General features: G+C 41.0%; 1 protein-coding gene across 1 annotated transcript; it reads left to right on the top strand.

Annotated features, from left to right (window-relative positions):
* Nucleotides 1-272,541: 272,541 nt before the first annotated feature.
* On the top strand, nt 272,542-842,938 carry GRM7 (glutamate metabotropic receptor 7; the record flags this gene model as incomplete). The annotated part of the gene is made up of 11 exons (XM_082847450.1): nt 272,542-272,747; nt 430,765-430,906; nt 438,027-438,181; nt 519,928-520,068; nt 557,488-557,688; nt 568,084-568,223; nt 676,778-677,713; nt 803,292-803,538; nt 809,266-809,279; nt 841,609-841,673; nt 842,851-842,938. The coding sequence occupies exons 1-11, from the start codon at nt 272,636-272,638 to the stop codon at nt 842,936-842,938; spliced, it is 2,241 nt and encodes a 746-aa protein (XP_082703576.1). The 5' UTR covers nt 272,542-272,635.
* Between the last annotated feature and the right edge of the window lie 310,495 nt (nt 842,939-1,153,433).

The following is a 1,153,433-nucleotide window of genomic DNA, read 5'->3' as shown; positions in this document are numbered from 1 at the left end:
GCCCACCCATTCCCCCCGCCTTACCTCAGCACGCAGCCCCTCCCTGCGTGATGATGCAAAACCGTGGGGAGGGAGGGCGGGCGCTGGGAAGGGTGGGGAGAGCCTGAGAGCGAGCGAGGGTGGGAGGGAGTGGGCGGAGGAGGAGAGGGAGCCGAACGCGCATTTAAAGCGATAGCCATCCGCGCTCTCTCCCCAGTGCTGGGCTGTTGGAGAGCTCGAGCTGCAAGCCACCGAGCGCGAGCTCGAGCGCGGCGCGCCGGCCAGGGAACCCGAGAGCGCACGGCGCCCCAAGCTGGCAGGCGCCGCGGGACCCCCAACCCTCGCCGGCTGCCCTTCCCCGGGCGCCCCCACCCTCCTCGCCCGCAGGAGACCCTGGGCTTCCCCGGAGGAGCTCACCCCAAGGGGCCAGGACTCCGGCAAGCCCGCCACCGTCCCCTCCAGTGCCGCCGCCACCACCGCAACCGCGGGAGCAGCATGGTCCAGCTGGGGAAGCTGCTCCGCGCCCTGACTTTGATGAAGTTCCCCTGCTGCGTGCTGGAGGTGCTCCTGTGCGCGCTGGCGGCGGCGGCGCGCGGCCAGGAGATGTACGCCCCGCACTCCATTCGGATCGAGGGGGACGTCACCCTCGGGGGGCTGTTCCCGGTGCACGCGAAGGGTCCCAGCGGAGTGCCCTGCGGTGACATCAAGAGGGAGAACGGGATCCACAGACTGGAAGCGATGCTCTACGCCCTGGACCAGATCAACAGCGATCCCAACCTGCTGCCCAACGTGACGCTGGGAGCGCGGATCCTGGACACTTGTTCCAGGGACACTTATGCGCTCGAACAGTCGCTCACTTTCGTCCAGGCGCTCATCCAGAAGGACACCTCCGAAGTGCGCTGCACCAACGGCGAGCCTCCGGTTTTCGTCAAGCCCGAGAAAGTAGTTGGAGTGATTGGGGCTTCGGGGAGTTCTGTCTCCATCATGGTAGCCAACATCCTGAGGCTTTTCCAGGTAGGGGGGCGCTCCCTCCGGGGCAGAGCGCGCTGTAGCTCCCCGCGCTCTTTATCCTGAAGGCTGGCTTGGACTCCAGGGGTGCGGGGTCTGGTCAGCCTTCGCTCATTTCCACCCTGGAGATCCTGCCGAATCCCTCCCACCTCACCCGAGGAGGTACTTGCCCTGCTTGATTCATTTCCCTTCCATCTCTCCCCTGTCCGCGCTCCACTCCATCCGGCTTGACATTCTGGATTTATGGCCCCATTAACAAGAAACAGTCTCCGAAAAACAAGGCGATGATTTAAATGGGTTTGCATTAGAGTGAAATATGGTTCCAAAACAGGCTTGTAAAAGTGCCGGGCTCCTGTGAGAGCCAGTTAGGCGCAAGGAATATGAAAGATGAGAAGACGCCTAGAAACTAGGCATTTCTCAACTCCCCAGCTTCCCTGACCCAAGCCGCCCGACAAGCTGCAGCTCCCTTGGAAAATTTCGAGAAGAGCTTAGGGAGGCAGTTCTTAAACCGAAGGCTAGGTCTTCACCTACATTTGGACGTTAATTGCCCATTTCGCTCGGGTTGGATTTCCCGACCTGTAACCTGTCTCTGCGAGGGCATGGGGCGGAAGGCGTGGGGACTGTCCTCAAGCGGGGAGAAGCCACCCGCAGACGTGCCCCCAGGTGATTTGCTCTGGGCAGTTGTTTGCACCGTCTAAACTGCCTTTGCGATCCGGCCACTGGCAGGAGCCGGGCGATCAGCTTTCTACTCCTGCCAGCTCAGAGCCCGGAGGTGAGCTCATGCTAACTGCGAAACACAATCGCTTTCTCTGCACCCACCCTGTGCCTATTCTTTCCCACGACCTCCCTAACGCAGCCCCCAACCCCAGTCCTGGGTTTTGAGGACGATTCTCAGAGCCAGACAAGAAGGCGCCTGGAGGGAGGCAGTAGGGTGCGCTGAGCAAGGCCGGGCGGTCCTCCAGCTCCGGGTGCAGGCGGGCGACGGCGGAAGATGCGAGGACGGTGGATCGGGCCAGCTGAGCGGTGGGCGGTGCTGCAGTGCTCTCTCACCGCCTGCTCCCGCAGCCTCGGCCCCACGGCTCCTGTGCCGCCGTGGGTATAGATGGATGGCTTCTGGATGAAGAAATTGAGTTTCAGGGTCTGCGTGACTATGGATTCTCTTGTTTCTCTGTCTTTCTTCCTGTGTGTCTCTCTCCTTGTGTCTCTTTCTCCCTGCTGGTTTTTTTTTTTTTTTTTTTTTGTCTCTCTGTTTTTATGTTCTCCCTTTCAATTTCTGCCTCTCTTTTCCTTCTCTACCCCTATCTCCAAGTTTTTTGTTCATCTCTGTCTTGAAGTGATCCTTTCCTAATGCACAGCTCTCTCCCCGCCTGGTAGGACCCAAGCTCAGTTAGTCCCTTCTCCAGATGTTCTGGCTGACCCTTATGCTCCCCGTAGCTAAAAAGTTGGCTCCCTCTCAAGTGCCTATCCTGAAGCATGTTGGGTTTCTGGAGGGGACTCCTTGTGAGATTCAAGCTGTCACTACATCAGCACCCAGGAGTATGAAGTTTGTGTTTGTGCCAGAAGGATGGGTGCCTGTCTAAAGCTGCAGCCTGGTATGGCCCCTCTGAGCCTCTGAGCATCCCTAGCACCTCTTGAATATGCCACCATGGAGATCTCTAGATGTTTGCAGAGCCAAAAGTGCCTCTGGGCAGCCTTCGCTTTGAGGTAATGCTTTCAGGAAGAGCCTGGGTTGTTGTAAGCAAAACCCAGAAGCACTTCCTTTACCTCTGAGCTTAAACTAGAGAACCTGAGGAGGCAGCGCTGCAGGGAGGATGAGGCCAGAGGTCACCTGCGAACCACAGGGGCACCTCACAGTATTTTTACTGGAGCTCTGGGGGTTGAAGGCACATTTGCTGTTTGACATTTTTAAAATTATTTTGGTGCCTTCACTTGGAGCTTGGGCAGTACTGCAGATGGGCCTGCCTGTCGAAAAAAGAGTGAAATCTTAAAGTCAAGAGAGAGCTTGCAGACTAGGCTGAAGGATTGTGTTTGCTGAAAAAGATTCCAGGGGGAGCTGATTCCTTCTCTGGTGTGTGGATCTGAGGCACTTGCAAGAAAAGAAAACGCTTGCCTTATGCTTAGTTCCCCCGTTCCCTGGGCTGGGAAGGAAAGGAACTGAATGCCAGCATTAGCAGTGTGGGTTGGGACCAAAACCATTCAGAGAAAACACTGTCATTTTCCCCTAATTTGCAAATTGCAGCTATTCATGTTGGATTGAACAGCTGAGGGAAAAGAGCCCCCAGTTTTCACCTGCATTTATTGAGAAGAGGCTGGTAGTAGGAGGGATGCACCAACTTGTAGCTTGTGCTGCAAGCTGGATATAAGCTTGGTGTGAGCGTCCTGGTTAACCACTGCCCATGTTCAAATATACAGAGATAGATTCCAACAATCTCTTCCCGTAGCCTTATTTTTGCGTGTGATCTTAGAAGCTCCTGGCATGTAAGTCCAGTCCCCAGTTTCCCAGCCTCTGTAAACCTGCAAAATGAATAGAGAGAACAGTGGAACACAGACCCATTGTTCAAAGGCACAGTCACGTTAGGGAAAGAGGAAAAGAACGGGTAGGTGAATCTTCTCTGGGATTGCAGGGTTCAGCTCAATGAAGACTGTCCTGTATAAAAGAAACTCCTCTAAATGGTTGAATTCTTAGCTCTCCAGAGATTTGAGTTTTCTTTTCCCCAGTCCCTGTGGGGTGCTGTGGGGAATGTGCCAAACCTATCATTTGAGATAAAAATTTATGGTGAGGTAAGCTTCTAGGCTGGGGGAAGGAAGACTTAGTGACTGAAATGGGGGATGCTAAGCACTGGGGGGCAGGAAGGAACAAGGAGCTAGTAATGGATGTAACAAATGCTGCAGCTGCCAGCAAAGCCTGGATTGAAGTTCCTTCCTGAAAATGAGGACCCGGGCAAGAATGACCGCTCAGATGTAAACAGTGTCTCTGACGGGGCATTCTCACCTGCCTGCCGGTGGGCCAGAGCTGAGCAAGTCCTTTCTCTCCTCTGCATGCACGCTGAACTGGTTAGTAAGTGACATGTCAGAGGGCAGGAATCCTATTCAGTGGATCTTTCAAATCCAGGAGTTTGAGGCTAATGAAATTAGTGTGTGGCCAGGGCTCTGCCAACTAGAATTAAGTCACTGCAGCCACCCTGCAATGCATTTTCAGCCTGAAGGGAGCATCAGGGAGGAATTTCGGGAGATTTGTTTCTGAGCCTGTACAAAATAATACTCTCCTAATGCTAAGAAAGATTAAATGTAAATTAATATTGACTACGAGTAACATATTTAAAAAATAATCGCAGAGTGGGGGATGGCTTAAAGTGGAGAGATTATATAATATGGTGTCCAAAGAATAAATCTCCCCTGACCACTGTTTCATGGGCTATAAGTAAGGTATATTACAATGGAAAGTAATGGGAACGTTTTTATTCAAGGCTTCTCTGCTATTGACTTGAGAGCAAACACTCTGAGAGTATAAATTACTCTTGCTGTGTGCTGACTCTGAATGAACAATATTTCATGTGCAGTGACATGGTCTAAGCTATAGACTTGGAATTGAATGGCATCTGTTTCAATTGTTTTGTTCTCTCAAGAGCAACTAGATAGAAAAAAGTGGTCAATTTGACCCCTGTGGGAGCGTGTTGCAAATCTAAACCTGTGTCCCTCGTACCATAAATGAAATACATTTGTAAATTTGTAAGTGTTTTCCTTCTGTCCATTGATGCTTGAGTATAATCTCAAACTTTGGGAGCAACACTTTATACATAAGTACTTGGTTTTCTTCCTTTCTTCTTTCTCTTTCTCCTCTCTCTCTCTCTCTCTCTCTCTCTCTCTCTCTCTCTCTCTCTTTCTCCATCTTATGTAACTGGATAAAACTGGGCACCTAGGATGATGTGGTGTTACTATAGTGGGATTTTTTTTTTAAAAAAACAACTCTAACTTACCCTTTTAAAAATTTCATAAATACAGGTGTCAGTGCCATTTGGAATAGTATCTATAACAATTTCTGTCTCCACATTTACTGTGTTTCTGCAAATTTACCTAACAGATGGTGAGTGGGCAATTTTTAAAGGGGCATTTTTTAAAAGAGTGGAGAGGGAAGGAATAGAGACAGACATATACTATATTTGAAGTTACCTCCACGTGTATTTTATGTATGTATACCCATACAATTAAGAAGTCTTTGGAAGTTTTCTCTTCAAGAATAATTCAGATAATGGATTACTTGAATTTCATAAACATTTAGGGTTTAACAAATTTGTTACATATAGACGTTGTATCATGGATTTAAAAGACCATAGCCAATTACACAAAGTGTAGTCTAGTCTCAGTCCTGCCATTAATTAGCTATGTTACCTTAAGTCATTTAATTTTTCTAGGCCTCATTTTTCTCATGTGATGTTTTTTCTTTGAAAAAGTATAGTTTCTAGAAGTCTCTAATCTCTGTGTCATAGTTCAGCTTGGAGAAAACCTGTTCTTACCCAAACTCCATGACATTGTATTTCCAGCTCCAACTTTGGACTTTGAGTGAGTTGGGGGCAACTTCTTAAGGATATTTTCACACAGCTTTTTTAGTTAATATCAGTCTAGCTGACTTATCATACTCAGACTTTGTCCCATATTCTTTTACCAGTGTGTTCCTTAGTCATATATGTAAAGACTGTTGTGGGAAAAATGACCTCCTGGGTCAGCTTACTGCATGGTCATCGACACAGGGCAGGGAGTAAGATTCTGTGGATTTTACAGAAGCAGATACAGGTTTCATTATCCATGTCCTCTCCCCTTTCATCTTACAAAAACAGCAGGCTTTTCTTGGAGAACTGCCAGATAAGGCCACCCTCCCTCCTCACGGGCCCGGGGATGAGCCGCCCAGGGACTGAACTCCAGTAAAGCAGGTGATTGGCTCATGTGTAGGCATCTGACCTCGGCTAAGTCTATCAGACTCCTCCCCAGGACTTTTCTCTCAGAGAAAAATGGAAGAATTGTCTTTTCTCTCTGGAATTTCTAAGCTGGGGAGATATGACTCTGGGACTCCCAGTGACCATCCAGCACAAGGAGAGACTTTCTGTAAAATAAAGTCTTGCAGAGGTAAGCAGGGCTGAGCGATGGAGAGAGAGCTGGAACCCTGCTGATACTCTGGAACTTCCAGATCCAACTGTATCTGAATATGGCTGCATCCCTGAATTTCTAGTACTTGTTTGTTGAGGTTGTTGTTGTTGTTTGGTTTTTGTTTTTAAATTTCCTTTGACTATTTTGAATTTGTTTTCAGCCATGTGCATTTGAAAGCATCATAGCTAAAAGAGCTAATTTCCTACATTAATGTCAGGTTTGCTGACTGGCATTCCTTAAGAGAAAAATCATATCCGCTATTTTCTTTAAATAAAATCCTTCTAGCTCAGGTCTGAGATATTCAAAACTCTGCCTCCTACCCCCCTCTTTCCAACATTTACTATATCACCTTGAAGCATTTGTGACCACATCTTTCCCATCTAGACGCAGTTGAGAGAGAGAGCAAAGACTTCTGATATAAACTGCAACCTATACACCTCCTACCTGGAAGCTTTAGAACATACTTGATTCTTGTCATTAAAGCAAATCTTTTGTTGTTGTCTCCAGGGCACAGAAGCGTTTTCATGGCATAATGGAGTACAAAGTACATTAAGCCTAACTCTACTTCTCACCCTCTTTTACTTTAAATAGGCAGAAAAGAACAATCTCAAACACATTTTCCCAACAAATAAAATGCATATACGATTATGTTTAGAAGACGTTTATGCAACATATAGTTAGACTGATTAATTAATGGACCTTTCGCCAATTGGCACAGTAAATATATATGTTCAATGTGCTTAATTAAAAAGAAGACAATAACATATTTTTACAGGTTAATTATCTGAGAAGAGTATTGTGCCAACACACTTGATACTACAGTATTTCATGTTTGACAAGTAATCTTCTTTCGATTATATTTACTGCTAAATGTTTCTTGGATCAAGCTATTAAATTATAAGGTCAAAACTAAAATGATATGAAATTACAATGATAAAGGGACACATATCCCACTTTATGAGAATAGAAGTTCTAATTTCTTTTCAGTACTACTAGTAGTGACCACAGTACTAATTTGAGCCCTCACTATGAACCACTGTGCCCATATACATTTAGTTCTTACAGTAGTTCTGCAAAGGGCATATAATAATCCACACTGTAAGGCTGAAGAAAGTGCTTCTCATAGCTGAAAGTCACATAGCTGGTGAGTGGCAAAGTCTAGATTCAAACTTGGAGTCGTCTGACAATGCCCAGGTTGTTGACCACTATGTACACTGCTCAATTGTTGCACCAATAAAGAAGTGCTTGAAATAATTATAGATTTGCCTACCCCGAAACTGCAGTGATTTAAAGACATCAAAGTTGCCAGTTGCTTAACCACATCTACTTACAGTAAGAAATTACATTTTATTTCATTTCTAAAACAAGATTAATTCTGCAGGCCCATAGAAACTTGAGCACACAAATCCTACCTCCAAATGAAAGATGCTTGTTTTCCATTATTCAACACATGGCCCTGTACAGAGGCAATAAATATATAGTAGAATTTTCATTCAAATACGTGAGAAGAGAGGTTTCTTCTTGTCCTGATTCAGTGCCCATCATTATGGATTATGATGGCTCTTCCCAAACTTTACTTCATTCACTCCACTCTTTCTACAAAACTCCAGTGATGGAATCCATCATTCAGATATATGTGCAAAGCGAAAGGACTGGATTAATACAGTTGCTGAAAGTCAAGTTGATAGAGCACAGGAAATAGATCCTAATACATGCAACGTTAATGTTTGTGTGGGCCTTGGAGTGAGGGGTAGAAGAATTTTCAGTTTAATGGAACATTTTGCCTCTTGCTATGAAAGTGCGGCTTAATAGTCTTGTAATTGGTCATTTACAGAATCCTCCATCTCTGGGTTTCATGCTTTCTTTACTCTGCAGCTGTTGATTCCTTCTCTTGTTCTGGATGGAAGATAGCAACGAAGCCACTTCAAAGGGCTCAGCCTGCCTTTTTGTGTTATTGTTTAGATGAAGATATTTCCATTTATTAAAGCACAACACTATTTAAACATTTTTATCATGTTTCAAACTTGACTGTGTTCTGAAGGTATGAGCACAGGCAGACATAATGGGGGATGTTTTCCAGGAGAAAACATACTCTTATCAAAGGAATTATCAGAATTTTCATGTAGGGATTAAGAATCAAATTCTGGAGTTAGACCTGAATTTAAATTCATACTCACAACTTATTACCAGTCTCATCTTGATCAAACGGTTACCACACTTCTCATCAATTTCCTTATCTTTGAAAGCGGAGTAAGAGAAGTATGCCTGGTGGAGTTACACATAAAGCTCAACTGATAGAATATTCATAAGGATTTTGCACAAAATATACATGGAAATATTTTAGCACCGAGTTTAGCATGCGATTCGTCTTCAATACATTTAAGAGCTATTATTTTATTATTATTATGCTATCATTAAATATCACTATTACTTAAATGTCATTATTGCTAAAATTGCTGTAAAATTACCGCAATAACCCATGATGAATTCCCCTCTTCTGTTTCCTTTGTTTAAATGGAAAATATATATATAAATCTAGACAGAGAACACTTTAGTGATACTATTCAGTGGAGTGAGAATTTCCATGGCACTGATTAAAACAAATCCTGAATTGCATGGACTTAAGATAGCAGAGAGGGGCTTCCCTGGTGGCGCAGTGGTTGAGAGTCCGCCTGCCGATGCAGGGGACGCGGGTTCGTGCCCTGGTCCGGGAAGATCCCACATGCCGCGGAGCGGCTGGGCCCGTGAACCATAGCCGCTGAGCCTGTGCGTCCGGAGCCTGTGCTCCGCAACGGGAGAGGCCGCAACAGTGAGAGGCCCGCGCACCGCAAAAAAAAAAAAAAAAAAAAAAGGTAGCAGAGAGGCTAAGAAATTTGAAGTTAGACATCCCCAAGTGTGAATTCTACTGTGACCCTCTTCTAGCTTTAGAACCTTGAGGAAGTTACTTAAACTTTCTGAGCTTTACTACTAGTTTCCTCATCTGTATCTTTTTCAGGACTATTTATCAAGCATCTTCCTGTGCTCTATGCTTGGACGTATCAATGAATAAATTAGACAAGAGCCTTTGCTTGCATGCTCCTTCTTACATGTTCTCTCCCTCCTTACACTCTCGTGTGGAAACAGATGTTATAAATAAATTCTATGCTTTGTCACAAGTTGATGGGCGCTACGGGATAAGGAAAAGGATGTGAAGCTCACTGAAGAGGCTTGGGTTGGGAGTGCTGGAAGAGTGTACAGGTAGGTTCTGATTTTAAATAGGGTAGTCAGGGTGGATTTTATAAGTTGACATTTGAGCAAAGACTTGAACTGAGGGAGTTGTCAGAACGTATGAGGGGGAGACCACTCCCTGGGAGCAAGAATAACCAGTCCCGAAACTCTAATGCAGAAATATGCCGGGCAGCTTGGAGGAATATCAAGGAGGCCACCCTGGCTGACTTAGTCAGTGGGGAGGAAGAGACAGCAGGAGGGCTGGAGGTCGGATATATGATGGGATGGGTTGGGTAAGTCCTGGGAGGCCATCACATGCATTGTGTCTTTTACTCTAAATGTAGGCAGCCAAGGGCAGGATTTTAGCTGAGGTGTGGCATGAACTGTCTCTTGTTTGAAAAGCATAACTCTATCTGTGGTCTTGAGGATGTGGGGAGAGAGTGGAGTCAGGGAGAATCTCGGGAGGTGACTACAGGATCCTCGAGGTCTATGTTGGTGGCCTGCACCAGGCTGCTAGCGGCTGGTAGTTCTCAGAAGTGGCACATTGGGAAGGTTGTGACAGCATTTCGTGGTAGATTGAATGCAAGAATGGAAAGGAAGAGGGGGTCAAGGGTGGATTCGAGATTTAGGGCCTGGGGAACTGGAAAGGTGTGGTTACTGTCACCTAAGATGGAAAAAGTTTGGGGTACAGCATGTTCGGGAGATTAAAGACCAGTTTTGGAGGTATAAGATTTGAGATGTTTCCTTGACGTCCAAGTAGAGATGCTGAGTACACAGTTGGATACACAAGTCTGCAGTTCTGAAGAAAGGTCTAAACTAGAGATACATTTTCATAAAATGGAGATATTAAGAATAATTCCATGGAAGTGCTATTTTAAAGATAAAATGAAGTAATGCAATTAGCACTCTGTCTTCTCAAAACATTTAATAACTATTAGCTAAAATAATTACCTGAAATGAAAAAAACACCTATAGTTTGTTTTGTTGTTTGCAGTAAAAGTGAATAAAATGTCACAATTATTTTAATAGTATTTGTGACACGGTAGTTTTAGTTAAGACACCGTGACTACAAACATTTACAATAAACCTTTCAGTCTCCTACTCTTCACTCTGATAGGGTACTTGGAACCATATTTTGTAAGGTTTAAGTTAGTTGTCATAGGGTACCTCTTTAATTAGAAGTAACTCTGAACTGTGTAGTTCCATGCAGTTTTATATACATATATGTATAATTATTATTTTATGATTTATCAAACTCAGTTGAAAATTTGCATCACTGATGTACATTAGAATTTAAGCATTTACCCAGGTATTCAAGGAAAAAAATGTACTTGTAATTTCCATAGGGGTACTTACTGTCACATCTTCCCTTCACTTTGCAATTGAAAAACATGGCAGGGGAAATATTATCTAACTGGTCTTTGAGTTCCCCTTAGCTATCTGCAAGTCCTTAAACAGCCTTTGTGGCTTAACCAAAATTCTCTTCCATCTTCATTCCGCTAACAGACATTGGTCTAAGCATGTACTTATACTAAAAAATGCATGACCACGTTGTCTCTACACATCTATAATTTTATGTTAACACTATCATTATGTAAGCTATACTTTAATTGTAATTATAACAGATTTTATGTCAACACACATCCATTTCTAGTGTTCATCTGGTGTTCAAGGGGAGAGCAGCATGTCGTAAATTTTATCAAAATATAACATCTGAAGAATAGAACAGAGGGTAAGTGTGTAATTCTGTATTCACTCTAATTAAGTTCAGTGGAGTTGGCATAACAGAATTAAGATGAAAAAAAAAAGACATCGAGGTACCATGGCTCCCTCTCCTAACACACCCTTTTCGTATCTGAGAGCAGAGACTCAGCACCTTTCTGTACAGAAATGGAGACAGGAAGAGGCCAGAGGATGAATGACAGGCACGAATGAGGTGGAACTTTGAAGAGCAACATGGAAATGAAATACTTCTTTTGTATTTGATAGGTGGGGAAAATGTACCAGCGTGTATGCCTACTGGGACCACGTTTTCCAGAACAGTTAAGCCCAGTGTCAACTATGCTGTCCCACCTTCCTCATAAGTAGGAACATACTGTTACTTGAATCTTTGCTTCCTGTTTCTTGATACCTGGTTGAGAAGATTATCACAGGAAGTGCATCTTGTTAGCAAATACACCGTTTTGAAATGATTGACACTCACTGAAGAGTGGCAACTCCAAGCTTGCTCTCTCTTGATCTTGGACTATTCAAGTCTGGAGTGCAGGAGTGGGTTATGGGGAAAGACCATTGGAATTCTTACGTCTTCAGCATAATGGTTATAGCATAGTGGTTAGGAGTGTAGGTGCTGGTTCAAATTTCTGCTTTCCACTTGCTAACCATATGAGCTTGGGCAATTTACCTGATTACCTGCACCTCAATACTCCTGCCTATAAAATGATGTTAATAATATTTCATCCTCATAGACTTGTTTTCAATGTTAAAATGAAGTCACTTACACCAAGCACTTAATACAATGCCTAGAGCATAGTAAAATCTATTATTATTACTATTACTACTACTACTACTATTATTATTATTACTGTCATGATGCCAGGTGCTATTTTTCCTATGCCTTATTCCACTATCTTCTGCCCTGTCCCCCCATTCTGTCTTGTTTCTGTACAAGGGTAGGTTTGTCACAGAGCATTTTCTTTCCCTAGTGTCTGACTCTTAGTCATCAAGGTGACTGGTCCACGACCCGGCATTCATTGCTGCTCGTTGAAGCAACCCGTTCTGAGAAGGGGAGTTGGATATTGATGCCAAGTTGGGTCAAGGAGAGAGAATTTTCTCTCTTCTGCACTCAGGGAGCTAAGTGAAATATTCAGGCCTCAGGAGGAGAATCAGGCAAAGGGCAACATGCCTAATTTCATACCTTAGTGATTAAGAACAAGTCAGACAGGCTGGATTTGAACTCATTTCCGTCATGTACTGACAATGGGATCTTAGGTGCTTTTGTAACCCCTCTGAGGCTCAGTCAACATCTGAAAGAGACGAATAACATTATCAGGACCTAACATATAGCCTCGTTGTAATAAGTGAGTAAATCCTTTTAAAGCGTTCAGCACGTTGTTTGGCATATAAACACTTAATAAAATTTAGCTTCTTTGACTACTACCACTGCTAATATTATTAAGTAGCTGTGCAAATCCGAGGCCCATATTTTTCTTAGATTGCACATAATCCTTTGGACAACCAGCTCACATTGGTCAACCGTTGCTTATATATAAACCCCCATGAACGCAAAGGTGCTTTAACTCTCTCCCAGTCAGAGCCTGTTCTGGGGGCAGAAGCAACACCCGGACTACCTCCGTCATCTTTGCCTTTATTGTCACTACACTCGCCTGCCGTACTGAGCACTTTCTGTGTGCCAGGCACCAAATTCAGCCCTGCGTATGCACTGTATCATATAGTTCTCACACTCAGGTGGGAGACATTATCATCGTCCCCAATTTTCAGATAAAGACGCCGAGGTGTTGGAAAGGTAAGAAACTTGACCCACAGCAAGAGATGGAGCCGGAGTATTCAAACCCTTCTCTCTGACCTCAAGAACCCTTAAATATTAGCATACTACTACATCCTGGTAAGAAAATCTGCTTCCAGCCACTCTGGTGAGAGTAGAAATGATTCTCAGTCCCCACATTCCTCTATTGCCCATGCCATCCTAGCCTCAGGACTAGGGGGGAAAGGAAGTGATCTCTTCAAAGAGCAGCCAAAGGGAACCTACTCCCTTCTGCCTTTTCGTAATCAACTAACCAATATTTTATTTCCTTCTTAAGAGTCCCCACGTGTTCCTTTTGGTGCTTAGCTTGGCCTTTTAGAATTCTGACATTCTGTACATGACTCATCCACTGTATTTCATGTTACTTTATTGAGGTCAAGTATAGGGTCTTACTCATCCTGAAGTCCAGTTATCCCCTGTCGCATCTAACTCTGTTCTTTTCTTCTTGTAGGACATCTGCAGGTGTTTATTTGAATTTTGTTGAATTGTTCCCAGCAATAGTACATTAAAAGTTATACAGAAAGTGCCTTCTTATAAGGAAAACCATCTAGATAGATTTCTAGCTGTTTACTTTTCATAGCACTATTATAGAGATTATAGATCTCCAGGTAATATTTTTTAGATTGAGTTCTTCATATCATCTTATTTTTACATATAATGATAAATCTGAATTTTCTCTATCAAACCTCCAAGACTTCACTGGCTTGTAACTTAGCTTGTTGATTATGTGTTGTTGACTTTTCCATTTACAATGATATTTGATCCTCATAAGGATGGGGCTGGGTGGGAAGGTACATCTTAGGGCCATAAATTGGTTTTGTAGAGGACTAACATAAAGATCTAAAGTCTCATCATATTTCTGCAGAACTCATGAATCATTTTATTATAATTCCATTCATTCAAGGAGTATAAAACCATTTTCAAATTGTTATTCCTCATTTGTTCATCTTCTCTTCCTTAGTCTTAGTGAGAAGAGAGCAGGCTGAATGGAAGAAAGTCATTGTGACCACTGGGCCCACTAGGGTAGGCATCAGTCCCAGAGTTTTGTTTTCATCTCTCCGCTATTAATATTGGCTAATGTCTCGAGTGCTTACTTGGTGCAAATTACTTAGCTGACCATGGCAAATGGATTGTGTCATTTCATCCCCTGATAGTTATACAATTAATGTATGTGTTATTATGATATCCCATAATGCATACATGGAACAGAGCCTCAGAAGTAGTTATTTGCTCACTAAAATATGGTAGATGTGGAATTTGGACTCAGGTCTGATAGACTCCTAAGTCACTCCTAGTGATTTTTACCACTAAATTAAAGTTGTATACCTCTGGAGAGTAGACAGTTTCTAAAATTTCCTCAGCTCTAACGTTTTATAATTAAATTTTTGTCTGATTGCAAGCTTAACAGTTAAGATGGGTAGGAAGGAATGCCAGCCTGTTGAATGGAATTTCCCTCAAATAAGCCTGTTTTATGACACCAGTTCACTCATTCATTCACTCAGCATGTATTGACTATTTGCTCTGTGCAAAGGCATTTTAGGCATCACAGTGGAGTGAGCGCCCCTTCCATAGACTCTCCTGCAGCAGTCAGAGAAGTCTTGGACTGGTTTGCCTGTTATGGAATGGGGCTTGGTGATAGAAGCCTGGTTTGTCCTCCACTGATAAAACTAAGACATACTCATATGAGTTTAGAGGCATCTTGAAGCCGTGAGATAGTAACACACATGAATCTTACCATTTTTGCCTGGGATTAATGATATAAAGGCTTTGGATTTGGGTATGGAAAATGGGTGCAATTATGGGCGTGTTGGTTCTACATATATATGGACATCTCATGTCATCAGCCTGCAGCTACCTGCCATTCCTCACTACTCCTTCTTTTCACAAACCAAACAAGTACCTTCTTACCTCTCCTGTGGATAAGCTCTTGACAGTGGCACTAGGGCCTCCCTCAATAAGTACATCATTGGCTAAACCAGTGGTTTCTCAGATATGCTCATTGAACAACCCTTAAGGTGGATTGACATTCCACTGCCTAGAACAGAATATGGTGTTCTTTAGAAATTGTGGGGGAAAAAATAGGCCACCAGATGTACTTTCTTTAATTTAAATTGTATATATATATATATATATGAACAATTGTTATATATGTGTATGTATACTTGTTCATATGTATGAATGATTTAAAATTGAAGAGATATATATATACACACACATATATATATATGTATATTTAAATTTTGGCTTCTGTTAGCAAGTAGTAAATTAAATTATTAGCAGATCCATACTGCAGGGAAATAACCAATCAGATTTCATTCAATAGCTTGCTTTTTTGTAGATTTATGGTTGTGATTTTATATCTGCAGATATGTTTGCTGAAGAAAATATTTCTACCACTTTACACAAAATTAAATTCATTTAATACCAATGCGGCGTGTCTCAAATGTCTTAATACAGTTTTAATCTTCAATAACATCAGAAGTATGAAATTAAAAACATACCCCAAAATCATTTGAAGATATAATTACTTTCATTTCCCTTATACTTTTGAGACTTTTGAAAAACAAGTATTTAGTTGTACTTATCTGTTTCTGTCTCTCTAAGGATAGCAAACACTGAAACAATTTTTTTTTAAAGTCAATATTAAAAATATATTGTCCAAGATGATCAAAACTAAGGAAGTGTCAAAGAAATTCAAAAATTTAAACTTTCAAAGGGTGCTTTTTTTGTGAGTGTGGAGTAGTTGTTCTTCTGAAGGAATTAATCTTTTTTAAAATTTAATTAACTTATTTTTTATTGAAGTATAGTTGGTTTACAGCATTGTGTTAATTACTACTGTACAGCAAAGTGACTCTGTTATACATATGTATGTACATTCTTTTTCATACTCTTTTCCATTACGGTTTATCACGGGATATTGAATATAGTTCCCTGTGCTATAGTAGGACCTTGTTGTTTAGCCAATCTATATATACCAGTTTGCATCTGCTAATCCCAAACTCGCAGTTCATCCCTCTCCCACCTGCTTCCCCCTTGGCAGCCACCAGTCTATTCTCTATGTCTCTGATTCTGTTTCTGTTTCATAGATAGGTTCATTTGTGTCATATTTTAGATTCCACATATAAGTGGTATCATGGTATTTGTCTTTCTCTTTCTGACTTACTTTGCTTAGTATGATAATCTCTAGTTGCATCCATGTTGCTGCTGCAAATGGCATTATTTCATTCTTTTTTTATGGCTGAGTAGTATTTCATTGTATATATGTACCACATCGTCTTTATCCATTCATCTGTTGATGGACATTTAGGTTGTTTCCATGTCTTGGCTATTGTGAATATTGCTGCTGTGAGTATCAGGGTGAATGTGTCTTTTTGAATTATAGTTTTGTCTGGATATATGCCCAAGAGTGGGATTGCTGGATCATATGGTAGGTCTATTTTTAGTTTTCTGAGGAACCTCCATACTGTTCTCCACAGTGGCTGCACCAACTTACATTCCCACCAACAGTGTTGTAGGAGGGTTCCCTTTTCTCCACACCCTCTCCAGCATATGTTATTTGTAGACTTTTTAATGATGGCCATTCTGACTGGTGTGAGGTGGTACCTCATGGTAGTTTTGATTTGCATTTCTTTAATAATTGGCAGTGTTGAGCATCTTTTCATGTGCCTATTGGCCATCTGTATTTCTTCTTTGGAGAAATGTCTCTTTAAGTCTTCTGCCCATTTTTTTGATTGGGTTGTTTGCTTTTATTGTCATCAAGTTGTATGAGCTGCTTGTATAGTTTGGAAATTAAGCCCTTGCTGGTTGCATCATTTGCAAATATTTTCTCCCATTCTGTATGTTGTCTTTTCATTTTGTTTATGGTTTCCTTTGCTGTGCAAAAGCTTGTAAGTTTGATTCGGTCCCCTTTGTTTATTTTCATTTTTATTTCTATTGTCTTGAGAGACTGACGTAAGAAAACATTGGTATGATTTATGTCAGAGAATATTTTGCCTATGTTCTCTTCTAGAAGTTTTATGGTGTCATGTCTTATGTTTAAGTCTTTAAGACATTTTGTGTTTATTTTTGTGTATGGTGAAAGGATGTGTTCTAACTTCACTGGTTTATATAAGGCTGTCCAAATTTACCAACACCACTTGCAGAAGAGACTGTCTTTTTCCCATTACATATTCTTGCCTCCTTTGTCAAAGATTAATTGTCGAAGATTAACTGAGGTGTGTGGATTTATTTCTGGGCTCTGTATTCTGTTCCATTGATCCATATGTCTGTTTTCGTGCCAATACCACACTGTTTTGATTACTGTGACTTTGGAGTACTGTCTGAGTCTGGAGTGGCTATGCCTCCAACGTTGTTCTTTTTCTTCAGGATTGCTTTGGCAATTCTGGGTCTTTTATGGTTCCGTATGAATTTTAGGATTATTTGTTCTAATTGCGTGAAAAATGTCATGGGTAATTTGATAGGGATCACATTAAATCTGTAGATTGCTTTGGGTAGTATGAGCATTTTAACAATATTAATTCCTCCAACCCAAGAACATGAGATGTCTTTCCATTTCTTTGAATCATCTTCACTTTCCTTTATTAATGTTTTACAGTTCTCAGCGTATAAGTTTTTGCCTTCTTGGTGAGGTTTATTCCCAAGTATTTTATTTTTGGGGTTGTGATTTTAAAAGGCATTGTTTTTTTACATTCCCTTTCCGATATTTCATTGTTGGTATAAAGAAATGAAACCAATTTCTGTATGTTAATCTTGTATTCTGCTACCTTGCTGAATTCGTTTATCAGTCGTAGTAGTTTTCATGTAGAGTCTTTAGGGTTTTCTATATATAGTATCATATCATCTGCATCTAATGACAATTTTACCTCTTCCTGAAGGAATTAATCTTGAAGTTCTACTAAGACTTTTGGGATACCTGTTTTAATGAGCCACTACTTCCTGCCTGAGATTGCACTATGCACCAGAGATTCTAGAATTAGCATAATAAAACTAATAATGCAAACAACAACAACAAATCTTCACAAACCTTCCTTGCAAGGAAGTAAAGCCCACTGGAAACACAGACAAGTGAAACACACATTCAAAATGGCAGTGATTCTCAAACATTTATGTGCTGAAAAATCATGACAAGCATGATAACCAGGGCAATTACTAGACCCCTTCTCCAGCTGATCAGGTGTAAGGTCCTATAACTATTTTTGGTGAATGCCTCCAGGAGAGTCTGAGACAGATGTTCTCAGTTGTCGTCAACCTTTAGTGTGCATCAGATTTGCCTGAGAATATTGTTAAAACACAGATTGCTGGGCTCCAGTGCCAGAGTTCTAACCAGTTCCCAGGTGTGGCTGATACTGCTGGCCCAGGGACCACATTTTGAGAACCACCTTTCAAAACTCTGCAGTATGCGGTTGTGTGTGTTGTGAATGAGACGGGCCCAGAGAACCAAAGGAGGGCAAAGGGACTCTGCCCTAAATTAGCCAAAGGTAACAATAGCAGCTAGAATTGATTGACCCAAGAAAAAATTATAAGAACTTTACCTGCATTTGCTCATTTAATCCTTTCAGTGAGGTACGTAGGTGCTGCTTAGTGTTCCTCTTTTACAGGGGTGTCCAGAGAAGGTAACTACTTTGCCCACGTCCTAAACTGGTAAGTAACAGATTAAGAATTCAGGTCTAGGAAGTCTGATTCCAGAGCCCACACCTCTACCCTTTCTGCACATAGAGAGGAGTAAAGGGTTGTCAGGGAAGCCTTCCTGGGGGCCCTGGCCTCTGAGTGTAGATAGAAGGATGAGTGGACATAAAGATCATTATTTGTGTGTGGTGGGAGTAGGGGAGGAAGTATCAGGGCTTCCAGAAGAACCCTCCCTCCCCATACATCTGCTATAAGCAAGTCTGATGATCAGGAGTCCGGAACACAAGTATGACTATGGGATACTGAGAAGGGTTCTAGAACCCTGAGGTTAGATTTCTGGATCAGTTAGTAGGTAACAGAAAGTGAATGAGTGATTTACCTTACTTTCCACGGGTAGCAGGAAGTTTGGAGATAGTCCCTCTAGCGTTAGTCCAGCTGCTGAAGGGCATCACCAGGGGACTGGGTTGCTCAGCTCTTCCAGCTTCCACATCTCTAGTACGTCCACATAGCTTCAAAGTGACCCCAGAATCTCCAACAGTGTTCCAACAATTTGGGCAGGAAGAAAGAAAAGGAAAAAAAAAAAGAAATTAAGACAAAAAAGGCAATGTCTAAAGCAGAGAGCAAATTTTTTACCACAGATGGTCAGCAGACTTGCACTTAGATCTCATCAGCTCGGATTTTAAACTGGCCACCTTAGCCTTAAGGATAATGGGGTCTCCTAAACCAGGGCTCTGATACTAAGGAATAAGGAGAGAGTGGTACTGATTAGCAGTGCCTGCTGTCCCAAACAAATATTATCCCCAAACTATTTTTTTTTATCCTATATTTTACTTTAAAGAATGGAGGGGAAACATTATGTATCTGTAAATAGCCTTTTAGAAAGGGTACAATTATATAATTATACAACACCCTGGAGGGCTCCTTTCATCTAAAATCTCTCTAAAAACTGTTCAAGGTTAAGGACATTTTTATCTTAATTTAGTAACTTGCAGTCGATTATCTTGGAATGACATCCTCTCTCTGCAGATGTTCTGTCAGGCTTTAGAAAATTCTAGAAGTGGACAGAGAAGTGTTATGGTACATGCATTTGCAATATGCACGTCTTTGAAATGAAATCCATTTAGGGACCAAAAGGCATTTCATGTCTTTGCTATACATTTTCACATATTTGCCTTTCCAGAATTCCTTTGAGCAAATCTGTTAGATGTAACCCATCCGTTTCTCCCATCTGAATTCTTTATTACTAAACATTCTTCAGTATGCTCTCACTCCCCTCTGTCAAAGGCGTTTCTCTGGGTCCTCACCCTTCTTATCTCATATGTGAACGCGTATCTTAAACTGAAGCAACAGTCTGCTATGACTTCTCCATAACTTGAAGAACCCGTCTTTGTGGAAAAAAAAGTAGACTTACTAACTTAAAAGGTAAAATGTGCACAATGTTTCTGAGAATTAAAAACTAAGATAAAAACATAAGCAATGGAAAAAGCTTACAGTTGATCCTTTTTGAATACTTTATTTTACAGAGAAGGCAACTGAAGTTTAAAGAAAAAATGCATTAGTTAAACCCTAAATAATAAACCTTAAACCTCAGTGGAGCAACGCATGGACAGTTCATTTCTCACTCACTCAGGAGTGCAGTGTGGACTTTGGTGGTCTGAGGGTCAGTTTTCTGCTCAGTTATTCAGGGACCCACCACCTTCATCAAGTGGCTCTACATTTTTCCTGAAAAGGAAAGGAGAGAGGAAGCTGCAAGCTACAATTATCAACTCGTTATCCTTCAGACATAAACTCTTCAGGTCACCTCTGGTCACATTCTTTGGGATAGAACCATACCCAGATGCGAGCGGAGATGGAGAATGTTGTTCCTATCTTGGTCCTAGTGATGCCTCTACAGGCTGGAGGAGCTAATTAAAGTGTAGTCAACAGCTCTTGTTTCTGCCACAATGAGTGATTAGCCTAAGGCTGTGGATTAATTATGTGTGTGTGTCATATATATATATAATACACACAAACGTATATATGTGTGTGTATATATACATTTTTTAGCATGAGTTGACACATGGGGCTTCTGCCTTATCAAAAGAGTACAAGCTGCCTCTCGTTGCTCTTTCCTAATTGAAGTTGACTACTACTATCTATTCCCTTCATTTTGCTACCTCCCCCCCCGCCTTTCAGTATTATGTGAAAATGCTGAAAGAAATAATTTCAAAGTTTCCAGTGCTTTTAAAGGTAATAGAATACTCAGACCTTAACAATTTTCCTGTGTGAAACTTTTGCCAGACTAAAATAGTTAACTTATGAAAAGTAAATTTAGATTGATACAAAAGAGAAAATAAGCTGATTTTTTTTTTTTTTAGACAAATACCCTGAGCCAGGGTGGACAATAAATGGAAAACTGGAGGAATTTAGATCCTTTTGTTGTAAATTTAAATTTTTTTTTTTGCGGTACACGGGCCTCTCACCGCCATGGCCTCTCCCGCTGCGGAGCACAGGCTCCGGACGGGCAGGCCCAGCGGCCATGGCCCACGGGCCCAGACACTTGGCAGCATGTGGGATCTCCCCGGACCGGGGCACGAACCCGTGTCCCCTGCATCGGCAGGCAGACTCTCAACCACTGAGCCACCAGGGAAGCCCCAATTTAAATATTTTTAATTGTAAAAATAATACAGACTCATTGCAGAAACTCCAAAATTGAAAGGATTTAAAGAAAAAAGGAAAAATAACTCAAAATCCCATTTCTGATAAATCATCTCTGTAACATTTTTGAGGGTATCTTTTGAAACCTTTTTGTGACGGGGTGCATATAAATACAAGGCAAGTATAAAATACCTTTAATTATATCAAACTACAAAACAGTTCTATAACATTTTTATTTAGTAATATAAGCATGATTACCTATCACCTAATAAAAATCTGCAGCAGCATTTTTAATGGTTGAACAGCATTCTATTATTTATTTAACCAGTCCCTACTGTTCAACATTTAGATAATTCCTGTTTTGCTTTGCTAAACAATGAGGCAAGCATCCTTGTTCATATGTCTTTGAGCATTTGTTTACTTCCTTAGAATGGACTTCTAGAACTTGAATGGCTGGTTGTCAGTTCTGGTACATACTGACATATCATCTTCCAGAAAGGTTACCCTGCTTTTTATTTCTACCAACAAGTTAACATGCAGTGTGGTTTCTCACACACACTCATCAGTACCAGTGTTATCAATATCAATACCAGTATTATCAAGTTCTTTAAAACTTTGTCATTCTAGTCAGTAAAATATGACACCTGAATTATTTTATTTGTATTTCTTTGATTAATAATAGCAAGGTTGAACATATTTTCATATCTTTATTGGCTGTTAATAGTTTTTAGTTTGTGACTTTATGACATCCATTTTTCATCAATTTATAACAACCTTTTATATATCAATGTGTTTATTTTGTTGTTTGTTATAAATGCAATTTTCTTCTCTTCATTTATTAATTTTTATTTTGTGTGTGTTGAACTTCTTTAATATTGTCATCTATTCAAAAACCCTTTAATGAACACAACAAATATGGAAAATCAGTCATTCTCCTGCATTTTGTAATCAATTTATTTCCTTTTGGGCAGTATGGAAATGTAAATCCTTATTTCATCTTATGGTTGGAAAGAATCTATTCCTTCAGAAAGGGATTATAGTCTCCATGATGCAGTAATGGGAGATTTTATAGGGTAGGTGGGGTCTACGGAAGAAAAGACCCTAAATCACACTCCATTGGTGGTTGCCTTATTTATAAAAATGGTTGAGGTTGTGTGACTGCCATCAGGTAAGCAAAATTAATTTTTAGCATGCAATACTACTATCAGCAAGAACAGCCTAGGATAGGCTAGCAGTAAGAAGTGAGGGGTTATGGGATTGGGGCATAGCCTCTGTTTCCTCCAAAACAGCTGGAAATTTAAACTCTGGGGCTCCTGCTTGATCCAATCAGCCCAGCTAGTATGTGTTGCCAGGTAGGGTGAATAGACTCAGAAGTCCAAGAGCTCATCCTTGGTCCCCTCTGGAAATGAGCAGAGAATACTGTGTCAAGCAGAGGTGATCAGTCCATGGTCTGGAGACTTGGATCTCCCCGCATAGTCCTTGAAGTCAGGGTGAGACAAAATGCCAACACAAATCATATTGATGACAGTATCAGTGAGGTGACATTGAGTCCTTTGACCCAACGTGTGTCTGCAGTGTGCCATCCATTAGTAAATGGGCAAAGCCATTTGACAGATCTATCTGATACAGTGAATGAATCTGACACTCATAGTTTGAAAAACTGAAACTGTATCCATTTGTCAAGAACAGTGGCTACTTGTTCTGCTTTATTCCCCCTGGTAGAACTAGATAACATTGCAGGCAGTAAGACGTTAACGGCATTTCACCCTGGAGTAGCCCCAAAACTGAAGAAGCTGTCTTATCAGTAGTTAGCTCCTTGTCACCAAGAATGTTAAAGTAGATTTGTATGATTAGCAAATTAAAGAGACTAGTGCCTACCACTACTGTATTCACTAAGCCACCCAAGTTATTCTAAAGAAATCCTAATAATACATTAAGACCGTTTTGAATATTTTTATTTGATTAGCCATAATCTTCTAGTTATAACATCCATCACCATTTTGACCACTGAAACTTGGCCTTCTTTTCTTACAGCCTAGCCCTGTGGTCTTGGGCTAATCACTAACCTGCTTAGATACAATTTTCTTCTCTATGAAATAGAAACAATATTATATACTTTGAAGGACTGCAGGAAGATGAGCTGTAATGTTTATCAAGTGCCTAGTAAGTAGCCTGGCCCATAATAAATACTTGGCTAATTGTAGATGTTGTTAGTTTCATTTTTAGTTTTATTTCCAAACATTGCTCTTTACTTTTGGAACTCTAAAATTTGTTTCGAGAGTGGAGGACTTGTTGTTTGGATTCCTCCAATACTCTCTGTATATTCTGTACTTCTATCCCTAGATCATTTATATTAATGGAATAAATGATCTTTGGTCTGGTGATTCCAAGGTGACGAGGAGCTAAGTGGAGGTTCAGTATACACCTGGAAGTATGGATTTTCATGCCCAGTGCAAATGTGGGAAAGGCATTATTCCCACATTATAAAGGGTGTAAAAACCTCCAACTTGAGGAGACTCTGGGTTGAGAGATGAGAGATTTACAGGTACTGTGTTTATCCTACGGGGTACCACAGGGGCTTTTATGTTCTGTAGCAAGAATTTGCACCTTATACCCTTGTAGTTAGAAGTAAAGCATACCACATAACTAATATCTAGTAAGCATTAGAGTTAGAATAAATACCATTTATTTAACGTTTCCTTTGTGTTAAGCATTTTACAGTTACAACATATGGATGGATACTATATTGTAATGGTTAAGAGTGTAGTTTTTTGAGGTAGATAATCCTGGATTGGAATCTCATCTTTATTACCTCTTTTTTCTCTGTTTTATTGGTATAATTGACAAAATTGTATTTATCTTGTCTGGCTTATTTCATTAACATAATGCACTCCTGTTTCATCTATATTGTCACAAATGAAAGGATCTCCTTCATTTTTTTAAGGCTGAATAATATTCCATTACATCTTAAATGAGTGACTTTGGGTACATTGTTTACACTTTCTAAGCCTCAGGGTTTCTTTTCTTCTGTAAAAAAAAAAAATATATATATATATATATACTAACAGGTTATTTTCTGATATGTGGAATGTTTGTTGAATCAACAAATAATTAGTTGAGATCATAAATGACACTTAGCACTGTATTAACATTTATTAATACTCTCCCTGTTAATTTCTACAATAAATTATATAATAAGTAACAATAATAATAGTATTACTAGTAGTTTTAGAAAATGCATAGGATGTGCCAGGCATCATATACTGTACTACCCTCCTTCATGTGTACCACAAGTTACATGTGGATATCATCTTCCACATTTTTTCCTTTAGAGAAAATTGAAGCTCAGCAAGATTGAGTATCTTGCTCCAGATGTGACCTCAGGTCTGAATCACTCCATATATAGGTTCTTAATTACTCCATGTCTTTAATTCCACATCTGCATTTGTTTGTTGTTGTTGTTTTTAACTTTCCAAGCATCTGATCTGAAATTCCTTTCTCTTTGGGGAATTTTCCACTTTGTGGGTCTTGGTGAGAAACAGAGCCTTCCTCTCATTATACAAGCTGAACATGTCAGATACACTGTTTACTCACATGCTCAGTCTCCCTTACAGATGGAAACAGTCGGGCGACCTCGGGTTGGCCAACTGCACCCCTCTCTTGGATTTTTTTTTTTTTTTTTTTTTTTTTTTTGCGGTACGCGGGCCTTTCACTGTTGTGGCCTCTCCCGTTGCGGAGCACAGACCCTGGACGTGGCACAGGCTCAGCGGCCATGGCTCATGGGCCCAGCCGCTCCGCGGCATGTGGGATCTTCCCGGACAGGGGCATGAACCTGTGTCCCCTGCATCGGCAGGCGGACTCTCAACCACTGCGCCACCAGGGAAGCCCCCCTCTCTTGGATTTTGAATTACAAATAAATGATGTAAAGAAGCAAGGCCAGCAGTGCTGGGTCAACCTCCTGTTTCCTATTCCTGCTTTGTAGCAAGGCCAGGTAGGACTTATAACATCACTTTGGCCTGATCCTATAATTGCAATAGCATAGCCTTGGCTTCCGGTTGTTTAGTCTGCTTCTAGTTACTGAGACCTAACCATAAACTTCCAAAAGTTTGCTTTTCTGCTCAAATTAGCCATATCTGGTTCCTGATGATTACAAATAAGACCTTTCCTGATATACAATGGTGACCTACTTATCCAGGCAGATGTAACATTGTCCTGGCAGGGACAGAGGGCAGGCAAATTCCTTGAAAAGCTGAACAAGAAGAAAAAAACCTAAGAAGGAAGAATTGAAGCCAGTTCTGCTTGTGTTATAATTCTACCCGCAGCTGCCTCTGTTTCACAGACCACATGCTAAGGACCATGTCCCTTCCCCTGTAACAGACAAGCAAAGTAGACCCAGGCCTTCCAACCCAGAGACCAGCTGAGCTGTACCATGGACAATCTAGGATGTGAAAGACTTCACTCAAGGTCTTTGTCACTTGACACATTGTTCCTCTCTTTGGGAAGTAGCTTCTTTGTGTGACAAGAATATGCTAAACCAACACTTAAGTGGACAGAGGTGAAAGATGCCAAAATTAGCTACAGAAAAAAAGGTGTAAAGACTTGTATTTTCTGTTATTTGAAGGTGTTAAGACCCCACATAGAATATGAGTCCTTTAAAGGAAAGTTGTGAATGGCCCAGGGAACGTTGAATTTCCATGTGGCAATATGTTCTTGATCGGTCATGATGATGATGATGATGGTAGCATCAGTAGCATTTATCAGTCTTTCCTGGGTGAGAGGCACTTTATCCTAATGACCTTTTATCCCCATGACGACCCTGTGAAGTAGGAAATACTGTTTCAGCATCTTCAAGGCTTTTTTTTTTTTTTTTTTTTTAATCAGGAATTTACCCTAGATCGCAGTTGGGTGGTAGAACGACCAGAACTGGACACTAGCCTTTCCTGAATTCCCAGAGTGTGATCTTGGCAGTTGTATTGCCTGATGCAGAGCCGTGTAAATGTTGCCAAAGCAATGAAACGTGTACCTATTTCTAACAGATTCTAACTCAGAAGCTCTGGGGTTAAGTGCAGAGCAGTTGAGTGTGATTGTCTTTACAGACAGTAGATAACTTAAGAGAAGTTGTTTAAAAGTATATTTGCATATTGCACTACACTGTCATATCTGTGATTGGTTAGCTATTGAGTAACTAACACAAATCCCAATCCCATCTCTAATCTCATTCATCTCTTGTACGATATTTGACCTAATTGAGGCAGTTTTTTTTTTGTTCTTTCCCACAAACACACATCGAACATCCAAAACATGCTTACCATTTGTGAGCATATTCTCTTAGTTATTTAGTAGTTGAGTAAGAGTGAGAGGGAAGGGCTTCCTTGGTGGCGCAGTGGTTGGGAGTCTGCCTGCCGATGCAGCGGACACGGGTTCATGTCCTGGTCTGGGAGGATCCTACATGCCGCGGAGCGGCTGGGTCCATGAGCCATGGCCGCTGAGCCTGCGCGTCCGGAGCCTGTGCTCCGCGACCTGAGAGGCTGTGGTGGTGAGAGGCCTGCGTACCGCAAAAAAAGAAAAAAAAAAAAAAAGAGTGAGAGAGAAAAAGACACATAAATATGAAATACGGTCATCATTTTTTTTAATATCCTTTATGTTGTTAATCCCTCTTAGCATTTACTGCCATTCACTCATTTGTATTATTTGGGGTATAGCAGTTTATTCACACAGCATTTTTACATATGGCTTATCATTTGTATTCTATTTTAATAACACTAATAATTATAGACTATTGACAAACTCATCAGACCCTACATATTCATTTCAAAATCATGAAAATAAGGTGGAAAATGAGGTGTAAAGTGGAAAATCTATGTGTATGTTTTCATTGGTGGAATGAGGAGCTACCTGAATATCACTCCTTTAGCTGTTTCTTCAAATGGTGCACTTTTTCCTCCATGCATAGGAGTCCCTTCCATTAGGTCAACAGTAGTCTTGAGGGCAAACCTCAGAAGTAGAAACAGGAGAACTTTTCAATTATGGTAAAATCAAACATATTTTTCTTCAGTAGTGAAAAAAAAATTCTTCATGAGAAGTTCAACCACCATGAGTTCCATGGTGAAAAACTTTCCACTTATAGATGCAACTTCCCCCAGAATCCTGAGAAATGTCGGTAGCAGAGAGGGGTGTTGCATACACCTGTTTCATTTCCCTCTGACTTTTCCTTCTTCTTTCTCTATTGACATTAAAATCTATAGTGAAAGCACATAGTAAGCAGTCTAGGACAATTGATATGACATTTGATCTAAATCTCCAAAGTCTATTTTAGATGCGGATGCTATGAGAGTCACAGGAGGGAAAAAAATCTAGAATTATTCTTATGTGATCAAATGTACTAAAATAACAAAAGCAAATCTTATTTCTAGCTAATAAAATCACATTCCTTATATGATGTCATATTATGGCAGAAAAGAAATATATGCGTCTATGTTCTTCTATATTAAAACTGCTAAGGAGTGGGGACCAATGAACTAAATCAATTGTTTTGGGTTCAAGTTGTAGTTTTTAGTAGCCATCCTTCTTAGCAAGTTTTCCGAAGCAAATGTAGTTCGTTTACTATCACCACTAAATGTGCAATTGTGTAGATTTGTGGAAAAAAGTATTATCAAATATATATACTTTAAAATGATTTGTGTAAATTTATCTATTCATATTATTATTCTCCCTAAGTAAATCAAAATATACTATATACTATGTTTTTCTTCTATAGCGTAAAAGGGGAATGTATGTTGAAACTTATTCAAATATTTATTAGGTGTCTACTAAGTGCCAGGCACTCTACTAGGCAGTAGAGACGTTGTATTAGAGGTGGAAAATGTCCTTGACCTCCAGAACTGATACTCTTGTAAGAGAAATACTGGGTCAAACTAAGTCAACAGTTTCTTTGCTGCAGAGCTTTTTACGAGTCTTGTGAATTATGAGTCTCTGATAAGGAGATGTAGTGGACAACAGATCCCAAATTTATTTGAAATCTTTCCCTTCATGGACTGTCTCATAGGATTTATGATCCACTGAACACAGCTTGAGAGACACTAGTATTCTGCAGTGGTTAGTTAATTGTTTTCTATTAAACAACTATATACTGAATCCATGATATTATTCTGGATGTTTTGGAGGATACAATGATGTACATGGCCACTGTGATGGTAAGGGGGTCCAGTTTAGTTAAGAAGAGAAGCCACAGGAGTTATAACTTAATGTAACAAAGAAGTACACACACATATACATCTATTTATATGAAAATTACTATTTATATAGTATACAATGTCTTCTGAAGAAGATAGAGTTGTTTGTAACTTGGGATCTCACAGGAGGTTTCACAGAGAAGGTAGACCCTGAGCTGGGCAGAATTTCAGTAAGTTAATTTGGTTGTGACCGTACGATAAAATCAGGTATTTGCACTGGTCAATCTGACCTTGACGGAACAGCATTCCATTTGCAGGGAATAGTGTGATCAAACATGCGGTGGTGGAGATGGCCAGATTGTAATATTCCAGTACCTGGAAAGTGTTGGAACATCTGCTTTCTCCACGGTCTAGAAAAGTGAATCTCGAGTGAAATGCATGTATAATGGAGGCCAGTGCTCTTTGCTTTGTACACTACTTTGATTCTACAACATGCAACAATGTAGTGATCTGTTTCAGATTGTCATTATTCGAGAGGGTTCTTAGTAACAGGAGTGGAAAAGGAAGACCTCTCTTCCTGTGTTTCTGCCCTATGCTCTTAAGCCAGAAAAGGTACCAACATCACTGACCTGACCTTGTCTCAGGTATCTATCAGGATCTACTAGAATCATTCTAGTGAAAGGTAACTAGACGTCCAAAGGACTTAAAAGATACACTATAACCTTTGTATACTTTATATACCTGGTGAAACAAAAATGTCACCTGAGTGGTCCCCTTCCCTAGAAATACCAGTATGTTTTTCCAGTGCATGGCAGAACTTTGCAGGTAGAACTGGGATAAAGGTGAAGAACAGTCTTAAAATTCTAGTCCTTGAACAGCACCCTAACACACAACAGGTTTTCAATAATCTTAGCAACAGTATTCACAAATAATGACCATCAGCGTAACTGCTCTTTTGTGCCAAAATACATTACCATATTACTTTTTTTCCTTCAGCTTTACAACTTGGGTTCTATTATTGTTTCCATTTTATAGATTAGGAAAGTGAGGCTCAGAGATGCTAAGTCACTTGGGCAAGGTCACAGAGCTTGTAGGAGATAAACCTGCACCCTTAGTGTTGGATCCTACAAACCAGACCATAATTTAAGTCCTTCAAAATATACCTCAGAACATTTGAGTAAATTAATGAATAAATCCTCCTAGTCAGACTGACCAGATCATTATATTAGGTTCAGCTATAAGTGGAGGAAAGTCATAATCATAGTTGGACAGTTAATACAGTAATTTACTTGCTTTGAATTTTCTAAATGATATTTAGCTGGTAGTTTCATGATGATAACCATCGAATAAAAACAGGCATATTTTGGTGTTTGGAATAAGATCTCATATTGAGTAAAATACGTATTTATTCCTAGACCTATATGATGTGAGTAACAGATGACATTGAGATGCCATCTAGAAGTACTCCTGTGCAGTTCATCATGTCAACCCAACTAATAATTTTAGAATGTTCAGAGTGAATAATATATGCAGCCATAAAGCATATTTCTAATCAATGCAAATAATATTTTTCCTATGCTAAACCCAGAGTTAAGTTATAACACGCATCATAAGATTAATGGGCCATTTTTTCTTCATCACTTTGCTAAATGACTTAGCCTGGAAACCATTCAGAAGGTTGAGAATTGGAGCTGAGCAGTAGTAGTGAGACTGTGCCTCTGATGATGAAAGTATTTCCACCCCGACCCCTACCGCTCCCTTCTTGGGAAAGAAGGCAACATTTCTCCTAGAAAAAGTCACAGGTTTATAAGCTGGCTTGTATAATAAGTTTGGAGGAATATTGTGTCTTTTAAGCAGAGCCTATCTCGGCATATAAAATAATTTTTACCTACCATTTAATGAAATTAACACTCACTTTGAGGCTAGGTCTTTTGCCATTTGACTCCTGGATCACGTCTATGGATATATTTTTTTCTTGAGACGACGTGTGAACCCAATATAGTATCCATCATTCGGTCTATCTAGCTGATGTACATCATCTGAAGCACAAGCTCCCTGAGGCCAGGCACTTTATCTGCTCTATCAGTGTAGCCCTGATGCCTAGTGTCTAGCTTTTGGAGATTCTTAATAAACATTTGTACTGAATAAGGTATGTATATGGTGAGCAAAAGTTGGCTTCCCATTTTACAGACAAGAGTATCCCACTCATGTTCTGTGAACACTGGATAGCAGAATCTTACTATGTTATTTTTCTGTTCCCTTTGCAAGTTTCCTGAAAGGGCATTCCTGTCCTTAGAATGTCCATCTCCTCCCATCTTCCTGGAGAATAACTCTTCTTTCTTAAATACTTAGTCCCATTATTGACTCCTTAAGATTGAATTTATTACCTCCTTACAAACAGAAAAATGCAGTGCTTTTTTTTTTTTTTTCGACATTTATCACCAGAAAATTATTCTAACACCTGAAATTCTGGACCTAAAATTCCTGGACTAGTGGTTCTCAAAGTCTGGTACCCAGACCAGCACATCAACTGCACGTAGGAATTTTTAGAAATGAAAGTCTTGGGCCCTGCTCCAGACCTGCAGACTCGGACACACTGGGGGTGGGGCCCACTACCTGTTTCAGCAAGCTCTCTTGGTGACGCTGATGCATACTCAAGTTTGAGAGCCACTGCTTAGACCTAGAACTTAAGGTTTAGGCTTTGGACAGATCTGAGTCCTAAACACTACTGAGACACTGGAGTGACCACGAGCAAGTTACTTCTGGGAACCTCTTAGCATCTGTGTGCCTTGCTTAGTTAATAGTGATTTTAATTAATTAGAATAATGCACACGGTGTACTCAAGAGAGTAAGCAAAGCATACTTTATGTTCCATAAATTCTAGCTGTTTACCATTATCATCAATCAGAGCTTACTGACACATCCTGAAGACATTCTTCTAATAAGTGTAATAACGTGGTTTGTAAAATTAACAGCTTAGAAGAGCATATTACGAAGTTCATCAGACAGGGTCTCAGCAGGAAATCAGGGGTACATCAATAAGGATAAATTGAGCCCAATGTAGAGAATCAAGAGATAGTGTAGTGCCCTGGGTTCAGTAAAAGTGTGGCTACTTTATAGGAGATGAAAGAGAAAGGAAGCCTTGCTGGAGAGAGAGTCCTCCCCAAAGATGCTGTGACGCCCCACAGAGAAGCACTATACGTTAGTTGGGGGGTGCAGCCAACTCCCAGCAATTTGGCAAGAATTAATAGCCTGACTTCACTCCCCTCCTTCATTCCCTACAATCTTCTATTGGTACTCTGCATTGGTGAGCCAAACGGAAGCCAGAGCAAGGACACTTACTAAGATAGGCCATGCAAGCCATCCACATAGAGTTGGGTGGAGAAAGGATGTGGAAGGGCAAATAGGACATATTTCCCGCAGGTGGTGAGCGAGCTGTAAAATCACTCGCCCTTCTAACATCATTGCCATTGCAGGAGCACGGAGGAGCAAGTGGTTAGTTCTGACCTGGCAGATCCAGGAGACTGCAGGACAGAACTGGTATATGAGCTGGGCTTTAAAGGTAGATTTGAATTTTAATGGAGAGTATGGAGTAAGAATTGGTGAAGAACCAAGGGAAAGGGAGATTCGTTGCAAATGGAGAAAAGATAAGTGGCATAAAGACAAGAAAAGTCAAGACTTATGGAAGAGATAGCAAATACTCTGCGTGTGACTGGAGCAGAGAACGGGTAGACGAAGGCTGGAAGTTAAGATGAAGTCATCCTTGAATAACATTAAAGTTTCCTCCTTTAACCTCAATTTCCACCTTCTACTCCCTTCATTAACATTGGAAAATTAAAAGTGAATTTGACTGGGCTGGTGACAATGGCAGTATAAAGCAAAGAGAGGAGAATAAGAGTAAAAAATTTAGTAGTACCTTGGTGAAGCTGGGTAAATGATGGGTGGTGGTGTCACGTCAAAGCATGGGCAAGTGATTGTGACAAATATAGGCTTATTTCTTGACTACATGACTTCAGTTAAGGTACTTAAGCCCTCTAGGCTGCAGTCTCCCAACCTGTAAAATGAGAATAAAACCTCACTTCCTCCAAGGTTTCTGTGAGGATCTAATGAGCAATGGAAGTAGGAGTTGAGTCCAGTAATCAGTTTTTAATACATATAAACTAATGTGAGGATAAGGGTAAGAATACTTGCTATCATTTATTGAATACTTATTATGTGTCCAATATTGTGCTAGTCCATTTACATATCTTTTCTCACTTAGCTTTCTTTTCTCTTATCTGCCTTTCTATAGGCAAGAGATAACTGATGGCTCAGTTATGAGGAAACCCAGTTGTGAGGAAAATGTCAGAGGGAAAATGTACCAGAAAGTTAATTCCTAATGGATCTGTCAGCCTTAAACAGCACATGTCTGTGCTAAAATGTGTAAAATATCTGTGCTAGAACTACTCAGTTGGACAAGTTTTGATAAAGTATTAACTTAATGAATAGGCATAAACAGCTTGGAGAGTTTTGGAGGGTATGTGGTAATATTAGTATTGGTGTGATGACTTTTGAAAGTTCTATGGCGTATAGAAGTCAAAAAGAAGACCCGGAAAGGGGGAAAACTCTCTCTGAAAGTTATTGGGGAAGTCTGGCTAGTAAGACTCCAAAAGGGAGAATCAGTAAGAGGCCAGGTTATTCATAGGCCTTCTAAGAATGTGTCCATGAGAAATATTTACAATGATTGGATGCCGGAATAAAGGAGAACACTGGCTCCATAAATGGTAACTTATTTTACACAAACAGGCTAATGATAAAAATAATGAAAATCTGATGGATTTTTGAGAGTTTCATTGACCAAACTGAGACAAAAGTGCATAACAGCTAGATGCTCATAGTTTTAATCAGTTCACTTTGGAGTCAAGCAAAGATAGCACCTGAAATGGTAAGGGATGTTTATGCAAGGTCACAAAGATTTTTGGTGGTGCATTTGGGATATAAACCCATTTCCATAAGAATTCTTTCAGAAGTCAAATGTTTGCTTGTCAAAAATAGCATGAACTTACTTCCAGGAAAAGTTCCTAAGAAAAAATAATTTGAGTAATGAAGCACACTGATGTAACAGTTAAGAACCCAGAAATAGAGGTAAAGAGTAAAGCGATTATGGGTTAAGAGTCTGCATAAATTCCCCTGGAAGGGGGATACGGTCAGAGATGGCAATTTGAAAACAGTGAGTCACCAAAAGTAAAAGTTTAAATTACAAGCTGTTTTGGGGGGTCTTCAAGAGAGATTTTATAGATTGAACAACAGCAGCAGCAAGGATAAGATATAACGCTGTCATGTAGACTGCAGCCTGAAAAGGAAGCATTGCAGAAAAGCCACATCATCCTGAATTTATATTTCCGTGCATTTGAACAGATTGGAGAGCAGTAAAGTTGTTTTAAGAGCGAGTGATTTAAGTCAGCCAGCTTGTGAATAATACGAGATATTTTTGCATTTACATTAACTTATGTCCGTAAATAACGAATTTTAACAATGAACAAAATCCATAATCCTGATAATGCTAAGAAAACTGGAAAGATACCTTTACCTTGAAAAGACAGGATAAAGAAGACAGCATAGAAATTTAGGGAGATTGCAGTTTTGGAAAAATTATATTAACATTTATTTGCTGCTGCAGCTTTGAAATGTGATGATTTAAAGAAAAAAGTAGACTGTTGATTTCTAAAAGGTAATGTGTTGGCTGAAAGAGACGAAAATCTTGTTGAGACCTAAAGTGTTCTTTTAAGGATATATTTCAATGTCATTTCAAAAAATAAACACATTTCCCATAACAAAACAGTGAGGTTAATGGAATAATGCAGGTGAAAGTTTTTTGGCCCGAAGGAGTTCCATCCTTTGGAACAAAGTTTTATTGTTGAACACACCATGACCCAGGCCTGTGAGTGCCAGCACAGTGGCTGTTTTTACAAGATCTGGTACAGTATTCACAGTAGTTCTGGCCTTAGCACTAGGCAAGGATCATTCTTTTTGTATCTTCCTGATTGCTTCCTCTACAGAAATGGGATAATCCCTCCTCTTCTAAACTGGAAAGTAGTTTCTTCCCTCAACAAAACTAGTTTCTTCTCCAGGTTGAGCTTTTCCAACTCTTAGAGGTCTAAAATGAATGATATGAAACATACTATATTTGCATCGATTTTTATTTAAGAGTTATCTAAGGAGATTTATCTAATTAAATAGGAATTTCCTAACAGATGCCAAAATAAACAATCAACAAGTTTTCTTTAGAGATCATATATATCATATAACAAGATCCACCTAAGAGTTAAAATATAAGTAGGTATACAATTTAACTATTTGAAGATAATTTTTCTTCTTACCACTGAAGCAATAAGCAGGTAGTAGTACAATTTGGGGAAAACAATATTTCTGGCTTTTGTTTGTTTTATTTTAATTTGTGATATTCATGAGATCTTTTGTGAAGCCTCTGGGTATATAGTAAAATTAATGGGTTTTTAACTTTGTATTGACTCGTATTTTTGTAGGTTTTAAATTTTTCTTCTGGCTTTAATCTATACTATCTCCTTTTACTTTTTCATTTAGAAATAATGTATTTTTCTCAGGATTGCAATCTCAGTGCAGTCCTCTACTTTTCTATTTGTTGGACGTTCACTTAGACGTCTACATTTTTGTCTAGTTAGTACATTTCTAGTTTTTTATACAATTGATAAGAACTCTTTAATCTTATGAATTCTTTATATTTTCTCTTTGGAGACAAGATTTATAGGGATTTCCTTGGGCTTAAACTAGAAAGAAAAACGGATTTGCATATGAAATGTTGAAGGCTTTGTTACAAAGTGGGTTAACATTATATGTATGTTTGAAGTAAACTATGTACTTCAACCAGAGCACCTAGCTGTTAACCTCCAGATTAATATGTATCATAAAATATGTGCATGCTTCCAACACATGGCATTGCCTCCTATTACTGCATGTCCAGGAGAAATTGTTTTGTCTTGTAGCAAAAGGCATTAGCTCTTTGCACATTTTTTTTTTTTTTTTAAGTACAGCTATCCAAAAATCAAGTTGAACCCTTGTATATGAGGACAGAAAAGGACAATTTTTAGACAGGTCTAATATCCAGTTGTACCTTTCAGTCACTTAGAGAGAAGGCTTAGACCCCTGAAGCCCAAAGTCACAGGTTTTTTTGGATTATGGTGGTATATACCTCCAGTTTATAGGAAAAAAATGCGTTGTAGAAAATCCAAGTTAAATTAGGACTAAAATCCAAGTTAAATCTAGAACTAAAGTTTTACTGCCCCAAATACTTGTAAACTCTAGGTTACTGCTCTGTTGTCCATTTCATCAGTTGCAAAATATTCGAGTTAGTCTTTCAGTGCTAACGAGAACATAAAAATGCATTATGTCTAAAAGCAGAACATGATTGCCAAGCCAGATCTGCGCTTTACCTGAGAGTTTGGGGCGCCACCCAAGCGGCATCTACTTGTTTGCTACTGACCTTCAGTTAGACTTGCTCAAGAATTGTTACAGTGTAGTAACATACACCTGTATGTACTCTTGAGTTTATTGAAAGCACACGCAAATGTAGACACACACACACACATATACACAAGCACACCAGCACGCACCTACTCTAGAGCCTAGAATTTTAAGAGTCAGAACTTTTTATTTGCTTCTGGATTAAGATGGACCCTGTATTTCCTCAGCATGCTAATTAGAAACTCTATAAACAATTCAAAACCAGCTTCTTAAAATTCTGTTTTTAAAAAATTGATGTTAAATATTATCCCCAGAGAGTTCTACTCTGACTTTTCAAATTGTTTTTTTCTCCTTTCATGGGATAAACAGTTAGGGTTTCTTTTTGTTTGTTTTTTTATCTCTCATTGTAAAAAATTCTATCTTAAAAGCTGATTTATTATTTCTTCCTTAGCAAGGATGACTTGGGAACAAAGATGATATTTCATCAGTCTTGTTTTTATTTAAGTTGAAAGGTTATATATTTCTGCTATCTACTGCATATGGTCACTCTATTTTCTAATACTTTGAGGTTGGTTTTGGCCCCGACATCCCTCTGCCAGATTTATTTCCTTTATTTTCCCCTATATAGCACCATTTGGGCCATTTAATATGTAATTTCCCAACTCACCTTTCATAGTTATTTTAAACATATGTATATATTTGAAATACTGAATTGTTTTGTATTTTCTAATTTTTGCAAAAGTAGTATCGACTAAAAATCACATCCTATTCTTTTATTTTTTCTACACAAAATTATTGTTTTAAAATTTGTCTGTGTTGCTCCATAGAAATTATTGCTTCTGGCCACTGTCTAATATTCCACCATATGTTAATACCATGTTTTGCTTATCCATTACCCTGGTGATACATACTTAGGCTATTTTCAATACTTTATGTCCACCATAAAGCATTAATACACTCTTTCGTAGAAGTCATATATATGCCTTATTTCACAGATTCCTCCCCAGAATAGCTGTACCATTTTCCCCTCACCAGCAATACTTGGAATTTCTCTCTTGCCATATCCTTTGTCACATGCTGTTAATCTGCATTTTTAAAAATTAATTAATTTATTTATTTTTGGCTGCATTGGGTCTTCATTGCTACACGCAGGCTCTCTCTAGTTGCAGCGAGCGGGGGCTACTCTGCATTGCGGTGCGCAGGCTTCTCATTGCAGTGACTTCTCTTGTTGTGGAGCACAGGCTCTAGGCGCGCGGGCTCAGTAGTTGTGGCTGCCAGGCTCTAGAGCGCAGGCTCAGTAGTTGTGGTGCCCGGGCTTAGTTGCTCCACGGCATAATCTGCATTTTACCTTCTGGAAATTTGGTATGTGTGGATCCATATGAAGTAAGGTGTTTTAATTCTGCATTGCTCTGATTCTAGAAAAGTTAGGTCTTCATATACTTTCTTGCTATTCATGTTTTCCATTCTATGAATTGCCTATTCATGAGCTTCGCTCAGTTTTCTATTGAGTATTCTGTGTCTTTAGAGATGTAGAACTTTTTGTATTCAGATGTTGAGTCCTTTATTGGGTTTTAGCTAATGTATGTGTCTTCTACCCATTAACGGTTTTTCAGTCTGACTTTGGTATCCTTTATTGTACATAAAATTCTAATTTTTTATTAAAGTATAATTGATTTACAGTATTATGTTAATTTCAGGTGTACAACATAGTGATTCAATATTTTTATAGATTATGCTCCATTGAAAGTTATTATAAAATATTGGCTATATTCCCCATGCCCTACAATATATCCTTGTATCTCATTTATTTTATACATAGTTGTCTGCACTTCCTAATTCCCAGTCTGTATCTTGCCCCTCTCGCTTCCCTCTCCCCACTGGTAACCACTAGATTGTTTTCTATATCTGTGAATTTGTTTCTGTTTTGTTGTATTCATTCATTTGTCTTATTTTTTAGATTCTACTTATAAGTGATATCATTACAGTATTTGTCTTTGACTTATTTCACTAAGCATAATACCCTCCAGGTCCATGTATGTTGCTGCAAATGGCACAGTTTAATCATTTTTTATGGCTGAGCAGTGTTCCATTGTGTATACATGGCACGTATTCTTTGTTCATTCATCTGTTGATGGACACTTAGGTTGCTTCCATATCTTGGCTATAGTAAACAACACTGTTATAAACACTGGATGTGGGTGCATGCATCTTTTCAAATCGGTGTTTTTGTTTTCTTCAGATATATACCCAGGAGTGGAATTACTGGATTATATGGTTGTTCTGTTTTGTTTTTGTTTTTATTAACATCTTTATTGGAGTATAATTGCTTTACAATGGTGTGTTAGTTTCTGCTTTATAACAAAGTGAGTCAGCTATACATATACATATGTTCCCATATTTTCTTCCTCTTGTGTCTCCCTCCCACCCTCCCTATCCCATCCCTCTAGTGGCTACATCAGTTAACATTCCCACCAACAGTGTACCAGGGTTCCCTTTTCTCCACATTCTCGCCAAGACTTGTTATTTTTGTTCTTTTTTATGATAGCCATTCTGATCTGTGTGAGGTGATCTCTCATTGTGGTTTTGATTTGCATTTCCCTGATGGCTAGTGATGTTGAGCATCTTTTCATGTGCCTGTTGGCCATCTGTATGTTTTCTTTTGAAAAATGTCTGTTCAGCTCTTCTGCCCATTTTTTTAAATCAGATTTTTTATATTAATAAATTTATAATTTTAATATAGTTAAATTCATCACTTTTGCTTCATACAATGTATGCTTCTTTTTTTTTTTCAAAGATCTAGTTCATCTCTTACCCTGAAATCACAAATATATTACCTTGCAATTTCTTTTATTCTCTCTAGATTTTATTTTTCACATTTAGATATTAAAACTATTGTATTTTGGTTGTGTACATTAGGTGGAATTATATAACATAATGGTTAATAGAATGATTTCTGTGGGGTTTAAGTTCCAGCACCACCATGTACTTCTTAGGCTAGTCATTTTATCTCTCATACCTCAGTTTTTTCACCTGTAAAATGAGGATAATAGTTAATGCCTTGTGGATTTTTTGGTGAAGATTAGGTGAGCTATGTAGGACTGGGTACAACGTAAGTGATATCACTAGGTTAAGATCCAGTCTCATATCTCTTTTTAAAATGAGACTGTTTCCCCAAAAGCTGTAATTCAGCTTCCTCCATTGGACTATGATTCCATCTCTTTCATGTGCCGACTTCCTCTCTGTATATAGCTCTATTTCTAGGCCACCTGTTTGATTTGTTTTCTTGTTTGCCGTTTCTTCCAAGGGCATCACACAGTTCTTATCTATCATGACTTCCCAATATATCTTAATGTATAGGGCACATTCTCCATTTTGAGCTTATTTTTCAAAACTACCTTAGCTGTGTGGAGAACTTTATTCTTCCAGATACATTTTATTTTATTTTAGTTTAATTTTTTTATAGGAGATAGAGCAATCTGCTCTATTTTTTTTCTTTTTTTCTTTTTGGTTGCATTGGGTCTTCATTGCTGCGTGTGAGCTTTGTCTAGTTGCAGCGAGCGGTGGGGCAGGAGGCTACTCTTTGTTGTGGTGCACAGGCTTCTCATTGCAGTGGCTTCCCTTGTTGCGGAGCACAGGCTCCAGGCTCGTGGGCTTCAGTAGTTGTGGCTCATGGGCTCTAGAGTGCAGGCTCAGCAGTTGTGGCGCACCAGCTTAGTTGCTCCATGGCATGTGGGATCTTCCCAGACCAGAGATTGAACCCGTGTCCCCTCCATTGGCAGGTGGATTCTCAGCCACTGCGCCACCAGGGAAGTCCCCCAGATACATTTTAGAATCACTTTTTTATGCTGTCACTCAAAAAAAAAAAGAGCTTGGCCTTTTATTACAGTTGCATTTAATTTTATAGATTAATATAAGGACATTTATATTATTATAGTAAGTCATTTCTTTTACTCATGTGTCCTCTAATAAAGTTTTCATTATGAAGATTGTCTGCATAATTTATTAGGTGAAACCCCATACTCTCTAGGTTTTGTTACTATGGTAAATTCATCTTGTATTGTATCTAGATATTGATGCTATGGAGGAACACAATTGATTTTGGTGTATTAATTTTTTTCCAGCCCCTATGTTGAGCTCTTTTCTTAGATTTAATAGCTTATTGATTTTCCTGTGTTTCCAATGAAATACATAATCAAAACAATCTATAAATATGACATTTTTATCTATAGTCTTCTAAACCTTCTCTCTCTTTCTATTTCTCTCAACACACAGCTCCAAAAAGGTCAGTTCCAATAGACCAGTAATGTTAGAAATCTTTATCTCAATTCTCTTCTTAAAGGAAATGCTAATTTTTTTAAAAAAATTAGTAGTATAATAATTTTTGTTAGTGTATACATGTGCCATGTATTTTTGGTATATAGCCTTTATCAAGGAAAGATAGTTATTATTTGGATCTAGTTTTATAAAATTTACCGTACCCAATAGATTTTGAACCTCATGGGATGCTTTTTATCTCCTCTATCTAAAAATATGATATGATTTTCTCCTTTTATTTAACTAATACAGTGAATCACATGAATTGATTGATACTGAACCAACCTTGCATTCTCAAGGATAAACCCACTTGACCAAATCGTATTAGAGTATAGATTATCTTTTGCTGTATTACAAACCACCTCAAAACTTAGTGGCTTAGGGAGATCAGCTTGGTGCTTTGTGACCACCTAGAGGGGTGGGTGGGATAGGGAGGGTGGGAGGGAGGGAGACACAAGAGGGAAGAAATATGGGAACATACGTATATGTATAACTGATCCACTGATACAGCAGAAACTAACACACCATTGTAAAGCAATTAGACTCCAATAAAGATGTAAAAAAAAACCCCAAAAAACCTTAGTGGCTTAAAATAGCAATTACTTGGCCATTTGGGACTGGATTCATCTGGGTAGTGTTTTACTTTTGGTTTTATCTGGGCTCCTTCATGCAGTTTTAGTCAACTGATGGATCAGCTGAGTGAGAGCTGGTCTGAGACAGCCTCACTCACAGGTTTGGTGGTTGGCATGGACAGTGGGAGCACCTGGTCCACTTGTCTTCAGAACCTAGTGGGCTAGTCCTCGGCAACTGAGCCGTCAAGCTCTTTTGCTGTTGTCTCATCATGTGGGTTGAGTATGCCAAAGCCCAGTCCTGCTGAAGTGGTGACTCAGGAATGAGGGTGTCAGAAGGGGATTGCACCATAATTTTTGAAACATCCTATCACAGTGTTTTTAATATACCTTAAAACTCTGTGGAATAATATTGTATTTAGGTTTTTGACTTATATTTTTAATAAGGAAAATTTGATTGTAATTTTTTTTATATTGCCCCTGTTTGGTATAATATTCTTCTTCCACCTCTAGCCCCATTATTCTAGCTTGGGGTACTTAAAATGTATTGAAGGGGATAGAAATGAGTATTGCATCTTAGGTAAAATAGTCTTGGACAAGTGGTTCCCACTTATCACTGAGGTTGTTCAAAAGGCTGTGCTCTCAGAGTGGACTATTGAACCCTTATGCACACCAAGCATTGCATCTCACTTATACCTTACTAGCATTCTTGTGCTGGTTCCTTGATTTTAATTTAAAAAGTAATAAGTACTTGAAAAAATACAAAGTAAGAAGCAAAAACCCTCCATCACCCTAGTCTCTTTCCCTCACAGGGGAAACAACTATAAAGTTAAGATGTCAATTTAAAAATATTTACAAGATGAAAGTGATTCTTAAAAGTCCTTGGGGGTATTTAATCATTGAAGGGTATGCTGAAGAAGGTAAGTAACAGTTTGACCTCCAATCCAGAGGCTATTGGCAAGAAGTGTAAACAGTGCTCTAACAACATGGCCTAATAGAACTATAGAACTAAAGAAAAAGCTAGGATTAGGATTATTGGGCCCGAATTCACATTTTTCATAATGAAGAACCTGAAAATCATGAAATACTGACTGATCTCTAATTCTAAGTCATTCCAGAAAGCTATTTTCTATGTCGAAGAATGGAGTTTGAGAGAGAAATAAGAAGGAATAAAGTCCAATTTGGTTTTAAAGAATCACGGAGAAATGAAGATTATTTCTTTCATAATTTCCCTGTAGATAGAGCTCTTCTATGACTGACTGTTTCATTAAAGTAAGGAAATACAGGATGTAATCCAGAAAATCACATCAGTTTACTTCCAGTCAGTCCTCTTCTGGGCAAACACATCTTTAACTTCATTTGTATTATATAGTATTTTAAATTATGAATTGTTTTGTCTTCTCAGGTCAGTTTCTTTTAGCCACGTGGGTTTGTTCTCTGTTTATTCCTTCCCTCTCTTCCTTCTTCTCTCCTGTACTCCCTTTCTTATTAGTGAATTGGAAAGACAATTTCCTTATATATGCTAAACTATGCAATAGCAAAACCCCAAAATATAACTAACATTTTATGAAGAAGACAATAATGAAAAAAAATTATAGTGGAAAAATCTTAGGAAACTTGAAGGAATTTGGGGGTCTTTCTGTCTCGAAGCAGATTTGGAATGTGAATTTCAGGTTCTCTTTTTTAATGCAGGGTTGCTAGTTGAGGCTTTATTTTGTTTCCAGAAAAACAATCAGCTTACATATTTTTTTTAACAAGGTTTTCTTCACCTTTGGAAATTAGTAATGATTAAAAAGAATATTATATACTTAAGTGATGTCTAATTTTTTTCCTCATGAGTTCACCATACTTCAGGTTATAGCCCTGATCTGTTTAATCCTCCAACAATCCTGAGAGGGAGCAAAGGGGCAGATGTTCTTTCCTCATTTCACAGATGAGAAAACTGAGGTTCAAAGATTCAAACTGAGGTTAAGTGCTTCTGCCAAGGTCATTCTCTGAGGTGAAGCCGGAGCCAGGAATAGCACCTCATCCTCTTGTTTTCTCTCATGTGATTCTCCATCCGCTGACCCACTCTGACTATAAAAACGCACTGTACCAGGCCTCACACAGTCCCTGAAACGTCCTTTTAGTAGGACACTATGGTAGTGACAAGATTGAACAGATATAAAGAATGCCGTAAAAAAGGACCTGTCTTTTTTGTTGACTCCATCCCATATAATTCCACAGCCACACTGCATGAGAAACATGAGACATCCATTAAGATCATGTTCCCATTAGTTCCCAAAATCTAGCTAGAACTTGATTTTGCAGAAATTGAAGACACATCTTGTGGCCTGACTGCTGAAAATGAGTGTCTCGGGAGTCAGGGAGGCATTGCTGCTCAACGCAGTCAAGAATGCCCTTTGCTAATTGTTTCTCCTCCATTTCTGAGGGAATTTAAATTCATGATCGGCACCATATTTATACTTCAATACTATTCACCATCCATCTTGTACGTATTTGCAGGAAAGAATGTTGCCCAAGTCATTATATCCCGCCATGATTCACAGTCGTATGACCTTAGGTGGCAGCTCAGCAGGAGCTTACCGGGGCCTTAAATCATCCCTGTTGTGGACATACAAGAGCGTGACCTCTGACTTCCCAAGCTGTCTCTTCATGAAATGAAAATGGAACTGCGAGTTTAGGGGAACGTTTTGAAAGTGTCTGGCTCTTGTAGTCATCTAATGAGGTCCTCATTTCTAGCTGCTAAGCATGCCCTTTAATTGGTGGTCACTCGAAAATCAATGATAATATAACTGTCCAACTCTTTGGAGCTATTTTTCTCTCTGCTTTCTATCCTGCAAGTGCACGATAAAAGAAACCACCCATTCAGCCATTATCTTGTGTCACTTACTATTCAGAGATCAGTCTTCCTTTATGTGCTCCTTCAGGAAAGACCTGGGTTGTATTTTTCACTTGCCTTTCAGGCAGAGAGTAGAGTCCTTGGCACAGATTAAGTCCTCAGAAATGTTAGATGGGTGGGCAGTGGATTGCAGCACACGAGCAACTACAGTAACATTGTGATCTTTTACTGTACATGACAAGGAAATGACCTCAGTTGGGGAAATAAATGCCTAGCACATATGCCACCACTTTCCCCTTCTACCTTCATTACAGTCCTTACTAATCTATTATGACATTTTTTCCCATTGGGTCTAGACGTGACCTCAGGATGCCTGTAGAATATAAACAGTCCTGTGCAATGTAAACCTTGTATAATGTAAACAATGCTTTACTGTTTGATTTGAGTTGGGACACGAGAAGAATCCTATTTTCCGTCCATAACATAGACGTTGGGAATAATAGCTAATGCTTATGTAAACATATAGATTCATAGGATAGAAAAAATAATTTTTAAGAAATGACCTAGTACAGACTCAGGGGGAAAATATATGTTAACTTGATTATAGAAATTTGGTTCAGCCACTCAGCTTCAACCTTCAAAAATCATGTCACTTTTTATTTTAAACCAACATATGAATCCAAGGTATAGCAAAATAAACCATAAACCTTGCAGAACAGGGCCCTTCTAGATACGATCTCGTTAGGACATGATCCTCCATGATTGTATCTACACAGAGGGGTAATGCCAGGTCCCCTACTGGGAAGTTGAATTGGAGGAAGAGATAGACATTGAGGTACTATGGATAATTCTAGACTGACATGGTCATCATGTAGTCCTATGAAAAATAATTTCTGGTGAGTATAGAGTAAATCAGCAATGAGAAATGGAGAGGATTGGAATTAAGTAGACTCATCACTAGTCCATGGTTATTACCAGTGTACCAGTTTAGCAATGAATTACTCAAGGTAATTGATGCTAGGTAGTCTAACAAACACTCCTGAAAGCCAAGTGTCTTAACTTAATAAATGTTTATTTCTCTTGTCAGAGACCAGTGTGAATTAGGTGGTTCATTCTTAGCAGATTGCTTTCAAGTAGTGAATCAGGAACCCATGCCCCCTCCACCTTGAGGTGTTGTCTTAAATGCATGACTACCTAAACCACAGCAGAAGGGAGCATGGGCAGTCATGCATAATATCTCCTGGCCAGGCCTGAAAGTGGTAGACCCATACCCTTTCAACAAGAATGCAAAAACTTGACCTCTGCCTGGCTCCAAGGGAGGTTAGAAAAGGTCATTGTTCTGTGTGACCAGGAAGAGGAGAATGAAATGCATCTCACTGTCTCATCCATAGCTGAAGGCAGGTAATCTGTGACAGAGAGCAATGTTTGCAGATGGTGACACATGAAGATTGAGGAAGATTGATTTCTCAATCATTGAGGAGTACTGTTCCATCTAACTGAGTTCTGAATGGTAATAAAGCCATCCACTGAAAACTTACCAATCTAGTTTGTGTGCAAGATATTATGAATTATAGTCTTACCATTAATTTAGCAGACCCACAAATATTTACATCTACCAAGCACTGTGCCGGCAACTGCAGCTTACCAGCACTTCTTTCCTGGGCCCTGGATAATTTCCAGTAGTTGGTATCAGGATCTGAGCTATCCACTTGATGTGGACACTAGTCCCCTTGTAGCCCTTTCACAGGAGCCTTTAACCATTCGTGGCCAAAAACAAAGGAGATGGGCAAGAGTTACTGCTCTGCTTATCAGAAAGTGTCTCCTAAAGTCTTGTCTCCTAAATCATTTTTCTGGCCCCTTTATAGTAATTCTTTCTCTCTTCACATTTCTTGGCCTACTGAACACTATAATCAAATCCTCCCTCAATTTTCTTTTTTCTGAAGTATATAACACTACATTTTCTTCAGGCTTTTTTTTTAAAAAATGATAATTATCTTGTTTGTATTTGGAAAATCTAATGAGATCACATATTTAAAAATCACATACTATCAAAAGATAAATAGTAGTAGTAATTCCTTCTGGAATTTTTTTCCCCCTCATCCAACCAATGTTAGGTCCCTTACCCCCTTTCTTAGCAACTTTTATTAATTTCTTATGTGTCTATCAGAAGTTTTTTGTTGACATAGGCAAAGGTACATGTGTATGTTTCAGAGGTTACTGTTGTCATGAATTCACAGAAGCCGGAGCCTGGAAAGCATTAAGTGGTCCTGAGCACCCCATTTCCAATGAGAGAGCGTAGCAGTGCTCAAACAGCTGGGTGTCCTATAATTCAACTCAATTCTGGCACTATCTACCTGTAGATAGCATCAGATCTCACATGTGAAGGGCTCAGTCCAGCAGGAATGCACACACACACTTCAGGTGCCAGTCACCAAGTATATGTTGTCACCTGTGCTTCTGACCCTTGTACCACAGATCAGAGGTTCCAACGAACCCCTTCTTAGCTTTAATTAATTTGCTCAAGTGACTCATAGAACTCACAGAAATATTCTATTAACTAGATTAACCGGTGTATTATAAAATGATAAAACTCCGCAACAGCCAGATAGAAAACATGTATAGGACGAGGTATGGGGAGAAAGCATGGAGCCCACTCTCCCCAAATCTCCATGTGCTCACCAACTGGGAAGCTCCCTGAACCCTGTCCTTGGGGGTTTATGGAGGCTTCAGTACACAGGTGTGACTGAATAACTCATTGGCCATGGGCGATTGAGCTCATCTTGAGTGGCTCTTCCCTGCCCTGAGGTCAAGGGGGTGGGACTGAAAGTTCCAACCTCTAATCACAAGGTTGGCTCACCGGCTCCCATCCTTAGGTGATTTCCAAAGATCACCTTGTTAACATAACAAAAGACACCATTATCATCTCATCACTTAGGAAATCCCAAGGGTTTTAGAAACTCTGTGGCAGAAACTGGGACAGAGACCAAAAATATAATTCTTATTACTCCTAAATCACAGTTATCTAGGTAAATGTTTGTATCACCCTAAACAGGCAGTAGTCACCAGGGAAAATAAGTTAATTGCCAGTCTTTTCTATTAATTTTTAAAAATCAGATTTAAGAAGAGAAAGTTTTTAATGGCCAGTGAAAATGTCTCTTACTTTAGCTCTTGCCTTTTTCTACTTATTATTTATTTTTTCAATTTTTAGTTTAGTTTTGAAAAGTGTCTTTAAGTTATTTTAAGGTTAGAACCGAACCTTCCAGGGTTAAAAAGATATTGCGTCTCTTGAAAGAGATTATTTTAGACTTAGTGAAATGGATTTGATGCTAGAGAACATGTGACATCATACATTTGACTTTTTTGAAATGATTTACATTATATCAGCTACATTTTAAGTCCAGCAGCTATAACCAAAAAAAAAAAAAAAAGAAAAGAAAAGCCCTACTAATTAAGGCAACTTTGCAGATTGATGATATTAGATTATCAATTAAGATCTCAGTTTTAAACCAGATTTTTCCTCTAAATAGTGATCCAAAGACCACTAGTTTTACGGTCAGTCTAATTAGTCAGACAGACTTCTGATTGTTTAGTGCCTTCACTTGAAGTTTGTTAAATATTTTGAACAGCACCTATGCTCCCATGGGACATTAGTGAACGTGAAGTCAACAAAAAAGAAAAAAAAAAGTAAGAAAAAGGATTTTGTTGTAAAATAAACTTGAGAAATCCTGGGTTCAGGAAATTTAAACATGTTTCGTGACTGGAGGACTTTTGAGATGTGGAATGAGCTATAATGTGCTCTGTGAATTTCACTGTTAAGTAGAGTTTGGTCTGAAGTGTTTTTAAACTTTCTTTGGCTCTACAACCCTTTGTCAGTGGAACATTTTAAAGGACTCTGTTTCTAGCAACTTTGGAAAATGCTGTTCTGGTCTCAGTTAAGCCCTTGAAATCTTAGCATTTGGAAGGAGATCCACACACAAGCTCATCCAATTTCTGGTACAGAAATCTACCATGTATCCATGCTATAGGCTCACTCAGCTGTGGATGAGTATTTTGATAACAAAATGCTCACTACCCATAAATCAGCTGATTCTATAGTCGGAATGCTGGTCTGTTAGGAGGTTTTAACCTTTTAAGTGCCTTTTACTATTAGAAAATTTTAAGTTTTAAAATTTTGTCTATTGGACCTAGATCTGATCTCTGGATTAAGATAAGTCCTACTCAAGTAAAAGAATCCTTATTTTTCAAGGATGATTTGTACATGAAAAAAAAAAAATCCATATACTTCAAATCATCTGTAAATAGTGACTGAAGAGTAATTGAAAATACATTTGAAAATAATTTTCATTTGAAATTTATGTCAAAATATGTTATTATATAAACGAATCCAGTATATTTTCTCTTATAGCCAGTAAAATTTAGGTTAAATTTTAATTAAGCACAAGTGCTACAATTAAAAAAAAAGAATTACATTTTGTTTTGAGTGATTATTTCAGCAAAACTGGTTTATGGGACAGTAAACTCTCCTTCCCTGCATGTTCAATGTTAGCAGCTCAAACAGACAAGCTAATTCTGGTAAAAATCCAAGAGTTTTCCAAGGCCTTCTCTTAATTATTTGATACTCAATTGTTTATCTTTTACTTCTATTGTATCTCTTTTTTAAATCGTTAACTACACATCCTCATTTATCAATGGCTTTGTATGTGTAACCCAGCAGATCTCTGGTATTATTTACAATGGCTTCATGATATTATATCTTTAAAATTCAGAATTTCACTTTAAAGTTGATTTGAATTTTATTTCTATTATACGATATTATGTTTATGTTATGAATCCATCAGTGAGTAATTTGCTGAAACAGGATGAGCAGTTTGCTGACTTAGAAGGGCTGGAATCTATAGACACCTTAAAATTAGGATGTAGATAACGAATAGTGGATGACAAGAAACCCTGTTTTATGAAAACAGGAATAATGAGTGTTCCAAATCTTATCTTTTCTGTTCTTACTTTTCTCCAAAGATTAGTACTAGAGTCCTTAATTCTCCATTCAGTATTAAATGATTGACTATTTGCAGCCTTCCCACCATTCTCCCCACTTCTAGGTCTGAGTTTGGTAAACCTTTTGGTTTCATTCTTTATTTGTGAAGTAGTGTTCCTAGTCAAGCCAGAAGGCTGTTCCATTAAAGGTTTAGCATTTTAGTGATTTTAGTAGTAAGGGTAAGGATAAGTGGTCTTCAGCCCGTCACAGTCTTCCACCCAACCTTTCTTCAGATGAATTTCCTGCAGTAGAAAAATTAGAGAACCAGGCTGAATGATTGAGTCCCTGACTATGACTAGCAATGAACTACTCAGCCCTGGCTTCCTGGGCATGTCATCCTTCAAAAACAGCCTGCCAGATGGACTCTCAATCCCCTAGCTTGGCATTCAAGATACTCATACTCTAATCCACCAAAATCCACTTCCAGTAATTCTCCCCATTTCTTTCATACAGCAAATATCCATTCACCCAACTGCATTCACTTATCTGGAGTACAAGTTCTTTTCCTTATATTCCAATATATCCCTATTTCATCTGCCTAGGAAGTCTTTCAAATTCTTCACAATCGTAAATCCTACATGGTCTTTACTTTCCTACCTTTACAACTTGACCTTAAGAAAATTTTTGCTTTCCAACATCTATAAGTCAATCAATCAATAAACCATTAATAAGTCCATTGGCTGCTTCAATACAGTTCTCCTCAATACAAATATAGTGGTCAATCCTTAATAATAACAGCTTATATTTGATCACATAGAAATGTATTTTAACTCACATATTTGTTATCTAAAATGATAGTATAGCACTCTTCATTTTGTTGGTTATTTTCACATGTTTTAATGTCAGTATCACCTCTTTGAAGACTTAAAGTATATGATGTCCATTTTTTCAGTATTTTAGTATCCTGCCCTGTTTTACACTTAGTGGGTGTTCAATAAATGACTTCGACACTTCACAGAATGGAGAAAATTTTCCCTAATCCTACCTAATCCTACAAGCGTTGACCCTATCTGACTTTGCACATCACTTGTTAATGGCAGCTGGGTAGTTGTGTTTGATAGAAATTCAAGAAAAAATTTCTACATGTTTCAAGACCAAAGCCACAGTCATATGAGGACCTTAGTCAGCATCATGAATATAATCTTAAACATATACAATGGAGAATTGCACTTTTATGATTTTGTGATAAATCACATTTAAAACAGTCATTCACATTTTATTTTATTTATTTATTATTATTTTTAAATATCTTTATTGGAGTATAATTGCTTTACAATGGTGTGTTAGTTTCTGCTTTATAACAAAGTGAATCAGCTATACAAATACATATATCCCCATATCTCCTCCCTCTTGCATCTCCCTCCCACCCTCCCTATCCCACCCCTCTAGGTGGTCACAAAGCACCGAGCTGATCTCCCTGAGCTATGTGGCTACTTCCCACTAGCTAGCTATTTTACATTTGGTAGTGTATATATGTCCATGCCACTCTCTCTTTGTCCCAGCTTACCCTTCCCCCTCCGCGTGTCCTCAAGTCCGTTCTCTATGTCTGCGTATTTATTCCTGTCCTGCCCCTAGGCTCTTCAGAACCATTTTTTCTTTCTTTCTTTTTTTTTTTTTTTTTTAGATTCCATATATCTGTGTTAGCACATGGGATTTGTTTTTCTCTTTCTGACTTACTTCACTTTGTATGACAGACTCTAGGTCCATCCACCTCACTATGAATAACTCAATTTCATTTCTCTTTACAGCTGAGTAATATTCCATTGTATATATGTGCCACATCTTCATTATCCATTCATCTGTCGCTGGACACTTAGGATGCTTCCATGTCCTGGCTATTGTAAATAGAGCTTCAAAGAACATTGTGGTACATGTCTCTTTTTGAATGATGATTTTCTCAGGGTATATGCCCAGCAGTGGGATTGCTGGATCATATGGTAGTTCTATTTTTAGTTTTTTAAGGATCCTAAATACTGTTCTCCATAGTGACTGTATCAATTGACATTCCCACCAACAGTACAAGAGTGTTCCCTTTTCTCCACACCGTCTCCAGCATTTATTGTTTGTAGATTTTTTTGATGATGGCCATTCTGACTGGTGTGAGGTGACACCTCATTTCAGTTTTGATTTGCATTTCTCTAATGATTAGTGATGTTGAGCATCCTTTCATGGGTTTGTTGTCAATCTGTATATTTTCTTTGGAGAAATGTCTATTAAGGGCTTCTGCCCATTTTGGGATTGGCTTGTTTGTTTTTTTGATATTGAGCTGCATGAGCTGCTTGTATATTTTGAGATTAATCCTTTGTCAGTTTCTTCATTTGCAAATATTTTCTCCCATTCTGAGGGTTGTCTTTTGGTCTTGTTTATGGTTTCCTTTGCTGTGCAAAAGCTTTTAAGTTTCATTAGGTCCCATTTGTTTATTTTTGTTTTTATTTCCATTTCTCTAGGAGGTGGGTCAAAAAGGATCTTGCTGTGATGTATGTCATAGAGTATCCTGCCTATGTTTTCCTCTAAGAGTTTTATAGCGTCTGGTCTTACATTTAGGTCTTCAATCCATTTTGAGTTTATTTTTGTGTATGGTGTTAGGGAGTGTTCTAATTTCATTCTTTTAAATGTAGCTGTCCAGTTTTCCCAGCACCGTTATTGAAGAGGCTGTCTTTTCTCCATTGTATATTCTTGCCTCCTTTATGAAAAATAAGGTGACCATATGTGCGTGGGTTTCTCTCTGGGCTTTCTCTCCTGTTCCATTGATGTATATTTCTGTTTTTGTGCCAGTACCATACTGTCTTGGTTAGTGTACCTTTGTAATATAATCTGAGGCCTGGGAGCGTAATTCCTCTAGCTCTGATTTTCTTTCTCAAGATTGCTTTGACTATTCAGGGTCTTTTGTGTTTCCATACAAATTGTGAAATTTTTTGTTCTAATTCTGTGAAAAATGCTGTTGGTAGTTGGATAGATATTGCATTGAATCTGTAGATTGCTGTGGGTAGTAGAGTCATTTTCACAATGTTGATTCTTCCAATCCAAGAACATGGTATATCTCTCCATCTGTTTGTATCATGTTTAATTTCTTTCATCAGTGTCTTACAGTTTTCTGCATACAGGTCTTTTGTCTCCTTAGGTAGGTTTATTCCTAGATATTTTATTCTTTTTGTTGCAGTGGTAAATGGGAGTGTTTCCTTAATTTTTCATTATTAGTGTATAGGAATGCAAGAGATTTCTGTGCATTCATTTTGTATCCTGCTATATAACCAAATTCATTGATTAGCTCTAGTAGTGTTCTGGTAGCATCTTTAGGATTTTCTATGTATAGTATCATGTCATCTGCAAACAGTGACAGCTTTACTTCTTCTTTTCCAATTTGGATTCTTTTATTTCTTTTTCTTCTCTGATTTCTGTGGCTACAACTTCCAAAACTATGTTGAATAATAGTGGTGAGAGTGAACAACCTTGTCTTGTTCTTCATCTTAGAGGAAATGGTTTCAGATTTTCACCACTGAAAACGGTGTTGGCTGTGGGCTTGTTATATATGGCCTTTATTATGTTGAGGCAAGTTCCCTCTATGCCTACTTTCTGGAGGGTTTTTATCATAAATGGGTGTTGAATTTTGTGGAAAGCTTTTCCTGCATCTATTGAGATGATCATATGGTTTTTCTCCTTCAATTTGTTAATATGGTTTATCACATTGATTGATTTGCAGATATTGAAGAATGCTTTCATTCCTGGGATAAACCCCACTTGATCATCGTGTATGATCCTTTTAATGTGCTGTTGGATTCTGTTTGCCAGTATTTTGTGGAGGATTTTTGCATCTATGTTCATCAGTGATATTGGCCTGTAGTTTTCTTTCTTTGTGACATCTTTGTCTGGTTTTGGTATCAGGGTGATGGTGGCCTCGTAGAATGAGTTTGGGAGTGTTTCTCCCTCTGCTATATTTTGGAAGAGTTTGAGAAGGATAGGTGTTAGCTCTTCTCTAAATGTTTGATAGAACTCGCCTGTGAAACCATCTGGTTCTGGGCTTTTGTTTGTTGGAAGATTTTTAATCACGTCTCTATTTCAGTGTTTCTGATTGGTGACTTTATATTTTCTATTTCTTCCTGGTTCAGTCTCAGAAGGTTGTGCATTTCTAAGAATTTCTGTGTTTCTTCCAGGTTGTCCATTTTATTGGCATAGAGTTGCTTGTAGTGATCTCTCATGATCCATTGTATTTCTGCAGTGTCTGTTGTTACTTCTTCTTTTTCATTTCTAATTCTATTGATATGAGTCTTTTTCCTTTTTTTCTTGATGAGTCTGACTAATGGTTTATCAATTTTGTTTATTTTCTCAAAGAACCAGCTTTTAGTTTTATTGATTTTTGCTCTCATTTCCTTCATTTGTTTTTCATTTATTTCTGATCTGAATTTTATGATTTCTTTCCTTCTGCTAACTTTGGGGTTTTTTTGGTTCTTCTTTACCTATTTGCTTTAAGTGTAAGGTTAGATTGTTTATTTGAGTTGTTTCTTCCTTCTTGAGGTAGGCTTGTATTGCTATAAACTTCCCTCTTACAACTGCTTTTGTAGCATCCCGTAGGTTTTGCATCATCGTGTTTTCATTGTCATTTGTTTCTAGGTATTTTTTGATTTCCTCTTTGATTTCTTCAGTGATCTCTTGGTTATTTAGTAACATATTGTTTAGCCTCCATGTTTTTGTATTTTTTACAGTTTTTTTCCTATAATTGATATCTAGTCTTGTAGCATTATGGTCAGAATAGATACTTGATACGATTTTAATTTTCTTACATTTACCAAGGCTTGACTTGTGACAAGTCAATATATGATCTATCCTGGAGAATGTTCCATGAGGACTTGAGAAGAAAGTATATTCTATTCTTTATGGATGGAATGTTCTATAAATATCAATTAAGTCCATCTTGTTTAATGTGTCATTTAAAGCTTGTGTTTCCTTATTTATTTTCATTTTGGATGATCTGTCCTTTGGTGAAAGTGGGGTGTTAAAGTCCCCTACTATGATTGTGTTACTGTTGATTTCCCCTTCTATGGCTGTTAGCATTTGCCTTATGTATTGAGGTGCTCCTATTTTAGGTGCATAAATATTTACAATTGTTATATCGTCTTCTTGGATTGATCCCTTGATCATTATGTAGTGTCCTTTTTTGTCTCTTGTAATAGTCTTTATTTTAAAGTCTATTTTGTTTGATATGAGAATTGCTATTCCAGATTTCTTTTGATTTCCATTTGCATGGGATATCTTTTTCCATCCCCTCACTTTCAGTCTATATGTGTCCCTAGTATGTGTCTGAAGTGGTTCCTTTGTAGACAGCATATATAGGGGTCTTGTTTTTGTATCCATTCAGCCAGTCTATGTCCTTTGGTTGGAGCATTTAATTCATTTACATTTAAGGTAGTTATTGATATGTATGTTCCTATTACCATTTTCTTAATAGTTTTGGGTTTGTTATTGGAGGTTTTTTCCTTCTCTTGTATTTCCTATCTAGAGAATTTCCTTTAGCATTTGTAGTAAAGCTGGTTTTGTGGTGCTGAATTCTCTTAGCTTTGGCTTGTCTGTAAAGGTTTTAATTTCTCCGTCCAATCTGAATGAGATCCTTGCTGGTTAGAATTATCTTGGTGTAGGTTTTTCCCTTTCATCACTTTAAATATGTCCTGCCACTCCCTTCTGGCTTGCAGAGTTTCTGCTGAAAGGTCAGTTGTTAACCTTATGGGGATTCCCTTGTATGTTATTTGTTGTTTTCCCTTGCTGCTTTTAATATTTTTTCTTTGTATTTAATTTTGATAGTTTGATTAATATGTGTCTTGGCATGTTTCTCCTTGGATATTTCCTGTACGGCACTGTCTGTGCTTCCTGGACTTGATTGCCTATTTCCTTTCCCATATAAGGGAAGTTTTCAACTGTATTCTCCTCAAATATTTTCTCAGACCCTTTCTTTTTCTCTTCTTCTTCTGCGACCCCTATAATTCGAATGTTGGTGTGTTTAATGTTGTCCCAGAGGTCTCTGAGACTGTCCTCAATTCTTTTTATTCATTTTTCTTTATTCTGCTCTGCAGTAGTTATTTCTGCTATTTTGTCTTCCAGGTCACTTTTCTGTTCTTCCGCCTCAGTTATTCTGCTATTGATTCCTTCCAGAGAATTTTTAATTTCATTTATTGTGTTCTTCATCACTGTTTGTTTGCTCCTTAGTTCTTCTAGGTCCTTGTTAAACGTTTATTGTATTTTCTCCATTCTATTTCCAAGCTTTTGGCTCATCTTTACTATCATTACTCTGAGTTCTTTTTCAGGTGGACTGCCTATTTCCTCTTCATTTGTTTCGTCTGGTGGGAGTTTTCCTTGTTCCTTCATCTGCTGTGTATTTCTCTGTATTCTCATTTTGCTTAACTTACTGTGTTTGGGGTCTCCTTTTTGCAGGCTGCAGGTTCGTAGTTCCTGCTGTTTTTGGTGTCTGCCCCCAATGGCTAAGGTAGGTTCAGTGGGTTGTGTAGGCTTCCTGGTGGATGGGAGTGGTGCCTGTGTTCTGGTGGATGAGGCTGCATTTTGTCTTTCTGGTGGGCAGGACCACATCCTGTGGTGTGTTTTGGGGTGTCTGTGACCTTATTATGATTTTAGGCAGCCTGTGTGCTAATGGGTGGGGTTATGTTCCTCTCTTGCTAGTTGTTTGGCATAGGGTTTACAGCACTGTAGCTTGCTGGTCGTTGAGTGGAGCTGGGTCTTAGCATTTAGATGGAGATCTCTGGGAGAGCTTTCGCCTTTTGATATTACATGGTGCCGGGGTTCTCTCGTGGACCAATGTCCTGAACTTGGCTCTCCTGCCTCAGAGGCACAGGCCTGACACCCTTCAGGGCACCAAGAGCCTGTCAGCCACACGACTCAGAACAAAAGGGAGAAAAAAAGAAAGAAAGAAAGTAAAAAATAAAAGTTATTAAAATTAAAAATTAAAAATTTAAAAAAATTAAAAAGTAATTTAAAAAAAGAAAGAAGAGAGCAACCAAACCAAAAAAGAAATCCACCAATGATAACAAGCCCTATAAAGTATACTAAAAAGCCAAAAAACAAAAGATGTACAGACAGAACCATAGGACAAATGGTATAAGCAAAGCTATACAGACAAAATCACAGAAAGTCCACCGCCTCGATTTTGGGATGATTCATTGTCCATTCAGGTATTCCACTGCTGGGATAGATTTCCCTTTTTCTTCTTTGTTTGCACAGCTCCTGGGGCTCAGCTTTGGATTTGGCCCCGCCTCTGCGTGTAGGTCACCTGAGGGCGTCTTTTCTTCACCCAGACAGTACAGGGTTAGAGGAGCAGCTGCTTCGGGGGCTCTGGCTCACTCAGGCCGGTGGGAGGGTGGGGTACGGAGTGCGGGGCGAGCCTGCCGCAGCAGAGGCCAGCGTGACGTTGCACCAGCCTGAGGTGCGCTGTGCGTTCTCCCGCGGAAGTTGTCCCTGGAATTCGGGACCCTGGCAATGGTGGGCTGCAAAGGCTCCCGGGAGGGGAAGTGTGGACAGTGGCTTGTGCTTTCACACAGGATTCTTGGTGGCTGCAGCAGCAACCTTAGCATCTTATGCCTGTCTCTGGGGTCCGCGCTGGTAGCCGTGGCTCGCGCCCGTCTCTGGAGCTCGTTTTGGCAGTGCTTTATTAATCCCCTCTCCTTGCGCACCCCGAAACAGTGGTGTCTTGCCTCTTAGGCAGATCCAGACATTTTCCTGGACTCCCTCCCAGCTAGCTGTGGCACACTAGCCCCCTTCAGGCTGTGTTCACTCAGCCAACCTCAGTCCTCTCCCTGGGATCTCACCTCTGAAGCCCGAGCCTCAGCTCCCAGCCCCCAGCCCCCACCTGCCCTGGCAGGTGAGCAGAGAAGCCTCTGAGGCTGGTGAGTGCTGGTCGGCACCGATCTGTACGGGATGCTCTCCGCTTTGCCCTTCGCACCCCTGTTGCTGTGCTCTCCTCCGTGTCTCCAAAGCTTCCCCCCCGCCCCCACTGCTCCCTGTCTCTACCAGTGAAGGGGCTTCATAGTGTGTGGAAACTTTTCCTCCTTCACAGCTCCCTCCCAGAGGTGCAGGTCCCGTCCCTATTGTTTTGTCTCTGTTTTTTCTTTTCTCTTTTGCCCTACCCAAGTACGTGGAGAGTTTCTTGCCTTTTGGGAAGTCTGAGGTCTTCTGCCAGCGTTCAGTAGGTGTTCTGTAGTTGTTCCGCATGTAGATGTATTTCTGATGTATTTGTGGGGAGGAAGGTGATCTCCACGTCTTACTCCTCTGCCATCTTGAAGGTTCATTCATATTTTAAATACTCTTCAGAGCACAATTTTTTAACTTTTATTTCTCGAAACATAATTATTTAATAATTAAGAGGTGTCAAAATATTACAGTTGGTTTTTCTTGTCATTCTGTTTGTTTGTTTGATCCCATATGGAATCTTGGATATTTTGGGGCAACTTATATTCTGTAGCAGTATACAGTATATATGCACAATGTTTTAAAAATCTGATGTATAAATATTGAGTTTTACTGTCACCTAGATGGCAGATATGCAAAAAATAAATTTTTAAAAATATTTCTAATGTCCTGGTTTTAAAGTAGGGAGCACTTTCTCAATGTTCATCTCTTCACATAGTCATAAAATTTCCTACTTTAACAAAAGTCACTTGGTTCTCTGCACGCCAATGAACTTGAATGTTAAATTTACAAGTTCATGCTAATGTGTTCTCTGCTAAATTTGGGACATTTTCTTTCTGTGTATCCATTGATATTTCACTATTTATCATGGTGGTGTAAATGCTTGGGTTAGCTTGACCTAAAGGCATCCAAATTCATGGAAATGAATGTGGAAATGGGACGATATAATTAAATATCACAATTAATGGGCTTGATGCTCCTATTTCATTCTTCACACAAACATATTAAAAGTAGATTTTTTTTTTATTAGGTAAGACTTGGTTCTATATATAGTTCAGCCAGAAGTAAAATTATTCCTAAATCAGCCTCTCAACCTAATGCATCAGCTTCAGCCTGTACACATAATGACAGTCAGACCTTGGTTGGCTTTTTTCTCTTCTAACTGGCGGTGTAGACAGCAAACGGGAACCCTGTCTGAGAAGAGTTTGTGTATAGACCCAGAGAAAAATTTTAACATGGCACTGTTGTTTATGTTATGATTAACCAAATTTATTGATCCAGTCATTTATTTACGTGTTCTTACAAAGTCCTGTATTCATCCATCCAGCACATTTCCTGAATACTTACCATACACCAAATACTGAAACTACAGTAATAAGCAAAACAGACATAGCCCACGTAGTCCCGGATTTCATAATTTGGAAAGCACAGCTGGACTAGAGTTACCCTTAGGAAAAATACGTTCAAATATAATTAGATAATCACACAAATATGTGAAATGAATAATAAACATGATGCTGTAAAAGCAACGAGACCCAGTATTTTCAAGAGGTCAAAGAAAGGCTTTTTTGTGTCAGTGCCATTTGAACTGAGATGGGAAGGACGCATTAACTAAACAATGGCGGTGATGGGGAAAGTAATCACTAGCTATCTGACCTCAGACAGGTTACTTAACCAGTTTATGCATCAGTTTTCTCATCTATCAAATGACAGGGTTAATAGTACCTACTTTATAGGGTCTGGTGAGGATTTGGTTAAGAGTTTAGGACTATGTTCACTACATGGGCTCTATGTAAATATCACATATTGTTGTTACATGGCATTTTTACCCATAGTTTGCTAAGTTAGAAACATACTGAAGAAAATAAAAATAATTAAATAATACTGAATGTTGATTTCAGATTTATTCAAAGTAAGATGCAAGTGATAAATAAAACTTTCCATACAAAAAGTCACAATTCAGGTAGGGAGACAACATGGAAAATGTTGAAAGCGATGAAAATGATGATGTGAACTGCTTAAAATATGTGCATTATGAAATGATACCTAGGAAGACTGGAAATCAATGAAGTTGTGTTAATTGCTATTTTTTTTGGAAAGGGAAGATGGATGCTTGCAATAAACTTAAATGAAAGATTTTTAAAAATGGTGCCCTGGGAACAGAGAGGCACAAAAGCATGCTCATAATTTTGTGGCTTGGGCTGAAGCATTTCTCAAATGTCCTTGAAAGTTTCCAAAGACAGTCTTTCCTCAGGAAAGTATTTCTCCTGTGAGTAAATAATGTTCTTGCCTAGAAATGAAATGCAGTAATATATTACCTTGCAAGTGAACTGTTAGCAAGGCTGGCAGCAGAAGTTCAGAAACAAATGTCGCATTGCAATCTAGAGTTTGAGGCTCTGTATCTGAACTTCCGTAACTTCTAAAGGGATGCCCTTTGTATTAAATCAAAATAGTCCAGAGAAGAATTTTGACTTCTCTTTACTTAACTATTAGAAGGATTTATTTGGAATTATTATTGTGTCATCCATGTTCTGCCTTAAATTTTCTATGGTTGAGTTGCACAATTGATAAGCTAAGGTTTCTTTTCACCATAAAAAGGCTCCTTTTAAGGAGTCCTATAATAATGACATTTAAAATACTTGCTTGCTTTTGAAGAAAGCTTCATGCTTTCCAAAGTGCTTTATAAACGCATTTCTATGAGGTGGAACATGTCCTGTCAACAGTATTTTACAGAAAAGAAAATGGAGGCTGTAAAGGAAAGCTGCTTGGTCAGGGTCATTCAGTGCGTTAGGCGAGTTTTCATCACAGGAGTACTCACAGTTGAGCAGGGAATCCAGCAGGGAAAGCTTAAGGCTTTAGTCTATCTTTACACAAGTATTTTTGCATAAATGAAAATTTTACCCAAAATGAAGTGCATTAGGTACCTAGTACTGCCTTCTTGTTCCTTAGAGTCTAGTGAGGAATATAGACTGAGCATATTCTATCCCAATGAAGATAACTTAGATTTTTCTGAGGATGATCACTTGGGCTTTAGAATCTGAATTCCAGCTTGACCCCTTACATGAAGGAAGTTACTTAATCTTTCAGAGCCTGTTTCTCCATCCCTTAAATGGCGATTTGAATGCTCTCTTATATGTTTATTAACTCATTCACTTAACAAAGCACCTGCTAGATCTCAAGTACTCTGCTAAGAATGGTGAAGCTTCTCTAGGAAGTCAGAAGGCATCCTTCAGTGGATAGCGGAGGTCAAGAGAGGTTAGAGTTAAAACTTGAATTTGACAGTGGGAGAAGATGAAAGGTTCACATGGCAAGGAAAAGAGGAAAAGACTGTTATACAGGTTAAAGAGCTAGACCTGGAGATATTTGGAGTGACAAAATTTCTGAATTTTGATGTACCATACTTCCTGCCTCAGTTTCCACATCTTGGAAATGGGAATAATGATTAAACATGTTTCACAGTATTCATTTGGTAGAGATTAAATGAGGATTAAATAAGCATGGAAAGTGGCACAGGACAAATTTGATAAATTATTATGTATGAAAGTGTGTATAAATAAAATCAATTGCCATGACCCCTCTTCGTACCGAGTGATCACAGCACGCTTTAATTTTCTAGCTGAGTCTGGATATGGATTCGTAACTTTATTCAAACAGTGTATCAGGCACCACTTAACCTTTGGATTGGCTGGAAATTTTTGCTCCTCTGCTCTACTACAATTTAATTTTAATTTTGGTTTTTAAGGTACATGGGTATAAATAAGAAGAGTGTTAAAGAAATGTATTTCAGATTTTAAATTCAAAAATGTAGAAGAACTTGCTGTTACTATTTTTCATTTTACCTTTGGGTGCACTGACCAGCTAGTTTTTCTTCTGCACCCAGGCAAAAGGGATTCTGAAGAAAACACTTAAAAATTTTGATTTCATATATAAGATAGTGGGAGCCTCTGCCTGCTTGATTTACATCTGTGCTCTCCTTCGGCTTCATGCGGGAGGGGGCATACGAGTAAAGGAAACTTTTATATGATTTCGAGTTATTTAATTCCTGATATTATATTTAGCCATGAGAGAGTGTTATGATTTGCCTACAACATCCATCCTTCCTTTTCTGGTACCTTACCTTGTTCAGAGAGGACTTGTGCCTGTTCTGCTCTGAATTTCTCAACCAGTTCAGCTGCTAAAATCACAGGTGAAGCTTAGTTTCTGCTGATTTAATCCACCCAGTCGAGATAGAGTTTCTCATTTTATTCAGCAAATATTTACTATGCCTTCAAAAAAGATTTTAGAAAAATGCATGGTCTTATTTGCTGATGCTGCTGGGAATTAATTAATTAATTAAGTTTTAGGTTCACAGTAAAATTGAGCACAAGGTACAGAGATTTCCCACACATTCCTCTGGTGGGAATGTAATAAATTGGTACAGCCACTGTGGAAAACAGTACGGAGGTCCCTCAAAAGCTAAATATAGAATTACCATATGATCCAGCAATCCCACTCCTGGGCATATATCCAGACAAAACTATAATTCAAAAAGATACATGCACCCCAATGTTCGCAGCATCATAGCGGCGTTATTTACGATTGCCAAGACGTGGAAACAACCTGAGTGTCCATCAACACATCAATGGATAAAGAAGATTTTATATATATATATATAAAATATATATATATAATATATATATAATTTAAATATATATATATTTACATACATATATGTATATAAATACTACTCATCCATAAAAAAGAATGAAATTAATTTTGCCATTTGCAGCAACATGGATGGACTTGGAGGGCATTATTCTAAGAGAAATAAGTCAGACAGAGAAAGATAAATACTGTATGATATCACTTATATGTGGAATCTAAGAAATAAAACAAACTAGTGAATATAACATAAAAGAAGCAGACTCACAGATATAGAGAACAAACTAGTAATTGCCAGTGGGGGAGGGGGGAAAGGCAATTTGAGAGTTGGAATTGAGGAGTGGGAAGTACAAACTATTGGGTGTAAAGTAGGCTCCAGGATGTATTATACAACAGGGGGAATATAGCCAATATTTTGTAATAAATGGAAAGTAGTCTTTAAAATTGTATAAAAATATTTTCTTTTTTAAGAAAGATACTTCTTAGCTGATAGAAGCTTTAGAAGTCTACAGAGGCAGATAATTTTAAAATTGCAGCATATAACTTCTGGAGCCTGGCTGACATTCTCATAGGAAGCCGCATGAAAATTACTTTCAAAGGCATTCATCACCTTAGCTTAAAGGAGTCTGTTCCTTCAGTGTGTATTAGTCCATGGTGCATCCTTACTTTGACTTATCTGTGAGGTTCACTTCTCGCCCCCAGGAGCAAAGCCTGCAGAGGGGCAACGTGTTTGGCTTGGGAGCCTGCCCAATCTGAAAAGTTTGCAGGCAAAATCAGAAAGAACAGCTGCAGGAGGAGAGATGAGGGTTGCTGACAGCTAATGATTCAGAAAGCAATTTGCATGAGAGCCTTCTGCTTAACAGGAGGCAGCATGTGCTGGGCAATGGTTTACCATCCACTGCCAAGCTGGTTTCTACACCCTGAGTCCTCATTCCATCAAAACACGTGTCCTGAGGGAACGCCCAGCCACCAGCTTCCACTTACCTGAGTTAGCATGACCTGCCATCTAGAATTTCAGAGAGCTTTTCATTTATTAACTCACATGAATCTACTTTATCCTGAGGCTCTGGATACTAGTCCCATGCAAACTGATTTAATAACAAACGTTTGAGTGCAAATCCAAGGTCATCTAGATAACATTCTTTGACGGCTTATTGCATATGAGGCACTGCACTGTGCACTTTTTATACCATTATCGGACTTCATAACAGACCTCTGAAGTGGGTGGTTAAGTTTCCTGCCAAGGGCTCCATACACAAGAAACAATAATCAGAAAAGACCAAAGTATTATTTATTACTAGTGAGCTAGCCGCTATTACTTCATTTTGGAATTCTAATTGAGGCTTTCCTTCTCTCTTTCTCTTGCCCCCAAATCACAGATGACTAGCTCATGGGACAAGCTTAAGCTAACATGCCTTATTCTGTGAATCATAAGCTGAGCTACTGCGACAGAACCATGTAACACGTTTGTCACTTTCAAATGTACTAATTCTACCCATTGCTCCATAGATGTTCTGGTTACTGACCAATAACATTAACAATTCCTCTTCCAAGAATAGGATGGAGGGGAAAGGCACTGGATCTCCTATGCCTCCCAAACATGTGAAGGCCAAAGCATGGTGGGAGGAGAAGCATATCTCTTTGTAATATGTTTTATTCCCTGTTTTATAGATGTGCATGTGGAAGATTAGAAAGGCTGAGTAACTTGTTCATGTCATGTAGCCCATGCTTTTAACTTTTTTATTATACCACTTATCCTTCTCACCTATCAATTTGCCCTTTATACTGATGTCCTGAGAAACAGACCACTGTACGGTATAGAAATGAACAACCATAAATAAGCTGGAAATGCATTTCTATTTACATTAACTAAGATAGTCACTTGTTTAAGTGAGGTCCTCCACCTTTTTAGGGACCTGAGTAAACTAACAGTGTGCTTCCATTGATTAAACAAGAATTCTCCAATATTCCATAGAAGAATCATACATTTCTTTAAGCCCTATGTATGCTTCTAGGGTCTAGATTCTAAATCAAGTAGGTTTCTGTTTTCCATTTAAAAAAAATGAACACAGGATTTCACTTGTAAATTTATTAACTTTTTGTTTTCTGTCTAGCAACAAGCAGTGACTATTGTTGGGTTGGTGGACATAGTAGAGATGGCCATTCAGAAAATCACAAATTTTAGGAACTCTAGCATTGATGTAGCTCAGAACTGTAAGAAGAGACCAGAGGAAGATCAACATGCTTTAAAGTATATTACAAATCAATGTTGAAATAGAGCTTAACGTATAATTCATCTGGAAAGAAGCTCAGAACGTGATTGCCAGTTATTTAATATTCTGGTCAAAGACAGTGGAAGCACTATTAAAGTATGGCATTTTGACTGCCATTGGAAAGGTCAGGTTTCAAACAGCAGTGCACTAGTTGTGCTCAAAATGACTAAAGAATGATGAATAATTAAGTGAAGAGGAAATGGGAGACCTGCATTCTAATCTTGTTTTGGCCACTGATGGGAATCATGTGGACTTTAAGCCCATCACACAATCATTTACCACGTTGGTTTTCTCACCTGTAAAATGAGGGAGTGACTATAGTTCTTTAATAATCCTTGATGATCTTTAGCGCTATGATTCTAGAAGCATCTTGATTTAATACAGTTTGAGGATTTATGTCTAAACTCTAGCAAGCAGAAAAATGTTCTTTTATTTCTAAAATGTCCTTGACATTGCGTTAACAGAGCAAATGAAATCTTTTGAGGATTGTTCAAAGAATCACCAACTTAAAATTCATCTCCATTGTTGGTTTTTATTGTCTGTTTAACTTTTACTAGCTCTATAATAGTTTTATTTATTTTCCTTTGCACCTGGACTGGCAGCCTGTGTGGTTGGAGAAACACATCACCACTTATTTTAGATACTTTGTTATCAGAGCCAACTCTGTAATCTTTGCTCTGCCTGTGAATTATTTATTTAATTTGATGTGTTTTTTCCTGCATTCATAGAATTTCCTTTTGTCATGATGCTTCTTTCCATTTATGGGACTGTAAATACAGCTGACTAAACCTCTCTAGTGGCCGAATACATATCAGGTCTTTTGTGTGAAGGATGCTAGCTAATCTTCCCGTTCATAGGCTGACTACATTTTCATTCATTTGCTTTTTTTCTACTCACCCCTGACAGCAGTATCTGTGGAATAAATAAAATAATGATACCTGCTACTTATTTAAATCGGATCAGAAAACTTGACCAGTTCTTAAAGTCCACATGATTCCCATCAGTGGCCAAAACAACAACTATCCTCAGATAGTTGTTCAATACTGCCCGCCTCTTCAGGTGCTGAAAAAGGAAATTCTAATGATTTGTTAACACTTGTTAATATAGATAAGATTAAGGCCCCAATTTTCTTATGAAAGCTTACTACTTGGGGCTGGCTTCACAGAAATATCATAACATTATATGCAGTCAAGTTGCACTGATATTCCATATAAGGAAACAAAATCTGTGAAAGGATTTAAATATGAAAATAATTATGTAGGGCTTCCCTGGTGGCGCTAGTGGTTGAGAGTCCGCCTGCCGATGCAGGGGACGCGGGTTTGTGCCCCGGTCCGGGAAGATCCCACATGCCGCGGAGCGGCTGGGTCCGTGAGCCATGGCCACTGAGCCTGCGCGTCTGGAGCCTGTGCTCCGCAACGGGAGAGGCCACAACAGTGAGAGGCCCGTGTACCGCAAAAAAAAAAAAAAATGTAAATGATAAATATTATTAAGTATAATTAGTAGTTGTCAAGCAGATCCTTTTCTGCCAAAGAGCCACAAATCTTTCAAAATGAATGCTTGCAATTAATAATATTTAGATAGGGGAAAAATGAGTTTTTCTCAACTTTTCCATCATAGCCTAGTTACTGCCAGGCAAACAACGTGATAGAATCAATGGAAGCTTAAACAGGTGCTAATCTCCTCTTGCTCTCCAATTTATCACTAAATGGCTTTTCTGTGGATTGCAATCATTGAAAGGTTGTAATTGTAGCCTTCTGCTATATTTACCATTAGAAAATTTCTTTTTACATGGAGCGTGCTGTTCTAATAAGCAGTGGGTTTTTCACAAACTTGTTTATCACTCACAATGATTAGGTTCCCCCTTATTTGAACTGGTGCATAAAATGCCACTTATGGTTTTTTTTTAATTTTTAAATTTTATTTTATTTATTATTTTATGCAGCAGGTTCTCATTAGTTATCCATTTTATACATATTAGTGTATATACATCAATCCCAATCTCCCACTTCATCCCACCACCACCCTCCCCTCGCCACTTTCCCCCCTTGGTGTCCATACATTTGTTCTCTACATCTGTGTTCTCTACATCATGTTTTTAAACGATTTTTTCTCTCTGCCTTTCCTGTTAGTGTAACCGGAGGTGGGGTCTAGCTGCTCGCCGCTCAAAAGCAAGTAAAGAGGCAAGGTTGGTGGAAAGGAAAGTTTACTTTGTTTTGGGTGCCGGCGACCAGGGGGTGTGGGAGGGAGGACGCCTGTCGGAAGGCCAACTCCCCGCACCCACCCAATGAGGGGGCAAGAGCTTTTATAGACGGAGGGAGGGGGGCTACACGCAGAAACAGCACAGTCAACTCTGACCGTCATCTTGAAATTGGTCATCGGTGGTCTAACCAGTGTCATCTTGATTGTTTTAAGTACAGTTAGTCTTCAGTTCCAGGGTCGGTTTGTTCCCATTTCTTTGAGGCCAGTTCTCAGAATTGTGAATTGTGGCAGCTTATGTCATGCCTACAGTCTGGTCATCATGTACTTAACTTCTTCACCTAGTGGGGTTTCACACAGCTCACAGGATATGGCTCAGAATATTATCTATAGCCATTGAGGAGGAACTGAAGGTCCTTAACTTTGCTTACTGATAAATTATTATTGTTTTGTCCTGTTTGACTGCTTTTATTTTTTGCTTCTGCATTTTCTCACTTCTCTGATTAAACTTAATTTTTGGCTAAAGATTTTTCACAGACAAAAAGCAGGCAGAGGACATGGTTAGGGGAAAGGATCGTAGGGTCCTGCTCTGTCTCATTAGGTGTCTCATTTAGGTGCATAGTTAATGTCTGCATCGCTTGGCCTCTGCTAGAAAAGGAGTGAGGTGCACAGGACACCCACGGCCTGCTCAGAAAGCCTACAAACATAGGAAAGGGATGGCGGTATTTGCCACACTGTCAACCTGTTCTACTCGGTGTGCTACTGCTGTTATAGCACATGCTGAGCTGTCAATAAAAATCAGTCAAAGCATTCTGTGTGGCGTAGGGAGGTGCGGGAAAAGGGGTCATTCCAGTTGCATAAAGATGATGCATCTGGTTGGCAAGAGGGCCCATATTCATGTTTAATCACGTACGGAGCCTCTGTCCTCCTTCCTGGTCCCCGTTACTCATCTGTTCAGGTCTCCCTGCCTCCCTGACTGCCTCCCCCATCTTCCCAGCTGCTCCTCTCTGTACTCGATTCAGAGTATCTATGAGAGTCGGCCCTGAGCTGCAGGGCCTGATCTGTGCAAAAATGGTTTGGTCTGTCATGAGCGGCACAAAACAAAACGAAAATCAGGAAACGAGTGAAAGCATCTGTGAGCTAAAGTGGAATAATTATACCTCGGTACCCTGTCTATAAAGATATATAGCAGACTTCCTGCCATATTATCACCCAGTAAGTGTACTTTTTTTTTTCCTTTTAGGGAAGAGAGAATGCCTTTATGTCAATCTATTCATGCGTAAGACTCACAGTGCCTATTGTCTATAACTGTGAGATACAACTCGGGAAGGATATAGATGGAGTATTTGGCTTCAATAAAGTGGGTGGAGCAGGAAATGGGCCCTACACCTGGCCCTATTTACAACGAGTGACTTGTTAAAATGAGCATCTGTACCAGGAACAATTAATCAGCATATGTAGCCATAAGGAAGGTGGAAAGTGCTGATCACATACATTGCTCAGGTGCTGTCAGAGAGATTCTGGGGCTGATGGAGGCTATATAAGCCCTAGCATCAGATGGGAACAACTCTCTCCCCCACAAGCTAGCCCGCTTTCCCCCTTCCTAAAGGCAGGTCCTTACAAATGTGGTGTCTGGGGTGGTCCTCTAATTTTCCTTAATCTGTGTGTGGCTATGGAATGAGATAGAGCTAATGTGCAAACAAAGGGTAGTGAAAATGACATGAGCTCTGGAGTGAGACAGAACTGCATCCAAATCCCATCCCTATCATTGATTTAGTTACGTAAATTGAACAAGTTCCTTAAATTCTCTGAACTGCAGTTGCCTTGTCTGTGAGGTAGAAATCAGGTCAGTCTTTACTGGGTTAGTGTATGCATTATAAATAATATATATAAAAGGCCTAGCACGGCACTGACATAAAACAGATGCTCAAAGTGGTAACTATTACTATAACTCAGGAAAACTACTCTGCCCAACGTAGGCAGTTCTAAAGTGAAACAATATATAATAAAACCTTATTCAGAAGAACTTATAAGTAGGCAGTGGATTGGGTAGCTATATCCTATGGCTAGGTCTCAGTGCATCAGGTCATATCCAAGGAGATTCTCAACATGTAGTAGATGCAACGTATTTCCAATTAATGTCATCATAAGAACTAAACCTTTGTATTTCTTTGGTTTCTAAGAAATTTTCAACCTTAATAATACGTTAGAGTACTTCTGGGTTTAGCTCGTACTAAATTATAAATGCTGTCATTTTATACCTAAGATGCATGGTTCACTCAGTGCAGGTGGGGGAAAACTGAATGTTTTGGACTGGCTAACTCTGGCTTGCTGAAGTTCTGGTACACGGACTAAGTGGTGAAGTCAGTAAAGCTGATGAGGTTTCATTTCTAAATGTACTAGGACTAGGTCAAGATGCTAGTTTCCAACTGCATATATCCTTTCTGATGACGATCTTTTTCTTTTTCTTTTTTTTGCTTGAGTGTAAAGATATTGTTTTCTCTGTATTTTTGAGAAAATATTAGCTTGGCTGTCCCAAGCTAACATATGATGTTATGTTAGCTAAAAACTATGACGTTATGAAAGAGTGACTTCAGTGACTCAGTGCTTCCCACTTGGTAATTTCTCTCACCCTCAGGAGTAGCCTCAAATGCTAGCTCCCATCAATTACTGGATGCCCCATATTTTCCCAGCATCATTATAATCACTCCTATCAATTCAGCACCTGTAATGAGCCAGGCTTCTTATCCATTTACAACCTTCACTGCTTTATATATATTAGCTCAGTTTGCTACCTCTTGTCCCCCTCAAGCCAATATCAAATTGTTTATTAATTAGGTAAAAATGGTATTAACCACTTACATCAGGAAGGGCAAAAGGGTATCATCTTGAGTGCCCGTTTTGAATGAGTGGTAATGGTTGGCAGAAGCACTGAATTAAGAAAAAAATTTAAGCTCTGTCCAGCCTTGGGGGGAAGAATGCCGTGATTGATTAGCAATGTCTGCCTTGGTTAAAAGAAAAAAGAATAGAAATAGGTTGAGTGACATGCAGGACTGAAAGGATGATTCTCGGGCTCAATTTCCTTGCTTTTTATAAGCTTCTTAGAGGCACAGGTAATGTTTCAACTTTCCATCATGTTGCCACAGTGTTCATTTCCAAATCATTTATTTCTTCACTCCTCCATTTATTCCTGCTGAGTTCTCCTGGACTCAGAAACTTCACACACTCTATTCCCTTATGTTTAGCCTCACATACTTCCAAGTGGCTTCCAAGTGGCCTCCAAGGGTGGCCTTGTCCTGTTTATCCCGAGAAACTCCCCCAGGTTAATATGTGTCGCAACGTCTTTCTCTTTTATGCTATAGAACTTGTATGAATTTGTAATCATTTGTTAGAATGTTTTCTTGTTAATTTACTGTTTCCCTCACTGAACTCTAAATTCCATGAGCCCAAGGACCGCATCTCTCTTTTTGACAAGCCACCTTATTTATACCCAGCACACACATCTGGGAAAGAGTAGACATTTAATAAATATTTATTGAAACAGCAAATCCACTAAACTTTGGAGATTCAAACTTAATAAAACATGGATCCTGGCTTCACAGAACTCATATTGTAGTGAAGCAGAAAGTTGATTAAGTAAATGATTATGATGCAATGTGATAAAAGAAACATAGATGTAAGGAAATATCACTGCCTGCCTGGATCAGGGGACAGGTGTTGGGGAAGCATTCTAAAAGTGATGTCAAGATTGAAGAGTAAGAAGTAAAAATGGACTTTTAAGAAAAATCAAGCGCTGCAACTTGTGCTATTTGAATTTGATATGTTCCACCATTAAAGTTTTTTTTTTTAAATCAAGCAGGGTATATTAACATGCATCTGTAGTACTGCCATAAAAGCATCTTAAAAGAAATATGGATGTCTTACCTACAGAGGCACACAATTAGGCTTTTCCCTCAAGGTATTCTTAGTGTTAACCCTTTATATTGCTTTTTACTTGATGTACCCACTAATTGTTCTGATCCAGTGGCCTTGATGAAATTTTTGATCATTTGTGTCTGTGGGGATTATGTGAGCACGTGTCTTTCAGAATTTTAAGTAGAAAATGGCTCAAGCATCTCCTACAGTTAGGGTACGTGTGGTTATAGTAGAATAATTTAGAGAGGTGAAATTGGGTTTGTCTCTTTAGGTTTAAATATATGACTTGGGGATAATAAAGGAAAATCATCACTAGCACAACAAGGGATATTTAAAATAAAAGATGGTTTTAGGTACACCACTAACTTTCTTACAGCGTCAATGATAAATTGTTAGGTATTATATTGATGGTAGCAGGCGGTAACATGTCCCTTTGCAGTTGAAGCTTTCTTTAAAGCTTATTTTTATTTTTTAACATCATTATTGGAATATAATTGCTTTACAATGGTGTGTTAGTTTCTGCTGTATAACAAAGTGAATCAGCTATACACATACATATATCCCCAAATCTCCTCGCTCTTGTGTCTCCCTCCCACCCTCCCTATCCCACCCCTCTAGGTGGTCACAAAGCACCGAGCTGATCTCCCTGTGCTGTGCGGCTGCTTCCCACTAGCTATCTATTTTACATTTGGTAGTGTATATATGTCCATGCCACTCTCTCACTACGTCCCAGCTTACCCTTCCCCCTCCACATGTCCTCAAATCCATTCTCTATGTCTGCGTCTTTATGTCTGTCCTACCCCTAGGATCTTCAGAGCCTTTTTTTTTTTTTTTAGATTCCATATATATGTGTTAGCATACAGTATTTCTTTTTCTCTTTCTGACTTACTTAACTCTGTATGACAGACTCTAGGTCCGTCCACCTCACTGCAAATAACACAATTTCATTTCTTTTTATGGCTGAATAATATTCCATTTCATATATGTGCCACATCTTTATCCATTCATCTGTCGATGGACACTTAGGTTGCTAGTTGAAGCTTTTTTTACAAATAAGCTGGAGGGGGTTTTTTTTGGCTCGATTATATATTTATTCTTTTATTAGGCAGAGAGGAAGAAAGGGAGGGACAGACTAAGAAAGTATGGAGCATTTCCTTAAATCACATTTAAAATAAGGTAGAGCGTAGTAAAAGACAAGAAGGTAGACTGAAAGGCAACAGTAAATTTTTTTTTAAAAAAACTTTTATAATTATATTACAGCACTTGACAGAGCTGTAGTGCTTTGTGTAGGCCTTTAAAACTTCCCCCAAACATGTTCATTCACCTTGATTCAGTCATGTGCACAGAAGAAGTTCCTTGTTGGGTTGGTAAAGCAGAATCATATCCAGGCTCTAGCTAGATCCAAACACTATTGCAGTTCTGTACAAACCCGTGTGGTATGTACAGATAGAAACAATAATATGTAAACCTGTTCCCCTTTGGTACATTGATAATTTCCTAAACTTATTTCACCTGTACCCACCACCCCTCCCCCCCCCACACAAAGCACTAATACCCCTGTAAGATATATTAAATGTGTTGATTTGGATAACTAGAATTTGATGGACAGAATTCCTCCAGCAAGAGGGAGTTTTAGGTAGAATGGAAGAGAAACTCATGGAAACGCTTGAATGGTCCTTTCCTTGATTCCACAACATGAGTAAGACTGATCAAGGCCCTTTAATATACAGCATCCATATTGCATTTGTTCTTACACTTTATGCTGTAATTAAATACAGAGTAAAAGTTATTGAGTGAATATTGAGTTTAGTGGGTAGCTCAGTTGATAACTGTATTTTATTTTTGTGCATTGGAAATCTATGTACATTTATATTGTAGGAATATGGCAATGCTCCAAGAAAAATGAGAAATTCACTGATAATTTCCCACCCAAAGAGAGCCATTGTTAACCTTTTAATATTATATACTCTTTATGTCAGTTTGTTTTTTTGTCAAAAATGGCATTTTATTGCTTGAATTTGCATTTCACTGATTATGTGATAAAAACTCCTTTTTAGGGCTTTCCTGGTGGCGCAGTGATTGAGAGTCCGCCTGCCGTTGCAGGGCACACGGGTTCGTGCCCCGGTCTGGGAGGATCCCACATGCCGTGGAGCGGCTGGGCCCGTGAGCCGTGGCCGCTGCGCCTGCGCGTCCGGAGCCTGTGCTCCGCAACGGGAGAGGCCACAACAGTGAGAGGCCCGCGTACCGCAAAAAAAAAAAAAAAAAAACTTCTTTTTAATTTAATTTTTCTTGAAGTAACATTGGTTACCGCCTCTCAGCTCGAAATTCACTCTTTTGTTACTTGCTCTGTGAAAAGTGCTGTGGGTCCTTTAAATAGTTTTTCCCTGGCCAGCTCGTGTGATGTTAGGCTTTCCTAATTGATGGCACCTGAGGAAGGTGTGGCTTCGTGATGCCCCGGTGCTTGCTGGGAAGGCTCTTGGTGGCGTCTTCAGCACCCACTCAGTCCTGCAGCTCCGAGGGCGTCTTCAGCCCTGCTCCCGGGGCTCACAACTTCTCCGGTAGTCGGCTTCAGCAGTGCACAGAGAGAGCAGTGGACGACAGCTACCGTCAGCTTCTTCTATCAAGCAGTTTTGGAGTAGCGCCTCAGGTGAGAAATCTCCCCATGCATAGTTTTACTGGAACCCTAGAAGGTGGATTTCCAGTAACTTATAGAGGGCCTATTTCCAGAAAGTTCCACCATGAGACACCACAGCAGCTTCTTTACCATCCACTGAGCCACAGTCATGCTCTTTTCAACCGGGTCTGGACCTCAGTCCTGTGGGCAGGGAGGAGCAGGTCTTCTTTTCAGCTGGAGGGTTAGCGGCTCTCCTTATTTCAGCTAACTGTGTTTTGGCGTTCTCTTTACTTGTCGCTGGCCATTCCTTCCTTACTCTAATCCTCTTTCATAATTAATAGTTTTTTCATTACACTTTCCATGCTCAAATTACTGTTTGTTTTTTTTCTGGTTGGACCCAGAATAATAACTAAATAATCTAATGTTAGTGTGTATTGTTTTATTTTAAAACCCGTTTTTCACATGTTTTTGTTTCTACATTATTTTAATGGTTTCATAGTAGTCCATGTAGTAGTAAATACTTCATGCCTATTATTATACAGTTTATAATATATAAGTTTTCATTTTCACAATTGTAGACAATGCTTTAGTGAACATCTTGGTACACATCCTTTGCTCCTATCCATAATGATTTTCATTAATTCTCAGTCATTTGGACATTTTAGTCAGAGGTAAATGATGAACACACCACGTAAAGTGCTTTGTATATTTCCAGGGGAATACTGAACATATTATTTACTGCCACAGCAAAACATCAGAAAAAAGTGAGGGAATCATGATTTTTATTGTCTTCTGCCAAACTCTCATAGCAAGAATCTGAAAAATCTCTGGTGAAACACAATTGAAACTAGATTTGAGATTGAGCCATTAATGCCAGTTATCACGAATCACTTCTGGCTGCTTCTGATTAAACACTTTCTTTGTGTTTACGATTAGGGAATCCACCTCATGAAAAGAATGGCAAATGGGAAAGAAGTAAATGATTCAGAATAGTTTGGTCGTTCCTGGGAGAGAGTGCTTTGACAAAGCAAACGGTTTACCTAAATGTCTTAAGCAAACTGAGCTTGGCTGATTTCCTGTGCTTACAGAAAAGAACCGCTGTAGCTTCAGCTGGAAACCCTAAGCCACTGATTCAGTGGTGGTTTTTTTGACGTGCCTGCGTCACAGGTATAAACAATCTGCGATGCTGAGCTAAACATACCTAAACTGCTGAGGGTCTTTCAGGTTAATTCAAACCAACAGGGAATGATCCTGACTGGCAACAATAGAAGATTCTCTCCCAGCAGGAAGTGCATGGGGGCATCCCTTCTAGATCAGACATGCTTCAGGGACTGCTTCTGCAAGCGGTCGTCTTAATTGAATGTTTGTTTCTGAATGTTTGTTGCTCACAGATGTTTCTCACCAATACTGTTGAGCCTTTTGGTGGTTTCTAAAAGAGGCTATGTTAATCTCAGAACAAGGAGATACAACATATATGACGTGTAATCACACTATAATGATAAAAATAGACACATGCCATCATTATTGTCATGGGCATTATAAACAACACAACACAATCACTGTAACTTATTGGGCACCTGTTATGCAGACAACATGTCTCTTGTCCATGGATTAGTGTAGTTAATCCTCACAAAGCTCTTAAGAAGTAAGTACCAATAATATCCCCATTTTACAGATGAAGACACTGAGGAAGAGAAAAGTTAAGAATTTGCCTATGATCAGTTATCCATCTGTTCAGCCAGTGCACAAATTACACTGCCCAACTCCAAGATCAGGTGAGTACAATGGCCTGAGCACCATGCTTTACTGCTTCCCACATATTTAGGAGCTAAAAGAAATCAAGTAGTGGACCTTAAAGAAAATCTTCCTCTACCTTCGTTCAACTCTTTTCGCTTTCATTGTGGTGGAGTCTGTGAGAGACTTAATGTATCATGTAGAATTATCAAGTTAAATGACTGCATTTTCCCCTTAATTGACCATTTTGAACGGAATTGCTTGGATTTATCAGATTTTTTGTAATGCAGTGTGGTCTACAATAGCTATTACCAGCCTCTTTCCCACCATCACTACACCTGACAAATAAAATTCACACATATGACATCCTATCATGTGCTTATCCAGAATTAATGCACAAAGCTGCATAAGTAAAAATCTGTGGTTTATGCACAGTTTCTTCCAGGCCAGCTGCTGTGTCTCCCAGTCACCCTAGGGTCTGCAGTTAAGGACTTGCAAGTCTAGAGAAACTGAGAGAGACGTGTTGGCTTGGCCAAGAGATGTTGAGCACCTATAAAATGCAAGGAGCTGGATCACTGTGGTGGACTTGTCGGGGATTTAAAAATAATAAGACAGCCTAGGAGACAGGCTTTGACACCACTGACAAAAAAACACTTCAATTACCAGGCAGTGAGAAAAGGAGGGACATGGGTAGAGGAACATGTCAGCAAGGTGTGCTGCGTGTGGCCCATCTTCAAGTCTCAGTTGAATTCTACTTTTGAAATGTGGGCCACTTGTGGGAAATTCTGTACCATGAGGGTTTTGCTTAATGTTTAAAAAGTCTTACAAAAAGATGAATAGGAGACATAGCAGGTACCAAATCAGAAAGTTGTGTCTTGTAAACAGGGGGAGGTCAATCCAACCTCAAATCCCAAAATATATCAATATCCCATGATAGAGAATCACTATCAGGGAACTTGCTGTTTGTTTATTAGTGGCAGCATGGCATAAAATCAGGATAATTCAGCGTTTAAAATCCCTACTTTGTTTGAATTCATAACTAGTATAAATACTTCTAAGATGATATACATTTAAATTTTTTCTGCAGCAAGTTAGGATCACAAATTCACATGCTGCTCAAAAGAATACTCAGAAATATTTAATGAAAACCTTCATTCTAGTGATGAGGAAACTCTAGCTCAAATAAGAAGGGACTTGATCCATACTCAAGCAAAAAATTCTGTAAAAGAGCTGTAATCAGAAGTATCCAGTTGTCCTACCTCCTAATTTTGTGATCCATCTGCTTCACCATCAGTCAAAATATCTGATTCTTCGAATAAAGAACTTTGGCTTGGCTTTAGAGAGTAAGATTAAAAAAAAACAAACAAACCAAACACTTAGGCAAAGGAACAAACAGCCAAAATGAAGTAAATCTGGGATTTTTTTTAAACCAGCGTTGTCTGCATTGTTATTTTGGGCTCAGAGCGATAGCTTGATGCCAAATTTAAATGGAAAGCATTATCTACTCCATATTTATAAATCTTTAGATTCTGCATGTGTCATGAAAAATGTAAGTAAATTTTATAGTAGTAAGGTGTGTGGGATTAATTTGTATTCTATGTTGAAAAGCTCCACGGTAGGCAATTAATTCATGAAACACCAGGGATTGCTGCCTTAAGGCAGCAGCGATTGCTGCTAGATAAAATTACAGACCTCACATCTTTTTACACTGGTATCTATTTTTTGTGTGGTCTAGGGAATATATCATCTTAAATTGAATATTTACCTAATCAATAGGCTAAGGGTATCTTCTGGGTTCTGCCCCCTTCGACTCTAGAACACATTGTCTAGTTGTGAATATTAATATGCTGCTTATATAGTTGGGTACTACTGCTTACTGTTTTCACTTCATGGCACACTTATTAAATGATGCTTGTATGCTATACTAGACTAAACTAGAGGGGATCGAAATGGAGCTTGGTAAAAATTGTATAGCCTTTCTATTGAACAATGATAAAGTAAAACAACTAATATAAATAAAAGTTTAAAATAACAAGCCATAATAAAGTATAAAGTATTGGGAAAGATATCAAATACTTAATTTACATAATTTTCAAGTAATGCTTTTCAGGATTTTTAATGAGAAACTTGTAGTTGCTTCCACAAACATAAGTGTTTTTTGGTTTGTTTGTTTGTTTGTTTTGTTTACCAGATCTTACTCTTGAAGTTGTGACTGTAATTCTAATCAATGTTTTAATAACATCTCTCTATTTTGGATCGTCACATTAGACAAGAAAATTTTAATCATTTTTACGATCATTCAAAAATTTTCAAGCCAGTGTTTTTAAAAGAATCTAGTTTCTTCTCTCTTTGGCACACAAAAACTCATTGCAGTATCATCTGATGATGTGTATGAGACTGATTTCGTTCCAAGTTGGTGGTTGCTTTTATAAGGTATGTCCCAATAATGATGGTAGAAGGCACAGGCTGTGGTAGAGCCTCCACATCGACTAGGCAGTCATATCATCTTTACATGAAGACAGAGATGGGCGGGTAACCACCTAAACCCACGCTGACAAGGTCTCCTGGGACTCCCGCCCCTGACCTGCTGTATCTTTGCTCTGGATCATTAGTTCTTGTAGCAATCCTAGCAATCTCTTGTTCACCATGAGCATTGGCATACTCGCTGCTGGCTGTTGCACAAGTTGATGCCCGCTGGTTGAACGGCGAGAGAACTTTGATGGACCCGTGGGTGTGGCGTTTCTCACTGTGTCTGCCATCCGAGACCACTTTTGACCTTTTGTCTGACTCTGTCTCTCTCGGGTAACCTTCCTGGGAGACCCTAGAGAGGCTAATTGTGGCTGAATGTGAATAGTTCCAGGGTTCTGGGTAACCCAGGCTGTAGCAGGCAGCCCCAAGGGTTGAGGGGATCATTATCTCATGTCCCACTTACAAACATTAGATTCAGAACTGTATACCCAAGCAGACTGCTTGGTACCCTCTGATTCAGGTATGTGACTTAAAACAGCCTTGAAGAACTTTGAAAGTCATATAAAAAATGGCAAACTTCTCTATTTTACCCTTTCTTTACCTAGACTAAACCTGCAGCCTCACAGGAGCTGAGAACATATTTATTCTTTGTCTTTTACTTCAGACACTCAGCAGGAAGGTAACACACTTTGAATGAAAAAGGACAATTCACGTTAGGTTGGTGCTTTGCCTAAGCCAGAAAGGTTTAGGGAGAGAAACTGAGGATGAAGAACAAAAGAGACGAGCTTTTTTCTTTTCTTTTTTTAAACCTCTGATGGTTTGACTTAATTCTATTATTTGAGTGATTTTGAATTGATTTGGACACACCCACATTTAAATATAAGTTCCAAAATGCATTCTAAAGTCAAATGGAAAGTAATTTGTGTGGTCTTGTTATGAAAATAATCGTTTTATTCTCTGTATACTCCAGTCTCTCCACTCATTTATTCATACTTGTATTCATCTATTTACACATCATTCATATATTCACAAAATATTTGTTACTGTGGGTACTATACCTGGTATTGATCTAGGTGCTGAGTTGGAAAGGTGAAAAAGTCATTATCATTACCTTGGAGGGTCTCCCAGTCTTGAGGGGAGTCATAGAGGTTAACACATAATTATTGTACAGTTGGACAAGCATCATTATAGTCTTATGAACAGAATATCAGGAGAAAAATATTTTAGTTAGTCTTATTATGTATTTGAGTATTCACCTGCCCAAGATGGAAATCTATCTAATAGAGTTTGTGCTTTTAAGGACATAATCCAGCATGATATTTTTTATTTGCTGAGATCTTTTCTCCATGAAGTGAATTAGGAGCCCAGGCTTCTTCTGTGTCCTGACTCTATTTCCTAGGGCCTCAAAGCCTTTGGAATGTAGTTGGAAGACAGAGGAGAAAAGGGTGTAGAGGCTCTGCTCTTAATCACTCCATCCCAGAAGTGACATTCATTACCTTTGCTCACATTCCATTGACAGGGTATACATGCAGGAGGTGCTGGGTCCTGCAGCCCTGGCAAGTTAACATCTAACAATAGTTTTACACAGAGGAAGGCTAGTGAGCTGTTTGCTGAATTGCTCACATTCTCTGGACAAAAGTAAGGAAGTCTGTGGCTGTTTATCCCCTTCTCAAATATATGCTTCATTGTTTTCCATCCCTCTAACTCTAATCATGGGCAGCAATATTTCTTCAATATTTTATCCACTCACACTGTCCAGGGAGGTTTCTTTGGCACAACAAGCAAGGCACACTGGGTTTATTTTTATAGCACATTTCCCACAGTCATATCAGATAAATGCATTCCATCTCACCAGGTGACTGCTGAATAATCTCACAACTGTGGCTTCCATGTGAAAGGCAGAGATGATTAGCTTCCAAGGTGTTTGTGGGCCAGAATTGCTCTGCTTCCCTTAACTAGGTAGATTAGTACCTGTTCGAGTTCTTTGAGCTTTGTATACTGTTCCCTTGATTCACAGGAAGAAGTCATAGACTTAATAGTCTGGTTGTGAGGATTAAATGAGATCTTTTATATAAAGTGCTAAGCATGGCTTTAGGCACATATAGAAAGCAATCCATAATTGAGGCTCTTGTCATTGCTAATTAAGGATAGGATATTAAGCGAAAATGTAAGTGTCCTTTTTGTGGAGGAGGATGATATACTGAAACATTTAAACGTAGTATTTCCTGTAACTAATTTCTAATGAGATTTCAATGTGTGCTTGCTGTCTGATTCCCTAAGAGAATGGATTTTCTCCCTCACCTTGTCACATAGATATTGCCTGAATAAGGTCCAAATACCTGTAACTGAATTCACTTTTAGAATTGCACTATCCTATAAGAGGCAGCAAAATATATTAATAAAGAGTGTTAGTTCTAAACGCAGATATCAAGTTCTAGCTGGGTTACTTATCAGCTGTGTGACCTTGATCAACCTGTTTCTGAATCTGTGAATGTTAGCCAGTGATATTCCTTTCTAGGGACATTATGCTGGGAATGAGATGATTTATATAAAACACTTAGCAGAGAAGATGGCATAGAGCAAGTACCTAATACATGTTACTTTAATCATTATGATTACTATGATTGTAAAGAAGAGAGAATATAATACAGTAGACAGAATATTGGGATTGGGGTCAGATGACCTGAGTTTATATCTGTGTTCTGTTGCTTTTAATCTTACTGAACCTCGGTCTCCTCATCCATAAAATGGAGCTAATAATATTCTCTTCACACAGTTGTTATGGTGATTTTAACGTATGTGAAAGTTCATAGAATCTTGCCTAGAACCTGTAAAATATTAAATACATGTTAAAATTATTTTCTTTTATTTGCGGTATCTGTGGCCCTAGGCAAGTTGATCTTCCTCTCATATTGGTTATGCCTCCTACTTGGCCTGTTATAGTTAACATCAAAAAAAAAAAATCAGGGCTTCCCTGGTGGCGCAGTGGTTGACAATCTGCCTGCCGATGCAGGGGACACGGGTTCGTGCCCTGGTCCGGGAAGATCCCGCATGCCGTGGAGCAGCTGGGCCCGTGAGCCATGGCCGCTGAGCATGTGCGTCCGGAGCCTGTGCTCCGCAACGAGAGAGGCCACGACAGTGAGAGGCCCGCGTACTGCAAAAAAAAACACAAGAAAACAAACCCTCAAGCAACTCTAAAAATAGTACTATATGTAACATTATTATTTAAGAAGAGGATGGCGTTCTGTTCCTGAAGGATTTGGCCATTGGAATTGTGGAGCAAGACCATCTTGGGATTTGTGTGGTGACATTTCTTAAATGCATGGTATAGCATGGGTTGCTTTCATCACACAGTAGGGAAATACTAATATCTATAATTTTATAATCCCTAACCCAGATTAACTTTAAAGCCATTAGTAAAGACGAATTCCATTTTGATATTTAGTACCCTGCTAGAGTATCTCTCACTACAGAAGTTTAAAATAAGCATAAAAATAAATCCAGAAACAGATAAAACTAGCCTGTGCTGTGGAGCACCATATTCCCAGGCAGTTCAATCTGAGGTCCACAGTCAAAAAGGATTTTAATCTATGAACTATGTCTACAATGGGTGTTGACGGGAGACAATGAGAAATTGATGCCTTTTTACCCTCCCTCTGTCCTAGGTGGTTTCTATTTCAGGTTCGATCATTACACCATTATAGAGAAGCCCTGCTATGCTAATATTTTTCTTAGACTTTGAACAAACTCAGACACCATAAGATTTTTTTTTTTTTTTTTAACAAGGAGGGAAACCTGAGAGCTTTCTGTGGTATCTCTCTTGTAGTCCTCCTGTTCTCCTATGTGGATGCCCTTCTCTATCTTATATCACTTCCCCAGTTCAAGAATCCTTTAAGAGTAGCCTCAAAGCCCATCTCTTCTTTGCAAAGTTACTTGTTCCATATTGCTTACATAGATCTCTCTTCTTCCAGCGCCCTTGAAACACTGTTCTTGTCTTTCAGTTGAGTGTTGAATCACAGAATTTCTATCATATTATGTAAGTATTATTTAAGTAGCGCAGGGAGAGGCTAATCCTTGAAATCAGGAAATAATTATATCTTAAATTATAATTTACAGCTCTGTGGCAGTGAACACAGTGGCTAAATAAATGAAAATTTAATTAAAATGGTATGCAATGAGGGCCTTACAAAAATGCCGTTAAGAATAACATCGTTTGCATAAAATTGAATATCTAAAAACAGCTAGATAACTATTTAACTTTCCATTTGTATGTATAGATAAAGCACAAGGATTTGCCCATTAGGATTTTATTTTCCGTGGTAGGTCATTTCAGATGCTTTAAGTGACCCTACAGGCATCTTTTTAAGATTACCTTTGGACCCTGGTTTTTCATCTTGGGACTGCCGCCATGTACAATCCTAAAATGTTCCATAAAGGCTCAATCTTGCTTTTATTTCATGAGCCGTTTCCATTTAGTTAAAATTAAACTCTCAGCTACAGGAATATCTCCCAGGACTCAAAGCTTTCCCTTCTCAATTAAAGCGTCTAACCTGCTAGCTTCCTGAGGGCAGTGAGCTCAGGGTGAGGCTGAATGACAGTGAAACCCCAAAGTGACGTGACATCGCTTCATTCCAGAATGGGTGTTCCCTGACGGCTGCATCTAACATATGCACAAAATCTCCCTCTCGATTTGCACTTCCAACACCATTCCTAAAATGTAAGCATTGTTCTTTGGTGTCTCATAGGTAGCATAAATTAAATGAGATAATTTTTATATTGTGTTCCACCTCCATGTAGATTTTTCTTTACTGGTTTCTACATGTGTCTCAAGTTACAGCATTGTTTGCTAAATATCTCACTCCCTCTCCCTCACTTGCACACCGGAGCACAGTAAGCAGACACCTTTCCTAGTATCCATCATTGATCCATCCCCTATTGCCCTGTCCTCAGAGGACCTGATTTGATAAGAAAAGATGTTCATTCTCAGATATTTACCAGCATGAGTGAGACTACCAATGCTTCATCCTTTCATTCACTGTGTTAGGTTTGTAAGAGACACATGGAACAAAAGGGGCTTAATCTCTTTTGGCGCCCAGCTGGAAATCCACAGGGAGAGAAGGAGCAAACAGGTATGCTGCTAATTATCAAACAGGTTGTTATGATGGGACATAGAACAGGGAATGAGAGCTCACCTGGTTGGAAGCAGGTGATCAGGGGGTTGACTTTTTAATAACTTTATTGAGGTACAATTTACACACAATACATTGTTCAAATTTAAAGTATACTAAATACTGTGAGTTTTAATATATGCGTAGACCCACAAACCCATCATCCCAATCAAAATACCAAATATGTTATAATTCCCAGTGTTTTCTTGTGCAGCTTTGCAATTCTTTCTTCTCTCTATGCTTTACTCACTATATATTAGTTTACATTTTCTAGAATTTTATAAAAATGGCATCATGCTTTTTTTTTCTTGGTCTGGGTTATTTTACTCAGCATAATGATTTTGAGATTCATTCATGTCGTTGAACATATCGATAGCTTACTCCATTTATTCACTTACTTATTTATGGCTGAATAGTGTTCCACTACAAGAATATACCACAATTTAACTTTGCACTCCCTGATGGGCATTTGAGTTGTTTCTAGTCTTGTCTTTTATGACTAAATCTGTTAGGAATATTTGTCTACAAGTCTTTGTGTGGATGATATACTTTCATTTCCTCTTGGTAAAAATTTAGAAGTGGCCTTGCTGGGACATACTATCAGGACTTTTGACTGATGGAGCAGCATAAGAGGTTGGAATACACACAGTAATGAATCTTTGAAGGAGGAGAGTTGGGGCACCTTTTGGTCCCTTCCCAGGGGATAAGTATATACTTCAAAGGTACCTCAAATTTGCTAAGTTTTGAGTCTCAGTTCTCGACCTTCTTTTTCAAATGTGGTCCCTTGTCAGTATTCCTTTGTTCAGTAAATTGTACCACCATCTGTGAAGTTGGGCAACACAGAAAGTCAGCCTTGACACCTACCTCTCCTTCACTCCCTTTATTCTATTGGTCTTCGAGTCCTACAGCTTTTCCCTCGTGAAAATCCCTACCATTTGTACTGCCCACACTCTAGTGTGGGTCACTGCAGTCTCCCCCCCGGACCACTGGGCAGCATGCTCACCGTCCCCCATCCCTTGACTTGTACTCTCAATCCATTATCTGTGGTTATCATAAAATGACCTTTGAAACATGATATACTCACCTTAAGCCTGAGTATATCACTTCACAGATTAAACCTTTAAACAGCCCTTCATAATCCTTGGAAAAAAGCCGAAAATCTTTACCATGGTTTACACAGTCTGCATATCCGTGTCCCTGCTTAATGTACGTACTCAGCGTTACAACTCAGTATTATCCTCCGGTTCCATTTTATGTTTCGCCTACAGTGAGCTTTATTCAGATCATCAACTTTTCCAAGTTCTTTATTACCTCTGGACCTTTACACTCCCAGTGTCCCTGCCTTTCTCTTCATTTATTTGTCTCTTACTTAACCAAGTTAAATATCATTTCCCCTAGAAAACTCAGGTCTAGGTAAAATAACTTAAGCCTGATCCTCTGTACCAATCTTAAGATATTACAATGGCGAAGATTCTGGTCAGCCTCCCTAATTAAAAGTAGGGCCTAGCTCATCACTTTTGCATTCCTAATACCTAGTACAAGCAGCACATCTTGAACATATTAAGTGCTCTAATGCATTTGATCATGAAATAAAAGGCTATGACAGTGATCTAGACTTTATATAACAGATGCCTGACAAATATTTGAAAAATTGAGATGAATTAAATTCAAGAAATGTTTCTCAATAACCAACGTGGATGTCACCAATTTCATACACTAATATCCATGACTTTGCTTATGACAGAGTCCCTCTGGCTCTCATTCAAAATTAATTTTATACTTAGTCTACCCAGTCCTAGTAGATTCAGGTATCAAGTTTGTTATACCAGAATATATTAGAAACAGAAAATCCAGTGGTTGAAGAGAAAAATTAATGCAGTTGTGTATAGGCACACACAGTGCAGCAAAGAGTGAAGATACTGAAAAACACGGAACTGGAATTCAAAACCTCAGTAGTCTAGGGTCATTTTGTCGAGGGTCATATGATCTGATGCCATCATTTGATTGGAGTGGAGGCAGATTTTGATGTTACTAATTAAGGTGCTGATCTGATGAGGCTACTGATAATCATAGGTACCCTTGATTGTGTTCTGTGTGACAGAAATGGAGCTAAGCTCTCTTTTGCATTATCTCATTAAATTCTCATAATGACCCTATAAAATTGGTATTGACTTTATAGAAGAGAAAAGGAAAGTTGAGAGAAGTTAAATATCTTGGCCTTGGCTACCTAGCTTTCAGATATGACTCTAGCCTGCTTAGTCTAAGTAGTCAAGAAAGGATCAAATTATGTTCTTTTACCGTATTTAAAGAAACAACAAATTGTAAAAGAAGTTCATTGAAAACAGATTTTTTTCTTTAAATTTTGGATTCTCCAGGGGGATGTTTGAGTTATCTAAAATAATAAAGTAGGAACATTTGTTTCCCAATCATGCCAAATAAATGAAGTTTTCCTGTAAATGCTTTCCCATGCTTACATTACACTTCATGATTCTCTGTAAAATTACGAAAGACTCTAGCAAACAGTGCTTCCTGAAAAGTGGCAATAGCATGATGCTAATACTAGACAATGTATTAACCTATACGGGCTCATTAAGGGGCCTGGTTTTCATCTTTAATTGCAAAGAACATACATCCCTGAAATGAGTTTGTAGTCATTTTAATAAGAAGTACCAGAAGTGTGAATAGAATCTATCACCAGATCCACTTAGAACCCATTTATCTTTATGACTATATGTGTTACGGATCATCAGCCCAGGATCATACAGACCCCCATCAACACTCATCTTCCTTATGGCAAGTATAAAATGCAGTGTCTCTGCTGGGAGATGAATTTTTTTCCCACACTTGTGAGTGATAGACTCCTATGTTCCTAAACATATTTTACCTCAACTAATTAATTCCAGCGCTGCATTAGGTAAACCTCTACTCCCCAGCTCTGTCTTTTAAGGAGTGCTCACCACCAGGTAATGACTCAGGGACAGCCCACCCCCAATCAATTCCTCCTCTCTCCCCAACTTCTTCACATTGTCTGATTCCCGACTTCCACTCTTTTTGATATATTTTACTCTCTTGGATTTAATAGATCGCCACCTCCCCCAAATTCTGTTGTCCAAGTCGATATAGACTTCCCCTTCCCTAGCCAGGACCCCACCTCCATTTAGCATTTTGAAAGCCCACCAGTATGGTGTATAACCAGTACTCCCCACCAGTGCAGTCAGCATGTCTCCATATCTGTTTTCACCACTTACCTTCCCCCAGAAGACCCGCAGGATTAATCTCATCATGCTTTTATTCCCATTTTACTCTGTAACTACCAAAAGTCCAAGCATTCAAGATATTTAAATACTAATTTTTATCCCCATAACCTCTTACATCTCTTGATCTGATCTAATCTCCCGTCTCTTTTCAATCCCTCACTCCCCAAATAGTTTCTGTGTATCCTTTAGAATATATAGTCTGTCATTACCAAAATTCCCAATCTTCAGTATTTTCCTTTAATGTTTCCTTTATCATCTGGCTTGAGTAAAAAACTGACTTCCGGGCTTCTGTGGTGGCGCAGTGGTTGAGAGTCCGCCTGCCGATGCAGGGGACACGGGTTCATGCCCCGGTCTGGGAGGATCCCACATGCCGCGGAGCGGCTGGGCCCGTGAGCCATGGCCGCTGCGCCTGCGCGTCCGGAGCCTGTGCTCCACAACGGGAGAGGCCACAACAGTGAGAGGCCCGCGTACCGCGAGAAAAAACCAAACAGACTTCGCCTGATGACACAGCTTTCCTTACTGTCTCCTCAGAGAAGGACAGCTCTCTGTTGTAGAGCTTAGAGACTAGATTGTCATTCTCTTTCCCCCCCAGTGCTGCTTCTAAGACATTTCTCCTAATTAAAAAAACAAAAACAAAACAACAACAAAAAACCAAAGCCTCAGCTTGTATCAAGTATGTGCCAACAAACTGTACTATCCTGGCTGTCATAATCATCTATTAAATCTCATTCATTTCTCCTCATTTCCTGAATGTTTTTGCTTGCAGCTTCCTATTTTTCTGTCACTATTCTTGTCATTATTTTTGGAGATTTGAAAAGTCCCATAGCTCATCTGCCCAGATCCCATTCTCTCGGTTCCTTGGCCTCTGAACATTTGGTGATCTTCTCTTCCACCAGACTTGAGCCATTCATTGTTTTGGATGTACCTGTCATCATGGATAGGAGGACCATTTCTCAAATCTCAGTTGCTAGCATCCCATGTTCTCACAACTCCCTCCTGTCTTTCCATATCACACAAATAACCCTAATAACCCCATTCATATCAATTCCTCCTTCCCCAGTCTACATCTCTCCTCATATTCACTCTCTTGCGCATACCTTTAACTCCTTTGCCCCTTTTCCATCTGTTCCACCTACATGACAACCCCATTCCAACTCTCCACCTGTTAACCCCCGAACCTAAACGGTAGAATATGGCTTGAGAAAAACGCACGGGTATTCGGACTGGTTTCACACTAGTGTGTCAGTGGACCTCCCCACTGACTGGAAATGTTACCTCTTACCCTCCATCAATCACATCTTGTCTTCTCTACTTACATGTCTGTCCCATCCAGCCCATGCATCCTTCTTCTTCCTCCCCTCTTCCTCCTCCAAAACCTGAGAAACATGAATATATTAAAACATCCTTCAATAGTCTATGAAGACAAAACTCTTAATGACTAATAATGATGACATATACTTATTCTCATCCAGTTGACCCATTTAATGCAAGTGCAAAGAGTTTTAACCTGAAGAAGTTCCAGTAGTACAAGTAATTTGACTAGGTCCACACAACTGGTGGTGCCACGACCGGAATTCAAACCCAGAACTGCCTGGAATTTTGCCCTTAACAACTGTTCCATCATGCAGCATGAATTACCTTCCCAAAGCAGTGAAGGAGGTAGTTTCAGGTTTCACTAAGAAAACTAACAACCTGATAGGAGAATAAAGGGGAGAGGATTTCTTCTTTTTTAAAAAAAAAAAAAGAAAAACGAATACAGTAATCTTTTTTTTTTTTTTTTTTTGCGGTACGCGGGCCTCTCACTGCTGTGGCCTCTCCCGTTGCGGAGCACAGGCTCCGGACGCGCAGGCTCAGCGGCCATGGCTCACGGGCCCAGCCGCTCCGCGGCACGTGGGATCTTCCCGGACCGGGGTACGAACCCGTGTCCCCTGCATCGGCAGGCAGACTCTCAACCACCGCGCCACCAGGGAAGCCCCAGGCTAGAGTTTTAATGTCATTTCAGCTGAACCTCATTTAATTTTCTCCCACTTTGTTGAGATATAATTGACATGTTAGAATTGTTATATTTAAGTTGTACAACGTAGTGTTTTGATGTACAGATAATTGTGAAATGATCACTAAAATCAAGCCAATTAATGTATCTATTACTTCACATGGTTACCCTTTTATTTTTCTTTTTATGGAGAAAATACTTAAGATCTACTCTCAGCAGATTTCAAGTATACAATACATTATATTAGCTATAGTCACCATGCAGTATATTATGTCTGCAGAACTTATTCATCTTATAACTAGAAGTTTGTGCCCTTTGACCAACGTCTCCCCATTTCCCCCATTTCCCACAGCCCTTGGTGATTATCATTCTGTTCTCTGTTTTTATGAGTTTGACTATTTTATATTCCAAATATAAATGAGATCATGCAGTATTGGTGTTTCTGTGCCTGGCTTATTTCACGTAGCATGATGCCCTCCAGGTTCATCCATGTTGTTGCAAATGGCAGGGTTTCCTTCATTTTTGAGGCTGAATAATACCCCATTATGTGTATATATAGCACATTTTTTCAACCTCATTTAATTTATCTTAAAAATGGCGATGATAAAGCCTGCCATACCTCCTTTGTAAGGTTTCTGTAAAGATCTTCTCAGTTAATATACATAAAAGACATTAATCTGGTTTCTAATTTTACTTTTTCTAATTTAGAACCTTTCCTATGAGAATTGTGAAGCAAGGAAAGTTTATTGTTCTTTTTTTGTTTAGCCTCTTTTTCAGGACCCACATGAAAACACATGATGTTGACATATTTTCTTTAAATCATCATCACCCCCAGTGAATGTAAACTTCATCCCTCCTCTCTCCTGCAGAATTATTTTCAATCTCCCTTTACCCTTGGCCTCATAAATACCCTAATTCAATTATGAACTAACTCTTATCTAGGTGGCATTGAATGAAGTGAGCTGATAAATTAATTCACATAGAATGTCATTGGATAACTACCAAAATGATCCCTCAAGAGATATATATCCATAAACATTTCTTTTTGTTTAAAGGGAGTAGTATGATAAATATTATGCAATCTAAATGTCAATTGCATTTCTAATTGTTGCTTAATATTCCATTTAGGGAATTAATAGCATTTTATAAAACTTAGTCCAAGAAAAGGGAACATTTCTAATTGTTGCATAGTATCCCATTGTATGAAGTTAATTCCATTTTATAAAACCCAAGAATCCAAAAAGGAAAATTGGTTAACTGAATTCCTGTAATGGAATACCATTCAGTCATTAGAAATCATGATGTACATCTACATTGACTTGGAAAGATTTTGTGAGTGTTAATTTCATAAAAATATTATGAAATTTTTTCTATAATATCTTTGTGTTGTCTATGTACTTGTGTTTGTCTAAAAACTATGCATTTACATATAATTATTATTTACAGTGATCAAATTATTTTTAATATTTTTCTTTAGATTTTCAGATATTTCATGTAATAGTCAATTAAAGTCATAATATTAAAATTAAGTTAAATGACATGTATTATTAGAAAGGGATGCTTTGCTAATGTGGGGAGGGACTTTGTACATGATGACGTGAGGGCAAAGGAAATATTTGGAGGGAGAGATGTTACCTATTTTAACACGTCCCAATGATTTATTTATTCATTCAGCTGATGTTTTTTGAGCATCTACTATATGCTAGGAACTGGGGAGATGAATGAGTAAACAGACTCTGTTTCTACTTTTGTGCACTTCATTGTTTAATGAAGGAGACCAGTATAAATCAAATTACTATACACATGTACAAGCACAAACAGTAAGAGCTATAAAGGAAATGTAAGTGAGCTTCTATTTCTAGCTCTGAAACATAAGGGTGGAATGTGTGTGTTTAAAGAAGGCTTCATTGGGCTTCCCTGGTGGTGCAGTGGATAAGAATCTGCCTGCCATTGCAGGGGACGCAGGTTCGATTCCTGGTCCGGGAATATCTCACATGTCATGGAACAACTAAGCCCGTGCGCCACAGCTACTGACCCTGCGCTCTATAGCCTGCGAGCCACAACTACTGAGCCTGCGTTCCACAACTACTGAAGCCCGCTTGCCTAGAGCCTGTGCTCCGCAACAAGAGAAGCCACTGCAATGCGAAGCCTGTGCACCGCAACAAAGAGTAGCCCCCACTCACCGCAACTAGAGAGAGCACGCATGCAGCAATGAAGACCCAGTATAGCCAAAAATAAATAAATGAAATAAAAATAAATGAATAAAGAAGGCTTCATTGACAAAGTGGAATTTTGGCTGAAATCAGAGGGATACAGGTAGGTGTCGCCTGGTGGAGAGAGAGCTGAAGAAAGGTCCCGACAGTGGGAACCACATGTCTAAGACCCCGGGTGGGAGGGCGCGTGCCGCTTGCCACTTGAGAGGAGCTGATTGAAAGCTAGTGTGACTGAAGCACGGAGAGGACAGTAGGAAGCTACTTGAGCACAATTCTGGTTCTCTTTGACCTGATGACTTTGGTTTATAGACAGCACCTTCTCGCTTTTCGTTTTATCCGCAGCACCTTTCACTTCCACCTCCGGTCTGTACCTGACAGCTCAAGTAGGCACTAGAAGAAGATCCGTTTTAAACTTAAAATCTTAGGCTGCCCTTCGTCCTCCTCAAGCCAATTTCTGCCTGTGAACAACCACTTTTTGGTGCTTTCTGGAGAGAATAAGTGAGCACTGTTCTGCTTGCATCAGTGGAAGGGTCTGCTGATAACAGACAGGCTGGGGAGGGAAGCTGAGCAACTTTTTAGCATTTCCACTAACAGGTCACACTCGAGTTGATAAACACTCTCTACACTGAAAAGAAAGACTCTTGATGATCTGTGTCAACACACCCTATCATTTGCACCAAGGCGATCTGAAAGATTTTCGAACCTGGGAGGAGAATTATTTTGAAGGAATTTCTTAGAGGGAATACTCATATCATTGGTGGTTGTATTAAGTTCCCTTTAGGTTTTCCCCCAGCCCAGGTGCTTGTGATGGTGATAAGAATTTACTGTGATTCCACCAGTAATAGCCAGATTCAGGGAATTGTTTGTGCTTCTAGAATTTATGTATTTCCATGGCATCATTAAATCTCCTTCTGTTTCAGACCACATAATTAGAGTAGGCAGGAGGTGAAAGAGTTGTGACAATATAATCCTCCTTCATAACTGGCTGTTCTCTTTTGCAGATCAAAATAGATTAACCTTAAATAGGAGAAGATGTAAGGATGCAAGGTTGGACTAGTAACACAGAGATCTTCTAAGCTGGGGAATTTTCTGGGGGCCCCAGCTATAAATGGAAGATGCTGTATTTTTGCAGTTTGCATTTCTTGCAATGAATACGTATTCTAAGAGGGCAGAGCCAGATTTTACCAACTGGTGAACTTTCCAAAGATTGCTCATTAGATTGGATTCAGTCAAGAGTTTGTACACCTGAAACTAATACAATATTGTAAATCAATACATGATTTACATATTGTAAATCAACCATGAATTTAAAAACTAGTTCAATTTAAAAACTAGTTAAATTTAAAAACTAGTTAAAAATGAGTTTGTACAACCATTTCCCTATCTTTCTATCCTCACTCTGCAAAGACACCTTTTAAAAATTGAAACCTTTTTAAACTTCAATGTATGTGATAAATCCGTGCATCTGTTAGAAAGTTCCAAACTTTGTCAAAGAGGAAGGTGACATTTTTTAAAGTCTGATATGGAAACAGTGGCAGTAGCTGATCAGTGAAAGTAGTTTCTGTAATGGCTAATAAACAAAATATACGGAGCCCAGATGTTGTAGCCACAGCAAGAGTTTTAGCGTGACGATCTGGGGTGTCAGTGTTGGCTTTGCTGTTTATAACTTAGGTGATCCTTGGCAGTGAAGCTTAACCTCTTCCAACTTCAGGTGTCTCACTCGTAAGGAGGAATGATAATAAGAGCTTGCAAAATTATAATGATAATTAGAGTTAACTAATATCAGGTAAGTGAGTGTGTTGTGGCACAGTGACTGGGGGATTTTACTGGCTTTCACCCAGTGCTAGTAGTCTCCATAGGCCTTGTTCATATGCTAAACCTTAAGAAGCTCTCCTTGATTTCCTGTAATTAGATGACTCTAGCATTAGGTACATAGGTCTTCTCACTTTTTTACAGAAATTGAAATGAATTTATGTACCTATACATTATAAATTGTCATTTTTTGGGTCTTCCTGAAGGAGGGATACTGTTTTGGGGGGCGGGGTTGGTATTTTAGCGACGTAATCAGTTAGAATGGACACTGTTTGATACTGATGTAGAACAAATATGAAAGAAAAACTCCTGTGTCCTATGTAGAATGTGTGATGTCAGCACAGTATCTCGATGGCCGGTGTGGGGTCCAGGGAGACATACAGTGGTTCTCCATCCTGGCTGTGCCTCAGGATCCCCTGTCAGTGTGACACCCCAGGTGCTTGAGTCAGTGTCTGAACAGGGAAGGGGGAGGGTAAGAAGATCTGAGCATCAATATTTGTTAAGAAACAAACAACCTCATGTCAGTCAAGTTGATAATTTGATAGCTATTTGAGTTGGGGCCATGTTTTTGTCCTCTCTGAGACTTCGTTTCCTGGGGCTACCATAACAAAGCCCTGCAAACTGTGTAGATTAGAGTAATAGAAATGTATTGTCTCATGTTCTGGAGGCCAGAAATCTAAAATCAAGGTGCTGGCAGGCAAGGCCGTACTCCCTCTGAAGGGTCCAGAGAAGAGTCTGTTTCATGCTACTCTCCCAGCTTCTGGTAGCCGTAGGTATTCCTTGGCTTTCAGATGGCCATCATCTTCTCCCTGTGTCTCTTCAGTCATCTTCCTTCTGTACATATCTGTCTCTGTGTCCAAATTTCCTCATTTTTTAAGGATACCAGTCATAGTGGATGAGGACCCACCCTAATGACCTCTTTTCATCTTATTTCCTTTTTAAAGACCCTATTTCCAAATTTAGTCACTTTCTGAGGTATTGGGGGTTAGGACTTATCATTCTGGTGAGGACACAATTCAACCCGTAACACTTAGTGTATGTATTTGGAACATGCAGATAATAACCATACCTCTTTCACCATCTTGTTAACAGAATGAAATGGGATCATTAGAATGCTTGCCACAATGTCTAGCTAAAAATAAGCAATTCTAATATTAGCTACATTGTCAGGATCATTTATTGTGATATCTTGTTCCCATTATTATTTACTTTGTCCTCTTCTCTGTTTAAAGAAATAGCCAAGACTTTTGGGTTTCTTTGGCTCAATGGAGGTTTTTATTGCAGGGTCAAGAGGTAGAGGCTGACTGAAAAGTTTTTCTCCCGTCTTTTGAGTCATTGTGAAAAGTGTCCCAGAGCAGGAAGCCTAATCCTGCTGCACATGCTACACATTCACCAGGAAATGATTACTGTTAGATGAGAGATGGGCCCAGGCTGTCAATTTTCTTTTTTCTTAAAATAAATTTATTTATTTATTTATTATTTTTGGCTGCATTGGGTCTTTGTTGCTGCGCACAGGCTTTCTCTAGTTGCGGCGAGCAGAGGCTATGCTTCGTTGCGGTGCATGGGCTTCTCATTGTGGTGGCTTCTTGTTGCAAAGCACGGGATCTAGGTGCACGGGCTTCAGTAGTTGTGGCACATGGGCTTCAGTAGTTGTGGCTTGTGGGCTCTAGAGCACAGGCTCAGTAGTTGTGGTGCATGGGCTTAGTTGCTCCACAGCATGTGGAATCTTCCCAGACCAGGGCTCGAACCCGTGTCCCCTGCATTGGCAGGTGGATTCTTAACCACTGCGCCACCAGTGAAGCCAATCAATTTTCTAGAGTACACCAAAAACTCCAATTTGTATGTGAAAGCTACCAAAAATTAAATATTGGCCACTACTTCCATCTCTACTCAACTCCATTGTCAATGATGTCATGTTGGTAGCCTGAAATTGACCGTGGTGGGAGTACTTACACCACTGAAATCGGCAAACACTAAAGACCAGATTTTTTTTTGGTTTTGGTTTCTGGTGACCCTATAATTAAAAGTTGAAAGCATATCCCTTTTGTTGTGTTTGTTCTTTTTTTTTTTAATTTCTGAAACTTATAGTTTTTTTGTTTTTTGTTTTTTTGCGGTACGCGGGCCTCTCACTGTTGTGGCCTCTCCCGTTGCGGAGCACAGGCTTCGGACACGCAGGCTCAGCGGCCATGGCTCACGGGCCCAGCCGCTCCGCGGCATGTGGGATCCTCCCGGACCGGGGCACGAACCCGTGTCCCCTGCATCGGCAGACGGATTCTCAATCACTGCACCACCAGGGAAGCCCAAAGGACAGTTTTTATTGCATTTCTTTAGTGTAAAACAATAGCAAGTAATGTTTATTGAACATTGTACCAAGCTTTTTACTGTGCATTATCTCATTTAATCCTCACACAACCTAACAAGTAGGTATTATTGTCTCTGTTTTATAGTTGAGGTATCTGAATATATCTGTCATTATTTCCAGTTAAATTTGTAAAAGAGAGATTTTTAGTATCAACATAAACTTCTGAGAGATATGTGGGTTGTGTTAAGTGGTATTTTCTCACCTCATGGATGTCAGAACACGCAGTACCATTCCCTTTTGAAGTGTGTTTGGCATCCCAGGGCAGGAAGGCACTCAGTTATTAAAATACTCCTGTGACTTTTCTCTGAATTAGATTTTTAATGTGCCACCTCTTCCTCAAACTTCTGCAGTCCTGGAGTTTTTCACAGTGAGAGAGTTCTGATTTTCCTTGTCCCCCAGTCTCTGAAAGAAGGCAGAAGATGAAGGTGAAGAAGAAAAAACAATGTCCTTCTTGCAGAGTGGGCCAGAAATGTAAGCGTATCTGATGAGGTCCCTCACCTGCACATCCAGTGCCATCCCTAGGGTGCCAAGGGTCTCATCTGTTGGTGTGTGCTGGTTTGGAGGTGGATGCTGAGATGAAGACAGTGCAGAAGGTCTGTTACAGAGGAACCTGTGAGAGTAACAGAGAGGAGGCAGGCGTGGGCATGCGGAGCCAGTAGACTGCAGCTTAGAGCTGAGAGAGTCTGTGTCAGGCCCGTGAGCAGCCCTGGAGCAAAGGCGGTTGTTTAGAAGCATCTTATGCCCAGCAGAAGTGGCTGGGTCCTTGTACCACCCCCTTGTGCAGTCATTGGTGCCCAAAATAGCTTGAACCCAGCTCAGAAGCTGAGGGGGATCCTAATGAAGCCAACAGCAAGGCTTTTAGCAAATCATACTCCTTGCAGTTGGACAGCAAGTCACTTCCCGAGGGGGGATCTCAGTAGCAAGTCTCGGTGTCTGCAACAGGTCAGTGTATTTATGGAGCATTTCAGGGGGAGCTGGAACTGGAAGCAGAGCCAGAGGATGATTTTGCCAGTTTTTGGTTTCTGCCAGTTTCCCTGGCGGTTGGAGCCTTACTTTCCTCCTCTGTAAAACGGAACATAATGTACATCAACCATAAAGAGCGGTGGCAAGACAAAAATGAGGTTATGCAGATGCTATTGTGGTACATACAAATGATTTGCGTTTTCACTGCGGTGGTTGTATTACTTTTATTATTATTTTTTCAAATAGCACTCGTTCAAAAAATGAATAACTCTTAACTGTGCACCTACTGTGCACTGTGCTCCTTTTTAGCACTGAGCTTATAGAAGTGAAACAATCAGGCAAAATCCCTGCTCACAAGGAGCTTGCATGCCAGTGGGAAAAAATAGACAATAAAAAAGAATACACACGGGCTTCCCTGGGGGCGCAGTGGTTGCGAGTCTGCCTGCCGATGCAGGGGACACGGGTTCGTGCCCCGGTCCGGGAGGATCCCACATGCCGCGGAGCGGCTGGGCCCGTGAGCCATGGCGGCTGAGCCTGCGTGTCCGGAGCCTGTGCTCCGCAACGAGAGAGGCCACAGCAGTGAGAGGCCTGAGTACCGTAAAAAAAATAAATAAATAAAATAAGATGATACACACAAAATATATCAGGTGGCGATAAGTGCTTAAAAGCAAATAAATTCAAGATACAGGAGGACGAATGAGGCTTTCGTATTACATATGGTGATCGAGACAGAATTCAGTGATCTGATGATATTTGAGCCAGATAGGAAGAAAGTGAAAGTGAGTCCTTAGACTGTTTGGGAAAGGAACTGCTAGGCAGAGAGAATAGCAGGTGCAAGGGCCCTGAGGTGGGAATGTCCCTAGAATGTTCTAGGAATTACAAGGCATCAGATGTGGTTGAAGTGAGTGAGCAAAGGAAGTGTAAAAGGAGGTGAAGTCAAAGAGGTAAATCCTATGGAGACTTAGCAGCCATTCTAAAGGCTGGTGTTGATTGACGAGAGGGGAAGCTATTGTAGGAATTTGATCAGAGTTGGGCATGAGCCAATAGGCTGATGTGTTTACAGCAAGACTATATGAGGGGGATTGCAGGGAGAGCAGTTACGTGACTCCTACAGTAAGATGTTAGATGATAGTCAACTCAGACCAATGCGCACTTTAACTTTGAAGTGAAGTGGTTGGATTCTTGACATGTGTTTAATATAAAGTCAACAGAGTTTACTGATGGAGAGGATGTAAACCATGAATGTAAAAGAGGAGCAAGAGTGACTCTATAAAGTTTTAACCGTGAACAACAAGCAAGACAGCTATTTGCAAAGGTAAGAAAATGATATGACTTGTATGTGTGCAGGGTGGGTGGTGGAATTGAAGTTAGCATCTGCAGAAAGATCAGGAGCTCAGTGTGGTAAAAAATTTCGGATGTTTTATTTTCTAGTCATGCTACTGGAGATGTTGAATAGGCAATTGAGTGAAAGCATTCTGGGGATTAAAAATGAGGATATCAGTTTGGCAGCTGCCAGCCTAAAGATGGCATTTGACGCCTGGCGAATGCAGTTGTTGAGATTATCAAGAGATGAGTGCAAGTTGAAGATAGAAGACGTCTGAGCACTGAGCCCTGGACACCACCTTTTGACAGTCTGGTCTATTGGATGAGGGGGAACCAGTGAAGGATACTGAAAAGCATCTTCTATGAAATAGGAAGAAAACAAAGAGAAAGCGGTGTCTTGGAAACCAAGTAAAAAAGTTATTTCAAGGAGGAGAACGTGATCAACTATGTTAAGAGCTGTAGCCCCATCAAGTAAGTGGGAGAGGGGTGTCAGATGTATCACAGTGAAGTATTTTGTGACCATGACAGCTTTTTGGAGGAGTGGAGGATAGGAGTGGAAACCTGATTGAACTGCACTTTTTTAGAAAAGAAGAGGCGATAAACTGGGAATTGCATAGAGAAGTTATTCAAGGAGTTTTGCTGGAAAGGGGAGGGGATGATGTCATGGCAGAAGGAGAGGTGGGATAGATTGTGCTTTGGGGACACATTGGGAAATACTAGAGTGTGTTTGTATATTGATGTGTTTGATCCAGGAGAGGCAGATAATCAGGATGCAGGAGAAAATGGAGACAGCTTTAGTAGAGGAATTTTGAACAAGCAAGGGGGACAGGATATAACGCACAAAGAGGAGTCGGCATTAGGGGCAGAGACAGTACATCTGCTGAAACACATAGTTTAAGGGTATAAATGCATGTAGGTGAGTAGCTGCAATGGGGTAATACATGGAGAATCTCTTGATTTCTTCTGTTTCTCAGTAAAAAATTGTGAGCAGAAAATGAGGCAGTAGAAAATGTACTTGTGGTTTGAGAAGAAAAGAGAAATGGTCAAAGTCAGGTCTACCAGAAGCTCTCAAATCTTGCTGTGAAAGATCTCAAGGAAACACCTCCGACTGTAGTTCGTTTTTGAAAGAGAAGTCTAGTAAGAGATTTTCAAGAACACTGTTGTGAATTTCAACTTGATTCTCGCATTTTCTAGCTGTGTAAGATTTGGAAAATCACTTCACCTCTTTAGGCCTCCATTTCCTTGTCGGTTATGTCTAGGAATTAGGCAAAATCAGGGCTTTCACATTTCTTTGACCACAGCTCTCCATAAGACATTTTGTATCATGACCCACTAAAGACACATGCTGATGTACACATACATGTACTTGCAAAACCAAAGTTTAAAAAGCAGTGTTTATCCTTCCTATAAAGGATGTTCTCTCATATTTTCTCTTCTACATTAATATATTTGTTTTAAAGTAGCTTAGTTTAGTTTTTGGATTACTTGTTTCTAAGGCTGGATAATCTGGCTCTAAAATAGGGTTCACAATCTACTAATGAGCCATGATCCACAGTTTTGTTTATTTTTGGCTGTGTTGGGTCTTCCTTGCTGTGTGCAGGCTTATTGTCGTGGCTTCTCTTGTTGAGGAGCACAGGCTCTAGGTGCGTGGGCTTCAGTAGTTGTGGCATATGGGCTCAGTAGTTGTGGCACACAGGCTTAGTTGCTCTGTGGCATGTGGGATCTTCCTGGGTCAGGGCTTGAACCCGTGTCCCCTGCATTGACAGGCGGATTCTTAACCACTGCGCCACCAGGGAATCTCATGATCTACAGTTTTAAAAGACATTCCCTTATGTGTGTCCCCATCTCTAATTATGAGTTTTTATGAACTTTTAGAACACGAGGGATAAAGTGATCTTGACCACAGCAAGCATATTAAGCATGTGGTTCTGTGAGAGATTACGTATCCCACTTTATAAAGACACAGGAATGAGACATAATTACTAAATCTGGTTGAAACAGTCTCAGATCTCAACAAGGCTTCTTTTGTTTACCATCCAGCTTCTAGGATTTCAGAATTAATGCTCTGTAGGGCCACATGTTTAAATGAAGTATATTTTGCTATCCTCAACTTCAAACGTGTCATTTATTTGTTTGTTTGTTTGAGTTCTAATGAACAAGAAACTTTGGGAAGGAAAAGCAAATAAAATTCTTACCTGAGTAATCAGATCATAGTATTAATGGTTAATTCAATTATACTTAATACTATTGGAGGTTACAAACCCTTAGAGAAGATGATGAAAACTATCTTCTTTCCAGAGAAACACACATACACAAAATGTTGTATACAGTCTCGGGGGAAAGGTAGTATTTATTTTTTGAAGCTCATCACAAATCAGTTTTCTGAGTTCAGGTTAGGACCTCATGGTTAAATAATCTTTATGATCCTTTCTGGTTGTGTTCTCCTAACTTAAGACAAATGTCACTCATGTAAAGAGAGCAATTCTCCTTATGTAGGGACTACTATTGTTTAACTATAAGGATATTAAGTGATATAAATCTCACATGTGTATGTGACTAAATGCTTTAAATACCGTGTGGTAAGCAAGCACTCACCCCAGTATAGGTGTAATTGCGTGTTCAGTATTCTCTTAGCCACTTGTTCACAAATTCCTATTAGAGAGATAGGTTAGGAAAACTTACTCACTAGGTTCTGAGTGAGTTTCCCTACTGGAAAAACAAAAAAGAAATTGCTTATTACCCCAGAAAAGAAACGAGAGAACATGTAGAGAAAAAATTTGAAGCTGGAGAGGTAGAAAAAGGCTATAGGTCGGAGGAGATGACCCCTCTTCATGACACATCCAATGTAAGCCGGTGAAGTTATTGAAGTTACAAAACGCTGTCTTAGGAAGGGATTTTTCCTTGATGCAAAGTCGTGAATGAGCTAAACTTTATCTTTATCTTGCCTTGTGGCAGAACTAAGTTAGAGGGACAGATACAGAGGTGAAAACAGGAGTCTTGGCAAGAATTTGTGGAGGTCATGGAATGGAATTCAGCTAAAGTTTCACCAAAACTCTGACGGACGTTAGGACCCAACTGACTTCTGGTTTCCATGTTTTTGATATTTAAATTATAAATGTGTGATTCATTTATACTTCAGATGTGTTCTTTTAAGGGAAAATATTTTGGCCTTAAGACTCTAATGTAGTTATATGCACAGTTTAAATTTAGGCATATTATGTAATTCACCACAATTTGGGGGCTTTTTTTTTGGCTGTGGGTGTTCTTCTCCAGCACCTTCTCTGTTGAAGGTGAACAAGGGCCTTAGAAGAAGACAATGGAATCTCCCCATCCCTGCCCAAAATTACATAAATGAGGCTCCAGAAGTCCTTGGTTCTTTTTATAAATAATTGTCTATTTCTGGAGGCTGGTGTTGGTCCATCTCGGGTGTAAAAATTGCACTGCAGGGTAATTACTCAGTGCACTATCATTCTCCTTAATGGAGGGAAGTCGTCTCCCTCACACATGATACTCTGGTCACTTGATCACCCTCAAATTGATAGCTTCTGATTCTGGATTTTCTAACCCACAGGAGAGGACTGTGTGTTTTATATTGAAATTATACTTTGATCTGTCAGGATACATGGTACAAGGAAGTCAGTGGGGAGAAAAAAGAACGTAGCATGTAAAAACCAATTATAAGACATAATTTTGTCTATAATTTCACTTTTTTTTCTTTCACCACTACAAAGGAAATCTATTCATTTATTAAGCAGCTTTATTGAAGTACAATTGGCATACAGTAAACTACACAGATTTAAACGGAAAGTTTTGATAATGTTGACATACATATACACCTGTAAAAACATCATAACAACCAAGATAATGAACATATCTATCACCTATTCCCCCAATTTCCTCATGCTCCTTTATAATCCCACCTTCTGCCCCTTTCTCCTCCCATCCCAGGAAACCATTGATCTCCCTTCTGCCATTTCACATTAGTTTGCAATTCCTAGAAATTTATATAAATGAAGCATACGGTACACACCCCTTTTTTCTGGCTCCTTTTACTCAACAAGATTAAAAGTCTTTGCGTGGACGTGTGTTTTCTTTCAGTTAAATACACACCTAGGAATGAATGAATAGGTCATATGGTAGGTCTATGCCTAACTTTCTAAGAAACTGACAAACTGGGTTCCAAAGTGGTTGTACCATCTTGCCAAGACTTGGTATGGTCATAATTTTCTTATAATTTTACCTTTTAAATTATGCTACCATGTAACTGACTTTGGTGTATAGTTCTTTGAATTTAACACATGTATATATCCATGGAAACAGCACCACAGTCAGGATACAAAACAGCTACATTACCCTCCAGAAAAACCCTCCCTCATGCCATCCCTTTATAGTCAGATTCTTCTCCAACTGCTCACCTCGAGCAACCACTTAACTGTCTGCATCACTATAAAAAATTTTGTCCTTTTGAGAATGTCGTATCAGTGGAAGCATATAGTATGAAACTGGCATTTTCCACTCAGCATAGTGCCTTTGAGATTAATCCAAGTTGTTGTGTGCATTTCTAGCTTACTCTTTCATTGCTGAGTAGTATTCCATTTAAGGATATACCACAGTTTGTTTATTCCTTCACCCGTAAAGAGCATTTGGGTTGTTTCCAGTTTGGGGATAGTGCACATAAAGCTATTAGGAACATTCATATACAGAATTTTGTATCAATATACTTTTTCATTTTCCTAGAGTAAATACTCAGAAATGGAATTGTTTACTTTGCCTTTTGAAAAAAAATTGGTGGGGTGAGTTATTCTTTAATGATTTCTAGTTATCAAATCCTCTCTACTTTTCCTTTAGAAATTCTTCTTTTGTTGATTCTTTGCACTCAGTATGCAAAAATGAATTGCAAAGGCAATAGGCTAGAAAATGTAGGCACAAACTCAAACCACTAAAAAGTGACACATATCTCTGACTATCCAAGAATATTGGGGAAGAAAACTTGCCAAGTTAATTAATAAATAAAAATGGAAAAATGATAAACTGTGAATAGTTCATTTTCAGGATAATACTTTCAGAAAAATTAGATCTGGCATTTCCATGCTGGGGGTAGAGCAGGAACTGATATAAACCCACTGAGGAAAACGTCTAGGGTTTCTGTGGTTAGGAATCTTTATGGATTGTGTAGAAAGAAGGGTTTACTCTGCTTAATGGTTTCAGAAAGTTGATTGGTCAAGAGTAATAAAGGGACACATCAATGACCCTGTGTGAATTAGGTGTTTACTGAGGGCCTCATTGTTCAGCGTAATTCTCGTACATAAAATGAGCTCAAGGTTTATTCCAAAAAACAAAGTTTCATGTTTTTACAGAGCGTTACAAACCGGTAAATTATTGTGGAATAATTCTCTTTTCTGGTTTGATATTGAAAAATGCAGTTCATTTACTAGTTAAGCATCGTGGAAGAAACCACTTTTACAGAATTCTTGTTTGTAGACTTAAATGAGTTAAACTTTTTCTACAATTCTACTCTCAAATGATTTTTTTTTTTAGTTTCCAGTTTTCTGAGTGCCAAAAAATGATAGATTTCACTAAAAAGACTATCTCATTTAATCCATAAAACTACCAAAATAATCCTTGCATGGTCTGTTTTCTTCTCTTATCGTAGAACAAAGAGTTTCTACCAAGCATAGGACAGTGACAGGTGGACACTTCCATGGAATAACCTAAGGACAAATCAAAGCTCACCTGCTCAGAAATATTTATCTTGTTTCTCTGCCACATTTGGTATTGGAGGAGTTTTAGACAGTCTTTAAGACATTATCTCTAGTTCTGCTAAAATAGACATCAGTGCATTAGCACCTTGTCTTGGGAACAGTACAGCCTTCTGATTAAGAAGGTGAATTATAAATCCAAGAGCTCAATGAATGTAACTATATTATCATTATTATTATTAATTCCATCAGTTAGACCCGTGTCATGACAAAAAGCAGAGTGCACAAGAGTTGGGGAGAAGGAATAGTATTTCATCAGTGCAATTAAAGTCTCTTTCATTAATAATCCTCCTGTCTCGTATGTATCTTAACTCTTTTAAAAGCCGATGTGTTACAATGACAGTCCTTATTAAGGAGTAGAGAGACTTCATTCCATCAGCATTTACTGAATTCTTCAGTAACCTATTTTCATTAATGATTAATTGCCAGGTATTCTATAGTAATCATAGCAGAAGTTGCCATATCTATGCTGCAGAAATTAACTTTTTTCTTCATGAATCTCCTTTCATTCCCCCACATCCATCTCACACCCACTGTGAACACGTCTACATCCATTTTTTGGTGATACAAATGTTCTTCTGGATAAGGCAGTCACCCTGAATGGTTTTTTTTGGCCATTATGGAGGGAAATTGTCAAAGAACACTTGTGGTACACTGTCACATCCTGATGATGGTTATGAGGTCAGAGTTTGGCAGAAAATAAAGTGCAAGAAAAGTAAGGTCATAGACTGTTGAGAAGCTGTTTCTGGAGTAGAATTAAGCCTTTACCCATTGGGACCTAGAAAGTAGGCTGCTGACTTCATGTATTGTATCCTGATGCATCTGCTTGTGCCAAATAGTCTGTGTGTCTGTTTAGAGAAGAAAAGCAGCCCATTTCCGTTCCTCACCTTTTTCTTCAGCTTCAGACAGATCACAGAGGCCGAGACCACAGCTGGAGCCAAGGCTCACAACTCCCTGTGTTTCCATCATTCATCACATTTTCAGCATATGTTTCCAAACCACTTCACAAGCGTCATGTTGTTTAATCCCTACAATGCGTTTGTAGGTACCTATGGGTCCTGTCTTATATATGGAGAAACTGAGGGGTTACATGACTTGACCTGTGTCACATGGCTCCCAGAAGGTAGACTGTGGACGTGGATCCCTGCTTGCCCACTGAGGTTCATTTCTCTTTCCACTATTGCACAGCTGTTGGTGCTGAAGTGCAAAGAAAGGGATGCAGGTACTGGCAGAAGCACTTCTGTCTGTGTGCAGCAAAGGCATGTGTCAACTCTGGGAATGGGCTTGACTCCAAAGGGATAAATTATAAAGATATATATATGGTACCTTAATATTTTTCTAAAATAATGTGGGGGAAGACCCTCCCCAGAGATGTTATCAAGACTCAAATTCATCTAGTTAAGGGCTTGCAAGACTCCAGTAATTCCACCATAAGCAATAATTTCGTTCCCGAAACTGACTCCTTGTTTTCGTAGCTCTTTATGGTCACCCTCTTGAGGTTCATACCTGGCCTCTGCCTCACACCTGACTAGTTATTTCATGGTCATGGAATTAACCATGATGATTTTCTAAACTCTCTTTGTTTCTTCTCCTCTGAGCCCTCTGTCTGGAATAGCCTCTTGCCATTTTTTACATGACCAGTGTCTGCTTGTTCATTAGAATGCCATTTTTCCAGGAAACCTGCCCTGGCTTCTCCTGTGTGTGAGGGTAAGAGATCCTCTTTCACGTTTCATGGCCATTCTTTTCATATTTCCATCTTAGCACTCATCAGCCCACTGTCATTCACTTTTTTTTTTCTCTCTCATGAGTGAGTGACTGAGCTTCTGGACTAGAAGTATTATGCTTTTCATCTCCATACCTTCAATTCTTAGCATAGTTCCTGTTACTTAGTAAGCACTTAATAAATGCTAAATGAATTAATAAATGACTAAATGATGTCTTTTTCCAAAATTTGATCCTGGCCTGTTACTCAGTTAATTCTTCACCTACTAAGATATAGTTTTGTGTCCTACCCTTCCCTCTTAAACCCTGTTTCTTCTAGTTTTGTTTTCCCTCTGTCCCTTCCTTCCCTTTCCATTCCCTTCCCTTTTCTTTTACCTCCCTCGCTATTTGCCTTTCCCCCTCCTCCCTTCTAGCCTTCCTTCCTGCCTTACGGATAAGTGCCTTCTGAGCGCTCATTATGTGGTAGGAGAAGATATGAGTTCCAGGTGAAAAATGAAGATGATTTCCCTGCATTTAGAGCACTAACATTCTAGTGGTAGTGGAGACTGACAACAAACAAATAGTAAAAAGAAAATAGTTTTAGAGCTTGTCATTGCTACAAAGAAATTCCAATTTGATAAACTTATGAAAAGTAGCTGACACTGCATTAAACAAGGTGGGCAGGGAAGACTTCTCTAAGAACGAGCCAATTGAGCTGAAACTTCAGTGAGCTTCAGGTGTTCAAGGAGCAGAGAGGAGAGGAGTGGAAGTACATCGAGGTAAAGTTTGAGAGCTAGTCCAGGCTAGATCTTGCTAGTTAGTTGTAATCACTATTTCCTAAGTTCAATGGGAGGCCGGTAGAGAGATGTTGACGGGGAAGTGGCATGATCAGATTACCATATTTAAAATATGACATTGGCTGCTATATGAAAAGTGGAGTATTAGGGCCCAATACAGGAAGATTTCTGGAAGCAGAGAGACTGGAAGATGGCTATGGACATGGTGCAGGGAAGACCTGACAGTTGTCTGGGCCAGGTTGGTGATGATGACGGTGGAGATCATCTCCTTGATACTGTTGCTCCCTTTCAGAACAATGTATCCTTAAAGGCCCATAGACTTAGAGTCCTTCCCTGCATGAATTGGCCCTGAGAATAAGTCTGGCACTTAGGGGAGCTGCAGTAATTCCAGCTTTCATAGGTCAACATGGACCACTCTTTTAGGAATTAACAGCTTTACCTATGGGGTGGCCATCAGGAGTTCCAGCAGGCACCAGATGGACCCAGTGTTCTCCAGATGGACCCAGTGTTCTCCAAGAATTCTGTTCAATCACTGAGGGTATTACCTTTCTTAAAGCACTATGTTTATTTTCCTACAGACTGAGTCTCCTAATGACAGGTCTTAATGTTATCCTTGTAATTATTATTTTTTTTTTTTAGTTTTTAAAACTTCTTTATTAAGGTATGATTGAAATAGAAAAATCTGTGTATTTTTTTTTTACATCTTTATTGGAGTATAATTGCTTTACAATGGTGTGTTAGTTTCTGCTTTATAACAAAGTGAATCAGTTATACATACACATATGTTCCCATATCTCTTCCCTCTTGCATCTCCCTCCCTCCCACCCTCCCTATCCCACCCCTCCAGGTGGTCACAAAGCACTGAGCTGCTCTCCCTGTGCTATGCGGCTGCTTCCCACTAGCTATCTACCTTACGTTTGGTAGTGTATATATGTTTATGCCTCTCTCTCGCTTTGTCACAGCTTACCCTTCCCCCTCCCCATATCCTCAAGTCCGTTCTCTACTACGTCTGTGTCTTTATTCCTGTCTTACCCCTAGGTTTTTCATGACATTTTTTTTCTTAAATTCCATATATATGTGTTAGCATACGGTATTTGTCTTTACCTTTCTGACTTACTTCACTCTGCAGACTCTAGGACCATCCACCTCACTTCAAATAAATCAATTTTGTTTCTTTTTATGGCTGAGTAATATTCCATTGTATATATGTGCCACATCTTCTTTATGCATTCATCCAATGATGGGCACTTAGGTTGCCTCCATGTCCTGGCTATTGTAAATAGAGCTGCAGTGAACATTGTGGTACATGACTCTTTTTGAATTATGGTTTTCTAGGGTATATGCCCAGTAGTGGGATTGCTGGGTCATATGGTAGTTCTATTTTTAGTTTTTTAAGGAACCTCCATACTGTTCTCCATAGTGGCTGTACCAATTCACATTCCCACCAGAGTGCAAGAGTGTTCCCTTTTCTCCACACCCTCTCCAGCATTTTTTCTTTGTAGATATTTTGATGATGGCCATTCTGACCGGTGTGAGATGATATCTCATTGTAGTTTTGATTTGCATTTCTCTAATGATTAATGATGTTGAGCATTCTTTCATGTGTTTGTTGGCAATCTGTATATCTTCTTTGGAGAAATGTCTATTTAGGTCTTCTGCCCATTTTTGGATTGGGTTGTTTGTATTTTTGTTATTGAGCTGCATGAGCTGCTTGTAAATTTTGGAGATTAATCCTTTGTCAGTTGCTTCATTTGCAAATATTTTCTCCCATTCTGAGGGTTGTCTTTCGGTCTTGTTTATGGTTTCCTTTGCTGTGCAAAAGCTTTGAAGTTTCATTAGGTCCCATTTGTTTATTTTTGTTTTAATTTCTGTTTCTCTAGGAGGTGAGTCAAAAAGGATCTTGTGATTTATGTCATAGCGTGTTCTGCCTATGTTTTCCTCTAAGAGTTTGATAGTTTCTGGCCTTACATTTAGGTCTTTAATCCATTTTGAGCTGATTTTTGTGTATGGTGTTAGGGAGTGATCTAATCTCATACTTTTACATGTACCTGTCCAGTTTTCCCAGCACCACTTATTGAAGAGGCTGTCCTTTCTCCACTGTACATTCCTCCCTCCTTTATCAACCGTAAGGTGACCATAAGTGCGTGGGTTTATCTCTGGGCTTTGTATCATGTTCTGTTGATCTATCTTTCTGTTTTTGTGCCAGTATCATACTGTCTTGATTACTGTAGCTTTATAGTATAGTCTGAAGTCAGGGAGCCTGATTCCTCCAGCTCTGTTTCTCGTTCTCAAGATTGCTTTGGCTCTTTGGGGTCTTTTGTGTTTCCATACAAATTGTGAATGTTTTATTCTAGTTCTGTGAAAAATGTCAGTGGTAGTTTGATAGGGATTGCATTGAATCTGTAGATTGCTTTGGGTAGTAGAGTCATTTTCACAATATTCTTCCAATCCAAGAACATGGTATATCTCTCCATCTATTTGTATCATCTTTAATTTCTTTCATCAGTGTCTTATAATTTTCTGCATACAGGTCTTTTGTCTCCTTAGGTAGCTTTATTCCTAGATATTTTATTCTGTTTGTTGCAATGGTATATGGGAGTGTTTTCTTAATTTCACTTTCAGATTTTTCATCATTAGTGTATAGGAATGCCAGAGATTTCTGTGTGTTAATTTTGTATCCTGCTACTTTACCAAATTAATTGATTAGCTCTAGTAGTTTTCTGGTAGCATCTTTAGGATTCTCTATGTATAGTATCATGTCATCTGCAAACAGTGACAGCTTTACTTTTTCTTTTCTGATTTGGATTCCTTTTATTTCCTTTTCTTCTCTGATTGCTGTGGCTAAAACTTCCAAAACTATGTTAAATAAGAGTGTTGAGAGTGGGCAACCTTGCCTTGTTACTGATCTTAGTGGAAATGGTTTCAGTTTTTCACCATTGAGGACAATGTTGGCTGTGGGTTTGTCATATATGGCCTTTATTATGTTGAGGAAAGTTCCCTCTCTGCCTACTTTCTGCAGGGTTTTTATCATAAATGGGTGTTGAATTTTGTTGAAAGCTATCTCTGCATCTATTGAGATGATCATATGGTTTTCTCCTTCAGTTTGTTAATATGGTGTATCACATTGATTGATTTGCGTATATTGAAGAATCCTTGCATTCCTGGAATAAACCCCACTTGACCATGGTGTATGATCCTTTTAATATGCTGTTGGATTCTGTTTGCTAGTATTTTATTGAGGATTTTTGCATCTATGTTCATCAGTGATATTGGCCTGTAGTTTTCGTTCTTTGTGACATCCTTGTCTGGTTTTGGTATCAGGGTGATGGTGGCCTCATAGAATGAGTTTGGGAGTGTTCCTCCCTCTGCTATATTTTAGAAGAATTTGAGCAGGATAGGTGATAGCTCTTCTCAAAATGTTTGATAGAATTCGCCTGTGATGCCGTCTGGTCCTGGGCTTTTGTTTGTTGGAAGATTTTTAATCGCACTTTCAATTTCAGTGCTTGTGATTGGTCTGTTCATATTTTCTATTTCTTCCTGATTCAGTCTTGGCAGGTTGTGCATTTCTAAGAATTTGTCCATTTCTTCCAGGTTGTCCATTTTATTGGCATAGAGTTGCTTGTAGTAATAGCTCGTGATCCTTTGTATTTCTGCAGTGTCAGTTGTTACTTCTCCTTTTTCATTTCTAATTCTATTGATTTGAGTCTTCTCCCTTTTTTTCTTGATGAGCCTGGCTAATGGTTTATCTATTTTGTTTATCTTCTCAAAGAACAGCTTTTAGTTTTATTGATCTTTGCTATCCTTTCCTTCATTTCTTTTTCATTTATTTCTGATCTGATCTTTATTTCTTTCCTTCTGCTAACTTTGGGTTTTTTTTTGTTCTTCTTTCTCTAACTGCTTTAGGTGCAAGGTTAGGTTGTTTATTCGAGATGTTTCCTGTTTCTTAAAGTAGGATTGTATTGCTATAAACTTCCCTCTTAGAACTGCTTTTGCTGCATCCCATAGGTTTTGGGTTGACGTGTCTCCATTGTCATTTGTTTCTAGATATTTTTTGATATTGTCTTTGATTTCTTCAGTGATCACTTCGTTATTAAGTAGTGTATTGTTTAACCTCCATGTGTTTGTATTTTTTACAGATCTTTTCCTGTAATTGATATCTAGTCTCATAGCGTTGTGGTTGGAAAAGATACTTGATACAATTTCAATTTTCTTAAATTTACCAGGGCTTGATTTGTGACCCAAGATATGATCTATCCTGGAGAATGTTCCATGAGCACTTGAGAAAAATGTGTATTCTGTTGTTTTTGGATGGAATGTCCTATAAATATCAATTAAGCCCATCTCGTTTAATGTATCATTTAAAGCTCGTGTTTCCTTATTTATTTTCATTTTGGATGATCGGTCCATTGGTGAAAGTGGGGTGTTAAAGTCCCCTTCTATGAATGTGTTACTGTCGATTTCCACTTTTATGGCTGTTAGTGTTTGCCTTATGTATTGAGTTGCTCCTATTTTGGGGACATAAATATTTACAATTGTTATATCTTCTTGGATCGATCCCTTGATCATTATGTAGTGTCCTTCTTTGTCTTTTTTAATAGTCTTTATTTTTAAGTCTATTTTGTCTGATATGAGAATTGCTCCTCCAGCTTTCTTCTCATTTCCATTTGCATGGAATATCTTTTTGCATCCCTTCACTTTAAGTCTGTATGTGTACCTAGGTCTGAAGTGGGTCTCTTGTAGACAGCATATATATGGGTCTGGTTTTTGTATCCATTCAGCTAGTCTGTGTCTTTTGGTGGGAGCATTTAATCCATTTACATTTAAGGTAATAATCGATATGTATGTTCCTATTCCCATTTACATAATCGTTTTGGGTTTGTTATTGTAGGTCTCTTCCTTCTCTTGTGTTTCCTGCCTAGAGAAGTTCCTTTAGCATTTGTTGTAAAGCTGGTTTGGTGGTGCTGAACTCTCTCAGCTTTTGCTTGTCTGTAAAGGTTTTAATTTCTCCAACAAATCTGAATGAGATCCTTGCTGGGTAGAGTAATCTTGGTTGTAGGTTTTTCTCCTTCATCACTTTAAATATGTCCTGCCACTCGCTTCTGGCTTGCAGAGTTTCTGCTGAAAGATCAGCTGTTAACCTTACAGGGATTCCCTTGTGTGTTATTTGTTGTTTTTCCCTTGCTGCTTTTAATATGTTTTCTTTGTATTTAATTTTTGACAGTTTGATTAATATGTGTCTTGGTGTGTTTCTCCTTGGATTTATCCTGTATGGGACTCACTGTGCTTCCTGAAGTTGATTAACTATTTCCTTTCCCATATTAGGGAAGTTTTCAATTATAATCTCTTCAAATATTTTCTCAGTCCCTTTCTTTTTCTCTTCTTCTTCTGGGACCCCTATAATTTGAATGTTGGTGCGTTTAATGTTGTCCCACATGTCTCTGACACTGTCCTCAGTTCTTTTCATTCTTTTTTCTTTATTCTGCTCTACAGTAGTAATTTCCACTATTTTATCTTCCAGATCACTAATCCGTTCTTCTGCCTCAGTTATTCTGCTATTGATCCCTTCTAGAGTATTTTTAATTTCATTTTTTGTGTTGTTCATTGTTGTTTTTTTCATCTTTAGTTCTTCTAGTTCCTTGTTAAATGTTTCTTGCATTTTGTCTATTGTTTCCAAGATTCTAGATCATCTTTACTATCATTATTCTGAATTCTTTTTCAGGTAGACTGCCATTCCCTCTTCATTTGTTAGGTCTGGTGGGTTTTTATCTTGCTCCTTCATCTGCTGTGTTTTTCTGTCTTCTCATTTTGCTTATCTTAGTGTGTTTGGGATCTCCTTTTTGCAGGCTGCTGGTTCATAGTTCCCATTTTTTTTGGTGTCTGTCCCCAGTGGCTAAGGTTGGTTCAGTGGGTTGTGTAGGCTTCCTGGTAGAGGGGACTAGTGCCTGTGTTCTGGTGGATGAGGCTGGATCTTGTCTTTCTGGTGGGCAGGTCCACGTCTGGTGGTGTGTTTTCGGGTGTCTGTGGCCTTATTATGATTTTAGGCAGCCTCTCTGCTAATGGGTGGTGTTCTGTTTCTGTCTTGCTAGTTGTTTGGCAGGCATAGCGTGTCCAGCACTGTAGCCTGCTGGTAGTTGAGTGAAGCTGGGTGCTGGTGTTGAGATGCAGATCTCTGGGAGCTTTTTGCCGTTTGATATTACGTGGAGCTGGGAGGTCTCTTGTGGACCAGTGTCCTGAAGTTGGCTCTCCCACCTCAGAGGCACAGCACTGACTCCTGGCTGCAGTACCAAAGAGCCTTTTATCCACACGGATCAGATCACAAAAAGAGGAAAAGAGGAAAAAATAATAAATCTTGCTCTCAAAGTCCATCTCCTCAATTTGGGATGACTCCTTGTCTATTCATGTATTCCACAGATGCAGGGTACATCAAGTTGATTGTGGAGCTTTAATCCGCTGCTCCTGAGGCTGCTGGGAGAGATTTCCCTTTCTCTTCTTTGTTCACCCAGCTCTCGGGCACTCAGCTTTGGATTTGGCCCCGCCTCTGCGTGTAGATTGCTGGAGGGCATCTTTTCTTTGCTCAGACAGGACGGGGTTAAAGTAGCCGCTGATTTGGGGGCTCTGGCTCAGTCAGGCCAGGGGGAGGGAGTGGTACGGAGTGCGGGGCGAGCGTGCGGCGGCAGAGGCCGGCGTGACGTTGCACCAGCCTGAGGCGCACCGTGCATTCTCCCTGGGAAGTTGTCCCTGGATCCTGGGACCCTGGCAGTGGCAGGCTGCACAGGCTCCCCGGAAGGGGGGTGTGGATAGTGACCTGTGCTTGCACACAGGTTTCTTGGTTGCGGCAGCAGCAGCCTTAGCGTCTCATGCCCGTCTCTGGGGTCTGTGCTGATAGCCGCGGCTCGCGCCCATCTCTGGAGCTCCTTTAAGCAACGCTCTTAATCCCCTCTCCTGGCGCAGCAGGAAACAAAGAGGGAAGAAAAAGTCTCTTGCCTCTTCGGCAGGTCCAGACTTTTCCCCGACTCCCTCCTGGGTAGCCGTGGTGCACTAATCCCTTCAGGCTGTGTTCACCCTGCCAACCCCAGTCCTCTCCCGAAGCGCCTGAGCCTCAGCTCCCAGCCCCACCCGCCCCAGCGGGGGAGCAGACAAGCCTCTTGGGCTGGTGAGTGCTGGTTGGCACCTATCCTCTGTGCGGGAATCTCTCCGCTTTGCCCTCTGCACCCCTGTTGCTGTGCTCTCCTCCGTGGCTCCGAAGCTTCCCCCCTCTGCCTCCCACAGTCTCCACCTGCGAAGGGGCTTCCTAGTGTGTGGAAACCTTTCCTCCTTCACAGCTCCCTCCCACTGGTGCAGGTCCCGTCCCTATTATTTTGTCTCTGTTTATTCTTTTTTCTTTTGCTCTACCCAGGTACATGGGGAGTTTCTTGCCTTTTGGGAGGTCTGAGGTCTTCTGCCAGCATTCAGTAGGTGTTCTGTAGGAGTTGTTCCACGTGTAGATGTATTTCTGGTGTATCTGTGGAGAGGAAGGTGATCTCTGCGTCTTACTCTTCCGCCATCTTCACCCTCTCTGTCTGTTATCGTTGTAATTATTAACTCTAAAAACTTAAAGAATCAGCACTTTTCAGCTCTAGCTCAGGTATACAGTGTAAAATATACCTACTGTATTTTCTCTTTTTTTCCATACTACAATTTTATAATGTTTTATATCATTTTTTCCCATTTTCCTTAACCATGCCAGAGACTGACGTCTTAAAATTTTCATTTGCATATCTTCCAAACAGCACATTCTCCTACTGTGCCAAATTTTCCTTTTGGACTCTAAGTTCAAATTAGTTACATTTTATGTCTTTTTAATTGCAAATTATCGTGGAATTTGGCAATGTCTTCACCCCACACACACCAAAGGTAGGATTGTTCTTAGGCCATGTAAATAAATGTTCCTTAGGCAGTGTTTCCCAAAAACTCAAGTTGATCCTTGAGATATTAATAGATGTTATTGCCAAATAAAGCTCCTGGTTTCCTGTCATTTAAAGAAAAATTATTTTATATCGTAGTATATTTTACAATGTTTTGTTAGTTTCAGTTGCACAGCAAAATGATCCAGTTATACACACACATATATCTATTCTTTTTCTGATTGTTTTCGCATATAGCTTATTTCAGAATATTAGAGTTACCTGTACTATACAGTAGGCCCTTATCGATTATCTATTTTATATATAGTAGTGTGTATATGTTAATCCCAACCTCCTAATTTATCCCTCCTACCCACTTTTCTCTTTTGATAACCGTCGCCAACTATTAGAGAAATGCAAGTCAGAACCACAGTGAGGTATCGCCTCCCACTGGTCAGAATGGCCATCACCAAAAAATCTACAAACAATAAATGCTGGAGAGGGTGTGGAGAACAGGGAGCCTTCCTGCACTGTTGGTGGGAATGGAAATTGGAGGAGCCACTATGGAGAACAGTATGGAGATTCGTTTAAAAAGTAAAAATAGAGCTACCATATGCTTCAGCAATCCCAGTCCTGGGCGTATATCTGGAGAATTTTTATCATTTCTTTAATGGTAGTTTAACCAAAATCCACTTTCTTTACGAAGGGGTTTCTTAAATCCTTCAGAATGCAGACATACTCTGAAGCTCTCTTAAGTGGGTGTGGGCTGGGGTAGAATGTACCACATTTCTCAAAGTAAATTCACAAGATAACCCTTTTTTTTTTTTTTTTTTTTTTTTTTTTTTGCGGTACGCGGGCCTCTCACTGTTGTGGCCTCTCCCGTTGCAGAGCACAGGCTCTGGACATGCAGGCTCAGCGGCCATGGCTCATGGGCCCAGCCACTCCGCGGCATGTGGGATCTTCCTGGACTGGGGCACAAACCCGTGTCCCCTGCATCGGCAGGCGGACTCTCAACCACTGCGCCACCAGGGAAGCCCAAAGATAACCCTTTTACACAAAGCTTTTAGAAGTAACAGTCAGTGGAATACACATTTGGAAATACCATCTGAAGGTGTTTATTTGTTCCAAAAGCAGTTTGGAAGCTTATTCTTTGGTCCAGAAGAAATAATATACTTTTATCATTTCATGCACTTTATATACTTTATCTCATCTGCTCATGCTTTTAACAGTACTTAGATCAACATAGAATAGTAAGCCCACAACATATGGAATTTTTAAAAGGCTACTGTACTCACAGAGAAAACTCAGAGCCATTAGCGTGTGGTGAATTGCCTGTGGTGACATAGCTGGTTAGGGGAAGGACCGAGTATTTTATTCCTTATTTTGTAGTTTTAACTGCTGTGTTCTGGCTACGATAAATGAGTGTAAAACCTATGCTTATCTCAGACTTCCTTCCTCCTGTCAGCACCTCTGTTCCTTTTTCCAAATTCTTATTGTGGATCATACCACTGTTAACAATCATGATGACAAATATATAAGATATCTAGAACGGTTGTAAGGGGAATTGACCAAACCTAAGAAACTAGGAGTGAATGTGGATAAGGAAAAGTTCCATACTTTGTGTTCAAAGAGTCGGTAGCTCATATGACTTGAGGAGTGTCATTGGTTAGAAGGACGCCACAGTCTTAATTGATCATTCACTCAGTATGAATCATCAGTGTAACAGAGCTGCGAGAAGAGCTAATGTTATCTTGGAATTCATGACCAGAAATATAGTTTCCAGAATAAAAGAGGAAGACTCATAAGTGCTAATGAGTCTTATCCTGGAACACTGACGAAACATTCAGAAATGTGAATAGCAGTTGCTTCCATTTATCTTCAGAGATTCTCATGCCTAAGTTGCTCTTTTTCTGTGACGTCCAAGAGCACACGGTGCCAGCTGACTCTCCATTTCCTCTCTGATTACCTATATTCCTTCGTTCCTAAAAGGCTGTGTCTAACGGAACCGTTAATCGTTTATGCTAGCAGGGGGCATCCCTTGGACTTCTTGGTAGCTAGATACAGGCAGCCCTTCCCAACTTCCTCTTTTTTATTTGCGGTACGCGGGCCTCTCACTGTTGTGGCCTCTCCCGTTGCGGAGCACAGGCTCCGGATGCGCAGGCTCAGCGGCCATGGCTCATGGGCCCAGCCGCTCCGCGGCATGTGGGATCTTCCTGGACCGGGGCACGAACCCGGGTCCCCTGCATCAGCAGGCGGACTCCCAACCACTGCGTCACCAGGGAAGCTCCCAACTTCCTCTTTTATTTTGAATTCCTTGAAAACTGAAGGCAGGTGGTGGGATTCTGGATTTGATGGTTATTTTGCCAAAATCTCTGAACGATGCTTGTTCTCTAGCCATATGTTTTAGTCCATTGCTTTCTTGATATTTAAAAGTTTCATGAGAAGAAAATTAAAAAAGCAAGCGAGCAAAGAAATCTAATGGCACAATTTCATGGACTCTTTCAGGGGGGTCCAAAAATGGGGATCATTTTATTTTTTAAGGTTTATTAATTCTGGAATGGGAGATTGTAATTAAGAATTACCTAGAATAAAGAAGACACTTTTTTTTTTCTCATTTTTCTCCCAAATAGCAGGCATCCAAGACATTTAAAAGTTACTACTATTATCCCTGTTTTAAAGTTACTAGTGTGGAACATAGACATATTAATAAATATTTTGTTTCCTTAATTTTTTCATTTAAGGGGAAACTGAAAGAGGGTTCAGAGGGGTGGAAATAGGAAAGTAGAGAGGAGGTACTGTCGCCTAAACAAAGGCAGAAGTGGAAAGACAGTAGTAGTGGGAGATTAGGGGCGTAGCTACAAATTGAGATGCATAATAGTTTTGAAAATGAGCATTTGTTAAAAAAAAAAATTGGTCTTAATCTTCCTTCCCTGCCTCGTCCATTATGCTGTGTGTTCTTTTACATAATTTACTACTATTCAGTAAACTCAATTAAACAAGTATTTATTGAGTCTCCATACATGCCAGATAGTCCATTGATTATTTGGAGTCTGCAAAGATAAGTGTTTAACCTGAAACCACCTACAGTCAAGTGGTAGAGATGCTTCACATATACAAATAAGTGAAATGCAACGCAGAACTGGCCAGACGTCACCAAAGCGGAAGAAATTGCCTTTGGGGGCTCATAAGTGGGTTATGTCGGTGCTTCATATCAGTAAGGCTGCCAACAGGGAACAGAATCCAATTCAGATAATTCAAAAAAGTTTAATGAAGGAACTATTTTTAGAGGTCTGGATAGGTTCAACGGAACTAACAAGGGATGTCGAAGGTGCAGAAGTAGCAATCACAGGAAGCTATCAGCCCTAAAGGGGCCAGGAGAGGAAACAGTTTTCTGAAGCCAGGTAAGGGGTGGAGGCGTGGAGGACACCTCCTCCACAGGAGCTGGAGTCATCAGGAAAAGCAGCCACCGCCAGAGAACATGGCCTCAAACAAGGAGAGAGGAAGAAATACCTCCAGCTCTCTTTCTTCCCAGAGAGTTGCTGCTCCACCCCATTGGCCAAAGGCAGCTCACACTCAGCCGATGTGGGAGGCTGGGTAATGAGGTCAGCGTCCTGGAACACAGATCAGAACAGGGAAAGATAGAAGAGAGATCTAAGGATGAGGAAACAGACAGAGAGCCTTGGTGGGGTATCAGAAAGGAGCAGATCACATAATGATACAAGCCTTGGAGCTTAATGACATGGTTAATATCAGGGGAGGGCATTCCCAGGGGTGTGAACAGATTGAGAAGAGGCAAGGAAGTATAAAATAAGAGACATTAATAAAGATTGGCCACTTTATGGCTAATACGGGTCCTAAAATATATGGCATGTGTCAGGTCAGTGGTCTTGAAAGGAGATGGAGGGAAGCCTTAGATGCCTAGCTGGATGGTTTGTACTGTGGCTGGTAGTCAAATGCTTTTGACTTAAGAAGAATAGCATGTTGGAACAAGTAATCTAGTGTCACAAAGGACAGCTTGGTGGTGTAGACAATGTATGTGGAGAAACCAGCCAGGAGCATATTGTAGTGTTCAAGGTTAGCAATTATGTTGGTCTGAAAAAGATGTTGGCAGTGGGGACAAAACAGGAAATTATGGTTCTTGAGCTGACAGGGTTTAGTGATGGATTAGGTAGAGAAGGAGATGTAGGAATAAAGGCTTTGAAGCTGGTGATCTGTGTTATACCCTGACACAAGGAAGAAAGTCAGCAAGCAGGAAGATTGAGGGAGGAAGCAATGCATTCATTTCCTGTTACTTGTTGTGAGGTGATAATTTGGAAATGGGTTGAGGCTTGAAGTTGTAGATTTGGGAGTCAGTTGCATAGCAATGGTAGCTGCTGAAGAATGACTAGGTAGTCAAGAATAGAAAATAACATTATTAGTGGAAATTTGGTGAGTGACATCTTAGTAAATGTGATCATGTAAAGAGATTTTAATACGATATGTAGAAAGAATTATTTTGAGGTAGAAGAAGAAAGGGGGAAAATATTGGGCCATTGGAGTCCATGGAAAGAGGCATTTTCAAGGTAAAATATTTCTGAGTAATATTTTATTTTCTCTGACTGGGAAAAGACTGTTGGGCTGGGTAGTTACGTAAATTACTCTTCCAGAGACCTTGATGGTCAAGGAGCAGCATGAACGGAGACCAAATGCAGGGATGTGATAGGGGAGGAATGTGATTTTGTTTTTCTGGTAAAGGAGACATGATCATGTTTACAGGGATAGGGGAAGCAATTTTCTTTCTTTCTTTTTTTTTTTTGCGATACGCGGGCCTCTCACTGTTGTGGCCTCTCCCGTTGCGGAGCACAGGCTCCGGACGCTCAGGCTCAGCGGCCATGGCTCACGGGCCCAGCCGCTCCGCGGCATGTGGGATCTTCCCGGACCGGGGCACGAACCCGTGTCCCCTGCATCGGCAGGCGGACTCTCAACCACTTCGCCACCAGGGAAGCCCAAGCAATTTTCTTATTCTCATGTTTTCTACCTGCTTCTGTGTAAATGGAACAGTGTTTGTCATCCTAAATAAAATTTGTTAACGATATACTAAGAGTCCAAAGGATGGAGACACTACTTCCTTAAATTGACCCACTGAGTAATTAAATTGCCATAATATCCCAGTACTTGAAATAAAAAGCTAAAGTTCTTTTTTTTTTTTCTGTTGAAAATCGTAAAGGAAACTTTTTAAAGGACACTAGTAGAACATTTATCCTGGACATATAATTTTTTTCTTTAAAACATCACAGTTTTTTTTAAAGACAACTTCTTGCTGAGTATGCTTTTTATTTTTGTGGACCGTGGCCAGTGATAGTAACATATCTTTTTAAATATCATAGCCCCTGATACATATGGTAGTTGTTTAAAAAATACCTTCTAGTATTTTTCTGAGGTCTTTTATAGTGAAATTATGTGTCTGGATGGCTGAGTTTTGTATTTATTTGTTTAGAAGGAGATTTTCTTTAAGGATGTACAGTTACTATTTCTGGTTCTCCCCACCCAGAATACTCAGGTTATAGTTCCCACCATCTTGACCTCAGTCAGTGTTACATAACTTGCTTTGTCTAATGAAAAGTAAGTAAAAGAGATGCATTTAAGACTTGGTGTACACTTTCCCATGCTCTTTTCCCCTTTGGTTAATCCGTGTTGGCATCTTAAAAGGATAGAGATTCTCTCATCCTGGAATCCTCATTGAGCATAGTTTCTGTCAGTCAGCAGTCTATGTTCTTCATGAAACATTGTGATAAAAAAAAAAAAAAACAAAAACTTTGTTGCTGTGAGCAGAGGTCACCAAACTTTCCCTGAAGAAGACAGGATAGTAAATAGTTTTGACTTCGTGGGTCATACAGCCTCTGCCAAAACTATGCAACTCTGCCATTGTAGTACAAAAGCAGTCATGGGCAATAAGAAAAAAAAATGAACATGTCTCTGTTTCAATAAAACTTTATTTATCAAAGCAGGCAGCAGCCAGATCCAGCCTGCAGGCCATATTTTAATAATACGTACTTTAAACCATGAGTTATTGATTTTGTTATAGCAGCATGACCTAGTCTATACTGTCTGATACATACCAGAGGAATGTTGAGGTCTGAAGAGATACAGTGGCAATTTGTGTTTCTCTATTAGAATATTTGTTAAAAAGGGATCACGTGAAATTGATTTGGGTTCAGATCTTAATCTGACTGAGTCATATCGGGAATCAAAAAAATAGGGAAATAAAAATTGCATAGAACAGTTATTTTTTTAAAAAATGGGACAAACATTTAGAAATTTTCATCAAAATAAAACACATAAAAGAGTACACCCAAAGAAAGTCACTGTGAGAGGCTACAGTGAAGGCCAGAGAATAGCACCTAGGGAACATATTATGTCTAACCAAGGGTCCATGGGGAGAGATTTCCTCACTTCTTCCATATCATTTAAACCCTAATACAAATGAAATTTGAGTTCAAATGATAATTTTTCAGGTCTAGAAAGAACCAAAAATAGGCTTCTGGGACACTAGTAACTTTCTACTTCTCAAGTTCACTGCCAGTCGTATAGTTGTGCTCTCTTTGTAAAAATGCATCTAGCTGCATATTTGCAACATATGTCCTTTTCTGCACATATGTTATACTTCAATAAAAATATTTTAAATGAATTATTTAATGAACTAAAGTGAGGGAAATCATTTCTGAAATATTACATAATAAATGCACAGTCTGGTTTTAAGAGTGATTTATAAAGCATGACTGTTATGTCAGTAAACTTCAGCTTTCTATAAACCAGTCAGTGGCTCTCTGGGCAATGTTACATTTGTGAATTGGCTCCTAAACTCCCTTATTTTCTAAAAAAGTGCTTCTCTTGGTCAACCTCACAACTATTGGATATCTCTTTGGTGAGAAAAATGCACCAAATTTTCTCCTTCCATTAATTGTGAGAGTCATCTCAGTCCAATTTGTTACATTCCTCACATTTTCTGTCACAAAGGCAAAGGGTCTCTTCCTTCCCTCAGGCTTTATGTCTTACCTCCTGTCTCTCATTTACGTGGCTGATTTCCTGCTTCAGAAGTCTGAGTCAAGGATTCCTTATGGGAGCTGAGAGGTTCTTATTCACCACAATCAAAATCCGTGGCAAACAGACCCAGGGAAGAGGTGCACACAGAGGCAGGTTGGAAGGAAAATTGTCCACTTGATTCCCTGGCCTATAAATAGTCTAAAGCCGCATGAAATGGCTTCAGAATAAAGAAATATACGTATACCTTCAACAGAGTAACAAGTTGTGATTAAAAAACAAACGCAGATATGTCAGTAATTTTAGAATCCTGTTTTTAATTATCTTTTCTCACTGTAAGAGTAAATATTTTAATATGCACATAGTTAATTCATTATTCCATAGCTGTTTTATTCTCTGTCTCTTTTTTATTTAACCTAGTTTTATTAGCCATATTGGACAATTAATATTTTCTTGGTCTGGTGCCATGAATGAGGTTGCTTTTCTACAGGGATAATTTATTTTATCTCCTTTTAATAGAAACTTTGGCTTAATATCTTAGCAGCTTAAGTGAATATGTGATTATGTTTTTTGAAAATAGGATGTATTAATTTCATTTTCAAATTAAACTTCAGAACATAATATGCACTTTGAATAATAAACTGCATTAATTTCATTATGCACTGTATGAGCATAGTAGAGTGGCTTACATAATACTTTTGAAGATCTCTCTTACGTTAAAGTTTTTCATAATAATTTTCCATCAGCATGAATATATCTACAAAAAATAATGATATGGGGTTTGACATTTTACAAAGCACATTTCAAAGTTCCTAAGTATAATAGGAAAAGGATGGGCTAGAAGTAGAATTCATAAGAACTCCATTTGATTTCCATCTGTACCACTAGTTTGCGCTGTGGTTTGGAGCAACTTAGTTTCTCTGAACCTCAGTTTCCTTATACGTATAACAAATACAAATTCCTACCTCCCATAGTATTGTCTGAAATAAGTGGGATAGTTTGTTCTTGCATTCAGTACATGGTCCTGTCTCTTGTCCTTCAAAGATATTATCTCCTTTAAGTTGCACAATAGTCCTATTGGAAGATGATTATTGCAGTCAACTGCTTTAATGAACAGTCCTCAAATCTTGCTGGCTTACAACCACAAGTGTATTCTAAATAGGCCAGCAGCTATAGACAGACATATTTCCACATCTCTCTTTTTTTGGGACTCAGGCTTACGTAGTGGCCACTATTTGGCATGGCAGTTTTCATGGAGTGGGAAAAGCAGGGGACAAAGCCAGACTTTCGCTTGAACATGGTCTGTGACACCTCTGCTCACATTTCATTGGCCAGAGCAGGTCACGTGATGGAGCCTAACAGGCAGGGATGTGTACACTGACTACGGGGGTCCTTCAAGGCATATGTCAATGGGGAAGAAAAAGAGAACCAACAATGGGGAATAATGTAATATTCCCCATTATATTACCAGTTATGCAGTGCTCAGTGCAATAATGGCCTTTTCAGAAAGTTCTAATCAAGTGATGGTGGTAACGGATACCCTAGCTTTCAACATAACTCAAAATTAAGTTAAAAATATAATAATACATATAAAAAACTACTGGAGATTTTGTAGTCACGCAGATCTTTATAAAAGCTGTATGTGTGTACCTGTGAATATGGTGTAGTTTGAGGGAGGGACATACATGTTAATTTTATCTATGTGTAATTTATAGATAAGCTAGTTAATTATGAATTTATTTGTAGATCTTTTAAGACCAAATGAAAAAAACATATCTATTTGTAAACCAGCGAGTAGGCTCTTCCCATATATGAAGAACAGCTTGTTTCAGAGTTTAAAATATAATAAGACTAACTTTTAAATTGAACTGAAAAAAGTATAAGTTGCAGATAAATTGAGTACTAGCATGGTATCACTTTTTAGACCTGAATTAAGGGCTTTAAAATTAACTTATTTTTGAACAAGTTGTGCTCAATGTAAGTTTCGTTTATTAATTTGTCTTTGGACCAGCTCTTTGAATGAAAAACATAATTATTTTAAAACTTTAGTTTTCACATTTATAGCCCTGCCTCAAACTTTTCTCTGCAATAAACATGAATTGCACCCCACTTGCGGGTAAAAGTCCCATCGGCATGTGGACTCACATTGTGCGGACTCGTACTGCAGTGTGTATTGAGTCCTCCAAACCAGTACCTTATTTGAGATATTTAATTCATTTTAATCTTATATGTTTTTGATTAATGTTGGAAATAATCTTAAGTTATAGCCTCAATGTTCCTTTTTCATTAATGGGAAACATTCCAGACAATTTGAGAGACTCCCTTACATACCTATTGTTTTAGTTTAAAAAAAAAATTAGAAGTATGGAAAGACAAATAATTTGGACCATTGAATCATGAAGAATTCTGAAGAAAGGCTAATACCTTGTGGATTAGAAGCACAGGCCCTGAATCTGACATACCTGCCTCATTTCTCATCTCACTCCACAACTTTCCAGGTTCGTGTTTGGGAAAGTTTGCATAGTCTTTGTTCGACTCAGTTTTGCCATCTGAAAAATAGAATAATGGTAGGTTTGCTCTGATAATTAAATTAGAGCTAATGTGCCTAGTAGATAACGTTAATCATTAAATCATAGCTTTTATGTTAGCCACCATTTAACAGATTGTATGCTGTTCAAACATAAAGAATCACTAATATACACATGTAAGATGCTTAAATGTATTTCAAATACATAAATGAAAGGCTATTATTGAATACCTACTTTATCCCGAGCACTCTAGCCACTTGGAGGTGTAGAGATGTGGGAAAAAAAGCAAAGAATGGTCCCTAGCCTAATGGTAGGGGCAGTAAGAGTTACAGTGTTGTGCATAGACAGACATTTCTTTGCACTACAGTGCTGTACAGTGATCTAACAGTTTTGGGTGGTCCTCAGAGAATCATACTATATAAAATCTGAGATATTGCTGGTAAACTAATATGAATTTTTCTCACTCTAAGACTGATATGTAGAAATGAGTCACTGAGCTAGTGATTGAGTCTAGGTCTCTGTTAAGCAGGTGCTTCATTTTTGTTTTATTTTGCAATTTTAGTTAAGTGCTGGATGATTGCTATTGTAGCAGTAATTAATGTAATGTAGTACTACAATAATGATGTAATACAGTGGTATATGTATCTATTCCTGTGTAACAATCTACCCCTTAAAAGTAGCAGCTAAAAGCAACAATAAACATGTATTATTACTATTATTTCATATAGTTTCTGTGAGTCAGGAATAATTAGAGCTGTTTAACTGACTCAGGGTCCCTTATGAGGTTTTAGTCAAGATGTCAGCTCGTGCTGAAGGCCTGGCAGGAATTGGAAGATTCACTTATTAGACGGTACATTCACACGCCTGGCAAGTTAGCAGAGAAGTAGGAGAGAAGCTTCAATTCCTTGCTAGCTGCACCACTCCAGAGGGAAGCTTGAGCATCTTAACATCATGGTAGCCAGATTCCCCCAGAATAAGTGATCCCAAAGGGCTCAAGGCAGAAGCCATATAGAGTTTTATGATCCAGCCTTAGAAGTCCACTTCATCATTTATGCAGTACCCCATGCTTATACACGCAGCTATAGGCAATGAAGGAGGTGACAAAATGGGAGAATAAGTGAATGAGTAATAGGACATGAGGCTAATTGGGGGCCATCTTAGAGACTGTCTACAATAGTAAAAAATGAAAATAAGAATTACATGTTTGCAGTGTACTACGATTAACTGGAAGGGTTTGAAACAAGTGAGGTGTGGTGAAAATACTCATTTTTTTATATTATATAACTTTGGGTAGAATTATAGAAGTAATAGGACAGATGTGCAATACTGAAAGGGTAAAAATTTTAAATAAAATCTGTTTAACTTATTAGTAATGAAAAACTTGAACTTTCCTTTGAAGACAAAGCTATTTTTAAGAACTAGATTAATACTTGAAATGGTTACACGAAATTTGTGATTAAGACATTTTTATGATGATCTCTTCATATTCTTGATAAGCATCTTTAACAAGAAATTTCATTCACACGAGTAGATAAGAAAATAATTAAATTTATTTTAGACCCATTTAAAAATTATACCAAATTAGGTTTAAAGATGGTAACAGCTCTTTCTTTTCAGTCTATTGTGATAATGTGAATGGATTTAAAATCCAGTCATATTTTTTCCATGTCAAGTGTTTCAAAATAATGAGGAAGCTCTAATTTACAAACTGCACTGTGTTGTTGGATTAGGGACTTAATGAGTTTGGATGCCCATATTTTTTAAAAAAATGCCTCTAAAAAGCACATCAGACAATGGACAGACAAATCAGTATACAAGAGGACTTAGATTTCAGGCAGCTGCCAGGAGTTGTGAATACCAGAGACGCCTGCTTGCCATCCCCAGGCACAGTCTCCTCTACAGATTGCACTTCGGCTGCATGCTAGACTCTGTGAGCATCATGATCGTATACCTTGTACACACCAGGAGCCCCACATTCTGCAGCCAGCAGGCTGTTGACCTTGATGTCCAAGTGGCAGTTCACATCCTTTGCCAAGTCTCCACGTCATGGTAGAACAGCAAATGCTAGATGTGGGTTTTCATTTTCACTGCCAGGAAGGGCCATGGGCTTTACAGTTTTCCTCAGTAGTTTCTCTCACGGCTAGCTTCTTTGTAAGCCTAAAGACTCTCCTCATAGGTAGAGGTGAGTATCCCAGGAGATCTAGCCAAGTAGGCATTGGTTGACTCCACTTCCACCCAAGTAAAGGAAATCCACATCCTTGGACAGAGTCACTTATGGCACTCATGTAACATGTTAAGAGTCTGATAAATAAATTTTATCTTACAATCCAATTCTGACATCTTTAAAGTTCTGAAAGCATCTCAAACCTTTCAGTAATACTTATTGCATTTTATGAATGAACTTATATTCATTAGTAATATATGCTAATTTGGATATTTGAAGATATATTACATGTGCTTCTTGAAAATATTTTATGCTGTGGTTTTCTAACTTGGCTGATCATGAACCCATCTGGAAAGGTTTGTTTGTATGATTTTTAAAAAATGATGATGAGGCATTGTTAGTTATGACTCTTGCACTAGCGAGTATCCAAAATTCAATTTAAATGTAAATATTGAGGATTATTTCAGTTGTAGGAAAATCCAGAAGCACCAAAAATGACATTAGAGTGTTTGCTGGCACCCTGCTGGCTCCGCGCACAGGCAGCAGCAGGCTGGCTTCTTACGTTCACACTCTGCTTAGCATAAAGAGGGTGTCTGTTTCCTAACAGCTCCAACGAGGAGCTCAGTACTCAGTCTCATTTTCTTACTGTTCAGCCAGGCGGTGTGGTCAGTGGAGAGGAAGGCTCTGACTGGCCAGAACCCTGCCGTGTGCCCACTCGTGTAATGAAGAGTAGAGAGTCAATTCCATGCAGACCACACCACTGAGATCCAGGAGAGGCAGGCAGGATTCCTCAAAGGAAAAATGAAATGCTATAATCAGGAGAAATAGATATGTGGGGACCCTCCTACTCTCCCCTGCCCTGCAAATCCGTTATATGCACAAATCTGAATTTCATAGGAGTAGGGCTTGGTTCTTTATTTTGAAAGAGTTCCCCAGGAATTTAGAAGCCACTGGTCTACTGTATGTTGTAGCCTTTATAATTTCTAGATAGCTAGAGTAACAGGCAGAAAACTAATTGGATCATTAATTCTTACTGAAGCTGAGTATATACCCTGAGCTTCAAAGTAACACCAATTAGATCATCAGAAAGTGTTTAAAGAGCACATCTCTATTTGGTATGAACCATAGTCTAAGAAACTGTCACTCAGCATAAATGTCCATTGGATAAATTTCTGTTAATGTCATTTCTTGATGAGTTGATGTGCATCCTTGCTCCAGATTGAAGAGATTGCTCCTCCAGTTGTCTTTGCATTTTTACTCTGGGTGCAAGGAAGGTCAAAGGAGAAGTTACTGTTTTGCCATAGTAATAGTCTTTGTGGCTGTTATATCCTTTCTACCCTTCTTCATAACTTTGTTATTCAGTGTTTCATATAACAATAATAACAGAAGACACACTAGATCATATTCAGAGGACAAATTTGCAAATCCTTATTAAATTAATTTTCATAACTAGAAAAATAATTTATAAAAATGTAACATTACATATTCCCATCTATATGTATATGTATTTTTTTTACACCTGAAAAGGCAAAAGGGACATTGATTTTCGTGCACTGACTTGCAGTATTTCTAATTAATTAAGGTAAACAAGCTTTTGTTTAGCACCTACTACGTGTTAGGATCTGAAGAAAATATAAGGATAAAAAAGAGGTGACTCAAAAGATTTGACAAATATTACTGATCATTAAAACCTATGTAAAGAACTTCAAACAATGCAGAATATCTCAGGGCATATAAGAGGGTCTGTTTATTAAGAATAACAAATCTTGACAGACAACTTGATAGAACTAATGTGACTATTATCTCTGGATAGGTTGAATATACTGCACAGAAGTATTTCATCTTGGGTCTCCAGCTCAGATGGTTTAGTGACAGTGTGGCCAGTGATGAGAGGGCTCCTAACCGGGGCAGGTGACCTTCCCTCGACTCTTGGCTCTACCATTTAACAGCTGCTGTGTGTCCCTCATCAAGTTTCCTTGGCCCTTGGAGCTTTTGTTTCCCATCAATCAAATGGAAACGATGTCTGCACCTACCCTGTAGTGTGGTTACAAAGATTAAATGGCACAGTGTATATAAAAGAGCAGAAGCCTTAATAGAAATATTAGTTATTGCTATTATTGACTTTAGAGATCTACCCTGTAATTTTAACTTTTCTGTAGAAGATATTACATACCCCAAATAGAGATAAGATCTGTTATCTTACTAACTCACAGAGACTCAAATAAGTATGTTAGCAAATCTCTCTCGATATTTGGTATCATTCAAGGTCCCTAAGCACTGTCTCACATTCTCTTTACTTAACCAATTCCCAGTCACTGCACCTGTGCCTCAAAGTAGCCTCATGGCCTAAACTAAAAAAGTTCGGAGGTGCCAACTCCCGTCTGAGTTTGCTCTGCCCTGAAAAATTCGGCATATATTTTCCTCTTACTAGAAAGTTTGATATTGTTTATGAAAAGGTTTTAAATTAGCTGATGCCCTACAAAAAGTTCAGGCTCATCCGTAGATTGTTCCTTTCTTGAGACAGAAAACACTAAGTTACATACAGTAGTTGGCAGTGGCTTCAAATTAAATCCAAACTGACGCCGCACATAGTTTGACAGGTTTCAGAATCGGGAAGGAGACCATTTACTCATTAACTGACTGTTCACACTGAGGACATTTGGTCTCTGGCCTGACTGTCCCTTCAGAACTAGGAATACAAGAAATGTTCAAAACGTTCCCTCTCTTCCTGTCCTGCTTTCAAATTAAGGTAAATTACCATCTTTTTGAAGCCAAAAGTCTACCATATAATGAGGAAATGAAAGATGACACAACCTTGCCACATGTTGTAGCTAGATGGAGCAGTGCTGGTGTGGATGATGTCTGTTAATTACAATAAGAATGCAAATGAAAAAATAAGTAAACTCTTTTTTATCCATTCACCTCTTCATGGACATTTAGGTTGCTTCCATGTCTTGCTTATTATAAACAGTCCTGCTGTGAACACAGAGGTGCATGTATCTTTTTGAATTATAGTTTTTTCTGGATATATGCCCAGGAGAGGGATTGCGGGGTCATATGGTAGGTCTATTTTTAGTTTTCTGAGGAACCTCCATACTGTTCTCCACAGTGGCTGCACCGACTTACATTCCCACCAACAGTGTTGTAGGAGGGTTCTCTTTTCTCCACATCCTCTCCAGCATATGTTATTTGTAGACTTTTAATGATGGCCGTTCTGACCGGTGTGAGGTGGTACCTCATTGTAGTTTTGATCTGCATTTCTTTGATAATTAGTGATGTTCAGCATCTTTTCATGTGCCTACTGGCCATCTTTATGTCTTCTCTGGAGAAATGTCAATTAAGGTCTTCTGCCCATTTTTCATTGGGTTGTTTGTTTTTTTGTTGTTGAGTTGTATGAGCTGTTTGTATATTTTGGAGATTTAAGTCCTTGTTGATCGCATCATTTGCAAATTTATTCTCCCATTCTGTAGGGTGTCTTTTCGTTTTGTTTTTGGTTTCCTTTGCTGTGCACAATCTTATAAGTTTGATTAGGTCCCATAGTGGTATACTACTCAGCCATAAATAAGAATGAAATAATGCCATTTGCAGCAACATGGTTGCAACTAGAGATTATCATACTAAGTGAAGTAAGTCAGAAAGAGAAAGACAAATACCATGTGATATCACTTACATGTGGAATCTAAAATATGGCACAAATGACCCTATCTACAAAACAGATACAGACTTGCAGACATAGAGATTAGACTTGTGGTTGCCAAGGGGGAGGGGGGAAGGGGAGGGATGGGCTGGGAGTTTGGGGGTTGGTAGATGCAAACTATTACGTTTAGAATGGATAAACAACAAGGTCCTACTGTACAGCACAGGGAACTATACCCAACCTCATAAGATAAACCATAATGGAAGAGAGTATAAGAAAGAATGTCTATACGTGTATAACTGACTCACTTTGCTGCACAGCAGAGACGGGCACCACATTGTAAATCAACTATACTTCAATAAAAAAAATAGAAAAAAAATAAGTAAACTCATCTATAGGTATCCTTTGGCCTCTCTATTTGAGTCACTTACAATGGATGGATTCTCTTCTTACGACAAGGTATCTCTAATCCAGAAGTAGTCATAGAGCTAATTGGCTTTGAATCATCTACAAAATATCCTGGTGCCTCAGTGGAAGCTGGTATTTGTAATTCTCTGTTGTCTCTGTCAAGAATGGGCTAGTTAGATTATGGTATTCAAGCTCATCCTTTGTGTAGGGCCTGGTCTTTAAGGAAATCACTTTGCATTCAAAGCAAACACTGATGGGGACTGGATGACAACTCACATCATTATGGGAGACCTTTAGACACTTATTATACTGATTTGCCAAATGTGTTTACATTTAATTAAGAGAACTCTCCTCAACCAGGAGAAAGCTGCTGAATGAGAAACTCAATTATTTGGAAATCTGCATCCCCTCCAACAGGCAAACAAAAGGAAACAAAACTAAAATACCATCATGTTAAAGGAAAAGGATTTGCAAGGGGAGAAAAAAACTACTGGATGATGATTTTGTGTTTCCCTCAAATACAAGTTTATACCTACAATTTAAAATGAAGGACTGAGTTGTTTTTACCTCATCTTAGGGCTACAAGTGGACTTCAAAGCTTGGGTAGGCTTACCCTCTGATCTCTTCTGTGGTCTTCTGTGGTTCTCCCTCCCTCCCTCCCTCTCTCTCCCCCCACCATGACCTTAAAACCAATGAATAAGATTCAGATTCTGTCTATGCTGCATAATAATAGCACCCATTTAAATAAAACACCTCACTTCTCTCTAACTCAGGTTTTCTTATCTGAAAAATGCAGGTGATAATAATGACTGTCAGAAAATTTTTGTGAGAATTGGATTAAATAATGGATCCGAAAGGACCTTCTTCAAAATTGTGAGTCTTTATTATTAGGATCTAATGATTTCTTTAAAGAACTAATTTCAGTATTCATGAATTCTTGCTGTCATGAAGGCCTTTGTTTATTCCAAGGCAAGTAGTTTCCACTTTATTCATTTAAGCTAGATCCTACCTTTCTGTCCCCAGAAATGAAACAACTGTTTATCCTTTCCTTGGTTTTATTAATGTTTATCATGTCAAAGTGATAATAACATCTGTATCACCCTGTCTTCACCACATCCATAACATGTATTGAGTATTTACTGTGTTAAGCATTAAACTACATAATATAATTAAACCTCCAACAACTGTGACTCAGTGACTAGGCTTGAAACAACTTTAGAAATGAGGAAATTGGAGTTGGTAGAGAACTTGTCCAAGGTCGTGGGGCTGATAGGTGGCAGAGCCGGGTTCATACCGGTTCTGTTTGCCTGATCCTGTGCTTACTGCCCACTTTCAATTTTTGGAAATGATGGGCATCTTTTTGACGCTGCATGTGGGGTAGCCATAAGAGGAAGGGTTCTTACACAAGTGTCCGGGGACCTCTAGGAGATTCCTCAGATGTGCTTTGGGAGTTTGAGAAATCTCTGGAATCGGATGCAATTGTTTGGGTAGTTGAGCAGCTTACAGATTCTCAGACTTGACTCCAAAATACTAGGACCCAGGAAGATACTTTAAATTACCTCTAGCTGCTTGGATCTTTATCAAAGGAAACCCTTTCTCTAATCCCAGCATTTAAAACAATGGGCTTGGGGCTTTCCTGGTGGTGCAGTGGTTGAGAGTCCGCCTGCTGATGCAGGGGACGCGGGTTCATGCCCCGGTCCGGGAAGGTCCTACATGCCGCGGAGCGGCTGGGCCCGTGAGCCATGGCCGCTGAGCCTGCGCGTCCGGAGCCTGTGCTCCGCAGCGGGAGAGGCCACAGCAGTGAGAGGCCCGCGTACCGCAAACAAACAAACAAAAAAAAAAAAAACAATGGGCTTTCCAGCTATACCTGCAAACCCACATCTGTAGCAGGAGATGGGAAGTCTTGTGGGGAGGGACAGCTTCCCTCTTTCAAGGCTCAGTCCCCTTTGCAGGGAATTTACTGAGCAAAATTATGGATATTTGAGACCATAGTCCTGCCAGGAAATGCAAAAAACAAAATAATTCCCTGTGACATTGCACAGTCAGGAAAACTATTGCAGAAGCAGAGTCAGTGGGCGAAGGGTCTTCCAGATCCCTTGAATCATATGGTTGATACCTAGTTTAAGAAAAATGGTGCGTTAGATAGAGGCCAAGACTATCAGAATGCTTAGAATGTCAAGTCAGAATTCTTAGGTTGCATCCTGTTTCTTCCTGGTTAACTCTACGTTTTATGAAGGCTTTTAACATCCCAAAACCTTGGTTCTCTTACCTGACAAAATGTTGGGGAAGAGGGGTTAATAACAATTAATTTATAAAATTGTTACGTGAATTAAATGAGATGATTCATACAAATGGCTAGAATGGTACCTGGCATATGTGTTAATGTTGTTGTTATTACTGTTGTTAATAATAATAAATAATAGTGTGGACATAATTGAAACCCCATATACATAAAAGAACTATCCACAAATACAAGAAAGTAAACTTTATTACAGTTAATTGGTAAATCTCAACTCTGATGTTCTTAGTGCCAAGTTTTCTCTTTAAAAGCATTTATAACTGGTTTCACTAAATACCTTAATTTTTAAATGACCTTTTTTTTTTTTTTTTTGCGGTATGCGGGCCTCTCACTGTTGTGGCCTCTCCCGTTGCGGAGCACAGGCTCCGGATGCACAGGCTCAGCGGCCATGGCTCACGGGCCCAGCCGCTCTGCGGCACGTGGGACCTTCCCAGACCGGGGCACAAACCCATGTCCCCTGCATCGGCAGGCGGACTCTCAACCACTGCGCCACCAGGGAATCCCCAAATGACCTTTTTATATGGTGGTATATGACCACCACGAGATGCTTTTTTGGGGTCACTTTTAGTCTTTGCAATGCATTTTTTCCCCAGTTTAATGTAGAGAGCAGAACAATTATTTCCTGTTTTTCACTTACTCAATGACAGTGGTTTTAGCAGAGAAAAATCTGTTTTATCTAAAGTGGCATCCATTTAATAACATCAAAAACTTATTCCTATAATTGACTAACAATTGAAAGCAAAGCTAGAAACAGAAAAAGGCAGAGATACCTCTACTGAGAGCCCTGTGTATGATAATGGGAATCTCTTTTCTTCAGTCCTAAAGGATTAAAAAGAGATTTTAAAATGTTAAGTGAATCTGTAATAGAAACAGTGGGAAAGGTATCATTTTATATTTGAGCGCCTACAAAAGCCTTAGGAAATAGCAGATCAGCCATTTGGGTGTCTGGCGGTTCATTTTTATTCTGTCCTTTGTCTTGCCAATGAAGGTTCCTAGAAGAGAGCTTTCCTCTAAAATCAAGCTTTTGAATTGACCTCAGAAAGAGGTTAAACTGTTGAAATCAGATTAACCCTGCCTCTGAGTTCTGTGTCTTGGGCTGCATTTTCTTTTCCTGACACTAGAGTACCAAACCACAACTGGTTTCCAAGGTGCTGCTACAGAAATGTCTAGTTTTCCTAGAGATCAAATGCACTGTGTGTGCAGGAGCATAACGTACATGAGTGAAACTGGTCCAGCAAATGCATAGGAAGCAGTGAGGGTCACAGTCACCTTCAGACAGCCTGGTATATCCGAAGAAGAGGTCTCAGTTCTCAGCTCCAGTTCCTTGTCTGATGCTTGGATATTTTAAGAGACTCTGAAAGCCTGGAGTTTTATCTGAAATCTCCCAATTAAAACAAAACAAAACAAGACTCTTCATTATTATTCCAAACACATATAAAAACAGAAAACAGTATTTAATGAAACTCCGCTTACTCATCACTGAGCTTCCTAATTTATCAACCCACGGTCTTTCTTGTCCTTCTCGTTCATTCTACCTTGTTTTTTTTTTTTTTTTTTTTTAATTTTTAACGTTTTATTATTTACTGGAAAGGTATATATTTTCAGTAGCACCCAAATATATAAATAAATAAATTTTTGTTAGTCTTCATGTAACAGAAGTAAGACATTATAAAGACTCTGTAACACTAATGAGAATTATAGTGCCACATTATTCCATATATAGATGGTAAGTGTTGGACTACATCTAAGAAGATTGGATCAAAAAAGTCTGTAGCACACCGTGGTCATAGGCCAGTTTCACCTATGATGAAATCATAGAACATTCAACACATGACAGCATTTTAGCAGAGAAGAATATAAATTAGTTTTTCAAGTAGAAAAGGCACTTTTATCATTCTTGATAGTGTAATTTTGTGGAATTTTTCTATATAAAGTCTCTCAAAATGATTTTCAGACAAAAACAGTGTTTCTGATTTTAACTTGAAAAATGTCCGCATCTACAAACAAAGCATTTTTGGACTTGTTCTCTTTTCTACACTCGCTCTCTTCACAAGAGTTTATCATGAGGCTTCAAAGAACATCTGAAGCTTGCAACTCCTGAACCTTGTCTGCAGCCTAGACTTTTTCCATAAACTTCGGAGCATAAATCTAATTCTATATTTCACACGTCCATTTGGTTACCCAACAAGCAACTCAAGCTTAAAATGTTGAATTTGCTCTATCCAGAGCCTTTCTCATCTCAGTTATTGTCAACCTCTTCCTTTCGATTGCCCAAGTCAAAAATATTGGAAACATCCTTGACATTTATCTTCCTTTTAGACCGTTTGATCCATCAGGAAATCCTACTGCTTCTACAATTTGCCACCATCTCCACTGCTCTGTCACCCTCGTCCAAACTACTGTCATCTATAGACTCTACTATTATACGCCTGCTTCTACTCTTGTCCCCTGTAGATTATTTTCTTTTAATATCCCTATATCTCCTTCCCATTTCATCTCCACCCCACCCTCCCTATCCCACCCCTCTAGGTGGTCACAAAGCACCGAATTGGCCTCCCTGTGCTATGCGGCTGCTTCCCACTAGCTAGCTATTTTATATTTGGTAGTGTATATATGTTCATGCCACTCTCTTACTTTGTCCCAGCTTACCCTTCCCCCTCCCCGTGTCCTCAAGTCCATTCTCTACGTGTGGGTCTTTATTCCTCTCCTACCCCTAGGTTCTTCAGAACCATTTTTTTTTAATAAAGCAAAGTCCAGATATCATATTACTTCACCTCTAATAACTTCAGTAGATGTCTCTAAATGTCAGGGACTTTTAAAAAAACTTAATCAAAACATCATAATCCCTAAATATCATCAAATGTATACTCAGTGTGCAAGTTTTCCTAATGGTTTCATAATTTTCGTTAACGTTTTAAAGACATATTTCTTTTCCTTTTAAGAGTTTGTTTTGACTGAGAGCTAAATAGAAGCAATACATTGTAATTGATTGCTATATATTATGTTAAAACAATTTTTAAATCTATCAATATACCCTCCCTCTTCTTATTTATTTTTCCTATAATTAATTTGTGGAAGAAACTGCATTATTTTTCCTGTGTATTTTTCCTGAATTTGGATTTTTCTCCTTGTGATGTTCATTCCTCTCTGGGATTAAGTATATTGATAATTAGATATAAAAATTTAATCAAATTTTGTCTTTATAAAATAATACATGTACAGCCATAGAGATTTTGTATATTTCCATTTGCAGGCATGTGAGGTCTGAATTTTTTAGAGGTCTGAATATTTTAGTAGTTACATCTCTTGATAATCATTGCCTAAGTATTAGTTTACAAGGGGATTAAAACAAACAAAAGCCCTGGGCTTCACCAGCTTCTTACTCTGCTCTAGGCTTCCTTGCTTGTCTTGAACCTGGGAAGAGAGTTGGTTCAGTGTCATTAAAAACAATGAAGTTAGCATATGTTTAAAACAATATTAGCTAAGATTTTACTGTATTCACTATATTCTACCTCAAGTGGTTTATCAGATATTTATTGAATAGTAATCTCTTTCCTTGCCTTGACTGTAAGCTCTGTAAGGAGAGGGTCTATCTTGCATTCAACTATTACATGCCCAGCATGTAGGAGCAACACCTGAAATGCAGGTTCTCAATAAATGTTTGATGAGTAGATGGATGGATGTGAGAAAGAATGAGTGATTCAATGAGTGAATGGATTAATACCTGCTATTCCAGGTCCTATGCTTTCAGTCTATTAGAGAACACAGCTGAGTAAATAATGTATCAGTTATCTCTTGCTGCTCAACAAGTTAACACAAATACTTAGCAGCTTAAAACAACAAAAAATAGTATCTCATAGTTTCTGTGGGTAAAGAATTCAGGAAATTTAACTGGGTGGTTCTGGCTTTGGCTCTCTCGGGAGGGGCCAGTTAAGATGTCTGCTGGGGCTGTCATCATCTAAAGGCTTGACTGGGGCTGGAGGAGACACTTCCGAGGTGGCTCTCTCCTTGTTCAGCACCAGGGCAGGGAGCTCTGTGCGTGGAGCTCTCTGAACACCCATACGGCTGGGCCCCGCCTATTCCTCTTGAGGCCCAGAACTTTCCAGTGCTCCCAGGAGGCATCAGAAAAAGACACCCTAAGCTTAACTGGCCTGACACCCTTCTCCAGGGAAGACCTGTGAACCTGAGCCAAAGGGCAGGTGTACACTTGTTCACTGTATAAGCAAGAGTAGAAGAATGTGTGTAGTATCGTGGAACCTTGTATGGGAGAAATAATAGCTTTGAGACAAAATCTGTGGCTGTTGGCAGAAGACCTCACTTCCCTGCCAGCTGTGGTGAGAAGTCCTCAGTTCCTCTCCATACAGCTGCTTGAGAATCCTTCCACCATGGCGGCTGGCTTCTCCCCAAGGGAATGATCTGACAGGGGACAAGATGGCAGCCACAGTGCCTTTTACGACTTCGTCTCAGCAGTCACGCACTGTGCCTCCTGCCTTAATCTGTTCATTAGGAGTGAGTCATGGTTCTAGCCTGCACACAGTGATTAGGCTACACCTTTTGAAGAAAGTGTCAAAAGATTTGGGGGCATATTTTAAACCACAAAAAGTAAACATAATAATCACCATAAAGTACAACAACTACTATAGTACAGAGACGTCCAGAGAAGTGAATAGAATACCACTGAAGAGGAGTGAGCAGTGAATTTAGGATTTTGAAATCTGGGTTGAAACCCAGGCTAGCTCATTACAAGCTAAATATGTGACCTAAGGCAAATTATTTTCCTTCTTTGGGTCACAATTTTGATAGCTGAAAAAGTACAGAATTGAACTTGACTATAATAGTAATAATAATAAAACAAAGTGACCTTTACTGGGTATATACTATAGCACCAGCACTCTAAAGGCAAAATGTGAAGTACCTTTTAATCCTGTCGATAGCTACTGCTGTTTTGTTTTCAAGGGGAGGAAATAAAACACGGGGAGGGCTTCCCTCGTGGCGCAGTGGTTGAGAGTCCGCCTGCCGATGCAGGGGACACGGGTTCGTGCTCTGGTCCAGGAAGATCCCACATGCCGTGGAGCGGCTAGGCCCGTGAGCCATGGCCGCTGAGCCTGCGCGTCCGGAGCCTGTGCTCCGCAATGGGAGAGGCCACAACGGGTGAGAGGCCCGCGTACCGCAAAAAAAAAAAAAAAAAAAAAAAAAAATCATGGGGAGATTGAGTGACTGGTCCAGGGTACCCATTGGTGGAGAGATACAAGTATGCAAAATACAGGGATGCCAAAAGGAAGCCCCCATGAGGTTTGCACCAGGATGAAATGGGATTAGCTTTGTAATTCTTACAATCTTCTTCACAGAAGAATGCATGTCTCTTGTGACTGCAAACTCTGGCAATTTCGACTCCAATTTATACCTTCGGCTTTAAACCTTGCTCCTCAATTTGTTGTTTGTGGCCCAGTAGCATCAGCATCACCTGGGAGCTTGTTGGAAAAGCAGAATCTTGGGCCACATTTTGGATCTACTAAATCAGAATCTACATTTTAACAAAAGCCCCAAATTATTCGTATGCACAGAAGTGGTCTTCAGTGAGGTCCCCTTATCAGAATATTTGAAAAAGATGTTCACATGGTCGAATTTGCAACCAGAATTGAGGACCATTGACCTAGAGAATGACTGTGAGTGATGATTTGTCTTTGTTCTTCCTGACTGCTGGGTTAATGCTAGTTGAATGGGCATAAATGGAGATAAGAGATGATTGTGTAACTTTTCATTTTATCTGTTTTCTTAGTAGATTTACTGGTTGGATCCTTTGGTTGCAAGCACCCTAATAATTACCTTTGAGTTAAATAAAGGGAGAGGCAATTTTCTGGAAGGCTGTAGGATACTCCACAAAGTTGACGACAGTGCTAACCAACATAAATGAGAGCCACAGGGCTTCCCTGGTGGCGCAGTGGTTGGGAGTCCACCTGCTGAGGCAGAGGACACGGGTTCGTGCCCCAGTCTGGGAAGATCCCACATGCCGCGGAGCGGCTGGGCCCGTGAGCCATGGCCACTGGGCCTGCGCGTCCAGAGCCTGTGCTCCGCAATGGGAGAGGCCACAGCAGTGAGAGGCCCGCATACCGCAAAAAAAGAAAAAAAAAAATAAGAGCCACATCATCTAATTTTAAATTTCTCGTAGCCATGTTTTAAAAACAGTAAAAACAACCAGGTAAGACTTTAATTTTAATAGTGTACTTTATTTAACTGATGAAGTAATAATTTAAAAACTCCTCTTTTTCCATTTTCTCCTCTATTCTCAATACTTCTGATAGCAGTTGTGTGTGGCTTTTTCCCGCATCAAGCAATTCTGCAATCTGTTTAACTACCTGGAGTTAGCACAGACTCCACAGGTTAAGGGCTCAGTCCCACAAGACTGGTCACCACCTATCCACTGAATTGCCAGTCACAAGTCTAGGTTGTCACCTGTGCTTCTGATGACAGGCTATACAGATCAGAGGTTCCCAAACCCTCTGCTCAGGTTCAGTAATTTGCTAGAATGGCTCGCAGAACTCATGGAAAGTGTTTACTTACCAGATTATCAGTTTATTATAAAATCATAAAACCCAGGAACAGCCAGATGGAAGAGGTGTGAAGGACAAGGTATTGGGGGAGGGGTGTGGCCTTCCGTCTTCCCTCCTGATGCATCACCCTCCCAGCACCGCTGTGTGCTCAGCAACCCAGAAGCTCTCAACCCTGTACTACTAGCCTTCCGTGGAGGCTTCATTAGATAGGCATGATTGATTAAATCTTTTGCCATTGGTAATGGAACTCAATGTCTAGCCCCTCTCCCCTTTCAGAGGGTGTGTTGGGGGCCAGGGAAGTTGAAATTTCCAACCCTCTAGTTACCTGGTTGGTTCCCCTGATAACCAGCCCCCCTAGGAGACTGTCCTGGGTCATCTCATTAACGTAAACTCCAGATATGGTTGAAAGGGGTTTGTTATGAATAACAAAAGTCACACTTTTTACCTTTATCACTCTTAGCACTTAGGAAATTCCGAGGGTTTTGAGAGCTCTGTGACAAGCATGAGGATGAAGACCCAAATATACATTTCCTACTGTACATCACACTGTCACAATTGAATATATTCCACATATTCTTTCAACATGTACTCAATAAGTTCTTAGTAAGGCATTTCCATCCTTTTTTATACCAAAGTCTTTGAAATCAGGTGTATATTTTATTTACAGCTCAAGTAAATCTGGACTAGATGTATTTCAGGCCGGTTTAGTTGGGAAATGATTCCAGAGAGTTGGAGTGCGGGAAAGGGTCAAGTTACAGAGAAAGGGGCAAAGATACATTACCAACTTGACAACACCTACAAGTTGTCTGTGTTTGACCCCATGGGACCTTCTGAGGAGTCTTGTTAACTATGTCTGAGAATGATATACCTTGGGATGAAAGGAGAAGAGTTTTACCCATCCCCCTCGGGATGAGCATGACCCCACAGCAATAGCTGTCCTGCACTCCTGGGTTGCCTATGTGTATGGGCCAAGGATGTTCCGTTGGGGTCCCTTGCTGGAGCCTTTGGGCTTGCAGTCCCGCCCAGGGCAGGAACGCGGTGCCAGAACAAGGCGAGGTGCTGTCAGGGTGTATGGGACTGAAGCTAATCAGAGCCAGGAGGACACAGTTGTTGGAGCTGGGGTGGGACTGAGAGGCTGTGAGTGGGACAAGAGATGTCCCATATACTAGACAGTGCCAATTTCCTGGCAAGTTACTAGTTAAAATAAACTTTATGACCTTAAAATAGTCACAATGTGTTGTATGACTTGTACCACTTTTAATGTATTGTATTACAGTGTGTTATGATAGCTCCAAGAGCAAGCTATAGCATACAGTCCTGAAAATGTTTATTCACCCAAGGAACACTTTTGGTGAGGTGTATCTTATAAGACTAGTGTATCACATACCACATTTTACTAAGAGATGCTGTACATCTTTGCTACTCAAACAGTGTGTTCCATGGAGCCAGCAGCATCCACACGCATTTGTATACATTGCCTAAAGGCCACTGGGAACATAGAAGGGAAATAGAGAATTCATCACCTTAAGGGTCACACCTGGGAGCTTTTCAGAATGCAGAATCCTATGTTCACCTCAGACTCAGTGAGAATCTGCCTTTTAACAAGATCCCCAGTAATTATGTGCACACTAAAGCTTCCAAAGCACTGTACTACAGCATGATTTGCTCAATTAAATTTTAAGATGTTCTCGTAATCATTATTTCACTGTAGAAAGTATGTATATTTCTAAAAAATAAATCATAACCTGGATGTTCAGTCAGATGCACCATAGGAAACCCCACTGTTTAATGTTTCTCAAATTATTTATCAGACATTGGACTTCCATGTTCAAATGCAGATTCCTGCCTCACACCTTATACCTATGAAATCATAATTTCTGATGGAGACTGAATTTTAAACAAGCTACCTACACAATTAGTACATCCAGTAAAGTTTGAGAACCACAATTAAAGGGGTGCAATTATGAAATCTGTTGCCTAAAGCCCCCCTTTTTAGGCTATATACGACATTATAAATAACATCCTGATGATCTTATATGTAAATATGGAATTTGAGCTTATTCATGCCTTTTTATGCATTTGTTTATCTAATCTTTTCTGAGTGTCTGCTACATGCAAGATTCTGCTTAGATGCTGGGAAATTCATGATAAAATAAGATAGTATCTCTTGTCTAAAAATGCTCTGTCTGGTTGAAAGAGCATAGATTATCATTCAGCTTGATGATGGCCAAGTTATATAATGTAAAACAGTTTCTGAGCATCAGGAAGAGGACGTCCCCAGCTCTGACTGTGGATGGAGCCTTTTAGGGAGGAAGGAGACTGGATTTCTTTCTAAAATGATACATGCGCAGTGGTTAGATCAGATCACCTTAAAAAAACTCTGCCAGATTCTGTCTTTCCTAGACACAATTTTTTATTGATTCACTGGTCACAGGAATATAAATGTGATAATAATGACCAAATCATTATTTTCAAGCTATTAAACATATGCATTTTCTCTCTTTCCCCAAACAACTGTATGGTCCTTAAGGTGATGGATTCTCTATTTCCCTTGTACATTCCCAGTGACGTTTAGGCAAAGTATACGGATGCACACATTGTCCAACTAACTCAAGGATATCTTCCCATAATATGCTGTAAAGCAATTTTGTCTTAATGGAGAAGAAGCCATTGATTTGACCTGATTCCTTTTTTCTTTCTGGGTTGAGGATAGGAAACCTATCCCTATTCCTAACCCTAACCCTAACCCTAGCCTGTTTATAATTATCCACTTAGTATTACATCATAAAGAACCTTAAGTGAATGAAGTTTAAGTTGTACTAGACTTTGAGTGATAGTGCCCTCATTACCTAGAAAAGGTCACTTATGTGGAAATTGCCAGGGGATTGGAAGCTGAACATCCAGAAACACTGTGGGCATTATTCTCGAGTCTCAGTTCTGCACAGGTATCTGGGGAGGGAGAACGTTTCTGATGAGCGAATCAAAGAGATGAAACCTATCTAGGGAAACTTGGCTTAAAAGGTTTTAAGACAAAGTATGGTTCAATTTCTTCAGTTTTCTTATCTTTCTGCTTGTTAACAATAATTTGTGGAATGTCTACAATTCACCATATATTGCTTCTGTAGTACTTAGCACTGCTGAAAACCTGGTGTTGCCTAACACAAAACCTCAGCTTTGCCTAACACATTGCAACACTAAGGGCCTTTCACACAGAAATACACTTCACACAATGCTAACTATGTAGTTAACCGCATGTAATTCTATTTGAAGGACAGCTATGAAAAAGACATATGAAAACTATGGACTGTATGGTGATGTCATTGACCACTGTCCCAACTCAAAGAGTTCAGGTTCTGCAGCAGCCAGGACTGACTTCTTCAACAGATATAATAAGTGCTGTGCCCAGAGTCCACATATGTCTAGGAGCCCAAGAAAATATTTTAATTTCTTTTAAAATCAGAAGGAAAAACTAAACTTTTAGGTTAAAGAAAATGTTTGAAAAACTAAACTTTTAGGTTAAAGAAAATGTTTGAATATATGATCTTAATACATTAATCTTCATACCAGTGCAGTTGTAAAATATAAGTTTTATCTTATTTTATTTTATTTTTTTATGTAGGAAGAGACCCATGCAGGCAGAAGTACCTTGACCCCATGAAGGTCATCATGCAACCATGGCAGCAAAAGCAGGGGGCTTCCCCATCCCTACCCGACTAGGTGTCTAGGGGTCTCTTCTTTTCTTGACTTAACAGGCCTCCTTCTGGAGGATTGTGTGATAGTTTCCTAGGGCTGCTATAAAAAGTACCACAAACTGGGTGGCTCAAAACAACAGAAAGTTGTTCTTTCACATTTCTGGAGGCTAGAAGTCCAAAATCCAGGTGTTGGCAGAGTTGGGTCCTTCTGAGGGAGACTCCATTCCATGCCTGTCTTCCAGCTTCTGGTGATGACGGTAAACCTTGATTTCTTTGGTTTGCAGCTGCATCACTTCATTCTTTGTCATCACATGGTATTCTCCCTGTATGGTTCCATCCACATTTCCCTCTTTAAAGACTAGTTATGTTGGATTAAGACACACCCTAATGACCTCATCTTAACTCCATTACATCTGCAAAGATCTGTTTCCAAATACGTTCCCACTCATAGCTACTGGGGGTTAGAACTTCAACATATCTTTTTTGGGAACAGGATTCAACCGGCAGCAGACTGTTTACATGAGATAATCTGAAGGGCACCAAACAGAATGGATGGTACCCTCCTGAGGGCAGAGAGGTGAGATGCTGATAAAAGTCATCATAGGAGGTGTTGGTGACAGAGACCCAGCCTCTTTTCTCCTGTCAGCTCTGTGATCTTCTAGTAATCAGACCACAGACCAGACCTTTATCCCAGGGCAGCAGGTCCACGCCTTGCTGGACAATCTGTTCAAATAGTTTAGATAATGTCTCTCCCCTAGTCTCTTTTTAGTTCTGAGGAAATCTTACCACCTCCTCTTCTTTCTTTCAGGGGTGATCTCTTTTCACATCCTCCTTCTGTCTTATTTACCAAGAGATCTATTTGACAAAGTCTGAAACTTTAGTCATGAAAAAACTAGTTTCCTCTTATCTAGGTCAGAGAAGGCTGAATGTTTAAACCTTCTCCAGGAGAGAGGGGTAATATAAATCTTCTTGCTATGTGGGAAAGGAAAAGAAACTAACCCAAACCCACCAAACCAAATGGAATCACTGTGGTTCCAAAGTGAAGCAGACTAATCACGGCTACCCTGACGTTGGCATCATGTCACAGAGGAGAGAAAGTTCCTTTTTCCTGAGAAGGAAGATGGTGAACATAGAAGGCCTCGTAGAGGAGATGGTGAGAAATCGAGGGTCGCTGGGAACAGAGAGAGAACTTTTGTGACAAGTAGGTGGGGAGAGGTTTCTAGGCAGAGCCCACAGCATGTATAGAGACCCCAGTGTGACAACAGATGACAAGTACACAAAGTGACAGTTCAGAGTGGCTACAGGACAAGAGCATGAGGAGAGGCAGAGCGAGAGCTGAGCCAGGAAGGGGCTATTTGTTAGACGTCATTTTACCGTGACTCTATATGGCGGGGGGAGGTTATTGGATATTTCTCCTTCGAACCACCTCTGCTCCAGGAATCTCACCACATAAAAGTGACACTGTAATGCACATGCTCATGGGTGGTTGGCCATGGCTGCTATAAGTAATAATCGTGAACTTACAGGCTTACAACCACATAAACGCCTTATCTTATTGTCTGGACACCAGAGGTTGAAATGAATCCCTTTGGATTAAATCAAGGTATTGGCAGGGCTGTGTTTCTTTCACAAGGTTCTAGGGAAGAATCTGTTTCTTACCTTTTCCAGCTTCTGGAGGCTATACCCCTGTTCCTTGGCTCGTGGCCCCCTTCCATCTTCAAAGCCAGGAATGGCTGGGCCAGTCTTTCTTACAGTGTGTCACTTGGACCCTCTCTTCGGCCTCCCTGTTCCACATATGGGGCCCTTGTGAATATATTGGACCCACCAGGATCATCCAGGATAATCTCCCCCCTTCAAGGTCAGCTGATTGGAATTCTTGATTTCATGTACAATCTTAATCCCCCCCTTTCCCTGTAATAGATATATCCTTGGGTTCCAGGGATCAGAGGGGTATATTCTGCTCACCACAAAGTTCCCTGTTTACGCAAAGCTGGGGACAAATCTTTAGAAGTGTCTTAAAATATGACATTCCAACTTCCCCAGATCTTCTCGCAATCTCCTCTTTAAAGGCTGCGATGTCAACTCCCTGAGTCATGCTTTTGTGCACGTATGTTTTAAGAATAGAATTACTAGGGGCTTCCCGGGTGGCGCAGTGGTTGAGAGTCCGCCTGCCGGTGCAGGGGACACGGGTTCATGCCCCGGTCCGGGAAGATCCCACATGCCGTGCAGCGGCTGGGCCCTGAGCCATGGCCGCTGAGCCTGCGCATCCAGAGCCTGTGTTCTGCAAGGGGAGAGGCCACATCAGTGAGAGGTAAAAAAAAAAAGAATAGAATTACTAGTACACCCCTCTGCCCTCTTTCGCTCTTTTGTGTCTTCCCTGGTTTTTCTGTTTCTGGCCTTCCTACACGTGTGTTTGCTGTGCCTACATCTTATTCTAACATCAGCCTCCTGTGCTCTCTAGGTAGAGGGGATTAGCAAGTGACCATGACTGAGAGAATGGCATTTGCAGCATCTTCATTTAAAAGGCAAATCCTACTCTGCATGGGGATCTACCATTTAGTTACAAGTAGTAGGAGTCTCCAGTACCAGAATTAATGCACTGATGTATTTAAACCCCTTATGTCTCATGACACTTAGCTTGCAAAGTCTTATATGACTAAGAAGCTGCAGCTAGGTGATACTACCTGTGACTCTTTATCATCCACCTACTCGCTGACAATGACTAAACTGCATTTCCTCTGGGCTGATTACCTACTTTATACTCTAATCAAAAGGGGGTGGAGGCAGAGGGACAGGATTATGGCAGCATCACATCCGTCATATCAGAGAGCATGATGGACCTCGCATAACCCGGTGATTTGGGGAACATGACTCATGCAGCCTTGCTGTCTAAGGCAAGCTGGGTTGCACTCTAGGCAGCAGCCGAGGTTCTTACCTATCAGGACCACCTCCAAGTTGCCAGGCACCTTGTGGCCAGTAAGATCAGGAGTGATGACTCGGTACTTGACAGATGAACTCTGTTTAGGAGAAATAACCATACCATGGATAACTTTAGTCTTCTCATTCGAAGGAGGATGGCTGAATCCTGAATAAAATGCCTCTTTGAGGTCCCCATCATTCACTCCTGCTTATAAATGCTACAGGACAAAAGGATTCATTCATGGCATTGAAGATTCAAGGTCTTTTTTTTCTAACCCTGGGAGTTGGCTCTGTTCTTGCAAAAGGGATTAAATATGCCTTTAATAATAGAGTTTGGAATATTTATCACCATGGCACTGCCTAAAAGTGAAACATCCTCCTGGCACTTAGAACAGGGGAGAGAAAAACGCTCATTTATGAATATGCATGCTCAGAAGTTATGCCCATGTAAGAATAATCATTGATGATAGCAATTAGAATTTTCTCCGATAAGTTCTCTCTTGCCCTTCATTCAGCTGATTTAATGCAACAGTTACTAAGAGAACATGATTGTTGAGTCACTACTCCCTGACTGTATCTCACCAGAAAATATAGTATCGGATTATAGCACTTCTGTGTTGAACGCCAAAGCTGCCCAAACTCACGGATTTGACCGCAATCTACCTTTCCAGCTGGCTTTCCTTCTGCTCCATTACCAGACTCCTCGTTCTGGCCAGTTGACTCATCTACCCCCAACACCTCTTGGGTTTTCAGAACTCATTGGTTTGCCTCTTACCATGGCTTCTCTCTAAAATGCCTTCCCCATTATGTTTTGCCGCTTCAGAACATATAGCCTTCAAGGGTCAGCACAAATTCCACCTCTCCCACGAAGCTACTCCTTACCCGCATCATCTATCTCATGATGAGCTTTTAATCGGCACAGTTCACAGCACAGAATTCAGCCTCTCTTATCCCAAATACCTACATCCAGCCTTTAAACTCTTCTGTACTATTAGTTGATACCAAGCACCACAAACTGTTGGTCCACAGCATTGGCCTCTCCCAGTGACGCTTTGAGGCATTCCATACAGTAGTTCAGAATTAGACTATCTTAAAAATCTGGGCATCTGGACCCTTGAAGCATTGCAACAGCTGGCAACATTGGGTCTATATTTAAAGTGGCAACAGTTAATCAGAACAGAGTGGCAACCATCCTCCGTAACTAGGAATGCATTATTCAGTTTGCTAAAGATCACACACCATTCCCTTTTGGCTTTATGCAGCCAGCTTCACTCATTTATGTTCTTGCATTGTTATCTCTCCCAGCACTCTGCAATAACACAAACTGGCCTTTACCTTTTTTTTTTTGTTTTCCTTTTATGTATTACTCTGCTTCCCTAGTATTCGCTCTCCACATAGAAGCTGGAATCATCGTTTAAGAAGGGTGGGGAGAGACAAAGTACATAAGAGGTTGTCATCGCTCTGTTGGTTAAGCTCTCCCCAACCCCAATGATTTTCTATTGAATTGAGAGAAATTGCATATTCCTGTGACAGCCCCCCTCACTGGAGACCCCTCTCCCAGTTACTCATTATGCTTCAATGATACTGTCTTTCTTTCTCTTCCTTGAACATGCCAAACTGTTCCCTCCTTACATGTTTTCTTTTCTTGCAAATCATTTTTTTTTTCAGTTTTACTGAGATATAATTGACATACAGCACTGTGTAAGTTTCAGGTGTAGAGCAGAATGACTTGACTTATATATATTGCAAAAATGATCACCACAAGAAATTTAGCTAACATCTATCATCTTGTACAGATACACACAAAAATATTTTTTTCCTTGTGAGAAAAAATTTTAGGATTTACTCTTTCAGCAGCTTTCAGCTGTACAGTACAACAGTATTAAGTATAGTCATCATGTTGTCCATTACATCCCTGGTACTTATTTATCTCGTACCTTTTGCCCACCTTCATCTAATTCTTCCACCCATCCCCCCACACACCCCACCTTTGCTTTCTACTCTGGTATCCACAAATCTGATATGTTTTTCAATGAGTTGTTTATTTTTAGTTCGCACATATAAGTGATATAATATTTGTCTTTCTCTGACTTATTTCACTTAGTGTAACGCCTTCAAGGTACATCCATGTTGTCACAAACGGGACTGAATTGTATTCTGGTGTGTGTGTGTGTGTGTGTGTGTGTGTACACACTCATCTTGTTTCCATGTCTTGGCAATTGTAAAAAAACTGCAATGAATATGGGCGTGCATATATCTTTTCCAATTAGTGTTTTCAGTTTTCTTCGGATAAATACCCAAAAGTAGAATTGCTGGATCACAAGGTAGTTCTATTTTTTTTTTCCACATCTTTATTGGACTATAAATGCTTTACAATGTTCTGTTAGTTTCTGCTATACAGCAAAGTGAATCAGGTATATGTATACATATATCCCCATATCCCCTCCCTCTTGAGCCTCCCTCCCACCCTCCCTATCCCATCGCTCTAAGTCGTCACAAAGCACCAACCTGATCTCCCTGTGCTGTGCAACAGCTTCCCACTAGCCGTCCATGTTACATTTAGTAATGTATATACATCAGTGCTACTCTCTCACTTCATCCCAGCTTTCCCTTCCCCACCGTGCTCTCAAGTCCGTTCTCTATGTCTGCATCTTTATTCCTGCCGTGCCACTAGGTTCATCAGTGCTGCTTTTTAAAATTCCATATATATGCATTAGCGTATAGTATTTGTTTTCTCTTTCTGACTTACTTCACTCTGTAGGACAGATTCTTGGTCCATTCACCTCACTACAAATAACTCAATTTCATTCCTTTTGACTGAGTAATATTTCATTGTATATATGTGCCACATCTTCTTTATCCATTCATCTGTTGATGGACACTTAGGTTGCTTCCATGTCCTGGCTATTGTAAATAGTGCTGCAATGAACATTATAGTACATGTATCTTTTTGAACTATCATTTTCTCAGGGTATATGCCCAGTAGTGAAATTGCTGGGTCATATGGTAGTTCGATTTTTAGTTTTTTAAGGAACCTCCATACTGTTCTCCATAGTGGCTGTATCAATTTACATTCCCTCCAACACTGCAGGAGGGTTCTCTTTTCTCCACACCCTCTCCAGCATTTCTTGTTTGTAGATATTTTGATGATGGCCATTCTGACCAGTGTGAGGTGATACCTCATTGTCGTTTTGATTTGCATTTCTCTAATGATTAGTGATGTGGAGCATCTTTTCATGTTCATGCATTTGTTGCCTATCTGTATGTCTTCTTTGTAGAAATGTCTATTTAGGTCTTCCGCCCATTTTTGGATTCAGTTGTTTGTTTTTGTGATATTGAGCTGCATGAGCTGCTTGTATACTTCGGCGATTAATCCATTGTCAGTTGGGTCATTTACAAATATTTTCTCCCATTCTGAGGGTTGTCTTTTGGTCTTGTTTATGGTTTCCTTTGCTGTGCAAAAGCTTTGAAGTTTCATTAGGTCCCATTTGTTTATTTTTGTTTCTATTTCCATGTCTCTAGGAGGTGGGTCAAAAAGGATCTTGCAGTGATTTATGTCATGGAGTGTTCTGCCTATGTTTTCCTCTAAGAGTTTTATAGTGTCTGGCCTTACATTTAGGTCTTTAATCCAGTTTCAGTTTATTTTTGTGCATGGTATTAGAGTGTGTTCTAATTTCATTCTTTCACATGTGACTGTCCAGTTTTCCCAGCACCACTTATTGAAGAGACTGTCTTTTCTCCATTGTATATTCTTGCCTCCTTTATCAAAGATAAGGTGACCATATGTGCATGGGTTTACCTCTGGGCTTTCTATCTTGTTCCATTGACCTATATTTCTGTTTTTGTGCCAGTACCATACTGTCTTGATTACTGCAGCTTTGTAGTATAGTCTGATCCGAGAGCCTGATACCTCCGCTCCTTTTTTCTTTCTCAAGATTGCTTTGGCTAGTCGGGTTCCTTTGTGTTTCCATACAAGTTGTAAAATGTCTTGTTCTAGTTTTGTGAAAAATGCCATTGGTAATTTGAGAGGGATTGCATTGAACCTGTAGATTGCTTTAAGTAATATAGTCATTTTCACAATATTGATTCTTCCAATCCAGGATTCCCTTGAACCTGTAGATTGCTTTAGGTAATATAGTCATTTCCACAATATTGATTCTTCCAATCCAGGAGCGTGGTATATCTCTCCATCTGTTTATGTCATCTTTGATTTCTTTCATCAGTGTTTTATAGTTTTCTGAGTACAGGTCTTTTGCCTCCTTAGGTAGGTTTATTCCTAGGTATTTTATTCTTTATGTTGTGATGGTAAATGGGATTCTTTCCTTAATTTTTCTTTGATCTTTTGTTGTTAGTGTGTAGGCATGCAAGATATTTCTGTGCATTAATTTTGTATCCTGCAACCTTACCAAATTCATTAAATAATTCTAGTAGCTTTCTGGTGGCATCTTTAGGATTTTCTATGTATAATATGCTATTGACAAACAGTGACAGTTTTACTTCTTCTTTTCTAATTTGTATTCTTTTATTTATTTTTCTTCTCTGATTGCTATGGCTAGGACTTCCAAAACTGTGTTGAATAATAGTGGTCAGAGTGGACATCCTCGTTTTGTTCCTGATCTTAGAGGAAATGCTTTCAGTTTTTCACCATTGAGAATGATGTTGGCTGTGGGTTCGTCACATATGGCCTTTATTATGTTGAGGTAGGTTCCCTCTATGCCCACTTTCTAGAGAGTTTTTATCATAAATGGGTGTTGAATTTTGTCAAAAGCTTTTCTGCATCTATGGAGATGATCATATGGTTTTTCTTCTTCAATTTGTTAATATGGTGTATCACGTGGATTGATTTGCATATACTGAAGAATCCTTGCATCCCTGGGATAAATCCCATTTGATAATGGTGTATGATCCTTTTAATGTGTTGTTGGATTCCATTTGCTATTATTTGTTTGCTAGTTGAGGATTTTTGCATCTATATTCATTAGTGATATTGGTCTATAATTTTCTTTCTTTGTGATATTTTCTTCTGGTTTTGGTATCAGTGTGATGGTGGCCTCATAGAATGAGTTTGGGAGTATTCCTCCCTCTGCTACATTTTGGAAGAGTTTGGGAAGGATAGGTGTTAGCTCTTCTCTAAATGTTCGTTAGAATTCGCCTGTGAAGCCATCTGGTCCTGGACTTTTGTTTGCTGGAAGATTTTTTAATCACAGTTTCAATTTCATTACTTGTGATTGGTCTGTTTATATTTTCTAATTCTTCCTGGTGCAATCTTGGAAGGTTGTACTAGTCCAAGAATTTGTCCATTTCTTCCAGGTTGTCCATTTTATTGGCATATAGTTGCTTGTAGTAGTCTATTATGATCTTTTGTATTTCTGCGATGTCAGTTGTCATCTCTCCTTTTTCATTTCTAATTTTATTGATTTGAGCCCTCTCCCTTTTTATCTTGATGAGTCTGGCTATAGGTTTGTCAATTTTGTTTATCTTCTCAAAGAACCAGCTTTTAGTTTTATTGATCTTTGCTACTGTTTTCTTTGTTTATTTCATTTATTTCTGCTCTGAACTTTATGATTTCTTTCCTTCTGCTAATTTGCGTTTTGTTTGTTCTCCTTTCTCTAGTTCCTTTAGGTGTAAGGTTAGATTGTTTGAGATTTTTCTTGTTTCTTGAGGTAGGCCTGTATAGCTCTAAACTTCCCTCTTAGAACTGCTTTTGCTGTGTCCCATAGGTTTTGGATCATCGTGTTTTCCTTGTCATTTGTTTCTAGGTATTTTTTGATTTCCTCTTTGGTTTCTTCAGTGATCTCTTGGTTATTTAGCAGTGCACTGTTTAGCCTCCATGTATTTGTGTTTTTTACTGTTTTTTTCCTGTAATTGATTTCCAGTCTCACAGTGTTGTGGTCAGAAAAGATGCTTGATATGATTTCAATTTTCTTAAATTTTCCGGGGTTTGATTTGTGACCCAAAATGTGATCTGTTTTGGAGAATGTTCCGTGTGCACTTGAGAAGAAAGTGTATTCTTCTGCTTTCAGGTGGAATGTCCTAAAAATATCAGTTAAGTTTGCCTGGTCTATTGTGTCATTTAAAAGCTTGTGTTTTCCTTATTTATTTCCTGTCTGGATGATCTGTCTATTGGTGTGAGTGGGGTGTTAAAGTCCCCCACTATTACTGTGTTACTGTCAATTTCTCCTTTTATGACTGTTAGCATTTGCCTTATGTATTGAGGTGCTCCTATGTTGGGTACATACATATTTATAATTGTTATATTTTCTTCTTGCATTGATCCCTTGATCATTATGTAGTATCCTTCCTTATCTCCTGTAACAGTATTTTAAAGTCTATTTTATCTGGTACGAGTATTGCTATTCCAGCTTTCTTGTGATTTCCATTTGCATGGAATATCCTTTTCCATCCCCTCACTTTCAGTCTGTATGTAGGTCTGTATGTAGTCCCTAGGTCTGAAGTGGGTTTCTTGTAGAAAGCATATATAAGGGTCTTGTTTTTGTATCCACTCAACCAGTCTGTGTCTTTTGGTTTGAGCCTTTAATCCATTTACATTCAAGGTGATTATTGATATGTATGCTCCTATTACCATTTTCTTAATTGATTTGGGTTTGTTTTTGTGGGTCTTTTTCTTCTGTTGTGTTTCCCGCTTAGAGAAGTTCCTTTAGCATTTGTTGTAAAGCTGGTTTGGTGGTGCTGAATTCTTATAGCTTTTGCTTGTATGTAAAGCTTTTGATTTCTCCATCAAATCTGAATGAGATCCTTGCTGTGTAGAGTAATCTTGTTGTAGATTTTTCCTTTATATCACTTTAAAATTGTCCTGCCACTCCCTTCTTACTTGCAGAGTTTCTCCTGAAAGATCAGCTGTTAACCTTATGGGGATTCCCTTCTATGTTATTTGTTGCTTTTCCCTTGCTGCTTTTAATAGTTTTTCTTTGTACTTAATTTTTGGTAGTTTCATTAATATGTGTCTCGGCGTGTTTCTTTTTGGTTTATCATGTAATGAGGCTCTCTGCACTTCCTGGTCTTGACTATTTCCTTTCCCATGTTAGGGAGGTTTTTGACTATAATCTCTTCAGATATTTTCTCAGATGCTTTCTTTTTCTCTTCTTCTTCTGGGACCCCTATAATTTGAATGTTTGTGCATTTAATGTTGTCCCATTAGTCTGTGAGACTGTCCTCAATTCTTTTCATTCTTTTTTCTTTATTCTGCTCCCTGACAGTTATTTCCGCCATTTTATCTTCTAGTTCACTTATCCATTTTTCTGCCTCAGTTATTCTGCTCTTGATTCTTTTCTAGGGTATTTTTAATTTCAGTTATTGTGTTGTTCATTACTGTATGCCTGCTCTTTAGATCTTCTAGATCCTTGTTAAATGTTTCTTCTGTTTTCTGCATTCTGTTTCTGAGATTTTGGATCATCTTTACTATCATTAATATGAATTCTTTTTCAGGTAGGTTGCCTATTTCGTCTTCATTAATTTTGTCTTGCAGGTTTTTACCTTGCTCCTTCGTCTGTAACATATGTTTTTGTCATTTCATGTTCTGTTTTGTTTTTTTGATGGGTGGGGCTGTATTCCTGTCTTACTTGTTGTTTGGCCTGAGGTGTCCCACACTGGAATTTGCAGGCAGTTGGATAGAGACACATCTTGGTGCTGAGATAAGGACCTTTGGGAGTCCTCAATCCAATTAATATTCCCTGGGTTCTGAGGTTCTCTGTTAGTGCAATGGTTTGGACTTTTGTAGCTCCCACTACAGAAGCTCGAGCCTGATCTTCAGCCTGGGAACCAAGATCCTGCAAGCCATGTGGCACAGCAATAAAAAAAAAAAAAGAAAGAAAAAAGAAAAAAAGGAGCAGTACAATAACAAAGAATAAAAAACAAAATAACATTAGATAAAAAATATTAGGAAAAATAAAAATATAATTGAAACAACTGCAACAAGGTAAAATAAAACCACAGAATAAAGAAAAAATGGGGGGTGGGGAACAAGCCAAAAGGAGAGAACAATAACAAAGTATAAAGAGTAAAATAAAATTAGAAAAATGAAAGATTTATTAGAAAAAATATAAATCAACAACAGTGAATCAAAAAGGTAAAATAGAACCCCAATTTAAAAGAGGAAAAAAGAAAAGGAAAAAAAAAAAGCCTTGGCCATGGGGGTGGATTTTGGCTGGGGGTGGAACTTAAGCAGGGGCGGGGTTTAGGGCGGGATGGGACCTAGGCGGGTGGTGGGGTGACGTTCAAGCTTGCGGCGGGCCTCTGCTTAGGACCTGTGCAGAAGGGGAGAGGCAGCATGTCCAAATGAGGGCCTCTGGAGTGTGGAGTTTGGGAGTTTGGAGGTAGGGCCATGGGTGAGGGTGTGTGGGTGCTGTTTAGGCCCTGGGTAGTTGGATGGGGCCTTAGAGGGGGTCTCCGAGTATAGAGGTGGGGCCCTGGGTGGGGGTGTAGGGGTGGGGCTTGGGCTCCGCCCGGGAGGAGGGAGGCTCCCAGGGCAGATGATTAGGCCTGGGAGCCCAACAGGCTCCCTGGTGCCTAAGTGGGCAGGGAAAGCGCTGGCTGTATTCCCTTCCTTTCCTGCATACCCCTGATCCCTCCTCCCCCATCTCCCCCAAGGTGGGTCCCTCTGGGTGTAGGAACTCCTCCCTTCCCCCAGCCACCTCTCAGGGGTGCAGGTCCCATAGGTCTAGCCTTTACTTTTGCTCCTCCTTCCCTCCCTCCCACTCCCTCAGGACCCTTGCAGCTAGAGTGGGCCTCTGTGGGCAGAGCAGGCCTGGGATCTCAGCAGGTTCCTGGGGCCCAAGTGGGCAGGGGAAAACTGGATCTCTTTTGATCCTTTGCCCTCCCAGGGGTCCCCCAATTTCCCCCTTCAGGTGTGGGAGCCCTTCCTCTCACCCAGCCGCCCCTCAGGGGTGCCAGTCCAGTCCCGCCTCCACTTCTCCTCCCCCCTCACTCGCCCCCACACCCCACGTCCTACCCAGTCTCTGGTGGTTCCTCCTGTCCCCTTAGGTATCTGTGGTCCCCCACCGGTGCCTCGTAGGTGCCCTAGTTGTGCGGAGATGCAAATTCCGCATCCTCCTAGTCTGCCATCTTGACTCCAACCCCAAAGGTCGTTCTATTTTTAATTTTTTTAGGAACCTCCATACTGCTTTGCATAGTGGTTGCACCAGTTTACATTCCCACCAACAGTGCTCAGCGGTTTCCTTTTCTCCACAACATCACCAACACTTGTTATCTCTTATCTTTTTCATGATACCCAGTCTAACAGGTATTGAGGTAATACTTCATTTTGGTTTTCATTTGCCTTTCCCTAATGATTAGTGATTTGAGGCTTTTCTTCCAAATATTTGGTTGGCTGGTTCCTTCTCATCATTTAGGTCTTAGGACTTATTTGGCTACCCCACATAAAGTCACTCTTGTTCCTCCCAAATCATATTTGCCTGATGATCCTGTCTTATTTTCTTCTACTGCTTATCTGACATGATCCTATTTAAGTATTTCCTATCCCTTCCATTACCATGTAAGCTCCTAGAGGGCAGAGATCCCGTCTTTTTCATTTTGGTTCTCCAAGTGCCTAGCACAGATCAGAGCAAACCTGGGTGGACAGCAATGAAGAAGTCAGCTTACTAAGTATTTCTGTCTGCCTTACTTCTAGCTTATGATGTTGTATAATAACCGTTTCTGCTTTTTCTGAGCAATGGGTTTATAAGCCTCTTGTAAGTGGACACCTGTCTTTGCTGATATTTTTGAAAATACTAAAAGTAAGAAGTAGTTAGCTCTTCTATACATGTGTAGTATATATTTGACAATATGTTTATAGATTGATTCAAGAGTGGATTATAAAAGACCAGGATAGGGAAATGTATTAATTAGTTTAAAAACTTTCAGATAATAACAACCTTGGCTTAAAAATAGTAAATTTGGACTTCCACTTCTGGCCAAGATGGAGTAACAGGTACCAGATTTAGGCTCTTATCTGAAACAACTGTTATGAAAAAGAAAATATATAAAATAATGCTTTTGGGGCTTCCCTGGTGGTGCAGTGGTTGAGAGTCCGCCTGCCAATGCAGGGGACACGGGTTCGTGCCCCAGTCCGGGAAGATCCCACATGCCGCGGAGTGGCTGGGCCCGTGAGCCGTGGCCACTGAGCCTGCGCCTCCGGAGTCTGTGCTCCGCAACGGGAGAGGCCGTAATAGTGAGAGGGCCACGTACCACAAAAAATAAATAAATAAATAAAAATAATAATAATGACGCTTTTTTAAGACACTGAAAATCAGGCAACTAAGAACAGACCTTCCTGAGGGATGGGAAACAAACAAGGTGTGATCCCTGTGGTCGTGTCAGCTAACTGCACAAATAAATGCATAAAAAGATGCTCGGCACGGTTAGTCATTAGGGAAATGCAAATTAAAACCACCATGAATTACCGCTACACACCTATGAGAATCTTTAAAATGAAAAAGACGGACCACATCAAGTGTTTGCGGTAACACAGAGGAACAGGAACTGCTAGATGAGATATATAATAACTGGGCAGTTTCTTAAAAAGGCATTCAAAATAAATTGAAGTTCTTGCACACTGCTTGTGGGACTATAAAATGGTGCAGCGTCTGTGGAAAACAATATGGCAGTTCCTCAAAAAATTGAACATAGAATTACCCTATGATCTATAAATTCCACTTCTGCAATTGAAGGCTGGGACTCAAACAGATGTTTTATACCAACACTGTTAGCAGCACTGTTCACAAAAGCCAATGATGGAAACAACGAAAATATCTGTTGAAGTATGAATAGGTAAATAAAATGTGGTGTATGAAATCCTTACTCCTGTTACAACATGAATGAACCTTGAAGCATTAGGTTAAGTGAAATAAGCCAGACATAAAATAACCAATATTGCATGATTCCAGTTATATGAGGTACCGAGAAATTTACAGGGAAAGTAGGATGGTGATTGCCATGGGTGGGGGGGAGGGGAGAATGGGGAGCCATTTTTAATGGGTACAGAGTTTTGGTTTGAAAAGTTAAAAAAGTTCTGGAGATAGATGGTCGTGATGGTTGCACAACAAAGTGAACGTCCTTAATGTCACTGAACTGTACACTTAAAATAATTAAAATGGTACATTTTATGTTACATATATTTTATTGCAGTAAAAAATTAGGCATTCACAATATGACCCAGCCATTCCACTCCTAGCTTTATACACAAGAGAAAAGAAAGCATACATCTCTACAAAGACTAGTACATAAATGTTCATAGCAGTTGTATTTCTAATAGCCAAATACTGGGGACAATCCAAATATACATCAATAGGTAAATGGATAAAATAATTGTGATATCTACACAGCAAAATAATGCCCAGCAATTAAAAATGAATGAACTCTCAAGCAGGCACCAACACTGATGAATATTAAAATAATTATGTTCAGTGAGAGAAGTCAAGTATACAGTCTGTGATGTCATTTATATAAAGCTGTAGAAAATGCAGTTGAACCTCTAGTGACAGAAGGCAGATCAGTGATGGCCTGTGGCTTTGTGAGTGGTGGAGGGGGGGCGGGGAGTGGTAGCAAAACAGGCTGGGGTGAGGTTCCAGAGAGCCAGGAGGAAACTTGTAGAGGTGATGGATATTGTCCTTTTGTATCTGCCTTATTTCACTCAACATAATGCTTCAAAGTTCATCCACACTGTAGCGAGTGTAAGAATTTCATACACCACATCACATTTATCTACTCACGCATCATAGGACATTTGGGCTGTTTCCACTTCAGGCTATTGTGAATAGCGCTCATCGTGAAGGTCCATTATCTTGATCATGGTGATTTTATAATAGTCATATACTATGTCATATATTATCAAATTGAACACTTTAAATATGTGTTGTATTTCTATTATACCTAATACAGGGTGTTAAAAATAGTAAGTCTGACATAATAGTCATCCTGTTGGATACATCTGTTGGATATTTCAGAAGGGTGGCCTTCTGATCCACAAGCCATGGTTGTCTGTGAAGGGCACAGCCAAGACCTGGCTCATAGTCACAGTAATTTGATCAAACCGATCCTGGAAATCACTGACTTTAAGGGATGGAATGTATTTGGTATCCATGCATCTCAATGAAAATTAATGATAGTGATTTGGAATTTAATGAATTCCTTGCAGTCTTTCTGAGATTTAATAGAAAATGATATAGTATAATTTGAAATCAATTTGAATTATCCAAATTAATAATTAATATGCCTGTCATAAAATTGTCTAGCATCTATTATTTAGAAGTAAATGATTTAGAATGAGTTTTACCAAGTACTCTAGCTCTCTTAAAGTGTAATATTAAAGCATCTTCCTCTTGGCTATCTTTGGACAATTCTTGAAACAGAAGAAATAGACTCAATGTTTTATATACTTATTGAAAAAAACATACTTGTAGCAAGAGATATCTTATTTTGTATGACACTTATATAAGGCATATTCATGAACACTATCGCATTATTCCTTAGGTAGGAAATAATGAAATAAATACCACTCTTCTTATTTCACAGTCATAAAAATTTTAATATCTGCCAATCAAACTCAGGATAAAAATGCAGTCGGTTCATCCCACGCCTGTCTCCTCCTTGTTTTTACTGTGCTGTGCTTGCTTTCGCTTCCTTCAAAACACTAAGTTCCTTGCCTCACCTAAGGCTCCTAGAAAGCTCTCCCCTTTGCTTTACTTGCATGTTACTTTCATGTCCTCAAAGTGACCTTCCTTGAATTCCATTGGAATCTGGACCCTCTTTAGAATGTTACTGCAGACACTTTTCCTTTATAGTCCTTGGTGTTGCTAATATCACGTGTTAATTATGTGTTGATATGTTAATATCAGCGTATAAATATACAACTTTATTTGTTTAATTTCTGTCTCCCCGGTAAGCCATATGTTCTGTTTCCATTTTTTTCACTAATTTATCCCTAGTATCTAGTGCAGGGGCTAGCACAAATATGCATCGAGGTAATATATATGGTAAACATGAATCAGTCAAACAGAGACGTAGAGAAATTAGTGACTCGGCCAAGGAGACTCAGCTGAGCATACTAACACAATCTCGTGACCTGTGCCCTCTCTGTTAACCCACCTACACTCTAACATTCATCAGGGGTTGAGGGAAGTGGTACTCAATGCTTCTCTAAGAAGAGATGCAGATGAATATTGCGTTTCAAGTGTCTGATCTCCTAAAATATGTAAAAGGCATTTCACACAGATGTCAGCCACTGCGGGGGCCAGTTTGGGAAGCCAGCTTGTGGAACAGCATGCTCTTATACTTCGACGATTTTGCTGTCTAAAATGCACTCCCTCTGAGGGAGAGGAATGTAGAATCCATACTTCATCCCCAAACACATGACTGATTACGTAGCTGTGGACAGATGTGACTTTCAGCCTAAACTATGCTTATATGCCCTGGAGTTTATCCTGTGAGTTATTCGGTTAGATATGAGGAGCCCAAGTAAGCAATTCTATATTTCATGTCAACTTCATTAGACTGTGTGAGGATTACAGGAGATAATATGCGCAAAGCACTTAAGAGAGTAAAGCCTAGTAAGTAGTCAATAAATATTAATTATTATTATTATTACTCATGCTCAGGAGAAAGTCATCCAGAAATGTACTTGGAGACAGACCCTCTCTCCTCCACAGCCAGCGTGTTTTGGGTCAAATTTCCTAGAGTGTTTTTTAAAGCAGGAGCAGACAGATGTGTGGGGTTTCAAATTGTTTGCTGTGAGACACTGTGGTATGCGTTGTGAGTAGGAAGTGACTGGTAAGCCTATCGACACAATGATAATACAAAGATAATAAAAAGCTCCTCTCAGATGGTGGATTATGAGGGATTGGAGGGAAACTCTTTGGGAATCGTCTAGTTCTAGTCCATTTTCTCATTTTGCAAATGAGGAAATTAAAAGCCAGGAAGTAACATGTTTCAAATTTTAAAAAAGTGAGTCAAAGGCAATACTGGGATTAGAATTTAGACTCTGTTTTCTCATTGCAGGGGTCTTTCCAATGCCCTTTAATGTATCCACTTACACAGCAGATTACTTTTCAAGGGGTGACATAGCGAATTACCACAAATTGGGTGGAAGTTTATCCTCTCACAGTTTCAGAGCCTAGAAGCCTGAAATCAAGGTGTCAGCAGGGCTGGCTCCTTCTGGAGTGCGCTGGGGAGGGTCTGTGCCAGGCCTCTCTCCTAGCTTCTGGCGGTTGCTGACGGTCCTTGGCATCCTGGGCTAGTTAACACGTCCCTCTAGTCTCTGCCTCTGTCTCCGCATGGACTTCTCCTCTCTATGTGTCTGTGTCTCTGGGACTCTCCTCTTATAGGGACACCAGTCATTGGATTTAGGGCCCACTCTTATCCAGGAAAACCTCATTGTAACTAATTTTATCTGCAAAGACCCTAACTCCAAATAAGATCACATTCTGAAGTTTCAGAAATGAAACTTGGATATGAATTTGGGGATATGCTCTTCAACTCACAAAAAAACAGAAACTTAGCATGAACTGTTAAAGAAAATGAGTTTAAAATCAAGTTTTCACTGTTTTGTACTGTTACTTAGGGATAAACATCAAAAGCAACACTGTTTATGAAAACACCTTGAACATATAACCGTAAAACTATAGTTCCTCTCATGCTAAACACATATATTCCCAGGTGTATTCTTGAAACGTGCTTCTTTCACAGCCCCGCCGTATATAAAATGTTCTGTGAAAGGCGGCTCCCCTTAAGGCTGCAGGTGGCCTATCTTCAGTCACCCTTATCTTTTTCTGCTTCCTCAAGCCTCTCGATTTACTTTTTCTGTGACTAAGAAACAATAAGCAAAAATTCGCTGAGGATGTCCCAGGTTTAGATTGATAGTCTTGCATCCTTGGGAGACGTCCATCACAGGCAATCTGGGAGAGTTGGCCACCCTAGCAGGGGCTCTTGAGGGAAAGTGACTCCAGGGGGTTAAAGTGAGGAAGAGTTGGAAGCCAGTTGCCAATTTATTATATTTCTCTAAGTGCATTCTTCAGGGAATTGCCTTAGTTTATAGGTACAACAGAACAATGATCAAAATATTCAAATATGGTTACTGGCTACAGTGCCCAGACACTATTTATAAGGCATGTTTGACTCTTTCCTTTAATAGTCATCTTCAGTCTGATTCTACACACCTGTTCCCCCTAAGCTGACGAGCCCTACAAGATACAGGAGCCTGCCCAGGGCAGGCGAAGGGAAGGGTGTTCCTCTAGGTGAGATTTTACCATGCTCCTGGCTCTCATTCCATCATTGCTCATTTGTTCCTAAATTGGACTCATTACCCAAATCACTTGGGGAACATCTTGGGGAAAAAAAGATTGTTTGACCCCATCTCCAGAAGCTTAATAAGTCTTTGGTGGGGATTCGAGATCTGTGTGTGTCAGAAGCTACCTCAGGTGCTTGTGATAATCAAGCAAGTTTGAGGAAAACAAACCACCGAAATATTTGGCCTACACGTGAATTATCCAAAAAGAGCCAACCCCAGAGCATTGACGGGACAAATGACTCTCACAAATAGAGGCATCTGGACTTGATTTATAGCTACTCTAGACTAAAGCATAAAAATAGTAATAAAACTTGAGTATTATGACTTCCTTCCAGACTTGAGTAGCCATGTAATTTGAGGAGCATAAAGCCATCGCAAGTGATACTCTCTTCTCAGATTTGGCAGTTTTAAACGCAGGAACCAGGCACATACGTCTGTGATGAAGGGCAATAAAAAGTCCAATGATCTGTGTACAGTAACCAGGACCCAGTGCAAATATAGTGTGACTGGCCAAGTCCATTTCAGCTGGACAGTTGACATCTGTGTTGATTCCCTCCCCTCCCCTAGCTCAAGAGGGAAGGGCTTGTGATGATGGCTGGGGGACAGTGTAGCAGTATGGAGGGAGACTTCTCAGATGTTCAGAAAGGATAAGACATCCAGAGAAAGGAGAAGGAGCCAGAGGATGCAGGTCTGGGTGACTTAGGCTTGTACAGAGAACATGGCTTCCTGGAGGGTTGATGTTGGCTTGTTTTGTGGGGAGGCCCCTGGGCACGCAGTTGGAAGAGCAGGTGGAGGGGTGATTCTTAGCACTGGCCACCTTTCTGGGACTGAGCAGCTGCACCCTCTCGCGGACTGTGGGTTTACCCTGTGGCAGAAGGGGTAGGGTTACTTGTCAATAAAAGATTCCTCTTTGACATCAGAGATGCACAGTTCCTGAAACGCCAGAGCTCTGGACCACTGAAATAGCTACAGCAAAAAAGGGAAGCAGAAGCATCTAGTTAGGGTTTCTTGCTACTCAGTTAGGGAAGAGGACATTTCAGGTACTCTATCCAGTGACTTAGAATCGCACTGGAATGAAATGTCACCTTAAGAGGAGGGCAAGCGTGAAAGGCAGTGAGGAAAATAAAGAATAGAAAATGCTGCTTCAAGGCCTGTTCAGAGAGTTGCAGAAGGAAAGTGCTGTCTGCAGGAAACAGCCCAAATGACCTATTTCCTTTTAGACATAATTTAAAGGAGGTATCATGTCTTAACAATGATCTGCCTTCCCATGAGCCTATAGACATGTGAAAGCGAGGAAATGTCGAGGGTGGAGGGACTTTCAGAGACCATTCCCAGAGCCACCTTCTCAAGTGCCTTGTCTTGAAATATCATGAGTTCTTGAACACATACGTGGCTTAAGCTTGCATGGGTCTTTTCTGATTGCTAGCGTTTCATTGAGCATATGCTATGTGCTGGGCTCTGTTGCTAAATGACTCTGTGGGAGTGGAAAAATAATTTTCCCTCTAACCTTCTGAGTTCTTAGCTGAGATCTCTGTAATAAAATATCAACAAGAATAAAATGCAAATATTTGTTAACATGTGTACTTGATGTATACGTTGGAGATACCTAGGAAAAGTGACTAACTCTCAAAGACATGGCTTTAGAATTCAGGATTAAATATCTTCTTAATAGGAAAAAGGGAAGTGGAGATTGTAGGCTTCTTAGGGAAGAGTAAACAGTTTTTAGGAAAGATGAATGGACCTTTAGAAGAAGAGGTGGGAAATTTGATAGTCTGTCTGGGTATGGGGTCCACTTCTAGTCTCTTCTGGGATAAGAGAGGGGATTTGTGGCAATCCAATTCCTTCTGGAGGATTTATCTTTAGGTAGATAAGAGGAGTTCAGAGAAATCCTTTCCCTGAATTTGCTGTTTTCCAAGTACCTACAGCTCAAAATAATCAATATACCAAAGTGGCATATTTTAGGGGGGTATGTCCTCGATTCCTACAATCCCGTATTGGTGTGGCATGTTCTGCTCCCTTTAACTTGCATCGAGTTGTTTATTCTTGACAACAAATGATAGTGTTTTTATTACTCCCATTTTACAGATGAGAACACTAAGAGTGACAAAGATGAATTAACTTGTCTGAGGTCAGGGAGCCAGAGAAGGACATAAATCTAGGTTGACCAAACTCCAAACCAATTGTGCAGCCCACATATAGAGGTTATTGTATTATGGTTTGTGGATTGTATAATAAATATCCCTGAAAAGGGGAGATAAAGAACAGGCTAATAACTGAGTTGTGGCCATTGGTTTAGAGTAGAATTGAGAAGAAAAGGAAAGAATAAGGACATTAAAGCATAAGGACAGTCAAATGTAATTTCTTTGGCTAACTTTATTTACAGAAGTGAATTTACTTGCATTGTGGGATGAGAATGTGCCTCATATTGCTTGACCACTGTCTGAATGAAAATTTTGAAAATGGGAAGAGCTCCGGAGGTCATACTCTTCAGCACTGCCTCCAGATAACCATGCTTGGAGATGCTTATGTAATCTCTAACTTGTATATCTAATTCATTAAAAATATCCTCTGGGAAAGGCGGGCGGCAAAGTAGAATCCAGTTAGAGTTCAGTGAAGAGTTAATTGAATTGTAAAGCAGACATTTTATTTGGATGACTTTTTTGTTAAAATCTTATATGCTTTTATTTTACTGAATGACTGCAAAGGGTTCCCATTTAATACAGAAATGACATCAAACTTCATTTTCTTTGTTATTGTCCATAATTTTGCAGTTTAAATCACTGCTTTTCTAAAGACTTAGAAACATCTTTATTGCTTTTTTTTTTTTTTTTTAAAGCAGAGTGAATAGCAGTTACAAACTCAGTCACAAGTTGTGCGTAAGATTCAGACAAATCTTGAACTGCCCTGTGTTTCAAATCCCTCCACCTACAATGCTCTGGCCAAAAAGTTTCCAGAAATATGTGAAATGAAGGGGGCGTGACCGAATGAGTGATCCATGTATGAGCGGTGTATCTTGAGTGTCAAGTTTCTCCATCTGTGAAATAGACTAACCACTAAGCCCCCTGAATTCCCTGAAAGAGAGATGGCACAGAGCATGGGTAATCAGTAGACGGATGGCTTAAGGTGTTGGAATGTTTATTAATAGTTCTAATGATGCTTCAAATACCTAGGAACACCTTAGGCCTTGGGCGAATACCTAGACATATTTAAATATCTGTATGAGTTTTTTCCAAACCAGATGAAAAAGCATCAATATTTTACATGGAGTTTACTAGCTCACTCAGCTGATGGGCTGCTGGCGGGCTTTACGTGACCTCTGTCAAGAACAGAGTTATGCTTCTCAGGTTGGAAGACGCATACTCTATACATGACTATGTTATGAGGAATCAGGATACCAGACTGCGTGGGTTTGGGAACCTGGCTTTGTCACTTACTAGCAGTGACTCTTTGGTTAAATTACTTAACCTGCTCCCGTCTCAGTCTCCTCGTCTTGAAAACAAGAATAATGAAACTACACCCTGGTCTTGTTTTACAGAAGTTCATGCCTGTGAAGTGTTCAGAATAGTGCCTGGCACACAGGAAGTGCTAGATCAGAATGAGCTCTTACTTTTCTCACCCTAATTGGAGCTCGGGTGCCTTTCTACAGAGAGAGAAAATATTTTTCCACACCTTTTGAAGAACTGAGAAGAACTTTAAGAATACCGTGTCTGGTTGAACAAAGGAACCAGAAAGCATGCAGTGTATTTGCTATTGTACTAAATGCCTGTAGGAACAGGAAGAATTTATTTGGTACAAATATTTTAATTTCCTCAAGAAATAGAACCTGTTACTGTAGCGGCAGCCATGCATCTGACTACAGTGAGTTCATAAAATAAAAGAGAGAGTAGTCATAGATACCACAAAGCGGAAATCATATTCTAAGCAGATTTCCAAGTCTCTAGTTATTAAATAATAAACTGAGACCTCATAAACATGGAAATATTTTCTACATGTTAAGTACTCAAGCTCTGTTATACTAATTTCACTAAAGTCTAATTGTTTTTCACATTAAAGAGATAGTCACTTTTTTTCAGTCTGCTACTCTCTTCTGCTGATGAAATATAAGAAATAGTATAATTTCAGTCGGTAAGAAAAGTCTTTCAAACTAAGAAAAGTTTTCTCTTCACATCTGGAACCCCGTATGTTGACTAAAGATGAGTTGATGCCCTGCAACTTCTTTTGTAGCTCCATCCTCGGCTAGGGGCCAGGCTGTCTGATGCCTAGTACGCCTATATAAACTTAAACACTGTTGCATACTATCTAGAAAAGATTTGCTCAACCAACTTCTACTCTGTAGCCAGCCAAGAAGGGAGCCTCCAAGGAATTCATTGGCACACAGCCTTACAGTTCAGTCTTAAGAATGTGGCTCCTCCCTCTACCCTCAGCCTTACTATACTGCCAACTCTTGACCGATTTGCCCAGTTCTCCTTTCCCTTTCTTTTTCCCTGAGCTCAAAAAGATTTTATCAACAGATGAGAGAGAGCAAAAGCAAAGCTCATTGACTAGAAGCTACCCAAGAAAATCCTTAGCTTTGAGGGTCAGAGCTCATGGATAGGAAGGGAAGAGCTTCGTACAGTGAGGAGCTGGGAAACAACTCACCTGGTTATGAACCCTAGGCTCTCCTTCCCCAAAGGCTACATAGCTAGTATCTACATGATTAACTGTTGTTCATGCTGATGAGCTGGCTAACGTTTATTTATGCCTACAGCCTGACATGCAATGATGAATTTGTTAAAAGCATTCTTCTGTATAGTTCTCTCATCAGTAAAAAAAAAAAGACATTGATAACAGTTATTATTTTTATTTTACTGATGAAGAAGCCGTGGCTTACCAGTACTTGCTCAAGGGGGTTGGATGCAGATCACAAGGTGATTAATAAATACCCACACCCTGTTTTATTTTATACCAACACCCATGTTCTCAAGTGTTATGCCAGCGGTTCTCAAAGTAGCGTCCCCAGAAGGCAGCAACAGCATCGCCAGGGAATCAGAAATGCAAATTCCCAGGCTTCATCCCCGACCTACTAAATTAGAAACTCTGGAGGTGAATGCCCAGCCATCTGTGGCTCAGCAAGTTCTCCAGGTGATTCTGGTGCATGCTAAAGTTTGAGGACCACTGCTTTATGCTCCACTGCCTCATGTTAAAAAACAAACAAAAAACAACTCTTGGTTCAAGTATCAGAAAATGACCTCATGTTAAAAAAAAAAAAAAAAAAAAAAACTCTTGGCTCAAGTATCAGAAAATGACAGCTGAGCTTGCTGGGTTTCTTTGAATCTTATGATTATGGAATTTGCCCGGTTCCTTTGAAGAAAGAACAAGTTGTTAAGAAAGACTTGAGGTAAACCCAAGACTTCCAAATTTCCCGAATTCCTTTCACACGGTGGTGTGATACTTATGATCCTAACCATAAAGGAAGGCAAATGACATGGAGAAAATTGACTTAGTCTTAAATGAGAAAGTATTTTTTATGTTTTGTGACAGTTATTATATGGATCAAGAAATTCCACTTATGTCTTTATTTCTCTAATGAAGTGCACTGAAGTAAAAAGTAACCTTCATTACCCTGAGCATTTGTGACAACTTATTTCCTTTCAAGGGATTAGAGCAGTACATATGCTAATAGATCTATAGTGGCATCGTTTTACTTGCAAAGATGACAGTATAGCAAATTCATGTTACATGTATAATATTGGATGTACTGCGATAGGAGAAAGCAAAAAACACGTTAACTTCCACCTAGGAAGTGTCAATCAATACAAAGTTGACATTTAGTTCAGGAGAAATGTCGTTCTTACGTTATTCTGGCACAGTAACTAGGAAAAACAAAACAAAACAAAACTCTGAGAATTCCTAGAGAAACTATAGTCTGTTCCCCGACTATGGATTTGACCTGTTGTAGCTAATCTGTCTTTTGTAGCTAAGTGGCTCTTGTGAATATGAAGACTGGTATCTCCTGTATCATTCAATGTTTTGGAACGTTTATGAGTAGGAAAACATATCCATGTTCCCTTGTCCTACCCGCGGCATTTTAAAAATGATCGTTTTGCCGAGTTCAGGAATGCCAGTCTTATTTGTTCTTGTTTCCCCGTACCAGGCACACAGTGATAGCTTAATAAACATCTGTTGGGTAGACGGATGCTGCTGCCTCCATTAGTGAAGTTATTCCCTAACCTGTTACCCTTGTATTGTTTTCACTAGGCCAGTATATCCTTTCCATGGCCACCTTCCAATATTGAGAGTTTATAAAACATATTTTCTTGAAGTTTAAGTTTAGTGAATCGTCTCATTTTAGCATTGCAGGGAAGCTCAGAAGTGTTGTATTTCTAGCCTCTCTACGACATGACTGAATACCGGTGACTTTTTCAACACCTCTAACAAAACCCTCACTGTTCCATCGTGGGGTGTGTTTTCATGATTCTGCCTTCTTTCTGCCACCCTAAAATCTTAAGCTTGTTGCCTGGTTCTGTTGTCTAGGGTACCGTGTATGCCTCTGGTCCCTTGCTCCTTCACGGATTGTTCTGAGACTAGCAGCGCTGTTTGCACCAGGCACATGTTAGAGATGCAGAGTCTCAGGTACATTCCAAACCATTGACTCAGAAGTGTCATTTTTAAAAACCTTCAAATTCACGAATATTCTTTTCAGAGATCTCTAATCTACTTTTAGTTCTATCCAGTGTATTTTTCACCTTGGACGTTATAGTTTTCATTTTCAGAAGTACTATTTTCATCATTTTTCTCCAGTCTTCCATGTCTCCACTTAGCATGCACATGCTTTCCTCTAGCTTCTTGAGCATATGGAATGCAGTTATAGTGATTGTTTTAATGACCTTGTTGGTTAATTCTATCATTTGTATCGTTCCTGGGTTGATTTCAATTGATTGGTTTTCTTCCTCTCTATAGGTCAGATTTTCCTTCTTTCTGTATGCTTGATAATTTTTGTCCCACTTGTTTCTTTTTGATTTTCTTTCCTTTGCTTTTGGAATCATTGCCGAGTCCAATGTCAAGGACCATATCCCCTATATTTTCTTCCAGGTGTTTTATGGTTTCAGGTCTTATGTTCAGTCTTTAATTCATTTTCAGTTGATTTTTGTATATGGTATAAAGCAGTGGTCTAGTTTCATTCTTTTGCATAAGACTGTCCAGTTTTCCCACCACTATTTACTGAAGAGGCTATCCTCTCCCCATTGTATAATCTTGGCTCCTTGGTTGTAAATTAATTGACCATATATGTGTGGGTTTATTTCCAGGCTTTCTATTCTCTTTCATTGATCTCTATGTCTGTGTTAATGCCAATATCTTGCTGTTTTGATTACTATAGCTTTGTAACATAGTTTGAAATCAGGGAGTGTGATGCCTCCAGCTTTGTTCTTCTTTCTCAAGATTGCTTTGGCAGTTCGTGATCTTTTGTGGTTCTGAACAAATGTTAGGATTTTTTGGGTCTATTTCTGTGAAAAAAAAATGTCATTAAAATTATTTATAATTTGTGGATTGAATCTGTGGATTGCTTTTGGTAGTATGGACCTTTTAATAATATTAATTCTTCCAATCTATGAGCACAGCATATCTTTCCATTTATTTGTATCTTCAATTTCTTTCATCAATGTCTTGTAGTTTTCACTGTACAGGTCTTTCACCTGCTTGGTTAAATTTATTCCTAGATATTTTATTCTTTTTCATGCAGTTGTAAATGAGAGTGTTTCCTTAATTTCTCTTTTTGCTAGTTCATTATTAGTGTATAGAAATGCAACTGACTTTTGTATATTGATTTTGTATTCTGCAATTTTACTGAATTTGTTTATTAGTTCTATAAGGTTTTTGGTGAAGACAGCTTATTTCAATGCCTTTTATTTCTTTGTCTTTTCTAACTGCTCTAGCTAGGACTTACAGTACTATGTTGAATAAAATGGAACAGTAGGCATCCTTGTCTTGTTTCTGATCTTAGAGGAAAGCTTTCAGTTTTCACCATTGAGTGTGATGTTAGTTGTGGGCTTGTTATAAATGGTGTTTTCCTGGTAACTTTTGATTGGCTATCAAAAATTGTGAATTGATCTTGTTGAGTTCTGGATCTTTTTTATATTTTTATAAATATTATTGAACTTTGTTCTAGGATATACTTAAGCTACCTGGAGCCAGTTTGATCCTTTTCCATCTTTCTCTTAGGCTTTGATAGGTAGAACCAGATCACTGTTAAGTAAAGAGATTATTTTTCTCCACTGATGAGAAAAACATTCTTCTCAGTATTCTATCCAATGCTCATGAGTTGTGAGGTTTTCCATTTTGGCTAGCAGAGAATTTACTTCCTGAAGTTACACTGACTGAGAATGAGCAATTTCAATTATAAGTTCTCAAAAAGCCCCAGAATGAACTTCATCTGGTAAAGATCACCTATGCTCATAAAGATTTCTTTCCATCTCTTCACTGAACTTGCATTGATATTTATTTTATAAAGCCCAATTTGCAGGTCATTTATTATTCTTATTATGTCTTTACAAACTTTTGAGGTGAAATAAGTTGAAGCATTTAATTCCCATTTTGTTGATACTTATTGTTGCATCAGTAGCTCATTAGCCTATTTTTCTTTGCTTTTTAGCTTTCACTGTGGAAGCTTAATTCCATACAAATAGACAAAGCTTTGTAAGAGCTATTCTCAAGTGCACTTGGGACCACTAGTGCCATGTGCTAATGCAGTGTGCTTTTGATGGGTAACCTGTCCTTGTTCATTACTGGGAAATGTCATAAGGTTGAATTTCCTAAGTTTGATGTTATGGCTGTTAACATCAGCTGTAATAAATTGCACAAAATCTCCATGATGTAACATCAAAGCATATAAATTCTAATCAGATGTTTGACAGAAGCCTTCAATGTGAAGTGCTTTCCATCTTGTGATACTGGCATCTTACAGAACCTCTTCCTGAATCTTCTGCATTTGCCTGGGCAACAAGGAAAGAGAGAATGCAAGAAGCCTCAAATTTCAAGGGTCCATCTTACATGGAAGAGAGCCTGGGCTCCTTTCTTTGAGACCACGAGGAGGAAAGAGGAATCCATGAGCATCTAGCCAGATTCAACCACAGAAGAGAAGGCTTTTTAGATTGCTCTTCCTGTTTGGCACACCTTTAAGAGCTTCTAACATGTTTATTTTTTTGGTTATACTTTCATGTCTCCATCTTTTGTTTATCTCTCCCCTCCTTCCGTGCACTGCACAGCAAAAGTCAGCATCACTCTGATGTAGGTGGGCATTGATATAATGGACTTTTTCCTCATTTGCCTGTAGGTGGACCTTCCCAGTTTGGTGGCTGGACAAAGCCTTGTGTTACCCTCTCACTCAGATTTGTCTGACTCATGAGCCTGTTGTATGTTTCTCAAGATAAAGAAGGTCCTCAAAACTCAAAGAAACTAACCCAGGTGTTGGATGAGTAATCCTCTCAAATAGCTGCGTAGATTCCCTCTTTCTCCTTTTCCTTTCTACTGCCCCTCAGGAGGGACAGTGTTACAGGAGACCTTGCTCTCGAGGTGCCCATTAGGATCTGAAGGTGTTGCTAGTTGCACTGTTTGTAGACTTTCCTAAACTGGACCTTAAGGTGAGTTTGAAGGTCATGAGTGTGGGCAGTTAGCAGAGAGTTTGGGGAGCTGAAGCTTGACTCATTACAAATAATTTATATGTCACAGTGTTTATTGCTTCTGTCCAAATATCAACATTTCTTCAACATGAGAAACCACACAAAGTTGTTAGCACTCTGCTTGCAGTTGGGGGTTGATATGGTGGGAAGATGGACTCTTTTTTTCAGATTTTGCCTTTGCTTACTGTCGTTTTCTGAATCTAGCAGCAGCCAGATTTGTTGCACATTCTGGTTTGCAGTTTTGTCATTTCCAGTATATTTTATACCAGGCACTCCCCTTGAAGAGGCATATACAGGTTATACGGGTAACTAGCTGTCCTCTCTGAAAGGTTTATTCTGAGAGGTAAAGTCAAGTAAGCGAGTGAGCCTAGTCGCAGATGATTGAAGAGAGAAAGAATGGATTCCTTTACAAGCGTTCAGAGGCAAAACCTTATCTGGTTGGTAAAACTTTAGTTTCTGGAAAGGATAATCTGAGATGGAAGCCTTTGGATCCATCATTGCCAGAAAGTATTGCATTTTTGTTACGAACTATTTTCTAATGAATTCTGGGGAGTAAATCTGTAAGAGCAGCAATGTGGCTTTTGTAAAGAAAGAGAAAGGCAGAGCAGTATGTAAATAAAGAATGAGTGAGAGATAAGGAAGTGAAGTCTGAAAAGAGCAATAGAAATATTGATTAAATATGTCTGAGCCATTTGGGTGGGTCTAGGGATAGAATTGAGGTTTCTTATCTGCAAATCCATCATTGTAGTTGTATGGTATACATACCATACAACTGGAAGGCTGGAAAAATCCAGTCTATGGGTCATATCTGGCCCACCACCTGTTAGTCAATGAAGTTTTATGGAAAACAACTCACTAATGTATTTTCAATGGCTGCTTTTGCTCTACAATGGTAGAATTGAGTAGTTGTGACACAGAGACTCTACGGCCTAAAAAGCTGAAAATATTTACTATCTGGCCTTTAACAGGAAAAGTTTGTCAACACTTGTAATACACAGTAAACATGTAAGTACTAGAGAATTGTTGTTACCCACATCCAACGTGAACGGTCAGAGCTACCATGTGACTGGGAAATAATATGTCTGAATTTAAAAGTGAGCTTGGCATTTTGTTGGAGTCAGCCAGTCCAACCCCCATCTCTCCTGCCAGTGGAAAACCAAGAGCAAGAAAGGTGAGGTGACTTGCTCAAGGTGACAGTAAGTAAGTGACAAAGTCAGAATAATCCTCCAGGCCTGTACATTTTCAGCCAGAACTTCTTCTAGAGGTTGATAATGAAGGTTTACATCATGAATGAATAAGTGGTCCCTTATATTTAGGTAAACCCCTCCCCGATTAGGGAGCTGTTGCATAATGGAATGCTATGTTCTAGATTCTACCCAAAGACTGTTTAATCCTTAGTAATAATAGAAGGACCTCACTGTAATGTAGACTCCTTGTTTAAAGAAGATTCTGGAAGGGACTTCTGGCAGCATTGTCATAAAGCTTGGGTGATCTTTCAAAGAGTATCTGTATGGATTACAAGGATGATTTTGCCCTTAAAAATCTGTTTATCTTTATTTTGAAAATTTCTGGGAGACTTCAAATTCCCAATTCTACCAGTGTAATTCAGACCCTTGCTGCTTAATTATATTTCTTTTCAGCTGTACTTTCTTGATGCTAGGTATTGGCAATGTGAAGATTTTGATGTTAAATAACTTCCTCTGACATGAACATAATTAATGAAATGGAATGCAGCTGAATGTGTGCATCAAGTTCTTGGAATATTAAAGTCCTCCACAAAGTTTGATTTCCTATATTTTTAATTATCTCCGACTTACATTGTCAAGCATAAGAGATAAGCAAAGTAACAGATAAGAGATAAGCAAAGTAACAGATAACATTCCAAATTTGCTCGCTCCTGAGCCAAGCATAACTGAGTCACTGTCTTTTTATATGTCAAAGCCCATAACTCAGAGTTCGGTTAGCATCTGACATGGGAGAGTTGAATAGCTTTTTCATCCTTGTTTGTTGTGATATTGTGTATACTGAGACATACACAAAATCAATACTTTGTCATTAAAATCAGTGTCTGAAGTGTTCACATTAAATAATAGTTAATGGAAATTTATGCTAAATTGATGCTTGTGTTTTTGTTTTGCTGGCCAAAGTAGGCGCAGGTTATCAGTTCAAAGGAAAAAGAAAAGCCGCAGCATCAGCATTGGGGTGTATGAACTTAATTACAATTAAATAAGGTTTATAGCTTTAGAAAGACAAGCTTTATTTCGCCTCTACAATTTCTTTCCCTTAAGGATTCTTTTCCTCAGTTAGATGAAGGAAAGTATGCTTCTGGAACTTAAGTGAATCATCATAGTGTGATTACTCAGGGATTAAATACATATTAAAATCCTGAAATGAAATAACTCCTTCATCCATGTCCATGTGTTCTTCCCATACTTGGTCATTAAACAAGTATTGATTGAGAGCTCACTCTGTTCCCAGCCTCTATTAGGCACTTGAAATAAATGGGGACCCCAACCAGACACTACTGTTTTCACACAGCATGTAACACATACAGTGAGGGAGGCAGCTATTAATAAAATCACCCCACAAGAATAAACATAGAATTATGTCCTGAGAAACATGTAGAGGAAACATTATGCAAAGGAAACCTGGCCGGCTAGGTGTCCGGGACCCCTTCCTGTCTATTGAGCTGAAAGCTAACTGATAAGTCAGGAGTTTATTAAGGGAGATCGGGGGCCTGGGTGAGCACGTGCCCCATGCAAAGTAAGCTGCCTGTACAGAGGTTCTGTCATGGAGGAGGCGGGGCCGTGGCTTGTTCAAAAACTGCACACCAACCTAGTTCAGTGTGAGGCCATGGACACGGAAAGTAGAGATCCCACCCTACTGCAGTGTTTTGTCTTTATCCAGGGTCACAGCCATTGGGGGGTTTCAACAGAGAAGTCACATGCCTCTGTTTGATAGTTGTGAATTCCACTCCTGCTGCTAGCGTGGTACTGAATTAGCGCAGGGGTGAGATTGGAAGGCTACGGGCTATGGGGAGGTCTGTGCTGAGTGATGTGTGCCATGGGATGTCTCTTCATACACCACTCTTTCAAGACTATGGAACTTTCTGTGGACCTCACCCATGTGGCCTTTTGTGAAACAGAAGACTCTTCTGCTAATGAAGAAAGAAGAAAACTGACATGGAAGTCTGCTCTCAACCAGAAGCCTACATGCACCAAACTGTTCAATGCCAACTTCACTAATATAAGGGAATCCTGTTCCACTTATGAAGAAATCAAGGTTTATAAATCTTGAGTGACTCTCAAGGTTTATAAATCTTGAGTGACTCACAACCACTTAGGTTAGGAATGAAATTTAAATCCATGCTAGTTTCATCTCTAAACCCGGGGTTTATCCAATATAATCACCTCAGATATCTCCCTTAATGTACATATTTTAATAGGGATCGATGACCAGGTAGATTGTTTAAGAGAATCTAATAAAGTTGTGGAAAGTAAATCCACATGTCTTTTTCAGAGGTACAGCTAATAACCTCAGGGGCAAATTAAATCATAACCTAAAAAATGCAGGGGTGGGAATCCACAAACGTTCTTTCTAATTTACTCTCCCGTAATTTGTACAGAAATGTTTTTGTATTGAATATTGCTTATGTAATGGCATCTGCCGGAATTTGAAGCACCCAGCCTGTCTTGTTGTTACAGTAGGATTCAACTTACGAATGTTTACTCTTTACTCCACAGTGTTTGATTCTTCACCAACTAGATGCTAGTTGAAAGAAACTTTCAGTTGTTTTGAAATCAGAATTCTATTTGTTTTATATTTGGTTAAATATGTCCACATGTGAAAGCTCCCCAGGAAAGTGTGAGTAGAAGTATTAAAACTTAATTTTTCCCCATTTTTACAATGTCCTATATATGTAGAAAATGCGTACCTTTGCACATACATACATGTACATATATTTCCTTAGTTTTGCATGGCAAATTTAAGGTAAAAATCTGACAGATGTTTGCAAGTGAGGAAACATGGGGCTTACAATACAAGATGTACAGAATCAAAGGCTTCATCTTGGGCAGGAAAGTTCCTTATCAAAGATCCTTTAAACTTTACAAAAATACTTAGACTTTTTCTCATTTGATGTTCACCCCAACCCTGTGAGATTAATTAGTTCATTGAAAATAACGGTTGGCCTGAACTTCAGGGTGGTTCACGTCCAGTGAGTGGAAGAACATAAATTCCTGCTCAGCTGAACATGGTAGTAAAGTTCCCAACAAATTGTAAGGGAAGATAATTGTGAAGCTGAATCCAAGACGGCAATACACGAGAACCTTCACTTCTGTCTTTCAGGCCCTCAGGTAGGGCATATCCAGATGTAAAAATCTGGAAGTTCAGAAGAGAGTCTAGCTATGGATCATATAATCAGTTGAGTCTCGGATGAGTTTTTCCTTTTAACTGAAACCACTCCTGAAGAAAATTTTTTGAAAAAGTGGGTCCATGGAAAATTCCACAGTTAGGAAAGTGTGGCGTGTGAAGAGACATCCCATTGCACACATCACTCAGCACAGACCTTCCCATTTCAGCCAGAACAATATTTCTAGAAGCATTCAGAATAGATAATGAAAATAGGAAGAGTTGCTGACCTGTCACATCAGCCTATAATCTCAACATCAATGGGCAACTTTATTTAATAGTTTGGTAACTAAATAAATCTAATCTAATTAATTTGCTCAGCTATAAATGATATTTGAGTTAATTTTTAATTCCTTATGCCAGAAGCCAAGATGTTGGTCCCCACCCGCTTCATGGAAGCAGAGTCCTAACCTAATAAATTAATAAATCATTATTAAGGAATCACATTAGGGAAAAGTGATCTCATTGCTTTAGAAATTTTCTTCTTATACTTTGCTTCAGGGGTCTAATTTTGGAGCTTCCCAATTATGATGAAGTAACAGAATATTTAGACCCCAAAAAAATTTTTTTTGAACGAATGATTGTTGCAAATGATTGTTTGCCTTGGAGTTTGCTTGCCTTGATTTTTTTAAAAATCTTTATTGGAGTATAGTTGCTTCACAAAACTGTGTTAGTTACTATTGCACAGCAAAGCGAATCAGCCATATGCATACACATGTCCCCATATCCCCTCCCTCTTGAGCCTCCCTCCCATCCTCCCTATCCCACCCCTCTAGGTCATCGCAAAGCGCCAAGCTGATCTCCCTGTGCTATGCGGCTGCTTCCCACCAGCCAACTATTTTACATTCGGTAGTGTATATGTGTCGATGCTACTCTGACTTCGCCCCAGCTTCGCCCTCCCACCCCATGTGATCAAGTCCATTCTCTATGTCTACCTTTTTATTCCTGCCCTGCAACTAGGTTCATCGGTACCATTTTTTGTTTTTTTAGATTCCATATATATATGCGTTAGCATACGGTATTTGTTTTTCTCTTTCTGACTTACTTCACTCTGTATGACAGACTACGTCCGTCCACTTCACTACAAATAACTCAATTTCGTTTGTTTTTATGGCTGTATTCCGTTGTATATATGTGCCACATCTTCTTTATCCATTCATCTGTCGATGGACATTTTGGTTGCTTCCATGTCCTGGCTATTGTAAATAGTGCTGTAGTGAACATTGTGGTGCATGTCTCTTTTTGAATTATGGTTTTCTCAGGGTATATGCCCAGTAGTGGGATTGCTGGGTCATATGGTAGTTCTGTTTTTAGTTTTTTAAGGAACCTCCATACTGTTTTCCATAGTGGTTGTATCAATTTACATTCCTACCAACAGTGTAGGAGGGTTCCTTTTTCACCACACCGTTTCCAGCATTTATTGTTTCTAGCTTCTTTGATAATGGCCATTCTGACCAGCGTGAAGTGATACCTCATTGTGGTTTTGATTTGCATTTCTCTAATAATTAGTGATGTTGAGCATCTTTACAAGTGCCTCTTGGCCATCTGTATGTCTTCCTTGGTGAAATGTCTATTTAGGTCTTCTGCCCAGTTTTTAACTGGAATTTTTTTTTTTTTTTTTTTTTTGATATTGAGCTCCATGAGCTGTTTGCATATCTTGGAGATTAATCCTTTGTTGTTTCATTTGCAAATTTTTTCTCCCATTCTGAGGGTTGTCTTTTTGTCTTGTTTATGGTTTGCTTTGCTGTTCAAAAACCGTTACGTTTAATTAAGTCCCATTTGTTTAGTTTTGTTTTTATTTCTGTTACTCTAGGAGGTGGGTCAAAAAAGATTTTGCTGTGGTTTATGTCAAAGAGTGTTTTTCCTAGGTTTTCCTCTAAGAGTTTTATAGTGTCTGGTCTTACATTTAAGTCTTTAATCCATTGGGAGTTTATTTTTGTGTATGGTGTTAGGGAGTGTTCTAATTTCATTCTTTTACATGTAGCTGTCCAGTTTTCCCAGAGCCACTTATTGAAGAGGCTGTCTTTTCTCCATTGTATGTTCTTGCCTCCTTTGTCATAAATTAGGTGCCCATATGTGTGTGAGTTTATCTCTGGACATTCTATCCTGTACCATTGATCTATATTTCTGTTTCTGTGCCAGTACCATACTGTCTTGATTACTGTAGCATTGTGGTATAGTTTGAAGTAATGGAACCTGATTCCTCCAAATCCGTTTGTCTTTCTCAAGATTGCTTTGGCTATTTGGGGTCTTTTGTGTATCCATATGAATCGTAAGATTTTTTGTTCTAATTCTGTAAAGAATGCCATTGGTAGTTTGATAAAGATTGAATAGAATCTATAGATTGCTTTGGGTAGTATAATCATTTTCACAGTATTGATTCTTCCAATCCAAGAACATAGTATATTTCTTCAACTGTTTATGTCATATTTGATTTCTTTCATCAGTATTTTACAGTTTTCTGAGTACAAGTCTTTCACCTCCTTAGGTAGGTTTATACCTAGGTATTTTATTCTTTCTGTTGCAGTGGTAAATGGGAGTGTTTCCTTAATTTCTCTTTCAGATTTTTCATCATTAGTATATAGGGATGGAAGAGATTTCTGTGCATTAATTTTGTATCCTGCAACTTTACCAAATTCATTGACTAGCTGTAGTAGTTTTCTGGTGGCATCTTTAGGATTCTCTGTGTATAGTATCATGTAATCTGCAAACAGTGACAGTTTTACTTCTTCTTTTCCAATTTGTATTCCTTTTATCTCTTTTTCTTCTCTGATTGCTGTGGGTAGGACTTCAAAACTATGTTGAATAATAGTGGTGAGAGTGGACATCCTTGTCTTGTTCCTGATCTTAGAGGAAATGCTTTCAGTTTTTCACCATTGAGAATGATGTTTGCTGTGGGTTTGTCGTATATGGCCTTTATTATGTTGAGGTAGGTTCCCTCTGTGCCCACTTTCTGGGGAGTTTTTATCATAAATGGGTGTTGAATTTTGTCAAAAGCTTTTTCTGCATCTATTGAGATGATCATATGGTTTTTCTTCTTCAATTTGTTAATGTGGTGTATCACATGGATTGATTTGCATATACTGAAGAATCCTTGCATCCCTGGGATAAATCCCACTTGATCATGGTGTATGGTCCTTTTAATGTGTTGTTGGATTCTGTTTGCTAGTATTTTGTTGAGGATTTTTGCATCTATATTCATCAGTGTTATTGGTCTGTAATTTTCTTTTGTTGTAGTGTCTTTGTCTGGTGTTGGTATCAGGGTGATGGTGGCCTTGTAGAATTAGTTTGGGAGTGTTCCTTCCTCTGCAATTTTTGGTAGAGTTTGAGAAGGATGGGTGTTAGCTCTTCTCTAAATGTTTGATAGAATTCACCTGTGAAGCCATCTGGTCCTGGACTTTTGTTTGTTGGAAGATTTTTTAATCACAGTTTCAATTTCATTACTTGTGATTGGTCTGTTCATATTTTCTATTTCTTCCTGGTTCAGTCTTGGAAGGTTATACCTGTCTCAGAATTTGTTCATTTCTTCCAGGTTGTCCATTTTATTGGCATAGAGTTGCTTGTAGTTGTCTCTTAGCATGCTTTGTGTTTCTGCGGTGTCTCTTGTAACTTCCCCTTTTTCATTTCTAATTTTATTGATTTGAGTCCTCTCCCTCTTTTTCTTGATGAGTCTGGCTAACGGTTTATCAATTTTGTTTATCTTCTCAAAGAACCAGCTTTTAGTTTTATTTATTTATTTATTTTTGCGGTACGTGAGCCTCTCACTGTTGTGGCCTCTCCTGTTGCGGAGCAACAGACTCCGGACACGCAGGCTCAGCGGCCATGGCTCACGGGTGCAGCCGCTCCGCAGCATGTGGGATCCTCCCAGGCTGGGGCACGAACCCACGTCGCCTGCATTGGCAGGCGGACCCCCAACCACTGCGCCACGAGGGAAGTCCCAGCTTTTAGTTTTATTGATCTTTGCTATTGTTTTCTTTGTTTCTGTGTCATTTATTTCTGCTCTGACTTTATGATTTCTTTCCTTCTGCTAATTTGGGTTTGCTTGTTCTTCTTTCTCTAGTTCCTTTACATGTAAGGTTGGATTGTTTATTTGAGATTTTTCTTATTTTTTGAGGTAGGCTTGTATAGCTTTAAACTTCCTTTTTAGAACTGCTTTTGCTGCATCCCATAGGTTTTGGATTTTCATGTTTTCATTATTGTGTGTCTGTAGGTATTTTTTGATTTCCTCTTTGATTTCTTCAGTGATCTCTTGATTATTTAGTAACGTATTGTTTAGCCTCCATGTGTTTGTGTTTTCTACAGTTTTTTCCCTGTAATTGATTTCTAGTCTCATAGCGTTGTGGTCAGAAAAGATGCTTGATATGATTTCAGTTATCTTCAATTTACTGAGGCTTGATTTGTGACTCAAGATGTGATGTATCCTGGAGAATATTCCATGTGCACTTGAGAAGCAAGTGTAATCTGTTGTTTTTGGATGGAATGTTCTATAAATATCAATTAAATCTGTCTGGTCTGCTGTGTCATTTAAAGCTCATGTTTCCTTATTAATTTTCTGTTTGGATGATCTGTCCATTGGTGTAAGTGAGGTGTTAAAGTCCCCCACTATTATTGTGTTACTGTTGATTTCCTCTTTCATAGCTGTTACCAGTTGCCTTATGTATTGAGGTGCTCCTATGTTGGGTGCATATATATTTATAATTGTTATATCTTCTTCTTGGATTGATCCCTTGATCATTGTGTAGTGTCCTTCCTTGTCTCTTATAACATTCTTTATTTTAAATTCTGTTTTCTCTGATATGAGTATTGCTACTCCAGCTTTCTTTTGGTTTCCATTTGCATGGAATATCTTTTACCATCCCCTAACTTTCTGTCTGTATGTGTCCCTAGGTCTCAAGTGGGTCTCTTGTAGACAGCATATGTATGGGTCTTGTTTTTGTATCCATTCAGCAAGCCTGTGTCTTTTCATTGGAGCATTTAATCCATTCACGTTTAAGGTAATTATCTGTATGTATGTTCCTATTGCCATTTTCTTAATTGTTTGGGGTTTGTTTTGTTTCCTTCTCTTGTGTTTCCCACTTAGAGAAGTTCCTTTAGCATTTGTTGTAGAGCTGGTTTGGTGGTGCTGAATTCGCTTAGCTTTTGCTTGTCTGTAAAGCTTTTGATTTCTCCATCAAATCTGAATGATATTCTTGCTGGGTAGAGTAATCTTGATTGTAGGTTCTTCCCTTTCATCACTTTAAGTATATCATGCCACTCCCTTCTGGCTTGTATAGTTTTTGCCGAGAAATCAGCTGTTAACCTATGGGAGTTCCCTTGTATGTTATTTGTCGTTTTTCCCTTGCTGCTTTCAATAATTTTTCTTTGTCTTTAATTTTTGCCAATTTGATTACTATGTGCCTCGGTGTTTTTCTCCTGGGATTAGCCTGTATGGGACTCTCTGCAATTCCTGGACTTGTGTGGCTATTCCCTTTCCCATGTTAGGGAAGTTTTTGACTATAATCTCTTCAAATATTTTCTTGTGTCCTTTCTCTCTCTGTTCTCCTTCTGGGACCCCTGTAATGCGAATGTTATTGTGTTTAATGTTGTCCCAGCGGTCTCTTAGGCTGTCGTCATTTCTTTTCATTCTTTTTTCTTTATTGTGTTCCACAGCAGTGAATTCCACCATTCTGTCTTCCAGGTCACTTACCCGTTCTTCTGCCTCAGATATTCTTCTATTGATTGCTTCTAGTGTATTTTTCATTTCCGTTATTGTGTTGTTCATCTCTGTTTGTTCTTTAATTCTTCTAGATCTTTGTTAAACATTTCTTGCATGTTCTCGATCTTTGCCTCCATTCTTTTTCCGAGGTCCTGGATCATCTTCACTATCATTATTCTGAATTATTTTTTCTGGAAGTTTGCCTATCTCCACTTCATTTAGTTTTTTTTTCTGGGGTTTTATCTTGTTCCTTCATCTGGTACATAGCCCACTGCCTTTTCATCTTGTTTATCTTACTGTGAATGTGGTTTTTGTTTCATAGGCTGAAGGATTGTAGTTCTTCTTGCTTCTGCTGTCTGCCCTCTGGTGGATGAGGCTGTCTAAGAGGCTTGTGCATGTTTCCTGATGGGAGGGACTGGTCCCGCTTAGAGAAGTTTCTTTAGCCTTTGTTGTAAAGCTGGTTTGGTGGTGCTGAATTCTTATAGCTGTTGTTTGTCTGTACAGCTTTTGACTTCTCCATCGAATCTGAATGAGCTCCTTGCTGGGTAGAGTAATCTTGGTTGTAGGTTTTTCTCTTTCATTACTTTAAGTATATCCTGCCCCTCCCTTCTGGCCTGCAGAGTTTCCACTGTAAATCAGCTGATAACCTTAAGGGGATTCCTTTGTTATTTTCTCTTTTTCCCATGCTGCTTTTAATATTTTTTCTTTGAATTTAACTTTTGTTAGTTTAATTAATATGTGGCTTGGTCTTTTTTCCTAGGGTTTATCCTGTATGGGACTGTCTGTGCTTCCTGGACTTGGGTGACTATTTCCTTTCCCTTGTTAGGGAAGTTTTCCACTATAATCTTTTCAAGTATTTTCCCCGACCCTTTCTTTTCCTCTTCTTCTTTTCCTCACCTATAATTCGAATATTGGTGCGTTTAGTGTTGTCCCAGGGGTGTCTGAGATTGTCCTTGATTCTTTTCATTCTTTTTTCTTTATTCTGCTACTCAGCAGTTATGTCTACCATTTTATCTTCCAGCTCACTTATTCTTTCTTCTGCCTCAGTTATTCTGTTATTGATTCCTTCTAGTGTATTTTTCATTTCAGTTTTTATGTTGTTCATCTCTGTTTGTTTGTTCTTTAGTCCTTCTAGATCTTTGTTAAACATTTCTTGTATTTTCTCAATTCATGCTTCCATCCTGTTGCTGAGATTCTGGATCATCTTTAATATCGTTACTCTGAATTCTTTTTCAGGTAGGTTGCCTGTTTCCTCTTCATTTATTTGGTCTTGTAGGTTTTTACCTTGCTCCTACATCTGTGACATTTTTTGGATGTCTCCTTTTTTTTTTTTTTTTCCTTCAATGAGTGGTATTGTGTTCCTGTTTTACTGGTTGTTTGGCCCAAGGTTTCCAACACTGGAGTTTGTAGGCTGTTGGTTAGAGCTAGGTCTTGGTGCTGAGATGAGGAACTCTGTGAGACCTCACTCCAATGAATATTCCCTGGGTTCTGAGTTTCTCTGTTAGTCCAGTGGTTCAGACTCGGAGCTCCCACCGAGGAGTTTGTGCCTGACCCCAGGCTCACAAATCAAGATCCCACAAGCCATGTGGGGTGGCAAAAAAAAAAAAAAAAAACAAAGTAAAAAATAAAATTAAACTAGGAATCTAACAGATATGTTAGAAACAATGTAAAAATAAAAATATAGATGAATCAGCAACTGGAATGTGCATCAGTACCACAGTAGTAAAAAAGAGGAGGAGGGAAAAGAAAAAAAAATGGCATCAGGGTGGGGAAAGGCCTTGGCTGTGGAGAGCAGGGCCTAAGCCAGGGTGAGGTTTGGGAGGTGGTTGGGGCCAATGCTCAGGAGCCACAGTGCTAGAAACGGCCCTGGGGGCTGTGGGAGGTGGGGCTTAAGCTCAAGCAACAGAAGGATTCCAGGCATGACCCCCATCCCTGGTCTCAGAGCGCAAGGGACCTCACCTGGAAACCAGCAGGCTTCCTGGCTTGAGTGGGTGGGGCAAACACCCCCTCTCCTGCTTCTCCTGCAGGGCTGCCCCCCACCCCCATCCCCCGCCTGCCTCTCCTCATCTCCCTGGCCTCCCTCCTATGACCTCAAGGACCTACGTGGCCTGGAGGGGGATTTGGAGGGTGGAGGATCGGCCTGGGAGCTCAGCAGGCTCCCCAGGCCCCAGTAGGCTGGGCAGTCGCCCTCTACTCCTCTCCTGCTCCTCCTGGAGGGCTCCTCCTGCCTTCCTCCCCTGATCTCCCTGGCCTCAAGGACTCCGATCTCATCTGGGCTCCACTTCTCCACCCCCCTCGGTCCCCCTGCATCCTACCAGTTCACTCTGGGGTTCCTCCCATCTCCTTGGGGGTCAGGGTCCCCCACCAGCGGCTGGTAGGCACCCTAGTTGTTGGGAGACACTAACTCCGCATCTTCCCACACGGCCATGTTGAATCCTCCCCCTGCCTTGATTTTTTTTTTTTTTTACGTCTTTATTGGAGTATAATTGCTTAACAATGGTGTGTTAGTTTCTGCCTTATAACAAAGTGAATCAGTTATACATATACATATGTTCCCATATCTCCTCCCTCTTGCGTCTTGCTCCCTCCCACCCTCCCTATCCCACCCCTCCAGGCGGTCACAAAGCACCGAGCTGTTCTCCCTGTGCTATGTGGCTGCTTCCCACTAGCTATCTACCTTACGTTTGGTAGTGTATATATGTCCATGCCTCTCTCTCGCTTTGTCACAGCTTACCCTTATCCCTCCCCATATCCTCAAGTCCATTCTCTAGTACGTCTGTGTCTTTATTCCTGTCTTACCCCTAGGTTCTTCATGACATTTTTTTTTTAATTCCATATATACGTGTTAGCATATGGTATTTGTCTTTCTCTTTCTGACTTCACTCTGTATGACAGACTCTGTGTCTATCCACCTCATTACAAATAGCTCAATTTCGTTTCTTTTTATGGCTGAGTAATAGTCCATTGTATATATGTGCCACATCTTCTTTATCCATTCATCCCATGATGAACACTTAGGTTGTTTCCATCTCCTGGCTATTGTAAATAGAGCTGCAATGAACATTTTGGTACATGACTCTTTTTGAATTATGGTTTTCTCAGGGTATATGCCCAGTAGTGGGATTGCTGGGTCACATAGTAGTTCTATTTGTAGTTTCTTAAGGAGCCTCCATACTGTTCTCCACAGTGGTTGTATCAATTTACATTGCCAACAGTGCAAGAGGGTTCCCTTTTCTCCACACCCTCTCCAGCATTTATTGTTTCTAGATTTTTTGATGATGGCCATTCTGACTGGTGTGAGATGATATCTCATTGTAGTTTTGATTTGCATTTCTCTAATGATTAGTGATGTTGAGCATTCTTTCATATGTTTGTTGGCAGTCTGTATATCTTCTTTGGATAAATGTCTGTTTAGGTCTTCTGCCCATTTTAGGATTGGGTTGTTTGTTTTTTTGTTATTGAGCTGCATGAGCTGCTTATAAATTTTGGAGATTAATCCTTTGTCGGTTGCTTCATTTGCAAATATTTTCTCCCATTATGAGGGTTGTCTTTTGGTCTTCTTTGTGGTTTCCTTTGCTGTGCAAAAGCTTTGAAGTTTCATTAGGTCCCATTTATTTATTTTTGTTTTTATTTCCATTTCCCTAGGAGGTGGGTCAAAAAGGATATTGCTGTGATTTACGTCATCGAGTGTTCTGCCTATGTTTTGCTCTAAGAGTTTGATGGTTTCTGGCCTTACATTTAGGTCTTTAATCCATTTTGAGCTTATTTTTGTGTATGGTGTTAGGGAGTGATCTAATCTCATACTTTTACATGTACCTGTCCAGTTTTCCCAGTACCACTTATTGAAGACACTGTCCTTTCTCCACTGTAGATTCTTCCCTCCTTTATCAAACATAAGGTGACCATATGTGCGTGGGTTTATCTCTGGGCTTTCTATTCTGTTCCATTGATCTATCTTTCTGTTTTTGTGGCAGTACCATACTGTCTTGATTACTGTAGCTTTGTAGTATAGTCTGAAGTCAGGGAGCCTGATTCCTCTAGCTCGGTTTTTCGTTCTCAAGATTGCTTTGGCTATTCGGGGCCTCTTTCGTTTCCATACAAATTGTGAAATTTTTCATTCTAGTTCTGTAAAAAATGCCAGTGGTAGTTTGATAGGGATTGTATTGAACATGTATATTGCTTTGGGTAGTAGAGTCATTTTCACAATATTCTTCCAATCCAAGAACATGGTATATCTCTCCATCTATTTGTATCATCTTTAATTTCTTTCATCAGTGTCTTATAATTTTCTGCATACAGGTCTTTTGTCTCCTTAGGTAGGTTTATTCCTAGATATTGTATTCTTTTTGTTGCAGTGGTAAATGGGAGTGTTTTCTTGATTTCACTTTCAGGTTTTTCATCATTAGTTTATAGGAATGCCAGAGATTTCTGTGCATTAATTTTGTATCCTGCTACTTTACCAAATTCATTGATTAGCTCTGGTAGTTTTCTGGTAGCATCTTTAGAATTCTCTATCTGCAAGCAGTCACAGATTTACTTCTTCTTTTCCAATTTGGATTCCTTTTATTTCCTTTTCTTCTCTGATTGCTGTGGCTAAAAATTCCAAAACTATGTTGAGTAAGTCGTGAGAGTGGGCAACTTTGTCTTGTTCCTGATCTTAGTGGAAATCAGTTTTTCACCATTGAGGACGATGTTGGCTGTGGGTTTGTCATATATGGCCTTTCTTACGTTGAGGAAAGTTCCCTCTATGCCTACTTTCTGCAGGGTTTTTATCATAAATGGGTATGGAATTTTGTCAAAAGCTTTCTCTGCATCTATTGAGATGATTATATGGTTTTTCTCCTTCAGTTTGTTAATATGGTGTATCATGTTGATTGATTTGCATATATTGAAGAATCCTTGCATTCCTGAAATAAACCCCACTTGATCATGATGTATGATCCGTTTAGTATGCTGTTGCATTCTGTTTGCTAGTATTTTGTTGAGGATTTCTGCATCTATGTTCATCAGTGATATTGGCCTGTAGTTTTCTTTCTTTGTGATATCCTTGTATGGTTTTGGTATCAGGGTGATTGTGGCCTCGTAGAATGAGTTTGGGAGTGTTCCTCCCTCTGCTATATACTGGAAGAGTTTGAGAAGGATAGGTGTTAGCTCTTCTCTAAATGTTTGATAGAATTCGCCTGTGAAGCCATCTGGTCCTGGGCTTTTGTTTGTTGGAAGATTTTTAATCGCACTTTCAATTTCAGTGCTTGTGATTGGTCTGTTCATATTTTCTATTTCTTCCTGATTCAATCTTGGCAGGTTGTACATTTGTAAGAGTTTGACCATTTCTTCTAGGTTGTCCATTTTATTGGCATAGAGTTGCTTGTAGTAATCTCTCATGATCTCTTGTATTTCTGCAGTGTCAGTTGTTACTTCTCCTTTCTCCTTTCTAATTCTATTGATTTGAGTCTTCTCCCTTTTTTCTTGATGAGTCTGGCTAATGGTTTATCAATTTTCTTTATCTTCTCAAAGAACCAGCTTTTAGTATTATTGATCTTTGCTATCGTTTCCTTCATTTCTTACCTGATTTTTATGACTTCTTTCCTTCTGCTAACTTTGGGGTTTTTTTGTTCTTCTTTCTCTAATTGCTTTAGGTGCAAGGTTTGGTTGTTTATTCGAGATGTTTCCTGTTTCTTAAGGTAGGATTGTATTGCTATAAACTTCCCTTTTAGAACTGCTTTTGCTGCATCCCATACATTTTGGGTCGTCGTGTCTCCATTGTCATTTGTTTCTAGGTATTTTTTGATTTCCTATTTGATTTCTTCATTGATCACTTCGTTATTAAGTAGTGTATTGTTTAGCCTCCATGTGTTTGTAGTTTGTACAGATTTTTTCCTGTAATTGATATCTAGTCTCATAGCGTTGTGGTTGGAAAAGATATTTGATACAATTTCAATTTTCTTAAATTTACCAAGGCTTGATTTGTGACCCAAGATATGATCTGTCCTGGAGAATGTTCCATGAGCACTTGAGAAGAATGTGTATTCTGTTGTTTTTGGATGGGATGTCCTATAAATATCAATTAAGTCCATCTTGTTTAATGTATCATTTAAAGCTTGTGTTGCCTTATTTATTTTCATTTTGGATGATCTGTGCATGGTGAAAGTGGGGTGTTAAAGTCCCCTACTATGAATGTGTTACTGTTTATTTCCCCTTTTATGGCCGTTAGTATTTGCCTTATGTATTAAGGTGCTCCTATGTTGGGTGCATAAATATTTACAACTGTTATATATTCTTCTTGGATCAATCCCTTGATCATTACCTTCTTTGTCTCTTGTAATAGTCTTTATTTTAAAGTCTATTTTGTCTGATATGAGAATTGCTACTCCAGCTTTCTTTTGGTTTCCATTTGCATGAAATATCTTTTTTCATCCCCTTACTTTGAGTCTGTATGTGTCTCTAGGTCTGAAGTGGGTCTCTTGCAAATATATGGGTCTGGTTTTTGTATCCATTCAGCCAGTCTGTGTCTTTTGGTGGGAGCATTTAGTCCATTTACATTTAAGGTAATTATCGATATGTATGCTCCTATTCCCATTTTCTTAATTGTTTTGGGTTTGTTATTGTAGGTCTCTTCCTTCTCTTGTGTTTCCTGCCTAGAGAAGTTCCTTTAGCACTTGTTGTAAAGCTGGTTTGGTGGTGCTGAACTCTCTCAGGTTTTGCTTGTCTGTAAAGATTTCAATTTCTCCATCAAATCTGAATGAGATCCTTGCTGGATAGAGTAATCTTGGTTGTAGGTTTTTCTCCTTCATCACTTCAAATATGTCCTGCCAGTCTCTTCTGGCTTGCAGAGTTTCTGCTGAGAGATCAGCTGTTAACCTTATGGGGATTCCCTTGTGTGTTATTTGTTGTTTTCCCCTTGCTGCTTTTAATATGTTTTCTTTGTATTTAATTTTTGACGGTTTGATTAATATGTGTCTTGGTTTGTTTCTCCTTGGATTTATCCTGTATGGGACTCGCTGTGCTTCCTGGACTTGATTAACTATTTCCTTTCCCATATTAGGGAAGTTTTCCAGTATAATCTGTTCAAATATTTTCTCAGTCCCTTTCCTTTTCTCTTCTTCTTCTGGGACCCCTATAATTTGAATGTTGGTGAATTTAATGTTGTCCCTGAGGTCTCTGAGACTGTCCTCAGTTCTTTTCATTCTGTTTTCTTTATTCTTCTCTGCAGTAGTAATTTCCACTATTTTATTTTCCAAGTCACTAATCCATTTTTCTGCCTGTTATTCTGCTATTGATCCCTTCTAGAGTATTTTTAATGTCATATTTTATGTTGTTCATTGTTGTTTTTTTCATCTTTAGTTCTTCTAGGTCCTTGTTAAATGTTTCTTGCATTTTGTCTATTCTATTTCCAAGATTCTAGATCATCTTTACTATCATTATTCTGAATTCTTTTTCAGGTAGACTGCCTATTTCCTCTTCATTTGTTAGGTCTGGTGAGTTTTTATCTTGCTCCTTCATCTGCTGTGTTTATCTGTCTTCTCATTTTGCTTATCTTACTGTGTTTGGGGTCTCCTTTTTGCAGGCTGCAGGTTCATAGTTCCCGTTGTTTTTGGTGTCTGTCCCCAGTGGCTAAGGTTGGTTCAGTGGGTTGTGTAGGCTTCCTGGTGGAGGGGACTAGTGCCTGTGTTCTGGTGGATGAGGCTGGATCTTGTCTTTCTGGTGGGCAGGTCCACGTCTGGTGGTGTGTTTTGGGGTATCTGTGGACTTATTATGATTTTAGGCAGCCTTTGTGCTAATGGGTGGGGTTGTGGTCATGTCTTGCTGGTTGTTTGTCATAGGATGTCCAGCACTGTAGCTTGCTGGTCGTTGAGTGAAGCTGGGTGCTGGTGTTGAGATGGTGATCTGTGGGAGATTTTTGCCGTTTGATATTATGTGCACCTGGGAGGTCTCTTGTAACCAGTGTCCTGAAGTTGGCTTTCCCACCTCAGAGGCACAACACTGACTCCTGGTTGCAGCACCAAGAGCCTTTCATCCACACGGCTCAGAATAAAAGGGAGATAAAGTAGAAAGAAAGAATTAGTAGAAGTAGAAAGAAAGAAAGAAAGAAAGAAAAGGAAAGAAAGGAGGGAGGGAGGAAGGAAGGAAGGAAGGAGGGAAGGAAAAAAGAAAGAAAAGATAAAGTGAAATAAAGTAAGATAAAATATAATAAAGTTATTAAAATAAAAAATAATTTTTAAGAGAAAGAAAAAAAATTAAAAAAAGAAAAAGAACGGATGGATAGAACCATAGGACAAATGGTGGAAGCAAAGCTATACAGACAAAATCTCAACAGAAGCATACACATACACACTCACAAACAGAGGAAAAGGGGAAAAAATCATAAATCTTGCTCTCAAAGCCCAGCTTCTCAATTTGGGATGATTCGTTGTCTAAAGGAGGGAAGGAGGGAAAGAAAGAAAGAAAGAAAAAAGGTAAAATAAGATAAAGTTATTAAAATAAACAATAATTATTAAGAAAAAAATTTAAAAAAACAAACAAACTAAAAACGGATGGATAGAACCCTAGGACAAATCGTGGAAGCAAAGCTATACAGATAAAATCTCACACAGAAGCATACACATACACACTCACAAAAAGAGGAAATGGGGAAAAAATCATAGATCTTCCTCTCAGAGTCCACTTCCTTAATTTGGGATGATTCGTTGTCTATTCATGTATTCGACAGATGCAGGGTACATCAAGTTGATTGTGGAGCTTTAATCCGCTGCTTCTGAGGCTGCTGGGAGAGATTTCCCTTTCTCTTCTTTGTTCTCACAGCTCCCAGGGGCTCAGCTTTGGATTTGGCCCCGCCTGTGCATGTAGGTCACTGGAGGGCGTCTGTTCTTCGCTCAGACAGGACGGGGTTAAAGGAGCCGCTGATTCGGGGGCTCTGGCTTACCCAGGCCGGGGGGAGGGAGGGGCACGTAGTGCGGGGCAGGCCTGCGGCGGCAGAGGCCGGCATGACGTTGCACCAGCCTCAGGCGCTCCTTGTTTTCTCCTGGGAAGTTGTCCCTGGATCCCGGTACCCTGGCAGTGGCGGGCTGCACAGGGTTCCCGGAAGGGGGGTGTGGATAGTGACCTGTGCTCACACACAGGCTTCTTGGTGGCGGCAGCAGCAGCCTTAGCATCCCATGCCCGTTTCTGGGGTCTGAGCTTTTAGCCACGGCTCTCGCCCGTCTCTGGAGCTCCTTTAAGCAGCGCTCTTAATCCCCTCTCCTCACACACCAGGAAACAAAGAGGGAAGAAAAAGTCTCTTGCCTCTTCGGCAGGTCCAAACCTTTCTCCGGACTCCTTCCCGGCTAGCCGCGGTGCACCAACCCCCTGCAGGCTGTGTTCACGCCGCCCACCCCAGTCCTCTCCCTGCGCTCTGACCGAAGCCCGAGCCTCAGCTCCCAGCCCCACCCGCCCTGGCGGGTGAGCAGACAAGCCTCTCAGCCTGGTGAGTGCTGGTCGGCACCGATACTCTGTGCGGGAATCTCTCCCATTTTCTCTCCGCACCCCTGTTGCTGTGCTGTCCTCCGCGGCTCCGAAGCTTCCCCCTCTGCCACCCGCAGTCTCCGCCCGCGAAGGGGCTTCCTAGTGTGTGGAAACCTTTCCTCCTTCACAGCTCCCTCCCACTGGTGCAGGTCCCGTCCCTATCCTTTTGTCTCTGTTTATTCTTTGTTCTTTTGCCCTACCCAGGTACGTGGGTGGTTTCTTGCCTTTTGGGAGGTCTGAGGTCTTCTTTCAGCGTTCAGTAGATGTTCTGTAGGAGTTGTTCCACGTGTAGATGTATTTCTGGTGTATCTGTGGGGAGGAAGGTGATCTCCGCGTCTTACTCCTCCTCCATCTTCCCCAGCCTTGTCACCCCCGCCTTGATTTTTAATTTGGCATCTTCATTACCTGAGGTACCGTGCTGGTCAAAACTATTTATCCATCCTGCTCAGTTCTCTGCTTAACAAGAGTACCAAAAAAAAAAAGTTTCATATAATAGTTTACTTATTGGACCCTTTGAGGATTGTCCAAATCTAAGTATTTAAGATTAGCTTTCAGACATCGATTTTTTTCTTCTATTTTCATTAGTTTAATTGAAGTATAATTTACATACAAAAGTCACCAACTTTATTCTATAATTCTGTAAGATTTGAAAATACAAATCCCTATCACAATCAAAATATAGAACTTTTCCATCATCCTCTAAATTTCTTTGTTGTCCTCCTCTGAATTCAATTCCCTCCCCCACCAACAGACCCTAGTGACCACTGGTCTGCTTTCTCTTGTTGCAGTTTTGCCTTCTCCATAAGTGAAATCAAACAGTGTGTAATCTTTTTTTGTCTGGCTTCTTTCATTCAGTTTAATACTTTCAATATCCATCTAAGTTATTGCAAGTATTAGAAGGTGGTTTCTTTGCACTGCTAAGTAGTATTGCATTGTTTAGATACATCATAGTTTGTGGTTTATGTATTCACTACTTGCTGGGCGTTTGGGTTCTTCCCAGTTGGATATTAGGAATAAAGCTATTATAAAGGCTTTTGAACAAATCTTGAAGTGGACATATGTCTTAATATCTCTTGGGTAAATACCTAGTCATGTATTGCTGGGTTTTATGTTAAGTGCATGTGTACATTTACAGGAAACTGCTAATCTGTTTTCCAAAGTGGCTATGTCATTTTGCATTCCAACTAGCAGCATATGAGTAACAGTATCTCTGTATCCTCAATGATACTTGCTTTTTCTTTTTTTAATTTTCCTCATTCTAGTTGGTGTATAGTGGTATTTCGTTGTAGTTTTAATTTGCATCTTTTTAAGGCTTAATTGTGTTAAGAATGTTTTCATATTCTTATTTGCCATCCATATATCTTTCTGCTGTCTTCACAGTTTTACCTTTTTCAGAATGGCATGCAGTTGGAATTAACCATTTCAGATTGGCTTCTATCACTTAGTAATCTGCATTTAAGCTTCCTCCATATTTGTCATGGCCTTTAGTTCATTTCTTTTTAGCGTCAAATATTCTGTTGTCTAGATGTACCACAATTTATTTATCTATTTACCTACTAAAGGGCATATTGGTTGCTTCTAAGTTTTAGCAGTTATGAGTAATGCTGCTAGAAACATTCTCGTGCAGGTTTTTGTGTGGACACACACATTCAGCTTCTTTGGGTAAATACCAAGGAGTGCAGTTACTGGATCATATAGTGAAAGTATGTTTAGTTTTGTAAGAAACCACCAAACTGCCTTCCAAAGTGTGCCTACCATTTTGCATTCCCACTAGCAGTGAGTGAGAGGTCCTGCAGTTGATCCAAATACTCCCAGCATTTGGTGCTCTCAGAGTTCCAGATTTTCGTCACACACTAGTAAGTATGTAGTGATATCTCAGTGTTGTTTTAATTTACATTTCCCTGATGACATATGATATGGAGCATCTTTTCATATGCTTAATTGCCATCTATGAATCTTCTTTGGTGGGGTGTCTGGTAAGGTCTTCGGCCCATTTTTTAATCAGTTTTTTTTTTTAATTTCAACTTCTTTTGGGTATAATTGGCAAATAAAAGTATAAGATATTTAAAGTGTACTTCATAGCAATTTAATATATACATGTAGTATAAGAATTCTCCCATCAAGTTAATCAACACATTCATCATCTCTCATATTTATGTTTTGTTTGGTTTTCGTGAGAACATATTAGTATACTCTCTTAGCAAATTTCAGTTACAAAGTAAAGTGTTATTAACTATTGTCACCATGTTTATGTAAGATCCTCAGAACTTACTCATCTTATAGATGAAACTTTGTTTCCTTTTACCAACTTCTACCTAGTTTCCTCCATCCCCAGCTGCTAGTAACCATTTTTCTACTTTCTGTTTCAATGAGTTACCCTTTTTTTTTTAGATTCCATATATAAGGGATACTGTGAATGATACCACTCAGTATTTGTCTTTCTCTGTCTAGCTTATTTCACTTAGCCTGATGCCCTATTGGTCTTTCTGTGTTGTACTACATGGCAAGAGTTTCTTCTTTCTCATTGCTGTAAAATATATATGTTACATATTCTTTATCCATTCATTTATTGATGGACAGAAGATTGTTTCCATATCTTGACTACTGTGAATAATGCTGTAATGAACTTAGGAGTGCAGATCTCTTCAATATCCTGTTGTCATTTCCGTTGGAGGTACTACTCAGAAGTGGGATTGCTGGGTCATATGGTAGTTCTAAGTATTTTTAATTTTTTGAGGAACTTTCATAATGTTTTCCCTGGTGGCCACACCAATTTACATTCCCACCAAAAGTTCACAAGGGTTCCCTTTTCTCTATATCCTCAGTAACACTTGTCTTATTGAAGATAGCCATTCTAACAGTTGTGAGGTGACACCTCATTGTGGTTTTGATTTGCATTTCTCTTATGAATAATGATATTGAGCACCTTTTCATATACCTGTTGGCCATTTGGGTGTCATCTTTGGAAAAATGTTGATTCTGCTCATTTTTTAATTTGGAATTTGTTTTTGCTATTGAGCTGTATGAGTTCTTTATATATTTGGGATATTAACTCCTTATCAGATACAGATGGTTCCCTACTTATGATGGTTCACCTTATGACACTTTGACTTATGATGGTAAGAAAGCAATACGCATTGAGTAGAAACCATACTTTTTGAATTTTTGTCTTTTCCTGGCCAGTGATATGCAATGTGATACTCTTTTATGATGCTGGGAAGCAGAAGCAAGCTTCAGGTCCCAGTCAGCCACATGAGCACCAGGGTAAACAACTGACACAATTACAACCATTCTGTATGCTTTTCACTTTTAGCACAGTGTTCAATAAATTACATGAGATATCCAACTCTGTATTGTGTCATAATCTTTGTATTAGATAATATTGCCCACTTGTAGACTAATGTAAGTGTTCTGAGGACGTTTAAGGTAGGTGAGGCTAAGCTAAAATGTTTGGTAAGTTAGATGTATCAAGTGTATTTTTGACTTAGGCTGTTTTCAACTTATTATGGGTTTATTGGGATATACCCCACTGTAAGACAAGGAAAATTTGTATATGATTTTTCAAGATTGTCTCCCATTGCATAGGTTGCCTTTTCATTTTGTTGATCGTTTGCTGTGCAGAAGCTTTTTAATTTGATGTGGTCCCACTTGTTGATTTTTTTGTTTTCTTTGTTGCCTTTCTTTTGGAGTCAGCTCTAAAATTTCAGTGCTAAGACCTATGTCAACTTATTGCCTATGTTTTCCTCTAGGAGTTTTGTGGTTATAGGTCTAACATGCATGTCTTTAATCCATTTTGAGTTGATTTTTGTGTATGTTGTAACAGTAGGGGTCCAGTTTCATTTTTTTTTCAATGTGGCTGTCCAGTTTTCCCAGTACCATTTATTGAAGAGATTATACTCCTCCCATGGCATAATTAACCATATATGTACGGGATTATTTCTCCATTCTGTTGCATTGGTCAGTATGTCTGTTTTTATGCCAATATCATACTATTTTGATTACTCTAGCCTTGTAATATAGTTTGAAATAAGGAGAGTTGATGCCTCCAGCTTTGTCCTTCTGTCTCAAGGTTGCTTTGGCTATTTGGAGTCTTTTGTGGTTCATATAAATTTTAGGATAGTTTCTTTTATTCCTGTGAAAAACGTCATTGGAATTTTGATAGATATTGCATTGAATCTATAGATTTCTTTGTATACTGTGGAAATATTTACAATATTAATTCTTCCAGTCCATGTGCATGGAACATCTTTCCATTTATTTGTGTCTTCTTCAGTTTTATCATTATTTTGTAGTTTTCAGTGTACAAATCTTTCATCTCCGTGGTTAAATTTATTTGTAGGTATTTTATTCCCTTTGATTCAATTGTAAATAAGATTTTTCTTAATTTCTCTTTTTAATAGTTTATTATTAGTGTATAGACACACAACTGATTTTTGTGTATTAATTTTGTATTCTACAAACGTACTGAATTTGAGCTTTACTTTTTCTTTTTAAGTTTTAAAATTGCGATTGCTGCTGGACATTGCATAGTTTACTTTGTTTGTTGCCAGATTTGTTGTATTCTTTTAATTAGTGTAGGATTTTGTTCTGGTGCACAGCTACTTGAAAGCCATTTGCTATTTTTGAAGTTTGCTTCATACACCATACATGGGTATGTATATATGGGTTGGCCAAAAATTCCTTCAGGAAAACCCCAAACGAATTTTTTGGCCAACCTAGTACATGGTGTATGAATACTTATGTATTATATGCATATGTATATATACTCATAAAAATATTTATTTTCACATCTATTCATATGAATTATCAATATATATTCCAGTTTTCCTGTTGCTTAAGGTGAGCATATAAAGTATAAATCTGGTCTCTCTTATCCCATCATTACCCCAAAGTAAAATTCAGTTATTGGTTTGATATCAATCACTCTTTATGCCTTTCCCATTTTTGTTCATTTGTTTCTTGCTTGGACCAAATACAAATCTTCTATAGTATTTGAATGATGTTTTAATTCATTCTCTAATATTATAGTTATGATACCAAATAATACATTGGATTTTCTTTTTCCCTCCCTCCCTCCCTTCCAACTTAGGAGAGTTGTTGCTTGTCATTAGCTATTTTTCAAAACCATTTTTTAAAATAGTTTCTTTTCTTTTCTTTTTTTCTTTTTTTGGCTGTGTGAGTTTTAGTTGCAGCATGTGGGATCTTCGTTGAGGCATGTGGGATCTTTTCACTGCGGCACGCGGGCTCTTTATTGTGGTACACAGGCTTCTCTCTAGTTGTGGCATGCACGTTTTCTCTCTCTGGTTGTGGCACACAGGTTCCAGGGCTTGTGGGCTGTGTAGTTGTGGCACATGGGTTCCAGAGCACATGGGCTCTGTAGTTTGTGGCCTGGAGGCTCTGTAGTTGGGGCATCCGGGCTTAGTTGCCTTGTAGCATGTAGGATCCTAGTTCCCTGACCAGGGATTGAGCCCACGTCCCCCTCATTGCAAGACGGATTCTTTACCACTGGACCACCAGGGAAGTCCCTCATAACCATTTTTACTGCCAGTAATTACTCTGAGGTTGCCAAACAAGCTGGTTGCATCCTTATTTAAATCATTTATTTTATAGGTTGAAGACCATTTTGTTGAATTTGTACTTAATGATTGTCACTTTTACACATTAAAATCAAGAACTTAAATACGTATATTCTGCATTTACACACACTTGTGGCTCTCTCATTGTTGATCAGGAGAATCATTAGTCTTTGTTAAATAAGTTCCCACTGCTACTCATCTTGGAATAAATATGTCCAGTTGTTCAAGTGAGAAGCAACTCAGTACTAGATCAGCTCTTGAAGCAACTCTGGAAGATGACTGCTTATTTCTCTGGGATCTGTTTCCCACCCCAGCCCAGTCATTATGGGGTCTGCAAAGAAAACTTTCTGCGTGCCATGTTACCTATATTTATTAGATATGCCATCCAGACATTTTTAAAATCTTGCATCTCTTTTCAAATAGTGGGATAACAGACAGAAATCTTAATTATTTTCTTTTAAAATTAGTATAATATTTTGTTATGTCATTACCTTGAATTTGAATTGTTAAATTATATTAATATTATAATTTAGTGCTTGCTTTTACTGTAGACCTCATAGATGTCCTTATTAGATATAAGATTTTGAAAATGTCATTTTCTTCTCCTTATCTGATTTAATTTTCTAAATCATCCTACACTACAATTAAATATACCAATTTGGACTTTGGAAGTCTGTATAAATGTGTGAATTAATGAAAATCTTAGAAATTCGTTTCATTTCAAAACCATCTGGTATGAAAAGTTAGACTGACAAAGTAAGTGTTGTCTCTGATAGATCCCTAAGAAACTTGTTTGAATTAGTAGAGTGGAATTATTTTCAATTAACATATGGGTTGTGTTTATGCAAATAAAGGTTTCTCAAGGGCTTAAGGGAATGTTTGAGAAGTTGTTTTAATTACAGTAGTTGTATTACCTCTGAAATCTGTTTACCCCTGTATTTATACATATCTTTTGTTTTATAGATGATCCTTCATTTCAAGTAACCTATTCAAAGTTAGTATAGTACAAAAGTAATGCAGTGGTTATCTCTAGGTGGTAGAAACATGGGTGATTTAAATTTCTTCTTTAGATATTATTTTACTATTTTTTGATACATTGAATCACCTTTTCCCTAAATAATTAATTCTCATTAACATTGCAGGTAAAAAGTCCCAAGAGCTTTCTCTCTAACAAATCAAGCATTTTCTTGTTCATGATTGAATTGTGGCAAGTCATTACATTTCACAAAAAAAAAAAAAAACACTGTGCTATTTCTAGAGAATATATGACCTACAGCATGTCTGCTTTAGAATACTGGGATGTCGGAGTAAGATGAACTGATCGCTAAATTTTTTCCCCAATTTGAATTTTCCAGCTGGAGAAATTGAGGCTCAACACGATTTTAGGATGTGCAGTGTAATTCGTAATTCAGTGTATCACTGTATAACGATAGACCACATCCTCATTATTAGGATGACCTCCATCTCCACTGTACTCTATCCTCTACTGATTAATTTCTTTTTAGCCAATTGATCTGCTCTGGTAAATGAATGATAAATAGTAAGGCCATGGATTCATCAAATATCTGGATAGGATATGTTTTGTATAATATGTGACCTTCAGTTTCTAGACCTTCCATTAATATTTGGTTAGTTCCTCTTCTGTGACCTAATTAAATTTTCTGGGCATATGGTGATAGTCTCATTTGAAGTAGAACCAGTCACTCGGACCTTAACTTCTATGAGTATAACCACATCAAGCATTCTATATTTTGTAAATTCAGATCCCCTTTTATTGAAATCCAGATGCTGAGCGTTTTGGCCTTTGTGAGATGATTGATCATATCCAGTGCTCTTTCTTTAGGCTACCTGTAGTTCTAGGTAACTAGCTCTAAAAACATCTATAAACTAACTCTAGAAAGTGTCAACTAAATAATTTTTTATTTATAGATTTATGTTCTATGCATTTTACATTTAGAAGTGGTCAACAGAAGCATTATATTAAAGCTTTTTCTTCCATGTGAATTGGTTGATTTAGGATCTTACATTGATTAATGTTAAATGTTAGGTTTGGAAAGGCTTGGCTCTCTTTGGTTCCACTGAGTTTCTGTTTTGTTTTGTTCTCCGTCATGTCTTTATGATTCTAGGTGCTTATGACCCTGCAGTTTTGATTGTTGGCAACGTTGTCGTTTATTTGGTTTGAGTACATTTACTGGTATTTCATTATTATATATTTTAAGTAGGACAAAGTGAATCCAAACAGGACTGAGAGACTGAGGTTAATTTTTGAATGTTCCAAAGCAAAATATTTCATAATGATGAAATGGGTCTAAAGAGTGACTATAGACTCTTTCTGTACAATCTGTCCTTCTTCTTCATTCCCAACCACTGTTGAATTCACAGATTACTGTAACTGGAAAAGTCTTTAAAAATTTTTTCACCATGAGAAGGACATCTCCAAAGATTAAGAGGTTTGTCTGTGTGAGCTCTGTTGATCATGACTAGTGTTAAATATTCCCCAGAAGATTGCTAGAGTTCTCAAAATGTAACCTAAATCTTGCTAAAATAGTTTTCTTTTCTTAGAAGTGGACAGAGTGTACATATGCTTGGAAAAATCCAGCCTCAGATCTTTCCCTTTATCCCACAATTATTTGAGGGGAAGAAGGAGAACTCTAAGAAGGTGAAACAAAGTTTCTTAGGAAGTCCCTTCCACTTGGACTTTATTTCTGTCCTTTTATTGCCTTTAAATAATTGGCAAGGCCATTGGGTTCAAAACTACAAGTGTTTTCTTTTAGAGTGTTTAGCTGATCTAACTGTGGGAGGAGACCAGGGTACCAAGATTCCAGTTCCCTTGCTGTGGTGTAGTATAAAACCATTGGGAATGGCTGTCCAGATGGTACTACACAGCTCCTGCCACTGTCACCATCTCAGTCCCACCTTGCATTTGGGTGGGACTGTATGACTAGTTTTTGTCTCCTGAGTAAGAGTGGAAGGATATAGTGTTGTAGGGACAAGATGGCAGGACACAGATGTGCCTTTTCTACCTTGCCTTTCTTTCTCTGTTGACTGAGTACAGAGGAATCTGTGGTTGTAGGAGTCACCAGTCACACAGTAGAAGCGATCACTTTGGGGAAGAGAGCCACCCATGAATCAGGAACATCCTTAATGAACTGTTACAAGAATGATAAACAAACCTTTGTTATGTTAAGTCCCTCCAGTTGAGGTGTATATTCGATACAGGCACTGACATTACAGTGACTCAAATGCCTTTTTGGATTAATCACGTCAAATAAAAATAATACGCTTATTTCTTTCCTGCCTAGATATATTTCCCTGTGTCTGTAAGTGAAGAAATAGCCTTATTTCTATTGTGAAAAGTAGGAAAGAAAAAAAAATCTTTTTGGGAAAGATAAAGGCAATGTCTTTGAAGCATATGTTTGTAACACATATCATTGTTTATCTCTCAAGCAATTTTCCCATCTCATATGAGATGTATCATCCCCTTTCACAGTGCCTACTGTCATACTGGGTGACTGATTTATAGAACACATTGCCGTCAAATCCATAAGCCTTCTCCCAAGCTATTTCTGTGAATGTAATATAATGCCTTTTAAGCTTTATTTGGAATTCACTGTCATGTTAGTACAGCCATTTTGTGATGTGTTTTCATAAAAATATTAAGATTTATATCAGGGCAAACTCCTGAAAAATCACATTCTTCATATTAGGATTTGGGGTATGTAAGATAAATCTCATAAGGCTGTGTGTGAAAATTCAACATGACATGGACACATTCCTTTTATATTGGTTGAATTGTTCTTTGGTACTTATAGAGTGAATGTTGGCTATGAAACATGGTAATAATAGTATTCCTAACAGTAACAATAATAATAGGCAGCATTATTAGAGCTTTAGCTATGTGTCAGATACTGTTCAAAGTTTATAACATATAACTAACTCATTTACTTTTCATAGAAAATGTCACTGTTACCCTCATTTACAGATGAATAAAGGAGAGGCGGAGACTTAAAGTAACTTGTGTAAGTCTCTGCAGATAGCAAGCTGATGTTCAAACTTGGAGCTGGTCATTGTTAGTCACCACACTACACTACCTCCCAAGTAAGACCTTGGAATTATGACAGGAAATAATAAAAGTTTTATGTCTCGATCTTCCGTGATGGGAACAACTGGGACTGGACATAAATTAGACACCTCAGCAAAGAAAATGATAAAACATAGATTTAATGAGAAGGAGTGACATTTGATCCGAACGTTGTATGGTATAAACACGATTTGACAGGGAAAGAAATGAACAGGAACTATTATACGGGGTGCTTTGCATGTACAAGTCTCATTTACTGTCCCCCCAAAAAACCCAGCAAAATTGTTTCTACCATTGAGTTTTGAAGCAAGGCAGCTGAAGCTGGAGGAAGTTAAGTAAATGTCTTTCAAACTAAGAGTAAATGTAAGAGCTGGGATTTGAACTCCCTTTTAAAACACAAAGTAGCAAATTTCCCCCATTGTTACCTATATAGTATGTTAAAAGGATCTTCCAGGAAGGAGAATGGTACTGGAACTCTTGCAGAAATTAACATGGTAAGAATCAAGCAGCTTAGAAGGATCTTAGAAGATGAGGGAGAAAAAGCATGGGAGTCAGGAGATGGGTAGTTAGTGGGCAGGAGAAAGCATTATATTGAGTATATATTGAACATATGTGTACGTCATTGAACATACATAATGTGTATATATATGTTCAATGGACATGAAGAAGATACTGTATCATTTTAGTGAGAGAGTAGGGCTTCAGAGTTTCATTCTAAGAAGAGAGAATCAACATAAATTAAGGAATACAGTACGTACTATACTTACAACATTACACTGTTTTAGAATAAGTGCAAAGAAATATAAGATGTGTAGTGTAATTCACTACCTTTAATTGTGCAAATCGATCCAGAGCGTGTGCCGTTTTGAAGAAATGTGACCCAGATAATGGGTCAGCCCAAGGCATAATTTGAGAATGATAATAAGCAATAGAAGACTCCAAGTACAAAGTTGACTTTCAGCATATTTGTCTAATCCTGTATTCCCACATCTAAATTCAATGAAATTATTAATCTATATAAGAACAGACAACATCTATCAATATTAGACGGTTATCATTAACAAAGTTAAAAATTTAGGTAATGGCTGTCAAGCCTAGTGCATAAGAGATGGAATTTTACAAAATATTTATTTTATCTGTGCCTCTTCATAAGGGAATAGCTCTACAAGAGGAATAGATTATGCTTGGCACTGTCCCTTGAAAAACTGTCCTAAGACTGTAAGTGAAATAGTGATGATTGTCTGAGGGACCATCCAATTTCTGCTGGTGTCCTGGGGAGCCATGATAAACACCAGAAAGCCAGACTGAGAAAAGAGCACTTTGAAGCATTTGCTTCCTGCCTCCCCTTCACAAAGTAGCACAAACAAAATTTAACTCATCAGCCTGCCTTTTCGTTCTACGCATATCTAGTGTTCCTTATCTTACACACACTCCCTGATGTATGTGTATGGACTTGTGGCCCAGCCCTCTCCTGCCCAGACCAGTTGGTCTGGAGAGTAACAGATCACTAACCCAAGGACAGTTAAGATCTGATTAAGGCTTGGTATACAGGGCTCACTGAATCGCAGATCATCTTCATGTTTTAGATCCATTCATAGCCATTCATTTTCCTTCCGTCAAGAATTTGAACTCAGAGAATGCTGTTTTGTGTTGGTAAACGTTGGGTTGGTGGCCATTGTCAGGGAGGAAAAATCTTTCCTTCTACCATTCTAGGTTCTTTAGCTGGTCTAATAATCAAATTAACATGACAGATTAATGGGAGAAAAACAAATTTAATTATGCATGTGCGGGGACCTCATAAGAATACGAAACCCACAGGCAGTCAGACAATTGCAGTTTATATGCCATCCTGAGCTAAGGAGAAGTGAGTAAGGGTTCTGGGACTTCAAGGGAAAGGAAGACAATTGACAGGGAGATGGGAAAAGCAAATGTTTGGTAAACAGAGGTTTGCCATGCCGTGCAGTGACAGTGGGGTAGAGAGGGGACCTCAGACAAGCAGGTCTTGCCAAGTTCTCCTTAGTCTACCAGACCTAGCTCACATTTTTTTCTGTTTTTAAAAATTGAAATATAGTTGATTTACAATGTTGTGTTAGTTTCAGGTGTACAGCAAAGTCATTCATATATATATGTATATTGTGTATATATATATGTATATTGTGTATATATATATAACAGCAAAGTCATTCATATATATATGTATATTGTGTATATATATATATGTATATTGTGTATATATATATATAGAACATATGTATATGCTTTTTTAGATTCTTTTCCATTATGGGTTGTAACATATATTGAGTATAGTTCCTTGTGCTATAGAGTGGGTTCTTATTGTTTATCTATTTTCTATATACAGTAGTGTGTATATTTTAATCCCAAACTTCTAAATAATCCCTACCCCCTTTCCCCTTTGGTAACCCTGAGTTTGTCTTCTATGTCTGTGAGACTACTTCCGTTTGGTAAATATGTTCATTTGTATCATTTTTTTTATATTCCATATAGAAGTGATATAATAAGATATTTGTCTTTCTCTGTCTGACTTCTCTTAGTATGGTCATCCCAGGTCCATCCATGTTGCTGTAAATGGTGTTATTTCATTCTTTTTAATGGCTGAGTAAAATTCCATTGTATATATGTGCCACATCTTCTTCATCCATTCGTCTGTCGATGGACACTTAGGTTGCTTCCATGTCTTGGCTAGCGTAAACAGTGCTGCTGTGGACATTGAGAGGCGTGTATCTTTTCGAATTAGAGTTTACTCCAGATATATGCCCGCAGTTACCTCTGATTATAGTTCCCTTACTGGAACAGGCCCTTTATCTAAACTCCTTTCGGCAGTTAAGGGGAAGGTAAAAAGAAAATCTTCTTAGTCTTCTGTTTCTTAAAAATAATCAGCCTAATATAATTCTCATGCCAAAGAAACACATTTTGGGGTGGCAAAATTCTGTTCCCCTACACCATCCATGTTAGACCATAATCCTGATGGGTGAGCAGGGAAAGGCAGTGGTTGGAGAAAGGATGGGTTGAACATGCAGAAACAGCAGGAGAAACAAACAAAACAAAACACTAGCTGCGCCTCAGATGCAAGATTCCTCAGTTCCTGACATATCCTGATTTCTTTGCGCAAAGTTCAGTCTCCGTGAATTTAGTAAGACTCTATGTACCTTAAAATAATTCCTTTATGTGAAATAATTTGGATGGGTTTATGATCCTTTCGACCAAAAATGTCTTGGTTAAAACACATCAACCGAGAAAAAGAAACCCACTGGCATGTAGCTGAAACTCCCTTCTGGGAAAGACCCCGGACTGTTCCTTATGCACTTAAGTGCTGGATTACTTGCAGATTAACACAAAAACTTTTTAAAGTTACCTTTTTGTTCTCCATCTGAGTTTGCAGTTTTTGAATGAGAACCTAATGAAGTCCAATAGAAGCTGCGCGTATTAGTTAAGGCACCATAAGCTTCTGTAACAGATGAACCTGGAAGTCCGTGTGATTTAAAGCAATGAGAATTGGTTTCTAACTCATGTAGAATAAAAAGTGGTAGGTACATATGTTCAGAACCTCTGACCCACCCAGTCATTCAGGGGTCTAAGCTGACAGAGGGTCTGCCATCTTTAACGTACGAATACTCTGATTATCAGAATACTCTGATTATCAGCAGGCAGGAAAGACAGAAGGGGAAACGAGAAGTGCGGACCAGGAAGAGGCACCCATGGTTCAAGTCTGGAGAGATAATACATTATTTATGTCCAAAGTCCACTGGCCAGAATTTACTCATAAGGTCATACCTGATTGCATATAAGCCTGGGGACCATAATCTAGCTGTGTGCCTAGAAAGAAAGGAAACATGTTTGCTGAACTACCAGCCAGTTTGTACCAGGATATCTCAACTTGTAGTATTTACTTCAGTTAAGCTTAACTATAATACTGATTACATAAATATATTATGAATATATTATCTTTCACTTAAAATAAAGGTGCAGTTTAACCCACACCCCAGCGTATTTAGAACAACTGTCACCCTGTGATGTGGTTATTATAAGAAATAGGAGAACACTTTAGATGTCTTTTAATTCATGGTGCGTAAAGATATTGCATCTGTGATGCTGAAACAAGTCTTTTATGACAAATCATCTGAGACTGGGAGATTGCATGGAAATGAAAAACAAATTCAGGTGTGTTTTTTAAAATACTTAGAGGTAATTACTGATAAAATAAATGCAAAGTATACATCTTTCTAAATCACTGGTGGAACAACTGAGCAAAAGAAAAAAATGATAGCTGTGTAGACCTACAGTCTATTCTGGTACAACACATGCTTCTGTGATGTGAATTAACCCATATGTTACTTATAAATAGGACAAGGATGTCAGCATAATATGGAAGTCACCTTGATTTATACACTTTTTTTCCCCAGTCCATTAAGGATTTTTGCCATCCAGTAACAGTAGTTACAGTAAACTGTGGAGCAGTGTTCTACTGTCTTGGATACGCATGCACTTCATGGCCTTCTCCAAGGACCAGTTTTTATCATATACTCTATCTTGATAGTGTTTTGTGCAGCATTGCTTACCTTGGCTTATTTATATTGAAAGTGTAGTGTGTCTTTTTGAAAATGAGATAGTATTTTTATGAGGATTATTTTTGCTGGTGAGTGAGACACAGTTGTAATTGTACAGGTTTTGAAGGCTTTGCTGTCAAACCTCCTTTTCTCATAAACCATATAATTATTATTGATGTTGCAGAGCATGAAGGTTCTCAGCAGTGCATACATTCCATTACATTCTTTTCAGTTGCCAGTGTCAAAAACCCAATCGAAAACTACCTCAAAGAAAATGGAAATGTGTGAAATCATGTAACTGACATGCTGAGGGGTTTTGCTGACTTCAGGTGCACTTGTAGCCATGCCGAAAAGTACAGTTTTTAGGTATTCATCACTTTTTCTGCATCTCTCAGCTGGAGTTCGCTCAGTGGATTTCAGTTTGAATGTAGGCTTTCTCTATAAGGTAGATGAAGTGGGCATTTTCAGACTAAGGCTCATTTTCATAGTATCATGATATATATACATATGATATATATAGATATATGATGTATCATATGACATATGATATATCTAGAATATATATTCCAGAGATATATATATATATATGTATGTATATATATACACTTTGCAGGAAAGAAATGGTATAGTCAAAGTGATGATTAAAGAGACTTAAATGAGGAAGCTATTTGCAAGTTTCAGGCAGGTTAAGAGACGGGTACTAGGGATGGTGGGGCACTCTGGTGGTGTGGAGGAGAACGCTTGCAGGCCTGGGCTGAAGGAATAAATGGTAGGGTGGGTTACCAGAACCATCCAGTACTGCAGTTACAAGAGAGGGCTACCAAACTGTAGCTGTGGCCTTCAGTAGAAAAACACAGCCACTGCCAACCTGCAGCCCAGGGGGAGAGAACTGGGAAAATAGACATTCCAGCCACTTTCTTCATTCTCTCTAATCTTCAAGGGCCTCCCATGATCCCAACCCAACTGCATGTAAGAAAATCCAGTTGGTGCAGGCCGTAGAGGTCAGCTTCCAAAGGTAGAGAGCAAGATGGGAATTAAGTATTGAATGGGAAATGAGACTGTCTAATGTGCCGAAAGTAGACACTGCAGTAAAAAGGTAGTTTTCCTTCCAGTGGGTATATGTGATTTTTAGGGAAACTTTTCATTGGCGTACGTGGACCACACATCCACACATGGTGGCAAGGGAAATTTGGTGTTCCTGGTTGCATACCTCTGTGAGTGGGTGTCTAGATAGAGTGATTAACAGACTGGCCAAAAGCTCATTTATGGGGGAAGAGTTTTCAAATAAAACACGTTTATGGATCCAAGAAACTGACAAAGTAGGAGAGCAACATGGTAGACCCTGATCTGGTTTTGAGACACAAATTTTCCGCTACAGTGACAGCCCAGTACATTCCAAGTACTTTGCATTCATACCAATCAAATGATTCACTTTTCCACAGAGCAGGAGGAGAAGTGAATACTGAGGGTGAGTGGTGTAGATTAAACCACAGGGTTTTCTTTTGGGAAGATGAGCGAAGTCTCCTTTGGGGAAATGTATGGAAGATGGAGGAAGAGTACACTTGCTCACGTCTCAAATATTTATATCTTCAGAGTCTAACCCAACACTGGAAAAGAATAGCTGGCCAATACATGTTCTACAAAATGGTTAACTTTCAGAGTAACAGTTTCAAAACTGTATTATGTTTATAATTCCCCAGGTAGATGAGGAAGAATAACCTGCTTTAGACTGCGTAGAATCTAAATCCACCCCAGATGCTTAACACTCTCTCCTTATGGAATAAAGATTTGTATAAACTCCAAATGAGTACCAAAAAGAATCGAACTAATTTGCGATTAATCTATGTTAATTTAATAGTTAATGCTACAGAAAAATACAGTGGTGTATAAATACTATTCCAATGGAAGTACATAAATTGTTTTTCAAGTAAGATCTGTTCTTTTGGTTTGATGGAAATAGTCAGACACATAACAAAAAATTTAAAAAAAAAAAAAAACCAACAGAAACTGTGGGAATGTAATGGCCATCAAACTGATTCTTCTCCCTTTTCTTCCTCTTTTCCCACAGTAATTTGTACCTTGAGAGAGCTTCTGAATGACTTAGTACAGACAGTTGCTCATAATTCCTTTTTAGTGTTGTTGAGAATGCAAGTTTAAATGATTGAGAGGGGGAAGAACTGAGAAATACACACATTGCTAATGAAAATTTTGCACATCAAATAGAAGACTATTGATTTAAATATATATATCTATTTTTTTCTTTTTTCTAGGAGTCCTAGTGTGACACTGGGCTTGTGAATTGTCAGCTGGTTTAACATCACTAAAATGACTTTTTCTTTAATTTGCCTTTTAAAATTATTGTCCAAGACTTATTTCAAGAGTGTGGAGGGTTTTCCATTTTAGATCCCCTGGTGAGACAGAATGTTCATTCTCCACAAAAGAAGATAGTCACAGTGTGTTCACTTAAAAAATTCAGCTTCACATTCTGCAGTGACGAAACAGTCAGTGGGTCCCATTTGAGTAAAGGTTAGCAGGGGATGGTGGATTTTTTTTTTTTTTCTTCTGTTTGCTTCTTACCTAGACCCATTTATCTATGCCTGGGTTTTTGTTTTGAAGATGCTTTCCAGTTTGGAGTCGAGTATTTCAGTCTTAGGGGAAAAAAGCCAGAAAAGAGTTGATGGGAATCAAATAGGTGGCATTTCTCTGTCACTGTTAAAGTAACTTTTAACACCTCTCAAAGGAACATCTAGGACTTGAGAGACCCAACAAGTTTCATCTGGATAAAACTTCCTGCTTCTGTCCTTCTTATTAAGGAGGAAAAATACTCTAACCATTCCAGAGGTGAGGGAACACTTTCCTCTACTTTCTAAGCATGGTTAGGTTTCTTGGTGTTTTCTCCTCAAGTGCTGCGATGGTTTCATGACTCACTGCCTTTGCATTAGAGTGAGCTATGTCTGAGAAATAGATGAAAAACTGTTGTTCCCCCACTGAGGCTAGAAAGGTGTGTCACAAAAGGAACCATAAAACAAGAAAGAATCTTGTAGTAAAACCAGGTCCTTTGCATTAAGTATGTACAATATTTATTGATGCGGAGTCACGCCAAATTTACTGTTTTGACAATGATTGTATTTTTGGTATCAGTCAGTGACTAAAGAAACTGCCTCTGCAGTTAGCTGATGTAGGAAGTTAGTGTTGAATTCCTCTGGGAATGAATTCCATTTGGTCATGTTAAACCTGCAGAAGCATTACTACTGATTTATAATAATACTTAATATTTACTCAGTATCTCTTAATCTCAGAGAACCAGCAAAAGTACTTGAGTAAAATGTTAAATTCAGTCCCACTGTTACCATGACAACTGCAAGGAAATGAAGAAGTCTGTCTTCCCCTTTCATGGATAAATTCACATTATAGCTTAGGATTTGCCGCTGGTAGTGCTGGATCACTCTAGGTGACAGTAAGATGCTCACTTTCTATCTGGGTGAGATTTCTGTTTAGAAATAACCAGCAATATCTCTTGTATGTGGCTCTGGTGTATAATCCCTTCCCCTCCTGCTTTGTTAGTGATCCTAAACTCTGACAGTGGAGCCGGAAAAAGCATTTGTCATAGAGGGGGTTCTATAAGCCCTTGAACCCTTAAATATTTTTGGTAAGTTATTGTCTGTGTGTTCATTTATCTGCTGGATTATGTCACATCTAAAGGTCTCACCTCAAGTTACTAAAGGTGAAAAATGTCCCCTAACACTGTGTGTCTAGAAACTGTGAGAGATAATGATAGTCTTAGAATTTCAAAATGTGTCTTTTTGTTTGAGGGTCTGCTGGTTTCTTGAATCCTATCACCCTGGCTAAAGTCTGACTAAATTTAGATTATGATACTGAACTCACCTCCTCCATGTGAGGGCTTTCCTACCGGTTTTGCGGAGGACCTGTAAGAAGGATTTAAGTGTTCATAAGGGGAGATTGATGGCTCCTCTATTAAGTAAACTTTAGGGTAGCTAATGAGATGTATTTTTACCTGATAGCAAGGACTACAGAAAATTTTTTTATCTTATATGTTTCTTGGCTCCATGTAACAAATAGTTAAGAATCACTATTTTACTTTTAAGGACAAATAATACAAAATGCATGACTGATGTGGTAAGGATCCTTTTAGATCGATGTGGTGATACAATAGTTAAATGGATCTGAGATATGAAGAAAACACACTGAATACATTGCCTGTTGTATCTCAAAATGTGGCTTCTTTGTGCTACACCTGTTGCCTTGTCAAAATGGGTGCTGATTAGCTAATGGCAGTACAGTTTGAAAATAATGGGTCATGTACTCCATTAAATCCTTGGAGCTGGAAGGTATACATGAGAAGTGTTTGATTAAGCCCCTTGATTCAAGGTGGCGCTAGACCTTCGTATTACAGAGAAGTAGGCCATCTTTTTTATTTGAATGACAAAACTATTGTGATCTTCCTCTAATAGTTGATTGGCAGGCCAAACTTCAAGAAATCTTTGATTCCCAAATGACTATGGGATAGGCTAAGGGTTCATTATAGAAAAAGAAACAAGGTCATGTTCATCTAATGCAAAGATACTTGTTCATGAGTTCTGTCAAACTTATATGTTAGTCCCTTGTAGACACTTTATGCTAAGATTTCCAGGTTTGACTGGTTATTGGGACTTTACTTCAATAAGTATTTATTGAGCTCTGACTAGGTTTAGGATAGATTAGGTACACCTGATTAAGATGAAGAAGACACAGTCATGGTTTCTTGCCGTCATCTGTAAAGAACGGGAGAAATAGAGAATGTGTCCGGCCTTAGACAAGAGCTGTGTAGGGGCCCTGAGGGAGGTGAGACAGAAATGTCATTGAGATTAAACATTCCATAAATGTTCTCTTATTGTTGGATTTTTTTCTAAATCACAAAGATAAAATAAGAATACAAAATTGTGGGGATTTAAAGAGAAAGATCCCTTGATAGTGTTGACAGGTGAAACAGCACTGAAAGGCAATACATATGACAAGAGGAGAAGGATGAGGATAACTTGTTATAATTATTATTAGGAGTAACAATAAACACATTCTGAGTGTTTCCAATGTACTAAACTGTATTCTAAGCATATTACATGCATTGAATCATTTGGTCTTGGAAATAACGCCATGGAGTTTGTTCTATCGTTATCCCAGTTTTGTAGCCAAAAGGAAATGAAGCTTAGAATTCGAAGCACTTGCCTCAGCTTGCGCTAGTGGTAAGTGGTGGAGCTTGCATTCAGATCCAGGAAATCCTATAAACATCAGCATGGGGTTAAAATAATTTTGCTTGAATCACAGGGCGCAGAGAGGCAAGCAGTAGGAGCTAAGAGTGGAAACATTCTTTGCTGCGGTGTATGAAGCACTGCTCTCAAGTCTGTGTGAGGTGGGGAGCGCTACTCAAAGTGTGGTCTGTGCACTTCTGCCAGCTGTGTTTGTTACTGTTATGTGGCAGTATAAGTATGAAATTTCAGAATCAGCATTTCTGGACCTGAAGATTATTGTACTAAGTGAAGTGAGTCAGAGAAAGAAAAATAGTATATCATATCACTTATGTGTGGAATCTAAAAAATAGTACATATGAACTTAATTGCAAAACAGAAACACTGACAGACACAGAAAACAACTTACAGTTATCAAAGGAGAAGGGGGAGAGGGGTGGGATAAATTAGGAGTACTGGATTAACAGATACACACTATTATATATAAAACAGATAAACAACAAAGATTTACTGTATAGCACAGGGAACTGTATTCAATATCTTGTAAAACTTATAATCGAGTAGAATAAAAAAAGAATATAAATACATACATAGGTATAACCAAATCACTTTAATGTACACCTGAAACACAATATAGTAAATCAACTTCAATTAAAAAAAAAAGACTTCAAAACTGTCCTGACAATTTGACAGTAACTTTGTCTGTTGAATATAATAATACTAAAAAATCCAAATTTTATTTTATACATTTTTCATTTCATACTTCTAGGACTTTATTTTTAGTGTGTTCTACATGTAATGATCAATAACATTTTGGAAAAATTAAAACAAAAAAACTGATGATTTATGGTGTATCACTTGAGTACCACCAATGGAAAGACCATCCTGGTTTCAATTAATTTCTATTATTCTTTCAATGCATTTAACATCTACCTAGAAAGATTGTTACCGAATTTAAAAGCAGGAGCATATTAGCTAGCTTCTAACACTGTTTTGCAAGTGGTCAGTTTTTAATCAAAGCTCGCTAAAGATGCTATACCATAAGAATGAAAACCAGGAATTGCTTATCAGCATTTTCATTGCCCCTCACTCCAGTGAGCCTCGTGGTCTGAGGAAGAGAACTGAAGCAGAAATTTCTCTTCTGGCAGAGCCTCCTTCAGCCAGTTTGTTTTTGTAATTTGATCTCAGGGGAAAGAGGCAAATGGGATGAAAAGGGTTCCTGTCAGGGATTCATGCAAAAAGAATTGGCACAGAATTTGGAGTCTGGACGGGACTCAGATCCATCTTCTGCTGTAGTTTCCAGTGAAAATTGATGCCTTAGAATGAGGACTGGGGCACTCAGAGCGACAGCTGTCCTAGGGAAGGTCCTGGTGCCCAGTGCTCAGAATGTCCCAAACCCAAAGCGGTCAGGGGAGGATTTTGAGCAGTAAGGAGGCAGCCTTAGCTGCTGCCGTCAGGGATTTCAACCTCATGTGCTGTTTTGCCAGGATCATCTTTGAGGTCTTTCTTCCCTTTGACTTCTGTACCTTATCTGCCCTCCTTCAAGTCCACATGCATGGTGTCCTCTTTATCTCTTTTCCCGCTACGAAACTTCCTTCTTCGAAGGCCTGAATTGCCACATACCTTTCACAGAATATTCTAGAGAGAGTCTTTCATTGAATATTCTGGTCCCATTGCCAACCTGTTTCAGCAGTTCTCTGTGCCACATGCCTGGAAGATAGAATTTTCCCTTCCGTGCTTCAAAATAACTTTTTATTTTCTGGCTGTCTCCCTCCATTGCAGATTCTAAAACCTTAATGAAAGTAATCACATCTAGGATTTTAAAGTAAAAAGAAAAAAAGAAAAACTTTACTAAATGAATGAGTACTTTGTAAAAATTTACTGTGTACCTGATATATACAGGGCCCTCTGCTGGGCAGGGCGAGAGTGTACATTTGGGTCAGTTACTCATTCAGGATTTATTGAGAAGGTCGCTGTAATACACATTAGGGAGAATCCTAAAGCATATACGAATATAAATATGTAAATAGAATAAGACGAAATAAATTCAAGTAGAAGGTCCATTGTTTTCTTTTTGTACCACAGTGGGCTCTCTGGAACATTCCTTAGGCAAGTGTACCCCACGGTAAAGACCACTGTTCCAGGGTGTGATCATACAGGTATTAGATAAATATAGCAAGAAATAGAAAATTATGTATCATAAGAGTTGCAGATAAAATGATATGAAGTGGTGGATGGGAGCTAGTTTTTCAAGCTGAATGGCTCGTAACCATTTGTTTCAAAACACTATGTATCCAGCTCTAAGAATTTAGGAAATTAAAAATTAATATGACAGAGGGCAATGATTAAGAGCAGGAGTTGGAAAACTTTTTCAAAAAAGAGTCTGATAGTAAATATTTTAGGTTTTGCAGACCACGTTGTCTTGGTCACGGCCAACTCAACTCTGCCACCTGTAGCGTCAACAAACACTGCCACAGGTAACACTTCAACAGTGGGGCCTGGCTGTGTTCCAGTCCTGCCTGTGGGCTGCGGCGGACTGAACCCTGCTGAAGAGTGCAGGCTTTTGAATCATGCTGGGTGATGAACTCCAGAATCTATGCCAGGTGTGTGGAAACGTGCCAGTTCTATAAAGGCTGCGAGCCTTGGTTTAGTGTCTCTGAGATTCCGGTAGGTGTCACCTAGGAACTAGTTAGAAATGCAGAATCTCAAGCCTTGTCCATGGTCTGGAGTTAAAGAATCTGCATTTGAACAAGCTCCTCAGGGTATTAGTTGGCACATTCTAGTTGGAAACACTGGGGTAGATAATGGTGGTGGTGAGAGGATCTACTAACTAGGACTGTCTAGTTGTGGTTAACTGAGATGATCTCTTAAAGGACTTCCCGTAAGGCTCGGGCTGAAATAATCACTCCCTTGATGTTTGCTCACAGTGACTGTGTTAGGATTTCTCAGAGAACTTAAGAGTCTAGTGGGATTTAGGAAGGTATTATATGCAGTTGCCCTTGAACGATGGGGAGGATTTAGGCCTGGAGCGATAGGGACTACAGCCTACTAGGGTCACTGCAGGGTGTTTAACCAGTAACATACCTGTGCTTTCGATAATGAGTTAGTCAGTGGTTTCTGTGAATTGGGAAAATCTAGGCTCACCACCTGTTGGCATTTTTTTAGTCCTCTTGGAATCCTGAGATTTTGTTGTTGTTGCTTGCCTGTGGTAGAGTTGATAGATGACATGGAGGACGATCTCAAAAAATGTGTGTTTGTTCTTATAGCTAGAAAGTCTGATGCCAGAGTTTACGTAACAAATGGCATTTATGTGGGACAAAGAGTTGTGGATTTCCTTAACACAGCCGCCCTAATTCTTTCTACTCATTGCAGCCAAGCCTCTATAAAGAACTGCTCAGCGACATCCCTATGCCGTCTCTTTCTCATGTGTTTTCTGGTGTTTATACTGTGTGTCTGTCTTCCCCTCCCACTCACTCCATTAACTTCTCCATACTGCTCTTTTATCCATAAAACTCCACCCAAAATGTAGTCACCGACCACTTTGGTGTTTTCAAGGTCAAAGCCGAATCGTAGTAAGTCACTCAGTATTTTTGACACTGTTAAATATTTTTCGCCTCACGAAACACTTTTCCTGTGGACTTTGTAATACCAGAGTTTCCCTTTGTCACACTTGGTCCTCTGTCTCCTCACTGTGTGCATTTTGCTTTGGAAATATCATTCGTAGCCGTGAAGTTACTGACTAACGTATGACAAGTCCAACATGGAGATGGGCAGTTGTGTTTTCACTGTGACTTCACACTGATAGACCATCCTACTTAACTGGCGTCTCTTCTTAGCTGTTTCATAGGCAACTGAACTGTAACAAGTCCAGTCTACACTCTGGAATATGGTGTAATCATCTTTGTTATATACTGTACTCTTCTAGGACTTTAATATTCCATTAGCTTCATCTCATCTTGTAATTAGACATTAAAATATATGGTGGTTATATCGTCTTTCCCCTCTACCAGAGTAAAAATGGAAACAACTCTTTCTTCTCTTCCTCCCCGCTCTTTTCCTCCTCTTCTCCTTCTCTCCCTTCTCCTTCTCTTTCTTCTTTATATTACTGTCCTTAAGTGCCCTATACCTAGATAAATATTGACATATTGACATTCAGAATATTTACCAAATGAATTAATCTAGTTCAATGAAAAAAGCATAATCTAAGCTGCAGAGGCACAAAGACTTGACTCCGAATCCTAGGCCCCAACTCATACCTGTGTTATTTAAGGTAATTATGTATCTTCTCTGAGTCCTCCTCTTGTCCTCTTAGTACTGTTTATAAAAACAGCTACAGTACACAGTGCTTGTAAGGATATAAATGATGCCATAAAATAAGTGTCCATCATGGTGCCTGATACAAAGCACAGTAAATAATCTTATGTTAATTCATCTCTCCTTTTCTAGGCCTATATCCATTTATTTTTTTTTACAGATTGATCCCATAATGTGTGTAAGAAGATACTCTTCCAGATGCTGAGAATACAGCGGTAAACAGAATGGCCCGTATCTTTACTCTTGTGATTACTTGTATTTTCATGGGGGGAGACAGATGCAAAATAATTAAATACATTTACTAAATTTTAAATACATTCTCTGGGCGTGCTAAGAGGGAATAGGAAAACCGTTCTGGTAGGGTGCCATTTGAACATTCTCAGCGAGAGTATCCTGCCAAAATGTGGAGGGTGAGTATTGCAGGCACAGCTGCCAGCAAACTGAGCAGCATTGAGATGGGAACGTGTTTGGATGTTCCTGGGGCATCTTCCAGTACAGCTGGAGAGGATTCAGTGTTTGAGAGGTAGGCGGGGACCCCGGTGCTATATAATGATCTGTAATCTAGGTCATTATAGAGACTAGATTTCTCTCTGACTGAGATACGAGTCATGGGTGGATTTTAAGAAGAGTCGTCACATAATTTGACTTAGATTTAAAGCAGATCATCTGGGATACTTTCTTGAGGGAAAACCTGCCAGAACGAGGGCTGCAAAGGGAAACCAGAGATGTGTCTATGAAATAGACTAGGCGAGATGTAATGGGAATTTAGTCTAAGACAGTCTTTCTCAAGGGTGTTTTCTGGAGCAGCATCAACATCACCTGGGTCCCACTTTCTGAATTTTAGAGACTCTAGAGGTTGGTGGGGCCCAGGAGGCTGTGTTGTAAGAAGCCTTCCAGGAAAAACTCGTGCTCAGCAACAATGGAGAACCATTGCTCTTGGGCACTAATACCTTTAAAATTGTAAAAGAAGAAAAAAAAAAAAGCGGTCAGATTCCTGATATATGTTGAAGGTAAAGCTAATTGGACGGACAGACGATGTAATGTAAAGTGTATGTGAGAAATGGATCATCCTGTGGTTTCTGAACTAAGAAACTGGTGGGATGCAGTCACCACAGGCTGAGGGAAGACCCTGGGAGGAACGTTTGGAACGAGCATCACTTTAGTTCTGGCTGTGTTCATTTCAGTGTGTCTGTTAGGCATTCAAGTAGACTTGTTGAGTAGGAAGTTGGATATTCAAGTCTGGAGTTCTGTTTCTCTTAATAAATCTGTTTAAGTTGTTATGTGGAGACCGATATATTGCTATTCTGGAATTTTTTAATTCTAGAAGTGAAACTAGAAGAGGACCTGCAGAGATGAAAGAACTATCTAGGGCAGCATTTTTAAAATGAGCTCAGAAAGGAAAGTGAATTCTTAAATTTCTCCCAAGAAGAATTCCTTCAACTTGTCATGTGCTGTGGATCACCTAATAGAATCCTTTAAATGACTAAGTATGTTTTAATGAGCCCAGAAATGAAAATCATTCCATTACTACTTTGAAAGGCAAAGGTGTCATCAACATTTCCTATCCTCGGGTAGTACTCTGTATCTGATCTAATAGCTTGCTGAGGGGCTGGGTTGCTTTAGAAGTCCATAGTGTGGCATGTTTATGTAGTTACTACCAAGGATATTAATAGTCTGTGAAATCTGTTTCATATCAGGCCTGTTCAGAATCTGCTAGGCCTAATTTGCACCAATCAATTTAATTTTGAACAGCCCAGACTCAAAGTTATATTCGATACTGATATATAATTTCTTCTTTTACAAAATTCACATACCCAAATTATGTCTCATGTTATCCAAATTTCCCCTTTGTTTACAATGCAATAGATTTTCTTGATGTTGAAGGAATTGAATGTTTTTATTTTTTAACTAACCATATGCATGAATTTATAATGGAATAATTAGTTTTATTTATCCCTCTTACAGAATTAAGAATCTAAAGTAATGGCAGTAATCTACCTATTTGTAAACAACTGTAGTTGCATAGCTCTGTCCTGAATTATGGTGCTGACATATTTTGATGCTCCAGAGTTTCCAAAGTGGCAAACTTAGAAGAAAGTGTTGGAAACCAGAATAAACTTTAGAGCTAACTATTCTAGGTGTCTTGAAAATTGAACAAAGATTAACTTCAACTGGGTTTTTAAAAATTTTTTTTTAATTGAAGTATAGTTAACTTACAATGTTGTCTTAGTTTCAAGTGTACAGCAAAGTGATTCAATTACACACACACACACACACACACACACATTCTTTTTCAGATTCTTTCCCATTATAGGTTATTACAAGATATTGAGTATAGTTGCTTGTGCTATACAATAGGTCCTGTCGTTTATCAACTAGCTTTTTTGCTGAGTCCTTAAGTAGGAGTTGAGTGGTTGGCATACTGGGTGGTAACTATTAAGTTAAAAAGCCTTGAGGAGGCTTCATCTGTTCTTTAAGCCTCTTTCTGAGGAGCTGTGTTGCTGGCCACCATATCTACCTTCTCCTCTAGATGTGGAAACGACCCAGTCTTGAAACATGGATCTTGTTCAGTTGTGTAAAGTCATTAAAGGCTCTTCAAACCCAATAGAAATGTCAGCATACTTTAAAGATGCAAATGCATGAATCAGATATAAAACAGTGTGTGGTGTGCATAATTAAGAAGGTAAAGTATGTGATAAAAATTGTCATGGCAGACTTCGAGCTGTAATGACTTGGCGCTGAGTTGCTAAGGATAAAGTTCCTTCCTGAGTCAAAAGTTTGCTGAAATTGATTATTTGATGAAAGATCCATTAATCTGTATGTGTCTAATAATTGCTAGCTGTGTGTGCTTGTGGGCGTTCATAGTTTCCAGTTACCCTCATGGGCTCTGCAACTGCATTTCTCTGTGCCCTGTAACTTTTCCATTCACATCTGGCTTAGCTCAGAGCTACTTCACCTTGACATTAGCTACTTGGACATGCAGCTGCCATTCTGGTTCATGCATTGCAAAGACTCTCTCTTCATGATGCTGGTCTGGCTTTGTTAGATGACTCTGTCCTGTCATTCAATGTGTGGTGAGACTCAGAAGCGATGTTTGTGAAAATGCTTTAACTGATGGGTGTGTTTTGCACACACCTCCCATGGTCTCCTCTCTGGACATGCAAAGGTTCAGTTTCAAATTTAGTTGGAAAAATGAACAAGGGCTCTAGCAGGGGTGTTTTATTTTTGAAGTGAGATGACAAGATGCTCACCTCTGCTGTTTGCACTGGAAAGTGTCTAGTGCAGATAAGGGGCTGTGGACATTTTCTACATAAATATCATAATGCCAATATGTCAGATGAGGTTTTAAAATAATAATAATATTTCTAATAATAAGCCCTGAAACAAAGAGGGTGATATCTTATATTATACTCCTTACAAACTCTCCCATAATGTAAGGCTCCCTCTTGATTTATTTATTTAGAAGAATAACACACTGTTTAGAGAGCACAAAGTAGCCTGAAATTACCCAAATCAATCCTCATTTTGGATACTTACGCAGGTTATGTAACAAGAACAAAGAAAAGTTAGAAAGAAAATTAAGATAGATTTGATATATATGTATGACAATATTACCTCACAATTATAGGTATTTGGTTCATTATAAACATGTCTTCAAATTCACTTTACAAAGTAGTAAATAGTTATCTTGTAGCAATAATTATTATACACTTATGGGCTGGTTACAAAAAAATGATGTATTCTATTATTATAGAATTCCATGTTTTACCTTGGGGTAAAATTTTCAGGAATGGTATTATGCTCAAATTGAATAAAAATCGTATCAACAACACGAAAGAAAGACAATTTACTTCAGGAAAATGTATTACAGCACACACTGTAGTAGAAACAAAAAGGATAATGTTGAAGGCATAAGTAAATACTTAAAATAAAATAAAATTGTTTCATGAATCTTCAGGGAAGTAATACACATATAAATGTATTTATAGACCTAATAAAATTATATATAATATATCTATATATTTAAGAAGTACAACCTTAGCTAAATAAATATAAATAGGAGTCTATCATATGTATGTGTCTATCATAGATACACATACGTATCATGTGCACGTGTGCCTATTATATACAGTTGAGGCGGCTAAATACGTTTTGTTTTGTTTTATTAAATCTGAGATCATAGCAAAAAGAGAAGATCTGTTTAAAATTTGAGTGATTTCTCTACTGGGGCAGATGGTGTTTTGTTATTGCTCTCCACATTTTATCTCTGATTATGTGTAGTTTTCATGGTTATGTTCCTTTTGAAAAAACAAATGTCCCTTGGGAGGACAAACATAGAATCAGTTATCTTTAAAAGCATTGTGTTTTCTTTCTAACATTCACTTAAACAGTGAATATGCCAGTTTTTCCTGGGCAAAGTCGTAAGAGGATATGTGATATTGTTGGAGAAACATATGAAATTGGAACTGAGTTTTAGCTTCACCACTGTGGAGTGTGGGTCTATTGCTGTTAAAGTCCTTCTTCAAATGTAGTGAAAAGCTCAGCTCTAATTACATCAGTTATTGGAAAAATCCAGATAGATTATAGAATCTTAGCAATGTAAGACACCCTACCGGACCATCTAGGCCTATCTTCTCCAAATACCTTCTTCCGTATTCCTGGTACATAGTTTGTAAGACTTCTCCCTTACTGTTTGTAGTGATGGGGAAATCTGCCTCATAAGCGTCCTATTTATTAGACAGATTTTTATATTGAACCAGTGCATCCTTTTTAACTTTAACTGACTGGTCCCAGTTATGCTCACTGGAACCACACTGAATCTATAGAATAGATGTCTTGCATTTTGCGGTTGCTTGGGTTTTGAATTTATCTAGTGTGACTATCCAAAGTGGTGCTTTTTCAGGATAAATAAATATCCATGTGACGATGTGTGTGTGTGTGTATAAATCTATATGTGTGTATAAATGTATACCTTAAAATTTAAAAAGCCTTTAGGAACACAAGCTCATGTTCTTCTTAAACACAGGTCAGTCAAGCTAGATTGGATTTGAGCATTCGGGACTTTTAAAGTAGAGGAATACATGAGAACATTGGGTTTTTAGAAGGTAAAAGCGAGAGATATATAAAGGAAAAAGTATTTCCAAAGAAATATTTCCTATCCTTGGTGATAGTTACCTAAATACCCTGGTGACTTTCGTGCAGATCACTGTTGATTGGAAGGCTGGGGGTTGGCAACTGGATGTTACTCTCCTACTCAGCACTATGTTCATTTCTCAAAATAAGAAGCTACCAGGGAACCTAGCCACTTAGAGCAGAAAGGTGCAAAGGGCCTAGCAATTGTCAGTGAACTGAAGGGAATAAGGGGTTGGCCTCATTTTTGTCCTTTCTCGTTAGGCTTGTGTAAGAAAAAGACAAAAGAATAGGAAGAGGGTATCCAGGCTCAAGAACTCAGGACGGAACTTTGCTTCACAGGGAGGCTGCCCTCTGGCTGCCGACTGTGGTCAAATGAAGGAGCCCAGGCTCCTATGTCTGCAACCAATTACAGTTTCAGTTGGCGTAGCTGCTATCCTGGGTCTTTCTTCTGAAAATAAATAAGGACATGAACAGGCACATTTCCTGGATGAGGCGATGAGTGATAAATAAAGGAAGACATTACAAAAGGCCAGAATGAAAGTAATAGAATAAAGCGGAAAGATCTGACTTGGAAGTTTAAGGGCCACTTAAAAACTCACCCCCAAATATCTGATAGATGGGTATGTGTTTTCTTCTTGTGCCTAAGAGAGCTATTTAATGATTAAGAGATTTCGTTTTTCAAGAGAGTTTTTCTAAGTCTTCTAGATGAAATAACCTTCTTGCGAGGTTAAACTCCCAAGAGTGGAACGTATCCCTTCTCTCCTCCAAGTAAACAGTTCTCTTAATTTCATTAAGTTTTTGGATGCAACTGATGGTTCTATCTGATGTGGGCCAAGCTCTCTGCTAAGCGATTGCCTATCTTCTACTTTGGAATAGACTCAGTTTTTTCACCCTAACTAAAAGATTATTTATAGCCATCATGACCTTTTTCCAATTGATAGTTAGGACAAAGACAAGCTTGTTTACAGCTGAGAGAAGAAAACTTTCAGGATCTAGGGACCTGAGCAGGACAACTGAGGGGAAAGAAAAACAGTGATTTTTCAATATTTTTAGTCCTGATAAGGTGACCCAAAGCACCTAAATTTTAAATACTATTATTATAAGTCAATACTCTGTTCTAACGCCCTGAGTACAAAGATGAAAGGGATTAAGTGAGTGAATGAATGATCTCAGAGCTGAAAGCTCCCCAGAGAAGATGTGTCACAGAGGTAGTACAAGGACTCTATAGCGTTAGGGTTTCCAACGTTAATTTCATTATCTGTAACAGAGAAATGATACTTGCCTACCTGTTCCAAAGGTTGTGGGAATTAAAGGACTACATCAGTATTAAATGACTTAGTTCATATCGACATAAAAGCACTAAACTATTTGGCCACGTTGGCTAACCCTTATCAGAGGTACAGCATGGTGTCCTGGGCACAACAGTTGAATAAGCCTTACGTTTTGTAGTCAGGCAGACCTGGGTTCTCTACTGCTTAATAACTATGTGTCCCTGAGCAAAGTATTTAGCATTTTTGAACCTCACTTTTCATTATCTGTTAAAATAATAATGACAACCCCTAGGTAATGGTCATACTGAGAAGATTAATGTGGAGTAACTAGCAGTAAACCTGTAGGTGGTCCATAGAAGTTAACCATTATTTCCATTATTCAGTCCATTTGCTAAGCGTTCAGCACCCTTTCCCCACTCCTGGGACTTAAGCCTGAGCTTCTGTACAGAGGGGCCTCAGCCTGTCCTTCCTTCATGGTTGCCAGAATCTGGGAAGTGTACGGAACTGATTGCCAGGAAGGACATTGCCTGAAATATATCTTGAAGGAGAAGCTAAGCGAGTCTTCAAAAAGTCTTTCAGTAGGAATCTAAAATGGATTACGAAGTCAAGAATTAGAGACTTTACATGGGATCAAAAAATGGCAGAAACGGTACATTGTAAATGGTGTTTACCTAGAATAAGTGGGGTTTTGAGTTTTGTTTAATGGCTGCAGTTGTGCCAACGTTGATGAGGAGCAACAGTCGTTGAAGTCTGCGGCCTTGGAAGAGTCATGGTTACAGTGTCCACATCTAAATTCTGAACATGGGCCGTTGAGAGAATCCCTTTATTCATTCTTTCCATCTCTAAAAGTCACCCAAGCCATGCTGGATCCCACAGTTTTACTGACTTCTCATCCCATAGGAGCACCAGTGGTGCCAGTAGAAATGCCCAAGGTGGGTCCTGTGATTCTCTTCCCCCATCCCCCCATCCTTTAATCGAAAGATTGGAGAACTGGAAACTACTTCTTAGAGCCACAAGTAGAGCATGGAACAGGGATTTTTAAAAGAACTTAGTTAAGACTTTTCTAAACACTCAACTCATTATTTGGTGAAAATAACATCCTGAGAAGATGCATTTGTGTGCACATTCTGCTGAGCTCTTAAAAGCAAGAACTTACACGGTGGCCAGTTTATTATTGCTCTCACTCAGAAGGAAAAGGCCAGCTTTCCCCAACCAAAAGGAAATGTCAGTTACAGAAATTGTGTATGAACTTTTCATTACTTTTGGTATAACCTCTCAGTGTTCTAGTGGTTTTGGTAAAATGTATATCTTTTGGGAAATTCCAATTTCATTTGCTAGCGTTATTTCAAAGTATTCACCTAATGCCTCACAGAATTCAGTAGTGCCAGGGATAGCATAAAATCTATAGAAGAGAAAATAGGATAAAGAAGTATTATAAAGAAAACATCAAGTCATAAAATCAATGAGAAAGGTATGATATTATGTAATTTTCTTGAATCAGCTGTGGGTTCCACATAATAGAGTGTTTTGTGTATCCATTTCTTTTGAAGGCTGTTTGTGTTGCTTTCACAGTTCTCCAAACATATTCATTCTCATTGAATAGTATTCATTCAACTAACGCCGACTCTGAGCTGTGAGAAAACCAGAAGGATTGTATATATTGTTTCTGTTGTTCAAGCAGAGTCTGGGGGGAATTTATAGCCAGGAAAATTATAATTGAAGGCAGTCAGTGACTGAGCACCAAGGTAGCTGATCTAAGCACTGAATGACCTAGACATTCAGGACTGAGGTGACGCTATGAATTGACTTTTAAGTTTTTTTTGAGAATTTGGAAACTACATCTTTGAAGACCTTGTGTTTGAATTGTCCAAGAAAGGGGAAGATAGACAAAATAAAGCTAGAAAATAACTGCATTTCAGGGGGTGCTGAGAGAGAGGCCTGACTAGAGCAGTGATGGAAGACAAAGCCAAATGCTTACATTAGTATTGCATTTAAAAGAAATGAACTCTAAGGAGTATCGAAGTTTGCTTTTGTTAACGGATAGGCGTGTGATGAGTGGAATTTGTGTATGGTAATGTTGCCATGAGGATTTAGGTTGTTTCTGTGTGTGTGTGAGCAATGTGCAGCCACTAAGGAAGATGGTCCGAAAGATGGTCCTGGGGAGAGCTCAGTGGATGTGGAGAGCTGTTAGGAGGCTATATGAGTGTAATCTTGGCTTAAGTGAAGTGGCGTTGGGAATGGGACAGGGGGGCAGATGTAGGAAACTAGAAAGAGTTTCCAGAACATGGTATTTGTTCAAAATGCAAGACTCTCCCAACTGTGATGCTGCTTGAGGTCTCCACCCCCTGAAGACTGGAGACTTTGACCAACTGACACTCAGCTCTGATAACTGGTTAATTCATTGATATTGTATAATTATTCTTATCATGTCAATAGGGAATTAAACATTTTTCCTAATATTGATTTATTTTATTTTAAAAATTAAAAAAATATTTGTTGAAATATAGTTGATTTACAGTATGTTAGTTTCAGGTGTACAGCAAAGTGATTCACTTATACATACGCATGTGCCTGTGTGTGCATATATATATATATATAATTTTTTTACATTCTCTTCCATTATAGGTTATTAGTATGACCATGAGAATTGATAGTATTCCAGGCCAAAGAGAAAATATTGGATTTTATTAGCCCATAGGCAGAGAACTCTTCTGCCATCCCTAAGGAACTCAGACTGGCAACTAGCGATAGTTAATACAGTAAAAAACAAAGAGAAGAAATTCTGAGATTAAGAAAGTGATCCCCATCATGTAGTAGCTGCTAACTCAAGGTTAGCAATGAGCCTTTGAAGTGCTTAAGAAAATGATTTAGCTTCTTAAAAAAAAATCCTAAACCATTATGGGATAGTAGAGCTTTTTCAAACAACTTAAGAAAATACCATGGCCATTAAGAATCATATTAGAATAATGAAGACACATTGAGATGAACACTAAAATTTGACTCCAAATGATTAACATACTAAATGTACCTGTAATTATTTGTCCCAAGATACTGACGTTGTATGTTTCCTATTCTGAAACATCCTGTGGAATTTGCATTGTGTACCAATTAATTGCTATAAATTCTTCAGCTCTGCAGAGAGGTAGAGGAATCTGACAGTTTCATAAGTATCAAAAGGATCTATCCATGGGTCCAGCAGTGACCTGCCAAAAGGTACCTGTGATGGAGTAGCCAATGAATTTGTTAAACGCTGATAACTAAAGGCACCTTTTGGTACTTAAACATCCTCTCGGTCCCTGTAGCGACATAAAAAGGTACCACAGTAGGTAGCACAAGACATTATTTCTGCTATTTGATAGATGCTGTTTATTATTTTCGTCAAACACAACACATAAAGTACATTATAAATGGCTGCAAAGCCCATTATGAAGTGCCTCGTGGTGTGCTGCTGCTAGAATGTTTTGAAACATTCCCTTTGCTACAGTCATCAAGAAATGACATTTTTGGCAGCATCTGGTCCCTTTTGGGTTGTGTGCCCATCTAGAGCCCCATTATCTCATTAAATCATTTATGTGCAGGAGGAGAGATGCAGTAGCGAGTAGCAGAATCTCACAATTTGTTTTTGATATGTTCTGCCTTTTCGACAAACACATTTGGAGTAAAACCTATATAAATAACTTAATGAAAGTCCGGCCTTTAATGTCAAGAGTGAGTGTTTTTGACAGTGTGGTACAGGCTGAGTTTAACCACTCAGAATAATTTTAGAAGGTCTGAATGACCCAGTAGCTACTTACGATACTTTGTACTCAGTGTGAGGTTTTTGCCTTAGCGCAATGTAGGAAAGGTCCTTCCTGACGGATATTGCAATGATCAACCCCTGAGGAGTCTCATGGTGTCGCTTTGCTACTTGGAACTTCAGTTTTCTCATTTGTAAAATGGAAGAAAGTATTGAATAAAGTTTCTTTTAAGCCATAGAGTAAAGGAATAGATAAGACGATGATGGAGCAGATCAGTATCTAGTTACAAGTGCCTGAATCAAATGTTTTCCATGGCTAATTAGCCACCTTCAGGACAGAATGCTTAATAGATGTAGTTTCTTAGTTGATCTTAAATTAGACACATTTGTTGTTCCATTCATAGTACTAAGAGCAGAGGTTTTAGTTACAACTTCGGGGTTTAATCTGGGATTCATGACTTCCTAGTTGTGTGTTTTTGGACAATTGACAATCATTTTGTACTTTTGTTTGTTTTTCTCTAAAATGGTTTATTGGAAGCTTCCAATAAGATAATCTATGCTAAATGGTTGAATTTTGACTGACACTTAGTGAGCATTCAAACATTAGGTCGTATTCCTTATTATTTGTATTGATGTTTTCAGCTGTGATACTCTTCTTTGAAGGGGGGCATCCATTGCCTTCATGAATCACTTGGGATCCTGAAGTAGCTTTCAGGGCTCTGATAATTACTATGTCCAAGTCTGAAGATTAGGTTAATGTTTGTGAGAAAGGTGGCAGTCATGTTTATAGCAGCCCCGCTGGAATATTTGGGGCTAAGCAGAAAGGTAGGCCCTCTAGTACTTTCTCCCAATCTTAAGCTTAAAGAAATTACTGAATTTTTAAACTCTGATTTAGGAGGCAAACATAGAACGTTGCCATTTACTCTCTTTCACTTGAAAACTTGAGGAGATTAGAATATTTTTAATTTTCCAGTGAGGCAACTAAGGCCCAGTTTGGTTAATTGACTTTCCAAAGTCATATAGGCAGATAAAAATAGAGAAGTTAAATACTACTGAGTTGATGGCATGGGTGTGTGTATATGTGTGTGTGTGTATGTGTGTGTGTGTGTGTGTATGCGTGTATTGGGAGATAAGAGGGAATTCTTATACTCTTTGATCAAGTAGTTGTTTTGCTTTTTAAAATTTAGGATATTGGAACCAGGTAGAGTTTTATGCTAAGCTTCAGGGAACTGCTATTGAGCACCTTCAGTGAACCAGGGATTCTTATAGATGTTGTTGCCTGTGTCATCCCATTTAAAATAATGTGGTTAGAAACTAACAACCAGAGAAGAAACTATTAGCCCAAGTGCAGGAGTTTAAAAAAAGTATTTATATATATATTTTTTCTTGCTCTATACTAATTAGACAGTTTATCTTGATATTGAATTCTTTAATCATTATCTTTCATTCACTTATTCATTCAACAACTGCTTAGTAAATGTTTACTGGGCACTATTCTAGATGCTAGAGATACAGCAGGAGATAGTATAAATACTAAGTCCATTGCCCTCAAAGAGCTTTTATTCCAGGGGAATAGACAGCCAGAAAACAGATAGATAGCTAATTTAATGTCAGATAGTGGAGATGGCTCTGTAGACAAGTGAAGCAGGCTAAGAAAAGCACAATTCCTTAAAACAAAGAACAAGTGTGGCAGATTATCTCATTCAGTTCTCTACATCCAGCCGACATAATTGACCATACAAATTACTTTATGCATACCAGGGTTAGTCCAGATTATGACATAATACCATTTCATGGAGGAAATGGCTTTTGTCTTAAGAAGGTTGACCCAGAATGAGGAAAGACATAGGAAATCTCCTAGGCCATTTTTCTTAGTTTACAGATAGAAAACTAAGAATTAAGTTGACCAAGACCAAAGAGATAGGTGATGGCAGAACTGGGCTTGAAATGTGTTGCCTGTCTCCCAGATATAATACTCTTTTCCTTGTGCCAGCTGGAGTCCCATCTGGGCTATACTTTTGCCTAAACTTAATTATCACATGGAAAAACTTTAAATAGCTTTTGCAGGCAGTGTAATTAAAACTTTAGGCTATAGAGCTTATATTTTGGCTCTGCTACTTCTTAGCTATAAAAATTGGGGCAAAATAATTAAACTTGCTGAGGCTCTATTTCATAATTTGCAAAATGGGAATAATAAAATGTATTAGAAACACTATACCTTTTGGAAATTAAATGAGTTCATACATGTAAGTCATTTTGCGTGTAGTCTAATACAGAATAAATGTCAAAAATACTAGATCATGGGACTTCCCTGGTGATGCGGTAGTTAAGAATCCACCTGCCAATGCAGCAGACGCGGGTTCAAGCCCTGGTCCGGGAAGATCCCACATGCCCCGGAGCAACTAAGCCTGTGCACCACAACTACCGAGCCTGCGTTCTAGACCCTGTGAGCCACAACTACTGAGCCCATGTGCCACAACTACTGAGGCTGTGTGCCACAACTACTGAAGCTCGCATGCCTAGAGCCCGTGCTCCACAACAAGAGAAGCCATTGCAATGAGAAGCCCGCGCACCGCAACTAGAGAAAGCCTGCAAGCAGCAACGAAGACCCAACACAACCAAAAAATACATATATATATATATAAGATCTTTATTTAATCAAGGATCCCCTAATTAATGAATACATTGCTGTGTTTAACACAGAAGGGACCTTTATTAATGTTTAGTGAATAAGATAGAAAAGTAGTACTTCAATGGGAACCAAATCCTTTTTTTTTTTTTTTTTAAATCTGGAACGTCTGGCACATCCCTGTTGCTTTAGTTACCTGTCCGTCCCCTGTAATATGCTCTTGGGTTGCCCTGGTAGAATCTCTGGGTCTCTAGTGTTGATTTATGGTAATGCGCTATCTAGTAAACGGAAGGAAGAGACTTGCTGAAAGGAAAAGGATTCACCTTCAGCATACTTCAAGAAATTAATTGTCCCTAAACCTCTCAAAAGAAGGTAAATAACTTTAATTATCTGACAGATGGAGAAATAGAAACAATGAATCCCCGGATTCTACTCTTTCGCTTGGATTACTAAGTGGTTTGACTTCATCTATAAACTCATTAATTTGAGACTTTCCTCTTTCTATTTCAAAGCGTTCCTCAGTGAGGAATTTATCACCAAACCGATGCCCTTTCTTCAAGAAATGATCAAGTTTAACGTCTATCATTTTGCTTTTTCTCCCCTTGCTTTGACTCTTTCTTTTGTACAATAAAAACTTATTCACACTGAGTGCACACATTCTGGGGAGCCTGGGACTTTGGGAGATGCAACACAACATTCTTGTCCACTGATTGCTTAAATAATAAGCCATTGCTTTCTATTTTATCTGGGATAAGTACTTTTCATATTTCATATAGAATATATTCTATATTATCTTCATGGAATACAAAGATGAGATAAAAATAGAAAATGTCATAATGAATGTGGTCAGCATTTTGGTTTCAGAGGAAATTCTTTCTTGTGTGTCTAGTTAGCCATATTTCTTTTTGGCTGCTGGTTCAGTTTCTTTACCAACTTCTCTTTTGATCCTCTAAGATACTCATTTTCTCAAGGAAAAGTAGCAGACTTATTAAAAACCAATAATACCAGTAAAAAAAAAGAGTCTTACCTAAAAAAGAATACATAGTGTATAATTCCTTTTTATATCAAGTTCTAAAATAGGTAAAACTAAAGTATGGTGGAAAAAAAATCAGAATAATAATTGCTTCTGGAGCTTTGGGGACAGGATTATAATATTAGTGTGATTATAATGCTATGTATATCTCTTGGATCACACAGGTGAATACAAAACTCAAACGTTGCTCGAGATTTGTGCTTTAGAGTGTATATGAATCTTACATACATTTTTAAAAATATTGAACACTTGTTACTTATGTGCATTTTGAAATATTTAGAGGTAAGTGTACTGATGTTTACCAGTTACTCTGAAATACTTGAAAAATAACTTAGATTGATGGATGAATAAAGGGATAAGCTTGTGATAAGCAATATAATAAAATGCCAGTAGTAGAAACTCATAATGGATATATGGGTGTTCGCTGTAAAAATAAAAAATTTTAACTTTGATATACGTTTGAAAATGTCCATGAAAAAACATTGAAAGCGTGTGGGACAAAGGTGGAGAATTGGGGACTTTCAAGGGGTTGGTTTTCTAGAGAACCTTGGATTCAGAAGCTATCAATTCCAACTGTTAATTGAACTTTAAAAACTGCTTTAATAAATGAGGATTTGTAATTTTTGCATGTTTGTCAAATAAACACTGATTTATGTTTAGGGAATTCTAAACCACATGAGTCTTGCTGGAAGGCAAAGTCTGACTTCCACCAAAGAAGCCAGAAGTGCTTCCCTTGCATTTTGGTTGAAGACCTTTGCAATTTGTGGACCCGAGTTCAGGGGCAGCCCATGAGGCTCATTTAATCCTAGGCTTTGAATTGCAAGCTCATGAGTCAAAACCACAGTGCTGAACTCATCTTTAGCAGTACCAACCAATTTCCGAGGACAGGTGTGGTTATAGTGACAGGTGTTTGTGTCCTATGCTGGTGGTGATTCTAGCAAAAGGTGTTATTTCCTTATGATATTGATTTCTCCCTATTTTGACAAGGTTCTGACCAATTTTTAAACCTGCTTTCTGGCTTTTCTGCCATTCCTATAAAAACTACATAATCAATATCCTCTACCCTTTGAGAATATGTGTGTGTGTGTGTGTGTGTGTGTGTGTGTGTGTGAGTGACTATTCTATGTATGTATATGTATGGGTGTGTGTGTGTATACATGTAGTTGCATATATATATATATACACACACACGTAGAGGATTGTGAGTTCTTGTGTGTGTATTGTGTGTTTATATGTACACATACACATATAGGCTTTGTATCCATTTCTTGAAACCAAGACTCTTGAAGATAATATATTAACTTCATAGTTCTGTGTATCAGTTATTTTTATGGATATATTTCAAGTATCTTCTATATAAACTTCTTTTATCATGCCTACAAAAATATCACAGCCTCCTCTATCCTAAAGCTACCTCAATCCAGCTGGCTTCTTAAGGTTCTATTCTATACCAACCCCACTGGCCAACATCAGCTAGAGGTACAGCAGTCCAGTTCTGATGCTAACCAGCGGAAATGAGCACGGTCCTGATAAGTTAAGGACTCAGTGTTCCACAAGGCTGTTCTTCCTTGAGATGCCAGCAGCAGGTGGAGGGTCTCCAGGACACCCACACTTCTGAGAAACTGGCAATAAATAAAATAAATGCCACAACCCCATCAGGTTCAATTTGCTAGGATGACTCAGAACTCAAGACAGAGCTATACTCAGTGATTACAGTTTTATTATAAAGGATACACATACGGTGAGGGCTGGAAGGGAGCACAGAGCTTCCATGCTCTCTTCCTCTGGCATCAGGGTGCATCACCCTCCACGCACATCAATGTGTGCACCAATCAGGTAGCTCCACTGAGCCTTGATGTTCAGAGATTTTACTGGAGTTTCTTTGCACAGGTGTAACTGAATAAATTATTGGCCACAGGATTAAACTAATCTCCAGCCCCTGTCTCCTTCCCAGGAGGTTGGGATGGTGCAAAGTTCCAATGTTTTTCTCATACTGTTGATCTTTCCGCTGATAAACGTCCATTCTGAAACTGCCTAGGGGCCTCGCACCAGTCATTCATTAGCATAACAAACGTGCTTTTATCATCCAGGAAATGCCAAGGGTTTTTAAAGCTTTTGCTTGGAGCCAGGGGCAAAGACCAGATACATTATTTATTATACTGCAGATACGTGTAATCAAAATTGTTGTATATTTGGGAAATGAAGGCAAAAACAAGTCAATATTTAGAGTTGTGGAGCATCTTTCTATTACCTTTCCTTCCATCTGAATTGTAACTGATGAATCATAAACACAAAAGGCTTGAATGTGGAACAAATGAGAATGCAATATGCATGTGGGCCCTAATGGAGTGTTACCACAACTTCGCTCTTATATTGAAGCCACCATGCTTGCAGGACAAAGCCAACTTGATCACTTACCCAGTAACAGATAAGGGAGAATGGTAGACAGACCTAACCCAGATGTTGGGAACCCTATCCCACTCACCATTTAGACTGATGATCAAAGCGAGCCTTGTACCTACACATTGTCATGTCTAAGGGGATGTGAGACAACCAGAAAGTGGCTACTGCTGTGTTTTCCAGTGAAGTAACAATCCACCCTGGTAAAAAAAAAATGAACCTTTGGAGGCTAGTCTCTTTTTCCAATCAGATGAACTGCTCTGACAACATTGGCCCGAAAGGAGTATTTTATGGAAAACTATAAACAGTCCCTAAAACATTTCTTCTTCCTAGAGTGTGGTGTCTCAGTGTCCTTCACTCAGTGAAACCTTGAGGACAGCATTGAACCCATCCACTAACAAAGTGTCAATAGAGTGGTATGAAATATGAAAGAATTAGGGTACCTGGCATAAAGAATCTCCTGTTCACTTTACTAAATATTATGAATAAATAGAATACTTTCCACTGCGTCCTTTCCTTCATCAGTGCTTGCCAGTTTGGTCTGCACACTCTTTACACTACTTAGAACTTCTATGAGAGGTCACCAGAACTTCTCCGTTAGCAAATCCCGTGGCCTGGTCTACATGTAAAACTCCTTGACTCCTCTACCTCATTTAACATTTGTAATCACCCCTTTCTTCTTAGAACTTTTTTCTCTTTGCATCATTACCCAGCATTCTTTGAATTTGCCATATGTATGGCTTGTAGAAGTCCATAGGAAACCACGGAATCTCTTTGAGGAGATGGGTAGCTGATGAAAGCCCAATGTATTGTGTATTCTCAGTTATTATACCCTGATGACAAACATTAAAATGGCAAAGGGACAAAAGCAAAATGAAGCCTGAGGTGTATGGATTTTGTGTTTTCAAAGCAGCTGTTAATTTCCAGAATTGAAACTGATTATTCAGAATCATTTTTAACTTCTTTACAGAGTTCCCTTCTTTCCCTAGTAATAGCTGTTTCTGTCTTCTAGTGATTCAACTTTGTGTGTCATGAATGTTGAAATGATATGTCAGGAAATGTAATCGATAGCACTTTGATTGACTGGATGAATTCCAAATCTAGTAGATGGTTATTTGTCGAGTCCTTCTCATGTTAAAATAATAAGAGTAAAATCTAAATCTAGACTAGGATGGATTAGACTACCTTGAACATCTAATTTACTGTTTCATATCACATAAAATAATTCCACGGATAAACTAGTGTTTTCTAGGTTCACTTCTGACCTATTAAACCAATGATGACGTCTTTAAGAAATGTCCACCAGGGGCTTCCCTGGTGGCGCAGTGGTTGGGAGTCTGCCTGCCGATGCAGGGGACGCGGGTTCGTGCCCCGGCCCGGGAGGATCCCGCGTGCCGCGGAGCGGCTGGGCCCGTGCGCCGTGGCCGCTGGGCCTGCGGGTCCGGAGCCTGTGTTTCGCGGCGGGAGGGGCCGCGGCGGTGGGAGGCCCGCGTACCACAAAAAAAAAAAAAGTTCATCAATCCTAAAATTTAGAATCACATATGATATTTTTTTGTCATTTGTGAGTTAATTTTGTATATTACATGCCCCACGTATTTATTTGGTCCACTAAACAGCAGAGAAGACATTAGCTCAAGAAGAACTTCAAGGTGAAATTATGTTCTTCATTTTCAGTTTTACTCTTCAGTGAGACTACAGTTATAGCTCTCGCGGAGAAAGATATTAAGAAATATTCTTAGGTGCCATTAAAAAAACAAATGAACAAACATCTAAGATGGGTAACAACGTTGTTTGTACTGAAAGACGGTGTTGCCATCTGTTTGAGCTCCTTAGGGTGATGGGCTATACATGTGATGCATATTCCATTTAAGGAAGAGATGAGACTTGACATGCATACGTGTTAGATGAACAGTGCTTTATTTCGCCCTTTGAGAAATCATGGGCCTTTCTTTATTCCAGCACTTATTAAAAAGTTTTAGCATTATCTTTTTAATTATCCTTAACTGTTATTAGACTATGAGTTTGGTAAGGCTGGGAACTGTATCTTGTTTGTGCTTGAACTTGTTTCAGACTTAATGTTCTTTTATAATAATAGTTTAATAACTGTTATGATTGGATGAATGACTACATATACAAGGGATGAAGAAAGACATTGAGCCCAGAAAAGGTCACAAGTTTAATTACAAAAGGAAAAAAAAAATTCTTTATTTTCTCCATAGAAAGTCATAGGCACTGACTCAGATTTTCGGTGTAGATATAACAGTGCAATAGGAGAATGGAACAGAGTTAAAGAACCTAACTTTTTATAATATGCTGACTTCATGAACTTTTCTATTTTTGTGTACTTTTCATTTCTTCTAGATGACTGTTGAAATATCAGCTTTAGAAAATAACTTGGTGTTTCATGGACTGCATCCTTGGTAATATGGGAATGTCCCTCTGGAACTGAAGTTCAGGCATTTCCTGCAACTTTGTTAAATGATACCCCTGCAGTTTTAAAGAACTTGACACAGCTTCCCAAGGGATCACTTCTTTTTTTTTTTTTTCCCTACAGAAACAAAATTGTACAGAGGGAAGATGTTGCTATTACAAAAACAAAAACAGGAAATATTTTCATAAGCCCAAAATACTAACCTAAATCATAGTCTAAAATCCCCAGCTCAGTTTAGTGTTAACAAGTGCAGTGTGCAATAGTGAAAAAAAGCATGAGAGTTGAATTTAGATGAGTTTTAAAATTTCAGTTTTATCATTATTTGGAAATGAGATTTTTCTCATTGAAGAAAAATATACATACAGTGAAATTCTTGAGATGTTAAGAGTACGAGTTTTGATAAATGTCTATTCCCACATAAACATTTCTTTTACCAAGGTAGGGAACCACTTCTCCTATCAAGATTTAGAACATCTCCATCAACACAAAAAGCTTCCTTGTGTCTTCTGACCAATCCTTATGCCAAAGGCAAATCATATATTGATTTTTATTACAATAGATTTGTTTTGCCTGTTCTCAAAATTTAGATAAAGGTAATAACATACTATGCACTTGTTTTGCATCAGGCTTACTTTGCTTAGTATAGGTTTTTGAGATTCATCTGTATTGTTGTGTGCCTTGGTAGTTTGTTCCTTTCCATTGCTGAGTTGTATTCCATCTTACAGATAGACCACAATTTGTTTACTCATTCTCCAGTTGATGGACATTTATGTTGTTGCCAGTTTTGAGTTACTGTGATAAAAGCCATTATGAATGTCCTTGTACAAGTCTTTTTGTGGACAGTATTTTCATTCTTCTGGGTACATAATTCGGAGTGGAATTACTAGGCTATAGGGTAGCATTATGTTTAACGTTATCTTGAAAAAAAAAAAATCCTCCCAAACTTTCATCCAAAGTAATTGTACCATTTTTTATTCCAACAAATAGAGTTCCAATTGTTCCATAGCTACTTCAACTTTTGATGTTGCCAGTCTTTTAAATTTTAGCCTTTCTGATTAATATATATTTGTATCTTAATTTGTTTTTAATTTGTATTCCTCTGTTTGAAGACTTGTCAGATATGAAGATAGCCTATGAGCTTTCTTGTGCTTACTATTTGCATGATTTATCTTTTTCCATTTCTTACTGCCGTATATTTAAAGTGCAGGTCTTATAGACATTATATGATTGTAACTGTATTTTGTACTCCATTCAGTTGAATGGTAAGTACAGTGACATGTAATGTAATCATTGATATGGTTGAATCGACTATTTTCATAGTATATTGATTCTATCTCTTTTTTTAATTCCACTTTCCTCCTTTCATACCTTCTCTTGGGTTAATTAAATATTTATTGTATTGTTTTCATGGCTTTTGGCTATAAAGTTTTGTGTGTTTTTTAGTGATATTTTTATGAGTAGCAGTCTGCATCCTTAATTTATCAGTCCATTTAGAGATAGTATTGTATAAATTCACATTAAAAGCTGAGAATTGCAAAATTTTACATTGATTTAACTTGCCCCACTCCTTGGTGAAATTTCCGCAAACTATTTCACATCTACGTATGTTGTATATCCCATACCACAATGTTAAAATTTTTACATGAAACATTTAGTTATCTTTTGCAGCAACTAAATAAAAATAGTCTTTCTTTACTCACGTATTTACCATTTCTGTTTCTGTTCATTCCTTGTTGTGTTCAGCCTGAAGAAACTTGCATTTCTTGTATGCGGTTCTGCTGCCAACCATCTTAGCTTTTGTTTGCCTGATAATGCCTTATTTTGGTGGTTGTTACTGTTGTTTGTGTTTGTTTTGCCTTCATATGGATGTGTGCTTTTTTTCCCCTGAATGTGGGATTTTAGTTAAAAGTTCATTTTTTTCAGCACCTTAACAATGTTGTTTATTGTTCTCTGGCTACCATTGTCTGAAGGGAAGTCAATGTTTCTTCACAACTCACTGTTCATTTCTATATAATGTGCTGTTTTTCTCTGGTTGTTTTTGAGATTTTCTTTTTCTTTTTGGTTTGTAGCATTTTGAATATGATGTACCTAGGTGTGATTTCCTTTTTATTCATCATGCTTGGAGTTTGTTGAACTTCCTGGGTCTGTAGGTTAAGGTGTTTTCCTTAACTATTTGGGAAATATTTGGCTAGTATTTCTTTAAATATGTTTTCTATGCCATTCTCTCGCTCCTTTCTTCCTGAGACTGCAATTACACATATGTCTGATGATTTTAGTTTTTTCCCATGGGTCACTAAGGCTTTCCTCATTTTGTTTTTTCAGTCTTTTGGTCTTTTCTTTCTTCACATTAGATTAAGTCTGTTTATTGGTCTTCCAGTTCAATGACCCTTTCCTTAGCTGTGTTCTGTTTAAGCCAGTCCAATAAATTTTTATTTCACATACTGTGATTTTTTTTCATTCTAGAATTTCTATGTGGTTATTTCCTCTGCCAAGATTCCTCATTTGACCATGTTTCCTTTTAAATTTTAAATAGATTTATAATAGCTCCTCTAAATACTTTCCTTGCTAATTCCAACAACTAGGTAATTTGGGGGCCTGTTTCTACTGATTTTTTCTCTTGACTGTAGATCGTATTTTTATATTTATTTGGATTTCTGATTAAAATATTATACTGGAAATTAAAAAAAATATATGTATGTTGTATGGACTCTGGATTTTATCATTCTTCTTTTAAGAATATTGGCTTTCGTTCTAGTATGCTGTTACCAGTCCTGGACAATTCACTTGGACTTACGGAGGTTTTGTTTCACATATTGTTTCGGTTTTGTCTTTTGGTCTGAGAGCGAGCCCCTAGCCCTTGTCCCTAAGGTGTGATTCTGAAGTGTTTAGCAGTCCTCTTGTATTTATTAGGGTTCAAACTCTCAATTCTGTCTCTCCTATAGAGGGCAGAAGGAGAAATCGTGGCTCAGCTTTTTCAGACTGTCAGCTATTGCTTTCTGCTGGGATTTTTTGAAGTTTAGTCCACGCAAATTTAGCTCACGGGTCAGCAAGGATTTGAGCTTGCCAAAATAAGATTGTTGTGGACGATGTTTTCAGTACACCTGCACATTGTACCTTTCTGGCCTGGTCACTATAGATATTTGGGTTCCAACATTGGGTTCTGTTTGTCTAACTTCTTATCTTTTCTTAAATTCACTTCCATAATCTGGTTTCTTTCTCCTTTTCCTTATGTTATAAAGCTATGCAGACTGGGGGGCTTTTTCAACTGTAATGCATTCCCTCCTTTCCAGGAATCTTTCTTCCTCCTCATTTTCCAGGCATTCTGGCAATTTTGACTTCCATTTTCTGACACCTCTAGATGTTCCTCTGTATAATCTGGGCAGTGTCCCCAGGTGATAAACCATATGGACAGATGGCCTCAACCAGTGTAGTTCTTTTCTTCCAGAAATTCTCCTGTTTCTATCTGGTGTTAGTCACTCTCTAGTATAGTCAAATCGTTTTTCCTTGATATTTTGACCACATGTGGTAATTGTTACTGTGGAGACTTTTCGTGCAACACAAGTGAGTAGTCTTGCACTTCTGAAATAATATTTTTGAAAGTGAATATCTTTAAGCCTCAGCTTTGTTATCTGACAAATCCTTAACAACTGTCAAGGATTAAATTGTATAAATCTGTTGCAATTAATGTTGTTATGCAATTCGTTCCTGAAACTCTAACCTAGAGACTGAACTTGTCAATGTGCAGTATCTCCGTAGTGAATCACACTCTAATTTCAGTTTTTTGAGATCTCCTAGGGCTTTTTCTCTTCAGGTCTTTGCCATTATCATGGATGCTTCAGACATTTTATGCATATTCCTTTTAATGAAGGAAATGGATTCTTGGACTTACAGTTGCAACTGAAACAGCCTTATGAGGGTACTTATAACTTAGTCCTTCTAGAGATTGGTTGCTAACTAATTACTAACATGTGCCATGCAGTTAGCCTGTTAGCTCATTTATTTATCTTCTTAGCATTCTTTAAGTGCTCTTGTGGGGAGAATGGATAAACTCAGCACAGTCCTCCTATAGTTGATGCCTGCCAACTCAAGCTTCATTCAGCTTTGCATGTTAGCAAGTAAAATAATTCCATGTTCACTTATTTTTTTTTTTAAAGTAAATCACACTTTTTTGAGAATGTAAAGATCTTTAGGCAGGGAAAAAAAGATAGTAATAAATCAAAGTGAGATCAAAAACAGCTTAAGGAAATTTAAGAAGAAAAAAACAGAGAGGCAAAGGTCTAAACAGAGGCAAAGGTCATGATTGCCCTTAAGCATTCAGTGGCCTGGAGCCTATCCCTCTGGAGTCCATGATGAGTAGTCCTAGAACAATGCATTCCTATAGGGCACAGGGGTAAAGCAGGTCACATTTTCTCTCAGTATCCAGCTTTCTATTCCATGCCTCCCTAATCAAATATGTTTTAAATTCAATTGCTTATCTTTTTTACACCATGTTTGTGTGCTGCTCTTTAGCCTTGGACCTTTTTTGTTTTTCCTTTTCTTCATTTCTGAGACGTGAATCTCATTATAATAACTACTTGAAATCTGGAGCCCATCAAATTAAAATTGTTTCAGTGTTTTCAATATACCCACTCAATGCACCGTTATGATTTGTTGCTATAGGTGTTTTGAATTCCAACATTAGGTTCTTGTCTAGCTTCATAAATTCTCCAATAGGTATACCCTGGATTAAATTGTATCTCTAGAATTCATATGTTGAGGTCCTAATCCCCAGTGTGTTGGTATTTGGAGATGCGGCCTTTGGGAGGTAATTAGGTTTAGATGAGGTCAAGAGGGTGGGGACTTCATAGTGAGATAAGTGCCCTTATATGAAGAGACACCAGAGAGCTTGCTCTTTCTCTCTCTGCAATGTGAGGGTACAGTGAGATGGTGTCTGTCTACAAGGTAGGAAGAGAGCTCTCATCAGAACTTGAATATACTGGCACCCTGATCTCAGACTTCCAGCCTCCACAACTAGGAGGAAATAGATTTCTTTTGTTGTAGCCACCCAGTGCATGGTATTTTGTTATGACAGCTGGAGCTGAATAATACACGCCACTTCCATAATCTGCTTGGTTTTCAATTTTTTTTTTCTGTTTCTGAAATGTTACTCTGTGAATCATGTTCCATTGACTACCACTGCAAAGACAACTATCAGATCTTGGTGACTTCACATCACAAAGCTATCCAATTTGTTTCTTGCCCATCCAATGAATATAAGTTGGATTGAAAGGCTTCCAGAAGGGAAGAGTAAAGTAAGACTATTTTACCATCCTTTGAATTTTAAGAAGGTTAGTTGCCAATTACTAGGATTTGGTGATCTTTCTGATGATTGATTATGCCAAAAGTACCTCCTAGACAATGTGTAAGACAAAAAACAGGGAGACATACATATTTAGAGACATGCCGCAGGCAGTATGTCTGCAGAATCTACTCCCTCAGTCATGGTATTGCCTCCGCTAACACTTTATTGCATCTAGCTGTTTGTTATTAGCTAAATTACTTGTACCTTGTTTTTATACCAAATAATAATAATTGCTAACATTTTTTCTAAGCATTTTTTAATGTTTTGCATCATGCCTATCTGGCATTCAGCAAGCACCCATATTATTAGCTGCTACCAACATCAACATGCTCATTAGTTTTCAAGCCCTGTGAAAACTATTAATTAATCTTATGAGGTAGAAACTGTGGTTTTCCCTATTTAACAGATAGAGCATCTTAGGCTCACAAAGTGACACAAATTTTGCAACGTTAAATACTTAAAATTTGGCATATTTAAGATTCAAAGCCATGTCTGTCTGGTCCAAAGTCCAGAACTTTAATGAATATAATATAGGATGTTGGGTCCAAGACGGCAGCATAGGAAGACCCTGAACTCACCTCCTCCCACAGACACACCAAATATACTGCTACATATGAAGTAATTCCTGCTGAAATAGAACTGAAGGCTGGCTGAATAGCTTCCTCCACAAGAGATAATAAAGGACCCACAGTGGTGGGAATGTTAAAATGATGTAGCCAGTATGGAATATTGTATGGTTCCTCAAAACGTTAAAAATACAGGGCTTCCCTGGTGGCACAGTGGTTAAGAATCCACCTGCCAATGTAGGGGACACAGGTTCGAGCCCTGGTCTGGGAAGATCCCACATGGCATGCAGCAGCTAAGCCCGTGTGCCACAACTACAGAGCCTGCACTCTAGAGCCCGTGAGCCACAACTACTGAGCCCGCACGCCACAGCTACTGAAGCCCGCATGCCTAGAGCCTGTGCTACACAACAAGAGAAGCCTAGAGCCTGTGCTACACAACAAGAGAAGCCACCACAATGAGAAATCTCTCTCTCGCATTTTACAGCACAACTGGTGGCAAAATGACCCAAGTGTTATTATGGCAAGTTTCCCAAATCCCTCCTGTAGAAGTTATTTTTAGAAATGTTGGATCATTCTCTGTGGTTTTGGGTGGTTTTTCCAGCCTAGTTCAATTGACTAAATTGACTAGACATCTACAGTGTTAGGGATTAACAAGCTCTCTCTCAAGTCTTTCAGAGATTTACATTGTGGAAACTTCCCTTTCTTACTTATTTAAAAAATTTTTTTTGAGATCTTGGAAATGTTGATAAATGTAATTCATTGATTTTGTCCGCTACCACATCTACTGTACCTTCTTTTCGTTGGTTTGCTTTAAATTCCCTCAAGTATTTTGTGAGATAAGTGGAATTATAAATTTAGGGCAAAAATTTATAATGGAGTGGGGGGAATAAACTTAAATGATTTTCTGTATATCGTATTTGAGATTCTTAAATAGAGAATTTTGATTACTATTAAATACACACAATAATATGTCAAAAACCACTATTAATATTGGAATAACTTGAATTTGATTTCCATTGTCCCCCACTTGGAATTTATAGTGGTATTTTCTCCCATAATTCAAATTACATAGTGCAATTCTGTCTGGAAAATTATTAACTTCTCAAAAACCTTGTTTGGAAAATGTACGTAAGCTTTATGTTGCCCATTCAACTCATTCCTACTTCACTCAGTTCATTTGCTTTTTTCATTCATTCACTCAACTAATATTCACCAAGTGACATGCTTTTAAACTAAAAATGGTAAGTTAAATCTAAAATAGAAGGATTATGTATTTTCTGCAAAATTTAAATTTCTGAGAAAAATAAGAGAAATTGGAGAAGGTCGGTAACATCTTGAATATTAGTAATGAAGATATTTTTCTTCTTTTTGTTCTTTTTTGAAGCCATTCACATTCCTTACTGACCCTACTTGTGGTCCATTTCTTTTTTCATCAAATGCCTGAATTTTCAAACTTCTTGGACATTTCTGTTAGGCAGCTATCAAAAAACAAAATCCAAATGTGCGCGATAATTTTCAGGAAAACAAAGCTCCAAATGAATGGGATGCCTGTGCATTTCCAAGAATGCCCAGTAATCAACAAACGAATAATGGCAACAGCTGAGTTAGAACAAACAAGGGATGATCCAGCTGAAGCAAAGGCTACAATTGGATTAATTTGGCACTAGGTCCATTTTAGTTCTGGCATTTGGACCCCGTTTGATTTCTGCTAGTGACCTAGTTCCACCTGCATTTGTCACTGCTGCTTTTAGACACTTTTTAGACACTGCTACACTTAGACACTTGACAAACTATTTGTGGAATGAAATTGGAATGGTGATCTGGACTAAAGCAAACATACTGTTTTCTGTTTACGCCTTTACTGAATGGCTGCCAGGAAATAGATTGTGTATAACTGACAGGTGAGCAAGTCCGTACCAGCACTGTCTGCCTGAGATAATACTCAGCAAATGTCTAGAGGAAATCACTCTGTTCCCTGAACAAATGATTGAATGTTTAGTGCAAAGTCTGGTGGTTTGCTAGGGATGTAATGGTGACCAAAACAAACCATCCTTAAGGCCCCGAGCTAGGAAGGAGTTACCTTTTTAAACTGATATAAGACCCATGGGTCTGTGACATACAGAGTGAAGGACATGATAGCCTGACTTAATGCTGATGAGACAAGACTCAGATCATGTCGGATTTATTTTCATTCATTTAACAAAATATTACTGAGTGCCCATTTGATTCGAGATGTGTTCTCCTAGGCATTGCGCAAATGGTAGAGAGCTAAACAGACATGCCTTGTTCCTATTCACTCCTGGAGGATACAGTCTAGTTCTCTTAGCAGTTAGATGCATGTCTGGTGCCTAGCAGGAGCTTAATAGATGTTTGCTGAGTGAATATTCATGTAATAGATTTTATAGTAAGTTGTACACCAGTTCTCCCAAGTGGTTCTGTCCCACAGATCTGTTATGTGGATGAATGCTCTTTAAGGAGGAGCTTCCCAAGGATAACAAACATGTCAATTACCATGTCAAAGTACATGTCAATGTGCTTTTTCATGAGTGGTATAGCAAAGATGTATACTAGACAAGACATATGCCACAGCAGAGTTCAACCCTGGAATAACATCCTGTGAAATAGAACTGATCACCCATAAATAGTATGTAACAGATGCTGGGCTCAAAGTTCCAGTAGAGCCAGTAGCTTTGAGGTTTTATATTTTAGAAAGAGATACCAATAAAATTGTTGTCGGCAAAGTTTAGTTCAGAATGCACTTAGTTGCAAATAGGTTGGCAAGACGTTCTCAAGAAGTTAACAGTTTTTGGAGAGTTTCAGAGAAGAAAGGGTGGTCATCTTTACCATGCTATGTAAAGGGAAGGCAAGATGGAAACTAAAGAGATGAAAACTAGGTTTTAGATTAAAATAGGCACACTACTATATATAAAATAGATAACCAATAAGGACCTACTGTATAGCACAGGAAAGTATACTCAATATTTTGTAATAACCTATAATGGAAGATAATGTAAAAAAATGAATATATATATGTATAACTGAATCACTTTGCTGTATACTTGAAACTAACACAACATTGAAAATCAACTCTATTTCAATAAAAATTAAAAAAAATAGGTTTGGCAAGTTAGGAGTTACTTGGCATATTGTAACTGGCAGGAGATTGCCGGAGACTCAGTTTCAAATAACGGAATAAAAGATGAAGACAGGACAGGTTTTTGAGTATTATAGGATGCTTGACACTGAAAGCAAGGTGGGCAGAGATAACAACGATTTGTGTACGGGTAGAAAAGAGGTACATTTGAGCCTTTTGGGGACAGTTATTTTCCACTTGTTATTAACTGTTCCAAGCAGTAGGGTTGTTTGCTCGAGCAGTGCCATTTTTAGTGGAAATGATATTTGTACAATGATTGGAGCTGGTTTAACTTTATAAGTAAGTGCTGCTTGATATAGCGTTCAGCGAACCATCCAGTCTTCTACAGTCTATATCTCAGAGTAAAAATGGACTGTCAGCAACCATGTAGGGGAGCCGTGTTAGGCTCTCTCTGGCTGCAAAACCGGAGTGATGTGGTCAGGTGACCTTAAGTGATGGGGGTTATGAAGGAGTCTGGGAACAGGTACGGCCAGGCTCTGTGGGAAACTGGAACATTGCTGATTTGTTATAGATTGTAGACCTGCTTCTCTGGCTCTGAGGAACCAGTGATCTTGTCTTCCATTTAGAAGCATGTGTTGCTTCTACTGTAACTTTCCTGCACCTCAGACTCAGCCATTCTTCTTTTCTGATTTTTTAATTTTTCTCTTTTGTCCCCTTGAGATCTCTGTGTCTCCATTATTGTACTGTCTTTTCTCTGTCTCATGTTCATGGTAACAGCAGAGGAAAGATTGGTGCAGTTGGCCCCCATCCGTTACAGACTCTCCCCATTGGATTTCTAAAGCCCAGTAGATCGAGGCCACTGGGCTCCCACAGCTACTGTGGGCAAGAAAGTAGTTTTCTGGTCCAATCCATTATAGCCAAAATAATAGAATCACATGCCACACAAAACAAACCACGTCTGTGGAAGGATTATACTAAGTTGTTTGTCTTCAGAAGGAGGTTGCAGTCATGATAGGTACTTGGTTTCAAAGTAGAGAAATCTCCCCAACTTTGTACACTGTGATATGATTCAACATACGTAGTAGCAGAATTCAGAAGCAGATTTGTCTCAGAGGTAGAATGCAATTGGCAGTTTCATAAAGTATTTTTTCCCCAAGAGTAATATTAAGGTTTATTTTTGTTTAAATTTAGAAAATTATCTCAGGGACTGATAAATGAGGAAGGTCCAAGTAGACAGACCCCCAGGTATACGTCTATGGCCATGCCCTGAGGACAAGACGGGCTGATATAGAATAAGGAGGAAGCTGCATGCTTATATCCCTTTGCCTCAATGAGTTCAAGGAAGTGGTTACTTTGATCAGCAAGAAAAGCTATGAGGAGAGATAAATACTAAAAAAAATCAGAAGCCAAAGATTATTCTGTTTTAACTTTGTACAATTTATGTTGTTGTTATAATGTTGCTGTAAGGCTGTTGATTTGACCAAATTCTGTGCCATGTCTGATGAAGCTTTGCCCCCCGCCACTGTACCAAACTACAGTCCACAACAAGAATTTAAAGTCAATCTCACAAGTTTTTATGTTTAGCTATTTTCTTAGCTATATTTTGCTGAGATGTGGTTATCTACAGGAAAAAGAATCACTGCCCTGAATGTACTGTTCAGGAATAGACAAGCGGTGGCCCATATGTTGATGCCGTTAGGGCATTCTCTACCATTCTCCTCTGCTGTTTCAGTTCAGCAACGAGGAGGTTGGATTCTTTTTCATCTCATCTGCTATATTCAGTTTCATGTGCTAAAAATAAAGGCTTGCTATACAAATGAATCAATTCACTTGCCAATAAAAGGAAACTTCCATCTGTATATTTCTTCGATCTTTTGGGAAATGGATGCAGGTAATAACCAATTTAGAGAAAGGCAACACCATTTCAAGCAATTATGACAATTTCCCCATCCTACCCACCGGTGTGAGGAGTGTCTCCATGATTCCATTATAAACACAATCTTCTCATGTAGAATGGATTTTTCTTTTTTCATGTTTTTATCTCCCACTTTTAAATTAAATCTGTTTAGCTTCCCTTAGATTAGGTGAACAAAAATCACAGCCAAACTGTTTTATCTACAAATGCGTTTCACTGCTACTCTGACTATAAATAGCAGTATTTAAAAAAAAAAAAAAAAGTTCTGTGGGACATGAGGCTTTTCCACCCTGGAGACTAAATCTCATTATTTATTGTAAAACATTGAAGCTATAAAACTTCAATCCATTGACTATGGAAAATCATTTAGTGGCCAAGTAATTTAGCACACTACCTAAATTTCCAAGAGGTTTTGATTACGGAGAAAAATTTTTTTTTTTTTTTTTTTTTTTTGCGGTACGTGGGCCTCTCACTGTTGTGGCCTCTCCTGTTGCGGAGCACAGGCTCTGGACACACAGGCCCAGCGGCCATGGCTCACGGGCCCAGCCGCTCCGCGACATGTGAGATCTTCCCGGAGTGGGGCACGAACCTGTATCCCCTGCATCGGCAGGCGGACTCTCAACCACTGCACCACCAGGGAAGCCCTGACTACAGAGAAAAATTTTAAAGACTTCAATGCAAGATGTTCAACCAATTCATATTATATGAGTGTTGATTATGTAGGATTCCTTGTAGGAAACTCTAATGTAAAATATAATACCGATTTGTAGAAATGAATAAGAAACAGGCCAAAAATCTCATAAACACATAGAGAGCTAATTATATTAGCTTACTTAGCCTCAGGTTAACTATGGCGATTAAATTCTTGCTAGAGTCACCCTCGCATTTCAGTGAGTCTTTTGGTGTTCATTTCAGTTCATAAAGCATTAACAGATCACCTACTAAGGGCCAGATACTAGGTTGAGAGTCAGAATGAACAAGATGTCTAGAAGTATTTGTTGACTCTTCTGTAGGGGAGAAGGAAGTGTAAATAAGCAACAACAAGGAATGACAAGATCTATAGGAGAAGTGTACACACACACTGAAAGTCAACACAGGTGAGGAACATTCAACACAGCATGGATGGAGGGAGTCCTGGACAGATTCTTGCAGAAGATGCTGTCTGAGATACAAGTTGAAATATAAGCAGCGAGCTTGGAGAAGAAGGGATGGGGCTGGGGATGGGGAGAGAAGTTGGGGTGGGGAAAAGAATCCTATTTCAAGTCAATGCAGCAGCTTGAGCAGAGCCAGAGGATAGAGAAATGGCTTGGTGTAGGGAGCTTTACATCTATTCGAGATTACCATGCAAGGCAGGGTGTGACGTGGAGATAGTTGCAGTGGTTGACCATGGCCTCATAAAGGTTCTTGTATCTCCTGCTCAGTGCTGAGCCTGCACCATGGATGGGTCTCCAAAGGAGAGTTTGAAGCACAGAAGACACATGGCCTGACATGCATTTGAATTGATTCCTTCATGATACATGGTGACAAAATGGCTTGAAAGTAGACAAGACTAGAGGCCAGAGTTGCTTTAAAGCTTATTATATTATAGAGGTCCAGGCAGGAAGCTATTAGGGCCTGGTACTAGGGATAAGCATCAAGGGACCAAGTCAAGATGCATTTATGAAGTAAAATCAGGGAGACTTGGTAATTGATTCAAGGCAGGGAGGAGAGAGAGAGAATGGAAGGAAATATCAGGAACCCATTTCTAACATGAGTGGCTAAGACATGGCCCTGCCCCTAACTGACAGATTTGGCGGAGCAACAGCTTCAGTTTGAAGAATCACTATAGTTGTAACTAGATCTATTGTTATTGCGTAGTAAAACAAGATTCAACTTGTAGTATATATTCGACTTATATTCGATTATTGCTGTATATTTTCCTCTATATTTTTCTTCAGAATATTTCAAGGTGTTTTTAATTTTTGTTTTATTTTTAACTTCCAGTTATACTATGTATGCAGAAAAGTGTGTATATCATAGCTACATAGTGGTTTTCACTATGTGAAAAACTCACTGAGCTGTAAAATTAAGACTGGTACACAGCTCAATTTTTTTTCCCAAAGTGAGCTCACCTATGTAAACAGCACCGTGGATCAAGAAGCACAGTAAATTATCAGCCCTCCAGAAAGCCCCATTTCAGGGCTTTTTAAAGTTAAGCCTGAGATTGACTTTCCATAAAAAAGTGTATTTCTCAATTTGCCCAGTAGTTTTGGCAGGGGACAAACATTGATGAAGTTGAAATTTAAGTTGGCAGGAGGGCAAAAGACAGGAGGTTTATTGAAGTTGTTAATAGTGTTTGGGGCAAAGAGCAGATCTCAGAGAAAGCAAGCATTATGCAGTCTATTCACAAATAGATAATAGAAGGGATCTGGTCATTTTTATGGAAGGGGATGTGCTCGCCTTAATAGTTTGGCAATTGAGATTTCATGTTTTATCACTTTTAAAATGCATTTTTGACTTTTTTAAAATCTCTGACATTGACATGTGTCATACTGTTGCTGCTAAATTACAGCCACCATTAGCCTGGTAGGTGGCAGCAGTCTCTCAGTTGCCTGACTTCGTGTCTCACACCCAGCCTGAGCTCTGGCTGTCATCAGCTCAGTTGAGTTATGTGCATGGCTGGTGCTACGTATGTTGGTGCCACATGCTAAGCAGTGCCACCAAAGGCCAGAGAAATGGTTCCATTTCTCAAGTAGAAGAGAGACATGTCAAAGTCACCAGTGACTGGTGTGACTGCTTCAGCAGGACTGCTGGTAACACATCAGACAGTAGGAATGCAACTTCCTACAGATGTTGAACAGAAGCCTCCTCATTTCCAGTGGCATCTGAGTCACTAGAGAAAGGGACAGAACTGAGTTTGGTCAGGAAAGAGAGTGCTAGCATTAACACTTAAAAAATGAGTTGAGATGAAAATTCTGCAGCATATAATACAGCACAGGCATTGATGTTTCCCAGGGGAAAAGTGATAGAGAAGAGTTGGATCTTGAATGTGATGGAGTTGGGTTTTTTTAATTAATTTTTATTGGAGTATAGTTGACTTAAAATATTGTGTTAGTTTCCACACACAGCAAAGTGAATCAGTTATACATATATATTTATATATCCACTCCTTTTAAAATTCTTCTCCCCATATAGATTATTACAGATTAGTGAGTAGAGTTCCCTGTGCTATACAGTAGGGTCTTATTAGTTATCTATTTTATATATGGTAGTGTGTGTAAGTCAATCCCAGTCTCCCAATTTATCCCTCCCCTCCCTTTTCCCTCTTGGTAACCATAAGTTTTCTACATCTGTGGCTCTATTTCTGTTTTGTAAATAACTTCATTTCTACCATTTTTTTAGATTCCACATGTAAGTGATATCATTTTATATTTGTCTTTCTCTGACTTATTTCACTAAGTATGACAATCTCTAGGTCCCTCCATGTCACTGCAAATCACATTTCATTCTTTTCTGTGGCTGAGTAATATTCCATTGTACACATATACCACATCTTCTTTATCCATTTAGAAATATCTTAACCACTTCATTTTTTTACATTCTAGAGCATGCGTTAAAAAATTGTGATTGAAATGTATTTCAGTAAATGTGAAAAGTCTTTATATAAATGCAAAATAATTCTAAGTGATAAGAACAAGTGACATAACCTATTTGTAGCATTTTATATTGTTGTTGTTCTTAGTGGTATTTTAAAAAAGCAATGGTGCATCTTACACTGGATGGTGTTAGATGTGAGAGTTACAGTATCTCTCCCACCCCCAGTTCATAAGCCATCACTAAGATCCTGTGACAGCTCTTAATAGTCTGTTGGCCCATGATGATGACTAAAGGGAAAATAGCAGTTGATATTTGAGAACTTAATATTCATCTGGTATCTGGATAAGTGGTTTATACATATTATTTTTAATGCTAACATCTCTATAAAATATCTTATTATCCTCCTTTTATGGATTAAGTACCTTCCCAAAGATGTGCTACATCTTCAGAGTTGGATTTCCAACCCACATCTGTCTTATTCCAAGTGCCTTGAATTTAGCAACTACGCACGTTGTCTGTTAGGCAAGTAGAGCACCAGACTCTTTTCTCATCAGCTGTGTCATAGCAAATATAAGAGTCCAACTTACTGGAAGTAAACCTTCAAATTTTGGAAAAACATTCGGAAGGTCAAAGACTTTTTTTTATAGCGCTTGGGTTACTTAAGTTCAGATGCGAACACTAGCACATAACTGCTAGAAGTGGAAATCGCTGTCTTGCTGTTAAACTTTAATAGTTCAGTGAGCAACAGGGTCATCACACAAATGCAGCCCATTCTGAAGATGTCCAGTTCCTTCACATACCTCACTTCAAAGGCTTTTTTGTTGTTAACAAGAATAACAACAAAAACAATAATGAGAAGTCCGTATACTACTAAAACCTATTCTCCAGTATGTGGCCAGAGTTCTTAAGCTCTGGTTTGTACATTCTCATTTGATGGCCCCCTGATAGACTCAGGAACTTTGTTCTAAAATCCAGAAGAGTAAAGTTTTTATATAAATAAAATTGACTAATTTATTTTGTATAAATTAATTCATACAATAAAATAAGATGTGCACACCTAGAAAATGCAGTCTCCTTCTGCAAAAAAAAGGATTTCTCCCCTTTCCTCTAATAAGGCCACAAATAGGATCAGTCAAGCTAATCAATCTCTTTTGGTATAAACAAAAAGAGCCAATTGGTAACCACCCCTGCCAGACTCACCTGGTTCTGTTGGAATCACCCCAGAACTTGTGTTCTTGGCAGGTCTAAACTCTGCACTTTGGGTAAGCTCTGAGTGTATCACTAATTACATAGTTAGTTGTGAGTGAAACACTGAGGGTTTGCGGAAAAAGTCAGGATCAGGGTTGGACCAAGTTTCATCAGTTTCTAATGACTATCTCAGGGTGACCTACTCATTGCTGATCTCAGGTCTGGTTGGATAGCATCACCGCCCCCGTCTTGTGTTTGGCCCTCTCCTGATGGTGGCATGCTGTTTCCCCTTGCCTGTCTGTAATTGGCTGTTCATGAGAAGGAGGATGGATGAGGTGCTGAAAGCCACCACTTGATGGGCACTGACTGTGTGCCAGGTGCTGAGAGAAGGAGCTTAGCATGAGTCGTCTTTATTACTCTGTTATTCACTCTTACCTCTCCAGTGCACAGTTGTGATGCTAAGTCACAGAGCGTCTGTGTCACTGATCAAAAGTCACACAGCTAGGACGTGGCCCAGAGGTGACTTGAACCTAACTCTTTCACATGAGAAAGCATGTGATCTTAATCACCATGTTGGATTTTAGGAATCATGGACTTGAGGATAGGACAGTCTTGGTTCACCGTCTGCTTCAGCTTCCTGCTCTGCATCCTTGTGCAAATCGCTTAACTTTTCTGTCCTGTGGTTTCCGTATCTGTAAAACTAGCATTAACAGACTTGCTGAAGTTTTGTAAGGAATGTTCAAGACATTGTGTGCCAAGTAACTGAGCCAGTGCCTGAAGTATTCTCGTTGCTCAGTGAACGTCAGCCTCTGTCTCAAGTCCCATTTCTACCATGTGGTTACAAGCAGAAACCTACCATCTTCAGATTTTAGACATTTTTTCCCCCTCATGCCAACAGTGAGTTTATAGACGGTCACTAAAGAATATTTCTAAGAGCCCTTTTCTCATGTTATGGTCTATTAAAGGTGAGTGGACGATAACCTCATGTCTGTTTTCCGTTCTGACGGAAGGGCTGATCTGTTACAAGCGTTGGTCTTTCCTAGAGACTGTGATGGGAAGTTGCTCAGGACAGGTCGATGTAACAGTGTCATTCAGATCATCTAGTTAAATGATGCCTGCTCTGACTACTCAAGAGAGAGCCCAGAACAGAATACAATGCATCTGCCCCATTCCAGAAACTTTCCTGATTATTCTGAACAAATGGAAAGGTTGGTAAGAGAAAACTTGAATCAGTAATATATATTACCAGGATGGAAGTGAATCTTTCAACCTCCTAGAAACATCAACGCTTGTAAATTAATAACATGATGTGACTTCATTTGAGCACAAAAGAAGGACCAGGAAATTATGTTGTTTATACATTGTCTTTTAAGTGTCTGATCACGGCCACTGAATACTTAGATTCTTCCAAAGGAGTATTATGCAAGGCTCCGGGCAAGCAAACTGCAAACTTGAGAAGTAACGATTTAAAGATCTTAAAATTTGTGAGTACTGTTCTCCTAGACTTTTTATCAGCATGTTCCACGGGTGCATGCTTCTCGTGTTTGATGGGGATACGCAAAGACAGTACCAACAGAGTGCGGTAATGGTAGCAAAAATAATTCCTCCCATTTAGAATGAGTAGCTGTTCTTTGGTGACCACCACAACAATTGTCTGATTGGTGACTTTACGCTAGGGGCTGCCAGTTTTACCGTAAACTGAAAATCCTGAATCACAGCGATAACTGAGGTTCAACTAGCATTGATCCAAGGCTTTGCTATTTGTTAGGCACCAATAGACACGTGACTTATATTTGCTTCCTTGAATATATACAACCTGTCCTCATGGCGTTTATGCAGATGAGGATACTGGGGCACAGCTGATAAGTGGAAAACCGCAGATTTGCATCCAGTGATCTGACTCTGGAACTTACTCCCCCACTGTCTCTTCCTGTCTGTCTCTATCTATACCCTTATTTTAAGAGTGAACTGCCACTGTATTTGTAAATAAGTGATATGATTACTTTGCCCTTACAAGAAGGCAGTAGCTTCTGGATCAAATAGAAAAGCAATGACTTGGAATGGTCCCAAGAAAAAATGATTCTATACACTAGTTATTGTGCTCTACGGATTTTGGTCATCGGGAGGAAAATCTAAACCTCCCTTTTTCAGATGATTCTCTATTTTATTTCTTCTTTTTAAATAATGACAAGGCTTATTTTGCTGTAAAACAATTTCATCAACACAGCCCAATACTCATACTTTGGTTACCTTTTGGAAAAGAAATTGGGAAGTAAATGGGTTCCTCGTAAGTATTCAAAATTTCAGTGGCTTGTGATTGTGGAGACGGATAATTTGCCCTACGCAGCAATATTTGACCACTTAATACATAAGTTTAGGGCTTGAACCCAAGTGAGAGAATAGAGCTGTGGCTCTAGCAATTTGAGATTTTGCATGTAAAGGTGGAACTGTAAGAAGGAATTAGGACTAGGTGGGCTAGCAGCAAAGATGACCCCACACATGCCAGACCACCGGATCACTTCTAGGGATGCAGAGAGAAATCAGTCTCTGTCTTGAAGGAGCTTGCAGTCCAGTTGAGGTGCAGGAACACCACCAGCCTTGCAAGGAAAAGAATCACAGTGTTCGTTATGGTGCTGTATTGAGGTTTTCCCCTGGGATCTCCACCATCACATGATTCAGGGTGGAAGGAACAAGTCCCAATCAAAATGCCTGATCTTTTCCTTTTCTCTTTCTAACAGTAACTGAAAAGAGGAAATAAGAGTGCAGTCCCTTATTAGAAACTGTGTATGTGCATGTGTGTGCGTGTGTGTGGCGAGTCATATCATTCTGGCACCCCAATGCTATATATGCTCTTGCCTAACATCTTCCCACATTTTCTTTAAAATTCTCTAGGATCGTTTTTCCATATAATACATTCACATTTTTAGGGATGGAAACATCTCATCTTTGGTTTTCTTGGGTTTTTTTTAGATTTATTCCAAGTAGAGCAAAATCAAGTCAGTACCCTTAGAAGATGACTTCCGCTCACAGTTCACCATGATGGGAGGTCTCATTTACACAGCGCATTTCCTCCCATTGTAAAAGGTGTTTACATGACATTTGTTTCCTTTTGATTTAATACTTTTTTTCCTTGTGAGATTTCTAGAGAGGACCATCTTTCATTAAGGTACCAAATGACGACTTTTTTTTCACAATCTTGCAAATAAATCCCAGGAGACTGAGAGATAACGTAAGCAAGCACAGATGTCTCGGATAGTATTTAAGAACACTGAAGACCTTTGAGATTTTTGGCCCAGGTGAAAAATCAGAACAAAGGGGTAAGTGACCAAACTGAAAAAGCTGGAAAAAGCCGATATACGCCGTGACTGAAATATTCATGTACCAGAAAGCCTATTGTGAGAAAAAAAAAACGCTCTGGGTCAAGTGTGGAGAAAGTGAGATTTTTCTATAGGTGACTGGAGTTCTGCGTATCTAAGCCCTCAAGCTCCCAAATCCATACTTGAACGGTAGGTAGTTGTCAAATTTCACCTTAGCATACCTAACATAAAAAGCTGGGAAGATCTTTTGATATTCATGCTCCATCATGATTCGTCAGTGTCAATTTTAGTGTTTCCTAGAGGATTACACAGCGTAGTGCTCTTGCTATAGAAGTGACTGTTAGCCTGAGGTACTAACTGTTTTCTGTCAGACAGTTATAGATTTGTGGGAACATGATAAGATCTGTCCAACAATTAACTCCACGAGCAAATTTTACAAGATAATACCTGGATTCTCCTGCATGTATTTAATGTATTGTCAATATTAAAAATATACGTATATATGTATGTATATATACATGTATATATGTACATATATTTACAATACTTATAATACATATATGTGTTCCCATATATATATATATATATGTTTCACGTGAAATATGCAAAACATTTTCAACCACATGTGTGGATCAAAGACTTTTGTCTATTTCTAAAACCAATCAAAACCTCAAATCCATAAACTTCCTGGATCAGAATTATTTATTTGATCAATAACCTTAAAACTCTCACAGTATTCTACATGCCTGGAGCCGGTTGTATACTTAGACCTCAATAAGGTTACCTTTATAACTTTCTAGAAAAATAGTGTTTCTTTGTTAGGACAGTTGGAATGATAAAACTCAAGCAGCAGAGAATCTTAAACTGTCACAAAGCTTCGTCACAGTTTATTTGCCCTTCATTGTGCCCCCATTAACATCCCACACTTAATGGATCTCAAGACTTGTCATGCTCCATTATTGTGACTTTTTTTTTCCTTCTCTCTCCAAATCCACACTTTAAGCTCATTAGCCATTACATGCTCCAAGCCCTAGCAGGGTTCCTGACACACGCAGAGCTCAATAAATATTTACTGAGTTGAACTGTAGGTGAAAGAGTATGATCATAAGGTCCTTCCGCTACTGCCAGTGACTTTCTTTTGGACTTGGCCTAGGAACTCAAGGTACCTTATGACAGATTTCATTAAAAGGAAGTGACTAAATGACCCTGAGCTCCAGCTACGCATAAAGAAAGCTGGACTGTTTGACTTTTGCTGTAGTTTTAGATTTCTTGTGTGGTTTTTGTCATCCATTCATCCATTTTAAAGAATGGTGTTTACATTACTTTGCCTGTCACAAAGATTTGTTGATGAATGTGTGAACACCTTCTTAAAGTCTTTATGATGCACGCTTTCTTAAATCTGTGCCCCATTCTGGTGTATTTAAGTATCAGCTTAGTTCAGGCTGCTGTAAGAGAATACCATGGACTAGGGACTTAAAAAAACCCAAAATTTATTTCTCACAGTTTTGGAGGCTAAGTTCAGGATCGAGGTGCTGGAGATTGGTGTGTGGCCGGGGCTTGCTCCCTGGCTCATAGATGGCCATCTTCTCACTGTGCCACCACATGGTGGATGGGGCAAGGGACCTTTCTGGGTCTCTTTCTTAAAGGCACTAATCCCATTCCTGAGGGCTCTGCTTTCATGACCTAATTACTCTCAAAGGCCCAGACTCCTCAAACCATTACTTTGGGGGTTAGGATTTCAGCATATGGGGGGAGGGGGATAAAAACATTCCGTCTGTTGAAAATATTCAGGTATGGATTCACTTTCTCAGATATCCTTACAACAAAGGCTCCGATATGACCCACTCTGCCTCCTACTTCTGATTCTTTTCAATCTCCCACTCAATCCCAGTGAAAGGATAACCCATCCTCATAGAGCAACTGAATATACATTGGACATCTATGGATATAAGGGCCCCGGAGCTACTAGAGTGTAAAGATCAGTGAGGGAGAAGAGGTGGAATTTACGGATAATGCTGAAAATGATACCAATACGTGGTGGCCAAACCCAAGCTTGCTGAGAAGTGTATCATGAGTAGCTGTGGGTATACCTGGTTGGGAAGGTGAGGTGTAGCAGCCCATCTGCAGATGTCTTGGCAGGCATTTCTGCAGTACAATCTTATATTTACTACATTTTGCCCAAAATATGAAGTTCTTTATCCTGACTAAAGAAGTAATAAGCCATAAAGAACAAAATACATACATTGTACAGACTAAGAAATTATTTAAAATGTGCTGAATACTATATATAATAAATGTGTAAGTTGTCAAAACACATACTTGAAAAATGAAACCCGGGCTTCCCTGGTGGCGCAGTGGTTGAGAGTCCGCCTGCCGACGCGGGGGACACGGGATCATGCCCCGGTCCGGGAAGATCCCACATGCTGCGGAGCAGCTGGGCCCGTGGGCCATGGCCACTGAGCCTGTGCTCCGCAACGGGAGAGGCCACAACAGTGAGAGGCCCGCGTACCGAAAAATAATGAAACCCTTACTCTGAAAGACAAAATGACTGTTAAGACACATATTGAGAATTAATCAAATTACCGTTACCTGTGGTTTAATATGATTAGCTCTTCAAACTGTATAAAATAATTTGGTAAAACTACATATTTCACCAAGATGGCTTTTGCAGAAAAGGGTGGTAAAATGCTTTGAAAACTGTGACTGACTTGCCTGCACAGTAATCATCTAAGTTTTATTCTACTTTGAAAATAGTTGTGAGCAAAAGATATTTCAGTGCTAACATTTTCTATTACTGAAGATGGTAAAAACACTTTTCTGCATCTAGCACATGTTATTTAGCAAACAGCTGTCAGGGTAGACACCTGCCATTACATACAAATTACTTTTCAAAAATAATAGTTAGCTTTTAAGTCTAAGGTAAATCAAAGAGTGAAAGCAACTAATAAGCTCTTAGCAAGGACTTTATCATGGGGAGGGGCATCTGTTTAACCTTGAATATCAGCAGTAGGAACAACTCGCTAGCTATAAAAAAGCATCTCTGGGAATTTTTGAAAGGGTTCCATTTTCCCTATTGAGAAACATGGAAATTATGCACCCTTGCTCAAAGTGAAATTGGTAAATTGGAATCACTACAATCAGAAACATCTCTTCTTTGGTTTTCTTGTTTTTTTGTTTTTTTTTGTTTTTTACATCTTTATTGGAGTATAAATGCTTTACAATGGTGTGTTAGTTTCTGCTGTACAACAAAGTGAATCAGCCATATGTATACATATATCCCCATATCTCCTCCCTCTTGCATCTCCCTCCCACCCTCCCTATCCCACCCCTCTGGGTGGTCACAAAGCACCGAGCTGATCTCCCTGTGCTATGCAGCTGCTTCCCACTAGCTGTCTGTTTTACATTTGGTAGTGTATATACATCAATGCTGGTCTCTCACTTCCTCCCAGCTTCCCCTTCCCCCTGTGCCCTCAAGTCCGTTCTCTACGTCTGCGTCTTTATTCCTGCCCTGCCACTAGGTTCATCAGTACCACTTGAATATGTCAGTGGTGAATGCACAATTCACACGGATGATTTGCCCATCGTGTGTTCTTTTCATCTCTTTCTTCCTCCTTCTCTATTCAAATTCACTTTTATTTACCATCACAGGAATGTTTGCCAAGAATTTTTAAACACATTCTTCTGTTCTTCCTTTTCCTTACTTAGATGAGGATGACCAGTGACTTAGGGAAGTTGGCGTATTTAAACAGTGGCAATCAGTCACCATGCCCGAATGTCCCTTACGTGCTCTTCTTAAGGAAGTGGGATGCCTCATTGTTCTGGAATATACTACCCTAGGGATTATCTTTCTGACTCCCTCACTGCTCAGTCTAGTGGAGGCCTCTCAGTAATTTGGTCATCATCCTCGGAGACGATTGCTTCCTGGACCTGCCTTTGTCTTTAAAAGAACAATATCAATGCCTTTGCCTCACCGATAAAATCTTTCTCAGCCACTTAGGTCTTGTCTGCCGGGCCTTTGATCTAGTCGTCAACTCCTGTAGATCAGTTCGCAGTCCTGCCTCACTGCCCGTGAGTTTGGGGGTCTCCATTTCACTGAGTTCTATTTTCTGTATATTCCGTGTCCTTGCAAAATGGATCGTGTCCTGGACCTGATCCTGTCCCCTCATGTCCTGTCCTTGTCTTGGCCTATTGCCTGTTCTAATCTACCAATCTTGCATCTATTTCTCCCCTTTCTCATCACCCCTGATCTGCTACTGCTTATCCTGTAGTGTAATACATAATCAGCTGGGATGGAGCTGCCATGGATACGGTTGTTTTTATGGTGTTGTAAGGGTATAGTTGAAATAAAAGGTATTATTAAATCAGAAGTTATAACTCTGACCCGTAAGAGTACACCTTGATTTTGACAACATCATGATTGAAGAAGCACCCCCATTTCAGGAGAGTTACAAGTGAAGTATAGAAAGCTTAGATCTGAAGTATTGTGGTAATGCGGGACCTTTTACTTTTAAAAGGAGAGCTATGGATAATCCAGAAATATGGAAAAATCAAGACTTGGGAGGGGAGACAAGATTTGGAACCTGACTAGCCAAGAATAATTTTGATTAAATTATCTACTACTTGATAATATGTTCATTAATTTTTCAGGATGGATAGAAGCAAAATTTAGCTTGTTTTCAACTTTCTGGATTACGCCAACTATACTTTTCTTTAATAACAGGGTGGCGGTTCAGACATTTGTTCACAAACTGATTTCTATCCGGGGCTGTTTCTCCTCAAAAGGAACTTTTGTGACGAGAAAGAAAATGGATCCAAGAGAATATTTAAGATAATAATGAAACATACCTATGATATAGTCCCACAGACTAATCTAGCATTGCTTTATGTATCTGAGACATACTATGCTAGCCTAAAATTAATATTCTTTTTTACTTATAATATTTCCTTTCTTTCTGGCCCCATCCCAATCCTTGCATACATGCTTCACTCTCCAGGCTTTTCACAGAGCATACATGAAGCAAAGATTGCCCATTGTGGGCAAAAATAATTTGAGATTAAAAAAAAATCTATTTGGCTAACAGATTTTTAAAGCTTGTATCCAAATGACTAAAGATAAGAAGGTTATAACGTCTCCTTAATCCATTCTGAGCTGAAATCTCATACTGAGGCTGGGCTGTATAGACATTGCCACCGCAAGCTACGCGTCTGTTTATTTTCTGCCTTTTGAACACTGGCTCTCATTTATCTCTGAATGCCCTGTTGGGCTACGTTCAGCACGCTAACGTGACAGCTTTGAGTTAGCCTTATAAGGGGCACTTTGTGAAGTGGCTTTCGCATCACTTCGTACCATATTAGAGACGGGTTGGCAGTGAAAATATTTACAGTGAGGGAGTTCTCTCTTTGTTCACATTTTCTGTTTTTTGTAGTTGCTGTCATCTCTGTGACTGCTTCCTTCTCAGGACAGTGAAACAGCTAATGACAGCATGCCCTCTGTATCTATTTTGAGGGTGAGAGAGGTTTGCCTTGCTTTTGTGGATGGAAATGGGGTTTATCCATGACACTTGACAACTGAATTGTCACCTTCCCCTCAGATGGTTTCCTAATTATAATTTGTTCTGTGCAGGGTCAGGAAACAGAAGAATAGAAAAACAGAATCTCTTTGCTGTAAAGCAAATAGGATCAGGACAGCCTGGAAGCCAAGGAAAGTCAGACTGGAAATAGCTCCAAGGTGCCGGCTGGCTGGGAAGATGTGCTATTTGGGAAGGTTACTCAGGTGGTTCAAATTGAGTCTAACCTTAAGTGAACTTGACTAATGATGGGCTCCGTGGTTTCTATCTCAAAATAGGCTGGCCCTCAGGTACCTTGTTAAGATTTGAAATTACCATTTTGAAAGTACCATCTATTATTGTAACTTAGCACTCAAACTCCCATTTTTAAGTAGTCAGTGGAGGTCACATTTGCAACACTCAGAGAGCATTGAATTGAAAATTTCCCTGGATGTTTTAATTGCCTTGCTGTAGACAGCATAGGTTATTTTAAATGGCTATGAGAAACCACTAGTCACATGTGAAGCATGATGGTTTATTGACTTTGAAGGGGGCATGTTTGGTAGTTGAAAGAATGATCAGGCTTGCAAATGCCTGAGCATCTTGTTTGCCAGTATTTTGTTTCATATATAACCTTTCACTGTTTCCAGGACTATGTGAGGTTTGGAGGGGAACTGAATTAATTACTGTTTACATCATGGGGAACTTGAAAGGATCCTTAATCCACGAAGTGTTAAACAACCCAAGATAAAAGTTATTGACTTCTTAAGAAACTGTTTGGGTTACTCCCCTCCTTCTCTGTCTCTTTTTCTCCTACTTCCAGTTCTCTTTTTCTCAGTCTTTGTTTCTTTATCCATTGTTAAGCTCTTCATTCTCCACTTTCTCTCTCTCTTCCTTCTCAGACTTCCTTCCATTGTTTTTCTCATAGCCAGAGAACTTGTAGTTTGTTAAAAAAAAATGCTTTTGGACACCTTGTCTCTGAGGTATTGGGAGCAAGATGCACAAAGCCCTCTTTTAACAGGTTGAGTAAACCTCAGTTGTCTAAACCTTCTGCTTCAGAGGAGTTATGCCAAGGTAGGCAGTGGTCAGAAGCTGCAAACTCCTCCAAATTGGCACGATGCTTGTCTTAAAAGAGTTCATCACTTCACTAAAAAGTGATACCCCTTATTTTCCAACAGTCTGAAGGAGATATTTGGAGAGATACTCTTCTTTTTGTATTTTGAGACAGCAGCCATCTTTACTATATTTTTTACAGTGTCACAGCTCTCTCTCCCCTGATGAGAGATCACATCTCTTTGTGTCCCTAACATCTTCCACAGGATGGCTCCAGTGAAGTGTTCAGTGAACAGAAGTGATCAGAGAGAGGATCAAACCCGTCACTGTGGCTAGATTCACCGTCACTACAAAGAAAATGGATTAGAGCATCCAAATCTAACGACAGTGCTGTATCATCTCATACAAATTAGAGTTAATGATTCAGCATTCATAATGTCACCAATAACTGTTAAATTCAAGGTGGTTACCTCCTACTTCAGTATTAGCATTCTTTTTAAAAATTTTTTTATTTTATGTTGGAGTATGTTGATTTATTTTATATTGGAGTATGTTGTGTTAGTTTCAGGTATGTACCAAAGTGATTGTTATACATATATCCATTCTTTCTCAGATTCTTTTCCCATGTAGGTTATTACAGAATATTGAGTAGCATTTCCTGTGCTATACAGTAGGTCCTTGTTGATTATCTGTTTTATATAGAGTAGTGTGTATATGTTAATCCAAAACTCGTAGTTTACCTCCCCACCTTCTGCTTTTGGTAACGGTAAGTTTGTTTTCTATATCTGTGAGTGTGCTTCTGTTTTGTAAATAAGTTCATTTGTATCATTTTTTTTGATTCCACGTATAAGTGATATCATATGATATTTGTCTTGGTCTGACTTACTTCACTTAGTCCATCCATGTTACTGCAAATGGCATTATTTCATTCTTTTTTATGGCTGAGTAGTATTCCATTGTATGTATATACCACCTCTTCTTTATCCATTCATCTGTTGTTGGACATTTAGTTTGCTTCCATGTCTTGGCTATTGTAAATAGTGCTGCAGTGAACATTGGGGTGCATGTATATTTTTGAATTACGGTTTTCTCCAGATATATCCCCAGGAGTGGGATTGCTGGATCATATGGTAGCTCTATTTTTAGTTTTTTAAGGAACCTCCATTCTGTTCTCTATAGTGGCTGTACCAATTTACATTCCCACCCACAGTGCAAGAGGGTTCCCTTTTCTCCACACCCTCTCCAGCATTTATTGTTTGTAGACTTTTTGATGACAGCCATCGTTACCAGTGTGAGGTTATACCTCACTGCAGTTTTGATTTGCATTTCTCTACTACTTAGCAGTACTGAGCATCTTTTCATGTGCTTTTTGGCCATCTATATGTCTTCTTTGGAGAAATGTCTATTTAGATATTCTGCCCATCTTCTGATTAGGTTGTTTGTTTTTTTGATATTGAGCTGCATGAGCTGCTTGTATATTTTGGAGATTAATCCCTGGTCATTCTCATTATTTGTAAGTATTGTCGCATTCTGTGGGTGGTCTTTATATTTTGTTTATGGCTTCCTTCCACTATTAGTATTCTCTAGAAAAGCTTTTACTTAAAATATTCCTTAGAGTGTAAGGAGGTTTTTAGGTTTATTTTCTTATACTAACTAGGAAGACATATCCTTTAAGTTATATATATGTAGCATTTGTCATTAATGATATACATAGTAAATAATAGTAACCGATATGAAAAGGTACAGTATAAAGTAATAATAATAAAATAGTAAGGTAGTAAATATTATACTATACACACAAACATACACACACACACATAGGATATGTACAAATATTTTATTTCAAAACCTAAGAGAAACTAGCTTGGAATTTTCTCACATTTATTTTACTTCCAATATTGTTTGTCAAACCACAATGGCCAGTTTTCAAATTTGGAAAGTTTTACGTGAATTCTATGTCAGAAACAGAGATGTCAATGTTCCTTAATATGATTATTGATTTTACTGTGGCAATAGATTAAGATCAGAATGAAGAGTGAATTCTTTTGTCTGAGGTATAATAGAGGCAGCCTGGATAAATAGGATTCTTTTAAGTAGAAAGCACACACAATATAATGTTAGAGAGATAAAGGTGAAAGATGGCTACAGGAAGACTAGAAAAAGTTCAAAATTAATGTACGGGGTCCTTTGCTTAACAAATCTGGCAGATATAAAAGAAAGAGACAAATATTTGAATATTTGTCAATATTCAGAAACAGAAAAAATTCTCTACCTGCCATCATACTTCTTCAGCTTTCAAAACATTACTTAGTTATTGATCTGCTTGAGACCATTTAAGAGTTGTGACTTTGTAAAGAGTATATCCATTCCCTGTAAGAAATAAAATGTGTCTTCATACCTTTGCTTGACACTGTAGCAGGGAAATTATCTTTTGTTTCTATTTTATTTTCTATGCATGAATATAAACATGACTTAAGTCTGACTGCTGGAAACCAGGCACCAACACCCATAGCTCATCGCTGCAGGATGCATGGGCTGATCATGATGATAAACAAATCTAATGGATCCTTCATTTGGGATGATAGCTTTAGGTGTTCTCTTGGCATTAGTAGTGGCGAAATCAAGAACTGTAAATTCTTAATTGCTCAAATTGGAGAAGGTTAAGGGAGCTATCTTTCCAATCCATGGAGGAATATTATGGCTGAAAACAACAAGGAACTTGACTAAATTATCGCAAAGTTGTCTGTAAGTTGAAGTCGGGAGAACAATTAAAAGAAAAAAAATATATATATATATATAATTAATCTTGTCCATATTAAACCATTTTTTAAAAAGAGTCTTGGGTGGCAGAAGGCTGAACACTTCTAGCGAACTTTCATGGATGTTCATAGCGGAAGAATTATAGAGGTCATGCCATTAGAAGCACACCAGTTTAGTGCCTGGAATGTTTTCACAGAAATAGAAGTACAGTGTAGGGGTTGTTTATAAGCTAATCCCATTGGAAGTGTACTTCCAACGTTATCACCTGTACTCAACTGTGGTGGATATGCTATTAGGGAATTATTGAATATTGATGGTTTTCTTTGCCTTGTAAACAGTTGGCTTAAATTGTCACCTGTATCTACTTCTCAGGTCCCTGGCCTACAGACACACATGGCCGACTCTCATCCATCCTTCAAGGTTGTGGCAGGCGACGGCCACTCTCTCTCTATTCCTTCTATTTCCTTAGTGATACAACTCAGTTTTTTGGGGTGACAGTGTACACAACTAAAAGACTACATTTTTCAAAAGTATCTTCTGGCAATGAGGTTTACCATGAGACTATTTTGGGCAATGGTATATAGATGGCAGTGTTGTATGCAACGCTGGGAAGATGCCGTAGAAGGACTTCACCCAGTTGGAAACGGTGCCCCTTTGTCTTTTTCCGTATCTCCCATCTTGCTGTCTGGAGTGAGTCCATGATCGCTGGAACTTTGGCAGTATCCAGGACCCTATGTGGCATTGAGGATGGAATTGACTTGACAGAGTGGTGTAGCAGAGAAATACAAAGAGTGTGGGTCCCTGGTAATCATGGGACTGCCATGCCAGCTCTGGACAGTTTATCTATCAACTTATGTGAGAGGGAAATAAACATACTTTTGAGCAACTGTTATTTTGACTTTTCTATTTTTGCAACCAAATCATTTCTGAATTCTTACTGATTAAAAATCGAAATGTCTTACTAATTCTAAAATCTAATACAGAGATGGACTAAAAATTCAGAACAATATAGATTTTTGGAAACATCACTGTAGGACTTAGTCAAAACGTGATTTTAGTCCTTTCCCAGTGACTCTATGGCAATGAGAGTTTTGGGTAAATTACTTTCCCTCTCTGAGTGTTATTTCCTTCTCTAAAAGTAGAGATCTGAATCCTTTAGCACTAACATCCTGTCCTGGAGCATTTGAGAAACATTGTCCTTGCAACCTGGCTTCTAAAGGAAAGATCAGTAAGAGGACACAATGCCCAAGTCCAGCCAAGACGTGCCTCTAATGGGAATCCATGCATCCTGGAGGGGATTAGCAGTTCCATCTCAAATGCTTTCCAGAAGCAACTGTGTTAACAGTTAACAGTACTAGTAGTACATCATTCATGACATTCTCTCTCCTCCTCAGTCTCCACAGGAAGCAGTCAACCTAAAATGTAATTACAGGTAAAAAATATGCAGTCATGGTCATTAGAAGACGATATGGTAGCAGGTGATGTGATAGCAGAAGTTGTAGTATACAAGGAAGGAATCTTAAAAATGGTCAATTCTAAAACAATCAGTATTTCCAACCATACGCAGTGAAGAGAACCTACCAGGCTACTGCAATCTGAAAAATACCTTGAAATTTTTACAGGAGGTATTTTCTCACACACATACTTAACCAAGAAACAGTCTCCTGATTTCAGGTCCTAAAAGCTGCAGCTAAAACAGAGATGGGTAAAATAATTTTATTTCTAGAGGAAGGTGTTTGGGCCAATGAATGACAGGACTGCAGAAACCAGTACAAGCCCCACTGGCATGCTGCTTGCAGTTCTGTTTACTGTAAATTCAAATATTTCACAACAGTTATATCAAGGCCTCTTAATCCTCAGTGAACTTCACCAGTATTTTGGACCTCTGGCTAAGACTTAACCCTCCCAAAGCTTTAGTATTTGTTTTTCCTTTTCACTTCTTCTATGTCCATCCAGGAACTAGGAAGATGGACTGAGAGGAAATAGACAAAGGCTCAGCTTTGCTTCTTCCACTATTGCCTGTGATCTGCAGACAGAGGAGAGTCTTATTAACAAAGTCAGCAGATTCCTTATCACCCCTGACAGCAGGGAATAGCCTGCCTCATATACCAGGTGAAACTATGTAAACCTTTTGTCCCAGAGACCTTGTTGAAGAATCAATGACATTTTCCCTAATTGCCTCCTTGTTGAGTGATGGTAGTATTTGAGTGAAGGAGCCTCTTAATTTTACGCTGGAGGTATTTGGGAATTAGTAACTCCTGGGGTTTCTGTTTATGTATCACCTAACTATTCTTCCAAGAGTGCCATCACTGACATAGAAAGATGTTGTATAGTTTATTAGTCTGTAAGAATAAGTATTGTAATAAGAGAAGAAACAAGATCAATTTAAATAAGCATTAATTTTACTTCATCACCTCGTTTTATTCTTTGCTATAAATTCAGTGGAATTATGGATCCTACCCTCAAGCCATACAAGTTTCCCTACTTTCTTCAAAAGAACCCCACTTCTTCATTACTCTCTACATTTGTCTTTACCACCGTCCTTCCCAGCGTAGGCTTCCCTTTGCCTCTTTGCTGGGGAAATCTTCCTCCTATCCTCCAGTTATCTTGCACACCTCTTGGTTGTGTCTTCTCCAAAATTCCAGTTTCTCATAGTTGTTCTCACCTTAATGACCCTTCAGTATTTGATTTAGACCGGTTCCATCCACTAAAGTGGTTTCTGGGGAACTAGACTAATCTAATGATTCTGTGGAAGAAAAGGATGGTGGACCACATGTAAATGCCACATGTTATGTTCCCCCGTGTGGTGAGTAACAATGCACGAATGCACTCAGGGAGTTCGTTATGCTTTCTTTAAATACTTCTTGCATGCTTACGAGCATGCCAAACTCAAGTTCATTTAAATTGGTGACTCCGTAGTTGCCACGAGACATTTATTTGTCGACCAGATAATCATTCACTTATCTGTCTTCTTCCCTGCTAAGAGAACCCAGGTTTTCTTTTTTTCCTGGCAACAAGAAATCCATCATCAGAAGTTAAATCATAAGTCAATCACGGCAATCACTGTTTAGAGTATGGATGATAATATGACATAATTTCAGCCAATGAGATATGAGGAAAAGATGGTGAGGAGGGGGACATTTCAGAACAAAATCTCCTTGATCAAAAATCAAATAGACAAAAGAGAAAGCCTTTGTCTACCAGAGCTCTCCCTTCCTTCTCTTAATGATATCAGGTGAAGTGTGATGCCTGGAGCACCAGGAACCACCTTATGCATCTGAGACAAAGGTTAAGAGAACTTCAGTGAAAAAATCCAGTCCCTTGGCATGGTGGAGTCACTGTACCAATCTGAAAACCAGCTACAATCCAGATTTATTTTGTGATTGTATTATCTAAGTCACTATTAACTGAGTAATAGAACTCACTGTAAGGTTACTTGTAGCCCAAAGTATCCTCACTTGTGATTTTCAAATACCAGTGCCACTCCAGCATTATGTACATGATGTGATCCAGTAAGATACATAAAAGAAAGGAGAGACATAGTTTCTTTCCTCAAGGAGTCTGGTAGCATACAAAACTGGTAATAATAAAACTGGGATGAAAGCTAAGTAACAAACGGCAAAGAGTGTTGAGGACCAAGAGAAGACTCTTTGCTTAGCTACAGAGAATCACGGGAAATTCCCCAAAGCAGTTTGCATGTGTTAAACCTGCATCTTGAAGAAGTATTAGGGTTTAAATAAGTAAAGATAGGAAGCAGGTATTTCAGGCCTGTCCACAGCCCATACATAAATAAGGCCACGGAGAACTAAATACATTCATTCTGTAAAATTGTCTGATAAATTTATCTGGTCTGATGAATTTGATTATAGATATACTTTGGAATAACTTTGATGTTTTGTGTGTGTGTGTATGTCTGTGCTTTACAACATTTTGGAGGCTTTAAAATGCAAGTTTACTCTTAACTCCGAATTTACCTTCTACCTTATCTATGGTACCACCGTCAGTCCTTCTTCTATTTAGCTGTTCTGTTTCCTTTGTGATCTGTATCTCTCTGTATATGTGAATATGTATACATATATATATATTTACACATATGTGTGTGTGTACGTATATAGTTACGTATTAGGTCATCAGATCTCTAAAACTGGTTTACCTTATTAATTATTATATCTATAGTTCCTAAATTTTACAGATTAAAAAAAAAACCTGGTCATATGCCATTGGTATAGTAATGTGTTATCTGAATTAAATAATAGGGAATTATTTACTGTGCAGAACTCTAATGAATCATCTTTTTGTATGAACATATAGTCACTGAATGCTTGTTTACTTGGAATATAAGCCATACAAAAGCTAAAATAAACAGCCTAGTTTTCTTCCTTTTCATAAGGGAAAAAAAATAAATAAGAAATTTTTGTCAAGTAAGCCTCTTTCAGGGAATCAAAGGATCAGCACAGACTTAACTTCACCTCTGGAACATCTACATCTGTAGTCTTACACAATGAGAATGAATGTTCCCGCAGCTCTGCCAGACCCTGACAGTGGCTTCTGAATCATTGAGTGAAGATTGCATCTTGCTCGGTAGCATTTCCAAGTGCATTTTACTATGCTCGTGCTTTTTCTCAACTGGAATTCACACAGAGCCTAGCACATAGTTGCTACGGTGTTCAATTAACTCTAACACTCCATGTTCAACCATCCTTAATAATCAAGATTTTTGGGACTATAATGTACTTATAAAGGTGGCAATGGTTCTCAGAGAGAAAATAAGTTTGAATTTGATTTCATTCTCCCCTGAAACAGACTTCCTTCACTTTAAGAGTCTCCTGGCTGTGTCCCTGTAAAGGACTGAGCCTTTTGTCAGCATTGTCATTGTGCTCTCTGCTGAGAGACCGGATGACGAAAGGTGGCTGGGAAGCATGATGAGCTTTGATAATTGGGACGATTGGCAGGTAGAAATGAAAATAGGTAAGGTAGAGACAGGCCACAAGACATTAAAAAGATCTCCTTTTATTTTCATTTTGTGACCATGTTGTTATGAGTGCGGCTGTCCTTTTACCCTGACGGACCTCATGCCCAGTGGTTCTCAACCACGGCAATTTTGAACAGCCTCCCCGCTCCCAACCCACCACTCGCACGCACACACACACACACACGCACGCACACCTCACGCACACACACCACACACACACCTCGCACACACACACACACCACTCACACACCCCGCACACCACACACCGCACACACACCACACTGCACACACACCACAGACACTACACACACCGCACACACACCACACTGCACACACACCACAGACACTACACACACAGGGATATTTTGCATTGTCTGCAGTCATTTGTGACGATGAGAACTGCAGAGTATACTACTGGCATCTAGTGACAGAGGTCAGGGATGCTTCTAAACATTCTACACTTCCCACTGTACAAAGAATTATCTGACCCCAGATGTCAATAGTACTAAGGTCGAGAGATGCTACTCTACAGAGATTTGACATTTGTACTGCTAGCAAAACACCTTAAAGGTCACCCTTGAGTGTTTGAAAAACCAAACCTCTTGGTGTGAGAATCTGGCCCTCAGAGCCTGAAAGAGAACTACGATCATTTCTGATATACTGAGAAATGTTAAAACACTTAACTTTGGTTACTTTTTGTTTCTTAATATATAGTTTATAGGGATATTGGACAGAGATAGATAATTCAGAGACATGTAAGATGAGGAGGGACCCTGATAGGTCATAAAAATCATTTCTGCCCTTCTGTCTGTTTGCCTGGTAAAGTGTACACTGGTGATTTCTGTGGTACCATATTGGGAGGGAAATTTCCCTTTGTCTGTTGTCTTTTTATGCTATGGAGATATGGGTAGAGGTATTTCTCCAATCTACAGAAGGCCACAGAAAGCCTGTTTACGTACTACACACGCATGCAACCTTTCTCACACTTGTAGCCAAGATGCCTATCTCAGCAAATAACACTGGACAGAAGAGCCCTGTATGTGACTATGGTGCATACAGTTTTCATTTTGTAAATATTGCATGTTCCTCTGTGGTATAGCTTGGGCTCATATGAGTCGCCTCATTTTATGGCTAGAGAAATAATCCTGGAGAGTGTGTCCCACTAGATGGCCGCTACATGTGTTGCTGTTTCGGCGGCTATAAACCACCCAAAAGTTATAGCTTTCTCCTGATCTTCCATGTTTCATAGGAAATAGGGAGAGACAAGTTTTGTCTCCAGCGCTGTTTCTAACGTTTGCCAAGTGTGAGATGTGAAGGATACTATGTTTTCCTCCCTACCCCCGGTAAAATCATCATCTTCATCGTCATCCTCATCAGTAACCACAGCCTTATATTATTTCCTCTCAGGCATTTCAGTAAGAAGATTGTTTCTTTTGTCTATAAATTCTGACCTTGCCTTGATACTGCATCTCACTTGTTCACCTTGGTCTCGGTCAGGTCATGTGATTTCCCTTGAGTCAGCCATGTAGCTTAAAGGAACGCTGTGTTCTGATAGGCTCGTTTGTGTCACACACGGCATCTGGATCCTGCAGTACCACCATCTCCACATAAACTACAGGAACAGAGTGATGTGGAAGGCAAAACCGTCAGTATTCATGACAATAATCTCTGTATCAACTATAGGGTGCTGCAAAGTCTCATGAGGTTATATATGTAAAGTATTTCACCTCCAAAAGCCTGGTATATAGAGAGATTTAATAAAGCAATAATAATAAAAATAATAGATAACATTCTTTAAAATATGTATTAGACAAATTTGACTTGCAATCCACACATAAAATTACTTGGTTCTAAGAAAATGGTTACTACCACTTACAGAATGTTAATGTATTTGGTGTCATACAATCAAAGAAATGAAAGGCAGAGGAAAAAGAGTTGCAATACTTGATGATAACCTTTGTTGTGAGGAATTTAAGGTTGAGTGAAATTCCAGACTTTAAACAAATTCAAAATTATCAGTCATTCCTCAGTACTTTGAAGTAAATACTATCAAAAATCAGAACTGACGCCCAGCCGTCCTAATACGAGCAGAGATGTTATCTAGAGAAGACATACATATAAATCATGGAGAGTGGTGCTTCAGAGAACGAGCCTGAATGCAGTATTTGACCGTTTTTCCTTTTGGGGGGAGTCCATATCAATAGAGCTTAATAAGAACTACGAGTGAAATTCCTGCTGACTGTGAACTTAATAACGCCCCACGGGGAGTTCGTTAATACCTCAACAGGTACACTGAAGCATTATCTTAATTGCTCATGATACTTCCAAAAATTGCCTTTTACAAGTTTCGTGGAAACTCCCCTCTGGAGCAAGTGTTAGTACATTTTGGATTGCCTTTCTTGGCTGTGCAGATTCCCCAGGAGCCTGGTGGGGCCATAAACCTCATCTACCTTTCCAAAGGTAAGAAGTTCCCAGGTGACTGACTTTGTTATAGCCGCTGCCCTTATAATAGAAAGAAGAAGAAGCAGCTCAAAACGCATGAAACAAATTTCAGATCTTTCATTTGTTTCTACATACATGAAATGGTTCTACTTTTTAAAATAAATGTTTAGTATTTATTTTTCATGGCAAGTTCATGTTGGAATAGGAGCAACAGTTTGGATTTTTAAAATATTTGCATTGTTGTGATCTAGTTCACATCTGGATTTGGATCTTCAGTTATTTTGACAGATGTTGACACTAAGATGATGCCTAAAGGAGTGTGTTTCCAAGCCTGTGGGATCCCTTTGCCTTTAGAGTGATTATGGGATAAAACTAAATTTAGAAGGTTCTATCCTGTCAACACTTGGAAAGTAAAAGCGCTTCACGCCAAGTCTGTCTCGCAGAGTCAGAGTGAACTCTGGGCACTGTGGTGTATGGTGCTCGGAGTTGTCAGGTCTCAGGCATAGAGGGAAAAACACCAGAGTGAACAATCCCCTAAGTGCCTCCCTAGGTCCCTTTACCTTTGAACCCCGATCCGTTGTCAGCTTGTTCTACCTGCCAGTGATGAAGAAGGAAATCCCAGGGAAAAATGTGCCAGGGAAAAGAGAGGGTGACAGAAGTGTTGGCTGCTGTGAGTTCAGCTGCCCCTCAGAGCCCCTCCCAGGGCGGGGATGACTCCCAAGTGCTGTGGGTCCCTTCGGCCACACCAACGCTGTGCAGGAGGGATTCTGTTTCCTTCAGATTACTTCATTCATTACTTCACCGGCTTACCCTTTTGGTCAACAAATAACGATAAGGTTCGTATTTCTGTACCCAGTGCAGTGCTGTCCAGTCGTGACAAAATGATGAACAAGGTCAGTACTCTCCAAGAAAGGTGCGACCAATAAACAGATAAACAGATAATTGTATAATGAGAGTTGTGACACTTCTTACCAAAGAAAACTAGTGCTGCAGAAAAACTCATCAGTTGACCACTGCTTTCTAGGGCAAACGTGGGAGAGATTAGGAGGGAGCCTTGAGCACCTCCTAGTGAGTGGTGTGTGCCACTAATCTGGGTCATTCTTTCAGTCCACCTAAAGAATTCAGTCACCACAGTCGCTTGTATTGGTGAGGTACACATATTGATGACTTGAGAGTTTTTACAGTGTGTAGAAGATGGAAGTTACTTAAATGTCCATTGTGATTTTCTTGAAAGTAGTTTTCCCCTAGCCTGTTTCTCTTCAATTTACAGATATTCCTAAATATGCATAAATATTTTAAAAGTCCAATTAGAGTGAATTGGGTCTTCCTTTTCCTATTTTAAGGATAATGTATGCATTCGGAAAATGTTACATCTGATGACTTGAAGAATGATGGTTTTATTGCTTTTACTGTTTGCTTTACAGTGCTTAAAAGGTGTCAGGAAAGTTCACTTCTACATAAATTTTATTTTATCTATTTATTTTTTAACATCTTTATTGGAGTATAATTGCTTTACAATGGTGTGTTAGTTTCTGCTTTATAACAAAGTGAATCAGTTATACATATACATATGCTCCCAAATCTCTTCCCTCTTGTGTCTCCCTCCCTCCCACCCTGCCTATCCCACCCCTCTAGGTGGTCACAAAGCACGGAGCTGATCTCCCTGTGCTATGCGGCTGCTTCCCACTAGCTGTCTGTTTTACATTTGGTAGTGTATATATGTCCAGGCCACTCTCTCGCTTTGTCACAGCTTACCCTTCCCCCTCCCCATATCCTCAAGTCCATTCTCTAGTAGGTCTGCATCTTTATTCCCGACTTGCCCCTAGGTTCTTCATGACCTTTTTTTCCCCTTAGATTCCATATATATGTGTTAGCATATGGTATTTGTTTTTCTCCTTCTGACTTACTTCACTCTGTAAGACAGACTCTAGGTCCATCCACCTCACTACAAATAACTCAATTTTGTTTCTTTTTAGGGCTGAGTAATATTCCATTGTATATATGTGCCACATCTTCTTTATCCATTCATCTGTCGATGGACACTTAGGTTGCTTCCACGTCCTGGCTGTTGTAAATAGAGCTGCAATGAACATTGTGGTACCTGACTCTGAATTATGGTATTCTCAGGGTATACGCCCAGTAGTGGGATTGCTGGGTCGTATGGTAGTTCCATTTTTAGTTTTTTAAGGATGCTCCGTACTGTTCTCCATAGTGGCTGTATCAATTTATATTCCCACCAACAGTGCAAGAGGGTTCCTTTTTCTCCACACCCTCTCCAGCATTTATTGTTTGTAGCTATTTTGATGATGGCCATTTTGGCTGGTGTGAGATGATATCTCATTGTAGTTTTGATTTGCATTTCTCTAATGATTAGTGATGTTGAGCATTCTTTCATGTGTTTGTTGCCAATCTGTATATCTTCTTTGGAGAAATGTCTATTTAGGTCTTCTGCCCATTTTTGGATTGGGTTGTTTGTTTTTTTGATATTGAGCTGCTTATAAATTTTGGAGATTACTCCTCTGTCAGTTGCTTCATTTGCAAATATTTTCTGCCATTCTGAGGGTTGTCTTTTGGTGTTGTTTATGGTTTCCTTTGCTGTGCAAAAGCTTTTAAGTTTCATTAGGTCCCATTTGTTTATTTTTGTTTTTATTTCCATTTCCCTAGGAGGTGGGTCAAAAAGGATATTGGTGTCATCAAGTGTTCTGCCTATGTTTTGCTCTAAGAGTTTGATAGTGTCTGGCCTTATATTTAGGTCTTTAATCCATTTTGAGTTTATTTTTGTGTATAGTGTTAGGGAGTATTCTAATTTCATTCTTTTACATGTAGCTGTCCAGTTTTCCCAGCACCACTTATTGAAGAGGCTGTCTTTTCTCCACTGTATATTCTTGCCTCCTTTATCAAAGATAAGGTGACCATATGTGTGTGGGTTTATCTCTGGGCTTTCTATCCTGTTCCATTGATTTATATTTCTCTTTTTGTGCCAGTACCATACTGTCTTGATTACTGTAGCTTTGTAGTATAGTCTCAAGTCAGGGGGCCTGATTCCTACAGCTCCGTTTTTCTTTCTCAAGATTGCTTTGGCTATTCAGGGTCTTTTGCATTTCCATACAAATTGTGAAATTTTTCTAGTTCTGTGAAAAATGCCTACATAAATTTTAAATGATAATTTAAAAGTGTGAGATGTTTTTAACCCTATTTGGTGCTCAACATTAGCAAAACCATTTTTGTGTGTTAGGCAAATTTTTTATAAAGAGTAAAGAACAACAAAATACAATGAGATGAAAATTAAGTCCTACAATAAAGATGAAACTTTTTTGGTTTTTAAATTGGGGAAAGGAAGGCTCAAAGGGAGATGGGATATTTATTTTCATGTTGCAGAAGTGTGATTATACTAAATTGTCTTCATCAAAAGGTCCGTTCTACATTTCTGAAGGAGACTGGCAAGAGGGTAGAGATTCAATAGCAGAAAAAGAAAATATAGCTATGATATCAAGGGGAGTGTGTCAGTTAATCACTAAACACGACTTATAATAATTTGGTCAGTTTCAGGTACCAGTTATAATACATACTTTCAAATAATTACCCTGTAGACTTAAGCATTAGTTTGAAAACAAGTAACTAAATATACAGGATAATAGTTGATAAGTAACAGAGCATATTTCATAGGTTACATACATTCTTGCTGTTCTTCATCTCCTATTGCTGGGCAGAATTTCCTTATATAGCCATATTTTTATCTCAGGAATGAAATCCATTTGGTTGTTCGTTTCTTATTCTAGCATCATTATATGCATAATGTACAAATAATTACCCCTGAATGTAGGATGTGTGTGTGATCCTAAAGGGACATATGAGTCTTAAGCTGGTAGGTGTTTGTTATTTATAATGGAAGGGATAAACCACTGATAGCAATCATTTCAATGGGTAGTGAGGAAATAAATCTGCTTCACCAGGATCTTCATTACTAAAATTTGGGGCACAGTTTAGGAAATGCATTTGCACTGGAGGCATTTCACAATCGCGATGTTTTACCACAGCTACATAAATGCTAATTTAAGTAGAGGGCTGGATGTATCTTCATTAGCACTTGTTCAAAGGTAGAAAGGGATTTTGGCAGGGAAGGCATCTGTGCAACAGCACAAAGATTTTGCATTTCCACAAGTTGAAATTGATGGAAATGTATTGCCATGCTTGGCTTCTTCCTTTTTTATTTCTTGTAAGAAAAGGTATTTCTCTCCCTCCCTCCGTCCCTCCCTCCTCCTTCCCTTTAATTTTCGTCCAAAGCCTTTATTCAGTTGATATTTTTCACCTAAAATTTATAACCCTTGAACTATAAATGAAACATAGGAAGCTCAATCTTTTCACAGGTTTGTATAAATTTTAATAAGACATTTATATAAAACGTTTTAACGACAGTCTAAGGGTGACCTGTAAAATTGCTTTCAGTGGCTCTGTAGTCAGTACTGTGGACAGAACTTGGCCTAGACTACAGTAATCTAATACCCTTCGTTATTTTACGCTTATTGTTCAAATGTTTTAGCAACAATTCAGCAAAATATCATAGTTAAGAGTTTATAAGTTTGCATTAGGCTGTGTCAGGTTTGAGTATTGCTCTGTCTTACAACTTTGTGACCTAAGGCAAGGTCATAGTCTACTTTCAAGTCTCAATTTCTTCTTTTGTAAAATGACTTAATAATAGTATAGTATAATAAAGTATAGTGAAGACTTTTTACTGTTGGTTAGATAAGGTAATGCATATAAAACTTTTAGTGATAATGATAACCAACAAAGAACTACTATATAGCACAGGGAAATATACTCAGTATTTTGCAATAACCTATAAGGGAAAGGAATCTGAAAAGTTTCATATATATATATAACTGAGCTGAACACCTGAAACTAAGACAATACTATAAATCAACTATACTTAAATAAAAATAAATAAATACAATTTAAAACATTAAAAATAAACCCCAAACTTTTAGAATATTCTTGCCACATGGTAAAGAGTTAAATAAATAGTACATATTATTTCTAAAGCAATAATGATAGGAATATGTAAACATTTTCTTAGGACAGTGAGGGAAATGTTTTTGCTAATGTGTCACAGAGAACTTGGGAAGTCAAATGTGGAGAATGCATAAACTTAGTAAGAAAACACACACTTTTCTCTCTTCTGATTGTCGTTACCCCATGTATTAAGTACCCACACTGTCCCAGGCATCATGCTAAGCAATGCACATTTGTTATTCCTGCCCTTCAAAACAATCTTATACTAATTAATAATGTAACCAACTCAGTGAGGTGAAATATTCACCACAGTAAACTCTAGTGAACAGAAACATGAGGCTTCGATTCCGGATCTTCTCAATACCAAATCCCATTTTATTTCTACTGCACTTCACTACCCCTGTAATTGAGGAGTTACTCAGGTGCAGACCATCAGGAGACTTGGAGCCTTTCTCAGGGTGGCTTTGGATTTCGAGTCAGGAACGGAGAGCCTGCCCCTGGTGGTCATAGAGCAGAACTGCATCAGGGATGGGCTGCGTGGAAAATGGTGGGTCATCTACCGTCAGGGCAAGACTTGACTGTAATGTTCACATAGAAAGGCTGATGGAGAAATGAGCTTTACAGAGGTGGTAACCAGCTTTAAACAATGTCAAATGGGTGAACTTGAGGCAAACTGCCCTAAAAAGAGAAAAGTAGGTTAATATTGAGTAGAATTATCAGGGCTCAAAGAATTAATTTGAGTGTAGCTTTGACATCTTTGGGGCAAAGAGTTGCACTGTTGGGCTTTGTCTGAGCAAAGATCAAAACTGGCTTTTAGTTACATGAGACATCTTTATGCTAAAACAAGGGTAAGTCCTGGGAGAGTTTACAACCAGAATTTTGTAGGAGTTGATCATTCTAATCATACCTATCATAGTCTTCTGCATGCTAGTGTTAAGAGAAACAGCTGGGGCGCATTCTTTGTAAAAGTAACTAGCTTAGAGATCCTGACGTTAGACCCTAAGCCATGCTTCTCATCTATAGCTGCTTCAGGTCTTCTCCTAGAGTATTTGGGATCCTGGGTAAATATTTTCTTTTCAAGGTTTCTTTCTAAATGCGTAATTTTCTTTAACTAAAATCAGCATGTCAGGACTACTCAGGTGGTGTAATCTGAAATGATCCTGAGAATAAATACTGTGCCCGTCAAGAGGAATAATCTGCTCATTAAATTGTCCTCTTGGAACCAGGGTCCTGCTCTAGGATGATTCGTATAGGCACAAATTCTAGAACTCCTTGAGACATCTGGTTAATCCCACGTGCAGTAGAGGGTCAGAGAATTCTCTAAAGGCAAAAAAATGGGAATCAGAGGTCCACATGGCTCCACTCAATCAGGACTGTCAGCTCTCTCTCAGCATCCAAATGAAACTTAAAAAATTTTGAGAAAGGCCCTCCAGAGTGCCAGAAGAGCTGAAATGATGGTGTTGGGGCAGGGAACCCCCTTACCTGGGTCTAAGGGTATTAGTGAGCTATCAATACTTCATAACGTTCTTGTGAAGAATAAATTAAATAATGCACGCAGCTTACTTAGATATTTCCTCATAGGTGATCAGCACTCAATCGATGTTAGATGACTAATGACGTCTACCAGTATTCATGAGATGTGTCAACTGAACCAGTCTCTATACACACTCCAGTTAGGCTGTTGCGTCTTTTGTTTCTATTAATGTATAAGAAGTAAAGCATGATTCACAATGTTAGACAGAATGGTTAAAATTATTTTTCCTCCCAACCATCATGCTCTGTGTAATTGCCATTCCATTCCCACTCCTTTCTCCAAGAGGAGAATACAAGGCCAAAGCATAAAAGTAGATGCTTCTTGTGCTGTTGAGAGGTGGTTGGTTGCATTTAGGTGGTCTACACTTCCATGCTATGTGTGGCAAAACACGCTTCCCCTTTGGAGCTCAAGCCCTGTATTTTAAGTAAATTGTCATAAGTATACATGAATCTCTCACATCCTGATGGTGTGCCCTCATGTGGTGATTTCTTATCGTTTCAGATCCCCCAGATTAGTTATGCATCAACGGCACCCGAGTTAAGCGATGACCGTCGCTATGACTTCTTCTCTCGTGTGGTCCCGCCCGATTCCTTCCAAGCCCAGGCCATGGTAGACATCGTAAAGGCTCTGGGTTGGAATTATGTGTCTACTCTCGCATCGGAAGGAAGTTATGGAGAGAAAGGTGTGGAATCCTTCACGCAGATTTCCAAAGAGGCAGGTAGGAAGAGATTGCAATGATCAAGATGACCCTCTTTGAATGTCTGTGGCTTGTAGAGCTCTTTCATTCTTTATTAAACAAACACTATTGGTAATTGCCCTATCCCTACGCTCGAGTTCCCCCTTGCCTGTGAAGTGAATTTGCAAAGTCTTCATTTAAAATGCTTTGTTGTTTTGGAAGAGAATATTTTCAAAACTATGAAACTGAAATCCCGTTAAGTATTAGTGGAAGATATGGAGAGAAAAAAATAGGTACTAAAATTGATATCTGACTCTGTGTAATAGATAATAGTGTGGATTGCAGGCTGTATATGGAAACATGAGCAAGTGTGGCTAAATGTGCCTCTTCATGTGTCATTTCTCTCCGCCAGTCTCCAAAATGGAGACAAGTGTTTAAATTATGAGAACCCAACCACAGGGACACTTTGCTTTGAAGGGGAATGACACTGAGGGCTCTGAGTGACTTGGCCAAAACAAAATTAAGTAAATTATCCAGGCAGTAGAATGTACTTAGACAAATAGTCTTTGAAACTTTAGATTCTTTTGAGAAAGACAGTTCTATTAGGTAGCATTTGGAGAAGATTCTTTTATGTATGTTTAATAAGCTCAAAATGGAGGTAATGGGTTCGAATGTTTGGCCAGCTGGCTTCCATCGGGCAGATTTTGAAAAAACGAGACAAAAATCTTCAAACTTAGGAATAATGACAATAAATACACAGGCTTCCCAATATGGGAATATTGGATCTAGTAAGCATATATATATATATTTTTAAATGCATGCTTGGATATTCCTAAAACGCTCTTAGGCTAAAGTCTGGTCCTCAGTTTTGATGGTAAGAATATTATCCAACTTGTCATTGCCCGGAATAGTCAACTAACCATAAAGGAAACAAACAAGCAAGGCAATAGAAACAGAGGTTCTTTTCACGAGGAAAGATGTCGTAAATCCTGAAGACATGGCTTTGAGTATTTTGCTTTCAGACTGCAGACATCCTCAGGCATGTAATGCTCCCGCATATAGATGGTGTGTCTTTACATGGCTACTGAAATAAGGAAGCACCGACTTGTTTATGAATCTTGTGCTTTTAACTCAGCACCTTATCATGATCTCTAATTTGAAGATTTCATTGGAGGGCTGGGTCAGTCTTGTACTCTTCCTTCTGGCTGAAATACTGTCACTGTTAGCACCTTTGACTGCCGAGCTCCTGGTCATTTACAGGGCTTATCCTAAATGCCATTTCTAGGTTCAAGCAAACATGCACACAGAACTTCCTGGATTCTGTCTGCTTGGTCTTGTGTTTCTAGTGGCTCCTCCCACAATAGTTATCACACATTAGCATAATTTGCTGCTGCTGTTGATTTCTGTCTTGTCCCGTAGACTCTAAGAGAGGTGGTGTCGTCTGAGTCACTACTGTAGTCCCAGCTGCTTTGTTTCTAAGGGAAGCATTTCTGGTATAATTCAGCGAAAAACTTTCTGATTAGGGAAGAAATCTTAACTCTGGCCTTGTGTCTTGCGTGCTGTGATTTTTAAGACTCATTAACAACTGAATTCATGAATCTTTAAAGAAAAGTCTAACCACTTTTGATAGCTATGTGTTTGTTTGTTTCTTTTTTTTCTTTGACTCCTGCTTTGACCAAAATAATGTGAGAGGCCCGCTTAAAGACGTATCTAAAATATGGGCATAATAGCCAATAGGTAAGACAAGATGAAGAGAAAATATGGGCAAAATAGTAAGATAAAGGTCAGAAATAAAGTTCAGATACCTTCTTGTTCTACATAATTGCTGCAAGTGGATCTCAAATTTAATACTGCACGTTGTACTGGACAAAGCAAAGGACACTACCCATTTTGTTACAAAATGTACAGTGTTCAGAAGGTCAGAATCATGTTGATTGTTCAGTAAGGACAGGATCAAGACAAATGTTGGCCTTTATAAAAGACTGTACTCTATAGACAGGTCTGGTGCGTTTCGTAAAGTTGTTTATTCCTGGTGTCACTTAGTGAAAACTTAAGATATGAGTCTGCTGTATGACTCTTCAAAAAGGAAAAGTTTGGATAATGTGGTCTGAGCTCCCCAGCTCATAAGTTTAGCTAATCATATCAATTTATTGAAATGACCCAACTCAGAAATAAAATTGTATTTTTGTCCGCCGTTTTGGATGAAATCCTTCAATCTGAAAGCGTTTGAATTTGGGGATGAGTATAACTAAACAGCCAGCTGCCGAAATGCCAGAAAACATTGAGGGTTCAGGTCATGTCTTGCAATCGGTTCTTCTTCACCTTAAGTATTATGATAGCTGATGTGTATTTATATTAAATTTCTTTGGCACCGTAGCATATGTGCAGTTAATTTAAGTGAATTCACTTGTGTGCTTGACAAACACCCCTGCATTCAACTCCCTACCCATCCCTTCAAAAAAGAGGAAATAAAGAGGAGGGAGAATTATAATTGAAATAGAGTATGGTAAGTTTACTCACTCAGTGTGTGTATTACTTCAAAAAAAACCTGAGATGGGAAACATGATTGCATCATTTCTTCAGTGGGTGTCACTTCTATGGGCCTCTCATATTGTGAGCGTCTTGCTAACCCAAAGGTGATTCCAGTGTATAGAGATACATATTCATGTTCCACGATCTCTAAGAAGAATCCAACTACTTCCTCTGATTTTCAGTCAAAGAAACAGCAATATATTCTAATTCAGAATACAAAGAAAAAGGATTTTTAAAATTTGCCCTTTTGGAATTTCGGGGAAGTATGCATACTTAGGGAATTTTCAAGGGTAATTTTCAATGTTTACTTTTTTCCTTTGCCTGCTGCTTCTAGAACCTTACCCTCAAGAAAGATACAAGCCAAGGTGTATCTGTGGGAGAGGCAGTGTGGCATATACATAAGCAAGCACTGAGGTATCAGAAAGACCTGGATTTGAATAATGGGCTCCATTGCTTTTGTGCTGTACAACTTTTGACACGTGATTGAACTTTCCAAGTTCTCAGATTCCTAATATAGAGAATGAGATTAATGATGATCAGGTTGGTAAAAGAAATAAGATCATGTATGGGGAACACAACACCCAATGACACCTAATTCTTAGTGTTCCTCACTAGTTTCCTATAAATCAGTACCATTTTTGCTTGAGTTTCAAAAGTTTGAAAATAACTAGTGATAGATAACATTTGCCTTTAGTTATAACTCAAAGGTTATTTTTATATATATATGAAATTATATATATAAATATATATATATATAATTATATAGAATAGCTGAGTTGCTATTCTTTTTCTTAATTTGAATGATATTTATTTATCTATTTTTGGGTTTTTTTGTTTTGGGGATGTATGTTTATTCCTTTTTACATTTAATTTAATTTTTTTATGCAGCAGGTTCTTATTATCTATTTTATACATATTAGTGTATATATGTCAATCCCAATCTCCCAATTCATCCCACCACCCCCCGCCACCCCTGCTTTCCCCCCTTGGTGTCCATATGTTCTCTACATCTGTGTCTCTATTTCTGCCTTGCAAATTGGTTTATCTGTACCATTTTTCTAGATTCCACATATACGCGTTAATATACGATATTTATTTTTCTCTTTCTGACTTACTTCACTCTGTAGGACAGTCTCTAGGTCCATCCACATCCCTACAAATAACCCAATTTTGCTCCTTTTTATGGCTGAGTAATATTCCATTGTATATATGTACCACATCTTCTTTATCCATTCGTCTGTCGATGGGCATTTAGGTTGCTTCCATGACCTGGCTATTGTAAATAGTGTTGAAATGAACATTGGGGTGCACGTGTCTTTTTGAGTTATGGTTGCTTTTCTTACTAATATGCTTCCATCATATAAGAAGCATAACAGGAAAAGGAAGTGAGCTATTCAAGTTGTCCTATGCATGTGGTGTGTGTGTGTGAGGGTGGGGGGAGAGCACGAGCATAAGCTCGATGTTGTTTCTTTGTTCTGCTGGAAGGTTCCAAGGAGTTACTTCCATTCTTTCTAAACAGTTTGATTTTGAAGATTGTGGTTCTTCTTCTTCACAAATGTCTGTAAGAGTTTCACTCTGTGAAAATGCTTTAGTTCCAAAGTTTAGACCTAAGTCCTGAACCAAAGGCTGCTTGTAAAACTGGAGCCTCAAAGATCTCCACCACGCATAGAACATGGGGTGCACGCTCCTTTGTCAGACTCTGATAGAACAAATCAAGACAAGGATGTCAGAAAAAGAAGCCATCCTTCAGCAGGGGGCCATCTAAATTGTCTGGGACATGAAGGCCTACATACAGTTCCTCTAAGCTGTCAGAAAACCTCAATAATTTTCGTCTCATGTATAGTCATGAGATATTTAAATATGCATGGCTGCTGCTCCTTGTTGAACTTTCAGAAAGGACTGTAACATGATTTTCTCAGATGATGAGATATTTGTAGAACAGTTATATTTGCATAAATCGCCCTGGATGTTTGAATGGATGCACATGCAGTATCGACAAAAGCAATTTATTGATTAGTATCACAGACAATGAGAGACGATTCACTCCCAATGTGCTTTAAAATTCATGTCAACATAATAAACTAAATAGCATAACTTAGACATAAAGACTCCTTTTTCTAAGTAAGGGGCAAAGGAAACGCTTATGATATCATAAGTCACTAATATAGTCCAGATCATTTGAACTAAATTTGAGTCAAGGTTTACAAGAGTAAGGACATCACATACAACTCTTCTAGTCTGCCAGACAATTTTCAGGAGAATCCCATGACCACTGCTTCACGATATGACAAAAATAGTCATGATTTGTTACTGCCATGGTGTTGTGAGACATATCAACTGTTCAAAACCAGAAAAAATGTTTGAGCTATCTTTTGGTATTTCATGCCAATCACTTAATACAGTTATTTCAGTTAGTCTCATTATTAGTCAGGTAAACTCTAGAACTTCTTTTTATTTAATACTTTATCTTGACCTAGAATATTCTTACCTAGCATAACTAGGTGAAGATTTGACTGTTAGTAACTATTGTTCAGTCCTCCGTTTTTCCTAGGCCTTAGGGGCTAGTTGGATTTGTTCATTACAGGATTCTGTTCTGATTAGAGGATTCTTTGCTCCTCCTTGCTTCACAGATGCAGTGCCCTCTTTCGTTGGGTTATTGTCAGCCTTCCGCACCTGACTGTAACCTCTGTGAGGTCAAGGACTTCACCTTGGGACCCTATCATCTAGCCTAAGTTTTGGCCTTTACAAGGCATTCAGCAAATATTTGTTAAAGGAAAGAGAAAAGGAAGGAACAGTTGTATTTTTCCCTTTGCCTTTTAGGGAGAAAAAGGCATGTAGAGGGAGGACGTATGATACATAATTTTGAGGATATATAATTGTGTGACTTGTGGGTCACAAAAATTGTATCCTAGATCTGTTTGCTCTGGTATGTCACAGTTACCCCTGCCCTAAATCTGCTTTATTCTTCCCTGTTACTGTCCCCACACAAAATTTACAGCAGTGTGATGCAACAAGGCTATAATTCCCAATACCCCCATCTATGTATCTATGTTAAATTTGAGGATTTTCCAGTTTTTTTTTTTTTTTTTTTTTTTTTGGCTTTGTCTATATCATGGTGAATATAGAAAATTCTGAGACCTTTTAATGTCTGGTTGGAGTGTTTCCTTAATGAACTGTTCAGCGGTCCCAGCTTAAATATAGGTGTTGAATAAGGACTTAATTTCAAAATACAAAATCACAAGCATTCTCATAATATCATCTATTTTCAGTTGTGCTTAAAACGAAACTGTAAGTTCCTCAAGAAGAAGCTTTGTTATTTTATTTTAATTTCTGGACCCTCAGTGGTTAGCACCACGTTTTAGATTTTAACCCATACTGGATCTTTTAGCGCATCTTGAGAATGTCCCCTCATCCCCATTATCTGTACAGTTACTTTAGTTCCGGGCTCCACTTTATTCACCGTGATTCACAGCTACAGTTACTCATGCCTCCAGATTAGCTCCTCCAATATAGCATCCATTTTACTAAAATGATCAACTTACTAAAATACAAATACAGCCATTCTTTTATCTGTTCCTGGCTTCCCTTACCCCAGAGGATTGAGTAAAATGTGTGTAGCCTGGACTAGAGGTCCTGTTTGACCTGGTGTCTGATTTAGTCACCCATCTCACGCCACACTAGGCCTGCCATCTCTTGTTCCCACCTCAAGTCCCCATACACACACTCCTTGACCCACCACAGTCACACTTCCGTGGGTTTCAGGATATTCTGTGCCTTTGCTAACGCTTGGCTTTCTGTGTGGATTACCAGCTAACTACAGTCTATTTCTCCAAAACATAAGTCCTTGGGAGTAAAAGGTTAGCCCTGCCTTAGTCTTCCTTCATGGTCCTGTTTTGGATCACAGTGTGTACATTCGTCTTTTTAAATAGCACAGCACCTTAAAGTACCTCTCCATGAATAAATTCATGGAGAATGACCAATCGATCAAGTCTTGATGAGAGAATGAGGCTGCATATCACGCCTAAGAGGCCAGATACTCATGTCCCCAGCCTCCTCCAAAGCTAGGGCACAGCCATGTCACCCAGTCTCGGCTAATCAGTCACACCCAGACATACCCACCACAGATGGATCAAGAGCTAGGGACACAAAGAAGCAGGGGCAATGGAAAACCCGTCTTGTTGACAGCAGCAGCAGTAATATCCATGCTCCAGGGGTAGATGTGTTCTCTAGCATGAAATGGCAGCAGTAGTATAATCTCCAGCTTCCCATTTCCAAGGGTAGCAGCAGCAGTGCCCCAGCTAACTTGGTTCTGTGGTACTGTTTTAGCTTTGGTTCTGACAGCCCAGTCATCCTTTGTTTCAACTCATTTTGTAACTTTGGTTCCCTGATCTCCCCGGTGATTCTGCAGATTATGCAAAATAATTTAAATAAATGTTTTTCTACTTAATCTAGAGAGATTTTACTTCAGACGTTTGGCTTTTACCTTCAATAGTGTAATTGAAGAGTGTTGCTTCTATGAGTTCCATAACACCTTGTGCATAACTGTCACGGAATTTGTTGCATGTTATTGTGATCATTGTAATCTGTCTCATCGTCTCCCATGTGAATGTGAGCTTATTTTTATTTTTATCTTCCTTTTTAATTGAGGTGTAATTGACATACAGCACTGTGTAAGTTTTAGGTGTACAGCATGAAGATATGGCTTACAAGCATCATGAAGTGATTATCACAGTCAGTTTAGTGACCATCCATCGTCTCACATAGATACAGAATTAAAGAAATAGAAAAAAAATTGTTGTGATGAAAACACTTAGGATCTGCTCTCTTATCAACTCTCATATACAACATACAGCAGTTATGTATTTTATCACTGAAAGTTTGTACCTTTTGTCTGCCTTCATTCAGTTCTCCCTCCCTCCACCCCTTGCCTCTGGTAACCACAAGTTTGACCTGTTTTTCTATGAGTTTGTTTGTTTTTGAAGTAGACTTGACCTACAACACTATGTCAGTTCCTGTCACACAATGTAGTGATTCAGTATTTCTATACATTTCAAACTGTTCACCATGATAAGTCTAGTTACATAGAGTATGTCACCATACAACAATATTACATAGTTATTGACTATATTCCCCACACTGTACATTTCATATTCATGACTCATTTATTTTAGAATGTAAGTTTATTGAGGGCAGGAATTATGTTGTATTTGACTTTCTATACTTGAGGATAATGTCCAACAAAGACTAGGCTCAATAAATGCACACTGAATTTAAAAATACTCTACTAGTAACATAAGAGGTGATGACTCCAAGTTTGTAGTAGGTACAGTAAAACTGTTGGAAGATTTCCCAATTTTGGTTTTCTAGTTATAATTAATTGGCTATAATAAACTGACATTATAGAAGAAAAATAGGAAAAGAAATCTGGTGATATGCCTACACTCATACATTGAATATCTGAGTACTTTCTTTGGGTAAGATACTCTTCCAGGATAAAAATAAGTAATAATTATAGTAGTAACAACCAAAAGACAAAAAAAAGATCTGCTTTCTGAGACTAGAAATATGTAAGTAGAGCAGTGAACACAGCCTTATTGGGGCATGCTGCAAAGGAGAACTCTGGAAGAAGGTAGATGCTTAGCTAAGTGGCAAAGGTAAGTAGAAGTTAGCAGACACGGCTGCCCTAAATAGGGTGGTGAATGACATTTTAGGAAAAGAGTCATGTTAAAAACGCCAAATAAAGTTGTTTAATGGTATTTAAATTTTTAAATGTTATAAGAGAAATAGCATCACTTTGAAAAAATTTTGACTGAAATTACTAGATGGAAAGTGCTTTTCAACCCAACATAAGAAGTATTGCGGAATCTGCTTTGGCTTTTGGGCTGAGAACTTGTGGTTCTGGCCCTAACTCCTACAGTAGCTGACTGGGAGCTAGCATCCTGCTGCTTTGGTTTGCAAAGTCATCATGTATTTATTGAGAAAAATAGTCTCCCTTGATTTAGAGAATCCCCAGATGCATGTCACCCTGATGGCAAAGATGGGCTTCCTCTAGGCAGTAGAACGTCATTGTTGAAGTGGGACTAACATGGATGATAAATGAGTGTTTTTGCTGCTTGGAGGCATAGACAGTGAAAAAGCGTATCTTAGCAGCTCCTCCTCATCTCTTCCACTTACCTTCACTGCACCCGAGCAATGTGGAGGCACGCGAAAAGATCTGAAGATAAAATGAACCCCTCCTTTATTCATTGACTTGGGTCTGGTTACCATATGTTGCATATGCTAAGGAGGAAAAGGACTTGGGATTCTGGCATTGAAGTTAAAGGTTTAGTGAAAAGCAACATAGGTCATCTTTTAAGATTGGAGTAGAGGCTCAGATACAGAAAATTCTTTTGAACAATAGAATTTCTTGGTCAGTTGAGTAGAGGGGAAGAGAATCATTGTTCTGGGGTAGCTTACTTCAGAAAGTAACCATGCTTTTGTAATAGTTATCATTATACCACTAAACTTACAGGCCAGAAAGTTTGATTTATTCTCCCTGTTTAATGGACACTGCATTTAACCTTCAAGTCAACCTTTCTTTTCCCAGGGTTTACAGAAATGTTCATTGGGAAAGACTCCCGGTTTTGAATCTCATAGGTTTTGATAAATGTCAGCAAAAGAGTTAAAATATTGGCAGAATATTAGTTAGCTTATAGAACAGGAGGGAACTATATAAAGCCTAAGTTTAAGTGCTTATGGGGCCTACCTATGTTTTGCTGGTGGGGAAGTAGGACACCTTGGTTTTGAGTCCCGCTAAGCCTGTGCACAGTGAGGAAGAGTTATTTCCCAATGTCATTTCAGTGATCTAACTAAAAGGTGGGGTGGTCACCGTCTAAAAAGATGCTGCCTTTTGGGTTGCCTTTGCCAGAGTGTTCCACTCCACTGGAACAGGCAAGTATAGGTACCCCCAGAGAAAAATGCAGTGCTCATCAGAACAGAGGCAAGGAGGTAGGCCCTGGAATTAGTCAAATGGATAGGTCTGAAAAATAGAAGGACACTCCAGTCCAAGAAACATTAAATTAATACAAGTTTCCTTGGAAAATATCTATTTACTGGAGCTCAACTCTTTCCTAAATTATTTTGTATTTTGAACAGCTCCACGCGTGTAAATGTAGCCCTTTTGAGACCTGCACAGAGGGATCTGTTTACCTTTTATTTGGCAAATGGATCCCTGCTGTTAAATCTTTCAAGAGATTATAGGAAATTCTACAAAGCCCCACATCAATTGCATTAGCGCTCCCCAGGCAAACTGAAGGACAGCTAGATGATCAAGATCTCTGGCAGTAATAGTAGCCATCCTAAAGACGTACTGCATTAACTGACTGAAATGCTGTGACCTTGTGTAGCTCCAAATTTGCCTTTTCCCAGTTCTTCACATTTCTTGTTACTCTTTTGGCTGGATGTCATAAATAGCAAGCACTTAAAACATATTGCCAGTAATTATTAGATGGCATTATTCCATTGCATTAATATTTTAGAGGTGGTATTATTTATCAAGCAAGCTCCTTTTTAGGTAGATATGACTGGGATGTCCTCACACTCTACAAGCCATAGTAGTAGGATGACCCTTTGAGAAACTAGCATATAGGTTACAATGTAGGCTTTTACATACAAGGGGAAACATTAAAAGTGAAGTCATCATAATAATGATGAAGGTCTCAAGAGAAAAATTCAAGGTATATATTTAGAAGAGCTTAAAAATAAATGATGCCTATTGAAAATGTCGACCTATAAAAAAGGTTAATTTTCCTAAGGTATTAGTGATCCTTTGGATTTAAATTTGAAAGTTTAAAAAATCAACAGCACAAGGGCATACCCAGCATATTTTTTATGAAAGAAGATAAATTCCCTTGGGAAAGATGAAATTGTCAGAATTAAAACTACAGAAAGTTTGATGTATGGTGACTAATTATATAGAAATATGTTGTTTTCAATGTCTTAATCCTAGAGGCCACCGAAATTATAGCTTCTTCTGGTCAAAATTTTTTAGCAAAAATGTAATTACTCCTTCACTCCATATAAGGATCATGAGGGTTATTTTCTAAAAAGCTGATATACAGTGATGCACTTAGTACAAATTCTACTCTACACACTTTTGATGAACTAATGTAAATTGTGTTGTCAGTGTGTTCTTATGGGTGCTTTGTTCAGCAGTTACCAGCGAGTAATTAAGACAGGAAGTAGAAATTAGTGTGGCATACAGTAGGCTCACAGAGCGCATCCTGCTTTAGGGTTTGTGTAAGGCCAACTGGCCCGAGGCAGGGGAACGCAATCAGACGCACAGGTTGAAACTGACCTGGAGACTTTCCGGACCACCCAGTTCCAGAAACTGACCTGGGGACTTTCCACCCGGCCCAGCCTTCCCGCCTTTCGAGGGGCGGGACTAACGGTCCCCCACGATATCCGAAAAGACCACCAAGTAAGGAATACCCTGGGCCCTCCCGGATTCGCCACACCCCTTTCCCTTCTTCCCTTATAAATTCTGCCCAAACCCTCGCCCGCGCGCGACTTCCCTGGCCCCTTTCTCTCGGACCAGTGAACCTCGCCCGGGAGCGTTCCCAAATAAAGCTTGTTTAAGCTCTCCCCCGTTTCTTGGTGCCGTTCCTTACAGTTTGCATCATTTGTCTATTGGGATCCCAGTATATTTTTCCTCGGCTTTCTGGAAATATAATTGGCATATAACATTATTGAAGTTTAAGGTGTACAACGTGATGATTTGATACATTTATATGTATTTCAAAACGATTACCATGGTAGGGTTAGTCAGAGCCTGTCACCTCACACAATTAGCATTTCTTTTTTGTGGTGAAGACACCATCTTACTGTCTCAGCAACTTTCAAGTATCTAATACAGTATTGTCAGCTGTAGTCATCTTGCTGTACCTTAGATTCCCCAAACTTTCTTATATTATAACTGAAAGTTTGCACCATTTGACTGCCATGCCCTAATTACTTCCTCCCTAGCCCCTGGAAACTCCATTCTACTCTCTGTTCCTTTGAGTTCAGCTTTGGAAGCTTCCACATATAAGTGATATCATATAGTAATTGTCTTTCTCTGACTTATTTCACTTAGCATAATGCCTCCAAGTTCCATCCACGTTGTTGCAAATGGCAGGATTTCCTTCTTTCTCATGATGGAGTAGTAGCCCATTGTGTGTATGTGTGTATATACCGCATTTTCTTTATTCATCCATCCCTATATGGACATTTAGGTTTTTTCTTTATGTTAGCTCTTGTGAATAATGCTGCAGTAAACATGGGAGTGCAGATATCTCTTGGAGATCCTGATTTTATTTCCTTTGAATATATACCCAGAAATGTAATTGCTGGATCATATGGTAGTTCTATTTTTAATTTCTTGGGGAACATTCATACTGTTTCCCACAGTGGCTCTACCAGTTATATTCCCACCAACAGTGCATGGGGGTTCCTTTTTTACCACATCCCTGCCAACATTTGTTATCTCTTGTCTTTTTTTTTTTTTTGCGGTACGCGGGCCTCTCACTGTTGTGGCCTCTCCCGTTGCGGAGCACAGGCTCCGGACGCGCAGGCTCAGCGGCCATGGCTCACGGGCCCAGCCGCTCCGCGGGATGTCGGATCCTCCCAGACCGGGGCACGAACCCGCGTCCCCTGCATCAGCAGGCGGACTCTCAACCACTGCACCAGCAGGGAAGCCCTCCTCTACCCATATTTTAATCAGACTGTTTTTTTTTCCCCTTGGTCTGTATTTTTGCTATTGAGTTATATGAGTTTCACATATATTTTAGGTATTAACCCTGATCAGATATATGATTTCAAAATACTGTCTCCCATTCTGTAGATTGCCATTTCATTTTATTGATTATTTCTTTTGCTGTGCAGAAACTTTTTAGTTTGATATAATTAACTTATTTATTTTGGCTTCTGTTGCTTGTGCTTTTTGATGTCATACCCAAAAAATTGTTCTCAAAGACCAATATCGAGGACCATTTTCCCTGTTTTCTTCTGGGAATTTTACAGTTTCAAGTCTTCTGTTTAATCTGCTCAAGTTCAATTTTGTGAGTGGCGTAAGACAAAGTCCATTTCATTTTTCTGCATTGATTATCCAATTTCCCAATACCATTTGTTGAAGAAATTATCCTTTCCCCATTAAGTATTCTTGGCTTTCTTGTCAGATACTATTGACCATATAGGCAAGGGTTTATTTCTGGGCTCTCGATTCTCTTCTGTTGGTCTATGTGTCTGTTTTTATGCCAGTACCATACAGTTTTGGTTACTATAGCTTTGTAATACAGCTTGATATCTGAAATATCATGACTCCAGCTTTGTTATTCTTTCTCAGGATTGCTTACGCTATTAGGGGTCTTTGTAGTTCCATACAAATTTTAGAATTTTTTCTCATTTCTGTGAAAATTGCCACAGAATTGTGATAGGGATTGTATTGAATATCTGTCTAGGGTTTGGGTAGTATGGACATTTTAACAGTATTAATTATTCTGAGTCATTAACATGAGCTGTGTTTCCATTTATTCATGTCTTCATTAATTTCTTTCAAAGTCTCAGTTTTCAGTGTACAGAACTTTCATCTCTGATTAAATTTATTCCTAAGTATTTTATTGTTTTTGATACTATTGTGAATGGGATTGCTTTCCTTATTTGTTTTTCAGATGTTTTGTTGTTTATGTACAGAAATACAACTGATTTCTGTAGGTTGATTTCGTATCCTGCAAATTACAGGATTGGTTTTTTAGTTCTATCAGTTTTTTTGTGGGGTATTTAGGATTTTCCGTATATAAAATTATGGCATCTGTAAACAAAGACAGTTTTACTTCTTCTGTTTCAATTTGGATGCCTTTGTTTCTTTTTCTTCCTTGATTGCTCTAGTTAGAATTTCCAGTAATTTAAGAGTAACATACTAAATAGGAGTGGTGAGAGTAGGCACATTTGTCTCATTCCTGATCTTAGAGGAAAAGCTTTCCATCTTTCACTGTTGAGTATGATGTTAGCTGTGGGCTGATGATACATGGCCATTATTTGGTTGAGGCATATTCCTTCTATACCCAATTTGTTTTTTGTTTTTTATTTTTTTTATCATGAAAGAACCCAGTATTTTTTCAGATGCTTTTTTTTTTTTGTATCTGTTGAGGTGATCATATGATTTTTATCTTTCATTCTAGTGATGTAGTGCGTCACATTTATTAATTAGTGCATGTTGAACCATTTTTCTATCCCAGGGAAGAATCCTACCTGGTGTATATTCCTTTTAATGTGCTGTTGAATTCAGCTTGTCAGTACAGTTTACTTTTGAACAATGTGAGGTTTAGAGGTGTCAGGGTTTAGAGGTGTCTACTCTCTAAAAAAGGAAAATAAAAAGTAAATTCCCCAGAGGTCTAGTGGTTGAGACTGCACTTTCACTGCCAAGGACATGGGTTCAGTCCCTGCTTGAGGAACTAAAATCCTGCAAGCTGTGTGGCGTGGCCAAATTAAATAAATAAATAACTTTAAAAATAATAAAAAATAAAATAGAGGTGTCTACTCTCCACACAATCGAAAATCCACATAAAACTTTACAGCTGGTCCTCCCTGTCTGTGCTTCCTGAACTGCACATTCAATCAACCACAGGTCATGTGTTACTATAGTATGTGTTTAGGGGAAAAAAAAAAAACATCTGTAAGTGGACCCACACAGTTCAAGCTCATGTTGTTCCAGGGGCAACTGTATTTTGTTGAGAATTTTTCATTCTATAGCCATCAGGGTTATTGGCCTCTGGTTTTCTTTTCTTGTAATATCCTTATTTTGCTTTGGTATCAGAGTAATGCTGGCCTCATGAAATGAGTTTGGGAGTGTTCCCTCCTCTTCAGTTTTAAAGGAATTTGACAGGAATTGGTATTAATTCTTCATTAAAGGTTTCGTAGAATTCACCAAGGAAACCATCTGATCCTGACTTCTTTTGGTTGGGTGATTTTTGATCCCTGGCAATCTCCTTACTTGTTATGGTATGTTCAGATTTTCTATTTCTTCATGATGCAGTCTCGGTGGGTTTTGTGTTTCTAGAAATTTATCCATTTCTTCTAGATTATCCAATTTCATGGTGAATTATTATTCATAATAGTCTCTAATGATCTTTATTACTTCTGTGTTACCAGTTTTAATGTCTTTTCTTTCACATCTGATTTTATTTATTTGATTCTTCTCTCTTTTTTCCTTAGTTTTCTGGCTAAAGGTTTGTCAGTTTTGTTTATCTTTTTTAAAAAATACCATTTAGTTTTTTTTTTTTGTTTTTGTTTTTGCAGTATGTGGGCCTCTCACTGTTGTGGGCGCTCCCATTTGCGGAGCACAGGCTCCGGACACGCAGGCTCAACGGCCATGGCTCACGGGCCCAGCCACTCCGTGGCATGTGGGATCTTCCCAGCCCGGGGCACAAACCCGTGTCCCCTGCATCAGCAGGCGGACTCTCAACCACTGCGCCACCAGGGAAAACCACCATTTAGTTTTGTCAATCTTTCTGTTGTTTTTCTGGTCTCTAGATCATTATTTCTGCACTAATCTTTGTTATTTACTTTCCTCTTCTAACTTGGGGCTTAGTTTGTTCTTTTTCTAGTTCTTTGAGGTGTAAAGATACGTTGTTTATTTGAGGTCTTTCTTTTTATATAAATGTAGACATTTATTGCTATAAAATTCCCACTGAGGGGGCTTCCCTGGTGGCGCAGTGGTTGAGAGTCCGCCTGCCGATGCAGGGGGCACGGGTTCGTGCCCCGGTCCGGGAGGATCCCGCGTGGCGTGGAGCGGCTGGGCCCGTGAGCCGTGGCCGCTGGGCCTGCGCGTCCGGAGCCTGTGATCCGCAGTGGGAGAGGCCGCAGCAGTGAGAGGACTGTGTACTGCAAAAAAAAAAAAAAAAAAAAAAAATCCCACTGAGAACTTCTTGTGCTGCATTCCAAACAGTTTGGTATGCATGTTTCTTTTTAAATTTCCCTTTGATTTCTTCTTTGACCCATTTGTTGTTCAGGAGTGTGTTGTTTAATCTCCACATACTGTGAAATATCCAGTTTTCTTCCTGTTATTGATTTCTAATTTCAGAGCACTGTGATTGAAAAAGATACTAAAAGATACTTGGTATGATTTCAGTCTTCTTCAATTTGCTAAGGCTTGTTTTGTGAACTATCATATGATCTGTCCTGGAGAATGGTCAGTGTACTCTGGAGAAAACTGTGTGTTCTCTTACTGTTGAGAAGAATGTTCTGTATATGTCTGTTAGGGCCATTTGGTCTAAAGTATGGTTCAAGTTTAACATTGTCTTATTTATTTTCTGTCTGGATGATCTATCCATTATTGAAAGTGGGGTATTGAAGTCTCCTGCTATTATTGTATTATTTATTTCTTCCTTCAGATCTGTTAGTATTTGCTCAACATATTTAGGTGCTCTGATGTTGGATCCATATATATTTATTATTGATATATCTTCTCGATGAATTGAATTGACCTATTTATCAGTATCTATGGCCTTTTTTGTTTCTTGTATAGTTGTTGTTGTTGTTATTAATGCAGGCTTAATTCCCGTGGATAGAAGTGGAAGGGCTGCTACTGGTAAAAATTACTCATCAGAATTTAGGGACTCAGTGTCCTCAGCCCTATCAATTTCTTACCAAATGTCTGTATTCCAACTTCCAGGATTCTATTCCTTCCAAATAAATGCCCTTGTTTTAACCGTAAATAGCCTTTGAAGCATGGTGTTATAGTTTTTGGCTTAAAGTCGGTCATGTCTGATATAACACACCCCTGTTCTCTTTTGATTTCCACTTGCATGGAATATTTTTTTTTCATCCCTTCCTTTTGACCCTATGTGTGTTCTTAAAACTGACGTGAGTCATGTATAGTTGAGTCTTGTGGGTTGTTTTTTTAATCTATCCAGTGACTCTATGCCTTTTGATTAGATGATTTAATCTATTCACATTAATACTAATTATTGATAGGTAAGGACTGCTAATGTCATTTTATTAATTGTTTTCTGAATGGTTTGTAGTTCTCTCATTGCTTTCTCCCTCTCCTTCCGTCTTCCTTTGTGATTTGGTGATTTTCCATAGTACGCGTTGATTCCTTTATCTTTTGTTTATCTACTATAGGTTTTGCTTTTGTGGCTATCATGAGGTTTACATAAAACATCTTATAAATATAATAGTCTTTTTAGGCTGGTAACAACACAATTTTAATTGCATACAAAACTCTACCTTTTTACTCCGCCACCCTTTTATATTTTTGATATCACAGTTTACCTATTTTTATATCATGTATTTATTAACCTACTATTGTAGCTATAGGTATTAAATACTTTTTAATTTTAACCTTTATACTAAAGTTAAGTGTTTAAAACACCACCACATTACAGTATTAAGTATTCTGAACTTGACTCCATACTGGAATTTGATTACATACTTACCTTTACTAGTATGTTATATATTTTTATACATTTTCATGTTACTAATTAGCTTCCTTTCATTTTAGGTTGAAGAACTCCTTTCAGCATTTCTTGTAAGGCAGGTCTAATGGTTATGTACTCCCTTAGATCTTGTTTATCTAGGAAAGTCTTTATCTCTTCCTTATTTCTGAAGGACAGTTTTGCTGGGTAGAATGTTTTTAGTTCTCATTTTTTTTCTCTCACCACTTTAAATCGATCCTTCCAATCTCTCCTGCCCTTTACGATTTCTGCTGAAGAATACAGTGATAATCGTATGGGGGTTTTCTTGTAAGTTACAAGCTTTTTTCTCTTGCTGTCTTTAAGATTCTTTCTTTGATTTGATTTTTGACAGTTTTATTATAAAGTATCTTGGAGAAGATCTCTTTGAGTTGAATCATTTGGCAACCTATAAGCTTCATGAACTTGGATATCCAAATCACTTCCCAGATTTGGGAAGTTGTCAGTCATTATTTTTGAAAAAATCTTTGTACCCTTTTCTCCATCTTTTATCCTTCTGACACTCCAATAATTCACATATTGCTTCTTTTGGTGGTATCTGGTAGGTCACATATCCTTTCCTCTTTCTTATTTTTGTTGTTGTTGTTCTCCTCTAACTGGGTAACTTCACAGTTTCTGTCTTCTAATCTATAGATCCTTGTTTCTGCTTGATTCATTCTGCTGTTGATGTTCTCTATTGCATTTTAAAATTTCATTCATTATATTCTTTAGCTTTAGCATTTATTTGGTTCTTTCTTAAGATTTCTCTTTGCTAAACTTCTCATTTTGTTTCTGTGTTGTTTTTTCTGACTTCATCAAATTGTCTGTGTTTTCTTGTACCTCACTGATCTTCCTCGAAAGAGCTATTGTGAATTCTTTATTAGATGAATTGTAGATCTCCATGACTATGGGATTGGCTATTGGAAGATTATTGTGATCCTTTGGTAGTGTCATCTTTCCTTTATTGTTTACGTTTCTTGAAGTCTTACAGCGTTGTATTTGCATTTGATGTTGCAGTCACCTCCTCTGGTCATTACTAACTGACTTCAGGAGAGAAGTAACTTCCATCAGCCATGATAGGAAGTCTGAGACTTTCTTGGTCCTTCTGTGGATATCCCTGCTCCATGCTTCTTGCTCCCTCTTGTGGCAGAATTCTTAAGCTTATATGTCTTTTCTAGTCCTTCAACACACCAAGCTGGGTGCTGGCAGACTCCCTTTTGCTTTCCCAAGGGTGGAGCTAAAGCTCAAGTTTGTGGTCTCTCCCTGGTCCACAGATTTTTATTGGCTTTGTACACACAAGTTCACTAGATGTCTGCCAAAGCTCATGCTTGCCATCATCAGGGGCACAAATAGACAGCCAGTCACAGTTTGGGGTGTGAGGGTGAGGTACATGTAGTTCAGGAGGGTCTCTATGCACCTCACCCCAACCACTGTGGGCAAGTTGTCCCCAGCGGTTCATGGGTGGACTTCTTGATGGTGTCTGTGATGCACTTAGTAGGATCTGCATCCCTTTAATGCCTTCTGAGAGTCCCATCTGCCTCTTTCCCAGTGTGTTTTTATCCTTCCAGCCATGCAAGTCCATACTCAGGATGGGGTGAGGTAGAACTGGACCTCTTTGGCAGTGTCCCACACAGTGAGCTGGGTGCCCACTCCCATGCTCTCCTCCCCGCCCTGGGAGAGATCATTGGCCGAGAAGGTTTCTTCTGGCACTGAGTTGTGAGTCCATGAAGGAGAGGTGATGTGAGTAAAGTTAAACTGTTTCTCCTACCTTGTCCAATGCATCCAAACATATTTTGTCACTCAGCTGGTGTGCTGGAACTTCTCCACTGGAAATCTGACCTTCCACAAGGACTCACTTGTCTGTAGGGGCTTCTGTAAGACAGTGTTCTCCGGGGGCTCATGGGCCATGGCCAAGGAGAGCTGCATTCAGTTCATGGGCCACTGCAGGGTCCATGTCCGAGGTCTGTATCCTTACTACCTGATGCATGGGTGGGTTAGACTCTTCCTGGGTCCTTTGGTGTATTGTACTGTATCCCACAGACAAAGGCACTTTTGTCTATGGATGGATGACAAATTGTTGTTTTTGAGGGAGGGATATGACGAGGGACGTCTTATTCAGCCACGTTGCTGACATCACTCCTCCTACTATATTTTTAAGAAATTGAATATGAGTTATACTTGGGCATACTAAATCTAAATTGAAAGAAAAAAATAGAACAAGCATATTTTGTAATGAAAATATATATGTTAACTCAAGTGATTGTCTTTTTGAAGACTTGTACTGGATCAACTTCCACATATTTCCTAGTTGTTCTGTATGTTTTGCTAAATCTGTATAGAACACTCAACCAAATTGTAATTCTCTATCCCAAACACTTTTAAATTTCTAAAAAAAATCTCTTACTGAAGAGACAAACAGAAAAGCAGACAGAAGATGCTGGTTGGAGGCTAAGCATTAGTGATGAAAATTACTAGAGTAGAGTCAAGATCACGAGATGCTGAAAGTGAGGGGGAGGCCATGGGGCAGAGAATAATCAGGTGATGATTATTCTCTGCCCCAAGTAAAGGGGTTTATAACCAGGGAGGTGATGGTCCCTGGTTATAAACCCCTTTACTTCTAATGTTTTCTTTGAATCACAGTGTTTTCCAAGGTACTCCCTTAATGTTACTGAACAAAGTAAAGTTTCAGTTTCCCTGTACAGTGTGAACTAAGGTTTAACTGTAGCTTATTTTCTCTGCACAAATTTGCTCAGCCTTAGATTACTGCATTCATGTTAGGGTAATGGTTTTTGGTGGCAACCTGGATTGACAGCATAAGACTCTTCTTTTGAGCTGTCTGATTCCCAGTTTGACTGGTTTTTGTCTGATAAATATTATTTGCTACCTGGCATGTGTCCACTCCTTTTAAAGGTGAACTCATCCTCTGTGCACATTTATTATGTGAAAATATAAAACCTTGTTTACATTTCAGTGTGTACAAAAAAGCAACTTTGCCTTGAAGTCAGCCTTCTAAGTATAAAATGCATGAATTAGTTCACAGTGAAATTCTGAGTATTGTACATTTTTATATCATGACCTTGTATTATGCTCTAGAGGGACAGAGCTGGTGCCATGAGTCATAACAGAATTTCTAGTTATTTTGGAAGTTGTTTTTAATCATTGTGGTTTTGTTGTTGCTGTTTTTATTTGTTTACTCTTTATTAAGTATTTAAATAATTTGGTCAAAAATGTTTGAGAATTACCAAAAAAGAAAAAAAAAATGAATGTAAGCAACATAAACCAACAGTAGATGCAAAAGAAAAAATAAATGGGTTTATTTGGAAGGTTATGAGGCAACTCAAGGAATCAGAGGAAGGAACAAAGAGCTAAGCTTGGAACAGACAGGAAAACAGTCTAATAGGCCAGGAAGTAGGAGATGAAGATGTATCTCTTCAGGTCACCACCAACAGGGTGAATTAGCTCCAGCTCCATTTAGGCTTTCAGTTCTGTGCTCCAAACTCAGATACCAATGAGAAAGCAAACGAATGCTCTAAGACAAACATCAGATCTTAATATCCAAACAGTGACAAGCAGGAGTGACTGGTGCTCGTTACACATGTGCACTACCATATATGATATGGTAGATTTTCTTCTCTCTCCCTGTAATGCCTTATCAAGCACACTGGAAAATGTTCTAGTTGAAGCAATTGTCTTAAATTTCTGCAATAAAAGTGTTTTCCTTTTCCATTAAACAGATCCTCAAGAGAAATCATTAACTACTTAAATATTTGTAGATGATTCCCCAAAGCACTGGCTTGCTAAAAAGATAGGGAATGCAATTTCCCAAGCTTTACATCTGTAACAGGATTCATTAAGAGCCAGATTCCAATCATCAGGTGATTCAGTTAGCTCTACCTTACCCCACGACTTAAGGTATAAGAAATGCAAGTAGGAGGGAATTTATCACCACTACTGGCAAATCCCACAATATCTGAGCCGTCATTCTAATGGTAAGGGTCAAGAGGGGCATTTTTACACAATAAGAATGGCTTTTGCTCATTTGTGCTGAGCAGCTTGGAAAAAGAAATGCTATTTCATGTTTTTACAAATCCCAGAATTTCTCCAAAGCAAACTTTGTGGCTGTGGGGTTTTGATAATGGGAATAAATAAACTTTCTTTGAAATGAAGAAGTGCCAGTAGACAGGGCTTGTTGCTGAATTCTCCCCTGCAGGGGCATGAGTTTAATAAGGTGGCTGAACATTCTGTGTTGAAGCCCAGAAGAAATGAGACTTGTTGAGAAAGGAAATGACAGGGACCCATTGCATGCTGGGATAGGGATGAGAAACTTCTGGTTGTGTTTGCCATGGACCGTAATAAAACACTTTCCCAAAACTGTGGGAGACACTTACAGACAGAAAAGTTTCTAGTAAAACTAGCTTTATAGAGCTACCACTAATTGTTCAGTTGAGAAAATGCTGTGTAAAAGAGGAGAATCTGTGAGACTGCTTCTTTTTTGTTATATTCACTAGTTGGTTGTATTTTTGGATTCCACTTATAAGTGATATAATACAGTATTTTCCTTTCTCTGACTTGTTTCACTTAGCATAATGCCTATTTTTTGATTGAGTTGTTTGGGTTTTTTTTGATGGTGAGTTGTATGAGCTGTTTGTTTCAGCTTGGGTTGGTTGGCTCACTTATTCTGTTGTTGTTTTTTATGTTTCACATACAAATAAAACCATACAGTATTTACAAAAATACACATATCGACTTTTCCAAGATCTGAGTAAGCATATATAGAACTGAAATGCAAATACTTAGGTGTGGGTTATTATTCTGTTATGGAACAAAGTTCAATGAGTAGGGTAACACAGAGAAATAAGATTGAAGACCCTTTATTCTGTTTTAAATTTATTTTCTCTTCTCGCAACTTCTTTTGGCCACTGGCTTAATTTTCTTTGCCCTTTATTTTCCTTAGACAAGCCCGTCCCCAAACACCAAACATTCCATCCCTCTAGGCTTTGACTCAGCTAGTTTCCTCTGCCTGGAACATCCCCTCCCAAGCCCAGCTGCCTGGCAAACCCATCCCTAAGTAAAGGTTCTCTGTTATGTTCCTCTCTGCTCATCTCCACTCCTGTGTGTTGTTCCTAAGACTTATAAATATATCTGTGGCAGTACTTGTTTCATGTTGTCACTGTTAGAACATGAAAGATTATGAACTCCTCAAGGGAAGCTACAGATATTAAAAATGGTAGGGGAGAAATGAAAATCCTTGGGCGTTTCCAGTCCACATGCTGAGGAGAGCTTGTAACACAGTCCCATGGAAATAGTAAATGCTAAATAAACACTTGTTTATGTAGTAAAATTGTGGCATCTAAAATCCATAAATCTACTTGCCCTTTTCATTCAAATCTTTCTGTAAATCTCACGTCTCCAGAGAGCCTTTCATCTCACCTAGTGTAATACTAGGGGGACAAACCGCCATGGTAATCTGCTGGAGACACATGTATTTCCTCATTTCTTAAGGTTGGTTCAGCTGAGAGTTTATGATGGATTAGAAAACTTACACAGTGTTAACACTAGGTTTAAGATTGTAAAATTAGTGATTTTTCTTTTATCAGTGCTGTTGAGTTTGTTTAAAGCAAGACCTAATTAGTTTTCTTAAATGGAAGTTTAAACTAATTCTGCCCATAGATTAAAGGATTTGCTTAGTGCATTCGATACATGAAGTAGATTTTCGTAGATTTTTATGTTTGTCACAGAAAGATTAAGATTAAAATAGACGCACAATTGATATGTTTGGAATAGGACAAAGCCACATTGGTTCTATTGAGTTGGGAGATCAAAAATGAGTGTTTTCCCTAAATTAAGAAGAAAAATTTTACCATGAGAAACCATAAACCACCGAGTTTCAAGTGAAATCTCTTTCTGATAGGGCAGAACTATTACCTGGTTTAAGATCAACTTGCTTTAGCTTTTGCAGCCTTCAAGTTCTTAGTAGAGTCATCAGAGAAGGGAACAAGTGTAATACTAACTTCTCTTTTATTATTTTCCTTCAAAGAGAAGGGGCTTAGTCTGGGAGAAAAAATCCAGCTTTATTCAAGTTGTTTGGAGGAACACAGAGACTGCTACAAAGAGGCGGGAAAATATTCAATGCCTGGTATTCATTCTTCCCTCCTTTCCTCTCTTTCTTTCTTTTTTGCATTTTTCATCGTGTTCCCAAACAACCATAGAACACCCGCGCATTCCTGTTTCATAATGGTTAAGAGTGTGATTAAAAGTCAGATGCACCTAGGTTGTAAATCTAGCTTTGCCTGTTAGAGAAATGTGTGAGTCACTTATCTTCATCAAGATTCCATTTCCTTATTTAAAAAACAGAAATAATACTAGTTCCTTCCTTCAAAGGCTTTCATGGAAAGTAAATGAGATAATCCAGTGCATAAAATTGCTTACCATGGTACCCATCATAGAATAAATACTCTATAAACATTAGCTGCTATAATGATAATCCTAACCAGAAATAGAATAATGATAATTCTTATATTACTTCTATTTTTCATATATTCCACAAATATTTATTGAGTGTCTACTGATTGTCAAGGATGATTCTGGATGTCAGGAGTGAGAAAGAGAGATCTAGACCTTTCCTGTACATTCTAGAGAGATGAGCAGAAAGTAAACATATAATCATGTTGTGTGGGGGATAGGTCAGTTAAAAAGGCAGAGTTCATTCATTTTTTTCCCTCATGCATCTTTATTTTAATGAACTACTAACTGAAATTTGGGATTTCATTTGATTATAAATGTGGACAACTAACTGTAGTAGTAGGAGCAGTTCTTGTGACTTTGTAATATTCACAGATCCATTCATAACACAGTACAGCTGTTGCAAATACTGCAGAATATGATCACTACTTGGAAATTATTATACAACAATGAATTTTGTAAAGTCTTTTCACTTTTGAAGCTTACATTATAATGGGGGACACAGATGGCTTGAAAAAGGGAGAATGGGGTGAGATGGTGACAAATGCTTAATTCAAAGGACAGCCAGTAGCACTTGTTAATTACTTGGCCATGGGGTTTGAATGACATTAAGTATGAATCAGAGGTGTTTGTTGTGTGCAACTAATTGGATGGTGGTGACTTTTTACTGAAGTTTGAAGAGCAGGTGTGGGGAGGCGAGTGAAAATTAGAGCCCTATTTTGTTCTTGTAAAATTTCAAATGCCTACAGTATATCCAAGTGGGAAAACTGAGTGGGCCTTTTGATGTACAAATCTAGAACTAAGAGGAAGGGTTCACAATGGAGATCTCATTTTGAGAATTCTTGAGCGTATAAATGGTATTTAATGCCATGAGTTGGGATGTAATCACTGAAGCAGAGAAGTTGCTGGAGGACTGAGTCAACAGAATAGTTACAAGACTAGAATTTGGATGGATCCAGCAAGATGAACTCTGAAGTGCCTGAAGAGGTAGAAAGAAAACCAGCAAGTATGGTGCCCCAGAGACCAACTTAAATGAGTGTTTCCAATAAGCAGGAATGAGGAACTGAAAATCAAGTAAGATGAGACCTGAGAATTGATGATTGGATTCATCAACATGGAGGTCATTGGTGGCTTTGAAAAAAACATAACCTGTTGGAAGGTGAAGATAAAGCCTGAATAGAATAAGTTCAGTAAAGAATGAGAGGAGATAAATTAGACAAACTGAGGAGAACACTTAAATACAGGAGTATCATATAATAGAGTTGAGAGAAATAGCTGTCAGAGTTGTAAGGGCTCTAAGAAGGCATTTTTGGAGTGTTTTTTACATTCACTTCCCATTCTATGACTCCCATGTTTCTTCTTCCCATTCTTCTAATTCCTCCCACTCCTGTCATCCCTTTTCTTCCTTTTTTTTCCCTCATCTTCTCCATCTTCCAAACATCTGCTACCCTGAACTGTATTGGGCTGAGGATACAAATATGAAACCACCAGGCCTGTCTCTCAAAGAGCTCGTTGCCTAGGTCCAGTCCATGTGAATGGTATCACAGGGTATACCAGTCTAAGGCAGGCTCACAGGGGTAGCTAGGCAAGCTTGCCAAAAGTTGCATCCTGGCCGTTTTTCTCCATGACTGTTGAAGAATGCTTGCTTCCTTCACTATTCACTGGAAATGTAAAAGAATCTTACTCAGAGAGCATAACCGCTAGGTCTTTCTTTCTCTTGAAGAAAACAAGTACAGAACTCAAAGTAGAACTTTCCATCCTATGTGTAGTGAGTGTCTGCTCTCTGCTCATCACTGTTAGAGTTTCTGAGCTTTCAGTGGCAAATAGCCGTGGTCCTCATGGAGTTTCTACTAGCAGGTGAAAACAGCAGTCAGCAGATAAGGAGGTTAAGGGGAGAGAGGGATGGGGGTGTGCTGGATGTTATTTTACATAGAATGGTTGGGAAAGCCTCTCCGAGGTGGAGATATTTGAACAGGTAGATAAATGAAGTGAGGAACTGAGCCATTTTCAAATTGGGGAGAAATTATTCTAGGCAGAAGGGACAGCAGTGTTTAAAGAGCTTGAGGTAGGAATGTCTTATTACCTTCAAAGAAAGAATCTCATTGTGTGCAATGATTCAGTTGAGATCATGCCTCTGCCATTCTTTAAAAAGTTCATTTGATCCTTTTATGTGATGTTTATGGAATCTCTGAAACAAAAGGCTAACTCCTGAGGTACTGACCTCCCTTGCGGTGCACAAGTCCTCTTGACAGCTTCCCTGTTGGATGGACTTCCTTACAGCCCCTATGGTAAGCAGTCAACTGGCCACCTCTGAGATCATCCCACTCCATTGCTTATCAGAAAATAAAATCTCAACATAGACTCAAAATGAGTCTCATTATACTTTCGGGCGCTTGTGGAGGTGAAGCGACCAAGAATGGTGAGACTTTTTCTCAAAGCTGCCTTTCTACAGTGAGCTATCACCCATGCCGCAAGCCGTCTGTGTCACGTGACATCCCTAAATCTGTGTCCAGCATCACCATTAACAGAGTCACATTTTCACCGCTTTCTTTCAAGTCCCATTAGTTGCTAGACCTTATTCTCTTCCATTGATGTTGCAATAGGAGTCAGAATTCTTTGGCTGCAAGCAACAGAACCAAACTATCACTACTTTAACTATAAGGAAATGTATTGGGATTAACAGAAGTGAAGTAGTTGATGAGAATCTGAAAGTTTTAGTAAGAGTCACCCACTTCTTACTGGCCCTGCCATTGTAATGAATAAGTTCAAACACGTCTTCAGTCCTCGTAACACTTGACTCCAAGGCAATTCCAGAAAAGAAGGATCCACTTGGGCCTACTGGGTCCCTTGCCCATGACCAGGTGATAGCAGTGTAATATGAGAACAAGCTGGAAACATGAAAGAAATGCAAAGACAGAAAAAGTAGTCTGTAGGAGTCATATTGTTCCCATAGTGGGAAGATACACATCTGTATTTATTGCTCTGCTAACACTGTACCTTTTCCCATAGACATATCAGGATGCCACTAGAGATAAATGAATGAATGAATCCAGGAAGCAAACATAACTGATGTCCATTTTAGATTTTCATTAGCCCTCACTTGAGATACTGAGGTAGCATTTCCTAGAATGTTTCCTTACTTCCCACCTTCCTCACCAACCCCGACTGTGCTGTCTGATGAACCACCCCCTGGCACATCCCAGCGACTGCATTTCTTGCTTAAATGCCTTCATTGATTCCAGAGTCAAGTATACTATACAAAGCAGTTATAAGCTAGATTTGCTCATGGAAGGCCAATCACTGGCTCGCTGGTAGTACCATGTATGATATGGTAAAAAAAAAAAAAAATAGAAAAAAATTAAACTGTCGAAGTAATTTGAATCAAATGTTCTATTTTCTCTGGTCCACTCACTTTATCACTGGAGTATATAAATATATTTTAAAGTGTTAGACCATGCTTGGTTTACATTTTTGATTCAAGTTTCATATTAGTTTGAACAGTAATGGACTTGAGATACACCAGAGAAGAAGAAAATCTTCCACTAATATAAAGTAATATTGAAGTTGCAGTATTTACTGTATAAGTTCAATATATTATACTTATTAAGTTTAATATCTATACGAGTTATCACAACACAGGGACTTCGGTACCTATGATCATGACATTAAGGAAAAAGTATTGGTTACAAGTCTCTTTAGGAAATTTTAGTTAAAAACATTTACTTAAAAACACATATTGGGCTTCCCTGGTGGCTCAGTGGTTGAGAGTCCGCCTGCCGATGCAGGGGACACGGGTTCGTGCCCCGGTCCGGGAAGATCCCACATGCCGCGGAGTGGCTGGGCCCGTGAGCCATGGCCGCTGAGCCTGCGCGTCCGGAGCCTGTGCTCTGCAACGGGAGAGGCCACAACCGTGAGAGGCCCGCGTACCGCAAAAAAACAAAAAAAGAAACCCCACATATTAATGATAAACTCCTTTGAAGCTCTTATGCTTAAAATTTCAGTTGAGCCATCTGGCTTTCCAAATGTACATTCTAATACCAGCATTTGTATTAGTTATTTGGCATTGCCAATTAATTTTTCATTCTCAGTGAATTTTTCTCAGTAATTGCAAATTCAGTTTTGCTTTTAAAGAAGTTTTAAATTATCAAGTATTTGAAGATACAGTCTTACTTTAATGTCAAAGGAAAACTTGACTTTTGTCAATATGAGTGTTATATTTTCTTTATCTTACTATTATTTATGTTATCTGGAAAGCTCATTGGTTTGGCTAAAGGTTATCATCACCCATTTTAGAGATGGAGAAACTGGGGCAGAGAGATCTTGTATAACTTTATCCTTAGCAGTCTCTCCACACTGAGGGCAAAGTACTGGAGCTGGTATTTAAACTATGAATTTTTTTCCTTTAAGAAAAGGAGCTATTAATTAAGAAAAATAAATAAATAAAAAATAAAGCATAGGGAATTCCCTGGCCATGCAGTGGTTAGGGCTCTGCACTCTCACTGCTGAGGGCCCAGGTTCAATCCCTGATCAGGGAACTAAGATCCTGCAAACTGCGCGGCATGGCCAAAAAAAAATAAAAAGTAAAAATAAAGTGTAAAAAAAAGAAAAGGAGCCATCCCTGTGTTTAAATAGGGAAACATTTTCCTTGAATTTCTAATAGTGGCATAGGTGTATTCTTTTCCCTGTTCTTATGCCTTTATCATTGTAATATTTTTCAGGACCAAGGAATTAGGTATACAATTTAGCCAGTAGCCTAAGCAAGCATTTTCAATAATGGCCATGGATATATTTCAGTGTTGGAATTTCCCCCTACGTCAGCTGATGAATGAGTAATCCAGTAGTTAACAGGAGATGTTTTCTCTGGGATGACAAATGGGTGTGAACCCTCCCATGCCCTTCCCCAGCCACTGCCTTCACCCAAATTAGGAGATTCTTTTAGTGTCATGTAGACTGAGTTTTATTCCAGGGCAGGCTGAAGTGACAGTAACAGACCTGGGACGCTAGCCCAGAAATGTGGCCTCAGCCTGCCCTTCTAACCGCTAGAGCATGGACACCGAATCCGTGCATTTTCTAAGCCAGTTCCAGGGCAGCTGCTTGTTAACGAACAGATGTCAATTGATGACACTGACATCCATCAGAGAAAATGATTCTGCTTGAATTAGTCCCTGCGCAGTGCAGAAGTCACCACTGTAAGCACTGGCCCAGGATTCCTGCTTACTGCTTTATTAATAATAAATGCCCTTGTTGCCTTGGCATTTATCTGATGAGGAAGTGAATAAAATTTGACTCTGTGTTTAAATGAAATGTCTTGTAAATCGTGGCAACCTTTGCATTTACTCTATTTCATTTATTACAAAATAAGATAAGCTTTGCCCAGCTGAATGGGATGGAAGCCCGTTACACCTCCAACAAAGTGATAAATGATAGAACAGTTTTTTAATAACGCAGACAGCACGGCTCTTTGTATGTTAATATTCACTATTCTATTGTTAATGGAATCTTAAGAAAGTGATTTTGTTTCCAATCAATCAAATATTTCCTCGTCACCACTCTAAGCAAAAATACTATAGTGTTATAGCTTCTCTTTTTTATTATTATTATTGCCCAAGTAAGAAACACTATCCCTAATAAGTGTAATTTGCATTATCCACACAGTAAACGTTCAGTTTTGAAACTTGTTAGTTTCTTATGCCACCACTGAGGTACCGTCTCTAATCAGTAAACTGTGATGATAGCTGTTCTTTTCCTAGCCCTATTTAGATTGAAGGTCTATGTAGTTTTTCACGCATCTCTGCCTGTGCCTTCGCAGAGTGCTGTTTGGTGCTTAGTTAAGAGTCCTTTGGTTGCAAATAACACAGATTGATTCTTCCTAGCTTAAGGGAAATGTTGAATTTATTGAAAGAATACCTGGCTATGTCACGGCAATCAAGGCAGACTAGAATAAGCAGTCCCTGAAGAGATGAGATCAAAACACATCAGGACCTTTAGCAGTAGGTGCTCATGAATATTCTTTCTAGAATTTTGTCCTATCAGCCACAATGAATCTGAGTCTGTCAGAGTCAAGAAAAAAATCCAAATTCCTAAGAGAATCTGGCCCAATTAAAATCTGAGACTCAGTGCAACCTGATATTGCATTGAGAAGTGCTGTTACGGAGTAACGACCTCAGGGTAATGGCCAACCTCTCCATGGTGAGGTTTGATCTTGTTTTGATTTTTAGCATATGGTGGGCCAATGTCTAATTTAGTTACTTCTACATTACCCGTATAAAATACAGAGAGAAAAGAATGACAACAGAGGAGAAAAAGTATTTGCATTCTTTATGTGCATGGGTACTCACACGCACCTTTTGTTTGTTCTTTTGGTCTAGATGTATATAGGTATTCAGAGGATTTATCAACTGCTCGTGAAGCCATTTCTTGTATTCAGGACTTCCGCCCGCTGCCCCATCCCTGCCAAGACCTATTTGGCTTTCCCTTTGATTTCTTTCCCTTCTATTTCTTTGCCTAGAGCTTAACCTAATCAGAGCTTCCCTTCTGTAGAGTCTTGTCTGTATAGGGGTGGGATTATTTTCTGGAAGGCTTTCTCTCTGGGAGTGGAAGTACAAAACCACCGCAGGTTTTCCCCAGGGTTCTGTCCTAAACCACAGGGCATCCATTTTGCAGAAGTACCCTTTTGTCCCTTTGTTAATAAATATTCCTCATTCCAGTCAACACCATGACGCCAACTCTTTGCCCACCTAATACCTTAGTGTTAAGAAGAGCTTAGGTAGCCAGTTGGCACTCCCAGCTTCTACTAGGTGGTTCCGTCCTGGGATTGCTTGGTGGAAACAGTATTCACTTAAATTGAGTCCTTAAACTTCCAGACCAACTAAATTAAAAAAAAAAAGAACAGAAAATTGGGTGTGGGATAGTGTGAAGCTCTGTGAAATAATATCCTTGAGTGAGATGTAAAGAGTAATGTTATCCGAGCTTTGAAAAGTGAATCAGGCAGTAGCAGATGGCAATGAAAGTAAGCCGAATCTCAGGTAAAACTATACATTAGTTTTATTTTATATAACATATTTGATTCATGTACTATTGTTATGTGTGTATTGTTCTAAGGAAAAGGATATATTGTCACTCATCCCCTTATGACACAGACATGGTAGACAGGATTCCTGGAAGAAGAGAGATGTTTCTTTGCCAGTCATTCAACAATTGGGCCAGTTGAATCTAAACACTGATGATATAAATATAAATAAGACAGTGATTTCCCCCAAGAAGCTCAGAGTCTGATAGCAAGGAAGACATTTCTAACACCTGAAAAAGTATTAAAAGTGGTGGTATATAGGACAATGATTTTGAACCTTTAGTTTGTATCAGAATCACCTAAAGAAAATTTTAAAACAAATATTTCAGGGCCTTATCCCTAAAGTTCCTGGTTCAGTAGATTTGGGATAGAGCCTGAGAATTTATATTTTTAACTCCTTCCCAGGTGTTCCTGGTCTGAGGACCAAGCTCTGAGAACCAGTGACATAGGAACCTGTGTAGGCATGATGGAGTTCTGCCCTCTCTATCCTGGGGGTGACTAGGGAAGCAAAACCTTTATTAGTGTTCTTAGTTATAAAAAGCAGATTTGGGCTATTTTAAGTAGAACGAACATTAAATGGACATTGGTTGGTTCATGGGGAATCACCTTGGAGGCGAATTTTCTAGGAATAATGGACCAAAGCACACCCTACAAGTGGTCTGATGACTAACTGGCCAATGAGACCTGAGCAAAGGTTCTGGCTACAGTGGAGCTGACAGGAGCATCACTTTGCCGCAGCTGTGATTTTGCCAACATGGAGACCACTTCTTAAAACCACTAGCATCCCTGAGCGCCAGATACTCTTCTCCACTGTTGGATTCACCTTCCTCACCTTGCTTAATTTTGAAACAAACTGTCAAGAGAGTTGAAGCCAGTCGGTGGATCCTTGCGACAGACTTAGACATTAGATGTGAAGGAAGCTGGGGAAGTGACGCTAACCAGCCTTGACCGACCTTCACACGTAGCAAGATTATTCAAGAGGAGCTGAGGTTACATAACAGATGTCTACTACAGGGGCGTTTTATGGGTATTTGGCTTCTTCTACTCAGGGGAAAAGATTAAGGGTGGTCCGTTTCATAGACTAAGAGAAGATGTAAGAAGATTGAGCTACAAAGAGAACCCTTAATGAGACCTACACGGCCCTTTATGATCTGGCTGCAACATCCATTTCTGGCCTCACCTTGCCTTTCATTTTCTCCTGGTCCTTAAACTCCATACATGCCGGCTGTCCTTCAGAGTCTCGTGTGCTGAGACGTGTTTTGTGTAATGCCGTTCCCCGTGCCTGGAGCATTTGTCCTGTGTTTTCGCTGGGTTAATGATCAGCTCTCGGCTCACTTGTCACCTGTCTTTGGGGGGCTTCCCTGACCTCCATTATGCCATAACACGGTACCACAGAGTGGGGGGGCTTGAACAACAGAAATGCATTGTCTCACTTGTTCTGGAGGCTGGAAGTCCAAAATCAAGGTGTTGGCAGGGTTGACTCCTTCTAAGCGTTGTGAGGGAAGGGTCAGTTCCAGGCCTCTCTTTTTGGCTCACAGATGGTTGTCTTCTTCCTGCATCTCTCCACATGGTCTCTCCTCTATGTGTGTGTGTGTGTGTGTCTGTGTCCCAGTTTCTCTTTTTCATAAGGACACCAGTCATATTGCATTAGGGCTCACAATAATGACCTCATTTTAACTTTATTACCTCTATAAAGATCCTACCTCCAGATATGGTCACATGCTGGGGGATTGTGGGTTAGGAATCCAACAGATCTTTACCTACAGGACACTGTTCAACCCTTAACAATAGGTGTCCTAGCACCATGGAGTTCTAATTTTAGAATATATTACGCTTACAACATTGTTGTTATCTATGCAGTGATGTGATTGTCTATGCCCCCACTGGATCATACCCCCTAAGGAGGTGCCAGTTGGTATGTGTTAAATAAACAAAAGGGAAGAGACCTGCATACTTGGCTCCGTTGTTTGGCCCTTGGCACATGGTCCACAAGATACAAGGGCATGACTTGTTAAGAACCCTGATTTAGGAAACGGGAACACCACCTCCTCGCTAAACACCAGCACCAAATAAATGCCAGGTGCATCACGTGTCGCCGGGTGAGGGTCATGTGCAGTCAGGGAAGCTTCACAGTTTAAAGCATTCTCTCTACAGCTTCCCCTAGGAAGACAGCGCATCAGCAGTGAAGTGAAAACAGCGTGCAGTGTTCCCCATCCACTTACTCCCTGGCTGCAGAAGTGTGTTTAGAATATATTCTCGCTAGAAATAATGTGTCTTTCAGCACTTATGTGGGAAAAGGACTTCCATGCTGATATTTGAAATTGTCAGTGTGTTCCATTTCCACATACATCCTTTTAGCACAAAATTTTCAAAATGATACAGTGTCAGTAAGACATGAGCTGTTAAACACCCAAAGGATTTGCTAAAGGAATATATGGGATGCCCTCTGGCTTTTGAAATGGTAAACCTCCGCTTTTTTTTAGAGTAACAAAATTGAGAGCTAAATCTGGGAGGGGGGATTAGCCAAGTGATGTGGTGGACGCTTAAAATTCTTAAACGAAATAGCTGGATTCATAATCCTCTGTCATTTAAACATTACCTGTAGTCCTTCTAGAGGTAAAGAAATTAACTTGGTGATTTTCCAGTCATATTTCTATGACACTGTGGCTTTAATTCAGGGAACAGCAATTTCAGTAATCTTTGCTTATTTTACAGAGCTGAGTCAGTCTGTTACTTCTTGCTAGAAGCTTTCAAAGCAACACACATCTTTTGCAGCTCACAATCCGCAGAACATCCACGTTAGTCATCACCTAGTCCTCTACCACACATTATATAGTATAATGTTGCATATTGCCGCAAAACGGCACCATTGGGCATTGTGTCAATGGCTAGAAACTTAATTTCTGATGTCATATTTTTGGAAAGAACAAGTTCTGGATATTTGGTCACATGATAATAAGCATTTCGAGTTCTGTGGGAAAACACATACTTCCTTTGAAGGATTAAACCCAGTGGTACCATTAGACTAAATTTTCGAAAAATGATGTATATAATAAGCTGTAGATTTTTAATATACCTGTATTGATTCTCTATTAGATACAGATACTATTTCTATGCCAGTCCCACCCTTAAGAAAATAAGCATTTTACCAGGGAACGATAAATATATATACACCTATGCTATCATAGGAAAATAATAAATACACACATATATACACAAACATACACGTATACATATATATGTACATATATATGATATACATCTATCCTGGAACAGTCTTGAAAGGTAGATACTATTAATCTCCCTATCTTCCAGAGGAAGCTACCGAGGTATCGAAACTTGTCCAAGATCGCAGAGCTAGGAAGGGACAGAGACAATATTTAACCAATGGCTGTTGGTTTGGCTTCTTAGCTCCTGTCTTAATCTCTGTGCCTCCCAAAAGTGTTACTAAGTCCCTCATGAATATAACTAGCTGCATTCAAATTAACCATCAAGTTATCTTGCCCTTATTACTTACGGCCTTCTTAGATTCAACCACTTCTCTCCACTTCATCTGCCACTACCCTGGTCCAGATCAGTGCACCGTCTCGCATTACTTAGACCATTACAGTGGACCCCAGCAGAGGCTCGCCAGCTGCGTTCTCCACCTCCTCTCGCTCTAATCCACCCTCCATCTGGCGCCCGTAGCAATCTTACACAATGCGTGGCACGCATCATTCTTTCCTAAACCTGTCCAGTGGTTTCCCAGTTCTCATTGGATGGAGACCAAAATCCTCACATGTACAAGGCTCTAAGCGATCTGGCTCCCGCCTGGCTCAGCACGGTGTCTTGTGTTCCTCTCTGTGTTGCTTATTTGTGTCTTAGTCCTACTGGCCTCTTCCTTTGCTCGAATGTACCACGATGCTCTACACTTGGAGATTAAACAAATCTTCCTCCCTCTGCCTAGATTTCTCTCCCCAGCTCCCCCGGAATCATCCACCATGCATTTACCAAGTAAATTCTACCCATGCTTCACAGCTTGGCTCGTACTCCACGACCCCACGGAAGTCTGACTTCTTCCTCCAGAATGAGACAGGAGTCTCAGTTCCTCCAAAATGTAAATTCATGAGTAGGATTTTTTTTCTCTTTTGTTTCCTGCTGCCACCATTGTGTGTAGTATAAAATTCCTCCTGGATGAGTTGTTGGATTTCTGTGGAATGACCAGATTAAGAAAACTTTCTATCGAGGCAGGTAGAAAGCAGCTTTGAGAAGGTAGCATTTAACCTCCACTTCAGAGGGTGACTAGGATCTAAATAAGGCTAAGTGTGGGAATGGGGGAGAAATCTTTCCAGGAAGCAGAAATCACTTGAAAATCTTAGTGATGAAAAAACACAGTGTTCAAATAAAAACAAACAACAAAAAAACCCCACAGTGTTTAGAGGTGGTGAATGGCGCAGGTTTATTTGAATGTGGATGAGAAATGGCAAGCATCAGGTGATTCTGAAAAGTTAGCTCAGGTCAAATCGGAGAGGTGAGTCATATATTTATTCTATAAATAACGAGAAACCACTAAACATACTAAGGATGTGACTGAGAGCACAGTGATTTAGGGAGAACTGTTTGCCAGGGATGTACTTAAATTTTAATGTTTTATAACCAGACAGGTTAGCTTTCGCTCCCAGCGGTTATCTTTAGTTGCTCTTTGACCTTGGAAGTCATACTGAAGCCCCGTATTAGTTAGGGCATTGATGTTTATATCAAACAAATACTGAAGTTTCAGTGTACAATCAAAGTACAGTACAAGTTTTTTTCTAGCTGTTGTCCGATATGGGAGTCCTTAGTTACTAGTCCTTAGTCTTTATTCCTTGAATCTGTGGTTGTGCAATCCCCCTGAACCCTCAGAGATTGCTGTGTCAGCTGGAAAATAGGGAATGAAGTAGGGGAGAAGGTCTATTTGCTTCTTAAAAGTTCCATCCTCACCTTCAGTGGGTGAAAACTAGTCATGTGGTCATGCCTGGATGCACAGGATGCTGGGAAATAGAATTGTAGGCAGGGTAGCTTCCATCTGGACAATTTTACACTGTGGAAAGTGGAGTCTGAAATTTTGGTAGGCAATCAGCAAGTATTGTTACATACTCTAAGCCACAACTTCTTTTTCAGTAAAATGAGGATGATAATAATATCTAACATACAGGTTTGTAAAGAGAAATGATGATATAGTATGTGGAATGTCCCGGCATAGTGTCAAGAATTTAAGTGACCCGCTCCTTTGATTGAGGAGAGGTATCAGGGACTAAATTCCACTGAGGACATTGGAAAGGAAAGGCATGGGGAGAAACCAAGAAAAGTGTGTGTTAAACTTGGTTCTAAATTGATGTTTTCAGTTTTGCTTCTGGAACATGTATTTAAACTCTTGAGAACTTGAATGAAAATGATAACTTTCCCATATTCAGCTAGGGACAGCTTTGCAATGCAGCCAGCAGCTGCTCCCAACAGTCCTATTCTATGCAGATATCATAGCCCTACATCGATCAAGTTAGCACAGTATTCAAAGATTGCCATGATTCTATAATCTTTAGCAATTTTGAGTTATTTATTTTTTAAGATTGGCTGATACTGTTGTAGTGTCTCAATGAAACAGACATTATTGGACTTTGCTTGTAGTGTGGAAGAGATTATTACATCACTTCTTAATTTAGTGCTTAAGGCAGTATACAGAAAAAATATGTAAACAATTTAATAATGGATAACAACATGAATTAACTTGTTTATTGATACATTTTATCAATAAACATCATCGAAAGTAAAACAAAACTGCCAGAGAAGTCAACACAAAATCATTAAAAGTAGAAGTGATATCTTCATTGTTGGCTAATCTTTGTCTGTCTCTTCATCTATCTATCTATCTATCTATCTATCTATCTATCTGTCTATCATCTATTCATCTACCTAATCTATCATTTATCCATTCATATGCATACATTTGAAAGAAATTATACTTGCATTATTAGTTATAACCTTTTCTATGTGATTTCTGATTTTGACTTGGGCTTGATTAAGATGATACCCTGTGACATGGAAAACTTAACAAGAAATGGATTTGCATTTGTAGATTAGTTAAAAAAAAATCAAAGAAATCCACAAAATGTGACACTCGTGTTATGATTTTGCAAGCTCATCCTTTCATCTTTATCTTTCAGAGAAGAAAACTAATGCAACTGACCTGCTATTAATAAATTTACCTTCAAAACTAAGTAAATGCTCTTCTATTAAAGTTATTAAATATTAAGTAATTTTAACGACTCCTAGAAAAGTAAGTTAAATAGTTAAAAATGACCTTCCTAGTTACTTAAACTGGAAACCTTGCAGTTGTTTTTCCACTTAGTTCTCTTTCTTGTTTCTTTGAGCTATTTTATTGGCTAAAACTTTGGGTTACTTATAGCTTGGTCACACCCCATCCTTCTGTCTTCACACTCTCTATGGTTATTCATGTCCTTACCTCAACTGTTATAATAGCCAATTCACCCAGCCAGTCCTCCATTTTACACTTGTGACTTAATGGATCATCTTTATTCATTCCACTCAAAGTTCTATGCCTCCCTTTTGCCTAAAGAAGCACAGAAGCTAACCTTGTGATCAATCTTTGTTTATTCTTGTCCCTAACTTCTTAACTAGTGCCATTCAATGAAATCAAAGTTCAAGTGAGAGTGAGCTTGTCATTTTTCTCCATACAGACCCCAAATTTTCTGAAGCCTTCTCTTTGCTTATTCTGTTTTCATCCTCCTTAACTTCTAATCTACATGTCAGGATTCAACCAATTCTTCAAGTACGGAGGAGTCAGTATTGGAAAAAAGAGTATGGGGGCTTCCCTGGTGGCATAGTGGTTGAGAGTCTGCCTGCCAATGCAGGGGACACAGGTTCGAGCCCTGGTCTGGGAAGATCCCACATGTCGCGGAGCAACTGGGCCCGTGAGCCACAACTACTGAGCCTGTGCGTCTGGAGCCTGTGCTCCGCAACAAGAGAGGCCGCGATAGTGCACCGCGATGAAGAGTGGCCCCCGCTTGCCGCAACTAGAGAAAGCCCCCACACAGAAACGAAGATCCAACACAGCCAAAAATAAATAAACTAATTAATTAAAAAATATGCGAGTCCATGTATTTAAAAAACAAAAAAAAAAGAGTATGGATTCTTAAGCTAGATTTCCAGATTTCTGACCTCAATGTTGCTTTGTTGCTGTTGTTGTTGTTTTAATGAGACCATTGGGCAGGATGTTTAAACTTTTGGGGGCTTGGCTTTGTTATTATTAAAATAGGCCCCCAAATGCATACCCTTTAGGGTGCTTGGAAGTTGAAATATCAAGGTGCAAGTAATATCTGTTCTCTCTGAGCAACCAGGGAATTTTTTCTGTTGTTCCAAAATGACAGGTACGTTTTCTGTTTATCTTAGGTACTGGTCTTATTTCTACTGCCTGAATATGAGCTGTCTGAAAATGTAGTCATTCTGTTTGTCATCTTGGTATTTATTTTGTCCCCACGTTTACAATGACAGGAAGACCAATGTCTGACTCCTCTGGGTAACCAGTTATATCATGTGATTATTAATTAAAATAAACAGAAGGACAGGGAAGGGAAGGAAGAAAGGGAGATAATGTTGTTTTTGTTTTACATCTCAAGAATGTGGACATATAATGTGTTTTTAATACTACTACTTACTAAACCACTTGTCTTAATGTATGCTCTAAGAGTCAAAAGTAACACTTTCTTATCATTACCTATAATTCATTATTACTTAAGTTTCCAAGTTTGATTAAATCCTATCACAAATGCAAATACTTTTAAAATAGAATTTTCCATTCCAATAGTAATGTCCTTTGCCTCTCAGAAATAATTCCTTTTACATCTTGTTCAAAATATACAGCCTTGTGTTAAATGTTAGTTTGCTTTTTTGCTTAATTTCTTTCTTGCTTTTGCTCAGGTTTGCTGATTAGTTGCCTTCCTTATTAACAGATGTCTCTTTAATGAATTTAACATTTTGGTTAAGCGTATCTTTCAGCTAATGTGAAAGCAGGGTTTCTTAGAGAATAATTTCTCTGTGTTTTATTGAAGCCAAAGTCATATCGTGGCATCAGAAAGTCTAGACAGAGTGTCTAAGAACATTTGCCAGTTAATTGAAATTACCCTAAAGGCAACACCTCTGATGTATTGGGCAAAGGCCAAGATAAAAATTGATTTAGAAACCTTCTTTTTAGTCTTTACCAATGCCTCATTCCCGCCATTCTCTTCCTGACATTATACATCATTTGTTTTGCATTGTATTATAAGACTTTTTCCTTCTTTTCTGTGCTTTGAATTTTAAATGGCCCGGTGATCCTGCTCTTCTCTTAAATACATCACATTCATGTGGATCACTGTCTACACGTTAGCTGTGTAATGACAATGTCTCAGTTTTTAGCCCATGGGAAGGAAAGGGAAGTGAAGGGCAGGGAAGAAGGGAGGGAGGAAGGAAGGGAGGGAGGGAGGAAGGAAGAATAAATCAGCTCTGATTCCTCTCTTCTAAGCCTTTTGGTTTCTACAGGCAGATAAGCTGAGTATAATGGTTAGGTCAAGAATCAGCCCATAAGGCAGGAATTGCATATTGTCAAAATTATCCCTGAGACTCCCGTACAAAAGGACAAAAGTTGCAGATGGACCTATCTTTCGGTTGGTCTAAGAGAGTTTTTTTTTTTTTTTTTTTCCTTAACATTGAAACAGATACCTATTTCTCCAATGGAGCACCAAATAAATGTTTTGGGTTTGTTTTAAGGATGGTATCTAAAAAATACAGTATCTTGAAAAGAAAAACAGAGCTGGAGGAATCAGGCCCCCTGACTTCAGACTATACTACAAAGCTACAGTAATCAAGACAGTATGGGACTGGCACAAAAACAGAAATATAGATCAATGGAACAGGATAGAAAGCCCAGAGATAAACCCACGCACATATGGTCACCTTATCTTTGCTAAAGGAGGCAAGAATATATAGTGGAGAAAAGACAGCCTCTTCAATCAGTGGTGCTGGGAAAACTGGACAGCCACATGTAAAAGAATGAAATTAGAACACTCCCTAACACCATACACAAAAATAAACTCAAAATGGATTAAGGAAGTAAATGTAAGGCCAGACACTATCAAACTCTTAGAGGAAAACATAGGCAGAACACTCGATGACATAAATCAGAGCAAGATCCTTTTTGACCCACCTCCTAGAGAAATGGAAATAAAAACAAAAATAAACAAATGGGACCTAATGAAACTTAAAAGCTTTTGCACAGCCAAGGAAACCATAAACAAAATGAAAAGAGAACCCTCAGACTAGGAGAAAATATTTGCAAATGAAGCAACTGACAAAGGATTAATCTCCAAAATTTACAAGCAGCTCAATATCAAAAAGACAAACAACCCAATCCAAAAATGGGCAGAAGACCTAAATAGACATTTCTCCAAAGAAGATATACAGACTGCCAACAAACACATGAAAGAATGCTCAACATCATTAATCATTAGAGAAATGCAAATCAAAACTACAATGAGACATCATCTCACATCATTCAGAATGGCCATCATCAAAAAATCTACAAACAATAAATGCTGGAGAGGGTGTGGAGAAAAGGGAACCCTCTTGCACTGTTGGTGGGAATGTAAATTGATACAGCCACTATGGAGAACAGGATGGAGATTCCTTAAAAAACTACAAATAGAACTACCGTATGACCCAGCAATCCCACTACTGGGCATATACCCTGAGAAAACCATAATTTAAAGAGTCATGTACCACAATGTTCATTGCAGCTCTATTTACAATAGCCAGGACATGGAAGCAAGCTAAGTGTCCGTTGACAGATGAATGGATAAAGAAGATGTGGCACATATATACAATGGAATATTACTCAGCCCTAAAAAGAAACGAAATTGAATTATTTGTAGTGAGGTGGATGGACCTAGAGTCTGTCATACGGAGTGAAGTCAGTCAGAAAGAGAAAAACAAATACCGTATGCTAAGACATATATATGGAATGTAAAAAAAAAAAAAAAAAAAAGGCATGAAGAACCTAGGGGCAAGATGGGAATAAAGACACAGACCTAGTAGAGAATGGACTTGAGGATATGGGAAAGGGGAAGAGTAAGCTGTGACAAAGTGAGAGAGTGGCATGGATGTATATACACTACGAAATGTAAAATAGATATCTAGTGGGAAGCAGCCACATAGCACAGGGAGATTAGCTCGGTGCTTTGTGACCACCTAGAGAGGTGGGATAGAGACGGTGGGAGAGAGACGCATGAGGGAGGAGATATGGGGATACATGTATATGTATAACTGTTTCACTTTGTTATAAAGCAGAAACTAACACACCACTGTAAAGCAATTATACTCCAATAAAGATGTTAAAAAAATACAGTATCTTGATACTCTAGGATCTAACTTAGGACAGCTCTCTATGGTATCTGAAGTGTATGGAGGTAATGGCAGATTCATTGCTCCGTCACCCCCAACCCCATGGATGCTCACAGGAAATAGTCACCATAGGGCATAAGCAAGTGCAAGCATCTGCCATATTTCATTTTCCTCCCTCCTAATCATTTTTGTTTGTTTGAACGAACACGCCTTTAAGTTATACGAGCAACTCTACTGTATCTCAAAAGTAAAGACTGGATCCAGGTTTTCCATGTGGACAGTCAGAGCTTGCTTACATATTGGTTTTCTCCAATATTGCCTCTCTTAGATTACAGAAATTAACCACTGGTTTGCTTTTCTACTCTATATTTTAAATTCTAAATAGTACCTTGGGTTAAAGAAATCTCACGTCCCTCAAAATAGGTAGTTGATATTATCTGCTTACTTGTTAAACTGAAGTGACTGGTTTGAACTTAACAAGAGTTGGTTGAACTGTTCTTCCCTGTAGACACCATGTAACTTGCTTTCTCTTTGTCTCTGCTTGGTGACTTGGGGGTTGTAATATATCTAGTGTTGAATAAGAAATATAAGGCTCATCTTAAACTTCATACATGCTCTGTCATATGGCTCTGTCATATTTAAGGGAGAACAGGTCTAGCTAGGGGTTCACTTCACTTCATGCAGACATAACGAAGTCATAGTGGAAAAAACAATTTTACATCTGCTTTTTTTTTTTTACTTTACACAAAAAAACGAAAGCTTTAGTAATCTTCCATACCTTATTCACTACTCAGAGACTCACTGCACGTTAGCATAGTAAGCGGCTCTAGGAAGTCCTGAGTAGAAACCCTTTAAGTTGGTTAACAAGGCAATTTCCAAACTTAATTGACTTTGGAATTCCTTCCCTCCTGTGTGTTATTTTTCTAACCTCCTATAAATTGACAGCTTCTGACACTCACAGAGCACAGTTTAAGAAATGATGGTCTAGGAACAATGAAAAAAATAATCAATGTGTTAAATTTTTATTGTGGTAAAAAATGCATAAAATAAAGTGTACCATATTAAACATCTCTAAGTGTACCGTCAGTATTGTTAAGTATATTTACATTGTTGCAAACAATCTCCAGAAACTTTTTCATCTTGCAAAATTGAAACTGTGCCCATTAAGCAACAGCTCCCCTTTTTCCCCTTCCTCATTCCACTGGCAGCCACCATTCTTTCTGTTTCTGTGAATTTGACTGCTCTAGGTATCTCATGTAAGTAGAATAATACAGTATTTGTTGTTTTGTGACTGATTTATTTCACTTCGATGAACCTTATGTTCTTGAGGTTCATCCCTGTTGTAGTGTGTGTCAGAATTTCCATCTTTTTAAGGCTGAATAATATTCCATTGTATGGATAGACCATACATGATAATTCTATTTTTAATTTTTTTTTCTTTTTTTTTTTTTTTTTTTCCTTTTCCTTTTGGTAGGCGGGCCTCTCACTGTTGTGGCCTCTCCCGTTGCGGAGCACAGGCTCCGGACGCGCAGGCTCAGCGGCCATGGCTCACGGGCCCAGCCGCTCCGCGGCATGTGGGATCTTCCCGGACCGGGGCACGAACCCGTGTCCCCTGCATCGGCAGGTGGACTCTCAACCACTGCGCCACCAGGGAAGCCCCCTATTTTTAATTTTTTGAGGAACTATGAGACTATTGTCTCTAGTGGCTTTACCATTTTATATTCCCATTAACAGTGCACAAGAGCTCTAATTTCTCTACATCCTCTCCACCACATTTTGTTGTTTTTGTTGTTGGCTTTTATTGTACTTCTCCTAATGGATGCAAGGGGATATCTTACTTTGGTCTTGAGTTGTATTTCCCTGATGATTAGTGATGTTGAACATCTCTTCATGTGCTTCTTGTCCATTTGTATATCATCTTTGGAGAAATGTCTCTTCAAGTCCTTTGCCACTAAAAAAAGTAGGGTAATATGGTTGTTGTGAATTGTAGGAGTTCTTTATGTATTTTATTGATAGATACTAATCCCTTAGCAGACGTGATTTGCAAATATTTTCTCTCATTCTGAAGATTGCTTTTACCCTCTGTTGACTGTGCTCTCTTATGCACAAGAGTTTTAAATTTTGGTATAGCCTAATTTGTCTACTTTTACTTTTGCTGCCTGTGTTTTAATATCATATCTAGGAAATCTTTACCAAACCCAATGTCATGAAGCTTTCCCCTTGGTTTTCTTATAAGAGTTTTATAGTTTGGTTCTTATGTTTAGGTCTTTGTTACATTTTGAGATAATTTCATATATAATTAAAGATCCAACTTCATTCTTTTGCATGTGGCTATCCAGTTTTCCCAGCACCACTTTTTTAGAGATCATAAGTTTTAAAACAAATGATCACAAAAGTTAGTTTGCAACACTTGCTCGTAGTGAACCAGACTGGACTATGGTGACTGCTACTTTCCTTTTAACATGTTTACAAATCATCTTATTTTTAATTTATACGAGAATCTTGGTCAGGATTGACATTGAATGGCTTCTGTGTCACTGTCTGCAAAGAAAATGGTGGAATCAACGTGCATTGCATTCTTACTGTATGCAGGAGGCTTACACTTCTTATACCTTTTACCTCTCATTAGAGGCTAGTGCATCCCAAACAACGTTCTGTGGACCTGCACTAAACAGGCTACATAAGTACTGACTAGGGTGGCATTCAGGGTGAGATATATATATATATTTAATGTTGCCCAGCAATTGAAATGCAGTTCAGACCCATGACACAGTCACCTCTGGCAGATGTAATTCACTCACATAACGGCTTCTAATGTGAAGAGCTTGCCTTCAAATCCAGAGCCCAAAATTCTGACCCCAAAGTTCATATTCTTTTTTCTAATAGACCCCAAGTCAAGCCAAGGATTTAAAGATGCTTCTTTTTAACCAGGAAGCACTTTAGCAGATAGTTGACAAACTTACATCTTCCATTACCTTTAAGTCTGTTTTCTGTGTCAGTCATAGAGTTAAGAAGTATCCTATCTGACTAGGAGTCTGCATCTAACACCTTTTTGCTCTTATTTTATTGAACTTTTCTTTCATATTTGCTACCCTTGAGTTTTTTAATTTTAAGCCAGTCCATTTTATCCTTAACGCATCCACTACTTAAGATCCATTCCTAACAAGTCATTTTGTTTTTAACTGAGTAAAACATCCCATGACCATTTTTTTTAAATGAATCGCATTCCGCAGAGCCGTGTTGATTGCTGAAATGGTTTCCCCTCTGCTCCAGTCTTAGTTCCTACTTATCTATGTTTTGAGCATGGATATTCAATCATAGAAGGTATTGAATGTGTTTTCAAATTTCTTTCCAATATTCCGTTATAAATTACCATAGAGCTCTTACACTAGTGCCCTTCTCTTCTCGCCATGCCTGGTGGCCTCCAAAATGATTGAACATCCTACATTCCTGTATTTATCATGCTGTATTCCCCCCACACTTTTCCTTTGAACTGAGAGACACTTCAGTTAGATTTGTCTCTCTTTAGTGTAGATCCATTTTTCCCAGTCTTTAAATGCTTTCTTCCACTGAGAGCCCGTTGTTTTGGAGCCTTAGCCAAGGTTTAGAAATCCAGATTCCATTTTTTCACCCTAACTACCTGGACAGTTGTTAATTTCCTCTCTTCTCATGTGTCTTAAAAAGTGCTGAAAGTAACAACCAAAAAAACTTTATATTTTATAACTTGTGCTTTGACATTTCTTATAGAGAAAATGTCTTTTGGCCCTGCTTTTAAAATAATATTAAATTATACAAAACTTAAGAAAAGCTCTAGGAAGTTAGTCTAATGGACACATGTGTATATAAATCCTAACTAGATTTATATACACATATAATGTGATATAATATCAGTCTGTTATTTTCTTCTCTAAGTTCATGGCTAAAGAATGGCACAGGCCCAAAGTGGTACAGTCTCATTCTGCTTATGACTGTTCTCAACTTTTACATCTTTTTCCCACTTACCCCATTGTCCTCGTTTTCACATACCTTCAACATTCAAGTTAAGAGAATTATGTAGGTAATAAAAAAGCTTCTCTCAGAATGTACTGATAATGCAAAAAAAAAAAAAGCCCTATTTAAATAAAAGAACACTTAAATATCTTTTAAACTTTAGATAGCCTGAAGCTCTATACCCTTTAATGTGCCATTATCCAAGCATTGTATAAAACTGACTTCCCTGTAATTAGCTATTTTGTTGTAGTTTGCAGATTTTCCTCCCTTCGGTATCTTTTCTGATACCTTTTAGACATTATTGCTTCAATAAAAATCTTTTGGACAGGATTGCGTCTGTTTTAGTGTGTTTTATTTTTTTATTTATTTTTTACCTTTGGTTCCCCAATAATAAAGAAAGAAAGATCTCAGGAAAAAAAAAAAAAGGATAAAGTTACAGCCCAATAAATCTAGCAGTTTGTATTCTGCTTTTAGCTCTTGTTAAATATCAAGTTCAGAAAGGGTACCAACTCCTTCCAAGTGACTTTGTATGTTTTATTTCATCCCCCAATTCCTCAAGTAGGAAAGGTTCAATTAATTGTAAGAAGCATTTTTTTTCTGAAGAAGAAACATTCCGTAATCTCACCAATGGTAAGAAGCCATGTTCAAGGTAAAAGTATTCTCCCTGAAGTCGGTGAAATTCTTTCATTGATAGTATCTTCCATAGCTGAAGTCCACAGGGAAATAGGTTACTTTATGCAATCGTATATGATTTTATGTAGCAGGTTTTTTTGTGATTCTGCTCTGTGCTAGGTATTAGGTATGGGGTAGAGGGAGATATGTTAAAAATATAAAAAGACAGTGGTTTTGAACTATTAGCAGTTTTCAAGGGGAGTATAACGCAACCTGTCACATCACATCACATCATAGTGAGGATAGCCGAATAGCATAGTGGGGGTGACTCTCAAACAGGCTTGGTGTCAAAATGAATTATAAACCTTTAAAGTATACGTTCTTGGAGGAAGGAAGGGATGGCTAGGTGGAATACAGAGGATTTTTAGGACAGTGAACATATTTCATATGATGCTGTAATGGTATGTATCTCGTGATACATTTGTCCAAACCCATAGAATATACAACACCAAGAGTGAACCCTAATGTAAACTATAGACTTCAGATGATTATGACATGTCAATGTAAATTCATCAGTTATAACAAATGTATGCCTCTGGAGGGGGATGTTGATAAGGGAGGGGGTTATGCATGAGTGAGCGGTAGGTATATATGGTAAATATCTGTATCTTACCATCAACTTTGCTGGGAGCCTAAAACTGCTCTAAAAATTAACGTCTTAATAATAATAATAGTAGTAGTAGTAAAAAATAGATGAATAAAAATGATAGGTTTAGCTCAAAAGGGAAAGTGATACGAATCATCTGAGTCTTTATAAATTAAGGTGTTTCAGTAACTCTCTGTGTAGATAGGTAGGTAGATCTGTATACATATTCTTGCCTTATTCCAAGAGATTCTGGTTCTCCAGTTGTCAGTTGTGTCTGAGCATCCATAGTTTTGAAAGTTCCACATGTACATCCAGTGAGCTTTCAAGGATAAGCGTCAATGTCATGGTCTTTGATGGGAAAGATTCCAGATCAGTGAAAAGCCCATAACTAAGTCCTGTCTGTTGTACTTCCTAGTTGTGTACAAGGGAGAAAAGCGCTTCATGCTTTTAACATCTGGAGCCTTGTATTTTAATGAGAACTGGGAAAGTGGTGATGCATAGAAAGGTTTTGTCATGAGGCTGGCACTAAGTAAGTGCTTACTAAATGCTAATTTCTATTTGTACCATTGTTTTCATTGTGGTTGCTCTTGGTGCCATTAACCAAGAAGACGTGAGTACATACACACACACACACACAGTGTGATAAAAACTCAAAGAAACAAAACAATTCAGGGTGGGGAAATTAAGAAAATCTTTAGAGAAGAAGAGAAATTTAAGTTGGAACTTAAGATATTGCATTAAGAGTTGAACTTACAGAAAAGGAATAGTTTGAAGACAGAGAATGGATGGTTCTGAATGCCATGCTTAGAAGCGTGACCCTGATGGAAGATGCCACTTCAAGAAAGTAATATCTGGGCTTCCCTGGTGGCACAGTGGTTGAGAGTCCGCCTGCTGATGCAGGGGACACGGGTTCGTGCCCCGGTCCGGGAAGATCCCACATGCCGCAGAGCGGCTGGGCCCGTGAGCCATGGCCGCTGAGCCTGCGCGTCCGGAGCCTGTGCTCCACAACAGGAGAGGCCACAACAGTGAGGCCCGTGTACCGCAAAAAAAAAAAAAAAAAAAAAAAAAGAAAGTAACATCTGTTAACAGATGAGTGGATAAAGAAGATGTGGTATATATATTCAATGGAGTATTATTCAGCCATGAGAAGAAGTAAATCTTGGCATTTGTGACAACATGGATGGAGCTTGAGGACATTATGCTAGGTGAGATAGATAAGACAGAGAAAGAGAAAAACCGCATGCTATAACGTTTATCTGGAATGTAAAAAAGCCAAACTTGTAAAAACAGAGAGTTGAATGGTGGTTACCAAGGAGTGGAAGATAGGAAAGTAAGAGAATGTTGTTTAAGGGTATAAACTTTCAACTAGTATTTAGTAAATAAGTACTAGCGAGCTAATGTACAGTACAGTGAATAGAGACAGCAATATTGTAATCATCAAGCTCTCTAGGAGATAGATCTTAATTTTTCCAGCACAAAAAAGAAATGAGAATTATGTGACATGATAGAGGGGGTGACTATCTCTACAAGAGCAATCATATCACAATATATAAGTGCATCAAATCAACATGTTCTGTAACTTAAAGTCACACAGTGTTAGATATTAAATATATCAATAAAAATTAACTTTACAAACGTGCAAAAGAAATAAAAATAAGCATATATGGCAAAAACTGTGACATCAAATTTGTGTTTTGGGATGATTAATCTTATGACAGTGAGGAGAGAAAATGGGGGCGAGAAAGAGAAAGGGTGAAATAAATAAATAGAATGAGAGAGACTAGAGACAGAGCCACTGTATTGGAGACATAATGTACTCTGTAGCACACTTTTATAGTAGAAAATGCAGCTTTATATGGAAAATAATCTATTCCCTTTTTTGAAAAAGTGAAAAACTTGTGAATCTCTCCATTTATCCTGTCCTAAAGAATTGTCCTCCTATTGTGATCTCTGTCTTTTTATAGAGCTCCTTGTATTAGCTGTATTAATTGGTTTTATGTATCACTTTCCAAAATAGACGTAGTTTTGTTTTTTCTTAATAAAAACAATATATCACAATCATAAAATATATACATATGTATGTATATTTATGACAGAAATATATGTATATATACTTTTATAGTTATATTTTAACAGAAAACTCTACACGTAATAATGTAAAATACGTTAATTATTCTGCTGTTCAGTGATAAATAACGTTAACATCGTGGAATATAGCTGCATTCCGATATAATTCTTCTCTCTTCTATGTCTTCCTATGTGCATCTTTTCCTCTATCGTGCATACTGCTTGCTTTTTTCCACTCAATGCATCATAGTATCTTTCCATATAAATAAGTTAAAACTACATTATCATTTTTGGTGACTGTATGGTATTTCATCTCATGAACGCTAATATATTTAAGCAATCTACTCTCGATGAATATTTATGTGTTCAAATATATTTGTTTTTACAAACCATGTTGTGATATATACCCATTACATTTTTTTTCATTTGCCAGTCCTCTTCTGCCTTGATATCTCTTGTTGATCCATTTTTATTTCACTTTGCGTTTCAAGTTATTGGTGTTCTGTGCTCACCCAGTTGTCCATAACAGTAGTAATACACAGAACGATATTTATACTGAGCATTTAGTGTGTATCAGTAACTACACTGAGTGTTTTTACGCATTCTATCTTTTAATTAAGATATTTTTAGAGCAGTTTTAGTTTCACAGCAGAACAGAAGGGAAGGCACAGAGATTTTCTATAAGCCCCCTGCCCCACATATGCGCAGCCTCCCCTCTTATCAACATCCCCCGCCAGAGTGGTACCTTTGTTATAATTGTTGAGCTTACATTGACACAGGATGATCATCCAAAGTTCACTCTTGGTGTCGCACATTCTGTGGGTTTGGACAAATTTATAATAACACGTAGCCATCATCATGGTATCATACGGAGTGTTTTCACTGCCCTAAAAATCCTCTGTGCTCTGCAGTTTCATCTCTCCTCCCACCCCAGCCTCAACCCCAGTTTCACCACTGATCTTCTTACTGTCTCCGTAGTTTTATTTTTTCCAGCATGTCATATAGTTGGAAACAGTTTATGTAGCCTTTTCACATTGGCTTCTTTCGGTTAGTAATACGCACGTGCATTTCCTCCACTGTCTTCATGGCTTGATAACTCATTGTCTGGATGTGCTGCAGTTTGTCCATCCACCTACTGAAGGGCATCTTGGTTGCTTCCAAGTTTTGGCCAATTATGAATAAAGCTGCTATAAATATTTTGTGTGCAGGATTTTGTGGGGACATAAGTTTTCAACGCCTTCAGGTAAATACCAAGGAATGCAACTGCTGAATCATACTGTAAGAATTTTTTTTTTAAAGTTTTATAAGAAATCACCGAACTGTCTTCCAAAGTGGCTGTACCATTTTGTATCCCCACCAGCAATAAATGAGAGTTCCTATTACTCTTCATCCTCACCAGCACTTGGTGTTGTCAGTGTTTTGGATTTTGACCATTCTAATTAGGCGTATAGTGGTATCTCATCATTGTTTTAATTTGCGTTTCCCTGATGACATGTGGCATGGAGCATAGTTTTGTATGTTTATTTGCCACCTGTTTATAATCTTTGGTGAGAAGTCTGTTAGGATCTTTGGACCATTTTTCATCAGATTGTTTTCTCATTGCTGAGTTTTAAGAGGTCTTTGTATATTTTGGATAATAATCCTTTTTTAGATGTGTCTTTTGCAAATATTTCCTCCCTGTCTGCGGCTTCCTTATTATTCTCTTAAAAAGATTACTTAATTTCATATTTTTATGAGTTAAGTGGCACTACCAGTATCTTACAGATAAGGAAACAGAGGCTTGGAAAATTGGAAAAGACTCTCCCAAGTTGACATATTTAGTAAATGCTGAAGCAAAGACTTGCACCCTAGTCTCTGTGAACGCAGGCGCCATGGCCTTAATTAGTAGAGCATATTAAAATGAGGGTGAAGAAAGTAGCTTGTACTTTTATCCTGTGATACTCGCCTCTTCCAAAATAGACCTCATCACTTTCACAGGGGGTTTGGAAGGGTTAGTTCTATGTCACAGTGCCACTGCACACAGGGAGCTGAGAAATGATTTTTTTTGGCCTTGGTTGTATTATTTATTATTATGTCCAGAAGTTTGTCTGATCCTGCTTGCTAAGTAAAAACCTCAGAGAAGAACTGAAGACAACTTATGCCGCACAGAAAAAAATCATTTTGGCCAGGTTTCCTGAATGTTCAGATAGATCCTACTATGTAATGCTAGTTGGGCATTTTAATTAGATTTCTGTGGCTGTTTTGCTGCTACCCAGTAAGAGTGAGCTCCTTAAAAAGCAGTGCTCTTTCATATGAGATGCGATCCAGGCATCCTAGTACTATTCCATCCCTGAGGTAGTTCTCAGGTGTGGCCCCCAGAGCATCTACATCACGGGGACACTACATGTTCTGAGAGACATGTAAACTCTTGCGTTTCACATCTCACCAACAAGCTCAGGAACTCCGGGAATGGTGCTCAGGGATCAGTTTTACCAAACTCTCTAGGACATTCGGATACATGCCGACACACGAGATCTAATTCGTTATGATTGATGTCACTAACTGGGAGCACCTGCCCTTCAAAGTTTCCAAATTGTGCCAACACTTACATTTCTGGGGCCAGAGGCAAATACCTTACCAAGAGGTTGAGCAAATTGTGTTTCTGAGGACAGTGTTGGCCTGCCCTTTCTCACTATTCTTCACTTGGAAGTAATGTCTAACCAAAACTATGAGTCAAGGTCTTGCATTTTCCTAGCAAAATTATGCCATGGGCGTGGCTGGCTACTGGAGCAGAAATGTGTAGTCCGTCATCGGGAGACAAAACCTGTTTTCCAGTCATTCTGGAACTCTTTAGCGACTCTTTAAACAGCAGCCGCTCCGCTCCTGTCAGAAGCCTTCCTATATCTGTGGACATTCAGTGTAATGCAGAAGCAGTGTAATCGACTACGTAATCACCCGTATTTCAAATTTTGTTTTTGTCTTTTTGCTCTAACCCCCTATCAACTTACATCAACAAAAAAGTCGAATGCTTGGAACATGTGCATCGGGGTTTTTTTTGCTTCTTTTTTCTTAAGAAATTCACGTACAGATATGTACTTCAAAATTATGCTGTCTTCTAGAGTTGATTTTTTAAAAAATTATTATATATGAACACTTTATTTGTCCTTGTATGAGAATCCAGGCAATAAATTTTGTTTAAAGGTTACTGCCAGGAAGAAGTTTATACTGATTACCGTGGTGTCAATCCTAATTGTTCATTCAACACATTTTAATTGGATTTATTAAAATCAGTAAGCTCAGCACAAAGTTATTTTTTTAACATCTTTATTACAATGGTGTGTTAGTTTCTGCTTTATAACAAAGTGAATCAGTTATACATATACATACGTTCCCATTTCTCTTCCCTCTTGCGTCTCCCTCCCTCCCACCTTCCCTGTCCCACCCCTCCAGGCGGTCACAAAGCACGGAGCTGATCTCCCTGTGCTAGTGCATAGTTATTTTTAAAGAATAAACATCTCACCAGGTAATTCAAATTTGGTGGTTAACTGATCTTTCTTTTATTAGACAGTATTATCTATCTCTTTCTCTCTGTTGTGTATTTTTGTGCTGGTTATTGTGTAGCTCAGAGACATATTGAATATACCATTGTAATAATGATCTTTAGCTCATCTCTCTGGGATAATCACAGTTTCCTTTGTACTATATTACTTTTCCATTTTTATTTTGATGATCCTGATGTTAATTAGTCTTCTGTTGTTAGTAATTTCGAACTTTTCCTAGAACTAGTATAATTAAAATGTTGTATTTTCTTCCAGTACACCTAAGTGTGTAAGACAGCCCTCATATGAAGTATGCCACAATAAGCCATTGATTTGGTCTGAATTTTTGTATCTCCATCAATTGAATGTTCCTCATTCCCTTAGCAGGATGGGAGAACACACACACACACACACACACACACACACACACACACACACACACACACACACACACACACACACACACACACACACACACACACACCATCTTCTCCTTTTCTCTAGCTAGCAACACGATGTGCCTTTGAAATAAAATGTGGCAGGAGAGAAGCTATTCCTTATGTGCTTCCCATGCTGCTCTCTGATTCCCATTGGCATCACTTACAACCTTGTATTGTCATTGCCTGCTGGTCTTCCTAGTCCTCCGTACATTTGTCAAGGGCAAGGGCTGTGACGTATGCATTGTTGTAGTCTCAGTGCTTAGCACAGTAACTAGTACAGAGTTGATTCCCAAGAATATAATTAAGTGCCACATGGTGCGATACAGGATCCCTCCTTCAGAAACTCAAAAGAAAGACAAAAGTAGAAGGATCAGAGTTTCCTGGTGAAGAGAAAAACGTGCAGTGGGCATTGGCTGAACAGATCTTGTCCTTGGCACTGAAGTTGGGCAGAAGCTTAGAGACGTGCTGTCCAGGGGAGGTCTAGGCACGGGACGAGAGACGCGTGTGGAGTGGGGAATGAGGAGATGGACGCGTTTTGACGGGTAACTGGAAGTAAGATGGGAGGTGAGCATTACCAGCCTGAGCAGGGGCCAGACATCCAGGCGAGCACTTTCAGCTGATAAACAGGAAGTGTAGGTCCAAAGAGCTTCGCAGGTGGGTATGTGATATAATATAATTTGTAATTAAAATTTTAGGCTGATAGGATATTGTAGGTCAGAGTTGGCAAACCATGGTCTGCAGGCCAAATCCAGCCCTCAGCCTGTTTTTGTAGGGCTCTCGAGTGGAGATTTTTTTTTTTTTTTTACATCTTTAAAGGGTAATTAAAAAATAAAGTAGGATATGAAACTGAACTATTGTGGCCCTCAAAGCCTAAAATATTCATTGCCTGGGCAGAAAAGGGTTTCCTGGTTTCTTCAGGTGAAAGAGGTAGGGCGTAATGAGTAAAGACACGGGGTTTACTTGAATGTGTAAGGACAGGAGAGAGTGATGGTAAGTGGATTTCTCCATCTGAGCAGCTGGACTCAGCAGTGTCTCTCTCACTCATGTTTTTTTGTTGGTGGGCAGCTTCCTCCCCTGTGGTGATTTTGGGACTCAGCCTCCTTTCTTCCTGTGGCCCTGTAGATGCGATTCTGTAGGATCTCATCATGATTGTATCCAAATGGTGAAAAGAGAAGTAGAGTGACTGACATGCCTGCTTATTTAAAAACCTTGAAGTGGCCCATATCCCTTTCATTTACTTTTCATTTACAGTAGCCGGGTTTGTGGCCTCATCTAGAAATAAAAGCCTTTGGAATTTTTATTTCTTGCCTGAGTCGTACCTTCCTGGCCATAGATCTGTGCCTGGTATGATCACTAGCTCTGCGCTCCCCCTTTCTGTCAGGGTGGGAGGTGGTGGTAGCAGTTAACTCAGCTGGGAGGTGATTGTTTCCCATAACAGTGAAACCAGATCCACATAGTGATACACAGATCATATATATACGCACACACATGCATTTATATATGTAATTATACACGTGTATGCCTTATGTATACACACACGTACGCATATATATAGACGAGGAGGCAATGAGTCACTGGGGGGTTTGAGAATAAAAGCCTGGATCTCTCCTACTTCCTACTTTCCCCTTTCTGTATTTCTCTCATTTCTCCTGCAACTTCTGACTCTCCTACATTCCAGTTATGATATTGAGCAATGTGTTATCTTTTGTCATGTACTTTTCCCTCCCTTGTTTATCAAATGAGGATTTATCCGGTTCTTGGCTTTGTTTAGAGGGTTACTGCTGTGAAGTTTTTAGATCATTGCCTGGCACATAGTAAATGCTCAAGAAAAGCTGTCTGCCACTGCTGCTGCTACCATTATTTGTGTTGCGATTGCCTTAAAATATTCTAAGAAATGTTTACGGGGCTTAGCAGCAGCTGACGCTGGATGAATGGAAGAGAGACACGGAGCACAATGACCTCAATCTTTTGTCTTATATGATGGGATAAATGGCAGGGAAGATGGGAAGAGCTGGTATTCAGGGTAAATTTAAAATATGTATCCATCAGCCAGGCAAAAACAGTAATAAAAATAATTTGTGCGCCTATATGCTTCTCAGGGACTCAGGAATTTAATGGTCATGAATCACACATAAAGCATCGGAAATGTCACATTGCAGAATAAGGAATAAATAGTGATTGCTCCAGCACTGTATCAGAATGATTAAATATTGCCTCTTTTGCTGAGTGTATCGCACTGTGTATTTTATACACATACACACGTATGTTCCACAGTGATTTCCACAATGATTTTCATGGTGAGCGCGTTGTTTTTTTCTGAGAGGTTGTTGAACATTGATAGAGCCTTCATGTCCGTATCAGTCCTGTCTCGTGTCCTAAACCAGGAGCCGTGGTCATGACTGTGGTTACACTCTAGTCCAGTAATCAGTCTATTAATGTTTGCAAGTATCCTCTGTCTGTGCTTCCTTAATGGTCTTGTCCAGTGTGCATGGTTTTAGAAGCAGGATGCTCAGGGGAAAGCAGGTGTTTGGCATTCGCTTCAAATAAGCCAGTTTATTTCTTGACCAGCTTAAGTCTTTCCAATTGTTATTCTCCACACGCAGTGTGTCTTCTGGTAACATTCCCAAACGGATGTTTTCTTAGAGAAAATAAAGACTCAGAAGCAGATTTCAAAACAGATGCATGCTGGTTTTAGACACACGGGTTCCTGGGCCTATTTTTAAAGCCAAGGGAAATTCTAAACCCTCTTGTTTGCTCCAATGTGAGAGCGAGATCTGACAGCCCTGGTTCCTTCCCTCTTACTTCTAAACAAATTTGCTTCATTCTGTTAAGTTGTTTATGGAGAGCGCTACTCATACTAACACGCTGGTTTGCTTTTGCCAGTTCTTCAGATTCCTGGGGGGGGGGGCAAGGCTCTAGGGTTCATCATTTTGCAAGCTTCTTACTGGTTTGTGGCTGCCTGTCCTGCAAGAAGTTTACCGATGGGTTTTTTTTCCCCCTTGGGATCCCCCATGTGGAGTACAAAGGCAGAGTCGAATCCTTAATTCACACATGCCATTGAGCTAAGCGTGCTCTTAGACCTGGAGAAGGACAGGTGCAGCCCCTAGCTCACCCAAGCCAGACGTAAGGCAGACATGCGACAAAAGGTGTGCCAGTATATGGGAAATCTATTTCCCATCATCCCCAAACCATGATTGCACAACGTAAAAAATTATCTAAATGCGTCTGATCTCATTTCCACAGTATTAACAGCTAACAACTTGCATTATTACCTTCTCACCTCTTCTGCAATAGTTATGCCGCCGAGCTTCCAAGATATATATTTATATTATATAATCTTTCTTTACCAAGCATTCATTGACTGAATATTATATGATAATCTTTTGATACAGCAGTGAACAAAATTATCTCTATAAGGTTTAAATTTTTTTTTACTTGATTTAGATTGGTTATTGCTTTACAGTCTACATGGTTCTATAATATTAGCTATGACCATGAGAAGAGAAGGTGGTCCTTCCATACCGACCTTGAAGTTGAATATGTTGATATTCAGCCCACAGGTCATCACTTCCATCTTGAGCCCATGCCCCTTAACCCTTCCTTCACCCCTTTGTAATAAAGATGTGTATGCCCAATTCTTCCACATTGTGTTGAAGGGCATTCTGCATCTTATTCAACTTTGTGACAAGTCTTCTGTTCCTAGACGGTTAAAACTTCATTTTATATACAACAACTACTCAATAATTGTTTGCTAATGAATTCAGAAATCATCTTTGCAGAAATGTCACTCCTGGATATTTATGCTAAAGGAATGAAGGCTCATGTTTATGCAAAAATCTTCACATGTGTTCAGTGCAGCGTTTTGCATAGTCATAAAACCTGGTAATAACCGAAATGTCCATCAATTGGTAAATAAACAAACAAACTGTGGTATACCTATATATTGGAATACTAGTCAGCCATACAAAGGAAAAGTATTAATAAAAGCAACAACTTGGCTGAATCTCAAAGGCATTATGCTGAGTGAAACAAGTTAGTCTCAGAAGGTTATACACTGTATGATTCATTTATATGACATTTTAGAAAGGACAAGACAGTAGAGATGGAAGACAGATGGTTTGTTGCCAGAGGTTAGTGATTAGGGGAGAATTTGACTGTAAAGCAAAGGTAAGCTTTTTTCAGCGGGAGTGGGGGGATGGGGGTTGGTAGAACTATTCTCATTGTGGTGGTGATTATACAAATTTACAAATGGGCTCCAGTTCATATGGTGGAACATCCCAACATGCCAATTTTACTATGCATCGATTTAAAAACAAAAGAACTACCTGTTGTGAACTCATACGGCACTAATACTCCTTACCAGGCTCCATCACGTCTAAACTATAGTCCTTCAACTTGACTGATTGTCAGAAGTATCTGGGCCTCTCATTAACAGGACAGACCCGAGAACTCTGCTGAGGATGTTGACTCAACAGAGCTGGCTGAAGGTCCAGAAACAAGAGCCTGGGTGACTCTTGGGACTGAGAAAGTTTGAGAAACTGCTCTAGGTCCGTGTTCCGAACTTTACTGAGAAGACCTAGTAAGGTCCAGAGTGGGGTCCACAATTTGGCATTATTAGCAAGGACTCCAGGAGAATCCATTTCAAGTGGTCCATGGACACACCTTGACAAATGCGTACTCTGATTCAGTGCTATCAAGTAAATGTCAAACTCAGCTGCCTCTTTTGTGCCCACTCAGTAATTTTCAGTGTCCTTGTTTAGCCCTGTCTCTCATTCTCCAGGATAGCTATCTCATACCTGCCCCACCCACTCTCCTAAGTCATTACTTAAACCGTGCCTTTGCCACCTAGAAGAACAGCATTTTTAGATGAGCTCACCTTCACCTTCCTATTCTTACACTTTAAAAACATGGAATTGCATCTAATTTCATCCTCTGTTTCCAGTGCCCAAGGAAGAGGTGTGTCTCATCTTCAAAGCTTCCATATCTCGGTCTCTATGCTCCTGATCTGAGTGCCTCTTGACCCTCTGCTTTCTCTCTCTTGCATTCCCAGTTTCTCCCCCTACACTGGCAGTGACTGTGCTCGGGTCACCTCCATCTTACACTATCCACTATCCTTTGACTTGAAATATCCCTTTATTGCTCACCCTTTCTGTTTTTCTTCACAACCAGACTCTTCAAGTAGATCATCTCTGATTACAGTTTCTCTTCAGTGCCTGCCCTTCACTTTTCAACCCATAGTAATCAAGCTTTTATCTCCAGCCTTGTGCTGAGATGTCACAAGGTAAAACCTTCCAGTAACCTCCTGAGCACCTAACCCTCTGGACCAATCCAGTCTTCTTCATTTGACTGCGTCTTGCCGAGCCTTCTGTTCCTATTAAAAGGGAATATCTTTTCTGTTCTCTTCCTAATTTTCGGTCCATTTATTCTTCCCTAGCTCATAATTCTTTATGCTTCAATGTCCGCATTATTCAGGGGTCTGTCCTGGGCCCTCCTTTTCTTACTGAATTGTTTCTTCTCTGGGAAATTTCTTCCATGCCCATGACCTCAGTCACCACCTATAGGTTCATGATTCCTATAACTATACTTCTGGTTAAGATCATAGGCCTGGAATGAATAGGTGCTCAGTAAGTGTTTGTTTAGAGGATAAATGGGTGACTGCCTGGATGGATGGCTAATGGCATGGATATCTGTGAACTAGAGAAACACCACAGAAAAAGGAAATAGGTTACTGATATGTGATTGTGTGAGTTTGTTTATAGGTAGAGGCAGACTTTAAGTTGCTTATTTGCTTTTATTAATTTTTTTTTCGACACTTGGGAATAATCAGAACATTGAATTATGCTTAGCTTGGGAGTTCCATGATGGAACATGAAACCTTCTTGGCCATAGGACCACTTTGGGAAGGTCAAGAATTCAGTGGACCTCTCATTCATTCCGTTTCTTCCAAGGACCTGATTGCTATTGTGCAAATTAAACAAACAAAAAATGACAACAACAACAACAATAAAAACAAAGCTATGAATTAATGGGACTAACACATGGTAATATAAGGGTACCACATCTTTGAAGCATCCATGATGGCTAAGATACTTTGTGACGTACCCATTCATATCCATTCTCTGTATCTCTCTTTCTGTGTGTCATCCCCTCCCTTCTCTCTTGTATGCCCTCTCTCTTGCTCTCAAACTCTTTTTCTTGCTCTCTCTTTCTCTCTCGTTCACTCACATATACTTAAGGACACATGTTGGGGTAATTTACTAAGTTAAGAAGTGATATTTTTAGAAGGACCTAAAATAGTCCACTGGCTCCAAGAAGCATGGAGCATAGTGCCTAACATATAATAGACACTCAAAAAAGTCAGTTCTCTCCCCCTCTTTTCCTTTTCAAAAAGAGATGTTCTCTCTGCTTTAGACATCTTCCAGTAAGCCAAATATTCCATCTCTGTTAACTAATAGAAAAAATTCTGTATATGATATATATTGATATTTTCTGTTCATTTAAGTCACTTTTCCTTTTCCAGTTTGCAGTTTCCGGTTTACTCACCTGTACCATCACCAAACTTTTCCAGAGTCTGTGCATAGAATCACTCCTTGAATTTTGCTGATTCAAGACAAGCTCTCTGTTATCTCTTAGTCTCTATTTCCCGCTCATTAGAATGGGGGGAGGGGGTGCCACCCGGTAGGAATTGTGTGAGAACTAAACTGGGTGAAGCATATTAGTGAGCTTACCACAGTTTGGGGCTTAGAGGGAGCATTCTAAAAATGGTACATTATGTTACTGTTGTTGTTTTAGATGTCTGTTTCTACTTATAAGTCATTTAAGGTCTGGAGTGTTTTCAATCCTTCGATCCTCTATATTAGTCACGTCTCAGAGCGAACATCAGTCCTAAGGGGGCTCTTTTCTGATTATTCCATCTAATGTGGAACCCCAGTACCCTCCTCTCACAGCACCCAATGTAGAATGAATGTGAGAATCACAGACTCTGGAGTCAGAAGGCAAATCCTGGCTCTCCGTAGTTTCAGCCAGATGACTTAACCTCCTAATGACTTAGTGCCCTTATCTGTTAAACAGAGGTAATAATAATACCTGTTTCATAGGGTTGTGATGAGGGTAAAATGAGTTCATATTGAGCCAATGCTTCTTAGTACAGTTCCTTGCCCAAAGTGTATGTTAAGTGTTTGTTCTTTTCACAATCATAGTCACAGCACGTATTGCTTTCTGAAAGTGCCTTGCTCAGTTATCATTTGATAGTCTATTTCGCCCCTCCATAATAAAAGAGGAACCAGTGAAAGAGGGGGAGATCCATGTTTCATCTTTCCTGTTCACTGCTCTATCCGCAGAGGCTTGCACGGAACTTGGCATCCATCATGTCTTTGTGAAATGAATGAATGAGTAGTGTATGTAATCAGTCGTTCAGTCCCTAATACCTGGCCTAGCGCATTATGAAGAGTAGGTTATCAAACTACATTGATGGTGATAACATTCAAATACTGTCTATGATTTTTTTTTTTTTTTAAAGTCACGCAGGCGGCATTATGTAGTGAGAAAATTGAGAGCCATAGTTGCTCTCTGAATTGCGTGAATTCTTCAAGAAGAATTCTGGCCTCCCGCCATGCGCTAGTGAGGCAGGGAGGCTGCCTCCCCTGTCTCACTTGATTTAGTTTGGTGGCTCCCCTTGGATGGGAGCCATGAAAATACATGACGAGAAAACCCCCCACCATGCACTGCAATCCAGAGGAAGCTCTTTACAGATTTATTTCTCACAGGAGAAGGAATTGTTGTTTGTCTTAACTTGAAGACCTGCGCTGAATTTTTCTTGTTGTTCAACTGTACTCTGTGTGCAAGTTCTGGAGAAAAAAGAAACTTGGGGTTTGCAAACTATGTAGTTGGTATGCTGTGGGCCGTGGAGTTAAACTGGCTTCAAAGCAGCTTCATTTTAGTGATTTATCCAGTAAAATCTTTAAAGCAGGGAGCTGCAAAAACTTTGAGATTGGACTTTATTAAATAATATGGGTGTGTGTGTAAAGCTATAAAGGGCATAGCAGAGAATATTAAAGAGATAAAGGGGCTTTGGGGAGGCTATGAATCTGGTAGTCCATTCTAGAAGTCTGTACTAAGCTATTAGGATAAAAACGTGTGCGAACTAAATATGTGACGGTCTCTATTTGCTAACAGCATTTGTCTGCAATGGCTCCCAATTCTAAGCTTGTCAAGTCTTATTTGTATTAGTCAGAGTTCTCTAGAGAAACAGAACCAGGAGGATGTGTGTATGTAAATAAAAGTCTGGCAAGTCCGAGATCTGAAGGGAAGTCAGCAGACTGGAGACCTAGGGAAGGGCCAACATTGCAGTTCAATTCCTGAGAAATGCACATTTATTCTCCCTGCTCCAGAGCCTACGTACGTGCTCTTCCCTTTGCCTGGAACACTCTTCCTCCTACTCATGGCCTGGAAGACCCCTCCCTATTCTTCATTCTCAGCGCAAATGGCATTTCTTTAGTGGCGATGTTCTTGACCTCTAATTTCCTTATGAACAGCTTCACTTCAAGCTTCTTATTTTTTTTATTATACTTATCACAATTATATAGTTTGACATATTTATAATTACAGACATTTTCATATACCCTTTTTCAGCAGACGTAGGTATTTCTTGAACTAAATGAGGTCTTAGAGCTTGACTAGGTCCTTGCTTAAAAATGCATATTCTTCACCACCATATCGCATGTGAGTCAGTAGGTTAAAAAGTAGAACTAGAGGATTTTGCTTGGTAAAAGCTGCCCAAGTGACTGATGTTTCTAGTTAATATACCAGCATCTGGGAACTATGTTATTAGAGCAAACTTACACCTAAGTCAGGACTCCACCTCCCCTCTGGTGATGGGAGCCCGTGGTCAGCTGATGTTTATGCCATCCTGGCACCCACAGGTTAGACACAGTTCTAGACCAGATGGAGACACAGATAACATTGTCTCAAATAATTAAAAACATCTCTCATCTCCACTATTCCTTCATGTTCAAAATAAAAATTTACAATTCTCTCAATAATAATCACTCCTTTCTGGACCCTTAGGCTTCTCTGATGCCTTCAGTTCTTTAATATATGGTACTTCCAAAGCTGCAATTATTGGACTCAAGCAATACTCTTTTTCTTGACATATTCCTAATACAGAAAGATGAGTAATTCTTCAAGATAATATAGTCCCATTCACACAGACCTCTGTTCAGTATTTTTTCTTAACTTCTCCTTTACTTGTTCCTAATCAGTTTGTGTTTTTGAAATCTCAGTCAAGTTTTATATTTTCAGAATTCCTGCTTATAATTGAGGTACTACTCAAGAGAAAATACTTTATACCTCAAGGTTTCTCCCAGTTTAGCCAGAAACAACTTCAGCTTTCTTGTTCTATGAGTTCTCTTTTGACCAGAGGGCAGAGTGTGTAGTCACTGCAGTGTTTAAAAACTCACAGTTGAAAGCCCAGCCAACTCAAATAAGCAAGACAAAGCAAAACAAAACAAAATAAACAATAAGAAACAGGACCTTGGAAGGAAGTCCATTTCTCCATTCTAAGACCCAGGAGGGCTGAATGAAAATATGGTGGAAGTTGCAGATTAAGGGAAGCCCAGTTGAGTATTCTGGTTGAGTAACATAAGATTTAAAAAAAAAAGAGATTGGTGTGAGATTGTGGAGGCTAGGCATGGCTATTATTTTGGAAATAGTGGAGAACCATGAGCTGATGATGAGTTTTCATCAGAGGTGTTGTAGAATCAGCTTTTAAAGACTGTTAACATAGCTGAGAAATAAAAGATAAAAGGAAGAAGAGAGATGAAGGACAGGCACACCACAGCAGCACGGATGACTCTTCCAGACTAGATGTTGAGCAAAAGAATCCAAACACAAAGGGATAATGGTCTATGGTTCCATTCATATGAAATTGAAAAGTAGAAGAAAACTAATTTATGTTGATTGAATTTGGCGGTTACTTTTGGAGGGAGGTAATGACTGGAAGGCTGCTGGGGGTACTGATAACCTTCTATATCTTGATCCAGGATGTAAAATTCATCTAGCTCTACAATTTAGTTATGTATACTTTACAGCATGCGTGTCATAACTCAAAAAGTTTACTTGCCGAAAGAGGGATGAGGTTAGAATGGAAGCAGGGAAGTTGGAAAGCCAGAAAAAAATTCTTTCAACAGTGCATTTTCCAGAAAAAAAATAAGTCTAATGAGATCTATAAATAGGGTAGAATCATTCCTGTCATTAAAGTGGACTTGATATCTGCAAGATTCGCTGTGGATGGCTTCTGTCAGTGCCTCCCACACTGTAAGTGCATAAGGTCTATGAGCCTCCCCGTGAATCTGCACTTGTGGCTTGAGCACTTGTGGCTTGAGGTCTATGAGCCTCCCCGTGAATCTGCACTTGTGGCTTGCTTGCATCCACGCACTATGGAGGAAATGACACTGTGACAAGTCCATGCCTAGCCATCATGAGGGCTGGAACCTTCTACTCTCTTGGGGGATCGGTCCACGGTGCTGTAAAGCAGCTTGACTTGCATGGGCAAATGCTGAGACATCACACGGACAGAGAGAGCTCTGAGAGACCAGATGTGTGAGTGAGGTACTCATGCATCTTCCAGTTCGGCTGTTAACGGGAGGCAACTGAGCGAGTGTCAGGGGCCGATGCCACATGGAGCAGAAGAACCACTCAGCCAACCCTCTCCTGAATTCTTGACCCAGAAAAAAACCAAACGGTTGTTCATTTACGTTCCTAAGCTTTAGAGTAGAGTATTACACAGTAATAGGTAAATGAAACTGTTGTCTTCTAAGAATGGTGGCCCTCAGTGGAGGATGGGGAATTTTGTCCTCAAGGGGACACTTTCAGTGTCTGGAGTTGTTTTTGATTGTCATGACTGGAGAGGCTGCCTAGTGTGGGCAGACAAGGAACATCTCTAAACCTCCTACACAGCCCAGAATAGCCCCACAACAAAGCATTATCTGACCCAAAATGGTTCTAGTGCCAATGTTGAGAAATCCTTATATAGAGCAATGATTCATCATTTAGGTGGTACCCAGGAATTTTTCTCTGAAGCTACATTTTCTAAACATTCCTGATACCATTCATTATCGGGGATTAATGTTATATATAATGTAAAATCTTAAAATCATCTCAGACCTTCAGAACCAGAATCTCCAGGGAAGGGGCTTGGGAAGTTACTTTTTTTTTTTTTTTTTTACTTTAATAGAAGTTTGAAAAACACTGCATTAGCCCAGTGTTTCTCAAATTTCAACTGTGTGTAGAAATAATCTGGGCATCTTGTTAAATTGTAGAATCTGATTCCCTTGGGCTAGGATGAAGCCCAAATTTCTGATGTCTAACAAGCTCCTGGGTGATGTCCAGGCATTGTTCCTTAGACCACACTTTGCATAACAAGACTCTAGAGCAGTAGTTCTCAAACTTTAGACTGTCTCAAACTTTAGAATCACCTGGAAGGCAGGGACTGCTTGGTTCACCCCTAGAGTTTGTGCAGGTTTGGGATGGGGCCCAAGAATTCGTACTTCCCGTAAGTTCCTAGGTGATGCTAACACTACTAGTCCAGGAATCAAACTTTGAGAACCAGTGCCCTAGATTATTATTCTGCACATCTAAATGTGTGTAAAAGTTTACCACAAATAACTACAAAAATTGAAGTTTCTCAGGCCTTTCCCCATGTCCCACTATATTTCTTCCTTCCTAAATTTGCATTTTAATAAATTGCATCACCTGGGGTGATTCTAATATTTGTACTATAGGACCATACTTTCGGGAAATGTTAGAATATCTAGAGTTTGAGGGAGGGGTGTGGGTAATTTGGAAAAACACATGTAATTTTTATAATTGGTTTAATTTGAATCTAATTCTCATCTTGAATTTATTTGGAAATATCAGATAATACTAAAACAGTAGAGGAGATTTTTATGCTTATCAAAGGGGGCCACAGCTTATATTCGAGAACCAGAAGTACTGTTGTAGAAAAGGTGTTTCCTTCCTGGGTGTGTCACTCGGTTCTTTGGGACTCCACGCCCTTAGATTCTCTGTAGCAGCTCCAAGTTGGATGTTGCTGCCAGTTTAGAGACAAGACATTAATAGTCATGAGTACAGTTAAACTTTCTTGAATTTTTGTTAGGAAGGCATTATGTAAATACCTTGCCAATGCTATCTAATATGATACACTAGATAATCCCTTCATATGCAGTTATTATCCCCAATGCATAGATGGGAAAATGAAAGCATATGAAGTTTAAGATACTTGCCTAGGATTATATAGCTAGTTAATATCAAAGTCAGAGTTTTCACCTTGTCTGATGGATAACTGATAGGCTGGTAGATGGATAAGAGGTAAGATACAGGCATCTGTATTTAAATATGATTCTTTTAAATGGAATGATCTCTCTATGTAATAAGTAAAGGAAATATGTATTACTTTGACAGGATGTGGCAAACACTGAAGTTTGTATTATTTTCTATTAATTACATTACCATTTTTTTTCTTTTTTTTTTAACCCTTCCTGGAACTTTATATATTCTTCTTACCTTTCTATTAGAGGCAATAATAAGTTTTATTGGCCAATACTGGGTTACTTGCCAATTATTTAACCAATCCCTTTAGCCGAGAAAATTTCATGAAGTCAACTGGCGTAGCCCTGGGTTCCTAAGTCCATTGCTGGCAAAGGGAAAAGGATGGTCTTAGACTCATCAGGTCTGAAGATCAGCTTTCCCTGAAGCACACAGACTACCTCATAAGGAAGGATGGACACATACATGAAAACATGGACAAATGGGTACTGGGCAGAAATAATCAGTAATGAGACTGGAAGTAGGACTTGACCGAGTGTTAGAAGGGTTCTTGACTGGACCGTATGTCAAGAACTGATTTCTCCATTGCTGGACAGTCCCTTGCTTTTAATAGAAATGGAAAACTACTGGACCCAGTGCTGCATTAATTGTAGAGCAATGTTTTCTTTCGCCATTTGGAAATGAATTCATTAATAATTACTCATTAAAAATAGCTTTCTAAGAGGGAAAAGACATGAAATTTATGTTCTGGGTCAATATGTTGGGGATTTCTGAGCTGTGTTTCATTTGTGAGTAACTAATTCAGTGAAAACTGAAAAGGTTGGCTCTTGATAAGTAAATAATAATCAGCTTGCTTTCTGGGTGATTTATTTAAGTGTTATCTTTAAAAATAAGTACAGGAAGAGGAGAGTAGTGTGGAAGGGTGATGAAATACGTTCTCTATATTCAGATTGAATCGTGAGAATATGAAGACTAGGGTTTTAGCCTCCCAACAACATCAGTTTTTCTTTTGTGGTGGTGGTTGTTTTTTCACTGGGTAAGGTAGCTGTTTCCACACATCATGTTTTATCTTTCTAAGTTAATGTCAGTGCTCATATGAAGTGGGTGAATTGGTTGTGGTTTTCAGAAACATGTTAAAAATAATAGTAGTAATCATTTCAAAGGGACTGACGATGTGGGACTCTTGGGTGGTGGATGGTACATTCAATTTAGTGTCATCACTTTCCTGTGCATTTTATAATTTTGAATTGATAATTTGGGAAAGATCTCTAGATAGGACCGTAAAATTGTTCACTTCAACTCCATAGCTAGGTCAGTCAAATAAAATACACTCCTGGTGGCATCAGGGAATGGAGAATCTGCCTTGAAGGGCTCTCCCTAGCTCAGGGGCACGTAATTCATCAAGTACCAGACACAAAGTAGGATTTTTAAGCTGTGTTATTTTTATTCAGGACTTTTACACCATGTTTCTTTGTGTTAAATTGCTTTCCAATGTCAAGACTCATTGACTTCAATATTCTCTGAGTTGGTAAATCTTTATCTGAGGATGAATTCAGTATTTGAAAATACAACAAAGCCGTTCAGGGTAGTGTGTGGTTAATTATGCGAGTATGGTGAGCCATTGAGGGGAGGCAGGGATAAGAGCTCGGAGTAATGATCATACTTTTCATGGAGGACTAGTAAACTGGCCATGAAGATGATTTTTAAAAAGGAAAATGAAATGGTAATCTGATGTTTTTCACCATATTGAAAAAAAAACTCATTTGAAGGGCCTATATTTTATATTTATTTTAACACCCTAGTGAAAATAGAAATGACTAGAATTGCGCTATGTGTCTTTAAATCGTTCTTAAATTTCCCCCAGTTGCCTCAGTGTATCAGATATGGTTGTCTCTGCTCATGGTCTTGAATCAGTACCCTAGTTCTAAGGCAAATACACACTGAAATCTTACAGAGAAGAGGCTGTGACATAGTGCTCAGTGGTGTGACATGGTGAGTGGGGCTGGGAGTGCACGTCTGTGTTTCTTAGTCTTTTTGCTTCATTTTTCTCTTTCTCTTTTTCACTGCCTCCTTGTGGCCACTCTGCTCATTAGATCTCTCTTTAGAAGACGGATAGGGAAATCAAAAGGGAATGAAACTTAAATCTGCTAATCTGGCAACTTGTTAGCAGCTCCTATAAAATGTTCAGTGGGAAAGACGCTATCATTATGGGCTAAAAGGAAGCTTAGGGATGATCTATGGAATTTATTTATCTGTTACTAATTCATTAATAATTGCTCATTAAATTAAGCCAACCAATTTGTTGCACAACTGAATTACAACATCTGTGCTTTTTTCTCTGCCCATGGTTAAAAACTTTTGCTGCAAAAGAAATCAAGTATTATATATTTAATAAACCGCACATTTCCTAAAGCAGGATGCATGACCTGGCAAAGCCAACCTCCTTTATTCCCCAGGATGTATAACAAGTGCTACAATGGCGACACTGAATCATCTTGGACCAGGAAAAAATAACCCTGCTGATTCTGAGGTGCAAGACAGGAGAGTCTATCTATACATTAGCTAAACCTTTGCAAGAAATGAAATGGGAGAGATGGCACCTGAGAAAACTTAGAAGTGTTGGTAGCTTTCAGGGTAGCTTGCGATAGTGTGACTGTAATTGGTTTCAAGAACAAGGTGATGTAAAGGAAATTTGAAGCCATTTCAGCCTTCTTTTATCATTTGTTATGCTCTAATGGATGCGTGCTTCCAAACAGCTGGCTTCGTAATACAATCAGAGCCCCCAGGTGCTGTGGAAAGCGAAAGTGCAGGAAGTGCCCGAGCGGGTTTTTGGCTGAAAATCTGGACAAGATACTTATGTAAAATGAAGTAGGAATTTTGGTTAGAGATCATTTCCGTATGGGCCATTTGCAAGGAGAGAAGGTGACGGCAATGAAGAAAGAGAGCATGACAAGTGAAATGTAACCTGAAAGAGAAATCAAAGAAAGCAGAAGAGAACAAATCATTGCCTAGGGAGCGTGCAAAGGTTGAAGGAGTGCACTTATCATTGCACAGATGAGTTGCTGTGACCCCCTACTTTCTAACAGCTGTCTTCAACAGAGACGCGGAACGGTCGTTCTCAACCTTGGCTGAATTTCGGAATTTCCTGGGGAGTTTGATAATGTACTGATGCCTGAGTCCCACTCCTAGAGAGCCTGAGTTCATCAGTCTAGGGCAGGACTTGTGCATCCTGAGTCTTTAAAGTGGCCCAGGTGGTTCTAATACATAGACAAGCTTGCCAACTATTGGTCTGGAATATGAAGATTTCATTTCTTACCACACGTTCCTTTCCATCTGCAGGCTCCCTTTTTATATCCTGTCCCTTATCCCCTCTACACACATCGTCTCAGCCACACCGGGAACCCCAGTAAACTGATAAAATATTCTAACACCCAAGCTCGACAAGCAAATTCTTTATCACAGCATCTCCATAAATCGAGGCTTCTACGTCAAGTTGAGGCTTCTGTCTCCTTGGCTTCAGCTTTGAACACTAAATGTGTAGGATGTTAAACTCTGTAATGAAGCAGTAGAATTATAGTGGATATTTAACATTTTTAAGACACTTGTAGCATAAATTTCAGAATATGTTGCTCTCTTTCCAGATCATTTTGGCTCTGCTATATCTGTTCAAAAACATGATGAAAATGGCACATTTTAATCTTGCAGATGCCTCTGCAATTATAACCATGAAAATGGGATTTACTTACTCAAAGCTGTTTCCTTCTTGAAGAGGTACCTGAAGCACAACGGGGAAATGTTATTCGAAGGGTCATTTAGATATACTGGGCCGTCTATATTTAGTACAGCTGCCTTAAGGTCAAGTGCGGCGAGATACATTGAGAAAACACTTAGAAAATGGCGTTAGTACGTTGACAACAGAATATTTAACCACAATTACTCCTCCGAATTAGAAAGGATTAATACCCTTCCAATTTTGTCTCTCTCCACATATTCAATTGTTCATTTATTCATTCACTTACTCCTTTACTCATTTTTTTCTTTCAAATGGCAGTAATACTAGAAAAGAGCAAAATAGACATGTCCCTGGCCTTCCCTGAGCTTAATGTCTCTCTTAGTGGTGCCCGTGATGAGGTGACATAAAGACATGAAATCAGGGCAGTGGACTGGAGACCCGGATAGTCTAGAGCTACGGTCCTCAGGTTGGCGCCGCTGGCTTGTACTTGCTCGTGTGTGACCTTGGGAAAGTTACTGAGCTTCTCTCTGGTTCAGTTTTCTCATCTGTGAGCTACAGATGTATTTCTCAAATCTACATTAGCACCTTCTGTGGGTTGGGCATGGTGCCAGGTGGTGGAGCTACAGAAGGGCACAAGGCAGTAGGGAGCCTTGCCCACAGGGCACCTTTTTTACGCAACACTCACTGTAATAAATACTACCTGTCATTGTTTTATCATCACAATGGTAATGGGTTCTGTGGGGGCTCAGGACATCACGGATGGTTACTGTTACATCCTATTACAGTCCTGCTAGACAAGCTATTTTCTTTGATTTTGCTTAACCAAATTGTGCCCTCACTCCACACTGCTCTGCAGTGTGTCTTTTCTAGCAGCACTCAGGCATAGGGCCGTAAGAGCCAAGAGCAAAGAACATTTAGCATAACCTTGGGTAGAGTTTTTCCAGGAGGATGCGATAGATAAGAAGTCAAGTGATTCGAGGGTTCAACAAGATCATGGTTGAATGTACCTTCTACAAGTTGAGGTATCTTGTCCATACTGCTTACTGCTGTATTCCCAGGGCTGAGTAATGCTGGCAAACGCTAGGAAGTCAAGAATTTAGTTGAATGAATAAATGAATCAAATGAAGGATCCAAGCTGGCGAGCTAAAGGGACAAAAATGAAGGATCTAAGTTGGATAGATAAAGGGACAGGACATGAGAGAAGGGGGCCCACAGAGTGAGAGAAAATAGAGGTTAACCCTCCAAAATTAACGTACTCTGAGTGCAGGAGCGCAAGAGCTGGAGTCAGGGGAGGTCGTTGCCAGAGGGCCAGGCATTTTATTTAAAGCTTTAAAAAAGGGCACAACTCAGATTCAGAAAGTGTCAAGAGGTGAGTAGGGACTGCACCATGGCCTGTATAGCTAATGTGGAATGTACAGGAAGAATCACCCGGAACTAACGAGCTGCCTCTTGACTAGGTAGTTTGAAGGTAGATGGAAGTCATCCAGGGGTGAGGGTTTAAGACTGAAGAGGCAGAGTATGAAGCACTTGCCACGCGTTCAGTGAACATCGAGCTGGCAAGGAGGTTAGCGAAGAGCCATAATACGGGGCAGGAGATGAGGTGGGTGAGGCAGAGGCGGGCATAACTGCTCGGCATGGGTCTCAAAGGCTAATTTTTATTTTTGTTTTTTACATGAGGACAGAGGAGCAGTAGTTTGAACTTGGCAGGAGGGATGTGTAGCTCGCCTTTAAGGACCAAGGGACGAGAGGAGTGAAGTGAAAAGACCCAGAGGGTACAACTTTTAAGCAGGATGGGCTCACAGCAAGTACTCACTCACGGCTACCTTTGCGCAGAGGATCCTTTAGGCACAGTAACGAAGTGCTTCCTTTCAGGCGACTTAAGAGCCCCATCTTCATCAGCTGTTCACAGCCCCGTCACATCCAACACCGCTTTGCATTCAACTATTGCCACATTCTTCGAGCTAATTGGAGATGTCTTGGGTGCTGAGTCAAGGGATCCGAGCTGAGGAACTTCACACAGAGCTTTGGCTGCACAGAGCTGGCGAAAGCATTATCAGCTCAAACAAACGGAGGCTTTCACTCCATTCTCATCTCTCAGCTGCAGTGGCTCCACAGCCGCTAGTAATGCACCCGAGGAAGCACTCCCGCCACTGTCTCATAAACCTTCGTGTGCCATTCAGCATACAAATGAGGCTTGGGGTATCTTCGAAGGATTTGGTATCCTGAGTGCAGAGACTTAATTTTATATATATATACACACGTACATATATATATGTGTATATATATATATACACATATGTATATATATATATATATACACATATATATGTATATATATATATTTTTTTTTTTTTTTTTCTTTAACTGGTAAGCTCTAGGGAGTGCAGGGATGTGGAAGCATAGGACCAGGTGTTACGGAACAAATGTGTTTTTAAGAATCAAGAAGAGAAATACTGAAAGCACCCCAGATGGGATTTTAAGGGAAGTTTCCCTCTAATTTAAGACCTTACTCTCCAAAAATAAAGGAAGCATTCGATATATGTAGTATAAAAAGAAGTATCTGAATATCTCAGTATCTGAGTGAAAACTGAGGACCCTATTCACCATGAAAGCCTTCTATGACCTCTCTGCCCTCTGCTCACACATTCCAGATGTGTCATGTGACAAGACACAATGATACAGCAATACGGCCAGTTATGCACATGTTGTGTGCTGTTGTTTTTGAGGAATTATAGTGCCCCATCCTGTTTTGTGCCTTATTAAGATTAATGTTATCTTTGGTGGAAGCCTGGTGTGATGAATAATTGAATAAATAGTAAATAAAATAGAGGCTACACAATATTAAAAATAGAAACCACTCTAGTATTAAATAGAGAAGTTTCTACCCCTGGTGGTGCTGAATCATGGAAAGAAATGTTATTCACTAGTTTATTCCCACGTGGAAAGGCAGTTCCACAAATAAGCCACTAAGTGTTTATTATTGTGTTTGTTACTGAGGTGTTCAGGCTCTTATACTGTGTGATATTTAGCATGAATAAGAAAAATGGTAGACTTCTTCACATTTGATGAAAGCACCTCACCTTTGATTAAAATATATGTATGATTTGACCAAGTTTTCTAAAAGGCAAATGCACAAATGTGAATTCTGCATAAATTCAATTGTAGTTTTGCAAACTGTGATACCTATCCAGAACTCCTGGGGTGCTTGTTATATTTGCAGAAGCTCCTACTGGACTTTCAAATCAGATTCTTTACAGGAAAGGTCCAGTACCTCTGGAATTCTGAGGCAGGTTGGAGGAGAAACAGACCCTGAGAGAAACTGGAGTTGGTGACGGTCATTTTGGGTTTCTAAGTAGGAGTTCTGGAGCCTTTAACCAATAACTGGTGAAGCCTGGCTGTAGTTCTTACCAGGTAGAGTAAGGTAAATCCATCAGCTGTGAGTGTCAGAGATAGGATCTGTTTTGAAGACTGAATTTTATATAAATCTATAAAAAGGGCCATTAAATTCCCAGTATTCCAAATTAGCCTTCTGAACTTCTGAAAAGGAAAAAAAGAAAAAAGGCACCCAGGAGAAAAGTCTTCCTTCTGCATATCAACTAGGAATAGCTGTAAAAATAAGGATGAACAGAAACTCATTTTGCATTTCAGGCTTCCCACTGGATTTAATGGCACACGTGATTAATGAGGAATGTAAAGGAGCCAGCTCTTTTTCCCGACCCTTCTCCTGCCTTTGACATCACTAACCATGGCTGCTTTCCTTAAAACTCTCCCACTCCTGACTTCTCTGACTCAGTGTTCTTGAGGCCCCCTGGCTCTCTGACCATTTTTTGGCTGGCTTCTTTTGGTGGGCTAGCACGTCTTCTTTCCCAATGAACAGATGTCATTCTCTCAGCATCGACTATTTTTTTTTTTTAATACGATCAACTGTTACAGGCATGCATGTCCCCTTCTAAACTACCTCCCCAGTCTTGACTTCTCCAAGTCTCAAATTCTGTAGATTCCCAGTCGAAGAATCATGTTTGTGTATCAAACGATGCAATTAATCCACCCCTTCTAAATGAAGCATAGTTTTCCAAACTCCTCTTTAGCTTCTGCCATTCTCCTGGATCTTCTTTTTGGTTTATTTTGTTTTTCTTTTTTTACACTGAGATTCAGATCCTTTCCAACTTTTTCATTTCCACCAAATGGTAAGAAAACCAAAATATCTACTTGGTTCCCCTGATTCTTCTCTCCTTTTCTTCTTCTTCTTCCTCCTCCTCCTCCCCCATTTCCCCTCCCTCCCTTCCTCCCCCTCCCCCTTCTCCTCTTCCTGCATTTTCTCCTTCTCCTTCTCCTTCTCTCTTCTGTCTTCTCTCTTTCACTTTCTCTCTTTCTCCATTCATCCACTCAGTACAAATGCATCCGTCTATCCACGTATACAATAAATATTTAAGTTACATCTATGTGGGAGGAATTGTGTAACTTCCAGAGATACAATGAAAAAAGAGAGGGAAAGAGTCTAGCCTGTATGGAACTGTAAAGATTTAGTTAAGGGACTTCCCTGGTGGTGCAATGATTAAGAATTCACCTGCCAATGCAGGAGACATGGGGTTCAATCCCTGGTCCAGGAAGATCCCACATACCATGGAGCAACTAAGCCCATGCGCCACAACTACTGAGCCCGTGTGCCGCAACTACTGGGCCCGCATGCCTGGAGCCTGTGCTCCACAACAAGAGAAGCCACCGCAATGAGAAGCCCGTGCACCGCAACCAAGAGTAGCCCCCACTCGCCACAACTATAGAAAGCCCGTGTGCAGCAATGAAGACCCAATACAGCCAAAAAAAAAAATAAAAAGATTTAGTGAAATAATCACTCAAATATATAATTGCAAACTTTGATGAACGCTGAGAAAAGAACGTCCAGAGTACTATGGAATCCTTAACTGGACAACCTGATCTCCTGAGAGTGAAGGAAGGGATGGGGATGAAGGGGAATATCTCTGAGAAAGATACTTTCCAGCTGAAAGACAAGGAGAACTTACCTGGCTAAAGCTGAGTGGGAACAAATAAAGAACATTCTGAAGTTTTATTTATGTTTTTATTCATCCATTGCTTTCTTTATCAGCTCGTAACCACTTATTTGAATGAATAGTTTGGTGCTGTACTAATGCCAGTAGATTCAGTGCAAGCAATACCTTCAACAGTTCAACAAGTATTTATTATATATCCATTATGAGCCAGACACTGACAAGATACTGCAGGTTGAGTTTCCATTCCTCAAGCACACATGTACCCCTGCAAAGACACACGCCTTTTCTCTGATGAAGATCTTACAAAGTCTTTATTGTACACCCAATCCACACTTTCTAAAAGAGCTGTTGTGGGTTATCCCAAACAGACCATATTTGGTTACTCAAATCCCAATTTTGGGGGTTAAATGAATCATTTTAGGAGCCTTCATGACACAGTCTTTGTGTTTTGGTACATACTTGTCTCTCAGTATACTTCCTTGGCCCGGAAACCCTGCCCTCCAGGAGGTAATGTAGATGAGAAGAAAGAGAACAAGGTATGGAGACAGATTCAACTTAAATCCTAGCTCAAGCAGTAACTGGTCATGGACCCTTGTGCCAGTGACTTAACGTCTCTGACTCCATTCTTATCATCTCCAAAAATGGAGATGATAACAAGCTTGCCAAGTTATTGTTCATGTTTAAGTAGGACTAAGTACACACATGGCACACGTCCAGTGAATGGTGTTTGAGAGGTGAGGAGGCTGTTAGTAGTATTATAACAGCAACAACCATTGTTGCATTACAAAACTTGGTTCCAAACGTTTAGCTATTTGGAGGCCTTTTAGGATTTTCAGAATCGTGATTCTGTTCCATTTTTACATGTTTACTTCCTCATGCTTTCACTGAGCTCCAAGTGAGATACTTACTAGCCAATTCTGTCAGTCCTTGCTCAAGGCAAGGAGGACTCCTTTATCAGCTCAACAAGTCAGAAATAAAATTCTTAGAGGATTGTCTTCTAGAAGATAGAGAAGGTATTTTTGTGTCATCTTGATATGAAAATTGGATTTGAACAGTATTAGCCAAATACTCCCCTACAAAATTTTTAATAATCATCATTTCTCTCTTTCAAAAATCTATGGACTTTGCCACTTATTTATCTCATAATAACATTATTGAATGGTGATATCATACAACTGCAGGGGTAGGAAGGCCCTTGGACATCACCCCCTTCAAGCTTTTAACGTTACAGATAGAATAAAATTGAAGCCCAGGGTTGTGAAGTGACTAATCATAGTTATGCAAAAACCAAATACGCCTTAATATAAAATTGGGTTGTCTGGGATATAGGTTATGGAACAAAGATGTGTGTGCGGGAGGTTTATTGGGAAGAACTCTTGGGAACACCTGTGAGGAAGTGGAGGGACCAGATGGGCAGAGGAAGAGGTTGAACACCCATGCAGTCTCAACAAAGGGCTCAAATTATCCCATAGTGAACTCTGGGCTAGGATGGCCCTTCAAAGTTGTCATGCCTTGAGGTACATGGACAAGTCACTAGACATGGTCTGCCTCTGGGGAGGGGGCATGACCTTGGACAAGGGTAATTCTAGGAGTGCCGTCAGCTGCCAACACTCCTGGCAGTTGGAGGAATGAGGGCCTTGGTCCTGAAGGGGGTCTAGGAGGCTCACTACAGCATTCATCACATAGGACACGGATAATTTCATCATTTTATCTCCCAGTAAAGAGGGGCAAAGAGCCTTATAACTGATTCCTTAGTGTCTCATTACCAAGTAGTATCTCAGTTCCTTTCTTTGAAACAAAAAGTGCTATTCGAAGAAGATACGTTTGCCTAAAAACCTCATTCAGTGATAGTTTGGGCTGTTCATAGAGGTCATATGAGCTAATCAGCAAAAGAGGAGGAAAAGAAACTTAGTGATGGTTCTCAGGGATAGGAGGCCACAGTTAAAAGAATTAGATACTGTTTAAACTACATTTTTGAAGGTCACCTACGAGGCAGTAAAATGACAGTAGAGCTCACAAATATGCAAATATACAAGAAAGTGAGAAAAGCTCATCATATCTAGGAACAGTCTGATAATTGGATAAAAATGATCATTTCTCAAATTCTTAATTCCACAAATATTTATTGAGCCCCTGTGTGTTCCTGTTGATATTCTAGGTCCCAAGATTCAGCAGCAAACAAAATAAAGTCAAAGCCCTGCCTTTAGGACCTCAGTTCTTACAGGTCATTCTATTGTGTTTTCTCATGTCTTTCCCTCTATGTTTCGAATTTCTAGAGGATGGAGCTGTGTTCCATTTTTTTCCCATAACTTTAGTACCTGACTTCGTGCCTGGTATATAAATATTTGTTGAATGAAATAAGCCGCAAACTCTTCTACACATGTAGACAAGTACTTGAACTTCAAACTTCATACCTCTAAATATTTAATTGCCCAACAAACTTTTCATCTCCAGCCAGGTTTCAGAGATCGCATATATCATCCTGAGGCGCACTAGAAGGAAAGGAAATGCTGCCAGGTTTGAAAAATACATACAGAAGAAAAGAGTATGATTTGCTAGTCAGTGAAAAAAATAATCTTGACTTTGATTGCTTTTTTGGGGTTATCATTTTCTTGGCATAGTTATTCAGACACCTACAGAATTTTCCGGAGAAGGTTTCAGTGTTTATAAATTGAATTCTTTATACACCCCAGGATTTGTCTGACATTAGTGTTCAGAAAGACCTAGAAGCCTCCTTTGCGAATCATATGCCCCCATCGGAACCTCTTTCAAAGTGAGACAACATATTTGCTGTTTCATGAAATTATATTTTTTGTACTTTAAAAGTGACCTCCACACACACAAAAAAAAGACAAATGATTTAATCATGTGATAACATACTTAGTCTCATATAAGCATCCCTTGGAGAGTTGATAAAATACGTATTTCCCTAAGATTTATCCCCTGAAGTTCTGATTTTAAAATTCTGGGGCAAAAGCTTGTACCCCAACACTGCTGAGCATTCAGAATTGTTTTACTATGTTGGAAAGAACAGAGATTTTAAAGTGAAACGTGAAGTCTGTGTCCCGGTTCTGATGCTTACTTCCTGAGTCTCCGCAAGCCCCAGCCAGGAGCTTATCTATGTCTGTTTCCTCCACGTGTTTGAAGTGATATTAACATTAAATGTCTTTTCTACCCTCAGAAGGTTGTTGGCATATATTTTAAAAGTAAGAGTGCATAAGAGTGTCTTACAAACCTTAAAAAGTACACGCATGTCCTTGTGAATGAAATGTTGAAGAACTAGACATCATGCTTCTCTCTAACTCATTACCCTCAACACAGCCTTCGCAAAACGAGACAAAGTTCACCTTTCCCACCGAGTCAATGCCTGGTATTGCCTGGGAGACTCTCATTGTCTCTTTTTGGAAAACCCACCTGGAAAAGATATTCCACCTCAGAGGACAGGAATGAGAACTGTCAAATAGTCATGATTTTAAAAGACAAGTTAGTCCTATCTCTATGTAAAGGTTTTAAAAATTCTGATCTCTTTAGAGTAACAAAGTAAATGTTTTCCCTGAGCTCTGAATCTTCTTTTATTTCCAAAAGGTTTTAGAACGGCCTTGGAAACTTACCGCTTTCTGATAATCCATTCACTTTGTAGAAACATAACTTATTTTACAGGTGGTTTAGTGCCAATACTTTTGTCATTTAGAAGCTGGGGAAAGCAAAATGTGTGAATTTTCCATGTCTTTTCATTATTTTCATATGTTAGCATAATTCTGTAAATAACGAGAGTACCCTAAGTTAATTGATAGAAAGCAAATGTATATATATGTATGTGAGTGTGCATGTGTGTGTCTGTGATAGACTTTGAGTGCAGAATTTAAAAAATACTATTTAATTTTCCCTTCCCCAAAATAATAAAAGTACACACCACAACTGAAGACAGACTATTTTAAAGCTGTCTTTGCCAACACTGTGAACAAATGAGATTATCTCAGTTCTGTATAATACATAGGGTTTGAGATTGCTTTAAAGTCTCATTCAGAATTGAAAAATAACACATCTTTTGTGGCCACATTCTTTTATATGCAGGCTACTAATACCACTGCCCTTACTCTCCCTAAAAATACCCAAAATAAAATGTTCTCTATTCTCGCAGAAATCTGGTAACATGTTTCTGCTACTCAAGTTGAAAGTCTGCATCTGAGAAATGTTGAGGAGTGTGTGTGTGTGTGTGTGTGTGTGTGTGTGTTTGTACTCTGTGCTGGTGTTCGTTCATTAGAAACACAAGTGACCCAACCGACAGCTTTATAGATGGTGTTGGATATGCCAATATTAAATTCTGCTACATCGCTAAATTTTAGGGTATTTGTGTCACGGCAGGGATCCTTCTTCGATATGTGATTCAGGCATCCCTGTAACCAGCTAAATGGAATGATTTCTAGTAACTTATGTGATCACATCATTTACTTTTTTGCATCCTGAGGAAATGGTTTCCTTTCTTTAGGCAAGCTGGTATACCTCTAAGGTCATTTGTCTGCTTAACTGTTGCTGAAATTGCAAAGAAAGGGAAAAATAAGCAAAAAGACAAAATGCCTTTCTCAACAGAAGGGAGCTCATTTGAAGGAGAAATGAAGGATTATGATGTCCAGATTGAGAAAGGAAGTGAAGAGGTTCTACAGAACTTCAAATGGGCCACCAGTGAGACTGCTGATGGGATTCTGGCGAATTATGGTTTGGTCCTGTGGAGGATTGACCTAAGTGTGGGCTGACTGACCTAATTCGCACTCAGCTGGCAGAGTATGGGGTTCTGATTGTTTCCCTATGGCTTCCTGGCCGTCCTCTTCAGCCTTGTTACCTGCAGTTGATTTTTCCATTCGGGTCCAGGTTCTTACTACAGACTTTTTAAATGGAAATGATTATCCAAACCTAAAATTTGAAGAAAAAAATTACAAATCAGCAAGGCTGTTATACTTTTTATTTCATTTAAAAGACATTACAATAAAAATACAGAAAACTGTGAGAAAAACAATTGCCCATAGTCCTTTGTTCATGTCTTATTGAGGGTCTTCTTCTCTATACACACGTATATGCTGATTGCAAAAGTAATATGTGCACATTATGAAATTTTAAAAATTTCTATAGGAAAGTACAAGGTAAAAATATAACAGAAAATTATATTTAACGTTTAAAATAACGTAAAATTCCTAAGTTAGAGATAACAATTGTTCACATATACATATATATGTACACATGTATAATACTCTCTTTTAAAAATAAACCCTGCATTTTGTAATTTTGTGATTTTCTTTTATCACTTACGATACTCCACCAAGATCCTTATTATCCAAGATTCGTATTTCTTTTAAAATTGTGATTTTAGTGCACTACAGTATTATACCTATTATATGGCTTTATCAAAATATATTTAGCCAAACCCTGTTGCTGAACTCAAGGTTATATCTTATTATGAACATGTGGTGACTAGGATGTGACTGATTTTGTAGCAATCAATCTGATAGCTAAGCTTTCAAAAATCCCAGATTATTGCCTTAACATAAATTCCTAGAAATCCAATCATTGATTAAAAAGCATGTATGTGTTTAAATGTTTGATATATTTTATTTGATGTAAATTTTCACATTCCTACAGAAATCTCTTACTGACTTACAGTCTAAACAGCACAGGTGACACCAGTTTACTGAGTGTTATCGATATTTTTCAGCATTGAAAATGTCCCAGCTAACACAAGAAATTGCCTCAATTAACATTATTTACATTTCTACCGAAATTAAAAACATTTCTTATGTTATTTTTTTCACATCTTGACTTTATCACAGTGCTAAATTGAATGTATTTTTGCATATGCCTTTTGGTACATGTATGAATTGGTCTGTATAATTGAAATTGTTGGTTGTGTATTTATATTTAAAATACATTGTTTTCACCACTGGAATAGGATGTTATGGTAAATTATATGGTAATTCATTACAGTTGGAGGCATCAGTATGAATTCATGTTTAGTGTATTATAGCCACGGATGGTTACATATAGAAATATTTATAGGTATTTTTATACACGTGGATTAGTGTACACACATATTTTCTTGCTCTGTTTGTGTCAGCTGAGAGGACCTAGAAGCAGTTACACCTCAGTAGCATCAGCACACCTGGCATCCACATCTTGGTTTCCATACCATTCTCGAATAAACAGAGCCAGGAGTCCTTGAGGAAATGACTGATTTTATGATTGGGGCAGAAAATATACAGAATAAGTGTGGAATAGTTTATAGTTCCAGAAAGTTAAAAAGTGCTCAAAAATAAAGGCCACAATGGTGGGAGTATGTAAATGAGATACAGGAAACAATGAAAAGAGTTCTCAGTGGCCAAAGCTATAAACATCTCAGCAACAAAATGAATAAAGTAGTATCAAATTATAACCTAAAGTATAGAATAAGTATCCATGAGTCCATACTGATATAAATAAATAACTAAGTAAATAAATGGAAGTGAATAGAAAAATCTCCCATGCTGAAGAATTCCAAATGCAATAATTTCTGTAACTACTTCATCTTTAAAGAATTAGAGCATCACTTTCCATTCCCTAGGTATAGACGGTGCTAAGTGACTTTCTTTTATTTATTTATAATAGCATCTTTATTGGAGTATCATTGCTTTACAATAGTGTGTTAGTTTCTGCTGTATAACAAAGTGAATCAGCTATACATATACATATATCCCCATATTTCCTCCCTCTTGCATCTCCCTCCGACCCTCCCTATCCCACCCCTCTAGGTGGTCAAAAAGCACTGAGCTGATCTCCCTGTGCTATGAGGCTGCTGCCCACTAGCTGTCTATTTTACATTTGGTAGTGTATATATGTCCATGTCACTCTCGCACTTCATCCCAGCTTACCCTTCCCACTCCCCGTATCCTCAAGTCCGTTCTCTACGTCTGCGTCTTTATTCCGATCCTGCCGCTAGGTTCTTCAAAAGCATTTTTTATTTTTTGGTTCCATATATATGTGTTAGCATATGGTGTTTGTTTTTCTCCTTCTGACTTACTTCACTCTGTATGACAGACACTAGGTCCATCCACCTCACTACAAATAACTCAATTTCGTTTCCTTTTATGGCTGAGTAATATTCCGTTGTATATATGTGCCACATCTTCTTTATCCATTCATCTGTCAATGGACACTTAGGTTGCTTCCATGTCCTGGCAATTGTAAATAGTGCTGCAGTGAACACTGTGGTACATGACTCTTTGAATTATGGTTTTCTCAGGGTATATGCCCAGTAGTGGGGTTGCTGGGTCATATGGTAGTTCCATTTTAGTTTTTTAAGGAACCTCCATACTGTTCTCCATAGTGGCTGTATCAACATACACTTCCATCAACAGTGCAAGAGGGTTCCCTTTTCTCCACAACCTCTCCAGCATTTGTGGTTTGTAGATTTCTTGATGATGGCCATTCTGAATGGTGTGAGATAACACCTCATTGAAGTTTTGATGTGTATTTCTCTAATAATTAGTGATGTTGAGCATCCTTTCATGTGTTTGTTGGTAATCTGTATATCTTCTTTGGAGAAATGTCTATTTCGGTCTTCTGCCCAATTTTGGATGGGGTTGTTTGTTTTTTTGATATTGAGCTGCTTGTAAAATTTGGAGATTAATCCTTTGTCACTTGCTTTGTTTGCAGATATTTTCTCCCATTCTGAGGGTTCTCTTTTCATCTTGTTTATGGCTTCCTTGGCTGTGCAAAAGCTTTTAAGTTTCATTAGGTCCCATTTGTTTATTTTTGTTTTAATTTCCATTTCTCTGGGAGGTGGGTCAAAAAGGATCTTGCTGTGATTTATTTCATAGACTATTCTGCCTATGTTTTCCTCTAAGAGTTTTATAGTTTCTGGTCTTACATTTAGGTTTTAATACATTCTGAGTTTATTTTTGTGCATAGTGTTAGGGAGTGTTCTAATTTCATTCTTTTATATGTAGCTGTCCAGTTTTCCCAGCACCACTTATTGAACAGGTGGTCTTTTCTCTCTTGTATATTCTTGCCTCCTTTATCAAAAATAAGCTGACCATATGTTCATGGGTTTATCTTTGGCATTTCTATCCTGTTCCATTGATCTATATTTCTGTTTTTGTGCCAGTACCATACTGTCTTGATTACAGTAACTTTGTAGTATAGTCTGAAGTCCAGGAGCCTGATTCCTCCAGCTCCATTTTTCTTTCTCAAGATTGCTTTGGCTATTCGGGGTCTTTCGTGTTTCCATACAAATTGTGAAATTTTTTGTTCTAGTTCTGTAAAAAATGCCAGTGGCAGTTTGATAGGGATTGTATTGAATCTGTAGATTGCTTTGGGTAGTATAGTCATCTTCACAATGTTGATTCTTCCAATCCAAGAACACGGTATATCTCTCCCTCTCTTGGTATCATCTTTAACTTCTTTCAACAGTGTCTTATAGTTTTCTGCAAATAGGTCTTTTGTCTCCTTAGGTATCTTTATTCCTAGGTATTTTATTCTTCTTGTTGCAGTGGTAAATGGGAGTGTTTCCTTAATTTCTCTTTCAGATTTTTCACCATTAGTGTACGGGAATGCAAGAGATTTCTGTGCATTTATTTTGTATCCTGCTGCTTTATGAAATTCATTGATTAGCTCTAGTAGTTTTCTGGTAGCATCTTTAGGATTATCTATGTACAGTATCATGTCATCTGCAAACAGTGACAGGTTTACTTCATCTTTTCTGATTTGGATTACTTTTATTTCTATTTCTTCTTTGATCGCTATGGTAGAACTTCCAAACCTATGTTGAATGATAGTGGTGAGAGTGGACAGCCTTGTCTTTTTCCGGATCTTAGTGGAAACGATTTCAGTTTTTCAGCAGTGAGAATGACGTTGGCTGTGGGTTTGTCATATATGGCCTTTATTATGTTGAGGTTAAGTTCCCTCTATGCCTACTTTCTGGAGGGTTTTTATCATAAATGGGTGTTGAATTTTGTCGAAAGGTTTTTCTGTATCTACTGAGATGATCATATGGTTCTTCTCCTTCAGTTTGTTAATATGGTGTATCACATTGATAGATTTGCGTATATTGAAGAATCCTTGCATTCCTGGGATAAACGCCACTTGATCATGGTGTATGATCCGTTTAATGTGCTGTTGGATTCTGTTTGCTAGTATTTTGTTGAGGATTTTTGCATCTATGTTCATCAGTGATATTGGCCTGTAGTTTTCTTTTTTTTGTGACCACTTTGGTTTTGGTATCAGGGTGATGGTGGCCTTGTAGAATGAGTTTGGGAGTGTTCCCCCCTCTGCTATTTTTTGGAAATGTTTGAGAAGGATAGGTGTTAGCTCTTCTCTAAATGTTTGGTAGAATTCACCTGTGATGCCATCCGGTCCTGGGCTTTTGTTTGTTGGAAGACTTTTAATCACAGTTTCAATTTCAGTGCTTGTGATTGGTCTGTTTATATTTTCTGTTTCTTCCTGGTTCAGCCTCGGAAGGTTGTGCTTTCTAAGAATTTGTCCATGTCTTCCAGGTTTTCCATTTTATTGGCATATAGTTGCTTGTAGTAATCTCTAATGATCCTTTGTATTTCTGCAGTGTCAATTGTTACTTCTCCTTTTTCATTTCTATTGATTTGAGTTTTCTCCCTTTTTCTCTTGATGAGTCTGGCTAATGGTTAATCAGTTTTGTTTATCTTCTCAAAGAACCAACTTTTAGTTCTATTGATCTTTGCTATTGTTTCCTTTATTTCTTTTTCATTGATTTCTGATCTTATCTTTATGATTTCTTTCCTTATCCTAAACTTGGGGTTTTTTTGTTCTTCTTTCCCTGTTTTCTTTAAGTGTAAGGTTAGGGTGTTTGAGATGTTTCTTGTTTCTTGAGGTAGGATTGTCTTTCTATAAACTTCCCTCTTAGAACTGCTTTTGCTGCATCCCATAGGTTTTGGGTTGTCGTGTTTTCATTGTCATTTGTTTCTAGGTATTTTGTGATTTCCTCTCTGATTTCTTCAGTGAGCTCTTGGTTATTTAGTTGGGTATTGTTTAGCCTTCATGTGTTTGTATTTTTTACATAATTTTTCCAGTAATTGATATCTAGTCTCATAGCAGTGTGGTCGGAAAAGCTACTTGATACGATTTCGGTTTTCTTAAGTTTACCAAGACTTGATTTGTGACCCAAGATATGATCTATCCTGAAGAATGGAACCATGAGCACTTAAGAAGAAAGTGTATTCTGTTGTTTTTGAATGTAATGTCCTATGAATATCAATAAAGTCTATCTTGTTTAATGTATCATTTAAAGCTAGTGTTTCCTTATTTATTTTCAGTTTGGATGGTCTGTCCATTGGTGAAAGTGGGGTGTTAAAATCCCCTACTACTATTGTGTTACTGTTGATTTCCCCTCTTATGGCTGGTTGTTAGCATTTGCCTTATGTATTGAGGTGCTCCTGTTTTGGGTGCATAAAATTTACAATTGTTATATCTTCTTCTTTGATTGATCCCTGATCATTATGTAGTGTCCTTCTTTTTGTCTTGTAATAGTCTTTATTTTAAAGTCTGTTTTGTCTATTATGAATATTGCTGCTCAAGCTTTGTTTTGATTTCCATTTGCATGGAATATCTTTTTCCATCCCCTTACTATCAGTCGGTATGTGTCCCTAGGTCTGAAGTGGGTCTCTTGTAGACAGCATATATATGGTCTTGTTTTTGTATCCATTCAGCCAGTCTACGTCTTTTGGTTGGAGCATTTAATCCATTTACATTTAAGGTAATTATCGATATTTATGTTCCTATTACCATTTTCTTAATTGTTTCAAGTTTGCTGTTGTAGGTCTTTTCCTTCTCTTGTGTTTCCTGCCTAGAGAGTTCCTTTAGCATTTGTTGTAAGGCTGGTTTGGTGGTGCTGAGTTCTCTTAGCTTTTGCTTGTCTGTAAAGGTTTTAATTTCTCCACTGAATCTGAATGAAATCCTTACTGGGTTTGAGTTATCTTGGTTGTAGGTTTTTCCTTTTCATCACTTTAAATATGTCCTGCCACTCCCTTCTGGCTTGCAGAGTTTCTGCTGAAAGATCAGCTGTTAACCTTATGGGGATTCCCTTGTATGTTATTTGTTGCTTTTCCCTTGCTGCTTTTAATAGTTTTTCTTTGTATTTAATTTTTGATAGTTTGATTAATATGTGTCTTGGTGTGTTTCTCCTTGGATTTATCCTTTTGGGGACTCTGCATGTCCTGGACTGGTTTGACTATTTCCTTTCCCATATTAGGGAAGTTTTCAAGTATAGTATCTTCAAATACATTCTCAGTCCCTTTCTTTTTCTCTTCTTCTTCTGGGACCCCTATATTTCAAATGTTGGTGCGTTTAATGTTGGCCCAGAGGTCTCTGAGACTGTCCTCAATTCTTTTCTTTCTTTTTTCTTTATTCTGCTCTGTGGTACTTATTTCCACTATTTTATCCTCCAGGTCACTTATCCGTTCTTCTGCCTCAGTTATTCTGCTATTGATCCCTTCTAGAGAGTTTTTAATTTCATCTACTGTGTTTTTCATCATTGTTTGTTTGCTCCTTAGTTCGTCTAAATCCTTGTTAAATGTTTCTTGTATTTTCTCCACTCTATTTCCAAGATTCTGGATCATCTTTACTATCATAACTCTGAATTCTTTTTCAGGTAGACTGCCTATTTCCTCTTCATTTGTTTGGTCTGGTGGGTTTTACCTTGCTCATTCATCTGCTGTGTGTTTCTATGCCTTCTCATTTTGCTTAACTTACTGTGTTTGGGGTCTTCTTTTTGCAGGCTGCAGGTTTGTAGTTCCCGTTGTGTCTGCCCCCAGTGGGTGAGGTTGTGTCATTGGGTTGTGTAGCCTTCCGGGTGGAGGGGACTGGGCCTGTGTTCTGGTGGATGAGCCTGGGCTTTGTCTTTCTGGTTGTCAGAGCCATGTCCAGTGGTATGTTTTTGGGTGCCTGTGACTTTATTATGCTCTTAGGCAGCCTCTCTGCTAATGGGTGGGCCTGTGTTCCTGTCTTGCTAGTTGTTTGACATAGCATGTACAGCACTGTAGCTTGCTGGTCGTTGAGTGGAGCTGGGTCTTAGCATTGAGATGGCGATCTCTGGGAGAGCTTTCACTGGTTGATACTACGTGGAGCTGGGAGGTCTCTGGTGGACCAATGTCCTGTACTTGCCTCTCCTACCTCAGAGGCACAGGCCTGACACCTGGCTGAGCACCAAGACCCTGTCAGCCACGTGGCTCAGAAGAAAAGGGAGAGAAAAAGAAAAAAAAGAAAGAAGGACTGAAGGAAGGAAGGAAAGGAGGATAGAAGGAAATAAGGGAAGAAGGAAAGAAGAAATAAAATAAAGTTATTAAAGTAAAATAAATACTAAAAATTAAAAAGTAAGAAAAAAGGAAAGAAAGAAGAGAGCAACCAAACCAAAAAACAAATCCACCAATGTTAACAAGAGCTAAAAACTATACTAAAAAAATGGAAATAAAAAATAAAAAAATAGACAGATGGAACCCTAGGACAAATGGTAAAAGCAGAGCTATGGGACTTTCTTTTAAAAAGCACAGTATGGAAAGGGGAAAAAAAAGAGGAACTTTATAGTGGAGAAACATGACCAACTATTTCAGTCAAGTGATCGAGATGAAAAGCAGTAGTAAGTTGTGTTGATGATATATTCCCTTGATATGGTATCATGAGAATGGCACTTTTCCTATACAATCTTCCTTCCAAAAATGCATACCCAGACTGATCATGAGAAAAGCAACAGACAAATCCCAATTGAGGGACAGTCTACAAAACACTTGACCAGTATTCTTCAACATTGCCGAAATCATCAAAAGCCAGGAAAGTTTAAGAAAATGCTATAACCAAGAGGAGCCTCAGGAGGCCTGACGACTAATTAAAATTGGTACCTGGATACATCTGGAACAGAAAAAGGACTTTAGGCAAAAAAAAGAAGAAATCTTTGTAATGTATGGACTTTAGTTAATAATAATGCATCAATACTGGTTGGTTGATTGTGATAAATGTACCATACTAATGTAAGATATTAATAACAGGGGAAAACAGGTGTGAGGTCTCGGCAAACGTTTTCACAATTTTCCTGTAAGTCAAAAAACTGCTCTAAAATAAAGTTTCTTTAAAAAAAAGAACAAGAGACACATTGCCCAGTTACCCTCCATTGAGTTTATATGCATCTTAACTCCCAGCAGCAATATAAGAGATGTTTCATTTGCAAAATATTTATCAGACATTCTGCATTTTGCTACTCTGATAGGGCAAACATAGAACCTCTCTGTCTTTTGATCTTTATTTTTCTTCTAATGAGTAGAGTATCTGTTCAGATGTTTAAAAAATATTTGTCTGTTTTTCTGTCAGTGCTCAATCCATTTCCTTTGCTTATTTTTCTGTTGGGTTCTTTTTCTTTGATTTGTAGGAACTGTGCATCAACTAGTTTTCCACTGTGTCTTTTGATTTTATTGTTTCTTGGTATGTGGAAATATTTACCCTTTATTTAGTTGGCCTAGCCAATCTCTTCTTACATGGATTCTGTATTTTATATCATAAGTGCTTCTCACTCTGTGGTTACTTAAACAACCTTCCACATTTTCATGTAATGTTTTTATACTTTCTTTGCACTTATTTTCACATATTGTCTCTAATAATATAATTATAAATTTTAGTTCTTTCTAATTTTTTTGTTTACATGTTTCCTTCCTTCCATTCTCCTTTATCTATGTTGCTACCTAATTTGAGTTTTCTCTTCTCATTTCTCTTGAATGATTTGGAGGAAACATACCCTATTTTTAAATTTCTTAATAATTATCTTTCAGTTAAAAAATATTTCTTCAAGTTATATTTATGAATCATCACCAACAACGTGAAGATATGTCTGAGTACCTCCTTTGACAGGTGTGGTAGGCAGAATTTCAAGCTGTCCTCCTACCCCCCAGGATTCCTGTCCCCTGATTATTCAATCAAACAATAATCGAGGTAGTGCTGTGAAGAGATTTTGCAGATGTCATGAGATCATATTAAGATAGGGAGATAGTCTAAGGTTATAGAAAGGTCCCATGTAATCACATGAGCCCTTAAATGTGCCCTAGAAGTGGAAGAGGAAGGCAGAAGAGCTAGAGAGAGGTGTTTGGAAGAAGAAGAGGAGAGATGGGGCAGAAGGGAAGATCAGAGAGATCTGAAGGATGAGAAGGACTCAACCCACCAAAACAATCCTTGAAGATGGAGAAAGGGTCCATGAGCTAAGAAATGTGGACAGCTCCAGAAGCTGAGACTGACCCCCAGCTGACACCAGCAAGAAAAGAGAACCTCAGTCCTACAGCCACTGAAAACTGAATTCTGCCAACAGCCTTAAAGAGCTTGAAGCAGATTCATCCCCAGAGCCTCCCGAAAGGAATGCCAACCCTGCTGACACCTTGGTTTCAGCCTTGTGAGACTCAAACCAGAGAAACTAGCCGAGCCCATCAGCCTCCTGACCTACAGATTTGTGAGATAATAAAGAGGTATTGTTTTACAACACTAAATTTGTGAAGGTTTGTTGTGACAGTGATAGAAAACTAATACAGCAGGCAATGAAATTAGCTCAATCTCAGTCTCCTTTTACACACCATTCCGTCCTAGATTTGTTGGTGTGATCTTGTTATTTGCCTTACACTTCACAAGTGTTAATTAGAATTCATTTTATTTTAAAATTATTTCTGGGTTCATTGCCAGTCTTTCAGTAATTTTATCCAGTTTTCTTAGCAATGAATATGTATGAATATTTATCTCTTGCCATCAACATAAATGTCAGCATATCTAGACAGTGAATTTTGAAGTCAGACAATTTCTTTCTCATAGTTTTATTCACATTATTAAACTAATGTTGGAGAGGAAACAACATTTTTTTCCCTTCTGCCTATGCTATTTTTCTAGTTAGATATTTGTTCTTGAAATTTATATGTTGACTGTATTGCACATGTGACTTTTTGCTATTAATATTTCAAATTAATTGGTGTTAATTTGCATCTGTACTCAGAAAATTTTTGGATATTACACATTAAGCATTATGTGACTTTCTTTTATTCTAGTCTTTGAGGATTGCTAATCATCTCAATTTTTGTTTTGTTCTGATATTCATACTATAATTTCATAACTGTTATTTTATGGATCCTTGTCTTTTTTCCTACTGAGAACTGGAAGAATTCTCAAGCTTCCATCTCCACTACCATATTGTTTATTTTCTTCACTGCTTCTGGGGCTACTTTTAGTTCTGCAAGGTGTCAGCAGATTTGGTCTCCTGGTTCATCTCTCATTTCATGTTCCATCTTGTATCTAATTTTATTGCAATCACAAGGTATATTCTCTGTAATATTCTTTTTCCCCCTAAAGAATTGTTTTTTCAAAAATAAACTGTGCTTCTCCCTCTTGAGTTATATATAGTCATCCTTTTTTACAGAAACTTTTCGTGGTTTGGATATTTTTGGTTTATTCTCCTTTACATGGGGAAGTCTATTCTGGTCTGATCTTCTGTACAAACATGGCAAGAAAAGTCCCTTTGCCCATATCATTGCCCACAAGGATACTCTTGAAATTTTCTTGTTGAACCTTAATATGAAGAGCCTGGTGATAGAAACACGTATGGCCAATGTCGGGATTTTCCAACTGGAAGACTGTTAGGAGGAAGCTGCGGCTGCAGGTGGCTGTGCAAAGGAATTTGATCTCTTCATGGTTTTCTCTTTATGTTGGTAAAGCTGCTCTGTTATCTAATTTTTATAGACTTTTTTCACCTGGTCTTCATTTATTTTATAGTATATGGCTATTCATGATCTCTTTCCTGCTGCTTTTATTTTTGGCTCAGGGATTATTTACTGGCTTTCTCTTTGATATCTTTCCTGCCTTGGATCATCCTAGAGCAGCTACATTCAAAAGCTGTTGTTCGAGAATAGGAAATAGTTACAAGGTAGTGGTCCTTGTAGATTGCATGGCTAATCCTGTTGTCCAGTGTTTTTGTTTTTGTTTTCCTATTTAAGAAGTATAAGAGAAGGAGAGAGCGTACTGGAGGGTGTTCACTAAGCAAATTATATTTCTTTAAATTAGTTCTCCAAACCACTGATCCTAGAAAAATATCTCAAAGTTTGGGGATACATTTTCAGTACCAACAATTATGAGGAACTTTTTCTCTCTGTAAATTTCCTTAATCATGTTTATAAACTTTTGACAGTATGGTAGATTTGTATTTGATGCAGCGCGTGTAGCATGGGGGTGAGGGGAGAGTCATAGAGACGGTTGGGTGCATATACCTAAGTCACCACTTATTCCCAAATATCAAACATTTTATACATCCCATATTCAGTCATTTTGCTCTTTTTTTTTTTTTTTTTTTTTTTTTTTTTGCGGTATGCGGGCCTCTCACCATTGCGGAGCACAGGCTCCGGACACGCAGGCCCAACGGCCATGGCCCACAGGCCCAGCCGCTCCGCGGCATGTGGGATCCTCCTGGACCGGGGCACGAACCCGTGTCCCCTGCATCGGCAGGCGGACTCTCAACCACTGCGCCACCAGGGAAGCCCCCATTTTGCTCATTCTTATGTGCCCTCCTGTTGTGCTTTGTATATTACAAATTGTGTATTAAATTTTCATGTTTTCTTTAGTTTTGATAATTATAATTTTATAGCTATTTAATATAATATTCAGATAGTTTGTGCACCATAATATATATATACTACTTCCTTGCTGAGTCACATTGTGGCTTACTCTTTTTGCTTTCATAGAAAATACCAGAATTAATATTTTCATTTTAATGTTACTTTTGGCTTTTTTTATTCACCTATATTTTAAGAAACAGTCAGAATAATGTATTATAGGTAATTTTACTATCAAATTTTTCATTCAGACTTTTCAAATTGCTTTTCTAAATATTTGTACTAGTTTACAACATTTTGAGCAATATGTAACTACAGTTTCTAGTCAAACTTAGCAATTTCTTTTGTATGTCAAATGAATCAATTAACTAGAAATGGACATGTCCAAATTGCCAAGGTGATTACTTTCTTAGAATATTATGAGCTTGCTTATAGATTAAGCATATGTAGAATGGTCTTAAAAAATTAATATGTATATTTATCTCATTTATATGATAGCGATGTCCCATAAACTATTTTAGGGGAGGTTCTGAATTTTTGAAACTCAAACAGTAGTTTACAAATGTTACCTGGAAAATCAGCTTCATGTGATAATCCACCTGTAATAATTATTTACGTGGGTCTCTGTGAGAATAACAAAACCAGTGGTGAGCAGTTTAGGGAGTTTATATCGCCCTAAGATCTTCATGGCCTGTTTTTGAAATAAAGAGTGTCAGTACCTTCTATTGGTAAGGTAGTATTCTCAATTATGACTTCAAAAAAAATAACATTCACTTAGTTAAATATTTGCTGTGTACCTATGTCAGGTTCTAAGACTCATCCAACATATAAAAGAACACAAATTTCAGAACAGAATGTATATTAGTTTTCTGTTTTTTGTGTCACAAATTACCATAGATTTAGAAACATCCATCTATTATCTCACAGACACTACAAGTTACAAATCAGGGCAAAGTTACGTGTCCGCATTCATGGTGTCAGCACAGGCTGGAGTCTCATCTGAGGCTTGACTGGGGAAGGATCCACTTCCAAGCTCCTTGAAGTTGATAGCAGAATTCATTTCCTTGTTGCTTTGTGACTGAGTGCCCTGGCTTTTCACTGGCTGTCAGCTAGAGGCCACCATAGGCCCTAGAGGCCTCCCACAGTTCCCTACCATGTTGACCTCTCCCTGGTTATTGCTTCTTCAAGGCCAGCTGAAGAGTCTCTCTTATTCCAGTTTACTAAGGTGGAGTCTTATAAAATATAATCATGGAGTGATATCCCCTTAACTATGCCCTGTTCTGTTGATTCAAAGGATCTGCCTGCCCTCAGGGGAGGGGTTTATACAAGGCTTCAGATCATCAGGTCACCTTAGGGTGTATCCAAAACAGAAGGTAATTCAGAAAAGTTTGAATTTTCTCTTTGAAATTATATAAAACAAGAGCTTCCTGCCCTGTTCTTCATTATGTTCAACTCATTCCCTCATTTATCTACTTTGTTTTTGTGAAAGTCCTCATGCTGTGATACACTCTGTAGTCTGTACTTGGGGAATTTGCATGATAATAAAACTCCATTTTAAGGGTTTTTATTATTTCATCACAAACATTTGTTTCATGATCAAACCATACAAAGCCTAAGAGTGGCATTGCTCTAATTTGTTTCCATAAATAGATTTCACCTGTTGTGAAGGATATTCAAAGGGCACCCTCAAGGGCATTCTCGTTTAACTAAGACTTGCTGGAAGTTAAGGAATTTTCTAGCAATGATTAGAAGAAAATAGATTCCAACTGTAGTATTTGGTTGTAATTTTTATTTAAATTATTTTAATATTAATTAAGGTCTCTCTTGCAATATTCAGCCTGTTTAACTGTAGCAGTCTTATTTAGTCATATATTAATCATTTTCTATACTAGATACAATAATTTCTTTTTGGATTACTTTTTACCATTTGTAATTTTACCACTTACACTAATCCATGGGAAATCACAAGAATTCGGTTCACATTGAACAAATGTTTATAATTCAGACATTTGGAAGTAAAGGGCAATCATTTATTCTGGAATAACTGGGCAACTCTGTACAACACGGTTGTTAGAGTTCTAGCAGATAATGGAGTAGCTGTTGCCTCTGCAGTGCCTACCCTACAGTGTTTTACATCTTATTTTTTTCATTTATTCACTGTGTTGTCCCAGGGAAAGTAGAGTCATTGAGTTCACAGAGACCTAGGATTTTGTCTGAGCCCACCTCTTTCAGTACAACTTTGAATAAAATACTGTTCTCTCCTTTGAAATTCTCATCTACATAAAGGGAATAATAGTACTACCTTCCTCGTGTGGATATTACTACTCTTAAAATGAAATGGCAAAATAAAATGCTTGCCACTGCAAAAACACAAAGTAAGAACTCAACAAATGGGAGCTATTTTTTAAGTTACAGTTATTCCTGAAAGGTATAAGAGGGCAGCCTCACTGCCATGCATTGGTTAGCGTCAGAACCAAATTGTGAGAGAAATTTTCACTCCTGTCATACCTGGTAAGACTCTCTTGGTTGTAAGCGACAGAAATACAACTCATAAAATACAACTCATAAAACAGGCAATATAATTTCTCAAATAATATGAAAATCCAAGGTGATTCCTTGCTTTAGGGATCATTGGAATAATATGAAAATCCAAGGTCATTCCTTGCTTTAGGGATCATTGGACGCCTGGGCTCAAACACTTTGTCAGAATTAGATCTCTTCCTTTGTCTTGTTCAGTGTGTACTTCACAATGAATAATCTTCACTCAGTCACTCCTTTTACATAGTGACCAGAAAGGTATTCCTTCCTAATTTGTTGCTTAAAAAAAATGCCTGTGTTTAGCTCTGATGTTACAAATTTATGTCATGTTCCCATCACTGAGCTTGTAACCGTGATGTGGGGAGTTTAGTGTTAGGAATGTGTCACCCCAGGTCTTGTTGGTGAGGCCAATCCAGACTGAAACACATGAACCAAGAATAGGTGAGGAGAAGTGCTGATAACCTAAGAGGGGGAAGCGTCAGTGCTGGATGTTATATCAATAAATAACAGAGTAGATATTCAGTACAGCTATATTTAAGGTAAATGCCCAGGTATGTATAAGTTATAGTTTTTTTGGCAGTAAGAAATAGATATTGATTCTAGTTAACACTAACAAAAAACAAATTTACTAATGGGGAAACAGGATTTAGGAATTTCAGGACACAACGTCTTCAGGGATCCAGTCTTGAGCCCTTGTTTAAGGAATCATTGAGAATTTCCTCCAAATCTTGCATTGTTTGGGCAAGGGTGAATGACTCACCTAGGTTGGGTCATGTTTCCATCCTTTGCACAGGAGCGGAGGGCATTGTGAGGCCACCACATACAGCAGTCCTGCTAAGAATGTGTCCAGTGGGAGAGGGGTGGTTTTCCAAATCAAAATCTAAGGGGCTGTTCCCAGAAGAAGTGGAAATGGACATTTCACGGGCAAGAATAACAGAGGACTCCATAGCCATGTTCTCCGTTCTCGTGAGTCCCTTCCACAAGTGGCTCAAGGAGTTTAGAATCAAGTGTTCTGGGTTTTGACCATGGCTCTGCTACCAAGTATGTGATATTACTTGATATTTCCGTATCTTGGCTTTCTCAGTGTGGATAATATTGACATCTATGATTTTGGTATCTAGAATGGGAAAGGATAATAGCTTTGATAACGACCAGATGAAGATGTGGTCGACCCCCTATTGATTGAGACGGGGTATTAATAGTTTCCTTTAAAAATGTGACAAATGTTGACATAGTAGTGAATGTGTATTTTTACCCAAAAGGAAAGAAAGTCAGGATCTTCTTTTAAGCCTTCATAGCATCTTTCAGTGGAAAGATTCATGGGATGAGAGTAAGTAGATTGAGTACTTTCCCTTATTTCCATTGTGATCAACTATATGACTCCTTAGAAGAGGTCCCTTAATCTTCCTGGCCTCAATTATTAATCTGAGGGATGGTGTAGGGGAATGCATTGTCTTGTGTTTACCTTCCAGTGTTAAAATTAGTGACAATAAAACAAAAGAGAGAGACAAATGGTTACTCTATAGAAATATTTTTACCATAGGTAACTTTTTGAGCATTTCCTATCTAAGAGGCATTGATTTAAACATGTACATGTATTAATTCATTTAATCTTCACAATGACCCTATGAGGTAGACTCATTATTATTTCCTTGTTATAGCTGAGGAAATGAGACACAGAGAATTAAGAAACTTGTCCAGCTTTGTACACGCAGAAGTGACAGAGCTAGGGTTCAAACCCAAGCGCTCTATGAGTATTCTGTAAACTGTCACTCATCTGCATATAAAGATATTGGTCATTTGTCCACTATCCTGGCTAGTATACTCAATGGGATTTTAAAAAATGTTGAGGTGGTTTGAATATAGTTTTTTAAAAAAATTGAAGAATGGGTGGATTTTAATGGGAAATACTCTCTGGAGAAGAAAACCAGCAGTGGGAGAAAGAGAGAAAACAAATGAGTTTCTTCCCTTCCCCCACTAGGCTTACCCTAGACACATTTTTTTTTTTTTTTCTGGTTGACAGTTGTTTAATGCTTCCTTATGTTTGTAGACTTTGTAGATCAGCAGTTTCCCATCTTCCACTTGAACCCTTATGTAGGAAAGAAATTACCTACTCAAATTGATTAAATTAATAGCGACCTCAATATAGGTTCACACATTTCAGAATAGAAACAAACACAATGTTATACCCAACACTTGGAAGGAATTAAAAAGTAATATAAAAAAGGCACCATGGCGATGCTTGTCGTTTCAAAGTAATATGTATCTTAAGAGTAGGCAAGATCATGTAATGCTGGGTTTTCACATCCCCTATCAAGGGTCACCAGGTTGCTCTTTTGTAGAAGTTACTAGAATCATTGTCATCTGATTACATATGTGCTGCTCCTTAGTGTTCAACTCAGAGCAAAGGTTCATTTTTCACTAGGAAGCATTTGGTGTAACTTTGATTCTTCTCCTGTAAACATCCAAGATTCCTCTGAAGTCAATGAGAGCAGTGTAGAAGGTAAGGAGAAACTCGGCCACAGATGAGAAGTTGGATATGGGCCAGTGGCTTGAAGGAGCTTTCAAAGAGATTTTGTTTGCGTAAGAGCATTTTTTTCTGAACAGCATTTGTGAATAGACAACAGTCTGAAAAAGCTTAAAGTATGATGTGTTAGGAAATTTTGGCAGACAGCATTAGGCATGGCTCAGGGAGAAAATAATGGAGTGAAGCAGGGTTCTGCCTGTAGGAGCATTTCTGGGAAGCCGCTATTGCTTAAGACCCTTTCCGTGCATGTAAGAATCTTGTGGTGGGCAGATGGTGATACAGGTCATTACCATCTCAACCGGACAGCAAGAAACAGCATTTACACCCACCCATCCACTCCCTCATTCCCAGTAGCGTTGAAAAGCTGACCAGCCAATAGGGTTAAACCTGGAGCTATTACAAATTGTGTGTGTTTTATGGGGAGGGAAGTGAGAAGACAGCTAGAGGAAAAGAGGAGGTTCTGGGTAGTAATACTGCAGGAAAAAACATCTAGATATCCCCCCTCCTTTGGAAAGTTCTAGGATTGAGACTTGGGCACTGGATTAAACATTGGGCAGGTGGGTTAGTGATTCTTGGATTTGAGTCAGTTTCCTTGTTGTATACACACTCCATCCAAAGAACACACGTGCCCTGCCAAGCTTATTCCAATAAACTCAACACCCAGTCGAAAGGTGTCTGATAACACAGTATCAGCACTTAAATGTTTCTTTAGAATTTCATCAAATTGGCCATATGAGCATATGAACAGATGGCATTCGAAAATATTTTCATCTGAAGTCATTTTTTTTTTAATTGGGAGTATATTTTTTTTCCTTCTGGAACACTTTCTATATTGGCCAAGTTCCAAGGCGAACCAGTGAAAGCATCTTTGCTGGGATGTTCCTGGGCAGTGACGTGACAGATCTGTAGAGGCAAATCACCGTAACAACAACTACAACAACAATCATCATAACGGGTGGCATTTATTGAACACTTACTACGTGGGAGGCACTGACCTGAGGACTTTCCATGCGCTGATTTATTTAATCCTACAAGGTCTCTGTGAGATAGATATGATCATCTGTTTACAGATGGGAAAACTGAGGCATTTAGTATTTGAGGAATTGCCCAAGTTTCCCCAGTTAGGAAGAGGCAGATTTGGATTTACCCAAGCAGCCCAGTCCTAAATCTGCCCCCTTAATACTGCCCCCTAGTGGGGCAGTGCCTCAGTTCACCATTTATCAGGTCCCAGTTTATACCGGGCGCTGTACTAGGTGCCCATGATACAGAGCAATCCCAAGCCCATGTGAGCCACTGGGTGAGAGAGATGTGAACGAAGAACTGTAACGCCGCACTGAGCAGAAATGTATCAAGGATAATCAAGTTGGACAGAGAAATAAGTGACTGAGGAAGCAGGAAACGAAAGGCTCAATGCATGTGGTAACATTTGAGATGCCTTTTTTGATTTTTTTTTTTTTTTTTTTTCCCGCGGTACGTGGGCCTCTCACTGCCGTGGCCTCTCCCGTTGCGGAGCACAGGCTCCGGACGCGCAGGCTCAGTGGCCATGGCTCACGGGCCCAGCCGCTCCGCGGCATGTGGGATCTTCCCAGACCGGGGCACGAACCTGTGTCCCCTGCATCGGCAGGCGGACTCCCAACCACTGCGCCACCAGGGAAGCCCTGAGATGCCTTTTGACACACAAGTCGGAGTTTCAAGAAATGATGTTACAGAGGGGAGAAATAGCACATGTGCACAGTACAGAGACATGAAAAAGCTCTCTCCTGTATATGGGAAGAGTCTCTTCCAACATTTTTTTCTCACTCAGATCTTGTAAAAAAGTCAAATTCTCAGTATTGGCTCTGGATTGAATCAAAATATACATTAATTTTTCATAAAACGTAGGACACCTTTTCAAAGTCAGACTGAGCTTTTGTTTCTGAGTTTATTAATGCTTTTTGTAAATTTGAAGAGTTTCTTTAAGACAAGTTGTAGGTTCACAGCAAAATCGAGAAGATATGTTTTCCCATCTACCCCCTGCCACCATTCATGTGTAGCCTCCCCAATTATCAACATCCTCCACCAGAGTGGTACGTTTGTTGCAACTAATGAACCTACCGTGACATGTTATAACCACCCAAAGTCCATAGTTTGCATAACGATTCACTCTAATATTGTACAATCTATGAGTTCAGACAAATGTATACTGACGTATATTCATCATTACAGACTGAACTTTTTATCATAGGAGTTGGGGCAGAGGTATGACAAAAAGTAGGAAGATAGAATCTGAGCATTTATCTTCCCTAACACCCACTATAGACTTCTTCTGAACCAGACCAGGTGAGAACAATCTAGATGGAAGTGGGAGAAAATGGACTAAAGTATCAGAGGATAGGAGGAGAAGTGTAAAAGGGAAAGAGGTTTCTCAGAGTCAGTTTGTTTGGCAGGGATGTAAGTCAGTCAACATCCCTTTGAATGCCTTGTAATTCCTGAGAGATGGATGTGGGGCTCTTTTACAGTATGTGATGAAAACCTAATATTTGGGGGCATTTACCATGTGCCAAGCACTGTGTTGAGTGTTTTGTAAGTTATAATTCAGTCTATCCACTCCACTACATGATTGCAGTAGCTACTTTTATTAGCAACATTTTGCAGATGAAGGTTATATAACTACTAAGAAGCAGAATTACGATTCTAACTCAGGGCCTGATGGACTCAATTCTGGTTGCTTAGGATGAACTTTCAGGCCTTTCGACTTAGCCCTATCAGGATCTCTTCTAGGTGACCCCTTTCTGCGAATCTTCAGATGATAGTGAAATCTGGATACTTATGGATACTTACGAGTACCCTAATGGGATTGCTCAGTAAATTAAGAGCCTGTCTGAATACAGATTCTTTCTTATTTGCACAGCTATAGTGAGAGTAATGTTAAAATAATTGTGTTAAATAAATTTAAAGCTGTTACCAAGTTTGTGTTCAGACCTTTTTTTTTTTTTTCCTTCAGAATCCGATAATATGTTCTTGAAATAGAGACTAGAATATATATGTCCTAGTTTAGGATTCTGGAAAACTTTGTAATTGAAGTTAGAGAATTACCTTTTGAATAGAGAAAGCCCAATTTATTTAATCTGCGTATTGCAGCTTTTTAAGATAAGATTTGTCAGAAGGCTAAAAAGTCTTCCTGACCGCTGGCAAGTTCTTCTAAATGGGCACTTTGATTAATTATGATCCTTCCACTGATTAAACATCAGTGACTAATCTTCTAATATAGGGGGAAGGAACCACTGCTGTAATTTCTGGAAAATGCGTGGTTAAGGATTCATAGAAGAATATAAAGTTATGATTATGATATCAGATCGTACCAGCTATTGTAAGTGATGTTTCTTAAAGTCTTCCACCTTATTCTGTGCAGGGAGAATAAAAATCTGTAACAGGAACTTTGAAAGACTCTGTGTTCTTTTGGTAATTGTACCAGCTACAAGCAATAGAGCAGCGCGCACTTATTGGGTATCCACTACATGGAAGACATTGTCCTGGAGGAAAGACAAGGCTCAAGTGACTAGAACTGCTCTATTTCATTTTCACAAAGATCATGACTTTTCAGCAAGTCAGAACCTTCCTTTTACAAAAGGACTGCAGACTGCAGTGAGTAAACCCAGTGACTGGGTTTCCATGGAGCCTCTAGGCTGGAGGGAGGCCATCGAATCCACCCCCTCCCCAGCTGTTATTTAATACCTTCTAATCGTCCACATTCCTTTTGAGAGGCTACCTCGTCTTTTCTTGAATACTTCCCACAATGAGCAATTTATCATATCCTAAAGCAGGTCATGGCATTTTTAAGGACTTTGGAGCGTGTTAGGTTTTCTCCCTGCAATTTCTACCCATGGGTCCTACTTTTAGTTGCCCCATACTTTAATGTCTGCCACACAATTTTCAATGTTTAAAGTACAAAACTTTATAATGGCCAAAGGAAAGGAATCCCGAAGCAAATAGCAATGGGGTTTGGGAAAATGACATTTTGTGTCATGTTTAGGCAGAAATAATGCTTCAATAAAGTTCTGAAAAATAAGATAACTTTGAGAAATGAAAACCAAATTTGACCTCTTGACTTGCATTCTGAGATTCATTAGAAAAAGTATACCTGCTTCTTTAGTAATAATAATTACCTTCAATCAACTATACTCCAATATAAAATAAAAATTAAAAAAAATTACCTTCAACTGGGGAAAGGAGTGTAGTGATTAAAGTCAATTCCAGCTGCATGGTTTGGGTCCCCGTCTCTACCACGTACCAGCAGCCCCCCTCCTGGGGAGCTAGTTACCTCTCTGGGCCTAGTTTCCTAACCAGTAACAAGAGTACCCATATCATAGAATGCTTGTATGGTTGTGATAATGTTCATAAAGTACTTAGCATTGAGCGTAGTTCATAAGAACACACTCCATAAAATCTCTGTTCAACAAATGTCCATTAATGACACATGTATCAAGTATCTAAGGGTGATTCTTTACATGACGTGGTGTGATAACCTTTCTCTGGGGAAGAAAAAGTTCTATTCTCCACATATTTTTTTCTGGCAACACCAAAAGACAATCATTTTTCTACATTTTGAGGAAATGTTCATTAGTTTACAAAACACGATTTGGTTGCAAAATAATTACTGAGGGACCATTTGTTAACATGGTTTGTCAAGATAAGGAAGAGATTTGTGACATCTTTCCAGCGTATACTCTCCATTAGAGATGATGTCTTGCTTTACTCCTTGATATTCCTGGAAGGAGCCAGATCAAAGATTCTTTCATTAAACTCATTAAAGTTTTTTTTTTTTTTCTTTGACCCATCTTAGGACTGGCCTCTGCAGTACGACATTCATCTTTCTTTTTATTGGCCTGCAATGAGACTGAACTCTTCATAATATTTATTTATGTCCCCCCAACCCTGCTCTAGATCTATGTTGATACCTAATTAGTATCTAAGCACCTCCCTTATTAGAGTAGAGTTTCTAGTCTTGAAGTTAGAAAGGCAGGTTTTAAAGCTTTTCACCTTAAACCTATGTTACCTTGCTTGTTACTACTAATCAACCTGACAGTAAACAGCAGGAGTGGCCAGTGATTTCCTTCCTTTCTAGTTAGATGTGGATGTCCTGGCTATTTGTATATAGTACTTCATGCACGGTGCCTCTGCAGTTTTCTGCTCCTGTAAATAGCATTTTTCAGCTCTTAATATGTAAGCCAAGTCACTCATTGTATTTGGTACAGCATTCTCTGTGCATGGGCGGGTACAGAGTCTTTTGCTTCTTAAGCTTCTCTGAAGAGATGTTTATCCTGCTAACTTGGCCACCACGTATACAGATGGCAGCACTGACTAGCACTCCTGGGCTGCCCATGATGCTCAGATATTGACCGGGCTTTGTCTCCAGTCCTCAAGGACTGTGATGCAGGGTTCTACCCAGAGCCACAGACATTTGACCTCAGCCACCAAGCAGATCCTTCACAGCCAGTGGCAGCACATTCCTCATCTTGCTTCTCTATTTAAAGTGTCACAGGAAAGATGCAAATGCATTCAACTCACAACGGAAACATAGCCTATTTTTGAACTGCCTACATGGATAATATTCATAATTTCTCAACTAGATGAGAAGAATATAACATGCATATAATTTGTTCCTCACCCTGAATTAAGTATGTGTGGAGCCCAGAATTTCTTTGAAAGAAAAAACACAACCTATTTAGAAAATGTTTGATTGAATTACACTGCATAAATTAGATCGGTATAGCAAAGGTACCGAGATTTACTTACTGAGTGCCTAAGGATGTGTCAAACAATGCTCTAGACCTTTGAAATACTTTGTCTCATTTCATCTTTACCGCAAATGCGGATGAATATTACTGTTTCTCCTTTTTCAAAAGAAGGGGCTGTGCTAGATCGATTGTAGTCTTAGTTTTTCACGCCTTCCTATGTCCATGCTCCAGGCAATGTGACTTGATAGCACCTCTTACCAAGAGAGAGAATTTTTCCCACTGCTTGAATATGGGCTGCCCTGATGACTTGCTTTGACCATTAGCATATGTTGGAAATAGACAGTATGCTAGTTTCCAATCTAGCTATCAAGAGGCCTTGCCTTCTTTTGCTTTCCATCTTGGAACTCTGCCCAGATGCCTTACCAACAAGCTTCGGTTGGCCTTGTAGATGATAAGAGATCCAGGGCTCAGTTACTATACTTGCCACAGCCAAGAGCCAGCTGACCACCAGACAGATGAGTGACACTTTTCCTACAACATTGAGCCCCAGCCTCTGACCCAGCTGACTGCAGACCCACAATCCAGCCCTGAAAGGTCGGCCATGCCTGACCCAGATCGGCAAAAGCACTCCCAGATTCCTGAGCAACAATACATGCATACTGTTTCAAACCACTGTGCTTTGGGGCGGTTTGTTACACAGCAACAGCTATCTGATACAGGGAGCTCTCTGCCTCTTATTTGTTCTTCCTTCTTTAGTGACCCAGGGCACTGATGCTGTTAATTTAAAAAAGGAAGAAATTAAGTGCTTCTTCATGTACAAGCCTGTGAGGACCAAAGTTAACTCATTTGGTCCTCAGTGAATTTCAGAGGATAGTATCTTATCTCCATTCACAGATGAGGAAACTGGAGCTCAGAGGAGCCTCCTTGTCCCAGTCACTAGGTCATTAAGTGGCAGCACCACAATTTGAGCAGAAGCCTGAAGCCCCTGTCCTTTCCCTTTTGACATTTCTCTTGTGCCCCATCCCTTTCTGATGTTGATGCTTAGCAGTTGTCTTAAGAAACCCTCAACTTTGGGCTTCCCTGGTAACACAGTGGTTGAGAGTCCGCCTGCCAATGCAGGGGACACGGGCTCGTGCCCTGGTCCGGGAAGATCCCACATGCCACAGAGCGGCTGGGCCCATGAGCCATGGCCGCTGAGCCTGTGCGTCCAGAGCCTGTGCTCCTCAACGGGAGAGGCTACAATAGTGAGAGGCCCGTGTACCGCAAAACAAAAAAACCTTCAACTTTAAGCAGTCCTTTCTGGGAATCCTACAGAAGGTCTGGTAGATAATTACTCTTTTTTCTATCCTTTGCATTTTGACGCTACTCCAGGTGGTAGGAAAAAAAACCACTAAACCCCATTTCTTCCCTTCAAAATCCAACCCCACAGCATTAAGGGATATATTGCACACACCATAGGATTGGATCAAGACGATGTCAATCACAGTGCTCTTCACATGGTGTGGAAAGTTGCTTCTTCTTGATGCCATAGTTTGCTCCTTGGTAGAATATGAGAATCCTACCTTATAGAGTGATTGTGAGTATGAAATGAATTACTTTCATCAGGCATGTAGCACAGTATCCAGAATATAATAGGCTCTGAATAAAAGAAGTTTTCTCCTCTCACTCTTCCTTCTCCTTCCTGTCCAAATTCAAGCCAAACAGTGATCTGAACAGGAGTCTCTGTGGGCAGACTTTATCTCAAAGGACCACACAGCTTCTGTAACAACGATTGCTGTCTGTTGTTGTAATGCAGACATAGCCATGGTCTGTATCTGAGTGAATGGATATGGCTGTTCCAATAAAACTTTATTTACAAAATCAGGCAAATTGTCTGTGGGCCGTAGTTTGCCGAACTCCTGATCTGGAGTCTGTTACTGACTTTCTTGTGTCGCTTCTGCCTTTATTTTGGCTTCTTGCTGCTTTGGCTGGATTTCCAGATTTTGTGGAGTTCAACTGAGGCTGAACCTTCCTGAGACTTCACCTTCTGTTTCTACTTGGGGAGACCCCCTTCCTAGCACTTGCAGTTTCTACAGACATCCTCCTAATACAGACATCCTCCTAAATGTCCATAACTCATCACCACCATCTCTTAAGAACATAATTTCAGGCCCTGGGCACTGTGATTAGAGGGAAACATTTTGATCTGGAACATTTTCCTGAAGACTCTGAAAAGATACTGTTCATTTAACAGGTTTTCTGAAAGCCCAGGTTGGAGAGCGAGAAACACAGGAGCTAAGGCTTTATGCTACTTCTTTCAGCATCAGGATTTTCTCTCAAGGCTTTAATTTACAAGTTAGTTCTGCACTTCTGAAATCAGAGCATCACACACTGTACCAAGTAGCCTGGCTGTAACTTTTGACACATTTTCAATTACTTTCGGCTGCAAGCAATCCCCCAGATTTTAACAAGTGTACTGAGTAAAGACACTCTATCACTTTATCAATTAATTCTCCTTCTTCTACTAGAGAAAATGCCCAGTAAGAGCAGACATCTACTCTTCTCAGTGGATTTCCATCAAACATCCATGAGTTAGGAATGGCAGCAGTCTTTTAGCATGTGTGTTTTTTGGTTGTTTTTTTGTGGGTTGGTTTTTCATTCTGGTTCGACAGTCTCTTAGAGACAGCAGAGGCAGATCTAGGTGGTACGGAACCCAAACTTATTTGTGGCGGTGGGCAGTCTCCTAAAATAAATATCCGTACTGATAGCGTTATTGATATCGGTATAAAATTAAGTAGAAGACCTTGCAAGGAGCTGTGTTAGTGAGAGGCCCTGAACTGAAGCTTCATTAACTTTGCAGTGCATCGTAATCTTCTAGGATTATATTAGAAATCTATGGATATAGGGCAGAGGTCACAGCCTGCAATGCTTTTATGGACCGAGCAAGTAATATAAGGAAGTGAAGTGAGCTAAGTGCATGCACATTCATGGGGTGATTAGTGGGACACTGACACCCTGGAGAGGACAAACCTTTTCTAAATAAGGAAGCTGCTATTGTGGCCATGCAGCTGGTTGTGGCCATTGTAGGCTCCCTACTGCCACATCCTGGAATTTTTTGAAAGCATCTAGACATATGGTAGTTTTTAAATCTTAAAGCTCCCAATTTTAAGAGGCACCAAATAAATATATCTGTTGGGAGTAATTTTAGCCCACTGACTTGTAGTCTGTGACCTCAGAAATAGATTTGATATTTGTGAGAAGACATTTAAGTAGTTTGAAATGTGAATGAGGGAATTCCATATGATAATTAATAATTATATGTAACTACTAATATATGGTTAAATGTTGGTGTATACTGAAGATCTAGCTTGTAAGAAGGACGATGTTTCTCACTCAGCCCTCAAACCTGAAATATGCATTGGCAACCTAGGTCTCCCACTTCTAACACTGATACAGGATGTTCAAAAAATAAAAATAAAAAATCTGTTTGATTTTTTTCCCCTGCTTTTCAGGAAAATTTCAGTCTCACCTCAGACTGCTTATTCCTTCACTCATTCTCTCTCAAATGGTTCTTAGCACATTGCCTGGCACATAAGTAGTCAGTAGATGGTTGTTGGATTAATTAAAATGTAATTCAGCCAAAGTCTGCTTTAATGTTGACCTTCCTTAATCTCAAATTTGAAAAGGCCTTAATCAATGAACAACATAGCACATGACTTCATTTGACCAGAAAGGTTTGATTTTGATTTCTGTGTGGAATGTGAATAAGGTATCTATATGGATTACAAATACATGAATAATAATAATAGTAGTACTAGCAGTCAATAATAATTACAATTATGATTATAATAATTGTTAATGCTTATATATGTGCCATGCCCTGTTCTGAATAATTTACACATATCAATTCATTTAATACTCATAATTGACATTATTGGTTATCTATAGAGGGCGTTGCTTTTTAAAGTTTAAATTAGGGATTTTTAAAAAATGTGAAACTCCTGAATAAGACCATCCCATAAACCTGAGATCAAGCAAGAAAAGGAAAACTTAAAGGCAAGACTATTTACTTTTGTGTTAAATATACTCAACCAAGATAGATTGTTTACGTACTATGAGCTAGAGGCTGGGCTAAATACAGACTACACCCTTGGGTAAGCTGGTGAGTGAAGACATGAACGGATGAGGAGTTGAGCCTGAATTTCTAAAGCCATTCCAGCCTTCTATCAGCATGAAAAATGGGGAACGTAGGAAGCTGGCAGCACTTCAGATTTGCCAACTGAGTAAGTCACGTGGTTCCTCTCACCAGCTTCCCAGGGCACCTCTCCAGATCTCTATTTATGCACAGATGTGCGTGCTGCGTGTGAGAACATTTCAGAGATCTGCCAGCTTTTGAGGGTCCCAGCTCTGTCATCATGCCTTGGGAGTAAGTTTCCCAGCAGTGCTGGCATATAGCGACAATCATTACACCTGTTTTTTTCCTGTATTCCTTGCTGAAATCCTCGGTTTTTAACCTATGGAACTTTTTTATAGCTTCAGTGAAATGGGATGGAAACGACGTCTTTATCTCTGAGAAAGTGGACAGGCAGAGGTACCACCAACTGAGCTGTTAACTCATAACCGCTTTTTGTGCTCGATCTTTATATCTGATTCCCTGCTGGACGTATCTTAGCATCAGAAGAAGATTAAACAAAGATGTTAACTTAAATAATGGTTCTCTGACTGGCTAGAGCTAAATGGTCCAGAGAAATAGGGCATGCTGTTTCTTTCCCAAGGAACCCCAAGGGTTCACAATATGGGATCTCTTACGGGGTGTGCACCTCAAATTAGGCAACCATGGTGGAGGGTAGTATGACCAAAGAACTTATTTGATTCATGAGAAAATGATCAGATTTAGCATGGTCTTTCTCATCTTTAAAATGGCAGAGTTGGACTAGAGGACGGATTGAGATCTCCTGCAACATTAATACAGTGCGTCTTTCTTTATGATATCTGACAGATATTTGAATGTGGATTCAAACTGTGCCTTGCGTTATGCAATAGACTATTTGAATGCTGTTGCCTTGATTTTTTGGTTTTTTGGGGGGGACTTCAGACAATTGTTTTGCACATGTGAACGCAATTATTAAAAATTGGTGGGTATTAGTCAAGTGATGGAAACTTTAGTGTTCATCGGCCTTTAGACTCAATATCTTATTTTGGCAAGTTTGGAGTTCGGGATGTAGGATTTTCTTAAAACTGGGCACTGCTACAAACCATTTAGGTTTCAGATGAAGGGCACTGATCCATTTTATTGAATAGGATTATTTTTCTGCAGACTCATTTCTAGCGCCCCTAGGTGTTCCAGGGTTATGTGTGAAGTGTCTTTCCATTTGTTAATTATGCCCTTCCATTTGTTTCTTTCAGTGTTGACATAACCCATTTCTCCTCATGGTTATACAGTATGGTTTTGGACTTTGCTATTGGAATTTTGCTGACAAAATTGACAGTGTGGAGTCATAAATTGGCATAGGTTAAAAATCCATTAAAGATATCTTGCTCATTTTTCAAATTATAAAAATGAAGTTAGACATACGAAATGGTTTGCTTAAGGCAATGCTTTCCAAACGTTTTCATAGCAGTGCACAGATGGAAGATAATGATATGCATATGACAAAGTTGGGTAACCTTTTGAGGCTATTAGTGGCTAAAGCTGACCAGCCCGGGGCCTGCAGTGACTCTAGGCCATTTCCGGCCTTCCTGAAGGCTGAAAGATTAAGATCTAAGCATAGTTTTTACTCATTTATGACACATTTCATAATACATCATTTGCAAACCTCTGGCCTAAATTCAGCTGATAACAGAGCTACCAGTAGCCTAGTCTCGATTGGCTTAAGGTAAAATGGTATTTATTGCCTCATGCAATATAGGTAAAGTTGAGGCTCGCTGTTGTGTATCCAACTTCCCCTGGAACATCTTCAATCCTTAGCTCAGATTGGCTCCAGGAAGTTGATAATCTCATGATGGCAGCAAAGTGGTTTCAGCAGCTCCAGACTTTTCAGACTCCTGGGTTAAACTTCTCCAAGGATAAGAAACTCCTTCCCAGGATTCCTATAGAAAATCATATGACGTCTCATTGGTTCTGAATGGAATAGGAACCCAGCCCTAAACCAATCAATGTGCTCAGGAGAGTGTAAGTCACTCATTGCCTTTTGAGGCAGCGTAAGCCTGAATCAAATGGGAAAGAGACAACTCCCTGTCAACTTAAAAAAAAAAGCACAACAGGAGAGTTGTGAGTTGTTTTATTTGGAGCAGAATGAGGACTATAGCCTGGGAGACAGCATTTCAGGTAGCTCTGAGAAACTCCTTCGAAGAGGTGGGGGGGAAGTCAAAATATACGTGATTTTGGTAAAGGGGGAGTACATGCAATGAAGCACATATTTTTTGGCAGAAGGTTTCATGAGGATTATTGTTAGTCACGAGGAGCAGACGTCACCATGAAGGAATTTAGTGCTTTTTTAGATACGAGGAGATGCAAGAATTGGGCTCATAAAATCAGCTCCTGAAAATATCTAACTATCTGAAGAGCTGTTCTGCCAGTTTTTCTCAGAGCACGGAGTGCCTCATTGCTGATCGCCACCCTGAGTTCCTTTCAGGAGATGTTGAAGGTCAGCGGCTGCAGCGGCACCTGATTTAATCCTTGTAGAGGTAGATGACAAGTGCCAATTTGTAGTTGACACCCCCAAAGTAAAACTACAATTACCAAAAGAAGGAGAATGGAGGGATGGGAAAAATCATAGATACTCTCTGTATTCTACAATCTAGGTTTTCTGACATCTATATCACTTAGATGTTTTATTATATTATATTCAGGAGAGCTACAGGAACACTTAAAAATGACTAAATGGAAACCTAGAACTGAAAAATGCAATATTTAAAGTCACAGATTTATTAGATGGGATTAGCAGCATGTTGGACTTAACAGATCCTTTGATCAATGAGCTTAAGGAAAGACAAATAGGAATCAACTAACTGAAGCCCAGATGATTAAAGAAGCTGAGCAAAACCTTAAAAAGCTGTGAAATAATATCGAGGTGCATAATATGTGTCTATTTAGATTCCAAAATGGGAAGAGAGATGAAAAGAGGCTGAACATATATTAGAATAAATAATGACAAAACAGGTTTTAAAATGAGGAACACAGTACCTTCCAAATCAAAGAATCTTACTAGCCCTCAAGCAGGGTAAGAAAAAGAAAATCATATCTAAGCATATCATGGTCACATTGCTGAAAACCAAAGGAAATGAGACATTGAAAGTAGGCAGAGAGAAGAGAGACATGAGACAAACAAAAAGAGGAAGACATGATCAGTGATGCCTGGCCTCTTGTGAGAAACAATAAAATGTCCTTAAAATGCTGAATTGGAAAAGAAGAAAAGAAAAAAAAAGTAAGAAAACCCACAAATCTTGAATTCTAGATCCAGAAGAAATATCTGTGATGGTGCATTTTATTGTCGACTTGACTGGGCTAAGAGATGCTCAGAAAGCTAATAAAATGTGATTTCTGGGTGTGACTGTGAAGGTGTTTCTGGAAAATATTAGCTTTAGAATCCTGAGCACTGTGGATGGGCGTTATGCAGTTACTTGAGGACCCAAATAGAACAGAAAGGTGGGGGAAGGGGGACTGTGCTCTCTTCTTGATCTGAGATATCCGTCTCCTGCCCTCAAACACTGGTGCTTCTGCTTCTGAGGCCTTCGAACCTGAACCAGGACTTGAACTATTGGCCTCTCTGGGTTCTCAAGTCTTTGGACTTGAGCAGGGCTTCCCTGGTTCTCAGGCCTACAGGTTTGGACTGGAGTTCTACCACCAGCTTTTCTGGGCCTCCAGTTCACAGATGGCAGATCATGGGATTTCTCAGCTTCCATAAATGCTTGAGCCAATCCCTCATAATAAATCTCCTATGTACACATATCTTATTGTTCTGTTTCTCTGGAGAACCCTGACTAGTACAGTATACTTCAAAAATGATCATGGAAATTGGGAGAATTAATCTCAACAAACTTGCACTAAAGCAAATGACAAAGCGAATTTTATAAACATAAGGAGAATAACACCTAATAGAAATTTTGATCTTTGGAAAGGAGTGAAGAACACTAGACAAGTAAATGTATATAAAAATCACTATTTTTTTCTATTCTTAAATTCTTTAAATTACAATTAACTATTCCAAGCAAAAATAATAGCAATTACTTGGGGTCTTATGATATATGAGGAAGTACAAATTACAGCGGTAGTAAATGAAATTGTTCCCTTGTAAGTTTCTTATATTGTCAGTGCCTTTTTTTTGAAATAACATCAAAATAACAAACTACTTAGTAATAAATTTTAAAAATATATATGTGACTTTTACCCTGAAGGTTTCAAGATATAGCTGAAAGAAATGAAAGAGGCTATAAATGACTGGAGAAATTTAACTTGCTCATAGTTAGAATGATTTAATATTACTAATTCGTCTTTGGGTGCATTTTTAACAAAATCCTTTCTCCTTCTATGTTAAAACCTGCATTTGTTCCCAAGGCAGTGCCTGCACCTGTTCATGTACAATGAAAGTTTATTAGAAATCAAAAATTATGAGGCTTCTACAAAGCTTCCTAGCTCTGCTCCCTTGGAAATGTGAAAAAGGTGAAACATCAGCAGTATGATAATTGTAACCCCAAGCAATAGACTTATTGCCTCTGCCTGGGACGTATTATAAATTACTGGTGGAAAGCTTTAACTTTGGGCTTCGCTTAGTGAGGTGACATATCTCTTGATATGCCCTGGAAACTATGTCTCTGAAGTTATTACAAGAGCCTTTGGCTCCTGTGCGCTTAAGGCTTCTAAGGAAGGTGAACTTCGCATCCACAATTGGGGTTGTGTCTCCATTCACCTCAGCCGTCATCACTTAGTAGATCAAAGACAGTCATTCCTGGATGGCTATTTAGGTAGATATAAGTTCTACTTTAAGCAGAAGACTATACCCTGCTGACACGTTCTTGCCTGATCTAAATCCTTTTGTACAAACTGGTACCAGGTGTGGCTGATTTGGACCTTGTGAGTCTAAATGAGACAGGAATGAGACATGAAGCAGCTTCCCTAGTACACCACTATGTCCGTTCTCCAATCCATCTATAGATGAAGTGCAATCCCAGTTGAATTCCCAAGACTTTCTTGTGCAGAGATCGTAGAACTGATTCTAAAATTTGTTTGAAAATGCAAATGACCTAGAACAGTCAGTAGCCAAAACAGTCTTAATACAGGAAAATATTCTTAGAAGATTTACAATCTCAGATTTCAAGACCTATTATAAAGCTACAGGAGTCGAGAGACTATCACCTTGGCATATGTTTAGAAGAAGAGATCAATGAAATAGAATAAGGAGTCCAGAAACTGCCATGACCCACACATGTCAACTGATTTTCTACAGAGGCCCCAAGATAATTCAGTAGGGTTAGGAAAGTCCTTTCAACCCACATCTCTTAAACAACTGTATATCTATATTTAAAAATATATATAAACATAAATATTAAACAGAATCAAAACTGTAAAATTTAAAACTATTAAGCTCTTACAAAAAAAGGAAAAAAAAGCCCCACATAATAGTTTACATGCATGACCTTAGGGTAAGGAAAGGTTTCTTAGGCTATAAAAAAAAAAAAAAACTAATTATAAAAGAAAAAGAACCGATAAATTTGACTTAGTTAAAACTAAAACTTCTGATCATCAGAATGGCAAGCCACAAATTAGGAGGAAACATTGTATATAAATAGCTCGTGTATATTGTGTTTTTATAAAGAAAGAATCCCTACAAATCAGTAATAAAAACGCATAATCCAGGGGGGGACCTTCAAGATGGCAGAGGAGTAAGATGTGGACATCACCTTCCTCCCCACAAATACATCAGAAATGCATCTACATGTGGAACAACTCCTATAGAACACCTACTGAACGCTGGCAGAACACCTCAGACTTCCCAAAAGGCAAGAAAATCCCCATGTACCTGGATGGGGCAAAAGAAAAAAACAGAGGCAAAAGAATAGGGATGGGACCTGCACCTCTGGGAGGGCGCTGTGAAGGAGGAAAAGTTTCCACATGCTAGGAAGCCCCTGGTGGAGATGGGGGGTGGGCAGGGGGGAAGCTTCAGAGGAGAGCGCAGCAACAGGGATGCAGAGGGAAAAGTGGAGAGATTCCCATACAGAGGATAGGTGCTGACCAGCACTCACCAGCCCGAGAGGCTTGTCTGCTCACCCGCCATGGCAGGTGGGGGCTGGGAGCTGAGACTCAGGCCTCGAAGGTCAGATCCCAGGGAGAGGACTGGGCTTGGCTGCGTGAACACAGCCTGAAGGGGGTTACTGCGCCACAGCTGGCCGGCAGGGAGTCAGGGAAAAAGTCTGGACCTGCCAAAGAGGCAAGAGGCCGTTGTTTCAGGGTGCATGAGGAGAGAGGATTCCTTCCCTGTCTGCCCAAAGAAGGCAGAGCACCACCTAAATGAGCTCCAGAGACGGGTGGAAGCTGCAGCCATCATCTTGGACCCCAGAGATGGGCATGAAATGCTAATGCTGCTGCCGCTGCCACTGAGAATCCTGTGTGCAAGCACAGGTCACTATCCACACACCCCCAGGAGCCTGTGCAGCCCGCCGCTGCCAGGGTCCTGTGATCCAGGGACAACTTCCCCGGGAGAACACACAGTGCTCCTCAGGCTCATGCAACGTCACAGTGGCCCCTGCTACCAAAGGCTCACTCCACATTCCAGTTATGACTACTGTACCCCTCCCTCTCCCTGGCCTGAGTGAGCAAGAGCCACCTAATCAACCACTGCTTTAACCCCCTCCTGTCCGGGCAGCGAACAGATGCCTGAGGGCGACCTGCACACACAGGTGGGTCCAAAACCAAAGCTGAACCCCAGGAGCTACGAACAAACAAGAGAAGGGGAAATTTCTCTGTGCAGCCTCAGGAGCAGCAGATTAAATCCCCAGTCAGCTTGCTGTAGCCTGCCTCTGTGGAATACCTGAATGGACAACGAATCATCCCAAAATGGAGGTGGTGGACTTTGGGAGCAACTACAGACTTGGGGTTTGCTGTCTGCAGCTGATCTGTTTCTGATTTCTATGTTTATCTTACTTTAGTTTTTAGCACTTCTTATTACTGGTGGATTTGTTTATTAGTTTGGTTGCTCTCTTCTTCTTTATTATTATTATTATTTTAATTATTTATTATTTTAATTTTTAAAAAAATTTTTTTCTCCCTTTTCTTCTGAGCCATGTATCTGACAGGGTCTTGGTACTCCAGCCTGGTGTCAGGCCTGAGCCTCTGAGGTGGGAGAACCGAGTTCAGGACATTGGACCGCCAGAGACCTCCCGGCCCCACATAATAAACATTGGCGAGAGCTCCCCCAGAGACCTCTGTCTCAATGCTAAGACCCAGCTCCACCCAATGGCCAGCAAACTCCAGAGCTGGACACCCCATGCCAAACAACTACCAACACAGGAACACCACACCACTCATTAGCAGAGACACTGCCAAAAATCATACTAAGTTCACAGACACCCCAACACACACCACCAGACTGCAGCCCTGCCCACCAGAAAGACAAGATCCAGCCCCACCCACCAGAACACAGGAACCAGTCCCCTCCACCAGGAAGCCTACACAAGCCACTGAACCAACTTCACCCACTGCGATCAGACACCAAAAACAACGGGAACTATGAACCTGCAGCCTGCAAAAAGGAGACCCCGAACACAGTAAATTAAACAAAATGAGGAGACAGGGGAATATGCAGCAGATGAAGGAGCAAGGTAAAAATCCACCAGACCAAACAAATGAAGAGGAAATAGTCTACCTGAAAAAGAATTCAGGCAAATGATAGTAAAGATGATCCAAAATCTTGGAAATAGAATGGGGAAAGTACAAGAAATGTTTAATAAGGACCTAGAAAAACTAAAGAGCAAACAAACAATGATGAACAGCACAATAAATGAACTTAAAAATTCTCTAGAAGGAATCAATAGCAGAATAACTGAAGCAGGGGAATGGATAAGTGACCTGGAAGATAAAATAGTGGAAATAACTGCTGCAGAGCAGAATAAAGAAAAGAATGAAAAGAATTGAGGACAGTCTCAGAGACCTCTGGGACAACATTAAAAGCACAACATTTGAACTATAGAGGTCCCAGAAGAAGAAGAGAAAAAGAAAGGGTGTGAGAAAATATTTGAAGAGATTATAGTTGAAAACTTCCCTAACATGGAAAAGGAAATATTCAGTCAAATCCAGGAAGCGCAGAGAGTACCATACAGGAAAAATCCAAGGAGAAACATGCCAAGACATATATTAATCAAACTATCAAAAATTAAATACAGGGCTTCCCTGGTGGCGCAGTGGTTGAGAGTCCGCCTGCCGATGCAGGGGACATGGGTTCGTGCCCCGGTCCAGGAAGATCCCACATGCCGCGTAGTGGCTAGGCCCGTGAGACATGGCCACTGAGCCTGCACATCCTGAGTCTGTGCTCCGCAACAGGAGAGGCCACAACCGTGAGAGGCCTGCATACCGAAAAAAAAAAAAAAAGCAGCAAGGGAAAACCAACAAATAACATACAAGAGAATCCCCATAAGGTTAACAGCTGATCTATCAGCAGAAACTCTACAAGCAAGAAGGGAGTGGCAGGATATATTTAAAGTGATGAAAGGGAAAACCCTAAAACCAAAATTACTCAACCCAGCAAGAATCTCATTCAGATTCGACGGAGAAATTAAAACCTTTACAGACAAGCAAAAGCTAAAAGAATTCAGCACCACCAAAACAGCTTTACAACAAATGCTAAAGGAATTTCTCTAGGCAGGAAACACAAGAGAAGCAAAAGAGCTACTAAAACAAACCCAAAACAATTAAGAAAATGGTAATAGGAACATATATATTGATATTACCTTAAATGTAAATGGATTAAATGCTCCAACCAAAACACATAGACTGGCTGAATGGATGCAAAAACAAGACCCATATATTTGCTGTCTACAAGAGACCCACTACAGACCTAGGGACACATACAGACTGAAAGTGAAGGGATAGAAAAAGATATTCCATGCAAATGGAAATCAAAAGAAAGCTGGAGTAGCAATTCTCACGTCAGAAAGAATAGACTTTAAGGTAAAGACTATTACAAGGGAAAAAGACTGATACCACATAATGATCAAGGGATCAATCCAAGAAGAAGATAAAACAATTGTAAATATTTATGCACCCAACATAGGAGCACCTCAATACATAAGGCAAATGCTAACAGCCATAAAAGGGGAAATCGACAGTAACACAATCATAGTAGGGGACTTTAACACCCAACTTTCACCAACGGACAGATCATCCAAACTGAAAATAAATTGGAAACACAAGCTTTAATGACACATTAAACAAGATGGACTTTATTGATATTTACAGGACTTTCCATCGAAAAACAACAGAATATGCTTTCTTCTCAACTGCTCATGGAACATTCTGCAGGATAGATCATATCTTGGGTCACAAATCAAACCTTGGTAAATGTAAGAAAATTGAAATAGTATCAAGTATCTTTTCCAACCACAACACTATGAGACTAAATATCAATTGCAGGAAAAAAACTGTAAAAAACACAAACACATGGAGGCTAAACAATACACTACTAAATAACTGAGAGATCACTGAAGAAATAAAAGAGGAAATCAAAAAATACCTGGAAACAAATGACAATGAAAACACAACGACCCAAAACCTATGGGATGCAACAAAAGCAGTTTTCTAAGGGGGAAGTTTATAGCAATACAGTCCTTCCTCAGGGAACAAGAAAAATCTCAAATGAACAACCTAACCTTACACCTAAAGGAACTAGAGAAAGCGGAACAAAAAACCCCCCGAAGTTAGCAGAAGAAAAAAATCATAAAGATCAGATCAGAAATAAATGAAAAAAAAAATGAAGGGAACAGTAGCAAAAATCAATAAAACTAAAAGCTGGTTCTTGGAGAAGATAAACAAAACTGATAAACCATTAGCCAGACTCATCAGGAAAAAAAGGGAGAAGACTCAAATAAACAGAATTAGAAATGAAAAAGGAGAAGTAACAACTGACACTGCAGAAATAAAAGGATCACGAGAGATTACTACAAGCAACTCTATGCCAATAAAATGGACAACCTGGAAGAAATGGACAAATTCTTAGAAAAGCACAACCTTCCGAGACTGAACCAGGAAGAAATAGAAGATATAAACAGAGCAATCACAAGCACTGAAATTGAAACTGTGATTAAAACCCTTCCAACAAACAAAAGCTCAGGACCAGATGGCTTCACAAGTGAATTCTATCAAACATTTAGAGAAGAGCTAACACCTATCCTTCTCAAACGCTTCCAAAATACAGCAGAGGGAGGAACACTCCCAACCTCATTCTACAAGGCCACCATCACCCTGATACCAAAACCAGACAAAGATACTACAACAAAAGAAAATTACAGACCAATATCACTGATGAACATAGATGCAAAAATCCTCAACAAAATACTAGCCAACAGAATCCAGTAGCACATTAAAAGGATCCTACACCATGATCAAGTGGGATTTATCCCAGGAATGGAAGGATTCTTCAATATATGGAAGTCAATCGATGTGATACACCATATTAACAAATTTAAGGAGAAAAACCATATGATCATCTCAATAGATGCAGAGAAAACATTCCACAAAATTCAACACCCATTTATGATAAAAACCCTCCAGAAAGTAGGTATAGAGGGAACCTATCTCAACATAATAAAAGCCATATATGACAGACCCACAGCCAACATCGTTCTCACTGCTGAAAAGCTGAAACCATTTCCACTAAGATAGGGAAGAAGACAAGGTTGCCCACTCTCACCACTATTATTCGACATAGTTTTGGAAGTTTTAGCCACAACAATCAGAGAAGAAAAAGAAAAGGAATCCAAATCAGAAAAGAAGAAGTAAAGGTGTCACTGTTTGCAGATGACATGATACTATACATAGAGAATCCTAAAGATGCTACCAGAAAACTCCTAGAGCTAATCAATGAATTTGGTAAAGTAGCAGGATACAAAATTAATGCACAGAAATCTCTTGCATTCCTGTACACTATTGATGAAAAATCTGAAACAGAAATTAAGAAAACACTCCCATTTACCACTGCAAACAAAAGAATAAAATACCTAGGAATAAAGCTACCTAAGGAAACAAAAGACTTGTATGCAGAAAACTATAAGACACTGATGAAAGAAATTAAAGATGATACAAACAGATGAAGAGATATACCATGTTCTTGGAATGGAAGAATCAACATTGTGAAAATGACTCTACTACCCAAAGCAATCTACAGATTCAATGCAATCCCTATCAAACTACCACTGGCATTTTTCACAGAAGTAGGACAAAAAATTTCACAATTTGTATGGAAACTCAAAAGACCCCAAATAGCCAAAGCAATCTTGAGAAAGAAAAACGGAGCTGGAGGAATCAGGCTCCCTGACTTCAGACTATACTACAAAACTACAGTAATCAAGACAATATGGTACTGGCACAACAACAGAAATGTAGATCAAAGGAACAGGATAGAAATGCCAAAGATAAACCCATGAACATATGGTCAGCTTATCTTTGATAAAGGAGGCAAGGATATACAATGGAGAAAAGACAGCCTCTTCAATAAGTGGTGCTGGGAAAACTGGACAGCTACACGTAAAAGAATGAAATTAGAACACTCCCTAACACCAAACACAAAAATAAACTCAAAATGGATTAAAGACCTAAATGTAAGGCCAGACACTATAAAACTCTTAGAGGAAAACATAAGCAGAATAGTCTATGAAATAAATCACAGCAAGATCCCTTTTGACCCACCTCCTAGAGAAATGGATGTAAAAACAAAATAAACAAGTGGGACCTAATGAAACTTAAAAGCTTTCACACAGCAAAGGAAACCGTAAACAAGACGAAAAGACAACCCTTAGAATGGGAGAAAATATCTGCAAATGAATCAGTGGACCAAGGATTAATCTCCAAAATATATAAACATGAATCTTAATCTTATATGAATCTTAAATCTTAGAACATCTTAAAATGTTATACATTGTATAACATGGAAATTGTTCCTCAATTGAAAGGTTTTTTGAGATGAAATTAACTAGTAGGCTTAATTTTATCCAACATAATAAGAGAGTTTTGAGTTGCGGCTCCATATTAAATGATTTTAGTTTCAATTATGTTACCTTTAATTGGGTCCCTTTGATCAGTGATACCTACTATCTGTGCTTCAGATATGCCATCTATAAATCACCTTTATAAGAGACTTATTTTGAAGGTCAAGACTAAAAGTGTTTAGTATGTAGGGCGTAGGATGTCATCAGTACAGGTAGTTTTGCTCCTCTTATTGCTTTTATCACCTTTATTATCGTACATAAGTGGAGATCAGAAGGAGAACACAATAGTTTATTAAACACTATGTTTATTAAAAATCCAGGAGACAAATATGTAGATAGTGATAGAAATAGACATGGATATAGACATTCATAGCAATGTGAAGTCTGTGTGTTTACTCTGGAATTCGCATCTGGCCTTCTAGAAGTCTGTGACGCGACTTCACAGAATTATATGTTAAGTGTATATGTATATTGGTATGTACATTTTGGGGGATAGAGCTTCCATAGCTTTCTTGAGATTCTGAAAGAGGTTTTGTGACCTCCGCTAAAAGATGAATTACATGTACTCATGGAATTACCTGTCATGATGTTCTTTTATTCCAAGCAGTTATCCAGCTTTTGACAGTAAAGGCAGAAGGACTCTAGAGAACAAAAGTTAGCGTGCCACCTGTCGATCTCCTCGCATTTATTTCTTGGGCTTTGTTTAGCTTTTACAATTGCCTACCATTTCTTGGAGTGAAGGTAAATGAGCAGGGAGATTGGAAGGTATCTCAGTATTATTGTGGACAGAATAATCCTATGTGTTATATAAGCCACATACCTAGGAGACAATTAGGAAATGTGGGTAAGGAGCATTATTGAATGCTTATCTTCAAAACCATAGTGTTGTGTGACTTTAAAACTTACATGTGGTTTAATAACATGGAAACTGACTCTGATAAGGGAAATGAAATTAGACTTAGAGGTATAAAAGAGCATGACTGAACAAATCACTTCTTAATCACCAAAATGAAAAGTATTGGCATAGACAAGTCACCACGTTAGAAAGTTATTGCTTCCTGAATTCTGCATGTGAAAAATCTGTGGAAATACACAAGGATTGATACTTCTGTATTTGTTATAAATACAGCTGTACGTGAGAGAGACCAAAAATAACAAAATAAGCACAAGAGAGAGGTATATCTTTGTCTCACTAAGGTCTGAGCAGCTCTGTCTACAGGTCATCAGGGGCCCAAACTAATTCTGTCTTGTCTACCATGCCAAGGACATTGCCCTCACCAGCAAGAATCAAGATGGCACGCCACAGATCTGCATTCCCACCAGGAAGGAGGAAATGAGAAGGAAAAAGAAACAACTTTTTCCTTTAATGACATGGCCGGACGTTGTAGGCATCCTCATCCTCATATATCTTGGGCAAAAGTTAGTCACATTATTCTTTTTGGCCAAGTGCTTAGCTGAGTATTCTACAGAAAAAAGGAGAGTAGCTATTGATAGAAGAATACATTTGAAACTAGATATCCCTTAAGAATTAGAGCTACAAAGAAAAAAAGAACAACTCAGAAGATTCATTTTCCTTTATGCAATTTCTTTCAAAGGATTATATCATTCCTTGTAATTGGTAATGACGACCGTTGGGAGCCAGAGGGTATAATTTTACTTTTCTCTGTTGGCAGGAAGCACTTAGAAGTGGTTAAAAGAATGAACGTATTTTCTAACATTATTTAACTGTAGAAATAATTTGTGTTAATAAGTAAGCATTTACAGAAACACTAAACATCTGTTATTCAGGAAAAATAAAAATAATTGGCAGACTGGAAAAGATTAAAACCCTTGCATGGTAGGCACTTGGGAAGTTGAGTAAAGTCTAGTTCATTTAGGAATGTATCAGATAATGCACTTGACTGCTCGTGAGAGAGTCCAATTAGGGAAGCTTAAGAAAAAGAAGGACAGAGAGAAGATCAATGTGGCTAGATTGGAAGGAAGTACAGACTACAATGTGCGCGATCATTATGGTGGAGAGGTTGACTCGGGGTGGATGGTAAAGTGCCTTCTGAAGGTTGGTAGGGAGTTTAGATATTATTCTGTAGGCAACTGGCAGACATAGGCAAATGTTATGTATTAGGTCTTCACTAATGATATACTGAGAGGGAGTCAGGCGGAGTTGATAGAGTTCAACAAGGGGCTATTAAAAATGTGAATAACCAGGGAGAATTTTAATGTTTCCAAAGAAAGAAAAAAAGGAGTGTGTTTCATTTACTGAGAAAAGTGTACTTGGCTAGGAGTCGAGATAATAGTTATTCTCTCAAATGCCTGACCTTAAATCATTTTTTTTTTTTTTTAGGGTTTCAGTGTCACTGTGAGGGTATTGTTATATTTTTCACAGAGGCAGCATGGCAATATCATGAAAATAGGCATAAAATACATGAAAGAATAATAAATGCCATTCAGATCCTGTATACTTGAATCATTTGAATCAGTCCTTAGATATAACCATAAGAGAGCAAATAGATGATTAAAGTAGTATTAGGTTATTATGGTCCTTGTATTTTAACTGTGATACTTGTTGTGAGACAGGGAACCATGTAGACCACTACTCAGTTCAGATGGCGGCAATGCAAAAATATTCAGAGGACATTGGCCACCATTCGGGTTCAGTTCCAAGATATTCAGTCTTTTCCGTGAACTCAATTTGTGTGCCCAGTCCTGTAATGGATCCTGCAAGTGGAGTGACTCCCTCAAAATATCCCCTGGCAACTAGGATTTAAGGCCTTTAAATCCCTTGTATGCATTAAAAGTCATACAAATAACTTGCCTTCGAGAGCAAATTATCAAAGAGATTTACTACTCTTCCATTTCTATTGCTAGAAGTGAGAGGCCCAAAATGGATGAATAAATTCCCTTAGCCAGAGGACAAAGGCTTTTTTTTTTTTTTTCCCCTCAATTACCAGAAGTAAATATTAAAACTGAAGGTGGGGACACAGGGAATCCACTCCTTGCATTCACCCTCCAAAATAAAAATCAGTGGAAGATATCTGACCTGCATTCAGATTAAATTACAACTTGTTCTTCAGTTGCTTTTGATAGTGAAAGAGGGAAGAGAAGACGCCCAGGTAGGAAATCAGGCAGAGAAAACAGAATTTGTTATAGAAAGGAAAGTGCATTAACTCTAAGCTCCCTGGTGTTAAAAGCTAGTCTGAGCTGGTTCTGAGGTTGGCTGTAGAAATGACTGCCTTGGAGAGAGCAAGTTGTATTTCCCTTCTCACCTGTTTCCCCCATTTCCCTGGTGTCCTTTTAGATGCAGAGCTCGACACCTTCTCATTAGGCCTTCCCAAAGAGAACGGTGTGCCCTCAGCTGAGAAATGCTGATTTGTCCACTGACGCTCTAAAGTAAAAGTTCTCACGCTTTTCTGGAGATCACACTCCTTTGAGAATCTGATGGATGTCACAAAGCAAAGCTCGTAAAATGTTTGACTAGAGGATGAGGTTAGATGTTGTTTGACCTGCCCAGGGTATTTAAGTGAAATTGAATTCTTTGTCAACACTGAAAACTTGGGAGATTTCCTGCAGATAGCTAGAATTTTGGCTTTCCAAGAATAGTCCTGGACGTGCCAGCAACTGGCTATAAAGCCGAGTGGTTGATGGTCCTTTAGACCATCATTCCTCAGTATACATCTGTACATTCATCCGTGCATTCTTCAGTATAGATGTTGCCCATCACTCTATTTTAAAATAGCAACTTTACTCATTTCCATTAATACCTTTTTGACTTAAGCAGGCCTAGTTAGATGTTGTAGTTTATAATCTCTTTCTTTTAGTTCCATCCACAGGAAATGATGATGATGATGATGAAACTTATGTAGTGTTCATCATTTTCCAAATGTTGTTGTAAGCATTTTAAGCATTTCAGTTCACTTAATCCTCACGGCATCTCTAAGAGTAGATTCTATTTCAAATCCTACTTTGCAGCTGAGGAAACTGAGGCACACAGAGTTAAGTAACTTGCCCAAGGTCACAGTGCTAACAAATGGTACAGTCAGGATTTAGACTCCAGAGGTGGGGCTTTGAACTACCCTCTTAATGTTGCCCCCCATTTCAGACTAGGTTGATGAGATCCCCAACATTTGAGGAACCCCTGAAGAATCTCTTGGGCACTGGGAAGGCCTCTCAGAAAATGCTTTAGAAATGCTCACTTCAAGTACCTCATGAAACAGACAATTATGGAAACTGAAAATTGAGTTGTTTCATTATCCTATTATAAGATAATTGATTAAATCAGAACATGAAAACTAAATTGTTCAGCATTTATGTAAGCTAACAAATGACGGCTACCTAAGTATTGATTAAAAAAGGACGATGATCAGTGAATTAATGTTTCCAAGGGTAAGGCGCACAGCTTTGCATATTGTGAACTCTCATGGTATGTGCTCCATGTGGATGGCCACCCAGCCTTCTCCCCCATCCCAGGAGCTTGCCCAGGACCACAAGTGCAGAAGGAGTAAATTTCCTCCCTCATGGATCAAGGTTACCGTGCTAGGCTCTCTTGGGCACAGTTGTTTCACAGCCGATGTCAGCAAGGCTATATAAGGAGCAGGGCCATCTTCATCCCACACCACAGTGGTTGGTGTAAGGGTCTGCTGTTGCCATCTAGAAACTACTAATACATTTTTTTTTTTTAACAAAGGGCCCCCATTTTCATTTTGCAGTGGGCTCCACAAATTATGTAGGCAGATCTTCTCAAGAGGCAGCAGGTCTTGGGGTATCGCTTCCCAAGGGCAGGGAGCTTTATCCGTCTGTTTACTGAACCCCCAGAGCACCCAGAACTGTACCCCACACACTCTAAGCACCCAGTAAACATTTCTTAAAGAACGTTAAGAGTACAAGCTCTGGCTCAGCAGACTTTTTCTTTGAAAGGCAAGATAGTAAATATTTTTGGCCTTGCCAGCAATATGATCTGTGTTGCAGTTATTCAACTCTGCCGTTGTAGCTCAAAAGCAGCCATGACAGTAGAGGAAGGGGTGAGCTCAGCTGTGTCCCAGTGGAACTGTATCTACAAAGGTAGATCGTGGGCTGGATTTGTTTAACAGGCTATAGTTGGCTGAGCCCTGCTCTAGAATCAGACTGTTCAGATTCAGACTCTTAACAGTGCCACTTATTCTGTGAGTTTGGGCTAGTTACTTAACGTCTCTGAGCTTTAGTTTTTGGTAAAACTGGGATAACAGGAGCGCTTTCCTCATGGGGTGGTTGTGAGGATTAAATTAGATAATGTATAAAAGGCACCTAGCTCAGCTTAGCACATGGTGACTGGGAGATGCTGTAGCAGTTACTTCTCTAATCATTGCTGTTAACGGGTTGACTTTCAAAGCTCTGAGCATTCTGCAGCTGATAAACAGATAAGAGACGATATCTTCAAATCCTTTTCTGGATCAGTCTTGAGGGAAGAACAAATATTCTGTTAAATATCCCAAGAAAACAACCTTTCTCCACCTTCGTCTACAAATTCTTCATGGTAAGGAAGTGATGATTTTGGTCTTCATAGGGGATCCCTGTTCACTGCAACTAGTCAGTGAAGAGGCACAACACCCCCATTTATTCTCCGCAGGAGACCTACTGTCCTTGAACCTCAATTTCTCATCAGTAAAATGAAGGGGCTGCACTAGAAAAATGCCCAAGGCCCTTTTAAACGGGAGAGGTCCCATAATGTAGACCGCTCAGACTCTGGAGCGACATTTGGTTTTAAATCCTGCCTCTACTAGTGTTCAGCCTGTGATGTTCAGTCAACTCTCAGAGGGGCCACCGCCTTTCCAGCTCCTGGAGCAAACAGTCTAGCCCACGTCCTTTCTGGTTGTCAGATTCTTCATGCATAAAATAAGGAATCGACACATTGCCTTGACTCTTCAAGCATGATTTTGAATTAAAGCTGATGTTTAGAAAAGGGTGCTCAGAAACACCCCCATTTCAAGTTTATGCTTTGGCAACACGGTTTATTTGCTTCAGTGTTTTCAGAGAAGAACAAAACCCAAAATGGTCTAACGATGATTATTATACTCATTCAAGGCGTTTTAACCATGTACCTTTTTCATATAAAAGGTGGTGGAGAGAAGTTGGTTGGGTGAAACTTCTAGCAGTAATGGCTTGCTTTCTCCTTTGAAGACAGTGTTGATGAGAGCTATGTAATTTTTCTTATAATTAAAGCAGGTTCTACCTGGATACCACAAAGCCCGCCAACCAGCTATGAAATGTCATCCCCAGCTGGATCACTGCAAACTCCCCCGCCGGGGTTGCTGTGTTTCCATCCTTGTTCCTCTATAGTCTGTTTCTCCACAGAGCTGCATAGGTCACCTTATAAATCTAACTGTGCCACTCCCCTGGGTATATTGCGCCCTTAGCACTTAGATGAAATGCACATCTCTCACCAGGTCACAGGGCTGATACGGATGTTCCTGCATGACCCCCTCTGCCCCTCATTCTGTATACCGGCCTTTTCCCTATTCCTCCAGAGTGTACTATGCTTATCTGCTTCCAGAACCCCCACCTGGCTGGTTCCTCTGTCCAGGACAGCACTACCCCAGAGCTTTGCATGCCTTCTTGTCTCCTTGTTATCCTGCAGGGATCAACTCAAACATCAGGACACACTTATTACTCTAGGAAATTCTGCTTTATTCGTTAATTTATGGGTTCATCTGTTAGACGGAAAGCACTATGGAAAAGGGACTGTCTTATTCAGTGTAGTCCCTAGAACACTGCCTGATGCATGGGAGACGTTCGATAAATACACATTTATTGAGTGGATAAATGAATGAATGAATAAGAATGATTTCGGACTGTCGTTTGTTTAAAGGAACACATTTAAGCAAGCGAAAAAGCTTACTTGCTCACCATTTTATCACTTCAGTATCAGAGAAAATGCAGGATGGTAACTGGAGTGCCTCTGTGGTTTTCCGTAGTTATTCTCTGGTAAGAAGCTTTGGGAGTTTTTAGAGTGAGGTGACCCATTTGATGTAGTATGATGGTTATTTTGTCTGTGAGACTGTAGACTGTAGACTTCCAATACACACACACACACACACACACACACACACACACACACACACACACACACACACACACACACACACACACACACACTAAGGGACATCAAGTCCCTAAAGAAAGGGGCCCAGGAACCATTTGCTGAATACCTACTATGTCATGTCCTAAGGAATATTCTAGGCTCTGGAAGTGCAAAACTGAATAAGCATGACACTTACCCTTGAAGAATTGATCATCTAGTAGAGTATAGAGCTAGTTCAGTAAATGAGCAGCACTTTGATAAAGTTTCTGCTGGAGACTTTTAAAACTTACTAAGAGGATCTAAGATAGAGTGATTATGTTTCTCAGGGTATTTGAGAATCCCATGTCTAGGTAACTAGACCTCAAAAGTAGAATGTGCCAAACAGAAAAGAAGAGGATGCCATTTCTCACAGAGGATCTGCCTAAGCAAAGGCTTGGAAGAGTCGAAGTGGGTTGTACGTGGAATTCTTTGCCCCACTTCCCATGTCTTACTTAAAGGTTCTGGCTACTGAGTAATGCAAGTTACCCTTTATTACTTATCAGACTCACTCTTTTTTGGAAATCCTAAATGAGGGAGGCCTTTGAGGTCGGGGCAGATTGGGTGAGGGACCTATAAGGTTTTCTATGAAGGGCCTCTCTGCTATCAAGTGCGTTTTTAGGAGGCCATGTCCATTTTGTTACATTGTTGTCTGCACATTGCTTATTATCTCCCAGTCCCACCCATAAAGGCATTTTGTGAGGATATCTTGATCATGGAAGATCAAGAGTCTTTTTGGTAAAGAGTAACCTAGTCTTGTAAGTAGCAGAGCGAATCTCTCTGAACAGCCATTGAAATCTGCTTATCTCCATGGCAACAAACTTCGTCGTACCAGGAAGCTCAGTAGCTCACGTGGATGCTGGTATCTAGAGAGGAAAGTTATTTGGCTCTAATTAAGCTTCCACTCCTTCCTCTTTCTCCCACAAGAGTATCATAAGAATTTATCCATGAGCACAGACGTAGGAAACAAACTTACGGTTACCAAAGGGGAAAGGGGGGGAGGGATAAATTAGGAGCTTGGTATTAAAATAAACACACTACTCTACTAAAATAGATAAACAACGAGGACCTACTGTATAGCACAGGGAACTATATTCAATATCTTGTAATAACCTATAATTGAAAAGAATCTGAAAGGAATATATATACGTATATATATAACTGAATCACTTTGCTGTACACCTGAAACTAAACGAACACAGCATTGTAAACTAACACAACGTTGTATAATTCAGTTAAAAGAAGAACTGAGCTATGAGTGTAGTTAGCTCACATCTATTATGTGAGGTTATATATTTATATGCAACTGAGCCTAGATAGAAACCTAGCAGTAGGAAACAAATTCTTATCACTGTCGTAATTAACTAAAGTAATCAATACTTTTGCAAAACCATTCCGATTAGTATACATTGGATTTCACATGTCCACCTGTAGCCTCTTGCATAATGCCCACCGCAGTCTTGTGAACTTTTAAGTTTCGTTCATTGACCCTTGTAAGGGATTCCCTTACTGAATGCTTAATGGCTGTAAAAGTTTCCTTTTCGCCGCCTTTTTGTAAGTCAGTGACTTGCCATAGGAAATTATAGGTATTATTACCCAGTTAACTTCTTGCTCTTTCACATTTTTGAGTGTCCAGTGATAGAGCCATCTACGTGTTGGACGTGTGCAAAGCATTTTGTTTCATCCTTAGGCTCCAGCCCTAAAAGGGAGGTAGTACGTTTTGGCATCATATATTTTTTCAGTTGACACTACTCAGGCCCAGAAAATAAAATAGTTTACAAATCACATCCAGTGAGTGACATGGCGGCCTGATTCCAAAGTCCATTATCTAACCACTTTATTTATTTATTTGTTTGTTTAATCATTATTAAGCTATTCTATAACATAGTGTTTCCTTGCCGGCTTCCTTCTCTAGGTTTAAACCTTTTTCTCTGTCTTTTCACTGTCCTATTTCTTAGCTAGCTCCCTTCTCACTTCATTGGTATCCTGTCTTCTAGGGTCATTGGAGGATGGACAGAAACATGCTTAAACCTGGAGCGCAGGGGACCAAGGAATGGTGATCAGGTTGGGAAAGTAGGCTTTATGCCAAAATTCAAAAACGTGGAGGCCTAGGATCTAAGTAGGTGATACAACCAAAGGAAGCAGACGGGGTACGAAAGCAGTGGGGAGTAGCATGAACAAGGGCAACTCTAGGGTGCACATCCTTGTTCGAAACGAAGCTACTATTCAGCCGTGGACAAAGGGACCCACTGTGGCTAAATCGTCTGATTCTCCAAGGAGAGCTATAAATCCCGATTTTTCCAAGAACATTCCAATTTTTGAAGTGGTGGCCACTCATTTGACTCCATTAAGACAAAGTATAAACAAAAGATTCCTGCAGGCTGAGTTGGGACTGTGGGCTGCCAGTTAGCCCCTTGTATACTGTAAGACTAGGGATGTTTGCCATCATTCCTCGTATCCTCCTCTATTATTTCAAGGAAATCTGTGCTGTAAACTCTGAGTGCATTGTTGCCATTCTAAAAGCTTATGAAGCGTCAGAAGGAAAGGAAGATGACAAAAGGGTAGTTGAGCAGTGGGGAGGGTCCAGTCGTGCACACAGATGCTGAAGGAGCAGGAAAGGATATGTAAATGTGGCAATCCAAGGTGAATACTGAAAACCCCAAGCGTTTTGTAAAAGTACTTTGCAAGACTCATTTAAGGTATATGTGAAAATTAATGAGCGTACCCTACAGCACGTTCCAAATGAAAGGCGTTGGCATTGGGCTATTGCTAGGTTGCAGCCAGATGGAACAGTCAAAGCTGACAGTGTAAATGATCTGTCTGTGGTCACAGCCTTTCATCCACTCATTTGGAATCTCTTTTCTCCCTCTTTCCTGCTAGAGCATTTGGCTAGCAAGCCAAGGCTGCCTAATTGGAATTCCAAAGTCCATGTTGGCTGCTCAATACATTTTGCACTTTTTAAAGAATATTGCTTCATTTGTAAAACTGAGGTCTTGGAAACGCTCAAGCCACGTGGAAGAGCCCGGTGCTTCACAGGGTGGTTATAAGCAAAGTGGGACTCGTAGAGCAACGTTGTGGAGGTACTCGATAGCACTGATTCTTCGCTGTTTTTCATGGGAAAGTTTCTGGTCAGCGATTTTGATTTCCAACAGTCACAGAACGTTAGCCCCACACAGGCCCCTTGAGATACTCTGCTGTGTTCATCTCATTTTGCGGATGAAGAGCTGAGACTCAGGGATAAACTGAGTCTGCATGAGAAAAGTCTGCATCTTGTTCTCTGCATCCCTAAGGCTGTGGTCAAGTGTCTGCTTTGGTTATGGATACAATAAGCATTGGAGTCTCAGAGACTAAAATCCAGACTCTGCCAGTTACTACCTCAGTGACTTGTTGGAGTTGAGTGCACTGTTCTATAAACTGAGGATTACTGTGATGACTAAGTGTGTGAACAAATGAAAAGCACTTAACAGCAAGTGTGTCAAACATATTAAGGTCACTCTTTTGGGCTCAGTTCCCTCACCTGTCAAGTGAAGGTAGCCCAAAGGAGTGAATATTCAAGGCAGCTTGCATGAAACCTGCCACTGAGTGGAGACTCAATCAGTGTTCACTTGATGATTAGTTAGGGGTTAATAATTTTCTTTACTTTTATTGGGTCTGTATGTATTTTTCCCAATGGGGATATGCATTTAGTGGCTGGTAGAGAGGCAGTTGTTCAAATTTAACTGCCCAGTCACTGGTACGGTTTTTAGCAGGCGCGTTTTCCTTTTCTAGGTGCGTGGGCGACTGGGTATTTGTGAATTCTTTCCCAAGGACTCGGGCCACATTCAAATATATCCTATACTAGAAAGGGTATCAGAAATAATACAGCCCAGCTGCCTCTTTACTAGGGTCTAACACTCTATTTCTGGGCATGTTTTGAATGGAAACCATTTTAGTCCAGACTTTTGATCTGACTTCAGGTTAAATTAAGGGCAGAAGTTTGAAGGAAGTATCTATTTGTGTAATTTACTTATTTAAACAACAGGTGTAATGTTTATGACGCGTCAGGCTCTTTCTGGAAGAGCACTGTAGATCATAACTCATGATAATCCTATTAGATGGATATTATTTTTTTATTTGCATTTTATCCTGCAGCAGCAGTAGCAAAGAAATGACGAGTAACTTTGTTTCTTTGTCCCTCAGAAAAGCCATTCCATGGCCTTCAGAGAGGGCTGTAGGTGAGGTCATGAGTCCCACCTAAAGGGATTTGTTCCAAAAGAAAAGGGACAATGCTTAACTTAAAGTGATGCCAGAAGAATGCAAAGAAACATGGTGGAGAGAGAGAACATTTCAAACCCAGCTTAGCGCTGTGCCAGTTGCTATCCGGATGTGGGGTGGGGGTGGGCGGAGATTGTCCTGTCGTTCCCTGTCTTTGAGAGCTGCACTTTTCTCTCAATCTGCCTCAGTACAAAACAGGCCAGGCTGCCTCTCTTGCTCCCTTTCTAAGCTGCCTGAACGCTCTTCTTTTTCATTTTCCAAAGATGGCCCTGCTGAGAGGTGCGAGTCTTCTGATGGCATTAGCTCCTTAATCCTCCTAAATGCTCTGGGAGGCCAGGTGGCGTTGCGGGGAAGGGTATCCGGCCATCGATGTTGCCTTGGGACCCCTGAGCTAGACAGTGGTCAGTGCTGGGTGTGGGGCAGTGTCTCCATCCTGACTCCAGGGTCGCTGTGAGATCCAGTAAGCCCTGGAGCACCTCTGTCTCCATAACAATGAAGTTGAAAAAGGGTTGAGAGAGAGAGAGAGAGAGAGAGAGAGAGCGCGAGAGAGCGAGAGAGCGCGCGAGAAGCTCTGATACACCTCACCATGATGAAATAACCAAAGGAAGGTATGGTAAGTATAATAATATACTAGAAGAAAAAAAAAAAATACCAGTCTGTTGTTCAAGGGGAAAAAAAAATACAAGTTAAAGCCAGTGCTATTAAAACTCAGTTTTTCTGGCTACAAATTGAAGGATCCAGTACAGCAGAGTGTTACTTTTCAAAAGAAAGCATTTAGTTTGAACACACTATGCTTGACAGTCACCTAAATTGCCGCATGAAATTACAAGAACTGGTCTTGAAAAATAAAACCACGTCATGGAAGTTTCTCAGTGGAGATAGAGGCTGCTGGAAATTGCTTTCTGCCAGGCAGGACAAGTAACATCAGAAAGGATTGTTTGCGTGTGACCAGAGTTGTACCCAGAAATTACATGTAACAAAGAAATCTCTGAATTAGCAATGCTTGAACATTGTTATTACTTACCTTTGAAAACCTTATGTAGGGAACACAGTGCGCCTACTTACCTATTTTTTTACCAAACAAAATGACTTCTGTTTCGTTTTATTTTTTCAATACAGCAAAAAACATGCAGCTCAGGATTTTTGGCGTAAACTCAATGAAACCCAGAAAAATATATTTATTTTATGACAGTCTAAACAGAAACTGTGCACTGTATCCCATCTCAAGTTGCTGAATGTACTTGAACCTACAATCGTAAAGTCACATGCACTTTTTAAACTTGAATAATTCATTTTTTTCCAACAGAGGTACCTAACCAACTATTCTAAAAATAAGTTTTATTCTATATTTAAATGTAACTTGAACTTGTTTTATATCCACTGAACTGACCCTTGGACTTTGGGATTGCAGGAGGCCCCTTTAGTGTTTAAACAGGGCCCTTCTTTGATTTTGTAATAGCAACTGGTAGTTTTCCATACAGAGGGGAGGTATCTGTTGAAATTGGATATCGTTCTCTTGTGCTTTTTTCTATTTCAGGGAAACTCATAACTCTTAGTGCATTTGGAATTTGTTGTTAATTGTGATTTTTCCTTTTTGTTTTTGAGTCAGAAAAAAGATGGAAATTGCTTCTTTGTGGAAAATTGAAATGCATTGATGTATACTGATTACAGGAACTTAAAAGGTCCATGTTGATGGTGTCATATATTTTGGCAACTATCGATTAGGCCTACCTCACTATCTTTGGTTGGCAAAGAGAAAGGAAAACTGAAGTTTTTTTGTTTGTTTTTCTTTCTCTATTAGCAAAACAATTCAAGAAGATTATTCTGTCTCCCATAATGAAATCGAGCTGTCACTCCAAGACCTTAAAATGTTAAAATGTTGTGGAATGGGTTAATGAGAAAATTGTATGAATTGGTATTCTGATGAGATGTCTAGGGACTGGGGTTAGAACCGTATTGTTGTGAGAGCTTAGTTTGCAGACCCAGCGAAAGAAGGGAATAGATACCCGCCCAGCTGGTTATAAACACCCCTTGAGGTTTTTCATTAGCCTCCATAGAGAGACCCCCCCTCACACCTCCATGTTTCTCATATGTCTTCCGCACTAATTTAGAGTCAAGGTTGTGTTAAAATATAATCTTTCAATAATGGTAAATGACTCTCATACAGATATAAAATGAACCAATTAAAATTTTTATTTAGCTAGTTATTAATGGAGGACCCTGGGTGATGTTATAACCAGTTCAGAGGAGAATCCAAAGAACAGACACATTTATAGATCAGGAATACTGAAGCATACTTGCACATGGATGCAAAATTGGACTGGGGGGAGGGGTAGTCAATGGAACCTCCACCAGGCAGACTGTATTTGCATGTCTTTGAACACGACTTATTTCCTACGATTCTGAGTTGTGACCTATCTCAAAGGCAATAAAAAGACAGAACCCCCATAAAATCAGAAGCAGATAGCCTAGAAGGAAAGGTGTTCACTAAACAAGGCATAATCTTCCGTGGAAGCACATGGTTTCTACTACTGTTGTATAGTGGGACCCACAATTCATTCCGCTCACAAAAACACACCTAAAATTTAAGAGAAAATCTTTCCCAGTGTGAAAAGAAGGGACTTGTACAAAAAAGTCAGAATGGACGCTCCCATACTCTTTCTTGCTTTAAGCTTCATCAAAGATATTCTACCAGAAGCATAACTTTGCTGACTCTTATTTTTCAAATTGAACGGTGCTCAGTCAACCTTTGCTGCTCATTAGAATCATCTGAGGAGCTTTGGAAAAACTCTGATGCCCGGACTCGGCCCCAGAGATCCATTTTAATTGTTCTGCGTTCACCCACTACATCTGTTTAAAGTTCCTGAGGTAATTCTAATATGTGGCCACGCTGAGAATTACTGCGCTAAAGAGTTGGGGGTGACTTCTCAACCGTTTCTCCTGTGATCATTTAGCCAAGCCGGCAAAACCAGAGCCCTTTGGGGGTCAGGCTGATGATGTAAATGCAAGAAGATCTTGCTTCTCCTACTCATTCAAATTAAAGTTGATTTTTCTGTTGCCTAAGGAAGATATGAGCAAATTCAGTCTGTGGGCTGCTGTTTTGTGACCCAAGTCCTCTTGCTGTGTCTTTAACTGGGAACATCTTCTCGCCTCTTTCATTTTAACCCTCCCTCCCCATTCCCCCAATCTTTTGCATATTAACTCCTACCCTTCCTTTAGATTAATATGTCTCAAACTTTAGTGTGCATCAGAATCACCTGGAGGGCTTTTAATGTGCCTGCCACTGGGACCCACCCCAAGATTTTCAGATTCAATAGATGTGGGATAAAGCCAGATGATTTGCATTAGTGACAAGTTTCCATGTGATGCTGATGTTGCTTAGCTGGGACCATACTTTGAGAACCACTGCTTTAAATCTTAACTTGTTGTCATTTCTTCTGTGCTGGATTGATAACTGAATTAGCTCTCCACTGGAGTCTAGCTAGACTGCACCTCACTGTGGACAGAGATGGTCTTTTAGGCACCATAGTATCTTTAACATTTGTATTGAATCATGGACAAAAAGGTATTGAATGGTGGATAAACATGAATGCTTAAGAAGCATTCATCTTAAGACATAAGTTTTTCTCAGCACCTCCTCATTTTCTTTGAGTTACTTTTTCTCAATTCTTAATGTATTACGTTGCTTCCTATTCATCCAGGGATTTACTCTGTGACACCTCTGCTTGGCTTAAGAATGGTTGCCTCGGGGCTTCCCTGGTGGCGCAGTGGTTGAGAGTCCACCTGCCGATGCAGGGGACGCGGGTTCGAGCCCCAGTCCGGGAAGATCCCACATGCCGCGGAGTGGCTGGGCCCGTGAGCCATGGCCGCTGAGCCTGCGCATCCGGAGCCTGTGCTCCGCAACGGGAGAGGCCACAACAGTGAGAGGCCCACATACCAAAAAAAAAAAAAAAAAAAGAATTGTGGCCTCTCCAAGTTGCATGTTCTTTATCCTCCAAATATTGCCGCTTCAGCATCACCTGGAGTTTATTAGAAATGCAGAGTCTCAGGCCTCACCCTGGACTCACCGAATCAGAATCACACAATGTCAAGGTCCCTAGCTGAGGAGTACAGAGGACCATACGTCGAAGTTCGAAAAACACTCCTCTCTTATCAGCCTAAACGCATCCTCAGTCTATCTTATATTAGTATTTAAAAAAAGCCACTTGAGCTGGAAGCTTTCTGTTTTCTCAGGGCTGTCTCAGCTGAGTGCCTATCGAATCTTATCACATTTGTGTTGTGCTCTTAGCAGCTGATAACTGCTTTCTGTACCCTTCCAGGGAGATCAGTGTTTGTGTTTTAACAGGGTCTTTCCCAGCCCCATCTAAAAGTATTAAGGAAACAGAACTCTTAAATATTGTGACAGGTTCATGGAGAAGAAAGACATACCAGGGAACTTTAACTCATACACATGTGTTATTGAAGAAAGTCATTTCTGAGTGGTTAGGACACAATCACTTATTCTTACACCTCAGCTTCCTCTTATTTCTCCATTGTCATCTTTTTGGTCCTTCCTCCCCATCTCTTTCCTTATTCCCCTCCATGACCTCTTCCTCTCTTCCTCTCCTATTCTTAGACATTTGTACATTATTTTATAATGTAAAGCAACTCATCTGGAGCCTCGACTTCCATATGATATAGGCCGGAGAACACACACGCTCAATTTCCACATGAGTAACTGAGGCTGGGATGATGCAGCCTTCTGATGCCCAACCTGGTGATGAAGAGTTTGACCTAACCTTCCTAAGAGCTGTCACTGAGAATGTATCCTTAAGACATAGGACCGCATAGGAGGGCATGTTTTAGGCGATTGCAGAAGATGACACACCACCACGCTGCATTTAACATTTCTCATTTTAACCACTACCTCTTCAATGAAATATATGTATAACAGTGCCTGTCCCTTTATTGTAAACACATTGCCTCAGTTTAAGAGAAAACGAACAACCTCTAAATTTTAGTATCTCCCTTCCAAAACTGTGACTTCATCCCCAACCCAGTTAATTGCAAAAGTCTGATTTGTTTAATTTCTCTCTTGATTCCCTGCCAAGATACACAGTAGCTGCTAAAACAGTGGCCTGTGTCAGGCTCCCCTAGATGGGAGCCTCTTTACACACTGGACTTAAGCTTTAATGTACTTCCGGTTCGTGATCTGGTCTAGGACTTAGTGCGTGCTCCGTAACTATCTTAGATGAAAATTGCTGCAGGATCAATGGCTAAGATAGAGGACTAGAATATACTCTTAGAATTCTAATTGCCAGGTTCTTTGTGGGTTATATTTCAGACGAGCTCAAACCAAAAGTGAGGCCACGTGATCACTTACTCATCTTTTTGACCCAATGAAATACAGCCCTAGCCCTTGGGACTTGTAACACCTAAGTATTTTTGACTTTTGATGTTTGTTTTTTTTCTTGTTGTGCAAGTGAGAACCACATACATGGTATAAAGTGTAGAAAAGTACTTTATTGGTACAGTAATATAACGTATTAGTTATTGTTGTTATCATTATGCTCAAGGACAGTTGGTTTATTGTGAAAGTACAACGCCTTCCCAGATTACAGTTAGGTTTTGTTATAAGGGTTGTTTGTTTTAAACTTGAACCAATGAAAAACAGTATTATAATTGGTAGTTAGTTCAGCCAAAGAAAGGATGCTTAATCTACCACATGACCAAACTCTCATTGCTTGGACTTGAATGAAAAAAAATATATAGATATAGATATGATAATGTTTAATTTAGGCACCCCAGAGCCCGGTCGATTTGACACAGAAAAGGAACCATTACAACCCTAGAGTCCAGTCTTAACCTCATATTTTCTCCCTCATAAAGACTTTGGCCCACCACACTAATCTGGATAAGTGATTTCTAGAATGTTAGATTTCATGGACTAGATGCTTTTCTAAGAAAACAAAAATGTGTGAGCTAGAAGGAGATTTCCAGTGCTTTATTTTGCCAGGTAATACCATTTAAAACACAATCTATTTCTATCTACTATCCACATTATTTTGTAAAAGATGTCTCTTACTGGCCACATTTGATCAAGATGGACATTCTGAACCAATCAGTAGTGGCCTGGGGTAGATGTTCATATGGTATGAATCTAGCTGTCTGGATCATCATCTGTTCATTAAGAAGAAATGGTTGTTCCTATACATTTTGAGTATTTTCATTGCATTGTCTACGTCCTTATAGTTTTCTTTTAATAAGACATGTTAAAAAGGAGTAGGGTGAGAGAGAATAAGATGAAGAGAAAAGAAAATGGATGGAAAAGTACTGGCATGTTTTACATTTTTCATAGTTACTAGCTTAAAAAGATGGTTGTGATACCTATTTGTTATATTTGAATCCATTTTTTCCTCAGGCTACTATAGGACTAAGTAATAATTGATGAGTTTTCAATATATTAAGAATTGTAAGTCATATATTGCTGTGAGGATAAATACTTTTTGCTTTGCTATCTTGTCTTTTGAATATTTGCCTTTCAGTTGTTATTGAATAACATTTTGATTATTAAATTAAGTTTGCAGTAGCATTTATATATTATGGGGAGTTTGATTCACTCAGCATAAATACTCTTAGCAGTGATAAGGTGCATAAAAGCTATATTTAAGATCCACTCAAAATGATAAGGTCGTGTTTAATAGAAGATGCCTTAAAGCAATTTCTGAAAAATAATCTTCATTAAGCATTAGTATTAGGCTGTTGGTTTGATTTTGTTTTTGACTTTAATTTTATCATGGTTAAACTAAATATAAGATAGAAATTAAAATTTGATAAAACCCAAACTCTACAATATGTCTTTTTTAAGCAAATCAGTGTTCAGGTAAATGAAAACATATATTTAATTATTAACTGAATAGTATTTTATATTTAAAAAAGTGAGTGACGTCCTTGTTTTAATTCACCCTCTTAAGCTTCTTAAAAGACCATCTTATTTCCTTTTTTCTAGTCTTCTTTCTAACTTACTGATTATTTAATGTATAGACTTTTTGATTCATTTATTATTGATCTGACAAACATATATTGAGCACCTATTTACGTAGGTATTTACTTGGGGTTAAGGACATAATGACGAGTAAGTTGTGATTCCTGCTATCAGGTAGTCACTATGCAGGTGGTAAGATAAGTGTATGAGCAAGTTCAGAAGGTATGGCAAGAGCTGTGATAAAGTTTGAATCAGCAAGAGCATTGGGAGAAAATGTGTGAGATATAATTGGAATAAAGGGAATCCTCGGGTCTTTGCTGAATGGGCTGGATATAAACTGAGGCATTTCAAAGCAAATAAATATCAAATACAATTATCATTTAGCTTTTTGGGAGGCCTAAGATTAGAAATATCAATATTATTGAAACTACATTGCTTTGATCTCAGGGGAAAACAATGTCAGGTCCAATATAGATGATTTCTGTAGTGTCTTTTCACCCCTGAGAATTTATGATTCTAATATACACTTTGGTGTGAATATTAACTATTGTATGATAATGCTTTAGTCTTTGAACACATATAAAAACAACATATTACTGATTTACTCACAACTGAGTTTATGTAAGGGTTGTGTTGAGGTTCATTAAATATTGGAATGTTTTGTCAAGTAAAGGTATAACTCGTATTATCTGAAAGCCTTAAGCCCTAAAAAACCCCCTCAGTTTATTCTAAATAATCAAGGCGTGGGCCTAACCTGGATCAATTTCAGTGTGATCAGAATAGGTACATTTCAGCATGACCCATATCTCCTCTAACTATAACCATCATTCCAACTGGAAGAAGTCTGGATAAAGATATCTGTTACAAAGGGTGCTCCTCCTTTGCCCCTCTGCACAACTGATTGCATGAGGTGTGGACATTTGACCAAATCATACGTTGCAGTACTGAGAGGAAAAGCCAGTTAGCCTTGGTGTTGGCTCTAAGAGTTGGCATCACAGCCTCCTCTAGTTGAGTGCAAGCTAAAGTTATGAGGGAGCAGAAACCATGAGGAAGCAGAGGAAGTTCTCTGTGGAGACTGGAGTATAAAGATGAAAGGAGGTTGGAAGGTAAGACATCAAGCAGCCATAAGGTGTGCCCTAAAGAGCAGGTGAGTCGTAGGTACCCTTGACCTTCATTCCTTTTCAGCTGCGCTCCTGTAAGACCCTGCTGAACACTGTTTCCACGGTGTGACTGCTGCTCCAGGGCGCCTTACCTTTTGATGTGTATGTCTGTGTCCATGTACGTAAGAGAGAAAGAAAGCTTGAGTTGGTCTATATTCGTTGAAACCAAAGAACTGATAGTCTGAAAAGCCTGTTGAGTTGTGGTTATGGTTTTTCCTGCTGGGAACCAGTTTTACCAAACACATGGTCATATCTGGACTGTTTCTCCTGGTGTTGAAAACCGTGGCCCGTGTCCTTCTCTGGAAAACTTCACTGTTGGCTCAGTGTCCGAAAGGGGAGCTGGTGACCACAAGGGAACCTCACCAGCCTGAGTTTCTTCCAATGCCTGGATGGTCCCATCAGAAATGGGTGTGTTTGCTCTATTAAAATAAAAGCTAAATTATTGTTTCTTTGGAAAGCCCAAAATATTTAGCATTTTATATCCTCATTAGTCATAAAAACGTTTACCCCTCTTTTATTCTTACGGGGGAAGTTGAATCTATCTACGCTAACAGTAACTCAGTAAAAGGTAGCATGTTGAGTCAGTGCATCCAGACCAGTTGCATAGTCCTTGGTCTCTGAAGGCAGAACGCTGCATTTAAATATGACTTCTTGTCATACTTCATGTGTGACATTTGGCATCTCATGCTCCCTGGGTATCAGTTTCATCATTCGGTCAGTGCAATTTTGTCTTTTTTTTTTTTTTTGGAATTGTGACAGCAGTTATGTTGTATAATTATTAAATGAGTGAGCTCTGGAACCAGTATCCTAGCTTCAAATCCTGGCTCCTCTCTTGGTTAGCTGTGTGATCGTAGGCGACATATGTGCTGTATGTGGTGACTTTGTGTTTCAGCTTTTGCATCTGCAAAACTGAAGTAACAACGATACCTATTTATAGGCTGTCATGAGAGGTAAATATGTTAAAACATGTAAAGCACGGATACAAAGCCTCGTAGTGCCTGGCACGTAGCAAGAGCTCAGAAAAGTGTTTACAGTAAGTGTTTATTATCATAGAGTGCTTTGTAAATTCTACGGCACTGTACACATGTGGTGATGTTGAAACAAAGGTTTCTTGAGGCGCAGAATGATGTATTTTGAGTTAATCTTCAAAGCACCTACAATTGACGGCTCGCTAATGGTTGAGTCTGTAATCTCTCTCCTTATATAAAGACCAATTACGTAGAAATGGTCCAGAAATGAGCTCTCCTATGGGACTAAGCAGTTTTATGAAAAAGCTTTTATCACCATTGCCAGACTTGCAGGTAAGGAGAATGCATTCGTTTCTAGGGATTTTAACTTGGCACCTTTCATGGATGCTAAATTTACTCTGAAAAGAAAAAAGAAGAAAAAAAGCATCTGTTCTTCTTGTGCTGGCAGAGGTAGCAGAGAATGGTTCTCTTTGGCATCCTCTAATTTACTTAAGCTCTTTTTCTTCCCCCGGGCAGGTAAGTGGTGAGATAATTGATGAGGCTTTCTGGTTCCATGCACTTGGGTGTTTCTAAAGCAAGGGTGAAACGTGGAAATAAAATTTGTTTTAAAGTATAGTTTTTAAAAGAGAATAAGGCAGAACCTTCCAGAGGCTTTTTTTTAGTTATTGTCTTATTCTATGTAAATCTAATTCTTTTTACAGTGCTAAACAGATATTTTATATGACTTCGTGGTCAAATAGAGAATATCTTATAAGACCTCCTTTTGTGTGTCATACCTCTTCTGTCTTATTAGTGAGGCAGATAGCTTCTCAGTTGTTAGGAATAGGAGACCTCAATCAGTTGTAACGTTTCTCCTCTATCCCCGTGACGCAGAAATTTTTCTGTGTCATAAAAACTGGTGGATGGAGCAGTACTTACAAATACGTTTCCATGATCATTTATCTGCAGGCTTCATGGGATTCCTTTTACCAGAGTTTTCCTAAGAAGGCTGGAGCTGTTTTCTGTTTGTTTTGTTTTGTTGTTCTTTTGGTATTCTTTAAACTTTGCTCCTCTAAATGTGAACATCGACCAGCAGCATCGACGCCAGCATCACCTGGGAGGTTTCCAGAAATGCAACACTTTAGGCTCCACCCCGGACCTACTGAATCAGCGCCTGTATTTTCAAAACATATCCACACAATTCTTGTGCACATTAACATTTTGGAAACACGACGTTGAAACGTCAGAATTCCATTTTCCACAAGCTTTCAGGATGTGTCTCTTCAAGCCAGGATGATGGACTAGATCAGTATTTCCAAAATGAAATTTGAGAGTAGGTGTTGCAAGGAAAATGGCGTATTCGCTTTCTGTTTACTGCTGTCAAAAGTTACCATAAAAGTTGTGGCTTAAAACAGTGCAGAACAAGATAGATGAGCTCACGGTGCTAGAGGCCCAAGGCCAAGCGGGGCCTCGGGCGCCTAAAGCCAAGGTGTCCGCAGGGCTGCACTCCTTCTGGGCATTGGAATGAAGGAGCACTTGATTTCCTTGCAATTTCCAGATCCTGGAGGCTGACCCCATTCCTTGGCTTACGGCCCCCTTCCATCTTCACAGCCCGTAGTGTAGCATCTTCGAATCTCTCCCTAGCTCTTCTACTTCCCTCTTTCGCTTACAACGACCCAGTGATCACTGTGGGCCCACTAGATAATCCAGGAGCATCTCCCCACCTCAAAGTCAGTTGTCTAACTATCTTAATTCCATCTACACCCTTACATTTTCCTTGCCGTGTGATGTAACACAATCAGCATTTCTGGGATGTAAGGATTGGGCATCTTTGGGGTGTCATTATGCTGCCTACATAAATAGGATCTGTGAACTAGTAAATCTGGGCAACATTGATTAAACATAACTACGAAGGTATCTTTTACGCAGGACTCCTAAAAGGCTTTATTGTATTAAAATCACATCACGAAACACCAGGAGTGAGACATACTGTGCAAGAATCCCCAAATATATTTAGCCAAATGCTCTTTTATTCACATCTACGGGAGTGGGGCTTCATTTGGGAAATGTGGACCAGAGGAATTTCCCTCCTTCCTTTCCATGCTATCCAAGGATTAACCAGCACACAATGGAGCCCTGGGCTTGGCGATTTAGGACTGTTTTCGTCACCGGACCTAATCTCAAATTCTTTAATTGTAGGCAGGTTCCTTTACTTTTCTGTTTCAATTTTGGTTGGTTTATTGGGAAACCTATATTCACATCTTGAACCTACCACTTACTCTTTATATGGCCTTGACTTTCATCTCTCTAATTCCAAGTTCTGAGTTGTGGGAAATGTCAAGAACATGAGTCCTAGGGTCAGACAGCCTGGGTTAGATGCTAATGCTGTCACCCTACGACCTAGAAAAAAGGTCTTTTTCTTTAACCTCTTTGTGCTTCAGTTTTCACATCTGTTAAATGAAGGCAAGAGTGGTCTCAACCTCATAAAAATGTGAATTTAAATTAGATAGTGCACATGAAATGTGAAATACAAAGCTTAGCACACACTGAGTTCTCAATACAAGTTTGGATGAGGATTTTACTTTTCAGTTACTGTTATTAATAGAAAATAAACACAAACACCAAATTCATAGGCAAACAAGTAAATAGTCTAAGAAGAATGAGCCCCATGCTTCATGGGGCGATCTTGATTTAATGCATATGAAAGAGTACTTTTGACTCTCAAAAATCAGAAATAATTCAAAGTGAAGACTTAACTGTTAAATGCAAACTAACCAGTGAGAAGAGTTTGGAAAGGCATTTGGCTGGATGAGTTGAGTTTAAAGGTTTTAGGGCATTATTTGAAAGAAATGCTTTTATCAGGAGTGTCATTTCAGGGCTTCCCTGGTGGCGCAGTGGTTAAGAATCTGCCTGCCAATGCAGGGGACACGGGTTCGAGCCCTGGTCTGGGGAAGATCCCACATGCTGCGGAGCAACTAAGCCCGTGCACCACAACTACTGAGCCTGCGCTCTAGAGCCCATGAGCCACAGCTACTGAGTCCACGTGCCACAACTACTGAAGCCCGCATGCCTAGAGCCCGTGCTCCGCAACCAGAGAAGCCACTGAACTGAGAAACCCACGCACCGCAATGAAGAGTAGCCCCCACTCGCCACAACTAGAGAAAGCCCACGTGCAGCAACAAGGACCCAACACAGCCAAAAATAAATAAATTAAAAAAAATCATTTCAGATGAGTATCAACACACATGTAGCCTATTGGAGCCCAAATCACTGAAAGATTCTTCAAACTTCTACCCATGGATTTTTACTGGCAGTTAAAAACTTCACAAAGAAGAATTATTGACAACATAGAACACTTCAGCAGTTTTGTTTTTTTTTTAAAGAAATAACATGGAGTTCCTGACCTGATATTTTATTTTAAAATTCTAATAAAACCAATTTTATATGAAAGCTGATTCCAGCAACATATTAATCAAACCAATTCAGAAGATTAGATCTTGTAATTAAAAGTGCTCTCTATACCTTTGTAAAATGACAGTTCAAATATAACTGGAACTACAGTGTCAGTATCTTTCTGAGGAAGGAAAGCATAATAGAGAATCTTAATTTGTCTCTATAGCATCCTAATAACTCATTAAGTTGTGATAGAAAAATGAGCTTTGAAGGAAATTGAGGGAAACACACTAATTTCCCTAGGTTTAATTAGCTAAGTAGAAATCCCAATACTCATAAGCATAGATATACATAGTCACAAAATACTGATTACCAAAGTACCAGAGTAGTTGGCTTCAAGAGTGAGGAGTGTGTGTGTGGTGTTCACGTGTGATGTGTGCCTGTATAGTATGTGTGGGGTGTGTTTGTGATGTCTGTGCATGTCTGTGTGTGATGTGTGCGTTGTGTGTGGTGCACGTGCGTGATATGTGTTTGTGGTGTGTATGTGTGTGTGTGTGTGTACACGTGTGCTTTCTCTTGGATCTGCACGCTAGTGCAGAGGACTAATGCTAACAGTCAAACTGGACAGATATGTTTTAAAATATCAGTGCTGTATTACATAATTATAATAATAGGAGGGGCTCTGTCATCTGCTTTGAATAGGGAGATGCAGTTTGCGAAAGTTTTGACCAGGTGTATTTACAGGTTGTGACACCTTCTGCCTCTTTATTGCAATCTGTATTTAATCAAGTCTCAATAGAGCACTGCCTAGGGAACCTAGGGCTGGCTTTTCATGTCCAAACTCAGGTTTACTCCACCTGAGGCTTTGGGGCGTGACTGGTGTGAGGCGGTGCCTTGTGTTTTGATTTGCGTTTCTCTGGTGATTAGCGCTGTTGAGCATCTTTTCGTGTGCCTGTACACCTACTTTTGAAATCAGACTTAATTTACCTCCTGGCTAGTCTTGGGAAAATCACCTTCTCACCTTTTCTTCCATTTATGAAACAAAACTATTGTTTACCTTTGGTGCACTTAGCCTGTTTGACACTCAAAGTAAATCATTTTTTAACAACTCTTTCCTCTACATGACAAAAAAATTTTCAATAATAATCATGAAATGAAATGAATAATAAGAGTAATAATGGAAGAAATTCTAGCAGTAAAAATCTTACTTTGTTGCATTTCGTATGTCTGCATGCTTATAATAAAATAAATAAATATACAAATGAAAATTACAGTATAGAATAGAAAAACAGTAAGAGATGATATATTTTAAATACATTATCTTTTTTTTAAAAAAAGGGAAAATATTGTACCTCCATATTGTTTGGCCCATTGTAGTAACAAATAGCATCCCGGTTTCTGTCTGGAAGCTTTAACTTCTGCAAATTTGTCAACTATTTTTGTAAAAACTGATCTTTGCATACGCCTGTTCAGTAGACACCTTAGCCAGATTTGTTCATCTATATTTGTTCAAAGTTGATCAAAGAGCACTTTTTATTAATTTTATTTCAAAAAGTTTTTTTTCCCCACAAGAAGCAATGGATATACAGATAGTAAAACTCTTAAAGATAACCATAAAATTCAAAATTCATGAAATTCCCATTTCATCAGAGATTCCCGAAATTGCCAGAACACTGATATCTTCGTTTCTTTGAGATTAGTTTTTCCAATGTCTCCACATTTGGAGATATTTCCTTAAAATACCTTTGTGAAAAATTAATCGTAAACATCTATCATATTTTGTAAGACCGTCTGAATTTTCTGTTTCTGTAAAATTATGTAAAATGGTGACCGATACCAGTTATTGCCATTAATCCATTGCTTTAGAACAGTTAACAGAACGGAAGTATGTATTGCAGTGTTTCTTCGTCTTTACAATCACTGTGATGTGATTGATAATTGCAAATGTACTGTTTAAGAATATGCAATATTAGAGGAGTTGGAGGCAAGAGCTACGCCTGCTGTGAGCTTGGATTATCCCTAACTGTAATGAACTTACTCTTGAAATGAATATATGTTAAGTGAATCTGCGTATATCAGGAGCCAGCTGCATTATTTGGGATTCTCTGAGCTCTGTTACAAGTAGAATACAATGTTTGTTAAAGAATAAGTGATAAAAATGGTGATCATTTGGAGCTTATGTATATATTATCAAAACAATAGTCACTGCAACTGTTTAGAACTTAGACCAGGGGTCAGTAAACTTTGATGTATGGGTTACATTTTTTCAGCTGCCTATTGTTATAAATAATTTTTTAAATGACCATTTTTTACACATCTTAGTTGGCTGCTGTCAGGCTGCAACAGAGTTGAGTAGCTGCCACAGAGATCACGTGACCTACAAAGTCTGAAATATTTACTCTCTGACCCTTTACAGATCCTGACTCCCATCAACTAAAATTTTTTGGAGTGGAGCGTTTTTTCCTGCCGTTGTTTAGAATGACTAGCCTATGGTTGTAATAAAAAGCAGAAAACCTGTAACTTCTTTTTAAAATCCCCTACAGATGGCGCATCTTTCGTTGCCTGATCATGTGCACCACCCCATTGCGTATGCCTCTGATTCAACCTGTAGTGTTTTTGTGTTATTTTATTGAATGAAGGTCATCCATGAGCACCTTCATTCAGTTGGGTCTAGTGCATAGTAAACCTCCCATGCTTCTTAGTGTGCTTTCCCTTCCAAAAGCACACAACCATAAATTATACGGGGAGATAGTCCACAAACATACAGGTAGTACACTCTAGGTAAAATGTTGTAAGGGGCAGCGAGCATATACTTTACAACATCCAGGTAAATCCCTGTGTCCCAGAGGACCAGGCAGAACTGAGTGTATATTCTACGACTGCCGAAATTTTAGACGCCTCTAACTTCCACACAGTCCACTGCTTTTTAAGATTTCGGTGTGATGTCAACCTCCCCCCACCTTTTTTTTTTTTTTTTTTTTTTCCTGCGGTACGCGGGCCTCTCACTGTTGTGGCCTCTCCCGTTGCGGAGCACAGGCTCCGGACACGCAGGCTCAGCGGCCATGGCTCACGGGCCCAGCCGCTCCGCGGCACGTGGGATCTTCCCGGACCGGGGCACGAACGCACGTCCCCTGCATCAACAGGCGGACTCTCAACCACTGCGCCACCAGGGAAGCCCCAACCTCCCCCTTTTTAATTTTTATTTTATATTGGACTACAGTTGATTTACAGTGCTGTGTTAGTTTCAGGTATACAGCAAGGTGATTCAGTTATACGTATATCCTTTTTCAAATTCTTTTCCCATTTAGGTTATTACAGAATATTGAGCAGAGTTGCATGTGGTATACAGTGGGTCATTGTTGGTTATCTGTTTTAAACAGTATTGTGCATATGTCAATTCCAACCCCTTTTGATAAGACAGCTCACACTTTGGTCTGAGAGGAATACAGGATTCTTGATTTTTTTTTTTTTTTAATGCCTTGTCACCTTCTATTTACCATCTTTCCTTATGGAATTTTCTTCTTCCCATTTATCTTAGAGTAATTCCTGAAGCCCATCAGTGATTTTAGTGTGTATACAGCATTTGGAGCTTAAGTCTGTGCAATGTCATTAGCAGGTAACGTGGGTTGAATTCACGCCATATATGAATATGTGGCTTTGGCCAAAAAGTTCGTTCGGGGTTTCCATGACATGGTACGGACAACCCAAACGAATTTTTTGGCCAACCTAGTAGAAACTCTCTTTAGATGTGGATGATGGTGTGCATTCATTTGATTCTTTTAATTCACAACACTGTCAAAAGGTAGCAATCCAGATCTGATCCTAGTCTCTAATTAAGGTATTTGAATGACACAAACCGTGTACCTTCCGCTCTAGGGAGGGAAATTTTCCAGAGCTAGCTTAACGCTCGGAGCTCACATCATCACAAAGGTGGTTGCTCGGTTCAACCTAAATTAAAGCCCATATTCATTTTTACAAGATTACGTGCATTTTCTTAATATTTTGCGTTAAACGTTTAACATCTGGTTGATTAGACTTATCTTGTGTAATCACATTTCAAGATGTAATTTGGCATTGTTGGGACAATCGTTAAACTTGAGGCTTGTGTGATTGCTGCCTATTATACTCTGGGTAGAAAAATTCATTATCTTCCCTTGTGGGTGTTGCTGGGGCGCTAACCTGCACCTCTGTTTACCAGAAGCAATCCAATTGCAGGCTCAGTTGCTTCGAAAGCATGGGTTTTATTTTTATGCAACATCGACTTCTCATTAATTTTTATTTCATTTATTCAGTTTCAGTAACCCTTTGCATATGCAATGACAGGTGACTATGATGCCCTATCCTCTCTTATTCTTTTTTTCTCCCTTTTGTTAACCAAAACATAAAGCATTCAAACCTGCCCATGGTTTATTTAATCATTCATGTCTCTGCCTAGGATTTGAGGATATCTGCATTCATGTCTCTTCCTTTCTTCTCGCTTATATTGAGGTCATTAAAGGTGTGATTTTATTTATTCCTTTTTTTATATAAATTTATGTATTTATTTCTGGCTGCATTGGGTCTTCGTTGCTGCACGCGGGCTTTCTCTAGTTGCGGCGAGCGGGGGCTACTCTTCGTTGCGCTGCAGAGGCTTCTCATTGAGGTGGCTTCTCTTTGTTGCGGAGCACGGGCTCTAGGCATGCAGGCTTCAGTAGCTGTGGCACGCGGGCTTCAGTATTTGTGGCACGTGGGCTTAGTAGTTGTGGCACGCGGGCTCAGTACTTGTGGCTTGTGGGCTCTAGAGTGCAGGCTCAGTAGTTGTGGTGCACAGGCTTAGTTACTCCGTGGCATGTGGGATCCTCCCGGAACAGGGCTCAAACCCGTGTCCCTTGCATTGGCAGGCGGATTCCTAACCACTGCGCCACCAGGGAAGTCCTGTTCCTCTTTTGAATATACTCTGGGTTTAAGGATGAAAAATCTTTCATTTCTATTATCAAATCACAATAAAAATGAATAGGTCACAAACGGCACGTATATTTGCAAATACACTGAGGAAAAAATGTCATCCTGGTTTAATACGAACAGCCTCTTCTTAGAACAGGACTTCAGCTTTATCTGGTGCAGCTTTGAGTAAAACTTGGGAGATGGTTGAAGGATCTGTTTCCCGATTCCTGGATAGAAGGCTTGCACCCCATCTAAACCAGCGGGGTTGATAATATGGAAGGAGGTGAATGAGATTATTTCAGAACAGTCTTGTCAATAAGCCCACATCTCATTTGCAAATGATACACTGACGTGTCTGGAGCGATTTACAGCAGTAAATTCTTCGAAGTCTTAAGTGACGTAAGAATTCAGGAAGTATTGATTTCCCAAACTCGCTGGCCTGGTGTGTGGCTCGAGTTCTTGTGGGAATATGCTCTAAAGGAAACAGAAGAAGTGTGAGCGAGATCTCTCCAAGGGCAGACCAGTAAATTGGAGCATGGAGGAACCCACTTAACATGTCTTACTCTGTCCAAGACCCTTGGACAACTCAATGAACTCTTCACTCCTTTACTGTTAACCGCTCAGTCATCTCCTGGGACGTGGGAAGCATTTATACAAAGCCACCCGATTTAGTCACATAGATGAAGACCGTGTTGTGATCCAGCATCTTGCTTTATCTCTTGTGCTTAAGGAAGTGTTATATGTTAATCCCCATAAAATAGATAACCAACAAGGACCTACTGTATAGCACAGGGAACTGTATTCAATATTTTGTAATAACCTATAAGGGAAAAGAATCGGAATCCCTTCGCCATACAATTGAAATTAACACAACATTGTAAATCAATTATACTTCAATCAAAACAAGAGAAGTGTCATGTGACTGTAAAGCCTTAAACACTACACTCTTCACCGAGGGAGGGGAAGAAATCCCTCTGAGCGTGTGAAAAATGGTGAGGGTGAGATATTTCTAAAGCCATTAAATGCAGAATTCATTTGTTTCCACTTCTTTGATTTGAGACATACACGCTGATAAATAGCAAGGTTCCTTTAACAATGATAAATGCTCACATTCTTTAAAAATGGCTTTTATTGATATGTGTACTCTTTCAAGTCTCAAGAGAACAATATTTTGCTGCAGTACTGATCTATCTTAGCAGAGACACTAAGGGGAGGTGGGGAACGAGCTGCAGAAAAAGATGCTGAAAATAGCACAATTCTAAAAATTCAGTGTAATTTCTCTTTTAGCAGAGGTCACAGTTTCAATGACAGCAGGTCATATGAGAGAAGTCTGATTTTGATATCCAGTATTGTAAACTGTTATTCAAATTGATAGTGTTAATCGTATGAAAGGGATGCTTTCTTTATATTTTTTATAAAGTTGAATTCTATGTGTTTAAACATTCCATCAACCGTGCTGAATGTGCCTTGAGATCTGAGTGCAATTATCCCTTTTCCATTGACAGGATGAAGACTCAATTATTTTTATCCTCTAAGGATATACAAAGAGAGAGATGTTTGTTTTTTGAAGGGGTTGAGTTCAAAATCTCTGGCACTGATTCATTAAATGAAAAGATACTATTATAAAAGAGTTAACAAAAATGTTCACTGTTTAGAAAAGTTTGATGGCCTAGAAGGTCATAGGAGTTTTAAGCATTCCATTTATGCTGGTTTATTGATTCATTGAGAGAAATGTGGTGGAGGAAAGAGTAAGGGTGGGATGTGGGGGGAACCTCATCAGAATCCTCAGAGCTGATGAGGAAACAGCTCTGGACTGAGGGTCAGTTGTTTTCAATTTGTGTCCTGGCATGTGTTGGTGTTGGACAAATCAATTTAACCTCCAAGCTTCTGTCCTCTCATCTATAAAATGAATGAGTACCTCACCTTTCCCCGTCTCCTTTAGTACTTGGTGGTGTTCAGATAAGGTTGCCAAAGGAGAAGGCGGAGGGATAAATCAGGAATTTGGGATTAACATAAACACACTACTATATATAAAATAGGTACCCAACAAGTACCTACTGTATAGCACAGGGAACTATACTCAATATTTTGTAATAACCTATAAGGGAAAATAAGCTGAAAAAGAATATATATATATATGTCACTTTGCTGTACACTTGAAACTTAACCCAACATTATAAATCAACTATACTTCAATAAAAAAAAAGAATGGAGGAATTAAAAAGTCTTTGGAACCAATAAAGGGAGTCCTTATGGGGGAAAGGTATTACTTTAGTGAAACCAAAGAGGAATGGCATAAATCACTTACTAATTTATTCAGGAGAACTAGTAGTGTGGAGATTATTTTTTAAATTAGTATAGTACTGCAAGAAATGCATACACAGATTACTAGGGAATTCACAAAGGTAAGAGCATATCTTTAGAACCACTGCCTTAGAAATGTAATGAAATATTAAAAAGGTTCCTCCCTCTACATGTATATATACACACACATATATATGTATATATATGTATATATATGCCTGCCCTAAACTCCCACTGAAGTTGAATTCTCTGGATGGATTCCCACACAGACATGCTATCCAATTATCCCCTAATTTTCAAGAATGTAAAAATGAGTGGTGATATGTACATGTATAACTGATTATAGCAGAAACTAGCACCACATTGTAAGTCAACTATACTCCAATAAAAAAATTTTTAAAAAAGATCACACACAAAAAATCTAAAAAAATAAAATGAATCCTAAAATCAACTTGCTCCATTTCACCCCCACACAGCCAAGTGGTAACTTGACTAAATGCAAACAGTGGTTTGGCAAAAGCGGTCATGTTTGAGTTCCTGAGTTGGCCTCCTTTTCACTGTCCGGGGATGCACAGTGGTCCATCCTTACAGAGTCGCCGCTTGGAGACACAGTCGCTTCTGACGGCCGAGGCTGCTCAAGCCACAGGGAAAACCGGTGACTGTAAAACGTCAGGCAGTTTCTCAGTTCTTGTTCAGGGAGAGGAACAGCTCGCCTTCCAAAGGCTTCTTGAATCAGGGCATGTTCTTGATTAACCCGCTCGCGACCTGCCAAGTCACCAGCTGCCGAGAATAACTTGATGTTTCGTGCTGGGATTTTGGTTGTAGGCAAAACTCGGAGCATCTTCAGAGGCCATCACAGTTTTGAAAGAGAATCAAGAGGGAAAGCTGTCTTATTAGCGTGTATCCCCTTGAGAGTGAATAGGCTGTTTTTCTTTTATGTTCATTTCTTTATCCCTAGCAACTAAAAGAATGCTTGAGACATGCCAGATGCTAAGTGAATTTTCTGTTTAATGAATGAATGCGTGGATGTAAAATGGCAAAGGGGGTAACTCAGGGTGTAACATCACCAGCTGAGAGAGGATGAAATCAGAAATTTAAGAAGAAAAAACGTGTTAATTTCAGAGCCTCGGCTCTGATGCTGAGTTGGCCGTCACCTTCCCTTTCCAGACCATTGTCAGCATCTTTAAAATCAGAGGGTGGGACTAAGTGTGCTTTCATTTCTTAGGTTCTCAGATCAAGCCAGCTAGAATACGCATGGCTCTGTTCAAGATTGCTTTAAATCTCAATGTCTCCCAAAGTAAGATGCAAATTCTTCTCAGGCACAGTGATGCCCCTGAAATTGCTGAACATATTTAAGTGAGATGTGAAGTCTAACATTTCTTGGCTGAAAGATATGATGGATTAACCTTTCAGTAACCTGTCCAGACAGCACATGAGTTCTACTCTTAGTGAGAGACATAGTGCCTCCTGGCAGGGACAGAGGAGAACGTTTTTCATCCAAGCATATAGTTTCTTACGGTTTTTGTCTCATAAAGTCTCGTGCAATGCAACCCCAGCCCCATCGGTCTAACCACTGCTTTTTAGTACACGTTGCTATAGGCAGGCTCATCTCTGCAAGCTCCCCTAAATGCTCTTTCCAGTCTGGCTCCTGAGCATTTCCTTCGAGAGTCCATCTGCCCTTGCTTCCGGCCTCCCTGCTTTCTATCCTCTTCCCTCTCAATCTGGAAAGGAATATGCGTATGTGAAAGATTATGCAGCCAGTTAGGGACTAAGAAAAATCAAAAACCCTGAGCCTGTAATTCTCAGGCTTCCAACAAATGTGCCTCAATCACCAAAATCTTTGCCCTCCTCTCCTCTGACCCTGGGTACCTTTTCCCACGTCCATGTGGCTACTTACCCTCTTCCACTTTGTCTCCCTCTCCTCCCGCAGCTATCTTGCCCACAGATACCTGCAGGTGCCAATCGGTTGCTTTTTCCCAGCATCTCCCAACACTGCAGTTGTGATTCCTGGCCTTTTTTCTGCATTGTACATTTCTTCGAAAGTTTACACTGTCCGGAATTTTCTCTCCCCTTTATAATGGGCTGGAAATTCTTTAAAGGCAAGGATAAGTTAGGATTGTGTTCAATTGCAAATAACAGAAAACTGAATGCTAGTAGTCAAATAAAAGCATGGTTTGTTTTCTCACATATCAGGAAGTTCAGAGGTAAGTGGCTGCTGGCACTATTGCTTCTGCTTAACGATGCATAACGTCAGGGACTCTAGTTCTTTCTTTCTGGTTTCCTATTTTCAGAGTGTTTTTCTTCCTCATTTGCCTTGTGGCTGGATGGTGTCAAGAGGACAGTAAGAGCTCTAGACATAGCATCTAAAGGCTGGAGCAAGAGGGATGCCAGCCTCTTTCTTTCCCTCTCTCCTTTCCAAAACGAGCAAGATTTTCCAGAACTGTCTCCAGCAACCCCTACCGGTTTCATGGATATCATGGTCATTTCTACCTTAAAAAGAGGCTGGGAGATTCGGGAGTAGAACTGCCCCCTCGATCTGTGATAGGCTGTTGCTTGGGACCAGACATCTCTCCACCCTGAGCAAAACCAGGAATCTGTTAGCCAAGAAGGAAGGGAGGGCTGGGCAATCGTATCCGTAACGACTTTTCCAGTTTGACTTCTGTCTTCCCCCCATTAAGTATCCTTCCACTGACCCCCTACACAGATGTGAAACATCCCATCTGAGACTAAACTTCTTCCCTCACGCTTTTGGTGATTCCTCTAACAAGATGTGTTAGGTACGTCTTTATCTGCTTCTATGACGTCTGTCACCCTCTCCCTGTAATTTGTGAGCTATATTTTGAAAGAAAAAAATCCTTCTACTCCGCTGTCATTAAATTTGTGATTTGGGGTGAGTTACTTCGGAGTGCCTCTGTTTCCACCTGTCCAAGTGGGAATGTTAGCAAAGCTGCCTCATGGGGTTATATAACTAATGAATATGATATAAAGCATTTAGGATGGAATCTGACACATACACAGAACTTAGTGAGTGTCAGTCTTTCTCCTGTGATTAATATCATCACTATCAAACCCTCCAGACCTCAGTTGCCCCGTCTGTAATGGAGAATGGAACACAGTCATTTCTAAGACTCTTTTTACTGCCCTCATATATTCCTTCAGGAAAAAAAAAAAAAAAAAATTCCTAGAGAGCCTTTCACATAGTAGAGTCTCGATAAATATTTGCTAACGTGAATTGGCATATCTAACGTGAATTGGCATATCTAACGTGAATTGGCATATCTAAATCATAGACCAGATCATCAGAGAGAGTGTATCATGTGTAAACTCTGACAGAACTGAGCTGCAAACTTTAAATGCTTTCCTAAAAGAATCCATAATCATTTGGGAGAGAAGAGTATTTTTAATGGAAACACTCTGTGGCCTGATTCCTGAAGTTTCTCTTGCCGTTATAGATTGCTCGCTACCACAGACAGACAGAAAACTGACCAGTTCTCAGCTCCAAATTGAAAAGCAGATTGATTTCTGACATGCTGAAATTCTTTCCATCACCTCAGTGGCTTGTATGTCCTCAGGCTGCTGACAGTGGGCTTTTTCAGTCAAAGCTGACGTGTTATGAACGGAGTTGTCCTGTGACATGCGTCGACTTGCAACACGTACGATGATACCGTCCAACTTTTCCTACGTGTTTGTGCCCCATAGAAATGCAAGGCCTCGTCGTCAGTTGCGATGCCAGCTGCCGCTGCCGAATTCCAATTAGTCTTCCCACACAAAAGAAATGCACCTCAAAAGTTAGGTTCTTAAGCTCGTGGTGTTGAACCAATATTTTCTCAAATGTAGGTGGCTCAGGTGCTGAGGTGACTAAATAACATCAGGTATGTAACAGTGTGCGCGCTGAATCCACTCTGAGGGCCTAAGCTAGAACACGAACCATAGAAAGCTTGCATTCAACAGGGCAGTAGCTTGAGATGAAAAAATTGGTTACACGTTAGAAGAGCTGAGTGTGGCGTGCTGAGTTATCACCATGATTGAGAAATAAGCTAACTGACATCTGAACACGAGGTGTGTGTGTGCAGGTGTGTGGACCACTTCATTCCTTGCTGGCAGACACACAAGACCTGGATTATTGTCTCACAATGGCCCATTTCTGGCATGACATGCTTGGTCTGAATTGAATGCCTGGTCAAAGTCACCTGTGTGCAATATACGTACACTTATCTACCTGCCACATTCTCCTTTGGGTCTGAGGCAAATGAAATGACTGTCTCTCCAGCAGGTACCTCTCAAGCCTTCCAGGAGAAAAAGACCAAAACAGCACGTTTCTCTCTCATCCTTTGTTTTTCAGTCTTCTTTCCTTCTTACATTTTAGCTTTATGAACGTGACCATTCTTGTTACCCTGTTGACAGCTAGTTTCTTTCTTCCGTTGAGTTGTTCGATTTTGCTCACCTGCGGGCAGTTCTGGGACACGGTGAGCATCTCGATTCTGCAGTCACAAAACTCCACACATCGGTTCCCCCAGCACGCGCTGGCTGAGCCCGAAACCCACAAGCGCAGGCCGCCCCTCCACTAATTGTGTCGCCAAATGGAGTTCGCTCTCATTTGCTTAACCACTCAGTTGTAATTGAATCCTGATGAGAAGCTGGGTTTCCATCCAGAATTATTCCCCTTCTCCTGCTGAGAAGGTGGTAAAGTGGCCATTTCTTCCCCACAGCAGCCCTAGAACAGTTTGCAGATGGCTTCATCCCTTTATCCTCCCTGATGTTTTCCAGCCTTGGAGCGATTATGGCCTTGAGACTGTAGGCGCCATTCCCAAGGGATATTTCTCCTGTTGCTCTCTGTCTGCATCGCTGGAAACCTTATAACAAAGCATAATGATGCATCCCTTCCTTCTTTCTCCCTATCTCACCATCCTAAGAGTGCCCTAAAAATGTTTGGCTGGAATATCCATGCCTAAGTTCTACTTTTACCTAAATTGGCTACAACCAATTTGGAGATACCCAAGTGAATATTTCTCGAAATCTGATCTCCTGGCCACCTGCAGCAGTATCACCTAGAGCAGTGCTCTCAAAATATGGTCCCCTGACCTACATCTGCATCACCTGGAAATTTGTTAGAAATGCAGATTCATAGCCCTCACCCAAACCTACTGAATGAGAATTTCTGGAGGGGCGGACCAGAAATACGTGTTTTGAAACAACTCCTCCAGGTGAATGAATGCATGAGAACCACTGAGTTAAAGCTCTTGTTAAAAATTCAGATTCCTGGGCCTGCTCCACTACTTACTAAATAAGAATTCGTTACAGATAAGACCCAGAAAGGTAGGTAGGTATAGGTAGATTAGATAGATAGGTAGATGTGTGTGTGTGTGTGTGTGTGTTTGTGTGCGCGTATTTAAATTTTATCTTGAAATAATTTTAGATTACAGAAGAGTTACAAAGATAGAATTCCTATATACCCATCTTCGATTTTCCCCAAATGTTAATACTTTAAATAACTAGTGTACATTTATCAAAATTGAGAAATTAACAATGTAAAAATAGTCTTAACTACAGACTTTATTCACATTTCACCAGTTTTTACATGAATGTCTTTTTGCTGTCCAAGGATCCAATGCAGTTTTCAGTTTCTCAGTCTTTTATTTCATGATCTTGACAGTTTTGAAAAGTACAAGTCAGGTATTTTGTAGAATGTCCCTTAATTTGAATTTTTTTCTGACGTTTTCTCATGAGCAGATGAAGATTAAGGTTATGGGTTTGGGGGCTTCCCTGGTGGCGCAGTGGTTGGGAGTCCGCCTGCCGATGCGGGGGACGCGGGTTCGTGCCCCGGTCCGGGAAGATCCCACATGCCGCGGAGCGGCTGGGCCCGTGGGCCATGGCCGCTGGGCCTGCGCGTCCGGAGCCTGTGCTCCGCAACGGGAGAGGCCCGCATACCGCAAAAAAAAAAAAAAAAAAAGGTTATGGGTTTGGGGCAGAGTAAAATACAAATGGGGGTCACCCTTATCATCACATCATATCAGGGGGCACATTAAATCAACGTGACTTAGCACTAGTGATGTTAACTTAGTGGTCCAGTTAGAGTCTGCTGAGTTTATCCACTGTTTAGTTATTCTTTTTCCTTTTCCATATTCTTAAGCTAGGCACTAAGTCCAGACAACGCTTAAGGGCAAAACAATTAGTCTCTACCTCTTCAAAGGAAGAATATCAAAGAAGTTGTAGGCATATGTTTAAACCACCAGAATAATTAGTAAATATTTGGGGTGAGATTCTTTTAAGTCACATAAATGTTCAGTGTCTCTTTATAATTTCCCACATGCATTTTAGCATTCCTCAGTGGGCCTTGCCTGCAGCAGTTTTTCCTCTAATGTTCTAAGGGTAATATTCCATGTCACTCATTCCTTCAAAATTTATTAGTTGGGATTGTTCTGTGAGTAGGATTCAGTCCATCTTTCCTATTTGTTGATTATTTTGGTCACTTATTTGTTAATAGTATGGATTCCTGAGTATGTATTGTGTGTATTCTTGGATAGTCATTCAGTACCATCATTATTTATTTTGTTGCTAATATTATCCTAGCTTTGTTCATTGCGAGCTCTTTTAGGTTGGCTCCTACGTCCTTCTGACATCCCCCCTTCCATTTTTTTTTTTTCTTTTGTGGACTTCTTGCTTCCTGACATGACAAGTTGATCCAGACTTGTCTTGCATGTGCTTTGCCCCAACTTCGGAATCACCCATTTCTCCAAAGAGACCTGGTTCTTTTTGTTGAAAGATGGTATTTCAAAACCAGTCTGGTCACTAGATGTTGCATTGGAGTGTCACTACTTCTAGACTCTCTCAGTGGATAGTGGTAGGGTACCTATGTATGTATGTATGCTAGCCCACACATGCATGTACGTATGTATAAGATAACGCACGCATGCAAGCGTCCCACTCTAAGCTGTGAGTTTACGCTACGTCTGACTCCGCCTCACGCCGCTTGTTCCATTCTAGCCACATTCTCTTGTTTGCGTTTAAATTCTTTACCTAACTCTGAGAAACCTGGTTCCCATTACATACAATTTCTTTCTTGTTTTGTTTGACTCCAGTATGGGTAGCAGTTCCAGCACTGCTAACTTGTATCCCTGTGGAAAATTTACAAATGAGAGTACCATTTTATGTGCTGTTCTTCTTGTCTTTATTCTTAGAGTTTCCAGTCATACACTATTTTTAAGAGTTACTTAGGACAGCTCCTTTCCTATTCATCCCCTTCAGTGAAATTCTCTGATACATTTATGATGCAGTTCATTTGTCACAGTCTGCATTCCATTTTAGGATCCCCTAACTTCTTGGTTGATTTTGCTTACAGTAGAGTCCAGTTGTTGTGACGCGTTGTTCTTAGGGTTTGGGCAAGTGCCTGGAGTCATGTTTCTACATCACAGTACCATACAGAACATTTCCACTGCCCCCAAGTGCCCTTGTGCAGTCCCTTTGTAGTCAACCCCTTCTCTCTCTCCTATAACCACTGGCATCCACTGATCTACTTTCCACCCCTATGGTTTTGCTTTTTCCTAGAATGTCATATGAATGAATTATATAATATGTAATATTTTGGGTTTAACTTTTTCACTTAGCAAAATGCATTTAAGATTCATTCACGTTCTTCCAAGAATCAATAGTTCCCTTTTGTTATTGAGTAGTATCCTATTGCCTGGGTAGACCACGGTTAGTTTATCCATTCACCTGTTGACACATGTCTTAGTTGTTTCCAGTTTTAGTGTTTATGAATGAAGTTTCTATAAACATCTACGAGCACACTTGTGTGAACATAACTTTTCAATTCACTTGGATAAACAGCTAGGATTGGAACTACTGCTTGATATGTTAACTCTATATTTAACATTTTGGAAATGCCAAACTATTTTCCAAACTGGTTGTACCATTGTGCATTTCCACCAGCAATGAATGAGATCCTATTGCTCTGCACCTTCTCTAGTATTTGGTATTGTTAGTATTTTTTAAAAGCTATTTTAATAGGTGTTTAGTTTTTATTTATTTATCATTGTGGCTTTTTCTGCTTTTTGGGGGGAGGAGTTGTTTAGCTCTTCTTTCTTTTTTTTTTTTTCTTTTTTTTTTTTTTGTGGTACGCGGGCCTCTCACTGTTGTGGCCTCTCCCGTTGTGGAGCACAGGCTCCAGACGCGCAGGCTCAGCGGCCATGGCTCACGGGCCCAGCCGCTCCACGGCATGTGGGATCTTCCCACCTGCATCAGCAGGTGGACTCTCAACTACTGCGCCACCAGGGAAGCCCCTCTCTTATTTCTTAAAGTAGTTTAGGTTGCTGATTTTGTCTGTTTCTTCTTTCCGAACATAAGCATTTAATGATATCTATTTCTGTATAAACATCAGTTTAGCTGTAATCTATATATTTTGAGATGTTGCCGTTTCATTTTCATTTAGTTAGAAATACTTTTAAATTTCCCTTGACACCTCCTCTTTGACACGTGGGTAGATGTGTGTTGTTTAATTTCCAAGTTAATTTAGATGTATGTTGTTTAATTTCCAAGTGTTCGGAGATTTTCCTCTTTTCTTTCTGTTATTGATTTTCAGTTTGATTCTGTTATTGTCTGAGAGCATAATGTTCTTTTGAATTTAAGGGTTTTTTTTCTCTTTTATGACCCAGAAGATGGTCTAGCTTAATGAATGTTCCATTTCCCACTTGAAAAGAATGTCTACTCTTCTGTTGTCCTGGGGATCGCTCTGTAAATGTCAGTTAGGTCAAGTTGGTTGATAGTGTCGCTGGACTTCTATACTTTATAGAAGGACCACCGGTGATTTCAAGCACATTGAAGGTTGAGAGCCACTTAGAGAGAGCTGACACTGATTGGGATTAAGATGTAATGGAGGGGGCTTCCCTGGTGGCGCAGTGGTTGAGAGTCCGCCTGCCGATGCAGGGGACATGGGTTAGTGCCCCGGTCCGGGAAGATCCCACATGCCGTGGAGCGGCTGGGCCCGTGAGCCATGGCCGCTGAGCCTGCACATCTGGAGCCTGTGCTCCGCAGCGGGAGAGGCCACAACAGTGAGAGGTCCGCGTGCCACAAAAACTAACCAAACAAACAGACAAACAAAAAAAGATGTAATGGAGGTTCACTTTTGGATTAGAGTTTATACTTTTCTATGCTTATGGAAGCCTAGTAGCTTCCACGCAGTTGTCGATGCTCTGGGTATAAGCTTGTTAATTATGGGTATCTCCACATTACAAAAAGAACAAGGTTTTCCTCTTGTCTCTGCCCCTAGGTCTTCTGCCCATTGGATGACCTTTGGGGCCTTTCCTACAAATAATCCTCTCTACCTCTTTTGTCTATGCAAGCCTTTCTTAAGTTGTGTTTCATAAAACAAACAAACAAACAAAAACCACTAGATCCAGGAGCTGCTACTAAGCAGGTGTTGAGTAGTGGAGAGGGTATCAGTTGCTTGCTAAACTGCTGCATGTTCCCCTGTCTTGATATTCATAAGCCAGTTAATACCATAATGGTCCTGAGAAGTCTGGAGTAAACACATTTATTTTTCTGTTTAATCCCCTTTTCTATTAACATGAAATGGGCAATGCTAACCACCTTATAAGGATTTTTAAGATCAGATAACATACATAGAACACACATTTGTAGGTTGGGCACATAGTATGTGGTCAATAAAAATTTATTCCTCTGATCTATAATAGTTGATCTTGTTCTTGTTGTTTTATTTTTAGATTTACTCCATTGGCTGTGAGCTTGAAAAGTTGGAACGGGTATAAAGGGGAAAGAATTATGAGAATGCAAACACCAGAAAAGCAATAGACGTTGACATGAGTTTTACCTGTTCAAGTACTTTTATACTGTAGTTGACTGTGGTTTTCTTGTAGTGTCTTACATTCATTTTAAAGCCCTCCCATCCAGTTTGTCTACCTAAACCTACCTCTCCAGAATGAGTATCACTGGTACTCCTGTGCATACAAGTGCATTACTAAGAAAATGAGGCTGTGCCTTACCATGGAAGGTGCACCAGGTATGAACTCAGCATAATATCCCCAGCCTTCCTCATTCAGCAAATCACCAAGGACGTGCTATGCACTCAGAATTTGCAAGTTCCTCCTCCCCGTCTACTTTCCCTGGTTTGTTTGGTATCTCTGCGAGAACTTTATTGATACTCTGCTTTCTTGTCTTACACAGGTGGGCTCTGCATTGCCCAGTCCGTGAGAATCCCCCAAGAACGCAAAGACAGGACCATTGACTTCGATAAAATTATCAAACAGCTCCTGGACACACCTAACTCCAGGGCTGTCGTGATTTTTGCCAACGATGAGGATATCAAGTAAGGCTGACTGGTGAAATTCGTTAATATGCATGTTGCAATTTAGGAGACAGAAAGATCAGGATCCTGGCAGACAAAGGGGAAAAGATAGCACAGAATCAAATCGATAATTACATGGTGGCAAAGTCTGTTCGTGCTTTCTACCCCACAGAAGTAATTAGAGCGAACCGTGGAAGCAGCGGCATGTTTCTGTCATATATTTCCCCCCATTAGCTAAAAAATTGTATTCAATTACTTGTAAAAAGAGAAAACCCCTGGACTTTCTGAAGGTTCTTTTACTAAATAATATATCCACGTGTAACAGACTTTTATCTAGAGTGGTTCTTCTTAATGTAAAACTGCCTTATATTTCTGGCCGTATTACTCCTGCTTTGGACTTCATGTGTTCAAAACCAAGCTTGTCATATTTCTACATTCTCCAATCCACCTGTCGTCTTTTTCTTTACCTTGATCCTCCTTGGTATCACCAATCGGATTGTTAATTTTGACTTTCCTTTTTAGCTCATTCCTTGGCCAAGCCATGGAGGGCTAACCTTTGAAATGTTTCTAGAACACAAATAGGCCCTGTTTCCATTTCTGACCACTGCCACCTCGGTTGGTCCACAATCCTTATCATTTTTAGAACAAACAGTAATTACACCTGATTTAAAATATCAAAAAATGTTAAAAAAATCTAGATTAAAAAAAAAAGATGCATTCATCCTGTCCCGTAGCTAACAACTTCTCCTTTCCAGATGCTATAGCTAATAACCAGTGTCTTGTATATTTTTCTAGGGACAGTGTGTATATTTTTACACAAATGGTAGAACACTATTGATCTCCCCCCTGCTCGCCTTCACTCACTCTTTTTTCGTGGAAGTCTCTGGATGTCAGTACCTATAGATCTATTCAGTCTTCTCAACAGCCATGCAGAATTGCATTTTATATATTTCCTGTCATTTATCTAGCTGCTCCCTTCCTGATTGACATTTAAGTTTGATTACAGACTTTTGCAATTACAAATTGTGTTGCGATAAACTTTCTCTTCCACAAATCTGTGTGTGCAAATATGAAATGTTAATATACACATATTTACAATGTGTGATATATAATATTAACATACTGCAAATATATAATAATTACGAGTGTATTACTTTATATATTTGTAAGTATTTAAAACAGAAATTCCTGGAAAATAAGTTTCCAGGGCAAAGATGCGTTCCTTCTTAAATGTGAATATTGTTTTCCAAAGAGATGTTGCCAGTTTACACCTCTGCTGATGGGAAAGCTGTGTGGATTGTTTTAATCTTAGTTTGTCTCACAGTTCAAAATAATATGTCGCTTAATTTGAAGGTGAATATATTTTATTAAGGGTAAAGTTGAAGGTTCCAGGCCATTGTTACCCCCACGTGGAGTATTGCATCTCCATCACTGCCAGCCTGCCGGTCCTGTGTGTCCCCCTCCATGTGTATCCTCCATCTGCTTCTGAATCCACCCATCACTTAATTGGAGTGTGTATTCTCCACTAGTTTGTACACATCATTAAAATGGAGGTGATGCCCCTTTTGACTTCCTTTCATAACCTTAACCCCATCACGGTTTTGAGCTCTGACATGGGTGGCAGGACGAGTAAATGAGAAGAGTATTAAACCTCAAGTCAGGATACCCGAGGATGGATTTTTTTTTTTTGCTACTTAAATGACCACTGTCTCACCTTGGGCAAGCCTCGCCCCACACCCTACTTCCCTAACTCTTTGAGGCCTCAGTCTTCCCATCAGTAAAATGAAAATCCTTTTGAGCTCTTTCTATGATGATCTGGACCTGTGCTTTTCTAGCTTTATTTCATCCCATGCTCCCTCGTGCTTTGTGTACTGCAGGCAAGGGGCCATTTGTGTTTCCTCCTCCCTGGGTCTTTGTACATTCTCTTCCAGCTGCCTGGAGTGCTTTGCTTCCCCACTTCATCATTTTAGTGCCGTCTATAGTGTTGCTTTTGAGGGAAGATTTCTCTGAACAATGTAGCTTTGATAAGTTTCTCATAACAACTCAGTTTCATAGTTTATGTCACTGATGTAATTTTACATCCTTTGATCATTTAAATAGTGTCTGTATTCTCCACTAGTCTGTAGCCATCATTAAGACAGAGACGATGCCCCTTTTGAGTCCCTTTCATATCCTTAGCCCTTATCACAGTGTTCAGTACATGGCAGATCCTCAGTGAATGTCATCAAATGAGAATGAATCAAATGCCTAGTCTGTTTAATAATTTAAGTAAAGGCCTCTCTCTCTGAACTTCACGATGCTTTAAAATGTGGTCCTATTTTTGCATGTAGACCCTGCCTTCACTCACTCAGTTCTCCACCTACAATGCATGACTGGTCCTCCAGTGTGTCCTAATCACTCGTCCATCAGGGCTTTGACTCATGGTGTTTCTCCTCTACCTCTCTACCTGTTGAGATTGTGTGTGTTCTTCGAGGTTTATTTCCAACGTGCCCTTCTCCATGAAACTGTTTCTGATCACCCCTTAGACGTATCATTTCTCTCCTTACAAAATGCTGATTCTCTCGCTCTTAGGGCATTTTCTTCAACACTTTGTGATTTAGTTATTTAAGGCACTTTGTTGTTATAATATTACTCTTTCTTTTTTTTTTTGCTCCAGATCTTGTCAACTCATACTTTTCTTAATCATCTCATAAATTTTTTTCATACATATTTTGCACATTCTAAAATATGTAATACATTGATAAGGTGTGGCCCCCTGTTTATATTTATGTACATGGCACATAAAAGATTTGTTTACTAATAGCTCTGGTGATTAATTGGTTGTAATATCCTTGGCTTGCAGGTAGTGTGAGGTTTTAGTTTGCGATGTAAAAAGGTATAAAATCTGCTCAATAGCTATGCTCATTATTTTTTGCATGGGAGTTTGTGGTTGAATACCCTTGTGTAGTGTGACTCATAGAAGTGACAGCAGTAATAGTTCTTGAGCACAGTAATAAAAGTCAAGTGCATATATAAGTTTCTCCCAAAACATGAACTTAAGCCCACTGTTAACCCACAATGTTATGTTATTTCTTTTTTCAGAAGATCTGCACTGTACATGGGGAGTTTTGAGATTTCTTAGAACATTAATTTCGAATACTTTGCCAGAGAATAGCAGCGAGAAGACCTTAATATCGAGATTTTGAAGCTAAGTGCTTAATCAGTCATGGGTACTGATAATTTGAATGTCAGACAAGAGTGTATTGTTTTCCTGAAACACTTTTTTTTTTCTGATTATAAAAGTAACACAGGGCTATTGTAACCCACTGGAAAATAATGGAAACATTTTTGCCGTTGCATTTTAGTTAAAGGAATCCTTACGTTTACTCTGCCCCCTGCTTATCTAGAAGAATTAAAGGTTAGAGAGAATAATCACAAATCAGGATCGCGAGTAATCCCCTATAAAACTTGCTATCCCAACACTCAGAGATAACCACTAATAAGACTCTGGTTTAACATTTGCAATTATTTTATTCTAAATGTAAGTACGTTTTCCCCGACAGAATCAGGATCGCATAGAATTTGATATTCTACTTTTTGCAGTTCACATCTCATACCATAATATGTTTAAATGGTTCAATCTTATTTCTCTTAATAAATTAACCCACACTTTTATGTAAACATATTAAAGTGAATATTTACTTTTTGTATTTATATCAGTTTTGTCTTTCTTACCTTGTTATAGTTGGCTTCTCCCCATCCTTTTCATGCTCTTCAAACCTCATCAGCCCTTTCTCAATGAACTGTTATTAGCAACAAATTGTGTATTATCCTTATTCTTCTGTGCTGTCATACAACTCTACACTTTGAAGTACGCATATATTCATATATGTGGGGCCAACCTTCATTATGTAAGAACTGAATCATCTTTTTCAGTTTTTTTAATTTGACTTTTTTTTTCTTAACAATACCTTGCAGAAATCAAACTATGTATAATTTTAATTGGTGTCTAATCCATCCTTTGGATGCACTATCATTTCTTTAACCAGTCCCTCATTGCTCTGCATTTAGGTTACCTCCAGTAATGAACATATGATTTTCACAGCATCGGTAATCGTATCCTTTGGATAGATTAGTATCAATAGAAATGGTATCTCTATGGGTAAAGTATAAACGATTGTGTTTTATTTTTGTGAAAATAATAAAGGCACATAACTTTTTAAAAAAACAAAATATGATTAAAACATTTTTGATGCAAAACATTGGTCTCCTGTCCCATCCCACCATACTCTCTGGTTTTGTTCTCCTTGAGCAATTATTATATTTCTTTAAGCGAATTCTACTGCTTTTACCTGCCTAATATGCTTATACTGCAGTTTTGGAACTATTACTTTAAAATATTATCTATCAGTTCCTCTTATGTGAGGTAGAATTTGGCTCATTTACACCTCCTTTATCTTCCCAACATTGTTCTATCAGATTTTCATTTAGTAAAAATCAGAGTTGACATTATTATGATTGTATAAATATTATATACTACAGCATCAAGTATTTTTTCTGTGATATGATTTTGGGGGAAAAACTTTTTGTTTTTCCTGGAGTTAATATGACAGTTTTTTTTACTTGCATAGTTATCTTTAATATTTTATTATTAATGTCCTAGGTCTATCACTTTTCCCATATGTTCATATATATAAAATAATCTGCGAGTTCCATTACTTTTTCGGACACTTCCCTCCTGAAAGCTCTATCTTTCTGTTTTAAACTAGACTGGTCTCTATTATTTTAAGATTTTCTTTTTCTTTCTCTCTCTCTTTCTTTCATTTTTATTCATCATTTATTTTCTTTTTTTGCTGAAGTGTACCCTCCAATGATTTTCTAGTAAAGGAAACATTAAAGAAAAACTTTTCTGTGTGTTTCATGCCTAAAAATATTCTCATCCTGCCTCCACACTTAATTAGTAGTGGGAAATGTAAGGTGTGGTCTCATATTTATTTTTAAACACATCATACCTGGCACGTAAATGATTTATAGCAAGTATCTATGGTGACTAATGAATTACAAAACTTGAAACTTGCAAGGCATTTGAGATTCTAAGTTTGCATAGGAAAATCTTTAAGATCCCTTGGATATCTGTCTATCTATCTATCTGTCTTTCCGTCTATCTGTCTGTCTTTCTACCTTTATAGATGCCAGTTCTATTTGTATAGAGAGTCTGTGTGTGTTAAACATTAGAATTCTAGATTATGAATGTTTTTTCCTCAAAATTTGGAAGGCATTACTTCATCATCTGTCATCCTTTTTTTTTTTTTTTCCCCTTCTCTTGAGAGGTTGGTAATATTCTGCTTCTTATTACTCTCCAGAGGTCCCAATTTTCTCTTGAAAGCTTTATTCTCACTTTTTCCAGAATTCTTAATTCTGTGACATGCTTTATGTCCCCCCATTAAATTGCTGGATGAGTCTCTTTTAATTTGGAAATTCATACTTTCAATTCCTTGCAGGTTTTTTTTCATTAAAAAGATATTTAAAACTTTAATTTCTCTTTACATTTGTTCTGGAAATGCTATTAGTTGGATGTAAGTCTTCCTGGGTTTATTCTTTAAGACACTTATCTTTTCTTGTGTATGTTATACCCCTTTTTGTTGTCGTTTTGCTTTCTGAAAATGTTTCTTCACTTTCTTCTTTATCTCTTCTAACTTAATTTTAGTTTCATATTTTTAATAACTAAGGGTTATTTCTTATTGTTGTTTCTATCTCATGCTTGGTAATAGAGATGATAATTCTCATTTAACTGCACTTGCTTCTTTTTGTTTCTTTTTTGTTTGTTTTTTTGGTATATTTTCTCTGCCTCACTCCACACCAATTTCCTTTCCCTTGTTAATTTATTTGGTTTCTATTTTACCTTGGGAATTTTCCACAATGATGCGTCATTTCCGGCAGTTTCCATTTGAGTAAGACACAGAGAGTTCTATGTACATGGGCAGAATTTGTCAACTGACAGGGCTCTGGCTGGACTGGTCAGGCATCCCAGTGGCCATTCCATGAGAGAATAACTCTGTGTCAGTATCTAGAATCTTTTTCCTGGGGTGGTTCAGATTTTTCCAGAGAAGCTGTTTTCTGCCTGGGAAAACACACCTTTGGTTTCTAGAATTCTGTAAGCCAGGTGAAGATTTCCTAGAGGGTCTTACCATTTCATTTCTTAATGGTAATTTAACTTCTTCCCTCACTCCGACCACCGTCATGTTTAACTCACCACCTCACATCTACCACCTTCTACTGTTCGGGTGTTCACAGTATCAGAACCTATTCCTTAGGATTTTATTGGAAAATTACCATTCCATATGCTGCCCAGATGAAAGAGAAGGAGACCTTTGGTTTTTGCAATTTCATATACAGTTTTTCAACCAGTCATATTGTATTGAACCATGTACATCTGTGGTACCTGGTATCTGCAAGTCCTGAGAGGCAAACCAACCACCACTGCTGTTATTACCCACCAAAGTAGTTTCTGTTGCACAAATGTAGTTACCTCTTATCCATCCCCTGTTCTTCCAAAAATATTATTGTATTAATTTCATGAAGAATGAGTTTCCCTTTTTTTATTTGCCCTTATTGCCCTTGTTATTTGTATACTATTTTCATTTATAAACATGAGCTGTACATGTTTCGAGCTTAATGTGAATTTCTGTTCATTTTTATAAATAATTCAAGATGCTTCATTTAGACTGATACATTGCTTTCCAGAAAAGATACGTACTACCAGCAGCGAATGGGAGTGCTCACGTCTCCAGCCTCATGCCAAAACTCACAACACAGAATAAAACCAAACGAACGTTTTGGCCAAAGTTAAATATTGTGTTCTAATTCACATTTTCTGCCTTTTTAATGTATGTGAATAACCAGCTTACTGGTTATTTATATTACTCCTTTTATCTTTTGATTTTTAATACTCTGCCTATTTACCTCAAGCTACTTTGATTACTTGTCTTATTGGTTTACAAAAACTCTTCATATATTAAGGATGTAAATCCTTTTTCTTACTATTGATCACTTACTTTTTGAGAAATATTAACTTGCTTTTCTTCTGCTTGATTCCTAATATGTATGTGTTCAATAGCTGCTCTTTATCATTAAGATATATTTTTAATGTTCCTCTCCACAGGCAGATCCTTGCAGCAGCCAAAAGAGCTGACCAAGTAGGCCATTTCCTTTGGGTGGGATCAGACAGCTGGGGATCCAAAATAAACCCACTGCACCAGCATGAAGATATTGCAGAAGGAGCCATCACCATTCAGCCCAAGCGAGCGACTGTGGAAGGTATGAGTTTTCTCAGTAACATGATACTATAAGAGAATGGTTGGTGCTGTGTAGGGTGGCTAAACGTGTGTCTCTTTGTGGGTTGGGATTTTTACATAATTTATGCAGGATAGTTTCAAACTTGCAGCCATGAAATACAAATGAGGCCCTATATCTGGTCTATTCTTTTAGTTGATAGTCTTCTTTTGAAAAGATCATGTTATTTTCATAATAATATCCCAATTAGCATATATCCTTTGTTTTATTATGCTGCAAGAGCTTTCTGAGAGATCATTACCCTTAATAAGAAGTGAAATAATAACACAATAAAAGTGTATATAAGCGAGCTGCATTTTCTAAGAGTATTTTCCCTTTGTGATTTCTCCATTATTTCCGTAGCAGGATAACTATAGGGATTCCTTTTTTTTTTTTTTTTACATCTTTATTGGAGTATAATTGCTTTACAATGGTGTGTTAGTTTTTACTTTATAACAAAGTGAGTCAGTTATACATATACATATGTTCCCATATCTCTTCCCTCTTGCGTCTCCCTCCCTCCCACCCTCCCTATCCCACCCCTCCAGGCGGTCACAAAGCACCAAGCTGATCTCCCTGTGCTATGCGGCTACTTCCCACTAGCTATCTACCTTACGTTTGGTAGTGTATATATGTCCATGCCACTCTCTCACCTTGTCACAGCTTACCCTTCCCCCTCCCCATATCCTCAAGTCCATTCTCTAGTAGGTCTGCGTCTTTTTTCCTGTCTTACCCCTAGGTTCTTCATGACATTTTTTTTTCTTAAATTCCATATATATGTGTTAGCATATGGTATTTGTTTTTCTCTTTCTGACTTACTTCACTGTGTGACAGACTCTAGGTCCATCCACCTCACTACAAATAACTCAATTTCGTTTCTTTTTATGGCTGAGTAATATTCTACTGTATATATGTGCCACATCTTCTTTATCCATTCATCCGATGATGGACACTTAGATTGCTTCCATGTCCTGGCTGTTGTAAATAGAGCTGCAATGAACATTTTGGTACATGACTCTTTTTGAATTATGGTTTTCTCAGGGTATATGCCCAGTGGTGGGATTGCTGGGTTGTACAGTAGTTCTATTTGTAGTTTTTTAAGGAACCTCCATACTGTTCTCCATAGTGGCTGTACCAATTCACATTCCAACCAGCAGTGCATGAGTGTTCCCTTTTCTCCACACCCTCTCCAGCAGCTATAGGGATTCTTTTCCCCCATTACCTCTTGAGGTCTCTTCTGACCCCCAAGATCATACACTGTATGGTCCAGCTCAGGCACCAACGTCGCCTTGCCTTCCTGGGGCTCTTTTGTTCTTGCTTTCTTTTTCTCTTTCTCTTACCTTCTGAAATTGCTGTGCCTTTTCTTTTTCTTTGCCTTCCTTGCTGCTGCAAAGATTCTTCGAGAGGTAGAAGGAGGAGAGGGCGTTTATTGGCATCTTTCTGATCTAACAAAAGTTGCTGATTACAATTTATGTTCTCCTTTAATTTGAATAGTTATTGCTAAAAGAAGCCGCTGTAAAGAAAAACAACTCCTCCGCTGGTATCCTGCTTTGTCTTCCTTTTCGGATGGGCAAGGTCTCCAAAGATTCCATAAAACATGCTTTGCACGTTAAAAAGAACTCCATCCTCTCACTCACAAAGAATCAAATATTTGCCTTTCTTTCTATTCTGTCTCTACTCCAATCTAAGTAATTATTCTCCCCAGAATGCTGCATGTTCTCTGTGGGCCTTTTTAAACAAGCCAGGTTGTGGTTCTGTCACTGTTTCCTTTCTATGTTATCTCAGGGAGATAAAGATCCCGTGAGTCACCCATGTGTTCATTGAGAGGCTTTGAATTAATTTCATTCCCAAATATATGTCCGGAGAAGATTGCCTATCTTCCTACCCAACCCAATACATCTGCAGATGAGCTACAAGAATAAAAGCTATTTTAACTCTTTCCACTCCTTTTCACTAAAAACTTAACTATCTACTGTGTGCTTTGCTCTGTGCTGAGTTGGAAAAATAAGAAGAGGACAAAAATCCCATCCTCAAAGCATATGGAGCTCAGTAAATGTATCAGAAAATAGTTGATGACTATGTAACATGAGAAACACTGCAGGCACAGTGCGGAATACGTGGATAGATGGTGTGGGGTAAGATAAAATGCAAGCGTGTCTAGGGTGGTGATGCTGTGGTTGCGGAAAGATGCCTGAGAGGAGGTAAAACAGGAAGTGATGCACTAAAGCTCATCACATAATGCGAAGAAACTCCTCTACTCCAAACCCAGGAGGTGGGAGCAGAGGAGAGAAGGAGCAGGGCATATTGGGGTAACTTTAAATAATTCATTCTGCAGCCCAATCCTTCATTGTAGCCATCCTTAAATCCTTCCAGTTCTTTTTTTCTTTACATTTTGTTTTTAACATCTTTATTGGAGTATAATTGATTTGCAATGGTGTGTTAGTTTCTGCTTTATAACAAAGTGAATCAGCTGTACATATACATGTATCCCCATATCCCCTCCGTGTTACGTCTCCCTCCCACCCTCCCTATCCCACCCCTCTATGTGGTCACAAAGTACCCAGCTGATCTCCCTGTGCGATGCAGCTGCTTCCCACTAGCTATCTGTTTTACATTTGGTAGTGTATATATGTCCATGCCACTCTTTCACTTCGTCCCAGCTTACCCTTCCCCCTCCCTGTGTCCTCAAGTCCGTTTTCTCTGTCTGCATCTTTATTCCTGTCCTGCCCCCATATTCTTCAGAACCTTTTTTTTTTTTTTACATTCCATATATATGTGTTAGCATATGGTATTTCTTTTACTCTTTGTGACTTACTTCACTCTGTATGACAGGGTCCATCCACCTCACTACAAATAACTCAATTTTGTTTCTTTTATGGCTGAGTAATATTCCATTGTATATAAGTGCCACATCTTCTTTATCCATTCATCTGTCGATGGACACTTAGCTTGCTTCCATGTCCTGGCTATTGTAAATAGAGCTGCAGTGAACATTGGGGTACATGTCTCTTTTTGAATTATGGTATTCTCAGGGTATACGCCCAGTAGTGGGATTGCTAGGTTGTATGGTAGTTCTATTTTTAGCTTTTTAAGGAAACTCCATACTGTTCTCCATAGTGGCTGTATCAATTTACATTCCCACCAACAGTGCAAGAGGGTTCCCTTTTCTCCACACCCTCTCCAGCACTTATTGTTTGTAGGTTTTTTGATGATGGCCATTCGGACTGGAGTGAGGTGATACCTCAAGGTAGTTTTGATTTGCGCTTCTCTAATGATTAGTGATGTTGAGCATCCTTTCATGTGTTTGTTGGCAATCTGGATATCCCCTTCGGAGAAATGTCTATTTAGGTCTTCTGCCCATTTTTGGATTGGGTTGTTTGTTTTTTTGATATTGAGCTGCACGAGCTGCTTATAAATTTTGGAGATTAATCCATTGTCAGTTGCTTCATTTGCAAATACTTTCTCCCATACTGAGGGTTCTTTTCATCTTGTTTGTGTTTTCCTCTGCTGTGCAAAATCTTTTAAGTTACATTAGGTCCCATTTGTTTATTTTGTTTTTATTTCCATTTCTCTAGGAGGTGGGTCAAAAAGGACCTTGCTATGATTTATTTCATAGACGGTTCTGCCTATGTTTTCCTCTAAGAGTTTTATAGTGTCTGGGCTTATATTTAGGTCTTTAATCCATTTTGAGTTTATTTTTGTGTATGGTGTTAGGGAGTGTTCTAATTTCACTCTTTTAAATGCAACTGTCCAGTTTTCCCAGCACCACACCAAGGCTGTCTTTTCTCCATCGTATATTCTTTCCTCTTTTATCAAAGATAAGGTGACGATATGTGCGTGGGTTTCTCTCTGGGCTTTCTATCCTGTTCCATTGATCTGTAGTTCTGTTTTTGTGCCAGTACCATACTCTCTTGATTACTGTAGCTTTGTAGTATAGTCTGAAGTCCGGGAGCCTGTTTCCCCCAGCTCCATTTTTCTTTGTCAAGATTGCTTTGACTATTCGGGGTCTTTTGGGTTTCCATGTATATATTGTGAAATTTTTTGTTCTAGTTCTGTGAAAAATGCCAGTGGTAGTTTGATAGGGATTGCATGGAATCTGTAGATTGCTTTGGGTGGTAGAGTCATTTTCACAATGTTGACTCTTCAAATCCAAGAACATGGTATACCTCTCCATCTATTTGTTTCATCTTTAATTTCTTTCATCAGTGTCTTATAATTTTCTGCATACAGGTCTTTTGTCTCCTTAGGTAGGTTTATTCCTAGATATTTTATTCTGTTTGTTGCAACGGTAAATGGGAGTGTTTTCTTGATTTCACTTTCAGATTTTTCATCATTAGTGTATAGGAATGCCGGAGGTTTCTGTGCATTAATTTTGTATCCTGCTACTTTACCAAATTCATTGATTAGATCTAGTAGTTTTCCGGTAGCATCTTTAGGGTTCTCTATGTATAGTATCATGTCATCTGCAAACAGTGACGGCTTTACTTCTTCTTTTCCGATTTGGATTCCTTTTATTTCTCTTTCTTCTCTGATTGCTGTGGCTAAGACTTCCAAGCTATGTTGAATAATAGTGGTGAGAGTGGACAACCTTGTCATGTTCCTGATCTTAGAGGAAATGTTTTCAGTTGTTCACCGTTGAGAATGATGTTGGCTGTGGTTTGTCCTATGTGGCCTTTATTATATTGAGGTAAGTTCCCTCTATGCTTACTTTCTAGAAGGTTTTTATCATAAATGCGTGTTGAATGTTGTCAGAAACTTTTTCTGCATCTATTGAGATGATCATATGGTTTTTCTCCTTCATTTTGTTAATGTGGTGTATATCATTGATTGATTTGCGTATATTGAAGTATCCTTGCATTCCTGGGATAAACTCCACTTCATCATGGTGTATGATCCTTTTAATATGCTACTGGATTCTGTTTGCTAGTATTTTGTTGAGGATTTTTGCATCTATGTTCATCAGTGATATTGCCCTGTAGTTTTCTATTTCTGTGACATCTTTGTCTGGTTTTGGTATCAGGGTGATGTGGCCTCGTAGAATGAGTTTAGGAGTGTTCTTCCCTCTGCTATATACTGGAAGAGTTTGAGAAGTATAGGTGTTAGCTCTGCCCTAAATGTTTGATAGAATTCACTTGTGAAGCCATCTGGTCCTGGGCTTTGGTTTGTTGGAAGATTTTTAATCACAGTTTTAATTTCAGTGCTTGTGATTGGTCTGTTTATATCTTCTATTTCTTCCTGGTTCATTTTCGGAAGGTTGTGCTTTTCCAAGAATTTGTCCGTGTCTTCCAGGTTGTCCATTTTATTGGCATATAGTTGCTTGTAGTAATCTCTCATGATCCTTTGTATTTCTGCAGTGTCAGTTGTTACTTCTCCTTTTTCATTTCTAATTCTATTGATTTGAGTCTTTTTCCTTTTTTTCTTGATGAGCCTTGCTAATGCTTTTTCAACTTTGTTTATCTTCTCAAAGAACCAGCTTTTAGTTTTACTGATCTTTGCTGTTGTTTCCTTCATTTCTTTTTCATTTATTTCTGATCTGATCTTTATGATTTCTTCTGCTAACTTTGCAGTTTTTTGTTCTTCTTTTTCTAATTGCATTAGGTGTAAGGTTAGGTTGTTTATTTGAGATGTTTCTTATTTCTTGAGGTAGGATTGTGTTGATAGAAACTTCCCTCTTAGAACTGCTTTTGCTGCATCCCATAGGTTTTGGGTCATCCTGATTTCATTGTCATTTGTTTCTAGGTATTTTTTTATTTCCTCTTTGATTTCTTCAGTGTTCTCTTGGTTATTTAGTATTGTATTGTTTAGCGTGCATGTGTTTGTATTTTTTGCACATTTTTTCCTGCAACTGATATCTAGTCTCATAGCGTTGTGCGTGGAAAACATACTAGATATGATTTCAATTTTCTTAAATTTACCAAAGCTTGATTTGTTACCCAAGATATGATCTATCCTGCAGAATATTCAATGAGCACTTGAGAAGAAAGCGTATTCTGTTGTTTTTGGATGGAAAGTCCTATAAATATCAATAAAGTCCATCTTGTTTAATGTGTCATTTAAAACTTGTGTTTCCTCATTTATTTTCATTTGGTTGATCCGTCCATTGGTGAAAATGGGGTGTTATAGTCCCCCACTATGATTGTGTTACTGTCAATTTCCCCTTTTATTTGCCTTATGTATGGAAGTGCTCCTATGTCGGGTGCATAAATATTTACAGTTGTATCTTCTTCTTGGATTGATCCCTTGATCATTGTATAGTGTCCTTCTTTGTCTCTTGTAATAGTCTTTATTTTAACGTCTATTTTGTCTGATATGAGAATTGCTAATCCAGCTTTCTTTTGATTTCCATTTGTGTGGAATATCTTTTTCCATCCCCTCACTTTCAGTCTGTATGTGTCCCTAGGTCTGAATTGGGTCTCTTGTAGACAGCATATATATGGGTCTTGTTTTTGTATCCATTCAGCCAGTCTGTGTCTTTTGGTTGGAGCATTTAATCCATTTACATTTAAGGTAGTTATCGATAGGTATGTTCCTGTTACCATTTTCTTAATTGTTTGGGTTTGTGATTGTAGGTCTTTTCCTTCTCTTGTGTTTCTTGCCTAGAGAAGTTCCGTTAGCATTTGTTGTAGAGCTGGTTTGGTGGTGCTGAATTCTCATAGCTTCTGCTTGTCTGTAAAGGTTATAATTTCTCCATTGAATCTACATGAGATTCTTGCTCAGTAGGGTCATCTTGGTTGTAGGTTTTTCCCTCTCATCACTTTAAATATGTCCTGCCACTCCCTTCTGGCTTGCAGACTTTCTGCTGAAAGATCAGCTGTTAACCTTATGGGGATTCCTTTGTATGCTATTTGTTGTTTTTCCTTTGCTGCTTTTAATATTTTTTTCTTTGTATTTAGTTTTGTGTGTGTGTGTGTGTGGTACACGGGCCTCTCACTGTTGTGGCCTTTCCCATTGCAGAGCACAGGCTCTCCCATTGCAGAGCACAGGCTCTGGATGCGCAGGCTCAGCGGCCATGGCTCACGGGCCCAGCCGCTCCACAGCATGTGGGATCATCCTGGATCAGGGCATGAACCCGCATCCCCTGCATCGGCAGGCAGACTCTCAACCATCTCGCCACCAGGGAAGCCCTGTATTTAATTTTTGATAGTTTGACTAGTATGTGTGTTGGCATGTTTCTCCTTGGATTTATCCTGTATGGCACTCTCTGCTCTTCGTGGACTTGATTGAGTATTTCCTTTCCCATATTAGGGAAGTTTTCAACTATAATCTCTTCAAATACTTTCTCAGTCCCTTTTTTTTCTCTTCTTCTTCTCAGACCCCTATAATTCAAATGTTGGTGCGTTTAATGTTGTCCCAGAGGTCTCTGAGACTGTCCTCAATTATTTTCATTCTTTTCTTTATTCTGCTCTGCTTTAGTTATTTCTACTATGTTATCTTCGAGGTCACTTATCCGTTCTTCTGCCTCAGGTATTCTGCTATTGACTCCTTCTAGAGAATGTTTAATTTCATTTATTGTGTTATTCATCATTGTTTGTTTGCTGTTTAGTTCTTCTAGGTCCTTGTTAAACGTTTTTTGTATTTTCGCCATTCTATTTCCAAGATTTTAGATCATCTTTACTATCATTACTCTGAATTCTTTTTCAGGTAGACTGCCTATTTCCTCTTCATTTGTTTGGTCTGGTGGGTTTTTACTTTGCTCCTTCATCTCCTGTGTGTTTTTCTGTCTTCTCATTTTCCTTAACTTACGGTGTTAAGGGGTCTCTGTTTTACAGTCTGCAGGTTCGTAGTTCCTGTTGTTTTTGATGTCTGCCAAAAGGTTGGTTCAGTGGGTTGTGTAGGCTTCCTGGTGGAGGGGACTGGTGCCTGTGTTCTGGTGGATGAGGCCGGATCTTGTTTTCTGGTGGGCAGGACCACGTCCATTGGTGTGTTTTGGGGTGTCTGCTACCTTATTATGATTTTAGGCAGCCTCTTTGCAAATGGGTGGGTTTGTGTTCCTGTTTTGAGAGTTGTTTGGCATAGGGTGTCCAGCACTGTAGCTTGCTTGTCATTGAGTGGAGCTGGGTCTTAGCGTTGAGATAGAGATCTGTGGGAGATCTTTGGCTGTTTGTTATTATGTGGAGCCAGGAGGTCTCTCGTGGACCAATGTCCTGAACTCAGGTCTCCCACCTCAGAGGCACAGGCCTGACACCCCGCCTGAGCACCAGGACCCTTTTAGCCACATGGCCAGGTGCATGGGGAGTTTCTCACCTTTTGGAAAGCCTGAGGTCTCTGACAGCATTCAGTAGGTGTTCTGTAGGAGTTGTTTCACATGTAGATGCATTTCTGATGTATTTGTGGGGAGGAAGGTGATCTCCACGTCTTACTCCTCTGCCATCTTGAAGGTCTCTCTAAATGTTGTTTTTGCAAATGCTCCTGAAGAAGAAGAAGACAGAGATGCAGCCAGAGGTGTTGCGTGTGGTGCCAACTCTCTGATTCCATGGTTTCCCCCTTCCTGTTCTTTAAAAAGTTTCCCATTCATTGGGAAAACTCTTCCCTCTCCTAGAGTAGTGGTCACTGCGCTATTTGCCTGATTAACTCCTTTCTGTTCTTTGGGTCTCTGCTTAGATATTAATTTTCCTTGGAAGCCATCTGCAACCATTGCACCCCATCCACGTCTGGTTAGGGGCTCCTTCTGTTGCTTCTATTGCACCCTACATACTCCATACCATTATGATATCTCTTTACTTGTCTCTATGTGGAAACCTATCCATTATGCGTCATCGTACCACCAGCACCTTGAACTTGGCCTGGATATGGCAGGTGATCAAACATGTTTTTAAGTGGTTGGATGCCTAGATGGATGGAGGAATTACAGGAAACATAAAGGTACGGCAAAAAATATGGATGATAAGTGGACCAGAGTTGGATCATGAAGGGTCTTAGAAACTACACTTAGAAATTTGTATTTCAGGCAGCATCTGAGTATGAAAATGGGATGTGATAAGAGGGATTTAGAAAGCTCACTCAGATGACTCTGTGGAGGGGTGAAGTGTAAGATTTGGGTGGGTGTCGAAGCAAAGCAACAGATTACAGGGTCTCTTCTGAGGTCCTCTCTTCCTAAGCGGTAGGTACATCATAGGCATGTTAGTAACTCCATGGTTTCTACCTCCAGCTTCAAGATATTTTAGGAAATTACTAAGTACTTCAAAAATTTTATAAATTCTTGAAACAAAATACTTCTTCATGTATATATAGGGATACACAAAGTTATTAAATTAGACACAAAACAGCATCCTGAACCTGCCAAGAAAAAAGTGGTCTCAAAAATGAAATGGAGGAGAAATGGTATTATCAATGAAAGTACTATTGAAATGTGACAGAACAGCAACTCTTCATGCCAAGCTCTCCATTCCTCCCCAGATAGAACATGAGGCTTTTCATGTGACTGTTTAGAAATGGTGTGGCTTCTATCTAGCCATAGTGTCTTCTGCATTGATAAAAAGAGCAGCCAAGATTAGTTCACTGATGTTTAGGATGAGACCACAGGATTGTGGCTGTGCATTTATAGTGCCACACTCCTAAGGAAGTGAAAGAGGAAATGCATTCCATCGCACCAAGTTTTCTGAACAAAGCTATGAAATATCTCAAATGAAACTACAGAATGTATTCTGTATGAGCAATTAAGTTTTCCTCTCCTGTGTTTTTTTTCCTTTTCTTTTTCTTTTTGGTGGTTTTTCCATACTGGATGCTCCTGGGATGGACATCATCCAAATAGTCATAATACTGCTACATCCCTCTATCTTTGCCTGGGTTGTGCAATGTTGTGCCTTGTAATGTAAATAAGAAAAACCCAATCAATAATCAACATGTCTTTTTTCCTTTTGATCGTATTTTGAACACATTTGGCAAACACATACATTTTTGGCTTCTCTTCCGTGTATCTGCATGAACAATTAACGACAAATTGCCTTAGGCCAAAGGGCTAGCAAGTGCATTGCCCCTGTGAAAGTCATGTTCATCTTCTTTTAGCTTCTATCTGTATTTATTTTCCATTTGTAGAAAACAAGTCCTCAGTGTTTGCTAGCCCAGGGGGTCATTTTCCCCCACTTTCAATTAGATGATGATAGGAACCGTGCCCGGGAAAGGTCACCCCTGGCCCTGTTGTCTGCCCAGCATTCACGGGAGATCTCAGAGTGTTTCCAGACTTGGCAGCACTTCTCCAGCTCCTGAGCCAAAACTCTTCTATCATTTTTAGTTCTTCTGTATTGTCTGATGAGTCAAGGGACCCCTGGCATTTCCCTCTCTTCTGTTGCCCCATTAACAGGGATTCCCCAGTCATTGTCTCCAGCCCTGAACAAGTCCTCCAAACAAAATGCCCAAATTGCCTCCCACTCTTTGCCCTCCAAAATGCTCTACTTCTCTGAGGGTAGGCTGTCCTGGGCATCCTCTGCTTATAGCCAGCAAGGATCATGGGCCAGGTTCTTTTCATCTCTGACATAATCATTAACATTAGGGAGCGAGCATAATGAAGGGTGGATTTTCAAAGCCGACTCCAATGGTTCTGACTATTGGTGATGATTTTCAAATGGGTGTATAGCACAGCTTGGTTCCTGAATTAAATCTGTGATACGTGTAAGAAAAGACAAAAAGCGCTCTGGATCTGGCATGAAAAAATTGGTTATTTCATGCATTTTCTAACTCAAGATAGAAACAGTTTCTTTATTTTTTCTTCAAACCAGAGATCAAAGCTTTGAAGAACTGAACTAAAATGTTTTTGGCTCCAATTTAGATATACCCTACTTTAGTCTTCCTTGATTACCTGGAATGTTCCACACACCTCATAAAGTTTTGTTAGGGGAATGAGAGAAAATGCCAAGAAATGAAATATTGCCTTAAACCACAATATTATTTCTAAGCAATGCTATAATTAATAAAAGACCTATAACCTCCTCAGAAAGCAGAAAGTACAGCAGAGGCTGCCTCTATTTGTGTTAAACATTTCATTGGGAACTCCCTTTCCAAACTGTACTGCTTGTTTCTTTCATAGATGGTATATTTGGTGTTGTATCTAAAAGGTGTCACCATACCCAAGGTCATCTAGATTTTCTCTTACGTTATCTTCTAGGAGTTTTATAGTTTTGTGTTTTAGATTTAGCTCTAGGATCCATTTTCAGTTAATTTTTGTGTAGCGTGTAAGGTGTGAGTCTAAACTGAATTTTTCTCGTGTGGATGTCTAGTTGTTAAAGCACCATTTGTTGAGGAGACTATCTTTGCTCCATTGTATTGCCTTTGCTCTTTTGTCAAAGATCAGCTGACTATATTTATGGGGGCCTATATCTGGATGCTCTCTTCTGTTCCATTGACCTATTTGTCTATTATTTCTCAGATCCCACATTGCCTTGATTGCTATCACTTTATAGTAAGTCTTGAAGTTGGGTAGCGTCAGTCCTCCACCTCCATTCTTCTCCTTCCATATTGTGTCAGCTATTGTGAGTCTTTTGCCTCTTCATGTAAACTTTAGAATCAGTTTGTTGGTATCCATAAAATAATTTCCTGAGATTTTTATTGGGATTGCATTGAATCTATAGATCAGTTTGGGTAGAACTGACATCTTGACAATATTAAGTTTCCCTCTCCATGAACATGGAGTATTTCTACATTTATTTAGTTCTTCTTTGATTTCATTCATCAGTGTTTCGTAGTCTTTCTCATATAGATCTTGTACATATTTTATTAGATTTATACCTAAGGATATAATAAGGATAGTTTTATGTCTTCTTCCCAATCTGTATAACTTATATTTCCTTTTTCTTGCCTTAGTGCATTAGCAAAGACTTCCTTTATGAAAGTGAAAAGGTATAGTGGGAGGGGACATCCTTGCTTTGTAGTTTATCTTAGTAAGGGAAAGCTTTGAGTTTCTCACCATTAAGTATGATGTTAGCTGTAGATTTTTTTGTAGATATATATATTTTTTTAACAAACTTAGACTATAAGGTAAAATAAAATAAAAATTCAGATAGTTTCAAGAACGATTGTTGCCTTCACTATACATGCCTACAGTTAGAACCAGGTAATAACATAGGTAATGTTATTTTGTTAAATTTTATCATGAAATGAAGCCATTTTATATACATAGGAATTCTATGTAGGAATAGGAATTAGGAATTCTATGAAAATATTTATGCAAGGATTGTCTTTGAAGAAAAATGTAAGCTATGGAATGCTTTTATAATTGTGAAATCAGCACAGCTATGGTTCATTGATTGGCAAAAACATTATTTTAAAAGAGAGAGAGAGATGTAATATTTCAAACAGATACCCTATTGTGTTGAAATTAGAAATGTATAAATATTGATAACCTAATTTTAATTTTGATTTGAAAAGCAGAATGTGAAAATGTCTTAATAAAACATTTTTTAGGCCGAGGCATATGACACTGATAACATTATTTTGGGATTCCATTCACTTAGCACATTCCACACTGCATTGATTCCTTGCTTAAAATAAATCATGACTTTTATGTGCTCTTTGCCCAACTGAGAACTGATTGTGTGTGTAATGTGTGCTCAAGGTTACATACTGTTCCTCTAACTATAGCTCCAGCAACTTTCCTCCCTGAGTCATCACATTCTGGAATTTTTGCTTTATAAATATACCTCCCCCTTTCTTTTACCCACTCCAAAATTGTATTCACTGTCGTCACATCATCATTAATGTTTATTTTATTTTATTTTTGTGGTACGCGGGCCTCTCACTGTTGTGGCCTCTCCTGTTGCGGAGCACAGGCTCCGGACGCGCAGGCTCAGTGGCCATGGCCCACGAGCCTAGCCGCTCAACGGCATGTGGGATCTTCCCGGACCGGGGCATGAACCCGTGTCCCCTGCATCGGCAGGCGGACTCTCAACCACTGCGCCACCAGGAAAGCCCTAATGTTTCTTTATATCACAGAATTATAGGTAATGAGCTGTTAGATGTGGAAGAGATCATTTATTGTCAATCAGTTAACAAATGTTGGCCGTCTACTGTCTGGCACTGACCAGGTACTGGTAACCAGAAAACAAAAATTCTTTCCCTCGTGGAGATTAAGGTATAGCAGAGGGAGAGAGATAATTATTAATAGGCTTAATAAATAAGTAAATAATAGACAGTGTTAGCTGTTGGTAAATTGTATAAATTTTATCTCTTTATGGATATTCTCATTTTGTTTATTCATCATTTCCTAGTTTTCTTTCTTTATTCATGATTTCCTTTAAATATTTGAGCATATTTAAGACAATTGACTCAAAATCTTTTTCTAGTAAGTCCAATGTCTGGGCATACTAATGGATGGTTTATGTCATTTTCCCCCTTTGAACGTACTATACCTACCTATTTCTTTGTATGCTTTGTGATTCTTTTGTTGAAAACTGGGCATTTGAATATTATAATGTGGTACCTCTGAAACTCATATTCTCCATCTCTCCCAGGGTTTGATGTTCTTGCTTGTCAAAGGCAGAAGTTGTTGGTTTGTTTAGTGACTTCTCCAAACTTAAAGACAGTATTCCTTATCATGTGTGGTCACTGAACTGCCTGCTCTGTTACCTTGTATTCAGCTAGCATTTTGACAGAGATTTCCTTGAATGCGAGGAGCTAAAACAAAAAGAATACTTTTCACAGCTGATTAATTTATTAGGTCTGCCATGACAAAGTCCTATAGACTGGGTGGCTCAAACAACAGAAATTTATTGTTTCACAGTTCTGAAGACTAGAAGTCCAAGTTCAAGGTGTTGGCAGGGTTATTCCTTGTTAGGGTTATAAAAGAAAATCTCTTCCATGCCTCTTGCCTACCTTCTGATGATTTGCTGGCAATCTTGGTATTTCTTGGGTCCCTTTCATCTTCACATGATGATCTCCCTATGTGTGTATGTCTCTCTGTTCTGATTTTCCCTTTTATGAGGATGCCTTTCATATTGGAAAGGGTCCACACTAAAGACTTCATCTTAACTTTACTAATTACATTTGTAATGACCTATTTCAAATAAGGTCACATTTGAGATGCTGGGGTTTTGGGTTTCAACATGTGAATTTTGAGGGAGACCTAATTTAACATGTAGCACTCAGTCTTTGTGGATTGGCTCTGTTCTGGGGCCTTCCTTCCACACATAACCAGGCTGTTTGTAATTCTGCCTTAGCCTTTACTTCCTGCTTGTGCTGAACCTAGAGATTAGTCAAAGATGAAAGTTTAAGGTCAGGTCTTCTCATGATTTTTCTGAGCATCCATCCTGCCCTGGATATATGTGTGACTTTCTAAATTCCCCAGTATACACAGGCATTTCTGAATGTCCTAATTTCCCAAAGAAACTCTTTTCAGATTTTCCTCCAAGGCTTTCTGCTGTCTTTTGTTTGTTTCTACCATAATATTTTGTTCTAGATGACAATTGGTTTTCCATTCACCTTATAATGTTTATGAACAATGCCTATGTTCTTCCCTCCCTCAATGAGTCCCACGTTAGGTAAAACAGAGATAAGTATGTTGTGTCAATCCTTCAGGTAGTCCCCATAAAGGTTGGAATAGAGAAACACAGTACTTTGCTAATAAAGTCTACTCTGCTTTGTCCTGCGAACCAAGTACTGGGGTCTCCCCCTATGAATGCAGGCTGTGGTCTTCAGGTCTTCAAGACTGCCATTGAGGTAGGGTGGGGTGGGAAAAAGAAAATAAAAATGCCACAAAGCTTTTCTACTGTTTTCAAGTTGGCCTTTTTCTTGATTCAGCATTCACTTAATTACTGTAAATCTTTGACCATTGTCCAGAGTTCTGGCAAAGTTGGTTTTGACAATTTCTGCTTATTTTCAATATTTCTGTTGAGGGACAGGAGTTTGGAGATGCCTGTTCTGTTGTTTTGTTGACATCACACCTGACAAGTGCTATAAAGAAAGAAAAAGTAGGGCAGAGTAAGGGACATCATCAGCAGTGGTGGTGGATGTTGCAGTTTTAAATAGAGTGGTCGAGGTAGGCTTCATTGACAAGACGACTTTTGATAAATGATTCAAGGAAGTGAAGGGACAAAGTATATAGCTGGGGGAGGATTATACTGAGCATAGAAAGCAGTACAAGGGCCCTAGGGCAGGAAGATCCCTGGTGTATGTGGGAAAGAAGGAAGCTGATGAGGCTCTAACAGAGTGAGCAAGAAGGAGCTAAAGTCAAAAGATAATGGGAGGAATGGGAGGGTGGGACCACACAGGACCTTGAAGGCCGTTATAAAGATCTTACCGTTTATTATGAGTAAAGTAGAAGACCTTTGCAGCATTTGAACACAAGAATAACTTGATCTATCCAACATGTTAAAAAGGATAATACTAGCTCTTCGGCTGAATATAGGGGAACAAGGATGGAGTCTGGGAGAGGGGTTCTGATGCTGTTACAGTACGCCATGGAAGAGATGATAGTAGAATGAAACTGGGAGGAAGCAATGAAGGTAATGAGAAGTGTATGGATTTAAAATCTAATTTGAAAGTAAAGCCAATAGGATTTTGGACATAAGAAAGATAAGTCAAGAATGATTGCAAAGTTCTTTGCTTCAGCAACTAGAGAGATGGAGTTGTCATTAGCTGATGGGGAAAACAGTAATTAGAGCAGTTTTTGTGTGAACAGACAACAATGTCAAATTTGGACGTGTTGAGCTGGAAATATTTATTAGACATCCAAGTGGAGATGTGAAGTAGACAATTGGGAATGTGAGCCTGGAACTTTTAAGAGGCTTTTGGAAAGAGAATTATTTTCCTGGAATCATTGAAATAGAGAAGACATTTAAAGACGTAATATAGAAAATAATAGGGAACCAAAGAGTGGTTGCTCTAACATTCCGATATTAAGAGGCTGGGAAGAGGAGAAAGTAGGTTGGCCAGCGAGAGATCACATACACACAACATGAGCCTGGTTTCCTGCAACCAGGCTAAGAAAATATTTCAGAGTATAAGTATCCTATCAGCATCATCAAAATGTTATTGCTTAGTCAGGTAGAGGTAATGGAGAATTGACCATTTAACTGGGCAGTGTGGAGTTCATTGGTGATTTTTTGACCAGTTGTTACATTGGAGTGGGGTTGGAAAAAGCCTGGTTGAAGTACGTTTGAGAGAGAAATGGAAGAGTGAGTCTATACTTAAATATCATCCCTTAGAACTACTACTACCCTCTCCCAGTGTTCATACCACAGACCTCGAGGAAGGAGGACATGGTCACCCAGATCTTTTGAGTATATTCAAAGGCTATTCCACTGTAAGTGGCAAAAGAGGGGCAATATATAGGACAAATAATAATTCCGTCCTCCAGAATAGCAAGCCAATTTTGCATATGAGGTCATGTCATGACACATAGAGTAAAAGCCTTAGAGGAAGGCAAGTATTTACTATCGTTGCAACATGATGCAGTCTACTTCTAGGCATTTGTTTCATACATTTGTACTTGTTTATATTTTGGCTTATAGAAAATATGTGGGGTGTGTGTGTGCATGTGTGTGTGTGTGTATGAATATAACTGAGCTCACTTCTTATGTTGCACCACCATTGAGCTACAGTGCTAAGTAGGCATGGGAAAATATTTCCACTCCAGTTTTCTCATATAGAAAATGAATGGAAAGGTTTAAATGATTAGTGAGAAATTTTGTAGCCCTCACGTTCTCTGATTATCTATTGCAAAAAAAAAATGTGTGTGTGTGTGTGTGTGTGTGCAAAGTAGGCAAAAAGAACTAACAAGGCTGTTGCCAAGAGGAATAGGTGAAGGAAGAAAGAGAAGAAATCACAAGTATAGCAAAGTTCCGAGGACAGGATTAAAATAGATGGAAAAAAACCTGAAAATACCCATTTGGGTTTTATTCATGTATAGTACAGTTAGAAAACAATGAAATTAATGGAGGAGAAGTTGAAGAAGAAGAAAAACAGGAAAGGGAACCAGAGAGAGGTGAAGTGTACAATGGGAAGCTGAGAGAAAGGAAGAAATATACAAATAGAGAGTAGAGGGCAAGAAAGTCACAAATACCCTAACCCTTTGAAAAGCCCGGTCCTTGAAACTGATGAGTCCAAACATACTGTTCTTCTGTTTCCAGAGCTATTTTTTAAATTCTTATCACAAGAAAAAGGAAAGAATTTTTTTCTCTGTTTTCACCATTTAGAAGAGCCCTGACTTGGTCCGTCACCTGGAAGAAGGCAGTTAGATAAAGACTGAGAATAAGGCCTCTTTCTTTGTCAGCAGTGGGTCATCCCAAGAGCCCACAAACTCACCTGTGGGCTGTGAAGAACTGTACCTACAGTAGTTAAAAAATGTCATTAGTTTAGACTGAGTGTGAATAATAAGAGAGAGGCCCTTGAAACGATTAAATGCAGAGCTGACTATGAACGCAAAGCTGACGTGAGAATTTAAAGGGCCATTAACTTAGCCAAAAGGATGGCTGAAAGAAAAATCATTTATAAAAAGTGGCAGGTTGAAGGGGCTTCTTTAATGTTCTTTAAGAAAAATTAGATGTTTGATAATCTCTTCTTTCTCCGATAAGCAGGGGGAAAACCCCTCAAGATTAGAAATCTTTTTTTTCAGGTTCAGTATGTTCTAGATGTTAGGTGTGTGCTATTAGGTTAATTAGAATTTTAAAGTTAAAATGACCTTCTTCCAACTTTAAGTAGAAACTCTTTTCTTCTCTTAGTCAATTGTGAAAGAGGGTGTCTTTCACAGTATTTGTCACTTGACTTAGAAAGTTGCTTCCCGAACCTCTTAATGCTCCATCCTCTTTAATTTTGCTAAAACTATTTTTTCTTAAAATTCACATTTTAGACAAAAATAACAGTCTGTCTTTTGGATTCGAGGAGGTTTTGGCACAAGACAACATGTTTGAGTTTTCGAAGCCCCTTACTTAACATAAATTCAACACACTTTATTTGAGTACAGCCCAGAAATCCTAATAAGTTCTAGAGATAAGGGATAGGATACCACCCCCATATTAAAGGTACTCTTGGTGTATTTGGGGAATCAGATAAAAAGAATCAGACCATCATAATGATCTCAGAGAGACACAGTGAGCGGTCTTGAAGAGAAATCTTAGTTCCCTGCCCAGGAATTGAACCTGGGTAGCCTGGATGAAAACCAGGAATCCTAGCTGCTAGCTCACCAGGGGCTGGAGGCTAGAGGCACAGTGGCCCTGGCTCATGCCCCGGTTTGAAAGCAAGAATGTTTCAAGGAGGCAAAACTGTAAAAACAGGTGCAAAGTTTATTATTAGAGATGCAGCGCAAGTAGGAGAACACACAGAGAAGTAGTTTGTTTATCTACGACTGAAGCAAGGCAGAAATACACACCCAGGGAGAAAGGGTATGGGTGTCCTCTCTAATGACGGGGAGCCCAGTAAGGAGGCGGTTACATCATTTATATAGGACAGTTCTGCCGGGTCTTTGTTTACCTGTGGCCGATTATCTCATTTCTTTTCCCACATCTGACCTGCCCTAGGGTCTGCCCCCATCTGTCTGCGCGTCTTTTCGCCAAGATGGATTCCAGCGCGGAGGCCTGTGGGAGGCCTGACATCACCTGTTATGGGATAGCACCCCTCCTTTTTGACCCCCAAGGAGCCTTCCTGTGCATGTACAGTCAGGGACATTTTCCTTGACCTCAGGAGTGCTCGTCTTACCTCTTCAGCAGAGCTCAGCTCTTGCCGCTAACTTTGTCCTTGGAGTGTCTGGGGAAACACAGCCTCAGTTTTACTCCGCTTGACGGACACACACCAGCTGTCCAGCCCAGGGGCCCATCTATCTCCTACCTCATTAATGTCAGAGGGGGAATTGTGAGAATAGGGGTTTGCATGAACACTAATAGAGTGCATTAGCTGACAAAAGTGGGTGACACAAGAGTTAATCCTCAAAGAACTAACAGTAGGTGACCTAGTTAAGAAGGGGTTGAGGTGTTCCCTTCAGCGAGAACAGAATTTGCAAAGAGCCGAACGCAGCAAACAGCATGTTGACATATTAGAACGAGGTGGAGGTTGTGAAGAAGTTTGGTTGAGTGGTGGAGAGACTGGCAGGAACCAAATCGTAAACAACCCTGAACATGCTTTCCTGATGGCATGTGGACCAATCTGAGCCTTTGGATACCAGCATTTATCCTAAGAGAACCAGAATGCCTATGGGGGAGCAAAAGGCTCCAGAAGAGTGACTTGCTACTTGGAAGAATCTAGGTCCAGCCTTCCTGAAGCTACTAGTAAATGTTATACAAAAGCCAGTAAGCTCCCTTAACTTATCACAGCTCAAGATAAGTTAAACTCACCTATAATACAACCTTCTTGTGTTCTCACTGTTCTTTAGTTGCGTTTCCTGACTTAAAAACTAATTTATTTTTGTATCCTGTTGGCTTCTTTTTTAAACCTTTTGAACATTTTTATTGGAGGGTAATGTGCATAGATGAGAATATGTAGATCTTAAATGCACCACTGAATGACTTTATACACACACACACACACACACACACACACACACACGAAGGTAACCACCACAAAAATCAAAACAAAAAACATTTCTATCACGCCAGATAAATCCTCTTGGTTCCATTTCCCATCACTAATTAAGGGATTAATTTTGTCTTCTCTTTCATTTAATATAAATAGAATTACTCATCTGACAGTAGATCAATGTTGCCTATTTCTGAACTTCGTAGAATCACACATGTACATATGGAATCAGACTCTGCGTGTGTGTTTGCATTCTTGTGTGTCTGACTTCTTTCCGTCACTATAATGTTTTAGAAATGGGTCTTTACTGTTGCATATAATGGCAGTTGCTTGTTTTTATTGCTGAGTAATAGTCCAGTGTACTCATACACCACAAAGTGTTTATGCATTGATACATCATAAATGTTTGTTTTATGGTACTCTGACAGTGTAATTCCTGATATTTCCTACTTCAAGCCGAGGGACTGTATTAAGAAACAAATATCCCCGTTTTATTAATTTTGAAGAATATGTCTTACTGGGTCAATCCATATTCTTGCTCATTTTTCAGCTAATGTACCATGTTAGCAAAGTATCCTACTACTCTTTTCTTCATCTTATGTCTCACTGTCATTGAGCCCCCTTGATGAGCTTTTGATGCAGTCATAAAGAAAAGCCACAAAGAAAAGCAATACACATGGATGGAAAAACATGGGCAAGTCAGAGAATACAGAGAGATATGGTAATATAATGCACGTTGTATTGGAAAAGATTATTTATGATCTAAGCCTGAGTTGTCTCACAAGTATTATAGACTTCATGAGGTCCTGAGATTAATGATGAAACTAACAGGTTTTAAATTTAGATGAAATTTCTATTGGTAGTTCTACCTATAAACTCAATTGCCTCATGTTCTGTGTGTTTACATAGCAATATATGTTAAGTAGAGAGTTCAGTTATTTGGTGAATTTAATGAGTATAGAAAGTATCCTCTGACAAGTCCTTAAGGTAGAGTAATTGATCACATAACTTCCTTCTTAGGAAACAGATTGTTTTTTGATATTTATGATCTGTTATATATATATATATTTTTTTCTGTGTTTCCACAACAAATCGTAGAAGAAATTTCTCTTTTCCTGTTTCAGTGCATAGTTGAACACTCTCCAGTTTAAATCAAATACCAGTTTGGTAAAAGTCAATTACTCTGACACTGACCTTTGGAGCTCTAATTTATTCTAACCTCAGGGAATTTGCTTTTTAGGGATAAATTGAGCATTAAAATTTTGTCTGATGTTTTTAAAAAGGTTTTATGGAATTTCTTATATATATACCAACTGAAACACAGCATGTTGGCCCTTTTCCAATACTTTCGGGTAACATGGGTTTTCAAAAAACATCTCGAATTCATTGTTTTAATTATCAGTATCATTCATGAAGATGCTGGTGACTTACGCTATGTTTAGGTTATATCTGACCTCCTTATGTCACTGTCAATGTGAATGGCCTCTAGCAAATTAATGCTTGATTCCAAGAAAAACTCAAGAATATTCAGATCATAGTCAATAGTGAAACAAAAACAGGATTCCCTTGAAATTAGCTGTGTAAATAATAATAATAAGGTATATAAGGAGGCTTTGTTTCATTTTCCCTCCATGGATGGGGTTTCAAAATAATTATATGGAAATATTTATCATAACAGTGATGATGATGATGATAACAGGAATGACATTACTAGTGCACCTGTTAAACCCTTGTAATGTGCCAGGTTAAGAAATACAGTCTTGAAAGTAAGAACTGCTTTTATCCGTATCTTATAGACAAAAAAAATGGATGTGTGGATAACTTGCCCAAAGCTAAACAAATAATGTCTTCATTTCTATAAGAATCTCCACATATTGAGTCATTTAAATATTTGTAGCATAAAAATATAATATGGATACATTTATCCTTTCAAATGATGTAGCAATGAAAACTTGGGGGTTTCTGGGCTTTCTCCCTACTTCATTAGTTTATATATATATTTTTCTCTCTTGGTCATGAAGAGATGTTTGCCTAAATAAGTTCATGGGTAAGAAACAACACAGAAACCAGGCTGGAGCATGCGTTCAATCCTCATGCATCACTGCTTAAGGGAGTACAGTCGACCATCCACATCCAACATCTGACTGAATCTGTAGATTCAGAACCTATGGATACGGAGGCCCCACTGTATCTATAGTAAAATGAAGTCCAGATTGTCTGAGGAAAATAAACAACCCCTTATATCCTCCCAAAAGCGTGAGTGCGCTCGATTCTTAACAAAGTGAAGAGAGCTTTGAAATTAGATTTCAGTGACAACCGCAGCCATTAAGGGTGCCAGCAACTGTTGAACAACAGTCAGCCAAAAATCATTCTTTTTCACCTGTTTTGAAGGGAAAACAACACCTTAATTATGCAGTTTCATACGAGGAGGTCTACTTAAAAGTTCAAATGATCATTATTGGATAAGAGTTTTCTTTCTTTTAATGTTGGGCTAATTTCGTCTTGAATACTTATTCAATGTAGCTGCAGGTGTATTACTATTATATTCTTTTTACCTGCAAATGGTGATGCCTCATAGTGACTCTAGCCTTTCTTCTGTTAAAGGGCTCAACATTAAAGGTGTTTCCAGGAGATGTCTTTGTTAGTTATTGGCCGTATCATTAGATAATGAGGTTTAACTAAGGGCTCTGTGTATCAAGGGAGAAAGGAAGAGACATTGAAGAGAAGTAAAGGACATTTAGAAGGAGGGATTGGGACTGAGGTCTGGGAGACAGGGTGACTGAGAGGGGCTGAGAGAACAAGAGGAGGGGTGGGGAACTCGGAGGATGGCTACCCGAGGGGGAGATGGAGAGAGGGAGGGAGGGAGAGAGGGAGGGAGGGAGGGAGGGGGAGAGAGAGAGAGAGAGAGAGAGAGAGAGAGAGAGAGAGAGAGAGAGATGGAGAGAGAGAGAGGGAGAGGGAGAGGGAGAGAGAGAGAGAGAGAGAGAGAGAGATGGAGAGAGAGGAGAGAGAGAGAGAGGGAGGGAGAGAGGGAGAGATATGCCTGGAGAAAGAAACAGGCAGACAGACAGATGGAACAGAAAGAGACGCAGGGACAGAAAGAGCAAAGACAAGCTCCAGATTCACGAGCTTGTGCTCAAGATCACGTGGGGTGGGGAATGGGGACACAGGGAAGAGGGGAGTATATGTGTAAGTCTGCTTTGAGAGAAGGAGGAGATTCTGGGTGAATATACATTATACACCCAGTCACAGAGCAACATCCTCAAGAAAGGCGAACCCCTGGAGTGGAGAGAGAGTGTTTATTTTATCGTTACACGTTGAATCCAGTCCTTCCTGGTTAATGTGAAATTTGCTTGGGCGGATGGGGGGCTGAGATCACGTGACTCTCCCTTCTCATATCCTTGCCTTATTGTAAGAGACCCTCATTTAACTGGGTCCTGCTGCTTTGTGATGGTCTTCAGAGAGAGCAGTACTGTTGTGCTCTAGCCAGGAGGGGGCTCAGTCCCTAATTATGCAGAGAGATGGGCTCCTCCACGCAGCTTTGCGGAAACAGTACTGCAATCGAGTCTACCTGGGGGACAGAGGGGACTTGGGAAATAGGTGAGTGGTTTCCCTTACCTGCCTATAGTAACAACCTGTTTGTCGTAGCTTTTTAATTTAAAATGCTTATAATTCATACATGGAAACTGCTTGGGAAAGCGCCTAGCACACAGTAAATACAAATGCCATTTTTGTTGTAATCACCACCACTATCCTGGTTGTTACTGCACCCTTCATCTCTGCAACCTCTCACCTACACACAGTGCCTCCACCCATCCATCCATCAGCCTTCCTCTCTCTGCATGTTTGTGTGTCTCTCTGAATAGACTTTGTCTCTCTCTCTCTCCTCTGTCTCTCTGGCTGGCCTTCTAGAATATATCCTTCTATGCACACATAACAAATAGTATTTGAAATGCACTTCACACATTCATTATTGTGAAACCCTTGCCATTTCTTTTGCTTTCTGCAAAGGCGAACCATTTTTTCTTCATTTGTGTAATTTGTATGACATTTGATTGGGGACGTGATAAGTCACTGATAAGAGAGGTGTCCGATTTTGGCTTCTTCTCACCTAAGGCCAAAAGATTCCTGCACTATTTGACCTGCCTCCTTGCTGGCCCAAATCCAGCCCCTCCCTCTGGATTACTGAGCTCCAAATGCACTGACCTTCCGTGGAGGTTACCCCCACTTTTCTATCGCAGTCCAGCATTACCTACTAAAATTCAATCTAAACCACAGTCATTGAATTAAACTCTAGGGTTAACAAAAAATTGTGTATGAAATGACTTATATTATACATGGTTGACTTATCGAGGATGACAGTTTAGGAAAAATTTACTGACTCCATGTCATGATTTTGTGTCCTATAATATTTGATAAAAATACTGTTGACACTGTTCGTACCCTGATCACGTGGCCTAGTTGAGACGTCTCTGAAGAAAGCTTTGCCGTGACAGAAAGTATTGATTTGTGTGCCGCAAAGCATTTGCAATCCCTCACTGCTAGGCCGCCTCTTGCTTAATGTTTGAGCTTCCCTGATGCGTAGAGGCGCCAGGTGACTGGGTTTTGGTCCAGGAGATGTAAGCACCACAGTCCTTTGTACCTTAAGCCACCTCCATGCCTTACAGGAGGACATGATACCTGGAGCTGCCATCTCTCCCCTGTGAGTCGTTAAGCCAACACGGTAAAGACAGCAGAGTAGAAATTTAAATAAACCTGGGTCTCTGATGACATCACTGAGCCTTAACACTGGCCCAAGAGATTTCAGCCTTCAGAATACTGGTTAGGAAAGAAAAATGCACCCTGTCTATTTATGGTCCTCTTAGCCATTAATTCTGTGTCTTTTAGCTAAATGCATTCCTTTCGGATGTGAATTTTACTAGATATAGAAAGCCACATGGCAAACCCCTCACAGGTCAGGTTTATGATTTATTCCTATGATGCCTAGAATTGAAGTTTTTCACATGGTAGAAACACTGGGAAGTTTTTGTGGGGACGGGTATGTGTCACGTCTGTCTGATGTTTCGGTGTGTCTACCTTGTATTGCACTGGGCCAGCTAGTCTCTTTGTAGATTCTCTTCCTTCTGAACATAAATTAAAGTTCACTGGGAGTTAGCTTTGATAAAGAACCTAAACTAAAACCAGATCCCAGGCCCCCTTATATTTATAACCTGGCCTGTGTTAAGGACGCTAGTTCCGTGACATCAGTATTAACCATATCCTGCCTTCTGCCACCAAAGATCATCAAAGTATCTGAACCAAGGCCACGAGTCACTAGAGGAACAATCTGATGACAGATTCTCCCCTAGACTTGGTTACTTTGATGCCACTTCTGCTAGGAGAGGAACAGCTTCCCCAGATGCTCACTGTAAGTGGGACAGCTGGATGGAAGACTCTCCATCCATAATTCAGCGAGTGGGTCCCTTCAACTGTGCTTCCCCGTAAGTTGCTTTACCCTGCCACCCACTCACGTTGGACCTCGCAGAAGCCACTTGACCCAGGATGCACAGAACAGTATCACCAGTAATTGAGAAGTTGCAGCCTGATTTATTCTTCCTGACTGGGTGTGTGCAGCCCCTACCAGATGGCTACTCTTCTCCTTGTCCTGCTTTGAGGAATTAAGAGAGGGCTTTAAGAATAAAGACAAGTGAATCAGTTAGACCATGGTTTCTGAAAGGGTGATGTGTGTATCATCAATAAAATGATTTTAGGTGTTCATAAATGAACGTTAAAAATTTTAAACAGCATGTATTTTATGTAGTTTAAAAATATAGCGTATCACATTCCTGATTTCATAGCTATTCAGTACTGTAGTGTGTGCATCTATTTGTGTGTTTGTTTCCCTTTAACACACGTTTATATGTGTGTATGTATGCATGCATGTATACACACACATACGTGTATGTATGCATTTCCCTTTCAAATATGCTTATTTGAATAAAAGGTGTTTTGTTTTACAGAAATATATTAATCAATGGTACAGATGATTCATAGGTTTAGCAAAAATTGTGAAGTTGGTGCATGAATGATACTGTTTGGGAAATACAGGATAGAACCAATATTAACCCTAAGAATACCACTGGGAAGAAGACATGTAATTACGCGACATAGAAGATAACGTTAATGTCAGAGACTGAGACGTGAGTTATCTACTTCACATAGATGAAATCCTCCCTAAATGAACCCAAAAGGTCTCATACATTTCACATTACAGTCAGTTTGTCAAATATATATTAATTTTCTACTATTTTGAAGCCTTGTCTTAGTCCTGTTAGAGGCACAAAAAGGTCTAAAATGCCGTTGATGTTTTCAATGATTCTGCAATAATATAAGGAAGAGCTTGCATGAAACCCTCCAATGACTTCTGTTTCACTTGAAAGAAAACCCAAGTTTCTGTATTGGTTTATGAGGATTATAAACTGACCTCCATCCTCATCTCCTAGTCTTCTGCAGTCTGCCCCTTTGTAGCAGTCATAGTGGCTTCCTTTCCTTTCCTCCAGTGTTCCATGTTTGTTCCCCCTTTAGGACCTGAGACAAGATGTTCCTTCTATCTGGATGCTTCTTTCCCTTATTTCTATAGGGCTGATTTCTCCCAGTCATTTAGCTCTTAGCTAAGTTGTCACCTCTTCAGAGAGGGTCCTCCTGAAATCCTGTCTGAAGAGTCTCTTTCTACCCTGAGCCCCTGTAAAAGCTTATTTTCTATCTTATTTACTGCGTTGATTTTCTTCACATTACTTAGTGCTATCAGAACATTACCTTATCTATTCACTTGCTTATTACTTGCCTCCCCCAGCAGAACAAAAACGGGAGAAGATAAGGGACCACGTCTCTCTTAGTTAACACTATCTTCCCGCTGGACTAAAATTTTAAAAATAAGGTCTCGTACACATTAGATACTCAATACATAATTTTAAATGAATGAGTACATAGCAGGCGTGATGTTTCATGGCCAAACTACAAAAACATTCTGTAGTGGAGTGAGTATGTCTGATGAGGCAATCGGGAAGAATTTCATGATGAAGCAGGAACTCAGCAGAATTTTGACAGGCAGAGTTGGAAGAATGGGAAATTTTCTCGAAGAGGAGAGTTATGTGCTCAAAAGCCTACGTGAAAGGATGAGACAAATTGGGGGAGATTCTGAAAATGCAGCAGAAGCAGGGACTCCAGGTGGACACACTGCCAGTTACACGTTAAGAGACAAAATGTCACACTCTGAAAGCATGAGCACTTTTCCTCCTGTAGGCATCTGACCAATCTCTACAAGCAGCATGGATTTTACAGCCAGAAGTCCCAGAAGCCCTGCAGCTTGAATTGTAGGTGTATTGGTCTTGTTTTTGCACGTTCTCCCAGGAAATTTTTCTGTGTCACATAACAAGGTGCCCATGTTGTGGTCCTGTCTTCTGCCTCATAATTGTTGTATGGCATAAGAGGGGTCTCCTGTCTCACTGAGCCTCAGTTTCCCCATGTGTAAAAGTGCAGAGGTAGCTCTCAAAGGGCTCTAGCAGTTCTGGCATTCGAGAATTAGGGAAGAACCAAGGAATGAAACCTCATGAATATTTTGTGAAGGTTCCCACGCAGTACAACACTGACACGTGGACCAGCCCAAAGCAGTCCCATTGCGTATGTCTGGAAAAGGATGTTAAAACTTAAAGGAAGTAAGAGGTAATGGTGACTCTGCCTGGAGTGGTATTAGAGGTACTGGTGGACAGTGGTCAGATTGTAGATGTATTATGAAGGTATATCCAATAGAAATTTTCCTTTCGCCTAGAGTAGGCTGCAAATCTTGTGACACTGAGTAAAATGCAACTGCACCATGTTACAATGAAAGTGAAGGTCAACTCAGTGTTTCATGAGTTACTGCTGCTCTGAGTTTGTACAGATACTTGGAGCTTACATAGCTCCTTCCCACTCACTATATAATGTGGTTCTTCCAACAACTTTGAGTGGGGAGAGGAGATGGAATGGGGAGGATATACAGTTCATCTAATTTACAGGGAAAGAAATAGAACCAAGATCACACATGGTTAATAGTGACGGTCAGACTTGAATTGCTGCCTCTTGCTTCCGTTGAGTCTCTTGGAACAGAATGAACTATGCTATAGTCAAAGATAATCTGTCTTGAGACAAGCAATAATCTGTCTTCACTATATCAAATAGTCTTTCTAAGTAGCATACATAAGCTTTGAAATCATAGGTTTATGCCTGTCTATTCCCCTCTGGGTCATCTATGAATCTACAACATAGTCAATAACAACAAAGTTCTGAAAGATCTTTTCCTTCAAATAAGAATACATTCCTCTCACATGAATCCTTGAATGTGGTAAGCAGCTATGGCTGCTACTTAGGAAATCTGAGCAGCATCTTACGACTACCTGAAGGACATTGGCCTTTTGTATTTCACTATCATGGATGCTTTATGAAAGCATCTCTATTGCTTGCAATCACTGTCCCATGGGTATTAAAACTAGCAAACTCTCTTCGTTCGAGAACATAACTGTGGAAATAATGATTGGTCATTGTCTCCCGAACAACCCTATAAAATTGAGTACTGAAAGCAGCAAATTGTTTCTGTTTAACTTCACGATTGCAGACATAAAACTGGGCCTAGAAGCCTGGCCTTCTGCCAGCTGAACACTGAACTTGCAATAATTTCATAGACTCTCCCCTCCAGGCCAGAAAAGCTCACCATAACCAACACCCCCATAATATTATCTTTTCACATCTCTGTCTTTCAGAAAAACATCAGAATTTACAAAATAACATTTTAGAGATCAAAAAATCCTCAAGCCACAGAAAATTGTATTTAGCAATCATTTGAAAATACACACTGGATCATAAAAGCCATATCTCAAACGTGTGCCAGGTAGAAGTATAGTTAAATATTTGGAATCTCTCTGAGAAAAAGCAAGGGGGGAAATCCATTTCCTCTTGGAGTAACAGTGACTGTTCACAGGTCACTTGGGTAGCATCTAGACCTCTAACAGACTGGAAAACAATCAAAAGGACAAAGATAAAGAAAGTTAGAAGGTGCCAACTTACGCTCCATTTCTAGTTTGCCACCCTTTCCCTTTATCAAGCAGGCTCAAGTCCTGTGGGGAAAGGATCTTTTCAGTAATTGCAGTAATTGGCCACAAGGTATAAGCTTTCAGGGGAAATCGGCATTTCATGTAAATAGGGTGTCTTAGGTTTACTAGCCTCTGATAGGATCTATAACACCTGCTGTTGCGTTAGGAGAATGTTGATTTCCATAGTGCGCTGTCAGAATTTTAAGATGGCCCCCTGGAGTCTCTGAGTTGCATCCTCTTAGGCTTTTAGAATCAGCTGCAACAGTAGTTCAGCAGAGGGCACCTAGAAGATTAGCATACCGGCTGGGCAGGTTCCATGTTTCAAAGGAATTGACGTAAAGGAGAAGTGAGCTAGCTCACGGAAAGGAGCAAGGTCAGTCATGTCTCAGTATGGATGGGAGAGGGGAATCGATGAGCTTTTCTGAGAACTTCCAAGGTGTTTGGACAAATGAGCTGTGGGACTCTTTTCCCTAAATACCTGGTCAAGTTGGCACAAATACCTCAAAGAACACATTCTATCAAGTATGTGATGCCTCCAGTGACCGCTCACTGTTTATGTCCAACTGGACAGCACAAGAGGAAACATACTAGCCAGAAAACAATCTGTTTTTGGCTCTGAAGATTATTATTCGAAAGTCTAGATCCCTGTGAAGTTGAGAAATAACTTTCCTAAAGATAATTTTAAATATGCAGGACAAAGGTAATATGATTATATTTCTTCTAACATTCAGACATTCAAGACACGTTCCTTTATATGTTGAATAAGTGGTCTCACATTACAGTAACTAGGATAGTTTTTAATCTTCCGTGCATAAAACGATAAGCTCCTTCTGAGAACGAATGGCATCCCACTCATCTTTCTTGAATGCCTCACGGTGCTCAGGGTCAGCGCTTCCATGAATATTCTCCATTTTCCATAAATATCTGTTATTGCGAGTCCATATTTCCTCCTGGTTAGAAGGAGGACATCCTCAGAAGTGAGAGTCCTTGCCTTCAACCATGATATTATGCCAGTTTTAGGTCAACCACTTGCGCTGTTTTATTCTGGAGAGGGGAAACGTAAGCATCCACGATGACCAACAGAATCAATAACGGCCAATCTCTGACCAAGACCTTTAAGTAAAATCAAAGTTCTGTCCTGAAAGCCAATCTGAATTGTCTCTGAAATGAGCTGGAACAGCTCAGGGATGGGAGTTGTGTGCTTGCATCAAGCCTCACACAGTTCTGAGGACCAGTATGTGCTGCTTCCCCTCTGTGTACCTGGCAGCAGCAAGGGCAGCCTGAAGCTGCCGCAGCTTTGTGCAGCAAAGAACAAGCGTAACCGAAACCAGCTGAAGGCTGGGAATGAAGAAAGATCACGCAGACAGATGATTCCCTTTGTTCTTAAGTGTTGTTAATTGTGGAACAACTTCTGGCTCGGGAAAGAGAGCTTTAGACAAGACTCACTAAAGTGATATACAGTATCTCTGAACAAAAGACAAAGGCCACAGGCAACTGATGGTATGGAAAAGAACATTTCCTCAGATTTGAGAATACATTGGGGGTAAAAATGCAATAGATCTAATGTCAAGCAATGATAGAATATCGTTGAAAGATTGTGTGTGCAAGGGTTGTAGAAATAATATTACAAATAATGGTAAAAGGTCATGTTTTTCTTGTTCACTTAGCAAATGTTTATTCAGCACTACTATGTGTTAGGCGACTGCAAAAGCTCATAACACACTGGGATTGCAAAGGCTCATAAAGCAGTGTCTTGGGGCTTTCCCGGTGGCGCAGTGGTTAAGAATCCACCTGCCATTTCAGGGGACACGGGTTCGCGCCCTGGTCTGGGAAGATCCCGCGTGCTGCGGAGCAACTAAGCCCGTGCGCCACAACTACTGAGCCTGCGCTCTAGAGCCCAGGAGCCGCAAGTACTGAAGCTCACACGCCTAGAGCCCATGCTCCGCAACAAGAGAAGCCACTGCAATGAGAAGCCCGCGTACCGCAACGAAGAGTAGCCCCCGCTCGCCGCAACTAGAGAAAGCCTGTGTGCAGCAACAAAGACCCAACGCAGCCCCAAAATTAATTAATTAATTAATTTACAAAAAAGAAACAGTGTCTCTCTCTTATAAGAGCATAAAATCTAGTAAATAGAAGTAAACTTTTGTAAGCAGTATACTCTGCATATTGATTAGATCAGCAAAACTGCCTTAGCCAGAAGTTTTTGTCTTTTTGAATCAATTCCATTCAAAGAGCACTTGGCAGGGCGCAAAAGATTCATCTGCCCCAACAATGAACTCATCTGATTTAGAAGGCAAATATTTATTGACTGTTTACTATGTCGTTTTTATGTTTTAGCTTCTTGCCGAAACCTTTTGGATAGGACCCCATATTGAAGGAGCTAAAACTTGGAAGTTGAATAACTTGCTCTAGTTTTCATTTCAAGTTACAAGAAGAGCTGGGATTTGAGCTGTCTGAGTTGAGAACCCATGCTGTGAACTATTAATCTTTTGCCTCTGTCATTGAGGAGACAAGACTATAGGGACAGAATGTAAGTTTAAAATTACAGATCACGCGTTCAGGAAAGGTAGGTGATACAAAGCACCAAGGTTTCCTAAATAATAAACATGTGTGAGGATAGGGTGTAAGAGAAACAGCAATTCCTTTATTTCAGCCCATTGTCTTCCATTTGGAGCTCCCCCAATTCAGTTCGATTCCCTGCGAGGTCTGTGTCCTAGCACCATGAGGGGCACTGGATTCAATTGTTTGCTTTAAGTGACAATGCAATGACTCAGGGACCCGGAGATCATATTTTCCCTGACTCCCTTGAGTGATGATTTTCAAAACAAACTGTAAGTTTTGTCCCTCCTGGCTTCAGTTGCTTTTCTTACGTGAGCCCCCAGTCTCCACCTCTAAACTTGCCAACAAACACCAAAAGTGTCTAGATCCCAGGTTCCTCCGTGTCTCTATAGGGTGTAAAGGAGGTAGTCTGTGTCCTGCTCGTCCATTCTTCCAAGTCCGTGGTAGACATCATCACTACGTTTACAATTAGCGTGAGGAGATATAATTTTATTTTCTGCCTCAAGAGTTTATTGAGGGAAGAACCTATTCTGCTCAAGTCTTGTCTACCCTCTCCTAGTGATTTTCAGCTGGGAGCCTGCCTCAAAATTACCTGCAGAATATTGAGTTCAAGCAGATTCCTGGGCTCTAGCCCAGAGTACCTGACTGTATGTCTGGACTGGGGCCAAAGAATTCCTGATTCTAAACAAGTTCATATTCGCAAGATTAACAAGGTTTCGCTAATGCTTCTGGGCCCGGCATCACACTTTGAGGACCATTGCTGGTTAGTTAATATTATCAGGGTTGAGATCATGGGCTCCAGAGTCAGTCCGCCTGCCCAAGTGCTAGCCCCACCCCTTATGAGGCCTGTGGCTTTGGATGAGTCATTAGACTTCTGGGGTACCCAAAATCCCTTACATGTAAAATGTAATAATAATGTCCCCCATAGGGTTAGTAAGACTTCAGTGAGCTCAGATATACTAAGTGCTTTAAAGAGGACTGGGACTTAACAGGGTCATTACAATATGTTGACTAGTATTATTTATTCATGGTGGTTAGTGCACATGGCATTTACTCACATGCTCAGTGTATGGGAATTAGCATCCCTACCTAGGATAATGCGTCTAACACGTGGCTTCTTTCAGCCACAGGAGACACTAAGATATAAAAGGTTACAGTAGTTGACAGCTATTTATTTTAGGAGGCTATTTTTACTTGAAATGTTTATTCGCAGACTGTGTCATCCATTGTTTGAGTTTTTCGATTATGAAATTGATTCACAAACAGAAGAAGGCTGTTGTACGGTTATTGGTGCTCAGAAAAAAGGCTAACACTTGCCATAAGAACGACTCAACTGCTGAAACTTCTTCAGCATCGTCTCTTGTTAAAGGTAGAGCAGCATGCTTCTTTCCAGAAACACTGGGAGAGCTTGGAAATAATTGTGTTGTCACCAAAAAAAGAAAAACCATTGTGTTTTATGAGTGGCGTTTCTCATGATGATGATTGAAACCTGTCATCTGAAATACTTTGCTCTTTTCATCATTCCTTCATGTGTCCACAGTGATGCAGTTGCCATGATATTCCTTCTAAGCCGCTCAGCTACAAATGGCAAACAGCAGGTGGGGAATAAGAGAATTGGGAGTTTGGTGCCCTGATGCAGAGGCTACAGCTGAAAGGGTGACTTCGTCTGAACCTAAAATGAGAACATGCCAATCAGCAAAGGCTTCTTTCTCTGACTCGTGAGGTTTTTTATGTATATATATAACTTTAGTTTTATATTTACCAAATCATGTTTATTAAAAATAAGAAAATGCATAACATGGGAAGTGATGAAGAATCCAGAATGTGTGATTAGAGAGAGAAATTGATCTGCTATATAGGTAGTGTTTGAATTTTGCGTTATGAATATCCAAATGTGAATTTGATCTGAGCTCATGTTACATGGAGTTGCCCATAAAATAATGATGATGATTTCCACTTGTGACTGTTGGAATATACCTCAGGGCTTCCAGATTATTCTGGCTTTCTGATGACCAGAAGAACTTGTTTGCAGCCTCTTCTAGGCACAGTGTCTAACACATAATAGGTATTTGAATGAATGTCAGCTATTTGATTCTTGCATACGGCTAGCCACTATGCTGGGTGAAGATCAACTCCGCTTTTAGATAATACTCATTTTTCATTCTTGTGAAGCTGAGACGGCAGGAGTCTGAGTTAAGATGTGTTTATGCCCAGAGAGTCTCAAAAAATAAATCAAGTTGAACTTGGAAGAAGGTTTTTGTTTTAATTTTTTTATTTTTCAAATTTAAAAAAATTTTATACAACTTTTCATGGTAACTTTCTATTTATAGTTATTCCAAAGTATTTTCTGTATTCCCCGTGTTGTACAATACATTTTTGAGCCGTTCTTATACCCAGTCATTTGTACCTCCCACTCTCCCACTCCTATATTGCCCCTCCCTGGTGGTCAGTATTGTTTGTTCTCTATATCTGTGAGTCTGCTTCTTTTTTGTTATATTCACTAGTTTGTTGTATTTTTTAGATTCCACATATAAGTGAAATCATACAGTATTTGCCTTTCTGTGTCTGACTTACTTCACTTACTATGATAATCTCTAGTCCATCCATGTTGCTACAAATGACAAAATTCTGTTCTTTTTTATGGCTGAGTAGTCCATTGTGTGTGTGTGTGTGTGTGTGTGTGTGTGTATACACACACCATATCTTCTTTATCCATTTATCTGTTGATGGACACTTAGGTTGCTTCCATATCTTGGCAATCATAAATAATGTTGCTATGAACATTGGGGTGCATGTATCTTTTCGAATTAGTGTTTTTGGTTTTTAGTTTGGATATATACCCAGGAGTTTAATACTGGGTTGTATGGTAGCTCTATTTTTAAAGACATCTGCATAGTGTTTTCCACACTGGCTGCACCAATTTACATTCCCATCAACAGTGCACTAGGGTTCTCTTTTCTCCACATCCTCGCCAACATTTGTCATTCGTGTTCTTTTTTGATGATAGCCGTTCTGATAGGTATGAGGTGATACCTCATCGTGGTTTTGATTTGCATTTTCCTGATGATTAGCAATGTTGAGCTTCTCTTCATGTACCTGTTGGCCATCTGCATTTCCTCTTTGGAAAAAATGTCTATTCAGTTCTTCTGCCCCTTTCTTTAATCGGGTGGTTTGTTTTGTTGATGCTGAGTTGTATGAGCTATTCATATATGTTGGATAGTAATCCGTTATCCGTCATATCATTTGCAGATATTTTCTCCCATTCAGTAGGTTGTCTTTTCATTTCATCAGTGGTTTCCCTGGCTGCGCAAAAGCTTTTAAGTTTAATTAGGTCTCATGTGTTTATTTTTGCTGCTATTTCCTTTACTTTAGGAGACAGAACCAAAACTATATTGCTGCAATTTATGTCAAACAGTGTTGGAAGATGTTTTAAACCTTAAAAATAGTGTTGTATTAATGTAAGGTACAGTTGCAGCTCTTAAATGGAATATAAAGACATTATAATTAGCAATATCAATACAGAGAAGTAATTAAAAAGTATAAATCAAACCATACTCCTCTCCCACAAGCAGATTTGACTACATATCGGAAAAGCTACTAATTAATAGTTAGCCACTAATCTAGCCATTTATGCGTCTAGCAGACATGCGGCAAAGACCATCATTATGTTTTATTTGAATTAAATGATGGTGACCATAGTTGAGGGAGAACGTTCTTATAATATGTGTTTTTATCACCGCTGGTTTCTATGCCTAGATGATTTCAATACTGTGGAAGCACTGATTTCAGATTTTAACAGTTTATTTGTCTGCAGTTAGTCTTTGCAATACCAGCTGTCACGTGTTCCAGCAGGACCTGTAGCAGTTCTAAGAACCCACCTCAGTTTTCTCAATGTGGGATTTTGTGAATTTCAAGAGTGATCAGAAGGTCTTTGTGTTTCAATCTGTGTAGAAAGTAGATGACGTGATTCTCTTCTTTTGAACTGAGCCACGATTTGAAATACTAGCAAAAGTCCCACGAATTTCACTGCGACAGCTTGTTTAATTTCTGCAGTGAATCATTTTCTTGTGAGAAAAATCATATTCTGTGGGGATGCAAAGAGAACAATGATTCCCAGAAATGTCTAGATATAGCTGCAATGGTGTGGGAGAAAAAGATAGAACTGTGTTTTCATTTATTTCTCCTCTGGAAATGGGTAATCATAAGATGCATGTTTTTCTTCATCTCCCTGTTGCTGTTCCATTACTAAGTGAGCAGTAAAGGCACCCAGTGGTAAATGCATCGCCAGTGAGCTCAGGACACAGCCGATATTTCCTTTTTAAAAGTACCTCTCCCAGTTTTTGTGATTTTATCATTGACACCGCATCCTTTATATGTAATCTGATGCTTTCTAGTAAGATGGGAATTCTAGAGATACGCTCTGGCATCAGGAGAGACTGTCGGTCTAGAACATGCAATCTTAAACCCGTATCACAGCCCCTAACACCTACCTTGGGACTTTTGACTTCAGTTCAGATCTAGTGAGATTGCTTGCTATGCTTAGGCTCTCTAAAAGAAACCAGATAGATAAAATGGTCAGGCAGTTAGGTTATGGAGGAAGAACGCTGTACTGAAAACAGACAGGACATCCACCAGGGAAAAACGCCCTTGAGGAACTTTTAGCATTTTAAGCTTCTCCAAGTTTTCAATCAATCCAGGTCACTTAGTGAAATCGATAAAATGTCATGACAGTTCCAAAGAAGCCTTCAACTATGTTTAGAGAGAAGGATGGCTCTGAAATTTAAATGGAATGTCGTTGCCACAGTGTGATCACCCCATGTTTAGAAGTATTTCAAGGCTACTCCTGACAGCGTCTTTGAGTTGATGACAACATGCCTAGACTTTTGTTACAACTTCCAATTTCCTGTGTAAGTGGGTATTTGGAGCTTACTGTACAGCCATAGATTAACCCCAAAGTGGATCCTTCCACTTTCTGAACTCTTCTTGGGTCACCTGAGACATCTGCCGACATGCCAACAAAATGTGCTTGGAAATGAGTCGTTTTAACTTGGAAGATATTCTCTCCAGTGCCACGAATGAAATTTGGAGTACATCTTTTATCATAGGTGGGCCTGTGATTATCTGATTACCATGCAGTGAGTTCTTTCAAGTACGTATGGCCTGTTTTTGCCATAGTTGTTTGTGGATCTGTAATATACAGACATCCCAACAGCCCATTTTGTTCAAGGGCATCCATCAGTCTACCTTTGACCAGTGTGAACCAGAGATAAAGGAATAGAAACAGAAACAAAATATATATATATATATATATAGCAATTCATTGTCTTGTGTCTTCCTATCTTTGTATCTTCAGCTTTTCTGTCCCTTATCCCACTCTTTGTAGGCATCCTAGCTTAGACATCTTCATCTGAGTCCTCGTCAACCCTTCTCCAGCAAATGTGATTCGTTACCAAGTCCTCAAAATGCTCGTTTGATGTCGTCCCTTGGATTTATTCTTTCCTTTCCATTTCTTCCATCTGAATTCTGATCTTTTAGCTCATAACTATTGTGGGTTTACAGCGAAGCATGGTGCCGAATGCTTTTCATGCACACTTGCATTTAATCCCTGTAATAACCCTGGAAGGCCATTTTCTTACTTTACAGAAGAGGAAACTGGGGATGATTGGTCAAGTGACCTTGTCACAAAGTCACCGTGCTAGTAAATCTGAATGATTCTGTGTCATGGTAATGGACTTCTGCATGGCCTCCTGAGTTCCACATCCTCAGCCCTTTCATCTAAACTTCAGGATATCATTCTTTTAAGCAGTAACTTTTATTTTTTTGACGTATATCTGTATTTTATTAGTAATATGGTTCCATTTTTTTTGAACACCTTTATTGGAGTATAATTGCTTTACAATGGTGTGTTAGTTTCTGTTCTATAACGAAGTGAATCAGTTATACATATACATATGTTACCATATCTCTACAGCCTTGTTAAACGATTTGCGTAGGAACTTCCTTTCATTCCTTCTTTTGAGTTGAATTTTCTTTTTTTTTTTTTAAAGCGAGTATGTATTTGTACAGCTCTCCTTTTTAAATCCATTAATTAATTTATTTTTGGCTGCGTTGGGTCTTTGTTGCTGCGTGCGGGCTTTCTCTAGTTGCAGCGAGCAGGGGCTATTCTTCACAGCAGTGCGTGGGCTTCTCATTGCAGTGGCTTATCTGTTGTTTTGGAGTATGGGTTCTAGGCTCACGGGCTTCAGTAGTTGCAGCACAAGGGCTTCAGTAGTTGTGGCATGCGGGCTCAGCAGTTGTGGCTCATGGGCTCTAGAGCGCAGGCTCGGTAGTTGTGGCGCACGGGCTTAGTTGCTCTGAGGCATGTAGGATCTTCCCTGACCAGGGATCGAACCTGTGTCCCCCGCATTGGCAGGCGGATTCTTAACCAGTTGCGCCACTAGGGAAGTCCGAGGTAAATTTTCTAGGCCACATTGCCAAGGAATCCATTTTATATCTTGAGACTTAGATTCCCCTTCTTTGTTAATGTTGTTTTCTCCAACAAAATCACTCTCTTTGTTGACACGTTCCAACCATACTAGGACGTCCATTTCCATTCTCACCTGTAAGTCACTCCCTTTTTTATTCCCTATCACTGGTCTCTTGTTTATATTTGTTCCTCCACATCACCAGAAATATCTTCTCTTCTGTATTTTCCTCACGTCCTGGTTAAATATGAATACCATGCTCGAAAATTCCTTATTCATTCACTCTATTATTTAGGATGGTGATAACTGCTTTATCAATGTATAAAGTTACAAATATAATAGAAGCTTATGTCCAAGATCAGCAGGTGGTTTTGTTCATGCAGTTATTCAAGGACCCAGACTCCTCTCATCAACACATGGCTTCTCCAGCCCTCAGAAAGTGGTCCTCATACCAGCAACATCCACATCACCTGGAAACTTATTAGAGATGCAGATTACAGCACTGCATCCTAGATATGCTGCATCAGAAGCTATGGAGAACGGGCCCAGAAATTTGTGTTTGCCCAACCCTCCAGGTGATTGTGATGCACTCTCAAGTCTGAGAATCACTGCTCTCCAGCCTCATAGATACCTATATCCAGCCTGTGGAAATTCAGAGAATGGGGGCAAGATACATAAGTGGCCCTTCATGATGCAAGGGAGATGGGAAATGCAGTCCCTGTGGTCCTCATCTTAGTCATTGACAGGTGGACAAAAGTGAATGTGGTCCTTTAGAACACAAAACTGTCTTCCATCCCCTGATTTTCATAAAGCACCCTTTAGAATGCAGTCTGGCAGGTTCTTAAAGTCTGTTTCAGTGCTTCTGTCAGCTTAGTACCTCACATTGAACATTTTTCTTTCTTCTTCCTCTTCGCTGTACTTTGATTTTCTTCATCGTTTTCCTTGGTTACAGCTTGACATAAATTTCTTTGTCTATTCGTTAACAGACTGGCCATTGCAAACGCTCCGTTGCAGGTTGTAGGAACATGTCAGCTTATTTTCTCTTAGCATAAAGTGGTCCAGCTGATGAGCTTGTCATGCAGAACTCGGAACAAAATGGCGGGCTGTTCCTCAAACACAGTAGGAACAGTTCTGATTTTGAATTCGTCTTCTCCATACCTATTCTGCACTGATACTCATTGTCACTCAAGTCCTGAAGGTATTCATGGACAGGAGGGGATATTTTTTAACTCATGGTATCAAAGTAGATGAAGCACAATGTTTCTGTATGCCCTGGCTCTGTGTAACTTAACAAGTCAAGTTCATTACCATGACTAGGCATGGCCTACAGGGAGCATTTGATAGTTTAGGGAATGACCCAATCGTTTTGAAACCAGATATATTATTTATCCCCCAACAAGAAGTAACCTTCCATTTTCCCTATAACAGAATTCAAAAGAGGTTTTTTTTTTTTGCTTTTTGTATATGTATATGTTCAAAATATAGATGAAATAATCGAATATCTATTTATACATTTTAATCTAGTAACTTTGTTCTATATATTTGTTTAATCTATATATAATATGGTATATTAGACTTATTCTTTTTTTCTTTTCATAAGATAATTATGTTCAAATGTTTCCTAAGCATATTTAAGTCCAGTTCCTTTGTCATCTCTAGAGCTCCTTTATGAAACATCTTATAGTTTTCCAAAGCATATTATCTTGACTTCCACCTATATTGCTGGAAATATTATCCTAATTCAATCTGTGTATGAGTCTATTGCTGGATCGTTGATCCTAGTACAAGTACTCAATCATAAAACGTAAGGACCTTGTCATTTTGTGTTGTTCAGAGTTTACTCCAAGTGTTCATGGTGTTCCTTTACAATATAACTATGCACTGTATTGCTTTCTAAAATGACTTGGAAGAGGTTCTTTTTAAGGTGCTAATACGTATCACTTTTAGTTCATAACACCAAGAGTAATCCATAATTGTGTACTGCATTTCTTTCTCTCTTTCTTCTTTGTTTTAAACGTAACTTGACACTACCCTAAACTAGCATTGATTAATATTCTTACAGGTTAGAATCTTCCCCAATGGTGTTCTGATATTCCAGAGTAAACCAGAGAATGCCCAGGGATATGAATGATTTTATATGGATTCAATTATAAGCAAATTCCCTCTGGTTTAAAGCATAAAAGTAAAAAACACTATATGATCAAATGATTAAGTTTAAGGGATAATCTCTAGAATTTCTGTATAATACATAACATCATAAGACTCTCGTATCATTTAAGTCTTTCTCCTAAAAGTAATATTAACAAAAGCCATAGGAAATTAAAATTTCCATTTAATCAAAATAAATTTAATAGGAACTGGTCAGGTGAATTATAATGCTTGGTTATATTATACTTATAATGAGTTATTTTAATTGATTTCAAAATTATCTTGGAAGTACACTTTCTTACTCTTACTGTGATCTCCCTAGGGATTCCTGTAGGAGTATAATGAAATTATGTTCAGAGTGGCTTGCAGGTCATCTCTACAGTTGTGCTACTTAAGGTTTCCTAGGTTTGGTCTGTCCATTTTTACATGAGTGTACCTTGCTCCAAGAGTGCTGACATTTTTCTTCCGTATGCTTTCTAGAGAAGAATCATAAGATTTTGTTGAAAAGGGGTCAGGATTATAACGTATTGCTGTTTTACCCCTTCATGGCCCTCTGTTTTTTGAACTGTTTTTTTCAGAATGTACGTCATTGCTGTATAGCCAAAGATATTGTCGTCCATAGGTTATCTTGAAAATGGATTTTGATATGACTGGGCTCTTTTGGGGGGATATTTTTATTTGTAAGAGCAGTATTGGTCTAAAACCTGAATGTAGTACGAATCAAGTTATTTTATATTCCAACTCCATTACTAAAATATATTGGGAATTCCTGACAAAATACTAGAACGATGTTTTTCAGTTTTTAGTAGAATATGACTATTATTTATCTTGACTCTAACTTTCCTGCCCGTGTTTTCTTTAGACCAAGCTGCACTCCTACAGGAGAATAGGGGTGGGATTGGGAGATGGCCCTGAATAAAAATTATACCTGAATCAAGAAAAAAAAAAACCTTCCAGTATCTTCTCACAAAACTCAAGTGTATTTTAACAATGTAGTATAGAATGATTGCTCTAAAAGAGAGGAAGAACAAACCAAAACAGTAGTACTCACGGTTGAAAAAATTCTGAAGAGTGTCTGGATAGTAAAATCCCCTTACGGTCTTTGTGTCAGCCATGTAGATGGGGTCCTGTGGGTAGCTGATCCAAACATTCCTTCAAAACTTCACATTCTACATTCTTCCCTTTGCCATAATTATTCCTTAAATCTGACTCTTAGTGGAAAAACAACATCAATTCTCAAAACACAGAGAGAAACAATAAGTAGAGTAAGAATCTTAAAAAGGCTTAAGAGAGTACAAGAAATAATGTCTATTTGGAGAATATAGAACAAGTACAAGAGACACACATCAAGTGTAAGACCATCACACTTTAAGAAAACATTTTACCTGAGTGAGCTTCTCATCTTTCTGGAGATGGGCTTACAAAGACTAAGAAGGCATTGATGGGAGTTCTGCTCCCTGGAATATAACAGTGAGTTTGTCAAGCTACAACTTATAATGATGCCACTAATTAAAAAATGGAAGTGATTGGCAAAGCTGGAGTGATACATAATTATATTTCCTTCCACATCACAAAATGAATTCTTTTTCTTCACATAGGGTTTATTCTTTTTTTAATTTCATTAGTTAAGTTCTTAGAGCTGTGTGTTGGCAACAGGTAAAATGGGACTCATTTAATAGTTTTTCGTTGGTGGTGATGAATCATTTACATAATTTGTTTCCATTCATGTAACGCATGCCTTTGGATCGCCTCAGCGTTTACTGTTTGAAAATAGTAATTACCTATTTCCTGCATTGCTTCATGGTATTCCACAGGGAGTTACATGATGTAGATGTAAAAGCCTGGGCTTTAGCAGCAAACAAGCCAGATTTGGATCAAGGTATTTAAAAATCCTCTGAGACTTGTCCTCCTAATGTGTAAATGTGTGATGATAGTAAGCACCGCAGTCCAGGGCCAGCAAGGATCAGATGGGCCCGGTATGAGACCAAACTGCTCTTGGAGCAAAACATGTCTGGGGCTATAGCTATTCTTGATTCCAGCTGAACTTCTAACATCAAACACAGAGCCTGGCATAGAAGATTAGTCTGGTAAAAACGTATGGGGTAAAGAAAAATGAATGATTGTAGTTGATGTTTTCCATGCTCACCCTGAATCCACCATTGTTTTTCCATTTTCAAAAATTCTACTAAGTACCGAGCATCTTTAGTTCTCACTTATTTTGACTTATCCATCTTAGTGTTCCCCCTCTATATTATACAAGGCAACTGGAGAGCTCTTTCTAAAGGGCGTACATAATCATGATACCCACTGATCGTAAGATAAAGTCCAAATGCTTTACAGAGCTTCAGGATCCATTATGGCCCAGCTCCTGTCTCCTCTTTCACCATAAGTTTTTGCATGCTCTGTTATCCATTACACTAAATGTACCCAGAACCTGGGAAACTGCCCCGAGCTTTATTATATTAGTTAAGGTATATGCTAAGCTGCTGTAACAAAGAGACCCCGGAATGAGGTAGCTTAAACAAGATAAGCTTTCTTTGCTTTATGTAGCTGGATAGAGGTGAGTGAGTCCGGTCTGGTGACGTGACTCAGGTGTAGTCAACATGTGTGTTCTTGTGTTGGCCGTTCGTGTGCTTAGTCAAGCAGTCTTCACTTCTCTTCGCATCCCCTTAGACGTAACGTTTTCATATGGCCACGATCAATTACAGCGGAAGTTGGAAAACGTAATGTTTAGCCGGATAGCCATGTCTGTAGCTACAACGTGGGAATTCTATTATTAAAAGAGGGGAGAGGATGTCGTAGTACAATTAGCAGTCATTGCCAGATGAGTTTTTATAATTCCCTCTTACATCAGTGTTTTTTTCGAAATGGTAGTTGTCAATTCATTTTGTTATGTTTATTCCACTACAGTCTAGAGATTTCGAGGACACGAAATATGCTTCCTTCATGTGTCATATCACTAATGCTGATTATAGTCCCAGAAACACAGTAGGTGCTCGATCCCAGGATCAAGGCAGATCTCGCAGAGATCTGTGGAAAAGAGCTTTTATTTTTGAAAAACACAACTATGCTCTGGTTTACAATTTCTTTTCTCCCATTTTTCTTATCTTTATTCTGAACTAATCAAGGATCCCGTAGATAGAGGAAATAGCTGAAAAAATATGAGCATCTCTCATAGGAAATTTCTCTGGGAAAAACAACAGCAAGGCAAACTTTGATTATAGCCACTCTGCCTAGCATAGTCTGTGGGGTGACTGCATAATATATGAAATGAATTCTGTTGAAGACATCTACTTTCCTGGGTTTAAAACAAATGAAATTTCTGATTAGCTCTTTCAGAGAGCTAAAAGATATTTTGATATCTGAAACCAAGGCTTAAATAGCTGATACTGAGGGGGATTTTTTTCCCTCCAAATTAGTCAATTAAAAGTTCTTCAATAAGTTTAATCAGTTTCCCAGTGTCCATTCGTGTCATATGTTGATGTAACATCTCCCTAAGACCCATTCTTCATATCCACATATGCCTCAGGCTTGGATGATTTGGGTCTAAGTTGGAGGAAGGGAAAGAGTTAAAGATGTCTCCAGAAAACTTCAACTGAAGGACGAACAGCAGAAGGGCTGCACATAAGGGCAGAAATAATCCCTTTTCTTCCTCCGTGACTTCATAGCGCACCTTCCCTCACGGAAGGAATGGCGCCTGTCAATATTAGGGTTCGCACTTCAGTGAATATGTCTGGTGTTACAAAAGTCAAAATCAGTCCTCGCAGTTCCTCTTCCATACTTCAGGGAGTGGTGTGGTAGTGTGTCTTAAACGTGGTAGGAGATGTTTTAAAATTAATTTTTAAAAAGAGTTTCTGAAATTCAGGACCCAATAAATTAATCTACACTTAAACCTCCTCAAGCCTTGAATTTGCTTTCAGAAGCTTGACTCATTGGTTATCTGTATATGCTGCTAACTTGACCAACAGCAGGGATTCTAAGTGAAACACTATTTCAAATAATTTTTCTTCTTCTCTCAGAACCTATTGAGTATTCAGTGACCGTCTACTGAGGTCCGTTTGTGGGACTTACATAGTCTAGGACAGTGCAACTCACAATCTGTAGTAAAGCTCTATTAAAAAATAATTTAGGGGCTTCCCTGGTGGCGCAGTGGTTGAGAGTCCGCCTGCCGATGCGGGGGACACGGGTTCGTGCCCCGGTCCGGGAAGATCCCACATGCCGCGGAGCGGCTGGGCCCGTGAGCCATGGCCGCTGAGCCTGCGCGTCCGGAGCCTGTGCTCCGCAGCAGGAGAGGCCACAACAGTGAGAGGCTCGCGTACCGCAAAGAAAAAGAAAAATAATAATAATAATTTAATCCATTGCAGACTAATGTTTCTGTAAAATAGAATTTAAAAGTTTTAGCTTCTAAAAGCCGACTCGAGTTGTGAAGCCACCTCACTGTGGACCTCAACAGCAAGCAGTTCACAGGCAGACCACACTTTGAGAGCACTGATCTAGGAGATGTAAAAAGAAATTGTAATTCTCCTCTCCAGTTGCAGACAACTTGGTGAGACACAGGCATAATTAATCCATAACTAAAAGAAACAGTAATTGCAGTAAGTGGCTTATAACCCTTGAGAAAGAAGGAGGGTATCAGACCAGAGGCTGGTTAAGCTAGATGTGATTAGTAGTAATAGCTAATAATTCTTGGTTGCTATGTTGTGCTAGGGACTAAACTAAGCTCTTTTTACCTGTATCGGGTCATTTAATTCTCAGCAGTGCACCAGGAGGTAGCTGCTACCGGTAACCCAATATCGTAGGGGAGAGAGAGACATTTCTCTGCCTCTGTCACTTGATGTCCCTCTCTGTTTCTGTCTGTGTCTCTCTCTCCCCTGTCCCACCCCCAGTGCGTGCGCACGCGCACACACACACACACACACACACACACACACACACACGTAGATAGTAGATCTGGGATTTGCACTCAGGTCAGTCTGTGTGATTCAAACAAACAGCCGCCCATGGGCTTAACCTATTTGCTATAATGCTTTGAAGGAAGAATTGGATTTTGAAAAGGGAAGCTGTTGCTAACAGACATAGCACACAGAATGAGCCGAGGTATAGATCTGTGAGTTAGTGGGCTTGGTGTATGTAGACCAGTGTTCTAGAACGCAAGACCCCGAAGATACAGTTGGAGATAATCCTAAACAAATAAGAGGTGCTCAGGAAGGAGAGATAAGCCATCGGATCTGCTGGAGGATGGGTAGGTGAAATGTCCTAGTCTGAAGGAAGAGATATCCAGTCAGATACTCTGTCTCTGTAGGTGAAGGTCTCACCTAATGCCATAGAAGCTTTAGACGCTGATGAGTGTCATGGGCAGAAGCACGGGCACTGTAGCAGGAAGATGCTGCTGAGGAGGGTGAGGGATAACTAGGTAAAGAAGACTATTTGGGGGCAGAAGATAGTGTCCACATTAGGATTTGTTGGGTTTTAAATATTAGCAAGGCAGTCATGTAAAGATGTTTACGCGGATTTGCTCCAGCCCATAAAACACTTCAGACACCCCTGGTGTTGGAAATGTTTGCCTTGTGTCCTTAGATTGTACACAAGCTGTTGATGTTCAACATATGTTGGGAAATCCAGGTATGGAGTCAGGAGTGAAGTCTTACCTTTAAGGCTAACTGGTCTTTAGAACCAGAATTGTATTATAGAAAGCAGTCTGCATGCCTCAAACAGGCTCCCAATTAGCTTTGGGGCTGTAACTGTTCAGAACACTTTGGAGCCCTTCATTGTATGCCATTCACTTTGGTCACAGTTTAGAGGCTGTAGTATTTGGACAACTAATCATCCTTGTAACATGTAGCAGAACGATTCAGAATGAGAGCTCCCAAGGAGTAGCAGTTATTTTCAAATTGAGCACTTCGGTACAAATCAGGGAAGTGTTGATACTCGGATCTTCGTCAAGGTCAATGAAGACTCCATCATGGTGTTGCAGGCTATGCTCTATCTTCCCACAGCAATTTTGACCTGCATCAGCTTTTATTGTACGTGTGAGAGGAGTGTGTTGAGGGAGAGGGGATAGGAGAGAAAAGAAAAACAGTAGAAAGCCTTGTTTTTTTGTACATTTTCAAGGAAACGTGTCCTTGGCAGTAGAGAAGAGTTATATTTTCTCCTTTTATTCAACGTATTTTTCTTGAAAAAAGAAAAGCCTTATATAATGTATCACTAAGCCAGCATAATTCAAACTGCCATGTGGAAAGCACAGTTAGAGCAGCATAGTTGAAATCTTTCTGGAATTTGGAATTATGATCCAGCCGTTTAAGAAATCTGAAGGTACTCAAACTCTTTCATTCTCTTGCAAGGACACTGAATAAAGTCTCACAGTTCAAAGAAGAGCTGCCACTCCCTGCTTAATACCTTAATTATTTGTGGTACCTTATCTTGGTCACCACTGATACGCTGCTTTCTGAATCCTGGTTGCCAAGTTTTCCTTTCAAAATCATAAGTAGCTTTTATTCTTGGGTCATTGCTTTTTCAAGACTGCCTAATTTGGTTAGCCCGAATTGATTTGTGATGTAATCCCAAATGATGTTAGCTTGGCCAATTTCATTTTATTTTATTTATTCCCATGGGCATATTTTAAAAACTCAGATTCTTTGAATGCTTAAACTAAGCTTTAATGCCCCATATAGTGTCTGTTAGGTAGACTTTCTTTATCCATCTTCTTTAGTTAATCTCCCATTTCCCTTAACCTGCATTAATAAACATAGCACTGAGAAGCCAGTCCTTTACAAGAAAAGCCCAGAGCATCTTTGCCTAAACTCCTCTTTGTTATTCACAGTCTGCTTTCCCTTGTTTTAAGGTAGAACTCATATCCACAAATGGGTCTCTGCTACGGAGGGATGGAGAGAAAGAAAATAAAATGGCCGCCGATCCCCCTTGAATCCGGGTTTGTGACGTCAAAAGTCTGCTTTGAGTTTTCTGCTTTAACAGTTTGGAATGAGGCACACCTCTTTGGGATTTCATATTCCACAGCAACCCCCTACCTAATAGAGCTTTCTGCAAGGATGAAATGGTTTCTCTGCTGTGCGATATGGTAGCCACTAGCCATGTGCGGCTATAGAATGCCTGAAATGCTGCTCATGTGACTGAGGAGCTGCATTTTTCAACTTTATTTATTTTAGGCAACTTAAATTGAAATAGCCACATGTGACTAATGGCTGTCATGCCAGGGAAGTGCAGTTCTGAAGAGCAGTCATCTCAGTGGCATGCTTTTCGGCAGAGGCAGTGTGGCACAGCGGAATCCAGCCTTTTTTGTTATTACCTCTGGATCCTTAGGCATGTTACATGTTACATATGTCTCTGAACCTCAGTTTCCTTGTAAGAAAGAGTCCAAGTAAAAACACTTCTTCGCATGAGGCATAAGTAATTTAAAACATGGTTACAACAGGCTTTCCTGAGATCCAGCACATGTGGACACTCTGGAAACATTAGTTTAAAAATATAGAAAGGGGCCTCCCTGGTGGCGCAGTGGTTGAGAGTCCGCCTGCCGATGCAGGGGACGCGGGTTCGTGCCCCGGTCCGGGAGGATCCCGCATACCGCGGAGCAGCTGCTCCCATGGGCCACGGCCGCTGAGCCTGCGCGTCCGGAGCCTGTGCTCCGCAACGGGAGAGGCCGCAACAGTGAGAGGCCCGCGTACCGCCAAAAAAATAAATAAATAAAAATAAAAATATAGAAAGAAGAGCATGAGATAGAGGACTTGGATTCACCCTCAACATCTATATTTGAGATAGTGAATTAATGACTGAAGATTTCGGACTTGGTTATCTCTTATTTATTAAATGAGTTGATAATTCCTGCCCTGACTATTTGAGAGGATTTCGAAGTTCTGAAACGTTTACCTCCTAAGTGTTTCTCGAACCTGTTCCCTTTCTCCCTTTTTTCTACTACTGCCCCCTCTCCCGTGTAGATGACACAGCAGCCTCCTACCAGGCCTCTTCGCCTCTGCTCTCAAATTCGGACTTTGTGTTGTGACTTGAGCTTTGAGATTTGACCTCCAAAGACTCCATAATCTAAAGGTTCGAGTCCGTACCCTTCTGAATGGCAACTAAGGACAAACCATGAACTGGCTTTCATTAAACATCCATGCTTTATTTCTATTTTCTTCCCCGCATGTAATCTTGGGCTTCCCCTGACTTCTTGCCATCCCCCTGTCACACACCACACGTCCTGCTGTCTTTCACCTCCATGGCTTTGCCTTCCCTGTGTCTGCAATGTCCTCTTTCTCTCTGCCACCATGCCACCCCATAGTTTGATTGACTAACTCTTCGTGTGCTCCTCCTTTTCTCACCAACCACCCCTCTTTTTTATTGATTTATGTATTTTAGCACTCAACTCAAGCGAAACAACCTACAAAAACCCCTGTGACCCCATCTTCCCTTAGCCTCATCCCAAAACCAGGCTGTGTCACCGTCCTCCTCCAGATGAAGAGCTCTTTCAGTGAACACACACCATTGTTGTCTCTTTCTTCCCCACTAGACATACTCTTCTTGAAAGAAAAGTTCAAGTATCACTTGCCTTTGTAACCCAAATACCTGTTAGTTATAGCTCAGAAAGGTTTACTGACCAGATGAGACTCTCCCAGGGATGCCATGAAATAATGTAGGTGAAGGCATTTTCAAAATGGCAGAGTGCTCCAAAGATATAAGGTGGTACTGTTTTAATTAAACGATCCCGCTGACCTGGTGTCTGTATCCTGCTGACCAGCATTATGACAGGCTCACACCCCAGCTGGTTCCAGCTGTCTGAATGTTTCTCACCAGGGGGGCAGACCACTCCATTTGAAACAGGATGTTACCTCTGCCCTCTGATTCTCACTTGATAGTTCATGGCCCATTGCTGCAAGTACTCTGCTGACTGTCACTCATAAATGCTGGAATCCTCAAACCAGGTTGTCTTCCTAATAAATGCCATGTACATATTTCCCCCCTCCTATGCAACGTGGCCTTGAGTTTCTTAAGGAGAATATAATGGAGTATTTACGAAAAGCTGGGATTCCCTGATACCGTGCGTTGGGACTGAAAGTAGTCTTCCTGATGTGTAACAGCTTCAGGGACACTCTTGACCAGGGACTGGTAATATATGGCTCTCAGGACAAATCTGACCCATTTCCTTGTACACCTGTGTATGTGATAAAGTTTTATTGGAACATAGCCATGTCCATTTGCTTATGGATTGCCTGTGGTTGCTTTTACACTACAGAGACTGAGTTAACTACGTGAGCCACAGACTCTATGACCTGCAAGGCCTGAAATGTTTACTATGAGGCTATACACAGAAAAAATGTTCTGACCTCTATCCTAAAGCAGTGGGTTTTTGGGTTTTTTTCTTAGCTTATGTTTTTCCCCAGTTTTATTATTGAGACATAATTGACAAACAGATTTGTATAAGTTTAAGGTATGCAGCATAATGATTTGACTTACATATATTGTGAAATAATTACCACAATAAGATTAGTTAACATCCATCATCTCATACAGATACAAAAAAAAAAGAAAAATATTTCCTTGTAATGAGAACTTTTAGGATTTACTATCTTAACAACTTCTGTGTTATCTATAGTCATCATGTGCATTACATCCCTAACACTTATTTATCTTACAGCTGGAGGTTTGTAACTTTTGACCACTTTCACCCAGTTGCCCCTCCCCTCACTCCCATTCACTACCACACCCCCACCCAGGAACCACAAATCTGATCTCTTTTTCTTTGAGTTTGTTTGTTTGTTTCTATATTCCACATATAAATGAGATCATACAGTATTTGCCTTTCTCTCTCTTACTTATATCACTTGATGTTGTCACAAAGAGCAGGATTTCCTTTTTTTATGGCTGAACAGTAGTCACATATATATGTATGTATCACAAATTTTTATCCGTTTATCTTCATTGTTTCCATGGCTTGGCTACTGTAAATAATGATGCCATGAATATGGAGGGTGCAGATTTCTTCAACTTAGTGTATTTATTTCCTTTGGATATATTCCCAGAAGTGGAATTGCTGGATCATATGGTAGTTTTATTTTTAATGTTTTGAGGTAACTCCATACTGGTTTCCTAGTGGCTGTATCACCTCACATACTCACCAACAGTGCACAAGAATTCCCTTTTCTCTACATCCTCTCCAGCATCTCTTACTCTTGTCTTTTTGATGATAGCCATTCTAATAAGATTAGCATTTTCCTTATGATTAGTGATGTTGAGCATCTTTTCATATACCTGTTGGGCATTCATATATCTTCTTCCATGGGAGAACATCTATGTAGTTTCTTTGCTCATTTTTTAATTGTTTTTTTGTTTGTTTGTTTTGTTGTACGCGGGCCTCTCACTGTTGTGGCCTCTCCCGTTGCGGAGCACAGGCTCCAGACGCGCAGGCTCAGTGGCCATGGCTCACGGGCCTAGCTGCTCCACGGCATGTGGGATCTTCCCAGACTGGGGCATGAACCCGTGTCCCCTGCATCGGCAGGCAGACTCTCAACCACTGCGCCACCAGGGAAGCCCAGTTTATTTGTTTTTTATGATTGAGTTGCATGAGTTCTTTATATATTTTAGATACTAACCCCTTATTGGATATATTATTTGCAAATATTTTTTCCTATTTCATAGGTTGTCTTTTTCATTTTGTTGATCATTTCTTTTGCCATGTAGAAGCTTTTAGTTTGATGCAGTCCCTCTTAAGTATTTTCTGTTTTGTTTGCTTATGCTTTAGGTATCATATCCAGAAAATAATTTCCAAGATCCATGTCAAAGAGATTTTTTTCTGTGTTTTCTTTCAGAAATGTTATGGTATCTGGTCTCACATTTAAGTCTTTAATCTATTTCAAGTTAATTTTTATAAGTGGTGTAAGATGGGGGTCTAGTTTCATTCTCTTAGTTATAACTCACATACTTGTGAGTATCCAGTTTTCCCGGCACCATTTGTTAAAGAGGCAGTCTTTTCTCCACTAAGTATTCTTGGCTCCCGTGTCATGTATTAATATACATGGGCTTATTTTAAGGCTCTCAATAATGTTTCATGGGTCTATGTGTCTGTTTTTATGCAAGTACCATACTGTTTTGATTAGTATAACTTTATAATATAGCTTGAAATCAGGATGTGTGATGCTTTTCACTTTATTCATCTTTTTCAGGATTGTTTTCGCTGTTTGGGGTCTTTTGTGTTTCCATATAAATTTTAGGGTATTTTTTCTACTTCTGTAAAAACTGCCTGGAACATTGATAGGAATTGTGTTGAATCTATAGATGGCTTTGGGTACTCTGGACAATTTAACAATGTTAATCTTCCTAATCCATGAACACAGGATACGTTTCAATTTCTCTGTGTCTTCTTCAATCTGTTTTGCCAATGTCTTTCAGTTTTCAGTGTACAGATCTTCCTCAACTTACTATGGAGTTAGGTCCCATAAACCCATCATAGGTTGAAAATATTGTAAGCCAGAGTGCATTTATTACGTCTAACCTACTGAACATCATAGCTCAGCCTAGCCTGCTTTAAAAAGGCTGACAACACTTACATTAGCCAACAGTTGGGCAAAATCACAAAGCCTATTTTATAATAAAGTGTTGACTATCTTATGTAATTTATTGAATACTGTACTGAAAGTGAAAAACAGAATGGTTGTATGGGTACAGAATCGATGTAAGTGTATCAGCTGTCATGATCCCATGACTAGGAGCTGTGGCTCTCTCACGCTGCCCAGCATCAGGAGAGAATATCATACCAAATATCTCTAGTCCAGGAAAAGATCAAAATTCAAAACTCAAGGTATGGTTTCTACTGGATGCATATCCCTTCTGCACCATCAGCAAGTCAAAAAATCGTAAGTGGAACCATCAATAGACAGGGACCATCCGTAGAGGTTTTTTACCTCCTTGGTTAAATTTATTCCTAAGTATTTTATTGTTTTTGATGCCACTGTAAATGGAATCATTTTCTTTATTTCCATTTCGGATAATTCATTGTTAGTGTATAAGCACTAAAGCAGGGTTTCTTAATCTCAGAACTATTGCCATTTGAGGCAAGATAATTTTTTGATGTGGAGGTGGTCTTGTGCAATGTGGTATATTTAGCAGCGTCCATGGCCTCTGCTCACTAGATGGGCAACCCCTCCGCACATGTGACAACTAAAAATGTCTCTAGTCATTGCCAATGTCCCCTGGGGGGACAAAATCACTCCCAGTTGAGAAACACTGCTCTAGACAGAGTAGATCCAGATACATATTAGGAGAAAGGAAGAACAAATCAACCATTGAAAAATATAAAACTATCAGATTGTATCATGTACTTTCTTTCCTTTGGCAAACTCATTACACAGATTCCACTGACCTAGGATAAGACCTTTCTATCTGCCTGGTCGGGAGGGGAAAAATATTGAGATTTTTCGAATCGAGTTCCTATTACCATCCTTCAACCAAAAGTTCAGGTTAAGTAGTGTATGTGCACTGGCAGCCTGACCATAGGGTGTGAAGCGCAGACTGCGACACCTGGAAAAAGTAAGTTTAAACCCAAGGCTTTTCAACACACTAGCTCTCTAAATTTGGGCAGTTTACTTTGTTTCTCTGCACCTGATTTTCCTCATTTGTAAAATGTTACCAGGATTAAATGAGATCATGTTTTTATAAAGCACTTAGAACAGTGCCTGGCGCGCATGGGGTAGTAGCCATAAGAAAGGTGGGGGTGGGGAAGAAGAAGCAGGAAGAGGAGGCGGGGAGGAGGAGGGCGAGGGGAAGAGGAAAAGGAAGAAACTGGTACTTGCAAGCACCACCTGGAGCGGCAGAAAGAAATATTAAAACCAAAATGTGTTAGGGTTGAAAAACATTAAAGGGACCTCAGATGTTTGAATCCCTGCCATGCTTGTGTGTTTGTATCCCCTGCAATTTGTGAACTAGGTCTTTTGATGAAAGGCATGGTCCAATTAGTCCAGCAGCTACTCTAAAAAACCAAATAGAAAGACTTACATAACAAGAAATTATATAAGAAGAGTTAAAAATACTGAATACTAGTTGTGTTCATAGAATACAAAACTCTTGGATTTAGAGTCTCAAAGACATCAGAAGTTGCCACTTAGTTAAATACTACTAACGTTTATTTGCAAAAAATCTCTGATCTTTCTGTGTATCTGTGGAGGACAAAATGGTGGTTCTCAGTTATAGGGAACAATTTGCTTTCATTTCCCAGAATCTAGTCGTACACTTTTGTCTCCTCTGGGAAGCCCCCCATCTCCATCCCAAGCCATGTAGTTTTAGTGGAGCTGACTGTAAGCTGAATGCTAGGCAAATCACATGATGTCAAGACTAGGCATTCCACACAGCCTCCTGACTAGGTGAGAAATGACTGCACAACCCAAGTAGAGCCAATAGGCTCTCGGATTTCTAGAGAAAGACATTTTCCCTTATATTGTCTGTTCCCGAAACTTGAGAGGTTGTAGAAGGTGGAGTTGCCACCACCATCTTGCTGCCATGTGAAGTCTGAATCTGAGACTCCAGAGTAAAAGGCAGAAATGGAAAACAGAGAGTAATTGATCCTTTATGGTATCTTGTGCCTTGCAGCCCCCAAGCCTGGAAGTAACTGAACACCCGGACATCTAAATTTACGTGAAGTTAAAATTTTCTGATTGCTAAAGTCAGACAGAGGTGGATTTTCTACCTCTCGAAAGAAAGAAGAGCTAAGTATTATATCAGTCAGTGGAGCTAAGGGGTCCTCTTGCCACCCAAATAGATCTACCACTAAGAAGAGTGTCTCACTTCCTGTACTTCTCTTTATAGATAACGTCATGTTAGAATCCATTCTATTTGAGAATCCTCTTTATGACAAGGAGAGTTAGCATTTTAGAGGCATTTAAAAGCTGATTGTATCAAATAATATTACATTAGCTAATGTTAACTAAATATGAATATGATAAAATATAATATATTGTAACAATTCTGAGCGCACATTCCACTGTGTGGGTTCCCCCTAACACCAGCAAGCTGTTCTCAAACATCAGCAGGGTGTCCTATAATTCCATTCAATTATGATACTATATACGAGGAGATAAGCATCAGATCCCACAGGTTAAGAAGTCAGTCCCACAAGACTCCCCCCATCCCAACTGCAGATGCCAAGTGCAAGTCCAGGCTGTCACCTGAGCTTCCCTGACTGATTGGAGGCTCTAGCTACTACCTCCCACCCCACCACTTAGGTTTGATTAATTTGCTAGAGCAGCTCACAGAAGTCAGAGAAAGATTTTACTTGTTAGATTACTAGTTTATTGTAAAAGAATATAACTCAGGAACAACCAGATGGAAGAGATGTATAGGGCAAGGTATGGGGGAAGGGCACAGAGCTTCTTTGCTCCCAGGGCGTCACTCTGCCGCTCTCCCCAGATCTACGTGTGTTTGCCAACGCAGGACTCCAAACCCCATCCTTTTGGGGTTTTATGGAGGTTTCATTAGTTAGGCATGATTGATTAAATCACTCGCCATTGGCAATCAATTCAATGTCTAGCCTCTCCCCGCTCCCAGGAGGTCAGGGGGGTGGGACTGAAAATTCCAAGCTTCTAATCACAGAGTCGGTTCCCCTGGCAACCAGCCCACCTCTTCAGGTGCTTTCCAGAAATCACCTCATTAACATAACAAGACAACTGTACTGCTATCCTCACTTAGGAAATTCTAAGAGTTTTCCCAGCTCTGTGGCAGAACAGGGACTAAGACCAAATGTTTATTTCTTATTATAAATCATAATATCACATCTTGCAATATAACACAATGTAATATATTAAATAATATAAACTAAACTTGTATTATTCTGGATTTTTTTTAGGTATTTTTACTTCTCTTTTTCATGTGAAATTGACCAAATGTTTTATAAATCTGTAAAAAAAATAAAAATATGTTAATTTTCAGGAGGAAATATATACCTTTGGTGGAGATTTAAAATTTAAAGCAGGGCTTCCCTGGTGGCGCAGTGGTTGAGAGTCCGCCTGCCGACGCAGGGGACACGGGTTCGTGCCCCGCTCCGGGAGGATCCCACATGCCGCGGAGCGGCTGGGCCCGTGAGTGAGCCGTGGCCGCTGAGCCTGTGCGTCAGGAGCCTGTGCTCCGCAACGGGAGAGGCCACAACAGTGAGAGGCCCGCGTACCGCAAAAAAAAAAAGAAAAAAAAGAAAAAAATTAAAGCAAATCTTTTGGGGGAACATATTTTACACATGTTCCTTCTAAACCTAGGAATACGAGGTAGACCTACAGTTAGCCTAGCTCGGCATCTCTCGGGTGGCCCCTTCTTGCTCTCTGCATCCTTAGCTGTGCTGGGTGCCGTGTTTCCAAAGAGGCTGAAGCAGATTTTTCCCCATCCACTTCCTCGGTGCAACTTCACACACTGCTGCCTTCCCCGCTGTCATCTCCCTGGGTCTCCAACTCTCCAGAACTTCTTCTCGCCCTATTTCTTTCCCACTGACAGAAAGCAGTGCAAAGTTAGCACGTACCAAACTTTTGTTCCACTCTAGCTCTAAATGAGATTTCAAAACTAATGAAAGAAACTTGAGCAGTAAGCAAGGAAGGCTGGCATGGCTTGAAATGTGAGAGTTCATATTTACTTGTAAAAAATGAATGTGGGTCGCCCTTTAAGAGAAGTATGGCACTGTTCAGAGGCCTCTTAGATGTGTCCCCCGTGAATGCAGGCAGTGGTTTGAATGACCTACTTTGGACACAAACAACCTTAAGAAGTCTTTACATTCTGCTGTGGAAAATCTGTGCTCTTGAGTCTAGGAGGTCAGTTTGAAACAAGAGGTAAAGAGAAAAATTGTACCATGCACATTCTATTCTGTTCAGAACATGTTATATTCTATTCAGAAGATATTTTATATCACGTGGGCGTCAACTAGAGTTGAAATATTGATGGATGAATGCCCTGATGTAGAATGAATTCATGCACCATCAGGTGGAATCTGTGCACATTTGTTCTGTCTCGACGTCTGTATTCCTTTTCCATCACACATTGATAGTATAAACACCTGCTTGGTAAATCCATGAATTATTAACTGTCTGGGTCTGAGATGTTACACCAAGATGAACACAAAGAAGGTGGCAAGGACCGCTGGCCCCTTCTAGCCTACCCAGATGGTGACATTCAGTTTTCCAAGTCTGCTCAATCTTGGCCATGCTAACTTACTTGGAGATAGCAAAGATGAATATGACTAGTGAAGTGTGTCCTCTGCCCTCTTCTAGCTCATGAAGATTCAGTCCTGAGGGCCAGAATTTTGCTGCATCCCATTGGAGCTGCTCAGCCAGATCCATTTCTGCCCCTTCTGTTTTGTTCTTCTTTCCAGTGTATAACCCTGGGGAAACTGGTCTTTTTCCACGGTAGCGTTGAAAATTTCTGTGAAAAAAAAATGTGTTAAGGTGAAGAACTCGAAAGGAAGGCCGTGTGTTCTGAGGTCATAAGATAAAGTGTCCAAAAATGGCAGATTATGAGAGAGATGGTATAAGGTGATGGAAAAACTCAAGTTTGGAAGCAGAATTCATTTTTCTCTCTTAGTTCTGGCCAGTGGAGAGCCCAAAGCCAGTTTTACTTTCCTCACATACGTTTTTGTGTTCCATCTGTCTACTTCCCTGGTTTCATTCTATTCTTTAGTATATTTCTTTTCGATGCTCAACTTTATTACTCTTAAAGTATTATATATTTTTAATTTTATATATGTTTTATCACTTCATTTGCAGTATTTGGGGCTCCGATCGATTAGATCTGGATAGGAATCCAGGCTTTCCTACTCAAAAGCTATGCAGATTTGGACAGATCCACTCCTAATTCATTCATTCTTTCACCTATTCATTAATTTATTCTGCCAAAATTTATTGAGTGATAACTAAGTCCTACATAGTGTGCAAACAATGAGGTTTCATTGGTGAACAAAACTAGCTAGGGTCTCTATTCTTGTAGACTGTGGTCCACTGGGGAGGCAAGCATTAATTGATGAAACAAAGGGGCATAAATATAAACTGAGGTTAAGTTCTCTAGATAAGAGAAAAACAAATTATAAATCAGTTGGTTCTATGAGAAGATATTTCCAAAGAGCCTGACCACATTGAATTACTTGGATTACTTGATCTCATTGGGCCTCAATTTCTCATCCATAAATGGAAATAGTAATAGTGACTACAATATATGTTTGTTGTGAGGATTCATGTGATATTGCAGAGAAAGTGCTTAGCACAGTGCCTAGAAGAACAGGATCTCATTAATCTAAATATCAACTACTACTGTGATTTTTATTATGTTCTATCCATATTGTCTTAAAACAATAATAATGAAATAACAGAATCGTTTTAGAGTTGGAGGAACATTTGATATCATCCAACTAAGAATAAGTGGACCTCGGAATTCAGACAAACAGTCAAACACCGTAGTGTTTTGTGTATGTGCATTTATGTCTAGGATAATGAGCCATAGGTTATATCAAAAATTTTTTAATCGGAAACTCAAACTAGGAATCACCATCAAACCATCTCTAGACAGATAAGAAAAACAAGAGCTATTATTCAACAGTGTTTTCTGAAATTCTCCAAAATTATCCTTCATCTCTCTCTCTTTTTAAAGTTTTTTTGTTTTTTGATTTTTCGTGGTTACTTAGGGCTTCTTTTGTTGTTGAGAGTTGGATCTTTATTGAGATTTCTACATTGTTCTTACTGTTATGACACGTGTTAATTTCAATGTGTTGATATTCACCAAGCACTGTTGTGAACTTTCATTACTTCTAGACTGCCATGGATTTCTATGTATGCAGGTCTATTGGATGCAAAGTATGATGAGTTTGTATCTTCCTTTCTAATCTGTACGACTCTTGTTTCATTTTCTTCTTTTGTTGTGTTAGAGAAGCTCTTGATTGTGATGCAGAGGAGAGCAGTGATGGTGTGTATGTTTGCCTTATCCCTGAACTTTCCTTATCCCTCCTCCAACCTTCAGAATTTTTTACAAGCAACAAAACCCACTTCTGGCTTCTTAAGAAGAATGTAAACTCCGAGGGGCAAAGATTTTCATGTGTCTTGTTCCCTAATGTTTGAGTTCACTGCAAACAATAACTGGTACATAGAAGACACTCAGTGAAAGTTTCTTGACTAAAAAGGGGAAACAAAAAGCAAGAGTAGAAGTCAATACCAAAAAATGTTAGTCTGAGAGTGGGCATTTGTCTATAGTTCTTTAGTTTAGAAGTGGGCAACTTAAAATGACATTAGATGAAGCCTGGGAAGACTGCCCTCTCAATTATATTAAGGAATCAGACCTTGAAGATGGTAGGATTTCCTAAGTGTAAGTAACCAAAGTACAATGCACAGTCTCAGTTCACCGTAGGACTCTGGAGAGTTCATTTACTACTCATTTCACACACTGGATGCCCTGCCTTTGCTACCCACAGACCATGTCTCAAGGAAAGGGACTCGACTGGGATTTTAACCATGCCGGCCAGTGATGTGTTTGCACTGATTTTTCTTGTGCTACTCGTGAGTGGTCTTGAATATTGGAACCATCCGGATGCACTGTCAAGGACACCCACGCCCCAAATTTCAGGGTGAAACTGTTGGTAATCAAAACACTGATACTAAAGGAAGTATCATATCCTCTTTTTCTTCATGGCTTTCCACGTTAAATGGTTTCAGATGTTTCACTTAGATATATTAAAAAGACGGATGCTTAAAACTAGTGGCATAACTCCTGACATCTAAGAAGTGCTCAAACTGATGAATAGGTGGCTATGTTTCTTCTTCCGTCTGGCTCTTTGGTTGGTTTGCAGAACTGTGATAGCTGAGGGGACACAGTGAAAATAGGAATGGGTAGGGTGATGGTTTGTGGAGGAGTGGAAACTATAAACTTTATGATCCAAACAGATAAAAAAGAAAATGAGGTTTTAGGTCATTTCCATGCTATTAAGAAGCAATATTTTGTGTACATAACTCTACAAAAAAATGGCACAAATTCAGTTACTGCTTATACACATACTTCCCTATTGAATTATTGCATAGTAATATTTACCTGTCAAATAAGATGCTCTGAAGACCAACAAACTTTGGTCTTTGGTAGCTAGTTTTGAGATACACCATCAAGAAGCAGTTCAATGTGAAATGTCCTAGATTCCCCCAGAGACTACTTAAACTAATCTTTTGGCTTTCTCCTCTACATTGGAAGGCAAAGATATTCAAATAGAAGCACATCTGTATTTAAGTCATCCAAATATTAACCCAATGAAATATACATCAGTATACCTATACCACAGTGGGGATAGATGAAGTCTACCTCAAGATTTATTTTAAATAAACTTAATGTTTACCTTTTTAAGTGGAACTATAATTTCCCTAGCCTCTCTTTAGCTTTGTGAAGTTTATTTTTTATATCTAGATATATTAATAATTCTCTCTAGGAATAAACTAACCACCTAGACTTTACTGTAGGTATAAAAATGAACTTTTTATGACATTATAGGCCAAAAAATAATAATACATTTATATCCATTTGAGGACTATCATAAAATAAATATGTGAATCTGAAAAAAACGTGAGCTCTTAGAATATTTTATTTGTCTATACCAGTGCTGTCCAATAGAAATGTAATACAAACATATATGTAAGTTTGTATTTTATAGCATTAAGAAAGTAAAAAAGAAATAGGTGATATAACTTTAATATATTTTATATATTTAACCCATATATATCAAAATAGGATCATCTCAACATCTAATCAATATAAAATTATGAATGAGATATTTTACATTCTCTTTTCTTATACTGAGTTTTCAAAAGCTTGGATGTATTTTTCCATTTAGAGCACACCTAAGCTGCGCTAGCTACGTTTTTATGCTCAATAGCCACAGTTGTTGGGTGGCTACCAAGTTGGACAGTGTGGGTATCTGCATAGTAATGGAACAGCTAAACTCTAAGTGCCCTTTGGAGTATCAGGGAACATTTAGGAGGGTTTCACCTTTGCCTGATCAAAACTTTTGACTGCCCTTCCCTTCTCTCTTTTTTCCAGTAAGTGTCAGAAACTTAAGGGATTTACTACAGAATTCAAATATCTTACAAATATATTTTAACAATACATGTGACTAATAATTACTTTAAAAGACAACATTTAACCTTCCTTTGTAAATTTCCTTTAAATGGAAAATGTTTCATCTGTAAAACCTCCAAATAACATTCAGTGCTTATATTTCCCTTCAGAGGTAAAGAAAGAAATTAAAGCCTCCCTTTAAAAACTGCAAACAATACCTTAAAAATCCTTTCTTATCAAAGTAAGGAAAAATGCATTTCCAGGAAGTTAAATTATGTTCCATTTGACCATACAGAATGTGACTTTAATTTATTTTAATATAATTTATGGGGTTTTTTTAAAGGAATGCATTAGACATATTGATTAAAAGAGCACTTATTTATGGTCAAGGTACATTGCTGAACCTAAATTCATATGTAATAATGTTCAGCTATTATCATTAAAGTCTTCTGAGTCTTATTTCTACGTATCTTTTTATATGCAGAAGTGTCAAAAGAACAGATTTAACTTGCATGAATTAAGTTGTATGTACTTGGCAATGGAAAATAGAAAAATAATTTAAATAGTAAGTTTAATATATTTTTATGAATATTCTTCCATATGCACACAAATGTACTGCAAGACCCGAACAAAAGGGACTTCCCTGGTGGTGCAGTGGTTAAGAATCCTCCTGCTAATGCAGGGGACACAGGTTCGATCCCTGGTCCGGGAAGATCCCACGTGCCGCGGAGCAACTAAGCCCGTGCGCCACAACTACTGAGCCTGCGCTCTAGAGCCCGCGTGCCACAACTACTGAGCCCACGTGCCACAACTACTGAAGTCCACGTGCCTAGAGCCCATGCTCCGCAACAAGAGAAGCCACCGCAGTGAGAAGCCTGCGCGTCGCAACGAAGAGTGGCCCCTGCTCGCCGCAACTAGAGAAAGCCCATGCGGAGCAAAGAAGACCCAACACAGCCAAAAAATTAAAATTAATTAATTAATTAATTAATTTTTAAAAAGATGCTGCAGATGCCCTGATGCAGCCTCCATATGCCTAAAAGAAAAAAAAAGAAAAAGAAAAAGACCTGAACAAAAATATTCGTAGCATTCTTGTTGCCAAAAGCCACACATTGGAAGCAACTTAATTATCTATCAATGACAAAAAGGATAAAGAAACTGTGATATATGCATATCCTGGAAACTATACAACAATGAAAATAAATGAGCCATAATGGAATACATCTATAGGAATAACTTCAGATTGTAACAAAATGTTGACCAAAAGATGCAAAGTACAAAGTGCATGCAATATAATTTCATTTATATTAAGTCTGAAATATACTTATTTCTACCTTGTACATGGTGTGTACTATATGCCAAAGCTATAAAAGAGAACGTGGAACGTGATGGTAAAGGGTCAGCTCCTGGGGGCTAGCAGTGTTCTCTTCCTTCACCTGGTTGTTGGTTACATGGGTGCTTGCTTTATAAGTATTCATTCTACCATGCAACTAGGATTTATGCAGTTTTCTTCATGTGTATTATACAATTAAAATGGCTTTTTGTGTATGCATATTTCACCTCATTCATTTCAGACTGCTGTGCGTCTCCCATCACACGGTTAGATTTCTACATTTCAAGCTGCACAAGAATTTGGTAAACGTATCAACTAAGTCTTCATTCAATAAGCTGTTGATTAGAACCGCGAAAAGATCGGGACCAGGGAGAGGTACTTGTAGCACACCATTTAGTACCTCTCATTAGATGTAGCAGCACTGGTCACACTCATATCAGTAATGACAGTTATAACAATAATCAGATGGTAAGTTTTCCTCAGCTTAGACACTGCATGTATTTTACACGTATCATTTTATACAATGTTACAAAGCGTTATGGTTTTAAATCCTTTCTAAGTCATTATTGCTATCCTCACCTTAGAGATGAACCCAGGCTTAGAAAATTTAAATAACATTCCGAAGGTCACACATGGCTACAAGGGAATAGGAGCTGAATGTGAACCCAGATGTGCCTGATTCCCAAAACTGTGTCCTTTCTCTCTGCTGCCTTGCCTTCTTGCTGTTTTGAAGCATTCTTCAACAACAATCTTTAGTTCAGTCAGGTATAAATCCACCTACTCACATCTCTCCACATGGTAGATTTACATGGCTTTTCTTTTTTTCTTAATTTATTTTATTGAAGTATGGTTGAGTTACAGTGTTGTGTTAGCAGAGTGAATCAGTTATACATACATTCTTTTTCATATTCTTTTCCATGGTGCTTTGTCACAGAATATTGAATATAGTTCCCTGTGCTATACAGTAGGACCTTGTTTTTTATCCATCCTATATGTAATAGTTTGCATCTACACAGCATTTCTTTTGTCTGTTCACAGGATCTGTAAAAGATGGTCATGAAATGAACACACCCAATGAGGACACGTAAAGTGTTCTACATGTTTTGTCTGCATATCTAGCCTGGTCACTGAAAGACTAACTCTATGTCACCTTGTTTTTGTCAAGAGACATTAAATTCTTTTATTGTGTTCACCTACCATTTGTTATAAAAGTGGAGAAATTTTCCGGAGAATGGCATCAAAGTTTTCTACAATTCATTTTCCTTTATCATCACCTTCTTAAAACAGGGAAAATATTTTTTTTTCCATCTGAGGTCTTACGGCACCACCCGAATTCTTACAGTTGTCATCAGTTTCTGGGACTCTTCCCTTCAGTCCTACCAGCACGCTCATAGTATAATTGGTCTGGACTTAAATTTGAACTCATGAAAAATGACAGGATGCCCTTAGTCTCTCCTCAGCTGGTTGGAGACTTAGTTCCCATTGTATATATATTTTTTTCTTTTTCCACTTTAAGTATAATTTTCTTTGAATGAAAATATAGAGTCAAAATAGACCTTGATTAGCCTCATTGACTTTTCTGTCATCCATTTGACTTACATCATATTCACCAAATAGGGTCCACGTTTGTTCTCAAAATAACTTTAAAATAACTTATCTTGCTTGTCTTTTTTCTCTCCCAAGTCAAGTATAGAGCTTAACACCAGATAGCATCTCTTCTTCTCATTTTTCCACCAGTGAAAAAAATTAACCCCAAAACATCATGGTTCCTTTTTATCTATGATCCTCATCTCTGACAGGGCTCATCTTGGTCAAAATTATATAAAAGTCATCAGTGAGACCCAAATAAACCTGGGGGGAATTTTTGGATAAAGTGAACAATTTCCCAGTAAAAACTTTTTAAAAATCCTAATAGTCACATACTGGATTTAATATAACCTATAATTGCTAGCTGTAGTGGAATGAACGTGCAAAACTACATAAACTAAAAGCATGAATTTGAGGAAAAGTGTCTGAGGTAATGAGAAAACCTGTCCTTTTAACTTTCTTGCTATCTTGGTTTTACTTTCTTTAAAAAAAAAAAAATTTACAAACTGAGAAAGATAGCTGTTAAATTCTCACTAGTTCATCTACCCTAAAATTCAACACATTCTCGGCTTCCACATTTTAACTAATGTATTGGAAACATTCTGATTTATCTATATTTATTTATTTATTATGTATTATTAGTTATTATATGATTATTGTAGTATGAATGTTTATATGAAGCTTTGGGAAATGTATGGATAGTGTCTTTTTCTTTTGAACAAAGATTAGTAGTTAAGAAGTTAAGATTAGTAGCTTAAGAAACATGTTTTCGTGGTTGTCTAAAAGGAATTCCATTTAGTGGCCTGTTTCATGAGAAAGGCCCAAGTCCCCTTTGTGTGTGTCATCTGATGCCAATGGCACCATTGTTCCTTTTCTATGGGAGCAGCTGTGCGTTGGATTGGCTGTTTCTTTGTTCTAAAGCATTCTGGCTTATTGTATCAACTAATTTTTCCTGTGTATATATAAAAAAGTTTTGGGTTATAAAGTAGAACTTCATGGACTCCTAATATTATTCCCTTTTCCTGTAAGCAGTAGGATATAGGTTCTCAGTGAACAAAGGGGGAAACACAGAGTCCCCTGGAGTGTGTCTTGTGAATCTCCCTTGAACGTATGTATCTAAACCCACAGGCTCTACTTCCTTACCATCCATGTTCGTTATTTGATTTCAAAATTTAAACACCACTTTTCTCTGATTATAAAACTTTTTTTCTTATTGTTAACAATTTAAAGAGCATGGAAAATGTGAAGAAAAAATTAACCCCCCTCCCCAAAAATGAAGCATAACGAGGAAACTAAAGCTCACCCCCCGCAGAGGTTTACCATATTGAAATTTTGGTTACTGTCCTTCCAGGCATCATAAAATTCATGCATAACATGAGAAACATTGTGCCATACACTACACACTATTTTTTACATCCATGATTAAAAGAAAACCCTATCTTTCTAGCACTGGCTATATGTTTGCATGGGGCCCAGTGAACAGTAAAACTGTGAAGACCCTTGTTCAAAAATTATTAAGAATTTCAAGATGGTGACATGAGAGCATTAAACTGAAGCACAGGGCCCTTCTAAACTTGAAGTCCTGTGTGAGTGTCAGGTCACACGCTCATGAGGCTGACCCTGGGTCTTGTGGAGCTGTGGGCTTCTACAAGTATTGTATGGCCTCTCCCTGTTTCTCTGACCATTCCCTTCTATCTCTGTTTCTCTTTGACATTCTTAGATGTAGGCATGTCTCATGGCTCCTTTCTTCACGTGCCATTCTCCTTTGTGTATACGTTTTTTTTTCCTTTTTTTAAAAAAGCCTTAAATGTATTCTTTCAGTTCCAAGCATCATGTGCATTTGTTTGACGTTTGAATCTATAGCTTTATACTTCAGAGCATTTTCCTTCATGGTGCAACCATCACCTAAAGCACAGAGATTTGGAAATGACACCATCTTTCTAAATAATCCTCAATCAACCAATCAATAAACCAATCCATTATTCTCTCAAGCCACTCTTGAATTGGACCTCAACTTCAACCGTTTTTCCCAAACCCTACATCCAATCACCATTGGTCTTTTTCTTCTCCCTGCAGGTTCTTGTTTCCCATCTGTACTCATCAAACTTTCTGCTCTAGTTTTCATGCTCATTTCTTGGTCAGCTGCTGCTGTAATTGAAAGGCTCATAGCAGAACAATGAGCACAGACTCTAGAGCCAGAGAATCTAGATGAAATCTCATCTCCTCCAGAAAGGATAGAATGCTTTGTCCATCCCATGGGCAAATGAAGCAAGCTATCTCTGCTTCCCTTTTCTCATCTGAAAAGTGTGGGTGAAGTAGGTCCTATGCCAGGGCTTTGGGAAGATTTAAATAGGCCATTTCATGTAAATCACATAGAACCTAGAAACAGTAAATGCTCATCAATGTTAATTGTTATTATTTTTATTCCAGGTCTCCAGTATCTCTTTATTTAGTGTTTTTCACATTGAATAGTTAAGAGTATGGGTTTTCAAGTAAACAGACTAGGGCTAAAATATTTTGTCTACCTTTACCATTTGGTGACCTTGAAAGAGGCGTCTTCCCTGACATCCAAGTACGGACATGGTAGTTACTATATTCCAGGGTATATTAAGAACTATAGTAGACCACATACATGAAGGCTTCTACCACACTGTCATTCAACGAATGTGAACTCTCCTCCCAGTACTGCTAGTGTAGTCCTCCTCAAGTCCTTCTCTTGTCAAGGTATCCACTCTTAAGAACCAACCCTCAATGACTTCACAATGCCTGTGATATAATATCCAACTTCTATGGCCTTAAGACCCTCCCACATCTGATTCCATAGTATCTTTACAGAAGGTTCTCCTCTGAGAAAGCATCCATTGTGGTCAAATCGGTCTATTCATCATCCAGAAATACATACGATAAAACCGCCTCACCCCTTTATTATTGCTATTATCCTCTGCTCTCTTTAGTCCTTCCCGTGCATATGAAGTCTGCATCTTCAAGGCTGAGCTTAGATCACAGTTCTGCCATGGTATGAATGCACGTAACTCCAGCCTGGCATTCCCCTTCCTTCCCTGAATTCCTGTAACATTAGTAGAGTACCTTCCCAATTTTTATACGGCTTTCTTCTCTCATTTCTTCTTGCATTGTCGTTAGGAGTTTACCCTTTGGAATGAGGCAGGTTGCGTTTAGCTTCAGCTCATTAGCTATGAACTTTTGGGCAAATTATTTACACTATAGAAGTTTCAGTTTATTCATTCACAAAATGGGGATAATAATGATGTCTAACTCATAGGATGTTTGTGAGAACTGAAATAACACATTTAACACTCTAAGCCCAGGATCATGATTTATATTTTTTTTCAATAAATATTACTCAGTATTATTGTTATTGTTGTTTGTATTTTCTTATCTACCTTCAAAGACTGAAAGTGAGTTGAGGGGTGAAGACTGTGTTTTCATAATCTCTCTGCCATGGGGGTCTCTTGCTTTCATTAATTTCTGCTGTGCTTAATTGCTCTATTATGCCATTTTCTGATTTCATCCAAGACACATTTGAAGTTTAGATGACAAAAAAAGCAACCCCTGGTGATTAAAATGGGGATGTATTCCTTTAGACCTTGCTACTGACCTTGGTGCTTGGTAGCAAGCACAGGCTCTGCCTGTAATGGTCACACAGCTCTCCCAGGGCACTCAGCGTGCGGCCTGCTCCTTAGAGGAGGGGAAATCTATCAGTAAGGCTCTGGTGCAAACAGTGCTGACCATATTTAGTTGTTGGAAACATCACGTTCAAGGTGAGACCATATTTATTAGATTGCCATATGGTTTGAATACCAAGCAGTCTGGGTTGAGACTGAAATTTCATTATTTCCAATTTGGGGTTCCCAAGAAAGGGAAGTTGATTGACCCAGATTGAGTTAAGACACTCACCCCTAACTCAGCCAGCCAGCACCTCATGAAACTATATGAATGTGTAAGCAGATTCCTAGAAAATAGGATATAGTAACCCAAGAGCAGAAGAGAGTAGAGTTCAGAACAAATAACCTTTCCTATTGTAGCACCTCATGCACTGTCTCCACCTCAGAAATAGCTTGGTAACTTGCGTGGTGAAAGAATGGAATGGCCTGCATTTGCTGCCTGAACTTGATCTCTACGTGAAGACATTTATTCACATACGGTATCTATTCTCAGGTTATTTTTACATTTCTGAAAGTATGACGTCTTCATTAATCTGGTAAATAACACAGAGAAAAATGTACATCAAAATAGCAGGCATTAGGAGTTGCTGCAATAGGAATCAAAAAGTAAAGATGTTAGACAGTTTTACTAAAACCTGAAAATACCCCAAAATAACAGTCACCTTTGTCATGAATTATTAGATAATATTTTAAGTATTAAGCTTTTCTTGGTCTACATATTTTTTTTCTTCTTTTGATTTATATTTCCAGGAATTCGAGTAGTAAATGGTCACATATTTAGGACACTAGTATGGTGGTTTTACCAGGTTTCCTTTTCCTTTTTTTCTAGTCTTTTTTTTTCCCCTCTCAGATCAGCATAACTAAAGTCCTTCCTTCAAAATGTTAATTTTTTTTCACTCAATCTTTTAAGCAGTGGCTAAATCTGTGACTAGGAAGAAAATGAAATATCATTTTAATAAAATTCTTCCTGGATTGTTATAGATGTTTGATTATATAAGTTTAGGTGTGGAGCTCACTGAAAACTTCTGGCTGCTGAGACATTTTTAGATCAGAGTACAAAATGAAGATGGTAACCAGGCAACGTGGTTCTTGTACAGTTATTAAAAATAAAATGTGAAGCGTCCACGATGCAGAACCATTCTCTGACAAGTTTGTCTGGCTTTTGCTCTGTTTTTCGCTGGAAAAATGGGTCGGTTCCATTTGTTGAACTATTCAGTGTTTTCTCTGGGTTAAATTCATTATTATGTAAGATTATGATTGTTGGAAAATCATATCTATACATGAATATAAGCATAATTTATTATGACTCAAAAAATTCTTAAACATTTCTGCATAAAATATATATACATTATATGTATATAACATGTTCACAAAATTTACTGTGGAAACAAATGTGATCCTACATTCATTAGGATGTTACCAAGCTTGAACAAACATATGTATACTGTAATATGTAGCAAGGTATTGCTTTGGAAACCTTTCATATAATGAGTAACAATTTTCAAAGATTGGCACTGAGATGTAATCAATGATGGCAACCTACTTCAATACTTATTTGATGTTTCTGAAGACATTTGAGCATGTAATCCTGAAACATATAGCAAGAATAGATACACTCAAGGGACCTCATCTTCCGTTTCTGGTATCCCTTGGACAGCTCTTCTGGGGCTGTGTGTAAAATGGACGTGAGTGATCAAATCACCTAATATTCTAGAGCAGGTGTTGTTAACCCAGACTGCACATAAGAATCACCTGGGAAGTTAGAAAGCCGATGTCTAGGCCCACCAGCAGATACTCTGATTTTTTGGTCTGGCTTGGAGTCCAGGCATAGTTGCATACATAATTCCAATGGATAGGCAGGGATAGGAACTCTGTTCTAGACATAAACACTGCAAATAGTCATTTAGAACAGAGGATAGTTCCTGAAAAGAGGAGCTCTACACACGTGAAGATTTGTGCGTCGTTACCAGTCCAAGGGAGATGCATCTGTAGCCTCAGCTCGTGGCAAGCCGTTGCCCTTCTTATCTAAAGGCTGTCTTTTATGAAAGGCAAATCTAATTTGGGAAATTTCCTAACACATCCTCGGTGATTTTCTTTGATTTCGTACGACCTTCTCCAGCTAGGTCATAGGGCCAACCACCTATCTGACCTTAACTTTCCAGTCTCTTCCTGGATATTAAGAAAGTGTAGAAACTAAGATGGGGTCTTAGAGTTCATCAAACAGAAGAGGAACTCCAGTAGATGACTGATTCTTGAAGGTTTGCTTTTTTCTTTTTCTTTTTTTTTTAAAAAAAAGGGGCTTCCCTGGTGGCGCAGTGGTTGAGGGTCCGCCTGCCGATGCAGGGGACACGGGTTCGTTCCCCAGTCTGGGAAGATCCCACATGCCGCGGAGTGGCTGGGCCCGTGAGCCATGGCCGCTGAGCCTGCGGAGAGGCCACGGCAGTGAGGGGCCCGAGTACCGCAAAAAAAAAAAAAAAAAAGGTAAAGAAGGAACTGCCCTGAGGTCTGCTAATCATAGGGCAGGACTTCAACCGTGATGGCAGCAGAGGTAGCGTACCAGGTTGTGTGTTCTTTGAAATTTAGAAACTTTCAACCCAGTCCTTGTCTCCTACCAGGAAGTCTCTTGGGGACTAGTAGAAAATCATAGAAAATCTAAAGTCTTTTGAAAACTACAGAAATAACAAACAAATAAAAAAAACTTTATAATGTAAACAATAAGATTAAGGTCAAAATACTGACCAATCAATAAACAATGTTTGCAACACACCCTACTATTTTTGATTTTCCATAAAGACAATCCCTACCATCTACCATATTTATTTCATGAAAATATTAAACAGATGATATTTAGCAAAAGCACCATATGGTTTTCCTTAGTATTTTCTAAGATACGTTATTGGGCTGAGACTTCTTTGAGAGCAAAGAATGGTGTTTTTATGTCCAATATGTGAAATCCATGGAAAGCATTTAGGCCAAATCTACGAGCAGAGTAGTCAACCATTAAGTATGAGATTGTGTTATCATCAATTTATTTAAATGTTCGTATCCAAGAATACTATTTTATATATAGTAAATTCCCAGGAATAATTTCTTAAAAATATACAGTCATATCAAGGATGACACATATATTTATCTTACAAAAAGCCAGATCAACATTAGCTTTCTAAAGCACTAACCGTAAAGGAGTTGCAGCCCAGCCTCCTTAGGGCTGATCATCATGACTGATGGTTGATGTCTGCTATGGTTGCAGATGCAGGAAGTGGTGACGTGAATATATTTACTATATCTGTTTTACGTCAAGTCACAAATAATAGATTCATAGATGACATCTGTGAAAATCTGATATGTATGGAAGCAGGAATTAACTTACCTTGGAAGATAACTGCTCTTCTACAAAGTTTTACTACTTGCAGGAGACTGAATATTATATGGAATGGGCATATATTTTGGTGATATACGTTTATAAAATATATGTATACACATATATATATGTTTTTATGTATGTATGTGGTTTTATTTATATATATGTTTTATATATATAAATATATATATATAGAAAAAATGGTTGAGCTAAAGTAAAATAAACATCATTCATCCTCCAGTAATAACCAACTATTGATATTTGATGAGTGTTAAATATAAAAAGTAGCCATACTATCAAAGTAGTCTTCGCATGTTTTACTGTAACGCACTGACTTGAATTCCTGGTTCCTAGGTATTCTCTTAAAACTATACTTTCCTGTCTGTCAAATTCTAATGAGTGCATACTCGCAGCATATAGATATTATTTAATCATGTGTTTGGGGCATTTGTGATGGTTCTAAGTTTTCATTATTATATACAGTGCTCAAATCCTCATCTTCCTAACTGCTTTATATATAGTCTATTATAGAATTTATCAAACATACATAAAAGTAGAGAGAATCGTATCATAAACTTCCAAGAGCTGATAACCCAGCTTCAAATGGTGTCGATATCCTACAAATCATGTTTAACTGTCCCCTCTGAACTTTTATTGTGAAGGAACATTTCAGATTGAATTTCAGACGTTATGGCTTCTTACCTAAAGTATTTCAGAATGCATCTCTAATTGATAAGAACACCATAATCACCGTGCTATATAGCACATCTGATAAAATTAATAATTCCTTAATATCACCTTGCCCTTGACACATCTTCTCTAAAAAAAGTACGTATACTACTTCCATTAGGATAAGTGTCTTGAAGTAAAATTGCTAGAGCAGAGTTTGCACCGTTTTTATGACTTGATATGTAGTACCAGTATCTGTCATGGTCAAGATTGCACAGTTCTGATATTCATTGGTACTGAGGAGGAAAGAAAGATATGGATATTTGGGATATCTTGAAAATAACGTAGTATGGTTGTAGGAAGAAGATGAGGAAGACAGGTGGGGAGGGAGGCAAGAAATTACAGCAATGACAATAAAAACCCGAACCCAAGAGTAATGCTGTAACCTTAGTGACTGGTGCTTCTGAGTCAAGCTCTTTACCAAGGTTCTGTGCAGAATATTGAAACAGTGAAGGCAGAGTTTCAATTTGAGCTTCATAATGAGGGTGGGGTAGCAGGGAGCAGAGCAGGAACCTTCCACCACACCCTGACTCACCACCCATTTCACACTCTGCAGGAGCAGCCTGTGACCTCCAGGAGATGGCCTCTTCAAATCTTACTTCCTAAAGCCCCTACTAGAGGGATGACCTTTTACCTTTCATCTCTACTACCTATGCATCCTGAGCCCCCCTAAAGCAACAGATGTTCAGGTTATTAAGTTGACATGGCTGCACATGGCATAGGAGAACGATGAGGGGCTTTCAAGTATGGAAGGCAGTTACTTTCTAGTGTCTGGAACTGACACTAAAACTGCAGACCTAGAAAACAAACTTATGGTTACCAAAGAGAAAAGGGAGAAAGGAGGGATGGATTACGCGTATAAGATGAACAGAAACACACTACTATACATAAAATAGATAAACAACAAGGACCTACTGTATAGCAAAGGGAACCATATTCAGTAACTTGTAATAACCTCCAATGGAAAAGAATCTGAAAAACTACATATATAATTGAATCACTTTGCTGTACACCCAAAACTAACACAACATTGTAAATCAACTATACTTCAATTTTTTTTTTAATCTACATACATTCACAAGAGGAAAGGAACCTACATTTACTCAGCAGCTTTAAGTTGTTGGTTTAACCTCAATATTTTTCAACCTTTACATCCCTCTCTAAGGAAGGTACTACCATCCTTATTTTATAAATGAGAAAGTGGAGGTGCTACTTTAAGTCTTTTCTGGAATAAGTGAGTGAGTGAATGAATGAATGAAAGAAAAAACTACTAAGTGAAGAAATATACAGTTGAACAACAAAACACAAACAGTAGAAACCTGAGAGATCAGCTTAGCATAAGTTAAAGAAAATAGCTAGTCGGTGGCAGAGCAAGGATTCAGACTTAGGTCTATGTGATTTCCAAGCCAGGATGTTGATAACTGAGTACGTCATGCATAGTCCCTAGTGTTAAAGTTCAAATTATCCTAATTTTCCTCTTCTTGTTCTCTCTCACCTTGTGTGTGTGTCTGTGTTAATTTTCTATTAACGTAGTTAATATTTATACTCTTGCTCTGTGCCATGCATTTGTTGTAAACACTGCATTACATCCCCACACGGAAGCCTGGCATCGATCCTGTGGCACAGATGTTATCATCATCCCCATTTTAAAGATGGAGAAACTTAGACTGGTTAGGTTATTTGCTCAGGGTCATCTAGCTATAGCTAGCAAGTAACAAAGTCAGGAATTGAACCCTAGAATTCTAGTTCCAGAGTATGCTTTTAATCTTTTTAACTATTAAACTATCAATTTAATATGTGCTTTTTATACCCATATTCGTTCCCATGTAAGTATATTCAGATTATGTAAAGTGCCCTTCTGTTTCCCAGGCAATTTAAAGGAATGAAAGATGGCAGCCCTTCTTGTGTTACATAACATGCAACAGCTCTTTGGAGGCCTTTTGTGGAATAATATTGCAAACATTATTCCCTCCACCTCATCCATAAACACTCCCCATGGGAGTTGTGTTCTTTGTGGGATAATTTCCGTTGCAATAATTCTTATTTGTTTTCTCAAAAATAATGGCTGGTTTCCACCACTCTCATCGGTAGATACAGCCAGCAAATTCTGTGGGTGCTTCTGAGAGCCTAAATTTGTCCCAACAGATCAGTAATGATCTTCTTGCCAAACTGATTTACATGTCTCCAACTTCAATTGACTTCAATAAATGTTTACAGAAACTTGAATTGGGAAGGTGGAGATAAGCAGGGCAGAGTCTCTTTCTGCCAGGAACTTAAAGTTTCTGGAGAGAAGCAGACAAAGAACTGACTGTCCACAGCATTGCCCGAGTGCAGGCAGGGCAAGAGCAGAGGATATCTGGGAACACGCCACGTGTATGGGAACCCACTGCAGATATCCTGCAGCAGGAGGCCTCAAAACAAGGGTGAAGGACCCCTAGTTTATACAGCTGTGCAAACGTCACCCTCTTGTGGAGACCGGACACCCCAAGTTCGCGTACTCTGGTTAAATCCATGCAATTCTACCCATGTTTCTTGTGGACTAATGCAGTGTTAAATTTATAATTGGGATCCAATTTGACCATTATGCATTTATGTTGGAGGAGGTCCTTCAGAGGATTTGACCTTTGGTTGACCCTCAAGCCGACCCACCATTCTCACAGTGAAAGCCGTTTTCCAGGAAGTGGCCTTTAGAAGGTAAGGTGGTATTGAGGCTGTCCGGATGGTATAAAGGCCTCTGTCTCAATTTTTAAGATTCTGGCAGGCAGTTACCCAAGACTAGCCTCATCTGTGAGTTCCCTTGCTTGTTAAACCTGCCACCTACCAACCTGAAGAGCTCGCTCTCTTTCTTTGGTCTCTCCTTGCCTTCCGTGTATGGGGGCCAGTTTCACATTTCACCCAGGGAACTCCCAAGTTTGTAAACCAGCAAATTATCCAACAGGTTGGTGTTTATTCGATTTTTACTGAAAGGGCAGCGTGTCCCTGGTGATCTGACTTGCTAGCTTTATTCACGATTCTATGAAATTCTCATGTGCAGTTGGGTCTATTTGTGGACTTTCTGTTTTATTCCAATGGTCTATTGATCTCCTTGGTCTTCTGCCAAATTGATTCTTTTTGTTCCTAGAGACTTATAATCTGTCGTCACAATATCATACCTGGTAGGATTTGTATTCCTCCTCTTCACCTCCCTTCACCAACATCCCCAAACACTCACATGCAGTTGCTTTATTCACGATTCTATGAAATTCTCATGTGCAGTTGGGTCTATCTGTGGACTTTCTGTTTTATTCCAATGGTCTATTGATCTCCTTGGTCTTCTGCCAAATTGATTCTTTTTGTTCCTAGAGATTTATAATCTATCGTCACAATATCATACCTGGTAGGATTTGTATTCCTCCTCTTCACCTCCCTTCACCAACATCCCCAAACACTCACATGCAGTTGCTCTTCTTTCTCAGAGTTCTCTTGGTTTTTATATTTTCTCCATATGAATGGTAAAAATAGCTTGTCCAACTCTAGAAAAAGAAAATGTTACTATTTTCTATTAAGATCACAGAGAACTTACAAATTAGCTTCAAGGGAATGGACAAAAGGGGAATTTTAAAATTCTAATGAAGGACAAAAGTCAACCTAATTAAATGGAAAGATACACTTGCCCTTGGATAGGTATTTTTTTTTGTAGCTATTTTAGTGGTGATAGTCTCTTGTACACATCTTAGAAGTGATTTTGTTTGTGTATACCAACATAGATGATTTCTCTCAATTTTATATGCTGCCACTTTTCCAACTTTCCTTCCTTTATAATAGCTTTTTCAAAGATATATTCTTAGTGGCCTGAGACAGTATCTCTTATTTCAGGGGAGTTTGTATATCACTGGAGTTGCAGCCAAGGTGTGTTAAAGAGAGGTGCATTTCTTGGCGGTGGAAAACTTGGTGTCTGCCAGGACAACCACACACATCTTACCAACAAGAAAAGAGGTTCAGGTGGGAACTGTCAGAGGTGGTAGCGGTGGGGGAAGGGTGCTGCGAGAGGAAGAGCTCAGGCCGCTTGAAGGAACACATGTTCTCCAGCACCTGCTGATGGCTGCCACGTGGGGATGGGGTCTATGTTTCCAGACCGTCTGTCGTTACAAGGGAAGCCAGAAATCTGGACTTACAAAATAAATCTCCTGATTCTCTAATTAGCTTTTAAAATACTCTGGGGCGAAATAGAGAGGACAAGTCTGTAGGTTAAATATATTCCATGAGCCATCAGTGTGTCACATCTGGGAATCAAATGATGTCATTCGGATGGGAGAAAAGCTAGGAGAAAGGATACGAACATGGGATTTTTGACTTGTCATGGTTGTATTTGTTTCCTGGGGCTGCCATAACAAGTGACCACAAACTTAGTGGCTTAGAACAATAGAACTCTATTCTCTTACAGTTCTGGAGGCTAGATGTCTGAAATGCAGGTGTGGACAGGACCGTGATTCCTCTGAAGGCTGTGGGAGAGGCTCCTTCCTTGCCTGTTCTAGCTTCAGGTGGCTCCAGGGTTCCCTTGGCTTGTGGCTGCATCACTTCAGTCTCTGCTTCCATCTCTACATGGCCTTCTCCACAGCCCCCTCTCCCTGTGGGTCCCTCCCTCTGTGTGTCTTTTTTTAAGTATCCTTGTCATTGGATTTAGGGCCAACACAGATACTCCAGGATGACCTCAATCTTGAGAGCCTTAACTACATTTGCAATATAATTTCTTGTTAGACAGTATCCAAATATTTTCCCAGTGAGGTCATATTCACAAGTTCAGGAGGTTAGGAAATGGACATATCTTCTGGGGACCACAATTTAACCCACTACCGTGAGTTCTAAAAATAGAAAAGGGAATAAAACAAATGCTTATTTTCAAAATGTATTGTTCTGATTGACCCTCTCAGCAGGAGGGAACGTGAGTTCCTGGCTGCTTTTCCTCATCAGTGTCTCCATCTTCCCTCCCCACCCCTCCATCCTCTTGTCTCTTCTCCTCTCTTCTACTTCCTTCCTTCTCTTTCCCCCTTCCTTTTCCCCCTCCCCCTTCTCGCTCTTTCCCCCTCTCTCTGTCTCTGTCTGTGTTTTTGCCTCTTCTTTTTATTCATCGATTCATTCATCTATTCTATCAGTATCGCTTCCCTACGATGTGCCAGGAGCTGTGTTTCTGAATCATGAGCACATCTTTCCAGAGGCAGAGGCAGAGGCAGAGGCAGAGCGGGAAGAGCTGAGAGCCTCCCCTTTACAGGCGAGCACATAGGAAGCCTTGGGTCCTCCCTGCCGTGTAGGCTGACAGGGATACTCCAGCCTGCAGCGCATGACTTGTGTGGATAAGGCAGCAGTCAGGGCCACTGGTCACTTTCTCATGCCTCGTGAAGCTCCATTAGTATGTCAGTCTCCGTTCATCGTAGCCGAGCAGGGCTCTTGACACTGATAGTTTTCCTTTCATACTACGCACCTGGGAGAGCTTTCTTCCTTCTCAGTTGGAAAGGTCACCTCCCAAACATACCGCTCAGGATGAATTATGTGTCTATTGATCTGCACACTCTTGTCTTGACCACAGATTTCAGGAGGAGTTTAAAGGCAACATCCCAGTTAAAAGAACAAAGAACCATATAAATGTCATTTTATAATACTAGCTAAAACCCTGCTCATCATTTCTATGCTGATCTCAGTTTACTTCCAAGAATATAGGAATATTGTTCAACATGGGATATTTGCTTTAGAATCCCCTGTAGATTAATTTCTGAAATTAAAATCATCTGTCCAACAAAAGGCACAATTTAATACTAAGAATTTCATCAGCTCCACATAAAAGAATGATTTTCTCCCTTAAGGTAATTCTTATTCTGTTTTCTATGAACTGAAACCCTAGTCTTTTAAAACTCAGGTAATTTAACTAATAATAAAGGGACGTGTGTCCAGATCACTTTTCTTCAGAGCGCTCACGGAAATGAGAAGGAAGTATTAATTCACTGTGAAACACGCAGACACACACCCATACGTGCATATATTATTAGAGTTATTCTAAATTCTGCTTCAATCCCTAACTCTCTGTTGCACCTTGGTGACTGTACCTCTGGTATTAAATAGCCTCGTCCTTAAAAAAAAAAAAAAAAAAAGGTAAAATTGTGAGGCTATAGAAACTGTAATGAACTTGGGAAAAAACAAAAAGACCCAGATCTGACCTTCAGTGGGCCTGACCTCTGTGTTATCAGCTCTCCAGATGATTTTGATACCCACCCAACTGTGTGAATCACTGCTCTACATGGGAGCAAACACCAGGGTCTGGAATTAGCCAGACTTGAGCCCAGAATCCTCTCTGAGCCTTAGTTTCTACCTCTAAAGTGTGAATAACTTCAGTACCTACTTACCTACTTCCTAGGGTTTATGTGACACTTAATGAAAAATATATATATAATGCTTGTTATTTTTCTAATTATAACTATTGGTACAACTTTTTATGTAAGCAAATGTAAATCTGTCTGACATCAGGATTTTTAACGACTACTTGGGAGACTAACTTAGTGCTATATTTATTCATTCATTGGATAAACGTTTATGCCATTAGTCTATTAGAGTTTTAGTAGCGATACTAGATAGCATATACACAGAAGATGGTCCATGTATATGTGTTGATTTTGAGGCCAGTTGTCCTGGGATGCTTTGAAATGTGAGAATGACTTAAGTATTCCTAAGGCATAGCTATTCCATCTGAACAAATGTCCAATCTCTGCTCATCCCCACTCCCTATGTTTCCCTTTCTTCATCTGTGTATCTTCTCTCTCCAGGAAGCCCTCTCTGACTCCCTAACACGGTTCTATCCCTGTACCCTTCCTTCATGGAAGCTATCACAGGTGTAATTTTATATTTATTTAGATGATACTTTTTCAAGTCTATCTTCCCCACCAGGCTGGCCGTAAATCCCATAAGGGACAGGTAGGTTTTAATCCCAAGGTTTGTGAGTGCAGAGAATCGTGCCTGTCACAGGGTGGGTGCTCAGTAAATGTTTACTGGATGAGTATGTTTATTGAAGACCCAACAGTTTATATTTTACTATATCAGGCAGAATGCTGAGTGCTTTACAAATAAGAGTTTGTTTAATCCTTGTAACAAACCTATGAGGTAGGTATTACTATTAACCCCATTTTACAGATGAGGAACCTTGAACTGAATAATGTGCTCAAGTTCATACAGTTCAAACCCACCATTGTGACATCAATGTGTAGTTCACCACTACGCTATATGGTTTTTCTACTGACAGAAAAAGTGCAGGTCTCCTAGGGGTTGGCAGTTCACATCTCTAGGAAACCACCCAAAAGCCAATGTATGCTATGTTGGTACCTGGCTAAGGGCTCTGAGTTACCCCTCAAGGCCATGGGCCTTCAGAAGAGGTAGTGAAGATGTTACCAAAAGTGGGGTCTGTCTACTCGCTGCTCAAAAGCCAATAAGGAGGCAAGGTTGGTGAACAGGAAAGTTGGCTTTACTCCGGAGACCAGCAACCAGGGAGAGAGGGCGGACTCGTAACCACAGGCCGATGCCCGGACTGACAGTCAGTGGGCAAGAGCTTTTAATGTGGAGTTTCAGGGGTCACGGCTGGAGGGAGGGGGCTACATGCAGAAACAGCACAGTCAGCTCTGACAGTCGTCTTGAAATTGGTCATGCCATGGTCTGATCCGCGTCATCCTGATTGTTTTGAGTACAGTTAATCTTTAGTTCCAGGGTCACTTTGTTCCCACTTCTTTGAGGCCAGTTCTCAGAATGGTGGCAGCTTATGGCATGGCTACAGTCTGGTCATCATGTAGTTAACTTCTTCCACATGGTGGTGGTTTTAGTATCTACAAGACAGCTCACAGGATATGGCTCAGCATATTATCTATAGCCCTTGAGGAGGAACTAGAGGTCCTTGACTTTGCTTAATGACTAAACTATTATTGTTTGTCCTGTTTGACTGCTTTCCTTTGCTTCTGCATTTTCTCACTTCTCTGATTAAACTTATACTTTGGCGAAGGTTTTTGTACAGACCAAAGGCAGGCAGAGGACATGAAGGGAGAAGGACCACAGTGTCCTGCTCCATTTCAAAGACACAGGCTATTTAAGGTTACCTTCTTAGAAGCACTAAAACGTTGCACCAGGATGGAAATTCCTGGGCTGGGGAGCCCAGAGTGATAACAGGAGACAAAGTTGAGGCACACAGCCTTTGAGGCTGCAAAGGAGCCTTGAGAAGCAATGGAGCGAACACACCAGGAAAACTCACCCGCAGGTCACACGGTGCCCTCCGTCTCCCCCTAGCCATCTGCAGGCCACAGGATGCAAGGGAGGGCTCCTGCCATACTGAACACAGTACTAAGCAAAAGTCTCAACTGCAGAAGCAAAGCGAAGACCCTGTCATCTGAACCGGGGCAAAGATTCGAGGCTGAGAAGGTGACAAGGCTGACATTTAACAAATTGGGCTGGAACGGCTTAAATCCCAGCTTCAGAAGCTCAGGATTTGCTTCTCACAATCTGGGCAACAGGAGAATCACCTGGATCTTGTTAAAAACCCAAGATTGGAGAAGTCCAGCTTCTCAAAGCGGGAGCTACATGCACAGCACCTGGGGCTTGTTAAAAAGGAGCCTCTCTGGTCCCACCCCAAACCTCCACCCCTTCCGACATGGCCGGGGAGGCTGTTCGCTCGTTCCGTGGGAGAGTGAAAGCTGAATTCGGCCTGCAAGTGAGTCCCTGCTGTGAGCTGGAGAAGGAAGCTGGGAGTGACCTGGATGGGTGAGTAAAAGGATGGAGTTCAGACTAGGAAAGCCTGTTGCTCATCCACGTCCTGTTGTAGTGCAGGCTTTCCAGAAATCTGTTGGTTCTCTCTTAGAACAGAGGGAGACGCCTGCTGCCTTCTCTTGCCTACCACCGTGTTAGCTAGCTGCACCCTAGTCCTTCCTTCACCAGCACTTTTTTGCATTTCTAGCAGACACAGGCTGAAGAGAGAGGTGTTTTGAAGTGATGGACTTTTTCAGTGATGAGGTTTCCTCTAAAGATGTCTTCTTCTGAGCTGGGGAATATATGTATCGGTGGTACAATTTGAGCCATTTTAGTAGTTCCTATTCTGAGTCTGGTTTGAGCTTCAGGCCTGTGGCATGTGGCCAAAGAGTTTATCTCCATTTGTGTTCTCCGGAGGCTGCTTCTTCCTTAAGAGTGTGTTGTTCGGGTGTCTCACAAAGAGGGGCTTAGGGTGCCGTGCTAATGCAGCAGTGTTTCAGTTGTCTGTGGCTGCAGAAAAACCACCTCAGGTGTTAGTGGTTTAAAAGATGAATCGCCGCAGTTCTGCAATCGTGGCTGGTCTCAGCTGAGTGGTTCTACTGCAGTCAGCTGGACGGCTGCAAAGTCCACAAAGGCTCTGCTGAGAGGGCTGGGGTCTGGCTGGGCTCTTCTCTTTCCACATGATGTCACGTACCCCAGCCACTCGTGTTAGAGCATGGTAGCTGGATTCCAAGGGGAGTCTCTCAAGGACAAGGCACAGTGAGTAAAGGGTTTTCCAGCCTCCGCCTGCATCGCATCTGCCAGTGTCTCATGAACAAAGAGGCAGGCTGCGTAAGAGGGGACCACGCAAGGGCGTGAAGCCCAGGAAGCATGGTCCATCAGGGGCCATCAGTGTCACAGTCTACCACTGTTGCCTTTTTTTTCCCCCCTTGCGGGGGTTTGGCAGGGGGATAGATGGAGAGAAAAGTGAAAGTTAACTAGTTACCATTGTGAGTGTGTGTATGTATGTACGTGTCCAAGCGCATACATGTAGTGTTCCTGGAAACTCTGGGGGACTCTGTCTTTCCCCCAAAGATTTCCCTTTATTGAGGGATTGTTCTTTTACTGATCAGTCATCTGGAGACTGGGTTATGGGAGAACAGTGAGGTGGGATGGGACTTCTAGCCAGACAGGTGGATCGATCAGTGTTGATATCAGGGTGAGTCAGATGCTGCAGCTCGATTACTCTCAAGTCAGCGAAGGCAGCGCGTATGAAAGGAGTTTCCTGGATACCGGGTCAAGAATCATGTTCTCACAACACCCTAGAAAATAACTAAAAGATGTATAGACTATTCTTTTTATTTTCTCTAAAGTATAATCTCCTGTATAGGTTTCTTTTTTCTTTTTTTTTTCTTTGTCTCATTTACTTATTTCAAGTTTTCCACTTACAGTAGGGCTACTGTATGTTGGGCCATGAATGTAGTAGTGAATAAAATTAAACTGACGTGCTCCACTTGTGAAGTTTAGAGTTGAGAGCTGTTTTTCTCTTGTGGCCTTAAATAAGAGTAAGTGAATAATTTACATAATGTGAAGGTAAGTCCATCTTCTCCTATGGTTCTTGACCTTAAACTCCATGAGTTTCCAAAGTCTTCCCACTGCCACAAAGAAGATGCCATAAGGAAAACAGGTGGTATCATCTTACAGGTAAATGGAAGGAAGATAAGGAAGTTCCAGCATGTACTTGCTTGTGTTTCCCCGACTTAGTGAGATTAGTGGAGCTGGGATTCAAGGCCAGCCCTTGTGATACTGAATCCAGTCTGATTCTCACAGGACCACTGGCCCATTTAAAGCTGCACTATCCTAAAGAGGTAGCTAGAGATTTCCTGGGCACTTGTTCTCTCGAGTCTGCTCATCTAACACTCTTTAGAAAAAGCATTACACTTACGTTGGGGTCAGTTTACCTATGGCTTCTTCAAAAACTTCCATTTTGACTAGAAAGTCAGTTCCATAATGTGTCCTTACTAAATGCAAGAGGGTTCTTAGAATGATAATCACAGGTCAGTAACTCACATGCGTAGGGATGCAGAATACGTGTCTTCTAAGACTCTCTTTTTTCATTGGCAAAATGGAAATGATGGCAACTACCACATAGGCTGTTGAGATGAATGAAAGAATCTACGTAAAGCAGAGAGTCTGGTCCACAGTAAGCACTGAAATGATCACTTATTATCTTGGTGATGATAAAGACCTAGTCTACTCCCTAGAGATACAAGGGATGTTGTGATCACTGTGTCACTGCTAAGGTCTCTAATGCAGATTTCATTGTGAAAGTTCATTTGTAGGCCACACATCTGCCTGACAGATTGAACTAGGGATTTAGCCATAGGAGTTAGCATTAGTATTTTTTTCCTCACTTTTTTTTTTTTTTTTTTGATTGACACAAAAGAGCAAGCGTCCAGTCCACTAAAACGAAGAAAAAACATCATTGGTATTTTTATTTCCAAATGTCCCGGCCATGCCCCGCAAGCAGTAACCTTTCCGTTTAACTCTGTTTAGGGTTTGATGCCTACTTTACATCCCGCACGCTCGAAAACAACAGAAGAAACGTATGGTTTGCCGAATACTGGGAGGAAAACTTCAACTGCAAGTTGACAATTAGTGGGTCAAAGAAAGAAGACACAGATCGCAAGTGCACAGGTAATTTCATTCTCACTGTCCTTCTCCTGTTACTCTGCGTGGCCAGCACTGTGATGTCTGCAGAGCTGACAGAAGGAAGCTTGGCTGCAGACGAATTGAAAAAGTAAATTGAATTTTACTAGATTGCTCAGAAAGTGGAACAGGAACGTAAGACTTGAGCGGCAAGAGCAGTACAGACAAGAGTGGATTCTTTTCTGCCTGTCCGTCTAGCAGTAATTGACATTTTCTTTGATGCTTTGAGTTCAGAAGAGGTCATGTTGCCTTGAATGTTGTCGCTGGTAAATATTAGTTCATGTTGTAGCCAGGAGTATAAGGTCATTTTCACATAGACCAAAGTCTCTCGCAAATTCCATACCAGCATCAGATTTAACTATCAGCAGAGAAATGACCAAAAATGTGAAAACAATATATTTGATTAAGGAAAGAAAGTACTTGGGGTTAGAGTAATGAGAATTCCAATGTTCTGTAACATCTTGTGGGAAAACCCGAACGAACTTTTTGGCTAACCCTGTGTGGGTGTAGGTGTTTGTGTGTGTATACACACACACATATATATATATATATATATATGCAGTAATCAGAAGGTGACATCACATGTTTATTCACTGATTGGTTCACAAATATATATTGAGCGACTCCTTTCTGCTAAGCACTGTGCTAGGTACCGCTGATCTGGTGGTGAGCAAACCAGGTAATGCCACTGCTTTCACGCTGCTTAGAGTGTAGTGAGAAAAAATCAGCCTCATTCCAGCGACCTTGCTATGAATACATAACCATCAACTGCAGTAAATGTTCCGAGTGAGGCAACGGCGTATAATCAAGGAATTTTACTCATGTTAAAGGCGGAAGCTCTCTCAAAAGGTGAGTAGACGTTGGCTGGTTGGGGAAGGGGAAGACCAGATTGGAGAATTTCTGGTGCAGGAAGAGCACGGCACAGGGCTCGAAGCAGGAAAACGATGGTGCCTCTTAGGATGTGAAAAGCAGAAAAACATGCAGTACAATGAATAGGATAAATGTGTGAGCCGAGGCTGCAGGTGTAGAGATACAAGGAATAAGCCATGCTGGGATGTATGTGGATTTTGGTCTTTATCCTGTGGATACTGGAAGTTGTGGGAGGTCTTACACAAGGGTGTGATGTGTTCTACCATCACCTAGCCCTCTATTAATTAGCATTCCCCAATTTTATACTTCAGTAGGCCTTCAACATTTGTAATGATGCTCTTGGGGTACGACAAACCCTAAAATGTCTTTAGTATGATCAAGAAAGAGACGTTCGTATTGTATACACTCATGTGTAGTTTTTCTTTGCAATGTGGGCCTTCGAATATTGGCCATTCAGATACTGTAGATTCCCCCATTCAGTAAACATCTGTTAATGAAGAACATGGTACTAAAACAGCACGAATGGTGCAAGGATGCTGAAGTTTAGGCCTTTTCCTAAAGGAGTTTTCTTTTTGTGAAAAAGGAGAGATAAGCTATCAACAGAGACATGAGTAACAATAATGGTACAAATTCAATATGATGCACGCTTGGATGGCTAACTCAGTTAACTAGAATATCAGATTAGCCACATTCTCTAGCCCGTAGTGTATAGCAACAGTGTTTTCAATAATAGGATCCTTACAGTGTTGGGGGAAAATTAAGTCAATGTTGACTAGACCTATAGGTGACACCAAGCTTTCAAGTAGAAATTGAAAAATTAGCTTGACATCTGGGTAATTTGTCTATATGACGGGGACATGCAAACACACTACAAGTACCTCAGTGATTGGTGACAGTTTTTTGGCTCTTTCTGACATTTGATGTTTTGTAGAGTCTGAAAGGTGGAATGAATTGTCTGACGGCCGTTAGGATCGTTCTGTCTAAGGCTCATCTCCAGTCTTCGTATATACTCTAACCAGGCTGTTTTACCTGTAGTCACATTTTAGTGCTGATTATCAAGAATTTGGGTTTATAAAAACATATAAGCTCATTATCCAAGCCACTACCTTCAAAAAATGGAAACAGAAGTGTTGACGTTTTCATATCATGCTTCCTCCATGTGAGAGACCTATGATCACACCCGGTAAATTAGCTGAGGCCCCTCTCCCTTTCCTTACTTACCACTTCCCTTGTGGTAAGAGGTGCCGTACTGAGTGGACGTCGATATTACTATTATCATTGTGTCTTTTGTTCTTCCTGTTAATGGATATAAGAACGTGGATGGTCTGTGTTTGTTATTCTTCCTCGTACTTTCTCTTTTCCAAATTCAACTAAACTTGTACTTGCTCTGGAAGTATTCCCAGAATACTATTCTAAAAATCTTGACATTTAGGTATACCTCAACTTGGAAGTGGAAAAGTGGGAGAAAAGACATAGTAAGATTTGCTAGACCACAGGGAAAGAAAAAATGGAGAGAAATGACATATTAAACTGTATTAATGAGAATACTTGCAGTGAGAAGTTGTTTTAATGAAAGAGAAGAATGGATGAGAGAAGAAAGCCATTGATAGGCTTAAGGGTGTGGGTGATGTAAGGGAAAGCTTGGTACCCAGATTTTGAAACACTGAAAGAACGGGCACATTGGAAAGAAGCAACCAGATGAGGAGGTAGGCTAAGTAGTCTGGCATTGCCGATCGTGGAGTCTGGCATCGCAGAGTGCAGTTAGTAGATGTTTTGATCTCAGGGCTGCAGAAAACAGCCCGCTTCACAGACCTCTCTCTGTGACTGGTCTCTGCTAAAGAACAAGAAAGTTTTAAAATATTCATTCCTAGGATTTGGACACAAACTAAAATGCAGGCATGTTTTTTCTGGGATATATGGCCTCTTCAGCCGTCATGAGCTACTTACTATATATTAGCTCCAAGTAGTCTTGGATCATTCAAGATTCGAGGTCAAGATCATTGAATCAATCATCTGGTCAGACAAGTTTTGAACATGAGTCGTGGGACCCATAACTATTTGGAGAGAGCACATTCCTGGCGTCAGGGGAAAACAGGGAGTTCTAAAAACCCAAGATGGTAAAAAAAAAAGTCATGAAAGGAAGAATAATTGTCGAACAAAAATTATTATTAAACATGAAATAAACTGCGTATGCTTTATAATTTAACATTGGGCTACATGTGCATGGATTCTTACCTGAACAACCATGGAATCCTTATTCCTATGAATTATCCATATGCATTTAAAATCTCCTTCAAACAAGGAAAGCTACCACATACTTCAGTATTTTAAGAACATCCCAACTTTCCTTGATACCCAATTCCAAGGTCTCTCAACCTTGAGAGCTAGACATTCTTCATCCTACTTTCCCTGGGGGTTTATCTCAGTTGTCATTGATATAAATTAAGACTCGCCAGGAACCCATCCTGCTCATGGGTTATCTTGGCTGCCATCCTCCAAGGAGTCACATAGTCGAGCAAGTTTATTGGTGGTGTAAGTTTTCACAGAAAACACAAACTCTATCTGAAAGGTACTAATGCCATTCATGCTACTTCATGGTAGAGCTATATTTTCTAATGGAGATAGTGGTAACTACACACACATTAAAGTAAGCATTTGTAGATAGCTCATCATAGATTATTTGTTGCTCATGGGAAGAAAAATCAGACGTGATTTTTCTTTCAGGTTGAATTTATGCTCCCCTACCCTCCCCACCCCACTGGGTAAGTGTGTTCACCCTTAACACTTGCCACTAGATTGCTGACACAGCGACCAGTTTAGCATATGATCTCTTTGGGAAAAATATGTTTTTGTGGAGTTACCAAGGTCAAGAGAAGAAGGAAAATAAATAGGTGAAGTTATGTCTCTGCAAAAGAGATTGAGGCCATCTTGGTGTCAGGAAAATACTCTGCCAAAGTGTGTGCGAAACCAGAGGTTTTGGCATGAAAGAGGACTAGCATTGTGTTCCAGGGCTATCTCTAAATACCCCTGTGAGAGACAGTATTTAATCTCTCAAAGCCTTTCCTCATCTTTGAAATGGGAATAATAAAAGTTTAATTGCATCCAAAGTTGTTGTGGGAATTAAATGAGAGCGCTCAAGAAGAGGATCTAGAAGCTCTTTGGTGGGGGACTAAGGGCGGACTCTGGGAGGGCTCATGCCCAGGAGTACTTCCCAGAACTTCTGCTGCCAGTGTCCTTGTCCCCACCATAAGCCAGAGCCACCACCCCTACTCTCTCTGCAGGAGACTAGCAGCTGTGTGGCTGACAGGGTATTGTTGCTCCAGCCAGGTGTCAGGCCTGAGCCTCTGAGGTGGGAGAGCCGAGTTCAGGACATTGGTCCACTGGACACCTCTCAGCAACAAGTAATAGCAAATGGCAAAAGCTCTCCCAGAGATCTCTTTCTCAATGCTAAGACCCAGTTCCACTCAACAAACAGCAAGCTACAGTACTGGACACCCCATGCCAAACAACTAGCAAGACAGGAAGACAACCCCACCCATTAGCAGAGAGGCTGCCTAGAAACATAATAAGGTCACAGATGCCCCAAAACACACCACCAGACGCGGTCCTGCCCACCAGAAAGACAAGATCCAGACTCATCCACCGGAAAACAGGCACCAGTCTCCTCGACCAAGAAGCCTACACAGCCCACTGAACCAACCTTAGCTGCTGTGGTCAGACAGCAAAAACAACGGGAACTACGAATGTGCAGCCTGCAAAAAGGAGACCCCAAGCACAGTAAGTTAAGCAAAATGAGAAGACAGAGAAATACTCAGCAGATGAAGGAGCAAGGTAAAAACCCACCAGACCAAGCAAATGAAGAGAAAATAGGTAGTCCACCTGAAAAAGAATTGAGAGTAATGATAGTAAAGATGATCCAAAATCTTGGAAATCGAGTGGAGAAAATACAAGAAACATTTAACAAGGACTTAGACGAACTAGGGAGCAAACAAACAATGATGAACAGCACAATAAATGAAATTTAAAATTCTCTAGAAGGAATCAATAGCAGAATAACTGAGGCAGAAAAACGGATAGGTGACCTGGAAGATAAAATAGTGGAAATAACTACTACAGAGCAGAATAAAGAAAAAAGAATGAAAAGAATTGAGGACGGTCTCAGAGACCTCTGGGCCAACATTAAACGCACCAACTTTCGAATTATAGGGGTCCCAGAAGAAGAAGAGAAAAAGAAAGGGTCTAAGAAAATATTGGAAGAGATTATAGTTGAAAACTTCCCTAATATGGGAAAGGAAATAGTTAATCAATTCCAGGAAGCACAGAGAGTCCCATACAGGATAAATCCAAGGAGAAACACACCAAGAAACATATTAATCAAACTGTCAGAAACTAAATACAAAGAAAAAATACTGAAAGCAGCAAGGGAAAACCAACAAATAACATACAAGGGAATCCCCATAAGGTTAACAGATGATCTTTCAGCAGAAACTCTGTAAGCCAAAAGGGAGTGGCAGGACATATTTAAAGTGATGAAAGGGAAAAACCTACAACCAAGATTACTCTACCCAGCAAGGATCTCATTCAGATTTAACAGAGAAATTAAAACCTCTACAGACAATCAAAAGCTAAGAGAATTTAGCACCACCAAACCAAATTTTCAAAAAATACTAAAAGAACTTCTCTAGGCAGGAAACAGAAGAGAAGGAAAAGACATACAATAACAAACCCAAAACAATTAAGAAAAGGGTAATAGGAACATACATATTGATAATTACCTAAAATGTAAATGGATTAAATTCAGCCAGACAGACTGGCTGAATGGATACCAAAACAAGACCTGTATATATGCTGTCTACAAGAGACCCACTTCAGACCTAGGGACACATACAGACTGAAAGTGAGGGGATGGAAAAAGATATTCCATGCAAATGGAAATCAAAAGGAAGCTGGAGTAGCAATTCTCTGTCAGACAAAATAGACTTTAAAATAAAGACTATTACAAGAGACAAAAAAGGACCCTACATAAAGATCAAGGGATCAATCCAAGAAGAAATTACAATTGTAAATATTTATGCACCCAATATAGGAGCACCTCAATACATAAGGCAAATGTTAACAGCCATAAAAGGGGAAATTGACAGTAACACAATCGTAGTAGGGGACTTTAACACCCCACTTTCACCAATGGACAGATCAACAAAATGAAAATAAGCAAGGAAACACAAGCTTTAAATGACACGTTAAGTAGCATGGACTTAATTGATATTTAAAAGACATTCCATCGAAAAACAACAGAATACACTTTCCTCTCAACTGCTCATGGAACATTCTCCAGGATAGATCATATCTTGGGTCACAAATCAAGCCTTGGTAAATGTAAGAAAATTAAAATTGTATCAAGTATCTTTTCCGACCACAACACTATGAGAATAGATACCAATTACAAGAAAAAAATCTGTAAAAAATAAAAACACATGGAGGCTAAACAGTATGATACTAAATAGCCAAGAGATCACTGAAGAAATCAAAGAGGAAATCACAAAATACCTAGAAACAAATGACAATGAAATCATGATGACCCACAACCTATGGGATGCAGCAAAAGCAGTTCTATGAGGGAAGTTTATAGCAATACAATACTACCTCAAGAAACAAGAAAAATCTCAAATAAACAACGTAAACTTACACCTAAAGCAATTAGAAAAAGAAGAACAAAAAATCCGCAAAGTTAGCAGAAGGAAAGAAATCATAAAGATCAGATCAGAAATAAATGAAAAAGAAATGAAGGAAACAATAGAAAAGATCAATAAAACTAAAAGCTGGTTCTTTCGGAAGATAAACAAAGCTGATAAACCATTAGCCAGACTCATCAAGAAAAAAGAGGGAGAGGACTCAACTCAATAGAATTAGAAATGAAAGAGAAGTAACAACTGACACTGCAGAAATACAAAGGATCATGAGAGATTACTACAAGCAACTATATGCCAATAAAATGGGCAACCTAGAAGAAATGGGCAATTCTTAGAAAAGCATAACCTTGTGAGACTGAACCAGGAAGAAATAGAAAATATAAACAGACCAATCACAAGCACTGAGATTGAAACTGTGATTAAAAATCTTCCAACAAACAAAAGCCCAGGACCAGATGGCTTCACAGGCGAATTCTATCAAACATTTAGAGAAGAGCTAACACCTATCTTTCTCAAACTCTTCCAAAATATAGCAGAGGGAGGAACACTCCCAAACTCATTCTATGAGCCCACCATCACCCTGATACCAAAACCAGGCAAAGATGTCACAGAAAAAGAGCACTACAGGCCAGTATCACTGATGAACACAGATGTAAAAATCCTCAACAAACTACTAGCAAACAGGTTCCAGTAGCACATTAAAAGGGTCATACACCATGATCAAGTGGGTTTTACCCCAGGAATGCAAGAATTCAATATATGCAAATCAATCAATATGATACACCATATTAACAAATTGAAGGAGAAAAACTATATGATCATCTCAATAGATGCAGAAAAAGCTTTTGACAAAGTTCAACACCCATTTATGATAAAAACCCTGCAGAAAGTAGGCATAGAGGGAACTTACTACAACATAGTAAAGGCCATATATGACAAAGCCACAGACAACATTGTTCTCAATGGTGAAAAACTGAAACTATTTCCACTAAGATCAGGAAGAAGACAAGGTTGCCCACTCTCACCACTATTATTCAACATAATCCTGGAAGTTTTAGCCCCAGCAATCTGAGACGAAAAAGAGATAAAAGGAATCCAAATCGGAAAAGAAGAAGTAAAACTGTCACTGTTTGCAGATGACATGATACTATACATAGAAAATCTTAAAGATGCTACCAGAAAACTACTAGAGCTAAACAATGAATTTGGTAAAGTAGCAGGATACAAAACTAATGCACAGAAATCTCTTGCATTCGTATACACTAATGGTGAAAAATCTGAAAGAGAAATTAAGGAAATACTCCCATTTACCATTGCAGCAAAAAGAATAAAATACCTAGGAATAAACCTACCTAAGGAGACAAAAGACCTGTATGCAGAAAACTGTAAGACACTGATGAAAGAAATTAAAGATGATACAAACAGATGGAGAGATATACCATGTTCTTGGAATGGAAGAATCAACATTGTGAAAATGACTATACTACCCAAAGAAATCTACAGATTCAGTGCAATCCCTATCAAACTACCAATGCCATTTTTCACAGAACTAGAACAAAAAATTTCACAATTTGTATGGAAATACAAAAGACCTCGACTAGCCAAAGCAATCTTGAGAAAGAAAAATGGAGCTGGCAGAATCAGGCTCCCTGACTTCAGACTATACTACAAAGCTACAGTAATCAAGACAGTATGGTACTGGCACAAAAACAGAAAGACAGATCAATGGAACAGGATAGGAAGCCCAGAGATAAACCCACACACATATGGTCACCTTATCTTTGATAAAGGAGGCAAGAATATACAATGGAGAAAAGATGACCTCTTCAATAAGTGGTGCTGGGAAAACTGGACAGCTACATGTAAAAGAATGAAATTAGAACATTCCCTAACACCATACACAAAAAGAAACTCAAAATGGATTAGACACCTAAATGTAAGGCCAGACACTATCAAATTCTTAGAGGAAAACATAGGCAGAACACTCGGTGACATAAATCACAGCAAGATCCTTTTTGACCCACCTCCTAGAGAAATGGAAATAAAAACAAAAATAAACAAATGGGACCTAATGAAACTTCAAAGCTTTTACACAGCAAAGGAAACCATAAATAAGACCAAAAGGCAACCCTAAGAATGGGAGAAAATATTTGCAAACGAAGCAACTGACAAAGGATTAATCTCCAAAATTTATAAGCAGCTCATGCAGCTCAATATCAAAAAAACAAACCCAATCCAAAAATGACTAGAAGACCTAAATAGACATTTCTCCAAAGAAGATATACAGATTGCCAACAAACACATGAAAGGATGCTCAACATCACTAATCATTAGAGAAATGCAAATCAAAACCACAATGAGACATCACCTCACACTGGTCAGAATGGCCATCATCAAAACATCTACAAGAAATAAATGCTGGAGCGGGTGTGCAGAAACGGAACCCTCTTGCACTGTTGGTGGGAATGTAAATTGATACAGCCACTATGGAGAACAGTATGGAGGTTCCTTAAAAAATGAAAGAAAGAACTACTATAGGACCCAGCAATCCCACTACTGGGCATATACCCTGAGAAAACCATAATTCAAAAAGAGTCGTGTACCACAATGTTCATTGCCGCTCTATTTAGCCAGGACATGGAGGCAACCTAAGTGTCCATTGACAGCTGAATGGGTAAAGAAGATGTGGCACATATATACAATGGAATATTACTCAGCCATAAAAGGAAACGAAATTGAGTTTTTTGTAGTGAGGTGGATGGACCTAGAGTCTGTCATACAGAGTGAAGTAAGTCAGAAAGAGAAAAACAAATACAGTATGCTAACAAATATATATGGAATCTAAAAAAAAAAAAAAACTTGGTTCTGAAGAACCTAGGGGCAGGACAGGAATAAAGACGCATATGTAGAGAATGGACTTGAGTACACGGGGAGGGGGAAGGGTAAGGTGGAATGAAGTGAGAGAGTGGCATGGACATATATACACTACCAAATGTAAAATAGATAGCTAGTGGGAAGCAGCCACACAGCACAGGGAGGTCAGCTCAGTGCTTTGTGACCACCTAGAGGGGTGGGATAGGGAGGGTAGGAGGGAGACGCAAGAGGGAGGGGATATGGGGATATATATATATGTATAGCTGATTCACATTTTTATACAGCAGAAACTAACACATCATTGTAAAGCAATTATACTACAATAAAGATGTTAAAAAAAAAAAAGGATCTAAAATGATACTAGGACACAGTAATAGCTCAGTAATGGCAATTATCTGCTCTTCCGGGCTGAAAGCAGTTACAGAGCAGGGTGGTGTTTCATGAAGATCCTATTGCCTTATGTCAGTCCTATGGAAAATCAGGTTGTACACCAAATTCTAGGAGGAAAATAAAGCCAGGGATTTGAATAAGCACATAAATACATACCAGAGATTTTCACTGGGGCGCACATTGCATAGCAATATACTAAGGTATCAGAAAGTTTGTAGGCAAGCGTTATTCAACTTCATGCTCTGAATGGAATGAGGCTCCAAGCTTATGGAATTTCAGCACCATAATGTAGAGTGTGCCCAAGCGTTATAGGAGCTTGGACTTGCTGAGTACCTCATGTCCCAGCTTTTGTACAGTTTTATCCCTGATGTGCTCTATCCCTATGTGGTTAGTAGCATCCCCAAGGTCTTTGCTCCCAGACCCATTCTTTGAACTCAGAAGGTTTTGAGAATCTGAATGTGCTTGCCGAATCTGTATGTGTTTGCCTATGGCAGTCCATAAAAGTTATCACTCTGTCACATCTTACGGCTTATACAGACATTTGTCTAACTAACATTACGGTCCTGTCAAATGCCACTCTGAATACTGATTCTGCGGAATTATCTCTTTGCTGAAAACAAGTAACTCAGCATTTAGAAATCCATTATTCCATGAAGGGACAACTTGACTTTCAGAGATTTGTTTTCCTTTTGAGATGGTAGAGGAAGAATAAATTGGTGACATATTTCTTGTTTTGTGGGGTTTTTTTTTTGTAAAAAGATGTATTCCATTGCTAGTGCTTTCAACTCACACAGTAAACAAATATGATTTTGTTTTGAGTCCCTAATCAACAAATATTTACTGTGGAAAGATAGCAAGGGCCAAAGAGTATAGTCTGGTAAATGTCCACGTTCTGGGAGGTCAGTATCCTTAAGCTGTGTTTTTCTTTTCACCTCACTTGTCAAAGCTAATAGTTTAAGTAAAGGTCACTCTCTTGGTGGTGGCAAAATCCTGTTAATAAATGCTGTTAGTGAATAAAGCATGTATTTCTAAAGTCTTTTATCCTCACCTGGGACCCAGGCCCAGTTGAGCCTGCATAATTTTTAAACTATCAGGACAAAGGAATTAGACTTAAGTCAGTCAAGTTCTCTGAGAATATATGTGTGGAAAAATTTGAGTCTACTAATTAGTGTTCCCTGTCATTTTATTATTCTATTCTGAATTGACCTTTAATTGTTAAATAGATGTTGTCTTGTGAGACCTAATTTATTCAGCACGATTAAGGAATCCACAACAAAATGTTATAGACAAATAATGTCTCACCCTTTGTTGCTCTAAGACTTTTTGAAGCCATTTTGATGAGAAGCAAAGTAAAATGCGTTTTTACACCTCTGCGCTTTGTTAAACCGAGGTTCAACGAAGATTAATTATGATTTAATCTGCCTGGAGCATCCATTATGGACTGTGCGTTAATATGGTTCTTTGTTAAGTGTTTGATTCTCGGCCTTATCTCTGGACATCAGCATCTTGCTTGGTGTTTCTCTTCCTACCATCACCCTTAAGTCTTCCACTACCTGCCACTGCAATGACTGGCTTCTGTCTGGGTGGGAACTGGAAATATAAGCCAAATCATTAGATTTTTTATGTTAAATCATTCATTTATTTTTAAAATGAACATTAAATAAGTATTAAATGTCTCAGAATCATCTCAGAAAGGCTTTGAGGATGTAGTACAGCATTTTATAGCAGCCCTTTGGGTGAATTTACTCATAGAATTTAGCTAGGTGAAATGCTAATTAATATAGCATTCCCCAAATTAGAATCATCTGAATTCACATCTGAAGTCTCCTTTGTTCTTGGAAAACTTCTTTTAAATACTTTTCAGAATAAAATATTGAATAAAAGTCCCGTGTCCATGAAAGATGATTATGGGTATGACTTTGGATTCCTATACGTAATAGACGAAAAAAGGCTTTAGTGGAACATTAAATCATATTAAATGCTATGTTATTTCTCTGGCTTTACTTTTAATTCACTTAGATATGAAATTTTATCTTCTTTGATTATTTTAAAACCAGTAAAGTTATCTTTCTAAAGGAATTGAAGAACAAAAAGGTAGCCTGTTTTCAGTGGGCAGCATAGCATCAAATATGTCAATTATAACACTTGATAAATTTGAGAGAAGATAAGCAAGATGTGACCAGCCTCGCTTCTGAGAGCGCTGACACTGCAGCCTCTCCTATGGTTACGTTATAGTAAGTACAGCTCTCGGGCCACCAAACCCGTAGTGCAAAAGATATGACTTGTGATTGTTTCCTATAACTTTGTTTTGCCCCTCCATTTCAGTGATTTTAGAAGTTGAAGCAGTCTTTGTAGAGTTGTCCATTCCACCCAGTCAGTGTGGTGGAACCTCATTTACAGAGGACTTTGTCAAGGCCGGGGACCTGGAGTTGTTTGTGTGGTCCCTTTGCTCTGGGCCTTTGGCCTCTATCCATGCCTTCTTCCTGTCTGGGAATCCTTGTCCAGGAATGTGATACCGTCCCTCAGGAGTGGAGATGTGGAGGTGAGCACAGCATGGACTTTTGATCCCGGCCTCAGGGCTCCTCCAGGCTCAGCTCTGATTGTGATGGCTTCTACAGCCCTCCTGAGACTGTGCTGGGGGAGGTGTTGGAGCCCAGGACCCTTTCCAGGGGCACACACCCGCATGCCACTTACAGGCTTCCCCTGTAAGTCTCTTTCTTCTCATCTTCCATTCTTAACTGTCTTTATTACAGGTTGAGGGAGGAGACCAGCTTAGATCTAACCATATCCTTCTAATTCTTTTGCGTATGGCGTGCACTGTATGTCTTGAATCCTCCAGGACTCCAACTTCTGAAGCTCAGAGCCTCATATTGACCACGTGATACTGGATTTAAAACTCAAGTCAATCTTTTTATTTTATTTTACTTTTTTAGTGTTCTCTTACAAACTTCTTAAAAGCAAAGAATAAGAGCTCTGTAGCTTCCAATAATATATGAATATATAAGAATATTGCCATACACCACTGTGTCCGTACAACCAAAGCATAAGAGTCATGGATGACAGGACAGGTTTATGAAATATCGCAAGCGTAGCAGTAAATTCATAAAGCTCGTTTTCTCAAATCTTGACCAGACGTGTAAGGTAGAGGCTGGCTATCGTCAGCCTTCTCAAATAGATATTTATCGGTGGACCCTGCAGGAAACGCATTTTTCTTTCTGCCACCAACCCTCCAGAGCATAAAGGGGGGTCTTCAGCAGCGCCCCATTTTAGCTCAGGCCATGTTTCCTCAGGTTCCTCTTGCCGTCCAGCCGCCACGGCATGGACAGGAGCTGGCTTGGATTCTACGCAGAATCAGGCCCAATTGTGGAACACCAAGTTGAAAGCCCAGGGATATCCAGGCAAAAAGCATTTCCATAAGTGTTAGAAGGCATAATTATCTGAGCTGTGTGGCATTTCTTCCTCATTAGCTCCAGGAGGCAGTGGCTTTAAAGATTGGAGTTATGGCCTTGCCGTATTTCGTAAAGTCTGTCAGGCTACGCACTTGATGAGAAGGAATTCCCGAGTGAGGGGAATTCAGCCTCTTCTCAGCAACAGTCCTTGGAAGCAAAGTGCCTCTTCTAAGCAATGTACGTATTATAAATTGGCTGCTTACGGGCTTTTTAGGAGGTGTAAGAAAGGGCTGTTGCATGACTTAATCAAGTATCCTCAAGCGAGTTAGATTGGAATATAGCTTTCCTTAGGAAGCATTTCTAGTAATACAGATGTTTCTTTTTTCCCCCCTTTTACTTCTTCCAAAGAGAACTATGGCTGCCAAAACCATTTTAGGCTTTTACAGTGTATGCAGCATCATGTTCGTCTTTCCAGAGAATAAAAATATGCTCACAAGACAAATATCTACCAGATACATAAACCCAGATAAAACTTTCGAGGGAGACTTCTCACTTTGTCTTAGTTTTTCCAGTCACACTAGATCAGGTATGTGGTGGCCACATGGGAAGACTTCCCATTTCCTCATCGTGTTTGCCTTCCTGGGTGCTCATAGCTCTATTACGTAGAAGCACGTGTTCAAGCTGCCTGATGAAGCCACGCTAATTAGCTCTTGAAAAATGGTTAAGACTTGAAGAGGCCAATTGCCCAGGTGTGAATCCCAGCTCTTTCCCTTACTCTGTCACCATGGGCAAGTCACTGAAACATTCTCAGCCCCTTATTTGCTCATCTGTAAAATGGGGATAACAATAGTCCCTACTACATGGGATGGCTCGCAAGGATTCAGTATAAAGGTGCCCAGTGGTAATAGTTTGTGTGCAGTGGGTTTACATGCCGTCGTTGTGATGGATGTTTGTGGTGACTGAAGTTACCTTTGGCTTTGTTTAAAAAAAGCATCTCCCCCATGACTCAAATTGCCTATCCTTTTTATTTTCATACTCAGCTGTGTTCTTCCTTTGCCTTAAACATCCTTGGCCTTATAAAGTGCTGTACACAGATCAGTATCCTTTTATGTGTTTATATCATCCAGTGTGATGCCCCTATCAGCCTGGTGAATAAACATGACACGTATCCTCCTCCTTTTACAGATTAAAACAAAACCAAACTTTGGAGCAATTCCGTGACGTATTTGCTAATGAGAAAAATAATCCCAATAACTAATGGCACGCATTTGTTTTCTCATGCATTCTCTCCCTCCTCATTTGTTCCTTTCACAAATGTGTGTCGAGCACCTGCACGGGGCTAGCAACTGAGCTGGGAGGAAGATACGGGCTCTGCTTTCAGGGAGCTTCTGTTCCAGCCCAGGAGGAAGGCGGAAAACCAAAAGTAGATGATTAAAATAATTGCAAGTTCTGATTAGTGCTGTGGAGAAAGCAAATAGGAGGCTAAAGTAGAAAACAACGGTCAAAAATTGTTCCAGGAAAAGATAGAAATCATCACCACAGCCCTGACTGTCTGCAAGGGGTTATTATACCCATTATACAGATGAGGAAGATGTGGCTCAGAGGGGTCAACCACGTGATAAATGCGGATGATTTCTCCCTGTGCTCTTTCTCCTCTGATGCCTAGTTCCCTTCCTAGACTCTTGGAACATGAGTAGGCACATTCTCATTTGGGGGTCACTTTATGTTTCTGTTCATACAGCAGTTTCCTTACTTGCTGACACCCAGCCCCACAAGGGCTCTTTTGTAGAACATCTTTGATTACGATCCTGGATTGATCCCTCAGGTCCTCACTTAGGAACAGCTGCAGTGGAGAAGTGAGTTGACCTTGTTTCTTCTCTCCTCTCCTGAGCTCAAAATAGGGCAGTATTTTTCAAACTTTGTTATATTGATGAAAAGTTAGTAGCTTGTACCAAGAAAAAAGACACAAAATCACATTCCCTGTCTCATAGGCAGCATAATTTTACAACAGGGAATTGCAGCCAGGACTATAAAATTCTCTTGGAATGTATCTCCTTCCCATGGGACTTCCTGCCCTTTTAGGGTGGGGCAAACAGTCCTGCAGCCTTATCAAAACAGATGGTGGAGATTGAAACCGGATGAAGTGCAAAATAATACTTTTAAGGGAGAGCATACCAATATCAGAGCAGCAGTTATAAACTGAGCTACCAAAGTGGTCTGCTGCTCTGGCACAGTTGGGCAATTTACCATGGAAGGGAAATGTTGAATTACAAGATGCTATTGCTTTTTTCATTTGAGAAAAATGCAACTGTCACAAGCAAGTTTCCGGCAAGTTTGTAACAAATGGCTACATTTTAGAATTAAATTTTGAAGAAACCATGGACAAATCAAAAGAAAACTATGCCAAGAGCTAATCCAAAGCAATTCTTCTGTGGATACAAGTGTACAAAAATCATTAGGACAAACAGTTATTGGACTTCAAGTATCTGTCAGCCTGGCTGTTAACATGCCTACATAAATCATGCCTCCAGCGTGGACTATATGTCAACAGATTTTCTCTTTCCTTGAACAAGTTTTGAGATTGCAGAAGTGCTATTGAATTTGAAGAACGGCTCAAAACCTAAATTGGTGCTATTTTTAGCAACTTTTGCAAGACTAATCCTGCTACCCCCAATATTTAAGGCATCTCAGTGTCCATACATTGTTCATGAGAAGCAGGCAAGCTCTCAGCACGGTCTCTAGGGCCCCCTGTGGCAGGGCCCCATCTCATTCTGCCGCAGCTCTGACTTGCCTTTAGTTTTGTAAAGACACCTGGATTCTTGCTATCACAGGGCCTTTGTACATGATGTTCCATCTGTACTCAGCTGCAAGCTCAGTGAAACCAGGCATTCACTTTTTTGTTTATGCCTTTTTTTGTATCCCCAGTCCCAGCTGGGGTCAGGCATAGAGTAGAAGTTTCAGAAGTAGTTGTTGAGGAATTAATTTTACTTGCCACGCATAAAACAAAAATCTGCACAAAATATATCAATGCAGTTGATCAAGTTGGGAGAGAAGGGGCGGGTAGTACGTGCCTATGTTTTCCTGGGGAGCCCAGCTGGCTGCCCTTCACAAGCACCGAAGCAGAATCTCTCATTTGGACAATCAGCCTGGGCAAACGGATTGAATCAGGGGTTTTGTAGGATTTATTGCAATGCACGTGTTAAATGTTTCATAGGTCCGTTATGTTGGCATCTACAAGACCCTGAAAGAAAATAGCAAGATCTGCATTTATTTGAGTTGACAAGTTCTCCATTTTAAGTAAAAATGTGAAACCCCGCAAATCCAATAAACTGTAATATATAAGCCTTTCCTGCCTTTTAAAAGTATCACAGGAACAGAGGACTAAGGAATGCATCAGCCTCCCAACTTTGACCGTATCCTTCCCTCTGTTGATTATTGTTATTCTCATAACTGAAGAATTGCTGCATTTTGCGTGCTGTGAGGAAGAAATTAGATCCAAGGCCAAAACCTTAGTAATAAAAATTATAAAATAGTCAGTGCTTATTAGGTACTTACTTAAATGACTGTCTCCCATCCTGCAAAAAAGTCGACAAATACACATCTAAACGAACAAAAACTTTAGCTTTTTGCAAGTTTTACGCTTAAGGTTTTCATTCTGAGAGTCTTTTGAAAAGTAATTATAATAATTAATATTTATTGAATGCTTGCCATGTGCTAGCTACCAGATTAAGCACTTGACATAAATGATAATGATCCTCAATACATATATCCTTTTCCCTTGTAGGTTATTACAAAATATTGAGTACAGTTCCTTGTGCTCTACAGTAGGTCCTTGTTGGTTATCGATTTTATGTTATTTGTTAAAATTTTATTGAAGTATAGTTGCTTTTACAGCATTGTGTTCATTGCTGCTGTACAGCAAATATATGTACACATACACACACACCACATCTTCTTTATCCATTCATCTGTCGATGAACATTTAGGTTGTTTGCATGTCTTGGCTATTGTAAATAGTGTTGCTATGAACATAAAGGTGCTTGTATCTTTTCGAATGGAATTTTGTCTGGGTATAGGCCCAGGAGTGGGATGGCTGGCTCGTAGGGCAACTCTATTTTTAGTTTTTTGAGGATCCTCCATACTCTTCTCCATAGTGGCTCTATCAATTTACATTCCCACCAGCAGTGCAAGAGGGTTCCCTTTTCTCCACACCCTCTCCAGCATTTGTTGTTTGTAGACATTTTTAATGGCCATTCTGACTGGTGTGAGGTGATACCTCATTGTAGTTGTGATTTGCATTTCTCTAATGGTTAGCGAGGATGAGCATCTTTTCATGTGTCTGTTGGCCATCTGTATGTCTTCGTTGAGAAAATGTCTATTTAGGTCTTCTGCCCATTTTACGATTGGGTTGTTTTTTTGTTATTGAGTTGTATGAGCTGTTCATATATTTTGGAAATTAAGCCCTTGTCGGTTGCATCATTTGAAAATATTTTCTCCCAGTATGCAGGTTGTCTTTTCATTTTGTTGATGGTTTCCTTTGCTGTACAGAAGCTTGTAAGTTTGATTAGGTCCCATTTGTTTATTTGTGCCTTTATTTCTATTGCTTTGGGAGACTGACCTAAGAAAACAGTGGTACGATTTCTGTCAGAGACAGAAATTTTGTTTTGCCTATGTTCTCTTCTAGGAGTTTTATGGTGCCGTGTCTATATTTAAGTCCTTAAGCTATTTTGAGTTTATTTTTGTGTATGGTGAGGATATGTTCTAACTTCATTGATTTACGTGTGGCTGTCCAGCTTTTCCAACAGCGCTTGCTGAAGAGACTGTCTTTTCCTTATCCTCAGTTTTTAGTTGAGGAAAATGAAACAAATCTTAACTCTTTTAATCCTTACCACACCCTCTGAAATAGCTGGGTTTTTTTTTTTTTTTTTTCACTGTTTTATAAATGAGAAAATGGAAGCAGGGGAAGGTACACGTTGCCCAAGCAGGAAGTGGCAGCCAAGGCCTAGGGAGCTCAATTCCACCTCGTGCTCATGGTCACTCAGTCAGAAAGAATCCATACCCAGATCTGGCCACCTCAAAAACCTTTTGTCACTATTTGTTTCTTCCATTCTAAGCTGCCCTCCTGGGTAGACACCTCATAGCAAATTTGGTGTAATACCACAACATTCAGGATACTGCACCAGCCACCGCTGTGGCACCTAAGAAAAGAAAAGTGACATGTGTGACCACAGGCTTCTGTTGTTGTTGTTGTTGTTGTTGTTTGGATGTCTGCTCTAAGCTTGGGTGTCTGGAAGGAGCTCTGGGCTCTAGGTTTGTCTTCTATTGATTGGCCAATGGAGGGAGTGTATATCTGTCTACCTTTAAATCATTGAGTTGCTTTCCTACCCACAAATAAGGGAAGGACATGGCCAAAGGAAAAGCCATTGTCCTTGAAAGGGGGTTCAGTCCTCTGATGGAGAAAGTTTGCAATGTAATAAACTCCGAGCATGTGCTCCTCTAAAACCTTACTTCCCTTCTCTGGGGACAGCGTATCTGATTGTTCACCTGTGTCTAACTTTCTTCTGATTTTGACACGAGAGTGTGTAAACTTTTATTAAAATAGTGAATTATATCTCATTGGCTCTGTCCTATTCATTAGCACTCATGGAAAGAAAGAATTTGGGATGATGTCACTGGGATTCCTGACCCTGGTCTTGCCATTCATAAGAAAGAGACCTCTGCATACCACTTTTATAGTTCTTGAGGACCCTTAAAATGCTACCATGGGCAGAACCAAAAATTCTGTCAATCTTATAACCCTAACATGGCGATAATAAGAAATTGAGATATCTTTTAATTTTTTTTTTAATTTTGTGGATCATAAGTACTGTACTTGTTAGTTTTCTTGATTATTTTAAGTAGTATGTAATAGTCGAAAGATTTTATTTGCTATCACTTGCTGAATCTTTACTTACATCACTTCCAAAATTGGCAAGTATATACAAAACACATGCAGAAATATCTTAAGACCTCCTGCTCTTTCCTTATTTTGGGTTACTTTCTGAGGATGAACTTCCAGAAGTCATTAAATGGAGGAGTAAAGAGTGAGGACTTTGAAACCAAATCACCTTAAATTTAATTGTGCTTCCTGCCCCATACTAGCTATGAAGCCTAGCACAAATGACCTTGCAGCTCTGTGCCCTCTTTCCTAATTTGTAAAACGTAGATGCTAATAATAACCAAAGACAGTTTTGTGTTTTGAGGAGAAGCACTAAGTAAGCTTATACAGTTGACCCTCGCACAACATGTGTTTGAACTACGTGGATCCACTTCTACGGAGATTTTTTTCAGTAGTAAACACTAGGGTACTATATGATGCGTAGCTGGTTGAATCCAGGATGACAAGGAAGCACGGATGCAGAGGGCCGACTATAAATTACACGCGGATTTTCAGCTCTGTGAAGGGTTGGCATCCCTAGTCCCCTCATTGCTCAAGGCCACCTGTCCAAGTATAGTGCTTAGTACAATGCCTGACATACAGGGAGCGTTAGAGAAGCAATAGTAGAATACACATTACCTATTTTTATCATTACAGATTCAGAGTAGACATTTTTTTCCGGAGAATTGAAATGTGTTGTCAAACTGTTTTCTGAAAGGACTGCACTGATTTATTCAGCCACTGGGAAAACTACTAAAATGTTACCTCTCTTTTGATTTGCACTTCTTAGAAAACTTGCAAGGTGAAATATTTTTTTCCATGTGTTTGGTTACTGATTTATCTTTTTTATGAGATGCACTTTAGAGTCTTTCAATTGTTTTAATGTCCCCTGTGTCACTTGATCATCCCTACAACTCAGCAGAGTTGGCAGAGCTGATAATATTTATAGTCGCCCGAATGGAAAGATAAAAGCAAAGTTCACAGCGGTCTGATGAGTGGCTTTCCCAGAGTCACTTGGCTAGTGTCTAGCAGCATTGGGATTCGAACCAGAGCATTTTGCTTTACTGTTGAAAGCAGTGACTCATGGAAGTGGCCCCGCCTGGCATGAAAGGACTAACGTCACACTGAAAACAAAAACAAAAAAACTACGCATAACTTTTTCCTATAAAAAGTTTATGACCTTAGGAGAATACGATTTAAACAACTTACAAGCTGCTTTCTTGAGCTCATTTAGAAACCACCAAAGAGACCTTATGTTCTAAGTGACTCCTTACAAGATGTATGAAGTGGCAAAGGGTCAACTACATTTAGAACTTGGGTTGCTGTGGTCTTGCAAAGTATCATTTAATGGCTACAGTTTATATGATAATTCAAAAATGAATCGTATACATATATGTAGAAATTGAATTATAGTTGGCCTACAGCACTACGTTAGTTCCAGGTGCATAATGAGTTGATATTTGTGTACGTTGCAAAATGATCCCCCTGAGAAGTCTAGTTACTATCTGTCACCATATAAAGTTACCACAGTGTTCTTGACTATATTCCTCAGGTTGTAGATGTCACCCCAATGCCCATTTATTTTGTAATTGGAAGTTTGTACCTCTTAACCTCCCTCACCTATTTCAGCCGTCCCCCCACCCCTCTCACCTCTGGCAACCACGCGTTTGGGATCTGTATCTGAGTCTGTTTCTGTTTAGTTGTTTGTTCAGTTGTTTTTTAGATGCCACATATAAGTGATATCAGATGGTATTCATCTTGCTCTATCTGATCTACTTCACTTAGTATAATACCTTGTAGGTCCATCTGCAAGATTTCACTCATGTTTATGGCTAAGTAATATTCCATTGGGTGTGTTGTCTTTGTGTGTGTATGTATCACATCTTCTTTATTCATTTATCTGTTGATGGACACTTAGGTTGCTTCCATATCTTGGCTACTGTAAAAAAAAAAAAAAAAAAAAAAAGACTGCAGTGTAGCTGTGCCAATTTACATTCCCACCCAACAGTATACTAGGATTCCCTTTGCTGTACATCCTTGTCAATACTTATCATTTGTTGTCTTTTGATAACCATTCTGATAGGTGTAAGGTGATACTTCATTGTGCTTGTGATTTGCATTTCTCGTATGATTAGTGAGGTTGAGCATCTTTTCATGAGTCTGTTGGCCATCTGTATGTCTTTATGGAAAAATGTCTATTCAGGTCCTCTGCCCATTTTTTAATCAGGTTGTTTGTTTTTGATGTTGAGTTCTATGAGTTCTTTATTTTGAATATTAACCCCTTATCAGATATATTATTTGCAAATATCTTCTTCCATTCAGTAGACGGCCTTTTTTTAAAATAGCTTCCTTCACTGTGCAAAACAGGTTGAGAGTTTGATGTAGCCTCGTTTCTTTATTTTTGTTTTTGTTTCATGTGCCTGAAGAGGTATATCCAAAAAATGTTGCTAAAACCAATGTGGAAGAGTTAGCATATTGCCAATGTTTTATCCTACGAATTTTCTGGTTTCAGATCTTACATTCAAGAGTTTAACCTATTTTGAGTTTAGTTTTGTATATGGTGTAAGAGAGTAGTCCAGTTTGATTCTTTTGCGTGTAGCTGTCCAGTTTTCCCAACATCATTTATAGAGAAGTTTATTTTTCTTGCATTGGATATTCTTGCCTTTTTTGTTGTAGATTAATTGCCTATATAAGCATGGGTTTATTTGTGGGCTCTCTCTTTTGTTCCACTGATCTATGTGTATGTTTTTGTGCCAGTACCGTACTGTTTTAATTACTGTAGCTTTGCAGTATAGTTTGAAACCAGAGTGTGTGATACCTCCAGCTGTGTTTTTCTTTTTCAAGATAGCTTTGGCTATTTGGGGTCTTTTGTGTTTTGATACAAATTTTAGAATTATTTCTTCTAGTTGTGTGAAAAATGCTACTGCCATTTGGATGGAAATTGCACTGATTATGTAGATTGCCTTGGATAGTATGATCACTTTCACAATATTAATTTTTCCATTCCATTAGCATGGTATATCTTTCCATTTGTTTATGTCATCTTCAGTTTCTTTCATCAGTGTCATAGATTTCCTAGTACAGGTCATTCGCCTCCCTGGTTAGATTTATTCCTAGGTGTTTTATTCTATTTGATGCAATTGTAAATGGATTATTTTCTTAATTTTTCTTTGTCATAGCTCATTGTTAGTGTATAGAAGCATAACACACTTCTTTATACTAATTTTGTATCCTGCAGTTTTACTGAATGTATTAATTAATTCTAATAGCTTTTGGTGGCATCTTTAGGATTTTCTATGTATCATGTCATCTGCAAAGTGTGACAGTTTTACTTATTCCCTTCCACTTTGAATTCCTTTTACTTCTTTCTATTATTATTACTATTATTATTTTTAATCTGATTGCTGTGGTTAGGATTTCTAATTCTGTGTTAACAAAAGAGGTGAGAGTAAGCATCCTTGTCTTTTTGCTGATCTTGTAGGAAATGCTTTCAGCTTTTCACCATTGAGCATGATGTTAGCTGTGGGTTTATCATAAACGGCCTTTATTATGTTGAGGTATGTTCCCTCTATACCCACTTTGTTGAAAAAATTTTTATCATAAATAGATGATGAATTTTGTCAAAAGCTCTTTCCGCATCTATTGAGATGATCGGATGATTTTTATTCTTCAGTTTCTTAATGTGGTGTATGACATTGATTGACCTGTGGATATTGAACCATCTGTGTGCATCACTGGGATAAATCCCACTTGCGCATGGTTTATGATCCTTGTAATGCACCGTTGAATTTGCTTTGCTAACATTTTGTTAAGGAGTTTTGCATCTCTGTTCATCAGTGATATTGGTCTGTAAATTTCTTTTTCCTGTGTGATGTCTTTGTCTGGTTTTGGTATCTGGGTGCCTCATAGAATGAGTTCAGAAGCATTTCTTCTTCAATGTTTTGGAAAAGTTTGAGAAGATTAGGTGTTAAAGCTTCTTTAAATGTTTGGTAGAACTCAACTGTGAAGTTCACTCCTGGACATTTGTTTTTTTGGGAGGTTTTTTTAAAATTATTGATTCATTTTCATTGCTGGTAATTGGTCTCTTCGTATTTTCTATTTCTTCCGGATTCAGCCATGGGAGATTGTATATTTCTAGGAATCTATCCATTTCTTCTAGGTTGTTGCTTTTATTGGCATATAATTGTTCTTAGTAATTGCTTATGATCTTTGTATTTCTGTGGTGTCAGTTTTAACTTCTCTTTCGTTTCTAATTTTATTTATTTGGGCCCTGCCTCTCTTTTTCCTAATGAGTATGGTCAAAGGTTTATCAATTTGACCTTTTAAAAAATCCAGCTCTTAGTCTCATTGGTTTTTTAAATATGTATTTCCTTTCTTTCTGCTCTAACCTTTATTATTTCTTTCCTTCTACTAACTTTAGGTTTTGTTTGTTGTTTTTCCTAGATCCTTTAGGTGTAAGGCTAGGTTGCCTCGTGTAGGAGATGTTCTGTGGGACCCAGTAGCACATTCCCCTATAGTCACCAGAGCTCTAAGGGTGCCCCCCTGTGTAGGCTGGGTGGGCCCTTCTGTTGTGTCAGGGCTGACTACCATTGGTATGCTGGTAGGCAGGGCTGGCCCTGACCTGGTTGGCTGCCAGGAACTGCTTCGTGTGGAGGCTGCTGACCTGCTGGTGGATGAGACTGGGTCCCAGTGCAAATGACTGTGTGGCCTGGGGAGTCCCAGGGCTGGTTCAGGCCATTGGTGGCCTGTGTCCCAGGGTGGCTAGCAGTGAGGTCCGGGCTCCTGGGACTGCTATTGGCCCACTGGTTGGTGGGGCCAAGTCCCCACACTGCTGGCTGCTTGGCCTGGTGAATCCTGGGACTGGTACCTACCAGCTGGTGGGCAAGTAAGCCTCCAGCATGAATAGCCTAGGCGGTAGGATTCCAAAATGGCAATTGCAGCATCAGTGCCCTCATGGGAGAAGGATCTCCCCAGAATGGCTCCTGCTAGCATCTGTTTCCCTGTGGGAGTCCAATTTACCTCCTGCCTCTCCAGGTGGCTCTCCAGAATTAGTAAGTGGTTCTGACCCAGGCTTCCTTCAGATTACTGCCGCTGTGCCAAGTCCTGGAGTGTGTGAGATTTTGTGCATCCCCCTTAAGAGCAGAGTCTCTTGTTTCCTGTAGTCCTCTGGCTCTCCCATATGCAAGCCCCATTGACCTTCAAAGCCATGTGTTCCGGGGGCTTGTCCTCCTGGTACAGGACCCCGGGCTGGGGAGCTCAATGTGAGTTTCAGACCCATTACTTCTTGTGGAAAATTTCTGCAATTACGATTATCCTCCCATTCGTTGGCCACCTACAGATGGGTGTGGGTCTTGACTATACCATGTCTCCACCCCTACTACCTGTCTCATTGTGATTCCTTCTTTTTTTTTTTAAATTTAATTAATTAATTAATATATGTTGTCTGTGTTGGGTCTTCATTGCTGCACGCAGGCTTTCTCTAGCTGCAGCGAGCAGGGGCTACTCTTCGTTGCGGTGTGCGAGCTTCTCATTGCGGTGGCTTCTCTTGTTGTGGAGCCACGGGCTCTAGGTATGCGGCCTTCAGTAGCTGTGGTGCACAGGCTCAGTAGTTGTGGCTCACGGGCTCTAGAGTGCAGGCTCAGTAGTTCTGGCGCATGGGATTAGTTGCTCCGCGGCATGTGGGATCTTCCCCGGACCAGGGCTCGAACCCGTGTCCCCTGCATTGGCAGGTGGATTCTTAACTACTGCGCCACCAGGGAAGTCCCTTGATTCCTTCTTTATATCTTTAGTTGTGGAAATTCTTTTCTTCTAGCCCTCAGATTGTTCTTATTGATAGTTGCTCTGTAAATAGTTATAATTTTAATGTGCTAATGGGAGGAAGTGAGCTCAGGGTCTTCCTACTTCACCATCTTGGCTACACCCCCTTCTTAAAATAGATAATATAATTTGACCATCATTCAGGCATTAACCCTGTGGCCTCATGGACTTTTGTACTACTCTGGTAGAGAATTTACATAGCCTGGGATGCTGAACTTCTAAGATGCTTGCAAAGGGAAACTACTAGGTCTAATACAAATGGTCAATAGGCACATGAAAAACATGAAAATCATCATTATTCATCAGAGAAATGCAAATTAAACCACAGTGAGGTTCTAATACACATGGATAAAATGGAAAAGATTGATAACATCAAATATTGGAGGGGATATGGAGAAACCTGCATTTTTATACATTGATATTAGAATAAAATGGTGCAACTCCTTTGGAACATGGCAACTTCTTTAAAAGTTAAACATGCATGAGCCTATAACATAGCAACTCTTATTCCTAAGTATTTACTCAGGAGAAATAAAAACACATATCCATAAAAGCCTTGTGAAGAAATGTTCACGGCGGCTTTATTCATAATTGCCCTACTGGGGGACAATCCTCTATTGGTGTCCTTTGCTATATTGAGAGCAGGTGCACTGATTAGCTTTTCAAGGTATTATTATATAGTCATTGGCCTTGGAAGATACAGATAGCATATCGTCAAGAAGTATAGGGACGGTTTGTTTACTAGCCAGTGTAATAAAGGTAATATCTCCCTCTGGAACCAAGGTCAGGTAGCTTTGCTTGAAATCCTTTACACAAGATTCAGTCTCCCTGAGCTCAGAGTTTGAAAGGTCTAATGTAAACCCATTGCGTGGGCACCATCTACCTGGACTGCTCTCTTGCACCACCTTGGACTTGAGGAAGGGGGGTGGTAAGGAGGGGGCTCTGAGCAAACATTATGTTTGTGCTGCCTGCTGTACCTGGCTCTGAACCAGGGGTCTCACATCTTCAGCCAGTGTCCACAGAACCATGACAGGCTAAACTCTTACACATCGGGTGAAATCACAGACCCTCCATAGGTGTTGAGAAGCCCCAAACTAGACAGAGCCCAGATGTCCATCAAAAGGAAAATGGATAATTAAACTCTAATATATCCATTCAGTGGAATGATACTTAGCAATAAAAAAGAATGAGATTTTGATACATGCCACAAACTGAATAAATCTCAAAAATATTTTTCTGAGTGAGAGAAAGCAGACAGAGAAAAGTACATTTTGTATGGTCCTATTTATATGAATTTCTAGAATAGGCAAAAGTAACTTACGTTAGATGACAGATCAATGGTTGCTTGATAGTGGAGGGAGAAGGGTTAATTGTGAAGGGGCACAAGATAACTTTCCAGAGTGATAAAAACGTTCTGTGTATTGCTTTGTGTTTGTCAATACTGATTGAGCAGTTCATTTATGACGTAGCATGTTACTAAATGCAGAATATATCACCATAAAAAGATATTCACACTTTGAATTGAGAGTCAGACAACTGGATTCAACTCTTGACTAGCCACTTGCTGTCTGTGTAACTTTGGGGGTAAGTTATTGAAATAAACTTTCAGTTTCCTTACCGGTAAATGGCAATAATAATAACCGTATGTTCATCCTAGGGTGATTATGAGAAATAGATGATGTATGTAGAGTGCTTAGAATAGTTTTCGGAGAATAGAAACTACTGAATGAATGTTAGCTATTGTTGCTGTTGCTCATCACAGCCCTCTATGAATACCAGGCAACCTGAACGTGTTCGAGTGGTTTGGGAAAGAGTTGTGTAGCTCCCATTTAGTCACAGGTACAATGAATGCAGAGGCAAAATTTCAACCCAGGTTTGTGTGATACGAGTCTGCATGCTCGTAGCTCTTGAAATGGTTGCCCCGATTATAGGAGAGACGGAGGTACCATCACACTGGTTTCAAAATACAGAGATTTTGAAGGGCTTTTTCCCATTAAATCGTACTGGCTTACGTGTGTTTTAAACTAAGTCTGGATTTCTAGACTTTGTATCAAGAACCTCCTCTTTACCAGTCTACAAAAGGGTTTCATCCAATACTACCTAATTAATTTCCTTCCAGGGGTAGCATGGATGTGGCTAGTAGCTCCTTAGCCAAATCATCCAGTGTGTTCTGACTGTTGAAATGTCAGTTTTAGGTTTCTGGTTAGCACCTGGTTAAGGGTTTTTCCTTGTCGGGTTAGCTGTTCTACTCTTTTTTAAATACAGGTGGAATGTGACATTCCTAAGAAGCTCAGAGCCTTCAGAACCTCTGAGTCGAGAATTGTATCGACTTTATTTCTCTTATGAATATTGTTAGGGTTCAGTAGGAAGAAAACTATTTCACTTCTGATGATCATGACTCAATGGTCAAAAGTATATGTTGTAAGGTATGTGTACATAGGTATAAAATTGAGTGTAAAATTAATCTTGCCTTGAAAAAAGAGCTAACAGAATGTTTTTATCATCGGCACTTGAATAACTTAACTGCAAACGGTGATAAGTAGAGTCTTTAGGCACCTAAGAACCCCGTTTAAGAAAAAGGATCCCGAACGTCGGCGTTCGGGGTGCTACTGTCTCCTCCGCACGTTTGTCTGGGGTCATTTGGCCTCCTGAATTAAATGCTCCATGTCAGCCCTCAGCTCTCGCGGCTGAAGGATTATGATCTTTCTTTTCTACCTTTTTACAAAAGCTACTTGCTCATTATTTCCCTTTTCTTTCCAGGATGTTCACTCATCCTTGGGTTCTGGGTATATAGCCATGTTTAGGACCCAGTCTTGCCTCTAGGGAGTTCAACATACATATATGCGTATTTTTCCTTTTTATTTATAGTCACCAGCCCTGGACACAGAACCCAAATGGACTTAAACCGTGGCTTTCTCTTTTTATTTATACTGTCACTGGGCTGATGATTCTGCTAAGTCCTTTCAAACCCTGTAGTGGGATCAACTCCCTTACGCCTTTTCTCTGCATCTCACAAGGCAAAGGGGCATCATGGCAGTGAGATGAAATCATTCCATCCCCACAACATGCTTACTTTGCTTCCAGGAAGTGACTTGGGACCCCGGGAGTCAGATGACCCCGCCCATATGCCGTAGCGTCTGTACTACGAGTGCCCTTTCCTAAATACCTGCGGAGCAGAGTCATACTCTCAGCCCTGAGATGAGAGGTGGAAACTGCGTTTAAGCAGAAGCATCTGAGTGGAGCTGTGAACAGTGAGAACATGCATGAGAGCGTTTTGTGTTCATATCTGTGTCCCTTGGTTCTAGGTGGGTGTCTGGCACGTACTGTGTCCCTTACAGGCAGCTGAGTTCAACTCCTCTGTTTCCTCCCTGCCTATTTCCCCTATTCTTCAACCCAATACTCTTCTTTTTGTTCTTTTTCCCCCTCCCTCTCCTCTTCCCATCTCCTTATCCATCCCCTTCTTATTTCTCCTCCTTCTCTCCTTTTTATTTTTACAGACATCATGTGATCTTTCAAAGAAACACAAAAAGCAGAGAGAAGAGTGGAATAAGTCGCCAGGTATCCATCACACAACCTCAACAATAGTCAATATATAGCCAATTTATGTTCACATGTACCCCGAATGTTTCTCTCTCACCTCTGGACGTTTCAAAGTAAACCCAGACATTTAATTTTTTTAATACTTCAGTATGTTCTCTAAGAAATAAATACTCTTTAAAATATATAAGAAGCACACACACACACACACACACACACACACACACACAAACCAACAAAGCAGTAGTTCCCCATCGTCATCCCGTGGTCTCTCCCTTCTGTCATAAATGTCTTGATATCATTGATTTGTTTACAGGTGGATCTAAACCAAGTCCATATGCCACATCTGTTTGATATATCTCTTAAGTCTTTTTAAAAATTTTTAAATGTTTCTCTCCACTTTTTTTAACTTTTGCTACTTATGTGTTGAAGAAAATAGTTTATTACTATTTCTGTAGAATTTTTTACATTTGGACTTTGTTTTCTGCATCTCTGCAATGTTGCTTTACATGTTTCTTTATTTTCTCTACTTCCTATAAATTAGGTTTTCTAATTAATTTTTATTGTAGTTGCTTTACAATGTTGTGTTTCTGTTGTACGGCACAATGAATCAGCTGTATGTAAATTAGTTAATATATCCAAAAGCTTGATCAGGTTCAGGTTGATCTTTCTTACTCTTTTCTCCTTTCTTTCTGTTCTTTTCTCCTTCCTCCCTCCCTCCCTTCCTTCCTTCTTTTGTTTCTTCCCCTCCCTCTCTCCCCCTCCCTCTCTCCACCGCCCTATCCTGAAAGTTCAACCTAAATACAATTCCTGGAATGCCATAAACAGAATTTCAGAGGGGCAGAACCTCATTAATGCAGGGGCTCCTGCTGAGGGATGGGTTACGAGACCAGGCATCTATAGCAGTACCTTTTTTCTTAATCTTGAAGTCATGTCCGGAGAGATTGCTTCACTAGTGATTTTACCGTTTGCATTGAAGAAGCAACCAACACTATATAAACAGAAATTTAGCTTAAGGAATCAGAAGGGAAGAAATCTAGGTGAGAAATGGAAACTGTATCCATGCACTTGTTTAAGAAACCCCGTCTTGTTCTTGCTTGGTACAGCAAGGTTTCTTGTGTGAGTTTCAGAAGCCCTGTTCTCACCTTTGCTCAACGGGCTGGCGTTATCTACAACAGACTGCTCTTGGAAATAAAGCCCTTAGCTCAGTCTCTCAGAACACCTTCCACACGTTGGGGGAGGTGTGAAACTTGAGGCTAAAACATTCCTTGCTTCCAATCTGGTGCCCTGTGTGCACTGTGCAAAGCCTACTCCTGTCCCACACACCTTGACTCACTGCATATGTCTTTACCTGCACCTATCTGGAAATCGAAAATGGAAGAGTAGAAGAAAACTCAGCTGTGATGATTAAATAGTCTTCTGGGAAGCATCCTGCATGGAAAAAGGTTAGAAATGAGGGTTTGTGGCCAGACACTCCTTAATACCTTTGCTAGAGTTGTTTTTGAGTCTGTAACATAGGACTCGCTGTGTTCACTGCAGAACGTGAGGATGTTAATGGTTCAATTACAGTCACATTTTTGTCATCGAAGGTGGAGGATCAGTTGTTTCACTGCTGTTGTTGTTGTTCCTCTGCCAGCGCTTTGGCAGGTTCTCTGGGCATTAACTTTTCCACGCAAGGAGAGGTCAGGGAAGGCTATGATGGTGGTTGTCAAAACCATCCATTTCCTCCTTGCTGGAAACGCAAGCGAAACCTTCAGGTGGGGGTAAGAGGATGTAAAAATCATGGCTAGCATGAACTTTGAGATTATTTGTGGCTCTAAACTATAGTTGAAAATGGAAAGAAACAAAGGGGAACACTCCAGTTTCATCGCTTTTCCGTGTGCAGATGTGGACGGAACAATTTAGCAGATGGTCTGTAAGGTATAGTGAAGTAACAGAGGGATGGGGAATGGTACCCAAGAAAGCGTTGTGAGGGTTTAACATGAAACCATGAAAAGTGCTTAGCGCAGAGCCTGGTGCCCAGGAAGAACACAGTAAGCGCAGGCTGCCTGTCGTACTGTGACAGGGACGCCCATCGTTCTCTTCACGATTGCTAGGTTCATTCAGCCTCACCTCCAAATAGAGGCACAGCAGCAGTGAAGGCTTTTTGTCTCAGTGCAGAACTTCTGACTTTCCTTCAACTGGTATTTCTTGCTATGGGTTTTTACCCCAAGATTCTATGAATGTGTTCACTGTTAAAAAAAAAAAAGCAAATTTGCATAAAACAGAATCTTATTTTACCATTGACATTCATCTTAAAAGAAGAAGGTACACCCATGAGGGGAAAAAAAGTTATCCAGTAAACCAAGTTATTTGTTTATTTATTATTATTTTTTAAATAAAGTATGGGAGGGACTACAGTAGCATTTTAATAAGGCTTGCCTGGTAACTGTAGCGTTTTTAGAACCCTGCAACATTTTCTAGTGTTCCAGGATATCCACCCTGCTTTCCTTGCATCCTTTTTACCCAGAATCTAGCAGTTCTGTCAGCTCCTATATATGCCCTGACTCTATTTTCAGAGCTCCTGTGACATATTCTCTTCCTGTTTTTATGAGTGTGTTTATCATTTGCAGTATAACCAAGCATTAGTATTTTAGTTAATTATATACAGTACTACCCAGGACTTTAGCCTCAAGAAATTTTTAAGTTTGTGGCTTTACATTCAATAAACTATATTGTGTAATGCAGCATTTAAAGCACAGTCAGCACGAGCATATATAACTTCCAAGAGGTCTTCCCGATGCAAATAACTACAATTAATATGTGAAATCAAACACCAATTATAATTTATCACTCCCATAGAAACATATGGTAAACACCGGGCCAGTTGTTCAAATCTACAGGACCGTTTGGGTAGGTTTTTCAGGTCGCACTAGCAAATACCTTTGGCTTTTTTCCTGCCTATGCCCAACCTCCTCTTCCTTTTGGTTTTCGTACTGCAGTGGGATTGTTTATATTAATAATTTCAGATCCGTAACTTCTTATGTTTTCTGTGCCTTTTTTTTCTCTCTGATAGTCTGCTCATGCATATTAACTAAGGTGTATATTCTGAGAAAGCAGTATGTTAAAATGAGCAAAACAAGCAGATGTTTCAAAGAAAGAAGACTTCACCAGCAGAACGAACACTAGAAACTCTGGTCGTGAGAGGGCTTGTAGATTATTCTTGCGTAGTGCAGCTGAAAATTTATTCAACGTAAGCTTAAAGGAGTGTGCGTTTTGAAGATAAATACTGAACTATTTGGGTAAGAATAACATTACATCAGAAAATCGGGAGACTTTAAAAGGAAAACTTCTTTGCATGCTGGAGACATGAAAAATAATTAATGCTTCAGAGTTCTCCTTATTTTATCTAAACCTCAAACCCTTTCCTGGGAAATGTGATGAAAAGGATGAACTTCATTCAGGAAAAGAATATAACAACATCTCAGTTCATCAGAAAGCCTGAAAGAAGGAGCTGTTAACCGAGAATTGATTGAAAATGCTTTCTTTTTTTCTATTTCAATCTACATTGTTAAAAATATTGCTTAAAACTACCCTTTTTTCCCCTCACTTTTGGGGGGAAGAAGGTGTACTTACGCTAGTCCCTTGAGATGTTATAAAATGGTACATGAATAAGAAGTGTAGTGTTCAAGTAAACCTGGAAAACATTGCGTATCAAGCTGTAGTTAAATGGATAAGCCATTGAGTATGTCACTTGGGGGAAAAAAAAAAGTAGGGTAATTCTAGGCTTGGCTAACCCACAGCTCGATTGTATTTTCACATCCTTGCCACATTTTTATTCTGCTCTTATTCGTACGCTGGGTAATTGCCTCAGGACTGCAAAATGACTAGAGTAAATGCAGTGTGTGTGTGTGTGCGTGTGTGTGTGTGTCTGTGTGTGTGTGTGTTGGGGGGGTGTGATTGTTTTGATGCAGTTGAGTTCATCTCTCTTTAAGAGCAAATAAACTTTCTCAGGAGTTCCCCAATAAACTTTTTCTGAAAAATTTTATTGAAATGTAGTTGATTTGCAATGTTATGTTAGTTTCAGGTATACAGCAAAGTGACTGAGTTACACACACACACACACACACACACACACACACACACACACACGCGTATGCTTTTTTAGGTTTTTTTCCATTATAGGTTATTACAAGATACTGAGAGTAGTTCCCTGTGCTATACAGTAGGTCCTTGTTTATCTATTTTATATGCAGTAGTGTGTATTTGTTAATCCCAAACTCCTAACTTATCCCTCCCCCACCTTTCCCCTTTGGAAACCATAGGTTTGTTATCTATGTCTGCGGATCTATTTCTGTTTTGTAAATAAGTTCATTTGTATCATTTTATATGTGGAACCCAATAAACTCTTTTCTTTCATCTCATTATCTAGAACTGTAACCCATGCCTGTTTCTAAATCAGTCCTTGCCAAGGAGGAAACTGGATTGGCTGAGACAAATGAGGAGAGACTCAGTGAGGCTCAGGAGAGGTCCTGAACCCCTCACTCCTTTGGTGGCTACCGATACCTGAAGAGAAGCAGATTTCAGTTAGGGGAGGAGGTGGGGGTGCTAGATGAGTAACCAGAGACTCTGACCTTGGCACACAGTTGCATCTGCCACAGTAGGGGAAATAAAGTTAGCCTTTTTTGTTGTTGTTGTTAACTTGCCAGTTCTGATTTTCTTGATGTAAGGCTACATTTTTCAAGTCCTGGTAACCCCAAAGACAAATGTACCTGTGTTTCTCAGAGCCCTTAATAAGCTAACATACCTGATGACTCTTCAGGAGAGGGGTAAACCTATAATGTTTCAAACATAATGAAATATTTTATTATTTAAAATACTGCACTTGTTTTTCAAGGCATTCTTTCTGAGATGAATGTCTTTATGAATGCAGGCTAGAAACTGTTCTCCTGAATTACTAGTCTGAACACGTTTCATAGTATATATTTTAGAATGATCATAATGCCATCAAGATTGCCTTTTTAAGTACTCTAAAAAATAAGAGAAATTTGTAAAGTAGCAGGTTATAAAATTATTAGAAAATGAATTGCCTTATAATGTAAGTGTAGTAAAATGTTAATGTAAGAATCTAGTTGGTGAGGTCACTGTAAAACTCTTTCAACCTTCCTCTGTATTTAAAATTTTTTATGATAGAAAGTTGAAAAATAATAAAACAACCACAACAAAACAAAGAATAACTTTTACGTATGCAACCAAAAACCAGAGGAAATACTTAGCAAAGAAAACCATATTTATAATAGCAAAACTAAGTAAAATACCAAGGCTCACTTTCCACGAAACACTCAAAACCTATGTGAGAAAACATTTTAAAACACTACTGAAGGAAGCAACAGTAGCCTTGAACAAATGAAAAGACACACGTGGGAATTCTCACCTTTGTAAAAATTTCCATTCTGGCTAAGTTGATTAATAAATACAGCATATGGGCTTCCCTGGTGGCGCAGTGGTTGAGAGTCCGCCTGCCGATGCAGGGGACACGGGTTCGTGCCCTGGTCTGGGAAGATTCCACATGCCGCGGAGCGGCTGGGCCCGTGAGCCATGGCCACTGGGCCTGCGTGTCCAGAGCCTGTGCTCCACAACGGGAGAGGCCACAACAGTGAGAGGCCCACGTACTGCAAAAAAAAAATAATAATAAATAAATACAGCATAAACTCAACATCAAGTATTTTTTTCTTTTCTCAAGATAGATTAGTAGTTAATAAAGCTCATTTGAGTAAATAAACAAAAGTCAACATAAAATTTGAAAAAGAAGGAACAATTATGGTGAGAGAGGGGCTAACTCTACCAGTTATTAGAATATGTTATAAAGAGTTTATAATTGAAGCTGTACTGTTGGCCCACGAATAGACAAACCAAACAGTGAAACAAATTTTAAAAATCCAGAAATACATCTAATTATGCATGGAAAACTTAATATATAATAAAGGAAGCACTTCAAATCAGTGAGAAAAGATGAACTGGCATATAACTAGGAAGCTATATGGAGAAAGCTAAAATTTTGATTCTTCATACTGCATACCAGAATGTATTCCAAGTGGATGAAATATCTAAGTTTAAAAAATAAAATTATACAAGAAGAAAACACAGATGGAATATTCTGTAGCCTGGGGTGGGAGCATCTTTTCAAACCATGATTGAAAATCCAGAGCAATAAGAAGAAAATAAATTGATAATTTTTTTAGAAAAACATCTTTTAATCTAATATAATTTTATTTGGAAAATACCTAAAGTGAGTAAAAGAAAAATAACAAACTAGGAAAAATATTTGCAACTTAATCTCAAAGACTTAATATGCTTAATTAATAAAAAGCTTTTAAAAGTAGAGAAGAAAATGACCAAATTTTTATAAAAACAGTTTGCAGAAAAGAAATACAGTAGCGTTTAACTATATGCAAAGATGTTCAACCTCCCCTATAGTAAGAAAAATGCAAATAAAAATAGACTGTGGTAGCATTTCTCACCTGGCTGACTGACGGAAATCCAAGTTTGAGGACATACTTGGTTGTCACAGTTGTTGGGAAATGAACACCCTCTCTCTTTGCTGGTGGGAGAACAAAATGCTACAAACCCATTAGGGGGGACTGGCCGGTATTTAGCAAAAACACACACAGACTGACTCGAGCAAAGCAACCCCGTTTCTCAGAATAAATCACCAAAAGATTCCGGCCAGCATTGAAAACGACATATACGCCAAGGCTGCTCATTCCACTACATTTTTAGACTGTTGGTTAGACATTTATCCTAAGAATGTTATTTGTGTATTATGGAATCAAGCAAATAAATAGTTAGAATGGTGTCAGTAAGAACCAGGATTTTCCTCATGAAAAAAAAAAATGAGGTAGAGGTGTAGGAGTGTCGAGTTAAGTACAAGTCCCGTAGTCCAGAATTTGAATTCAGAGTAGCAGTATGGATTCATGATGGATTTTATCTTTTTCAAAAAAGATTCCTGCTCCAGACACGCTGAAAAGGCCTAGACCCCATGAAGAGCAGTGAGCCCCAGGTTGATTGGTACTTGAATGAGATACATACAAAACAAAGAACTGTCTGCCGTTTGAGATATTAATGTGTGCTCTGAAAAGGAAAAAATATGAATTCAAGTAATCTGGGGAAATTCTGAACTTCCTTCTTGGAAATCATACTTTATGTTATATTAAATACTCTGAAACAGTCTCTCAGTAAAGAAACCTAATAACGTTTAATACGGTGGCTGTCGGGAACACTTCGTTTTGCAGGAGAAGGGACAGGGGTTGTAGGATCCCTACTGTTTCTTTCCTACACAAATGTGTCATAGAAAACAATCTGGGAAATATTGCTGCGAAAGTGAAATTCAATCCGTGGTTAATTATTTGTCATAGAGGGACAAGAGGTCTAAAGAGAGTTCCTGGTATTACCATGTACTTAACGGATGCCTAATTTAATACAAGTATTGTTCAGAATCTATCAGATATTAAATGCTGTGTTCAGTGCTGGAGATATAAGGAAAAAAAAAAAAGAAAGAAAGAAAAGGAAAGTCTAGTAGAGCATTAAAATATAGTGATAATTTTATAATAAAGATTTGAAATGTTCTATGAAAATCTTTAATTCTGATCAAGAAGCTAAGTGTAAGCAAACACTGGATTGTGCCACGGGGACAGAATTAAGTTATGATGGGCAAAAGCAAGGAGGGATATTTCTGGCAAAACAAGGGGCATGACCGAAGATAATTAACGTTACAGCTGATGATGTTTACGGGAAAAATAGCCATACTTGTCTGGAGCAAAAAATATATATGTTTTAAATTCTAGGAGAAGGGTGAGGTAGGGCCCATGAAGTGAGAGAAATGTTGGTTTGGGGTTCTGATAAACCTGGGCTGTCATCTGCTCTTCCTATACATGACCTTCGGAAGGTGATTTGATTTCTGTAAGGCTCGGCTTTCCCATCTGTATAATGAGGACTAATAATATTTAACTGACAAAGTGAGGGTGAAATAAAAGTCATGTATATAAGGCTTCCAAGACAGTGGAGGACACTTCATCGCTGCCGGTTCTCACTGTTGTTAGGCAGATAGGAACAAAATGATGAACACCCTCTGTTGTCAGGGGAAAGGCTTTGGATTTCATTTTGCGGGCAGTGGAGAACCACTGAAGAATTCTGAGCACGGGGGTGAAGTGATTAGCTCTGTGGTTTGGAAAAATGAACGTGGAGGAATCACTAGATGAAGAGAGACACCTAGCATTGTGTCCTGATGGGAGATGAGAAAAGCGTAAATAGGGCATTGGTAGTGTGGCCAAAACTGTTCACTGTTTCAGGTGAGGTTCGGGCTCTTCATTAGATATATGTATGTGGGAGGGTGGAGTAAGAGGCAGGAAAGGATGAAAAAATGACATCAGGGTTTCCAGCCTGAGCATCAGAGTTGCCAGTAATACGCACAATTGAGACAGGCAACCCAGGAGGTAGAGCAGGTGTACAGAAGAAGGTAATGAGTTCAGGGGTGGTATCTCATTAGTTTTGTCTCATTTTCTTTCGGCGTATCACCTTTCTAGCCTAAGTGAGCTTTGAAGACTTGCACGTGGCAGCCCAGCTTCTGATCGCAGCCATCCCTTGGTTCTGTGGGGCCACTATGTTTTGAATAGTGTGTTGGCTTATTACAAGGGCTTTTATTGTGATCCTTTGCAGTGCTGCTTCTGAAATGTATCTATTACATCAGAAAGGTTAGTGTAATGTGCTCCAAAGTCAAATTCCAAAAACTATCAAAGCAACCGAACATGGTAGCCAAACATGGATACGTGGCCTGCGTGACTGTACTCAAAGCATTGTTTTCTTTAAGCATATTTGAAAGTAAATGCAAATTGAGGCATTCTACTCAACACCAATGTTTGTGTGTGTTTCTTGTTTTAATGTGCAGGACAGGAGAGAATTGGAAAAGATTCCACCTATGAGCAGGAGGGTAAAGTTCAGTTCGTGATTGACGCAGTGTACGCAATGGCTCACGCCCTTCATCACATGAACAAGGATCTCTGTGCTGACTACCGGGGTGTCTGTCCGGAGATGGAGCAAGCTGGGGGCAAGAAGTTGTTGAAGTATATCCGCAATGTGAATTTCAATGGTGAGTCTCCATGTTTTCTTTTTTCAGGCTGACACGGGGCCTTTATATTGTAGAAAAGAACATCTAGGGCTTCCCTGGTGGCGCAGTGGTTGAGAGTCCGCCTGCCGATGCAAGGGACACGGGTTCGTACCCCGGTCCGGGAAGATCCCACATGCCGTGGAGCGACTGGGCCCGTGAGCCATGGCCGCTGAGCCTGCGCGTCCGGAGCCTGTGCTCCGCAACAGGAGAGGCCACAGCAGTGAGGGGCCCGCATCCCGAAAAAAAAAAAAAAAAAGAAAAGAACATCTAGAGGATGCCACACAACCCTAGTATGTCTAAAATACTATATATAAAAATGACAAGTGCTCATAACGACATTGAAGCACTGAAAGATAGCAAGTTACAATACTTTCTGAATCCAAGAAGTCAAATTATGCCCAGTATGGTGTTAACGTCCTTGTATACATCAAATTTCTAATATTCTGACATATGGTAAACGAGATAACCAGAATATCCAATGATGTAACTTTGGGTGATACAGAACTTGGTGATATCCAAGTCTTTTGGCAATACAGCAACCTATTCATACTCATCCAGTATATGTCCACACAGATATTTCAAAATTCCAGTTTCTTGGTCAAGTGATTTGTTTTGCTTGAGTTCATTAAAAATATTTAGGTGTCTCAATTCCAGTCTCTTTTGGAATCCTAAGTGTTGACATTATGTGTTTCATAAGTTAAGTAGTCAGATTGCAATTTACTCTTGAGTATGTGAATTATAGCGTTTCAAATGATTGAATCAATTATATGAATGAGTAGTGAGTGAGCAAATGAATAAATAAATTTGGGGGGGTTATGGTTTGCCCTCTTTTTCTTAAAATAGAAGGACTTTTCCCAAGTTTTTTCTTGGTGAATGTAAGCAGGAATGGGAGGGGTTAAGAGGAAAAGGAAGGGACAGTTGCTCTAGGTACTCAAGTTAACGGAAGTAATGGTTGTAATTTTCCACACCAACCACATGTCACATTACACATTTATTTCTCAAAGCATAAAACTTGGGCAGAAAGTAATTGGTTACCTAAAATAAATGGGTAGAGATGAGTGGGAAATACAACCGGAGATTTATTTTAGGAATTGGCTGACACTGTTATAGAGTCCGACATGCCCCATGATCTGCCATCTATAAGCTGGAGAATCATAGAGGCAGCGGTGTAATTCAGTCCAGGTGTACAGGCCTTGGGATCAGAGGGTTGGTGGTGTAAGTCTTGATCTGTTTCTGAAAGCCAGGAGAAAATGGGTGTCTCTACTCAAGCAGAGAGTGAATTTGCCCTTCTTCTGCCTTTGGTTCTGTTCAGGCTTTCTAGGGCTTGGGTGATGCCTGCCCACATTGGGGAAGGTCACCTGCTTTATTCAGTTCAACGATTCAACAATTCTTTATTCAGTTCAACAGCTCTCTCAGGAACATACTCATACACACAGAAATAAAGTTTTGCCAGCTATCAGGGCATCCCTGGTCAAGCTGACACACAAAATTAACCATCCTGAATGTCAATTATTTCTCAATTAAAAAATAACCATTGCACGGGGTAATACAAAATTTAATACAGTAATAAACCTAACTAAATTACATATGAATAACATAACCACACTGAAGGGAGTGAGGAAGAAAGATAAAGAGTGCAAATAATTTTGGAAGACAGTATTTGACTATATACTATAAGACTGAAGACATGAATAACTGTACAGAGATATTTCACAATCCCTAGGAACTTAGTATATGTTTTCCCCACAATTCTGAAGATTATTTATGTCCATAAGAGGACTGAGATTTAATAAAAGATATTGTGGATAACGAGAGTCAGAGAAAGAAATCTAATAAGGATGGGAGAAAGGTAAAATAAGACTTGTTCTGTTGGATTAGAACAGAAGATACAAGCATGGGCTCATGGCTTTTAATACACATGCAGATGGGGAGGTAGGGAGATGCATGTGGGTATGTTTGTGTGCGTACAAACCTCTGCTGTCTAGTTCTGTCCACTGAGAGGGCCTAGGAGCCATGACAGCCTGGTAGAAATGACTGCACTTGCGCCCGCATGTTATTTATAAATTCCGTTCTCCAGTGAAAAGAACTAGGGCTCCCTAGTGAAACTCTCAATTCAGGGGCCAGAGCAGGGCAGGTAGAAGATGAATTTGAAACAATGTTGTGCCACAAAGCAAGAAAGTGCTCAAAAACTGATGGGACCATGTGGAAGGGGCAAAGGAACCAACTTGAAGAAGATCCCACTGGCTAATTCTAGGCCAACAGTGGGTTAAGCTCATAGACTATAATAAATATCAGTGAGTCCATACTAGTAAATAAATAACTGAATTGGATACGTAAACGCAAGAGAAGGGACAGCACGATGGAATGGGGCAAAGATGGAAATACAAAACTCACCATTTTGCAAAGACCTCAGTAATAACTGTTTCAGGCAAGAATCATCAGTGGATGCTAAAATTATTGGGCTTAAAAGCAGGATGAGAAATAAGATACTTGCATAGCCTCAAAGTGTCCTTCATCGTGGAACACATTAATTACAAAGGGGAAAAGAGCAGCTTTGAAGTGGAGAAACCTGGAAGACAGCACTTAACCAAGTTGTCAAGGTTAGTGTCACCAGCAATGAGACTTAGCAACATCACATGCTACTAATTATTAGAGAAATGCAAATCAAAACTACAGTGAGGTACCACTTCACGCCAGTCAGAATGGCTGTTATCAAAAAGTCTACAAATAATAAACACTGGAGAGGGTGTGGAGGAAAGGGAACCCTCCTACGCTGTTGTTAGGAATGCAAATTAGTGCAGCCACTATGGAGAACAGTATGGAGGTTCCTTAAAAAACTAAAAATAGAGCCACCATATCCCACTCCTGGGTGTATATCTGGAGAAAACCATAATTCAAAAAGATACATGCTCCTCTATGTTCATAGCAGCACTATTTACAATAGCCAAGACATGGAAGTAACCTAAATGTCCATCGACAGATGAATGAATAAAGAAGATGTAGTTGGGAATTCCCTGGCAGTCCAGTGGTGAGGACTCCATGCTTCCACTTCACAGGGCATGGGTTCGATCCCTGGTCCGGGAACTAATATCCCACATGCCACGCAGTGCAGCCAAAAGAAAAAAAAGAAGACGACGATGATGATGTGGTACATGTATGTATACAAATGGAATACATAAAAAATAATGAAATAATGCCATTTGCAGCAACATGGATGGATCTAGAGATTATCTCAGTAAGTGAAGTAAGCCAGACAAAGACAAATATCATATGATATCACTTATATGTGGAATCTTAAAAAATGATACATATGAACTTATTGCCAAAACAGAACTTACAGACTTCGAAGACAGACTTACGGTTATCAAGAGGGAAAGATGGTGGGGAGGGATAAATCAGGAATTTGGGAGGAACATATACGCACTACTATATATAAAATAGATAAACAACAAGGACGTACTGTATAGCACAGGGAATTTTACTCAATATTTTGTAATAACCTACATGGGAAAAGAATCTGAAAAGTATCACGTGTGTGTGTCTGTGTGTCTGTGTGTGTGTGTATGTGTGTATATATATATGTACTGAAAAGTGATTCACTGAATCACTTTGCTGTATGCCTGAAACTAACAAATAGTAAATCAACTCTACTTCAATAAAACATTAATTAATTTTAAAAAAAGATAACCCTGGGAAGGTTACAACATCACTTCTGAGGTCTTACTGCCAAAAATACATGACCTCCATCTAATGTTAACAAACACCAGACATCCAAACTGAAGGTCATTTTACAAAATAACTGGCTAGTACTCTTCAAAAGTGTTGAGGTCATGAGAACGACCGATGGAGGAATTGTTCCAGACTAGAAGAAACTAAGGAGACATTACTATTAAATGCAGTGTGGGAACACTGACTGATCTGAAACCAGAAAAAGGATACGAATGGGACAGTGGAGGAATTTTAATAACATTTGTGGATTAGTTTTAAATGGTATTACATCAATGTTAATTTCCTGGTTTAGATAATTATGTTATGGTTTAAAAAATCTTGCTTCTCTGCTTGTAAGTAATAATCCACTTAAACCCACAATATTGTATCAATCATTCAGGAGTTACCTAGTATCTGGGTGAAGAAGAACCATATCTGATTTTGGAACCAACAGTTTCCGAGTTAAGATGGAGACAAAAATGACTATAAATACAACCACAAAAATGGTTCGCCTACAAATTATCTTTTTTCGTAGTTTCTTCCTTATCTTACAGAATCTCCTAAAATATATAACAAATTTTCCCAGAAAAAGCACACATAAATTTCATTACATATCCTGGGGTCAGTTTCTGGGCTTTGTATGCTGGTCCATAGATAAGCATCACACTTCTTTGGCCAGTAACAAAGAAGAGTCATTTTGAGAATATTTTTGGTGATTCTCATCTGATTCTTCTTCTATTTAACGCTTGCAGACTTTAGTTAAGACGGGCTTACCACTGATGAGCCAGAGATGCTGAGCTTCTGATTGGACACAGGCCCTACGCTTATCAAATGATTACTATGTGCCAGAAACTGTCCTAAGTACTTTTCGTGTATTGGTTTCTTTAATATTCATAATACTAAATGGCTTAGATACTGTTATTTTCCTTTTTTTTTTTTTAGCAGATAAACTGATTCACAGGGAACGTAAGAATCATGATGTCTAAAGCCACACAGTTATGTATTGATGATGCTGTAACTGGTACCTAGGGTACCCAACCCCGTGGACTGCTCTCTTGACTTTTATTAAGTGTCTGAGAGAAAGGGCTTATTACAACATTCCTGCTCTTCCATCTTGGAACACAGGCTCTGTGGGAGCTCACAGGCAGGGCCAATCCGTTCCCTTTCTTTGTCATCATTGTAGTCATTCTCTGTTGTCAACATAATCTCCTTTTCCCTAAGGGTATTCTTTCTGCCATATGGATAGGCAGGCAGAAGACTCCCAGGGCCGTGTGACATTCATTAATGGTGGGACTCGACAGTTTTGTAAAGCAGAAAAAAAAAAAAAACTGTGTTAGATTTAGTTAAGTGGCTTTCATGTTGCTTTAAGTGAGCAACAATTAGGGTGAAAAGAAGCTTGACATTTTTTTACTAATTCAATTTCCTGACTTTTAGATAAAGGAATCACATTTTAGAGAGGAGAAAATATTTGTCCAACAACAGCTAGCAAATGACAGAGACAGACCTAGAACTCAAGTTTCTTTCTAGTCCATTGTGAAAACTGTAGCCTCTCTCTTCTGCATGTTTTAGAAAAATCTTGATGTTTCTTGGTCTCAGTAAGCTTAATCGTGCTCTTCTGTTACTTCAGTACAGAGTTTTCCATACCCCTGGGAGTTCTGTTCCAGACCAGTAGAGTACAGTTTAATAACTCCGACCTTCACATTTATGAAAGCGTCAATTTAGGAAGTGATAATAGAATGCTCTAAAAGTATTGCTACATCTTCAGCAATCACTTAACCTCCCCTTGTGCACCAACAGAAAAGATGGCTAATTATGTCATCCCAAAGGAATGCAATGTCCTGAGCCTAAATTTGAGTTATCCTGATGTTGGATGTTGGCCCATCCAACCAGATGTCAATATTTGTCAATGTAACAAATTTGTTGTCTTGGATACACAACCTTAGAGAATTGTTATATAGTGAAGTCTTTCATGTGAAGCCTGTCTGTACCTAGATTTACTCCTTTCCAGAAAACAAATTGGGTTGGGGTATATTTTATAAAGATGGCATATCTCATGTGGTCTTCTTGAAACATGAAGTTAGCTTTTCTTCAGCGAGGATGAGATCTGTATTCCCTCCCCTTGAGTCTGAGTGAACCTATGGCTAATACAGAAGTGGCACTATGTGCCTTCTATGGTACAAAATGCCATAGGGCTTCTGCATGGTTCTCTTGTGACTTCTGTATTACGAACACAGCTGCCATGTTAGGAGGAAGCCAAGGGTCAGGCTGCACGTGGGTGCCCCAGCTGATGTGAGTGGACCAGAGAGGCACTGTTTCTGCCAAGCCCTGCCCAAATTACAAAATACAGATTGTCATTTTTTTTTTTGAGTGCCACGTTTTAGGATAGTTGGTTGAGCAGCAAAAGGTAACTGGAACACGAATCAAGGTAGCCTTTCTGGAATCTGTGTATGAGGTGGTAAGAAGAGAAGAGAAAACCTGTCAGGTCAGTACTTGGATGCTGAAGACTGTTTTGTCATCGGAGCATCGTATATCCTTCTTGATCCAGGAAAAAAGAAAAGGAATTTCCCTCAGATGCTCTCATCTGGGACGGAGATTTCCTACTTGAGTGCATTCTCTCAACCGCTCTCTCCTCTGAGTAGCCCATCTGGTCAAGTGGCCCTGTTGCCTTTACTTTAGGACACTTGTGTTCTGGCCCTGATACATTGTGGAGGTTCCTGCAGAGGATTGCTTCTCCTTTGATAACTTATTTATTTTCTCTGCATTTGTTTGGTCCTTATTATTATCATTATTTTTTTTGATATAGAGTTCATTGAACACAATCCCTCTTTTTCTCTTTCAAGAAGTTCAGGGGTGGGGCTTCCCTGGTGGCGCAGTGGTTGAGAGTCCGCCTGCCGATGCAGGGGACGCGGGTTCGTGCCCCGGTCCGGGAAGATCCCACATGCCGCGGAGCGGCTGGGCCCGTGAGCCATGGCCGCTGAGCCTGCGTGCCCAGAGCCTGTGCTCTGCAGCGGGAGAGGCCACAACAGTGAGAGGCCCGTGTACCGCAAAAAAAAACAAAAAAAAAGAAGAAGTTCGGGGGTGATGTTGAAAAGGAGTTGTGTGGGATCCATCAAAAAGGTCAGAGCCACACCATACATTGTTACACATCACTTAGGTAATGTATTCAGCTCTTCTGCCTTATTTTTTCTAAGCATGAACTTTAATGAGAATGGAAAGGGCAACACAAGAATCATTTCTCCTCACAAGGATTGTAAGGAGAGAGATGAGGCAGTGTGTACCTTTCTGATGAATATTTACCTGGTGGGCTGAGATCCTTTGGAGCCCCAGGCCTCTGATATTCTTCATCCTCTCAAAGACTCTGAAAAGCTCACGTCCTATTACTTAATGACTAGAAGCTGTTTCTAGAAGCTAGAATTATATTCTAGAAGCTGTAATCTATATATCTATATATCTATATATATATATATCTAGAATTATATATATATAGATATATATCTATAATTATATATATATTATATATATAGATATATATCTATCTATCTATCTATATATCTATAGATATATATATCTATAGATATATAGATAGATATATATAGATATATATATAGATAGATAGATATATATAGATATATATAGATATAGATATATATAGATACATATATATATATAAATATATATATATCTAGAATTATATCTAGATATATATATCTAGAATTATATTCTAGAAGCTATAATCTATATATCTATATATATATATCTAATATATATAATATATATTAGATATATATATATAATCTATATATCTATAATTCTAGAAGCTAGAATTATAGCAAAGCACAACATGAATCCTAGTATCCAATGTGAAAGAGAAGTGAGTATCTGAATATTAATGTCTTCCTGAAAAATAATAAGAAACATTTCTGTTGATTCCTCTACAGAGAGGGCTTAAAGGGGTGTCTTTGTGGACCATGGGGTTAGTGTCTAGGAGAAACAGAGAAGAAACAAATCGAAATGGTGACCTTCGCCACAGACAGATTCAGCCACAAATTCAAGCTCATAGGATGAAATCAGCGTTGCTCGTGGATGAATGCCCATTCCCAGAGTGGATTCTAGCCTGCCGTTTGGAAAATTTTAAAAATGTTTACACCAAGGGAGAAATTTAAATACTAGTTAGGAGAGACTCCTTTGATGCATTGGAAAACATTATTGGTCTGGGAGTCTGACGGCATGCGTCAGGGTCTGGTCCTGAGATATTAGCAAAGAAAACAATAATAAAAGTGAAAACTATATAAACAAACATCATGGCCATCCATTGAGCATTTATTATGTAAAAGGCATGGGACTAAGCACCTTGTGTACATTGTTACATTTAATTCTTACCCTGTGACAATGGTATTAGTGACACTCAGAAGTAGAGGGAGACTGAATAATTTGATACAGGTCACACATATAGGAAGTGGTAGACCTGGAATTTAAGCCCTTTCTAGGGGATTCCAGAACCAGTTCTTGTGCACTATTCACATTTAATGAGCGGAGTGGGCCTGAGGCAAAAGATTGCCCTCTCTGAGCCTAAGTATACTTCCTCACCTGTGAAATTAGGAAGCTCATTGCTCTGTGTCCTCCAGGTTTGCATTAGTTTCCTATTGCTGCCATTAAAAGGTTACCATATATTTGCTAGCTTAAACAACACACATTTATTATCTTCTAGCTCTGTAGTTTGGAAGTCTGATACGGGTCTCTCTGAGCTTTAGTTAAGGTGAAGGCAGGGCTGGTTCCTTTTAGAGGCTCTGGGGGAGTATCTGCTCCCTTGCTTTTTCTAGCTTCTAAAGGCCACCTGCACTTCCGGGGCTCAGGCCCCCTTCCTTGCATCACCCTAGCCTCTTGTTTTCAGCCTCACATCTTCTCCTTACTCCTTTGACTCCTGCTGCCTCTTGTAAGGGCCACTGTGATTATACTGGGCCCACCTACATTATCCAGGATAATCTCTCCCATCTCATGACCCTTCATTTAATCATACCTGCAAAATCTCTTTGCCAAGTGTGATGACATTCATAGGTTCTGGGGGTTAGGACTTAGACCTACCTGGGGAACCATTTTGCAACCTACCACAAGCTCTGATTTTTTTTTTTTTTTAAATAGGCAGAAGTGTCATAAAAGTCTGTGCCTGACACTTGTAAGATAGTGTGGAGTTTTTTTTAGCTGCCCCTGTATCCTGCCTACATGCTGGACCCTCTCTTCCAGCAGGGGTAACTTTCAGCCCAGGATTGCAACTTCATATGCCTCTTGTCACCCAATATATTGTCCCTCTTTCGGGCCCCTTTTTTTTTTAACTTCATTCTGTGTTGAGTGATCGTTTGTGTGGGATCACTCTCAGTGTCATGCCTGCTTCCTTAGTGTAGACACCCTTTTCCACTGTTGCAAGCGTTCTCTCTCCTGTCCAGTTAATGCGCCTTAGTTCTTCTTTCATCCATATCGTCAATGCAAATACTACATTGGCCCAAATTCTGCAGAAGCTAATGACTGCTAGCCCGATGCAGAGTTCTGCCACCATCAGAAGCTGACATTTTTAATAAGAATTATCAAAAGTGCTTCACGCTCATTACCTAAGACTTACCGCATCCCTCCCCTAAAAACAGCAAAATGGTCTTCTCTTCTCATGATTCTGTTTCAGCCTGTAATTGATCTGTAAACTTCCTTGTAAATGACAGGAAATATACTGTTTTCTGCTGGGAATATTGATCTAGTATTAACTTATAGGAAGAGCAGACAGTAGTCACATATGCTGAAGCCAGTGGTATTTTTCCTTTTTCTTAAAGATCAACAGAGAAATACCACTCGGTGAAAAACTTCTGGTGATTCTTTTGTAACTGCTGTATTGCTGAAAGTAAACAAAACTCACATCTGCCATTCTTTGTATATGGTTTGCCACTTGTTCCACACGATTAAGATTAAGAGACTTTTCACTCATATCCAACTTTGAATTATATATTTTTTTCAAAAGATGCATTCGTCTTTTTAAATTGACTTCAGTGTCTAATTGTGCCAAAAGATTGGTTTTATCTTAAGGTAGACGTTTTAAATAAGACCCAAATAGAAAACTGAGCAAGAATCCGTTGTTTATGAAGCATTCACCGGGCGAACTGCTAAGCATTTAAGACTGGTTATCGTTTAAAGCAAATTAGAAATAATCAGCCAGAAATATTTTTTAAATGCAATGAGTATTCAACTATGTATGTAAGTGAACTTTTGAGCTTGTTTTTTGATTCTCTTGTAGTTCATCTTTGAAATGTATTTATTATTTCTTGAAATGATTCTTTATTGACCACAATTTAGTGTTTGATGGACACTAAAATAATAACAACAACAAAGCTTAATATTTTCTCTTGAAAATAACGCATTTGCTTGTTATTCCTTAAAAGAGAGGACAAAGTAGAATAAAATATTTTAAGATATTAAAAAATTGAGCTATTCAAAGGGGGAAACAGGTTGTCTTCCCACCTTCCATAATTAGCATTCGCAGCCCATCGTGAATGGTGGAACCTATTAAACAGCAAGGCTACCTCCTAGCTACCTTGCTCATCACCAGGTCTCCAGACCATTACCCGGGAAGCAAGAGATAGAAGGAAACTCGTTTAACTCTAAAATCTGTCTTTGTCTTGTCTTCACCAGGCAGCGCAGGCACCCCAGTCATGTTTAACAAGAATGGGGACGCCCCTGGGCGTTACGACATCTTCCAGTACCAGACCACAAACACCAGCAACCCTGGTTACCGCCTGATCGGACAGTGGACAGATGAACTGCAGCTCAATGTGAGTTTTGCTTGGTCCTCTTCCTTTGCTTTTGTGATGAATGAACAGGCTTGTAATATGCTCCCTGAGGCAGACGTTTCTTGTCTGTATGTTTGTGAGCATCCGCAAGTGAACATTCAACTTGTTACGGGCATCAGCAGGGACTGATGACCAATACTAATACAGCCATGATAGCAGTGATGATGGCGCGGATAGGAAATGTGTGTGGAATTCATGCCTGACGTTATACTCGGCAACTGTGTGAATCGTCTCGTGTAATCTGAGGCTCTGATTGCTTTACAGACAAGTTACCAGCTCATACCTTAATACTTTGAGGAGATCTTAATCTTGGTCAAATTATTTTTCCCGTCTGTCCTTCCTTCCTTCCTTATTTGCTGGTGTTTTTTGGTTTTTGTTTTTTTTTTTGTTTTTTTTACTGAGTCACTTTGGCTTATACTGAGAATCTCTGGGTAACATCAGTGTTAATTTCCATAACCACGCCTTCTTTCTGTAAAGCATGACCTTGAGTGAGCACGCAGTTGCTTGTGCAAGGTTATATCAAAGTTCAGTAGCCAGAGCCCATTAGGAAGTCATCTGTAGTCAAACACAGTTAGGTTTCTTTAACTCGCTGCATGAAAAACAAGCGCCTGCCACCAAAGCTTCTTCAGGATGTAGGAGTTCAGATGGGATTCACTGTAGAGTTTGGGCTGAGTTGGGTGTTTCTAAGAAGGTTTCAGGAAGCAGGGATCAGTTTGGGCTTAGGTCATCTTAGGCGGTAGAGACAATTTGATAACTCAGTGTCTTGGTGATTTTGATCTAGGAGGTGGGACGACAAGAGCTGGGCAAGAATTGTCACAAACAAAAAAACAGTAGACACTTATGTGAACTGGAAAAGGGAGATGCTGAGTCATTTTTGTGGTTGCAGAGCATCCTTGTTTCTGTCTAATTTCACACATGATGGCAGAGTGACCTTGTTTTGTCTTGTTGCACCATCATAATGGAGTGGCCTTGTGTGATTAGCACTTACATCCCCCTGAAGTGGTTCTGTTTGGAATATGCCTGCCTAGGTGTTAGCTGACAGCTTTCCAACCACCTTTTTTTTTTTTCTCACTTTTTTAATATTTCGGGTTCAACATTCAATAATGTGCTTCTAATAATACTTACAATGCCCTATTTGAAATTAATGGTTAGTTTAAATGAATATACCCAGTCTTCCCAGGGAATAAAGAACACACGGGCTAGGGTACCTCCACCCTGGCTGGGCCCAGCACAGCTGGAGCTCAGCACACCATGCGTCCCCTGCTTGTCTTCCCCTCCTGGGAGGGAACTTAAATAGGCCAGGCCTGAGCCTGGTGGCTGAGGTCCTGGAGCCTGGGGGTGATGGCAGAAGTCAGAGCAGTAGGCGTGCTGCAGGACCTCTTCTGCTGAGATGTGCTGGACCATTTACACTTCAAGAAGTTCTACAGCAGGTCCTTTGATGTGGAATCAAGCTTGAGTATGACATTCACCAGGGATATTGTGGACAGGTATATTGGGTAAGGCTTATAAATCAGGTCGGGCTTGCCAAGGTCCACAGATCTACTTTGAAATAGTAATATATACAAACACGATTTTCTTGTGTCCGGCAGGGCCCTGCATTATTATGTGTTCTCCAGAGAAACAGAACCAATAAGATACATAGCTAGCTAGATAGATAGATAGATTGATTGATTGATTATAAGAAATTGGCTCACAATTCTTATGAAGGCTGAGAAGTTCCAAGATCTGCACTTGGCAAGCTGGAGACCCAGGAGAGTTAATGGCTCCAGTCTGAGTGTGAAGGCAGCAGAAGACCGATGTCCCAGCTCAAAGATAGGCAGAGAGAAAGAGGATTCTCTCATATTCAGACTTTAATTCTGCTCAGCCCCTCAGATTATCTGAGGCACACATACACTGGTGAGCAACTGCTTTACTCGGTCACCAAGTCAAATGTGTATCTCATCCAGAAACTCCCTCACAGACAGACCCTGTATAACGTATAACCAAATACTGGGGCACCCCCGTGGCCTCATCAAGTTGACACATACAAAGAACCATCACAGGCCCTATCCCAGAAAAGTCCTTCTAATGTCTCTTCCAAACCTGGAAATTATGCCATTAGCCTTTATTGGTGTACACCTTAGGAGGCACTTTGGAAATGATTGAGATCAGGGCTTTTTGAGAGTAGAATGCAAAATTGATGTCTTGGGGGCAGTAGAGCTTGGGTCATGATTTTTAGAAGGAAGGATTGTGCATAAAGGGGGGGTTGATGAAGCCATGACAGGATGTTTACCTCCTTTGTACATTGTCCTGCGTGGCTCTGCTTGTATCTGTATTACCATCCCAGTGAGCTGACAGGAAGATTATTCTGTTTGGTTTGTATTTTAAGCTTTATACGAATTGTATCTTATTAGCCATTCAACAAGCAGGGTTTTTTGTTTGTTTGAAAGCACCCGTCATGTGATAAGCATTGTGGGAGGCAGTATGTACATAGTGGAAATCGAAATAAACATGGTCCCTGTTTGCACGTAATTGAACATCTAGGGCATAGTTACATGGTAAACAAGAGATATTTGTGTGAAAATTCCCAAGTGTGGTAAGAGGCAGGGTGGGAGAAGGAATAATGGAGGTGGAGAGGGGCCTACTGGATGAAGAGCAGATGATGGGGGAAGAAAGAGTGATCCACGGAGCAGGTCAGCAGGCGGACACTCCATGGTATAGCTAAGGGAGGGGACGGGGAGGAGAAGTTAGGGCAGTAGGTAAGAGCCAGAGCAGGCAGTCCCTTGCAGGCCATGGTAAATATTTCTAAAATTTTATTCTGAGTGCATTTCAAAGCCACAGAGAAGTATTAAGCAAGGGAGTGACTGGATCAGAATTAGGAATAAAAATTATTTTGTCTACTGAGAAGGTAATATAGCAAAGGGCAAGCATGGGAGTGGGAAGACCAATTAAAAGTGCACTGCAGTTGTGGAGCTGAAATAGAATGGCTTAGTGAAGGGGTTCTCAAACTTCAGTGTGCAACATAACCATCTGGAAGGCTTGTAAAAACACATATTGCTGGGCCCACCCCCAGAGTTTCTGATTCAGAACATCTGGGAGTGGAAGGAGGCCCAAATATGTGCCTTTCAAAGGAGTCCCTGTGTTATGCTGATGGTATTTACTTTGAGAACCACTAGCTTAGAGAGTGTGGTAATAGTGGAGATGTAATGAAATGAGTGGAAACACACACACACACACACACACACACACACACACACATACACACATATATATGTATATATGTATATGTACATCTGTAATTACATATATATCTTATAGGAAGAATAACATAATTTAGTGATGGGTTCAGTACTGGGATTAAAGGGAAAATAATACTGGGTTTGAAGGAAAAATAAGAGTGAATCCCACGTGTATAGCTTGAGGCCGTTTGGATGCTATAACAAGAGATTAGGGAGTCTCCTGGGAATGGGAGGAGAAAAATTGAGAATCCCAGTTGAGTCTTCCCAAATATATGAAAGCCTAAATGAAACGGATATAAATCTGAAGCTCAGAAAAGAGTTTCGGGTCATAGTTATAAAAAGAAAATGTAAGTTGTTAATCTATAACGGGCCTTGAAATGCATTAGAGAAAGAGAGAGAGAGAAACTGTAATAGCAGAGAACCCAAGGCCTTGAAAAACCTCATAGAAAATGACACAGTGCCAGTCCAACTACTCTAAATAGCACCGAACTTAAAAGATCCTGTTTCATTTGCCTGGCAAGTTGGGCCGACCATAAATACTTGGGACTTTTGTTTTTGTTTACAGAAGCTAGACCAGAGATGTAAGCCTGACTTAGCACTAAACAGGAACATTTCTGATTCTACTTTGTCATGCTGAGAGTGGTATGGCAGGAAGAGCAGACAGGACCACGAATCCTCAGCTGAACCCAGTAATTGATGCTCAGGATAGCATGCACCTTAAAGGTACAAATGGCTGAGCCAGGAACAGGGACAGTTTTAGACCCGTGAAGGGCTGGGTTAATTCAGAGGGTGGCCACTGTGGTAAGTGGCCTTGGGAAGAGGTTACCATGTTAATGCCTTTTATGGGCTCCTTACAATACTGTAAAGTCCAATTTGAATCAGTAAGAGAAGACTAAAATGGAGGTGAATGCAGTGCTCAGAGGGCACTCCACCCTTCTCACTGAACACCTGGGCCATAGCCCATAGCCTGTCCAGTGGTTTGTATCCTGTCCCTCCAGCATCACCGTGCTCAAGATATTACTTTTGCTCTAATAATTCTGATTCACTTAAAAGTTCTGTGAGAGTGAATTTGGGGCAAACTTAGTTTTGTAGGTTTGCTTTCTCCTAGTCAATGAAATAAAAGTATGTCAAGTGACAAGTGTACTTCTCATTTACAGACTTGGGGGTACTCGTTCAATCCCCAGTTAGATCATCTCTAGCAAATGGAATTTCCTGGAGAGCTTTCTCTGTGGTCAGTAATTGCAAGTGAGTTTCTTAGCTAAGAAGTCAAGGTTTTAGAGTCTTATAATCCCAGGGCTATAGACCAGACTGCTTGCCATTCTGTACCCAATCCTCTGGAATTCAGATGCCTAGGAGTGCACTGTCTGTTACAGAATGCACCCTGAGCCCTCACTGGCGGAGTAATAGCTGTAGGCCCTGTCTCCTCTCAGGCTAACACATGACCACATGGTTTGCTACTACAATATTTCTGCACCAACAAGAATTCATCAGAAGAAAATCCTTAAGAGCAAAGCCATTCACTCTCCCACTTAACCACCCCTACAGAAAGAACCCTGATTTATTCTCTCAGGTTTGTACAGTATGATGCAGAGATTCCAGAAAACATTTTTCCCGGCAGGGAAGCAGGCAAAGGGATAATGCAACCCTATCTATTGCTTGTCTGCAGGGTGTCAGAAAGGATGGAGCTCCTGGAGATGCTGGGAGAAACGAGGGGCACGTCCCTGCCCTTGGAGTTCCCTGAATAGGATCAGGGCTCTGTAATTGATAAATTGCATTTACAGCATTTAGATAGGTTCTGATTTAAGGCACTGACTTACGTTTGAACTGGAATTTGAAGGATAAGTAATAGTTCCCAAGATGGAGAAGAGGAAAAAAAATATTTTGAAATGAATAATGCAGTCCTGTTTAAAAATTGGGATGGGGAATATTTTGGGAAAAACAAGAAATGAAACATAGGTAGTTTAAAAAATTATAAATTTATAATGTGAATAAACATATACATTTGCATATTAGAAACAAAGGTGACTTCTGTCATCTTTCAGTTATTTGCAATTAGTAGGAAATTTAGATACGCTTAAAATGTTCTTTTTTCAAATAACTGATGTTCTTTAAAATCCCAAATTGTTGATTAAAGTTAAAAAAAAAAAAGCTCCTCTTAATGGGCAGCTTCCTACAGTGAACTGCACACTCTCTTAAGTGGAAGTTTGAATAAATATCACTTACCCTTTATTGGCACCTCTGTCATCTGCCCGTATGTAGGCTAGTCCAACTTTGTGATCTTCTGAGGTGTGGGGGGCTTTATAAGTGATTTGTTCCCTGTTGAACTGACTTTCTACCTAGGGACTGAAAACTCCTAAAAGAATCTGTTTTAATTATTGTTTTATGTACCTACTAGAACTAATATCTGGAACACAGCAGCCTTTTGGGCTTGTTGTTGTTGTTAATATATAAAGACATGTAAAATTAGCATGAACTCTTTTTAATGGTAGACATTTTCTACAGAAAGCAGCCACAGCACACTTCTTCCCTCTGGGAAGAGCGCCCAAGCTTCTTTTAGCCATGTGGTCTGCCGGGCGTAGTTCCCAAGTCCAGGGGCCACACCTGATTTAGCCTAAGCCAATCACCGTGGCCATAGTGATGATGGGCAGTAAACTGTCCAATCAGGATGAACCACTGGAAATCTGCCAGCCAATCCAACACCTCCTATTGGAGGTGGGTGTGGCCCTCAGGAGCCCCAGGGAGCCATTTGGAGGCCACAGAGCCAGGAGCTCCAGGGAAAATGAAGCAAAACTTAGGGAAACCAGGTGGAGGTGACGTCCTTTGAGCCCTAGGAAACCTTTACTGGAAGCCATTTATAGCCCCTCTGGATTGTTCCCTTATCAATCAATGAAGGCGACTTAAGTGTGGTAACTTTGCTATCTACTATCTCATTCACTACAGCAATACAAAATGAAAAAAAATTGTTTTAATGTGCCCAAATTGGGGGAAATAAAATGTCAGCCTACCCTCAATAAGCAGAATTTTCTCAGATTTCATTAAACTGAGGTGATAAAAAATTAATTTTAAGAGTTGTGATTTTGTTAAATATTGAATCTTTCACCCCGGTTAGAATTTAGGCTTTCACGGGCGTTTAAAGACATAAAAAGTACGGTTGATTGCAGCAATTACTGTTTAATCCAATTATCTCTCCCCAAATCAAGATTTATTTACCATGCCCATAAAACTACTAATCACGCTATTGTTTCATAATTGCAACAGTAAAAATGTTTTAGAAGTCTAATCACACTCCTAATTTTCAATGCACTGCGTGAGATATGGGGTAATGGATAGCCAAAATCAATGTTGACAAAGAGAAAAATACGTAAGTTGTCAAAATCTAGTGCTTCTTTCAGCTTCAGTGCGAAGGCTTCTTTTACGGAATCACCTTATTGTTCATCATAATTAATGGCTCATATCTTATAATTTATAGTTTTGTTATCAGTGATTAGGGCTACAGGTTTGCAGCTGATGTGATTAAATGGATCTGGGTCTCAGCTCTGCCACTTACTAGCTGTAAAGCAGGATTACAATAGTACCAATTTCATAAGGTTATTGTTAGAATTAAATGTAGTACTGTATGTAGCGTACTTAAAACAGTGCCTGGCACATAGTAAATATTCAACAAATGTTAGCTACAATAGCAACTGTAATAATAATTTAATATCCTTAGTTTATCGCCTCATCCATAACTGTTAAAAATGTCAGTTTCTAGCACTCAGCTGTATTTTTTTCTTCTTTCTACCGCAGCACCTAGCGTAATACTTAGCATGTAAAAATGGCTTGTTTTATATTAAATAGATGAGTAGATAAGCAAACAGTTCAATTATGTTATAAATTACTTAGGGCTGGGCTTGTCAGTTTTGACTTGTCAGAATTCCCAGTGCTTGTTGCATGAATGGATGAGAAGATGTATCCAGAATTCTACTGCAGTCAGCAATTCCATGTGATTCAGGGATCCATTCAAGACCTTGGTTTACCAGACAAGTTTCTTAAGAATTTTACAAGTGGTCTGAAAGCTGGCTCACACTGCAAGGTAGACTTTTTTGGTCTCTGAATGATAAAGCCAGTCAGGAAAAAAGGAGGAAAAGGGATAAAAGAATTGGTTTTAATTTTGTTCCAGTTGATCTTTAGGTTTAGAAACCTATCTGTGGCTATTTGAGAACACGGAGTGGGATTATTATTCTTGAGGGATCAAGCAGCGGAGTCGGTGGCTACTTTTGTGTTGGTGAAAGTGAATTGATTCATAATCACACCATTAACACTGGTCGCATCCACTGCCTGCCTCTCTAGGTTTTAATGCTGCGTTAGAGAAAGAGTCAAAACAACAAAGGATTTAGGATCGTGGGGCTCTGGTTTATAACCATGGTCCTGCCCAGTTCCTAGGTCTGTGAACCAGGACAAGGACAGCCTCTCGGACAAGATGGCATTTAACCAGAGACCAGAGTGCCAAACGTTATTTCCGTTTGTCAGCGTCTCTAAATCTGTGATATTTTACACAGGACGTGTACCAATCCGGTAGAGTATGTACTGCTCTTCCAGTTGTCAGCCAACTTGACACTAGAGATCTCAAACGGAACACAAACAGCAGGTGTGTTTTAAAACTTTAAAAACTTTAAGTTTTAAAAAAAACTTAAGAATAACTATATTTCTGGCTTTTCTTTTGAAAAATCAGAAGATCAGACAATAATATGCCTTTGTCCCATGCAGTTACAGCTAACTGGATCTAAGTAGAGGCTTCCCACTTCAGACACGGTGTGTGTTCTCCATGTCCCCACAGACCCCACTATCCCTTACTGCCTGACACCCCGCTAACTCCACCCCCTCTCCTCATTCCTTACGCCCACAGGCATCTCATTTCATGCACCTCATCTAGACTTCGAGTAGTTTCTGACTTATCTCCACTAGTTTGGTTTCCACGTATGCTTGACTTTTTATAAATGGTCTCTGGGAATTGTTTTCTAACAATCAACAATAATTTACTAATAGTGTTAGTGAACCAAAACAGCCGTAAGTATGTAATCCTGTTTTTTTACAAGGGTCAGTAAATACAGCCTGCAAAAGAGAACTGCTTTAGCGAAGTCAACAATGCTTTTGTGTGGAGGCGTGTATTTGTACATACTCTGAAACAAACTGAAAATGAAAGAAACCAAGATCACCCTTGTGTTGTCAGCATTTCTTCTAGTAACCAATGATGTATAACTGTGTTCTGTCTATGAACGTCTGGAAGATGAATAGTATTTATAATTATCAATATGGTTTCATAAACATGTGCATTACAGAAGCCTGAACCCCCATTATTTCTCGTTTGCAGTGTAGGCGTTCCAGCAAATCACTTCTTGTTTATTAATATACGCCTATGTTCTGTGGGGAAATTGTTGAATTTCATTACTCACTGTGTTTTGGGCTCAGGCAAAATACATTTGAAGGAAGAAATAATAAGAAGGATGAGTTTAGAGAGCTCAAGTGTTATAACAGGGATTCTCACCTGTTGTTGCCACTCCAAAATTAGAAAAGGAAAGAGATGAGTTTATGTAGCCCCTGCCCGTTTGCCCTGGGAAGCCAAAAATCTGAGGATGGCCTGATGGTGTTAAAATGGAAATGTAGGAATCAGATTTGAAGTGTTTTCAACCCACCGTGAGATAGTCTTATAAGGTAGGACAGCATCGAAAGCACAAGTTTTGAGTCCTATCTCCTCAGATAAAGCAAATCATTTACTATCTTTGAACCTCAGTCCCCTTGTGTATTTAAAATCGAGTCAAGTCAAGCAAAACAGCTACTTCACCAGGACCCTTTGAGAATGAATTGCTGTACTCTCCCCGATATAACTAAGCATATGAGATTCATGGTCATACTTCTTGTCATATTTCTTGCTGCCGTAAATAATTACCAGAGGTACTTCCCTGGCAGTCCAGTGGTTAAGATTTTGCCTTCCAATTCCGGGGTTGCAGGTTTTTGGTTGTTTGTTTGTTTGTTTTTTGCAGTACGCGGGCCTCTCCCTGTTGTGGCCTCTCCCGTTGCAGAGCACAGGCCCCAGACACGGACACGCAGGCTCAGCAGCCATGGCTCACGGGCCTAGCTGCTCCGCGGCATGTGGGATCTTCCCGGACCGGGGCACGAACCCGCGTCCCCTGCATCGGCAGGCGGACTCTCAACCACTGCGCCACCAGGGAAGCCCCGGGGGTGCAGGTTTAATCCCTGGTTGGGGAGCTAAGATCCCCCATGCCTCACGGACAAAAGACCAAAACCATAAAACAGAAGCAGTATTGTAACAAATTCAATAAAGACTTGAAAAATGGTCCACATCAAAAAAAAAAAAATCTTTAAAAAAAAATAATAATTACCAGAAACGTGGTTGCATAGAACACCACAAATTTCTTATCTTGTGGTTCTGTAGGTCACAGGTCCAATAGGGATCCCACTGGGCTAAAATCAAGGTACCAACAGGGTTGTTTCTTTCTGGAGCCTCTAGGGGAGAATGTGTTTCCTGCCAGGTCCTTGGCAGTATTTAGTTCCTTGTGGTTGTGGGACTGAAGTCTCTGTTTCTCTGCTGCCAGCTTCTCCAGGCCGCTTTGATGCATTGGCTGCCGTTCATTCCTCGAGTCCCTCTCATGCTTCCAAGGCTTCCTGTCTCCTCTATTGCAGTTGCATCTCTCACTGACTCTTCTGCCTTCCTCCTGCGCTCTGAAGGGCCAGTGGGATTACACGGGGCTCACCCAGCTAATCCGGGATAATCTCCTTATTTTAAGGTCTGTAACCTTATTCCATCTGCAAAGTCTCTTTCGGCATGTAATGTAACATATTGACAGGTCAAGAAATTAAGATGTGGAAATCTTTGTTGGGGGGAGGGGTTAGAGGGGGGCAGATTATTTTGTCTAACCACAGTTCTGTACTACATAACTTTGCTTTTCGACGAAGCCTATAAAATCCATATTACATTCTCAACATTCTTTTTAAAATTTTTTCTTTTTAATTTTTAAAAATTTTAATACCCCTCTATCAGTGTCATATTTTAGTTAAATATTTTTGTACAGTTTTAGAGGTCACTTTCCGTTTACAGTTATTGCAAAATATTGCCCATATTCCCCATGTTGTAAAATACATCCTTGAGTCTCATCCTTGAGAGTTAACGTTATTTGTGTAAACAGATAAGAATTGTATGCAGTTTTCTTAAGCATCTTTAGTATCTAATTGAGGTAATCTGTTTGATAAATGTTCTAATCACATACCTGGAAAAGTCTGGGGAAGAACCCTGAATTAAGAACTCTAAATTCATGATAAGTAGACAGAATCCTTCTCAAGTGATGCGTTGGGATTGAAGATTAACAGAAGAGGAAGTGATGCCAATACCATAGGAGGCTTAGCTAAGCTACAAGGGTGAGTTCTGTTGACCTCCAACGTTTTCCTCTTTTAGCCTCCACAGTCCTGAGCATTTTGCTCTCATTGCATTATTTCTCTTTAAATGACAAAGCAGAAATGCAGAGAAAGAATAGATTGGCAGTTTCTGAAACAGTTAAACATACAGTTGCCATATGAACTAGAAATTCCACTCTTAGGTGTATACCCAGTTCTGACGTTCTCTGGTCTATATCGAAGGTCATAGAGCAGTAGAACATTGTAGCAAATAGCTTGGAATTTGCAAGTTGTTGACTGTCAGCGCCCTGACATGGCTACCAAAATTGCCTGTTGATATTGCAAAGTGACGTTTGTAGTTCACTGCAGTAAGGGGGCTACCATCTTGAAAGTCTTGGTAGAGTCTCAGGAGAGGGAGGGCAAGGGCAAATATTTTTACAGTTTGGCTGTCTGGAGAAAGGGACTTTTTTTAATGGGGGAGATTTGATCAGAATTGGGCAAAGTCTGTGATAGTACAGTTTAGAATCGGTGGATCCGGCAAGGAGGGTTTTGAAGCAAGTCTTTTTGCGAAACTCTTGTTTGATGAGGGGATTTAACCCAGTTGAGCGATTATTGGTCCTGAAAATGAGCTATTTACCCTGATGGAAATGTTTTCTTTTCTTTTCTTTTTTTTTTGAGAATGGGGTGATACATTGTTCAAATGGATGGATTTTCAGGAAGTTCCTAAAACAAACCTTGAAAAATATTTGTAACTTTTATCTTCCTGGGTAAGAATTTCTTTGGATTGTAGAATCGCATTAGTACAGACAGTTTTACTTTCCTTGATCCTGTTAAGCTGGGTGGTTGCAGGCAAGCTGTTGTGAGCAGGTAGTCAGAGTTAGAAATCTTTAGTCTCTGATAAACCGGCTGTGTGCAGAGCCATCCTCAGTGGAGTTCTGGGACACGAAGTGACAGGCTACTTGGTGGCATCACTTTTACCCACATTCAGGGTTCATTCTTGGTCAAATGTCATAGGCCAAGGTGAAAAGTCAAACTTATCTCCCGTTTCTACTATCCTCCAACCTTTAGAACCAAAATAGCACAACCACCGAGCATATGTCATCCTAAACTACTCCAATTACTTAAGCAGGTCAGCCCTATAATTGACGCTATCACACTGTTTAAATTACAGGGTCTGTCCTAAGTAGGGGGCTTAGTCTAAAAATGTTCATTTTTCAGGTTACTGAACCTGGAAGACCCTACACCCAGTTTTCTCAGGTGAGCACTGCCATTCCTAGGGATGTTTTGCTCATGCCATCTTTCACTTTCCAGTATTTGATATAGCATGCTGTTTACAGATAGCTTCTCCAAAAAGTCTGCAGCTGAGAGTAGTAAACTCCCCTCCAAAGTAAATCTGAATGAGCAACGTCGCCATCCTGCCCTCAGTAGGACAAATTCATGAATGTGTTTCCCATGCCTGGGAACACGTTCTGGCTGGTCTTTACACAGCTGCACAGCTGATTTCCCATTGTTAAGAATAAAAGTGGCTTCAATGAGTTTCTGACCCCAACAGTTACCGTCTCTCATTTGATTGATTATGGAGCTCAACGAGAAATCTCTGTCCTTCTCAGAAAATGGAGTGAGGGGAGCCTAGGAGGAGTGGTCTTCCAGCTACACTCTTTGTCTCAGGTCTTGGAATTGTCTCGCCCGCCATTCAGACAAGCTCTCTGGCCAACAGGTGTTCATTCCTTACAACCTCCTGAACAAACACTCATCGATTCAGGTGTAGGGGGCGTTTTCAATTGTCTACTAACAGTCCTCCCAGCTATGACAGTGAGGAAGAAGTAACAAGCAGAGAACAAGGAAGACAGAAAAGATGCGGTGGGAAAACATCAAGAAGGCGAAACTTTTCATAAATAACAAAGGCGTTCTTGATTCATCGTGCAGCCATATTGCAACAGAGCCTTCACAATGACTGAATAGGACCCGAGGGTCTTTATCTTAGCAGGGAACATGATGCCTGCCATTTGAAATCACACTCTGAAAGCGAGCTTTAACACATTGATGGATATGCATTGGAAAGGTAAGTGGCTGTTTGAAATTGCCCTGAAATCATTTATGCTTCAATAAGAAGCTCCCATCGAAGTTGGTAAATAGTCAGTTACGTGATTTGTGCGTTTATTTCCTGATATTTTTTTTTTCCATTAAAAGTATAGATCACGGGCTTCCCTGGTGGTGCAGTGGTTAAGAATCTGCCTGCCAATGCAGGAGACATGGGTTCAAGCCCTGGGCCGGGAAGATCCCACGTGCCGTGGAGCAGCTAAGCCCACGCTCCACAACTACTGAGCCCGCGCGCGCAGAGCCCGTGCTCTGCAACAAGAGAAGCCACCGCAATGAGAAGCCCGCGCACCGCAACCAAGGGTAGCCCCCGCTCGCCGCAACTAGAGAAAGCCCGTGCGCAACAACGAAGATCCAACGCAGCCAAAAATTAATTTTTTAAAATAGTATAGATCACCTTGGCTGTAAAGGCCAGTTTACAGGATTCAATCAAGAGTGCCGGATTAGAATGTCAGGAGTCTGGCAAGGAGCGGTGGGACCAAGAGCTCTTCTCTCATCACTGTTATTGTCACGCAAATGAGTACCATCCCGCTTCAGGGGACTGCCTGTAGAAGACTAACTGATCTGTTTTGTAGTCCTTAGCTGGCAAGATTGTAGCAAAACTATTGAAGATTTCCTGGATGCCTTGCAAATTTCACTGCCAAGCGTCTTATTAGGAACAACCAGTATTGTGAGCACTGTGATAATAGAGTATTCAAGATTTAGGGAGTGCCTTCTTTTATGGGCCCCAGCTCTATATTGAACTTTGTTTTTACAGACAAGTGAAGCTAAAATGGCTGAGAGGATTATTTGTAAACACAAATTACCAGTGATTCTTCTGTGTGACCTTTCCAGAGTCACATCTGCTTTCTCCGCCTTAATTTTCCTTTCTAAAAAGTGGAGAGGAAGTAGTAGGTCAATATTAACAGGTATCTGCTGACATCGGTCATCGACGAAGAGGTACTGTGACACAGTGTTAAAAAGCATGGGCTATGGAGGCAGGCTGCCTCCTTTTACATCCCAAGCTCCACCACTTTCTGGCGCTACCACTAAACTTGCTGCACCTCACTTATTTTGCCTCACTTGCTTTATCTGTAAAATGGGACCCATAGGGGTACCTCTCCCATAGGACTGTTGTGAGAATTAAGTACATGAAAAAGTGCTTAGGATGATGGCTGGTACAACAATGTTTGCCAGTACTGCTCTTATTTTTGTTAGTGCTTTTCTTAACACCTGAAATGACCTGTTATTTGTTGGTGCCAAACATCTCCACCCCTCTCCCCTTCCTCCAGGATCAGGGTGGGCCTTCTTCCCCCATTCTGCCTTCTCCCCCGGGGGCCTTTGTCTCACCCCTCACCCTGTGCTCCTGTCACATGCTTTCTGACCTTTCTGTATCTGGTCACATCTGTACTGGAAATGCCATAGTCCACCCCTGAACTGAACACGGGCCCCGGCTTGTTCATTCCAGCTTCTGGATCCTCCAGGGCCCAGCAAGTGTTAGGCCCCAAACTGACGCTTACAAATGAAATTGCACAGTAGTAAAATATTCCAACCTTGGATGTCTTCTCTGGAACCTGTAAGGAACGGCACCAAGAAACGGAGGAGAGCTTAAACAAGCTTTATTTGGGAACGCTCCCGGGCGAGGTTCACTGGTCCGACAGAAAGGGGACAGAGAAGTCGCGCCCGGGTGAAGGTCTGGGCAGAATTTATAGGGGAAGAAGGGAAAGGGGTGTGGTGAATCCGGGAGGGCGCAGGGTATTCCTTATTTGGTGGCTTTTCGGGTATCGTTGGCAGTCTTGGGACCATTAGTCCCGCCCCTCGAAAGGCGGGAAGGCTGGGCCAGGTGGAAAGTCCCCAGGTCAGTTTCTGGAACTGGGTGATCCAGAAAGTTTTGGTCTGATGCAACCTGTGAGCCTGATTGCATTCCCCTGCCTCGGGCCAGTTGGCCTTACATCCCGACATCTTTGGTGTAATGGGGCGGCGTTCTGATCTCTGGCTACTTCTTGCTGAATAGGGGAGTCGGGCGACCAGAGGTCCGAGGCTTAAGGGAGACCAGTGGGGGGTTCTGTAGGAAGCAAGGTGTAAGGGCCGAGGAGCATTTGGTTTGTGGCCACCCGAGAGACTTCCTCCATGCGCCTGCGAAGGAACCTAAGAAAACAGGGAGCGAGCATGAACAAGATACAGATGAGAATTAAGGGGCCTGAGACTGGTGTTAGCCAGGTGTAGAGGGTGGGCCGCCACCAGTCGGGAATTGGGGAGGCGGACTGTCGTTGCCCGCGTTGGAGTTCTTCTTTTAAGCGTCGGAGAGAATCCACGTATTGGAGGACTATGCAGGGGGTGAGAGGGCAGGAAGTGAGGTCCTGCGCCAGAGCCTGGCCAAAGAGGTGGGGGCTGTCGCGGAAGCCCTGGGGAAGAAACATCCAGGTGAGCTGGCGGGAAGCGTGGGTATCTGGATCTGTCCAGGTGAAAGCAAAAAGTAGGAATCAGGGTGTAAGGGGATAGAAAAGAAGGCATCTTTGAGATCAAGGACCGTAAAATGGGTGGTGGACGGGGGAATATGGGAGAGCAAAGTGTATGGGTTTGGTACTACTGGGTGGAGGGGAATTATCGCCTCATTGATTAGTCGGGGGTCCTGGACCAGGCGATAATCCCCAGAGGCCTTGCGGACAGGCAGGATGGGGATGTTGCAGGGAGAGTCCATGGGGATGAGGAGTCCCTGGTTTAGGAGTCTGGTGATAATAGGTTGTAGGCCCCTAAGGTGAGTCTCAAAGATGGGAAATTGGGGCCTTGATGGAAATTTGGAGGGGTCCTTTAGGCGGATGAGGACGGGGGAATGGTGTGTTGCTATTATGGGCTTAGAAGTATCCCAGACTTGGGGATTGATTGGGTTTGGTGTGATTGGAAGAGGGGAATAGGAGGGGGGAGGGTTCTAGAGACAGGTCGAGAAGAGGAAGCAGGAGTTGGGAGGAGGAGATCTTAGGGTCAAGTCTAACCAGCTGGAGGGAGGCCCCTAAGTGGGAAAAGGACATCTTGGCCTAGCACAGGAACTGGGCAGGATGGTATGACTAAGAAGGAATGAGTAAAAGGGAGTCCTTCGTTATGACATGGAAGTGGACCGGTCTGGAGTGGGAAGGATGGTTTGCCATCAATACCCATGACCGAGATCTGGGAAGGAGAAACTGGCTCGGAATAGGTAGGCAGGACCGAACAGGTAGCCCCCGTGTCCACCAGAAATGAGATGGACTTACCCGCTACCTGTAGCGTTACCCTGGGCTCGGTGAGGGTGATGGGGGCGTCTTCGAGTCCGGGTGCCGTCAGTCGTCAGCCAATCCCAGCAGTTCGAGTGGTAATGCCGTTGGGTCGGCCTGCCCCCCGCGTGGAGACGCTAAGGGAGGGCCAGTCGTAGGGCAGTCACTCTTCCAGTGGCCCGTTAGCCCACAGCTGGGACAGGGCTTAGAAGGAGGTCGGGGATTGGGACATTGGCGAGCCCAGAGGCCTTCTTTTCCGCATTTGAAGCAGGCCCCCGGCGGGGTTGCCTTTTGCGTACCCCGTGGATGCTGTGATCCATGGGACATGGCCGTCCTTAGGGCGGCTACAAAAGCTTGGGCTTGGAGGGCCACCTTCTGGCGCATCCGAGCCTGTCGGCTGGATTCTGCCAAATCCTCACGGCCATTGTAGACTTTAAAGGCCATCTTTACCAGATCTCGAATAGGGGTCTGAGGGCCGTCTTCTGCCCGTTTTAATTTCCTTCGGCTGTCCGGGGCTGATTGGGTAATAAAATGGGTGGCTAGGACCATTGCCCCTGCCGGGGTGTCAGGATCCAGCCGGGTGTAGAGAGTTAAGGCCTCTGTAAGGCGATTGAGAAAGATAGCTGGATTTTCGTTAGGTTCTTGGGTTATCTCTTTTAGTTTTTCAAAATTGACTACCTTATGAGCGGCAGCCTGCATGCCAGCCAGGAGGCATTGGACCATGAGGTCGCGTTTACGGCGGCCATCTTGGCCATCCTGATAAGTCCAGCCTGGATCGGTGCCAGGTACGGCAGTCGCTCCGACAAGCATGGAGTTGTCAGTAAGGTGAACCTGATCTGCATGGTTTCGGGCAGCAGTTTGAATTCTTTCCCTCTCGTCAGGGGTCAGAGTAGAAGATAGGATCACAAAGATATCGTGCCAGGTTAGATCGTAAGCTTGAGAGAGAGAGCGAAATTCTTTGATGTAACGGGAAGGGTCGGCAGAAAAGGAGCCTAATCGCTTTTCTATTTGAACATGAACTGTAATCCTTCCGCTCCTGCTACCTCCCTCAGAGGGCAGAGGAGATTTGTATCTTGGGAGTCCTGAGAGCGTGTTTGTGCACTAATTGGCGAAGCAAGGGGCGTGGGAGGAGAAACCGTTGAGGGAGGCGGGGGGAGCGGTTGGACGGGCCGGAGCGGGTTCGGGAGGAGGAGGGACCACTTCAGGGTAGGGTGGAGGTTGGAGAGGAGCTCTGGAGTGGGGAGAGGCGAGAGATTCGGGTGGGTCGGCTAGTGGAGAGGGATCATCGTCAAAGGAAATTAGGGGCTTGGATGCAGGCGATGTCTGTTTGGCAAGAAGGATCTGGGAAGTGGAACAGTCGACGCAGAGGGAAGGGCGGGAGCGTAAATACCAGAAGGCCTGGACATAGGGGACCTCGGACCATTTGCCCGTCCTGCGGCAGTAATTATCTAGATCACGGAGGATGTTAAAATCGAAAGTCCCTTCAGGAGACCATTTGGATTGATTGTCTAGAAGATACTGCGGCCAGGCCACAGTGGAATAGAAAATAAGCCGTCGGCGACCGAGATCTTGGGAGAAACCGAGGGCTGTAAAATTGGCTAGGAGACACCCCAGGGGCGTCTTAGAATCTGGTTTCGATTGTGAAGTTGCCATGACCCCCAGTCTGTCCCTGAGTGAATGGAGAGGAAGAGAGGCCTCCCTGGTCTCCGTCTCCAATTCACGGCAGGTCGGAGAGCGGTCAGGCAATTGGGACGTCTCCACAGTTGCCCGAAGCCCAGAGAGAGGACGGAGGAGTCCCTGACGCGGCCGGCCGCGATTAAGGACAGGAGTCCGATGGGCAGGGACTCTGAGGGTCGGAGGAAACAAGGGAGGGGGACTTACCCCGTTTTCTGCCGGATCGGGTGGATGAGTAGAGGTTCCCTGGTTGTCTTCTGGGGGAGGGGAGGAGCGGCCCGCGCGGTAACCCGCGGGGCTTGGTATCTCTCCCGGGTTTCGGCACCAAATGTAAGGAACAGCACCAAGAAACGGGGGAGAGCTTAAACAAGCTTTATTTGGGAACGCTCCCAGGCGAGGTTCACTGGTCCGAGAGAAAGGGGCCAGAGAAGTCGCGCGCGGGCGAGGGTTTGGGCAGAATTTATAAGGGAAGAAGGGAAAGGGGTGTGGTGAATCTGGGAGGGCACAGAGTATTCCTTATTTGGTGGTCTTTTCGGGTATCGTGGGGGACCGTTAATCCCGCCCCTCGAAAGGCGGGAAGGCTGGGCCGGGTGGAAATTCCCCAGGTCAGTTTCTGGAACTGGGTGGTCCGGAAAGTCTCCAGGTCAGTTTCTGGAACTGGGTGGTCCGGAAAGTTTCGGTCTGATGCAACCTGTCAGTCTGATTGCGTTCCCCTGCCTCGGGCCAGTTGGCCTTACAGAACTAACTTTAGTTGAGAGAGCTGTGTAGCTGCAGTTTAGAAAGGTTATTATTGGAATGAGCAGAAGCACCTTGGTAAAGTTCATTTATAAAATGCATTTAACCTAGTAAGATGCCCAACTTCCCGAAACAGTGCATCCCCCAGAGACTCAGAGCCTAACCTCACCCAGAGAGAGGGCTAAGAGGGGACAGGAAGTCTTCTGCAGACAGAGACTAAGGAAGCGTTAACCACCCTTCTTAACTCTGGTGTGTACTTCAGACCTCTTACCTTTTTTTTTTTTTTTTGCGGTACGCGGGCCTCTCACTGTTGTGGCCTCTCCCGTTGCGGAGCACAGGCTCTGGACGCGCAGGCTCAGCGGCCATGGCTCACAGGCCCAGCCACTCCACGGCATGTGGGATCTTCCTGGACCGGGGCACAAACCCGTGTCCCCTGCATCGGCAGGCGGACTCTCAACCACTGCGCCACCAGGGAAGCCCCATCTTACCTTTTTAACTCGCAGATGCCAGCTGGCTTTCAGAATGAATCAGTGAAGACCGATTACTATCCAAGATGATTATTTTCAGAAGGCACCCCATGTATGTGGCCAGAGGTAACAGATTTAGCTGTGTTAGGTAACTTGTTTAAGAAGGAACCGTCCACAGAGGCCAAAGCTTTGGGGCTGCTGTTAGCCTGCCTCTGTTTTTGAATGTTTGTTTCTGAGTTGTGTGTCTTTATTATTTCTGTTTTCTTCCTCTTCACTGTGATCACCACTAAGAAAAATCGTCCTAGGTTCCTTTCTAAAAGATGCCTTTTGAAATGTAATTTGACTGTTTTGGGATCCCCTTCTTGCAGCCATTTCTCATGGGATTGCTAACTTCCCTTCCTCCCTGTAAAGCCCGTATCTTCCAATTAAAAAGTGAAATGACATACAAATATATTCAGGAGACTGTGGTACATATCAATTTCTAAGCTAGAGCATGGTATAAAGGGGGCTCTGATGTCCAGTTGTTACCTTCCGAAGGAAGTGTTAGTCTTTAATCAGGAGTCTTTGTTCTTTTCCCCCCGGAAGAGCAAAGAGCAAGTTTGAAGTGTCAGAAAAGGTGACTTCCTTAATGTGAAAAATACAGCTGTCCAACTTTAAACATGAACTTAGCCGTCTTTGTTAATCTGTTGTGCTGGTACTTCCCTTGCAGTCATTTTCCTTTGCTCAGGCCACCGAACCTCACGCTGAGAGCGCTTTTCAGTAACCGTGAATTTGCAGGCTTTGTGTTTTTCAGGCCAACTGGTGGGAAATCTGGGGAGTTACTGACCTGTTGAAACACCATATGTTTCTGCCATCTTAGGTGGAAGTCTTCACAGCTAAGCGCTGGGCTCTGTTTCATCAGCTGTCATGCTATGGGGAAGGTTCTGACTGGGTAATTGCTCATGCCATTAAACGTTTATCTTGGAAAAGAAAAAAAATTTATCTTGGCCAGCGTATCACGTAGACATTTATTTTTTAGCTGGGTGATGAATGGGACCTTGAAAAGCAAGGGGAGAGGAAGAACCATGGGATTTAATCTGTAAATATCTTTGCTCGTGCCCCTCCTTTTGCCAAGAATATTTATTGCAAATATTTAGTAACAAGTAAAGTCTGGGGACCAACCAGTCAGAGTCACCAGCCATGGTTGGACCAGAGTCCTGGCAGCATTCTGCTGTGTTACCCCATAAGTTGTTGTATCATGGACAGACCCAGGGTGTCCCGGGGGACGGGTGGGGTTGCAGAGCAGTGGGGAGTCCTGGAGGGAGGGGGCAGTCCTATTCACCAACTCGCGTGAGGGGATTTTAGTAAATATTTTAACAGCTCACAAGGTCATTCCTGTGTATATGGCTGCTTTTCAGTCCTGTCTCCGCCTGCCTCCCCCAGGCACGCAGTTGCCTATATGTCTTTGCAGGAGCAGATCCAACGTCACTCTCTCTGCACAATCTTCCCTAATTCCCAACTGATTCTACTTAATGTCCCCAGAGCACTGTAACCCTGACTTTATGATATTAAAGTCATATGCTAAGGACCAGAGGACAATTACGTCTTGGAGGAGAAGAGAGTGTGGCCTCTGGCATGCAGTTAACTTCTCTGGGCCTCAGCGGCCCTCCTGTAAAGTGGGGACAGCAGTACTGTCCTAGTCTCCACTTCCCCAAAGGTAGATAGTGAGACAAGGGTTTGGATGCAAGCACTGGGGAGGCGATCGAAGCAAACACGTAAGAGGGTAGGTGAGGAAGGCAATGAAAGGGAAAGGGGGCAGGACAGAGTGTGTTTACAGACAGGTTATCACTGTGGGTGCCTGGAGCTAAGTCTCACTGGAGACTCCGAGAGGGTGTCTAGGACATCCTTAGAATCGTGGCAAGGAAGCTGGGGGGCTTATCTATAGCACCCGTGACTCACAGGTTGAGGGATGCTCCATGGACACTGCCTCCCCAGCATTCCCACCTACCAGTGGCCAGAAAACAGCATCAGGCAGGATGCCAAAGAATGTCATGTTCAGCTTGTTGGAGGAGTAATTGACGTGTACTGGGGCTCTCCACAAGGGGACCACTGAAGTGGGCCAAGGAGGTATGAGTGCATAACGGACTACACCTCTATAATTACCTCCTTCACAGAGTTTCTGTGATAATCCCTGCAAAGGAGCCGGCTCCGTGTCTACCACATAGCGCCTTCGCAAGAGATCTTTGATCAACAATAACTAGTCATCGGTGACATTCTGATGACCTGCTGTGTGCCCGTCACTATGCTATGTGCTGACTTGTTTAACTGTCACAGATAACTTATTAGATAGGTACTACTTTTATGCCCATTTTACAGATGAGGAACCCAAGGTCTCCAACAACACTGTTGGTCAAGGTTATTCAGGTAATCAGTGGAGGTGGTAAATACACCCAGGAATTCTGGTTTCATAGTCTGCACTCGTAACCACTGTTGCATACTGCCTGTCTGTGAGTAAAAGGGAAAACGAAAATTGGCTGAAAAGATCTTCAGATTCGCCTAAATGTTACCTAACTCTATCCCTTATCCTTATTTTGCTGCTCGGGAAATGTATATGACCCCAGGAGCAGACCTCTGGGATAAAGGACTGGGCGCTTTTCTTAGTTTGGACCCAGCCCGTTCATTTGCAGTACACAATGGCTACTGGGCTTGTCAGACACAGATGCCATCATTAGTCAAGAGCGTTTACTGAAGGTCTCCCGTGTGCAGAGCTTGGTTGTCACAGCTGTTGGGAGTCACAGAGGAAGTGGGGGAGACAGTGTCATCCATCACAGAGGCTAACTGGGTAGCACAGATGCCCGGAATTACCTACCTAAGTGGCAGAAATGAAAAGCAAGTATGCAAAACTCAGCCAGACCCCTCAAGGTAGCAGAGTTGGGTTGTTCTCCTGCCCCTGCAATGTGTTTCCCAGGTTCCAGCTGGTGAAAATGCACATTTCGAGCAACATAACAGAAGTCACAAGGAGTGGTGTATGGAAAACGGAAGGACCAACCTCCCCGCTAATAGCAGAGAAAGTGAGTTATATATAAGCAAACCTCAAAGCAGTTGGAATTAAATTGGCCTTTGGGTTTAGAGCTGTGTTAGTAATGACTTCACAGCTCTGAACTTCGAAGTATGAAATTGGCCCCGTAATAGTCAACTCACCAGTGTGTTGCAAGGTTAACTAAAGAGCTACCTAGCAAAATGATGGTCACTAAAGGTTATTTTTCTTCCCTTGCTTGCGCTCCGGGAGTAGGGATTCATTGTGAGTATTACAGACTTAACTGTTAGTCGGGGATAGGAGACATTAAATGTAGAGCTTAGACATCCAATCTTTGCCCTACGTTCACATCACCCCGAATGCTGCTGGGGCTGAATGAATGGGATGAGAGTTGAGATGGAGATTACAGGAGGTCGCCCCCCATCTCCGAAATTCTGATTCACTGGGAACAGCATTTTTCTGTGCTAGAGGTAACTCTGAGGTAGATGAGCTGCGGACCACACTTTGAGAAACAATGGCTCATAACCCTTATGTATCAAAGGGCTCTAAGACTGAGCTGCATATAATTAATACAACAGTCAAGTAAGTGCTTACCTATGGAAATTTAAAAACACATTGTTAAAAGGCGACACATTTTAAAAGGGAAGTGTTTATATTAGAGTCCAGAATGGTTACGGAAATGGGAGCTGTGCAAGCGCATGTGAGTGAGGGCATCGGGCTGCATGCTGGGACACATCCATGTTTACACTTGTCAAAGCAAGTTCAAAGTCATCCTTTGATTTGATGCATATGGTAGGCAGCTAGTAAGATGGACTCAGATTTGAATCCTAGATTTGTCAAATAATGGCTACAAGGCCTTGAGCAACTTCTGTGGCCTCTCTGGACCTCGGATTCCTCGGTTGAGAAAGGGAGAATAATAACCAGCTGGCAGGGTTGTTTGAAGGATTCAGAATAATTGTTATCACTGTGACTGAGCCCTCAATATGGTTTGGTATCAGGAAGCTGTGTCAGGGAGAGAAAAGGAGTCACATCTGTTAACGTGGCTATTGACCCCACAAGCTGCCTACGCAAGGCTCTTAGAGAATTTGGAGGCAAGATTCTCAGTGCAACTGGGCCCAGCGTCTGCTGCAGCTGTGCAGACCGCCCTGCTGTGAGCTGCAGAAAGCACTGAGGGTGTGAATGCACATCAGAGGTCAAAGCATTTTGCTAATTAGAAATTAGTATTTCACACCATGGCAGTCCTGTGAACCCGGTGAGTTTGATTAAGTGTGTCTCAGAGGCATAGACGCTGCTCTTGACAAAGAATCTGCCACCTGATTGCTTCCAAGGAAAGGTATTTGCCACCTTGTTTAACTGCAAGTGGGAGGAGAAATTGATATGCAGGTGACCAATTCCCATGATGGGTGGTACCAGCAATCTGACTCGACCTGGGGGAACTGGGAAAGGTCATTGACTGTCTATATGTGCGTTCGGTCTTGAAGGAAGACAGTACCAGCAGGGACCAGCATGTTCTTAGTCAGACCGTCGTGAAGCGGCCCCTGATTTGGGAGAAAGCCAGTGATCAGAGAGGCTGGGGGCTTTCAAGGAGACGATGCCATGTACAGGCCAACAATACAGTCCAATGTAAAGACCCTCTAGGCTAAATTAGGGTGATTGGATTATTTTCTGGTAGAAAGTTCATGTAGGGATAGAGGTTTCTGTAGATGTTTAAGTGGGAAAAGTGGCAGGATGAGCAGCCTTTACTAGTGAGAGGTTAACCGACAAGCTGTCAGAAATGCTCTGGGAAAAGGTTAAGGTTGTGGTTCCTCTGATTCTGAGGATTCATGTGCTCTGTTGTGTCTTAGGATGATTTTTCAAATATGCGTCTTTAAGCAAATTATGCATCCCTTGGGGAGAAAAGGGGAAGAACCAACATCTATTGTATACATAGTGTGTGTCAACCTTCCCATGGAAAATTTACTTAAATCAGCTCATTCCGTGTTCCCAACAAAGTTAAAGGTATGTGTTTCTTGAATTCCCATTTCTTTCTTTTTTTTTTTTAAGATGTTGGGGGTAGGAGTTTATTAATTAATTAATTTATTTATGCTGTGTTGGGTCTTCGTTTCTGTGCGAGGGCTTTCTCCAGTTGTGGCAAGCGGGGGCCACTCTTCATCGCGGTGCGCGGGCCTCTCACTATCGCGGCCTCTCTTGTTGCGGAGCACAGGCTCCAGACGCGCAGGCTCAGTAGTTGTGGCTCACGGGCCTAGTTGCTCCGCGGCATGTGGGATCCTCCCAGACCAGGACGCGAACCCGTGTCCCCTGCATAGGCAGGCAGATTCTCAACCACTGCGCCACCAGGGGAGCCCCTCCCATTTCTTAAATAAGGAAACGAGCAATAAGAAAATTAATGATATGACTTATGATTCATTTATGACAATGAATCAATATTCATTGATTCATCCATTCACCCAATATATACATGCATTGAATGTCTACTGTGTTTCAAGCAGGATTCTAAATACTGAGGGTTCAACCTTGAACAGGAGGGAGTAGATTCCTGCTCGTTGGGAACACAGCATTCAAGTGCAGGAGACAGCAGTAAAGCAGCAGATAAATAAAGAGCTACCGTAGGTGCTGTATGGAAGGTAAAATAGGGTGATCTGATACCGAGGGATATTTTGGATTGGAAGGCAAATCTCTCTGAGGAGGTGACAGTTGACTTGGCACAGGGGTGAAAAGGAGCCAGGCATACTAATCTGGGGACAGAACGGACTTGATAGAAGGAACAGAAAGCAACAGGGAGCGCTCTTAAGGAGAGGGGACCCTGCTGTGTCCTGAGAGCTGAAAGGAGCCACTGGGATAGTGGAAGGTGAACAGGAGACAGAAGGACAGGTGACAAGGTCAGTGGTCTGCCAGTGAATCTTGGGCCCTGGGAGGAAGAGTTTGTACTTCCTTCAAAGTACAGTGGGAAGTCATTTAAGGTTTTTAAGTAGGGAAGTGATATGATCTGGTTTCTGTCAGTGGTTTGCAGACTGAGTTATAGGTGACAAGAGCAGCAGGAAAGCCAGTTAGGCCATTTGGTTTTTATTATTCCAGGTAAGAGGATGGTTTATAAAGACTTTATACTAGAAATCCCGAAGAGTAGAAGTATGTTTTATCATTCTCAATTTCTCCTCTCTGTTTCTCTCTCTCTACATATGTAGGTAGGTAAAGATATATCAGTATATGCTTATGGCTATACATATATATATATATTTGTATATGTGTATATATATAATATATAAATTACATATGGACTACCATACTGTTATTTAGGAATATTATCAAGCACACAAAATAGATGTTAAGAATCTGCTAAAGAGGAAAAAAACATTTTAAATAATTTATTGTGTTAAAAGTAGAAAATTGCTCTTACTAAAATCTTACTATTAAAAGCACTATTAATATTTTAGCAAGAGTAGTAAAATTGAAATGCTTCTTTTTTTTTTTTTTTTAAATTTGGTTTAACACCTTCTGATATAAAGATTCAAAGATCTGGCTCTAAAATCAGTTTATTTCCAGGATTGTTTTTGAATAGTGAATAGTTTCCTTATTAGAGAGCACTTCATAAAGAAACAATATGTAAATGTAAAATAAAGACTTATGCTGAGGTGTGTTATTAACAGCAGTGGAATAAACCTTCATTGTCTTCCTGATACGTTTATTTGTTTCTGGTGGGCTTTGTCAAATCTAATTGGATCAGAATATTTTATGCACTTAAATGGAACTGCAGAAGGAATAAAAAAGTGGCAGTTCTGTCATTTTCTTAATATTCACTTGTGCCGGTGGGTAATATTATTTTTTCCAACCCAAGTCTCCATTTAAGTCTATTTGTCCATATTGTGAGGTTTGCTTTACATTGGATAATATCAGTACACTAAGTAGAAGATGTGGCAGTCCCCGTAATATGTGAAACTTCGTCTCCTCCAGTGCCCAGAGCTGGAGGAATCATAGAATAGGAATTACGTACTCCAAGCCCCTGAAGATGGGGCTGAAGATGAATTCTGACGATGAATAAAGGGAGGCCCAGACAGGGGCCTTGGCTTGGTATATCCTCCACGCATTACTTCATTTAGTTATGTGCCAGGCACTTTCCTTAGAACTGGGATGCAATAGGAACAGAACAGAAAAGAAATAGTCCCACTTTTACTATGTTTGTACAGTTTCCTTATAACTTGACTTCACTGATTTTTAATGTTGAGAAGTTTAGGATTGGTTTAGATGCTGCCTTCTAATCTCTTGTGGCAGGGCCTCTAACATGACTGAGTGGTCCTCACCTCCTGGATTCACGCTCTCGAGCACTCCCTTCCCTGTGCGTTTCAGCCAATCCTAGTGACTCATTTCTAACAGATAAAATAGACAAAGGCGCTGATGTTCATTTCTGAGATGAGGTTACGTAACAATGCTGGCATCTGCCTTGGGGGTTCTGTCTCACTGTCTCTCCCTTGCTTGGTCTGAGGGAAGTTAGCTCCTAGGTTGTGAGTTATGCTGTGAAGAGACACATGGGGCAAAGGATCTGAGGCCGCCCGCTGACAGCCAGGAAAGAACTGAGGCCCTCATTTCAACAGCCATGGAAGTTGTGCCTTGCCAACAACCATATAATGAGCTTGGAAGACCATCCCCCATTTGAGACGTAAGGCGAGACTTTCCCAGTTGCCGTCCTGGCTGTAGCAGTTGATGTAAGAGACCCTGAGCCCGAGGACCCAGTTATGCTGTGTCCAGATTTCTAACCCACAGAATATGTGACAAAATAAATGTTTGTTGCCTTAAGTCAGCAAGTATTGGGGTGATTGGTTACACAGCAGTAGGTATAATTAATACCCCTCCTTTTCCTTAGGTTCAATATTTTTTTAATGCACAGACTCTCAGGAGAATTAGAACTTATCATTGAAATGTTCCTTAATGAGTTTCTCAGCTCACCTACCGAGAATGCCCTGGGAACACCGATTAGATTCATCTAGTTGGGGAAGTACGCAGTATAGCAGGTTGAGGGAGCTGAGCTGTAACATCACCAGTGCTCAAGTTTCTGGGAGATCTGTTCAGAACGTATAGGTCATTTCGTATCACTTGTCTCTTGCTACACCACCAAGAGAACTTTTGGTGCCACTGTACATAGGAAGTTAATGGCACAGATTATTAACCCATATTCACAGACTGTCCACATGCAAAAGTGAAGCTGAAAATTGGAAGTACTTAAATATTTGTTTTTCTCCAGCAACTCACAAGTAGCTGATGGTATATAGAAGCTCTGACTTGAGGCGCCTTTAACATATTGACATAAGTAAATGTATAAGTAAGTGCATATATGTAAGCAGATATGGTATATGTGATCAAATCCTCCAGAAATAGGCTCAGAATCTCATAGAAGTTGAGCATATGCTTTGAAGTTTTAGAAAGAGTCCAGGGACTAGGCAAGAATGTGGATCTTAACTGTTGCTTCTTGGACTGACTCTGATCTAAGAATATGTTTCACTCTGCTCTAAGGAAATACAGGTAAAATACAAGATTTTCATAAATTTTAATGTATCTGGTTAACTTTATTTGGCGATTTTTTTCCTATTTTATTTGTACTTAAGTTTTCTTGTTTCTTAAGGGATTATGATGGTGGTGGCAGTGATGGTGATAAAACATAGATTATTTTGTTTGTTTTTATGTTCCTGGAAAAATAAAGTTAGGTGTCTTATTTCAGACTCCTCTCCCCACTGTTTATTGTTCCATATTCTGAAAACCACTGATCTAGAAAGGCCTGTATTTTTTATTGTAGAAGAAGGCACTAATAGTGGACAAATGGAGCTAGAGTCTGTACCAAAGAACACTACTCACGTATACGGAAACAGAGGGGCACTATCACTAGGACCTACAATAGCTAACAACTAGTAATAGTTGTCAACCTATAACAGTTGCTCACTTTGTGCAGGTGTTGGTTCAAGTACTTTAGCTGTTTAACATTTAATAACATTTAGCAACAACCCTATGAAGTAGGTACTAATACCATCCTCACAGTATTAAAGTGTCTCCACATCTGTGGAGACACATATTTTTGGACACTTATTTGACTGTGGTACATAGTAAGAAATATATTTCACATCACAGCTCAGACACATACACACACTCATACTACCACACAAACACACCCAAAGAAGATTATTTTCTAATTCAAAAAGATACAGGTGCCCCAGTGTTCGTAGCAGCACAATTTACAGTAGCCAGGATATGGAAGCAACCTAAATGTCCATCTACAGATGAATGGATAAAGAAGATGTGGTACATATATACAATGGAATATTACTCAACCTTAAAAAAGAATGAAACAATACCATTTGCAGCAACATGGATGGACCTGAAGATTATCATATTCAGTGAAGACTGCAACAAAATATGCAAACAAGGACCTTGGTAATCTGGAAGAAAACAAAAAGTTAGAAGAAAACAATCACGAGAAGCCTAAGAGAGAAACTGTTCCATTTGCTGTCCAGAGGAAAAAAACCCGAAAGACTATATAGACCAACTAAAGCATGAATGTGGATTATATTTAAGACGTATACAAAGACAGTGACGGCAATTCATGGTTCAAATATTAAACAGTTTGTTCTATCAAGCTGTCACAGGATTCTAGAGAATTATCTCAAGTAAAACAATGAAATGAAATTATAAATAATAACAAGTTTTGGCAATCATGATAATAGATCAAAATGTTTTTTCTATTTTGTTTCTTTTTTCGAAAGATATTGGATGTGAACTAATAAATGTTACTCCTTCCTTGTTTTCCTTTACCCCTCCTCTCCCACTACCACCATCTGTTGAACATCTTTATATAAGGTAATTTACTTTACGTTACATAATGTAATTTAATATCCACAACAGCCTTTTATGCACACTGTGTTATTTACATTTTACAAATGCAGCTTAAGGCGTTACTTTAAGTCTTACATAGTACTTAGCAGATAAAAGAAGGCAGAGTCAGGATTCGAACCCAGATATGTCAGTTTCAAAACACTAGCTCTCTATTCTGCATTATATAGCCATGGCAAACATAACATCTGTCTATAAGTTTGATTCTTTGGGTCATTGTGGAGACTGCTGTGCATAGTTCCTGTGATTTAGCCAGATTCTTTAGATAGAATACACAGTAGCACCGGAAGAGTCTGATTATGTGTATAATTATTATTATTAATATGATATATAATTCCCTATGATATAATATTATAAATTAATTATGTGCATATATATAATATACACATATACAAACACACATAATATTAATGGGGGAAGAAGATATCACTTGAGCAATAAAGCAAGTTTATATAAATAAACAGCCATCGAAATTCAATATATGGAGCTTATACATGAAATATAATGAAAATTTGTTTTTGGTTTTTTTTTTTCCTGAGCCATTTTCTTTCCCACTGTTTTTACTTTGGGGTCACATAGGTATCTTGCACTTAAACATCACTTAAAATTAAAGTTATAGCAGAGAAAATACATGTTTTAGGGCAAAATACAGGCTTACACACAAGAGCACTCTGAAACATACGAAAGTAAAGCAAATGCTAGGTGAACTGAAGAATTCAAAGATATCTCCTCTTTAAGCCTCCTCCTTGGCATACAGAAGCATAGCTACATTTTGGGCTCATCCAAACATGGCAGCAATTCAGATTTTCTCCATGTGACGTGCTCTAAATAGAAAGTGACTTGTTGAGGAAATAGTTGGATTCATCTTATCCTGAAACTACGATATTGAAATATCACTTGTAGCACATTGATTTAAAACTACGATATTGAAATATCACTTGTAGCACATTGATTTAAAACTACGATATTGAAATATCACTTGTAGCACATTGATTTAGTGGATTTGGGGTGAAACAGATGAATAATCCTCTCCCAGTGCCACTCCAATAAAAGAAATAGTTCAAAAGGTGGCATTAATAACAGTTGAAAGTGAATGTTTTACCTATGAGGGTCCATTAGGCTATCTCTCTACTTGGTTTGAAAAGCCTCATTAAAAATGTTTTTAAAAATGACAATACTCGGGCTTCCCTGGTGGCGCAGTGCTTGAGAGTCCGCCTGCAGATGCAGGGGACACGGGTTCGTGCCCCGGTCCGGGAAGATCCCACATGCCGCGGAGCGGCTGGGCTCGTGAACCATGGCCTGCGCGTCCAGAGCCTGCGCGTCCAGAGCCTGTGCTCCGCAACGGGAGAGGCCACAACAGTGAGAGGCCAGCGTACTGCAAGGAAGAAAAAAATCACAATACTCTGTGTTACTACACATGTGGTAAGACTCGGTATCTCTTCCTGGTAGCTGTGGAAAGTATAGTCAGCTATTTCAGAGATAAATTCAGCAATATGTTTAAGCACCATGACAAGGAACATACTCTTGTAACCCCAAAGCCCTACTCCTTGGAGTGAAAGGTAAAGAAATCATCTAAAACAAAAGAAAAACAAACAAAAAACTTCATTATCATCTAAAATAGTAAAAATCTGGGAACAAAACATTCTACAGTAAAAGGAAGTAGGTGAATTATGTTTTACCCGAATGGAATGTTTTGATGGCTCAAAATAGAATGATGTGGACGTGTAAGATTACTATGAAAAAATAATAAAAATGGAGTCATGATTATCTAAGCTTTATGAGAATAGAGACAGTCTATTTTTGTTTTTATCGTATCCCCAAAGTCCAGCAAATTTCTTACCCTATATCAGGTGCCCAGTTAAAATGTATCAAATGACTCTGTAAATAATTTTGTAAAAATAACATGTGCAGGTAAACAAGGACTGGAGAGAAACTTGCAAACACGAGAAGAGATGATTTGTTAGCGTTTCGGAACTCCGAATAGGTAAATTATTTTACAGGTTTTGATTTCTTTTTATTTTATAGTTGTGTTTACGTAACAAAATATTAAAGACAACGACTGACTTAGAGACGATACACAATCGAGAGCAAGATTAATAGGCCTTTGGCCTTTAAAAGTTAGAGTTTCTCTGGCTTGTAATTTGCGTAAAAGATTTGTTATGCTTTGTATAGGGCATTGCCCTGGGCTCCTAGGGAGGAACCTGTGGGGCTGTCCCTCCACTTCTCATTAATATGGTAAGAAGGTGGGACCTCTAAACCCTACATTTCATTCCAGTTTTTAAACTGACCGGATACTGTGATAGCCTGCTTCCAATCACCCGTGGAAGGAATAATAATGAACCTGGGTGTTGGAGCTGGACACCAGCTCCTCTGCATAATAGCTGTATGACCTTGGGCAAGTCATTTTCTTTGAATCTGTTTACATATTTGAAAAGTAAAGGCAATAATAAGGATTAAATAAGATAAAGCTTAGAAACACTACATACAGAGCTTAGCACTTGAGAGTTATTTAGTAAATGCCTGAATGACAAGTAGTGTTTCATAAAGTGTAGGATTTAAAGGAATATACCCCTTTTCCAGAAAACCTCTTGAGTTTCCCTGGTCTACCTGGCCAGGACCCTGGCACTGAGGCAGTGACAGTGGGGAACATCTCTTTTCTTTAGTTTGTTGATATGGTAGACTGCATCAATTCATTTTCTAATGTTGAACCATTCTTGCATATCTGGAATAAATTCCACTTACTTATGCTGTATAATTATTTTTATGCCTTGTCAGATTTTATTTACTGATGTTTTATTGAAGTTTTGCATCTAAATTAATGAGAGGGAATTCCCTGGTCTAGTGGTTAGGATTCGGCCCTTTCACTGCCATGGCCCCAGGTTCAATCCCTGGTTGGGGAACTAAGATCCCACAAGCCACAAGACCAAATAATAATAATAATAAATTAATTAATGAGAGATAGTGGTGTGTGGTTTCAGTTTTATGTATTGCCTTTGCCACATTTTGTTATCAGAGTAATACTGACTTTATAAAATGAGCTGGGAAGTGTTTTCTTCTGTTTTCTAGAAGAGATTAGATGAAATTGGTGTTAATTCTTCTTTATGTGTTTGATAGAGTTGTTCAGTGAAGCCTGGAGATTACTTTTTTCAGGAGATTTTAAATTACAGATTCAGTTCATTTGATGGTTATAGCACTACTCAGATTGTCTATTTCATCTTAATTGAGTTTAGGTAGTTTATAGTTTTCAAAGAATTGGTCTATTTCTTTTAAGCAGCTGAATTTAGGAATATAAAGATGTTGGTTACCTTCACTTATTGTTTTAATGACTGTAAGATCTGTTGTTTTATGTCTTATTTAACTTCTGATGTTGGTAACCTGCATTTTCCCTTTATTTTCATCAGTTTTGCTAAAAGTTGATCCATTTTATTGATTTTTTGAAGAATCAGGTTTCTGTTTCATGGATTTGTTTCTATAGATTCCCTGTTTTCAGTTTCAGTGATTTCTGCTCTTATTACTTCCTTCTTTCCGCTTGCTTTGTGTTTATTTTGCTCTTTTTTTCCCAGCTTCTTGCAGTTAGAACTTTTCTCATTTCTAAAGTAAGCGTTTAGTGTTACAGATTTCCCTCTTGGCAGTGTTTTAGCTGTGTCCCACACATGTTGGTGTGTCAGACTTATGTCCATTCACTTCTATGATATTTTAAATTTTTCTTTGAGATTTGCCCTTTAACCCATGAATTCTTTAGAAGTGTGTTGTTTAATTTTTTACATATTTGGAGATTTTCCTCTTGTCTTTCTCTTACTGATTTCTTATCTGATTCCATTGCTGTTCCACAACACTCTGTGTGATTTTAATTCTTTTCAATTGTTGAAGTATGTTTTATGGCCCAGGATATGGTCTATCTTGGGGAATATTCAGGGAGCACTTAAGAAAATGTATATTTTTCTCTTGTTGAGTGGACTATTTATGTCAATTAGATCCTTCTGGTTGACTGTGTTGTTCTTATCTTCAGTGTCCTTGCTGCTCTTTGGTCTAGTTATTTAACCAGTTGCTGAGAAGGCAGTTTTGAAACCCCAGGTATAATTGTGGATTTATCTGTAACCCTTTTCAGCCATATCAATTTTTTTTCCCTGTATTTTGAGACTCTGTTCTTGGTGATTGTACATTTCAGATCATTGTGTTTTCCTGGTGGGCTGATCCTTTTAATATTATTATAACATTCTCCTTTGCAGTAACTGTCTTTGCTCTGAAGTCTACTTTATCAGATATTAATATAACCATTCCTTCTTTTTAAAAACAAAAAAGATAATTATTGCTTGGTATATTTTCCTCACCCTTTTATTTTCAACCTGCCTATGTAGTGGAATTTGAAGTGAATTTCTTTTAAGCAGCATATATTTTGGTCATAGTTTTATCCATTCTTCCAATCTCTGTCTTTTGAGATTGGCATATTTAGACCATTTACATCTAGGGTAATTATTGATATATCAGTGCTTCATTCTGCATTTTATTATTTGTTTTCTATTTGCTTTCTCCAGTTTTGTTCTTCTGTTTCTCTTTTCTTGTCTTCCTTTGGGTTACTCCAACATTTTTGAGGATTCCAGCTAGTTTCAGTTATAGTGATTTTTAGTGTATCTCTTTGTATATTTTTCATAGTGGTTATTTAGGGTATTACAAAATACATACATGACTTATTATAGTTTACTAGAATCAGCAGTTTACCCCTTGTTCAGCAAGTTATTTATTCTAATGCTCTTTAGCCTTACTCTCTTTCTCCCCTCCTTCTTGGACTCTAAAAATACAAAAATTGCATATTTGGTTATTATTCCACAGGTGACTGAGGCTCTCTTCATTGTTTTTCAGTCTATTGTCTATCTGTTGTTCAAACTGGGTAAATTGTATTGATGTGTCCTCAAGCTTACTGATTCTATCCTCTGTCATCTCCATTCTTCTCCTGAGCTTACCCTGTGAGTATGTTTTTATTGCCATAATTTCAAGTTCTGTCATTTACGTTTGGGGATACACACACACACACACACACACACACACACACACACACTTGTATATATGTGTGTGTGTGTGTATATATATATACACACACACACTATTTTTGATGAGTTTTTTTATTTTTTCATTGGTTTCAAGAGACTTTACAACTGACTGTTGAATCATTTTTATGATGGCAGCTTTAGAATCTTCATCAGATAATTCCAGCATCTAATTGACTCAGTGATGGTGTCATGCGGTTGTCTTTTCCCATTTGAGCTGTGATTTTCTTCGTTCTTGGCATGGTGGGTGATTTTCACTTGTATCCTGGGCATTTTGTTTATTGTATTAGGAGACGCTGGGACCTGCCTGAGTCTTTTATTCTGGCAGGCAGTTACTGCATTAAGGTTTAACAGGTGGTTCTTTGCGTCCTTCTATGAACTGTGGTTCCATTGACAGTTTAGTTTTTGCTGTCTTGGCAGTGTTATTTTGGTCTGCTTGGTGTATCAGGTGCTGCTTGTGCTTCCATTGGTCCCCTGCTGTTGCTGCCTGAAGGAGAAGAAGAGGTTTCCTCAGGCCAGGCTGCCAGGTGTCTTTTTGGAGGAGAGCCGTGGTGCGACCCTCCTACTGCTCACCCCTTCTCCTGGTTTCTCTGGGTTAGGGAGGAAGGAGAAGAGTCTTGGGTCTGCAGGGAAAGACCCTCCGACCAGCCTGCTTGCTTAGATAGGTCCCTCCCTCACCCACCCATCACCGCCGGATGGGGGAAAATAGTCTCAAGGCCCATGGGGACAGAGAGCCTCCCTAGACCAAACCCTTGTAACAGCTGGGTCCCACTTGCTGGTTTGGCCTGTCCTGCCCACCTCAGTATCTCTCCAGGGAAAAGGGGAATCTCAGACCCACTGAGGAGAGAGAGTGTTTCCCCCGGCTGCTTATATCTGGTGGGACTCCCAAATGACCTCCCTTCTCAGTGGTGTCAGACTCCCCTGATGTTGTAAGAGGCACTCCCGTTTTCTCTGGCAGAGGAGGAAGCCTGCTTGGACTGTCTTCTATTACACGGTCATGAACAGGGAAACACTGGGCCTGCATCACCTTCTATTGGATAGGGGGATGCAAGATGCTCTGCCACTATGCCCTTCTGCCATCCTGGGTTTCCAAACCAGATTATCTTCTTCTTTCTACCTTTGATTGTCTCTTGTGCTCTTTCCAGAGTTCACAGTTTTGCTTAATGGGAAAGAGCAAGGAAAAGTGGATCTATCTCAGCTTGTCTGAAGAGGAAGTATGAAATACATATTTTATTGCCACCCTTTCTTATAACAGGCAATGCCCAGATGTTCATTATGAAGCTCACCTTGCATCCTTCATATCAGTAGGGAATGTGGAAGCTGAGACCCATAGGCAGATGGGGGTCTGACCCTTAATCATGGACTCAAAGGGTAGTACTGCTAAAGTGTCTCCCCATAGATTACTTATCAATTGCAAGTATGTCTGTCCGGTAGAGAAGCCCGACAGCATCTTGACTGAGTGATCATCAGGAAATGTGGGTGGATACCGTGAGCCTCTGGGTATGATAGTACATTGAGAAGGGACATATCATTATCCTTGTAGTATTCCGGTCAGGAACGCTTAACCAGAATCCTCTCATGAGGAAACATTAGAAACACTCAAAGTGAGCGACATCTATTAAACATAAAAAAGAAAGAAAGCAAGAAAAGAAAAGAAAACTGGCCCATCTTCTTCGAAAATAGCAAGACATTGGTTGAATTTCCTGATTTGATAACTTTACTGTGGTTGTGTAAGAGGATGACCCCATGCTTAGGAAATAAACATGGAAGTGTAAAGGGATACACACCCATACATCCCCCCATCCCCCCACCCCCACACACACACATTGAGAGAGAGAGGATATGATAAAGAATTTGGCAAAATATTAAAAGTTGGCAAAAGAGTATCTGAAGTTTTCTGTATTGTTCTTGCAAATTTTATGTAAGTTTAACAGTGTGGTGTGAATTATTGTCAGTCATGTGTGAAATTTATGTCACTTCAGTGGATAAACCCTGAGGTGCTTCAAAGCAGACACAGCAAATTACAGCCAAGCCATGACATGTGTCCATAAGTAAAAAATGTGGCAGGGGTTTCTCACAGTGTATCAGAAACCACATACCAGTCGCTCATGGAGCCTAAAGCCACCTGTTAAGATCTTTTATGCCTCATGAATCCCTCCTTCCTCCCACACGGTTTTGATCTTAGATTTCTCTCCATGTAGCCCCTGTCAGTACAGCATTGTAGATTTCAGTACTTGGCTAGTTTTATCTTTTTGTCTCAGAGTCACGTTTTCTTGCAGATTACATGGTAGCATTTTCAGTGTACAAGGACTATCCTTCTTATGTAATTTTCTCTTGTGTTCTTTAAAAAAAAAGATGGAAGACTCAGGTGTTTGATAAATACAGATATGAGCCTTATGTGTATAATTAAAGGGAGATAATCTCACCCCAGAATGTCTCTTATGTCTCTCAGAGAAAAGCATAGATTTGAAATCTGTCATTGAATCCTGGATTTAAATTCTGTCTCTTCCATTTATGAGTTCCGTGGGCTGGGCTGGTGTTGAACCTGTCTGAGCCTCAGTTTCCTCATGTGCACAAGGCAAACAGTAACGCCCACATCATAGGACGCTTGTATGAACTAAACATAATTGTATGTGTTGGAGGCTCAATAAATAGTCTTAATAATAACTTAGTATTATTGATTATTCTCTCAGTCAGGCTGATCCTTTGGAACGATTCAAAAAGGAAATACAGCTCATTGTTTGCAGACCTCTTCTAATTCTGTTAGTCTCAAATTTCCTCATCTCTTCTTCATCTGGATTCTTCTACCCTTTGTCTTCTCTCCTGTACGTAGCCCTTTTGGGTTCTATACCTTGCTTGGAAAAAATTATTTCTGTGGCATTTCCTACCAATACATTTTGTCTCTCTTCCTCTATTATCTGGGTCCCCTTGGTAATTGCTTACCCACTAGAGAAGTTAATGTGTGTAAATTACTTGATGAATCACCTCTCCACCCTAAAGAAAGTGGAGCTGGGGTCAGGGATTTGGGTTGGGCAGTATTTTTTTAAATTGAAGTATAGTTGATTTACAGTGTTGTGTTAGTGTCTGCTGTAAAGCAAAGTGATTCAGTTATACATACATATACATATATATGTATTATTTTTCATATTCTTTTCCATTATGGTTTACTGCAGCGTTTTGGATATAGTTCCCTGTGCTATACAGTAGGACCTTGTTGTTTATCCATTCTGTATATAATAGTGTGCATCTGCTAATCCCAAGCTCCCAATCCTTCCCTCCCCCATCCCCCTCCCCCTCCCCATTGGCAACCACAAGTCTGCTCTCTATGTCCGTGAGTCTGTTTCTCTCTTGTAGATAAGTTCATTTGTGTCATATTTTAGATTCCACATATAGTGATATATGATATTTGTCTTTCTCTTTCTCACTGACTTCAGTTAGTACGATAATCTCTAGGTCCATCCACGTTGCTGCAAATGGCATTACTTCATTCCTTTTTATGGCTGCGTAGTATTCCATTGTATATATGTACCACATCTTCTTTATCCATTCATGTCGATGGGCACCTGGGTTGTTTCCTTGTCTTGGCTATTGTAAATAGTGCTGCTATGAACCTGGGATGCAGGCATCATTTTGAATTACAGTTTTGTCTGGATATCTGCCCAGGAGTGGGATTGCTGGATCGTATGGCAACTCTATTTTTCGTTTTTTGAGGAACCTCTATACTGTTTTCCATAGTGGCTGCACCAATTTACATTCCCACCAGTGGTGTAGGAGGGTTCCCTTTTCTATGGGTTGGGCAGTATTTTAGAAGCCAACTGGGCCATGTAGCAGCTGCTCAACTTACAAGTGGATGTGGCCCTTGCTCATACCTGTCCTTACGTAGCGTGGGCACTATTCTTTGGTAAGCAGCATAGCCCAATTTACCTCTTGCATTGTTCTAATTGGAAGTGTGGGCCCTGAGATCAGGATGCCTGGGTCCAAATCCTGCCTCTGCTCTTTCACAGTGGGTTGACCTTGGGCTGGTGGGCATGGTGAAAACATACTGATTAACTGTACCTACTCGCATTGCATACCCAGCCATTGTTACTAGTTAATGTGAACTTCATTATTGAAACTGTGGACTTGGAAACATGGGAGGTATTACCTAATTCAGTGGTTTTCAAACTTTTTCTTTTAGCAGTAGAAGCCTTTTTCCCTTAAAATGAAAAACAAAAAAATGTATACAGAGTTCCAGTGCGGGAAAGAGCTGTTTTGATGGACACAGAGAAGGTGAGCCAGAGCCCCACCCGCTGTGGCTACCTTGGCTCTGTGCTTCCACTGTGGTGGCTGCGTGATCACTGCCATCTCATCTGGGGGTGTAGTGGTGAATGACACATCGTGGGAAAACTGTGACTTAAAACAATAAAAATCATTGCTTTTGCCCTGAATCTGAGGCTGACGAGGCCTGGTGAGGCAGCTCTCGCTCAGGTTCTGCCGTGTAGTTGCAGTCAGGTGGTGGGGGGCTAGCAGACCTTCTTTGCTCCAAGTATAGGTGTGGGTCTGGGCTAGAAGAGCTGGGGCATCTTGGGCATCGCTTACCCCCTGTGAGGTCTCGGGGTGTGGTGTTTCCGCTTGGCAGCCTCAAGATCTCTGGGCTTTTTACGTGGCACCTGGCAGCTCCCGGAGAGAGTGTCCCGTCAGAAACCAGCAGAAGCTGCAGGCTGTATCTCACCTTGCCTTAGGAGTCACCTGGAGCTTCCAGAATGTTCTCTTCTTCTAAATCACAGACATGCCAGTTTCAAAGGAAGGTGGCACGGATACTGCCTCTTAGTGTTCCATGAATTTGCAGACCTGTTATCAACCACCACGCCCTGTAATCTAGAGATCCTGTTTCGAGGATCCCTGATAGAGTAAATCCTTTTATTACACTCTCGTTATGGTTGTAATTATGGTTATGCTGCTGACATCCCTAAAGGCTAATACAGCATGAGAGATTACTCTCTAGCAGGCATTAACTTTAAACACACAGACATACGAATGATCATAACAGATTACTGTGAACAATTCGGTGCCAATCAAATGGACAACCTAGAAGAAATGAATACATTCCTAGAAGCATACCAATCTCCCATTACTGAATCAGGAAGAAATAGAAAATATGAACAGACTGAATACCAGCAATGAAAGTGCATCAGTAATTTTAAAAAACCTCCCAACAAACAAAAGTCCAGGACCAGACTTCACAGGTGAGTTCTAGCAAACATTTAAAGAAGAGTTAACACCTAACCTTCTCAAACTTTTCCAAAACATTGAAGAGGAAGGAATGCTTCTGAACTCATTCTAGGAGGCCAACACCACCCTGATACCAAAGCCAGACAAAGACACCACAAAAAAAAAAAAGAGATTTATAGGTCAAGAGCGCTGATGAACAGAGATACAAAAATCCTCAACAAAATGTTAGCAAACCAGATTCAACAGTACGTTAAAAGGATCATATATCGTGATCACAGTTAGGAATTAAAGCTCAACTCTTAACCACTCCCAAGGTAAAACTGCCGAGTCTGAGGAAGCAGCCACTCAGCCCGAATCGGACCGTTTAATTACAGAGTAGGCCCTAGACATCGTGCTTCCTCACTTCCCTGTACCTTCCCCCCTGCGCTCTCACTCTCACGCTATCCCGTGTGAGCTATTTCTGCAAATCTATTTTGACAACTAGGGTAAGGTGCCCACTTAACCTGAAGCTCATGTGAGTTCTTATCTCCCTGGTTTAGTCCTGCTCTTGGTCCACTGTATAGTAGGCAGTCTATCGAATCAAATGCACAGTATTCCTATATCACCTGTCATCCGATCTGGAAGGAAATGGTTTTTCTGTTGAGATATATTGAAGGTGTCATCCCCTTCGATGGTAATCAGAGTTTGGAGTCGGCATTTGCTTCTCTGAGCAGTGCCCTAAGCGCTGGCTTTCCTTATTTGGAATTTCAAATGCAGCCTCGCTGCCAGAAGGCCAGTTTTCTTCAACTTAGTCTGCAGGAACTGCTCTTGAGGGGAGTTGAACTTGCCCTTAGCCAATCATCCACATCCTAAGGGTTTGGCTGGCTGGAGGCCTGGAGGGAAGTTCATCTGTTACTGGATGATCTTGATTACATGGGTCTAACCAGGTCATGAATACTTGGAATCCAGCTGTCATGGATTTGATGAGTATTTACCAAATCTTCGTTTCCATCCCTCACCCCTTTTGGCAGATGTACATCCCTTCTCCACCTCCTTGGGTTGTGCCACGTGACTTGCTTTGGTCCCTGGCCTGAGGCATGATTTGCCTTACGCCTTTACTCCTGAAATTCACAGTAAGAAAAGCATGCCCTGTGGGTCCAGTGGAATAGGAGGCTGAGAAAAACATAGATCAGTCTCAAATCAGCCTGCAGCCTCCATCCAAGTCCAGCCATCCCGTCTCATGAAATGGAGCCGGCCAGCGGAGCCCAACCGACCCCAGCCAGTCGGTCAACCTGAGTACCTGTGAGAGTGAGAAAATATTTGTCACCGTAAAGCACTGAGGAATCTAGCTTTTAGCTTTTGTTTCACAGAATTAATGAAGCAGAAGATACCTGATGTACCCGTTAACATTTTAGGGACTACATAGTTGTGCTATTGTGATTTAAAATGAATATATATTTGGTTTTCCTCCCTTTTCTGGCACACACGGAGAATCTAAAGCACTAGGAATTTCCTAAGTGAGGAGACCAATAAAGGCGTCTTTGGTTAGGTTAAGGAGGTGACTTTTGGAAAGCACCTAAGGTTGGGGGCTGGTTGCCAGCAGAGTCAGGCAAGATTAGTGCTTTTGAACTCTCAGCCCCACCGCCCAATCTCTGGGGGGAGCTGGAGGTGGAATTCAGTCACTAGTGGCCAATGATTTAATCAATCAGGCCTATAAAATGAAGTCTCCACAAAAACCCAAAAAGACAGGGTTCAGAGAGCTTCCAGGTGAGGGACCACATGGACGTGCTGGAGACGGGTACCCTGGAGAGCATGGAAGCTCCACCCCCTTTCCCTGTACCTTGCTCTAGGCATCTCTTCCATCTGGCTGTTCTTGAGTTACAACCTTTTATAATGAACAGGTAACATGAGTAAGTAAAATGTTTCTCTGAGTTCTGTTAGCCACTCTAGCAAATTAATCGAACCTGAACAGCACAGAAGGTCATGGGAACGTGAGATCTATAACCGTGTAGTCAGAAGTACAGGGGATAACCTCAACTTTCAATTGGCATCTGCAGTTGGGGTCGGGGGGCAATTTTGCAGGACTGAGCCCTTAACCTGTAGGATCTGATGGTATCTCCAGGTAATGAGGGTCAAAAGTGAGTTGTAGGATGCCCAGCTAGTGTAAGAACATTGCCTGGGGTGTGAAGAAAACCCCACACACACTGGACCTGGTGAGTCAGGGTCTTAATAGTGTTGGCTGTTTTTAAATTAGTCTAGTTCAATATGTAAGATGTGGTGTCAGGCACCTCCCAAGTGTGTCATTCATTAACTCAAGTCTCAAACAAGTCTATAAAGCAGATAATACCCTTATCTCTGTTTTAGAGTCTTACGGAGGACTTTGCGTTTGATAAAAATCATTAGAATAATTCATCAGAGCTTACGCTTTTGAACAAGGAACCGAAGTAGATTTTGGAAATCCATATTAAGATCAGAAAAGCAGATGCTTCTGAAATTCTTAGGGAGCACTGACAGCTTCTGATTTGTAAGAAGAGATCTTGGCATATTCATGCTGGAAACCACTCTCATAGGCATAGCTGGTAAGAGCAGTGATCAAGGCTGCCGTTTATTGATTGCTTGTGTCAGACTCTATGCTTTGATCATATCCGTGAAGCCACTATAGCCAACTGCTATTGTTGCTACCCTTGATCCTTCTGTGTTATAGCTGGACAGCTGAAGTTCAGAGAGGTTAAGTAATGTACTTAATGTCACACAGCTTGTACATGACTAAACTGGAACTCAGATACAGCCCCACCTTCTTATCTAACAATACACTATGCTACCTATTATAGTACCTATTTCTTTGCCGCATCGTTTACAACCTTGCTCACAACGACTTTTTCTGTATGAATGTTATAATTCGTATTTGAATGATGTTAACATTTTTTGCAATTTTCCGTGAACAGATAGTTATTGAGAATATACTATGTATGCACCAGACGCTGTGCAATGCAATGGAAGTGAACAATTGGAAAGAGCTGGGGACTGGATATCAGAAAACCTAGATAGTGTTGCTCTATGATCATAGAGCAGAAAAGGGTAGAATGGGTTTCATATGCAACTTCCACTAAGGTTTCTGTCCAGTGGAACTTGTTGCCTCATTTTATGGACGATGCCGCATGGCATCGTGGTGAAGGGCACTTGTTTTCAGAGTCAACGAAACTTGGACATAAATTCTGGTGTTATCAAATCGGGTCCCACTGCTCGCCGCTTACAAAATCAATACTCACAAATGTTGGTAGAAAGGAAAAGTGCTTTTAATTAGAATGCTGGCAGTCTGGGGAGGTGGTGGACTCACTGTCCCCCAGAAGCCACCTCGGAAGATTCTGCTCAACCATGAAAGCTTTTCAAAGGAAACAAGAAGGTAATCTCAGTTGATCACTGAGATAGGGGGTCAGAGTTGTCGCCATCCCCCATTGTGTGTAGGCGTGTGTGCAGGCGTGTGTGCAGGCTTGTCAACTCATCGTGATCTTTGTTGAGATGTTATATTGTTCACACAGTTTGTTCGTGGCGAGATTACTGAAGGAGAAGCTAGGGGAAGAGATCTGGTCATCTGTTAATTACTCATCCTTCGTTTCTAATTCTTTGATCTATGCAGAGAACCAACAAGTTAGGCATGGTATTATGTGATCAAAAGATTTAAAAGGTGTGCTGGGGCCAGAGATGACTACAGCATGGGGGTGCCTGGTTTAAGTTTGCTGACAAGACGAAGGGGTACCTCCTGCAGAGACCTCTTTCCTGCAAAAAGCTTTTTCCTGCCAAAAGCTTACACTGGCTCTGCTGCCACCTAAGAGCTTGGACAAGTTACTTTACCGCACTAAGCCTCACTACCTTTTATCTCTGCAATCTTAAATGTAGAGCTGCTCTCATATTGGCAATAGAGAGTCAGGAGTGAAAGTGTACTAAAGCTATTAGCTCAATGACTGCCCTCAGTAAACAATCAATAAATCATATATTAATGATCCCTATTTTCTTCTAAGGAATTTTGTCCAGGCCACTCACCATCTGGATCATTCTCATTGGAATATACTCTCATTTGAAGACATTACTCTTAAAAACATCACAGGATTGAACACCTTTTTCTAGTTGATGTTCGGCGCTACGTGGGTGGACAGCAGACAGGAATCAAGTCTATTCCTCTCCCTGGGCGTCAGTTCTTTGACATTAAAATGAGACGTTGGCATTAGATCAACTTTGAGTTCCTTCTAGCTATAAAACCAAAGCAAACCAACTAACAAACCAAAATGCATGATTCAAAGAGGAAATCGGGGTGAATATTAATTCTCGTGTTTTTGTGTATATGTGTGCGTGGCTGAATGCTTCTAATTGACCCTTTTTAATAGGTTCACTGTTATCTCTGTCTCGTGAGATGTTCTGTGTCCTGAGAGGCTCAGAGGAAACGTATGGTATGTTGGTAGTTATCCAGAAAAATGCTTCTCGCCTGCTCACTAAATAGCTGCTGCTACCCAAGTGGGTGAGAATCTTGGTTGTAAGAAATCAAAAGCAAAACGCAAGATTTTTTTGTTTGTTGTGGCGGTGGTTGTTTGAATATTCATCACCATACATTTGAATTCTAAGGCAACACTTGGAAGTGTGATAAATCCCGTTTTACAGATGAGGAAACTCTGAGAGTCCACGTAACTAGATGGTTTCCATTCAGTGTTACAGTAAATTATGACTTGTGTTCCTCAGTTTAAATTCCCGACTGCTTCTTTGCCCATATATAGACTTAGTAATAACTGATAGATGTGATTTGTTCTATAGCATATAACTTTTCCTGTCCCACAGGGAGTGTGTAGAAAGCAGGCAAGGTGAAAACCATGCCGGATGGCACAAGTGCTCTCCTAAGGTCAAGTCATTCCCCCCACATAAATATTTTTGACAAAAGCGAACAGCTGAAAGAATTCTTAAAATTCAATAACAAATGAAGAACTCCCAAGAAAAGACAGAGACCGGATAATGTTCATCTCCCTTATTTTCTTCTACAGTGGCCTCTCCACCAGGAAGGAAAAAAATATATTTTCCAGGCTTTGCTTGAGACATCTTCGCATATTACATCATGTACAATCTATTGGAGTTCTTTTAATTTCCAGGAGCACTCCAGGCAAATCACTTACCCACCCTTTGGCGTATCTCTGGTGGTTATTCCGTTTTTTGTAATCAGTTGTGCTGGAAACATTATCTTTTAATCATCTAATACAGAGGGACCCTCCACTTCGTAGTACGTGGTGTACACTCTCTCTGTCTGGTGCTAATGCAGTATATATATATTTTTTAATCTTTATTGGAGTATAATTCCTGTACAATGATGTGTTAGTTTCTGCTGTATAACAAAGTGAACCAGCTATAGGTATACATACATCCCCATATACCCTCCCTCTTGCATCTCCCTCCCACCCTCCCTATCCCACCCCTCTAGGTGGTCACAAAGCACCGAGCTGATCTCCCTGTGCTCTGCGGCTGCTTCCCACTAGCTAGCTGTTTTACATTTGGTAGTGTATATATGTCCATGCCACTCTCTCACTTCGTCCCAGCTTACCCTTCCCCCTCCCCGTGTCCTCAAGTCCATTCTCTACATCTGTGTCTTTATTCCTGTCCTGCCTCTAGATTCATCAGAACCTTTTTTTTTCTTTAGATTCCATACATATGTGTTAGCATACGGTATTTGTTTTTCTCTTTCTGACTTACTTCACTCTGTATGACAGTCTCTAGGTCCATCCACCTCACTACAAATAACTGAATCTCATTTCTTTTTATGGCTGAGTAATATTCCATTGTATATATGTGCCACATCTTCTTTACCCATTCAGCTGTCGATGGACACTTAGGTTGCTTCCATGTCCTCGCTGTTGTAAATAGTGCTGCAGTGAACACTGTGGTACATGTCTCTTTTTGAATTATGGTTTTCTCAGGGTATATGCCCAGTAGTGAGATTGCTGGGTCATATGGTAGTTCTATTTTTAGCTTTTGAAGGAACCTCCATACTGTTCTCCATAGTGGCTGTATCAATCTACATTCCCACCAACAGTGTAAGAGGGTTCTCTTTTCTCCAGACCCTCTCGAGCATTTATTGTTTGTAGACTTTTTGGCCATTCTGACCAGTGTGAGCTGATATCTCATTGTAGTTTTTATGTGCATTTCTCTAATGATTAGTGATGTTGAGCTTGCTTTCATGTATTTATTGACAACCTGTATATCTTCTTTGGAGAAATGTCTATTTAGGTCTTCTGCCCATTTTTGGATTGGGTTGTTTTTTTTTTTTTTCTTGATACTGGGCTGCATGAGCTGCTTATATATTTTGGAGATTAATCCTTTGTCAGTTGCTTCACTTGCAATTATTTTCTCCCATTCTGAGGGTTGTCTTTTGGTCTTGTTTATGGTTTCCTTTGCTGTGCAAAACCTTTAAGTTTCAGTAGGTCCCATTTGTTTATTTTTGTTTTTATTTCCATTTCTCTAGCAGGTGGGTCAAAAAGGGTCTTGCTGTGATTTATGTCATGGAGTGTTCTGCATGTGGTTTCCTCTAAGAGTTTTATAGTGTCTGGTCTTACATTTAGGTCTTTAATCCATTTTGAGTTTATTTTTGTGTATGGTGTTATTAAGTGTTCTAATTTCATTCTTTTCCATGTAGCTGTCCAGTTTTGCCAGCACATAGAGTGGCTGTCTTTTCTCCATTGTATATTCTTGCCTCCTTTATCAAAGATAAGGTGACCATATGTGCCTGCGTTTATCTCTGGGCTTTCTGTCCTGTTCCATTGATCTGTATTTCTGTTTTTGTGCCACTACCGTACTGTCTTAATTACTATACTTTGTATGCTGTCCTTGATTACTGTATAGTCTGAAGTCAGGGAGCCTGATTTCTCCAGCTCCATTTTTCTTTCTCAAGATTGCTTTGGCTATTCGGGGTCTTTTGTGTTTCCATACAAATTGTGAAATTTTTTTTGTTCTAATGCTGTGAAAATTGCCATTGGTAGTTTGGTAGGGATTGCATTGAACCTGTAGATTTCTTTGGGTAGTATAGTCATTTTCACAATGTTGATTCTTTCAATCCAGGAACATGGTATATCTCTCTGTCTGTTTGTATCATCTTTGATTCCTTTCATCAGTGTCTTATAGTTTTCTGCATACAGGTCTTTTGTCTCCTTAGGTAGGTTTATTCCTAGGTATTTTATTCTTTTTGTTGCAATGGCAAATGGGAGTATTTCCTTAATTTCTCTTTCAGATTTTTCATCATTAGTGTATAGGAATGCCAGAGATTTCTGTGCATTAAATTTGTATCCTGCTACTTTACCAGATTCATTGATTAGCTCAGGTAGTTTTCTGGTAGCATCTTTAGGATTCTCTATGTATAGCATCATGTCATCTGCAAACAGTGACACCTTTACTTCTTCTTTTCTGATTTGGATTCTTTCTATTTATTTTCCGTATCTGATTGATGTGAGTAAAACTTCCAAAACTATGTTGAATACTAGTGGTGAGGGTGGGCAACCTTGTCTTCTTCCTGATCTTAGAGGAAATGCTTTCAGTTTTTCACCATTGAGAATGATGTTAGCTGTGGGTTTGTCATATATGGCCTTTATTATGTTGAGGAAAGTTCCCTCTATGCCTACTTTCTGCAGGGTTTTTAAATGGGTGTTGAGTTTTTCAAAAGCTTTTTCTGCATCTATTGAGATGATCATATGTTTTTCTTCTTCAATTTGTTAATATGGTGTATCACGTTGATTGATTTGCATATACTGAAGAATCCTTTCATCCCTGGCATAAACCCCACTTGATCATGGCGTATGATCCTTTTAATGTGTTGTTGGATTATGTTTGCTGGTATTTTGTTGAGGATTTTCGCATCTATGTTCATCAGTGATATTGGCCTGTAATTTGCTTTCTTTGTGACTTCCTTGTCTGGTTTTGGTATCAAGGTGATGGTGGCCTCGTAGAAGGAGTTTGGGAGTGTTCCTCCCTCTGCTATATTTTGGAAGAGTTTGAGAAGGATAGGTGTTAGCTCTTCTCTAAATGTTTGGTAGAATTCACCTGTGGAGCCATCTGGTCCTGGGCTTTTGTTGGAAGATTTTTAATCGCAGTCTCAATTTCAGTGCTTGTGATTGGTCTGTTTATATTTTCTATTTCTTCCTGGTTCAGTCTTGGGAGGTTGTGCTTTTCTAAGAATTTGTTCATTTCTTCCAGGTTGTCCATTTTATTGGCATAGAGTTGCTTGTAGTAATCTCTCATGATCCTTTGTATTTGTGCAGTGTCAGTTGTTACTTCTCCTTTTTCTTTTCTAATTCTATTGATTTGAGTCTTCTCCCTTTTTTTCTTGATGAGTCTGGCTAATGGTTTATCAATTTTGTTTATCTTCTCAAAAAAAACAGCTCTTAGTTTTATTGATTTTTGCTATTGTTTCCTTCATTTCTTTTTCATTTATTTCTGATCTGATCTTTATTATTTCTTTCCTTCGAACTTTGGGGGTTTTTTGTTCTTCTTTCTCTAATTGCTTTAAGTGTAGGTTAGGTTGTTTATTTGAGATTTTTCTTGTTTCTTGAGGTGAGACTGAATTGCTATAAACTTCCCTCTTAGAACTGCTTTTGCTGCATCCCATAGGTCTTGGATCATCATGTTTTCATTGTCATTTGTTTCTAGGTATTTTTTGATTTCCTCTTTGATTTCTTCAGTGATCTCCTGGTTATTTAGTAGTGTATTGTTTAGCTTCTATGTGTTTGTATTTATTACAGTTTTTTTCCTGTAATTGATATCTAGTCTCATAGTGTTGTGGTCAGAAAAGATACTTGATACAATTTCAGTTTTCTTAAATTTGCCAAGGATCGATTTGTAATGCAGGATATGATCTATCCTGCAGAATGTTCCATGTGCACTTGAAAAGAAAGTGTATTCTATTGTTTTGGGGTGGAATGTCCTATAAATATCAATTAATTCCATCTTGTCTGGTGTGTCATTTAAAGCTTTGTGTTTCCTTATTTATTTTCATTTTGGATGATCTGTCCATTGGGGAAAGTGGGGTGTTAAAGTCCCCTACTATGATTGTGTTAACTGTTGATTTCCCCTTTTATGGCTGTTAGCATTTGCCTTATGTATTGAGTTGCTCCTATGTTGGGTGCATAAATATTTACAATTGTTATATCTTCTTCTTGGATTGATCCCTTAATCATTTGGTAGTGTCCTTCTTTGTCTCTCATAATAGTCTTTGTTTTAAAGTTTATTTTGTCTGTTATGAGTATTGCTACTCCAGCTTTTTTGATTTCCATTTGCGTGGAATATCTTTTTCCATCCCCTCACTTTCAGTCTGTATGTGTCCCTAGGTCTGAAGTGGGTCTCTTGCAGACAGCATATATACGGGTCTTGTGTTTGTATCCATTCAGCCAGTCTGTGTCTTTTGGTTGGAGCATTTAATCCATTTACATTTAAGGTAATTATTGATATGTATGTTCCTGTTACCATTTTCTTAATTGTTTCAGGTTTGTTTTCATAGGTCTTTTCCTTCTCCTGTGTTTCCTGCCTAGAGAATATCCTTTAGCATTTGTAGTAAAGCTCATTTGGTGGTGCTGAATTCTCTCAACTTTTGCTTGTCTGTAAATGTTTTAATTTCTCCGTCAAATCTGAATAACATCCTTGCTGGGTAGAGTAATCTTGGTTGTAGGTTTTTCCCTTTCATCACTTTAAATATATCCTGCCACTCCCTTCTGGCTTGCAGAGTTTCTGCTGAAGGATCAGCTCTTAACCTTATGGGGATTCCCTTGTATGTTATTCGTTGTTTTTCACGTGCTGCTTTTAATATTTCTTCTTTAATATTTTTAGCAGTTTGTTTAATATATGTCTTGGCGTGTTTCTCCTTGGATTTATCCTGTATGGGACTCTCTGTGTTTCCTGGACTTGATTGACTATTTCTTTTCCCATATTAGGGAAGTTTTCAACTGTAATCTCTTCAGATATTTTCTCGGTCCCTCTCTTTTTCTCTTCTTCTTTTGGGACCCCTATAATTCAAATGTTGGTGCATTTAATGTTGTCCCAGAGGTCTCTGAGACTGTCCTCATTTCTTTTCATTTTTTTCTTTATTCTGCTCTGCTTTAGTTATTTCTACTATTTTTTCTTCCAGGTCACTTTTCCGTTCCTCTGCTTCAGTTATTCTGCTATTGATTCCTTCTAGAGAATTTTTAAGTTCATTTATTGTGTTGTTCATCACTGTTTGTTTGCTCTTTAGTTCTTCTTGGTCCTCGTTAAACATTTCTTGTATTTTCTCCGTTGTATTTCCAAGATGTTGGACCATCTTTACCATCATTACTCTGAATTATTTTTCAGGTAGATTGCCTATTTCCTCTGTTTGTTTGGTCTGGTGGGTTTTTACCTTGCTCCTTCATCTGTTGCATATTTCTCTGTCTTCTCATTTTGTTTAACTTACTGTGTTTGGGGTCTCCTTTTTGCAGGCTGCAGGTTCGTAGTTCCCGTTGTTTTTGGTGTCTGTCCCCAGTGGATGAGGTTGGTTCAGTGGCTTGTATAGGCTTCCTGGTGGAGGGGACTGGTGCCTGTGTTCTGGTGGGTGGGGCTGGATCTTGTCTTTCTGGTGGTCAGGGCTGCATCTGGTGGTGTGTTTTGGTGTGTCTGTGAAGTTAGTATGATTTTCAGCAGCCTCTCTGCTAATGGGTGGGGTTGTGTTCCTGTCTTGCTGGTTGTTTGCTATGGGACGTCAGCACTGGAGCTTGCTGGCTGTTGTGCGGAGCTGGGTCTTAGCATTGAGATGGGGATCTCTGGGAGAGCCCTCACCGTTTGCTATTAACTGGAGCCGGGAGGCCTCTGGTCATCCAGTGTCCTGAACTCGGTGCTCCCACCTCAGAGGCTCAGGCCTGACACCTGGCCGGAGCACCAAGACCCTGTCAGCCACACGGCTCAGAAGAAAAGGGAGAAAAAAAAGAAAGAAAAAAATTTTTTTTTAATTATTAAAATAAAAAAATAATTCAAAAAAGACAGCAACCAAACCAATAAACAAATCTACCAATGATACCAAGTGCTAAAAATTAAAGTGAGTTAAACAGAAAATTCAGAAACAAATGAGTCCCAGAAAGAAAACCCCTAGTCTGCAGTTGCTCCCAAAGTCCACCGCCTCAATTTGGGGACAGTTCATTGTCCCTTCAGGTATTCCGCAGATGCAGAGTTCATCAAGTTGATTGTGGGGATTTAATCCGCTGCTCCTGAGGCTGCAGGGAGACAAATTTCCCTTTCTCTTCTTTGTTCTCACAGTTCCTGGGGTTCGGCTTTGGTTTTGTCTCCACCTCTGTGTGTAGGTCGCCCTCGGGCATCTGTTCCCTGCCCAGACAGGAGGGGGTTAAAGCAGCAGCTGATTGGGGGACTCCTGCTCACTCAGGCCCGGGGGAAGGAGGGGTGCGGTAGTCAAATTGGAATGTGAGGCGAGCCTGCGGCAGCAGAGGCTGGCATGACCTTGCAACAGCCTGAGGCGCGCCGTGTGTTCTCCCGGGGAGGTTGTCCCTGGATCCCGGGACCCTGGCAGTGGCGGGCTGCACAGGCTCCCGGGAAGGGAGGTGTGGAGAGTGCCCTGTGCTCGCACACAGGCTCCTTGGTGGCGGCAGCAGCAGCATAATGCTTCATGCCCGTCTCTGGGGTCAGCTGACAGCCACGGTTTGCGCCCATCTCTGGAGCTCGCTTAGGCGGTACTGTGCCTTCTCTGGGCACACGGGGAAGGAATCCCCTCTCCTCACGCACCCCAAAACAATGGTCTCTTGCCTCTTCGGCAGGTCTGAACTTTTTCCTGGACTCCCTCCCAGCTAACTTTGGTGCACTAGCCCCCCTCAGGCTGTCTTCACGCAGCCAACCCCAGTCCTCTCCCTGAGGTCTGACCTCCAAAGCCCAGGCCTCAGCTCCCAAGCCCACACACCCCAGCAGGTGAGCAGACAAGCCTCTCAGGCTGGTGAGTGCTGGTCGGCACCAATCCTCTGGGCGGGAATCTCCTGCTTTGCCCTCCACACCCCTGCAGCTGTGCTCTCCTTCGTGGCTCTGAAGCTTCCCCCTGCCCACCTCCCATTTCCACCAGTGAAGGGGCTTTCTTGTGTGGAAACTTTTCCTCCTTCACAGCTCCCTCCCAGTGGTGCGGGTCCCGTCCCTATTCTTTTGTCTCTGTTTTTTTCTTTTTTCTTTTGCCCTACCCAGGTATGTGGGGATTTTCTTGCCTTTTGGGAAATCTGAGGTCTTCTGCCAGCATTCAGTAGATGTTCTGTAGAAATTGTTCCACGTGTAGGTGTATTTTTGATGCATCTGTGGGGAGGAAGGTGATCTCCATGTCTTACTCCTCTGCCATCTTGAAGGTCCCCCCTAATGCAGTGTATTAAAGATGATTATTTCTGTGTGTTAGCTGGGATTGGAAGTGTCTGTGTGTTCGTCATTGTTTGCTAAATCCTTTGAAGTCAATTGCCAATTCTAGGATCTTGTAACTTTAGGGACCTAGCAGATGAATCCAGTTGAACTGTCAGCTTTTCCGGGCTAGACTGGATATATAAAGAATCTCCATCCTAATTGCTTTAATTAATGAATGCAGAGATAAGACAACCCTTGGAGAGAAACACTGCAACATCTTTACAGCATCATTGCCACACATGGTGACAGACTAACAGTAATCTGGTCTTGCTGGGCACTCGGCATCTCAGTTGCTGCACTTTTATGGGACACCTACCATGACCATAATGTGTGGGGATATAAACAGTGTCTGACATCTCTCCTGCTCTGAAAGGGCTTATAATTTTATTGAGAAATAAGCCCCAAATGTATCAAACAAGTTGAGAATAAACAAAAATATTGTGTTAAAATAATTTTAGAGAAAGGAGGTAACATTTTGGGGAGTGGCTTTGGCCCGCAGGGATTCTATAGCCCCACGTGATTGGACGGGCAGATAAGGAGAGACCAGAGATTGCCAAGTTCTGTCCTCCTGTCCTCCTGTCCTTCTGTCCTTGTAATTGTTCTTCCCTCTGTATGGATTCTTCTCGCCCCAGCTCTTCAAATGGCTCCCTCCTTTTCTGTAGTTGGATCTGAGCTCTGTAATTACCCCCAGAGGGTCACCCTTCCCATGCCCCCTGTCTTTTATCAGACAGACCTCATTGCCATTTTTATAATCACCTCTTCTAGGCTGTGAGCTCCTATGAGCAGAGACCTGACGTTTGCCCATCATTGAATCACAAGTGCCACACAGATTGCGGGCATTTAAAAAATATTAGTTGAATAAATGGTTTGCAGCTGGGAACATTGTATCATAAGCAGCAGAAATGGACTCTGGTTAGTCGAAGCAAAAGGGAATTAAATGGCATTTTCTCTTCTGAAGTTGGAGAACCAGGCTTGGAAACAGGCAGGAAACAGTCCAGTCTAGAGGACTTGGAAGCAGGAACCACAGTAGAAGGCTCAGCAGGGAACATCTGGTTGGGGCACAGCTGCTGGGGTCAGTAAACACCAAACACATCTTTTGACTTTGGACACATACAGAATTTGTATTACCACATTGAGATGTATGAGCAGATGTATTGTAGGGAAAGCTGCTTCTGGGACAGCTGTGGCTCTATTCCAAAGATTTGTCAGAGTAAAGGGACAACCATGGCTCTGATAAGTTGTGCAAGCTAATGGAAGCCAATTAACCTATCAGCAGATGAAAGCTGAGGCCACGTCCTCTCTTAATACATAATCCAGTTGGAGAACTGATTCTGCTAACTTTACCTACTCAGGACAGATGGAATAAAGCTGAATTGACTATTGCTCGATAGATAATTACAACTGAGAAAACACTAGATTATTCTAGTTTGTTCTGATGCTTGAAAGTATTGCTTATCTTCAGACTTCTGAGTATTTTATTTCTTTTTTATAAAAGATTTCATAGTGTATAATGTAGGGTTCAGTTTTTAAAGAAGATAGAGATTCTAACATATTTCTGTCTCTGTTTGAAAAAAAAGATATAATTCCTCGTTAGCATTACTCAACACCTATTTGCCTTCTTCTGATAATAGTACTTTGATTTTTAATTTGAGAAATCACTCCTCTTGCCATATCCTCATTCCAAGAGTAGATCTGTAGTATCTGAGAGCAGAAAAAGACCATATGTATTATATCCTTACCTAGAGTATTAAAAACCAAAGTGGTATTTTGAATGTCTAGGTGCTCAAAGCACTGGTGGGCAGTGTTTCCTTTTCAGATACTTAAGTAATTCCTTACTAATTTCTTATACTTAATTCAGTCAATAGTCAAGTAATTAATCCTAGTTAATCCAGTGAATGGAGGTGGTGAGGGATATAGCTGTAGTGAGACTGTCAAAACCAGAATATGTCGGCTAGCCTTTGAGTGATAAAGTAGAAGTAGAAATCAAATTTATAATATGCCCTGTGGGAAATACAGAAAGAAAGTGAGGATTAAACTAAGGAGTGATAAATAACAGTTGAGATACTGGGGAGAAAACACAGATCTGTTCCACAAAGTTGTATTTCTTTAAATGTTACCTCAAATGGTGTTTTATCCTTATATTTAAATGTGAACACAAAAAATGTGTTTAACAAATATTTGTCCACTCAACAATCTTAGTGTATAATTTATACGCATGTATATATGTGCACATATATACACACATGTATATATATGTAAAAGGGGGTCAATTTGTTTATGGTACACTAAATTCTCAGAAATGATTTTCTTAAAGCTGTTTACTTTTGTTAATGAGCAATACCGTGGTGAGGTGGGAATGTATTTCTAAGGGTATTCTTAGCCATCTGTGTTTGGTCAGTTTTCATATTAGTAGATTGAAAAGTTGTTATGGAAAAAGTGGTTCATAGGGCATTTCCTCTGAGAAGAATAGACAGGAAAATGAAACCAGAAGTTGAGAATTTACAAAATCCTTGGGAAAGTAGCAATAATGTCATATAAGAGTCGGCTCAGAATATTTTCACTTACTTGCCATGCATTTATTGAGCTCTTGCCATGTGTTCAGCACCGTCTCCACTTGATGGTACATCTGCATTGGCGTGCCACGACTGAAAGAGGAAGTGCTTTGGACCTCTCAGTTCCATATTAGGGAGATCCAACCTGTGCTCTCATAAGCCACTTCATAATGGACTTCGACTATAATCCATCTGGGAGGAAGTATATTCACCCAAGTTAATTAAGCCCAGAGAATGACGGTCTTAAGGTCAACCTAGCAGTAATCTTTCTTTAGTAGCACTTCAGAAAGGCTTGATAGAAAAGGCAAGCACAATTTATTTCCTCTGAGTACATGACAAGTGGGGCCGGGCTTGTATTTTCAGCTGGAGAGATTGTCTTTAATATTAAGAAGACTCTCCCAAACCGAAATATCAGGGGATAAAAAGAGAACACAGAAGAGGAAGGATATGGAATAATCAATAAGGACTTGAAAAGCCAAAACCTTGGTTCTGTTTGTTTAATTACGTATCTCGGCAGAAGAGAGTTAGATAAGATCCCTTTTATATATGTGATTCCGTCCACACCAGGCAAACTATGAAAGTAAGGCCGTGTCATCTCTAATATTTATTGTTTCTTTTTTTTTTATTTATTTTTTTTTTAGATGTTGCGGGTAGGAGTTTATTAATTAATTTATTTATTTTTGGCTGTGTTGGGTCTTCGTTTCTGTGCGAGGGCTTTCTCCAGTTGTGGCAAGCGGGGGCCACTCTTCATCGCGGTGCGCGGGCCTCTCACTGTCGCGGCCTCTCTTGTTGCGGAGCACAGGCTCCAGACGCGCAGGCTCAGTAGTTGTGGCTCACGGGCCTAGTTGCTCCGCGGCATGTGGGATCCTCCCAGACCAGGACTCGAACCCGTGTCCCCTGCATTAGCAGGCAGATTCTCAACCACTGCGCCACCAGGGAAGCCCTGTTTATTTTTTTAATTAATAAAAATGTCCTATCAAATGCATCTTGTTTACATTGATTTTTGAGATTTTGACTGTTTATTTCTCTTCCTTCTCACTAGAGTTTCAAATTCCCCTTTTGGTAGACCTTACCTTGTTTTTCTTTCTAGAAGGATCATTTAGGAGCTCAATCATCTGCGCCCTCTCTTACCATCTTGAACTTTGTAATTTTTTTTCCCCCCTCTGAACATGCCTTTTGAACATCCAGTCTCCCCAGAGAGTGTCCTGTGCAGCCACAGGCGATAATTTAAATCCCTGCCTTTGTTTCCCATCAGTTTCATCCATGCCTGTTGTGTAGAAAGCTCCCTTAGGAAGGCAGGATGGTGTTGGCCTGAATTATGGCTGTATTCTCAGTGCCTGCTACATATGGTCCCTGGAGCATAAAAGGTGCTCAACACAGATTGAATGCATGAATGAACAAATAAGGAACTGAATAAGTGTTCACTGGGGAGCCTTGTAGCCAATGTCCTTTAGATACAGATAAATTCAATGCACATTAGAGTCAGATTTCTTCCCTTTCAGGCAAGAGAAACTGACTGCATTTAGATTAGGTAGAATATAAGAAGTTACCAGAGAGAGATGCCTTAGCCCAGGGGGAGATAGGGGTCAGGTCAAGTCAGTCCTGCGGCCTGTTTTTGTATAGCCCACAAGCTAAGGATAGTTTTTACATTTGCAAATCATTGAAAAAAATCAAAACAAGAGCAATATTTCCTGACATGTGACAACTACATGCAATTCAAATTTGAGTGTCCCTAAATAAAGTCTTGTCGTGACACAGCCATGCCTTTTGTTTATGGGTTTTCTGGGGCTACATTTGCATTGTGATGGCAGAGCGGAGTAGTGGTGACTGAGACTGTCTGGCCAGCAAAGCTTAAAATGTTCATTACCTGGTCCTTTACAGAAGAAGTGTGCCGATTCCTAAGTTAGCTCATGGAATTCAAGCCAGGCAATCAGAACTTAGGGAATTCAGAAACCAGGATACCGTTAGGAATCTAGGTAGCGGAAAGGGAGGAGGCTGGCACTTGTGGTACCGCCATCAGAGGAAATCTGTTCACCCCTGTCTCTATTCAGCTCAGATCTCAAATTCCACAAAAAGGGAGGCTGAATAGTGTGGCTTAGTGTACATGCCCACCCCATGACTATAGGGATGAGGGTGGAGGGAACCTTGACTAATATCCCCATCATATGGAAACTTAGCAAAAAGAGCAGACGTTCACGACTTGAACAGCGATGCCAAGATAAAATCATAGCTGAGCCTGTTGCCTTCTTCTTCCAAAGATAAACAGAAGCTGTTTGCTACCTGGTCACATTCAGAGGCTGCTGAGCAGTGGTGGGTGTACACACCTGACACAGTGACCTCTTGTCATTGAGTGGACTCCTCAATTTGGAGTGCGTTCCCATTCATCCCAAGTTTCAACTTCCGTTTCTTCAGCTGCGTTTTGTTTAAGCTGATCATACCCGGTGATACACCATCTCGTGCCAAAGTAGCCCAGCACCAGGGGAGGCACTGACTTTATTTTTAAAGATTTCTTTTGATTTGCTCAACCAAGTTTCAGAACTGCTTTCCATCACCTTTGAATGGAGCTAAACTGAAGATGTCTAAATGAGACCACAGAGGCATCAGCGCTTGTCCCGAGAGGTGAAAGGAGGGGAGACTGGGAAGCATTGGACTTCTTGGCCTCCTATCTTCAGTGTGTGTCCAGCCTTTGCCCTTAGGAGGCATTGCCAGGAAATTAAAAAGCTTCAGTCAGTGACCATGGAAATGCTTATGAGCAGCAGGTCTCAGTGCAAAAAACGTTTTAGTTTTATCCTTTGTGAGAGGCTCGTGTTAAACAAGATAGGAGATGTAGGTCATTTCCAAGCTGAAAAATGTGAAATTCACTTTTATTTAAAATGTTAAATGTGATAGAAAGAAAAGAAGTTGGTAATTACCTTCCAGTGTAAGGGTCAAAGCTTCTCTGAAAGAGATGCACGTTCTATAGAGACCATATGCAGTCGTTAGAGAAAATGACTCTGTGTGTGTGTGTGTGTGTGTGTGTGTGTTGTATGTAATGATGTAAAATATTTGGCATTCTCCCATGGCCTTGACATGAGTGTATTGTGATTCAGCCTTCACTTTCCTTATTTCTGGGTTCCAGAGGAAGAGAGCTCTTTTTTTAAGAATCTTTTTTTGGGAGGAAGTAGGTCTGGGGGGTGGTATTTATGTTTTTGTTTTGTGTTTGGAGATAAGCAGTCTTTCGGGAATATGAGGGATTGGTGTAGGAGTGTTGGTGGGCATTCTTCCTTCAAGTCAAGAGTGTGAAATGAAGTTCGTTTCTCTTAAAAAGCCCTCCGTTGATGCCGTGGACAACATTTTTACCCAACCTGGAGCCCGCTTGGGAGAGGCCCTAGCAACTGCTGCTCTGAGGAAGAGAAGCTGAGATGGACGTTCTTGGGGAGGAAGGAGAAGAGGCAGGATGGGGAGGCATGGGACTGGCCAGTCTGGACTCCGACTCCGGGGCCATCCTTCCCCCTCCCAGACACTAGCTGTGGTCACCGTGTTAAAAAATTCATTAATGTGGCAGAGGCGGGAATACTAATTAAGTATTTTGAGCATAATAGAAAGTCAGTTTTAATTTTCCCAAATGGAACTATTGTTTACAGTTACAGATGGCTGCCAGGAAGTACCTGGAGAAAATAAATGAGTCCAGGGAGTAGGGAATTGCTTTCAATATCTGTGCGTATTGCAGGGAAGCCATTCGAGAATTCAGCCTAAGAAGGTTGTTGCCCAGAAAACAGATTACCTGTAAAGTCTGCAAAATGGTGTTTCCATTAGGACCGTGCAGCCTGCGGTATCATGGATTCGCATGTTCTCACCTCCCTCCTGGTGTCTTACGTAAAAGGAATGAGCGCTCACAATAGTTATTACCACATGGATTAAAAACCACAGAAACAAGCACCACTCCCTCCCCCGATGGCCACCAAATTAAAATCGCTTGTTCAGTACCCAAAGCTTTCTTGCCTCTCATCCAGCTTCTTCCATCTCCTGGGCTATGTCTTCCTTAAGAATAGTGAAATGGATGCCCACATACCCTGCACCCAGATTCACAAATTGTTTAACACTTCCTTACGGAGGGAGAAATTACACTCCCTTCCATGACTGAGCAAAGGAGAGACCAACTGGATCCTCGAGGCACACCTACAGGCCACCTCTCACCCGATCCCTGCCCTGGGTGTTCTCTTCTGCTTCTCTGCACTGCCAGGGCAAAGCAGGTTTTCCCTTTACTGCACTTCATCCTTCCTGTCTATGGTCATTTGCATATTCACAATTATCTTTCAACTAGCCCCCGCAATACTTCATTTTAGTGAAGAGCCACACTCAGCTCTTCACTACTAACCGTGCACCTTGCGGGACTGTCTTAATCCATTTAACCAGCTGTAAAATGGGGGTAGTGATAGTGCCTGGGGTGAGTCTTAATGAATTACTGCAAATGAAGCTTCTAGAGAAAACTCCGGTGTGTAGTTTGAACTCAAGGATGGCAGCTACTAACGCTGTTTTTATTAAGATTATAAAATATTTATCTTATTGGAGTATAGTTGATTTACAATATTGTGTTAATTTCTGCTGTACATCCAAGCAACTGAGTTATACACATATATACTTCTTTATATTCTTTTCCATTATGATTTATCCCAGGATATCGAATATATTCCCTGTGCTGTACAGTAGGACCTTGTTGTTTATCCATTCTGTATGTAATAGTTTGCATCTACCAACCCCAAACTCCCACTCCATCCCTCCTCCACCCCCCTCCCCCTTGGCAACCACAAGTCTGTTCTCTACGTCTGTGAGTCTGTTTCTCTTTTGTAGGTAAGTTCATTTGTGTCATATTTTAGACTCCCCATATAAGTGATATCATATGGTATTTGTCTTTCTCTTTCTGACTTACTTCACTTAATATGATAATCTCTAGTTGCAACCAATTATATTTTAATTATCTTCTTGTCCCTTTTCTTTGAAGAAATAATCGGAGTATACTACATACAAAAATAAGTAATTGTCCTATTGAAAAATCCCAGGGAAGGACAAAAATAAGAAGTTGGAGACAGAGGCTCACTCTAGGAGTCGCTCAGTATGGGTTGCCTTAAAGCAGTAATTACAAAGAATTCCTGCAACAGAACTACCTGAAGTGCTTGTTAATACTGCAGATTCCTACTGAATCAGAATCCCTGAAGCTCTTGGGCACTGCACCCAGGACTCCCCTGTCAGAACTATCGGGCCATCTCATTTGCAGAATGTAATAATTAACACACATCATGGCATGGTACAGTCCAAGTCCAGGGTGAGCCTGACTTTGCTCTGAGTGTGAACCATGATTGGAGGCGTCGTGGCCCTTTTCCCGCTGTATCCCAATGGAATACTTTCCGTGATACACGAGTACTTGAGTTCATTCTCTAGAGTCCTTTTCAGTGAAATTCTGCTCGTATTTTAATACCTCTAAAACTTAATTGGTGTTTGGGAGTTAGCTGGATTTTTTTTTTTTTTCCTGATTTCTAATTAGGAATCTCAATTCACAGAAGATATATAGCGTATCAAACCAATCTGGGTTTGAATTTTGTTCTTGTGTGACAAGGCAAGTTCTTCAACCTTTCTGCCCCTCACTCTCCCCACGTGTAAAATGGGGACAAATACCTCAAGGGGCCGTTGTGAAACTTAAGAATACACGTGAAAGCAGTTACTACCCTTGCAAATTGCCCCGGAGATGGTAGTTTCTGTTTTTCTGAAACACAAGAGCACTGGTAGGAAGAGAGGGAAAAAAAAAACACATTTTCTCTTAACTAATGGTTTATCAGTTTCAGGACTATGACATCCTGAGCAAAAGATAGTTGTTGATGTGTGTTTTGGGGAGAGGGAGGGGGTTGGTGAGGGGGGCTGTCCTGTGCATGGCAGGAGGTTTAGCAGCACCTGGCCTCTCCTCACTAGATGTCAGTGGTACCCCTTCCTCCATATTCCTGACAACAAATATGTCTCCAGACATTGTCACATGTCCCCTGGGGGGTGAAAATCATCCGTTTGAGAACCAGTGTTCTAACTTTTTGCCTGTAATTTTAAGGCATTAAATGGTAAAATAAAACTACAACATTAAACTTGCCAGTATTTTAACAAGCTAGCACCAAAGGGGAAACTAGAGCATGACCTACCTGTGATAGATATCCTCCATGAAAATTCCCCAGCCTTATGAAGGAGAACTCGCATGGTGCTATTAGGACGTAGCAACAAGTAATCAGTGGCTTAGCTACAACAAAGGGTTAGATTCTCAGCCTTGAAAGGCCATGACCTCAGGCTTTCTCACGTCCCAGATCTGCTGAACTAGGGCTGGATGTCTCTTGTTGCAAAAACTAGGGAGCAGTGACCCTTGCATGAGGCGGATGTACAAAGCAGATGCTCATTTCCTTCATTTGGAAAGAGAAATGAAATTGTCAGGAGTAGCTTCATTCAAGTTAGTGTGACCAGAGCAGTTGATTCCTAAAATAACTGCAGGGGAAACCAAATTACCCAAGTTACCGGAAGAAGCACTGGAGGCTGGGTAGGATCCAGGCACCGGCACCTGATGGACCTACGCCACGATGGGGATGTGTACTCGTGAGGCGCTTGCAAGTTCTTCGATGGGCGTTGCCGACATCTACCTCAGCAATGTGACTGTTTCTCTGCTTCCATGGTCCTCCTTAGTGACACAGCATTTCAACATTTTTTCACGCCGGTTTAATCTAATTCTGCTAGATTTTGCACCTTGTTATTTGCCTTGAGATGACCTTGTGAAGCTCTGTGGGAATCAAACAGGTGTTTTTATAGGAGAACCTTAATTCCAGGTTCCTGGGAGGCACCTCTGTGTAGACCCCCTCCACCTCCCACCACGTAGCATACCAGTCTCTCTGCTGCCAGCTTCCCTGGGGTAGACTGATCCCGTCCACAATTCCTTTGACAAGCGGGGCCATGGCAGCTTTATCTCTCTGACTCTCCTGTCATCACGGACAAAGGGTCTGACGAGAGGAGAGACAGTGGACTAGCCCGGCCTGCATGAATCACGCTGAGACTCCAGCTGTGTTCTTCCCTTTCCTGTTGGCAATATTTTGAGGTGGAAGTCCAGAGGTGTTTCATTGTTCTTGTTTGTTTTGTTTTAATTGTACAGTAGTTGCTTTGTCCTCGCTTTACACATAGTTATGAAACATTAATGAATACTGATGAAATGAAGGATAAATGTTATTTGCCTAAATTAAGAAATGTTTGATAGGACTGTTATAACAGTAGTTATTACTTATTGAGACAAGGTGCTGAGGGTTTTTTTTGTTTTTGTTTTTTTTTTTTTTGCGGTACGCGGGCCTCTCACCGCTGTGGCCTCTCCCGCTGCGGAGCACAGGCTCCGGACATGCAGGTTCAGCGGCCATGGCTCACGGGCGCAGCCGCTCCGCGGCACGTGGGATCTTCCCGGACCGGGGCACGAACCCGTGTCCCCTGCATCAGCAGGCGGACTCTCAACCACTGCGCCAGCAGGGAAGCCCCTGCTGGTTCTTTTTAGGGCTCGTGTGGCCCAGTCATTCGCATTTTGCGCAGATTATCCTAATTCACCTACATAACGGTCGAATAATTCAGAACTTCTTTTATCCCGAAGTTGTAAGTGAAGTACCCATGTGGCAGAGGTGGGATCTGGACTGCTGCCCAAAGTGCAGATATCAGGTGGCTGATGACCCTAGCAGCTAAGCCCCAGGAGAGGACGGCTGTGACGTGGTCCTCTCTCCACCAGGGCCTCAGTGTCTTCTACCACCAAGGCCATGGCAGCATTTCCAAGGGGCTAGGGAATTTGAACTATGCCTACGAAAGTTTTGCAAAAATCGAACCCAGGGTGGAGGTAGCTCCAAGTTCATGCCATTTGGTGGCTCCTATGGAAAGTGCATCGGAAAGCATCATGGAAACAGGTTCCTCGTTCTGCCTGGCATAGCTAGAGAGCTCCTCGTCGCCTTACGTCATTCGGCTACGATCGGCTTCAAACAAGAGTATAGAAAGGTGCCAGTGTTCTCCTCTCTTCCTAGGAAAAGAGTCCATATCGAAGACTGCTCTTACTGATTTCACCTGGCTTCTGTCACTAAGCTATTAACTCAGTGACATTAAAATGCTACGAAGAATACCTCTGAACCAGCTGGATTTTTCAAACGTCAAAATTATAATACTGCAGCTGCCAGCCCTGGTTTACTATAGCTTATGTTTTGGTGAAAAGCCTAACATCAGGCCATCAAGCTCTGAGAAGCCAGGGGGAGTTAAAATAATAGCCTCTTAAATAGAAGTGAGTACGATGGTTATCAGTACGTGGAAAGTAAGTTTCATGTAATACCTCTGAACATAGGTTAATGAAATAAGTCCCTAATTTTCCTTAGTGAAAACCAGACCTCTGATTAATGTAAGATTTGGCTGACTATTTTTAACATTAGTCTTTTTCTTAAAGAATCTCTTGAAATAACTCTCATAACTCTCATTCAGGCAATAATTTTGAGCACTTTTCCCTCTATTGTCCCACTTAATTCAGTCTTCACAGGAGCTTTGCTAAGGAGACATTATTCTCAACCCAGTCTGCATCTGAGGAGACTGAGGTCCGGAGAAATTGACTTGATCAGCTAGAAAATGACACTGAGAATATTTCCACCCATTTTTTCTAACTGTAAGTGCACTACTCTTCATGAAACCAAGTTGCTTCTCAGTAATCTTGAGAGTGTTTACTTGCACTAGTAAAACTAATTTACTATAATTTAGCCATTATATTGCTTCTGAAAACTCAATATGTTTATAACATAGTCCAGGTCTAGAACCTTTGCTGTTATATGGGGCTTCTGATGTGAAGAGTATTCATTTACTCCTGATTAATTGGGCCAGAAGGAACAGAGGTCAGAGGGGTCATAGATAACTCCACGTTACCGATGAAGCAAAACTAAGATCATTTCTGGATTATTCAGGGATCAATTTACCATTTTGTGCCTGAGTAGTATTAGGTGCCTGCACTTGTTGGCTTGGACTGCCATAACAGAATACCATAGAATCGGGTGGCTTAAACAAAAGAAGTGTATATCTTCCAGGGAAGTTCTGGGTCAAGGAGTTGGTCCATTCACTGCCTGGTGAGAGCTCTCTCCCTAGCTTGCAGATGGCCACCTTCATGCTGTGTCCTCACATGGCAAAGAGAGATCTCTACTATTGCTCTCTTCTTATAAACGTACTAATGCCATTACGAGGGCTCCACCCTCATGATCTCATCGAACCCTAATTATCTCCCAAAGGCCGCATCTCCAACGATCATCATGTTGGGGGTTGGAGCTTCAACGTATGAATTCTGGGGTGTTTGGGGGGTGGCGTACAATTCAGTCCATAGCAGCACCTGAGACCTATTCATCAGTAAGTTAACTGTAAGCAGTATTAAAAAATTACTCTGAAACTTAATGGCTCAAAACAAGATACATTTATTTTGCTCATGAATCTGTAATTTGTGGGGGTAGCTCATCTCTGTTCCACTTTGCATCAGCTGGGGCAGCGCAAAGCCTGAGCACTGGAATCTTCTGAAGATTCATTCACTCACTTGGCTCTTGTTTGATACTGGTTCTTGTTTGATGCTGGCTGTTGGCTGGGGGCCTCAGTTCTACTCCACATGGGCCTACCCATATCATCTATCCGTAGGCTAGGTTGTGCTTCCTCACAGTATGGTTGCTGGTTGCTAAGGGCAAGCGTCCTAAGAGTGAGACTGAGAGAGACAGGTGGAAGCTATAGTCCAAGGACCCAGCCTTGGAAAAAACCATAGCGTCATTTCCACCATAGTCTGTTGGCTGGAGCAATCCCTTTCCCCTACCCACATCCAAGAAGAGGGGACAAAGATCTCTTGAGGGAGAAGATGTCAGTCATATTGTAAAAAGAGCATGTGAGATGGGCCATCTTTGGGAAACATCATCTTCCCGTAAGAGTTTGGTAATCTGATTATCCATGGTTGCTAGAACCCTGAAGGAAAGGCGAGATCACAAGGAGGCAGGCATGTTCTTGCTGAATTAGCAGGTTTAAGGAGCCACTTTTGTGGTCTGCCAGGTATGTGTCTGGTCTTACCTTTATTAATCCTCGTGACTTGTGGCTTACTTCTCTTAAATTCTGTCTTCTTTATATCCCCAATTCAAATACTCTCTGGATGTGATAAAGCACCACCCTAGGACTCTTAACATTTGTCCATTAAGATAAGATGTGTCTAAAGCTCAGAGTCGACTGAGACTGACCCCAGTGCAAGTTTCCTTCCTCCGGATTCTTCCCCTTCTATTTCTCGGGAGATCAGGGTGTGGAAAATAAGTTTCCTGAGGCCCAGTTCATACCTGGCCCTTGTCTCAGGCTTAGAATGCTGTTGCATAGACACCTGAGCTGCAATTGTAGCATTCAGATTCCCGTTTAAAACACATTCCATGCCCTGGGGGACATCATCCAAATGGCCTGCTTTCCTGAGGGACATCAGAAATACTCCTGTCAGCTCGTAGCGTCACATGTAATTGTGAAGGTAACTCTACTTTTCGCATATTTGCTGCACACTCCTGCGATAAACATTGGGGGTTCCCCTTCCTCGTATATCCCGGGTTGTCACTATGCTCCTTTGACACCTCCACCCCTCCAAATTCTGAGCAGCTAATGGGTTGTGACCCAGGTTCTATTTTTCCTAATGAGTGGAGTAGGGGGTGGGAGGGTCACATTGATAATAGGATGATGGTCCAGCTGAAGTGCGTGGAAATATGAGGCCAGGAACTCAAATGTGCAAGGAATTATTTTTGGACGTATAAATTTAAATGTATACATTTGACATTCCCCTGGGGGATTGGAACCTGATGTCAAGCTGACCACGCTCACCTTCCTCCCACCTTTTCCTGGGTTCCCACCGGCCATATGGACAGTGCCCTCACTGCATCGTGGATGGCTGGTGTGGCCTCAGTTCTAGATCAGTGTCCCTCCACAGGGGATCCTCTTCCTGTCTCTGGGTTCATGTCTCACGAAGCTCACCGTGGGATGTACTCTGGTCTGGCCTCTCTGAGACACTGCTCTGTCTCTTAAGAATAGACAAAACCCTGAGTTGCCCCCGAGCCACTTTTTACACTTAGCGACTCAGTGGGTCTGAGTCTGCTCCCAGTTTTCTTCATGTGAAATCATCTAAGGCTCCCTGATAGGCCATTGGTCAGTGGAGCCGGTGAAGCCTCCGGAGCCCCAGATGCATCCATGTGCCACACAGACCGTTTGTTCTCTTCCTGATGCTGGCGCGTGAGCCCAGGATCTCACTCCCCCTTGGGCCGACTCAGGGAAGCAGCTCCCGTAAGGTTACACCAGCCCTTGTGCTTCAGCCCACTTTGGGGATCCACAGACCTCTTCAGGTTTGGCTTGGACCGTAGCTTCTGATCTTCATGTAGCTTGAAGAAAAGTGGGAGAGAGTAGGATGGACCTGGATCTTTCTTATCAAACCACAGTATTGTGACTGGATCTTATCTTTCGAAGCCCCAAATTTGACTCTTACATCATTCTGTAGCATATCTTCTATAAGTACAGATGCAATCAACTGGGGAAAAAAAGACTAGGGCTGGGAAACCTAGAAACAGGCCAAGAACAGCAATTGCAGATCCCTGTGCTTCTTTCTCCACTTTGCCAATTCTCCCAGGATCCTGAAATGTCCCTGGCATTGTGTTCCCATGTGTACTATCTTACTGCTGCTCTGTCTCCATCTGGAGATCTATAGCTACTGTTCTTTTTTAGTGCTGAAAATCTGCCGTCCTCTTCACCTCCCAAGGGTCATTTTACTGCCTCTCCTATCGCCGCCCCCTGCCGTGTGTGTACGTGCACACAGATACGCACGCACACACACTTGGAAGCCAGAAAATTCCTTTCCAAACATTCCTGCCTCGAGTTACATCTCTGGCGACTTTCCAAGGCTTCCAGAATGCTTTTACTTCTCAATTGCCTTTCTCTGGATTTGTAGAAGTCTCGCAGAGAGTTTAAGTAACTCATCAAGGTCACAAGGTGAAGATGGCAGAACAGCCTCTGAAGCCCACTGCTATGAACTGGATCACGTCTCCCCAAAAGTCATAGGTTGAAGTCCTAACCCCCCAATGTGATGGTGTTTGGAGATGGGTCCTTGGGGAGGAAGTTAGATTTAGATGAGATCTGGAGGGTGGAGCCCTTGTAATAGGATTAGTGCCCTTATAAGAAGAGGAAGAGACACCAGAGCTCTCTCTCTATCATGTGAGGACACAACATAAAGGCAGCTATCTGCAAGCCAGGAAGAGGGCTCTCACCAGGAAGCAAATGGGCCAGTACCATTTGCTCTTGGACCTCCCAGTCTCCATAACTGTAAGAAATAAATTTCTGCTGTCTATGCCTCACAGTCTTGAGTTGACTAATCCTCCCGTGTTTCTCGTGTTTTTTTGTTTTTTTCCCTCATCACATTTTCTTCCCTTATTCCCCTATGACTCCACGATGAGGTGTTTGTCATCAGTTGTTTCCTGCAGTGCCTTTAAACAAAAAGGTAGGTCAGAGGAGGGGAAGGAATAGTTGACATATGGAAGGAATTTTTTCCAGTGTGAAATTGTCCAGCTCTCTCCTGTTCTCTGTATCCTTAATGAAACCTTGGACCCTCAACTAAGCAAGTCTCCTAGTTGCCTGTAACAGACAGAACCTAAGAGACTGCTGAAGTGTTCTGCTGGTCCTGTGCATTCCATTTGGCCAGAATGGGCTTTACAAGAGCAGAGTGGCAAGCAAAGCATCTCTGAGCTGGTAGCAGGGCGCACCCCTGCTGTATTCCATCCTGGGCATAAAAAACCAGCAACTAATAGCACTTACATAAATGTGCCATTGTACAGTGCACGTCCTTGACACTTGAGGGAAATAAGCAAATCTGGGAAAACACAGGGGAGTGCTTTCCTGATACTGGTACCATCAGAAAAAGATGTTGGGAAGCAGAGGAATTTTTCGGGATCTCAAAGACGGACAGGATTAGATAAGCATGTCATTTAATTCTGCCTTTGGGTCCGTCAGGGTCACTATCACATTAGGAGGTGGGTGGATCATACGGATGTTAGAGGATAAGGATTAGTCATGGAAATGCAGTGACGGAGAGAGGAAGGGTTCCAGGAAATATGTCCTGACTTGGAGAAAAATAAAGAGGTTAACTGTGGGTAGTATGTCAGCTGAGGGTTCTGGGTTTCAGGGTTGATGCTTTTCCAAGGCAAATAGGTCCAGGTGGCTCTGGAAAAGCCCCTCTCCTCCCATCTCCCTCCAACAGAGGTCGCTGAGACCACCAGGGCATTGGATGGAGTTCAGCTTGGACCTTAAGTGGATTCAGATGATTCCCTGAATCGCTGTTCACTGTTGCTCAGAGGTAGTGCAGGAGCCATGTGTCAGAACCATCTGGTATTATTATTCAAAATGCAGTTGACTGATCCCAGGCAAAGTGAACTGACTCAGAAACTTTGGGGGAATGGAATCTGAAAAACGGAATTTTTAAGGAGAGTCTTAGAACGTTCTTACGCACTAAAGTTGGAGAGTTTTTATCCTAGGCATTCCATTTTCTGGTACAGTGCCTAGCTCCAAGTGGTCACACGATACTTGTCGCAGTGAATAAATAGATCTCCAGTGTGTAGTGTAGTTCCTAAAACAGAGTAGTATTAAGCTAGTGTTTGTTGATTGAATGTTTACGATAGCTTCTGGTTCATAAGAGGCACTTCTGAATTAAGGAACCCATCTATCCAGTCAACTAGCTAGGCATCCATCCACACATTCGTCTAACTTTGGGGATTTGGCAAAGCACCAGAAGGGGAGTCAGTGACATGAATCAGAACTGGAGATTGAGAATATCAGGTGTAAGTGCAGGGGCTTGAGACAGGGAGGGGGAAAAAGGAATGAGGAGGAAATCAGACCTTCACCGGGGCCCTGCGTGTCCATTGCATGAGTAAGCAGAGCGGTCCCTGAATCAGCAGAATGTTTGCTTATAAATTGACACAGGCATTGGGGTTGGGTGAGGGATGCTGGGGCTACTGTGGTGGGGCTGGCCTAGAAGTGACGTCAAGGTAAGGAAATGATTCAGATACGAAGGTCACATAGGATATGCATGGCGGGAGCAGAAGAAGAGGAGGAATGAGCAGTGGGCGTCGTCCGATAATAGACCCTCTGTCTTCTGTCAAAGCTTATCTGACTACCCCCCTCCTCCAGCCCTGCAGGGTCTCTCCATAAACTTCAGGTAGTGTGCTCCAGCACAGATTCGAGTTGAGGGGATACAAAAGGGAGGGGCAAGACGGTGGCGGCAAAGAGAATAAAGAAAATATGCAATGCTCTAGGGCGCTACTTTAACTCGTGGTTCCCGTGCTGATCTGGAGGTGCGATAAAATCAATCCCACTTCTGACCGCAAGACTGGAACTGACAAAGGGGCTTTACCTTAGAGCTAAAAAGCAGGTTATTTCCCCAGTACGTTTCCCCATGGTAATTGTAATCCATGTTTATCCTGGGAAACTGAAAAGACAAAGAAGGATGCTTTTAAAATAACTCGTGATTTCACCTCCATGTGCATCGTGGCATTTACCCCCCAGTCTGCTTGTTATATATATATATGCTGTATGATGATTTTTATTTTGTATGTGTCATCTTCTCTTCTGCCATTCTGTTTTATTTAACTTTATATAATAATCTGCTATTATGTGTTTTTGTTAAACCCTATAGCAAAGAGGTTTAGAGCCTGGTCTCTGGAAATCTGAAAAAACTCTAAGCACCACGTAGACTGTCACTAAGTGCCTTTATAACCTAGGTTTGTTTTCCGTCCTCTCTGGCCTCAGTTTCCTTTTCAGTAAAATACAGCAAAGCTGTCCCTACCTCTGGGTGGTTGTGAAGCTTAAATAAGCTCATGCTGATAGAGTGTGACACAGTGCCTGGCATATACGTACTTACGTTTTTAATAAGAAAAACAAAGAATTTCAATGGTTGCATTATAGGTTATCTTAAGATATGCCAAAACCCCACCTCCAGTTAAGCATCTGCAGCAAAGCATATCTTTGTGCTTCAAACTTTTTATGCCTTTACTGTGTTATTATGCCGGTAAGAGAATCTTAAATACCTTAAGCAGAAAGAGGGGATTTATTGCCTCCCGTAACGAACCTGTGGGACAGCTAGTGATGAGCTCCCTTGAGAATTACTGGAGTCTGGGACTCCATCATCCTGGGGCTATTTCTCTCCATTCCTACTCTCCTCTCTTCTCATTGGCTAGGCCAGCTTCTCTGAGTCTGCAGACCTGATCACTAGTAGCTACAGGCTGGCCTCTTCACAACCTCTTGACGAGGGAGGAAACAAGCCTTTCTCTGTGTAGCTCCAGGTTGTGGGGAGATTTACAGGGCATCTCTGTCCTGGTGAAAGTCACATGTCCATTGGCTATGGCCAGTCACCATGACTGGCTGGGTGTGTGTCATGATCCATCACCTCATGGCGTAGAGAAAGGCTATGCTTGACAGCTCCCTCCAGGAACAAAATGGCACAACCCAACCCAATAAACTCAAGGTTCTTTCCTTAGAACAGAGTCACAAGAACAGACTCATGGGATCAGGGTCATTAACACTATAGAAACTCTTACTGTATGTATGTGGCCCACTTTTCTTGCTCCATGACTTTTTGACAGACTTCCCTCAGGTTCCATATCTTGGTTCCTCACCCACCATCGATGTGGTGCCCTGGACCTCCAAAAACTTTGACCTGTCTGCTTAACACATTGGTCGGACTCTCCACCTTCAATGTCTGATCAAACTCTTGATCCTGGTACTTCTCCTTAGCCCTGTCATTAGCATATCAAATTCTAACATCACAAGAAAAATTATAGACATTCTCGAAGGCCTTAGCCTAGGGAATAGGCTGCTTTTTAAAATCAAGAGACCACAAGATTTCAGGTCCTTGAGGGCAACTGTGATGGCCGAGTCATCTCTATGCCCCTAACGCAAAAGAGCAAGCCAGGCTCTCCAGCGGGCCACGTGGCTTCAGCAAAGGGCTCTTACAGTCTGGATGAAGCCCCAATCCTGAAGGAAGAGCAAACTTTCCTGATATTTATTCGGTGTCTGTTTAGTGATTGCCATCTTCCACTCTGCCTGGTTGAAATCAGTAGGAGACTTGATGAAGTGAAAATGAAATCAATATTTAATTCCCGCAGGTAAAAGATACTTACATGGTCTACGCTCAGCTGCCGACTTCCCCCAGTTCCAAAGGGTAATAAGAGCTGGTCTATCTCAGCCTCACAGCCAAGACTCACACCTGTAATTTCTGCTGTAGTGATGTATTACACTCCTACTATGTGTCACGCATTGTGAATACAACTTTACCGCATCCGCTCAGTAACCCCACAGGTGATTTATTAACTGAGCATTAAGTAGTGGCATATAAAGTACTAAGTGCCTTAAATATACTATCTCATTTAAGCCTCACTACCACATTTGGAGATAAATGTTATTGTCTGAGTCTACAAATGAGGAAACTGAGGCATAGAGACGTAAGGAACTTGCCCTGTTGGAATATTGCAGAGCCAGGATTTGAACCTGAGCCTGGTTTATTCTACCTCTTGGGTGTTTAACACCATTCTTTACTGTCACCCATTTCACAGGTGAGGAAAATGAGGCTCAGAAATGACATCGCAGGCCACACAGAGCTAGTAAATTGGTCTTGTGCTTCACTTCACTTTCAAAAGTTCCTTTGAAGTACAAGGAAACTATCAATTGTCCCATTTGCCCCATTTATTAAGGAGCTACAGTGAACAAGACCCTGCACTCAGTCCTGTGGGGACTATAAAGTTGAAGACACAGTCCTTGTCCTCACAGAATATATGGCGCACTTGGCATCATTATGACCAGTGGAAACAAAACACAGTGTGTGGGAATCCAGATATGGCTCAGGTGGGGAATTCATTAGCTACCTTTAGCCACAAGCAACAGAAATCCATGACTCAGATTGACTCAAACCATAGGAGATGCGTTTCTTCATAGTGTAGTGTAAAGACCATAGGCAGGGTGGTTAGGGGGTGATTCATTCTTCTTCTCAGTATTGTAAGGATCCAGATGCACGTTCCTCCCCTCTTCCTGCTTTTCCATCTTTGTTTGTCATTTGTCTTCCAATTGACCTTCTTCATTGTTTCAGGGTCATTGTGCGAGTATCAGGTGTTTCATTGAGAAATGACATGTAACATGACATGTAACAGAAATGGCTCAAATGCCATCTCTTCCCATGTGTCTCTTTCCTGAGGGTGAAAAAAAAACCTTTCCTGGGTGTTTCCCTAAGACCCCAGGGTATCTTTGGCCAGAAGTACGTCATATCCGTCCTCCAAACTATTAGTGTCTCAAGAAATGGGACGACTATAACTGACTTAGAGGACCTGTGGACCAGGGCTGAGACAACTGGAGGAGGATGGATACCGGGAAGAAAATGAAGATTCCATTTGAAACGAAGTAGGGAAAAGTTTAAGAGCGCTGGGAAGGTGACAGAGAGTATTGCTTTAGTAATAAATCTGAGACAGTCACAGAGTAGTTGTAGGACCTTGCAGGATGACCGGTATCGGGTGTGGGAATGGCTTAGAAGTCCTGAGAGGTCCGAGAGTAGCTCAGAGCCGTAGAGACAAAAAGCACCTCTACCTTTTGGGGGACTTACCTGCACTCACCTGGACTTTCGGGACTTTGCCATTAGCTGCCTTTGTGATCTTGGGCAAATCACTTAACCTCCGTGTGATGTAATTTTCTTGCTTGCATAGTCAAATTCTCTGTCAGGCATTGAAGATGTAGACTCCCCACTCTCCATGTTGGTCTCCAGGGAGACCAACAGAAATATCCCTGTCGTCATCCAGTAGGGAAGGTGGTATACGCTGGGAAAGCCAAGAGTGGTTTAAAACCAGCCCATATTTCACTCACCAAGCCATGCACCTAGCAGATGCTGTGTCACCCGAGGAGGGTAACATCCCACAAGGACATCATCCACTGGCCAAGTCACAAGTCTAGGGTCTGCTTCTGCACAGGGAGGGTGTAGCTTTGAAAAACATGCATCAGGCACCATGTGGGTTAGCAGCAGCCCTGCTCCTTGCGATGCTCAAGGTGAGGAACTGGGGCTTCTCTGCTGGGGCTTCTTGGGGGACAGTGTACAGGAACAGTAGGCACGTGCTTCTAATCCTTTTTTGCAGCCCAGAACCAAAAGAGCATGGTGGCTAAGAGCATGGGCTGAGGAAGTAGAAGCCCTGGGCTTGTTTCCCCACCTCTGCTGCTTTCTTGCTGTCTTAGCTCGTGCTTCTGAGGTGAGGGCTTGAGAGCAGGTGGCGTTTGGGTAGATGATCCCAGGAAGCATGGTGATAAGTAGGGAACAGAGGGAAGCCAGTAATAGTTACTACTGTTGGCACCTGGGACTTCATTCCACCTGGCACTGTCTGAAGGACTCTGGAGGGCACAACTGAGAATTGTCTCCCCCAAGACCAAGAATGAAGTAGTTAATCCTGTGACTCCTACTTCTCACAGATAAAGGTTGTTCCTGGGGACATATGTTACCCAGCCAACAAGGTAACTCCAGTCACCCCTGGTATCTGTTCCCTTGTGTGGGCCTGTCCCACATGGATCAAGAGTGGTCTGTGTGGGGCTTCCCTGGTGGAGCAGTGGTTGAGAGTCCGCCTGCCGATACAGGGGACACGGGTTCATGCCCCGGTCCGGGAAGATCCTACATGCCGCAGAGCGGCTGGGCCCGTGAGCCATGGCCGCTGAGCCTGCGCGTCCGGAGCCTGTGCTCCACAACGGGGAGGCCACAGCAGTGAGAGGCCCGCGTACCGCAAAAAAAAAAAAAAAAAAAGAAAAGACTGGTCTGTGTGACCATTCACATATGGCAGAGTGATGGGATATTGCTTCTGAGGCTACATTATTAAAGACATTCTGCCTTTTTTTTGTCTCTTGCATCACTCCCTTGGGGGAAGCCAGCTGCTACTTCCTGTGTAGAGGCTCACATGGCTTCTCTGGGCTTCCGGCCCACAGCCAGTTGAGTCGGTGATCTTGGAAGTGGATACTGTAGCCCCGGCCAGCACCTCACTTCAGTCTCATGAAAGAATCTGGGACCATCCAGCTAAACTTCTCCCCTATTCCTGCCTCTCAGAAACTGTGGGAGATAATAAATACTTGTTGTTTTAGATGGCTGAGTTTAGGGTAATTTGTTCTGCAACCATAGATAACTCATATGTGGTATTAACTTCCCAGTACTTTCGAGATAACACTTGCATGGGCCAGGCAAGCTCCCGTGGCCAGAAAAAGCCATCAGGAAGAGAAGCACAGGCGGCTGAGGAAGGAAGTATATAGCATCCACTGCAACCGTTCGTCAGAGCTGCAGGTGACCTCCGGAGCAGGTGTAAGGGCAGGGCACAGCCAGGCCAGCTGTGCAAACTTGACCATGGCCATCACACCTCTGAGCTTCAGTTTTCTCTCCTCTTCCTGCCAACTCCTGTTCTGCACGTGCCTTTTTTTCTCTCCTCTTCTTATTTATTCCGTGATGGATTGATTTCCGAAAGTATCTACCTTTTGGACAAAAACTAGGGTCCTTGACTCTCAGCTCAGGCCTCCCCTGAAGAGCAACATACGCACACTGACAGTGGATCTTTGGCTCTAACTAAACGCTGTTTTAGGAACTGAGTGTATGATTCTGCGGCCTGAGGCAAGCAGTGCGGTTCACCAGGGCAGATGCAAGAGAACTTGGAAGGAAAAAGGGAGTAACTCTCCAAAAAATAAAATAAGTAAATAGCTGAAAAGACAAATGGGTTGCTTTCATTTTAACCCCGATCTCCATGCAGAAGTCCACAGGCCCTTGCTTTTCACGTGGTGTTTCCCAAAACAATTGTCACATGGCTCAGACCTCAGGTCAGCCCCACAGAATGTTCTGAAGGCTTGATAGGTACAGGCATTGCATGGGGTGGGGGTGGGGGGTTACTCCCCAGAGATGGAATACATAAGCTTCCTTCTCTCTGGAATGCAGGCTGGTGGGGAAGGGGACCCAGGGGGTGATGATTTTTGTCTAAATGCTTCACCTAAAGAGTGCACATGTCCATATTTAAGAGAGAAAGTCTATTGCTTTTGACAGATTGTCCGGGCCCCCCAAAGTGTAAGAACTACTGGTCTAAGCCAGCATGTTCTGCAGTTTGGATCAACATGGCAGAAAAGAAAGCTTCAGTGGAGTTTTTTTTTATTTTTATCTTTTTCCAGATTAGTCATGGCAAAATGAAAAGAGTATTTGGAAGGAATGTACCCAGTAGCAGCCTCCGAAGTCGAGCTGGGTTTAAGCTTATCATCTCCTTGTTTCTGCTGGTTCCATGACTGAAAAACAGGGGTTACTGCCTATGCTGGGAATGCATTTAGATATACGGGCTTTTTCTCTGGCCCACTTTGGCTATTTCTGCCTCTGGGCTAGGAGCCGGCACGCCAGGCCGGAGAAACTGTATCAGCCAATGCTCTCTCTTTCTACAAGTCTGAAAAAATATAAAGGCTTAATTGAATCAGCTCTGTTGCTTGGTAAAAATGTATAAGCGTGTTGGCAGTTTTTGAAGTATTGGTAAAATCATATTCAAACCAGGACTTATTCAAATCAGGAATTATTACAGAGTGGCAGCTAGATGCAGGTTCAGCGCTCTATAGCAACCAGAAAGAAAAATAAAAAGAAAGAGACGTGACAAAAAGAACATGCAATTAAACACAGCTTAATAGGTTTTGAAGGATTCAGAAGGACTATTGGCTGTGTCAGGACCATTACTTATCATAGATCTTGTTTTTCCTTTTGTTTTTCTTCTTTTCCTCACAAACTCAAGTGAATAAATTCCGGATAAACCTAAGTTAGTAAGCGCGTTATCAGAACAGGGACTTGGCAGGTAGGATGTGATTTTATGCTTGACTGCAGCTCACAGAAGAAAAACTCAATTTTTGCGTGTGTGTGCTTTGCCTTTGTTTTTTGGCAAGGAACCCACAGCTGCCTCCACCCTCAAATTAACTGTCCCTTTGCCAAACGATGCAAAATGTGGTTCCTCTTCATGCACCTCTAAAATTAACTTTCAGTTGGTTGATCCTCAGAGATGAGATCTGGGATTCTAAATACACAGAGGCCATGTAACATGTCCGTCGAGGTGACTCATTGTGCCCAGATCAGCAGAGAAACAAGGGGCACGGTAGCTGGGTAGACCACACCACTCTCCACCAAACCCTCATCTTGACATTTATGCCCTGGCCTCTTGCAGAGTTTGAGGCAAGTTTCTGAAACAAAAAAGTTCCTAGAACAGATAGAGTGTGTAATTCCGTGAAAAAGAAAATGCGCCTTTCACATTACAATCAGGAAGTTCTTCTAAATGTCTTGCTGAAGTTTTCCTAGCTTTTTATAAAAGCCAATCCCCCATCAGTCGCTGACAACCTGGTGAAGGCAGACCACTGAAATGCAGAAGAAGAGGTTAAATGCTTAAACTGCTAGGGTTCTTTCAGCCTTAAGAGTTCATTAGAATTGTAAATAGCTTTGGCACCGAATTGAATTTCAAAGATGGCTTGTCTTACTTAGTTATTAAAATATCTTGTGTGTCTCTGTGGCACAGGCAAAAACCACTCTCTGTACTTTCCTTTCCTTGCTTTCATCAGTGTAATGAGGACAGCTAGCAATTTAGAAAGCATTTTCATATCTATTATCGTATTTGCTCCTCTTAATAACTTTGCAAAGTGGATTTTCTTATTATACCCCTATTTAAAAATTGTCTCTGTAATCAAAAGACAAGATGCTAGCAGGTGTTGGCGAGGATGTGGAAAAATTGGAAACCACATACATTGCTGGTGGGAGTACAAACTGAAGCAACTGCCTTGAAAAACAGTCTGGTATTTTCTCCAAAGGTTAACAGCGGGTTTACCAGATGACCCAGCAACTCCACTCCTAGCTATGTATTCAAGGGAATTAAAAATGTATGTCGATACATAAACTTGTTCATGAATTTCAGAGTAGCATTGTTCATAACAGCCAGAAAGTGGAAACAACCCAATAGTCATCAACCGATGAGTGGACAAATGTGGTCTTTCCATTCAGTAGCATATTATTTGACAATAAAAAGGAATGAAATACTGATCCAAAAATGGTCAAGTGTCAGCAATTTCATATTATTCAACTTTTTTAAATAAAAGTGAAGAGAATAATAGTAATTTGGACTCAAATTTTTGGCACTAAATTTAACTCTGTACACAATTTTGGGGGCCACATTTTGTACCAGGTTTTGTTAGGTTCTGATGTAGTAACAATATTAACATTACCAAGGGCAGCCAACTTTTATTAGATGTTTATCATGTGCCAGGCACTGTGTAAACCTTCATGGTAAGTCTATGATTGATACTTCACAGGGAAAAGTGTGGGTCAGTTTTAAGCACTTACCCAAAGTGACTTGAGGAATGCTAGTTTCTGTGTCTTTCCCACTGTCCTACATAGAATTACAGGCTCTAATTAAAAAATATATATATCCTAGCTAGCCCTTTCTTTGCATTTTCACTGTGACAAACTCAGTCCAAGCCACCGTCATGTATTCTCTCTGCTACAGCAAGTCCCAAGTGTTTCCAGCTACCCCCCTTTGTCCTGCCTTTAATCACTTAGAGTGAAAGCTGAATTTCTGCCTGACATCTATAAGTTTGCATTCCTTTCCTAGGACTTCCATAACAAAGTACCACTGGGGGGCTTAATATAACAGAAATTTAATCTCGTACTGTTCCAGAGCCTAGAAGTCCTAAATCAAGGTGTCAGCAGAGCCATGCTCTGTATCTCTGGGTAGAATTCTTCGTTGTCTCTTTGTAGCTTCTGCTGGTAGCTGGAAATCCTCAGCATTATTTGGCTTGCCGCTACATCATTCCAATCTCTGCCTCTGTCATTACATGGCATTCTTCCTGTGTGTCTGTGCCTTTTCTTAAAAGGACATTGATCGTATTCGAACAGGATTCACCCTAGTCAAGTGTGACCTCATCCTAAGTTGATGCTCGCTAAGACCTTATTTCCACATCAGGTCACATTCTGAGGTCCTGGGGGTTAGGACTTCAACGTATCGTTATGGAGGACACAATTCAACCCATATCGCTGGTCTTGTCAGACCTCATGCTTGTCTCCCCACTATTCTACCGCACTGATCTTTCGGTTCCTGTAGTATCCAAGTCAGTCTCTACCACCGGATTTTTGCTCTCAGCTGGGAATACACTCCCTCAGCTTTCCTATGACTTGCTTCTCCTCCATCTTTAGGTCTTAGTTTTAAATAACACCTCCTCTAAGATGGGGTTCCTATCCTACCCTCGCTTAAGCAGTCCCTTATCTCTCTTTATTATTCCCTATATCTTTATTCTCTGATAGTTTACTTCATAGAAATTTGTAGAAAGTCACAGTTAAGTTATAGATAAAAACAGTTTGTAAAGATTTAACTATTTACTACGTATTTTCTGTTCCTTCTCCCTCTGCCCCCAAATACAAACTCTGTGAAGAGCAGGAATCTTTACCCTTTGGTTCTGGATTGGTGCACAACGAGTGTTCTCAGTGTTTTGTTTGAGTGAATAAATGAATGAATAAGTGAAAGAATAAACCGGAAGCAAGTGTGGTAGGTCTTCTCTGAAACACACGGCACTATTGGGAAGTCAGTTTTACGTAGAGCGTTCAGAGAGGTTAAAATGAGACAGACCTTTCATTTCCACCACGTACTATATGACCTCGACTTTTCTGTAAGTCTTGGTAATGTTGTCCGGAGAACAGGGTTGATCATAGTACCTATTCAACGCAGTGAATGAGGGGGAGGCATAGCAGGGGCATAGGTGGCAGTGGAGGGGATGGTAGGAGGGTGATTTGGGAATTTATCAGAAAGCAAAGATGTAAGTCGGGGCCAGCCCAGAAGTTCCCAAAGGACCAACCCTGTATCCCTCAGCTCCTGCACCTGCACCCGAAGCCTGGAGGACAGCATTGTCCTGAGGCTGCTTTGTGTGTGTGTTTCACTCTCGCTGGTACATTTCAGCCAATTGGCTTGGCAGCAGGTCTGGGAGCCCGCCTGTTACATCCTTGAAGTAAGAAGACGGGAGTCCAGGAATTGGGAAAGATCTGTATACTTGTGATTTTATGAAGGAACATTTTAGCGAGAGGTCGTGAAGGGAGAATTGGCTAGCATTGAATACAAGAAGAGGATTCTATGGATGTAACTTTAGGAAGCAATAAGACAACACCAAAGTCTGTAGCCACGTGAACACCGGCCCCAAGGGACAGGAGATAGAATGCATGTCTGGGGATGGAGCTGCACTTGAGTTACCTTTAAATGAAAGGCACAGATTCATTCCCAGGCTTATGGCTGACCCAGTAAGAGCTGAGTCTCTGTGCTTTCTTTGCCGAGGATCTTAGATTTTCCTTAAATCGGAGCTTTTCACTATTAAAAGTCAATCATATGAATTCTACAATTCCATCTAAAAGATACCTAGATATGAAGCTCTTAGTTGATTACAGCCAGGATGGAGGAAATTCAGTGTTTGGTGTTCAGAGAAGAAAGACTTGAGATAGAATTCCAGTTCTGTCCCTTGTAAGCCCAGAGAGCAAACACACACTGGGGCTTAAATCAGGTAGAAAGGGCACTGGGTTTGAAATCAGATCTGTCTCTCACTTACCAGATGGGTAAGTGGTCTTAGATAGTGATCAACCTACATAAGCAGGTGTCTCATTTGTAAATCAAAGATTATAATTGCTCCAGGGATCCCTTTAGATGCCAACCTGAGATCAGTTCCAAATCCTCACTTATGAGGACTCCTAGTTTCCTGTTCTTGAAGGTCCCTGAATGTCTCCTGTTCTAATTTGCATGATTTACTATTATTGTTTTTTTCTCTCCTAGGCTGATGTGTGTCTCCTTGTTTTTCATGACTGTCCCTCATGGGGTATTTCTGACATTTCTTCCTACTTGTGCTCTCCCTTCCCCGTGATATTTTCACGCCACAGATATTCTATATATCAGTTTGTGTACTGTGGTCCTTTGGAGGGCCATGAAACATTGTAAGATTTAACAATTTTTTTGCCCCTTTAGAACCTATTCTTGTCCCCTTGGGGACAATATTGCCCCTTGTGGAGAATGTGTGCCCCAGATGTGAGTTAGAGGTTAGCAAGAAAGATGTGTCTTATAAAATTTATAAGTTTCCTCAGCACATGATACATGAGAAATGCACAGTGATGTTTATTGGATTGGGGGAAGCAATGAATCAATCAATGTGCAAGGATCAACTGAGAACAGTGTAAAGCAAACGCTTAGTCTTATACCGGCTACATAGCAAGTAAGAAATACATATATTTGCTCCCACTGCTGAAATCCAGTCTGAACCTTCCAATAGCACGGATCAAAATCACATCAGGGGCTTCCCTGGTGGCGCAGTGGTTGAGAGTCCACCTGCCAATGCAGGGGACACGGGTTCATGCCCCAGTCCGGGAAGATCCCACGTGCCACGGAGCGGCTGGGCCCGTGAGCCATGGCCGCTGAGCCTGCGCATCCGGAGCCTGTGCTCCGCAACGGGAGAGGCCGCAACAGTGAGAGGCCCGCGTACCGCAAAAAAAAAAAAAAAAAAAATCACATCAGATCTTTATTTTTGTGTGTTGATCTCTAACTCTCCTGTTGACACTTTGAGGGCCTCTGTTAATTGCCTACTGCTCTGTATTACTTACGACGTCTGTTCACTGTTTAATAAATGAATGCATGCGAGGAAGAATTCGAATGTAGAGCTCATCTCATTGTCGGGTGGGCCAATTCTAAGAGTCTGGTCATCTCTGCGCTCTCCAAGGAGTAGAGTATGATGCCTTTGCTCGCAGGCCCTGTTTCTGTCTTATCGCAGTGAGTGATTTCTGCTTCCTTGGTAGGCAGAGGAGAAAGCATTTGACCTGATTTAACTCCCTTTGGTACAGAGTAGCTGCTTATTTAACTCCCTTTTTACCAGAAAGTCTTTAAGAATGCTGTTACTTTGCAAAAAGAGAACTTTGCCCCAGAAGTTTGGACACGGCAAGAATGAGGACAAACAAGTTGAATCTCTGGTCTTAAAAGTCAGGAGAGAGGATAATTTGGGGCAGGAAGGTAATGACTGGAAGGAGAAGGAGGGAGCTTTGACGGTTCTGGGGGATGTTCTGTTTCCTAATCTGCATGCAGATTACATGGGTGTGCTCACTTTGGGATAATTCACAGCTGTACGCTTATAATATGCGTATTTTACTGGATGTGTATGATAATTCAACTAAAAGAATAATGAAGGCAAGGAGTGAGGTCTGAGCCTTCTGAGGGTCAATCGTTTAGGCAAGTCCCTTTTCTTCCCTGAGCTTCGGTTTCCTTCTTTGTAACACCGAAATAATGCCAGCACCTACGTCACGGGTTTGATGTGTGGTTCAAATGAAAACAATAATACAAATCGCTTAGCACAGTGTCTGGTGTCTGGTACGTTGTTTATTAGTATCAATTCGTTCTTATTCATTATCCTTATTCATTTAGCCCAGATTTATTGAGAGCATACCAAAAGTGTCGATCACTGTTCATTCATGTGCAGTGAGGTTCTAAATACAGAAACAGGGTAAGATGAGGTTTTTCTTTCTCTCCAACATTTCATCACAGAAATTTTCAAACACACAGAAAATTTGAAAGAATGGTGCAGTGAACTCTTATGGACTTTTCACACTCAGCATTTTAGTGGATTTGCTTTATCAGGTATCCATCTACCTACCCATCCCTCAGACCATAATTGGGCCTTTTGTTTACAGAGAGCTGACCATGGCCCTGGGGTGGAAACCGCCAGGGAAATTTAGTAAGGAAAACAACAGCACTAGGATCAGGATATGTCCTGGATTAATTTACCCCAGTGGTGCCGTTGAATAATTCAGATCTCCCGATCCAAACCTCTAAGCAGACCGTAAACAAAAGAGCTTGCTTTGGGAAATGGAAGTAATATAGCTTCAACACTACTGTGTCCTCCTCAGAAACAAAGCCTTTGGTCGGGTGACCTTGGCTTGGTTAAAAGCATACGCAGCGGAAGATGTAAATTCTTCTCAGGAGCTTCTGAATTCATGAATTAACGCTGACTTTGAATGAGGCATATATTCCACTGAATGAATACCGAAGAACCTAGAGTTATTTTTCTCTTACAGGCATGCTGAGTTTCTATATTCTAATTTTTCTATAGCGACTGTGGATCATTTGTACAATAAGAGCTTTTGTTTGGGTTCCTGCTCTAATAAATCTCGGTTCTGCTTTAAAGAACAGAAAAACCAAACAATTTGTAATTGGTCCATTAATTATATGCATGTAAATGTCTCTGTTAGAATAACTTAATAAGCCATTGGAAAACATTCTCCTTTGCCAGCTGAGTTACACTCTATTTAGCAAGCAACTCTTTTTTTTTTTTGAGGGTGGGGGGGAAGTAGTTTAATTTTGTTTAAAAGCAAGGAGCCACTGGGAAACTGAATCAGACTGAATCTCACGCATCTGAATCCGCATGAATCCCTGAGGCCTAAGGTAGTAAGGGAGGGCTCAATGAAAGTGTGATGAATTGAAGGGTTAAGTAATGAACCTGAATGAGGATGAGGAGAAAGCCCCTGGGAGACTGGCCTTCCCAGCACAGCCGTCCACAGGCTGAAGTTTCAATAACTAGGACAGGGTTTGCCAAACTTCGCTGCACAGAAGAATCACCAAGGGAACTTCAAAACATCCCAGTGCCCAGGCCCCGTCCCCTACCAATGAAACCAGAAAATCAAGGGCAGGATCCCCAAGCGTTAGTATTTTTTAAATTGCAATGTAATTGACACATGACATTATATTATATTGCAAAATGATTATCACATAAATTTCGTTAATGTTCATCGCCACGCATAGTTACAAATTTTTTTTCTTGTGACAAGAAATTTTAAGATTTATTCTCTTGCAGCTTTCAAATATGCAATACAGTATTGTTGACTATAGTCACCATGTTCTACATCACATCCGTGGGACTTCTTTATAACTGGGAGTTTGTATTTTTTGACCCTCTTCACCCATTTCACTCACCCCTCACCTCAGGCAACCGCCAATCTGTTCTCTGTATCAGTAAGTCCATTCTTTTGTTTGTTTGTCTGTTTTAGATTCTACATGTGAGATCATATGTGTTTTGCCTTTCTCTGTCTGACCTATTTTGCTTTGCATAATGCCCTTAAGGTCCTTCCTTGTCGTCAGGCATCAGTATTTGTTAGAGATCCCCAGATGGTTCCAGTGTATAGCAAACTTTGTCAAACTCCCGCCTAGGAGTTGATCTCCCCCCTCCATCTGTTCTGCATGTACCCAAAGGAAAAACAAAGTAACAAAAACAAATACAGGCATAAACCTCCCTCTAGGCATAGACATAACGTAAGAAGTGTCCTTCCATTGGATTTTGAAAATACTGTTGACTTGCGCTCAGGTTAGTCATTTGGATAACCAGTGACGCTTTCCCGAAGAGCTCGTTCGGAAAAAAGAAAGGCCAGACTGTGGATCCCAAAAGGAGGCCCCAGAAAGGTGGAGTTGTAGACGTGGTTCTGGGTGGCAAGGACGAGGGAAAAAGCAGAGGTAAATGTGTATCAAGTTTGGATCCGAAATTTTTCCAGCCAGCATGACCAGCGCCCCAGAGCATGACTACGAAAAGTGTCCCAAGATAAATCCAGACCATATTTAAATGGCAAACTTAAGGCAAAAAAAAACGGTCTTGCAGAGATAGGAAAAATGTGTTTTCTGGGGAGGGTGGGAAGCAGGGCTATCTGTTGATCAATCTAAAGATTCGGTTGTTTACCTTGACCGCCTGGAATTTCCTCTCATTTGTACAACTCAATTGAAATCACACCTTGAAGATGTCTCAAAGAAGCAGAACATGAGAGTTACGAACAGGCGTGAGTCTGGCTTGGGCTGTGGTTCTAGGTGTGTCCTTTCTAAGAACAACGAGCTGCAGCCTCCTCATTTTGTGATGGGAACCAATAGTTGAACCTTTGGAAAGTTAATGTGAAGGTAACGTGAAATCTGACTGAAAGCACTTCTCACGGTGTCTAGAACTCTGTAGGGCTCAGTACCTCGTGGTGATTGTTATTATCCAGTCAACCTGTGTGGGTGTCATAGTTTCTCCAGCGATGTGAGCAGGGTGTAGAAAGAGCGTGTGCCCTTGCGGAGAGCTCTGGGTGGTGGCATGGGGGACCCCACTTTTACCGTCTTGCACCAGCTCGCGAGAGCTATCTATTACGTTTCTAGGAAATTAGCAAGTTAGTTTTTATATGTTCTTTTCCGTTATAGGTTATTACAAGATATTGAGTATAGTTCCCTGTGCTATACAATAGGTCCTTGTCAGTTATCTGTTTTACATATAGTAGTGTGTATATTTTAATCCCAGACTCCTAATTTATCCCTCTTCCCCCTTTCCCCTTTGGTAACCGTAAGTTTGTTTCCTATGTCTGTGGGCTTATTTCTGTTTTGTAAATAAGTTCATTTGCATCATTTTTTTAGATTCAACATACAAGCGATATCTTACAGTATTTGTCTGTCTCTGTCTGATTTCACTTAGTATGATAATGTCTGGGTCCATCCAGGTTGCTGCAAATGGCATTATTTCATTCTTTTATTCATTATTTCATTCTTTTTTATGGCTGAGTAATACTCCATTGTATATATGTATCACAGCTTCTTTATCTATTCCCCTGTCAGTGGGCACTTAGGTTGCTTCCATGTCTTGGCTATTGTAAATAATGCTGCTGTGAACATTGGGGTGCATGAATCTCTTCGGATTATGGTTTTCTCAGGGTATATGCCCAGGAGTGGGATTGCTGGGTCATATGGTAGCTCCATTTTTAGTTTTTTAAGGACCCACCATACTGTTCTCCATAGTGGCTGTATCAACTTACATTCCCACCAACAGTGTAGGAGGGTTCCTTTTTCTCCACACCCTCTCCAGCATTTATTATTTGTAGGCCTTTTGGTGATGGCCATTCTGACTGGTGTGCCATGATACCTCATTCTAGTTTCGATTTGCATTTCTCTAGTAATTAGTGAGTTAGTTTTTAAACAACGATTATTAAAATTAAATGATACAGGCTTATGATTAATCAATTAAAAAAAGAAAGAAATACTCAAAACATATTTTCTAATTATTTTACTACGTTTTACTGTTCTCTCTGTGCTTGGGGTTATTTACTTCAGTTGAATATGTATAGTGGAAACACTACATAAGTATATGCTATGCCACCTCATGCATGGCATTATATTGGCAAATTGAGATAGTCTGTGGTGAGTATTTATAGCAAAGAAATCATCAAATACTACAAATTGAGGTGTTTCCCTCAGAGGGTTGATTGGAAACATTTACAGCACACCTTTAGGATAGGAGAAGTGTGTGGGGAGAGAAAGAAGGCTTAGGTGCAGTTGAAGCATCTTTGCTATTTTTAGGAAGGACAACCGTGAGTTAGAACTTGAAGGAAGATTTTCCCAAAAGTTGCCTAGAAAGCCAAGTAGGGAGAAAAAAATCTTCTCTCAGCATCTTACTTACAAAAGGCAAGACAAGAAAAGAAAGCCAGCAACTAGCTGTGGAATCCACATGCTACTTTCAAATGGCAAAATCAGTTCTGTTTTCACAAGTGACGGTGCCAGAGGATTTTGCAGTTGCCTAGTGAAATCCAAGAAGACCAACTTTCCCAAATCCTGAGACTTAATCTTGCAGAAGAGATAATCCTTGATCATATTTTTTTAGTGTTTGCATTTTTAAATTTAACTTTTAAGGGAAATGTGCTCAAATGGTCCAAACAACTAGAAGGTATAGAAAATTGTGAAGTGAACATATCTGCCATCTTTCTAAAACTCCCACCAGCAGTTCATTCCTGGTTCTTTTTATACATGCTTTCAAGTTTTTTTTCGCACGTCCAAGTAAATATAAACATGAATTTTGACTACCATCATCCTTTTCCTTATTACACAAAATGTCACACAATATACTTACTCTCCTATACCTTGCTCTTTTTCCGTTAATAATACATTTTAGTTACCTTCCCATATGATACGTGTACAGAGCTCCTTCGTTTTTTAAAATAATAGCTGGACAGTGTCCCATTATCTGAATGAGCTCTAATTTATTTAACCAGTTTCTTAGTTGTTGGCCCTGGGTGGTGTCCAGTCTTTTGCTATTGCATGATGCAGCGATCGGTAACTTTTTATAATGTGAACAGCCTAAGGGGTGCCTTCTTCCCCACAGCCCAGCATAGTGAAGCAGTGGTCAAAGTTTGGGATTGTGCCAGCCGGACAGCTGAACAGTGTTGTCTCCAGGCGGTTTTAATTCGAATTTCACTCGTTCCGAGTGACATGGGGCTCTCCTCATATGTTCACGAGCCATTCCCATTTCCTTTTGTCTGGCTTGCTTTATTTATTTATTTTTAAGGAGCTGTCTCTTCATGTCCTTTGCTTGTTTTCCTTTGTGGGAGTTTCTTAATTCATTTTAAAGCCAGTAGACATCACCTCCCAAGTCTACTAGGACAAAGCCTGTATCCCGATGACAGGCGAGATCTATTTTTTGTTGCTCTCCCATCATGCTAAGCTTTCAGGTAGATGGTGGCCGATCATAGTGTGGTGCGGTGCAAGCAGGTGAGCTAATGTGAAAAGAGGCAGGTCCATCCCCCAAATGTTTGTCCATCCGGAAACCTCCATTTGAATGAAGATGGCTGCTCAGAGGCTAAAGATGATGAAGGAGCTTAAAAACAACCCCCAAGTTCAGATCTAGCCACTCACTCCTGCTTTTGTTCCAGGCTGTTTTTTCAAGGATGTTTATGTAGTGAACACTCTGAAAGGTAGCAATAGGCTTTTCCTTATGGAACAGAGGATGGATTTGTTTTCTGCCCCAGAAAATGAAAATAATGTCAGAGCTTGAACAGGTTTGCACGTCAGCCCCGTAAAACACTGGGGTTCCTAAACCTAGGGTTCTTCAGCCCAGAGCGTGTGCAGTACCCATCTGGCCCTCTACACCTTGCCCTGTGGGAAGTGGGGCTTGGGAAACCAGCACAAATGATGTACCTCTGGCTCTTGCTGTTACTGTGAAGAGAAAACTGTCCTTTGTCTCTGACCCAGGGGTTATGTATCTTCTGCCAGCGTCCATGAGACGGTGGCAGGCTAACTTGGTAGCTATCAGGTAGGTTCAAATCCCAGAACCTTTATGGTTCTTGACCTTTAGTTCATAGATCCTTTGTAATAATTAAATGTAGTAATGTGTAAAGCACGTAGGACAATGCCTGTGCCTCGTTCATAATAGTTACACAGTAAGTGGGAGCCAGCGTTAGTATTTTTCTTGTTATTATTGTTATGATTATTACCTGCCTCAGAGGATTGATTGGGGATTAAGGTAAAAAATATTAGCATAGTGTCTGGCCCATGGTAGGCTTTCAGGCATGGAGTTCTTTCTTTCATTCATGCATTGTATCATTTCAGGGAGGCTATAATAGCAAGAAGGGATCTCAGACCCACCATGAAGGTAGATTAAGTTCTTAATGTGTTTTCCTGAGCTCAGCTGAAGGAAGGTGGCCTCACAGGGTGGGCACGGGGACCTCAGGTCTCCATGCAGCTTCCTAGGACCCCACCCTCCATCCAAAGCCACAGTGAATCATGCCAGGTAGAGTTTGCCAGGTCTAGGGACAGCCCTTAGTGCTGCATTCTCATTCCACACTGATTCCCCTCTTGGAGAAGAATATGTTTGAACATAAAGTTTTTATTTAAGCATAGGTTTATAGACACTGGGGAGGAAGCACTGTGTGACCCAGAGTCCCTGCTCACTTGCAGTTACTCCCCAGCCTCCCAACCTTGATTTGACAAATCTGACCACGTGTTTGCTGGAGGTTGGGCTTTTCCTGTGCTCTGGCTACAGTGGTGGATGAAAGAGACTTGGTCCCTGCCCTCAGGGAGCTTGCAACTGAGCAAAGAAAACACCCTTAAGTGAGTAACATACAAATGAAGTAAAACTGTAACTGTGATGAGCGCTGTAGAGGAAACCAACAATGTTGAATTAACTAGGGTGAGTAAGGCATCCGGAATCTCAGCAGAGTAGCATCATAAAAGTTTATTTCTCATTTAGGTCGCAGTCCAGTGTGGCTAGACAGTGGGAACTGGGGTTGGTATGGGGATGAGAGGACCTCTTGGGCTTCTTCAGTCTTCCCAGGGTCTGGACTCTTTCTCTGAGTCAGTGCTGCCCTGTCTAGGGCCCCCTCCCTTCTCTGTGTCCAGCAGGCACACCAGCCTGCCATTGGCTCCCCCCACTTCACCTTATAGTGTAAATTCGAGGGAGCGTCGGAAACGTGGTCCCCCCGGGCGCCTACAAGAATCTCTAGTTGTTTTGTGATACAGGAGACAGCAGAAGAGAACAGAGTTGATGGTGTCACCCATGAAGTGACTTTGGTTAAGACCATAGGTTCCGGAGTCAGATTGCCTGAGTCCCTTCCTGGCTCTGCCACTTGCCAGCTGGGGACCTTGCGTTTAGTTGTGCATCGTCTCTATGCCTCAGCTGTGAAATGTGGGTGAAAATAATAGAGCGGTCTGAGAGAGCAAATGAAGTTAACCAGTGCACTCCAAAAATATTTAGCACAGGGTCAGATTGGTTTATTCTAAGTAAATCAGTGCAGTTAAATTATTATCATGGTTGTCATTAGTAATGAGAAGGCAAGACCTGAAGGAGGTCTTGAATGTTAAAGGAGGTTTAGAGTGTTAAACCGGTGTGGCAGAAAACACTATCGTCTAACTCTTTGTTACTATCCCCTCCATTCCCACCTCAGTGTGAAAGTTCACCTGGTCCTTTGCAAACCAGTACTGGAATAGCCTACACTCTCTTCTCTTCTGCTAATTTCCTTGGTTATATCAGGCTCCCCATGCCCACCTTCTAACTAAGATTCTGATGGGGTAGATGCATGGTTTTAATTTTAACTCAAATTTTGCAAATAGCTGTTTTTCTGTTCCCTCTTTGAAAACGATGTGTTCAATTAGCTTTTCTCCAAGGTTCCATCTTGTCCTAACAATCTGTATATCTTTTCATGGAAAATCAAAACATGATGCTGACTGCCCGGATGCCGGGTCTTGCGTTTGGCAGCCGGAATCTTGAGTTGGCAAATAGTTTCACGTGCTGGCGCTTAGATTCAAGGCAGATACTGAGAGTTGAGGCAGAGAATCATTACTCATCACAGTGGAACTACTAGCAGCCCCTCAAGTCATTAGTATGCTAAACGTTTCCCTTTTGTGCTCAGGAGATCCAACTCATACTGCTGTCACTTGTGTAGCTGCCCTACCCTGCAGTCAGAAGCCTGCCCTTTCTACCTACATAAAAGAAACACTCGGGGCTTCCCTGGTGGCGCAGCGGCTGAGAGTCCGCCTGCCGATGCAGGGGACACGGGTTCGTGCCCCGGTCCGGGAAGATCCCACATGCCGCGGAGCGGCTGGGCCCGTGAGCCATGACCGCTGAGCCTGCGCGTCCGGAGCCTGTGCTCCGCAACAGGAGAGGCCACAGCAGTGAGAGGCCCGCGTACCGCAAAACAAACAAACAAACAAAAAGAAACACTCTTCATGAAGGGCCAAGGGCATTGTTTAACTTTATAAGACTAATTTCTAAGTGAAGTGTTTACAGGGGTGTCAGCATTTGAGACAATTGACGTAGACTAGGCTCTTTGTTGGAATTCTCTTCACCTCCGTGTTAGGGCTCAAGAGGCACGATACTTGACTCGTCGTTATGGGTTGTCTCTTTTGTGCCAGGCACTGTGCTGGCTCATGAGGACACAGTGGTGACCCAGACACTGTCCCTGCCCTCAGTGAACCTGCCACTTGGTAGGGAGAACAGATGATAATCAAACACTCGCTCACATCCGATATCTAACGGCATCATGACAACAAATGATGCTCTGAGTGTCCATTACAAGGGGATTTCACTGAAATGGGTGACGAGGAATGGCTTCCTTGAGGAGGTGACCCGGGAGCTGAGGGTTGATGGATGGAGTAGCAGGTATCTGGGCCCAAGGGGAAGGAAAGCTGTTCCTCAGAGGGGGCAGATGTGCTCTAATGACTCAAACGTGGGTAAGCCTTTGAAGAAAGCTAAGGGGACCGTGGCATACGGCATGAGGCCAGAAGAGCGGGTGCTGAAGGCCGCCGTGTGAATAATGGTCATTCATTTCAGAGCAATGAAAACCCGTGTAAGGGCTTTGAGCAGAGAAGAGTAGGCTGCTGACTAGGTCAGATTTGCCTCTGGAGAAGATCACTGTGTCTGGAGGGTGGAGTTGAGTGGATGCGTGTGGACCAGAGGGGAGCTTCCTCTAAGAGTCAAGGACTTCATGAGAAGCCAAGACAGCTCAGTGTCTGGGGGATGGAGGTGCACAGTGAGAAGTGCAGGCACTTAGATGGGCAAACACATAGGGCTTGGTAATGGATCACATGTGGAAGATGAGAAGGAGGAAGTGTCCAAAGAGACCCTCCAGGGCTTCTGAGTTCCGAAATTGCGTGGAAAGTCGTGCCATCCATGGACATGGTGCCGAATCTGGGGAGAAAGACCATGAAGAAGTTGTTCTGAAGTTTCAAATCTTAATATCAATTTAAGATTACAATTAGAATGACATTATTTGTCACTTCACAAAGCATATTGTGGAAGGAAGAAAAAGGAAATGAATTACCATGTCTTCATCGCCTCCCACGTTTTGGGTGCTTTTAATGTATCCTGGTTCATCTTTCTAGTAACCTTGTAAGGCAGACACCACCCTCATCTATCAGCTCAGAAAAAGGTTCTGAAAGATCTCCTCAGTGGCCTAAAAACATACAATTAATGACAAGAAAAATATGTTTTTGGTCACAGGGTTACATGAAACCACAATCTCCTGCAAGTTTTTCCACCAGAAGGTATTTCCTTTGTACCCACTTTATGTTGGTTTTCTGAGAGACAGTATGGGATTCTGGTCCTTAGGAATGTACAGTAATCTCGTAGGAAGATATTGGTTATAATCCCACAATGGAGGATGAAACAAGATGCTCTGGGTTTATAGAGGGGTAGGTTTGGGACTGCTTTGTGCCTTCTGGAGATGACAGAATCTGAGCTGTGTCTGAGGAAGACATTCACTGTGACCAGTGTCTAGGATGCGCAGGGGGGTAGATGTGGCCTGGCCGCTGCAGGCTGGAGAGATTCATAAACGGGAGACAAAGAGAAAGAAAAGAGGGAGAGGAGAGGGTGTGTAAACACATGTTAGAATGACTAGAACTCTTCGCTATCTTGAGAAACTTAATTTTGCACATGAACGCAGCAACCGAAAGTCAAAATTAAACAGACTTTGTAACAGTAAGAGTCCTGAGCTCATTAACAATCTTCAAATAATTTATAATTAGTAATATTAAAAAGAATTCTGAACAGGGGCATGAATATGCAAAGCTCCTTTGTGTTCCCTTAAGCCAGCCGTTTCCAAATCGGGCAGCTTTTTGTACCTGCATATAACCTCAGAGTGCCACAGAGCTGGGCGAGGAAGAGAACTATGCTTAGAAACAGGCAGGATCAATATTTAATGAATGATTTTTTGAACCCCTTGGGGCGCGTCTTCTTTATTTTTGTCTCTTGTCTCTCCTGGAAACACACACACACACACACACACACGTGGAAACTAACGTTAAGCAATGCAATTAGTGAAGATATTTTCACAAATCCACTAAAATGTGTACAAGAGACTGCTAATAGTGTTTACCTCCAGGAAGTTGTTGGCAAGAATGGAAAGGGGACCAACTTTTCATTGTATGTGATTATGCATCTCTTGAATTGTTAGAAGATGTGTATCTAAATACATTTTTTTTAAGTCCATTATTTTTGTGGCCTGAAAGGCACCAAGATGTAAACAGAAAGTTTATGGACTCAGATGCTGAATACCTGAGCCTGGCACTTCCCCAGTGACTCCCAGTGCAGGGGGCCCGGGTTCGATCACTGGTCAGGGAACTAGATTCCACATGCATGCCGCAACTAAGAGTTCACATGCCACAGCTAAGGAGCCCACGTGCTGCAACTAAAGGAGCCGGCAAGCCGCAACTAAGGAGCCCTTGGAATGCCATTAAGGAGCCCATGTGCCACAACTAAGGAGACCGTGATCCGAGGAGCCCACCTGCCGCAGTTAAGACCTGGCACAACCAAATAAGTAGTAACAAAATAAATAAATGAATATGTAAAAAAAAATACCTGAGCCAAAGTTTCCTTATTCACAGGGTACAGGGAATAATTCTTACCTTGCATGATTTTTAATGAGGCTTAGGGATAGAGTATATTCAATACCTGGCATAGAGTGAGTGTTCAATAATAAAAATTGTACTGTTGACAAATGAAAGTCTTTTCTGATAGGTTGTAGCTGAATAAAACTTTTTCTGGTGAAGTTTTAGGTCTCAAGAGGTTTTGGAAGTAAAAATACGGACCCGGTATTCAGAAATGAAAACAAAAGGGTCTCTGGTGAGACCCCCTCCTTCGTGGCTTGTGGACGCCACCTTCTTGCTGTGTCCTCACATGGCCCTTCTTCTTTGAACACATACTCCTGGTGACTCTTCACTTCTTATAAGGATGCTGGCCCTGTCAGATTTGGGCCCCACCCTTATGACCTCTTTTGACCTTAATAATCTCCTGTAAGTCTCTGTCTCCAAACAGTCACTCTGAGGGTGAGGGCCGGGTTAGAACTTCAACATATGAATTTGGGGAGGACACTATTGAGTCCTTAACACCCAGTCACAGGTTTTACTCCTAATTTCAGAGTTACAGAGAGCTGTGAGACACAGGCAAAGTCGGCAGAGGTCTGGAAGTACCAATATTATTCCTCAGGTCCTCTCTTGCCTAAGGTCACACTTTGGCCCAGAGTGATAAATTAAATCTTGAAGTAATGTATGTGTCTATGTACAAAAGTAAGAACTGTTTTGGCCATGAAGCATCGTTATTTTTAACTTAGGTACACAGCTTCATGATGTTTTTCTGGGAATCGACAGACTAGGTACATCCCACTAAAGCATTCCACAGATACCGAATCTCAAGCTAGGATATACCATTTGTTTGTCCACCAGGAGGTCTATTGTTAGCAAAAGGAAATTTGTGTTTTTCTGTATTTATTTTTAATATTTATTTATTTGGCCACATCGGGTCTTAGTTGGCGCTCGGGATCTCTGCTGCTGCATGGGCGATCTTTAGTTGCAGCGTAAGGGATCTAGTTCCCTGACCAGGGATGGAACCTGGGTCCCCTGCATTAGGAGCATGGAGTCTTAGCCACTGGACCACCAGGGAAGTCCCAGCAAAAGGAAATTTGACCAAGCAACCTTTCTTCTATATTTCTGGAAGGTCCTCCCTCATTCACCCTCCTCCCACCCCAAGTAAAGTTGGAGGTGAATTGTAGGCCTGCTGCCAACCGTATCCTTCCCAATGGGATTTCTTCCTCTCCACCCTCACCACAAAGCTCTGGACAAACCCTCTGACATTTTGTTCCTCCAACACTTTCCTCTTAAAATGGGATCCCCAGACCTGCATCATCACCCGGGAGCTTGTTAAAAATGCAGAATCTCAAGTCCACCCTCCCCCCCGAGGCTGACTAAATCAGAATCTGCATTTTAACAAGATGTCCAGGGGATTTGTTGGCACATTCAAGTTTGAGAAGCACTGTTCTAACACACCAGGTCTTCCCTGCCTCAGCGCCTTTGCACCTGCCCTGTTACTTCCCATGCATGTCTCCTCACCGTTCAGGTCACAGCTTAAAAGTCACCTTTTCTGCCTCTCTCATCTTCTTTTTAAAGTAGATGCCCTGGTGTTGCCCTTGCATTTGCATTCCTGCTCGACACCTGTTACAATATATAGTTTATTAATTTGTTGTAATGTTGCTTCAGCTGTCCCAGGAATTCTGAGCTCCTTGAAGAAGTCTTGCCCAACCCGTTTAACAGTTGTATCCTAATGAATATCACTTGGTGCATTGGGTGGCCGAGAAATGGTTGTTGAATTAAAATGAGCAAACTGATATTCCATGAGTGGTACCTACGTGTATCTCTAACGTTACCTTCTTTATTCCTTCCTTGCACTCACCTTAGACTACTTACAGCCCCTCGTCCTCATTGCCATCCTTGAATCAAGTGCTTTCGTGCTTTCTTGTTTCCTTAAGTTTCTCACTCTTCCTGAATGTTTTTTTCCCCATCTACTCTCACTAAAGAACACTTAATCACCATTGGAGACTCCGCTCCAATATTCTAGAAAAGACAGCTTAAGGACCATTTGGGCCACAGTTGTATTTTGAATTCTATTGCATTTTACTGAGTTTTCATGCATATGTCTACCATGACACCAGGATCCTCTAGAGGGAAAGGAAATAATCGTCTATCTTATCTGTACAGCCATTGCTTAATGTAGTGCATGGAACACAGGAACTGCTCAGTAAATGGCCTTCGAATTATGAGACGGGAGAAATACAAGAGGATGTGAGAAGGTTGGTGTAACGAAAGCCAACCTACATCTACTTCAGAATCTTGGCATAAAAAGTCCTTCCTGACCAGCATAGTCCCTGTAGACTGTGTGCACTTTTCTTGATGAAAAAGCACTTTTCATCTCCCTTGTGTTCCAGCGGTCCTGGAAATATAAGCTGAATGAAATAAACACTTAATTTGTCTCACCTTCCTAAGATAACCTAGCTTCTCAGTGTAAAAATAAACAAATAGGCTGTCTTAGACCATTCAGGCTGTTACTACCCAATGCAATAGGCTGTGTGGCTTATTACAACAGAAATTGATTTCTCACAGCTCTGGAGTCTCAAAAGTCCAAAATCAAGACACCAGCAGATTCGGTGTCTGGTGAAGCCTGCCACCTGGTTCATAAGATGGCCATGTTTTCACTGTATCCTAATTGGTGAGGGAGTTCTCCGGAGTCCCTTTCTAAGGGCATTAATCCTGCTCACGAGGGCTCCACTCTTAAAACCTAATCACCTCCCACAGGCCCCTTCTCCCCACCATCACAATTGGGATTAGACTTCAGCATATGAATTTGGAGGGGGCGGGGAAACACAGACATTCATTGCATAGCATGTGCTGTTTGGAGAGGCCACTCCTCTCTTCGCTTTGTGGACTTCCAAATGTGTAAGGCAGTAGACTCCACTCCTTTTTTTTTTTTACATCTTTATTGGAGTAAAATTGCTTTATAATGGTGTGTTAGTTTCTGCTTTATAACAGAGTGAATCAGTTATACATATACATATTCCACTTCTTAAATAGCCTCATTTTGTTTGTATACCTGTGGATATAGATGTCAACACAAATGCGTCTCAACAGCTTTCTGCAAAATTCCTTAGGGCATGGGACAGAATCCAAGGGCAGTAGGTGGCTACCTAATTAAATGTTGCTTGAAGGGTACCAAAGGACCACTTAACCAAATATATCACGTCCACCACATCTTCTGAGCTGCCAGCTAAACCAACCATTTGAGTTGTTTCCTTGGATTAACCTGGAGGTGTTTGTCAAAGAGATGATTGTCCAGCTCATCACTGGACAGCATGTGCTCTGAAACAAGACTTACGGATTTACGCTCAGTCTGTAGAGAGCAGTAACCCATTTCTCTATAAAACAGAGGTTAGCTTTTTAGTTTGGCTCACCAGGTGTTCACAAGGAGGACATGTCTGGCTCAGTGTTGATAACCTGAGTAGGGGAGAGGATGTGCCAGTCAGCAGAGGCTGCACGAACAAAGGCGTGGAGGCAGTGGACAAGAGAAACCTGAAAACCGCATGAAGTAAGAGCTTCTTCTTATGATGAAAGTTAGAAGGAAGAAATTAAAATACCTATTTTAATTGGATATCACTGTCTTTAACACACTCTCATATATGCAATCAGATTTGATTCTCCAACAACTCCATTTTACTGGCGAGAAAATTAAGCCGCAGAGAAGCCCAAGACGATCCAGCTAGTGTTCTGAGAGTTGACAACCGAACTAGTGTTCTCTGACTTTCCATGACCCCACAGGTTACACTAGTCCAAGAAGGGAAAAGATCTGAAAGGCAATGCTAGAATTCCAATCAAAATATTAGTTAACCAATGTCAGTGTTTTCTACAGTGTTACTGGAGGGATACAGATTCTGCAGTATGTTGAGATAATAAATGTTACAACAGGGGAAAGAATTATTTGTTCTGAACTCCAAAGAATTAGAAAGCACTGTCTCAAATCAAAGCACGATCTCTCCTTAATAGCATTACTTCTCAGGGTCTTTAATAAACTAACATGCACTGTGGCTCCCCTGACATCGTGATACTGAACCGTGTGGTTTTCTGTGTTCAGAAGATTATGTTGCAGGGCTCGTATCCATCAGAATGAAATGGCGGATAATGATGCTAAATAATCTGTATGAAAACAATTTCTATCCTCTAGTTCAGCAAAGGGAAGCAAGAGATTCGGAGGCTGAGAATAGAAAAATAGAAAGGAGGGAAAAGAAAACAGAAAATGAAAAGCTCTTCTTGTCTCAGAGGGTAAACTAACTGATCAGCATTCTTCCCCATTTACCTGGCAGAGAGCATGACTCACCCCAGGTGAGCGGGTGAAAAGCAATTTGCAAGTTGTCTGGAGTGTGCAAACCTAAGATGAATGGCTGCACGGATTACAAAAGAAGATTTAGTAGCAGAGATATGAGGACTTCTGTTGTTCTTGCTTGTATAGTTTGTCATATTTAAGCAAGTCAGAGTCGGGAGGCTCAAACAAAAAGGAAGAATAAGGAGCATTCACGGGCACTAAAAGAAGGCATTTTCTCCTAAGGGCGTATCCCTTTATGTCTTTTCTTGGAATAGAATTTGTCCAAGTTTCATTCCATCTTTTAGGCTCTGTTGGGCATTTAAACAAATACATAATAGCCCCAGTTTTCCCAGTGGAAGCAGAAGAGGCAGGAGACTAGCACAGATAAAATGCTGAGAGATGTCAACAGAGGGAGAGGGCATTTCCAGCTTGGAGGCTTCAGAGAAGATTTGGGTTATTTGAATGGTTGCAGAATTAGGGGAAAAGCATGACAGCTAAAAGGATGAGTATAAACTAAGTAATGCAAATAGGGAACCATAGGGTATTGAAGGGAAGCGCAAGCAGTGCCCTTTGCTAGAAGGAAGATGGGTATGGGTGGGGCTGGAGGTTGATGAAGGTGCAGCAGAACCACACTCGCCTTCCAAGAAGCCGCCCTGGCAACTTCATGACAAATAGCATCTGCGAGCCGCTCTTCTAGGCATGGGGTGGACATAAGGAAACAACGAAAATGTGATCTCTTCACATGGAGGGAGATGAACACAGAAGTAACCACCCGGATGTTTAATTTCGGATAGTAACTTAACAATGTAGAGAAATAAAGCAGGGGAGAGGAATAAGAACCGACAGGGAAGACTGACAGCAAAGAGAGTAACTGAGAGGACAGGATAATGATAACTGTAATAGAGCAATGTTTGGGGACAAAGAGGAAAGAGGTTTATGGAGGAGATTGGAACAAACTTTGCTATTTTTTGAGGGGAGCGAGGTGGAGGAGGCGTCAAAGATGACAGTACAGTCACTAATAATAATTGCAGTAGATAAAACTCATTAAGCTTTTACTATGGGCCAGACTACACGCTTCACATACATTCATTTTCTCAGTAATTCTGAAGCCAAATCTGGCCTCTGTACCCCGACACCGAATTAATTCTTGGAGACAGAGTTTTGGGTGAAGTAGAAAAGAATAGCTTCATTGTTTTGCCAGGCAAAGGGGGCCACAGTGGGCTAATGCCCTCAGAACTGTGTGTCCTAACCGGGGGTGGGGGGGGGGTGGGGGGTGGGGGTGGGTTGTGAGGGGTATTATAATCAAGGGGCGGGGTTGTTGATAAGGATCAGGGTGCGCGCAGGGCCACCTGGCATCAGGTGATGATGGGGCCAACTGTGACCTTCTCTGATATGAAGAGTGCTTCATCAAGTAGTTAACACCTTCCATTTGGTGGGGATTTTAGTTCTGTAGAAGAGCTCAAAGATATTGTTATGTGTGTCCCTTGAAGGGGGACCAGGACCCCGCCCCAAGGCTGCACCATTGTTTCTTGGCTGTTCCTCCCTGGTCTCTGCATCCCCCCCCACCCCCACCTTCCCTGATTAGCAACGGTTTGAATCTGCCCTTTGGAGCTCAGGGAAGGGGACACAGAAAGGCTTTTGTGCCCAGAAGCCCCACAGGGTCCTGCTCGGTTTCAATTCTAGGAGATAATCATTGCTATGTGCATTTCACAGTTGAAAAAAATAATAATAAGGTTCAGAGAGCTTAAATGACTTGGCTACCATGTGACCCAGCAATCCCACTGCTGGCATATACCCAGAGAAAACCATAATTCAAGAAGACACATGCACCCCAAAGTTCATTGCAGCCCTATTTACAATAGCCAGGACATGGAAACAACCTAAATGTCCATCAACAGAAGAATGGATAAAGAAGATGTGCTACATATATACAATGGAATATCACTCATGCATTAAAAAGGAACAAAATTGGGTCATTTGTAGAGATGTGGATGGACCTAGAGACTGTCCTACAGAGTGAAGTAAGTCAGAAAGAGAAAAATAAATATCATATATTAGTGCATATATTAGAATCTGAAAAAATTGGTATAGTCGATCTTATTTACAAAGCAGAAATAGAGACACAAACGTAGAGAACAAACGTCTGGATACCAAGGGGAAAAGGAGAGGATGGGATGAATCGGGAGATGGGGATTGACGTATATACACTACTGATACTATGTACACAATAGATAACTAATGAGAATCTACTGTATAGCAGCAGGAACTCTACTCAGTGCTCTGTGGTGACCTAAATGGGAAGGAAATCCAAAAAAGAGGGGATATTGTATACGTATGGATGATTCACTTTGCTGTAGAGTAGAAACTAATGCAAAATTGTAAAGCAACTCCAATAAGAATTTAAAAACAAAAAAAATGACTTGGCCAGTGTCACTCTGCTAGGATTTGAACCCATGTCTGTCTGAGTCCAAGGCTCATGTTATTAACCCCTCTGGTATAGCAGGACAGGTTGGAGGGTGGGTGGAGAGATCTAGAAAACGGGAAGGAAGGCGGTACTTCTAGTTTTAGATATGTAGAGTCTGAAATGCCACTACAGCATTAGTTGCTGATAACATGTGGCTGGAAGAATCAGAGCTCAAGAGAGAGGGGAGGCCTGACAATAGCCATCTTTAAGTTTTTGCCTGGATTAATTAGACTTAAGTTGATCACTGAAGGCATAAAATATTCCAGTAAAAATTAATAATTAGGCACTTACGATGTCTCAGACACACACCTTACACGTGCTGTCTCCTTTGTCACAATGCATGTCATTCATAACAAATAAGCTAGGGAAACACGCTTCACATGGTTGCCTCGCCTTGGGTCATACTGTCTGGCGGTGACGAAGCCAGTCTTTGAACCCAGGAAAGGCTGACTTCCTAGCTTGTGTTCTTTCTATTTTGAGCTGTAGCTAAGTTTACCGGAGGAGAATGTTCAGAGAGCGGTCAGGGACCTATTGAAATCCACTTCTGTCCCTGGCTGCAGGCGATTGTTCTGGCTCCCCGTGGTGTGTGAGCTACGTTCGTGTTTCCACTACCTAGCAACTTGGTGCTCCAGATTTAATTCCCTTTCTTCTCTCAAAATGCCGAGGACATTCCACATATAAACTTCCATTCTTCAGATGTGTATTAAATGACCAACAAATAGATGAGACTCACGTAAGTCCTTATGGATCCTTTGATCAACTCCACTTACAGTTAAACTCCAGTTTTGGCCGGGGGAAAATCGTTTCTACAGTAGTGGTCAGTCTTTTCTCTCACCTCTTTCACCTGCCAGTGTTCTTGATTCCCCTCTCAGATTCTGGGTTTCCAGCATTGAGTAAAGTGGATGGAAGCTCTGAAATCACTGGGTTTACAGAGGAATTGGGAGACAGATTTTAATGAGTCACATATCTGCACAATTACAAATGGTGTTAAATTCTTGGAGGAGGGATCCTTGAGAGGTTGTAAAAGGAGGAACCAACCCAGCGAGGGTGGGGCATCCTGAGCAAGTGTCCGGTAAGCGGAAGAGGTACTGAACAGCTAGTTACAGCACAGAAGCCACCGTGGGGCAGGGTGCTTCATGGGACTCATAGAGGCAGGAGAGAGAAGCCACCTGGTGTGTGTCCCTTTGAGACGATGCTCAGCTAGGAGGCTAAAGAGCACTAAGAAGCCACTGAAGAATTCAGCAAAAAAGGTGACGTGATCACATCTCCATGCTAAAGCATCCTCCTCCCGGCTCTGGTGCAGAGGATGGGATTAGGGAAAGGCCAGCAGGAAAGAGAGGTGAAGAAACTGCATAGGAAGCTTTTGCAGAGGAGGTGGTGTGATAACAGGTGAGAAAAGAGGATTCATTTCTCTAAGGCGTTCGTTTCTGTCTCTTTTGCTCCCGACAATTAAAACGGGATCCAGCACCCAGTAACCTTACTTAATATATAGTTTGTTGGATAAAATAATTAATGTAAGTGATTGCAAGAGGGAAACCCAACACAAGTTGTTGGTCACTTAGATATGGGGGGAAGGGGTGGGGACCAAAGGAAAGGAAGATGTCAGCGATGACACAGCTTCTGGTTTATGGATTGATAAAGCTGCCGTGCGCTAGGGCCTTGTCCTTCTTTTGTCATTGCCTCTGAGTCAGCCAGTGTTTTCTGTAAAGGGCCAGATAGTAAATAGGTTAGGTTTTGCGGGCCATGCATTCACAACTACTCAGTTCTACCAATGTAGCCTGAAATCGGCTAGAGGCAATATGTAAATGAACAGTGTGGTGATGTCCCAGGAAAACTTTATTTATGAAATCAGGTGGTGGGCAGGATTTGGCGCACTGGGGGCCGTAGTTTGCCAGTTCATGGTGAAGATCATGAGTTCAGTTTTGAACAAGTTTATTTGAGGTATTTTTGAGGCATCCATGTGAATATGTTTACATTGTAAATTATTCTTAAATCCGTGCTTTAAAAAACTACTTTCAAATGTTTTTAATAATTCAAGCAAGATTAAATACCTAATGTTTGATCGGTAAGCATCATTTAGGGAACTGTGTCCCCAGGCGGGGACTAGATAAGAGATGATTTGTAGGTAAGGTGCACATGATAAGGAGATGGCTCTTCTGGCAGTTTTGTTTCTGAAAGAGTTCGCTAACTGGTGTCAGCAGATATGTATTGTTTGGCCAACTGAGTATATGGTAATTTTGAAAAAGCATCAACATTGTGAAAACTCGAAGGTTCCCCAGAAGGCTGTCCTGATTCTTCTGGAAAAACTAAAATTAAAAAAAAAAATAAAAGGAAGATCTGAAGCCAAGTAAAGATAACCCTTTTTTAGTTAGAGGTATAGAAAAAGGTGTGACAAAGAAAGAAATGTAGAATTATTTTGGGGGCAAACTGTTCAATCGGTCTGGGAGCTTTTAATTATGCAAATTTAATAAATGCCACCCGCCTTTCCCCTTGTACTTAAGGAAAACGCAAGCATTGAAATAGTAAATGCAGGGCTTCCCTGGTTGCGCAGTGGTTAAGAATCCGCCTGCCAATGCAGGGGACACGGGTTCAAGCCCTGGTCCAGGAAGATGCCACGGAGCAACTAAGCCCGTGCGCCACAACTACTGAGCCTGTGCTCTAGAGCCCACAAGCCACAACTACTGAGCCCACGTGCCACGGCTACTGAAGCCTGTGCGCCTAGGGCCTGTGCTCCGCAACAAGAGAAGCCACCGCAATGAGAAGCCTGTGCACCTCAACAAAGAGTAGACCCCCCTCGCCGCAACTAGAGAAAGCCCGCGCACAGCAACGGAGACCCAACACAGCCAAAAATAAATAAATAAACAAAACAAAAAAAGAGAGAGTAAATGCAGATCATTTTGGCAGAACTACTAATGAAGTCTATTCTTGATGTATAATTCAATATGTATTTGCATGGACATGTAATTTATTTTGTGTTCCTTTAGACTTTGTTTTGAGGAGAAGCACTCTTTTACTCTCACATCAGTTGTTTGCTTTATGGGCTGAGCCTTTCTAGGCATTTTAAGTTGTTTAGCCAATGACATTATGAAATATAAGTCCGGAGACCTTCCTGAACTGTGAAAGTTTATAATTCCACTGCAGCGCCATACTTTCCCGTTAAACCATAAGAGTATAACTGAGAATTTTAGGTGACCTTCTCGGACTTTTAGTGAGAGCTAGTGCATCCTAAGGTCAAGAATAGAAGCCTGCAGTCAATAGATTCTCTAAACAAAGCAAATATTTTCTCCTAAATTCCAGCCCTTCAGAGAGTTTAGTTCATTCTTTCTCATACTTGTCTACATATGACCAGAGGAGCTTTCAAACACCCTGCTGCCTGTTTGGAATTTTTAGAAGATCCCCAAGCGATTGAAATGTGCAGTCAAGTTTGGGAGCCACTGGCATAATTCAAAACAGGTCTTAATTCAGAGCAGACATACAGATGGCCAAGAGGCACATGAAAAGATGCTCAACATCGCTAATTATCAGTGAAATGCAAATCAGAGCTACAATGAGGTTCCACCTCACACCCGTCATATGGCCGTCATTAAAAAGTATACAAATAACAAATGCTGGAGAGGGTGTGGAGAAAAGGGAACCCTCCTACACTGTTGGTGGGAATGTGAATTGGTGCAGCCGCCATGGAAAACAGTATGGAGGTGCCTTAAAAAACTAAAAATAGAGCTGCCTTATGATCCAGCAATCCCACTCCTGGGCATATACCCAGACAAAACTATAATTGGAAAAGATACATCCACCCCTGTGTTCATAGCAGCACTATTCACAATAGCCAAGATATGGAAACAACCTAAGTGTCCATGAACAAAGGAATGGCTAAAGAAGATGGGGTGTGTGTGTGTGTGTGTGTGTGTGTGTGTGTGTGTGTGTATTCAATACATACATATATATAAATATACATATATATATATCCAATGAAATATTACTCAGACATCAAAAATAATGAAATAATACCATTTGCAGCAACATGGATGGACTTAGAGATTAGCATACTAAGCGAATTAAGTCAGAAAGAGAAAGACAAATACCATATGAAATCACTTATGTGTGGAATCTAAGATATGACACAAATGAACATATCCATAAAACAGAAACAGAGTCACACGGAGAACGGACTTCTGATTGCCAAGGGGTGGGGGGAGGGGAGGGAAGGAATGGGAGTTTGGGGTTAGCAGAGGTAAACTCTTATATACAGAATGGATAAACAACAGGGTCCTACTGCACAGCACAGGGAAGTATATTCAATATCCTGTGACAAACCATAATGGAAAAGAATATGAAAAAGAATATATATATATACACATATAGCTGAGTTGCTTTGCTGTGCAGAAGAAATTAACACAACGTTGTAACTATAGTTCAGTAAAAATTTTTTTTAAAAAAAGGTCTTAGTAGCAGTACAGAGCTGTCCACATCTTGGACCTCGAGGTGCTTTACAGTGAGATGAAGCTCTAAATCCCTCCATGGGTGCCCAGGGACTACCGTAGTTAAAAACTAGTCATTTATGTACAATCTTTTATATACAGTTTAATGAAGAAAGTGTATGGTACTTTCTTCCTAGAGTATATTAAACACGATGAATTGTACAAATAATTCCAAATTTTGAATAAGTAGAATTTGAATTAAGTGTGTTTATAGCAGTCCCGAAATTCTGTTTTATAGTCCAGTCCTGCTGCCTAAAATTTAACAATCGGGGCTGATGCTTAAAAAAGAAAAAAAAAAAAAAGACATTGAGATACTACAAAATTCCTTGTAAAGCCATTCTACCTTACCCACTCCCCACCGGAACCTAAACCTGGTTCTTTTCTAGTATTAGAAATTCAGCATCCTTGTGCATTTTTCCTGAAAAGATTTTTTCATAAATTAGCCAGGACAAATATATTTGAATGAACAAATGGTGTTTAATAAGAAAGCTCTTGTTAAATTAGCTCGTTCTATTAAGGTTTTAGTAAGTTAAAATGATGCTGTTGCAAAGAATTATGCAACAAAAGCACCAGCCAGCTCGCTCTACGGAGTGTGCGCTGGAAAATGCAAATGAAACTTCACTGGGGAAAATATCCCTGCAGTGACACAGTTTTCCTTCAGAGAGAAGATGTCTTCTAGATAAAAATGGATGCACTGAACAGTGTTTATAAAAATCCTCTCTGTTTGATTCCTGCATTTGGCAGTAAGACAGCAACTCATTGGGTTTTATTTTAAAATTCCAGTGATTATAAGGTTTGCACGTCCCCGGTGGAATAGCTTTCTCTGCTAGAGCCAGACCCCAGTTTTTCCTTGCCAAACACACGTGCTAAAGAACTTTAGCTGACAGGTCCTTTTTCATTCTCTCTGAGCCTGAAGCAGTGGAGTCACAGCTGATTTTTTTGAGTCCAGGTGTTTACCGCCCTCTTTTCTGAGTGCTTTCAGGAGACAAAGACAAGTGTATCCGATCACGTGTGATTCACAAGTTTCCTTTCCTCCTGGAACTCTCTACTACCCACGCAAGAACTTGAATTATTGCCGAACTGTCCAGTAGTCTCAAGCCTTCACGTACCAGCTGCAGAAATAAGAAAGAGTGTGTTAGAATGTTTGACTGCAAGTAGTGGGCTACCCATGAGGTATTGGTTAACCAAGGCAAGTTTATTGTTTCATGTTCGCAGTTCAAGGTAGGGTGGTACCAGTGTTGGTTCATTTGGTTGACAAAATGATGCTGCTGTTGGGGCTTCCCTGGTGGCGCAGTGGTTGAGAGTCCGCCTGCCGTTGCAGGGGACACGGGTTCGTGCTCCGGACCGGGAAGATCCCACATGCCGCGGAGCGGCTGGGCCCGTGAGCCATGGCCGCTGAGCCTGCACGTCCAGAGCCTGTGCTCCGCAGCGGGAGAGGCCACAACAGTGAGAGGCCCGTGTACCGCAAAAAAAAAAAAAAAAAAAAAAATTGCCACTGTTAAAATAAATGATTAAAGAAGACAATTTAGGCAGTACAGACACACCTTATTTAACATTTTGTGGACAGTCTTCTTTCAGAGAACTGCAAAATGGGGTGGAAAGCGGAAAGCTCTCATAGGATAAAGAATAAGGAAAAGACATATAAAAATTATCAGATGGGCTGGGCCCACATAGTCAACCCTTTTTGGGGCGAGAAGCCCCTGAGTTGACTTAGCCTTTGGAGATTGGCTGTAGATGTAGATGTACTGCATTTCTGTTCGAGTGAAGCTTGTTCACAGGAATGTGAAAGTTATCTTAGTTTTGGCTTACGGACGTGGCACCCCATACAGGAGTGGCTCCATGTTGAGCCTAGAAAGTTACTCTGAGAGCATCAAAGATACAAATTCTGTTTTTGTTTTACTATCCTCAGCATATCAGCTTTGTTCTTTCAGCTTGTCTCTTCGTGGTGGCAGAATGGCTGCTGCAGCTCCATCTATCACATTTGCAACACATCAAAGGCTGAAGACAGCATCTCTCTTCTTTGTGTCTCTACTTTAAAGAGTGGAGAACGCTTTCCTAGGACTCCACAAAAGGCTTATTTTTGCTTTCATTGGCCAGAATTACCTATTTTTTCTCTTTTTTAAACCATTGATTCACTCGTCCATAAAATCTATGTGTCATGCATGGTGTTAATTGATGATACTAGCTTTACAGGTGTATTCTCTTGCCAAGGGCTGAGATCTCAACAGTCCTTTGCCATGAGCCAGGTACTGAGCTGATCCAGTATCCAGTAACCATAAACTTGGGATGTCCAGGAAGAAAATGCATTCTTATCAGGGAATTTAGAACTGTATCTTCTAAAGAAGACGATGGTAAACATCCTAGCCTTTTTCCTAATCTTTGTTGACCTGAAATAAATAGACTGACATATATTGCTCCAGCAAGGGGATGGGTTTACTTGAGATCAGCAAGAGAATTGCAATTCGGGTCTGAAACCGTGGCAAGCCACATGCAAGACCCCTCACAGCAAGGAAAGGAGAACACTTTTGTAGAGGGGAAAAGGAAGTTGGAGGGCAATAGTAAAAGGTTCATGGCTTTTCATTGGTCGAGTCCTTCCAAGGAAGAGGAATCTTCTTCCTGTTGGGTTCAGCTATGGGCACCGGGCGTGAGATCTCCCCCTTCTTCTGACACTCTTTAATTGAAATTTCTATTTATTAATTTTTTACACCTTTCTGCAGTTTAACTTTGGCTTTCCAGCTAACTAAATAAAACACAGTTTTGTTGCAGAGTTTAGAACAAACTTGAAATTTGCATTCCTTCTAGCCTTTTGACAAAGTCAATTGACATTACAGTTAATTTTTCAAAACCCTAAATTGTTACCCTCTTTAAAAAAAATAGGTGCCCCTGGTCATTTGCAGCTGTTTCTTCTTAGGAAACAAGGCACTAAATTTGTGTGGATAGGTAAAGATATACACAAATCGTATGTGTCACTTTAACAAAATTCTCACTTACTGGAGCTCTTAAAGGTTAGTTGGTACCTTTATGGAACATAAATTATATTTTCAATAAATAATGATTTTTGTTGGCAAAGCAAGTAAATTAGACTTCTGTTCATTTGGAGCAAGAAGCAACTTTGTTGCTTTAATATATACAATTAAATTGAGTTGAGATCTACTTTAAATGAAAATTGAAAACAAATTAAGTAGTCAATGTAATGTTTGTGGTTATAGCTGTTGTATACATTGGGTTAAGTTGAGAAAAAAAGCTGTTCAGCATTGCTGACCATTTTATTTGTGGTGAGGGGGGATTGCAAGCTGGCAACATATGAAATTGGCTATAAAATATTACATATAATGATAATTTGTTTTTATATTTGTATGAGCCCTACATCTATTCCATAGTTTAAGTTTAATCATATGGTATATTAGTTCCCACTCGTGTTGGAATCAGGCGATCTCAAGTTTAGCTAATGATATTTATTTGTAAGTTTTTTTGTTAGCCTTTCTTACTAACCATGTGTAGGGCCTTTTACTTTGATATTTTGAAACATTTGTGTTAATAATGGCAATGTTTTAGGTTCCAACTTCTCGAAATTGGACGTTTATAAAGTTAATGCATGTCTTTTTCTCTCTTACTACAAATTATTTCCTTAATTTTATGACTTGGGGATGGCTGACCATGACCTACTGGTGCAAAAATGATGATGTTGAGAAAGAACTGATCATGTTTTGTATCTGGTTAGATTTATTAGTGCTGACTTGGGCTTTGCTCAGGCAGATGAGTTCATAGGAGTCATCCGAAGATACTTGGGTCTCTGATTAAAGTTTAATTCAGTCACTGGAAGGTTATAGTATTTTATAAAGTTTAATCCTTGAACCGTTCTCTTCCCCAGAGTTAACTACATTTGATTCGGATGTTGAATGTAGTTCTCATTCAAGTTTGGATGGAATCATCACACCTTGCTGTACACTGCATCCTGTTTTAACAGAGCGTTCCAATTCCACTGAGCAATAAATTAGTTCCCCCCCTCATGTCTTAAAAGTATGCATTTAAAAAAGGCTCAGGGACTTCCGTCGTGGTGCAGTGGTTAAGAATCCGCCTGCCAATTCAGGAGACACGGGCTCTGATCCATGGTCCGGGAAGATCCCACATGCCGCGGAGCATGTAAGCCTCTGAGCCACAACTACTGAGCCCGTGTGCCACAACTACCGAAGCCCGCATGCTGCAACTACTGAAGCCTGCGCATGTAGAGCCCGTGTTCTGCAACAAGAGAAGCCACCACAGTGAGAAGCCTCACACCACAACAAAGAGTAGCCCCCGCTCCCCGAACATAGAGAAAGCCCACACACAGCAACGAAGACCAAACACAGCCAAATCAATCAATCAGTCAATCAATCAATCAATAAAAATAGTTAAGACTTTCCAGTATCTTTCTAACCTATATTTTTGTTCACATATCTTAAAAATTTGATTAACTGGATATGGGGAGTATCAGCCAGATTTGTCCATTGGAATGTATTCGTGTATTTTTTAAGTACATCTTTTGTAACACGTATATACTAAAATTATTCATTTAGTAGGTATATTTTTCAGGACCCTTGGTTACAAGTAAGAGAAATGCAATTCAAAGTACTTCAGCATAGCAGTTTACTGAGTCACATAATGACACAATATAGGGAAAACCTGCTTCAGGCAGAGCCGTTACCAGGAGCTTAAACAGGCTTATCAGTAATCTTTCTCTTCAATTCTCTACTCTGCTTTCCTTGATATTGGCTTCTTCCTCTGAGAAATAACTTCCTCTTTATAGCCATGAGCACCAGCATCCTTACATCCTGGAACCTGCAAATCCAGCAGAAACAAAAGATTTGTATGCTACGTAATCTCTGTAAAAGCCGTGAAGTTAAATGCCGTGCCGTTCTGTAATGACCCCATCCCTGACCCAGTCTCTGGGGCTAGGAGGTTGGAAGGTATCAGTGGTTGACAAAGTGTGATGACTAGAGAATCTCCAGCAACACCATCTGTGATTTTGTTAGAAATATATACTCTCGGGCCCCATCCTAGTCCCAGTGAATCAGAAAATCTGAGAGTGGGGTTCGGCACGCTGGGTTGTAAAAACACCTCCAAGTGATTCTAATGTGTACTCAAGCTTGAGAACGACGCACTATCCTAATTGGCCCAGCCTGGGTCTTGCTTGTCACCCCTGGAGTTTCCGTGTAAATCCCATCTCACAGAAAGTACATAGGAAAAAAAAAAAAAAAAAAGTGAAGAACTGATACCAGGAAAAAAAGAATAGATGCTGTGCTGGAAAAGATGAGATATCAGCCCCGTAATAAAGTTCTTCTTTGTTTCTGATGCCATTATTTCTCAGAAGACTGTTAATTATGAATTCCCTTCCAGAAAGCCAGTATTCTAATTAAGCAAGCACACGTTCATCCTCCTCTAGGATATAGTGTTTTAGTTTAAATTTCATCTCCAAATAGGTACATGGCTCATCTTGAAAGGTTTCCAGACCATATTACTTTCTTATCAAATGCTTCGTTAACTACGATTAAAACTTTCAATAATGAACCTTATCACTCCTCTGTGATAAATAGAATAGGTTCATTTGCTTCAAAATTTCTCAATGAAAATGGCAGTGATGCCTCCAGAATTTTAGAAAAGGTGGTTAGCACTGCAATATCATCCAAAATAATTTAAAAACAATTAAAAAAAACAAAAGCATCTAATAAGGGAAATGAATATAGCTTTTCGCGTTACTTGAGATTTTTTAACTTAATTTGGGACATTTGCACTTGTTACCCAGGAGGCGGCAGTAGAGAGCATGTCAGTAGTCTCTGACTTTATCTAATCCTAAGAATCCTCTGAGTACTTGTTGAAAATGAAGATCCAAAGGCTCCTTTTCAGGATATTCTTATTTGGGGGGTCTAGGGTGGGAACAGGGAATCTGTATTTCCAATAGCTACCACAGGGAATTCTTCCAATCCGGCATGTTTGGCACACTCTACAGTGGTGAAGACTGAGGATGCTACAGTGAAATGGTGTGGGGTTGAATCTTGATTGTAGCTCCTACAGCTGGGGGTTACTTTACCTTGTCAAGTCTCACATGTTGTTATCATTACTGTTTGTTGTTATTGTTCTTTTTCTTTCCTCTTAACTAATCTACCTTCTTATTTCTTGTTGCAGATAGAGGACATGCAGTGGGGTAAAGGACTCCGGGAGATCCCGCCGTCAGTGTGTACACTGCCATGCAAGCCTGGGCAAAGAAAGAAGACACAGAAGGGAACTCCTTGCTGCTGGACCTGTGAGCCTTGCGATGGCTACCAGTACCAGTTTGATGAGATGACATGCCAGCATTGCCCCTACGACCAGCGACCCAATGAAAACCGAACCGGCTGCCAGGATATCCCCATCATCAAACTGGAGTGGCACTCCCCCTGGGCCGTCATCCCTGTCTTCCTCGCCATGTTGGGGATCATCGCCACTATATTTGTCATGGCCACTTTCATCCGCTACAATGACACTCCCATCGTCCGGGCATCTGGGCGGGAACTGAGCTATGTTCTGTTGACGGGCATCTTTCTTTGCTACATCATCACTTTCCTGATGATAGCCAAGCCTGACGTGGCAGTGTGTTCTTTCCGGAGAGTTTTCTTGGGCTTGGGTATGTGCATCAGTTATGCAGCCCTTTTGACAAAAACCAATCGGATTTATCGCATATTCGAACAGGGCAAGAAGTCAGTGACAGCTCCCAGACTCATAAGCCCAACATCACAGCTGGCGATCACTTCCAGTTTAATATCAGTTCAGCTTCTAGGTGTTTTCATTTGGTTTGGTGTTGACCCACCCAACATCATCATAGACTATGATGAACATAAGACAATGAACCCTGAGCAGGCCCGGGGAGTTCTCAAATGTGACATTACGGATCTCCAGATTATCTGCTCCTTGGGATATAGCATTCTTCTCATGGTCACATGTACTGTGTATGCCATCAAGACTCGGGGTGTCCCAGAGAATTTTAATGAAGCCAAGCCCATTGGATTCACCATGTACACAACATGTATAGTCTGGCTTGCCTTCATTCCCATTTTTTTTGGCACCGCTCAGTCGGCGGAAAAGGTAAGTGAAAATGCACACCGCACACCATGCGTTTCAAAAATGTGTTCCTTTTTGAAAATATTGAAGCCAAAGCGATTGTATAGAGCAAGAGGTTTTAAAAATGCAGAATGGTATTCCCAAGACCAGACAAATCCTGAGTTAATAGGCATCAGTGCTACGGAAGTCCAAAACCTGCCTTGGGCTGTGCTATTGGGTTGGCCAAAAAGTTCTTCCGGGCGTTTCTGTGACATCGTACCCAAAACCCGAACGAACTTTTTGGCCAATCCAATACAGTCATTCCACTGGAAACCAACCAGAGGTATAGACTTTTCAAGTCAACTGATTAGAGAGTGATGCCATGTAGCAAGAGATTATGCAGTATAACATAATCCAATCTGTCTAAATTAAACTTTCCTATTCATTCATTACCCACTCCCTCTTCTTTCATATATATTTCCTTGGGATAAGAGAGGAGGGCCACAGTCCGTTATTTCCCAGGAGAAGGATGGTCATCACCAGCTCTCTCTCTTCCTAGTGGCTGTGTAGGCGCTCACTGTGGATTGGATCATGTGTGTGAACTATACAACATATGTCTGTATCTACATGTATCTCTAAACGGGTGGATATAGGAGACCTTTGGTTGTCATTCCAGTCTATAGGCTCCCTACAGCTAGATGTACAGTAATTGCCTCAAATGAGGCAGAGCAATATCAGAGAGTCAAGTCTCCAGCAGTGGAAGGGCCAGTACGTCACAAGGGAAGTGTCACCTGGCTGCAAAAGTTCAACGTTTTCAAAATTGGTGGGCCCTAAAATGTTGATCCTAGATATGTTCAGTGTACATGACCTCCCCCTCCCCATATATAGAGTTTTATGGTTTTTTATGAGTCTGTAAGCTAGGCAGTCCTAATATGTTGAATCCTAACGCAACTAATACACGTGTAGCTGTAGGTCTGACGTGTGCGTGAATCAGGCAATGCTACCGTGTTGATTCTAAACGTGATTCACATACCTCTGTGCTCACCTGGATATTGTTTTGTATATATGCAAACCGGGCAATGCTAATAGGTTGATCTTAATACGATGTGGTGACCTTTACTCAGTGAAGGTAGCTCTGGCATGTCGGTACAGCTGAAGCCAGAACTGAGACTTAAGTCCTCACCGGCGCGCTCTATAGGGGGAGCACAGTTACAGCTTGATTAGAAGTCAGCACATCAGGCGTGTAGCCTGGTACCACGTCACGTTGGAGAACTCTCTTCAACATTCAAGGACTTAGCGCCCTAAGTGGGGAGAACGAGGATTGAAGTAGAAATGTCTACACATTTACAAATCTCTGCTTCTGGGAATTAGTTGAATCCGGTTGTTTATAATCGTAGAAAGGATGAATGGACTTTGACTGGTTTTCCAACTGAAAAGATGTCTTTTACCTAAACAGTTTGATTTAGCAGCTATAAGATTGGACTGTGTTTAAAATGAAAAAGGCAAATATCTTACGAAAGCACATAGAATTCTAAAACCAAGGACAGTGAATGGTTCCAGATTACGGTTTTAGTCACAAGAGGAAGTTCTTCTTGAACATATGCTCAGTGAGCAAAGTGTGTGTCCGGAAGTATGTTTCAAATTCATAATGCATGTTTACTCTCTGTGAAACCAACTTGAACTTCATTTCATTGCTTTATCCCTGGGCCAAGGGAATATTCAAATATGAGGTAGGGTAGTGAAATGCAGTGTATGGCAGTAAGTTGATAATCATGGACATTTTTGTGGGGTCTGATGTTCATCGTCAAAGCCTATCGAGATAAACATTATTCTGTTATTAAACACAATTTCCCATGCAACAGGATAAAAATATTAGAGCTTTTTCTTGTAAATTTGTGCTTGAGGAATATAAAAGGCAGGGATCACTGCAGCTGTCCTATAGATGAGCCTTGCTGTAATGCAACTGTGGCATTATGGGTCTCTACCATTTCGTTTGTCATTTCTGGCCATTTCTGGTCATGACTCTGAACCTTGTCAGTTAAGATCAGGGGTATAATTTACTCATTTAAAAACCTGAGAAGGGTGCAAGTTTTCAGGAACTGGATTCCCTGATTCTGGTTGTTCTAGAAAACATTGCATAGGTAGAACCGGACTACAGGAAACACTAAGCTGTCTTCAAGCAGTGCGCGTTGTATACCAGCATTTAGAAGGCGCGCGTTTCTCTTTGTATACTCTCAGGGGATTATGATGTTTTGCATAGCTGTTTGACGCAATTAAAGGTACCAAATCGCCAACTGGGAACAGTGAATTTGGAATGAAAATGCGCGTGCCTTCATGCCAGGCATATGGCTAGAGTACGTGAAACCATGGAATTTATTTTTTAAAATGTTTTATTTTCCTTATCCTTTTTTTTTTCTTATTAGTCATCAGTTTTATACACATCGGTGTATACAGGTCAATCCCAATCGCCCAAGTCAGCACACCACCATCCCCACCCACCGCGGCTTTCCCCCTTTGGTGTCCATATGTTTGTTCTCTACATTTGTGTCTCAACTTCTGCCCTGCAAACTGGTTCATCTGTACCATTTTTCTAGGTTCCACATATATGCGTTAATATACGATATTTGTTTTTCTTTCTGACTTACTTCACTCTGTGTGACCCTCTCCAGATCCATCCACGTCTCAACAAATGATCCGATTTCGTTCCTTTTTATGACTGAGGAATATTCCATTGTATATATGTACCACAATTTCTTTATCCATTTGTCTGTTGATGGGCATTTAGGTTGCTTCCATGACCTGGCTATTGTAAATAGTGCTGCAGTGAACATTGGGGTGCATGTGTCGTTTTGAATTATGGTTTTCTCTGGGTATATGCCCAGTAGTAGGATTGCTGGATATATTGTAATTCTATTTTTAGTTTTTAAGGAACCTCCATACTCTTCTCCATAGTGGCTGTATCAATTTACATTCCTACCAACACTGCAAGAGGGTTCACTTTTCTCCACACCCTCTCCAGCATTTGTTGTTTGTAGATTTTCTAATGATGCCCATTCTAACTGGTGTGAGATGATACCTCATTGTAGTTTTGTGGGGGTTTTTGTGTGGTTTTTTTTTGCGGTACTCGGGCCTCTCACTGTTGTGGCCTCTCCCATTGCGGAGCACAGGCTCCGGATGCACAGGCTCAGCGGCCATGGCTCATGGGACCAGCCTCTCCGCGGCATGTGGGATCTTCCCAGACCGGGGCACGAACCCGTGTCCCATGCATCGTCAGGCACACGCTCAACCACTGCGCCACCAGGGAAGCCCCATTGTAGTTTTGATTTGCATTTCTCTAATAATTAGTGATGTTGAAGAGCTTCTCATGTGCTTCTTGGCCATCTGTATGTCTTCTTTGGAGAAATGTCTCTTTAGGTCTCCTGCCCATTTTTAGATTGGGTTGTTTGTTTCTTTAATATTGAGCTGCATGAGCTGTTTATATATTTTGGAGATTAATCCTTTGTCCATTGACGCGTTCGCAAATATTTTCTCCCATTCTGAGGGTTGTCTGTTCTTCTTGTTTGTTTGCACAGCTTTGCTGTGCAAAAGCTTTGAAGTTTCATTAGGTCCCATTTGTTTATTTTTGTTTTTATTTCCATTACTCTAGGAGCTGGATCAAAAAAGATCTTGCAGTGATTTATGTCAAAGAGTGTTCTTCTTATGTTTTCCTCTAAGAGTTTTATAGTGTCTGGTCTTGCATTTAGGTCTTGAATCCATTTTGAGTTTATTTTTGTGTATGGTGTTAGGGAGTGTTCTAATTTCATTCTTTTACATGTAGCTGTCGAGTTTTCCCAGCACCACGTATTGCAGAGACTGTCTTTTCTCCATTGTATATCCTTCCGTCCTTTGTCATAGATTACTTGACCTTAGGTGCGTGGGTTTATCTCGGGGCTTTCTATCTTGTTCCATTGATCTATGTGTTTGTTATTGTGCTAGTACCATATTGTCTTGATTGTAGTCTTGACTATAGCTTTGTAGTATAGTCTGAAGTCAGAGAGTCTGATTCCTCCAGCTCCGTTTTTTTCCCCTCAAGACTGCTTTGGCTATTTGGGGTCTTTTGTGTCTCCATACAAATTTTAAGATTTTTTGTTCTAGTTCTGTAAAAAATACCATTGGTAATTTGATAGGGATTGCATTGAATCTGTAGATTGCTTTGGGTAGTATAGTCATTTTCACAATGTTGATTCTTCCAATCTAAGAACATGGTATATCTCTCCATCTGTTGGTATCACCTTTAATTTCTTTCATCAGTGTCTTATAGTTTTCTGCATTCAGGTCTTTTGTCTCCCTAGGTAGGTTTATTCCTAGGTATTTTATTCTTTTTGTTGCAATGGTAAATGGGAGTGTTTTCTTAATTTCTCTTTCAGATTTTTCATCATTAATGTATAGGAATGCAAGAGATTTCTGTGCATTAATTTTGTATCCTGCAACTTTACCAAATTCATTGATTAGCTCTAGTAGTTTTCTGGTGGCTTCTTTAGGATTCTCTATGTATAGTATCATGTCATCTGCAAACAGTGACAGTTTTACTTCTTCTTTTCCAATTTGTATTCCTTTTATTTCTTTTTCTTCTCTGATTGCCATGACTTCCAAAACTATGTTGAATAATAGTGGTGAGAGTGGACACCCTTGTCTTGTTCCTGGTCTTAGAGGAAATGCTTTCAGTTTTTCACCATTGAGAATGATGTTAGCTGTGGCTTTGTCGTATATGGCCTTCATTATGTTGAGGTAGGTTCCCTCTATGCCCACTTTCTGGAGAGTTTTTATCATAAATGGGTGTTGAACTTTGTCAAAAGCTTTTTCTGCATCTATTGAGATGATCATATGGTTTTTCTTCTTCAATTTGTTAATACGGTGTATCACATTGATTGATTTGCGTATATTGAAGAATCCTTGCATCCCTGGGATAAATCCCACTTGGTCATGGCGTATGATCCTTTTAATGTGTTGTTGGATTCTGTTGGCTTGTATTTTGTTGAGGATTTTTGCATCTATATTCACGAGTGATATTGATCTGTAATTTTCTTTTTTTGTAGTATCTTTGTCTGGTTTTGGTATCAGGGTGTTGGTGGCCTCATAGGATGAGTTTGGGAGTGTTCCTTCCTCTGCAAATTTTTGGAAGAGTTTGAGAAGGATGGGTGTTAGCTCTTCTCTAAATGTTTGATAGAATTCACCTGTGAAGCCATCTGGTCCTGGACTTTTGTTTGTTGGAAGGTGTTTAATCACAGTTTCAATTTCATTACTTGTGATTGGTCTGTTCATATTTTCTCTTTCTTCTTGGTTCAGTCTTGGAAGGTTATACCTTTCTATGAATTTGTCCATTTCTTCTAGGTTGTCCGTTTTATTGGCATAGAGTTGCTTTTAGTAGTCTCTTAGGATGCTTTGTATTTCTGCAGTGTCAGTTGTTACTTCTCCTTTTTCTTTTCTAATTCTATTGGTTTGAGTCCCCTCCCTCTTTTTCTTGATGAGTCTGGCTAATGGTTTATCAATTTTGTTTATCTTCTCAAAGAACCAGCTTTTAGTTTTATTGATCTTTGCTATTGTTTTCTTTGTTTCTATTTCATTTATTTCTGCTCTGATCTTTATGATTTCTTTCCTTCTGCTAACTTTGGGTTTTGTTTGTTCTTCTTTCTCTAGTTCTTTAGGTAGAACGTTAGATGGTTTATTTGAGATTTTTCTTGGTTATTGAGGTAGGCTTGTATAGCTATAAACTTCCCTCTTAGAACTGCTTTTGCTGCATCCCATAGGTTTTGGATTGTCGTGTTTTCATTGTCATTTGTTTCTAGGTATTTTTTGATTTCCTCTTTGATTTCTTCAGTGATCTCTTGGTTATTTAGTAACGTATTGTTTAGCCTCCATGTGTTTGTGTTTTTTACATTTTTTACGCTGTAATTCATTTCTAATCTCATAGCGTTGTGGTCAGAAAAGATGCTTGCTATGATTTCAGTTTTCTTCAATTTACTGAGGCTTGATTTGTGACCCAAGGGGTGATCTGTCCTGGAGAATGTTCTGTGTGCACTTGAGAAGAAAGTGTAATCTCCTGTTTTTGGATGGAGTGTCCTATAAATATCAATTAAATCTATCTGGTCTATTGTGTCATTTAAATCTTCTGTTTCCTTATTTATTTTCATTTTGGATGATCTGTCCATTGCTGTAAGTGAGGTGTTAAAGTCCCCCACTATTATTGTGCTACTGTCGATTTCCTTTTTTATAGCTGTTAGCAGTTGCCTTGTGTATTGAGGTGCTCCTCTGTTGGGTGCATATATGTTTATAATTGTTATATCTTCTTCTTGGATTGCTCCCTTGATCATTATGTAGTGTCCTTCCTTGTCTCTTGTAACATTCTTTATTTTAAAGTCTATTTTATCTGATATGAGTATTGCTACTCCAGCTTTCTTTTGATTTCCATTTGCCTGGAATAGCTTTTACTGTCCCCTCACTTTCAGTCTGTATGTGTCCCTGGTCTGAAGTGGGTCTCTTGTAGACAGCATATATACGGGTCTTGTTTTTGTATCCATTCTGCAAGCCTGTGTCTTTTGGTTGGAGCATTTAATCCATTCACGTTTAAGGTAGTTATCGACATGTATTTCCTATGACCATTTTCTTAATTGTTTTGGGTTTGTTTTGGTAGGTCCTTTCCTTCTCTTGTGTTTCCCACTTAGAGAAGTTCCTTTAGAATTTGTTGTAGAGCTGGTTTGGTGGTGCTGAATTCGCTTAGCTTTTGCTTGTCTGTAAAGCTTTTGATTTCTCCATCGAATCTGAATGATATGCTTGCTGGGTAGAGTAATCTTGATTGTAGGTTCTTCCCTTTCATCACTTGAAGTATATCATGCCACTCCCTTCTGGCTTGTAGAGTTTTTGCCGAGAAATCAGCTGTTAACCTATGGGAGTTCCCTTGTATGTTATTTGTCGTTTTTCCCTTGCTGCTTTCAATAATTTTTCTTTGTCTTTAATTTTTGCCAATTTGATTACTATGTGCCTCGGTGTTTTTCTCCTGGGATTAGCCTGTATGGGACTCTCTGCACTTCCTGGACTTGTGTGGCTATTCCCTTTCCCATGTTATGGAAGTTTTCGACTATAATCTCTTCAAATATTTTCTCTGGTCCTTTCTCTCTCTCTTCTCCTTCTGGGGCCCCTACAATGCGAATGTTGTTGTGTTTAATGTTGTCCCAGAGGTCTCTTAGGCTGTCTTCATTTCTTTTCATTCTTTTTTCTTTATTCTGTTCGGCAGCAGTGAATCCCACCATTCTGTCTTCCAGGTCACTTATCCGTTCTTTTGCCTCAGTTATTCTGCTATTGATTATAGTTTTCATTTCAGTTATTGTATTGTTCATCTCTGTTTGTTCTTTAATTCTTCTAGGTCTTTGTTAAACATTCCTTGCATCTTCTCGATCTTTGCCTCCATTCTTTTTCTGAGGTCCTGGATCATCTTCACTATCATTATTTTGAATTCTTTTTCTGAAAGGTTGCCTATCTCCACTTCATTTAGTTGTTTTTCTGGGGTTTTATCTTGTTTCTTCATCTGGTACATAGCCCTCTGCCTTTTCATCTTGTCTATCTTTCTGTTAATGTGGTTTTTGTTCCACAGGCTGCAGGTTTATAGTTCTTCTTGCTTCTGCTGTCTGCTCTCTGGTGGATGAGGCCATCTAAGAGGCTTGTGTAAGTTTCCTGATGGGAGGGCCTGGTGAAACCATGGAATTTAAATTGTGGAAGGGAGCAAATTGCAAAATGCAAAAAGATATCACAGCAAAAGGCATTATTGCCAACCTAATACATACAAAATCATAGCCCTCCCGTTTTTGTTTAGATTTAAGAGTTGAAGTGTTTCAACTGGAAGAATTCCATTGTTACAAGACACACAAAAAAAGAAAAATTAAGCAGTGAGTTCAGTAATATCTATTTACTGTTTCAGGATATTGAATTTGTTTTGATCATATGAGTATTTCTTTGTGAAATTTCTCATCAGTTGAGTTCATTAACACAGCATAAGGTATGAGAAATGTTCCTTATTGTCTTGCAAAACATCAACCCTCAAGAAGTTTATTTTTGCTTTTGTTATGGAGGATGCAAGAGGATATTACTGTTACCTTGTTTTATCATTGCTGACCCTGTGACTTCTGAAATGAGGATCTTGGACGTGGCCAGGGATGGAAGAGGGAAACTCTAGGCAAAAAATAACGATTCCTTATCTTAGGAATTATATTTATGTGACTGAAATGATTCAAGGAGACGCTGCAAATGGTAGAATGACAGCACAGCAAGAGCTTGCGTGTGTGGTGAAGTGCTATAATATGCTACTGCTATATACTGGCACCATCTGTTGGAGGACTGGATTGTCTTCATGGAAAACAAAGGCTTGACTCGTGGGTGTATCTTTACAAAGAGCTTTTCATGAAGCCAGGTAGGGAGGATACAGGTTATGCTGCTCCAATCTGGGAATCCCTATAGATGCTGTTTTTATTCAATTGTTTTGAGCCTGTTGTTGTCTGGAGGACTTTCTGGGTAAGCCAATATATCATTTCTTACACAGGGACAGGGAGACAAGCTTTGTACCATTTCTACAAAAGCAAAGTAGACCTTTGTATAAAAGGGAAAGGATCAGAGGGTCTCAGAAGTCTTTCCCTCTGTGCACGTGTGTTTGCTTGGATGGGGCAGGGAATGGGTTGGTGAGAAGAGGAGAAAGAAAAGAATTGAGGCATTTTTCTGGTCACAGAAAAATGCTGGGAAAAGAATCTTGAAGGAAAAGAGTTATGTTTTCTGTAACGTGACCCACAAACCTCTCTTGTGCACATATCAGAACAGAACCAGGGTGGATTTCAGTACTTAAATAACAGGATTCTTTGGTTTTCCCTGAAGCGTATTCCACTAAATGACAGAATTAGGGCCATTGTTGGCGATCTCTGCACCAGCTCAGCGTTTTTAACTCAGTGGTTCAAAATCGTGTCTGTGGTAATCCCCGGAGAAATTTGTTTTAAAAAAATATCGCATGTCCACCCTCCCCAACTGGCTCAGTAAGGATAGGATGGGCGTAAAACTCTAGATTTTTTAAACAAGCATGCTGGCAAAACACCAGTGGAAACCAAGTTGCTTTTTAAAACTGCCTAAATATCTTCTTTCTAATCCACAAAAGACATTCGCTAAATATTTCCTGATTTCTAATTTAAAAGACTTTGGGGGTAAATTAATACTCATCCCAAACACCTGGAAGAGCCACAAGAAACCAAGAGGTCAGAAGGATACTATCCATGGTCGAAGACAAAGTCTAGAGTCAAAAGGTCTGAACTTCAAAGTTTGGAGCAGAGACCTGAAAAGCCAGAACCAAGGCACCTGGCCCTAGAACCAGACATAACAAGAGGGCAGGCGGGTAGGAGTGTCCCCCAGAGTATTTCTTGAAGGGCTGGGACTATATGCCAAGATCTTTTGATCTTCCAGTTAGAGCAGTAGCTCCCCAGAATCTAAACACAAAGCAAAACAAGCCTAGGACTCATATTAAGGATCAGAAATATTTGGTAGGGAGGGACACCTTCCCTAATCCATGCCTGAGGCAGACATCACTAATGACTAACGGCAAGCTTCCCCTGAACCCCCGGTGTGGGCGCGGAATCATAGTCTTTCTTGGCAACCACTACCAATAAATCGGAACTGAAAGGAATTTGAAATCCACGTGCCATTTCTGAGGTAGTGTTGGGTTTCAATGAATGACCCTCGGTATCTCTTCCCATGCAGCTGTGTGTTGTCACCGTACTGAAGTCCTTGAACAGCTTCTGTTAAGATTAATCTGCTTAAAGGTAAAGGATAGTCAGAGAAATGGGGTGTGTTTGAATTAGGCTTTATTCTGTCTCTGATCACACATCTTTTTTTTTTTTTTTTTTTTAATGGCCCAAAGATGTACAGGAAGGAAAAGACCTAGTTCTCTTTGGAAGTAATATATTGGTTAATGCTTCTGCGCTATTTCATTTGATTAAAATTTTCTCCTGACCTTTTAGCAATTGAACTAACAATTGTGCAACACCTACTGTGCCCCTAGGGCTCTGGGAAGGGCTGTAATGTAGGTGTAAAGAAGGCACCATCCTTGTCAGACAGGAGCTGAAAGCTAGTGGTCCACACAGGCCTTCAAAGAAATATCACCTGGTGTGAGATAAGCTGCACTCGTCACACAAAGAATGCAGTATGGACACACAGAGAAAGGGACCTCCACTTAAGCTTCATGGAAAATGCAACAAGGGGCCGGAAGTGAACAGGCAGAGGAAGTGCTAAGACAATCCATTAAGAAATTCTATCACATGTGACAAAGTAGGGGGATGCTGTTTTCAACATACAGTATGTGGACTGAGGAGACGACATTGTGGTTAGGTCATTTTGACTCTTGCAAACCTGAGAGGTTTTTAAGAAAACCTCATTCTATGGGCAAATTTTGAAACAACGTGAACCCCACATTTCATTCCCACATCAAACTTTTGGCAAGAATTGCCTCTTTCCTAAGGGGTGGGCCGAGTTAATTTGAAACACTGGAGCGTGTAAGCCGAAACACCAGCTGTTCTTTCTTAGGATGAAACATCCCCTTATGCATATGTTGAATTATGCGTGGTCTTCCCTGTGGTGCAGTCCCGCCCCCTCTCTGGTTTTGGGGGTCTCGAGTCAGAGATAACAGAGATAACGATGCAGTGGAAGAGGAGCTGTGTTTGGACTTTCTCTTTGAAGCTATGGAGATCCAGCAAAAGTTTCCAAGTGTGGGAGGAGTGTGAGCATAGCGTATCTTGGAAAGTGAATCCCAGGGATAGCACCTGAGGATGGAGGATGAGCCCAAGGTGAAGCAACTAGAGAACTAGTTAAGTAGCTCTTGTCGTAGATGGATCAAAGGATGGCATTGCCTCGAAGAAAGCCTGAAGGACTGGAAAAGCTAAAGCAGGTCTGAAAGCTGTTTTGAACATTAAAAGAATACGCGAACAGGCTATGTCTTATCTTCCTTTTTGTGTTACTTTGCTTTATTGCTGAAATCAGAGATACGGGTTTTTTTTTTTTTTTTCTATTTTGTGGGTTTTGCAAGTAATGTTGCCCACTATTTAATCTTTTTTCAAACAGCAACTAAGTGAGGAAAGAAAGGACTCCTATTATCCCATCCTCTAGAGACAGTCATCGTCAACAGTCTGATGGCTCTACCTCTAGACGTCTAAGTACACACACGTACACAAACATTTTTTAAAATAAAAATTCTTCTTTTCCCTTCTGGAATGCTTACTAAGACCTTCACCTTGCATCTAAACACGGTGGAGAGAAACGTCCCAGGGCATAGGCGATGCTGAGGCCGTTTTTCTACCCGTGCATACTGGTGGTTGAGGCATTACTTCTGCTATTTAATTTTGTCTGTTCAAATTTTTATCAAAATCTTGTGAAATCATCTCTTTTCTGCTTCCTGCTGTGACCTTGGTGATAGCTGAACTTCTCTCCAAACAGCCCTCTGAAGCCAGCTGTTTGCGCATCTGGTATTAGCCAATGGCTTGGAATAGTACAGTCCTCTTTGCTCCCTTCATGATGCATCAGCTAATTTCAAGTGCTGTCACCTAGGATAATTGCAGCCTTCACCATCTCAGTCCTTTCCTTTAACCAGAAAAGGTAGTTCAACAGGTAAAACCCAAGAGCCTGTGTAAAACTGAATTGAGCTAGAACTAATAAGGAAATAACTTACTACATTAAAACCATTCAAGGCCCCAACCATTCAAGGTCTGAACAGAGACGTACTCAAGAAAAATATTTCTGCTAAGAAGAAGACTTAACAAGAGTGTTGAATCTGCCCCCCATAGTGTGCTCCCTGGAGCCCAGTTTTCCCATTAGATGGCTTTGATTTTGAGACGTCAACCACCAAAAGACCTAGTCACCAGGACCCAGACCTCACCTTTATAACTGGTATCAGGATAATGAGACAAATCTCTGTTCTTCGGCATTTCTAAGACCATCAGAGACCACCCATCATTTTCACCAACAACTCTTCTCAAAGCGCAGGAAATCATAATGAAACATAGTTTACTGATGAGCAGTCAGAGGACTGCCAATCCAGCCTCGGGGGCTGGAGATCCCTGTACTGTAGTTCATAATACGTACTGGTCTCGCGAGCATTTCTTTCAGGTCCCAGTTGCCCTCTGGTCCTAGAAGACCGTTCCTCCCTACCCCCTCATCTTATGGTGCTCTGAATCTAATCACATTTTGGAATTTGCACATTTTGGGTGTGTCATTTAACCTTTTCGGTCCTAGGGTTTTTCATCTGCACAATGGGTATAATAACTCCTTCTATGTTTGTTTAAGAACAAATGAGTTCTCTAAATTGTTTAGCACAACATTTAAAAGACCGATGATACCAGGTGCTGCTGAGGATGTGGGACAATGGGTGCTCTCATACTCTGCTGGTGGAAATGTCAAAGATAGTATAGTCACTTTGAAAAATAGTTTGGCAGGTTCTTAAAATGAAAAGCGTGCACCTACCGTAAAACTCTAGCCATTCGTCCTCTATCTTTACCCGTGAGATATGAAAGAATATGTCCATACACAGACTTGCACGTCAATTTTTTTGTAGATTTATTATTTTTGTAAAAAGATTTATTATTTTTAAATTTATTTATTTTTATTTTGGGCTGTGTGCAGGCTCTCTCTAGTTGTGGCTACTCTTCGTTGAGGTGTGTGGGCTTCTCATTGCAGTGACTTCTCTTGCTTGCTGCGGAGCACAGCCTCTAGGTGCACAGGCTTCAGTAGTTGTGGCATGTGGGCTCAGTAGCTGTGGTGCACAGGCTTAGTTGCTCCACGGCATGTGGGATCTTCCCAGACCAGGGCTCGAACCCGTGTCCTCTGCATTGGCAGGCGGCTTCTTAACCACTGTGCCACCAGGGAAGCTCCGTAGATTTATTTTTAAGAGTCCAAAACTGGAAACAATCCAAGCACCCGTCAGTAGGTGAATGGATGTGCAAATTACAGTCTCTTCATAAAATGGAATACTACTGTACAGTAAAAAGCATCAGAGTATTGATACGTCCAACAGCATGGATAAATCCTAAGTAATTACTCTGAGTGAAAGAATGCAGATCAAAAAAGAGTGTATAGGTATGATTCCATTTATATCAAATTCTTTTTTTTTTTTTGCGGTACACGGGCCTCTCACTGTTGTGGCCTCTCTCGTCGCGGAGCACAGGCTCCGGACGCGCAGGCTCAGCGGCCATGGCTCACGGGCCCAGCCGCTCCGCGGCATGTGGGATCTTCCCGGACCGGGGCACGAACCCGTGTCCCCTGCATCGGCAGGCGGACCCTCAACCACCGCGCCACCAGGGAAGCCCTCGAATCCTTTTTAATATCCAAATTAATCTATAGTAACAGAAAGCAGATCAGTTGTAGGCTGGGGGTGGTGCTGAAGAATGACAGAGGAGCACAAGGAAATTTGGAGGGTGATGTATGTGTTCACTTTCTTGATTATGGTGATAGTTTCAAGCATGTGTGTGTCTGTATGTCAAAGCTCATCAAATTGCACACTTCAAATGTGTGCAGTTTCTTATGTATCAGTTATACATCAATAAAGCCTTTAAAAATTGCTTTGCACACACAGAAACCCTTCTCGTCTTCCTCCTTTTTCTTGAAACTTAATAATTAAATGTTCTGGGACTTCCCTGGTGGTGCAGTGGTTAAGAATCCGCCTGCCGATGCAGGGGACACAGGTTTGAGCCCGGGAAGATCCCACATGTCGCGGAGCAACGAAGCCCGTGTGCCACAGCTACTGACCCTGCACTCTAGAGCCCGCAAGCCACAACTACTGAAGCCCACGTGCCTAGAGCCCGTGCTCCGCAACAAGAGAAGCCACCGCAGTGAGAAGCCCGAGCACCGCAACGAACAGTATCCCCTGCTCGCCACAACTAGAGAAAGCCCGCGTGCAGCAAAAAAGACCCAATGCAGCAAAAAAAAAAAAAAAAAAATTAAGTGTTCTTATACCTATTGGCCTATTTGCACAGTGCTGACACAAGAAATTGCATCAGAAATAAAACTAGAATTGTATAAATGAGCGTATAGAGAACACCTCACACATTCTCTGACAAATGGTAAATGCTCATTAAAGGAGAACTGTCACCTTCCATCGTAGGCTCCCCTTAGCAAAAATTTCTGTCTAAGTCAAGGCAGGAGGGTGAACAGAAGGTGAAATAGTCATGCATTTGGGGAAACTGTAAGTAGAGGCTGTAGTGTGGCTTAGAGGGAAAGCAAGAGCTAACTCTGGAGAGGTGGGTAGAGGTGAAATCTTAGAGGATCCTGTATGTTTGACCTTGTTTTTTACGGAATTGGGGTGTGAGCTTCAGTGAGTTTTAGGGCAGGGGTGTGATGCTGCTGGATTTATGTTTTAGAAAGATTACTCATGGCCTATGAGTAATGGTTTGCATGATAGTTGTAACATTGTGATTTATAATAAGAGATATGTATCTGATCTTCCTTCCATTTCTGGCATGGAGCTGCTAAAACCCTTGGAATTTCCTAAGCTAGGAGAGCTGTAAAGGTGTCTTTTGTTATGTTAATGAAGTACCTTTTGGGCCTCTGGGAGAGGTTGCCAGGAGCCAGGCTTGTGATTGGAGTTACAACTTCTATTTCCACCCCTGACCTCTGGGTCAGTCAGCATTGAGCAATGATTTATTCATTCGTGCCTACTTACTGCAGCCTCCGTAAAATCCCAAAAGGATGGGGTTTGGAGAACTTCTGGGTTGGTTAACACTTGGAGAATTGGGGAGAGCGGCGCGCTCCAAGAGCATTTCCCTTTCCCCATACCTGTGATGTATACATATCTTCCCTCTGGCCATTCCTGAGTTATATTCTTGTATAAAAAGAAAAGAAAAGAAAACAACAGTCACCTAATTAGTCAATGTTCCTGAGTTCTGTGAGCCACTCCAGCAAAATAATCCAACCCAAGGAGGGGGCTGCTGGGACCTCCAGTCTATAGCCAGTAGGTCAGAAGCACAGGTGACCACCTGGACAAGCAGTTGGCATCTGAAGTGCAGTCGGGGGTGCAGTCTCATGGGACTGAGCCCTTGACCTGGAATATGATGCTATCTTCCATAGTATCAGGACTGAGTTGATTTGTAGGATATCCTGCAGGTGTCAGAGTACTGGGGGAAAAGAAGTCCCATATGTTGGAATTGGGTGCAGAACATTTTACAGTTAATATGTGAAGTTCTGTCCTGGGCAGACAGACGGTGGTTACCAGTAAAGATTTAAATGGGTTTTTCCTATAACCAGACTTTTAGATCCATGACAGTATGCAACCTGAGGGGTGGGGAAGAGTGAAAACAGTCTGTTGGATGAAAAACTTGGATCAGAGCTGGTAGCCATGTACTTTCCTTCTCTTCCCTTTTGGTGAAGGGGCCAGCAAACCTCCAACACCAGAGAAAGTTAGATGGAGTTGGGAATTGCAATTCTGCTCACTCCCCTGTCTCGTAGGATGGTTGGTGGGGTGGAGACTTTGAACCACTGCCTCCAGTCTACACTCTCCCTCCCCAGGTAAAGAGAGGGACCTGCAGGTGAAACTGCAGTCGATAGTATTCAGTAGTTGATATATATTATGGGTATTAGTAAGAGTTTGTTTTGAAGAGTATCTGTATAGTAGAAATACCGTCAATACACGTTTCCCGGTGCTTTGGGTATTCTCACTGTGTTGCCACCATTCCCTCTTTTTCCAAAGGTGATGGGGGCTTTTGAACCGGAAGCAGTTCCTAATGAATAAAGCTGTCCTCAGCTGATTGGCCCTTTGTCTTGAGAATCAGGGTGCATGTTGTCTGCTATGGAGTTCCCACCCTCTGAGAGCCCAGCTTGTTAGCCTGTGCCTTTGGTAGCCCTCTACCCCTGCCCAGCACTACAGTTGACTCTGCACGTCTGCCTGGGTTGGGACATAAAGCCATTGGGAAGTCAGTGCATCAGGAAGGGAATGGTCTCAAATGAATGATAATCCAATTACAGACTTGAAGGAGGGCTCATGTGGAATTTCTCAACTCTGATTGAATAAAAGTGACATTTTCCCATTCACATCTCAGGCACATAAGGGTATCTGAGAAGAGAGGGGAGCCACAGGTAGTCAACAGAGCAATTGTAGGGCCAGGCTGAGAGCACAGTGTGGCAAGGAATTTAAAGGACACGCCCGTGCCACTCAATTAGCAATTCCTTGAGGGTTCAAAAGTCTTTATAGGGGCTTCCCTGGTGGCGCAGTGGTTGAGAGCCCGCCTGCCGATGCAGGGGACACGGGTTCGCGCCCCGGTCCCGGAAGATCCCACATGCCGCGGAGCGGCTGGGCCCGTGAGCCATGGCCGCTGAGCCTGCGCGTCCGGAGCCTGTGCTCCGCAACGGGAGAGGCCACAGTAGTGGAGGCCCGCGTACTGCAAAAAAAAATAAAGTCTCTATATATGTGAAGGAGGAACTTCAGGCACACTGGGTCATCAGTAAAAATCCATCGGTAGACGATTAAATGATGAAACAAAAAGTCCTATTTTCTTTCCTGTGTCACAGGCTCTCCAGTCTTCACCTCTGAACTTCGAAGCAATGATCTTTTCTGATTTCTCACTTCCAAGAAGCTAAAACTGTTGCCAAAGAGGCTTGATTTATATATGAGTCAGTTTTTCACACCTGGGAAATTCTGGCTAACAGACCCAAAGCCCCGTATCAGTTTGTGGTGACCGGGTTTTAGCATCCAAGACCGGACATGTACGCTGGCTAAATCTGTCTTCCAATTCAACCAGTTCCATCGTGTTTCTCCAGTAACCTTCCCAGTGCCCTGTCCAAGTGACTAGGTTCGGATGCCATGGCCAGATTACCCTGTAGGTGTGGTGAGGGCTGCTGCCTGGTGCTGGATCACGTGCCTGATGAATGAGGTGCTTCGTTTTGACCCAGTAATCAGATTATTATCTCCTTGTTTAATGTTCCAGATCTTGAGATCTAGAAGTAGGTTATGCAATTGTATTTTAAGAAATTTAACTAGAGGCAAGGAACCACCCAAATGTTTTCATCTGTGTAGTGAAATTTAATTTAATTTTTAATCCCCTTTTCCCAGAATCCTTGCTGGGTGGACAGGGGTAGAGATAAGTGTATAGGTCTTTGGCATTTTTGTAATAGTTTTGAAATTGGGACATTACCCAGTTATATCGTAGTGGGAGATGGGCTCACAATCTTCAGATTTTCCGCTGTTGAAAATATGGCACAAAAGCTTATACACAACAAACAGAGGCACACTGCTGACACAGGAGTTGAACCGAACACTCTAGGAAGACCTACATAAGAGAAGGAGACTTCACCATCTGATTCCGGGGTTAAGAGCTGTGCGGATGATTTGTAAGCAAGCTCGTTAAATTTTCAATCCCAATAACCAGCTCTGGGAAATGGAAGGGACTATCGTTTCATTTTGTCATAGAAATCCAGTTTCCCACTACAGCTGTTACAAAAAGAAAATGTAAGGAAATGATTTCTTAATGAGTGATGCTGGCAGTCGGTCTGCCTGATACAGAAGCATCAATGTCTGTAATGGGTCCTCAGGTACCTAAAATTGAAAATCGTCTCTCTAACGTGTCTGTGCATTCCATTCAGCTGTTATGTTCTAGTTGATTGCTTGGCTTATAACCAACAGTCAGTTTTTTGATCCAATGCCTCCCATTGCACAGTTCTGAAAAAAACAGGTTAGTAGATGTACGGAAACAGCAAATAGGAAAGGTTTTTTCCCCCATAATGACACCATCTTTTTTTGCCCTCCGGTGCCTACTACCTCTGAGCTAGACATTCTAGGAGAGAGGATTTTAAAATAGTTTCCTTTTCTTTTAGAATGGTCTCTGCTATTTAGCAATCCATTTTTAAGTGCCTGTAACATGCTAGGCCCAGAGACCCCACCAACAGGGGATCTTATCCCTCCTTTTTAAAAGAAAAATTCTCCAGTGGCTTCCCATTGATAATCATAATTTATTATTTTTACCTCCCTGCCACGATCAAAATTAGAATAGTATTTAAGCACGTCCTTAGAGCCTGTAAGACTTAGATCAAGGTCATAGACTATGGCCTGTGAGCCAAATCCAACTAGCTGCTTGTTTTTTGTTTGGTTGGTTTTTTTTGCGGTACGCGGGCCTCTCACTGTTGTGGCCTCTCCCGCTGCGGAGCACAGGCTCCGGACGCGCAGGTTCAGCGGCCATGGCTCACGGGCCCAGCCGCTCCGCGGCACGTGGGATCCTCCCGGACCGGGGCACGAACCCGTGTCCCCCGCATCGGCAGGCGGACTCTCAACCGCCACGCCACCAGGGAAGCCCCAGCTGCTTGTTTTTATAAGTAAAGTTTGATTGGAACACAGCCATGTTTATTAATTTACATATTCCCTATGGCTGCTTTTATGCTACGAGGACAGACTTGAGTAGATGTGGCAGAGATAGTATGGCCTGCAGAGCCGCAAATATTTATCATCTGGATCTTGACCAAAGAAGTTTGATGTCCTTGACTCGGATGCTCTGGTGCTTTCCTATCTCTTCGATCCTTGTTTCATGTGCATCTCATGCTCAGTGATTTTCCTTTCGTCTTGCTGAAATTATTTCTTCGCTTAACATACTGAGACCATTTCCTTCCCAGGACCTCTGCACAGATGTGCCCTCTGTCAAGGCTGCTGTCACCGAGAACTTCTCATGCTGCCTTTTTTCATCACTCAGCTCCCAGCTTACAGACTCATATCAGAGGGGTCTTTTAACTCTCCACCATCCAAGCTCTCTCCATCCCAGTTACATTCTGTTCCGTCCTAGCGTTCATCAGTACCTAATGTCAGCTATTGTTGTGTTACGTGTTTCTCACCCGTACACTTGGTTTGTCTGGTTCTTTTCTGGATCCCTAGGACCCCAAATGGTGACTGGCCCTAGTAAACACTCAATGAATCCCTGTGGGTTGAATGAATGAATGAATGAATCTGTTTTGGAGTAAGATATAGCCCCTCCCCTAAATAAACAGTTTAGAAGTGGAGAGAGCCATGTAAACTAATATCTGCGAAAATCACTAAAATATAAAACCATAGGAAAGTAGGTTTATAGTGAGAAATGAGAGAGAGAATTTGCTGGAGGAATATATGCATGAAGACGACACAGACAAAGCAAATCTTCAAGGATAACTAGGCATTGTTGGACAGAGAAGGGCTTTCTAAACTGAAGGAATTGATTGGGGAAGTGATTTATTGAAATTGATTACCACTGAATATATAAAAGTGTCCCATCTCACAAACAATTTTCAGTCTCCAGAAGAGTAAAGCTGATGAAAAAATCCAAAACTTCACATGATGGTGAGGGCATGGAAAAATGGATATTCTTATGAACTACAAATGGATGTCTAAACTGATCAGATCTTTTTTTATTAATCTGGATTATTTAAAAATTTTCTTTAATTTTAAATATTTTCCAGTTTTATTGAGATAGAATTGACATATATCATTATATTAGTTTAAGGTGCAGAACGTGAATGATTTGACATATGTATATATTGCAGAATGATTACCACGATCAGTTTAGTTAATATCCATCGCTTCAAATAGTTACAAGTTTTCTCTTTTCTTATGATAAGAACTTTAAAGATGTAGTTTCTTAGCAACTTTCAAATATACAGTACAGTATTGTTAACTGTAGTCACCATGCTGTATATTACATACCAGAAATTATTTATGTTGTAAATGGAAGTTTATAGCTTTTTTTTTTTTTTTTTTTTTTTTTTTTGCTGAACGCAGTCCTCTCACTGTTGTGGCCTTTCCCGTTGAGGAGCACAGGCTCCGGGTGCGCAGGCTCAGCGGCCATGGCTCACGGGCCCAGCCGCTCTGCGGCATGTGGGATCCTCCCACATGTCCCGCATGTGGGACACGCGGCATGAACCCGTGTCCCCTAGCATGGGCAGGTGGACTCTCAACCACTGTGCCACCCGGGAAGCCCGTTTATAGCTTTTGATCATCTTCACTCAATTCGCTCCCCACCACTTCTGGCAATCACCTGTTGTCTCTTTCAGTTCTTTTTTTTTTTTAGACTCCACATATAAGAGAGATCCTACAAGAGATTGTTTGGCTTTCTCTGACTGACTTATTTCACTTAGCGTAATGCCCTCAAGGTCCATCCATGCTGTGAGCAATGGCAGGATTTCCTTCTTTTTAACGGCTATTTTGTTCACATATTTTTTCTTTTTTTCATATATACATACATATGTATGCTTATATAAATAAATAAATATATATATATATATATAATCTTTTTATCCATTCATCTACTGGTGGACACTTAGGTTGTTTCCATGACTTAGCTATAGTAAATAATGCTCTCATGAACATGGGGTGCAGGTACCCGTTCAAAATATTGATTTTGTTTCCTTTAGATATATTCCCAGAAGTGGAATTGCTGGATTATATGGTAGTTCTATTTTTAAGTTTTTGAGGACCCTCCGTACTGTTTTCCATAGTGGGTGTACCAGTTAACATTCCCACCCACAGTGCACAAGTGTTCCCTTTTCCCTACGTTCTCACCGACACTTGTTATCTGTTGTCTTTTTGATACTAGGCATTCTCACAGATGCGAGGTGGTATTTCATTGTAGTTTTGATTTGCATTCCCCTGATGATTTGTAATGTCAAGCTCCTTTTCGTTAACCTGTTGGTCATTTGTATACCTTCGGCAAAATGTCTATTCAGTTCCTCTGCTCATTTTTTAATTAGATTGTTTGGGTTTGTTTTGTTTGGGGTTTTTTTTTTGCTATTGAATTGTATGAGTTCTTTATATATTTTGGATTTTAACTTCTTATATATGATTTTCTCCCATTACAAAAGTTGTTTTTCATTTTGTTGATGGTTTCCTTTGCTGTGCAGAAGTTTTTTAGCTTGATGTAGTCCCACTTGTTTATTTTTTCTTTTGTTGCCTTCGTAGTTGAAGTCAAATGCAAAATAATCACTGCCAGTACAGATGTCAAGGAGCTTATCTCCTGTTTTCTTCTGGAAGCTTTATGCTTTCAGGTCTTAAGCTCTAGTGTTTTACCAGTTTGAGCTGATTTTTGTATACAGTGTAAGATAGGAATCCAGTTTCATTCTTTTGTATATGGCTGTCCAGTTTTCCCAACACCATTTAATTAAAGAGACTATCGTTTCCCCATTGTATATACTTGGCTTCTTTGTCATAGATGAATTGACGATGTGCATGTGGGTTTATTTTTGCACTCTCTATTCTGTTCCATTGATCTGTGTGTCTGTTTTTCTGCCAGTACCCTACTGTTCTGATTACTGTAGCTTTGTAATGTAGTTTGAAAGCAGGAAGTGTGATGCCTCCAGTTTTGTTCGTCTTTCTCAAGATTGCTTTGGCTATTCAGTGTCTTTTGTGGTTCCATAAAATTTTAGGATTGTTGTTTCTATTTCTGTGAAAAAGTGTCATTGAAACTTTTTTAGGGATTGCATTGAATCTGTAGATTGCTTTGGGTAGTATGGACATTTTAACAATATTAATTCGTCCAGCCATAAGTACGAAAGAGCTTTCCATTTATTTGTATATTCTTCAGTTTCTTTTATTAAAATCTTATAGTTTTCAGTGTACAGATTTTTTACCTACTTATTTATCCCTAGGTATTTTTTTTTTCATGCAGTTGTAAGTGGATTGTTTGATGGTAGTATATAGAAATGCAACTGATTTTTGTATATTGATTTTGTATCCTGCAACTTTACTAAATTAGTTTATTTGTTCTAATAGTGTTTTGGTGGAGTCTTGAGGATTTTCTGTAATATAATGTCATCTGCATATAGAGATAGTTATTTCTTCCTTTCCAATTTGACTGCCTTTTATTTATTTATGTTGCCTAATTTCTTGGCCAGGGCTTCCTATGCTGTGTTGGATAAAAGTGGTGACAGTGGACATCGTTGTCTTGTTTCTGATACTAGAGGAAAAGCTTTTAGCTTTTTCCATATATTAGTTGTGGACTTGTCATTATGGCCTTTATTATGTTGAGATATGTTTTCTCTATATCTAGTTTGTTGAGACTTTTTATCATAAATGGATATTGAATTTTGTTGAATGCTTTCTCTATACTTATTGAGATAATAATGGGATATTTATTCTTCATTTTGTTAATGTGGTAGATCACATTGATTGATTTGTGTGTGTTGAACCCTGGAATAAATCCCAGTTAATCATGGTGTGTGATCCTTTTCATGTACTGTTGAATATTGGCTGCTAATATCTTGTTAAGGATTTTTGCATTTATGTTCATCAGGGATCTTGATCTCTAATTTTCTTTCCTTGTAGTGTCCTTACCTGGTTTTTGCATCAGGGGAATGCTGGCCTTGTAAAATTAGTTTGGAAGTGTTCACTCCTTTTCAGTTTTTTGAGGAGTTTGAGAAGGATCTGTTATGTATTCTTCTTTAAATGTTTGGTAGAATTCATCAGTGAAGCCATATGGCACTGGAATTTTCTTTGTTGTGAGGTTTTTGATTATTGATTTGATCTCCTTACTAGTAATTTGTCATTTCAGATTTTGTATTTCTTCATGATTCATTGTTGCTGGGTTGTATGCTTCTCGGAATTTTCCATTTCTTCTAGGTTGTCCAATTTTTTGGTGTATACTTGTTCATAGTAGTCTCTTACGATCATTACCCTGGTTTAATTAGTTAACCTTTCTGTGTGTCGACTTCCTTATTTACAAAATGAGAATGTCAATAATATTTATCTTAAAAGGTTATCATAAGAATTGAATTAGTTAATTCATTTTATATATGTATGCATATATACATTCCATATATATGGAAACACACACACACACACACACACACACACACACACACACACACACGCCTGGTTGTATATGCTGAGGAAATAGCAGGAAGCCAAAGAGATTAATATTTCAGTCTACATTCCAATGGAGGGAAGAAACATTTTAAATAAATATATGAAACCTATAGAGAATGTCAGACTATGACAAATAATATGGAAAAAAATTTAAAAAGTGCCAGGATGTGGGGGGCGGGAGGGCAGTATCTGCAATTTTGAATAGGTACTCAAAGAAGGCCTCACTGAGAAGATGAACTGTGAGCAGAGATGTCAAGAAGCAAGCTAGCTATGAGATCTAGGAGAAGAGCATTCCAGGTACAGGGAAGAACAGTGCAAAGGTCCTGAGGCAGAAGGATGTCAGGAATGTTTGAGAGAACAGGGAGAGCAGTATTTGTAAGGAGGTTCATAGTAGGAGGTGGGCATAGAAGGACAGGGAACACAGCATCGGTTCATGTGAATCAGGCTGGATGAGATGGGAATCCTTTAGAGGGTTTTGTATGAAAGCAAAATCATTTGACTTAGATTTTTTTTTTTTTTTTTTTGCGGTACGCAGGCCTCTCACTGTTGCGGCCTCTCCTGTTGCGGAGCACAGGCTCCGGACGCTCAGGCTCAGCGGCCATGGCTCACGGGCCCAGCCGCTCCGCGGCACGAACCCGCGTCCCCTGCATCGGCGGGCGGACTCTCACCCACTGCGCCACCAGGGAAGCCCTTGACTTAGATTTTTAAAGGATCAACTGACATCCATTTTATTTCCTGTGAAATACTCAAAACAGTGCCTGTACATATTAAGAGTATTAAATGCTCAATAAAGTTTAGGTATTTTTATCTGTAGTATTAGCATCATCGTCTAGCTTGAATACATTTTCTAAAATTTTATAAGGGCTCACATATATATATATATATATATATATATATATACACACACATATACATATTTTTTAAAATAAGAAAACCTTCATCTTTCCTTACCCCTTTACACACCTATGCAAATGCCACTTTCCTACTACTCGTGAAAAGCCAGTTTGTGATGGGAAACACAAGGAAACTGAATTCTTGCGCTAACCCTGCCCTGGAACTCAGTCTAGAAACAGTTAAACCTGAGTAGACCTGGGACCAGGCACTAGGACTCCCACCCATAACTGTGCAGTAATTTCACTACAATATAACAGCATCTCTACAGCTTTGATTTGACAATAACAGTTTGGCATTTCAAATACTATTTTGAAGCACTCATTGCTTCTGGCAACTGCCCCACAGGATTTATTCTTTGACCTTTTTTTAAGTGCAGCTTAATCAAGTAGCAGATAGTGAGAGAATGGTTCCATATTCGTAGCCTTGTTTTCCTGTGATTTTCTGTTTAATCAGTTGGCTATTTTGGACAGTTTCCAATTTCAAGCATTCATTCTTCATTCGTCCCACAAATATTTTTCGAAAGCCTACCATGTGCCAGGTACTTTTCTAGGTTCGGGAGATAAAACAGAAAGCAAGACAATTCTCTGGCCTCATGGAAATTACATTCTGTTAGAATAGTAAGACAGTCTACAAATAAACGGATGATAAGAAGAAATGGGGGAAATAAAGAAGGGTGTGGAATAGACTTTGTCAGGGACTGTTTTAGATAGTGGTGGTCAGGGAGGGCTTCCTGGAGGAGGTGCTCTTCAACCTGAAACCTGCTTGAAATGAAATGATAGAGGGAACAGCATGGGCAAAGTCCCTCAGTGGAGAGTGTGATTGGCTTGAGAAACAGAAGCTGGAGTGTAGAAGATGGAGGTAGGAGATGGAGTCAGCGAGAGAGCCAGGGCTTTAGAATCCATTCTGAGCAAGATGGGTAGCAGTAGGAGGCTTCAGAGGATGTCATATGACGTATGTTTTAGAAAGACCACTTTACTGCTTGTAAGGAGGAAACTGTAGAGGGGAAAACAGAGGGTCAAAGAGGCCAGATAGAGGTTTCATAATCACCTGCACATTTGCTAGAACTTTTGAAACTATACCCTTGACGCAATGCATGGGACGAGAGAAAAAAGTGAGTCAAAGTGATTTACTCACAATGTAAGCATCACGCATTCCTACCTTTGGGGAACCCATTTTAGCAGCTCAATTAGGTAGGCAGGGTTCTACAACTTCCCTGAAGTAGGAAATCCTGTGGGCAATGTCCCAGAGATCCTGACCCTAATTTTTCCTCCTCTCTCTGAAAAGCTGTGGGTATTTCAGGCCTTCCCACCTGCCTGGTGGCCACCTGAGATAGTTCCCAGAAAAACAAATGAGCCTCCCAGGTGTTCCTTCCCCCTAATCCATGCACATTTTATAGAGCACCTTGATGTGCTGTCTGCCGTGCATCAGGACCACAACGTGGGGCCTTGCAGTTGTATCCTGCACAGTGCCTGGGGCTGCCATTCACACAGCCTGTGATGAGAATTCCACTCCGTGGAGTTTTGTGTGTAACCTGCACAATGGTGCCCTGCGTCCTGCCACTGTGCTAGGCCCTGAGAATAGAGATGACCAAGACATCATCTTTTCAGTTCACAGAGAGCCTGCGGTAGAGCGATTACCCTTGTCTTGGTTTTCTAATGAGTTCATTTATTTATCACCATCTTTTCTTGTTTTGTTTTGTTTGTTTGTTTGTTTGTTTTACTGCGGTACGTGGGCTTCTCACTGTTGTGGCCTCTCCCGCTGCGGAGCACAGGCTCCGGACGCGCAGGTTCAGCGGCCATGGCTCACGGGCCCAGCCGCTCTGCAGCATGTGGGACCTTCCCGGATCGGGGCACGAACCCGTGTCCCCTGCATCGGCAGGCGGACTCTCAACCACTGCGCCACCAGGGAAGCCCTATCACCATCTTTTATGTAAATATAGAAGTGGCTGGACTAACATCAGGGTTCATTTACAAAAAGGTGAAACTTCAGACCTGTCTCCTCGACTGGCCTTGGGCAGTATTCATCCTGAAAACCCATCACAAACACATCAGACCAAAGCAGGTTGCAGAGGTGAGCTGCAGCCAGGGCTGACTGGAGATTCCAGATACATCCCTGAGCACCACTGGGCCTCTGCTACAGCGTCTGCAGGCTCTCCTCAGTGCTCAGGGCTCTCACACCGCAAGCAAGATGAAATATACCATCTGGGAAAACCAGCAGATGGTGAGTTGCCTCACCTCTCAAGGGGTTAAAAGTATCAATTTAACATCATTGTGGAAGGAGGGGTAAAGTTGCCTTCTATTTCCTGACCTTCCTTTCTGTGTGTGTGTGTGTGTGTGTGTGCGCGCGTGCGTGTGTGTGTGTTTCTGATGTGGACCACATTTTCTCATCTTATATGGTCCGCTGACTTTTATTGCAAAGAAATGATCTGTTTAGTCAGTTGTTGATTGATTCATTCGTTCATTCTTTCAGTATGTATTTAGGAATAGCACCTTTGCGCCTGACACTGTCTAGGCTGTGGGTACAGTGATCAAAATTGACAAGGCTTGTATTTTCATGAAACTTACATTCTAGTGAGGGAGAAAAATGAACGTATAATTTTAGATAGTCACACGTGTTCTGAAGAAACTGGTGAATGGGAATAGAGGGTGGCTGGAGAGAGCAGTGCGACTTCAGATTTGGTCAGGCAAGGCCTCACCGAGGAGGTGATATTTAAGATGAATCAGTGATGAGAAGGGTTCAGAGGGTAAACATGATCTGTTCAACTCACACTGAGCTGCCAGATACTTCCCTTTACCCTTCCTCTCCCCTGTCGTGCTTTTGTTCCTTTTTTTCCCACCAAATACTGTAATGATTCTGTAAGAGGCCTGAGTGGTAGGTGGAGAATGGTGTAGGCTTGAGGGAGGGTGTCTCTGAATGTTTGTATGGCGGAAACAGTGATTACGGCAGAGAGAGAAAACTTAAAACGACAGAAGAGTGAGGGCACCATTTTAAGAGTGGCATGATTGCTATTGTTTGCTTATTTGTTATTTACAACCTTTTAAAAATGTAAAAAACCCCACATTTTTAGCTTTGTGTGCAGGTCGGATTTGGCCCACAGGCTATAGCTTGCGGACCCCTGCAGTCCGGTGGGCTGGTAAGTTGCCTTCCTTGACTGCAGCTGGCTGTGCCGGTTTTAGCACATTTCTCCTTAGGGCTGTTAGCGTGTGTGAAGGGTATGATGACTCCATCCATTAGATGGTATTCGTAGGAAGGCTTCTAATTGCTTTGTTTCTTGGCGTGGCTCAATGCTTCTGTTCGTTTCCATGAGCATGAGATTTTAAAGTATGTTATTTGCTGGAGCCATGGCTGGCACCAGAAGTTAAAACTGCACCTTTCAACAGATAGATCCTATAATGCTGGCTGGTACCAGGGGTGGAGGAAAACTAGGACAGGCATCTCAACGTGCTCTCCAGCTGACCAGGACAAATCACAGAGAAGGAAAAGGAGAAGTTCCGGGGTGGACAACAGACCCCTTATTATGTGCAAGACAGCAAGTATCTCCCTTCTCTTTCTACTTCCTGCTCCCCTGAACAGACGGAGAGTGAGAAAGAGCTTCATCGTCAGGAAGACCAGAGGACGAATTCCCCTTGACCCTCAATGCCAGGTGTTGAGCCTTGTTAAACAGTAAAATTTGCCTGCAAATCAGTACCTTCTCTGGATCTCAAGATTCTGTCCTGCAGCCATCAATATCTACTGTACAGATGGAAAGACTTGTGTTAGCCAATCCAGGCTAGGGTATGAAGACAAATCCGCACGTCCCAGTGGCTGCCGACCAAGTAGAGTGTGACGAGGGCTGGGTAGTGAATCTCTATCGTCTAGTCACGCTATGGGGAACACGTGACTTCAGAGGCTGCAGTAGCAGGGGAGGGTGACAGAGTGTCTGGGAGATGCAAGGGATGTCGGGCAAGCGCTGGTTCTGCCTCAGGATATGCTGTCACCGCCCACCTGTCCTTTGATAACACACGTGCACTTAGGTCATATTCCCCACCCATTTATCCAGCCTCCTCAGTGAAGACACAATGCCCCCAACCCTTCCAATAGAGGAAGGTTACTTTCTTTAAAACATTTAATCAGTTACCATCACAGGGGTCTCTTGCTCATGAGCTTTGCTTACAGGGTCTTGAAGTTGTCCTTCAGAAGACATTAAACCAACTAGCACTTTTTAATCCTTGGAACACCTGTAAAATTAATTTGAAAAGTTGCGACCTTTGCTCAAGTTTCTGAAAATCCTATTGGCACTTCTGTAGTTAACGAAGCACACTTCAGAGTGGGCTAGATAAACATACTTCCGCACAGGGCAAAGAGTGGCTCCCTGCTGCAAAACTAAGCCTTTTGTATCCATAGTGGAAGAATCAATAATTGACTTTGGTGGATTAAAAATGGAGCAGTGATGACTGGAAACGCGAATTTGTCTTTCCAGAAGGACTACCAGTTTGGATTTTATGAAGATATCTAGAGTTAATGAAAGCAAAGGGCAAGAATGCAAGGACTGAAGTTTTTTTTTTTTTTTCCTTAAATCTTCATATAGGCCACTTGGAAGAGAATTTCCACTCACAAGACATTTGAACTGTGGGTGTAATCTAGCCCAGTTCTTTTATTCTACAGATCTGAGGTCAGAGACTCAGATTGGAAGCGACCTGCCTGGGTCCCGTCATCACTGGCAGCCTTGATTTCGTTTAACTGGGGCTCACGTAAATGATGTTTCTCATAATGCGCTCATAGCACCTCAGTATCTTTGCTAATGGCCTTTTCATCGTTTTTAGAAGTCCTTCTTGATTTTTTTAAATTATAAAAGTAATATTTGCCATATAAAATTAAACGCTGGGAATTTTACACAGTCTTTTGTTCTTTCTTTTTTTAAAACCATGAAACTGAAAGACGTTAAGACGTTTGCTTCTTACTGGCTATTGTACATCCCCAGAGCTGTTCAGAGCATCACCTGATGATATGTTATGGACATATGTTTAAACTTTAGTTCCTATATCCTGGATGAGTGATGAGAAATCCTGGACCTGAGAACGTTAGCATTCCGTTTTTGCACTAACACCGGCTGTGAGTTTTAGTAGTGGCAGCTTTCTCCGCTTCTCTACCCAGAGGTTGACACAGGGACAGCTGTGCCTGCTCAGTATCGAAAGAAAGATGCAGGCTCAGTGACTAGCAGAGCATCACATAGAGAAGCAGCTTTACGTGACTGTGAAAGTGGAGGACAGATTGTCAGAAGGACAGTTGAGAGAGTAACTGACAAAGGATCTTGGTCTCTTGAAGTTCAGGCGGATAACTGGCAAGTTGAACCCATGCAGCCCGAGGTGAGATTGTCACTTACCGACTGTTGTTTCAGGAGCACACAGTTGGTTGCTGGGTTTTCAGACCCTGACGTAACATGGTTGGGGTATGTGTTTCTAGTGAGGAGATAAAGGTTGTCCAGGCCCTTTGCAAGTCACTCCCAGAGTGGTGTATTTCATCAGCTGTTTTATTACCTTAGCAAAAATTCAAACAAACAGGTCATTTAGCATCAGTCCTACACAATATCTGGACAACTGAGGTTTTTACTGAAGCTGATGAACTGCCCAGAAATGCTGCCACCGTGGAGCTACAATGGCTGTCTCCAGGAAAGGAATCCATTTTCATAGTTAAATTGTTCAAAAGGCACACAACGGCACCATGGTTTTTATGCTTCATTTTTGTTCTTTTCTTCCAGTGGCTACTTAAAAATCAATTTATTTTTATTCTGGTGGGTACCAGGGGTATAGTGTTGGTTAGGATGAAAAAGCAATTTTAATTTAGTGGGAAATGGATTTTCTTTATCACAGAAAACAGTGTAGAATAGATGAGAGATGCACTAACTACAATTCTCATTCTGCATCTCAGGGGTTGAGGTGGGAGATGGGGCCGAAAGGAGGACAAGTTGAGATTTTGATAATTGTTTGAATTTCTCCTTAGAGCTCTTAGTTGTCAATAAAAGCTCTCGGTTAGCAACACAAATGAGCTAGTTATGCCTGTCCTCTTGAGCTGGGTGTTCTGAAGCAGTGGAGGACAGTGAATGAAAGGACCAGGGCTTGGATCCGGCTCTGCAGCTGTCTACCTGTGTGGCTTCCAGCAAGTGTGCTCTCTTCTCTGGACATCAGTTTCCCCGTCCATAAAATGGATCTTACCATCATCTTAAGTCTATGATTCTTAACTGAGAAAATGTCTTATAATTTGCCCATATCATCTCAATCAAGGTTATTTTTTTTATTATAATTGACTAGAGATTATAGTGTCTCTGGGAAAATTGGTGTTTAACCGAACTGATGAATAGAACCATTCATTTCTAAAGCTGCATCTGCAATTTCCTTTCTATAGTTACTTCATTGCCATTTCATGTGCTATTTCCTTATTATAGTTATTTTAGTGTGTGTATGTGTATGTGTGTGAGAGAGAGAGCGAGACAGAGACAGAGAGAAGCAACTCGTCTTCACCGATGTAACCTGATTCATACCCGTTTGCTGTTTCTCTGTGATCCGGCTACAGCGTCTTTAATCCCCAATACTTGCCATGTTTTGCCGTGCCACAGGGTCTTTGCACATGTTAAAAACTCACAGATGTCTTCAGACCACATTATACTTGTTACAGCTACCTCAGTATGTCATTGATGTTCATCATTACTTTGTAATTCTGCTGGCTATTAAACCTGCCGTCTTGATCTTATTATCTAAGGCATTAATAGAGAAGCAAATATATGATAATATCACAGTTTTAAAAGCACTTTCCTAATTGTATTTTAACATATCTTCTCCTTTTGTCATGCTGTGTATCTTATCCTATGCATCTGAAGGCAATGTTCTGAGAAGGGGTCCACAGGTTTCCCTAGACTGCCAGAGGACTTTGGTGCCCGAAAGCTTAAGAACACCTATATGAAACCGCAAGTTAGGTAGAGTAGGGGCTGTATCTCGCTCTGTGTATCAAAGTACAGTATTTGGCAGGCTACAGGTGCTAAATAATTGCATGCTGAGTGAAAAAAATGCAAAAATAGAAGTTTGGAGAAGAAAACCATTCAGAAATTTAGTTACTTGGTATAATAACCTGCTGAAGTTGAATTCTTGGAGAAAAGGTACATTAAATCTTTTATATAGTTAATATGTTTTGGGCCACAAAGAAATCTGACTCAAGATGGCTTCAGTACCAAAGAGATGTGTGTTCATGAAGTCCAGGGGTGGCCAGGCTTCGGGTACTGTGTGGTCAGTGTCTCCACAGGCCATCAGGATCTCAGCCTCTTTCGGTGTTTGTGTTCTGCTGTCTGCATTCACGCTCACAAGATGCTGCCAGTAACAGCTTCTTTGTTGCTGTCCAGTCGGAAAGAGAGAGACCCTCATCCCCGTTCACGGGAAATAACTACTTCCCATCAGTCTTGTTAAGCTAATTTAGAATTCATGCCATTCCCTGGACCAGTAGTAGCTGCCAGGGTCATGCCACATGTTGGTTGGGTAAGACTGGTCAGTAACCGGCATGGTAGCTGAGGTGGGCAGATTAAAAAAATAATCAATCATGCCAGAAGGAGGAAAGGAAACATATTTGATGGGCAGCCAGCAGAGTCAAGCATCTCTTCAGGAGGTCTCATCAGAGGACACACACTAACAGACCAAGAAAACTGTCACTTTATGTGTGTTCAATACTTATCTTTGGAAAAAAAGCTAAGGGGAGAGCCAGTCTGAAAAGCGATGGTGTGTATAAGCAGCCCTGCTTTTGATGCCTTTGCAGTGGAATTTCACTCAAGAATACATGGGGGAAGTGGCAGCATCGCCCTCTTCTCAATCAGTGGCACATTTTGAATCAGGCTTTTCACAGTGCGAAAGAAAGGAAACAAAATGAACACCAAGGTTTAATGCAGCTCTTTTCTGTTTTGTCATATTTCATTCTTCACATTCATTCAGTACCCATCCCTCCAATTATCATCTCCAGAAGAGATGAAAAAGAAAGAAGTGAAAGTCAGCGTGCTCCCCCCTGTGACTCCTTACAGATCATATGCCTGCCTCCAGAAGGGGAGATGCTGTCTCACAGAGACAGCAATTCACGCATCTCCGGTCCCGCCCCCTGCGTCCCCGCGTTCAGCATCAGGGAACTACTCATGCATAATTAACCTTCCATTGATTTTCTGAAATTTCCACTCTGGGAATAGAAATCTTTATGGAGATGCAGTTGTGGTTAATTTGCCTGCTACTGTTTCATAATAAAGAAAGTTATTTCAGAAGAAATTACGTTTTTATAAGCTAGAATTCTCTAAGGTAGGCTGGTAGTCAACGTGAAAGTCTTTGAAGCTTCAAGTTTTGTGCTTTGACGTTTCTGGTAGAAAATCAGGTTCTTCTGCCATCGCTACCAACCATGAGTCGTTATTGTAGCCGCTATACTATTTCCAGAGGCTTGTTGGCAGGAGGGTATGAGTGAGTAAGTTAAACTTTTAGAAGTCTTAGGTTCTCTGATAAGCAAAGCATCTACTGTCCAAAGAGGGGATATCTTGTGAACTCTTTGTATGGGAAATGAGACATAAAATCGCAGACGTCCGACTTCCTTCAAAAATGTGATGTCAGCTGTACCTCAGAAAGAAATTCTGTCTAGTTACAGCTACCCCTGAGTATGGCTCTAATGCCCAGATATGTGCCTTTTAATCAAACTTGACTATTTTGAGTTGATACAAAAGTGCTCAGATTTCTTTCCCAAAGACCCGGATACGTATCATACTCGTTCAAGTGCAAAACCTTTACTTATTTAATGGAAAAAAAAAATCTATCTGTCCAATCAGAACTAAGATCTGCTAGTCTGAGGCTGCCTTTTGTAATCTGGGGAAAGGCAGGTTGCCACCTGTTAAAATGGTGTGTCACGCAGCGGAAGGTGTTGTTTTTGCTTATTTGCCCTCAGCCCCCACATTTATATTATGTTATGATACGCGTCACAGAGACCAAAACCCCTGATAGGCCAGAAGTAGGACTAAAATCATCCTAGTTGATGAAGGATGACTTGAAGAACCATCCTTCTAAGTTTTGTTACCTCCCAGAGAAAAAAACTGTGCGAGTGCGTTCAGTTTCCAGCATGGCAGTTCACAGAGACGGCATCTTTCATTTTCTTCGTGGCACTGTCACCTTCAGGTGCACTATATAATTTATACACTTATTTTATTCATCATTCCTCTCCCTCCTTTAGAGTATAAGCTCTAGAATGAAAGGATTTTGTCTGTTTTCCCTCTGAATATTGTAGTGTATTGCCATGAGCTTCAATCAAGCGGGGAGGTGGGATGCAAGTTAATTTGATGCTATCGAAAACAATGCAACTTTGCAAGTGATTTTAAACAAATGTTAATGTACACGTTTCAGAGTTTATCACATAACTCATCGCGTTATTAACGTGGGCTCCACGCAGATAGTAAAACCACCTGAAAAGAGAAATCAAAGAGGCACACATTTGTATGGAATAAAGAGAAGTTGAAATGAATGTACAAATAGACACAAAATTGGCTTTTGCTATGGGGGCCTGGGGAGCCAAATGTCAACTGCACTCCTGGACATACTGCACGGAATTTCTCTCTTTGTCTATAAACAAGAATTATTTTGCATGACAGTTACTTAACTGTAAGTTACAGAGGGTAAAATAGCTCAAAGGCAGTGAAAGGCCAGATCAGGTAACCTAGAAGGGCTTGCTCTGAAAAATGCATAGCTTTCCATTTTCATCTTTTTGCATATTCTCAATTTTCTTATTCTTCTTGCCTTTGGACCAAAGTAATGTCAAAAAAAGATCATTATTTTTTAATTGAAGTAGAGTTGATTTTTAATGTTGTATTAATTGGTGCTGTACAGCAAAGTGATACAGTTATACATCTATATGTGTGTATGTGTGTGTGTATACACACACACACACACACACACACACACACACACATTCTTTTTTTTAATATTCTTTTCCACTATGGTTTCTCATAGGATATTGGATATAGTTCTCAGTGCTACACAGTAGGACCTTGCTGTTTATCCGATTATTCTTGATTATAAACAAGACTGGTCTCATGAGGTGTGGCCTGGTTATTGACATAGGTGCAGCTAGTATTAATTTACTATCTGCAACAACTTAAGTTCGCTCTGCTAGAACTGTTCATAAGGAATGCCAGACTGGACCTTTAAAGGCTCTATCATTTGCCATTCTGAGGCTAGGAGGCCACTCCAGTACTGAAGGGAAAGCCTGCCAGATTTCCCCTCCAGTATTTATAAATGTGGGTAAGTTTCTCTCTTGAGTTTCCTGAGTTATTTCAATATTCTTGGCCTGCCAGAAAGTGACATTCCTTAACACCTGTGTAATGCTGAGACCCCTAAAACCAGGTACCAAACTCTTTTTCTTGTGAGGACTCCATAAAAGTCAATCTTATTGCCTTCAACGTGGCTTGCCATACCTGATTAAGCAAATATCATCCTCAAGTATAATATACCATGCGAGGCTTTGGGTGCATAACCAGTATTTCCTATTATATATTTGGGGAAAAAGGGGGACAGACTCTTACTATGCAGTAATGTTACAGTTATGTAAAGTAAGAAAATTCACTAAGAGTTTCTGAATTTGGGGTGGGAGAGTCAGTGAAAACGTGCAAATGAGATAGCATTTCAGATGTTTCATTTCAGTTTATAAAAGCAGAACCTACTAAATCTGTTCTGAGTTATTACAGATAGCTTAAGGAGGAAGAAAGAGTTGCCTTATCTATTCAAAAAACAGGACATTAGGCCACATCAACAAGATTGCAAACAAATAACAATACAGTTTCCCTCATTAGTCCATTCAGTCCTAGATAATTAATTCTTATTCCTTTTGGACTTTTGGGTAAAAGCCTCATGAAGCTGCCTTTTTTTTTTTTTTCTTTTAATTAAAAAGGGTCTGGAAATCTTGGTATAAATGGAAAGTTGTGCTAATGATACTGTCCAAGTGTGATAGAGTTCTTCCCCTCGGGGCTCTGAGAAGGTCTGCAGCTGATTGCAAATCCTTCAGGGAAAAGTCAGAGGGAAATGAAGAGACTTACAGTGTCTGTGGTTAATTTATTACCAGACATTTCCAAATGTGGAAGGTCTGGTGAAAGTTCAAATCAAGAATAATGCAACTGACAAGGAAATTTGGTTGTTTCTGTCACATGCAAAGCAAGATGACAAAGCCACTCCTAAAAAAGTTTTAGACAGAGTGTTTCCAAGAATCATGATTAGGGTAGAGAATGGATACTACCTATCACTTATAAAAAATATATGAAAATAATTTTTACAGAGGAAAAAGTGTTGATACATAACATACAATAATCCTGAGAAATAATATACACAGGATACCAGTGACATAATAAGAATATGGCAAGAATGTCAACTAATGGGATTAAGTAAGTCTGAAGAAGGTCCTAGGTATCTGCACTTTTTATAAAACTCCTTAGGTAAGGATGATGTCTATTCCTAGTTGAAATCCATTGTTGTAGAAAATGCTAGATTTAAATAAAAGAGGCGAGCTTGTGGCCAAGTAAGTCTTTTGAATAATAACTGAAATTACAGATGATAACAGTAGATGAGGTATTGGCAAGCTTTTTCTGTATAAGGTCAAGTAGTACATCTTTTATGCTGGTGGGGTATAAGATCTCTGTGGACTACGGACTACTCACTTCTATTACAGTGCAAAAGCAACCATAGGCAGTATGTCAACAAGTGGGCTTGTCTATGTTCCAATAAAACTTTATTTAAAATCAGGCAGTGGGCCATTGTCGACCAACACCTGCACTATGCTATTGCTGCCTGCTGTCATCAGAGAAAGCATAAGTCAGAGTCTGAGAAATAGAAACATATGCATGGTGAGGACACTAGTGAATCTCTAGGAACTGCCCATAAAGCATATAATTTCTGGTTATTTATATTCATAACGTTTCCCTTATACAAATTTAATCTAGGGAAGGCTCACCAGCTCTTCTAAGTTGACTTTTACCCATGCAACGCATAAATAGTAACATAGCAAAGGAACCTAAATATTTCTACTTCCTCTCTTTTCATGAGGTGAAAAAACAAATCTTCGTGATTCTAGATGTTCTTTATGAAATCTCAGAGATGAGTCTTAGGTACAAAAGATAACCTGAGGGTTTTAATATTTTTCCTCCAGTAAGGATCTCATTTGGGGAAAACTTTTTTTTTTTTTTGGTCAGAGGTGATTTGTACTCTTGAAGAAGATGTGACAATAAAAGACAAGACAAGCATACAAGCTAGTACCACTGTAAAGAAATATAGCTTGTTTATAAGTGAGGAAGCTTTGTTTTCTTAATAATCAAGGGCATAATAAGGTCATCATGGGGACTTCCCTGGTGGCGCAGTGGTTAAGAATCCACCTGCCAGTTCAGGGGACACCAGGTCAAGCCCTGGTCTGGGAAGATCCCACATGCTGCGGAGCTACTAAGTCCTTGCGCCATAACGACTGAGCCTGCGCTCTACTGCCCGTGAGCCACAACTACTGAAGCCCATGTACCACAACTACTGAAGCCCATGTGCCTAGAGCCCGCGCTCCGCAACAAAGACCCCGCTTGCTGCAACTAGAGAAAGCCCGTGCTCAGCAACGAAGACCCAACACAGCCAAAAAATTAATAAATAAAATAAATTCATTTTTTAAAAAATCATCATAAAGCATAGAAAATCTGGTAAAATGAAATATTTGTTATCTAGACAGATTACACAGGAAAAAATAATTCTTCATATTGCCACCTAAGGCATTAATCAGTAAGCGAAAAAAAAAAAAAAACTCCATCAAAGCTGAAAAAGCTTTATTAATTTTTTAACCCATTTTATAGCTTTTTAGATTCCGGAATTATAAACAAGGGCAAATACATTTTATCCTCTAAGTAGTGTCAGTCATGCTCTTTGATGTTCTGGAACAAACTGACACTTGATTTTAGGACAGACCTCAAGAGGTCCATGAGGTCAGAAGTAAGTTTATGCTGTTAGTGAGATGTTTTAATATACAATGTTTTCATCTTTGCATCGTCAGCTGAATCGTTACATGAGCCTTGTAAAAATGGTTCCTTTTAAATTTCCAATGTGGTAAATATTGATAGTCACAATCTACAAAGAAAACCTCCTTTGAGTCCTCGATCAGTTTTAAGAATGTAAGAGTGTAAGGTACGCCAAGAGTGTAAAGTGTAGAGTCTAAAGGAGACAAAAACAACAACATAAAAGCCTGATTGTCCACTTTCCTTGAAAAACCACAGAAGCACACGCATAGTTTTATTTTCCTGAAACTATTGGTCCTAAGTATAATCTCGAACACTTCTATCAATTATAAGTTTTAGCCAAAGTGAAGAGCCGCTCTTTCGCCGAGAAAACTGGAGGGGTGGATACTTGAGGACAGCCTGTCATACACCAGCATTTCAACAGGCTCAGGAGCTCATCAGCACACTTACCTCCGTACCGCCCCGTATCGCCCTCGTACAACTTGTCAAAGTGACAAACGTGAATACGTTCATGTACACCGTGGACAGATACAACCTCCAAGTAGGAAGCAAACATACTTAATTCAGCAGTACAGTATTCTTTCTTAGAAACGATCTAGATATCCACAACTCCAGAGAAGCTGGGAAATGATATTTTAGCCAGTAAGGGAAGTAGCCTATATGTATTGCATGGGGATGATTTAGTAGACAGGGAACAAGTGATGACGATGCAGGCTGGAGGGTGGAAATTGCCAGAAATATTGTCTTGAGTAGGGGAGAGTAGATGAGCCCTAGGGCGCCAGTGGAGCGATGAATTGAACTGAGGATGGATGGCCCATCCTCGTCACCAGGAGGGAAGCAGGGTACGTGGGCAGAGATGTAGGTCATTGAATAAATGTGGATTTGGAAGCTGGTGGAAATTTCTGTTTGGTGGCTTCTATCAATGAGTATGAAGACTGGGGTGGAGGTGTTGAGGTCTTAAGGAGAGGGGACAGTATATGAAACAGTCACGGAGAGAGTTGGCACGCATAGCGCTAGCAATACAACCTGATGGTTGGGTCACGTCTGGAACCCACCTGCAGTTTGGTGGTGGTAAATTTCAAGTCAAAACAGCCAACTTGGGGAACCCCCTTGGAGAACGACTCCCTTAAATCAGGAACACTAAGACAAGGGATGCCCAATGGAATTATGTTCAGAATATAGCTGTCCCATTTATACCTACATATTCATGCTACATGGATTTCCAGCCCTTTAACGTTGGTTCTCGGCCAACTTGGTTTTACTCACATAAAACAGACTCAACTATTTCTGTTCTATGCCTGATGCTTCTGTTTTAACTTTTTGGAAAGAGGGGTGGTCCCCCAGCAAGTACGAATGGGCATCTTTACTGAATGTAAGGCACTTGGATAAGTTCTTGGCTAAGTGCCCTGGGCTTGGATTTTAAGTCTAAAATAGCGTAGGATTTTAATGCCTCGTGATGGTAGTTACGTCTAGGAATCGTTCTTTAAAAATGTGCAAAAGGTCACTCATGAATTGTCCACTGAATAAAGAATTAGCCATAATAGAGATGCTTTTCCGAGTAATTTGGAACTCTCGCCCCACACACACCAGTTGACATGGCAGTCCATTACCAGGAATTTCCAACAGACCTGCTGACATTGGTTTTAAATCTAGTCAAATGAAGCAATTACCGTGCAGATGAAATAACCCGACAGTATGTTTTTAATCTCTCCAGTGTCATAAGGCATTTTCGTTTATGTTCCCATTTCTATTAAAATACATGGCTATGGCCATGAAAGTTCTCCTGAGCAATAAGAGATCTGCTGTGTGTTCGGGGCAGGGGGATGTTTTAGTTTTCAGTGGGTAATTGACCTAACAAAAAAGAAGTATACCGGAAAAAACGCGAGCCAGCTATTGCCAAGGTGGCAAATGGATTAGGTATAAAATAGGTCCAAAAGAAGCATCTTGGGGCAAAAGCATTTTGTTTCTTATTTTCATGATTCAGGTCATTACATCTGGCCTCTTCTGTTGTCCCTGTAGAAATCTAAATGCTAGTCTTCCACAGACTCCAGATAATCTCCAAGGCTGCACGTTCTTAGAGGTGAAAGATTTTTGCTTTTGTTTTTTGGTTTCTCCTGTTGTCATCACACTGTGCACTGCAGTGGAAGATTATAGCCAACAGGATAGAGTTAGCTGAAACAGTTATTGGACCATCCTGCTCTGAAAACTTAAAAAAAAAAAAAAACCCAAATATCAATAAAAAGATTTTTAATATGCAATAAGAGCTTTCTGTTCCCTAGACATAGCTGAGCCAAAGGAGTACTGTCAACCCTCAAATATGAGATAGCTTTTGAATGCAAAGCAATCTTAGAGAATATGTAGAAAAGACTTGTACATTTCCTCATGGACCGTATTCAGTTTAATTCTACAATGTGCATGTTAGTCAAGCTTGTTGAGCCTTATATTCCTCATCTACCAAGTAGAGATGCTAATAGTAGTCATCTTCTTGTAGTTGTTGTAGGGATTAAATGAATCAATCCACTCAAATTCCTTGGAACGGTGCCTCGCCAGTAGTGAACGCTACTAAGAAACGGTTGCCCTTATGTATCGAGGGGCCTGTAATTTGGCAGAAAAGGATGAGTGTGAGAACAGTGAGCTGTGATACATAGATGAATGAGCTCTGTGTGGTGAGGAGGAAACAAGGAATTTGGGAGGGAAAAATGGGGATGCAGAGAGTCCTTTGGGGACAGTGAAATAGCCTCTGATCAAGTCCTTTCTGGAATCTGTATCTGTAATCCCTCTGTGTTTCCTGTGTCCTCTGCTACTGGCTGAATCCAGACTGCCATCCTTCCCCATGGCTGATGACACCCTCTGGACCGGGATCTCCATTTCCATCCCGACTCACACCTTCTCTTCTCCACAAAAGAGTGAGAGAAGGGATTATGTTTTTACCCAGTTATAATTTTCTAATGGCTTCCCATTGCACCCACTATTGTTCTTTGTAGAAAGTCTAGAATTCCAAAGACCAAAAGGACCCACATGGCATCGTCTTTGCCTCCTTTCCAACCGAGCTCATCCAGTGTGCTGTCACAGCCCTCCCCCTCTTCCTCCCCAAGCCCTCTCTTTCCAGCCTTGGAACACATGATGCTCAATTCTCTATTATACTTTGACTGCTTCTGTACCACCTCCTGATCAGTACAGATCCCGCTTTCTTCAGCGTCTCTCACACCTCCAGACTGAGCGCAAAGGAGAATCCCTCCATGACTGCACTGCGGAGAGTGGCTCTCCTTCTCCCACGGTCAGTGCCTCCCAGGTCACTGTAGGTCACATTGTTCTGTGTAGTCATCTCCACAGGACTCCTCAGTGGATGTAACTGGGTTTGCTCCTGTCCGTTTTGGGACCACCTGATTCAATGACCACCTCTGTAATAAGTCCACTCCAGTCATCCCAGCTCAGGCGACTGAATTATCAAAACTGAACTGGCGGGTCATTCGTTCGCAACATCAAACAGAACCGTCCCTGAAGGCAGCATATCCAGTTCAGCATGACGAGCACGTTCCTTTTCCTGTGGTCAGGCAAATAATGTGGGACCAGATGCCTAATGGTTAAGGGCTTCGAGTTAGTTCGCCTGGTAACTGTCTCCTCGGTCTGTGTGCTCTTGCCAAGAGAACCAGACATATCTATCAGTCCTGGGCTCTTAGACGGTGCCTTATCTAAGTTTACCTGGCCAACCAACCCCCTCTCTTCTTCCCTCCGTTCTTCCTGTAGGTCTTCTGGCCTCGTGTCATCTTTGGCCTTAGACTTCTGGACTTGGGCCACTCTCTCTAAGGTGGCTTGGCATATACTGGCCCCCTCTTGTGGACTTAAAGATTAAAGAGAAGCATCTTATTTTTAAGGATAGTAGTGAGAGAGGACTCTACTTACTCCCAGTTGATAATAATGGGTACAATTTACTTAAAAAGAAAATACTAGTAAGCTCTAGACAACTTTTGCGAAGGCAGGTGATGTGGCTGGCCCTGTAATTTATTTGGGAGTGGTGCTGGTGAGGGGGGATAGAAACTACTGTCTATTGATTTTTTACAGTGGGCCAAAGGATAAACACCACCCTTGGGATCCTTTCAGCTACCTAGTGTAGTCGAGGGATTATGTGCATTTTATAGAAGAGGCGTCCGTGCCTTAGGGAGGAGTTTACTAAGTTGCAAAGCGGTGTGTGTGTGTGGGGGTCTGTTTGGAAGGCCTTTCTCAACGCTCACACACCTATTGAAGTCACTCCAAACATACTGAAGAGTCGGCCAAGAGAATAAAGAAGTTAGAGAGAGGCCAGAGAGAAACAAGTAAAGTGTCATAGACTTACGAGGGCTGGATGGGGTCTTTCTGATCCCTGAGGCCGAGCCTCCCAACGGCTGGAAATGGAAACTGGAGCCCAGACCACCAGACAGCTTTGTCATTGCTCACGGAAGCTGACCCATGGACCGAAAGCCTTGGCATCATCTGAGAGCCCTGGTAGAAATGCAGAATCTCAGGCCTGACCCCAGACCTGCTGAATCAGAATCTGCATTGTTGTAATGAGATCCCCAGGTGATCTGCATATGCCCATTAAAGGTGGGAAAATGCACAGTCCTGTGCGGCCAGACTTGCCAGCAGAGGGCTAGAGGTTTCCAGCATGGAAGTGAATTTAGAGTGGGAGAGTACAAAATCATACATGATAACTTTTGAAAACTATGGATAATAGTTTTTGAGATATTCACAGTTCTCATGCAGAATACTATAGGAAGAGCTTTGGACTGAAAGCTAATAGCCCAGAATTTTGATCCTAACTTTCGTTACCTTGAAATCCCTTGACCTCTGTTAGACTCACTCCTTTACCTGGGTTGCTTTGCTACATGCTTTCTTGTATCAAGACTTTGTTCTGAAAGTCTTGGAGTATAATTCTATATTCATGGTATTGACAGCACAGGATGACAGAATGGTTAGTAGCTTGGCAGTAAAAACCCTGGACTTCAGAGCCAGACCTCAAAGGCCCTGATACGAGCTCACCACTGTTGGGTTACATGCCCTTAGTCAGTTTTCTTCAACCTCTCTGTTTCTCAGTATTTTCATCTGTAAAATGGGCGTGTCAACAATAGTATCACTAGCTACTGCCATGAGTTTGTTTTCAGAATTAAATTGTGATCATGTTTCCTAAGCAGTTAAAACCATTGGAAAATATGCATTCCATGTGCCAGGCCCTGAGCTAAGGTGTGCGGACGTCGAGACAAGGCATTGCTTTTCAGGAGGGAGCTCTGAGATGAAATTCCTTGGGAAGGTTGGAATCAGGTTAGGTCCGGATTTAGAGTGAGTGGCCAAGTTCAAGAGGCTCACTGAAAAACTCAGCTCTAATCTCACTTCTTCAGGGAGGAAATAGGATATATTTAACTTGGAGAAGCTGAAGAGTCATAATAGCTTTCTTAAAATAGACAGCGGATCGTCTTGGAGCAGAGGCTCAGATTGGTCCCTGTGGCATCCAAGGGCAGAATTAAGATGAAGGGTGGAGGGGATTCCGGATGGATGACTACGGAAGATCTGGGAAATAGTTGTTCAGATTCGTTAATATCTGGAAAGACTTAGAGGAGAGAATACCGTTTATTTGGGCAGCCGGGAAGAATTCTTAAAGACAACTTCAGTAAAACTGCATGAATTTGAATGAGTTTGTGGACATTAGATTCAGCAAAAGATCCCCTGCTTATCTTCAAGGAAGCAGAATTTCATTTCCTTCAAATATGCACAGTAACTTGAACCAATTACTCTTTCAGAGTAAATTAATGAGCTGCTTTAATGAACAGATAATGTGAACATATAATTATCAGCAGTATGAATATTTAATTACCGTTTCAAAGTCTTTTTTAACATATTTATGTGAAGACCTTACAAACAACCTCCCAACATATTTACCCTTTCAGTTTGCCTCGGAAATACATTTTATCAGCTGAGTTAAAATTCTGCCTGTTTGGCTCTATTTACAATAGCCCGGAGATAGAAACAACCTAAGTGCCCATCATCGGATGAATGGATAAAGAAGATGTGGCACATATACACAATGGAATATTACTCAGCCATAGAAAGAAATGAAATTGAGCTATTTGTAATGAGGTGGATAGACCTAGAGTCTGTCATACAGAGTGAAGTAAGTCAGAAAGAGAGAGACAAATACCATATGCTAACACATATATATGGAATTTTAAAAAATGTCATGAAGAACCTAGGGGTAAGACAGGAATAAAGACACAGACCTACTGGAGAACGGACTTGAGGATATGGGGAGGGGGAATGGTGAGCTGTGACAAAGCGAGAGAGAGGCATGGACATATATACACTACCAAACGTAAGGTAGATTCCTAGTGAGAAGCAGCTCGGTGCACAGGGAGATCAGGGAGATCAGCTCGGTGCTTTGTGACCGCCTGGAGGGGTGGGATAGGGAGGGTGGGAGGGAGGGAGACGCAAGAGGGAAGAGATACGGGAACATACGTATATGTATAACTGATTCACTTTGTTATAGAGCAGAAGCTAACACACCATTGTAAAGCAATTATACCCCGATAAAGATGTTAAAAAAAAAAAAAAAAATCTGCCTGTTCGGCTTAGTCAGAATGAATGTGGATTTGCAATCAGGGACTACTAGATTAGTGAGATTTTGCTTAGATAGTAAAGGTTTGGTTCATTTGACCAATAAGAGATTTGCCTCCATGGTTATTCCCCACCTGCTAGATAGCACTCAGCCTCTGCATTCAGTATCCCGACCAGAGCATATGTATGTCAGGTGTATTTCAACAGGATTCAATTATGGCTGACAAAACGTTTGTAAAGGCAGCTAGATTTCAGCCCAGATGGTGACTGGGCATTTGATGAACCCTCCAAATATGTGGTATTATTCATCCCTGACACTCAGAAAATAAACATAAGGCCGTCATTTCTCCCAGGGCAGGGAAGCGGAGAAGAAAATGTCCTCATCTGCTGAGTGTACAGAGTTGCTGCTTTTCTCTAGAAGTTGCCGAATGTTGGGTTTTTACTTTAACAAGGGAGAACATACTTCCCAAATGTACGTGACCCGTGACTGGGGAAGCAGATGATCCCAGCCTGGGTTTCCTCTCTAAGGCCTCTTCTAAACATCATGGCGTGAGAGCATCATTTAAACTGACTCAGAAGATGATGATGTTGGGTCTCATCTTGTGATATCAAGACCTCCACATTTTGATATTTTGATGAATCTACACACCCTACCTAAGTCTTGATACAAGGAAAGTCTGGGAAAACTTAGTTTTTATATTAGAAGTTCTGATAAGATCATTGTTTAACCTGTGGTAAACCTTAGTTTAAAAACATCGAGTTGATTAATTTAAATAAAGTACCTGAACCATACAGGGACATCTCAAAGAATTTTCACGAAATGAACACATCCAGATAACCAGGCCCCAAATTGGTAATCAGAACATTACCAGCATCCGGAAATGCCCCTTGTGCCCCCTTCCTGTCACTCACTCCTTAGTAGGTGTGGAGTGATGGCAGAAACTGAAGAAGCCAGTTGAAGCTAAAACCCCCAGAATTCCCAACCTTGGCCCACTTCTCAGATGGTTTACAGTAAACAGTCAAGTTCAAGAGGAATACCTCTTCTATCCTTCTGCTTTGGACTTTCTCTCCCCTTACATTTAAAGTATATAGCTGGGTTTTATTTTATAATCTAATCTGGCAAGATTAATCTTTGAGTTTGTCACTCTTGACTAATCCAAAAGAAAGAAAGAAAGGAACATAAAACAAATATAGAACGTTTTCATTTCCCTCTCCTGCTTTAACCTGTTGTTTTTAGTTACCCCCAACAGGCCATCTTGAATCAAAGTCTAATAGGAATGATTACTTTTACCATTTTTTTTTTTTCTGATACTGCTGATGTCTTGGAATAGTAATTTCATGAACTCCCTTCCTTATTTATATGTCACTGTTGTTATGCATTTTATACCAGAAAAGTCAGTACTATTGTATAATAGATTTAAGATTCATTTATACCTTCCCGCTTACATATTCTTTCTGACCCATCGTTTCTTCTTAAATCTCTGAACTGTGACCTGAACTCACTTTTCCTTCTGTCTGTGTCATACCTATTGGGCAGTTCAGTTTTTGTCTGGAAATTTAGTTCCACCTTACTTTTTAATTTTTTACTGAAATAGAGTTGAGTTACAATGTTTCAGGTGTACAGCAGAGTGATTCAGTTATACGCACATATATATCTATTCTTTTTCTTACTTTTTTCCCATGTAGGTTATTACAGAGTACTGAGTAGAGTTCCCTGTGCTATATAGTAAGTCCTTGTTGGTTATCCACTGCAAACATAGTAGTGTATATATGTTAATCCCAAACTCCTGATTTATCCTTCCCCCCTCCCCTTCGCCCTTTGGTAACCATAAGTTTTCTATGTCTGTGAATCTGTTTCTGCTTTGTAAATAAGTTCGTTTGTATCATTTTTTTAGATGCCACATATAAGCAGTATCATATGCCATTTATCAGTTCCACTTTAAAGATAGCATTTTATGGTGTTTGACTTAGAGTTTGTTGAGAAGTCAGCCATAGTTTTCTTCCTTTGAAAGCAATATGTAGTTAATTTTTTTCTATCTGTTTTCAAGATATCCTCCTTGGTTTTCATCAATTGTATGTTGTGTGTTCATGTGTGTGTGTGTATCCATCCTGCCATAGAGTTTTGCGGCATTTTTTAAAATCGGTGTATCACTGCCTCCATCATATTTTATCAGTTTTATTCATTCTCAGCCATTATCTAATTAAATATTATGTCTTCCCCATGCTCAATTTTAATTAATACTGAAATTCTAAGTTTAAGTAACTTAGAATGTCTGAATGTGTCCATTGTTTTTCATAAATTTCTCTTTTGGGTTTTTTGCTTCTGACAGATCTTCTAAATCCATTTTCTCTTGAGCTCTATTCTAATGCGGTAAGTTATGAATCTGTTGCCATCCTTTTTCAATCCTGTTACGTTGAATACCAATAATTAATGTCTGCTGACACCGTGTGAGGGAAGTCATACAGATAGTTTGAAGTAGTAGATACTAATATTTTATGCAGAGAAGACTGAGTTTTGCTTTTAAGCAAGGCTAAGCTGATTCCCTAGGTAGTCCCTATTTCTAGCTTATGGCCCTAAGAGGTCTCAAACTAAAGATTGGATATATAGGAGGTTTTTCCAGAATAAGCATGTGGTTCTTGAGGAAAAACAAAATAGAAGAGGATGGGGGAAAAGGCTGCCCGAAATGCCAAGATTGCTTCACTGCGATTTTTTTTTTTTTTTCCCTTCTCACTTAGAATAATCCCCCTGGGATTCTCTTCTGTCTCATTAGCTCTTCAGTGCTTGAAACTGACTAGATAAGATATCTACACAGGTAGATAGGTAAAAATATATTCAAGTTTGTTCAGTTTTTTGTGTTGTCCTCAATGGAACGGTTGGTCTGAAATAAGGTGTAAGCCATTAGCCGAAATGTCCCCAAATGCAATTTTTAATGATGCTCTAGTTAGATATTATTTTACTCAAAGGTCAAATAAAAATGTTTACTTTCTATGTAGAAAATGTAATGTCTTATGCTAACAGACTTTACCACAGGCAACAATTTGCACACATTTTTAAGCTTCTGAGATGAAAAGCATACAGCTCTTTCAACACTAAAGACCACCCCCGTGCAAAAAAAAAAAAAAGTTTTCTTCATGGCTTAGAATATTTTCAATATTCTAAGTGTATACATCTTAGAAGTGTATACATCTATGTATTGTGTGCTTGTTACACGTGATGCAGACGATCCTTCTTGAATCTTTGAAGCCCAGGATGCTATCCCAGAATTCCTGCTGCAGGCAGGGAAGCCAGCGCTTTGCTGATGGCACAGGCTGCTCCAAACTTTGAGTCGGTCTGTCGGGACCCAGATCATTCCCCCACCCCTGCAGTTTTTCCCATCAAGACTCCAGCCACACTGAACTCTCCTCACACCGCAATCTAGCGCTCATTAACTCCTGGATCATGCATTTTTCTGTATGTTTTTCTTCTCTCACAAAGTATGTATATTTGGTGTCTCCTCTGTATGTATAATAAATGTCTTAAAGAGGAGATAAGACATGTAGGAGAACCTCAACATTTTTTTGATCAGCACAATGGGAAGCCTGAAATTACTAGTTAAAAGCACTGATTAGCTTAGAAACCCCGCCTTAGACCATAGTTTTATTGCCATAATGACTGACTTCAGAAAGGAAAACTTAAAAGATGCCTCATGAATTGAGAGTAAGGCTTCTGATGGGGAAAAAGAATTGATCATTCAGTTCGAAATTCATCTATAGATGCAATGTAATTCTGATAAAAATTATAAAAATGGAATTAGGTAAACTGATTCTAAAGCTAATCTGGAAGAAACAAGAATAACGACAAGTTTGGAAAAGGAGTGTTAGTGATTTACCGTATCACACGGCAGTATATACATCCAAGCAAATGTAATTAAAATGTTGTGGAATTGTTGTAAGGGTGATAAATTGCTCAACTGAACATAATAGAGAGTACAGAAAGAGACTCATGTTTATGGGAAAATTTGGTTTATAATAAAAGTGTCATTGTAAATCATCAAGTTAGGATGTTCTGCTCAGTGCATAATGTGGGACGAGCTGGATTATCCGTTATGGGAGGAAAAAATATTTCAACCCATACGTCATGTCTTATACAAAAAGGACACTGTAGATAAAAAAAAAAAACAGCCAAATTTAAAAAACAAAATCTATAAATATAAATTTGAAAAATATTTGAAGAACTAAGGAAAACAATCCAGAAACCATTTATATATATATATGTGTGTGTGTGTGTGTGTATATAAAGTATATATACATAAACCATATATTTATGTATATATGTCTGTATGTGTGTACATATATATTTATATAAAACTTGCAAGCAAGGAAACAAATAAATCAAGGAGAGGAAAAAATCTGAAACAGAAAACAACTCTAAGACAGGGTGGACAGGCTTGATAGAGCCGTGTGCACAAAATAACAGAGTGAATGCAGCAGGGCACTTAAGATATTAACTTCCTGGAGAGAGAGAAGAGTTTGGAGAGATTTGAGGGGAGTTGTTTTTGGACAAACAATTACAAATATTCACCTTTATTAAAGAATAAGGATTTTAAGAAGTAAACGAAAACCATTGCACTTCGGTAATAAATACCCCAGGACAGTGGGGCGTGGGGCTGGCGGGATGGGATAGGGTGGTGAGGGGGGTCCAAGCGCGGCCCTTAAGAGCGCTGGGCCGGCACTGCTGTCCCTGGGTGCAGCACTGACCCCTGGGCAGATCACTGAACCCCTCTTGTGCCGTAGTGTTCTTACATGCAAAGTGGTGGCGAGAGGGTAGGAACACCTTTATTTAGCACAGGACTGCTGAAGGGAAGACTGGATAACACTTATCTCAGTGACCAGCACACAGTAGGTGCGTCGTAACTGTTGGCTGATATAGTTATTACTTTCATTTTTTAAATTTTTTATATAGAGCCAAGCCTCAAACCCCACCTCTGCATGAAAGAGGTGGGGATGATTTAGAGTGAATCATTCACCTTTCCGGCCTCAGTTTCTTCATTTGTAAAATGCGGAAATGGTGGTATCTGCATGGTAGGGTTGCGTGATCATTCAATAAGCTAATGCTTAGAAAGCACTCTTGCCTTTGGAACTTGCATAGCGTTCATTAAGTCCCACCTAAGTTTTTGTTCAAAGGAAAATGCCGGGTCTAGCTAGCCAATAGTAGCCGTAGCAGTCAAAGACTGTGTGCTTAAATGTCAAAAGGAACATTTAGGAAACGTGACCACTTTCCAAGTGGTCAGAGAAAAGGTGGGACGGGGGAGCAAGGTTTTTGTTTTTGATTTTATTATTGTTGGTTACTGTAGGTCCAAGTAGGTTATTTTTCTTTAATGTAATTTTTATTTAATATTGCGGTATAATCGACTTACAATATTGCGTTAGTTTCAGGCGTACAGCAAAGTGATTCAGCTATACATATACACATATCCATTCTTTCTTGGATTCTTTTCCCTTACAGGTTATTACAGAATATTGAGTAGAGTTCCCAGGGCTATACAGTAGGGCCTTGTTAATGATCGACTTTATATATAGTAGTGTGTATATGTTAATCCCAAACTCCTAATTTATCCCTATGCCCACCTTTCCCCTTTGGTAACCATAAGATTATTTTCTCTGTCTGTGAGTCTATTTCTGTTTTGTAAGCAAGTTCATTTGTATCATTTTTTAGATTCCACATATAGGTGATATTATATGATACTTGTCTCTCTCTGTCCGACCTACTTCACTTAGTATGACGATCTCTAGGTCCTTTTTCTATTGCCAACAGTGATTTTAAAGAACCCAATTAAATATTGCAAATAGAGTAAGAATAGACTATTGAACTGAGCCTGGATGAACATTAGTTTTCAAAGTCTATCTTGACTGTAACCTAGAATCCCCTGCATGACTCGCCAACACTAAGCCTCGTCTCTTTCCCGGGAGCTGTCAAGCAACTGCTCCATCCACTGGGTCTCTTAGGAGGACACACCTTGAAGGGTGTCAGTTACGGCGGGCCAGGCATGTCCGCAGCCCCTTCCTGATCATGATGCAGAGAAGCCATTTGAAGGTCCAGTCCTCTGGTCCCGGAACGCACCAGTCTGTGAGCAGAAATTGCCCACTTTCGGTCCCTTCGGGGAATGCAAAGCTGTAGTGAATGTTGCTTTATAAAAGTTTTTATCACTGGCGGTCCAGAGGATACATTGTCAGAAATTGGTCATATCTTAGACTGGAGAGTATGTAGGTGAATTTTCCTTGGACCGTAACGCTAGTGAGGAGAAGGCGATGGGGCAGAGGCACAAGAAAGCCCAGGATGTTCGGGAAATGAGATGCGCTAGGCTTATTTTAGTCTGCCCACGTTGCCAGCACATGTCACGGAACGCTGTCGCCCTTAATGAAGTTAATTAACTGTAACTTGAAGGCACTTTTCTCCTCTCTGGTGGTGTGACGCCACTCCAGCTAACAACTTAGGTTATCGACCTAATGTGAAGGCTAAAGTGGCCCTAACTGATGAAACTGAGGAATTGGGGTGTTACTCAAATGTCAGGTGTCAGTAAAAGTCTGAATCGGACTGTGCAACAGAATGGCTCTGAGTCCGCCCGCGGGTACTTACAAGGAAGGGTGAAATGGACGGATTTCAGAAAACGTTGGCCTTTGCGTAGAAAGAGCTGCCTGGTTTCAGGAGTTTGAGTGAAGACCGAAAGCAAGATATCAAGGGCCGACGTACTAACCAGTGTGGCTTAGTGGAGTAAGGGAGCTCATTTTTGGAACGACGTGAAAGTTGGAGAGGTGACTTCAGAAGCCACTCCCAAGGGACCCATCTTGCAGGGATCACTGTCAACTGCCGTGTTGGCCATATGTCTTCTGAGCCAAAGCAGTGACACATGGAAGTTATCCAGCAATTTATGTTTAAGGCAACATGCTCTCAGTGGATCGTGGGCCTACTTATGGCAGGATTCAGTGTGTGGAGGGCTTACTCACGGCAGATGGAAAGCATGCAGCTCTGCGTGAGAGAGTTCTCCCTTGGAAGAAATGGCCGGGACTCATAAGCAGTCTCACATTTTATGTCTTAACATTCTAAGGTCACCTTCCTCAGAGTTCATCGGATCTAGCCTCGGTTGTCCATGATGAGTGAGACAGGTGTTACCGAAACGTTCCGGCAGTCCAATCCATTTTCTTAAAATTCTGCCTTTGCCTTTCTTTTTTTTAAAATTAAACAATTAATTAATTTTATTTTTGGCTGCACTGGGTCTCCGTTGCTGCATGCAGGCTTTAGTTGCAGCGAGCGAGGGGCTACTCTTTGTTGCCGTGCGCGGGCTTCTCATTGCAGTGGCTTCTCTTATTGCGGAGCACAGGCTCTAGGCGCACAGGCTTCAGTAGTTGTGGCACATGGGCTTCAGTAGTCGTGGCTCGCGGGCTCTAGAGCACAGGCTCAGTAGTTGTGGCGCACGGGCTTACTTGCTCCGTGGTGTGTGGGATCTTCCCGGACCAGGGCTTGAACCCATGTCCCCTGCATGGGCAGGCGGATTCTTAACCACTGCGCCCCCGGGGAAGCCCTGCCTTTCTTTTCGAAATGGCAGCCAACTGAAGGCCGACCACAAAGATCCCACCACTCTTGCCACTTTTTTTCTCCCAAGTCTCACGGCCCCCTCCCCTTACTGGTAGGGAGCTGAGTATGAAGACGTAGAAAAGGAGACCTGTAACAACATTAATAGTGTTTCAAGACTGAAAAATAAATGATCTCTGCACAAATTTTGCTTCTAGAGTTGCCAGACGGAGCAAATAAAAATACAGTTTGCTCAATGAAATTTCAATCTTAAATAAACTATGAATCATTGTTAGTGTAAACAGGCACTATTTGGGACATACTCCTACTAAAAATGCATCCCTTTGTTTTTTTTATCCAGAATTTACACTTAACTAGGTACCGTCTGTTTTTTCTGCCAACTCTAGTTATTCCGCTGACCCCAACCAACATCTTTTAGGGAAAGAGGGTCATGTTTCAGGATTTTCGATACAATATTAAGTGACTGTCTCCATGGACGGTTCTAACTTAAAACCACAGTTTACTTTCAGAAAGGGATCTTCAGGAAATGAGTAGCAGGTCAGTACTCTCGGTTTATGTTTATATCGTAGCAGGCAGTGTACCGGCACGTGGGCCCAGCACCGATATTATATACGAGGTATCCGTCCCTATACGTATGTGACTTTGTTCCTGAAATGGCTTGTATATGCTGGTGGAGGCATGTAGTCTGTTGCTTTTCTCTTCATTTGATATCCGGTTATGGAGTACAGAAATTGCTTTAAAATGACCCAAATGGTAAAAGCTACCATTTAGCAATGCCTATTTGGGAGCAACAGAGCCCATCTCCTTGCCTGTTATGTTACAGCAGCCTTGTCCAGAATTTCGATAGGGTACCTTGCCAGTGGTGGAGCAGACCCTGGTGGCCAAATAACTGAAACGAATATTCCTGCCACAAGGGAGTAAGTAGGGAGAAAAACCCAACTTAGAGAAGCAGGTGAATAATTAATTTCCAGGTTGTCCCAGCATTAGCCCCAAACAGATGTTTATCTTTTCCTTGTTATACCATAGAAAAGGGATGCATTTCCCCACCCCCACAGGTGGGGGCTAGATCTGAATGCAGATCTATTTTTATGGACTTCAATACCTCTCTAAATGAACACAAATATGAGGGATCTGGAAATGAATGGAACGTAGCAACCTGAGTAAAATGACAGACTCCTTATAATGACATTCGGTTGAAATGAGGAGCTTCACATTACATTCCAAAATGACCGAATCCCCATTCAGCAATAACCGTATGCTGTGCAGAGTCGTGTACTTGATGGGCTCCAAAATAAAGCCATCCTTGTTTGACGAATTGTGACGGAGCCTGTGGTTTCCATGGCTACCATTTGCTCTAATTGTGATACATTAGTAGCAACAAGGATTGGATGGCTCAAGTCGTTTAGTTAATTAAACACAGAACGTGGACTCTGCCAGAAGAATTATAGATGAAATTAGCGTCCACCGGAATGCCTCCGTAAGATGTGTATTGCATTAGTCCCTTCAGCTGAGGGTGAGAGGGAGGGGAAGTGCCTGAATATTCGAAACGTGTCTTTGTTACCCATATGCTGTTACAGGACCCTTTTCATCATTTATTTTTTAAATGCGCTCTCAAAGGAAAGAAAACAGCCCTGATCAATGAAACGTGGTTTCTTGGGTGCTGTTCCGACCAGGGAAGTATGCGAAATGTCATTCACATGGAGGGAGGTGGTAGCTCACAGCAATTACAGAAAATGAGGAAACCACAGAGTCTCCACTAACACACGGAGCTCCTGAAAATAGGAGTTCCTAATGGAAAAAGCCGACAAGGGCGTCACTGTGGCAGCCTAGCTATGTGCTGACATCGTGGAAAGCCTGGAGGACTTTTCACCAAGAGAAGCAAGAACATGAAAGATGGGATCAAGCTAAAGGGGAATGGGGTGTTAAAATACTGCTGATGAATCTGGGGGAGATGCTTGAACAGCACATCTCTCGCCTCATCAGACTGTAAGTTTATGTCTGGATCCATTATCTCGCTTAATATTTGCAGTTCTGGAAAGAAGGTGTGGTCATCTCCATCTTTCAGACAAAAGCACTGAGGCTTGGAGAGGAGTTACCCCAAATCACAAGGCAGAGTCACTCTTGTCCTGAAAACTAAAGAGCAGAGTATTACAAATGGCTCAGGGATGGATTTAAGGTGTCAGTTTCTTCAGCCGTTCAATGATCATATTCAGGAAGCACCTACTCTGTGGTAGGCATGTGGGATCAAAAGATGAGCAAAATCCAGGCTTGAAACTTCTCTGCCTGTATCTTCCGACCTGTGCCATGTTGCCCTTTCTTTCAAAGTGCAGGAGAGCACCTTGGCTTTGAACACATGGGCTCCACGCTCATACTTTTCACAAATACCTAGTTGAATGCATACCGTGAGTGAAGGGTCCACCCATGGGGGTAATGGACATGGCCCTTGTTATCAAGAATTGTGGTCAGGTAGGAGAAGTGCCGTGCTTTATGTCATCCCACAAATACGTGGAAAACTGCAGTGACGCTAAGTGCTATGGAGAGGGAAGTGATGTTCTGGGGCGTAGAACAGGGTGGAAGTGACCCACTTTCAAGCAGGGATCGAGGTGAAATCTGAAAGAAAACTTAGCCCAGGCTCAGTAAGAGAGGCAGAACCCCTACGGGCTTATGGGAGCTGGCGAAGCCGTGTCTGTAGGACTGTGCTCTTGGTATTTGATGCTGAAACGTGAAGCCCCCGGCACAGGCACAAACCCCTAAAGCCCTTTAAATTTCAGCCCTTTATAAAGAGAGGTAACAATGTCCATCTAATGAGATTGTTTTGAGAATTAGATACAGCAATGCACCGAAGTCAATAGTCTCAGAGTGTACATTCAACAAAAAGGTAGAAAGTGAGCTGATAGTGATTGCTGTGAAGAAAAATAAAGGAGAGTGAAGCAGGATGAGGGACCAGAGTGGGTTTGTTGCTGTTTCACGTGTGGGATGAGGACGGCCTCTGAGCGAGGCCATGTGAACACCAGGGATTAAGGATGTGAAGTAGGACCCCGCATAGGAAATCGTAATTGTACGTACATGCTCAGAAACTGCAGATCATTTTCATCTGGCTTTGGAATACCCATGCAGTTACACTTGGTTGTGTGTACTCTAGTATCTGATAATGTAAGAATGTCTAATAACACTAGCAAAACCTATACGTGGAGTTCAGTTTACATAATACTTTTCGCACATGACAAAATTTTACTGTATGAAAAGTGCTATAGCAGCTTGTAGGATCTACAGTTAAGCTCTTCACCAATTATCTGTGCCGACTGTGATATAATCTACTGTTTCTGAATCGTCATAAAGACTTAATGAGATCGTGTATGGAAAAGGTTTAGGGCCTCCGTGAACATTAATGTATCTTAAAAGTCTTACTGCAGATAAGATTAGTTATAATCTTCTGGCCGTTCTACTTTGTCTTTTCAAAGTTTGAACTTCCCCTGGCTGGCAACCTTGGGAAGATTGGAGCAGGAAAGGAAAGCAAAGCTTTAGGAAGGCCTGTTTATGCACATCAGTGTACAGCGGGCAGTGGGAGTATTTCCAGGACAGGAGAACTCTTTCGAAGCCTCTAGTAGCTGTTATATTGTGATGAGGGCCAGCTGTGAGGTGATGCCTTCGGAATGCGGAGTCAAATGCATGCAAGGGACCTTTCAAAGAAATAACAAGATTTGTTGGAGAAAACAGGAATGAGAAGAAAAGGATCCCAAGTTCAAAGTCGGGAGAGTAATAAAGAAAAGATGAAATTCTTGCAAAAAGCAAGGCAGGGCTTCCCTGGTGGCGCACTGGTTGAGAGTCCGCCTGCCGATGCAGGGGACACGGGTTCGTGCCCCGGTCCGGGAAGATCCCACGTGCCGCGGAGCGGCTGGGCCCGTGAGCCATGGCCGCTGAGCCTGCGCGTCCGGAGCCTGTGCTCCGCGGCGGGAGAGGCCACAACAGTGAGAGGCCCGCGTACCGCAAAAATAATAATAATAATAATAATTTGCTTGTTACAGATGGGAAACCTGAGGCTCTGAAGTGGTTTACTAATAAGGGCTGCACAACTCATGGGGTAAAGAAATAGGAAGATGCTGTCTGTCTGCTTTTGCTCTGTCTTTTGTACAGGCTGTGTTCATAGGTTCACATTGAACCGATGATTGGACATCCAAGTGGAAATGGGCCGTAGGCATTTGAAATGGTAGGACTTCCAAAGAGAGGCCCAGGCTGGAGGGGGCGCTGTTTGCCTCAGGCATTTCGCTGACAGTATCAGCAAAGGGAAGGAGGAGAGAAAAGGTGAGCGAAGAGGCGGGGTTAAACGAGAACAAGAAGTCAGAAGGTGTGCAGGTTACATACAGCTTTGCCGTTAGAGCCAGAAGCAGGGCTGTTGCAAGAAGATGGGGATCGTGTTGTCGGTCATGGTAGAGCTGTTTTCTAGGGAGAAGGGGGTCTGTTTTAGGACAGCAGGAGATCCAGAGGCCTTATCACACGAGGTGAAGGAGGCCCATTTCAGGGGCCGGTTTCTCTGGGCAGCTCTCCCTCCTCTGAGGCTCCTGCAGTGTCAGCCCTGGTCCCTTCCTCCCAGGCCTTACTTGGACAGGTAGCTCCCGAACTTGTATTGGATGGAGGCTAGCATCCTGTTGGGTAGGAAATAGCAGTTCCATGAGGTAAGTGGATAGATGGGATCCTCCAGGATGAAATGTCCAGAAGGTAGATCCTCTGTCGGTTCTAAAACCATCACTTGAGCATCCTTGGTACCAGGACTGTATCAGTTTGCTAGGGCACTGAAACAGAGGAGCACAGACTAGGTGGCTTAGACAACAGAAATCTACGGACTCACAGGTCTGGAGGCTGGCAGTCCACGGTGTTGGCAGGGCTGGTTCCTTCTGAGGGCAGAGGTAGAGTCTGCTCTGTGCTTCTCTTCCGCTTCTGGTGGTTTGCTGACCAGCTCTGGCATTCTTTGTAGAAGCCGTATTCCAACCTCTGCCTCACCATCACCTGGCATCCCCTCTGTATGCCCGCCTGTGTCCAAATGTCCCCCTTTTATAAGGGCACTAGTCCTATTGAATTAGAGGCCTACCCTGCTCCAGTATGACCGCATCCTGCTAATTACATTTACAATGACCCTATTTCTTTTTTTTTTCTGAATATCTTTTTTTTTTAACATCTTTATTGGAGTATTAATTGCTTTACAATGGTGTGTTAGTTTCTGCTGTATAACAAAGTGAATCAGTTATACATATATATATATATATATATATATATATATATATCCCCATCTCCCCTCCCTCTTGCGTCTCCCTCCCACCCTCCCTATCCCACCCCTCTAGGCGGTCACAGAGCACCGAGCTGATCTCCCTGTGCTACGCGGCTGCTTCCCACTAGCTAGCTATTTTACGTTTGGTAGTGTGTATATGTCCATGCCACTCTCTCACTTCGTCCCAGCTTACCCTTCCCCCTCCCCGTAAATGCCCCTATTTCTAAATAAGATCACATTCTGAGGCACTGGAGGCTTTAGGACTTTAATGTATGAATTGGGAGGTATCGGGGGGAGCAATTCAACCCATAAGAAGAACCAAATGCTCTGTCGTGTCAGGATCTAACCTTATGATTGTCTTATAGTAGCCCAGTTCCAAGAGCCTAGGCAATCCCTTCCTTTGATTTTTCACTTTCTAGAAACTCTGAAATAATACCTATGTTGCCTGGTTTAAAAGGGTCAGTGGTTGAGTGGGAGAGAAGCATCGTGGGACGGCTGTCCCACCTCAACTGTTATCAGGCTGTTCAGTTTTGAGGAAGTCTTTTTTTTTTTTGCGGTACGCGGGCCTCTCACTGTTGCGGCCTCTCCCGTTGCGGAGCACGGGCTCCGGACGCGCAGGCTCAGCGGCCTTGGCTCACGGGCCCAGCCGCTCCGCGGCATGTGGGATCCTCCCGGACCGGGGCACGAACCCGCGTCCCCTGCATCGGCAGGCGGACTCTCAGCCACTGCGCCACCAGGGAAGCCCTGAGGAAGTTTTTGAGCCTCAGCTTTCTTGCCTATAAATTGGAAACGCACCCAAGTTTGAGTATTGTGGTTCAAATCAAACAAAATGCAAAATGAGACTGGAAAAGTGATAAAGCACAGTCCGTGTTATTTTTAGCACGTAGAGTTAACACGCAGAAAACCAAGAAGAAAGCTGGTCGTGTTTTTTCTCATATTGATCAGAGTGTGTCTGAGATGAAGCGCACACACCTTAGGTGGCGCATCAGTCTCAAAAATGTTACCTGGAGTACAAATTAATGCTCTAGCTTTCAGTGGATATAGAACAGGGATCGTGTCCTCTGTTTCAGAGGGTCCTGTTAGCGTATTAAGATTAGATATCTTAGAAACTAATTACTCTCTATTGGAAGAGTCGCATCTCATATTCATCAAGACAGTAAGAAATTTGCCTTCGGAGGTACAGAAAGGTCAGCGTGACAGATCTGCACACGGTGTGAAACCCACAAGATCTCAACTAGACAGAGGTGAAAGCTCGCTGCTGTAGCTTGCTAGAAACACGTGTGTCTCAAGTTATGCGTTCCCTATTGTGTTAGTTTGCTAGGCTGCCATAACAAAGTACCACAGACTGGGTGGCTTAAACAACAGAAATGTATTGTCTCCCAGATCTGGAGCTTAGAAATCTGAGAGATAGGCGTGGAGTTGGCTTCTTCTGATGTCTCTCTCCTTGGCTTGCAGAAGGCCGTCTTCTCCCTTTATCTTCACACGGTCTTCCCTCTGTTCATGTGTATGTCTATCCCCAGATTTCCTCTTCTTATAAGGATACCAGTCATATTGGATGCGGGCTCACCCTAATGACCTCATTTTAACTTAATTAGCTCTCTAATGACCTTTTCTCCAAATACAGTCACAGTTGGATGTACTGTGGGCTGGGAGTTCAACATATTGGGTTGGCCAAAAAGTTCGTTCGGGTTTTTCCATAGGCGCTTGCCGAAAAACCCGAACGAACTTTTTGGCCAACCCAATAGAAATTGTGGGGGGACACAATTCAGACCCTAACACTCAGCCCTCTGACCCCTCCAGATTCATGTCCTCCTCACAGGCAGACTGTATCTACCGTTTTCCTTTAGAACCCCAAAGCACAGCTCCCAGGATTTTTATAAAAATGGAGGCAACTTTTCCTCGAAGTATCAAGATATACAGGGTCACGGTTCCTTCCTCTTAAAACAGGTCGTGTATACTTACACTGTAGTGTAGCTATTAGCTGATGTAACCAACACACTTTTCCTGAGGGCCTACTGTGTGCCAGCCCAGGGACTGTGGCAGTAACTTCAGATCAAGTCCTTACTCTAAGCCACCGGTACATTTCACAACTTGCCCAGGCCATGACTTTACAAAGAACTGGAACTATTTCTTCTTCATCTCCCTATCCTCAGTGCTTGACACTTAGCACTCATTACCAACTGGGCCTCCTCCTTCTTTCAGTTACAGATTAAAATTGTTTTGGATGTAAATATTTTAATGTGTCGAGGTAAAGAAAGTGTTGGAAGCTAGGAGTCCTGGTCCTATGATGGCAACCTCACTCGCCTTAAATTTTTCCACTGTAAGAGAATGTAATTTGGACCAGAAATCTCTAAGAGCACTTGTAATTCAGTCATTCTGTGTTGAACTCAAGTTTGCAGAGTCAAAGAGGGCTTCTTGGAGGAGGAGACACTTGTACTCCATCACCACGTATTAACGAGCGTTGGTTGAGGAACGTTTTGGGCAGTGGAAGGATGGGAAGTGACAGTAGTCCTAGTCAGCTCCTAGCACTTGACCCAAGTCCCGGCCACCTCGTTGGTATTTGAGCCCAAGGATGCTCACCTCTAGAAAGATGCAGAGGCATCATTCAGACTACACAGTGGTTACTTAGCTGTGTATCACAATCGACCCATTAGATGACTGGTCTTTAAGCAGTGCTTGTTCTTGGTGTGTGTTCAGCCTCAACTGCTGTCCTGTTCTGAGTAGACGTGAGGATATATTTTCCACATCTCCAGCTACCCTATACCTAAAAATTGCAATAATCTAGAAAAGACAGTATGCTTCTATTAGGCTAATAGGTAATATTATTTATAAAGGCTCTGTGAAGGAGGAAAGTGACTTAACTATCACAGCTTAAACTATGTGGGTTTTGGAACAGCTATTTTCATTGTTTAATGGTGGGTTCACCCAGGTAGCTGAAATTGCCCAAGAAATGATCTTGTGGGATTTTACTGTAATACACCGTACAGTACTTATATGACCAAAACAGAGAAGGAGGTGGAGTTGTGTATAATCTCAGGCCGTCGTGACAAAATACCAGAAGGGTGGCTTAAGCAACAGACATTTATTTTTTCCACAGTTCTGGAAGCTGGGATTCTGAGATCAAGATTCCAGCAGGGATAGCTTCTGGTGAGATCTCTTCTTGCTGTGTCTTCATGTGGCCTTTCCTCTCTCTATATATACGTGGAGACAGAGTGGTCTGGCATCTCTTCCTTGCCTTATAAGGGTGCCATTGCTATCTGATTAGGGCCCACCTTTACGGGCCCTACCTCCAAATCTACTCACAGTGGGGATTAGGGCTTCAACATATGAATATTGGGAGTACACAGTTCAGTCCACAACAAACTGATACAGAGCTTTAAGCATCTGTCTTGTGCTAAGTATCCTATGGACCAGGTAACAGAGCTTGTCACTCAAACTCGAAAATAATATCTCACAAGCCAGCACAATTCTGAAAAGATAACCAAGTTTCTTAATTCTGTCTCAAAGATGAGAAAATTATGCTACATTCCATTCCCCCCGCCACTGCCCTCTATCTCTCTCTTTCAGCCTAGTGCATTTTAAAATAGATTTGAAACCCAGCAAATTAGCACCTTTAATTTATTCCCAGACCAGAAAGCTAATAAGTAGGGAAAATTAAAATTTTTCAGCCAGGTCACTTTCGTGTTTTATAACACATATCATTTTGGCTTTGGAGTAGTTTAATTTGAATTAATCATTAGACTCTCTTCAGAGTTAGAAATGAAGTGGTATGTAAAGTAGGTTATATTGTTAGTATAATCTGACACCTGAAATTTAGCCTGAGGCGCACGGTCATACATAAGCCTGGTACCCTGCCTATTTTTCGCCCCCAGATTTCATATGACAAGGATGATTTCCAAGCTCAAGGTTAAATAATTTGAGGGTTGGGAGAGACTCATCAAGAAAGGCCCCTTAGCAACACAGATTTCAGGGGGGAGGAATTTCACCTGTTCTATCAAGCTAAGGAAACTTCCCTGAGATGTTTGATCAGACACATCAAAGAAGTGTGACTTCTTGTGTCACAAAGAAGTGTGACAACAGAATTGGCTGATCTGCCCCAGGATTTTCAGCAGCTGGCCAATGCTGTACCGGTTTACAAAAACAGGTGATTGTCCAATCACATTTCGGTGATGACCTGTATCTGTGTTGAACTTGCCCACCATGCTGACAGTATAGCCAGATGCACATCCCCCTGATCGGAGGGAAGAAAATGAGGGGACAGGGACTGCTACTGTGAAAAAAATGTATTCTCTCTCATTTTGCTGAAGACTTTTAGAAATCACTTGAAACTGGGAAGGCAAATTCGGCTTGTCCCTTACAATTTATTAGAAGGCGGCCTCATCCTACCTCTCCACTTTGGTAAGCTGAGCTCTGTTTCCTGTGAGGACTTTTGACATTATCATGAAAGCGAAGTAATCTCTGTATAGAAAAGGAAAGGACAACACTTTATCGAGAACAGTTAAGCACATGTCACATTTCTGAATTTCACAGACTTGCAAGTTTGGGTGAAGCTTGTTGACCCTCAGGGAGCGGCTGCACATTCAGTATTACTCGGCATTCAGAGATCTGTGATGTATGTTACTTAGATTTTAATTTCTGTCCCATCACCTATGTTGCCACCAAATGCACAGTCCAATAGGTAAAGGAGGAAATTTTTTTTCTAATTTATTTATTTTTATTTTTATTTTTTTTTGCGTTACGCGGGCCTCTCACTGTTGTGGCCTCTCCCGTTGCGGAGCACAGGCTCCGGACGCACAGGCTCAGCGGCCATGGCTCACGGGCCCAGCCGCTCTGCGGCATGTGGGATCTTCCCGGGCCGGGGCACGAACCCACGTCCCCTGCATCGGCAGGCGGACTCTCAACCACTGCGCCACCAGGGAAGCCCTAATTTATTTTTTTATTTTATATTTTTAATTTAATTTTTATTTTATATTGGAGTATAGTTGACTTACAATGTTGTGTTAGTTTCAAGTGTACAGCTAAGTGATTCAGAATTTTTAGATTCTTTTCCCATATAGGTTATTACAGAATATTGAGTAGAGTTCCCTGTGCTATACAGGAGGTCCTTGTTGATTATCTACTTTATCTGTATTAGTGTGTATATTGTTAATCCCAAGCTCCTAATTTCTCCCTCCCTCCCATGTTACCCCTTTGGTAGCCATAAGTTTTTTTTCTAAGACTGTGAGTCTGTTTCTGTTTTCTAAATAAGTTTATTTGTATCATTGTTTTTTAGATTCCACATATAAGTGAAATCATATGATATTTGTCTTTCTCTGACGTACTTCACTTAGTATGATCATCTCTAGGTCCATCCATGTTGCTGCCAATAGCATTATTTCATTCTTTTTTTAATGCCTGAGTAATATTGCAGTGTGTGTGTGTGTGTGTGTGTGTGTGTGTGTGTGTGTGTTTGTGTATCTACATACACCATTTCTTCTTTATCCATCCATCTATCAATGGGCATTTAGGTTGCTTCCATGCCTTGGCTATTGTAAACAGTGCTGCAGTGAACACTGGGGTGCGTGTATCTTTTTGAATTACAGTTTTGTCCAGATACAGTAAGTTCCCTACATATGAAACTTCAAGGTGCGAACTTTCAAAGATGTGAACACGCGTTCGCCTGTCCAATCACATAAGTCAGTTCACAGGTCTGGCGTTATCTGTGAAAGTTGGGTACCTAGGCTAGCTTTGTTGGACATACAAACTCGCTCTCGGAGCAGAACTTGCTCATATGTAAGGGATTTAGTGTTTATGCCCAGGAGTGGGATTGCTGGATCATACGGTAGTTCTATTTTTAGTTTTATAAGAAACCTCCGTACTATTCTCCATGGTGGTTGTACCAAAGTCCATTCCCACCAACAGTGTAGGAGGGTTCCCTTTTCTCCACACCCTCTCCAGCATTTATCGTTTGTAGTCTTTTTGATGATGGCCATTCTGACCCGTGTGAGGTGATACCTCATTGTAGTTTTGATTTGCATTTCTCTAATGGTTAGTGATGCTGAGCATGTTTTCATGTGCTTTTTGGCTAGCCGTATGTCTTCTTTGGAGAAATGTCTATTTAGATCTTCTGCCCATTTTTGGATTGGGTTGTCTGCTTTTTTTGATATAGAGCTGCATGAGCTGTTCATATGTGCTGGAGATTAATCCCTTGTCGGTAGGTTCATTTACACATATTTTCTCCCATTCTGTGGGTTGTCTTTTCGTCTTGTTTATGGTTTCCTTTGCTGTGCAAAGGCTTTTAAGTTTCATTAGGTCCCATTTGTTTGTTGTTGCTTTTATTTCCATTTCTCTAGGAGGAGGATCCAAAGAGACATGGCTGCGATTTATGTCAGTGTTCTGCCTATGTTTTCGTCTAAGAGTTTTATAGCATCCAGCCTTAAAGTTAGGCCTTTAATCCATTTTGAGTTTATTTTTATGTATGGTGTTACGGAGTGTTCAAATTTCATTCTTCTACATGTAGCTGTCCAGTTTTCCCAGCACCATTAATCGAAGAGGCTCTCTTTGCTCCATTGTATATTCTTGCCTCCTTTGTCATAGATTAATTGCCCATACGTGCATGGATTTATTTCTGGGCTTTCTATCCTGTTCCATTGATCCAGATTCCCGGTTTTGTGCCATTACCGTACCATCTGGACGACTGTAGCTTTGTAGTATCGTCCGAAGTCAGGGAGCCTGATTCCTCCAGCTTCGTTTTTCTTTCTCAAGATTGCTTTGGCTATTTGGGGTCATTTGTGTTTCGATACAAATTTTAAAACTTTTTGTTCTAGGAGGAATTTTTCTTTTAATGATGAGGTGACTTTCCCAGAAACGCCAAATATAATCATCACTGCAACCCTGAGATGGTATAAAAGGGGAAATGATTGTGAAGCTCTCATTTTGGTCCCCTCTGGATCCACGGTCTGTTTCATAGCCGACTGCTGGCCAACCAATCTGGCCACTGGGTCAGAGACCATTAGTCTTTTCAGCTGTGGAAACCAGACAGTGGGGATACCGTTGGCCCCTCCAATGTCACAGTGCCATGTAGAAGATGGGTGCTGCACTAGTGGGCAGTCAGCGGGCTGGTACCCACTGTGTTTTCTCTTTGTGCCCTGCAGTCCTCGCCTTTGGGTCAGTCTCTTTTGACTACACATCTCTAGCTTTGTACATGACAAGAATTCCAACAGAGGAGTACATGGTGCTTCAGGGAGAAGCAGCCTGCAAAGGGGAGGACTGGAGAATCCCAGCCAAGAATGCTTATTTCCCTGGGACCATCCCAGCAGGATGGGATTCCTGGCGGAATGGGAGGTCACTGCATTTGGATAGTTCGGGGGCTTCGGCTGTCAGGGGCTTCACCTACTCTTTTCTCCTTTATTATTATTATTTATTATTCACTCATTCATCCGATAGGATAGCTGCTAGGTTCTGGGACCACAGACAAATAAGCTAGGGAAGGGACTACCTTCATGAAGCTTTCAGCACAGTGGTGGAGCTAGACCAAGGTTTCTCAGCTGTGGCACTGTTGACATTTTCTGTTGGGTAATTCTTTGTCGGGTCGGGGAGGGGGAGAATTCTCCTGTGCATCATAGGCTATTTAGCAGCATCCCCCTTTACCTGGTCGTGACAACAAAAATGTTTCCAGACTTGGCCAAATACCACCTGCCCCGCACCCCTGCCCAGGTGGGGGTAGGGACAATCTCTTTAAGGAAGTAATATGTGAGATAAGACCTTAAGGAAGCTAACAGTGAATATAGGCGTGTTTCAGAAAAAGAGCAGTGGAGAGGTCCTGCAGAGGCCGGAGCTCGTCCATTTATGGAACTAAAGCCAGGCCAGTGCGAGTGCAGGGGCTCCAGGGAACCACAGGTCACATCGTGGAGGGCCTGGGGATGGGAGGATGGGTTTTTATTGTAAGTGCAGTGGGAAGGCTTTGAAGAATTTCAAGCAAGGAAGGGATATGACTGGACTTGTATTTTAAGAGTAACAAACAGTTTTCGCCTGCGGTGTCGAAAATACATTCGGCAGGGATGAAGTGCAGTGGTCTCATTCTACTGTGTGAAGCGTCTCTGCGTGTTCGACTTGTGCTTGTAGGAGGTACAAAGTAAAGGAACAGGGGACCAGGGACAATATGGAAGAAGCTCATCAATAAAGGAAAATTAATAAACATACGGAAATGAAGATTTAGATAATTAGGTAAAGCTTTATTCCAATGACAGAAACAAATGCCTCAGATGGCAGTGGAGAACAATAATTAATTATGTCCTTAGGAACAGCAACATTAATTTTGTTAACAAAACCCAAACTTCAACGAGGTAAATGAAAGATCTTATTGGTTTTATTCACTGATTTACGAACTGGGCAGCATCCAATCTAACAGATGGAAAGGAGCTCTGAGGAGCTGTACAAAATGCAAGACTTGTCATTTTCATTTTTTTTAAATTGAAGCACAGTTTATTGATTTACGATGCTGTGTTAATTTCTGCTGTAAAGGGACTCTTTTTTACAGTCTTTTCCATTATGGCTTATCCCAGGATATTGAATATAGTTCCCCATGCTATACACTAGGCCCTTGTTGTTTATCCATTCTATATGTAACAGGTTGCATCTGCTAATCCCGAACTCCCAGTCCATCCCCCCCTTCTGCTTGGTAACCACAAGTCTGTTCTCTGTATCCGTGCGTCTGTTTCGTAGGTGATTTGTGCCGTACTTTAGAGTCCACGTGTATCTGAGATCATGTGGTGTTTGTCTTTCTGACTTACTTCACTTCGTATGATCAGCTCTAGGTCCATCATGTTGCTGCGAGTGGCTTTATTTCATTCTATTTTATGGCTGAGTAGTATTCTGTTGTATATATATGTACTATCTTCTTTATCCATCCCTCTGTTGATGAACAGTTAGGTTGTTTCCATGTCTTGGCTATTGTGAATAATGCTGCTATGAACATTGCAGTGCGTGTATCTTTCTGAATTACCGTTTTTGCAAATCAAAACTCCAAGGAGGTATCACCTCACACCCGGTCAGAATGGCCAGCATCAAAATGTCTACGATAAATGCTGGAGAGGGTGTGGAGAAAAGGGAGCCCTCCTACACTGTTGCTGGGAATGGAACGTGGTGCAGCCGCTATGGAGCACGGTATGGACGCTCCTCAGAAAACTAAAAAACTTTTATAGGCAGAAGGGAGTGGGGAAAAGACAGTTAACACTAGGCCAAAAAAGCAGGTTGGTTATTGTGAGGTTACTTTCCTTTAGGGGACGACAGGGGTCAATCAGCCGGATGACCTAACTAGTACTGATGCAGCAATTCCCAATGGCCTGGTTCAAGACTCATTTCTGGGAGAGTCAAAACCATAATTCAGTTAATTCTCGGTTTGCTGAAGTGGGGCTTAGCGTAAGGAACTCCACGGTGGGCCCGTTTTCTTGTTTTTAACAATTTCCCCCTTTTGAGATCAGACTCTGAGCCTTAGAGATGGGATAAACATTTAAGGTATCAGCACTGCCCCCAGCTACGGCTCTGGAGTTCTCACAGTGTTTTGCTGAGTCTCTGTGGCATTCACAGGTCCCAAGGTGAGGTTCACATTCCTGAAGTTGGTCATTCTCTTCAATCCTTGTCTGAAGTTCTAGTTTTAAGGTGATCATCCGTGTGGTGATCAGCTGTGAACATGCACTTAAAGCTTTTGAGAGACTATATCACACCAGAGACACCTACTAGGATAATCAGAAACAGTACAATTCCCAATGTCTGGACCTCACTTCAGACACAGGCTCCCTAAGACCCAAACCAATCAAAATAAGCCAAAGAAAGTCCCCACGGAAGGAGTCACTTTTTTAAGCCAACCGACTTTTATTCAGTCATCTTATTATGGAGCTGAGTCTCAACTTACCCCGAAGTGTCAAATTCGAGTATAGCAAGTGGTGTTGCCTATGGCGCAAACACCCTGGTTAGCTAACTAATCAAGGGCTCTCCTATTATCAAGGAACAACTTTGGGCAGAGAATCTGGGAATTTCTGGTGGGGAGCTCTTGTTGTAGCAGCAGATTCTGTAATAGCTTCAAGAGGTAAGGAACTGTTCCTGGTCAGAGCCTCATTTGCACTTAGAGTAAGGGTACTTAGCCCGCCTAGCAGGAATCTGCTGAAGGAAGCGAAGTTTGAATCATGAATGTCTCCTGGTGATTCCCGTTTGAGTCCGTGGCTCAGGTCAGGACTGGCAAGATGACAGCCATGGAGGCTGGTAAAATGTAAGGGGCTGTAGAACACACAGGTGGACTTATCCCGCTTGCCTCCTAGCCCTTTCTTTGTACAAAGCCTGGATGCAAAGCCCCCAAGTTCGGGAGTCTGACGCAAAAGAGAAGGGGCTGATTGATTTTGTTTTCTGAGAAACCTGAGGCATTGGCAGAACTAGAGGATTACCAGAATCGTGGCAAATCCAGCAGTCATTTGATGCTTGGATTATTATCCCCCCCCCCCCCACCGACTCCTTACAAGGGGCGTTACCTTTCCAGGCCAGAGCAAGGCAAAAAGTGGACAAAAGTATCATGAGGACCTTTATGGCGTGAGCAGTAGGAAAAAAGATGATCAGAGAGGGAAGGAGAAATGGAGGGAAACATTCCTGATCTGAGGTCTTACCTCTCCATGTTTTTGCACAGGACCAGGTGTCAGGTAGAGCCTTCTTTACCTGTGAAAATGCACCCAAGTTTCCACACAGCTTATAATGTGGCAGTGGTGTCAGTGATCAAGATAAAATGCAAATGGACTTAAAAATGTCCGTGGTTAATTAAGATAATAAATAAATGGAAAAAGATATTATACCAGGACACATCAAATTTCTCGGATTTTATACAGTTTTAGGACATTAATATTATATTCGTAGCATGCATCCATCCATACAAATACAACCTAAGAAGGTTTAGCATCACTTCTTATTTGATAATGAAATGCCCAAGGTCGCGAGGCCCCTCCACAAGACCACCAGAGTCGAGAGTCAAAGCCAAACGGCAAGGGTCATTTATTGCAGGTTCGAACCTGGACCTCCGCGCACTCGTTGCCGGTGACGCTAAGGGGTCCTGGCGGAGTTTAGTACAGCTCTTTTATAGACAGGTACAAACCAGTTCGGGACGTTCTGCGGGGCTTTCCAGGGGGGGGGAGTACTGATTGGTTGATTTTTGAACAAAGACACTAGTCGCCGTCTGATTGGTTGGACGGTTGCGCGGGGGGGGGGGGGGGAGGTCAGCAAGCGTAATTACAGAAGCGAGAGCGGCTAGTTAAGTTTCGGTTTCCTGAGGTTTCGTTTCTCAATTGGAAATACTTAACAGTGCAAACAGGAAGACTGATGCAACCCTAGCAGTGCTGCGGCCTCCACCAGCCCAACGGCAGGGCGGCGGGAGGCTGTGCGCCCAACTTCAGGCGGCGCTCCCAAATGTGGCAAGCCCAGCGCCGCGCCCTGGAATGGCCCTTTTTCGGCCCTTCTCCTCCGGGAGGAACAGAAAAGAAACTCCAGGAAAGGCACAAATTGAATGCAGGGCGTCAACTCAGTCCTATTCCCACCAAAGTAGAACATAGCCCCCTCACTCCCCCCTTTCTCATGAACCAGAGGAGCCAATCTTGGGTCCTCAAGGCTCAGTTTCTTCAATTTCTGAGGCCTCGCAGGGCTGATATTGTGTTCTTAATATCATTAGCTGGACTGTGTTTATTATTTCGCGAACAAAATCCATGACTTTACTGAGTATACAGGGGCCTATAGTGAGGAGGAGAAGAAGGCATAGTAGAGGGCCTAGGATGGGGAGGAGGAAGGGGAGCATCCCATTAAATCCTGACCAAAGGGGATTATCCGCTAATTCTTGCGGGCGGCGAGCTAGGTCTTCCTGGAGCTGGTGGATCTTGGTTCTTACAATGCCTGATTTATTTGCATAGAAACAACATTTTTCTTTTAGGGCGAGGCATATCCCACCCTGTTCAGCTGTCAGCAAGTCTAAGCCCCTCCTATTCTGTAGGACCACCTCGGCCAGCGAATCTAATTGGTCCTGTAAGTCCTGAATGGTCCCAGAGAGAGTTAATTGCCTAGACAGCTGATTGTAGGAGTGAAGGGAGACCCCAAGACCTGTACTCCCTGTGGCCACAGCTCCTGTAATTCCTAATCCTACCAGGAGGGGTATGACTGTAACGGCTCGTTTGGTTCTCCCTGCCCAGAGGTCAAAGCTGGGAATGGGCAATGGGGTGTCTGCCGAGATCAGGTCTACATTGGGGAGGAGGGTGGCTAGGGTGCAGACCCCTGTCCAGTTCGGGGGTAAATAGGTGTATGCTAGGTTATTTCCACAGACAAAGACAGTGGTATTAGGACTACAGAGGGAGGAGTTCACGGGGATATACTGACTACATCCAGTGGATGAAAGGATTCCCAAGTCAATACTGGCGTTAGAGAGGGAATCGTTCTTGACAAAGCATGAGGTATTAAAGGTGGTTGAAAATTTTGAAAATTGTATGGGGAACGGCTCGGGGAGTGAAGTAGGGTTACATCGTTCGCTGATATTTAAATTGGCGAAGGTGGGGATGGCTATAGGGCGGGGCGGTCCTTGAGGAAGGCAGAGCCAGCAATCCTGTGCTAAGTTGGGGTTGGTGGTATTCAGAAGCGCAAAAGTAGCTTCTAGTATGGACATGGTCTGGGAGTCCAATTCAGAGGGATCGACCTTAGGGAGAATTAGGGGGTGGTAGCTGAGCTGTGGGTACAGATGCCGATAGACCTCTTCTATTTGTCTTCGGGTTTCTGTCTGGCGCACTGTGTCCTGGGGCCCCCCACCGTCTGACATATGTGTGGGGGCCCTGGTATTCCAGCATACCGGGGTCCCAGGGGTGCCAGTGCATCCAGCCTGAAGGTATTTATTACCCTCACTAATGGTGGGGCTTTTATTATTCTGTAGTATGGCTGTGAAATAAGTCTTGTTATTGGCCCCTATACATTGCTGGTAAGAGGAATAGCACATGCTGTGCATTGATTCCTGGAAGGCAGAACAGGGGCAAGTGGCTCGAGGGGGAGTGGCTTAGGCTTATGGTAGCATTGCCAGCTTTGAGAGGCCCCGGTAACCCTATATTCCTGAACAAGATACGCAGTTATGCCCCCGCAGTCCTGCATAAGAGTATACCCTCGGGGAACATCAGGAGCCTCCATAGTACCTCCCCTGCACTCGCACGGTGCACCATACAGTTGTTGTATTAAAGTATTCTTTATCGGGGGGCGGGGGGGGGGGCTGAGTCCTCCCCTCGTGGCCTGAGGGTTGAGGGTTAGGACTATCATTAGGGCTATCAGCAGTACCTTGGTCATCATGGGGGAGGGTACGGCGCAAGGTCAGTTTGAGGGGATTGTCCTTACTCCGGTCAACCGTCCAGGTGACGTCAGCTTTAGTGGACTTGATGAGGTCAGAAAATGGGTCCACCGGCTTGACGTGGGTGTAATGGATCCAGGCAGCTATGCTGTCCACCTTGATGGCCGTCGGCGTTGTCAGGACGATCTGGTAAGGTCCTTTCCACCTGGGTTCTAGGGTCTCTTGTCGATGGCGTTTGACAAGGACCCAGTCACCTGGCCGGAGCTGGTGTGGAGTAGGCAGGGGTCCTGTTGCATATAGCTCTTTCAGTTTGGGCCAGATTGTCTCGTGTGTCCGCTGTAAGGCTTGGAGGGAAGACAGGAGATTATTTTCTGGGTCCAATTGGATAAGGTTAGTCTTTAGGTTAGGGATGATAGGAGGAGGCCTACCATGCATTATTTCGTAGCGAGTAAATCCTAGCTTATAGGGGGAATTTCGCACCCTAAACAGAGCGTAGGGGAGTAGGACTACCCGGTTAGCGCCAGTCTCCATGGTCAATTTAGTCAAGGCCTCTTTTAGAGTTCTATTCATCCTTTCTACCTGTCCTGAACTCTGGGGGCAGTATGCACAATGTAATTTCCAATTAGCCCCAAGTATGGACGCCAGCTCCTGACTTACCTTAGAAACGAAGGCTGGCCCGTTGTCGGACCCTATCATAACTGGAAAGCCATACCTGGGCAGGATCTCTTCTAGTAGCTTCTTAGCTACTATTTGTGCAGTCTCATTCTTGGTTGGGAATGCCTCAGTCCAACCTGAAAAGGTATCTATAAACACCAGTAAATATTTATACCCATATTTGCCAGGCTTTACCTCCGTGAAGTCCACTTCCCAGTAGGCTCCGGGCTGGTTTCCTCTGTCCCGGATGCCAGTGGTTGGCGGGTGGGTGCTGGCATTATGGAGTTGGCAGACTGCCCAGTCAGCAACCAGTCGTTCAGTCTTCTCGGAGACATTTTTACTTTTAAGTCCAGTCTGCCTGATGAGATCCTGTAGCCGTCGGGCGCCCAAGTGGGTGCTGCGGCGGATCCGTTCAAGGACCAGGGTCCCTAGTCCCTCAGGAAGGAGGATATCGTTCTTAGCGTCCCGCCACCATCCGTCTCTAACCTGGGTTAGAGGGAGCTTGCTCATCCATCTGATGTCATCCTCCGAGTAGTCGGGTTGGGGCGGTAGTTCCCGGGGCCCTGGATCCGGCAGTTGCAGGGGAAGTAATGGTATTGGAGTGTGTGCCGCCTTTCGAGCCGTCTGGTCTGCCAAACGGTTGCCTCGGGCGACTGGATTCGTGGGTTTTTGATGCCCCGGGCAGTGTACAATGGCTAGCATTTTGGGTTCCCATACGGCCGCTAGCAAGGCCAGGATTTCCTCTTTGTTCTTGATGTCTTTGCCCTCTGCTGTGAGTAGTCCCCGCTCTCGGTATATTGCCCCATGTATATGTGCGGTAGCGAAAGCATACCGGCTGTCTGTGTATATGGTGGCTTTTTGGCCTTTGCTCATCTTGAGAGCTTGGGTCAGGGCAATTAATTCAGCTTTTTGGGCTGAGGTCCCTGGGGGGAGAGTCTCTGCCCATATCACCTCAGTTTCTGATGTTACCGCTGCCCCCGCATACCTCTGACCTTGCTGGACAAAGCTGCTGCCGTCAGTGAACCATGTGACTTGTGCATCCGGTAGGGGCTGGTCACGTAGGTCTTCCCGTACCCCATGGATCTGGGCCGGTACCTCTGCACAGTCATGGAGTGGGGAGTCCAAATCTGGGTCAGGTAATAGGGAGGCAGGGTTTAATGCCCGCGGCGGAGTGTAGCTGATTCTGAGGGGATTTAACAGTAGACCCTGGTAGTGGACCAGTCGAGCATTGCTCATCCATCGGTCGGGAGGCTGTTTGAGAACCCCGTCGATGGCGTGGGGGGTGGTGACATGCAACTCCTGCCCCATAGTTAAGTCTGTCAGCATCCTTTACCATTAGGGCCGTGGCGGCGATCATCCGGAGGCCAGCCGGCAGCCACTGGGTCCAATTTTTTTGATAGGTAAGCAACAGGCCTGGGCCAAGGACCGAGGGGCTGGGTCAACACGGCCTTAGCTATGCCTTTGCTTTCATCCACAAAGAGGTGGAAGGGTTTGGAGACATCAGGGAGACCCAGGGCGGGTGCGGATAGCAAGGCAGTTTTGATCTGCTGAAATGACTGCTCAGCCTCCTCTGTCCATTTAAAGGGCGTCTGCTCTTTGGTGGCTAAGTATAGCGGTTTGGCCATTTCAGCAAATTTGGGTATCCATAAACGGCAGAACCCCGCTGACCGCAAAAATTCCCTCACCTGTCGAGGCGTGGTGGGTCCGGGGATGCGGAGGACGGTTTCCTTCCGTGCATCTGTGAGCCATCGTTGCCCCCCTTTCAATAGGTACCCCAGGTAAGTTACCTCAGGCCTGCAGATCTGCGCTTTCTTGGCAGAGGCCCGGTATCCCAGGGGGCCGAGAGTCCGTAGGAGGTTTCTGGTTCCCTGCAGGCAGGCTTCAGCGGTCTCAGCAGCTATTAAGAGATCATCAACATACTGCAGGAGGGTTACATCGGGGTTTTGTCTCCGGTACTCACTGAGATCCTCGTGTAGGGCCTCATCAAACAAGGTAGGCGAGTTTTTGAATCCTTGGGGAAGTCTGGTCCAGGTGAGTTGTCCGTTTATACCTCTCTCGGGGTCTGACCATTCGAAGGCAAAGAGTTCTTGACTTTGGGGCGCCAAGGGTAAACTAAAAAAGGCATCTTTGAGGTCCAGCACAGTATATACCATTGTTTTTCTGGACAAAGGGCGCTCGAAAGAGTATATGGATTGGGCACAGTAGGATGGATGTCTATGACCCGTCTGTTAACTTCCCTCAGGTCCTGCACTGGGCGGTAGTCTTTACTGTTAGGTTTGCGGACTGGCAGCAGGGGTGTATTCCAGGCCGACTGGCAGGGACGCAGTATCCCCAGGTCAAGAAGCCGGCGAATATGAGGAGTGATACCAGTCTTGGCCTCTAGGGGCATGGGATACTGTCGGACACGTGCAGGATCTGCCCCCGGTTTGATCTCTATGAATAGGGCTGGGCGATGTTTGGCTAGTCCCATCCCCCCTGTTTCTGCCCATGCTTCGGGGAACTGCTGAAGCCATGACTCTATATCTTGATTTTGGGAAGGTGGTTCCTGGTGAAGTCGGTACTCATCTTCCAAGTTCAGGGTGAGCACAGATATGGGTTGGTCGTGAGGGTCTGTTACGATTGGTCCCTCTGGCCGAAAATGAATTTGTGCTCCCATTTTAGTGAGTAAGTCTCTCCCCAGTAAGGGGCAAGGGCTATCGGGAATGACCAGAAAGGTATGGGTTACCCTTCCCGTGCCCAAGTCCACAGTTCTCTGAGCGGTCCAAAGGTAGCGTTCGACCCCCGTAGCTCCCTGGACCCAGGAGGATTTGTTAGAAACTTTCCCGTGGGGCTTAACCAAGACCGAATGCTGTGCCCCTGTATCCACCAGGAATTGGACTGGTTTCCCCTCCACTCGTAGGGTTACCCTGGGTTCGGGGAGGGGGTCCGAACCCCGTCCCCCCTACTCTGCATCATGTGTAAATAGGACTGGGGTGGCCTTCGGTTGCCATTGCCTCTGGTTGGGGCGCGGCTGCCTTTTCTTGGGGCATTCCCGAGCCCAGTGGCCCTTTTCCTTGCAATAGGCACATTGATCTCTGTCCAATGGTCGCCTGGGAGGTCGAGTGGCTGGGGGGCCCTCTTGGTCTTTCTGAACAATGGCGGCCAGGACCTTCGTCATTTTCTCAGTGGCTTTAAGTTGTTTATCCTCTGGGGCGTCTCGGTTATTAAAGACGCGCTGGGCGACACGGAGTAGATCCTGTATCTGTTTGCCCTCCAGATCTTCTAACTTCTGGAGTTTCTTTTTCATATCAGGGGCTGCCTGGTTAACGAAGGACATTACAATGGCAGCCTGATTTTCGGGGGCCTCTGGATCCATAGGGGTATACTGCCTAAAGGCTTCCATTAATCTTTCTAAGTAAGAGGAGGGGCTTTCTGTTTTACCTTGTATAATTGAATATACCTTGGCCAAATTAGTGGGCTTGCGCGCAGCAGCCCGGAGACCCGCCATTAGAGTCTGGCGATAAATGAGCAGTCGTCCCCTACCTTCTCCGGTGTTATAGTCCCATTCATCCTGCGGGGGGGGCGAGTTAAGGGAAAGGCTGCATTGATGAGGTCAGGGTTAGCGGTGGGTTGACCATCATCTCCAGGAACCAGTTTTCTCGCCTCCAGCTGGATTCGCTCTCGTTCTTCGGTAGTGAATAAGATCCGGAGGAGCTGCTGGCAGTCATCCCAGGTGGGCTGATGAGTGAACATAACGCTATCTAGAAGAGCTATCAAGTCTTTAGGATTATCAGAAAAGCGGGTTTTCCAATTATATAAGTCACTGGTAGAGAATGGCCAATACTGGAGTCGGGGGTTCCCTGTCTCATCGGGAGGGCCTATTTCTCGCAGGGGTAGGGCTATGGTGGAATCAGGATGGCGGAGCCCTGGGTCGCGCTGAGTGCGTCCACGAGTGCGCCCAGCCGGCCCATGGGAATTATTTTCATTGGGCAGGAGGACCGGTAGTGCCTCTGCCTCTCGGTCCTCCGGTTCTAGCCTGGGTGGCCCTTCGGGAGGGGCCGCAGGAGGTTCTACCAAGGGGAGAGGAGCAGGGCCAGGAGCAGGAAGGGGGACCAGTTGTGGGGCCAAAGGAGGAGGTTGATATGGGGAGGGGTCTAGGAGAAGGAGGTCTTGGCTATCAGAGAGTATGGGTGCAGTTGGGGTCTGAGGCTTGGGGGGTTTAGTTGGTCGGGCCGCAAGGATCTTACATGACCCTGATGACAAAAAGGGGGTCATCCAGGGAGGAGGGTTTTCTACCAGGTCCTGCCATACCAGGATGTAGGGGATCTGGTCCGGATGGCCGCCTTTTCCTGGCAAGAAAACTCTAGATTTAACTTTTAGGATTATAGGAAGACAAAAGGTACCCTCGGTGGGCCAGCCAACCCCGAAAGCTGGCCATTCAGAGTGGCAGAAGGTGATTAGTTTTCTTCTCCGGATGTCCAGACTGGAGCTGTGTCCTCGGGACTTTACATCCCCGAAATTAGCGAGAAGGAGGGAGAGGGGGGTACTCTGTGCTTGGCCCATGTCTAGGTCCTGGAAGAGATTGATTAGAAAAGGTTACTCTGAAAACAAAAGTGATCAAGAGCAGTCCCAATAGCGGAGCCTGTAAAAGGAGGAAGGGGAGGTTATCGCGTGCGCGCTTCAGATGGGCTGTCAGCCCCAGATGGGTCGTGGTGGACGTCTCCAACCACACCCGACTAGGTGTCCTATAGCGCGCCCGCCAGGACCGTCCTAGTCCCCAAAACAGAAGGTACCCTGAGCCGGCTTACTTACCGATCGGTTGTCAGCGATGACCCGTTGACCTGATGTCTGGTGGGCTTGGGGGCATCCCGGACGAGCCCCCAAATGAAATGCCCAAGGTCGCGAGGCCCCTCCACAAGACCACCAGAGTCGAGAGTCAAAGCCAAACGGCAAGGGTCATTTATTGCAGGTTCGAACCTGGACCTCCGCGCACTCGCTGCCGGTGACGCTAAGGGGTCCTGGCGGAGTTTAGTACAGCTCTTTTATAGACAGGTACAAACCAGTTCGGGACGTTCTGCGGGGCTTTCCAGGGGTGGGGAGTACTGATTGGTTGATTTTTGAACAAAGACACTAGTCGCCGTCTGATTGGTTGGACGGTTGCGGGGGGGGGGGGAGGTCAGCAAGCGTAATTACAGAAGCGAGAGCGGCTAGTTAAGTTTCGGTTTCCTGAGGTTTCGTTTCTCAATTGGAAATACTTAACAGTGCAAACAGGAAGACTGATGCAACCCTAGCAGTGCTGCGGCCTCCACCAGCCCAACGGCAGGGCGGCGGGAGGCTGTGCGCCCAACTTCAGGCGGCGCTCCCAAATGTGGCAAGCCCAGCGCCGCGCCCTGGAATGGCCCTTTTTCGGCCCTTCTCCTCCGGGAGGAACAGAAAAGAAACTCCAGGAAAGGCACAAATTGAATGCAGGGCGTCAACTCAGTCCTATTCCCACCAAAGTAGAACATAGCCCCCTCAATAATGCTTCCTGCATAATTTAACAGATCCAATAGGCCTAATTTATTTTAACATCTTACCGTGTAAGCAGCAAACCCCTTGACATATTCTGGGGACCCTCTGGGAAATATCCAAGTTCGTTTGAGGTGAGAAAGACCCCACTTAAAATCTGACTTCGGGAATACATCAAAGTTTGAACATTGGATTAAACAGGATCCCAGATCGTTATAATACTTCATTATCTGTGTAGCCGAAGTGACAACAAAAGACGGTCAAGGGAAAACCAGGTATGTCGTTATAAGCAAAACTTTTACCTCTTGTAATGTTGAGAAGGCTGGGTTTTCTTAAGTAATCAAAGACCTGATAAAGACAACCGGAAGCACCGTCAATTATTTTGGTCAAACACAAAAATCTCTGCAGTCCAGGCAGACTACTTTAAAAGGTAAACAACTTTCACAGTCTCTTCGGAAAAGCAGACCAAAAGTACAATAACACTGTGTCATTTTAGTGGAGAGAAAACCAGTCTAATTAATTTTGCACCAGTGTACTTTTGGTATCAAATCTCATGTTTTTAAGCTTCACTAGATCCAGTCCGAACTAGCTTGACCACACATAAAATTCCTTTCCCGAGATGCCTTTTTAATATTTTTTCAAATTTTGTCCTATTTTATTTTCGGGCAGGAACAACCAAACAGTTGGTTCCTTTCATACTTACTATTTCCAAGTCACTATAATTCCATATGGTGATTAGAATTCTGAACCCTTAGAATCCTTAGTTCCTTGGTATAAACTAAGAAGTAAGCAATTGTGGACTGCCACACTAGCGTTCTGTGGAGTGGCAGAATGTTTTAGTGTCTTACCTTATTTGGAATTAATCTAGATATTCGATGAATATCCATTATTTAACTTATTGCAGTATAACTTCAGGGTTTCAAGTTACCAAAAACGATTTGGAAGCTTTTTTGGCATGCCATAAAGCACAGTTATTGTTGGAAAGTTTATTTAATTTACTTGTTCTTAACCATTACATTCAGATTACTCGTGAAAATTTCATGAGACATTAAACAGCTAACCGCCATCAGTACTGCTAGGAATACTTACCGTTTGTCCAAGCTCACGTTATCTTTCTTGCTAAAAAATTCTGAAACAGAGATGACGTGAGCTTATTGGACTTTTAGCAAGCCTAGGTAGAATAAAAATATTTAATACTGGTAACTCTAAAGCGTGCTTGTTTACTGAAGATTATCCTAGATCACATGATCTTGAAAAGCATTTGCATTAGTTTTTATATTTCTGAGAGTATATTTAATTAATAGAGTGTCTGTAAGGCAATTCGATAGAGCTCTCTACAAATTAAAGTTGGTACTCTCATCTGCATGTAGAAAAGAGCTCTCTACAAATTAAAGTTGGTACTCTCATCTGCATGTAGAAAAATACCTCATCTACGACAAACATACACAGACACACAGACAGAGATCCTAATAGACTTTTTTTTTTTTTTTTTCAATTTAAGCCGTGAAGCAGGTATGATAATGCAGAACTCACTAGTTTATAAAAGAACGGTTGGATACAAATTCTGGTTTCGGCCGATGGAATAAGTTAAGCTTACTGCTTAGATGGTTAAGGCTTACCACTAAGCAAAGATTTTTTTAATAGGCCTAGTTTTCAAATAAATAGCCTTTCTTTTATTTTTTCTTTCTGTATCTTCTTTTCTTTCTGATGAGAATTACCTTGGTTCCTAGAGAAGACCAGGTAGGACATTTACATCTCAAAAGGCACAGAGATAGAATGTAAATTCCAGCAAGAAGGATTTGTTTCCTAAGTCTAAATCTTTTACAATTATCTGCAAACCTTTGGCCATGAATAGGGGAGGTTTGGGGATTGGTAAGAAGGATAGGTGGCCTTTGAATTGCTTCTAGAGCTGCATTTCTGTTTTTGTAAAGACTCAATTTACAAGACAAGGACAGTTGTTTTTAATTCCTCATAGACTCAGGTTGCAACCTGAATGACCTCATCATAGGCTGACACACCCATCCAACTATCTCCACATGGCTTTGTATCAGGGAGAAGACCTACAACTACAATGGAAATCAAAAAAAAACCCTGTGCTCTAGACTTAGAGCTGCTCATTTGGGGAATGATTTTCTTTCCCTCTAGGTACTTGAGTTCATTGTGGCTTAGGGGAGAGGGCCTAAAAAGTGTCTTTATCTGCCTCTGATACCAGCTTCCAAGTTGGGCAACTTCTGACCAAAGACGCTACTTTTCAACAATCCTTTCAAATATGTTGTCAGTTTTCAGCTTGGACAAACGGTAAGTATTCCTAGCAGTACTGAAGAACCCCATGGAGGCAAGAGGTGTCCCCCCAAAGCGTGCAAAAGATACTACCCTCCCAGGATCCACAGCCACTCCCAAAGATAACCAAAGGAAAGACAGCCTCAGACACAGTTCCTCTGAGAGCTGGAAGCAGGGAGTAGGTTGCTGGCCACAAATGGAGCACAGCCCACATTTCTGTCAGGTCTTACCTTTGGGGCCTCCAACCTGACAGTTGCCCAGCCAAGTTCTCAGGGCACAAAGTGAGACAAGGGCAGTAGCTGTCCTTGGGAGACAAAGGACATAAACCAAGGCGTCTGGATTTCGAAAGAAAGGGACAGTGTAAAATGTTACCTTCCTCTGTCACCGGGCCGCTGCAGAGAGATTCGGGAGAGCTGACACTGGTAAGGATTCTCCCCTTTCGCAGGCTTCTGGCAGTTTTCCTAGGATCCCAGCCGCAGGCTCCGGCTGAGTGGGGTTTAGGGAGTGCAGCCCTAGTATCTACCAGCATTGTACAAGATTTCCCACTACTTTGAACTTTACTTTCCCTTCAGCTGTTTAAAGCTGTAGCTGGTAGCAGCTTACTCGAGAATCCCTGAGTCCCATCAACCCTGGAAGGCGCTGTCCTTCCACGGTAGACGTGAGGGCACCTCCAAGGCCCCGCACTTGGAGGACCTTGGTTTACAGCCTTGCAGGCTCTGCAGAGCGGAAAGGCTATTCAGGCGCAGGATCATAGACTGTGAGCTCTCAGGTAAAGGAGGCTAGAGGGCAGAAGGTCCAGTCACGTCAGTCTCACGGTTCTTTGTTTTATAGCTGCCTCTTGTGCCTTTGCTTTCTCCTCGGCCTTTTGGAGGCCTCCGCGTGGCACTTAAAACAGGCATCCCATGCTGTCTGATTTGGGAGCCCTTGCTTTCAAGAGCACGTCAATGAATGGTGTTTGGAACATTCCTCAAAGGGGCCATTGTAGTGTAAGATTTTGCCACTCTTGTAGCTATTCACAGCTTCCAGGACCTCAGTTCTTAAAATAAGCATTTGTGCCCAAAGGTGGTGCACTCACTTGTTTGAAACTTGAGGATCCCAATTCTTTAGCTAAGTCTGGGGTCTGCTGGAGCCAAGTTAATACCTAAGAGGGCCGTGCTGCTGGTTTGGGGATTGTAGGACGTTTTAAAGTGCACCTTGTAGCATGAACATTGTTCGAGGTTGGGGGTGAACTAACTAGTTTCACTCTAACGCATTCTGTGAACACCTTATCCTAGCATGGGAGTCAGAGTTGGGGGGGGGGGGCAAGCACTCTAATGGCTCTTACGTGCTCGACCCCACGCCCACTAGTTTTGCAGCCCTGCCTTCCCAGATTCCCCTTAGCAAGAGGACTATTTACTCCTTTACTTCGTGTGCACATTAACAGAAACCAACAGTAACCGAGGAAATGGAACTGTGGACGCCAGCAGTAACCAAAGAGATGGTACCGTGGATCGGCCAAGGCCCTAACTGCACCAACAGCTATTCCCAAGCGTAACTGGGAACCAAACCAGCACTGGCTAGAACCTGTCACTCCAGACTGACCCGAGGGGAACTTAGCCACGGCGCTTGGAAATGGTGAGAAAGAGAACTCGAAGCGTTCACGGTTACCAGCATCTGTGTTTCCCACTGTCCTCGGAGCCATCAGAAGTCTCCTTCAGATGCGACCACTGCCATCAAGCTGTAAAGAAACAAAATTCAACTAAGGAAACTGTAAAGATCTTCTTGGGTTTATTCAGTAATTCATGACTCAGGCAGCATCCAGTCTAGAAGCTAAAAGCATCTCCAAGGAGCTGCAGAAAACGGAAGGAAGACTTCTCAAGGCAGAAGGGAGCAGGAACAAGGAGGCTGCACCAGGCAAAAAAAGTAGGTTGGTTATTGCAAGGGGCTGGCAGGCAGATGACCTAACGAGTGGTCCGGCGATTCCCGATGGACTGGTATAAGATTCCACTTCTGGGAGAGCTAAAGCTGTAACGCGGTTAAGTCTCAGGTGTGGAGCTTAGCAATAAACAACTCAGTAATGGGCCTTTTTTTTTTTTTTTTTTTTTTTTGCGGTACGCGGGCCTCTCACCGTTGTGGCCTCTCCCGTTGCGGAGCACAGGCTCCGGACGCGCAGGCTCAGCGGCCATGGCTCACGGGCCCAGCCGCTCCGCGGCATGTGGGATCTTCCGGGACCGGGGCACGAACCCGTGGTCCCCCAGGCAGACTCTCAACCACTGCGCCACCAGGGGAGCTATGTTTTGTTTCTAACAACCTCTGACACGTAAATATCTTATTTCCTACATATTTCTCAAATTCATCTGCTCTAATTGACCACCATCTCTCTCTTCCCCAGCCTGGACTTAATCATGGAAGTTTGCATTTAGAGATTTTAGTAAGTCAAAAAAAAATTAATCATAGGGCAAGAAGACCCTGAGCGGAACAATTTTGCTTCCTAATATCATGTATAGCATTGCTTTCCAATCTTGAGTTTTACAGAATGAACCTAAGAATCATAAACAGAAAATGGGATTATACTTTGACAGAGGCAGAATCAAAATGGAACAGTGTCCTGATTGATCACCCAGACCAGGTGGAACCAAGCAGGCATCCATCCCCAAACCTGGCCTGACGCCTACTATGAGGAATACTAGATAATGGCGTAAGAAGGGCGTCAACATCTAGAACGGTCCAGGACAGTGCAAGAGTGGAGGAAACATGCATTTATAGAATGATCACAGGATTCAAATGTGAATGTAGCTACAGGGTGCTGCAAAGCCTTCCTGAAGACAGGACACGTTGCTGATGATGGCATATACTAACTAATACAGCACTTACTGTGTGCCAGGGAACATCCACAATTACTGTCTTCTTCATTTAATACTCCTAACACCAACCTGATGAAGTAGGTAATCATCCTTCTTTTATAGAAGAGGAAACTCAGGACTTAGAAAGATTTAGTACCTTGTCCAAAGTTACACAGCTAACAAGCGATGGAGCCAGGATTGGAAATTAGGAACTTTTGTTTCAGAGTCAATATCTTAACCTTTAAAATTCAGTGCTGCAAAATAGGACAATACGAGAGAGAAGCACAAACTGGGCAAAAGACCAGTGAGGTGAGTGTGCAGAGCAGAGGGCACTGAACAAAACAGGAGTGGCTAGGGGGAGGGAGGAATAAAACCGGAACTGCTGCTGTCCGAAACACTGAAGGCCCCTTCTGAGCCTCCACTGCTCGGAAAGCTTCTGAAAGCAAGACCAGACTAGTTCCATTTGGTCTGCTTAGCACAAGAGCCTATCAGAAAAGGCGAACAAAACATTTCCCAAATGATCATTGCTGTCCTTTCCCTGCAAGGCATTGCCGTGACTTTCTTTCTTCCTACGTACACCCCCATGATTTACCTTCAAGACTCTTCCAGGCTGACCTTGCTTCTTTTGTTACAGCTCGTTCTCATCAACTTCATTACATTCCAATAAATAGCGATGTCCTACTCCTTGACTGCGGGGTGTGTGTATAACAGACGCTGACAGCAGCCTAAGAGAAAATTTCCCAACTCGTCTTCTATGTTATGCTCCCTTTTCGCGCACAAAGATGCTGCTATGAATTTAGTATTCAAAAAGCCCTGTAGACCTCATTTCATCTGGAGTACAATCAGATATTGAGAACGCCAACATTGTGTCTAGCACAGGGTGTCATACTCAAAGGTCCATTTCCTGTTCCCCTTCCCTCTAGGTGTAGGGTGACATTTGGAAGGCTTGGCCAATCATGTCACAGTCATCTACAAGAAACAGTAGGTTTCAGCTGAGAACTGTATAACTAATCTTATTCTATACCAGGCAGTGTATCAGAACTTCTGCTTCACCAGCAAACTGCTTATAATCTACTAAACTGTCACATGTCATCTTATTCTTTCCTAGCTCAACTGGGAACCTGTTTCCTCAACAACAGCCATGAAAACATCAACGATTATTTTTCCCCATTGCAAACTGAAAGAATATGCTATTAAAACGCATTGCCAAATTTTCACCAAGGGTGGGAATGGTTGGGATCCAATGTTGTACTTTGATGTTCAAAAATATCTGCAGATCTTTCAAGGCTACTGGTAAATGGTCCAGGTTTTGAATCTTCTATCCACAAAAAGCAATAGTTTATAGAAGATCTCTTGAAGAGCATAATACACTTGCCGTATGGGTAGGTGGGATTAATCACGGGTGTTCATTGATCAGCACTGCCCAAAGGGATTTTCTGCGATGATGATGGAAAAAAAAATTTTTTTACTTAACGTATTTATTTTTGGCCGCATTGGGTCTTCCTGGCTGTGCGCAGGCTTTCTCCAGTTGCGGCGAGTGGGGGCTACTCTCTGTTGCGGTGTGCGGGCTTCTCGTTGCAGTGGCTTCTCTTGTTGCGGAGCACGGGCTCTAGGCGTGTGGGTTTCAGTAGTTGTGGCACACAGGCTCAGGAGTTGCGGCTCGCGGGCTCTAGAGCGCAGGCTCCGTAGTTGTGGCGCACGGGCTTAGCTGCCCTGTAGCACGTGGGAGGCTCAGGAGTTGCGGCTCGCGGGCTCTCGAGCGCAGGCTCAGTAGTTGTGGCGCACGGGCTTAGCTGCCCTGTAGCACGTGGGAGGCTCAGGAGTTGCGGCTCGCGGGCTCTAGAGCGCAGGCTCAGTAGTTGTGGCGCACGGGCTTAGCTGCCCTGCAGCACGTGGGATCTTCCTGGGCCAGGGCTCGAACCCGTGTCCCTTGCATTGGCAGGCGGATTCCTAACCACTGTACCACCAGGGAAGTCCACATCAACTTTTTAAAAACTGCGCTTACTCACTTGCCCTGGCTCTTCTCTGACTTAGGACGTCCAACAGCCCCTCAGACCTCTATTTCTCCCTGCATTTACTCATTTGTTGATGCCTCCTCCCAGCCAATCTTAACACCTTTGACCTCTCTGTGTCCGTTACCTCGCACATGGGCACAACTCAGAGACAGTCCCTATGCCACGCACATTAAATCTGTGCCTTCTCCCCATTCCTTTAGCTCCCATTAAATAGGTCCAGCACCAATCTTTGCTTGTTGAGAAACCCTAGCAGCCTCATCACCCATTTCTGTCATCCCCTCTCCCTCCTCCCAGCTGCGGGACACTGGGGCCTGACTCATCTTGCCCAAGCACAGATATAGTCACATCTCTCTGCTGCCCCAAGCATTTAATAAACCTGATGATTTAAATTGAACCCCCCATTCTGTCCTTTAATAAATTCGATTGCAAATATTACTTGCACAAGCGGCCCGGGGAACACAAGACTCACGGACCTGCTGATCCTTCAGTGGACACTCCATACGGCTGTTTTCTCCTTCCTTCCCAGGGAAGTGCTCTGATTAAATGCTCTTCCCATTCAGGGCCCATCTCAATGTCACTGCCCTCTACATCTTTGCAAGTTTACCACTGCTCCTGCCTTTAAACTGTTACAACACTATTTTTAAATTAATGATTATATATGTGTGTGTGTGTGTGTGTGTATATATATATATATATATATATACACACACACACACACACACACATACACACACAAAACAGCGAAAATACGTAAGTTTTAAGTGTATTGAGGGTGAATTCTGACTCATGTGGACACTTGTATCGCCATCATCCACATTGAGATACAGATTCCCATAACCCAGAAAGTTCCCTTTGTCCCCTTCCAGGTAGTACCCATCTCTGAACAACTGTTATTCGGACTCAGAGATTAGCTCTGGATGCTTCTGAACATCCTACGATGCACTTGCGCCCTACATGCTATCTGGTGTCTAGTCTCTTTTACCTCAAACATTTTTTTTGAGATTCAGTCTTGTCACTGTTTATGGATATAGTTCTGAACTCCAAGGGCACCTTGTTGCCCCGTCCTCTAAGGAACCCTTGCCTGCCTTATCTTTTCTGTCCCACCACTAACAAACCACCTCTTAAAGGCAGAGTTTTCAACCAGTTTATCTTTTGTCTCCCACAGTACCCCACACGGGGTTCTGATGTATATGGGGTGTACAATTCATATTTCTCGGATGAGACTGAGTGAACGATCAATTCCTTTCTTGGGTCGCCAGATGACTTCAGTAGAAAAGATCACCTGGTAAGCAGCATGGCATGCCCTAGGCCACTGGGACAGCTATTTTATAGAGGTGACGGGTTTATTGGCATGAAGAGGGAGGCCAAGCAGTATCTGTCTGTGAGAACTGATAGCAAAGGCTCAATACCTCGGGCAACGAAACTCTGCATTTTGACACGACCATATGCCTGAGATAGGTCACCATGCCCTGGCTTCTGTGGATTTATGACCACAAATTTCAAACTCAAATGTCAAGAATTCTACTTAGTCTCAGATAACAGAATGTGATGAAGCCGAAGAATTCAGAGCCTGAACACCCATCAGGGAAATATTTAGAAGGAAAATATATTCCCTTTGCCCTTTTTGTCTATGTAGACAGTGAATGGAAAGGGAAGCAGAGGTATCATTTATAGCAATAGCTAGTAGCTGGGACTTCAGGCTACTCAAGTCTTAGGACTGAGTGGCAATTTAATGGGGCACAGAAAATAAGAGAACTTCTGCAAAGGCTTAAAAGCTTTCTGCAGTGATGCCATCTGCTTTTACGGAGAAGGGGCATATTACTTTGTCTCCAAGCCGGAGTCAGGACTATATAATGCAATGTCAAGACCTCTGGCTCTCAACTAACGCATGACAACGACTACTGTGAGAGGGATCTGCCTCTGACAACCCCTTTGTCCATTCACCAACCACCTTAGACTCAGGAGAGGAATAATTACAGAGCATCTGCTCAAGAGTAGAATTTTCGAGCCTCTGGAAAGAAGGAAGTTTCCACTGGGCCATCTGGGTGATTATTGTCAAGACTGCGGTTGAGTCTATCTAAACTGAATAATTTACTCAGTTAACCATTCACCAATTTAGTCGGTGAAAAGCTAGCTTTCCAATAGTGACTGTTTGCAAATGAAGCAGTAAACCCAATTCTTCCTGCTTCCTCCTCAAACTCTGAGACCAGAACTTATTACTTCTCTAGTGTTACTTTCTGACCCTTTATGACTGCAATAATAAGTCATCTCGAGTTTCATTATCTCCAGTTATCTGTTGGAACTAAAAGGGAAAGATACAAGAGGAATTATAGACAGAAAGGAGAGCTGAGAGCATTATTCAAAGAGTTCGAATATGTATGTCCTAGGTTGAGCCCAAAATTTTATCATAAACTGCAGAGAAAAACAGGTACAGAATAAAATTATGGAAAAAAAAATCTTTAAAAATCATGAAAGAAATTTTAAGTAGAATAAAATCTAATTAGAAGCACATACAGGTGAATATCATTTGATCTTGCTATAGGGAAGGACTTTCTAAGGCAATAATACTCAACCCTGATGACACAACAGAATCACCTGCGGAGCATTTGAAAACCTTGTGGCCTATGTAGGACACCAGACTGATTAAAGCAGGGTACCTGGCGGGGGGGGGAGGGACAAGGTGGGGAATCCAAACATCAGCAGTTTTCAAAGGTTTCCAGGTGATTCCAAAGTGTAACCAAAGTTGAGAATCACTGTTCACTATTCTCAACGTAATAAAAACAATAAAGAAGTAATAAAGCAAATAATGTCCAATGACCTGACTACATAGAAACATGAAGATTTTGAGAAACATTAAAAACAACAAAAACAGGCTAAATACAACACATTTAAAAGACAAGGTGTTAATGTCCTCACTGCATAAAGAATCTGCGTAAGACAATATTTTTGGCATTTGTGGGGTTTTTTTGTTTTTGTTTTTCATTTTATATGTGCCCACACTCTCTCACTTTCCCACCATCTCTATTTGAAATCGAGCTTGGAGAAATGTCATGAAAAAGATCAACATTTTCCAGACAGGCTGGCATGTAAATATCCCCAACACTTTCTGTTTCTTACTGCCTAATTTGTTCGCATCTAAAGATCCTTATGATATAAATCTACAAACCAAAAACAGTCACAGCTAGGGAACTCCTCCCCACCATGCTTTTATATGTAACTGACATACTGTTTTGTAAATTTAAGTTGTACATGTGACAACTTGATTCAAGTATATATATGGGGAAATGATGACCACAGTAAGGTTAGTTGGAACTGTTAACAGGGAATCTAACTGAGGGCTCTTCAGACATTCAGGTGCATAGGAGTAACCTGGGGATCCTGCTGGGTGTAGACTTGAGCCTAAGAAACTACATCATGAGTAAACTCCTTGAAAGTACCCATACGGTTGGTCCTGGGACCGCAGTTTGAGTAGCAAGTACTTAGTTACCTTTGAAAATGTAAGCACTAGAGTTTACATATACCTTTTGTTTCCTTAAGGATTTCAAATAAATGGTTAGGGCAAATAAATGGTTAGGGGAGGTGTACAACCTAACTTAGGAACATGCATCTTTATACTCTCAGAGACTAAGGCAAGCATTACAGTTCTTGTGAATTTCATGCAAACAAGTTAAATATTTAGGGTTAAAATCAGATGCTTGAGTAGTTTCAGAGTGCATTGTCTGGAAAATGAAATCCTCAAGTTACTTTTGGAGAAGAAGACCTTTAGTCAAGTGAATCAAAATATCTGATGGCCACCATGAAAGATGTGGCATCATAGGACAGTATTAACCGTGGGAGTTCCATGTGGGCTTTGAAAAAAGACTGCGCTTCCCAACAGTGAAGAGCTGAGAGAGATGGCCACTCTTGCCCACTTTTATTCAACATGGTTTTGTAAGTCCTAGCCACAGCAATGAGAGAAGAAAAAGAAAAAGAATCCCAACTGGAAAAGAAGTAGTAAAACTGTCACTGTTTGCAGATGACATGATACTATACATAGAGAATCCTGAAGATGCCACCAGAAAACTACTAGAGCTCATCAATGAATTTGGTAAAGCTGCAGGATAGAAAATTAATACATGAAATCTCTTGCATTCCAATACACTTAAAATGAAAGATCAGAAAGAGAAATTAAGGAAGCAATCCCACTTGCCACTGCCTCAAAAAGAATAAAATACCTAGGAACAAACCTACCTAAGGAGGCAAAAGACCTGTAGTATAAACGCTCTAAGACACTGATGAGAGAAATCACAGATGGCACAAACAGATGGAGAGGTATACCATGCTCCTGGATTGGAAGACTCAACATTGTGAAAATGACTATACTACCCAAAGCAATCTACAGGCTCAATGCAATCCCTGTGGAATTACCAACGGCATTTTTCACAGAACTAGAACAAAACATTTGCAAATTTGTATGGAAACACAAAAGACCCCAAATAGCCAAAGCAATACTGAGAAAGAAAAACAGAGCTGGAGGAATCAGGCTCCCTGACTCCAGACTATACCACAAAGCTACAGTCATCAAAACAGTATGGTACTGGCACAAAACCCAGAAATATAGATCAATGGAACAGGATAGAAAGCCCAGAAATAAACCCGTGCACCTATAGTCAATTAAACTATGACAAAGGAGGCAAGAATATAGAATGCAGGAAAGACATTCTCTTCAACTAATGCTGCTGGGAAAACTGGACAGCTACATGTAAAAGAATGAAATTAGAACACTCCCTAACACCATACAGAAAAATAAACTCAAAATGGATTAAAGGCCTAAATTAAAGGCCAGATAGATACTATAAAACTCTTAGAGGAAGACACAGGCAGAACACTCTCTGACATAAATCGCAGCAAGATCTTCTATGATCCACCTCCTAGAGCAATGAAAATAAAAACAAAAACAAAAATAGACAAATGGGACCTGATTAAACCTAAAAGCTTTTGCACAGCAAAGGAGACCATAAACAAAACGAGAAGACAACCCACAGAATGGGATGAAATATTTGCAAATGAAGCAACTGACAAGGGGTTAATCTCCAAAATATACAAACAGCACATGCAGCTCAATATCAAAAAAACAAACAACCCAATCGAAAAGTGGGCAGAAGATCTAAATAGACATTCCGCCAAAGGAGACATACAGATGGCCAAAAAGCACATGAAAAGCTGCTCAACATCACTAATTACTAGAGAAATGCACATCAAAACTACAGTGAGGTATCATCTCATGCCAGTCAGAATGACCATCATCAAAAAGTCTACAAACAATAAATGCTGGAGAGGGTGCGGGGAAAAGGGAACCCTCTTGCACCGTTGGTGGGAATGTGAATTGATACAGCCACTACAGAGAACAGCATGGAGGTTCCTTAAAAAACTAAAAACAGAACTACCATACGACCCAGCAATCCCACTCCTGGGCACATATCCAGAGAAAAGCGTAATTTGAATAGATACATGCACCCCAATGTTCACTGCAGCACTGTTTACAATAGCCAAGACATGGAAGCAACCTAATGTCCATCAACAGAGGAATGGATAAAGAAGACGTGGCACACATATACAATGAAATAATGCCATTTGCAGCAACATGGATGGACCTAGAGAGTATCACACTGAGAGACAGAGAAAGACAAATATCCTATGATATCACGTATATGTGGAATCTAAAAGAAAATGATAGAAATGAACTTATTTACAAAACAGAAACAGACTCACAAACTCAGAAAAACAAATTTATGGTTACCAAAGGGGAAACATGATGGGAGGGGGAGGGATAGATTAGGAGTTTGGGATTAACGTACACACACTACTCTATCTAAAATAGATAAGCAACAGGGACCTACTGTATAGCACAGGGAACTCTACTCAATATTCTACGATAACCTATATAGAAAAGGAATCTGAAAAACACTGAATATATGTATATGTATAATGGAATCACTTAGCTGTACAGCTGAAACTAACACAACATTGTAAATCAACTATGCTCCAATATAAAATAAAAATTAAATTTAAAACAAAGAAAGAAAAACCCTGTGCTTACCAACATAGGTAAATACTGAAGTACCTTTTGGGTAATTGAGGCTCACAGCTCAGTCTGTCTTGGGATTCAGTAGTTGCCCAGCTTAACTGAATAACCACTTCTTAACTGTCATATTGATTCCTCATAGTGAAGCATGGTGCATATTGCAAGGTAGGCATTCAATAAATATTCGACGAATACATAAACAGGGTATATCGCACAATACCCCAGTGGCATAGAAAAAATGTGTCGATTGTCAACCTGGGTTAGGGTCCCCAAAATGTTATATAATCCAGAGTCAGAGAACACAGCACTTTGTGTGTGCCCAAAGACGTGAGGGTTCAATGACAGAGAGACGGACTAGCTTAGTCGAAGGACCAAAGGGACCCTAGGTCTCCTAACTGCTTAGAGCACTGCTCCTCGCATTTCATTTCACAGTCTAGCATTTCGATCACATCACATCCTGGGTGACTGTTCAAAAGGCAGATTCTTGGAGCCCGTACCTGGGATTCCAAGATCTGGATCAGGTCACTCTGTTTGAGAACTACTCCACAGAGACAGAAGCACAGACGGACTTGGTTCCAGAGCTCTGGTTTTAATTTTCGCTTCCACCATTAACTGGCCATTTGATCTTAAGCACATCTGTTATCCTTCTGGAGAACTGGCTGAAGACTCTAGTGTCCATAAGGACTGGGCAGGGAGCTTAATAAAGTAGGGCGGTAATGGGCGACAGGGTATCACAGTGGGACTGTGACGAGCTGAAGCATTCGTGTCCTGCTTATGGGAGGGCATCCCTACCTAGCTCTAGAAAGGTGGTGGCCAGGCATTGAACTTTTTAAAGAGAAACTGGAAATGCAGGGTTTTACAGGAAAATGAGACTTTTAAATGTTTGTAATTCATTCATAACTTTTTAACACACCACATGCCACTTTCTAGGTCAGGATCTGTCCTCTGGCTACCAGGTTATATACTCTCTCTTAAAGCCTTACTTGTTTTCTGTCTTCGTTAACTGTCAAATGAGGCTAATAACACTTACCAGGAAGGAGTGTGTGGCAAGGATCAGAGATAATTTAAGTGAAAAGCACTTTATAAAGCATAAAAGAAGTCATTAATAACATGGTCCTCAGGGTCATCACAGCACCCCCGTGTCTAAGTGTTTTACCTATTGAGGAGGAAAGAAAGGGCGATTTCTTTTTCAAGACCATTTACCCATCGACGACAGATGCCGTATGTCCCTTCCCCTTATCCGCTCCTTCCTGAGTGAGGAGTGACTGCATGGTCATCTAAGGGCCAGGGCCATTCCTTGGTTTTGTTTTTTCCTAAATCTGGCCTTGAAGAGAAATTTTTCATACACACACACACACACACACACACACACACACACACACACACACATATGCGCACACACACAGACACACACGCGCACACACACAGACACACACACACATATATACAAGACCCTCTTCATGGCTATAAAGTACAGTTTAGCACGTGTCATGGCTGAGATATCAACAGAAGACCAGAAAGAATGAAGATGAAGCTATAGATATGCGTGAACATGTTTCCACGACTACAGATCCTCCAATACTACAATTGGCAGAAGTAGTTTTAATAGCACAGACCTAATCTCTCCCTTATCTCCTGGTCGCCATTTGATATAATGTCAAAGAGTAACATGATTTTTCTTGACTCTTTTTGTCAAGTTATCTAAACAATTCAATTGCCTTCCAGACAAGTTTCCAGAATATCAAAAGACATGGAAAGTGAGGAACAATTCTTTATCCCTCTTTATTCCTCACCATGCTGAATATTCTAAAATGATACCTCACTTCACACTCTTTGAAAGGGTACTCCCTGGAATGCCAGCCTGGGACGATGAGAGTGTGAAGCATTTATCCTGATCATTTACCATAGAAGGTTCCTTGGCTCAATTATCTGGATTTTTCCAGGTAGATTTTGAGTCCCATGTTACCTGGAAAATTGTCCCCAACACTTTGCCAATCTACAAATAGTCTACGTAATTTTGTTGGTTTATAAGGAAAATTGTTTCCTTTTCCCAGAGGAAATGACATAGCTTCTACTCTCCCTTCTGGGCTGGGTCTAGAGGGGAGAAACCTCTGCTTGGTCTTTGCTGAGTTCCTTATGGATCAACCTCTTGCCTGGACTTCTCTCCAGACTCCAGGCTGCCCCCCTCCCCCCAGCCTCATTCTCACTAGGGGCACCTTTCTGCAGAAGCCCCGTTCAGCTGGAACATGGATTCAGCCTGGAAATGGGGAACAAAAAGGAGGGAGGTTCCATCCCCCCTGGGCTGAGTCCACCCCCCAAGTCCAGCTCTCCCTCCCCCAGATGAACCTTGTGTCCCACTAGGCAGGAGGAGTAACTCAGACTTTGCCTCAAGAACTACTGGTTACTTCCCCGGGCCTCCTGAACCGAGGAAGATGGATCAAAGCTGACCCCAAAGGAACTGCATCTCCGGCCGCCACCGCAGAACAATGAAACACAATTCACAAGTCTGCACACTCTAGCTTCTAGACCCTTGAAACCCAACGGACAAGCCCATCTCTACAAAGCACAGAGTTGTAAGACATGAAGTCTTACCTGGGCCCTCGGTTAGGGCAACGCTGGAAGCAGCAGTGGTTCTGTGTGCTGCTGGGAGACAGAACTGAACTTGAGCCCTTCTGCACCTGTTGACGACTGAGCTACGTGCCGGAGCATTTAGCCTCCGCCGGGGGTCATCTTCCCCACTTTGACCCCAATTTTCCTGTCAGTGTCCAAAGCCTCCTGCTATAGGAGGACCCTGAGACAGAATTCAACACACCCAGTTCCAAGGGTCTTTTTGCTAATCCCTCATAAACCTCGTTAAAGAGCTATCAGAATATCACATCTTTATTTTTCTTGCTTGGTTTTGGACTTAAATCTAATGAGCAGGTTCCCAGTCTATCTCATGAAAAAAGAAAAGTCTTTGTATCAATGCAGGGTCCCTGAGCCCCAGCTGTCACGCTGGCTGCTTTTTCCACCTTCAAGTGTGTCTGCTTGGGTGGGCCACGGCTCATTTTCACGCCATCACAGGGCAGTTAGTCCTGTCAGATCCAATATCCAGCTTCTTGACGGGCCTTCTTAGTGTCATGCAGTACACTTCGGGCCAAAGACATGCTTGTAATTTTCTGTCAACAGCTTTTGCCTTGTCCCCCAAGCCCAACAAAGCCAAATGCAGAGTTCTCTCTGCTTCATCATGATTTTTCTTGTTTTTGCTGGGGGAGAAGAGTTTGTGTATATGTGTGCATCTGTCAGGGGGAGGGTAGGCTCAGAATCTCTGACGACAGTAATGGTTCTAGATTACAAACCCTTTTCCGGTCAAAAAGGACACTTTCCTAGGCTAAAGCAGTGTCACTGCACAGCTGAACTGTTTTCATTAATCAGAGTGGCATTTCCTTGGGGAGTCACGGTAAGGCCATATTCTGGAATTCATTTTCAAGGGCTGAGGCGGGAAGAGGGCCCAAGTCCAGCACTGCATTACTAGCTTATGCTTTTGGAGGTGAGCTGGGTTGACAGCCCAAGGGCTATTCATCTGCCTCTTTCCTTTGGTCAATGTGTCCTTGGCATTTCATTCCATCCGCCCGTAGTCGGGGCTCCATGAAAGTCTGCCGCGTACATGGATGGATGCTTACGTAGATGGAAAGAAAGAGGAACCGAAACAGGTGTAATGAGGTGGGTGTGGACATGGGTCCATGTATGAATCAGCCTAGAGAACCTCTTCTTTTTCCTCTTGCTTCTGGATCAAAGGGTACCTGCCTGACTGTGGCCTCCTACTTGGTCGGCTTGGCACGAGCCCCATCCTTGACCTTAGGAAGAATGAGTGCATACATACACTTCCCTTTTCTTCCTTCTTGCCCGTTTCTCAGAAAGCACTTTTCTTTTCCACTTTAGCTAACCTTGCCCATTGACACAACACATCCACCTGAGCCTCCTTGCCCGTCTACCTCAACCGGAAGAGAGAAGGATTAGTTGGAGATACTACAGGAGGTGGATTTGTTGAGACGCAGCAGGCAAAGAGAAGAAAGGGGCCAGACTGCGGAGAAACAGTGTAGACTCTGTTGAGGTCTCTGGAATTGAATACAATCACAAGAGAAAGCCAGTGAAGGGTCTTCAATGCAGGAGTTACATCATTTCATTTAAAGTCATAAAAAACAAAATCCCTCCATCTGCATTGTAGAGAGAGCGAGAGTGAAAATGGAAAGCACTTAGGAGTCTTCTAGGTGAGAAAGGCTGGTGGCAGTAGAGATGGAATGAAGTAGGCAGATGTGGATTTGGGACCAGCAGACATGACAAGCTACAGGATGGGGGCTGGGCTGGGGAGGGAGAAGGGAAGACGGATAGACCATCACTGGCTTTAACACATGATGTGGCTATTGAAGGGAATGGGGTAGACCGAGGAAGACGTGGGTTTGGGAGGTAGCAAGGAGGGGCGGACAAATCAAAAGCACCCGCCTAGTTTGGATTTTAATCCTTTCCATTCTTCACCTTGCAGGTATGGCTTATTATTTATTTAGCCCTACAAAGAGAGGATTTCAGCAAGAGGGGAGTTATTTGGCTTTCGAAGCTCACTAGGCCTGACCGCCATTTTCTTAATGGTTTATGAGGTCGCCAACTGAGAAAGAAAGTAGGACACGACTTCCTTGTACGGCAGAAAATCCAAAGCAGTGTGTCTTCCTTCTCTGTCCTTTGAGCCTAAGTGTTTTTAGAGCTCCCAAAGGACATTCTGAGAAAGAAAGATAAGAGAGAATCCTTTCACTTCTTTTTAGAGTGACTATGACTGTAAATTATTAACTGCGTGTAGTTTTATTTCTGACGCCTGTACTAGAAAACCAAGAGTCGTCTTTTTGTGGGGGAGGGATAGGAAAAGGGAAAAAAACTCGATGAAGAAAGACCCCGCAATCTAGGACACAATAAGGATCAAGAAAGGGCTGATTTCCCTTAACAGCAGGGGCACAGAAGTTTCATCCCGTGAGATCAAAAGCTCTTCAGAGTCAGCTCAGCTAAGCTGTGTACGAAGCATGGTTTCTTCCAAGGTGACAGGCTTAGAGACACTACAAACAAAAAAAGACGTCTCCTGGGAGGTGGCAAACGCCAGGGTGTGGTGTTCACAGACAAGTGGATTCCAGCGGGCTTCGCTCATCCTCCTCATACCAGGGTCCTGACAAGTCAAGTCAGAGGGTCCTGGGTCTGTGGTTACATCTTTTCCCCCCAACCGCTTGGCCTCCTCGTGTCTGCCTGCCAGCACCAAGCTCCCTCTGCAAAGAACGTAACCTCCTTGGAAGAAATTAAGCTCCTCTTCGAGTTATTACGTATTTCAATTGCCTGAGGTGGAAAAAAAACCTTTCGGGTAAAGTTTTCAAAAAAGACAAAACCTCTGCCTTCTTGTAGAGGGTGTTTGTTTTTGTTAAGTGGTTCGGAGTAGCAGAGAAATATGAGCAAAGTGGGTATGTGGACACTGCGGCGTTACCCGCCCCCAACACACATCCGCCCCCCTTGCTGACTTTCATGAAGTGACTATTTTTACACCTTCACATTTTTAACAGAGTCAGTTTGTCCTTCTCTGGGGAAAGAAATAACATTCACATTTAGGTAAAAAATGATTGTTGTGAGATAGATATATATATATATATATATATGAAACTAATCACTTTTCTTTACACGTGAAACTAATACAACTTTGTAAATCAACTATGCGTGAACGTGAAAGACTGTTGACATTCCTCCTTCCCCAAGTTATTCCTAATTATACAAGATGGTCTATGGAGTTTTCCACACAAATTTATTTCTACTACTGGTTAAAAAAAAAAACAAATGGGGACTGCGGGCAGGGGTGGGTCGCCACCTTAGCAAGGAGAGGTGCTCCAGGCCAATATGAATTCTGTAATAATTGTTAATTTCATAGTGGTGGTAATAGATTGTTGTTTTTATAATAATTACAGCACATCATTATCTAGGCTTCGGATGGAAAGTGTGAGGACTTCATTACAGGGTGACTTATTTGTTATGTTCTTGCCTCCATTATTTTGCTTTGAATGCTTATGTCTGCATATCCAGCTTATTCAGTAAGGGGAGGAAACCTTTTATCCTGCATAAGGAAAACAGGGCCATTTGAGAAACGATTTCATGACATTTTGAAACCAGTGACGCTAAGTAACTATTAGTGTTTCTCAAGACCTCGCTCGCTCTAAACATGTGGGCTCTGGAGCCAAGACAGCTACGGATTCTGGCTCTGCCTTTCCTCAACTATATGACCTTAAATGAGGATCTAACTTCTCTGAGCCTACCCTTCTTTTATGTTGTTGTTGTTGTTAATTAATTTTTTTTTAATTTTTTGGCTGTTTTGGGTCTTCATTGCTGTGCGCGGGCTTTCTCTAGTTGTGGCGAGCGGGGGCTACTCTTTGTTGCGGTGCACGGGCTTCTCATTGCGGTGGCTTCTCTTGTAGCAGAGCACGGGCTCTAGGCACGTGGGCTTCAGTCGTTGTGGCTCACGGGCTCTAGGCACGTGGGCTTCAGCAGTTGTGGCGCACAGGCTTAGCTGCTCTGCGGCATGTGGGATCTTCCCAGATCTGGGCTCGAACCTGTGTGCCCTGCATTGGCAGGTGGATTCTTAACCACCGCGCCACCGGGGAAGTCCCGAGCTTACCTTTCTTATCTCACCTCTGGTGGCAATAATAGGACCCATTTGCCCATCTTCTAAGGTGTGCAGCGTTTAAGTGTGATGCTGTGTACAAAGCACTGAGCAAAGAGCCTACTGATGGTTACACAAAATCGGTGACAACTCTTCACATCAGTAAAGAACGTATCTTTCACCCTGCAGAAGGCGTTCTCCCTGTCACCTGTTGAGGCTCTGGACCTAACGTGGTTTCCGATGTGTAAAATTATTAATTACCGTAGCACTGTCTGTGATGTGTGGCATTCATTTCCATTTCACAGAGTCTAATAAGCAGAGGCCATTTTCTAAGAATAGACTGAGAAAACGCGAAGTCCCTGTTAATACTTATTCTCATCGTGAAAATTCTCAAGTCAGAGGGTCCTTAGAATATTACAGCAAGGATGCAAATAAAAGTTGAAGATGAGGGTCTCCTGATCCCACCCCAACTCAAGCTGTGTAGTTCCTGTTTTTTGAAAGAAAACTGGGAAGGAAAGAAGGTAGCTTCTTTTGCATCCAACACGTGAAACTCAAATAGCACAGGGTGTTTCTACAGCTAAAGTCTACTCTGGATAAATGACAGGATCCCACAGCTGAGGTACCCAAAGGGTTTCTTTCTCCTCCCTAGAGTTTAGCTTCTGAAAAAGAGAAACCTAGCCATGGATCTTGTGCTGGGCAAGGAATTACAGCCACGGCAAGAAGAAGGTGGTGGGGAGGTTCTCTGTGTCCTGAAAGAAAGAAAGAAAGAAAAAGAAAGAAAGAAAGAAAAAGAAAGAAAGAAAGAAAGAAAGAAAGAAAGAAAAGATTGCTTTTACTTGCTAAGGCATCATGCAAGCTACAGCCTTCAATATTCATTTGCATTATCTGTGAACTGCAAATTTAAGTGTTTGCAGCACCACCTTCCCTGCTATTACAGACACGTGGGAATCAGATGATTATTTATAGGCTTCTGAATGCCTGCTTTGCTGGACCAGAGAAGTGAATGTCTAGAAGCTGGGAGAACTGACAAAGCTCCTCCTGTCCTGTAACTGAGGCGGCCAGGGGCGGGGAGGGTGAGAAGGAGAGAATTATTTACATACATCTCTTCAGACCTCCTCAGGAAAGAATCCGCAGTACTGGCTCTGCCAATGTGTGAAGAATGGTTATTGGGTTCCGTGGAGGGAATTTCAACCAAGGACATTGGGTCCAAAGAGTTGCTCTCTCCCCGTGGCTGTAATTGTGAATGTGCAGGGGGATGAGAGAACAGAGTCTAAACCCTTCACTTTACAGAAGAAACAGCAACTCAGGGGAGGAGCTGGGCGTATGGCAAGTTCATCTCCAGCCAATACAAGTAGGACTGGAGGTCGGGGGAGGAATCCCTTCCTCTGACCTAGCACACCTGTCTGGCATATGCTTTTAACCTGTGAGCCCCAGCCCAGGTTGGTCAACATTCTGAATACCCTGTCTGCCTCCTCCTGCTTCCCTTTGAAATTGGACAAGATAATAGGACATTTTGTCCAACATTTGGGGGGAAGAAAAGAATAAAATAGCCCGAAGGGCAGTGCATTTACTTGAGCCAGGGGAGGTCTAGGTCAGGGTACCAAGTCAGAGAATGGCAGCTGGCTTGTTCTGAATATATATAAAAAGAAAAAGCGACGGGACAAATGACTCACCCGAAAGCGGGGGCCAGGGCTCTAAGACCAGCGATGCTTCCACATTCTGCTATAGCTCTGATGAGCTCCCCACCCCCCTCCTTAAATCATCCTGATGCGCCATCCCTCCTGTCTTCCCTCATTCTATTCTCTGCCAGGAAAGTCAGCATCACGCTCTAATTCTCATCGCTAGTAGCTGTCCTTACTTTGGCTCCTTTCCTTTCTTTTCTGTGAATAAAGAAGGGAAGGAAAGTGTGTGAGAGTGTTCGAGGATGAGGTACAAATGAAGGCACAAGGAAAGAAGATAAAGAAAAAACAGAGAAGAGCAAGGGGAAAGATGATGGTGAGATTAGTCTCGGTGTATCCAGCGATGGCATCCAATGACCCAGTGATGTATCCGTGCCAGCCTTGAAAATACGGACATGTAACACTGTGTGTGGTTGACCTACACGTACACAGATGAAGTCACTTCTGTAAAGTCATGGCTGAACCGTCATCATGTCTCACACTCCCAGAATAGTGAAACAAAGACAGCTGAGTGGAGAGAGTGATGAGTCCTCTGTGAAAATTCTGTCTTCACTACCTGACATTCTTGGGGATCCCATGCTTCGTCTCCCCCATCTGATGGCCCCGGCGTCTGCACAGCACACACCCTCCCCTGGGCTCAACTCAAGGACTTGCGCCCGCTGATGAGAATCTTTAGATGGTTTTACAATGACTTCTGAAATCTCCATGTTTTTAAAATAATGCAAAGAGTAGCAAAATGTTACAAATAATATAGCAAAAATGTAGCTAAATAATAGGCACATTTTAAGCCACTACTGATCACGGCACTTTGGATAGGTGCCGTCAACACTGTCCGTCCCACAATTCACAGCAACCACTTGGCCTCCGTTTGACTCGGGCTCCTTTGAACCATCCCCTCCCATCCTCTCTTTTGTTGTGTTCTGGTCTTTTTCTCTGAGCTCATATAGTTTTATGGTGAGCCGCTTAACAATATCTTTGAAAAAGACCTTTGTGGAAGTAGAGGGAACACATAAATAAGTTGCAAGGTAATTAATACTGTGAGGATGCCACAGGATGCAGACTTGGGTTTGTCCTTTCAACAAACTGGCCTCCTCGACGTGAGAATGACAAAGGAAGGTGGAACTGGCTCCATCTATCACGCCCACAGCTGTTGCGTGACATCTCTGGGTCCTTGTGCAGTCTCTTTAATTAAAGCATCACCAACTCCAATCATTATTCTCCCTTACTCTGTCTTTAGCCTGTGAATGAATGGCCCCAGAAACTTTCACTGTTTCTTAAATGAATATGATATCTAATGGAGGGAACCAGAAGCTCCCTTTCCTGGATGAGTTACTGGTACGGCGCTGTTTTTTAAAGAATATTTCATCACTTTGGCTTGTTTCCAGATAAAGAGGTTGAAACCTAGGCTTTGAAAATGGAGAGTTCGGTCCCACTTTCTGAGTCTGTAGGTCCATCTGAGGAACGGAAGTCCTCTGAGGCTGATTTGGTGGTGCTGATATGAGCTCATGTATAAATTACATTACACAGAGCACAGCCCTGGCTCATTCTAAGTGCTCTTAGAATGAGCACTGAATGAACATTGAATGAATTAGAATGAACACTGTAGCCATGACTTATTTGTTGTCCCTATGAAAGGCCCTCTATCACTTTACTCCCATTTCAGTACTAGAAAATAATCCCACCGGGCTGCCCACACTTATGTTCTCTTTGTGGTCATCTCTACTACTCGAGAAGGCTGGACGTGTACTTCCTTTCCCCACTTTTGTCTCTCTCCTTTCCTCTTACAGCATAGAAGGACGTCAGCGGACTTATACAGGGACACTCTTTTCCATTGCCTCGATTGTTCATAGTTCTATTTCTGTGAATTGACCCATTTAAACAAAATTAATTGGCTAAAGACAAACCCATCTTAGGTCTAGGAGGGACCCTCCAACCCCAAGAACATCCGGGGTAGGTTCTTCCCAAGTAATGTAGAAAAACCACTAGATGGATGCTAACATTTCACACAAAATACAGGAGGTTCACCTTGATTTGCTGTCAAAGACCTAAATGAGATATATCGTTAACTCTGATGCAGAAGAGTAGGAAATTTTCATCAAAATCCCCCAAACTGGGAAGACACGACTGTTCCTTCAGCTTCTCTAATGAACTGCCCCCATATTGGCTGAAAGTTTCTCTCCAAAACCTCCAAAGAGTAAATTTCACAGACCCAGAGCTGTAGCATTAACAGGTAAGCTGTTAGCTTCCTCCCCTCTGAACTGTCAAAGCTTTGGCCTTTTGCAGACCCCACTGGGTCATCTCTTTTGCCTGTGTGTAATCCTTGCAGGAGGACAGGAGGAAAAGTGGGGAAGCAAGGGTTGTAGCTAAGGGGAAGGAGAGATTGCCGTTCCCCCAGATAACAACACCAACGACAGCTATTATTTATGAGCCATTTTCTAAACGCCAACTGATGTATTCAGCCTATCATAGGTATCATTTCACTTACGTCACACACGACAACCCTAGCAGCGTCATCTTCACACCCACTTTATAGTGAAAACACTGAGGCTCAGAGAACTGAAGTCCTGTGGCCAAGGCCCAACAGCAAGAGAACGATAGAACAGGGTGAAAGGCATCAGGCCATGCTTAGCGGACATTAGAGAGCTGACTGAAAAGAAATGGCAGCTTCTCACTTTTCTGGACACATGGGATGGTGTCTTGGGGATGGCTGCCCCAACTCAAGAGAAGGAATCAGTTAATTACTTACACTGATTTCTCATCAGCCTATGTCTATTAAGCACCTACTATTTATTTACAAATTGAGGAAAGGGCTGAGTACCAGATCAAGATTATCTCATGTTCTTCACAGAATATCAGAGTTAGAAGAGCTTTGAGAGCATCCAGGCAAGCTTCTTTCAAAATATAGCCAAAGGGCCACCATTCTAGAAATTATAGGGACTGTCAAATTCCAGACTCACTGAACTAAAGGGACAAATGAAAACATATGTCTACACGAAGTTATACATAATCACCCCAAAATTTAAATATCCCAAATGTTCACCAACTGATGAATGAATAACCAAACGGTGGTACAGCCCTACAATGGAACACTCATCTGCAGTAAAAGTAACTATTGATACATGCAAGCGAATGGATGAGTCTCAAGAGCATTATGCTGAATGAACGGAGCCAGACACCAAAAGCAACATGCCACACGATCCCATTTACAGAAAATTACAGCACAGGCAAAACTGCAGTTAAAAAAGCAGACCGGCATTTGGCAGGGTGTAGACAGAGAGAACTGACTTCAAACACGCACAGAGGAATTCTGCAGGATGATGAAAATATTCGTGGTTGTAGCGATAGTACGTGACTGCATACGTTTACAAAAACTCATCCAATTATGCACTTACAATCGGCGAATTTAATTATACGTAATTATATCTCAATGAAGTGGACCCAAAGGAGGAAAAGGAAGGAAGCAGGGAAGAAAAACGAGTTATGGACTGAATACCTGTGCCCTCTCCCAAAATTCATATGTTGTTTGAAGCCCTGACCCCCAGAGTGTGATGCTATTTGGAGATGGGGCCTTTAGGAGGTGATGAGGGTTAGATGAGTTCTCGAGGATGGGGCCATCAGGATGGGATTACATACGCGACACCGGAGAGCTTCCTCTCTCTCCCTGCGTGCGCACACAGAGGGCCTGTGAGTTCCCAGTGAGATGGCAACCACCTGCGAGCCAAGAGAAGAGGTTGGAGGAGGAAACCGACGTGCCAGCACCTTGATTTGGGTCTTCCCAGCCTCCAGAGCTCTGAGAAATACATTTCTGTTGTTTAAGTCACCCAAGCTGTGGTATTTTGTTACGGCTTCTTGAGTGCACAAAGAAACAAAGACGGAGAGGGAAGAAGAAAGAATGGGAAAGGAATACAGAGCAGGGGAGGGACGAGAAATCAGCCCCAGGTTCGTGGTGTCCATAAAGACCCTCGTGGTTTGCATGAGCCCCGAGACTAGTTTCCTAGAGCTGCCAAGTGATCAGAAACTTGACGGCTTAAAAGAACAGGGATGTATTCTTCCCCAGTTGGGAGGCCAGAAGCCCTCAGTCAAGGGGTGGCAAGGACTGGTTCCTTCTAGGAGCTCTAGGGTGGGTCTGTTCCAGGCCTCTCCCCCAGCTTCTGAAGGCTGCCAGCCCTCTTTGACTCCCTTGGCTTGTAGGCACGTCATTCCCATCTCTGCTTTCACATTCACAGCACCCTCCCCTCTCTTCTAAGGACACTTGTCATTAGATGTGGCGTCCACCCTAACCTAAAGTATTCTCATCTCGAGATCCCTGATGTTAATGTGGGCAAAGACCCTTTTACCAAATAAGGTCATGTCCACAGGTTTCAGATATAGAATTATTTGGGGGTGGGACACAATTCAACCCACTGCACTGGCCAACTTCCGGATGGGGTTTTGGTTGGTTGAAAAAGGCACCTTTATGCCTTGCGGCCTCACTGAAAAAGGGCGGTGCTCACCGGGTGGGATTTAGGGGTAAGACTTCCCCCTCGTTACACCTCAGTTTAGGTTTGCCAAATGTCCTGGCTGTCAGACGCTAAGGACTTCACAACAGAAAGGATTCTAGGAAAGAACTCCTGCTTTCCCAAAGCGCCATATGGGTTCGAAGTGGAGTAACAACTTCTCACCCTGAATAGAAACAGGCTCATCCTTGCCCATCTCAGACATTCTGGACACGTGGGAAAGTCCAAAAATAAATGCGTCCGTTTGCACGGTTTCTTTATAAAGGAACCACGTGTAAGACAGATCTGGGTTCCACCACATACATACTATGTAACCATATATGTGTTATATCAAAAACGTCAACTTACAACCCGTAACATGAGGATAATACCATGTTTTAAGGCAAAGTAAAGTTTTTCATTGATGACCCATGCCAGAGTACATAATTTGAGAGTCAGAAGAATAAAATTAGTTTCTTTCCTATTCCATCCTGCTCATTGCAACTAGTTCCCCTCTCCACAATCAGCCTTTTTTAAAAAAAATCCAGTTTCTCATCTGTGTTCCAGAGATTTCAATGCATGTGATACCTATAAAATTAAGTTATAATAACATCATTTTTTCAGCTGATTAAAAGTGATAATAATGTAGCACGGGTATGTGTCTTTACCTTAGACTTTCTTTCGATCCTGTCCGTAAATTAAAATATGAGTGTGATTAAATGTGTGTTTCCTAGAAAATTCAAAATGACACGTACAATGTGTGTGCTGGCAGACGAAGAAAAAGTGCGTAGTGTTTTATGCACCCCCATGGCAGGCAGGTTCAACCCCAGCTCTCTGGATGTCAGCATTCATTTATGTCGGCGTCAAGCTTAATGCCTCCACTTAAAATTGTGTAAATTACTACCTTAGCTCAGGAATATCACTTGAAAAGTGAAGCATAAAAAATAGTGGTCAAGAAGAGGTCCTAGAGACACAAACAAGATAACTGGGGGCTTTCAGACTGTCCCTTAAAATACCAGGATAGCAAGTGAAGTAACAGACCACCTAAAATGGGCATAATTCCATAGCAATTGAGCTGGTAAGTGAATTCACAATGACTAATGCCCCTTGAACACTTGTGCTACTGAAAACATAATAAGTATTTACTTTGGGTGAAGTACAAGGATATTTTGAAATCGACAGAGGAAAATCTACAGTGTTTTCATGTGAACTAATGCAGTTAACCAGGTAATGACTGCCAAGTGAATGGCACGTGTGTGTTCAGGAAAGTAAAAACCCTGTTTTCCGTGCTTCCTGCTGTGTCAACAGAAAGTGTTACTGTAGAAGCCACAATTCCCTTGCAGGGGTCGTGTTATGCTGGAGTTCTCCCATCCTGGTATCATCAGACTCCCGCCAATGAGAAACATGTTACGAAAGTAGAAATGAAAAGGGGTAGAATTGGGGGAAAAAAATAAGATATTCCCAAAATAGTGACTCTTTGGGTCATGCCTTTGCAGCACCAGAACACCCTGGGTAGAAACTAATGGAGATGCTAAATCTATCATCATATATAAACCCAGGCATAAATACCTGGGCAGGGTTCATTTGTGATGTCACGCGTTGCTGTTTGCCCAGTCGACAGAAGAAGAAAAGTTTTAAAGTAGCTAGAACATGCTTCTGGAAGAGGAAGAAAGGGTTTCACTCGGTGTTAATTTCCACTGAGGAAGGGCAGAGTTGTGAAATATCAAGGCGAAGAAAACAAGTAAGAATTTCCTCCCTTTTTTTCAAACGAATATTTAGCGCGTGTCCACTACTTTGCTAGTCGCTAATGCAAGGGGATGGAGTTTCGGAACGGATAACTTATGCTTCAGAAAGCCTCAAAGTCCATGGGGGTGATGGAGAGAGGAGGGGAAACAGACACATCAACTTAGTTCTAGTAACTCTAGGAGAGGTAACACCTTGCTCTGCTGGGAAAGTCAGGGAATCTTGACACTAGCTGGTCCTTGAGGGACACCCCTGACCACGGACAGGAGGAGCAGTGGTCTCAGTACACAGGCCAGGCTGGCAGGTAAAATACACACTCGTTTTCCAGGCATCTCTCCAACTCAACAACTAAGGGGGGCTTGGGGGAAACCATTCTACTCCCAGCTATGTGTTTCCCCACCTGCTAGATCTCCAAGGACTTAAATCACAGAATGACGACTAAGCCAGAGTTGTTCGGGATGAATAGCATTTATATGTTTCTCCATCATTCCCAAGTTCATGTGTATCCAAAGTCATTCCTTATCACTGGATGAAGGAAGAATGGGCATGTGTGTACCCACCCATGCAAAGCACCCTGACATTTAAAAATGACTCTCTGGGGTATTAAGTCTTGCTGCGTCTCATAGTGAATTTTATAAACCTAGTTCAATCAGTTCCTAATGAGTTTAGACAGTTTGGTATTAAGAGCCCCCAATCCATGCTCCCTATACATCTTCTGAATAGACAGTATTCTAAAGAGTAGGAGAGGGAAAACATTTGATTCTGAGGCACTCGAACTATTCAGTTTTAGGAAATGCAGGATGGGCTCATTGCCATTATTTGGTAGCCTTTTGCCTAGACAGAAGTTGGCAGTAATTTCGGCTTGCTACATCACATCTTGTCGACTTATTCCATCTGTGACATTCAGTAACAGCCAGCCACAGCGAGAGCTCCCAGCAGCAGGCATGTATGAAATGTGGTGAAATTGACGCACATTCAATTTTTGGAGAAAGAGCTGATGTAAAGAAAGTTAATGATGCCTTCCGTGATAAATGCTGCCTAGACAGTTTAAGAGGAATATTTTGGGGTGAAAAGGATTCTGTAAACAGCAGTAAGATATCTTAGGAAAATCCATATCCTTGTTTATCCTATAGTCCACAGAACTGCAAACAGCAAATAAAATGAAATCATCAAACACTTACTCTAAAATATGCGACCCAGATTCTGTTTGGGTCTTTCAATTCTTCCAGCACTACCCGTCCATTTTCTGTTTACATCCACTTCAGCTTTTTCCCCGTGCTGCTTTTTATAATATATGAAAAGATAATAAGGCATGCAAGCTTTTTAAAGGTTTAAACTCACGCTGTCTGTAATTGATGGCAAACATTTCTTTGCGTTTTTAGCAAAGATTTTTAAATTTCTGCAAACCGAAATTCTTAAATAGTCAAAGTAACTCCTATTCTTCAATACCGAGGGATGAGTATAAAACTTCATGGTTGAACCTTAAAAAAAACAAACAAACGTGTCCCAGTGTATCACTCCTAGATTATGTTCCAATTACAAAGGTAAACTGTACCTTTATAATGGTGATATCAGGTGATCACCACCTGAAATATGTCATCAAACAGCATCACCAGTAGCAGGACGGCCTGACATTGTGGCCTCCTGACAGGGTGCTCGCGCTTGCCTACAACAGCACCTTGAAGTATTCCTCACGGTTACCTGACCTGAATTTAACGGTACCAAAACAGACAAAGCAAAATGCGGGGCGTTTGATAAAATATTGGGGTGGGCCTGGTATCTTCCAGAAAGTCATTGTCTTGAAAAACAACAAAATATGACAGACCTGTATACTGAAAACTATAAAATATTGCTGAAAGAAATTAAAGGAGACCTAAATAATTGGGAGATATACATTGTTGATGGGATGGAAGACTCAATATTGTTAAGATGTCAATTCTCCCTGAATTACTGTATAAATTCACTCCAATTCCAATCAAAATCTCAAAAGGCTTCTGATAAAAATTGACAGGCTGATTCTAAAATTCCCATGGAAACGCAAAGAACTTAGAACAGCTAAAACGAATCTGAAAAAGAACAAAGTTGGAGAGGTAGCTCCAACCGATTTTTTTTTTTTTAACATCTTTACTGGAGTATAACTGCTTTATAGTGGTGTGTTAGTGCTCCATCTGATTTTAAAAACCGTTATAAAACTATGGGCTTCCCTGGTGGCGCAGTGGTTAAGAATCCACATGCCAATGCAGGGGACATGGGTTCGAGCCCTGGTCCGGGAGGATCCCCCATGCCGCAGAGCAACTAAGCCCGTGCATCACAACTACTGAGCTCTAGAGCCTGCGAGCCACAACTACTGAGCCCTCGTGCCACACCTACTGAAGCCCACGCACCTACCGCCTGTGCTCCGCAACAAGAGAAGCCACCGCAATGAGAAACCCGCGCACCGCAACAAAGAGTAGCCCCCGCTCGCCGCAACTAGAGAAAGCCTGCGTGCAGCAACGAAGACCCAACACAGCCAAAAATAAAATAAATAAATTTTTAAAAATTGTTATAAAACTAAAGGATGATATTGGTATAAAGGAAGACAAATAGATCAATGGAACTGAACAGAGAGTCCATAAATAAACCCACACATGTATGGACAACTGATGTTACAAAGGTAATGCAGTGGAGAAAGGACAGCCTTTTTAACAAACTGTGCTAGAATGCTGGCCATATCCAAAAAAAAGAGAAGAGAATGCAAAGTACATTATAGATGCAAACATAAAATCGCAAACCATAAAACTTCTAAAATACATAGGAGAAAATCTCTGCGGCCTCAGGCTAGGCAGAGATTTCTTAAATATCACATGAAAGCACAATCTATAAAAGAATAAAGTAACAATTTGGACTTCACCAACATTAAAAACTTCTCTTCAAGAGACAGTATCGGGAATGAAAAGACAAGCCGTAGAGTAGGAGAAAAACCTTTGCAAAGCATGTATCTGATAAAGGTCTTAGATCTAGAATCCAAAACTTTCCAATATTAGCAGTAGGAAAACAAGCCAATAAAAAAAAATGGGTAAAAAGGTATGAACAGATATGTCACCACGGAAGATATATAGATGGCACACAACCCATGAAACCTGCTGAGTATCACTCGTTATTAGGAAACTGCAAATTAAAACGACAGTGAAATTTTACTACACACCTATTAGAAAGGCTAAAATTTAAAAAGACTGACCATACCGAGCGTCAGAGAGGAACCGAAAGTCTCATACTCTGCTGATAAGAATCTAAAATAACACTGCCACTTTGGAATATACTTTGCCAGTTTCTTACAAAGTTCATCCAGTACCTACTATATGGTCCAGCCATTTCTCTCCTAGGCATTTACTCAAAATAAAATGAATGCACGTCCACACAAAGTCTTAGGTATGATGTTCACAACAGCCTTATTTGTAATAGCCCCAAACTGGAAACAACCCAAGTGTCCACTGACAGATGAATGGTTAAATAAATGTGATACTTCCATACAATGGATACTACTCAGGATTAAAAAGGAATAGACTATTGAACATTCAACAATATGGCTGAATCTCAAAATAATGATGCTGAATTACTAAAGAAGCTCCACAGAAAAGGGTACATATTATGATCCTAGTTCTTTAAGGCTCTAGAAAATACAAATTAATTCACAAGGGCTAAAAGCAGACCAGTGGTTGTTTGCAGATGGGATCGGGTGGGGTAGGGTTAAGGGAACAGGTTACAAATGGGCACGAGGAAGCTTGTGGAGATGAGGTGTGTGTTCACTGTCTTCATTGTAGTGATGATTTCACTGGTGTATATGGGTCGAAACATCAAATTTTACTCTTTAAATCTATGCAGCTTATTATTTATATCAGTAAAGGTATTTAAAAACCAAAGGCATGGAGACCACTCTGTAAGAATCTAAAGAGATATAACCAAATGCACTGCGTGAACCTTGGCGGAATTTTGAATTGGAGAAAAATCCTATGAGACGTTTTTGTAAAAATGGGGGAACCTGACTTCATATGTTAGATGGCATTGTGGAATCATGGTCAGATTTCTTAGGTGTGGTAACAGTATTGTGGTGATATAGTAGAACGTCCATTTCTTTAGGGTGACGCATATAGAAATAAAAAGGTGAAATATCATAAGGTATACGACTTTACAATTGTGTAGCAAAAAGAGAGAGAGAAAGAAAAAAAACAGCGTGGTGGGATCTCAGCGAGGACTGTCCAGATGTACTTCATCCTGCGTCCAAGTTTCTGAACATTTGTAAGCTTTTAAAATCAAATTTTGGGGAAAATATATGTAGTGTATGTGCTTACATTGTATCAGGATGAGAGAGAGGGAAAAAGGTCAGTTAACAGGTAGTCAACAGAGAATCTGGAGAAATTCGCTCTGGGGAGAGAGCTAGGCTCTGTCTGCAATGTGCTGACTGACTTATTAGCACATGCTGGAAATGTGGTAGGGTCTTCAGTGGATCTTTGGGGTGTATGCTGCAAAAGGAGCTACAGAACCAGTTGTATTAAGGAAGTGCTTGATCGCGATTGAAACTGAGCTGGGCCTCAGAGTTCTAAGTGATACGCCGAGTCTCGGGTTGGCCTCCCTAGGGGCACGAGTACGCGTTTATCCGGGGGTATCAACACCGACAGGTAGAAGGAAAGAAACAGGATGGGGCCAAGGAAGAGGTTGTGCCGTGATGCAGACCCAACAGGGTCTCAGCTGAAGCCACCCTCAAAGCTGCGCCCTCCCGGAAAAGGGGCTGAGCCTTCGCACGCCAGCACCTCCCAGCGCTTATCTGAAGGTTGCCCAGGAGGAGGGGGCAGAACCTTAGACAGTAGGAGTCTCTTCAGACTAGGCAGTTCCCAAAGAGGGCCGCCAGCTGAGAGCTGCATCGCCGGCCTCTGGGGGAACACATCCCTCAGTTCTGAAAGGGGATCCCGCTGCGTGGGACCGCATGACATCCGTGACGCTCTCCTCCTCCTGGTATTTCACACGTGATTGATACTTCTTGTACAAGTTGTGCACGCCTAATTGTTTACAATGCTTATCCGATTACTGGCATATAATTATTCATCACTTTTATACGTTGCGAGTATCCCAATTATTTCAAAAATCAAATTTTATTCATATTGTGGCTTAACTTTCCTCAATTCATGGCATAAAATGGAAAATATAGGTCTTATTTTCTTTAACTGTTGTTAGTTTGAGAAGGTAGACACATGTTTCTGGGGTTCAAAGGTGAAGGTAGCAATACAGGGCCACAAATGTCTTGACAAATGGCCTTGTCCAAAGCCCACAGCTATGAAGCAACAGAGCAGATGTTAGAGTTCGGGTTTCCTGATACCTGAGTCCAGTGACCTCATCTCTACACCATTCACGTCTTGGTTAGTCCTAAGTTTTAACACAAAGAGCATCACTTTTCCGACCACAAGGGAAGCTTGTCCGGAAACATCACTAACGGGTGTTAGGTCCCTATGACTGCTTTTTAGTGGAAGGAACGGATGGGATAGTTCAACCTATAACGCCTTATATGCCAGCCAAGCCTCCCAGGGTCCAGAAATATGTATAAACGTCCAGTTCCTTACGGTTACAGCTACATTTCCCAGCCCGAGTAGAGTTTCCTCTCCCCTAGCCGACTGATCCCCCAACTCCTTGACAGGCAGAAGTCTTTGCATATGAGGCCACCCCCAAGGTCGTCTCTCTCTTACGGTCATTGGGGAACAAACCCCTTTGGTCCGCTTCCTCATGTCCCTGGCTCACTTCCCCCAGGGTGCCAGTGCTCGGTCTGTGTAGTCCACGACCTTTGCCACTAAAGGTCTGGATCTCCTTTCAGCCTATCTCTTTATGTATTATGATGCACAAAGAGTCTCTTCCTGGAGAGGAATTGCCAAGGGCCCTTACTTATCCCATCTTCTGCATAAGCTAAACAGCTAGAAAGTGGATAGAGGGAGATGGAGTCCTGTCCCACCACACAAAGAACAAGACACTGGGATACTCAGTGTTTACTTGCAAATCAAAGAATTTCGATTTACATTCCTGACGTGGCTTAATTCCCCCTCCTCCCCTACACCTGCTTTCCTTGGTCTACCCTTGACCTTCTCCAGTCAGTCAGTCATCGCCTCATAAACACATGTGGACAGAACCATCAGACACTGCAACCTGTTCATGCTTCAGACAATATCTACATTCCACTTGTGTACTGCTTATTTTTGACCTTTTTTCCTGCCTGCTCAAGCACACCTTTTATCAGTTGGGGCATCTGCCTGAGTGTAAGCGTGTGCCCAACTGGGAAAAAGAGAGCAACGCTGAAGCCTTGCTGGATTTGGAAAGGAAACTGGACACAATTTCAATCGCACGCAGAGGACGGTTGCTCGTTATTCTTAGTAGGGAATATGGACTGAGATAGAAAACACACTTACACAAATGTGTAACCTGTGGTCAAGAAGGGGACTTTCCTGTCAGTTCCCTTTAGAAATATTTAGAGCTGTTTGTTTTTCTAAGCATTGGCAATTAAAGCCTTGGAGAATGAAAAATTAAACACTTCTGTGGTTTACTCTTTTATTAAATAGGCTTTTTAGTTGAATGTGAAAGTCAGTGTAGTAAAATGAACTTTAAAGTCAAAAGACTTCAAGTTACATCTTAGCTTTGTTCCTGATTACCGTGACCCTGCACTAGTCATATGAGCTCTCGGGAAACTCAGGATTTTAACTTAACATTCTCTGAATGTGTTCACTCTAAGAACTAAGTGCTACTCAAAATGTATTTATTATAGCTCAGAGAGAAAGTTTTACTCATTTGCATGCTTATATCCGTACCTTACTTTAAAATTATTTTTGGACTGTTATCCTTATTTATTAATTAAAAAGATACTTTTTGAAGTCCTCATCGGTTATAGGTCTCTTCCTGCCATCACAGACCTTAAATTCTAGGAGGAGAGCAAGTGCTGAGATAAATGAATCCGTGATTATGTCGATGATTACTGACCGTAGCATGCACTATGCATAAAAAACACAGAGGCTGCTACGTGAGAGCACCGTGGAAGGAGGAAGTTCAAGTTGGTGGGGCAGCAGGCGGTCACAGAAAGACTGTGCAAGAAAATGCATGAAGGTGAAGCTCAAAGATGAGTTAGGAGTTACCTGGGTGAAGAACTCAGGCGAAATAACACTGCGGGCAGAGAGAATGCTATGCACGGTGCGTGCTAAGTCCCTTTGCTGGAAATAAGCTTGGAGCACCCAAGAAGCCAGCATGGATAAATCATAGTCACGAGACTAGCTAAGAAGTTGGAAATGCAGCTCGGCTGGATACTGTAGGGCAACAGGAAACCTCTGCAAGATGTTTTAGAGGGGACCATGGGGTCTGATTTGCAGTTTTTATAGAGATCATTTTGTTTACTCTGGACAGTATTATTTAGAGGGAGGCAAAAACGGATGCAGTAAAACCAGTTAGGATGCTACAGTAGCATCCTAGGAACATGTGAAAGTGCACCATCATCTTCATCACCACCACCATCATCATCTCACAACTAAAACTTGAGAATTTACAAATGGTACCCACTGTTCTCTGTGCTTAAGTGTATTCACTGGTTAATCATATTGAAGATGAGGGCTGGGGCAGTGGGAAGAGAACACATTCCAGATGTATGTTACAGATAATACTAGCTAACTGAGTAACAGACTAGATATAAAGGGTAAAACGTGAGAGAACAGCAGGTGTTAAAGAATGACCCTTAAAAGTTCCAATTTGTGCACCCAAGTAGATGGAGGTGATAGTCCTGAGATAAAGAACATTAGTACAATATATACAATGGAATACTACTCAGACATTAAAAAGAATGAAATAATGACATCTGTAGTAACATGGATGAACCCAGAGATTATCTTACCGAGTAAAGTACGGCAGAAAGATACAGATACCATATGATATCACTTATATATGGAATCTAAAATATGACACAAATGAACTTATCTATGAAAAAGAAACAAACGCACAGACCTAGAGAACAGACTTGTGGTTGCCGAGGGGGAGGGGGACGGGGGAGGGAAGGATTGGGAGTTCGGGATTAACAGGTGCAAACTATTATATACAGAATGGATAAACAACAAGGTCCTACTATGTAGCACGGGGAACTATATTCAATATCCTGTTACCAACCATAATGGAAAGGAATATGACAAAGAATGTGTGTGTGTGTGTGTGTGTATATATATATATGTATAACTGTTTTACTTTGCTGTACAGCAGACATTAACACAACATTGTAAATCAACTGTACTTCAATAAAATATATTTTTTTAAAAAGACTATTAGCACAAAGCCAGATTTTACGGGGACAGCTCTGTTTTCAACATGATTTGCGATGCCCGTTGGATTGTTTCAGCAGCCCTGTGAAGCTGATGATCCCTATGTTAAAGATGATAAACATGTCGTTGCACATAAATGAGAATAACCTTTTCAGAAACTTCTTCTGCAGGGCACTGTGATGTGTGGGCCTGAGACCTCTGTAGACATCACTGAGTACACTGCGAAGAAGACCTTTCACGCTTTGTCTTCCCCCCATAAATAATGTATGGTGATTCCATAAGCCAAGACTGAATAGAAAATTTGCCTTTAAAATTATTTTTTAAGACTCATTCATGCATTTTTCTTAGTTTCTATCAAAGGTTGACATGGTTTCATTTCAAGAGTCTGAAGAAACAACAGACCTCTGTCTAAGAATTTTTTTTCTTAAGTTATTTAAGGGCTCTATACATGAGCCTAGGTATTTTCTGTTGAGAGACAGTAATCTACTCGCATGCCCGTTATTTAACCGTTCTGAGGATCTCTTCTGCACTTTCTAGAGAAGGTAGTTTTTCTTTTTTTTTCTTAAGCGAGGGTTGAGAATTCCAAGTAGGAATAAATGCTGGGTAGAGGCTTGGGAAGAAAATCTTAACTGTACATGTAAATGCTGGTGAAGGACTAGCTCTGGGTGCTTGTGACTAGATTAGGAATAAGAGCTCACTGCGGTTGAAGGAGATGAAGCTGGTATAGATTTCTGGAGCCTTACACTCCAGAAGAGGGCCCAGGATGCAAATGTGCTGGTATCGATTCAAATCCCTTGCAAATATTTTTCGCCAGTCCACCCTTGCCTGGGGAGGGGCAGACGCGTTGTATTGCTTTTAGGGGAGCTCAAACCTACTCTGGGGTTTGTACGGTGTTGATGTGATTTACGATGATACTGTCCTAGGGTTTGCATAAAAGGAGGCAGAATGTTAAAAAGCGATCCCTTGGTTTCTCTCTTACTCTTACTTCTTCCCTTCCAGTCCATCCACATGTCCTTTCATTTTTGTCCTCCCAGTACCTCTCTCATTTGTCCCCTTCAGCTCTCTTGACTGCTATTATCCTAGTCTGAGCCATCGCACTTTCTAAAGGTGGATTCTTTTAAGTGATATTAATTGATGATTCAGGAAAACTCCAGGAGGGATCAGAATTGAAAAAAAACAAATGCATATACGTTACCAGTTAAGTCTGTGTCAGCAGCTTTTTGTCAAGAACAAACAAACAAACAAACAAACTCAATGCCTGAACTCGTCATCGAGTTGTCATGGCAACCATTTCATATTCTCTAGTGAGGAGACACCTGGGTGCTAACCTGAGTGTTAGCCCAAGCTTTTTGAAAGAAAAGCTCCCATCCTTCCCAAAGGGGCAGGGTTGTTGATTTTCAATGTTGCTTCGGGCTCCAAAGGAGTCACTCTTGATAATTATGCTCTACTGTCTAGTGAACACACGATAGGGGGTTAAAGAGACGTAGGTGGCAGCTCCCAGGACAGCAGAGTCCATTCCCGACTTGGGCCAAGTGGGAAGTGCCCCTTACAGGGAATCCACGGGAACATCACACTTTTTCTCCTTCCTGTCGGGTACCCTTCTGACTCTGTTCTCGGGGATGACCCAGAGACAAAAGCCAAAGACCGCAAATGTCACCTCTTATCTTTGTGTCCCCAAAACTTCCCTCCTTAACAGTATCAACGAAGCTCCTGGATTTTGCCACCCACAGTGCTAGGCACTGAGGGCACCACAGTGAGCTAAGCAGACGCTTCCTGGCGTGGGAGACAGATGCTAATCTCACACATACACGCAAATGTTTAAATGTGAATGACTAAGATCGCTTTGTGAGCTTATAACAGGGTGGGAAGACCTAGTCTTGGCCGAGGAAGCGATGCTTGAGTAGAGAGCTGAAGAATGAAAAGAATGAGGTAGATGGGGTGGGGAACATTCCAGGGAGAGGGGAAAGCATATGCAAAGGCCCTGTGGCAGAAGAGAGCAGGGCATATTCAGGGAAGTGAAAGAGGTCAGTGTGGCTGGGGGGAACCTGATGAGCTGTGACATGGAGATTAGGCTTGGGTTCGTCAAATGAGTGAAGATCATCTCATTCATCAAATATACATTCAACGTGTTCCCTGTGCCAGGCACAAGGATGCCAAGATAAATTAAACATGGTCCCTGCCTAGATTTGCTCACTTCTGAGTGCTCTCTCCTTCCCTGACTTCCACAAAATACTCTGGTTCTGTTCCTATTACAGGGGATAATTTGTCTCTGTGTTTCACCTCCTCTGTCTGTTAGTTCTGAATGCTTTGACTGGGCCAGAGGAGTGCCCCAGTTAAAGGACCGGGGGAAAAAAGGAAGCCAATGAAATTGCTAGAGGAAAAAGTATCTGGAAAAATGGGAAGAAATGATGGTTCTTCAAAGCCCAGGAGCCTCTGGACATGGTTACATTATCCGATGCTACATACACATATATTGTAGCAGGGCTGCACTTTGACCATGGGTTCAGAGTTTAAGAAGTGGGACCACTAACAAGCCATCTCCTCTGCCACATCTCTGGGAGGTAGACGCCATTAGTCACCTCATGGTGTGTCAATATCCAGGCTTGGAAAGGCTAAGTGAGCTACTTAAGATCCCACAGTAGCTAGGAGGTGGCATATCCTACCTCCAGACCCAGAACTCTGGACTCCAATGCCAGTACATTTGTCGTACGTTTGAAGGCTCTCGGCTGCACAACATATATTTCCTAGATTGCACTCATTCATTTGTTCAACTGTTATGAACTGAATACTTTTATGTTCCAGGAGTTATGTACAGTAGGTTGAAATAGATGGTCTGTGCTCTCACGAGAATATTCTATTGAGGGGATAATTATTAAATAAACCTGCAAGTAAATAATCGCAACTTGTGATTGATGTAATGAAGGGAATAGTATGTTCTACGAGCAAACAAGAGAGGAAGGGCATAGTTTATACGTGAGGGTCAGAGAAGCCCTCCTCGAGGAGGTGAGACTGAGACCTGAAAGGCAGGTAGGAGGTAGCCAGGAAAAGATGAGTAGGAACAGCATCTAAGGCAGAGGGAACAGCATGTGCAGAAGTCTTGAGGCTGGACAGAGCACTGCATATTTGAAGGACTTAGAGAAGGTGAGGGAAGGCGGAAGGGGGACCCTGCAGAGTTCCTGAGGCCAGGTTAAGGATTTTGCTCTTCATTCAAAGTGTGATGGGAAGTTCAGTTAAAGCATCAAGACAGCTGGAGCCGCCTATACTACTGTCCTCAGCATTGAGTTTTGTTTGTTTCGTTCTGTTTTTTTGTGGTACGCGGGCCTCTCACTGCTGTGGCCTCTCCCGTTGCGGAGCACAGGCTCCAGACGCGCAGGCTCAGCGGCCATGGCTCACGGGCCCAGCCGCTCCGCGGCATGTGGGATCTTCCCGGACCGGGGCACGAACCCGTGTCCCCTGCATCGGCAGGCGGACTCTCAACCACTGCGCCACCAGGGAAGCCCAGCACTGAGTTTTAAAGTGGAATGCAACCTGGAAAAAACCCTCTCGGGTCTGATCGGAAGTCTGGGAAGGTTTAGAGGGCAGATACAGAGGAGGCAGGGATAGAGGCCAGACTGCAGGCCCTCGGGAGTAAGTGGGTAGGAAACTACTTTTGAGATCCATGATCCAGGACCTTGGAAACAAAAGGAAAGGAAAATGGATCTTGTGAAGGTAAGATCAAAACCGTGCAGCCACTACTCCTCGGCCAGGCTCACTCCTCTTGTTCTGTTTCTCTTAGAAGGGTGAGTGTTATTTCTCTGCCCCATCTCAGAGCCCTCACCGTTCCAATTAGGAGCATAGGCTGAGCAACTGTTTATCTACAATTTTCTGATTGCAATTATTTTCTCCTTCTGGATTTAAACCATTACACAACTAAGATCGCTGCTGAGGAGTTCAGAGCACAAGTTACCCCTGGGTGGGCAATTCAGCTCCTAGGTCCCCGACGCTGGCTGCTGTGCCCACCGGCCAGGGACACCATTGGCTGAGCGGGTACCACAGCACACTGCAGCGTCAGGCCAGCAGTTAGGGGGCCTGTCTCCATCCACACCTACAGCGCTGCACTGGTGGCAGTGGAAAAGCAGGGAAGCAAAGGCGACACATGTGAGCTAATGCAAGGGGAAAGGAAGAATTGAAGGGCAGGAAGGGAGCTACCATAGCTCAGAGGCAAGGTGGGAAAGACAGAGTCCAAAAGGAACAGAGGAAGACTCACAAAACTAACCGCCATGATCAAAACCTGTCAAAATTCATCAGGAAGTCATCGTCAGTGGCTTTGAAAACTGAGATTAAGAACACACTGTCAGGGCTTCCCTGGTGGCGCAGTGGTTGAGAGTCCGCCTGCCGATGCAGGGGACACGGGTGCGTTTCCCGGTCTGGGAGGATCCCACATTGCCACGGAGCGGCTGGGCCCGTGAGCCATGGCCGCTGAGCCTGTGCGTCCGGAGCCTGTGCTCCGCAACGGGAGAGGCCACAACAGTGAGAGGCCCACGTACCGCAAAAACAAACAAACAAACAAACAAAAAAACACGTTGTCTTTTTATAAGAATCTGACATTGTCTTCGGGTCAATGACACTCTTGGGTCCAGTTTCAATGAACACTTTACAAGCCCTACTTGAGACACATTGACTATTCCCAAGAAATGCCAAGACTGTCTCTTTCTTTTAGCCGTTAATTTGACATCAGTATTTTCTTCTGATTTCTGTCTTTTTCTGTTCACAAGAACTATAAAGGTGACCTTAAATGTTGGCAAGATTAGACGGCTTTGCATTTCTATACGTGGAATATTTCAAATGACAACTTTAGAAATGGAATACGTTAAGTTCAGACTGTTCTTTTAATGCCCTGGTTTACCTGCAAAGTAATAGAGAACATCATCATTTATTACCTAATGTATTCCCCAGTGAGGTACAAGCCAGTATTTTCACATTATAAAACAGAATCTGACATTGCCTCCTACAAAATGCTGTTAGGTTCAGTCTTGAAGAATACGGCCAAGGATTCCAGCGGATCCAATGGGATCTGGCGGAAGTGTGCCTCTCCAGGCTAACAGTGGGGAAGATGCTTTGCCTTTGTATGCTAAATCACTGCAAGACAGAGACCTAACACTGGGGCTCCTGAACCAGGAGGAATGGTAAATAACCTTTCAGATAATACAAGAGAACAAATAGCGCCAGCATTGGCTACATAAAAGAGTAAAACCCCTACCTGGCAGTTGGGAGAGGAAAAGCTCTTAAAATCAAAACTGAGGGATCACAGGGCTCGTGTGTATCCAGAAAACTCAGAAGTGACTGCCTGGAAGAATTAGCTATTAGGATGGCACGCAGCTCGTTAGGATGGTGTCGGGAGCAAAACCCTGAGCTTCCCAAGGACGTGGTCAATTGGAGTCACAGCATCTCTCCGAGGATGCCATGTGGGAATAGACACAGCATCAGGTTTCTGGTCAGGAGAGCAAAGAACTGAGATGTAGGTGATTTCAAGCTTGACATAATCACTTATCTCACGGTCCAGAAACTGACTTGCATTCACCTGGAGTGCGTGTCTTATGTCCCTCCAAATACATAATGTAATTGTCTGTAGACTTAACATCATGTCTGCCTGGAGATACTAAATGAGAAAAATGAAACACAGTCAAACTAGGTCTTGTCCAATAATTATCTAGTTGCCTTCATTATTTATAATTCCATGCCAGACGCCTGTCCACAGAGTTGTGTCCCATAATATCTGGTGTGTGTGTATTTCTTTATGTATACTGTCTGTCATCTATCTATATATCACCTATTCAAAGAAAATAGGTTTTAAATAGAATAGCATGAAAACTCTCTACAGGAATGGGGCCGTCTACTCGAATAAAGACTCACATTTTCTGAGCATGCCACCGGGCACTGTGCTATCTTTTAATTTTCAAAACGGTGAGAAGGTCTCTGTGGTAGCGGTAGAATGAGAAGGGTTTTATATCAGACACTCTGGTAACAAATTCCTAGGGTTTGAATTTTGACTCTGTCGCGTGCCAGGAGTGAAGTAGCTCGCACAACGTTACCAACCAACGATCCAAGGCCAAGTCTGAAACCACTTCTAACAAGAAACACCTTGTTTTTCCAATACCATCCTTCTAGAAGATCCAAGTATCTCACCCTCCCAACAAAAAACAAGCAGTATTTTTCCTCATCATTACACCGAATCCTTTCACCATCGTGCATCATTTCATAACTAAGCAAAAGCCTTCAGTATGTTGACCCCCTAGACGATTGAAGAAGTCCCATTGCAAACACCCTGCCTCATTTCCAGCCATGTATCGTTACTATTTCTCAAAAATATGGTGACTCTAATTAGGAAGCAAGGATTGAAAACACTGGTCTTACCTGCCAAGAGCTTCCATTTCAACTTAGACGTATGAATGTTTCAAACATTTGTCAGATAATGATGTACCCTTCCTCTTTACTCTGACTATATCAGACACATTTTTCATTTTTATTGTACAGACTTTGGAATGCCATGAGAACTATGAAACTTCTCCCATCTTACCAAAAGACTCCGCTAAAGCTTTCTTGTCCCACTTGTCAGTGGTCACTTGGGAATGCACATAATAGGTTACTTCTCATAGAACAGTCAATGACAGATAAAACAGGGGTTTGAGTTTACTTTTAAAAAAACAGAAAGCAAACTCAGCGAGATGGCTTTCCCTAAAGCAGGTTGTTATTCGGTGGATTCCATAAGAAAGATGATCATTTCAAAATGTATTAAAAAATTATAGGAAAAAGAACAGCAGAGTGAATAAGGCATTTTATGTTACAGCCAGTAGTAGATCAATCAGTGATAATAACACCCTGGGTTGAGTGGTTTCTACATGCTGGGCACCCTCCTGTGTATTTTACTATGGTCCAATTTGATCCCAGCAACCTTACAAGATGTCTATTGTTATAATCTCCACTCTAGAAATGAGGAAACAGAGGCACACAAATAATAGCAAAATAGTAATGATGATGATGGTAACTAACAGGCTACAGATACTAGCTTTTCTTAAAACAACTGTGAATGCCAAGGCTATTTCTCACATCTAACACGTGCTTCAAGGGTAGAACTTCTTGTGCAGGCAGAATTTAGTAAGTGCACACTTTGTGGCAGACGTCGGATCTATCATCCAGTCAGTTCTGCGATAATGTGACATGTATGTTCTTAAAACTCACCATGCCAAGCAAAATTGTGCAATAAAAAGAACGAGACTTATGGGAGAAATTGGGTTAAGGATGTAACACGCAGAAACGTCATCAGTGACATTAGAAGAGAAAGGAATCTAATAAAAATGGTGGCATCGTTTCTACACCTGTTCAACGGCTAAGAAATGCGTAAATATTGTAATACGTACGTCACTCTACCTTTATAAAGAAAGGACGTAAAGTTTGCACCTGGAAGCGAGTGCCAGAAGTGTTGCTGCTTGTGATATATCGTGAAACTGTGGAGGGGGACTTGGGCAGATGCTTGAGGGCGGGGCGTGTGTGTGTTTTGTGTAGCCCACAAGGCTGGGTTTGGCCGGGTGCAGTTTGCTGTGCTCACCTGGTGTTTCTTGCAGAAGAAATCACACATTTGGAAACTTCGTGAACTTCGTGTTATCCTCAAATCGTTCCCTAATATATCGATCTCATCAGGATGAATTTGCATTTTAAAGCACGCGTTACAGCACAACTGACTGTATTCTTCAGACCAGGTTAAGTGCTACTTGGCGCTGTACCTCATCAAAGGGGCCAACAGGGCAATCGTCCTGACTGGGGACGTGGGGATGCTTTATGTAGAAGGAATCTTTGGATTGAACATCAAATGCAAACAGGCTATCAGAGGCAGAACAGGTGAGCAGAGGACATGCCAAGGGGAGAAGAAAGCAGGGGCCAGTAGACACTGTGAGAAAAAGGATGCGATGTGCAGTTACTACATCACACATTACTTGATTCTAGATTGTGTTCCATCTGCCACTACAATGTGGCCCCCTGATGGCAGGGAGAAGGCCCTATCACCATCACAATGGTCTGTGAGGCCACGTGGTAGTACAGTGAGCCCTCTGTACCCACGGGTTCCACAGCCATGGGTTCAACCAACTGAGGATGAAAAATATTTGGAAGAAAATTGTTCCATAAAGTTCCAAAAAGGCAAACTTGAATTTTCAGCATGCTGCCAACTATTTACACAACATTTACATGGTATTTACAACTATTTACATAGAATTTACATTGCATTAGGTATCATAATTAATCTAGAGATGATTTAAAGTATATGAAGATGTGCATAGGTTACATATACTACATCATTTTATATAAGGGACCTGAGCATCCTTAGGTTTTGGTATCCTCAGGGGGTCCTGGAACCAATCCCTCGTGGATACTGATGGATGACTGTATCTCACTGAAAATGGCAACCTGATAAGTGGACGAATGAACCAATAGTGGAAAAGTAAGGTCTCTCTCACGTAGCCTATCTGGCAAATAGAGGTCACAGTGAATTTACAGCATGTGGTCATTAGCAGCTTGCCCTGGGATCTATCAAAACAGTCGTCAGTTAAACTGATTCTGAAACTTACACAGAAGAGATGGCAGGTTTCAAAGTTCGCTCAAGAGCACTATAGAGTTTTCAACTTTCTCAGTATCTTAGCAATCAAGACTTACAGAAGAACTCAACTAACGCTAAATGCTATACCGATTTCTAAAGCAACAGCGGCATCTCATGATACGCACTCACGTTTACCTGACAGTGAACTTTGAGGCCAAGGTGAGAAAGTGCGCAGGGCAGATTCAGCTGGGCTTTGCCTGACGCTGCCGTCAGCACAAAGCTGTGTCTTTAACAGTATACGTGCTGGTACGTGTCAATCAGACAAGACGTGAATAGGCCTGGATTTTCAGAAACTACTTTCTAGTTAATAAATGAGACCTATATTAAAAGTTTAAAATATATGACAGCAGTTACTAAGGAAGACTTATCTGGAGATCTATACCCCAGCCTCCTAATATAAATATTAGGCAGAATATAAATATAAATATTAGCAGCTCACATTTCATGGGTTTCACAGGCGTTATGCTAAGCACTTTTAAAAAAAAATAAATTCATTTATTTATTTTATTTAGTTATTTTTGGCTGCGTTGGGTCTTCATTGCTGCACGCGGGTTGTCTCTAGTTGTGGTGAGCGGGGGCTACTCTTCACTGCGGTGCGCAGGTTTCTCATTGCGGTGGCTTCTCTTGTTGCGGAGCACGGGCTCTAGGAGCCTGGGCTTCAGTAGTTGTGGCATGAGGGCTCAGTAGCTGTGGCTCGCGGGCTCTAGAGCACAGGCTCAGTAGTTGTGGCGCACGGGCTTAGTTGCTCTGCGGCATGTGGGATCTTCCCCGGACCAGAGCTCGAACCCGTGTCCCCTGCATTGGCAAGAGGATTCTTAACCACTGCGCCACCAGGGAAGTCTCAGCACTTTTCATATATTAATGAATTAGATCTTCAAAGCCACCATTTGAAAACTGAACTATTATTATCTTCCTTTTACAAGTAAGGAAACTGAGAGACAGAATGGTTACAGCCAAGGATTCCGTGCATCAGATTTTAAGAAAACTGCTGCTCTAGAGTATCGTGTAGAACACTTCGCCAGGGACTTCCCTGGTGGCACGGTGGTTAAGAATCTGCCTGTCAGTGAAGGGGACACGGGTTCGACCCCTGGTCCAGGAAGATCCCACGTGCCGCGGAGCAACTAAGCCTGTGCACCACAACTACTGAGTCTGAGCTCTAGAGCCCACGAGCCACAACTACTGAGCCCGTGTGCCACAACTACTGAAGCCCGCGCCTACAGCCCATGCTCAACAAGAGAAGCCACCACAGTGAGAAGCCTGCACACCACAACAGAGTAGCCCCCGCTCGCCGCAACCAGAGAAAAGCCCACGTGCAGCAACGAAGATCCAACACAGCCAAAAATTAAAAAGATAAATAATAATAATTTAAAAAATTTAAAAAACACTTTGCCGGCTTGACTCTGAATCCCTTGCCTAGATGTTCCTTGCTTATATATGCTGGATTACACATGGGGCTTGGTAGAAAAGCCACATTCAACCAAGGAATAGAAACTGGATTCTGGAAACTTATTTAACTTGATGATAAAATTAAGGCTTAAGTGTCCAAACACGTGGACCTCGCAAGGCAGTCAGCATCCTTCCCACAGCCTAGGCCATCGAGGATTGACTGTGGTCGGGGAGACTTTTCTCCACTGGGGATGAGCCTCAGACAGCCAGACAGGAAGAGGTCAGTCCCAGGGAGAGGCTTGATCCCAGCTAGGAGTGCCAGAACCCCTGTGCTCTGATAAAAGGGATCAGTAACGCTCACCAACACCTTCCCATCTCTGAAGAAATTATAAGGAGGAGAAAGTAAAGTGGTGTACAATACCCCGAATCAAACAGGGTAATTTTACAATACACAATGTTCATTTTACAATAAGCACTGGGTAAAACAGGAATAGCCTTCAGACTACAAATAAATATGTTGCAATTTGCTAAAAAAATTGTACTAAAGGGGCTGCTGGGATGAAAACTCAGAGTCAAAAGGTGAGCGTCCCACCAAAGGCTAAAAAAAGAGTGACTTAGCTCCCTTCCTGGGGCTGAGTGGGGTTGTATCCCTGTGAATCAATACCTCTGTGTTCTCTGCAGACCGCAGCCTTCCTATCTACCCATATAACTTATTTAAAAATACTTTCATAGTACTTACTACATGCTAGGTCCTGTCCTAAGCACTTTACAAATAGTAACTCATTCAGTCACCAAGATAACATCATGAGGTAGGGACTAATGTTATCCCCATTTACAGATGTGGAAGCTAAGGCAGAGAGAGGTGAAGTAATTAGTCCAAGGTCACAAAACAAGTAAATGGGAATTGAACTCAGACTAGCTTGATTCCTCATTCTTAACCACTCTGCAATGTATAGAGGGTTTGGGGGCATAGGAATTTGGTCAATGACGTTCCTTTTGGTTTTCATAGATTTCGGCAGTGTCACCAGAAATTATAAAAATTTCAAAACAAGTATCAAAGTCTTGACGGACTCTAGCCTGAAAATAACGAAATTAAACCCTCCATAAAATAAACAGCATCGCTTTTGAAGTCTTAAATTGCTAAGTAGTCTTTGTTGAGGAAAAGCATGTATGTATACACATACAGGCACAAACATTTACACATGTACATAAGCGTATGTAAGTTACAGTTATATAGAAATCATAAACTCAACACAAACAAGCTATGGATGATTTCTTCAACTGCAAAATTTGCTTTTGAGTGGAGAAAGAGAAACAAAGCTTAAGATCCCATGGGTTAGTTTATAGCCCTTTCTTTCTTGGACTGGCTAATTCATGGTTTGCAAAGCCCTCGTTAATAGGACGACGGCAATGACCATGAGGGAAGGAAGTGACATTGCCTAGGTTCATAACACTGTGTTCTATGGTAAGACTTTCTTGGATAGGGTAGGCAGCAGAGCAGAATGGAGCTGAAGGTCTAAAGGTACTCTCACAGGAAAAGATGAACTTTAAAACATGGTCTAGTTCACAACCAAAGCAGCCGCATAGCACAGGGAGATCAGCGCGGTGCTTTGTGACCACCTAGAGAGGTGGGATAGGGAGGGTGGGAGGGAGACGCAAGAGGGAGGGGATATGGGGATATACGTATATGTATAGCTGATTCACTTTGTTACAAAGCAGAAACTAACACACCATTGTAAAGCCATTATACTCCAATAAAGATGTTAAAAAAAAAAGGATCATTAATTCAATATTGTCTTGTCTTTATATTTTACATTGACTATGTATTATACAGTTAGCGGCTGGCAGCTCCCTGAAAGCGTTCAGAGACATGCCCATTCAAATTAACGTTTGCTGGATAACAGTATTCCTTCCAGAAGAGATGGCAAAGTCTCTTTTAATTTCTTCTCCAGAGCCTCAGATTGAAGAAATAAGGTCGGAAACGGCCAGGCAGCTAATAGGTCTGATGCCAATTCTTGTATATTTAGAGAAAGGCTGCTTGACCACAGACTCATCAGTAGGAAGAACGTGCCCCTTATATAAACACATGAGCTCCTCCACTGCACGACCGTTAAGCGCCTACTCTTTGCCAGCACTGCAGACACAATGACACACTACACACAAGAGATTCCTGCCTTTGTGGAACCTGTGGCTTAGTTGGGGAGTTGGGCAGTCAAACAATCAGGGTAGTGGGCAGACGATTACAAATGGAGAGCCATAATCAAAAAAACCCCAAAAAACAAAAGAAAAAAAACAAGTGTTTTGAGTGCCTGTAGGTAAAGAAGCTGGCCGAGACTTGAGGCTGTGGGGGTAGGGCAGACTGGGATGGATGTTCTAAGAAGCAGAGGAGGAACATTCCATACAGAAGGAGACAAGAATAAAGGAAAATCACATGCATGCATGTAGAAAGGTCTGTGGTTGGATGAACCCAGCATCTTCAAGACCTGAAGGAGTGCCACATGGATGGTGTCCTAGGGAGAGAGGTGGGGGAGAGTGGTGGGCAATTAGTCTGAAAAATGAGGCAGGGGGAAGACCACGTGCGACCTTGCAGAATCTATTAAGGATGGGAGTTTATCCTCAGATACAAGGGAAGACATAGTTGTGGAAAACCATGATCAAATACATTGTAAAGAGGCTAGGTTTTCCACTGATGTAAGAGGCCATGGGAGCTAGTCACGTGGTACTTGAAATTTATTTATTCATTCACCCATCTACCTGTTTGTTTATTCATTTACTTTCAGCTTTATTCAGGTATGATTGATGACTACAAATTGCATATATTTAGGTTATACAACATTATTTTCTAAGGTATACAATGTAGACAACGTGTACAATTGTGAAATGATGACCCCACAATCAAGTTAATGAACACATCCATCACCTCACATTGAATCTAGGCTTTAGGAGTCATGCAAAACACAAACATGTCTAAATGAATGACGGGCTCTGGAACATGACAGGGCACGTCATAAATGCAACTGGACCAAGGCAAGTTGTCTGTAGCTACTGATCTTACCATTCCCCACCCCCTTCAACCTTCATTTTTTCCAATTTAGGCAAGACAATGATTTAACGCACTGAACAGTAAGTGGATGGGTTGCTCTACTGATTTCTCAAGGAAGCGAAAGGACACAAGGACAGCTATGGGGGTACCGTCCGAACTACACGTAACGCATGTCAGAATGAGGCTTTGTAGCCTTTTAGCAACTGTCAATGTATGGAGACCGGACAAGCCAACATCACTACATCTTGGCCCTTGCCATTGGTGTTTTGTAAATCAGCATGAAGCGAGAAGGGCTTACTTTCCAGGGAAACTCAACTCACTACTATGTAGGGATGGTGAAGGTGAACCCTTTCTTAAAAACATGCAGAAAGATACAAATATTGACATAATGACTTTTCAAATAAGGTCCCAGAGTTATCTATGTAGCAAGAGATCATGTAATGTTAATTGTTCTGTGAATGTATGAGGGGTAAAGAAACAACTACCCCTTACTCAAGGTTGCAAATGTGATCTTCATGGTTTCCTATCCAGCTGCCATTGTGAGTAAAGGGACTTCAAGTCTGATTCAAGGTTGACCCTGAACTTGAATGAAGGATACTTCTCCAGGACAGGCCTGCACATGGATTCCCCCAATGATTTTCAATCAATGGAAAAAAAAAAAAAAAAAAAAATATATATATATATATATATATATATGTATGTATGTATGTATGTATGTATGTATATATGTATAAACTCTCCAAGAAATGTGCAGAGCCATTCTGTCTCCCCGGGGATTGTTATGCTTTCTCTCCCAGACACAGCCATGCTCGACATCGTTGTTAAGTGCTTAGCCTCCCTCTGCGGTCATTTTATTTGTAATAGTGTCTTGTGTGTTGTGTCTCCTAGCTCTACATACAAACTACCACGCTTACCATCTCCATGAACCTAAGTGCATCAGTGGCGCTGGGGATGCTATACATGCCGAAAGTGTACATCATCATTTTCCACCCTGAACTCAATGTCCAGAAACGCAAGCGAAGCTTCAAGGCCGTAGTCACAGCAGCCACCATGTCATCGCGGCTGTCACACAAGCCCAGTGACAGACCCAACGGTGAGGCCAAGACAGAACTCTGTGAGAACGTAGACCCAAACAGTAAGTACCTCTCCTTTCCTTCCGTCTCCCCAGCCTGCGTCAGGAAGCTCTGGCAAACGTGGCGTGTGCTTGCCTTTCTTTGGAGAAGGACTGGCCGTTCCTGTCTTACGGGCTGGGTTGCCTTGGCAAGTGCTCGCGTCTGCTCTTAAGAGTGTGCTCATTCTTGCCACCGTTTTCTTTTCGCTCCCTGTTGGAAAGCAGCTTTCAGAGGCTCTGCTTCAGAAGTGTGAAATCTCCCCCTTCCCTGGCTTCTTACCCTTTGGTCCCAAACCCTCCAACTGACATAAGCACAGCTGATGAGCCACCTTCCTCGTTCCCTCCTCTTAGGGGATCAGCTTCCTGCTAGGGAGCCTTCGACATCCCATTGAACTGCAGCAGTAGGAAAGAAATTGGAATATTTAAGAATTTTGGAAGCATAACTTCCTTGCACTGGAACGTGAATGTGGAGAAAGTTATGATTCTTTACTAACCAAGCCTTGTAGAAACAAAAAACACATCGCATATTGAATAAAGCCGGTAAACATTCATGCAAGTATACAGGCCCAGACACTACCACGCTAATGGCACCCCCACGTGGGGAAAACACCTACCAGACAATTCCATAGGAGTTTCACCCCATGAAAGACAAATATTAGAGGTGGGATTAAGGATGAAACGCCAGATTTGATACCTACATAGCCTGTCTGCAATGCCTGGGTAGCCTTTATTCATCCCTGCAAATGACCACAAAGACGACGGACATACAGACACTAGTTTGTTAAAAAAGAAAAAAGAGAAAAGGAAAGAAAGACCATTTAACCAGAGTTAAATTCTTAAAATCCCCACTTGCTAATTTTACTAATACTATGGTGGTAAGAGTGCATTTCAGATTAAACATATCACTCCTAGGATTTGTTTTCCAGGACATTTTGACTAGTTCCGTATAGAATGAGGCAGTTTAGCGTGTTCACGATACTTCCTGTTTTAAACTAGAGGAGGTTTCAGGGTGGCCATTAAGTCATTCAAGACTTACTGTTCCGTTATGAGCTGATTTTGTTGTAGCCAAAGGTTTACTGCCAAGCAGAAAGTAGTTCTTATTCTAAACACTCTGACATAATTCTTTATGCTCTACAACTGAGATCTTTAAAAACCAGGAGACAACTGAGTTTAACCCTGACAACTATTGTACAACGATCCATGATCTTGGCCCCATCCATTTCTAAATAGTTGGCTGAATGACTACGGTGAAAGCTTGAGAGTCTGTGGACAAGGAAACAAAGGCCCATTAACAACATCATGGGCTTCACGTTGACGTTTTAATAGGAGAGATCCTGGGACAGGTGAGAGGAGGGAGAAACAATGGATGGTCAGGCTCTGTTCTTTTGTCTTCAGAACAAAATGGTCAATTCCAAGGAAAGGGAATAGATAGAGAATTGCTGTGATATTCAATGTGGTGTAGGAAGAGGCTTCGGGTTGAGACAGACCTGGGTTCAAATCCAAGCCACTCCACTTACCAGCGGTGTGGCTTTGAGAATTACTGAGGTTTTCTGAAGTTCAGCATTCTCGTGGATAAAATGGAGATGATGATATCTATGTCACAAGTGCGGCATCAAATCTCATACATCTAAAAAAAACAGTATGTCAATTACATGTTAATGTTCTTCCATTTCTGTAAAGTTGCAAAAGCCCACATTTCAGTGTGCCTGGTTACACAGACGTGATGGTGACATTAAAGGCATACCAAACACCACAAGGTAGATGGAACTGGCCAATAAAAATATTTCCATGGACATTTTTATGCATCTATTTATATGTATCCTGTATTGATAAATATACCAGCACAGTTATACTTTTGTAGCATTTTATTCTAGGACCCCTTGCCAGATTTTTCAGAAAACCCTCACCCTGAAGATGTTCCAACAGCAGTTTAACGTTTATATTTGTGTATACACACACACACACACACACACACACACACACACGTCCAAAATCAATAAGCAGAAAATATGGTCAAAAGTCTACATGTATTGAAAATTAATGACCAAATTAGGAGTTTTGAAGTTGGATAATTAATCTAACACTATGCTACTTAGAAATAACTAGCTTTTTAAACAACATTTTAACTGTTGTTAACCTTTAATGATGAGGTTCTATCCTTGTGGAGGCTATGTGGGGTATGATCGTGGCTGTTAAAATGCTAATACTAACACTGACACTAATAATAATAAAAACCCATCAGCTACCCTTTGAAATAGGCAGTGAACAGAATGCTCTGGGTGGAAGATCTCTTACTCCTCATGGTAACTCTGTAGACTGGTGATCATTATCCTCCTTTTACTGAAGAATCCTAGGCGCAGAGCGATCAAGGGATAGTACCGAAGTCCCACACTAGTTAGCAGCAGAGCTTGGTCCGAAACCCAGGTCTGACTCCCAAACCCATGCTTGTTGCTCTTTGCTGCTCTGTTTCTCAGAACATCGGTGACATGTCGTAATTCTAATGCAGAAATTACTCTTTTGGCTTCTTCATTTGGTAATACAGCTTGCATATACAGAATCTAATGATGTGTGGCGGTGGACTCTTTGGTTAAATGTGCTGTGAAATGCATTCCTGCTTGCTGTGTTGTCTGCAAAGACAGGAGTAACCTGAGCTCAAAGAAGGCTGCCCAGGTAGAGGCCTCATCTTACTAGCTCAAAAATCCAAGTGTCTTATGACCTGTGTCAGTCACGACAATTATTCCATTTGGAATTCATTTGCTGCCTTTCTCTTGGAAAAGTTTTGTTGGGTTCTGTCACTGTTGATGTGTTGGTGTCTACACAGAACAAAGAATAAACAGTTCAGGGGGGAAAAAATGAAACCAAAAAGAGCCTTTGTCTTATAGCCAGTCCAAAAGATTTTTAAAAATTATTTTAGTTATTTTGGTTTTGTGTAGACACTCCCTAAAACTAATGGTCAATAATTTGCCCAGATATTTGCTGAATTATAGGAGGAGATTCATGTACCTCCAAACATTGGGGTTTCTGACGACCCAGCTCCCAAAGGTCCCTGAGAGGAATCAAAAGACCTTCTCTGCACAAAATCTGTCCAGTAGAATTTTCTGCAATGAATGGAAATGTTCTCTGTTTGTGCTGTCCAGTATAGAAACCGCTAGTCACCTGTGGCAATTCAGAACTTGAACCATGGCTACTTAACTGATGAAATACACTTGAAACTTTTAGTTCATTTTAAATAAATATGAATAGCCATCCATGGCTGTGACTATTCCATCGGAGAGCACAGCCAGAGATCTTAAGAGCAAGGATTTCCCTCTGGGACGCTCAGTCTCAGCCCATATTTGAAATACCTCCCAAGGTTTTAGCAATGATGCTGATCTGGGACAAAGTCAACTGAATGGAATGAAATATCTGAGGTGAAACAAAAATGCAAACCTATAGCTATTTTAAACGATCCCTAAGGAGCCACTAATACGGAAATAGTGATATCATAGATAGCAGTTATATCTGGAAAACCAGTCCTTGGTAATGCAAAAGTGAATGTCTAAAAAGGACAGTAGTGAAAATTCAATTAATGAAAGTAGACATGACTGTTTTGATGAGAGAGAACATTATTTTTCTATTCTATTTAATACCAAATATAGCTCAAAGTATGTCAAATTTCTGCACTTTGGTAACAGAGACAAATTACTGGCTGAAATTAAACTGTCTGGTTAAAAAGAAACAAATAAAAGCACAGACCACGTACTTAAGAAAGGAATATGTCTTTCCAAAGGGGAAATTCTGTCTACTATTCTCTGAGGGAGTGTACCTGGGAGAATGTTGAATTTATAGAATGAGCTACGAAGTTAATAATGGAACAGAAATGTGCCTTATTGTTTCTCTACACGTTTAGTCTCAGTGTGTTTCAGTCTTCAGTGTTTTCATTTCTCACAGCTCTGCTCCATCACTGCAGTTTGCTATCTGGCGCATGCTCGCTTCTGCTCATCCAATGGCACACAGCAACTACATGGCCACGTAAAGACGAATTTGCTTGTTGGCTTAATACGGGCAGAAATTAAAACTGCCCCTGCACTGCTTGATTTTCCCCCAAGAAGTTCAGTGTTCCTCTTAGGTTGCCTCTGCACTTCAAATTCCATTGTCTGAAAGAAAAACTTCTTTCTGCGTGGATTCAACAAAAAAGTAAATCTGCTCAAAAATTTTAATGTATCTGTGAACTGCCACCCTACTGGACAGTCAGAGTTGGGCCAATGCTTGTTGGTTTCTACACTCAGACTGAAAAACAGCAGGGGCCCTAAGCGTGTAGCTCAGCTACTTACTGTATTTTTATGTATAAAAACAATATTTCTGCTGCTAGAGGATCACAAGTGCCTGACCTAATGTGGATGGCTTTAGATCTGGCCACCATGATGCCTTCTCCACATTCCTTCTCCAAGAAGAAAGGCACCTCGAGCTCTGGTTCTCGCAGCTGTGTCCTGAATGTGGCATGTTTCCCCCAACTTTCTATTGTTGACTTGGCAGATGTACGTTCGAGGCAAACTTGAAGATGCCAGATCAACAGGAGGACGTGGTTCTTGGCTTATCCGTGGCCACCGAGACCTCTTTCCCGTTGGATGAATAGTATTAACCGAGGCAGCACAGCTTTATTGGGATGGTGGGTAAGGACCGTTCCCTTCCTCACCTGGACTAGTCACAACCAGAAGATGCTCTGTGAACTATCCTCTGGTCAGATGCTTTCCTGACCTGTAAAGGATTGCAGTGCACGGAGGATGAGCAGCCCTAAGCTACCAGGTTCTAAACTGCTATCCATTTTCGGAGCCAATGCCCCCACGCAGTGCAGAGGAACTGCTCAAGTACCCTGACCGGTTACAGATCATTTACTCTGGAACTGCCTAGCAATTAGAGATGGCAGGCAGGTGGACAGCGTGGGATTCACCGCCTTTTTGGATATGGGGCCATATGACTGATAAACTGACCCTGAGAGAGAGGCTGGACACACACTGTGCAAAAGACTAGCTTAAGACAATGTGCATATTGCTATGAAGCACGTTTTAAAAGAATGACCATTTATACCTAAAGTAAACAATCAAAAATAAGATTTTTTAACTATATGTTTGTATTCTGGTGCTGTTTTTTAATTACCAGTTTGCATATATTGTAAAGAAGATATATAAATAAAAACTTGCGCTGTTCAATTAAACCCCCCAACTGCTAGAAAATGGACGAGGGCACCAAACCCTACACAAGTAACAATGCCTAGAAAATGCTGGAACACGCTCCTATGCTGTGTCACTTTGCTATGGTTTTTTGGTTTTCGTTTTGTTTTGTTTTGCTTCTTCATTTGTTTGGATCCCTGACATTCTCTACATTATTATGTTACTTGTTTCATCTTTCTGGACTAATCATGCAGGTCAGCATGAATGGACTAGGCTGAGAAAAAATAGGATGGCAACAGGAAGGAAAAAATGCTCTGAGCAGATAGATACATTATCTGGGGGCTGGTCCCCTCACCTGCTCCAGTTCAAACAAGTAAAACCCAACTGCCTTAAACCGAGAGGCACCCGTACTCCCATGTTCAGAGGTACCTGAATTGTGGTCAGCTGGTCTTCCAAAGGCTACTGAACCCAGTGAAAGAGTGGGCATAATGTCTATGGTCTCTATCGCAGCCTCTTCTCCAAAAGGAAAGAAAAAAGAATAAAAAGGAATGTTGTGTGCACTTTTATTTTATACATACCTATATATTTACTTTTCCTGTAGACTGTATACCACCAGTAAGAAAGAGTGTACAAAAGTCTGTTACTTGGTACACTATCCCACCAACAGTATAGCTTTTGCCTGCTTTCCAAAAGGTAAGAAACAATCTACTTTTTATTTATTTGTGTGTTCTTGTCTCCACTGAGAATTAGAAATGTTTCCATGAAAACTGTGCCTGATTACATATGAAGAAACGCGTTTTTGAAGATATTTGCTGAGCATAGTGTAAAGGGCTGTTGTGGGTCACGGGCCTGGTTTATTCTTTGGAGAACATGTGACTGGACTGGGCGCGTGCACATTTGTCTTTCCTGAACAAGTAGCCAGTAATGGCAAAAGTGGTGCTGGTCAGCCTACTTTAAAACTCTCAATGGTGAGAGATTATTTTTAAATGCATGTGTTCAGACTATGTATGATTTGAGAAGGCAATGTGGAAAACTTGAAGGGAGAGAAGGAGGGTGTTTCATAAGCTTAGTAAATATGTTTGTTCTGGTTTATTTTTAAATTAAATACATCCCCAGAAATATATTCATTCGAAAAGCAATGAATGACCCTACCATCTTAAACCCAAAATGGTCATGGTTCCTTCTTTGTGGCAAAGAAATACTAAAGGTTTGCTGGCTGGGCTTGATATTGTGTTGAAGATGATTTGGGACTCATAATTCTGCCTTAGAGAAACAGTGGACCAACTTCACTGATTTGAGAAAGCGGGGAAAGGTTCAGTGAAAGACCTGAAGAGTCTAAAGATAAATTTCAACATTAGTCAAACCCAAGAATTACCAATAAATACCAAGGGTATTCAAACTAACACCTTAGAAGAAATGGTGACTCGTGTGACGTGTGAACGGGGACATGGGAGTGGGCTGCCATAAGAGTTGTTACTGACTCACCATTGATGCTTATATATCACTTTGAGCTCTCAACTAAAGGATATATGCTATGAAATAATAATAGCAGCAGCAGTAGTAATAGCAGCACCTCCCTGTTTCAGCCTAAGTGATATGACAGTATAGTGAAAAATAACACTTGCTTTGGCAAACGTCCTTGTCCAGCTGGAGTCAGTGCATTTCAAACTGTGGGAAAACAAACAGTAGAAAACATGGAGTAGAGTTATTAAAATCATGGGGTGGCTTTGAAGAAAAGGCCCCCTTTTGTTTTCCTCTAAACCTCCTACTATACTTATAAAATCAATAGCGAGACTAGAGAGCTAGAGAGCTAGAGAGATTCCGTGAAAGATAGCAGAGAGGTCCTATCATGGGAGGGGAGAAATATCGCTTCATAATGTGGGCTAGTCTTCCTCTTTCCTAACATGGAACTTTTTACCAGATCATTTCTATGTTTCTTTCCATCTTTGTTTTTATAATGGTATTCTCTAATGGTATTAATAATATCTCTTTTTTTTTTTTCTTTTTAATCCATTTAAGAACTGTAAGACAGGACAGGAGTACTTCCAAAGAGTAATTACATTTCCCGTTGATTTTACATGGATGCCAGCAACTCAGTCTTTAATTTCAGATGTATTGTTCACATAGCTGTTTCCTTTTTCCATATCAACATGATCTGTCCTAGTTTTTAAATAGGGCATTCTTTTGTCCCAGTGAATATATAACTGTATTCCAGTGAGATTTCAAGTTTTTGCAGGACAAGTGCTTGTCAAAACACTGCAGCTCATCACTTTAATAGTCCTTTTACATGAAACTGCCTGAGAATAAATGAGAAGGAAGTTTCCCTGGGTAAAAATGATAGATTTAATCTCAATCCATTAAAAAATTCTCCCTCGCTCCATTCTCAGTTGGTGCCTTTTGGTTTAAAGAGTGCAAGATGAAAATGTTTTAAGTCAACCTTCCGGTTAAAAAGTACTTTTAGGATGTGCTGCTTAGAAATAAACTTTTTGCTAGGATTGTCTTGTTTCAGAGAGTTTGATTCGGTGCTCTCCTTTTCTGTCAATTTAAAAGTGGCTTCATAAATTAATGATAACCGTCTTATATAGCTACTTAAAAATAACTGGGACCGGAAGTTTGTCGAAGTTACAGGTATTCAAAGAGGGGAGTGTATCACCATGTTTAGGTTACAGTGAGACTGGAAAGCTTGGGCGAACAGTGACAGAAGACATTTCATGTTGTTCATTCAAATCCATTTCTGTGTGGTTGTTTTCAGGGCCATGAAACAGTAAAGAAAAATCTATAAATTCCAGAGTGAATTTTTGTACTGCTGTGCTAGTAAAAACAAGGCCACCATGCCCCAACAATGGCAGACAAGAGTGAGCAAATCAAACATCTGATTTGGGGTGTTTAGAGGAAGCAGGTTCCAATTCAGACAGAACAGAATTTGACCTGGTTCGAAAATGCATTCCATATAATGCCCTCTCCTTTGACAGACACAGGACGTCAGACATTAACTGACTCAGCACTGCCTGCATCTTTTGTCTGAATAGTTCTAAATTTTGAAATCCTGCAGTGTTATCAATCTAATGATATTTATTTTAAACTGCAATTAAGCAAAAAACAAACGAACAAAAACTCACCACACACAGAAACCTCAACTAGTCTGGCATCATCACCAGATCAGGAAACAGGTTACGTTAGGAGGTAAATTTTCAGACCGCAGGATGGTTTTTCAGATTGGAGAACTCTGAGTTGAATTCAGCCTTGCAAACATGGGCAGTCCGGAGTCTTATTTTGTCCACGTATATTGTTCTAAGCAAGTAGATTCGTTACGATATTATGGACATTTCACTAACATATTACATGGTGTTGTCAAAAAAAAAAAGAATAATCTCTTGTTTCTTATCATTTCTATAACAGGGTTATCGCACATGTTTAATCTTTTCAGAACTGTGCAATCTAAGTTTTGGTAATGTGTTGCGACTCCCCCTCTTCCTCGACGTTCAAGGCAATAACCCTGAGTTAACTGGAGACTCCCTCAGTTTAAATTCCATTTTAAAACACTCTGTAAGTACAGCTTAGCAAAGAATATATGTTCCCTGACCTTGACAGAGAATCACCTCAGAAATAAATGCAGCTATAAATCTTGCAGGCATATGTCTTTCTGCCTGAGAGCTCTGTGAAGCACCAACATGTCTCTCATCACGGTTGGACCTCAGCATCCTCAAAACCCAATTAATATTTGCCCTCTCTGTTCTGCAACTTTGGTTCGACTTAAAGAATGGGATGAAAGTTCACATGGCTGGGATGTCTACTGGTTCTTAGCGTCAAAGGAACAAACACATCATTCTCCGGAGTCCTGAAAACTATGTCAGCTTTTACATTTAAGCCTGGCACTGCACCATCTGGCCAGGATCTATGAAACACAAGCGTATTTTAAGTGGGGTCCATCAAAGAAACGTTTGTCAAGCACCGCTCCCCTGGGTCAGCCCTGAACTGCCTAGGAGTAGGGGGACAGAAGTGGACAGTACCCTCAGGGGACCCCAGATCTAATGGAGGACTCCCAGGTAAGCAATTTTAATTCAGAGGGACAGGGGCTCTTAGGAGAGGTAGTAGCAGTGAGTTCCATGTGGAGAGCATCGCCCAGGGGGTTCTGTTTGAGCTGCTCTTGAAAGATGAAGGACTCCAGGCAGTGGTAAAGACAAGACCGGAGGCAGGAAACAAGTAAGCGCAAGGAAGCTTTTGTATTCAGACGAATGTGGTCTGTCCCGGGACTGGAAAGCAGTTCTGTGAGGCTGGAGAATTGGATTTGGAGGCAGATGGTTTCGGGGGATGACACGAGCCTGTGTACGGAGGGACCAAGTTGACTTTATCTCTGTGCCGTGAGCGCAGGGCCTGCAAATGGGTCTCAGAGTATGTCCGTGGCAAGAATGGAGTGTAATACTTCACGTACCAGAGGCTCCTAGCCTCACCTAGGACGTCACAGGTAACAGTAAATATCTACTGAGTAATTACTTATTAATAATAAGAAAGTATCCAGTCTACAGCCTCAGCAAGCGGAAGTGCAGTCTTCCAGATAAAATCTCTAAAGTCACAAAAGAGGCAATGTTTGATCCTGATGTCACAGGTTTCTAAACCATCTTTTATGGATAACTCTTAAAACGGATGGTCAGCGCTACATCTGCACTTGCGTAAATAACATCTCTTTTGAGGAGCTAACCCCATGGATGAAACCAGCAAAGTTTTTTGCCTATTTATTTCCTTTCATGGACTGCAGAGACCAGTTTTCAGTTACCTTTGGAAATGAATCCTAAGCACTTCTAATTTGGTAAAAACAGAAACATAATAATCAGAAAAAACCATTACATTGATTAAGTGCATTTTCTCAGACACTGGCATTAAGGACAGATGTTGTGTTTTAGGCCCCCGGTTTCATTTGCATTTGAAAAGAAAACAGCATGTGTCCTAAACCAGGTCAGTTAATCTCTACAATCTCTCTTCCTCCCAACTACTGTGAATGAGCATCTTCTCAGGACTCAAGAGATGGTGACTCTGGTTTCTGCTACTAAAGACATGTCTCGGCTCCGCAGACTTTTCTTTTCTTTTCTTTTTGGCTGTACAGTGGAACTCGGCTGCATTTTAAATTAGCTTTCTCTAGGAATCAAAGGTAACCATTATTTCTCTTTATAATCCACATGGATATTCTCATTATTTTTTTCTTTTCAAGTTTAAGCTTAGTTTTGAATTCCTCTTATATCTCTGCCCTCTTTCAGAGTAACCTCTGGAGACCCCAGCTTGCTCAAAGAGGATTGAGAAAATGACTCCAAAGCCTGTTCTTGCTGAGCTGACCCAAACACTTAGACGACATGGCGGCAGTCAGCCATCTCACATTCTGTAAGTTGTGGTCCAAGTATCGTTTCTGACCGTGTGCATGCTGTTTTTTCCCTCCGGCCAAGAATAAGAAAAACTGGACCAGGGTCCTAACCCTGGCTCTGATACCCTGGAGAGCATAAGCTTTATCACCTCATGGACTTCTGTGATCTTGAATAAGTCAAGTCCTGTCTAACCTTCAGCTTCCTCTTGTGTAAAACAGGAGGAACCTTTCCTTGATGAGATGGCGTGGACATTGCATGGCGTCATGTACGTGAAAGCCTTCTTTTATAAAGGGCTGTGCATAGATACGGCAGCACTGTTAGTCCCTGATCATCTCTGTGTTTTATCGTAATTGGCTTTCCTCTTTCCTCTTCTTTCATGGTTACTTTTTTTTTACCTACTATGAACCATCAGAGTTAGAAGGAAGGACATCTAGTTTGCCTGTGAAGTCAGGAACCTCTTCTCTAAGTACAACAAGCTCTGTTTTTGAGATGGGTCACTGTGGTCTCTGACGCGTCACTAATAGTCTTGGGCTTGGTGAAATTGACAGAGAAGGCTATCATTCACTCTGCAAGGCTGCTCTAGGACAGCTAGGCTCATACCTCCTGATATATGAACCACTCCCTGTGATTAACTGTGACAGGTGTACTCCAGGCCGACTGGCAAGCTGAAGTGCATTTTAAGTACACATAATAATGCTGGGTGTGTCTTGAGCGACAGAACAACAGCTGATGGGAATAGAGTCCCTCAATCTTTGCTTGGGAAACACACTTGGTTTTTCCTTTCAAGGCTGGGATATCACAACAAAATCAACTAACAAGATCTCTCAGATCTGAACTGATATTTTGAAGTTTGGCATTTCTCAAGCTTATATCAAACACAGCACTGACCCAAAGGGCCAAGCTCATTCATCTCAGTCTTCAAAGGACCTAGCATGGTGCTTCACAGCAATTTAACATTAATAACAACAATAATATCAATTATGATGATGGTTATAATTGCACCGTATTATGCCTATTGCTAAAGACTTACAAAGTGCCCAGCCACCCACTGAGACAGGTCTTACTGTCCCCACTTAACAGATAAGGAAACTGAGGCTCAGAACAGTGAAGCAACTTCCCAGTGACCCACACACCAATGGGTGGATGCCTGAACTTGGGTTTCCTGGCCAGAGTCCTTTCTAACACACTTTGCTAAAATTACATGCAGTAGGACAAAATATTTCTGTCTACGTAATCTATCTAATGAGCATTTACTGTTCTCATCAGTTGATTGCAGAGGTCTTCAACTTCCTGAAGATGAGTGAGGCCCTTCGGGGCAGATATCATAATCTGTTTTCAGGACTATTTTGGAATAAGATGTGCGCTCTCTCTCTCTCTCTCTTTTTTTTTCTTAATGGTACTGTGAATGATAAGGCTATTTGATGTCATTTTACCTACTACTGGATTCTTTTGGTGGTCTGAAAAAATTAAAGACTATTGTTCCCACCTCAGAGAATATGGCTTTCTAGAGCTAGAAATGTTTAACTCTTGAGAATGCATTGAAATCCACTGAATAACATACTTGGGCAGAGTGCAGCCCGTTCAGAACGAACAACCACAAGTCATCATATTTTGATGACTCTAAGCAGATTCTACCTCTGTATAAGGTGATCGAGTTTGGCATGGGAACCTAAGCAAAGGAAATTAAACTCTGAAAAGGATCTGCTAGCATGAAAAAAATGCCACTTTCCTGGCACACAAAGGTGCAAAGCCAGTTCCCACCCCAGCTTTATCACCCGCTCCTTCTCTCTCGGCTTTTGCCACTGCAAAGCTCTACACAGAAGCTGGATGCCAGGGTCATTATCGTCTATGTTAGCTGAAAATCTGATTAAGCTGGCCTCCTGGGGTTAGCATGAAAAACGCTAGATTTTCATTCTAGGAACTTAATTCCTCTTTCCCTCGTTTTTTGTCATGTTTGCAAATTTCATTTGCATTTTAATTTCCCATGATTTGCCACAGTCCAGACTGAGACTTGAGCTGTTGTTTCCACTCAGGTGAAAAGTCCAACCACAGCTGAGCATCTGTACTGGCATACAGTCAGGCGACTGGCCAAAGGCAAGTATCTCCTGCATCCTTTTGAGCATCTCGAGGAAGCTCTGCTATCCAGCCCGCCGATTAATTTAATGAACGGAAGAGACTTTGTCCAATGTCTAGGATGATGTTAGCCCAGGTGGTCCTTATCACATACTAATACAATGTCCTCTCAATATTCCAAAATAAGGAGAAAGGACAGTAAAGGAGGCCTGAGATCTTGGCCTATTAGGACCTATCGAGGGGTTTTATTTGGGGAAACATCAATGCCATCAAGTGGGGGAGAGATCCCTACTGCGAAGTACCATGATCTATTACTGAGGAAGCCAGCTTCTCCCTCGGGGCTGGATTCTCAGTGTCTTTTGGATCAAGTAGCAGAGACCGCAGTATTAATGGGGTGCCTACCTAACTCCCGTATAAAGCAAAAGAAATGACAAAAGGGAAGCAGCATAGAGGGGGCTACTATTCATGACAAGCAGGCAAAATACTGACTCTTTGGAAAAGATCATCTCTGTGCCTCAGTTTCCTCATCTGTAACATATAACTTCAAATGACAGTGATAAGGACTAAATAAAAGTAAAGCACCAGGAACAGAGTTGGCACAGTAGCTGTTCAAATGTAAGCCATTAGCGTTATTCTGTCGCCTAAAATTAACTGGATTTTTCTGTCTGTCTTTCCTCTAGGAAAGAACCTGGAGAATCCAATCTGATCTTCCATGTGATCTCTTGTATCCATTCTCTTTCTGTACCCCATGCAATAAAGTTCGAGAATGTCAAGTAATCCATGTGCCCCTGATTTTTGTCTGGAAAAACCTGCCAGATTTTCAGATTGAAATATCAGTCCATCTCCTCTCTTGTCAAGCTATTTAGTATTGATCACTTTTGGAGCAAAGGTGCCTTAAAGCCAAAATTTCACTGCGCTATCAGAGGAGCTACCTGGGAAATGACATTCAAATACACGTAGAGCTTCATTTCATAGCACAGCACCTATTTCCTGACTTTGGGCATAAATAAACAACACAGTCGCCATTGTGGCGATGTTTACATTGTTATTACTACCGGTTAGTCCCAGATATTTAAGAAAATACCAAGGACCAATTTAAATAACCTAGTTATGGCAGAAAGTTTGCCAATATGAAATCTGAAATGCATTTTAGTTTATACTTCTATCTAATTTAAATCTTTTCTTCCCTAACCTGGTGCTCATCGAAATGTCACCTGTATTTAAAACTCTTCCTCAGGGATTCTGATGCACATCCAGGTTTGGGAACTTTTCTTTTTTAATCCTTTCTGATAATCAACACATGCAATATATGGCGTTGGTGTAATGGTGATATGCGATGGTGATTACCTACACAGCAGAGGGTCTTCCAGAATGTTAAAAAGACTCATTAAAAAAAAAATTATTCAGGTTTATCAGACCAGCAGCATCTACCATGCACCCAGGAAGTCATCTCTAGCTGTCTGCTAGAACAGTAAGAAGCTATTTCAAGGTCTTCTCTCAAGAGACTCTTCCAGGCTGGTACTGCGAACTAAATAAAGATGAAGCTAATTGATTGAAGCTCTGTTATTGGAGTGGAAAACACAGCACCATCTTCCCTTAAGGCTGAATCTCCATGACAACACCAGATAAGAAGCTGGGTTAATAGTTTTCTTTCCTGCACTTAGTGGGTCACAGGTCACAGCCTCTGTGGGCAAAGTGAGTTGATACATCCTTAGGCAATCATTTCAAGCTGCGCAGCAGGGCAACTCCTATTTTGTTTAGCCGGGAAGTCCTCCGAGAGATTATTTTCAGACTTTTGTTGATGCTTCCCAAGCCTTCTTGCCCAATCGGGAAGGGAAAAGTGTCAGAATGACCATTGTTTCAGTTACCGTTGCTCTTAAAAATTCACCGTGATCTTATGAAGCGCCAGCCTAAATGCTAAATCCTACTTTGCCTTGTTCTACGTTGTGATGTGAGCACACTGCTTACTCTCTGTGCATCAGTCTTCTCATCTTCAAAATGGGTATAATATTAGTAACTACCCTGTAGGGTTGTTATTAGGATTAAATTAGTTCATGTGTTTAACACAATGCTTGGTTCATAATATAACGGTCGGTAATTAGCTGATAGTATGAGTATCACCAACTGATCAATGGCTGCTCAGTTCCTACAGTAGCCAGTAGCCACATGTGGCTATTTACATTTAAATTAATTCGAATTAAATAAAATTAAAATTTTGTTCTTCAGTTGCACTGGCCACATTCCAAATGCTCAGTGGGTGCACATAACCCAGTGCCCACCCTACTGGACAGCAAAGATACAGAACACGGAAGTTATCACAGAAAGTTCTACTGGACAGCTGAGCCTAGGGAAAACAAAAAGGAGAGGAAGAACTTCCTTTAGAGGAGAGACATGTTTTGTTCTCAGCAATCTCCACTGATTGTGAAAACAGTCTCCAGGCTCTCTCTGGGAGCGGTGGGGTCCATTTCTTTGGTAGCATCTAGTCAAGAGTAGTCTACACTGTGGAGTGTGCAATCAATATTGTTAGCAACAAACAAAAAAAGCTGTTTTCCAGAAATGGTCCTCTCTCAGTTGGGGCGGTTCTCCATTCCTTTCATATACTATTTAGATTGTTCTGTATTGATTCGAAATCACACAGTTGCACACAATTCTTGAAAAGCACGCCCGGTGGCAACTTTGTAGTCATCACATGTCTACTGTGTAGCTAGGAGAGAGGATGATTTTCTTAATCGCCACCCAAGGGGAAGGGATGTGCATGTTTGCTTGTCATACCAATGTTGCTCAGCAACAGAAAAACCAAGTTAAATATTCAAAGACGTGAACGCGGGCCTTTGCTCCATCTCAAGGAGCATGTTTCTGGTACTTCTCATCTGTGAATGGTCAACTGCGGAATTCTAACGTCGGCTGGAAAATTCAGTCCTTTTCCTTAGAGTTAAATTGACATATCTTATTTGTCCTATAGGCCTGGTTAGTCCCTGATATGACTGCCGGGCAGGTGCCTGGTGAATGTTTGAGAGTGAGGGAAAAATACAGGCTCAAAGCAAAAGGTGTCTATCACTTCCAGCAGGCAAAAGTTCTATCTGGATCACGAACAGTTAGTGATGTTATACGTCATCTAAAGGAGTCTCTGCCATCGATTTATATTTTGGGAGAACTTTTACTGTAAAACTAGCAGGGGAGGGGCTTCCCTGGTGGCGCAGTGGTTGAGAATCCGCCTGCCGATGCAGGGGACACGGGTTCGTGCCCCGGTCCGGGAGGATCCCACATGCCGCGGAGCGGCTGGGCCCGTGAGCCATGGCCACCGAGCCTGCGCGTCCGGAGCCTGTGCTCCGCAACGGGAGAGGCCGCAGCAGTGAGAGGCCCGCATGCCGCAAAAAACAAACAAACAAAAAAAACAAAGAAAAACAAAAAAAACCTAGTAGGTGAAGTTGGGAACGAGAACCAGTGTAACATACTTAACCCCAGACCAGCTCTATCAAACTGGTTGAACACGTTATATCTCCAGAGAAACCTCCCCCAGCATCTCCAATTCTCATTCCAGAACTGAAACTGCAGAAGGGCTGCATAGGCAGAGGGAAAGTAAAAACTCTCTCTTCCTATTTTTGAATTTTCTAACTAAAACAAAAACACTGATCATATTGATTACTAAATATTGTCAACAGAGGAGTATCAATGAGTCTATGTTCCAGAAATGCAGAAGATTTTTAAAAATCCACACGATTTTTAAAAATTACACCAACAACTAACAGTTACAAGCAGCTCGCCCTTATGTAACATTTCAACATTTCGTAGTTTGGTTTTATCATGTGCTCACACATACAGCATCTCATTTCGTCTTCAGGGCATCACGATGAGGCAGGTAGCATCATCCTCATCTACGGATGTACAAACTATGGCTCAGGGGATGACGAAAATCGGCCAAGGTGTTAATGATGGAAATAGCTTTAGAAGTCATTCTGACCCCGTTATACCCCAGCACCCCTTCATTAAAGAGGTGCAATATCTTAGGACTGACAAGTTCATCTTTAAGCCAAGGAGAGAGAGAGAGAGAGAGAGGGAAAAAAACTCCTTCATTATAGAAGATTCAGATTATAGTGCAATCTGGAAAAAAATTTTTGTGTGTCCTATAGATAATCACCAGCACTGAGTAGCCACTGGGTCGCCTTATCTACGGAAAGGTGAACAGCTCAGCCAGAATGGAGAATAAAGATGGATGGCTGCAGAAGAAGGAGTGAATAATTAACACCAGATAACAACTTACGCTATCTATCTCCCCAAGGCCAGGGGGCTGACGCTAGCTACGGGAGATGCGTGCACGGTGTGTGATGGGACAGGATTCTGCCTTACACGTTTTTAGCTCATGCCTTCTGGCACGGTTACCGCATGGGTTGTAAAGACACCGCATAAGTCCAGTTTAAATCCAGCCATCTTATTTTTAATCAAACGACCTTGTGAAGCTGATTAAAGAGATTAAATCAAGTCTGAAAAGAAAGGGAGAAGTTTACTGTTTTTTCATCAACGAGTCTTGTTTCTAATGCAGCCTGATCAAAACCACCCCACGTGCTTTATGGACTGCTTACCGCTGCCAGGGTCTGGGCATATAAAGCTGAGATAGAGCAAGCTGCCGCTCCTCCAGGAGTTTATCATCCACGGGACAAGGGAGAATAACTAACCTTCCCAGACCTGATACACGGATGCATAATACGAGTATGTGAAGAAGGCTCAAAGTAGCCCTTTGCTCTCACTGAGTGACAAGTGGACATTCTCACTGTGGCTTAAAGAATGAGGCAACGTGGGAGAGGGGGCTGCAGACAAAGGGATGGGAAAGGAAAATGACGAAGTGCGTGAAATGGTGGCAACATTATGAGCGGCGCCGGGTAGCAGATCTTGAGTATTTTCCGTGCACCCACCACGATTCCAAATACTTAACGTGTATTAGCTCATTTAACCGTATTAACCTCATCAGATATGCATCATTAGGTCCATTGTACAGATAAAGGAAGGCACAGAGATTTTAAGTAATTTCCCCAAAGTCACACAGCTAGTAAGTAGAGAATTTTGGATAGCAGCTCAGCCATCGGGGCCCGGAGGCCGTGCTTCTGACCAATTCAGTGCTTTCCAGTGATAGGTACGTGGTGTGTTTAAGGAAGGTCCATTTTCCAGTTTAGCTAGACTACAGGGCTTCTCCGCCATGGCAACGGTAACATTTGGGAACTGGACAGTTCTCTGTGGCAGGGGGCTGTCCGGGGCATTGTATGTAGAAGGTTTAGTTAGCAGCATCCCTGGCCTCTGCCCACTAGATGCCTGTGGTACCTCCATCCTGCAGATGTGGGATGATCAGAGCCATCTCTTCACATTGCCAGATGTTCTCTGGGGGCACAGCTGCCCCGGTTAAGAATCAGTGGACAAGCACATAACGTGTGAGGCTGGCGAGCGGCAGAAAAATATATTAGAACTCAAGTGTGAATATTCTCCCGTTCTATCCTGAAAGCTGTGACAACGCATCCTGTAGAAAGAAAGGGGCCAGCTGGGGTTTAATAACTGACGAGCAACAGAAAAGATAACTTGCAGAAGCAGCAGGGCAGGAGGTCCTGGGAGAGACAACACAGACTTCTGAGTTCTCAGTTCTGGAACAGGATGTGTTTGCAGACTTTATAAAATATATGTTCAAAACTCCTAAAGCTAAAGATAGCAAAGGATAATCTACAAGAACAGAGGAAAAGTTCAGGAAGCCATTTCACCCACTGGTCCCTGGAATGCATCCAGTCTCTGACCTGAAAGCTGAGAACTCAAAGTTTCATTTTAGGTAAGAGAGCTTCTGGATATGGGAAAACAACTAACTACCCAGTTTTCTTAAGAAGCTCCAATGTCAGACCCCATGGCACTGTGTAAGTGTGAACACAGTTATGGTTCTGTCAACTTCAGATGGGGCATTTCTGCAGAAATATTTACTGGACACTTGGCCACCATGGGAGAAAATGGAACTATTCTCTCCCCAGGTCTCTATATGGACACAATTTCAAGCCAAGGGGGTATGTGTTCAGAGCGGCAAAAAGACCTATGCACCTTCTAAATATTCTACAATAAACATATGAGTTTTGTAAAACAAAAGGTGGTTTTGATCTAATTCAGAACTCTGCCTCAGGTGGTAAATAACCAGCCACCTAATTATATAATTCCATCCATTCCTCAAGCGCTCTGCTGTTACCTGTTCTGGCTTCTAGTGAGTTCTGTTCTTGTGTCATTGGGAAGGATTAGAAAGGATTTTCTTAGCACTCTTTACAAGCTGCCGTGACCATTGGGAACCTAGTGCAGCTGCAAGCCTCCAACGAACTTCAGAGTTTCAAAGATGGAATTCTTTGGGGAAGAATAACTTGATTGAAGAAAAAGTATCTGATCTCAGAGAAAGCCAACAATGCATCTCTGACACAAAGCCAGCCTAGGGTCAGAGCCAAGAGCTTTGGAATCAGCCAGGGCGTAACTCTGAGACAAACAGCTTCCCATCCCAGCTGCCTCATCTGACAGCACGGGGATCTGAATAACTTCATTAAACAGGTTCTTTCAAGATTGCGTGAGGTGGCCCGAGCTAAGGTCCCAGGATGTGGTGAGATGTGTGGCTGACATCCAGTAAGGGGTATCCCTTCCAAGCCAGCATATCAGGGAAGCACTCAGGACTGTGAGAGATGAAACTAGCCTTGCAATCTCTCGGAGATGCTTCTTGTGTTCAGATAAGGAATCATCTGCGTTCTGTGAGAGCACATCCCGGTCACTTTGTGAACCTCTCACAACTCAAGGCAGAAACCTGCCCCCCACAACCCATCTCACTTTGGTCTCGACGACAGGCTGTAATTGTAGGATCCAAGCCTCTCGATATCAGTTCTCCTGAAAATAACCTCAGACCCTCGGCTTGCACTGTACTGGGAAAAATATGTATTAGAGAACGCTGTCTCTTCAACAACTTTTATTTAAAAAAAGATTCTCAAATAGAATGGCGAAGTCTAGCTCAGGCACTGGACTAACGATTTGAAATTTTAAACAGGTGGAGCTTTTTCAAGCTTTCCAGTTTGTCTGTGATGAAGAATCCTAATTTTTTGATTCTTCATAAATAGTCAATAGATTTAGTCATAAATATCCTGTAATATGTGCTTTGTTCCTTTTATTCAGAGGCAAGTTGCAATTTCTGAGTAAACGGTATAGATTATCACACAGCAGCCACCCTATGGGAAGAACAGTTACCAAGAACTCCAGTTCCTGTACTGATGAAAGGCACGTGAAGACATCGAGACCCAAACACCTGCCAAGCATTGTTGGGAAGACGGGACACTGAGCGATGTCTTGTGACATTTTAAGGACAGCAAACAGCTGGCGTCCATGTAAGTAGTTTTAAGACGTCAGGAAGAAATTCGGATCATAGTATTAGGGGATCAGTCCTCATCTCATAGCTGGCTTCTTCCTTCCCTTCAAAAGTGAGAACACTTTCTTCTTCTCCAAGACAGACGTTAACAGAACGGAAATCAAGCAACCAGAAGTGCAACTGATCAAATCCCAAGAGGGCAGTGAAAACGAAGCGCCCCCTCCAACCCCCGCCTTTCCTCCAGGGAACAGGAGTATGAAATTGTTTAGACTATCTGGGGACTTTGCTCTCAGGCGTGCACTGGGTACCAGCAGCAGCCCGAGATGCGCTTGGGACCGTGCAATTGTGCGGGGCTTGGGCAGAGCAACAGAGGGGACCTTTGCTGGCATGCTGCCCAGCCTCGCCCAAAAGATCCTTTTCCTTCTCAACGCCGTTGCTTCTCCTTGGCCATTGGAGGCCTCGGTCTAGGCGCTCATGTAGAAGACACACGTAGTTGTGTCTGTTTCGTGGCATCCCTTCTGGCCTCAATGAAAGTTGGAGGAAAAGTGTAATTGAACCAGTGGTAGGAGCCGCACTCAGAACATGCCCTCTTCGTCTAAAGAGTGGATGGTCAGTGAACAGGAATGCCTAACACAAGATGTTCCGCACGAGAATGATTTGGAAATCAAACCCTGAGTTGAACAGAACACAGTACTATTCATGTAAATCAGGTCTGCCCATTATCGTCTCCAATTAGACAGTGTCAGAGGCTAAGCTTTATGGTGATGAGAGCTGTATTTTTCCTCTTTGCCACTGTACCTTCACAACCTAACACATGGTAGTTGGACGATCCACTTTTAGATCTAATGTATGAAATACTACAGGAGTTGTGATGCACGTATTTTCAACTACCATTAATTCAACCGCCATGGATTCTATAGAAGAAAAGGGTGAGAGGAGAGGAAGACGAGAAGGAAGGAAGAATTGTTCTTCTTGCTTTTGCTGTTCAGCCTAGAGCCAGGCCTCCACTCCAGGGGGAAAGTGAAGCCTCAGCAAAAATGCAAAGTGAATCCAAGTAAGTCACTCCGGACTCTCCTGCCTCTGCAGTCCCAGTTCTTAGAGGTTAATGAATAATTGAAGAGCTTCTCAAATGTTAATGTCCATGCCATCACCCCAGGATCTTGTTAAGTGGCAGCTAGAGATGCTTCAACTCAGCATGTATCTAACAAGCTCCTGTGTGATGCCCATGGTGTTGGTCTTTGGACCTCATTTCAGATTACGTGGACTGAAGGTATCGTGGAGGAAAATTCTGACCATGCCCAAATCTTCCCAGAACATGCTGCCTGTAAAACCTAACTCCTATGAAAATTCTGAGCCCACTACACACCAGAATTTTACTCTAAGCTCACAGAATCATCCTATAATTAAATTAAATAGTGAATGTGAAACCTTGGTGTAATTCAACTACCTATTGTTATCTGAAGGTATTTCTGTCTCTCTCAGCAGAAAACATAAAAATAAGGCAAGTTGTAACTTCACTTACGAGGTGTTTTAGGTTATTCTTACAAGTACAATGGTTTACAGCACCTAAAGTAATAAAAAGATAAATAATAACATATTCAAGACCCATTTGCACTGTCATATATACTGATCTTAATTACAGACTGCAGATTTTCATCTAATTGCTAATGGTAAGTCAGCTCTTGAATAATCAGGAGGAAGACTTATCATCGTTGGAACAGAATGCAAAAACACTCTTGTGTTTCAAATGTCACTATGACATTTCAAAAAAAAAAAAAGAAAAGAAATTCAGAAGAGAACGATAGTAATAACAAAACGAATACAAGTATTAGTCCAATACTGAAGTCTAGGAAACGGGGCCCAGATGATCACAGGCTGAAACACAGATGTTCTGACTCTTTGGTTCTCAGCACTGACTGCCCATCGGAAGTACCTGGAGACCTTTTCGCCTACATCCATGCTGGGACCCCACCATCCCGGATTCTAGGTAGTTGCATTAGGATGGGGTGCAGGCAGCTATAGTTCAAATATCTCCCCAAGTGAACCTAATGCCAGCCAGGGCAGAGAACCCTTGCTCTGATGTAGAGCTGCTCTACTCTGGTCCCACAACCAGCAACATTAGCATCACCAGGGAACTTAGTAAAAGCAGAAATTCTTGGCCTTCACCCTAGACCTGCTAACCCAGAAATTCTGGGCTTGGGGCCCATCCATCTGTACTTTAGCAAGCCCTCAAGGGGAGTGTGATGCCCGCTACTGGAAATGCTTCCCTGAGAAGTTTGAGGGTCCTTGTGCTTCTTACCCAGACATTCTTATGGGGGCCGCTGAAGGACCTCACACTGAGACTTTCCTGCTGGAGGGCCTACAACCTGGGCTCTGGTGTTAATTCCAGAGAGGGCTCTAGTACCTCCAGTCTGGGAGTCTCAGCAGTGGAAGGAAACTTAAGGTCACTGATTTAAAGGTCATTATGTTACCCCCCAAATACGATCATGTATAATATGCTTGAATACTTCTATGATAGGAAACTTACCACCATCTGGCCTAATCCTATCCATCTTCAGATGCTTACTAGGTACAGACGCTATGCTAAGTATTTACAAACACGACTCGTTTATGCTTGACCATGGCCCCCGAGATGGAGGTTGTAATGCACATTTGACCCCTGCGCAAAATAAGTCTGAGGGAGGTTTTGAGATTCGCGAAGGTCATATGGTTTCCTACGAAATTTACACAAAGCTCCTTGTCTTGAGGATATACAGAAAATTCATTTGCAGCACCGGTAACTTGAAAGCTGTTGTTAAGAAAACCAAACTGATGCTTTATATATCCTCTTGTCGCCAAAATAAATATCCCTCGTTCCTCACAGCCAATATCTAAGCCCCATCATCCCTGTTGGGTCCAACTGATCCGCACAAAAAAATAGCAAGACTATTAATAGACTGTTCATGCATCCCACCTATGCATTAGAACAATGCTTTTCCATGTCTTGCCACATGTAAAGAACAGTAATATTGGTAAGGCATATTCAGTACACTGGAGAGGATTTGGGGGACTCTATGTAAAGCTTGCTGAAAAAAAAATTCATGTGATTTATATTACCAAATAATCAAAAGTTTTAAAGAAGAGATTAAATATTGAATTTGTATCAAACTTCAAAACCTAAAATTTCATTGTTTTAAATGAAAACTTGAGCTTGCTTCCATGAAAAGAGAGTTCCTATCAGCTGAAATGACTATGAACAATTTCCAGTCAAGACTTTTTGACGATGAGCTCTTCAAATTCTTTTTTTTTTTTTTTTTTCTGGTACGCGGGCCTCTCACTGTTGTGGCCTCTCCCGTTGCGGAGCACAGGCTCCGGACGCGCAGGCTCAGCGGCCATGGCTCACGGACCCAGCCGCTCCGCGGCACGTGGGATCCTCCTGGACCGGGGCACGGACCCGCGTCCCCTGCATCGGCAGGCGGACTCTCAACCACTGCGCCACCAGGGAAGCCCTCTTCAAATTCTTAATAGAGAACATAAGTGAAATCTTTGTATGAGTAGATGGTAAAAAGTTTAAAAGCATTTTTTTACAGCAATTCAGAATTGTATGAGTCAAATTTATATTAAAAGAATCCAATAGCTTCTCCTTTATTTAAAAAAAGTAATATTAAAATGTCTTGTGATAATATGAACTGATCTTGAATTCAGTTCAAGCTTTTTTCCCTCTCCAGTGTTTTAAATAATGATGATGTTTTAATTTGTTCATGCACTCGTGCTTTGAGACCAGTTACCAGGCTAGGATGCCTCCAGAAGGGTGCGTCCGTCACAAATGGACAGAAGAAAGAATATATGTGCGAATGCAAATACATGGGGTCACCAGCTGGATGTGGACCTGTGAGGAGGCCCACGCAGCCATCTTGTTCTGCCACCTGCAACTGCATGGCTCTCTGGACACGTCATCAGTAAACTCCTCTTGGAGCTCCATGGGGCTCTTATCCACCTTGGGCAGTGGCACCTGCTACAATAAACCTCATACCCAGGTGGGAGAGCACCCATTGGCCAAGCCTTCTGGGAGAATGGGAGGAACTGGTTCTCATTCACTGTGCCCTTCACCTATAGGAACCTGAGACAAGTCACCATTTCCTTCTCTGCTCAGGAAGACTTCAAGGGAACCCCATGCTTCCGGACAAGGTTCCTTGTCCTTGGCTTGATACGCTTTGCTGGTTATCCCAGGCCTCAACTAGCTGGGATTATGATGTCACAACCTCTGCATTTCTAGAGCCCAAGATGGCAACACCTTGGCCAGCTGTCCTACCCATGCGATCCTTAGAAATCAAGGGCATTTTTCTGAAAGGAGTGACTCAGGACAAATCCACTAGGGGAAAAACATCTGAAAGCACCTCCTAAGGGCAAACCATGATGTCGAAGGGCTACGCTTATTCTGTCGTCACTGTCTCCAACTAATATTCAATCCCCAAAGGACAGCTGCAAGCATCCTGCCTCACAATCATTATCTGAATAAAGTTCAGTCTGAAGCCCACCTGCCCCAAAGTGACCTAGAGCACTTGTTAAAAGTGCAGAACCATAAATACACCCAAATTCAAATAACCCAGTCTAGCTGGGGACACAGTGATCAAATTATAGCTAATAAACATGAAGCTGCAACTGCGAGAACCCTCTGTGAACAAGAAATATAGGGAACTAGGAATATCAAGTAGTACTAGCTACACAGATCAACAACATCTTTTCTTAAGACTTGCTTGAGGGATGTGTAGCCATCAGTAACACAAAGTGGTGGGAAAGCCCCTAGGCAAAGAGAAGAACATGTGCAAAGGCCCTGCGGTAGAAGCAAGGCAAATACAAAAGACTGAACAAAGGTCAGTGTGACTAGAGGGAAGAGAGCAAGGGCAAGTGTACTTCCACATAAAGCCCAGGAAATAATTAAGTGTCAAGTCACACAGAAATGTATAGAACAAATCAGAAACCCTTATCTTTGTTCTAAAAGCAATGGGGAGTCATTGAAGAGTTTTAAGCAAACGAGGTGAGAATATAAAGAACAAATGATGCAATTTATATTTTTAAAATAAACCACTCCATCAGGTGTGTGGAGCAGTAGCTATATGTAAACATCTATAATTCAGTTTGGAGGTATTCCATTGGTTGAGGAGATGACGTTAGCTTTGACTACAGAGGTGGTGATGAAGATGGAGAGTAGTAAAAGGAGATAATATTTCAGAGAAAAAAGCAACAAGATTTGATGATGAATTGGCCTTCAACTCTCCTTCTCCACCCGAAAGACATCCCACTGACTTGGAATGCAGTGCTTACCTAAACACTCATTGACTTCTCTGGCCCCGGTTATGGAAAAACAAAGTGGGTCGGTGACATATTTACAGAGCTGTAGGACCCGAATTCAATTGATTTCACTTGTGATCACTTATCTGTGATAAGATAAGTGGAAGTGGAGGCAATTTCTCCAACAACAAGGCCAATTCCTCCTGAAGTGGAGGGCAATTTCTCCAACAACAAGGCCAATTGTTCCAAGAGCTTTATGAAGATACCTTTATGTCTACCTCTATATATTTTATGCGTGACTCTACGTAACACTTTATATGTGTGTGAAGAGTTTAGATCAGCTACAATGTTTAGAGGGAGCAGTCCTCAAAACTGCCCCAGTTCTGGGCTTCCCTGGTGGCGCAGTGGTTGGGAGTCCGCCTGCCGGTGCAGGGGACGCGGGTTCGTGCCCCGGTCCAGGAAGATCCCACATGCCGCGGAGCAGCTGGGCCCGTGAGCCGTGGCCGCTGAGCCTGCGCGTCCGGAGCCTGTGCTCCGCAACGGGAGAGGCCACGGCAGTGAGAGGCCCGCGTACCGCAAAGCAAAAAAGTGCCCCAGTTCTGACACCAAATGCAAAGCTTGGAGATTACCCAAACCACCCTCAGATTGATAATTTGCTAAAAAGAATTAGTGAAAGCTGTTGTTATGCTCAAAGTTATGGTTTATTACGGGAAAGGGATACAGATTAAAATCAGGTAAGAGAAGAAGCACACAGGACGGAGTCCAGGAAAAGTGCCAAACATGGAGCTCTCACTGTTCTCTCCCTGATGGAGTCAAGGTGCATGGACGTACCACAATACACACAGAGCATTGCCAAGCAAGGAAGCTCACTCCAGCCTCACTGTTAAGAGTTTTAATCAGCTCCATTTTATCTTCATCACTGATGACTGACTGGTTGCCCAGAGGGGTGAACTCAGTCTCCAGGTCAACTGATACCACATGACCCAAAGCCCCAACCCTAAATCACATCACATTGTTACTATCTGGCTCGCCTGAGGCATCCCGGCAAACAAAGATTACATCCCAGGAGCCAAGAACAAAAGGTCAGACCTCTTTTTTGGGAAAGGTTAAATTCTTTACTATATAATATGTCAGTAACATCAAAAACTGATGATTAATGCCACTAGCAGTAGAAGTGGAGTTCAAGTTAATACTGCATTGAAATGGGAGGATAGGCTTGTAGAAATATGCTCTTTTTCTTATAAAAGTAGATTATATGAACCAAAGTTAGATCCTACCTCACCCAGAACTAGTTTTGTTATCATTAAAGATAGAAAGCTTCTTCTAAGGATTTCTCTGTTTTCTCCTACTGGTCTCAAAATCCTGCTTCCTGTGGTCAACTAGGGAAAAGTACATCTTTTGAAATTGCCCCAAAGGGAAGTTAGTCTCCATTTCAGCATTTTCATCTTTCTCCAAATTCTGAGTTTCTTGGTTTAGTCATTTCTTACAGTTAATGGGCCAGATTCTAAGATCTTCCCTTCATATAGCTGATGAAAAAACACAAGGAAACGGAGAGACAGCGTGGTTTCCTGTTTAGCACCATTACTGCAGACACTCTGCCGCTCAATAAAGTCTAGCAGTTTCCATGGAGACTGACATAACGTAACGTGTAAATGATGGTGCAAAAATCACAGACACCATGGTAAGGCGGCATACTCACTGATACTCCACCTTTTTCTTTTTTTTTTTAATTGAAGCCATCAGTTTTAAAGAAGGATGAAAATGTTACTTAAAAGATAGCAGCAGATGGTGGAATGATTATGGTCACCAGAAATTTCCAAAAATTTAGGCCAGATTCCTCCAAAGCATTCCCAGGAACTACTTTGACTCTTGCTATCTCTGCCTCAGAAATTCTGAGTTCCCTTTATCCTTTCCGTTCCTTATAGGCTCTCTAAGATAGAATCATTATAAGTGGCCTCTGACGGGGGGGTTCCTGTGCTGTGTGCATCTGGTTCGACCCTCTGGCCACTCAACTTTGTTCTTGGCAGGGTTCAGTCCTGGTTAGCACCACAATAGAACATATCACTGTAAAGGTTTCAATCTGCCTTATTTTCCATGCTCTGTAAGGCAAGCTTGTTAATGAATTCCCAATTCAGAAAAGGGAAGTTCACGGTGTTCATAAAATTGGGAATCTCAGGGAGCATTTATCTTGGTTAATTTCACAGAATTATAGGATTTTACAGTTTCTTCTGTCATTATCCTTGCCTCACCAAATCTCTGATTGATTAATGATTGATTTTTTTTTTTTTTTTAACCTTCAATCCCAACACATATCTAGTTCTGGTTTCAGAGCTTTTTGTTTGTTTGTTTTTTAATGTTAAAAACACGCTTTTATGTATATTGTTATCTAGGTTTTTTTTTTTAAGTGAATTATTTAAACTTGATATGTGGAAAGCAGTGAACAAGTAATTGTACAGATAGTAAGCAAATATGGCTGCAAATCAACAGGCAGTAGAATGTCTGACTGTATGGAAAGCACAAAGTGCTACAGGGGCAGAGCAGAGCAGAGACCTAATGTTGCCCAGGGAAACAACAGAGGGCTTCCAGGAAGACGTGACACTGGATTTGAGTCTCAAAGACTGACCAGGGGTTGACAGGGTGGAAGCATATGGTCTGTAGGGTAAGACAGAGGGAAAGGAAATAGCATGGTCCACTTATGTTGACAGATATAGGAATGGGAAGTTGACAGAGTATGGAGGGCTAGTCCAAAACTCTCATTCACAGGAGCAAAGGAATTTGCCTGGGAGAGGGACAGCCATAGTTGGGATCGAGAGTTTGAGCTCAGTAATGGAGGTTGGAAAACATTCATTTGCATGACACCTGATGTCCTAGGGTTGGACGACATCCCCCAGCTCATTGAGCAACCTGCGATGGACCCTAGAAGGTACCTGGGGCAAGGTGTGCCTTAGTAGAAGTGCATTAGGTTAAGCTTTCTTTCTCAGGAAAAAAAAACTACACATCATTTATATATTAATATAAAAATATAAATATTATGTATTATATATTTAATTATATATTATAAATTATATTATATATAATATATAATTAAAAACTACATCTAATTTTAACACTGCAAAACATACTCTCAAAATGGCACAGAGCCATCAGGAAGTAGCCCAGCGACTAAGGGGGTGGGGGCTGCTGCGTGGGCCCCTCCCCTCTGTGTCGACCAGAGCAACTTCTCCATCCTCTGGTATATATTTTAGCTTCCCAGGTACGATTCATTCAAGTTGGGATCGAAACAAGTCTGAAAATTTCTGCTCTCAGTAAGCAGCTCAGTGTTTCTCAAACTCCCTGCATTGGTGTGGAGAAACTTCGTTTGTGGGGTTCTCCCTGTGATTTCTGAACCCCTTTTCTTCACAACAGACGGCAGTAAATAGGTCAATGCAGATGGACCAGCAGACTATCCTGGGTCCGACATTCACTCCCCGTATTCCAGCCTTTCGATGCACATTAGCTGCTCCCTTCTGCCCGACTCAAGCTCCCTTTTTCTCTGCGACCTGTGTGTGTTCTAAGAATCCAGACAGACCCTGGGAAGGGACCTCTGGATTCTAAATGCTGACCCACTGCGCTGTAGTATGAGAATCACACTACTGCATTCATTCTAACTTGGGTGTACATTTTTAAAAGAGGTTCAGTGTATCTCCTTATAAAGTACATTTAAATAACCAGAATCACCCTCATTATCTGGGCAAAAGAATGCAAGATGCTGAAGATCTGAAGCTATTTCCATTTAAAAAAAAAAAAAAAGACTCTCAAACTTGAAAACCTCCCGGGACCCATTTTGCTGCAGCAAAAGGTTTTGCACAGAGCGCAACCCTGTCACTCACAAACACAGTAATCGCTGGAGATTACCAGTCATTTTCATTACAGGTAATTTCAGGGTGCCTTGTTTTGCCTTGTCACTCATGTCCCTGGGTCCTTGCCAGATGGTGCCACAAGGAGTAATTCAGGATGCCAACCGGAGCCGCAGACCCAAGGGATAAACCTGGGCACAACTGAATATTCCAGACCAGACAGCATCTAAATGACAGGGTGGAGGGCAGCTGGGGTGTTGGTCCTGCTAGATAAGCAACACTTAGCAGAAGATCCTGGGCTCTGTCCTTCCCTTGCCTCAGGCTTGTCCATTGTGTAGGATGTGTTTGTTCAGCCTCGTCAGCTTGGGGGGCAAAACCCTTACAAGATCTCACCCTCATCTCTCGCAACTCCCAACATCATCATCCACTCCATTCATGCTGAACAATATTTAGTCCCTCAAATGTACTACTCTCTCTGCCAAGAATCCTCCTTTGCCTGTTTCAACCTGAGCCTTAGCATGGCTTCAGTGCTCTCCTTATTGTCATGTTTTCCAAGCATTTATCTGATCTAAGACTGCAGTGTCCTTCCTATTCATCCCCATTGCCCTGTACCTGTCTTTCTCACATTTTTTGTTCTTGGTATTGTTGTGGTTGCCCAATTTCATTTACTCACAGGAGACATCTTTGGTGAGCGTTTCCTAAGTTTCGGGCACAACGGCATCTATGAAAAATCCTTACCCATGAGGGGCTTCTGTTTTACTGGAAATGAGAGGCAAATAAAGGATATGTTTGCAGAAAACCATTAGGGCGGCATATAGAGATAGTGTGGGTAGGGGTTGCTATTTTAGTTATAAATTTATTTATTTATATTTCTGTTGTTGGCTGCGTTGGGTCTTCATTGCTGCACGCGGGCTTTCTCTAGTTGCGGCAAGCGGGACCTACTCTTCGTTGCGGTGTGCGGGCTTCTCGTTGCTGTGGCTTCTCTTGTTGCAGAGCACGGGCTCCAGGCGCGCGGGCTTCAGTAGTTGTGGCTCACGGGCTCTAGAGCACAGGCTCAGTAGTTGTGGCGCACGGGCTTAGTTGCTCCACGGCATGTGGGATCTTCCCGGACCAGGGCTCAAACCCGTGTCCCCTGCATTGGCAGGTGGATTCTTAACCACCGTGCCACCAGGGAAGTCCTGCTATTTTAGTTAAGATGTCCCTGAGGAAGTGACACTGGAGATGAGGCTGAATGATGAGAAGATGCCAGCCATGCAAAGATCTCTGGGGAGACATTCATTCAAGGAAGCAAGTGTACAGTGAGCATATAGCAAGTGCAAAGGCCCTGGAGAAGGTACAAGCTTGGCAGGCCCCAGAATGGCAAGAAGGCTACTGTAAAGAGGGAGCGGGTGCGTGGAAGGGAATGACGGCAGACTTTTAGGTAGAAGCAGAACTTGTAACAGTCTATTCTAAGGGCGCCGTCGAGAGTGTGGTATGGGGACTTCCCTGGTGGTTCTGTGGTAAAGAATCCGCCTTCCAAGGCAAGGGACGCGGGTTCCATCCCTAGTCAGGGAACTAAGATCCCACATGCCGGGGAGTAACTAAGCCCGTGCGCCACACTAGAGAAGAGAAAACCCACAGGACACAGCTAGAGAGAAGCCCGTGCACCACAATGAAAGATCCCATGTGCCGCAACTAAGACCAAAGCGTAAACTGGGAAGTCATTCTAAGATTTTTTAATACGTTGTTAAAACAGCAAGAACAGTCCATCTACTTCCTGCTCTTTCTGCAACTACATGAGTCACATGATAACTAACAGAACAGGTGCATGGGAAGGTTTCAAGCCTTTGGCAGTCAGTGACTTTCTTAAAATGAGCATTTCTGTCCTGCTGACATATGATCAAGTCCCAGGAGACCACACAGTATCCAGCGCTCCTGTCTCTGACTTAATGGGCTCTGCAGGAGAGCCTCAGTCTCCCGAAGTGGACAAGCCTTCCTGGCCACTACGCGGGGACAGGAGACGGAAGCGTCAGACAGATGGGACTGCGGGCTCCATTTTCTACTACCTGGTGGCTTGGGGCAAGTTATCCTCTCTAGGCCTTGATTTTCACATTTATAAAATGAAAACAATGGAAGACATCTTTCTCACTGTGTGTGTGTGTGTGTGTGTGTGTGTGTGTGTGTGTGTGTGTGTGTGTGTGTGTGTGTGTGTGTGTGTGTGTATTATATGAAACAGTACTCATGGAATGTTTAGACTTGATACCATTTATCAGATACATTGGGCTGAAGCCCCACATCGGTGACCCCCTGGGCTGAACTCAGCATAAGGGTCTATTGTTAGGACACCACCACCTCCTTGTCCCCCCATCTTTTTTCTACCTCTCCCTCCCTCTCTCACCCATTCTCTCTCTTCAATCCTCCCTCACAAAGACCCTACTTCCAGTGAGGTCAGTTCACAGGTACCGGGAGTTAGGACTTAATGTATCTTTTTGTGAGGACACAATTCAACCCATTAACATGTCCCCCCTGTGGAGTCCAAGCGGCCACGAAGTGTTTAGCAAGTACTCTGGAGCACTTCCAAACAGGAGTTCCATCTCCACTTCTCATTTCCTCTGTGGCCTCGAGTTACCTGATCTGAACTGCTGTTTTCTCCCATGTAAAAGCCATGCTGGTGCAGAGAATAGAGTAGTTTCAGGACTGGAGACAAATAAAGTTCCTAGAATAATGCATGACAAGGGCATCACGATTATTCAAACTGTTAAAGAAAGAAACCTATCAGAATGGGGATTGTTCCTGGGCGGCGTGGGTAGCATGGGCCACGGACGCTGCTTCCTTGGTCGTGGTGTGGGTTTTCTTGAGCCGTCTCCCTCCATTGCCTAGGTCCTGGGAAGTGCACTTGGTCAAGAAGCTGATCTGGACACGGAGAAGGGCATTTCTGAAAACCATGCCCGATAGTTCCTTTCTTTCCCCCTGGCACTAAGCAGAGGGAGCCTCTGTTGTCAGTCTTGTGATGCAGCGTTGGAAGGCAGGTGAAACCAATCGCATCTAAGCACGCATTTCTGTGTTTCTGAGTCTCATATTAACGAGCGTGTACTGCCAAGGTTATCTAGTGAATGAAGCCGGGATGCAAAACAAAACCCTCCACCAATCTGTGCCACCCAGAAAGCCTGGACTTATTCTGAATACTTTACGATACAAAGGAGACTTGGGGACAGGACGCTTGCACGGATTCTCTTTAGACCTCTGTAGCAAAGAATAGAGAACGCGGCAACCATTTGGGTATCAAACAGAAGATCGAAATCCAACCTGGGTCCGTTTCTGTTCTACCAACTTTGATGATTTGCACAGTCACGTGTAAAGTGTCAGTTCTCCTTCTACTTGTGTGTACCATCAAGGTCAGGTGTGATAAACAGAACTTGACAGGGATGTACATTTCCAGAAATGTCTCTGATGCTTTGCTAGAGTCAAGGTCTGGTCACTGGGTCGGCAACAGCAGCATCGCCTGGGGCTTGTTAGAAACGCCTAAGCTTAGGCTCTGTCCCAGAGTAACTGGGTCAGAATCTACAGTCTAACAAGATCTCCAGGTGATTCACAGGCACATCAGAGTTTGAGAAGGGCACTCTGACGCCAGTCTGCTCTCCCAGTCTGCCTCATGCTGACTTGTGTATCTACTCTGGCAGTCTGGTTGACCCAGCCAAGGGTCACCGACACATCATTCCCTCTGTGCAGAAACTCCTCTGCTGAAGAACTGGTTGGATCCTGAAAGGCTATAACTAAGTCCATTTATTCCCAAGTCCAAAGAGACACATCACATGCCACAGCTAACATCGTCCAGTGGGGGTGATGGTGTTGGCGCACGGCTTTGCTCCCACCAATGAAGACTTGCAGGTGGAAAAATGCTACATCGATCTTGGTTCCAAGCCAAGAGCAGATGAACAGCCACCCAGCGGGCGGCTTCTGTTCCCAGCCAAAGCAATGGCTGAACCCAAGCTTCTCCTTGCCAGAAACGGGCATTCAAGGCTCTCCCAGGACCACAAACATCCCTTTCCATTTCAGAGAGAAATGATCCCTTTCTCTCTCCTTCTGCTTCTGTGGGTTTTAAAGGGATTGTCACTGAATGGCCCAACAGGGAATTTTGCAACCCTCTCTACCAATATCTGAGCCAAGTTTGATCCGGATATTCAACGGTCAAAGTGCTTCACATCCAATCTGTAGAGACTGGACACTTTTTCCATGGATTAAGCGGATACTGTCAATTGTACAAGTTTACACAAACGGCCCTAACAAACACAGATCACCTAAAAATTAAAGACAGTATGATTTCCAATATGCTGGTTCCTTGTTCCACTTTATTGGGAACAGAACTTGTTTCCGCCAAAACTGGTTTACGGTTAAGTAAATGGATATCACGTACCAACCCCTCCCCGACTGGAGTATTCTGAATTTCCTAAGGACTGGAGCAGTAGAACACGTACGTTCAGTATTTAAACCCCAGTAGCTAGCGGACTGACCAGAACTTGACTGGAATTCATACTGTCCATCAATTACTGTGGCTTTAAGCGCTGATTCTGCTTCTTATTCATTTGTTTTGTGGTCAATCCTGCCGTTTCCTCTCTGTATTTTTCATACTAATTTATATAATCTTTTTGAGAAAAAATGTTTTCAAATTTAAAAGACGTTTACAAGAAGGCCGTTTCTTTAAAAAAAGTTTCTTGTAAGCTAAAAGAAACTGTGTTTAGGGGCAGCAGGGGGGAGGGGACAGGTCGACAAGGAATCTCTACCTAAAGGAATTAGAAAAATACGGCATACCCTTCCTTTGAAATCTTTTGGGAAGTGTCTAAGCAATTCTGAATATAGACATAAATTGCTTCAACTCTAAGCGTTACTTGTGACCCAAGTGCTCTGTGTGGCGGTAAATACTTCCTTAGGTGGACGAGTCTTATGGAGAACCATTACGTAATTCACTAAAGTAGTGAAGTGGCTATATCCGCTGAGTGATTACAGCTCATTAAACATGGTCAATACCCATTTGCAAGGAGGCACCTGAATGTTCTCAGAGCCTGATACACCACACATTCAGTGTGCGTATTACGGGTACTCAGGGATAGCACTGCATGCTAGTCAACTTAAGGGACTGTAACAAGAAAATACTATTTTCGCTGCAGGGATAATGACTTAGTTGACCATGATTAAATATGAATGATTAAAGATTACAGACACAATAAAATCCTTCAGAGCACGGAGAATATTTTCCTTATCCTTGAATGAAGAAGGGGTGATGGCTGGTGACAAAGATGGAGGCGACATGATCGTCAGCTGGATTCCCTGCAAGGTCCCTAAGGGCAATCTGTGCGTAGACCTTACCAGAACAGGAGGGCTACAGATTGCTTCCTCTTAGCTGGGTCTTTATCATCCACCCTTATGTTCAAACTGAGGTCACAGCACATGGAAAATAATCCCTTTTGTCAAAGCTGGAGGCGGGGAGAGCACAAGACACCGAGGTGCTTCTTCGAAGAACTAGCTCCCCTGTTCACCCTCGGCAGCAGCCCCTGGTCTGGTTTCGCTGGGCCACGTGGAGGAAGAGTCAAGAGAAGCCACAGAGGAAGGAAGATGGCCCTGGGCTCCCACCTCTGGGCTTGTGGGAAGACGAAAATCAAACCTGCCACACTCTCAGAGCCTGATCTTTCTAATAACCTCTGGAAGCTCTACCCCTTGGGTTGCGGGTCTAGGCAAGGCCTAGAAATGGTACCAAAATTCCTTGGGAGGTTGGTGGCGTTGAGATGGAATGGAGAGGATCCTAGGGCTACTTACAGAGGAGGCCAAACCCACCAGCTCGGGGCTCCGTAAACTGTTTCCTGTTAAGTCTCAGTAAACGTTCAAGTTGCTCTAACAACACAGGACCCTCAGAGCTTCTGTGGGGAGGAAACTCCAGAGCCGCTGTTCCGCTGCCAAAGCCAGAAGAGCCAACAGCACATCGTGGCTCAACTTGTGGCTTAAACACCACACATGCCAAAGGTTGGGAATACAAGCAAAGAGCAGTCCAGAACCAAGAGATACAGTCCCTTAGTAAGCAAACCCAAACGTTGGAACCCCTTATGCCTCCAACATGAGGTTACAGAGGAATTCATCACACAATTCCTATTAAATGGGTAGCACTTCTCTTAAAATTGAAATAGTTTATTTCTATACCTTGTCTCCAACTGTGTCTCTGACAAAGCAAAGCAACAGAGGAGACAGAAGGCCATGTGAATGTTTATCAGGGACTGACATAATAATAAGAGCAAATGCTTATTAAATGATTCCTAAGTGTCAGTGTTACTGAATCCTCAGAACCCCTCAATGAACAGTTTCTATTGGTATTCAGAGAACAGTTAAGTAAACTAAAGCACAGAGGGGTTAACCAGCCTACCCAAGGTCACACAGTAAGCGGCAGTGCAGGGATTCAGACTCCCAGTCAGCTTCCAGAGTCTCTTTTATTACCATGTCCCTCACAGACATGCTGCATACACGGAGAGAAAGAAGATATAACTCAAACATTACAAATTCAGCCCTCTTTTAATTTTTAAATCATTCGTTTCTCCATTTTTCTTCACCTCCCACTACATTTTATCTGCGTGTGTGTGCGCGCATGTGTGTCCTTTCCTCCTTTTGCTATTTCTACCTGCTCCTACAAAGAAACTGCAGGAACTCAGTGCCCCCCCCCCCAGGCCAGGTTCCCCTCTGCAGTATTATTCCTCTCCCCTGAATTCCTGACTAGTACCTTCCTTTGTACCACCAGACCCTCCCCTTCCAAGGAATCCATCCCGTGTGCTGCGCGCCAGAGTATTGGAAAAAAACCCAAAGTCTGGTTCCAAATTCTGGAACTTTGGCCAATAGAGAGATTTCCAACATGCTGTGTGGGAATGGTTTCCTAATTGAGAGACACACAGGACGGACATACCCCCGCCCATTCGCATCTCGCTAACGGCACACAAGCTGTCTCCTTTTTATGGTCCGTTCTAAAACACCTACTCCTTTGGCCAGCAATTCCCCACACTCATTCCGTAACTACCCAAGGTCTGGGCCACATTTATTGCCTTCATTTCCATTTCTTCTGCCCACAGAGAAAATAATACTTTTCAGAATATGAATGAGGGTCTGGAAATCGACCATTATCCAATACCATTTCCCACGAAAGTAATACCAATATTTCGTACTTTACATGTCAACATCTCAAAGCCTGGGGCATATATTAAGAAGTAGAAAGCATCTGTAGGGTTTTTTGTAAAAGGGAAATGGACAGAGCTGTCACTGCCTGAGTTTGCTCAGAGACTGCCACCGAGGACAGCAAAATGGAATGAAATTAATAGCCCCAGTCCAAGTTGAATACATAATATAGTTCATTTGGACACCCTAATCCCGTGGGTTGAATGACTTTATTTTTATGGTAGGCTCTGTTACAGAAATTGATATTTGGGCTGTATTTACAGGACACCAAAACAGCCGGGTGAAGAGTGAGTGCGTGAGTTCAAACTGATTCAGTAACACTCTGATTAAGTAGTGAGCAAGGGGAATCGGGTGCTCAAGGCATATCGAATTTTCTGGTTGACTTGGGGTTACCTGATAAACTCTCTTTCTTTCATTCCTTGCCGTTGAAATTCTTATTTTCAAAAATACTCTGTTTATTTGGTGAAGCGTGCTGAGCATGAGTTAATCTTTTTTGCTCAGATGGGAGTTCTGAAATGGCCTTGGGTTCATTTTTCAGGCTGCTGGTGCTAACCACAGAAAGACTGCAAGTGTGGAAATTCAGAATATTGGATATCTTCCTGGAATTCTCTTAATTTCTTGAAAATGGATCGTTCTTTTTCTTCCCTCTTTTCAAAATGCTGATTGCTGACTCGTTTCTTCTTCCCCATCTAAAAATGGACGAACTATATAGGTGGGCCAATTTGAGTTTTCATTTTGAAATCATCAAAAAAATTGTATAGAAAATACTTCCAAAACTTTGATCTTAAAAAAATAAGTTGAAATCAGACTCATGTCTTTGCCAGTAGATAGAGGCAAAGCAGAACCCTCTTGCTGACCGCAGATTTGGAAAGGTAAAATCAGGTTGATTAGAGAATTCTACAGACAGTGATAGAAGGTCTGGAAACTGCTGATGTATTTATTTCCCCTGAGACACCGAAAGGAGTCAGCCATTCGGCCAAAGGATTCTCCTATCACAGATGTTTCAATCCATCACCTACCTGAATTGGTCTTTAGAGAAGCAATGGATAGACTGTCCAAATGCAGAAGTTATGGCAAGCTAAACGGAAACCTGGATTCAAATACAAGGGCCCAAGATATTGCAAATTCTTGTCCCATTGAGAACTGACACATACTCGTTTCTGGACGTCTGTTGGCAACCTGTAGCTCGCCAGGTATAATGGCTCATCAGCAGCTGGAAGGCAGAGGCCTCAGTGCTGGGCAGAAATGAGATTCTATTTCCAGGTGTGAGCTTCTGCAGAGGCAGGGAGAAAGGAGAAGGGTGTTCAGGAGAGCAAATTCTACCCACTATGAACAGAAAACTCTGCTCTGCACTTTTCAAAACCCACTACTACATCTTCTCAGTTCTCACTTACTGGGGCAGCAGAGGGATGCTAGAGCAGGCCAGCAGGAAGGACCTTACAGGTCATTAAACCCTGCTCACTCATTTTCTCCCCTCTCTTGCTTTGTAGTACTTCCACTCTCTAGAAATCTCTAGAAGTAGACGAGCAAGTGCAAAGCCTATTGAAAGAAGGGGTTCACAGTGGTTCGGACGTGGACTCTGGAGCCAAATGGCCTGGCTCATCTTGCTCTTTGGTCTTGGGAGTCACACTTAACCTCTCTGTGCCTCTCTTTCCCCATCTGCAAAATGGGGAGAATGAAGGCATCTTCTCAGACCACTGATGAGATGCTCTGTCTATAATGCTTGGCTCCATGTCTGGGCACGGCAAGTACTCTACAAATATTAACCATTACCCTTATCAAGCAAGTTATCTTTAAGTAGCTATTTCAAATTATCCCCTTTCCGAGGTCTAACGGCTCGGCTTCATCCCATATTTGCCCCTCCCGTCCAGCTTCCTCACAATCGACAAAAGAACCTCAACAGCCAGCTGACTGATCATCATTACGGGTGTGGGAGGTAACAGAGGAGGCGGCCTTGGAACAAGGCAACACTGAAAAGAGTAGGAAAGAGTTGTCCTAAGCCTCTAAGAGACCTCAGACGTGACAACATGGCATTACTGGAAGGCAGCCAACAAAAGGAGAAAAGTGATCCACTTAGACACTGGGGAGCTGACAACGGAGACAGTACACCAATAGCATACCAAGAGTGGCGTTGCAAATGAAAACAGAAATGAAAAAAGCCAGGACTCACCCACACAAAAGACCTGGGGTGGCGACTTCAGCAAGGACCATGGACCAAGCCAAAGGTCTGGACTTCCTGTCTGACAGGCTGGTGTCTACGTCTGTTCCAGAAACAACATCATAAACAGGAAGTCATGGAGGACTGATTAATGGCAAGTGATTGCCTTCAGAGTGGTGCGGTCTTTGGTGACAATTTTGCTAAAGTTGGCAACCTTGGCATGTGCCTAAGTAGTTTAGGGTTTCTACCAGTGTAGAAGTTCTTCGAAGGCTAGGGTGATGCCTTATGTGTTTGTGCGCCCATCACAGCCCTAGAACCTGCAACGGAAGATGGCTCATGTTAGGGACTTGGTAAATATTTGTTGACCAATTGCTGTTTTACTCCAATGAGACAGGTAGTCATGGTGGCGTGAATGGTGTGACTATTATGACAGTTTGAGGTGACATCTCCCAGGGAACAGTCACTATCTCAGAGGACAGTTAACTGTTTGGAAATACTTGTCAGAAAGAAAAAAGAGTTCTATTCTCCTTAGCAGTGCAACAACCTAGATTTTAAGAATTTGCCGTGTTGCTGTCACCAGAAACAATGCAATTTCCCAGAAATTAAAATATTTCTTTAGCCAAACCCTATCATCTAGGGATGCACTCTTATCTTCTGAAGTGATGTAAAAATCTACCTTCTAACTGTGCTCCTGTGTTTTCTTTGTAAAAAATAGTCTCCTTACACACGTAGCATAGACTTGGAAGGCTCCTCCCCAAGAGCCTAAGGGTTTTCAATGGAGACTGTGTTCGGACCTTAAAACTCTCTAGTACCTAATAGCGAAACTGGCAATTCCAAGTGTCTCAGCGATTTCGTGTTTACGTGACATCCTCTGAAAGGAGTTGAACCTGTGAGATGCGGGACACCAGCTGCGTTTAGATATGACCATTTTCCTGAACTCCCTTATCTTGTATAGACGACTAGCTTGCAATGGTGACAATTATGATGGTGGAACCGTGAAGGAGAGGGAGGTGATGGTGGTGGTGAAAAGAGCATCTCCGTAAGCATCCCGCACGATATGCTAATAAGCACATTACACCTGATCCTCCCAACATCATGACTATCACCATCCTGATACTGTACACGATTTAAAGGCACAAAGTCTGCGGTGCAGAGACCTTTCACAAGATCACAGTTTATACAGCAAAACCGGGACTTCTATCCCGGAAGTCTGAGGACCTGAGAGTCATCTCGTGAACCCCAGCTTCACGTGACCTCCCACACCACTACGTGGCATCACCACTCAGGCAATGCCATCTTTTTCATCTCCGGGGGGTAGGCAAAGGCTGGGTCATCTTCAACTTTCTTCCTCAGCCCTGTGGCTGGGGATTTAAAGGGTGACCTGTGATCACAACACCTATTTCAAAACTTCCCTCTGAGCCTAAACGAACGCCGCATTTCTTTTTCAAAATATCTGTCCTGCACTGGCTCCCTTGGTGAGAAGGAAGGCGATGCTGAGCAATGGAACGTTCCGTGACAGGCTTTGCTGTCAGGGCCCATCACTGCCGACAGGCGAACTCCGCAGGCTCCTGGAATCTAGGTATCCAGGCTCCCAATTCAGTCACTGAGACCTCCTACAGGATTCACTGCTTCCTACAACAAGCTGAACATTCGTGGGGACTGGGGCCTGGAGTTTCAGGCAAGAAATCAAGGGGTGATGGGTGCTGAAGCTCGAGAAGCAGTGAGCCACAGACAGGCTTTCCTTGGAACTTACTGTCCAGCCCCGCCTGGTATAGAGCAGATACGCGGTAAGTCCTTGTTGAGTGAGAAGTATCTATGGCCCATGACGTCAGCCCACCTCTCCTAGCCCTCTCTCGCTCTATCAAAAACCAAAGTTCGAAAAAGGTGGGGGAAAAAAAACCCCACAAAAAGCGGTGGGAATATCTGATATGACAGTGGATGTGTTCCTTCGTCTCCCTAAGTCTCGATGTCTTTTAGTAAAGTTGGGATAATATTGGTACCTGCCTCGCAGGGCTGGCTGGAAGGATCAAAGGGTTTGTGAATATTAAGGGCTTAGGGGAGTGTCTAGCACATTCTAAGTGTTCAACAAACGCTACTAGTCTGTTAGATAACCAACCTGGGTAATATGGACCCAACGTTCATATACATTCAGGTGTCATAGACGCCCATGGATAGCGTCAGTCTTCGTCTTGTTGACAGAATCAGCTTGATTCTTGGGCCAGTCTTCACTTTGCTTTATCAATGCAGACACAGCTCAGTCCCTAACTGCAAAATTGAGCAGTGAATAAACAGAGGATGACCCGCTTCGGCTAATCCAACTGACATTCTTCGGGCGCTCGTCGGCAGAGGTCGAATTTATTAAATCAAAATGGATAAAAGCAATATATAAACAGATACCCATTTATAATCTCCAGCAACTGATTTTACAAATAACCTAACGGCGCTACAATAAGCATCCCTAGAATCAACGGTTACCAGTCCCGATACTGCACGCAGATGACGTGGATCGTACGCAGGAGTGGCGGCAGCCACTGAATGTACACAAGTCTGTCAGTACAGTAAGGGACTGCCATTTTCGCCGTAATAGAAAACGCCAAGCTCCAGCTTCCCCCTTTGCCTCCAGCTGACCGATACAACCTGTCAAAGTGCAAGATTTCAGTATCACGCTTCTTCTGCAGAGATGAAATGCCAGCTAATGATGGCAGTGCAACCGGATGGAAGCGGAAACATGTTGACAACGACTTGACGGATTCCTTCTCCAGTGAACAGATGAAATGCGCTAGGTGCTCTGACAACTCCTTAAACCTCCTCAAGGATCGTTGCTGACACCCTAACAGCAACCAAAAATCAAACAACTAATTTAGTTTCCCTGTACAGGCAGCCTGACCTTCTGCTTTGGAAGGAACTCTTTCTTCCAAGGGAAAAGCATATGCACACACAACGAGTCAGTGTTATGAGTGTGAGAGAGAGTCTCTAAATGCATCCAGAGGGAAGACTAATCATAGCTACACATATTGAGTAAAATTATACCCAGCCCCATTCTAAGTGTCTTACATATATTAACTCATTTAATCTTCCTAAGGACCCTAGAGATTGATGCTATTATTATGTCCATTTTCTAGATGAGGAAACTGAGGCACAGAGAGATAAAGTATCTTGCCCAAGGTCATACAGCTGACTAGTGGTTATCCTTGTATCTCTTGTGTCCTTATATCTTCCCACTCCTTGGCCTTTTACTCTGGTGGGTATTTTGATGATCACTCTTGAATTCGGATTGTCAGAGTTCTACACCAGGCCACACAAAGTACTGCAATTCCTTTTTCTCTCTTCTCTGAGATACATGACTGCCTGCAGAGTATTACTTCTCGGTGGCAGACATTATGAGATAAAGGTAGGGCAACTTCACAGCAAAGTTGTGAAGCATACATTTCACTTTGGACGTGAAACTTTTCAAACATTCAGAAAAGTAGAAAGAGTAGTGGTATAATCCACCACTGAGATACTCGCTGTTAATATTTTACTATATTGGATTCATATATATCTGTGTGTTTTTGACCTGAGACATTTGAAAGTCAGTTACATCAGATACCATAAGACACCACTCCAAAATGTTTCAGTTCATCACAGAAGGCAGACATTCTCCAACTTTACCGTTATCTCATTATCACGTCTAAGCAAGTTCAATGTAATCCTCTAATAGCACTCAACACTCAGTCCCCAGTCTCCTAGCTTCAGTCTCTTTACCCCTCCCTATACATGGCAACTCTGAACTTCCCCATCAAATCTCTCCAGACCCAGTGCCTTGAATCCAGGTAAGTGCGCACTTCCACAAACCCCTGCTGAATTCCAGCAATGGGAATTCCAGTCTCCTATTAGAATCCATCGAGTTATATCCCAAGTCATCTGACCAAGAGTTCAAAGAGGAACAGGCACTGTGGACGGGTCCATTACACAGCCTCAGGGCAAACAGAACACATTGAAGGAAAGACTATAAACCGTCAATTTAAAATTAGGAATTTGATATCCGGAGCCTGTGCTCCGCAACAGGAGAGGCCACAGCAGTGAGAGGCCCGCGTAACGCAAAAAAAATAAAAAATAAAAAAAAATAGGAATTTGATAGATCTCCCTAGGGATTGTTAAATAATCTTAAACACCTTGAACCTAATATTGAGACTGGCATCGAAGGGGTTAACCTTCAATGACAATATCAATCCACCCTACACAAAATACAGTAACAGATTTGCCATGTGTATAAGAAAAGAGGAGGAGAGAAAGCACTGCTATAGAGAACAAGGAAGGTGGAAAATATGGAAGGAGTACAGTCAAGCACAGGTTGTGCGGTTGTGATTGGTAACGGGAGCCCAGAGTGAGAGACGCAGGCTTGCTAACATTAGACCCCAGCCACGAGCAGTTTCTGGGGCTCTCCTTCAGTTTCTTCAGTAGAAGCCCCTGTCTCTACTCAGGCGTGGAATGGCTAAGGGTCTGTTCCATCCATCTTTTATCTGAATACAAACTGTCTTTTCTCTTCCTTCAACTAATAGTTGTGATTACTCCTGACCGTTCTCTATGATAAACAACTCTCCCGTTGCCTCTGACTGGGCGACGAGAAGAACTGCCCTGTAGCCGTGAAGATCAGAGGACTTTCACGCTCCAGGAAACAGATCGGGGCAGGAATACCGGGGTCCTCAACACTGCATTTATCTCAGAAGGAAGGAGAAAAATCCTGGCAGAAAGCATAAAGCCAAAGGGAGAAGCTTTAAGGACGGTCGGACAGACACATGAGTAGGCTCCCTGTCATTAGTTTCAACTAATTTCAAACCGAAGACTTAGCATCCCTCATTCATTTTGTTACCTACGTATGTGTACGTACATAGTTTTGGGAATCTGGCCTATTAGACCGAGAGCTCCTTGAGGACAGGGGAATGTCTTATTCCCTCTGTATCCCCAGCAACTAGTGTTTAACACTTAGTACACATCTGCTGTATATTTGTTGTGAAGTGAGGCTTCGCCTAATTTCTATTACCTGTCGTAGAATCTAATCCTTCCATCTTCCAAAGCCAGGATCCGCAAATATACAGTCCTTGCGATACTCCAGCCATCTTTATTTCGGGACAGAGCTTCAGTCCTCAAGCCCTGCCTTTTGCCCACAAAGTTAAACTCATCTGGATTCCAAGAAAGGAAGGAACGTTAAGGTTTCCTTCATCTCTTTTCTCTGCCTAGGTCAGGAGTCTTCTCTGGTTTCCTCTCCTTTGAGCCCACTGGTCCTCTATGATCTGCGGCCACAAAACAAGAGTCAGTTGAACTGAACTCAAAAGAACTTGACTGTCGTGTCACACACAGTCCCTCCCAAATTAAACACCAAACAAAAAAACAATATAGCTCAGGCCTCCAGGATGCTTCTCCATGACAATGGCCAAGGAGGCTCTTGTTCATGTTCTCATCCCCAAGACAGCATGGTGGTGGTGAGGGCAAACGTGGCCCCACGAGGTGCCTCCTCATCAAGAACCCCACTGTAGTACTGTCCTGGAATTCCACCTAACACAAACACAATCCTAATCACTCCATCACCTCCAAGTTGATCTCCCTTCCTGCACTTACCATCCTCTACCTCTACCCCATTTCCAATCCATCCTTCAGGCTACTGTTGGACCCCTCTCTCCTTCTTTCAAATATTGGCACTGAATTCTCACAGTTCATCCTAATATCCAGAACCTTATGTGCAGCATAAAATACCCTTGCCACCTCTTCCAGCATTCTTTCTTCTCTGCATGAGCCCTGTACAGGCCGAACTCTTCAAACTTTTTGCTATTCTCTCTAAACCCTCAGCTTCTTCACAGAAAAAGCTAACGTGGTACCCTCCAGGTGGAATGTTCAACACCTGTGCCCTGACCCCCATGTCCCAGGCAGGGAAGTGTCTCCAATTCACTGCTCAGGCACGATTCCGTATCCCCTCTACTTCGACGCCTCTCCCGAGGGCCTCAGGCACGATTTTCCCCCTTCCTCTGTGCGCGTCAGTGATACCACCTCCTGCCAGGGTTATTATCCTCCACGCACCATTCTGCTCACTGCCTTTGTTCCAGCATCCGGGCCTTTCAGCGGCCAGCCTAGCCTCAGGGCTTTGCACCTGCCATCACTCTGTGATCCAAGCATCTGCACAGCTCCTCGCTCATCTCCTTCCAAACTCTGCTCAAATGACATCCCGCTTTGAACCTCAACTGCCACCTTTTTGAGGTCAGCGACCTTTGCCCGATTCCTCTCTATCCCCTTTGGTAGCCTTTCCCCAGGTGTCTGAGATCGTCTGACATCATCACTGTGTTGATCCTCATTATTTACGGGTTCCCAATTTGCGAACTCACCTACCCACTAAGCCTGATTTGTATCGCCAAAACCTACACTGTGGTGTTTTCTAGCAATTGTTTGTGGACATATGTAGAGCACATTTGTCACTGGACGTACATGTTCTAAGCTCAGGCTGACAAGGGTTTCAGCTCTCATGTGCAAAAAGAAGTGTGTTTCTGCAGTCTAGTTAATACCTTTATTTCACATTTTTGTACTTCTTTGGGTGACTGTACACTGGGCAGAGTGCGGCAGTGCTGTCTAGTGTTCCTTAAGTGCAGGGTGGGTGCGATGCGCCTTACGGAGAAAAGGACACATGTTAGATAAGCTTTGTTCAGGCATGGGTTGTAGCCCTACTGACAATGAGTTCAATGGTAATGAATCAACACGAGATGTTAAACAAAGTTTCTTTAAACAGAAACAAACATACCACAAGGTTATGTATTGACTGGCTGACAAAAATGTTGCGACCTGAGGCTCACAGGAACCTGGCCCTATACCTCCCCTAGGAGCAATGGTTTGGTATTCCCTAATTCAGTGTTTACAGCAACTTCATAGAATACAGCAACTGTGACTAATAAGAAGTGGCTCCATCTACTTTTTCTTTTTCTTTTCTTTTTAACGATCTGCCTTCCTCTAGTAGAATATAAGCGCCATAAAAGGAGGAACTGCACCGCAGTGTAACACAGCCATATCGCCCCGCCTGTAACAGTGTCTGACACATAGTAGGTGCTCAATAAATTTGTGTTGAATTGCACTGAACCGGGAAATGTTCCAGGATACAGACTATTTTTCCCCTAGCTTTGTGCCTCCGAGTTTTAGCCAAACTACTAGCACACTGTGAACTCTTGCTAACAGGTGATGAAATGAATGAAGGATGACGGACTGTGAATCTCCTGCCCCAAAAAGAGTGAGGCCGGGATTTCAGCTCCAGCTTTTCATCTGTGATCACTAAGTACCGTCCTGCTACTATTTTATCGCTATTGCCTTATTTATAACGTTATCCTTAAGAAGGGCTTTGATGCACAGCTTCAATATTGGGTGCATCATCGCGCTGCAGAATGCTGGGATCCATGATATACTGAAACCGCAAATACGCAAAAGTGTTTCAATGCCCAGGCAAAGGGCATAATGAGAAAAAGCAGAGATCTGGGCTGCAGTAATTCAGTGTGCATCTTTATTTTCCAAGGCAAAACGTATACAGCCTCAATCAAATTACCCAGATATTAGCTTGGCTAAGCTGAAAGATGTTTCAAAACAGAGACTTTATATCTTTGCCTTAAATGCACATTTTAAGAACCGTGTAAACCTGTGCTTGACGTTCTACATCTTAAAGCACCAATTAGCTTTTTAAAGAAACACAAATGTTCATTGACTCCTTTCATGGCAGAATTGAAAATTGATTTCTCAATTTTAGCTGGGCTATGGTGGCCCTCCTTGGATGCTAAAGTGGGAAAAAAGAGTGCTGTGGTTTAACTTACAAATGAAATCTGAGGAGCTATAACAATGGTTAGCTTTGTACAGAATAGCACCACAGGGACCCGAGGGAAAATAATGATGGCCAAGTGCATGATGTTCCCACGTATTTTCTGGTCTATTTCCCCCATAGGATCCTCGTAGAGCTGACAAGAACTTCAGAGAGCAGAGGCCCTTCCATGATAACACATACTAAATAATACATATATTATTACATATAGTAATAAATATTGAGCAATGACTATATATTACACACCCCCTAGGTGTGTTGGAAGAAAAGGTCCTGGGAGAGCTAATGTTGTAAACATGAGAAAAAGTGATGCACCCTGGTTGTGTTAAGGACGACAAAGGAAAAACAGAAAGGCCACGAAAGAGGAGCAGGGACACCTGGCTTGAATTCAGGGGGTCAGGAAAGGCTCCCGGAGAAAGTGACTTTGGGAAACTACAACCCAAGAAAAGAGCAGGAGGTAACCAGTTAAGGAAATGGCTGGGTCCGTGGTATGACTATCTTCACCTTTCTAGATATTTCCAGACATGTCTCCCATGTGATCTTACTAATCTACATTTCCACCAGTGTGGCCTAAGAATTTCTACTTCTTCACACCCTCACCAGTTCATGGCATCAGCACACGTTTTTATTTTTTAAGGATATGGGCATGAAATATTATCTTCTTATGATTTTAATTTGTACTTTTCAAATTGATGAGGTTAAGCATTTTTCTTCTTCACTACAAATTACCTTTTTATACCTTCCTTTTTTAATTAAGTTGTCTTTTATACATTTCAAAAATTTGGGGTACCAATCATTTGTCAGTTAAATATGCAGCAAATAGTTTCTCCTGGTCTATAGCTTTGTTACCTAACTCTGTAACTGATGCTGTTTTTCAGACACTAGCACTGTTTGTTACTGGAAACAGAAAGTAGAGTCCATCAGTAAGAAAAGAGTTAGAGAAACTTTTCCATGTGGATAAAAGAAAACTCTTCAGTAACTACGATGAGCAAATCAACATAAATAAATCTTAAAACCACAAAGTTATATGAAAAACAGTTTGTGAATGACTATGGGCAGAACGATACCACTTTTGTCAATATTTAATAAAAAACACAAAGCAATGCCTATCTATAGTTTATGGGCAATAAGACAATAGCGGTATGAACCCACATTGGGAAGGACCCAGACCAATAGGAGAATGGTAGCCTTGGTGGGGGGGAGGGGCAGGAGAAGACTGGCAGTGGGGATGGGGAAGTCTGGGGGGTGCCCGGGTGGCTTCTGCTCTGCTTTATTTCCCACGGGTGGATGGAGGGGCACGTGGAGCAAAGATGTCAATATGTTAACATCTTATTTTGGAGGCTGTGATATATTATGTTCACCTTCTATAGCTGTTTGAATCACTTCGCACACACACACTTGATAAGTACATATCTACACACACATATAAAATGTTTAAAATAGCTCAGGAAAACACACAGTCTTTGTTACTAAACTACAGAATTCCTTGTTATTTAAAAAATAAGAAATTAAATATGGGGTACAGAAAAGAGCCCTATTTAATTTTACTTATTCACTGTTTCCCATAATTCAGTGTTTCTTACAATATCCATTAGACTCAAGTTCTTCTCCATTTTTGTCTGTTATCCTTCACTTTCTATAATCTGAGTGACAAGCACTTCACAGAACACACTTTGAGAAATTTTTGTGGGACAAAAAGGCTCAGAGAAAATTAAAGAGAAAACAACCAATTCACTGAAGTTAATTGAGCTTGATTTTGACAATATGCCAAGAATAAGTTGGAATGTCTGACCTTTCTTAACTAGCAAGGGTGTGTTAGTAATTCATTCCAGAAACCAGTGTCCACAGCACTGCCTCACTGTAAACATCAACTCTTCAAGATCCCTTGCTTTGAGAACTTCTGATAAAGATAATTTTTAAAATTCAATAGGGACCATGCCTTACATTCCTATTGTTCCTTGAAACTTACAATTTTATAAGAGAAAAAAATTGTAGCTATTTAACAATAAAAAGCCTACTTCCTTAGAGAGTATTTCACTGCACGACTATTTGGAGCTAAGCAATTTTCTTTCCTAGGCCATAAACTACACTGCTATTCAAATAAATGGGAGTTATCAGACACCACAGACACTTATTTTATTTACTCATAAGGCTACAATGGTTTAAAAATAAACATTCCAATACGCTGGTCAGTGCTCTGAAAAGTACAGAAATTGTCATTCTAGGAGTTCGGGGTTTTTGAGCATGAGCCACCCGTTCTCCTTGCTTGGCCCTGCCGTAAACCTTTCTCTGCTCTTAAAAAAAAAAAAAAAAAGGAAAAGAAAGAAGTCGTCATTCTAGGATTTACACAACTCCATTATCATTTTGCTGCCATGTCTCTCCGCTGTTCTGCAAAGAAAGCATGCACTGGGGCTAATCATCTATACAGAACTTTGCAATTTAAAAATACATTTATGCATTATGTTATCAGATGAGAAACTAGGATATTTCATACATTTGTGCCATTAACGACCCACAGGGTGACAATTATTCTACTTATTTTACAAAGGCTCAGAGAAGTTCAGTGTCATGGGACCGGTCTAGATCATATCTCAAGTAAGCGCTAGAGCTGAATCAGACCCTGAGTCAGGTGAGTCCAAACGCAGCATCATCAGCCCTCATCTCAAGGTTACCAGAGAACCCAAGAAGATAATCCGTGCCAAGCAAAAGTGAATTCCCGTTATTATCATCACTTCTAGTTTTTTTTTTTTTTAATATAACCTCATCTTGATTATAGTTTAATGCAAACAAATGCTCAGGTTTGCAATTCATGGACAATATTTTCTAGGTTTCTTACTCTTTCGACAAAGATTCTTTCTGAGTAATTGGTGTTTTAAAGTAAACTGTTTGAGGAATTTCAAATACGTTTGGCTTTTTTCACTAGACCGTTATGGTTATATAGAAAATAATCTTAATTAACCATGCAATAGAGGTTGTCTTCGATATTTAGGTCAGTATAAGCTTCTGGGTTTTGTGTGTGTTTTTCTTCCCTTTGTCCTGAGGATAATTACTATGTTGGCATTTGACAAGGCATGCTGTGACTATTTCTTGCAACTGTCAAGCTGGGGTTCTCTAGCTGCAACACTGTAAATAGACTTCAGGGTAAAAAAAAAAAAAAAAAAAAAAATCTTTAGAAAGTTTTCCTACACGTCCTCAAATCAAGCATATCATTGACGACAACGAAGGCTGTGATAACAATGAGAACCTTCTTAGAAGACCGAGGCATTGATGAAAGCCATGCGTTTATCAACTGAGGACGCACAGTGACCAGTCTCATGACGGATTTTCCAGGAGACCCTCAATTTCATATAATTATAATATATATAAGATATAATAATACAATAACATAATTTTGTCATTCTAATTTTAGTTGATAAATGCAACATGATTGACTAGAGAAATGAGCCTACATCTTCAAACCAGAATTTGTCAGAAGGAGAGTCTCAATATTTAATCCAGAACCTAAAAACAGTCTTGTTGTATACACTTCTGTAACATACTGGCTGCATTTCTCAAAGTTCAGATACAAACCCTCTCCTAGTATGTTACTGTGGCTTCTCCCTGCCTCTAAATTCACACAGAAATCCCTACTTAAGAGTTCTGGGGACTTCCCTGGTGGCACAATGGTTCAGACTCCGCGGTCCCAATGCAGGGGGCCCAGGTTCGATCCCTGGTCAGGGAACTAGATCCCACCCGCCTGCCGCAACTAAGACCCAGCACAACCAAATAAATAAATAAATAAATTAAAAAAAAAAAAGTTCTGGAGGAATTCTTGCAACTTGTTTGTGTTAAGTGAACAAAAGAATTTAGAACCTAAGAACAGTAAGTAAAGTCATCAGTAAATGCTACATGATGGTTATCTTGTATCCAACAGAAGCTAATGCAAAACCACAAAGCATGTCTCATGACAGCAGGTATAGAGAACTAAAACATAAAGCAGGGATGTACCTTGGGATCTCGGTGTCTTTATTTCCAGCACAAGGACAGGAAACGGTCTGATTGACTCATCAGCTGCTCACCAGTGCCTCGCCTCTTGTCTGCCATATGGTAGGCAGCTGACAGATACCTGAATAAAATAAACGAATGAATGAGTGAGGGAGTGCATGAAGATGAGTCCTGAAATCGCTATATCAAATAGAAAAAGAAAGTAGTGTACATTTAAGAAAAACAAATGTAGCCTGTGCATGTTGAAATTCTGAGCAGATTTAAGTAAGCTTCAAACCTTGCTGGAAACAATTCTGCAAATTACCATTTACAACTTACTGATGAGAACACTATAAAAGTCAACCTACAGTAATTTGACTGTGTAAATCAGAACCAGAGAAGGCACTCTGGTTGGTCTAATCTGTAGCCAACCTCAATTAATCCCAGTGACCCAGGACAGACCTTTGCCAAGCAAAGGCCATTTATTATGAGGTCTAGGAGAAGATCACAAAAGGAAATTTACTGCAACATGGGTGGGTCCTTTGAGCTAATTCGAAAGCATGACACGGACTGATAAATGTATTCATGGTACGGACCATAAAAAAGGAGGTTGGAGATATTGCAGAATAGAGAACCCAGATGGTTTGAGAATTGCTGGGCACAGCAGATTTTAGTGGCCAAAATCCTACAAGCAGTCAAAGAAACCCGGCACGATTTGCATTGTCCCATCTTGCCCTGGCACCCAAGTCATCATAGATCTAATTCTGCTTCTACCTTTGCAGATAGGGTCATTGTCACGACTGACTCTTTCACATTTTTCTTTCAGGCCCTGCTGCAAAAAAGAAGTATGTCAGTTATAATAACCTGGTTATCTAACCTTTTCCATTCCATGGAACCCTGGAGGAGGAAGACCCTCAGTTACTTTGTCACCCAACCTGGCATAGGACTCTTCTGGTCCTGCCTGCTGCCCATCACCGGAGGAGCATCCCCGGCTGGGAGACCAATGATAGAGGATCCAAGTGTCCTACACAGCTGCTTTATGAAATATTCTTACTTTATCTTGGCTTAATAAGTCACTGGCAAGAGCACTGCCAACTCGGCTGCAATTCTGGACCTTCCCTACCAAAGGGAGCGTTGAGACTCAAGTCCCGCCTAGGCTCTTTAGGGTGAACCTCTGAGAGCCTTAGTGACTGTTTTGGGGCTGAACTGTCTTTCTATGTCTGTACTTCCAGGCTGCAAGGTTTTGAAATTTTCTGTACAGTTTGTGAGGACTTTTGCACTTTGCCATCCAATGTTGTACCTCAGTTCACTGTTTGTTTTCGAACGCCCTCTTTCCATAGAACCCTATCCTCTCAGATGGCGGGATATTTGGGAAAACCTTAAAACAATTAAAATTTTAAAAAGCTCTCAGCAGACTAAAATGAAAAATGTATGTACATGACTGTATAATTATGATTATAGTACCGCTGCAAATCACGTTATTTTTTTTAAGACAAAAAAGATATTTAAAGACCAAAAACTGTGCTGAGAAGGTACACCCCACCTATCTTTGGTATAAGATAGGGCACATGGAAGAAAGGTATTGGCCGAACGGAATAGAGGTCTTGATCTTTGGAATGCATGCCAGTAATGTATTTTACAGTACGCGTTAATCACTTATGTTCAATATTTGTATTTGTGTTCTCTTTTGTTATTTTAATTAGGATATGGGTGTTTTGCAATAATTTTAATAATGACTAAGCTATCTGAAGAAAAGAATACGGATTTTTCACGTCTTGAGGTTTGGTTCATGCCCCCCTATGACTGACCAGTGTGATAAGGACTTTAAAAACAAAAAGCATGTGTGTTTTCTACTGTTTGTAATAAGTACTTTCGTTAATTCTGCTGCTCATGTGCCAATTTAGTGGAAAAACACCCTCGCTGAACAATACCCCTTTCCATTTTCTTTCAATTCTGTGATATTGTCCAAGAATGTATCAATAAAATACTTTGGTTAACTTTTTTATTTCCCGCAATAAATATTTTTAGTTGTTTAATCCCTTTTTAGTGACAGTTGATTTCATACAGATTTTAAGTTAGGGAGGAATGCAGACAGCCAAATGTGTTAAAACAACAAGTTTTAGCCCACAGTGAAGCTGGAGCTGATATGCATGTATTAACCCAGAGGTGCTAAATCGTCTCACAGAAAAGCTGTCACTAAGCCCATGCATTTTGTTTCTTTGTAACTGAAGTTGATACGTGACAACCTCAGACATTTTCTCAGAAAATTACCTAACCAAGACAGCAAAAGTGCTGGAGGGAAGAGAAAATAAAGAAGAAACACTGGCGTCAATAAAAAGCAGTCTGGGGCAATGTAGTGAAAAGATAAACATCTCCCCAAAACTTAACCAAAAGAGAAGTAGAGATAACTATCATACAGCATTTGCCTCTGTTTTCAAATAAACAGGTTGGTCATGCTGATAGTAAGATTAAGACCCGGGTTTACTAAAATTCAACAGTAGGAAAGGCCCTCACAGACCAACGCGTAGTAACTTGGGTGTCAGGAACATAAAATAATGTCTATTTGCAGAGGGTGGCATTGGTCCTTAGCACTCAGGCTTGGACCCCCAAATCCAAAATGGATTTCAAGGAACCACTGCGCATCTGTGACTCATTTTCTACTGTGAATAATAAAGCCCACACCTGATTTTACCTTTGGCATCTGGTGACCTCTTCCTGCCGCCCCTCAGCTCTCTTGGCCCAGGTAACGTGTGTGCAAAGAAGAGAAAACTCATTTCACTGTCGGACTGAGAAAAACGAATCTATCTCCCGGGTTTTCCTATCTCTGAAACACCCTTCAAAGGACAGACCATGGGGAGAAACGCAAATCACAGCAGAAATGAGTTGGGATTATCCACATTTTCAAGCTGTAGAGCCAAACGATGTACTATGAAACCCGGCTCCCCTTCCTGCTAGCTGCCCTGCAGGGAGTTACAGAAATATTCTAGAAACATTCTGAAGCATCCATTTCCTCAACTGGAAAACAAGTTAATACTACTACCTATCTCCCGGGGCTGGGAGGATTAAGAGAATCCATGGAAGGGCTCAGAACGGTGCTTGGCATTTGGTTAACTTACTATACACGTTAGCTATTATGACCAGCACTCCTACAAGGCATGTCAGCACCAACATGGTTTTTACATTTTGTCTTAAAAATAAAACCGTGTGTATTGCTTTCTCATTCCAGACGTGGAAATGGAATCTGTAAAATAACGCGTGGGCAAGCCAGGCCGCCTTCTGGCTACGTGGTAGAAATAATTTTCACAAAGAAGTTACGTAAGAGCCTTTCCTGATAATGCAGAACCCAGAGTGCACAGGAAATAACAAAAGCGACTCCACTTAGGACTGGAAAGAGCTACGGTCAAAGACCTTTGCTCTGCTCCTGGATTCTCGGGGCAGGATGGAGGTAACGGTGCTCAGGTGATGATAGGGAACGAACCTAAAGCTTCCGTAGCACTACGTACAAGGCGTTGTTCTTTTTATATATTACATACTTTACGTGCATTCTATGCTCCATCCCTATCATATGCATTACAATGTATGCTTTATATACGTTAACTTATTTCATCCTCAAAATGCAGTTCCCAGCCATGGTCCACAATCCCCGCTCCTAACCCAGTAGTTGAGTTCAAGTGTGTCTGTCGCGCCGTAGGACAGTGTTATTAGTACTTCTAATACATGAGCATATATGAGGGTGCGTTGTCAAGAGCAGGCAGCTAAATGGACGTCCACTCGCCCCAAGCCACACATACCCCCTGGCTCTTCCTCAAATAAATCATGAATATCCCACCTTGGGCTTCCCTGGTGGCACAGTGGTTGAGAGTCCGCCTGCTGATGCAGGGGACACGGGTTCGTGCCCCGGTCTGGGAGGATCCCACATGCCGTGGAGCGGCTGGACCTGTGAGCCATGGCCGCTGAGCCTGCGCGTCTGGAGCCTGTGCTCCGCAACGGGAGAGGCCACAACAGTGAGAGGCCCGCGTACCGCAAAAAAAAAAAAAAAAAAAGAATATCCCACCTCTATTCTCTTGCCTAACAACCTTTCTCTCTCCCCAAGTATCTGCCTGCTTCACTTCCTCACTCCTTTCCAGTTTCTTCTTAAACCTCGTCACGTCAGAGGTCTTTTCTGACCATATTGAACAGGGCGGTCCCCCGCATCGCAGTGAACCCATCAACCTGCTTTATTGTTGTTTTTTTAACAACATCTCATTATCTGACTTCACAGATTTGCTTCTTTGTTTTTGTCACTGCCCTCTGCAGTAAGATCTAAGAGATAAGAGATACTCTCTGTTTTGCTTACTATAATATCCCAGTACTCAGAAGCGCTTGACAAGAAATAGGCACTCCATCAATATTTGTGAAGGAACCAGTCAAAGAAAGAATGAAAGGATGACGCTAAAGAACTGGAGAATACAGAAGGAGGGCTGGGGAGCCCAGGCAGGTGGGTGTAGAGGCTCTGTGTCCAGAGGGACTGAGGCTGGATCTGTAAGAACAGACAAAGCTCCAGTGACCAAGAGGGAGGGAAAGGAGACGTGTGAAAACCTGACACTCAGCCTCAGCAGTAAAGGAGAAACTACTACTATTAGGAGGGGTTTCTTTTCATCAGAAGATGAACCGGTCTTCCTAGGAAGTGACATGGGAAATTGTCCAGACAGTGGGATATTCTACAACAGAAACCCTTTCATCTGATGGAGGAAGGAAAATGACAGGGAGATGCTACAGCAGGAAGGCCCTGGATTCAGAATCAGAAAGCCTTGGTTAGAGCACTGAGCTCTACCACTTTCCAGCCTTGCAATCTGCAGAAATCCACACCCCAGGGTCCTTCACGTCTTCCCCTCTACAATGGGAGTAAGACATTCAAGTCTTTTCATGAATCAGGCCGCTCTCTGTGAACTTGCTCCACAATGTTAACTTCATTATCAAAATGTGTCAACCAAGTCTGAACACAATAATCTAAAAGTGTTGCAGGGTGGCCTGGGGGCCAGGAGGGGAAGAAGAATCGCTTTGTTGCGGTCAGTGATGAACGCAGCCTAAGGCATCCGGCAGAGCTTTCGGCTGCCACTTCACACACACGAAAGCAATTAGGCACCAATGGACTAACCCGCAAATCCTCCGACGCATTGCTGCTGCTGCTACATTATTTCTTATTTGACATTTCCCCCCTCTAAATTACCTCCGGGTGAAATTCTACTCACAGCTTCATCCGGTGAAGATCCTTTGGGATCTTGTAGCTTCACTGCAACTAAAATAATTTCATCTTTGCTTTAAGTGTATTCTGGGAATCTTAAAAGTATCACAAATTTAAGCAAATTCCAACTTTCAAGCCCCCTAGCTCTGTTGCTCTTACTTGGATAGAACATAAAATTAAAAATAAATGAATACATAATCTTTAGGTAATTGATTGATCATGCCCTCTCTCGACTGTCTGTTTAGATCCTGATATTCATATGTATTCTCTATCCTGCCCACTGCCATGGGGGTGATGAGCCTGCTTTACCCATCCTCCGCCAAGGTGGTGATACCACTCTGGGCGATGAGAGCACCCAGAGTAGGGCCCTGGAGGCTTCCGCCAGAAACCCATGACTTGACACGTCAGCGCGTTCATCAGCATTGCACAGACATAGCTGTGGTCGCTTCTCCAGTTAGAAACTAGAACCCCCCCCCCCCAAATTGGCAGGAATAATCGTCCTGTGGGAAGGGAGGAAGGGAGGGAGGAGAGAAAGAGAAGTGAACCGGAGCAAAATTCAGCCTGTGAAAATCAACAGCAGTTCTCTGACTCTCCATCACAAGAGAGAAGTCAGACCATCAGTGGTAGCATTTCATAAATCCTAAGTGGCTTCCTGGGCTGGCTTTTTTCTCTCAATTGTTAAGAAGACATTGTGCTCATCGTCTTTACGGGAATCCTGCCAGGGAAGCCAATCAAGTCCACAAATGATTCCCAAGGTCTCCCCGCTTTGAAGTTCTGGCTGTGGCACCGCCTGCGGACTCTGAGCATGTCTCCATCCCTCGGGACTCCTCAAGGGGACGGGGGAGGGCAGGGCCTGTCTAGGAACCTACAGGACAGCCCTTGGACCTTCACACTCCCAAACTCATCCCCGAGGCCTGGGCTCACACACTGGCTGCTGACCCTGATTGTGACCCAGTGGATTTATTTTCTTTGGCCATTTTGCTTGGCCAACGGGTAATGCAATTAATGGCCAAAGAAGTGTGGGCAACTTAACCACCTGTCTTACAGAATATACATTTCTCTCATTCACATGGCCAGCCTGGCATCTGCCTTTCATTGATACCAAGTCTTCATCATGTTTCATGTCTCACATGCCCAGGTGTTTATCTTGCCTCTTCCTGTCCCATGCTTTTCCTCTTTAAAACAAGTTAGTAAGAGCCATGAATAAAGAGAAAGTGGAGGCAAGGTGCAAATTCTGATTTCTTTCCTACAACGTTTATCTTATACAAATGCTTCTTAAATTTTCATGTGTCTAGGAGTCACCTGGGGAGCTTCTTAAAAACGCTGAGCAGGTAGGGCCCAGGGTGCTGCAGTTCTAATAAAATCCCCAGGGACGACTGTCCTGGTACTTGAACTGGAATTTGATTCTCAGCCCTGATGGTACATTAGATTCACCAAGGGGCTTATAAAACAGATCCATGACCAGACCCCACTCCAGAGAGTCTGTTTTCATCAGTCTGGGGTAGAGCTCGAACATTTTTTTTTTCTCTGTAAGCTTCCCAGATGATTTTCATGTGTAGGGTGGAGGGTTAGTGCTCTAATACAGTGCGTCTCAAGCCTTAGTGGGCATGAGAATTTCCTGCAGGGCTTATCAAAACACACAATACTGAGCTCTAGAGTTTGATTCAGCAGATCCAGGATGGGGACGGACAATGTGCATCTCAGACAAGTTCTCAGGTGACGCTGATACTCCTGGGTCCAGGCACAATACTTGGAGAACCGCTGGTCAATCCAAGCAACCAAACTACTCTTCCCACAGCCTGGCTTTGCACACGACAAAAGGTTTAAACAAACAAGCGGAAGACATTTTTACTGGCTCTCACACATTTTGCACACCTGCCTTCATTCTGGACTTACGATTAGGGTTAGAGTTGTAGGTTCCCATCATTGTTTCATGGACATCTGCATTTGCCCCCTAGAATTCTTTGAAATCTATTCAGTAACTTCTGGGAAAGTTTGCTATGTACCCACCTGTGTCTCTTTAAATCATGTTTCTTTTCTTTCCTGGGGTCATGACCAGAGATGCAGAATTCTACTCTTAAGTGCCTCTCCCTGCTCTTGGGATTGTCATCTTTTTATTTCTGGTCTCGAATTCATTACCATATTTTGAGTTTTTGAAATCTGTTTTCTAAAGCCTCATCTGGCCACTGGGCTACGTGCAGGCTGCTGCCCCCTGGCTCATTTCCCCCAAGCTTCCTCTTTACCAGGTCTTCCTTGCTGGTCCAAATTAGGTTCCGAGAAGCACTTCTTTTCTCTTCACCGCCCCTTGGGTGTTATGACAGGCAGTGGTAGAGCATTCAATCAACAAATGATCTCAGCACCTACCACATACCAGGCACTGTCCTAAATTCTTGGGGAAACAGCACTTAGGTAAGAAGACAAACCCCTTGCCCTCAAGAAGCCTGAATTCTAGACGATGTGTCAAACATTTCTCAGATGCTGCTCTCTGATCCAGAGGTGACCTCATCAGGATGGGCAAGCAGATTCACAGCCCAACACTCCAACCCAGAGCTGTCCTCTCCTCACTGAGCTTCTTCTCTTCCTCCATGGCTCCCTCACTTCCACTTAGAAAATTTGGCCACACCAACTCTTTATTCCGTTTGCTGTTCCTTTATGTTTTGCTATCCTGTGGGCTCTAAGAGCACATGGATATCCAAGCAGGGACACCCCCCAGGCATGTGCACACCTGGTTCCATAGTTGAGAAGGTGCATTTGCCTCTTCACTGCAGAGACCTTTTTAGGACAAGAAAAGGAAATCCTAGGGAACCATTATGCTAAATTTGAGCCAGCCAGCCAGCTGCATCCATTGTTAGAGCAACTGGCATACTTATTGTTACTGTCGCCTTCGAACAAACATGGCTCTCCAGCAAGCTCTGCATTGGCTACTGAGCAGGACAATGACAGAGTTCATCTTGGTGACTGTCACCCTCCCAGGGAACATTTACTACCAGAGAAATAGGTCAGGCAAACCATAGTGATCCTTGAGCCAAGGGGGGCAGGGCCGCCCTTGCTGCTGCCTGGACATTTTGCACATGAATTCATCAGGTACTTGGTATATGCTCAGGATTGTTTTAAGCAATTCATATTCCCCCCGCTTAACCCCTATGTGGGAGGGACTAATATTATCCTCATTTTCAACAGTAATAATGAGAATAATTTCCCTCATGCCATGCAACTGATAAGTGGCAAAGCTGGGACTGGAAGCCAGATCTCACTGACTCTGGACCCAATACTATAAACCACGCAATTGTAATGCCCACAACATGGTTTCTTGTTCACCCCAAAACAGCACTTATGATCACCACAAATAAAATAATAAATCCCTAACCACAACCAAATAAGATTTCACAGGATAAGTATACGTATGAATAATACATTATAATAATTATTATAATAAGATAGACTCTTTAACAGTATTTAAAGTAATTAAGAATGTTATAGAAAAACGTCCATAGTTATTTTCGAGATGATTCTAACTACATAAATACACATACACATGCCAAGATAAATCTTGAACAAAATGTACAAATGAGCTACACAAATATGATTTTTTATTCAAAAATCGTTTCCTGTACTTTTGGTTTCCTTTGCAATGAACATGCGCTATATTTGCAATCAGTGGGAAAAGTTAATTTTAAAATCATCTTAGGATGGCAAGCGAGCACAGCGTGGTCCCGGCTCCCTACTCAAATTCATCTCTGGATATAAACTCTACAGCAACTCTTCTGGACCTTGCATTTATAGGAGAAATTTCCTGCGGGTGGGGGGCTTTGGAAAAATACTGACTCACAGGCTCACGCTCATTCAAACAGAAATTTTGGAGGGACAACTAGACATTGATGTATTTTTTGTTTGTTTGTTTTGTTTTGTTTTGCGGTACGCGGGCCTCTCACTGTTGTGGCCTCTCCCGTTGCGGAGCACAGGCTCCGGACGCGCAGGCTCAGCGGCCATGGCTCACGGGCCCAGCCGCTCCGTGGCACGTGGGATCCTCCCGGACCGGGGCACGAACCCGCGCCCCCTGCATCGGCAAGCGGACTCTCAACCACTGCGCCACCAGGGAAGCCCCAGTGATGTATTTTTAAATCTCCCCACAGCACGGTTTTAAGAGAAACACGGATATGAGGGACGACGACTTGCACGGATGGATACCGGGAGCTCAGGATGATGGGCCATCCCACGCACTGTAGCACTCACCTCCCACCTGCCCCCAGCACACACGACCCAGCAGAAGAGCCAACGCCCCAAGGGCCAGAGTGGGAGCGACACATGGAGTTATGCATGTGCATCTTCATCACAGACACATTGTTTAAAAAAGCTGCATACATGCGCAAAACACACTTAGAATACTTACTCGTATTATACACAATCAATTCCAGATAGATTAAGGATATAACTGTCCAAAAAAGGCCTAAAAAAAGAATATACAGAGGAGTATCTTTCTGTCCTTGTGTGTAGAAAACATGTTCTTAAAGCAGATAGGACATTTCTCCAAAGAAGATATACAGACTGCCCACAGACACATGAAAGAATGCTCAACATCATTAATCATTAGAGAAATGCAAATCAAAACTACAATGAGATATCACCTCACACCGGTCAGAAAGGCCATCATCAAAAAATCTAGAAACAATAAATGCTGGAGAGGGTGTGGAGAAAAGGGAACCCTCTTGCACTGCTGGTGGGAATGTGAATTGGTACAGCCACTATGGAGAACAGTATGGAGGTTCCTTAAAAAACTACAAATAGAACTACCATATGACCCAGCAATCCCACTACTGGGCATATATCCTGAGAAAACCATAATTCAAAAAGAGTCATGTACCAAAATGTTCACTGCAGCTCTATTTACAATAGCCCTGAGATGGAAACAACCTAAGTGTCCATCATCGGATGAATGGAAAAAGAAGATGTGGCACATATATACAATGGAATATTACTCAGCCATAGAAAGAAACGAAATTGAGCTATTTGTAATGAGGTGGATGGACCCAGAGTCTGTCATACAGAGTGAAGTAAGTCAGAAAGAGAGAGACAAATACCGTATGCTAACACATATATATGGAATTTAAGAAAAAAAAAATGTCATGAAGAACCTAGGGGTCAGACAGGAATAAAGACACAGACCTACTAGAGAATGGACTTGAGGATATGGGGAGGGGGAAGGGTAAGCTGTGACAAAGCGAGAGAGTGGCATGGACATATGTACACTATCAAACGTAAAACAGATAGCTAGTGGGAAGCAGCTGCACAGCACAGGGAGATCAGCTCGGTGCTTTGTGACCACCTAGAGGTGTGGGATAGGGAGGGTGGGAGGGAGGGAGACGCAAGAGGGAAGAGAACATATGTATACATATGGGAACATATGTATATGTATAACTGATTCACTTTGTTATAAAGCAGAAACTAACACACCATTGTAAAGCAATTATACTCCAATAAAGATGTAAAAAAAAAAAAAAAAAGACAGGAAGAAGGCTCACCATGAAAGGAACAATTAATTTTGATTATATTACAATTGAGTACTGTTCATTAAAAGAAACTTTACAGCAAGTGCAAATAAACTACAATCTGTAAGAAGGTATTTGCAATACATACACCAACAAAGGCTTAATATTAGAAATATATATTAGGAATAAATATACATATGCACATGGTGTGTGTGTATATATACATATTAGAAATATGTAATACATAATACAGTGCTTATATATGTATACACACACACACATATTCTGTACATGTATAGCTTGAATCTAGACCTTTCACACAAAAAGAAAGCTCTCTCTAAGGCATCCCAGAAACTGTGTAGGAGGGGCTAGATGGAGTCTGATTGTACTTATATATGAACTGGGTTTTTTTTCTTTTTTCAGTTTAAATAAATTGAATTTTTTAAGAAGAAAATATACCATGGTCCCCAGTAGGACCAAGTCAGAAACTAAATATTGTCAGTATCCTGAGGAAGTACACAGTTCACATTAAATAAGCTAAAGAAACTAATGTGTAAAACCAGAATACCAGTTTACTTTTCCACAAGAAACTAGCATCAAAGGGAATATATTAAGGAAGGCCATTTAACCATTGTTTTCTGACCTGGTCCATAGATCTTCATGGACACTCCATTAGAATATACCTAAAAACAAGTAATAGAAAAAACCCAGCTCAAATTTGGTTGAATAATAAAGAGAATGTATTGACTCATATAGTTCAGAGGTCTATGTTACAGAGTGCCCCAGGCAAGGCGTTATCAGGCAACTTAAGGCTATTACCAAGGATGAAACCTCTTTCCATATATTGGCTCTATTTTGATCCTATTGGCATCCTCCTAGGACTAATTCTTCCCTTCGCTGCAAAATGGTTGTCGGCACCAACAAGATGATATTCAGTTTTTATTCCAATTCAGTAGAAGAAGGATGGCTTCATTCTACCCAACTATCAAAGAAAGGTCCTAAACTTCACTTTGATTGGACTACCTTAGATAAAGACCTGTCCATGAACTAGTCACTGTAGCAAGAGAGCGGCGTTAGGTCTAGGTTCTAAGCATCCACCGATCAATTACCTTAACAAAGAGTATGGGTTTGAGTAGACCTCCTGGCTGCTGAGGGGAGAGGATGGGGGAAGGGGGAAACCTCATGTCCACAGCAAGAACCCATCATAGAGAAATACAAGATCTGGCAAACACCCATTTCTATGCAGAGCAAGCTTCTCAGTGGACAGTGACCGATCACCCATAGGGCTTTTCTGGTTTTAGTGCTGCAAGTCCAATCTCCTGGGAAGCCCCCTAAACCCAGGGAAATTGAGATGGCTGATGCCAGTAACCCTGACTCCGTCATCTCATTCTGAGATGACTGGCCCCCTTCTCCTCCCCTTTTTTTTTTTTTTTTTTTTTTTTGCGGTACGCGGGCCTCTCACTGTTGTGGCCTCTCCCGTGGCAGAGCACAGGCTCCGGACACGCAGGCGCAGCGGCCATGGCTCACGGGCCCAGCCGCTCCGCGGCATGTGGGATCCTCCCGGGCCAGGGCACGCACCCGTGTCCCCTGCATCAGCAGGCGGACTCTCAACCACTGGGCCACCAGAGAAGTCCCTCCTCCCCTCTTGAATCGAAGAAATTTAGACTACATAAATAATACATGCCTGACACACATTTAAAAAATGTTTAAACATGGGCGTGGTAAGGGTTGGGGATAGATTTGTCGATGGGTCCATGTGCCCATGTGTGTGTCTGTGTGCAGGTGGGATGTATGGGAGAAAATGCATGAGGAACTCTGTCACTGAGGGAGTATCCACATGAAAGAGGAAGAATACAGAAAAAAAAGTTTAAAATATTCAACTAACTGGATGAAACAGGACTGCATTTGGCTGCAAGCAACAGAAAACTCAACACATACGTAACCTGCATCCTCACAGTCACAAAATAGCTGCTGCACCTCTGGACATCACACATACCCTCTAAGCAGTAAAAACATAAAAAGCTGTAAGACCTCTTCTTGAGACTTTGCCGTTTATTCAGTAAGTGAAACTCTTCTTCAAGACTTCTTACAGTTTCTTGGCCAGAAACATATCACTTAGCCCCCTCTGAAATGTGGACTCTTCAACACACGAAGTAGAGAATAGGAGTACGTTACTGGGAATGCATCTTGGCTGAGAAAACAGTATGTCAAACTTTTGTCCAGGAGATGTTATATAAACTCTTTCTACTTCTAGCAACTTCTTTATAATTATAAAATGGTGATCTAGGAAATCTCCAAATAACATCAAATTCAGAAAAACCTACCCCAAATGGTGAAACTGAGGGTAAAGATTGACTCGTGTGCTGATTCGCGGGAGAATCTCCTCATTGAGAATTCTGCAGAGCAGAGGATGTGGGCAGGCTGCATTCCACAAAGCTGCCTTTGGAAGTCTTCTTAAATGTGTGTCATCCTGAGAGCTGCTTAACTAAAACTCACCACAGGAAATACCAGGGCTGGCAAGGACCACTCCGATCATTAGCCTGTTTCAGAGGCCTGTTTGCTCTCTGGGTAACAACAACCATCCTCATATTCACTCCCATTCTGGGTTGTATTTTAAGGCAAATTATTCAGCCTCCTCTGCTAGTACATGGAGAATCACAATGAGATGCACCATACCAGGCTGCAATTTCTGTACCAAATTGCCTTGGAACAGAATTGAGCCCGGATCTAATTCTGCGTCCCCCCCCATGCTTTATTCCATTCTCATCTGCTTTATACCAAAATTAAAATTAAGTGTATTTCTAACTTGTGGAGGTATGTTGTTTCCATCCAAAATTGAGGCAGAACTCATCAAAGATACAATAAAGAAAGTGTATGTTCAACCCCATCAAACCAGATGTGTACACCTTTTATCAGTCTTTGCCCATATCACCTACTGATTGAAAAGATTTTTCAATTTCTTTCTGACTTGTGTTCTCTATTCCCATTCATTAAGTACCTTACTAGACATCCTGACAGCCCTTCAAAATCAGAACAGAAGCCAAGTAATCATTTCCTCAGTTCAGCCCACTCAGCAAACTACGGAAGTATTATAAAAATATAAAGGTATCCTAATGTGATGTTTATTTATTGCTAAGTTCAATTCCCAGGCTTATATTCATCCACCCATCCCCTCCAAGCCACTTGTTCCCCTCTGGGAAGGCTCTGAACACAGAGTGAGTCTTGCTGTGTAATGATGACAGAGAAAGTAAAAAAAGTGTCACAGCCCTGTCAACCCACTATGTGTGTTGAATGCTGTGCAATTCCTCTCTCAAATCCCTTCCAAACTTCTTCTAAATGCACGGGTAGAAAGCTGAATGATACATTTCCTAGAGGCCTTTGCAACTATGATTCTGGATGCAAATTAGTTTTCATTATCCAAAAGCACACACAGGAGATGTTGACAAGAAAACGCAGTGGAGAATAAAAAAATATTTTATTCATCCAGAAGAAGGCAAGAAAGGGGAGAAAAAAATAAAATGAGAGGTCAAATAGAAAACAACGAGTAAGACGGTTGGCTTAAACCTAAATAAATGGGCAATTCTGTTAAATATAAATGAGTTAAGTATGCCACTTAAAAGACAGAGACTGTTGAATTTTGTTTTTAAAGAAAAACTTTAAGGGCTTCCCTGGTGACGCAGCGGTTGCGAGTCCGCCTGCCGATGCAGGGGACACGGGTTCATGCCCCGGTCCAGGAAGATCCCACATACCGCGGAGCAGCTGGGCATGTGAGCCATGGACACTGAGCCTGCGCATCTGGAGCCTGTGATTCGCAAAGGGAGAGGCCACAACAGTGAGAGGCCCGCGTACCACAAAAAAAAAAAAAAAGAAAAACTTTAAGTTGCTTACAAGAGACATTCCTTAAATACAAGGCACAGAAAGGCTGCAAATAAAAGACTAGTGGAGTAGGCTGAATGGTGGCCGCAAAGATATCAGGACCTAATCTCTGGAATCTGTAAACGTTACCTTATTTGGGAAAACAGTATTTGCAGATGTGAGTAAATTAAGAATTTTCGGATGTGGAGATTATCCTGGATTATCTTGGTGGCCCCTAAATGCCATCACATGTATCCTTATAAGAGAGACCCTGAGGAACATCTGATACACAGACTAGGAGGAAGCCCTGTGATCAAGGAGGCAGAGACTGGAGCGATGCAGCCACAAGCCAAGGATGCTGGCAGCCACCAGGAGCGAGAAGGGATTCTCCCCCTAAAGCCTCTGGAGGGAGTTCAGCCCTGCTGAAACCTTGATTTCAGCCAGGTGATTTCAGACTTCTGGGATCCAGAACAGTGAGACAATATATTTACGTATTTTAAGCCACCACATCTGTGGTAATTTGCTACAGACACTCTAGGAAACAAATACAGATGGAGACTGACACGCCTTATAAGAGCAACCAAAAGAAAGCTAGTGTAACCACACTAATATCTCTAGTATTGTTTCTTGCCATAGAGAGGGCATTTCACAGCAATAAAAGAAAAAGAAAATTGAGAGCAATCTTTCTGCTCTGCCTGCCTTTTCTCCTGGAAAGTCAGGTCTTGGAATCATCAAGTTTTCTTAATGATTTCCTGCAGGCTCCGTGAACGTGAATGTTATTGATAAGTACACAGTGTGAAAGCATAATCAGCAAACAGCCACAGAGCAGAAACAAGCAGGACACCAACGTGCTAGGATTCGTTAGCCACTGTGCTCTTAATCCCATGATCCACCAGGGAAGAAGAGGAATCTAGACACACACATCTTTAAGGAAGAAAGTCGCAAATCACCTAAGTCTGGATCCTTCCATGGAGTAAGTCAAGGTACCTACTACGTTTCTTCCCCACTAAATATCCACCACAGGTCTTTCTCAGAGACACACACGAACACCTCCTTTGCCATGTGGTACCTGAGTCCGTTCGCGTCACACTAACAAGAATACTATTGACTGAGTGGCTCATCAACAACAGAAATTCCTCACAGTTCTGGAGGCTGGGAAGTCCAAGATCAAGGTGCTGGCAGACTCAGTGTCTGGTGAGGATCCATTTCCTGGTTCACGGATGGCTGTTCTTTTGCTGTGTCCTCAGATGGTACAAGGGACCAGGGAGATCTCCGGGGTCTCTTTTATAAGAGCATTAATCCCATTCATAAGGACTCTACCCTCATCACCTAATCACCTCCCAAAGGCCCCACCCCTAAACACCATCACATTGGGGGTTAAGATTTAACAGATGGATTTGGTGGGAGACCCACACATTCAGTCTACAGCAGTGACATTCTTATTTCCATAAGGAATGTGTCATCTTATTTTTCCCTATGTCACATTCCAACCGCCATAAAAGACACATGGGAAGGTTCAACACATACTTGTTAAGCAAATAATGCAAACCAGTGTAACAGTGGCCCCAGCCAGTGGCTTTATGGTCCACACTGAGCTCTTATGAGACCATTCACAATGTAGTGCTAAAGACAGAACAGTAGTCTGTCAGAAGGAAGGGTCTTGTTGGAGACCGCCCAGGGAGTTAGGCCATGAGGGTAGACCCCTCAGGAATGAGATTAGAGTCCTTATAAAAGGGACCCCAAAGGGTTCCCTCACCTCTGCCACCCCGTGGGCATACAGACAAAATGGCTCTCTTTGAATCAGGAAGCTGGTCCTCCCCAGACACCGCATCTGTCAGCGCCTTGATCTTGGACTTCCCGGGCTCCAGAACCATGAGAAATAAATGTCTGTTGTTCATAAGCCACTCAGTCTATAGTACTCTTGTTATAAAAGCCCAGAAGGACTAAGGTACCTGATAAGCCTGTTATGTGAGGAAGGAGAGACCCTATAGACAGGAAATGGTGGGACTCGAGATAAGAAAAGACACTGCTAGATAGCTCTACAGGAAAAAGAGAAAGGGGAAAAGAGGGAAGAAAAGAATACTGAGCAACTGGGTGGGATACTGGGCTCTAAGTTGTGGAAGTGACTGAGGAATGGTTAAAAATAGTAATAGATAAAACTGAACTTGAAGTATTTTTTTAAATGCTGTAGTGTAAATCTCTTCATCATTCCAAATCTTCAGCAAAGTCCTTTACGATCATAAGAGCCTTGTAAGTGTATTATCTGGAACCATGCAAGTAGGTGCATACAAACTTGGGAAGAACATCATGTTTCCACAGGTGGAGGAACGGGCTTCCAACACCTGAATTGGCAGGAAAATCTTAGTTGAGATACAGGTCACATTTAAAAGTGACCTTCTCAACTGAAATCTTATCACATCATCTACGCTTTGTCCTATTTCTTTCCTCTGGACCCACACCAAGCCAGACTATATTCTCTGACCTGTGGCCACCCAACAGACGGTCTTCTCTCTCCAGGCCAAGTGGGCCTTTCTCAGTAGAGACTCAGCTTTGTCTCTGCTACTCAGCTTCCTGTCCAGCAAACAAACTATCATTTCAAAATTTTTCTCTTAAAGCCCAAAGAGAACTGAACAAAACATTCCAGAAGTAGCTGGTCCATCCTGTGAACACCAGGATGACTCAGATAATATTTACATTTGTACTGTCATCACACCAACGAATGACCATTCCTGATCTAACAGCAAATTGCAACCCCACACCACAGTTCAGGGGGCTGCTTCTAAATGATGCCCCCCACGCCGTTTCATGGACTTGGCAGTCAGAGTGTTCTTTGGCCCGATACTCATGAAATGACACTCATCCTTCTTAAATTTAATCTTCCTGGAACAGACCCATGACTCCAGGCAGTTGAAATTATTTTAGAATCTGATTCTTGTACCTTTTTAACCATTCTTTCAAAATTTATCCCAGTTTGTGATGCATGAGGTCTCTAACTTTACTCAAGAGCCTGTGACACACACCTTCAGAACATCTCTTCAAGTTGAACAATGAATCCTGGGTAGAACGATCCACCCGTCCTTAGTATTTGCCTCCTAGCTCCTGCTGCTCTGAGCTGACTCTGAGGGTTGGCACACCCAGGAGGCTCTGGAAACCCACTGTGTGTTCAAGCCTTGAACTTGAGGAGTAGCTCCGTCAGTGTATAAAGTAACTGAACTTCCCCAGTGATTAGCATAGTTCCTTGCGTGTCGACAATACTCTAACGGTGGCAAACTGATGCTCCACAGATGCCTCTATCTCGAGCCTCCTGGAAAATCAGCAGAACTGGTACACGAACCAAGTTTAACATTATCTCAACCCCAAGATAACTCACTGTCCTATGAGAGGAGACGAAATAAGCCTGATTATTGCCAACCTGTCCTTTCTTCTGCTTATTCAAAAAGCCTGTACATTTTGCCCAGTTTGTTTCTTGCCATCCCGAACTTTTACTCAGACTGCTGGAAAGGCAGGGAGGAGGGGACAAGAGACATCAGGCCAGCCCTGTAGTGAAAGAGGTGACGGAGTTGGGAGAGAAAGAAGCAGAGGGTCTTGGGGCGTGAGGGAAAGGAATGGGAATTCTAAGAACTAGGGCAATGGACCCTTTCCCTCTTTCTTAGTAAGTAAGAAACTCAGATGAAATTTTTAAATCACTCCGTAATTGTCCTTTGGTTCTTGGACCACGCTTCCTTGACCAAGGCAGAACTCAAACAGGATCACACACGTCCCTAGCTTGTGTGTATTTCCCCCTTACAGAATACCCGCATTTCAATTCATCATCTGGTAGAAGAAAAGTGTTCACATCTTTACTTTTCCTTATTATTTTTTAAAAATTTTGCCATAAAGACTGCTGAAGAGAACATGAGAAATGGGCTTGTGGTTCAACAGTTACAGTGCCTGAAATTAATGAAAGGAAAGAGAAGACCAATTAGGCTCTTGCCTTCCTGGTGTAACTGTATTTTAAAGTGATCCAAAATGTTCCACGCCCCCAAAACGTTTCCTCAACACCCCGTCACCTTGCCTGCAATTCCCACCTTTTGAATATATATTTTGCATTAAGGTATTATCTCCTAAAATAACCTTTTTGGGAACATTAGCATTTCCTGGAGTCTACTACGTGCCACATACTTCAAGTGTGTTATGTCCCGTTTCTTCCTCATGACGAACCTGCAGGCATTTATTTCAATACTGTAATAACTGTTCTGGTTGAACTGTGTCCCCTAAAAAGGTGCGTTGAAGTCCTAAATTCCAGCACCTCACAATGGGATCTTATTTGGAAATAGGGTTATTGCAGATGTAATTGGTTAAAACACGGTTGTACTGGAGTTAGGATGGAGAGTCCCTTGATTCAATAGGACCGGTGTTACGCTCCTAAGAAGACGGAAGGTAGACCCAGACACGGGAGGAGAAGACAGACACGTGGTGAGGACATCAGAGACTGCAGTGATCCATCTGCAAGCCAAGGAACACCAAGGAATGCCAGCAAATACCGGAGGCTAGAAGAGGCAAGGAAGGTTTCTCCGTACAGGTTTCGGAAGAAGCGCGGTCCGGCTGACATCTTGATTTTGGACTCCTGGCCCCCAGAACAGAGAAAGGATACATTTCTGCTGCTGTAAGCCACCCACTTGTGGTTCTTTGTTACAGCAGCCGTAGGAAACTAGTACAGTAACCGAGAGTCATGCTCTAAACTCATGTTTCAATCCCAGCTTTGCCATTACTTCCATCAATTACTTCCAGCTTAGTAAATCTCAAATTTCCTCATCTGTAAGATGCAGATAGTGGTATCTACTATTACATAGATTTTGCTCCCAAAACGAAGTAAATGGAAATCTCTGCGTTCTCCTCACTCAATTATTGCGTCAGGTAAACATTTAATAAACGGCCTCCCCTGCTAGGATCATCCTCCTGATCGGACCTTCTTCCTCCTCGTGAATGAAGAAACTAAAAAAGAGGTAACAATCCCTGCCCAGTGGCAGAGCTGGAGTTCAAAACGAGCTCTGCTTGCCTCCAAACAGCATGTCAGATTCCAACAGCCATCGGGAGAGAGATTACGTTTTCTCAAGAATCTGCCTGTGTTCTGAGGAGCTGGACGGTGAAAGGTAAAATCTTGAATGTGAGGCAAGAGGAGAAATGAACTTTTAATTCAGTATATGGGGTGACGTCAGGGTGGCAACGTCTGAAAGGCAGTCAGAACCGCTAAGATCACAACTAGGACCTCCCAGCTCTGACCAGCGCTGATCGTCGTGCTGTCCCACCTCCACCCCCAAGTTCATGTTGACATTGCCATTTCTTTCAACAAACCACGTATCATCCTTCCAGCACACCTGAGTTCCTAGAAGCTATCCAACTCCACAAAAGGCTCCTGTTCCTTCGGAAATCCAACCGGCTGGCTTCCTTTCATCCCGGCATGCTTGGTCCCTGCCTACAGCAGTGCCCTAGGCAGTAGACAGAGAGGTGCTCGGGGCCAAGGAGAGTCTGCAAAGCCAGCCACCCTCCCCCAATCCGTGGGCATCTTCACTTCATGCACAGATGCAGTATTGGTCCCTGAGCCAGAAGCGCCCATAACACTGGGGCAATGATCAAAGCTGGATATAATCTAAACATATTTAAAAAGCTACATGACTGAGTTCTATGAATATCATCTCATATATTCTGGATGGGTTGTATTTATTTTAAAGCCAGAATGGATTAAAAGGAGAACAGACAAAAGCCAGGGAGATCAGTTTGCTACAATAAATATTCAAGATCAAGGGATGTGGTGTTTACCTGGGAGAAGGCCTTCCTCCTAAGAATACTGCACCCCTTTAGTCGTACTGCTTGCAAAGCTATACACACAGGTATTTTGAAACACTGGACCATTTAATCTCTCCCTTTTATGCCATCAACACCATTGGATGCAATTTCCGAGGCAACATTTAAATGTTACATCCCACTCCCCTATGATATGGGAAGTGCCCATAGGCTGTGAGAGTGAGAGAGGGGAGCCAATATTGCCTGACCACGTCCCCAGACGGGGTGAAGGCAGGGTGCCCTCCAGATGAGACAATTCCATCGACTTATAACAAGCTACACAGAGGATGACCCGGTGCGCCATAGGCTGAAGGGCAGTTGAACTAAATTAAAAGAAAAGTAGCTTTAAAAACCTGACAACTTCTTGCTGGTATAAAAATTAAAAAAAAAAATTAAAAACCTGCTCAAAGTTGCCTATTATAGAGGAGGTTTAGAATTTAAATGTGAACAAATCTTTTATGACAAACCCATGGCACAGTTCTTTTTCTAGATGCCAACAGGAGCTTGCTGTCTTACATCTTAAGGCAAAATGTTCTCCCTTGTCTGCTTTTGTTCTTTTCCTTTCTTCCCTCTCCCTTGGACACTTCTTTTCTGTACTCAGAATGCTTCGGGTCATAGGCAGGGCTTCTCTGAGGAGACCTACCAGGCCTCTGCTCACGCTGGGTGTGCGCCTCTCTCTTCTGACAGAGTCTCTCCTATTATCGGATTCTTCATGCATCTCACAGAGCCGGATCTGACACACTGAGGTGCAGAGCCCGCAAAAACCAGCTGTATCTGCAAGTCCCTGCTGGGATGGAGGTGGCTGAACCCAGGTCAAGGAATCCAGGAGTCACAAGACACCGTGGGAGGAGGAACATGGAAGGTCATCTTTGAACTTCACACTTGCCTGTGACAAAGATGTCAGGAGGCCCCTCGTGGGGCCTCTGTGGAGGCAGAGAGAATAATGTGAAAACCGTGTGAGCTGAGGCAAGAAGGAGGAGCCGTGGACCCAGAAACCCGGGGCCTAGACTCACAGCATCCGTTTCCCCACTGACTGGGCGTCTTGGGACCTCGGGCAAGCTTCTGACCTCTCCATAATTCGTTTTCCTCAGTGAAACAGGGAAAAGGTCATACCTATCACAAGAGGTCTTTGAAAGGATTAGTTAAAATATCTCCAAGGAGAAGAGCCTGCCCAGCAAAGGTTTGCAGATGCCAGTTCTCTGCTGCTTGCATCACAGGGACTTGGGGATGGTGTAAATATTGGGCCAAATAAAATCTAACAAGGAAACTCAACACTCTGCTTCACTTCTTCTGTGAGTGTAGACACACATTCCACACTCCAGGGAGATTTGGAGTAGTGGGAAGGAGCAGGAAGGAAGAGACAGGGAAAGGTGAAAAGAAGAAGAGGTTAACAGGTCACTGAAACGGGATGTTCTAGAATATGGGTGGCAACTCCATGTTCAGTCCAGTGAACTGAGCACTTGCTGCACGTGCCAGCCTTGAACTTAGCAGTGGGGACACAGGGATGAATAAATCATCACTTCTGTCCTCAAAATGTCTATATCCTTGTGGTAGAGGCAAATACACCAATAGGAATAAAATAATATGATAAAACTAAAAGCATGGCCAGAGGCTTGAGGAGACACAGCAAGGGTGTAACTGATTCTTCCTGGATGTGGAACATCCCTTCAGTGTGCAGAGTGAAGGGGACATTTCAGCTGGAATTTGAAGGTGTAGGGGGAGCACACCAGGGGGCAGAGAGGAAGACAGGCATGCTGAGTAGGCAGAATAATGTTCCCTCCTCAGATGCCCATGTCCTCATCCTCAGAACCTGCAGGGAAAAGGGACTTGGCAAATTTTATTAAGGCTGCGGACTTTAAAGTAGAGAAATTATCCTAGATTACCAGGGTGGACCCAATCTCATCACAATAGCCCTAAAAAGCAGAGAATTTTTCTCTGGCTCAACTGTAAGAAATGGAGAGAAGAGGAAGTTGGTTTGAAGCCTGAGGGGGAATCAAGCTGCCATTGCTGAAAGGGGGCCCGAGGCAAGTGTGAGAAGCAATGAGCAGACGCTAAGAGCAAAGACCCGTCCCCTGCTGACAAGTCAGCAAGGAAATAGAAACCTCAGTCCTACAACCACAAGGAACTGGTTCTGGCCAACAGCTTGAGTGAGTCTGAGGAAGTGATTAACTCCCAGTGTCTCCAGAAAGGAATGCATCCCTTCCAACACCTTGATTTCAGCCTGTGAGACCCTAAACCCAGTTGTGCCATGCTCTATCCAGGCTGCTGACCTACAGAACTGTGCGATAATGGATTTACGTCATTTTCAGACACTAAATTTATGGTAATTTGTTATAGCAGGAATGCAAAAATTAATCACATACATAGCAAAAGGCACAGAACAGCAGCTACATAGGATTCCATTCACAGGAGCTATTTGGGGAACTATTGGGGATAAGGCAAGAAACAGGAGGAGCAGCTTGGTGATCAATACATAAGACAGAGCCATACTGTAAGCAAAAGGGAGTCTTAGGAAACTTTTGAGCAGAGGAATATCAAGTATGATTTGGGAAGGGTGGGTAGAAATTCAATAAATTCCTAAATTCACCAGAACTCATAAATAACAAAGGGCCCCTTATCTTCGAGATTATCATCACAGTAGTTTGCATTTTGATTCAAATGAGGTTGCAATGGTGTGAATATCCAGGAAATTGCTCCTTGAGATGGGATTTACAGCCAGTTTTGGAACTGTGGTGGTTTACATACACAAATGTAAAAACTTGGGATTTTTCATTTACCTGCTAAAATGATTCCCTTCAGCTTATCAAAGGCATCTAGGTAAATGCAAAGGGTATTCTTTAAGGATCTAACTTGGCTTCTCAGCTACATTCACCAGTACTGACCATTTCCTTACTTTCAAAATACTCTTTTTCCTTTTTTTCTTAGTGTCTATCTATAGATTCATCTCCTGGACTTCTTCCTACTCTTCTTATTGGTCTGATTTTTTTTGGCTTTAAATTCACTTTCCTCTACCCAGCCAATAAACATGAGATTTCATCTAAGCCTAATTTAAGGGCTTCTGCCCTCCTCATTCTTATATACTATGCCCCGAAATTATCCTATCTATTACCACCTATTTGCAGGTGATTTACAAATTTCTCTTTCTGATTGTAACTTCTCTAAGAATCAGAGCTGACAGATCCAGACACGTATGTCGTATTTCTTCTTGGATCTCCCAAAGGCACCTCAAACTCAACATGGCCAAAACCAGACTCATCAATGTCATGCCTGCCTCGGTCTTCCTTTCAATATTCTCTCTATCTGTGAATGGTTCCACCAACCACAAGCTAGAATCCCAGCATCATTCTTGCTGTCTTCCTCTTCCTCATCCCCCACATCCATTCCAGACTTACTCTTCTTCCTAAAGGCCCACCGAGAGCTAACTTCAAGACTTCCCTGCGTGCTAGCAAAAGAGTAAGCATCACGTGGACTAGAGACTGATGAACAAACGAGAAACCATGAGTCATTCTGGAACTGCCATCTACTAGTACAGATACTAGAAAAACTGACCCAAGGAAACTGGGGAGGGGAGGGGAGGGGGCTATGGACATAAAATCCATTTGTCACCTCAATCATTAACCCTCAAGTTTACTTCCTCAGGTACAACTCAGACGCCAGACCTCAGAGGACTCTGGGGGGATGGCAAGAAATTTGGGGAGCTCAGTAAGAGTCATGAGGACCCCAAGCTTTGATCCCACGTTCATTCATGCATATAATATCTTCTTAATTAAAAGTAGTAAAACTCTTAGTTAAGGGGCATGTGGTTGAGATTGCCATTTGTAGCCCCTAATCATCTCTGAGGAGCCAGGCAGAAGTTAAGACAAGCCCTGTATTTTTAAATAGACACCCCTTTGAGAACCACCAAATAAACACCTACCAATTATTTGAGTAACGCCTCATCTTCACAGCAAAAATTAAATGTTGCTATCCACTTTGCTCATTAGACTTAGCTCTGAACATCATCTGGTTGCTTCTAATAACTGAACTACCACCATAAGACTCAAAATTGCCAACTGGTTCAACCTAATTAGAAGCCTGCTAGAAAAGGCAGGTGTATAATTGGGGCCCTGACAGCCAAGACAGGTACAGAACCATACAGATCTGAACAGACTTCCACACTTCAGTCTGATTTTACAGACCACTAGATCAGTTATTATACTCCAGTCACTGTTCGGAGTTACACTTTATGGGAAATTACACATGGAGAGGTCTGTTCAGACAGATACAATGAAAATGATTCATGAGCAGATAACCAAGCAGAATTCACGAGCGGATTACGTGAAAAACTAACTGAAAAACTAGTAGAGTATTTCTTGAAAAACACAAAGGAATGTAGCTGAAGGGTAAGTCAACTCTGAGTTTCTTTTTTAGGGCCTTAAGAAATAGTGCTAGGACGGATGGATTGAAACCACAGGAGAGCAGAAGGAAGCCTTGCTAATTGGGATAACTGAGGATGGAGAAGACTGCCCCGGAAGGTAGCCATCCTTCAATTAGTAGCTACATTCAAGCTTGTCAGGAGGACACTTGATTAATTCAAATAGACACTCAGAAAATAGTTACTGGTTGCCTACTATATACAGCAGATCAGAGAGCCATGAAGATATGAGATGGGTCTCTCGGCTAGCAGATCCTCAAGGTTCCTCCTAAAACTGACTTTCTTTATTTCCCTATCTCTGTCATTAGGTTCAAATATCAAAATGCAAGTTAAAGTTCTTTAACGTTCTCCAATAGCAGGCAGGCGGTCTCTTTAAAAGATGTTTCTTGTATCTACCCTCTACCACCGTATTTACCTTAGAAACAAAAAGAGATTAAGATGGACAGGAAAGGATGTACAAATTCCAGCTTAGCTCTAAACCTTCTTAGTGTTGGGAAGGTAGCACCTTGACTCCCAAATACAGGTTACAAGAAACATCCAGGACATTATACAGCTGAGAGCCAGATCCCAGAATTAAACTGTCTGCAAAGCTACTCCACTGGGGTGATTCCACAGAGTGTCTAGCTTTACAATTGGTATATTTGGGGCATACTGGGACCACCGGTAAAAATTTCCTGGGTTTCATCTCAAGGTTGTTATCCTAGTCACGCCATCTTTCCATGGGACCTCTTCACTCAATTTCTTTCAATTCTGGGATCTCTGCCAAGACATATGGACTCTTAAGGTATAATTTTTTATTGACCATGTCTTGGTTTGGTTTATCTCAACAACAGAGAAAATACTAAGAAGACTAGCAGTTTATTTGCAAGGAAATCCAGTAGAAGATGGAGAAAAGAGACAGAGCACACAGACAACAGATGGCATGCCACTAAGAAAGATATCTCTGGGAGTAGCTAGAACAGTCTTCCCAGGAAACTCTGAGAACCAGTTTAGAATTGTGTCCCCAAAAATTACCCCAGCAGAGACAAAGGAGTCCCCGTCATTCATTTGTTGGGAGCTGGTAACAGGAGACATTTATTTTCTAGTTCTGTCTGCCATGTACAGAAGCAGGGTGGGCTTGACCATTAGAAAAAATTCCTTACACAGAGAAGCAGAGGCTGGCAGCTGAAGTCAGTCAGAGTAGGTTACAACGGCAGAGCCCAGAGAACATAAGCAGAGCACCAATACGCCCTGCTACGGGGAGCTACATTTAGAGCTAACGCTCCATCCTGCCATCACCTGAGCTGGTTTACAGAGGTGAGTATGTGCTACTGCTACGTATGTTCCACTCCTAGAAATAACTTCCTGCTTTATGACAGAGAGATTCAACAATCCATACTGACAAACTACGATGCCAGAATCACAGAACTGGAAGGCAATACCATAGTGGTGAACATGAAAAACAAAATAAAAAACGAAGAAAATGGAAGAGAGGGCTTCAAAGAGTGGGGTTTCTCCTCCAAATCCATCCCTATCACACCTACTCGTTCATGATACCCTTTGTTACAGGATATTAAAATTCTTATTTTATTCATGTTTATAGCATGTGATGCATGCTTAGAGCATCAAAGATACTTCACTGACGTTCTTGCTTTGGATTTATGGATACAAGTAATGGAGTGCAAAAACAGCAGCAAAAAATACATGTGGAGATAAGCAGGACCGTCCAGTGAATGACCCCAGGTTCCTTCTCTGGGTTGCTCGGCAACAAGTTCGCTACGATTTTCTCTCTGCCACCTCACCTGGAGGGGTCACAGCCAAACTCAACTTCCTATAGGACTGCGGCCCCTCAAACAGCCATCTTGCTTTAATGGGCCTCCCTGCTACAGGATATTTTGGCCTTGTTTTCCAGGTACTGAGCAACTAGTATCTTCTAGAACTTGCCTAAGTATCTGGCACCTAAGCCTCCACTGCCTGGAGTCGAAGCAATCTGGCTGCCTGTAGCCCCATGAAACCCCTCTCATTCTTGGTCCATTAAAGGGGAGGGCAACAGGGATCAGAATCGTTCTGCTTTTCCACAGCCGTATGATGCTCCCAGATACACTCCGGACCAAGCACATCCTTCTCTGAAGGATGATGAGGAACCAGAAGGTCCACGTAAACGACCAGCGTTCTGCCCACAAATCCAACTTGTATTAAGTGACTCTCACTGCTGTCCACACCAAGTCATTTCACATGACAATGAAAAACAATTTATTATAAATAAAACCTCAGCTGAATTCACAATAAATTTTGTTAAGAAAAAAAAAATAGGACTCCAAAATCAATCAGCAGGGAAGGTAAGAGCATCTAAATGAAGTTGCACACCTCATTGTGTTGTAACAGACACCTGGTAGGTGGAAGAGACGCAGCAAGTAAGGATAAATCAAAATGAAGTTTCTTAAATTTGACACCTGAAAGCAATGTGAGTTTGTTATGTCTTCACTGTTCCTTTCTTGCAAGGCAGGCAGGGAGTCATGTGGGGGAACAACTGGGTCTGGGTCCAGATTTGTCCTTGGCTGTCCACCATGAAACCTGACTCGCAGCAGCCGTGGCCTTATGCATGTCACCATCCATGGAGACGGACAAATGACCACACCTAGCATGATGACTTCTGCACATTATAATGTTCCAGACCTAAAGGAGGACTTTGGCAGCTGTGTTATCTTTCTATTTGAATGTTTTCCTTCAATGAGTGACTAGCTGTCCTAACCAAAAGCCAGCAACTAGTCAGGGTAAGTAAGAAGACTAGAAAAAACTGTGCATCCAACACTTACCTGCCAAGCACCAGGTCTCTGACAGGCACTGTGGGTAGCAGAACAGAGGCACAGTACCTGCCTGAGAGCACCTCAGAGTGGGATGGGGGAGGTGGCAAAGGGGCAAACAGTCACGCATAATGGAACGTCAAGGCAGCCGAGATTTACAGAAGACCCTTTCCTTGCACGTGCCAGGTGCCTGCACCGACTACATCTTGTTTAGTCCTCACAACAAGCCTGCAGGTAGGCCACAGTATTCCCATTTCCCAGATTTTAAAAACGGGTTTAGAGGGACTTCCCGGTGGCGCAGTGGTTCAGAATCCGCCTGCTAATGCAGGGGACTCGGGTTCGAGCCCTGTTCCGGGAAGATCTCACATGCCGTGGAGCAAGTAGGCCCGTGTGCCACAACTATTGAGCCTGCACTCTAGAGCCCGCTCCGCGACGACAGAAGCCACCGCAATGAGAAGCCCGCGCACCGCAACAAAGGGTAGCCCCCGCTCGCCGCAACTAGAGAAAGCCCACGCGCAGCAACGAAGACCCAACGCAGCCAAAAATAAATTAATTTAAAAAATGTTTTTAAATGTTAATAAAAAAAAAATTGGGGCTTTGAGAAGCGAAATAACCTCTAGAAGATACAGATTATCTCTAAGAACTGTAAGAGGGGTATATAGGTCGGGACAGACTCCCTCTGGGGGATTCTGAAAAACATACTAGAGGAAACGAATTAGGAGTTAGAAATGCCATAGCGAGAAGACATGAATTAGATGGAAAACCAGGGATGGGCATTTAGGAAAGCAGAAGTAACATGTGCAAAATCACGTGATGTGAGAGGACATGGCATGTTCCACGAACAAGGAAAATTCAGTGATGTTCAATTCCAGGCAGCAGATGGGGAGATAAGCCAGAGCTAGACTGTGGAAGGGCATATGTGCACAGCTAAATAAACGACATGTTCTGTAGATGGCAGGCATGCCGAAATCTTGTAATCAGGAGAGAGACAGGTTAAAGCAAGTCATCGGGGTGCCCTGTTGCTTATACAAGACTCATGCTGCAGAATCGTCAACAAGGAGAAAATATCAACCATCCAGGAGCGAAGGAATGATGCCCTCCTGCATTTAAAACGAACATCTGCAAGATACAATCACCGACCATCTGTTATGTGCTGGGCTTTAGTGCATATGTACAGATCTTTTTTTTCTCATGATGGGATCTTATAACTCCCTAAAGAGATTTTGCTACAACCAGATAGCAGAGGTTTAGCTTTTTGAAATCCTGACTCCTAGACAGTGTACAAGCAAGCGGCAAGATCTAGCTGGAGATAAGAGATTAAGCAGCTCAGAGGTTTGGGCTGCTTTCTTGTCTTAAGCAGGTGTATCACACCTGACACAGTGCTCTGCATATGATGGTATTTGATAGAGTAATTACCAGGTTACACCTCGTTCATTTACACCATTTGTGGAACAGTCTGTGTAAATTAATGAAAACACTCAATTGTGAAGACAGAATTACATTCTCAAAATGCGATTTTCTCAAAGTCAGTGTCAGGAGATGCCAGTCCTGGAGACTCTCTGCAAAGTAACAATGATGGCAGAGATGAGGGTGAGCATGAAGCTTGCTCCAGCCATCTACTGCTGTGTCACCAATTCTCCCCAAGCCGAGGAGCTTTAACCACTCTATCGTATCTCACGTGGGTCTGTTCAGACACGGCTCACCTGGCCAATTACTCTGCTCCATGTGGCACCAACTGGGGTCACTTGACATTCCATTGGCATCTGACTTCATCTGTAGGCTTTAGGCTGGTAGCACTAACATCTGGTAGCCTGATGCGAATGGGTGCAAGGCTGGGCTGGGCTAGGCCACTATCTCTCTTCAAACTCTCTCAGGGCCTCTCTCCAGCAGGGTAGTTGATTGTTTTATAAATGGTGCCTCGGGATTACACGAGACTATGGTGGAAACCACACTTTCTTACTGGTTAGGTCCAAAACTGCCACCACGTCACTGGTGCCATGTATTATCGGTCAAGGAACTCCCAGGCCAGCCCAGACTCAAGCAACAGGAGGCCAGACATCACCTTTTGTTGGGAGGTTTGTCTGCAGGTGTAAGAGGGGAAGGAATGGTTAATGGCCATCTTGGAGACAAGCTGCCATGATGGTGGCAGTGATGATAATGATGTTGATGTTACTGGAAGGCAGCATTTGGTTTGATAAACTTTTTAAATGAAAGGGCAGGTAGTAAATATTTCAGGCTTTGTAAGCCATGTACAGTCTGTTGCATATTCTTCTTTGTTTTGAACAACTCTTTAAAAAAATATATACATTAAAAAAAACATCATTAGCTCACAGGCTAAACAAAACAAAGCCGTAGGCTGGGTTTGGCCCCTGGGCTATAGTTTGCCAACCCCTGTCCTAGGGTGTTCTGTGGCCAAATAAACTTGTCAGGCCGTGTGACGTGATATCTTCAGAGCTTCATAACACATATTAATACACTGAAGGCTCTGAGAAGTCTTAAATAAGTCTGCTTAATGCCACCCTTTACAAGGTTATACTGATCAATACTTTTCCACCTAAAACCTGTTTTACGCAGCCTTCCAAAAAACGGCTCATATGAAATTAGACTGTGACCAAGAAATAGACATAGGACCTAAAGATTTTAATTAACAGATTTGAACAACTCATTTCTATACAAGGTTAGTTAACTGCAGGCAATGAGTTCTCCAAAGTATCCGAAAATATTAGAAGAATGGCTGAAACTTCCTCTTTATAGTGACACTTTAAGCCCCCATGCATTTAAAGAATACCTGTTGTCATAAATTATCAAATTATATTTCAGCATAGCCCTAAAACCTCCCAGATTGAGAGTCAGAGATTTCAAATCAATAAGCCAATGCTAGTCCGTCAGTATAGCACCATCAAAAGAGTGGAGGATTTGAACTTGGGGCCTCTGGATTACGTCAAGGTGTTGTCACTTAATAGCTGTGGACTAAAGTAAGTGACTGAGTTTCTCCAACCCCTGGTTCTCTGGACACTGGAAGAGAGGACGCCGTTTACCTCTCAAGAATGCTGGGAACTGCAGTGGACAATAGCACGCATGTGGAAATGTCTCACAAACTCTTGGGTCTTATGCGAAGGTAATTTCCCAGTGTTCTCCAGAAATGGCATCATCAGTAAGAGCAGTCTCTTGTTTTAGGTGACTTCCAACTTATTTTGTTTCTCTTCTGGGTAGTGAGAGGTAGAACTGAGTGCTGTATGGTTCAGCCTGCGTGGGTTTGAACACTGATTTACTCTCTGTGCAGCCCCGGGCAAGGTTGTTAACCTGTCTGAGCCTAGACTGTCTCATCTGTAAGAGTGCAACACACCGCTTGCTTCCTGGGGCCATGACAAGAATTCAGCAGGATGGAGTATCAAGAATCTAGTGCCCAGTCTGCTACAATGTTAAGTTGTCATCAGATTTAAGGACTGTCATTGTTAAAAGTAATTATTAGTGACCCTGCTACAGGAACGTGATAACTAACCAACTTTAGATTCTAAGACTCATTTTCCTATTTTGTCCAAAAGTACTTGATAAGGGATGCCAAGAGCAATAATAATAGCACCAGTTGATACATACAGAGCTTGTACTATACTCGTGGGCTCTGGGCCAGGAGATTTTCATGCATTAGGTATTTATTCTTACATTAGCCCTGCTAGGCAGGTACTATCGTTACTCCTCTGAAGCACAGGAATGCTACATGATTTGCCTGTGGTCACAAAAGTGGTTCAAAGTGGAGCTTGTGTGCCAACTCTGGAAATCCACTTTCAAAGTGAAGATTCTCAATGACTACACTATACTGCTTCTGGAGGAAGACAAACTGGGAAGGAAAAATGAGAGTTAGGTACCCCAAAGAAGAGACACATTGTAAGGGACACTCAGCTGACAGCAAAGAGAAGAATCAGTCCAAAGCATTTAATGTTCTTGCTTAGACCAAGCCATCCCATGGGATTTCCTTCTCAATGCACAGGAAGCAAACCTTACCTATGGACAGAGTGTCCCAGACAATGGATTCCCTGGAAAATATAAAGGCCTGTCTAAAAGATGTCATATCTTTAAAATATCTCCCCAACCTCCCAAGTATTAACAGTAGCCAATGCAGCAGAAAGAATGTGAGACTACAACAAAATCTGACATGACCCACTTGGGATACTAGGCACGTGGGCACGCTGCACTTACCATGACAGGCTTTGTGCACCCAGGGTAGCTTATTTCCTCTCTCAAGTTGGCATTTTCCAGCAACCCATCATACACTAGATAAACCACATCCTACTAGTTCCCGTTATAAACTCCTTGAGAGTAAATTTTAACTCTCTCTGATGATAAGCCTTAGAAAAATAGTATTAGGAAGCTAAATCTGTAGGCGATGCCCCTATGAAGCATATTCATTGATTCAATATTTACTGAGTGTCTGCTACCAGCCAAGCATTGCTCTATGCACTGGAGCCTCATCAGCAAACGTGTCAGAAAGAGACTCTAAGTTAAATGCATTAACATTCTTATGGAAAAAGTCAGGCAAAAAACAAGTTAATTTCAGATAATGAAAAGGAAATAGAATATATACAAAATGGTGACAGAGAGAGGTGAGGCCTTTGGAAAAGATGGTTGTATCAGTTAGCTACTGCTGTATAACAAAGCACCCCAAAATATGCTGACTGAAAATAGCAAGTATTTCTTTTAACATAGTGGCTTAAAATAGTAATTTTCATTTCACACAAATTGAGGGGTAGTAAGCTAAGCAGTTCTGTTGATCTAGACCCAGTAGGACTAACCTTGGTTGGGCTCACTCAGGAATCTGCAGTCAGCTGAGTGATCAGCTTGTGGCTAGCTGGAATAGAATGGCTTCAACTCACATGTCTGACTGCCAGCTGGGATGATGCGATGACTGGGCCCTGTGGTTCTCATCATCCAGAAGGCTAACCTGGGCTTGTTTATATGGTGGGGAAAGGGTTCCAAGAGAATAAGAGAAACACGCAAGGTGTCTTGAGGCCTGGAACTAACACTTTGGAACTCTGGTGGCGTATTACTGGTCCAAGTAAGTTTACACAGCCAGGCCAGATCCAAGGGGAAGGGAAATAGATTCCACTTGTTAATGCAGGAAGCTGCAAAACCTCATCGCCAAAGGCATCGATACAAAGAGGAGTCAGATTAGGGACACGGTTGCCATAAACCTACTAACAGTCAAGACAGGTCTTTCTGGAAGAGTGACACTTAAGCTGAAACTTGGATGACGGAAGAGTGGGGTGGACAAAGAGCTTGTGGTGGGCAGAGGGAGGGCAAGGGCGGATGCTGGAGTGCACTGGTGCCGGCCCACATGAAATGCACTCACATACATGCATGTGTGTGTAGATGTGTATGAGCACGTACGTGGCATATGACAAACACGCATGGAGCGTTCTGCCAGCTGAATACGGGCCCCTTTCCCCTACCTTCTGTCTTTCAACACTGGAACGTGCAAACATCAATAGAACCATATGATTTGATATACTCCATTCTCATAACTTAGTGCACATGAAACCCATCTTCACGGCATTTAAAAATACAGATCCCCAGGCCTCCTACCTGAAACTTCTGATCCAGCAGAGCTCGGGTAGGACACAGAAATCTGCAACTTAGCAAGGGCAGCTACTAATTGTGAAGCAGCTGCTCTGTATCCAGTAAATTAAGAACTAATTTTTAACTTTCCTTGAGTTTGGATTATGTACCCTTTTCATCCACCCCAGACAACTGGTATCTGACTGTGAATAATACACTTTACTAACCTATACTATCTGGCCCTTCCTTTTTCCTAAAGACAATCAAGTGAACGTGGACCGGCTGATAAGGAAAAATAGAAATGGATGCACAGAGCGGGGAAATAAGATCCTCAAGATAACACAACTAATTTCCTTGTTCATTCAAGTAAGGTTTTTTTGTTTTTTTTTTTTTTTGCCGTACGCGGGCCTCTCACTGTTGTGGCCTCTCCCATGGCGGAGCACAGGCGCCGGATGCGCAGGCGCAGCGGCCATGGCTCACGGGCCCAGCCGCTCCGCGGCACGTGGGATCTTCCCGGACCGGGACACGAACCCGTGTCCCCTGCATCGGCAGGCGGACTCTCAACCACTGCGCCAGCAGGGAAGCCCCAAGTAAGGTATTTTTAACTTTGCCTGCTGCAAGGGAGACTATAACCCAGAGATGCCTGTCTTCAAATATCACGTCATTGATAAAAGTATTTTTTACAGATTTTCTCAACCTTGCCTACACGCCAGAATGATCTTTTAAAAAAAAGTAAGTAAATGAGCAATTACTTAATCTGGGGGGGATGGGACTTGGGCTTGGGTTTTTGATTTTGAAGCGTTCCCAGATGATTGTGATACACTGTAAAAATTGAGATCCAGAGTTAAACGATCAAACTGGGACATTTTAAACCAACACAAAACACCTGCTTAACTGAGGCACTGGGTAATTAGCACCTCGTGCAAACACACAGGTACGCTTGAGGAAGAGTCGAGGCACTGGCCTCAAATTCCCACTGGGCAATCAATTCTTTCAGTGCCTACAAGTCAAGTCTCAGGTGTCCTGCAAAAAGCCTGGGATAATAAAATCCACTTAGCTGGTAACATAATCATTTCATTAACTTAGAAACTGCCATAAGACATGATTTACTTTTAAAAGTAAACATGCCATTGTGATGTGATTATCTGGTAGGGACCGGTTTCTCATTATTCGGTTTTTAAATGTCACTTTATTTTGCTTAAAGGAGGGAAAAAAGTCACCATATGACAATCCACTCTACTACTTCAATAATGTATGAGCCACACAGTTAACCAAGTTCATCAGAAATAATACAAAGTACAGGCAACATAAATTTTGGAGACTGATGGACCTCCAGCTGGAGCTCATCTCAATGACATGTATGATGTGGCGGCATGTTGCTCTGAGCCTCTCTTTCCTCATCAGTGAAATGGCACTGTAACGCTGACTCCACAGACTGACGCCAGGAATGGCTCAGAGAATAAGGCAGAAGAGATTTTCTGTAAAGGGTCAGACAGTAAGTAGTTTAGCCTTTGTGGGTCAAGGCGATTTCTGTCACAACTACTCATCTCTGCCACTGTAGCCCCCAAGCAGCCACAGACAATACATGGAATGCACGTGGATGGCTGTGTCCTGAGTAAACTTTATCTACCAAGATGGGACACAGGTCATTGTTTGCTGACCCCTGATTTCGAAACTACAAGTTAAGCACTTAACGTAATTCTGGACAAGCTAGAAGCTCCCTTAACGGTAACCAGCACTGTGGCTCACGAAGGTGCTAACAATGATAATGACTACAACAGCAGTATTGATCCCACCATCACCGTCACAGCTGAGGCTCGAGAGACCTGGAATCCTGTTCTACTTCTGACACTGACTTTCTGTGAGTTTTGGTCAAGGTACGTCCCCTCTCTGGACATTATCTGCAAAGGATGGTGTCACCAGAGTACCTCCAGCATTCCTTCCTGGGCTATGAACCTCTTCAATCGATCAGTCAGTTAGAAATTCACCAAAATCTGCCGCACTATCAACTCCATCTCTTTTTTTCCCTCTTTCTATGAAAAATAGCAAAGGATCTTGTTGTTAAGGGGCAACTTATCAGAGGAAAGACTGAGCAACACCTTTTCTCCTTAGACAATAAAGCCCTGCCGTAGCATTTGTACGAAAAAGGTGACTCCACTGTCACTTGGAATCTGAAGCCGTCAAAATGGATAGATTCTAACACACTGTAGGATTTGGTTTTCATCCTAAGTTTTCACACGGACATTGCAATTGGGTCAAGACACAGACACTCCCTCAAGACAAGTAAGTAAGGTCTATTCAAAGACAATTTAAAAGAGGTCCTACTTTCTCACACACACTATCATTCCCAAGTTAATGGCAGAGTTAACACCTACTGAGTTATAACAAGGAAGGTAACGAGTTCCATTTTTTTCAGAGCAGAAGTGTTGAGGCATTACCGCTGGGGAAACAAAAAGTTAAACAACCATCCACAAAAAGAACACCATTTATGCAAAACAGTGAGTCTCCAAGTCTGGGTGTCCCAGATCAGCAAAACCATAGGAATTTGCTAGAAATACGGAATCTCAGGTCCTCACCCAAGGGCTACTGCATTAGAAACAGGGTGAGGAACCCAGCCATCTGTGTTCTAACAAGCCCTCCAGGTGATCTTAAGGCATCCTCAAGTTTAAGAACCACTAATTTAAGTGACAGAAGTATCACTGCCCATGGCCCCTACACACCCAAGCAGAGCTCGATCACGGGTCCCTGTTGTTTTCCTGTGCGTTATCCGGTCTCCCTTTCTTGGGGAGTCATGCATGATTCTCCTTCGCATAACCACCCATTCCCCACTACACATGGTTCTGAAGAGCCTGTCCGTCAAGCCCCGCCCCCCTGCACCTATTCTCTTGCAGCCAAGGGGTGAACATGTAGCCCACTCTGGGTCAGTCTCTTGGGAACTTAGATTTTGAGTGACAGCGCAGGACACAAGATGGTTGGAGTGGCTTCACCTCAACAGCTGGACACCAAAGAGCACGTCCACCCATTCCTGCTTACTGGCCCCTGAAAGCTGCCAGGACCCTGTCCTTCCCATGTTCTGGTGACTCAGTTTTTCCCATCATATGATCTACCCTGTATCCTTCCATAGTAATGTCATTTTTTTTTCTTTTGGCCAAAACCTTCCAGTGTTAATTGTTGTTAACAGAAAAATTAACAAATATAATTTAATTGCATAAAAGGACCAAGTACCTGAACAGTGAAGGCTGTTGCTAAGCTGTTCAACAGGAAGAACATCTCAACACCGACCAGAACAGACCCCAGCCGCCGCCATGCAGGGGAACGGAGGAGGCAGCAGCAACTCTCAGCAGTATAGAGGGATGGAGGCCAAAGCAGACGGCAGGAGCTGAGCCGGAGAAGCACTGCGAGGGTGGCTCCAGGTGGAGACGCTGCCACAGGCTCCCCTGCTGGCCTCTAGCTAGGGGGTGTGGCTCCCCCAGGCTCACCAGCAGGGAAAATGACAAGTCTCTTTGTTAGCCTCGGTCATTTAAGACTCATTATGCTGCCTAGGGCTGAATTCCCAGTTCAAACTGACTTAAATGACAAAGGAAGATATTTGTTCACATAACTATCAAGTCCTGAGGTCGGGCAGGGTTCAGGTCAGTCACAGGTTTCTGAGCATTTCGCAATCATGACTCAACCTCCCTAAAATTTGTCCAATAGTTCCCTGCACCTTTCTCTGCTGGGATGCTCTCAGCAGCTCCTTGGTTAAAAACTCTTCCACGTGCACATACATTCCAGGCAAGAAAGAAGGTTCCTTACTTTCCTCAAACCTTGAGCTTCATGGGGAAAGAGCTGATCCTTTAATTACTAACAATGGCAAAGGACTGGGGTCAATCCCGCTCAAATAAGGAAAAGATGGGCAAATTCTGGGGCGTAACTACTTTCTCGGTGCAGACCTGTCCGGTGATGTAACCTGCAGAACACTTTAAATAAACTTGGTTAGAACAAAGAACGTGTTGGTTGAGAATGAACAGACGGGTGCTGGGGTGCTGGAGGTGCAGGTGGTCGGTGGGGTTGTTGAAGAATCTCTGAGCCTCATAGTGGTGTAGACCCTGGTGAGCTAGAGGACGGGTCAGCAAATGTTTTCTGCTAAGGGCCAGATAGTAAATCTTGTGGGTTTGTGGCTCATATGGTCTCTATTTCATCTAATCAACTCAGAGAGCACAAAAGAAGCCACACATAATATATGAATGGGGACTTCCCTGGCGGTCCGGTGGTTAAGACTTCGCCTTCCCATGCAGGGGGTGCACATTTGATCCCTGGTTGGTCCCAGAGCTACTAAGATCCCACATGCCTCGCGGCCGAAACATAAAACAGAAGCAATATTGTAACAAATGCAATAAAGACTTAAAAAAATGGTCCTTATCCAAAACATCTTTAAAAAGAATAACTGAATGAACAAGTGGGCCTGTTTTGTGGTAACACTTGACTTACCAGCACAGAGGGTGGCTTGGATTTGGCCCGCTGGCTACAGTTTGCCAACCCCCGAACTAAAGAACCAAACCTTGTTGCTACAAGGTAACAGCAGGTGAGAAGAAGAACCATAAACTACTCCTGGCGCCATCCCTAGTCGGCACCCAGAGTTCTCTGGCACTTAGCACTTAGTGCCTTAGCACTTCCTCACCGAAGCCACACATCACAAATGCCAGCTTCTGTTTTTGCCTGTTTGGAAGTCTGATACCAAAGGTGCCTCCTTATTTATCTCGGGGAGCCTGTCCTACTCTAGCTCACGGTGCACTAGACCGACACCAAATACAAAGAGCAAACACATGGAGTCTAACCTGAGTGTCCCCTGGCCGCGGCGGGTGCCGTGAGGACATCCTTTGGCCACCACTCCACGCCTCTCTCCCCAGCTGCCATCTGAACGGGCACTTCCTTTGCTCGCATCCACCACCACCTCCAAGTAAACATGACCCAAACCAAACTCTTCCTCTGTCTGCGAAAACCTACTCCTCATCTGATCATCCTCGTTTCAGCCCCATGCCTACTACTGTTGAATCAGCCAACTGGCCCTGTTGATTTTTCCCGTATAACTTGACTTGTAATGACCCCCTTCTTTACAGCTCCAGTGCTATCACACTAGTTCTGGCCTATAATTACTCAACACCTTCTCTACTATAATTAGCCTCAGCGCAGGGCTCTCTTCCCCCTCAGTTTTCTCTCTCCTAATTATCTTCTCTCCACTCCACCTGGCACCCTACCTCTTACGCCACCTAATAGAGCACTTTCACCATGTCGCGTCCCCCTTCTTGTTGATTTAGAGAAAGCTACACGATCAAGTCGCCTAAAACACGTGTGTTGCCTCCTGGCTACAGGGTCTGAAGCCTCCGTGGTACCATCTTGGTCCCTTTGATCCAGCTCTGGACTTGACACGGGTGGGTCTTTCTCACTATTTTCCCCGTCGATGAGTCAAGCTCCACTGTCAACTTTAGAATCATTTTGACCACCGCATTCCTCCACATTCCTCTGGTCCCTGGGTCTCAAAAACTCGTCTCCTGCAGTCTCGCTCAAATCAATTACAAGGTCTTGCCGGCGATAAAACTAAAATTTCACATATTCATCCCAACCATCACTTCCCTTTGGTAAGACGCCACTAGGACCACTCACCTCGATGTCAGCAAGAGCCTCCTGCTTCCTTCTGTTCTCAGTCCTCATCCAATCCATCTTCTCACTACAGCCAGAGTGGTTTCAAAACAAAAATCTGATCGAGTCATGTCCCTGGCTAAAATTTTTCAGTGCCCTTTTCGTTGCCCTTTTCATTTCAACTCTGGATCAATAGTAGAATGAGCTGGGGTTTTAATAAAAATATGATGCCGGGGGTAAGAAAACCCGAACTGTCATTGATGGGTTGCCGAGAGCTCAGTGTGGACAATTCCGAGAGCTAAAAAACCTAGCGGGGGCGGGAACCCATTCATACGAGCCCAACAATATTGTGATATTTACCTTAGGAGGCTGGAGTTAAGTATCAGATAAAAATCCCCTCAGGCTTCTGGCAAGGAGAGAGGAGAAGGAGCCATTTTGAAACACACTAGAGCATTCTGCTTTCTTACAAAGGTCCAATCTCAGGGGAAACTAATTAACCAGAGGCAAACCTGCGGAGGTGTTAGCAGCAGTTAGGTATCACCCTGATTAACTGACCTAGGGGAGGGAAACACTCACCTCCAGCCCATTCTATCCATCCCGAACCACCTAAGGGGGAGAAAAAACAGATTCTTGTGCACTTCTCTGTCTAGAAGAATAAGCTCACTAAGACTGAGACCTAACCACGGGACTCTAGAAGGTGTCCCCTCCCCTCACACGTCACCACCACATGACTGAAGGCCTATTTACAGCAGCTTCTTTTACCTGGTACATCATGCCTGGCTATCAAAAAACATTACAAGGCGCACCAAAGGGCAAAGATCACAATCTGAAGAGGCAGAGCAAGTTTCAGAACCAAACGTGGCAGGTATGTTGGAATTATCAGACCAGGCCTATAAAAACCACTAGGATGAACACGTTCAGGTCTCTACTGGACAAAGTAGACAGCATATAAGAACAGATGGGGGATGGAGATCCTTAGGAAGAGCCCCAAAGAAAGGCTAGAAATAAAATACACGGGAACAGAAATGAAGAATGCCTTTGATGGGTTCTTTAGTAGACTGGACACAGCTGAAGAAAGGATCTCTGCCCTGGGGATATACTGATAGAACAGCTTAAAACTAAAAAACTACAATGAGATATCAACTCACGCAGGTGAGAATGGCCATTATCAAAAAACCTAGAAACAATAAGTGCTGGAATGGGTGTGGTGAAAAGGGAACCCTCGTGCACTGTTGGTGGGAATGTGAATTGATAAAGCCACTATGGAGAACAGGATGGAGGTTCCTTAGAAAACGAAAAACAGAACTACCATATGACCCAGCAATCCCACTACTAGGCATATAACCTGAGAAAACTGCAATTCAAAAAGAGTCATGTACCACAACGTTCACTGCAGCACTATTTACAATAGCCAGGACATGGAACCAACCTAACTGGCCAACGACAGATGAATGGATAAAGAAGATGTGGCACATATATACAATGGAATATTACTCAGCCATAAAAAGAAACGAAATTTACTTGTAGTGAGGTGGATGGACCTAGAGTCTGTCATACAGAGTGAAGTAAGTCAGAAAAAGAAAAACAAATACTGTATGCTAACACATATATATGGAATGTAAAAAAAAATGGTACTGATGAACCTAGTTGCAGGGCAGGAATAAAGAGGCAGACATAGAGAATGGACTTGAGGACATGGGGTGGGAAGGGGAAGCTGGGGTAAAGTGAGAGTAGCATCGACATATATACACTACCAAATGTAAAATAGTTGGCTGGTGGGAAGCAGCAGCATAGCACAGGGAGATCAGCTCAGTGCTTTGCAATGACCTAGAGGGGTGGGATAGGGAGGGTGGGAGGGAAACGCAAGAGGGAGGGGATATGGGGACATATGTATGCATATGGCTGATTCGCTCTGTTGTGCAACTGAAACTAACATGGTATTGTGAAGCAATTATACTCCAATAAAGATCTATTAAAAAAAAGCAAAGAAAACAAAGGGAAAAAAGCAGGACAGTATATCCAAGGACTGTGGAACAATTACAAAATGGGGAACATGTGCATAGTGGGAATACCAGAAGAGGAAGAAAGAGAAAAAGGAACAGAAGAAATATTTGAAGCAATAATAACTGAGAATTTCCCCAAATTAATGGCAGACACCAACCACAGAGCCAGGAAGCTCAGGGAACACTCAATAGAACAGATGCAAAACAAAACAGAACAAACAAACAAAAAAGTTCTACACCTAGACATATATAGTCTTCCAACTACAGAAAATCAAAAATAAATTAAAAATTCTGAAAGAAGCCAAAGGAGAAAAAGAATACCTATAGAAGAACAAGATAAGAATTACACCCGACTTCTCCTCAGAAACCATGCAAGTTAGAAGACGTGCAAGTAAGTGGAGTGAAATATTTTCAAAGTTGAAAGAAAAACAAACAAAACCAACAACAACAAAAACAAACAAAGAATTCTGCGCCCATAAAATTATCCTTTAAGGGTGAGGGAGAAATACTTTCCCACACAAGCAAAAATTAAGGAAATTTGTTGCCAGTAGACCTGTCTTACAAGAAATGTTAAGAAGGTCTTTACAGAGAAGGAAAATAATATATATCAGAAATTCAGCTCCACATAAAGAAAAACACCTAAGAAGGAATAAGTGAAGGTAAAATAAAAACTTATTTTTCTTAATTGAACTAATAGATAACAGTTTGTTCAAAATAATACTACCAACAATGTATTGGATCATGTATGCTTACATATATATCATATATATGAATCTACATCCTTATGTACGTTTATATATAAGTGAAATGTATGACAGCAATGATGCAATGGATGGGAGGGAGGAATCAGTACCATTTGATGAGAAGGTACTCATTCTAGCTGTGAAGTGCTACAGTGTTATTTGAAAGTGAACTTGGATTAGCTGTAAATGTACACTGCAAACTGTAGGGATCCACTAAACAAAATAAAATGCCACCCATCAGCTCAGCTTTCCAATTTGGACTCCAAACCCGTTTTAAAGGAAGGGTCCGTGCCTCATGCAACTCCATGTACCTGCACACTCAGAGCTCAGCTGAATCTTGATGTTCTGACTACTGTTTTGTTTGATCTCTTCCATGGGTCCCCTCTGTTACTGCAGACTATCCACTGAATGAGAGAAAGCAGGAAATAAAAGAATCTAATCCAACAATTTCCAAACTTGAGTGTACCGCAGCATCGGCTGGAGGGCTGGTTGAAATGTACATACTGAGTCTCTGATTCAGTAAGTCTGGCCTGGTCCTGAGAATCTGCATTTCTAACACGTTCCCAGGTGCTGCTGGTCCATCTACCACACTTTGAAAACCCTCGGTCTAATCTCATCCCACTTCCAATCAGGCAACAATGATCTGTACGACTTGATTCCAGACACACTGGTTGCCAAGTATCAGACATTGAGCTCCCGCGACTCTATATACTGTTTACAAAGGTGTGAGACAACTTTGAATTAGGACGTGTCACACCGTAACTCAAACTCTCAAACTGTGAAAAATAATTTTGAAAATGAGAAAAAAGTAGATCTGGGTCCTTCCTCCCTCATGGCCCTGATGGGCTGGAGCTGGTCCACCTTCCTTTGGATCTGTTGTTATCTTGGCTTCATATGGGAATGACCTGAGCAGCTTTAAGAGCCTGCAATGCCCAGGCTGCATCTCAGCCCAATTATGTCAGAATGTCTGGGGTGGCACCTACATCTTCTATAAAATGGCAGGTGGAGAAATCTCCTTCCTATAGCCACTGTAAGGAATAATGAACATTTAAAACTGTAACATAAGAAATCTTTCTAAAAATACAAGAAGATGTGAATCTATATTAAAGGAGCCTACAAGAAACCTATTAAATTTAACCAAGAATAATCAACTCCAAGACATGTCCTAGTCACAAACAGCCTGAGGGGATTTCAACTGTGATTGCATTGAATCTATAGATGAATTTGAGAATTGCCGTGTTGACAATATTGAGAATTTCAATTCATGAGCATGGGGTGTGTATGTATTTACGTCTTTAATTACTTTCTGCAATGTTTTGTAGTTTTCAGTGGATGGTTCTTACACTTATTCTGTTAAACTTATTCCTGTATTTTTTGTTTCTTTTTATACTATTGTGAATTGAATTGCTACCTTCCTAAGCTTTCTTAGTAACTGTAGACATCTGGTAGATTCCTTAGGATTTTTTTACATACAAAATTATGTCATCTGAAAATAATGATAGTTTTATTTCTTTACAATCTGTATGGCTTTAATTTATCTTTCTCGCCTTTTTGCACTGATTAGATCCTCCGGTACGTTGCTCAGTAGAAGTGGTGAGAGTGAATAGCCTTATTTCTGATCTTAAGGGAAATGATTCGGTTTTTCATCATTAAAAATCATGTTAGCTGTAACACGGATGGGCTTAGAGATTATCATACTAAATTAAGTCAGAAAGAGAAAGATAAACACCACATGACGTCACTTATATGTGGAATCTAAAATACGATACAAATGAATTTATCTACGAAACAGAAACAGACTCACAGACATAGAGAACAGACTTGTGGTTGCCAAGGGGAGGGGAAGTGGGGGAGGGATGGAGGGATGGATTGGGAGTTTGGGATTAGCAGATGCAAGGTAGTATATACAGAATGGATAAACAACAGGTCCTCCTGTATAGCACAGGGTACTATATTCAATACCCTGTAATAAACCATAATGGAAAAGAATAGGAAAAAGAATGTAAATATGTGTATAACTGAATCACATTCTTGTGCAGCAGAGATTAACACAACATTGTAACTCAGCTATACTTCAATTTAAAAAAATCACCTTAGGTTTCATAGATACTCTTTGTCAGTTTGAAGAATTCCCTTCCTGAATTTGTTGAGAATTTTTTTCTCTTATCATAAATGGGTGATGAATGTTTTCAAGTGCTTCTTCTGCATGTATTGAGATGATCATGTGTTTTTTGTCTTTTATTCTAGCAATATGGTATATTACATTAGGTGATTTTCAAATGTTAAAACAACCTTGAATTCCTGATATGAATTTGTTTACTCATGATGTATAGTCTTTTTTTTACTGATGGATTTAATCTGCTAATTTTGTTAAGACCTTTGTGTCTCTGTTCATGAGGGATATTGGTCTACAGTTTTCTTTTCTTCTAATTCTTCTGGTTTTAGTATCATAATGTTCGCATCATAAAATGATTTGAGAAGTGTTCCCTCCTCTTTTTTTCTGAAAAAGTCTATGCAGGATAAGGATTCTTCCTTAATAAAGGAAAAAAAAATGTTTGATAGAATTCAACAGGAAAGCCTAGACTTTGGGCCTAGACTTTTATTTGTGAAAAGGTTTGTTTATTCGTCCGTTTCTTTAATTTCTAGTACAATGTCTTCATTTTATATGGGTCAATTCAGATTGTCTATTTTTTCTTGAGATCTGTTTGGTAATTCCTGTCTTTCTAGGAATTTGCTGATTTTGTCTAAACTGACTGATTTGCTAGCATCAAGTATTTCAATAATATTTCCTTATCGTCCTATTAATTTCTGTAGGGTTGAGAGTAATGTCCTCACTTCATTCATGATTTTGGAGATTTCTATTTTTCTCTTTTTTCCTGGGAAGAGAAGGGATGGTCTAAAACTGTAATAACCCAGGTGAGAGAAGTGCTTCTGAAGTCAGCCAATGGAGGGGAAATGGCGACAGACATGTGGACATGAGAAAGATTTCAGGACAAGAAGAATCAGACCTCAGTGAGGGAAGGGTCAAGGGTGTTTCCCAAACTACTGGGTTCCCCCCCCAGGATAACGTTGATGCCGTTTTCACAAATCTTTGTACCCTAAGAGAGGAAGTCAATCTGACGGCACAGATCAGTTGGTTTTACACCTAAAATGCAAATGCCTTATCTGAGAGAGGCAACCAGTTTGCACAAAACTGCAGATTAAACCACGAGCTTTCTTTCAGGGAGCAAGTGACGACGGCATCGTAACAGGTTAGTCTCGAGGACACCACGAACGGGAGCAGACCTGCAGGATACCTGTAGGAATCAGGACGTTTGTCTGCTCCCAGGAGCCTTTCCTCTCCTTCAGGGCTGACACTCCATTTGTGGCATTTTATATATTGCTCCCTTATCAGACAGTTCATTGTAGTCTTCATAGAAGGGCACAAAATACAGTATGTGAGACCAAGTCACACCTAGAGAAAGAGCACCATGGAGGATATCACTGTGTTCACCATGCTTTTAATTTTCTAAATTCTGATGCTTTGATAGGTGGGACCTTGCTGATCCAGCAAGGGCTGCCATCACCCCCATCCTCCAACCCAGGGCGGTAGATTCCCAGAGAAAGCAAACAACTGGCCTTCAAGCTTGCACTGCCTGTGCCAACCAACCAATCCACAGCCCACACGCCCACCACTTTTTTTTTTTTTATGAGGCTCTCACACTCCAGGCCACTATCTACCTGTCCTAATCATCCTAAGGGAGGAACCAGAAGACCAGGGACAGCTCCTGCACTCCACAGCCCACTGAAATGCCTCAAACCAGCCAATCCTAACCCTGGTTACGCAGCCTCGCCCCTTCTTTCCCCCAAAACCACAATAAAGGCTCTTGCACACATTTCCCACACTTCCCTCTGCCTCTAACCTACTCCTCCCACACCTTCTTCCCTCTCTGTGGATCTCCACAGCATGGTACGCCCCCTCCTCTTGGCATCTGTGAGTAACCAATTATGTGTTCAATGGCCATCATCTGATCTGTTGGCCTTGTCACACCTAAATAAAAATAAAACCTATATTTTAAAAGAATCAATGAGTAATTTCTCCTGCACTGTGAGAATAAATTAGGTCTATAAGTGCCCGAGGCACCGAGGAATATGCCTGTACATATTCAGGGCAATTTTTTTTCGCCATTACTAACTCCCCATCATGGCTGCACCACAGAGCTTTTAAATAAAATGTTCTCCACAAAAGTAGAGTGAAAATGACCCTTAGAAAATGTTTGGGGCCTAATACTGGTAAATTTTACTTCTGGCAAATCCCAGAGGCTATTAGGAGATTGATTACAAAACAAAGCTACCCTATTGCCGTATTTACTGGATTCAGTCTCAGCCTTTTCTCTTGCTGGGGCAGAAAGAGTGGGCGGGGCAGGACCAAGAGGGCGGGAGCTGATGTGCCCCAGTCATGGTGTTGATCCCCTGCCGCATCCGGGTATTATGTAACATGTTCGGTGAGGTCACATCACAAAGCACACCAGGTTACCGGTGTGTGTTTGAGGGCACGTGGCAGACGAAGGGGAGGAACTTTAAATGACGCAGGTGATCTTATCTGATCCAGTCAATGAACATAAATGTCCCAATAGGAGAATGAGATGGGAGTGTTTCTCTGCTATAGCCACCATCATTTATATTTCCTACATGCCTCTTACAATCCATGTCTCTCACATGCTAAGTGAAATGTACCTGAAAATGACAGTAGATGTTTATCACAACAGGGTGCATCACATCTACCTGTTTGCAAAGGAGCACTGACTAGGTGTGATGCTGCCAGAAAAAACGAGCTACGAGTAACGTATTTTGAGATGGCACATTATGAGCAATTGTTTTCAGAAGTCAAGGGTGATTTTGACTCTCCCGGATGTTCACCATTCAACGGACTTTAGAACCTAAACTTCAAGCCAGGTCAGACTTTGCTATATTTGGCACTCACGAGGGGCCAGCGAGGAGGCTCAGCAATACGGAACACAGAGGAGTGTGTGGGCCGCGTGCCCTCTACGCTGACTGACTCACTCTGGCAAGGGCACGAACAGGTCCACCAAAAATAGTCCAAATCTAGAGTAAACGTCAAATGAGAGGAATACCCAATATATGTGATCTCAGTGGAATCCTGATAAACAGACTGAGTTTCCACAAGAGGAGAGGAGAATAAAGGGAACCCTGGGTTTGTGAAATTTAAGGGAAGAGAGAAAGAATATCTGAGAAATACATTTGTCTGTCCACTCTATGGGAGCATGTAAACTAGTAAAAGAATAGAGAAATTCAGCAGCTTCCATGATCACCGCAAGTGTGCAGATACAATGAGCCTGCAGTACCACTTCTGGGCACACTAGAGACACACTCCTACATATGCATGAAAGATCACGTGCATTTCCCCCGCAGCTTTGCAAAAATGAGAACACAGCCCAATTACCTACCAGCAGGTGAATGGATAAACAGACATACAGTGGGGAGTAGTGTTTAAGGGCAATGAATTTGAACTCCTTGGAACAACTGGCTAGATCTCAATAAACATGGTTGAGGGAAAAAAGAAAATTATGGAATTATACACACTGTATGATGCTATTAATGTGAACTAAAATGAACCTAGAATAAGACCATGTATTATTAAATTAACAGTATGCAACAAAACCCAAACAGTGGTTACTTCTGGGGAAGGTAAGAGGAAATCAGGATTGGCAAGGATAATTTTTAAAACTTTAATTTTATCTGTAAACACCCCTTCTCTTTTGGAGTATTTCCTATATCACTTTTGTAATTTGCTACATCACTTTTACAATTTTAAAAATTATATAAACATAGTAATTACATACAGACATGTATTTTAAAAAACTGGAAGTAGTATGACAATGACCAACAAAGATTAATTCCAAATAGAACTATGAATGCCATCTTGTGTCTTGTACTTTTCAGATTTCTTCTCCATCAATCTACCCTTCCCTAAGCAAAAAAATATAATTAAAATTTGAAAGCATGAAGTAAAGCTGGAGGCCAGCAGAGAGGATGATTTGATGGGAACCCCATGGGGAGGAAACCAGAAGATAGGGGTCAAAAAGATAAATTGGTACTTGGTTCCCGAAGTCTTTAAATGTGAGGTTAAGAAGTTTACACTTCATCCTTTGCTCACTGGGAAGCATTACTCGTTTCTGAGCTGGAGAACGTCATGATCAAAAAATAAATCAATAACCATTCTTCGCCCCTACCTCTCAAAGGGTATCTATTCAGCATCATCTCCGACCTGATAGAACTCTGAGGCGTTCAGATGCTGGGCAGGAGCACTAAACATACGTTCTCTTTTCTCCAAGGGGGTTACTGTTTAAGGAAGGATCTAGACTCTTAAGACTTTAAAAAACACTTTAAGAACTGCCCCTTCCGCTCCTGGCTCACCCTTATTCTGTAGCCTGAACGATCCTAAAAGACACTTGAAGATGATGTAGTTTTTTCAACTACAAGTAGTTGAAGGCATGTAGTGGGCATGTTCAGCCATCAGCAGGGAAAAACACCATCACTTTCCTTTTCTTTTCTTTCAGGTCCCCCAGGTCCTGCCTTTTAAAGCAGAAGTGAGCAGTAAACTCTGCCGTGAAAGTAACAAAACAATTACTAAGAGGATGATCAGAAAAAAAAAAAAAAAAAAATCAGCTAACCTCGTTCCTGAAAGCCCAGGATGTTGCTGCCAACCTAACTGACACTGAACAGTAGAAAACTGTTAGATACAGACCCCGTTAGATTTCCAGGTTTCACCATATGTCAAGTGCACATGATTTAGCCCCAAAGTACACTACAGAAAGAAAGAAACAAACAGTTCATAGGAAAGCATTAAACATGAAACATTATCAACCAGAAGGAAGGGTCTGCTAATGGTCTCCTTGTCTTTCAGACTTAAAACAGCTCCATCCTTAAATGTCTTCTCTATGCATCTTCCAAACTTTGCTCAAAATGGCCAAAGAGAGAATGGCAAGAAAACAGCCTGGAGAAATAAGACTAAGACAAAATTAAAAGGAAGTGATAAGAACCAGAGAATGAAGGACACCGTCACGCAGTCAAGCACCCGCTAGCTACCTGCCTGACCACGCACTAGGGCGCTTCATAACTGATGCCTTTCAACCTGCACACCCGTTACTGTGCATCCATTCTTCCACCTGCTGTAAGCCAGGCACTCTTCTGTGCTCTGGGAGTCAGTGGTGAAGCGAACAAAAGCCCTGCCTTGGGCTTCCCTGGTGGCGCAGTGGCTGAGAGTCCGCCTGCCGATGCAGGGGACACAGGTTCGTGCCCCGGTCCGGGAAGATCCCACATGCCGCGGAGCGGCTAGGCCCGTGAGCCGTGGCCGCTGAGCCTGCGCATCCGGAGCCTGTGCTCTGCAACGGGAGAGGCCCCAACAGTGAGAGGCCCGCGTACCGAAAAAAAAAAAAAAAAATCCCTGCCTTCATGGAGCTTACTTTCCAGTGGGGGGAAGAGCTCATGCAGAGGTGAGGAGACCACATCCTGAGTGTAAGTAACTTGCCTAAGGTCCCGGTCCATACTCCCTCTTTGAGATATTCTCCTATCGTCTTAAGGGACCACGATAAAGTCACTTCACAGCGGCCATTTTAGTAGACTTACACTCACAGTGGGCCTCCATCTTACAGAAAGGAAATTTGTTGGAAGAGCCAGCAGGCAACTTATTTTCTGAACCTGAGTGAAATACAAAATACTGTCACTAGAGGGCAAGTGGATATATGCCTTTTTTAAAAAAGAAAAGACAACACTACATTCTTGTAAACAGAAGGCCCTTGAATGGGCCCATATTTACTACATGAGTCTCATTTTCACTAAAATTATATGCAGAACTGTGACTGACAAGTGTTATCCTAACACATCTCTTACCAAGCATTAGACAAAGTTGAGATGTCAAATTACAATGTGAAGGGCTTCCTTGGTGGCGCAGTGGTTAAGAATCCGCCTGCCAATGCAGGGGACACGGGTTCGAGTCCTGGTCTGGGAAGATCCCCCATGCCGCGAAGCAACTAAGTCCGTGAGCCACAACTGCTGAGCCCACGTGCCACAACTACTGAGCCTGCGCGCCTAGAGCCCGTGCTCCGCAACAAGAGAAGGCACCACAATGAGAAGCCCGTGCACCACAACAAAGAGCAGCCCCTGCTCACCGCAACCAGAGAAAGCCTGCGTGCAGCAACAAAGACCCAACGCAGCCAATCAATCAATCAATTTATTTAAAAAAATTACAGTGTGAAGCCTCTTTCCGTCAAAACCACAGGTGCACGGGCTCCTCACACTTGATTTTAATAATAAAGATGATAATACATTACGCTTAAGGGAAACTGGATTTTTGCCGTCCTCCTCCCTGCCTGCCTGAGGAATGCCCACTCTGCTTTCCGGTTCAGCTCACCTCCCTTCCCAGCCTTCCCTGTCTCCCCTTTCCCGGGGCGTCTTGCTGTTTCTCGCAGGCTGTGTGTGTGCTATGGGCAGCTGTCGCTCACAGCACACACACGGCTTGAATAATAACCTCTAGAGACTGAGCATCTACCTGGCCCAGGCACTTCTCACTGGTCACTCTGAATCTTCACCATCACCGTGAGGGGAGAAAGTTAGGCCTTCCCCACTTGATGCATGGAGTAAACTGAAGCCCAGAGTGGCGGGGCGGCTGCAGCCCTGTCCCTGAACTGCTAGCACGGTCACCTGTTAGCAGATGTTTTTACGAGAGTGTATGCAACTCCAGGGCAGGGATCATCAACGCACCCTTAGGGGGGGTACTATTCTGTCCGCCACATGTCACATGCTCTATAAATATGAGTGAACAAGTGCTCTGAGAACTCTCATAATATCTCCTTTTCAGGGCTGTGGTCACTATAAAATGACATGTGAGAAATGCCTGGTTGCATGGCTGGCAGAGAATAGATGCTTAAAAAATTCTAATACTATTATTAGCATGTCGTTGGTCTTATGATAGCATGTTGGTCAGCTGTTAGCCTAACTTCAAATTCAAATTTTTCTCTATGGTCCCGCAAGATCTGGTCTCTGCCTATATCTCCAAACCTGTCTTTATTCCAACTCCCAAGCCACACCAGTCACCTTTCTACTCCTCAAATATGCTGGCTGGTCCCTGCCTCAGAGTCTAATACTTGCTATGCCTTTGGTCTGGACCACTATTTTCTAGCTCACCATGGCTACTACTTCTCATTATTTAAGTCTCATTTCAGCTGTAACCTCCTCAGAAAAACCTTCCCTGGTTACCCTGGAGTCTCAACCCCTTGCTCTCCTCCTAAGTCCAGTCTGAGATTCTTTCATCCATCTGTTGACTTGTTTTTCTTTCTCTCTTCTTCAACTAGAAGTTTTATAAGGGCTGGTTCCCTGCCTGCTTGTGTGCATCGTTAATTCAGTGCAATGCTTTACACACAGTAGGCCATCACTAAATGTTTTTTGATTGGAAGGATGGATATATAGACACAAGAACAAATAATTACCATATGTGAAAACTTGAAGCCTGGAAAACAAAAGGGAGCCTGAGAAAAGAATGGGCAGTGTTCCAGGTTGAATTGTGTTCCCCCAAATGGTATTTGAAGTCCTAACGCTAGCACCTGTGAATGTGACCTTTGCAGGTGTAATCAAGTTAACATGAGATCATTAGAATGGGCCCTAATCCAATATGACCGCTATCTTCATAGGGAGAAGAAAATCTGGACACACACACACACACACACACACACAGAGAGAGAGAGAGAGAGAGAGAGAGAGAGAGAGAAGAGAAGAGAATGCCAGGTGAAGACACAGGCACAGAGGGGAGACAGTGATGTAAAAAAATAAGCAGAGACTGGAGTGACACTGCCACAAACCAAGGAGCTTCCCGAAGTCTAGTCCTTCCCTAGAGCCTTCGCCCAGAGCATGACCCTGGCTAACACTGTGATTTTGGACCTGTAGTCTCCACTGCTGTGAGAGAATGCATTTGTTTTTTTCTTTAAGACACCCTTTTTGTGGTACTTTGTTTCTGTAGCCCTAGGAAACTAACACAGGTGGCCAGAATGTTGTAAGGAGATACATACAAGTTTGGAATCAACCATAGTGCTTGGAGCCCCAGCTGTGATAATGCAAGGTGCCTGTCTTCCGCCCTTGTCTATACAGGGTAACACTCCCTCTCAGAAAAAGAAACATTTGTTTCCCTGCTCCAAAAGTCCAACTAAACAAGCAACAGAGCTCTCAAAGTCAGGATAATACTGGCCTTTCCTTCCACTGCCATGACAACCTCTGCTGACCTCCATCCTCGGGGCTGGGTGTGGTGGAGACTCAGGCTGGCTCCCATCCCAGACTCTGCAGCCCAGGGCTGGCTCTCCAGGCCTCCCAATGCTCCAGCCAATATTACCAAGGCTGTGCGTGATACCCCTAGTGCCACCTCAGGCCTTGGCAGGTCCTGGTCCAGGGAGAGCTAAGAGCTCCTGTTCAACACTTAAAATACTTAGCACCAAAGCCCACTCTTTCACCAAAGCTTAGGTCCCATCCCCAGAAGCTAAGCCTGCTACTCTACGAAGTAGATTCAGTCACGAGACCCTTAACGTACTCTTTAGTTCCTATTTGCCAAATTGTGAATTTATCTGGAATCCACTGTACCACATACCCCTCTGAGCGGAGCTGAGAGAGTCACATGCTAAAGTCAGACCAGCATTCAAACCCAAGCTCGGCCCAGTTAACTTCCTTGGGCCACACATGTTCTCATCTGTAAATGGACACAGAATGGCGATGAGAGAGCAAATAGCACTGACGCGTAACCAAGACCTGACATTGGTCTTGGCTGTACTCTTTCCCATCTTCCTAATGATGCTGAAATGTCAGCCTGCGAGCTCAGAAATATTTACTTTCAGGTTCCATTTAAGCAGACATCAAGGGCTAGGGCTGGGTATTAGCGTAGCTCAGCTTTGGATGAATACAGTACAAGTCATCCTCCGACATGGAGATGAAAAGAGGATCCCAAGGGACTTTCCACTCAAGAACTGCTCTCAACTTCCTCTCATTCAAATATGAAACTGTAATAGGGAAGAACAAAACTAACTCCATATTAGATATATTTCTTTCACTTTTGTGCTCTGTTGCCTGTGCTTAGTCGTGCTGGCGGGCTCTGCCCCTTTTGGAAAAGAATGTTGCCCATAGACTGAAATGTACAGGACAGCCCATTCTCAAGTCTCTGACCCTTATGAGTCCATTCAAATAAACAGTTGGTTGCAGAACAGAGAATAACATTTGTCTTGTCGGAAGTTTACAGGAACATCATGACCTGTGCGGATAACTGCAAGAACAAAGGATTCCGACACCAAGAAGTTCACAACTAACCATGCCCCGCCCTCACCTTGCCTTTAAAAGTACTTTCCTGAAACCCTTTGAGGAATTCAGGGTTTTGGGGGCAGGAGTCACCCATCTCCTGGCATGGCCCTGCAATAAACCTTTCTCTGCTCCAAACTCCAACATTTCAGTCTGTTTGGCCTTACTGGGTATCAGGCACATGAACTTGTGTTTGGTAACAAAATTTGCACTCCACACACCACCATGATCCTTGACATGGGAAAAAGAACAAAGCCGTCAAATCTGAAAGTTTGAAAATATATGTCAACCTTCCCAATGCAATGTACCATCTTGGGAAGAGGATGCACGTGGGTTTTGGAGGCAGAAGATCCAGTGTTATTTTTGGACCAGGTCTGTAAGAGTGAACAGCAAGCAATGGTAACAAGAGCAGGCAGCATTCACTGGGCCAGTCCCTATACCCAGCACCTTCTACAGATTAGCTCTTTGACTCTTCATAAGAACTCCATGAGATTGGTACTATTTTGTCCCCATTGTACAGATGAGGAAAGCGAGGTACACAATACATGCTTCCAGGGCCCTTGCTCTTCACCACCTCCAACACTGCTTCCCTAAGGACGACGACACGGTTTGGGGCACCCACCCTGTTCCATGCTAGGTGCTTTCCAAGCTTACCTGCCTGAGGCAGACTATGAGAAGATACCACCAACCTATCTGACAAGCGTGAGGTCACGCTCAAAAGCATACGTTTTAAAGCGTTTTGCAAGCCATCAACTTTTTTTTAACAAGCCATATACTATAATTAAACCATATAAAATAATTAAAAATATTAAAAAGAATTACTGGTGTCCCCAGTGGAAAACACTGCAATTTTTTTTTTTTTTTTTTTTTTTGCGGTACGCAGGCCTCTCACTGTTGTGGCCTCTCCCATTGCGGAGCACAGGCTCCGGACGCGCAGGCTCAGCGGCCATGGCTCACGGGCCTAGCCACTCGGCGGCATGTGGGATCTTCCCGGACCAGGGCATGAACCCATGTCCCCTGCATCGGCAGGCGGACTCTCAACCACTGCGCCACCAGGAAAGCCCAACACTGCAATATTTTGAGTGTATCTTTCAGTTATCTGCTTCTAGTCTTCCACTGCCCTTGAGCTACATGACCACTCTAAGTTACGTAAAACTGATACTACTGCTCAACAAATTGTATCCACAGACTTGCAAACACATTCTGTGGGAGAGGGCCAGTTGACCTCACCCCTTTTCCCATGGAAAACAAGAGTTTGGGGTCCATGTGCACACTCATTTCAACCTTCCTTTACTCCACATAAACTGTACTTCTGAAACTTCTCCTGTGAGCCTGTGATAACAACTGTCTGGCTCACTCATTAATAAGTTCAGTAAAATTTTTAACATGCGCTTATTTTATACCTGTAGGAGAGCCACGATTTTGCATTTTTAGATATGAAAATTATCCTTTAATACTGTTTTTTGTTCTTATGAAAGAGTAAAAAATCTCATTTGTTTTGGCTTACTAATTCTGCATGTCCATGCGTCACCAACGGCTCACGAAGATACTCACTTCCCTTTGCACTCTGTTCAACTACCTTTATCTTCGCGGATGATAACTGGTAGAATGCACACCTTGATTTACTTTCATACGCAGGTGACATGCATTGTAAAGTATCACAGAGCTGTTGCATCCTGGGTTAAAGAAAAAAAGTAGGGTAATCTGCGGAGATTTGAAGATTTCTGTGAGAATGCAGAAACATATTAACTGTAAACTGGCTTTGTCCTACAAATCGAAGCAAAAAGAAACTCAGTGTAACTGTCAGGACAGATGCCACAGAAAAGGATTCAGAGCTGGCATCTAAGTGAATTGGTAGGGACTAGCGGGAGAAAACACCAAAATCTAAGAGAACAAAGACTCCACTTCCACATAGGATATGGTCAGATGAGATACTGAAAACAAATCCTCTAATACAACACAGCTTGAAATAGGAGAATGTGATAAGTGAAATGGATGACTCCATGCCATGAGCAGAGAGCTGATAAAACCCAGAGAGAAAAGGGCAACATTCTGAAGAGACACTCCACAAAAAATATCATCTTGGAAATGAACAAAGGAATTGAAAGCGAGAGTAGTAATAATCTGGTGCAGCAAGACAGAACAAACAGGTGGCAGAGAGAAGATGCCCTTGGCTGAAAAAAAAATACAACCCAAGGAAATGGTTGTAGTATGATCCATTTCACTTGCAAGAAATATTCAAGCCCAAAGCTATTTTTGGAAGGCTTTGGAGAAGACATATGATTTATCTCTCTGAATTCTTTTTGCAATGGGAGGACTAAGAAAGGTGCGAAAAGTAGGCATGTTAGCAGGCGAACATATATTGCGGACCCTTCAACAAGATAATTAGCAAGATAAAAGTCAATGTCCAGAGAGATGTGAGAAGATGGCAGAAGACACGGAGATCACCTTCCTCCCCACAGATACACCAGAAATACATCTACATATGGAACAACTCCTACAGAACACCTACTGAACGCTGGCAGAAGACCTCAGACCTCCCAAAAGGCAAGAAACTCCCCATGTACCTGGGTAGGGCAAAAGAAAAAACAGAGACAAAAGGATAGGGATGGGACTTGCACCAGTGGGAGGGAGCCATGAAGGAGGAAAGGTTTCCACACACTAGAAGCCCCTTCGCCGGCAGCGACTGCGGGTGGTGGAGGGGGGAATCTTCGGAGCCGCGGAGGAGAGCACAGCAACAGGGGTGCGGAGGGCAAAGCAGAGAGATTCCTGCACAGAGGATCGGTGCCGACTGGCACTCACCAGCCCGAGAGGCTTGTCTGCTCACCCGCCGGGGCGGGCGGGGCCTGGGAGCTGAGGCTCGGGCTTCGGTCGGAGCGCAGGGAGAGGACTGGGGTTGAAAACAGCCTGCAGGGGGTTAGTGCGCCACGGCTGGCTGGGAGGGAGTCCAGGAAAAGTCTGGAGCTGCCGAAGAGGCAAGAGACTTCTTCTTCCCTCTTTGTTTCCTGGTGCGCGAGGAGAGGGGATTAAGAGCACTGCTTAAAGGAGCTCCAGAGACGGGCACGAGCCACGGCTAAAAGCGCGGACCCAAGAGACGGGCATGAGACGCTAAGGTTGCTGTTGCCACCACCAAGAAGCCTGTGTGCGAGCACAGGTCACTATCCACACACCCCTTCCGGGGAGCCTGTGCAGCCCGTCACTGCCAGGGTCCCGGGATCCAGGGACAACTTCCCTGGGAGAACGCACGGCGCACCTCAGGCTGGTGCAATGTCACATCAGCCTCTGCCGCCGCAGGCTCGCCCCGCATCCATGCCCCTCCCTGCCCGCCCCCCCCGGCCTGAGTGACCCAGAGCCCCCGAATCAGCGGCTCCTTTAACCCCGTCCTGTCTGAGCGAAGAACAGACGCCCTCCAGTGACCTACACGCAGAGGCAGGTCCAAATCCAAAGCTGAACCCCGGGAGCTGGGCGAACAAAGAAGAGAAAGGGAAATCTCTCCCAGCAGCCTCAGGAGCAGCGGATTAAATCTCCACAATCAACTTGATGTACCTGCATCTGTGGAGTACATGAATAGACAACGAATCATCCCAAATTGAGGAGGTGGACTTCGGGAACAAGATATATTATTTTTTCCCCTTTTCCTCTTTTTGTGAGCGTGTATGCTTCTGTGTGAGATTTTGTCTGTATAGCTTTGCTTTCACCATTTGTCCTACGGTTCTGTCTGTCCGTCTTTTTTTTTTTTTTACTTAAAAAATTTTTTTTCTTAATAATTATTTTTTATTTTAATAACCTTATTTTATCTTACTTTATTTTATCCTCTTTCTTTCTCCCTTCCTTCCTTCCTTCCTTCCTTCCCTTCTTTTCTCCTTTTTATTCTGAGACGTGTGGATGAAAGGCTCCTGGTGCTCCAGCCAGGAGTCAGTGCTGTGACTCTGAGGTGGAAGAGCCAACTTCAGGACACTGGTCCACAAGAGACCTCCCAGCTCCATGTAATATCAAACGGCAAAAAACTCCCAGAGATCTCCATCTCAACACCAACACCCAGCTTCACTCAATGACCAGCAAGCTACAGTGCTGGACACCCTATGCCAAACAACTAGCAAGACAGGAACACAACCCCACCCATTAGCAGAGGGGCTGCCTAAAATCATAATAAGGCCACAGACACCCCAAAACACACCACCACACGTGGACCTGCCCACCAGAGAGACAAGATCCAGCCTCATCCACCAGAACACAGGCACTAGTCCCCTCCACCAGGAAGCCTACACAACCCACTGAACCAACCTTAGCCACTGGGAACACAAACCAAAAACAATGGGAACTATGAACGTGCAGTCTGTGAAAAGGAGACCCCAAACACAGTAAGATGAAGCAAAATGAAAAGAAAGAAACACACACAGCAGATAAAGGAGCAAGGTAAAAACCCACCAGACCTAACAAATGAAGAGGAAATAGGCAGACTACCTGAAAAAGAATACAGAATAATGATAGTAAAGATGATCCAAAATCTTGGAAATAGAATATAGAAAATGCAAGAAACATTTAACAAGGAACTAGAAGAACTAAAGAGGAAACAAGCAATGATGAACAACAAAATAAATGAAATTAAAAATACTCTAGAAGGGATCAGTAGCAGAATAACTGAGGCAGAAGAACGGATAAGTGACCTGGAAGACAAAATAGTGGAAATAACTACTGCAGAGCACAATAAAGAAAAAAGAATGAAAAGAACTGAGGACAGTCTCAGAGACCTCTGGGACAACATTAAACACACCAACATTCAAAATATAGGGGTCCCAGAAGAAGAAGAGAAAAAGAAAGGGACTGAGAAAATATGTGAAGAGATTATAGTTGAAAACTTCCCTAATATGGGAAAATAAATAGTTAATCAGGTCCAGGAAGCACAGAGTGTCCCCTACAGGATAAATCGAAGGAGAAACACGCCAAGACACATATTAATCAAACTATAAAAATTAAATACAAAGAAAACATATTAAAAGCAGCAAGGGAAAAACAACAAATAACACACAAGGGAATCCCCATAAGGTTAACAGCTGATCTTTCAGCGGAAACTCTGCAAGCCAGAAGGGACTGGCAGGACATATTTAAAGTGATGAAGGAGGAAAACCTACAACCAAGATAACCCAGCAAGGATCTCATTCACATTTGATGGAGAAATTAAAACCTTTACAGACAAGCAAAAGCTGAGAGAGTTCAGCACCACCAAAACAGCTTTACAACAAATGCTAAAGGAACTCATCTAGGCAAGAAACACAAGAAAAGGAAAAAACCTACAATAACAAACCGAAAACAATTAAGAAAATGGGAATAGGAACAAACATATCGATAATTACCTTAAATGTAAATGGATTAAACGCTCCCACCAAAAGACACAGACTGGCTGAATGGATACAAAAACAACACCCATATATATGCTGTCTACAAGAGACCCACTTCAGACCTAGGGACACATACAGACTGAAAGTGAGGGGATGGAAAAAGATATTCCATGCAAATGGAAATCAAAAGAAAGCTGGAGTAGCAATTCTCATATCAGACACAATAGACTTTAAAATAAAGACTATTACAGGAGACAAAGAAGGACACTCCATAATGATCAAGGGATCGATCCAAGAAGAAGATATAACAATTGTAAATATTTATGCACCCAACATAGGAGCAACTCAATACATAAGGCAAATACTAACAGCCATAAAAGGGGAAACTGACAGTAACACAATCATAGTAGGGGACTTTAACACCCCTCTTTCACCAATGGACAGATCTTCCAAAATGAAAATAAATAAGGAAATACAAGCTTTAAATGATACATTAAACAAGATGGACTTAATTGACATTTATAGGACATTCCATCCAAAAACAGCAGAATGCACATTCTTCTCAAGTGCTCATGGAACATTCTCCAGGATAGATCATATCTTGGGTGACAAATCAAGCCTTGGTAAATTTAAGAAAATTGAAATCGTATCAAGTATCTTTTCCGACCACAACGCTATGAGACTAGATATCAATTACAGGAAAAGATCTGTAAAAATAAAAACACATGAGGGCTAAACAATACACTACTTAATAACCAAGTGATCACTGAAGAAATCAAAGAGGAAATCAAAAAATACCTAGAAACAAATGACAATGGAGACACGACGACCCAAAACCTATGGGATGCAGCAAAAGCAGTTCTAAGGGGGAAGTTTATAGCAATACAAGTCTACCTTAAGAAACAGGAAAGATCTCGAATAAACAACCTAACCTTGCACCTAAAGCAATTAGAGAAAGAAGAACAAAAAAACCCCCAAAGTTAGCAGAAGGAAAGAAATCATAAAAATCAGATCAGAAATAAATGAAAAAGAAATAAAGGAAATGATAGCAAAGATCAATAAAACTAAAAGCTGGTTCTTTGAGAAGATAAACAAAATTGATAAACCATTAGCCAGACTCATCAAGAAAAAAAGGGAGAAGAGTCAAATTAATAGAATTAGAAATGAAAAAGGAGAAGTAACAACTGACACTGCAGATACACAAAGATCATGAGAGATTACTGCAAGCAACTCTATGCCAATAAAATGGACAACCTGGAATAAATAGACAAATTCTTAGAAATGGACAACCTGCTGAGACTGAACCAGGAAGAAATAGAAAATATGAACAGACCAATGACAAGCACTAAAATTGAAACTGTGATTAAAAACCTTCCAACAAACGAAAGCCCAGGACCACATGGCTTCACAGGTGAATTCTATCAAACATATAGAGAAGAGCTAACACCTATCCTTCTCAAACTCTTCCAAAATATAGCAGAGGGAGGAACACTCCCAAACTCATTCTACGAGGCCACCATTACCCTGTTACCAAAACCAGACAAAGATGTCACAAAGAAAGAAAACTACAGACCAATATCACTGATGAACATAGATGCAAAAATCCTCAACAAAATACTAGCAAACAGAATCCAACAGCACATTAAAAGGATCATACACCATGATCAAGTGGGGTTTATCCCAGGAACGCAGGGATGCTTCAATATATGCAAATCAATCAATGTGATACACCATATTAACAAACTGAAGGAGAAAAACCATATGGTCATCTCAATAGATGCAGAGAAACCTTTTGACAAAATTCAACACCCATTTATGATAAAAACCTTGCAGAAAGTAGGCATAGAGGGAACTTTCCTCAACATAATAAAGGCCATATATGACAAACCCACAGCCAACATCATCCTCAGTGGTGAAACACTGAAAGCATTTCCACTAAGATCAGGAACAAGACAAGGTTGCCCACTCTCACCACTCTTAGTCAACATAATTTTGGAAGTTTTAGCCACAGCAATCAGAGAAGAAAAGGAAATAAAAGGAATCCAAATCGGAAAAGAAGAAGTAAAGCTGTCACTGTTTGCAGATGACATGATACTATACACAGAGAATCCTAAATATGCTACCAGAAAACTGCTAGAGCTAATCAATGAATCTGGTAAAGTAGCAGGATACAAAATTAATGCACAGAAACCTCTGGCATTCCTATACACTAAGGATGAAAAATCTGAAAGTGAAATCAAGAAAACACTCCCATTTACCATTGCAACAAAAGGAATAAAATATCTAGGAATAAACCTACCTAAGGAGACAAAAGACCTGTATGCAGAAAATTATAAGACACTGATGAAAGAAATTAAAGATGAAACAAATAGATGGAGAGGTATACCATGTTCTTGGATTTGAAGAGTCAACATTGTGCAAATGAGTCTACCACCCAAAGCAATCTACAGATTCAATGCAATCCCTATCAAACTACCACTGGCATTTTTCACAGAACTAGAACAAAAAATTTCACAATTTGTATGGAAACACAAAAGACCCCGAATAGCCAAAGCAATCTTGAGAACGAAAAACGGAGCTGGAGGAATCAGGCTCCCTGACTTCAGACTATACTACAAAGGTACAGTAATCAAGACAGTATGGTAGTGGCACAAAAACAGAAAGATCAATGGAACAGGATAGAAAGCCCAGAGATAAACCCACGCACATATGGTCACCTTATTTTTGATAAAGGAGGCAGGAATGTACAGTGGAGAAAGGACAGCCTCTTCAATAAGTGGTGCTGGGAAAACTGGACAGGTACATGTAAAAGTATGAAATTAGAACACTCCCTAACACCATACACAAAAATAAACTCAAAATGGATTAAAAACCTAAATGTAAGGCCACACACTAACAAACCCTTAGAGGAAAACACAGGCAGAACACTCTATGACATAAATCACAGCAAGATCCTTTTTGACCCACCTCCTAGAGAAATGGAAAGAACAGCAAAAATAAACAAATGGGACCTAATGAAACTTAAAAGCTTTTGCACAGCAAAGGAAACCATAAACAAGACGAACAGACAACCCTCAGAATGGGAGAAAATATTTGCAAATTAAACAACTGACAAAGGATTAATCTCCAAAATTTACAAGCAGCTCATGCAGCTCAATAACAAAAAAACAAACAACCCAATCCAAAAATGGGCAGAAGACATAAATAGACATTTCTCCAAAGAAGATACACAGATTGCCAACAAACAGATGAAAGAATGCTCAACATCACTAATCATTAGAGAAATGCAAATCAAAACTACAATGAGATATCATCTCACAACAGTCAGAATGGCCATCATCAAAAAATCTAGAAACAAGAAATGCTGGAGAGGGTGTGGAGAAAAGGGAACACTCTTGCACTGTTGGTGGGAATGTAAATTGATACAGCCACTATGGAGAAGAGTCTGGAGGTTCCTTAAAAAACTATAAATTGAACTACCATATGAGCCAGCAATCCCACTACTGGGCATATACCCTGAGAAAACCATAATTCAAAAAGAGTCATGTACCAAAATGTTCATTTCAGCTCTATTTACAATAGCCTGGAGATGGAAACAACCTAAGTGTTCATCATCGGATGAATGGATAAAGAAGATGTGGCACATATATACAATGGAATATTACTCAGCCATAAAAAGAAATGAAACTGAGTTATTTGTAGTGAGGTGGATGGACCTAGAGTCTGTCATACAGAGTGAAGTAAGTCAGAAAGAGAAAAACAAATACTGTATGCTAACACATATATATGGAATCTAAGAAAAAAAAAAAAGGTCATGAAGAACCTAGGGGTAAGACGGGAATAAAGACAGAGACCTACTAGAGAATGGACTTGAGGACACAGGGAGGGGGAAGGGTAAGCTGTGACAAAGTGAGAGAGTGGCATGGACATACATACACTACCAAACATAAAACAGATAGCTAGTGGGAAGCAGCCACATAGCAGTGGGAGATCAGCTCGGTGGTTTGTGACCACCTAGAGGGGTGGGATAGGTAGGGTGGGAGGGAGGGAGATGCAAGAGGGAAGAGATATGGGAACACTTGTATATGTATAACTGATTCACTTTGTTATAAAGCAGAAACTAACACACCATTGTAAAGCAATTATACTCCAATAAAGATATTTAAAACAAAAGAAAATGAACTGCAAAAAAAAAAAAAAATCAATGTCATTTAACGAAAGGGTAGGAGAACAGTTCAAGGTAAACAGACTCACGACTGCACTAAAGCAGCGGTGTTCAAGCTTTCACAAGCATCAGAATCCCTACCGCAGATGCTCGTTCACATCTCCATAGTTTCTGATTCAGGACACTAGAAGTGGGATGTGAGAGTCTGCATTTCTAACGAGTTCCCAGGTGATGCTGATGCTGATGGTCTCAGGACCTACACTTAGAGAACGCTGGACTAAAAGGAGTAACGCCCAAATACAATGTGTGAAATTTGATCCGATGCTGATTCTAAAACAAACCCTCAAAGATTTTACACGGACTGTTGGGGAAAATTGAAGGTAGACTGGAAATTAAATATTGTTATGGGATTTTTCATTTTCATGGGTTTCATAACGGTGTTGGGCTCTGGATAAGTTGGCCCTTATTCTGAATACTGAAAGAGGTAATAAGTACTTCCTAAATTTTTATTGGCAGGACTAATTTTTAACTTTTCTCTAGGACTCAACTGATGCCACACTATATTGTGATATACTTTAGCCTTTGTGTTATTTAACTTAGAGATGTTTGCTTTATATTCCCTCCAAAGATACTCAGTTTTTCAAATTTGAGATATGGCTCTCAAGTTCACTTTTTAATCATAAATAACTAACAGAGACATAATACTTCCTGACTTGAATATACCTTATCACCTACCAGAGGCCCTTGAGAAGAGAAACTCAATTATTTAACAACTAGCAATTTAACAATTGTAAAGATACAATTCTTTAACTCTTAAAACTGCAATTAATGCAGAAAACAAATCTATTCATATTTCAGTAGAAAGGTTTAAATGACATGATTTTTTTTTTCCTCTGAAACCTCACGATTTTATTTCCCAATATTGCATCATTAATGGGAGCATAATGCTGCCTGGGCTTCCATAAATCCTGAAAGACATCAGTAACAAAAGCTGTCATATCCTGGAAACAACAGACCCAAAATGAATCCTCCCAAAATGTGCCCATGAAAAGTCATGCTTTATTTTATTACTTGAGGACCCGAAAACCCATCCGATATTGATGTCAGCTCTGCTATTTTGTGGATCCCTGTCAAGTCCTATCAATTCCACTTTCATTTTTGATTTCCTCTGTCCCAGTCTAAGCATTTATTAGCTTTCATCATATTTTCTTCCACTGAACTGGGCTACCTGTCTCCAATCCCCACCCGATCCTTCAAATCCATCTATATACTACTTACTGCCAGAATGATACTTCTAAACCAGGGACAGGCAAACTAAGGCCTGTAGGCTTAACCCACACTTCTGTTTTTTTTTTTTTAATAAAGTTTTATTGGAACACAGATCATCCATTCATTTCCGTATTTTCAATGGCTGGTTGCATGCTATAATGGCAGACTTGAGTAGCAACAGAGACCATATGACCTACGAGCTTGAAAATAATGACTATTTCGGCCTTTAAAGAAATATTTGCAGACTCCTGCTTTCAACTCTTCTTATACAAAGTATGCTCCAGGGACCAGCAGCTGATATCAGCATCTTCTGAGAATCTGTTAGAATTGCAGATCGTCAGCCCCACCCCAGGAGTGCTGAATCGGACGACGCATTTGTATAAAAATCTTTAGTGGATTCACACGGATGATAGTGTAGCACAAACGATGTCCTAAAGTAGACGTGTGGTTATAGCACTCCTCTGTTCAAATTTCCTGCTGAAACTTCCCTTCACTGATATCAGCAAGAAGTGTGATACGCATGTGTGTGCAAACCAGCTGTATTTTACACCCTACAGGCAGACCCCAACACGTGAAGAACCTCACCAGAAAGTCACACCCAGGGGCTGCCATGAAAAGTGCTTCAAATATCTTTATGTAAACTGGCAAGAAAGGGTTTGCTAAGTAGCACGGGGCTGACAGTATGGGCTTTTCTTAGTGAAATGAGCAGTGCCTCAACACATGGGGGGCCAGAAAAATTGAACCAGGACTTCCGCCCTCAGTGAACAATATTTAAGGCCTTGGCAAACCCAGTAGCTTTACACTTGGGAGCAGTATCCTAGGTTAGGATGACCTCTTTGGTCCTTGTATGATCAGGCCACCCAAGATGGCTGCTCTCTTGCTCTCTGTACATCCCTGGACGAGTGCCTGCTTCACCTACACCCTACTCATATGACTGACCTTCCTACAGACTTGCCCCTGCCCCAGAGAATGACTGTTCTAATCTTTAGACCAGAACATCTCCACCATGATAGTTTATCAAAAGGGTGGTGAGGGGCGTGCCTCTCTGCTAGTTTCCCTGGTAACTGATGAGCCAACCTGACATCAATTCCCCCCATAACTGGTAACCTCCCCCCACCCCCGGGAGCAAAGACTGCTACCCTGTCCTGCCCACCATCTGCCGTTCCTGGTGGGGTGTTGCCCCAGGACCTTGCTTCAGACATGTAAGATCCCCCATCCATTAGACCATGGACATCTCTGTTGCTGACTCTGGGCTCTTTCTTCAGCCTTGAAGCTGGGCAGGTATAGGGCTTATAGGCTTGCGGGGTGCACACCAACAGTCCTGCAACCGTCCTGTTTCACAGAGAACTCCTGTCACCTAATCCCAGCACAAGGCCAGCTGATCCAGCCATGAGAATATCAGTGCATCTGCTTCGGAGCGCTTGGCCTAGTGGGTACTTCACTGAGTCTTCAGGAACTGGCTATTCCTTCTTACGTCTCTTTGCTGACATGATATAAGTGGCAGACTCTCTGGGACTCCCTGTTACTAAACCTTGCTCTCTTACAGCAAGACTGTAGGGGAGGAGACTAGCTACCCTGCGCTTAATTATTGGGGGCAATTAGACATTTACCAAGAGAAAATGACAACCAAGTAGTCCAAGTGGCTTAGGTAAGCTTGCTACAGGTTCCCGTGGGCTACTGTCCAGATGCCATAGCTGTAGCATGTCCCCCTCCTGTTGTTAGATGATAAATTTCATAAAAGGTAGAATCAGGACTCTACCTTTTAATCAGATATAAAATGAAGACTTGTTAAGGATTTTATTTAATCCATGATTAATGAGGGTACTGGTAAGATATTACCACCAGTTTGAAGGAGAAGTCAAAGGAGTATACATTTACATGGAGTAAAGAAATATGGAAATGAATTTTCAAAGAGATGCAAGGGGTGGGAAAAGCAGTCAATTGATCTCCCAATGGACAGAATTTATTTGCATGTATATAGACAAGAATTATTTTGCATTACTATTAGTTACAACTGCATGACTTGCAAGATAGCTCAAAGGCAATAAGAGGTTAGAATCATTTAACCCAGAAAGTTATAGGCATAGTTTTCCATTGGAGCTCCCTCGCACTCTCTTCTGCTTATCCCACATTTCATGTCCTGTGACTTGTGCATCTCCCCAGAGCGACATCAGGACCAAGCCATGGGTCCCCACTGCCCACAGGCTCCGCAGACCCCTATTCCTCTCTCTTCTCTGGGGGCATCTCTCCTCTGACCTGGGCATCATCTCCCTCGGTCACGCATCATCTTTTTAAGAACTTGGCCTTAAGGGATAAAAAAAGGCCCAAAGGGAAAAAAATTGGCAGGTAACCTATGCTGTTGTTTCAGTAACACAACTTCTCCTAAAGCGGAAAGAACTGAACAAAAGGTCTGCAAAGAATGAGGTCTGCAGGGAGAGGAAACACAAAATAGCACGCCCAATAAATGATGTGGCCACACTGTGAGATGTCTGTGGAAGAAAAGCAACTGGGAGCAGGTTCTTAATAGAATCCACCTCACATCTTTACCCCTTGGCGCCCTTAGTCCCTATTAACCAATATGATCAAAGCCAAGAGGGGGCTTCCCTGGTGGCGCAGTGGTTGGGAGTCCGCCTGCCGATGCAGGGGACACGGGTTCGTGCCCCGGTCCGGGAGGATCCCGCGTGCTGCAGAGCGGCTGGGCCCGTGAGCCATGGCCGCTTGGCCTGTGCGTCTGGAGCCTGTGCTCCGCAACAGGAGAGGCCACAATGGTGAGAGGCGGCGTACAGCCAAAAGCCAAGAGGGATTTTAAGGATACTTAGTTCAATGGCTCAACATAATATATTCACGCTGACCTGACAACCCAAGGATAACTGAGCTTCTGCCATTTTCATAAACGCAAGTCTCACCTTGACCCTTAGCTCTAGTAATGAGTCCCTGATTTTTGTTTCCTACATCACGCCCTACAAATTCCTTTAGTCATCAAATGCCATTACTGAGCAGGGCTGCAAGGGTGCTTGCCTTACTCTTGCTAGGATTCCTCTCTAAACAAAGTACATTCTCCTGATGGGGCTCTGCATCCTGTGGTAACCTTGTGCGATTCTACTCTCCCAGCGAAGCTTAACTATCCACCCCCACGTTGGTCTCCAAAGGTCCCTAACCTGCTCCCTTTTTGGCAGAACTCCACTCTGTACACCAGGGGTCCCCAACCTCCAGGCCTCGGACTGTTATGGTCCTCGGCCTTTCAGGAAGTGGGCCGCACAGCAGGGGGTGAGGGGTGGTCCAGGGAGTGAAGCTTCATGTGCCGCTCACCATCGCTCCCATGTGCTCCCCTTACCGCCCGAACCCTCCCCCCCCCCGCCACCGTGTCCGTGGAAAAACTGTCTTCCACGAAACCAGTCCCTGATGCCAGAAAGGTTGGGGAGCACTGCTGTGCACCATGCTAGGCCTCCCTCAGCCAGCTCCACGGTGCACCTGCCGTCCAAGGCCAGTCACGACGTGGTGTTCTCCATCGAGGCCTCTGTGGGACCACCTGCCATTCCCCCCCTCCTCCCGCTTCTACCTCTGTGACAGGGGCATAGCTCCTCAGGCCAGCTCCCTCTTAGTCAGCTCTTGCACTCTCTGCAATGCTGCTGAGAACTGATATAACCCAGTGTGAACGTTGCTGATGCCACCAATGGGTGGTCTGAAGTAGGGGTTAGCTACCCACCTATAACCCCATTACTAGGTTGCAGCAAAAATGAGTCTTGGGTCACATTTTGTCATATCCACACATTTAAAACAAACATCTATTAGCAAATAGGCCAAACCAGTTTGTACAGCTATTCTGTAAATCCCTACAGCCCTCGCTCACTGTCCTTGTAGAGGTTCTGACCACCAGATTTCCAGAAAGGTCTACTACAAACAGATACAACAATATCCCAGAGATATTATGAGTCAGCCTAAAGTCAGCGTCAGCACCCAGACATCACCTGAGACTGGACCCAGGACCATCTTCACACCTTCCCTAAGGATTCATCTTGGACGTCCCACTAGGTTACTTTTTTTTTTTTTTTTTTTTTTTTGCAGTACGCGGGCCTCTCACTGTTTTGGCCTCTCCCGCTGCGGAGCACAGGCTCCGGACGCGCAGGCTCAGCGGCCATGGCCCATGGGAGCAGCTGCTCCGCGGTATGCGGGATCCTCCCGGGCCGGGGCACGAACCCGCGTCCCCTGCATCGGCAGGCGGACTCTCAACCACTGCGCCACCAGGGAAGCTCACTAGGTTACTTTTAATAGGAATTTTTAAGAATATTTATTTATTATTTATTTTATTTATTTATCTTGGCTGCGCTGGGTCTTAGTTGTGGCACATGGGATCTTCATTGCAGCATGTGGACTTCTTAGTTGTGGCGTGCATGCAGGATCTAGTTCCCCAACCAGGGATCGAACCCAGGCCCCTTGCAATGGGAGTGTGGAGTCTTACCCACTGGACCACCAGGGAAGTCCCTTTAATGAGAATTTTAAACACATACAAATGAGGAGAGAAAAGCTGAATCACTCCTTATATGCCCGTTGCCAACAACTACTAGTATGTTGCCAATTTCATTTTATCTGTCCTCCCAGGTATTTTTTGTTTTGTTTTTGCTTTTTTATTTTGGTCATCAGTTTTTGTTTTAGGTAGAAGATGCGGCTAGAGTTTTTAAAAGCAAATCCTAGATATGAGATTTAATATTCTTTCATCTGTAGAATACTTAAATACATATCTCTAATAGATAAGGACTTAAAGCAAATCTAACCACAATACCATTACTATACCTAGCAATTAGTACTATTTCTTTAATATCATCTAATGCCCAGCTGAGATTTGGATTACCTCAAATGACTCAAAGATATATTTTCACAGTTGGTCTGTTTGAATGAGGATTCCAACCGATCTCACCCATATGCTTATGCCCTGCCTCTGCAAGGGTGCAACTATTTGATACGTATAACTGTGTGCATATTATACACATACACATATAATACATAGATATATAATACATAGATTATATATATTTAATATATATATTATATATAACTATATAAATACACACACATATACTTATTATGTGGCTTGGCTGAGATGTCATAATATGATATAGATCATATCATACATTATAAATATTCTACATACCATATACTACATACATTATAAACATCCTACACATCATACTTTCACATGAGAGCTCATTTCTATCAAGCATTATGCTGGTTAGTAAGCAATGAGTTTCTCCAATCAACTCATTTATTAGGCTAGTGGGCAAAATGTTTTGGTTACTCAGGAATAAAGATAGTTGAAGGCCCTGCAGGAGGCACCTTCAGAGTAGAGCTTTTCTAATCAAGAGGCTAGCTGACCACTAGTGCAAATCCCTAATCAAAATCCTAGCTGCCCCTACTAACCTGCACACAGCGCATATCAGGGCGTCTCTGAAGTATTTCAAGGGGAATCACAGACCCTGTAAGAAGCGCCATGGGAAACATGGCTTCTTTTGCCATCAATTCACCTGACTGTCTAGATATGAGTCAGGAGCCAACACACGGAAAGTCACCAGTGGCCAAGCCAGCACCAGCGTTCCTTCGATAGGAGAGCTGAGAAGGAAGAGGTGTTCTCCCAGCCAGCTGGACACTGAAGCGGTGTCTCGTGTAGATTTCCACAACAGGTAAGGCAAGAAGTCTCATCCCCATCACAGGGACAGAGAAACTCTGACTCAGAGAGGTTAAGAAACTTGCCCAATATCTACAGCCACCAGTAAATCTACTGCTGCCTACTCCAAAGTCCTTGGACACCTGTGGTTCTGTATGGAAATCAGAAAGGAAGGAGGAAGGTTGTTTCTGAAAAAAAGAGGAGAACAAAGGCGACACTACTTCACAGCAAAAAATCCACAGGGGAACCCCGGTTCCAGTGCCTGCTCTTCATCTCATCCTGAACTACTGGCCACGTGAATGAAGAAAAATAACGAATCTCCCATATGAAAATAATGATAAGCAGAGTAAACATGTATCAGAAATACCGCAGCCACAGAGGCAAAGTGGGCTGTTTGGAATTGTCTGACCTAGCAAAAGACCACCTGAAAAAACCCAAAAAACAAAAAAGAGGTCCTTCCAAGAAAACTCTGAAACCATGAAGTTTCTAAAACATCACTCACCCAATTATATCCCTCAAGTGTAAAGAACGTGACATGAGAGAACCTGCAGGTCCAAATAGAGGGCGCTGACGTTTACTGGGGTGCAGCTCAGCATCACACACATTATGGGTTTTACATGCACAGCCCTGCTGAGCCCTCTCAACAACCTGCCAGGGAGACGCTATTTTCAAATAGGAATTATTCTCCCATTTTACAGATGAGGAAACTGATGTCGGGAGGGTACGTAGCTCACCTGAAATCACTTAGCTAACAGGTTCTAGACAAGGCTATAGATTTATGAACATGGAAGCACCAGCTCACTTCTGTGTCCTGAACTTCATAATAGGTTTGACCTAGACTCACAAGCAAAGGGAAGTTGTTGCCCAAACCACAAACCACGAACGCAGCCCACCCTGCACTTGATTCCAAATCCACTCTCCTTATCCACCGACGCCCTTCACTTTCACAGAAATCACCGACAGTTTGTAACTGACATTAGGCCACTGATTCAATATCATGCCTGGTTTAATCTTATTTAAACTGAAAACTCTTGTTATTTTTGTTTTCCCCTCACTGCTTCTGCCGACAGAGGCAGCATTTGAGCTATTCCAACCAATAATTTGGGAATCAAAAAATTCTGTAAAAACCATTTCGCAACAAAGCAATGTTTTATTGAGGACACCAAAGTAATCATTAAAAAAATTAATTTATGGGAGCTTGCTTGAAGTATTAGTAACTGGTGTTTTTTTCTCCTCCCCCAAAGTGTCATGAGCATCAAGTGTCAATAATTAATTACAAGAGAAAAAGCCTCATATACCATTTTGCAGTCATTTTATAGAGCTGATTTCCCTCCATTAGCAGGGCACTGGCATTAGAAGTAGTAAAGATTTATGGACTTCACCTCCATCATGGTAATTAAGTCTGCTCAACAATGCTGCATCTCTATGAGGCATTAGAAGGCCAGTTGCTAAGGAGGCCAAGTTCTGAGACAGCATGTCTACCTGAAGAGTTCAAAGCATGATCATTCTACCGCCAGATTTTTATTAAGCCCTCACTTAGTGCCAGGTTCTATGCCAGACACTGGGAACTCATTTATCCCAATATTTAAACAGTGCTCACTATCTTCCAGGCACTGTGACAGGCATTAGGGACAGAGAGGTTCCTGTGTCATAAAGAACTTGACTAGCCTTTGTCCCCAGTTTCTAGGAGGGAGCCTCTAAACCCTTGGAATTTCCCAAGGATAGGAGTGTCTTTGTTATTCATGGGGGGCCTCTTAGACTACCGCTGACTTCAGGTTAACAAGGTGGCTTGAGGTGGGCCCCTGGATAGTGTAAGCTAACAAGGTGACTTGGCAGTCGAGACCCTCTCAGACCTCACCCTATGTCTCTTGGTGTAGCTCCTCCCAATTTTTCCCATTTTACTGTAATAAAACTGTAATAGGAAGTAGAGCACTTTCCTGAGTTCTGTGAACCATTCAGGGAGGTACCAAACCTGAGGATGTAGAGGGAGCTCCCAAATTTTGTAGCCGGTGGGTCAGAAGTGAGCGTGGGCTGGCAAGCCCCAAACTTGCAGCTGGACGCACCAAAGAAACTTGAAGTCACTACATTACAGATGAAACGAGGGTACTAACAACTCTCAAGGAGCCCTTTCCTCCTAGTCAATCTACTCAAGCTCCTCCGAACTCTGACCCGACGATTCTCAAACTTCAACGCGCAAATGAATTAACTGGGAATCTCGTCAATGAAGGCTCTGATTCTGTAGGTCTGGGACAAGACCTGAGATTCTGCATTTCTGATAAGCTCCCAGGGGATGCTGCTATCACTGCTCTGGGGATCTCATTTGAGTAGTGAAACTCTAGCCCAGCATTACCCAATAGAACGAAAATGGGAATCACAGACGCAAGTCAAATATGTAATTTTCTATTTTCTGGTAGCCACATTAAGGAAAACAACAACAAACAAAAAACTGAAAAGAATCTTTTGAAACAATTTTATTTAACCTACTATATCCAAAGTGTTACCACTTTAAAATCAACATAAAAATCATACAGAGGCATTTTCAATCTTGTATTTGTACTAAGTCTACGAAATCCGGTGTGTCTTTTATACTTACTGTCTGTCTCAATTTGAAGCAACCATATTTCAAGCGCTCAGTACCCGTAACGGGCAGCGATTATCACACTGGTCAGTGCAGCTGTATCAGAGTACAACTCTAGCTAGCGAGGAGTCTTAGAACTAAGACATTACAGGGGCTTCCCTGGTGGCGCAGTGGTTGAGGTCCACCTGCCAATGCAGGGGACACGGGTTTGTGCCCCGCTCTGGGAGGATCCCACATGCCGTGGAGCGGCTGGGCCTGTGAGTCATGGCCGCTGAGCCTGCGCGTCCAGAGCCTGTGCTCCGCAACGGGAGAGGCCACAACAGTGAGAGGCCCGCGTACCGGAAAAAACCAAACCAAACCAAACCAAAACAAAACAAAAAGACATTACACTTATAAACTCCAAGCCTTTAGCTGCTGCTGTTGAAGCAATGAGATTTCAGTGTTTTACTTCCTATAAGCAACCTTTAGGACTAGGTCACAATTGTGCTGTTTTTCTAGTATCCTTTGTAAACTGATTTCTACCTTATTTATTCATACATATGATTATTATCCATATATAGCTATGAATTATATATGTAATATATACGAATATATATGACACATATATGACATATATAGAATATATATATATATTATATATATATATCAGATAGACAGTTATAGATATAGATACAGATGAAGGTGTACATGTAGATACAGATATATAGATACAGATATCTGAGAACAGCAGCTGTTATGCAAAGGATTGTTATGGTAGTTCCTTATCAGTACAGAGTAGGAATTTTCACAGGTGTTTCTTCTAAGCCCAGCAGCTGGACACAGGAAATGGATTTTTAAAAATCTAACTTAATTCTCCTGATCGCTAGCCTACATTAGCAAACGTCATCAGGGGATCACTCAAATCACCTAGCTTCCCAGGAGTGCTATTATAGCATCTTTCATCCAAGTCTCCCAGGCATATCAGGAGCACAGCTAAAGCTCTGAAATGCCCTGCAACTCAAAAAGCCCCAATTTACAAACAAACTGATAAGGCAGCCATTGGCTGAGTGATCTGCTTCTAATCTCAAGCTGCACTCCAGTGGACTGGAAATCAGAAGCCAGTGCTTTGGGCAGCATCTACCATTACTCTGACTTCCTATGGGCACTGCATTTTCTCCCTCAAATTGATTTTTTTTTCTACGTTACCTAAAGCAATGGTCTGGTGAAGAATGATGTTGGCAGGAAAGAAGAAAATGAGCTGTTATGATCATGAAAATAATGATTTTTCAGATAAAGTCATAGTTGTAAGTAGATATCTTTGTACACTGGGAATTATCGATTACTCCAACAAAAGAAAACAAGGTTACAATCCAAGGTAATTAGGCCTGGACCAAAATAGTAATAATGTGTTTTATAGACAGAAAGTAAAGCAGGGTTTTTTTTTTTTACTGAATTGCTAGGGGCAATTATAACAGAGTGGGAGAAAATCTCCAATAGTATTATAGACAGGTGTCATTACCCAGGAAACTAGTATTCTTAACTGCCTGGTGTTTCACCGACCGTGCTGTTCAGAGAGGCCTTTAGTCAGTTTGGGGCCTAAAGATACGTTTATTATTAACTATGAATTATTTTGAGCTCTTACCCTGCCAGCCACTATAAGAAGAACTTCCATATATGTTATCATTGAATCCTCATAATAGTTATTAGTCCTATTTTAGAGATGAGGGAAGTTAACGAACTTGTCTAAGAAGACAGATAGGAAGCATGAAAAACAGAACTTGAACTCAGGCCAATCTGACTCCAGATCGGACCATGCTGTTACCCACTAGCTTATACTATCCTTTTTAGTTCTAAAAAGCCCTAATGGTTCAAAACACTTTTTCCATATAATAAAGCATAACCTTGACTATTATAACTTCCACTTCTTGGTACTAGTTCAGAATTTCAGGGCCAAATAAAAGCAATTTACTCCTTGCCTAATTTATGTCTGGGTACAATTGTGCTGTCTCTGAGACACTTCTTCCCTGAATTACAGATCCTAGCGCCTTTCCACTGCCCTTCAAATCTTACGGGTCCCAATCCCTTTGCCATGTCAGGAACTCATCTTCTATAGAGTTCCCATTCCATCTGAATCAGTCCTTTTACATAACCTGGTGGGTTGGAGGAAGAGGTTGAAATTACGGTTGGATTACTTGTAGATATCATGTAATCACAGACACCATTAAGTAGCAAGGCGTTATGGTTGCTCGTTTGGGAAACTGTAGCCTGTGGGTTCTTCAATCTCCTTCCCCACTCCAAAACAAAAATCAGACGGTATATGCTCTGGTGGAATAAACCCATGAATGGTAACAAGAAGGAAGAGGGGGAAAAGAAAGAAAAAAAAAGAATATCAACTCACAGGACAGCTGAAGAGCTAAGTGTGGTAGATTGCAAAAACGGTCATTGATCTACCTCCCTTCCGGTATCCTTATTCTTTGGAATGTGTATTTGCAGTTCTTCCAGTCAAAAGATGGAGTCTACTTACTTTCTCCTTGAATATGGGCTGATATTGTGATTGGTTTTAGCCCAAACAATGGGGCAGAAATGACACTGTGCCCATTCTGAGGTTGAGCCTAAGGAAGCTTGCAAGCTTTTACTCAGTCTCTTAGAAACCTGACCAGCTGCCATGTGAATCCTGCCAGCTAATCTGCTAGAACATGAGAGACTACACTGAACCGAGGTGAGCTGTCAGAGATTAGCTTATTTGAGATGAGCCATCCCCTAGGCAACCCAACAGATGACCAAACGCACATCAGTGAGAGCAACCAGACCAAAATAAACACTCAGCTAAAGCGAGCCCATGGTGCCGGTCTGCAGAGCCATGGACTAAACAAACAGCTGTTGTTTTAAAGCCATTAAGTTTTAGGGAGGCTTGTTTCACAATAAAAGCTAACTGACAACACCTTGTCTGCAGCTAAAGTATAATATCCTCAGGGAACTATATGCAGTATCTATCTATCTATCTACAGTAAAACACGAAGTAGCACAATTGAAGAAACAACATCACAAACTTTCTTTTTCTTTTCTTTTCTTTCTTTCTTTCTTTTTCTTTTTTTTTAATGTATGACTGGTACTGCTACTTTTGTTTGCAAATATCTAAGAAAATGGTTACCGCAGGCTACACAGGTCACTGAGGGAGAATCTCTTTTTCCTTAAAGACCACACAAGTGGCCATGGACCAAAGCATTACCTCAATCAATCATGCCAGTTAGTATACATTCTTATATTTAAGAGGGTTCATCCAAGCAATGACTTCCATAGTATTTATTGACACAAGGGCATCCAGTTCTGCCTTATTCTAACTCTGCCCTCCTGTCTTGGTCAGTTGTCTAAAGTCAAGAAGTTCCTAACAAAAAAAGAAGCATCGGAGACATTACAACAAACGGTAACCTTTCCCTTTGTCCTCGTTAACAGAGGTTGTTTTGGCATTTATCACCCTGGGAAATTCTCTGGTGGGTCTTCAAGACTGGTGTTCCTACCCTTCTGAAGGCTATTCTGAATCTCTTCTGTATGTAATATTTGCTCCATTCGTTCCCAAACTGAAAAATCGAAACGAGGGAATGACAACAGACCCAGTTATTCTAAATTAAGCACTGGTGAAGACAGAACACATTCCATCACATTATAGATTCAGAGGCACTCAATTCCCAGCTGTATCTTCTGAGATTCAATGTGCTTCACGCACCTGTCAATCTTCTACAGTCTTGAGATGACACAGTGGCAGTGTCTGGTAAGAATGTTAAGGGGTATGAATCAGAAATCAAGCCAATTTCGTATGCAACTTGCTAAGCTGTGACGATTTGGTAATAACTGTTGGCAAATTTTAATTTGTACATTATTAACAGTATGTTTGTTTCAGGCACTGCAGTTACATCAGTTAGAGCAGGAACTCTCTAATTGGACTACTTGAGTGGGAATACTGACCTCCCCACTTATTAGCTGTTTGCCCTTGGACAAGTTCATTGACACCTCTACTCCTGAGTTTACATACCTTAAAAGTGAGGATAATAATATGTCTTCAATGGTTAATGTGAGAATTAAATGAGTTACCAAATTTCTCTGAACTTAATATGCTCGAGGCACTGCTATTTTAATACCAGTAGGAAAAAAAACTGACAGTGAACTGCATACTAATTTTGGAGAGGTTAAATATGGGGAAGGAAAGAACCCATTAGAACTGAAAAGATTTAACAATACTCTGAAAGTACATAATAATAAGTGCTATATAAGTGTTAGCTAAAACAAACAAATATATGCAGTGTTTCCTAGTCTGATCAATGTTCATACCTTATTTAAAATGGAAAAAAAAATTATGGAATTCCCCCAACCCTATGTTGGAAAATTATCTTCTATAAACCACCATAAATATGAATAAAGAGAAGACTATGGAAAGTTCTTATGTTTCTAGAACTTATTCAACCCTGAAATCATATTTATTCATAAAAATGGAATAAAACTATAAAACCACTGAAACAACATTTTCTTGTTTTTCTGGAAACATGAGCCCACAAAGTGAACGCGGTACTTACTGCTGAGATGCAGGCTCAAGAGAACGTAGCATCCTTTACCATAGGGCCTGCAGACAGTTTGGATTTGCCTACCACTTTTCTCTATTCAAACACTCTGGGATATCACTTTTCATAACTTAATATGAAAGCATTTGTCCTTCACTGGGGACAAAGGCACAATTTTCTGATTTTGGAAATCTCATCACAAAATTTTAAAATTTAACTTAGCATATCTTCTCACACATCATTTGAATACAACATATACACAGACTCTGATAGACCTTCAGAGTCCTCACAAAGGACGTGGTCATCCAGGTGACCTAGAATGTGCTCATTTTTTTAAACAGCGTGATAACAACTAAAACCAGAAACTGAAATCTCTCTCTCCTTCTCTCTCGTCTGTTAATCTACGTTTCTTCTAGACCTCAAGCACATCTCAGCAGAGGATAATTCAACACTGAATGAAAATCAATTTTAAAAACGTGATTACAGTAGGAAGAGAGCGGGCTTTAGTATCAAACCTTGGAAAGATCACTTTCTACCAGTGATGGGGAAAAACCATGTAACTGTCTCAGTTTTAGCTCTTCCTTTCTACAGTGTAAAGGTAACAAACATGAGTATTAGCAGCTCTTGGGTGTCAGTGTTCAACATCCCTCAAGAAGTTAGAAATAAAATAAGATTGGCCTATAAGCGTTAAACTGAAAAATGAATGCAAAGTGGGTGAAAGTAGGTAAATGAAAGGTGATATTATGTGCATATTTTATTAACCGGAAATCTTAGCTTCCAGGGAATAAGAGAGAAAAGGAGTAACTTCAGTAGCCGTTGCACAGTGATTCTCCATTCACCAGTTCACCAAACGAACACATGCCACTGAGGCAGAGTTAGATGACAGAACCCCGAGTTAGCCGATCCTATGGTTAATGTCAGTTCCTGCTTATCTATTACTTGGTCCCAAAAGTAAACTAATACTTGTATAGACAAACACAATCAGTTCCGATACATACTCCTGGGAAAACGAGCTGCTACAGCAACCTTTAACGGCGCATATAATTATGGGGTACTATATTTTACAATCAATTTAAGGGAAATCCAATACTATTGGGTAATAGTACTTCCTTTTGAACTTAAGAACCTATCCCTCGCTAAAGATGTGGTTCTGTTGTAGCTAGTGAAAAGAAATGCCCATTAGAAGGTGGTCAGCTTTGGAATGCATAGCAAGGATGGCTCACAGAGCCTGATACTGTCCCAGGGGCTAGACCTCAACCCAACCGCCTCCCTGAGAGTGGTTGGTTGAACTCTCTTAAGGAGAGCGCGCAGCAGGCTGTTTTAGCCCAACGCCTTAGCCTCTGCAATGACAAACTTCACTTCCCCTACTGGGTCTCAGTCTTCATTTTTGGTGAAGCAACTGTCCAAACACTTTGGTTTTGCAAGTGGGTGTCTACAGGGAAAGATACATGGTATCTTCCTGTGAGTTAATCTATACGTATCATTCTTGTGATCCCGTTTAAATTGAGATCACACTTTGAGAGACGGGAGTCCTTCTAGGGGGAAATGAAATCCACTTTCCAAGCTTATAAGACTCACTGCTCAATGGAGGACGGTGAAACAAGCACCAGGACTCCGGATGCCGTCTTTAGGAGGCAGCTAGCTGTGGGCTGTAGTGTCAGAAGAAACTGGATTCAAACCCTGGCTTCAACATTCACCTGCAGTGTGACATTGGACAACTGTGTAACCTGTCTAGCCTTGGCTTCCTAATGTGTAAAAAAATGGGGAACAGTAAATACCCAGGTTGTAGGTGCTGATCACAGTATGTGTCACATAGCAAGCCCTCAATAAATATTAGGATGTGGTAGTGTTGGAATTACTAACCTCTCCATCCCACACTATCACCATGCCACGTTGTAATAAGTTCTTTTCTTTCCTATTGCAATTTCTGTAAAAACCACTGGGATCACTAATTGTAATCTGATAAAATTCTTATCACAGTGCCTGGCACATAGAGGCTGCTCAATAAATTGTAGCTCTCTTACAATGATAATACAGGGCTCTGAGGATTCATCTGAACATCTAAAGATGCATTTCTCTTCCTCCTATTCTCTCTGAGAAGGAAACTTATTGAGATGAGGATAAATTTTATAATTGCTATAACACACTTTTCACTTAAATGCAACCTCATCAGTTCTATCCAAGACACTTGCCAGACTTGTTCTTTCCATTAGCATTGTAGACACTGAACTTGAACTCACTAAGGATTTGAAAAAAAAAGTAGTACCTCAGTAGACTTCTGGAGCAGAGGGAGGCAACTCCAAGGTAAGCAAGTCCATGGAGGAATGAATCCACGTTAAGCATTCCTCCCGTGTCTGGGGGCTGTATTACATCATCCGTTCCTCCCACTACAAACTGAAGTAGACTAATATAATTTTAGTTACTGTACAGATAAGGAAATTGAGACTATGAGAGTTTAAGTAACCTGTTTAGGGACATATGTAAAGGTTGAATGTATGAACCCAAAGCTGAAGACATAAGCTCCATGGGAGGTGGAAATGTTACACCGCATTTTCCTTTCCTTGCTTAAATGTTCACATTTAACTTGTTCGACCTTCAGGTTCTTCTGTAACATTCTGGGAGTGGAAACAATCAGAGCAGGAATCTGCCAGCCCAGTGGTTCTATGAGGCTCTGAGAAAATATGGTATGAATAACTATCAAATATTTCATGCATCCTTCATTGCTGTAGGTCAAACAACTTATAAGGAAGTGAAAGGAAAATTTCAGAAGCTAAATTGAAGTCAAGAAGTCTCTCCTGTTAGGACAGGCTGGAAAGATTAAGGCTTTTATGACTGAGGTTTATATAATCATGAACCATTATGATTTTCTAAGTCCTGGCATACGTATAGCAGATGGCCTATACACGTATGACGGACGGGGTCGTTTTAGAGAATGAAACGAAGACTTTGCATTATGGAGAATCAAGTGCGTGATATTTCCTCAAGCAGGTGGAAACAAAGGGTTAACCCTGCATGTACTAAATACCTATCGTGTGCCAGTCCATGCTGGGTGCTCTGTGTAGACCATTTTATTACTTCTCATACCCTGTAAAGAAGACTTCATGTTCATTTTATGGATGAGAAAATCAAGATTCATGAGTAGTCAACATTTTGCCTAAGATTACAGAACAAATCAATGGTAAAGTCTGGATCTGAGCCCAGGTTTTGAATATTCAATTTGGTGCTAATACTGGCTTGAGGAGGGTTAGATTGGAATTCTCTACTGTGTTCCTAGTAGTAGGGGTTAGATTTTTTTTTAATATAAGTTTGGGAAAAGCTGGGTTAAATAAAATTAGACAGGCTTTCTCATAGTGGAATTGATAAGAGCTTTGCTAAATTTCAGAAGAGGGATACAGCATGTATCATTTCCCAGATGGAATTTGTTTTTCAAGACACATTTCTTTGACTATTGTTCTGTACTGCAACTTTAGGGTAGCACTGGCTAGATACATTCCCAGATGAGCTATTTATTACAGCTACATAGAGAAATTATATAATTTCAAGAGAAATGAAGGCCATCGCTGCCTAGCTTTGGTCCAACAAGAAGACATATGTTACTGCTTTTCTAATCAGGGGGGTGTGCTTGGGAATAGAGCTGTCTTTTCTTATTACCTAACATTTAAACTGTAGGACTTTGTTTTTTCGGACTTTGCTTTTTCCACGTCTTACATTTAAAAGTATCTTTCTGCTTGATGGCCATGATGTCGGGGAATCTGAAAGTTTTGTTTTGAAACGTCCTAGATAATGGCACATATTGACAAATGTGTAGGGAAATGAGAAATCATACAGAGTGGTGTGCGTATAAATGTACACAACCAAAAAAAAAAAAATTTACACAACCACTTCCGAGAGCAAGCTGGCAATCTCTATACTTGAATTCCACTTCCAACCAAATGGCCTAGAGAAGCTGTTACAAACATGCACAAGGAGACGTGCAAGTATATTGATTACACAATGTTTGAAACAAACAAAAAAAAATCGGAAAAATGTAATTTTTTGTAATCAGAGGAAAGCAAAAATTGAAGTTTATTCATAAATTTAATCTCATGTGGCAATAAATCACTGAGGTACATGCATCTACATTAACCTCAAAAATATAATACTAACAAAGAACTAGTTGCATATAGTGTCGCTCCATTTACATAATGTTTAAATTACATAAATGCAAAATAATACCATATATTGTGTACATATACTTGCATGTAGTAAAAGTATAAAGACATACTCTATGTAATATGTAAAATTTATGTAATTCTATACATAACAGATAGTCACTAACCTTAAATGGTTTATACCTAGGGAAGAAGAAAGGAAGAATGGAAAGAATAAACTTTCCACTGGGTAGGTGACACATGTCTCCGTTTATTTACTTTTATGTATCTTTTTTTTTTTTTTTTTTTTTTTGCGGTACGCGGGCCTCTCACTGCTGTGGCCTCTCCCGTTGCGGAGCACAGGCTCCGGACGCGCAGGCTCAGCGGCCATGGCTCACGGGCCCAGCCGCTCTGCGGCATGTGGGATCTTCCCGGACCGGGGCACGAACCCGTGTCCCCTGCATCGGCAGGCGGACTCTCAACCACTGCACCACCAGGGAAGCCCTACTTTTATGTATCTTTGAGTTAATATATTTAATAATAAAACAAAGCTAAAATATTTCTTGTGCTTAAAAGTCCTACCAAGGTAGTCAACCTGGTTCACAAACAGAATGAAAATGATTGAACAAAAAAACAATTAAAACTTTCCCTTTTATTCTTATAAACTGGTTTATCCCTTGGGTGGGGCAGGATTTATTTAGCACCATTTATTTATGAAGAATTACAAAAGAGATATAACCTGAGTACTGATTTAAGAGATGACAAAATGAAAAAAATATGCATCTTAGATAGAAGAAGTACGGTAAATTTGACATTTTTAAGCATTTTAAATAGTTAAGTGTATGAAACTATTCAGAAATTGCCCTAATATTATTTTTTGATTGATGCAATATATGACTTCATAATATAACGGCAGCATATATTAGCTGGTGTTTTTCTTTACGTCCCAAGATGCTGTAAAGTTTATTATAAACACCTAACATGACAAGATAACCTCAAGAATTCATTCGTTCTATCAGTGATGCACTTTTTTTTTTTTTTTTTTACAGTTTTACACACTCACATTTTCTAACTTGTTGGCTCTGTGTCCTACTCTCACTTCGGCAATTTCATATTTATGTGGATTTAGACTGAAGTTATAGCATGAGATACATCACTGCTAGCTTTAAAAACAAAAGATCGATAACAGCTCAGTTGTCAGCCCCATGGTTCAATCTGTCCCTTATCTATCAGACTGCAGTTTATAGAAGCAGACTATGTAATTACAATTCTTCATAGCTCTACAAACTTCCTCTGACATCCACATGATTATTTCGTGGGAAGCTGTAACTTTAAGCAATTCTCTGAACTTCAAACTGCATGAATCAGCAACTTGGATTCAAGATGTGAAGTGTCAGCAAATCATCTTTTAAAAATGGATATTTCCTGGAACAGTTGGTTTAAAAAAAGAAAGTCATGTGGTTCTCCAAAATCTTCACAGGCCTATGTGGATTTTTCTTTAAACACCAAGCTCTCTATTTACTTGAAAAGACTTCTAAAATCTCAAATGATACCAAGAAAAATAGCCAGAGAAATAACAGGGGTTCTTCACTTAATGAAAATCTAAATTCTCAGGATTTGTGAAAACAAGATGGTTAATTACAAAGGGACACTTCACTATATAAAGGGTTTTAATGACCTGCTTTAATGAAGAATATGTCTGATGAATTTAAATGTAATGCAACTTTCTGTGAAAGCTCTAGCTTATCTTGGGCTTCTCCTTTTACCCCAAATTAGTCAGCCTAATTAATGATCTTTTCTAAAATAAAAATTGGATAACATCATACAAATCAACACACTTAAAATCTTCTACAAGAATGTGGTATACAGTTTTTCCATCTTTAGCAGACCAACTAAGAACAGAACAATTCTCCCAATGAAAACAATAGAAATTCTGGATAAAATACCTATGGTATCGAAGAGGAACCAAGGCAATGAGCACTGAGGTGTCAAGATCTTTAGAAAAGGGAAATATGGAAGTGATCCTGACACTGGGGACAGCTTTCATCCCTCATGGCATTTGCTAGTTCAACGTGGCAGCCTGCAAGCTGATTATGGCAGCAACAATTATCAATAGAGGCATAAAGATACCAGACACCAGATAAGCAGTAATGGGCAGAAAGCAGTAGGTTGAGAGGCTAAAGCTGAAAATTATGCAATCTCAAGGGGCTCAGGAACAACAATCATAGCTTAAGGGCCACCAATAACAAGGGGCCAGGTAAACATCTCAGGCTATCAGTTGAATGTCTGAAGGGGTACACCAAAGAAGGGCCAAACAGAAACAGACTAACACTGACATAGACTAGAATCCAGCTGAAATCAGCTCCACCCCAAGCTATATTAAGATGTATTTCCCTAACCGGGCTGACTGCTGGAAGCAAAATCAAACTTTATCTTACACAAGATAACATCACCAGACCATGGAATTCTCTCTGCAATTTTTTACACCCATATCTGACATCCAATGTTTAAAAATTATGTCATTCAACATACCAGGATTCACAAGTACATGTCCAAAAAACAAGAAAAAAGCAAAGCAAATGGCTAAAAATTAAAAATAAAATAAAATAAAATGCTAACAAGAGATTCATATATTGGAGCTATCAGACAGGGATTTTAAAACAACTGTTAGCCCAAAACATTAGAAAATATGATAAAAAGAATTTCAGGAGGTAATTGGAATTTATTAAAAAGAATCAAATGAAAATCATGAAACTGAAAAATGCAATAAGTGGAGTTAGAAAAAATAAGTTGAAAAGAGAATTTTTATTTATTTTTTTTGCTTTCTGTTTTTAATTGGAGTACAGTTGCTTTACAATATTATGTTAGTTTATACTGTACAGCAAAGTGAATCAGCTATATGTACACATATATCCCCTCATTTTGGGATTTCCTTCTTATTAAGGTCACCACAGAGCACTGAGTAGAGTTCCCTGTGCTACACAGCAGGTTCTCGTTAGTTATCTATTTTATACATAGTATCAGTAGTGTATATATGTCAATCCCAATCTCCCCATTCATCCCACCCTCCCCCACCCCCAAAATTTGGTCAGTAGAAAACACTAAGACTAAAGCAGAGAGAAATTTTAAAAAGATGAAAAAATAATAAAAGGCACATGGGACTCAGGGAAAAGCTATAATATATGTTATTAGAATGACCAGAAATAGTAAAGAGAGAAAACGTTTTATAAGTAATATTTGAAGAGATATAGACAGAGAATTTTTTTTTTTTTTTTTTTGTGGTACGCGGGCCTCTCGCTGCTGTGGCCTCTCCCGTTGCGGAAGCACGGGCTCCGGACGCGCAGGCTCAGCGGCCATGGCTCACGGGCCCAGCCTCTCCGCGGCATGTGGGATCCTCCTGGACCAGGGCACGAACCCATGTCCCCTACATCGGCAGGCGGACTCTCAACCACTGCGCCACCAGGGAAGCCCAGAGAATTTTTTTTTTAATAGCAGAAAGATATCAAGCCACAAATTCAAGAATTGCTACAATCACCAAGCCGGACAAAGATATAGAAAACTAAACCTTGAGTCCTCATAATAAATATTGAAAACAAAAGGAAAAGAGACAAATCTTAAGAACACCACTCCTGATACATTATCTTCAAAGGAACAGCAAAAAGAAAGCTGAATTTCCAACAGAAATAATGTAAGTGACAGACAATGGAATATGTTCAATGTGGTGAAAGAAAAGAACAAGCATTCATATCCCATAAAAACATCCTTCAAACATAGAGGAAATAAAGATATTTTCAAACAACTAAAAGGAGGAAATCAATCACCAGCAAACCCACACCAAGAGAAAAACCGAAAGAAGTTCTTCTAATAGGAAGGGAAGCAGAAAAAAAACTATGTGGATGAATCTAAATAAAGACTGACTGTATAAAACCCCTATAGTACATGGAGTTTAATGTACATACAAAACTAAAACAAATAAAATAAAAATCAAGGTGGGTTAAGTGACTTTAAAGGATTATAAAGTCCTTGCATTTTCTAGGAAATGGTAAACATACCAATTTATATACTTTAATGAGACAGGTATACATATTATACTCTCTAGAATTACCATTAAAAAAATAACAAAAAATGTACAATATGATAGTGAGGGAAATAGGTAAAATTATATAAATGTACTTAAGTAGACAAAAAAAGAAAAAAAATACAGAATAGTTGGCCAACACTGAAAACAGTAACATTATTGGTTTACATTAAAGGTGTCAGTACTTAAATTAAACGCAAATAAATTAAATACTTCAGTTAAAAGACAAATAGTGCCAGACTGAATAATAATCATGATTTGAAAAATTAAAACAGAACCATATGCCTTAAAAATGCACACACAAGGGCTTCCCTGGTGGCACAGTGGTTGAGAGTCCGCCTGCCGATGCAGGGGGCACGGGTTCGTGCCCCGGTCCGGGAAGATCCCACACGCAGTGGAGCGGCTGGGCCCATGAGCCACGGCCGCTGAGCCTGTGCGTCCGGAGCCTGTGCTCCGCAACGGGAGAGGCCACAGCAGTGAGAGGCCCGCGTACCGCAAAAAAAAAAAAAAGCACACACAATAAACACGAGGATGTGGAAAGGTTGAAAATAAAAGTATGACATGATACCTTACACAAAACTAACTGATATGGAATGACTGTGTCCACAAAATTCATATATTAAATCCCCAACCCCTAATTGACTATACCTGGAGATATGGCTTTCAGGTGGTAAGTAAGGTTAAATGAAGTCATAAGGGTAGGATACTAATCTGATAGTATGGGTGGCCTGTTAAGAAGAGTCATGTACTGAGGAAAGGCCTTGTGAGGACGCAGTGATAAGGCAGTGACCTACAGGAAAAGGAGAGTTCTCACCAAACACTACCCTGCTGGCACCTTGATCTTGGACTTCCAGTCTTCAGGACTGTGAGAAAATACAGTTGTGTTGCTTAAGCCACCCAGTCAGCGTATTTTGTTATGGCACCCTGAGCAGACTAAGATACTAACAAAAATACGTTTGATGCATTTACTCTACTATCAGACCAATTAGACTTTAAGGCAAGAAAAAATTATTAGAACAAATATGGGATAGTGTATAATGATAAAAGATTCAATCACTAGGAAGATTAATTTTTTTGCAGTGATAACCTAACATCAAAATATGTAAAACAAAAATTGAAAGAGAAATGGACAAATCTTTAATCATAGAAGAACTTTTTAATATACCTCAGAGAAAATGAGAGAATACAGAGAAAAAAATGTGAGGACACAGATCTGAGAAACACAATAAAGTTGACCTAGTTGACATAAAAATACGGCACTGAACAACTGCAGAACATAAATTGTTTTTCGAGAACGCTGGAAACATTTACCAAAATCGATCATATATTTTGCCAAAAAGAAAGTCATAACAAATTTTAAAGAACTGAAGTCATAAAGAAAGGTTTATTAGCCACCGGGAAACTGAACTAGAAAAGAATAGTAAAAAGATAACTAGAAAAAACCCAAACATGGAAACTAATCACTTCTAATATTATGGCTTATGTGAGAAATCAGAAAATATTTTGAAGTGAATGACAAAAGTATGAGTTGTCAGAAGCTGCATGATTCAACTAAAGCCATGGTGTAAGGAAAACATTTACAACAGTGTATGCATACATTTAAAAAGAAGAGTGACTGAAGACTTGGGAGCTGAGCATTCATTTTAAGAAATAATAAAGAAATAACAACTGAAACTCAAGACATTAGAATGGAGGCAGTACTAGATTTAAGAGGAAGAATTAATGAAATATAAAATAAAAGTACAATAGAGAACATCAACAAAGTCAAAACTTGGTATTTTGAAAGACATAAAATTGGTAAACCATAAGAAGACTGATAACGAAAAAAAGATAAAAGTACGAAGTACTGATATCATACATTAGAAGGGAGATATAACTACAGAACCTACAGGTATTACAAAGATAATTAGAAAGGATTTTGAATAACTATACGTTTAGGATAAATCTGCCCGTTTGGATTAAAAAACAAAATCTTAGAAAAACTGTTTACTACCTTGACATAAGAAAAATAAACAATCTGAATAGAATTAAAACCCAGAAAAGTGATTAATTCAAAAAAATCTATTAAAAAATTGTCAGAAAGAATACTTCAGAGCTCAGAAAACGGCTTCACTGGAAATGATACTTTATTGACCTAATTATGGTTATCCACCAAAGCCTACGAGAAACTTTATGATTAACGAAGAAATAGTTATAGCTTCCTTTTTAAGACTGGAAATAAAATGGGAATATTTTATATTATCCATAGCTAAAATTATTTGAAATATAATAAATAAAATACATAAATGGGTTAAAATTGGAGAAGTAAAATTGACATTACTGGAAGTATTTTAAGTCTTGGACTTAAAAATAAGGAGTAAGATGGCAGCTACTTGATTAGGAAACACTCCACACACCCTATGAAAGGAGACCTTAAAATTAAGAAGGCCACCAACCAACCACACATCAGCTTTGCCTTCAATTTTACTAGAAAAAATAGATCTTAATTGTTATCGTAATTACCTGTAAGAGAGAAGAAAACAAAACCAACAGATTTCTGTAAGAGACGAGAAATTCCCTTCTTTCCTGCCACAGCAAGGTTATGGATGTTGAGAGCAATCATTACAGGGCAGCAGGGAGCTTGGACGCAATATAGGTTGAAGGTACACCTACTGGCCAAATCTGGGATAATCTGAGCACCAAAATAATTAAATACACTAATAAGTTATAAACTGATGAAAGAATGGGAATCTTTAAGTCAATAACGATGGTACCCGGATAGATAAGTATTGGGGTGGCCAAAGAGTTTGCTCATTTTAAGTACAAATAAAAGGCAGTTTTCATTTTCATCGAGAACTTTATTGAATGTATTCATTAACCGAATGAACTTTTTGGCCAATACAACATATAAAGAAATGGAGGAGGAAGAGGGCTCTTCTGTCCACTAGAATGCTGAGCACCAACTGGTATATACAGAGAGAATGTTAGAACTGGAAAGTTAGGAAAAATAGAAACTGTCCAGTGGAGAAATTGGATTCCTTGACAAGGTGATCAAAATGCACATCACTGGGCTTCCCTGGTGGCGCAGTGGTTCAGAGTCCGCCTGCCGATGCAGGGGACACGGGCTCGTGCCCCGGTCCGGGAAGATCCCACATGCCGCGGAGCGGCTGGGCCCGTGAGCCGTGGCCGCTGAGCCTGCGCGTCCGGAGCCTGTGCTCCGCAACGGGAGAGGCCACAGCAGCGAGAGGCCCGCGTACCGCAAAAACAAAAAAAACAAACAAAAAATTAACATCACCAGCTAGAGGCAGATGAACACCACGTGGGATACTCTGAGAAGGACACAACTTCTCTTATGTAACCTGAATCTAATCATGAGAAAGCACAAACCAGAAAGGGAAACATCTATTACAAAAAAAAAATAAGTCTATTCTTTAAAAATGTCAATTTCATAAAAGACATTCCTAATATTCCTATTAGGGGAGACTTGAGACATGAACAGAACATATATTCCTGACGTTCGAGTGGGTCTTGTGCTGGAGGAAAAAGAAAGTGCTATAATCTGATTGAGTCAATCCACAAAATCAGAAATATTTGGTAAATTAAAAGAATCAATGTTAAATTTTCAAGTTGATAATTTTGTTGTGTTTATATAAGATAATAGTCCCTGTTCTTAGGAAATACACACTGGCGTATTTAGGGGTAAATGTCCATTATGTATGCAACTCATTCTCAATTTGACTAGAAAAAGATGTTATACATATATACAGAGAGAAAGGGCCAGAAGGAAACCAAAGCACAGGAAAGCATGTTTGTGAGACATACAGTTGATGAAGAGTGTATATCTAGAATATGTGCAAGATTTTTATGAGCAATAAGAAAAATATCAAATCCAATCAAATGGGCAGGAGACTCGAATAGATCCTTCAGAAAAGTAGATATTCAAATGGCAAATAAATATGTGAGAAGTTTCTCAGCTTTACTCACGCCACATTATTAGGCTTACCTGCTGTTTACAAGACACATCCATGGTGGTCCATCCTTGTCCATGGCACATGAATTTTTAAACAATTTAAATATTACGCATTGAATTAGTTCAACTAAGTCTTAAAGCACCCTGAGGAGATTTAGCCAGGTAAAAAAGTGAAGCAGTAGGGCATTCCAGGCCAGGGAGATGAGGTGAGCAAAGGCTTGAAGCTCAGAGATGGAATGAGTACAGAGAACCATAAACAATGCTTTGGCACTGTGCAGAAGATGAGGCTGTTAATGTAGTCAAGGCAAAATGATGGAGGTCCGTATAACCCCAATACTACTGCCTATGATTTCTATTTTATTAATTTCTTACTTTCCTAAAGCACCATTTTTAAGGTCAAGCAATTTTCTGTAAGATTCTGGGTCTAGCAGGCATATCCATCAGTAGAACAACACAGAAGTTCCCTGTGCGTAAATCAACAGATTATCCATATTCTTGGAACACAGAATGTAGTTGCTCAGCAAATGTGGTACCAAGATGCAGAAAGGTCTCATCTATTAGGACCCCTCTAGATGGCTGCTAAGAAAAATCACTCACGTGGGAATATTTACAACAGGTAACATAGTGAGTGTGGATATAAGAAGCCACTGAGTAGCAAATGAATGATAAATGACCAATATAAATATTTATCTCAGTTCTCCCCAGAGAGTTGGTGAAACATTTCTATTTTCCAATCCATCTTCCTAGTTCCGCCCCTTAACACAACAGAGAAATGATCTTTGGGAAAAATACCACTGCACACATCTTGATGAAGGCATTAAAAATTGTTTATCACAGCCACCTTAATTATGCAGTATGTCTTTTGCAAGTATTTCTGATAAAAACTAACAGACGGCAAAATGTCCTAGGCCACCCGTGCTGACACTGCCCCTGGAAACGCCTGTGGTGTCTACTTCTGAGAAGTGGGGCCACCTCTCACCTTTCTGTCCCACCACGTCCAGAAATGACCATGACTTTCCTCACGTCAGCATTTCTGAGCATTTCCCTTTCTTCTGCATCTAACGCTTCATGTATGCACAGCTTCTGTTTGCTTATTCAGGTGTATCTACAAATAAGCATGTTTACTGCATTAAGACTTTTGTCTTCCCTTCAATGTGGTTTTTCTCAACTAATTTCCTTAAGGTCTGCTGTCCTAGTCAAACGATCCATAACAGTGTCAAAAACAATAGTAGCTAGTGTGGAGTGTTGTCTATGTATTGCATACTGTACTAAGTGCTTTAAACATATAGAGCCTCATTTAGAGCTCGCAGTCATCCTATAAGGTTAGGGCTCTTATAAACCCCATTAGCATAAAAGGAAACAGACTTGGAGTTCAAGGGCCTAAAGTCATCCAGCTTGCAAACGAATGTTCAAGGATTAGATTTTGGGTTTTCAATCAAAGTTTGTGTTTTTATCCACAACAAAATAATGCCTTTGGATTCTTTGAAGAGAGTCCTTGAGTAAAAGTCTTTAGGGACTTGCTTAAATAAATTTGGAAGATAAACATCTAGCGGTGGTATATGACATCAATGTGCACAACAGAACAGTCTAGTAGCTGGGGATGGATTTGGCAATTACTGTGGGATGCTTTCCCCACCATTTATCTAAGTTCTTCATGAATGAGACCTTTTTTTTCCAATCATTTTTGATTCTTAGAAATGTCCTAAATAATAAGGAGGATATTTGTAAATTAGAGAATTTTTTCTGTTAAGTACATATTTTCTGATCCCTTCCAACCCCTTCCAACCGAGCATCTTGCTCCTACATTTAGGACCTCCGCTGGTAAGCCGGGTTTTGCCTTTAGGTATTCTCCGAGCTTGGATCTTATCTCCAGTCACCCTTGAAGACTAAAGAAGGCTATGATCTCTACTCCTATCAAAACTACTCCATGTATTTGGTCTTTCCTAGCGGGCAAATAATTTTTCATATGCAGATAGTTCTAACAAATCCTAGGAAATGGTTCACTTGACAAGATCAACCATTCCCCTGGCAAAATTATTTCCACTATGAATTTACTTTGTAAAATATATTTTGAGAAGGAGCAAAAGATGCTAGAGCCCAGTGTTTGTAAATTAAAAAAATTAATATAAAGAGTAGGAACTAATAACAATCTTGTCTCCTTTACCCGCCAGGTACTCGCATGTATCACCCACTTAGTCCTCACTACACCCCTTTTAACAGTAGGAGCTTTTAACATATATATTTATTCATTATGGATTTTATTTTCTAATTCAAGTCTTTGCACTTATTTCCTCTGAAATTTACCTTCTTGTATGTATCCCATTGTTCTAGCTATTTGAGAACATTTTAAATTCTAATATATTTCGACTTTTGGGCCTAAGGTCAAAATTTGTGTCATTATTCTTTCTTGGGTGTGTGTGTGTGCATGTGCATGTGTGCGCATGTGTGTGTATGCGCGCGCACGCTCCCGCACAGGCGCACATATTTTTCCTTTGGCCTAAAAAAGCCCTATTTGTTTTTGAAACAAAGGTAAAGGGCAATGTGCTCTTATTATTGACATACTGCTCATACTATTGACTAAGTATTTTCTTGCCTCTAAGTAGATTCTTATGCTTGCATACAGAGTCATCCTACAATACCTTGGAACACAAAGGAAACGGAAAGTAGGAGCCGAGTTTCGAAAGTTTTAAATGCATTCAAAGTAAGATTCACTGGGACTTCACAGGGCACGCATTCCTCAGAACATCTGACAGTTGAAAAATGTTTTCATATTCTGTTTCTAAACACATAAGCTGCTTCTGGTTTCCATTCGGAGTCATTATGACTGATACCAAAAGGAATAACTGTCAAAAAAATCTACCTGTCCATTTCAAACTCATATTCTAACTCAAGATTTGTTGGTCTGCATGGAATCGGAACATCAGTGCTGTCGAATATATGACCTGCAGCTAACCTTACAGAAAACTGTTACTTTCTAACCAAGGCATTCTTACCCCTCAATTCATGGATAGCCTTTGAAGGATATATGAGCTCTGATGAAAAGAATGTGCAAATGTGCCTTTGGGGGGACCCAGTGTCCAGGAATTTTACTTGATTCTCAAAGGGTCTATGATACAAAAGAGACTCTAAATCACTATTCTGTTTTCTTCCCAGCTTTACTGAGATACAATTGACATGTAACATTATATAAGTATAGATTTGATACACTTATATACTGCAAAACTATTACCACCATAGCATTAGCTAATGCCTCCATCATGTCCTACAGTTATCATTTCTAAGCTGTGATAAGAATGTTTAAGATCTATTCACCTAAGAACTTTCAAGTATATAATAGAGTATCATTAGCTATAATCATTATGCTGTTCATTAGATCCCCAGAACTTATTCATCTTATAACTGAAAGTTGGCATCCTTTATCCAACATCTTCCCATCTTCCCCACTCCCAGCCCCTGGAAACCAACACTCTGCTCTCTCTAAAGCGCTAGCCTTAAAGGAAAAGAAAGATCAGGATTCTCACAATGCCACTGTCCATTAATTTGTCTTCCACTTTATACAGTGTATATGCACAGGCAGAGAAATAACCTCTGTCCACATATTCCTATAAAATGAGATGATGTACTAAGTTATTGGGAAATGCTGGATAACTGATAACATGGTCATTTGTACAGTTTTTAAACAGAACAGTTAGTATGCTGTTATAACAGGATACTTATCACAGGGGTAGGAGAATAACATATCCTGAGCATCTATTCTATGAAGGGCCAGTCTTAGGCACACTAACAATTGTCCCCTAATTTAAGTCTTACAATGATCATGTGAGATTTGCTGTATTTTCATTTTACAAATAAGAAAACTGGGACTGCAGAGGTGAAATTCTTGATCTAAGTAACAGAGCTAGTGAGTTGCTGAAATGAGATTCATATTACAGTCTGTTCCTGAATAAGTGGAAAGTATGGCTGCATCTGAGTGGTACCTGGACCACTTTTAAAAGAGACGGGGGTAGAGGTAACACAGACCATCGTTCAAGACAACCTTTAGGTTGATTAACAGGCCCACTAACCTATAAATAGTTACTTTAAGAACAAAGGAAGGGCCTTTATTTCAAATCACCTCTCTCAAAAGTAAAAATTTGAGAGAACTGAAAAGTAAAATATTTGTATCGTTTCAAAATATACAGGTAGCCATTAAAATACCTAAAAAGAAATAATCATTTAAATAGACTTAACTACGAGATCAGAAAGAATGATAAAAGTGGAGATAGTACAAAATGAGCTAAAACCTCACTGAGTTAAGTGAGTTAAGATATGAAGTAGCAGAAAAACCATAGTCAAACTGGCTAAAAAAATCAGTAAATAAAAGAAAGATCTGTATTGGGAACCACCAAGGAAGTGTCATTAGAGACGCAGCAGGAGCTCTAAGGAACAATTCTTACTCTATGCCAGCTAATTTGAAAACACAAAATGGACGTGTTTCTAGAAAAATCTAACTTAACAAATCTGAATCAGGAAGGAAAAGGCAGCCTCACCATTTCCAAATCTGTCCCAGAAATTGAACAAATATTTAAACATTCTCACCAAAAGAAGAGAAGATAGGCCCAGATATATTCATAGGCAAGTTTTAATGAAAGTCTGGACTGATAATTCCAATGTATATAGATGCTTTTTCAGAGAATAAAAAGAGGGAAAACTATCAATTATTTTTGTTAGTATGATCTTATATTAAACCACTTTATTATGGACATGGAAAAAGCTATACATATTTAATGTATACAACTTGATGAGTTGTGAGATAAGCAGACACTGATGAAACCAGCACCTACACCATAAACACATCCATCACCACCCAAGTTTCCTCCCACCCTCTTTATTATTATTATTATTATTTTGCGATTAGAACACTTAACATAAGGTCTACCCTTTAGCCAATTTTGAAGTATACAATACAGTCTTGTTAACTACAGGCTCTATGCTGTACAGTAGATGGTACAGTAAGTAAAGGAGGTCTCTGTGACTTATTCATCTTGTACAACTGAAACTCTGTAGCCTTTAACAAATACTTCCTCATTTTTCCGTTCCCCCAGCCCCTGGCAACCACCATTCTATTATCTGTTTCTCTGGGTTTGACTATTTTAAACTCCTCATATAAGCGGGGTCATGGAGTACCTGTCCTTCTGTGCCTGGCTTATTCCACTTAGCATAACACCCTCCACGTTCATCCATGTTACCTCAAACAGCAGGATTTCTTTCTGTTTTAGGGTCAAATAATATGTATAGGGACTTCCTTGGTGGTTCAGTGGGTAAGACTCCACGCTCTCAATGCAGGGAGCCCGAGTTCAATCTCTGGTCAGGGAACTGGATCCCACATGCATGCCACAACTAGGAGTCTGCACACCACAACTATGAAGTCCGTATACTGCAACTAAAAGATCCCACGTGCCACAACTAAGACCCGGCACAGCCTGCATGCATGCATGCATAAATAAATAATAAATAAATAATAAAATAATATGTATATACAATGTTCTCTTTATCCATTCATCCAATGATGGACATTGAGGTTGTCTGCATGTTGCAATGAACATGAGAGTACACATATCTCTTCAAAATCTTGATTTAATTCCTTACGATATACATGCAGAAGTGGGATTGCTGGGTCATTTGGTAGTTCTATTTTTACTTTTTGAGGAAACTTCATGATGTTTTCCTAGTCCCTAGACTAATCTGCATCCCTACTAACAATGTTCAAAGGTTACTTTTTTCCCCCCATATCCTCACCGATACTGACAACCTTTTTCTTTGCCTTTTTTTTTTTTTTTAATAATAGCCATCCTAACAGGTATGAGATGATACCTCGTTGTTTTGATCTGCAATCAGTAATGAAAGAGGAGACATTATAACCAATGCCATGGAAATAGAATAGCTCACAAGCGACTATTTGAATTATTATACAAGAGTAAATTGGATAGCCTAGAAAAAATGGATAAACTCCTAGAAACACATTACCTACCAAGACTGACTCAAGAAGAAGCAGAAAGCCTGAAAAGACTAATAAGAAATAAGAAGATTGAATTGATAATTAAAAAAAAAAAAAAAAAACAACCCTCCCAAAAAAAGAAAAGCCAGGGACCAGACGGCTTTACAGGTAAATTCTACCAAACATTTAAAGAAGAATTAATACCAATCCTTCTTAATGTTTTTCAAAAAAACACAAGAGGGAACATTCTAAACTTAATTTATGAGTCCAGCACCACCCTCATACCAAAGTCACACAAAAATATCACAAGAAAAGTACAGGCCTATATCCCTGATGAACATGAATATAAGAATTCTCAACAAAATATTATCAAAGTAAATTCAATAGTAGATTAAAAGAATGATGCATCATGACCAAGTATAATCTTGATTATAAAACCAGTCCTGAATAACAAGGTGAAGGACAATATTGCAGGCCCATCTCATTCACGTTGCAGAATTTTTTTTTTAATTGGCAAAAATGAAGCCAACGGTGCCTATAAAATGTAATATAACATAACTAAGTGGAGCTTATCAAAGGAATGCAAAGCGAATCTAAACTTAAAATATCTTTTAAGGAAATTTACCCTATTAACAAACTGAAGAAGAATAATAACATAAGTATCTCAGTAGAAGAAAAAAAGCATTTAGTGAAACAACTTTCACTCATGATAAAAAGAAAAAACAAAATGAGAAACTTCTCATTACAGTAAAAATAGAAGAGAATTTCTTAATCTGCTGATAGTTAACAACATCAAAGATAAACCTGTAACAAACTTAAATTTATTTCACTCTATTGAACCTGAGGTACCATTTATTCCAAGATGCACTACAAAGAAAAAAATGTTACCAATTAAACTATGGTAATCACCGATTGTTAGGCTTATGACACTGTAAAGTTATTGAACTGTGAAAAATCATGTGCTTTAGAATTCACAAACTGTGGTTAACTGTGAACTATTGAAAGCCCTCGCAAGAATTCGGACTATGATAAGCATGCCTACTACCACTTTTTCTATTCTCATCCCAGTAAAGGTCTTGGAAGTGGGCTGGATACTGTCTCCTCAAAACTCCTTTCCAGGGAATTTCCTGGTGGTTCAGTGGTTAGGACTTGGCCCTTTCACTGCTGAGGGTGTGGGTTCAATCCCTGGTCAGGGAACTAAGATCCTGCAAGCCACACAGTACAGCCAAAAAGGAAAAAAAAAAAAAAGAAAAAGAAAAAAAGGATTCATTTCCACCTGGGACCTCAGAGTATGACCTTATTTGAAAATAGCATCTTTGTAGACAGAATTAGTTACAGATCCTGAGATCCTGGATTTAGAATGTCCCCTAAGTCCAAGGACTGGTGTGCTTATAAGAAGAGGACAGAACAAAGAGAAGAAAAGCCAAGTGAAGGCAGAGGCAAAGCCTGGAGTTATTCTGCCACCAAAGAGTGTTAGCGCCATCAGATGCTAGAAAACCAAGGAAGCATTCCTCCCTAGAGTTTTCAGAGTGACCAAAACCGTACTTATACTTAGGCACTTCTAGTCTCCAGACTGTGAGAAAATAAGTTTCTCTTGTTTTAAGCCACTCAGATTGTGCTATTTGTTTGCCCCTGTAGGAAACTAATACAATCCTTTAATACACTTGCAATAAGATAAGAAAATAAATAGTAAATAAAAAGACTGGAAAAAAACCAGATTGTTATTATTCATAAATCATGATTATATGGAAAACAGAAAAGTATGGGAAAATTATTTAAAGAATGAGTTTGGCAGGGTTGCTGGATATAAAATTAATATACCAAAATCAATTGTATATTTATAAAATAACTACAAAATATTGGAAAGTATATTTTCTAACATCTTTTTAAATACCATTTGTAATAGCAGTAAATATATAAACCACCAAGGAATAAATATAAAATATATACAAGAATATATACAAGAAACATATACAAGAAAATATTTTGAGAAAATTATAAACCTTTATTCAAAATTTAAATAACTAGCAAAATAAATCATGCTCATAGATATTAGAAGATACATTACTGGAAAGATCAAAACTATTCCTAAACTGATAAGTGAATTAAATTAAATTGTAGTGAAAATTTTATCAGGGTTCTTTGTGAAACCTGACCTGCTGATTCTATAATTTACTTGGAAGAACAAAGGCCAAGAATAGCCATGTAACTCCTGAAAAAGAAGGTTGGCTCAGACGATAAGGGGCTCATTTTAGCTCATATTAAGACTCATTATAAAACCATAGTAATTTAGACAGTGTAGAATCAGCACAGGGATAGACAAATAGACCAGCAGAACAGAATTAGAGAATCCAGAAATACATCCATGCATATAAACAAATGATGTGCAAAACTGAGTGCAAGCATTTAAAAAGATTTATAGCAATCTATAACTGCCACAACATCCAAATTCGTGATTTCATAAGTATAGGTCTGTAATAGACTGGATATTAAAATAAAACAAACAAAACTGGTCCTTCACTATTTTCTTAAGTATTGGCTTACAGAACAAAATTGGAATTTAAAAATATTCAGTAATCCTGAATTATCAAGTAAAATGATGTTTCCTAGACACTCTAAAATAGTCAGAATTTTGCAAATCAAAATGAGCGAAGCTGGAAGGTGACCACACCAGTTTTGAATAACTGGGTCAGGGTGAAGAAAGATTCAGAGGTCAGAATGGACTGCAAGCAAACCCAAGCCCAATGTTTACTGACCAGGCTTGGAACTGTGCCCTCACAATTTACCCATGCTGTGATACATGAGCATGAGTGACGGATGCTCTGAGACCCCACTGTGGGGAAGTCGCTTACCATGGTCTAACAATCCCTTGGATACGCACCATCTGTTTGCACAGCTCCAGGGACATCGGTGCATATCTATAGATTCCTAGAGTGTTAAAGCTGGAAGAGATCCCACAAGCCAGAAAGCTTTACCCTTTTTTTTTTTTTTTTTTTTTTTTTACAGCAGAAACACTAACACTGTGAGATTGAAGAACTAACCCCAAGATGACCAATGGCCTAGGGAGACGAGGACATCAGTTTCCTGAGACATAGCAGGCTTCTGCTTGCAGCTTGAAGAAAGTATCCAAAGTAGGCAGCCCCATTTACCCCATAGGAGACAAAACTTCCAATTGCCGTAAAGGACACAGAACCATACTCGGCAGGACCATCAAATCTTACGGGATTGTCCCACCAGTTTGCGGAAAATACCACCAACCCCAGTCCACACACAGACTTGCTATCTTTCAAGTTCAATGTAAATACCTGAGTCAAAGTGTATTTGAGTGATGAACAAGGATAGTAAGTCTACTTAGGTACATCCAACTAAATAATCTTGTGTTATAATATTTAACAAGATGAGATGTAAAAGTCTATGCACTCGTGGACTCAGATCGTTCCTTTGATCAGTGATGGGTCCTTCCTTAACTCTTTCCGGTGCTGGCAGTCAGAAGATCGATCAAGGGAACCATGAAACCAAGCCCAGCAAAGCCACATTTCTGAGAGAAGGCATTCTCTAAAATGTAAACAACTAGTATTAATAGCAAACGTAAAGCACTTAACTGGTTGCGACATCTTTAAAATCTGTTTCACATATTTTTTAAACCCATTTGATCTTCACACATACAGTATGAAGGATTATCGTTTCTGTTTTACAGATGAGTAAACTGATGCTCATAGATAATAACTATTTAACTAAGATTTGAGCTTAGAAATCGTATCCTAAATTGAGAGTACTTGCTGCCACGACAAATACTCTCATATTAGAAGATCTCAGAACCAATTCATAAGAATAAAACCTGGAAACCACCATGTTTTAGTTATTGTGATGAAGGGACAGTAATCAGAAAGACAAAAGCTTATACTGCAGAATATGCTTATAAGTAAGAGGATTTCTGGATGTTTGGGATGTGCCTAGTCTTTTACATCTTTGGTTGGTTCAAAAATATTGTAAGAAAAAAGGAGCACAACTTCTTACTATAATTTACTACAGTCCTAGAAGACACAGCTAGTAGGCAAGAGCCAAAAGGCAATGTTGATGTGGGCACTAGAATTTATGTGAGACCAAGAGAAATGCTTTGGTGTGAACAGACAGTAGAAAAAGAAATTTGCTTTTTTTCTTGGTCCTTTTATCTGCACCAATTACCATGAGACTTGAGGTTCCTCCCACAAGAGAGGGAATGAATTCCCTTACCCCTTGACTTTGAACTTGGCTACATGACTGGCTTCAGCCAATGGGATATTAGCAGGTGTGATTCAGGCAGAGGTTTGGTAAGAGCAGCGGGGCTACGTAATAGCAAAAGCACAAGAGGCCTTAAGATCTTTCAGGGCTTCCCTGGTGGCGCAGTGGTTGAGAGTCCGCCTTCCAATTCAGGGGACACGGGTTCGTGCCCTGGTCCGGGAAGATCCCACATGCCGCGGAGCGGCTGGGCCCGTGAGCCATGGCCGCTGAGCCTGCGCGTCCAGAGTCTGTGCCCCGCAATGGGAGAGGCCACAACAGTGAGAGGCCCACGTACCACAAAAAAAAAAAAAAAAAAAAAAAAAAAAAATCTTTCAACAGGTAGCAAATGACACACAGACTTATTCCAAAAAAAACCCCCCAAAAACTCATTTGCAACAAACAAAAATAATAATTCCAGTATTTTAGAAATGTGTGACAGTTTGAACAAACTCACGCATAAACTGTGTAGCCTAGAAATATCAAAAAGATTAAGAGAAAAGTGTGTCATGAACGTGTAAACTATATGTAGATGCATAGAACAGACAAAATGTGTGTTGTTCGTTTGTTATTGGTAAGGCTTCTGGTCAACAGTAGACTATCAGTAGTTAAGCTTTTGGGGAGTCAAATGTTATACGTGGAGTTTTGACTGCGTGGAGTGTTGGTTCCCCTAAGCCCTGTGCTGTTCATGGGGTTAACTGTATACATCATCCTTGCCTGATTCTCCTGCTAGCGTATACTTTGGTTGTTCCCAAAGCACTGATGCTGTTTCAAGTTTCAACGAAATCTACTATTTTTCTGTCTAGTAATTCCTTCAACTCTGACAACAACACATTATCTGGCTGGACTTCCAAGAATAGTCCTGGCTACTGGCAGCATGGCATGGGCCATATTAATACCTATTTCCAAAGAAGTCCAGAAATGGGCTTGTGATCCAAAGAAGGCTGAGCAGAACCGTTCACCAGGATTTGTTTTGGTTTGGAACTGGGAAAGACCAAAGAATGCAAACTGGTGTTTGTCTGCAGCCCTCTTCCCCACTTAGTAGAAAACACCGCTCTGCAGGAGAAGAGAAAGAGAACCAGCAAAGGCAAGCCAAGATGAGAGAGAACTGGAAGAAGAGTGGCCTGAGCATCCAACTTCTGGATCCTGCAACTAAATATTTCCCGATTCTTCAGTGACACAAGGCAAAACATTCCCATTTGCTTAAATTAGTCTCAACTGGGTTTAGATAGCCCACGACAGAGAATCCTAATACATCATTCACGCTGTTAAAGCTAAATCATTTTAACGCTGGCCATGTCTACGAGATAAAGAAGAACTGAGGAAAGAAAGGTTATCTGGACTTCTTTGGAGAAGCACAGTGATGCCATTCCCGGGAAGTTTCTCAGAATAGTTTACATATCATGTTTTACTAACCTGACTGTTTCAGGCATCTATCCCAGACTCTTAACCAGTCTATTCTAGTCCTGAAAACTGTGTTAAAAATGAGCTCCAGGCACTTATTTCAAGGAAAATAATAAAGTCATTTATAAATACCCAACTAAGAAAAAGCTAAAACAGAATTTTTCAAAGATCTCTTGCACTAGAACCACCTGCACATCTTGTTAAAATAATTCCACCTGGTGTCCATGCCAGGCCTCCTAAAATGGAATCTCTGGGTATGATCCTCGAGCATCTACACTTAAAAGTTACTCTCTAGTTTTTCTTATGTATCAAAAAGTTTGAGAGCCACTGAGCTGAAAGATTGTCCAACCTCCTCATTCAGTTCAAACACTTTTCTGAGCTCTAGGAGATAATTAAAAGAACTTTTCAAAATTTAAAGTAATACAGATTATCTAGAGATCTTGTTAAAATGAAGATGAGGATAGAAAAGGTCTGAGGTGGGGCCCAAGAGTCTTCATGTCTAACAAACACCCAGGTGACGCGGATTCTGCGGCTTCTAAAACCACACTTTGAGTAGCAGAGTGCTAGATGGCATGCTACAAGATCAAAGTAAATTGAAATTGAAATAAAGCATATGTTGAAATAGAAATGCATTACCATGTAACGAGTGGATCTGTGTAATGTGATACAACATAAGGGTGGTTAAAAAAAATACACGTTGGGGATAGAGAATCCCCAGTTAAGTCCTGCCTGCACTACTGCTAACAACTACTAGTGGATCTTTGATGTATCATTTCACATTTCTGGGTCTTTGTTTCCCTTCCTTTCAATATGCAAGATGAACTGGATCATGATTTGGTATTTATCTAATTCTGATTCTGTGAGTCTAAGATTTTGGTTCATTATTTTGATACCTGATGTTGATTATTAAGCTCACTCAAAAAAGTACACACACACACACACACACACAAGATCCAAGAGAAGCAATACTAATATAAAGGTTGCTGTACATAAACTGACTAGTCACTTAGACCTTTGATGACAAGTATACAATTTCATGATCATGCCACCCCAGTACTACACAGCGTCGTACTTTTTAAGCTAGTCTTTATGAGTATACTCTTAATTGTTATAAAAAACTATCATTCCCTGGTCTATTCTCACCAACCATCAATTCTGCCAGCGTGGACTAAACTGGACCCGACTCTCTCTCACATAGCATTATGTATTCTTAGTGTTACCCTGGGTTTAGTAGACTTACACTCCAACCTGTATGGACTCGACACTCTGCATACTTTCAATGCCCTTCTCGTCTAAGTTCAGGATGGCTCAAGGGCACGTCACTGAGGGGCGATGAGGCATGACTGGGGAGAAGGGGGCACACAGGACAGGGCTTAGTTCAGCGTATCTGGGCACATTGTGGCGACTGCTGAACCCCGAGCGTAAGAGGCAGTCAGGAGTCAGGGTAAGTAAAGATAATCCCTGTCATCAAGGAGCGCACACACATAGGTACACACACACACACACACGCACACACACACACACACACACGTATGTGGGTGTAATTAGCATACAACACAGTAAAATAAAGTCCCAGGGAACTTTATTTATGCCTATATGGTATCTGATTTATGAGGTCCATGGAGGGCGACTTTTCAGGTATAGCATTTGAGAAATGAATCACTGAATGGCCCTTACATTTACTAGACCTGTTTGTCTCTCAAATTTTATTCATTTGTGAATCGATGCCTGATTTTTGCCACATCTATTAAGCAACTATATTACTGAATCAATAGTTCTCCTTAAATCACCTCACTAACTCCCAGAGATTTTTTTCAAAAGAAAACTTTATAACCAGCATCAATGGCCACAAATACGTAACCATAAAAACAAACAAAATGAAAATACATCAATTTTACCAATTTCTAGTTAAATGCTTTTGCCTACTGAAGAGTTGGAGCTTGAGGCATGTTCTTTTGACTAAAAAGGGAGATTCGGGCTTCCCTGGTGGCGCATGCCGATGCAGGGGGAGTCCGCCTGCCGATGCAGGGGAGTCCGCCTGCCGATGCAGGGGACACGGGTTCGTGCTCCGGTCTGGGAAGATCCCACATGCCGCGGAGCGGCTGGGCCCATGAGCCATGGCCGCTGAGCCTGCGCGTCCGGAGCCTGTGCTCCACAACGGGAGAGGCCACAGCAGTGAGAGGCCCGCGTACCGAAAAAAAAAAAAAAAAAAAAAAGGGAGATTCATCAGTGTCAGGGGTGTTAAAGACTTATGAGCATCGAACAGGGTTTTATTTCTTGAAGCAATTAGAAATAGTGAAGGAGAAATGAAAAAACAAGTATATTACAAAGAGATGTAGCATTATACACTTCCGTTCCCATAAATATCTTTAGTAGTACATGTTCCACCCCATAGACACTTCTAATGAGAAGAATTAGGGCAATGCTGTTAAATTGTTTTCACCACATACATGGGTACAAATTATACTGTACATTTAAGACAATGCCCTATAAAAATAAAGGAAGAAGAAAAAACCCAGATCGATCTTCCAGATAGATAAGACATTGATCCCTCCTCTCCAAGATAATTTCTGCAGAAGTAGAGGATTTTTTCCTTCATTTTCTGAGAATCTTTATTTTTCTTAGTTTTTTTTCTCAAACGTTTATCATTGTTAAGTCAAATATATATATATATATATATATATATATATATATATATATATATAAAACCTCTCTCAAAAGGAGGTAATCAAATAACACTTAAAAGAAAACTTCACAGGGAAAGCTTCATGGGGGTAGGGGAGGGGAGTGTGCGTGGGGACTGGTAATTGATCAGAACCTTGAAAGATAGTCACTACTTAGCCATGTGGACATACCTACAAAGGGCATGAACAAAGAGAGACTAAAGGGTACAAGGCATGAGCTGGGAGAAGTTAGCACTGAGGTGGGAAAGGATTTGGGGCAGACTCCATGAATGCCAAGAAGCCTGAAGGTCACAGGGCAGGCAGGTCATTGAAGAAAAGGCAGGCAAGGGTCACTTTCTGAGTACCTGTATGCTGGGGGCCTTCCAAAAGGCAACTGACAGCACACGCGCAAGACCATGAGGACATGAATTCCCCATCTCTGCATCGAGAGAGAGCTTGAGAGGTGCTTAACCAGCTGCCAATGGCAAGACTTACTCTCACTTAGAACCAGGAGCAAAGAAATAAAGTTCAATTTTCTTCTCTGCTTTCCACCTTTTTTACTGTCTGGTATATTTATGAAACATAATAAAATTAACAATAAAAATAATTTACAACCTGAAACAGAGGCATTCTTCTTTCCTCCAAGCTACAAACATCCCAGATGGCACATGTATCAAAGAAGTAAGACAGTTTCATGGATCACTCTCTGTCCTTCACCAGACTGACCCTAGAAGGATGAACACTGGTCTTGAGACAGGTCTATCCTCTGAGGGCCTGCCATGGCCACTTGTCATCGAGGAACGACACTTTTCCACCTTGAGACAGATAGCACAGGGGCCAGGCTGTAGACTCCGGAGTGAGAAAGACCTAGATTACAATCCTGGATTCACCACCTACCAGCTGGGTGATTTGGGGTGAATTGTTAAATGTCTCTGTGCCTCACTTTCCTCTGCTGTAAAATGAGGATAGAAGTAGCACCAGACGCCCATGCTTTTATGGGAGATGGAGTAATAAGTAAATAATTCATACGAGGGAGAAAAAAAACCAAAACAGTGCCTGCACCCTAGGAAGCTCCTCCGTGAAGTAACTTCATTAGTTAACCACTTTGAGATATCAAAAGAGAGAGAGAGGTTACAGCACACACTGACCTGCTAAGTGCTGGATTCCGTGCCCCTTTCTTCTGCATCCCTCCCACTCAGCAAATGTCATATTTTAATATTATTTCTTCATGTTTGTTTCACTTCTCAAACCCACTGTGAGAAGCCACAAGAAAGGTCTTTATTCTCTGTAACCCAAATGCCAATCTATCATAGTAGACCAACAGAGAGGCTTAATGCGTGTTTGTTAAACACTCTTTTACAATGGCAGCAGCATCTCAACAATTCTTCTCTATGCTCTTCCAAACTAGGGATACTGTGAAATAAATTTTAGCGTCTCTCCTTTAAGGCCTGCTGGTCTTCTTCCTTAAAAACGTTTCATGAACTGGAAACAAAATCAAAAGTAAACAAATGGGACCGCATCAAACTAAAAAGCTTTTGCACAGTGAAGGTACCTGCCAACAAAGCGAAAAGGCAGCCTACTGAAAGGGAGAAGATATTTGCAAATGATATATCCAATAAGGGGTTAATATCCAAAATACACACAAAAAACTCATACACTCAACATCAAAAAAAACCCCCCAAAAAACACAATCAAAAAATGGGCAGAGTACCTGAACAGACGTTTTTCCAAAGGAGATATACGGATGCCCAAAAGGCACATGAAAAGATGCTCAACATCATCGTCAAGGAAATGCAAATCAAAATCACAGTGAGATATCACCTCACATCTGTCAGAATGACATCACCAAAAAGACCACAGATAACAAGTGCTGGCGAGGGTGTGGAGAAAAGGGAATACTTGTGCACTGTTGGTGCGAATGGAAATCGGTGCAGCCGCTATGGAAAACGTATGGAGATTCCTCTAGAAATTGAAAACAGAACTACCATACAGTTCAGCAATTTCACCCCTGAGTATGTATCTGAAGAAAATGAAAACACTAGTTACAAGAGATATATGCACCCCAAAGTTCACTTTGGCATTATTTACAATTGCCACGATATGGAAGCAATCAAAGTGCTCATCAGTAGATGAATGGGCAAAGAAGATGTGCTATATATGCACAAGGGATTACCACTCATCCATAAAGAAGACAAAAATCTTGTTATTTGTGACAACACGGATGGACCTAGAGGGTATTATGGTAAGTGAAATAAATCAGACAGAGAAAGACAAATACTGTATGATTTCACTTAGATGTGGAATCTAAATAAAAAGAAAACAAATGAACAAACAAAACAGAGATAGCTATTGATGCAGAAGACAACAGGTGGTTACCAGAGAGGGGTGGGAGAGGAGAGAAATAGGGGAGGGAGATTAAGAGGGACGAACTTCCAGTTGCAAAATGAGTCATGCGCATGAAAGGTACATTGTGGGGAACATAGTAACTATGAAATATTTTGTATGGTGACATATTGTACCTGGACTTATCGTTGGTGATCATTTTGAAATGTACAGAAATATCGAATCACTATGTTGGGTAACAGGAACTAACAACAACAAATAGAGTTTCATGATTTCTCTCAAAAAGGCAGTATGAATGTTAATAGATGTCCCTGATGGCATTTGAAAGCCTCCACAGTATTCCAAAAAAGAAAAAGGTATTTTCACTCCAAAATATCTCTTGACAGGTGACTTCCGTTACACAACCACGGCCATCCTTACTACACCTAGTTCCTGCTCAAAGAGCATTGCAGGGTCAAGACAGGGGTAACGCAGACGTCCAATTTGCCTGTGTCCTTTGTGGCCAGTTCACTGATACTGGGCAAGGATTACATACTCCAATTGTCTTATTACTGTCACATTTGAAAGTTATTTTTTAAAACACATTCACACTTTGTGTAATTGTGCCCTTGCAGACCATCTGGAAAATAAGGGGGAAAAATTTCAGCTGTGTATAACCTCTGAACATAGGGGAAACCCTTGTTAACAGCTTGTTTTTTTCCCCTCTAGGTTTTTTAATATACATATGAAGGCAAAGTTGTCTGTTTGTTTTAACTTGGGCTTATTTTTAATTCTTTTTAAGACTTCATTTGCCTTATGTGTATTAGGTAAGGTTTTGTTTTTGCTTTTTTCTTTTTCATGTCTAGGAATAAGATGATGATTTTCAGCCTCTGGGCTGGGAAGTCATGAAACCCACAGTCTCCCAAGGTTCCAATCCAGAGGAACAGTCTTGGGGATTACTAGTCGAGGCAAACTCACTGCTCTTGGGGGAAGACCATTTCCCTGGATGGGTTTCGTTACTATTGATGTCTCCAATGGGGAGCAGGATAAATTAGATACACTCCCGATATACATTTACTTCCGTTAATGGTAAAGTCTACCGAGTCAAGATTCGGGACAAAGCTGGGGCTGTGAATTATTTAAAATCAAGAGAGAGTGAGAGAGGGCAGACAGCAGAAGCAAGAACAACTACAATCCTGCAGCCTGTGGAACAAAAACCACATTCACAGAAAGATCGACAAAATGAAAAGGCAGAGGGCTATGTACCAGATGAAGGAACAAGAGAAAACCCCAGAAAAACAACTAAATGAAGTGGAGATAGGCAACCTTCCAGAAAAAGAATTCAGAATAATGATAGTGAAGATGATCCAGGACCTCAGAAAAAGAATGGAGGCAAAGATGGAGAAGATGCAAGAAATGCTTAACAAAGACCAAGAAGAACTAAAGAACAAACACCTAGAAGAATTAAAGAACAAACAAACAAACAGATGAACAATACAATAACTGAAATGAAAAACACACTAGAAGGAATCAATAGCAGAATAACTGAGGCAGAAGAACGGATAAGTGACCTGGAAGACAGAATGGTGGAATTCACTGTCGCAGAACAGAATAAAGAAAAAAGAATGAAAAGAAATGAAGACAGCCTAAGAGACCTCTGGGACAACATTAAATGCAACAACATTCACATTATAGGGGTCTCAGAAGGAGAAGAGAAAGAGATAGGACCCGAGAAAATATGTGAAGAGATTATAGTCGAAAACTTCCCTAACAAGGGAACGAAAATAGCCACCAAAGTCCATGAAGAGCAGAGAGTCCCAGGCAGGATAAACCTAAGGAGAAACACACTGAGACACATAGTAATCAAACTGACAAAACCTAAAGACAAAGAAAAATTACTGAAAGCAACAAGGGAAAAACAACAGATAACATACATGGGAACTCCCATAAGGTTAACAGCTGATTTCTCAGCAGAAACTCTACAAGCCAGAAGGGAGAGGCACGATATATTTAAAGTGATGAAAGGGAAGAACCTGCAACCAAGATTACTCTACCCAGTGAGGATCTCATTCAGATTCAATGGAGAAATCAAAAGCTTTACAGACAAGCAAAAGCAAAGAGAATTCAGCACCACCAAACCAGCTCTACAACAAATGTTAAAGGAACTTCTCTAAGTGGGAAACACAAGAGAAGAAAAGGACCTATAAAAACAAACCCAAAACAATTAAGAAAATGGTAATAGGATCATACATATCTATAATTACCTTAAACGAGAATGGATTAAATGCTCCAACCAAAAGACACAGACTGGCTGAATGGATACAAAAATAAGACCCATATATATGCTGTCTACAAGAGACCCACTTCAGACCTAGGGACACATACAGACTGAAAGTGAGGGGATGGAAAAAGATATTCCACGCAAATGGAAAGCAAAAGAAAGCTGGAGTAGCAATTCCCATATCAGACAAAATAGACTTTAAAATAAAGAATGTTAAAACAGACAAAGAAGGACACTACATAATGATCAAGGGATCAATCCAAGAAGACATAACAATTATAAATATATATGCACCCAACACAGGAGCACCTCAATACATAAGGCAACTGTTAACAGCTATAAAAGAGGAAATCGACAGTAACACAATCATAGTAGGGGACTTTAACACCTCACTTACACCAATGGACAGAGCATCCAAACAGAAAATTAATAAGGAAACACAAGTTTTAAATGACACAACAGATCAGATAGACTTAGTTGATATTTATAGGACATACGATCCAAAAACAGCAGATTACACTTTCTTCTCAAGTGCGCACGGAACATTCTCCAGGACAGATCACATCTTGGGTCACAAATCAAGCCTCAGTAAATTAAAAAAAACTGAAATCATAGCAAGTATCTTTTCTGACCACAACGCTATGAGATTAGAAATCAATTACAGGGGGAAAAAACCATAAAAAACAAAAACACATGGAGGCTAAACAATATGTTACTAAATAACCAAGAGATCACTGAAGAAACCAAAAAATACCTAGAGACAAATTACAATGAAAACACGATGATCCAAAACCTATGCAGCAAAAGCAGTTCTAAGAGGGAAGTTTATAGCAATATAAGCCTACCTCAAGAAACAAGAAAATCTCAAGTAAACAATCTAACCTTACATCTAAAGGAACTAGAGAAAGAAGAACAAACAAAACCCAAAGTTAGTAGAAAGAAAGAAAGCATAAAGATCAGAGCAGAAATAAATGAAATAGAAACAAAGAAAACAACAGCAAAGATCAGTAAAACTAAAAGTTGGTTCTTGAGAATAAAAACTAAATTGATAAACCTTTAGCCAGACTCATCAAGAAAAAGAGGGAGAGGATTCAAATCAATAAAATTAGAAATGAAAAAGAAGTTACGAGAGATACCGCAGAAATACAAAGCAACCTAAGAGACTACTACAAGCAACTCTATGCCAATAAAATGGACAACCTGGAAGAAACGGACAAAATCTTAGAAAGGTATAACCTTCCAAGACTGAACGAGGAAGAAATAGAAAATATGAACAGACCAATCACAAGTACGGAAATTAAAACTGTGATTAAAAATCTTCCAACAAACAAAAGTCCAGGACCAGATGGCTTCACAGGTGGATTCTATCAAACATTTAGAGAAGAGCTAACACCTATCCTTCTCAAACTCTTCCAAAAAATTGCAGAGGAAGGAACACTCCCAAACTCATTCTATGAGGCCACCATCACCCTGATACCAAAACCAGACAAAGATACTACAAAAAAAGAAAATTACAGACCAATATCAGTGATGAATATAGATGCAAAAATCCTCAACAGAATACTAGCAAACAGAATCCAACAGCATATTAAAAAGATCATACACCATGATCAAGTGGGGTTTACTCCAGGAATGCAAGGATTCTTCAATATACGCAAATCAATCAATGTGATACACCATATTAACAAATTGAAGGAGAAAAACCATATGGTCAACTCAATACATGCAGAGAAAGCTTTCGACAAAATTCAACACCCATATATGATAAAAACCCTCCAGAAAATAGGCCTAGAGGGAACTTTCCTCAACATAATAAAGGCCATATATGACAAACCCACAGCCAACATCGTCCTCAATGGTGAAAAACTGAAAGCATTTCCACTAAGATCAGGAACAAGACAAGGTTGCCCACTCTCACCACTCTTAGTCAACATAGTTTTGGAAGTTTTAGCCACAGCAATCAGAGAAGAAAAGGAAATAAAAGGAATCCAAATCGGAAAAGAAGAAGTAAAGGTGTCACTGTTTGCAGATGACATGATACTATACATAGAGAATCCTAAAGATGCTACCAGAAAACTACTAGAGCTAATCAATGAATTTGGTAAAGTAGCAGGATACAAAATTAATGCACAGAAATCTCTTCCATTCCTATACACTAATGAAGAAAAATCTGAAAGTGAAATCAAGAAAACACTCCCATTTACCACTGTAACAAAAAGAATAAAATATCTAGGAACAAACCTACCTAAGGAGACAAAAGAACTGTATGCGGAAAATTATAAGACACTGATGAAAGAAATTAAAGATGATACAAATCAATGGAGAGATATACCATGTTCTTGGACTGGAAGAATCAACATTGTGAAAAGGACTCTACTACCCAAAGCAATCTACAGATTCAATGCAATCCCTATCAAACTACCACTGGCATTTTTCACAGAACTAGAACAAAATATTTCACAATTTGTATGGAAACACAAAAGACCCCGAAGAGCCAAAGCAATCTTGAGAAAGAGAAATGGAGCTGGAGGAATCAGGCTCCCTGACTTCAGACTATACTACAAAGCTACAGTAGTCAAGACAGTATGGTACTGGCACAAAAACAGAAATATAGATCAATGGAACAGGATAGAGAGCCCAGAGATAAACCCACGCATATATGGTCACCTTATGTTTGATAAAGGAGGCAGGAATGTACAGTGGAGAAAGGACAGCCTCTTCAATAAGTGGTGCTGGGAAAACTGGACAGGTACATGTAAAAGTATGAGATTAGATCACTCCCTAACACCATACACAAAAATAAACTCAAAATGGATTAAAGACCTAAATATAAGGCCAGAAACTATCAATTTCTTGGAGGAAAACATAGGCAGAACATTCTATGACATAAATCATAGCAAGATCCTTTTTGACCCACCTCCTAGAGAAATGGAAATAAAAACAAAAATAAACAAATGGGACCTAATGAAACTTCAAAGCTTTTGCACAGCAAAGGAAACCATAAACAAGACCAAAAGACAACCCTCAGAATGGGAGAAAATATTTGCAAATTAAACAACTGACAAAGGATTAATCTCCAAAATTTACAAGTGGCTCATGCAGCTCAATAACAAAAAAACAAACAACCCAATCCAAAAATGGGCAGAAGAACTAAATAGACATTTTTCCAAAGAAGACATACAGACTGCCAACAAACACATGAAAGAATGCTCAACATCATTAACCATTAGAGAAATGCAAATCAAAACTACAATGAGATATCATCTCACACCAGTCAGAATGGCCATCATCAAAAAATCTAGAAACAATAAATGCTGGAGAGGGTGTGGAGAAAAGGGAACACTCTTGCACTGCTGGTGGGAATGTGAACTGGTACAGCCACTATGGAGAACAGTATGGAGGTTCCTTAAAAAACTACAAATAGAACTACCATATGACCCAGCAATCCCACTACTGGGCATATACCCTGAGAAATTCAAATAATTCAAAAAGAGTCATGTACCAAAATGTTCATTGCAGCTCTATTTCCATAGCCAGGAGATGGAAACAACCTAAGTGTCCATCATCAGATGAATGGATAAAGAAGATGCGGCACATATATACAATAGAATATTACTCAGCCATAAAAAGAAATGAAATTGAGCTATTTGTAATGAGGTGGATGGACCTAAAGTCTGTCATACAGAGTGAAGTAAGTCAGAAAGAGAAAAACAAACACCGTATGCTAACACATATATATGGAATTTAAGGGAAAAAAAATGTCATGAAGAACCTAGGGGTCAGACAGGAATAAAGACACAGACCTACTAGAGAATGGACTTGAGGATATGGGGAGGGGGAAGGGTAAGCTGTAACAAAGTGAGAGAGTGGCATGGACATATATACACTACCAAACGTAAAATAGATAGCTAGTGGGAAGCAGCCGCATAGCGCAGGGAGATCAGCTCAGTGCTTTGTGACCACCTAGAGGGGTGGGATAGGGATGGTGGGAGGGAGGGAGATGCAAGAGGGAAGAGATATGGGAACATATGTATATGTATAACTGATTCACTTTGTTATAAAGTAGAAACTAACACACCATTGTAAAGCAATTATACTCCAATAAAGATGTAAAACAAAAAGTTAAAAAAATCAGTGTGATACACCATATTAACAAATTGGAGAAGAAAAACCATATGATCATCTCAATAGATGCAGAAAAAGCTTTTTACAAAATTCAACACCCATTTATGATAAAAACCCTCCAGAAAGTGGGCATAGAGGGAACCTACCTCAACATAATATAGGCCATATATGACAAACCCACAGCAAACATCATTCTCAATGGTGAAAAACTGAAAGCATTTCCTCTAAGATCAGGAACAAGACAAGGATGTCTACTCTCGCCACTATTATTCAACATTGTTTTGGAAGTCCTAGCCATGGCAGTCAGAGAAGAAAAGAAATAAAAGGAATACCAATTGGAAAAGAAGAAGTAAAACTGCCACTGTTTGCAGATGACATGATACTATACATACGGAATCCTAAAGATGTCACCAGAAAACTACTAGAGCTAATCAATGAATTTGGTGAAGTTGAAGGATACAAAATTAATGCACAGAAATCTCTTACATTCCTATACACGAATGATGAAAAATCAGAAAGAGAAATTAAGGAAACACTCCCATTTACCACTGCAACAAAAAGAATAAAATACCTAGGAATAAATCTACCTAGGGAGACAAAAGACCTGTATGCAGAAAACTATAAGACACTAATGAAAGAAATTAAAGAGGATACAAACAGATGGAGAGATACACCATATTCTTGGATTGGAAGAATCAATATTGTGAAAATGACTATACTACCCACAGCAATCTACAGATTCAGGGCAATCCCTGTCAAATTACCAATGGCATTTTTTACAGAACTAGAACAAAAAATCTTAAAATTTGTATGGAGACACAAAAGACCTCAAGTAGCCAAAGCAATCTTGAGAAAGAAAAATAGGAAGTAATCAGGCTCCCGGACTTCAGACTATACTACAAAGCTACAGTAATCAAAACAATATGTTACTGGCACAAAAACAGAAATATAGGTCAATGGAACAGGATAGAAAGCCCAGAGATAAACCCACGCACCTATGGTCAACTAATCTATGACAAAAGAGGCAGGGATATACAATGGAGAAAAGACAGTCTCTTCAGTAAGTGGTGCTTGGAAAACTGGACAGCTACATGCAAAAGAAAGAAATTAGAACACTCCCTAACACCATACACAAAAATAAACTCAAAATGGAGAACACTCTTTGACATAAATCACAGGAAGATCTTTTTTGATCCACCTCCTAGAGTAATGGAAATAAAAACAAAAATAAACAAATGGGACCTAATGAAACTTCAAAGCTTTTGCACAGCAAAGGAAACCCTGAAGAAGATGAAAAGACAACCCTCAGAATGTGAGAAAATATCTGCAAATGAAGCAACTGCCAAAGGATTACTCTCCAAAATACACAAGCAGCTCATGCAGCTCAATATCAAAAAAACAACCCAATCCAAAAACGGGCAAAAGACATAAATAGACATTTCTCCAAAGATACACAGATTGACAACAAACACATGAAAGGATGCTCAACATCACTGATCATTAGAGAATGCAAATTAAAACTACAATGAGGTATCACCTCCCACCGGTCAGAATGGCCATCATCAAAAAATTTACAAACAACAAATGCTGGAGAGCATGTGGAGAAAAGGGAACCCTCTTGTACTGTTGGTGGGAATGTAAATTGATACAGCCACTATGGAGAACAGTATGGAGCGTCCTGAAAAAGTAAAAATAGCATTACCGTATGACACAGCAGTGCCACTACTGGGCATATACCCAGAGAAAACCATAACTCAAAAAGACACATGCACCCTAATGTTCATTGCAGCACTATTTACAATAGCCAGGTCATGGAAGCAACCTAAAGGCCCATCGACAGACGAATGGATAAAGAAGATGTGGTACGTATATACAGTGGAATATTACTCAGCCATAAAAAGGAATGAACTTGGGTCATTTGTAGAGACATGGATGGATCTAGAGACTGTCATACAGAGTGAAGTAAGTCAGAAAGAGAAAAACAAATATCGTATATTAACACATATATGTGGAACCTAGAAAAATGGTACAGATGAACTGGTTTGCAGGGCAGAAATAGAGACACAGATGTAGAAAACAAACGTATGGACACCGAGGGGGAAAAGTGGCGGGGGTAGGGTGGGTGATGAATTAGGAGATTGGGATTGACATGTATACCCTGATGTGTATAAAATGGATGACTAATAAGAACCTGCTGTATAAAAAAATAAATAAAATTCTAAAATTAAAAAAAAAAAGTGAGTGGAGCATGAGAATTTGCCCCTTTGGGACTAAAAGACACTTGATAATCAAAATTTGGGCACCATACTCTGGACAAAACTAGCCTTGTCAGTTCTCTAATGTAAGCAGTGAGACAATTTCTTCAAAGGACAAATGACCCTCAGACGTAAGTGAGCCTCCTCTGCAAGGACATCGGTGCTCCCAATGGATCAACCTGGGTCTCTCCTATGTTATTAAAACATGAATTATTTTTTCTCAGGGTTGTTCACTTGGCTATGCACAAAGAGGTTTTCACTTTCTCCAAGGGATGTTCTCACTGACACAAATTCAAGCCCTTCAAACTTCTTCTTGTCAACTCCTGAGTACGGACATGGCTGAGGTGAGCATTGGTGCTGATGTCGAATAATTAGCTGGTTTCCAATAGGGCTGGGTGTAAACAGTTTATATTGCACTAGGAAGGAGAATTAAGCCAAGTAGAAAAAAATCATGAAAAGATGGTTCCCGTGTGTGAGAAAGGTCTTGAAGCCTCAGAACAATGCCCAGAAGTACATGCTGGGTTGAAACTCAGCCATTATAGCGGAAGATGGAAAGACAGACAAATGAGCAAAATGGGAGGAAATTAGCATTGACTCTGCGTCTGCAACCAAGGCACTGTGCTAGGGTTTGTATGGCCACAATTAGCCTTCTGCCCTTCTACATTATGGAGGGAAGAAATAGAAAATATCACTTTATAGCTTGAGATGTGAAGCCAGAAAGAGCTGGGTTTGACTCTACCTTTGGCTGCACGTGTGGCCTTGGGCAATGATCTATACGATCTGTGTTTCTTTTATCTATAAAGCAGACATTCTCTTAGTACTTACCGCTCACAGAGCTTTTATGAAGATTACTGACATCTGCCAAGCAAAGCACTTAGTACAAGGATTAGGATTCATAGGCGATATGTGTACATTGTAATCATTATGATTTTCCCCACTGTAGAGAAGAAGACTTCAGTCTCAGATTAACTGATTTTTTTTTCTTTTCCATTATGGTTTATTACAGGATATTGAATATAGTTCCCTGCGCTATACAGTAGGAGTTTGTTGTTTATCCATCCTATATATAATAGCTTGCATCTGCTAATCCCAAACTCCCAGTCCATCCCTCCGCCAACCCCCTCTCCTACCTTGGCAACCACAAGTCTGTTCTCTATGTCTGTGAGTCTGTTTCTGTTTCACAGATAGGTTTATCTGTGTCATATTTTAGATTTCACGTATAAGTGATATCATATGGTATCTGCCTTTCTCTTTATGACTTACTTCACTTAGTATGGGAATCCCTAGGTTCACGTATGTTGTTGCAAATGGCATTATTTCATTCATTTTCTATGTGTAATATTCTATTGTACATATATACCACCTCTTCTTTATCCATTCACCTGTCGATGGACATTTAGGTTGCTTCCATGTCTCGGCTATTGAAATTAGTGCTGCTATGAACACAGGGGTGCATGTATCTTCTCAAATTATAGTTTTATCCAGAGAGATTAACTGATTTGATCTGGACACACCTCATGCCCTTGATCTTATGTGCTCACAAAATTTAAGCTTCATTATTGAAGCCATATCACGCAGTAACTCTGCAGCCTATTTCTCCTAAGTCTTACTTACAGATGCTGTTTTGAAGCAGTCGCCTTCCTGTCTTATTCTCACTGTTTTATACCATTAGAGAAGCTTTACATTCAGAGGAAGCATTTACCTATGGAAGGCAGTCCACTGTTCCAAGCTGCTGCCATCTTTCTGTTCTGCGTTAGTCATTCAGACGTTCACTGTACCTTCCAGCTCCGTATCTTCTGCAATGCTGATTAGTATGCCTTCTGCAGCCTCACGGCTCATGGAAATGTTGGGCAGATGGAGCTCCACGGGGCATCCCTAGAGACCAACTTTCCTCTGGTGCAGCACCAAGTCTTACCACCTTATTTTACAAGTGAGTAAACAGGTCTAGAGACATTAGACGTCTATTTTGTGCCGCATGGCTAGTGAGTGGGTGAATCAGCACTTTCCTTTAGAAGGAAAAGAGAAAGAGATTTTATTTTTAATAAAGGAGTAAAAGCACCAAGTCAGCATTCCTTTCTTGGGAATAACATCTAATAGAAAAAAGCATCAAGTAGTCAGGGTGTGAGTAGGCACCATGCCAGGACAGACACAAAGATGCACAGGTAATGAGCTCCTTGCCCTCAGAGAGGCTACCACACAGTCTGGGGAAAGGGTAAATGTTTGCTTTTGATGCTTCTTAACAAGCCAAGATTATTATCTTTAATAATTAAAGTGCAAAGAGTTGCAAGAGGGAGAGAATGTGCCTTCCAAGGCCTGCTGTCTACTGGCCTCTTCCCAGAATGAAGCACTACTGGGTAAATGAGCAGTGGATTAATCAGCAGGGCTTGCAAATTGAGTGTGTGAAGCCCAGCCCTCCCCTGGCTCTTTACAGACAGGGCATGTCCGATGATCTTTGCAAGAAAGACGTTTCAGGTGAAGAATGAATGGGCACAGTCCATTGTAGACATGGGAATTTTATTTACTGGGGTTACAGAGCCACGTGTTCATGAGCTCTAATCCTAACCCTCAGCCTGCAGAAAGGCAACTTGGGGGCAAAAGTGCTGAAATCTCTACTGAGCGACGAAGCGGTGCCTTTTAGGAGGAGCTCTGTGACTCGATAATCAAACGTGTGTGGTGGGCACACATGGGAGGCACGCCATTCCCCAGGACCTCACAGGACCCACAGCTCTGCTAAGTCAAAAGTAACTTTTGTTATTAAATAATAACTTTATAATAATATTGATAATAATAATTAATCCATAGGAAAGGAATCTATCTATTTTTCCCAGAGCATAAATCTGCAACCATGACATCACTGTTTCTTTCCCTAATTCTGTTTCGTTTTGTTTTAAAATTATCTCTTATATTAGGCAATATGTTTGCACCTCTAGTAATACCATGGTACATCATTACTGGCTTATCAAATTCCAATTCCAAGCCAGGCTTACTAATTTTATGGAAGTATTTTCTAGTTCTAAAATAAATACTACTGCAGAAATGACACAGTTATTTCATATAACAAAGACCATTTTACTTTAACAGTCGCTGCTGTTATAACTTAAGTATCATATCACTTGCAGAATATTTGATGCACAGAAGCCAAAGGAGGATACACAGAATTCCAACAAGGGAGAATAAGTTCTTTCTATGTCAATGGCTCAAGGGGTGACCCATGGGATAAGAACATTTAACATGGTTTAAACTTTCTGTGGGTTGACAGCTTTGAAGTTTGGGGATTATGTTAAAAAAAAATTAGGGATAGGGGCTTCCCTGTTGGCGCAGTGGTTGAGAGTCCGCCTGCCGATGCAGGGGACACGGGTTCGTGCCCCGGTCCGGGAAGATCCCACATGCCGCGGAGCGGCTGGGCCCGTGAGCCATGGCCGCTGAGCCTGCGTGTCCGGAGCCTGTACTCCGCAACGGGAGAGGCCACAACTGTGAGAAGCCCACATACCGCAAAAACAAACAAACAAACAAACAAACAAACAAAAATTGGGGATATATCTTATTTCAAATTTGGGGCATAGAGTTTTTATAAATATTTTGGGTTAAGCTCATTTTGAATATGTACTGGGTTGGCCCAGAAGTTCATTTGTGTTTTTCCATAGGATGTTGGGGGAAAACCGGAACGAACTTCTGGGCCAACCCAGTATCATTCAAATCTTCATTAACAGCAATCCCACTGTCATGAAAATTTCGGTTGAAAGCGATTTTACAGATCCAACCACCTAGAGTGATTTACAGAAAAACAGAAAATGCCAGTGCCCCTGGTTGCCACCTTGCGTGTGTGTGTCCTGGGGGGATGGGGGTAGTGGTCACTATGTCCTTCAAAGTCCACACCAGGGAGGCTGAAGATCTCGGCCACCCACTCATCTAAGCCCCTAAATGGCGTGCCCCTCTCTGTAGTGGGCTCCTTCTAGACTCTTCTTCCCAAGCAACTTTCTGCTGTGCGTGGGTCAGTCTGACCTCACTGCCCCCAAACATTCCCTATTGGCTTACGACTCTGCGCCTAGGGTGCCCTTTCGACCTCCCTAATGTCTCCCATTGTTTAAGACCCCAGGATTAAGCCCCACTTGTACTCTGAGACTTACTACCCCAGTTTACAAACAATAATATCCGCTCCAACCTCTTGACACTGGAGCATATTCCCTCTCACCAGTATTCCAGCCTTTCTGGCATACTTATTAATAAATTTCCCTAATACATCAAGGTACCTATATTTGGTTCTGGCAAAGCTGGCCAATACAGGATCACAGAGCCCACTGTTAAATCTTCAAGTATACAGTGAGGCACTGATGTCACCTTGACAGCATAAGATCAGTGAGGTTGGGAATATTTATACCACAGAAATCAGTAAGAGCTACAAATCATCCCACCCTCAAAAAAAAAAAATAGTGCTGGTTGATAAATATACAGCAACATGCTATCATTTACAGATGACAAGAACTCTGCAGTCTGACTGCCCAAGTTTGAACCCTACTTGACCACTTACCAGCTAAGCGACTATACACAAGTTATTAAATATCTCTAAGTTCCAGTGTCTTTATTTATCAAATGGACATATCAAAAGAATCAGCATTGCAGTGTAGTAGTGAAACAAAAATCAAACATACATGCCATGTGGTTGACAGGGTGCCTAGTACAGTGTATCTCCTTCAATAAGTGTCAACTGTTATCACTGTTGTCATTATTATTATTACTTTTCAGCATGTAGCAAGAGAGGAGGAACAGACTTAAAACCAGAGTCAGCATTAATTAAATATATTTTAGTCAGTTTTGATTAATGTATATTTAAAAAGAAAATTCATGTAGCTGTCCAGTTTTCCCAGCACCACTTATGGAAGAGGCTCTCTTTGCGCCACTGTATATTCTGGCCTCCTTTGTCATAGAGTAGGTAACCACAGGTGCATGGGTTTATCTCTGGGCTTTCTATCCTGTTCCACTGATCTATATTTCTGTTTTTGTGCCAGTACCATACTGTCTTGATTACTGTAGCTTTGTAGTATAGTCTGAAGTCAAGGACCCTGATTCTTCCAGCTCTGTTTTTTTTCTTTCGTTTGTCTGTTTGTTTTCTCAAGATTGCTTTTGCTATTTGAGGTCTTTTGTGTTTCCATACAAATTGTAAATTTTTTGTTTTAGTTCTGTGAAAAATGCCATTGGTAATTTGATAGGGATCGTATTGAATTTGTGGATTACTCTGGGTAGTACAGTCATTTTCACAAGATTGGTTCTTCCAATCCAAGAACATGGTATATCTCTCCATCTGTGTCATCTTCGATTTCTTTCATCAGTATCTTACAGTTTCCTGCATACAGGTCTTTTGCCCTCTTTAGGTAGGTTTATTCCTAGGTATTTTATTCTTTTTGTTGCAATGGTAAGTGGGATTATTTCCTTAATTTCTCCTTCTCATCTATTGTTGTTAGTGTATAGGAATGCAAGAGATTTCTGTGTATTAATTTTGTATCCTGCAACTTCACTAAATTCACTGACTAGCTCTAGTAGTTTTCTGGTGGCATCTTTAAGATTTTCTATGTGTAGTATCATGTCATCTACAGTGACAGTGACAGTATTACTTCTTTGCCAATTTGCAATGAAATTAGAACACTCCCTAACACCATACACAAAAATAAACTCAAAATGGATTAAAGACCTAAACGTAAGGCCAGACACTACAAGACTCTTAGAGGAAAACATAGGCCGAACACTCTTGGACATAAATTGCAGCAAGATCTTTTTTGACCCACTTCCTAGAATAATGAGAATAAAAACAAAAATAAACAAACAGGACCTAATTAAATTTAAAAGTTTTTGCACAGCAAAGGAAACCATAAACAAGACAAAAAGACAACCCTAAGAATGGGAGATATTTGCAAACGAACCAACTGATGAAGGATTAATCTGTGAAATATACAAACAGCTTATGCAACTCAATATCAAAAAAACAAACAACCCAGGACTCCCCTGGTGGTCCAGTGGTTAAGAATTCACCTTTCAACGCAGGGGACGCGTTTTCCATCCCTGGCCGGGGAACTAAGATTCCACATGCCACGGGACAACTAAGCCCACATGCTGCAACTGCAGAGCCTGTGCACTCTAGAGCCTGTGTGCCCCAACTACAGAGCCCCTGCACTTCAACTACTGAGCCCATGTGCTCTGGAGCCCGCGTGCCACAACTAGAGGGCCCGTGCACTGCAACGAAAGAACCTGCATGCTACAACAAAGATCTTGTGTGCCGCAATTAAGACCTGATGCAGGGGCTTCCCTGGTGGCACAGTGGTTGAGAATCTGCCTGCTAATGCAGGGGACAGGGGTTCGAGCCCTGGTCTGGGAAGATCCCACATGCCGTGGAGCAACTAGGCCTGTGAGCCACAACTGCTGAGCCTGCGCGTCAGGAGCCTGTGCTCTGCAACAAGAGAGGCTGCGACAGTGAGCGGCCCGCGCACCGCAATGAAGAGTGGCCCCCGCTCACCGCAACTGGAGAAAGCCCTCGCACAGAAACGAAGACCCAACACAGCCAAAAATAAACAAACAAATAAATAAAAAGCCAAGCATTTGAAGCCCTTTAAAAAAAATAGAAAAAAAAAGACCTGATGCAGCCAAATAAATAAATAAATATTTAAAGAAAAAACAATTAAAAAATGGGCAGAAGACCTAAACAGACACTTCTTCAACGAAGGCATACAGATGGCCAACAAACACATGAAAGAATGCTCAACATCACTAATTATTAGAGAAATGCAAATCAAAACTACAATGAGGTATCACCTCACACCAGTTAGAATGGCCATCATCACAAAATCTACAAACAATAAATGCTGGAGAGGGTGTGGAGAAGAGGTAATCCTCTTGTACCATTGGTGGGAATGTAAACTGACACAGCCACTATGGAGAACAGTATGGAGGTTCCTTAAAAAACTAAAAATAGAACTACCATGTGACCCAGCAATCTCACTACTGGGCATATGCCCAAAGAACACCGTATTTCAAAAAAACACGTGCACCCCAATGTTCATTGCAGCACTATTTACAATAGCCAGGTCACGGAAGCAACCTAAATGTCCATCAACAGAGGAATAGATAAAGAAGATGTAGTGCATATATACAATGGAATATTACTCAGCCATAAAAAAGAACGAATTGGGTCATTTGTAGAGACGTGCACGGACCTAGAGTCTGTCATACAGAGTGAAGTGAAGTCAGAAAGAGGGAAACAAATATCATATATTAACGCATATATGTGGAATCTGAAAAAATTGGTACAGACGATCTTATTTACAAAGCAGAAATACAGACACAGACATAGAGAACAAACGTATGGATACCAAGGGGGAAGTGGGGGTGTGCGATGAACTGGGAGATTGGGATTGACATATATACACTACTGATACTATGTATAAAATAGATAACTAATGAGAATCTACTGTATAGCACCAGGAACTCTACTCAGTGCTCTGTGGTGACCTAAAAGGGAAGGAAATCCAAAAAAGAGGGGATATAGGTATTACGTATAGCTGATTCACTGTGCTGTACAGTAGAAACTAACACAACATTGTAAAGCAGCTATACTCCAATAAAAATTAAAAATACATAAATAAATAAAAAGAAAATTCAGCAGCTATATCAATTCAATAAAATCCCAAAATACTTTTCATGAGTAGAAGCTGGGCTTGCTATACCACAAAAGGATGGGAAATAATATTTCAAACTTAGATCTGGCTATCAGTGCCATAATCCACTAGCTGTATGACATCTGGCAAGGTTAGTGAGTTAATCTGTGTGACTCAGCTTTCTCATCTGTAAAAATGAGGATAAAAGTACTTACTCATAGCATTATTGGAAGCATTATGTAGAAACAGTAGACACAGGTCCTGGCTGGCTGTGGGTACCTGGCCATGGTTAATTTCCTTCTCTCCTCGTTTCTCTGGTAGGAAAATTAAGGAAGTCTACACATCAGGTAAGCTTTGTGAACTTTTAACAAAGCTCTGCCCCTCATTATTTGTCCTTAGGTCCTGATTTCAACTAGAGATGTTTTTCAAGACCAAGAGGTAAAATTTGAAATGAATATGATCATTATTATTAATGACTAAGATCTCAGGGAGGGAGACTGATGTTACCAATAAAAGAAAATTGGAAAGTCCAGAAAGTGAGTTGGCTTGGGGGAAATGATGATGAATTTGGTTCCAGACATAAATTTGAGCGAAGAGGGCCCTCTAGTCCAGGCAACTGCAAACATGGGGAGGGAATCTAGGAGAAGAATGAGGGTTGAAAATGTAGATTTCCCAGGGCATCGTCAAAGAGGTCAGGGGCCACCTATGTTTGATTCTTTCCATCTCCCCAAGCACCTAACAAGGTACCTGGCACAACTCAACGTGTACTTTTAAGTCGAGGGTTTACTGATGTGGAGAAGTGTTCTGAAGCACATTTATACTCCAGTATTTACAAAGGACCAGTAAATAGCTTTCTAACAAAACCCAAGACACACATGCATTTTCACTGGCTCCAAAGCCTCCAGCTAAAAGACTGAAGATGAGAGGGTAGAATTATAGAGTCAGCCAGCAGAGATTTCTGTAGGGACAAGGCAAATTTTCTGGAAACCCAACAAAAACACCAAGCAGGCAAAAGCCCATTTCAAGATGCTTTATGGGCTCCTGGAGACCAAAACACATTAAAATCCCAGAGATATCACAGGCACAGGGCTGTCTACAAGCCCCAAACTTTGGAGTCAGAGATTTCTTCTGATTTAGAAACCTCTGCAGCTGCCCTCTCCCCAGCCACTCATAGTTCCTCAGAAGACACCACTTCTACCATATTTCAGCAAGACCCACAATGCTATTAACCACTCAGCAAGAACCAAACTCTTCCAAGAGATCTAATTTGATTAATATGCGCAGCTCATGTTGTAGTAACCTAATAAAAAATTTTAATAAAACACGCAATGGACTCTAGAGGTAACGTGTTGTTTTCATAGGAGATGATCTTGGTCTGCGGTGGGTCTCACTCGTCTCCTTCCTGAGGCAGAGAATATCTTTGGGTAACCTGACTCATGTTGAACATGGGGGAGTTTTGCTTTAGCCCTTAGGCTGGACAACTGATATTCCTGTCTTTATATAGATGCTGACAGTTGGAAAGACCTCTAGCTACTGATTTCTTTAAGCTCATAACAATGAAGTTGCATGTGTTTTGTAATTTGCAAGCCCCTGGTCCTCACTTTCAGTTTTATTGCTAGTAAACTCTCAGCTTGAAAAGACTCCATTTCAAGAGTCAATGTGCATGTCCTTTGCCAGGATTTGCTGGCTGGAGGCTGAGTTTTCTGCTGGATCTGAGAATTCACTGCTATATCATCCTTATGTGCAATTCTTGGTCATCTGGACAAGGCAAGGGGTCCCCGATCTTTGTGTCCCCATCTAACAAGCTCAGACAACAATAGATGTTGAGAATTTGTACCCTGAGTCTCTCTCTGGCTCACTTTCACTTCCCTGTTAAGCTCAGCTGACTGGGCAACAGGCAGCCTCTGGGCTCTATAAGTTGTCCAAGGACTGTATCTCACTCACCCCCATACCCCAGGATTTGGCACTCAAAATGCTGATTGAACCACCACTGAGACTGGAGTGTCAGCCCAAGTCTCCTCTCCTCCAGGCCCACTCAGCTGCCTCTAAGTTCTACTCTAGTTAGTACTTCCAAGAGGAAGGCATCTCCAATTCAAATAGGAAAGAAAAACAGCTCTTAATATTGTCAGGAATCTAATGTGTCACATAAGCAGACAAACCCTCCAAATCAGAAGCCCTGAAAAATCTCCAAGATTAGGCCAAGTTTCTTTCACTTAGAACCTTAAGATTCTCTTCTCTATCCCAACAATAAGTCATCTCAGCTACCTGCCCAGGGTCTCACACAGTAGTTTATCGAAAAAAAGAAATCTGTTAAATGGATGGATGGATACATGGATGGACGGACAAACAGGACAGGAAAAAAAGAGAAAATATTGAGGAGGTAGCCCATTCTCCTAAGTTCTCTTGCCTTGGAGAGCCCCCATGTACATCAGCATACTAAGGGCTCTCTATTAAACTGAGATGTGGTTCATGAGGTATGTTTTAGAAATTGCTGCTTTCCTGATTTTCTTCTATGTTCATGGCTACTTTCTCCCCATTATGCTACCAAGAAAGAGATGAGGAGAAAAAAAGTTGGTGCAAAGAGCAGGTCATAAAAATAAACACAAAAGGGCTTCCCTGGTGGCGCAGTGGTTGAGAGTCCGCCTGCCGATGCGGGGGACGTGGGTTCGTGCCCCGGTCCGGGAAGATCCCACATGCCGCGGAGTGGCTGGGCCCGTGAGCCATGGCCCCTGAGCCTGCGCGTCCGGAGCCTGTGCTCCGCAATGGGAGAGGCCACAACAGTGAGAGGCCCGCGTACCGCAAAAAAAAAAAAAAAAAAAAAAACACACAAAATATTTTGTTTATCAAAGAAACATGCATAGGACATCAATATACAGTCATGTGATCAGAAAGAGGCAATAACTGGCCCCAAACTGTGGACTCAGACCCTAGAGTGCGGGCTGAAATCAAGTTCCCATTCAGACTCTGTTTCTTCAGAATTTCAGGGCCAGCTTATTGGTCCTGGGGTGCTTGTTAGTCCTGGCAACGCTCACATCTGGTTCTGACATTGTGCTCTTGTTTTGTCCTTCCAGCAAACCAAGTACTAATTGGTTTTCCAAATGCTAATCAATAAACAACTTTATTTTCCCCCAACAATTCAAGCCAAGTACAGTGTGAAAACTGCAGGCCCACTGCCTCTGTGCCACTGAAGAGAAATCAACGTCAGGCCCTTTCCAAAAGGAGCTGCTGTCTGTATTCCCTCATAAGCAATAGTTTACCCTTTCTCAAAAGCCTACATTTGCATAACTACGTCTCCAACCTCCCAAGTTAGGGACCAGAGTCTCATGGCTCTCAAGATATTTTTAACCTACTGAAGCAGTGTCACGTCCTTGCTACAAATCATTCTTACTCAAAAGCAAAATCAATGCACTTGATCCATAAGAAACCCATGCATAAGCTGAAGACCTGAAATAAGAATGAGATTGTGGGATACTAGGGAGGCAGTTCTAGACATGCATATGGACAGGTATCTGTGGAACACAGTGATTAAAGGCCAGTATCTCCATAGAGAATATTCAGTGACCTACGGTGATGACATGATGTCTTGTATATGTTAGTCAAAGCAGCAGTGATTCAGCTTGTGAAGTATGTCCGCACGTGTGTGTGTTTGACAGTATGTATAGCTTTGAGGAGCTAGGATAACCATTCCCAAATATTTAAAGTACTATCTTGTAGAAGACAGTGCTTGGAATAAGTCACTTTCCTACTCCTAAAACTTTGATGAGCAGAGTTTGCAGGGAAAAGTACCTAGACTCTTTTCTATCCTGATATTGACAGTTTTAAGTTAAATTCATATTTCCGATTTCAATCCTCTTCTTTGACTGCCTCTTTAGTCTACAATCCTGAAAAAACAGCGTACTTAGTTCATACTTAGTTAACTTCCTTCCACTAGAATGCATACATTTATTTTTCTCTCACATTCATGTCAGCTTTTTGTTTCATTTTCCCAGGAGTCTCTCTTAAATATAAATTAATTCAAAAGCAGTATTTCCAGGAATATGAACCATACAACAGATTGCTTTACCAACGCCAAATTAAGGCAGAATGTTGCTTCCTACTTGAGCATATACTCAAAACATGAAATCGCGAATATGTATTCATTTTAGGCAGATATGCCTAAATGGATGTGTATGTAGATGAACACTATTGTTCAGAAACAAGAAGCAGTTACCACTGACACTTGTCAGATTGATCTGCTGATTACAACCTAAGTGAAGGTCAAGAAAATGCTCTGAATGTTATCATCTTTATTACTTCCTTATATTAAAAACACTGACATGGGGCTTCCCTGGTGGCGCAGTGGTTGAGAGTCTGCCTGTCAATGCAGGGGACGTGGGTTCGTGCCCCGGTCCGACGGGAGAGGCCACGGCAGTGAGAGGCCCGCGTACCGCAACAACAACAACAACAACAACAACAACAAACCCCACTGACATGAATAACAGTAATTTAACACTAAAGAAGCACCGACAACTCTCACACAGCTCAAGACTCTCCAAAGTCTGCTCCTACCCAGTTTCGTCCTAATCCCCACAACTCTTCTTTCCATTTTTACCTCGTGCTGTACCACATTTGATTCTAGGAAAAGTGCACTACAGAGTGCCCCATCACCCTGCCCTGTGTTTCTTTCAGGGTAAGGCTGATTCATATCCAAACTAATGTAAGATCCATGAGAAGAGGGACTTGCTGTTTCTTCCCTGCACTGCTTCTAGCATGTGTAACAATGCCCAGCACATAGTAGACGCTTAATAAACACAATAAATATCTGTGGACTGGAAAACTGCCTGTAACCCTCACAACAGAGTGGATACTCAATGAGTATTAGAAAAGATCTCTATGAGCACATACTGAACCACGCTTCCACATGTGGGCTAAGACAGTGGGCGCCAGAGCTGTAGCACGGCAACATCCATGTCGCGCCATTATCATGGTATTAGATGTCGATTTGAGATGGGCACGAAATGGTTACAGTAAATTACACTACCAGACAGGATGAAAATTAGCATGTCCCATGTTTCCTGGTGCTCCCAAGTTTGTCCAGTGACGGGGGGAACACATTTGTAACTCAGATCCAATCTCAACTTACCCTTTCCACCACAATAAATGGGCACATATCCATTCCCTTGGTGTGAGTGTCTTGCACAACTCACAGATCACCTCACAGATTGAAAGAGGAGCCGTTTCCACGAAATACAGACCTAGCGGTAGGCACGTCACAGCATGCAAGTGGAAAAAAGCAAACTCCTTCTAGCAATACAACTGATTAGAGAATGTGCTTCAACTGAGTTCTGAGCAAATGAAAAGACGGAGGATAAGGAAGGAGTTTTACAAGTCAATGTGGCAGCTGAAGGCACACAAGACAGGGCAAGAATGGTGTGATGGAAGAGTAGAGAGACCACAGAATTAACAGTGGAGAACAAAGAGAAAGCTAAATACAGAGAAGACAGTTCTGACCAGTCCATGCCAAAGGTCTTCACGACCTCTTACTGAAGAGGAAACTGTAAACGCGCCCTTAGTTGAATGGGTAATTATCATATTACATATTGGATTATACACAGGATTCAGCCATTTGCAACTAGTCCTTTCAGTGTCTTCACAAAGCCCCAGGGTTAAAACTTGGGGAACCTCTAATTTGACCTTGGGAACCCACATTCAGGTGTCTACACTGGGAAATAATTTATACCCCTCACCAAAAGATGCCTTAACACGCTTATAGAGGAGAAGCGAAGTGCTGATACAGAAAGAATGTACTGTTCTATGGGGAATGAGTGTTTGGATAGCACCACGATTCTTTATAATTCTTTAAAATATCTGGAATGCGCAATGCCCACTAAGGAGCAGGCACCTGATTCATTTCGGAACTCGCCCAGAGCCTTCAAACTGCAAATGCTCACTATACATCACAATGAATGTATGTTTACACACACAACTCACATTTCATACACAAGGGAGGAGTAAGACTCTGAGCAACTGTCCCGGGGAAGATGCTAGTTAACAGTGCCTAATCCATATCGGCGGGCATACATAAAGCCAAATCAGTATTAAAAAAATTCAAAGACATGTCGGCACGCCAAGAATTATACGTTAAAGTGTAGGTGGAAAGGCTATTGTTAGAAAGTCAAGGACGGCCCTTCCTTCTCAAGTGGAATATGTCCTTTCTGTCAGAGCCATCACTGAATTTCCATTATTGGAACGCTTGATGGATGCAAGCAGAAGGTAACACGGAGGTGCAGAGCTACATCACCTACTCAAAGAAAACGTGTCTCAGTGGCCTGGTGTTTGGCATCATGCCGCTTTCTACCACTAGACGTTGCTCAGGCCCAGCGTTGCCTCCGCAAGATCCTGCTACAATAAGGTGGATAATACAGACCTATTGCTATGTCTAGGTGCTCACCCTTCTTCAGTTGATGAAAAGAAAACATTTTTCCCTTTTAAATTCATTACTACCTGTATTAGTTTGCTCAGGCTGCCGTAACAGAATATCACAGATTGGGTGGCTTCAACATCAGAAATGTGTTTTCTCACAGTTCTGGAGGCTGGAAGTCCAAGTTCAAGGTGCTGGCAGGGTTGGTTTCTGGGGAGGCCTCTCTCTCTGGCTTGTAGATGGCCCTTTTCTCTATGTGCATCCACTCTTGGCGTCTCCTCCTCTTCTTAGAAGGACTCCAGTTTTATTGAATTAGGACCTCACCTATATAACCTCAGTTAACATTAATTAAAGATCCTATCTCGAGATACAGTCACAATGGGGCTTCAACGTATGAATTTGGGGGGGACAAATTCAACCCCTAATGGTTAGTGCAAAACTAATAACATCTAGGGACCGTGTAGAGGCAAGGTTTCTATCACGCAATTATTATTTAGTTCTGCTTTTTGTAAAAAACGCTTCCAGAGATGACATTCAAAAGACTTCACAAGCAATACAGCCTGAGCCTTGACCAATTAAAACAGATGATGAAGCAGGGTTGTGGAGGCCCCCGTGGTTCTGGAACCTGGGGGAAAGGCAGGAGCAGTGAGACGAGGGCCTTGTGATAACAATATAGAAATATTTCAGTACACTAAAAATCTGTGTGCTCCCCCAGGTCCAGAGGGTCTTGCACAGCTCTGAATATTGCTTAAGAGAAAAATGCTTTTTGTTGTCATCATTTACTTTAAAAATGGAATGTCCCTCCTTTTTTTTACGTTCTCACTGAGAAAAATTTAACTTATAACATAGCCCAATTGTGATCATGTCGACTGGAAGGCGGATCTGGCGGCCTTCACTTCTCTGATATGTATGTATGTATATTTTGTATTCTGGAGCTGTTGCGGTGCTTTTGCTTTTTTTATGCCACTTTTCCTCCATGATTAGAATGCAGCGAAAAGGAGCAAACCCTACAAATAACCCTGAAATAACAAAAGGAAGCAACAAGAGACAAAGTAGAGTGTTCACCTTGTGGTAGCAGGCTCCAATGTTACCTATTAATTTAGAAAAACTAATCTGTTTTCTGGTCTACTTTGCATTTCTGGGTGGGACAAACATTTTTCCTGTCTCTTCATCTCTACTACACCCTTATGGATATTTTTTTTATTGGAGTACAGTTGCTTTACACTGCTGTGTCAGTTTCTGCTGTACAACGAAGTGAATCGTCCATTTGTATACACATACCCCCTCTTTTTTGAATTTCCTTCCCATTTAGGTCACCACAGAGCACCGGGTAGAGTTCCCTGTGCTATACAGTGGGTTCTCATTAGTCATCTGTTTTACACATAGTAGCAAATATATGTCAAGCCCAATCTCCCAATTCATGCCACCCCCTCTTCCCCCTTGGTATCCGTATGTTTGTTCTCTTTGTCTGTGTCTCTATTTCTGCTTTGCAAATGAGATCATCTGTACCATTTTTCTAGGTTCCACATATATACGTTAATATACGCTATTTGTTTTTCTCCTTCTGACTTACTTCACTCTGTACGACAGGCTCTGGGTATGTTTTGTAAGGTCACATTTGCCTCAGTTGAGTGCTTTGTAATCCACTGAGCATCTGTACCTCACTGCCAAGGTAACCACAGCCTATCACGTCCTCGCTAGTCCCGCTCGGCCTCACCACTGTGGCTGTGATGCCCTCATTCACCATCCCACAGATGCCCCGACAACTCCATGTGCCTCAGCGTCGGCCACCTGAGATCCTTGTGAAGCCACTAATGATAAACAGTAAGCTAACAGGCTAGGTGCACTACACGTGAATTCTCGTCCTACCATGTGTTGCCACTGTGACCTGGAACACCACACCATGTGACAAATATTTCTAGTTCCTGCAGACACAGCAGTAGGCTAGACAAGCAAGGTTCTTGCTTTTTTAGGACTGAAATTCTAGGGGTGTTTCTATTCTTAGATGTGTTACAAAGCCCCATTGAGTTTCAGTGTCTTCAGGTGTAAAATGAGGTGAAGATTTGCAGGTCTTCTCACCCAGATTATATAAATATTCTCCAAGAGTATCTGTATTTACCCTTTTGTGTTCAGATCATTAATCTCATCCATTTTTCCTAGTCCACTAATAGGGCATGAAAATGGACTATAATCACATGTAGAGGTCTGGATCTTAGACTGGATACTGATGGCTCTGCAGGTAATCAGGAAAAGGTTGAGTCCCTTTTCCCCCTTCTGAATTTGGAACTGTATCCATCAGAGCGTAGGCAGGAGAACAAAACCTGTACCAGGTCGTTGAGCAGAGAGGACTGAATATGGGGAATTAGTTACAACAATGTTAGAGGAGCTAAAAAAGCAAACACAGAAAGGATTAGCAATACAGAGATCAGAATATGGAAGAAGCCACTACCTCCTTTAGGACTGGAGGGACAGAGAAGGAGACAGTGTCAAAGGAGCCCAGGAGACGGCACCTTCAGCAGGAACAAAAATTACACAGCAGCTTTCTGGAAGGCACCTATCCCCAGAGGGGCCAGCTGGGTGGTGGGAGCTGGAATTAAGGTCTGTCTGCAGCCACCACGGCTGGAAGCACTGTCCCAAGCAGTGAGAGAGGGGGAAATACCCTGGCTTCTTCCTTCCTCCTATTCTCCAATACCCTGTTAGTACCTATCCTTACTCAGTCAGCCAGAATCCATTAGCAGCCAAGTTGGAAATGTAGTTTGAAGGGTCAGGAGCCTGTAATCAAGAGAGGGGAATGAGGAGCGAGAATCTAAGGAAAAGTAAGCAAATGAGCAGAACAGGAACCAAATGAGAATTAAGACAAAAGACACTGACAGATAGAAATCAGAATATTAAATTTATTACCGAGAAAGCTCTTTGGAGAATACAGCCTTAATGTGTGGGCAAAATTGTTCCCTATTCTTACCCTGAATCAGGTAGATTTACCTACCCTGTACCGGGCAGAGCTGGACAACCAAAGGCCACCCCTCAGAGTGGGCATTCACTTTGTTGATGATGCATATATTAGCCAGAAGGATATGGCTCACATGTTCCTTTCTAATGCATGGAAATTAATTCACCATCTTTGCCAAGATCATAGGAATCACCTTTGGGAAACTGCAAGTATAAAATGATTAGACATTCAACCAATTCCTTGAGGATATACTAGAGAAGTACATTTAATAGTGAAAGGAAAAAGGACCAAGGATTCGTATCACAAGCTTAGACTCCAGGTTATGGTAAATGGGAAGCAAAATGGTCAACACCATACTTTTGAAAGAAAAAGGAAAAGGTGGTGCATGTGTGGAAAATGCATTGAAGGAGGAGTAGATGGAAGACATGAGGATTTGTCAGTGGATGAAGAGTGATGTGGATGTAAAATGGTCAGGATTGAAACGGGGGGCGGGGGGCTCGAGGGAGGTTTATTCTGTTGGTCACGGGTCGTGCACACACCACTCGTGTTGTCCCTTTATTCTGAGATCACACATCATTCACCCTGCTGCTCTCCACTCTCCAAACCCACGCTAATTCATCCTCTCCAGAAGGCTGGGATGTGGTCTCAGCCTGCATCTCCACAGAGCACTCCAGAAGCTACTTTCATTCGGTCACATTAGCAACTATAAAAAAATTTCAGCTCCCCGCTTCCACCCAGGTGTGACTTCTTTCTGAAACGACAGCTTCGACTCACATATCCAACTCTCAGTTTCTTATAAAAATTGGGTACGCTAATAGCTACCCTATACCTGTTAAAGTCTTCAATGAGTAAAGGATGTGATGTCCCCAATGCCATGTCAACCATACAGCAGGCATTCAAAAAAGAGCCGTGAGGGCTTCCCTGGTGGCGCAGTGGTTGAGAGTCCGCCTGCCGATGCAGGGGACACGGGTTCGTGCCCCGGTCCGGGAAGATCCCACATGCCGTGGAGCGGCTGTGCCTGTGAGCCATGGCCGCTGAGCCTGCGCGTCCGGAGCCTGTGCTCCGCAGCGGGAGAGGCCGCAACAGTGAGAGGCCCGCGTACCGCTAAATAAAAAAATAAAACCAAAACCAAAACCAAAAAAAATAGCCGTGCTCCTCATTATGAGTGAAGCCTGCTGGACATGGGAAGTCTATACACGTTGGTGCCTTCACTGCTTCTCCTCTATTCTTCACCTGGCCTTTCTTGTCTCTTCAAGGTCCAGTTCAGTTTGCCTTCCTCTATCAAACCACACCCCCAAACAGGATCATGATGGATCTGTTCATATGCATGTGTCCTGGACCAGCTGGGGAGTCACTGAGAGTTTGGCTGCATGACTTATCTCTGTATCCCAGCTCGCCTGCACATAGTAAATACTCAGTAAACTGCTTAACTAATGAGAGCCTAGATGTGGGTGGTAAGTGAATTCTCAGCACACAATCTTAGAACTGTGTAAGGATGAAGTCCTTGGAAAACAAGGGCAAATATTATGAGCAAGTGAGCCCTCCATTTCCACTGCTGGAAAATAAGAAGAGAAGCCTCTAGAGGTGTTGAGAGGATTGTACAAGATACCACGTGCACCGTGCTTACCACTGAACATGGCAAACTGAGCATTCCAGGAGCAGTAGCTACCTGGGCACGATTACAAGTTGTGTTCGGGTGCTGCCACCATCACAGGGGCCAACCTAACATGCCTTTCTTATTGAATACAGGTGAGCAACCCCTATTCCCTGAGGGCTGGGCAAGCATTCTGAAAGCTTCAGGAAGACCCGACAGAGGCACTGTTCTGTCCAGTCATCCTTCATGATACAGCCACCTGTCCAGGAGGCTGCTAAGAGGACCTATGCCTGAAAGGTACAGAAATGCAGATCCTGCGAAGCAAGGTTCTTCTCACAAATTTCCTTTTCTCCATGTTCCACTCAGCATGCACATTTTCTTTTTAAATTTATTTTTGGCTGCGTTGGGTCTTTGCTGCTGCGCGCAGGCTTTCTCTAGTTGTGGTGAGCGGGGGCTACTCTTCGTTGCGATGCGTGGGCTTCTCACTGCGGTGGTTTCTCTTGTTGCGGAGCATGGGCTCTAGGTGCCCGGGCTTCAGTAGTTGCAGCACACGAGCTCAGGAGTTGCGGCACACAGGCCCTAGAGTGAAGGCTTCAGTAGTTGCTGCGCGTGGGCTCAGTAGTTGTGGCGCACGGGCTTAGTTGCTCCGCGGCATGTGGGATGTTCCTGGACCAGGGATTGAACCCATGTCGCCTGCATTGGCAGGCAGATTCTTAACCACTGCGCCACCAGGGAAGCCCCCGCATGCACATTTTTAAAAGTAAAGCAAAACCACCGCATTTCAAGGTTGTCGGGCTTTTCGTTGGTTTATTTGCTTGCTTGTATATTTGTTTACTTAAAGGTACAATACCGACGACAGTTACCTTGAGAGGACCATGTAAAGCAGCCCAAGACTGCAAAGAATTCAGCCAATCAGGAAAGGGATTAGACCGTGGCCTAAGAAAGTGGAAAGGAAGGAAGGGAGGGAGGGAGGGAGGGAGGGAGGGAGGGAGGGAGGGAGGAAGCAAACGTGGTGAACACTGGTGCCCAGGTGTTTCCAAAACCTATTTGTAAAGCAATGTAATCCAGCCCCGTATTTTCTAAACTGTAGCCCTAGAGAAAATTTAAGTTGCTACCATATCCCCATGCCACCTTTACCTCTTAATGTTTTTCTTTGAATCAACTCACTTTCTTTTAAAATTTCTGTTTTAAAAAAGTAACTTTATATACCTACTGCAAATATAAAAGCAGTATCAATTCTCATACAGAGACAGTAACTGTGAAAATAAATTCAATGGAAACAAAGCTATGCTATTAAATCTAGCAGAATTTAATGAGGCTCACTGTCTCGGTCACACAAACATTAGCAAGTGTTCAGCAGAGGTACGGTCTGACACTGAACTAAAACCATCTCCTTGGAGTCTGTAAGGCTGGAAGAGAATTGAAGAGGGGGTGACTCTTTCAGCACGGGGCCCTCTGAACCCGTCTCAAGGACCACCAGTAGAAGCCCCGCACTTTGGCAAATGTTGGTACAGCAGAAAGAAGAGGCAAAGAAACCAGACAGTTCCCCCAGCTCCACCATTACTAATTCTCAGTTCCACCTCACAAAGGAATGTACTTTCCCTGGAGACCTCAGGCCTCCATTTGTAAAATAAAGGATGTAGACTTAATATACTGTTTCCCATTCAGCACAGGTAAAAACCTGTTGTATTTACCATGTTTCAGTTCTCCAAGGTGGATAAAGTAAGTAGAAATGCAACACAGTCCTGGAAATTTTAGCTCCCATATGAGTTCGACATGAACATCATTAATAATAGAAGATACAGCGCCATCTTCCTTCTGTTTTAACTGCTCTGTCTCAGTAAGCAGTAGTGGACCCACCAGGCTTTAAAAAGGAACAATCCAACACTGGACATGAGATGGCAGTGAGGACTCTGCGTCACCCGATCACCTGTGCTTGAGAATACGCAACAACAAGCAGGACCCTGATTATTGCAGATACCGCGCTAGTCTGTGAGGGGAGTCCTCATTCATACTTTACCAGTAAGAATCCAATTCAGGTTTAAAATCCCGAAGGCAGTGCCCAAGGAAATGCATCTGGTAGATGTTAGACCGCAACAATACAAGGCAACAGGTGATGTTCATTTAGTCCTATGTCACAAGGGCCCAGATTTTAATGAAAAAATGGTGTTTTCAACAGGTTTAGTGCATAACTTCTCCCTGATTACAAATGGAAGCAAAAACCAGTGGCCCCAAATCAGCCTGGAAGATTTCTATAAGGCACAAAGGAAATGCTTGCCACCAAGGCAAGAAGGTCATAAACGTGTGGATAACACTCCCCGCACCCACCCCCACCCCCCGCCACGAGGCGGGTCCCGTGTCGAGGTGAGGTAAAGGCAGGTCTGGGACAGGATACAGAGCAGGGGTCTACTTATTCCGCTGAAAGGGTGGATCTATGGCTCTATTTTCTTTCAGGTTCAGCTTTCACTTTTATCAAGCCTTCTGGGAACTAAAATGGGAACTAAAATGGGTGAATGATGTTTATAAAAGAAATGCTCACTTAGTCTTTGGTATAAATCAGAAGATAAAGCACACAATGGCACCGGCCTCCTGGAAGAGAAGTAGGAAATAGACTTCTGCCCTCTTAACACAGGACGGACCAACTCCAAATGAAATCATCTTTCTCTTTCTATTCCCAGAACGCTTTCCAGTGTCACGTGGCCACAAACTTCTGTGCACAGGTAGAAAGGAACTAGCAACTCTGAGAGGTAGGCAGGGAAGTTTCTGTAACTCTAAAGATGAGGAAGGAGGAAATCCTAGTGGATACGCTGTGTTTAGCAGCTTCTGCTTCCTTTCCTCTTGAGGCTTACATCCCTCTACCCTCCTCCCCCTCGCCAGCCCCAGCTGCCAGAAAGTAAAATCCTAACGGTGCCAAAAAAGCGCTTCCCACATCCAGCTCACAATCACTAAACCTTCCCTGATTGGTCAAAGAACTGTACATGTGACCTCCTGAGCTAGCTAATCATATTTCTGCCCCCTCCAATGACAGCGGTTGGCTCAAGGTCTGGACAGCAGAGCCAACAGAGTTCTTCCATAGGTTTAATATGCAAATATTTGAGGAAAATATGTGTTTATATTGGTCAGCTTAGGTTCAGTCATGCTGCTATAACAAACTCCTAAAATTCAAGGGCTTTCAACAGCCAAGTTTTCTTTCTTGCTCCAAATATGATACCGACGCAGTAAAGAAGTATACGTTTCCCAAAGAGAGAAGTATTACAAATCATACAACCAAACTTGCTATCAATGGGTCAGGAAGTGTATATTACTCCCACAGTAAATATGCTGAATATGTGACATCTGTTGGGACTAATAAGCTACAAGTATATAAACACAGAACTATTAACAGCCATGTTACTCATTGGAAAAGAAACTATCAAGTAAGATTTTAATGGCGCAGCCAATCACAAAATACTCTATCCACGCATCCCCCAGGGAAAGCATGTGATCCAGGTATAGCCAATTAGGGTGGGCCATCCCCTTGGCTAAGTGACTGAAACGGATAGTCATATAACAAGCAGGGCCAATCGGAGTGCTTCCCTAAGGTTGGCTTACAGACAACAGAGAAGAGGATCCCTTTCCTATAGGATTTCTTGCCTAGAAGATGTGACTATCTGTCATATCAGGAAAGTCTATCATTAGAGTGAAGCCAAATAGGAACAAATAAAAGTGAAACAGAAAGAGGAAGAGAGAGACAGGCAGAGACAAAGAGATATGAATCCACGCCTGGAATATCTTCAATCCCAGTTCCAGTCTCCAAAGCTTGCTTGCTTCTGGTTACTAAATGTCCTCCTTGGATCCTGTGACTTATCTTTCCCAAGTTAATACATTCTTATTCTCTCTCTGGTTTTTTCTGATGGGGGGAGGGGAGGGGAGGGGGTTGTTTGTTGAGCTGAGAGAGCCGTGGCTAATATAAAAAGTTAGGTTTAGGAGAGGCTAAAGAGCTGGTCAGGTACACACTCTATAACCTGACATACAATGTCCCTCTTGAACTGGTCCTACTGCCTGTCCAGACTAATCTCCTGACCCCCTAGCCCACTTCACACCACCCAGTGGCAGTGCTGGCTTTTGCCCAAACACTCTCTACTTCGTCTCAACACTGGACCTTTGTGTATATGTTTCAAATCCCTTGAGTCACCTCTGTTCCCTGGGAGAGTGTTCTGGAGAAAGGAAATAGCACATACAAAAGCCACCTTTGCCTAACTCTTATTCAACCTTGGCATCTGGGTTTCAGCTTAGATTTAACTTCCAACAGGACCAGGAAGTCGACCTTGGCACCCCAAGACTGCACAAGCTTTTCCTCCTGCAAGCTCCCATGCTACCATTCTTACCCCATATTTTAACACCTGTCACACTGATCTGCAATTATATATTTACTTACTTTCTCTACCAGTAAACAAGGCTGTGTTACGTTCATCTGTATATATCTAATAACGGCGTCTGACAAAAGATTTCAAAATGTGTTAAATAAATGAATGTCTAATATCACTAGATAGAAAACAACATATCTGCATCTAGAACCCGTGACTTCTAAGAACTGAGTACTTTCCCTAATACCTCTCCATATCACTGTATTTACAAATGTCTCCAAAGTATATCAAGTACCGTAAAGTTTAACATTGCTGAATCGCTTCATTTCCTACGGACCAGTTCTTTGGTTTTCAAAAGAGAACCTGAAGTTGGGTGATGGGCCAAAAATAGGTAAACGTCATGATAAAGCTCCTCACCTAGGGCAGGTAGGCTCCTGCAGCTCCCACTCTAGTCCCTTGCTGGCAGGATTTCCTGTCAATAGAAAACTACATTCCCAAGATGCCCATGCACGGAGGTGTGTAGGTGACCTAGGTTCAGCCAGAATGACACGCAGCTCCATGACACTAGAAGCTAATTATGAGCAGTATGGGAAGGTGGCAGCATGCAGAATGAGTGGACCTTGTGCCAGCCATGGTGGGGAAGGTGTATGGTTCTTCTGGGCACAGCTCACAAGGGACTCCCCAACATCAGTGGTACCAAGTGACATGAAGGGCAAGCGTGGGGTTTCATTGAGAACATTCCATGCTATGGTTGGGCACTTCTCCCGGCCACATGATCTTGGTCATGTAGCCCTAAGCTTACTTTCTGGTCCTCCTAGAAATTCTGTAAGCTACCTAATGCTCTGTGATTATTTTCCTTCTGATTAACCAACACGAGTAGATTCTGTTATCTGCAAGAACCTTATCTTACTAATCACTTCTCATGAAAGAGCCTTAACTTGACTACCCACAGAATTTATCTGTGAGGTTATGTAATCTGCCCTGAGTAACAGCGCTTCCAGAGATGAGAAAGTCAGGGTTTGGGGAACTGTACCAAGCCACACTAACTCATGTCAAGTAAAGACTATTTTAATAAGGTGCTAGGTTGAAGGTTCCCATTATACGTTATGCATCACCAAGAAACAGATTTATAGGATGTATTATTTCTATTATATTTTCCTAAGGGAAAGGTCTTTTTTCCCCCCTAAATTATTATAGAGTATGCTTCCTGGTATATTTGTTTTTGAAATCAGCATTAGTGAGTAAAATAAACAGAGGGGGAGATTTACACTATGAGGGGCAAAGTATTAAATTACATCTGAATTAACAAGACTGGGTAGAGAATGTCAACATTCTTGATTCAGAGCTCAAAGGCATTCACCTCACTTCTCAAAGAACGTGGGCAAATGCATATTTATGTCTTCTTTGAGGAGTCTAGATTATTTAAATTTTTCTAATTTGGGGCTTCCTTTTACTTCTGAACATATGCTATTTATTTCAGGACGTTGATGGCAGCCCTTTGTTTACGAATTAATGCCTTAACTAGCAGTCTTTCCATACATTCAAATAAATATAGGCACTTCCATACTCAATTCAGCTTTATGCTTCAGTGAATTGCAGACACATCCTTTCTTAATGTTTATTGCATCATCGCAGCAGGAGCTTTTTGTTTTGTTTTGTTTTGTTTTTTTGAAAAAGCTTAATTGTTTTAACGTGAGTTGATCACTTTTCGTCCGACTTTAAATGAGAAGAGCTACAAATGAAGGACTAATGAAGGAAGTGAGCTGGCTGGTTAGCTTTTTGGAAGCAGATAATGAAATTAATGTAAATGATGAATATCTGGGATTTCTAGGCTCTCTTGTGTCTTTTTGTTTTGTTTTGTTTTGTCGAACTGCACAGCTCGTGGGATCTTAGTTCTCAGACTATGGATGGAACCCAGGCCCTCGGCAGTGAAAATGCCAAGTCCTAACCACTGGGCCGCCAGGGAACTCCCAGGCTCTCTTGTATCTTACAGCACGGCTTTATACACACAGTAAGCCCATGCTCTTTTTTCACTTTGCAATGTGTCCACAGGTGTGACATGAGGAATTATAAAAGGTGAAGCACCTTAGAGATTATTTAGACTGACCTACTACTTTGCACAGATTAGAATCTCAAATACCAGAGAAGGGGGAAATGTCATCTAACTAAAGACACATGATGGGCAGGTAGCACTTTCTGGGCTCTGTGCAATGACTTCCAAAGATAAACACTCAACTTTCCCCACTGCTCCATCCTGGAAATCTGCATTTTCTTTTCCTTCCAGAGCTCCTACCATCACCTCTTCTCTTTATACCCGTCCTTCCTGTTTTCTCCACAATTTTGCTAAGGAGAACAATGAAGCCAATGACCCCACCCTTCACGGGACTGGGGAATCACTGACAAAACTTTGCTCAGGTTTTGGGACTGATTCTTCCCAAGAAGGCAGATATTTTAATCTGTTTTTTTTTTTTTTTTTTTCCTCTGCTACATTCTCAGAACCTAGAAGTGGGCCTATTACTTAACAAATACTGAATGAAGGACTGAATTATTGAACAAAGGAATAAATCAGTGAGTAAATGGATGAATAAATTAATGAAGCAGAGACAGACAGACTAGGGTAGGAACAAAGGATCCACAAAGGAAGTCTTCCAGGCACCAAGCCTACCCACCTCTAATAGAAGGGAGATGGCCAGTGGCCAGACCAGGGCTGACCAGAGAACAGACACAGAGGTCAGCAAAGTAGGTTGTGAATGGGGGCTAATTTCCCCAAACAGCTGATTACAAGCTTTCCTTTTCTGATTACAAATTTTCTCCCTTTGCAATGAAAACAATCTGAATAACTCTTATGATTTACCTCCTCGGAAGGCACTGATAAATTCTAGAAGGCAAAGGGTGACCCAAACGCATTCCTGGTCTAGAGGAACTTCCCATCTGGGGATAAGACGAGATCCAGAAAAAGAATATCTGCACTGATGTAATAAGTACTGTGTCTTCAGTCCATTTGGGATAAGCAAGGAATAACTGCAGATAGCCATTAATGCAGAATGTGATGGGGGGAGGGGAGGGGACAAAAATCAAAGAAGGGTCTGAGGAAAAGGAGTAATATCTAATGTGGGTCTTGAGAGATGAATAGAAGTTGTTTTGGGTTTTTTTTGCGGTATGCAGGTCTCTCACTGCTGTGGCCTCTCCCGCTGCGGAGCACAGGCTCCGGACGCGCAGGCTCAGCGGCCATGGCTCACGGGCCCAGCCGCTCCGCGGCATGTGGGATCTTCCCGGACTGGGGCACGAAGCCGTGCCCCCTGCATTGGCAGGCGGACTCTCAACCACTGCGCCACCAGGGAAGCCCGAGTAGAAGTTTTTAAGACGGACAAGAAGAGAGAAATAAATGGTGGTAGGGGGGGTAATATTCCAGGCAAAGGAAGCTACCTGATCCAAGTCCCAGACACGTGCTCCACACATCTGCCCCTGACTCTGGAGCTCTGTCAGTTCTTCTCACCCAGCCTCCAACTCATCAAGTGACACCATGATGCAGCTAGTTGCCCAAAGCCAAGACACGGGATCTGTCACTGTCACCCCTTTGTCAGTCTTTCTCCATCATTACGTCAGGTCAGTTTTAGCTTCTAACTCATCACATCCCCTGTCTCCATCTCTATCACCATCCTGGTCCTCGCGACCCTAACCCTCAAGTGGCTTTCCACAGTGGTTTCTTTACTGTTTTCCTTCATCCACCCAGGCCTTCTTCCAATTCATACTGGAGTGAAAGGATCTTTTTTCCTTTTTTTTTTTTTTTAATAAACAACTGATCAAGGTACTTCCCTACTTCAACTAGTTCAATGGTGTCATGGACTGAACTGTGTCCCTCTCAGATTCATAGAAATTCAGTGGCGAATACACGTTAACCTTCCACGTGACCGTGTCTGGAGATACGATCTTTAAGGAGTTAGTTAAGGTTAAATGAAGTCATAAAGCTGGGGTCCTAATCCAATATGACCAGTGTCCCTATAATAAGAGGAACTGACACCAGGAGAGTGCAGACACAGAGCAAAGGCCATGTGAGGACACAGCAAGACTGCACCCATCTGCAGAGCAAGAAGAGAGGCCTCCAGGGAAACCAGCCCTAATGGCAGCCTGATCTTGGACTTCCAGCCTCTAGCACTGGGAGAAAATAAATTGCTGTTACTTAAGCCACCTAGTCTGTGACATTCTGCTACGGCAGCCTCAGCTGACTAGTGCAAACAGTAGTCCATGGTTTTTTGGCTAATATCCACAGTCCTGGACATGGATGGCCAAGAAGGCCCTCCATGCTCTGACACTCATCTATATCTCCTGCATCACCTTATGCCACAATCCCCTCACTCTCTGCCCTCCCAAAACGTTATCCTCTCCATTCCCCTCTGTATCACTGACTGAGTCAAATCACCAGATTATCGGTCTTCAGCACGCCATTCCTTTTCCTTCACATTAAACAGTGTGGCAATTTGATTAACGTCTGTTTTCTCCACCGGTGTGTAAGCTTCATGAGCGGAGGAACCATAATCTATTTCTACTACCACTGTAGCTTTTGCCTGGTGTGTATCTTCCTGCCTTGGCATAAAGTTGCTGTTCAATGATTTGCAGGGTGGACAAATAAAGAAGTATATTGGTCCAGTGTAACCAATGGAGACTAGGTTGGTCATCAGAGCACAGGACTAAGGGAGAAGCTGGTGATGAGAATAGATAGCTATGGTTAAGCTGCCATGCTGAAGAATACCCTGCTAAAGAATACTGGCAACAATTCAAAAGGCTGACGAAAGCAACTGTGGCAAAGGGTATAGACACAGAGGATCTCTTTAACATTCCTGATGAGTATATCAATTGGTACTTTGAAAAGCTACCTTGGCTCTAGCTTTGAAAGCAGTGCTTCTCATCCAGGGGTGAGTTTTGCCCTCCCAGAGGATATCTGGCAATGTCTGGAGTTATTTTCAGTTGTCACAACTGGGTTGAAGATGCTTCCAGCATCTAGTGGGTAGAGGCCAGGTACGCCACTAAACATACTACACTGCTCAGGACAGCCTCCAAAACAAAGAATTATCGGGACCAAAATGCCAATAATGTCACATTTGAGAAATTCTGTACTAGAACTAATTATATACATTATATATATCGTATATGTCTTATACAAAGATAAATATCCAACACACACACATTTACAAGAAGAGACATTATGAGCTGTTTATAGTAGCACTGCTCAGAAGGAAAAAAGCTAGAACTAGGGTAGATGCCCATCTTTGTAGAATAAACTGTGGTACATTCACCGAATGGAATATTATACGTCATTCAAAACAAATTAACTAAAATGGTATAAAACAAACTGAATGAATTTTAGCAACATATTATTAGGTGGAAAAAAACTTAATTATAATTTCTGTCAAGTTAAAACCAATTAGAAGTATGCTTTCTACTTCTAAAAATGTATAAAAGTATACTTAACAGAGATATGTAAAGAGGCAATGAAATTATTAAAAAATAAAGCAAAGGATTGATGAGCACAAGATTCAGAATGGTGGTTTTTCAGCTGGGAAATACCAAGGGGGACATGGTGGTGTGGAAAGTCACGTGGTTAGTGTCGGTTAAGGTGCTAGATTTGCTTGGGGTGGTGGGTTTGTAGGTGCTGAGTACATTCTTAAACCACTAAACAAATAAATAAATACATGAACACCAGGCCGTTCTTAGACTAATGATAAGAGCATGTTGTGAATCAACGATTAAGGTTAAATCGATTCCATGCAACTGAGGACCAATTTCAAAGCAGAAAATTTCCCCCTGTAGACTGGTGGTTCTCACAGAATGCCCTGAGAGGCTGCCTTGCTATAAGGAAGAGGCCTGCTTTTATATGCTTTAAATTGCTCCACCACCTATGATGTCATTCGAAAAAGAACATCTGCTTCTAACATAAAATAAATGAAAAGTTTGGAAACACCACTGTAAGTGAGAAGTCAGTGAGTGTTTTAAAAGGGAGGCTGTAAAATGAGATCTGTGACATGAAACATCACATAGTATCAAGGAGGCTACACTCAGTGATGCTCACAGTTCAAAGAGGGCCGTACTCGACTGCAAGAGAATGACTCGCAAATGGTATAAATCCAGAAACCAGTGACGGGAAGGGAAGGGGAAGAAGATACCTTCAGGTACCTCCACCATGCCAATCACAGCAGGGAGTGAAAAGACACTGAAAGAGACACATATTCACATGGAATTGAATCCAGAGTTAGAGGCCGACATCCAAAGGAGTTAGAAGCCAGCTGGTCTGCCTGTCTGCCGCCTTTCTTTTCTTTCAAAGGTCATTAGGACCGAAGTCTGTGCAAGCAAGGTGGACACAGTGAGGAAGATGGTGACCCAGGAGGTTATGGAGACGGGTCCCAAGAAGGGAGAAGATAGTAGCAGCTGGGTTTCTCACTGTTGGGGAAGGGAGTTACACACCCAGAAAGAGAAAACACTGGAAAGACACTCTAGTGTTCCACTGGAATTGGAGTATAATAACTCATGGCTTGAGACAGAGAAACAGAGGGTTGTGAATGTGGGTATTCACACACGTACACCTATATTTCTTAACTCTTTCCACAATGAGAGCCTCGAAGTCCTAATGTGCAAGACTTTCTCCAAAACAACTGCCTCAAATTCTTGAAAAAGTTTTAAGGAAAGACTGAGGAACTGTTCCAGATTGATGGAGACTAAAAGAACATGAGAACTATATGCAGGATGTGACCCTGTATTGAATTATTTGGCTATAAAGGACACTATTGAGATATCTGGCAATACTTACATGGAATCTTTGGAATAGACATGAGTAATGTAGCAACGTCGATTTCCTGATTTTAATGGCTACTCTTATGATTATTCTATAAAGAAGGAAAATGTCTTTGTTTGGAAGAAATCTGTGCTGAAGTATTCAGGCATACTGGAGTGTTACCTGTGTAGCTTATTCTCAGATGGTTCAAAAGAAAAATGTTCGTAGTGTTCCGTTACTGTCTTAGATTGAAAGTATTTTAAATGATTAAAAAAATTCACAAAACTTATTATCCTTGTAGAAACAAATTACATTGAACTTGAAAGGGAAAAACGGTTAAGAAACAGAATTGTGGTATTCGGGTGTTTAAGAGCAGGATGGTTATAATGCAGATAAACATTGCAGGAGAAAAAACAGGTTATTAGGGAAGCTTCTTCAGGAAATTCAATAAATTGAATAGGAAGGAGATTTTCATTGGAAGCCTGGTGTCTTCTCTCTTGCTTTAAGGTGTTGGGGGGCGAAGTGGTCATTGAACTGCCTTGGATTTGTTAATATAAAACAATACAAGTATCAGTAGCAACTTATGGAAAATGCCAGAATTGAGGACTGGATATGCTTGCTGAGGGGTCTTGGAGCACAAGCATCTTAGGCTAATAGTCAAAGACACCACGATCATTGATCAGTTACTTGGGAAGAGTTCAACTGGAGGCTTTGACAGTAACGGCAAAACAGACCACCGACGGTTATTTTCATGTCTAGCTAATTGTTCTCTCTTCACAGCATTTACCTAAAGAGGACCCATTAAGAATGCTGAGAGCTATTCCTTCTTTCTGAAATCTACTTCCTAGGGGCAGATCATTCCCATAACATTGAAGAGGAAGAAAGATGAGATTATGTACCCACCCCTACCTTCCCCATAAACGATCACAAAATTCTGGAAATGCTTATCCCCTTACAAATTACACTGAAAGACAAACGTAACTCCTATTTATAAAAAGTCTACTTTGGGCTAGATGCATTCTATAAATCCTCTTGTTGAGCACTTTCAACAGTGATGAAGAGTTGTTATTATCCTCTTCCTTGTTAAAATGAAGAAATGGAGGCTCAGAGAGGTTAAGGAACTTATCCAGAGCCACACGGAGTTGAAATAGGAGTGAAGATCTATACAGCTGGTCTTATCTTGAATCTCATTAATCCTCAGGTATAAGCCTTGCAACCTAGATATCACTGTCCCCATATTATAGATAAGAAAACTAGCTTAAATCCATGCCTAGTTTAAAGTCCTGTGTTCTTTTCACCTGTGTAAACTTTTTCCTTTAGTAATATCTGAGGTTTCTAAATATCGCCTTCATTATACGCTTCATCACCATAATTGCAGCTACAGCGTGAATATTTGAAGAGCAATTTGTAGTTTACAAATGTGCACTTAATTTCCATCTTCTCAACAGCCAAAAAGATATTTTTTTTTCTCCCCAGTTGTATAGATGTGGCCACTGAGCTTCAGAGTAGTTAAAGGAGAGCTCGAACCATACAGTTAACACTCATGACTGGAATCTGGACCAGAAGCGGCCAATGATTTTAGGTAGGAAGAAAAATAACAGTTTCATTTATTATCACAGAAGTCTTATAACTCAGTCCCACTGGAAGAGGCAAAAGACCAGAAGGGAAACTGAAGCTACTCAGTGACTGACCAGTGTCTCTGACGGGTCCCTTCATTCTGCCTCTGGAGCCTGCCAAGCAGTGATCCTGCTTGCAAAGGATCAGAAGTGAAAGAAAGACAGAAAACCACTTCTGGACCTCCTCCCATGGACTCCCCCGCCCTCGCCATACTCTGCTGGAGAGGACTGGAAAACACTCGGCCCGGACGGCCAGCTGCTTGCACGGGAACAGCTCTCTGTGCAAACACGCCTGGCAAATGCCCCGCGGCTGGCGCACGCAGCTCAGGACCATCTGCTGAGAAGACAGCGAGCTAAGTTCCCTTGAGGCAAAGAAGCTAAAAATGAACTTGCAGAGTCTTTGTCGAACTGAATCCAGTAACTTGTTTCCCAATCTTCCAAAGCGAAGAATAATGAATTATATTTTGCTACGTCGGTCTTCAGAAATTTCAGAACCCTCTGCTGAGAGATTGGACTCTGATAAGCCCATTCGATTTCTGACTGCTAGTGGGTTAATAGGCTCTATAAGCTCTGCGAAAGCTGGGGCACCTTCTTTCCTATGGGTCACAAGCCCAGGGTAGTGTTCAGCACACAGCAGCTGCTTGATAAACATGGGGTAGGTGAGTGAATAGAATATGATTACTTAGTACAGCAGAAGGCGGTGTCCCTCTGAATGATCAACACTTTGCCTATTTCAGACTCAATTCCTTAATGTCAAAAGAGAACGGGAGAGAACTGGTAACCATGCGAAGATTTCTTTCAGTTTATCACTTTCTCCTTCTCACTTTAGAGAATGCACCTTCTCTACGTGTGGACTTTGGCTGGGAATAAAGATGACTACCAGGTGTCCGAATTGTTTTTCTATTTTGGAGAATCCCAAGATAGTGGAAGATGGGAGGTGGGACATGAGAGGGAGGGGCCAGCACACAGTAAAGACCCAAGAATTAGAGGAGCCAGTTAGATGTTCATGAAAAGGACTTTCAATATTAAAGGGGCAACACACATACCCAGCCACAACTAAGATACGTTCAAGGTTATGGCAGCTGTCAGTCGGAGGCTCAAAAATCTTGTGACGCCACAGCCATCGGGGTCCACTGGGAGACAGAGATCAGCGAAGACGCCAGCAACAGTACTTAAAGTGGATTAATGAAGACCGTTCACTTAGAGGGATCACATGCACACCTGGTTTTCAAGTACATCTTGGCTCTGTCCTGCTTGGCAAACCTCCCCTTCCTACTGATTCCATACACTGTGCAACAGCCTTCTAAGAGACCCCACTGCAGGGTCATTCAATCAAAGTTGGTTTCATCCATTTGCAGACAAGAATATATTTTCACAGGGGAAATATTGCCAACAGGCAATTAGAGCTGCCTGGTTTCCTATAAGGTGATATGTGCTTTGGAGAGGAGGCAAGAAAAACGAAAGCCTTCGGTGCTTCAGAAAGCTTCAGCTCGCAACCTGGTAGCATGAGAAGGAATGAGGCATGGAGGCGGAAATATTTCCAACCGATGAGCTCTGATGACTTTGACACGGTATCCAGAGATATCGCTCATTTATTCTTTCATCGGCAACGATTAACTGAGCACCTACTCTGGGTTAGAAGCTATGCTAGATGCCAAAGACGTGATAACAGTGAGTCCCCCCAGCCTTCACAGGTTAACAAAGTGGGTCCTGAGATCCGGCTGCCTGCACTTGAATACTGGTACTGTCACTTCCAGCTGCGAGATCCTAGGCAGTTGACTTAACGTCTCTGCGACTGTTTCATCTGTATGGTAGTATGAACAGCATCTGCTACATCCAGTTGTTGCATTAGTTATTGATACCACCTACCCCACACAGTTATTGTGTTAACTTACTTAATCCTTACGTGTAATGCTCTTAGAACAGTCCTTCATATGAAAGAAGCATCCAATAAACATTAGGAGCGATCGCTTTTGTTAATTTTATCATTAGTAGTGTTTGGTGAAAGCCGGATACAGAAAAGGCAACAGACAGACATGATACATTTGAAAAGTGCTGTATAACTGATTCACTTTGTTACACAGCAGAAACGAACACACCATTGTAAAGCAATTATGCTCCAATAAATATGTTAAAAGAAAAGAAAAGTGCTGCTAACAAGGATATGCAGAAAAATGCTGAAAAGATGCACATCGAAAAGAAAACCCTAGAAAAGCCATTCCAAAGCAAGCGAGGCCTAAGCTAAGACCTGAAGGGGGTTTGGGAACCAGCTAGTATGAGTGAGAATGGGCAAGGCAGGAGGCAACAGAATAGGCAAAGAGCCAGAGGATCAAGAGGACACAGCGGGTGGAAGGAAATGCACTACATTCAGGATGGTTCATGGTGAGCAGGGTGACGGGGCAGGGAGAGGGAACAGGGAGTGATGGAGCTGGAAAGGTAAGCAGGAGATGAAGCATGCAGAGTCGTGTTAAAGACCAATGGCCAGCCACGGAAGAGATTTAAGCAGAGGAGAGTTACGATCAGAATTACCCTTTAGCACAAATACAATGGACATGGCCTGAAGAATGGTCAGGAAGCCCATGGGGAGAGCACTTAGACCAGTGCCTCCATAATGAATGGAGTTGACAAGGTGTGTGTGGTGGGGTGGATATTGGGGGTTTTGGTGATGGGAAGCGATAGGCGTTTAACAACGTACATACGTAGGAGCAGAGTCAAGAGAACTCAGTAATCTATTCAAAGTATGAAGAGAACAGGAAAGGGGGAAATCTCAGATGAGACCCCAGATTCTCCCATAGACCATAAGGTGGAGAACAGTGCCACTTAATGGAATATGAAACCAGGGGAAGGAGTAGATTCCAGGTGAAGGAAAAGGGGTGGTAAATTTATTCGGGGCAAATTGACTTCCAGATGCCTTGGGGACACCTAGATGGATATCACCGGTAGGCTCTGTGGGTCTCAGGGTGAGGAGGGAAGTCTGAGCTGGTGATTTAGAAATGAACGCCAACGGCAGACAGAGAACGGAAAGCATTATCGAAGTGTAAGTGTGAGGATTGAGACGATATCCTAGAATGGAATCCAGAAAAAAACCATCACTTAAGGGTTTGGTCAAAAGCCGTGAAAAACGGTGGGAAGGAACAGGCAGAGGATTAGGAGGAAGCCAAGAAAAAGCAGCACCATGGAATCCGAAAAGAAGAGATTGTAGAAAGAGGTGTCATCAACACTACAGAATTCTGTAGATAGCTCAAGCCAGATTAGAAATGGAAACTGTCAATTGATAGAGTGGTACCCAATTAGAAGCCCAGTTTCAGTGATGATACAGAAGACCAGTTTCAGTGGTGTTAGGATGCAAAATCTAGATTAGTAACAGGTTGAGGAGGAATAAATACAAGATGAGGAAGTAAGATAAAAAATACCGACAATACTTCCAAGCATTGTGCCTGTAAAGAAGAGGACAGATATAATAGTAGTTGAAGGAGGGATTGGAATGGAAGAAAGACGGAAGAGACCTGATTCATGATCATTTCTCTGACAATTTTTTCTTTGACTTCAACAAAGAATATACTTCTGCCAAGTCCAGCCGTTGTTCAAAGATGTTGTCTAAGCTATGTTCAAACATAGTATAAAGGCCACAGAGAGAAAACAAGTCTACCTCTGGCCCAGAATACTAATCTGCAACACATCATGACCCTGCAGACCCAAGAGTTTTACATGTATGTATATCCTTACATCTGTTTAAGGTCCTTAGGCATTTATTTTATTAATTTTAGTACAGAAGATCTATGGGGACAGCCATCTACAAGTTTCCTTAGCTTATATGTGTTTTATATTTTTGTCATCATTTTGACAATGGGATGCCATAGTGCCTGATTATAAAATACATTTAATTTTGATACTGTTTATAACACTTGACAGGTTAATTATTTTTCTCCATGATTTTCATATTAGAATTCTGTTTCATTGGAGCACCTGTGTGTGTATGTTTCAATATTTTGAAACCAGATGCTTTTATTTTACAATTTGATGAATTCCACGTTCTGGGGTTTATAATGTAGATGTAATAATGATAATAATATAATTTAAAATATTTTCCACTTAAAATACACCAATGTTGATGCTTTTAGGAGAAATTAAATGAGTAGAATCAGTTCACACTTATTAGGCAAAGGAGATTTCTAAGCAACAAATAATCAAAAAAAAAAAAAAAACAGGTTGAGACTTCACCATCTGTAAATTTACTTAAAAATTAACAATTTTTGGCAAATTTATCAAGGTAAACAGCTAGATCAATTACCCATTTTTCTGGAAATGATAGCAGATGACATCCAACTGCACCTGATAAACAAATTTAACGTCAGACACTGAAAATTTGAGAAGCTCTCTCTGTTAGGCCAATTGATACTAGTTCAGAAGGCCCAGTGTTGGGCTAGTGAAGTATCCTGGAGGTCGCTGTACAGATAGGCTGGATCTCATGGCCCTTGGAAGTTTCCTCTATAAATTCAGTGAGGGGGTCACATGCTAGCTCAACCACCTCTTTCTGTCAGGGCTTTAAAAAGCTTGAATGCACTTATTTTAGTTAATGAAAATGTTCAAACACTCTTGCAAACGGCAAATAAATTTTCAAAAAGGAGTGTCTTAATTGACGAAGTTACTTGAATAAAAAGTTAATTGTACAATCTAGGTAAACAGTATATAGATGTTCACCATAAAATTCTTTCTGCTGTAGTAGATGCCTAAAACTTTTCAAGATAAAATGCTAACAAAAGTAGGAGGTTTGAAATGGGTTTAAATAAGACAGTTACAATATGAAGGTAATCAATACAAAATTAAAATATATAGGTGAAATCTCAAATTAGCAGAGAACAGAAAGTATTCATCAATCTTATAAATGCAAAGATAGGAGAACTAAAGAAAATGCAAAAAAAAGAAGAGATAATGGACTTAAAAGAATACAGAGGAAATAAGACAATATATCACAACAGTGTTAAATGGCTGCATCTTTTATTAAAGATGGAATAACAGCTAGCTATGTGATGCCTATAATAAACACAAGCAACACAAAGGGTGAGGAAAAATTTTAAAAGTAAAGGAAGAAGCAACGAAAGTAAAAAGAAATACCTTCAATAATTCTACAAAAAAAAAAAAGAATTATTTAAATATGTAACCTTCCTTTGAACCCAAACCAAGAGGGAATGATTCGATTTCGCCTTTATAGGTGTTTCACTTTCACTTCTTTTCTTCTTTAAGCAAGGGAGGAGTCAAGCTGAGTAAAGTACCAAGCAGTAACTTAGGAGGCTAAGGTTAAAAGTGTTGATTTGCACTCAAGTGGATTTCATGGGCTTTGGCGTGTTTTCCTCCAGAGCTGGGTTTCCTTTCCCTGCATCTTTTACTCCAAAGTGTCGGGCCGTTAAGTCTCAAAGGGAACAAACATACTCGATTTTCATTTCTTAAAGAACTTCTGACTCTTTTGGCTTAGGATGTTAAGAGCTTACATAACTATAGCACAGTGATTTACCAAGTGCTCAGTCCTCATAGCAACTGAGAATATTGGGGTAATCTCAAATTATCAGACGCTGAAACAACCAGAGGGAAAGTGGGAGACCCAGCCAAGCAGCTCTTTTGCCTACACGATGTCATACAACTTCGTAAGAACGTCCGGTACCACTGGCACTCTCACCAATACCCTCAACAAAACAAGCACCTCACACGTCCCAAGTATCGTAAGCGCCGTGTGGGATCAGATGAGTTAACACCTAACCTTGTAAACAGAAAATAACCAAATATGAGCAGTGAGCGTCTGCTAAATGTTTCACTCTAGAATAGGTGGGGCTGTTGCATGGCAGAATATAGCTCGGATGCAAGGATAAAGGCAGTATACATCTGCTCATAAATCTTGATGATTTACTAGGGGTGAGAAAACAACAGCACTAATCCATTTTTCTTAGATATCATGCGTTACTCTTAAAGAAAGAGACAACAGTCCAACTATTTATTTGAGTAAGACAAGATGACTTCTTAAGAGTTGTCAGGAGTGAAGGAGTATTCAGGTCCTAGTAATTATTTTCTGTGCCATCAGCAGAACACAGAACATTTATGATGTATTTATTTTATGACAGATGCTATGCTGGGTGATTTAGGAAGATTGTTTCTTTTGGTCTTCATGACCCCTCCCCTGAGAGTAAGTCCCATTACTATCTCTTCACAGATGAGGAAACTCAACCTCTGAGCATCTCAAGAACTGGCTGCTGCTTCTTTTTTTTTTTTTTTTTTGGTGATCCTAGCAAGTATTAGAGCCAGGACTTGGGGCTACGTTCTACTTGACATCCAGTCTGATGATTATTTTCCCACAAGCTATACAGACTCTCTAAAAATGTCAGATGAGGGAAGTCACATATGAAGCTGAGAAAACATACATATCACGATAGGGAGTTTGGCAGATATTAAACTCTTCCCTTGTGAATCCTAAAACTATTAAATAATTTCTGGGAAAAAACCTCTGTAAAATACGGCATACTGCCTAAAGTTCAGGACCTTGAAATTAATGTTGAGAATACGGTGGGTGCTACACCTCTTCACAGCAATTTTTTAAACGCCTCTCTGCTATTATGTGTAATAATAATACCACACTATTCATCAGTGCTTTTATATTATTTTTTTTTCCTATATGTTAGGTTTCTCGCCTACGTGATACCTTTTCCCCCAACAGTTACAATTCCCTGGACTCCCTAAAGATGGAGAGGCGGTAGACTACACAATAGCAAATAACCGTGAATGCCAGGACTTTTTTCCCCGCTCATTTTAGGTTACCTCTAATCCCTTTGATAATTTAAGACAATAAAGGAAGCTTGGGTCTTATTTCAATGTTACATCAAACCAATCATTTCAAAATGGCAACTCAATTTTGTGATTTGGGAATTAATTCCAGATTTAAAAGGGTAAACAAACCCTAAATGAACTTAAAGTTCATGGCCGTAATTATGAAGATCGATACCATACATGTGGAAAATTCTGGAAAGTTATTACAAGCACTTTATCCAGAAACTGTTTAACTGGCAAACCCAGTCTACTCTGGAAGTAGCCAAGACAGAAACGAAAACATGTGAGCAGCCAAGAGAGGCTGCTCTAAGTCACGAGCACACGTGCCTACAGAGGCGAGGCGGACGCTACAACTTAATCAGAGGACCGGTGGGGACCAGTCCATAGCAAGGGGGAAACAGCCACTCGGCTCCAGTGGATTTTTGCCTTGTAGGAATACGGGATCAAGGTCATAGGATCTTCCAAGCTTCAAACAGAAGAAGGGTTTCCAGACGTTTTATGTGACATTTCCTCATATTTAAAATATCGTGAGGGCCAGAAGAACAAAAAAAAAATCCCCACCATCCAAACTGGAGCCAAGATAAACCATTCGATGACTCAACTCTCGGCTTCTTTTTACTACTGTAAAAATTAATAAACAGAAACCTCAATTAAATTAGAGTCAGGAGGCCAGAAGGAGCCCTCTCACGCCCTACGAGGAGAGCAGAGACGAACAGGAAGGAGAAGGACTCCCCTTCCCTTCCAGGCGAGAGCTCCGCCAATGAGAGTCGGGCACAATTCAGCCAATGAAAAGCCACGGACTCCGGGTTTACTATCCTTGTGCCTCTATAGAAGAGTCCTCCTCTCCATTTTTGCTAGGGAATGGCGGGCGGATGACCGTGGCTGCAGACCCTGAACTGAAATTGTTTGTGATCCATTTTTGCCGAAGCAATAACTGGCGGTCTATTTCAGGTCAGAACTACCCTACTTAAGCTCTGAAGCCTGGACAGTATAAATGACTCACTCAAAATCAGACATTTAGAAAGAGACAGAGCTTAAAATAGAACCCAGCGCCCCTCACGCTCTCTATATTTATGTCATGACCCTCAAAAGATGGACCCACAATGGATGGGCTTCTCTTGGTGGCTGTCCCTTCAGTACATCATGTCAAGCCCACACCTAAGCCATAATCTGGAAAATAAATTAAAGGCAAGTAGGAAACATAGACCGCACTCTGCACTGTAGCTCCCTCTGCCCGTTAGTCAGTCACGGCTGCAGTATTAGCCCCTTTGAAATAGCCATTTCTACTCTTGGGCAGGCTGTTAGCAGTACTACAGGCGATTCTACTTAGACGTATTCACCATCAAGTGAATTGAGAACCAGGCTTGGGAGAAGAATCGCTGTTCGTCATCACCGAAACCCTACGTAATACTAATAAACTTAGCTTTTTTGCCTTATGTCACACAGACGGCATTTTTCATCTCAAAGTGTTTTTCAAAATTACTTTGCAATGCCAGCTCTTGCCTGCAATCTCTTCTCATTGCAAGTCAATGAAAATCCAGGCCTCTTGTGCCCTGTGCTGCTCAAGGCACTCAGAAAGCCACAGATTGAGGGAAGAACATCTCATACTCTGAAATTCTCCAGAGGAGAGTTTTCTGGTTCTTCACATACGCTGAGTCTTCTTCTCCCATCCCAGGCTTTGGTCTCATCCCAAGCAAACCCACAGACTGGCAGACTCAATATGTTCTTTCTATTTTCCAAGTATATTAAAATTAATTCAAAATTAGTAAGAAAAATAAAGTCTGTCCTTATATCATCCAAAATCATCTCTTTTAATCCCCACCGCTTTAAAAACTCTGATGTAAAGAACGCTTTTTACAAAATTTAATGTTGCCGCAGTTTCCTGATTCTTGATAATGATGCTACCTTCATCATGTTACTTTGCTCCGTATCACAGCCCAGACCCAGATAGCAAAGGTCTCCTTTCACAGTACTGCAGATTATTCAAACGGCCTTCTCTGACAATTCATTCAAAACAAAATCGAAAGATGTCATCTAAAAAGAAACATGTTTGGTCTTTGTTCACAGGACCTGGCACAGAGCACCTAAAACCCTTGGGATTTACTGAGCAGCAGGTATGTTGTTATTTACAACAAGCCCTCTTGGACCATATGCTCATGAGCTAACTCACAGCCAGGCCCCTAGGTAGCCTCAGACTGGGGATGGGCAACAGACAGACCAAACGGGATTAAAGAGTGCGAACATTTTAGCCCCATCTCTCAATCTCTGGGGAGGGGAGAGGGACTGGAGATGGAGTTCAATCACGTGACCAATGATTTCATCAATCATGCCTATGTGGTGAAACCTCAAAAAAAACTCTGAAACTCTGAGGCTCAGAGAGCTGCCAGGAGGGCGAACACAGTGCTATGCGGAGCGGGTGCATACCTGGAAAGGGCACGGAAGCTTCAACTCCCATACCTGTCCTCTACATCTCTTCTGTTAGAGTGTTCCTGAGTTGTATCCTTTACAATAAAACTACAGTCATAGTACAGCTCTTTCCTGGGTTCTGTCAGTTGTTCTAACAAATTATCGAGTCACAGAAACTCCCAAATTTGCAGCTGGCTCAGCAAAAGTATAGGTGGCTTGGGGACATCTAGGCCTTGGGGCTAGCATCTGAAGTAGGGGCAGTCTTGTGGGACTGAACCCTTAATCTGTGTGGTCTGTGCCAACTCTGAGTACTTGGTGTCGGAACTGAATAGAGATATAAGGCACCCGGTGGCTGTGAGAGAATCGCTTTTGGGATGGTGCAAAAGAGGATTTCTTCTGAGTCTTTTTTCGTATGTTGATAACTGGACTGGGTGTGAACTCCAGTTTTTATACCTCCTCTTGTCATTTCTAGATTTCTCATGTAGAGCTAAAAGAGAGGCTGCCTGCACCTCCCCCTCGAGGTCCTCAGGCTGTGTCTGAGGTTATGGAGATCCAAGGCAATCACTGGATATGGTGAAACTAAAGTAAAACCTTAGAAGCAACGTTGACTGATCTACTAGGAACTTTTCTTATTTGGGTCATCCCTGGTATTGGCAAAATCCTTCCAGTTGTATATTGATAAAGACGTGCTTGCTTCCAAGGTGTTGTATAGGGCTGCGAGGCATCCAGAGACCCAGAGAGTTCTAAAGCAGCACGCATGTGGGACCGCATCCCTGAGTTCCAGCACTGGTTCTACATCTGAGAATTTAAACGACCTCGTCAAGGTCATACAGCTAAGGTATCTCCACTTCTGCATTCACATACTAAGGAAGTCACAGCAAGTTTGAAAATGTGTTCTAGGAAACACCTGTGTTACACTCACCTGGTGTGTTTGTGATGGCAGTTTACATGGCCCCGGATCTGAGGACTCAGATCTGAGTTAGGGACCCCGGAATCTACATTATTAACCAGCACTCCAGGCAATTCTGACACCCTGTAATAAATGGCAACTTCAATGTGTAACCCCTTTTATTCCACTATATCAATTTATTGCATCAGTTCTATCATATCATTTCTCTAAGTGAGAAAAAGGTTATCATTTTGGCGAGGGCACTAACAATGCAAGCATCATATGCTCCAGTATTAATAAGTATTAGGCTAGTTAGACAAAATCAGCTCTTCCTGCAATGTGTCAAACTAGACAGTTCTCTCTGATGATACCCCCAAATTCCTTGTACAATTTAATCTTTGTAGTGGCTCCTTTTTATGTGAGTTTTTCCGATAATGGTATTATCTCTCCATTTAATGGGTCTATACACCAAGCCAGCTGCAATCTCCTTGACTGATACAGTAATTTCAGGCAATGAGCAAATACGCTTAAAGCAGTTAATGCTATGATGCATTATTTTTTAACCATTATGGAAGTACTCCTTAGAGTAAAAAGGAATTTAACTGATTCTGATGTAGTTAAAAATGCAAATGCTTCTGAACCTAAAGATTAGCACTGACTACTCAAATCCGTCTCCTTCAGTGGGCATCCACTGTTACAAACTTTCAGATTCTTGCTTCTCCTTTTTTCTCTCCTCCCCTCCCTTTTTTCCTCCCTTTCATGTTGTATCTGGGTTATTATCTGAGGCACTTAGCTGAGGTCGCGGGCTTCCTTATTTTTATTTTAAGGTGATCATCCCCTATGCAGATGTCTTTACATTTCAATATCTATACTTTTCAAAGCTTCTTAAACTGGCATGTTGGGAAAACACAGAATGACTTAGATCATCTGCTCCATCTACATTCCTGCTTCCTTCATTTAAGGGGCTATTAAATTGAAGCCTCAGTGTACACACTGAAGTCATTTGTCACGAGTAAGGTAATTTAAGGTAACTCCATCACGGCTATGAAAATCAAAGGTTCACCAAAAATACTGTAATGGTTAACTTAAAGTCAAGACTGTGTTGGATGGTGAAGGTCTTTTATTATTACAAAAAGATCCCAAGGGAACCCAAGAGTCCTCAAGCTTTGATTCATTTTTATGTACAAGAATATCTTCCTACATGCTAGCTGCACAGATCAGACTCTCCAAATGTGGATCCTAACTACTTGGGAGGGAATAAGTAGGAGGGAGGCATATATAGCTTTAAGAATATGATCGGAACTACAGACCCTCTTCACCCCCCACCATAAAAAGGACATATACACACTGGGCTGGAAACCTTCCTACACAGGCTCTCAGTCAGTATTACTCAAACTGTGGGCCATCAACAGTGCTGGTCTGTGAGTTGCTTGTTACTACTCTACAGCAAGTACTGAAATTGAGAATAAAGCACCCCAAAACTTCATAGAGATTTGACAGAACAATTTTATACTTCTTGAATATAATAACATAAGAAGCGAGACTGTACCTCAGGACACAAGAAAAATTTCAAATAAAACAACCTAACCGGGCTTCCCTGGTGGCGCAGTGGTTAAGAATCTGCCTGCCAATGCAGGGGACATGGGTTTGAGCCCTAGCCTGGGAAGATCTCACATGCCACGGAGCAACTAAGCCCGTGCGCCACAACTACTGAGCCTGTGTGCCACAAATTCTGAAGCCCACATGGCTAGAGCCCGTGCTCCACAACAAGAGAAGCCACCACAATGAGAAGCCCGCGCACTGCAACGAAGAGTAGTTCCCGCTCGCCACAACTAGAGAAAGGCTGCACGCAGCAATGAAGACCCAACACAGCCAAAAGTAAATAAAATAAAATAATTAAAAAAAACCCAACAACATAACCTTACATCTAAAGGAACTAGAAAAAGAACAAAGAAAACCTAAAGTTAGTAGAAGGAAAGAAATCATAAACATCAGAGTAGAAATAAATGAAATAGAGACTAAGAAAAACAACAGAAAAGATCAATGAAACTAAGAATTGGTTCTTCGAAAAGATAAACAAAATTGATAAGCCTTTAGCCACAGTCATCAAGAGAAAAAAGAGACAGGGCCCAAATCAATAAAATCAGAAATGAAAAAGGAGTTACAACCAACACCACAGAAATATTAAAACAAAAGATCATAAGAGACTGCTACGAACAACTATATGCCAATAAAATGGACAACCTAGAAGAAATGGACAAATTCTTAGAAATGCACAATTTCTGAAGACTGAACCAGGAAGAAATGGAAAATATGAACAGACCAACTACCAGCAATGAAATTGAATCAGTAACTAAAAAACTCCCAACACACAAAAGTCCAGGACCAGATGGCTTCACAGGTGAATTGTACCAAATATTAGAAGAGTTAACACCTATTCTTCTCAAACTATTCAAACTTCTCAAAAAACTGCAGAGGAAGGAAGGCATCTGCACTCATTCTAAGAGGCAAGCACCACCCTGATACAAAAACCAGACAAAGACATCACACAAAAAAGAAAATTACAAGCCAATATCACTGATGAACATACATGCAAAAATCCTCCAAACTGAATTCAACAACACATTAAAAATATCATACACCATGATCAAGTGGATTGATCCCAGGGATGCAAGGATTTTTCAGTGTCTTCAAATCAATCGATGTGATACACCACATTAACAAATGGAAGAATAAAAATCATATGGTCAACTCAATAGACACAGGAAAAATCTGCATCTGTTGAGACAAAATTCAACATCATGATTAAAAAAAATAACTCTCCAGAAAGTGGTTATTAAGGGAACATACCTCAACATAATAAAGGCCACGTACGACAAACCCACAGCTAATATCAGTCAATGGTGAAAAGTAAAAGCATTTCCTCTAAGGTCAGGAACACGACAAGGATGCCCACTCTCACCGCTTTTATTCAATACAGTTTTGGAAGTCCTAGCCACAGCAATAAGAGGGTAAAAAGAAATAAAAGGAATCTGAACTGGAAAGGAAGAAGTAAGATTGTCACTGTTTGCAGATGACATGATAATATACAGAGAAAACCCTAAAGACACCACTATAAAACTACTAGAGCTCATCGATGAATTCGGTAAAGTTGCAGGATACAAAATTAATACACAGAAATCTATTGCATTTCTATACACCAACAACAAACTATCAGAAAGAGAAATTAAGGAAACAATCCTATTTACCATCACATCAAAAAGAATTAAATACCTAGAATAAACCCACCCAAGGAGAAGAAAGACCTGTATTCAGAAAACTATGAGATACTGATGAAAGAAACTGAAGATGACACAAAAAGGTGGAATGATATACCACATTCTTGGATTGGAAGAATTTACATTGCTAAAACGACCATACTACCCAAGGCAATGTACAGGTTCAAAGCAACCCTTACCAAAATACCAAAGGCATTTTTCATAGAAGTAGAACAAACAATATTAAAATTTGTATGGAGACACAAAAAAAAACTGCAAATAGCCAAAACAATCTTGAGAAAGAACAGAGCTAGAGGAATCAAGCTCCCTGACTTCAAACTATATTGTAAAGCTACAGTAATCAAAACGGTAAAATACTGGCACAGAAACAGACACCTAGATCAATGGAACAAAAAAGAGAGCCCAGAAATAAACCACAGATTTATGGTCAATTAATCTATAAAAAAGGAGGTAAGGATACAACAAAATGGCAAAAAGGCAGTCTCTTCAATAATTGGTACTGGGAAAACTGGACAGCTATGCATAAAAGAATGAAAATTAAAACATTTTCTTACATCATACACAGAAATATACTCAAAATAGATTAAAGACCTAAATGTAAGATTGGAAACCGTAAAACTCCTTGAAGAAAACATAGGCGGAACACTCTTTGACATAAATCACTGCAATATTTTTTTGGATCTGTCACCTAAAGCAAAGGAAGAAAAAGTAAAAATAAACAAATGGGACCTAATTACACTTAAAAGCTTTTGCAGGGCAAAGGAAATCATCAACGAAACAAAAAGACAACCTACTGAACGGGAGAAAATATCTGCTAATCATACGACCGATAAGGGGTTAACATCCAAAATATACAAACAGCTCATACGACTCAACATTTTTTAAAAAACAACCCAATTAAAAAATGGGCAGGAGACCTGAAGAGACATTTTTCCAAAGAAGACATACAGATGACCAACAGGAACATGAAAAGCTGCTCAACACTGTCAGTTACTGGAGAAATGCAAATTAAAACTGTAATGAGATATCACCTCCTACCTATCAGAATAGCTATCATCTAAAAGACCGCAAATATCAAATGTTGGCGAGAATGTGGAGAAATGGGAACCCTCGTACACTGTTGGTAAGAATGTAAATTGGTGCAGCCACTGTGGAAAGCAGTAAGAAGGTTTCTGAAAAAACTAAAAATAGAAGTACCTACCATATGACCCAGCAATTCCTGGGTATACATCCCCCAAAAATGAAAACACTAACTCAAAAAGACACATGTACCCCGATGCTCATAGCAACATTATTTACAATTGCCAAGATATGGAAGCCCTAAGTGTCCATCAACCGATGATGGATAAAGAAGATGTTGTATATGTATGTGTGTATATATATATGTGTATACACACACACACACACACACACACACAATGGAATACTACTCAGCCATAATAAAGAATAAAATCTTGCCATCTGCAACACCATGGATAGACTCAGAGTGTATTATGCTAAGTGAAATAAGTCAGACAGAGAAAGACAAATGCTGTATGAGATCACTTCTATGTAGAATTTTAAAAATAAAACAAACTAGCGAATATAACAAAAAGGAAACTGACTCACAGATACAGAGAACAAACTAGTGTGTAGAGGGAGGGGGGAAGGGCAAGATAAGGGTAAGGAATTAAGAGGTGCTAACCATTATGCATAAAATAAATAAGCTACAAGGACATATTGTACAACACAGGGAATACAGCCAATATTTTATAATAACTATAAATGGAGTAAAACCTTTAAACATTGTGAAGCACTATGTCGTATACCAGTAACTCACATAATATTTTACATCAACTATATCTCAATTTTAAAAAGAGAACTTGTATTTTGTATATTTGTAATTTCATTCTTTATTTTTACTGTATCTTAAAGGTGTGTTAGTCTAATCCGCAATGGATTAGAAATTTTAAGAACACAACTGGCCCATCGCCACAGACAATTTGAGAAGCATTGCTCTCTGTGGCAGCCTGCACTCGCCTCCCATGAGAAGTCTCAAAAGATGACAGAACTCCTAAGACATGACAAGCCCATCGGTACAAATTCTAAAAGCCTATGCGTCCCATACATGAGCTATGTGTCCCATACATGAGCTATGTGTATCCCATAATCCATCTAAGAGATGCAGCTGCAGAGAAATGGCAGGCAGCCTCGTACCACGTGTGCCAAAAGTTAGTCAAGAGCCAGAATTCCCAATCTCCAGGATGCAAGAAGGGATCAAATAGCAGGAAACACAGGGCAGAGGTGGACGAGGCTAATGTTACAGAGTCCAAATGTGAGCTTCAGGTCCTGGAACTCAGCAAGTGCTAGGAACCATGACCTGGGTGACAGATTCACACCTCTGGGGAGGGCACTAGGCCCTCTCAGGAAATACATGCAATGCACTCAAAGGGAGAAGCCTCCTGTGTTGTAACACCTGCATCAGAGGCCATCGGTGGTGAGTGCTGCGTAGGACGGGAAATGTGGGTTACACAGACCGTGGGTGACTCTGTGAGCACATCAACATCCCCTGCCGGCCACTCCTCTAAAGGGAAACAAATCCACTGTGGGAAACGGGCATCCCGAGTGTCGGAGCTCCTGATAGCAAACACAAATACGCATCTAGTCCAGGACCGTCGGGGGCGCTCTGAAATGAGTCCACAGGCCTCTTCCTAGCCCCCTTATTCATGGGGTTGGGGGCTATCAGAATTCACAGGGAGGGGTGTAGGGTAGTTCCCTCCAGCAGACTGTCCACAATGAAGTGAGTATTCCTGGGCTGAGGGAACACCCAATGCCCACTCCCAGAGCCTTTGCAAATCTGTCAGCAAAATGCAGCTCTGTCAATGATGAAAACTAATGTATCCTTTAGACGTGTTGCAAAAAAACAAAGTTCAGGATGACCCTTGATTATATTCTTCCAGGTATAATGTGCAAATACTCAAACAAGCCATGTACTGAGAAACAGGAGAATGAGTTTCCATGCTGCCCCAGCCCTCCATCTACCCACCGCCACTCCCTTCCAACACACACACACACACACCACACACACACACACACACTATCACTAGCTCCCAGTAGGACTCAAGGCTCAAGGCAAGGGTGACTTCCTTACTCTGGATCAGTAGAGCTTGCCCAAGGCCACACAGAGACCTACAACATTCCTCAGAGGACAGCCCAGGCCTTCCAACATCAAGCCCTTGAGGAAAGAGACATACTTTCCATGTCTCTGATCTATTTTTAAAGTAAACAAATTCTGCACTTACTAACTCCAATTGAAGGCAGGAAATGTCTTTAATGATTTACACCAAGCAAAGGCATTCCACATCTTAGATGCTGTGAGAAACCCAATGAAACGTCAGCTTCGAACACATTTTTTTTTCTTAGAATATTAGAACTCAGTACTGCAACTGAGGTATGTGCCTGAATAAACAGGCAAAGTGGTTAATAATAATTATATATCCATGAAAACAAACACACACAGTTTGGGGAAAGAAAAACAATGCATCTTACCAAGTTTCTCACTGAAAACTGGAATTTTCAAAGCAGTTTCCAGTCCAAGGATTGTTCAAGAAGGTGTATGTCCGGTAAACAGGCAAGGGAAACGGTTGGCGCTACCTGAATGGATCCATTGGCCTAAGAAAGCCAAATCCTTGTACCTTATCCAGAACCATGAACCTCTGAGAGAACTGTTGCTGGGTGGGAACTGTATGAGTGGCAGAGCTAAAACAATCTCTAATGCTTGAGTATCCCTAGTGTTTTCCCCACTCTTTTCTCCCCCAAGGGAAACTCAGTCTTTGCTTTCTATCTTTGCCGTGGGATTTTGTTTATCAAGACCTTTTTTTTTTAACATTTTTATTGGAATAAAATTGCTTTACCATGGTGTGTTAGTTTCTGCTTTATAACAAAGTGAATCAGTTATACATATACATATATCCCCATATCTCTTCCCTCTTGCATCTCCCTCCCTCCCACCCTCTAGGTGGTCACAAAGCACTGAGCTGACCTCCCTGTGCTATGCTGACTTTAATGACCATGAGACCAATCCGTGATAGGAAAAACCACAAAGGCCTGATGATCTTGTGAGACTGACATTGGGAATGGAAAGAACCACGGAGTCTGAGAAAGCAAGAGGAAGGACTGAGTGAGGAGAGGCAGGATACAAGACCAACTAGGCTTAAGTCCAGGGACGTTGGAAGAAACTGATGGTCATGCAAGTGATTGGCGGGGGGTAGGGAAGGGCAGCTCCCGTTGGGAGAGATATACTTAAAGAAACATAAAGAGTGACTATGAAGTTCTGTTGTGACTATGGTCCAACACTTGGAAATCTGCTTTGATCATTAGCTGACAGTTGGAAACAAGGTGAGGGGCAGGGAACAGTGGCATTTTGAATAATGGCACACCAAGGCACTGCCTAACAAGCCCACTCGGGATTATTCAGTTCTCTGGAAGACTGTACTTGTGTTTGACATTGCTGTTTACCATTCGGTTGGAGCTCAGACACTGTAAAGTTACATGTTAACTTGTAGATTTATGTCCAGTATAAAAGATACCCCCAAACATTAAGGTTTTAAGGTTTTATTGCCCTATAGGACATTAACCAGTTTTTGTATCTGACCTGGCAAACTTGGGCTAACATTTTGAAATTCATATAAATGCCCAAGCTCTCGATTGCCCTTGTAATCATCTCATCTGTTTCCTTATGAATGAGTTAAATAAAGCTGACACACGTGTACATTATACGTGTATCAAAGTCACATGTTTAACCTGTGAAAATGATACTTTGACAAGAAATAAGGACATAAAACTCCTTTGGCCACGATCATGACCATTTGCTTTTGTATTAAAGCCTGAACTTTCTTTTTCATTATTTTTTTCAGTTGCTAAACTCTTTCTTTGAATAACAACAAAAAAGCCATCTGAGTTGCCTGGGAGTTTTAAGTCTTTTACATTTTTCCCGGAGGGGGAGCTGCATTTAGGGATGTCCCGAGGCCTGGAGGTCAGTGTAACCTCTGGGCAAGGCTCCTTGGCGTCTGCCCATTTCTGATGCTCTCTTGGTTCCAAAGGCTTTTGGATAGCCCTCGTGACGACCACCTCTTGACTAGGTGGTAAGAATATGCTAATGCTTCCTCAGTTTTCCCTCTTCTTCCACAAAGAAGGAAATAAAATCACCACTGATGACCAAGCCGAGCCTCTTGAGGCTGACCACAAGAGGCAGAACTGTTTTCCAACTAGAGAAGAAATTCATCGGACCAGAGTAAGGACCGGCAGAGAAAGTCCTCACGAACACACAGAAAACCAGAGTATCCCACACATCTCTCAACCCTGCCAATATGTAAATCCCTTAGCAGCTTGCAAATGATTTCATTTTCACATTTGGGAGAGGAGAATAAAGGGGAAAAACATTTCCATTGCCATCACTGACAGAAAGCGTCTTTAGACGCCGATATCAGCACAAACACATGTGGATCTGTACTCATTCTCCAGCCATTTGAAGTGTTTATATCTGTTGAATATGTATTATTAAATTAATGCTGATTGGAGTTAGGAGGCAATTTTAGATGGAAATGTGTGTCATTGTGCTGCAGGTAAAGCTGAGTGTGGGAAGCAAATTACCTGGCAAATTGAACTTGCTGCACTCCAAATACCCATTCCTGGTGAATACTTGATTTCCTGATTATCCGCTTGGTTTCCTTCTCAGAGCTGACAGGCTCCTTCCAGAGCTGCCTTCTGGGGAGAGAAACCAGCGTGCAGGATGGAAGAGACATGGGGCACGTGACTTGGGTCCTGACGAAGGGCCAGGGTCCCCGAGGGTTCCTTTAATAAATAAATAAATCATGGATTGAGACGGAGGGGCCCAGCCACTCATGGGTTCCTTTTGAGTTTAAGTAAAGCCAGAGTTGAGTTTTTAATTAAATGAAGTCAAGGCCATGAGAAGTACATTCAATGAAGGGATATGGATTCAAATCAACTTGGTGGGGAAAAGAGAGAGAGTGAGTCAGGTATGGGGTGTGGGGGGGTGGCGAGAGCTTAAATAATCACAGTTCCTACACACCTTAAATAGGGAGAAACGGGGGGGGGCTTCCCTGGCAGTCCAATGGCTAAGACTGCGTGCTCTCAATGCAGGGGGCACGGGTTCAAGCCCCGGTTGGGGAACTAAGATCCCAAAAATAAAATAAAATAATAGGGAGAGACTGGTAGATTTCACCCTACAGGACAGATTCCTACCAACTGCTGGAGTTTTGTGGGTGCGACTGCTCCAAACTCCCCACTCTCTCCTCTTCCCGTGTCCTCCCCCAACACAGGAGGGCATGGCAGCCAGGCTATGCTTCCCAAAGGGCTGTTCTCTGGCTCCACCTCCACCAATACCAGTGGGGACCGCGGAAGCTTCAGGGGATGGGGGCAGGGTGGAATGTGAAGAGACATGGAGTCAAGGAGCCCCAGCCGCTGAGTTAAGCTGCACAGGAGAAAGGTTCTCTGCACTGAGGTTCTGGGCCCCACAAAGGCAGCCTCCGTCACGGGAGTATCAGACGCCAGAGACGGTCAACCCTACGGCCACTCCCCACCACGGCCCTGTGCCTGACCAGTAGTGAAAAGAATAATCTGATGTATCTATTTGCAGTGGAATTCGCCATATTCTTCCCCGTTGGCCATCACTTTGGTGGCTGGATAGGCTTAGCCCCAGTAAAATAAGATACTGACAGGATGGCTATTTCAAGAAAGTCCTAGCCAATTATCTAGATAATTGTAGCAAATTAAAATACGATAGGATTTTCTGTCTATACGTTTCTGGTAGATTTTCTACTTTTACTTGGATTTGGGGGCGGGTTTTACATTTTGCCTAATTCGGCTCTGTGGTCTGACCACGTTTTGGGAAGGAATAGGCCAAGTCTCATTTCTATAAAGACTAGCTTTGGCTCTATTCATGAAACAGAATGACATGATACAAATGACAATAACTAAGATTTTCTGAATGCCTACAATGTGGCAGGCACTCTTTTAAATGTTTGACACAAATAACCCCCAATTAAATCTCACAGCTCTATGAGGTAGCCTGTATTCTCCTCTTCATTCCATAGATGAGGAAACTGAGGCATGGAGAGGTAAAGGAACCTACGCAAGATCACAGAGCCGGCGTCTTAGTCTATATCAGGCAATCCTAAAACCTCAGTGACTTAACATACTAGACATGTATTTCTTCCTCCAATAAAGTACAATTCAAATACTTCTAATCAAGTAAGCCCCGTCCCTGTTGGGAGGCTCTTTTTCAAGCAATGACTCAGGAATCCAGGAGCCAAAAGGCTTCAACACATGGCCCAGGGGAGCATCACAGAGGGACCAAAGTGTGGAGAAAGCAAATCCTATTCTTAGAAGCCTCCTAGGTCAGGATGTGACATGCATCATTGCCTCTCACATTTTATTTCCCAGCACGAATCACATGGTTCCACCGAGATGCAAAGGAGCTCATGTAATGCCTGGCTGGACAACCACCTCCCAGCAACAACTCTCACCATTCTGAGCAGACGCCGTCAGCTCTAGTGACCAGCCAGCCTCTCTGCCACAGCTAGTACACAGCCGAGCTGAGATTTGAATTTCAGCTCTTTAAACCTGCTGCTGGGTCAAATTTTGTGTTAAGGACTAGCATGTTATTTTATTTTATTTTATTTTTTTGCGGTACGCGGCCCTCTCACTGCTGTGGCCTCTCCCGTTGCGGAGCACAGGCTCCGGACGCGCGGGCTCAGCGGCCACGGCTCACGGGCCCAGCCGCTCTGCGGCATGTGGGATCCTCCCAGACCGGGGCAAGAACCCGTGTCCCCTGCATCGGCAGGCGGACTCTCAACCACTGCGCCACCAGCGAAGCCCTGTTTTTTTTTTAGGATACAAAAGTATATTTCTAAAAGAAGACTTCTAAGGAAAAATATCGTGCATTACAGGGGCCAAATCATGTAAACAATTAAAGCCAGCCAAGGGAAACAAAGGAAACAAACAAGGGAAACAAAAACAGTGATGCTCACGCTAGCTAAGGGCCGCTGCTGTTCAGCTTCCAGGCCAGGGAGAGAGAGCTGGGGATTATGTAACTCTATCTAAGGACAAATGCAAGTCTAGTACAGTTCACCTATTTTATATATATATATATTTTGCTGAGAGAGAAATACGAAATACGAAATGTTATGAGAAAGCTCCAGATTTTCAAATATTAGTTCTGGCAGGCATTCCATTTCCAGGATAATTAGCAGTTGAAAGAGAGATGATTTCATAGGAACAGGCCTAAGGGATTGCACTGACATCCTGAAGTACCTCATGATGGGCGGAGGGGAGATTGTCTCAGAGCTATGGACTGACCTGCAGCACCTAAACATGGCTGAACCACAGTGTTCTTTGGGTCTGCCTAGCTGTCCAACCTAACCTCCTCCAGACACTCCTCTTAAAAACCCCCTTCTGGCCACTAATCCTGACGCTTAGCCATTTTGCTTCTCAACATTCTTCTCTCTCTTTTCTTCTCTTCCCTCTTCTCCATCCGCTGGATGTTTCTTCCACTCTTTCTGGCCTCAAATATCATTCTAACGATGACTTGCAAAAGTATGTCTTAATTCTCTCTCTCCTCTAAGCTACAGGATGACCTTTCCAGGAAACCATCTAAACCATCTAAACCAAATTCTTCGCCCAGAACACTGACTGTCCAATCTCACGTCACATGTTGATTTCCTCATTTGGGTCACTTACCCTAGTGCCTTCTCAAACGATGGCGTGTGTGCTCACGGCGGGGAGCCAGTTCATATTTGGAATTCCCCCTTCCGTTTCGGACAGACATCACTGGGAGCTAATTCTCCATCAATACTTTCACATCTCTGCTTGGTCTGAGCTTTCTGAGAACTAGAAAACTTGGGTAGAGGATGGTTTAATAGCAAACATACCTTAAAAGCTGAAGATATGATATTGTTCGGTAGAGCTTTGGAGACTTCTCTATCCTAGAGCCATTGGCTTACATTTCACAGGCTAGGGAAGCTACAGATCTCTTTCCCCTTGCCTTCCGGGAGAAGAGTTATTAATATTCCATAGTAAAGGTTTCTCTCCCTCTGGAGGGAAGATGGGCTGACGTGCCAAGCGCCCTCTATAAGCTCCAAGTCTCATAATTTCTGGGTTCCTCTCCTGCTCATACTGTGTCACCCCAAGAGGATTGGGGCTCAGGAAACTGACGCAAAAGTACTCTGATCCAGAGACCCCATGTTTTCTATAAGAATATCATATGCATATAAAATAGCAGGTACATGTATGAAACGCAATAAAATTACACACTGAGAGAGCACATCTTAAAAGTTCTCATCACAAGAAAAAAATGTAACTATGTGTGGTGATGGATGTTAACTAGGCTTATTGTGATAATCATTTTGCCATATGTACATGTACCAAATCATTATGTTGTATACCTGAAACTAATATAATGTTATATGTCAACTATATCTCAAAAAAAAAAAAATCATGCAAGGACACCTCAGAAGTACAATGGTCCAGGATGTGGGGTGAGATTGCCCAGGTGTGCATCCTGGTTTTGCCTTTTACCAAATCTGTGTACTCATCAGCAACTTAAACTCTGTGGCTTGGTTTCTTCATCTATGATGTAGAGACCAAGATATAACAAGCTCACGTGTGTGTTATAAAGAGTCAAGAAGTTGACACAGGTGGAGAACTCAGAATACTGCCCACCTCTGCTAAGTGCTCAACAGAACCTAACTGTTACTGTCATCAGGCAGGCCGTGGGTTTGATCTCCAACACTCTCTCCTTTCTCATAAGGGTCATCCCAGCCCCTTCCAGCAGATCCAGGACAAAGTCCAGAAGGGTTGGACCCACAGCTGATCAGGGAACGGGACTTCCATCCTCATGCAGGGACTCAACTGTACTGAACCCAGGTGATCAGACGCAAATGTGGTGATAAGATCCCATACACCACCTTTACGAAAGCATCCTCCATTGCCAGTTCTGGATAGATCTGACTGAGTCTTTTCCTCAAAGGCGAACTGAACTAACTTCCAACATTTTCTTCCCATTTACCCAGCTCAACTATGAGTGTCCATAATACCTCTTTGGATTATTTATCTTAAAAATCGTGGGACCATTTGGTACCTATGAAGATAAGGCTTAAAGGCAAAAACTACTTAAATGAGACCCAAGCAACAGTATTACTACAAGTAACTACTTCTAGGTGGAATAAACAAACAAACTGAATTTAGTGGGGTGGGGGGGGGGATAAGGCTTGAAACAGCCTTGAGGTCCTCTTCCTAAAAAACTACTGAATGATATGCAAAAGCAAAGGCATAAAACATATAAGGCAAAATTTTATTATTACATAAAGTCACTCTGTCATCTTGCCATCAAAGTTTCTAATCCTTACTTTCAGTTTCTACGCTCAGTGTGACATGCATCAGTACCAACAGTCTGGGGACTGACGCTGATCCCTGGATTTTCCTTTGAGCGGCACTCACTTATACCACCCACTAGATGGTTCAGGTTAAACTTCAGCATTAACCTATTTACAAGTCCTTAATGGAGGTTATATGGGGAGAACTTGGAATAATGCCCAACACGTAAGTAAGGCTTCTGTGGATGTTAACTATTATTGCCATCCAATTCCACCCTCTCCTTCACGCTGACTTCATAATTAACTCTCAAGTCTCATTAAATTCACCATTTAATTTATTTTCTGTACTGGTCCCTCCCTCTCCATACCCACAGCCATGACTTCGGTTCCATTTAGACAGACCCTTATTACCATGTAGCTATAATATTTCAATAGCATCCTAATCAGAAACAAAGGCAGCTCCAGAATACGAAGCTTGCGTGATTAGATGGTCAGTGATTCCACTGGTAAAAATGAAGAATGCACTTAGAGAGTCTACTGGGAAAGAAAAAGGCTAGCTTGTCTAGGGGGGGCACAGGTGAAGCAGCATATATCTGGAGGCCCACTAGATGGCTGGCCCACACTCTCCGTGAGACCATGTCCCCAGAGTACAAGTTATCGTGTTCCATTTTCTGCAAATTCCAATGTCCTTCATTTGTAAGAGACAGGGCAAGAAAAGAGGGGAGAAAAGAGCATTCATGCCTTCCTGTGTGCCTTCTCAGAGAGGCTGCGGGCAGGAGCAGCACAGGAAGGGGAAGCAGGGAAAGGGAACGAACAAGTCACACCCCAGGAAGGATGCACAGGGTAGGGCTGACCCCCCCCCCCACTTTGAAAGTACAATGACGTATCCACTGGGAGTGGACACAGTGTTTTAATAAATATATGTCTCTGTCTGACTCACACTGTGTAACTCCTGGAATCATTGCCAATGATTTTGCCAAGAATCAATCTAGAGAGGACTGTTGTAGTGGAAGCTTCCAGTGGCAGAACTGCTAGGCCATGGGGTTCAGTCCTAGAACTTAAGCTACATGACACTCCTGATCTACACATGGGAATTTAAAAGCCTGAGCCGTGGAAGAGCATGCTCTGATGGCTATATCTACTGAGAGTTTTGGCAACACACTAAGAAGGCACCAGAGGACACTTGGATTCAAATGTCTATTACAGGCAACTAGAAATTCAGCTTAGGAGAGAGTTCAGCCTCGGAGAGAAGAAAGTACACACAGAGAAATGACATGTTAGGATATCATCAGGTTAAAAAGTATTAAAAAAAAAACCCAAAAAAACACAATCAAGGGCAGATCCTAGCAGAAGCCTTGTATTTAAGAGCCAGAGGAGGAATATTTTGAGAGGAAGAAGGAAATCCAGAAAAATAAGCCAAAAACCCCCAGTAAAGTATCAGAGAAGCTCTTGGTGGAAAATACTTTAAGAAGGAAGGGACGTTTCACAATGTCACCCGTAAGAGAAAAATAGTGAGGAGCAGAGAGTTACTGAATTTAATTACCAGGAGGGTATCAGGGACCTTTGAGAAAGCAGGTGGAATAAACAAGAAAAGTCAAGGAGTAAACAGGTGGTGAGAAAGACGTTTCAAAAATGAGAGGATAATTTTAAGACTGCAGTGACAAGAGAAAAAAATAATTACTCATTATTTTATCTAATTTACTTTCATTATCCCCGTTCTTCCTTTTATTGTTATAAATGCAATATCTCGCTATCTGTTGTCATAATAAGTCAATACCTCAAACACAGTAGTTTTTAAAAAGGCAATTTTCCAGGGAGATCAAGCCAAAAGGTAGCCATTGGTCATAGTTACCTGGATGAGACAAAGGAAAGCATTCAGTGACTTGAATTATTGAAGACGTCCCCTCAACCTTCCACTTGCTATTAGCGAAGCCTGGGGTCAAGAGCAGATGGGGAGAAGAGGATAAGTGGCATCAGTATCCTTCCCTGCTGCCATAATTGGGACAAAGGCTTTTATCAAGAGAAGGTAAAGCCTCTGGAGATTATGCTATTAAAGGCTCCAAACACAAATGAGAGCTAAAATTTAAAGGTGGAAAGACGATGGAAACATAAGCACCTGCATCATCCACTGAGTCCCTAATTACGCAGCAAGCATGAGATAAGACGCCTTGCACAGCAGCTACAGTCCCCTGAACTACTGGGTTCAATGCCAAGCCAGCGGGCCAAGCCCTCCGCGGCTGTTAGCCCATTACATTACTAGATAGTATTAACACCCAACATAGGATCCAAACCAATTAACCTCCCTTCAAACCTCCATTTCTTGAAAAACAAGAATTTTAGCAGCTTAAGCTACATGTTAGAGGAGAGCCTGAAATCCCATGTATGAGACGTATTGATTTTTTACTCAAAGAGGTTAGAAGAATGATTATGGTTTGAAAAGTCTTATCCTTAGAAAGCAGCCTGAACACCTTTGCCTACTCTTCCCTGCCTCCTACTGGCCCTTCTGTCTGGACAGACGGTCACCACCTCCTACTCACCCCAACCCATGCCCAGCTCCACTGCACGGAGCCCCTTTCCAGTTTTAGCATCTCCATGTAAATGTCACCTCCTTAATAAGACCTTCCAAACCACCATGTAAACACAACCTCCACTTCCTCTGACTCCTGTTAATTCCCTTCAAAGCAACTGCATAAGGTATTTAAAGTTTTCTGTCTCTTTGTTTTTGGACCCCCTCTGCCCATTCACATATATCCCACAAACGCATGAACCATGAGTCAGAAGTCCAAAAATGAGTCTTATGTGGCTAAAATCGAGGGGCCAGCAGGGTTGTGTTCCTTTCGGAAGCTCTAGGGGAGAATCTGTTCCTTGCTTTTTCCAGCTTCTGGAGACTGCCTTCATTCCTTGGCTTGTAGCCTCCTTCCAGCAACAATGTAACTTCAACTTTTCCACCTCTGACCCTCCTGCCTCCCTCTTAGAAAGACCCTTGTGATTACTGGGCCCACCTCGATAGTCCAGGTGACTCTCCACAGCATTTCAAGGTCCTTAATTTAACTGCATCTGCTACATCCCTTCTGCCATGAAAGGTGATTTATTCATAGGCCTGGGGCTTAGAACGTGAACATCTCTGATGGGTCATTATTCTGTCTACCACAGAGGAGGAAAGAGCAAGGAGGAGAAGGGGAGGGAGGGAAGGAAAGGAGGGATGATTCTTTCCTCCTAATCCCAGGCCACCACCTAGAACCGGGATCCCCAAAGAAACTTCCCATTGCAACACTGTCTACTCCCGTATCTCCTGGTCACTCGTCTTCAACTACATTTTTGTGAGTTCAGATTGAGATTAACAACATACCATGACCAGTCCAAAACTGTATTCATTCTTATTCATTAAATGTACCATATTTAGTTAGCTATTAAAGACTTAAAGAACGATGGATTCCGTTCAGTGCATTCCATGGCCAAATGAGCAACTACCATCCATTCCAAATTGAGATAAAACCAGAACGTTAGGGGCCTCTGGGAAATAGACCAACATGGCAATAACGGGCAATTATTCCACGTTTCTGAAGATGGGTGGCATCCATTCTTTTCATAAATGTGACCAGCTCAATTCCTTTAGACAGTCCTTCAAGAGAGGTGCTTATTATTTGTTCAACTCAGCCAAAATGGCCAATCCAGAAATGGTTCAACAAGTTGGTACCAGTTCAAGAAACACCAAATAGTTATTCTTATTGCTTTTTCTGCCCCCGCCCCGCCCCCCCATGAATTTTCCTGGCTGCTTTCATATTATGTAAAAGAAGTAATCAAAAGCAAAACGTTTATTAGATCCCATAAACAGGACTGATTAAAAAATGGGCACCAGCTCTTCAGAAATCAAGTGTTCTCCAACAATATCTGGCGTAAGTACTCAGTAAGCATTAGGTATTATGATAATCACCTCTATGATTCTTATCTTGAAAATGTCCGATGTATAGCTCATCAACAGCTAATTTGCTAAATGCAAATGTGGATTTCTTTTAAGGTTAAATTATCTTGATAATGTTCTTTTTCTGAGGCCAAGATGCTCCCCAAAGCCTCACACTGGCTTTCAAAGTAGGATGTAGTCTATACTCAGAAATCTCAGTAAAACTCTCTCCCGCCTCTCCAGACCCTAGACTCTGTAGTTGACAGAGTATTTCATTATATTGCCAGCAGTTCTTGACAAGAGGTGGGGAAAAAGGAGGAGGAAGACGTTTTAGGAAATCACTGAAATGAGAAACGTCACCTTGAGTTTAGTTGCAGTGAGCTTATACTCAGCCTTCGGCTGGAAAATGGCCAGTGGAAGTAAGATAGCATTTACAAAAAATACTGATCCTGTGCATGAACAAATCTATCTTTCATTAATATTTGATTTTTTTTGTCCCCATATTGATTGTCATGACATGGCTGTCACCCAGCTGAGTCCCACAACCTCTACTGCAGGCAATTTCCTTACAGAATTACTTTCCTGAAAGGGCTGGATGTTACAGAAGCCTTGTCAAACGGCGCACATGTCAACAGCATTTGGTAGTGACTCTTCAATAATTAATTTACTAGGCTGAACTGTCGGTACAATTTGAAAAGTTCCTGTTTGCAGCCCTTGCTTCTTGGGGCCAACAGCCCAGGAGTACCATGATTGGACCATGTATAACACAAGTACCAGCTTATGTGGTCTGATATAATCAACTCGACATGCGTCCTGAAGAAAGTGAGTCCAGAATCACAGAACACTAGAGCTGGGAGGAACCATTATCCATTGATCATTGTATGAATGACCCACTAATTCTTTAACTCACTGATTTTACAGAATTTGTGGAATCCATATTTATAAAGCACAACTAGAAAATTTTGTTAGCTGGGGCATTTAAAACAACACATTTATATACTGTTCTTCACTGTGTGAGGAGGAACCAACACAATAAAGCAGAACTAAAAGGATAAAGACATGCTAAGGACAGCCCGGCTTCCAATTTGCTCTCATTCACAGCAAGTCTGCGTAAGACTGAGAATAAGCAGGCTTATTTTAACTAGTCATTCCAGGGAAGTAGTTCTGATTGTATATTTCCAGTCATGGCACTGTTAAAACATGACTGCAAATTCTTTTAACACTCTTCCCATTGGGAGATGGAGTCTAAGTCCTCTCTCCTTGAATTTGGGCAGACTTGTCATCACTTTAATAAAGTGCACTAGAAGTGACACCATGTGACTTCCAGTGCTAGGTCTGCAGCTTCTACCTTGGCCACCGGCACACTGACTATTGGAGACTTGAGCTATTAAGTGAGAAGTCCAACTACCCATGTTCAGCCATGCTGGGGGGAAGCCCAAGCCACCTGAGGAGGCCACATGCAGGCACCATGGCTAATAGTCCCACCAGTGTCAGATATGTGAATGAGAAAACTTGTAGGTGGTTCTGAACACAAGCCATTGAGCCTGCCCAGTTGAGTCTCAGTGTCGAACAAAGATCCACCATCCCTGCTGCAATCTGTTCAACTTCTTGACCTGCACCAGTTGTGAGCATAATTAAATGGTTGATTCATGCCACTAAATATTAGAGTGATTTGTTACACAGAAATAGGTAGGTTATTTATCTCATCCCAATTTAAAGTTTCACATGATGAAGGAGGTTGTTGTTGATTTCTCTCTAGGACAGAGTACCTTTCATTTCCCTTGTGGTACACTGAATATATCCACCATCTCAAGGAAAAACGGTGGATACGGTGGGGTGGGGAGAGACGAGGAAGCAAGAAGACAGTTTGCACTCACTCAGAAGCAGAAGAATGAGTTACAGATGCTCACAAGAACCACTGAAAGAGAACTGAGGGTACCTTTGGGGAGGTACAAAATGTGTCATGTTAGAACTGTACAAAATTAGGAAAGCATCTCAAGGGACTATTATTATCTGCCAACAACTTCAGAAACCCTACCTGGGTTTTTTATGTTGAGATGAAACCTGTTTCTTGTATCAACTTTTCATCAGAAATCCAGAAGTCCCTTTCAGTTTAGTACTGACATAGGTTATGTGTACATGAATCACTACACAATCCCAAGTGGCCCCATAAGATGTTACCTGTAAGTCACAAAGCCTTGGTGACACTTCGTAAAGACTCGCTGCCCGCCTGCCAAGTTTCCTCCGCAAAGCACAGGAATCTGCAAGGATCACAAACTCTCTGTGCAGAGAAATCATATAGTTTGGGTCATATCACTGGCCTGCTGAAAATTCTTCAGAGGTATCTCAGTGCCTAATTATTACAGTTTAATTCTTATATCTTATCCTTACTGACATTTCCTAATCTTCCTCAAACTTAACTATCCATACATAGTCTGTTCTTCTGTTTAAACTGACTTCAAAAAATATCTGCCCTACTATGTGTCGGCACCATTCTCAGCACTACACAGGTTAGTAATACTAAAGAAGTCCCCAACCCTGATCAAACCAACATTCTGGTGGGAGGAAGTCAGAATCCTCAGAAAATAAAATACTGCACAACCTTGGTCAGTGCCATGGAGAAAATGAGGTGGTGGCATGAAGTAATTGGCTAGGGTGATCATGGAAAATTATAAATGGAGCTTTGCAAATTTGTATTAAGAAACTTTTCAAGGATTCAGCAAAGTACAGAGAGCACTTGCCATATATGCTTCTAATAGGTTTTTGAGTAAATATTTTAAAGTAATTTACAGACATATTTCATCCTTCCAGAACGTCAGTAATCTTGGAAAAGGGTGTTTTCTTACAGAAACACAACACCATGAACATACTGAACACAACAGATATTTTCTTCATGTCAAATTTCCAAACCATATTAATCCAGCTGTCCCCCAAAACTGGTTTGTTCAAAACAAGATTCAAATACGGTCCAATCTTTACAATAGTTTATATCTTTCTTAATCTATAAAAATGCTGCCACTCCTTTCTCCCTCTTTTTTTCCTACATGATGTTAACTAATTAAAGATACTGGGCTAGTTCTGGATTTGCCTGAAGGTTTTTTATGCTGGCATTGAATCTGTTCTTTCTCCTGTATTTCATATAAACTGGAAGTTAGGTGTAAAGCCTTGAGTAGATTCAAGGTAGACATTTTTGGAAAAAAGACTTGATTGGCGATGCTGTGCCTTTCTTATTACAATACGTAATGTCAAAAAGAACATAACATCATGATGCACCCCTTAAACCTTCCAGGTTAAGGTGGTGATGGCTTGATCCTGCCTTTGTAGAATGACATATCCTGACTTGCTACGAGCAGGTAGTATAGGACACAGAGACAGCAGGGCACAACATGCCTATCCAATTCTTTATCAATCGCTCATTGATGAAATGGTTTAATTGATGATCCTTGACTGACTCAACTATTTCACTAGGTAATTCAAAAGGCCATTTTTAAAAATTCTTTTATTTCTCTCATGTTTATTACCCGAGAGGCCTTTTGTTAAAAAAAAGAGAATAGAGCTTTCATTCAATCACTCTGACATGTAGCTTGCAGAGGAAAGGCAGAGTAAGTACCTCTTTGTTTAAAACTGAAAGAGATTTTTTAAAATTGTTGTCATTATTTGGCTTTACTGTGGATTTCTCCTTTTTTGAGAATGATTATGGACTTGTGTAATTTTATATATTAATAATGCTATAAAAAATTAAAATTATTCTTACTGTTATTTGAGCTATAACAACTCTGGACAGTAGGAGCCCCTTAAACTAGCTCTGTGTCTTTTTTAAAGACCATGTTAATCTTTAAATATTTTCTGTTTTCTAGTACATCTAGGACATCCCAGGAACACCTAGGGCATTCACTGCACCAGACCTGAAATCAGTCATTTATCCAAAGAACCCTAAATTCCTTTAATGAGAAATGATAATTAGAGAATAAAATAGAAATGCCAGGAGGGCTCACTAGTCCTGTAAGTTATTGCCTCCAGACTTTTTCAATGTAGAGACAGCAAAATTATCTTTAAAAAGTTATGAGTTCATACTGAGACTTCCAAGTCAAATTAAGCCCTAAAAGATTTACTTAACATTTTTAAAATTTTATTATTGTACTTCTTTTCTCTTGCATTGGAAATCATGATTTCTAATTATAATAGCATTATCATTTACCTTAACATGTAATTTAAATATTATGGTTTCAAGATGGCAAAACCAACATTATTCCTAAAAATAAGACTACTCTATGCTGTTTAAAATTGTTGTGCACTTTTTCGTCTTTAGCATATTATCTCACAGAACGCTAAATCAAAAAGATGTATGCACCCCCGTGTTCAGTGCATCTTTATTACAATAGCCAAGACATGGAAGCAACCTATGTCCATTGAGATATATATATATATATATATATATATATATACACACACACACACACGTATATATATACATATATATATATATACACACACACATACGTATATATATATACATATATATATATCTGTGTGTATATATATATATATATATATATAAAATAAACAATGGAACATTATTCAGCCATAAAAAAGAGGGAAACTTTACCATTTGAGAAAACATGGATGGACTTGGAGGGCACTATGCTAAGTGAAATAAGTCAGACAAATACCATGATCTCACTTGTACTTGGAATCAGAAAAACAAAACGAAATAAAAAACATACAAAAGCAAGTTCACAGATAACGGAGAACAGACGGGTGGTTGACAGGGGCAGGGTGTGGGGCGTAGGTGAAAATGGGTTAAGGGGGCCAAATGGTACAAAATTCCAGTTATAAAATAAGTTAAGTCATGGGGATATAATGTATAGCATGGTGACCAGAATTAATAATACTGTATTTCACATTTGAAAGCCACTAACAGAGTAAATCTTAGAAGTCCTCATCACAAGAAAAAATCTGTAACTCTGTGTGGTGATGGATGTTAACTAGTGTTATTGCCGTGATCATTTCACAATATATACAAATAGCCAATCACTGTGCTATACAACTGAAACTAATACACTGTTATAAGTCAATTATAACTCAATTAAAAATAATAACTAAGTAAAAAATAAATAAAAGTAGAAAACATTTCATGAACGATACAGTCACTACTCTATCAAAAATCACTTGAAATAATTCTATCTTCGTGGATATGTTATCCATTTTAGACTCATTTAGACTCATTTGCTCATATGTTCTAGTCTGTTTTCAAGTTTAGAGACACTAAAAAATATCCCCTTAATGATGTGTAGTCAAATTAATTTATTCAAAAGTCATCTAAAAGAAATCATTTTATCAGTGTGGCTTTTATACAGTTAGCTGTCGTTGCTTCCATTTTCTAATCAACATTAATGAGACAATTCAAAAACAATAAAACGAACCCATATGAAGTTTATCCATTTGACAGGATTTTAACAAACTCTCCAGAAACCATCACAATTAAATTACAGAATAATTCTATTACCCCAAGGTTATCCATACTCCGTTAACAGGTACAATCCCTTCATTCCTGTCCTCTGATTTGCTGTGAGGTTCCACAGATTGGTTTTTGGTGTGTTTTGAGGTGGTTTTTTTGGGAAATTTATGTAAATAAAATTATACAATATTGTCTATCTTAATTAATGAATGGTATCCCATTATATGTGTGTGTGTGTGTGTGTGTGTGTGTGTGTGTGTGTGTGTGTGTGTGTGTGTGTCTAGATTGCAATTTATCTATTCACCAGTTAGTGGTCATCTGGGGTTTTCTAGGGTTTTTGTTTGTTTGCTTTTTCAGGGTGTGGTGTGTTTGTTTACTTTGCTGTATAGAATAAAGCTATTATAAATCCTTCCATATAAGTTTTTGTGTGAATATGATCTTACTTTAGTTGGGTGAATATATTTGGGGTTGCTGGGTTGTGTGGCAAATTTATGTGCAGCTCTATAAGAAACTCCCTTTCTTCCAAAGTGGCTATACAGCTACGCACTCCCAACGGGAATGAGTGAGAGTTCCAGTGCTCCCCATTTTCTCCAAAACTTGATGTCTTCAGCATTTTTTAAAATCATGTTTAGTGATATAATTTACATACCTTAAAATTCACCTTTCGGTATCTCACTGTGATTTGACAAATGCATATTCATAGAAACATCAACAAAATCAACTAACAGTTCCATCGCCACAATAAATTGCTCTCTGCTTCTTTGTGATCGAGCCTCCCCCACCCCCAGCTCCTGGTAACTCCATTTATTTTTTTTACATCCCTATAGCTCTTGCTTTTCCCAAAGGACATATAAACCAAATCCTAGAATATGCAGCCTTTTGAAATGGTTTCTTAATTTGCAATAATAAATTTCAGGTTTATCTGTGCTGTCACATGTATCAGTATTCCATTCTGTATTCTTTTTGAATAGTACGCCATTGTACAGTGCGCCAGAATTTCATTTAACACTAGATGGGTATTTGCACTGCTCCCAGCTTTTGGATATTGACATGAAGCTACTATAGATATGTGAGTACAGATTCTCATGCAAACGTAAGTTTTTATTTCTCTTGGGTACCGGTAGGATTGATGGGTCATGTGTTAAGTATGTGCTTAACTTTATAAATTATTTATATCTTCCATTCCTCACCTAATTTTCATGGTTTTTCTCCCCCTATTTTCTTGAACATATGGAACATTTTTTTATTTTCCACTAATTTTAACATCCTCGTCCACTAATTTTATTACTTCTGTTATGTCTGCTTCTGTTCGTGCTAAGTGGTTTTTCTCATGGTTATGGGTTATAGTTTCCTGTTTCTTTGGATGCCTGGTAATTTTTGACTGAATGCTCAGCATCGGATACTTTATGTCATTAGTTACTGGACTTAACTTTATTCCCTTAAATAGTACTGAATTGTCTTCAAGCACTCAGTTAGGTTACTTTGAAACAGTTTAACTTATTAAGGCTTGCCTTTAAGTTTTATTAGGGCAGGTCCAAGACAGCCCTGGTACAGGGCTACTTTATCCCACTGATTAAGGCTATAACCTTCTGAGGACTCAAACCAACGCCCCATGTATTAGACAGCTTTCCAAACTGGTTATTAGAATAGAAAATATTCTTAGCTTGGGAGGAGTTCTGAGGGTCATTTAGCCTACTGCTTCCCAGTGGTTCTCTCCCTGGCCTTGGGTACTCTCCTCTCGTCACTCGAAGACTAGTACTCAGGCAAAGACTAAAGGCAATGGCCTCACAAATTCCTGCTTCCTGGGCCTCCCTGAATTCTATCTCCTGTGCTATTGCTTGGAAACTCCCTGCAGGCAGTTGGCTTCACCTCAACTTCTTCTCTTCAGGGATCACAGTCCTGTACTGTTTGTTGTCCAATGACTAACAACCTTATTTCATATATTTTGTCTGTTCTCTTGTTATTTAAAGGGGCAGGGTGAATCTGTTCTTCCTTATTCCATCATGTCCAGAAGTGGTTCTCGTAATTGCTTTTCCCCCCTCATTTTCCAACTGTTTACTGTGAGTGGCTTCTGCTTGGTTTTAATTTTAGGAATTACATTTGTCACTGGCAAAATTCTGTTTTGAAATTTACATGTTTCAAAGTAAAAATATTAAAAATAAACTCAGAGTAGTTTAATTCATGCCCTTTTACCCTCACACCACTCCTTTGGGTAAGGATTTTTTTTTTTATCAGTTTCTGATTGATTCTTTCAGCGTTCAGAGTTTTCAAGAATAGTCTCAGGTGATATAAGAGGACAACTCTGCAAAGACCCTGGAGATGGCATTCAAGGCAGAGACACTATCAAGTACGAATGCTCTGATGCCTCAGAGAGCGTGGCTTACTGAAAAAGAAAAAAGAGAAGAGAGACTGAAAGGAAAGCCCAGAGTGTGACCAGCGTCTTATAGTGAGGAAAGCAGAGAAAGCATTTATTTCAGGTTACAGCAATCAGCAGAAATCTTATCAGGTAGGGCCCTGTGTGCTAGAATAAGAAACTTAGCTATTATTCTCAATGCAACAGGAGGTAACTGAAGAGTTCTAAGCACAGGAGTGATAGGATAAGGTTTTCATTCTTAAACTATCACTCCGATAAGGGAGGTATGGAGAATGGATTGCTAAGGGGACAAGAATAGAAGAATGGAGAAAAATTAGCAGGCCATATAAAATTCTACGTTACAGATAATAATAATTTTGTCCAGACAAGTGACTAGAGCCTACATACGAAGGAAGAAAAGGCTTCAGGTTACATTTTTGCATTGAGACAGGAGTTGCTAATGAGTTACATGCGGATGGTGAAGGGAAGGAAGGAGTAAGGAAGGATGGTGATGGTAAGGATGATGCTTAGATATTTGCTTTGAGAAACTAAATTCTCTGAAATACCTCAATGGAGAAACAGGTTTGGGGGACCAAGATTTCTATTTTGTCCATGTTAGATTTGAGCGACTTGTTAGACTTTCAAGTACACACATCAAGTAGGAGGTTGGATACACTGGTCTAGAGCTCGAGAATTAGAAAGTATACACAACAATTCGAAAGGCAAAGGGTGAAGCACTAGGTCAAACCTTCTAGGGAAGCTATGTGTTCAGAGAATAAAAGGGCACTTAGTAGGTATCAAAATTCAAAAGTCTAGCAGAACTATGGAGAAGAGTATGGAGGGTCCTTAAAAAAAACTAAGAACAGAGCTACCATATGACCCAGCAATCCCACTCCTGAGCATATATCCAGAGAAAACCACAATTCGAAAAGATACGTGCACCTCAATGTTCATAGCAGCACTGTGTACAATAGCTAAGACATGGAAGCACCGAAGTGTCCATCAAGAGATGAATGGATAAAGAAGATGTGATATATATACAATGGAATATCACTCCACCATAAAAAATGAAATAGTGCCTTTTACAGAACATGGATGGACCTACAGATTATCATACTAGGTGAAGAAAGCCAGAGAAGGACAAATATCATATGATATCACTCACATGTGGAATCTAAAAAAATATGACACAAATGAACTTATATACAAAACAAATAAACCCAGAGACATAGAAAACAAACATATGGTTACCAAAGGGGAAATAGGGGGAGGGGTAAATTAGGAGTTTGGGATTAACATATACACACTACTATATATAAAGTGGATAACCAACAAGGACCTACTTGTAAAGCACAAGGAACTATACTCAATATTTTGTAATAACCTACAAGGGAAAAGAACCTGAAAAAAAATAGATATATATGTATGTATAACTGAATCACTTTGCTCTATACCTCAAGCTAACACAACATTGTAAATCAGCTATACTTCCGTTAAAAAAAAGTCTGGAAGGGGAAAAGAATGCAACAAAAAATACTAAGAAAGTGATTTCACTAAGGTGAGAGAAAACTAGAAAACTGTTGTGTCATGGAAGTTGAGAATAGACTCTGTGTCAGGAAGGAGGTAGGTTAATTGTGTTTAACTCAGATCTGCAAAGAGGAGGACAGGGCAGTTTCAAAGAGAGGTAGAGATAATAGAGCAGGTGGTCAAGAAGAAGACAGGGGGCTTCCCTGGTGGCACAGTGGTTGAGAGTCCGCCTGCCGATGCAGGGGACGTGGGTTGGTGCCCCGGTCCGGGAAGATCCCACGTGCCGCGGAGCGGCTGGGCCCGTGAGCCATGGCCGCTGAGCCTGCGCGTCTGAAGCCAGTGCTCCGCAACGGGAGAGGCCACAACAATGAGAGGCCCGCATACCGGGAAAAAAAAAAAAAAAAAAAAAGAAGACAGGGAGAAATGGGTCATGTGATCATTTCTAATCTCTGTGATGGTGAGTTACTTTTATTACAACTGACATCCATCCATTCCCAATGTATCCTCCAAATTCTCTTTACTTGATGTATTCCAAGCAGATTTATTTTTCTTATACTTATGAATGCTATGATAGCACTTCAGGAGAAGGAACTAGATCGCCTGAAGCACTAAGTTATATGTAAAAAGAAAAAGAAGGCTTTGTTGGTAATCATCATTGATGACTAGAGTCATGGTGATTTGCATAAGGGTAAAAGGAAAGAAAGGAATTGAGCATTGGCTACACGCTAGACATAGGATATGCATTACTATACATTAAGTCTGCAACCTTATAGCAACCATGCAATATTAGATTTTGTTATTTCCATTTGCATATAAAGAAGCAATGGCTCAGCAAGGTTAACCAACTCTCTATTGCTTGGATCTAAAACAAATTTTTAGCAGAGTCAAGTTTCAAACCAAAGTTTACTTCAAAGTCCACACTTACCACCATGATTGCCCTTCAAAATAATAAGTGAAGCCGTTGTTTCAAAGTACATGAAATACTGTTTTTTTTTTTTTTCCTCAGCAGATCCCATTTCATGTGGGCAATGTTCCATCGGTAGACTTTATCTGTGGCACCGACCTGTTACGCAGTGCACGGACAATTGGCTGACTCGTCAACTTGATTAGGAAAGGTCAATAACGGGACAAAGAAAGGTACTGCTAAGTATTTTTTTCTGAACATCAGGCAGACTAATATGTACATGACATCACAGAAAACAAAAACCCCTGAAGTAAAGGTAGTTGAGCAACAGTATAAAATCATGAAAGCAATGCACTGAATTTAGGAGAGGAAACTTGTTACAGAGAAAGGAAAAAAAGCATAGAGGAGATTCTGGGAATCATAACTTCAGCTTGGGGCAAAATTTAGTTATTTCTATATGTTGCACAGAAATTATTATACAAAAAAAAAGAAATGCTGGTCTTATTTAAATAGCACTGAAATACAGATGAAGAAAGAAATCTCAGTGGCTGAAAATTCCAAACATCTTATTTAACAGATGTGGACACTGAGACCCAGAGAGGTTAAGTTACTTGCCTGAGCTCAAATGGCCATTTAGTAGTTAAGGCACAAAAGCAGAAATGAGGTGCCTTTCGTTGTGTGACTTAACTCTTCCCAAGACGTTATGGTACATCAACTGGAACCTAGGTGTTTGCATAAGTGATAATATTCATTCGTACCTCAGTTATGATAATGCAGATTTAAGTAAAATATTAAGTGAGCTTCCTTGATTGTGAATACTTCTTTAATTCCAACTTCAGAAAGGGAAAAAAATTTTTTTTAACTCCCATCACAATTTTTTACTTAATTTTTATTGCAGTATAGTTGATTTACAATGTTAGCTGTAGAGCAAAGTGAATCAGTTATACATATATCCATTCTTTTTTAGATTCCATTCCTATATAGGTCATTACAGAGTACTGAGTAGAGTTCCCTGTGCTAAACAGAAGGTTCTTTTAATTATCTATTTTATATATAGTAGTGTGTATATGTCAATCCCAGTCTCCCAATTTATTCCTCCCCCTTTTCCCCCTTGGTAACCATAAGTATGTTTTCTACATCTGTGACTCTATTTCTGTTTCGGAAATAGGTTCATTTGTACCATGTTTTTTTAGATTCCACATAGAAGTGATATCATATGATATTTGTCTTTGGAAGAATTTTTTAAATGTTTTGCTCTTTTAACTGGATGCGATGAAAAAATGGAGCCTTCAAGGGAAATTACTGCAGCCCTATCAGTATGAAGAGGCTGAGATGCCAAAGGATCTACCTTCTCAAAGAGCAGACGTCAAAAGGGGTCAAAGACCAAGCGTGCACATGGGTAGACTCTTCTCCCTTTCTTTAGAAGAACGTTTGGCTTTGGAACTGCCCAGTTTCACACTCAAAGGTTTTGGAGTTGTCTAAAATCTCTGAAGCTCTAAGAGGGGTTTCTTGGCACTAAGGACTGGATGTTGTGAGCACCTCATAGAAACAGGCAAAGCTAAAGGCTCTCAACTAATCTGGAACAATGGCTCTCATCCTACTGACCTTTACTTGAAACACTTGCTTGGAAATCAAGCCAAAAGCAAGATATCTGAGGAAGCCCTCAATTTCGGTACAAATGATGAGACAAGGTCTGTGTAGCAATGAGATAACTGTTGCCTTAAGCACTGGGTGCCTAAATTCTGTGCTCATATCTGCGACTCTAGGTATGTGACCTTGACCAAGCTACTTTTTCTCTCCAAATCTCAAGTACCTAATCTCCAAGATAAGGAGATTATATCAGGCCAGTTATACCTTTTGGGCCAACTCTGGGTGGTAGATAAGTTGTCCCAATCAGTACCAAGTCCCAACTACCAGAAATGCTGTCTACCAAAAATGCACTTTAAATATAAAGACACAAATAGGTTAAAAGTAAACAGATGGAAGAAGATAAAGTATGCAAACACTAATGATGAGAAAACTGGATTATCTACTTGAGAGGGAGATATATGAGACTTTGTATTAAGGTATATTTTTGGATACAAAGGTATTTCATAATGATAAAAAGGATCAGTATATAAAAAGGACATAAAAAAATAAATGTGTACGCACCACATCACAGAATTTCAAAATATTTCAAAAACTGACAGAACAAAAAGGAGAAAAAGATACATTTACAATTACAGTTGGAGGTTAACACTTCTCTCTCAATGACTGACAGACAAAGCACACAGAAAAAGCAGTGAATATAGACCTGAACAAGTTCACCTGCATTTTTCTTTTATATTCCACATATAAGTGATATCATATGATATTCAACTTTCTCTGTGTGTACTCCATACTCTGTAATAAGATGTATGGGAAAATAATCTGAAAAAGAATAGGTATATGAATATGTATAACTAAATCACTTTGCTGTACACCTAAAACTAACACAACATTGTGAATCAACTATACTCTTACATAAAATCAAAAATTAAAATAAAATAAAACTTAAAAAAAAAAGAATTGAACAACACTATAACCAACTTAACCTAATTGACCTGTATAGAGTATCACACATTTGGAAGAACTCACATTTATTTTCCAACTGCACAGGGACCATTCACCACGGTAGATTGGTAACGGCTGAGAATTTTTCACAATTAAGGGGAAAGAAATGGATTTGTATATTCAGGAAGGACAAGGAGTTCTGAAAAATTAATGACAAATCCACAGCTAGACATTTTATAGTAAGACTACAGAATACTAAAGAAAAAAAGATACTAAATGCAGCTAGAAAGAAAAAAAAAAGTCACCTAAAAAGGTGTAATAATTAGACTGACAGAAGACTTTCATTTTACAGGCAGAATGGAAGCCAAAATACGTTCGAATAACTTGTTCAACAGTATGAGAGAAAATAGCTTTCAATCAGAATTATGTCTCCAGCAAAAATATTTCTCAAGAAGAACATAAAGTGCTATTTTCAGATAAACCAAAACATAAAGTTTTCCACAACACACCGTCCTTAAAGGAATTTCTAAAATGCATACTTTTGGAAGAACAAATATTATACCAGAAAGGTCGGAAATGCAAATAATGAACGGTGAGCTGATGAACATGTGGGTGAATCCAAACAAGCTTTGCCTGTACAAATTAATAACAGTGGTTTGGAGTTAAAAAGATACGGTAAAATGCAAATACTGAACAACAGAAGTTTGTAAGCCAAGCAGAATTGATTAGGATTGAAACATCCTAAGGCCTCTGTGTTGTCCAAGAAAAAGATTTTGATTAACACTGGATTTCATAAAACTAAGAATACACCAGGAAATGTCAAGTTTAAGAATACAAAGAGTTGAGTTCCAGAACCTCACGGATGGAGTCGAAGGCAGAAGAGAATGGAGGGAATAGGAATCAGAGGGTTTGATTTGTGCAAACGTCTGAATCATCCTTTGGGGTAAGCAAGTTCACTAGACAGATGTAGTAGGAGTACCATGGCAAGGTGGACCTGCGGGGATGTAGGAAGAGATGAGGCTGGGGGGGTAAATGCAAGGAGTGAGAATAAACGGAATGAAGGGCATGGATATTATTAACTGACAACTGGCGTTCTTCCAGAGGCTGTGGTCTGTGGATTCCAGAAGACAACATGCAGAGGCTTCAATGACATTTGGATTCTGTGGGGATAAGACTAGCCAAGACGCATGACCTTGACCTCAAGCATCCCTTCTCCCTCTGGAAGGGTATCTGTGCTAGAATCCTCTTCTTTATTCTATTCCAGTTTCTTCAACTCCATAACCATCATCTTACTAGAGCCAGTCCCTAAGCATGACAAAGCACGGTTTATTTAGGGTATTAATAACAAAGAGGGGATGACTGGCCCCTCCTCACCAAATCCCCAGGCATATTAAAGCACATATTCACCCAGACTACAATTAGAAAACGAATCTGAAACAATTCTTATTACACATAATACACAAAAGGCACCGGCACCCCGGTCTTTTTTTTTATTAGTTGATTAAACATTCTTCATTTAATGTCAGTTTTAAGAACTTACAAACAATAAAAATAGCCACCAGGGCTTCCCTGGTGGCGCAGTGGTTGAGAGTGTCTGCCTGCCGATGCAGGGGACATGGGTTCGTGCCCTGGTCCGGGAAGATCCCACATGCCGCGGCGCGGCTGGGCCCGTGAGCCATGGCCGCTGAGCCTGCGCGTCCGGAGCCTGTGCTCCGCAACGGGAGAGGCCACAACAGCGAGAGGCCCGCGTACCGCAAAAAAAAAAAAAAAAAAAAAGCCACCAGAGTCATCAAACTTCCACCTTCCAACACCCCCAAAACACCTGAAAGCACAGTAGTTCTAAACTGCCTTAGGAAATAAAGCCAAAAAAGAATTTAAAAATATGTAAACAAATAGGTATTCCATTTTGTTTTGGGTATTTGCAAATATTCAGACTCAAGCAAGAATGCTATGGAGAGAAAAATCCGTAATAAGGCAATCTCAAAAGCTATGTTGACTGACAAGCTGCATATTTTAATAGTGGATGAGATATTAGTCTGCTAAACCATCTGCTATTTTCACTCAGTGCCCATCAGATACCGCTGACGTCTGCTGCAAAAACTCCATCAGCACAGCCAAAGGTCGGAACACGCTTGACTACTCCTGCCTTTTTACAACACACCTGATCTAGGAACCGCACGGCAATTCTCATAATGCAATACAAATCTCGGGCAACGTATGCATCCGCGTACTGTAGGCAAGACGGGGGAGACTGACGAGGCCCTTAGCAGAGCCGTAGGACAGTCCCTCGGGAGCTTACACCTCACCTGTCTGCACGTGGGAGCGACTTCTTGTCTTCCTGAATCCAGGACACACCATGGACAGGCCACTGCAGTCCTGTCGGGGGATCAAGCTGCCCACAGCAGGCCCAGCGGACCCAGGGGTCCCGGGCAGCCCACAGGTGCCTTTTGGCAATGCCTCTCCGATTCCTTGTCCATCCTCTCACTCACCGTCTGTTTCTTCTCCTGTCTCTCCTCCAGGAGTCTCCGCATACGCTCAAGACTCCTCTCTAATGCGTCTGATTCTGGACAAGATGCCTTCCCTCCCTGAGCCACAGACCAGGATGTTGTGAGGATCAAGATGTTTATTATCTGAACCTCTAGGAGGAGGAGCCTCACAGTTTAAGGATTTTAAGCACCAAGTGATTCTAATGATGAGGCAATCTAGGCAAGGGCTGCTTTGTTACCATCCAAGCTTCAGTCAAATCACCTGGACGTTTGTTAAATAGGCTGATACCCAGGTCTCTCCTCAAACCCAGTGACAGACTCTCTTCACGTCTGCATATTCCAACACAAGTTATCAGTGGGAAGCACTCTGAGGAAGCCTCACTTAAGGCCTTGACACTCACAGTGCAGTCCTTGTTCACCAGGACCAGCGTCGCCTAGAAGCTTCCTGAACTGCAGAAATCCTAGGCCCCGCCTCCCTTGAATCGATGTGCGTGTTAGCAAGATGCCCAGGTGACGCTCGTCCACATCACAGTTTGCAAAGCGCCGACCGAAGACCGACACTGAACCGCGGAACCAAGCTTCTGAAATCTTTTCTGTACTAAAATGTCCAAAACTTGATTTAAAATGTCACCTGACACCCTGAATCCCTACCTGTAGGGGAAAGAAAAAAACGCACAGGAAACTTTAACACGTTAAGAGTTGTCTGTCTTTGAAGCTGAGGCCGGCATGGCCAGGTGATCTGAGCCCACTCTGGCATCTCAATTGGATTGCTCGAGGGGGTCTGAGTACCAGCTGGTTTGGGATGTCTACAGCAGGAATCAGCAGCCATTTGGAACTCGGCAATAATAGATCCCTGAATGGGAGAAACGGCTTCTCATCTTGGGTCTCGGTTTCCCTGTTTGTAAAAGGAGGATAAAAATGCTCACGTCACAGGTTTGCAGAGAGAATCAAGATGACGCTTGTAAAATGCAAGCTCAGGGAGTGGCATGAAGCAATCTTCTACCGGTGAAAGGGAATCAGGAAGCTATGAGGGGCTGGGCAGTACTGATGGGTCCTGAAACTGTAGTTAAGCCTTTCCTGGCGTGCCTGCTCTGCCTCACGGCTGTCAAAGAAAAAAAAATAAAACAATTGTATCACATTGATATCACATCTGGGAATATGCCTGGGAGGATAAAAGACAGGCATGATCATGGAAAACATTTTTCTCAGAGAAGCCAATTTTTATTTCCAGCTCCTTTGTCCTCTCCCTTTATTGTTCTCACTCTAAACTGGGAAATTCCCTCATATTTACTAAAACCTGGAATAACAAGGCTCTGACCCAAATCTTAATGGTTGAGGAGTTTTGAATTATAAACATCTTTCAAATTATAAACAGAAAGACTGTTTTTGATCTTTCCCTCAGTTTCCTTGCTCTAAATAAAAAATGAACACTGAACTAAAGATACAGCAACACTTTTCCCTCCTATTCAAGCACGCGTTACTTGGGCATCTGCTATGTCCCAGGCATTATGCTAAGCTTAGTATATGCATTATTATTTCATTATGTCATTTAACCCTCATTATAATCCTATGAATCAAAAACTCATTTTATAGCCTTTCTGTAGCAGAGGAAACTGAACTACAGGCAGGTTAAAATCTTGCCCAGTTCACGCAGCTAGTAGGTGACAGAGACAGCTATAATCTAACTCCAGAAACAATGTCTTTAGCTAGCTGGTAGAGCAGCTACTGTGTGCTTGGAAATGAGTCTATGAAAAGGAATTACAGACCGTTTTTGCCCTCAGAGGCTTATGGTCTAACAGAAGACTACAAATGCTAATGCCAGGATGGTAATCCCTACCCCAGTCACCAATGCTTTCCACTTGCCCACAGAAGACATCACTAACTGACCCCAGTATTCCTTCCACTGAATCTTGACTTGGTCACATAGAAACCACTACTAATTGCTTAAAGTTGACATTAGACATGATATTTATTTTCCAGTCTTGCTCCCATGGAAATAAATCTAAAGTTGTTCATCCTTATTGCATCTAGATTTGGCCTATGATAAAGGCAAAACAGGGTACTGATATTTTGTGCAATTAACAATATCAGGTATTCAAGATTCTTTGTGAACAGACACACAAGCCTAGGAAACAAAAATATTGCAACAGTCAAGTGGCCAAGCATATTGCTTTCATTTGCTCAGTTTGTCAGAGAAGGTAAACTTTCTACCTTACCAAACCATGGCACGACACCCCCTAAATCTCTATATTTCATGGAAGTTAGTTGCTCGAATTTCATCCTTTCAGGAATTAAAAAGAGCAGGTTAAAATAAGCCCCAAGTATGGGACTGAAACTAAGGTTGAAATAAAGATATAATGCAACTGCATGGGATGTCAGAGGGGGTAGAGGTGTACCTTAGTGAACCTATTATAATCCACCTTCCACCAGTTCACTGAAAATGAGTTAACATGCAGGTGGGCTGAGCTAAAATTAGCATACAAGAAAATCATTTTTCTGTTTATATAATTTGTATGCCTTTGTAATCAGCAAAATGACAGATCAGACAAGAGGCCTGCCCACTGAGATGCAATCTTTAATCTGTGTCATATATTAATCATTCCCCTCTAATATGATAAAGCTGCTTCTGTCACGATGACATTGAATGTAAATAGTTCCAATTACTGGTAATTCTCAACTGTTTTGCACAAAGAACAGCGTGGTACGATCCATGGGCTTTGTAAGGAAACAAAATAATAAAAGAAGGTAACTGAATTTTCCATCTCGGATCAAGTTCTCTGGAATCTTCCCAGGTTCTGTGTTGACTTTCTTGGATTTTTTTCTAAAAGCGGAAGCAACGTAGAGGAAGACCTTTGGGAGGAAAACATTCTTCAGTTTATAAAGTTCAGGACGATTGTAATAGGCTGAAAGTGAGTAATCTACTTGCGCTTCTAATTTCCCGCAGGCATTTTCCAAGTTTTTACCCATTAGAGTGTGAGGTCTTTGAATAAAAAGGTTCTGTTTAAGCCAAATATTGTTGTTGCTCTTGTGACACATGAGAGAGAAATAAATGTATCTCCAGGACAGAAAGAGAGCACAAGACATGAAACTAACGTCACACCTGCCTAGCATTATGACGTGCTTTCCTCAAAGGCTCCCCTCAAATTCCATCAGCATTTAAACCTTCCGACACTCTCAGAAAAGAAGTGGTCATTACCCTTTTAATGTTTCTTGAAAGGATGTTCTCCAATGGGAGATGATTTCTTGGACTCCAGAGAAAAGCTGTCATCCAGGTTGGAGGGCTCAGATAAGGGTGACAAAAACAGTCAAACTGCATCACTCTTTCACCAGTGGCAGACATCACGAATCAATCTCAATGCTTTGTCACACGTAGAGCAGTGGCAGGCATTACGAATCTATTTCACTGTTTTTCCCCATGAGCCCACATTTAACCTTCTCACCTGAGTCCTCTGGACAGCCATTAACAATGAACTGAAGTTGAAGTAGGAAGTGAAAGACATTTGCCATTTTGTCTCTTAGATTTAAACGGCTAACGAGAGGCAATGATATCCCTGTTGTTCTGTTTGAACCATTTCTTCACTGGGAAAGGTAGAACATGACTTTCTCAATCAGAAGGAAGTCCAAAGGAAGGAAAATGTTAGATGGGATTCCCTAAACGGCCTGTCTCCTCAGTTTCTACCTGTTCCCCATCTTCTCTTGAAGAAATAATAAGACCAGTTATAGAAATAGAAGGCAGGGACTCTGAAATGTGCCACCAATGTCTAGGAATTAAGATATTCCCTAAGATTTTTTACGCTTTCCTTATTTTTCCCTTATTTGTTATTTCTGCAACTCTGTCTCAGTCCTAACTGTAAACATGGAACTAAGCTTTCCACAGTTTAAAACATCTACCGTTTGTTCCAACTTCTCATTAAAAACATTTCGCTTATTCCAGGATTTGAGCAGTGAATCTTTGGGTGACATAGAAATGGTATCATGACAAAGGACTCGGATTCTATTCCACAAACATTTTTCCTCAAAAACAGGAGCCAGAGGTAGACAAAAGCAAAAGAGGGAGGCCAAGCAGAAACCCAAATCAGTTATTATCTAAGTCACACTGAGTGTCTGTGATAAATACCAGCTTAGCCTTGAGAAAAAAGCACGTCCTGTTCTATCATCTCGCAAATCCAAATCCGAGAATGCTCAATTATCCCTGCAGGGCGCACATGAGGAGAGATGACCCCATCTCACAGGACCCCCAAGTCTACTTATCCTTCGACTGCATAAATAAAGAGGGAGTGAGGCACACGTTGGCTTTTGCTTTTTTGTCACTTAGTAACTACAAGTCCAAATGGCTACACAGTTGAGCTTAACTCTGACCAAATGGATCAGTGAATCCTCTTTGCTTTGGGGAGAGAGGCTAGAGTACCTCCCCCTCTGCAATGATTTCATTTTGGAATCTACACCTGCTTCCCAGGCAATCACTGCTCGTCATTCAACCTCTCCGACCTCCTGATCCACTGCTAGTATATACCATGAGCCTCAGAATTTCATCTTTATGCGGAAGTCTCTGACTGAGCCACTTTCATACATTGTTCCCATCTAGACTGTCGACTCTCATGGTGGAGACAACTTCACTATGTGTATCCCGCACTTGTTGTTGATGCTGTATATCTCACTTGGTAGGTTTTGGATATTTGCTGACAAGATGAACACTGCTTGCCACTGTTAATAAATATGTGATTTGTCTAATTATGCCCCGATGAACCTAATTGTGCCAAAGGACTAATATTTCTTTAAATTTTGCTCTAAATTGATGGGAGTTTTAAAAGGCAGCATCACGCTAACAATATCTTCATTTAAAATATCCAGGTGAAAATATTGACTTTGCTGTACAGTAGATACTAACAAAACATTGTAAAACAACTATACCCCAATTTAAAAAAAAAGAAAATCTTGATTTTGTTTTTTAAATTTCAATCACTGAGAATTTAAAGATTATGCTAACCTAGAGGAGGTGTTTACCCAAGAGAAAAAAAAAACACGTATCTACAGAAGACGCCAATTCACCAATGTTTACAGAAGCTGTATTCATAAAAGCTCAGACTGGAAACAATCCAAATGTACATCAACCAGAGAACAGAGAAAAACATTGTACTATACTCAAAGAACGCTATGCAGAAGACAAAATGAATTACGAATATATACAACATAGATAAATCTTAAAAAAACCCACGATGTTGAGAGGAGGCCAGGCACAAAAGAACAGATACTGCATGATTCTATTTATGAGAACTTCTGGAACAGGAAAAACTAATTTCTAGTAACCTACGGCAGATTAGTGATTACCTTCAGCAGATGATGGACGGGATGACTGCAGAGGACCTCAGGGAACATCTGAGGAAAATGGAAATGTCCCATATTTTACTGTAGTGGTTACATGAGTGTAAACATTTGTCAAAATTTGTTGTCCTGCACATTCAAATTTGTACATTTGTTTGAATGTGAATGATGCCTCAACAATGTTGATTTAAAAAAGCATGCTAACCTTGGGAAAAAGAAAAGCCTAAAGCCACAAATACTGGCAGACCTACTGGAATGGAACTGCATGTTGTGACAGACGTGATTCATCGGGGAGTAGAAGGCCTGTCTCTTCTCTGTGTCTCTGAATGTGTCTCTGAATCACATTCAGAGGGGCTGACTGACAGAACCAAGTGTAACAACAAACGTTTTTTACTTATCTCATGCCTGGTTCTCTCTGCCATCTGGAAAACAGAGAGAAGCTGACAAAAGTTTTCAAATGGGTACAGAGTCTGCAGTCACACTGAGGTTTGCCACGCTCTGAGTTAGTGTGACACACTAGAGATTTCAGGGCTTTTGACAAGTGGAAGCAAGTGATTCCATCCCTGTTCTCTGGGTAAGTGAGAGCCCTTGGAGCACCCTGGGGAGGTGGCAGGAATAGCCTTTGAGTTTACCTTATTTTAAGGCAATTTCATTTGGAAGAGGGGAGAGAGACTCCATGAAGCAACCGAGATGTATACCAGGAACTTCAGCTAAATACATCGGAGGCCAATGAAAGCAAATGGGAGCAACACTGAATGACTCACTCATCCCTGCAGAACTAGAACGTAGTTTTATGCAGAAGAGCTTCCCATGCTCACAGAGAGCTTTGTAGGTGCTGTTAAAAAATGAAACGGGAAGCCATTTAAGGATGTAATCCAGAAAGAAGCTTATTCATGTCTGCATTTTTTGAAAAGTCACTTTGGCTCCTGGGTGAGAGAGGAGCTGGAGAAGAACAAGGGTGTATACTGGGGAGACCAGTTGGGAGGCTACTGCTGTAGTTCTGTGGTGGTAGCGCTGGGGTGGAAAGATACAAAATAGAATTGACAGGACAGCGAGTTGAATGAATTAGGGAGGTGAGGAGAACGGATGTGTTAAGGATGATGCCTAAATTTATAGCTTGAGTAAATGGGTGGGTGATTATGCCATTTACAGAAACGCAGGAAAAGAGAAGAAACATAGGTGGTGTATAATATGGACAAAATAGATACCTTTGGTTTGGTTTTTGTCCCCTGGCACCCTTTCTCTCTTTTCTGATAATAAAATGTTCAGTGGTTTACGTGGGAATAACTCCTCTCCCCACTGGTCAGAGGAATGAAGATGATACTTCTAGCCAGTCCACTATTACACTCCCAATTCCAAATACTATATTCATTATTCATCTGTGAATGACAAAATCTCAACTCAAAGTAGCCTAAACAAAAAGGACATTTACCGACTTACAAACCTGGGAGCTCAAGGGAGTGTCTAGGTTCAGATTTGGCTGACTCTGGGCGCTCACATGACTCCTTTCTCTGCCTGTCTTCCTTCTGAAACATGACCCGTGAATCTAGAGGTACCGATAACAAGGCTGGTCTTTTGGGGCTCTCCCAGGCACTATCTTTCCTGCTGCACGGCTCCTGTCTGTCTGAGACTGATGGTAACGAGACCCAGTAAAAAGAATCAGAGAGTTCAGGGAAGGAAAACAAGCTTCATGGGTATTCTAGGCCCAAGGCTCTTATCTATAAACTTGAAGGAATAAAAACAACCACCCCTTAAATATGAGATGACAGACATCTTTACAAAACAAGTCAAAGCAAAAGAGAAGCCTTATTTATCAAAAAAAAAGGCAGTTGTCTTAGGAATGACTATGATAAAACTCTCACCTTCTGCGAAATCTTCCCGATCAACTGGGCACTGGGGTTCTATTTGGCAGCTGGCCAAATGCCTCTGATACCATAGTTTCCTTTCTTAAATGTCTGGTTTTGTTGATCAAACTTGTTGGGAAAGGATAAAGCTTCCCCTTGTATAATTAGTGTGCTGTCAGTATGTGAGTTGTATTTCAAAAAACTTCAAGTAACTAGCAACAAGCTGCAAGACACTTATGGAATGCCTAGTGAGTGCCAAGTTATATGCTAGGCAGTGGGAAACCAATGGTGGACAAGGTGGATAAGATGGAAAAATTCTATAATCTGAAAAAACATACAACAATTCTAATTAAAAAAAAAACCTCTAAATGCAATGAGACAGTACTGAAGAAGCAAAAATTAGGGTCATCAGATTATTTTTTTAAATGGAGGTATAGTTGATGTACAATATTATATAAGTTTCAGGTATGCAACGTAATGATTCACTTTTTAAAGATTATACTCCATTTCTGGTTATTATAAAATACTGGCTTTATTCCCTGTGCTGTACCATATATCCTTGTAGCTTACTTATTTTATGCATAGTAGTTTGTACCTCTTCATCTCCTACCCCTATGTTGCCCCTCCCCTCTCCCCTCTCCCCATGGGTAACCCCTAGTTTGTTCTCTGTATCTGTGGGTCTGCTTCTTTTTTGGTATATTCACTAGTCTGTTTTATTTTTTAGATTCCACATAGAAGTGATATCATACAGTACTTTTGTTTCTCTGTCTGACTTATTTCACTTAGCATAATACCCTCCAAGTCCATCCATGTTGCTGCAAATGGCATTATTTCATTCTTTATTATGGCTGAGAAGTATTCCATTGTGTATACCTACCACGTCTCTTTATCCATTCAGCTGTTGATGGACGCTTAGGTTGCTTCCATACCTTGGCAATTGTAAATAATGTTGCTATGAACATTGGGGTGCATGCATCTTTTCAAATTAGTGGGGGTTTTTTTTCTGGGTATACATAGAGTCACTAAATCTTGTCAAGGGTCAGCAAGGAAGGCTTCCCAGAAGAAGCAACAGCGGTAAGGATGGCTGGGAGTTAGCAGAAAGAAAGTACAAGAAGTGGGAGTAGGGGGACCCAGAGATAACATGCAGCATATACCAGGTTCAATGGCAAGACTGCCTGGCTCTGTTGAAGAACTGAGCAGGTATGACAGGGGTCTCAAAGGGGAGTGCGGGGAGTGCAAGAAGAGGGGCTGGTGAGGAGTCTGGGACCAGACTCGGAGGGATTTTCAAGTCACAATAAGAACTTCAGACTTTATCCCAACACTGCTGGAGAGAGCAGCATACTGAGATTGTACCTTTCGAAGATCGCCTTATTGCTATGGGGGCGGTGGATCAGACATGGGCAGGGGTGGAGGAAGGTCAGTCATATACTAAAGCAGGCCTGAAATGCATGCTGGAAGTATGCAATTTCTTCAAATACTGTCTTCAAATTTAATACAAATTTTGCAATTTGTCATACTATATATCCTTGTCTGTTTTAGAATTTTAAAATTATTCTCAATTATTGACTACGGTTAACCTCATTAAGTGACTAACAAACAAATAGGCACTTTCTCCTTGTTAACAAAACGGGAATCTTTTTTCAAGATGGCAACATGATAAGCCCCAAAGCCAGAATCATAACTAGTCGAATTCTCACTTCTGATGTGCAACTGTCCCTAGGAGTAGGAATTAAATCTGGCCCAATTCTGGCAACTGAGAGTGAAGTGGAACCTTTAGGGAGAAGATCCAGGAAAGCTTTTTTTCCCCTTAAAAAGGAGACAGAAGCAGCTGGCGCTGCCTATCTTGTGCACAGCCTTGATCCCTGGAAGTACAACGCCAAGGGGGCAAGAAAGAGAACAAAAGCCGATATGTAAAGGACAGCTGACAGATGGCTGCTAAGGGTGAGAAGATAGAAATAACATGAGTCCCTGAAAGCACCAATTGTCAAATGCTAGTACTTTCGTTATACAAGTCACTGTTTTTGCTACTTGCACCCAAATGTATTCCTAACTGATACACTAACCCTCAAGCAGAACAAACGTTTTACTAAAATACATTCAACTTTATCCTGAGGTTCCATGTATCGCCGGGCACACCAGGCCAGAACCCGAGGAACACATGCACCTGGGCTAGAGAAGCATAGCCTTGGGCGAACACCACCACTTTCAAATGATTTCACTCTTACATTCGAATTCAAAATTCTTTTTCTTTGCTTAGTTTCAATAAAGGAGGAGTTTAGGCTCTAAAGACTAACCTGGACAAGAGAAAACCCTGTTACCCTGTGTGTCTGAGTTAACTTTGGCCCGCTAGTTGGGAAATGGCCATGGCACTCTCTCACACACAAGGTGCTTTTAAAGTAAAGAGGTAGTGTATCAGCACAAAGGATATTTACCATTTTTAGAGTTTTCCATTTGTTTCCTTTGGGGCTAAAGTGCTTTCGTTTAAGAGCCCTTGAGCTCCCTGACGCATCAGCTCTCACTCTTCAATATAAGAAAGGATGAAAAGATGGACTGTCCTCTCAACCTGACCTCACTCACAATGCTGACAACAGAACAGTGCACTTTCATTCAGTGGATGGACCAAAAGACATAAGGGAGGATGGGTCTTCTCCTGGACTTCTCCAATTTGAAACTTCTTCCACTGCCCAGCAGCCCCAGAGGTAAATGTCAGTTGGATGGCACTTTTTGATAGCTATTTACGAGCAAATGATGCCTTTTCCCAGACTCTAGACAATTAACCTAGTTCTCTAGTTTTGAAAGACAAAAGTATGACGGTTAGGGGGAAAGGGACCATTGTGCGATAAATGCAGAGATGCTGTGGTTTCATGTGGTTTATTACATATGAATGTGAAAGGGGATATAAAAACTATCCCATTAATTTATTTCCATTTTAGTGGTTCTGTGGGCTTAGCTGCCTTGAAAATTATCTCCTCATTCTCTCAGGAGAGAGATTTGTAAAACTTACAAAATGGCTGGATGTGTTTAGCATAAGCAATGGAATCATCCTTATGAAGCAAGTTCTCTTAGCTTCCCCAGCCCCAAGTCCTATAATGATTTTGGGGCAGTGAAAGACAGGTGTTTGGAGCCTTCTCTAATTCTATGTATTCCCAGTCTAATAACAGTGTCATTATTCCTTCCCACTAATTATACCTAGGTTATCACTTCATTCATTCATACTTAAGTCCATCTGTTCCTTGAAGGGGCTCAGTAATGTCTACACATGGAAACACTAATATCCTGGTTATGCTTTCGTATCAGGAAAGCTCTTTGTAACGCCTTCCTTACATTTCAAAGCCAAGATTTATAAACTGGACATTTAGAAGGAATCATTTGAAATTTGTATCAATTTTACCAATTCCCAAAGATGTCTTCAAGCCAGAAATTCCCAGTCACATCACAAGTTCTCACTCTATTTCAGCATCACTGGCAGAGAAGCATCTTGTACTAAGCAAAGATAATATTACCTTGAATTTATTGACTTCTTACCATGAACGCAGCATTGTTCCAAGATTTCTATAAACATCATCTAATCCGAGCATCTGCACAACTTTGTGGTAGAGATAATTATTAGTGTCTCCCTTATATAGAAAATCATAACCAAAAATTTAAGTTGTCTAAGATCTTCCATCTCTTAAAGGGTGGAGTCTTGATCTGGACTCAGGTGTTTAGATTCAGGGTCTAGTCTTTTAACTGCAATACTAAATATTTTCAAGAAAAGCTAGGTTTTGAAATCCACTGAGTATTAGTCCTGTATTTTCTGTGGCTCTTCTGAAGAATGGATGGAATCAGCCTAGCATCATTTTTCCTCCCCTCCTTCCTTTCAAAATAATTATTTTGTTCAGGTATCCACTCTACTCCCATGACTGTAACCCCATCTTCATCTCCAGAAGTGATCCTTGTCTAGTCTAAACAAACTGTGGTACTCCTGCTTTCCTTGATGATCAATGGATTTCAAGCTTGAGCCAATCTGCTCTGGAAATTCTCCTGGTAATCGTCACTGGTCCAGGGGTGGGCTCGGTAAGTAAGGCACTCTAATAAGACTGAAGAGAAGAGCACATCCTACAGTTAGGGAGACAGATTATCTCTCTCCCACTAGAACAAAGCAGCACCTTGCCCATCTTATGACCATAAAGAGAGCCGAGCTGAGAACACCACTGACAAAGAGGAAGGAGGAGTCCAAGGACAGCGTGGAAACAGCCAAATCCCTCATCACTGAAGCCTGATCACATACCTCTTTCTGGGAGATAACTTTCCTTTCTACTTCACTCAGTTTGAGTCATACTTTCTTTATAGCCAAAGGCATCCTGGTAACACAGAGAGCCACTCACTTGGTGTGATTTCAGGGGCAGTGAACGGCGGACCGCACTCATGTATCTCACCCACCTTCTGCTATGGCACCTGAAGTTCCTGTAACTACAGTCACTCCCGGAATGATGCTGATTGTCACCTTTGTCAAAGTAACACCTTATCTGAGGGGGATATTTAAGCGCATCAGGTTCACAGCCTAGTTCATGTTAACCTGGCTCTGCCTGCACCCCACCTCCCTTATTCTCCAACCTCACTGCACCCTTTCTCTCCCTCACCCCTACACCCCTGCCATACTGCTCTCTCTCAGGTCTTCCAATTTATCATGTTGTCTTCTGCCTCAAGCCCTTTGCTGCTACCGTTCCCTCCCTACACACACACACACACACACGCATGCACACACACAGGCACACACACACACACGCACACACACACACACGCACACACACAACCTTGGTTGCTCTCAGGGAAATCTTGGTTTCTTTAAGGGAACCTTCTCTGGTCTCTCTCCTGTAGACTGGGTCTCCCTGAGAACCAATACCTGGGCAACATTGTAGCAGAGACTGTGAGTCGTTTCTCTATGTCTGATCTTGCCTTCCTAAAAGTAGAACTCCAGATTTTCAGCAGAGCACACAGCTGACCAAAATAAAGACGACATATCCTGCCTCCTTTTCACCTAGGGGTGCCCACAGGTTCAAATGTTATAGCAGATGCTGGTGACACCTGGTCCACGTCTCTTCAGTAGTCACTAGTCCAGTCCATTCCAACCTCACCTTACTGCAAGCACTGGATACTCGCTGCCTTGAGGGCATGAGTCTGGGGCTGGCTGGAAATACTGGGGAGTTACAAAGCCAGGAGCAGCTTTCAGTCAAGAAAAGAGTGGTGCAGGAGTATAAATATCTCAGCTTCCTCACCTGGTGGGTGGTGTAACTCTGAAGTATGTTCTATATCATCTCCTAGAGTCCCCTGTGGGATTAGGCCTCCGTGGTCCACAGTGGTGACCTGTTCTAGAACATGTTCGTTATTAGCATCCTTCCCTTCTTACTTCTCCACGACCCTGACAACGCTTTCTGGGATCACCTCCCAAATAACCACTCATACTTCCGTCTCGAGGCTTGCGTCTAAGAAACCCAACCTAAGACACAGTAATCTCTCCCCCATGACGGTTTCCCTGATGTTACCAAACGAAGTGTGGTCATCTGACTTTTCTGAACCCATTTACACTCATTTTGTATCTGCCTTGTGACATTTTTATTGTTCCGCATTTTATTGTCTCATCTCCTCAGTGAGAATTTAAATTCTTTGAGTTTCAAATTGAAAGCTCAAGTTCTGGTGTCAGACAAATTTCAAATCCCAGCTCTCACACTACATCTCTCGTTTCCTCATCAGTAAAATAAAAATAAGAGTGACACTTAACTTTTAGTCTTTGGCGAAGGATTTAGTTAGGTAGTCCACGTGAAACATTTAGCAAAATGCCTGATACAAGTTATGACTCAACAAATGTGGACCACTACCACATGATTCGTAGTATTATTAGCATCTGTACTAATCCTGGCATCTCCCACAGCGCATAGTACACCGTCTATTCAATATATAGTAAATACTAACTTGGTATTTGTTAATTAAATAATAAAATGGTGAAATACAGCAGTGCCTTTTGCTTTCAAAACAGGCATTGAGACTTGATTTGACCAACGGATTTTTATAGCACACACCACAGAAGCACTGCTAAGCCGTTCAATCCTTAAGATTTCTCACGGAGGTAAATATAGACTACAAGTGATCTTCCATCTGTTCCATGAGCGATATTCAGTTTGTCATTTTCCTGAGACGTTCGAAGGCACAAAAAAATGGGTTAGGTATCTGTCTTCTCCTCTGATCTGCTCAGGATCTCTTTCAGGGGACAGAGGAGCTACACTTTGCATTTCCATACGGAGAGTGGATTTGGGAGCAAGGAAGAAGCATCATGCATCCTTCTCCCAGCTGTCCTCTGTATCATGCCAGAGTGCGCCTTATAAACCAAACCTGACCAGGGTACTCCTCTGCTAAGATATCCTCAATAGCTCCCGTATCCTACTGTAAAACATGGCTTACAAGGCTGTCCATGCCAACCCCTCCAGCCATACGATCCCAACAGGCTAACTCTAGCCAGGCTAAACTTCTTGTGATTCCTCCGAAGGCTGCTTCCTACTTATATGCCATTGCCCATGCTGACTGCTCTGCCAGGAATGCCCTTTTCTATCTCTATATTTTATCTGGGGGTGGGGGTGGTGGGGAGGCAGCTGGTAAATATCTATTTACCTTCTAAGACTCAGCTTAACCTCCACCAAGAAGGCTTTCCTACCTCAAGACCTCCCCATCAAGTAAAACTGACCATTTCTTTTTACGCCTTTCCTTCCAAAGCTCTATCTTAGGACTCATGGTGGTGGATGATATATATGACTCATGTCCCACGATACCCAGCTGGTCCATACCAGAAAGAAAGAATTCTTAGTTCCAGGAAAACTCAAATATACTTGCTATTCAAATCAAATGATGCCTCTACTGTTCCCATGGGAATCCTCTTCAGACCAGACAGTGCCCACTTTACATGGGCGTCCCCAAGTCACTTCCGGCCCTGTGCCCTTACCCAAGTTTACAGCTCCATCAAACCACCCCCTCACCTTCTGGCTGAGAGAACCAAGACCTCTGCCTCAGTCACCCAAGGGTGGCAGTGGTCGAGCCTCACGTTTACAGGACAAACTCTCTTTTGAATTACTGAGCAAGTTACTTAACATTTCTGTAACTTAGCTTCCTTAACTGTAAATAATGAAAGGTCCTACCCCATGGAGTAGTTACGAGGCTAAACGAGGTAACAAATATCGAGCATTTCGAAGAGTACCTGATGCCTAAGTGCTCAATTAAGGTTAGTTCTTATTTGTTTTAATATTTTATTATTATTAAATATTAGCCATATTAGAAGTAGTAGAAAGACTGATCACCTCTCAAATGATAACTTCCCAGGGTTATTATGCTAAAAGATCCCCGACCTCCACCACGGAGTAAGGATGGAGAGGAATGGAAAGGCAGAAGGTGGATGATTCTACCTTGGACCACACATTTATTTGTTAATATAGGCATCCTATTCCCCCTCCGTCCATGAATCCTATAAGCCGTGAGCATCCTGAAGGAGGGGTCTACGTCTTGCTCCTACTTGTGTCTTTAGCATATTAGGTCCAGGGCAGGCGCTCAGTAAATGCTTGCTTTATTTTAGAGGAACACCTAGACCACAACTGTGTCCACCTAGCATTGGCACTGGCTGACAAACTCCAGGATAAATAAAGTCCTTGGTCACGTATTGATTAGAGGTTATGGGTCAGGCTCTTTCAGGCTACTGTTTTCTTCCTACTGCCCCTTTTCACAGAAACATGGAGAATGTTTAAACAACATGTTAAGAACTTAGCTATTGAATAAGAAAGAGATTTGGTATCTGATTATGAGTCTGTAAAATCCCAACTGAACTCTTCCATGACCATCTTCGCTTTTGATGTTGGTAACCGGAAGACGACCTGGTACAAAGGTACAAAGTAGGTGCTCAGAATAGATATTTGTTGAATGGATCCACAGCAGATACTATGAACTTTAAAAGAATTGCAAAAAAAGAAGGAAAAAAAAAAAAAAGAAGTCAGGAAAACAGGAGAAATGGGGCTTCCAAAAATGGGTTATTTACAAAGTGATTACACACACCCCAAACCTAGAGAGAAAGGTTAGGAACCAGCTGGGGGCTATAGCTCCAGAGCAAATACACATATTTCCCACCATGAGCCAGATGCCATGGGCAATTCCTGACTCTTAATTCTTTTCTATAACATGTTAGTTTATCTCTGTATATCTACTTTTTCTTTCTTGAAGAAAAACTTTAAATGCACACATAGGACTCTATGAGAAAAAAACAGAGATAACAAAATTCATCTTCCTCTACAGTTGCAAAAATAATGAAATAACTGCAAAACACTCCCTGCATAAAGTACCTTTATGAGCAAACGCAAGCTAACATTTATTATAGAACAAGGCATTTTAAGAGAGGCGGAGAAGTTTTTAAATCAAGTCCAGCACTCTTGCCTCTGGTTCATCCCCTAACAGACAACGTGATACATGACGGACAAGGAGGCAAAGCAGTACACAGGCTCGTTCAGAAGCCACTGGGAGGCTCTGCAGTCATTTCAGGCACCACTGTGTTGATAAAAAAAAGGAAAGGATACTAAGAGTGTGAAACAACCCGAACCAGGTAAAGGCACGTGGATTTCTTCTCATTGGGCTGGAGGAATTTGGCTTTATTACCCGAACCAGACACATAACTCTACACCAGATTTTGCCTCTACTTTTTCATTCTCTTGTTTCAACTTTCTGTGGTCTGCGGGTAGGAAGGGGAGTGAGGGCTCAGCAGTAGGAAGATTCGGAAGATGAGGCTGCTGAAAGTGGACTTGGTTCTGAAAACAGTGGTGAATCCTTGAAAGCGTGTTAGCAGAGGGACAGACAAAAGCAAAGCTGTGCCAGAAGACTGAAGGAAAGAGATACTGAAAGAGATGGATGTGACAGACATGAAGAAAGAGAAATCGGCAGGAGTTGCTCACTGACTGGTTTGGGTTGGAGAAGCAGGAATTACGGGTTTGTACGTTTGAATGAATGGCAGCAATCACAGGGGTCTAGAATTCATTTATAGAACTCCTATCTCAGGCTTTATCGTATGTCACTTTGGTTACTTAAGAAGCTAATGGCACAGCAAGAAGTCAACCTGAAAGGCAGAGGAATTAGACACATTTCCTTCAAGGAGAAAGTAGAGAGCTGGTAAATGAGAAGATAATTTAACTTATAGAGAGAGAGAAAAGAACTTTTTTATCAAAAGAATAAATTACTTGGCAATAGTGTTTACGTTGCAGTATAATTGTTTTAAAACACATTTAATTCGGTGAACCAAAAACATATATGTAACATCCATTTAAAGCCATCATACAGATTTGTTTGTTTTCAACTGGCAGTTTTACTGTCGAATAGAAATGCTTTTGCCATTGGGAACATTATCTTGAAGACTGTGGTTAATGTCGATAAATTAAAATTTGTGTATAACCTTGCTACTGTTAGAGAGATACAGCCCCTCAGGACATTACTTTTAAATTAGGATATGATTACAGGTCCATTTATCTCATACAATTCCAATCCATGATCATCTTTCCCGATCTCAAATTTTAGCAGGCGTTCTTTTGAGGCACCCACCCAGCCACACCCATGTTTTCTGAAAACGAATCTCCCTGCCATCAAATAAGTGAACACAGCCATGTGAGCGCCATGTGCTTCTACCTCTTGGTCACAGACGACTGGACCAGAGGTAGTCAGATGACCCCTGTGGAGCCAATCAGGTATTTTCTCCTGGTATCGGGAACTTGGGTGAGGACAGACTGGAACATGTGGCTATAGTAGGGGACTTGTAAAAAGATGTGGATTTGATGGCCAAAGGAACCATCTGGGGGGTAGCTGTGATGGTCTGTGTGCAGATGAAGAAGAAGCTGCCTTTCTATGTCTGAAAGCAAATGTTGAACATAGAAAAGAGACAGAGAACTGATGGCTCCAGAGGAAGATGAAGAATGAGACTGCTTTGTCTCCTGGTGGTTTTCCTGTGTTGCAAGAGACCAAAGTGCATACACTCTCTGCGCTTGAATTCTATGAGAAATCCCTGAATCATGGCCCAAACCTGAAGGTTAGCCCCAAGGGATGGAACTTTCCAAATAAACAAAGTTTCTGCAACAATGTACGGTAGTTATGCTGAATTCTGAGGGTCGTGTATGGGGGTGTTCAAGTCTCGATAAGCACCTTCTCTTGACTTCAGAAACCTTCCCCATTAGGTTTTCTGATGCTCTGCTCCTCTCAACTCCTACTCTTCAGACCACAAATCACTACGTTTGCATATGTTCCATACAGTTAGTTAATGCTTTTACGCCTACTGGTAAGAAGAGCTTCTGTGTGTTAATTATCTTGAATCTTTTTAATAAGTGCAATGATCTAATGAGAAAGGTGCACCATGGGGTGATGCTTTCCTAGGATAAGCAACCCACATTCTGGTGTAAAAATCACTACTCATCTAGTCTGGTTAGTATATCAGCAATGTGAAAATACGATTTGTGTCAATTCCCTCTTTCTACTCACTTCTGTGGCTAACATATCACCCTATGGGTATCATTAAACCAACCATAAAATATAAAGTATCCTCTACCTTCAACTCTTCACACAAACTGCATCTCTCTGGCAACACCCTTTGCGACTTACAGATCTTTGATGAATCACAAAATTGAGTAATGATTGTGGGAGGCTCTTGTCAAAAGATATTTATTACTTCCATCCTTCTCAACCAAACTGACAAAGTCAATCCTTACAACGGTATGAGGTTTCAATGTATGTTTATATCTGTGATTGTGTATTCTTATCCTCATCTAAAATTCTCCAACCAACACCTCTGTCCTCCTTGACATCAGAACGGAGGAAAACGTCCTTGAAAAAGATGCTCCCATTATTTCTGGTCTCCCGGCTTCGACAGCCTGGTGGCTATATAATGTCTAATATTCTGAGATACATAATGCATCAAGCTCTCTGACTGCCAAAGGGGCATGAGAGACAGATGGGATGTGTGATGAGATTGGGGCGGCTGAGACAGAACTTTCTCAAAGCTGGCCTGGGGGGATGGTGAACTTACATCAGCACGATGTGAGCTCTTCAAAGCATGCCATGAACCAAGAACTGGGGGATCTGGAAAAGAATCCTTAAGCCTGTCCAAAACATCGGGGCCCTGGCAGGCTAAGGGCCAACGCTGCTGAGCCTGTGTTAAGTAGCCTGGAAGGAGGTCCAGAGCCCTGATGAAATTACCTGCCTCTCACATTCTCGGTGCCTTCCCCTGAAATATTAAACATTTCGATCATTTGCTTGCATCACTTTCACCGATTTCAATATAACAAGCCCCGTCCCCGTGCGGAACATCTGGGTCAGACTGGAGCCTGAGTCACCTGTTTGAATATGGCAGGCATCCTGGCTACCTGGAAACTCAAAGATGTGCTCTGAAAACCAAAGAAGAAAAGAGGGAATGAGAGAGAAGAGACTGGGCAGATGTGAAGCAAACGAGGGAAAGGATGAGCAGGAGAAGAGAGATCAGGGAACAGGGGGAGAGGGAAATTGGCAGGGTGAACTTAACATATGAAATGGGGAGGAGGAAAGGATGCAAGTAGGGAAGAAATAGAGAGCAGAGATAAGGAAGGCAGAGAGATGGCAAGAATACAGGAAGAAGGTAAAGTAACTTTTTAAAAAGCGTAATGAAGAAGGGAGGGAGGAAATAGAAGGAAAAAGAGGGAAAGGAGAGACAGCACAAAGAGAGGGAAGAAGTAAAGGATCAGTCTATGTAACGCATCACGTCTAGCGTTCTAGATGCTCTCAAAGCTAACTAGAGGAATAGAGGAGGGGGGACGTACCCAAGTCCTTCTGACCTGCACCTGAAGGCTAATCAAAGAGAGACCCCTGTAACCCCAGGTAGTTTTGAAAAAGGCAGGAAAAGGCTATGTAATGATACGGTAGTGGGCAAAGCTGAAAGGCTCATCCGTCCTGGTTTCCCCTAAGCTTGGGCCCGTGTTCTCAGCCCGAGAACATTATCATTCAGGCTCTTCTTCAGAATGGCTGTGGCTGATGACAGATGCCCGTTACTTACCCTGCTGAGACCGGGGCTTTAAACGTTCTAGCCGTTGCCTAGGCAAAGTCTGAGGAATGGGGGAGGGGTCAATTTGGGTTTGCAGAAGACTTCCACAGAGAACGGAAGTGATCCGTTCACCACAGCAGTACCACCTCAAGACCAAAGATTAGTCTACTTATGGCACTGTTTCCCCCTAATCCTGTCATCCAGTACATGAGCTCATTCTTCAGTTCAAGTTCTTCCAGTGTTGTAACAATCCATCTCTCCCCTACTGGAAAATTTTATGCCAAGGCTTGATCCGAGAAGGGTGGGATCGGTATTGGATTAACTTTTAACTTACTTAGGAAGGAAAAGGTTAGTAATAATACCAAGAACCAAAATGTTCTTCTGGCCAAGATTGCCTGATCAGTGCCAGGCTGTTATTTTTGCTATTTTATCATAGTTATAGCACTTAATTCAGAAAGCAACTTGTCATTTTTTCTCCTTTCCTCAATTTCCCAGGTGAGGATAGCGGGTGATGTCTGTGCCCTACCCAGATTCCCTTCACTGGGCTCGGGCACCATCCCGCAGCTGCTCTGTGTATTGGGTCTTAGCCGCCCCCTTCTCCAAATCTCTAGAGAACAAGAATTGCCCTTGCCCACTGCAGCCACCGCACTTAGAAGACAGTCCTCCTCTCCCCACTTGCTGTCACTCCCAGATTGCCTGACACGGACGTACAAAAGGCTGGGCCCCTTGCCTCGAGGTAAGCTAACTCTGCAGCATGATACACAATGCAGAGCTCCCTGTGCGATCCAGCTGAGGCTACACTTACCCTGAAATCGTATTTTTGTCTCGCTTTTTCCTTCATTTCCCTTCTCTCATGTGCATTCCCTCAATAAACTACTTGCGCTAGATTCTCTATCTCAGGCTCTGCTTCGTAAACTAGAACAGCAGGACTACCACCGACACAACTGCACTCCTGGGGCAGGGGCTTCTGGAAACACTCAAGGTCATCATCCTAACGGTGCGGACCTGCCACACGATTCGCATGTCTATGAAATGATATCTTATGAACTACTGCTGCCTCAACAGTACTTGAACCAAAATACTTGAGTTGGGGTCTCTGTGCAGACTCACAGAGTTAGGGTTAATATATCTAGAAGCTCATCTGCATACTGTTAGTGAAAAGGTATTTTCAAAGAATACATTCACGAAGTGTTCTTTTGCTCAGTTCCTCGCTTGCTTGGTTTAGAAAATACCGCGCTCACATTGCAATAATATCAATGCATTACCTCCGGGTTGCGTAGGAAAGCGAAGTATCCCAACTACTGAGTATAACCCTTGTGGTGATCACAAAATACTTTCTTCAGCATTTTCCCATTTACTGACTACACTTTATTTCTGCTTCAATGAGAAGCTGTCAAGTACTCTGAGCATTTCACAAATTCACTTTACCCTACTGACTGCACTTTGCCATGAATTAATTACTACAAGTACATAATATTTATTTCTGCCTAAGGCAGTCTGCACTGGTATGTCTTATTCGCATTCATTCAGGAATACAAAAATAGAGTATAGTTGGCATGAAGAAAAGCATTAATGCCTTCACTCCTCCAATGACGAGGGTCAAAAATAATTTTCCACTTTATTTCTTTGTTGAATTTGTGTCACGGGCACCCACTTCACATCCTCAAGCTGGTTGTACAAGGCAAACGCAACTCGGGGGTAATTCAAGCTGTGCTCCCCATTAAACACCCATAAAGTAAAACAACACTGCAGATGTTTCATAAGTTTGAAAGCAGTTTCCAGTTCTTTCTACAAGCCAGCAACTCTAGATCATACCGTCGCTGAGAGCAAGACACATGTTCATTTTTTTAACCTGATTCATTTTCTTCATCCCCAACAAAACATTCCATAGGAACTTGCAAACAGCAAGGTATCAACAGATGCCTGTTAAACGGATGAATGAACTTGAAGCCAAAAGATACAGAGAAAAAGAACCATGGACAATAGATTTGGCTGCTGGTACTATGATATCCTCAAAAAATGTTTGGGACTTAACTGGTCTTCAGTTTCTCTGAAGTACTGGGGGGTCGGAAACCTCCCAGTCTAAAGTACTATAATGAAATGACTTCACTGATAAACTGAGGAAATTCAATGGTGGAATCAGGTGTTCCTCAGCGAAGTGGTTCCATTTCAAGTTCTTTTGTAAAGCACGTTCCCATGGAAATTAACTTGAATGGACAAAATAAAACTGGGTCTTCGGTACAAAATTATGTAAAGCATGTTGCTACACTTGGCCCATTCAAAGTGTGATTCATGGGCGGTGTCAATGGCATCACCTGGGAGGTTATGAGAAATGCAGAATCTGAGGTCCAGCCCCAGATCTACGGATCCTCCAGATCTACATATTCCTGGGTGATGGAATACATTAAAGATTTGGAGGTGCCCTTGTAGGAGGGCTGTCGGCAAGCTGTGCACGCGCCTAGGTTCCCTTTATCACTTTGGGGTGTTCTCACTCCCAGTGCCAGCATTTGCTCTCAGACTACCCGAATTTGTGTCACCTCTGCACACAGAAACAAGAAATGCCTAAGAATGTACGTTCCTCAAGGGACAGTCCTTAACCAACGACGGACTGTTAGGTGAGATTACAAATAACCCAGATCCCTAATCCCTGATTAGACAGCTCTGTTTTCAGAGCTTCTCCGTGGGATTCAGTCAAAGGAAAACTCCATGGGACTTTACTTGGTATCACATTCCTCTTTGGTCTTCTTCCCTTTACTGGTGCTATTTTCTGACTCCCCTACTTAGCCCCGCATCTCTGGAATAATCCCAAACAGATTGCTTTCTCACAAATTCTCACTTAAGGGTCTGTTTCTGGTGATCACAACCTAAGATACATATCTATCAGTATCATGCTGGGAGACATTTAATAACGAGTTCTCTGAGGGAAAAAAAAAAAAAGCTATGCGTTCTAGTTTTTGTCAGTTGCCATGGTGTAAATACTCCCGCCACTACAGATTTCAAGCTATAAATGTGAGGTCATGGTATTAGGAAGAGATGCCCACAGTCTGCTCTCATAAGCCAGGATGAGCTGGTTGCAGAGTAATACCACTGCATATATTCACAGCCCTCCTCGCTTGAAACCAATAATCTTTATCAAGGTTGCTTGAAGAGGAACTGTAGCAGAATTATATTACACGACACAAAACAACACTTTCTAAATATCCAAGTATCCTTCTTACAGTAGTAAGAAACTGGAGAGATGCATTATGTAGGAGACTAAGTTCCAACACATCTTTTTCTTCACTCAGAACTCCTTCTTAATATTGGTTTCAGCTATTTTCATACGTTGACTTGAATTATTTGCATTTGCCACGTAAATAAACATTATGTCTAAACAGCTTACCACTCTAAAAGTAAGTAGATAAATAAATAAATAGACAAAGCAAGACATAAATATCCATCTATCTGTCTAAAGAACCATGTGCCACGAAAGAGGCTCCAATGCATTGATCCAACAAACATCTATGGAGCAATCGCTATGTGCCCATCACTGTGGCAGGGGCAGAAATAAAACTGAATAAGACATACGTGATCCCAATCTATGAGAAGTTACAGTTTTACGAGGGAAACAAATAGACAAAAAAAAAAAAAAATCAAGAGTTTCAAACTGTGATTCAATACTATGCATGAACAAAGAAGGAGTCAAGATGGAGTACTGAGTGAATTTGGGAAAACTCACTTGAGACAGATTCACCAATAAAGGTCTCTCTGAAGATCTGCCATTTAAGCTGATATCGAAAGCAGAAAGAGGAACTGTATTTTTTTCTTAAATTAATTAATTAGTTAATTAACTTATGTCTGCATTGGCTCTTCATTGCTGCGCACGAGCTTTCTCTAGTTGCGGCGAGCGGGGGCTACTCTTCCTTGCGGTGCGCGGGCTTCTCACTGCGGTGGCTTCTCTTGTTGCAGAGCACGGGCTCTAGACGCGTGGGCTAGAGTAGTTGTGGCGCGTGGGCTCTAGAGCACAGGCTCAGTAGTTGTTGCGCACAGGCTTAGTTGCTCCGCGGCATGTGGGATCTTCCCGGACCAGGGCTCGAACCCGTGTCCCCTGCACTGGCAGGTGGATTCTTAACCACTGCGCCACCAGGGAAGCCCCAGGAACTGGCTTTGAAAGAGGAAGAAGGAAAGCATCCTAAGCAGAGTTACAGCATGGGAAAATGTCTGGAGAAAGGGAAGCGGCTAAAATACTTGAGAAACTGACAAAAAATTGTTATTGGAGATTTTGGGGGAAGGAGATGGAAAATGAGATTGGATGATTAATGTTCATATTAGTCTGAGCCTTACAGGCCGTGGTTATAAGAACAGGTTTTCTTCGAAATACGAAGAACAGCCATCGGAGAGTTCTGAGCAGCGGGGGTGGGCGGTGACTGATCTGAATGATGTTTCAAGGTGATTCTGAATGTGTTCAAAGTATTGACAGGAGTATTGACAGGAAGCTGGGGGACCAGTTAGGAGGCAAGACACGGCCCAGCAGAAAAATGCCTTTGATTCGGCAGTCACAGTACAGATCCGGAGAAGTGGATGAGGTGACAATATATTTAGAGATGGAGCTGAGAGCATTTGCTAATGGATTGCAAGTGGACATTGAAGAAAAGGAGTCACAAGTGACTCTGAATTGATTAAATACTTGGGGGCATGCAAGTTTTACCTCTTTTTTGTGTGTCTTTTCCTAAAAGAACCAGTTCATTTGGCTGTCTTTGTTGTACCCCCTTCCTCACCCCACCTACACTTTCCAGAATTTTTCTTTTCAACTAAAGATGGCAGTAAGTTCTTTTAAAAGTTATATTACTGGGCTTCCCTGGTGGCGCAGTGGTTGGGAGTGCGCCTGCCGATGCAGGGGACGCGGGTTCGTGCCCCGGTCCGGGAAGATCCCACATGCCACGGAGCGGCTGGGCCCGTGAGCCATGGCTGCTGAGCCTGCGCGTCCGGAGCCTGTGCTCCGCAACGGGAGAGGCCACAACAGTGAGAGGCCCGCGTACCGCAAAAAAAAAAAAAAAAAAAGTTATATTACTTTAGATTCTCAGTTTCACCCAATTTCCTCCACACATATACCTATTCACTCAATAAAGTCTCACAAACATAGCTGAGCAAAATAAGTAGATACCTAGGGAAAGAGGGATTAATCTGTAAATACTCCGTGTTACAGTTTTATCCCTGTTCTACTTAAAGAGGGATGGATTTGTCCAGGAAAGGTACACCATGCTTCTCGAACATTCACGTGCATCAGATGGGCAGCTGAGGAATGGGCAGGTACACAGAGAGAACATCAGTGCAAATGGGACCCCCCAGGGATGACAAGGAATGTGTGGTCAGCAGGTAACGCGTTGATTAATAGACCTGGAAACTAGCATCTTCACTATCTAAGATCGTGACAGTAACTATCATATTTCTTAATTACAAATTTAATGCTTCTTCATCCTCCCCAGTATATATGTATTTATAATTTGTTATATGTAACTGACATACAAAAACTGATTGTATAAATTAAAAAAAAATAAATATCTGTTAGCATCATCTAGAAAGTGTGTTAGAACATAGATCGCTAGGCCCAACTCCAAAGTTTCTGATGTAGTAAGTCGTGGGTAGAGCTCAAGAATTTGTGTTTCTAGCAAGTTCCCCGATGATGGTGATACTGATGGTCCAGTGTACCGACTTTGAGAACCACTGAGATACACTAGCAAAGTTGCATTCAGGAGCGCCCGAAATATACAAAGAGAGGCATGGCACCATCAGTGTATTATTTTTAAGATGGTTTAACTCCCGATGCCATTCTTCCTCTAGGTCTTAGGTAGTGAATTCTTCGCTTAGACCATTGACCTGAGTGCCCACCTGCCACTGTGTATAAAATGAGAATTACAGCCCTTCAGAGAAGCAGAGCACTCTGGGCACAGTGGCAACTTCTCATTACAAGAGATGAAAACAGATGAGTTAATCAGGAAGTCCCTTCATCTCCTCGGAGGCTCATCATTCCTATTTCAGGAGCTCAGACAAGAAGTTAATTGGCGGAAAAGATGGGAAATGAACTGGCTGTAACAATGTATTCATGCCAGAGGGGACCTTACATTAAAAAAGGATGCTCATGTATTATCAGTGAAGACATCTAGGTTGTTCATTCAAGTATTTATATTTTAATACTGTGTTTAGTGAGTCTGCTGGACTTTCCCTTCTAGGTGGGGAAGAACCACAATAAAATCATCCTATGACTGTTCACCAGCTCACAGTTTGGAAGGCCTTTACTGGAATACACACACACACACACACACACACACACACACATACACTAACCTTAGAGTAATCTGTTTAGATAGTACTTCTTCTCTCCATTTTGCAGATAAGGTGAAGTTCAAAACGATGAAAGAGTTTTGAGATGTCACACAGCAAGGTGGGAGCTTAACTGAGACTTAAATTCAGGGCTTTGACTCCTCATACAATGATCTGACTCCACGAGAGATTGGAGACTCCATAATTCCATGCCTCCATGAGTTCATGGAAGTGACTTCCGTCTCATGACTCCAAAAGTTGACAGAGAAAAGCCCCAATCCAGAGAGTCGATGTCTACACAGCCATTAGACTGAACTCATCCTATGAAATACTTCATTGAAGTCTGTACGATGAAGGGCCATTGGGTCTGACTGTCTGCTCACCGGCCTTCTAGGTACATTTTTTCTAGCCGACTAAGCCCATTGAAACTTTCAGCCCATTCGCTTTGACTACTGGGTATTGCTCCCTTTTAACAAAACGTCAAATCATGAATAAAGTCCGCAACAAAATTATTAGCTCGAGACCCACAAAACTGCCAAATTTTGACCATTTTTAACCTACAGTTTCACTGATTCAGCCACAAATAACAGCAATTGTATCTACTTTCCATTAAGAATGATGTTCTGGAGAAGAAAATGGCCTTGGGGTCAGAAGCTCTGCTTCAAGTTACATTCTGCACATAGCACTTAGCATCTCTGAGCTTCAGTCTCTGACCTGATGAGCAAGGAGTGATTACAGTAATGCCGAGAACACAGCATCTTTGAGAGAACTGTGTAGGATCGCTCCATTCGGCTAAGATTTATTCAACACCTACCTTGTTCCAGGTGCTGTGGTCAGTGCTCAGGATACAGAAGCGAACGAGACAAGATGGAGTCTATGCCCACAAGGGGCGCGGTTTAGGGAAAGAAGCAAATGAATAAATCAGCTGTTGCAAAATATTTCAGGAAGTCATAAAAAATATACAAATGGAAACGGAGAAAAGACGGGAGCCAACTCTGTGATCAGGGTAGAGCTTAGAAGACTCAAAGATGCCAAGCCAGAAGATTATCTAGATCACTAGTATCTAAAATCAGCTGGGAAACTTTAAAAAAACACTGATGCCCTGATGCCCCTCCTATAATGTGTTCAGATAGGTGGAGAGTGGTGCCCCAGGTTCACTTGTAGGCAAAAAGGTTTTGTAAATTGAAAGGGGTGCACTATCTTGAGACACTAGTATTTTAAATAAAAAAGAGGCAAGAGGACAGGAAATTATGACCTTGTTTCTACTGAAAGTATTTACAGATGAACGCACTGGCTGAACTTAAGGGTGGAAAAGGAAATAAACTTTGGAAATGGACACACTGCCTCCTTTCTCTATTCAAGGTCAACAATAATTACTACTCAACCAAAGATACTCAATTAACAATCATTTCAACTTCCGGAGTTTGTTCTGGGGAGCAAAGAAAGCTACCAACTGTATATCCCGGGTAGGCGTCAGACAAGGTCTGGTCTGTTGCTGTGACGCATCATCACTAGTACTGACAGTTGGATACTCGTACAGCTCTATAGGAGAAACTCTCAGGGTAAGGTCACAAGGTACAGTGCTCTGAGCTAAGAATGTTGCCTGTACAAGTACTTATAGTTGGGAGAGTATATAGGCATCCAGAGGCCACTAAGCTTTCCTTCCTGGTCACTACCTGGGTCCAGGGCAGCCCTGATACTCCCTCAGATTTGCAGGTAGTGACTAGGTCAGTCACAAGGGCAGACCAGGAACTACCAGGCAGAGATCTAGAAGGACCAGACCAGATCTAGAAGCACCAGGATATAGAAAGATGGGTTCTCTCCCTCTCTTGCTTCTCTTCCTCCTTAGAGAAATCCCATTAGCTAGGAATAGTGGATGACCCTTTACATTCATTCACCCTTACTCTGGGGGGGAAACATTGACTTTCCTTTGAAGAACTAGCTCTCCTTCATAATCATTTCTTCTAATTTGGGTGGAGCTGAGTCCAGGTCCAGCTACAGGGAGACACCCATGATCCCAGGCAGGCCAGTTATCCAATTTTATCCCCTTTGGCCACAGTACTGGTCAGAGAATATTTAAAAATCCATGGTGGTCCCTCTACCCACAATCCTGGGACTACTGCTGGACTAATCAGGAAGGAGATGCCATTGTTCTATTGGGATGACTGGTCAACTATAAACCTGGGACTCCTGGGTGCCTGAGAGAAAAGCAAGATTCAGAGATACAGATAGGGAGATTACCTCTGACGAAGGAGTTTGCCTCTTGAGATCCATCTGTACCTAAGGTCAGTTATCTCCGGACCTTCCAGCTACAAGCCAAAATTCTACTTTTCCACTCTAGATTGTCTGATTTGGATTTCAGTTGTCCGTTACTGAGAGAGTTCAGATAGAGCATAAAATACTCTATCTTGAAGGATGGCATCAGTCGACTTAGCAGATTCAAGACGAGGGGCATTTGCCCAGGACTGGAACCATACAGAACAAAGATCAGCAAACTTTTTCTGTAAAGGGCCACATAGTAAATGTTTTTGGCTTTGTGGGCTACAAGCTCTATGGCAACTACTCAGCTCTTCCTCTGTAGTGTGAAAGCAGCCACTGACAGTATGCAAATGAATGGGTGTGGCTGCATTCAATAAAATTTTATTTACAAAAACAGTGGTGGACCAAATTGGCTGATCCCTGATACAGAGGGCTTAACTTATAGAAGGGTAGCTATAGCACAAGTTTCAGATTGGGTGCTCCAGACAGGAACAGAAGATCCACCCTAGGAGTGCATCTTGGCCTCCTCCCACCCCATGGCAGACATCACCAATCAATCACAGGACTGCACTGGGGATGGGGCAATGTGCTGAGAAACTGCATCCTCAGAGCAGTGCTGTCACTGTGCTCTCTATATCTTACCCCTTTTGAGCCTTTTCTCCTTTTATTTACGAGATTTCCAGCTCTAAGTACCTTATAGAAGTGTAATCCAAGGAGCAATTACTCATGGAAGAAGAGACAGCAGAAAGAATTGAAATCTTCAAATGAAAACAGAACAAACACACACAGACATACAAGCAATAAAACACCTGAGGTAACCGGGAGGCCAGCCAATCCTAAGGGGTTGAGAATTCTCTCTCTCTCTCTCTCTCTCCCCTCCTCCCACCCCATCTCCCTGTCTGCCTTGATCTGTATCTCTATTTCCTGAAAACCTTCATGGTTAGAAGCAGGGTGATGGGGTATGTAAATGAGGACTGGCATTTCAACACTTTTAACACTTTTGTCAAATTACCATATAGGTGGAAATCTGCAATTAGCTTGAAAGAAAAAACTGTACCTTTATTTTGGGAAAAATCACTCTGATGTAGCTTTTAATTGTGCAAAGGTGAAGCAAAGAGTGTCAGAATGAAGAAACAGAAGGCAAAGACAATCTAAACTTCTCTGAAATAGACTATAAAAAATTTTATTTCGTTGTGTCAACATTTTCCAGATTATGCTTTCTCTATGGACACGTTAGTCTTCTAATCCATGCAGGGTCCCTAAAAATGAGTGCCTATTATTAGACGATAGGTGTGTTCCTGTTTACACAAAAGTCATAGAAAAGGAGGAATGATAGAGGGACTGTGTCGGCAAATTAGCTGGAGGGACTCTACAAGGAACTGGATTAATAATGCCAAAAATCACCGCAACTGCTGTGCTAATGCTGTGTCCTCTTATATCGTGCTGCTGGTGGTGGGCTCTTGGGAGAGAGCCAGCCAAAGCTTTCATTTATTTTCCTGAAGAAAATGGGCATCCAAACCATGAGCCATCCTAGAACAGAGGAGATGTGGGGCCAGACAGGGAGGAGTTCCAGATCTGATCTGGGCTTCAGATGGACAGGGGTAGCGTAAGGGTGTGCTGGTTTGGAAACGTGAGCTACTTACTGCAATATGATGACAGGCTGGAAACTAGCAAGAGGGGTCTTGAATTAGTTTCCTAGGGATGCTGTAACAAAGTACCACAAACTAGGTCGCTTAAAACAACAGAAATGCATTGTTTCACAGCTCTGGAGGCCACAAGTCCATAATCAAGGTGTTGGCAGAGCCATGCTTCCACTAAAAACTGTAGGGAGAATCCTTCCTTGCCTCTCCCTTGCTTTTGGTGTGGCCCTCAGTCCTTGGCCTTCTCTGGCTTACAGCTGCATCACTTTCATCTCTGCTTCGGTCTGCATATGGCCTTCTCCCCTCTATGTCTCTCTCTTATAAAGACATCAGTCATGTTGAATTAAGAAGCCCGTATCACTCCCTTATCACCTCAATTTAACTGATCATATCTATAAAACCCTATATGCAAATAAGGTCCATTGTGAAGTACCGGGGGTTAGGACTTGAACACTTCTTTTGGGGGACACAATTCAACTTATAACAGACCCACCCAGTAGGTCTTGCAGAGGCAGCATTAGCCCAGGAGCCCTGAGAGTGGCTGCACCTGACAGGCATTTCCAGTTTTTGTGCCCCAATTGCCTTCCACTGTTTCAAAGCCTTCACTGCCCTGTATTAGTTATCTCTACGGTGAGTTAAACGAAGAGGCTGTACCCAGGCCCAGGAAGAGTTACAGAAGGAATCCCAACCCTGAGCGGACCCTCCTAAGACAGTAAGATGCAACCAACAGAAGAGGAGGGCAGTGACCTAGAGCCGACAGCTGGGAGGAGGAACCAGCGGGATGAATTTGTGGAATATTCAGGCATTGTCTGCAGATATCTAGAGACAGCCAAGGACTCACACCTGCTGAAGACAGAGCTTTCTGCATTCAGACATGATGGGGGCTCACTTTCTAATTCTGGTGTTAAAAGGAGGAGTTTAACTTCCTTCTTTAGCAGAAGCTGATGGAGTCTGGGGTGCTTGGGTTACACTAACGTTCGTTGCTGTCAAAGCGAGCAAACAAGCAAGCAAGTGGGAGCTCACAATCTTTCTCCTTCTCCTCCTTTAACTGACAGCATGTTTCTAAGCAGCACAACAGTTAATAGGAAAAAAGGCCTCGAGAATCCAGCGTAGAAAACTAGCCCCGTGCATTGGGGAAGAAGCCAGAAGGATGACGGCCATTCCCTAGGAAGGTAATATGAGCCGGGGTAAGTGTCAACAAACCCAGGAGGGAGACTCAATTCAATGGTACTTAATGCCATTTTCTAAATGCCTTAATTACTTGGGGCTTTGGTTATTATTTAATGAGCTGGAAACATGAGATAAGACAATATTAACTCATGAGCAATCTGAATAACTCAGTTAACATAACTAGGAAAGATGTTGCCTGGAACCCTGCTGTGATAAATAAAAACAAATCTCTTTGGTAAACATTCCAAGGAAAACTAAACGGCCTTCTGTCCCTCCAAATTGCACTGAAGTAACTCAAAATGTTTACTTTCTAGTCCTACTCTTCCTCGCCCTGACTATAACCTATGAAATAGGAGAATTCAAAGCACAACAAATGAAATGGGCATGTATCTCTGTCTTTGATCAGCCAGAAGTCTCCTCACTACTACAGACATGCACAGAACCCAGTGAAAAAAAGTAGATGTAAAGAGCATTGTAGTATGGGTTTTTTTTCCCCAATGATTAAGTTAAATTCAACATCTGAGGTGGCCAGATTCTACTTTAAACGCCTGTTACAAGATGAAGGAGATCCAACCCCTGCCCTCAGGAAGCTCACAGTCCACCAAGGCCTATGATTTATTTACCACCAGTGTTCCCTGGGCAAAAATATGTAAGTACATAAAGAGCATAGAGATGGCTAATGAGAGAGAGATGAACTGAGGACATGGATGGGTGATGCTTGCAAAGATGCTTGTTCTCCAGCAACGTCTGCAGTTTGAACAGGAACAGCTGGACAAAGTGGAAATGAAGAGGGTTCCAGGTGGAAGAGTGTGAATGAACAAAGGCACAGAGTAAAACAGTTATCTGTGCAGCTGGAAAGTCGAGTACAAGATGGAGGGGTCGGAATAGTTTGCAAGCAGTCAACGGGACCAAGGGAAATTTTTAAGCAGGGAAATAATTAGAATAATATTTTTAAAAATTGTTTAACGTTTTTGAAAAGTAGACTGTTATCTGTGGCTTGTCAGTCAGTTAGCAGGAAACCTTTATGAAGATGAGGCCATAGGATCAAGTCCTTGCCGACTAGTAGCATCCTCAACTCTGTGACTAGAGATAAGGTTCTTCGCTCTCCTAAGTCATTTCCGTAAGGGGCATCCCCTACAGCAGACACTACTGTTTGCAGGTATGTTAGGAGAAGCAGCTGGGTGTCTGAGGGACTTGCAAATGTAGGGAGCATCGAGATGGCCCAGGGAACCTGGAGCCAGCTTTTTATTATTACCAAAAGCCTAATTTTGCAAGCTGAGGATGGAATGGCTACAAGGAAGAGCCAGGAGGTGTTATCATCTCTGCTTTCTGGCTGGTGCCCTGCTTCTTCTCTGACATTTTTCCTAGTTGCATTCAAACAGATTGGAAAGGAAGAAGGAATGCCAATACCTACATGTCAGGACTCTGTTTCTGAACCTAGGAAAGCATCACTAATTAACTGTGGGACTCTTTCCACTAATCCTCAAGTATTCTTTGATCTGTCCGGGCTGCCGCCAACAAACCATTAGCATTGGCACAGGAAGCAAAGCCTAGGTGCCATCTCTGTTTTGGAACAATCCAGCAGAATGGCTTGTCAACAGTGGCTTTAGGTGGACAAAATCCCAACGGCATGTTGTTAAAGGTGGTGGCATCCATGTTTGATGACGGGCTTTCAAAAGCTGAGGCTAAAAGCCAGCCCTGGCGGAGTCAAGGCAAAAGTTAAAAGGTAAGCGTAGAGACAATGCAAGAACAGATGTCTAAAAGTCAGAGCTCAGAGTCAAAGGAACATGCTGTTCCTTCTGCATGGAATACTCTTCCAGCTTCTCTTCCTTTGGCAAATCTCTATTAATCCTTCAGGTTCCAGCTTAGAAACTGCTTTATCTGTCCTGACCCTCACTTGGGAATTCAGTCACACTTTCCGTGGCACGGACAGCATCCTAGATTTTCTCTAGCATGGCAATCCACTGATTACCATCAACGGAAATCATGGAGGCACTGTATATACCCTCCAAGGATGCATGGTATTAGTCCAACTCAACCTGACAACTAGCACAGCAGATGCCAGAGGCAGAGAACAATAGGATCTGACGAGGTTATTTTAGTCAAAGGCTACGTAGGGTGACAAAGAGCCAGAAACAAGGAGACTTGGAAACAATGCCTTAGGCAGAAAACCTTTCCCACTTTTCTGCTACAGCAGCATCGCACTCCTTTGCCAGGATATAACCAGTTCCAAGTCTAGGCTTAAAGCCCCAATTCACCACGTTTGCCAGCACCTGGTATTTGCCCAGTGAATACAATCAGTAAAGGAAAATGTTACTAGAACCCAGTTTGTTATTACATAAACCTGTATGGGGCTTCCCTGGTGGCGCAGTGGTTGAGAGTCCGCCTGCCGATGCAGGGGACACGGGTTCGTGCCCCAGTCCGGGAGGATCCCACATGCCACGGAGCGGCTGGGCCCGTGAGCCGTGGCTGCTGAGCCTGCGCGTCCGGAGCCTGTGCTCCCCAACGGGATAGGCCACAACAGTGAGAGGTCCGCGTACCGCAAAAAAAAAAAAAAAAAAAAAAAAAAAAAAACACGTTCCCTGACTTGTCCAAGGACATCCAAGGAGTAAGGGGCAGACTCAGATTCAATCCCAGATTGGTCTGATCCTATAGCCCACGTAGTCCACTCTGCCCACCCCTAAGGAATCCAACTGCAAGTAGAGCTCCAGACTGGTCAGTTTATGGAGATTATGGGCGTACAGCTACACCCCCAAACTGTAAATGATTTTCGGCAAATTCTAGATAAAAATCTTTATTTCCCATCTTCCTTAGAGATATTAGGCAAAGGTGCAGCGTGGGGCTCCTCACAAAGCTCTTTAAAGAGATCTCACTCAGTGGGGAATCACACCTTTTCTCCTCTCCTTTCCTCCATTATGGTGCCTGGAACATGAACGTGATGACTGGAGCCACAATGGTCATCTCACGACCATGAGGCAACCCTGAAGATGGAAGTCATACTAAGGATGGAGGAGCAGAAAGAGAATAGGCCTGGGTCGATGATACATGTGAAGCTACCATACAAGCTCTGAACTGCCAACCATTGGTCATTTTTAAGTGAGAGCAGGAAAAGAAGCCTGCTTTCTTAGTTAAGCCACTGCTCGTTGAGTTTCTTTCATATACAGCTGAATTTAATCCTAATACAGGCTTCCACTATATTTTTCATTTTTATATTTCTCAGACTCAGAGATAAAGTAGTATGGAGACTCCAATCGTATTTTAAAATTTATAAAGCATAACTGAATCAGGCAATGTGCCCACAAGAATAGCTAGGGAACACCGAAATGACAGCAGAATCCACTACTGCTTCTGGCTCAGGAAAATTGGAAAAATGAAAGGAGAAACAAATATTCATTATTCTGCTTTGGGGCACTCCAAATATTCATCATTCTGCTCCCAAGAGGAAGACTCTCAAAGATTGAAGCTTCTGGAATAAAACTTCCTATTTATCTCCTCGGAGATCATCATACTAGTTTGTCTAATCTTTTTGGATTCTACCAGAGCACAAGAAACAAAAGTAGTCCATTGATCTTCATGTTCTTGCAAGGATATGATACAAGAAGGTCCCAGTGCCAAAGGTGATAGCGACAATAGCATGGACAGCAATGACCACAGCAGTAGAGGGTTCACACCGAGTACTTCCTCTGTGCCAGGCAGCTTTCTAAGTCCCAAACATCTACTGAATTCTCGAAACAACCCCACCATCACTGATCTCTCTTAAAAATCAGGAAACTGACATGGTAAGTTTCTGAATGAGGTATTCATAGGAAAGAATGATTTCAAAGAAATCATGATAGAGCAATTCAATTGAAACCCATCCAATATTTACAATTGTGGAAACAGAACATTATGAGTGCCATCTTTGAGGACAAAAGAAGGGAAAATATGAGATCAGAAATATGTTTCTCTTTAATAAAGGAACTGACCTTTATTAAAGGAAGTTGTGAAGCCAGTCTCTAGAATGTTAAAGTACTTTGTTTATTCTGGTTTTAAATCCCTTCCCTGTGCTGACAGAAAAGCCACAAAATCCATAACTTGTAACCTGGTGAACACAAAGAGCTTTGGTTGGCTGACAAAACAGCTAAGGCAGAAAAAGCTCAACAAAGTTTTCCATCCGAAATAAAAGAGGTCGTCAGTGGTATTTGTCTGCCCTTCAATGCACAGATGTAATTACTCCTAAATCATTTTAGAATAGAACCTGTTTAAACGCACCTACATGCACCATGCTGTTTAGACATCAAAGTCTATAAAATACATCTTAGATAACTGTAGCAAATTGTAAAAAGTGGCCAGTTTAGGATACAATGATAGTATATAAGTTGTATCTTGTGTTAATTACTTCTGATATAAATGAATTTATAGTAAACTTACATGTAAAAATCATATTTCTTTAACATCTAGAACTAAACTCCCTTTTTCTTGAGTATTATTCAAACTTCAGAACAGTTTTGAGGTGGCTTTTTAATATTGATGTCTCCCTTTTGCCTGGATCGAATTTGAAAAAAAAATGTTTCTGAAGTTTACACCTAAACCACATTGCGAAGTTTATTTCTTATGCTTTGGAACGGACTACACAATGGAATTTAAAGTCTAGAGCCTCCTTTTAAAGGAGAGAGTAAATACACAAAGACTAATCTTCTGGAGACTAACAGGTACTCTTCTAAACTTTGAACCACAAGAAATTCAGACTCTTAGAAACACGTCCTTGATTTTCACAGATCTTTGCAAAATGTTTCACATATACTCTTCCTTTGGTTTCCACAGCTATCCTACAAGAAAAGTGGGATGGTGATTAGCCCCACTTCACTGATGCAAAGACCATGTTAGTGAGAGTGGGAGTGATCAATATAGTGAGAGTTGACAGCACTGTTACTTATAGGAAAGCATCCTGGTGTTTTGTTCTACGCCTATTCAATGACGCCAGAGTTCTCTTCGCTTTAGAAAAGGAACTGAATGTTTGAAAGGCTATTCCAAGCAGGGGCATCCCTCCTTGAGGACCAGCATCTGTGGGATGCTGACAGGCGCACATGTCTCCAGACCTCTCACCCAGCAGCCGAGCCCAATCACTACACATCTCTCCACGGAAGGCACTCTGCTGAGTTCACTTCGAATCTTTAAAATGTGTTCATAAAAATGCATATGATGGTTGTCTGAGAGATGATGTGAATTCATTAGCGTCCTTTGCAATCTTATCAGGAATTGCTTATAAGTTGAGCTCACTTCGGTCTCTGCAGGAGGAAAAGAGCCACCAGGGGACCCCACCTTAGTAAAAGTGGAGGGGAGAGCAGGAAAGTTCTCGAGTGGAATTGCTTAAAGGGAAGGTCATTTCACATGATTAGATGAAAGACAACATGGTAGCCCCGCAGTAAGTACGCAGGCGAGTGGGTGGCAACTAAAAAGTACATGGAATTAGACTTCCTCTCCTTTCCAGTACTGGCTAGGATTGGCCTTGATAGTAATAGGAAATGTACACAAGCAGTCACCCAGCGCCAAGCAGAGTACACAGATCGTGAAGCACAGTCTTCACCAGAACTTTATAAACGACGTATTTTTATCTTTCCTCTTACAAAGGCCCAGAAAGGTGAAGTGACTTGCACAAGGTCATGCAAGAAGCAATGGCTGGTTCAAAACCAGATGTATCTGACTCCAATGGTGTACAGCCTCGAATCAATTAAACCTTTCGTGTACGGGTTGTTGTTTCACGAGTACCCCGTTCGGTCCTCATTACTCTATGGGGCGATTACTATTAGAAGTGAAGAAACCAGGGCTGAAAGAACGTAAAGATTGGCTTAATCCAATCGATCTCGGCAGTGAATGAAGTTAACTCAGCACAAGTTTGTGATTCCAGTGCCTCCTATCTTTTCACCATGATATTCACTCATTTTCTTACCAAAAGTATCGAGTGCCTCTCTGTTCACTGTGTCAGGTACTGAGTATACAAAAATGAGTAATATATGATGTTTTTCCTTAAGTTCACCATCTTAGGGGAGCAACCAACGAATGTTTAGAAAAATATGTAGATTATAACAAGTATATAATACACAAAGATATGGAAGCTTCCAGGAAAATCCGAGGAGACCTCATTTAAAAAGATCACAGCTGCTGGTTGCGAGAGGTGGGGATGGGCGAAATGCATGAAGGGGGTCAAAAGGCACAAACTCCCACCTATAAAATAAATAAGTCTTAGAGGTGTAATGTACAGCATGGTGACTAGAGTTAATAATACTCGGTTACATATTTATTTATAAGTTGCTCAGAGAGTACATCTTGAAGGTTCTCATCCCACACAGACAAAATAATGTATAACTATGTCCGGTGACCTTGCTAACTAGACTGATTGTGACCATTTGACAGCAATATACAGATATCAAATCACTGTGTTATGTACCTAAAACAAATAGAATATTTTACGTCAAATATACCTCTATAAAAATTTTAAATGAAATAAATAAATAGAGATCACAATTCAGCTAGCTCTTAGTATTACACAACCTTTTAAGGTGTCTGTCCATCTCACAGTCTGTCCTTTCTTCTCCAAGAATTGTCTCTTCCATCACTACTACCCACCAAGAAGTTCACAGGGCCAACAACGGCTCCTTTGTATCTCTAATGAGGAAACCTAATTGGACCAGCAGCACACACCTGACCCGAGCTGGGCCAATCAGACAGCCTCCCCAGAGAACTTGAAGTGAAACACACAGAAGCTAGGATTGGGAGCTAAGTCACAACAATGGAGGTGCTCCAGAGAGACACCTGCCCACCTTGGGGTATTGAGATCCCAGAAGCTGCTCAGAGACCTGCCCTTACTGAGCAGTAATCTGTCCACTGAACTCCACTGCTTACCTAAACCAGTAGATCACAGCTTTCTCTCACTTTCATCCAGTCAATTCTTTAATAAGTATTGAAAGATGAATAAGAGCTACCCAGACAGTGACAAGTTGGAGCCAGAGACTGAAGATCCTCAAATGCCACTGAAGTGGACTTTCTCCTGGAGAGAACAGCAGGCCAAGGAAATGTTGTGTTTCTTTGTGTTTATAGGGTGTTATAGCTCTTAAATGAGCAAACTACTAAAGGGCTAATGCCAAAGAGGAACAAGATAAAAAAAAAAAATCTACAGAAGCAGTCGAAGATTCATAAAAAAAGGTCAAAATATTTCCCCCAAACTATTTGGGAGACCAAGCTGCGTGAAGCATGGTCTCCACTGACAGGGCCCATGATGTGTGCACTCCGTCGGGGTGGTTGTGCTGACCACGTGCCTTTCGAGATCCCTCTCCACTGTCTCCCACCATGCTCTGTGCCCCAAGATGTCTTGGTAACCATTCTTTCCCATCTCCCCTTCAGACCTAGCCTACGTCTAGCCTAGAGTAGTACCTAATGTCTCTTGGTTTCCCTACAGCCTGGCCAACCTTTTGTAAATAGTCCTGTTCTAAAATTCTCTTCAAACTACACAATGTGTGTGCCATCTGATTCTTGCAATAACCCTGATCAAAACAGAGTCCCTCTAAAACCTTGGATGTGAAGACCTAGGTATGGGAAATGAGCTCGCTTTATAGCTCCCTACTCGGGAAACAGCCCGATGTATAATGTCCTTCTGAAGGGTTATCGGGGGGAGCTCTAGGTTACTACAGTCATAAATACACATGTTAACAGCCACAAGGAATCAACGGTTTCCTCAAGAAAACTCCCCTATGCCAAGCTGAGATGAAGAATACTTCACACCAAAAGGAAAAGGGAGAAGCATCACTTGAGTAGTAAGAAACGGCAAAAAGCCACAGGCAAATTCCAAGAAAGCAAGGAGAAGCAGGCAGACTTGCCCATCTCACGCCCAGAAGTCAGGGCCAATCAGCAGATGATCTGAACTCACTTTAAGAACCAGCCACAATTGCTTGGGCAGCCTCTAGGGCAGAGAACGGAAAATAGGGGGAAGCGAACTTGACTCAAACAGACTCTTTCGAACACGGCTTGAGACAGGCTTATCACAAACTCCTCCCGACATTATGTGTTGGAGTTACCCCATTCCATGTACACATTACAGAATCCTTGACACATCTGCTAAAATAGGTAGCATCTTCACTGAAGCCTGACTGAGTCTTTAATTTTATTCATTTCTTCATCCATCCATCCATCCACTCAACGAACAGAACCAGAGCATCTACAAAGTACAGGACATGGGGTTATGAATGGGATATACAAAAAAAAAAAAAAAACCCACAAAAAACAAGAGGCAGTCCCTAATTACAACTGTGTAGGGCACACAGGCAGACAGACAGATAAGTGAACAAGTTAATGATTCCAGGACACTGTGATGAGTGCAGAGATAATGAAATACAGGAGTTGAGGGGAGCACAGAAGAAGCAGACAAGCCCCAAATTCTGAGGGTCCTTGGGAAGGGTTAGGGAAAGCTTCACGGAAGAGGTGACAACTGAGCTGAATTTCAATGCTGAATGTGATTTAAAAGGTAAAAGTCCATCCAAGCATATGGTATGGATCACAGGCATCTTTAAATATAAACTTCCAAAAGAGCACAGAGGTTTTTTTTTTTTTTTTTTTCCTCACATCTTTCAAGGAAACTCAGTGCCTTAAGTAGTACCCGGGGCTAAAGTACCCACATCCTCTTTCCAACAGTAGCTTGGTTGCTAGGCAACCACTGCTGAGCTAAATCCAGCCTTGTTCTCAATTAATTTGGCGGAGATACTGTGTGTTTTCAGTTCATGCCCTTGGAGCTTCATTTTACAAAGAAAAGGAAATAGCTCTGGGCCTTTCGATGTGGTTGAATTGTGAATGTCCTAACTTCTCTTCAGTCATAGTTCAACCTCAGTACAGATTCAAAGAAGCCACACTGATCACTGCGAGGAAGTACAGGTATAAACATTTTGAAACAAACCTTATCGAGATACACTTGGTAGAAGCTATTACACTTTGTGAACTCCCTTGGGAAATAGAAAGGTGATTACGACAGATTTTGAATATCTTGTAAAAACAAGGAGATCGTGCCAGTATACAAAAATTTTTTTTGTTTTGTTTTTGTCTCCCGTTTCGGAGCACAGGCTCCGGACGCGCAGGCTCAGAGGCCATGGCTCACGGGCCCAGCCGCTCCGCGGCACGTGGGATCTTCCCAGACCGGGGCACGAACCCGCGTCCCCTGCATCTGCAGGCAGACTCTCAACCACTGCGCCACCAGGGAGGCCCCCAGAAAGGTATTTTGTAATTATATATGTATCCAACTTCAACTGCCTGTGGCTATGTACCCAACACTATGTCAGGTGTGAAGAGATGAAACAGCAATGTATTTCAGAGGCTTCATCCCTGAGAAATATTAATGATGATAAAAATGAGTCCCAGTCCTCCACAACGAAAAATGATTTTTTTTTTCAGGTTTGACTCCCAGCAAAATGTGATCTTTCATGAAAGGAGTTTTCAAAGATCCTAATTCAAAATAAGATAAGACAAAAATTATATACCAAGCACTGTCAAGGTATGGAAAACCAGACTTAGTTACATAAATGTATAAATAACAATTAAAATTAATTACATTAGTTAATACAAATAAAACAAATATAATTGATAAGTTAATACAAATGATTGCTATCCTAGCTCACTAGTTTATCATGTATGACTTACTGTGTATAGATGTCTACAGAGTACACAGTATAGAATGTAGGTCCAGTGCTGTAGACAAGTTTCATTAAATTTTGGTTAAGAAGTCCCTCCACTCTTTATAGAGTCCCCAAACTGGATAACCCTACCTGACTACTAGATGCAAAGTGCTGGCACACACAGAAGGGAGGAAAATAACATTTTAGAATTCATACCCTTGCAGCTTCATTTTACAAAGAAAATGTAGAATGGTTCATACAGGAAAGTGGTTAAATGAAAAATGATACATGCAGACTATGAAATGTGTGCATCATTACGTGGAAAGAGGCAGACTTCTATGTTCCTTCAAAAAAATTTTTTACTCTTTATACAATTTTTAAAGGCTACTTTCTATTTACATTTATTACAAAGTATTAGCTATATTCTCCATGTTGTATAATACATCCTTGAGCCTCTCTTACACCCAGCAGTTTGTACCTCTCACCCAATCAAATACCAGAACTGAGTGGTCATGCTAATCCAAGATCAAGTTCATTGATTCCAACATTGCAGTGGGGGCGGGGTAGGGAGATTTCAGGTGAGGTTTCCTTGGCCAAACCCCAAGTGTGTCCAGAACATAATTCCCTCCCCAAAGGACCTTGGACCTGAGAGGTTATCACCCGAATTTGTGAGTTAGGTACCTAAACTAGAGGGTCCTGTGGCTTTGCAAACTAGAAAGGGAGTGTTATTATCAGTCTGTTTTCTATAGAGAAAAAAAACTAAGGAGATCCTACTGGTCCTAATGAGGACCAGAATCTTGCCAAGTTTAAAGCCAATGCATCCGTGGAAACCTAATTTCTACTTAATAGCACAAATGATTAAATTAGACCTTTTGACACTGCTTCTTAAGAACAAATGATAGCTGGGTACTTTGTTTTATCAGTCTTCTATTTTATGATTCTAGCCTTGAATGAATGTGATCCAGAGGGATTCTTTGAGCTGTCTTTCAAACCTTTAGAGAACCATAGAAAGTTTTCTTCCTATTCTGGCAATGCTGTGGAGGACATTTACTGCATTTATTTATTTTATTTTGCGGTTTGCAGGCCTCTCACTGTTGCGGCCTCTCCCGTTGGGGAGCACAGGCTCTGGACGCGCAGGCTCACCGGCCACGGCTCACGGGCCCAGCCGCTCCGCGGCATGTGGGATCTTCCCGGACCGGGGCACGAACCCGCGTCCCCTGCATCGGCAGGCGGACTCTCAACCACTGTGCCACCAGGGAAGCCCTACTACATTTATTGATAAACTTCTTCTCCAAGTGGTGGGGTTATACTTGGCAATTGCTAAAGGATTACGTTAGATTTGCTGCTAGTAATTTCACTATAGTAACTAATACAACTTCTCTCTCCTCCCCAAAGAAATATGTTACCTTACCTTTTAGTTCAAGGGAATGTTGCTGAATATCCATCACCATAAATGAGATAAAGAGTAATTTGTCAGATTAAATCCCTGAGCTAAAAATTAAACATTGAGAACACTGTATGCATTTTATATGATTCTCCGTCCTGAAATGAATGGAGAGGCACACATTTAGATTCCAAAATGGGAATCGGAGCTGAGGAAAGGAATGGATATGGCTTGACAGGGAGGATATTGAAGGAAGGTGGTGAGGACATCAAACTGGATTTTTCAAAGGAAACTAGAAAATGAGGAGGATTTTTAGAAAGTGGAGTGGCCTTCATAAGATCCGGAGAAAATACAGGGTAGATCCCATCCCTTCTCTGCCCAAGGCTCTTCACTTGGGAGGAGAGGAATGTGCAGGTGAGGCACGAGGCCTCTCACGTCATGTCAAGTAGAAGCTCAGAAGACATGATGATGATGCCAAAGCCCTACGTGATTTGGATGTGCCCTCCCCACCTCTAGTCCCTGTCCCCCTTGCTTACTCCAACCAGCCACTGTGGCCTCCTTGCTCTCTCTTGAACTTTCTGGGCATGCCCCTGTCTCAGCACAGTTGTATCTGCTGTTCCCTCTGCCTGGAATAATTCCTCCACCCCCCAGCTAATAGCCTGGCTGAACTCCCACCTCCTTCCAGCCTTTCCTTCGAGGTCCCTGCCTTGGTGACAGTTCACCAAACCACCCTGTTTATAACACCAGACCGTGCCCTTCTACCTGGCCTCCTGCCTTGCAAGCTCTTTCTCCCCCAGCACTGATTACTTTCTAACACATCACATGTTTTACTCTTTTATTCTGGCTACCCCCCAACGCCTCCTGAATATAAGCTCCACAGAGCGGCGAGTGTTGTGTGTTTGGGTCACTGTTGTGCCCCAGACTGCCACCGGCACATCACTGAATGAATTAAAGAAAGAAAACAAAAGTCCAGGGCTGGCAAAGAAAAGAAGGAAAAACAGCACGTTCAAACCCACTATTGAGAATGATGACACAGAGACAAGCAGCAGTGACACATCAGATGACGACGATGTGTGAAGGATTTCCTAACAGCTTTAGAAACTGTAGTGTGATACATCTCTCATACAGTTTGGGGTGAATTGTCAAAATGAAGAACTATAATTTATGTAGTAAAATACCCCATTAGAAGATGATTTTTGGGGGAAATTCAATATGAAGAAAACCAAGAATGTTGTGTTGGGCTGTGTTGAACATTATTTCTTTGTTAAATGAATGTTGTAGAAATGAGGACTTTGTTTGATCCAACATTGACTTTCTTCATCACTGCAGCATTTCTCTGACTAGCAATGTGACGATGTAACAAATGAGATTTTCTCATTTAATAATAAAAAAATTGCGTAATGTTTTGCAAAGCTTCTGTCTTAAAATGTCCAGGTCTTAAGAAAAAAGGCAGCTTACACTGTTTTGCTTGCAGAGTCATATCTTTTTCGTACAGTGGAAATCCTCAAGTCCACTTTGTGCGGCTCCCCCCACCCTCCCCCCTCCCGCCCTGCAAAAAAAGGACAATGTAGCATGTTGGCTAAAACCGGAGCAAAGTGCACTAAAACATTAATTTCCTGAACTCAACTACTGTACTAGTCACCTTTTAAAACAGAAATTGCTCTTTAGCCATTTGTAGTTCAGTAAATGATACAGCAAAGACCTGCCACATTTTCTTCCAAATTTTAAGAGGTGATTTTCAAGAGCTTTATCTGGGTATGTTGTCAGACCAGGATTTTCAGAGTTGATGGAAAAGAGTCTTGTGGGAAAACTTACTTTGATAAATTATTACACATGCAGAAAAACTGATCACACTGACTGGATCTGTCCACAACATGAAAAATAAACTGGATTTTCAGGGGAAAAAAAAAAAGAAGGAAAAGAAACACTGGAACAGAATGAAAAGGATCAGCTGCAAAGAAGAAGAGGGAGGAAGCACCCAAATGTGAGAGGACAGGAGAGCCGCAAAGCTTCTGAAGGATGTACATGAAGAACAGAGCAAGCGCTTCCCTGGTGGCGCAGTGGTTGAGAGTCCGCCTGCCGATGCAGGGGACGCGGGTTCGTGCCCCGGTCCGGGAGGATCCCACGTGCCGCGAAGCGGCTGGGCCCCTGAGCCATGGCCGCTGAGCCTGCGCTTCCGGAGCCTGTGCTCCGCAACGGGAGAGGCCGCGACAGTGAGAGGCCTGCGTACCGCAAAAAAAAAAAAAAAAAAGAACAGAGCAAGATAAATGGCTCCAGCTGCTCCTGCTGTTTCACCCGGCACGGGGCTTATTGCCTGGCCTCCCGCCTTTTGAAATGAGCCGCTCGTGTCTCAAAAGTTCTGTTCTGCGTGAAAGAGTTACAGCAGCGCAGCACAGAGGGGTGGGAATAAATTATCTGAAGGGCTGCAGCAGCTGGGGCAGAGCCATGTTATCTGGCAGGGGGCTGGGTGAGGTTGGGGGGCTCTTGGTGGACTGTCCATTCCACCATGCTGCCCAACGTCTGGTGGGAACAGGAGGAGACACACAGCCAGGGTGTGTGCCGCTTCCTGCCTGGCAACAGATTTGTCTGATATTTCCAGAGACTCAGAGAACACTAGAGAAATAAGGGAGAATAAGCATATCAAATTCCTCTGTGGAATAGGTACGAGTCTGCAAGGACAAAGAGGATGGAAGAAGAGATAACAGTAAACAAGAGATGTAACTAATTTGGGGAAGACTCAGAAACAGTGGCAGGACGACCATGTTTCATCAATTTTAAAATGTGCCTCTTTTTCCCATTTTAACATTTCTGAGGTCAAGATGACTCTTACAACTGGTGGTATCTTAGAGTTGTAGGGGACGGCATTCTTTTCTTCCTTCTTCTTTACTCAGTAGATAGTGTGTGAACAAAAAAGAGCAAAGACTGTTACTCATCGTCCAGTTATACAGGGATTAAGTCACAACTCCCTCAGCTGTCCACTGACAGTGCACCCTGAGAAATCAGGATGAAAAAACGGGATGAGGTACTCTGTGCTTTGGATAAATGGTCCCCAGAAAGATAGATGTGTATCTCAGGAAGATTTCAGTGACCCCAGATCCTTGCATCTTTCCATACACAGAAAAGAACTAAAATCATTAACTTGGGAATCCGTTCTTTGGGATTGGCAGTAATCTTTTACCAAGAGGTACACTTGACTGCATGTATTTCCTAACCCAAAAAATTCATACATATACTGGGTCCTCCCCTACCTCTTTGGAGCAGTTCCTCAGAGCTGTCTCCCAGGCTAGAGTCCTCAGTAAGACCCTAATACTTAAACTCACAACTCTCATGTTGTGCATTTTTCTTTGACTCAACAGATGGATGGTGTAGCCTATAATGAGCCGCATCTTAGATGCAAGGAGATATGGTAGCGGCACAGAGGAATCCAAAGGCCAAAAGTCCACAGACGGCCATGTCAGTGAGAGGAAAACGATGCACCTTGCAGAACTGCACGAGGGATTGCTGGCTTGGGAACACCGGATACCATGGGGGTGAAGAGCAGGGATGAGGGAGAAGAGGTGGAAAGTCAGTAAAAGAACTACGAGCTCCCCCAGATCCCTGCCACCTCACACCATGATGCTGCCAGGCTACTGCTCTCCTCTTCCAGTGCCATGGATAGGGTTGTCAGGTGAAATACAAAAGGCCCGGTGAAATTTGCGTTTCAGATAACAAATGACTGCGTGGGACACACTTACACTACAAAAGCATTCCTCATTCATCTGAAATTCCAATTTTACTAGACACTCTCTATTTTGTTTTCCTTTGACTACATCTGGAAGTTCTATCTATGGAGAAACTGAATCGAAACTACACTAAACTTTGAGATGAAAGCCCCGTGGAGACTGGGCAAGAAGCCAGGGGCAGAAAACAAGTGGTTTAGGTAAAATCATACTGAACGATGCCCCTCTCAGCAACACTGTGCAGCCCAGCTCCAAGGGCCCCGCCAGCCAGGACCGCTTCTTCCACCTCTAGCCGCCACTGGAAGAAAGCAAAGGAGGGAAGTAGTGGGCAATTCTACGGGGACCCTCTCGGTGACAGAGAAAATACCAAGTGACTTTGGGGGTCCTCCAGTGAGGCAGCTAGTCCTCTGCTGAACCATTCTATGGAGAAGCCCACCATTCGACAAGCCTCCCACCTTGCTCCCCTGCACGTATAAGACCCACTGATTTTTTTTTTTTTCTTCTTTTTTTTTGTGGTACGCGGGCCTCTCACTGCTGTGGCCTCTCCCGTTGCGGAGCACAGGCTCTGGACGCGCAGGCTCAGCGGCCATGGCTCACGGGCCCAGCCGCTCCGCGGCATGTGGGATCTTCCCGGACCGGGGCACGAACCCGTGTCCCCTGCGTCGGCAGGCGGACTCCCAACCACTGCGCCACCAGGGAAGCCCAAGACCCACTGATTTTTGCCTAACTCTTAATATGGGCAGAAAACAGAAGACTACCAGACATTTAAAGGAAGCCTTGTAACATGGGTAACAGTAACTGACAACAAAGCAGGAAAAGACTCCTAAGACAGAAAGGTAATATATGGAGGGGGGAAAAAACCCACAAAACTCTTAAGGATAACTGATACCATGTCACAGAGAAGAAAAGGTATCGTACTCACAAAAGAAGAATATCATGCTCTTTTATAAAGGAATAATAAAAGAGTAAGAAAAACCTGAAAGTTAAAAATACCGCAGTCAACATTTTGAAACTCTGTTTACCCTAAGGATGGTAATACCTCTCAGAAAATAAGACAAATGGGCAGACAGATGGAAAATTGGAATAAAAAATAAGAATATTGGGAGGATCCAGTCAAGAAGAGCAACACGCAACTGACAAGAGGTCTTAAAAGAATCTGGAAGAAAAAAAAATTATCATAGAACCTAAGAATATTATCTAAAACCAAAAACAGGAGTTCCTGTAGTGACAGGGCCCACAGAATGCACAGGACCAAGAACGGAAACAGCACCACACCAGACCCCTTGGCATGGCCCTTCAGAACACCAGCGTTGAAGGAGATTTTTAAATAATTGGAGGGGTCAAATGGCTTGGCGGTAGGTAGACACCACATTTCAGGAAAACTAGCCTCACGGTGGCACACTGAGGTTGTCTACTGAGACAGGGATCTCAGTGACCTGGTCCAGCATTCCGGGTGGTGTCGGGGGCGGTGCCAAGGGGTACGTGGGGTGAACTGAGCTGGGTCACTCCTGAGCAGTGGTCCGCACAGCCTGCGCTCAAGAGAACAGTGCATCCACTGGCTCTCATGTTGACACAGTTGGGCCCCTCACAAGATCCCACGTTTAGTGCCAAGTGTTCTGCACACAAGTGGAGGTTCTGGACTCAAGGTCTGATCATACGTAAGTGACACAAGGGATGAGAAAGCACTCACAATATTTACAAATAAAAACAATCTCACCACAAAATCTAGATTTCTGGGTAGTACTGACACACATGAAGATCTGACAACATCAAGCTCATCCTCTTGGAACAACTGGCTACAACTTGACAGCAGATACCTCTTTCAGGTCAAGCACGCAGACTGGCCACAATCTCCATCCTTCCCCATTACCCTCAAACTCTGAGGTCAATTGTCCATTGCCATTTATCATTGAATGGGCTCTTTTTCATTGGAAAATAAACCTTTCCCTTTAAGCTGACTGGCATCACCCGCATTCATCACCAGCCTGACTCTTGTAGGCACCTGGGTTGCTAGTCTGCTTTAGGGAGCTGTAGCACGGCGTCTCGATACTACCAAGTCAAGCTACCACGTCAGCGTTTTATCATGAAGGTGATTTTGTTCAAAGGGAGTCCATGGCATGGGCCAGGGATGGAAACTCTCTCCTTAACTAACCCATCAATTAGTCTGGACCTCAGTTTCCTTCTATAAGAAGGATCTTGTGATATTAACTCGCTAAGTAACACAGTAGTAATGTAGTAAGACTACCCGTCTACTTTCTACTGGGAAAGAAATATGGCTGAGAACAGAATATTTCCATTATTAAAACCAAAGTTCTATTTCATGGCTTTTTCCTCATTTGACCCAACTCAAACATGCAACCCCCATTTTGTGCAACAGTATTTCATTGTATTCCTGGCTTGTCCTTCCTCTATTTTCTCAATTCAGAGAATAAGAAGGGGAAAGAGACAGTAATTTACAGTTCAGTATCTTAGAGAGATTCAAGATTGTAGACTCAATTCTTCCATCTTAGTAAAGGGACCTTTCACAAACTCAGTAGAGGGTGTCTCTGAAAATTAAGGAGAAAAAGATCAATAACCTGCTGTTATCGGTAACAGCTGCGACAATTTATCAAAAATTTGATTTAGGCATGTTTCACTTGGCCCTGACTAAAAGTGGAGATTCTCTGAAACTCACCTGTAAAATTAGGACATCCCTAATTGTGGGGCGGGGTTTAACTCAGCCCACCTCACGTGCTATTTCAGGCAAAGGGATAAAACCTTCAGGCAGAGTGCAAAACCTAGAAGAATGAAACTCTATGGCTGCTCGGTGAACTCTGCAAGGTCCAGTCTGCTGGAGAGGATGTGCAGCTAAGGGAGTGAGGTGGTACAGATGAAGAGTTATGGCGGGGATTTTGCAGAACCCCTCGGGGAGATGGTAAATGATATTACACCGGATGTGTTCACAGTCCGCAAATATACTCAGATTTTTTGGACTAAGCCTTTCCTGTCTTCTTTGTGACATTCATAAATGTCAGTAACAGCAGCCACCTTTTGCTCAATAGCCAGGACTGCCTCTCGCTGCGTTAGGTGCTTGATATCCACCTTCTCTGATCTTCACAACTACTTGCAAAAGGCATATCCACCCACCACTGACTCAAACTTCCATTCATTCTAGACGTTTTTTGAATTCCAGCTTCAAGCCTGGGCCACTGTGCTGAGCCCTGGGGATGCAGTTGTAAACAAAACACTCAAGGTCCCTATGTTCATGAAGCTTATAGTCTGAGGAAGAGTAGACAATGACTAGTTGGACAAAAAATTATGAGAAATCAGTAAGCATTCTAAAGAGAATTAAGACAGGGAGATAGGGAGATATAACAGTGTTGGGTGATTACTATACGAACGTGGTTGTGAACTGTAATTAATCCTATGACAATATAATACGAGGGGACTATAAAGAAATATATAATGAGAGTCAACTTAATTGAGACTGTGGGGAGAGTGTCAAAAAAGACCAGTGTAAGTAAGTGGCATTCAAGCTGAGACTTGAAGGATCAGTGGGTGAGTTAGGCAGAGTATAGGTAGGATGGGAGGTGAGAGGTTGGGCTGTAAGCAACGGGAACAGAACAGGCAAATGCCATGAGGGGCAAAGACCTCAGCCTGTTGGAAGCACTAAAATAAGGCCATAGCAGAGACAGTGAGTCAGGGAGTGGGGGGAGGGGAGGTGGAAAGGAAACTTACACAAGGCAAACCCTCATGGAGGCCAGTGCCATGCCCAAGGAAACAGGTACATAAAGGTTAAAGAACAGAGTCAAGGATCCCAAATGTGGTGATAAAGACTGGATTAGAATTCAGGACTATCAAACTATAGAGTTCATCATGCTTTTTCTGCTATACATGCTATGTCTTTTTGTACTAAGAGACAGGGAGCACGTGCGCGCGCGCGCGCACACACACACACACACACACACACACACACACACACACACACACACACACCTTCCTCCTGAACCAAGACTAGCAGCTTAGAAGCATATCCCTGTGGTTTGGCTGGATGCGTGCATTTTTTGCTAAAGATGACCTGGTATCGTCCAGCCCATTTCGTCCCGCATTAGAGGTCGTACCAACATCTGCCTGTCTCAGTGGGGACCCAGGACTGACCATCCAAGTCAAAACTGTGCTGGAAGCACTTAATACCTAAACTTCCAAGGCCACTGGCAAGTCAGAGGACAAAGGAATAAACAGAGTCATTATACTTCACTCTTGTAAATCATCTGAGGGCCTCCATCATTTTTGTCGAGTTATTTTAATTGCTCTCATTTGCAGCAGCAAATCAGGTGCAGCACTGTTCTCTGTTCAGATGGGTGCCAGGAAGAAACTAAACGAGCAAAAAATGAAAACCCCCTTCCAAACGAAAGCCCGAACTCTGCAAATGAAATTGATTTGTAAACCTTGTCAAGGTAGTTTCGAAGGCAAATGTATTCAGGGCATCGTGGGGTTTTTAATCAAGGTCTTGAAAAATTGTTCAATTAACACATGCATCTGACACCAGTAGAAGAATTCCTTGCATAGAACTCTCAAGAGCAGGACCTCACAGCTGTATGGTCTCCATCGGAAAACTCAGGACAAAAAATGGACGTTTCCTACAGCCAGGCTATTGGAAGTTTGTTCAATTAAGCCTTCTGTAATGCAGGCTAAGTAAAATGATGACTAGGGAAGTAATGTTGGGAACACAGGCAACTGACACACTTCTCTGCTTTTATCTAGGTAATGTATTTCTGTTTTCTCCCGACCAATTTGGGTTGTTCTGACTAATTTACTGCTTAATGACCTAACCACAGGAAGGTAAACAGGGAAAGAAAGATTTGATTCAATTCAACAAACTTTTAATGAGTGCTTACTCTGTACCAGCTATAGAGTAAGGCTCTGGAGACAGTCTACAATCAGTGATGGAGAAACAAAGAGCCCAGGAGGCACGGTCGGTCGTGCTGAAAACTGTTTCAGACCCCCAAGGTCATTCGCAAGGACTCACACAGGCATTTAGGCAGCTCTGGGGAGCACACATGGTGGATTTCCCAAAGCAGTTCCAATTTCAAGCATTTTGCGCTGTTGTCCGGAGACCATCAAAATATTTCCCAACATTTGAAAATCCAGCCTAGACTCTGTCTTACCCGGAGACACCCGGTTAGATTAGTCCTTTATATGACCATGTGACTTGAGTTTAGATTTTCAAACTACTTCTTGTCAACTATTTTTTGTCGATTTTGTATATGTTGTGTAAATTATCATCTGTGTTGGCCCTTTCACTGAGAATGTTATTTCTGCAAATTAAATGCACCTAGCAATGGAGTAGTGAGTTTACACCCAACTGTCTCAAGCCTTGAGGGTGGAATTTTTCCGATAAAGCAGATCATCAAAGGTATGAGACTGGAATGAAGTCAACCTGATAGTAATAATCAAGAAGTCCCACGTGCTCACAAGAGGCCCACCTAAGAGGGCTAATACCTACAGAGACACTCTCTTAAGTAGACTTAGCACAGGTGTCGAGAACAGGCCTAGATTCAGTAGGGGTGAAGGTTAGGAAAGATGGTGAATCGGGAACCAGAATATAGTACAAATCCCCAAACAGCTCTCAGAACTAAGCTTTAACGCGGCCTTCCCAAACTATTTAAGTAAAGCTGTATGATGTTGCCATTTCTGTAGGGTAAAAGTGGTCAAATGTTGGCAACGTCATGTGGTTCAAATTAATAATGCTTAGGCCAACCCTAGATCTAGGAACTGCCCCTCAATAAATAAAAATGAGAAGGGGTGGTGAGGCAGGAGGAGCTTTTGATCAAACATTTTAGGCAAATCCTTGTAGATTAAGCACCCGCATTAGCATATTAAAGTCCCCGAGAGGTTCTGGAGTAAACAAACCTGTTAACTCCACTTCCCAAATGGCTTGGATTTTGGAACTCTTATTTCCCCCACAGGAAACCCTGGAAACATTTTGGGAAATACTGCCTTCCAGTATCCAAACATGTCATAAATAAGAACAGTCGTAGGTGACACGTCACTAGGGAATGACAGAGTGTTTGTGTGTTGAAAAAGGTGGCTTTGGGGTCCCCAGTTGTTTCAGTACAACACCTGCAGATACAGATCCCAAGATAATCAGAGGAACTATGCCTGGATTGAAAATGAGTTGTCTTCATGAGCAAGACATTTTGAAAAACATAAAATCCACCCTCATAGATGTGAGATGACAATTTGAGAGCAATAAATCCCCTCATTTTTCAGCTAAAAAATCCCTCAATTCTTATCCACACATATTCCCAAGTAAATAGACTGCAATGAGTAGGGGTGACAATTTTCTTTCCTCATATTCACAATATTGACTTCCTGAATTATTACTTTTGGGTACCACTGATAGGATTTGCAAATGATTTGGTTCCCTAAAATCTTAATCAAACGGTGTTCAACAAAGTGGAAACTTTAACAGTGTAGAAAGCTTGTGCATGAGGCACTTGGATAAAAAGAAACAAAATGAAATCTGCTATTATTAAAACAATAGCCACTACTTTGGAGAGACTGCACTAGGGGCAGGACAGGAATAAAGACGCAGATGTAGAGAATGGACTTGAGGACACCGGGAGGGGGAAGGGTAAGCTGGGAGCGAGAGAGTCGCACTGACATATACACACTACCAAATGCAAAATAGATAGCTAGTGGGAAGCAGCCGCATAGCACAGGGAGGTCAACTCAGTGCTTCATGACCACCTAGAGGGGTGGGATAGGGAGGGTGGGAGGGAGACGCAAGAGGGAGGGGATATGGGGATATATGTATACATATAGCTGATTCACTTTGTTATACAGCAGAAACTAACATAACATTGTAAAGCAATTACACTCCAATAAAGATGTTAAAAAAAAAAAAAAAAGATTGGTTCAATACACTCCCAAGTAACACAGACTTAATTCTAAAAGGGTTCTGTCATTCAATAATTGGATATGTTACTGAACTATTGCTAGACTTGATTTTCCTCATCTGTAAAATAAGGAGGGATTTCCTAAATACTTCCAGATTGCTCCACTGAATCCCCGCTGAACTCTTTCTTTCCATCATACTTTTTGCATTCTCTAGTCCCTATCCCATTTATTTATATGCCTATATTATCCCTTCTTCTAGGCCTTTAGTACAAAAAGGAGCAAGAACTAACTCTGATTCATCTTGGTTTTCCATACGCCGCCTAATGATGGTTACAGGTGCAGTTCTAGAAACAGACTACCTCAGATGGAGTCTTGATTCTGTCCCCTACTGGCTGTGTGACGCTGGGCATTTGTTTAAACTTTGTACCTGAGTTTCCTCCAACATCATGTTGGGATTATGATCGTACCATGATATGTTTTGTTTAATCCATGCTCTGCACTTTGAACAGTGAGTGACATGTGCTCACCCCTCAATAAATGTTAACTCTTGGGACTTCCCTGGTGGCCCAGCAGTTGAGAAGCTGCCTTCCAGTGTATGGGACGTGGGTTCGATCCCTGGTCAGGGAACTAAGATCCCACATGTCGCGGGGCTACTGGACCTGCATGCCACAACTAAAGAGCCCGTGTGCCGCAACTAGAGAGAACCCTGCGCGCGCCACAAAAAAAGATCCCATGTGCTGCAACTAAGACCCAATGAAGCCAAAAATAATAATAAAATAAAATAAATAAAATAAATGTTAACTCTTTCCTACTCTTGTTAGTCCCTTGGCAACTATCTGTTGATTCAGAGAATGTCTGGTTAATAAATAGTGGGCTAATATTCCTTCCTTATCGTGAAAATTTTTTTTCTACTTTTAATAATGCTTTGAATGCCTCCTCAACTCCCTCTGAGTAGCAAAAACGTATTGCTTTAATCCTACCAGCCTCCAAAGGAATGGTGAAATTTCAGTCTATCTTCTTACATCCCAACTTCCTTTGAAATATTGTATTTTCCTTCCTATCACTTGAGAATAAGACTTGTTCACATTTTGCTGTAAGATCTTTGAGGAAAGATGCAATTTTACGAATATAACCCTGAATCACATTGATGCTAAAAGTTGGGGAAGTAATTACTGTGAATTAATGGAGCTTGCATTCCCATTACCTGTGTAGTATACTAGCTGGGAGCTTCTGTAGATACGGTGTATACATGAGAGAAGGTGAGCCCGGCCAAGGTAATCCCGCCCACTGGCTCCATCCCAGTCCGGCCTTGCCTAGATTTTGTACAGCATTTTAACCCCTATAATTCTCTCTTTCATTGACACTTCACAGTGGATTAGAGAGAAAGCTCAATATTTGTTCTAGCGCTCTTAATCCAGTAGCCCCTAATCACATGTAGTTTCTGAGCATCTGAAGCATGGCTTGTCCAAAACAAAACTAGTTCCAAGTGTAAGATATACACCAGTTTTCTAAGACAAGGCTAGAAAAAGTAAAATACCTCATTAATCATTTTTCTACTGACTGTAAGTTGAAATGATAGACTATGTTGGGTGCACTGGGTGAAATACAGTATTAAAATTAATTTCAACTGTGTTTTGCTTTTTTGTACGTAGCCACTAGAAAATTTAAAGCTGTATAAGTAACTCAAGCGTATGGCTTGTTTCCTATTTTTATTGGATGGCACTGATCCAGTGCATAACCTAGATCCAGAATACTCCCTGGAACAGTCCCTGTCCTCAATTCCTCCTATGCGTTCTCTCACTGTAGAAAGATGTTCGGTGAGGAATTATTATTCTTATTTTAGATTTAATAAAATTGGGACTTTCTGGAGACTAAAAAAACCCATAAAAAGCGATGAGAACATTGAATTGTACATTTGTCTGACTCCAGATTCGGGTTCTCTTGGTTGCACGAGACTCCAATTTGGTGGCAAACTGCCCCAATAATAAATAACACTAAATCCTTGTCTCTGGTTGGATATTCCAGAGGCAGACGCTGAGATGGAATCTGGGGTATGGTTCGTTTATTAGAATCAGCATCTGAGGAACAAAGGGGAAGGAAGGGCGACTGAGCAGAGGGACAAGTCAAGCCATAATGAAGACCCAAGAAAGCCCCCAGCAACCTGGCAGGAAGCTCTAGTCCTAATGACGCCGGTCACAGTGACCTCTCCTTACACCAAAATAGGCCGCAAACCTCCAACATGCTCAGCCACTGCCTGTGCGCTGTTCTGGAAAGGACACGAACTAGGGTTGGGGGGCTTTCTGCCCCGAGACAGACCCTGACAGAGCTAAAAGCTGGTCTGTCTGCTGACCACAATCCCCGCCGCTGTACATCCCATAAATCTTTGAAGGATCTGGGTGGCGCATCCTTTACTGAGAAAGATATTTCGTAATTATCTTTATTTGTTAGTTTTAATTCCTCTTTTCTTCTTCTATGTAACTCGAGGAGAAATGCTTCTCCTCCTGACACCCTGCACACACAGAAACAGTGGATTTCGGGCTCAGAGACTTGGCAGGCAATGGAATCTAGCTAGAGCTTCATAACATTACTTGCTTTTAATTGCGTTTGTGTTTCATTTGTTTTCATAGTTGTATTCTACTTATAAAAATGTATACTGGTTTTCTGTGTGTGACTATATAAAATTTTTTTTCTAAAAACTTATTTTTAAAAAGAAGCAATTAATTCAAATGTGCCAAGTGAGCCTATTTAATTTAATGCAAATTAGAAGCCTCACTAGCCTGAGACAGAAAAGGACCGAATTTGAACAGACAGAGCTCACTCTTCATAGGGGAAATCAAGAGGATGGGCAGTCATTCCAGCTCAAGAGATGTGCATTACCAGTGAGGTGTGGGAGCAGAGAAAAGCACAGAGCAAACTACTGACACAATCGTGCACAATTTGTTCTGGAATTGGACCATGTCAGAATCAACTTTGCTACTACAAGATTACACATTCGTGTCACTTTCCTCTCTTAAGTCTTGGGCCTGTTACCAAAGTCTGTTATTTCACACGGCACCGCTGTTATGTGGGGTCCTTGCTCTTCCAGCCTGATGCCCTATGGGCATATCCAAAGACCTTCTCGACTAACTGAGATCAAAACTTAGTAGAACTTGCATCCCAATATGAAAAGATTGATAAGACATTTCATTATTGCAGCTCTGGGGATCGGGCCTCTACCTCTTACTCTGACACGTATGAAAAAATACAAAAGAAACTGGTGAACGTTATGCCTTCTAGGGAGAAGGTTGAACCTGGGAGAAACTAGGGGAAGTGGCTGAGAGAAAAAACATATTTCAATACTCCTCTCTTGGGCTTCCCTGGTGGTGCAGTGGTTGAGAGTCTGCCTGCCGATGCAGGGGACGCAGGTTCGTGCCCCGGTCCGGGAGGATCCCACATGCCGCAGAGCGGCTGGGCCCGTGAGCCATGGCCGCTGAGCCTGCACGTCCAGAGCCTGTGCTCCGTGGCGGGAGAGGCCACGACAGTGAGAGGCCCGCGTACCGCAAAAAAAAAAAAAATAATAATAATAAATAAATAAATTAATTAATTAAATAATGTATATATGTATAACTATTATTTTGCTGTACACCTGAAACTAAAACAACATTGCAAGTCAACTATATTTCAATAAAAATTAAAAAAAAACCTGCCACATGTATTCCCTCTGGTTTCAGCCCAAGCTTAATTACAAAATATAATGGAGGAACCGCTACTTTAGAAGCTTTTGTCATTAAAACACATCACCTTAATAAGTATGACTATGAGGTCTTCTTCTCATGTGAGGAGCAAATAAAACTCTCAGATAATGATGATGCAGGTCTTTCCATTCTGCTCTACTAATATGCTTCTACATTCTTCTGAAATAATTACTAAGCACTGCCACAATTATGTTTCATTATCCCCTATTAGCATAATGTAGATGGTCAACTAAAATTCAATGGAGACTAATCATATAAACTGAAAAAAAAACAAGTAATTAATGTATTATGTTCATTGTAAGGATCAACTTAAGTTCTTCTTCACTGGGACTTTTGTTATTATGGCTGTAGGACAAAAGCATTTCCTTTGGGTGTTCCTCAGAGTTGCCCTCTGACCTTTCTGACCACTTTCGCATTATCTCCTTCACTGGCTTCTCCTCTGCTCATCGCAGTAGATGTGGAGATTCATCATGCTTTCATTCTTAGGGCTCTTCTCACTCACCCACGATTCCACAATCCCATAATGTTATCAACTCATCAGAGAATTATTTCAAACCCTGAACTTGCTTCCTCTCTGACATCGCTGCTAAGATCTAATCCCATACTTCTAATCCTTCCTTCCATCCTCACAGAATTCCTTCAGTGTTTTCAACTTTGATCTGTTCTTTTTCCAAACTCCTTGTTTATATCCTTACCCCCATTCTTCATCCATGTTCTCCATCTCAGGGAAAAACTCCAACATTAGACCTGCCTGTTCAGCCCTCAACATCTCTTACCTGGACTGTTACAGAAGTCCTAGCTCCAAAGTATTAAATATTTCCACCCTACCTTGTATTCACCATGTATTGTACTTGCTGAGAGTGCTCTATGTATCAATACAACGTGGAAACATACAGGTGACGCCCTTTCTAAAAAAAACCTGTAAGCGCCACTGGGCACAAGACCAAAATATAACATTTCTCAGCATGGTACTATCCCCTTGCTTATCCCAACTTCAATCCCCACTATATCAACTCACACACCACTACTTTTCAAGCAAATGAATCTACGTGCTAATACCCAGAAAGCCTTTACAGTTGTTCTCTCTTTCGGGACTGCCCTGTCTACTTTCTCTACCTGGTGAACGATGAAGCTTTCCTTCATTCAAGATCAATATTCAAAATCTCTTCATATGTGACACTTTCTTCCACCCCCTGATCACTCACCTGACATACTCTCAGATTCATTTTCTGATAACTCCATGAACGTCTACCATAGAAGTTACCATATTACATTTTAATAACTATTATGCTGGTATCTGCCTTTCATCTATAGAGAATATAAGCACTCCAGAGGCAAGATTCAGATTTTAGTGTTTGTTATAGTTGTGCATTCCTGTCCCAGCAAGTGTGTGCATATACTGGGGGCTCCATGGACTGTTTTGCATAGATAAATTAAAAAAAAAGGAATGATACAAAAGAATAACAAATTATATGACTGTGGGTCCCAAAGGAAGTGATGGTAAGCACTCAGGAAGCTATCTATAGTACACGTGGAAAACTCCTCAGTCTAAAAATACTGCTTTGGCTATTCCATTGTTCTCTTGAACCCGGACCATCCCACCACACAGGGCTCAGGGACAAAGAATCTTAACTCTTAAGATGGGGATTCTGGACATTAGTAGTCCTTCGCAGTACCTGCTTGAGAAATGGGGGCTTACTCAGCTCCCTCCCACTCCTTCTACAAAGCTTTCCTGGCCGTCAAGTTTATGATACTTTCAGAGCTCAAGTATTAATGTTTAACACTCCTCCCCTGGGCTGGGTAATGAGTGCAGCATAGCAATCTCTCTTTGTTACCTCTTGACATTCCTGAATTAGCCAACAACAAAGAGCAGCCATCCATTCTGCGGCTGACGTTTGACTCTGTATTCTCTGTAATGATGACCATTTATCAATGATCAGCTATTGATTACTCCCATCTGGGTCTCCAACTTGAATGAAGGTAAGCTGGATACACACACGTTCACACAGGCTTGGTGCACAGAGACCCAGCCTGAGCTGGATAAATGAGGTGCCCAGATACAAAGTGAATAGCACCAATCCAAATTATATTAACTTTTAATGAGGCAAGATTAAAACAGCTCCAGGAACTTAGAGTTCTCAGAGAGGAATAAAATTCCAGGCTGATGACGGGCTTCCCTGGTGGCACAGTGGTTGAGAGTCTGCCTGACGATGCAGGGGACACGGGTTCGTGCCCCGGTCCGGGAAGACCCCACATGCCGCAGAGCGGCTGGACCCGTGAGCCATGGCCGCTGAGCCTGCGCGTCCGGAGCCTGTGCTCCGCAACGGGAGAGGCCACAACGGTGAGAGGCCCGCGTACCGGAAAAAAAAAAAAAAAAAAAAAAAAATTCCTGGCTGATGAAATACCATTTTGACTAGCTTTGCAGATGGTGGGATTCTGTTTTCTCAGAATTTTGCACACTTCTGTGCAGTTGAAATACCTATTAAAATACATACTTCACAGTGATTGTTTGCATCTCGGCACCTCTTTGATGGAGGCCACAGAGCAATGGGATTTGAATCAGAGGGGAAAAGATGCCTCGGGAAACTTCCTAAATCATTAAACTCAGTACTGAGATCAGCTCAGCACCACCAAAATGAGGTGCAGATTTGGGGAAGATGGAGAACTAACTTCAGGGTTTTGAAAACTTAACCAATTATCATGTTTTTAATAGGAATTCTGGGAAATTTGAACTTGGATCCCCAGTCTGCTACTGTTAAAAAAAATGGGAAAAAATGGAGTAGCCAAAATGGCAGAGTAAGAAGACCCTGACCTCACCTCCTCCCACAGGCACAACAAAATCACAACTATTTACAGAGCAACTATTGACAAGGACAACCTGAAGACTAACAGAAAATTTTCCACAACTAAAGCTATAAGGAAGGAACCACAATGAGACAGGTAGGAGTAGCAGTATAGATAAGACGCATGCCTCAGGGTAGGCAACCCACAAATTAGAAGATAATCACAATTGCAGATGTTTTCCCCAAGAAGTGAGGGGTCTGAGTCTCACATCAGGCTCCCCAGCCTAGGGGTCCTGCACTGGGACGAAGAGCCCCAAGAATGTCTGGTTTGAAGATAGATGCAAAAATTCTCAATGAAATATTATCAAACTGAACTCAACAATATATTGAAAGGATCATACACCATGTTTAAGTGGAATCTATCCCAGGGATGCAAGGATGGTTCAATATTTGCAAAGCAATAAATGTGATGCAAAACACGAATAAATTAAAGAATAAAATAATATTATCATATTAATAAATGCAGGAAAAGCATTTGACAAAATTCAACATCTACTTATGATAAAAACTCTCAACAAAGTGGTTACTGAAGGAACATACATCAATGTAATGAAAGCCATATATGACAGACCCATAGGTAACATCATATTCAATGGCAAAAAGCTGACAGCATTTCCTCTAAGATCAGGAAGAAGACAAGGATGCCCACGCTCATCACCTTTATTCAACATAGTATTGGAAGTTCCTAGTCATTGCAATCAGACAAGAAAAAAGAAATGATAGGGATTCAAAATAGAAAGGAAGAAGTAAAACTGCCATTGTTTGCAGATGACATGATACTATATATAGAAAATCCTAAAGACACCATCAAAAATCTATTAGAATTAGTAAATGAATTCAGGAAAGTTGAAGGATAAAAAATTAATCCACAGATCTGTTGTATTTCAATATACTAACAACAAACTGTCAGAAAGAGAAATTAAGAAAACAATCCCATTTACAGTGGCACTGAAAAGAAGAAAATACCTAGGAAGAAATCTAACCAAGGAGTTAAAAGACTTATATTTGAAAAACTATAAAACACTGATGAAAGAAGCTGAAGACGACACAAACAAATGGAAAGACATGCCATGCTCATGGGTTGGAAAAAAATAATATTGTTAAAATGACCATAGTACCCACAGCAATCTATAGATTCAATGCAATCCCTATCAAAATACCAAAGGCATTTTTCAGAGAACTAGAAAAAATAATTCTAAAATTTGTGTGGCAACACAAAAGACCCCAGATAGCAAAACGATCTTGAGAAGGAAGAACAAAGCTGGAGGAATAGTGTTTCCTGATTTCAAACTATATTCAAAGCTACAGTAATCAAAACAGTACAGTATTTGCACAAAAACAGACACATATATCAATGGAACAGAATACGGAACCCAGAAATGAACACACATTTACTTATTGTACAGTTAATCTATGACGAGAAGAGGTAAGAATGTAGAGTGGGGAAAAGACAGCCTCTTCAATAAACAGTGTTGGGAAAACTGGACAGCTACATGCAAATATAACAAACTGGACTACTTTCTCACACCATATACAAAAATATTAATAAACTCAAAGTGGATTAAACACTCAAATGTAAACCTGAAACCACAAAACTCCTAAAAGAAACCATAGGTAGTATGGTCTTTGACATCGGCCTCAGGAAGATTTTTTTGCATATATCTCATTAGGTAAGAGAAACAAAAGCAAAAATAAATGAGGCCATATCAAACTAAAAATCTTTTGCACAAGGAAGAGACTATCAACAAAATGCAAAGGTCACCTACTGAATAGGAGAAGATCCTTGCAAATGGTATATCTGACAATGGGTTAATATCCAAAATATGCAAAGAACTCATACAACTCAACATCAAAAAAAGGGAACAGGGCTTCCCTGGTGGCGCACTGGTTGAGAGTCCGCCTGCTGATACAGGGGACGCGGGTTCGTGCCCCGGTCCGGGAAGATCCCACGTGCCGCGGAGTGGCTGGGCCCGTGAGCCATGGCCGCTGAGCCTGCGCGTCCGGAGCCTGTGCTCCGCAACGGGAGAGGCCACGGCGGTGAGAGGCCCGCGTACCGCAAAAAAAAAAAAAAAAAAGTGAAGAACCTGATTTAAAAAAGTGGATATTTTTACCAAGGAAGACATACAGAGGTTCAACAGATGTATGACAAGATGCTCAACATTGCTAATCATCAGGGAGATGCAAAGCAAAACCACAGTAAGATATCACCTCACATCTGTCAGAACGGCTATTATCAAAAAGACGGCAAATGACAAGCGTTGGCAAGGATATGGAGAAAAACAAACACTTGTACACTGTTGGGGGTGACTATAAATTGGTACAGCCACTATGGAAAACAGTATAGAGGTTTCCCCCAAAATCAAAAATAGAACTATCATAAAATCCAGCAATCCCATTTCTGGGTATTTTTTCGAAGAAAACAAAAATGCGAATTTGAAAAGATATACATACCCCTATGTTCACTGCAGCACTACTCACAATAGCCAAGTTATGAAAGAAACTGAAGAACCTAAGTGTCCATCAATAAATCAATGGATAAAGAAGATGTCACACACACACACACACACACACACACACACACAGAGATGGACCTAGAGAGTAATATGCAAAGTAAAATAAGTCAGCAAGAGAAAGACAAACAGACAAACACCATAGGATTTTACCTATATGCAGAATCTAAGAAATAAAAACAAACAAACGAAATAAAACAAAAAAGAGACTCACAGATACAGTGAACAAACAGGTAGTTGCCAGAGGGAAGGAAGTGGCGTGTGAGTGAAATAGGTGAGAGAAGTTAAGTACAAACTTCCAGTTACAAAATAAATGAGTCACAGGGATGAAATGTACAGCATGGGGAACACAGTCCTTGTATGGTGATAGATGGTAAGTAGACTTACGGTAGTGATCATTTTGTAATGTATAGAAATATCAAACCATTATGATGTGCACCTGGAACCAACACAGTGTTGTGGGTCAATTATACTGCAATTAAAAATAATAAAATAAAAATTCAAAAACTGAAAATAGAAATAAAATTCATGACTGATAGCACAAATTTATGTCACAACAGTCAGAATTTAAACCCCAGCTTTGCCACTTAAAAGTCAATGGGTAACACCTACAGTCAATTCATCTATGACAAAGGAGGCAAGAACAGACAATGGAGAAAAGATAGCCTCTTCCATAAGTGGTGCTGGGAAAGGTGGACTGCTACATGTAAATCAATGAAATTAGAACACTCCCTCATACCCTATACAAAAATAAACTCAAGATGGTTTAAAGTCCTAAGTATAAGACATGACACCAGGAGAGAACATAGGAAAAATATTCTTGGGCATAAACTGTAGAAATCTTTTCTTAGATCAGTCTCCCAAGGCAAAAGAACTAAAAGCACAAATAAACCAGTGGGACCTAATCAAACTTAAAAGCGTTTGTACAGCAAAGGATACCATTAACAAAATGAAAAGACACCCTGCAGAATGTGAGAAAATATTTTCAAACAAATGTGACAGACAAGGGGTTAATATCCAAAATATATAAACAGCTCATACAACTCAATATTGAAAAAACAAACAACACAATCAAAATGGGCGGAAGACCTAAAGAGACATTTCTCCAAAGAAGACATACAGATGGTCAACAGGTACATGAAAAGATGCCCAACATTGCTAATTGTTAGAGAAATGCAAATCAAAACCACAATGAGGTATCACCTGACACCTGTCATAATGGCTATCAAGATTAGTGAGACATAAAATGCCACCTTAGAGCAAAACATAACCCATAATATTCAGTAGTAGCTCAATCAAGAGTTTGTTGTTTATTCTCAGAGTAGTGGGTTGCCAGCCACAAGGCTCTGAGATCATTTATAGCCTAAGAGAGCGAATTTAACTCTCCAAAATAATTGTATGTCACAGTTGCTAAGAACAAATACATCTTCCAATAACAAACATGTTTTTAAAAGTTTGTGTATGTCAGCCTTGTGGAGATCGCACAAAACATTGTAATTAAACAGTGACTATTAAAGGGAAAAGCAAAGCATGTATAGATTTAAACTTCGGTGCGGCTGCCTCACCTCCTAGACAGCCTGTTTATAGTACCTCTCCTTTCCCTCTTGCCAAAAAGGCAAGTTCAGCAGCACCTGAGTATTCCCTTAGTAAGTTTATTCTCAAGTTGTCCTGACAAATACAATTATAATTCTTTAACAAGTCAGTCAAAGAATTGAAACTCTATAACCGTCAGCTTCCCGCAAGTCAGAGGATGAACCCATTCACACCAAGGCATAACCATATAACTTCACCCAGGCATATCCAGCTTTGAAGTGCAAGGGGGAAACGCCTAATCTCATGTTGGAACTTACCACTGGAGGAATTTCTGAGATCATTTGTGAGATAAGGAAATTAGTGTCCACGGAACCTGCCAAGTTACTTTGGTAAATTCCTCCTTGGACCGTTAAGACATCTCACTGCAACATTCTGCTTTCACGAATCTGTGGGTATTCTCCTAGAATGGGGAAGAATTAAAGAGGAAAATAAAGATATGACCCCTCCAGAGTTGCTAGAAATCAAACTGTTAGATTACTGGATGCAGGGATTGTTCCATTCTGATAGAGATACTACGTCACTCTAAAAGGCTCTAATGGCCACCACGGAAGCTATCCAATGAATAAACACCGTCCCTTCCACTGCCATAGAATGTTCTGGAGTGCTGTGTTTCAGCATTGATTACTTTGCTCTGTTAAACTTAAGCCCACTGCCGATGGAAATATACACACAGATGGTATGGTGGCATCGTCAGGGAATGATGGGAAGATGGCAAAGGAAACATTCTCACATCTCTCTATTCCCCACTGTGCTAGTATACCAGCCTCTCAGCCCCTCCTCGCCTTCCTTCCGCCCTTGCCAGTCTGGTCCCCACTAACAGCCACAGCAATAATAATCCTTTGGCGATCTTCCATTCCTTTAGACTCTGCTGCGTGCTTCTCGCCAATCCTCAACCTGAATCCATCCTACATACGTATTTTCTCTGCAAATGCTCCCAGGATGCCCACAAAGTGCTGGAAAAAATCACAATGATGCCCTCTTTGCTACGTAAAGTCTTCTGCTCTGAGTAATTAATGCTTTCAAGTCTTCTCTTCGACCTTTATTCGCATTCTCACTGTCCACACGGGATGCTCCAAAGTTTACTAATCTAGTCAAGTATCGAGTCTCCACCTCTACCTCCTTCCACCCACAAGACAACCTAATCTATTCCACAGAGAAAATTCAGGCCAGGGTGCCACCACCTTCAATTTTAGCTATCCTCCTATGCATTCTTATTTTACTCCTTGCTAACCCAGGGAAGAGGGTCTCCTCTCCAACCAATGAACAATTTCTCCACTTGCAGTTTCCGATCTGCTCCTCTCTAAGCTCTGAAGGCATCTCTCCTCTCTTTTCAATTCCTCTTTCTTGACCAAACCCCTTTCAAAATATTGGAGTATCCCAATCTTTTTCAGTTATTTATCGTCCAATTTATGCTGCCCCAAACCTTACATTATTACCTTTGTCTCGTTATCCCTTACTTCCCAATTCCTTGAAGAGTTGTACACACACACTACTCCATTTCCTCACTCCCCCTTTGTTTTTCACCTGTAATCCAGGACTCCACTCAAACTGCTCTCATTAGACCAACAATGAACCACTAATTGCTTCAATTCTTGGCCTCTTTTCAAGTCTCAGCCTACTTGGCATCTCAGTGGTATTTGATGTTCCATCCTCCCAGAAATGTCCTTTTTCCTTGTCTTCATGAAGCCTGATCTCTCTTTCTGCTCCTAGATCTTCCCTGCTATCTCTTTCATTAGTGTCAGTACCTATTTCTCTGGCATTTCTGAAGTGTGAGATTTCCTAAGCCTTTGTCACTGACTCTCTTCATTTTACATTTATTTGTGGGGGGTCCTTCCCCACCCCCATGGTGTCAACTACTGTCCAACACCAATGGTTTCCTAATATGTATCTCCAGACAAAAGCCCCTGAATAGGTCTCCCTGCCTCGAAACTCCTCCCCTCTCCAATTCACTGCAGCACCTGAGCAGATAACCACTGCCTTAAAAATGCCAGTGGGTCCCTTTGCCTTCAGGTTAAGCTTACTTTCTTTACTAGGTCTGTCAGTCCTTTCCAAGCTTGACCCAGTCTTCTGTTTTCAACTCCATCCCTTCCCATTTCTCAATATCTGTCAGATTAGTTTGGTCTATTAAACGTTACCCAAATACATGGTGGGCTCTCACCTCTTCATGTCTTGGTCACTCAGCCTACAACACCCTTCCCCATCCCCACTCCCACCCACAATCACTCCCATTTATCTCACTCCAAACGTTACTCCCAAGGAAAATAACTAATAATAGTTGATATTTATTCAGTGCTCACTATATGTCACAGACTGTGTTGAGTGCTTCAGATGCATCAGCTCATCTAGTCCTCAAAATGACTTGAGAGATAGACATGACGATTATTATCCCTTTTGTATATAGGAAACCTGAAGCTTACAGGGTTAAGTAACTTCTTCAAGGTCACATAGCTAGTAAAGAAATTTGATCTGACTCCAGAGCCTTCTCTCCCTACTACATGTCCAAAGACCTGTGTTTCTCCTACGCATTTGTTTCTATTCAAATCACATTCCTGCTTGAGGTATTCCTTCATACCTCTGTCCTCTGGTACGATACTGAGAACTCCTGGGGCAAACGAAGTTGGTTTTCTTCATCTATCCCCTTTCCCACCCCTCCAACATGCCTGACAAATACAGGACGTTCAACAAATGCTTTTTACATCTGAATCTGAAATGAATGCATTACACATATTGATTAAGGGGTGGAGAGAAACTTCAAGGCCAAAGATCTAATCAGCGTGACCGAGTGGGTGACTGCCAGCATTCTGAATGATCCACTTTCCACCGAGTCCCAGAAGAGGGCAAACATTTACAGCTCATCCTCTGTCTCTAGCCCTCTAAACCTCTTGAAACAGACTTTCTATGCAGAACTGTCCAAATTAGAGACACTTCACTTGAAAGAACGTTCTGTGTCTAGAAACTATGGTTTTCAATTTTCTACAGCATGAACGCTCGAACTAGTGACTTAGTAGTCCTGTGACACTGAGATGTTAAGGCCAAGTGACCACCCACCATTCAAAATATTGCAAAGGCAAAATTACAGCTCTCACAGATTACAGGCACGGTAACAGTTTCCTATTCTCCCTGGACTCTTCTGCAACATCTTAAGTTCACCTTAGGATGAAAAGCCTGGGTACTGTAAGGTAAACGGTGAAAGAGGGCAAGGGATGGTTAAGTAAGCAGAGGGCGTAAAATAGAGATATCACCATGCTCTCATTGCATCCATTTGTCTTTCTCAAATACAGAACGTGTAAGTCTCACGACACCTATCCAACACTTCGTAACAGGATGCTTTATCTTAAGCTGTTTTCTAATGCTAAGGACTAGCTTTCCAAAAATCCACTGACGCTTGACTTCTGAAATGGGTGACATGTAGTTGTATTTTCCTTGGGAAGCAAACAGGTTGATTCCTTCGTCTGGATGTAAAAAGTGACTTATTTTGAAAGCACTGGGAGACATTTCTGAGAAAAGCAAGCAATGTGCTATAACAGCTCACTGATCTGAGCTCTCACTCTGTCTTCTGGAGGTTCGGTCCTCCATCTTCCTGTCCCCTCACTCCCCTCACCCCAGCCGAGTGGGAGAACAAGATAATGAAAGGCATCCTATGTCGGCTCAGAGAGTGTCATAGCTGATAGAGAGAATGTGGAAACTACGAGTCCAGACTCTTCATTCTACAGGTGGCGAGCATGGAAATCTGAAAGGAGACTGACTTTCTCTGGACTCCAACAAATTTGAACGTCCTGTTGGACCTGACAAGAGCCAATTCTGTGCATCTCTTCCCAGCTCTGCATTCAAAGATATCATGTTGGTAGCCTGAAACTGGTCACGGTGGGAGTATTTACACCATGGAACCTGGCAAATGCTACAAATCAGAGTGATTTCTTCCCCAGAGAACTGGTTTACCAGCAACCAGCAACATGATTCTCTGAAAGCTCCTCTCCAAACTCATAAGGAACCCAATTATCTTTCCATATTTGTAAATATGAAACCCAATTATCTTTCCATATTCTCATGAGTTGTGTCTTCTTGCTTTCACTCTCTTTATCTTGCCTGTTTGCTTTCATCAGTTCACTCAACAAGTAGTTGTGGACCACCTTTTATATACCAGGCACAGTGCAGGGAGTTGTGGATAAAGTGATGAAGAAAACAACAAAATCCTGCCTTTACTGAACTGAATATAATGGGGGACATAGGCCTTAAGCATATGACAGTTGTGGCTATAAATAAGAGGTTTCGTTATGTGCTATAAGAGTGTATAAAAAGAGGGGCATAACCAGGCTGGGGAAGTGACATATTTAAAGGAGACCTTCCTATCAAGTTAGCACAAAATGGTCTACGTGATTCCAGAATGCGCTTTTTGCAGCCAGACAGAACTGAGTTTGAATCCCAGCTTTAAATATTCTTGTTGGATGACTTTGGACATCCTCTCAAAGCCTCGGTTTTCTTGCAAGTAAAACAAGGATACTCTTAGTAGCTACTGCATAGGGATGATGTGAGGATTGAAATGATAACATACGGAATGTCTAGCCCCAAGCCTGCCACATAATTGACGTTCAATAAAGAGGGCTTATGTTTCTGATTAGGGTGATTATCTCTTCTTCCCACTGCACCTCTAGAAGGTTTACTCTGTCCGTGCCTTTAAAGGACATCATTTCTGCCTCCAAGTGTAATTTGTCTGAGAATGCGGGGGACTTGCAGAGGCCATCTGGCAATGGTGGACACTAGCCGAACCATCACTAATTGCGTAAGTGCGCTGGCTCTCCTTGGTAATGGCTTTGGCGGCTCTAATTACTGGAGACCACATGGCATCCTGGAGCTCCCGCTGCTGGGGCCTTGAGCCCAAGCCAGCAGCTCCAGGTTCCTCGTGAGCTTTCAGAGAATCACGCTTCACAAAGAGCTGGCAGAGGTGGGTCCTGTCTGCTCCCACACCACACCCCGCCCCCATGTGGGAGCCTGCTGTGACTAAAAGGGGCACAGGCGGCTGTGAACAGAGTGACAGATGGAAAGGGCAAACGTTCACTTAGCAGCTTTTAGTGACCTCTGAGGATCGATCTTTAAGCAGCTCCAAGCCTTTGGCCTGGGTTTTGACTTGCAAAGTGAAGGCCAGGCCCCCAGCCTAGGGTAGGAGCACATGCTTGTTCCAGGATTTAACTACCATTTATCCTCACAGCCGCCTCTCTTCGCGTGGCCATATGTGGTCATACCTCGGTCTCGACAATAGACATCAAGATGCAAGCTGAGCATCACCGTGTCCGGCACACAGCAGGGACTGCACAAGTGTTAGCTGAACACATGAGCGCTGTGTCATCCCCTTTCACGGCGGTCTGCTTTATGACTGTTCCTCGTTCCATCCCCCTCCCCCTTCGCTCATGCCGATAGACAAGATACATGAGGAATGTATGGAAAACACTTAGCGTAGAACCTGGCACACAGCAAACGAACAACCGACTTTACATGCAGGTGCTATTTCCCAAAGACAAGCAAAAAGACACCATTCTTCTCCTCTCCCCTAGGTTTAGCCGTGGATGACATGAGCACACACCTGGATGACATCAGCCCGTTCCCCCACGTTACGGCCTTGGCTGAGTTAGAACAGAAATCCACAGCCTCAGCTTTTCTTTTATTGAATGTCAGCGAGAAAAATATTAGCATTTGCTGAATCTCAGGCAGCAGGGCACTTAATAGTTTACAAGGCACTTAACAGTTTACAAGGCACCTTCCAGTGCCTCACTCTGCCCTCCCAGAACCCCCTGGAGTGGGATGCAGGTTATCAACTCCTTTGAACATTTGTAATCAGTGGAGTTTCTAGTCTCAGCAACCTGCCCGAGGTCACAGAGCCCGTATAAGAGGTGAGAAGAACACAGAGAACACCACGAAATTCTGTAAACTCTTCCTGCCGCAGCACTCCACAGTGGCGCTTTCCTTCTTCAGACAATTCTGAAGTTGCTGATATGTACGTAAACCAAGGCAGGAGTGAGAGGCTCTCACCAGTGTTGCTGGATTTCTTATTGTCAGAGCAACCTGGCTGAGGACAGCCACGTAAGACTTTTCCACTGGGGCATGAGAAGGATTTTTAGACATAGAAGTATAACCAGAGAACGGAGGTCACAGGAACATATGTATATATAATCTGCCTCAAAGGTACAGCACACAAATAAGTAACCAGGCATACACGTGTCCCCTGGCCTAGCCTATAAGTCCCCGGGGAGGTATGATTAAGTGTCCAGTGGTCCTCCAAGCACCCACCCCGTCAACTCAGCTCAACTGCGCACAAACTGGGGATGACAATTTGTATCCCAGTGACAGTGGGGACCAAGTTGCTTACATGTTTCCCTTTCACCAAGACTTCACTAAGTTTCCAGAGCGATTTTGTGTAAGGCAAAAAATGTCCCCTTTCCCAAAGACTCCATACTGGCTTCTACCATACATTCTGGCTTTAAAGAAAAGTGGAGAAAACGTTCCAAAGCTATTTTAGTAAAGGTCAAGAGTGTGTGGGTCGCGGACAGGTGGCGGGAGTGGAGGGGGAGGTGCCTGCAGGGTTATGAGATCAAGTGATGCTAAAGACAATAAACAAACAATTGCTAATGTCTTGCCCTGGGTGAGCCATTGATATTATAACAGGTTTTCCACTGGGGATTTTTTATTCTTGGTTTCAGATATATCCAGCTCCTCTCCTCTGGCAATCATCAGGGTTTGGCATCTCAATTCTCCCCTACTTAATGGCTCAAGTTTAAATCCAGTCTGTAATAAAAGCAACTGATCAAGAAGAATATAAGAGTTGGGAATGGTGTCTAGAGAGACGGTGAATTTGAAAACGGAATCTCCTACTAAACGAGCTGTGTGTCCTAGGGAGACGGAGTTCACCCCCTCTGAGCCTCAGTTTTCCCAGCTATCTATCGGGTTATTTGGAGGCCTGAAAGCAACATGCAGAAAGTTCACCCATGCAAATCCTCTCAGCCCCACCTTTTATTTTAGCCATAGCTGAGGCAGACAGATGCATGTGAGCTGGGGACTGGTTTGAGGAAAGGTGACCTTTCTCACTCCATGAAGCTCACACCATGTCCCTGTAGCTTCCCAGGACTCCCTGACACAGTGATGTGGGACCCCTGCAGGAAGTGACTCACTCATGTGCACTCTAGAGTTGCGGGGTCACCCTTGACCAGAGGGGACGGCGGTCCTGAGCAATTCTTGAGAGTTCTCCAGGGGGAATGGGTGTTCTTCTGGAAAGGCAGACCCCACATTGTCTAGACCCTGGAGAAACCCCCCTCTAGGTTACCTGATTCTACAGAAGCGATTAGATAATAGCTCACACACACACACACACACACACACACGTTCATTTGTAACGTGATGTCTGAAGAATATGGTGTTCATACGCCTCCCTTAAATCACCTAGCCGGATCTTTCTACATTTAATCCATAGTGAATCTCTCTTTTAAAGACTTGGGCTATAGGGATATACCTCTTCTTTTCTGAACTCCTTGCAATAAACTTCCTCAAAAGCATATAAACTTTTTTATGTTAGAGAATATAAACGTCCATGATGTTTAAGAACCTGGCCCGTCTATCATGACTCTTATTGATGATGCGCCCTTGACAGTATCAAAGAGCCCCCTCCCGTTATGACAAGGTGGGAATCCAATGTTTTTTAAGTGTTGCCTGTTAATGAATAAAAATAATTACATGGTGTGATCCGGAGCCAGTATGATCTGCAACCGTGTAACAAGAGACACAGTTAACACCAGCTTTAGGAGCTGCTACTGTAATGAGTGTTCGGGATGAAAGGATCATTATTTTGTTTAAAGCATAGGAAGAGAAGACTTACTACGCCAGTTGGTTTCTACGGACAAGCTAAATGGTTTAATTATCTCCATGAGAAATCAGATGTTGAAACTGTGGTACAAACTGTGGAGGACTGAACTTTGTGTGGAGATGGATGTTGTGAGAGAAAGGAGGAAAAGGGGGTAGTTAACAGACATCCTGCCAGGTCCTTTTCTTATTTCATCTCAGTGAACCCACCTAAAAACTCCATTTGCAGTTGACAGAGGCAAGGGGTAAAGCGGATTCAGAGGCATTAATGGAAATGCCATGGGGTCCTTAAAAGCAAAGGCTACTCGGGGCTCCCTGAAGCTGTACCTGGTGCTGGGCAGGGGGAGAAGGGGTGCTCTGAGAACCAGTTACACCCTCCCCCAAGCCCTGCTGCTCCATGTAGAGCTGTCTTTTCACTCTCACCTCCCACAGCCCACTTTGTAATCTTTGCCACCTTCATGTTATTCCTTGGACTGCTCTCTGCCTTGAACCTCCTGCCCTACCCCTTTTGCCATTTTAAATCCTAACTACACCTCTTGAATCCACACAAGTCATATCTTAACCACAACACTTTCTTGTAGAATTCTAGCCCACTGGGGAGCTCTGCACCGTTTCAGTTAATCAAGCCTTGGTACCCAGCACTTAATCGTTCATGGATGGTTTCCTCATGTCAGCTCTGCCTCTTTCATTAAATGCATACGACTTTTGGTATCAAGAACTGATTCAGGGCAAGAGGTAATACATCAGTAAGGATGCAGCTTGGTCAAAATGGTGGTGGCCTACACAGCAAGACCAAGCTGTTTGCTTTTCTTTCCTGTAAACATACACAGTCTAGGGCTAATACAACGGTTCCGTGATTGTCTGAGACCCAGGCTCCTTGTACCTGGCTGCTCTGCCCCCCTCAGTATATGGCTTACAGTGTTAGTTTCAAGACTCCAATTTATTTTACCAATTTACCCAAATAAGAACTACCTTTCACAATATAACTTCCATTTTCCAATGTTTTAGCCCCCTCCCCACCCCACTCTTTACTCCTCAAAGCAGAAACCAAGATGAAAGTGTGCATAAGGGTAATTTACTTGGGAGTGCGATATTAAGGAACCAGGAGTGAGGTGCAAGAGGAAGCGTAACAGGGAAGGGGAAAAACTAATGCAAATGTGTGTTACAGCAAAGGCTACTGGTGTTTGATCCACTGCGACATTCCAGGGAACTCTGAAAAAGTAATTGTACACGTAGGGTAAAATCATGATTCTCAAGCAAATATAAAAATCAACACGTGTTAAATATTTAACACATGATCTATGGGGGAACGAGACGCTTTTTACCCACCTCAAAACAGAATCCAGGGAACACACACAGTTACAGATCAGGAACACAGAAATGAGGGTGCAAACAGAAAAAGACCTTCCTCTTGCCACAGGGGGAAAGAGAGTTTTTGGACAGGGCAGAATTTTTTTTTTCTCTATAGACAATTATTTTGCATTGCTATCAGTCGACTATAATTTAGAGCACCGTCAATAGCTCCCATAGAAACAGATAACCCAGAGCGGGGCTTCTCCAGGGTCTAGACAACAGAGTTCACTACCTGCCTCTCTTATGTAAAGTTAATATTCTTTACCCTTTCTCTGGTCAAATAGGAGGTCTTTTATTATTTCCATTTTTCTCACTGAAAACCACGCTCGTACATCTTTGCGTATTTTGGTGAAATACAAAGTAAAAAAGAATCACTGTGATATGAATTCCACGGAACATCAAGGAAGATGGCTTTAATTATAATACTTAGTTTTGAATAACTCTTTGTTAAACTTTCACATGCTTTATTCCACTCAGCCCTTACCACAGAACAGAGTCATAGAATCACAAAGCCAGTGGGAACCCTTGAGGTCAGTTGCTCTAGCTTTCCATCTTACAGATGAAAAATAAAACGTCAGATCCAAGAATGTTAAAAAAAATAAAATAAAATAAAATTTCCTTTCCAGGAAAGGACATGTTTTACCCTACAGAGCCCCTCTTGGTAAAGTCAAAGCAACTTCCTCTGAACAGGGCACTCCTGACGGTTCAAGTCAAGGACGCTGCCCAGGGTCATACAAGTTCTCCTAGATTTTCAACATCAATTGCTAAAGCAAACATCACAGCTTGAACGCAGTGGTGAAGAGGACAAAGAAGGGCCCTGCTCTCAAGAACCTGTAATGATGCCGAACTCACACAAGAAGGGGAAAAGCGCAAATTAACAGAGAATTCAGGGTGTATTCAAAAACACACGTCAAATCAGCGAGGCACAATTCTCACTGGACACAGCATCTGTAATCAGGTTTGAGTACCCTTTTAAGTCTTCCCACAGACCATAGCATGGATGGTTAAAATTCATAAGTGATGGAAAGAAAGGGCTTCGCTCAATTTCTTTCTTTCTTTTTTTTTTTTTTTTGCGGTACGCGGGCCTCTCACTGTTGTGGCCTCTCCCGTTGTGGAGCACAGGCCCCGGACGCGCAGGCTCAGCGGCCATGGCTCACAGGCCCAGCCGCTCCGCGGCATGTGGGATCTTCCCGGACCGGGGCACGAACCCGTGTCACCTGCATCGGCAGGCGGACTCTCAGCCACTGCATCACCAGGGAAGCCCTCAATTTCTATTTTGCTTCTGCGTTTTACGTCAGGGCGAGAATGACTGGAGAGAGTAGATATGAATAGATATTGATCTATCAATTTTTACATCTATATTATCAACCTATCATATATCAAAAGATATGGATATGAGAAAAGTGAAACTCAAACTGAGTGAGGAGTCTTTAAAACATTTTTGTTTAGGTCTCTGATGAACAGCATTCGAGGCCACCTAGAGAACGTGTGGATGAAATATATGAATGGCTAAGAGCCACCTGTGAGGAATGCTGGAGAAAGGATAGCTCAGTCATTCATTCATTCAGTCAACACATTTATTGAGCATCTACTATTTGTCATGACCTATGATAAAAAGACAAACAAAAAGAAAAGAGGCACGCCCGTACAGATGTTACGTTCTAATGAAGGTTAAAGACAATAAACAAGGAAATAAAATAATCTGAGCTTATAAATATTATGAAGGAAATAAGGTCATCTGCGCTGCTAAGCTACAGAGGAAGTAAATCAGTGAGACCTGGCTTTTATACCCTCAGTTTAAGCCTGACAAACTAGAATATAGATCTTGATGATAAAGAACCTGGGAGTCTTGACATTCAAGAAACCACAGAAAGAAATGATGACGTGTGGAATAGAAGATTTATAGGTAATGTGACACTTGTCTTTAAATGCTTCAACAACTGTCATCTGGAAAAGAGATTATTAGATATATGTTTGTGTGTGTGTGTGTGTGTGTGTGTGTGTGTAATTTCAAGATAGGTGGACAGGGTTTGCAATGAGGAAAATGTTGGGTCAGTGCATGAGACAAGGCTCTGACAGTTAGAACTGTCTGCCAATGGACCTCTTCGCTTTGGGAGATGGCAAGCTATGGGAGTACTTTGGGAGGAACTCTACCATTAGAGGAAATAAAACTTAAGTGATAGGACTACCCACCTGGAATATAGTGGAGGGGATGTGTATGAAACCAACAAAAACAGAATAGCACCTACCCTGTACTTTCTTCCCCTCCTAAATGGAGTCTACAAGAAAGCTTAGTCCAAAAACTTACAGTCAAGCCCCCCGGAGTGGTGATGTCACCTTGAGCTGGGTTTATAAAAGCTTGAGATGACTAAATTTCTCTTCATGAGAAAGGGAAAAGAATTTGGTTTTGGTTCTGACTGGGAATGGGTCTAGAAGAGAGGAAAGAGGAGAAAATAGAATCGAAGAGGAGAGATAACAAGTGTTGGTGAGGATGTGAATAAAAACGTACACTTATACACTATTGGTGGGAAACTGGTCCAGCCACTATGGAAAAAAAATATGAAAGTTCTTCAAAAAAATTAAAAATAGATTTACCTTATGATTCAGCAATTCTACTTCTAGGTATGTACCTAAAGGAAATGAAAGCAGGATATCAAAGAGATCCATGCATTCCCATGTTTATTGCAGCATTATTCACGATAGCCAAGATGTGGAAAATTAAGCATTCATCAGCAGATGAATGGATAAAGAAGATGTGCTGTGTGCGTGTGTGAAACTAATGCAGCCGTGCGAAAGAAGGAAATCTTGCCATTTGCAACAGCATGGATGGACCGTGAGGGTATTATGCTGAGTGAGGTAAGTCACACGGAGAAACACAAATACTGTATGACATCAGTTATACGTGGAATCTGAAAAACCAAACTCATAAGAACAGAGAGTAAAACAGTGGTTACCAGGTGCTGGGAGGGTAGGGGGAGAGAAGAGATATTATTTAAGGGTACAATCTTGCAACAAGTAGTAAAAAAGTCCTGGAGACCTAATGCACAGTATTGTGAATATAAACAAAAATATTATATTATAATCAAACTTGATAAGAGACCACATCTGAATTATTCCAACCGTAAGAAAGAAACGATAATTCTATGACATGATATACGTGCTGTCGCTACAGTGGCAATCATATCACAATATATTAATGTACCAAATCAACACACGGTACACTTTAAATTACACAATGTTATATGTCAGATATATTTCAATTTAAAAAAAAAAAAAGAAAAAAATGGAAAGAGAAGGACTGCTGTGGAACCTGAGTGTAAGAAATGGTTCACAAACTATTTGAAGTCTATCATTCCATTTTAATTTGTTAGTGGATTTCTGAGAGCACTCTGTGTGTGTGTGTGTGTGTGTGTGTGTGTGTGTGTGTGTGTGTGTGTGTTCTATGAGACTCAGATCTGCAGGTTTTTAGAGCACATACTTATTGAATAAATATAAATAATGCCATATTTTATCGAATCTTAGATTACTAATTATAACACCATTATTTTATGTAACACTAAGAAATGCTGCCAATTCAACAATTTTAATTGTAAGATGGATCCCACTTTCAGAGATTTTGAAATGTGAAAAACATGTGCATCTTAAAATCTATGAAATCCGACAGTCCGATTCCTTCTGTTCTATGCTTAGAGTAACACATATTAAGTGTAGCTGGTACATTTTAAGACGGAGCTGACAAGTAGAAAGTTTTCCAGAGAACACTCATATTTGGAAAGCATCAAAAACAAGACAAAGTAGAACAAAAGAAAACAAACAGCAACAACAAAATACAGCTAAGAGAAGAATTTGGAGCTGCAGACACCCACAAGAATGCAGGTCCCTAGGTATTCGTAGAAAACTTCTCAAGGGCCTGGGACTCCCCCTACACTACAGAGTAGTGGTTTCAGCTAAGAGTCAAGATGACTCCAGCAATACGGGGAAGGTATCCCAAAGGAGAGCACGTGGACTCGCGCCCCGCTGAATGTTCAAAATGATAAATATTCATTTCCCAAAGAAGTCTGGAAAATACGGAATTACAACAAAACTGAAACAGAATTATTTATTGCAGCATTTTTCAGAAGGTTTAATACATAAATGCATGCTGTGACCAATATACAAAAGAGCAGTTTTCCCAATTTTTTTGGACTTTTTGTGATAATAAGCTAAATATTAACACATTTTGGAACCTTTATTTTTGGGAACACCAAATTGGTAAACACTGACCTAAAGGGTAACTGACTAGCTTTGTTCAAATGGTGTCTTACCCAGACACCCAATGTGTAAATTACAGTGCAGCTGCCCTGATTTAAGGAGAGGGGAAGGGTTACAGGGGGAGAGAGAGGAAGTGGCTTCCTGGTTTCCCTTTAGACCTTCTCCTTGCCCCCAAGGGAGCCTGTCTCAGGGATGGCTAAATTCTATAAAGTTTGGAACAAAGCAGCTTCTAAGGTTCCTTACAACGATGTGGTACACTTGCCTCCTATTTATTCTCAACAGCCAACTCTGCCTTGAAGGCACGAGACTGTATCAACTGGTCTTTTACACTCCAATTTAGCTCAGAGCTCTCTGCTTCTCAATGTTTTGGTTTTTTTTTTTACATCTTTATTGGAGTATAATTGCTTTACAATGGTGTGTTAGTTTCTGCTTTATAACAAAGTGAATCAGCTATACATATACATATGTTCCCATATCTCCTCCCTCTTGCGTCTCCCTCCCTCCCACCCTCCCTATCCCACCCCTCTAGGTGGTCACAAAGCACCGAGCTGATCTCCCTGTGCTACGCGGCTGCTTCCCACTAGCTGTCTATTTTACGTTTGGTAGTGTATATATGTCCACGCCACTCTCTTGCTTTGTCCCAGCTTACCCTTCCCCCTCCCCATATCCTCAAGTCCATTCTCTAGTGGTCTGTGTCTTTATTCCTGTCTTACCCCTAGGTTCTTCATGACTTTTTTTTCTTAGATTCCATATATATGTGTTAGCTATGGTATTTGTCTTTCTGACTTACTTCACTCTGTATGACACACTCTAGGTCCATCCACCTCATTACAAATAGCTCAATTTCGTCTCTTTTTATGGCTGAGTAATATTCCATTGTATATATGTGCCACATCTCCTTTATCCATTCATCCGATGATGGACACTTAGGTTGTTTCCATCTCCGGGCTATTGTAAATAGAGCTGCAATGAACATTTTGGTACATGACTCTTTCTGAATTATGGTTTTCTCAGGGTATATGCCCAGTAGTGGGGTTGCTGGGTCATATGGTAGTCCTATTTGTAGTTTTTTAAGGAACCTCCACACTGTTCTCCATAGTGGCTGTACCAATTCACATTCCCACCAGCAGTGTAGGAGTGTTCCCTTTTCTCCACATCCTCTCCAGTGTTTATTGTTTCTAGATTTTTTGATGATGGCCGTTCTGACTGGTGTGAGATGATATCTCATTGTAGTTTTGATTTGCATTTCTCTAATGATTAATGATGTTGAGCATCCTTTCATGTGTTTGTTGGCAGTCTGTATTCTACTTCTCATTGTTAACAGAAGAGAAGATGATGTGGTGTAGGTAGGAAATTCAAGGAGAAAGCAAGTTCCTTTCCCTTTCCTGCAAATCTCAAAACTGTCCTGCTCCAGGTCCCACCACTGCCAGTTGCACTCTCACGAGGTATTTATATGGTTATAAACTGACCAAAAAATGGTACAGCTTAAGGTTAGGATGCTTTTATGCGACATTGGAAATAAAAGACAGAAATCAAAGTATATGTCCTCCTTAGCTCTGTGCAGCTTGGATGATAAGTTCTCAGCTGTGATCTTGCACAGGGTATCTATGGCTGTTCACCAATCCATCCAACTGGAAAAATTAAGCATCCCTGAATCACTTTGGTCTTCTGGTACGGCTCAGCTGGGTGGTGGAGAATTAAAATCATGCTTACTGCTTACACTGTATCGTGACACTCAGCAAATCAACCTGACCCAAACTGTAATCTCCACACCCACTCACCTGCAATCATACGGGGAGTATCTTTTTTCTGTCTCTCTACCTTTTCTCCCAAGGGCTAAAACCTCTGGCTCCTCTTCGTCTTAAAACTTACTGATTGCTTCCCGGGGTCCTTTAAGAAAGAATAAAATCCAACGCAACCCCTACAACGGGTGTTTAGAAGAAGGTACCATTTTCTCTCATTCCACACTTTAGAAGGTTTGGCCAACTGGGAATCAAGAAAGCCTGTCATCTTTATTTAATTAAAATGAAAATAAAGAAAACCCAGTTTAACATTTCTAACCAACAGGAGTCTAATGAGTCCTGTTGGTTCCTGGAGTTGAGACACAGTAGGGCACTTCTGGAGCTAATCTGCTTCATTAATATTCAAACGATGTGCAGATCACCAGCATTTTCTAGGACACTCAAGAACCAAACACATCAAAGGGAAAGCTTTATTTTGTATATGATGTTAAACAGATGTTCCACATCAAACCAACTGTAGCATCCAATATAAAATGTTGTCAGTTAAAATAATTATCTTATTTCCTGCCTCGATCCAAAATCCAATTCAAAATGGATCTGTAACTCTCACCTCTAAGACCTCTCATCTTCTCTAATTTTTAGACTTGACACTGATGCTACTAAGACCACCAGGACTTGCTCTCGACTGGTGGAAATAATTTTTGCTCTGGAGCTTGTCACCTTGGGCTCAAATTCAGGTCTGTTCAAATTCAGATCTATCACCTGCAGGGTGATTTTTTTTTAAAAGGAATTCCTTTATTTTCATTATCATTTCTTATTTATTTAATTTTATTTTTGGCTGTGTTGGGTCTTCGTTTCTGTGCGAGGGCTTTCTCTAGTTGCAGCAAGTGGGGGCCACTCTTTATCGCGGTGTGTGGGCCTCTCGCTATCGCGGCCTCTCTTGTCGGAGCACAGGCTCCGGACGCGCAGGCTCTGTAGTTGCAGCTCACGGGCCTAGTTGCTCCACGGCATGCGGGATCTTCCCAGACCAGGGCTCGAACCCGTGTCCCCTGCATTGGCAGGCAGATTCTCAACCACTGCGCCACCAGGGGAGCCCCGGGTGATATTTTTAAAAACCATTTAGTTAACTTTTATTTTGTTCAGTATTTAACAAATATTTATTGAGCATCTCAGTGCCAGGTACTGAGCTAGGCACTAGAGAATGGGAAAATCAAGGCATTCGGAACCTCTGTTTTCTTATCTGTAAACTGGGGGTCGTAAGTTCTGTTTCACAGGGTTGTGGTGCTGATAACATAAGATACAGAGACACACGGGCACTTCAGACATTCAGATAAATGGCAGTTTTATCTCCCCCAGCCCAGGATAATCTATAAGCTATAACCATACTAAGGCATTTAATTGCAAAGCTGCCGTGTAATTTTTTGGCACGTAATTGCAAGGTTGAAATGTGGGGTTTAAAAGGAACATCTGTGGAGCACAATTAAGTGAAAACCCTCTGTGAGACTGTAATCCAGACTTTGTTATCATTTATAATGCAATCTAACAAACAAATTATAATTCAAAATGCTACGTACGAATCCACAGTGATGCTTGAAACAATTACTCATTAGCACAGAGATTTACAGATAGCATGCCTTCGGTGGATGTCTTCATGAATAATAAGAATAAATCAATGAAAGAAAAAGAGTGAACTGTGTCTTTAACCAATAATAGTAACAATATTCTGCCCAAGTTACAAAGCCCTTTCATGTCCATTCGTTTCATTCCTGCATGTGCATGTATATACGTTATGTCCACACACGTACAACAAGATCTACTAGGTTTAGATACAGTTCTACACATGGGAAATATTTCATAAATGAAACAATACCCCTACCTTCATGGAGCTTATTTCTAGTGAAAAAGACAGTAAGCAAAAAGAAACAGAATGTCAGATAGTGACTGGTAAGGGAAGGAAACTAAAGTTTTCAGTTACCTCATATGTTCTCATCCCACAGTTTCTTTTTAAAGAAACTAAAAGCATACGAAGAAAACTAAAATAATATGATACAGGAGAGATGTGCATGACATTTTCTGATGAGATGGTCAGGAAAGAGCTCTGAGAGGTGGTGTCTGAGTGAATTTCTGAATGAGGTCGGTGAGCCAGGCTAAAATCTAGAGTAAGAACATTCCAGGAAGAAGGAACAGCAAATGCTGGGACCCTAACATGGGACTAAGATTTGCATATCTGACGGAGAGAGAGATCAGTATGGCTGGAGGGAGGAGAAAGAAGAGAAGGTGGAGGTGGTGGGCGATGAGGACTCATCTTAGTAAGCCAGGGCGAAGATTTTCCATTTTATTCTCAATGTGATCAGGTGACAGCTAGTATCCAAGGGTGGCCCCAACAGTTCCTCCCCACCTCATTCATACATTTCACTCCTTGCATTAAGAGGCGGAGCTATTTCCCATTGCCTTGCATCTGGGCTGGCCATGGGAGGGCTTCGGTCAGTAGAATACGGCGAAGTGACATTCAGGGACTTCAAGTCCAGACCTCAAGGAGACCGGTTGGTTTTGTTTCCTCCCTCTTTGAGCACTGGGCACACTCTCTCTCAGAAGCCAGCTGCCACGTCTCATGGAGCGGGCACATGCAGAACCCAGGTCAGCAGCCGGAACAGGTCCGCTGACAGCACCAACCGCCAGCCGTGTGCGGGCGCCATCTTGGATGTGCCACAGCCCCCAGATGACCCCAGTAACAGCAACGGGAGAAGAATCACCCAGTCAAGCCCAGCCAACCCCCAGCATCATGGAAGATAACAACATGGTACCATCTTAACTGATGGAGTTATGAGGGCTACTTGTTACGTATCAGTAGATAACCAGAACAAACAAGAGGGAATGGTACATGACCTCTATCAAAATATTTAATTAATTTTCATACTATCCCTAAAAGGCGGGCTTCATTATAGTCCCTATTTTCTAGATAAAGAAACAGACAATAAAATATAACTTTCCAAAAGTTACACAGCAGCTAAGAGACAGAGCCTGGTCTCAAACTGAGGCCTTCTGCAGAGTTCCTTCCCTTGGGTATAACTGAGCACAGATCCAAGCAAACAGGCCCATCTAAATTTCATGAACACAGTGCATAATTGCAGATGCCCCATTGATCACAGTGCTATATACCTGGGCCAGGCCTATTAAAGTATCTAAAATTTAAATTTAAAGCCAGAATTCTCCTACCATCTGTATCAGACTATTTAATCTCCAGGCTAAAAACACTCGGGGGATGCCAAAGTGTGAGATAACTGAGAACTTAACGTCTACCAAATGCTCTGTAGCTGAGAAAGAAAAATGAACAAATTCAGGAATTAGCCTCTGCTTATTCTGAAATTCAAAAGACTCAGTAGCAGTCATCCAGGTTTGGGACTTCCATCTTGATCGGAGATAATCTTATTTGAAAATGTGAGTGAAGTTCTTCCCTGGGGGAGATGCAACACTGGTGAAAATCCAAAGGTGCGAAGAGAAATGACATTTAGATTGGTAGATTTAGAAATCAACATTCAATTTTTTGCTGGGTGGGTAAACTGAAAATAAATGGATAAGTGTATTTTCTTTCTAGTGTATGAGAAAACATCGAGAAGTGTCTACACACGTTCTACCACAGGTACTGTACGGAGGATCTTTGAAGTAGGTTCCTTCTTCTGAATGTGGCATGCGGGTGCTGGGGAAGCTCATGTTATATGGTAAATGGTCTAGTGCATTGTAGGCCTCAATAAATGTTCATTTATTGAAAATGTCTCTCTTTCAACACTGAGCTTCATCATCTGTAGAATGAGGATATGCCCCAAGAAAGCAAGCATGGACTATAACCTTCATCTGCACTGGACACTGTCCATCATACTTTCCCACTGATCAGACTCTATCTGAGACCCTTTTCAAAACAGGATCTTGGATATCCTACCAGTCACTCACAGTTGGTCCTTAAAAAGAATCATTTTAACATTTGGTGGACAACTATATGCTACCCTCCAAGCTCTGAAATTGATAACTCCATGGCTCCAGATCCATGGAAATCTTTAAAAGAATCCAGATTCCTCTTCAAGTGTTGTCACTATAACAAAAGGAAAATCATTTTAACATCGGCAACTGCACCAAACTACCCACCATGGACTGAGCTGGGTGATTAATTACTTAAGTATTAATTATCACTTCATTCTTCACTGCAGTGTTGATAGCATCTTCATATATTTAGCATGTAGAAAGCACTTTAGATCTTTTGAATGACAGCATGAGCAGAAGCGTCACCCTATTAAAATTGTCTCTATAATTTGTGAGTCGCAACAAGTCATATTTTCATCTAGACTCTTGAGTCATCAAACTAGAAACTTGAAATGTAAGAATTGGTGCCAATAGAGATCAAGAATTGGCTGGCGATGGGGGAGGGGAGAGAAGATTAGTACGCAAATCATTGTGTTAGGCCTTTAGGGAATTCAAACTAGAGTATGACATTCTCAAGGAACCCACTGTTTAGATGGGGAGATGCCCTGGTGTTCTAACAAGATAAATACAAATACCAGGACTCATTGTGCTAAAAGTCAGACATCAAGCAGAATATACTCCAAAGACTCAGAAAAGGGAAAGGTCAATGGGGCCGGGGCGTGGACAAGATCTTCGAGACAAAGCCCTGGAGGATGCAAGACCCATTTCCGTAACCTGCAGCATCTAGCTAAGTGCCTGGTACGTGGTTGATGCTAAAGAATGTCTGGAGACTCAGCGGACATCAGGTACACTGAGCTAAGTAAAAAAGAAAATGCCAAAGTTGGGCGGATAGCAAAAACAGAGCAGAGGTGGCAGCTCCTGGTGAGCTCTGGAACACAGGTCCATGAGGTGAAGAAGAGAAGAAAATGGTTCCCTTTCTACACTCTCTCCTTGAGCAATCTCACTCCCACCTATGGCGCAACAGTGCCTTCCAGCCAAAGACTCCCATCTGTCACTGGAGCTCCACTCCAACACACTTCTACACTCTCCCCCATACAACCACTGGGCGTCTTCCTTGGAATATCCCACAGGGGTCCTCAAGGTTAAGTCGTCTAAAGTCCTTCTCCTAAACCCCATCTTGATTTTCCTTTTTCTCATATTGGGAGCACCTTTGTGCCAGACTGGAAGCTGTACTGGCGTCTTTAACACACTCTTCCTCTTAGATAATCCTGTTGATTCTCTACCAGTTCCTCCATCTGTGGTCGTCGGCGCCTTATTCTCAGTGACGGTCCCTAATGGCACCCATGGCTCACACCCCCCTGCGTGTCCTTTCATCGAGTATATGTTATTTCCTTCCCTCCAGCCTGGACCCACTGCAATCCATTCTGCTGTATTCACCTCCCAAGAGAACAACCCGGGTCACTGCATCTTTTATCCACACACCTGTTACGCTGAGTACGCATCTTCCACACGTGCATGTGGGCTGTCTGATCACCACTCGCCACACACATCACACAATCAGAAATAGCCTCTTCTTCCTCTTCCTTGGACCATATTTACCTTATCTCCCCTTAGAAACTTGTGAGCTATTTGGAACCATGGTCATGTTTGTCACAGTATTTCCTGCAGCACCCTAGCACACAGTATACAGCTGGCACTCAATCAATGTATGTAAAGAAAATTAATCCGGGAGCTTGGGACTATATAGCTAGAGGATCCTAAATGCCAGGTTAAGGGACTTGGTGTCCATCCTATAGGTATTTGCGAGCCCCGGAAGGCCCTGGATTCATTCAATGACTTCTGCAAGCCTATGAATTAGGGAGATTGTTCTGGAAGACAGAAAGGGCTAGAGGGAAGAGTCATCTGAGCAGAAGGAGCCTTGATTTTCTGAGGAAATGTAATGTATGAAATAAATAAAAAATTAGTTAAGAGGGCTTCCCTGGTGGCGCAGTGGTTGAGAGTCCGCCTGCCGATGCAGGGGACACGGGTTCGTGCCCCGGTCCGGGAACATCCCACGTGCCGCGAAGCGGCTGCGCCCGTGAGCCATGGCCGCTGAGCCTGCGCGTCCAGAGCCTGTGCTCCGCAACGGGAGGGGCCACAACAGTGAGAGGCCCGCATACCACAAAAAAATTTAAAAAAATAAAATAAACATGTTAATGTTAACATTATGAATAATAGCAACATTATGAATAATGAAAAAAACTACTAATGAAGTACCTACTGCTAAGTCCCAAGTGCTTTTTCATACACTGTCTTATAAATTACCGTAAGAACCCTAGAAGGTAGGTATTTTTAAGTCATTTTGCAGGTGAAGGAGCCAGAGGCACAGGACACTCACGAAGCAACAAGGTAAACAGTTCAGCCACACTCAAAGCCTCGTCTCTTTCCATCATACAAAGCTCCTAGAACTTAACCAGTCGAGCAGAGAAAGGAAAAGTATTCCAGGAAGGCAGAACAGCAGCAGCAAAGGCGCGGAGCAAGAGAATGCGTGGAAGTGTTTGCAAAATGAATGCGGTCGGTGTGCGTGGAAAGAGGTGCGTGCGGCGGTGTGGCTGGAGAGTAGCCTGGAGAGAGAAGCTAACGTCAGATCCTGAGCAGCCCATGGGGTGGCACTTTACTCATTACTGAGCCAGAGGGCGGCCGGATTGAATCGGCATCTTAAAATGGTCCCTCCATCGTCACCCCACTGGAGGGGATGTGGAGTTGCAGGGATGGCTTCAGGGGGGCATGGCTTCAGGGTTCCAGAGAAGACAGGCGGGGGCGCTCCCCGGGCGTAGCAACGGTGGAAAAGGAGGTCGCTAAATGAAGCAAAAGTGGGCAGAGAGGTGACTAGTGAGCAAAGCATAGGACAGTTCTTATTTTCCACTCCTGAAAAAAGAATTAAAGCTTTAAACATTACTCTCATAAAGGAAAGCTTTCATTTTGAAGGTAGTGGTAAAATTAAGTGGACAAACAATTTGGGAAGTATCTATTACATAACTATGCACACACGTGGAAAAGGAGACACGTGTGTGTGTGTGTGTGTGTGTGTCTGTATATTACTGGCACCAATAATATTTATCTAGATCAGTTATCACATAATAGGAAGCACTTTGGCCAAAGATATCAGTAAGTCCAAAACAGCCTTTCTCTAGCCCCATAAAATTCCGCCCATGGCCCAAGACCCTAGCATACTTCAAAAGCAGATGATTTTATTTGACAATTTACCACAAAATGAAATTCATTTTCCCATGATACTTCTAAATCCCATCTACAAGGCTTCATCTATAGACAAGAGTCAGAAGAAATGATTCTGAATAATTTCAACATTCTGGAAAATCAATCTTCCCAGAACTCAAGGAATCATTCTCACTGCTGCTTTTTAAAAAGAAACAATAAGAATTTGGGGGTTGGATGTAATAAGTTGCTTTGGGATGGGGGTATATGACGTTACCGAGCCTTCAGGTTCTCTCTTCTACAGCCCTGAACTTCGATTCCCATCTTACTGTGCTCTTCTGGAAAGACCCAGGGGATGAAATAAATCAACAAAATTTTTCTAAGGATTGATAATGGCTAGAAAGCAAGTGAGAAGTGGTGGCTAGGGAAAAGCGAAAGTGAGTGACAGAGCACTCTAATGAGACGGCAGCTGGTACGAGGTAGCAGGTAGCTACAAGCTACCTCTCAAAAGAAGTATTCATTGTATCCATCCACCCACTGGTGGACATTTAAGCTGTGTCCTCCTGTTGGTTATTGTGAATAATGCTATGAACACTGCCGTACAAGTGTCTGTTCCAGTCCTTGCTTTCAGTTCTTTTGGATATATACCCAGGAGGGGAATTTCTGGATCATACGGTAATCCAATGTTTTTTTGTTGTTGTTTTTTGTTTGTTTCTTGTCTTTTTTTTTTTTTTTTTTTAGGAACCACCATACTCTTTTCCATAGTGGCTGCACCGTTCTACATTCCCACCAGCGATGCACGAGTTCAATGTGCCCACGATCTGCCAGCAGTTGGTTACTGCTGATTGTGTTTGCTTGTTTGTTCTGGATGAAAGTCACCCTGATGGGTATGAGGTGGGATCTCATCGTGATTCTGATTGGCATTTCCCTAATCATCAGTGATGCTGGGCATATTTTCACGTCCTTATTGTTTATCTGTATATCTTCTTTGGAGAAATGTCTATTCAAATCCTTTCCCCAATTTTAATTGGGTTGTTCGTTTCTCCTGTTGTCGAGTTGCAAGAAGCTTTTTACAACGTGGAAAATACTTCTTTATGAACCAACTTCTAAGTTGGGGGTGGCAAACTACGACAATAGGCTTTCTACCTATTGTTGTAACAACAACAGTAGGTAGACAACACATGTGTTGTATCAACAACACATTTGTTGATACACTGGCTGCTTTCATACTACAGAGGCGGAGTTGAATGACTGCCATAGAGATAATATGGTCCACAAAGCCTGACATATTCACTACCTGGCCCTTCACAGAAGTTTGTCAGCCACTCTTCTAAAAATGCCATCTGGTTGGTCGGTTTTTGAAAAAGTACCTGGGGCTAAGAATCGCAATTTTGCTCTTCTTTTTAAGACATCTGGTCTGCATGAAGTAGTCTATGATCAGCCCTGTGGTTTAGGGTTGCCAGATAAAACACAGCACACCCAATAGAAATTGGATTTCTCATAAACAACAATGTTTTGGTATAAGTATGTCCTGAATCTTTTATGGAATGTACTTATACTATAGCATTATTTGTTTATTTGAATATCAAATTTAACTGGATATCCTGTATTTTTACTTACCTATCATAACAGCCCTATTACCATTTCATAAAATCAGGGTCACTAACAAGTCCTAAACTCTTTGGAAAGCAGGCATAGTCGTGACACGCTGGAAAACTTTCCCACAACATCTCCAAGCATCTGTGCTGCTGTTCTTTCAGCTGTAAGACACGGACCAGGTGAAGCTTTACTGGCCACACCCCAGGTGGAGTTGGATGCCCTTTCCCTGCGATATGATGGCACTGTGAGAAATATAATAATTAATAAGAGTAACAAGAGCTAAGCCTGATTTGCTCATTTCTATGTAAGGGGCACTCAAGAACACAGGGCAGGGCCTCAGCGAAGTTAGCTTTTGAGCCCTCCCAGAAGCCTTCCAACTAGTTGTTCTGTCTTACTCTTGCTACTGAATTCCCCAACCAGCTCTGTTTTCCTCACTGGCCTCCAACTAATAAAGCTGCCCTCCAGGAAAGGGAATGCAGAAAGCCTCCCACATCCCTGGGGACAGGACTAGAGCCAGGGGTCGAGACTGTTCTGTGCTCCCAGGAAATCCTAGCCTTGCTTATACTCACGCTAAATTTTGATGGGATAAGGTAGGAGGTGGAGGTTTAGGGAAGGAGGACAGGGACAGATGTTGCTAACATTTGTTTATCACTTGAATGCCTAGGATTTTGAATTAACCCTTAGATCAGAGCTTTCAGGTGAGTATTAACATCCTCAAAGGTTGAAGACCAACCTCCAAGGAGGCAGCAAGGCACTGTTACTTTGAAAGGTTGAGCTGAGTTCCCGAGGTCACATAACTAGTGAACCTGGCGCTATGACTGAAACCTACATAGGTCTTTTTCGCTCTGCCTCACTGACAAGGAAGATAATTTCTTTAAAAGGCAAAAACTAGAATTCACAAAAATCAAACCAAGTTGAAAAAAACCAGTCTGCTCAACTCTGTCACGATTTTGAAATAATTCCTCACGCCTGGGTTTTTTTTTTTAACACTAACATATAATTAAGAATTGATGTATTTTCTGCAAAACAAATCAGATTCATCCAGATACAACTTCAGACAATACTTCCACACTCTAAAAGATCATGTTCCAGCCAGAAGTCTTATTCTTTCATCGCATTTGATGATGCTGTCAGGTGACATTGGGAGCCACTCGGTCAGCCCGTGAAGCCCCAGCTGACAATGAAATTAGGTACATTTTGAGCTGACCACTGGGGGCAAGTCCATGATGGACATAAAGAGTCACTTAAACTCCATGGGACATCTGAACTCAGAGGGCCAGCTTAATACCTTAGATATCAAGGTTCTATCAGTTTAGTTCAGCTTGTGTCAATAATTCTTCTAGTGAACTTTGAGATAAGAATAGAAACTTTACCACATTTTAAAGTTCAAGATAATTCTATAATTATTATAACATTTCACAGCCATTGACTAAGTGAAGACACCCTGTTTTAACATAAAAAACAATGGTAATATCTTAAGTCAAATGTGCAAATGAATACTAAGTGTTAACCACCTAATATATGTCATATCACATGTATACACAAAAACACAGGGTATTTACTAAAAATAACTAGAGCTGAATGGAGTATTAGAAACACACTAGTGTATATCCCTAACTTTACAAGTGAAGAGACTTTGACCAAGGGAAGTCAAGATATATACACAGGATGTATATGTATAGAATGTACGTATACACACAACACACATACATGCATATATATATATATATATGTACATACACACACACATAGAGAGAGGGAGGGAGGATGAATGAATGAGTAAGTGTGCATCTGTACATCGATTAAAGTATATGTTGGTGGCGTGGTAGAAGCAATCAGGTAAACAACAGATATCAGAATTCCTGTTGGGGGATTTCCCTGGCGGCCCCGTGGGTAAGACTCCATGCTCCCAATGCAGGCGGCCCAGGTTTGATCCCTGGCTGGGGAGCTAGATCCCACACGCATGCTGCCACTAAGAAGTCCGTGTGCCGTAACTAAGACCCAGTGCAGCCAAAATGAATGAATAAATGCATGAATGAATGAATGAATAATTTTAAAATTCCTGCTGGAAGAGAGACTGTGTTCACATTGCTGAGCCTTTGGGTGAGGCCATGATGAAATGGTTGAAGTGGACCAAACTGCTCTGAAGAGGAAATAAACAGGATACAAGGGTGGGACAAAAAGAGAGGGGAGAGAAGACTGGAGAAAGGAGAGGGGGATGGTAGTGGGCAGCATGACAATCAAAAGAGTTTTAAAAGCAGAAATTTGTGGTATTTAACTTATTTGCCATATTTAACGCATCTGTGGTCGCTCTGGTATAAGGACTCGCCGGAGCCTCTACGTCTCAGCCAGGTCTGCGATGCACACAAGCCTTGTGCGCGGGCTTGGGATGAAATCAGGGTAGAGAGGTTGAGATCCAGGCATAGAAGAGGCCCCAGGAGGTGAGTATGCAGAAGGGGCAAGTGCTCGGTGGGGCAGAATCACCAGCAGCAGGAAGCATGAGGCTGCAAGGTCTGGCAGAAGTCTGGAGAACCTGAGAAGAGCATGGACCCGGGCCTGAGCTGCCTGGTGGGCTGTGTACACACATTTCATGGACATCCCACTACGGACGCATTGAGGATCTGGGCGGGTGTGGTCCTTCATTTCTGGGCTGCTGGCAGCAGTCTGAAATGGTGGTAGTGACGTCTGAGAGTTGAAGCTCCTCGGGGGTGGTCAGCTGAGAGGAGAGCCACAGCCCCGTGTCCCCCAGAGGCTGGCCGGGAAGACCGAGGGGACTGGACAGCCAGGAAGGGAGTACCAGCCAGGGCAGGAGAGAAGCTCTATCCTGAAGCCATAGAAACTGGCTGAGGATGACGAAGCTATGGAATTACTGCCTTATCATCTCAGTGTCCTTGATTCCCAAACCCTTGGTTAGCCTTCTGGTATGGACGGTTACTAGCTATCACCTCAGTACATCAGCAGGATTTGTGTCCTGACAACCCACGTTGAGCTCTGAAAGTCATATGCTACTATCAGCAGGGGAAGGGAGGTAGAGGGAGACACGCATGTTTAAATTGAGCCAGTGGCCACTCCAGAGGACTGGCCGGGAGTGGTCACCAGGTGGGGTGGCGGGCTGTAATTGCAAGTCGGAGCTTACTCCAGCATCCTGGAAAAGCATGTTTGCTTCACTGGTTGCCTTCTCAACTCGTAGGCACACATTCTGGCCCTGTTTCTTCCTCTCACATCACTGGGAGGGTCTCAAATATGTCCTTTTTTTTTTTTTAAAACAAGTAACAGAAACCTAATTCCAACCAGCTTAAGTGAAAAGGAAACGCAAATGAGGAGCACAGGTGTGACGCCACTTCTAGGCAGGACCAAGATTCAGGTGATGGAGTAGGGCTTGGTCTCTCCCTCCTGCCTAGCACTGTCTCCCTCCATGTATCCTCAGACTGCCTTTCCCAGGAGGGAGATGACTTCCAACACTCCCAACTTTACCTCCCACAAGATTAGCCCCTCTTCTGGGAATCAGGAACTTTCTATCTCCCGACACCCTTTTACAAATTTAAAACTGATTTTGCAACTTATATTTGAGATTCTTATCCATGCTGTAAGTACTTACTGAGTTCTCTGAAGTAAAAGACAAATCTCTTCCTCTTGCGAAGCATCTATTTATGTGCCTGTGCTAGTCCCAGGGGCAAGAGGTACTGTGCCTGAAATCATCTGGACCAGATACTCATCCCCACGGGGCCGTGGCGGGAAGAGCGCACTGTGATTGACAGCCCCACTCAGGCCTCACGGAATGAGGGAGGGGTAGCTTTCCCAATGACACCGACGAGGAGAGCGCACAGAACACCAGATGCACCATACGCCGCCTCACTTCCCATTTTCCCTCTAAATAAATTCCAGATCCGTAACCTCAAGCCCGCCAGCTGTATTTAAGCATTCAGACAGGAAAGGACAGCCAACGCCAATGGTGGCTTTTTTCTGGAACAGCTCTCTCAATCCCTGATAAGGCAACAAACACACAGGTGTAGAGCAGACAGGAGGAATACTGCCCACAATCTCCAAGTCTGCAAACTAGGTAACTGCACTGGCATCTTAGCAGCTGATCTTGTTTGCATTTATAAATTAAGTTTTTAATACCCACACTTGTAGAGGTGAATGTTTTTTGGCATTTGACTTTTGTCTCAGAAGCAAAATGTCATGGTATTTTTTAAAGTGCATAGATTTGAAGCAAATGCAAAGCGAGTGCCTTCTGGCTTGGAAAACAACCAGACTCTACTCACCCTAAAATGAGATGTAATGAGTGGCCCAGAGAGCACTTATCATTGCTTCCTACAGGGGCCATGCCTTGGCTCGCCCTTTACTGTGAAATTCCAAATACTTTTAGCCTAGTATGTGTGGAAGAATGTTGGAAATGTAATTTACAAGGCCTGGGAGATTCAGGAAATTTGAGATTATACCCAGAAGGGGACAGGCAAGCCTTACAGGTGTCACAAACGTTTGGTGGGAGGCTGCTAAAGAAATAGCTTGTCTGTTTCACTGAATGCCAAAGGAAGTCACGTGGCCATGAACCTGAGGTAGAAGGACGATAGGAATATTCAGTACATGACAAAGGGGCTGACACCCATCAGCAACCCTGGGCATCGCCCTTTTATATCTGCTTGATCACTTCTCTTTTTCCTACTCTAGGTTATAAATTCTGTGAGGACAGTGGACAAATGAGTCTTATTTACCTTTAAAATCCCAAGACCCAGCAAAATGCTTGGAGGGGGAGGGGGAGGGGGAGGGTAATGATTCTGAAACAAGAGGATATAGAAGAATCACCTAGCCTTTGCTGACCATGCAGATTACCCAGGAACAACTCCCAGAGGTTCTCATGCAGAGGGTCTGGGCTGGGTCTCAGGGGTGGGGCAGGATAGGTGACAGGAAAATCACCAGCAGTACGATTACTGAAGGTGTCTCTGAAGTGGGGTACGTGCACTGCCAAGAGGAATGCGGGAAAGAAATGTGTGCCCCACTACTGTCATCTGTCTTTTCCTCTAACAGAGAAACAAGCTTTACTAATGATTAATGCATGTGCTGACAGTAGCACCTGTGCATAATTAATAAACACATATAAATTAAAGCTACATATTAGAAAGGGAAAATTTTTTTAAAGAAAATAAAAGTGTTTGGAGCCACGACCAAAGACAGTGGAACGAAATGCATGTCTCCTTCCCACTCCTGACACCCCTTCCTCAAACGCCCCTCTCTGAGTTGACCCATCAGCACTGTTGTCTTCTCTTTCCTTCTTAAGAGAGCCTGTACATATTCAAGCATATCTGAACCTCTTTTTCTCTGGACATAGATGGTATATTATTAAATACATTGGCCAGTATCTTGCTTTCCTTTTTTTTTTTAACTTAAAAATACAAGTTGTTGACTCCTTCTTACCAGCACCTATTGATGTGTCTTATTCTTTTTACGTACAGGGAAGCAACACAATCAAGTGATTTTGAGCACTGACTCTAGGACTAGACTGTGTGAGTTCAAATCTCATCACTGCCAACTCCTAGCTGTGTGACCTTGGGCAAGTGACTTACCCACTATGAACCTTAGTTTCCTCATCTGAAAAGTGAGAGTAATAATAACAGTACCTATCTCATAGGGCTGAGAGAATATTAAATGAATTAATGTATGAGAAGTACTTAGAACAGTGACTTCTACATAGTAAGTGCTTTTTATTTAAAAGGATTAGGTGACTGGGGGGAGTGGGTCAAGGAACATATTATGAGACTTTGCCCTACATTAAGATGGTTTCATCCATTCATTTATGTGTTGAGCATTTACCATGTATCGAATAATGAATGTATAGAAGTGAACAAAAAGAATTCACTCTTGCCTTCATGGAGTTGAAACGCAATCACAGCACAGATCATGTAAAACTCCTTATCCCTCCATCCACCCAATTAGTCTGGAAACCTGTACTTTTCCTTCTCTGTTTTCTTAACTGTATAATAAGGTATGCTTAGTAAATGCTTTACTACTGAAGTAACGGTAAATTCTACCATACAGACATAATCTCAAATATTTGTTATGCAATAGGGATTTAGCGATTCAGAAAATAAATGAAAATTTTTAAGACCTGGCTCCTGTCTGGCAAACTTGTGAGGCTGGGCCATTCCCTTCTGGCTCAGTCTCTCCCCCTTTCTCTCTTCCGCCACAATTTACTCTAAAGATCAGGGTCTGATACACTCTGCCAGCAGAGAATCACTGGCCCTTATTAAAATGTCTCTACCTTTCCCCAAATCAAGATGTCTTAGCTCTTACTCTCTGCCAGAGGCACCAGTCCCCAAAGTTAACACATCAAATATTGATGATTTATAACTGTCTACTGGATACGCGCCATTCCAGGGAAATGCACTCATTAAAGACGCAATTCAATCCAAAGAAATGAAGATCTAAGAGTAGAATTTTAGGAAGTATACCATTCATGGAAGGTTTTTACAACACGAAGACTAACATGGTCAGCCTTGATAATAACCTCCCCACCCTTCATGGGTGCTACTCCCTTAAAATTTACAAAATCCTTCAGCATTTTCTTTATCAAAATATTTCTAGGGGCTGATTTCACTATTCCTGCTTTACACGTTAGGAAACAGGATGACATCAGATGCAAACAACTTATTTTAAATTCAAGGTGCCATAAGAAGCCAGAGCGATTCAAACTCTGATCTTCAGCCTTGATGTTCAGTCGCCTTCCCATCTCACCGTAGCCAGCTCGTACTGGGGAGAGAGATGGCTTGAAGAAAGAAGACATATTACCAATACCGTAACCTGCCCGTTGTCTCTGAAAATCACACCCCCGATTCAGTGGTGATCAGTTATGAACCCAGTCAGCTGTTTCAGCATCCTGCGTGTGGCTGTGATAAGTGTAATTTACACTGAAGTACAAAAGGGGTGTCTGTGATCTCAACTGGAAATGCAAATCTCCCTGCAGCAAGCTTCCTAATTCACTAGTTTTGGGCCAAAAAACACTTTTCTCTTGTTCCTGTAGCTGCATCGCCCTCTACTGGGCAAAGATGGCACCACACCCTGCAAAGCTGCACTAAATGAGGGGATGTCAGTCACAGCCCTTCCTTATGGGGATGCAACAATCCCCAGGCATAAACTCCAATCCGCCTGGGTGTAACTCAGCCGTGTGTATTATTGAAATAATGGGTCATGTCCTCAGAAATAAGAGTGTCCTTAAAACCTCAGCGTGAAGAATTATCTTCATTATAATGAATAACATTATAACACTTCCCCTTTTTATTTTAAATTACATATATTTCCTACATTTCAGGGGATAGGGTCCTTATACACACACACACACAAATCATAGAAAGTAACAGGTAAACTTTAAAGTATCTGACCCAGAGATTGCACAAAAATAAGGCGAGACTGAAACTGTACAAGGCTTCTGCAGAGTCCACACAGAGCTTTTTGCTTATTTGTTACTTTTCTAAAATGAATGTAAATGCTTTTAGGTGGATTTGCACTTTCCGGCTATCCCCAGGATCTTATCACTTCCTATTTTCTCAGTTCACGTTCCCCAAAGCAGACCCAAGATTAAGGACTTGGCTACAGCTGGTATATTAGGGAGAGGACCTAGGAGAGTAGGGAGACAGAGGGAAGGAAAGAAATGCCAAGAAAGGGTGTGCTATGGGATGGATTGCGGCCCCCAAAAGTTACATGTTGGGGTCCTAACCCTAGTGCCTCAGAAGGTGTCTGTAATTAGCAGTGGGGTTTTTTAGGAGGTAATGAAGGAAAAATGAGGTCATATGGGTGGGCCCTGATCCAATACGACTCGTGTCCTTATAAGAAGAGGAAATCTGGACACAGACACACACAGAGAAATTCACATAAAGACACAGGGAGAAGACCGCCACCTACAAACCAAGGAGAAGCCTCAGAAGGAACCCTGCTGACACCTTGGTCTTGGACTTCAGCCTCCAGAACTACTCAAGACGATGCACTTGTGCTGTTTAAGCCTCCAAGTCCATGGTCCTTTTTTATGGCAGCCCCAGAAAACTAACACCAGGTGTGTGAAGGAGGGGGTCACCACTGTGGGCAACCAGAGCTCAGCCCTCCTGGGGATTCTCTGAGAAACCGCAGGGAATGCACCTCAAAATTGTGCCGCCAGAGAGCAGGGAGGCCGGGCACTTCTCTTGGGAAGGTTCCCTCTGGGCTGAAGGCTGTTCCCATGAGCATATCCAGTTTCCCACGGAAAGACGGAGCAGGTTCTCCTGGTGATGGAGAACAACACTCACAGGCAGAGAAGGAGACAGAGCGGGAGATGGAGGTGAGACGCTCTTAGCAGGTTAAGGGAAACTGTCCACCTTCCCTGCAGGCAACTCAGAAGTGGGTCAAGGGGCTATAGGGCAAGCAGCAGCAATAAATCTCTATTACCTGTGTTAATGTCTCTGAATATACTGCGCTGCTATCTCACCACTGACTGCTTTGCACAGTTACGGCAATGACGTGACTCCTAAAGTGACCTGGCACTTTTGCACTACCTGTCCCTTGCCCGTAAGCACCCCTCCCCCAGACTGCACCATATCTTCCTCCCACCAGCTCACGGGTCTCCTCCAGAGAGCCCTCCTCTGACCACACCAGCTGGCGCTGCTGGAGAGACTCGTCCAGCTTAGGATCCCCGCCACTCCCTCCATCACGCAACTGTGCACGTGATGCTAACCACCGCTGGGCCTTTGCACGTGAGGCCTTCTATATGAAGACTTACGTCTACTGTGTGATGCTTCTGAACCTTAATGAGAGGACAGTGCTTGGCACTGCTGGACAAAACAGGGTCAATGACAGCCATCACTTCACTGTTTCCGCTTGTCCGTTTGTCACGTCCCCTTCCCACGACACGCCTTGTTCCTTTAGTATCTGGGCGGAGCTAATGATGAGGCCCCGCATCAAGTGGTGCTTCTCAGCTACAAGTCGCTTTCAGACGCAGAGTCTCAGGAGCCCCCGAAGCGACGGCTGAGATGTGACAGACGGGCCACACCACCTCACATCCTACAGACTTGCAGACCAGAGGCCGGCGCTGCTGTGTGAGGTGCCCCAAGGCCACCCTACAAGGTTGTGACAGAGCCACGCTGAGAACCCAGGTCTCTGGATTCCCACCGTGAAGTCCTTCAATTTCCAGAGGCTGGTCAGAAACATGAACCCTCATTTCCCATGCAACACAGGTGGACTCTGAACAAAAGCACGGCAGCGAGTCTTGGCTTCCAAGGAAATTCCCCATGAGAATGGACTCTTTCCTTGGCAGGACCTTCTTCTCTCTTAATTGAAATTGTTTTGTTATTTGGTTAACAACGGTCTTCAGCTGCCACTGTGCAATTAAGCTCCTTTCTGGTTGAGAAAGAAATTACATGATAGAATACCGGAGGGGCTTATTCCTTCCCCCGGGGAAGAACCCATCAGCCTGTTTTTCTAAAGTCTGTTTTCTATCAAAATAATGTCACAGATTAATAACCAACTATTACACTTGTAATCATGCCAAAGGCATCTCAGCTTCTATCTCTGCACTTTCTCCCACCCCACACAGCAGGCAGAGCGATCCTTTGAAAGCGTATGACAGATTGTGACGCTGCTTGGGCCAAAAGATCCCAGTGGCTTCATATCACAATGAGAGTAAAAAGCACAATCATCACAAGGCCCTACATGCCCTGCTCCCCGCCCGCCCCACACCTCTCAGACCTCATCTGCTAGCCCCTCCTCATTCATCCTGCTCTGGCTTGCCTCTTTGGCCTTCCTTCTACTTTTTAAACACATCAAATGTGTGTATGTTTCTTGTGTGTGTGTGCGCGTGCATGCGTGCATGCGTGTCTGTGTGTGTGCGCACACGCGTGCACGCAGGGCCTTTGCACTTACTGTTTCCTTTGCTGGAAATTTCTCCCAGCTTTGTGCACGTCTAGCCTGATGCAACCTTCAGGACTTTGTTTAAATAGCACCTCTTTACTGTGTTCTTCTACACAGGAAAGGATTTGCTTGTGTGAACTGAGAAGCTCAAAAGGTCTGGCAACTGAAAACCCTTCCCTCTCAAAACTTCTCTATCTGTGATGTACTTAAAAAGTCTGCTTTAAAACTCAAAAGGCAAGACTTGACTTCTGTGTTACCTGAGATGTGCCCAAACTGCCGCATCCTGAAACAGTGGATGCTTTAACTTGCCTGGCAGGACAATGGATTTAAAAAAGTATTTACTGGGAATAAAAACACACCAGCTAACGTATCAAATGATTATCCTGCTACACAATGTAACAGATAACATTTCAGAGCTAAAACACTAAAGCAAGGGCTAAATAGCTTTTTTTAAAAATAAATTAATTTATTTATTTGTTTATGTTTGGCTGCACTGGGTCTTCGTTGCTGCATGTGAGCTTTCTCTAGTTGCGGTGAGCGGGGGCTCACCGTTGTGGTGCATGGGCTTCTCATTGCGGCAGCTTCTCTTGTTGCGGAGCAAAGGCTCTAGGCACCCGGGCTTCGCTAGTTGTGGCTCGCGGGCTCTAGAGCGCAGGCTCAGTAGCTGTGGCGCACGGGCTTAGTTACTCCACGACATGTGGGATCTTCCCGGACCAGGGCTCGAACCCGTGTCCCCTGCATTGTCAGGCAGATTCTTAACCACTGTGCCATGAGGGAAGCCCTAATTATCTTTTATTGTGATGCGGTGAATCATTCCAGACAAAATAAAAATTAAAAATAGATAAGTACCAAGGAACTGCAAAGGACAGCATTTTGGTAAAGAATCTTTAACCATCTTTCCTAAAGCAATCAATCTCTCATTCTCTTGCTCTCTCTAAGGCTGTCTTCTGACTTAAAATACTAAATCTTTTATCCCCCTTTTTCAGTGATTTGACCACCATGTCAGATTTGTTACACAAAAGACATGATAAAATTTGATATGATTTTGTCAGGGGCAGTATCATCTAGAAATCAATGATAGTATAGTTAAAACTATTTTGATAGGCATCTACTCTTGAGATACATATTACACTTCTCCTCTCTCCCAGTAAACTCTTATTCCCAAGACCTGCAAACTACACCATAGCATATTTTTAGAGCCAAACTAATAACTGCTTGGCGGTAATATTAACTAGCATCAATTAATATTTTTAAATGTTAGTCACTCTTTCTCTGACACAGACTTGGAAAGGACTTCAATTTCTCTTGGCATTATCTTGTCTGAAAAATAAACTCTGAAAAGGTGTTTATTTGTATATGCAAAGACTTTCTTTTATTCTGTTTTATATGAAATATCATAGACTTTCCTGCAGAACACATTGCAACCGTTTGTCTTTGGTCAGGCAGTTTGGCAATGGCCTGTGCCCAAAGCAATAACATTCTGACATTTAGATGGTATCAAATGTCTCAAATGGGTTGTTTCATGTTTGGGTTTTGGTCTAAAGGATGCAAGGTGATCCAGAAGCTTCGGTGCTCAGAAGTGAACGGCAAAGCAAGGTCAGGGATTCTGCAGCCACAAAACAAAGATTTCAACTGAAGAAAGTGCATCAGGAGAGGAAGTCTGACCAGAAAGTGGACAAGGATGAAGAGGACAAAGCGTGGTGCCGGACGACCTGTTCATGACATTGTTCAAGTCTGGTAACCGCCCTGCGCCTTTTCTCATCGTAAATCTGGGGAAAAGAATAACCCCCCCAGTGGAACTATTTGGGGGGAAAGTTGGCAGATGAAAACACCATGCAAACAAATATATACGCCAGCTGCCATTATTAACAAAGCACTGCTTTGTACTGAAAACCACACACGAGGCAATGCATCTCTTTGCTGTGTCTTCAGATCGTCTCTGTATTAGGCTGGGATCCCTAAAAGCAGAGTCTGAAACTAGGATCCTTAATCAGGGAGGAAGATGGAATAGGGCGAGGGGAGAAGCCCAGCCAGGATGTGCTTTCGGCTATGGTCCAGCCTCAGCCTGATTCCACAGGGAGCTCCGAAGTGTGAGCGACACCACCGAGTCACCTTCACTTGCGGCAAAGGGAACTCTGGGATCCCTCCATGTTTCACTGGCTGCGGGGGACGTGGGAGTGACATAATGTCCCAGGCACTTCCAGGTGAGACAGCCCTGTTTGTCAAGGGCAGCTGTCCAATGAAGGGTACAGCTGTAAGCTGTCAGCAGCCAGCCCTCCCTCTACTGGGGGAAGGATGCCCCAGCTGGGCAAAGGATATCTGGACCGAGCACCAAGAGCCTCTCCTACGATACCCTTCTGACCCACAAACATGACATCACCCAGATCTTCCTCACACTGACCCCCTGTGCAGAATCAAACTCTCTGCTCGTCTACTCAAAGCCTTCAGCTACAAAACCAGCAGCAACTTCAGGAAGAGAAACTGGAAGTCAGTTCAAAAGTCACTAGCTATGTACTGGTTAACACCACCATTCACAGGCAAAAGCGAGATCTAAAAAGAAAGGTTTGCCTCTGTTTGTAGGGCCAGCTGACACCTAATGAATTCCCACTGTGTGCCAAGGCCTCTGCTAGTTACTGCCACGTGGGAGGTCACGCTATCCTCATAACCGCCCTATGAAATCACTAGATGTTATCTTCCCTCCACCCAATTTTTAATTTTATGATTCAGGAGAACTGAGGTTCACCTGGGAGACAGAACGTAAGATGTTAGTACTCCAAATCACCAGGACCGAGAAGCTCTTTGAGACCTCCTAGTTCATAATTAGAGGATGCTGAAAGTCACTGTTGGTACCTACCAACACTAAGTACAATAAGTAAACGTTTGGTAGCCTCTGTGTGCGCCAAGTTGCACGCAGGGGCAGTGAAGAACAGAGCAGTCAGGCCTGGTCCCTGCCTTCTAAGAGTTTACAGAAGGGTGGGGGGGATGTTGGTGACACGCATGATTCCTCATTGAACGTGGTATCTCCAAAGAGAGCCAAAGCATTAGTTCAGGATGCCTTTAATGAACACCTACTATGCGCCAGACCTTGAACCAGGAGTAAAGGAAAGTACAGAGAGGGATAAATGACAGTCTCTGCTGCAAAAAGGTGTAGGTCTAATGATCTGATTTGCTCTCAATGTTTCACTTTCTGGCTCTTAAGTCTTTATCTTTAAACCTTATCTCCACCTCGGTGTTGTGTTTCACAGATTCCAGAGTGGACGTGGTGGCAGCGGCACCACGGGCTACATCATTCCACAAACTCATTCACATGCAATGTGTCAAGCCCTAAATGGAGAATAAAGACTGACATTTGTCCTACTGGGACCACATCAGGCAAAATAAGAACTAAATTAGATATTCTTTACTTTGGTAAAACAGAAAAAGCCCCTTGCTGGAGAATGAGTTGAACGCCAGCCATAATCTAGAATCATCTGAGTTGCAAGAGCTGCCGTTTCAAATAGATACGTTTAATTTATTGGAATAAGAACGTTGGTTATGCCAAGCATTTCAAGTATCCCAAAATGCACACACTAATCTAATTTAATTACTCCCCCTTTTCCACCAGATTTCATCTTGATGCCACCTGGGAAACCGGAAGTCATTTCTCTTTCTGAAATGAGTGGGGGTTCATCTATCTCTGACTAATGGCACTGGTCCATTTCTGCCTCACATTAGAGATATTTTTGTATGTATCTTGCTTCTTTCCCCTAAAAATCCCCTTTTAGAGTTTCAGCCCTTTGAAGTCAAAATACTCGTTCGGATTACTCTTTGCCACCTTCATGGCACTCAGAAGGCGTTCAATCAATGCTGACTGAATGGCTGGCTAGACTGGTGCAAGGATGGCTGAGTCAAGGAAGGAAGACCACTGCATTCCCGGCTAATATTCTCGGGGGTCTGACGAAGACTACAGGGCATGATCTGATTCATCCAGGACAAAGAATGAAGGGAGACGGACTTAGGGATAGAGCAGTTGCCAGTGGTAGGAACCACTGACAGAGGACATAAGCCTTGCACACAGTACATGCTCAGGACTTCTCTCTGCGTCGGGTCTGAATTGCATAGATGCAGACTGGCTTAGGGATTTCCTGAACACATAAATTAGGAGTCACCATGCTTGCCAAGAAAACCTAGCAACTCAAGCATGGAGCAGGGTCCACTATCTCCCGGGCTACGTTACTGACTACTGCCCACTATACCCTGTCCCACGCCTGCTCCCAGACATCTAAAACACTTTCAAGAAATGGCATTTAGAGATAAATACTGGTATCTAGTTTTCCTGGATGGTGGTACCGGAGGCTGACTGTTTGGCATCTCAACATCTATTATTCCTTCTGCAGGGGACAGTATCAGCTTCCTTTTGAAGATCCACTTCTCCCCAACTTGAGCCCATCTGGACTCACAGTGTGGCACGTGACACAGGTCTAAGACAACTGATGCATCACATCCCCTGAGCCATAATGGGTGGTTCAAAGGTGGGGATGTGACGTAGAGGAGTCCAGTAAGAATGAAGTTTAGAACTTTTGCTATGCATTCTAAGTAAACAAAATGTTCACTCTTCCACTGGATTTGAACCTAGAAGGATACAAAAATAGGTGTTGCTAGCAGCCACTTAGACCATGAAGAAAGCCTTTCTGAAAATAAAGCTACCACACAGAGGAAATGGGAGACAATGGGATACAGGAGCCCCTGCATCAGGTAGCACCTAAAACAGACGCCCCTGTGGACTTTGCTTCTACCTGATCCAGAAAATTCCTCTTGGACTTAGAGCCAATTCGCGTTCAGTTTTCTGTCACTTACAACCAAGCGCCCTGAGAGAGGATACCAAACGCCTTGAAAGAAGGGTTACCAAACAATTAAAATTCACACTAAACAATGGCTGCAACCGATGCAGTGGGTGCCCACCCCCGTCCCTCTGTCCACCCAGGCAGAGGTGACGACCACAGCTTCAGTGCAGAGAAATCACACATGCTCATGGCTTCCTTTCTCAATTGCCCAGATTTCTGTCTGAGGACTTTCTCTGACCACAGGAGCATGATTGCCAGCCCATTCGTATGGCAAAATGGGAAGTTAATGCCCCCAAAAGCAAATGTCAACCGCTGACGGATAGGAGTTGGCTACCCCTCGTGGGACCGTTCTGAGGTGGGTTTTACAAAGCACATCTGGTAGAACTGACCTCTGGTTGCTCACAGTGGTAACTCACTCACTGAAGCACTCTTTACTGATTCTCCTCCCTTCCTGTCTTGTTTCCTCATCCCCTCACCGTGCTACCTGGGATCATCTCCCAAATAAACAATGTGCACTCACAACTTGTGTCAGGGTCTGTTTGGTGGGGGACTCAAACTTAGAAAATGATTAATAGAAAAGTGTTTCTGGACAGCATGAGGAGGGAGAAGAGGGAATACCGAGTGGACCCAGACAGAACACAAGTCAGGGAGAGAAGACACCACCACTCAGAAGCCATTCTGAAGCCCACAGCACAACTGTTAGGACAGTGAGTTCATCTCAGTGACCCAAAGCCTTCCCTTCTCAGTCATAATGAAAGTAACGTGAGATTCGGAACCCTGAGATCTTACATCTCTACCACTTCCTGTTAGTGTTAATTTTCAGGAAGTGACCCAACATCTTTAAATCTTGTTTTTCCTCATCAGGGGATAATGATACCTTCGGTAAAGAGTGGTTTTAGGATAAAGAACAAAAGATGGGGAAATGATTTGTGAACAATAAAGCACTAGGCAAAAGCAACGATTTCTGATTCTTGAGTAGAGAAAAGGCAACATTTCCAGACTACAGCCACATGTGAGCATAAAGGAGAAAATCACACTGAAAACGCAAAGTGAAAACATTCTCCCCCAGGAGATCACTCCGACTTGGAAAACGGTAGGAATGTGACGCAAAAGTGTTACGTTCGTATTAGATGGTACCACCTCAGGAGTTACCAGCTTACTCTGATCCTTCAGATGAGAAGTAGAGTATTAATACAAATCCATCCCCTACAGACACTGCAAAAATAAGACTGGTTGAAAAGAGGATGGGATATGCTATTCTTTGAAGGTCCCAGCTGGATATTTTCGAAAAGGAAGGCAGCAGTAAAAGTGTTTTATAGCCTTAGGACCTTAACTAATTTAGAATCAGGAGTTTACTGCTTCACCAATATTTATGGGATGACAAATTTATCTAAAACTTGGTTTCTGTCCCACACACCCAAGGTTATTAATGGGCCAGCTGCTGGTTATTAATCTTCATTTCCTAAAACAAAACTAGCTCCATGTTTCTTGCAGACTGTACATCACACACACGAACTGTATCCTGGAAGCCAAATTAAGTCTGAGTCAATAGCCCATTAGAGCCAAGAGCTGTGGGCAAAAGCTGTGGGGAATCCCATGTCTAGAGCTGCGGTGATCAAACCACACTGAAATGCAGGAAGGTTCTGGAAACACTGTATTTTCTCATTTAGCAAATAGCATGTGGCTTTACACCTTGTTTTTCTGGGTTTTTTTTTTTTTTCATTCCGCTCTATTTTTCATTCCGCTCTATTTTTCATTCCGCTCTATTTTTCATTCCACTCTATTTTTGTATAAATGTTTTCTCTCTTAAAAGCTGGGCTGCAGGGCTTCCCTGGTGGCGCAGTGATTGAGAGTCCGCCTGCCGATGCAGGGCACACGGGTTCGTGCCCCGGTCCGGGAAGATCCCACATGCCGCGGAGCGGCTGGGCCCGTGAGCCATGGCCGCTGAGCCTGCACGTCCGGAGCCTGTGCTCCACAACGGGAGAGGCCACAACAGTGAGAGGCTGCGTACCGCAAAAAAAAAAAAAAAAAAAAAACAAACAACTGGGCTACAAAGACAAAGTGAAAAGAAGGGCTGAGCCAACATCCATCTAATGACTGGCCAGAAACAAGGAAAAAAAATTCTTATGAAGCGGAATACTAATAACATGAATATGGATTGTGAGTTTAGCATGTTTCAAGAGGTGCTAAGTGTTTAGGTACCATTTTATGCCCATATCAAACGGAGAAACTGAGACTCAGAGAACTTCAGTGATATGCCCAATATCATACAGATTATTTGTGGTACATCTCAGATCTGAACAGTTTGTTCCAGAGCTCTGCTCTTAACAACTACTCCATCTATACTACCCACAATAACAAGCGATTTGACTTTAATAACCCTTATTAAACATAAGGAATGAAAGAATGCACTAGAAAATTGCTCAGACTTTCACTACTCTTTGCCAGAGTAGGTGGTCTTTTACAGAAACGTTCAAACTCAATTTGAAACGGACGTACTGCAGCCTGTCACCTGCCACTGGGTGGTGGTTGGTCTTAGATTGTTTGTTACTAATGGTCTACCAGATGCCCAGAGTGAGCAGCAGCTTGGATTGCTTGGAATGAGGCTGGGAAAGGTTAGAACAAAGGAAGTTTCAGATATAAGTCCAATTTCTACCTTCTGTCATGCCAGATAAGAAGTTATTCTATATGTGTGTGCCAGTTTGGAACACCAGTTGCTGGAGTTGACAAGAGATCCAATACTGATCATCAGAGGGGCTTCCTCCCTCTGCTAGGTGCTACAGGAATCCCAAAGAGGTTAATTGAACATAAGAAATTTGAGGGACTTCCCTAGTGGTCCAGTGGTAAAGAATCCGCCTTCCAATGTAGGGGACCTGGGTTCGATCCCTGGGTCAGGGAACTAAGATCCCACATGCCACGGGGCAACTAAGCCTGCATGCCACAACTACTGAGCTGCCATGCCTCAACGAGAGAGCTCACGTGCCCCGAGCTACAGAGCCCATGCGCTCTAGAACCCGTGTGCCTCAACTACCAGAGCCCACCCATCCTGGAGCCCGTGCACCACAACTAGAGAAGAAAAAACTGCACTCCGCAACTAGAGAGAAGCCTGCATGGTGCAACGAAAGATCCCGCATGCCTCAGTGGAAACCCTGCGTGCCGCAACTAAGGCCCGACTCAGCCAAAAATAAATCAATCAATCTTAAACACACACACACAGACACACACACACAAGAAATGTGATGAAGGGCTTTTCGATCTACACTAAAGTATTCACTGATCAAGGTCATTTCGTTCGTTCAAAGTTGTAGGTCCCAAATTCCCCAGGATTCAGACCTTTCATGTTCAGATTAGCCACTGGATTTTGACACTGAGTTTATGATCGGTCCCCACCTTAGAGGACCTGCACTGTCCGTGAGTGCTGCATGGGAGTGAAACACTGGGCTACAGCAGTCTCAGAACGGGTCACCTTTACTCTCCTGCCCTAGTCTTAGAAACTCAAAATCTCTCCTTAAAATGAGGCTGAACTTCTTCTAGCTCTCCCTTTCTCACACAAAGAAACACTTAAATTAACTTTCTCGTGGGAAGCCCCTGGGAAGAAGCAAGGAAATATGGCTCTCATTCTTTCATGATAAGAGGACAAAAATTAAAGCATACTTAATTTCTCAGTTCTCTTCCCTTGCCACATCTATTGGTACCACACTTCATGGACTTTGCTTGCCTTGTGATAGGGATGCAGCAAGGATGAATAAGCATTCTCTGCTCAAGTCGTCTTACCTCTGATGCCCACTCCCCAGAGGAAACCACTCCTCCCAACTTCTAAGATTTACCTCCAATTTCTATATAACATTTATCTGCTCTATGTTAATATTATAGTTGTTCTAGCATTTGTTAACTTAGTATTTTTTAAAAATGAAAATTCGACTTTTACCTTACCCCACAAAACAAACACCTCCCCCCCCCCACTTCTTGGATATTAAACCAATATTCAGTGGTGTGGCTTTGTAAATACTGTTCACAGTTAATCCTGCAGCAGTCTGTGATTTCACTGCCTTCTCTATATAACTTTTTGCTTTCCCTGGAATTAGTCATTGCCTCACTTTTTATTTATCCATCTAGCTTTCGATCTTCCTGTTAACAAGCCACTGCTTGATCTTGCAGCATAACCATAACCTCTCAATATACTTTTATCATATCAAGTAGCCTATCAGGCTTCTTTTATTCTTGGAAAAATTCTGGATCCTTCCTTCTGTCCTCCTTAACCCTGGACTGGCTGCTCTCCAGGCTACTCCATACCCTTTGTTCTAACACTTCACCTTACCATTATCTTGGGAAGGTCCTTCTTACTTCTTCCTGCTGAGACATGGAGAGGATGGGGATGCAGCTGCTCTGCTACCACCGCGAGGCAACAGCATGAGCACAAATGCCAAGGAGGGCAAAGCAAAAAGAAAGAGCGCGCTTGGGTCTCCAATCGTGTGGTTAACCTGCCCTTTCAACTCTAGTCTATCTTCCCCAGATGCCTTGTTGTTTGAGAGGAATCATCTTTTTTTTTTTTTTTTGAGCCACTGTAGTTTTCTGTTACTTGTATTAATAGCAGAATGCATTCCAATCTAAAACAGACACTGTGAGATTAAGTGACTTGCCCTCGTTCACACAACCTGCAAGTCAAAGGCAAAAATGGAATGGGATCTACATAGGTCACACAAAATACTGTGACTATTACTATCTACTGTGTGGTGAGCAACACGCTGAAGATTTTCATATTGTCCTACCCTGTGAGGTAGAAATTATCTCCATGTTTCAGATAGATATTGAATATCTTGCCCAAATTCTTATAAACTGGGGCACTGCAGAGTTAGAATCTGAACTCCAGCCTGTCACCTACGTCTGTGTATTTAAACACCATGATATATCATCTTCCTCTACGTGGTTCAGTGTTGCTGCTTTGCATCTGGGGAGTCACCATAGATTCAAAACAATTTTAGATTTTTGTTCTTGGCATTTGTGGCAGGCAATCTCTAAGCCGGCCCTCAATGAGCCCTGGATCCTGGTACTCATGCCCGTGGGAAACCCCTTCCCTTTGTGTGTAAGTGGACCTGGTACTTGTTTCTAACAAAGAGAAGATGGCAAAAGCGATGGAATGTCACTGCCAAGATTAGGTAGCAAACGGCTGTCTTCCATCTTGCTATCTTGCTTCTTCGCTCTGACGATGCAGGCTACCATGTTGCAAGCTATCCTATGGAGAGGCCCACGTGACAGAGAACGAAAGGAAGCCTCTGACCAAAAGCCAGTAAGGAACTGAAGCCCTTAGTCCAGCAGCCCAGGAGGAAGGGAATCCTGACAACAATCACTTCAGTAAGCTTGGAAGTGGATCCACCCTCAGCCGTGACCTAAGATGAGACAGCAGTCTCAGGAAATACCTTGATTAAAGCCTCGTTAGGAACACACAGGACTCGGCTAAGTCGTGCCCAAAGTTCTGAGCCACGAAGCTGTGAGATTAAAACATGTGGCTTTGTTTAAGTCACTAATTTGGGGGTGGATTTGTTAAACACCAGCAGATAACTAATGCAGCAATGTTCCTACATGTGCACATCTGCAGAGCTTAGGAAATCCACATGGAAAACACCAACACAACTGTGGAGGTTACGGTTTTGAAGAAAGGCTTTCCACAAGAGAGGGGTAGGCAGTCAAAATTTTTTGCAGCAACCCATTTTTGAAACATGAAATCTATACCCTTTTTTTGGCTAGATGACGCACTTGGCTGAAGTTCTTGCCACAAACAAGGTTTTCCACCATTCTAGGAAAGTCTTTTTAAGTAATTAGAGGCAGAAGTAGACTTTCACATTCAGTTATGCCTTAGGACGGTCCTACAGATTCAATCGTTAAGCTTTTATCCGTAATAAAGCAATGAGCATGGAGCAGTGATATTCTTAACGAAGTTGGGTTTCCAGAATGTGTATGATTTCTTACCTGTTGATGCCATGCATCTTTGTCTCCTCCTGATCTCTTTTCATGGGACATTTGGAAAGACAACACTTCATAATCAAGGAATATAGAGAGGCCAATGACAGGTAAATGGCTTTACTAAATGCTTTCAAGCTTTTCCAAAGATCTTAGCCTGCAGAGAAGATGGGTCAGGGTTGGTTCCTAAACAACAGCTTACTTTACACCACTGGTTTTTATTCCAACTTAATGAATCTAGAGAGACGCACGAAGCAATAATTGCTTACCATCCTCCACAAATCCTAATGATTACGTCTGAGCATTTTATTACTCTGTTTTCTTGTACTTGCTTCCATCTTTTAAGAGGGCTTTCTAACTTATGTTCAAGGTCTTGCTAGAAAAGTGAGTGGTGAGAAATTCACTTTGAACAGTGTGAGGGCTGAATTGTTTAAGTGACAGCAGTTTATATCAGAGAGGCAAGGACCTGAACTGTTGAGTATTTAACTTACATCGAAACAGAGAAGGTGGGAGGGGCTGGGACTTAGAATTCACTAGCACAACTCCAAGGCAGCAGTCGAGACCCAGTGTCCCAGGTGAAGGCATCCTCACATTCCATTCTAGAAAAGACTGGGTCAGGTGTTGAAACGGCTCAGCCTTAGTGCTCGGCTAGCTAAGTAAATAGACCCATGCTGACTCTTTGATCTTGCATTAGGTCTGAAAGGTTTACTGTTCCCTCCGTGGGTTTGCAGAAAGCATGTATTTTAATCCTATCAGAACATTTCTTCAGAAACTCTACATCTATCACCAGAGATGGTACTTGAGCTATGAGGCATCAGCTATCTATGATGCTGATGGTTCAGCATCGGAAGCCCTCCTCACCAGGGAGACTAGGAAAGGGAATTCTGAGGTTGGTGCTTTAATGAGACCACACACAGAGCTATGGTTCCAAGCCCTATGGTCCAGCTGCTTCTTTGTTTGGGTCACATTTACAGTTTCTGCAGAACTGCAAGGCTGTCACTCAAAATGATGCATGACCATTAATTCGTTGGTCAGTCCGAGCATGGAGGTTTGGCTGGGACAAGGCTATGCAGGAAGGAGGGTGAAAATTCATGGGGCTGAAAAGATCGAGGAACTTGAAGACAAGTCAAATTGAAAGTGAAGCCGACTGTCAGGGTCAAAATTGTTACTGTGCATTTCCTGTTACATCAAACCCTTTTGATGTAATATCTCATTTAAACCTCACGGGGCCCCTGTAAGATGATGACTACTTGCTGTTTCTCTCTATGGCATCTATTTATAGTTGAGGAAGCTTAGGATCAGAAAGGCAAGGTGACTTGGTCAAGGTCAGGGTTCTTAGGTAGAAGAGCTGGGATTTGAGCCTGGATTTGCCAGCATCTAAAGCTACACTGGGCTGCCTTCTAGAACTTGGCTTAGAGGGTGAGGGGGAGGTGCTGAGACAGCAGGACCCTAACCAGGAAAGGAGACGCAGGGAAGGAAGCACAGCCCAGTGAGAAGTCCTGAGCCAGTAACATGGTGACAGTGGCTTTATCTGTAGCATCAGGATCCGAGTCCAGATGGGGCCTCAAACTCCACTCAACAAACAGGGATTCTGTGCAGGGCCACTGTGTCCCCAGGAAAGGACAGATCCGGGTGTTAGTTCATTCAATCCGCCATCCATTCATTCAACAAATATTTATGAAGCACCTACTGTGTGCCAGGTACTAGATACATAGTGATAAGAGGAGTGGTAAAGTTTCCTGCTGTAACAAGGGTACGTTCTACCATAGGAGATATGTAGGGAGGTTTGTAGATAGATAGACGATTTCAAATAGCAGTAAAAGCTTTAAAGAGAATGAAAAAAGTCATAACATAGATTAATATAGACTTCTTAGGGTATTATTGAAATGGCGGTAAGAGAAGGTTTCTTTGAGCTGAAAGATCATAGAAAGAGCCAGCTAGACTAGGGTACCAGGTAAGGGATGCGCATTTCAAGCAGGAGTGGGATGTGCAAAGGCCCTGAGGTAGGGACAGGCTTGGCATATTTGAGGAGCAAAAGAAAGTCAGTCTGCTTGGAGCACAATAATTAACAGGGAGGCAGAAAGAGAGAAGATACAATAAAAAAGACCTTGTCATCTAATGGTAAGTGTGATAAGAAGCCACCGGAAGGTTCGAAGTAGGAGACTAGCAGGATTTCAACGGGGCCTGGAGGCTGGGAGGAATGAAGGGCTGCTGCCCTTAATTCCAACCAGAGCACTGGCGGTGCTGAGATGTAGGTCACAGGAAGCTGGCGTCAGAGTGTGAGGTCAGAGCTTGGTGGGAACAACATTGCGGTGGGCGTGGGGGGAAGAAGGCTCAGTGGCCACGTGGGAGAAACCCAGGGGATCCCAGGGTCAGGCTCTGGAACCTATAACCAAATGCCGTGCCTTCCTGGTCACTGATTCAGCATCCATATTGACACTCGGTCTGGGCGCAGGGATTCAGTGCACTGAGAGAGCTGCCTTTCTAGTTGGAGAGAGAAATTAAACAACTAAATGAAATAATTACACTTTAGACTAAGTGCTCTGAGATAGAGCGGCTGGACGCTGAGCTGCTTTAGATCAGAGAAGGTCCCAGTGAAGAGGTGACTCCTGAAAGAACCAACTCGCAAAGGAGAGGTGAGAGCACTCGAGGCAGAGAGAAGACTGTGGACAAAAGCCCAGAACCAGGGAAAACGATGCCCTGTTTGAGGCAAAGGACGTCAGCCAAGGGCCTCGGAGCTCTGCCAGCAGAGCGGAGATGCCTAGTAGATAAAGCTGAGGCTGGTCGGGGCAACTCACGTTGCCAAGATCAGAGCGTGGAATTTATCCTAAAGCATATAAGGGTTTTCTTGAGAGGAAAAGCACAAGTCACTCTTTTATATTTTTAAAAAGTAATAATAGTTAAATGTTAACTGAGGACTTGATCTTGAGCAAATATGTCTCTGTTGTTTTTATTAGGTGCCATTAACTGTTGTAAGCACTTCACTTATGTTAAAGCTTTTCCTCCTCAAAGCAGCTCTTTGAGCTAGCTAATCCTTTCCTCATTTTGCATATCAGAAAAATAAAGAACAGAGAGGTCCAGCAAGTTGCCAAAGGTCACACAGCTCATAAATAGCTTACCCAGAATTTGAACCTGCCTTTGACTCCCAAGTCAAAGACAACCAAGGGCAGGAAGTCACAGGGAGACGTGAAGAGAAAAAACATGGGCGGGGTTAGCATCTAGGTTCATCCTGAACAAAGCAAGTAGAGCTTTTTTTTTTCCACTTTATCCCTCTCCTATGGATTCATTCAAAAAGTATTTATTGAGCATCTACTATGTTCCAGATCCCATGTTAGATGTTACAGATCTAAATCAGACAAGAGAGCAAAATCAGACCGACAGAGATCCCCCTTTGTGGAGTTTCTGTCTGTTGGGGGTGGTGGAACACATATGTTTGAAAAGTACAGAAATAATATGAAATTAAAACAGCAGTAAGTATTGTAGGGGAGAGGCAGGTGATGTTTCAAGAGCAGATGACAGGCAAGGCCACTATGAAGCAGTGAAATTGGAGAAGGATTATCCACTTGGGAGATGATCCCTTGTTGAGGAGGTGCTTCTTGCTCTGGATTGCTGAGTGGGGCTGGGGACGAGGGCTGGGCAAGGAAGGGATGGTTAGCATGCGGACACGCCAGGTGGCTCTAGGTGACTCTGGGCTCTAGATTTACAGGTGAGAAATAAACTTTACCTTTAATCACCATTCCTGACTTTTCCAGGTCAGCCCAGTCCAGCAGACAGGAAGGCCAGAGTCAGAAGAACTGGACCAGGATTAAATCTGGCATTCGGCTGCAGTGCCCTGTGGACCCTGGCTCTGGTGAATCTCTTCTTCCCCAGCGGGACAGACTAGGAGGCCCCCTGGGAGAAGGAGGTCAGCCCTCCCAGAGCTGTCGCCCGTCAGTGAGATGTCGGCATCTCGGCAGTGAGCGAGGAAGAGGAAGGCGACGAATGAGCTTTAGGAAGCAGGGTGGTGGGTGGAAAAGCAAGCAGAGCTCTGGGCTCTGACCAACCTGGCTTAGTTGGGCCCCAGAAGCAGAGCTCGAGGCAAGGCTTCAGTGCGAGTAACGTATCTGGGAGGTGATGTCAGGAAACACAGGCAGAAGCATGAGGATTCAACAAAGGGCAGGCACACAACAAAGGGAAGGTTTCAATTCCGTTACCGCTGAGGGGAACCGAATCCTGTGAGCTGAATCCTGCTGGACAATCAGTGTGAACATGCAATGCACG

The sequence above is a fragment of the Leucopleurus acutus genome, assembly GCF_964270905.1.
Source record: "Leucopleurus acutus genome assembly, chromosome: 10".
NCBI lineage: Eukaryota > Metazoa > Chordata > Mammalia > Artiodactyla > Delphinidae > Leucopleurus > Leucopleurus acutus.
This window is presented reverse-complemented; position numbering and strand designations above follow the sequence as displayed.